The sequence below is a fragment of the Cheilinus undulatus genome, linkage group 4 (assembly GCF_018320785.1).
Source record: "Cheilinus undulatus linkage group 4, ASM1832078v1, whole genome shotgun sequence".
In the NCBI taxonomy this organism is placed as follows: Eukaryota; Metazoa; Chordata; class Actinopteri; order Labriformes; family Labridae; genus Cheilinus; species Cheilinus undulatus.
In genome coordinates, this window is record NC_054868.1 from 44317456 (window position 1) to 45269965 (window position 952510).

General features: G+C 39.4%; 17 protein-coding genes across 27 annotated transcripts; 10 read left to right on the forward strand and 7 right to left on the reverse strand.

The window, feature by feature from the left end:
- The first annotated feature begins 5283 nt into the window (after positions 1–5283).
- Positions 5284–25524, forward strand: ern2 (endoplasmic reticulum to nucleus signaling 2). 2 transcript variants are annotated; one of them, XM_041785253.1, is made up of 24 exons: positions 5284–5595; positions 8221–8341; positions 8420–8453; positions 8584–8656; positions 8737–8809; positions 10790–10912; positions 10989–11090; positions 12650–12709; positions 12822–13038; positions 14041–14119; positions 14343–14493; positions 14975–15126; positions 15328–15501; positions 17634–17787; positions 17862–17966; positions 18184–18274; positions 19450–19639; positions 19736–19832; positions 19978–20177; positions 20382–20529; positions 20855–20982; positions 21194–21317; positions 21648–21715; positions 21817–25524. In XM_041785253.1, exons 1-24 carry the CDS (start codon positions 5530–5532, stop codon positions 21997–21999), a joined length of 2913 nt encoding a protein of 970 aa, XP_041641187.1. In that variant the 5' UTR covers positions 5284–5529; the 3' UTR covers positions 22000–25524. The 2 variants fall into 2 exon arrangements, with proteins under 2 accessions (XP_041641187.1, XP_041641188.1); XM_041785254.1 differs by having other exon boundaries at positions 8224–8341.
- A 7795-nt stretch (positions 25525–33319) lies between these two features.
- Positions 33320–82630, reverse strand: gna12a (guanine nucleotide binding protein (G protein) alpha 12a). Its single transcript, XM_041784753.1, has 6 exons — positions 81885–82630; positions 67007–67225; positions 45642–45692; positions 45357–45557; positions 44843–45049; positions 33320–39491 (listed from the first exon to the last, which is right to left on the reverse strand). Exons 1-6 carry the CDS (start codon positions 82200–82202, stop codon positions 39330–39332), a joined length of 1158 nt encoding a protein of 385 aa, XP_041640687.1. The 5' UTR covers positions 82203–82630; the 3' UTR covers positions 33320–39329.
- A 91924-nt stretch (positions 82631–174554) lies between these two features.
- sdk1a (sidekick cell adhesion molecule 1a) lies at positions 174555–574425 on the forward strand. 2 transcript variants are annotated; one of them, XM_041785552.1, is made up of 46 exons: positions 174555–174626; positions 175622–176019; positions 317422–317578; positions 321806–321912; positions 324628–324775; positions 373617–373750; positions 426809–426911; positions 430911–431086; positions 433597–433680; positions 438302–438496; positions 441948–442064; positions 442200–442367; positions 446790–446892; positions 446999–447172; positions 453246–453382; positions 454653–454800; positions 468069–468209; positions 472452–472633; positions 477858–477973; positions 484494–484689; positions 485631–485729; positions 490105–490296; positions 496541–496662; positions 497815–497927; positions 501319–501469; positions 504319–504559; positions 509414–509529; positions 511829–512015; positions 514265–514363; positions 522378–522572; positions 534840–535041; positions 542894–542997; positions 543116–543186; positions 544029–544161; positions 547306–547362; positions 547537–547638; positions 552218–552333; positions 558837–559023; positions 559116–559253; positions 559340–559501; positions 562051–562176; positions 562691–562855; positions 565120–565257; positions 570385–570505; positions 570618–570747; positions 572751–574425. In XM_041785552.1, the coding sequence occupies exons 2-46, from the start codon at positions 175845–175847 to the stop codon at positions 573054–573056; spliced, it is 6534 nt and encodes a 2177-aa protein (XP_041641486.1). In that variant the 5' UTR covers positions 174555–174626; positions 175622–175844; the 3' UTR covers positions 573057–574425. The 2 variants fall into 2 exon arrangements, with proteins under 2 accessions (XP_041641486.1, XP_041641485.1); XM_041785551.1 differs by having other exon boundaries at positions 174617–176019.
- Positions 574426–576524: 2099 nt separating this feature from the next.
- Positions 576525–583830, forward strand: LOC121508744 (zinc finger protein 585A-like). The gene is made up of 2 exons (XM_041785807.1): positions 576525–576759; positions 580104–583830. Exon 2 carries the CDS (start codon positions 580248–580250, stop codon positions 583647–583649), a length of 3402 nt encoding a protein of 1133 aa, XP_041641741.1. The 5' UTR covers positions 576525–576759; positions 580104–580247; the 3' UTR covers positions 583650–583830.
- A 2802-nt stretch (positions 583831–586632) lies between these two features.
- gpank1 (G patch domain and ankyrin repeats 1) lies at positions 586633–589199 on the forward strand. Its single transcript, XM_041784421.1, has 4 exons — positions 586633–587616; positions 587704–587845; positions 587936–588011; positions 588572–589199. The coding sequence occupies exons 1-4, from the start codon at positions 587206–587208 to the stop codon at positions 589011–589013; spliced, it is 1071 nt and encodes a 356-aa protein (XP_041640355.1). The 5' UTR covers positions 586633–587205; the 3' UTR covers positions 589014–589199.
- Positions 589200–593069: 3870 nt separating this feature from the next.
- Positions 593070–606246, reverse strand: LOC121507903 (cytochrome P450 3A30-like). Of its 3 annotated transcripts, XM_041784289.1 has the most exons (14): positions 606109–606246; positions 605862–605955; positions 605699–605751; positions 604199–604298; positions 601031–601144; positions 600840–600928; positions 600249–600391; positions 600021–600148; positions 597861–597936; positions 597283–597443; positions 597131–597198; positions 596865–597023; positions 596468–596630; positions 593070–595330 (listed from the first exon to the last, which is right to left on the reverse strand). In XM_041784289.1, the coding sequence occupies exons 1-14, from the start codon at positions 606177–606179 to the stop codon at positions 595250–595252; spliced, it is 1500 nt and encodes a 499-aa protein (XP_041640223.1). In that variant the 5' UTR covers positions 606180–606246; the 3' UTR covers positions 593070–595249. The 3 variants fall into 3 exon arrangements, with proteins under 3 accessions (XP_041640223.1, XP_041640222.1, XP_041640224.1); XM_041784288.1 differs by having other exon boundaries at positions 597131–597443; XM_041784290.1 differs by lacking the exons at positions 604199–604298; positions 606109–606246 and having other exon boundaries at positions 597131–597443; positions 605862–605922.
- LOC121507904 (cytochrome P450 3A40-like) lies at positions 598609–615042 on the forward strand. The gene is made up of 14 exons (XM_041784291.1): positions 598609–598705; positions 606798–606963; positions 607077–607170; positions 609401–609453; positions 609602–609701; positions 609788–609901; positions 610334–610422; positions 610533–610681; positions 611875–612002; positions 612093–612168; positions 612263–612423; positions 613155–613381; positions 613462–613624; positions 613906–615042. The coding sequence occupies exons 2-14, from the start codon at positions 606893–606895 to the stop codon at positions 613993–613995; spliced, it is 1515 nt and encodes a 504-aa protein (XP_041640225.1). The 5' UTR covers positions 598609–598705; positions 606798–606892; the 3' UTR covers positions 613996–615042.
- A 6526-nt stretch (positions 615043–621568) lies between these two features.
- Positions 621569–628997, forward strand: LOC121507778 (cytochrome P450 3A40-like). Its single transcript, XM_041784118.1, has 12 exons — positions 621569–621637; positions 622942–622992; positions 624625–624726; positions 624813–624926; positions 625360–625448; positions 625559–625707; positions 626902–627029; positions 627120–627195; positions 627290–627450; positions 628203–628429; positions 628510–628672; positions 628908–628997. Exons 1-12 carry the CDS (start codon positions 621569–621571, stop codon positions 628995–628997), a joined length of 1419 nt encoding a protein of 472 aa, XP_041640052.1.
- A 17483-nt stretch (positions 628998–646480) lies between these two features.
- Positions 646481–657853, forward strand: LOC121508311 (cytochrome P450 3A40-like). Its single transcript, XM_041785061.1, has 12 exons — positions 646481–646593; positions 650456–650508; positions 650704–650803; positions 650888–651001; positions 651453–651541; positions 651652–651800; positions 653406–653533; positions 653624–653699; positions 653794–653954; positions 656611–656837; positions 656920–657082; positions 657295–657853. The coding sequence occupies exons 3-12, from the start codon at positions 650750–650752 to the stop codon at positions 657382–657384; spliced, it is 1251 nt and encodes a 416-aa protein (XP_041640995.1). The 5' UTR covers positions 646481–646593; positions 650456–650508; positions 650704–650749; the 3' UTR covers positions 657385–657853.
- Positions 657854–663184: 5331 nt separating this feature from the next.
- Positions 663185–692444, forward strand: foxk1 (forkhead box K1). Its single transcript, XM_041784802.1, has 9 exons — positions 663185–663781; positions 671544–671759; positions 679277–679472; positions 679591–679737; positions 684086–684279; positions 685560–685732; positions 685825–686064; positions 688422–688595; positions 690375–692444. The coding sequence occupies exons 1-9, from the start codon at positions 663336–663338 to the stop codon at positions 690605–690607; spliced, it is 2019 nt and encodes a 672-aa protein (XP_041640736.1). The 5' UTR covers positions 663185–663335; the 3' UTR covers positions 690608–692444.
- Positions 692445–693472: 1028 nt separating this feature from the next.
- radil (Ras association and DIL domains) lies at positions 693473–742393 on the reverse strand. 6 transcript variants are annotated; one of them, XM_041786011.1, is made up of 22 exons: positions 742262–742393; positions 742080–742147; positions 736777–736880; positions 736642–736660; positions 736409–736529; positions 735604–736108; positions 728814–728929; positions 728527–728709; positions 724315–725002; positions 723462–723592; positions 718279–718316; positions 717991–718142; positions 717766–717878; positions 717388–717504; positions 714916–715039; positions 709983–710155; positions 707804–707954; positions 703705–703928; positions 702647–702998; positions 698377–698516; positions 696468–696607; positions 693473–696213 (listed from the first exon to the last, which is right to left on the reverse strand). In XM_041786011.1, exons 4-22 carry the CDS (start codon positions 736650–736652, stop codon positions 696114–696116), a joined length of 3579 nt encoding a protein of 1192 aa, XP_041641945.1. In that variant the 5' UTR covers positions 736653–736660; positions 736777–736880; positions 742080–742147; positions 742262–742393; the 3' UTR covers positions 693473–696113. The 6 variants fall into 6 exon arrangements, with proteins under 6 accessions (XP_041641945.1, XP_041641946.1, XP_041641950.1 ...); XM_041786012.1 differs by having other exon boundaries at positions 736409–736526; positions 742080–742393; XM_041786016.1 differs by having other exon boundaries at positions 698377–698429; positions 742080–742393.
- Positions 742394–744942: 2549 nt separating this feature from the next.
- Positions 744943–767035, reverse strand: LOC121508779 (monocyte to macrophage differentiation factor 2-like). The gene is made up of 7 exons (XM_041785858.1): positions 766789–767035; positions 757311–757392; positions 756900–757060; positions 754318–754392; positions 754127–754228; positions 752445–752514; positions 744943–752344 (listed from the first exon to the last, which is right to left on the reverse strand). The coding sequence occupies exons 1-7, from the start codon at positions 766800–766802 to the stop codon at positions 752141–752143; spliced, it is 708 nt and encodes a 235-aa protein (XP_041641792.1). The 5' UTR covers positions 766803–767035; the 3' UTR covers positions 744943–752140.
- Positions 767036–770683: 3648 nt separating this feature from the next.
- On the reverse strand, positions 770684–780485 carry arpc1b (actin related protein 2/3 complex, subunit 1B). Its single transcript, XM_041786255.1, has 10 exons — positions 780325–780485; positions 779671–779810; positions 778812–778916; positions 774897–775119; positions 774680–774787; positions 774187–774423; positions 774025–774100; positions 772028–772227; positions 771488–771578; positions 770684–771122 (listed from the first exon to the last, which is right to left on the reverse strand). Exons 2-10 carry the CDS (start codon positions 779732–779734, stop codon positions 771084–771086), a joined length of 1143 nt encoding a protein of 380 aa, XP_041642189.1. The 5' UTR covers positions 779735–779810; positions 780325–780485; the 3' UTR covers positions 770684–771083.
- A 3536-nt stretch (positions 780486–784021) lies between these two features.
- Positions 784022–797195, reverse strand: arpc1a (actin related protein 2/3 complex, subunit 1A). Its single transcript, XM_041785653.1, has 11 exons — positions 796767–797195; positions 795995–796088; positions 794723–794827; positions 794248–794470; positions 792144–792251; positions 791893–791996; positions 791667–791775; positions 788640–788715; positions 788344–788537; positions 784952–785042; positions 784022–784859 (listed from the first exon to the last, which is right to left on the reverse strand). The coding sequence occupies exons 2-11, from the start codon at positions 796056–796058 to the stop codon at positions 784821–784823; spliced, it is 1113 nt and encodes a 370-aa protein (XP_041641587.1). The 5' UTR covers positions 796059–796088; positions 796767–797195; the 3' UTR covers positions 784022–784820.
- Positions 797196–797989: 794 nt separating this feature from the next.
- On the forward strand, positions 797990–801405 carry LOC121508730 (cell death-inducing p53-target protein 1-like). 2 transcript variants are annotated; one of them, XM_041785775.1, is made up of 4 exons: positions 797990–798185; positions 798268–798393; positions 800784–800958; positions 801060–801405. In XM_041785775.1, the coding sequence occupies exons 1-4, from the start codon at positions 798125–798127 to the stop codon at positions 801175–801177; spliced, it is 480 nt and encodes a 159-aa protein (XP_041641709.1). In that variant the 5' UTR covers positions 797990–798124; the 3' UTR covers positions 801178–801405. The 2 variants fall into 2 exon arrangements, with proteins under 2 accessions (XP_041641709.1, XP_041641707.1); XM_041785773.1 differs by having other exon boundaries at positions 797995–798185; positions 798265–798393.
- A 5448-nt stretch (positions 801406–806853) lies between these two features.
- On the reverse strand, positions 806854–828279 carry abcg2b (ATP-binding cassette, sub-family G (WHITE), member 2b). The gene is made up of 15 exons (XM_041785681.1): positions 828073–828279; positions 824696–824755; positions 824485–824602; positions 824245–824400; positions 820851–821008; positions 820427–820578; positions 820141–820233; positions 816507–816658; positions 816065–816216; positions 812723–812812; positions 811780–811904; positions 808068–808222; positions 807892–807981; positions 807729–807781; positions 806854–807652 (listed from the first exon to the last, which is right to left on the reverse strand). Exons 1-15 carry the CDS (start codon positions 828222–828224, stop codon positions 807511–807513), a joined length of 1848 nt encoding a protein of 615 aa, XP_041641615.1. The 5' UTR covers positions 828225–828279; the 3' UTR covers positions 806854–807510.
- Positions 828280–830451: 2172 nt separating this feature from the next.
- zgc:77849 (UPF0472 protein C16orf72 homolog) lies at positions 830452–837689 on the forward strand. Its single transcript, XM_041785958.1, has 4 exons — positions 830452–830867; positions 835351–835431; positions 835590–835865; positions 835979–837689. The coding sequence occupies exons 1-4, from the start codon at positions 830672–830674 to the stop codon at positions 836215–836217; spliced, it is 792 nt and encodes a 263-aa protein (XP_041641892.1). The 5' UTR covers positions 830452–830671; the 3' UTR covers positions 836218–837689.
- The last annotated feature ends 114821 nt before the right edge of the window (positions 837690–952510 follow it).

A 952510-nucleotide genomic window follows, 5' to 3' on the forward strand; every position in this document is an offset into this window, starting at 1 on the left:
CGAAAGGCTTATGTGAATGTGATGAGCATTCTTAACTGCCTTCATATAAAATTGTGTTAAGCAAATAAAATTTAACAAGACTAGATCAATCAAGGTGTGCTGCCCTCCCTCTGTGTTGTTTACCTGTCTAACAAACAACAATGGTAAATACAACATCAGCTCTAGTGAACTTTACAGGTCAGACAACCGTCCCATGGATTATTATGGTCATTATTTAAACAAACAAAAACTTTTATCTGCCTTTGTGAGCAAACTGGCACTAAAGACAATATGTTGTTGCTGAAAGTGAGGTCCTTAAGTCTCACTGAAGCAACCCAGGCAATCCGACCGCTCTGTTATGTCCTCCGCCTGCTGCCCATAACCCCTTTTCCAGAGGGAAAACTGAAAAATTGCACCCCACGGTTGAATTTTCGACCACTCGAATTACTGGTGTAGCCTTTTACGCAACACCAGTGACCCATTTTTCAAGGAAGAAGGAAAGATCCAAGCTAAGGTATGTTTAGTCCGACCTGAATTGTTTTTACCCACAAAAATGGCAGAATGACCCAAAATGCACTCTGGCTTTTGCGGATGTGACGTCACCTGACAAAGACTGATAGTGAATGCCAGCTGAATATATATTTTCTTGTGTTAATTTTGTTTTAACTTGTTTTTCTCATTTTCAGAGACAACTTCTCTATTGTTGGTGTTGAGGAGCTGGAAAACAGCAGCAGTGAGGACAAAGCAGTGCAGCGACTTGAGTGCAAGGTGTATCTTAGATTTGAATGACAAAACTGTTAGCGTATGAGTTATCCTCTGTATGCCTAGTGCTTACATCCTGGCCTAAACATATTGATGTGCAGTTATGTGATGTTATTCCCTAATGACAGTCTGTGTAGTATGATGTCACTAGATGTGAGAGAGGACAACATTGATGTAGAGGAGTTCAACAAAATTGAAACTCCACGATGTACAAACTTATAAATGTTCATGGAATTTCAAGCTGATATCATAAAATCATTTGTCCTTACCTGCAATATTGACTGGGAAATCTGAGTGAATTCTGCCAAATAGCTTCACTCCTCAGTAAATACATTGACTTTGAGTTGTCTCATTGACGTGCTACATATGTGGTGTGTCAAAATGTGCTGAAAGGTTTCAAATATTCATGCTTAAAAATCTCTGTTGTCAATGGCCCACACAGGCAAAGGCAAGTACAAGTCAAGTTGAGTCAGACATACCCTCAGCATGTGGCATCGATCAAAGAACCTGGGAAATAAGATCCACAATGTAATAAGAATTATTTTCTTTTTAAACTCCTTTTCACTCATCAGTTGAGTTGGATTAACACTATCATATCCACCGACCAGTGCAAAGAAAGCTGATGGTTCCATTGAATAAGCTTTGGAAATTGGCATGTCCACAATCACGTCACATCTTATCACATCAAATATAATGCTGGGGTCCCTCAACAGACCCCCTAGTATGTCTTCAGTCTGTTGAGGACTCAGAGCTTGAATTCTGATCTGCAAGACAGTAGATGAGAGAAAAAACCCCATTTTGAAATAGACATACTATCCATACATCATGATATGGAAATGATGCCATGTTTATTTAGAGACACCTCTCCATATGCAGCCAGATGTGCTTGTATCTCCTGAACACGCTTGAGGTCTTCCACAGCCAGCTTTTCTATGTTATGACATTTGTGTCAAAAAGACTCGAAGCTGTTTTAAGCTCCTAAGACTCTGCATGTACTAATGAGGACATTCCATTTTGGCTTTCCTATGTAAGTGTAATCATTTCTACTATGCTTGAAATACTGGGAGAATTTGCTAAGACATTTTCTTTTTTTTTTTAAATTGTATCTTTTATTTGGAAAGGACAAAGAAAGTACATCAACATGATTTCATTTGAGAAAACACAAAAACAAATGACCTTCCAGTTTTATGTTTTGAGTCCAGAAAGTGTGCTTCACTAGCCACCAGTGCACGAGGGTCCAGAGAGAAAACAGTCCCAGGATGAGGGTCGGTCTTCACCCGACCTTGCGAAACCAAACCTCCTCTATTAGATTGAACTTCACAAGATTTGTGGTGAAATAACTTAAATGGAAACATGGTCATAGAAATAAGGACCGTGCTGCTAGGCTACACAAAAAGGGCAGAGCCGGAAGGGGCTCATAAATTCACTTAGAGAGAATTCTGATACAACTTAATGAGATAAAGAACATTTAGCATAGAACTATGAACAAAAAGTGTGTGTGGTGGGGGGGGGTCCGCTGCCACTGCCATCATAAAAATAAGTATCAAAAACCAATCACAAATTAAATGAGCAATTTATAGTGCCATTAAATCAGTGAGATCAGACAAAGTCTGCTCTCATGGGGGCAATGAACCAGTTATTCCAAATTTGGTAAAATTTGTCCTTTTGGATTTTTATTTGATAGGTCAATTTTTCCATCTTAAATATCTCCAAAATAATTCCAATCCAGTCGTCTAGAGTGGGTTGAATCGGGCTTAACCATCTTCTTGTAATTGTTTTTTTACTTGCCACCAAGAGTATTTGCAGCAACTTTATCTCTCTCCTGCATTTCAAAAAGGGAACAAGACCAAGGTACAAAGTATCAAAACTTAGGGGAAACTGAGTGTTAAAGACTGTATTTAATGAAGTCTGGATCCCCTTCCAGAAGACTTTTAGCTTGGGGCAGTCCCAGAAAATGTGGTAATGGTTAGCAGTTGTCGAGCCACACTGCCTCCAGCATGGTAACATTGCACCTTTGTAATTCTCCTGATATGGTGTCTTAAAAAATCTGATAATGTTCTTCCAGCAATGCTCTCTCCATTCCGCGGAGCTAGAAGTTGTCCACTGGAAGAACCATATTTTGTCCCACGCCTCCTCCGATATCTCAGTCCCTGATTCCCTTACCCATTTATCTTTAATGTACAGAGTGTTATTATTTTTGGCATTCGAAGGGGCTGTGTACAGCTTTGAAATGGACCTAGAAGGAACTGCGGTCACGGCATTTTTCAAGATGTGATATAATTGTGATTCTAAATCTGAAAAATCGTGCTAAGACATTTTCGTGGAAATTTAGGGGATTTTTTGGTATTTTGAGGGGAATGGAAGTGAACATTTTTCAACATTTTTCATTGAAATTTTGGAGATATTTTTCATCTATTGATGAGATTCATTAGAAATCTTTGGAAAATCTGACTTCAAATTGTTTTCATGTTTTCTTGAAAACAATTTTCATTTTAATGAAACTGAAAATTTGTTTTGGAAAATTCTTGGCATCTTGTGGACACATAGTCACAAGTGCATCCATTTCCTGAGGGATGTGGTAGGGGTGGAGTCAGACAGCAAATTACCGTTTAAAGCCACAGACACAGAAATGGCTCGTTCTGAGAAGGGCTGAAACAGAGGGCTTTTCAGACATGCAAAAAACAATACTGGATTGCTTTCAGCAATAAACTTTACAGGCATGTTTTAGTGACCTCTGAGAACAATATAAACTTGCCTTAAAAGGGAAAAGGGTAAAATAGTATGTCCCCTTTGACTGGGAGTCTTAATCGCTTAACATTTCGCCAGAGGGCGCTAGTGAGGTGGCAGAAACTGAGGGAGGGGAGGAAAGGAGACTCAAGTACTGTAAAAGTCAACTAGTAGCATATTCTGAGAAATAATGTTTAAATAGCCTGTATGCATTTTGGCTGTAATTTATAACTGCATTTCTTGGTGTGTGTTTTTTTTCTTTACGATTTTTTTCAGTTACAGAAAAAAAAAATCACACCATTAAAGTCAATCAGAATGAAGGAGAGTTACACTGATCCATTGAACAGTTGCTGTGTAGATATCTGTGGCTGAAAACTAGACACTCATTTCTCTTAAAATAATTCATAATGACTCTGCTGCCATTGCAAAAACAGTTTAAAACAGAGGAAATGCTAGTAATGAACTGATAAAGTGAGATTACTTAGTATGTTGACTGTTGATAAATGTGACGCAATTGATGAAAGACTTTCAAAAGAAAAGTACTGAATGAAATGAATTGATAGTAAGACCATTCATTCATAAATTAGGGAACATATTATTTGTGTGTTTCATTTTTGATATTTGCCTTGGTTATGGACACATATAAATTTTCTAGAGAAGGGTTCTACTTCGGGATAATAAAATCTTTTTTATACCAACGTTTGGGAACCTCTGCCTTCACACATACAGGTGCATCTAAAATAATTACAATAATGTTAAAAAGATTGCCTTTTCCCTTTGATTTAATTTAAGAGGTGAAACTTGGCTTGACACTAAAAAGACCACACTTGTAGACCATTTTCTGGACCCATCTGTGTGTGGTGGCTCTTAACACACTGTCCCCAGCCTCAGTTCACTCCATGTGAAGCTCCTTTGAGTTGTTGGGGTTGAGCTCATTCCTGTTGCTTATGCACCTTTTCTTACCACACTTTTCCCTTCAAGTCAACTTTCCATAAATATGCTTTGATACAGCACTCTGGGAACAGCCACACTTTAAGCATTCAGCTTCTGTGGCTGATCTTCCTTGTGGAGGATGACAACAATCGTCTTCTGGACATTTGTCAAATCAGCAGTCTTCCCATGATAGTGGTTGTATGAACTTACCAAGAGTGAGAGAATAAAAACTCAGGAAACCTTTGCAAACTGGACTTTTTCAAATGATTCTAATATTTTTTGATATTGGATTTTTAAATTTTGATAGCTATAAGCTGTAACAATCAAGATTTAAATGAAAAGGTTTGGAATATTTCACTTTTATGAGATGAATCTAGAAAATATGAAAATAAAACTTTCTCAGGCAAATCACAGGAGAAAAGCAAGATGAGATTTAAATTGAATTAATCTAAAACTAACCTACAATTTCATCACCTGACAAATAAAACGAATTAGAATTGAGAATTAATTATTTCGACTTTCTACAACCATAAAAGACTAGCCTAAAGAAGAAAAACTGTACCAAAAAGCATATCATGATTGTATAGGGTTTTTTTTTTCAGCCTAATGAAGTGACCTTGTGAAGGACAGTAGAGAACAAACAATGACGCCATCCACTACTTTCTATTGCACAAAAAGTCCCTCTTGTTGTGTTCACAACTGCCCAGCTGTCTTTTTCCACGTGTTCGAGCCTTTTCTCTCTCTCCTCCCCTTCTCTTACATATCCCTCCGTCTATTGGCCCTCCGTTCTGTCACTCAGAGCGTGGACGTGATGTCCCGCCCGCTCCACTGCTTGACAGTTCGCGTTAGCTCCTGACGTCACCGGTTCCGTCCCAACACGGAAATATGGAATAGTGACAGAAACGGTTGCGTTGCTGTGATTATGGCTTTGTAACTCTACAAGTAGCGTATGTTTCTGCGTGTTTCCCCTGTCAGCGCTGTTTTTACGATGTTGAACGGCTGGTTCTAACTTTCCAGACAAATGGACACTTCTACTGGAAATGGAGAGAGAGTTCGACCTCTGTTGTTAGTTAAATAGCTGTAGTCCTCGCGTTTGTTCGGAGCCATAAAAGAAGAGTTTCGGGGGTCATGGGGGCTCTGAGGTTCCTGCTGCTGTCTCTTCTCCTGCTGTTCTGGGAAGACAAGCTAATTCAGGTAAACTTTATTTAAAAGCCATATTATGTGACTGTGTTTGTTGTTGTTAACGCTGTTTGCTATTTATGCGCGGTGGAGTCCACAACTGGCATCCCACTGCGCCTCTGCGTCTATTTCAGGCTCGAGCGAAGTGACCATGATATGATAGGACGTTTGGTCCAAAACGCCCGAAGAAAGTTAATACTGCTCATGCACGCGCGCATGTTTTTAACATCTTAGCGGGTGCGCGAGACACTCATGCACTGTCAGTGTTTGCCATGTTGCTCTTGAACCACAGTGAAGCTCTGAGCTGCCAGTTGTCAGACGTTAGTGTAAATATGGGAGCGGTGAACACTCAAATAAACATGGACGTGCTCATATGGTGCTGATAGGAGGTGGGGTGCGTGGGTAAGGATATCCTGCTACAGAAGGATCTCTAAAATCATCAGAGCAGAAACTTACTGGTCGACCTGACACACCCACAGACTAACTCGCACACCCACTGAAAGACTCACGTAGACACACATGCTGTTGTCAGTGGGGCTTTTAGGATGGCAGAATTTAAACTAAAAATAAGATTCAAGTCCAAAACAAATTATAGGGGTACTTCTTTTAATACCAAGGCAACAAAAATCAAAGTAAAAAAAAACATCAAAATTGCAAGCAGTTCTTCACTCATTGTTTAAATTGCACATAAATGAAAAAGTTGCCAGAATTTTGTGTAATTTAATTTTAAGATACTTGTAAAAATCTATTTAACAGCTGATTTTTCAATCAAAAATTGCTGGCCCAATCCTACACACTGCACATACAGTGCATTCAGAAAATATCCAGACCCCCTTCCCTTTTTCGTTTTTCTTATGTTGCAGCTTGATGCTAAATTCCAAAAAATCATTTTTTATTCTCATTAATCTAAACTCAGTACCCCATCATGACAAATTGAAAATAGAATTTTAGAAAATGTTTCAAATTTATTTTAAAAGAAGGAAATAAAACATTTACATAAGTATTTAGACCCTTTGCGACAACACTTGAAATTTAGCTCAGATGCCTCACATTTCTCAGGGGTGTTTCTACTCCTTGACTAGAGTCCACCTGTGATAAATTAAATTGATTGGACATGATTTGGAAAGGCACATGCTTCTCTATGGAAGGCTTCACAGCTGACGATACATATCAGAGAAAAAGCATGATGAGGTAAAAGGAGCTGTCTGCAGAGCTCAGAGACAGGAATGTTGCAAGACACAAATCTGGGGAAGGCCACAAAAAAATTCTGTAGCAGTGAAGGTTCCCAGGAGCACAGTGGCCTCCATAATTCTCAAATGGAAGAAGTTTGGCACAACCGGGACTCTTCTAAGAGCTAGTCACCCAGCCATCTGAGCAACTGGGCCTTAGTAAGAGGTGACCAAGAACCTGATGGTCTCTCTGACTGAGCTCTGGAGATCCTGTGTGGAGATGCGACAAAGTTCCAGAAGGACAACCATCACTCCAGCCCTGCACCAATCTTGGCTCATGGCAGAGTGGCTGGATGAAAGCCTCTCCTCAGTGTAAAACATATGAAAGCCCACTTGGCTTCTGTCTTGTCACTCTGCCATAAGCCCAGGTTGGTGGAAGCTGCAGTGACACTTGAGGCCCGATAAAACTAACCATATATTTTCTAAACTTGGATATGACATGAAAAACAAACCATTTTTGAATGCTGGAGACCTAATACCGGGGAATTCTTTTTCCAGTTGTCAAAAATGGCAGGTGAACTCCTCCACACAACACACACGTGCAAAGGTTGCCGATATTTTTGTGCAGTATGTGCAAATCTATACTTGGATATGATACTAGCAATAATCTACCCATGCCTGTGTTGAAATTAGGGAAACAGAAATGCATGTCCTAAATGCAGGCAGTTTCCCACTCATAAACGTTTTTTTTAATTGCACTAAGGTAAACAATTTTCATTATTCTATACAATTTAAACTTTGGGATTCTAGTAAAAAGATACCTGTCTGCATTTTCTGCACTTTTAAACTTGGTTATGTTGGTAGAAAATAATCAATAAATGCCTTTTTTGATACAAGGGCAACATGACTTCATGACCTAAATTCTCCTACATAGTCCACATTTCTCAAATAGTGCATAAAAAGTAATACTGGCAATTTTTTATGTAATTGTAAACAGTAATTTAAGTAAAAATCATATCATGTAAATATCTAACCTTGCAAAGCAGATGGATACGCCCATTTCCTTGTTTCTCACTCCATCTGGCATGTCAGGTTAGTAAATACCTGATCTAACAGAAATGTGCTGTCTAGAGACCCATTATTGGGAACCTTCTTACCACTGTCTAAATTGGACAGATGCCTTGTGGTATTGAAATATTACCAGCATATTTTTGCAACAATTCCCAATAGTTTGGCTGCTGTTTCTGATGGCTGAAGATACGAACGATCCTAAGAAAGACATGGCAATGTCAGTTTTGTCCTGTATTGTTCAGTCTTACTTTAAAACATCTGGTGTTGAAAGTTTCAAAGTAATCGAATATTTTGACAACCTCAGCTGTGAGTCCATGCTTAATATGGTACATGACACTGTGACTGAACTCCCCATCAGACCGCTGATCTAAAGGTTCTCTCTCTTTTTCTGGTGACCCAGCAGGTTGGAGGAGTCCGATCAGTGACTCTCCCAGAATCCCTCCTGTTTGTGTCCACACTGGACGGTAATCTTCACGCTGTCTCCAAACAGTCTGGTGACATCAAGTGGACTCTAAGAGAAGGTTCATAAACATAAACTACAGCATTGTGTCACATTCTGTCTTACTTTTGCTAATAAAATGGCTCTTTTATGTCTGCAGACCCTATTATACAATTACCAGTCTACCTCACAGAGTGAGTAACAAGGCACACATATAAACATGCATGTTATGCAAAAAATGGAATGTTTTTATGTGTATAAAGTATCAGTCCCTTTGCAAGTGGAAATCTGAATTCGGCTGATTTTTTTAAATTTTTTTCTCAGGCCTAGTTTTCTCCCAGATCCCAACGATGGCAGTTTGTACATCCTGGGCGGCAAACACAAAGAAGGCCTTATGGTAAAGCAAAGACTGTGCTTGTGTGTCTGTTTTGGTGCATCGGTTTTTGAATCATAACCCCTCGTCTTAAATGTCTGCAGAAACTACCTTTCACAATCCCAGAGCTGGTTCAGTCAGCACCCTGCAGGAGCTCTGATGGTATGCTCTATACAGGTAAGACAGTGTCACTGGATTTTTTTTTAACATGTTCTTCCCTGTAGCTAGTTTACAAATATGTACTGAAATGAAGAATGCAACGAGTAGGATACACAACCTCATCTTACCATTGCAGGTTGTTCTTTAACCCTTTCAGACCATCCGTTAAAGTCCAATAAACTGTTCAATGAATTGTTTATGCAGTGCACAGTTCATTTCCTGAGTAAAGAGGGACATTGCAGCTTAGTCACTGTGATGCAACTTTGGCTGAACAAAAGATTATGGGTCAGATTAAGGCATGCAGACTTACTATCATGCTGCAAAATGAATTCCAGTTTAAGTATTGCACATGCTTTTTATTATATTTTTTTACATGCATGTTGTGGAGCATACTAAATCTCTCTCTGTCATACTAATGTATTCTGAAGTAGGTCTTGGAAAGCTGACTGTTTTACGCTTGTGCAAAATTAGAAAAAATGCTCAATTTGTCATCCACAAATGTGTCATGCATATTGTAAAATAAAAGCAATAAAAGCACTTAAACACAAAGCCAATTTAAAAAAATACAGGGCACCAAAACTTTAAATATTAAGACCAATAGAAAAGGAGAGTATAAAAAGCCATCTCTCAAGCAGACTCAAAGGCCAGGGCCTGCTACTGAATAGGCTTGGTCACTCCTGAACTTTAACTTAGGTCTCTGGGCAGTAAGACGCAACTGATCAGAGAATCTGAGAATCCATGCTTAAAATGTCAGCGCATTTAATGATTGAAAAATCAATAATAAAATCTTAAAATGAATTCTAAATCACACAGGAAACCATTAAAGGGAAGCTGAAATTACCAGACAGAAGATAAGCTGCAGCATTAAAAACAGGTTTTAAACAATTAAGAGAGGCTTGGCTGGCACCAAAACAAAGTGCATTATAATAATCAAGACATGTAGTGATTAAGGCATGCATTACAACATTATTAAAACATATAAGGGATTTAACTTTAGATAAAAGCCAAAGCCGAAAGAAGCTGGCTCTCACAACTAAGTTTGTCTGCTGATCCATTTTCAATTTTTTACATTATCACTCCCAGATTTTTCTTGGAGGGTTTGAGACATTGTTGAAGAGGGGACAGGTCCAATCTTGGGTTGTTGCAGCCTCCATGTGGTCCATATACAATCTTGCTTGGCAATTCAAGATTTAATGTCTTTGAGATCATCTAAAATTGTCCCTAAAGGGTTCAAAGCTTTGGTTTTCAAATTTCTCTCTGCTTTTCTGCACATCTTAGAAAGCACCTGTGTTCATACAAATGGTCTCTATTGAATCCAAAATGATATTAGTAAGCTGAAGTGCTGCTCTTTTTAACCACATTGCATTTGTCACCAGTTTTTAACTGGCAAACCCGAGGAAAGCTGAGTGCAATCTCATCTGATTTACAAAATGATATAAACACGTTGCAAGTGCATCAACAGCTCCACCTAAAAGGATAACACAACTTTGTTTTTGTGATTAATTGCAGTGTGGTTGTTTTCATTTTTATATTGCACTGATGGTAAAATTACTTTATTAAAGAAGACATATCAATTATCTATAATATGAATTATATACTATTAACATACACAATTGTATATGCTAATATTACTCATACTTCTACTATTATTAGAATTGTAGCACCAATGAATAAAACTAATGTTAGTCTGTTCATCTCTATCTGTCTGTTTCTATATCTCACAACCTCAACACAGGCCCTATTCACATTGTGCATTAACGTTGAATTTTTGGCATCTGGAAACCAAATTACTACTCTTTATTGCTTTAAGGTTGGGTCTTTGTAAATAATAAAACAAAGATTATATAGAGGACTGCTGTTGAGTAAATTATCCTGAGATAACATTTGTCATAACCTGATGCTATACAAATAAAGACTGACTGTTAATATCTAAAGTCAGCGCTGCTGGATAATGGTCATGTGTCTGTGCACCTGTGTGTGTCTTGTGTGGACATGAAGGTAAGAAGCAGGATGTTTGGTTCGTGGTGGATCCTGAGACGGGTGAGAAGCAAACCAGTTTGACCACATCTGCGTCTGAATCCATCTGTCCCAACACCCCTCTGCTCTACATTGGTCGTACAGGTATGTTTCACACACTCACACACATGAATGCATGTACGGTTTCTGTTTATGATCTGTGCACATGCTTGTTTTCCAGAATACATGATTACGATGTTTGACACGAAGACACAGGAGCTGCGATGGAACGCGACGTACAACGATTACTCTGCTCCTCCGTATGATGAGAAACAAGATTACAGTATGTCTAACACATACCTGTACACAAACTCAGTGACACAGACTCACAGGGCAGGTTTATTAATCACATCACGTTTCTGCAAACATGATCACTGAAGGCCCTGAAGTACCTGCTTAGTTATAGTATATGTCTAAGCATTTTAAAAATGAAAAAGTGAAGTTTCATACCTGTACATCTAAAACAAGTGTGCTTCAGTATAATCCAGCCTGTAAAGAATATTTTAAAACAATATTTTTTAAAAAATCTGCAAATTTATCATAATAATCAAAGGTCAACCAAGCTGTTGTTTTTAGTGTCAGTTTTTCCTGTCAGAGTATGTGCAAAAAGAAGGTATTTAAGTGAAGTCAACTTAGAGATCCATCCAGCAAAGGATAAAAAGCCCATGTTAGACTGCTCTTGAATGTAAAGAACACCTAAAAACAGGACTTTTGTTTGACTAGTCGGTAGTAGGGTTTATTGTGAAATTATGATAAGGGAAGCAAGCTGAGAGGAAGTCACACTCCTGGCTCCATTTGCATTAATGAACTAACAAAGGCATTTACGAGGACTAGCCATGTAGAGGCAAAGTAAGAAAGGTTCCTTCTCTATTCTAAGAGAACTAAGGGACTAAAAAATAAGTGGGTATACTCTGCACAACACCACTGGCTATGCAGCCTCTAAAAAAAGGTTTTCATATTTCTGTAGATCTGAATCCAAGTTTAATGAATATAGTTTTCAGTATTGCAAACAGAGGAATTTAAATGCAACCATGCTGGTGATAGTGATGGGGATTTAGGGTGCTCCACCCATATATACCTACATGAATATAAATCATAATAAGGATTTGGGTTTTTTTTCTTTAAACTTTGCACAAATGTCCACTCTGACTCAAGGATGAAGTAAATACATTTTAGTGGTACAGAGTCATGGTTAAAAACCACTTTAGTCCTTCTTTTTGACCCCTGCACCCATACTGTCTGGCTATTGTATACCTCACAGAAGCATATAATTGCCAGGAAGTAGTTCTAGTTGAACAGTTTTCCTATTTGTTCATATCTAATTGATTTTGTTTAATTTCAAAAACAGAAAATATTATGATAAAACACTTTCTGGTCAATATGAAATATAAAATAATGGGAGTAACAGCAAGGGACTGTTTTAGTAGAGTTGAGGGCTTTGAATCCCCACATTGAAGAGCACCAAAGGGACACATTTTTCAAGAAGACATAAGACATTTTTCCTGCACCCATGCAGCACTCCATGCTCCTGCTTTTTGATAGTGCTAAAGGACATCAAAAAGAGATCTGTCTTCAGCAGTGACAGCAGACAGTGCAGATGTACATCTTGTATGGATGGCAAGATTGTTCCATAACTTGGGAGCCACTGCCAAGGCTCAGTCCTGCCTCTGTTTGTTTTGTTTTGTAGTGTAATATTAATTTATTAGTAAAATAACCAGATAAAGTGGCACAAGATTAGGAAGTTAAATGAACTGAGCCACAACACTGGGAAATATGTGAAATGTTTACAACAAATCAAGAAAATGACAAATTGCTGACTTGTCTCACCTGTTGCTCTTTCAGAGATGGCTCATCTTGTCTCAAGCGGTGACGGTCTAGTTGTGACGGTTGACAGAGAGTCAGGTAAGGAGAGGTGTGTGGTTTTTACAAACATGAATACCTTTTTTACGAGAGGATTTGTGTGTTTCATAGTTTTAAATATACATTATCTCATTTCTGTATCTGTTGTTTTCAGGTGATGTCTTATGGAGTCAGAACTACGGCTCACCTGTAATGGGGGTCTACCTTTACTCTGGTGACTCACTAAGACACGCCCCTAAATTGTCTCTCGCCATGGAAACACTCCGTTTCCTCACATTCTCCTCTGCCAGCGACCAGGCAGACGCCCACTCTACGCTGAAATGGAGCTATCAGTTTGTGAAGGAGCAGGCCAGTGCACAGGCACAACTCGTGTAAGAGAAATTGTACACCTACAAACGCACAGAATCACACAGTAATTTATTAAAGTGGTAACTAGATATAATGTTTACATAGCAGGGTAGAGCTGGAACTGCTGTGACTGTTATTTTCATAATCATGCTACCTCAGGCTATTGTATTATGATCGCTAATATTACTCATTAAAAACAAACAAAATGCCAGAATGGCCAACACAACCACATTGGCTGATATTTGATAAATGCTGGTTGAAGAATGGGATGCCATCCCACAGCAGAGTGTGACCAGGCTGGTGACCAGCATGAGGAAGAGGTGCCAGCCTGTTGTGGCTGTGTATGGTTCTTCCACAGGCTACTGAGGCTCCTGTTTGTTAAATTAATCAATTGTTAAATTGCCATCAAGTCCACCAAACAACATCAAACAAGAGTCAGTGCCAGAATAAACGATTTGGTGGTGGCAGAGAAGATTTGGATAATACAAAGAAAAACAGAAGTCAGCTTTTATATCCTACAACAAACGTGGGTGAGATGCTCTATGAAACTGACATCATGGGCACTGCCAGTGCCTGTTTGGACACAGGCCCTAATACACTAAAGATGAGGTATTTCAAAGTGGCCCAGCCATCATTATGATCTGTACATGGCCCTCAGTGAAAAAGTTTGGACACCCCTGATGTAAATACATCTGCCTGTATGGGTTTTATATGCAGTGCATGATTTTGTTTGTAGATTCAGGGATTTCCCATTGGCCTTTTTTCCCAAATATTAAAATGTTGGGTTCTTTAGAATGGCACTGCTGGCTGTCTTGGCCAGCACAGTAATACTGAAAGAAATGTGACTTACTCGTCTTTAAATATTGGTCAATTTGATTTAAACCTTATTATTTTATTATACTGCCATGAAAGTCCCTGAATTGTAAGCCTTCTTTTTCTTTCGATTCCTCACATTGCTTGTCTTTAAACTACAATTAAAAGTTACATAACTGACTGCAAGAATTTTCTTATTCCTGTCCTTTTAGACCCACTCTATATGTTGGTAAATTGGACTCCCACCTGTATGCCTCCACTTCCCTCGTCCACCATGGCATCTCATTAGTGGTAAGTTTTAACATATAATCTATTTACTATCGTAGGAAAGCATTCACTCAGCCTCTTTCTCAAACACCTAGCTCATGCAGCCAAAGAACATCTTTTCCTTCTACAACACAGCAGTTATAGTTATTACAATGTGTCATATCAGGCGTATAAGGCTGTAAAATAGTAGCATTTGAGGTGATAATAGTGTAGCTGTTGTGTGACATGTTTTGTTTTGCTGTTGCAGCCTCGAGGACTAACCTTGGCACGGATTGAGGGTCCATCAACAGCTGAGGTGACGGTCAGACAGCAAGGGGAGTGCGAGATCACACCGTCCACTGATATACGCTACCCACCAGGAAGCACATACAGCCAGAAAAACCACTGGCTGCTCATCGGTAAGCAAAGATGCACATCTCAAAAACAGTCACCAAATCAACAGTAACAGAAAATAAAAGCAATGGAAAAACAGCCCTTTAAAAAGTTGTAGGACTTTGTCAAAAATAAAGCAGGTCCAGCTTAAACTGATGTGTTTCCCTAGTAATCATTTTCATATGTGCATACTATCAGAAAACTTACATGAACATTTCATGAACAGACATACATTACCATTATTTAAGCAAGAGGAACTGCATGTCCTAAAAGAAAAGAATCCACAATGTAATGTTTGCAGGAGAAATCTAAATTCTCCAAAATTTGACTCATTAGCTTGACAGTTTGGACTTAACTATATAGGCTGACATATGGAGACAAGGACAAAACTTGTCATTAAATTGAAATATCTCTTATTATTTAAAAAAAGGTAACACTATATTCAACACTTTTTATCAAACACAAACACCCTTACAGTACTAAAAGTGTTGTATTTCTCTGGATCAGGTCATCACGAGATCCCTCCGGTGGCTCACACCACAATATTGAGGGATTTCCCAGCCGGCCTGCAGCGCTCTGGCAAGCCAGTCATCCCCCCTCGACAGCCCAACTCCTCTCCCTCCCCAGTCTCTTCTTCCACGAACTACTACGAGCGCTATGTGAGTCACAGCAATCTCTGAGTGTAGTCTTATATCACAGGAATAATATCATACAATAGCCCTCTAATAGCAGGATATGAGTGTCCATCACAGATCAGCAATTGCTCGTACTGTAAACTTACAGTACACTGAAACATCACCGATAGAAAACTCACCACTTTTCCTTCGCTCCTCATCCCCATTGTTGTTTTTGTGTTCCAGACTAGTGCTGGTAGCCATGGCGACACTGATGCTAACAGTGGAGGAGATGATGATAAGAAACCTCAGAGACCATCTGCTGTGCTGCCTGTCTTCATCACTCAGGATCGTCTCACTCTGGCTGTTCTGACGCTGCTGCTGGGAGGATGGCTGGCCTTCGCTCTCACTTACCCTGTCGTGAGTGTTTGTGAATACACAAGACTCAGAATGTTAAATCAGTATGGTTTGAGATGTGAACAGGCTGTACATACTTAAACTACTTAATACTTAAAAATATTCTTTCAGGGAGGAACACTCTTGTCATACATTTTACCATTTTATTACAAAATGGATAGATGCTTTTACTTGGCAGAGAAGGCTCTGCTCAAAAGATGCTCCCTGGGTTAGTCAAGCAGCATGTTTGGACTTTCCAGGGAGCTCATAGCTAGAAACCCCCATATGGATAGATACATTTATTACAATGCATACTAAATACACTAGAAATTAGTTCAAAAGCAATTAATCTGTAGTAGTAGGAATCTGAATATGAGGGTGCAACAAGCCTTATGCTATAGAGGAGGAGGCTGGGGTGGAGGAGGTTAAGCTTTGCCAGCAGCAGCAGCAGCTGCGTGGTGCATCATATTTAAATGGACCACTGTGTTGAGAGAATGGGTTGTGATTGGCTGTGGGAGGCGATAATTGGGATCAGCTGGCCGATCACAGCTGAGCATGTGACTACCTACATGAACAATTGCTGAGCTTTATTAAATATGTAATTACCTATTATCAATGACTATTGATAACAGGAGGAAACAGATGTTTCTAAAACACATCACCACAGAGGGACACACATGCATACATTTTATTTTACTCCTTTGTCCTGAAACAGGATGGAAATCTTGGGAGAATCCATTGTGTTATCCACGGAAAAGGAGATAAATGTGTTGAAATCTTGAGAAAAAGATGGAAATTTACCTGTCATCACAAGCAATTGTTTTGTTTAAAGTGATTGTGAAGAGGTACGGTCTTGGCGATTACTCATCAAGCCTGTGCACACATCAGTTATCATGCCATGCCACCTCTTTCATCCATGCGAGGGCCAAGAAAATGTATTACACTACAGCACAGTACAGATCACTCAATCTGGTCAAACAAACTGGACTGGGACTCAGACGTGCTTGGGCATTGAGCTGATTGCCTAATGAAAATGTGTCCTTAAGTCTTCAACTGTCATTAACACTAAGTAAGAACAAAGAGCAAGCAAGAATTTAGAGGTGTCCTGTTTTATTTGAGTAACAAACTACTATGTTCAGCAATGTTCCCCAAACATAGCAAATAATGGTGCAAGTATGGATGTTAATGATGCTAGATTGATTAAAGATCAGCTGTCCAAGGTGATTTGTCCCAAACTGAGCTATGGAGATGTTTAATCCTGGAATGACCTGGCCGTCTGATGTGCTTCTGCAGCAGGTTCCAGACATTAACAACTGCTTTTTTTTTTTTAGCTGTTGTAGATAGGTGGTCATATTAGATTACATTTAAAACAGTTCTGTTTTGTTAATCCAAATGCAATTGTGTGAAGAGTAAGGACTCACACTCCTAACTTAAGATGAAAGCTTTGCTGCCAAGAAGCTTTAGCCCATCTTGGATCACACCTGACCTTGGCAGTAACTCCTTAATATTTATAGCTGACCTGTGGTAGAACAGCGACACCTACTGTCAGTACTAAAAGCTACAGTTTTAGCTCTTACAGATGTTTTAACGGAAAAGGAGATACAGTCAACCCATTGTATTATAACTTTAAAAAGTCTCCAGCTGTAATTTAGCCCCAATTTCTTACAAAACATGTGTTTGGGCCTGTGTGCATTATTTTATTGCAGCTCTGATTATGTTGAGAGCTCCCTGGTTTGAGCCTGCAGGGAGATGCTGGGAAGCTTAAAGCCTGGGAAAGAAACAGGCGGAAGTGTTTATAAAGTCACACTGAAGACAAGCGGATTGGAGATTTTTCAGCTTAAAAAATTCTCATATGAGAGAAAGTCCTTGGGAGATGGTTGGGTGGAGTTATTTAGGTCATATTTTGAAATATTTGTAATTTGAAAGCCTATTCAGGAAGGCCAATTGTGTCTGAGCCTTAGCAAAATGATTTTATATCACATTATTTGTGTTGAAAAGGTTGGAAAGATCAACTTTTTAAACAGTTTTGGCTTTCCAAAATCATTCTAGATAAAGAAAACCTTTATGTAATTAATCTTCCTGAAGATCCTGATACTGATCTCTCAAACTGGGTCTTCTTATGTTATTTAGTATGTACCATTTCTCTGTTTCTCCAGCGAGCAGCACAGCAGCTCAAAGCTCAAAGGCAGCTGGAGGAGGCCTTTGAGTCTCGTCTTCAGCGTATGCAGACAAACACACCGACTAACACTCAGACGGTGACCTCGGTTTCCTCAGACATAGCCCTTTCTACTGACACAAACCTCTCCAGCAGTAAGTATCTTATGAAATAAGCCCTCTGTTCGCTGCATTCAGACTCTTAAAAAGCAGTTGTGTCTTATATCCAGATTCTCTGCCTGTTCCTGCCGAGCCTCCACCCAGTCCTCACTCACACAGCAGCAGCAGCGCAGAGGTCAATAAAAATGGCACTGCTGGGCTAAAACCAACACCAGGTAGGAAAATAAACTGTTCCTGTTGACCCTGAGGTTAGTCTGCAGCCTGGTTTCAAGTCCACCTTTGGCTCCTTTCTCGCTACCCAGTCTTTTTCTCTCTTCTTTTGGTTTCCAACTCAATACACTGTCCTACCTTAAAAAGGCATAGACACCCAAAAAGATCTTTAAAAGTTGACCTTACATTGCCTCTTCCTCATGCCTGTCTTTCCTCTTGTAGAAGGAAACATTGAGGAAGTGCATGTGGGTAAAATCTCCTTCACCCCCACTGATGTTCTCGGGCACGGCACAGCTGGAACTTTTGTCTTCAGGTACAGATGGCTATCGGGTTTGTGCTAATTACACCATTTAGTTCAGAGCAGGTGGACTTTGCCAATCATTTTTAAGCAAATTTGTTCCTATCCTTTAAGTTAAAATTTGTCACCTTTAAACTCCTGAGACCCGAGTTTTTGTTTGGAAATCAATTTTAGTTTCCCCCACTTATCTGAGATAATTGGGACCTGATAACTTAAAAAAAATCAGCCTTGTCTTTGAACAGGAACTTTGTAAGATGTTCCTTTCCAAAAGCCAAATTCCCTAAATTAAAGAAAGATTTGAAAATTCTTCAATATATTTTTAAAGAATACCACAAAAATGACCCCAAAATTTCCCTAAGTAGTCCTATTTTTTTTTTCTTTTTTAGCAAAAATGTATCATAAAGCCAATACTACAATAAATATTTTCCTAAAATATCATGTAAATTCTTAGGAATTTTTTAAAAAATACATAAACATGAAAAATTCCCAAGAAAATGGCTGAAACATCCAGACAAATTGCCTGAAACCCATGAAAATTTCAAAGAACAACCCCTACCCCACAAATCACCAATCCAATTCTCAGAATTTATTAATTTCCAGAATTCACATAAAAGTGCCAAAAAGGTTTTTTTTTTCCAGTGAAACTCTCCATACATTCATATGCCCTACATTTCTATGAAAAACCTTTATAATTTCCAACTAAATTCCCTGAAATTATCTAAATAGCAAATTATCCCAACATTCCAAGCAAATAACCTAAACTTCAATGGAAATTCTGGACACAATGTTTTAAAAATTCTAGTAGCAGAAATAATTCTTATGCTGTAGAAGAGCCAAAATGTGATGTCCACATATGTATCCACATAGGGTCTTAGGGGGATAATTTATTAGTTATAGTTTTGGCGATGCTACAGTGAGCCGATATAAACATAACTATTATATTCTTGCCTTCATCTGAAATCCAACTGAAATTTTCTCTGGAAAGCTTGTTCAGTTCAGAGGAGATGTCTTAAAGCACCTTCAAGAATCTGAATTCAATCCAGATGCTTTTTTTGATAAATCCTCGAATTGACATGAGAACTTTCAGTCATAAGTGTAACTTTTTTTGAGAATGAGTCTTTCTAACAAACTACTGAATTTTACAAGGCTACACATTTTAAGAAGTTATGATGATGTTTTTGTGACTGCAGGGGTAACTTTGACGGACGTCAGGTTGCAGTGAAGCGAATACTGCCGGAGTGTTTTGAGGTAGCGGAGCGGGAGGTGCAGCTCCTCAGAGAGTCAGACACTCACCCTAATGTCATCCGATATTTCTGCACAGAGAGAGATCGCCTCTTCACTTACATCGCCATCGAGCTTTGCACTGCAACCCTACAGCAAGTCAGTGCTGAAGTTGACTTTTTTTTTTTATACTGAAATGTTGTTTAAAATAGCACATCTAAATAACACAGCGGATAAATGTTTGATGTGTTGCAGTATGTGGAGGATCCATCTCGTTTTCCGGAGCTGAGCCCGATAACTCTGCTGGAACAAACCATGTGTGGCCTCTCACACCTCCACTCACTTAACATAGGTCTGAGACAAGGCACTCATACACATATGAACAGTCTCAATACTTTCCACTAAGAAACATGTGGCTGCTAAAACTGCTTAACTTATTTAACATTTCTTCTTCCTTTTCTTATCTTTCTTCACCTTTCATCATCTTTGTCTGTTAGTCCATCGTGACCTGAAGCCCAGAAACATTCTCCTCTCTGGTCCCAGTGCGCTTGGTCGGGTCCGGGCTCTTATTTCTGACTTTGGACTCTGTAAGAAGATCCCAGATGGTCGCTGCAGCTTCTCTTTACGTTCAGGGATACCAGGAACGGAGGGGTGGATTGCTCCTGAAGTGCTGCGGGATACTCCTGGCAGCAATCCGGTAGGATTCACTCACATATTTCACAAAGCAGAATCATCTTTCTTTGAATTCTCATGACTTGTTTAAGCTAAATTAGCCTCCCTCCTAGGTAAAATGAAGTCTATCAATGATAAAGCAGATTTACATGAATTTGAATTTCTGTACAACATATGACGGAAAACTACTTGTGTCAAACCTCTTTTGTGTGCTGTTTTTTCTCCGTAGACAGCAGCGGTCGATGTTTTCTCAGCAGGCTGTGTGTTCTACTACGTGGTCAGTGGGGGTCAGCATCCTTTTGGTGATTCACTGAGACGACAGGTCAACATCCTGTCAGGAGAATATTTACTATCTCATTTTATGGAGGACATACATGGTGAGAAATGCTATAATAAAGTTTTTTATTAGATTCTGTACAATTTCAAAGTCTTAAATCCCTCAACATATCTGCACAAGATGGTCAAAATTGATTTTCCTTGTAAATTTATTGGCTCATGCCAAATTATATTGCCCTGTATAATCTTACTTCCTTGAAAATATGCTCAATCTGTTGGTGTTACAAGCCTCCTAGTGTCTCTCTTTTATTCTTTGATTGTAGTTGTTGCTGTCTGTATTTTAGTCATTAATACCAGCACAGATTTACCACCAGCTTAAACTTTATAATACATGTAAACCTCACAACAGTTTCTTTCTCAAATCAGATGACGTCATAGCACAGGATCTGATTGAACAAATGATCCATGCCGAGGCTGTGTGCCGCCCCTCCACCGCCTGTGTGCTCAAACATCCGTTCTTCTGGAGCCCCGAGAAGCAGCTGCTCTTCTTCCAGGTGTGTTATGAAGCTAAACATAACAGCATAAAACTCTTTAATTAATGTTTTTATATGTTATAATAAGATTCAAAACAAAATTTAGGTAAGATTTTTTTATCGTGAATTATGTGACAGTGGCCTGGGTCTAATATTAGGTTTTGTTGTGTATTTTCTTGTGCAACTTCATGTTGGTCAGTGGATTTGTGTAACTTTTGATTTGTGAATGCAGGATGTGAGTGACCGCATAGAGAAGGAACCAGCAGACAGTCAGATTGTGATCAGACTGGAGACTGCCGGTAGATCAGTGGTCCGAACCAACTGGAGGATGCATATCTCTGTGCCGCTACAGACAGGTACTGTCACCTAGAGCTGTGTTCCCACTGAAGGAACTTTTCCCAGGAACTATGGACTTTATTTGGTGCTTTAAAGATTTTCCGCTAGGGTGTTGTACTAGTAGTAGTAGTGTTAGTACTTTCTTTGAGTAGAGTGTGGGAATACAGTGCTGAACATTTTTTATTTGTCAAGTTTTGCAACATTCAGAAGACTGTTCATCTCATCAGCAGTCAACTTTGCCTGAACCTACCAGGTTTTCAGACTTCACTTAGTAGCTTTTAGTGGAAACTCAGCTACAGTATCACACCACTGCACTGTTCTTCAGTCAATCTTTTCTGTGCACATTTTAGACTTGAGGCGGTTCAGGACGTATAAAGGGAACTCAGTCAGAGATCTACTGAGAGCCATGAGGAATAAGGTCAGTGCATGTTCTTACACTCTAAAATGTTATCCTCAAGTAGAAACACTTCTACATTTCTATTTTTTTTCCCCTTTTTTATTTTAACATTTTCTTCACAGAAGCACCACTACCACGAGTTGCCCCCAGAGGTGCAGGAGACTCTCGGTGAACTGCCCGAAGGCTTCATCAGCTACTTCACCTCACGGTTTCCACGGTTACTGATGCACACACACGCTGCTCTGCGCATCTGCGCCCAAGAGAGACTGTTTCACCCCTACTATCTGCCCCCCAACGCCAAATAGCATTAGCTCGACCCTGCACTCCTACACACGCTGTACGTGGGTAGACTGCTCTGATAAACTACAGCGTTTCCTGACAGCACCCCATTATTGCTTTTGTAAAGCCCAAACTGTTTTAAGAAGGGAGATACAGTGCTGTGAAAAAGTTTTTTATATGCCTTCGGTTTTATTTTATACATACTATTTATTTTTGTGCAGCTTTTGATCGAGAAATATTTTTGAAAACTGAACATCAAAGCAGAAAGGTCCAGAACACGCCAGCACAGCGATAAACACATGTATTGGTGAAAAAAGTTATTAGAAATGTATCTTTTTAAAATATCTTTTATCTTTCTTCCAACAAATCACATAAAATGAGAAATTTATACTCACCAGCCACTTTATTCAGTACACCATTTCAACTGCTGATTAGCCAGAGCATATCCAATCTAATCAAGCAATCGCACAGCAGCAACCATCGTATTTAGGCATGCTGACATGGTCAAGATGATGCAAACAGACAGGCTGGTCTGAGTATTTCACATACTGCTTATCTACTGCGATCATCACGTAGAATCATCTCTAGGGTAGAAAAAAAAACATTTTCTTATCTGAAAAAGAGAGAATATCCAATGAGCAGCAGTTCTCTTGGCAGAAAATCCTTGTTTATGGCAGAGGTCAGGAGAGAATGACCAGACTGGTATTAGCTAATAGAAAGGCAACAATAACGTATATCTCTGAATGCACAACATCTTGATTCTGCTGCAACATTCAAATGGTAAGTTGGAATTTGGTATAAACAACATGAATGCCTGCCAGACCATTAACAGCCTCGGCTGTTCAAAGTCACTTAAATAAATGCTTTTTCCTATCCTGATCCCTGATTTAAAATAATTTGAACTCCTCCCCGGGTGTGCTCGAGCCTTGCTACCTTCCTTCCAACATCATCATGTCAGTCATGATGGCTGGCCAAGTACCACCGTAGTCTGTCCTGCTAAAGGTCATGGAACTGTGATCACCTAATCTGACACTGTGACCTTTGTAACAGACAAAAAAATACACAATTCCTTAATCAATAATTTATCAACATATGTTTCTCTAAAAATGGAAAGATTAATTCTTCCTTAGCATTTTAAGAAGTTCCTCTTAACATACAAAGCACTTGATTTTTCTGTCCTTAACAACTTGCTTTGTCTTGAGGGAACAAAATCTTTGTTAGAGATCTCATGTTGAACAATAAGATGATTCAGACAAAAATAAAAGGAAGAGCTATATAAAAGCTAGAGTTACCCAGAGGCTAGAGATGTAACTTAGAAAAGAAACAACGACTCTCTTCAGACCTCCCCATTTAACAACCTTTTAAACCTGCCGAGGCATCGCTCTGCCCGCTGAATCAGCTGATGCAAGGAGATTTTCCATCCATATTTTGCATTGTGGTCTTTTTTATTTTGATTAAAGTTTTGTCTCATTAGCAGAGAAACCTGTTAAAATTGCCTGGTGAACTAGTGTTTACTCCTTTTTTCCTAAAATAGTCTGGACACTGTAAAATGTTAGAAAATCAAAATTATTTTAAAAATAGTTTTAGCAATCAAATTTTGTTGTTGTGCTTTTTAAAATCAAATGTAGGATTTCAGGGCACTGAATGGCCTAACAGTTAGGCCACTTGCTCATTTTTAGAAGATATATTTTTGAGCTTTTTATGCTTTTATTGACAGAGGAGGACAGAGTCATGGATGAGAGTGTGGGGGAGAGACATGTGGGAAAGGAGCCACAGGCAGGACTTGAACTGGGGCTGCCTGCACACATGGGCACCAGTAGGCCATCTGGGCCCCAGTTTTGCACATATCCACATGGGCGGCCTGGTTCCGAATGCAGCCTCTAGCGTTCTCTCTTGGCACTTTCTCTGTGAATACCCATCCACTTCCCTAGCAAATAGAGGCAATCTTTAAAATAGGGTAAATATGGGGCTGTAATGTTTTAAAGATCCTCACATTTTTTTTACATTTTACACGATGTCCTAACTTTTTCAGGAAAGAGGGGTGAAGAAAAAACATTTTCTTATCTGATAAATTTGCTCTTAAACATATCCCATGTTTATTTGTTTTCAGCTAATGCTAAAAGATGTAATTAAATCTAGACAAATGTTACAGTCTAACGTTCCTACAGTGCCCATAAAAAATATTCACCCCCCTTGGATGTTTTACCCTTTCAATGATTTTATAAATCGGTCATGGTCAGTGTAATTTGACTTTCTTGACCAAAAAACAAAAGAAAAACCTCTTTATGTCAAAGAGAAAACAGATTTCTACAACAAAATGTTGTGAAATAAAAATATGCAAGGTCAAATAAGTGACAGCATAAATATTCAACCCCTTTTAAAGTGGCTGACCTAATTCAACAGAGGTCCACCCAAGTGGTGTCAGTAGTCTCACGGTGAGTGAAATGGGGATCACCTGAGTGCAGTGAATGTGTCTCAAGTGATTGTAGTATAAAGACACTTTTGTCTGGAAGGTCCAGACACTTGTTAATTAGGATTCACGGCTATCATTGCACCATGAACACAAAAGAACTCTCCAATAAATTTAAAGAAAAGGTTGCTAAAAAAGCAAAAGTAAGGTGATTGATACAAAAAAAATTCCAAGGCACTGAACATCCCTGAGTGCAGTAAAGAAATGGAAGAAATACGGCACGTGTAAATCTGTCTAGATCAGGCTATCCTATGATGCTAACATGCTATGTTTTGAGGACACCAAAAACTTGAAATCACCATTAACAACACCATCCCCACTGTGACGCACGGTGGCAGCATCATGCTGTGGGGATGCTCCTTGGCAACCTCACAGAGCTAGAGCAGTCTAGTAAACATCAATTAAGGTGTAAAACATCCAAGAGGGTATATTATTTTGTTGGCACTTTACATGCAACACGTTAAGAACTTAAAGAACCCCACAGCCCCGGTGTGAGAAGCTCAAACTTTGTCACAGCACTGTAGATAATGCAAACACTGGACTACAGCTTTCATTAAAAGCTCATTTTGTGTTGCTGTTACACATGCAGGGTTGCAGAAATGCATGTTTAAAAAATCTGTCAGTAAGAGTTTACTTCCTCCGTGTCACTGCTTCAAAGAAAATGCCAAAGACTCCACTGAATGTACTTTGCTGTTTGTTTTTTCATGTGTTTAATGTTTAAGTGCTTTGTTAATTGTAGCTACACTGACTGAAGATTGTACTGAGAATTATTTGTCACTTATGCAATAATGGGAAGAGCTTTGTCCTTTTACATTTTAACAAAAACTTTTTTAAAGACTGTTTTTTTTAACAGAAATGAATATTTCAACACTCCTGAACGTTGGCATTACTCAGACTCTCAGAACCACTTGAAATCTCTCCCTGTGACTACTGGATGAAGGTTTGTTTATTGGTCTGCTGTAGAGTGAATGATAAAGAATAACACCTTTTGTACTTTTTGAATGAGTGGATTAAATCTATGCTTTGGGTGTGCCAAAGAAAAATGTTTATTAGGCCTTGTTGTCGATTTTTAAATGCAGATATAACACGTTTTATGATACGTTTATTTATCAGTCACTTCTAAATAAAATGAAGAGTAAGATCTTATGGGCAGATTCCCAAAAGCAAGGCTACAGGTTTCCCTGATCATCAGGATCTATGAACTACACCTGTGATGTTCTTCCACAGCTGATGGCTGATGACAAATACATAAATGGTAAACATACTGACCACCCAAATTGTGCCAATATCTCAATTAATAAACACTCTGAACAGTATGAGGCTAATGGGGGCCAGAGCCTGCCTTGAAATCTGCAATCCTAAACAATTCATGCTCCTTTGTCAAAGCTTCTCATAGCCCGGAGCCCTACATAAACAGGGTATCCGCAGGGTCTTGAGAAGTATTAAAAGGTGATAAATTAATTTTGGGAAAATTAAGACCCTTAAAAAGTATTAAAAAGTCTTATCATGACTTTATAAAGTCTTAAATTTTTAAAGTATTTTTTCTGAATTAGCTGTCCAAGAGTTTGAGTCCCAAAAACATCGTAAAAGTGTGTGAATTTATTGATTTTTATTAAAAAAAAGATGAAGAGGTACATAAAAAACTAGGCTATTGTGAGTGCGTTCATAAATTGTCTCTGAGAGCGCCAGAGCGAGCTATATCACTAATGTGAATGGTTACAGCTTGAAGTGGCGGTGAGGTATTAAAAAATATTGAGAAGGTCTTGAAAAAGTCTTAAAAAGGTATTAAAATTAACTTCAAGATTCCTGCATATACCCTGATAAAGGCCTACGTCCAGCGGCATCTCAAGTATGACTCTACAAGCTGAAATGATGCAGACCAAAATCCCTGTGGTTGGTTAGCACTGGTAAATCACACTCTGAGAATGTCTACCAGTAAATTGTGTGCACTCTAGTGTGAGAGAAATGGCTGCAGATGGCAGATCAAGCAACTTCCAAGTAGTGTTTGGGCAGAGTATAGCAGCACAACACAGATACGCCAATGCAAAAGTATGTAGTGCTCACAACAGCATAGGACATGGCATAGCAACAGCTTAGAGTGGATGGTTTGGTGCCAAAATGAAGCTGCCGTGTCGTTCCCATAGGAGAAGAAACTGAGACTGTGTTTGTAGATGATCTCACCAAGGAGAGCACAGAAATGGCTTTTATTTCCCGTTTTTAAAGAGCTGTGTATGTCAGTATAAAAACCCATCTTTTTTCCTAATAGATTTCTTTATTTCATGAAAATGTGAGTAAAGAGCCATGAACCAGTGTCTGGAACAGCAGCTGTAAGGTTTGCATAAACACATCAGTACATGTTGCACAATGGCGACCTTGCAGACTAGGTTCAGACTGTTCACTTTAATCATAAAAGACTCTCGTATACTCATGATGAGGAGTCATATCCAATGACGGGAACAGAGAGGAAAGAATTTCCAATACAGATTCCACGAAGTATGCTCAAACACTGACTCACAAATTCTGGGGAAAGTGAACAATCAATTGAGTATACAGTGCCTATGAAAAGTATTCACCCTTTACCCTTTTATTGATTTTTTAAATCAGTCATAGTCAATGCAATTTGGCTTTTTGGACAAAAAACTACAAAACCAACCTGCAATGTCAAAGGGAAATTAAACAGAAGTATGTAACGCAAAATAAGTGACTGGCCTAATTCACCAGAGGTCCACCCAATTGGTGCTAGTTGTCTAGTGAAATGGGGATCACCTGAGTGCAGTGAATGTGTCTCAAGTGACTGTACTATAAAGACATCTCTGTCCGGAAGGTCCAGACACTGGTTAATTAGTATTCCTGGCTACCATTGCACCATGAAAGAACACTCCAATCAACTCAGAGAAAAGGTTATTGAAAAGTATGAGTCAGAGGATGGATATAAAAAACAATCCAAGGCAGTGAACATCCCCCAGAGTTCAGTTAAGTCTATCATAAAGAAATGAAAGGAATATAGCATGTGTAAATCTGCCTAGATCAGGCCGTCATACAAACTGTGCAAGAAGGAGACTAGTGAGAGAGGACACCAAGACACCTATGACTACTCTGAAGGAGTAGGAGAAGCTTCAGCTGCTGAGATGGGAGAGACTCTGCACACAACTGTTGCACGGGTTCTTCCCCAGTCAGAGCTTTAAGGGAGAGTGGCAAAGAAAAAGCCACTGTCGAAAAAACTAATTAAATCCAGACTAGAGTTCACTAAAATGCATGTGGGCGACTCCCTGATCAAGTGGAAGATGAGACCAAAATGCTGCTGCACAATGCACTGCACATCACCACAAACTCAACACCCCTACTGTGAAACATGGTGGTGGCAGCATCATGCTGTGGGGATACTTCTCAGCAGTCAGCCCTGGAAGGCTTGTAAAGGTAGAGGGTAAAATAAACGGGGGGAAATATTGGAAAATCCTTGAGGACAATCTTACTCAGTCTGCAAGAGAACTACAGCTTATTTTCCAGTAAGCATACCGTGGAAGCTACACAGAAATGGTTTAAAGACAGCAAGGTGAATGTTCATGAGTGGCCCAGTTAAAGCCAAGACCTCAATCCAATAGAGAATTTATGGCTGGACTTGTTCACACCAGAACCCTGTGCAACCTGACAGAGCTTGAGCAGTTTTGTAAAGAAGAATGGAATAAAATTGCAGTGACTAGATGTGCGAGTCAGTGCTGTGATTGCAGCCAAACGTTCATCTACTAAAGACTGACCAGAAGGGTGTCAATATTTATGCAGTCACTTATTTTAGATTCTAATATATAAGATATTTTCAAAGAGCTCCTGCTTGTGAGAATGAGACCTTGTTCATCAGCTCATTGTCTTCCAAAAATTTCTTTGAAATTTAAAGCACAAATTGAGCACCTAAACTCCCAGAGTTTAAACATCAGTATTTAAAAATATTACAGTACTCCTCTTCTACCAGCAGAGGGAGACATCTACCAAGTTCATTGCTCTCATCCTTCCTTTACATTCCCTTTCTGTTATAAAGGATAAAACAGGTCCATCTGATCAATACACTAAATCAATAGGTTTAATTTAACTGTTACAAAGTGTATAAAGTTAAAGGTTTTATTTCTGCTTCTGTAGGTAGTTATCTATATTTTCTACTATTTATGTTAATGCATGTATCACTTGGACTCATCTCTTTGGACTAACAAACAATCTGCCCTCAAGGCTCTGCTCCAAGAGAGAGGAAAACACATCGTTTGGAGCAGATAAGAAACTAGAAATCACAAAGTTAAATCCACTGTCAGTGTGAACCAAAGCAGAAGTGCTTTAATGACGTGAAGGCCCGAGGTCCAGTGATGTGTCACGGCCAAATCATCAGCTAATGAACCCCTAGTTGTTTATATTCCACTGCATGATTCAACGGTTTGGTGTGAATGTGAGGTTAGAGTCAGAGAGCCAGGGAGTACTTGTCTCATTATTAAATATCAGGGTTCAATGGTAGGTCCAATAAAAACAGCCTTCAGGAAACATCAGGATAACCACAGTCATGAGACCAAATTTACTCAGACGCACACTCTCATTCACAAACAGCTCAGGTCAATGTATACTCAAGTAGCTCTTCACTGTCTGTTATCATTCTTGCAGTATTTCTGCTGTGAATTTTGACTAAAACGTAACCTCTCGATTTGTAGGTTAAAGATAATGTAAATGTGCTTTGGTCAGAATAAAAGTTATAAAGCACTAGTGAAGGATTTTGACCCTGTATAAACCAGCTCTAAACAGCCTTCCTCAGAACAGTCCGTTTCGGTGTGTGTCTCTTTAAATCTTCTTTGGGTCATGCTGACACATCGACAGCTGTCAGTGCTTCCATGGGGTGGGGCGGGCCTTATTGTAATAACTCATTAGCCCTTATTTATCAAATATGCCTGTGCCACAAAACTGGGTGTACACTAATTTCCACGCACAAATCAGTATCCATCAATCTGGATGTGAGTGTATGATATGCTTAAATCCCACACCGGGTCTCTGCTCTTGAACGCAAGTTTTCAAGTCAGTGTGGACTCACTGTGCAGCATGAATAATGCTTTTACTTTGATAGACTTGGTAGTTTTGGCACCAGGTAACGTCATGGGCAGGTAGGACAGGTTGGGTGGGCAACGGGGAAGGTGAATGTTTATTTTTTGTTCCCTGGAGGGCATACCAGGAGAACACCAATTGTTTGTAAGAAACTTTGGCTGAATAAACACTAAAGAATCTGGATATTTTTGTATGAACATTGACATTTTTTGATCCTGCATAAACTCCACTATCCCCCGGCCACAGTGGTCAGTTTGATTTTGAGTTTGTTTATTAATTGACAAGAGCAGGTGGTGTTAGATTACATATTATTTTTACTTTTTTCCTGTTTACTTGCAGCTTCTTTTAAGATCCACAACAAGCTTTTATGTCCTCATCTTAAGAGCTGACCATGTTTTAAAACATCCAAATGTAACGAATATTGATTATATTGTAATCTGAACATAAAGAGTGATGATGATATAAATCATGGGAGTTTGAATGGCTGCAACAGTGCTGTTATCTTCAGAGGTGACTTCCTTCCACACACGGTGTTACTGATAACCTCTAATGCTGCATTTCATTACAGATCTCCATGTCACAAACTCGACATGGCGAGGCCGGTTGAACGGATCTCATGTCATAAACTCTGGTGGCTAGGCCAGCTGAACTGGGAATATATTGAGAAATTTTACTGAAATGACAAATGTTTTCAGCTGCTGCATCTGTCAACACCCACTCATTTGTACACTATGATATACATGTTTCATAAATCACTCGTAGACCTTGTTGTAAGATGATTTCTACGCCCATATTTGTGCTGGTTCTTATGCAAATTTGATAAATGAGGGTCGTTATGACATCACAAAGAGCAAAGTTTTTAGACACAGACAGACCGCAAAGGACCATGTCGGTTTTGTGAGTCAAAAAATACTCTGGATACCTTTATATATGTGAAGAAATAGTAAAAATATGGTATTTCTTGGTATGTCTACTTTAAGTTTGGTGGTTTACCGTAGGTAAATAAGTGGCCTATGAAAGTCACCAGCAATAAAATTATCCTTGCTGCCCAAAAACAAAATATTTACTGTCATTTAACTTCAAATGGAAGGTTATCTTACTGTAAATCTTTGTTGTTTGAAACTCGCCTTAAGTCTGTCATCTTTGACGTCTTCAAAATTGTATTAGATTTGAAAATTCTCTAGTGTTTCGTGAGCCTTAACCCTCCTACAGACTGTGCATTTTTAACAATCTTATATGTTTCTAGCATGCTACACTGTGCGACATAAATCTCATATGACATCAAGTTTGATGTGTGTGGACTGTACGAAAACAACTCCCACCTAACGACACTGAATCGCAGGCAGCATTGTGTGCCGATATGCAAAAAATCATCAGTGTGCACCATCCACCTTCGCCGCCAGTGCCACGGTAAATAAAGAAACAAAGCAGCAACAAAGGCGTTGTAACTGTAGCATTTATATGCTTAGAAAAACATCTGAGATCAAGATGTTCCTCCTTGCTGGAATCCCACAAACTTCAGCTTTTTGGCATTGTCTCCATTCTAATGCTAACTTTTTTGTTGGCGTCAGTGTTGTGTTTGTCATTGTTATTTCTTGCAGCATTCCTATTGGTTGGTATGTCGACGTAGATCATAGCAGCAATCACATCATGAGATGGTCATCATAAATTTCTAACACTGTCACAATTTTATCCTAGGCTATCTTTGGTCCCAAGACCATGGCAATGGTCGTCTGTCAACTTGTCTCAGTGCGAGGATGTAGGTTCACCGTTTTAGAGCCACAACAAAAGATACCACAACGATTGGCCATCTTTTGCCTGGGACAGCCTAAAATTGCACAGTCCCAATTTAGTCCTTGTCCATACTGCTTGGCCCTCCCTCAGGTTTTGAGTGTTCATGCCTAGGTAGGGTGTCTGTATCTTATCGGAAGTGAGGTGTTGTTGAAGTGCTATGCCACATGGCCCTTTGAATGAAGATTTTCCAGAGGCACACTAAACCATGTGTTATTGGAAATCTCTAGGAATCTCTTGCAAGATTTTAAAATGACAATAACAGTCTTATATTTTAATCTAATGTTGTTTCAATGCACTTTAGTCCTTTTGATTTCAAACACGCTCATAGTTGAAATGTCTGATATTGTTATGTCTTTTATAAAATGCTCTTAACTCATAAAGTAGGGGGATTTCACTACTACCCCCTGTAACTTTCCAGGGGTGGGGGTGGGGGGGTCCTTTCCTTTAATTGTCTCCTTATGAGTTCCCTTCATCTTCAGCTTGGTTCCTGTTGCTCAGTGCTGATGTTCACTGGTGTTACTCAACAAGTTACTATTTATGCTCTATGGGACAACTGATATGTTGCTGCTCCAGCGTCACACCATCTGCTTTTTTGATCAGGAAATCAAAGTCAGGCATCATGTTCACTATTTTTTGCATTTAACTGAAAAAGACATAACTTTTTGATATTTAACAATGTGTAAAAGAAGTAAAAGAAGTAAAAATATTAAGTAGGCTGTGAAAAATCTAAGGATCTGTAAGAATAAGTGACGCATTTGTGTGAAAACTTTAAGTTTAAACATCATGAATGACTTAATCCAAAGTTTATTCTCCGTTTGTGGCTCTAGCGCAGTTATTTGTTGAAATGAACCTAAAAACTGTGAAATAAATAAGTTCAGGAACCAAGAAATGAAGTCATGCATGTCCTCTGAGTTTAAATAAACCATTGAGTTCTGAAGATTTGGTAATGAGCCTAAAATAAAGATAAGCTCCATTTAACAAGGACACACATAGAGGCCAAACACCACACAAACACAGAGTGCAGTGCAACTTGAGGACAAAATGTCCTGCTCCTCTGTGGCTCCATAAACCAAAGCTTCCTTATGTTTCAGAGACCACTGGGGATATATTTTTCTGCTCCCTGCTTCTCCCTCTCATCTCCTTTGTAGGATACGACGGGAGGCGGCGTTGGGTTTCTCTGATGTTTGTGTGGGAGAGAGAGAGGCGGAGGGATGTCGTTCTTACAGTCTCTCCATTTTGGGATCAGGACAGGAAGTGGGCTCACCAGAGGAAACATGACCTCCTCCCCCTCCTCCCTGCCTCTCTCTTCTTACTTTTTCTTGTATTCCCTCTTCCTCCCTTTGTCCGGCCCTCCCCCCTCAGTCTGTGCCCACACGTTCACAGGGTCATTTCTGTCTTTTTTTCAGGCTGTCACATGAATTTGTACAGTGTGCGTCTCTTTAAATCCCATTCTGCACCCATCCTGTGTAAATAAACCCATGTTAACCAGCGATTATTCCTAAAACAACGTTGAAACTGCTGCTTTCTGGGCTCCCTCCCTCTCTCCTGAGACTCTCGGTCTGTTATGTATCAGAGCTCCTCTGATTAAAAGCCAAAGCAAAGGTCAGACTCTGCTGGGTAACCGAGATATCGGCTGACTTGAGCGCAGCTCTCATACCCAGTGGTCTGATACTTGGAGCTGATGAGCCTCATGTTACATTAAGTGGAGGGAAAGCCCACGGTGAGCCTTCAGGCGGCACACCAGTCCGACAACAGTTATCAGGAGCAAAAATCCTCGGCACGCTGGCTTTCCAAGGAGGCTTCTCGTGTTCAGAAAAGTGCCCCTGGACATAAGAGAGACATGTTTTGCTTTATTTTCCCCCCTGTCTCTAACTCCATTTTTTAAATTCTCTCCCTCTACTTCCCTCTTTCTGCTAATCTCTGCAGCTCAGGAGGTCTTGACCCCTTGCTTTGCAGTATACACACTCAAACACACACACTGAGAAAATAAAGAAACAGCATGTCAGCAAACGGCAGTGTATTTCACCACAGAGCACAGAGCCAAGGCACCAGGAAAAAAAAAGAAGACCTCCATCTTTTCATCCTCTGCCTTCATCGAAGTCTGCAGCGTGTTTGTTTGTTTGTTTCTCCAGATTTTTCCGTTTCTGGTTGTTTTCTCTCCAGTGCAATGACGAAAAACTTACAAAACAACACGTGTGAGTGGAAACAAGGTAGGTTAGTAAACAACAAACGTTGCAGCAACGTTACAGTGGTACTGTTAGACGCAGTGGTGTTTGTACTGTACGGTTACCTCATTACACACAGTGTCAGTCACATACTTACAGTCATTTATGTACAAAATACATAAACATGAAGAAAAAAGCCACAATTCACTATGGGAACACTCACAGATACATACAAATAACTATACAGTTTGATAATAAGGCGAGTGGAAGTGCTCATGATCAGCCGCGGCCTCTCAAAAGGGTCTTTAGATTCAGGATGGAGGGGGTCAGTCCTGCTGCTGCGTACCAGAGTGAATGTTATTAAAACACTAGGAATTAAATCAAACTACACTTAAGAACAGCTTAAAGAAGAGGTGAAATGAGGGAATGAGGAAGGACATGGGCTTTTATCTCAACATACATCCATTAAAACCTCATAAAAGAACTTCTAAGGCAGAGATCAGGGGCTGTATTCACAAAAATCTGATCTGACAATCATGACATTTTCTAAGATTTTGCCCAAAAGCGAAGACTAGTAGGTTATTAAGATAAATCATAGTAAGAGCATCTTAGTCCTTGAGAGAGCTCCTAAGGTGAAAAATTTCAAGGAGTAGTGGTGAGGACTTTAAAAACAGGGAATACACTTAACAATCATGCCGATTTGCCCAATTTCCACCTGCCCACCAAAGTCAGCAAAGGCCACATTATCTGATGATCCAAATGATTAACCGGCCAGATTTTGCCAAGGTTTACCCTCCCTGATAACCTCCAAAGATGATCAGGATGCTCTGATTTGATGTTGTAAAGGGAACACCAAAGACAGCTAAACGCACACTCTGTGGAGTGCTGTTTTGGATCAGCCAGTCAGGAAGCAAACTGACCAAAGGAGGAAGCACAACAAACACAGCCATGGCAATGAAAGTAAACATCAGGCATAAACGCAAGTGGATGACAGAAATGGAGGAGAAATTTGCTGATTTGTGGTCGCAACATGAGTGATTAAACATGCCCTGTATAACATAACATAATCTAAAGGGAGTTAGAGGTAACCCTTTGTTTTAATGGGCTCTAATTACCTAGTAATTTTATAGTAATAAGTGGTAACTATTTGTAATTTCTCAAGAATACTAAAGTCACAACTTGGCAATATGGTAAGATTAAGGAAGTATTGATCTAGTAATAATGTATTAATTATCAAGTAATTTATTGTAATATTGTTGCAATTCTCTATCATTTAGGTGGTATTTTACACCAACCCTAACCTCTAAAAAAATAAATAACTAAAAAAAAAAAAAAAAAATTGCCTGGGAATTATCAAGCAACTTGTACAGAAAATGATCATGTTATTTCTAAGAATTGACTTGGTAAAATACCACCTAATTACCATAGGATTGCAACAATATTAAAAGAAATTAATTTATAACTTATACTTTATTATTGGGTGAATAATTATTTTAAATTAGCAAGTTATTAACTGGTAATATGCCAGCCTATTATAAGGTAATCACACCTCATTCTTGAAAATTTACTAGATAATAACCAATTAATACCATAAAATTACTTTGTTATTAAGGCCCACTAAAATAAACTGCTACAGCGTTGGACTACAGGAACAATGGCTGTAGGAAGGAGCTAACAGCTAGTCAATTTTTTGACTTTTTTCAGATTTTTGAGAATGTAGACTCTGGTTGTGGGTGACTGAATCTGTTAGTGAGCGGTAGCCCATGTTGGTCATCTCATTGAACACCACACACTATAGGAGCGTTAAATCTGAGTCAGTTAAGATTTTATAAAACTTATCGTGTGCCAGCTGTAAGAGTTGTAAGAGTTTCTTAAACAGAGTAGAAAATCGGAGGGGGTCTGGCTGCTGACTGCAGCTCTCAGACGCCCCTTCTTGCAGACTGCTATTGTGAGACGCAGCCTCTGTCAGGACGGGGAGAACGTAATTTGCCGGTATAGTGTATTTCCGGTTTTAGAAGTTTTTTTTTTTTTAAATTCGACTTCTTTAATAAACAAAGTCTGGCAGTTACATTCATGAAATAACCACACTGCAAACATTACAGACTAAACAGCATTTCATAAATAAACAGAGAAAAAGGTCAGAGGTCTAATCCAGCGTTCTGATGATTTCTACTGCTTTGTTGAAAAATGCTACGTCATCACAAAAAGACAGCAGAGTCTAGCCCTAACCCTAACCATTTACCCATGTACAGAAACACCACGTAGCACAGCAGACGTCAACAGAAAATTGGGTTAACATGTGGTTAACTACTAAGCCAATGTAGCTATGTTAGCTGTAGAAAACTTAGCATAAGCTAACGTAGCTTTAATAAATTTAGCTACGTTAGCTATGTAACTATTTTACATTAATAAAACAGATTTATGAGATCTACAGAACTGTAAAAGGTGTACAGGTTTCAGCTACATTACCTACTTCTCTTATGTAGCCAGCATAGTTAAGCTTCATCCTTCGCTACGTTCAAATGTTTTCATGTGGGACTTTTTTCCTGTTAGCAGACTGACTAGTCGACTTTATTAAAAGTTTTGTGATTCAGTTTTGTAGGTCAGGTTTTGACTTCTAACTTCTGGTATCCTAACCCATCCCTCAACTCTTACACTAACCCTAACCAGAAGTTTAATCAGGTTTTATTTTGAAAGTTTTAGCGCACATTTCCGTCCTGACAGAGTTGATCTGAAGTAGGGGCGTCTTGAAAAATGGAAAAGTTTCTCAAACAATGAATAAAAACACTCATCTTCAGTCACTGAGTGATGAACAGGAAAATCATTCTTTACGCAGACATTTGAGCATATCTTTTGTCTCTTTTCATTTGAAATTGAAGCATCCATGGTGGATCCTTCTAGAAGTTTACTCCACAAGTTAATCTGACTTCTGATTAAAAGGCTCTCAATGGTGATATCAGCATCAAGAGCCTACTGTTCAAGTGAGCATGTGCTTACAGACATTTTGTAAGCTCTGCACTTTTACAGTAATGCTTACAATTTGTTCAGCACAGACTTTCATTTCATAAAGCCATGCTCATGATTACATGATCAATTTGATCGATTTCACAGTCCTTCAATGCCTGTTAACACTGAGAGATCGCTTTTTAAAAACATTTTACTCCTTTTATCGAATCAACCAATCGCAGTGTCTGAACAAATGTCACATGTAGCAACGAGTCAATCCCATTTCTGTCACTTCCAGGAGATGTGTGTATGGATGGGCAGTTTGGTATCATACATGGACCAAAGTATTTGGCCACACCTGTTAATTGTTGAATTCAGGTGTTTCTATTAGATCTGTTGCCACAGGTGTACAAAATCAAGCAATCCTCATACCTCCATGTTGGATGGAGTGGTGTAAACCACAGACACTGGACTGTGGAGCAGTGGAAACGTGCTCTGAGGAGTGACAAATCACACTTCTCCGTTTGGCAGTCAGATGGGTGAGTCTGGAGAACATTACCTGACTGCACTGTGGTAACTGTGAAGTTTAGTGGAGGAGTGATAATGGTATGGGGCTGGGTTTTCAGGCTTTGGGCTAGGTCCCTTATCTCCACTGTAGGCCAGTCTTAATGCTTCAAGACATTTCAAACAATGTTATGCTTCCAACTTTGAGGCAACAGTTTGGAGAAGGCCCATTTCTACTCAAACATGACTATGCCTCAGTGCACAAAGCAAGGACTATAAAGCCATGATTTAAAGAGTTCAGTGTGGAAGAACTTGACTGGCCTGCACAGAGCTCTGACCTCAACCCCATCGAGCACCTTTGGGATGAACTTGAACGGAGGTTGCGAGCCTTACCTTTGAAATGCTCTATAGAATGAATGGGCACAAATTCACACAAAAACACTTGAAAGTCTTGTGGAAAGCCTTCCAAGAAGAGTGGAAGCCTTTATAGCTAAAAAAGTTGGGACAACTCCATATTAAAGAACATGCATTTGAAAACAATGTCATTACAGTTCCTGTTGGTTTAACAGTCAGGGGGCCGAATACTTTTGTCCATGTAGCGTAGGATAGGAAAGGGGGGGCTTCAAGGAGCTCAGGACAAGCCACCAAACACAATTAATCTTTGAAACGAGAAATGAGAAAGTTCAATATCACCAAAGTAAGTATATTTTTTGCCTGGTCATTTCTGCTGGTAAATTAATCGATTTTAAATTTTAGTTACGATTTGGCCTCAACAATTATTAAACCACGATAATTATAATGAACGATTACTTTGCCGCCTGTTGCGTTCTGCTCTTTTAGTTTTTATTTATTCAGGTCCATTATCAATTTGAGATATTTAGATTTTTTTTTCAATTTTCTTGATCTATTGCTTGATTATCAAGGTGTTAAGGGTGTTTCAAGTTTGGTAAATCCATGATACAAAATGTTGTAAAATCAATGAGTAATCAATCTTAATGATCATAATCTCAAAATAATAGAGATTATGATTTTGCCATAATCGTGTAGCCCTACCAGTCACTAAATATGTTGATCCTTTATTTTTTTTTCTATTGGCTATGAAAATGATTCTGATTAATATCTGCTCATTATTTCATACTTAATTCAGTCATTTTAACTTAATTTAGGTTTAATTAACCATAAAATATAAAAATGTAAGAATGGATGATGCTGTAGTCCTATTAAGTGAAAACCAGATAGTGAAAATTACCAGTGTGTCGTCTGCATAGAGCTTCAGTTCAGTCTAGTATTTTGGATCACTTGCTACAGTTTCATTGATTTCTTATACATTTTTTCTACAGACGTCCAAAATATCCAAAGAGAGGATGATAAAAAAAGGTTATTTATAGTTCAATCCTGTCATAATGGGCTGTTCCTTTTATTTTTACTACATACAAAGAAGAGGAACCATTGGTGTAACTGAAAGCCTTCATATAACAGGGGTATTTATGACATGTCTGAGGTTAAGCTTAGGTTACTGTGGTACTTTCACTGGTTGGAAACAAAAGAAGACGTATGGATGAAACCATAGCTCATAGAGCTGTGTGTTTCTGTGTGTTTAGACAAAGTCTTTAATTTAGAGCTCACTATTTCTGCCGGAGGAGGAGATGAACAATCCGTCTATTGTGCCCGAGAGGAGAGTAAAGACTTCTTATCTGCAGCTGTTCATCTCTTGTACGACGGCAGGGGAGGAGAGGTAAAGATAGAGGAACAGGGAACGAAAAGAAAGATTCATCTCTTCCCTCTGTTAAAGTTCACTGACAGGAACACTTGTGCAACCTTATCACATAACACAGCATATGACCAGTCTGAGCCCAAACCCTCAGCCCCTCTCCTCTATCACGTGTACATCAGGACAGAGCATTCTTCTTCTGCTTACTCTAAACTGTCCTTTTTGCCTTTTTCTGTCTTCCTCGTTTCTCTTTACACAGCTTGAAGTTGAAGCGGCAGCAGTCTGACTTTGTTTAGTGACAGGGTTGTCATTTTAATATTTACATCAGAGATAGACACTTTCAGTGCTCAGGTTGTGTCTAACTGGTGTTTTCCTCTCTTTTTTCTTCTATTTAAAGGCATTTTGAAGAGTAGAACACATAAGAGCTACAATAAGGTAGAAAGATGACCGTCTTTCCAGCATACACACATTTATACAGGTTAGATGAAGGGTCTCTTCCACAGTGACCCTCACAGTTTCCACAGGTAGGCCAACATGTCCACAGGTTAACAGTTCAGGTAAATCCACACTGTGTACTCCACTGGTGAGTGTTCATGTGCTCTCAAGAGCTGTAGTGTCACATTAAAGCAGGCCTGATTCACAGTCCTGCATTCATTGCGTCTTTTCACAGTTTCAACAACATTTGCTGAGCGAAGGTCACTGCAGCATGATATCTTTGAGGTTTTCCTGCAGGATGGTGTCCTTCACGGCGTGGAAGACAAAACGGATATTTTCTGTGTCTATGGCGGTGGTGAAGTGGTGGAAGAGAGGCTTCCCCCTGTTTCTCCGCTTGCGGCTGAACGACTGCACCAAGAACGCCTGGAAGGAGCAGAGCAGAGAGAGCGTTACTGTTGGTGTTTGGTGGTAATCTGATTTCCTAGAAGTTATCATGTAGAGGAGAAACCCTGTAGCTGCTATCAGTGAAGGGGAATGGATCAACCTGGGGAATGGATCAACCTGTCCCACTTTGGGCCAAGTTTTTAATTCAATTTTAAAAGTAAATGACCTAAGATTGAGCAGAAAGACTTCAGGATTCATTCTCACAAATCTTCATTATGGTTTTGAATCACAGGAAATCACAGGAATACAGGATGCGTTGGATTATATAACACCATGATATCTGAATTAATAAAAAGCATTGTTTACAACCAGCTGCACTTATGAAATAACAGCAGAAGACAACATTTTACAATATCTAAACACAACTAGTTAAGAAATAACTTAAATAGAACCTGTCAGACAAAGCGAAGTAGGCTAGAAGATCTCCAAATCAACACATTATTTCTGTGATCTAAAGAAATTCAAGAACAGATGCAGAACAAAGTGACTGGCATCAGTCTGGAAGAGTTACAGTGCCATTTCTAAGGCTTAGGGGCTCCAGCAAACCACAATGAGAGCCATTAACCACTAATCGAGAAAACTTTGAACAGTGGTGAACCTCCCCAGGAGGGGCCGACCTACCAAAATCACTCAAGGAGCGCAGAAAAGAACTCAGGACAAGATCTAAAGTTCCAGAAGGCCTTACTCGACTTAGTTCAAGTCAGTGTTTATGATTCAACAACAAGAAAGAGACTGGGGTGCATACCACTGCTGCATAGCGTTTTATAAAAAGATCATCATCCCAACAGTCAAACATGGTGGTGGTAGTGTGATGGTCTGGGGCTGCTTTGCTGCTTAAGGACCTGAATGATTTGCTGTAACTATTGGGACAATGAATTCTGCTTTCTATGAGAAAATCCTGAAGGAGAACGCCCAGCCATCAGTTCATGATCTCAAGCACACTTGGGTTATTCAGCAGGACAATGAAGCGACACACACCAGCAAGTCCAACTCTGAATGGCTTAAAAATAAAGGTTTTAGAGTGAACTAAGTCCAGGCTCTAATCTGATTGAAATGTTGTGGTTTGATCTTAAACAGGAAAACCCTCCAGTGTGGCTGAATTAAAACAACTCTGCAAAGAGGAATGGGCCAAAATTCCTCCACAGGGATGTGAAAGACTCATTGTCAGATATTGCAAATGCTTGCTGCCAAGGGTGGCACAACCGGGTTATTAGGTCTCCCTTAATAAATTAAATTATTATTTAAAAACTGCATTTTATATTTACTCAGATTATGTTGGTCTAATATAAAAGTGTGTTTGATGATCTGAAACATCTAAGTGTGACAGGTATGCAAAAAATAAGCAACCATTAATACTTTTTCACAGCACTTTAAATACCAATAACCTTCTTTCTATTATACTTTTATCCATTTGGACCAATACCTACAGAATCTATCATGACAAAGTCTTAAGGAAGAGTCAATTTTTCCATATTCCTTTATGTCATCCATTCATCAAGCCACTTCCTGGTTATTGCTTTTCTTTTCACTGCAATTTATTCTGTATCCATTTTTGTCATAACCTGACATGCCAGATGGCATTTCACACATCCATCTGATAAACCTCTCATACGCAGTGTTCGGGAAAGGACGGAGGCTTTGAAAAAACCCGGGGGGTGATTGGATGAACGTCCTGTCTGTCACATCTTTACGGGCCAATCAAAGCTATAAAACACGTGACGTAGCCACCACCGAGGAGTAAACTCCATATAGAACTACATAACACAAACCATGGCAACTGTAGACATGGTAATACACGACTTTTGTCGTTTTTGAAAAGAAATCAACTCAGCACTGTTCTTTGTTCTTCTTTTAATGTAGAAATGTCGTCAAGTTCTGATAAAACTGGCGCTTTACCAGCATCCACGCTAATCTCTTCCGCCATATCTGCACCCCTCTTGTTGTTGCTTGCTTACATCACAACTCCGCTGTGCCCAAAAGTACTGCCCCTCAACGCTGTTTGGTCCTGTCACTTTCTAACAGGGCCCAAACGGTTCAGACGGTAGCTTTGCAAGATGGATTTGCCAGTGAGAAACACGGAAACGGGCGTATCCATCTGCTTTGCAAGGTTACTTTGTCATGCTTCCTTTCTAAACTTATTTTGTTCCTGTCTGACATTGTCCTGCTGACTTCTTCTACTTTGCTCTTTTAGTTTCTGTTCAAGTTACCTTGATTCATGTCACAAGCACCATGAGCAGTCATGATGTGGAGGGATGTGCCACACTTTAAATTTGCACCAGTGATTTGATAGTTGTATGACAAATCAGAACATTACATCACCATGCCAATTTTCTCCATACCAATTTTACATTCAAATAAGTACAGGTGAGCGTTTGTAGAAATGTCTATGAGGGACTGACATCAGCACGATCAGGGTTTACAGGGGCAATCAGTGCCAAACTGTACTGAATCAGACTGGACCGCTAATGGAACAGAGAAGAAGAGCACAGGCTAAAGGTACATTTACAATCATGAAGACTCCTCATGTCTGTTTCACTACCTATGTCTTTAGAATCCTCATTAATGGAGACTTGCTGCTGTGCTTTTTTACATATCCAGGGTGATGTTTTGGTAAACATGTGTTTTTTTTTTGTTGTATTTTTTTTAAATGACGCAGACATCCTCATCTACTTCTCTTTTATCAGTCATGATGTGTTCTCCTTACGTCACTTTTTTCTGGAGGAAAATGTCAGCCTTGACTTTCAGTTGTTTATTCAGCACTGATAAAGAAACAGACGTTGCTGACCTTCATGTCTGTGATGGCAGCTGTGACGTTAAAATCAACATTTATTGATGCAGATACTTTAGCCCTGTGATCTGAAACTGGCAAAGGCATTTTATGTGTGCATGGATGTGATAGGAACTAAAGGGCAGAGAGGTTTTTCTAAAACAATGAATGCTATGCTGAATGGAAATCTTTTTTTTTTTTCTTTACTGTTTTAATAGTGCTGTTTTTATTTTAGCTTTTACAACTCAGCAGAGAGAAAAGGCTTACATTTCCACACCTGTTTTGTCATTATTAACTTCCAAATGTCAATATGGGAAAAGTTTCTGGTTTCTTTCACTTTTAAAATAGATGCTTATGGCAGAATTTACTTCTAAAAATGAGTGAGTGTTGCTTTGATTTCTTTTAACCTTTAAATTTATTTGTTTATTTTCAGGTGAAGCAACCAACTGCAACACAAACCTAATACCTTTTCTGCTTCCCAAGTAAAACAAAAACTTAGTGAGTGGGCTTTTAGATATACAGGATGCTCACTGTCGGGGACTGTCTGCAGGCAAGGAAGTAGCGGGTGATGGTAGCACCAAGAGTAGATTTTTTTGTAGATTTATTTTGGGGGATTTTTATGCCTTTATTTTTAGAGGACAGTGGAGAGTCAGAAACAGGGATGGGACAGTGGGGAATGATTTGGGAAATGCGCCACAGGCTGGACATGAAGTCATGCCACCCATGCAAAGGGGGAACAATCTAACCATTATGCCATCAGTGCCAAAAACTTGATATTTTTAGTATAATTTTTTGATGCACCATCTGCCTGTCCACATATCAGAGGAAGGCCTTGGTATTTCTTCTGCCGAGGAGGAGGAGAGAAAAGATGAAGAAGGTGTGGGTTCATAAAATTCTCAGGTAAAGACCAGATTTGGAGTTATGGCTCATCCAGGAGCTGCAGTTCTACATCAGGTTCTACTTCAGGATGAGTACAGAGATTTTGGCAGCCTGTTTGGGAGAGATGCACCAAGACTTTTCTCCTCCACTTTCTTTGTTGTAATTTGATCTTCCTTCTGAACTAATGCTATATCATACTCAACACACTGCCCCAGTTTAATTACTTAAAACTTCAGTGCAAGCATGTGCAACCTTCCTCAACACACGCTTGGCAGGGCCTTAATATGAACTCGCACTGCAGAGCACATAGACAATGAATGGGTTTAATGGGTTTGAATGGGAGTTTAAATAAAAAGAACAGGTGACAACAGCTTACCATCACTTTAAGGATCTAACAGGCAATGCTGGACAGACAATAAAAAAAACAAGACCCGTTAACAGTTAAATTCAAAAGAGCTGCACTCTTGCAGCAATAAAGGGTTTAGATTTATGATCTCTTTATTTTTTTTTCATCAGAAATATTCTAATAAATATTGAGTATCTGGCTTGAGCTAAAAAATGTTGGTCAGATTAAATCATTTTGCCATTTCAACATAAATAAATTTTACCTTTGTTCTAGGTTGTATAGTGCAGTGGATCCTGAAATAAGCTCCTTGTCTAACAAATAAAGAACATGAGTAGAGATGCTCCGATACGATTTTTCCTTCACAATAAGGAGTGTTGGGTATCAGCCGATACCAAGTACTGATCCGATACCAGGGTTAAACTTTCTGGACTGACTGTGCTACGGAAAACTGGCACATTATTTTAGCCCAACTGTGAACTCAGAACATGCGTTATCAGTAGAACTGTAAAGTACAGTCTCATTTTCTGCTAAATATGAAAATAACAATAAAACAGAGCGCCACATCACAGGCTCTTTGTCTCTCTTTCACTTCATTAGTAGCTTAACACTAATTCCTGTAGACGTAAAAATGTAAAATGTAGATGTCATCTAGAACTGTGTTTCCTAACCATTTTTTCTTGGAGCCCCCCCTTCATGTACCTAAGAAAATCAAAGTCCCCCCAGGAACCAGAAAGGAAGAAAAAGTGACACACTTCCAGCAAAAATCACCGTAGATTTTAATTGTTTCACTGATAAAACCTTGAAAAAAGGCCTACACATGCTTTTCTTATCAAAATCCCTTAGTATAATAACTTAATAACTGCTTCATCATGGTTTTTCTCAATATTTTCAAATCTATTTTTGGCAGCCTCAGAGCAGACAAAGCCTCGCGTCCCCCCCTAAGATCTTTGGTGCCCCACCTGGGGTTCCCGGACGCCAGGTTGGGAACCAATGATCTAGGATATGATTACTCTTTGCAACACATGACCCTGTAGCGAAGAAGTGACGATACTTCAGTTTTACTCTAATTTTGAGTTTTATGAATGAAGTAGTCATGGCTAAGTAGACTTTATCAAGCTACCTAACCACACTTTAAAAGTTTCCCTCACAAAAAGGTTGTTTTTCATGAAAGGAGGCCAAACCCTGAAGAATTACATCCTTTATGTTTTTATTAATAATAATATAATAATATTAATTTGTGTCCTAGTGCATAAAATACAGTTCACTGATAGCAGGCACAGCGACTAAACAAACAGTTTAGGGGCCTTGTCATGCAGACAGCACTGCTTGTCTGTGTACCTGTACATCCTCTAGCCTGCGGGGGTCTCCTCTGAACTCGGGGAAGTTCTTGCGGATGTCGACCGTGCGGATCTTTTCCACCAGCAGGTCTGTTTTGTTGAGGAAAAGGATGATGGAGACGTTGAGGAAGAGCTTGTTGTTGACGATCGTTTCAAAGATGTTCATGCTCTCCACCAAACGGTTCGTCCTCCGATCCTCCATCAGGACCTGAAAGACCAATGCACACACGCACACAAACACATGATTGACTATGGTTTAATTCAGCTTTTATCTGTGCACCAATAACAGATTCAGTCGTCATCATATGACTGTTGATTTGAACCACAGCCACAGCCAAGGGAACAATCGAGTTTCCAGATCACACCACAAAGAGAGCTTTGTGTAAATTGCAGATGCTGTTGCTCTCTGGGTCTTTTGGTCCATTTCATAACTAAATGTCAAGTGATTGATGATGAGGCTGTGACTAACCATTAATATCTCAGAGCTACATGAAAAGAAATGTTTGTGTGCCTACCTGATCGTACTCAGACGATGAAACCATGAAGAGTATGGATGTGATCCCATCGAAACACTGGAACCACTTCTGCCTCTGCGACCTCTGACCCCCAACGTCGACCATCTTAAAGGGAATCTTCTTAATGACAAAGTCGTGCTCCACGATGCCTTTAGTGGCTTTCCTTGCAAACAAAATGTCCTGCTTGCTTGGGATGTAGTTCTGTAAAAGTAACAATAAGAAATTTTCACAAAGACAGAAAGAAAAATACAGCTTATAGAAGATGTAACTGTAACTGAGACTCACCAGCTGACCAATGCGATCCAAGTTATCCAGGAAGTATTTCACTGACTCACTCTGCAAGCACAAAAAGAAAGAATCTTAACATCTGCAGAATGGATTAACTTATTTCAAACATGAACATCCCAAGTAATCAGATCTAAGCAGTTCATTTGATTATTTGAACAATTTCATTGAGTTTCTCTTTAATTCAATTTTCATAGGAGCTACTGTCCCACTGCTGACTGGATAAAACATCCATTTAGTTTCTACCAAGAACAAAAAGCATGGGACCGACCACAATTTTATTATTCCATTTGATCGTGTAAAATATGGACATGCTCCTTGTAAACTAAGTTACATGGGCAGGCTTTAATAATAGTGAAGTATTCTGAAGTAAGGTCAAGTTTCATGATCATATTTTGTATAAATAACGACAGAGACAGTAAATACTCTCTAAACAGACATTCAGGCTGCACTACTTTGCTGCTACTAAACACTGAAGCAGTCAAAATATACTTAGATCAAATTGATACCAGGTATTTTAGAAAGGTAGAAGATGTGTTGTTTGGATGATTGCTATAATTGAAAATAACAAGAGCTTTTAAAAAACAGCATCTATTTCATTAAAAATACATGCATAAAGGTGAAAGACCAGGTGAAGTCAATTAAATGCAGCCAATGATGCCAGTGTTTCAGTACCTTATGTTCCCCTGCTATTTTTGATAAATGAAAACAAAAAAACTGGATTCCTCAACAAAAATGACACCTACACAGCGACCAATCAATTGGTAACTAAAAAATAAAAATGGTCTTTTTACTCTTCTGCCCTCTGAAACAGATACTATCATTGACGTGTGCATTTTAATGTAATGATAAAGGGACTTAATACCAAACCAAAAAGTGCTAAGATAGAGAAATCATTAAAGCAGCAAAGCAGGAACCCCCAATGGGAAATAACAAAGGACAGGGACATCAGGAATGCCGAAAACTTGAGTTATCCACTGAAAATAGGAGTTTTTCATACTTCCGTTATCAGCAGCTTAGATTAAGTAGCTAGTGGCCACAAGGAAAACTTTGCAAGTAAAAGTTTTTCCTCTCCTGTGGGTGGAACAGCTAGCATTAGCTCTGCTAATGTTAGCAATCTGGACAGAGGGAATCCCCAAGCAGCAGCTTGGAACAGCAGATCAGTCACTACTGCTCCCGCAATGAGACTGCTGATGCTGATTTCTTTTCATAATATGATTTACTGTATTACTGAATAGCTTTCACAAGGGGTACGTAACTGTACTAACATAAATTCAAAAAGTCTGATTGAACATTCAGACATTTTCTTGACTCGATGATTCTTGGATATTAGAGTACTGACTGACCTGTATATTTCCTTTATTTATTGCTGACTTTGTGGTTATAGGTACATCAAGTTTTGATGGCTTCACAGGGCAGCAGATAGGGGCATTTAAAAGTTGCCCAGTGGCACAGTGCTGTGTTAATCTGAGCCTGCACTGAATAATAGGCAGGGAAAATAATTGGTTGGTAAACAAAGACGTACTGTCTCAAGACTAAAATTCAAAACTTTGTTATGATATTTGGAAAAATCTTTATATCCATACCTATGAGAAAATTATAAGCCCTTGGAACCCAATATCTGGTAATTTCAGGGTTTTTTTTCATCAATAATTGCATGCAAACACCGACACAGTTGAAATTTCTAAAAACATTGGCAACATAAAGTACAGAAATGTTGCAGATTTTCTTTGTGCTATGTGGACAGCATGCAGGAGTTTGCCTGCAGATTTGATGGATTCATTCCTCTCCTATATACAATTTATACATAATTTCTTAAATGATGTACTTTTCAATTCTGCTGATCAGTAAGGTAGCAGTGACTGTACTGTTTTAAATACATGGTAGTGAAAAAGTATTACAATTTTGATAAAACCTTAAAACAAAGTGGAGCACTTAGCATTAAGAGAACCAGATATGTACAACGAGAAAGACAGAGGACACATGGAACATAACAAAATGTGCTTATCAAGAGGTCAGAAATACAGAAAGACATCATTGCTAAGGTTTTTATCAGTCTATGAGATGTCTAAGTATCCAACTGATTGCTAACACATTTCCCATAGCAGCTTTATTAGATTATAATAAGCCATTGTTCTCTTTGTCCGGATGGGTTGCCAACAACAATCTGTGCAGCTATTGAAAATCATAAATGCAGCAGTGACATGACATCCCACCCTTTTAAAATAGTTCCACCTACATTTACAGATTGTTGCCGTCTTTTTTAGATATATTTCTGGACTTTTTATGCCTTTACTGATAGTAGAGAACAGTGGATAGAATCAAAAACAGGGATGAGAGAGACATGGGGGAGAGGAGCCACAGGCCAGATTTGATCCCAGGGGGCGCCACCTAGACACCAGGCCATCTGGAGTGTTGTAGTCTTAACAGACAAAAACTAGAATGGCCGTCTGAGGCGGCAGACCCACGCCTAAGCAGTGCCACTGAGGAACTCACACTCCCATTGATTACTATGGTGTTCAAAATTCAAAGTCCGAGAAAAACTGAACGGGTGCGCGGATGATCACCAAAATTTAACTGATCCTTCCCTGTCACTGTCCCAATATTCCCTGAAAGTTTGGTGAAGAGCCGACTTTCTGTTCTCGAGTTATCTTGTGCACATACAAACAAAGACACAAAAAGATACAGAACCCTTTACATAACCCCCTGCCGATTTCATTGGCGTGGGTAACAAATGTACATCTAACAAGTCGAGACTATAGTTTAAAGCAGGGGTTTCCAAAGTTTTTCCACCAAGGGTCACATACAGAGTATATAAGGATGGGGGGGGGTGTTTCCATACACCTCACTATAAGGTTATTACTGTTAGTAAAACCAATGAAATGTAGGTTAAGTGATTGAGTGTGCTTAAATGGCTAATTGTGGGCTTACAAGGGAAACAGAGAGTCATTTTAAGAATTTTGGGGAGGCCAATCAGATTTCAGGGGGTCCTGGTTCCACCCCTAGAATGCTGTCGGTACTGTTATTTGCTTCTATCAGTGTGTTAAGATATTATTAGTATTTTGGTTGCCAATAATTTTACCATCCACAGTGTTGTCTCAATTTAGTCATGTAAAAGAAAGAAACATCAGTAAATTCCTCTGTTCAAAATGTTTGTTTACAGAATTAGCATGGTAGCATCGCCTTGTGCTGTGACTACAGAGTACAATACAATCAAAAACAAACTCCATGTTTTAATGCTGCCTATTTCATTTGATTTCTAAGAAACCTGCTGTGGGCCAATTAAAAATGGACTTTGGGCCTCCCTAGTTTAAAATGTTTTACAGGAAAAACCTCTAAAATCTCCTCAGATCTTTATGTTTTTGACTTGAGTTGTAAAAGAGATGTTGGTAATTTGGTGTGGTAGTTTGTAAAATCTCAGAAGTAATATCAGATGACAATGCTAAAATTTGCGATGAGATAAGGAATTGGTTTATCTCAGTCAGTAGAGCAAGCGTCCCAAGTACAGAGGTTACAGTCCATGCTGCAGTGATAGCAGGTTCAACTGCTGATCCTAGAGCCATCTGGTGCACATCATCATCCCTGCATGGTCTGCATATCCAAAAGGCAAGGCCCAACAAATTCTTCAGAGAAAACTACAGCCTGGTGGTTAGATGTCATAGAAAGTACACAATGGCTGGATAGTGAAAGTATAGCCGTGAATCAAAAGAGTATAGCTCCCAAAAAGCTACAATATGGTACAAAATAATTTCCACCTTAAAGTATTTAGGGCTGAAGTGACCTTTGACATCCAAAATCTTCACAATTCAACCTAAAGACCAAGTAAGAAATTTTGCCAAATTTGACAAACATCCCTCTAGGCAGTCTTGAAATATTGCACTCACAAGATTTAAGGCAGGGCTTTCCAAAGGGGCTGACTATCACTTTTTTCTGGTGTTGTTGACTTAAAAAAATAGTCTCAGCAACAAGTTGCTTACCCTAGCTGGCTTCCTTGAGTTCATCCATCAGCCAGAGTGGACATTTGTGCAAAAAAGCATTCTTGAGATATCATGTTCACAAGCAAAGGATGAACACAAAGTCCAATGACTTTCTGACCTCCAAATCTATTTTTAGTTCATCTTTGCATCAGAGTGGACATTGGGGCAGAATGTAAAGAAATTCCATTAGCATTCGTGAGACATCTCATTCAATAGAACGACCTCCATCCATGGCTATCACCAGGCAGAAAAATGTGATAATAAGGCAGACTGAGAGATGCTGGACAAAAACAACAACAAGCCACACTGAAGTGAAGTTGAGAAAGCTTCGATTCAGTCTACATCAAATAATTGACATATTTCTCTGAGTCCAAAATATTGACTGTCCTGATTACAGTCATATGTTTACAATAATCTCTAACATTGAGACAAGCAGCACCTTTACAGATGCAAATCTTTAACGATTATAAAATGCTGCTCATCTTATGATTTTACCTCCTGACCAGTCTGACCCAGACTGAACCACAAAACATCTCTGAGCATGGCTGTTTACTTCTTAATTTCAAACACCTGTTGGTATTTTTTTCCTGTAAATCCAGGCAGTATTAATGACCTAAACAGTTCACATGTGTGCATACAAATTAGTTTAACATAACAAAATGTCAAAACTCACAAATAAGAGTCTGTTTTATCCTGACACTGAGATAAAGTTGTGTATCTTTTGATATTTTTCCAATACTGGTGCTAAATCATTACTTTTTAAATGGTGCTGGGGCCTAGACGGTGCCTGAATCGATACTAAAAGAAAAAAAAGGGAGCTGAAGTTCGGCGGGAGAATAAAATCTGTCTGGGAATCGTGAATTATTCAGAGAAATATCTGTACCGTAAGTTTCAGGCTGGCCTACTTCTGTTTGCATGCTTCTTCTTTTAAGAGCCATAAACACTTTTATATACCTGTCTTAGGAGCTGACCCCGCTTTTAAACCCAACATAAAAAATATGGATTATATTATAATCTAAACAACAAGAATTCTGATAATATCTCATACAAGATAGATAAATCAAATATTCTAAAATCAGCTTGAGGCTGATTGTCTGCAACACTGTGAACCCCAGTGGTGATTTCCTTCCACACGTGGTGTTTCTGATTCACTTCATTGCCCCTTTTTAGACTAAAAAACAACAAATATTTAATTTTCCTTGACTTCTCTGACCTGGAGACCAAAACCATAATCAAAGAAGCAGGCATTTTTGAAGTGTTATGCATCTCCACAGTTCAGCCGGCCTCTCCTGCTGAACCACTGCACTGCGGGAGGTCAGCGCTGTTTCCTCTTAGCAAAAAGGTCCCTAGTTTGCTTCCCGGTCAGGGCCTTTCTGTGCGGAGTTCGCATGTTCTCCCTGTACAAGCGTCTCCCTTCCTCCCTCCACCAAAGACATGCTCATTAAATTAAGCGGTGACTCTAAATTGGCCGTAGGTGCGAGTGTGAGCGTGCCTGGTTGTTTGTCTGTATATCAGCCCTGGGATTCACCGCCGACCAGTTCAGGGTGTAGCCTACCTCTCACCCAATGACAGCTGGGCTCTAGCTCCCTCAAATGGGATGAGCAGTGTTGAAAATGGATGTGTGGATCCCTTCACAGAGATTTCTTTACTCTGCTGAGCTGAGCTCTGCTTCAGGAAAAGACCCAGTGGGTGAGGGCATGCACCATCGGTTTGGACGCATGCATCTCCATGTCGTAAACTCTGAGGGCGAGGCCGGCTGGACCGTGAATATCTAGGGGAGTGCTATTTAATTGACAACTGTTTTCAGCCACCATATTGATCCACAACCACTGAAGCTGTAGGCTGTGACTGGCCAGATATGCACGTTTCATAACTCACACATGGACCATGTTATAAGATGATTTCTATCTGTGCTGGTTTCAAGTTTAATAAGCAAGGGCCAAGCAGATCACAGACATTACTCCATGCAGATGGCAAAACTATTAAAAGATGTCAATGCTCTGCTGAAATAAGTGCACATAAATTACACTCATTCCATTACATATTGCTTGCCTTTTATTGGGAGTGTCAGGGGGTCACATTGGGGTTAATGGGTACCGAAATGAAGCATCGATGTCTGTGTTGAAATTTGGTAGCAGATGTGTTGGTATGATATTGGATTACGATACTCATCCCTACGCTGAGATCTCTTTACTCTTCTGAGCTGAGCTCTGCTTCAGGAAAAGATCCAGTGGGTGAGGGCATGCACCATTGGTTTAGATGTATTTTGCATCTCCATGTTGTAAACTCTGGGGGTGAGGCCGGCTATCTAGGGTTGTGTTATTTAAATGACAAGTGTTTTTACCTGCTGTATTTCTCAACAACCACTCAGTCGATAATCATTGCTACACGGAGATCTCCACACTTTACTCTGCTGAGCTGAGCTCCACTTCAGGAAAAGACCCGATGGGTGAGGGCATGCAACATCAGTTTGGAGCAAAATTACAGCACATGAGCAAATCTTCAGACACAGATTATGGAATTTGCAGGATAGGCATACATAGTAAATGCATTTCAAGATTGCATTTTAAGTCTTGCAGGATTTTACCAAAAACAGTGGGTGGCGGTTAACTAGACAAGCCAGATAGACTGTTTTGCAAATCCATGGCATGGGATGTATTTCACATCTATCTTGGACACACCCTATAGGTGGTTTTTAGGACAGGCAGGATCTTAAAAAAAAAGGCTCTGGCAATAAAAACATATGACTCAGCAGGAACAAATGTTTTAGCTTTGCAAGATGAATCCATCTGATTACAGATACAGAATCCAGCCAATCCCTCGGCTCTGCACAGTTAAGTGGCTGTAGGGAATATTGAGCTCCTTGCTTCTCTTTTCAGGAAGTATATGAGTTGTTTTTATTTCTGTTCTGCATAAAAATCAATTAACAGACCTTCTAAGCCTGTAATCTATCACAATGAACATCACGCCCTCTCTCTCTGCTATCATTGAGCTTTAATGTGGCTTTTAACTGCAGGTTGATCTTCCCTGTAATAGATCCCACAGCTCAGAGAAGTTAACAGATGCTCCTAATTGATTGTCATATTGTTCAGGAATGAATGTAAACCAGGGGGAGCCTCATGCAGCAGCAGAGGTCCAATATTAAATCACAGCTGGAGGATTTACAGCAGCGCCTGCTGTGGTTTAAAGTGTACGTGATTAGTAGTAAATGAGGCCAAAACTGCTGTAGCTTTCTTCTTATGATTCCTGATGATTCACATTCAAACTATAAAACTAAATCTCTCTCTTCCTCTCTTTTAAACACACATGCAACAGGAAACAGCTGTGTGTGAAAGCGGAGGGGAGAATCATGGGGGAGGGAGGAATTAGAGAGTCGGACGGAGGCCAGATACAAAGTCATCTTCTTTCAGACGAACACAATCACATTGAAACGGACTAAAAAAGCATTTCTCTTTTTAAACTCACAAATTAACAACCTGATTTTCAGCTTCTTTTTCTCTGATTTTACAATTCTCTCGCTGTGGCAGCAGACCTCATCTATTTCGGCCCCAAAATGTCGGACAACAACCAGGAAACGAGACCCCTACGCTGGTGAGTTGTGACCCTGGGACCCCACCACTGACCTATGCTGTCACCACAGGAGGAAACACAAAGACAAAGGCTCTGATTGGTTGAGCTGGACGTGGACAAGAGGAGGGGCTGAACTGAGGGGAAAAAAAGCAGGGAGAGGGGAATTCCCGGAGATGAGGAGATACGCAAACACAGACAGACATGTTAGCACACATGTTAGCACACAAATGCACGTCAGCGCTGAATGATACAGATGGATCACTGAAGCAGCAGAACTATCAAACTAAACACCAGAGTAATTTAATTTTATCACATCAAGGATGAGTCTAAGTTCCCTGTAATGCAGATTTAAACATGGTGCTATAGTGAGGTATAGCTGTGCATGTGTGTATTTGTGTGTGTGAGTGTGTGGTTGAGTAAGGCTGGAGGAATGTCTCCATTCATGGCGTGTATGGGCAGATTAGGGGCTTTATCACAGCAAAGACCTGAATAAGCTGACATTCTGCACTGAGAGTCTGTGTTTGTGTGCTCGTGTCTGTGTGCTTGTAGTCACAGGTAGATATCTGCCTCTCTGTGTGTCAGTGGGTGTGCCTTCAGTTGTTTGACCCATTTAGTCCAACTGGCCTAAAATAAATCTGTATAAAAAGTAAAAAACCTTGAATGTTTCTGATATTTGTTCATGTTCGAGATGGCTAACATTTTCGATTTCAAAATATTTGTAGCAGAATGGTGACATGAAATATATATCCTTATTTTATCTACAAAAAAAAAGGTAAAAATGGTGTCACAATACCAGGATTATACTCTTTGATAGGATCCTAGTAAAAATTAAATAATACAAAAACCTTTTTGAAACCACGGCAACAAAAATAGAAGTCATAGATATGCTTCATTTTGCCATTTCTTGTTTTCCATTGTTAAAATTGCAGAAAAACTCCTGTAGCTGTCTAAATTGTAAAAAAAAAAAAGGCAACATTTCCATTTGTTGAGGTTATCTAAATCTTCTATACTCCCTAATACCACACTATAAAGATAATATCTATATTACTTTAATTATTGGTAGTATAAAAAGTATAGAAGCTTAATGATCTTTAGGCTTCAACCAAAAAGAAGAGAGTCTGTTGTCTTAATTGCACAAATGCTTTAGGAACGTTTGGCAAAATGGTGGGACTGGTGAGTTTCAGCATCAACTTTTGTTACAAGTTTTTTAGTCTGTGCTTCACAAAATAAAAATGTCAGAAACTGGTGACTACCTGGAGTCCCTGGAGCATATAATACTGCACGGTCATATCACTGGCCAAAATCAGTAATACTGTAAAAAACACAAAGGCTCAGTGTTGAACTGTTTGAAAAATACAGCATTTATTCCCTTCCCTGAAAAGAGGGGATTTTGGAGATAGCATGACTGGCACATGAGCATAAATCTCACTAATAACTTTAAGGTTATTTTAAATTGCACTTATTTTATGTATATATACCATGTTCCAAATTATTACACAAGTGATATTTTTCTCTGATTTTCCTAAATTAGGATATCAATGCAAATGACAGTCAGTATTATTTTTAAGTCATCAACATTTAGAGCATAATATCAAATTTTATTGAACAGACCTCTCAAAGATAACTATTATTTAAAAAAAATAAAAACTCAAAATGCACTGTTCCACATTATTATGCTCAACATAGTTTCAAAACTTTTCATAGGTCGTAAAGAACTGAAAATTGTCATCTGTTGAATTTGCAGCATTAGGAGGTCATATTTATTGAAATCAAAACCTATTTCAATCAAAAACAGGCCAAGTTACATGTTAACATAGGACCCCTTCTTTGAGATCACCTTCTCAATTCTTGCATCCATTGAACTTGTGAGTTTTTAGAGAGTTTCTGATTTAATTTCTTTGCAGGATGTCAGAATATCCTCCCAGAACTGCAGTTTTGATGTGAACTGCCTCCCACCCTCATAGATCTTTAGCTTGAGGACACTGCAAAGGTTCTCAATAGGGTTGAGGTCAGGGGAGGATGAGGGCCACACCATGAGTTTCTCTCCTTTTCTGCCCAAAGCAGCCAATGACACAGAGGTATTCTTTGCAGCACGAAGATAATTTTGCTATGGAAGGCACGGTTCTTCTTTTTGTACCATGGAAGAAAGTGGTCAGTCAGAAACTCTGTATACTTTGCCAAGGTCATTTTCACACCTTCAGGGACCATAAAGGGACCATCCACCAACCATCCACTACTTCTCCATCTGGACCATTTAGGGTTGCACAGCACTCATCAGTAAACAAGGCTGTGAGCACTGGATAAGGCGGCCGAATAGTAGGTTTATGCACGACTGCAAGCCTCTGGAGGATCCTACACCTTGTGGTTGGTGGGACTCCAGAGGCACCAGCAGCTTCAAATACCTGCTTGCTGCTTTGCAATGGCATTTTAGCAGCTGCTCTCTTAATCTGATGAATTTTTCCAGCAGAAAACTTCCTCATCATGCCTTTATCGGCACAAACCCATCTGTGGTCTGAATCAGCCACAAAAATCTTCACAGTACGATGATACACTATTTGATGCTTTTCAGCAGCAGAGATCCTTTTTCTTCCCCATATTGCTGAAACCTGTGGCCTGCTTAATAATGTGGAACATCCTTCTTAAGCAGTTTTCCTTTAATTGGGCTCACCTGGAAAACTAATCATCACAGGTGTCTGGGATTGATTTGCGGTTGTATTGGGAATTGAATATTCCCAATACAACCGCAGCCATCGTAAGGTTTCAGAAGTGTGCTTTAGAAACTGGCTGGTGAAGCTGCTGGGACTTAACCTTGCAAAGCAGATGGATACGCCTGTTTCCTTGTTTTTCACTGGCAAATCCATCTTGCAAAGCTCCCATCTGAACTGTTTGGGCCTGGTTAGAAAGTGACAGGACCAATCAGCAACGAGGGGCAGTACTTTCAGGCGCAGCAGAGTCGTGACGTAAACAAGCAGCAGCAAGAGCTGGTGCAGTTATGGCGGAAGAGCTTTGGTTGGATGCTGCTAAGGCACGAGTTTTATCAGAACTTGACAACATTTCTTTGTTAAAAGAAGAACAAAGAACAGCAGTGAGTTGTTTTCTTTTCAAAAACAACAAAAGTCGAGTACTGACATGTCTATAGTCGCCATGTTTCACGTTATTCCTCAGTAGCTGTGCACGCGTAGCTCGATAGCAGCTACGTCACATGTTTTGTTCCTGTTATTGGCCCGTAGAGATGTGATAGAACGTTCACCCAATCATACTCCGAGTTTTTTCAAATCCTCTGCCTTTTCTCAAACGTTTCCTTCCGTTTTTCTTTCAGTAAACTCTTCCATCATTAACTACACCCCTAAATTCATGGTTGTACATCTGCTTGATACTTTTTAGTTCTTAGACAATGCAACAGTAATGAAAAATGTATTGTTTTTTAAGTGTTTTTTTTTTTTGTTTTTTAACCTTTTGAAGACTGATACCTCAAATAATAGCCAGACATTTCTATTTTTTTAACTGAGATGTTTATATAGCCTTCTTCTGAAATCCAAAAAAAGAAAGATTGCCATAGCCCCCCCATATAGATATATATATATATATATATATATATATATAGGTGTGTGTGTGTGTGTGTGTGTATAAAATTTGATTTGGCATTTTTTGCAACTCATACTCCACTTGAGGGCATTGTTATCATTTATCTGATTGTATACAAAAGGCTTTTAAGAAAATTATTGATCATGTTGATGAGACAAAGGTCACATAAAACTGTGTATCAGATATGATGCAATTGGCTTTAAAGAGTTAAGATAGGACACAGACAACCTTGACCTTTGACCTCCAAATTCTAACCAGTAACCTTTGAGTCAGAGAGAAGTGTGGGAAAAAAAAAAACCCTCAAAGCGTTCTTGAGATGTTGTGCTCACAAGCAAGGGATAAAGATGAAGTCCAGTGACCTTGGACTTTGTATTATGACCTGCAAAATCCACAGTTCTCCCATAATGCCTCTGGCTCTGCTATTCCCAGCACAGAGAAGACTTGAGTAGATAACTTCCAAAACCTCTTGTTCTCTTTGTCCACTTGCTGTTCTGTTGTTTAAATGTCTCTGCACTCATTTAATAGAGGACCATTATGTCAAATCTGATAGAAACAGTAGCAAAACCTGGTTAAAGAAGATTCAAGCTGACCTAAAAGACAGGAAAAAGGGTGATCGATTGAGTTAATAATATTACTTCTTGGTTGTCGTGGAAACTATATATGGTCCATGAAGTGCCGCAGACATAAGGAAGCAAAGAAAGAAGGAGGAAGGGAAACACAAAACCAAATGCAGACAAGAAAATATAGAGAAAAGATTTTTCCACTGGCTCAACACTTCACATTACATATTGTATAAGCAGCAGAGCCCAAACATCAGGAGACTTCCAGGCTGAAATCTCATCTAGTCAACCACATGTGGGAAGTGTGTGTTCATGTGTGGGTTTATAGCCTCTTTACATCTTCAAAGTCTCTTTACAGTAAACTCTTTAACTCAGGACGTCTGAAAAACAACAGCAGCAGTTTACCGTCCCAGCAGGACTACAGCCCCATCTCTGTAGAGCAGAGGAGATTTTGGGTGTTTGTGTCTCCTCTATCAAACTGTGTGTTATCTGGGTGTGGTGGGAACACACAGAAGCCTGGCAGTAAACAAAATTCTTGCATATGTTCACTTTCGGTTTGTTTTTCTCTCCACTATCTTCTCGCTGCGTTTCTCTCTCCACGTCCCTCTCATCCCCTGCTCTTCTCCGCTCCTCCTCCCCTTCTTTGTTTCTATTATTCCCTCTCTTTCCTGGCTCTCCCTGTCAGCCCGTGGCCCGGTTCCAGCCCTGCCTGGGAAAAGCTGACTGTGGTATCCCCGGAAAACCTCTCAGAGAGAAGAGAGGGAAGAGGGAGGTGGAGATATCTAACTCAGCACATTTGCACCACAGCAGTCATTTTGGGTTTTCTTTCTTTGAAAGAGGAGGATGATGTTAGCTTGTAGTTTTCTAAGTGTCAACAAATCTAAGGTACGAAAATACCAATACATTAGTCTATCTCTCCCTGCAGCTCCTTTGTTCCTACTGAATTTATTCAATGCAAGAAAGTCTAAAAATATGCTATATACTGTGATTCTATATGAGCGATAAAAAAGAAAATAATTAATCTTTGGGGACTATTTTCACCAACAGAAGTTTAAAGAGATTCATGCTGTTTTATCTTACATCACACTCTTTGTTCTCAACTACACTAGAAGGCTAATTGCTAGCTGTGACTTTCTGTAGTCCATAATCCTCAAGTGCATTGTGTCTACATAATTATTTTACTGCTCCAAATTGCATCATAGCCTCCCCAACCTTGAGTTGTAAATATCAAGCATGTTTAATATTTTCGCTCGCTCTCATAGGTTTGAACAACCAATGAGAGTGAGCAGACTTGGTAGCATCACCAACCAGATATGACCTACTTTCATGGCTCACAAACATAAACACAACTCTACCTCAATCTCAGCCAGGATTTCATCCAAATTCTTTACCTTGTTTATGACTTCTTCTTTATGCACACATGGCAGGACAGCTAGCCGAGGATATCGATAGTCACCCATGTTTGTTTTTCATCTGAAATCATGTTTCATCATGTGGGATTCTCTATTATGTCCATTATATATTTACTGTTATTTGCTTTTGTATGTGCTTTCTTTTTGGATACTGGATTATGTTTGAGCTTCCTGAAAAAAAAAAAAAAAAAAAAAAAAAAATAAATTGTCCTTATATCCTTTTGGTCTTCTGCATTTTATAGATTGTTTAAGATTTAAAACAAATCATCTGGTGTGGCCAGTGATAACATGCATCTTTAGCTGTCGTTGCATGTGACTTTGATGTTACGCGAGTACATAGCCGAACAGGGAAATAAGACACTTAGGAACATCCTTAGTGGGGAGATCTATTAGTATGTGGTGTGCTGGTTTTGTCATCTAGTCCCATACAGCACAAACATGAATGAGATACAGCAACAGAATGGCAGCTTCCAGTGGCAGCTCATGCTTCCTTATGTAGCAGATGTTGATGCAACATCCACGGCAGTGATAAGCATGTTCAATCTGTCATGGCAGCCGTCGTGACAAGAAATGGACCGTTAATAAAAAAAATCATTGTCTTGCTTTGAAAACTGTTGGAAATATTCGAGGCAATGTTAAACCACAACTAATATTATCAAGTATAATTGCACTTAACATTAGAGTAGAGTAGTTCTACATATTGTACCTTTAATATAAACTAGTGCTGTCAAACAATTACAATTTTTACAGGGTTGCTGTGGATTAATTTTGACTAATCATGATTAGATATAATCTATTTTTAATCTATATTAATCGTGTTTCATTTTGCATAAGCAAACAGACTCAATCTACGACAAACGTATGCTTCGTGTTAATGTGGTATTTTAAGCTGGAAGTGCTTCAGTGAAAAGAAAACTCCTTCCTGCAGAATGTGCATAATACTTTATGTTGATCGAATGTTCCGTCTTTTTTTTTGTACTCAAATTTCCCATCGAGAGGACCAACGTGCTGTTTAGTGTCTTCCATATCGAGTTGGTTGGTCACTACTGGATCAGCGGCCCATTTGCGCATGTGCAGCGGCATGCTCGACCGTAACCCTACTTGGACGAAGTGCGTTGCCAGAGACGTTTCAGGGATTTTGAGTCATTCTGTGCTGTAGATGGGTTAACTGCATTCAAATTTTTAGTCAGATTAATCACGATGATGGATTAATCCACATTAATGCATCAATTTTGACAGCCCAAATATAAACAGAACATTTTTAAACATTTTGGTCAGTTTGTCCAATAAATCAGTGAGGCCCAATGATGTCTTTTTGTATTTTGCACATTTGAGCTCTTTGAAACAGGGGAAAGCTAAATCAGCTGTGAATACACTGATAATACTTGAACTTATTGTGGTTTTGGGATTAAAATGGAATTTGCTGACAATAAGGAAAATAAAGAACATCAGCAGCCTTATCCTCTTGGCCTAAACGATGTCTGAAGGCCTCTGCAGCTGTGCCATACTAACTTTATCATACAGCGACTCCAGATAAGGCAAGGCAGTCTGACCCAGAGCTGAGCACTGACGTCTCTCTCTCTCTCAGACTCTTACAGTATGTTAAGTGAGAGTGACACCAGAGTGGCTTCTGTCTGACTCCACATTGTGTTGTCACTGATAAATGTCCAACAAAGAGGTCAAAGGTCAGCTCTAAACAGAAAGTAAATCTCCTGTGTCACAGCCAAAACACAACAAACAAGCCTCTACGGCCAACACAAACCGCTGCGATGCCGCTGCCAGCTGCTGCGAGACGTTCAGCGTTGACTTCATGGTTTCACATTCTGTTGAAGCGTTCAGTGTTATTAACAGTCTGCTCCTTCACGGCACATTTGTAGACTTGTGTAGACTTACTTGTGATACAAAGTGGTTCTCCAGCTGCACTGCTGTTTATAAACTGGTCTTTAAACTACAAGAGGTGGCTGTTTTAAACAGATCACTGGTTGTTTGGCTCTCTTCAGGCAGCAGAGAGATGAGCTTAAATATCTGAGGAAGAAGAAGAGGAGATCTGTTTGTGAGCCTGTCTAAACACTTAGTCTGATAGTTTAGCTGCTACTTTTACTTGTTTTTGTCCAATGATCAACATGTATCCCCAATGTCTACATCTTCTTTTTCTGTTTATAGACTTATCTAACCTGAAATGTGACTGTCTAAAAAGAGATGTGATGAAAACATCAGTTAAAGAGGAACCAGGCACTGAGGAACTTTTAGTGCCTGTAGACAAAGTGCTATTATTTTTGCTGATCTTGTCCTGTCCATTGTTTCCTTAAAGAAACAATCTCCAGCTGACTTTTTAAAGGTTTATTCTGGGCTTTTATGCTGTTACTCAGATAGGACAATGGAAACAGTTGGAAACTGTCCAGCTGATTTTTAACCCTCAGTTTTCTCATGTTTACTCGATGGACAAACATGTCTGCAATCAGAAACATTATACACGGATATTTTATACAAAGCTTCTTTGGGTTGATTCTTTTGATAAAATTTAGGCCTACTAAAAACAACCAAATATGGACACATTTTCAGGAAATTAACCCTTCACATGGATGCTTGATTACAAGATGTAAATGTTGTTTCTTATGGCACTTAAAGTAGGGATGCAAGATATTGGATTTTTGCCGATATCCGATATGCAGATATTTTAAAGCTCATTTTGGCAGATACCGATATTTCATTAAATTTTTCCACTGTAAAAAACACAGATTTCATCCTGTACTACAATGTTTTTTTTTTAAATATTGACAGTATATTTTTTTAGAAACAGACAAAACATTTGATTTTTATCAGAAAGGAGGGATGTATTGTTTTTTCAAATACAGCCATACACTAATGAAAAACTTACAGTCATGTCTGTGGGTTACATGTGCGTTACATGCTTCATGTATTTTTAACAGTACAGCAAGTCATCTGAGGGTAATAAAAAGCAGCAAAATAACCTGCTAACACTGAGCTCCACAGTGCAAAAAAAGAAATGGCTTATAAATTTAGATTTATTCTCCTTATTACTCAGCCAGGATGCCCTGCAGGATGGCTCCCTGAGATATCCCTGACAAACTGCTTTAAATAACAACAACAAAAAGACAGATTCTTAATTGCAAAACATCTAGCTATAGTTCAGAGCTTAAATATAATTTTTAATTTTTTAAACTCAAGATGAACAAAAGAAATAAAACTTTGACTGAAGTAGTTCTCCTGATTCTGCTTTTAACAGCACAAACTAACTAAGCAACCAAGTTTAATGGGCATTTCACTGTAAACAGCTCTCTAACAACACAGTGACACTCACATCTCCAATACTGGAAACAGGACACCTGCAGAGTGTGTGCCACGCAGGGGAGACTTGGTACACAGAAGCCCGTCATTGCTTTTGCTATGTTTCGCGCACTGTCACGACATGCACATTCTTTTTCTCTATTTTCCATATCCGAAACATGTTATCAAAAGCGGCTGCAGGCTTTTTAAGAGTGAAATCCTCATCCATCCACTGAGGCAGTGAGGCTCAACATGCTAACAGGACGGACACTTGATGTCCATATATCCATGGTGAAGCTAATATGTTTAGCTTTAACGAGGAGCTTATCTGCGTGACTGGAAACGAAGTTTTGCAGTTCAGGTAAGGCTATAAGCGCCTGCTAGGTATAATGTAGCAGGGCTTTAAACACATCATTAGCCCGCAGAAGCCCGTTTATTCTACCACACTGAAAGACTGATTATCAAGAGCTATAAATCCAATGATTTTCCTGTTCAGCTCCTTACCTTTGGGTGGTCGCTGCTGTATTTTTTAGTTTTGTCAAATGACTTAAGTAGAGGCTGCTGATGAGTTTTCCCTGGCATGATGTTTTGCCATTCTTTATCTTAAGAAAGGCCTTGTAGTCATTAGAGTGACGTTTTTTTAGATACAAAATTAACGTGGTGGTGTTAAAGGACTGTTGTCGAGCCCCTCCTAGCATTACATGTACTTTACAAGTGATGCAAACAGCTACTTTGCTGTCTTGTTCCCACACCTCAAACTTCACACACACAGCTGACATGTAGAGTTTGTTGTTGCCGCGTGTCCGGCGTCATTGCATGCTCTTAATTATGATGTCACATTATCGGCTGTACAGATGAGCGTAGATTTTATTATCGGCCGATACCGATAATTAACTTTTTAAGCTTTTATCATCCGATGCTGATATACTGCAGATAATATCGTGCATCCCTAAAGGGTTAAAATCCCGAAAATAACTGAATATATTTCATGTGGTAATATTTATCATAACACATTTTTGCAGGCATGCTAAGGTGATTCTAAACAGTTCAGCTATTAAAGAGCAAAATAATCTTTTATTAAAATAAGGGCAGGCTGCACAGTTGCTGAAGTAGACAACTTTGCAGCCCAGATGTGAGAAAACTGGACTGATGTTTTCAAAGATTTATTTAATCACAGTGAGTCATATGAAATAACAGGGGGGTCTGGGGGTCCTCCACAAGGAAATCTTGAGCATCCAACACTGGATTCTGTAGCATATATATGCAGCAACTTGTGGAGGAAATTTAGATAGAAAAACATTTTTTTAACTATTAAACTCTTGCGACTCTGCATGCACATATGAGGACAATATATTTTGGCTTTGCTAATACTAAGTCATTTCTGCTATTAAAATGTTTTGAGATCATCGCTGCCATGTCCATTGAAGTTTAAGTAATTTGCTTGAAATGCCGGGAGAATTTTCTGTGTGGATATTTGCTTGGAAATGTTCATGTACAGAGTTTTCATTGGAAGATTTGGGAAATTCAATTGTGTCGAATCTTTGGGCATTTTCATGGGAATTTGGGAAAGTAATATGTAAACTGTAGAACTGGAATGGGAGCTTGGAGTTAGGGGTCATCTTTTGTGGATATTTCAGGGATTTTGTTTGTATGTTTCCATCCTTTTCGTGGAATTTTGGAGAATATATTTGTAAATCTTTTTAGAATTTGCTAAGAAATTTTCCAGGAAATTTGCTTAAATATCAGAAATTTGCATGAAATTTTTATTTGGATGTTTAGGTTTCATGATAACATTTCACTGAAATATTTGAGAACTTTTTAAAGCAGTTTTCGGGTACTTTTTATTTGATACTTTAAAAATATGTTTTAGATTTCCACAGATATTTTAGGTTAATGCTTTGAATATGTCGGGAATTTGCTTGGATTTTGGAAAGCAAAATTTACAAGAAAATCCTTTTCAAAGACAAGGCTGATGGTCTTACTTCTCAGACCCTACTAATCCACAAGAAGTTGGAGAAACTTAAAATGCTTTCACAAAAAAAAAGCTCAGGTCTCAGGAGGTTCATCAAATAAAAGAACAATATTTCCTTTATAAAGCACTAATGTGGTTTCTTCTTTTCTAAAATTATTGCACTAATACGGGTCACACAGGGATAAAACATGCAGCCAACTTTTAAAAAGAAAAAGTTACTCTTATATATCTGATTCAATGGTACAACCCGAATCTGATGGTGAAAAATGAACCTAAAAACAGTAAAATAATGCTTCTTCTCCTGATGCAGTTACTAAATTATATCAATGAAAGCAGCCTTAAAGCTTCACCAAGATATATGAGATCTTCTCTCCCCATTTGCCTGAAATATAATTTGGCACAAAAGCAAAAACAAGCTCTCATCCACAAACTCATGAGACACATTAGTCCTCTTTGATATCAAATTGCTCCAAAGTTTGGCAAAAATAAAAGGAAGCAATGAATATTAAGTAAAGGCATGCTCAGTAAAAGATACACAACAACAGCGGGACTTGGCTGATCATATTACGGCTTTTAAGTTATCTAAATAGAAATTCACTGAACCTTTCTGTGACGTTTCACTGAGTTAAAGTGTCATTTTATCAAACCCTGCTTCGCCATTCTCATTGAAAATGCTGCTTTTATTTTCCATCTATCCAATTTGAATAGAAATTTATTTATTTTTAAAGTGCGTTGTAGAGTGGCAAATGAAACTTCACAGGCCTCTGCTTTCCTGGCTCCGTTTCCAGTCAAGTGAAAAATAATTATGCATTTGGAAACATCAAGAAAAAAAAAAGTAGATAAGTCGCTCAGAAAACATTAAATATTTCCACAGTCTTCACTCAGCACAGGGATCCTGCTCTAATACTTCTCTGTGAAGTTGAGTTCTGATATTGTCCAGTTGTTATGAGCTTTGTTATATTTGTGCTCTGCCAGACTCACTGGAGTTGGCCAAAAAGACATTTAAAATGCACAGTTGGAGAGTGTAGAAAACTGAAAAAAAATACAGTGTAGGGTTATTATTGAAAAGGTTTGTTTGGAGACTTTGTCTTAAATCTCAGACGGCCAACAGCAGAATACGATGGAAATGACAGAGAGAATAATGGGTAAGGAAAGTCCCAGTCTAGCTATAATTTTTCTATTTAAAGAAAAGTAGTTGACTAAGTTTTCTTTGACCACCAAAAGCAACAGAAACTTTCCCACTGATAAATAAACTGGGTCACTCATTTGATGCCTTTTGTCTACCGAGACACGTGAACGACGATGCATCAGGTCAGCCTGTGAGTAATCAATGACTGATGATGACTCCTGGTCACTGAATGAACTGCAGACTGACTTCCAACAAAGTCCATCTAAGTAATCCAGAGCTAACCACCCCCATTCTAGTCCATCACACATGGTGATCTATCTCTGCTCTCAATATGTGCTGAGTTCATGGCCGCATTAACGCTGCAGGCCAAAGTGATTTGAGTCTGGTTTTTGTTGGTATCTATGACATGGATCTGATTATTTCTTTATGACAGTTTAAACAGCTCAAAATGATGGAGCTACACACAATAGACAGACTACAGCTCACTGATATTTGGGATAATATTTGGAATTTGGATGACACTGTAAGGCTCAGGAAAGTGTTCCAGCTGGTTTGGCCCTGCCATCTGGCTTACAACGCTACCTACCAAGAGAGGGTACAGGTGGAAGTTCAAAATATTTGAAGGTTAACCATACTAAACAATACCAGACCATACTCAATCAGCCAAAGAGAGGCCATCTTGTCCATGAAAAACACATCATAACTCCCCCGTAACTTTTAATTTCAATCACCCTACATGATTTATTTACTAAATAGTACACCAGTATGTACTGCAAAAGTTTGTTTATGATGACTTGAGGGAGAAAAGCTGCTAAAGAGACACTGCTAGCCTCAAACCCAGTGAGCAACATCATTGCAAACAGCATATAGAGACACCAAGTCACAATAAGAGAGTCAGAGAAATGATATATGGGCTGTAGTTTGCATAAGAGGTGGGCAGTTGAGCTCTGATACCATGTCATCAATGAAAAATATTGTCAGTGCTTAGAATGGACACAGGACTTAAAGGTCACATATGCAAAATACACTTTTCCAGCTTTTCTAACACAAAAATGTGCCCCTGGTGTGTCCACAATCCCCCACAGAATCACAAAAATCCATTCCTTCCCCCACTCTCTTTCTCCATCTTTCAAAAAATGTGTGCCAAAACAAGCCGTTGTCAGATTTTCCCGTCATGATGTAACGTGGGTAGTTAGCCCCGCCCACAGGCCTGGTTGGCCCTCCCCACTTGGAGGAAACTTCCGCCCTCCTCTCCTGACCCTCCTCTCAGCTGCCAGCTGAGAGGAAGATCAGGAGAGCTACATCCATTTCCTAAGAGGGGCGGAGTCAGACAGCTCAGTAACATTTAAAGCCACAGACACAGAAATGGCTCATTCTAAACAGCGGTGCTGAAACAGAGGGGTTTTTAGACATGCACAAATCCAATACTTGAGTGTTTTTTCAGCAACAAACTTCAGAGGCATGTTTTGGGGACTACTGAGACCAATATGAACTTGTCTTAAAGAGGTAAAATATGTGACCTTTAGGTGCAAAAAATAGCCACAATGGATCGTTAATCCATGAAAAAGATTGTCTAAACCTTTGGTTCTCAACTGGTGGACCCACCATTATCACCCAAATTTCTGATATTTTTCAATCAATCAGATTCATTTCTTAAAAAATAGTAAGTCTGGACCTCAGAAAATACAATCTGTGTAACAAATCAAAGAGACAGAACCAATAAAGCATCGTTCAGAAGAGTTTCATTAACGTTTTGCCACATTTTATTTTCTCCAGGCACATTTTCACAACCCACTGAAAGGGCTCTGTGTCCCACCAGTAAACAACCACTGGTCTAAACAACCCTTGTTTGTAAAATGCAAATTTACTCACCAGTTGAAACTCGGAGCGCCGTGTGTACGCCTCCTGTATCCCCGTATCCGCCCACAGCGCGTTCAGTGCCATCACGTAGAGCTGAAACTCGCTGGGCTCAACCCCTGAGCCGCCCACTCGTCCCTCCCACGACATCACCAGCATGCCCTGCTTCTCGTTCTCACAGCTCTGCCAGCTGATGCCCAGCTTGTCCCGAGCATCCACCAGCACACGCATGCCCTGAAGAAAAAAAGGAGAGTACAGGAGCCTGAACGTGGTGCAGGAGTGTCACAGCTGCTTTTTTTTAATGAATGTCAGCAGAATAAGCAACCACACAGAGGAAGAGAAAACTTAAAGTGCATGTGCTACTTCCTGTAAAAATGTCAACACAGAGACTAGCGTTACTGGTAAACATGGAGCAACACACACAAACACACACTGACATGTGCGTAAGTGTCTGCTGGCGGTTTTCTGAGGAGAAGTCGGAGCAGTGATCTGTGTGGGAGGTCTCCTCCTGAGTGATCAAACTACAAACTGTTTCAAATCTGGGTTTGCTTTGCTTTATCTTTGATTTAATTAAACTTTTTTAAAGCTTCTGTGAGGAGTTTTTGTTGGATATAAAACAGACTGAAGCCTCTGATTGCCTACAAAAGCAAACAGGACCATCAGCAACAAGATCAGTCACTCCTATACATTTATTTTAATGCTAATAAACACTGGTGCAAGGTGGGAGTAACACAAGGTGAGTTACAGCCATTCACAGATAGTGATTTGTTTCACAGATAACAGAGAGCAGGATGCACTACTGCAGGGGTTCTCAACCTTTTCAGCCCGCGACCCCCAAAATAAAGGTGTCAGAGACTGGGGACCCTCACTGTACCTGAAGGTGGCTGAACACAGTCATGCACTTTCTAGAATAGTCATAAGCAGACAAGGCAGCACATTAGGGGGGAAAAATGGCCCAGCCAAACTGGGGGCCAGAAAAATCATGGTCCATTAAAAAGTTAAGCTGTGATATTTTATATTTAAGCTGAATAATAACCACTCTTATCAAAGAAACAAATGTATTTTTAATTCATTTGTGCAGTAAGTAGCCCTCTTAAAAATGTTAATCCTTTTTGAAAACAGAATCAAAATACTTTTAAAATTGCTAAAATGGGTTAATAATGGCAAATAAATGCTGGAAAAGTTGGTGAAATTGGAGTTTAAGAGTAGCAGAAATGGGTTAGAAGTGCCAAAAACTGGATAAAAGTGGATAAAAAAATAACCACAAATGGCAAAAAATGGTTAAAGTGGTAAAAACAGGCATATTAAGTGGTTTAAAAAAAAGGATTAAAAAGTGGCTGAAATGGTGTTAAAGTAGCAAAAATAGGTAGAATTTGGTGAAATGGTATGAAAAATTGATATAAACTGGCAAACAAGGGTTAGCTGAGGCAGAAATAGTCGGAAATTGGTCAAACTGTCAAAAATGAGCACGTTAAATCGTGGAATGTGGCGTAAAAAAGTGGTTAAAGGGGTTAATAGTGGCAATAATGGGTCAAGAGCCAACAATAGGCAGAGAGTGGCAAGATTTGGTTTAGAAGTGGCAAAAACAGGCAGAAACTGACAAAAAATGGGTTTTAAGTGGCAAAAGTGTAGATTACAAAATATTCCTCGTTTTTTAAAGGCAACTGGCGACCCCCTCTTAGTGTCTCGCGACCCCCAATGGGGTCCTGACCCCAACGTTAAGAACCACTGCACTACTGACTTACACTGGTACATGACACATGATCAGCAAAGATAATACAGGAACTATTTATCCAAAGGGGTTGCAGATATCGACTAAAATACAGCTTTTATTTACTTATATTTAAGCCCTTATTTAGATAGGACAGTGGATAAAGCAGCAAATCATAGAGAGAAAGAGGGAATTAGCATACTGGAGAGAAGCCACAGGGCAGACCATAACCCTAGCTTGGGTGACTATAGCCCCTGTTTATGAGGCATAACTTATCCATGAGGCCATCTGCACCCCACAGAGCTCAAATACAATTGTTTTTTAGTTTTGCTTTCCAGCACTCCATGATACATTCTGCAGCAAATTTGCTTAAAGACCGTTTTTAATAAAGGGATTACTACAGGAACAAAAATTACTTACAAAAAAAAAATTCTAACATTAATGTGCAAGAATTGCCGACTAAATGATGACAATGTCAGACTGGCTTGTAGGCATAGCAGATGGTTTACTAATTAGGGATGCTGCATTATGGATTGTTGCTGATGTCTGATGTGCTGATATTTCCAAACTCACTGTAGTCAATACTGATATAAATATCAGCATGTGAATATCTTTTTTCATTGACAAGAAAAACAAACCTATCCTGTACTGACCTGACTTCTTTACTGATTGAAACAGTCCAACTGTTTTTGAAACAGACGTAAAGGATGTTTGATCCTATCATAAATGAAACCTGCAGTATTTGTCAGATATAGACATCCAGAAATGAAAAACAAAGACTGCATGTTCATTATATGTGAAATGCATTTTTAACAACAACAATTAAACCAAGCTTCAGATGCCTTTTGATAAAAAAAGCACTGTGACAACCTGCTGACAGAAAGTAAGTAATGTAAAACACTAAAAAGTGACCCTTTACATAGCTACAATCAAAATCACTTCTACCTATTGAACAACAGGTTTGTAGTGTTTTTTCTCTGAAATAATCCTGATTAAAGTGGTAGTTTTTCTGCTTTTACCTACAGCTGTAAATATTAGCAGAATCTTTCATATCTGCCAAAACGTATTCAAACGTTTTCAAACTCTCATCTGCTGACACTGATATTGCAATATTGTGCCAAAAATATTGTGCAAACCTAAAACTTATTGATGTTTTCTTTAAAATTCTCAGTATGTAAAATTCTGTCACCAGGGGGGCTTTCAACCAAAACATTAACACAATACGACGAGCACAGACGGTCAATGCTCAGCTCTACTTTTTACTTAACTTAAATTGACGACTCTGTTCAATAAAAACGGCATCTCATAAGGGACATTTACTAAAATGAAAACCAATGTTCTGTATTCATTAATACATTTCTCATATAAGGGAGAAATGCGCTGAAAAAGACACTTCCAAATGTGCATGCTCGACCGCCGCTTCCAGTGCACATGTGCATTATGGTTTTTAAAGCAAATGTAGAAGTGTGTCTTTTTATGTGCATTTCTTAATTCTACATACTATATATTTATTTTAGGCCCACAAAGCAGGTCAAAACTTTTGTCTAAGCTGTAACACAGCCACCCGACACTAGCTGGAGCTGCAACTCTGGTTAATGGTTACTGCCATAATGCTCTACTACCCAGATGTAAACCTGCAAAGTGGCAGACGCCATCTCATAGTTCTGAGTGCTACAGTAGTATCTGTATCTAGAAAAGGGAGATATAGCTCTGTATGCTGAGTCAGGTTAACCTGGCACATCAACGGGAGCAGTGTGTGAATAAATAGAGAGAAAAGAACAAGAAAATGTCTTTATCCCACAAAAAAGACTGTAGGCTGATGATGCTGGTACTACTAACATCAGACACACTAAGCAAACTGTTTAGACCTCATTATGTAGTTAAAATGTCCTCCATTAATGTTAGATTCTTCTGGTTGGAAGTAGCGTTTTAGTAGCAGATTTTATCTGCAAAGACAGGGAAAAAAAAGAAGAATTTAAGACCGAGCTGTTAAAGTAACATGCAACTTTGTAATTGCTTGTGATGAACTGAATTGTTGGATCACAGCAACTGTTTTTTTATGAACTGTAAAAAATAAAGTAGTTAAAAATATATAATTTTTAATCTTTTACATACAGAGGCTGTGCTCCTGTGTTTAGCCGGGTTAGGTAAACTGTGTATGATTTTAAATGTTCTGTGTTTTCCATTAAGACTAACTGAAACTAATGTACATTTGCATTTCATCAGCTTTGGAATAAGTCACTAGGGAATATTTCCAAAGGCTGTGTCAGACTGGCTGTGTGGCCATGTGGTAGAGAAGCTACAATATGGAGCATATCAGGTATTGAGTATCTTGTTTGTATTAAATAAACAGTATTGTATTTCTTGTTTTTGCCTTTCCATCTGCATTTTTGTTTAATAATTGACTCCATTGCGACTAAAGTTCAACAGTATCTTAAGAGTTCAGGATCTGCCGCATTATTGGAGCTTGTTTACTTCATTTATTGACCCAAACAGCAGAGGCCTCAGCAGCAAACACTCTTAGTGAACTTCTCAGTGTTTCAAAGGTCACAGCAGGTTAAGGGTTGTGAGGATATCTGTGCGTGTGTCAGTGAGTCACAGTCGAGTCTGCTGCAGTTTATTTGCTCAGCTTAATATCACATACAGAGGGCTTTTAGAGACCCACAACAGGGACAGCTGCACAAAGCTCAGCCTAGCCTCTACAAAGACGGAGAAAATCCTCAGTGATAAATCTGGTAGACGTCTCAGACAGGAAACTCAGAGAATGATTCCCTGTCTTCAGGCATGTACTAAAGGCAGTGTGGGTGTGAAAAGGCAATTATATAAACATAATGGCAAGAAGGGGCTTTTTTACAGATATACTATTGATATAGAACAATATGAAGGATAGGAATATACTCTTTAAATCAATATAGTTTACGATTAGGGATGCACGACGTTGGACTTTTGCGGAAATATACCAATATTTCTAAACTCATATCAGCCGATAACAAACTGATCTATACCTTTATACCAGACAGTCTGGTACCTGTTTAATGTAGGGGCTTCATATACAGGATATATACTAGGAGTAGACTGATTATCAGCCTGACTGATTATTGATGCCGACATTTAACATCAGCCGATTATCAGTATCTGTATTTTATTTTACCCATAATAGGCCAAAATCAATCAATCATTCAAAGGTGTGCTACTTTGGCTCCACAGCAAGGTGGTTTTGTTTTCACTCCCAACCGTCTTACCTCATATCATACCCACAACACTATCCGACTAGCATGATGTCACACTCCACTAGCCAATCAACACTGAGGCCTGTGGGGCACAGATCAGTGGCTAGGCCATGCCCTATTGGCCCGTGTCCAAGACTGGCCTGTTGCGCCCAAACTTGAATCATTTTAATGTTTATAAAAAAATGATGCCAGGCTTAATCCATATTAAAAAGATCATTTAAATTAAGAACCACCATCCCTAACATGCTTTAAACCACAAGAAAATGTATTTGAAATGTTCAGTCTCACTGAGGAACTATCATTGTATTTCTTTTATTTCAGTCAGGAATGCTATTGTCATACATTTAACCATTTTATTGCAAAATTGATATTACAGTTTTAATTGGTGGGGAAGGCTCTTCCCAAAAGATGCTCCCTGGGTTAGTCAAGCAGCATGCTTTGACTTTCCAGGGGGTGCATGGCGAGAAACCTTCATATGGATAGATACATTTATGACAATGTGTTTTGAATACAATAAAATTAGTTCAGAAGCAAATAATCTATAGTAGCATGAATCTGAATATGAGAGTGCAACAGCTTTATGCTTTAAAGGAGGAGGATGGGGTGGAGGAGGTTAAGCCTTGCCAGCAGCAGCAGGAGCAGTATGGTGCATCAACATCAATGCAGACAGGGGTTAGTTAGAAATACGTCATAGTTAAATACATCACAGTGTTGTGAGACAGAGCTGTGATTGGCTGTGGAAGCTGTGAGGCGATAACTAGGATCAGCTTAGCTGGCCATCAGCTGATCATGGCTGTGGTGTATGACTTTAGTAGACTGCATGAACTATAGCTAAGCTTAATTTCATTTAGATGTATCTATTAGTCTCTATTCTATTAGTATTAGTATCTATTAGCAGTGTTTCCCATAGAATAACTCTGTACCCGGCCAGTAGGAGAGGCCATCTTCGTCCATCTTGCCCTGCCTTATTCTGTACATTACTGCTCTTTTGACAGTATTTATCAGCAGTACGCTGTGTAATCACACTCAGATAACACCACTCAAGTTGGAAAACTCCTTTTAATATCCTGAAGTCATGGCAGGTGAGCTGCATGTGAAGGCTTATTGTTGATTTTTACTCAAATCACATCAAAATTTGCCATTCTGGTATCATGATGCATATCTCTCCACAGAAAATAGGAAATATATCCTGTTTTCCATTCAGCTAAAATATAAAGCAATGATTTTTGGTTTGTATCACCCAGCCTGATGACTGTGTGTGTGTCAGTTTGAGGTGTGTGAGCTGTGTTCAGTCTGGTTGTGATGTGACTAAGAGCATCTGATCCTTCATTTAAGACGTTCTGGCAGAATTGACGGATCTTTGTTTTTTCAGTGGGAATGAGTAAGAGTGACAAATCCAAACTGGTGCTGAGCTCAAAGACACACATGTAACCGTAATGTGACACACATGCAGCGGGAACTTCAGCATGTGCGGTGAAAAAAAAACAAAACACAACAACAACAACAGAGTCAGTGTGAGCGCACTCTGAGTCACATGCACTCATGTAATCATCTACAGCTCTTCTGTCTGAAGAAAACCTGAAGCTAATCTAGTTACTACTCTGTGTGTTTGTTGCATAATCCTCTGTAGGCTTGTCTGTGTCTCTTCCTGGGTGCCTGCTTGTTAGTGCGGCTGTCTGTTTTCCTGCCGGATAGACAGTCCGTCTATCCATCCATTATCCATACTGCTTACTGTCCAATTCAGGGTCAAAGGGGGTGGGGCTGAAAACAGCTATCACTGGGCAAGAGGCAGAGAACAGCCTTTTAAAGTCATGCACAAAGTGGTATATCTATATATATATATACATATAATAGTCATGATCTCATCATCAATCAAAATAATCATGAGGATATTTTCCATAATTGAGCAGCCCTATCAGAGAGTCCCTTAAATGTCACTGGAACATGTCTTGAAATGTAAAGACTTCTCTCAACAGGAGACTTTAGCCTGATAAAATCCTCTCTTCTGAATCAGCAGTTAGCTTTAAAAACTTACCAGCTTTAAAATGATGCAATACAACATCAGCTACTGACATCAGTGCATGCCACAGTATTTGCCAAAGGGCCTATATTAACCAATGTTCAACTCAGACTCAGTTACATGGGCGGGCACCAAACGGGCTGGGCCCACACATCCAGGAATGCATCCCTCCCAAGAGAAAGCAGCATGATCATGATCATAATAAGGGTTTTTTTTCTCACTTGATTGGCATTTATTGCTATTAATGTTCTGAATATGTTTATACTTTTTCTATTCAGCCATCTTGCAACGTAAGTGTAAAAAATATCATGTTATGGCGGGGATAAATGTCTGAAAGAAAGGATTTTACCTCTAAAATACAGTGCATTCAGTCAAAAACTTCATTCTCATTAATCTACACCCTTAGTACCCATAATGACAAAGTGAAAACATCATTTTAGATTTTTTTTTGCAAATTGATTAAATATAAAACCTGAAAATTTAGCTCAGACTCCCTGGATCTTTGCTGAGATGTTTCTGCACCTTGATTGGAGTCTACCTGTGTAAATTAAATTGGCTGGACATCATTTTTAAAGGCACACACCTATAGAAGGCTGCCCAGCTGGCAATGCATATCAGAGCAAGAAAACAAGCCATGAGGCCAAAGGAACTGCCTGCAGAGCTCAGAGACAAGATTTCTGCAAGGCACAGATCTGAAGAAGGTTTCAAAAAAGGTTACCAAGATCACAGTGGCCTCCATAATTCTCAAATGGAAGAAGTCTGACACAACCAGGACTCTTCGTAGAGCTGGTCACCCAGTCAATCTGTGCAGTCAATCCCACCCCAGTAATAAAGAAGAGATTCTGCCTTTACTCCCAGGCTTTGCAGATAAAATCTGCTATAAAAAGTTTGCTTTTCTGAAACAATCAAAGACATTTTCCAAAAAAAGTTAAACCCTTAAATCATTGTAAATTAGACAGTAAAACAGGAAATGAATCTCATTCTCATCTACCACAAAGTCACACAACAAACACACTCTGTCCTCCTCTGGAGTGGCAATAAACCTGACAGTCTCTAGAATAAAGCATAACTGTGCACTGATCTTTGTCTTTAAGTTAGCTTATACTCAAAGCCCACGTAATGTGATAATAAATCTTTATTTTAGGTTTGTTGTGTGGCAGGCCACTGTGTAATGAACCACCAGGCCAAATTTTACTCATTATTTACTCATTTATAAAATTAAGCTTCAAAATCATGAAAAATGAGGCTGTAGAATCTGCTCTAGGATGATGCAGGCATGACCGTTAAATGAGCTGAAGCCACACCCACTCACGAATAATAACTGTTTTCTGGTACAAATCTCTCTGTTATGATACACTAATGACCTATGGGCCACCATGGCTGACAGATTTGGGTAATTTACCTCACAATAAACAAAAACAACATTTAACTGGCTGTTAACTTCAATGATTTGGATTTCACTTTACAGGAAATTTAAGGACTTCATGGTTTAACTACTCTTACAAGACAAAATGTTCATAGTTTTGGTTTACACCATGTATTAACAGACCATTTTCTCTTTACATAACAAACACAGCACTCTTAATGTCCTGAATGTCACAAAGTAACTTATTTTTAAAAATGAATGACGTACTAGTGTTTTCATAAAAACTGATTGGAACTCACTTTCCCTGGGATGACAATGTAAAGCATCCAAATTAAAGACCTTTTAATGGAGTCTCTGATCAGACATCTTTACAAGCCTGTTCCAATGCAATAACTTTTCACATCTGTCTCTGATGTCTGGAGGCTTTCATCCCATATCTCCATTCAAAGGAAGGACTGATGAGAGTTTATGAACTCCCCAGAAAGCCCAAATAGCTCTGTGATGTACAGAATTACAACATCGATGTTTCTGGATCCCCAGAGGCAAAGTCAGATACTGGATTATACAGAATTATAGAGCTGTGTATGGGGTGCAGTTGTGGAGAGGTGTATCATAACTGCTGTCATTACAAATAAAGGTATTTCATATTCAAACAATGAGGAGATATTTGCAACATCATATTTAAGTACAGCACATCCTAACAGAGATATCCTGATGCTTTCATTTTGTTTACTCATTTTTCTCTTTTCTGTTATAACTATAAAATCTTCTCCATGTTGTTCTACTGAAAACTTAAAAAAGTAAATAAATATCAACTAGAAATGACCAAATATTGAGTGATGTCATTTTTTGAAATGTTTTAGAAACATGTAAAGATAAAGTAAGAGGCATAGTATCACCTCAAGGTTTAATACTCTGTTACTGTGGTGACCTTATGAACAATATATAATTCCCCTTTGCTGAGGATTACAGCAGACATTTTTCTTATTACCAAAGCTATAATTAGTGGGATTCGGAGATCAGGACCACACCTGAACTCGGCCAATGTTATTTATTTTTATAATCCTAATTGTGCTGCAAACCTCTGTTTGCTCTTTCAGATTGATCCCTGCTTTCCTTCCTGCTTTGTTTTGGTCCTCTAAAATCAGGTTCCCATGATGGAGAGGGGATGGAGGGGATATCCCACACCTAATGGGCGTGTTTAATCCTCCCGTCCACACAGAGACGAATTCAGGAGTATACGCAAGTTTTTTGTCATATCGGCGCTTCATCCACACAAAAACAGGGAGGACGTAAATGCTACTTTTTGAATCCAGGTCCCAGAGTGAACAAATCTTTGAATGCTTACCGTTTCTTCTCCGTGTGGACAGCCACCCGCATCATTTTTGAAACGATTGTCATACATAGCATAGCCCACTTAACCCACATGCCTGTGTCAAACCAAAACAACAATGGCGGGCTGTGCTCGTGCTGCATAAGCTATTGAGCTTATTATGGCTTTTATGGGAAAATCAAATGCTCCTTTACTGCCACCGCCAACAGCAGACACTAGATGTTCTTAAATCTACCACGGAGAAAAACCAGAAGGGCAACTGGGAAAAAGTTTGTAGCAGTTTTCTCTAATCTTCTTCTCTCTTTTGGTGCATTTCTGTGGCAGTGTAACAGTGCAAGTTACAGGCTTGGCATATATACTGCAGTGTTTTCAGTCGCTTTCAGTGGTTCCGTGTTTGCGGAAAACTTTTTCAAAACAAAATGGAACTGTATCGTTTTCATCTCCATGTGGACAAGGCCTTAGATCAGGAAAATTGAAACCATTTACGGGGGTAGCATATCCCCAAATCTCCCATGTAAGCTCTGTTTTTGGACCTCAGTATTTCCCTGCGTACCTGGGCGTGGTATAAAACAATCCTGCCTCGTGTAAAAATGCCCTTACTGCAGCAAGGATCTGTTGTTCATTAGAACTGATTCCTCTACCTTATTGTCTTTTCCCACTGTGGCCATTAAATGTTTCTATTTTCACCCTATCTTTAAAAGTAAACTCAAATAACAGCCTCATGAGTTTTACTCGATAGAGAAGCTTGCTTCCCAGTGATGGTCCAGTCACAAACAAACGATTTGCTGTGTAGCCAAAAACCCACAAAACTATCAAGTTAAATTCTAGTGTAGAACATTTTGTTTCCAAGAACAACACACATGACAGTCAACACAAGACAACTCCGGTACTTTTATTTGATAGGGTCATACATCAGTAAAGACATTAAGGTCTTGTGGTAAAATATTTCACTCTGTTCGAAAGCGATATAATAAACAGTGACTTCTAGATGATGCACAGCATGCAAGACTGTGGTAGAAGAAAACTTTTTATGACACTGATGATGAACGATGGATATTAAAGTTAATCAAAGACAAATCTGGCCTCTGTGTTTCTCTAAGGCTTTGTAAAGTCTTAAATGATTATAACAGTAGGTGGACATTAAGTTTCCTATGACCAGAGTTGTAATTCATGTTCAACGGACGTAGCTCAATAGACCGCATTACATAAGCTGCATTTCCACCAGGTGGTTGATTGAGTACGGTTCAGTATGGTTCAGTACGCTAAACAACAAAATAGTTTGCGTTTCCACAGACACCCGTGCCCTCACTCGGTCGGCGGGCTGTAAAGGCTATGAATGTAAAGTCACATGCAGCGTGAGTCTGATCTTTGCTGATCTTGTTTTAAAATAGCCTGCAGCCCGGAGTTTTATAAACACTTTCAACAACCACAGAGCGATCTTTTTACAAGTTACCTAAAGTAAGGAGTAGATGAATAACTAGTTACAATACAGAGAATTAACTGATCTAAAACCTCGTATTCACAAAACTTCAGCATTAATTTAGTTTCACATCCATCGTGAATAAACAAGGCTGATGTGGCTCTGATTTGTGTACTTTAAATTAGGCCCAGATAAACGTCAGGAAACTCGATTTGTGCCCACATATCAATATTCACAGACAAGGAAACAGTGTGGATCTCTATCAAGTCCAAATATCCCCGATTTAAGCAGATATTAGTCTGTTTTTCTCCCATTTTCACCCGTTCCTGACAGAGCAGACTCGCGTTTTGCAGCCTGGAGCAGAGCGGTCGTGTCACGCACTGACATGACGGCACTGAAACCCCTATTGTTCTGCGTGTAGCTCAACCTTTTTGGACAGATAAGTAAGAAGGATGCCAAAAAGTGGGACGGTACGGGTCGTTTTTTTGAGACCCTTTCCAACTTTTGCTCTATGGAAACACAAAAAAAATGCGTACCATGCCGTACCAAACTTAACCAGACTGCTTGGTGGAAACGACCTAGTAGTGTAGATAAAGATGTAAAAAAAAGGGGGAAATATATAGCAAGGCACTCAACTGACAGCACAGTTCTCCTGAGCTATTCAGGCAGTATCTGAGTTTAAATTGATTATCATGCCACTGATTCTCTTCTATCAAATATGAAACTTCTCTTCATTTCTGTTGCGTAAAACTGATTTTTTTTGGGTAATTTCACATTTTTTTTTGATTTCCAGCCAAACACACAAGACACCAAATTGAGTCTTTGGTAACAGTGATTGATATTTGTTATGATTTTCTGATCTTTAAAGCCTTAACACGCATCAAATAATTCAGGAATTCGTGGCTTGACCAACTACTGATGTAAATGATTTCCTTAGAACTGTGAAGATGTACTTATGATAAACTGAGATCAATATGGTGTCAACATGACACTGCTCAGCTCATCCTCCTTTGTCCTCATGTCTCCTCCTCACATCTATCTTTCCTCACTGGGATTACTGGATGACTAAAACCTCATTCAGATGCTCCTTACTACTTGATAGCTCTCACTGTGGGCATATCATATGATGTCTTGCAACTTTTACCTCTCTTATTTCCTCCTTCACATGATGTACTGTGTGATTTTTTTGGTAAGTGGTGATGAAATGTGTGTAAGAGGGGCTACTGTGAAGCGATATGGCTCTACAACAGCACTGCCACTGTATGCTGGTATTGGGGGGGGTATTGTACACTGCTGCCTTGTCTGTGTGTGCAGAAGTGCAGCTCTTATCATCGTCGTCTGGGCTGTGTGGCACTGAGGGCGGATGTGCTCATCCCTCAGGAATAGTCTAGTATTGTTAGCTGGTGAAGGAGGCCCAGCCATCACAGCAAACAAAGGGCCTTCGAACGCATAGACACACTATAACACACACAAACACACACCAGACTCCAGGATAAAAATATGTACTATGTCAACAAACCTCTTTGTGTGTTTGAGTGGATGTATGTGTGAGTAAACCCCAACTTTTGCATAAAAATGTCAACATTAGAGCTGCAAAAACAGATGTTTTAATCTACTGATTAATATGCTGATTACATTATCATTTACTACATTATTTCATCTGCAAAATGTTAGAAATGGTGAAAATGCTTTTCATCATTTCTCAGAGGTCTTTATGTCATTGGCTAATATAGTTTTTATATTTGTTGTGAAAAGAAAGAACAATCTCAAAGAAGTTTCCCGTCATTACAGATGAAGAATTTACCCCTTGGGATCAATAAAGTATTATTTGTCTTATCTTAACATTTTTAACAGGCTTGTACTAGGACTCTTTCCTTATCCCTCTCAATCCATAACAAGTTCTCTTTTGTGGTGGAGTTCTTGTCATTCAGTCTATCCAAAGTTCCTTTTATTCTATCATAATAAAATTTGGTGTGAATCTGAACAGGAAGTCAACTTTCCTTTGTTTAAAACAGAACAAAAAAACAAAATGAAAAAAAAACAACAAAAAGATTTAAATGCAAAATAGTGGAATTTCAAAATAAAACGTCAAAAGCGACATTAGTCATGATTAAGCATAGAAATTCTGAGATTTATTGGAATTAATGTATCAGGGGTACAATATTGTTTTCTAGCCAGTACAAGATATGCTGACATTTACATATCCCTTTAGCTGATACCAATATTCATAATATATACATGTCATTCAGACCTAAAATTTCAGTCTTTAACCAGTTAAAATTTTAAGAAATGAGGATGAACAAAGAAATGACTTCAGCTGACATAGGCTTTCTGGTCCTGCCTACAGCTTAAAAATCTATTGGTATTGAAGACTGATATTTACAGCTGATATATCGGTTGTAAATACTGGCAGACATTAAGCCCATAATAACATAAAGCCAGAATATATATCAAATATTGTAATTAATCAAAAATTAGGGCTGTCAAAAGATGACATTTTTTTTACGCCGTTTAAGATTTAAAAAAATCTGTAGTTAATCGTGATCAATCACACCCTTTTATCACATTTTAAACTTCAACTGTTTTGCATTTCAATCTCTTTTCGTGCTGTTATGATTTTTTACTGTCTTAAACTAAGAGTGATTAACTTCCTGTTTGGGTACAAACCTTTATTTGAAGGTATACTTTTTGGGGCTTCTTATGCCTTTATTTAGAGCGAAGGACAGTGGACAGAGTCAGAAATAGGGATGAGAGAGTGGGGGAGAGACATGCAGGAAAGGAGCCACAGGCTGGACTTGAACCCAGGCCACCTGCATACATGGTGTGCAACCCAACCACTAGGCTTTTTCACCCCAAACAGACCTTTTTTTCATAGTAGATCAAAGATTGAAACAGGAACTTGGAAAAAGGATCTTGTTATGGATTGAAAGGGTAAATGTTTGATAACACAAGGTGTAGATGACTTCTGACTTGTCCACTGAGCTGTCTGTGAGTTCTTTTTAAAGTGAAATGAGACATTAAGGAGCAGTGGTGGACTTATTTTACATCACTGTGGCTGCATGGCGGTACTGCAGTGGTTTTACCACAGCAAGCAAAGGAACAATAAAATATGCAGTTAATCACCATTTTAAAAATCATGCACTAATTGTGGATTGTAGTTAATTGTGATTAATGTGATTGATCTTGACAACCCTATAAGAATGTCTCTTTGAATAAATAAAGTTATAATTCCCTGTTAGGACAACCCATTTCAAATTAATTATCTTGTAAGCATTAATATTACTGTCAATGGCTCTTAATGTTAACAATGTTTTTACAGGGTATTTGGCCAGGAATCTATTATTATAAATCGACATCAACTGCATCAGTTCAGACAATATTTTCTTAATCTATGTCTCCTTAAAATATATATCAATTTATCCAAAAAGTTTGATCTATTGCCCATCCCTACCTGGTACTGAGGAATTGAGGCTTTAGTTTCTTTTTTTCAAATACCAAAATCAGTCATGTAATGTTTGCTACTGGTGACCTTTCTAAATGGTTAATTTAGTGTCCAATAAGCTTTGGTTGACAAAGACAGATTTCTCTGCTCAGGTCAGGTATCACCAAATGTCACTTTCTCAGACCTTCTTGAAATTAAATTCCCATTTTTCACCTTGTTTTCACGTTGCTATGTGAGTACTAAACACATAAAATTATATTTAAATGTTAAACAACAAGCAGGAAACAGAGGACACCCTATCTGGCAGTTCAAACTTTGGACTAATGGCTGTAAAGTTTGTCTCAAGGCCTCGTGCTATTTAATGCACTTACCTTCAGTATATTCTCATAGATGGTGTCCCTGAAATCCAGAAGTGCCTTTTTATCAAACTCTTGCCCGTTAATGATGCGCATCTGTTTGAGGAATGTGGACTTTCCACTCTCTCCGGCCCCCAGCAGAAGAATCTTCACCAGCCGGCGGACAGCTCTCCTCTCCCGGGCGAGCATGGCGTCTATTTCCCGGCTCCTTCTCCGTGCCTCCCGCTCCTGCGCCGCGTCCCTCTCCCGGCTCCTCTCCTTGCTGCTGCCCGGGTCCCGGCTGGCCTCGGCCGGGAGCAGGCAGCGGCTCAGGGTGCGGACCACTCCCGACATGTCGAGTCGTGGGAAAAGTTCAGCGAAGCTTCAGTGGGAAAATGTTCATTATAGGATGAGACCTCTGGGGTAGAAAATACCCAGTCCGGTTACATCCAGTTGATAAAGAGCACGTTCACAGCGGGTAATTAAATAAAGTCCACATCTAGATGTAATAGGTGAAGCCGTTATCTAGTCTCCAACCGGCAGACAACCCGAGTCCATCTTGGTTAGACCGCGCCATCAACAAATATCAGCCCGGATAAAGACAACAAAGCCAAGAAATGTCCAAAAAGTTGAAAAAGTTCAAGCGTTTCAGTCTCCACGTAGGCCTGGGGAAAATATTTGTACTTTAACAGTGGTCTTTCTATCCAAGAAAGTTAAAATATGGCACTATGTTGGATTAAATAGTAGAGCAGTCCAACTAACTCCATACACAGCCAGCGGGGTTATGAACTTGGGTAACGGAGAGAGAAAGGAGCTTCTCCGGGCGGAGGAGGGACGGTAGGGCGCCGGTGCTCTTCCGACAATCACCATGGGGGCGTGGGCATAATACAGGGGGTTGTGACTCTCAATGGTTAATATGTTTTAACATCAACTTTTCAACCGAGGTAAGAGCAAGTAGGCTGATCATTTTTCTTTGCAGAGCCCCGTTGGCTTCAGCTAAACTTACTTGTGTCCACATGTTAGTAAATCTAGTTAAACGTTTCAAACGTTAAAGTCCACACATCCTGGTCTCAGCCTCTACTACTATACAGGGAGGTCTGACCATAGACGTGACAATTAAAAACATGCAGTACACATAAAGATAAAAATATTGATTGACAATGCAAATAGCAAGTGTTTTGTACCCTTACGTTTCTTTATATATAATGTTTAAAGCTAGGTAAGTTGAATTTTTAAGTTAAGAACAATGAGCACCTGGCCACAATTTATAACTGGAACCTTCCACAAGTTAAAAGCGTCTGTTTTGCCCAAGAGTGAATGGCTAGATCCCAAAGACCTCTCTGATACAGCCTCTGACCTCCAGGAGGCAACCAGGAAGCCACGCCTTTTCAAAATAAGAGCTCGCGTTGGTTCACATCCAATTAGCCAGCCACTGCAAATATCTTTGGTTTGTATGGGGAAGGGCTGTATCAGAGAGTTCTCCGAGCTGCAGCAATACCCGTCTTGTTTTGCCTCCAGCAAGATTTTTTAAGTCCTAAATATGCTGCAGAAGACATGTGGCTGCAGAGGTGAGTTTTTTATGACTTGTATCATTAGGCACACAAACAAGTACGTGTATTCTTTATTTTACAGTCATTTAGCATTGGTTAAACATACATAAAACACCTGCCATATTGAAAAATAGCTAACTGGTTCAACTAGTGTGTTGTCCCCCTTAGAGGCAGCAACAATGGCAACACAGTGCAAACAAAACCCAAGGGTGGAAAGTAATTAATTACATTTACTCAAATGACTGTTATTGAGCAGTTTTTTTAGTATCTGCACTTTTTGATACATTTTGAAATCAGTACTTTTATTTTTACCTAAGTAAGTTTTAACAAGAGTAACTGTACTTTAACTTGAGCACAGTAGTCTTGTGCTTTTTTCACCTCTGTTGACAACACAGCAGCACACAGAAAGAGAAACATTTCAGAGTTGAATTTAGGTGGATGTGTGGGCAAAGTAACCAGCTGCAGAGTGTTTTGATGTGTTTTGCATGTTGCCTGTTTTACAGTGATCCTTGCTGGGGTTCCTTTGGTCATGTCTCTGGTATTGTTTTGTGATGTGTGATACATTTGCACCACGAGTGAAGTTGCCCACTGAGTTAGAGATACCACCTGTGACTCAAGGTGTTCCCAATGGATTGATGGAGTTCTTTATCAGTATGCATTACCTTGCTGTGACATTGACTCTCTCCTTTGTTCTAGCCATAGGAGAACCACTTTCCCCCCAGAGTTACCGCAGCTCTGCCATATTGTAAAATATTTAACACTTTCTAAAGCGTAGTTTAACTATATGTAGTGTGGACCCACACAGACAAGGCTTAAGTTTAACTTTATATGTTTTTCTTATTATTTACACTGTTAATTTTGCTCTGTATTTGACTTTATTATGGAGGTGTGACTTTACCCGAACAACCTGGATGGAGATCTATTCTCTTGTTGTTCTTGCCAGTGAGGAAATATCATATTTCGCTGTACAACTCAGGAGCTGCTCAGTACTCAGTACTAAAAGTGCACTTTACATAAAATACTTTTCACTTTTAATTGAATAGATTTATTGACCAGTACTTTTACTTAAGTACATTTTAACCACAGTAACTTTTTCCACCTCTCCAAATGACTAAGCATCATCATGGTTGTCCAAACTGAGTACAAACATGTAGGCAGTGGCACATTAAGTTGGTCACAGGCCCTAGGATATTCTTTTTGTTAGACACACCTCCTTATTCATTATGCTTCACCATAAAAAAGTAACTCTTGTACAAGATTGTGCAAGGTATGTTACATCACAGGCCACCCTCAGGGCACATATAAAATATATTCCAAAGGCCACTTAAAGAGCGTCTGAAAGGTGGAAACAGCTTTGAGCTTTTCAGATTTTGTCTCTGACATTTTACCACTTTGAAGGTGGGGATGTTATTTGAAAGAAAAAAGACTTAAGAGCATGGGTAAGCTAAATGTGATTTATTGTATCAAGCAATCAAATCGGATGCTACAGCAATGTGAAAAAAAAGTTACTTATGGGTCAGTAACTTAAAATTCAGAACTGTCTGGCCAGTCCAGGTGTCTTTGCCTGCGGGGCCCTGGACTAGCCTTAGCCAACCTGTGAATTAATCCACCCCAGCATGAGGCCTATGCATGTATGTTCTGAAAATACCCCACTACTTTGTGTGCAAAGCTAATTCATTATATTCAAGATGCATTATTTATTCCAACACTATTGTTTTTACATTATAATGTGGATAAACATATCCTTGTGTATCAGCTTTGCATGTTGTTGTACATTGTAATTTTATGTATATAGTGGTCTTTTCCCCTCGTTTTTGTGTAAAATATTTATGTTTGTTTACCCCTCTGTGTTTGGTTGTGTTGTCCTTTCAGAGAATGTCCATTTCTATCCACATGTAAATTGTTTTCTGAGCTGGGTTTGTGCATTGAAAAGAGTGAAAAACATGCAGCAATTGCTTATATGTGTCCTCACTCAACCAGTAAAGCCATTCCTGCAAAAATCAAAATAAATCAGGACAGGAATCAGCTGTATTTGTAGGAAGGTATTCATATGCAAGGACCAGGTTTGGTGTTTCGTTACACCAAAATTTGCATATGGTGCATTAAAGAGTTTTTCTGAAGAGTGGAGGATGTTTGTGGAAAAGTTTAGTGAATGAAATGTGCTTTAGAGCAGCAGCTGTCAGTTTTATTTATATGTGGCACCTTTCATACATAAGAACATGCAGCCAAACGGCTTCACACAAAAACAGGCAGCAAAAGGATGGCAATAGATATATTATGAAAGGTTAAAAAAGAAAAAAACATCATGAAATGATAAGAAAATAAGTTTTAAAAAAGCCATTCAGAGAAAAAAAAACCAAAATGTTACAAATACACAATACAAATTTAGATCAGAAAAAGGTCTCAAAAGGAGACAGATCCAGACAATAAACATTAATGTAAAATAATGAGTCAGAGATAGAGGCCAAATATTATATATTTATAATATTAATATTTTGGGGCATTTTTTTTGCCAGTATAAGCTGGCATCTCAGATGGGTGTTGTACTCTTTAGTTTTCAGGTGTGAATGTGGGCATAGCATCACTAGGAAAGGCATCTCATGTATACATCTGGCATTAAACTCCAAGGATACCAAGTTAAAATCACTTCGTGCATTCACACTTTACATTAAAAGCATGTCTACAATGTTTACCTGCTTGTGTCTTATGAAGCTAACAACCCATACATCATTTTTGCAGGCCTCAAGCTCCACTAGCCTCTTAGCTTGTTGCAAATTCACCTGAATTCATTTGTATTACTAGTGGCTTCCATGGATGTAGCACAGGGATAGAAAGGGTACTGACTACCTGGGCCCCTGTTTTTATTTATTTTTTTCATAATAATTAGTGAATAAGTGTCATTACTGAATCAAAAGCAACTAAATTAGTTGGCCAACAGACTGAAATTTGTATGAAATAGAATAAAATAAAATACTGGGGGCCCTGCTTCTCCTTTAAAAATGTTTAAATGGTGTAGTCCAGTGCTGCGAAATAATGTAAGTAAAATTGATTTAACCATATTTAAATGTTGATCATAATTAGGGAAATTATGGTTCAAACATAATACATTAAAATGCAGAGATATTTGTAAAAATGATGCAACATTTGTTGCTTGGGTAGCTGGTTAAGAGGGCCCCTGTGTGATGTTCTTTCTGGGGAGCCAAAATCCCTATTTATGCCCCTGATGGCTTCACTGCACATACTATGCTGGGATATCCAGTAGGGGTGGGAATCACTAGTGGCCCCACGATACCATATCAGCACGATACTTGGGTCACGATTTGATATTATTACGATTTTAAACATTTTGCAATACAGTGAGTATTGTGATATATTGCGATTTATACCATTTTTTCAACTGTTTAGCTGATTTAGCATTAGTCTTGCCCTCATGTTTGTCTTGTGTTTCATGTAGCACTTCTTGCAAACCTCATGTGTCATGTCCATCTCATTCGCGCCCTGTTTGCAGTCCTAATGTCCTTCCCCTGGTGCTGCCATGTTTGTTGTACTAACTTTCACCTGCTCTATGACCGTCACCTCTGCCGACCTCACTGAACAAACAATTATCCAAACAATTGATTTTATTTTTTCCATTATCATAGACATGAGTTTATGTTAGCAATTAATTTGAAAAAAATGATACTTGGTGGATGAGACGATACAATATATTACCAGACAAAATATTGGGATACTATGCTGTATTGATTTTTTCTCCCACCCCTAATATCCAGCCACATGCAGAGTCTCTTTAACCGCTTTTCTCCTTGGTTTTGTCATTAACATGCTTGTATAGGAAAAAGTTATATAATACTTGGTGAATAAACCTTGTGGGGTTAGAAATTAAAATTTCTAAGGAGGGTGGCTGGGCTCAGCCTTAGATTAGGAGCTCAGACATCCAGGGTGCTGCTCCTCTGCATCGAAAAAGAGTCCGCTAATGGAATCCTCCCCGTGAAAGTCTTTCAAGCAAGTCAAACTGGGAGGAGATGGTGGGGCAGACCCAGAAAACACTGCAGGGACGATATATCCCATCTGGCCTTGGATTGTGTCTTATCCCCCAGAAGGAGCTAAAAAATGTTACTTGGAAGAGAGATATTTGATTTAACGTGTTGACATTGTGACCTATCTCCAGATAAGTGGAAGACAATGGGTGGGTGGGTGGATGGATGGATGGATGGATGGATTGAAATGACTGCTCAGTTACAGACAACACTGAGGCTGGATGGACATTAACACAGCTTTTTACTTACTGGTGACGACTGCAGATTACATCAGTTGAGGGGGCGGTCTTTAATTCGTGCCAGTATACATACGTGCCCAGATCCCAGATCCCCTCCAAGTTATCAGATATCTCATTCTCGTCAGTATGCAGTGAAATGTATAGAGTTAATGAAAGGTTGTAGAAAGACAGGATGAAAAAATATCTGGTGTAGTACGATATCTGCACTGAGGTTTAGAAACAATGTCTGAAAAGAAAGAGTCATCATCTCAGCACGGAGGATAACCAACTCACAGCTGCGCTTGCTTGAGGAGATTTGCAAATACCCAGATGTATATCCCAGGCCAAAAACATTACACAAGACTCATCACATCCTGGAAACCAACTCCTCAATCTGTTGCCTTCTGAAAGGAGGTAGTTCAATGGAGATGCAACAGTGTAGTAAACTGGAGGATGGCACTCAGGGTCTTAGTGGAGGAGTTGGCCTTATTGGGTCAGTGATAAAAATGTAGTTTTTTCCCCTCTGATATAAAAAACACCTTTATTTTTCAGTTAGATTTATTTAAAGCCTCATTGAGATAAAGAATCTCATTTACAGGGTGGTCCTGGCCAAGATAGGCAGCTTAACAATTAACGGAGATGCAGGCATGAAACATTGAATATAAAACCAACACAAAACACAAATCTACCAATCCAGAGTCACCGATCAGAAAGATACAGTTGTTTATGGAAATGAAAATGGCTCGACTCATGTTTGCAAAAATGCTGCTGCAAGTGTTCTCTTTGGTGCCTTCTTAGTGGGTAAAATATGACAAGGTGCCCTCTTTGGAGCCTTCTTTGTTGGATTAACCTGTAAAAGTGTCCTCTTTGGTGATTTCTTAGTGATCAAAATTTGACAAAGTGCCATCATGAACAATATTGAGAAAAGGCCTCCTATGATACCTTCCCCCGTTGAAAAAAAAAATGCTTAAATGCCTTTTTAGTAAGGAAAATTTGAGAAGTCCCCTAAGCACCTTCTTTTGTGCCCTTTATGTGGACAAAATTTGACAAAGTGCCATTTTTGGTGCCCTCCAAATGGACAAAACTTGACAGACATATGCGCACGTGCCCCACCAGGTGCCTTTTTTATTATTTTTGCCCCTGCCCCTCAAACATCCTGAGTCTGCTTTTGCCTTTAAATGAAAAAAATGTCATCTTAAAACCTTTTAGATGCTTTATAGCTAGTCAGATACATGTAAAATGTAGAGTTTAGTTCATTATGTTGAATTTATACTGAAAGCGAGTTTTCAGGTTTTAATGCAGAGTTTAAGTCATTTAATTTTGTTACCAACATGATTTAAACTTCAGTGTCATACCATAGATACCCAATTTGATACCAAAGCCCCAATAACAGAAATCTTAAACACCTAATATTGGGTTATTTTTGTTTGCAGTGATCAGATTTCAGCCTCACTCCTTTACACTTGTCTAAATCAGACAGTAAGCGGGTTTTTACTTGCCATTTCTAAAGACTCGTTCCTCTCTAACACAGATTTCTTATGAAATAGACATAAGAGATTGTGTCTTTTCTGAACACAAGGTATTGAAAATTTCAGCGACCATATTTTTAATGTACCCTTTGTGTGGTTTGATGTGCAGTTATACCAACATCGCAATAGTTTTCAGAAGACTTCATCAGCAGATGACTTTATTGACTATCTGATCTGTCTGCATTTTGTTACATTTGCTTCTGTGATGTATATTCACTACTCACTGTAAGAGAAGTACCTATTTTGTCGTGTGCTTGACAATGCAGATATTCTGATTCTGAAGAAATGCATGTTTCTCCAAGCCGGTTCCTCAGTGAGTATTACTTTCATAATCACCAAAATGTCTCCTCTGTCAGACAAGACCCAGCGTCTGGGAAGACTTCAGCCTCTGAGCAAGCCAAGGCACCAGGAGATTGTCAGCCTAGCTGCCACACTGCCAGAGAAACTAATCACCAGCAGGACCCAGGCTATTTCACTACAAGAATAATCTGCACTTCTCACGCCAAGCAGGGTCTGCAGACTCTGAGTACTCCAGCAGACTCCTTTTCTGCCCACCATCACGTCTGCTGTTCCCAACATGGTGACTGTGAGCCAAAGGAAGTGGTCTCTGCAGAGGACAGCCAGCTGGACCAGGAGCCAGACATGTAGGTGAGGAGGTGTGAGGGGGAGAGGGGTCCACTGTGTAGAATCCATTTAGGAATATTTGAATTGGCATGGCTTCAGCGATATGACACATTTCTTCCTAAAGCAACACGATCTACTCAGAGTCATTTAATATCAGATTATTTATTTTTGCAGGGATGGGAAAGAATACATAACATCCAAAAACACACTCAAACTTTGCTAAAGCCAGTGAAACAGAAGCCATCAGAATAGGAATATCAATAACTCAGACATTAGTTAAATATAAGTTTGTGTCTCAGTGCTGAATGAACCACCTTTTTGTTTTACTGACTGCTTTTCGTCCTGCACAAGAAGTGATGTTTTAAACTGCAGGTATAGTATGATTGTAGAATCTCAGAGGACCTGAGGATGGACACAGACAAGTTTCTCTGTGTCTTCTTAGTCAAACATTAGTCAGCATTAGTCATGGCAAAAGGGACCAAGACAAAGTATATGGTTATCAGGTTGGGGGTGCGAAAGCTCAGTCCCTTGTAACTTGGGTAGGGAAGCTGTGGGTCGCTGGTTCAAGTCCAGATACAGACCAATGTCTGTAAAATGGTCTGGTAGCAGAGAAGGTGCCAGATCACTTTCTAAGCACTGTCAAGCAGCATCAAGAAAAGTACCAAACCTTCAGGTGCTCCTTTACCCCTCATCTTTCCACTGGCACATATGTGCGTGTCTATCTGACCAATGCATTAAAAAGTGAATATCATGAAAGAGTTCCCTTTTCCCAAAAGATGAACCTCCATATATTCTAGATTTATTGCACACAAAGTGTAATATTTTAAGACTTTTTTAATTTTAATCTTCTTGATTTCAGCTCATAGCTCTCAAAAATAAAAAATCCACTATCTCAGACTGTTAAAATGTTGCAAAAATTTTCACTTTTTCAGTAACTTTTTGCCCATGTTACCCAGTTTTTTTGCAACTTTTTTGCCATTTCTGTAAAATCTTTTTGCAATGATTTGCCTACTTTAACTGCCTTTTTTATGCCTATTTTTGCCACGTTTTGTCTATATTTGCCACTTTTGCTCCTTTTCGCCCATTTTTGCTGCTTTACACCCTTTTTGTGTCAAATTTATCCTGGTTTAACCCTTCACACTCATTTCTGACACTGCCCATATGCAACTTTGTGTGCGTGGTCTTTTTTTTCCACTTCTTGCCCATTTCTGCCTACTTTAGCCACCTTTTGCCATTTTTTTGCTTGTTTTCACCACATTTTGTCTATGTTTGTCTACCTAAGCTTCTTTTGGCCAATTTTTTGCCACTGTTTGTCTCTTTTTAAACACTTTACCACATTTTTGACTATTTCTGCTATATCTTGTTGCAATGTTTTGCCTACTTTAGCTGCCTTTTGCAATTTTTTTGGCTGTTGTAGCTGCTTCTTGTCCATTTTTTTCTACTTCATCCCATCTTAACCCTTTTTCACCCATTTCTGTCAATTTTGTAACCACTTTTTGCCCATATTTGCAACCTTTCTGTGTGTTTTTTGCCACTTTTTGCCCATTTCTGCAACATCTGTTATCAACCTTTTGCCAACTTTTCCTGCCTTTTGCCTGTTTTTGCATCTTTTTGTGTATTTTTGTCTACTTTGGCTGCTTTTTGCCCATTTTTGCCACTTTTACCCTTTCTTCATCTCTTTCTGACACTTTTTAACCACTTTTTGCACACATTTGCATTCTTTTTGTGTGTTTTTTGCCCATTTATGCAACGTATCCAAATGTCCTTCTTTTGCTCACGTTGCTTGTGCACCTTTTCTTACCACACTCTTACTTTTCAGACAACTTTTCATGAAAATGCTTATATGGTACTCTGAGAACAGCCTGCCTTTTTGGCAGTGACCTTCTGTAGCTTACTCTCCTTCTGGAGATTGTCAGCGATTGTCTTTCCTGACTCACATTCACAACCCACTGAACACAGCTCTTCGATCCACCTTTGGTTCTTAACCACCAGTTGAGAAATGCAGGTTTGACTGTAGTCTCTCTTGTAGTTTGAACCCCACAAGATAAAGAAATAGATTGTTTGACATCACTTTTGATCAGCATTCTTCCCACTTAACATTTATTTTTGGACTAACCCTCCCTTTGTCGTCTTCCTAGTCTTTCTGAGTTTTCCTTGTTGGGATGAAGGTTCCATACAAATTGGACAGACCCTAAGAGATTTAAGGTCAGAGCCTAATTCAACTTTGCACTGTTCAAAACACTGACAAACGGTTTAAAAATAACAAGCAACAGTCCTTTTTTAAGGTCTTGAAAAATTGTATTGCAGTTCTTATACTCTCTGGACAGAGGGCGCTGTTCCATCAGATTTAAACCTGGCTGCTGCCGCTCCTAAGTAAGTCTCTTTATCTACTCTGCTGTTAAAACATAAAGAAACATGATGGATGTTGAATGAAAAGCAGCATCAGCAAAGAAGCCATCAAGGAGAAGCTTTGTTTGTCACACTCAGGACATCATGTTCTTCATTGGCTCAATCTTAGACTTCAGTTAGACATTCAAGTACTACAAGTTATTGTATTAAAATGAGTCCCTAATTTAAAGATCTGACAGCAGCTTCAGTCTGCTGAAATACTGCTGTGTGTGTGTGAAGATTAAAATACGTCCAGATAGAGAGACACACGTCCTGGGTAATTAGCCTAAAAGCCTTTTCATCAGGCTTGGAACAACCACACACAAACACATAAATAAACACCAGCAGAGCCTGCTTACAGACAATAATACTCTACACTCACCTCTTAACACGACTGCAAAAGGCATCTGTGTAATGGCACCATCTCCTCTCTGTGTTTTTGTGTTTGTATGAGTTATTTAAATGCTAATGAATCTGGAAGGGCATGTTGAGGAGTGGGAGTGTGCGTTTATGTGTGTGGGAGACTAAAGCAGGAGTCACTACAGATGGTGGAGAGCCTTGAAGACGTACATATGTTGTGTGTCTGTTTAAACTTATAAAAACACCTCTGCAGCTTTATCCTGAGCTATGTTTACCCCTCCTCTTCGTCGTCCCTGTTTCTCCCACTTTGCTCTGATGAGATATTGTTATTCCGGCACACTGTCTGAATGCTTGTCTGACTTGAAGTACTTTGGCACCAAACACACCTTTTGTACCTGACTGAAATGCCAAATGCAGCTGTTAGAGGTGATTGACAGGCCCACACTCCAGTCAGCGCTACACGCTTCTCTTCTCCTCTTTCTAATGGTAGACAAGCGCTCTCCCTCTCTCTCTCTCTCTCTCTCTCTCTCTCTGCCTTTGCTCAGTGTCACAGAGATGAGACGCTGTGGGCTGAGTGGCAGCCAGGGTTGAGGATTTGAAACTTTTGTTTGTATTGAATTTGAGTGCTATTTTTAATGTCAAAGGACAAGTCTTGTTTATTACATCAAAGGTCTTATTTTTGTACTTTTGCCCATCATTTTAACCCTGAACAAATAAAGCTGTAGAGGCTTTCAGCAATGGCTTTTGGGAAAAAACAGTCCAAATGACTACAGGCAAGGTGGGATAAAGTCATTCATAGAAAAGCATTCTTCAGACATAAGCGACCATAGATCTCGAGCCAGTCTTGCTGCAGACCACAGTTCTTAGACGCCTTCTCTTGCACACCACTACTGTGAGACGCTGTCTCTGTCAGGACAAAAACACATGCTAAAACTTTCAAATTTAATCAAATCAGTTTAAAATTTCAGTTAGGGTTTAGGTCAGGGTTAAAGTAAGGGTTGGCATATAAATAGTTTAAAGTCAAAATCCTAACCTGCAAAAAAATATGCAAAACGCTACATAAAGCCAACTAAGTTTGCTTACAGGAAAGAAAAAATAGTCTTTCATGATAACAATCCAACATAGCCAATGCAGCTAAGGCTAAAGCTAACTAGGCTACATTAGCTATGTAAGCTGTTATTTTTGCAATGTGGATATTTAATCAATGGAACTGCCAGACTTTGTTTATAAATATGGTTTAATTTTATATATATATATATATATATATTCTAGTGGCGCAGATGGCCTAGCGCAGTGGTTCCCAACCTTTTTCAACTCAGGGCCCACTTTTAAGTCTCAAAAATTTTCGCTGCCCACCTCTGACCCCATAAATACGGAGGCCATATAGTGCGTTCTCAGAGCACGTTTTTTAATTGAAGATTGAACATAAAGGACTGAACTGAATACAGGAGAAACATGTTGGAAGCTCTACAGTCTCTAACACAGCATCTATAACATGTTGCAACACCTTTAGTATTACAGTTTTCAAGGAGCTGTCCACACAATAACTTCTAGATAACAACAAAAGTTCCTATCTCTCATTTGCTTGTCACATGTCTAATACTTGAAGGACAAACAAAATAAAATAATGAAAAGAATATTTTAACATTTTTAAAATCCTTTTAAATGTAACTGAGTTTTAACATTTAAAACATTATTCTGTATATTTTTGTTTTTATATAATTATCTCCCCCCCCCCCCCAACACACACAAAAATCATACTATTTCGGAAATGATTTGGCGGCCCACTTGTAATACCTTCATGGCCCACCAGGGGGCTGTGGCCCACAGGTTGGGAGTCACTGGCCTAGCAGTTAGGTTGCGCCCCAAGTAAGGTGGTGCATTATTTCACTCTGTGCTATGAGGCATTGCCACGTCACCATGTTCTGCTCAGTTTTACACCTCATATGGTACGCAACATTCCCATACTTCTAAGCTTTCCTTATACAAAATGTGTACTGCATAGATCACCATTGAGAATTTTTGTACAGGATTATTTTTGACTAACAGTATCCAGCGAGTAAAATGCACCTTTTGCAGTTTGAGTGGCAGCAAGGCTGGATGGAGCAGACTGTGTGACGTCAGATGCAAATAGTTTATGCCCTCATCTGCATGAGCAAATTCATATACATGTTGTATGTCCTTTTTATGTATACCCACATGTACAACCATCTGCCAACCTCTCGTTTACCTCCCTAGTGAGTGATCATAAACCACCATCCCACTACAGCCCAACCTATCCCATCCTACGTCCCAGTTAACCTTCCCATCTGCTGACAAGAGATTGTATATCTGGAAGAGCTTCATGCAAGACCTCAAGGTCTTTTCTTTTGCACCATGAGACTATGCAGCAGAGAGTTCAATGGACAGTATATTATTAATATGTCTAATAGCAGGCTATACCATTTTATTTTTCTTAATTTTTTTGTATATTTTAAAGTTGCAAAAAAAATAGAAATGCTGCAAAGTTGAAACCCCTCAAAATATTGCAAAAAAGTTTTAGGAAGTGAAAAATTGGCGTATCAATAAAAGGAAAGTATTTCTTCTTGGAGTGGAAGCAAATTTAGGGAAGAATTATTACTCAAGTGTGTTCATCTCCGGATAAACTCAAGTAAGCACCCCGGGGTGTTTTTAGAACTCTTCTTAGGCAAAGTTGGTGAAAGTCACTATTTGTGCAAACAAAATCCTCCTCAGCTTTTCAGTATCTTCTACAACCACTGAGGCTATTAATTAGCTATTGTTTATCGAACAATGTGGTTTTGACCCCTCTTTTTCTGCAGTGTTTCCGCAGTGATTTTTTGTTGAGTTGAGCCACCTACTATTTGACCTATTGACTTCTAATACTTGCATAAATTAGTGATGGAAACAAGTATGCATTATCATTTTCTTTTGCAGAATTTCTAAAAAATTATAATATAATTGGATGAAAACTTGTTTGGTTTATGCAATGTGGGAAGACATCTGAGTGCAAATAATCTACTGTATTTTCCCTCTCTGTATTCACTCATTGTATGTACTTTAACTGTAGAAATTTGTGATTGATTTCCCTTTTTGTCACATTTTGAAATTACACTTTTTAGCAATTTATACTGTTTTTGTTTCATTTTGGATTTTTCACTGTCTTAAACTAGGGGTAACTACATGTTCGATACAGACTTTCTTTTGTTTGGAATGTGAGGAAGCAGAACACGTAAAATGTTTGATGTCACAAGGTGCAGATGACTTTTGACTGGTCAACTGAGCTATCTGAGTTTTTTCAGTTGACACGAGACATTGAAAAGCAGTGGTGGACTTATTTTATATCACTGCAACTACAGCGAGACATGGCAGCAGCTTGACCAAAGCGTGCAAAGTGACAATAAAGCATCCAATTGATCGGGATTTTAAAAAATGTATGCACTGTTATGGCCCTCAATTAGTCAGTATTAATGGACTTGCATAGGGTGATGGGTTTGCTGGGCAAGCAAGTGTGGCACTCACGGTATCCGAGCAAGCAGAAGATAGCCAGAGCCTTTCAGTCCTTGGTCCTCCTGGTCTTACTGTACTCTTGATGGCCTGAGGGGACAGCCGGACTCCTTTATGATGACTTTTCTTTGATGCATTTTTAGGTATCATTGGAAAGACCATGTGTCTAATGCTGATATGCTCAGGAGAGCAGGGACTTGTCAGGCCTGATCCAAGTCACAGCTTACTTTGTGGCTGGGACCCAGTTGGCTGGACCAGATGTCAGAGATGGCCACATGAGTCGTGGAGGGTTCAGCTAGGAAGATACGATGAGAGACGGGGTAGTGGCCCAGCGCAGGCCTGGCTGATGTCCATCGGGAGGCCAGAGCTGTACAGGGCCAAGACTGATGTGACTAGCTGCCAAAGCAGCATATGCTCCCATACCTGACCTTACCTAATTAATGGACTTACACTTGTAATTTGTAATAATATTATTCAAATTTGACAATCACACTACCACCGTACAGACAGCTATCTTGTTTTTAAAACCATGCGTTTTTAGCATAGCTATAGATGCTGGCAGTAGTACCACATTACAACTGGGATCTGATAAAAACAATAGAAAATTATACCCTTAAGACAAGAGAACAATTGCATACAAACATAATCCAGCTATCATGTATTTTGCTTACATCCTATCATTGCAGGGATCTGGAACCAATCCCAGATGTCAATGGACAAGAAGTGTGGCACTTCTGTGTTTGAATGGGTTGCTACTACAACTACTACCACTGTAAAGCCTTTAACTCTTCAGTTTTGTATAAATCAGTGAAATCTTGACATATCCTTAAATTGCCAGTTACATAATTGTGACTTTTAAAATAAATACGTAGCAAACTTTTCAGACATTAGAAATGTAGTTTCTCAGACCCAGTAGCAAACTTTGAAGATCCATCCTTCTATCTGTCTGTCCGTTCATCCTTTTTCAGTTGTCTGGGGCTTGGTCACGGTGGCAGCAGGCTGACCCAGACATCCTTCTCCTCAGTGACATTTTCCAGCTTCTCCTGGGGGATTCCAATGTGTTCCCAGGCCAGATGGATCAGCTCCCTCTTTACCACAACAGTTTTGTAAAGCATCTCAATACTGCAGTTGCTGCCCCATCTGTCTGTCAATCTTAGAGTCCATTCTACCTTCACCTGTGAACAAGACCCTAAGATACTTGAACTCATTCACTAGGGGAAAAGACACTACCCACCTGGAGAGAACAATTCGCCAGTTTCTTGCAGGGAACCATGGTCTTGGATTTGGAGGGTGCTGACCCTCATCCCAGCCATTTCCCACTCCGTTCCAATGCATACCTTGGGGGAACTGTTCCGTTTTCTGGACAGTTATAAAGTGATTGTTGATACATTGTGAAAATAGTCACAAATAGACAATAAAAATAGTTATCACCTGCAGATGTAGCTTTATTCACATATGGTTTAGCTTAGGTAGACATTACCATGTGTCGTTCCTTAATGTTTTGTGTGGCACTGCTGATGGTACTTTTGTTGAAATTATTACAAATGATCCCAACATCAAAACAAAGCTTAGGATAGTTTAAAAGGTTTGGATTCATTGATTTTCTCAATGAGGAATTAAAACTTTGGCTGACTCCTCACATTCATACATATGAACGCTGTATTTCAACGCCTTACCACCCACCAGCACCTCACTGTCTGCAGGCCAGTGTTTTCTAGTTTACACATGAGACATTTAGCTTGTGCTGTTATTTAGAGTGAATTATCTTGGATGGAGCAGCAGAGTGAGCCACAGACACTGTATGACTGAAATAATAATCACTGAAAAAACCAAGAATGCAAGGTCAGAACCTTGTTCTGTTACCAGGCAGTTTTGTGTGTGGCTCGGTGCTTATTGTGTAAAGGATGGAGGGGCTTGAAAAGAAACAAGAAGGATTTGTTGAAGAAAGTCAAAGACAAAGCAACTGTGATTGGGTTTGGAGATGAAGTGTCAAGTCTTTCAGGACCATAGCTTTTAGTGAAATGAGGTGTCTCTTTGTAGATTTGACTGGTGAAAGACGATAGTTACTGAATCAGTTAAAGAAAAGACTGGGTGGAGCTGATGTATAACGGGTGGAAATTAAAGAAAAGGAGATCAGAACGAAAAGAAAAGCCGCCCCTCTGTCTAAGAAACATGGGAGAGAAAGAGCACCATTAGAGCTGATTGAAAGCCTCTACAGTGTAATCGCACAGGTGTTTCCACTTTATTTGACTGATGAGACCTCTTTCCAGCACATATACAGACTCTACTTGTTTGAAATCCTCATCAGTCTCTTTTTGTTAGTTTTGTTGCACCTGTTGAGGCACAGGAATGTCCCTTTATATCATTCTGACGGCCTCATTATACCCTCGAAGACTAGGTCACAAGACACATCGGCTATGACTGAGGGTAAACTTGACAATACAGCTGCACTGGAGGACAGATAGGAAATCAGGACGATGAAAACGTCCAGGTGGAATCTGGTATGTAAAATCTCATATATTCCTATATTATGTTATTAGCATACACTTTTATTCAGCACATTTGTCTTTCAAACATGACCAATTTGTTATAAAACAAATTTGAAAAAAGTCAATGGAGGATTGAAAAAGGGGACATAAGTGCTGAAAAAAAATGTACAGCTTGAATCGATTTGATATAAACGTGTCAGATTGAAGGGATGGAATATTACGATTCTGGTGCTGCAGCTTCACGTAGTGTTTAAACAGAGGCAACAGACTTCCAGCAATTGCTGTGTAAATTTGGGTAATATTGGATTACACCAGTGGTTCCCAAACTTTTCACAGCCTGTACCCCTTCAGACATTTGACCTCTAGCCATGTACCCCCTACTCTCACGCACTGATAGCAGCTAGAAAAAGAAATGTGTCTGTAAGCCTGCCGCCTCCCCCACCTCCCACAGTTAGCATGCGTAACATACAAATAGAATCTCTTAAAGTGAATTATTTCTCACAAAATAGATTCATTTACCAGCATTTTCAGTGAGCAACACCAGTTTACTTTTGAAAAAAGAAATTTACATTTCTAGAACATATTGAGTTATGAACTTGAAACTGTTAAGTACAAACTCACCATAGCTTTAATGATAAAGTTGTCTGACTGAACATATATGGCTGCAATGTTTTGGACAAGTTTCTTTGTTGTGCTCATACTAAACTCTCTTTGTATTTTCAGTTTTAGCTGATATTAAATTGAATAAATTTGTTTTAGTTGATTTTGTGTGGTCACAGGTTTTAGGAGTACTTGAGTTCTTGCTAAGTTCATTTTTTTGGTAAGTTTGATAATAATAATAAAATTTGCTAAGTCAGTTTTTTATTGTTTAGGAAAAGGTGTATGTGTGTAGTTGCATTTAATACAGGCTTTGATAATATATCATAATGTTAGTCACTAAATCCATATATCAATATCTGTAATTGTTTTAATTTAACTGCTAAGAAATTCGACATTGGTGTACTGTATTTACCTTTTTGTCCAGTGTTAATTTCATCAACTAGAATATCTGAAAATGTGTCAGCTACCTTTTTTACATAGGAAAGACAGGACTAAGGCCAACTACAAAATCATGATTTGATGATAGAAAACTGTGGCAAAAGTTTTGTGTTTATCAATGAGTCTAAAAGACATAGCTGCAAAAAGTACATGACTAACATACTCCGGTCAAAGCACTGTTACTTAAGTTTAAATTTACTCGAGTCTAGTCAAATAAAAGTAAAAAGTAGGTCATTCAAGTTAACCCACAGTACTACATAGCTATTGTTGACTGCCAAGGGGGTTGTAGAGTGAAATGTGATCTTTCTTTAATGCACAATAACAACAGAGTGTGAATCTCTAACAATGTTTATTATTATAAGATGAGACTTAATCTAAAGTTAAACCTGACAGCTGTTTTATGATGAAATAAGGAATCAATATCTCTTTATTTGTTACTGAAGGTCAAGAGTAGTCAAAACCAATCTTCTGGCCAGTTTAATTTAAATTACAGGAGGAGGCTTGGGCCTCCATGTTTTGGTGTAAAATTTTTACTCATTACTTGATACTTTTGAAAGTGTACCTAAGTACAATTCTTTCCCCAAAATATACAGCAGTAAAGGAAGTAAAGTAAAGGATGGATGGATGCAAACAAGTACACAGGAAAGCTATTCAGAGTAATTTGAGTAATGTAATTGGGTACTTTCCACCCCTTCTAAAACAAGACTAAATTATGATTTTGTTTTTATCGGATATTCAGAATCCATTATATTTCTCCACTTTGGGTAAATCTATCAAAAAACAACAAAAGTATCACTCTTTGCCTCTCAGTTGTAGAAAGCAGAGATCCCGGGTTTTGCAAGGTATGGGCGTATGACTTGGGACCAGATTCATGCAAAGAGAATAGATGGTTTGACTAAAATGTAGTCACTTCTTATTGACTAAAACTGGACTGAAGTATTTTTGAGTTTTTGTTGACTAAATCTAGACTAAAACACAAAAGGGCATAAATTACGAAAATGTGACTAAAGCTAATGAACATTTTATCCTTAAGACTAAGACTAAAATTAAAAATAGCTGTCTAAATGAACACTGCTTATGTTCCATTAGAATATAGGGCGCATACTTCCAATTGTCTTTTGAAATAAATCAAAGCCAGATTTGGTTACAAGCAACTTTACGGAATAAGATTGTCACTACAAAACATAATTATCTGATATAGTTATGGTGTCATTAAAACATTTTAGTAGCAATGATTTTAACTGTAACTTTTAGTTCCTTTTTTCACTTAAAAAATCAAAAGTCTGAACACTTACTCTCTCACGCCTACATAGGTATTCTCAGAAGGATGGCTCACCTCTCTGCTTATTAAACTTCCTCTGTCTCCTGTAGCTATACACCTTTGTCAGGCTGCTGATGTCTTTGACCTTTTATCTTTACGAATACTGTCAGAAATCTGACAATCACTCGCTGACTCATTCAAGACATTCTTTTACACTCTGCCTATTATTTGTTGGATTTGACCCAATTTCACTTCAGAAACACACTTTGGTCAAAGAGCTGATATTAAATTCATTATAGTGCCCTTATAATGAAGTGATTATGGATGTTGGAGAGATTCTTTAACTTGACTATTGCCATTGCAGCTTTCTACGTTTAAAATTCTCTGTATTTTACCAGAAAAGTTTTTTTTTTAAAGTCTTTTTTAACCTGGGCCATAAAAATAAAGTCACCAAAACTGTACTCTGACTTAGAATTTTCTGGCTTTTAAAGAAAATTGAGAATCTTATTTTGTAACCTTCAGGTTGCTGCAGCAGGAGATAACATGAAGCAAGGCACAGGGACAATCAGAATAGAGGTAAGAGGTGAGATGGACAAGCGACATTGTTTTGTTTTCACCTCAGCGATGGATTTGCTGGCTTTCAGACACACATACTGACTAAAACACATCTTCTTCTCTCCGTCACTTAAGATTTAGTTGACATCACATTGCGCACAGAGCAAAGAGATAAGGATTTAAAAAAAAACGATGCATTTGAGACATGGAGGATGAGCCTTTCTGTATGATTAGTGGTTTCACTGTGCTGTTGTACTTCCAGATCATCACTGTAATAGTGAAACACACAAACACACATGGAGTTGTTATAACTTGGATACTGATAACAAGTTTAGTTTCACTATACTTGAAACTGAAATGATACTGGCTGGGCAATTAATCACAAATTAGATTAAATCACAATATTTTCAAATTGCAGACAGTGCAATATTTCTATAACCTGAAATGTGTCAAAAGGCGACCCACTTTTGGGTCCTGACCCACCAGTTGAGAACTACTGCAATGTATCAAAATGAAGCTAAAGTGTTTGTTTCAACTGATAAATAAATGACAAATCTGCTCTTTCCTCTTGAAAGATTAGCAGTCATTTTTTTGCTTGGTCCCCATGATTCCTCGCATGTTTAAACCCCAACCTTTCACCCACTCTACTCTGGGACAGACTGTAATTATGGCTTTAGCCTGGAATGGGTTGATAACTAATAAAATAGATTTCTGTGGAAAATAAGAGCTGGTAAATTAAAGTGCTGGAGTGTACAAATCCTAATTAAAAAAATGCAGTCTTTATGGTTTTCAGGACACACAGAGAAGGGCAGAGAGAGAGAGGAATGAAGAAGTGCTGGTATTAGTGTGAGGAGAGAGAAAGGGGTCGGTAAGGAGGGTGAGTTATCATATTTTCCCAGGAATTTCCCCATTTAAAATCTTCATTAGGCATGCCCTCACATTATTTTGTTCTCACCCCCTCCATCACACCACAGCTGCTTCTGGCCCTCAGCTGTGTGGAGTGATATAGTTCGCCTCAGTGTGTCTGTGTGCCAGAGCAAGAAAAGCCCTCACATCCGAGTACGTGCACACGCTGGCTCCTGATTATCCTTTGAGTTTTATTAATTACAACTCTTTGTCATTCATCCTGGGTCTATCAGTCGCCACACAGAGCACTCTCCCTACTTCTCTACCATCTTTTTTCTGTCACCTTCTCCTTTCACTCCCCTTTCTCCCTCCCACATGAAGAGCAAACAACGGCTTTGCGTCATACAACAAGAGACTTAAACACATGAACAAATAATTGACTCTCATCCACAGTCTAGCCCTAGCAGCTGTCACCCCCTCAGCAGCCTGTTGATTTGAGCATCTTTTCTTCTCTGTAAATAGGCCTGTCTGACTTTAATCGTTTAACACTCAAGAGAAGAGGTATAGATCTTATCTGTCTAAGCCTGGATTATGACTCAGTTATCAGGCGCTGAATGTGAGCCTGATATTTGCATAAGGGAATTTGTGAATCTTTTTGTTTGTCTTTCTTCAGATTTCTTAAGTTTTAATGTTTTTTTTTGTTGTTGTTGACTGTTTGTTTTGGGTCTGCATCCTGTTGTGTAAGTATACATGAACAGGAATTAAAACCCACACAAATGATTTGAATCAGAAACAACAGGGTTAAGAGAAATATGACATAATTTCACATGAAACAACGTGTGATACTGACCTGTCGGGGTCAAGTAGGACACAGCTGTTGTTGCTCTGAAATTATAGAAGTACTTGTATAGGAGGAGTTAAGGATGGGTAATTTGTAGTGGTAAAGGAAGCATCACAGTTGCCTGATCTATAACCGGCTTGAAGGGTGGAATACTTTCCCATCCTAATGGTACTGTCCAGTTCCCTCTGCAAGTCCGGGATCATCCATGGAACAGTGCTGTTTGCTGGATTTATTTGTAATAAAACAAACAATCTTGACATTAGTCTTTTAAAATCCACTAGATATAAAAAAACAAGTCAGAGGCAGCAATTTATGGTTTAAAAGTTATTTAACTTTTGATAAACTGTGTCACTTCTGGTGCGTAAACAGTTGTACTTGCCGATACCAGTATTTGCATTTGAATGAGTATCGGACATATTTCGGATACTGGTATCGAAATCGGAGCAACTCTACTTTGAAGTTTATAGAACTTCATATCTAATTACTCTGTCATAAGAAAAGCACTAACAGTTGCATTTTTCAGACAGTTTCTAAAGGTGTGACATTTGAAACTCACTTTACATTCAAATAATGACTATTTTGATTTTAAGTGACACAATTACAATTAAAAATACTTTGCATCATCAATACTTTGCCTTCAGATGTAGTATAAATCATTGCAAATGCATCTGAGAACCTGAACCATCATGTAAAACATAATTTATGCTTTGAATAATAATACTAACACTTTTTAAACACATGCAAAATATAACATTGTATTAGTAGTATTTAGATTGATCACTAGTAAAACAGTAGTAATTGAATGCAGAGGTCTGAAGCGTTTCCTTGTTTAATATCATGATTTGATCTCCCCAGCTGTGAAGAGAAACACAAAGAAAGCACAATAATGTTTAAATACTCACCCAAAATAATTTTCTACTCTTATTCAAGCTTTCTTTATTTCAATCATTGTCAAAGAAGTTTGAAACCAACATAAGATGTTTGTGCTGTAATAGAAGGGTAACTACTCAGTGAAGAGACCCCTAAACCCAACTATGACCGTCACCAGTGTTTCAAAAGGGAACCTCCGCTCGTCGATGTTCCGTCCAGCTGGTCCCACGGCACCTCAGGATGGCTGGGCAGTGAGCTCCAGTACCTCAGAGCTACTGCCCTCCACGCTAGCTCTCATTGCCCACCAACCCCACACAAAGCTCTTTCTTATCTTTTCTATTCTATCACATGGCCATCACAGCCTGAACAGCATCTCCACCTTTAACAGACCCAGCCTCTGTACATGCAAGCTCCAGATAGTGACAGTGCCAGTATGGGTCATAATTTCCTCCAGAAACTTAACACAGCTATTTCAGGATTGCAATACTGAAGAACTAAGTGGCTGACTGTTTGCTACGTGCGTTTTTGTGTGTGCGTTTCACAATCGAAAGACTGAATTTAATGCGGCAGCTGATTGTACAGTATTTGTTTTCATTACCAGCACTGACATTTTCATTTTGGAGCTGAACAAATCATTTTCACTTCTGTGCTGTGAATGCTCTGACAGCCTCATATTTCACTCTAATGACACTTTTAAAGCATTCCTCATGTGCATGGTGTGTGCACGTTTGTACGGAACTGTTTTCCACATGTAAACACATGTATGACCTCTTTCCCCTGTCTGCTTAGCAAAAGCTTCAGCTTTCCTGCATGAATGAACACACACAATACAGCTGTCCAAGTAACCCGCAACAACCAAAACACACCCGTCTCTGACCCACATGTCTGTTATTGGTGCCTGTCGCCATCCTGACTACACACACATTATCACTTTATACACACACACTCTAGTTCATTCATAAACACAGAAGACCTATACAATATTGGCTAGACTTAAGAGACAGAAGCATGGCAATGTATCTTAGTATGTTGTTTTTTTTTTTTAATAAAACATTTCAAAAGAAAAATTTGAGCAACAGGGAACCCTTTTGGAAGACTTTTGGACTTTTTTGTTTTTGTCAGAGAAAAAAGTTAGCAGCTGGAGTTGGAAACTAGAGAAAGAGTTAGGGGAATGTCATGACATAAAGGAGCCATATGCTGCATATGAATCTGGGCTGTCTACATTGAGGACAACAGTTTCTGTGTGGTTTGCATGAACATAACCTGGAGGCCACCAGCGCTCAGCAACAGGCACTTTTTGACTATTTCAACTAAAATCACTGCATGTATGAAAAGTAACTTTAACAAAACGCCTCACTTCACAGATCTTGTCCAACTTGAGGATCATCAGGTTGATCTTAAACCCTGTTTGGTGCTTTGTAATCATTTAATTCCAGCCTCAAACTGGGTCATATCAGTTATTATTCTTAGATAATCCTTTCTACTCAGACAGGCATGCAGCAGCCCAGTCATTATCACTCTGAACTTAAATTATGTTCATAACAATCAAATATATTTACAATTTTAAATCCTGTTTCTTGAGTTCAACACCTGGGGCCTTTTTTTATCCAAGTCCTTTGTGTTTTACAAATTCCAGTAAAATCAGGGATGCATCGAAATAATATTATAAAAATAATTATTTATCTGATAGCTGATTCAAACTCTGATATTTCTCTGAAACTGTTGTTAGTAGGGTTGTTTTGATTGCCATGGGCAAGTACACGAGTTTATGCACTGATCTGATACTGTTTGCTTTAACTTTATATTTAGCTTCGTTTAGCCATGCTATTTGTTAGCGCTATAAACCAAATCTTTGACTCTTACTCATTTTTCCTCTTGAAGCTAGCCGTTGTGCTTTCCCATTGACTCTATTGATGCCTTTGAATCCCTTGCTGCAGCATTTTCAGTGAACCTGGAGCTTGTGTGACTTTTGGGGACTTTAATTATTAGATCGGCACCAGTAAATGTGACATTGAATGTCTTTTTATCCATTTTAATAGAATTCCTATCCTTTGTATTGCTAGCTCGAATGCTAATATGAATGCTAACTGCCATATTGTTTACTCTTTGTGAGGGTCTGTCAGCCAGTTGCAGGCTCCTCTATAATCACCTCATGCTGCCAGAATAGAGCATAAAAGAGAGATAGAGAGAGCCTGTGATGCAGCCCCCTGTATTGCTGTTATTTCAATATTTAGAAGTAAAACTCAATTATCAGCAGAAAAACAACTTCAGCGTCACAGAGTTGCTGCACATTATGAGTCTATTTGTTGAGTCAAATATAGGTTTAAAATAATTTGCTAGTCTGCACAGTCCACCCAGAAAGTTCACACGGGTATTGGATCAGTACTCTGTCGGCGATACCCAACACCTTGGTATCGGAATTGTATCGGGGAGGAAAAATTGTATCAGAACACCCCTAGTTGTTGTTTTTTTTATTTTTGTCATTATTGTTTCTCCTGTTTGGACATAGGACAACAATAGTTAAATGGTATAGAAACTCAATTGAAAATTCTTTCTTTTCTAGGCTATTTTAGGTTAGGACATATTTAAATGCCAAAATCAACAAAAACACCCATTGTCCAGTTTACTGCAGTGAATGTCTTGAAATTGTCCTCAAAAGCCTCTTAAGTTTTCTTGACAATCACAAACCGCATAAAACAAATTTCAAAACTTTCAGACCAATAAAAAGTGCAACTAAAATTAATGCTTGAATTGTAAGAAAAGCAGAAAAATAGATCACCTAAATTTAAATAATGTATAATTAAACACATAATCAGAGCTATTATGGCACTAGATTTTTTATGCATTTTTTGGTTTCCAAAAGAAAAAATCTTGCCGTAGGCATGGCATGCTATCTTTGCCTTCTTACACTGATTTTAACAAACATACCCTAAAATCTGGTGTATGACCTGCACTTTTATTACTATTTTTGGATGACGGCTGAGGTCAGCCCTTTAAATGTGTCTGTATATGACTGACTGACTGACTGACTGACTGACTGTACCTAAGCCCCTAAGCCGTCAGTAGTGGCTGCAACCCTACAAGATTTCATGATGTGAAAGATGTTTTCATTCCTCTGCTGACCTGCTTGGACATGAGGATGTGATAGTTATGGGGGAAAGGGTTAGTTGTTGTGTGAGAGGATATATATATATATATATATATATATAATGGCTGCTAGTGGAGTGATTAGCTCGGAACTAGCAACAGTGGCGCTTTTGCCAGAACTGGACGTTTCTTTATTAAAACAAGGGCAGGGGGCAACACTGAAAGCTTTCTGTGACATAAAAGGTGTTTTCGCTCTTCTGCTGACCTACTTCGGCATGAGTGTGTGATAGTTACAGGAGAAAGCCTTAGTTGTTGTGAGGGGTTGCATACAATGGCTCTGCTAGTGGAGTGATTAGCTCAGAGTTAGCCACAGCGCCAGTTTTATCAGAATTGGACAGTTTGCCTATATTATAACAAGGGCAGTTCTCAACCCACAAACATTAGGGACAGCACAATTACGCACCCCAAAAAACAATTACTGTGCCAGAACACACAATTCAGTCTGGCATTTGTTTCAACAGGCATCCCAGATAGTTGCGGTTAGCCATATACTAGATTTTAATCTAGTCTTGTTTCAACTATAAAGGTTGACTGCTGCCTATACACAAAGGCAATTTACTTTACCATTATGAAGTGTTAGGATACAAAACATCATTACGTGAGAGTGTGGCTGATTTTCTTCTTAGAGTGTGCTGTAATACAGACAACACAGGCTAGTAGTTGTAGTGCTACTCTTAACTGCTTTCCCCCTAGTAAAGTCATAACTGTGCATTTAAAGAAAACAGGGAGTGTATTGTTAGGCAAATGAACTTTGAGGAGTGCTGGTTTGACTGAAAACACTCCTTACTTAAGACATCAAGTGAAAGATGCAGGAGAGCAAAGCAAAGCAGGGCTGTTAGTCTGGCACAGAACGCCCATACTCTGTCTGCTGAACTATGTGCAAACTCCTTAATACACTTAATGGGATTGGGCCAACAGAAATCTGCCTCATCTTTTGAAAAGTGGACTTAGAAAAACTTGACATTACAGTACAAGGTCACAGGATATGTGATATCACTTAAGAATCCTACACTTACGCAGGAGTCATCAGAATTTAGCCCTGATTTATGACAGAGCTTTCTTTGAACAGCTCCACTGAAGGAAAAACTTGTTTTTGAACAATGTAGTTCTTTTAGCACTTTTCATTGTGCTCTGACAAGACAGCAAATTGCGGTTTATTACCTTCGATATTTCATTAGAGGGAATAGTAAGCTTTGCATTTACACCTTGTCATTGTTCAACTTCTTCACATATTCTAGTTATAAAAAACAGATAGTGTATTTCCAAGCTTTATTGAACAAATACACTTTAAGCAAGAGGGCCAGGCTGCAGGAATAAGGGTGTATGCAGGTTTTCAAGGACTAACATGTGAAAAAAGACTTTTTTTTCAGTTGTTATCATGAGATACAGAGAAACAAACAAAATACAGAGCCCTGATGTTATATCAAAAGAGAGACCCCTGCTGCTGCTATGATCAGTTTGCTGAAGTGAGCTTTAAAAGACTGATAGTTTTAAAAAATGGCTTTTTTTTTCTTTACATAGAAACAAAAGGTGAATATTGCACGTGTTCTTCTGAAACTTTGTGTTGCCTCACTTAAATATTCCTAAACCTTCTATTACATAAATGTGTCTGTCAGTGACTATTTATATAAAGAAGGCTGCACAGGGATCAAGAGCAGAGTTAACTTGCAGAATTTACATAGAGTTGAAATGGTCACCAGTATTAATGATCACTGATAGAAATTACCCCATGGCAACTGTTCACATTTAATTATCATTAAAACTGTTAGCTATAACAGTGCTTCGGTATCATGGTAAATTCTGTCTAGACAGCATGCTATTTAGGTTTGCTAAATGATGTCCAGACCAAGGTTCAGGGGAGGTTTCATACCTGTCATTTAGGTTAGGATCAAACTACAAAGTCTGAAAGTCCAGACCAAACGACGTAGGTGTGAAAGCATCCTGTGAGAGTAGAATGCCCTCACCGGCTTTAGCTGCTCCTCATCTGCTAAGAAAGTCCATGAAAAAGTGCTTCCAAACTTTGGGGCAAGTCCTGTTAATTAGTATATGAATCCAATTTTAAAATCTTCCTTGAAATCAGCAGAACAGACGTTAACTAGTGAACTAACCCAACTAGTGGTTATATTATTATGTTTAGTTTAGTTAGTTTACACGGTACTGTCACAATAAAGACCTCTTTATGCATTTAAAGACAGAAAAAAGAGAATAGGTAACAAAGGTGGCATAGATTAAACACCCTGATGTTTTCAATGTAGCATTGAGAAACAAAATTTCAGTTTTTGATGAGAAACTTGAATAAATCAAATTTTGAGGATGTGTAATGTGTTCGCTTTTTCATCAACAAAAAATAGATAAGATAGACGCAAATGATTAATGAAGTCATTTATAAGGACTCAGATGGATTAGGATCTTTGGATTGAAAATATGACACAATTCTGACACTTTTACTTTGGTGATTTTGGTACTTCTCTGTTAGAATAGATAAAAATGAATAATGGATTTATAAAATAAACAATATTTTGTTAACTTTATTAACAAAGTACCTTTGATGATGCACATTTGATAAAGTTTTCAGGTTTACTTTTAATGTTTATAAAAATGAAAATTGTATAATCCGCTGTGCTGCAAATTTGATTTAGCCTTTAACATTATTTTTTACATCAGACTTGATGTAATTATTTAAAACTGTAATTTTGCACTTTTTGTAGATTTCCAGCAAATTATATCAATACCATGACAATACTGATAACCATGATATTTTAGGTTATAATAACTGTAATATGAAATTTTGGTATCATTACATCTCTAGTTGTACGTCTGGCTGTAATGTTATGGTCGACTTAAAGTTATACCTGTTGCTCCAGCTTAAATTAATCTCTATTTCAGTTACCCTGGGTGTAACTTTAATGCCTAAGATGGAGCAAATTTAAAAAGTTGGACTTGTAATAAGAACATAAAATGCAGCATAAAATGAACCCATGCCACACAATGGCAGCCTGGCTTGCTCAGACATATGATAATATAAAGGCCTGAAGGCAAGAGATACAGAATTTTCTGTGATCAGTCTACAAATCTGGAAGTTTATCCAGGTGGTGAACTGATAGAAAGGTTTTGTTTTAGCAGATGTGCTCTGAAGAAACAGAATAATTGCCCCTCAAAATAAAATGTGTCAGACAGAAAGTCGTAGTTGTCCCTGCCCTGCAGGTGTGCTCCAACATTTTAAAGGTTCTTCTGTGTATGCCAGAGCCATCCAGCTGAAGAAACTGTGACATACTATTTCGTAAATAAGCCTTGTAGGTTGCTATTTTGATTGAAGAGACTCCTAAAGTCAAGAGAGCAGGGCAGGTGCAAGGAGCATTTTACAACATTTTAGGAGACCTGCTGATAATTATGAGCCATACCAAGACGATCAGACGGGTTTCTTTTGTGCTACAAAGAAATTAGGATTTCTTTTGTTTTGATCTGTAGTTTGATGGGGTTTCATTTTTACATTCATTTACATTTTGGGGCTTTTTGTGCCTTTATTTAGAGGTGTGGACAGTGGATGGAGTTGGAAACATGGATGAGAGAGTGAGTGTGAGACATGTGGGAAAGAAGCTGGGCAACTTATCTGCTTTAAGCCATTTATACTCCAATAATTGGATGTTTTTATGTTACACTTGGTGCATGTGGTGTAAAGTTAGGCCCAGAAGTTGGTTGTAGCTAAGTCAGACGTAGGGGATAAGACCAACTTTATCGCTCAGTAGGGATGCATGTGATTGGCTGCCTAAACCGTTACAGTTGGATCCCTTTGAGGTTGGCACCAGAATGACAAGCCAGTTAAACTAGTTATTCACTTTTTTATGAGTTTAAGCCCCATATCCCGATGAAATGCTCCGTCTGAACTAGGGATGGGCAATTAATCGCAAATTAGATTAAATCGCAATATGGCCTGCTGCAATTTTTTAAATCACAGAGGGTTCAATATTTCTATTACCTGAAATTTGTGTCAAAATACCAGTTTACATCTTTACACCAGAGACATTAAGCATTACATATCATGCAATTGTTCTAATGGCATATTTCAGAATAATGTACAAAAAAATTATATTTTCTTCATTTCTGTATGTTTTTCTTGTTAAATATGAGAATTATAAATTATAATTCCTATTAATACAACAGTTTATGTCCAATTTGTAAATTAGTCAAAATCATTTTGTTCAGCCCGAGTTTAATCTAATATTGTGTTGGCTATAGTTTAGAATGAATTATTGTTTGTTTTTGTTGGAAAATACATGAGATGAGGAACTTAAGATAATTGCGTATTAAATCGCAATTGCAATATTGGGTAAAAAAAATTGCAGTTAGATTATTTTCCCAAATCGCTCAGCCCTAGTCTGAACTGTAGCCATCTGCTCATCACTAGTAGCCACTGTAGCTGTTTTTAATGACTACTGCCTTGCTGCCACAACGCGCTTACTCTAATATAAACACCCGCTTACTAACAGCACTGGTATTATCTGGTGTGAACAGTGTGGTTTGTACTGTTGTGATCTAAAAAAATGGGGATAGTGTTGTACAAAAGCCGTGTCAGGTCATACTCACATATAACTCACCTTTACAGGGGATAAACGGCCAGCGGCACTAGCATTGCTAATGATAGCCACATTGCGCAAACCTACTTTGCACTTTTACCGCATGAAGTGTGTTCACAGAATGTTGACTTCAGACTAGATGGCTAAATGCAACTATTGTTTGTGTTCAATTGGAAGGAAAATTATTCTCCTAGAAACGTCCCAGCCAATCAACAGGCTGGTCTGATTGTTAAGTACAGGTGAAGAACGCCTCCACGTTGGTCTGCCTTTAAGTTTATTTAGCAGTAACCAACCATATGAGTTAAAACATTCAGTCTGCCAGTGCGTCCATTCACCAAGTTTCTGTTTTTCCTTATTCATGTTTTAATGAGTTTAATTAGCGCTGAAACATCATGAGGACTGTTGTCAGGCAGCTTCAGGCTGTATTTGTAAACATCACCCGGAGGGCTCCACAAAATCCCATACACTCATTCTAATGCACATTCACACACACACATAAGCATCACATTAACATTTAGAAAGAAAAATATCAACAAAACCGGGACAACAGAGCAGCTGCTGAGCCCAGCCAAAGTCTTCAAAGACAACTTCTGACAGAATACTTGATGAGTGAGAATAAAACAGCAGCAAAATGAGAGGGCGAGGGCAGAAAAACAAGAAAACATCATTCTCTCTCCCTCTCCATCCCTATGTGTGCATGTGAGGGAGTCAGCACTAGCTTTCATGTTCACAACTATGTCAACAGTTAGAGAGAGAGAGAGATTATTCAGTCTATCTTCTCTGATCAAACAGTTGATTACTGAGGCGTTATGTTTGTTTATGTCCCCTTTTTATTAAGAATCACTTAAGATTTTATCTAGTCGATGTTAAACGCCCTGTTTTAAAGTGTGTGTTCTTCACTTATCTGCTGTTTTACAATATCCAGCAGTTAGATTTTAACACATGCTTTTATAAGGTAAATGTTGTAGTTGTTACCATTAACACTTGGTAGGAAAAGTTAATTATAATTAAACTGATGAAGCTTCTTAATACAGGCTGCTTGTCCAGCATGGTTGGGTTTAACTCTGCAGTTCCAGAAATGTTAGAATTATTGAAGGCCTGTGTCAATTGCAACAATTTTTAGTGGCCACAACTAGGGATGCACAGATGCATCGGTACTTGCCAGTGCCAGCTTTGTTTACAATCATTAGTCATCAAACAAATTGTATGGCATGAACAGATCAGTTCCTATAGTTCCTCCGTGTGTCCAATAAATTTTATGTTGGTGTCTGCTATATTTTACCGGACAGTTAAAGTTACCAGTTAGACAAACAGTCAAATGTGGGAGAAAATGTTGGCATTGTGAGAGTCTTACTCTCACGACGTGAGGAATTGGCATCGGCAAATTCTAATGTCAACGATCCGTATCTGCATCACCTCTACCTTTCATAATCAGTGCATCTCTATTAGGGCTGGGTTCAAAAAATGGATTTTCTGATTCAGATCGATTTTTTGTTTTCAATTTTCAATATCGATTCACTTTTTTCAAAGATATATCTTTTATTACTGACTGTTAAGTCAATGTGTCTCTTTATTATGTTGCTTGATCAAACGTGTTGGTCAATAAAAAGTATTTTCAGGAAACAAGTTTGGGGTCAGTTCTTAGTGTGAATTTTACTATTTTAAATATTGGACCTAGTTAGAAGGTTTCTAATTAATAATTCAACTGAAAGTATAATTTCTGCCATTAGTTCTCTAAGACCCCTTGCATTTTCAAGCAAAACAGGTACTGTAGCTGACATATCCCTCAATGAATCGATATTGGACGGAATTGAATCGAATCAGAAATCAGTGGCAATACCCAGCCCTAATCTCTATCCACAACCATAATGAAATAGCGCCACTCACTGGTGCTTACTGTCGCTGGATTACAAAGTTAACTTCACCATCCCTCTGTAGTGACAGGTAGTGTGATGTGTCCATCCATGTCAAGGTGTCAGAGTGTGTGTTGAGTAATCCAGGAAATTTTTGTAAAGCCGGTATGAAGGCTTGTGTTGGTGACATATGTGGTGACATTTGAAGCCATGCAAGCTGGTCGTACCACATGGCTGATTCACAGACAGACAGACAGAAGAGTTTAAGTGCTCAACAGAGTTGCTACTAGCAGGGAGCAAAGATAGAATAGTTAGCAGTGTAGTTCCAAATCCAACTAGGGGAAGGAAATGGAACCCAAGACAGGCAGTAGAGGAGGCAGAGGCAGCTCCTCTGAGATTGTAGGCAATGTCCAGATAGGTTGGGAGGCCTGGGGCTTGGCTCAGATAGACCGGCATGGAACAAAGCAGGTCCTAAAGATAGGAGACTGGTAGTGGAACAGGTACGCAGACAGGAGGAAGTAGTAAGGTGCACTGTGGCTCAGGCTAAGCAGGGACAGTGGATGAACTGGGAGAGTGTAGAGAAGAGGAAGCTGAGTTGGAGAGACCTGTGGAGTATGGACGATAGGTGGATCAAATTCCTGCGAGAGTCCACCTATGACGTCCTACCATTACCCCAGAACCTAAAGTGCTGGGTTGACGGGTCCCATCGTGTCCTTTGTGCTCCAAGACAGCAACCTTGAGGCACATTTTGGTAGGATGTAAGATCAGTCTGTCACAAGGTAGATATACATGGAGGCATGACAGGGTTTTTAAAAGTCTAGCAGCTGGAATTAAAACAGAAGGCAACAGGTGAATGCAGGATGTAACCAGGGAATGAGGACAGTTCAGTTTGTCAGAAACGGAGAGAAGGTTAAAGGAGGCAGGTTTTTAGGTGGGCACCAGTTAGGCCAGTTAAAGGGTACTAAGGACTGGGAGATACAGGTAGATTTAGGAGGGAAACTTGTTGTGCAACAGGAGATAGTTTGCACCAATCTTAGGCCTGACATAGTGCTGTGGTCTGCCAGTCAGCGTGTAGTTTATTTTATAGAGCTGACGGTTCTGTGGAGGAAGCCTATGAAAGGAAGAAGCTGAGATACGCAGATTTAGAAGCAGAAGCTGAACAGCGAGGATGGAAATAAGGACTCGTCCAGTAAAGGTAGGATGTAGAGGGTTTGTAGGAAGGTCAGCTGTTTCACTACTTAGAGAGCTGGGAGTGCAGGGACAGGATTCGCGAAAGACAGTTAAGGAGATCTCAGATGATGCAGCTCAGGCCAGTCAGTGGATCTGGATGAGGAGGAGTAATGCCAGCTGGGGCAAAAAAATGAAGGTTGACAAAACCCTGTAACTTCTCTATCCGTTAGTTTCGTTTAATCCTTTCTCTACTCTGTCTTCCCTCATTGAGTTGGTACCATGTGATTGACTGATTAGCTATTTGTGTTAACAAGCATCTAAACAGGTGTACCTAATAAAGTGGCAAGCGAGCATTAGTTGTTGCAATGTGACATAATGTTATTATATAATGTAAACCTTTCTGCACAAAAAAAATGGGAATTTTAAAAATCACTTCTTATTGTGCACTAAACAGACACTACAACAAAGCACAGAATAAGTTGCCCTTAACTTCAACCTAATGGAAACACTTTACACATGGCACTCCTAATCACAGTAAAGATTAGCTTCTCAGACATGATTAGGCCTCTATTGTTGCTCCTTCCTTATAAAAACTGTGAGTTTCTGTTAAGTGGACCATTATTACCCCAAACAAACCAGTGAGACAGGTAAATTGTCTGCCATTTGATTGCTGCGTTGGAATAATTGTAGAATTATTAATGTGGCCTGCAGAGAAATTCTTTGAAAATAGCTCTAGGAATCCCAGTTTCTGCTGCAATATCACACATGGTCACATTTCTGTTTCCTCCTTTAGTGGCAGTCTTTACATGCTCTGTTGCTCCATCATATGTGTCTTTTTCCAGTGTTTGAGTACAGCAGTTGACTGACATGTTGAAACTGTGTTCAACTATTTATATGCAAAGCAGAGAGGAGCAACATCAACTGGAGTGATACAGTTTATAGGAATGGGTATAATTGGACAGAAGGCTACTGGTTGTGGATTTGAAGATTACAAACAGAAAAAGAGACATGTTACATATAATTCAGACACCTAGACAAAGATGTTAGATCATGTGGGAGCTTTTTAGCAGTGGTGGAAGGTAGAGCACATGCTTGGAGAAGTCTATTCATCAGACCTGAGTGAAGGATCTGCTGTTCCTCTTTTTGAGGCTAAGAGGAGGAGGAGGAGGAGGCAGACGATCGTCTGAGAGCAGCGTGTAGTTTTCTGTCATTGCAAGTTTGTGCGTGCATGAAGGAATTATGGAACACCAATGTTTGAGTGTATTTACATATTCATGGCGTGTTAAGGGTTTGGCATAGGAAGAAATAGTATGCTTGTGGGAATGGGTGTGTTGTTGTACACCGCAATGTTAATGTCGGAAGAACTTGTTCAGTGACAGGATCATACAATCATAATATTTGTACAACTCCATCCACTTATTATTCCTCTGCTGTGTCTCTTATCTGAATATTTTCCCCCAACACAAAACAAACAAAGCAAATGCTCAACCTAGAAAGATAATTCTGCCTCTGTGTCACTCAGAGTAAACACAGTCTCAAAGATTTGTTTTGTCAAAGTCTGTCAGATAAAGTTAGTCCATGCAGTCCAATCCCAGCATGCACCCAGGAGAAGGATAATAAATATGAACTGGTCAGCATATCAGTGTTAAGGGTTTGGCAGCGTGACTTATTATTTCTCTTACACGCAAGCTGACCTGCAAATATTTAGAATAACAGTGTTTCTCTCCACATGGCAGATTTTGTCATATTTTCTTACATTTTATAATCTATTGGTATTTGAAATTGTCTTGGGGGGCCACATTGATTGAGGTGGAGGGCCGCATGTGGCCCCCAGGCCACCAGTTGCCCAACACTGATCCAGATAAAGGGAGACAAAATTCAATGGATGGGACATTCTGACACTGATGTACCTTGACCTTGGAGTTCACCTTTGATCTCTTTAAAGTTGTTCTGGGCTCTCTGGTTAGCATTTGCATTAACCATCTTTTCAATTGTCAGCAGTTTTCCTCTTGCGGCCAGATCCAAGGAGGTTGGCTACAGTCTCATGGATCTTGAACTTCTGAATAAAACACGCAACTGTAGTCACAGGAACATCAATCTGCTTGGAGATGGTCTTATAGCCTTTACTTTTAACATACTTGTCTATAATTTTCTTTCTAATCTCCTGGGACAACTCTCTCCTTAGCTTTCTGTGGTCCATGTTCAGTGTGGTACACAGCATGGTACCAAACAGCACAGTGACTACTTTTCACCCTTTAAATAGGCAGACTGACTGATTAGAAGTCTGAAGACACCTGTGATGCTAATAAGAACAGAAGCCTTTATTGTCATTGCATAAATACAACGAAATTGCACATGCCCCTCCCAGCAAAAGCAACAAAAAACACTCAAACTGCGCACAATTACAGGACACACCTCAGTCTAACATGTCCCCATGCTCAAATTATTTCCAGTCTTTTCTAGGGATACAATCATTTTTGCCCAGGCCAGTTTGATGTGCATTTTTTAAAAATGATTCTCTTGAACCACAATTCAAAAGCAGTGTCTGATTTTAATTAGTTAATTTTCCGTACATTTTTATTTATCATTATTTTTGTCAGTATCAGGTGAAAATAGTTTTTTTTTTCTTTAAGGAAAAGGCAACAATGATTATGTCCATGTGTGTATATAACAAGTCGATCTTAGAGGATTAAAAATGTTAAATAAGAGACATCACTCCAGGATATGAGTATGTTTTTTGAGTTGATGTTGTATTAGTTGTATCTTTTAAAATCAGGAGATGTTATTCATTTCTAACTTGCTTTTTATTACTAATTTGTTCTTTTTTGTTTCATGATCAATACACTACAGCCTGCTCCAACTATCAGGTTATTTTGAACAACACTAGATAGAACTGTATTCTTATGTAGCTAGCCTCTTATTAAAAATCATGCATTTTTTATCCCAAATGTTAAACAAAAGCTCAGTAATATTTTTTGGAATCTCTTCTGCAGGAAACAGGGTATCTTTTATTTTTTTATTTTGTTATTTTTGAGCTTTGTTAGAGGGGAAAGATAGGAAATATAGATAGAGGGGGGAAATGGGGGAAAATGTATATGCCAAACAGCACCAAGATTGGAATTCAAACCTGCGACCAGTGTCTCGAGGACTTTAGGCGCCTTTTCACCAACTGAGCTAAACTGGCTTTCAAGGAGAGTGTTGATTCTCGCTGATTATGTGGGTCATCATATGCCCTCCACATCTAAAGATCACATCTTGCAGTATCCAAACCTTTTTTTTTCAGACTGTGAATTACTCAGAGTGCTGAATATCTGTATTTTTTTTAGCTGCATCTCCTCTGGAGGCAGCTGAGATTGCTTGTTCAAGTCGTGCAATTTCATCATTTTCATAAGTTGTTGAGGCAGTGAGGGGAGTACAAGATTCATGCCTCAACAGCTCTCACCCCAAAAAAGAGACAACTTTGGTCGCCCACTTAGAAAATGACCCTTCTTTGAGGTCGACTTGTACAACAGAATGATTCCCACCTTTCCCTTTGAATCAGTCCTTGAAATGCAGCAGTCTTATCACAGGCTGAATGTGTCTAATGATTTGAGAGCACTCCAAATAATTGGCGATCTTCTACTCTAAACCAATCTGATTCTTTTGTCTAATTCCATGTTGGAGGCTTAGCTTTTTTTTTGCATTTTTTCTTGCTATTGATGGCAGCACATGAAGAAAGTATAAACTATGTATGAACTATAAACTTTAAATCGATTTCTGGACAGATTTGACATCCTGGTAAACAAGGGAAAAAACTTTAGATGCTTTGAAAGTTTTTTGACAGATATGCTTTGATTTGAAACACACAAAGCTAGAGCTGTCAAAGACCATTTTCATCCTACCTTCTTTCCTCTTTTTATGTGGTACAACCAAACACAGAATTTAAGTACTCCAATCATATTGTACTAACACTGAGGAGAGACAGAGAGATGTAAAAAGAGAGAAGGTGGAAACAGAGAAACTCACAGACACTCTTGGGCAGAAGGACCAGTGGAGAGTGAAGTAAAGGAGGCTCTGGATCAGGGTTTAAGAGCCCTCATACATCATATCATTACCTCCGCTGGGCACATGTGTCACATATTCTTCTGTGTTTCTTGTATGCTTCTGCTTGTTTTGCATGCTCGTGCAGGAATTTTTGAGTTTGCGCGACTCATGTGTGAGTAGCCAGCAGACAGATGCTATTATTTGCATGTAAATGTTTCCTCTGCTGCATTTACAGCAGCAATCCATCATCACGGATTTCTACTGTCCTCTAACGCTGCTCCAACAGCGCTTTTTTGCACCACTGAACTGTTATCAGGATGAATGGTGTCACATTGTCAGATCAGGTCTGCTGTGTCAACGTGGACCAGCGAGCAGAGACGTTGACTGGATGAATGATGGAGGCACGGCTGCGGTTCCATCAGGAACACAGGAGACAGCGATCGATAACATCGTCCAGAACAGCTGAGAGCAGGGTGGTTGACCTGCACAGTCAGAAACCATGCTCTTCTACTTTTCAGCTCCAGTTTTCCAGTTTTGCTTTTTTTTTTTTTTTTTTCTCGGGTAGAGCTGTGGTTTGAAATTGGCAACTTTAAAACTCTACTCTGTCATATATATATTATTTAAGTTCCTCAAATAATGACTTGGGCCTTTATTCACAAAAATTGCAGAAGGTACAAGGCTTATTATTTGGGGTCAGGCTGTTAGATTTCTAACTCTATCTGTGAAGTATAATAGTTATATTTTCTTACAACACATTTTTGAAGTTGGGTTGTATGAGGTGCTTGGCTATAGTAGTGCCATTAGCCTCCAGTGATTTCTGTGAAAGTTGCTCCTGTGATTATTGCGAGCTCACAGAGATCCAGGGCATAACGGCTTTAGACGGGAACGTTTTATCTGCGTATGAGTTTTATGTAAAAATGGGCCAACAAAATATGTTGGCTCGCCTGTACGCTGTGCCAAAAACGTATAAAGCACTTCATTTCTCCCCAAAAACCCTCTGTCATGCACTAATTTAGTCCTTCTGCTGCGCACTGATATCCTCTGATCAGCTGTGTAGCGGCTAATGCCACTACTATAGCCAAGTACTTCATACGCCCCAATTTCAAAAATCTCAAAATATTCCTTTAAGGCCGAAGTTGTCCTGAAAGAAAGAAAGGATGGTCAAGGGATGAATCAAACATTAAGTGATTATGTATCTTAAATATCTTGTGTTTTATGTGCAGCTTTATTATGTCTTCCAATATACTTTGTATCTCATTTTAATTCAGTTTATTATTATTTTGTTTTTGAAAGCAAAGCTTCTTTTACTTTAAATAAGAACTTTTTTATTTATTTTTTATTGTATCTCCTTATTTCCATTTATTTGTTATTTTGTTGTTCTAACTGTTCCTCCCAGTTCATAAAGATTTTGTTTATCTTGAACTGGACTCAGAGAATTTTCTTGGACCTTGTATACTATGAATTGATGACCCTTGTTATCGTGTATGTATACTTCACTCACTCAGAATCTTTCTAATTTGCTCTTTGTTCTTCTTATTCTGACCTTGCATTTATCAATGCATTCGCAAAGCCTTTTTTGTGCCTCATTAAAAGGTTTTGGGTAGCAGATTTGAAAATTGGACTTAATAAATAGAAATAATTGGTAAGAAAATGGATTTCCAAAAACTCATTTAGTTATGTATAACAGTGAATGTTAGCCTTACACAGATAGTCAAAGTCAAATTAATTTGCCAATGCCTCAAGATCTCAGAGTTCAGCATTTTTTGCAAATCCCTTTGCTTTTGTACTTGAACACATTGTGGAGCTATCTGATTCAAACATTTACCAGCAAATGATCGGTTATTCCTTGGGCAAAGTTTCCACAAATTCACACATAAAAAAGGTTAATCTATATTTGTTAAGAATCCTTTTTTTGATTAAAGAATGAAATACATAAATACATAATTTTAAAACCAACCAAGGAAGTCAACTGTTGTTTGAATAACAATACAGCCTGACAATGTGCTTAGACTAATGGATGGTTCAAGGATCCTGATCTCTGATTCCCTATGGATCATTGAGGTGTATCTGAGGCAGTAAAATAGTTTTAAATATCAGTGTCTTAAGATTGGAGACATTTGAGAGTTTTAAGGTAATTTTGTATTTTGAATACAGGCAGTCTGGCATGACAAAGACTGGTGAATCTGTGATAAATCTTTGCACATTCACTCAGGCTTTTAAACTCATCTTAAGGGCTCGGGTCCTGCATCTCTATTTGCATTTTCTGAATTGTCTACTTAAGGACGAATAAAGATCCAGTTTGGAAAACCACTCTGACCAAGGCTGTCTGTGTCTCATAGTGAGAGGAGAGTGCTTCTACTAACTCATGAAAGCACCATGGGTAAACACCTTTCACTGTGCCTGTTCTAGTTTTCAGTTTCTTTGTGTTTACCTTTTGTTTGTTACTTTGAGTGACATCTCCCTGGAACTTTCTTTTGCGCTCCTATAAATGTGAGCGTAATCAAAATTGAATTGGTCACATGCAGGTTTTTTTTTATGAAGTATCTGTGTATGCTCTTTCATAGTTTTGTCTAGGAAGCTGCTTGGTTGGAAAAAAAAGGCTAACATACAAACACACAGACACATGGATGAGGCAGAGATGTAATTCGTGGTGACACGTTAGAGTGGAGCTCAGAGATGGAGTGGGTGAAGCGGGGAATGTCTTTAATGTAACACCTACTCATCTGCATCAGAACGAAACACAGTGAAGACAACGCTGCTTCAGACGTACCTGCACACCGACTGACACCACCTCACACACACGTCCAAAAAGAAAGGAAAGCAATAATGCCAGTTATACCCTTAAACCAAATATTTTTCAAGAACAGTCATTGCAATGTAGATACTTGATAGTTTTTTTATAGCATACTTCATTCCACCTGTGTAAAATTACTTCAAGGGTGCGCGCAGATGGCCTAGCGGTCTACAGCGCTACCCATGTATGAGGGCGGCCTGGGTTCAAATCCGGCCCGGGGTCCTTTGCCGGATGTCTCTCCCCACTCTCGCTCCCATTTCTGGCTCTATCTGCTGTCCTCCCCCTATCAAAAAAAGACATGAAAAGGCCAAAAATAAATCTGAAATGACTTCAACAATCTATGGTTGTATTCAGAGACACACTGTTTACAATGATGTTATTTCATTACTTCTTTTCAGGGCTGAGTTTCACCACTGATTACCTGAATTAATTCAATTCAAATCCACAAGGTCTGTGTCATGTGGGACACGTATGCTGTACACAGACCAGTATCTGGTCTTAATTAAATGATAGGACCTACAATATTGGTACAATATTGGTAAAATATTGGTAAATATTATGTGTATGTTATGTAGTAAAGTTAATAGAAAAGCTACAGCAGATGCTGACTGATTACTCTCCCTTTTCTTAATAATTTGAGTTCCTCCTTTATCTGAAAGCTCTGTCCTTTCACCCACTGTGGGTTGGTAGGATACAGGAAAATAGTTTGCAGTCCTCTGTTTGGACCAACATATTCGAGGCTTTTACAAACACCCAGTGTTTCAGCAGCATTCCTCTTGGATGTAGCACACAGTATTCTGTGTGTGAGTCAGCTCAGTCTGTTGCAGCTACAGGTAATGCTCTCACCATTATGTCAACTGTGGAGTGTGGCTGTTTGTTTGAGTCCAGGTCAATTCCTTAAATTGCACTTGAGCAACGTTAAGGCCTTAGCACAGAGTCCAGTTTTGTCATCCAAATTTTCATGTTGTCCCAATCATGTTTGCACACTTGGACCAAACCTTTCGTCTGACTTTTTCTTTTCTTTTTTTTTTTTTTTTTGGGGAACAGGTTCAACATTTTGCATTTTTTTTTGCATCAGTCCAAGTCATTTAAACAGGTGATTGAGAACAATATCTGGTGCTCCTTTCTTGTTCACCCCCATCCCTCCTCTCTCTCTCCCTTGCACTGAAACCTCGCCTCATGATTTGCCTGTGTGGTGTGTGGGCATCAACTGTGGAACATAACCTACGGTGTGCAAAAGTTTCTCCTCACAGCCATGTAACAGAGACTCAATTAAAAAGTCGCCCTCCAACTCGGCACAGAGTCAGAGAGCCCCAAAATCATCGCATTGTTTTTACTCTTTGCTGTACAGTGTGCTTTGGACTCAGTGTGCAAGGTTCAAGCGTGACATTTTTTAGCTTCTGAAAATAGTGGGCTCAGTGTGAGCTGGGTCAATATGAAGCTGTCCTTCAGGATGGATGGACCCAGCGTGTTTTCCCAAGGAATGAAAGAGAATCATCTTCCCTGCTTTTTTCCTCTTTAAATCAGAAACATTTGCAACATCATTCTGTGAATTTTTGCAGCGAATACAAATAAAGTGCATCAGACTCAGTGTGCAAGGTTGGAGTGCGTGACATTTTTTTCATTTTACAGAACTGGAAAAAAAAAACTCACCTGAAAATAACAGACTCAAACCTCGGTTATGCTTTATGAGTGGACAGCTGCACGGACATAAACTGACACAGAAATGTGACGCTGAAACGTCTGGTGCATTTATACCTAGCACTGGCTTCCTCTTCACTGCAGATCGATATTTTCCCTAAAGCTAAGGGGTGCCTTTTTTTTTTTTTTTTTTTTTTTTTTTTTTTTGCAAATTTTGGAGATGTGGATGTCGAAAATTGGGTGCACAGGATCTCTCCGAAGGGGTATGTCTGTGTGACTTAAGTCCCCATCTCTGTTTTAAGGAGTTTGTTTTTTTGTGGCTTATTCTTGTTGTGCAAAAGCTGGTAACGTGAGAACAGAAATCACTAGGAAATGTTTAGGCCTATATTTTTAACAATCAGTATCTTAGTATGAAAACGGGAATCAATGTTAATCAGAAAATCCGTTATTTTTAAAGCAGTTCTTTTAGTGTTGCACTCCAACATTTTTGCTCATGTTTTGTCGCAAAAACAGATAGTTGTTCATCCAGTAGGTCACCCCTTCTGCCAATAATGAATCTCTTTTCTGCAGTTTGCTGTGTTTGACACAACAGACCAACAGCTGCTATTGACATCAGTTCGTGCCACATTATTTTCTTATTGGCCAGTATCCCTCAGCAGGGCTGATGTTAACCGATACCAATGTCATCTGATGCAAAAAGAATACAACCAGCAGACACTAATACCACCCCAATAGCTTAACTTTCACCCAGCAATTAAAAGAACTAATCAAAGCTCTGAAAGCTTTATCCAACTTCTCTGTTCCACTAACACATCTGCCTGAAAACTTTTCTCTAGTGTCATTTAGCAGCTCCAATAATTAGAGACTCTCATTATAGATCATTGATCATTGTCTGGTTTTGTCAGGTTACTCCTCAGAGAGTGCAGATCATTGCTGCATCAGCGTTGGAACTGCAGAGTGCCACTCAGGGTCAAATGAGCGGTAGTAAGGGGTGAATGGAGACGCTGCTATCTGTGGAGAGTCAATGAGATGAAAGGCTGGAGAGACAGTGTCAGGGATAAGAACAGGTTGGTAGGCACCCCTCATCAGCTTTCCCTCTCTTTCCACTGGAGCTCATGATTCTTCTGCAAATAGTCTTCACAGACATAGCTGGTTCAGGTCTGTGAAGCTGATTGGATAGCTGCTGGATGGTTGAAAGGTCAACCTATTGACTACTTCCTCCTACTCTCTGAGGCCAGAAGCTGAACAAGTTCAAGCACTCAACTTGAACTTTATTTGTATCCTCTGGGATTTTATCTATATGTACCCAGATAAAACCAAGCAGAAACTTCTGCTGTTGGAAGATGAAGCCAGTGTGAAAGTGCAACATCTGCAGTTCCTCAGGTGTGCAGAAAGGAGCTATTTACTGTCTGGTACAAAAACAGATTTAGTCTTTAGTGTGGTTAGATATACAGGATTACTTATTTTTTTATAGTTGGTCTGCTGATCACCACAAAAAGAACAAAAGCATTTCAGACTAGGCTAGTGGAGCCACTGTGCAACCCCCCCTTATTATGTCATAATCCTGTATTCAAAGAAAACGTGGTCCTCTGCAGTGGTGGGTAGACTAACAGTACTCAGGTAACAGTACTGTTACTTAACAATAATAATTACTCAAGTAGAAGTAAAAGTACTTATAGAAATAAGTAGTTGAGTAAGAGTAAATAAGTACCTCATTAAAAGACTACTGAAGTAGTGAGTAACTTTATTTTGTGCAATTTATTAAAACGTATTGCATTATGACATATTATTCAGGGGTAGTAATGTAAACTGCACACTGTCATAAATAAAGTGACATAACTTGCCAAAAGTAACAAAAACTTAATACATAAAGCAGAAGTCAGATAATGTTGAATGAAAAATTCAATATAATGAGAAAAAAAACAGACGTATTCTCTCATAATAGTTAGCTTATTTCTACCTGATGATTTTACTCTCACATACATGAATTTGTGTCTTGCAGTTCTTACTTTTTAATTACATTATATTTATTTTATCATGTGTTAATGACTTTTGGCTCATGTTTTTCCTTGCCACTGTAGCTTTGCTGCATGTTGCGTGGTGCTAAGGTCATGGTGGATTAGTGTTAAATCTTTATAGATAATATAAAAATAGTGTAAGTAACAATATATTCAATCTTTATTGATAATATAACAAATGGTTTTAGTTTAGACCTTCCCTTTTGTGAAGTGTCTTGAGAAACTTAGTTTTGAAAGTTTGATTAAAGATTTACTGAGTGACCATAGAAAGTCTGAGAAACATCCATGTTTTATAAAGTCAATTGGGATAACACTGAATATGAAATTCAGTATAAGCACTATACATCCATACAAAACACAGTGGTGTACATTTATATACTAAAACTTCCCACCCAAACTGTCATGAAACCAGTGATTATTTTACACAGCAATTTAACCAAATCCCAGTGTACATCTTTTATGTCATTTAATATCCCATCTGTTAAAGCAAGAATGTAAAGCAAGAACACCATCAGCACTAAGGGCAAAATTGATTTGGAAAACTATTTATTACCAAACTTAAACTTTTCACACCCTTCTAAAAGGATTCAGCAAACTTTCCCATAAAACTGTCTGAAGTTCTCACCTGCAGTCCAGAAGTAAGCGGTCGGGCTGGAATGGACTCTAAATTGCCCATAGTTGTCAATATGAGAGTGAATACCTGTCTGTCTGTCTACATGTGTTGTCACAATCACACGTCATTTCTCACTGACTGGCTGCCAAACATCCAGGGGATTTTTCTGATGTAAGCCTGTCAGAGCGCAGACACAGAGCTAAAGAGAAAGAGAGGGAGCCATTAGAGTGGAGCAAGCTGTGGCCAAGCAACTTTTTGTTCAAGAATGTGACAGGGCTCAACACTCAGAATGGCAAATAAGAGAAAAACTGTTTTAAATTGGTTGCTGTTTAATTCAGTACTATGAAAAGGGGGGACTTGTGTACATTAGGCGAGGTTACATATTTACATTATTTTTGTGTATAATATATTATAGGCCTGTGTGATTTGGCCTGAAATGTATAAAATCAGTGTTTTTCTTTCCCATTGCAGTATTGAAAGAGATTACACATTTACATGCATATTAAACACATGTGACTTCCCCCGTCTTCTCTGAAAACAGACCTGTGATGGCATACTGAACTCATGTTGTGCATAAGGTCATAGAAAAAGGATTTTACAAAACTCCCTGTGGTCACCTCTTTGTAACTAAACCTGTACGTTTATGTTTCATTTCCACTCCAGAGAGGTCTTTTTCTTTCATCATCATCATTCTTACACTTAAAGTGTGTTTAAGGACTGAAATTTCTTCATTTGTTTATCCTAAAACTTTAAATTTTGTGCAGCCTCACTTTTGCCTTGCATGTGCACTGCAACACATGCACCAGAGATTATGGTGTTGCAAAAATCCATTTTGTGGCCAAAATTTCACCACTGATGGTGTTGATATGGGTTAACTGCCCACCTCATATTTATGTATATATTTATTGTGATTTATTTCCATACTAATTGGAGTTTATGTCACAAAAGCTTTCATTTTACTTCTCAGTTTCCCTACATGCACACAAGTACATACCTGCTTCTCTTCTCTCATAGTATCTTGTTCTGCCCTTCTTCGTTCCATACGTAACTTTGCTTTTTGTGTGTTTCTGCTATTTTCAGTATTTATTGGCAGTATATTAAGGACATATGGGCTGTACTGCTTCACCTTAAATTTCCGCATAATGGCTGCGGCGCAATCTGTCAGCAAATCGTACTACAGAGTAATCGTTCCCTCGCTTGTCAGTCGGTGCATTTCCAGCTCCAGCCGGGCTCTGGCGCTTCTCTGAAGCACCACTTTGTTGAAAATATGCTGCAGGTCTAATTTCAGCACTGGCTGCTACCAAACTGCCTCAATTCACATAGAGAAGATCAATCTAAACAGCTGGAACAACATGCAAAATATCCAGTCATCTTCAAAAAATAACACAATGTACAGACTCCCGATCCTATCATCAGTAAATCAACATTATGTCTAATGGTGCAGCATGAGCAAAAGGTCATCAGGAGGTCAGTGCCATTGACAAGGAAAGTTAACCATTGGTGTAAAAAGCCACAGCATTTTTTACTTTATAATAGAGGTGGGCGGTAAACCGGTATGAATACCGTCACCGGTAATATTTTTGCTATGGAATGGATTTCTGCAACACTGTCATCACCGGTTTTAAAGCCTATGTTGTGCTGTGATGCATGTGTAAGGCATATCTGCTTCCACAGCTGGCGGAGCGAGGGATTTGTGATGGATAGCTTAGGCTGAGTCCAGTCAATAGCCCGTTTAGCTGTAGTATTACGTGTAGCCAGGTAACTAACTGAATGTCATCCACTCTTGTCGTTGAAACTAAGCACGGTTAGCAGGCAAAAACACATGTTCTCTCAAAGTTTAACCGCTGTACCGCAACAAAGTCAGTGTGCCGTCTCTGTCAGTCTGCCTTGGGCTTTAACAAAAGCTATGTGCTGCTTTGGCTGGTCTCAGAGCCCAGCGTTGCAGCTCTTTTAACTTTTGACTTTCTTTTCTAAGTCCACAGTGAGTCAAAGATCCAGGCTGCGATGTTAAATGAGGTCAGAAAAGCAGCTGTAAACTAGCAGCAAAACCCACCGATACAGAAACACACTATTTCTGTCAAGCTCTTCACAATAAAGGTCCGCAGCTGTTATTTTGCTGGTACGCTTTTCTTGTGAAGGCCTTCACCAGGAAACATGCTCAAGTTATTAACAGCTTAACACATATCACCCAGGCCTACTTCATAATGTGCTCAACCATGGGGGAAGCAATAAAATCATGGAATCATGTTGAAATGTACAGAAAGTTAACCCCCAAAAGGGCTAAATAATCTGCTGTTGATATATGTTTCCTGTATGAACTTGCAGTTCCCCTGTGATCTTTGCCCTTTTGTCTCAAGCTGATTGAGGCTTTATTGCCACCTATGGGTGGCTGTGCTGAGCTTTAGACACGCTTCCAGTGTGCGAGGTCACTCTTTCGGTCAGAGCAAAACTGTGGGGCTGCAGAACGCTTGGTTGCCAGTAGATGTGGAAATTCTAGGTCATACAGGTCAACATCACAGTTTTAGAGTGGAGTGATGTTTGTCAGGTGTGCGCATGCACACACGTGCTGCTCTGAAACTGCTCAGTGTATAATGATGTTTTTAAACACCTGGGGGTGCCATATACAACAGGAAAACTTGGGAAATATTTAACAGCATTAAAAACTGTACACCATCCAATCAGAGATATTACTGTTTTGTTACAGGTTCCTGCTGATCTCTGAGTTCTACCACTGTCTAAACTTAACCACAGAAATTATGCTGAAATCACTGAGAGTCAATGAAAGGTGGTTGAGGTGGTTAAGAAGCTCTTCAGCGGCAAAGCGCCAGGTGTAGAGGAGATTCACCCTGAGATGCTGAACAGTACCTGTGGATTGGCAGTGAAAGACAGTGAATCTACAAACCTCCTATATGTCTTTAAAACTCATCTCTTGACTTAAAAAACAAATATTTGATGACTGATTTTGCTGGCCAATGATTGAGAAGTTTACTCACTGTATAAACATGTACCATCACTGGTACAGGTTCTTCAAAGCTTGAAGAAAACCTCTCACTTTTGAAAAGGCTGTATCCACTCACCCTGTTTTATTAAAAAAAAAAAAAAAAGTCTTAAGATAACATCAGTTCCATTTCCGTCTGTCATTGTTACAGGGATTGAACTCTAAATGGGTCCTTCCACACATCGCTAACTTAAGTAGTTAAACATTATCGAAGCCAGGACTCTGTATGCAGCTCGAAGACGAAACCTTTTAAACTTCTGAACATAAGGCAAGAATGTGAATCAGCCTGTTAGACCTCATTTGTCATTCTTTCAATATCAGTTAACCTAGCCCTCTAAAAAACTGCATTAGAGTTCTGTATCATGCTGAAATATTTATAAAAATACACATTTTCCATTGATAATGAGGGAGCTGTGAGGAATTGTGTGTGTATAATAGAGAAAGAGATTGTGTGTGTGTAATTGGGGATTCTGACTGGTTTGCTGGATCATTCAGCGGCAAAACAACTGCAACGGACGGCTGAACAAACCCATTACTCTGGCTCACTGCTTCTGACGCACACGCACACAACTCAGCGATGACCTGCAGTGACTTAAAAACACCACAAGACTTGTAGCAGTACACACTTCACGGGAAAGGGCAGAGAATGAAGACGAGCTTGCGGAGAATACAGAAAGAAAAAAATATATCTTTTATATCTATAAAATAAATCTATCTTAAGTTTCCCCTGTCACCAGTGGGAGGTGATAAAATACTTTCTATGTTATTTCCTATCCACCTTTGTGCACATTATCATAATCATTCCTGTGTATCTGCCGTCTATCATCTACAGGTGTATCTGTGTGTGTTTTTGCGTGTGTGTGTGTCTGGGATGTTTAAAAAGGTGTGGGCATTAAATTGAGCGATGGAGTGCTCTCATTGATTTCCACAGTAAAGGAAAAGTAATCTTCTCAGTGCTGGGATCAGTGTGTGTGTGTGTGTGTGTGTGTGTGTGTGTGTGGCCGTATCGCCCTGTGATTGAAACAGTGGTCAGAAAACAGTATTAAAGATTTTACAGCCTCTCCCCATAGATATATCACTCTAGAATCAGTTGAAAGCAGATTATAATTGCGGCAATAAAACTAGACAGTGTCTTACAGTCCAGATAGTGAGGCTGGGTGATTTTATTTGTGAGGATACATGAGGTTTCAGGTCAGGCTTGCCTCTACAGCTCTTAAATTACTTTCCAGTGAACTGGTACATGACATTTTTCAATTCGTAGAAAGGAGAAATACACTCTGCAAAGACGAGCAGGTGAAGTGTCAGTGGCTTGTGAGATTTGCAGTGCATCATCTGCATGTGAGAGACATTTTAATATGAAACAGAGTCTCTTGCATGCTTTTTTTTTTTTACAGTAAGAACACTTACATCATCCTCACAGCATGCGCTTGACAAACAAAGACCAGTTCTGGATATGAATGTCTCCACAGACCAGGGTTGTCACAGTACCTGGATTTAAATACACACTTACAACTGTGCAATCCACAATATCCATCTGCACAAGGATAGCTTCTGCTATTTCACACATTTACTCTCATCAGTGCTGTGTAGTATCCCATATTTTTCCCTTGTACCTTATTGTAATATTTCTGCTGACCCATTTATTAATGGTAGTTTCTGCTAATCCACAGTTTTTTCCACCAATTTTCCTCAGGTATTCTAATCTTAGCCCAGTTCATATGATGTTGCTCTTTAATGTATTAATTTTGCCTCTGTATATACAGGTGAGGACAAAATTTTCATGTTTCATGACGCATTTTTGAAGACAAAGCAATGACCCAGACCCAGTTTGACTTCTCAAGATTTTCTTTTAAAATCTTCTCAAGACTTCTCAAGATTTTCTTTTAAAATATTCATGTCCTTTTTTCATGATTCCTTCTGCCTTTATGAGATTCCCAGTTCCAGATGAGCTGAAGCAACTTCACAGTGTAATACTCCCACCATCGTGTTGGATGGTGTTCTTTGGGTTCAACACCTCTCCCTCCTTTCTCCAAACATAATCATCTCTATGGCCAAAGAGCTCTAGTTTGGGCTCATCTTACCAAACTGGCCCACCGCATACATGGGGCACACCTTAAACCTCTAAGCTACCTGTGCCCCATACTTAACCACTCTTATCAAAGCAACAAAAATATGAATTTCATTTATTTATGCTGTAGCACAATATAGCCTTTCTCCAAAATAAAAAGAAAACCACTTTCAAAAACAAGAAAAGCTGACAAGAAATGGGCAGAAAGTTGTAAAAATTGATTATATGCATCAAAAATGGCCAAAAACAGGCAAAAAGCAGGTAAAGTAAGCAAAAAGATGTTGCAGGATTGGCAAAAAAGGGGCAAAACATGGTAAGAAAAAAATCTGGATTAAAGTGGCATAAATATGAGCAACAAGCAGCAAAAAAAGGAAGAAATAGTTTAAAAATTGCAAAAATGGGCAACAAAATAGCAAATGATGGCCGAAGTAGGCAAAAAGGGGCAAAATAAAAGGGCAAAAATGGGATTAAAGTGGCAAAGATGTTCAAAAAATGGGAGAAAAGCTGCAAAAAGGGGCAAAAATAGACAAAAAGGGGCGTGTGGAGATGCATTCACTGGAGTGACGAATCGCGCTTCTCCATCTGGCAATCTGATGGACGAGTCTGGGTTTGGTGGTTGCCAGGAGAACAGTATTTGTCTGACTGCATTGTTCTAAGTGTAAAGTTTGGTGGAGGGGGGATTATGGTGTGGGCTTGTTTTTCAGGAGCTGGGCTTGGCCCCTTAGTTCCAGTGAAAGGAACTCTGAATGCTTCAGCGTACCAAGAGATTTTGGACAATTCCATGCTCCCAACTTTGTAGGAACAGTTTGGGGATGGCCCCTTCCTGTTCCAACATGACTGTGCACCAGTGTACAAAGCAAGGTCCATAAAGACATGGATGAGGGAGTTTGATGTGGATGAACTTGACTGGCCTGCACAGAGTCCTGACCTCAATCCGATAGAACACCTTTGGGATGATTTAGAGCAGAGACTGAGAGCCAGGCCTTCTCATCCAAAATTAGTGTGTGACCTCACAAATGCACTTCAAAAATTCCTCCTAAACCTTGTGGAAAGCCTTCCCAGAAAAGTTGAAGCTGTTATAGCAGCAAAGGGTGGACCAACGTTATATTAAACCCTATGGATTAAGAATGGAATGTCACTTAAGTTCATATGCGAGTCAAGGCATACTTTTGGCAATATAGTGTATCATATGTAGTTTACAGCAAGTATGTTGTTTATCTAGCCTTATAGATTTTCTCAGTTTCTCCTTTGTTGTGTAAATCATGAAATCATCCTGTTTTTTAACTTTGAAAAAATGTTAAAGTCATACAAAAACTGTTTTTACTTTGTTAGCACTGACAAAAATGTGCAAAGTCACAAGTCTGTATATAAACACTTTTCAACTAGCTATGTCTAAATGACATTGGAATTTACAAAAGTCAATGTATTACAAACCCAGAAAGAAACTTGAGTGATTGGTCCAACGTCATTACAAATGTTTTTTTTTCCCTAACAATTACAATAAGTGCCTCACAAAAAACAGAGAGATAAACAGAAAGTGAATAATAATGACAGGAAGTAAAAGGAAACAGAATTTTGATAACTGAAATAAGAATTCACAATAGCCTTCTTGTCTAGGAAAGTTTATTTCTTTACATAAAAGACATTGTTAGAAACAGAAATAAATGTGTTTTTAAAAAAGTTATTGGAAAAGAATAACTAGCATCCTTCTGTTGAAGAGTATTATTTGAGCTCTCTGGTTTCTTTCTTTTCATTTTAGAATAAAGGGACTCGTGCTATACTGGGTGCGTCTCTCACTTTTTTTGAGTTCTGGATCTTTTTCTCAGAGCAACAAAGACATAGAAAGATAAAGAGTGAAGTGGATGTTAAAACAGCAGACATAAAGGATCATGACATAACATCAGTGTTCAAGTTGTCACCTGAATACAGTTTGTGTCCACGGTAAAGGATGACATTCATAAAGGTATAAAAGTGTCTGTTCTTCATCCCAACAGGAATACGTAAGTCTCTTTTATCTCCTTTTACAAGTCGATACAGATGACGCATAGAGGACGTTAGTGATGAAACATAGCCAAAGGTTATTTCATTACAAACTGTTCCAGGTTTGATTGATCTGTTTGTCAGTGCAGACGGTGCGTCTGGAGATATTTATCTTATTGATTTAACCATTTGTTGTTTTTATAATGTATCTAACATGAGCACGCTGACATTGCTTACACACTAGTAAACATATAAATCTCTTTGTAATGGACTGAAGATGGGAAAGGATGATGTAAAGTCTGTATGTCTTTCAATATGTGGAGCATGTATTTCCATCCTGATAGGTCTTTGTTTTGTACAGAATAACAGACTTCAGGTGAACTATTGAATAGTTAACAACATCAAATTTATTTCAAAGTAATTTGCTGTAATCTTCACTTCATGCAGCTCCGTAATTGGCCTTGAATGAATTTTTCTTTACGACTGGAGAAGTCAATATTTTTTTGTGATGAATGGCTTAAACAATGAGGTTTGATGTAAATGGTTTTGCTTAAAATGTTTTTTTTTTTGTTTTTTTTTACAGTTTTGTTTATTGAGATTTATGTATGCAAAGAAATTCATTTAACAGCAATATGAACACATTATTCAAGACCAAGACAACAGAGCAGTGGTTCCCAACCTGGGGTCCCTAAGGGGGGCGGCAAACATCTTGGGGGGGGGGGCTTCTGTCGACACACTGAATCTTTTCCATCTTTATAAAGTGCAGAAAACCTTTGAGCCATGTACAGTGAGAAGGAGGAGTGGGTGATTTCTAATGCTGCAAAATCTGTGGTGTTGAAAAGGCCACCAGATCCGCTTTATATTTTGGTAATTGCAGGTCAAAAGCAGGAAGACTAAAGAAAGCCATTACAGTAGTAAGTCTAACTAAAGCATCTCTACTGTAGGAAATCATTGGGATCATTGATAGCACTAATTTTGATGTTTGGACTACTCCTCCCATCAGCTTTAACAGGAAGACATGGTTAGTTTGGTGTCTTTGAACTTATTTTTTATCATGACACTATGTTTCTGATCAGATCTGCAGGTTACAGTTCTTTAAGATTTATTTTTAGGCTTTCATGCCTTCATTACAAGGACTAGACAGTGGATAGAAATATGAAGTGGGAATAACGAGAGAGGGGAATGACAGGGGGGAAAGGTGCCACAGGCTGGATTGGAAGAAGGGCTACCAGTTTAGAAGACAACAGTCCCTGTAAATGTGGTGTGCAGATATGACTACTAGACTCCCAAGAGTTCACAGTTTTTAGAACCTACTGTCTAAGGGATTCCATAGCAAGTTGTGATTGCAGACTTGGCTGCCTTTGTCGTTGTCTGGCATTCATAAACTAGAATGACAGCCACACTTGTTCACTTGATGTTTACTGTATTTTGAATTATTGATCAATAAAGTTTGCACACACACACTACAGGGCTGGACAAGTAATTTGATTCCATCATAATATTAAATGAGCAGTCACAATACAGACATCACACATGTGTGCATTTATTATAATACATAAGAAAGTATATTTTATCTAAACAAGTAATGCTTTCTAATTTTCCATCTCCATTTTATCTGTTGGATAGAGTTGAAGTTCAGGCTGGCCTTTTGCCACCCTTTACTTACCCTTGGGTGAATTGTCACCAATGTATTGATGAAAAAATGTATTTTGGATTTATCTCTAAATTAAGAAGGGACACCAGCATTTTACATTTGCTATAACAGCTGTAAGCTTCCTCTTTTATTTAACTTGTGGTGCTTGACCTGTGTCTGCAAATCTCATATAAAACTGCTCCTTGCACTTAAAAATAGCACTTTATGCCATGCACTTTATGCAGCACTGTTTGCATTGATTTTGTTATCCTGCACTGTAAGTATTGTTGTTCCGTTTCTTTATGTTACTTGCAAAAGGACCACAGATGTAAATTAGCAGTTTTGCAAGCTCCAGTAAACGTGCATATCAGATGGATACGCCCGTTAACGTGTTTCTCACTGGCGAATCCATCTTGCAAAGCTCCCATCTGAACCGTTTTGACCCAGTTAGAAAGTGTCAGGACCAATCAGCGACGAGGGGCAGTACTGTCTGGCGCGGCCGAGTCTTGACGTATGCAAGCAGCAACAAGAGACCGGTGCAGATATGGCGAAAGACATTAGCATGGATGCTGCTAAAGTGCCAGTTTTATCAGAACTTGACGACATTTCCTTGTTAAAAGAAGAACAAACAACAGCATTGAGTTGTTTTCTTTTCAAAAACGACAAAAGTGTACTGACATGTCTACAGTCGCCGTAGTTCGTGTTATGCAGTTCTCTATGGAGTTTAGTCCTCGGTAGGGGTGCAGCTCGATAGCGGCTACGTCACGTGTTTTGTTGCTCTGATTGGCCCGTAAAGATGTGACGGACAGAACGTTCATCCAATCACCCTCCGAGTTTTTTTTCAAAGGCTCTGCCCTTTCCCAAACGCTGTGTATGAGTGGTTTTCCAGATGAATGTGTGAAACAAATCCATCTGGCATGTCAGGTTATAGCTCCAGCATGTTTACATTTCTCTTTTGGGCCTATGTTCATTAATGTACTCTATCTCTTTTGAACAAATAAATAAGCAGGTGTTCTGTTCTGTAAAACATAAATAAAAGGGAGTTAAGGCTAGTCTGCACTCTCCATGATTTTCGATTTATTGCTCCTCGTATCCTTAATTTAGTATTAACAATGAAACCTCATAATGCATGTTTACTTCATACTGTGCAGGCCTGGGACACTGGAAAAATGGTCTGCACCCACTGGCAGAATATGAGACAACATCTCACGCTGGTGAATAAAGTCAATGACATGAGCCCTTTTACCAGGTTGCTCAGACAGGACACTCCACCCTAATTGACCAATCTTTCCCCCTTCTCTACAGTAACACTTATCCTGCTAGCTGTCTTAAACCACTGTTGAGAGATCCCATGGTCTGTAAGCATGTGGCGGCGCATTTTCCGACTAGATCGTCTCAAAAGTAGAAATGAAGAAATGAACACAGACTCCGGGGTCTCGCAGACAGACAGTTTTATTCTGGCTGCCTCTGAAGTCAGAGACCTAATTTCATGGTGCAACAGTTTTAGAGAGTGAATAAAATGTGAATGAATGACATTTAATTTGGATTTGGCTCTGTGAATAATATTCACAAAGCTGTAAGAGTTACAGAGGGTTAAGAACCATATTTTTTGTGTGCATGATTCAGTTAGATTCCCATTAGCTATTTGTAATACACAAACACCACCAGGTCTGACATAATAGGCTTACATTTGACTCTTCTACAAAAAAACAAGTGACCTGCTGGCTTTTCCAGACATGAGTCCTGATGAACTGTTTCAAGATCAACATTATGGCTGCACTAGTCAACAGACTTCATACAACGATAGAAACCATACTTGTGGTTATTAATTATTAAGGTCTGATATGTAAGTTCTATTATTTGAGTATTATGTAAAAATCAAAATCCTGCTCTTCTCTCTTAAACAAGTAAAGACATTAAAAAACAACTTGTGACTACTGACGGCTAGCAGGCCAGTTTATGCCACCCACACGGGTTAATTATAGTGCAGGTGCAACCCAGCTAGTTGTCCATCTGCGCCCCAGCTTCTTTTTTTTATATCTCGTCCAGGGTAACCAACTACCACTGCCTAATAGAGGAAATTGCTGTCTGGTAACGTGGGTGTAAAGCATTATATCTTGAGACTGAAGTTTTCATGAAAAAGGAAACCGTTTGTGAAGGATACCTCTGCTCCCTTAACTAAGAAAGCAACTCAAAGGGAAGTCCTGAAAAGTATAAATGCTCTTACACTGACAGAGTCTAAAAGCCCAAAACACACAACATGCATCCCAACGATCGCCTCTATTATTTTCTATGAACAAACACACACTGGCTGCAGTCAGATGCCCGTGGAGATGCCCTGCCGGGGCACTTCATGCCACTGCTTTATTCCCGGTACGACCGGCCACAGATGGTGGATGGTGGAGAGAACAGCTGTATTGTCTATCTCGGCTGCTGTAGTGGCAGCTCTATTTGAGAGCACAGAAAAAGAAATGTTGCACCATCTTTTGTCTGAGGTGTGGAATAAGTTTGAGGCCCCAGCTGCTGCTGTTAAAATGCCACTGCTCCTATTGTTTTTTCACTTACCCGGTGTTGGGGGGGGGGGGGGGCCTGAGTGGGCTTCTGACTCTGGTATCATGCACCTGGCCATGCAGAGGCTGTCTTGGACTTTGACCATTGACGTGTTGCTGTCAGTGTGTGCTAGGGCCAGCAACGGAGGCATGTTTTATATAACCTGATGGTTTGGTGAGAGTCTGAAACTTTTCAGCCTTCAACCCTCTAAAAAGATGCCAGAGACCATCGCTGTATCCAAAGGTAGTCAAAGCATAGCTAAGGTAGCTGTGCGCTTTAAAGAATAGTCATGGGCAGACTTACATTTAAAGGATTTTTTTTTTAAACATAACTTTAATTTCAGCATAAATCTCACCAAATAACCGTGGTTTTATTTTACATTTAATTAATTTCATTCAAATATGTTTTAAAATGGGTAAAATATACAACTTGAAATCATTCAAAATATTCTTTGTTTTTTGGAAGGCATCTGGCGACCCCCTCTCAGATTCTTGTAACCCTCAAGGGGGTCCCGACCCCCATGTTGAGAACCACTGCTCAAAGTCATGTCAGACCAAACTGGTGTGGCAATCATTTAAACAAAAAAAGGAAAATTAAATGTTACAAAATACGTCTTTTTATTTATTTTTGCCTAAGAAACAGGTAAGATTTGCTTCATTTTGTTTATATGGAATTTAAAAAATGTGTTAATGCAGGATAACTGAGTTTTGAACAGCGGTTAAAACTGATTGATCTTGACTGAATGATAAAAATTAAGAAGCATGATTAAAGAACAAAACTACTCTGTAGCACTATACTTCATACAATTAGAAATGCCCCTTTGCACATCCTTTTCAATAAACAAAATTTGACTAAACAGTAGGTGGTTACCCTTCAACTTCTAGACTTGTTTCATCGGATGGTTTATCATTATCATTATTGAAATAATGGTCAGATGCTGAGCTCCTGTCAGGAAGATTTCTTTGATGCACAAAGGCTAGAATGAGTAAAAGCATAAATATTTCAATAGTCTGCATTAACATTTTTCTTTGATCTCAGTTCCTCAGAATCAAACACTAGAAACTTCTTTCAAGGCTCACCACAATCCAAGAACGGCAATCATAACAATCATAGGAGAAAAAAAATTTCATTTTAGAGGCGGATGACAGCGTGATGCAATAAAAAGTGATGATTGTCTTTGATCGTCAACTAGAGAGGTTGACAGTGCGCTCTCAGTGTGGCTCTTCTGTGCTCTGCTCCTGCATGTGTAATCAAAAGAAATCTTTAATTACATCATACTGTGATTCAACAACTGGTTCAGCTGTTGTAGTGACACGTTCAGCCTCTTTTTATTGTTGATTACGTCTGCTTTGATTAGTCAGACTACAGTTTACCTGCAGGGGGGAAGCAAGCCTCATTTGTGTGATTGCCAATCAAACAATCAGAGCAGTTATTATGAACAGCTATTATGCCATTATAAATTATCCATTCAACCGTCTCACTCTTTGCCGTCGGTTACCAGGAAACTTTGCTCTGCAGTAATTTAGAAGTTCATGGCAACTCTATAATGGTGAAATTAACAAGCTATGAGTCAGAGAGGGAGTCCTTTTTTGCTCATTTATACACATTTTAATGGTGTTATAACAGTGACTCCTTCATGTTGTTGTGACATTTCTGCTGATAAGTACATGTTATCCAAGGCTGATGTTTACAGCAGATCAGAATCAGAATCAGAATCGGCTTTATTGGCCAGGTATGTGTGCACATACAAGGAACTTGACTCCGGTAACTTTTGCTCTCTTGTACAAAAAACACAGAACTTAAATAAGTGTGAAACAAAGATGTATCTGGTCCTAATAACTGGTTGTGCCACCCTCAGTAGCAATAACTTTAATCAAGTGTTTGAGATAACTGGTGGAGGAATTTTGGCCCACTCTTCTTTCACAGAATTGTTTTAACTCAGCCATATTGAAGGGTTTTCCAGCATGAACTGCCGTTTAAAGTCACACCACAGCATCTCAGTTGGATTTAAGACTTGGCCACTCCAGAACCTTAATTTAGTTTTTCTTGAGCCATTCAGAGGTGGACTTGCTGGTGTATTTTGGGTTGTTGTCCTGCTGCATAACCCAAGAGTGCTTGATCTTGAGGGCACAAACTGATGGCCTGACATTCACGTTCAGGATTTTCTGGTAGACAGCAGAATTAATTGTTCCATCAATCACAGCAAGTGGTCCAGGTCCTGAAGCAGCAAAGCAGCCCCAGACCATCACACTGACACCACCATGTTTGACTGTTGTCATGATGTTTTTTTTATCAAATGCTATGTAATTTACATCGGATGTAACGGGCCGGACGCCTTCCAGAAAGTTGAACTTTTGTCTCGTCAGTCCACAGGATATTTCTCCAAAAGTCTTGGGGATCATCAAGATGTTTCTTGGCAAATGTGAGACGAGCCTTTGTGCTCTTTTTGGTCAGCAGTGGTTTTGGCCTTGGAACTCTCCCATGATGCCATTTTTGCCCAGTGTCTTTCTTATGGTTGAGTCATGAACTCTGACCTTAACTGAGACTAGTGAGGCCTACAGGTCTTTGGATGTGGTTCTGGGTTCTCATGTGACCTCCTAGATGAGTGGTCGTTGCTCTTGGAGTCATTTTGGTTGGCTCTGATCGTGGTTCGCTGGAGTCCCAAAGCATTGGAAATGGCTTTGTAACCTTTTCCAGACTGATAGATTTCAATCACTTTGTTTCTCATTTGTTCTTGAATTTCTTTGGATCGTGGCATGATGCGTTTCTTTTTTGAGATCTTGTAGCCTACTTCACTTTGGCTGACAAACACCTCTCCAAAAACTGTGGTCAATCACAGTTAACTCATGATTTAACAAGGGGGGCAGTTACTTTTTCACACAGGGCCAGATAAGTTTGGATTTTTTTCCCCCCTTAAAAAATTAAATAATCATTCAAACACTGCATTTTCTATTTACTTGGGACTACTCTTCTTAGTCCATTCTATTTACTTGTTCAGTATTTATTGAACAAATATGTGTGATGGTTTCTCCACTGTTAAGAAAATTCAATTGTATCGTCTATTTCTCAACTGAACATGAACGGACATTTGAGATAATAGATATTGTACCAAGATTGCAACATTTCTAGTTATTTTTAGTCATCTGAAGTAATTTAGCCACTTTTTGTTTTTTCAGCAAACTTAATTTTACCATAACTATCTTGAGAGCTTAACAGGATATTAGTTTTAATGCGCTTATCTCCCTCTAGCAGCTTTGTAAATGTCGCAGAATTATGACTTTCTTCATTATTTTTTAGTTTAGTCCTCCTTTACTGCAGCAGACTGAACTGAACTGGATGGAGGACTAGAGCAAACTGTGCCTGCAGTTTGAAGGAGTCCTCTTTCTGTCACCAGCTTCATTTTTTTATTCATAGTACATTTCTGTCCAGTTTACTTACAGAAACAGTCCTTCAATCATGACAAGCAGCATACCTAAGATGATAAATCCATAATAAAACATGCCAGTTAAATCAAGACGAGTCAATCAAACAGCTTTTAATTGTCATCCAAAGTTAAATGAATCAAAGCGGTTTAACACAGAAGACTAAAGGGAACCCAGCACAATAAATATGTTTTCCACAGTTGATTTACGACTGGGGCGACAGATAATAAAAACAATTTCTATTATCTTTACAGTAATTTGCTTAGAGCCGGGCCAGGAGCCTAAGATAAAGGGTAGAGAAACTTCTAGTGAGCCGACATAAACAATGAATCTCAAAGACTCTTGTGTATATGTGCGTCTGAGTGTTTGTGCAGGAAGATAAAGAGGGCGTATAGGGTTTGTTTAATATGGAAACTCATTTGATGCAACTCATACGAAAGCATGAACTTTCGCCCTCAGCCACTTCATACTCCGACTGACCCGTGGCATCAGTGTTTCATCAGCTCTGTCTGTCTGCGCTGCATTAAGTGGACACTCCGTGGATGTTTTCTCTCATCAGCCATGCATTTATTTTGACTCCTACGGCTGTGAAAGTACCACCAGACCTGATGCCTGTAAATGATCCTGCACTGGAGACTTTAAAGGGTTTAATAGGACCTCTGCAGAGTGATGCACTTCTATGAGAAAGTCATTAATGAAGTTCTGTGACTGCTTTAGCTGCATATGCTGCTTCTCTGTGCTGTTTTCACCATTTGTTTGAATTCTGCAACCCTAATTTAATTTCCAGCGCTGAAAGCATCCTCACACCGCTGTCACTTTGTGTAAGCAGTGGTGGCAGCATGCAGCTCCGCTAATTTCCCCTTCAGTCCCTCCAGTCTTGTGTCTCAGCAACAACTAGGATGACATGCACACAAGGTAACATGTACACTTCCCAATAGCCTGAGGAAAGCCCAGAGCGACTCCAATTAACAGCAACAAACCAAAACTGCAAACTCCTTTGTTCTGTGCATTTTTAAAGGACTTTTAAAGAGTTTGCTCTTAATTCTGCACTTTTAGAGAGATTATTCTCCCTAAAGCGACAAAACACATGACACACTCAAACATTATCAACCACACCGCCACAGGGAGGTGTTTGATCAGTATATTTCTGACTTTATTTGTCTTTATTACCACCATCATCCTCCCCTTATCCGAATACAAATATAGACAGCACAGTGAAAGGTTGAAGGTGGGTGGAGGAGAGATGGATGTAGAGACAGAGGAGAGGCGGAGGATAGAAAGTATGAAAGGAAAACAAAGAAGTTTGAAGGTATTAGGGGCAGAGGGAGGTACAAGGTGTGTTAAGCAGACAGATGAAAGGTCGATTTCTGCAGCGAGAGTTAAGTAGGAGGGCAAAGAAGAAATGTAGAGGAGGGACAAGAGCATCTGTGGTTAATCCTTTGAATAAGAAAAGAAACAAGAGAGGAAGGGAATCAAAAAGACAGAAGAAAAGAGCCTGCTGTAAGGCCGGTGATGTGCATGATGAATAACAGAAGGACAGAAGGTGCATAAGGAAGTGAGATACAAAGCGATGGGAACAACAGGAGGGAGGAGGAGAAGTGTTAGGATTAATAAAACACAGCCAGAGCATCTATCATCCTGTTTTATTCCCGAAGAGCGAGGATAGAAAGGATGATATAGAATTAGGAGAATACAGAAGGAGACACAAAAAAGATTCAAATTAGATCGACTAAAGAAAAGTAGAGCAGTTTGACGTTGGAGAGAAATCTTATTAAGGCACAGCTATTATCTAGCTGGACAGGAGCTACAAATACAGCTGCCAGCTTCGAAAGATTTTTGGCTAACAGTCCATAAATGCAATCTTCCTCTTTGTCACCCAGACCCATGATCATCCGTGATTGGTTGCTTGTTGTTTCCAAAAGTTTGACTCCCATTAAAGGAGTAGTTCACATTTGGGAAATTAAGCTCATTGCTATCCCTCAGAGAGGCTTTTACAGACATATCCAGTTTGTTGTTGAGTCATTGTGGGAAATAAAAGATACTCCAATATGACCTTTGGACTCTTGTCCAACCAAAATCTCATTGGTTAGACACAAGATGTGCTCAGAAAAAAAGAGAGAAGAGCTTCTTTAAGCAGGATAGGAGTGGTTGCTGGTAGATATAGTAGCACATGGATGATCAGATGTTATTTTCTGATTATTTCACACCAGTTACTCTAACAAACTTTGAGATACATCAACATAAATGCAGAGAGGAGTGGGGTTTAGCTGTGATAGCTGCTCTGCTCTGTCACTGCCTCTTCCCCACTAAGCATGGTTGGGGGATGAATGCATGGTTGCCACACATATCACTGTGTGGGAAAGCTGTCAAGCCAGGAGTCACTCCTATGACCGGTGCATTGAGGACAAAAGCTTCTGCATATGTGCGCCTGTAAATATGCTCTTTTAGTCACTTTAGCATCTCTTTGCACTGCGAGTGAATCCCTGAGTTCAGATTTATTAATCTTCAGAGAATAAAGCAAACACAAATTTGCCTCTTGATTTGTGGTGCACATTTGCAGCAATCACGTCCCCGAGGCAAATTCATGTCAGCTTGCTTCTTTACACTGACTTTAACTGAATTTAGGCACTCGAAGGATTTTAACCATGTCTGGTATGAGCACGACATTAGTCATTATTGTTTACTGTGTCACAAATAAGTCGTTTTAAGTTTTGTTTCCATTTAGTTTTCTCTTTTGTCTTTCTTGTCCCATTACATTTTTGACATTAATGTGACATTACTGCAGCACATATTCTTAAAGCCCAGGTTGTTCTGAAAAAAGGATGTTTGGAGTTAGACTGTGCACCTCTGGGTTGATGTTTTACAAACTTTTTAAGACAATAAGTCCAGGTGAGACAAAATGGCTCAAAGAACAAAGGAGAAAGAAAGCATTATCTTCTGGTCCCCAGAAGTTTCTCTTTACATCCTAATCTGCAGATTTATCTCACTACAGTAAACATGGCTGTATGTTGTCTGGGCAGTATTCATGTCTGAAAATTTCACCTGAACAAGCGTGTATTTATTGTTGTTATAAATTAAGACATAAACAATCACTTGAAGTGATATCTGTATGTAGGTCTAGATATCTTCAGTCACCATTTTTATCAGTATGTAGTCCATATAGCCTATATTTTTGGAGTTTACAGACAGTGCACACTGGTCAACTTTGAGTCAGCTGAATTTCAGCACAACAAAATGAGGCTAAAAGCATTTATTATGCTGATAAAAGTTTGCTAAGTTTATGTTAATGTAGACTACCATTAGCCAATCTAGGGTAATACTATTTTTTTAACAGAAATGGTACAAGTTGAGTAGAGTCAGTGTCTCTTATATCTGTGCTGAGAACTATTGATTCAAGTATCTTGCCATAAACTGAGTGTTTTTCTCTTGGTGTTATGTTTGAACTCAACGGGACATTTTATTTAAATTTGCCTATTAGTAATTTTCCTGAACTGACCTTGAACCTATCCTGATATAACCATCTGTACCCTTGCTAAGTGAGGTGAAAACATTTTGTTTGTTAATGTCAACATGTATTTCAGCTTTGTATTTATTTTTTTAACCCACAGGACTTCTGCAAAGTTTGGGAGCACTTCTCCTGCCTGATCCGAGCAGATGAGGAGGAAACCTGCCCTGCAGCAGCTAAAGCCAATGCATGCTTCTCCCAGCACAGTTGTCGACAGTCAAAGGTACCACAGCTTGGTTTAATTTGATGCACAGTGCTGATGTGCTCTGGGCTTATGCTCCTGTAAGAGCTGTAATATTCTTTTTACACCAGTGATATTATATAATATGATGTTGCATCACAGAATCCATGAGACTATAGCAGTATTGACAAGCTAAAAGGTTATGGATTTTCAGGTTTTTAAAAATGCAGAACCAGGTCCTCATAGTACTTGGTTTTGAGCTCCATCCCTAGCTACTGCAAATCCTTTTTTATGCTGCTCAGAGTAGCCGAGAGCCCGAGGTTTCATTTTTAACAGAGCACAAGAGTTCATACTTCATGTTGGTAAAAGTGTTCCCAAATGAAATGCCTTTGAGCAAAACAAGCAGAGCTCCATCTGAGGTTGGAGAGTTGACCTCACCTGTGGAAACAAAAACGGACCTCCTGATGATCAATAAAGAAAATGTAGGGGTGCTGCTCTAGCTTAGTGGTTAAACTGTGCATGCCGTGTACAGAGGCGATTGAGTTGACACAGTGTCAGAAATTTAAACTTAGATATGAATCTAGTGAAAATCTCAGATTCCAGATGCCTGTTCTGATACCACAGCAGCAAGAATAACAGTCCTAGACACCAAACGTTGAGTCTTGAGTTAATTGCCTAAAATTTCAGACAAACTCCCAATGTTTATGTAAAACTTAGACAGTGTGTAGGAGTCTTCTCTGAATTTTTTATGAACTCAGTCTATCCTACGCACTTGTCTTATAAAATAAGTCTAGTTTTTGGTACTTTTCAATATCATTTATCAGTAAATGCAGATTGTATCGTCTGAAAACACAGGGTATTAAAAAGGACAAAGTATCAAACATTTTGACAGCCTTAATTTCCAAATAATTAAAGAATTAAAGTATTGATTGATTGATGTTTTGATTTTGAACATTTAAATTAATGACAAAAGAGTAAAGAAAATCAGCAACAAAGACAGATAAATGATGAGAAAAAAGACAATGACTTCTACCGGCAAACACACATTTTCAAGTTTATTTTTATCAACCCTCAGTGACTGACATTGTATACAACAAGAAGAGACACAGGTTATTTAAAGTCAAATCACTTTTCAGCCATAAATCTTACCCACTTACTTTTCCCCCATTGAAGCCAGCCAATGTTTCATTCCTGTGACACAATCCAGGCCTTCGTAGCTCTTACGTATGCCTCTTACGTGAGCCTGGAACTTAGGTGACTTTCCTGGATATTTAAAGATGAAATCCACACCAGTAACTCTAATATTGTACTTTTTTTTTTTTTTTTTACAATTTTTGATCCCTTTTTCATTTCCGCCACTACCTTTGAATGCTAACTGTCATATTGTATCCCACAATGCTTTGTGTGAGGCTGTGACAACTGATTGCATGTTGTTCCGTCGTCATGTCATGCTTTGTCAAACCACACATCCATCACTCTGTAGATCCTGGTGGAAACGACCTTTTTGGCTCATAATGGAGAGAAAGAAAGACAGAGAGCCTGTGATGACTGTCTGTGACACTGCAGACAGGAACTGCTTTGAATAAACAGGCCTGCTGTCAGAGTTAGCTGGCCTCTGACAAACCCAGTGAATGGGCCTTCCCCAGCTGTGATTTATTGATAAATGCATTGTCTTGGATCAGTTGCATTGGTGCTAGCATCCTAGCTAATGTTTACTTTTTTGAAACTGAAAAGTGTGTCAAGCTGTTATTGAGTTCAAATGTTGAAATTACTTTTTCGCCCAACTCTTTAACCCCTCTTCATTTCTCTTTGTTTCTAATTTTTTCCACTTGTATCCCATTGTATCCACTTTTTACCACTTTAACCATTTTCCCATCCATTTTTGCCCCTGTCTTGGTCAATTTTTGCCTCTTTTAACCCATTTTGCCACTATCAGTCGCTCTTAACCACCCCCCTCCCATTTTTACCTTACTTGACCCATTTGTGCCTCCTTTAACCAATTTTTGCCATTTTTTAACAACTTTCCACAATTGTCCCAGCCATTTTTGCCCCTTTCTTGCTTTTCTTGACCCATTATTGCCACTTTTCACAATGTTCTCAATCACTTTAAGCCACGTTTTGCCTTTCCTGACCCATTTTTGCCTCTTTTAACCTATTTTGGCAACTTTTTAACCCCTATCCACCATTTTCCCACCCATTTTTTCCACATTTGCACATTTTTGACCCATTTTCTTATCTATTTTTTGCCTCTTTTTGCTTCTCTTGACCCATTTTTCCATAGATAGATAGATAGATAGATAGATAGATGGATAGATAGAGCATCTGTCTCATCCCCCACTCTCTCATCCCTTACTCTCTCCTGTCCTCTCAAAGACAGCCTGAAAGACCAAAAAATAATCTTAAAGAAACAAAGAGTGAATAACTTTGGCCAAGGCTATGTTGTTACTCAGATAAGATTTCAAACCCAAAAGCAACATTTCATATGAAAGCTTAATTTAATGAATCATATTTCCCATTTTGGAATTCATGGCACTTCTTTATGTGATTCCCTTATTTTTAGCTCTTAATTTAATTTCCAGCTGCTCCTTGGCCTCAGTCTATTCCACACAACAGGAAAAAATCCTTTAATGATTCATTTAAACTCTGAAGTTTAACTGTGAAATTGATCAGATGTGACAATGTGAATGATTTAATATGTCCATATAATGGAGGCTTCTCTGCACTTCCAGCAGCCGTTAGTGGCTCCCTGCACGAGAGGTGATGAGACAGAAGCACTTAAGTTAATTAAGCAGCCTTATCTATGGTCCCTGCGCTCAAGAGAAAGAGACCCCTTTGAATTGACGATAGCTACGTAATTACCCTTTATCTCCTCTAAGAGAGGTTAGGAGTTCTTTAATGAAGAGCAGTTTGGTTTAGGAGAGAACGGGAATATAAATAGTGGGAGCACACGTGTGTTTGTGCATCTGAGAGTGTCTAATGGATTTGTGTGTGTCAGAGTCTGTGTTCAATTTAATTATTACTGTCTCGCGCCATCGTTGTCCTTGGGCTATGAAATTAAATTCTTCATACTCTTCCACACGTATAGAACCAATCTCACTCCCCTATATTCACACATGCACACAGTCTTATTTACATGCAAACCCAATGACATTCTCTGCAGCTTTTTATGCATTCATCTCCAATCTTAAAATCCAAATACCAAACTAGTCAGCCAATGAAGGGGAACAATACTTCTGAAGCATAATCCATTGTTTGTATTGACAGCCCGCCTTGAGTTGTGTGCATTTGTGTTTGTATGAATTGTTGCCTCAGATTGAGGGTGTTTACTTTTTAGCTCCTGCAAAGAGAGCAGCCTCATAAATTTCACATACATCAGATCAGCTCCTTTTTAATGAAAAGACAGATTATGCTCTGATGAAAGAAGTCTGGCAGCAGTTGAAAGAATCAGGATCAAAATGTTTAAACTTAAGGTCTCAGTGGAAACATCCTAGGCCATAGTAGAGATGTAGAAGTGACACGTTTGACTTTTATTATAGGAAATGTAAATGCTCATAAATATCTTTACAGCATGAAATTACAAAAACACTCACAGAAGTGTTTTTGTGGTTCAGAAGCTAGATAATAAGCATACTTTCAACAGCTTTAGGTAAAATAGAGAGGAAGTGACAGCCAGAAGAGAAAAAAACTAGGAGGGACAGAAAACTGACATGCAAGAAGAGCTGAATCGGGGGATTTAAAAGATGAAGAGAAGTGAAAGAGCCTTTGATCAGCAGGGAGAGATGAGAATAAAGTCACCTCTGTTCCATTACCACCCTGTTGCTGTGAAAGTGTCAGTGTAGCTTTGTCACACACCACAGGGACTGGAGGCTTATCCAGGATACTTTATAAAGTCCTGGAGAGTCTGGACTCTTCAGGAGAGCAGGTTTGATATTGTGATGTAGTGAAGTGGGCCTTACTGTTCAATGACAGGAGGGATAAAGAAAGAAATATCTATGAGGGGGGGAAGTAACAAAAATGGAATGACAAGAGTGGAGGTGATAAATACTCATGTGAATTGAGGAATGAAGTGATAAATATGCATTTTAATAAAAAAAAAATGCAGTGGTAAAATATGAATTGATTTGATTCATTTGCAGTTGTTGAAAATTGTTAAAATTGGAGGAAAACAGTGGCAAATGTTTGGCTGACCACTGGGGTCAGCCCTAGACATGGGTCTGTGTGTGATTGCCTGACTGAGTGACTGAGTGTACTTTCAGAGCCGTGCAAAGTTGCGTCAGTGAAGGAGTGGCGACATCTAATGGCGGTTCATGAAGCATAGCAGACCTCTGCTGACACCATGCTCTGTCTATAGCGCTGTGGATGCCTTGTTCCGGGGAGCAGGCGGAGCTGCTCCTCTCCCCTTACCTTGCAAAGCAGATAGATTCGTCAGTCTCCATCTTAAAAAGCTCCAGTCAATAATGTTACAAAAAGAACACTGTTCTGACCAATCAGCATGAATTAAAGAGAACGAAACGGTAGCTATGGGCGGGGTTTAGTTGTACTCAAAGCCATTTGCTATGGCTGCCTCCAGTGCAGTGATTAGCTCAAATATAGCTCTAGTGTAGCATCAGTCTTACCACATTTCTGCATGAAATAAGGGACAAAAACAACACTAAAGCTTTTCAAGATATTAAAGATGTTTTAGTTCTACTTCGGTATTGTGATCGTCACGGGGGAAAGGGTTAGTTGTTGTGTGAGAGGTTGTATACAACAGCTGCGAATGGAGTGATTAACTCGGATTTAGCCACAGCAGCAGTTTTGCCAGAACTGGACGACATTTCTTTATTAAAACAAGGGCAAAGAGTAGCACTGAAAGCTTTTCATGATGGGAAAGATATTTTTGCTCTTCTCTTGGTGTGCTTAAACATGGGTTTGCGATCGTACAGATGGGGTTTGCTGGTGTATCCAATGGCTGCTGTAGTAGCTGTTAGCCCAGATGTAGCAGTTATGCATTTTAAGACCACATTTCTTTTTTTACAAAAAGGGCAATGAGCCAAACTGAAAGCTTTTCCTGGCAGAACAAATGTTTTTGTGCATCTCCAGATGAATGGGAAATACATTCATGCAATGGATATTTGAAGCAGTTGATCTGGTGTGTCAGGTTACCTCTCTCCATATATTAGGTTTTAACATTGTCTTGTTGTCATTTTGTGATCATTTGTCATGTTCATGTTGTTCATAATGATGCGTGAACTGTTAAATCACTGTTCAAAAACTACCACAGCTTTAGCCTGCATAGCTCAGGTTACCACTGAAGCTGTGCATGTCTACTACCTCATTCTGTCCTGTCGCTCTGATTGGCCCTTGAATGTGACAGACAGAACAATCGTCCAATCACCTTTTGAGAATGCATTTTAAAAGTCCTGCTTTGATCAAAGCTTTCTATGGGAGTTTTCTTTGCTGAAAACGAAAATGATCCATGCAGCAGTTATAACAGTCTACATGGTGTGTCAGGTAAGCAAGCACTCATTGTGCTTTTAAATGGAGGATGAATGCGCTCCTTTTCCACACATTACCAAGGGCCATCATGGCATGTAGTACAGTAGCCTCAGTTATCTTGTTTTTATAATTGTGGGAAGCTAAAATCGGAATTGAAATTTTGTTAATCTTTGTCTTTTTCAATAACTTTCTTCCATGTACTAACTCAACATCCTTGTATAACAAATAAATAACATTTACTGTAAAAGGTCTAATTCATCATGACTTGGACCTTTACAGACGTTACAGATTCTATTCATGTGCGTAGAACTCCAAGATAACCCCCAGACAAATCTGAGGGGCTGGCATGATGAAAAGATGATAGAGTAAAGAAAAAAGATTCCTGCAGAGAGAAAGACTTTGTGATTTACTTTTGTCAAATCTTTGTTTTTCTCTTCGTGCTGTGCTTAAGAGGTTGCTGCTTTCAATTCTGAAGTAAACCACAAAGGTACAAAACAAACAAGAAAAGGACATTATTTGTGTCAAGGTGACACTTATGAGCCAGTGGATAGAAACATTTCAGCTTTAGAGGACAAACAAGGTTGTAATCCAGCGGTTTAAAGTATCACTTTTATTGCACATATTTATGAAAGTAACTGAAATCAAAGTGTTGATGTAAAACAAGCTTTGTGGCACTCTAGCATGACGACGTGGACTTGGTGTTGTAGTTCTACAGCGCTGTAGCCGTGAGCTACGAGGCAGCGGATTGGTATTCAGTGATGAATAAGCTTAGAGGAGATCAATGGCTCTTGACAGCTACTCTACAAAACAAAGGGGAACTCCATGTGCTCCATCTGTTTTTGTTTGAGCAGAACTTGTAAATGTTTCAACAGTAATCCATATGCCAGCTATGACATGACGCCTCTGGCAAGGGAAAAAAAAAATGGTCGCACAAAGAAAACACAGTTTTACTGTGAGGTTTAACCATGAAGGTATGTTGTGATCTGCCCTCCCAGCATATGAACTCACACAATGACAGACAAATTCAAAATTTAGCTTTGATGCAAAACATGTCTCCCTAACCATCTTCCTCCTTTATTTGGGTCTTCTGTTCTATTTCCATTCCTCACCTCACTATCTGTGTATATCCCTCCTTCCTTCTATGATTTTCTCCCTCAGAGGCGAAAGTCCTTTAGTATTGGTTTGATCTCATTAGACTCAGACAAGAGCTGAAGATGTCCTGGAATACAAGAATAAAACTCAATCCAACTCTATCAGTCCTGCTCTGTATTATCCAAGAGTAGATTTATCTGAGAGTTTGTGTTTGTGATTCTGTGATGTGTTACAGCTGAGCGTATGATGCTACAGAAACAGGGAAGATTGAAAAAAAGGAGATGGTGTAAACTCATCTCATCTCAGTAGAATCAACACATCAGGGTTGGAAATTAACTTTGTTGCCTACCTGCCGCAGTGGTGGATTCAAACATCTGCAGCCCCTCTCTTTTTTACTTGCCACTTTATTGTACGAAGCAGCAGAAGGTGATGAGGTAGTAAAATAGTTGAGGCTTATAGTTTTCAAGTTATTGGATATTGAATATATGGAAATGGATAAACTATTAAAGAAAATACTGACATGCTATCTTTGGTCTTCATAAACAGAATAAAGTCTGTCTGTGGTGTGCATGGATCTGTGGTCGATGATGTGGGGGCTGTCGACAGAGGCATGTTGTTCCCTGCCTTCAAACTTTAACTTTGAGATTTGAAATTATGTTTTTTGTGGATTTGGGCTAATTTGGTAACTTTGTTAATCCTGTTAAATACTGCTCTTTTTGGTCAGTATACTTTATAACTGTGTCTTCTGGGTAATTCTTATTTTGGGTCACTGTTCTGCCTTTTTCCTTTTTCTCTGTCGGTTGCCTGTCTTTGCCCCGGCTCCACAGTCTTGGTCGCTTCTTTCCCTGCTCTGCAGCCTAGGCCGCAACTGCCATGCCCTTGTTGGACAAGCTCCACCTAGCCTCGCCCCTCCAGCTGTGGATGGAGCTGGCATGTCGTCATCGCCGGAGTCGAGGCTATCTTCTTGTACATACTGAAAACAAAAGGCAGTTTCTTTATTTGCTGCTAGCTTGTATTTGTAAGCCTATACTGCATTGCTACAGCTAGCTGCTAGCATCGTTTAACTAATGCTCACTTGTATGGCTGATATAAGCTATCCAAGCTTTGTTTTTGTCAAATACTTTTTCTTAGAAATGGCAGAATGTAAGACCCGTGCATTACAAGCTTCTTACCTGTAACCTAATACTTGTTGAATGTAATGTTTTCCCTTTAATATCTTCTTTTGTAATACAGAATACAAGCTCACAAACTTCTGTTACAACAATATTTATGCACTTAGGGCGCTTCCGACAACATTGGGCCCTTTAAATCATAATTTTGAAAGAAAAGGTAAAGTTATTTCTAAGAGATTCGTTTTATTTTTTAGTTCACGTTTATTGAATTACTCTATTCTGATCTGTACTCTTTTGACAAAAAACAAAAACTTTATTCAGGCACGTAGCACACCAGGTCCACTTGTTCCCTAAGAGGAAGGGTTGACTGCAAATCAATACTAGACTATTCTTTGCAATACTTTTTATCCTGTGATAAAACATTTGAATTGTCCTCAAGGACTGCAAATCCCACTTCCACAGCACACTTAAGAGGACACTGCTGAGTGTGAAGATTCTTCTTCACTGGAGTTTGATCTAATCCTGACTGAACACCGAAGAGACACTATGAAAGGGACATATTAGACCGAGCACCACAAAACCATAATCAATAGCCTTAATAAGAGATTAGTCTTCAGTCGCTGTCCCTTAAACAGCCCTGCCTCATCCCTACAAAGTGGTTACACTTTACCAATCAATGCTCCTTAAGAATTGTTCACGTTGATTCACACCCTCACTGTTTGTGTTTAGAAATACATTTATAATAGTTTATTTGGTGACTTGCTAGTTCTCCACTCTGTGGTTTCAATCTTATACAAGTGCTCCCTTTCCTATAGTTGAAACTGTGCTACCTTGCTTTGCACAACACTTTCAGATCTAATTCGTCTCAGGTAACATGTCCCACTGGACTGCAATAGAAATGCTACATGAACACTGGGCCTATCACGCTGATATGAAGTTAAATTTTATACTGACGTTGATAAAGGAACTGTGAAGCAGAGAAGTTACAGAGCATGGTGGGTGGGAACCTACTATCCTAATGTGGTTGTAACTCTTCTATTTAAGCAGGAAACTATCTAATTGAAACATCCAGGTCAGTACGCTTTGCCTTAAGTAAACGATCCATTATTGAACTAATTTTGGAATGAGCTGATGAAGATTGTCCCAAAAAGGTTTTTTTTTTTATTGCCAGATCCGGTAGAAACACTGGAGTGTTTTATCTGCAGCACTCCAGCCGAGTCAGCATGTGTGCCTGTCTGGCAACTTTTCAGATCTGTATCCTTGGCTTTCATGTCTTCTTCTGTTTTGGCCGTGTGCCTTTGGTTAAACAACACATCAAAGAGAAGGAAGCTGAAAATGACATGTTGAGAAAGCCAATAGAACCTTTTTAAAGCAGTCGGAGCATCCTAGCCAGAGTGGGTTTGCCACAGTAGGACTCTGAAACTCAAGCAGAGAGCGAATATGCTAATGATATCATTTAAAATGACCTTCATATGTGAAAATGTCTGTTGTGGAAAAAGGCTATAGAAATGAATATCTGGCCTGCATGGACAGTGAATTTTAACAGGAAGAAACAACAAGATGGGATATACATCAGTGGTTGCGAAGCTTTTTTCCCGTGGAGCCCTGATCCTTATGTATCATATTAAAGCTGAGCATCTCTCAGACATTTCTGTCAACAATTAATCATTTTTTACATTTAAGTGGTAAAGTTCTGACAGTACTAGCCCACACACACTTGCTACTGCCAAAAGACCCTTATTAAAACAGTCTCCTAAATGTGCTGCAATGATTTTAGATATTATTTTAAAATCCAAATCTTATATCTTCAGAGCAGACTTGGGCTGGAGATGTACTTGCTGCTAACTATGCAGACGCAGATGCATCATGGCTGTCACACGTCTCCTGAGTTTGACATGTTAGCTGTGCTAGTCCTCAAAAATCTTGCGCTGTAGACACAGTATGTATTCTAAATGTTCTAATTGTTGTTTTGCCAGATTTTCCTGTTGTCTGAGGAGTGTTTGGAGTCAGCCGATCTGCTTGGAAGATCATCAGGGCTGCACTGATTCCACATTGTAAATATGAAACATGTTCAATATTTACAATTTGATTTCCTGTTTGGAGGAGTGGGTTACTGAGGAAAGCCAGACACACATTTTGTGGATTTTCAATGGGAACACAGCAAAGGCAGTAAATCAGTTTTAACTAACGTCCAGCTTGCCCTCTAATACCTAATACACATTACAAAAAAACATACCAGTTTTGATCCTATTCTCCCCTCCTGACCAAAACCAGCAAAAACCAGATTATCTGATGGTTCTTGAGATTATCCTGCTAGATCATTCTGTGGTGTAAGGCCCTTTAAGAATGATTTTACTCTCTCTGATCAGACCTGCTTCAATATAACATTGTAAACATGACCAGTATTTATGATCAGAAATCCTCTTGTGTGAGGGAAACAGGGAGAACAGCCAAGCAGACACTCTGTGGATTGCCAAGATAGCCATTAAGGAGGTCTTCTCTTTTGAAGCTTTCCTCCTGTCTGATCATTCCGATTCCAGTTGAGGGGTGTAAGAGGTTTGTTGATGGTTACAGGAAGCGATTGCTTTCAGTTATTTTTTCCCAAGGGTGTGCAACCAAATATTAAGTTGAGGGTGCCAACAATTTTAAGTTTTGTGTAAAATTATGTGAATTTTGGCTTTTTTCTTCTGTTTTTTTTGTGTTGTTCCAATGCACATAAATGAAATAAACGTGTATACCAAAAACATTTGTAATTGCAACAGTTTCTGGGAGAAATGGTGTATTTTCTGGAAAAATTCCAGGGGTGCCAATACTTTTGACCATGACTGTATGTACATTTATCTATGCTTATTTTTACCATAGGGTTTGTGTTTTCTATGATAACAATAATATACTGCTTCATACTATGGTGGCATGAATGGTAGTCATCAACAATCAGAAGTTGTTCGCAGGTCCATCAGACATTTCCATGGTTACCAGAGAGCCCACCAATCAGAGATGTGGCTTTGACGCTCCAGAACAGGGGTTCCTTAAGTGGGGGTGGTGAGACACTGAGAGGGGTCGTAAGATGCCTTCCACTAAACAAATAATATTTTTTAGATGATTTCAAATTGTATATTGTACCATTTTTTGTAAAGATTTATGCATTCAGTTAGATTTAGAATGAAAGAAAGGTAATGATGAGATTTTTGCTAAAATCAAAGTAATATATATATATATATATACACACACACACACACACACACACACACACATATATATATATATATATATATATATATATATATATATATACACACAAAAAAAACCTATAATGCAAGTCTGCACATGATAATTCTTAAAGGTCCACAGCTGTGCTCAACTATGTTTCACCGACCATCAGTTACAGTGGGGTCCCCAGTCTCTGGCACCGTTAATTTGGGGTCACAGTAGGGCTGGGTGATTACAGCAGAAATCAAAATCAAGATTAATTGAACTTTTTTACCTTGATTATGATTAATGGATTATTATTCTACCCCCAACCTCCGACTCTGTTTGTTCTGAAAATACTTGTATAATTGCAAAACAAATATCTGAAAGGAACATGCACAGATTTACAATTTATGGTTATTTATTAAAACAATTTAAATCCCAACACACATCAGCTGAAGTGAACATCTTTTTTATAAAGTCAAAATTTCCAAGAAAAGTAGAAAATAAACAACTTGTATTTCTTGCTAATAAAATAAATGATTTTTATACTGTTTTATAAACAGTCAAAAATAACTTTGCTGCTCATGTTGCACAGTCAGCGCCGTATTGCCATGCTCATGTTGCCATATGTGGGATCACTCACATGTAAAGATATCAAAATCCTTCAGTGTTGGCTGAGCTTAAGTGACCACTCACGAAAGCTGCTGATCCTCTACAGCTACATTTTTCTTTGTTTGCACCTCTTCTGAGATTTTAACCACATCCTAGCTGTAAATGAGTCTCTGATTGGACGGCTGGAATGAAAACCAGCTGGGCGTCTGCTCCTCCATGTTTAAAGATTAGCCTGTAAGAGAAAAGGGACAGAGATGCTGACTGCTTAAGTGAGGGACAATAAAGGCGAGAGAATGATATATAGTGAGATAAAGTGCTCTAAATTGAATTCACAAACAGTGCAGCTGAGACCACTCAGACTCACAAGCACAGGCTCACAAACAGGACGCCCTCCAGCTTTATGTTAAACTTTAAAGCTTATGAAAAACCAAAACCAATCAAATCTCCTCCTGGAGTAGAGGGCAGGTGTTCAGCTGTGGTTTGCAGCCATTTTGGATGTGTGTTTCTGTGAGCGTGTGATAAAGAGCGATGTGATGTGGGAAGTGCGTTTCAGCCTTCAGCCAGACATCCCACACATGTCCATCTTTCTGCAACCTGGCTGAACCTGGCCATGTGCTTGTAGCCTACTACACAAGCAAGCACACTTGTTGACATTTAATAGAGGTTATTAGTTCCCATATTGTGAAAGCTTTCTTTTTTTCTGCAAGGATGATAATGAATTCAAATACTCTGGCTTTGTCTGTGTAAGCATGAGGAGTTTCAAATCAGACCTTAATTTGAATGAAAAGGATGGAGGATTATGTGGCCTGAGGGGGGCAGTGTGGCTCTGTAGTCCAAAGGGAGGCTTAAGGTAGAGGAGACGACTGATAAATATCCTCACCTTGTAACTTTAACCCTTATTCTCAGAGTCACACAAAGCTTTCCCTCCGAACGTGCTCACATAGAGAAAGAACAGGACCCACAAGTCTCCCTCCAGTCTTCCTTTTGTTGTTGTTATTGTGCTGCACTCAAGGCCTTTGCAGTTCTTTTTCTTTCATACAGTAAAATGAAAGGATTAACTTGTGTTGCTTTCAAGGACTTTTGGTCAAGAATAAAGAATCATAATGGTTTCCACTGAGTTCACAGATGTGATTCACTCAATGGTGGGATGAATATGGAAACCAGGATAACTACTGCGCAGGTACAATATGTTGTTATGTATAGGCAGATAGAGCATAAAAGAAAACAGTTTCTTTGTTGCTGATCTCATTGACCGCAGATATACACGAGTCCTGGCAGATTTTTTTCTGACAGCTGCTGTAAAGTCAGTGTAAGCATGTGTAAGAGTCAGAGTAGCCATGTGCAGGGCTTGGTAGTAGTAGAGGTGGGGGTGACAGGGGGCTGTGATGTGAATATGTGACAGATGTGCATGCAGAAAACATGTCAGCGTGTACACGCACCAGTGACCAGCTCAGCCAGGTGCATGCAAGTGCAATGTAAATATAAGTGTGTCAGTTGGTGTATAAGTGGGGAGGGGGGTACCCCTGAAGTCTTGCATGGTTAAACAAGTATGTATATTTCTCTCTCACTCTCTCTCTCTCTCATGCAAACACAAACACATACATTCTTAAAAATACTCAGTTGGATTAAAGGAAGGATTTGTAAATTATGATCATCCCTATAATGGAATCAGGCTGCTGATAAATGAATTAGAGATGCATTTATGCACTTTTTTTCAGAACAAGTACACATACTTGCATTAAGGTACACACAGTTTCAGTATGAACTATGATAATACCAGGCATTTACATCAGCTGTGCTGCAATCCAGTGTTAATGTTGACAGCACTTTTTGATTTAGCTTTAGTTATAGTCTTTTGCCAAAAATATCTCTTAGTTTTAGTCATAATTTAGTCATCTAAATTGTTTTAGTTTTAGTCTAGTTTTAGTTGACGAAAATTCCCAACATTTTAGTCGACAAAATTTACAGTAAATTTTGTCGACTGATTGGATCTCTCCCCAACTTACCCCACCACTGTGCAGCAAAAGCAGTTGTGATTAGATCTCCCCCGTATCTCATCGCACCTTTCCACACAGCCAAAGTAGCTGTGATTGAATATATATGCCTAACTTGCCCCTACTTTCTACATGACGAAATTAGGTCTGACTGGATAATGTCTCAGTCAAACATTTTTGTCTAGTTTTTATTTGTTGACTAAAATGTCAATGAATTTTGTTTTAGTTTTTGTCCATTTGACTTGTTTTTTATTAGTTTCTGTCTCATTTTCGTCAGGGGAAAAAAGACTATTAAAAACTATAACGAAAATAATTAGTCAGCAAAATTAACACTGCTGCAATCTGCATGCGACGTGCACTGCAAAGCAAATCTCTTCCTCTCTAGTTGATTGGGACACTCACATACACTCTGGTCTGTCTCCAGCATGTCCCAGAAGCGCCACTCTCCTCTGCTCCACTGGGGATGCATAGAAGGTTGCTGTTGCTGGATTATGGTGACGTTTTGTATATGACTGCTTCAGCCAAATGTCTTCAGTCCTTGAATACGCTTTACCACTGTGCTCTGAGGTTTGTCACTGGGTGTAGTCGTCTCACTCATCACTGCGAGCTTTATGCCAAATCTGGATGGCCTTCTCTGAGTGCTCGCAGGTACACTCACTGGATGACTCAGATTTATAAGCCTCTTCTTGGCTTGGTTCCTTCTTATTTATCTACTCTCCTTCAAAGAACTGAAAGCCATTATGCCTTGCGCTCTAGCAATATTGTTCATCTGCTCGTTCCTCATGTGAGGACTGAACTAGGGAAAAGAGCATTCCGCTTTGCTGCTCCCTCTGCGTGGAATACTCTCCAATCTGAATTGAAATTGTCTGAACTCATTTCACTCATTTCGTTCTGTCTTAAATGACAGGCAACACGAGACCACGAAACAGTGCCTGTGTTTATAAAATTGTTATTGTGAGTCATTCTCCCAGCACTTTATCTGCAATTTACCTATGCACTTTTCACTTTTCACTTTTCCTCTTGGCCATGTCACCCTTGTAAAAGAGATCTTGATCTCAATGGGTTTTTTCATCTGGTTAAATAAAGGCTAAATAAATAAATAAAATAAAATTTCCACAAAGATTTTAGATGAAACCACAAATCTTTTGTGAAAAACATAAACCTTTTAAAGGTCACATATTATGCAAAATACATTTTTTCTAAAAAAAAAAAAAAATCCATTCACTCCCCCACTCTCTTTCTCCACCTTTCAGAAAATGTGTGCTGAAACAAACCTTTCTCATATTTTCCCCTCATGATGTCATGTTGGAGGAAAGTTCTGCCCTCCTCTCCTGATCCTCCTCTCAGCTGGCCACATCCATTAAGCCACATCCATTCCTCGATAGGGGCGGAGTCAGACAGCTCATTAAAGTTTAAAGCCACAGACACAGAAACACCTCATTCTGAGCAGGGCTGAAACAGAAGGGTTTTTAGACGTGCAGAAATCCAATACTGTGGTGTTTTTTCGGGAACAAACTTCACAGGCATGTTTTGGGGACCTCTGAGAGCAATGTAGACTTGTCTTGACTTGACTTGACTTGAAATATGTGACCTTTAACTTCCCAATGTATTCACCCATGATAGAAGGAGAAAAAACATAAAATCACGTCGAATTGAATGACAAATCATCCCACTACTAACATCACGTCTCATCCTGCAGCACAAGCAAAAGGTCACCATGGGGTCAGAGGGTAACAGAGCTACAAAGTCATGATTGATCGTGAGCTCTGTCCAAACTTTAATACAGCCACCTTTTCCTCATAGCCACTGTAGCTCTGGTAAATGGCTACTGCCATGCTGCCATATTGCTCTTCAACCCAAACGTAAGCAACTGTAAACTGATAGCACCAATAGCATTTCATAGTTACAGTGGAGTTTAGTTCGGCGTGGCATACACTTTTTTACGTCAGCTATATTCTACACACCAACTTCATGTTGTTTACCCAGTGCTGTGTGATTTGTTAGCAAGTTTGGTAATGTGAACTGACATATTCATTAAAAGATGAAGCCTAGTGTTAGTTCATGCAGGACATGGTAGTCATACGCTCAGCCATGATCAGCTGACAGCCAGCTGATCCTAATTATTGCCCCCCAGCTCCCACAGCCAATCACAGCCCTTTCCCTGAACACAGCGGTCTATTGAATATGACGCACTTCTCACTAATCCCTGCTTGCATCAATACTGATGCACCACACTGCTGCCGCTGCTGCTGGCAAAGCTTAACCTCCTCCACCCCAGCCTCCTCCTTTACAGCGTAAAGCTTGTTGCACCCTCATATTCAGATTCCTGCTACTATGGATTAATTGCATCTGAACTAATTTTATTGTATTCAGTATGCATTGTCATTAATGTGTTTATCCATTTGGGGGTTTCTAGCTATGTGCTCCCTGGAAAGTCAAAGCATGCTGCTTGACTAACCCGGGGAGCTTGTTTTAAGCAGAGTCTTCTCCATCAAGTTAAGCTGTACATCTATTTTGCTGTAAAATGGTTTAATGTGTGACAAGGGTGTTCCTGACTTATTTAACTGAACATTTTTGCTGTTAAAGAGCACAAGACTGATGCTTTTGACCTTAAAACACATTTCCTACTAATGAACGTGCCCACGGACTTGACAGTTTGGAGTCTCTCCACCGTAGTCTGTTAAAATCCTGTGGGAAACAATGTATAGATTTTCTGCTATACAGCTCCTCTTCAACTAACTTACTGAAAAATCAAATGTATCTATTTAACCAACATGGAATAGAGTTTACACGGACAACAATTTACCAGTTTTAGATAAAGTTCTGTCTTGTTAAGTCAAAAACTTGAACTGCTGCTGCATTCTTTTCTCTTTTTTGTCTCTATTATAAATGCAAACCAGAATAATCCTTTAACAGGAAGTTCAGCATGATAAAATCTTAATTCAGTTTGGTAATTAGAGGATGAGGAGGTTATTTTCTAGATTTACCTCATGCCAGTAACCTTATGGTCTGTCTAGACACCATCACCCACTTGCAGCTTTCAAAAATATGTATTAATCAATTAAAAGTATACTGGACTTTTAACACCACTAGTTTGTGCAGCTGCATATTGATTGGAGCCAAACAAAAATGAAGAAATGTAACGATCCAGTCTAATGAGAGCTCAGTAATTACCACCGAGCAAATTAAGTCTGCAAAACTGATGGCTGTGGATCAGCTCTGAAAGGTCAGGACACTTTGGAACTTATGACTTGTTTGAGTTTTCTCTCTTTTGTGTGGAAAAAAATTGTCTTTTTACAACAAAAATAGCCCAACTTTGCTCATCTGACCTGCAGACATTTTCTGTATTACTCAGAAAACTTGAACCTGACATCAGTCATAGTCATGTGCTGCATTTAGAAATATCTTAGTGGTATTGAAATGTGTTTCTATTTCAGGTGTTTTTGATGGGAGTGAGCACCCCGCAGAGAAGAGAAAGTCAATAAAGGTATTTTTAAATCACTAATGGAGCGCTTACATGAGCTGGCTTATCAGTTTTAATGTGCTTTTTCACATGTCATTAAATGTGTTCCTGTCTGTGTACCAAATATACCATATGTTGTTCTAATTAACAATTAAACTGTTGCATTGTTCTGCAGATATGGTACGTAATTAAACCATCACAGGCCAAATATATCAGGCACATGGTGTAAGAAGTAGAAGTAAAGGTGTTTCAGGAAAAAAAGGAAAAGATTCTATGTTTGCCGTCCCCACAGGGAGGAGAATATATATTATATGGTGGAAAGATGGAATTGGTTGAAAGTAAGAAAAGAAGTGAGCTTGCAGGAGGACGAGCAAAGGGCAGCGGGGTGGAGAGGTACAGCGAGAAATGGCTGGATGGAAAAAGAGGGAAATTAAAGCTCAGTGTGTTCCCCCTCAGGGCACAGCATCACTTTTCTGTGAGATCACTGCAACACCGTCCACACCCCCGAAGACTGGAAGAGCCGGGAGAAAGCGCCAATGGGTGTCCCTGTGTAAGACACATGCCCTTACAGGCCTGTGGGTGCAAGCACAGGCATGCATACAATACTAATAAAGAGATTGTTTATATTTTTGCAGCTTTTCCGTCAGATTTTTGGAGCTGTTTTTGTGTTTGCTTTGCTTTTATGTGCGCTCTCTAAGGCTACGGTGTCATCTCCATCTCCTCCTCCCTCTCAGTATGGTGTTGGATATTTGCGTGTGATTACAGGTGCAGAGAGAAGCGTGATTCTGTACTACGCCTCTCTGCAACCAGTCCATGTGCCCCACAGTCTGGATGGACTCATGAGGAGATGGGCAGCGTGAGGTGAGGCGGAGCTCCAGATCCACTGTGTGCTTTGTTGCTGTGGGGATGACACACGGCAGGAGCTAAGAGATCAAGCACTACACACAAAGAAAGTAAAACAAACAAAAAAATCAGAGACACTCAGGCTCATCCACCAGCGCACAGCATGAGGCTTTCGTTTAGTATTTCTCTCTGCCTGTGCCCGACAGTGACCCCAAAATCATTGGCTATATTTCTCAACTTCAATGGCCTCACTTCCTCGGCTTTTCATACCAACTTTTCTTCACTATCCTTCCATGAAAGAGCCCAGGCTATGATTTTCACACCCCTGTCTACCTGCTTGATTCCCTAAAAAATTATCCCTCTCCACGCTGATTCCTCCCTTTTCTCCCAATAGTGTTACACCAATCCCCACATCCCTCCCTCTCTCTTTGAGTCCACTACAGGTGCGACCTAAGTCCTTACAATTCCCTCTTTATTTTTTTTGACTCCCTCCCTTTTATTCACATGAAAGGCTTCCTGCTACCCTCAGCTCACCCTCATCCCTGCTCTTTCTTCTCAGAGCACCCTCTGCCTGTCTTTTAGCCCCAGGAGAAGCTTGGATAACAGGTGGAGCCACTGGTTTTGTCGGGATCAAGTTACCATGTGAAATGCAAGAATGCAGCATCACCCTGGGCTACTTTGAAACTAAACAATAAACTACGCAGCCGCATGACAAATTCACACAAAGAGAGGCTTAGTCAAGCCATTTCATATGTGTTTAAAATAGAATCGTCTGCTCATATTCATCCAGTTTGATAGCTTAGAGAGTTTCCTTTCTTTTAAGTACCATAAAATCTGGAGTATGAGTTGCACTGCTATTTAACACACAGAAAAAAATGTCTTACATTGTCTCCTGCATGGTGATTTCCAGTGTGTTTGCTAAAGTCTGCAATTTCAACTTTCTGTGCAGCTGTGTAGCTCTTTGAGAACCATCTGTTTTCACAATGTGAAGCACAGGAATGTCAGTTGAGCTGTCAGCCAATACTAACACTGATAGTTATAAGGCACAGACCCAAACCTGTGACTAGTATGTCTAGAGCCACACTGCCCACCTCCACTGGTCACCTCTTGTCTTTAATTGAGGATTTTTTTCAATCAGACAACACTCCACAAGGTGTATTAACTGGACAGTATCCCCCATTTTCTTTAAAATGCAGCAGTATGACCATATACAGGAGAAAAGCTGTTAAAAAGTGGTGCCTCTAGCCTGGTCTGTGCCACTATGTATCCCAGCAGAGTAAAGAGATCACTTGTGATTCATAGCTTTTTGTCACATGACTACCAAAGATCCCTGAAGGCAAAAAGATCTTGTGGAGCTGTGGCATCAGACATTTCTCTGAAATGTCATGTTTATGTTCCATGACAGAAAAACAGAAAAGTGAGATAGTAATATAGAGACGCGCAGATATGTTGGTTAAACATCTGTATTGACTAGTTTTGGCCCTACTGACATCTGTAATTGGCAAATAATGTGGGCATGTCGGTAGCAAATGCTAATCCATTGTGTTATGTCAATTTAATGTTGGTAATTAAGCACACCTAACAGCTGATTGGGCCGACGACGTGATTCTGATCTGTTTTTATGTTTAAATGTTAAAAATGTCATTGTAGGAGTGGTACACTAAGAGAAGTGATAAAAAAAAAATCTGCTCTGATATCTGCCATTGGTTGAACTGTTTTAAACATTGATATGAGCACTGTCAGACCATACAGTAAAAGTCTGTTAAAAAGAAGAATAAATTATGCCAAACTAAAAATCCAGAACAGCTATTTCAGCTCTTTTTTGAGTTAATAGAACCAGGTCTGCCCACAGAATTGGGTGGGCCCCTTAAATACCCAGAGAAAAACCTCCCTAGTAGTAATTACCTCCGCCAAGGAGGTTATGTGATCAGCAGGGTCTGTTTGTTTGTTTGTTAGTTTGCTAGCAACATAACTAAAAAAGTTATGGACTGATTTTGATGAAATTTTCAGGAAATGTCAGAAATGGCATAAGGTAGAACTGCGTAGATTTTGGGAGTGATCAGGCTCACCGTCTGGATCCAGGAATTTTTTAAAGGATTCTTTACTATTGGGACATAGGGCTAATGGCGGAGGTCTGCGCAGTCTGAGTGCTTTTCTAGTTTATTGATGATGCCAGATGTATTTGTGTTGGATCTGTAACATTTGGGCTGGTGTCCTGGCTGACAGTTGCTTTATTTGGAACTGATAAGTTTGTGAACCTTTTATTGTGTTCTGATGTTCAAATTTTTTTTTGTGCCAAGATTAAACCCCTTTTTATCACTTTCCCCAATTTTTGCCACATTTTTGCCCCTTTTAAATTATTTTTGCCCCTTTCTTACCTTTTTATGACATCAAGACCTCCTCTGGCAATTTTACCCCACTTTCATCCTATTTCCCCGCCTTTTAACCCATTTTTTCCACATTTCTTCCACTTTAACCAATTTTTGGCACTTTTTAACTGCTTTTCACCATTTTTTGTCATTTCTGCTCTTTTTGCCATTCTTAACTCATTTGTAGCTTTTATCCAATATTCTCCTTTTAACCCATTTTTTTGCCATATTTTTTCCTCTTTAATCAATTTTTGGCACTTTTTAACTGCTTTTCACCATTTTGTCTACCATTTTTGCCTCTTTATCCCATTTTCCCCCCTTTTTACCCATTTTTGCTACTCTGTAACAACTTTTCGAAAAAAAAAAAAACACAATTTTTTTTGCCACTTTTAACCCATTTTACCAAATTTTTCCTTTTTTTCTTTTTGCAATATTTCATCATTTTTTCCCTTTAAACTATTTCAGTGTCTTCTACTTAATTTTCTGGGACACTGACGTTTGTCAACTTATCATGGCTTTCATTATTTCCCAAATGGTTTAGTCAGTGTGCCCATTGACGATGGTAACATTAGCAAGGAAAAAAAATAAGGGGATGGGGTGTATGTGAGTATGTGTAACTTTTAAAAGGATAGATTGTTCTACAGTAATAAATAGAACTTATTGTAGTTTTTTGATAAGAGTGGTTAGTATTCAGATTAATTATAAAATAGGGTAATCACAGATTAACTTTACAATGGACCATGATTTTCCTGTCCTCCATGGGCCCCCTGTTTGGTTAGGCCCCAGAAAGTTCTTCTCTTTATTTCCTCTTAGACACAAATTTTATATAAAACATACTCAATCACTTGAAGTATTTTTGTTGTTGTTCTCAATTTATCTGATATCATCCCCTCATCTGCATTATTTCCCAGACTACCTTTGGGCATTAGACACTTTTGCACCATGAATGAAATTACCCACCCAGTTAGAGAAGCCCTACCTGTGGTCAACCTCAACATAGGAAGAATGATGTACTGAACTCTGTGGACGAGCCCTTTCTGGGTCTAAGAGCACCCTTCAGTTTTTGTAACTTGTAGTCCATGAAGTTAGCTTACTTCAAGTGGCATGATTGTTTGAAATTAAACCATTTGAAAGACATAAGGGAAAACTGCAGTGGATGAAAAATTTTCTGCATTTGGGTTGCTGCACCTGTGGCCACAACAGTACATGTCTCAACATTTTCTATTACTTTACTGGTCACTCCACCAATTGGGTGCAGACAACTTTTTAGATGAAAAAATATGTATTAAAAGTGTGCCTCAGACACTGGATTTTACGGTATATTTCTCACCGAGAAGAGAAGGAAAAAATGAGTAATGCAAGCATGAATGGATGACTGAACTCCCACAGAGCTCATTTCACAATGGTTGAGCATCTTAAGCCTCCACACAGCCTTGACATAACATTATTGCAACATGCAAAGCCTGAACACAAAGGCCATCACACTGGCGCATTTATGTTTCTACACCCAACAGAGAATATATGTGGTATTGACGGAGGCTTTTCTCTCAGGCTAGGTGTGGCACACATGCTGTGTCTAAGCTTGATTCATGTCCAGCAGCCTACGGCGATTACATGTTGGTGAAAAGGGAAAAAAAAACATCTATTGTGTTGATGGGAACTGAAATTCAAAAAGCAAAAGGAATAAGCAATTGGTGTTGTTAGTCAATGTCCCATTGCTTTGCTAAAAAACCTCCGTCTGCAACCACTCTCTCTCCTATTGTGTGCATCCTCCCAGCACTCCACTGCTATGACAGGTCAGTTAATATTGACATTATCTCCCTCCACCACAGTGACAGCTCGAGCAGCAGGAAGCAGCTCATTAGCTCTGCATGGGCTTGTAGATGCGTGCAAGTTTCAGCCCGAGTGTGTGTGCACGCTTGTCCATGTTGATTGCAGGGACTGAAGGCATTAGCCTGGTCAAACAGGTGTTAAGGAGACAGGGGACAATCGTAATGTTTGCCTATGAGAGAATAACAGAGATTGGTGTCATCATTCAGACCAATCTTAGAGCCCCCCTGCAGAGGTCATCACATCACTGGGGTTTGAGTCTGTTGAAGTGATTGTGTGTGGGTGTGTGTGTGTGTGTGTGTGGGTTGGGGGGGGGGGGGGGTCTGTGTGTGCATGTTGGGCAATAAAACAGAATGAATGTAGCAATATTCCTAGATTGATTGCAATAAAGTAGAAATTCATGCTCATGCCAGTGTAGGTATCAATCAGAGGTGGACTAACATGGTGAGTACGGGGTGCACAAATGTGTGTTTTTAATTATATGTGTCTTTTTGTGTCTCTGTCCCCCAGTGAGAAGCCATAATAGGATGCTGTGTTGATAGCAAGCAATAGATGGATGCAGGGCAGAAAATACAGGGGTAATTGTACTGGATTCACAGGTAATTGGAAGCTAAATTGGCTGCAGAATGAGAACCTGTGAGAGTTCAGTCAGTCTGAATGAAATACCCAACAGTGTACAAATATTCTGTATGCATGTGTTTGTATGTAGGCACACAGAAGGGAATATGACAGAATGGAATGCCAGTTAAAAACTGGCTACATTACAGAAGGAACTAAATAATGTGCTGCAAAATGAGAGTTTGACGCAATGATTACAGGCTTCTGTACATAATTTGTTTGATGGAATCTGAGATTTATTAGCATTTGCTTCATTTATTTAGAATTGACTTCATTTGTATACTCCCATGAGTTCTAGTTGATGATGGTGGATAACAAACTGATGTTTTCTGACCTTCTGCAGACACGTTACTACTGTGAAACCAGCCATTAAAGTGGACAGTGAAAGCAGCACTAGTTGGCCTCTATGCGTTTTAGTCAACAGTTATGTCTAGGTGTATTAAGTTTCTGTAAAGTGAAATCCAAAATAAGTTCTAAAATCACTAGATATACTGGATTAAGGCTGCTGCAAACATATGAAAACACTGAGATCTATGTTTGACTGAATTTTGGATTTAGACTATTAGAAAGTCTTCAGCACTTTTGTTGCTAGGTTTAATTTGGAGCCCCAAATTAATGTCACGGGACTCTATGGGGAATTACTCTGCCTCACTAATGCCTCAGCAATATAAAATCACTGTGCAGCTCATCTTGATAAGTCTGTTGTTAGCTGATGTGACTGCCTACATTGAAATATTACAGCCAGTTAAATGCTGTGTTTTTGTTCATTGTGAGGTTAATCTGCCCAATCTATCAGCCTACAGGTCATTGAAAGCATCTCAACAGAGAGATTTGTGACAGAAAACAGACTTCTGTCTCTACTCTGGCACAGAGCCAGTCAGCTGTGCTCTGGCCATAGGTCACCATAAGGTCAAGGAGCAGGCTAATTTCTGGAGTGCTTGTCTATTTTTCACTTGAACCAGGTGCAGAAACAAACATCTTACTCGCTGAAGGTGTATTTTAATCCAAATTTCACTAGTCTTTAGTCCTGGATGTTTTCAGGGACTTTAATATAGGTACAATCCCAATTCCAACAAAAGTTGAAACTGTTTGAAATGTAAATAAAAACAGAGAGCAGGAAATTGAGGAGACCAGAGTTTTAGGAGAGGAATGTTGGCCCATTCTTTTCTGATGAAGCAACCCTGGGTCTTCTCTGTTGAATTTTTGTTTTATGATGTGCAAAATGTTTTCTATTGTTAAAGGTCTGAAGTGCAGCTAAATGTTTAGGTTTTTGTTAAAATGTCAAATTATGCTCATCAAATATTTTTGATATTGTTTTCTTGGTGGTGATTTCTGCCTTAATTCTGATAGAACAGCGGAGCAGAAATGGGAAATATGGTTAGAGAGTGGGGGAGGAGATGCACAGAACAGTGCCAGGACTGGGATTTGATCCTGCAATCAGTGCATTGAGTATTGTTGTCTCTACATTAATATCTTATTCAGCTGAGAGTCACCAGTAAACACGGTCACACTTTAAACTGTAACACCAGTATTTGCTTGTGTTAGCATTTGCCCATTTAGTGCTTCTGTTGCAAATCAGAAGTTGTTATGGAATATGCTGTTTTCAAATTACACAAACTACTGTGGGGAATTCATGAATAAAAGTATGGTATTTAATTAGAACTGACATCTTTTAAGTGACATGTCTCTTTTGCTGTGACGGGACAAACAAAAGCCTCAGATGCAGAATGTCTATGTTTTTGCTGCGTAGTGTTTGGGATTGCATACCAATATTTACAAAGAACCTGCATCTTTTCTCTGGTTTATATGTAGTTCATTGTTGCAGAAATTCTCTCTACATACAGCGTGAATTCCACCAGCAGAGCCATTTATAAGTGAAGGAAACTTGACCTTGGGGATGTTATGAGTATAAATGTATTCTACTGACTTCTACAGTGCTAAATGCTCCTTTTATTTTCAGCATAGGGAACCTGATAAGGTGTTGTTCGATTAGCTCAGAATTGAACTCGGTCACAGCAGCTGGTAGTGCTGAATGTAGTCCAACATTTCACTTTCTCAGCTCCAAAAAAGAAAATTGAAGAAAGCTGTGAGGATTAATTGAATCCTCTGGAAAAACCTGTTATGGGAACAAGTGATGTTCCTGGTGACTAATCTTCCCGTTTAAATGAAAACTCAAATTTAGATCAGTCAACTTGTCCAATGTAGGAAAACACTGAGAAAACAGTCAAAATGGAACCAAAATGTAATTAACACAGCTAAACACTGTCCATAACCAAACTGCATGTAGACTTTTAATTGTTTTGATGCAATTCATCACATTCTTCTACAATGAAATTAACTGCCATATGCTGCTGAGATGTGATGCATTTCACCGTGTGCTTTTCTCTGTTGGTGAATGATGTCAAACTGGCTTACAGAGTGTGGCTACCATTAGCAGTGATGGCAACAACAGGTAAACATCCACATGCCTGTGCTTCAGTGGTTACACACTGCTCCAACTGTGTGGTTGGAGCAGTTAACCTGCGGTGCTTCTGCTGGATTCAGTTCTTCTATTGTGGTGGGGGGTGGGAAGGACAGTTAATTTTGGCAGCTATTTCAAACTAAGTCTTAAGAGTAAAATGACTTTAGTTTAAGTCCCATTTTAGTCATTTTCAGAGTTTACTCTAGCTTTAGCTACAAAACTAAATATTTTCTGTCCAGTTTTTGTCTGTAGAAATCCTTACATTTAGGTCTTTACTGTTAGTCAAGGCATTTATTGTCTTTGAACTAATTTAATCAGCCATATGAAAAACTAAAATAATTGTAAACCCCTCATTTTAGTTAACTATCAATGCTTTAATTGATTCAAGGTAAACTGATGAAAACACTAACATACCTTGGATGCACAGTGGAGAAAAAATCATGGATTTTGAATTTCTTACAGTCAGTTCTATCACTAAATATCTATTTTTAGTGTGTCTCAGTCTCATCTTTCTTTCTCTTTTTCTTTTTCTTTATTTTTTTTCATTTTGGGGATTTTTGTCTTTATTCCAACAGGACAGCTGAGGAGATACAGGAATTATGGGGAGAAAGAATGTGGAAATACATGCGCTAAACAGTGCAGAGACCAGGAATCGATCCCACACCCAGTGTGCTTAGGACTACAGCCTCTTCATGTGGACTTCCGCCCCACCAACTGAGCCGTACCAGGGCCCTCAATCTCATCTTTCTCATGGAAAAAGGTAGTTGATCAACATTTTTAGTCATAGTTTTAGTCTATGATACTGACACTGGAGCAGGCCCATTAACTTGAGCTTTTGGTGGACGTATGCATTACAGAAAAAACGCAAAACCTAACCAACGGGCAAGCATACATTAATGAAAATATAAGTTTGTTAACTAGCAATTCTGGATCCTATTAGCAAAGATCATGGCTTATTAGCTGACTGATCAAGCAACATCTCCTATGGAAACTTTAGTTGAGGTCATTTTGTCAAGGTTTCAGTTTTTTGTACTGTTTGTGATGCAAAGTTAAGTAGATACTGATTGTAAATGTACACCTTATAATTGGTGCTTGGAGAATCAGGAACAATTTTGCTTGGTTATGCATTGCCTGCCTTGGTGTACCTCAGCGTTCCCATGCTGTAATTCAACTGGAAACTTAGTGCAATAATATTTGGCAGACTCAAACTCATGGTAATACTTGCAAACAAGCAGACTTTCACTGTTAAGAGGAAATACAACCGGATAAATGGAAGTTTTGAAACCTTAAGTCCCATAGCTCTGGAATTAATGCCTGTCTAAGCCTCACTCTTTTTTTGACCTTATTTTTATCACCCTTCTCTGGTAGTTCCATTTATGGTCATTCCTACTGAAGACATAAAACCTTCATTTCCCAGGCTATTGTACCCAGTAGCAGACAGAATTGCAAGGTGAAAGTGAAGCCTTATATGAAACCAATCTAACAGAGATGGTGCCATTATTCCATAGCTATTACATTCTGCAATTTACATGTTCTTTATAATGATACAAAAAAGGTCCTTATCTATTTTTCATAGATAATGGTAAAAAAGTGAACCTTGCTCCAGTATCAAAGATAAAGTAAACGTTGTCCTATTCATTAACACTAAAAGTAACCCAGGCAGTCATCAGCATGGCTCGGTATATCAGCTTTGGACGAGATATTCCCATTTTTTATAAGTAGTCAGTGGGCACTTAGATCTAATATGAATAACTGAACAGCAATTTCAGAATTTCATTCAAGTCATTACTTTTTACGGGGTTTTATCAAATAAAATTGAGGCTGATACACCAGAGGGTAAAATATGGACAAGTTATTACGCTGAACATTTTCCTTTATGAATTTAAAGGCTTCTTTCAATTTATGATCCGGGTCAGTTCAACAGAATATTGTACCCCTGCAGCGAAATGTCTTAAAATGCTGCTTACTTTCAATCATATAATATTACTGCATTATCCAAGGCCTGTCTTCTTTGGAACAGGACAAAGACGAGGAGAGAGAAATCAAGGGCTAGAGTCTGCAAAATACCTTGAAGTCAAGCCACCAACATAGGTTTAAAAGAGCTACAAATGAAAGTAAAGGCAAACATATAACTATTGTATCTGAAGAAACTGAAAATTGTTGAATTTTGATGGTATCATAGCAACTGGCGTCCATCCAAAGTTGAGAAGCAGTCCATCAGTGTCTCGAACAATACACTGCTGCTTGTCTGGTGTGGAAGAAGCTAAAGGTTCGTGACTGGTGAAGAGGGGTGAACAAGCAGACGGAGATCGAAAAGTGCAAAGAGCACTGTGCAGGCAGAGAGGTTAAAACAGGGCAGCCAGGTGTGCTGCTGCTCAAGTTTAAGCACCTTGTAGGTGAGGATTACAAACCCAGAGGGAAGAAATGCAGGGCTTTGATGGGAGTTTTTGTGTTGTGTAGTAAACTACAAACATAGTGAGGACCCTATATGGCTGTCATACAGATAGGTTTTAATAGATAGTTTTTGCAATTGAGGTGCAGGGTTGCATCATTCTGTGTGTTTGAATACAAGTTTCTGAGTTTTTCTGAAGGGATAAACATCAATCTCACTAAACTTTATCTCCTCATTTAAAGTATTGATGATGGTGGAGAGGATTGTTACTCTAGAATCTCCCTTAGGTGGTTAGCAGATTGTTAATCAGGGTTTTTATTGATGAAATGAGGAATGTCTGCTTATAGAGAGTAACTGCTTCTTGGCTGAGTGGAAAGAATATGATGCATTGTGTATTCATTAAACAAGTCATTTGTATATATTTAGCCGTATTTTTCATCCTAAATGAAATGGATTCAACAAATTTGGCGTATATATATATATAGTATATTAACATACACATTAATGTCTAGGCTTTCATTCTATATGGATGTTATCAAATGAAGCTTAAGCTAGTGATCAGCTACTATCAGGTTACATGCCAATTTGGTGGCAATTAAAGCTTTTTTATTAATTTTGTATTAAAGAGGAGCATGCTGCAAACAGCTATAGCTTTAGCTAGTATGTATTCCTTGAAGATGGCCTATCATGCTCATTTTCACTTCTCTAACACAAGGTCGGTCCAAAGTGTTGTCATGCTGGACTGACTCTCAGACCCAGCTGTCCAGAGAAGCAAGAAAACAAATGTAGCACAAATATGCAGAAATCTTATGTTTTTAAAATTGGCAAAGTTTAATATTTCCATCTGTTAGAACATTATATGTACTGTATGTAGTCAAAGTATGGGAGCATGTGCCAGTTCGGCACTATGCCATGTCAACTTTGGTCCTGTACTGCTCTGGCCCCTTTAGGGCCATCCTCTAGGCCATCCTCCCAGCTGACCCCACCACAACAAACGCGGTTGCCCCCAGGGTTTGGAAAAGCCCACCGGGCCCTGGGCACCTAGTATGTGGTGAGCTTGATCAGGCCCTGGGAAAGCTTGCCTGTAAAAGTGTAGCTGCTGTTCCCATATCAGGCAGCTGACCTTTCCCATCCTTGTTCTCCTGAACACATCAGCATTAGACGCATGGTATGACAATACCCAAAGATGCGCTGAAGAGGAGTTGTCACAAAGGAGTTCAGTCGACACCTCTGGCCGTCATTCAGCGTCCAGGCCTCACAAGAGTATGGTAAGACTGGAAGGACCAAGGACTGAAAGACTCAGAATTTTGTCCACATGCACAGACACCGGGAACACCACACTGTCTTGCACAGCAAATCCATTATCCCATGTACAATTCTAAGTCTGCAGTTAACTGCTCTACTACTTCCACGCTCGCACCATCCACAGACACAGATTCCACGGCGTCATAAAGCACCCATAAATACAGATCAGCACAATAGATCTCTTTTAATATTACTGTATTTATTGCACTTCACGTGGTTGTGTCAGTATTGAGCACTTTTACTATACATTGCATTGTGTCCTTGTTTTTTATGCACAACAGAGTTTGTTTGTGCATGTCCATCCTGAGGCACATGCTAACCTTCAGCACATCGTCTTGACAAAGTCTACATTCCTTAAAAACATTGGTTGATGCAATGTGCTTGGCTGACAAGATATATAATAATTAACAGTTGAACAGGTATAACAAAGGGATTGCTAAGTGTAGTTGGCATGTTTCATCTCAGCTGAAAGAGATTTGAAAGCTTTTACTATTAAGTTTACAGGAGGTCTTAAAGCGAGTCTTTTTTATTTAGATTGAAAAGAAGACTTAAAATAGTTGCACAAATCTGTGTAAAAAAAAGCTGGTGATGTTATGTTGCATGATTCACACAATAGACACCTGCTTCCTCAAGTTTCTCCACTCTTTTTCTATTATAATCCCTATTTACGGATTTCAATCTATTTTTTGGGTAGCAGTTTTGGATGAGAAGATGGGATTTTGGTGATTTAATTGGAAATCCAGAGCGACCTCTGTGGCTTGGCACGGCACACTGAACAGCAGGACCCTTTCATGGAAAGTCCGTGCGGCAGCATGGCTTATTCACTGGAAACAGAAAGTTGAAAGCCAATTGCCAAATGAGCCTTGATGGAAAGATAAATGGATGAGCTAAGGTGAAGGGGCTTAAGGAGAATGTGCTGGGGACAGCTTGACGGTGGAGGGAGACTATTTGGCCACTAGGGATGGAAAGTCTGCCTTTGAGGATTTATTGAAGCAATAAAAGATAAGGTCACTGTGTTGTAGGCTTTAATATTAATGTGCCATTTGATGACCATTACTGTGGAAGAAACTAGGTTATCACTTGTTCTTAGATATTGCTCCTCTAGGCAGTTATTTTGTGATAAAGCAAGCGGTTGTGGGTGTAGCTGGACCACCAGTGGTACTTCAGAGAGCTCCTCTCTAGTAAAATAATATACTGTCAACTCTCTTTGAAGTGAGCAAGGTGAAAAATCCCCAGGCTATGTTTTTCACATTTAAGCCCTGCCATTCTAACTTTCTCCCTTTTACTTTCCCACATAAATTCTCTGTGAAGTGAACTGAATAATCAAACTAATACCATGAAGTCCTGTAGCACTATAAATGTTTGACTTGACGGCTGTTTTAAGGGGAAAAATTAATTTACTACTTCTATACACTTTATGGGAGTTTTGGGGGCGCCGTCCACCACGCTCTCAGTGTTGGAAGTAGTTCCCGCCCCCTGGTTCGGAACATCCTATAGGAACGGCGGGAGCACTCAGCTCGACCAATCAGCGGCTACGGATGATAGTGAATGGAAGTTTAGTTTTTGAGTTTGGGATAGATCGAAAGGGAGAATGAAATGAGAGAGTGAGCCTTAAATAGGAATATTAGCGGGAAAAGTCAGGCAGGAGTCGTTCATATTGACATTCTCTTGTTATAGTCGACCGAAGAGGCGGTGGGAACTTGAAGAGGACAAGACAAGAACCCTCTTCCCCCCGAAGTGAGTTACGAACAGAGTGGCAGGTGTTCATTTGAGGGAGACGCATCGACTGGGTCAAGCCTCAACAGGGCGCCGAGACGGATGGACATAAACGGCTAAAACGACGCTAGCTGTGAGGTGAAAGTCCTGCAAGTGTGTACAGAACAGGGTAAAAGGCGTTAAAGTGACTGTTTCTTTTCCCATGAGGACTAATACCGAAGAAGCGTTGAAGACTTGACTAAAATAAGGGGAAAAGCTCCATTGTCGCATTAGCAGCGGTGAGAGTAACGTCTGTAACGGCTGGCTCGTGCTCACTTTCTGGCTCGTGCTTATTCCTCTTTACCGAGGTGTGTACAAATAAAATAGGGAGCTGTTATAACTGAGAAACTTTTTATTCGTTTATGTTTTTCTCTAACCTGTTGTGTCATTTGTCCGCGTAACCCGAGAAGTGGAGCACTACGGCAAGTAAGCCTCTCCGGTATCCGAGGAGAGAGTCCCTTCTCCGGGAGAGTTGTGGAGCGGGGGGTTAGCCGCTAATGAGGGTATCAAACCTCAGTTATAACACTGCTGGACACGTTTCTCCATCAGCACTCCTGGAACTGACTCCGTCCAGTTTGTTTGCAAAGCCAGAGGTATTTTGAGACTCAATTACTGGATTGGTTTTTCAGAGCATGGATCCCCGGATGGATAATTTAAGTGATCTATTGCTTTTCTGTTAATTTGAGCACTGTTTAGACAGGCAAATGATCTGCGGGACAAATCCCCGGTGAAGACATCAAAACAAGCGCGGATTTGAGGTCGATAGCAGAGAGTAAGCCGATAAGTCTAAAACACACTCAAATGTATTAATTCCTTGCTCGGATCAATCCAAATGAAAATGAGGTATCGCAGGACGCAGAAACACACGGACTCCGCCACAGCAGAGGGAGATTACGGTGCCGTTACTCCGTGAGGGCAAAGGCTCTCCTTAGGCGAGGCAACACTCACCCACCACCCTCTTTTCCTCCTTTCTCCAGCTGCCTGCTGAGTTTTGGACACCAGAGCTGGGGAGTTAGAGCAGGGAGACTGTCTGCAGGGACAGCAGAGGACTCCTGGAACTGGGATTTCTACTTTACCACGGCACTGTGCCTTTCTCTCCACTTGCACTTCTTTTAATTCGTGCGCAGGGCAGGGAGAGAGAGAGTTGCAGCAGAGGAGAGCACAAGCGGACCTGGGCACTGTTGGTTAACCTCCTCCTGCATGATGAAACAGGGAAATTGCTGTTCTGAGGGCTTCTCGGACCATACGGTGGGACTTACACAGGACAACCAGCGGAAGATGATGGTGACAGGGTCGACCCTGAGTGGGATCCAGTGTCCACCTCTTTTTCTCCTGCTTCTTCTTGCCAGCAGCTGCCACATGTTGCACGGCCAAGGTAAGAGATTTACTCCCAGGAGACCTAGGTTCACATGTCAGAAAATGCACAGAAGAATAATTGTAGCCTGCACAAACTCATCAATATCTAACATATTTAGAGGGTAAAATGTGTGAGTGTAGGTGTGAAGTCTGAAATGGCAGAGTCATTTGTCACTGGCACCATGGTGAACAGGGGAAAGTGAAATGATGACTCCAACTGGAAAAGGGGTGTGATTTATTGGAGCAAGTAGCACTTGGCTTGTTATTTTGGATGTCTCTGTCTCCTTACTGTAGGGGAATGAAGAGGTGGGTTTGTTAGATTGGTAAACAGCAATGTTCTTTTGGTAAATTATGGGAGACTGATTGCTGGGGGGGGATTGGGTGGGAAATACCTACCACTAGGGCTGGGCAGTATGTCAGGTTTTTATGTTATATTGATATATCTTAAAAAAAAGAAGAAAAAAAAAAAAAATATATATATATATATAAACAGTATTTTTTGAATGTTGTTAAGTGATAAATTGATGAATCGATAAATCAAAATTGATACCTCAGACACCCAGTATTGGCTAATTTAATGCTTTTAATGATCAGAAAATGCAGTCAGACTCACTGTCATTGTCTAAATTGCCCAAATTAAAAATAAAAAATTAGCCAAAATGGCAAGAAGCAAGGATGGTTCTTGTTCCTCACAAGTGCCACTCGCATTTTCAGTTAATGCCAACATATATGTGCAATTCAGACAGTTCCAGGGATGGCTGATATTATGAGGAGAATGTCCATATCCGCTAATAGTAGCAAAATAACAAAAAAAAAAAGATATCGTAGATGCCCAGTATAGGGCAGCTTCTTGTTTTTATTATCAAAAACTGCAGGCAAACTCCTGCACACAGTATAAATTGCACAAATAACTTAGCATCATTTGTAATAGAGGGTTGAACTGTTGAGGAGCAAGAGTTTTCCAGGCTTCTTTTATAAATGTTGCTAACTTATTTGCGCAACAGTGCCTCCACCCTTTCTCCCTCTTTTTCAGTCAAAAATATGAAAGAAGAATCAAGTTTCTGTACCTTTTGATACCACTGTATATAAAACTTATGCAGATTTCACCATTATATCCTGGTATGTAATAGTATAGAAATCTCTGAAGAGCTCAGTACACAGATTTGTTGCCAAGTGTGCCTGGAGTTTTTGATGATTAAAAACATTAAGTTGCTTCTCAGGATTGGTTAGGATGCTGTGGTTTAAAACAAGTTTAAATATTGGGGTTGTTTTTCCTAGAATATATGTAAAATTATAATATCATCTTCTATAATAATCCTAGCCTTGTGACAACCATTTATTTCTTCACAAGAAAAAATGAAATATAAACTATGTATCACTATTCAGCTAAAAGTATCAATATAAGATTTTTTGTCCATATTGCCCAGCCCTAAGGGAGACCATTTGTTAGAGGGGGGATTAGGTGGGAATACCTACTGCTGTGCATTTATAACATTACACTTATTGTTATGATGATTGTTGGATTAAGGTATTGGGGATATGCATGGGGAGGGGTTGTTACAGTTTCCAAGCATTGATAATCCCCCTCTTAGTCAATGACCTGCTTAACTACATCTCCTGCTTTGGCACAAATGCACAAACACATGCAGCTGCATCAAGTGTATTAATTTCATTTGGCTCCCATTAGTGCACTGTTGTTGGCCCTGTTGCTCGAGGTGGTTCTCAGATTAATGTGCGACTCGTGGCTGCAGAGGGTTAACTGTGTAGAATAATTGTTGAATCCTGGGAAGAAGGCAAATGATGAGATATTGATTCTTGACCAGGGTTGTTTGTGGAAATTGTGCGTTGCCATGTTACATATATTTAGAGAATATTTTTTATATATGTAGTTATACAGAGAGCAATGAAGAGAAAATGTGGATAACGTGTGTGTGCTTGTGCCTTTATATGTGTGCATGCACCTCATGGGATCGTGTCAGAGAGGCAAAACAAAAGCTCAGAAAAGGTCAGGCGGGTGTCTGCTCTCAGTTTTCTGTGGGTCACAGATGGCGTGGTGGGCAGAGTGTGCGGCTGAGACTCAGGGGTTCGTGTGGAGGAGGGGGTCTTAGGAATGTCTCTGCCTATATGTGTTTGTGTCAGAGGTGGGGGTGGGCTATTTGCGAACACATGGAGAATGTCTGCGTGCCCTTTGAGTGAAGAGAAAGTGTGAAAAGAGGGAGCACAGGTAGGAAGAGGAGGGAGTTGGTGAAGACAAGACAAAGGTGGTGTGAGAGGGGAGTGGCACTGAAAGGGTGAGATTTAAGAAAAAATTGGAATAGGAAGGGAGGGCGGGGGGGATTGCGACGCAGCATGCTTGTCACTCAAAAGCATGCCTGCAGTTCAATCGATGACGACGGTATGACAACACCTCTGTGTGTGTCAAAAGTTGCTGTCTTCTGCCTTCTTCTCCGGCCATCACATTCTCTCTCCTTACTAGGTGTTGAGATAGAGGGATGGTGAGGCTGCAGAGTCAGCTCATTCCGTCCTCCCCTAATGTCAAGGTCTCAACATAGGCACCCGAGTTTCCACGCCACCCCTCTTTCCCCACACTCTCATGCACCAGCCTCCCAGCTGTCTTAACTGAAGGGGAGGGGGTACCCTGCTACTGGATAACTGGCAGGGCTTGTGTTTGGATTAGTGTGTGGGCAGGGTGTAGGAGGTGAATTGGAAATTAGTGAAACAGATATGGGATATGGGCTTGTGGTGAAAGTGATGAGGGGGCGAGGTGGGGTTATTGATTTGATAATGTGTGCCAAGCGGCCAATCGAAGGCTGTAGATTCTCTAGGTTCTGACCCCACTATCCACAGCATCTATTTGGATGTTTTATTTTAGTAGAAAAAGGATGAAATTCATGAGCAAATGTTGATCCCCCTGATCTCTCCCTGACTCATTCCTTCTCCTCCCCTCCCTTCCATCCTCTCCTCCCTCTTTTTCGTCTTCTCCCTGCTTTCTCTCAGTCAATCGATGCCCCCACCCGTCCTCATAAATGCAAGGTTTTATATGAGCCAACTCTCGTCTCTGGGAGCACATTTAAATAAGCTCATCGATCTTTCATTTTAGAGTTTAAGTGACGGCAGCATTTTACTGTCTCGCTCTCTCTCTCTCTCTCTCTCTCTTTCTCTCTCTGTCTTCTCCTCCTTCTCCTTCCCTTCTCTCTTTCTCCACCTTTCATCTGCGCACCCCCCCCCCCCCCCCCCTTCTGCATTCATAACTTATCCATCAACCTCCCTCACCCCCTCTAGTGCCTCCTTGTCACTGAGTGGGTTCTGCTCCACAGTTGTTTGACTTAGTAGCTTTTTCAGCGATAATACAGAGAGAGCCTCGATCTGAACTTTAAGAACAAGGGCCCCATTTAGTGTGTCTCACATTGTGGATCATACTGTTTATTAGTGGTGTTGAAAATAATCTTTGCCACGATACATTGTGATGTGGACATGGGCGAATCTGCATCGATGCAGAAGCAGAGCATGATTGATGCTGATGGACTCTGCTTGTATATTTTCGTCCTGCAGCTGGACTTACTGTAAATACTCAAATAATAACTTAAACCTAGTGACTTATCTAATAAGCACACTGGTAGTTCTTTATTTGGTTTGCTAAACACATAATTAGTATTGTTATCTTTATTAAAGTTGCAGTTTTTGCATCAGTTGTCCACATAAGGCTCTCTGAGGGTGCAGTTTCCCCCCTTGAGAATCTTCACGGATCTGTTTCCTGCATGTATTTTTGGTCAATCAAGACACCGTATATCAGTATCAAGCTCAGTGGGCTCCAGAAATATGAGCTAAAATTTCTCAATTGCCCCCTTGTGGCTGGCTGCAGTATAGGTGATAGGGACTGATGTCACTGTTAAAGGCTAACAGTTCCATTAGTTTTTGAAGGAAATAATATTTTGACAAGAGAATGATAATTAGACAGAAGTGTTACTTTTATACCAGTTTATTTTAATGTCTGGCCTCCAAGGCACCAGTCAAGAAAAAGCTGACCCTTGTAAAAATGGACTAGATAACTCCTGTCTTAGACCTTTCAAGATGCACAGCTCTACCGTATATCAGTGATGAAGGGTCCAAAATGTCTCTCTATCCCTAATATTACAGTGAAATTAAAAGCTGAACAACTCATCCTAATTTTCTGAATGTGGCATTGTATTATTTCCATTTAAGTGCGTTTTGTAAGATCTTTATATGGGTTTCAATTTTCTTACTTGGATCATTTTGATGTTAAAAAATGTCATTCAAACTCAATTGAGCAACACACATAAAGCACAGAACACTATGTTTATAAAGCCTAGAGAATAATTTGCCCTAGTTTCTGATCATAATGAAAATGGCTCATAAGTAGGCAAGGTAATTTAAACAAATACTGCTGGTTGCCGTTATTGCTAACCTTGCCCAAAGGTAATTGCGGTAAAATTAGGCTTGAGCATCTCTGCTTTTTAAACAATTGAACTTCCTCCTGGTCTAAAAGCATTTTGCAGATCATTATTATAATAGGCTCCTTCTTAAATTTAGTTTCTTGCCATAATGTTAAAGATAGTTTCAGATTAAACCTCAGCCAGACTTATCAGTGCATTTCTGTTCTGACCTCCTAAGTGCATTCATCAGTTTGATTAGATTTAGTGTGCCAAGTTTTTGGCCAAGATAAGCCAGATCCTGATTGGAAAGATGCTGTAGGAAATTTAGGCCACTAATAGGACTTAATTACAGGGGGCTGGGAAAGTCTAAGTGTGGTGGTAGATTGCAAATTGAAAAAGAACAGAATGCAGTTTTACTCTTGTTCACAAATCCACTTTTACACAGCCATACAAAACCCTTTAACCAGTGTCCAACAGCTGAGGACGATGTGGACATTTGTTTAACTATGCTGTAATGAGGAGGACAATTGAGAAGGTTTGTCTAACTGTGTAGCACCCTACATATTACATAACAATGCCATGACATTTACATGTCTTTGACACTGAATCTAATACCTAATATTTACTTTTTATCACTTTAGACTTGTCTCCCCTGTTGCTTACTGTTAAAGGAAAAATAGAACTTTTAATGGGGTTTGAAACTATTGTACTACTGTATTGCAGTCACTGTTTGAGCATGTATTCTCAAGGTTTTTATATATCTTTTTTACAGTTTGTGAACAGTTTACATTTTCTGCTTTGCTCACAGACACAAATTTATCTCACTTTCAAGCAGTTTAAAATTTTAGAGTCCTTGGAACTGTTTTTACTCTGATGGGTTATGAAGACGCACATGTGCTTCTTTATATGAAGAGATGCAAACTGCTTATTATCAGCCAATTATTGCAAAAATAAGTGACAAGGAGATCAGTGTCAAAGCACGTAGCCACAGACCTGATACCCTCTGGTTAATACTCTGATGTCTGCAGCTAAGAGAAGTATTGTATGCATTGTAGTATATTAATTACCTCCACCAAAGGAGGTTGTGTGATAGGCTGGGTTTGTTAGTTAGTTAGTTAGTTTGTTTGTCAGTTAGTTAGTTAGTTAGTTAGTTAGTTAGTTAGTTAGTTAGTTAGTTAGTTAGTTTGTTAGCAACATAACTCAAAAAGTTATGGATGGATTTTGATGATATTTTCATGAAATGTCAGAAATGGCATAAGGAAGAACTGATTAGATTTTGGGAGTGATGCAAATCCCCGTCTGGATCCAGGAATTTTTTAAAGGATTTTTTACTATTGGGAGATAGGGTTGAGCTGCCTTCGCGGAGGTCTGTGCGAGTGCTTTTCTAGTTATTTAAATGAACTGTCAGCCATAAAGTATTGAGCACATGAGCATTGATAATTAGATCAGCAATTGCTGCAATCTTGCACTGAAATTCAGTGCTCGTTTAACTATCTCGGAAGTAAAACATCAATTCATACACAACTTTAGTGGATAAACCAGTTGCATTGGGGAACTCTCTCTCATGATACTTCATCAAAGCATCTCAGCACATATGTGACCCAGCTCTGACACAGGTGGGAGGAGGCAGGGCTCTTTGGTCAATGTGGGTATGCTCAGCTCTGGTAAACAAAATAAATATCATAAGGCTTTTTAGTTTGTTTAATAAAGGGACAATATATAAAGCTGCTTAATAGGAAAGACACCCTTAAATGACTTCTGTTGTGATTTGTGACTATATAGAAAATACAATTAAATAAAATCAACTCTACCTTCAAGGGGTGTGGGGGATGCTGTTGGGGGGCCGGGCGCCTCCCCTAATATAATGGTAGGGGAAACACTGAACTAGCAGGATGAAAGCTAACTACCTGACAAAACAATGTGACATGATATTATTATGATGTTAAAGGTCAGCTCAGTACATAAAATGTCTATGTGATGTTTTCAGTAGCTTCAGTTGAAAGATGTTTTTTGTTATTAAATTATTGCGTCAGTTACGTAAAACCTGAGACTTATGATCTGTTACAAAGAAGACTTTTTCCTATTTTAGCCTTTTGATTAGACTTGGACACTCAAAACTGCATAATTTGTTTTTTTTTTCCACTTAGACTGAAGAAAAATTACCCAAACAATGAACACATTTGACTAAAGGCAAATATAGATATGGTTTTGTTTGAAAAATGTCAGATATTTCACACCTCTTGTATTTTGCGCCGTCTCTCTCTCTCTCCGATGGCAGCATCCTTGGGTTGAAATACAAATGCATGTGTGTGTTTCATCTTCAAAACTTTGGCTTCATTGAACCTAAAAATAATCGACATTGTTTTTTTTTTTTGTTTTTTTTTACAACCTTACTGCTCTGCTAAACAAAGTAACTCAGGCATGTGGTTGTCTGAATAATAACTTTAATCCTCCGTTTTTTCAGGATATGCTGTTGGAGGTCCCAGTATACTACAAAACTAGGTAGAATGACAAACTGCTAAAATGCAGCTTTATCAGTATAAACTATTACCCTCATCAGTGTCAGCCAGTCTAACTCAGTGGTGATCAGTGATTGGTATTGGTAGCAAAAAACCTTAATCAGTCTCTAATAAGAGGACCAACAACATGAGGGACATTGTGAATTCTTTGTGTGCCTGTTTGTGACAGACGTCAGCTTAGGCAGGTCTAAGAGGAAGTGAGGTCCCTGGTCGGCTCCCTTATTTCCTGTCTGTCAGGAGAATCAAATCACCACACCTCCACAGCCAGCTGACACTCTGTAGTGTGTGTGCAAACATTTGTGTGTTTGACTGGGACACTGTTAGTGTGTGTTAGTGGGGCTCTGCCTGTCTCAGTGTGCAGACCTGGTAACAGATTTGAGTCTGACAGGACTGCAGACTACATACAGAATGTGTTGCCAGCAGGTGTGTGTTTGTGTCTATGTGTGTGTCAGATTGATGCTAACCCGCTCTCAGCTCTAAGTGTTTTCTTCGCGCAGCAGTAGAAATGTCAGCTATAGAGAAGCAGCCAGAGCCCCCTAATGCAAAATAATCACCAGAGTGTGTGTGTGACAGGGAGAAATGGAGTTTATGTGTGGAAAAGAGTGCAGCAGGTGCATCTATCCTATCCCATCAGTTTTTTACATGCACACATATAAAACTTGTAGTCGTTGCTTGTATGACTTTGACTGTAAATTGTGTTGCTGAGGTCATGAAGCGGTCAGCTGTTTCCTTCTCCAGAAATGTTACTCCCATTGTGGTCAGTTCCACATAAAAAATTAATACAGCTTAAACTTTGTGTGTGAGAGAGAGGCATGTTGAGACATTTCTGCCTAGTCAGAATGGCAAGATGTAGTTTAGGAGGAGTTTCATTTCAAAAGCTTTTTTCAGAGCTTTGAAATATAAGCCAAGCAGGTTTCGCTCAGGTCTCCTGATTCCTCCCTTCACATGCTTTTTTTTAAACATCAGCTCCATCTCCTTTTTGTTTTCTTCCTCTTTCTTTTGTCTTCGTCTCACTACAAGGAACAGAAGCATCCATTGCTGCGGGCCACACAAGTTGAACAGCCGCCGTTTAGGCCTCTGTATTTATTATGTAAGATAGGGGAGGAAGTTTTTATTGATCTGCTGTTTGTTCATGTGTAAGGAATGAGGAGGTGGGATGAGGAGAGGGATGCACAAAAGCTTATCTTGTGCTTTTCAAGAAGATTCTTCGGTGAGAGATCCAAGTTAAGCTGAACACTTGCAAAACATGAACTCTATTGATTGACTGAACTGCAAAACATCACAAGGCAAAAAGACAGACTGACAGACAGATATGGAGACTGGCAGGCAATAGAAAGGCTGCCATCACGAACAGCAGTTTAAAACTTTTGTTTGTTAACTGAAGTGTGAATAAATGTTGTCAGTTTAGGTACTAATATTAAGTATTGGTTGTGACAGAATCTCCTGGCAGGGTGTAATTATTATTCTCTTCTGTGTTGAACATGGATGGCTGTCAGTTATGGAAATGTGTGTGTATTTATGACATGTTTGGCTGTTATAGTAAAGCAAATCTGTCAAAGCTACACAAAACACAATTTAAAACATTTGATGAGATTTGAGAGACAACTGAACACATTTAAAACATTTAGAATGATTTTAACTCAGGGTTTGTCCGTGTCCTTTTTAATGGCAATAATTTCAGTGCAGAAATGCCAAATAGTCTTTAAAGATGAAATAAACCTCTGAGTATAGGATGACATGCATCTACCCTACTTCTTTAGAACATCATGGAAAGTGCTGGGAGGGTGTTTCAGATATGACTATTAGCTAGATGTATCATGAGCTACCTCGATCTGATATGATGACATACAATTAGGGGTGTAAAGGTACGTTTATTTGTACCGTACCAATTCAGTACAGGCCTCTCGGTACGGTACAGACGTGTACTGAATGGATACATGTGGAATGAAGCTCACATACAGACACAAAACCAGAGAGCAACTCACTGTCACACTGTCCTGGCGACCACACAACCAAAGCAAACAACAGCAACAGCCTGAATATTCCCAGATAAAAGTGACCTGTTTAGGAGTACTTTGTTGCCCAGTAAAATACCACGGTGGACAAAGACAACAACAGTAGCGCTAACATTATTTAGCAGCTGTGTCGCTGACAGCACGTCGTCCAGCGGACCAATCAAAGCATTTTAAAAAGCACCACTCAAACAAGAACATCACTGTAATGAGGAGGAACAACAAAGTCTCACCAGCCAGTTGGCTGGGAAATTTTAGTGTTTAAAGAATTGATATAAATATGTAAATTTATCAATTAAAATAACCTAGTAATTCAAAAATGCATTTATCAATTGATATTTTTAATCATTGAAAAACTTTTGGAAGGAGGTTGCTGCAGTATTAATAATTTAAATTTAATTATTCTGCCTATTTATTGTAATACAATTTCATTTAAAAAAATTAAAAATTAAATTTTATCTATTCGCATCAATTACCGTAGTGAAAATGTACCGAACCGTGACTTCAAAACCGAGGTACGTACTGAACCAAAATTTTTCTAGACTGTTAGACCCTACGTACAATCATGTAGATAACACAATTTTGTATTTTATCAACCTTGTTTGAAGTAAAACATGGTTTATATATGATCTTGTTCCACAGAACTACAATCCTAGAGTGTCACAGTGATGTCTCTGATTGGAAAATCCCACGTGAAAATTGCATGTTCTGTCTGTTTCCATGCTACTAGTGAATTTAGTTTTTTTATTTCCACAAAAGATAGTTTAAATGGAAAAATGAAGATATATAGTCATGTAGAGGACACAAGCAAGTATATTATAAACTTTGTTTTAAGAAAGACACGGTTTATTCACAATTTCAGCCAACAGCACTACATTACCCACAATCTTAGAGTGTCACAGCAAAGTCACTGAGTTGCAAATCCTGGCTCTTTGCTGCTTCAAGGAAAGTTAACGGTCATGGGAACTGTTTGCGATTAGTTCTGCTGTGACAACGGGTGACACACCTTACATTACATCACAGAGCACCAGATCGGCTAGTAGATTAAAAAATTAAGTTGCAGTTGACAGTTTTAACCTGCAGTGGTGAGTTGCAATACACATACACACTAAATGTTGACTTTAAATCCGTTGTACTTAATTGTTAAGATTTGGACCCAAACTGATCAACAGTTCCACTAAATTATAGGTCTTCCAAAGTTAGTACACCTTGTCATGCGTTATCACTTTTGTTTTTACTTATAAAATTACCTTTTAATTGAAGTAATAAGCCATTGAAACCTCTGATAGTGTATGAGTGTATGAAAACCTTGCAATATACTCTCTAGCTCAATCCCCACCTCCCTCAACGGCCCTTACAAAGACAGGTTTTACTGCATTGCTTGTTCAGCTAATATGTATTTTATATCATTTTTGGCCACTCATATATTAGATATTATATTTCTGCAGATATCAGGCAGGGGGCGCGAAACATCCTTTACTTGTTGCTAGTCAATCACAGGGCTGACTGAGGGAGAAAATTATACACAGTCACATTCACAGCTTCAGGCAATTTTGCTTGAGTCACCATCTAACCTGACTTGCACGTGTTTGGACTGTGGAAGGAAGCCCAGAACAAAGGCAAAGACAGAACATGCAAAACTCCTGATTTGAGTAAGGTAATCCAATTCATGGTAATTTGATATTCTAATGCTATGTAAACAAAGGCAAAGCCTTGATAAAAAAAATCCTTTATTCTTAAATTGTTTGTTTTACTGATGTCCATTTGTATTGTCTCAGTATGTTTGTATATGTGGATTCTCTGATGTTTTTATTGTCAAGTTGATTTTATCTCTATGTACAGCACTTTGCCTGAAAGCGCTTTATAAATAAATTTATTATTATTATGATGATTATTTATTGTTTTGATGTATAGTTTCTATTTGTCTACAGTACAGGTAAAACATCTTATAAAACCATTAGTAAGGGTTAATAGGTTAGGATAAGAGAAAATATATGTTTATTTTAAAATGGCCTTTAAAAAAACCATTGACACACAGATTTCTGTTGGTTGGGTTATTTTTTTAGTTAAACCACTGCTTAGATCTCTCCTTCTAAGATAACCCATATGAGATGAATAAAAATATTCCCAGTATTTGATATTTCTTTTAAACAAACTGCAGCCAAAGGAGGATGGAGCCAACACCCACTGTGACACTTACATCATATATAGTACACTTAATTAGGCTTAATGGCATGAAGAACTTTGAACCCAGAGGGTAAAAACTAGAGCAAACTTGTATATAGCCTCTTAAAAATACCAAAACACAGCCACATGAGGATTAATTCCCCATCAAAGCAATTACTACATGTGGAAAAATATTTGTGATGTAACTGTGCCCCAAATACTCCAGGTTGTTTACTGTACAGTGTGCTCTGTGAAATATAAAAGAAGATCCTGTGGCTTATTTTTCACATGTATTTCTCAAAGAACGAACCCAAAATACAAATGTACTGCTAATCCTTTTCCAAGCCGCCCTCTTACCTCTCTTTTGGCCAAGGCTTGACCTCTTAGAGGATAGCAGATGTTACAAAGAAACAATTTAGTTGAGCCATCAACTGAAATATGTTTACATGCTCTTAGATATGGTACATACTTGAAAAAAACCTTCAAGTATGCTTGAGAGAGCAATTACTAGAGTATTAAATGAAATGAATGAAGGATACCCAGGGTCATTTGCAAAAATGAATAGATTTTATCTGGATACAGGCCTTTTGTTGTCCTGCTTCAACACACTGTATGTAAATTCTAATGCCGGGGGCTTCAATTAAAATCAGTATCAAAGTATGACAAGAGGAGAAGTGCTGCTTAGCTCAGCCTATCTCTGATGTTTATATTTAATTTTGAATTGAGGACCGTGTTCAGTGGAAATGCCACACCTTAAGGTGTATTTACTAAGCAGAAAACTAACGTTTTGGTTTCATTAATGAATTTCCCGTAAATAGGGAGAAAAACCTAAACAATAGTGCCCTTCCTGGTTAATCTTGTAAGATATTGTGGTTGCTTACAACATCCAGGTCTCTACTAGATCTGGAAAAGTCTATTTGGCCAAAGTGTTACAGGGTTTGGAAGTTTATGGAGGTCAGAGTTACGGCGAGTACTTGGCACATTGAACTCTCAACAGATGGCAGGGAATAATTGTGGCATATCACAAGTCAGCAGCTTCAAGTAGCATTTTACTCTTCCTTATGTAGCAGTCCTCCTGTAACATCCAGTGTTTCCATGACAGAGAAAAACAAGCCATGTCTGTTACAGTGGCATGACAAGACATCTTATTACAGTAATGAAAATAAGAAATCTCTTTGGCTTTGGAAACAGAAATAATTGAGGTAATGGAAGAACTCAACAAGAAAAAATATATTATCCAGCATTAGTCTTTTATTAATAAATGTGGACATTTCAGTGAAAAGATTCTACATTGTACCTTTCAGGCTTACTATGTAAGCGAAGCTAGGATTGTACAATCTTGCCTGGTATAATTTCACTTTTTTTCTTTGGTTACAGCCTCATTTTAAGTCTGTTTTTGCTCAAAAGATATTCTGACAAACCCCTGAAAATGGCACAAAGTGTAGTCTCTCTGCATAAATTGCCTCACAGAAGTCTTTTTATTTTCTTCCCTCTTCTGAAACAGTAAAATCAAGTAAAGGACAACTGCAACAGAAAACTTGTGCAGTGGTTTAAATGAGGTGAACTGGTGGGATGGAGTAGGTACTGTGAGCGTTACTTTTCACTATTTTAAAGAAATGAACGTTCTGAAATGGCCTCTGACCTGGTGGGAAGGAAATCTAACAACATCTTTAAATAAAGCTGAACTGTTGTACTCATCATCAGTCATTCTTGTACATTATTGTTCTTTCATTATGCAGATACAGTGAAGCAGATTTCATATTATGCATTCCTAGCATTTGCTAAGTACCTCAATTTTCAATCAGTATCTATTCAGCAGGCTTCTGCCTGTAATTGTTTAGGTATGGACATTTTTCTAGACAAAGCTTTTAAATATACACATTCATATTGTGTGTGAGCAGTGCATTTTGATTTTACATCTTATACCATGTAGTTGTAATACAGATAAATACATGCATGTAATGTGCTGTGGTGTTTTGACTTTTGGTGTTAATAATGTCATTTTTTCCCGACATTATACCCTGTGTGATACACTGTAGGAAAAGAATATTTTCTTAGTTCAGAATCAATATAAAATTACACTGAAATGACAAAATCACTGGTTTTAAGTGCCTGTGACTCACATAGGAACAGATTTTTCTATTTACAGGAACAACTGTTGGAAATAAACTTGCAGGTGGTAGAAGATACATCAGAGACATCCTCACTCACTTTCTCTTTTCTAACACCAGGGGAAGGCCTTAAAAACCCCAGTCCTGTGCTGCCAGTTAGTTAGTGGCAGCAATAGATAAGTTAAGGCTCAAGAGCAGTTTCTTAGCAAGGTTAAGAAAGTGACTCTTTCCTGCCTAGAATATCCCAGTATTTGGAATCGAACTGGCAACCATCCACTGAACACTACCTCAGGCTGTCTTGCTTTTGTTTCCTTTACCCTCTCTCACTTTTCTTCTTTGTTCTCAGTGTAGCTGTAGCCAATTTTACTGTGACATTTGCAGGGCATGGAGTAAAGACTGCTCAGATTTTAGAAAGTCAAATGTGCCCCTTCCCCAACCCTGTGCTCCCGGTAGAAATGTACCTATCTAAGGCTCCTAATTTGTTTGTTTTTGATTGTGGTTTGGTCGTCAAACTATTTGAATGCTCTCTTTGCATAGTGATTCTCAGTCATGGAGTATTACAGAGGTCAGGCTGGGTTGAGCTGAGTGTACATCTTTGTGTGTGTATCAGAGCAGCATGATTTACTTGTTCAGTGCAAGGGCTTTACCCTGCTCCAGGTGTGTGTTCTCATCTCGCTGCGTTTGATCTGCCACAGGTGTTTGGGAGGATGTGTGTCTGTGTATGCGTACGCTGATTTATGCTATAGGCTTAAAGCATAAAAGGACCCTTTTTGATCTCATCCAGGAAAAGGCAGGAAGTACTCTACTGTATGTGTGTGAGTCTGGCCAGAGGTTTTTACCTTAGTCCTTTGATCCACACTAGAAGTGGGCATATCTGTCTGTGAAGCTGGCCAGCAGGATATAGACTTGGCCTGTGGTACAGATGTGTGTGTTCACTTGTGGATGTGTGTGAGCTTATAGGACTCAAGTGCATGGCCTGAATCAAAAAGGTGAGGGCTTTCGTTCGAACGTTATGCATATGCGTGCATCAGTGCGTTTGCCGCACACAGCTAAATCCCTGCTGATTTGCATGTTGGGATTAGCCTCATCAATGAGTTGATGTCTCTATTCTGCTCATTTTCCAGACTGATTCACTTTTCCTGCCTTTGCAGGGCTTGTTATCTGAAATAGTTTTAGAGACATAATGACTTATTTGAATTGTTAAGAGGGTTTGACTTCAAAATTCAGAGAAATAATGAGCAGGCTCTGAGCACAGCACAAATCTATTGTCTTCCCATTTGCTTTGAAGAACTCGGATGTGATTATCACTTTCTGTGTTTCAGTTTTAACTCCGGCAGTAAATGATCAGATTGACTACCTGTAAGGAACCGGAGGTGTGCATAGCATAACATTTCTGTCATTAAAAAAAAAAAAATGTAATGGTATTTGACAATGGGCGGCAGGGCGGCGCAGTGGTTAGCACTGTGCCCTCACAGCAAGAAGGTTGCTGGTTTGCTTCCCGAACAGGGCCTTTCTGTGCGGAGTTTGCATGTTCTCCCTGTGCACGCGTGGGTTCTCTCCAGGTACTCCGGCTTCCTCCCACCACCAAAAACATGTTCATTAGGTTAATTGATCACTCTAAATTGGCCGTAGGTGTGAATGTGAGCATGCCTGATTGTCTGTCTCTATATGTCAGCCCTGCGATTGACTGGCAACCAGTTCAGGGTGTACCCCGCCTCTTGCCCAATGACAGCTGGGATAGGCTCCAGCCCACCCCCAACCCCCCGAATGGAATAAGGGGTATAGAAAATGGATGGATGGATGGGTATTTGACAATACCAGATATACCAATTGGACATATTGTGATTGAATCTGAATTTTGAATAATTGCTAAGTATTACACTGCATTGTAGAATAACTTGGGGCATCCTTAAAACAGTATACAGACTTTACATTGATTTAATTCTGCCATTGCTTTAAGTTGTTGCAGCTGTAGTTTTACACATGCACACCCCAGTGCGTTAATTCCATTTCTGGAGCTCCATGCAGGGATAAGAGGCTTTCAACAAAAATGAAGCACCGTATTAGAGCTGGCAGAGCTCTGACACTGTGCACACCATCAAATGAATGACCTCACTCTTACATCCAGTAAACATGAGCACCAATCACATTCCATCAAGACAATTAGGAAATCTTGACTAGCTCTCTGTCAGATCAGCATCGTTAATGCATATTGAGAAGGATTGTTGAGCTGCCTTCCTGTAAATCCCCCCCCCCCCTTCATGGTGCCATTTTTGATTCTAACAAAATCTGCAGCAGACTTGTTTCGCAGGATTGGCTTGTAGTGCATATAGTTCCAGGAAAAACACTGTACCTGATAAACAAAATGAACAACAGAAAATGACCTCATTTTATGTTGTCCTGAACTCAGAACAACAGCTACATGAACGGGACATCAGTCTAAACAGAGCAGAACATGTAAATTCAGTGCTCTAAACAACACACACCTACAGGCTAGAGAATGTCTGCTATGTTATATATGTAAAAGACAATAAACATACATATTAAAGAGTTAGAATGACAAATCTATTAACCCTAGATGCATGGGACATTCAGATAAAAAGATACCTCATTGTGCTGGAATAACCAAACCACCAGGCCATCTGCCCCTCCTCTGTTATTTCTTTTATCTGTAAAAAAAAATTGAAAAAAATTGAAAAAGTCACAGATGAGGGATGGATGCACAATATTGGGTTTTTGCTGGTATCTGATATGCCAATGTCTATAAACTCATTTTTGCCAAAATCAATATTTGTACTGATGTGTAATTCAGATGTATAACTTCTGTCCTTAAAACACACTTTAAAGTGTTAACAGGGTCTCTGCACACCATTGCTATTGGCGCACCGCACAATAACAGGAGCCATAAAGCTGTGCCTTTTGATGTATTTACAAAGTTTAACTGCGTACACTTTATTGTGGAGCTTTTAGACAGCACCACATCGTTTAACTGTGCGGACGCAAACTCAGATTCTTACATCATGTTTCCACAAGTGTACTGTCCTCGCTATGAGTAGCCTATGTTCACAGCTAGACAGTCAGATAACTTGAAATCCTCCATGAACTGCAAGGCATAACTTTTCTTGCAATTTATTGAAGAATTTGTATTCTTTTATGTTTTTGTAAAACTGCAATGAAACACACGTTACAAAATGCATTAAGAAAAATAAACACAGAAAATAAGGCACTGTCAAAACCACAATTAGCAAATTAAAAATGCTCTGTCATGCTATTAGCTTACAGCTCTGCTAGCCAAAACTAAACTAACTACAGTCACAAATACAAAGCACAAACTGAAACATGACCCACTGCCTCTATCCGTTTCCAAGGCAACAATGCAAAAATAATCCTACAGGAGATTAATCAAATGCTGCCTGCTCTCCAAGGCTCTCACATGCCAATTAACAAGCACATGGTCACTGGTCTTTTTTCAACCAGGAGGGGGCAGTGTAAAAAACAAAACTTAACTAAGACTGCATACAAAGACTTTACAGGCAGGAGGCAGTGTAAAAGAAAACAAAACTTAACTGGCTTTACAAAGGACAGGACAACAAGACAGCGATAAAACTGATTTCTAACAGCAAGCTGTTAGACAGCAACTCAGCAGGTGAGTGTGGAGCAGGTGTATCATTTCATCCAGGTGTGCCTTGTGAGAGTGTTTCAACAAACTCCAGTTGTTTTCTGCTCTGTCACTTACTCTTATGAAAAATTCATTCACAGACTGTCATTTCTGTGTTATTTTTTTAAAGAACAGTATAAATCTTCTTTTTCCCATGTCAGTTGTTCAGTTCCATCATAGTAAACATATGCATTCCTTTTACAAAAACTGATGTTCCACCACCCACGTTAAATTTTCTTGTCCACCTGCTCCTGCCAGCAGGAGCAAGATTTTGCAAGATTTCCATTGGTTCCTGAGGGATCCCGCTTGTAATGCAGCCCTCTAGTTCTGACTTGAAGCATATGACAACCTGAGGTTGCACACTGTACAGTAGGTGATGATATGCAGTGCACCTTCACAATTTGGTTGCAAACCACCATTAAATCAGAGAAGAAGAAGAAGTGCACAAGAAGTCCTTGTATAGTAAATTGGGGCAACATTTTTGGAGTTCATACAAAATCTATAAATGTTTATGTTTTTCTATGGCATCAGTTTTGAAACAGTACACACAAGAAGGCTTTTGAGGGGGCTACTGGAGTAATGGTGTGGCATGCAGATCAAGACAGACATACACAGACACACAGACACTGCCAATTATAGTAATAAGAAGAAAGTCACCTGAAATCAGCGATATAGTGATCTGAATGGGATTAGTATTAACTGTAGACCTCTGATTGTATTGAAATTAAGTACTAAGTTTGACTTTACATATTATAGACATGGTTGATTTGCATAGACCTAAAACACGGACTTCCTCCATGACAGCGTTTCCCATTAATTACCTAGACTATGGTCGCCGCCAAAGTCTAATCTCTCCAGTCAAGAGTCAAATTAGCCCCACTTCAGTTACATTTCAATAGGGCTTACACTGTATGCATGCATGCTTGTATGCATGCAAGCTGTTTCATACTGTGCACAAAGTAAAAAAATGGCTCCAGAATGCACTGTGAAAGATACAGCAAACAAAGCTTTTGGTCTCTAGTAGTTTTTAAGAAGAAAATGGACATTATTCCAAAAATCATTATCATGAGGCCAGACCAGGAAACAGTCAGAAATTAAAGTGAGCCAGTCAAGTTGGAATCAGTGCATCTCAGGTTTAATTACTACCTGAGCACAAAACTGCACTCTAAGTGCACAATTGATGCATTTAACTTTCTTTTTTTTTTTTTTTGAAACTTTCTTTTTATACAAGTTTTCTTTTTTTCCAACAATAAATGACAAACAAAAAAGCATAGAAACAGAAAAATAGAAAATATCAGTGAACAGACAGGTTGACAAGGGTGACATAGGCCATACATTAATGCAAAGTGGAGTGATCTTTCACACATACAATGAGTTACATGTTAAAGAATATAATGTCCACCTTTCCCAGTATTTAGTAAACTGTTCAGCCTGCAATCTTAGGTTGAAGGTCAGTCTCTCCATACGTTGTATCTCGTTAACAATGGTAATCCAGTCATTCCTTGATGGCAAATGATGCATTTAACTTTCAAGTGTACTATTTTTTCTCCTTGGGCAGGTTGCCCCAACAGACTCCTTATAGAATTCAATGTCCTCCCACCATGAGCTCCTAAAATCCAGGGTCCCCGGGTCATAATAATCTTGTTCCAATAGAGCTTAAGGGAAAGTTCTGGGTTTTAAATGTCTTTTCACTTTGTTTCGAGCAGCATAGTGTTATGGCTGTTGATGTACCTGCAGATATATGTTAGTTTAAACCACCTCACCTTTACATAACCCAAGTAACTTTTAATGATTTGTACACCTTGATCATCTACTAAAAATACTCTTAAACTCCAAGTGTACTCAAGCCAAGTAAAAATTCATGCTGCTCTTTTGACAGTGACTTAAAGGCAGGTTTATATGAATAATAGAAGCTGAACAGTGAAGCCTCTGATGATTCCACTGTCTTTTGCCTACATCCTGAAATAAATGTTTTGACTGACATGGGGTTGAGCGCATAATGATCAGGATGAACTTTCCCTCTAACAAGTGAGAGGAAAGATGGTGTTGACTGATGGATGAGGATATGAATGGCTACATTACAGGTAGATGAAAAGATATGCTGTTATGAAGAAAAGTAATCAAAGTAAGTCATTCAAAAAGAAAGAAGGTGGAAAGAGAATATGCTGTCAGTTATGGGGTCACTGAAACAGATGGATGGATAAGAGAAGACAGCTCAGAAATGAAGAGAGTTAATCAAAACAGAGTCTAACATACTTAGTAAAGACAGATGAAGTGAGCCCTACAATAGAAAAGAATAAGAAGAGAGGAAATGGTTTGTTGACTAATGGATTCACTTTAACTATCCCATTCTTGTATTTCCTCTCTTCTCTGTTGATCTTCCCAATCGCTGCACATCATTTTTCTTTGAATTCCCTCCCTGTGTTACATCTTTCTCTCCTTTCTACCACTTATTTGTCTCCTCCACTTTCTGTAATTGGGAATGGGCGGTGCACACGCATTCATCTCATTAAGTACACATACCACACATGCACACCATTCTCACAGACACTTTGTTTTCTTTGTAGAGAAATGATTGTGTGTGCACATGGAATAGCAAGTCATCTCTCTCAGGATTCATTTTAGCTTATGAATGTGGGAAAAGAGAGAGAGAGGGACACAAACAAAATGAAAATAAAATGAATGCACTGGAGCAAAAGAAAGAAATTAATTATCCTGTTTGCTTGTTGATGCAAAACCTTTGGTTGTAACCCTAGGCCCAGCTGCTGGAAGGCTAACACAAAAACTGGGCATATTAGGACACACATACTTTAGCTCAAAGATACAGACACTCTCATACCGTTAGTCATGCTGAGTTATAGTCCAACCTGGAGGCTGAGCTGTGCTTAGTAATGGTGACCGTGTTTGAGTCAGCAGAATGTTACAGACAGCAACAATGCCACTCAGTGCTTTGTCTGACTTTTCACCACATTACTCCACCAAACACGATAGTTTGTATTTTAAGGGTCCACTGATATTGGTTTTTCAAGACAAGTAGCGATACCAATTATTACTAATTATGGATGCAAAATATTATTAGCATGGTATCAGCATTGGTGGATATTAGCTTAAAAATTTAATTATTTGTATTGCAAATACAAAAATTTCTCCTGCTACAACTGATGTATCAGCTGAAAAATATTGGCCATACGTACTAGTAAGTTTGTGGAGATTTAGGTAGGACCAACAGACCTACATAAGCTGAAGACACTCTGTTCATCCTCATTCCTTAAACTTCAATATATGTTTAAGAACTGAAGTTGTAGGTCTTGACTACGTCAATATATTAGTCTCAGCTAAAATGAGTTTGTAAATATCTGTATATGATTTCAACAACAATCCAATACTGTGCATCCTTATTGATAAGTAGAGGAGCACCGATTGTAAAATTATGGATGGATGCCGATATTGAAATAACAAATTTAGCCAGTGGCCAGTGCCAGTTCTTTTTCATCACTCTTGGTGTAACACTCCTACAATTCCAACGTAATTTTCTCCTGTTCAGGAGTTTAAGTCTAAATGCCAGTATTAAATTGTTAGGACACAACAGCAAACCGTCTGCTACTGATGTCAGTTAATGCCCAGATGGCCAATGTTTGACAAAAGAGGCAATGTCAGGAGATCCCAATGTTAAACCAGTGTGTCAGTTCATTCCTATACTCAAAGGGGCATGCATATCTTATCTTTTGGTAAAGTACAGCATGAATGGAGACAGTCGGCTAAATGCAGGATATTGGCTCTCATAATTTGCCATTAAAATAATCGGTTGACCCCTAATGTGTGCAGTATGTGGTGGGACTTGAGCCTGGGCTGCTCACATCATGGAGCCTGCCGACATACCCACGAACTCCCAGCATCCCAAAAATAAGGTATTTAACTCTAAAGTGTTTTTTTTCCCATGAAACAAATCAGCCATTGTAAATTGTATGATAGATATTATGCTAATATTATATTGAATAATAGCAGAACTCAAAAATCCATGGATTGGTGAATTAGTTGAAAAAGTGCTGCATAAAATAGATGGTTAAATAGAAATTTTCACACTGGCTGTCACTAGATAACACCATGCATCTTGTACTGCTTTCACATGACATTGTGGAAAACAGTCTTAAATGGATTTTACATCTAATTATCTTCTCTTACTTAAAAGGACGTGAAATTTATCACTTAAAGAACAAAAGGCAGTAAATGAGTTGATTGCTCTGACAGGATGATTTTTTAAATGATGAAACTCATCAAGTGTTTTTCTGGTAATGACGTTGGTCTCCACTCAGAGTATGGAGGGGTCGTGGTTCATCAAGGGTGATCATTGCTGAACCTTGCATGCTGAAGTTTGAGTCAAGGCTATTAAACTTTTATAGATCAGTCATTTCCTTACAAAGGTGGTTATTGGCCAGAGCCAATTGTTTCCTGTAAAAGGTTTACAGCCTCACAAATGGGGTCACTTACTTGCTTTTCTACATTTTAAAGACTGACTTATAATGTCTTTTGGTGATTTTATTTCATCACACAGAAAAAAATGTTTTGTTTTTTTATAAGGAAACATTAAAATTTGCTGAAATAACCAAAATTTAAGGACATTAGGGGAGAGCTTTGTTGATGCAATTGGATTGTGTTTTCCTTTATGTTCTTGTTATGTCTTAATCATTAGCTGCCAAGTACCAACTAAGGGCATCCTTTTAAATCACGCTGAAGAATAAATCCAACATACTGTTGTGTTTTAATAAATGTCTGGTAACTTCAGCTGCTGCCAAGAGCTTTGATGTGCTATTCATCTAATATAAGTTTATCTCACCTGAACTGGGAATTTGATGTCTTTTGAGATGTTAATTCAGCTAAATTTTGTTCCTCAAAGAAGCCGGGCTTGACACTCCACCTTTAAACTGTGTGTTTCTTGTGAAAAGAGAATAAAAGAGGCTGAACTCATACCAACTTCATCTGCTGATACTGCACATTTTCTGCTCATCCTTGTCCAACATTTTATCAGTATTTTGACTCTTTGTCATAATGTCATGCCTTTACTTGTATACAGAACATTTAGTGTCACAACCTTGCACTCAGTCCAGGATATTTTTAGACCTTTAGTATTGAGTTAAATAAATGGCTTGTTAACATGCAACAGGTGAATATGTAAAGCTGAAATCCATTATTTGCTGGTTAGAATGACAAGGAAAACATAAGTGGGACTGTCCACAATGGGAGAGTTCTTGTATTGTGTATCAACAGTGCTTGAGAAGGGGTGGTATGAGTGAAAATCAAAGCTGCTTCACATACTTCATCAGTCATTTTATGAACCATCTTTTCAATGGTTAAAAAAGGACAGAAAGATGGTTATAGTCTCAGTCAGGGGCTCTGCTTCCTTCATACTCTTTTTAAGCCCTCTGTGTGCGTCTTTTCTCTGTCCTTTTTCCTCTTTTGCTCTTTTTGCACTTCTCTTGCACTTCTTTTGCAGGTGTGACTGATATTGGCACCCGTAATAATCATCTTGTTTGTAGGGCAAATAGGGACCATGAGTGGGGGTATATGGTAGAGGTGTAAAAATCTTTTGATGTGGCCAAGATTAAAGGGATAAAAAGATATCTGAAAGATATCTCTTTCAGCTTTGTGGAAATATTTCAGACATAGACTACACCAGGACAGGTCTCCTACCTTTTTCCTGCTGACCAAGTCTGCCTTTTTTATCCCTATATTATTGCCATGTAAGATCATTTATGCATAAAAACTGTTCTCCCCTTGCTGTCTACCCATGGCTGAAGAGGTGCAAGTGGTGTCTGTTACAGGCTTTGCAGCTAAACAAAGAGGGAAAAATCCAGTTGCATGCCACCTTTAATACATTGATTGTAGTCTGACATCTCACGTTAAATTTATCTTAAAAAGTTTCACTTGTTATTCTGTCTTCACGACAGGTGATCCTTGTGTGGAGAGGTGGAGAGGTTTTTTAATAACTAGGCAGAACACAGAAATAGCAGAACATCGACTGTAACGATTAAAACAACTTGATTAGATCTGCCAATGCCCCACTTGCCCCGCTGTCCAAGGGATGTGTGATGTGTTTGACTCTCAGTTGACCATTTAGGTGTTGTCTCTTGAGACTGTCAAAATAATCTGAGAACTTTTTACACATGATGCAGTTAAAAATGTTTGCACCATGAAAATTTAGAAAGCCAAGTAGCAGTTCCATGTAGGGAAATCAGATTTCTTTTAAGGACTTAACGTTACATTTAATTTTCTATTTCAGCCATTGAATCATTGTTCCATTGAGATGCAAAAGAGGAGGGGCAAGGTTGTATAGAGCTGCACAGTTAACTGGCAATAAGGCAACTTTTATGCTTTGGCAGATCGGCAATAGATTCAATTTCTTCATGATCTTCTCGTCCTATAGCACATTCCTAATACCTAGTAGGCAGTATAAGCCTTGTCATATCTAAAGCTTACAATTACGGAGCTTGGGTCTGTTGAGGATGGCAAGGCTGTTTAGGCTAAGCACTTATCCTTCATCAGGTCATGAGTATCTCGTGTTTAGTTTAAGTTTTCCAGAATAAACTGATTGTAGGATGAAGCATTGATATGTAGGATGTTGATAAAAATGAGCAGATGACCCAGCATTTATCCCAGTGTATGCAGACAGCACATGTTCAGATCTTTCCAGCATGTCATTCCCCACTCTCTCATCCTTGTTTTAACACTTTTTACTATCCTCTTACAAAACAAAGCCATAAAAAGTCCAAAATTAGGTAAATGATAAAAAAAAGCATGTTCAATAGATCAAATAGGACTACCAAACTGGTCCAACAGTCTTCCACACCTGTGCCATATTTTTGGAAAAGCCATGAGGACTGTTAACAGCGCAGCTCAGCCCTGTTTTTTGTGCTGCATCCATTGACAGACACCCACCTGCTCAGTTTTGGAGATTCAATTTGTACCAATCTATGTGAAGGGTGTCACGCCTTTGCAACGTCTGGCTTGCACAGCAAAACCACAGATTCTCATGCAGCTGCTGTAACATTGGTATTTTAACAGCAATCTATAATAGCTGTACATAATAGCATTATAATGTTGTCTGAAAGGTGGTGTTTGTGGGTTTTGCTCCAATAATCCACTGCTCTGAATGTCAGTCCACGGCTCTAGGCAAACAATATGCTGATTACTGCAACCATCATTTCCAAACAACTCCTCATGCCAGGCAAACACACCTTGAATGGTCTTTGTGTGTGTTTGTGCTCAGAATTTACTGTTCATATAGTTGCTGGCAAAAATCTACTTGATTATGTGCTTTCACAGTCACTTTACCTGACAGAGTGGCTTATTAGGCTGTCACTTGCTTATCTATGTGCGTCTGTGTGCATGCGTGTGTGCGTGGGCTGTGTTTGTAGCCTGTGTATCAGTGCATCAGGTGTGCAGATGATTACAGTGTCTGTGTGGCAGTAAGTGAATAAGCTTTTAAACCACCTGCTTTCAACACATCGACACAATCACTGCTGAAAGAATTTCAGTACCTCTACACCTAAATTCTCCCTCTCCGTCTCTCTCTCTTTATCACTCTGTATGTGTATACATACACATGCTTACCTATCACTTTATTAGGTACACCTGTTCTGCTCATCAACATATTTCTTATCTGTCAGTGCATTTAGGCATGTAAGCATGGCCAGTTCAATTTGCTAAAGGTCAAACTGAGCATCAGATTGGACCAAACAGGTGATTGAAGTGACTTTAAGTGGGCTGTGGTTGTTGGTGCCAGACAGACTGGTCAGAGTATTTCAGGAACTGCTGATCCACTGAGATTTTTACACTCACCCATCTTGAGCGTTTTACAGAGAATGGCCCAAAAAAGACAACATATTCAATGAATGGTGGTTCTCTGGGACAAATTGGACAGTAGAAGATTAGAAAAATGTTGCCTAGTTTGATGATTTTCAACGTCTGCTGCGACATTTGAATGGTATCATCAGAATTTGGCTCACACAACAAGAGAGTCTGCCTGACCACCAACAACGACTGCATGCTCAAAGTCACTTTAATCACCTTTCTTCCTTGTCCTAAAGCTCTGTTTTAACATCAGCACATCATACATCTTAATCATACATCAGCATACAACATCATAATGTCTGTACGGCTGATTAGATATCTGTGTTCATGAACAGACGAACAGGCAGCCTTTACCGAATAAAGTAATCAGTAAGTGTATTTTGACTGTTGATTTCTGCCCCCCCCCACATCTTCCGGTCTTCCTGTCCATTACAAGTCTAAATCTAGTTAGCTTGTAGCATAGATGAATTAGGCTTACATAATGACACAGCTGGCCCTTTGTCTCTCACAAATACACACTCACACAAGCACAGTAGACATTAGATGCACACCTGTGTTGTCATGAATGAATGGAGGATGGGAGATGGAGCTTGTTTGATTTTATGTGCATCGCTGAAGAAAGAGTAATAAGCACAAGAGGGTCAATTTGTTTGTTTATTCATATTTTCGAATAGGGATCCAACAAATCATCGACATTACCAAGAAAATACTTTGATAAAAATTTGTTGTTGGCAGATGAGAGCTTACTGATCAACCATCTGACCATTCGAATGAAAGGTGTCAGCCCTACATATTTGTAAAGTGGACCTTGTTTTTTGTAGGAGAATGATAGTAATGCAGGAGCACTTGAAAAGAAAGCACATTAATATTTTTTTGGCATTGGTCTTAACAGTTTAAAATGTAAGCCATAGTGTTTTTTCTTTACCTGAACACTGGATCTTTTCACTCTTTTCTCTCCTTTTCTGCTCTTACAGTAAACAGTAGAGCAAAGTCTTATGATGTTCAAATTCAACTCATACTCACCGGCTATGTTTAAAGCCAAGACAACAATATTGCTTGAATTTAGATTCTTCATGGCATATGATGTAAAAAACAAATGTGGAAACCCCATCTAAATAGCTGCCTAATTGCCCCAATAGCTTGCAACTAAAATATTCCAAAATATTAATGCAAATGACAGAGTATTTTTCAAGTCATCAGCCATTAGAGTATAATTCAAATGTTTTTGAACAAACTTCATAATGATAACCATTATTTAAAAAAAATAAAAACCCCAAAATACACTTTTCCATATTATTAAGCACGACAGAGTTTTAAAACATTTTTTTTGGTTGTTAGGAACTTAAAATGGTCATTTGTTGAATTTGCAGCATTAGGTCATATTTACTGAAATCAAAAGCTATTTCAATCAAAAACATCTTAACAGGCCAAGTTACATGTTAACATAAGACCACTTCTTTGACATCACCTTCTCAGTTCTTGCATCCATTGAATTTGTGAGTTTTTGGAGAGTTTCTGCATGAATTTCTTTGCAGGATGCCAAAATAGCCTCCCAGAGCTGCTGTTTTAATGTGAACTGCCTCCCACCCTCATAGATCTTTAGTTTGAAGATGCTCCAAAGGTTCTCAGTAGGGTTGAGGTCAGGGGAGGATGGGGGCCACACCATGAGCTTCTCTCCTTTTCTGCCCATAGCAGCCAATGACACAGAGGGATTCTTTGCAGCATGAGATGGTGCATTGTCATGCATGAAGAAAATTTTGCCACAGAAGGCACTGCTCTTTTTTTTGTACCATTGAAGAAACTGGTCAGTCAGAAACTCTATATACTTTGCCAAGGTCATTTTCCCACCTTCAGGGACCCTAAAGGGGCCTACTAGTTCTCTCCTCATGAATCCGGCCCAGAATATGACTCCGCCACCTCCTTGCTGACATCACAGCCTTATTGGGCATGGTGGCCATCCACCAACCATCCACTACTCCTCCAACTGGACCATCCAGGGTTGCACAGCACTCATCAGTCAACAAGACTGTTTGAAAATGAGTCTTCATGTACTTCTGGGCCCACTGCAACCCTTTCTGCTTGTGAGCGTTGGATAGGTCGCCCGAATAGTAGGTTTATACACGACTGCAAGCCTCTGGAGGATCCTACACCTTGAGGTTGGTGGGACTCCAGACGCACTAGCAGCTTCAAATACCTGTTTGCTGCTTTTTAATGGCATTTTAACATCTGCTCTCTAAAGCTAATGAATTTGTCTGGCAGAAGCCTTCCTCATTATGCCTTTATCTGCACAAACCTGTCTGTACTCTGAATCAGCCACACATTTCTTCACAGTACGATGATCACTATTAATTCTTCATGAATTATCTAATGTTTTCATTCCTTGTCCAAGGCATTACACTATTTGAGGCTTTTCGGCAGCAGAGAAATCCTTTTTCTTTCCCATATTGCTTGAAACCTGTGGCCTGCTTAATAATGTGGAAAAGTTTTGAGGTTTTGTAAAAAAAATAACGGTTATCATTATGAAATTGGTTCAAAACATATAAATTATGCTCTAATGGCTGATGACCTGAAAAATATTTTGGAAAATAAGAGAAAATGTCATTTGCTTAATAATGTGGAAAGCGGTGTAGTATTTAGTTGCACTTTCCTAAAGCAATGACCTTAACAAAAGCTCAGTATAGGGTTGATGTATCCCACTAAGGATCTTTTATAAATGTGACAACTGTAAGCAAAAGTAGAGGAGCAGCTATCAAAGTTACACAGATGGAGATTCAAAGACAACACATCCATATGCTAAAACGTATAAACTTAGCCCTCGCACATATGGCTTTAAGAGGACTGTATGGATCCACTTGGATGGAGAAAACCACTTTATTCCTCCATCCTTCTGTGGCAGATTTCTGCTGAAATGGTAAACAGCATTGCGTTTACTCTCAGACTCATAACACAAAACAAATGCAGGTCCATATACTGACCACAATGCAAGGCACATGTTCATGTGGTAAGGTTTTTCTTTCTTTCTTTGTAGCACAATTATGACAGTTGTAATTTAATTTTTTTCTGTCTGAAGACAAAAGACAAAAGGTGCTGTCACAAAGATTTCAGGATAGAGAGAGAGAAAAAGTGCATCTTATGCACTCTAAGCAGCTTCCAAACCTTAAATTTCATGTAGTTTTGAAAATCCACCACTTTTTTCCTCTCCTCTTATTTCTCATGCTCTCTCTTCTCCTAGACACCATGCGCCTTTCCATGCTGTCATTTCCCCTGCAACTCTGTGGTGTCACATTACAGTCAGTCTGCAGGAACTTTCCTTTTTCATTGCTCCTACTCTTCTCGTCTTGCTCCGTCTGTCACCTTTCTCCCTCCTTTCCTTCCCCTCTCACCCATCCCTGTTTCCTTCCCTTTAATCTCACTTCTCGTCGTCCCTCTTTGCCTCTGGCTCCGTTCAAGGAGAGGGAGGTGGTAACCCATCCCAGAGGGGGGATCCACTAACTGCAGCCTTTGGCACCAGCTGTCTGTCTGAAGCCCCATGTATCTCGCATGGTTCTTGGTGACGGCTGCTTGTGTGTGTGTGTGGGGGAGAGAGAGCTGGTGAGTCAGAAGAGAGGGTGTTTGGTGAATGTGGTCGGTAACTCTATCTTGGAGGACTTGGAGCTAAAAGCATTAGGTTCTAACAACTGCCAGGCCTGGCAGCATTTGACAGAGCTTTGGGCAAGGATAGAAGGACAAATGGGGTGTGGTTCCTTACAGCTGTGTTGTGTGTGTCTTTCTGAGTGTTTGTGCGCTGTTGTTTGTAGCCCGTTCCATCAACGCCAGTCCCTGTGTGAGCACTTAGTGATTACGGTGGCCCGAAGTTGTTAATTTGTGTAATCAGTGTTTAATTGGCATTGAGGAAAACACATTAATCAGAGCAGAATAAGTCTCCGGCTTCTTCACGCAGTCATTCATTAGTCTGCCTCAATCAGCCAATCGCAGACTGCCTGAGAGCCTGGCACGCAGGGCTGCAATCACAGGTTCCACTAAGTCAGAAGGATGGCATCTTACTGGTCCCACCATGGAACCACAATGTCACTTTGTAAGCACAATTACTACAGTGCTAAAGCCTGAGTTTGATTGGTTTTGTACTTTTTTTCAGCAATGAGCACATTTATCACCAATAATTTGATGTGGGAGTTTGTTTTTCATCATCATTTGTTTATGTATGTGTGTAAAAGAAGCGATTGTGTCTCTGAGGTCTCGAGGCCTTGAATCTATAATGCTCTCCAGAGTCAGAGCTTGCGCAAATGTGGGTGGGTTTTCAGTTTTTAGCACTTCAATGCCTATGTATGCTTTATTCATCAGAGTATTTAACCCTTTACAGACGTATCTCACACAAACACAAAAACACAAGAACAAAAGGAGAAGTGAAATGTAAACTTACAGTTGTGGGAGTGATGACAGGTATTAGGTAGGCAGAGAAAAACTTTTCAAATTTCAAATTTAAATTCTGCTACTGTCCTTTAACCAATCTTCATAGAGCCTAAAGAGTTAGAAGGCTTTTTTTTTCTTAGCACTACTTCATTCAACTTTTATATATTTTCATCCTACAGTTTCGAATGTTACTTGTCTGTTTCACTCTATATTGTAGATGTTCAAAGAAGCTGTCTAGCTACTCTTGAGCATTTATTATTACTGAGAAATGGGAGAATGCAAGCAGTACAGGAGAATGTTCTTTTTATACTAGTCAGTAATGAAAACAGTATGCTCTGTTATATGCTTGGAATGCAGTTCATTGAATTGTGCTTTTTCTGTTCTAAGCAGTTGTTATTGCAAAATCCCATCATTGATATTTTCATGTTTATGTCAATGGTATTAAGGTGCAAACTCTGCTTTTTGAAACTAGAAAAGCACTTGGAGAGCGCAGACCTTGGCCATTAGCCCTATCTCCCAATAGTAAAGAACCCTTTAAAACATTCCTGTATCCAGAAGGTGATCTGGATCACTCCCAAAACTAGTCAGTTCTTCCTTTTGCCATTTCTGACATTTCCTGAAAATTTCATCAAAATCCATCCATAATTTCTTGAGTTATGTTGCTAACTAACAAACTAACAAACCCTGCTGATCACATAACCTCCTTGGCGGAGGTAATAAAACATGACACAAAAAATTACCACCTTTATCTTCCTGAGAAGTTCCTTTGTTGTAGCCAGGACTCCAGGCTAACTTTTTGCACCCAATCCTGAACCGTCCTTAGAACTAGAAACTGTTGAAGCAATGCTTGTCTCAAGTGCATGTAATACTAACCAGGAGAGGACAGTTTTTCTGCTCTTAAGTGTTTTTGTCCAAATATGTACCAGGATGAATGCATAGCAAGCCCATGTCCAGCCCAGTTAGTCTGCAGTACAAGCGGAGGCAGAGACTTGGGCTAAATTCCAATTCTCCTCTTAATCCTCAATCTTACCCTCAAGCTCAACCCTCAGTCTTAACTTGCCTCTCAAAACCAAGTGTAAGGGCCATCTCGTGACTTAGAAATGGGACACCTCTTAATAGCAGTTACGATTTCAGACTGTAGAGGTTCAGAGGAAGAAGAAGAAGAACTAGAATGTGTTAATATTCAACCAAATAACATGTAAACACCACAACCACTGACATATTCAGCTGAAAGTCACCGATAACACGGTGGTGGTGGTTATGGTTATGATCGTAAGAATAAAAGTAAATGTTATGCTACATAAAGGCAAATAATCCATAAAATAACACTGAGATACTAAGATATTGGAGTTGTTTTCGTAATTTTTAGATCTCTATTAAAGAAATTTACATTTGTAGCTTGATTTCTTCTCTGCATTTGCCGCCATTTTTCTTTGAGTGATAACCCTCAATACCAAGGGAACACCAGGAACATCTCAAAATTGAGGGAGATAAAGCCCTCAAACTTGCCCCTCAACTCAACTCTCTGGAGAATTGGGTCAGCCCTCGCACTTCACAGGAACGTGCATTTTGAGACTGAGGGTTAAGATTGAGGGTTAAGGGGAGAATTGGAATTCAGCCTTAACCCTTGTGCCCTCCTCGGGGGTTTTTAGCCATTTTTCTCAACTTTTATATTTTAATTTGTGATCATTTTGTCAATTTTATAGCTTGTGGCATGAATTTTTACAGGAACTTTTCTTTCTAGTTAAATTTTTGAAATCCAATATGTTTTACTCTTAAATGTCATTCATACTCAATGAATTTTGTACCCTCTGGACACCTTCGATGCAAAAATGTACACATATAAAAAACTGCTATTAAATCACCATACACCATATTTTTTTCTACTTTTTTTTCCATAATTCTCTTTCACGACTTTAGACCTGCTCAAAACTACCAAACATTCAATAATTTTCAAGATTTTAACCCTTTAAATGCCAGTTTGATTATTTGAAATATTTTATTTTTTACTAGAAAAAAAACAAAAAGAGAATTATTTTCCATAAAATTGATGGTGGAAAGATGGGACTTTGGTGCTGATGAGAGTCTTGGATGGGTCAAAGATTAGCAACAAAATTGATTTCATTGCACTTGTATTTTTTATGTAATGCCAGCTTTAACATTAGGGCACCCTCTGGACACCTTCGATGCAAAAATGTACATATTTAAAAGAAAACTGCCATTAAATCACCATACATCAATATTTTTTTCTACCTTTTTTTTCATAAATCTTCAAAAGGATTAAAATTCTGAGAACTATTGAATGTTTGGTAGTTTTGAGCAACTCTTAAAAAAATATTGATGTATGGTGATTTAATGGCAGTTTTCTTTTAATACATCAATATTTTTTTCTACTTTTTTTCATAAATCTCTTCAACAACTTAAGAGTTGCTCAAAACTACCAAACATTCAATAGTTCTCAGAATTTTAATCCTTTTAAAGATTTATGAAAAAAAGGTAGAAAAAATATTGATGTATGGTGATTTAATGGCAGTTTTTTTTTAACATATACATTTTTGCCTCGAAGGTGTCAAGAGGGTGCCTTCATGTTAAAGCTGGCACTACATAAAAAACACAAATGCAATCAAATCAATTTTGTTGCTAATCTTTGACCCATCCAAGACTCTCATCAGCACCAAAGCCCCATCTTTCTACTATTAATTATATGAAAATAATTCACTTTTTCTGTTTTTTTGGTAAAAAATAAAACATTTCTAACAATCAAACTGGCATTTAAAGGGTTAAAATCTTGAAAATTATGTAATGTTTGATAGATTCAAGCAAGTTTGAAGTTGTTTAAGAGATTTATGAAAAAAGTAGAAAAAAATATTGATGTATGGTGATTTTATGGCAATTTTTCTGTACGTTTACATTTTTGCCTCGAAGGTGTCCCGAGGGTAGTAAATTTGAGGAGGGCACAAGGGTTAAAATACTGTCAATATTTGCTGAAATTCAACAAGGTCATCGACTACCTCAAGTGCTGTTGGCTAAAAGATAAAAATGCCTGCAGCCTAATATTGAAGTTGTTTGTAGAGTTATCATATTGTATTTAAGTGTAGCAAAACTGCCCTCTGAACTACCATCTAAATGTCTTAAGTAGATGTTTTGGCTAATCGTGTTTTGTGCAGTAGATGTTGACCCACCCAGTGTTACTGACTTGTTGTACAAGAAAAGCCTGTGAGCAGTACGCCAAAAAATCGTCTTTTTTCAAATGAAGTAGAGATAGACATTTTTAGGACTTGGAGTAAAATTTTCCTAAGAATAATATTGCCACTCTTTTGAACCTTCTCCTTTGCCCACTCAACTGGAACTCAGAAATTCTAAACATGCACCCAGGATCAGAAGGGAGTACTTCCTTTAAAACTTCTTATTTTCCTAAATTATAGATTGGGCATTTCAAGTTACACGTCTATTGTTAAGCTGAGCAAGCCTTGGGTGAAAAGAAGTGTTTATATGAAAAAAGTAGTAAGTTTTTAAGTGCCACAGACTGAGAAATGTAAAAGGAAATAATTTTGGTTCTTCCCAGTGCAGTTGAATGTGTATTTCCTCCACCAAGCTGATGAGCACATCATAAGAGCACACTGGTCCTTCTTGATGCTCATAATTGGACCTGGGATTGGATTGCGTGGTATCTATCAAGCCAGTGAAGCAAAGCTATTGTAAAACTTTCAAAGGATGCTGTGCAGGATGGGCTTGAAGCATTCGATAACAAATATGACTTGGGTTGAATGATAGTGCTGACAAAATGGAATTCTTTTATTTTGCTCCTGAGGAGCTGGGGAAAACACAGGTAGGATGTACTTTCTGCTTACAATAAATACCTGTGAGACTGAGGGAGGACTATCTTTTTCTCACTGATAATGATGGGATTATTCTGACTCTCACCCATGTTCTGAAAACTGAAGCTTACAGCAGTAATATTGTAAGGTTTGTATTCTGCATCGTTTACACATCAAAATCTAAAACGATGCAGTTAACCCACTGTCCATTCGTCTCATTTCTCTCATACAGAGAGGAGCGTGTATCTGCAGAAAGAGCAGAGCTGGTATTTCAGACAGAATGATCCATAGTTAAAAGAAGAATTAACTGGGTTTTTCCCTCTGTTAGATTTTGCACCACCCACAGCTCTCGTCAAAGCCTGACACATTTTTTTCATGAAGTACGTGTTTCCTGGAGACAGCACTTGATGAATTTGTCTTTTCTAACTACAATTATGGCATCATACTGATGTGGTGATGGCGCACTGTTGTAATCAAAAGTTTTAAAGAATATCCAAACAAGATTAAAGAGAGTGCAGGAATGGGGGGGGGGGCTCTGCACAGATCTCTGTGTGTATTTAGTGCATGCGGGGCACTCATAGACTGTAAAAAGAATTGGACAAAACCTGTGTGACATCAGTCATCTGCTTACAACAGGTGGACTCAAACAGGTTTTGAAGCCAATCTGCGGTGGCTTCCATATTGAAATCACTGTCTCAACCAAACTTTGGATCAACCTAACAGCCCGCCCACTATTGACTTCCTTTCAGCTAGCTAGCATTCTGGTTGTCAGAAAGGTAGCTTCTGCCTGTGAAGCTATCTGTCAATCAAATGAGACGTGCTAATCTGTGCGCAGTGATGTTTTTCCTCAATATAATCAAAACAATTGTGGTACAAAAAAAATCACCCCCGTACAGTGAGAACACATGAAGACATTAGATAATGAGACATGTCAGGTTTTTTGAACCAGGCTGTAAACCAGTTTATTTCTAGTGTAAAAAAATGGCTTTTTAACATGTGTTATACGAGACTTCTGGTGTTCTTGCAGCCAGCCTCAGGTGGACACTCGTGGTATTGCAATGTTTCGCACGTAAGCATTGGCTTCTTTTTTGGGGACTGGAGGTTGCTGCTTGGGGACACTGCATGCACTGCATTTCTTTATCATGCAACTGGACTCAACAGGACATGGAAAAAGCTCTATGCATTAAAATGTGTCTTATAGGTTGTAAGGTGTTAACAAAAAAATCATACTTTTATCATGAATATACTCACACAAGAAATGTGTTTGATTAAAAAGTGAATGTCTTTCACATCATATTTCTGTTGTAAAACTTCATGGCTCTGGGCATCACCATAGCACCATGTGAAGGAGGGTTTTATTACCTGCTAAAATACAAAACTTCAATTTTAAAGAAGGGGTATTATGCTTTTTTTTCAAGGCTTTACACCGTCTCTCTGATACCCACGTAGTAGCTTTACATGGTTTACAGCTCAAAAAAACTCCTCATGTTTCTCACACTGGCGTCCTGAAAAACCCTTATTTTAACCTCCGTCTGAAACACTTCGTTTTTGCTGCTGTCGCTTTACCCCCCCCCCACCCCCCCACCCCACCCCCCGACTTGCTTTCCTCTGACTGGCCGATTTTCCGGAGGCTGGCCAGCAGCAGGAGTCAATGATCTGTGCCTGCCCCCTCCAATGTGGCTATGTTGTTATGCTAGTAATTGTAAACTTTGAATGAACTGGTCAGACTGAGTAAAATATGGCGAATTTTGATATATGTCCATACGTGTTAGACCCGGAGTCTGATCCTGATAGTTTGGAGAGAGAGGGGAAGAAAACCAGCACCAGCGGAGGATAGAGCAGGATGTATCTGTTTGGTAAGTGTTTAATTACTGTGTTACTAAATGGCTAAATGGCTAAAAGGCCTTGTGGGGGCAGTCTGTTTCGCTTTGCAGGCAGCACAAACGAACCACGAACCAGTCAGGAGATCCTATTGCGATGACCATCAAAATCTCATCTCAGGAAAATCTCAGCAAGATTTCCAACGAACCGTTTTCATCAGTTTACACTCTAATTCCAAGATAACTGCGGCATACGTTTATCTTGCAGTTTGAAAATTTGCATACGTGGAGTATGGACACCCAACATTGTGACTTTATATTTACGTTTTAAAAATCAGGAAAATATAATACCCCCTCTTTAGGCAGTACCAAATATTTATGATTTCAATGACATAAGTTCACTGTTATAACAAAATAAAGACAATGTCATGACGAGTTGAGTGTGAAAATACATTTAGTGCTCAAAATTTGCTTGGAGAGCAACCCCAAGCCCCCCAGACCAACAAAGGGCACATTTCCTCCATAATACAGGTATTAATGGGAGAATTTTACTGTCTTGAATTATACAAACATTAAAATTATTCATTGGTGAAGGAACAAATTTTATTGGGTGGCTTTGTGATTTCCATTGGGCTCACTGAGATCACCAACCATGAGTCCCAGGGACTCACTAAATTAAAAACCTGTCATTATTACTGTTACAGTCAATAGTCAATAGATGATGGCATGTTTATTGGTTGGTTGAACTACTGCTAGTTAGATATAGTGAGAAAGATGAAGCTACATTTGGTAAGCGCTTCATCTTACATGCCTGAATCCGTCTTTGCTTTAAGCCATAACTTGAGCATTAATGATCATATTTCTGTTAATGCTAGTAGGATTTCTGATATCATGTACCAATTGGGAGCAATGCTGGTGTGATTCTAACTGTCCTCTCTTACTCAGAGGCTTGATGTTGTCCATACAGTTATAAAATATAGACATTTATTGAACAGCAGCTTTTTTATTCAAATACACAGACTTGAAATGTAGATTTTTTTTGTAACACTCTTGATGGCGCAGACTCAGATGATTAGTGGAGCTTCAGCTATCTCTAATTTAGTGTGTGCTCTTGTGTGTATCAATTTGTGTGTTTTGGACTGCTTGTTAGCTTCATGCAAGCACCGAAGTTCACTTTTTAATTACAGCTCTCAGATAATTTAGAGAGGAGGGAAGAGGGGGATCAGGAGGGAGAGAGAGAAAGTGGCGGAGGAGGGTAAGTTTAATCTCACAGTTCGTTTCACCCGTTGCTTTTGGTTTTATACTTCCTTTTAAAGACATAAATCTCTGATCATCCTGGAGAAAGCCACAGAGAGAGAGAGAGAGAGAGAGTGACTGTTAGATTAGCAGTAGTAGTTATATAATCATAATCAGATTATAAGTACATTAGCCATCATTTTCCTCTCTGTGATAAAGAGGTGAAAACATGAAGGAGTAAACAGGGAGGCCTTGCTCCAAAACTCCATACATCTACATGAACAAATTGGGTCAATGTGGCATGCAAGTGTGTGAGTGTGTGACTGTGCTTCCTGTGAAACACGTGTGTTTATGCTTGTTTTGAAAGTACATCTGCTCTCAAAGACTGAACAGTGTTTACCAGCTGCTAACAGCTGGAGGATCCATGAATAAACAAATAACCCATGAATTCACTGATTTAGGACTACATGCATGTTTTAGAAGCTTACTTTAATGTCATACTGCTGTTTGTCTGTCTGTGTGCATGTCACTGCCTTTAGGAAAGGAAAAGTTGAAAACAAGCAAACAAGCTTTAATAAAACTGCCTGGAAAAGGTGTAACACATGGAAAAGGTTTCCTTTTCCTTTCTTTTCTTTCCTTTGCAGGCAAATAATTCCCTACTAGGAAAGCAACCTTTTTTGTGGAACTTTACCTCACTGATTTTGCTCAGGCATGAAATGAACCTCAGAATTAGTGTTAGGAGCTATTTATATACACAAATTGAAACCCAGCACCTTATCTCTGTATTTAACTTTCATCAGCAAACTTAATAATGCCTGAACAAAATTCATATCTTAATATTTTTAAGCTCAGTGGTTACACAAAATATATACATCTCTGACTTCTTTGTAAAGAAATAAAAAACAAAACCAATTCTAAATCAGCGCCACATGGACAAAATGCCAAGTAGCCACTTTTTTTAACAGCTAGCTTTTTTCTGTATTTCTCTCTTCATCTCCCTTCTCTTCCCCTCTCTTTCTCTACATCTCTCCTTCTCTTTCTTTGCATCTCACTCTTCTTCCTTTCTTCATCTCTGCATCTCCCTTTTCTCTTTCTCCATCGCCCTCTTCTCTCTTTCTGTATCTCCTGCTCTTTTTCTGCATCCCCCTCCTTTCTTTTTCTGCATTTCTCCATTCTTTCTTTCTGCATCTTCATCTCTTCTTGAATGCTCCTCTCCTGTCTGTCTGCATCTCCTTCTTTCCTTTCTCTGCATTTCCCTCTTCTCTCTTCTTGCATTCCTCTCTTTTTCAGCATCTCCCTCCTCTCTCCTCCTTTATCTCCCTGTCCTCCTTGATCTTAATCTGCATCTCCCTCTGCTCTCTCTCTGCATTTCCCTTTTCTTTCATTCCACACACCCCTTTCTCCCCCTCTTGATCTTCTTTTCCAGTGTTTCCCATACATTCATTTATTTGTGGCGGACCGCCACAAATAACTTAGGCCCGCCACAAATAGATTTACCTGTCTACCTGTTCGCCCTCACTCTGTGAATGTAGCATGTCGTTAGAACTCTGGTACAATAAAAGCCAAGGAAGAAGACGCGCTCCTTGACGCACTTGGTCCGTCAGAGAAGAAGAAGACGTAGCAGCATTAACGTTACGTTATCATAAAGACCTTTCGATACAAATACGTGGGCAAACAAGTCCAAAAGGCCAAACAGCTTGAACTTATCATGTTATATTAACCTGTCTCTATATTAACGTAGCTGGAAGCTCAACATGTGCATAGACATTAACTCACGCTGTGTAGTAGTGTTAGCCAACAGGCTAACCACTTAAGACGTGTTGAGCTGCTGCTGCCGGTTTTACATATCTGTCTATTTTTTTTCAAATAAGCATCAAGAATCAAAAATATTGTCTTACCCTGTATCTCCTTTGAAAATACATCATTAAAAACTCAAGATGTTTCCCCGCTATATTCTCACCCTGCCCTTATGGAAAGTTATACATCCCCAACATGTTTTATGGATAGAAAAAAGAAGGCAAAAGTAGCTATCATTAAAAAAAGAAACTTTTCCCTCCACACATCAGACGCAGGAGGGGGTAGAAGAGTGAAGAGATCGAAGCTTAAAGGGGAATGGTTCTTTGTGTTGCGATCTCGTGTAGGCATCAAGACTTTATAAATAGACATGGCTATGCATCACTGACTCCAGGCTCTATTCTGGTCTTTCATGTGCGTATGTTTGTGGGTAGAGTCTTGATTGTTGTGGATAAAGGTCCTCTCTGAGGTTTTTCTCAAGGTGTGTATATGTGGTTATATATGGGGATAGGGGAATATGTGCGTGCCTTCACACCTTGGCCACAAACAGGAGTGTTAAAACCTCTCTGGCAGGCTGTGCAGACCGCATTTTCACTTCTCTTCCATCCCCTCTCTTCTGCCCTCTCCATCCTCGAGGACATGGTCTGAGACATTTACACCCTGGTTCCGTCTGTGTGATATTTTCTCCTGCTCCATCCCCACCCTAGATGCCTGTTTTCTCCACCCATTCTTCTGTTCCCTCTTCTTCCAACATGCTTTCAGACAATCCACACAGTCCCACCCCATCATCAACCCCCTGCCTCCCCCTTCTTCCTCTTCCTTCACTGTTGATCCCCTCAGCCCTCCTGGGTTCAGGTATGTCTAATCAATGTCTAAGCTCTTTAATCCCCTCTAGATGCTGCTCTGCTGCTGTGTGTGTCTGCAAGCGCCTGTATCTGCGTGTCTTCTTGAATGTGATGCCCTTGTATTCAGCGCAGATACAGAATAAACAGAAGGGGAGTCAAGGTATGAACGGCAGAGGAGGTGAATTCACTTCACCTTATAAAAGACAGCTGTGAAGAGTTTGATTCTATCAATTCACCGAATTCCAGATGAGATACCTTTTCTGCCTTTTGAATTAGGGATGCAGGAGAGCAGATTTTTGCCAATATCTGGAATCACAATATTACCTTTTTTTTTTTTTTGGCTGACACAGACTTTGATACCAATATTTAAATGCTCACCTAACCATTACGCTGTTGGCCTAATGGTTAGTTGGCCAAATACTCTGGTCCATATATCATATGTCTCTTTTTCCTAAGTCTGTTTACAACCAGTATCTGGGTTGTAAATATCTGCAGAAATATTCATATCTGCCAGTACATATAATTCACTTTCTAAGCTAATATCTGCTGAGGCTGAATTTATTAAGCCTATACGTTCGTACAAAGGCTGATATTAACAGATTCTGATGTTAAAGTGATGCGTCTCTGACATTTATTTAAGTTTAATGTTCAGCACTGCCACATCAACAGAGGTGAAAATGTCTTCTCTATCTGAGGCTAATTTCAGCAAGGTTATATGAGCACAGCTTATGGTAGTAGTTTAGAGAAAAACATAGTGCCTTCAACTCAGAGGAGTTCATGGTGAATGTGTGTTTCAAAAGTAACTTTAGCTGCTTATGTAAGTGTTACTTACCTTACCTTGAGTGCTGATGATGTATTGTTCAGGGCCAGTGAGCATCGTTATCACTTACCTCACATTTAGTGCTTCAGCGGTTATCTGTATTCCTCTGCTTTCTCCGTCGATGAATCTTTTGGTTTGTTTGTTTTTTGTTTTAATTTAGAGACATTTGAAATTTATGAGACATAGAGCATCCATCCCTTTGTCTGTCAGCTATATCACTGCATGGTGTTGGGACAACATAAGGTAGTGTAGTCTGCTCTCACACTCTCTGCTGGGTCAATAGATGCCAGTGAGATAAGCTTAACCACTTTTAAACCAGATGTTGGTACTACCACCTGCACTGCTGTGATTGATTCTTTGGCCGACAGTACTGTCAGCAGCAAGGACAGAGGCGTGCTCTGTGGTGTTCAGGGATTTTATAACTAATGGGATGCCTACTTTTACTCCCTCTGACTGTGTAGAAATAATTTGCATAACACTGAACAGTAGAACAAAAGAACAATAGAGTTCTTATGATTTAACCCTGACCACTGAGTCTGCACAGTTAGGCTGACTTTATTGTGATAACATTTCTCCTTTGACAAGGCTGAAACAATAAATAAAACTTAAATTGAAACCCAATAATACACACAAAACAAAGCAAAAAAAAAGGGTATAGAAAGAGGAGACTATTAAAAGCAACAGGTGTAAGTACATTGTTTATTTCATATTGTTCAGGGTGGTTATTGCAGAGGGAATGCAGGGTTTTGTTGATGTTTTTCCAGCCTAGTGGGACTTTGTACCATTTGCCTTTTGGCAGGGTTAACAGTGCAGGCCAGTGTTGCTTTGAGTTTGATGATGAGGTTGTACCAGCATGAGATGCTGATGAGGATGGACTCAGTGAGTGAATGATAAAGCAAAGTTAAAATGTGTTTGCTGCAATAACAATATTGATAGTGATTAAAAATTTAAGTGTGAAAATCACTCATAACTCAGAGCGTCTATGCGTTTCTGCTGTCCACCATGTCTTACACACTATCTGTGTTTATTCTTCCCCTCCTGTATTAAAAATTTTTCCAACAAAGTAGCTGCTTTTTTACCACTGGTTTTTCTGAGGGCAGCTGTCAGCAAGGGTGAGCTTCATCTGACTGCATCAGAATTGGTACAGTTTTATCCATCGAATGGTGAACAAGAGAAATCACATCTTGTTTACATTAAATATTTTCTTGTTTTTGGTGTGTTATATTCTAAGACCATAGTCAGCTAAAGAAAATCTTGGTTGGCTGAAATTACATCCATGAACTGACCAATCATATGGTTGTTGTGTGTGTTGTTAGGGTTGGAGACTGCACAGTATTTATTATTGCATCCTACAGGTAGTGTAAATGAACTTAGATAAACATAATAAAGCTTTTTGCAGCATAATTTACTATTTTTAACCCCATTATGGATACTAAACGTTATCGCAGCAGAATAACTATTTAGCTATTTAGAATTGTACACAAAATATCTTCAGACAATTGTTTTTGCCTTATTAATGACCATAACAATGAACAGTTGTTCCAGCCTGTACAATGTAATGTCCATATATATATTCTGCACAAACAGTAGACAGAGAAGAAGTAAAAAGAAGTACACAGGTTGGGATGAATAATGAATAAAACTTTTAGAAACCATGAGACATCTCTCTCCTCTCCTCTCTATCTGTCTGTAAGAGACCGTAATGTTAATGTGTGCGTTATAATGAGAAATATTTACCAAATGCTGCATAAAATAGGCAGCAGGGATAGAGGCTGTGTTTGTGTCCCTGTCTATACCTAGATTTTGGTCAGATGAGAGCTAACCGACCAACTAGTGGACATCAAACTGGAACGTGTCAGCCCGAAAAAATTCTGACTAATGCAAATGGTCATACTGTGGTCATGAGGGGCATGTAGTTTATTGTATAGCTCTACCTCAAGTGTTGTAATCTGATCTTGAAGTTTTGTGTGCTATAGATTATGGTTTTTGTAAGGTTTTGGAAAGTGAGTAAAACATCTATATAGGTCTCATCTTAAGCATCTCCAAGATGGCATTTCTATCTTCCTATTTGCATCAAATCTGCTTTCCGAGGCAGTTACTTTATTGGTTTTTAGCAACAAACTAATTGCCAATATTCCCAAAGTCCTCTGGTCTCCCCCTAGGAGGCCCGTCTCACACTTTGAAAACCTATAAAGTTAAGTTAATAAGGCTGCCACGTAAGAAACTAATTATTTTCACAGGGTGTGTATTTCTGTGTGTGTATCATGTATAACAACTAGATTCACTCCAACAAGCAGGGCAGCGTAACCTCTGACATTAATGAAACATCCACCATTATAGATAAAATGGTAGAGAGGCTATGTGAAGTTCGTGACAGCAGTTTGGCAGCAGTTGGCTGTTAAGGGCTTAGGGGTCCTGTAGTTCTAATAGCTGGGTTTGTAGTCTACTTATCCAAGTCAATGACAAGGTCATCCAACGCCTGAACCATCACTTTCTCTCCCTTACACTAATCCCAATACTTTATACTGATTTATTAATCTCTCTCACACTCCCTATCTGTGTGTGCTTATGTGTGCTGTGAAGGCCCAGGGCAGAGTACAAGCTTATATGTGCTTAACTCTGGTCTCAGTTCAACTCAACTGGATTAGCTCCTGTCCTCTCCTCACGTCACCCCTTCCTTTTCCTTCTCCATCCCAACAATTTAGACTAAGCTGAGGCCACATCTGTTTCTGTTGCCGTTCATATGTATTTATTCACACTTACCTCAGCAAACAGATTCTTTCCCCTTCCTCTCCACCAGTCTTTTTTCTCTCTTCCTCCTCCACCTCCCCCTCTCTGACATATGGCAGTGTGATATCCACAGCCGCAAGGCTCTAATTTATTTAGCTAACGATCTACACCACCTCCCTGAATAGAGAATGAAGGTCTAGTCTGCTTCTTTTCTCCTCTTCCTCTCCCCGTCTGTCCTCTCCTCTTTTCATGCTGTAGCCTCCCTGCCTCACCTGTTGTTCCATGCATGTAAACTAGCATAAACACTCACACGGGCACACAAAACCACCACCACACTCTTGTTTAATCTAATTAAGCTGGAACATGTTTTCTCAAGCAGGTTGTAAATACTGAGACTGTATTAGTTGAATGAAATTAGTAGCCTCTCTCTCTCCCTGTGTTTGTGTGTTTACATGTCTGATGTCTAGTAGAAATGCATGCATGCGTCTGTGCATGAGCTTCATTTTGGTGGGGCTGTAAGATGTTAATTGTTACTGTGTCTATGCTTGTAGCATGACCACACAAATGACTGCGGCATGGTATCAGTTCCTTCTCTGTGTCTACAGGAGTGTTTATGAAAAATGTGTGTTTGTGTTATTTGTCTGTGAATAAGTGAATATACTCTGGAGTTTTGTATTTCAGGCTAAAATTGCAGGCTCAGACCAGATTTTGGTTTTTTTGTCTCTCTGCTTGGCTGCCTTTTTTGCATTTTGGCTTTCCTTCTCACTGTGTCTCTCGCAGTTAAACCTCACTCACACACACACACACACACACACACATCTCCTCTCTCCAGCTTTCAATTTAATCCTTTAATTTAACATATTGGTGCATAGCAGAGACACACACCTTGCCTTCATTGGACCCAGACAAATTTCAAACTCCTCCTCACCTTCGGCCCGCAAAGGGATGCAGGGGTCAAAAGAAGTTTATGATCTTCCTCCCCTAGTAGGTGTTGCAACTGAGCCGCCTTTGGTTCCAGCTTGTGTGTGTGTGTAGAGATGGGAATTGGTTGTTAGTGTCAGTTTGGATCACATCAAATTATAAGAGACTGCAACTTCCATTAGTTGCTTTATTCAGGAGATTACTGATGAGGCTCTGCTGGGAGCACTTTAAGCATTATTGGAGTGTGTTTGTATGAAAGTGTGAATGAGTATATTGGTAAGAAATCAGGAAGTCTCTCTCCTCCTTTGTTTGTGTATCTGTATATCTAAGTAGGCCAGTGAAGCAGTTAAGTTTGAGTCTGCTCTTTAGAGGCAGCTTAATAAATTGCTTTTTCTCCAAATCAAATCAGTGGATGGATATGTGATTGGGATCCATTTCTTGACTTAGTAAGAGGTGGAATGTGTAAGGCGTGTATGCATGTACTGTGTCTGTGTTGTTTGTGACAGATGCTGAATTGATTTATATTCTGTCTGTTTTTATTCCCAAGGCCATGAAGGAAAACTATTTCCAAAAGTGTCAGGGTTGAGCTTTTTGCCTTGATCTCTCTTTTATGCTCTTCTTGATGAGTGGCTTGAATTAGGATTGTAAAGGTATTTATAATGGTCTTTATTCGGTGCATAAATCTGTATGCCAAATATGTCTGAATGGAGAAAAAAGGGAATCACGCACTGCAATATCCACAGCCCAATGTGGGTGGTAATAATGCTTGGAACTTGTAAGAGTTAAGTGGCCTTAGAGTTACAAGACAGAGTTGATTCACTCATTGTTAGTCTTTAGAGAATCGATTGATCTACGCTCTGCCCACTGCCACTTCAAATCAGGGGAATGTGTTGGCGGAGTTTCCCATAATGCCTCTGGGTAGAGTATTAACCTGTGTTTAAGATGTGTTTAAATGTGATAAGATGTTGCCTTTTGTACAGTGATCACTGCTGAGATTTATTCATACTTTATTCATGTTTCTGGTGGGTTGTTGTTGTTGTTTTTGATGTTAAAGATTTCTGCACCATGAGTGAAGCTGTTCACCAAGTTGGTCTTTTTTTGCCTGTAGGATTTGGAGGGTCACATAGTTAAGACAATTTGTTGTTCCATAAAGGGTTCTCCCGATTCTGATACTGGTATTGGAAATACGTCCGATACTGCTTGAAATACAGGTACACAAGTTTATTCCCCAATCCAATACCGTTTGGTTTAGCTTTATATTTTGCCTTGTTTAGCCATGCTAAATGTTAGTGCTATAAACCAGACATCAGTTCTTCTTCGCTGCCAGAAAGCACATCGTGCACAGGCTTCTGTTTTCAGAGCAGTGTAGAAGAACCCAGAGGACACACTGCAGCAGCAAAGATTAGTGGCTGCATGGCTGTTTTTCTTTGAATGTGATCATTAAAACACCTTCCAGACCGGTGCTGTCATACACAACAAAAGTGGCACAGTATATCAAAAGTTAAATAACTTAAGAACCATACATTGCTGCCTCTTACTTGTTTTTCATCATGAAGCCAGCCGTTGTGTCGTCCCATTGACACTATTGATGCCTTTGAATCCCTTGCAGCAGCTTTTTCAGCAAGCCTGGAACTTGTGTGACTTTTGGGGACTTTAATGATTAAATCCACACCAGTAAACCTGATATTGATTGGCTTTTTGTCTACTTTAATCAAATTATGATCATTTATTACCGCTAGCCCAAATGCTAACTCGAATGCTAACTGCCATATTCGTTGGGTCTGTCAGCCAGTTGCAGGCTGTCCCATAATGACATGGTGCCTTTGTAGAGCATAAAATAGAGAGAGAGAGAGCCTGTGATGCAGCTCCCTGTATTATTATTTTATTTTTTATTTTACCCTTTTTACCCTTTTTAGACAAGTCTATATTGGTCTCAGAGGTCCCCAAAACATGCCTGTGAAGTTTGTCAGGGGCAGGGACATCATGAGGGGAAAATCTGAGAACGGCTTGTTTCAGCACACATTTTCTGGGGGGGGGGGGGGGTTCTGGTATTTGAGGGGATTGTGGACAGGCCAGGGGCACATATTTTTGTTAAAAAAAGCCTGAAAAAGTGATTTTTGCATAATATGTCCCCTTTAATATTTAGAAGTAAAACTCAAAAATCAGCAGAAAAACAACTTTAGGGTCACAGAGATGCCGTACATTATGATTCTATTTGTTGAGCCATGTTCTGAGTCAAATATAGGAATAAAATAGCCAACACCGATATCCAACACCTTGGTATCGGTATCATATCAGCAATGAAAAAATGATATCAGAACACCCCTAGTTCCAGATAAATTCTTATGAATATAAAATTAACCAATTAAGACCTGAAATAGCTATATCTTTCAGTAGTCTCTTTTAGTTAGTTTTGATGCTTATGGTGTTGGCTTGAAATGTGTATTCCTTTCATTTTCCAACTAATTGAAACAGAGAGGTAATTACTGATCCCAGACACTGACACATTGTGACAACCACCCCCATCACAAAGATGGTTTTCACACACTATGGGGTTGTTTGTCACAATGTTATTTTAATGGGAAAAATCTCAAAAAGAGGGCAAGAAAGTGGAACTAAATTTGAAACTGACAAATAACTCAATGCATCTTAACACAAAATAAGCAAGGAACATGAACTTGTTGCTTTAGGCCAGCCTATAGCAACATAAAGAACAAAACAGATAGGCGTTAACTATAATAGCCTACTCAACTAGGCTACATGCATCCACCTGAGTTACAGTGATGGCCAATGAAGGGTCTGCGCACTCCAACCAAGCACAGCTTGTGTGCCCACTGGTTGCACATCCAACACTTCTCCCATGACTCTCAAAAACAGCATGAATTGAGCTGTAGTTACATACATGTTCACGTGTCATAACATGTGACAGCCATCCCCAAAGAGTATGTGACAACCAACCCAAACTGGAATTTTTTTGCTAGCATCAAGGCTAACAACAATCTAATCTTTAATTTTCCCTTCACACTTTGTAAGAATAACAGTTGTTTTGGTAGAAATTCATTTTGTAAAAGCCTAGAAGAAAAATACTGAGGAGCTGAATATTTACAATTTGACATGAAAAAAAACACAAAAGGTCATCTAACCTCAAGTTCAACTGTCCTACTCCAGAGAGGACTACGCAGGTGAGCAATATGTTACAAACAATTCCTAAATTACAAATGAAAGAGAGAATAAAGTGGAGAAATGCTAATAGAAAAATTCCCATCAAGACAAAAGTGACAGAAAATGGGAAACAATAGTTTTCAGGTAACTTAATAGATATCTGAAAATCACAAACCCTGATATTTCAAAATGTATTGATTTCTCTTTGTCTGGCTATTAAAAATGTCTTAAAAGGTCTTACATTTGGTTTAAAGTGTGTGCAGAAACCCTGTTTATGTTATCAAGATGACATGGCGGCGCTAGAAGACCTGCCCGTTTTTATCAAAGTATCCCTCTCCTCAACTCAATAGGCTGTTCTTTTTAAAGCCTCTGGATGTTAAAGCAGATAGGGTCAGAGATTCAAGATTAACTTTATTGAGTGAGAAATTTGTCTGGGGCTCTTGATCCATGTAGTAGCCATAACTCAAAATGCTATGGTAGCAGCACAAGGCAGCCTGGGCTGCTAAACAGCAGAGTTACCAGGAGGAGAAAGACATCAAGACAATGCATTTAAGTGAGTGAAAATGTGTTTGTTTACATGCATGTTGTTGTTTTTAATGTCATTTAGGACCAAGCTGAAGTCAAACTGATAACAGGTTATTAGCACAGCACTGCATTTGTTTCCGTTCAACCTGTATTATCATTTTAATTTGTTTTTCTAAATCAGGCAGGATTTGTTTGCTCTTCACTGAAAAGTCCTGCACATTATCAGAGTTTAGGTTTAATTAGCAGATTGTTTGTGTGCATTTCTGGCTGCAAATAGTATTTGTATTTTTACCATGCGTGTGTGTGTACATCCAAGTCTGTGTTTGTGGTTATTGAGTTTCAGAGTTCATTAACTGTAAGAGCATGCTTTATGGTATTCTCTGTGGTGGTGGACGGTTTTATTAGAGGACAAATTGGCAATATAAATAGAGTTTTCGTGTGCATTTAAGTCATGGTATTTCAGTGTTTTACCCAATGTAGCTCATTGACTCTTATATTCCTGTGACAATTGCTGTCTCAGAACATTGTTACCACTTTATTCTGTTTTCTCATGTGTGTGTTTATGATCTCTCTTGGGTGCGTGTGTAAGCATGTGTATCTGTAAGGGTATATTCAGGCAGAATATGGCGCCATGGAAGCTAACGCAGCTCAATGCATCTATTAGCAGTTATATTGATCTAGAGCTCTGTTAAGCCTCTAAACGCTAATCAAAAACTCCTCTGATGCATTATGAGCCCCCCCTCTTCCACCCCCAATTCCCAATCCTTTTACTGTCTCCATCATTCTTCTCACTGCAGCTCTGATGGGAATCTTGAAGCTTCACAGCTAGTGTGATATTACTGCAGGAAGGTGAAATATTATAACAGCTCAGTAGCTTTACCAATGATCCAGTGATACAGGGCATTTATTTCAATTTATTCCAGTCAGGGCTTGTTGCAACTCAAAAAGTTGCTGAACTTAGTTTGAGTTACAGCAACTACTGATGTGTACGGTTTTTGGTGCTCTCATTGGCAGGCGAATGGGATTACAATGCCACATGCACACAAACATAAATACACACGCACACAAACGCAGCCCAACCTCTGGCCAAGGTCCCATCCAAGGTATTAGGGGGTCTTAAGAGGCAGAATTCACTAATGACTTCCTTTATCTCCTACACACAGCTTTAGACCTGATCACTGAGGCTCTGCACCCACGCACAAACACAGGCTCACATACACAAACGCGCAAACACACACATCACAAAATACTATGGGTGCGTAAAAACAAAATAGCAGTGTTGGCTGGTCAGAGTTTTCTACTCAGCTTTATTTTATTTACTTTCTTTTGCATGTTTGACTGCATTTGTGCACCCTAATGCACAGGCACAGTCTCACACTCAGTATTTGCACGCTTAATAATATCACTTGTACAAAGTAATAGTTTTGAGCAGCAAATTTGTCTAGCCTTAAAGCCTCCCTAGAGCACTTTTTAAACTCCATACAAGTAGCCCAAAAATGTCTCCTCTCTACTCCTGCCTTGATATGTTGTGACTTTAGTTCCCACTGCCCTTCAGTTTTGGTTTTTAACTTTCAAATTAATGTGCCCTTGTTGCAGAGTTTAAACAAGGAAACTCAGGACTATGAGCAGCAGTATGGTGGCAGCCAGGGCTTTTATTTAAGAAGCTAAGGCAAGGATTTTGGGTAAATAAAGTCAGGTTGGAAGAAGGGACTAAAAGATGAGTTGAGATGGGGAGAGAGGAGTAGAGGAGATTTTGGGGGATGAAGGAATGAGGGCAGCTAAGCCTGGATGCACATCTAGCCAGCTCAAAACATAAACACAATCACAGTGGAACACACGCACTGTGGACATAAATCTTCTAAACTACTGTCATATTCTTTTCCTTGGACACGCCTAATGATTTGTAACAACTGGACTTCATGGGTTGTGTGTTAAACTCACAGATCTTTTGTTGCAGGAGAGATTTTCTCTGCACTCAGGGGAATCACTCAGCTGCTACAAGCCACTGTGGGGGCTTAAATCAGATAGACCGTCTGGCTTCAGATCAGATGTAAGCATTCCTGTGCGGAGGAGTTCAACCATCAATATATCTCTTCATCACACCACGGACAAGTTGAAGTATGTGTGAGGGCGTATGAGTATCTCTTGTAGACAATATGTGGACACCTGCGCTAAGCCTTTGCCTTTTTAATCAAACCGTATCACCATTCTTCTGTTCAGCTTTGAGATCACTCTAATCTGGTAATATGAACAGGTTTCTGTTTGCAGACTTCACGCTGATAGAAAATTGCACAATCACTTGCTTCATGCAGGCAATCTGTATTCCACTCTTCATCCATGATTTCACTCAGCTCAATGATTCTAGTGTGTTGGGGGTCTGTTTTTGGCTCGTGTGGCCTTGTTAGCCAAAAACAGAAATGACTAATGTATGACAGATGAAAAAACCTTGCTAATATTAGTCTGGCATTTCTTGTCTGGTTTCCTTTTTTGGGAGATGTCTGAATCATATCAATGCACAAAACATGGTCTAATCCTTAAAATATTAAATAGGAGTGTGAACATTTTTTTCTGTGGTGTATGACTAATCTTTTGACACATATTTGGAAATGATATTGTTTTTGCTTACAATTCTGAGCAAAGCAAATTGAAGTCACAATTAAAGCACAACTACTCACTTATCAGCAATAAGTTAAGAAAACAGATGGAGATTATTTTGGGCTTACCCTTTTTAATGGACAGGCAGTGGTAAAACCTAGCATTGCAGAAAAAAATTAGGCTAGGAGTTTTGTGAAGACTAATAAAGAGCAAATATGTCAGTAGTCAAGGTAACTTGGTTCATAGAGCAGCATCCAGCAACTCAAAGTGCTATGGAGCCTAGAACATCAAAAGCATCAAAAGGTGTGACCCACAGCAAAGAGGAAAGATGTATCTACAGGCCTATGTTCTCTCATGCGTCCTTAACGTTAGAATGGATGTTAAAAAAATGCATCCATTTGAGGTCATGATCGTACACAGAGCTCCACTTCTCTTTTAATATTGTCCAACTGACATTTTACTTTCTACCTTTTCTCTACCCAGGTGTTATGTTGTATTGGTCCGTCCATGTGCCCAGGTGCTCATACATCTCACACATGCAGAATTTGGCATAGAGGAAAACTATGCCTGGGCAGAAGGGGTCATCCCATTCTGCCTAATTTTGTAGCTGTTTTTGTGAGTTCTTGCCCTTTTGATGGTATTCATGAGCAGCACACTGTACAGTGCATTCTAAAAGTGTCACTTTTTTCCAAACTGACTACTGGCACTTGAATTCCTCTGACCTCTCATTAATCTCCACTGAGTGCCCCACCAGTGAAACAGTATTTTGGATTTTTTTAAGAGATGCTCCAATAAATGTTTTTTTCCTTCCTGACACTAATTCCGATACCAAGGTGTTTGGTATCAGCCGACACCAAGTACCGATCCGTTACAGGTGTAAACTTTGTGGACTGGCTGTGCAGACTAGCTAATTATTTTAGGCCTATACTTGACTCAGAACACTGTTCAACTAATAGAATCACGACGCACAGCATCTCTGTGACCTTAAAATTGTTTTCTGCTGATTATTGCGACTTTAACTGCTAAATATTACAATAACAATAATCAGATTTTAACGCTAACATTTAGCATGGTTAAATGAAGCAAAATATAACTTAAAGTTAAACCAAACAGTATTGGATGGGTGCAGAAACACCTTTACTCATTGTTACCAGTACCTGAATTTTAAACAGTATTGGACATATTTCTGATACTGGTATCAGAATGGGAACAACTCTCTTTTTTTTTTTTTTGCAAATTTATGAAAAATAAAAAAACCAAAATATCACATTGAAATAAATATTCAGACCCTTTCACAGCAACTCTTAACTTTAGCTCAGGTTCCTCCCTTTTTTTATTGTTTCTGAGATGTTTCTGCACCTTGATTGGAGTCCACCTGCAGAAAAATTACATTGATTGGACATGACACCTCTCTATATCAAGCCTTACAGCTGACAATGCATATCAGAGCAAAAACCAAGCCATGGGGTCAAAGGAACCAGCTGCAAAGCTCAGAGACAGGATTGTTGCAAGGCACATATCTGGGGAAGACTCAAACAAAGCTTTGCTAGACTGAACCAGGACAACCAAGACTCTTCAACTTCAACTTCAAATTTCCCTCAGGGGACAATGAAGTTAAAGTTGAAAGCACCTGGGGGAGTAGGGCCTTGGTAAAAGAGGTGACCAGGAACCCGATGGTCACTCTGACTGAGCATCAGCGATACTGTGTGGCAATGGGACATGGTTCCAGAAGGACAGCCATCACTGCAGCCCTCTACCGTTCTGCACTTTATGGTAGAGTGGCTAGACAGAAGCCTTTCCTCAGTGCAACAAAAGGTTTGCAAAAAAACTCCAAATCAAAGCCAAGTGGGCTGTCATGTGTTTTGCACTGTGGAGAGGCTTCTGCATAGCCACTCTTGGTGGAGGGCTGCAGTAACAGCTGTCTTTCTGAAACTTTGTCTCATTGCCAAACAGGATCTCTCAAGCTCAGTCAGTGACCATTTGTTTCTTGGTCACCTCTCCATAAATTTCAAGCATTTAATGTGGATATTGTCAAATATGTGGCTAATCATACTTGATAGTTTTGTTGTTAATACCGATTAAAATAAAGTGAGCAGCCCTGTCAGATATCAAGCATAAATGCATATTTACCTGATGTTTCATGCAGATATGAAGTACAAAATATGTAGGTATCAAGTGTGCATCATAGTTTGGACACCCCTGGATCATGTGATTTTTGTCCATTTCTGACCACTTAAATCACTGTTGTTGGCAACAAAACTGAAGAATTTGGCGTATTTAAAATGCCCATTACTTAAAGTCATTTTTCCCAGAAATGAAAGGTCAGTTTTGTGATTTGACTGGCAGATGAATAATTGCTTACAAGACATTATACAAAAATGCCATATTTTTTCTGTCTGCTGAAATGTGAATCTCCACTGTAGGGGGTTTGGTCAGACAAAATGATTTAATCAGCCCCCTGGTTCTCAGGAAAAATGTGAAGGGTATTTTTCACCATTTTCTGACACTAACAGAGTAAGTGAGTAATAGAAAAGAATTGCCAGTTACAGCCTGCCTGAGAGACAGCTGATGCATGTCATAGTTTCCTCACCCCATATTGTCTCTCACTCTTGGCCCTGAGTGTTATATTGCAGACAGAAAAGCCCCTTAAAAACCACAGGAAAAGATGAATTTCATCCATTTCATCCATCCTCTTATTTATCTGCCTGTTCATTTAGTGATAAGTACTTAAATGATGAAGGATCTGCTGAGAAACGGAGCATTGAGACAAACAATTTTCAGGCTAGGTTGGATCTGTGAAAGGAGAAAAATGTAGCTTTTATCAATAAATGGTTGAGAAATTTTGTCATTTTTTATTCTGTTTGTTAATTTTTTTGGGTGATAATGAAAAAGGTATAACTTTATCTGATTGCTGTGATGGTAATGTGCTACAGTTGAAAAAATGAGTGCTGAAAATCAATAGATCGGTAGCAGACCAGCAGGGTCAAGGAGGCCAGCCTAATTAGGTATTGGCTGAACATAGTCTGCCTCAACATCTCTCATAGTCATTTATAAACTCAGCAAGAGAGACCAGCTGTTATGGCTGACAGAACTACAATGGACTCGATTTGTGTGTGGTGAGGTTCAGAGGTAGCTTCTAAATGTGGGAGAGCGTGAAAGAGCTCAGTTAGTTAAGCAGGCACCCAAACTCCCCTATGATGTGAAAATGAAAACTGTGATTCATGCAATGGCTTTCCTTTCTTTCCCCCTCTGTCTCTCTCTGTACGTCTGTCCATCCCTCCCTGGCACATCCCTTGCTGAGAGCATGGAAAAGAAGGCACGCATGCACGCACATGCACATACGTACTCAAACAGAAAACTGTGAACTCCACTTCTACCATTTTTCAGTCTCTCTCCCGCAACTCTTTAGTAGACTAGGTCCATGACTCGCAGCCCCAGGGTGCTTTTTATAACTTCAAACCTGGGCTGCTTTGTGTGTATGAAGAGAGTTTGTGTGAGTCTGGGACTTTGTGTTCCTGTTTTGGTTTGTGTGTCTGCAGGCACACCCACATTCTCTCCAGGAGCACTGCTATCTGATCCATTGAGATGAATGGCTCATCTGTATCTCCTCTATAGAGCTGACACTATCAAATAGCTGCTGCCTTTCTCTCTCTCTTTATACCCCCCCATCCCCCCAGCTCCCTCCCTTGGTTGCACATTGGTCTCCTCTTACTCTGTTGCGCCCTTACTTGTTGTTTACTAGTTATGCTAGGGATGACTGGCATTTTATCTTGCAGATGAGAGGAACAACAAAGACAGAGGAGATGGAAAAATAGAGCCAAAGAGAGATTCAAAGGAGGAGAGATGGAGGAAGCCCTCTCTGGCTGCCAGCATCTGCTGCTGCAGGGCAAAGACAGAGAGGCATGTGTGTGTGGGTTAGTGTGTGACAGGGAAAGTGTGATGGTCAGGATTAATTCAGACGGACCATTCGATGCCTGAGTGACTGTGGTGACCAGATTCTCCTACTAATGCCCCAGTCTCTCTAAACCTTCTCCTTCTATCTCTTTATCAGTCTTTGTCTCTGTTAGTCTGTCTGTCTTTCAGCCTCACTGACTGTGGCATCATGATTATCAGCTTGATTGCTTGTATTTACAGTCCCTTGTAGGGTCAGAAATCAAAACCCACCTAGGACCTGTTTCTGCATTTTTAAAACCTGAAAATCAATAATATTTAAGCTTTTATCATGTCACTGGTCCAAATCAATTCTTGCAAGTTAGCAATAGCATAAGCTCAGAGCAAATCAGCATTGAGAATCAAAATGTGGTACTTTTGCAGGGCTGTATGTTAACTTTTTATTAGCACAGAGGTTAATGGTCTTGTAGCACAAGACCAAAAACTTTAAGCATGTTAAATAAAACCTCTTTTAAGTCTGTGAGACTAAGGGCTAAAGTTTATTGCTTAAACAGTCTGTGGTTGGCAGTATTGTTTCAAATAAAGACTCTATTTTCCTATGGGGCAAAAACAGAACATAAACATCAAGAAAATTCTTTAAATCTTTGGGAAATTACATTTCATTTTCCCTTACATCTACTGAACAAGGACTGAACAATTTAGGGAAATAATGTAATTGTAATTTTTCCCCCCAATATTGCAATTGCGAATTGATATGCTATTATTCCGTAAGCTCCTCATCTTACGTATTTTCCAACAGGCACAAGCAATTAATCATTTGCTATTATAACCAACACTATATTAGATCAAACTAGGGCTGAAGAATTTTAAAAAGATATCAAAGTGTGATGATTTTGACTCATATTGCAAATTGGATATGAATTATTGTATCGAAGGGAATGATCATTTTTATGTCATCCTCATATTTAATCAGAAAAATGTACTAAAATGAAGAAAGTAGGATTTTTTGAGACTATTCTAAAAAATGGGTTTTCAATGATTGCATGATATGTGATGCATAACATCTCTGCTGCAAAACAAAAAGTTTTAAACCAGTATTTTGACTAGAATATCAGCTTCAAGAAATATTGCAATTTCTGGGATTTGAAAACCGCAGCTGGCCATATTGCAGTTTAATATAATTTTCGATTCATTGCCTAGCCCTAATATCTACCCTGTGCCAGAGATGGGCACAGAACTTATTGCAAGTTCTAGTCAATTCTCAATCTTTTTAAGGACAGCCACAAGTCCAAGTCAAGTCTCTTTTGGTATAGATAAATAATTGATAATCAAAATGAAAATGTTGCCAACAATAGCATTATAAGATTTGCAATAAAAAGCTGTAAGAGTTTAAAAGCCTGCATAGATTGTTACACTGAGTCCTTACTAATGTTTGGCATATACATCCCTCTGTTCTCTCAAGCACAAAGTACTGTTTCCTAATGAGATCTTAACATGAAGTTACATAATAAACCCTGAACTTTTCTTTCCTCTCATAATATGGTTCATGCAGTGTGGTGCTGCATGATCTACTCTGTTGCTTCATCTCTTTCTCTCCATCATACACTGCTGTCTGTCTGTCTGACTCATACTGGGTGACACATTGGACTGTGTTAAGTGCAGATCCATAATGGCTTGTTAACCATACAACAGAGCCTGTAATATCAAAGAAGAAAAAAATTAATTATTTCATAAATTAAACGCTTAACCAGAAATAAATGCAGAGGTTCAGTGCTCTGTCATTTTACTTACTGTAAACTGTGATGGTCCATGTCACTGTGTGTGTTAGCAACTGGTCTAGCAAGACAGAGAGAGGGATAGGTGAAGCTGAAGAGAACAGAGAAGTAACTGATGATGATGATGTAAGGTGTATCCTACAGGCCTTCTTAAACACTTGAGGTTTGAAACAGACTCCTCTTAAATGTGCCAACTTTCTGTGTCGTGTATGCCTTGAGCCTGCCCCGTCGGTATCGGCTGCAGCAGGTGATGTGCACTCTGTTGTGTAAGCTGTCTGTGCGTACTCAAGAGGCAGAGGGGGATGCGAGGGAGAGACTTTTAACTTGGATTTAAAATGTGGCAAAAATAAAAAATAAAAAGAATGGGTACAAGTCAAACTTCAAGTTCAAGTTGAGTCCGAAGTCTTTGAGGGATGAGTACAAGTAAAGCCTGAAGTCATATCTATGTCCACACAGACACACAGACATGTCTCTCTTTCCCTCTCCTACGAAAAGAAAGCATATCCCTGTCTTATCACACCGGTGCTATGAGATAAAATGATCCCCACATGAGCATAGATAAACTGTAGGACAAGACACATATACATCCAAATATACAGCCCTGCTTTGACTATTGGCTTGGAAAAAAGAATAAGAAATGAATTGAGCTGCGCTGGGATGGCTGTTTGACTAGGCTGTGAAGAGTGACCCCAAACTTGTAAACATGCCCTGTAAACTGTAAATTGAAAATATAACCCATTCAAATCCACATAGAAATCTGCAGAATAAGAGTTAAATGGAATGTTATGATGTGTTTAAATGTAATATCAAGAAAAGAAAATTCATTTTCTATTAGAAAAAGAAATAGGAAAATACACTGATACAACAGATAGGTCTGACTTTTTAAACTTTTTAACTCGAGCCATTTTCTATCAAACCCTAAAAAGTATCTGTCGTGATATTGGTAAGGACTTATGATGTGCAGTATGCATATGAAGCCATTCACATTTTTGCTTTTCTTGGTTGGAAGTATATCTGGTGTAACTGTTTTCTGCATCTAGCAGTGCTGCCATTTTTCCTAAAGACATCTCTACCCAGAAGGCTTCAGCCTAGACACACAGCAGTATTTATGAACAACGAGGAAGCTAAAACAAAACTGATTAAATAGAACATTCTCTGACTCATTGTACACACAGAGTCATGGGAGATATTGTAAATTCAAATCACTGTGAATTTGTTGCCCAGGGGGGCACAAACGCACCAGTGTGTCTGCATTTTATGTTCAGTGTTAAACCTACTTATCTCCTTAGTTAGAACATTGTTTTTAATAAGGCTGGTTCATTATCTTATTTGTCATTGGCTTCGCCCTTGACTGTGCCTCAGCAGCTGGATGCAGGTCGGCTCAGTTCACTCATTTCTTCCTGTTTTTCATCAGTGATGCAACATTGGCTGTCTCACATCTTCTATATTACTTAAGTCTATTGTGCTCAGTTGAAGGCTATGCCTCATTAGGAAACATTAGCAGCTCAACTGGGCAGTAAAAACAGCTCCATAAATCACATTGTTCCACCATGTTGGTCTCACTACTATCATGAACCTCTATAATTACAGGTAACTCTGCAGGACTGTTCATAGGTCAGACCATTGTTGCTTACAATGGGGTTTTGTGTGCTTCATTTGTGATGGATTTATTCTCTGACATTTGTTCCCAACTTCTTCTACAGCTGCAGGCTGTTTACTCAACTCCATCTCCTCTGACTGTAACTCATTTATCATGACCTTACTTTACCAGCAGTCCCTTGTACCATCTTTACTTTGTCTGCTGGACTTTGGTGACAGCTTTTTTATCTAACTCGTCAGTAGCTATGTATGGTGTAATTGACCTGTACCTCTTCCACATGACACGAGTGTATGTTTATGAGTGTGTGTTTGTCATACTGAACTGTGTCAGTGATAATCTGGGGTGTTATTGTGAGTGTTATACTCAGACTTGTATTCTGGCTTACCTCTTACAACTGTCAGACACTGTAATCCTCTTTTCTTGTCCTGCACTCTTCTCTCCCTCTGTCCTCTGTTGCTCTCTGCTTCCTTTGTGTAAAATAACCAGGGGTCAGTGTCACACATATTTCAGAGTGCTCTGTCAGGTCACACCAATCTAGAGCTGGGCAGTATGACCTAAAATTTATACTATGGCATCTTAGCTGTAACGGTTTTATATTGCAGTATTACAAAATTAATAGGGAACATGCATTTAAATTGCATGATCAGTCACTACAACCACCCTTCTCCCTCTAAAACAAGCCTGTGCTGTGATTTTCAACTCATGTCTGTGTATAAGATCACAGAACGATGCTTTTCTGAGTCATTGCTTGTTCAGTTCTTAGTGCTTGTAATTTAGAACTGCATCAGTGATTTTGTGTTTAATTAGTTTCCTGCTGAGTTGTGTTAAGCTGCTACTGAAAACACCACATTTCCTGTTGTGGCTGTTTTAAATGCTTTCATCGTCACAATAAAAGCATTCAAACTGCATAACAAGTTTAGTTTAGTTTATTAGGATCCCCATTATCTGCTGCTTTGCTGCAGCTATTCTTCTTGGGGTCCACAACAGTCTTACAGTGTGACAGTGTCATAACATTTAATTCTTTCTATCAACATGACATTAAGGTACAGTACAACATTCATTGACATCTTTTGTCATCACAATTAAATTACAGCCCTAACAGAAGATCAAAGACATTACTACAACAATACAGAGACAACAATTAACCAAAAACAACACAAAGGGACAGCTGTGAACGTGTCAGAAAGTCAGAAATAACACATTTATTATTGAATTAACTGAGCTTTAGCAGAGATGGTGTTGAGTGTGTAGAGCTATGGTGTTTACAGCTGCTTCTTTGACCACCATTAGAGCCACAGCCTTGCTACTTTTAATCATCTTTGACTTAAAACAAGCAAATTATGGGTTGAAACACATTTCAATACTTCTTTTTAAGGAAAGCACTTTCAAATGACATTACTGTGAAATATTTCAATCAGCCTTATACACATTTGTGCACATAGTAACAGTAACACCATAGTAACCTCAGAAGATCTGAATTTTCCTCAGTGTAACTCTTCCAGTTATTTACACAGGAACATGGGAAGCCTTCACATTGGAGAGGTATAGAAAAAAATAAAAATAATAAAAAAGGTGCACGTTAAAGGTTACAGAAAATGCTTAAGTCAATATTACATTGTTTTCCTGCCCTTTTACTCTGTTAAATTAAGTGAAGGTTGGTTTTATAGGTTTGACATACTCAGTCCATTTGCTCCAGATTTTGTAAAATCTTTCCTTCTGGACTTTGAGGGAAAATGACAGCTGCTCTATTACATATATTTTGAAAATTATGTCTATCCATCAGTGGTGGGCAAGTGAGGTTTACGCCATTTTCTTGTAATAACTTTTTTGCTTTCATCCAGAAGAATTTGAACCAAATTTTTATCATTATTACTCCATCCATCAAATCTGATATCAGCCATATATACTTTACATTTTCAACACTTTCATGAGTTGTTCAAGCTGCTATAAAATAAAATAAATTGCAACTGTGTTGGCTTCAAGACAACTGAGTTGATTGATTGACTGCACAGAGCATGTTCAAACTCCAAACAGACCAACAGAGAAACTCTGTGAAACTCACTCACTCACTCACTCACTCACTCACTCACTCACTCAAATCCGACCTTGATGTTGCTGTGTAGTGTTACCTGGACTCCTGCTAAAGACGTGGAAACAGTGCTGTGTGGTAAGTAAGCATGTAAGTCTGCCTGACTCTGCCCTTAAAGTATCAGAGTGAAACATGCTGATGACTGGTTTCAGTATGAGCAATTGTTGTCTAATTTTTGACCGCAAAACAGATCAGTTTGTCTAACTGGCCTCATCTTTCGCCCAATGATAAACCTCTTCATCAGCTGTTAGGTACACTAAATGCCAGTTTTGTATTGATACAAAATGACAGATTAACATCTGCTACTGTCAAAAGGGCTGATGTTAGCCGACACCAACGTTGAACCAGTGCATCTGTGCATCCCTAGCATTTAATTTAATTTCCTCAGATTATATAGTGAGTTAACCCTTCATAAGAAAGTAAAGAACACAACTGTCAGTAAAACCCATTCACATCTCTCATTTTGAATCCAGCCCCCCTTACTGTTGGGATACCAGCCATTTAATCCCATCTTTTCTTTTAAACAACCTCTACCCTATTTATCAGTTCATTGCTTTTTCATATTTTTGTTGGAATCAACTTTTTCACCTGCCGCTTTACTCATCCCTCCTCCACTATTTAATTCAACTCCTGAAGTCATTTAAAAAACAATAAGTGTTTTGTTTATTGTCGCTGCTACTCACCCATTTATTAGTCTAGGTCTGTGTTTGTTTTGTTGCAAAAATGGGGTGTGTCTGTACAACAGCCACCTCATTTGATGTCTACCTGTTGTGTTCTAATTACTCATTCAAAAAGCAGCTTGTGTTTTTTAATTAAGGCTGCTCTTAGAAGCCGTTGTCACAGTTGAGCCACTCTGGCGCTTAAAGGAGCCATAAAAGCTTCTCTTTCTGTCTCTGCCTCCTTCCTTCTCTCTGCTTCGATCTCTTCTGCAGCTGACAGGTAATTTATGAGAGAGAGAGAGAGAGAGAGATAGAGGGGGGTGGGGGTGGAGGTGGGGTGGGGATGCTCTGACACAGACCTGGCGTCAGCAGACCCACAAACACACACACAGGGGGTAAATCATCACCTTGTCTGTGTAACTGATGGTTGAGTTCAGAGGTCAATGACCAATACCTGACCTCTCTTGATACCACAGATGACGTTTGTTTCCTTGTGTGTGCTTGTGTTTGAGTGTATGTGGTTGTCTTGTGCATGTGTTTATGTGTATTTGCTGCCATCTTTGCTGGGAAAGGGTAATCAGTTTTCTTGTAGAGGTGATTTAATCTGTTGGTCACGTGCACAGAATGGATTCATCAAAGGACAGATAGATCACTGTCTCCTCTCTCTTTCGCCCCCTCTCCCTCTCTCTAACACACACACTGAGGTAATTTATGTGAGGTTAAATGGTTGGTCACATAACAGAGCTGTATTGCTGACCCTGAGGTCACTGACAGAACTCCTTCCTTCCACCTTCTTCCTTGCTCTGATAGTCTTTTGTCATTACACATCATTCTGATGTAAACAAGTCTGCAGACTCATTCCAAAAGGGATGTGTGTGATTAGCTGGCTAAATTCAGACCCCCTTTGTAATCAGCACCAGTATCACGAGTTGGTTAAACTAATAATTCATATTTAAAAAAATCATTTAAGGCCCACAGTCCCAGTCACAAACTGTCTAAACCAGCAGTACTCAACCTTATTCTATCCAAGAGCCACATTGTCTTTAAAATACTTCAGCAAGAGCCAAATTCCAAAACCAGGGATGTGATAATTGATCTATCCATAGTTGAAATGAAACAGTAAATTGATGGATTAGTGTGTTGTTAAATGGGATGAAACAGGCTCCATAAAAATGTCTGTTTAGTGTCAGAAGAAAGGATATTTCACTGATGATAAGCAGATGTTTTGTTTATGTAAGTTCTACTTGGACTAAAGTCTATTTAAAATATCAGAATGTGCCGACTTAGAGCTACGAGAAGCTTTTCAAAGAACTGATGAATCATGAGTGCCTGGGTATTTATATTTCATATTTGGACATTTACTGTTGTCCTGTGACTCTGTTAACTTTAAGTTATGCTTTCTATTTTTTTTCCTCTCATTATTATTTCTTTTAGTAAACATATACAAGTTTTCATTTGAATTTGGCAGTTAAAGTCCATCTTCTTTGTGTGGAATTAGATACATTGATATGACTTGTTGCAGTAAGTCTTTACTGTTGACACTTTTCACCTTTATAAAAGATTTCAGGAGGATTTTTTTTAACGGAAGCCTTTAAAGAGCTGCAGCTGGTTACCAAAGAGCCACGTGCAGTGAGAGCCACAGGTTGAGCATCACTGGTCTAAACTGTAATGCATTCACCAACTAATAGCCACTGTAGTTGTTTTTGACTACTGCCTTGCTGCCACAGTGCTGCATCGGTACTGATAGCATTTCATTTTAACAGTGTGGTTTCACACTATTTTGATCTAGAAAATGGGAATGGAGTTGTCCAGAGGCTGTCAGGCTACTCATATAAAACTAGGGATGAGTACCGATTTAGGGAGCCAACATGTCACCAGTGACAACACTTCCAATACCCGGCAAGCTGGATCAAAACATAGTTTTCAGTGTGTCATTTCAGTGCTCTGCGACCCCAATGTGACCCTTTGCCACTCCAAATGAAAGGCACAAAATGCATAATGGAATTAACATAATTTAGGTGCAGTTGTTTATTTCAGCAGAGCATGAACGGCTTTAATTCGTTTGGCTGTCCTGAGTAATTTCTCTGCTCTGCTTGTATGCTCAGTGCCTTATATAGCCTACTTTATGAATAGTCTCTGACACAGTAAATGAATTTCAGCTGACTCTTTACCAAAAAAGTCCCAACCTTCCCTTTTTCTTATCCCATGTTATTTTTTTTAAATAAGTATGATACCAAAACACTGTTAATTCATGGGCTCTCTTTGATATGTTAATTGACCGACGCAAATCAAATATAGCATGCTGCTCTCATAGTCAAAAAAAATAGTAGGCTATTGATCATGTCAGTTATTATATCAATTTTTCGCAACACTGATTTTGATTCTGTGTCAAAAATATCTCTTTTTGATGATCTGAAATGATCATAGTGGTTTATATACAAAGGGGGTGTGGCATGCTGAGTGGTCTTTTTTGCGAGCTCCTCTTAATAGACAAGTTGATTTAAAACAACAACAAACCCTGGCAGGCACTTACTGCACTATCCCTTGTCTTTTTTATGTTTGTTTCTCTGATTTGTCAGTCTCAGTATTAAATGTTTAAAATATAAAACAAGACAGTGACACTCTCATAAGAAGAAACATAACAGCATCTCTGCAGATTGGATTGATGATGGAGAGGAAAACAAGTTGTCTGACTTTAATCTGGGTGAAAGTTTAGTCTGTTTCATAAATAGGCTAATTAAAAATATTAAATAAAATTTGCAGGTTTCACTTGGACCAGCCCATGTTTAAGTATGTTTAAAAGTCATAAGGAGTTATGGTTAAGAGTAGAGGGCAGACTAGTGAGTATTGAATTCATTATTATGTTGTTAGATTTATTCATTATGTAAAATTGTTCATTTTGGATTTCTTTTTCTCAAAGTTAAAACATTAATACCCAGCTGTACATAAAACCAAAATACTGTGTGATGATATTCAGTTCAGGAATGTGGACATTAACCTGCAAAGCAGATGGAAGGCTGGCGGCGCTGGCACTACTAATGTTCGCCACATTCTGTCAACCAAGTTTGCATACAGTGTGACACTGTTCACCTTTGCAGTGTGAAGCTGGTTTCCAGAATGCATTTATTTGATTTTAGACTAGTCTGCTAAAAGCAATTATATTTTGCATTTAATCAGATGAGAAAGTGTATACCTAGGAACATCACCACTTTCCACTGTTTCCTTGTTGCAGTTCAGTTTGAAGCTGCTTCTTTATCTCAGTCTGTCTGTGCTGCTGGATGTGGGAGGACTCTCCTTTCTTCAGGGAGTGGGATGTGATTGTAGAACCGTGAAGAAGCAGAAAACAAAGGAGATAGGGGGGTCATGGGTAGTCTCGTTTGTTGTCTTTTTTGTGAAAGATTTAACAGTGTACGTTTGTGTTAAAGTGTGTTTTGTCCTCTCCCCTGTGTGATGTCGCTCTCCAGGTCATTCAAAGCATGGTTACTCCGTTTATTTTTGTAGCCTGTGTATGTATTGTGTTTTAAGTATATGCTAATGTTTTTATCTCACTGCATCCAATCCCATTTTTCAGAGCTGAAACCTTGAGAGATGTATTTTTGGCCTTTGTTGTGTAGTAGAAGAAGTGTTTGTGTGCATGTTTGCACATTGAAGTAATTCAACTTAGAAATGGAGGCCCTAAGTCAAAATGAAAGAGGAGTACAATAACAGTCTTTGTCTCACCAAATTATATGGAAAAACCCTCAATCTGCATTTGTTTGCTGCTTTCTCATCTCCTTTTTTGCACTCTTTCACCACACAAACACGTGCACAATTACACAACCTGACCCAAAAAGCAAAGGATAAGAAGTTACGGATTAGGAAGACGTGAAAAGGAGAAAATATTTTTAGTGTAGATGTATGGCTGTTTGTATCTGTTTTGATCTGTGTATTAATAATTAAAGAGCGTGGAACAATGAAGGGATTTGCTTGCTGTGAGGCTGTATGTAGATTTACATACTGTAGCGTATCTTTAGTTGCATCTTTTTGCACATCAGTAGGTGTTTGTCTTGTGATTGCAGTGAATTCTTGCCTTTGTTTTATACATCAATACAGTATGTTTTCTTTAAGTTAAATTCATCCATCTTGTGCGTTCCAGCTTCATTTGATTGTATTTGTTGGTACTTAAGCATGTATATGTATGCTTGCTGCAGGCAGGATGGCAGGAAACCTCTTGACTCTTGCCATATCAGGCATCCAACCTCCTTTCATGTCAATTAAAGCAATTAAGAGATTAAGCATGTGAATGGAGATTAGCATGAATTACCATATCTAAGGGAGGGACAGGATTACTTCATCTTTCTCCCTCACTTGTTCTGACTCATTTCTCCAGCTGTATCTGATCTCATGTTCTCTCATTGGTTTAAGGACAACTCTGATGTTGAAGCAGGATTTTCTGCAGTTTTATAGTCTGTTGTATGGTTGTTAAAACTTTTGATACTTCAATACTTTTTTTCAATACCACATGCTTAAAGGATTCAATATCTGTTATTTCCAGATGCCAAAACACAAAATTTATAAAGAGAAACAAATACAAATTCATATTTCAACTCAAAGCTGAGAGAGAAAGAGAGGGAGACGGCACACAGTGATGAGATATAAAATAGGAGCCAGTACCAATGTCCTGTTGCTAAAACAGAGTGGTAATACAAAGAGAAAAGAGAACATTTTCTAATTTTGTTCACAGCAGTTACACTCGACAGAAGCTAGAAACACACCAACACCTTTGCAGAAATACGGAGGATTTTTGTTGATTGATGCTGAAGACGGCCTCTTTCTGCCTCTCTTCGCTCCTCCCTCTGCTAATTGTTTAATTCACCTGTTAGCAAATATGTTTTATGAAGTCTTTTGTCTCAGAAAGTTGTCAGTGTTAATATAAGTGGCTGTTACAGATAGAGAGCAGAGGAATGAGGGAGAGATGACTCCTGGTTCCTAAAAGTTTTCTTTACATCCCTATCAACAGACTGATGATAGTTTTACAGAAACATAGAGACCCTGACAGCCATAGAATGACCTCACTAAGAAAAAATAGAAATTATAAATGCCAAAAACACTACATACATTTCTTCTGTTTTATTTCTGAAAATTCAGAAGAAATCTATGATTTTTGGTAGGCTCTATTACTATAAAAAGTTGCTCAGAATTTAGTATTTGTTTACTGTGAAGTGAACTTTCTTATTTGCATGTTGGAAATTAAAAAAAAAAAACAAAAACAGCTATAGTCAACAGCTTTGGGTATCCAGGTGATTATTTTAGTCCCTATTGTATTGAAACAGGTATTGATATTGTTTGATTTGGACTAATATCATATCAAAATTCAATGTTCTGGTAAATTGACATTTCTAGTCTGTTGTGGTGTAATACATCTCAGAGGTACTGCCAGGGAACTCCAAAATGCAACTCTGCTGGATCTTGACATACATTGCTAGTATGGCCATATGATACTGAGGAGTTTGAGACATTTCTTTAATGTATTCCATCAGAAATGTAAAAAAGGATTTTTTTATGGATATTTCTGGGTAAATTAGTTTATACATTTTTGGAATGTGACAAGTGCAATTTGATCAGTGGCAGCAGTTGATTAACAGCTGAACATGTCTCCAGGTTTCTGGCAGTCTTCAAGGCCCATCCCACAGTTCAGTACACCCACAGTGTCTCCACATCACACACCCTCGCTGACTGCAGCTGGCTCTCCGTCAAACACCTTGTGTTGTAACATACCCTGTCCTGTCTCACACCTTCTGAAGAGGAGAAGAAACTTTTGCAACATGTGCACTGAGACTGAACATTACTAATGATAATGATGATGATGATGATGATGTCAGGTTATTGCATTACTTCAGCATGTCAGCTTCTGCCAACATCCTGGCAGACCTGCAGTTAACTTTGATCATGAAACATTAAAATGAAACTCAGAGAGCTCAGCAGAAGAGCAGATTCAGGAGAGACTGCAAAAAAGAAACAAATCTAAAGTGAACAAAAGCTAACTTCCTGATTGACAATGGCCATATGAAGTAGAACATTTTCATTCATCACCTACCTTTGAACTTTCTCTCAGACTACTCAGTAATATAGCCACCTTTTTCACAGCTGTCTGCAATTCAAGCTGGCGTACAGTCACGCAGCCTCACTTATTTATATATTTCCACACCTAGTCTTAAGTTTCCATCTGCATTTTTTGAATTCATCACTTGACAGTGATGTGATTAGGAGAGTCTAGGTCTACAGCTCTTTTCTTCCTTGTGGCAAGTTTCAAAACAAAAATTGCCCTCAAGCCATGCAAATTCCCCCACATATGAAGTTAAAAACGGAGAATATGCCTACAACAGGGAGAATTTCAGAAACTTCTGGGGCTGAAGAATTCTATTTCTTGGTGTCATCAGTCTGATAAAAAGGAGAAAGAGTCCAGCAAAACCAATCAGCCCAATTACCATGATCCTGTGGATCCTCAATAGCAACTGACAACAAGCTACCGACACATGGCAGTACTGACAGTCCTCAAGGAAGCATCATTATTAAAGAAGATGTTGTGTGAAAAGCTTCATTTAGAGCAGTGGTTTTTAACCGGTGGGTTGGGACTCAAACGTGGGCCTAGAGCTGTTTAAAGTGTGCCGCAAACTGGTGCCAGGATAAAAGTAGTGGCAAAGATTCTTCCTATATTTGTACTCCGTTTTGTTGGACAAAGAGCAATTGCTGTTTGTTTTCAGATTTTTATTTATTCTGTTATCTTGAAATAAAAAAGCTGGTTTTCTCAGGAAAATGCCTTAATTTCTTGTGTTCTTTAAAAATTTACCAGTGTACATGTTATCATGGCAAAACAGTGATATAATATGTATGCATGTCTAATGTCTTTATTAGGTAATATGTTTTATGCCATCTAACTGCAAGTTGCAAGGTTTTTCATTAAATTGATTTTGAATGTTTAAGAAATTTCAGAAATTCACATCACAGTTTCTCATTCAGGATGTGGGGGTGGGTCCTGAGGCTAGACCAGTTTAGAACCACTGCAATAGAGGACTTAAAAGTCATCTTCTTGTGGTGTATCTCATGAAAAGACTCCATTTTTTCTAGGGATCTTGACTGGATTCAAAGCTGGTTTTCAAGTCAGTCAAATAATTCTAAATGTATTCCCTATATCTTACAAAAGGGTGTTTATTTCAGGATCTGCCCCAGTCTGCTGCATTCAGAAGCTGTAAATTATTATTTCATGTTAAAAAGGAAAATAAAAGGCGTACAAGACTATACAGGGTTTTATTTTAATTTGTAATGTTCTGACCAAAAGATTGTGGAATATGAAAGCCAGTTTTCCCATGGTAATATCTTAATTTCTTGACATCTTGGAAAAAAACAAAAACAAAATTTGCATAGCATAATTGCAAAATAGACTGAAATAAATTGTTTGCAGGCATGTTCTCCCGAAGTTATGTCAGTGATCTCTCTCTCCTCGTCCTCAATGAATTTTAGTTGTTGAAAATTTGCGGAACATTTGGGTCGCGGTTTCATTTTAGGGATGTGGTGGTGGCTTGAGGGTAGACCTGTTGCGAACCACTGGCATTGCAGTACAGGCATTAGTAAGTATGTCAGACACAGTGGTGTACCAAGGAAGGTGGAGAGGATACAGAAGCAGAAAATGCTAGCAGGAGGGTTGCCAGCTTAAAGGGGCTTCAATCTGGGAAATTTATTTAAGATGACAAAAATATCCATTTGAAAAAATCATATGCTTTGAATTGATCTAGGATGTAAGGAATTAATAACTGCAAGTCTGACATGTTTGATTTCTTCCAACACATTTAGGTCCTAGGCTAAAATGATACTTTTTGGGTGGTATACCTATGTTCTTTTTTCTAGGATAACTCATGATAGTTTGACCTGCCAGCTCACAATGCATACTGGAATGATAACAAGGTAAAATGCTTTGAAAAGATTGTAAAGGTTTTGAAACGGCATTCTTGCTACATTGAGGTGTATTGCGTGTAAAGATGGTGCAGGTTTTTATATAGCCAACATCTTTTTATTTGTCTAAATGAGCAGAAACAGGTGTCATAAATATGAGCAAGGTATAGTAACGAAGTCTCTAACCCCCCTGCAATTTGTTAAATTGTGTTTGAATATGTGTCATTAGGCAGTAACATCTAGTAATTTGGCAGGTCTTTGAAGCACAACCTATGTATGGCAAACACTCTGATGTCTTTGAGAATAATTAGCTCTGAGCTGAAGCTAAAAATACTCCAAACATCACTGTCATTAAGAGGCACAGCCCTTTTCTTTCATCCCTCCACTAAATGAAACAAATCATTGAGGGACTTTGTGCTTTGCTGAATATTTCCACGTCTCAAAAGTTCCTCACCAGAAAGCATGGCAACGCCTTTGGAGGATCACCCTCAGTACTTTCCCATCATCCACAGAGTCTTGTCTTTTATGTTCCCTCAATGAAGCATCTCCAGGCTCTGCTTCTGATGATATCACAGACAGCAGTTTTGAAGCTCTCTGTTTCTAAGAAAAGAAAGACGCGCTCATTTCCACAAATTTAACTGAACTGACTCAGAGCATTACTTTCATCCTTTGACTGCAGGTTTCTTTCAGGTCTATTTCTTTACCCCGTACGTCTATTCATCTATTTTCCCTGCTTGTTTTCTGGCTCGGTGTTGAAGTGCTTCTGTCAAAACCAAAATAGATGCCTGAGAAAGATGGTTCACACCTGTCATAAAGGAGTTTTTATAGAAACTCACATAAAATGGAGATTAAAAGTGAAAGGGAAAGAGAGTGAGTCCAGGCAGAGAATGGTCATTTTAGCACATGTGAATGCTTCAGTCTTTCTCCTGATGAATCCTTAATGGTTCAACAACTTTTCCTTGAGATGAGAGAGATAGAAAGAGAGGACACAGTGGTCATTTTAGCACTTTCTGCTTCCTGCTCCATCTCTAAGTAATGGCCTCCAGCCTTAATGATTCATTAGATAGGCAGGGGCACAAACAGCAACACAAACAGCACGTCAAGTCATCCCTACCATTCTCTGGCACTCCTGTAATCCAGCTTGCCATCTCTCACCTTACTTCCTCTACCCTATTATGACATCATGAAACAGAAGGGGCTTTTTAGAGCTCTGTGTATGTACGTATGAGAGAGATAGGTGCTCTAATGGGCTGTTCCTGCATATCTCTACTCCTAAGCTTCTGCAAAATTGATTGTGTTGCTTCTCTCATCCATCACATCCAGGGTTCCTTTGACCACCTTTTTTTAGTATGTATATGTATATGAGACCTTTCAATGATTTGCATGTATAGACTGTCTATAAGTTCCTGGAATCATGCATGCACACGCTCAGACAATAGCTCTGCAGAAAAACATACATACAAATATTCAATAACATACATGCAAAGATGAATCAATTATGCTTGCTCATGCATTTTACTTTGACTCAGTTCCACAATGCAGAATAGCTGATGGCTGGTGCGATCATAAATCTGTTGTGCTGGATGAAATGAATGTGTGTCACTGAACGCTGAACCAGCGAGGACACTGGATCTTTCTCTGAGTAGGGTAAACATTGCTGCAGGCTTGACACTCTCCCAGTTGCTGCTTTCTCCCAGGGCAGGATAAATCTTCTGGTATTTGAAGCCCCCTTCGACAACCCGTCAAATCACACACAAACAAATGCATACTGACAGATAGACGGCCAAACCCTCATGTGAGCTGCGGCCTGTCCGTGTGCATTGTTGACGAGAGTTTGCAGTGGTTATCAGTGTAATGCTGATCCACATCCTGTCTGTTTCAATGCAGGGAAACATCTCCAGCATGCTTCACCATCACATCAAATCAGATCAGATCTCATTACGTCTCATCTGATAGAGCGCCATCTTCACAACACCGCCCATGTGACAGGCTCACCTCTTTTTGTGCTCTGTTCATTTCTCCCCGTCATCCATCCATATTATTTTTTTTTGTCCCTGCCACCTTTCCTTATCACTGCCTACATCCTCTACATCTGTCCCCTATTATATTCCTCTATCTGCCTTTCTTCCCCATCTTGTTCATACACATGCAATAGCTTTACACACATATATGCTCATCGACACTCTCACAGGCACAGACAATAATGAGATAGACTGCCCATTGGGTGGCAGGAATAGCTCCCTGCTGGTTTAAATGTGTTTAAATTCTTTATAGCTGCAAGTCAGCATAATCGACTGAGATAAGGGCTATGCTATGTAGCAATGTACAGACACACAAAGCACTAATAAACAAACACCATTCACACTTACACACTGGGGAGTTGTGTAGTGTACTTTGCAGGGTAGGGTTGGGTAGTATTTACTCATTTATACTGTTAAACCTTCCCAAAAATATTCCTGCGGTTTATGGTGTTACCACCAGTTGTTTGAAAACCACATGATACAGGTCAACCAAGTGCTTGACGACGTGCACATGCAAGTACAGCAATCACAGTGAATGCCTCTGCTCACACTTCATTCAGTTCTTCAGAAAATGCCCCAAGTCTTAAAACACCCAACAATAACAGTTGTTATAGGGTCACTGGAAAGGATTTATAGCATCAGCATTGTTTTCACACTTTACAGGTTAATTGAGTTACATCAGTACAGATGATTAGACGAAATTTCCTTTTTCTCCCTCTCTCTGCATATTAGGACATACGCAATCTCTTTTCAGACACAAATTTGTGTTGCACAAGCCCTACTGACCTAGAAGTTGGGCGACTTTCAGTCTGATAGTGTGTTGTTTGTTGTGAAGTGTACAGGGTGACACAACAGCTGGTCACTGCCACAGCATTCTGGCATGTTTGCCATTTCAGTCATATGACTGTACACACTCACACAGTGGTTGCTGAGCTACAAGCGAACTCCCCAACTTTGAGGCATTTTTTTCTCTTTGTAAACTGTTGGACAGCATCTTAACATCACTGCAAAATAGCTGGAATGCCACTATGATGTGTCCTCCTTACACTAAAGAAGATGAGTGAGCAGGAAATAGGCCTACTGGCAGACCTCCAGCTAATATATGGTATTAATTACCTACTGGGTTTGCTTGCTGGCAATTCTTTTATGTGTGAGAAAGAGATGGTAAGAACAGTTAGTTTTGTTGCTGTGTCTGAGACTTTTTAAAGAAAACTCCACTGACATTTGACACAGTCTATCCTGACCAGAGGTCACGTTAACTGAATATTCTCCGTCATTGACAGATTTTTTTGGAAGGATGATGGAGAATTTTCATTTTGACAGACTGGAATGATGAGGATGAGCCTGCATTTCAGCGCCACACACAGACAGGTGCATCTTTTCCATTTAGCACACATGGACTATCAAGGAGGTCATTTTATCTATTAAAAATCTTGTAGCCAGTGGGCTCTATCACTGACCTCAACACCGTAGATTTGAAAAAGTGTGTTGGTCTCTGTGCTGACAGCGCACTGAGAGGCTGCTGCAGGTGTCTCAGTACACAGGTTGGCATGCAGAGTGTTAAGGCCTTTGCACAATGAGCCCGTTTCATGTTCTAATCATGTCTGCACACTGGTGCCGAAATTGTCGTTCTATTTGTTCCGTTTTTTTTTTTTCTGAACAGGTTTGATTTTATGCAAAATTTCCTATCAGTCCAAGGTGACCGTTGAGTCCAAACAGTTCCCGCTGCTTCCACCTCGCTTGTTCACCACCGAAACCTCACTTTAAACACCAAAGTTTGCTCATTTATCATGTGGATATTAACCATGGAAATATGACAGATAGATGAGTGAATGATGATTCAGATCAGCGCCTGTTGCTTTATTCTCTCTTGCTCACTCACCGCTGCCCGACCCACTCTCTTTCTCTCTCTCTCTCTCTTACTGAAACTTCCCTTTAAACTTTTGTATGCTTTCTGTCAGGATGGATCCAGCTAGATTTTAAAGGAGTGACAGAGACACAGGCTCGCAGTATGAAACTATTTGCCACATACAAATTTTCGCAGTCAAGGCCAAACGCACCTGAGTCAGTGTGCAAAGTCAGAGTGTGTGACTTTTTTTTGAGATTAGACTCCTGTGGAGCAGACAATAGTGCACACGGCTCCACAGTGCAGCCTTTTAACAACTTGTTACCAGCTATGGTCGTTAAACTACAACATCTTGACATCAAAAATATCCTTAAAACTGTATGTTTAATACAGATAATAAACGTACTATTATTATCTGTAATAATATATTACAGATAATAAAGAGAAAATTATAATTATAGATTGTAAAATGGCATGACGGAATTTTTACGACCCTTTCTGTCAAAATGACCGACAACAAAAAAGTCCAGCACAACCTCTGATCCTGACATACAGTGTGTGTGCATAAATCATTTCCGATGCTTGTGCATTCAAAGTGATTCAGTTGCACAGTGTGAGCTGACTTTCTACCATGACTGCTAGAGTTGGCTTTTAATTGCACAGTGTATGCCCAGCTTATAGAGGTAATATTAGAAATAATTATCCAAAACTATTATCAGACGGAATCTACACGTATGAAGTAATGTTTCCCATGCTTTAAACAGATAAAGATGTGGGGTATAGATATTTTTTACTCTTGCATCGCACATCAGTGGCGAACTATGTTCAACTGCAAGTTCACTTTGGCCCAAGGAAAGCTAATAAAAAGGTAGCAGACTACTTTTGTGTCATTCGATGAATCAGTTATTGAAATAATTGTTTGATTAAGTCCTAATTAACAATGGTCTTCAGATCATTTCCCATCATTCTATTGCCCCTAGAAAGAAGAATTAACCTGTTTTTAAACTCACGTTGCAATGGACTACATTAATGTTTAACAGACTTTAGAGAAGGCCAGAGCACTGTGATGTAGCACGTGCCATGTCAAGTATGAGCAACTCCTTTTCATTCCTGGACCTGTTTGACAAATTAGCTTGACATCAATAATAGTAGTTCTGTCATCAATTTTAAAGTATCTTCAGAACTGCTGCTAGAAACAGACATGCATTCTTTTGGCACATATTATGAGCATGTGCCCATTACACAGCCCTGTCTTCATGGGGGTAATTAGAGCCATGCCAGGGCTATTTTTAATACCCCTGGATACGGTATAATAGTATTACTGCCCACTCCTAATTCACACTCATACTCATGGGGTTTTGTATTATGTGCAGCATTGCATGCATACCGTGCAGTCTTCACATTTGCTTCATTGACAGAAAAGCCCCTTCTCAATCTGACTCTCTTATTTCATACTTTAATGCTCCCATCAAACCCCCACCCCACCTTCCACAACCTCCACCCATCACTTTGGTCTCATATTTTTATTTATAACGTCTCTCTGAGTTTGAATAGCACCATTTTTTAAATATTTTTTCACATTTCCAGAGCTCTCTCTGTGACTGTTTTGTATTTATGGAGAAGGGGGGGCTAAAATGAATGTCAAATGTTTTCTTAGGCTGTCTGTGCAGACGGCTGCCTTGACTGGTTCTTTTCTCAGCCTGTGTGCGTTCGCTTACTTGTATTTTGTCACTCTACACTGTAGCAGTGCCACACACACACTCTAGAATATACGCACACACTCTTTCTCCACCAAACAGGCTGGTAACATTCCTTAAGGGAAAAGCTGGCGTGTGCTTGACGACCTCATGCTTTCCTTGGGATCCAGGAAAATTGTGGTTTTGGGAAATTGATATGCTGGAGAGTAACTCTCTGCATGGTTATGTGTGGTGGTGTGTGTGCGTGTTGCATGGCATGAGAAAGTTGTCATGGCGCTGATGCTGTCTAATGGCACTGCCACACCTTGTGTCCACAAGCAGAGGAAGGTTTGTGAGACAAAAGATGTGAAAGGAAGAAAGCAGATCAGAGCAGAGTTTTCAGCACTGTGCTATGTAGCAAGAAGTTTAAAACATCTGTTTGCTGTTTGGTACAAAGCCTTTCAGCTTTATGCATCATTAGAGCAAGAGAGAAAGGAGGAATGATTGGGGAAAAAAGGAGGAATGTATAAGTGTTTGTCAATGTGCATGTTTGTGTCCAGCTAGTTTACAGAGATGATACACATCTTTGAAGACAGCTTTTTCTGTATAAGCTTCTGTTGTGTGTTACGAAGGGTCCTGATTTATGTATGAGCAGAAAGAAGAAGAGTTAATGATGTGCAATTGTTTTGAAACAGAATTTCTCATGAACTCTGACACTAGAAAGAGCCAGTTAGTGAAAGGCATGTTCAGGAGGGGGCAGAGCAGGTGTGTTTTTTGCCTTTGTATATGCTGGAAGATATTCTCTGTGATGTGCGGTATAATCTGTTTTAACCACCCATGTGGAAAACACCTCGCATTGTTCTTGTCCAAGTGCCACATGCTATCACTTTGAGTTACCGAGGCAGTGCTTTCTCTCGGCCCTGCTGTTGCTTTTGCACTGTTGTATTTTGACAGAATTGTTTGTAGAAGGGATTCAACTGCATATACAGTGTCCAGTGTATCCTGCATGATGTTTGATGTTGATGGCATATCATCTTTTAATGCCAACATGCCAGCGATAGAGCTAAGACCGTAGGAATTGTGTTTTTGAGGTTGTCTGTCCGTTTGTCCATCTGAGTCTGATGTTTTAAGAATGCTTTTAGAGATTTTCTTGAAAACTTTGCACAAATGTAAATATGTTTAGAAGATAGCCAGCTGGATGTTTAGCTTATGTCACAGATAGCACACACTGTCTGAGGCTGTGTGAGTCAAATGCAGTGATTTATTTTGGAGAAAGAAAATTTTACATTTACATCCTTCCTTGACTGTAATTCAGAGCGGGATCAGCCAGCGGTGGCTTTACGGTGGGATTCATTTGCAGTCTGGATGCAAAGGGGCAAGCATCTCTTGTCCCAGCTCTTGACTGCAGCTGGGAGGGACTGCTGCATGAGGACTGGGTTGCCTGTGAGTGCTTTCGGAAGGGGGATGGGGGCCATGGCAACACCTGCTGCTCATTTAGAAGAGTAGGAACGATCCGTGCTTTCATGTCAGAGTCTCCAAAAGTCTCCAGTAACACCAGAAAATTAACTAGATTTGTTGCTGTTTGATTTTTTTGAAAAAGAGTTGCTAGAAGGGTCTGAATACTGGGTGAATATAGTGACTTAGTAGCTAAGTTTAAAACTCAAAGGAAATTGATATATGCTCCCATGCAATTACAAGAGGAAAAGATGTCCTGGTCACCAAATATTGGATCTTTCTTATTTGTAATTACTAGGGCTGCAGCTATCGATTCATCTTGTAATCGAGTACTCTATCGATCCTTCTGGCGATTAATCAGGTACTCTAAGAACAAATATTGCAATTTTTTTTACAAATCACTTTTGATTTTTTAAGAAAAGAAGTACTAGAAAAATGAGAAAAGAAGCTGGGCCCCTTACATGAAATATTTCTATATTAAAAATTGGTATTAACAGGTTCTCTAAAGAAATTATGTTTTACAAAGTGCAGTGAAGTTCTGATGACAGCTTACATTTCTTAATGTTACAAGGAAAGGAAGTTAAATAATTACATTTGATTATGCCATATTCGGGGTTTTAGTGATCCTCTCCCAAGAATTTTTTGGTGCCCACACTTTATTTCTTCTGTTGTACTTTATTTTTATTCTCCAATTTGAAAAACACACTGTAATCAAGATGTCAGTACGCTGAATTTAAATGATTTATCATTAAATGTGTAACATGCACATGCGGAAGAGAAGGAGAGAGAGAGAGGGAACGCACCAAAACAGGACTTGAGTCATGATGCCTGACGGTTTTCTGTAAAACTGTCGGGTCAATCAGAGAAGTTTATGAAATTCCCTGAAGTCCACAGACAGCGAGTCATTCAGGCAGCGTGTAAACTGGGAGATCTGCGTAGATTCACCAGTGCAGGCATAGTGCCATATCTGCCATGAAGCCACAGCCAGTGGCTGCATAAAAACGCAGGACGCATTCCTGTAAAAATCACTGCATCAACTTCTCTTCCCTCGTGGTTTTCACGCCTCACATCGTGCATGTTACGTTGTAGTAACAGCGAAAACAAGTGTGTTGTGCCACACAAATAGCCGTCCGTGTGATTGTAAAAAGCGTGTTACCAAAAGCTAATTGCAGACTCCTTCACTCTTGTGTTAGGAGAACATGCCAATATATTTGTGCAGTTCAAATGCTCTTCTCCATCTATTTCTCACAGCAGCTTTGGCTAAAATTATGACCAAATTTCTGTGGCAAAACATGCGGCATCGAAGATTATCAAAGTACTGAAAATGTAAGTAGATGTAATGCACATATTTATTTGCAGAACTGTGTATGTTGTGCATGTGTTAATCAAAGTGTGTGTATTTATTCTGTGGCTGCTGGTTTAAAACTTCCTGCTGAGATCAATGTGTATTTGAAGTTCAAAAGTGTATTTGCTCCTCTTGGGTTCATTGCCTCCTAAATATCTTGCCTCCTCACTGGCAAGGAGTTGGTTTGTCGATGAAATGCTTAATGAAAACAACAAATTTTTTGATTTCTGGGTTTTGTTGGATGAGATGTGTCTAAACAGCTTAGAATTTCTAGTCTGGCTAAGAACGGCGGTAATTATCAGAGTGGAGAGTGTCAGAGAAGCAAACAGACTAGAGTCCAACTATCCTTCCTTGTTCTGTAAATCTACTCCAAGCTTCAACCAGCCTTTTTATGGGTTCATCAATTAGTTGTTTGGCTTTCTGGTCATCTTACGACTGGTTGGTAAAGTTTAAAACCTGTCATGCTGTTGCTCTGGCATTGCGCTATGACTAAGGACTCAAGAAACGAACAAAAGTGTGAAAGAAAACAGTGTCTGACTGAGACACACTGATCTGATCCATGGTTGATCTGTGGGGTCAATCCATGAACCCAACTGTATTGCTCAGATCTGTGCTATTCTGTATTTACAATAAATGTTGAATACCTCATTTGTATCATTCTAGAAGTGAAATTTCAAGAAAATCATACTGAGAAAAGGGACGGCAAGTTGAGACATCTAACTCTTACTCTCTCAAAACTCCTTGTACGCATCATGAATGTGAAAAAAGCCTTTTCAGTTTAAGCATTCAGCCTTTAGTTGAGTCTTCAGGTGCCGTCTATGTAAACAGAAGAAAAAAGTAGGACCACTTAAATTCACTGTTAGCAGAGATGTTGAGCAGTATCATTGTCTCAAATGCTGCTTTTATAAAGGCACTCTCTCCATTCAAAACATTTTTCACACCAACAGTTACACTTAAATATAAGGAGGAAGAGAGCCCTCTGCCTGACTAGATGGTTCAGAGTTAATGTTCTCAGAGAAACTCTCCAGGGAGATGGGCTTGGAAAGAGGTTTTCTGGATGAAGTGTTCTGTTTGTTGTTGACTTCTGTGGCGGCAGTATAATATATGTGAGTTACAGATAAGAAGAGAATGACAGAGTCAGAGTACAATAACATGTCATTAGGTTATTAATCCAAAATAGGAGCGGTTTTACTGGATTTATTATCCAGATTATAGGTTTATATAAACTGCAGTGGTTTGGGGTTGGTTTTATGTTGTGTTCACATTGGACACGTGCGAACGATCGGCTATTTGCACTTTTATCAAAACTCAGAAATATAGGGAGTTTACCCCCAAGGCTTGTCCCGGAGGATCACTGGAGGATCTCCATGCTGACTGGCCATTGCAGCGCAAAGACTCGTTGAATTCAAATTTTTGGTAAATGGACTTGAACTTGTATAGCGCTTTTCTGGTCATCTCAGTACTCATAGTACTTTTAAACCACAGGTCACACCTACCCATTTATACTCTTTCATTCCACATTCACACACTGATAGCAGAGGTTGCTATGGAGTATTGGCCATCAGTATTAACTAATCCCATTCATATGCATCCATATACATTTAAATGCCACTGATAAAGCAGCAGGAGCAAATTGGAGTAAAGTGTCTTGCCCAAGGATACATCGACATGTGACAGCAAAAGCTGGGGATCAAATCCATGACCTTTCAATTGCAAGATGACCAGCTCTACCCATGAGCCACAGTTGTTTCAACTGTGCAAATGAAGCAGACGTCGTGTTGAATGTGGCACAATGTGGCCTTGCGTTGTTACATTGACTTTACATGTAAATAATTTGCACAAATGATTTGTTGCCTGGTGTGAACACATTAAAGAGGGATTGTGGATTGTTGTCACGCTTCCCATTTTCACTGTCATGTCTTTTTAATTGAACCAGCACTTCAAAAGGTTTATATCCAGTTTTCTTTTTATGCCTGATTATGACATGCTGAAGAAGAAAAGGTGGGAAAAAGTAACTCCAGCACCTGCATCACTACATGTCTCAGCATATTGTGAGCTGTAAAGTGGTAGGTGGCAATACACAACAAACCAGAGGGAATTTCTAGCTGCATCAGGTCACACATGGTGTGTGATGGTGATGGTTGCACTCATGTTGGTGACTGTGCATCTCTCAGCTCTTTATTGTGGTATATTTGTTGTACCTTATACAGTAGGCAGCAGCAAACTTTTTACATGAAGAAACAGGAGCTAAAAGTGGAACTTGCCCACCAAATTTAAAGTAATATACATGTAGATGAAGGACATACTACAGAGATAGATGGTTCATGCTGCTAAATTTATTTAACTGTAACAGGTAAATTTTTATATACATTTTCTGAGTTTAAAAACACTGTAAAGCACTCTTGGGTTTGAAAGGTGACTTTGGAAAGCTTTTAACTGCCTCTTTTGTGCCAATGACAGGCACAGTGTAGTCAGCTTGGACCGGGGAGTAACCATTTATGTCTGTCAGTGTAGAATTTCCTCTTAACCCTACTCCTTTCTATTCTTTGCCTTTGAACGATGGACAGAAATTAATAAAAGCATACAGAGTAAAATATGTTTCCTTTTTTCCTTCCTTTTACTCCTCAGCCTTGGCATTGGCCTAAAGGTAACCTTTACACTCTTACAGTAATTCCTAAGATATCTTTTATTCCAACACAAAACTTCATACGAATGTTTGACTGTAATCTCTAAAAATTGGACAAATATCAATTTATTCAGTGATTCAAATGGAGCCAAGAGAAGAAAGATCACAGGCCCTGGGATCATGGTGCTGTTTCACAGAGAGATGACCTCATCAAAACACTCCACCACTATCCTAACTCTATCTGGGCTCAAGTTTTGCTGCAACTCCAGCCGACAGTAATCTCTATTGGCCTTGTAAATCCTTACAGGACAAGCCAGGGGACCATAGAGCATAAAATCTTCATTAAAACTGTGATGATTTACAGTTTCTGCTTATAAGCAAAGAGAGTAGAAAATAACTCTTCTGTAATTCCTTCATCAAGTTTTACAATAGTTCCTCAAATGAGAACTGTTAAACTCATCTGCCGCATCTCTAGATTTGATTTGGCTGTAAAACACCAACCACATTACACATTACATATTCTAGCGATGGATAGTTGGTAGATGGATAGATGGAAGTCATTTCACAGTGCTCACTTTAAATCACTGTACATTCTTCATGCTTTCAGATCAGGTGGTGATTTGTGATTTTTTAAAAACAAGTCGATCCTTAGCAGCTCCTACAAAGTGATTTCTTTACAGTCTGTGGTGTGTTGGCCATCAGATCTGTGAAACAGTTGGATAGCAGTTTTCTTTTATCTCTCAGTTCTGAATGAAACAGCAGGTGAAGGTTTCATATGATACTGTTATAAGCGCTGTACTCCTTCTGTTGTAATAGCTATCTTATATCAGTTTTAACTCAGCCCTCCTTTCTTTCACTGCTACACCTCCTTAGTTGTTTGCTGTTATTTGTAGGTTCAACAAAGGCATCATACTGCTAGAGCTTTTTCTTTAACAGCTCTGGTTTTCCTGTTACTGATGGACTGGCTCGCCTTTTCTTCCTTGGTGGTATCATAACACTGCATGCTAGCTTTTAAAGCAAATAAAGTGATGAGATGTCAGTCTCCTTGTGCTAAATGGATGGTCTTTTATCCAATTAATTCTTGTACTGTAACCCAGACAAAATCTTTCACCCTCCTAAGGGTTTTTGTGGAGGTGTTGACATGTTTCTGAGTTCTTCAGAGCATATCTGTGGTGAAAAAAAATCAGAAAATAAAACCTTTTTCCCATGTGTCACTGATTTGTAACCACAGACACTCTACTTGATCAACCAAAGTCACACAAGCACTCTCTCTCTCTGCTTGTGGCAGCTCTAGGGTTGAAAATATGACTTTCAAACAGTTTTCTTTTTTATAACTTTGGTGCCTTTCAGTATTATCCCACATCAGTATAATGCGTTGTATCACTTGTGATATCAAAAAGTGTCAAAATATCAAATATTTTGGTGTGTAGTACTTACACACCATATGTTATCATGCTAACTGGGTATCCAAGACATGGTAAAAAAAAACTAATAAAATAAGTATGATATGAAACTGTACATCTTCTTTTTAAATAAACATTCTATTAACACTACACGCAAAATACAACTGTGTTTTTAAAGATGCTTTTAAATACAACCTCTGTGGTATGTTCTTGGAAAGATTTTAAATGTCAGCGTGAAGTAGAATTAATAGACGGTCAGAGGTTTTCATATATATAAAGGATACACTTTTTTAGCAAGTGTATTTCTAGCTGTAACTTTTTCATTGAGCTGAACTCAAGGCCATAACACACAGAGTCCCCCTCCTCCCTCCCTGTCCTTGTTAATGGTTGTATTAGTGAGAAGTGGGAGCCGGGGAGGTGTTGTGATATCCCAGCGGGGCTGAGAACAGATGGACCATTCCACTACCCACAATCCCTCCTTCATCTGCACTCTGACATCGCTGTCTTCATTAGCCACCTCGCAGGCTACGACCTCATCTTTTCCCACCGCGCTCCCAAACCTCTCCCACCTTACCCTTTACCTTCCTCTTACCCCGTCACCCATTTTCTCTCACCTCCTCTCACTCGCTCTCTTCACCCTGCTGCACCTCCAGCTGTCTGTCAACCATCCATTGTCCCATTTGTCCCTCCTTAACAATTAATATTTGTACTTCTATAGTCCTACTGCAGTGTTTCCCATAGTGCTTCGTAGTCAAGGAAGAACAACTCAAAAACATCTCATCTTGAAACAAATGCGAAAGATGCTAACTCTCTCGCCTATGTTGGTAACTCAGGGCAGACCACAATGCGTCTTCTGCTATGATTAGCATTTATGCTGTTCTAGGTCTGCATCAAAATCCAGCGCTGATACTGTGGAGCTAAAGGCCTAGTCCAGTTTGGGTCTAATTGAAAAGCATATTTGCAAGATTATATTAAGCTCCAAACACATGATCTTTTAGTTAAGTCCAATTTTAGTCAGTCTAACACAATAAATTGGCTTTTTCTAATTGGATGTAAATCAATTAATAAAGTATTGATGGCCCACCGTATTTTATATGGATTATATTTACTTGGTTTTATCAAAATGCTTGGTGTGTGTGTGCACAAAATAATCTTTAAAAAAACAAGAGTTCTCTTATCACTTTTAGAGCATCGTCACACACAAAGAGCTGCTGCTGTTAGAAATGGAAATACACTCTTAAGCCATTTATTAAAGACACGTGCGCATCACACAGCATCGTCTTCATGATGGTAGTTAAAGCAATACTGTGGCTATTTTTGAATACCCTGGGATACAGTATGATGGTATAATTGATCATTCCTAGTGTATGCTTATGTTTTAGCTTGTTTGTCCTCTGGCCAACAAGGCTACCAGCCAGCTACCTGGCTGGCTGGCAAGTTACTTGCAGGAAAGACTGTCACCGTCCGTTTTTGCTGCCCCTCCACACTCAGCATTGCTGCTCTGACCCCCTCCCATACCTGTTGCTCCCTAACCCTTACTCCCATCTGAGCGTCTCCTCTCCCCCTCTCAATCATCCCTCCTTCCCTCTCCATCTGTTTCTTTCTACTATTCCAGCCAAGTGACCTCGTGCTTGGTATTATAGGGGTTTTCCCTGTGGTCTCTGACAGGTGTGTGTGTTAGTGTGTGTGCTCCTTATGTGTGTTGCCTGCAAGGTTTTATTCAGCATTAAGAGATTAGTGATAGTGCACACAGCTATTCGGGGCAAAATTTTCTCCACTCTCACTGACTATGAATATACTACTTTCATTCAATGATAACCTTAACCTTGGCCACTGTAACGTGTGAATACGTGTGAGTGTGTGCAGGCGACAGTACGACTATATCCATGTGGTTTGGAGGAGCATAGAGAACGAGCTGCCATAACCGGTTATGTCTCATTATAACACCTCTTTAAGGCCGCAGAGCCACAAAATGAGCTATTTTAGCACAGTTGTCCTCACTCATCCCAAGACGAATGGGACATTAGTGCACCACCATGCACACACACTCACACATACTCACACACAATACAGGCAGGAAGGACTCCAGAGCTGCGTGTCAATTATAGTGATTTTATTTGTGTGTGTATTTTGGTGTGACAGCACTAAAGACAGTATTTAAGCCTTCCTGACAACTACAAAGAGCATTGTGGTGAAGACCTCAAGACATCTCCAGCTCCAAGCAGCTCTGAGACGACAAAAACGTTAAGAGAGTTTTGCTTTCAACACATCACTTTGGTGCGACTGCAGGACGGGGTGCAGAGGGGCGAGGCAGACACTTCTTTAAAACACAGAGAGAGGAAAATGGGTGGAAACAGGAGGTGAGGGGAGGTGAGGAGGAGGTACATAAAGGAATTTAAAAATGGTCTTTTTGTTTCTGTTTCTAACCCATTTGTGTCTGCATTCCCAAACAAAGTCTGTGATTTAAAGTAAAAAAACCTCAGCTGCTGAGAGAGATTTAGTGGCAGACAGAGGGCAGTCCTCGTCTGATCAGTTGTACCTTTCTTGCATCTCAGATAACAGAGACAGCTTGAATGGTGGGACTCTGTTGGATGTAAGGAGGGATTTGCAGAGTGGATAAATGTATATAACAGGAAGTGAGGAAGAGTGAGCAGCAAGTCATGTTTGAACAAAGAACAAAGGAAAGGAAGTAGGATTTAGGATTGGGGGTAGCTGAGTTTGATACCTTTAAACCTTCCACAAATTTTCCTGTGCTTAAAGGTTTTATGGGATAACTTTAGGAATAATATGCTGAGGGACTGGAATAGAAATTTAGCTGCTGAATGCCAAGTTAAGATGCCATCAATATAAAGATGGGGATCAAAACCCAGGTACTTAAAAACTTAGTTTAGTATTTTAATTTCAAAACCTGGCAATCTAGTTAACTTGACACTCCAGATAGACTGTTTCATAGATCTATTTTAGGGATGCATTTGAAATCCATTTGAACAACCACCCAACTATTTGGAAAGTCTTGAAAAAATCTTGAAGGGTGATTGGACGAATGTTCCGTCTGTCAAATGTATTACGGGCCAATCAGAGCAACAAAACATATGATGTAGTTGGTCTGTGCAGCTCTGGAAAGTAAATGACATAATGTGAACTCGATTCGCAGGTGCTGTAGGTTTTTACCAATCGTGGAGCCACTTGGTGAATCAAACACATGCCAAAGCTGATTTGGAGAAGGGCAAAAACATTTTTTCTGCTAAAAAAAGCTTTTAGGACAGTTCTTTGCTCTTCTTTAAAAAAAGGAATGCTGCCATTTAACTGCCACTGTAGCCGATTCAAGCTAATTCAACTACCATTGGTGGCCACTGTTTACAGTACAACTGGACCCTACCTGTGGCTACTGCCTTGTTCTCCTCAAAAGTGCTGATTGGTCCAGTAATTTTTGCAGATTGGGTACAAACGTTTCAGATTGGAGATCTGCAAAATCGATCTGTCTGATGACATGGAATCTGGCCAATCCATCAGCTTTGCAAGGTTAGAATTTAATGACATTTTATTATCAACTTACCATCACTGCTGTTGAGTCTCACAGGTTCTGTGACGTAACACTTTTTAAAAAAAAATCTTATCAGTGGTGCAAAAACATACATCGCGTCTTAAAAGGGGGAGCATAAGCTCAAAGCAAGGATCTTCCAGTGCTGGCTTAAAGAAAAAAAACTCTTGCAGCACTGGGAGTAGAATTTATTCATAACAGTATCCGGAGCTGCATCATGATAATTTTCTTCTTCATCAGCTCAGGTCAGCGCTGTGAAGTATTATGAAACTTTACCCTAAGTTAATTTTGATCCAGTGTTTAAATCCATTTTGAAATCAACTAAATAAAAGTTCATTTGGTCACTTAACAAGCTTGCAGATGGTTATATTATGATGTATTTAAAATCAGTCAGAAACATATGAGAACTAGGAGAAGCTAGGTAAAATGTTATGATATTCAAATGTCACATCATGAAAACAAAGGTAGTTTTTTAAGAATAAATACTGTTGAGAAGGTGAGAAATATGTTATTTTCCCAACATCCTGTTGTTAAAAATGTTTTTCTTTTTACTCATCGATAGAAGAATATAGATATAATACTGATAGTAACATCAGGACTCAGTTGAATATGGAGTATGAACATGGGTATCATTGCAATGGCCAATCTCTATCCCTACATCAGTATACTGTCTTCTTCTGCCAATCATATTAGGCTTTCTCTTTTCAAACTCAGAGATATTAAAATAAGTCTGAACAGCATAAATCTGGAAAAACAACCATTAGTCTAGCTGCTTTGTTTACTTCTCCTCCACATCACTACAGGATTCAAATCTGCGCCTTTGTATTTCACTGTTTACCCAAAAGGCAATTATCATTGTTGGTTTTCAGCCTTGCAGCAGGTAGCAAGAAATTGATTCAGAGATGAGTGTTTTCATACCAAGCAGCAGCCCCTACTTGTGTGAAAACTCTGCACATAAAACTTTCCTCTTATTATATCCCTAACACAGTAATCAATCTACAATATTAGAGAGAAATATTATTTCTCAAGCATGATTTTTCTGCCCTGTCAGACATTAATCACTGCGCTGCAAATGGGATTAAGAAACAGACTTATTTTGAACTCCAGCAGATAACATTTGCAGTAATTTTAGGTGATTTAAGGTGTTTATTTTACAGATAATTTGTTGATAATCTCTGCTTAAATCATCTGTAATTCAACATTTTGTCTGTTTGACAACGCTTCAGCAAACAGGATCTTGACAAAACAGTGAAACATGAGGCAAATAAAGAAGGTAAATGAAAGGTCACAGTGTTCTGGTCTGCAGTACATGACACGCACTCCACAGCGATGCTTGTGACCCTTTGTTCTCGCTTGTTTTCTTGCTTGACAGGGCAGGGATGGGAGGGCTGATAGGGCCACTGGCCTCTATGATAGGTGGAGGTGGACACTGCACAACACATACAGACTCATGTTTTCTCATTGATTCTAACCATGCATGAATAGGCACAGCCACACACATATACACACAGAAAGTAAGGATGCAAGCACAGTATGTAGGCAGGATAATAATCATCTAGATTTCATTTGTACCTGAGGGAGATGCCATATCAGCTGATTGGCTCATTTATCCTGTTGCATCACAGGTGTAGCTTAAGGTTTGTGAGTGCATGCAGGCTTGTGTTAATTTTGTGGAATTGTGCCTTTCTCGTGCTGCTACCTCAGTTGATTTTAAAGGTCTTTGCTATTTTGTGTGTCACCTAGTGCGTCTCTTTGTGACTGCAACCCAAAGAGAGAGTGTGTGTGTTTGTGTGTGTGTCATTTTCCGGCTCAGTTAGTGTGTGAGGCATGGGTTGGTAGATTGCCAAGTCCCGGCTCTTGCACCCAGTAGACGTAGTCTCAAATGGCAAGCCCAGATGCTGCGGCTCACAACCCGTACACACTCAGCTCAAGCACGCACACACAGGTGCACACACCATTTGCTCTCTTATTTCAGTCTCTACTATACCTCCTTTCAGCGTTTCACTTTGTCTCTCATTTCTTTCTCGTGTGTGTATTAAAAGGAGTGAAGCAGAGAGTCGAATATGTTTTCAGCTGCAGGATGGTGTGTGATAGGCAGCTCTGATAAGTGAGGAAGCCGGACTTTGATCTCTCTGCTTTGGACTCAAAAACTTAAAAAACGCACTGACACAAACTCCCTTTTTTTTCTACAAGTCCTCCTGTGATAGAAGTTGCGCCAGGGGAAATTCATAGAGCTCCTCTCCTCTCGTCTCTGCTCCTCTCCTTTCGTTTACTCCTTCCTTTTCATTCCTTCTCCTCTGCAAGTGCCATTGTTTTGGCTTCTCTCTTGTCCTCTCCACTTTCTCCACAAGCTACCCCACTTACTGCTTTCTGTCTTGTCTCTTCTTCTCATCTCTAATCATCCATTTCCTCTCCTCTACCTCCCTTTTCCCTCTCTTTTCTCACCTTCCTGCTACAGTGCTCACAATGGAAGAGAGAGAGAAAGCTGCAGGTTGACACTTTGAGCTGCTTACATGTAAATACACTCCCCTCCAACAGTATTGGAATGGTGAGACCAATTCCTTTATTTGGGTTTGACATCAGAAGATAAATATGAGACAAGAAATCAACATTTCAGCTTTTATTTCCAGGTATTTACAACTGGATGTGATACACAACTTAGAAGATAGCACATTTTGTTTAAACCCACCCATTTTCAGTACAACCATTTGGAAAGTCCTGAAGACGACAGAAACCACTGGTGGACTACATAAAAGACGTGGAACGGATAGACCAAGGGAAACAGTAGCAGTTGACAGTGGAAACATTGTGAGAGCTGTAAAGAAAGACCCTAAAACAACTGTTAGTGACATCAGCAACAACCTCCAGGGGGCAGGAGTGAAGGTATCACCATTTACTGTTCACAGAAGACTTAATGAACAAAAGTCCAGAGGCTACACCAGGAGATGCAAACCACTCATTAGCAAGAATAAGAAGGCCAGGCTGGAATTTGCCAAAAAGGGCAGAGGCAAGCCTCAAACATTCTGGGACAAAGTCTTTATGGACTGATGAGACAAAAATGAATGAAAGTAATAGAAAGGCTAAAGTTTGGAGAAAGAAAGGATCTGCTCTTGATCCCAAACATATAAGCAAGGAATTTAACTTACTCATAACCCCAAAGAGCATGCATTTTATCTGTTAAACCCCAAAACAAATAACAACGGAAAGAGGCTAAATCTATATGGTCCAATACTTTTGCTCACCTTAAATCTAGTGTTCTGTTACAAATAATGCTATCTTCTAAGTTGTTTATCAGATTTAGATGTAAATACCTAGAAATAAAAGCTGAAATGTTGATTTCTTGTCTCATATTCATCTTTTGATGTCTAACCCAGTTGTTTTCAGTCTACAGCAAAAATAAAGGAAATAACCTTACTTTTCCAATACTTTTGGAGGGGACTGTAAATGCATGGAAATGAATGATTACACTGTTAAATGTCTGAAAGTTGCAGACATCACTACGTCCCTCCCAAAAGAAAACCCTACCATATTACACCAGTGATTACATTTTCCCAACAAGTAAACCTAATAACTTGTTAAAACAGTAACAAGCTGAACAATGTTAGCTGTGACATTTAAATCAACAGTATTAGAATACAATCTATTTCTTAAACTTATTGTTCCCCCCTACTTGCTACCTCTCCAACTATCCAACTACTTTCTGTCTCGTCTTTTCTCCAGTCATCTATTTCCTCTAGTCATCTATCTATCCACCCCCCCATCATTTATGCTGATGAGCTGTGACTTCAGCCCTCAGACTTTCATGGCCATAAAACTTCTTTGCTACCAACGTTTAAGTGCTCATTTTTATTTGCTTATGTGTTTGGTTGGGCAGGAGACGTGCACAAAAATGTTGCAGTATTTCTGTTCCAGTACTTCCAGATTTTCAGTATCAATTACAGAGGGAACCATGCAAAATGTATCAGTCCAATAAAGTTCATTTGGTCTCTTTTTCTCCCCTCTTCTCCCCTCTTCTCCCCTGCCTACCCCCCTCCTGATGCGCGGCTTGATGCTGCTGCTGGTGCTGTGTGTTCGGGCTCATCTGCTCCAATAGGTGAGTTATTCTTCTCTTATGTCAGTGTCTTGGTTTCACATGTTGATACTATCCACAAACTGTATGTTACAGTTGAACTTAAACTTGTCACTATTTAATTGTAGCATATCATCATTTAGAAAACGCTCAACTTAATTTTGAGCACCAGTAGTAAATTCTGGTGCTGTGCTCACTCTAACCCACCATTATGACCACTGCCTATAAAACGACATGTGTCCCTGCTGAATAATGTTCAGATTCTTTCTCCAATCTGTCTCTTTCTGCTACTAAACTCTCTCAACTGCCCACACCCCACCATCTCACCAACAATCATGATCCTAATTTATAATTGTGATCCCAGCATCAGCATGGTAACGTGATTATGAATTTAGGCATAATTTCCAAGCCCTCTAGCACACTGTAGTTTTAGTTGATGCAGCAATCAGCAATACAAATCTTTTCTGGTTTAATGGAGACATAAAATGGGGATATTTCATAGAGAACTTATTATTTACAGCTTTCCTCTCATCATGGCATATCGTTTTTCTTATCCTGATAGAATTTTGTGTAATAACAATGACAAGAAATAGTTATCATTGATGGCAGTGGCAGACATGAAATAGTAAGAGTGAGGGATTTGAAATGCAAGAATGCACCCAGCTGGAATCAAATTTGTGACAGTTGCAACTGGTGCTGGGTGATTAATCAGGTTTCAGTTTCAATTACAGTTTTGGCATTCATTGATCATGAAAACAATATAAGTGGGTGTGCTGCATGTTGTTTGGTCCATAGGCTTTCTCATGTTTAGTAGTTGGAGCTCAGCCTCCCTTCCTTTACAGCACAGCCTGTGCTCTGCCCCTCCCACCAACACAGCTTTAACTTTGATTTAAGTGAGGGAAGAGGAAGCCACTGTGCATACTCTGTTAGAAGAAGCTGACAGGAAAGCAGATGTTGGTTAACAAAAAAGTAGAATGCCTTGAGTTCTATGGAGTAGGCAACACAGAATCAATTTAATTGCTAATAATCTGTGATTATTTATCAATTTGTTGTGTTGTGGGATTATTCTGTGCTCTATTAACTTTCTGAATTTGCTACAGAGTTGTGGTCCCTCAAGGCAGCATAACAAAAGTGTTCAATCATTTGAATTGTGATTATGAGGCACTGTTAGCCTAGTGCGTACCTGACTGAATACAGAGGCTGTTGTGCTCAAGTATTGTGGGTTCAAGTCTCAGTTCATGGCTCCTTTCCCACATGTCATCTCCCACTCTCACTCCCTTATTTCTAACTCAAGCCTCATTTTATTTCTCAAACTAGGGTACCCAGGAAGGGTAATCCCCCCAGTTTTAGTTTGAAGTATACATTACTTCAGTGTTTCCCAACCATTTTTCCTAGGCAACTTACATAATAAGTTGCATCTAATGTTCTGAGTTTTATGAACTCATCAAGGATTACTTAAAAAATTGTTTCCACCACTTAAAAACTTGTCGCTATCAGTTTCAACAAAAATGTTGCGTATTTTCCACTTGCTCTGTTTTACAGTGTAAAAAAGCAGCCCTTGTTGCTACTCCACATTGCAGGTGATAATCTGTTTGCTATAGTGAATGTATTATCAGCCTGATATCTATCATTAAAATACCTAAACAGCTACATGTTGTAAGATTAACATCTTTTACCTACAAACTTCAGGTGTTGAACTTATTTTAAGGTGAAAATAAGTAAACTTAGTTATCTGATTTGCATTGGCTGGGAGAAGCAGGGTATTCGTATTACCTGATTAATTTCCATATGGTGCATCAAAAAATGCTGTCCATGTGCTGAAAAGAGAAAAGTTTCAAATAAGCAGATGCTGCTGATACACTTCCTGCCGCCAGTGTTTTTGTGATGAGGATTGATAGAAGCGGGTGGTCCTGCCATAGCTCAGTGATTTTCTGTGAGAAAGATCCTGAGAATGGATCTGTGGGAACTAGTGCAGCCATTATGTTCCCGTCATGGTATTATTCATATTTCTGTCACCTTTATGATTAGATTTGCACTTGCATTGCATAAACTCTGAAAGTCTTGTGGAAGACAAATTTAGTCCACAGTAGGACTTGCAGAAAGTTCAGCCAAGACTTCTGTGTTCGATATGTAACAGAAGAACTGTTTGAAGACGCACACTAAATACCTCCAGTCACAGACAAAGGTATTTTTAATCCAAATGTCTGTTTTTAATACAGATCATCCTGTGACTGGGCTGACAGATAAAGATGAAATACCATCCACAGCAATTCAATCATATTGATTTTTCAAAATTAGACTGACAGAGGCTGGCATAGGGTCAGCTGCTATTTTATATTTGCATTTTCTCCTCAATTTCTTCTCTATTTATACTACCTGATTCTGTTTTAGAGATATGCTCATGGCAAAAACCATGTTTACTGTACACTGCAGTGATTGTGCACTACTTACAGCAAGAAATTCAACATAGCTTGAGTTTATGCATGAATGAAAAAACAATTCAGCCAACTTTAGGTCATTTATTTGAGAATGGATTAAAATTAACTGATTCTTACAGTGAAAAAAAAAATCTTTTTAATGCAGTAATTCTGTTTGGAGAAATCAAGCATTACTTTGTTATAGAACACTTTAAGATAAAGATTGATATGATTTTGGACAAACTGTGTGCATCTATGCTTTTACAGCCGGTAAAGTAGCCCAAAATGGCAGTGAATTCTGCAGGCAGATGTGTAATTTCTGCCACTGAATCCTTTCCGTGGCACCTAATTTGTTCTGATTATACTATGACATCACATGACAAAATATGAAACAGAGCACTCTCGCCTGGAGTGCCAACAGAATTGTCACTTTCCTGGCATAGGGTCAATAATTCTCATCGGCATTTCTACAAAATTGGGGCCAGAAGAGTTTTTCAATGATTCTGAGAGCATTTTTCAGGGATATTAACTCTCTAATTAGGTATATTTCCATGGAAACTTTGTTAGAGATTGTTGGATGGCTTCTTAAGCATTTTGCCTTTCTGGCATCATGAGCCTGAAGACTGGAATGTTCATTTGCAGTCATTATGTTAATGGCAATCACTATTGACTTTAGCTGCTTTCTGGTGAGTGGGCCAAATGTTTGCAGCATATTATAGCAGCCATCTCTGAGAAGAGTATTTATGCTGACGTAATCTGTACACTGACCAAACACAGAGCTCTGGCAGTGCATTGTGTTCCTCTTTGGCAGAAGAGAGTGCGTGGGTTTTACGAAGGGTGAATTACCTGACAGAGAGTGGAGCGAGAGTGAGATTGCTCTCATGGTCTGTTGGCAAGTGGTATTCATTGTGTGTCTGTCATTGTGTAGGTTTGTGTGCTTGTTTTGGTTTGAGGAGCTGAGAAGTGTTGCCACGATACATAACCAGTTTGGTTATTTTGTCAAACTACAGACAGACCAATATGTTACATGAACAAATGTTAATACAAACAGTAAGTCTGTAAATTTTGTATGCCTGCTGTTATAGTAAACTTTTGGGACTTTTAGCTGTCTAAAGGACACAGTATCTACTATGGTGTAACTATGCACTGCCCAGTTCCTGCCCAGTTTTTTGTAAACAGGCACTTGCTAAGAGCAAGCAGCTGAGATAAGAAGATGAAAAAATATCCACTCCTCTCCAGTGGATGTATGGACATATTTTGAACAAAGACTACACAGGTGCAGGTCTCTCATCTTTTTTGTTTGACTATGTTTGCACTTCAAAAAAATCCATATACGATTGCCTGATAGGATCATTCACAGATAAAAACCAATCTCCCTTCACTGTCTACCCATGGCTGAAGTCTTTCAAGTGATGTCTGATACAGGCTTTACAGCCAAATAAAGAGGGAAAATTCTGCTGTGTCTAATGCCTTCTTGGCTTGGATGCACTGAATGTAGTCTGACATCTCATGTCACACATGATATAAAATACAAGCTGCCCAAACTCCAAGTGATCTTAGCAGGGCATCTGCTGTCTGTCTGTTGTCCCCCTGCTTTCTCTCTTGTTATGGGGCTGCTCTGTATCCATTAATCAAAGTCAAGATTACAGTAAACCAAAAATAACAATTACACTTCACTAAATCCCCATGTGTCACAGATTTAACCTTATTCAAATCTAATGTCAAATGTGCCAAAAATATAGTTGAGCTATTTAGCAAATAAAGTATGAAGGGCTGAAATAATAATAAAAAAGTAGCAATTCAAGTCCACATATTTGTGATTGTGTTGGGGAAAAAAATAAGAAAGAGAGGACCAAAGACTTGATTGTGATTACAAAAGCGTTAAGAAGAGATAAACACTGGTGCTTTAGATTGATCAGAACACAAGAATAGAAAGCAAAAAAAAAAAAAAAAGTTTGGTACTTACTTTTGCTGTTTTAAAGTCAACGTGATTAAACACAACTTTCCAAAGTTATTTATTCCCAATTTGAAGGTAATCTAGGGCTCTTAATATTAAGATATGTATACAAAAAAAAATCATTATTAAAAATTTAAACCGTTAAGTGAATTGCAGGTCTTTGTTCTTATTGTGAAAAAAATGTTCTCATTAAAATTCTGAAACCTTTGTAAACTATGTTACATAGGTAGATAAAACCATCTGATATTGATTACAGGCTCCTGAATGCAGCTGGCTGAAATTCGTCTTTTAACACAGTCACTAATTAAACCAATACACCAGGGGTTTTATGCCCATGCAGGGAGAAAATGTTAGAGAAAAAAAGTGCAGACAGTGTGTTCTGAATGCTGGTCATCAGTCGAGGATCCATATTTTTAGTTCATATCATACACAGATGGTTGTGCCTAAAAAAGTATTTACCCCTTGGATGTTTTATCTTTTTTTTATTTTATAAACCAATCATGGTCAATAAGATTTTGACAAAAGATTACATAAAACCTTCTTTAATGTCAAATTGAAGTTCTTCAAAATAATCTCAATTAAACAAAAATATGTAATATAAAATAAGTGACTGCATAAATATTTACCCTCTTCAAGTCAGTATTTAGTAGATGCACCTTTGGCTGCAATCACAGCACTGGATCTGTGTGGATAGCTCTGAATCAGGCTTACAGATCTGGACGCTTCCATGTTTACTCCATTCTTCTTAGCAAAACTACTCAAGTTCTGTCAGGTTGCATGGGGATCAGATGTGAACAGCCTTTTCCAAGTCCAGCCACAAATTCTCTATTGGATTGAGGTCTGTGCTTTGACTCGACCACTCCAGAGCATTCACCTTGTTGTCTTTAAACCATTTCTGTTTAGCTTTTACTGTATGCTTCAGTTCAGAGTCTTGTCTTGCTGGAAAATTAATCTCCCAAACTGTAGTTCTCTTGCAGACTGAACAAGATTGTTCTCCATTCATTTTACTCCCTACCTTTACAAGCCTTCCAGGGCCGGCTACTGAGAAGTATACCCACAGCATGATGCTGCCACCACCATGCTTCACAGTGGGGATGTGCAGAGTTTGTTGTCTGCCAAGCAAAGTTTGTTGTCTGGAAAAAAAATGATAAAATGAATTTAAAAAGTACATTTTATCAATTTCTGTAAAAATATCCCTAAAATAAGTTCAGTGTAAAATAAAACAGAAGTCATTAATCAAGATTTGTGCTTGAATATGAGTTATGTTTACAACACTCCCTAAAATGTACATTTGTACATAGGGTCCAGGGATGGTGGGGGCCCTGGATTCTGTTATTTTGGGGGTCACAGGCTGAAAGGTTTGGGAGCCCCTGCTCTAGAGTTTATCCTCCAGTAACACACATCATGAATTGTTCAGTAAATTAACAACAACTCATGATGCAGCCGGACACATCATGTGAATGCATGATGAAACAGTGAGCCCATCTCCAGCCAAAGTCTGGGTTTAAGTTAGATTTTTCTTATTGCTTATTTTCATCTCTAGAATCTCCTTTTCTTCCCTCCCTCTCTTTTTAGCCTCCCTTTTATCACTATTCTCCTGTTTCTTTTCTCTGCCTTCTTTATTCTTTCTGTCCCATCATTCTCTGGTTTCTTCTCTTTCCATTTCTGCCACTAATCCGCTGAAGACTGTACCGGTCTGCTTTCTTAGATTGAAGGAATGCAGGTGTAATACCATACCTGAATATTTGTGTGTGTCTGTGTATGTGAGCATCTTTGTGCATGCTTGTGTGCACAGCCCTTTGCCTGTGTGAAATAGGGAGATATCGGTCTGAATTTATAAGAGGATTCAATGGTGCGGTGTTGAATTTTCATTTCTCCCACTGCAGAAAGAGGACACGGCGGAAAGACGTAGGCAGAAGAACTTTTTTGTTCAGAGCTGTTAACTCACACCAAAAAACACACCTTGTTGGAGGAAGAGTTGTGAATGATATATGGAGCTCTCATGTGTGATAAGCCTCATCCACCACTCCTTCCTAATACTCCTATTTTCACCCATTGGAGTGCTCTGTGCTCTTGTTAGCAGGTCGATGAGGGCAGGAGCAGGGGCAGGAGGAGGAGGGCTGACTGCAGCCTCTCACATGATAACACTCATATTGTTAACTCCCTTCTTCCTCTCCTCTTTCTCCCTGGCTCTCTACATCCATTCATTCCTCCCTTCATCTCCAGGCCAGTAAAAATTACTTGTCCCCTTGCAAGGGCGCATCATCAATCCCATGATTCATAGCGTGTTGCCAGCTTAATGGCAGCTGCTTTGATTGAATTGAGGGGGCGCGTGCGTTTGCATCACTGCTTGGACAGAGTTTTGCGTGCATGAGAGATGATTTCTGAATGAAAGGTTTATTTTTTTAACCTTTAAAAAGGGCCGCGTTTGCCTGCTCTCCACCTCTAGCATGCGCTCCATCTCTTGCCACATCACCCATGCTTTTCCAGGCTGGAGTGTTGTTTGGTTGACCCTTCTTCCCTTGTTTTTCTTCTTTTTTTTCCCTGCAGTTTACCAGTCCGTTTAGAGCTAAATGCTAATGCTGCAATAAATTGTGTGTTTTGTGAAATGGGAGCGCTCATAATGGGTAATACAATCAGAGAGAGCATTGTTAATTCACCACTTGCTAATGCAATTTTTTTTTTCCCCTGGTCAACCTTCACTTTCACCACTTTGTGCTTTCAGTGTTCTGAGTTTGTTTCTTGAAATATATTATTTTCCCCACCCAGTTTTCTTAATGTTAATTTCTTCTTTTATGTACTTTGTATTTCCTTCTTTTGACCTCTGTTTTCTGTTGTAGTTTCTTTTCTTGCACAAGTTACAAAGGTTTGTCAATGTCAGTGAGTTTATTCCCAGGAAGTGATTGCCTTTACCCTCTTGACATGTTTAACTCTTAATGTCTTGTTTAAGTGATTTGCAAGTCTTCGAGCTTGCAAAAAATAACTAGTACAGTGGGATGTGTTCCTGTCTGTCTGTGTTGACTTAAGAAGTGATTAAAATAAATTTATTCTTGTTAAACAGAATTCACACTTCAGAATCAGTGTTACCGTGTTAATTTCTTATTTCTTTGGTTGCTATGCTGTCATGTCTCTGTGCTCCTGTCTCTATTGTTTATATTAACCGTTATTGTGATGATCTTCTGTACCTGTAGATTCTGTAGATTAGCTGTGAAGAGAATAAAAACTGCAGTCAAAGTCATACATACGGAATAAAGTAAGTCACTGGGACACAACAAACTCTGACAAAGGATCGATCCCCATTTTGATTGAAAAAGGACATTTTTAAATGCTTGAGAAATCTGTTTGTTTGCAAATCTAAAATTTATTTTATAAAAAAGAGCAAAAAGAGACAAACACAAAAATGTCCTCTTTACATACAGTTTAAGAGACTCAAACTGAAAGTTTGTATATAGAAAAGATGAACAGAGATCCTAGGGTTGTAAGGTAAATACTGTATATTCCTATGGAATGGTTTTAGTACAAAACTTTTGGTACAGTGCAGTCCAAATATGCACTGATCAAATACTTTTAAAATACTTTCAGTTAATGGTAACCAGCAAACCAGTATCAATACTGTCACCAGTAAAATTTTTGTCATTGTATGGATTTTTGCAATGTCATCATCACCGGTTTAAACACCTGTGTAAAAGGTGTATTCTCTCCTACAAAAGAAAGTTTGTCTGCCCAGTGCTGCAGCGACTCATTACAATGGCTTACACAAGTGCTTATATTTGATGATTTGCTTTCTTTAAGCTCAAAATTATTGGGGATATTATTATTATTACAATGATTATACTACTATTATTATTACACTGCTATTTTTATATTATTATTATTATTTGTGGGGCTGCACGGCAGAGCAGGGGTTAGCGCTGTTGCCTCACAGCAAAAAGGTCCCTGAGGGAAGTGAACCAGGGAACTGTGTGGAGTTTGCATGTTCTCCCTGTGCATGCGCAGGTTCTCTCCAGGTATTCCGGCTTCTTCCCAACACCAAATAAACATGGTAGGTTTATTCATCACTCTAAATTGACTGTAGGTGTGAATGTGAGCATGCCTGGCTTTCTGTCTCTATATGTCAGCCCTATGATTGACCGGCGACCAGTCCAGGGTGTAGCCCACCTAACATTCGTCTGAAATTAGGTTGACTTCCTGTAAAAATATGTATTTTATTTGATTTATCTCACACACTTTAAAAGACCATTGTAGTTGGTTGCAGCATTATTCTATTATTCAAATTCTGTTAAGAATTCTAAAGATCATGAGGAAGACATTTCCATGGGCAACCTGGCTTTGTTATTGAAAGATGACAGGATAATGAGTCAAGTTCTCAAGAAAACAACTAGAATTTATTCACTGAAAACAAAGTCATCGGAAATACACAGATACATCCACCCAGAGGTTCCCTCCAAGAAAAAAGGCTCGGAAATCACTGCTTTGGATACTGTGTAACAGGGAAGTTTTCAAGATAAAGAAGATAAATGTTACAGATAGTGTTTATTTAAACCTAAAAGCTGTACCAAACCAAAATTTCTGTGCACTGTCATTGCTCTTGCCATTACGTTTTTATATTCAGGCTGACAAACAAAACCCAGGGTGCCAGTGCTGCTGAATTCATCTTAGACTTAGTGTTGCAGAGAGACTGCCACATTTTAACAAACACACTGTTGTGTTGTATTATATTTGATTACAGCCAGACACTGCACATAGACAAACACAGAGAGAGAGCAGCACAGTGTTACCTTATGCCTGCACTCTCTGAGACAAACCTTTGGAGAACTTCATGTTCATTTGTTAGGTCAACTTTTTAGAAAAAAAGGTGGTTGTGTTCAGAGATCCATTTATAATAACTCGTTAGTTTTCTCTTTAGCAGGCAGTAAATTGATATATCTTGTGCAATGTGATGTTTTAACTAATCAAGACTGTTCATACTTTCCCTTAACTCTCCCATACCTTTTTTCTCTTCTCAATTGCTGTCCTTCAGGTCAGATCTAATCTAAAATCCATTTAGTCTTCAGATAAAAGCCATTATCCCTTTTGTACCTGTAGGGTACCTTTTGCACATTCAGATTTCACAAGCTGAGAATTAGCTATTCATGAAAGAGAGAACAGCTGAATAGAGACTAATTTTGGGTGATTATCTATTCAAGAATGGTAGAAATTATCTGGGGGAAAAAAGTGACCCATGTGTTATTTTTTGTTCTCTAAGTTGTTTCTGGCTTTTAGCGACGAGGTCGCTGTGTCAGCTGAGCAGCTGATTGGACAGAAAAGTGTTTAACCTGGGTTCGTCTCACACAGTGATGTCATCCTCTTGTTGCCGCATTGATTTTTGTTGGTGATGCTGCTGCCTGGCCAATCAGTCCTAGTAAACTAGCAGGTTAATGTCTGTCTAGTGATTAGTGTGTTTATTTCTAACAGGAATGGCAATAAGGATAGGAAGACTGGGGGAATTAGATTGTCACAGATAACTATGTCTCCTGCAGGCATGCCCACACATATACCCCCCCCACACACACTTTTCATGGATACACAAATAAGATAGTGTGGCTTTGCCAGGCTGTTTAGACCAGTCGATAGGTAATCAGCTTGGCGGATACGTAGCAACCGTAATCCCCTCCTACCCACCACTCTGCCTTCTGTAGAAATTACAGAGGTGTTGTCAGATATCACTGCAAATTGTAATCCTTACACATACACACAAAGTGGCAGAGAGGCTTTTGTACCGTTAAAATTGAGTCAAGTAGGAGTTGAAAGTCTTTTGTACTGAAAACAGGTGATAAACAAATACAGTGATGTGAAAAAGTTTCTGTTTTGTTGTCACAAATAGTTTTCAGATCATAAAACAAATTTTGATATTAAACAAAGATAACCTGAGTAAATACAAAATGCAGTTTTAAATGATGATTTTATGTATAGCCATCCAGACCTACCTGGCACTTTGTGAAGAAGCAGTTTCCCCAACCCTTGTTAAATCATGATTTAAATGATGATTAATCACATTATTTTGAACACTGAGTTCAATTTCACTAGCCACAACCACACCTGATTACTGCCAGAGCTGTTGAATCAAGGAATCCTTTAAATGGGACCTGTCCAACAAAGTGCTAAAAGATCTCGAAAAGCAACACATCATGGCGGGATCTAAAGAAATTCAAGAACAGATGAGAAACAAAGTCATTGATATCTAATTGTCTGGAAAGAGTTACAAAGCAGTTTCTAAGGTTTTGGGACTCCAGTGAACCATGATGAGATCCCTTATCCACAAATGGAGAAAATTTGGAACAGTGAAGGAGTGGCCAACCTGCCAAAATTACTCCAAGAGCGCATTGATGACTCATCCAGAAGGTCACAGAAGAACCCAAAATGACATCTGAAGACCTGCAGGCCTCCAATGACTTGGTTAAAGTCAGTGTTCATGATTCAACAATAAGAAAGAGACTGGGCAAAAATCCCTCCCATAGGAAAGTTCCAAGGCCAAAACCACTACTGACCAAAAAGAACACAAAGGCTCATCTTGCATTTGCCAAAGAACATCTTGACGATCCAAAAGACTTTTGGAAAAGTATTCTTTGGATTGGGGAGATAAAAGTTGAACTTCTTGGAAGGTGTGCGTCCAGGAACGTTGACCTCTGGTCAAACATGATGAGTAGTGAGATGGTCTGGGGCTGCTTTGCTGCTTTAGGACCTGGATGGCATACTGTTATTGATGAAACCATAAATTCTGGTCTCTACCAGAAAATGCAGAAGGAGAACGTCCAGCCATCAGTTTAGGACCTCAGCAGGAGGAGAATGATCCAAAATGCACCAGCAAGTCCACCTCTGAATGGATTTAAACAAGGAAAAATAAGATTTTGGAGTGGCCAAGTCAAAGTCTGGACTTGAATTTGGTTGAGATGCTGTGGCATAACCTTAAACAGGTTGTTCATTCTGGAAAACCCTCCAATATGGCTAAATAAAAACAATTTAACAAAGAAGAGTCAGAAAAAATTCCTCCACAGCTGTGTTAAAGACTCAGCCAGTTATTGCAAATGCAGTTGTTGCCGCCAATGGTGGCCTAACCCCTAATAACTTTACTTTTTCACCTATGCTCAGGTAGGTCTGGATGGCTTTTTTCCCTTAATAAGTGAAATCTTCATTTAAAAAACTGCATTTTGTACTTACTCAGGTTATTTTTGTGTAATATTAAAAGTTGTTTGATGATCAAAAAGATTTAAGTGTGACAAACATGCCAAAAAAAAAAAACTTTGAGGGATGGGGGCAAATACTATGTAACAGCACTGTATGTACAAACCAATGAATGAGAAAGGTTGAGAGTTCTCACATTAAGTTTCACAGATGATTATTCTGACAGTTATCTGGGAGGAGTTTTATCAGCACATGAAAGCAGCTCCCATCAACGTTTTCATCACGTATTCCAGACGTCGTCTTCAGACTGAGCAGAAGATAATTTGCTTAAAAGTCTGTCTTGATTGAATGATAAAAGCTAGCGAGCAATATCAGAACATCTTGTTTCAAAAGGAATTAAAGAAGCATTTAGGTTAATGAAAAAGGCAATTGTGTTGGATTGGCATCAGACAAACTAAGGGATAAGAAAGAAGGATATCACTTAGTATTAATAGACAGTCCGTCCCCTTTGTTCCTCCGAGGTTTATCTCTGTTGTGTCTGAGCAGCCTGACCGCTCGCTGCACCTCCCTCTGCCTCCGTCTCTCTCATCTCTTCTTCACCTTCTCCTCTGTCTTTCTTTATCTACCTCCTCCTCCAGTCAGACGGGCTGCTGTAGTGACACAGAGCACAAGTTAAAGCACACTGCCTGTCTGTGTGATGAATGGATCAGGAGGAGAGAGAAAGGAGCACGGATAGGGGAGGTAGTTGGTAAAGGTCACAGTGTTTCTTGAATCAAAACCTCCAGTGTTTGACCACAGAGAGCGTCGGTGTTGATCTTTAAGGTGTGTCTGGTCGCTGACTTTATGTGCTTGGCTTGCTGCATGAATGTAGTGAGGATTCAGTGTTTGTGGGGCTGAGGGAGGATACACCAGGTGTTACATGAGCTAAGGGAGTCAAAGAAAATTCTCTGGTTATTTCCTGTTTCCTCTATGTTAGCGGCACAGACCCAAAGGTAGACTGAATGGTAGCCTGAACTAACATCCTGAAATTTACAGTGTACTGTAGAACATGTTCTCTGTTTCTCTTTCTGTGTATTCTTCCTTGCTCAATTTGTGTTCATATTTCATCACCCACATAGATTCAAACTTGAAACTTCCATTTGTTCTGACTAACTCTTTTCTCTGTGCCTTGCTCAGCTAATGCTGCAACTGTTAGTCACGCTAGCAGCAGAGCAAAGTTGGCCTGCCTGTCACTCAGCTTACTGCTTGTTTTCAGAATTAAATATCTCAAAAACTCCTGGCTGGATTGCTATAAAAGTTTGCACAGACATTTGTTTTCTCCAGAGAGTAAATCCTAGCTGCTCTGGTAAGGCCATGGCTCTGGCACCAGCACATGCAGGGCTGAAATTACAGTTGAACAGGTTTTCCACCATGATTCTGGCAGGCCTGCAAAGTAACTTGATTTGTGCAGACACTGAGGAGAGTGAAGCTGTAATTGTAGACCAGAATGCATCACTCCAGATAACCCTTTAAAGTACTGAGATTTGACATTATCTTTCTCATCACTGACTGGGGGTCTGGTAGAAAAAATCTGGTAAAAGAATGGATGCAAATGTGGCTGCTGGCATTCAAGCAAGCGATACAATACAGGTGATTTTTGGAGTTATGTGCAAACATGAATAGTCTGAGTAAGTTTGGTTTGAATCTCAATAGAGAACTCTGCCTTTAAAAGGTATAAATCCTGAGGCTGCTTAAATAAGTGAAGACCTGTTCATATGTATTTTACAGATCACGGCCTCTAATTGTGAGGGAGGTTAATGTTCGAGGAATCAGGGACAGATGAGAATGAACATAAAAGAAAATCGTTCATTATGTTCATTGTGAGAATTCTTTTGAATTAACTAAACATGAGATTTTGAAAATGACTGTGATCATTGCAACATTACACCACATGAAAAGTCAGAAGAGTATGAAAAGACTAACGTCTCTGGCTTCAGAGGTTTCAAAACCAGTTTAAGGTTTAGAAAAAGGATATACCTGAATGTACTGAGCCTAGGTCTGTCGAAGAAGGCAGTGTTGGAAAGAGTGTCTGTTTGCTGGCATGGTGGGTGGTAAAAGCTAGCATGAAGACAGGTGGCTCTGGAGTACGGTTTGAACAAGGCTCTGACTTTGACATCCAATCCTGAACACAATCCTGGATCTCTGACCTGGACTACAAAAACTACTTGTGATGAAAATGGTCAGAAATTCTGTAAATCTTGCAACAAAATAAGACCAGCTCAGCAAATGACAGCTGCACAGACTTGCTCATGCTGACTTGCTTATCGAGCACTGAGGCACAGTCAAATCAAACAAGATTAAGAAAACAAAATTAAGTGTGATAAACACTGTAAACCATGCCCAATTGTGTATTAACCTTTTGAATGATGATTTCCTGGAAACATTTACAGTGTAAATTTAGAGGAAATTCAATTTAGCTGGCAAATTGCACTTCAGCTGCTTCAAACCTGTACTTTACCTAAACACTTCTGTGTCTTTCTTTCATCTTCATGTTGCATGCATGCCTCTGACCTCTATTGCCTGTCTTTTATTTTGGCTCATTAAATCAAAAGGAAATGGATTTTACGTCTATTTACAGCTAATGAAAAACAACAGCTGGATAAGAGATGACTGTTGGAAAAACTGCTATTTAAAGGAGATTATTGGGAAGCATGGGGATAAAAAACAACAATAGAAAGAAGAACAGCAAGCAGGAAGAGAAAAAAAAACATTAGATGCAATTGGGAATTTACTGGAGGCACACTGAGAGGAAGAAGAAGCGGGCAGTGTGGAGAGCTAAACTGTCCTGTCTAGCTGGGAGTAGATAATCGCTCCCTCATGGTTCCTTGGGGATGGATAAATGCGACCAGAGCGCAGGCTGATAAAAGAAAAAGCCAACGTGTGTAAATGAGAACTAGCATGGATGGAGTTTTTAGAGCAGACAGGCTTCCACAGCTGCTGTAAACTAAACTGAACCAGTCTGAAGGTAAGCTGTATGCAGCTGCTTTGGCTAAAAGTTAAAAATACCAAAAAAAAAAAAAAAAAAAAAAATAGTGATGGCATACTCTGCTGCTTCCAGTGTAATATTTTCTGTATCTACATTTTAACAGGACCTAATTTCATCTCAAAGTGTTTGAGAATTGTCCATTTTATGTTAAACCATTTGTCTTGTTTCTCTAATGTGCAGAAGAATGTTGGTGATCCTAAATTTACATTAGCAGCTGATTATCAAATTTTGCGATTTCCTCTGTTCATTTTCATTTAGTGTCAGAAATATAGGAGATTTAGGATCCTTATTTCAATTCAGATATGTGGTTCAAAAACTCGTCTGGTGAGAAAGATAGTTTGGTAGAATCAAAGCTCCACAGAAGCCACAGAGTTGACCTTGTGATGTCACTTTTGTGGCGTTCCACAATTTATTGTTACTTTGATTTTATTGATTATTTCAGCATTTGATTACATTTACGCCCACAGATGAACATATAGACAGACAAGAGCAAGATCTCAGTACTCAAATGTAATAGAAATTAAAAATTAAAGATATTGATGGAGACTTATACTGCTAGTATTCTGTCTGAATGCTCAGTATCAACAGCTGAATCATGTGTCTCGTTAGTTCTTGAAGCTTTACTGAGTCCTGAATACTTTCCATTTTCCCCACTAGTCGTCCATCTTTTGTTGTTGCAACTTCAGATGTTTTATACATTTTTCCATTATGTAGATTTCTTTGAATGTCTTTATCTAATGCACCGGGGTAGGGGAACACTCACTCATTTGATCAATCTTTGTTTGTAAATAGCCATATCTTAACTAATGTCATGTCAAGACACTTCTCTTTGTTATATTATTTATAAAGAAATACCCATCATTAATCCACATGAGCTTAGCACTAAGCAAAATTTAGCAAAGCAACAGTGGCATGAAAACATGTTCCTTTAATCGAGAGAAATCTCGAACAGAGCCAGACTCATGTCAAACAGCCATCTGCCAAACCTCTGTTTGGGATGCCGAGGGGTAGAGGAAAATGTAGATGAACGAGGGAGATACAGAAAGAGCGATGCAGAAGCTGAGAAGAGGGGAAAGTAGAAAACAACATAAAATCAAGAAGAGCAACAGCAACGAATAAAATAGATGAATGGTTCTCCTGGCCATATACCTGTCCCTCACTGTACAGTTCCTTAACAAAAATTTAAATAACATATACCATGGAGCTCAGTGGAGTATTTTATCCTGATCGCTCTTGCCCAAGGCCAGCTACATTTTTGGTTGTCAGGAAGAAGTCTCATATGTCCAAAAACAGCTGCTGCTGATAAAAGCAGAACCTTCTGACAGTGGAGGGTGAGTGTGACATCACTTTATTATGAACTCGATTCATGATGCAAGCGATTATAATTCAGGTTATTTGTATGTCTCAGCCAAGCCGGAAGAGTTCTGTGAAGTCTGCTGTCATGGAAGCATAAATCAGGCCTAAACAACACCTGGGAACACAGAAGCACAGCAGAGCCAGTGGCAGGTGGCCTCACACTGCTGCTAAATGCCTCAGGAGTGTGTCTGACTTTACATTCACTAACTGTTCAGAAACAACCTTCACTAAACCTGCAGCCAGAGACAGATACTACTTTGTAGACTAGCAAGCTGCTAAGGTAGTTCACACAGACGCATTATTAATAACTTACTCTGGAGAAAAGGCCTGTTTCAACTTGACATGACAGATAAACGGCAAGAGAGCATTGTGTGCGAGGGGGTGTGTGTTAGTGTTTGTGTGTGAGACGGTTTCTGGAGGTTAATATACGCCTTGTGTAACGAGAGGGAAATTGCTTTATGCAGCTAAGCCCTCAGGCTAGAACATCACAGTTATGATGAACAAGAGTTTTACAAAGCCTTCACTTAAGAGGCTGCCCCCCGCACACACTCTCACACGCACACACACACACTCAGAAATATACACAAAAACATGCAGAAATGAGAGCATGCAAGTTTCCTGAAGATATCCCCAGCATACTACACTCTACATTGATTGATTGATTGATATCTTTATTTTGAACATGAGAATGGCAACAGTTGAAGGAAGATACAAGAAAAAAGAGACGGTGAGTTCCATCTGCAAACATTTAACATCTCAGTTTCTGAGCGAAAGTAGTAGGAAGAACGCTCATGTAACCCTTTATTTATTTTCAAATGGATTTTTATCAATAATTTCTTCAGTGGAACCATAAGGTTGTCTTAATTTTACAGTCAGTTCTTAAAACCAGAATCCTTTGTACAGTTAATTACCCATCAAACCCACTGTATTTACTCCAACATTATGATCCGCACCAAACAAACATCTGGCAATATTTACCTTATTTTAAACAGAATTATGTTTAATAACTGTATTATGTCAACATTCAGTCAGTTCCACAATTTAACTCCACAAATGGTGACAGAAATGTTTCATTGCTGTATGAACTCTAACTTCCCCCATAAATTATAATTCCCCTCTCTTTCACAGGGCATTTTTTAATATTACCTGGCAGCAGACTTCCCTGTGCTTTATACATTAATTGAGCAGTTCTAAATTTGATCTGGTCCAATAATTTTTAAGTTCAAGAGTAAGTGGTTGGTGTTTGCCCAAAAACTACTTTATCTAAAAACATTATATGCTATTCTAAGTGTTTCTGATCTTTCTTGCAGTATTAAAAATGGTTGTAGTGAGCTTTTTTGTATCTTCCATACCTCTGCAAAGTTATTTTGATAAGGTAGGACTAGTGAACTGACAAAAATGAGTGATTTTTCAGTGAGCTTTGCTATTGCCAAGACTGAAATTCCTCTTTACAGTTTAGTTACATGTTTTCTGTGAGATTTCAAGATTTTGTCATCCATGATCAATTCAAGGAATTTATTTTCATTTTCTCTTTGAATGTTTACACCTTCAATCTGTACCTCGGGCTGATTGTGAACTTTACAGGTCCCAAATATCATGATTTTTGTTTATTTTAGCTAGCTCAGATTTTTTTCTTCCCTAATACCGGTGCTAAATCAATTTTTTAGAAGAGTACTGGTGCCAAAACAGTGCCTAAATCAATAGATTTTAAATTTAGCAACATATTAAGTCTTAAAATTAAAAACAATTTGAACACACACTTCATTTTCCTCCCTGCACAAATCTTGGGGGCCCTGCTTCCTGAACCAAAAAGCCTAACCCCTGCTCTTAAAACCAGTGAACACACCATACACACGTCAGATTTACAACCAGCAGAGGTACAGAGAGGTCTGTTGATGGGACAGAGAGGGCAACGTCAGAGAAGGAAATGGATTCAACTTTTACCCAGTTAAAGAGGGGATTGTGGACAGGCCAGGGGCACAAATTTTGTTAGAAAAGCCTGAAAAAGTGATTTTTGCATAACATGTCCCCTTGAAAAACATATTATATAGAGACTGAAAAATCCTAGAAACAAGCATAAAAAACACAGAAGACAGGGCTCAAAGTTCCTGCTAGGTCTGATCATTTATGAAATCTCTTGTGTTGAAACAAGTTCACAACAGACTAAGCAGCATGTCACTCTTTTTCATTAACTGCCATCACTCATCACTGATCTCTCTCTCCCTCCCTTCCTCTGCAATGAATATAAACCAATGATCTATCCAGATCATCAAAAATTGAAATGAATGATCAGCGTTATCAGTACTGTTTTTTTTTCACTCATATTGTGATGCGAGGTAGCGCACTCATGTGACTCAGTTGAAATAGGCCTGATATAAAATACAGCACATAGATTGAATCTGCATCTGTACCATAGGCATAATTACTTCAGAGAAATTTCTTAAAAAGATGCCAACTGAGCATGGGATGAGAAAAATAAACATGTGGGGACTCCTTTGAGTAAAGACAATTAGGAAAGTAAATCAATAAAGAAGCACACTGGCTAAGCAGGGACATTGCTCAGCAAAATGAATAAAAGAAGTTCATGCTCTGCTGAAGAAAATGAGTGTAGGTCTTCTAAATAATGCTAATTTCATAGGGTACTTTCATTTGGAGTGCTAAGGAGTCATGCTGAGGTGGTAGGGTACCAAAATGAAGTACTGAAATCTGTGATTTGATTCAGCTCAATTGGTATCAGATGTGTTGGCACTGGCACCACTGCCGTTGGTACCGGGTCTCGGTACACACCTCTATTTTTAACAAACCACATTTTCATTTTACTGAATTTAGCAGTGATACGATTGAAATTGTAACTCTCAGCTGATCTGAACAGGTGAACCAAAGAAGATCATTTATTTAATGGATCATATCAGACAATAAATATGTCTTTTTTTCTGAAGAGTGTGAACGTGTTTGGGTGTGTATTTCTGTGTGTCATCTTATGAGCAGAGCTGCCACCAAGCAGATTGTCCCATCTTTCATCATAGCATGGTCGTAGGGTCAGGGGGGAGGGAGGGTGGGTTGGGGGTGGGGGGTGTCTTGATGTCTTTGCTGATATAAAGCCCTGTCAACTGAAGACAGGACCTGTCAGCGTTTGTGTGTGTGAGTGTGTAATGTGTGTGCGAGATAGAACGACTGATAAGAGCCTGCGTCTGTCAGCCAGTCAGGACCATGAGGACTTGATTGAAAGCAGTCTAAAAGGTCAAAGTCAAGAGTCAAATCAAAGTATCTGTTTAGTGATTGTGATTTTTGCTAAGAAGATGAGCCTGGGAGCACACACACGCTTACAGGTGCACACCAACAAATGCTGGGACACATTTCAGAGATCGATAAAATCAGGGATAATGCTATAATTCAGTGTAACAATAATGAATGTTCCACTACACAGTAAGCAGTCTGGTTTATACAGTTAGGTGTGCCTTTGTGTGGGCCTTCTGTGTGTTTTTGTGAAAGTGTGTGTGGTTCAGTGTGTTTGTGAGGTGTATTTCTACTGTACCATCTATCTCTGTCTCTCCTGCGCTCCAACATTCACAGTAAGATTGCAGCTTATTACCTGTCTGTGCTGTACTGTCCAGAGGGGCGGCTGGGGGATATTGCTGCTCAGGGAGCTGCTGTGTGTGGGTCAGCGCAGCACTGGCCTTGTTATGCCGCTGTGTGTGGACCACCCAAGTGCTACTGAGTTGTAGGGTTGCAGCTGAAATTGCAACTTTTGTGTATTTTGAATAATTTTCTTTGTACAGATTAGTCTGACTAAAAAATAGATTGCATTTGTTTGTATGAACTTGCAGCAATATTCAAAGCTTAAGTAAGTTAAAGTAAGTCATCAGAGTTTAAAGGTGACATAAAATACCTCTTTTTCCACCATTGAACACAGTCCCTTGTCTAAATAAAACTTCTGTACTGTGCTTTGGTCAGAATATAACAAGGATCAAGCACCAGGGGAGATTTTGACCCTGTATAAATCAGATCTAAACAGACTTTCTCAGAGCAGTCAGTTTTGGTGTGCTACTCTTTAAATGCGAATGAGGTTTTTCCTCACCCTGCACATCTCATCCGCTGGGTAGGTTGACACAAGCACATCTGTTTCCTTCCATGTTTGTAGGTGGAGATCTATTAGTGGAGATACCAGATGAGAGGCAAGTAGTAGTACAATGACTTACTGTGATGTCACAGTGGGCACAGTTTCTGAGCTGCCAGTCAGGTTTTGTGTTCTCAGACAAGGGACTTGGTTGGCTTATTTCATATTTTGTACTCCAGTAGACACTCCAGATATCCAAATACACACTAACCGGCCACTTTATTAGGTACACCTTGCTAGTACCAGGTGGGACCCCCTTTTGCCTTCAGAACTGTCTTAATCCTTTTTGACATAATTTCAACAAGGTGTTGGGAACATTCATCAGCAGTTTTGGTCCATATTGACATGATAGCATCATGCAGTTTCTGCAAATTTGTCGGCAACACATCTGTGATGCGAATCTCCTATTCCACCACATCCCAAATGTGCTCTTTTGGATTGAGATCTGGTGACTGTGGAGGACGTTGGAGTACAGTGAAGTCATTGTCATGCTCAATAAACCTGTTTGAGATGATTTGAGTTTTGCATTTTCCTGCTAAAAGTAGCCATCAGAAGACAGGTACGTTGTGGTCATAAAAGGACAGACATGATCAGCAACAACACTCATGTATGCTGTGGCATCTAAAAAATGCTCAGCTGGTACTAAGGGGCCCAAAGTGAACCAAGAAAATATCCCCCTCAACATTTCACCACCACCACCAGCCTGAACCGTTGATACAAGGCAGGATGGATCCATGGTTTCATGTTGTTTACACCAAATTCTGACCCCACAGTCTGAATTTTGCAGCTAAAATTGATGATCATCAGACAAGCCAATGTTTCTCCAGTCTTCTACAGTCCAGTTTTGTTGAGCCAGTGTGAATTGTAACCTCTGTTTCCTGCTCTTAGCTGACAGGAGTAAAACCCGGTGTGGACTTCGGCTGCTGTAGCCCATCTGCCTCAAGGTTCGACGTGTTGTGTATTTAGAGACGGCATCTGCATACCTTGTTTGTAACGAATGGTTATTTGAGGTATTGGTGTCTTTCTATCAACTTAGTCTGCCCATTCTCCTCTGACATCAACACGGCATTTCTTTGTCCACACAACTGCCACTCACTGGATATTTTCCCTTTTCTGGACCATTCTCTGTAAACCCTAGTGATGGTTGTGTGTGAAAATCCCAGTAGATCAGCAGCTTCTGAAATATTCAGACCAGCCCGTCTGGTACCAACAACCTTGCCATGTTAAAGTCACTTACATCCCCTTTTTTCCCATTCTGATGCTCGGTTTGAACTTCAGCAAGTCGTCTTGATCACACCTACACTTTCAACTATGCAAAAATAGTTGAAAGTGGGTTTTTCATAATGCTATTAAATTTTGACCGTTGATAAATTTCTGCATGATGGTTAACTGATATGTTGTCTGAGAGAAGTGTGGGTAACACAAGGAATTTGAGAGAAGCACAGATTTTACTTACCTGTGTATATCTCTAACAACAGGCATGCAATGTCCAAATTAAGGCAGTGACATGATAATTCAGCAGTTAGCATGTTATAGGAACAACACAATATTTGAGTTAGAAAATGAAAATAAAGTTTTATATAGGCTGTTTAGGATTGTAGTCGCATACAACCACTTAACTGAAGTAATGAGTAACCACATTAAGCATTATATTAATCTGCAAAGAGAAAGGAGGCTGGTGGAGCTAGTGGCTAACTTTAGTCACACTATTCGGGACACCATTCTCACATCATGTACTTACTGATGAAGACCCTGTGATAATAATTTGACTGTTTTCTGTTCATTTTCTCTTCTTTAGACTCATCAGTTTAATACAATTTAAATGCACAATTGAAACATCACAAATCACAACCAGTTATGAAGTCATGCCAAATTTAACCTCAACCACATGTTGTTTGCTGTAGAGTGTGCACCATTCTGGCATATTTTAAGTTTTTTTCAGTGACAGTGAGAGCAAAGCCTCAACGCTTTCCCCATACGTCAGGCCTTTTTATCTTGATTGCACGTTTACAACCTGGCAGACGGCACCATGGAACGTGAAGGCATGCCTGTTTGTTCCATCTTCTCTTCTCTGTTTTTCAAAGGAAACTTTATTAACATCGTACCACAGCATTTATACGGTTGTACACTGCAGAGTTGGCTTTAGACAATATTTAGATTTTGTATTGCCTTAAAAAGTACAGCTGTTTGGGTTATAGGCTTTGTATTATACAAAGAAAGGATTGATACATTTTTCAGCCAATTGTTTGAATCACTAGAAAAGCAAAACTGCCAAATCTGCTCATTTATGCTCCTCAGATGAGATATTGAATGGAAAATTTCATTCTTTTGGCTGTGTTCAAGAATTTTAAGTAAATGTGAAACTCAGGTCCAGCTGATGGGAACAACTGAATGGAATAGGTTACTGTAGTGTTGCCTGCAGGGCGTGGTCAAATAGCAAATAAATCATATTTTATTCTTTTTCCTCATTGAGATCCAGATGTAAATGAGAGATTTAATAGGGATCTAGGATGAGAGTTCAGTAAACAAACCAGCAGGATGCAGAGATTGGGAAGCTAATTGGGCAGTGGACCTGACACATAATGAGGTCACTGTGTATCTACATGTTTCATTAACATCACTGAACAAATATCGAATTACAAACTTTCCAGGCTTCAGAAAAACAACCTCAACCTTTGTGTGACTTTGACATATCCTTTTGTGGCTCTCTGTGTGAGAATGAATAGTGGCTTGACATTTTGTGCATCTCACTAAGGAAAAGAAATCATTTTGGGAGGTGCTGAATTTGTCTGCTGCTTGTACAAAATGAAAATGTTGTCCCTGTCACCAAAGCTATGACTTTAGCACCCACACAGCACCAGAGTGATTGCAGCATTCCTGCTGTGTATGCCACAGTCTGCTGCAAAGATCCCAAGAGAGATGAAGGTTTGCTAAAAGTTTTAGCAGTGCAGATGCAGACGTGTGACTCCTTCTGCTCTCTTACTTCCAATTTAGTTTTTTCTTTAAAGGTAAGATAGAGGGGGATGATTTTGTGATTTTTTTAAAAGCTTTTCATTGTAGCATTTCTCATTTTAAAAAGAGTAATATGTGCAGGGACTTCTGGGGTCAAATTTAAGGTTTTAACTTAAGATAGCTGCGATACAGAAGTCTTTTATGACCAAAAAAGAGATTTCGTGAGATATCTTGAGATATATCCAGATATCGTTACTTTATGAGCGATCTTGTGTTATTTGAAATATCTACTACTTTACTTTTATAGCTCTGAGCAAATACATTTTGATTTGATAAGTGTTACTCTTTTCTTCTTGGGTAAGGTATTACCAGTGATTGCTTGAATTGATTTGATCCTGATTCACAAGGTCTTATTTTGATTTGATTTCATGTAGTCATATTTCAGTTGCAAAACCTGTTTTACTTCAATGTATGAGAGATTCTCAGAGAACTATTCTTGGAAATTGTAAAAGGAACCTTCCAATCAGGTACATCATCAAAAATATTAAGATCTGCATAAAAAATGACCCCAACTGGTAGTATTTCCACAATATTTTAACCACATGTTGTATATGGCCTTGCTTTTGTTCAGCTTGTCTTCTTTGTCATAGCTTTTAAATCCAAACTGCAGCCATACATCTGCTTTTAAAGTCCCTTTAAAGTGAAATCCCACATCTGTGTCTTAACACACTAAACATGTAATAAAGTAGCTGTAAACATGTGAAAAGACAGATCTTTGTGTGACTGAAATTTTGATTTAGACCGACAGAACATTGTTCACCTCTTTCCTGAACTATTTTTATTTCAGCAGGGCAAATACATGAGCTCATGGCATCACCAGTCTTTTTTGGGGAATTACCCCACCCACCTAAAATTCCAATGACATCAAATAACCAAGCAGTTCATCTAAGTACAGTCTGTTTTAGCTGATGCCATTCCCTTCATTGAAAGTTAACAGCCAGTCACATGCTGCATTTTTGTTAAATGTGAGTAAAATACCCAAATCTTTGAGCCCTGATGGCCTACAGGTCTTTACAAGTATCATCACAGAGAGATTTGTACCAGAAAACAGCAAATTTAATCCCTACCTCCTGTCTCTCTGCTTTGATCAGAAGCATTCCTTAAAATCTGAGAGGATCGTATTTCTTGTGAGTGGGTGTGGCCACAGATCATACAGCTGACACTGACACAACTTAGAGATGTTTTTCATGACTGAAATTTGTCTTGGTGGTTCTTAACACCTGTCAACAAACCTAAAAAATATATATATTTTTTCTACTTTATGGGACTCAGTCTAAACGTTTACACTGTTTCGTGATCCAACTGGAGGGTTCAATCCCCAGCTTGTGCTGTCTCATGTCAATGTACTCTTGGGCAAGACACTTAACCCTAGTTTGCTCCCTCTGTTGCTTAAGAGGCTTGTGAATGTTTATGAATGTAATTGAATGGAATCAGTTATTTTTGATGGACTATTTGCATAGCAGCTGCCACCATCAGTGTGTGACTGCAGTGTAAATTGCTGTGAACTGCAGTGTAAAAGCACTTTGAGCAAGCACTGTGCAGACAGAAGTCCATTTACCATTCAATAATTTAATGTTAGTTTAATCTAGACAATACTTTTACAACCATGCTTGATGGTTTATTTCAGTTCATTCAAAGGCAGGGCATTTGAAAACTTAAAAATGATCCTTTCCATATCAAGATAATGAAGCTGCATGTATTTCACATTACTTAGCACAGATGTGACAACTCTTTGTGCTGCATTAATCATTTACATCATTGAGCATCTGAGGAGTTACACTTGATTGTACATTTTTTGCTTGAGGTGTTTTGTTGTTTAAGTGCTAAATAATAATGCTTCTAAGACAGCTTCTAAGAACAAGTCATAGACATTCAGATGATGCTTGAACATTATGTTGTGCATTATAGGAAACTGTCTTAGTTATGCTCATAGCACGCTCTGTTAGTAAATGAATCAATGCACATACCTTTCTCTTTGATTTCCTTCCCAAGGACATCTTGTGAAGCCTGTCTTGGATGATCATAGCTATTATATTGACAACTCTTTTAAACAAAAGACAAAGGATAAGTAGTAAAGTCTAATCTGCTTTACTGGTATGCTTTCATTCAAATATCAATTCATTTATGAGCCAGTCTTGCGTAATTCCTGCTAAGTAGTTCCGAGCTTAAACAGTTGTCCCTCATGTATGAATTCTCCTCCGAAGTTGGACTTAAACTAAAAGCCTGCTTAGTCCCATGAGGTTTAAAATAGTTAGCTCATACAACTGAGAAAGGGAAAAGTATTTTGCACAACTTTTGCAGGGTTCATATTTTAGCTTTAGGTGTTTTGGAGGAGAATTACTATGCAAGAAAACCTACTGAGCCAATAGTCGCTTTCCACAGTGAGGAAACTGCTGCAGAGCTTTAGCCGGGGAGAAAGACTGCAGAGCAAGTAGGGCTGGCTGCCAGGGCCCCTGCTGATCAGCTTGATTAATTAGACCAGGACTGTATCAAAGTGATATTTAGAGTTTGTATGCAAAGAGGACCCCACTAAAGATAGCAGTTGTTGCAGTATTTTTGCAGTCACTGTGCCTGTTTGTTTTTCATACACCCCTAGACAAACATTTTTTTTTTCATATCATCCACATACCTAATGATTATTTACTTACTACAACAGCTCTCTTTAAGGATAATGATTTATCACGTCTTTGTTTGTCAAAGACATTTTTAACAAAATAGGTGTCTCTAAATGCTCAGCTTTCTTGCTGTTCTCTTCAAAGATTCAAATTTTGGCTGTTGTATCAAGTTACAGATATTTTTTTTTTAAATAAAAGCTTCCCTCACCACAGGAGAAACCATTTCTTGCCAGGTTTCTGTGACATGTCAGCATGTGCCAAAAGCAGAGGTTGTGAGTGTGCCAGAGACTACAAAAGGAAAAATTCTGGTTTTTTTTTTGGGCCATTTGTGGAACAGACGTTCTTAAAGATTTGTAAAAAGTTAAGCTTTTGAAAGATTACTTTTTCAGCCTGTGCAAAACATTTTTGGTAGGGAGTAAAAAAAACTTTAAAGAGACATTTCAAAGGTTAAGCTGAAAGGCAACAGGACTTTGATGCAGTTCTCGAAGACATTTAATTTCTAAGCTTAAAGGCCTTTTTTGGTTGGAACTTCTCTTAGAATATAAAAAGAAGTGAACTGCAGAGCTGGTCATCCCACCAGAAATAAAGTAGTTGATAGAGGTTAATATTAGATGCACTATTTGTAATATGATTGCCAGTAGATTAAAGGTCTGTATTTTGCTTTTTTCACTTTTTTTCTGTATTACTGTTACAGTTTTACTACAGCATGTTTGACTGATTATTAGCTCTTATTTAATATTGCCACTGATTGAAGTCAACAGCGGTTATGAGGACAGTTGTTCACACACTAGTGTGCCTTGAGGGAAGTCTAAGTTTGCCGTTAGAATTTGTGCAAACAGAAGTTATAACTACAAAAATACAACAATTAAAGATATTGTAATAAGTGTTGCAGAGGCTACTTTGCATGGATTTGAATATTGTGTGCCTTAAAATTTTGGCTGAGTCTGATGCCTTGGGCATCAAAGTATGAAACCACTGATCTAGAACATGATGGCCTTTGTTGTGTGAAATGAAAGCCTAGTGCAGGCATAATTCAGTGGGGTTTGCATAAAATATGATTTTAATACAATATGTTGTTTATTTAACCTAATTTGTTATATTTTTGGAGTGAATGACTAGATGTGCCTGGAGGTCTGCCACTATTTACTTCCAACATTTCTTTTGTAAGCAGAGGAACCCGCATCCAACAGACATTTCTGCTCTTGCCATGGTGCTTTTAGATGCTGCCTCCCAGTTTGCAAACAAGTCAAGTGCATTCATAAAGAACTATTAACACATAAAGCCATTTAACATGCAAAAACAAAGCATTGAAGGAATTAAGAGCATTGAAAGACATCAGAAATAAAAGTCTAAAATATTTTACGGTGTGAAATAAAAAAAGAAGTAAACAGTTGTAACATTAAGCAAAATAACGAAATTCAATTACAAAATTCATATGTGGTGCACTCCATGAGCAGAGGCTTTTGCCCTACAAGTGGGAAGCCCAAGCTGCCCCCTATCCTTCATGTCATTCCCCCACCTCTCTTACAAGTTTTATACTATCCTTTATACTATCCACTCTACCGTCGGTCAGCTATAGCTCAGTAGGGTGAAGGTCAGGGGTTTGATCCTCAGCTCCTGCAGGGTAGCCGCGAGGTAGTAAAAGGTAGTAAATTAAATTAGCTCAAAATAAGGGCATTAAAAGGTAATTAAAGGTAACAAACACAATTTGACTTGGTAGTAAATTTTTCAGCACCCCTTCGATATATTATGACTTTTGCATTGATCCTGAATTTTTGTTTTAAGTTTGTTTAAATGAAAAAAATCTGAAATAAAATATATGTGTGAGCAGGACAGCAGGACCTGGGTTGGTGTTGATAGCCTTGATTGGTTCCGCTGGCTAATCTGTTGTGCGCATGCGTGGTGTTGGAAAAGCATCACAGTGGGAAAATGTAAGTTTTCACAACTTTGGCTCGATGACCCGGCAATTAAGACTGGCTTAAGCCGCTCGTGGGGAATGACCGGGAAGCTTTTTATAAAGTGTGCAAAAAAACCCCATAAATGTAGGGCCCTATGATTTCAGTGTGGACGGAATCGCAGACGAAATTGCGGAATTGGTCAATAAAAACGGAATTTACAATTTAACGCAGGAATCGCGGAAATTGATTGAATTTGACTGAAATGCTGTGTTCTTTTTTTTTTTAGAAAGACGTATATTTGAGGAATATGTTCCAGGGGGAACACTAAAGTGGGGCACAACTTGTCCCTCACTTACAAACACTCATCCCTCCCCCTCCTAAACAATAATAGCATGTCAAAGCGGCTTCACGAAACACCAGCAAACATCACGTAGTACCGTGGGACTTAATGTTGCACCATCAAGAAAACTCATCCGTGCTTCGAGTTATTTTACCTCATCACACCACCTGAGCTGTGTGCCTCACCTCATGTGAGGCACACCGCTCAACCCTCGGAGGCTCAAAATCAAGTTGGACGGGCTCAAGGTTTTATGAAGCCTAAATGATGTTAAATTCAAGTAACAGCTTAGTAATTCATCCTGTAGATACTTTAGTTCCCTTTGGTAGCTTAACCAGCCAACACGTGTCTGCATTAACGTAGCGCTCTGATATGACGCAGACGGACAGACAGCAAGGATGGAGAGAGATTAGGAGAGAACCGTTACAGTCAGGAGTGAAACACAATGCAGAATCAAACTGCATGCACTGTTCAGAGTAAAGAAAAGTTAAGGTAACAAGTTTACTTTTAACCATTGAACTTTAATGTGACCTTCTTATTAAGTTACTATCACTCTGTGTTTGAGAGAACAGAAGGATTTCTTCATTTACATTATAAACATCAGGTAGGATGTGATTATACACGTGGATGTGTCTTGAAATGTTGGAAATATCTGACAGTTACACTGGTTATAGTTATTTTATATCAGGGTTATCCAAACAACAGCTCCATGGCCAATTGTGGCCCTTTCAATAAATTTAAGGTTATTTCTATTTAATTAGTGAACATTTGATTCATTTACATAAACAAGACACTCTTTTTTCTGGTAAAATTAGTGGAAAGGTTAAAAAAACGGAATTCCAAAAAAATTAAAACAGAAAAAACAGAATTTGGAAAAAAAATAAAACAGATTTCGTAGAGCCCTATAAATATGACCTGGAACGGTGTTACATTGATCAAATCCCACCGAGAATCCATCATTCACCAGCAGCAGATTCACGTGCTGGGGAACAGCTCCCTATTTCGTTTTTTGGTGCGACACAGAGCAGTGCAACTGCAAACACAAGCTCAGCTACGAGCACAAGTATTGTGTGTTGGTAGTAAAAAATATTGTAGAGGTAGTAAAAAAGGTAGTAAAGGGTAGTAAATTCAACTCTAGGATTCCTGTATAAACCCTGTCCTGTAGTCACATATCCATATGTCCTTGGATGAGACACTTAACCCCTGATTACTCCCACTGCTCAAAAGTTTGTGAATGTGTATGAATAAGTCCACATATTTCATACTGATAGTCACTCTACAGGTAGCCTTCACCTTGAAGGCTAGAAAGCACTATACAAGCTTAAATTATTTTGCCATTTTCCATTCCACTGTCCTATTAAAATAAAAATATAAAAGATACATTTGAAAGAAGACATTACAATATCCTCTTATCTAATATTTAATGATTAGTTATCAGTTCTGTGTGCTTTGCAGTGTCTTCCCTTCCTTGTGGACACTGGTTTTACAACACATGTAACAATCATCCAGGGGATTTAGGCTCACAGATTGCTCCTTCTGTGCCAGGCACAACCCTAACCTGCCCCAGAAACCTCCTGCAGTAGCGCTGTGGTGGCAAATTCCACCCACTGACTTTGAGTCTTTGTAACTCAACATGCCACCTATTGTAATTAAGAAAGAAAGCCCTGAGGATGAAGACTCAGCTTGTGGCTTTGCTTTCACTGTGCGAGAGAATGCAGTCATATGACAAAAGTTTCCTACTTGCCAGAACTGTATCCAGAAGTTCAGAGCACCTGATTAGACTATGTATAGTAGTTCTGATACCACTTCCTGAACACAGCAAACAATTTAAGATGCAGTTGTATTTTTGATTGACTCAGTCTGTTGTGTGACTCAAAAAACGGATCACTATCATCTTCCATTCACACAGTGTAAACCCGGCCTTAGGGTAAACTTCATATAATGGTTCTTCTCTTATCACAGACCACCTTCACCAACCTACATTTCTTTTAACATAAAACACAAACCAAGAAATCGATGCAGCTCTTGTGTGTCTGTAAGAGGGAAGTGTGTACTCTGGTTTATGTTCATTTATCAGTTTGTTTATCATGCATGTTGATAAGCCTTTCAGAAGACTGGAAGATGGGCTGCGTGTGAAATGACTTTCTCTTTCACTTTCCAATAACTTCACGTAATATCTTCCATTTCTCTTCTCTAACCCTACGCTCGCACTCATTCCTTCTGTTTCATGAACACACATATGCACACACACTCAATTACTCTCTCTCCCAGAAACGTATCGCTCTACTCTCTCACCCTTTATGTTCGATCAATCTCCCCCCGTCTCTCTCTTTTACCGGCAGCCAATAGCAGAGCTGATGGCATAAAGGCCATTTTTCTATGAACCAGAGCATTGTTGTGTCTCCCCCATTAGCTATTCATGGACTCGGGTTTGTGTGTACCTGGAAAGACGTGGGGTGCGTTCAGGAGATGCAGTGGCTGGCTGTGAATGTGGATTAACTAGTTGTCACGTTTAATACAGGCCTGCGATGTTACCGGGAGAAAAAGTGGGAGGGAACGGGAGATTGAATGCATGTTTGTCTCGTCAGGGGAGTAAAGAAAAACCGGGTCTTCACCTGCAACAATTTATTTTGTAGGGCTGAAACAGAAGATAGATTATCTGTTGTCTAGCAGGAATGTCGTACACCTGTTGATGTCTTAGCACCCCTGTTGCACGCATAAAGGATCCTCTGAAGCTCACCCTGTGCAATCCTAACCGTAAAAGAAGATCGGAGTGATAGACGGAAAATATAAAGAAAACCGAGGGATTGAAATGAAGCAGGGCATTTATGAAAGTGCTGACTATGTGGGGGTGTTGAAAGGTGATTGAACACTTCATCATCAGCCTTGGCTGAATAACAGCATGGCAGAGAGAGAATAAGACAGAGGGGACGCAGAGGAGGAGATGGAAGGGCTGAATGCTAAGATGCAGACGACAGAGAAAAGCTGAAACAAGAGGAATGGAGGTAAGGTTAGAGGGCATTTAATGATACGAATTAAGCCTGGCACACAACACAAGATAGCTATGCTGCTTTTTGGCCTTTTTCCTCCCTTCTGACCAAAGTCAGCAAAGGCTCAATCATCGGATGATCTTGCCAGATTTGTCTGATGTGAGCATGTCAAGCATGATCTTTCCCTCTCCAATCTGCCTGAGCCACTCCGACTCAATATAATAAATCTTATATCACAAAAAAGATGCCAATAGAAAATTTAAGTCAGGCAAACGGGTGTATCCTCTTTCTTCAAGAGGCTCAAACAAATTCATTGCCTCGGAGAGTTACTAGAAAGTAAATCTGTCAGTCAGTATGACTGTCCTTGGTAGGAGAGCAGAGACATTGCTCAGAACAGCAAAGCAATTAAAAGAGTTTCATGCTTTGCTGAAATAAAACGAGTACACATAAATCACATAGTATATTTGTGCCTTTTATTTAGACTGTCATAGTAGTGGGGTACCAAAATGAAACACCAAAAACTGTGTTTTAATTCTGTATGATAGGTGTTGGATGTGTTTATACCGGATTTTAAAACTGATCCCTACTGATTTCACATGAGGAGGAGGTGGTTGGTCCTTTGACTGGATGACATATGGAGTGTTATAAGTTGAGACTCTGTTTGTTGTTGAATTTATCTGTTTTTTTGTGTTATGCACTGTCGATTATCTTGTTTCACACCACACAGACAAAGAACAACAAGATTAAATCTGTCATTGTATGTCCCCATATGTGGGGTCTCACATAGGAAAAAAAAAACCCTGATTTTTTTTTAAAGTCTTTTATTCGTGCCAGGGGAAAGGAGGTGTGTGGGTGCTTACTTATGCATATTTAACCTGGAGATCAACACAGCTCTAATATAAAGGACAGGAATGTTTTCATCAACTGTTGCTCTATTTTTCTGTCTTTTTCTATAGTATACCAATTGCATTTTTCAATTCACAAGCTTCTATATGGACTCTACAACACCTGCATTAATATACACTATATTGCCAAAAGTATTCGCTCACCTGCCTTGACTCCCATATGAACTTAAGTGACATCCCATTCTTAATCCATAGAGTTTAATGTGATGTCGGTCCACCCTTTGCAGCTATAACAGCTTCAACTCTTCTGGCAAGGCTTTCCACAAGGTTTAGGAGTGTGTTTATGGGAATTTTTTACCATTCTTCCAGAAGTGCATTTGTGAGGTCACACACTGATGTTGGACGAGAAGGCTTGGCTCTCAGTCTCTGCTCTAATTCATCCCAAAGGTGTTCTATCGGGTTGAGGTCAGGACTCTGTGCAGGCCAGTCAAGTTCATCCACACCGAACCCTGTCATCCATGTCTTTCTGGACCTTGCTTTGTGCACTGGTGCACAGTCATGTTGGAACAGGAAGGGGCCATCCCCAAACTGTTCCCACAAAGTTGGGAGCATGGAATTGTCCAAAATCTCTTGGTATGCTGAAGCATTCAGAGTTCCTTTCACTGGAACTAAGGGGCGAAGCCCAGCTCCTGAAAAACAAGCCCACACCATAATCCCCCCTCCACCAAACTTTACACAGGATTCGTCACTCCAGCAAACGCGTCTTCACTGCTCTAGAGTCCAGTGGCGGCGTGCTTTACACCACTGCATCTGATGCTTTGCGTTGCACTTGGCTTTGATGTAGCTGCTTGACCATGGAAACCCATTCCATGAAGCTCTCTACGCACTGCTCTTGATCTAATCTGAAGGCCACATGAAGTTTGGAGGTCTGTAGCGATTGACTCTACAGAAAGTTGGTGCCTCAGCATCCGCTGACCCCGCTCTATCATTTAAAACAAAAGGCGACAGAGCGTTTGCTAGTATGGCGCCTCGGCTATGGAACAACCTGCCTGAGGATCTCAGACTAGGTACATCAGTGTCTTCTTTTAAATCCCTTTTAAAAACATATCTTTATCGGAAAGCCTTCTTGTGAAACTGTGTTTTACTCATGATCCCTTGTTTATGTCATTGTTTTTTCATTGGTCTAGGTTTTTAAAATTACATCCAATTTTTCTTTTTCTTTTTCTTTTTTATCTAGTCTGTCAGACTTGTTGCAGGTGTATTTTTTATCTATGATTATTTTCTTTTTATTGTGTTTTTCACTGATGAACTTTGATGTTTTGTAAAGCACTTTGTAACTTGGTTTTGATAAGTGCTGTATAAATAAACATTATTATTATTATTATTATTAGTTTACGTGGCCTACCACTTTATGGCTGAGTTGCTGTGGTCCCCAATCGCTTCCACTTTGTTATAATACCAGTGACAGTTGGCTGTGGCATATTTAGGAGCGAGGAAATTCCACGACTGGACTCGTTGCACAGTTGGCATCCTATCACAGTACCATGCTGGAATTCACTGAGCTTCTGAGAGCGACCCATTCTTTCACAAATGTTTGTAGAAACAGTCTGCATGCCTAGGTGCTTGATTTTATACACCTGTGGCCATGGAAGTGATTGGAACACCTGATTTAAATTATTTGGACGATGAGTGAATACTTTTGGCAATATAGTGTATATTCACACACACACACACACCCACACACCTACACACCCCCACACACACACACACACACACACACACACACACACATCTCCCCACATTGACTTCCAAATTGCAAGAAGACTCTGCGAGATGAAACTCTGAACTTTGAATCCCTTACTGGCTTTGAAGTTCTCTCTCTTGTCCCTCACCTGTAATGTATGAGTGCTTGTGAGATTTGTTAGGGGATGGGGGTTATCTTGCGTTTTCCTCAGGGAACACTATTGTAATTGTATGGATTTTTTTCTTTTCTTTTTTTTTTTTTTAATATCTTCAAGCTCTCTGTTCCTACCTCTAGCTTCTGAGAATTGACAGGGTTGACCCCATCCTCAGTTTGTTTTGTGCATATATATTTACCACAGACACCTGCATACTGTATGAGGAAAGATGCACTGTGGGGTGCTTGAATATTATATCTGCCTATGTAAACATTAATTCATGTATGAGGGAGTTTACATGAGTCAAATCTGTAGTCATGTTGCTAAAGATGTTTTACATACATTTATCATATGGCTATGCATAGCAAAATAACACATCAGACCAACATGTTGATAGGGATGCAGTTCTAAACACAGGCTTTAGAGGACTACTGTGTCAACTGGTGTTGAATAGCAGAAAAAAGTGTGGTTGATGTAATGGTCATCAGCTTACTGTGGATAAATGAAAAAGGAGAAGAACAAAAAACAGAAACCTAAAGCATGCTTCTGCTAGGATCCAGCATTTTTAACTGATACCAGTCTAATACCTATTCCTCATCACAAGGATAACACTTGGAATCATTTAGGTTTTCTACTTCAAAATAATGAAAATAAGTACACACATCAACTAAAACTGTTTTAAAAATCTGCCCTGCACTGTGTGTATTAACTTTCTATCTACTCACTCTGTGCTCAGTTAGCTCTTGTTTAAACTGCACTGTAGGTGCAATGCAGCTTATTGTCCTTGTCTTCTGTGACTTTTTCATGTCGTACGCTTTGTCTTTCAATATGTCATGCATTTAAGTAAACTGATAAAGCAGTTCCTAGATGGCAGTTGGAATCAAGCTGCTGATGTGTGATTTATGGAAGTGTCTAGCCTGTAGCAGTATACTGTGTGGTAACGTCATAGCTGTAGGCATTAAGGCACATCACTTTACATCTGTTAAATGATGATAAATGTTCTTCTAGAGGCCAGGCACAGCAACATTAGAAAGTTTTTAGTGATGACGAACAGTACCCTTGTTCCAAAAGGTTGCTTTTGTTGCTCCATCAGGAAGTTTCCCCAGAATTTGCAGCATAGCTAACAAAGTAAGCTGTTTTGCTTCGTTTTTTTTTTTTCTAAGCTGCGATTCAGTTTCTAGCTGTGGTAGAAGCTGCTGACGAAATACCTCCAAACTGCTCAGCCTTTAGAATTAGGACAGTGCCATAGGGTATGCACTTACTGGCTGTACACATGGGATAGCATAGAACTGAGCTATAGAAATCAGCCTCAAGGATCAGCCTTATAGACTGGCATATTGACACAGATACCAAATCTACGTATTTGAGTCTACAGCAGACTGGTAGCAGGATCGGATCATCCCATCTCTTGTGAACGGCGTCTGAGAGGGAAATCCTCACCTGTGATGCCAAACAACACAGAAACTGGTGCACAGTGTGACTTTGCAAGCCAAATACATCTTCCCATCTATATATGAATGCTGTATATAGAGTTTCTAAAAAACTTCACCATGGAAGGATTTTTGCAAAGATGGTGTTTTCAGCAACACAAAATACAATTTGTATGTTTTTAAGGGACAAAAGTCCAAGAAAAAAACAACTTAAAAAAAAAAAAAAAACATCTCCAGTGAGTGGACTAGGCATAAGAGAAACAAAGTGATGTGGTGTGGGAACCTAAAATGAAAATGACTAATTTTTATTTTCACTTTAAAAAACTGTCCTGAACTACTAATAAGAATATATTTGTAAAATTCATTCATCGCCAAGGCTTACAGCTTAAAACAATAGATTCCAGTACGATTTTTGTTTAGTATGAGATGATAAATTGTTAATGAATTAATAAACAAATTTTCAAATTAATATTTTGTGCCAAATCATATATTTTTAAGTAACAAGATATGAAATTGGCTGGAAACTGTATTGTCCTCAGCGTACACTTCCTCTGACATTTTTACAGGAAAAAAAATCAGTGTTAACTTTATAAAAACCAGAAGAGTCTTGTGCTATTCGTTTCGTCAGTAAAGAAACAGCACTCTCTTAAACTGCACAGCAGCATTAGAAGACCTAGAAATAAGCAACACGTCTTACTATGATTAAATTTGGCCTGTCGTATTTTCGTCCTGTGATTCACTAACGCGTGTTCTTTAACACACAGTCTCAGTGTGTTTCTGTGTCTAGCGTGACATGAATTCAGGTTACACAGAGTTTGAATGAGTTGTCCTGTCTCTTTGCATTATGTGCAGTGACTGTTTGCTCTTCTGTCTCTGTGTGGATACTTTGAAAAAGTTGTTTTTGTGTTTCCTCTTGAGTCAAGGAAAAGAACCTGTTCAGTAACCCCTGAAATGTTCATTGTTCCTCAACTAAAACTTTCGGTGAATTTTTCTGCTTCTCTGGTACTGAATATCAGTGCAGTGGCCTGCAGATTTGTATCAGACACCAGCAGAAACTGGCATGCATCTAGACACATGTGGTACTTCTGCTGTTAACTGAACTTCAGTGGTGAGGATTGAGAGAAAGTAATGACTGCCTGGCTGACCATGCCTGTTAAACTGGGATGGCTTCTGCTATTTCCTTTTCTTTTGGAAAAAAAAAAAAAAGTCTTGCAAACGAGCTCAACTCAAGTTTGTCTCAAAGAGTATTTGTGACAGCAAGATAATTAAAGATATTTTCAACAAGCGTCTCTCTTAACCAACCTCGCAAGCATCTGTGAAAATTCCACCCAAAAGAAATCTAAAAATATCCACCCTATCAGCTCACTAACATGCTGGGAAATTGAAAAGAAAAACAATGAATTATTCCGCAAACAATGAGCAAAATCTGCCTCAAACACATCTCTCTGTGTTTTTCAGTCATTATCAGCTGACTTGCTTGCTATTACTGGAATCATCTGTGCTGGGAATGGTTTGCCTCTGACCTTCCACTGGTGTCTATATCTGTGCGTAAGGTCTTGCGTTTGTGGATGCGAGTGAACAATCAGAAAAGGAAGTCGTTTGACATCTTGGCAAGGACGTTTGTCAGTGTTATTGAATTAATTTGATTCTGTAAAAGGGAACGCTTACAGAAATGGAGTCTGCCCTTCAAACAGTGTGTCACTTTCGCGCCCTTGTCTGAGGAGGGGGGAGGGATAGAATTTGGGAGAACAAGGGAGATGGGATGCATGGTGTGTGTTGCTGTTGGTAGCAGATGTTTTCACTGTGGAAAGGAGGGAGCACACGAAGTTAACACCCACAGTTGCACACACACACACACTGTTGCGTTCACAAAGCATACAAGCTAGGCAGCATCATGCAGCGAATGCACCCTGAAACATCCACCACAAACCAGAAAACAGCAGTCCTGGAATCTTTGAATAATCACAATTACTCTGGTTGATATCGGTCAAAATTATTAAACACAATTACTCACTGATTTTACAACATTAGCATCTGTAAATGAATTTCAGATCGTTAAAAAATCTGCATGTTGCTTGCCTTGAAAGGAAGCCACAACAGAGCAACCAATTTTGCAATTTATTCTGCTCTGTTTGACTCCTTAAACCAAAGTGCCAAACAAGCTCTAGTTCATTTACCATCTACCAGTCCATTTTAGATTCTTTAGCTCTCTCAGCAACATGGCATGTAGTACAATAACTTAATTGTGATTACTTTACTAAATAATCATAGGAAGATAAAATCAAGGTTAAATTTGAAACTCATTATGTTATGATGCAATACGATTTGGTATGATGCCAAAGACACGCTGCACACATTTAGGTTTAATAACATAAAAGTAATGAAATAGAACAATAGCAATAACAGCAATCAACGTGCACACAGAGGAGCACATACCAATGACAAATGCAACCCACATGCTGTTTATAAATTGACAAACTGGGCTTGATATGAAGACATTTTGGGACTTTTGAAGGACTTGGGCCTTGCTGTTGGGGCTAGGGGTCATCCCAGGGACCATTTCTGCTTTTCAAAATCTATGTTAATGCTATTCTAGTCTCCCTTGGCCCCTTATTAACATTCAAAAGAAACATCTTAATCATTTTAAGTGACTTAAATCGTGTGAGTCATACTTGATACACATGTAGAAGGACTGCATCTTGATTCCCCTAGAGGCTTAAGGCCCCAGGAATTACCTACCTTTTTCTCATGGTAAAACTGCCTTTGAGAGAGAATCTGGTGAGAGAAGTGAAACTTGAAGTTATTAATCATTCCCTGCCTGCACTTTGATACAGGTAAATGATATTTCCAGAGGATGTAACCTACACTTCTTCTGGATAGAGAGCTCTGCTTCAGTCTGGCTAAAAATCAATCCTACTGGATAGAGATGAAAAGAGGGTGGAGGTGAACACGGGGCAGAGGATGGTGGAGACTGATGAAGGCTCATTAGATAAAAGACAGGAAAGAAAGATGAAACAGTGAAGACTGTGGGACAAAGTTCAGAGTGTGGTGAGGATGGACGCTGGAGACGTGTTCCTACTCTCTCCCCTGAATATTTTTGGCATTCGTACAAATGAGCAGAACATAAATAACTCATCACCAGCACTGACGCAAGTGTTCCCCCGTGGGGTTGATTCCACAGATACATTTCCTTTGTGGGGTGACGTCAGACTGTCAGTAACTATCGCCTTTTAAGGTGTAAAGGTATACTTAAAAATAGACATTGTTAGAGCCCATTTAGAATGATCTTAGCTACTCTGGAAGCCTGTTTTAACCTTTCTGTCCACTTTTGCATTAAAATCTTTGCTTTTAATTCACTGCCACAAAATCCTGTACTTCATGAGAGAGTTGCATAACCTGAATTAGAAAAAGGTCAAAACACGGCGTGTTAGTCAGGATGTTCCTCGGTAGCTGGAAGCCTTGAATATTTAAATAATCAATTCATAATGTCCCAAAAATGAGGCACCCTCTCAATATAATGTCTCTTCTCTTGGTGATGTGGACTTAACCACTCACATGTGACACATTTTGCTGTCATGTGACATCTCTGTTTAAGGTTTTTAGTGGTATGAATGTTGAATTCCTCAGTTTTAATCATCACCACAAATAGAGCAGGATTAGTAGAGCTTCAGTCAACTTACCTGCTGTTAAATCCCTGTTGGATATTATTTTTAGATCTTTGAGCTTATCTTTGGCTCAGTTCTGGACAGACTGAGCCTCTGGAGTTTTGAACTGATGCAAGCATTTGAATATACAATGTAAAGTGAAACATGTAAGATATGCTGCTGTTTAGGGTGCCTTTTCTTACACTTATCCACCATACTACCCTTCATATTTGCCCTCTTCACAGTTGAACTTTTTTGACCTTTCTCAGATGCTTCCCCACCCCTCTTCTGTGCCTCTATCTGGTCTGCAGGGGTTTTACAGTGATATCCCAGGTTCAGCTTTTTTGATCTGCTCCTTCAATAATGAATGAAAGGATACGATTTGTCAATCACTTCCAAGCCACGTAGCCCACAATGCCAAGGTCAGGACAGTGGCAGCGGCAGCTGTCAGAGGGGATGATGGCAAGCACAGACAGGTGTGAGGTGTTGAGAGCATGCACCACACGTGTGCACTAAAGACAGGACTTGTGCTTTTGTGAAGGACAGGCAGACAAAAATGCAGCTTTTATAGTCTCTTAAACTCAGAGATCTTCTGGTGAAGGTTGAGAGGTGAAGGCAGATATGGATGATGGTTAAACCATCAGCTGGTTGAAATCATGAGAGCAAAAAGGGTGGCAAAAGGGAAGTAAGATGAGGTGTAATACATGGGATGTGTGGAATACATAGATTCATGTCTGCATTTCAGTTTTTCATTTTTAAAGTTCTGAAATGATTCAGTGCATCTGAAAAGGGATTTTTATTCATACTCTCACTCATCCTTAGTAAAATTTCACTAGCATATATTGAGCTTGACATAGTTACCACTTTCCTTTTCCTTCATGCACCCTCTCCAACCCCTATAGTACGGAATCAGTCCTGTTGCGAAAATTAGCAGGTTTTCTTGCTAGAATGTATGGCCGTGTCCATGCTAATGTTCTTTCTTTGGAGCATTGATATGTTAAGCTCCTCCTTTCTTCACTGGGGACAAGTGTTTGGGCACACTGGATTTTACAACCCCCTCATAAGAAGAAACCTGACCAGATCACAGATCACTGAGTAAAGCATAATCCACCAGTGAATTGTACTGCAGAGCAAATTTCTTCCCCTCTCGTCAATCAGCAATTCCACTGTCTGCGCACCAGTCCGGCTCCGGCATGTCCCAGAAGTGCCACTTCGCTCTGCTTTGTTGGAGATACTCTATAGTTCTATTTTTCAGCGCTGGCTGCTGCTTAACTGCGTCAGTTCTCATAGAGCAATCAATCCAAACAACTAGAGAAATGTGCAACTTATCTGGCCAACTTCAAAATACAACACGATACATGCACACTTCCTATCATAAATCATCACTATATCAACATTACATTTCATCTTTCAGCACGAACAAAAAAGGTCATCAGGAGGTCAAAGGTCACAGAGCTACAATGGTGCCATCGATGAGGAAAGTTAACTTTTTAGGTTAAACGTATTGAATTTTCGATGAAACCAGATTTTTGTAGCAAACAATAACCTTTTAAATTCACTCATCCATGGTAGAGCACGGTTCTTTTGAATCATGTCCAAAGGAACAGCAAATCAACTCCAAAAAGGCAAAATAATCTGCTGTTGACATACTTTTTCTGCATGAGCTTGTGATCTTAGCTCTCTCTGTTTCAACCTGATCAGAGATGTGTAGCAATTGCTAGTGACACGTTTCAAGCTTGTGAGGTTGCTCGCCTTTGGTCGGAGCAAAAATGCCAGAGCTGGTGTGTGTGTGGTAATTATGGCTAAATAATTTGGCTACTGAAGGAGGCCTTTGAACCTGCTCTATCTCAGCAGACATTAGATCAGCTTTGTACAACCTCATGGCAAAATAGAAAGATAGAGCAGTGGCGGGTGATAAACAGTTACATTGTCTTTGATTGTAGCCATATCAGGCTTGCCCTTAAATTATTTCTGATGTAAAAATCAACATTTTAACTTGAAGTGTGTATGTGACCTCAATTGCTTCTGCAGCCAGCCTCAGGTGGACACGCAAGGAACTAAAGTTTTTTGCACTTCTACATTGGCTTCCTTTTTCAACCATGCAGATTGGCCTTTAACCTTCAAAAGCTAATGAACTGACTATATTCCATTTCTGTCATCAGACGAATCCATCTTGCAAAGCTTAAAGCCAAAACACCTGTTCCTGTTCTGACATTTACCTGACCAATCAGCATCATCTGAGGAGAATGAGGTGGTAGATACAGGTATGGTTTAGTTTTTGTTCAAGCTGTGAAACAATGGCCATGGCTGAAGAGATCAGCTTGGATGTAGCTATAGCTGTGTTGTTCAGAAATGAACATTTCTTTATTAGAATAAAAGCAAAAAAACCACACTGAAACTTTTTCTTGGTGGGAAAGTTGTTTTTCTCTTCTCCTGACTAGCTTCAGCAAGAGTGATTGACCAACTGTCTCCATTCATAGTGAATAACCACCTGTCCAGCTTGTGTTGTGTAGTTTACCCCCGATAGGAACCTGTTTTGTTACTCTGATCGGTTTCCTTATGAATCTGACTGACAGAAAATCCATCCAATCATCCTCTGAGATTTTTTGAAACGTTTCTGCCCTTCCCAAACACTGACTATGATTTGCTGCCCAGATGGATGTGAAAAAGATACAATGCCATGGACATATGAAACAGTCTGTCTGGCTATCAGGTTAATTGCTGCTTTGACTTGCAGAATAAAATTGAAGTACTCCAGGAACAATTCAAATGCCAAGATGTCTGTATGTAACCACCCAGAGTTTAAATGAGTGGAACAATGCCCAGTAATACCTGTATTTATGATATTAAAATGAGCTGGTTAAAAACCTTACATATCAACTATATTATCTTTGAAAAGTTTTGTTGTGTTTTTTAATGTCAGGTAATAATTTGCATCTTTTAATGCACAGCAGACTGAACGTTGCCTCCCTTTGTTGCAGACATGGAATGAATAGCGAATCAGGAATGAGTTTGAATATAAAATTGATTATATTTTAAATTGTAAACCAAAGAATCCATAGAGATACTGACAGATTCACACCCTTGAGTGATACTGTAATTAAGATTTTCAGAGGTCTTAAAACTTAAGAGGACCACCCATGACCTTCTCAGTCTCCGTCTGTGCATGTATATATCTGTGTGCGTGTGATCAGTGTGTCTGGAGATGGAGCCTGGGGTCATGTTGTCAGACTATCACATCATGTCTGAATGCAGTTGTGTTCGTGAAGTCTCTCGATATCAGACTAGATCTGGGTCGAGTATGTGTGCGAGTGTGTTTCTTGTGTGTGCGTGAAGCCCAGTGGCGGTGATGTGAAGGTGGTGTAGTGATTGTGTCCGACAGGTTCAGGAACAAACTGGTATTGCCCACACTCAGCGTAACGTGGTGGCACGCACACCACTCCTCACTGTCCTGTTTTGTTGTCCTTTAACAGATTCATACAAGGACTCATACTGACTGATACCTGTTTTTTGTTTTCTGTTTGTTTTCTACCTGCAGCGAGACTCTACTTTTTTAATGAGAAGATGTAAATACTCAGGGAGAGGCAGAGCGGAGGAGGGGGGTTTCTGGGGGATAAAAAGAAAGTGCAGAAAGTAAAACAGAAGGATAATTATTGTCTGGGTGTTTGTTTGTCATTCAAAAGTATGGAGGAGTTTCACAGCCACTTGAGCACACAACTTTCCTCACAGAGGCTGTTTATGTGGAAAATATTTATTCCTCTCCCTTCCTACTCGCCCATTCACCTCCCCTCTCCTCATGTCCGTATGTCTCTTCATCAGGAGATAGGAGCTGACAGTTGTTTGTATGTGTGTGTTTCAGCTTGTGTGTGTCCTAGCAGATGTGCCCTGCAGTGTGGCCCACCTTTTAAATGTCACTGATCACAGTTTCTTCCACCTGATTACAACCCCCATCTCCCCTGATTTCACTCCCCCATATCACCCTCCATCTTTTATTCCGCTGCGGCAGCTCTTCTGCCCCATTTTTTCCCCTCCTTTACCTCCCCACTATGGACCAGCACTCCAATGACCTCTTGTATCCATGACACGCATAGTTTAGACAGTACAGACTCTCATGTCAAAACATTATTTAGACATTCAAAGGCAAAACGGGCTGTTTTGCTGTGCCAAAAGAGGTGAATATAAAATGTCACTTTCTAATATGCTCTCCTGTAGTTTAACCAGACAGTCCTGCCACAGCCCAAATGGCAAAAGGAACATGGTGCTTACTGGAGGCCAGTTGCAAAAAGAATAACCTTCTCTGCAAATTTCTTGCCGTCATTTGTACTCTACATACTCAACCATGATTTTCTCTTGTTGTGCAGTGGGATGTGCCAACAGGCAAGGCTAATATAGCCATTGATTATTAGCCAATAGATAACAGCATCGAGAGGGGAAAGAGGGGAAAGCCGACCATTAACCCCAATGCTAAAGAGCCACACTGATACACTTTAAAACCCAAACCTTTTATATTTAGATTTATATTTACTAACTGTAGCACAGAGACAAAAAGGAGAGCGCTGTGGCTGCAGGTCAGCAAGCAAAAGGACAAACTGCAAGATCAAAAATCCAAATGTGTGTGTCTGTATAGTCATTACATGACACTTACATGTCATATTCACCCTACTCGAGCAGTGTTGGAGTGTTTCAGGGCGACCGTGAATGTTGGATTAATCAGTATTATGTTTAGTTCAGTTCATCATACCTACAGAGAATGTGATTATCTCTTAGCTGGTGACTGAACCAGGCAGCAAGATAACCAGGAATGACACATCTGGCCACTGAATGGAAATCTGCCAGTCTTTTACACCATTTGGGCAACAATCCGACCATACTCTGATAAAATTATCCTTCTTTGTTAATGGGTAGTAATGACTCGGTATAGGACATTAAGGCATATTAGCATTAGTGTTGGAGATTAAATGCATTTGCAGCATTGAAAGATGGAAGAAAGGTGTCTTTTCCCTCACGGAGCCCCCTTCCCTTTAATTATTATGCGATGTCAACTGTACCCATAGACATGGAAAGAAGGCAAAAGTGGATCACAGCCACACATTGGGAGCATTGGCAGCCATAAAGTACATGCAACTGTGTAGTGCACATTTTGCACATGGAAAGCTGAGAAAGCCTGAAATGTCATAGGAATATCATATTTGGGGCTGTATGGCAGTGCAAGGGTTAGGGTCGTCTCCTCACAACAACAAGGTTCCTGGTTCGAATCCCAATCAGGATTCCTTCCTGTGCATACGAGAGATCTTTCTGAGTACTACGGCTTCGTCCTGCAACCCAAAAGCTTTCTCATTAGGTTAATGGGTGACTCTAAAATGTACATAGGTGAGAGTGTGATTGTGCCTTGTTGTTCGTCTCTATATGTAAGCCCTGAGAATGAGTGGCGATCAGTCATCCAGGGTGTACTCTGTTTGTTAACAGAGAAATGGAGCTTTAACTAACTGTCATTTATGTGAAGTAGGTTACCTCTGCTATGCTATAATGCCAACACAAGTACTTTCATTGCCCGCTGTAATAAATGACTGTGGTAGTCATGGGTCCACAAGAGGTCAACAAAAATAATTAATAAAATGTATAGCAAGGTCAGCAGCAGTTCCATTACTTTCTTGGAGATAGGGGTTCAGGGGTTCCCTCCGTGTTTCCCCTTCATGACCCTTTTTTGTGAATGCTTTATTTTAAATTATCTAAAACTGAAAGTAGATGATAGTATCACTGTTTCACAAAAAACGCAATCACAGGAAATGTTAACCTAGGTGATATTGAAAGTTATTTAGCCCTGAAATATTCACCTCATCTAATGTGTTTGTGGTTGTGCATGTTTACATTCATGTGTGACATTTGCAGGCAACATGTCTTCTGGTCTGACATCTGCCAATCAGCATGCCAGCCTCACTCACTCATCTGTCACCTGCTCACAGTCTGCTTTCAGTCAAGGCTTGTGGAGACAGTGATTGGAGAAGGCACCAAACGAGGCTGGAGAAGGGGAGCTGTGATTGGCTGTCTTAGCAGGAAAAGAGATGAGGAGGGATGCTGGTCTTAGTGACAGCTTCTTCGTTTCTTGTATGGTGTCAGACTGACATTCAGTGGTCAATTAAAACAGCTGCCATTGTAAGGATAGTAAAGTGCAGTTCCATGGAATAAAGCCCCACGCTCTGTGGCATGCCGACCAATCTGTTCCTCACTGACAGTGGTTGAAGAAGAGGAAACATGTTGATCTTTCATGCAGGATTTTCTGCGGGTTCTGTCCAGTTGCAGCACTTGTAGTCCAGGGTTGTTCACCTCCCCGTGGATTTCCTATCTTGCAGCTCAGCTAGGGCCTGTAAGGATCAGTGGGTGAGGGAGGACTACTGGGTTACCATCAGAACTGCTTTGATTTTATCATCATCAAAGGAAGAGGTGTTTTGTGCTTAACTTTATCTTCTTTGGTCAGGAGATTGGTGGAGTTAAAGCTGATGGGACTAAGATAGAGTGATACCATCTCAGCCTGGTCCAGCTGGTGTTGACACTCAGGAGATAAAATTAAACTCTGTGTGGGGTTTAATGAGTCTTATCGTTTGCCGTTTGATCCAGTTCCTGCCCATTGTTTTATTTCGAGCATGTTTGACTTTCTCTGCTGGAAGTGGGACTGTCAACACCACTTAGCAGGACAAATGATTCAAAGAGAATAAAGAAGGGCGGTGTGCAATGAAAGAGAATTCTGTTATAATCCACCTCATCAGGTTTCAGGTCAGAGCCACAGCACAGCCAAAATTGAACTCACTCTTGTGAAGTTTACTCGCCTACAGCTCTTTTTGCAAACATCTGTCTGTCCGACTTTCCCTCCAAAACTGGCTATGCTGCTGTGTTTTGTCTTTTTTGTGCAAATAAGCAAGACAAAACTGTTTTGTTCGTGTCTGCTTCTGTTTGAAATTAGATTTAGAATTTCCAGATATTTGGCTATTTACTCCAGTTTGTACCTAGGTTTTTGGGTCACAGTACATAATAATAATGATGATAACTTTATTTATATAGCACTTTTAAAAGCAAGGGTGTACAAAGTGCTTTGACATGCAGAGAAACACAGCAGCAGTGAACAGAAAAAAAGGCAACAAAAGTCTCAGATGCACTTTTTCATGTTTCTCTTTTTTATTTAGCTCTGACAATAGTATGTTCCATCTTACATTAAGAGCTATCTGTATAGTTGGTACAGCTTGAGGTGTATTGAACATTGATTTAAAAGATTTAAAAAAATGAGACGAAACCAAAAACAACATAGAAATGGGTAACATCTCCTGATTTGAAAAAATAAAGTGAATGCAACTGTAAATGTAGAAGCAATATTTATAAAGTGTGCTGTAACAAAGTTGTTAGTGAGCTGCATTATTTATACTTGATCCCAGCTTGTGTGCACGAGTAAAGGTCGATGGCCTGTGCCCACATGGGATGCAATATAATAACATGGATTTTAACACACACTTGAAGCTGATGCCCTCTATTGCAGTTGCGTACATATCATTTAAAACATTTTAACTTCAGAATTTTTCTTTGACTCTCTCTGTTACACTTTTAGAGTCTTTTTTAAAAACACCCAAGATAAAATAAGTTGTTGGCACCTGTTTTCTTTTGCTTTAGAGATTGGTGAAACTTTCTAATAATCATTAGCTTGTTTGATGTATTTCCTTGACAGACTGTACTGAGAACCAAACATTTTCCCTTACTTTGTTCTTTGTGAGTTTCAAGGCATCTATTAATTTTAATTTCTTCTTAATTGTTGTTTTATTAATTGGTAACAGTTAAATTATTTACCACCACCTGGATTGAGCAAAGAATATTACCATGCATGAATGCCTTTGTGTCTGGTCGGACGTATTTGTTTGAACCCTTTCATCCCTAGAGGCCCAATATCTGGGACTAGCTCTCCTCTGAGGAAAACCTTTAAAGAGCAGTCTTAAAGTCCATCGATAGAGTCCTGTCACACATTGTTTGAAGATCATGGCAAACTAACAAGCACAACATTTTCCATCCAATCAAAACACAACCAGTAAAACAACCAGTAGAATGAAAAGATGTCAAGAACTACAGTTATCACTGTAATTTACTGCAAACAAGACACCCTCAATACTTTAACAATATTTCATGCCAGTGACACAAGAGATATTCACTCTAAATGTGTAAACATTTTTAGGCAGAAAAAAATCAGTTATGCTATTTTCCATCTTTATTTACTCAGTCCCAGTAACTTCTATGGGGATTTTACACATCTGCTGAAATCTATAGTTATCTTTACATTGATGCCAAGCTTTTTCATGTAGACTTTGTAGTTGCAGAGAAATACTCAGTTGTATTTGGGTATGTCATTTTCAAGCTTGAACACTGAAAAATGGCCTAGAGATGAAAGGGTTAAGACTGCATACATTAAACCATGACATCCAAAATATGACAGTTTGCATCAAGTGAAAACGAAGTTACACCAAAACTCAAACCAAACATCATAGGTATGAAGGCACCCTTAGACTTCAGACCAGCTGGCTAAAAACAAAGGTAATTGGCCTAGGAAGAATCACAGTCAGAGAAAATTACAGAACTTAGAATGTAGCACTTTGAACCATCCCACCAGCCTCATAGTTCAAACATTTACACACCTTATTCTGTATCTAAGGCTTTACACCTCTATTGCTAGCCTGAATGATTTTCCATTTTTGTCCTGTTCTGTTTAGAATTTTATTCACTCTGAAATTCATGTCTTTGAATGCAGCATTTTCAGGAGTTTCAACCACCCTCTAAACTCCAGCTCACGTGGCTTCCTCCAGCGGTGCAGATTAAGCCTGGCTGATAGAATATCACCCGGGGCAGACTCGGCTTTAGTGGGGCCTTGTGGCCCAAAAATCAGTCAACATTTCTTACTAATTTAAGTGAAAAATTTGTATTCATTTGCAGTATGTTTTTACCTCTCCTGGCTGAACACTTGGGTGGAGGGGAAGAAATCTCATTCATTCGCCGCTCCAATTTATATTGTTCAATTAATTAGCCTTTTTGGCCCCTCATTTTCTAACTGGTAGCAACACGCCAAAAACTCGTCCCATAATTCTTCCTCTCGCCTCACACACTGTCAGTCCAATTAAGTGTTTTTAAATGCCTGTTGAAACAAGTGCTGGCAGACTTATTAGATTAAAAAGGAACAGAGCTCATTTGCACTCCATAATCAAATAGACTGCTCTTACCCTGAAAAAACAAAACTGCTTAGCCTTGCAACTTTTCGCTGCTTATTCATAGAAAAATTACTTATAATAAAAGAGTCTGATTTAGTTATTTTCTCCCCTTCGACCTTATGAAAAAAGCATGGGGAAGACTGTGTGTGTGTATGGGAATGAGAGAGAAAGAGAGTCATGCTATCAGTGCATCAGTATTCATAGACTGTAGTCAGCTCTGCTAGCCCTGCCTCACAGTGGGGGGGTTCAACTCTATAAAGCTAAAGTGATTTTTCTGGAGTGAGTGACCCCTAATTCTGACCTTACACACATACACCAGCACACATTAATTAATAAGGCCCTGCTAGAGTGAGATCCACAGCTCAACTAATTTCATCCCCCACTCTCTAATGTCAGAGCTCTGAAACACCTTTACACCACAGAGTTTTCTCTGTATATGTGAGAGCAGCCCCCCCCCCCCCCGTGATTTTTTTTTTATCACCTCAGCCAAATTGGTCACATTTCAAGCTTTTATCATTCTTATGTAATATTTTAGGCATCAACATTGATATCCCTACATTCTGATCTACAGTGCATTCAGAAAATATTCAGCCCCCCGTCACTTTTATATGGATTATATTAAACTGATTGGACATGATTTTTAAAGGCAGGAAGCCTCACAGCTGACAATGCATATCAGAGCAAACACCAAGCCATGAGGTCAAAGGAACTGCCTGCAGAGCTCAGAGACAGGATTGCTGCAAGGCACAGATCTGGAGGAGGCTGCAGAAAGTTTTCTGCTGCACTGAAGTTCCCAAGAGCGCACAGTTCAAGATGTTTTTATAAAACCAGGACTCTTCCAAGAGTCGGTCATTCTGCCAGACTGGGCAGTCAGAGGAGAAAGGCCTTAGTAAATGTGGCAGCCAAGAACCCAGTGGTTACTCTGACTGAGCTCCAGAGATTCTTTGTGGAGATGGGACAAAGTTCCACTCAGACAAACATCACTCAGGCCCTCCACTGATCTGGGCTTTATGGCAGAGTCTCTAGACAGAAGCCTGTCCTCAGTGCAGAACTCATGAAAACCCACTTGGAGTTTGTAAAATCGTCCACATGAAAGCCAAACAAAATTGGAAAAAGTGAAGGAGGTCTGAATACTTTTTAATGCACTTTATTTTATAGGAACAGTTTGTGCATTTTCTTCTCCACTTCAAAATTATGATTTACTTGTGGGTCCTCTTTCGTGTTTTTAAATACATATTAGTATTTAGTTTATTTTAAAACATGTGGATTAATGCGGCTTTACATAAGCAGACTCTGCTTATGAATCATTTGATTTGACAGAGTTCCTTTGGCATTGTTTAAAACTGCCAAAATAAACATAACCCAGAATGGGGTTGATTTCTGTGTTACAAATGTCTGTGATTTCTTACTGAGACATCGACACCTTATTTTGTTACTTTGATCTGGACTTTTTTATTCAAAAAGGGAAAATTATTATTGATGGACACAGTGCCTGCCTGCTGCAAACTAAACCAGAGAAGTGTGTATAATAGATCTAAGTAAAGACATGGAAATTGATATAGTTTTTAAAACATTTGGGCTATAATAACGATTGATGTTAGGACCTCACCATCTACTTCCATAAAAAAAGGCTATCTTGACAGATAAAGCTTGGGTTGAAGTTGGGAAGACTCGTTCATAACTTGGTAAAACAATGAAAGAGCGAAATAATGTAGGCTATAAAAATGAAAACCACAGGATTACAGCTGCTTCTTCTCCGCTCTCACTTCTGCTGACTGTGGAGTGTCAGATCTCTGCTCTCCTCTCTGACTTTTGGATGCTGTCTTTTGAGGATGTCCAAAAAGTTTGCAAACTTTGTGCAGATTTTGCAAATACGTTTTTTTTTTTTTTTTTTTGCACATTATAAAAACATGAGGCAGTACCAGTTATACTTCTTCTGAGCTCAATCCTAAATCTTAAAGCCATGAATTTCTGCTCCATCAGGAAGCAGAAGGGGAGGGCGAGAGTGAATGTAGTTCTAAAAGTACTTGAGCTGATTCTATGATGAATCAACTTTGGCAGATTGTACAAACATTGTATTTCTTCACCATCTAAGACTGTCTTATCACCCAATCCTGCTGTCAGGGTCTAAAATAACCAGCGTTGCATATGTTGGTACCAATTGGGTAGCGCCATAACATCATGTCCAGCCAGAGAAAATCATTTCACTACAGCTGTTGCAGTAAAATTCAGGATTAATTGTGGGATTTTTAATGCAGCACGTTGTAAGAATAATTATGGTCGATAGCCCATTTGTAAAGGGCATGTCATTTTAGAGGCTATATTCCACCACAGACACACTCTGTGCTAAAGTACAAAGACACAGAGAGGGTGGGATCGTAGTGGACAATCAGCCCTGGAGCTGAGACCCTTCTCCACTCTGTCCGCCCGTCCTTCAATCCTCCTCTCCTTCCTCTTCTCTCTATCGTGGACCTCATCTCCTTGGCAAATTGAATCCTGCCCAAGAATCTGCCTAAGCAGCCTCACCAGGCCTTCCCGTGAGCTGACGCACGCATGCATCTTTAAGAAAGTGTATGTTTGTGTGCACTTTTGCCTCCTGACTCTTCCGTCACATTTAGAGGCCAAGCTCGCTCTTAGGCTACATTTGTCTTCAGGAGACAAAACCTTGAGCTGCCGCACTCTGTGACAGAGATGGACCAGGGGGCAGAAGACATAGAGGGAGGAACAAAGAAAGGGGGAGGCGGTCTTGATGGACAGGTGGCTGGACAGTACGTCTTGTGATGAGAGGAGGACTGCGAAGGGGAGAGAGTGAGTGACTGACAGTGAGTGACAGAGGGACACACAGCAGGGAAAAGAGAGACAGAGTGAGTGAAACATGCTGTTAGCTGACCTTGTTCCACTCTAATGTGGACTTCTCCGAAGTGTCTGGAAATGTAGCTCCTAATGGACTCTCTTTAAAGTAGAGGAGGGGATCAAAGGGTGACGAGGGCTTGAGTTGGGAGGGGGATCAAGCAGCTGAACAAAGTATGAAGAAAGTGGTGGGTAAGTGGATAGAATGCGGGAAGGTGAAAATGTCCACTTCTTTCCATTTGGACAGAATCTACAAAAGCACCATCCTCTCTAATTGAGGGCCATTTTTGCCAGGACTAAGTCACCCCTGCTCACTCTCAGTCGCACTCTCTCTCTCTTTCTCGCACATAGCTATACACAAAGGCAGGCTGCGGTGAGTTATAGCACTGGTCAGCAGTATGACATTGGAGTCTGCTTTGCAAGCCATCGTCTGTGGAAAGGGAATATTCCAAATAAATCCTGATGTGCACACACTTTCTCTTGATCACCCTCTCACTCTCTTTCATACACTACACACTCCCATATAAATCTGTCTTTGATGGAATGTTTTCCCCTTTCTTGTGCACAAGGCGGGAGCAGGCAGCTATCAATCTAAGAGAGAGAGAGAGAGAGAGAGAGAGGGAGGGGGGTGAGGGTGAGTTTGAAGCAGTGGAAAGTGGAGAAAAAGGTGGCCCTGAGCCATCTGCAGGGAATAAGGAAAGAAATGGAGACGGAGTGAGAGGAACTGGAGGAACGACAGACCTGCACAAGTTGAAAAGGGAGGGAGGAGAGAAGATTGAGATGACAGGAGAAAGCAGAAAGAGAAAGAGAGAATGTAAAACTCTGCATCAGAATTATGGACCTGTCTATACATACTGCAGCAAGCAGAGAAGACTGCCCCTTCTCACCAAATTTGTGTGTGTACGTGTGTGCAATTTGTTGACAGGTTGAATAAATCTCATTGTCTTCTACCCACCCCCCAACATCCCTTCACTCTGCCTCCACTTTACACCCCACTCCACAGATGCTGAGTTTTGTTATGTTGATCCAGGCCTCAACACATGCTGACAGGTCCAGCAGCTAGCTGCTCTGGACAGACTCTTTAGCCTTGATGCTTCTATGCTGAGTGGTGGTGAGCCAGGTCTGAACACTTCAGCCAAGAGCTAAAGATGGGATGGCATTGTTTAGACAGCAGCGCTGCTCAGCTAGAAACCAGATTGTCCTCCAAAGGCAGAGAGTGTGAATTCAGCAGCCTTATTTAGACCTTCAGTATTGTGACTTTAAGTCTGTGTACAGCGTACATTATACTATAAAACCTAAGGTGCTTACAGTTTTCAGTATTTTGATGCTCTGATATTATATTTTAAAATGATTCTAACATTGTTCATTTTAATAATCAATTGTAGAGAAGGGTAAAAAAGCTAAAATACAACAGATATCGAGTCATATTTTCAATTAAAGCTGCTGTGATTGAAAAGAGAGTGCCACATATTTGAGCATTAGGTGTTTCAAAGGTTTCAAGCATATTTTGTGCAGAATGTTTAGAAAACAAATAAGAAATTGCCCAGTTCTGTGTGTGTAGGACTTCTAATTTTGTTAGATGGTATCTAAACAAGTGTGAATCTTGTTTGGATAGTACTAGGATGATAACATAAGTTGTATACCTGACAGTATTGCAGTGTGGTATGTGAAATTAGGTATACCTTTATAGGTATAGGCTACCTACTTTCCCCAAATATCTTAGGTTGGATTTCTGTTATGACATGAATTTTCTTCAAGGGCTCAAACTGCATTATTTTTTCATGAAAAAAAATGTGTGGTTGAAAAGTTTTGAAAGTTGGTTTGCATTTTTTCAGAATAAGTTGGTGGTGGCTCCAGAGGCTAGAACAGTAGAGAACCACTGGCTTAAATCACTTTTCTTCCTTATTCTGATGCTCTGTTTGAATTTCAGCACATCATCTTGATTGTGTCTGCAAGCCAAATGCATTGATTTTTGGCTGGTTAGATATATTTGTTTTAATCAGCAATTGAACAGGTACCTAATAAAGTGGCTGGTGAGTGCAAACGTTCCAAGCATTACTACAGCATGCCCTGGTGAAGTAGAATAGATGATGTAGCAGTGAGGAGCTGCTGCTGTATTTCAGAGAGACCGCCTGTTGTTGGCTTGTGGTGCATTTGGATTCAAAGTGACAGCGAAGTAGAGTTTGACCTTTGTCATATGAAAGCCTACAAGGCTGGGTACACAGGCATTCAATGCACTTCAACTGATGCCAGCAGCACACCACAAATGCTTTGTGTAGACAGAGGAGGCAGTGAAGTATTGGTGTTTCATTCCAGGAAGTAAATGTGATAGAACCACTGCTTTTCTGGACCGCTGATGCGCATCACTGCTGGGAAATTGGACACGATGACACAGTGATGCATGTCGTCATGTACATGCCACTACGGTGTGGGCTTACATTAAAAAAAAACAACTGTGACAGTTTTGACATGAATCAACTGCTGTATCGTTGCCTCTCTGTGCGCACTTTTATCTTTAATTGAAAAAATAATTTAATAATTCATGAAACTATTTAGCATCAAACATGAGGCTTTATACACCTGAGATAATCAGCTGTCTTATATGTCAAATTCTGAAGCAACTATACCCATACCTCAGTATAACAGCCAAGATTTTGACACTTTACAGGAGAGGTTTTTAAGGGAAACCTTATATACATAAGTATGTGTATGACAGTTTTATTACCAGAGTCTCCCGGAACAGAGTTAGAGGAATGCTTTGACAGACCTCACTAATGGAGTGGTGGCTCCCCTGAGAAAGTCTCACTAAATCTTGCTGGATGAGGCATATCAGATTTTGATCCTCTCTCTCTCACTCACATCCTGTTTAAAACACTCTTAGCTAATGATGGCTGAAATGAGAGAGGGACAAAGGTGAAAAAGTCAGAGTTTTGGCTGATGGAGCAGGAGAGAAGTACAGTGCAGAAAAAAAGAGTTGTATATGCTGTAACAAATCTTTTTGCTTCTTCTTTGATAGTTGTCTTTTTTTAAGTCTGAAATTGTTTTCATACCATCCTTGGCATTTTCTAAATGGGTCTTTCCACCATTCCTACAGAGTCTTCAGGTTTCTATCGGTAACTTTCCACAAAAAAATGCAGTTACTTTGCCTTGTCACTGTTTTGTTCCCCTGGTTTTTGTTCAGAAGAGAAGGACAGAACATAAATGGAATTCTTTTCATTTCTGTGTTGATTGAATACAGATAAAATTTGCTCTATTGTCCAAGCATGACTAATGGGGACCGTTGTAGCTAACAAAAATAACAGAATTTTTTCTTTCTCCATCTGACAGAGGTGGCTCCCTACCTGCGAGGTGTTGGACTGGGGCAGCAGGTGGTGTTGGAAGGAAACAGACTGGTGCTGACCTGCCTGGCTGGAGGCAGCTGGCCTCTGCAGTACCGCTGGACTCTCAACAACAGCAACATCACAGACTGGACACCACAGTACAGGTCTGCTATTATCACCTACTGGCATGCTACATATCCAATATTTAGTCATGGATCCCTCTTTTTGGCTTTAAAACAGTGGTTCTCAGATAGTGGATTGCAGAGCTGTTTCCAGTGAGTTGCAAAATGTGTGCCTGGGGAAAAAAGGGCAGGCAACAAACAAATTTGCTAATACTAAATGCCAAAGTCTGAATATTTCAGATTGGCATTCATCAACTCCAATCCCATCTTAAAACATATACTTGATATACTTGACACAGTTTGGCACATCATTTTGCAGTATCCATTTTTTGATGTGTCTGTCCAAAATTTTCACGCAGTGTTTGATATTAAGACCATCATTTAAAAACCCCATAATAGAAGAAGCAGGTGGACCAAGCACTTGCAGGTATGCATTTAAAAGCACCACAAGCAGAGCACATGCCTCTTCAGGTGTTTCATTTAGTCCTTTGACAAAATGCTTTGAGTCTTAAAAAACACAACAAAAAAACAATGAGGATGTTTTTCACAAAGCCGCTGGAGGCAATTTATAGTTGCAGCATTGTTTTTACACTTTACTGTCAAACTGAGCAAAATCGAGACAGAGGATCAAACAAAGATTTATCCATTCTCTTCTCTTTCTATACATTATAGCATATATGAGCTTCCCCCTCCCTTGTTTAGCGTTAATATGAGAAATAACAATCCAGAAGCATTATCAGACAGGATCTAGGAATGAAAAGAAATGTTCAGTGTACTGTTATTATCATTATATAATTATTATTATTTTCTTTTTTTTTTCAGGTTTAGTTGGGGCATTTTTGCCTTATTTTAGAGACAAGATAGTGGATAGAGCTGGAAACAGTGGGGAATGACGTGGTGAAAGAGCCTCAGGTCACCACCTACATGGGGCGCAACCTAACCACTAGACCAGTGGTTCTCAAATGGTGTGGCAAGGCACACTAGTGTGCTTTGAGGCAAGTCAAGGTGTGCCTTGGGGGTCTGGCTGGGCCCCCGAAAACCCCAGAGAATAGTTCCTCCCCAGCTGTGATTTATTGATGATATCAGTGTAAGTGTGTCGGATCAGTAGCATTGGTGCTAGCATCCTGGCTAACAGTTACCTTATTTGGCAAGCTATTATTAAGTTGAAATTGGTGTTGAAATTATTAAGTCATGCTGCTTTTTACCATTTAACCAAATTTTCCAAAACAATTTTTAAAAGTTGCAAAAATGGGTAAAAGGTTTTTACCCATTTTTGCAACTATTTTGGAACTTTTAGCAACATTTATGCTCACAATTTTTGTCGGGTTTTGCCTACTTTTGCTATTATTTGGACATTTTTTTTCCAATTTTTTCTATCATTTTTAACCCTTTTTACCACCTTTTAGCAACTTTTTTTTTTCCCATTTTTTGCACCTTATGCCAACTGTTACCCATTTTTGACTTTGTCTTGCCTCTTTTTACCCAATTTTGCCATGTTTTTTTCATCACATTTTACCAATTTTTTGCCACCCCTATTTGTCGGGGCCCCAGAAAGCTCTCCCCTTTATGGGCCACCTTGACTGTTATTTAAACAGTCTATTTTGTATTGATATGTATATGGTGGGGCCTTGAGATTTTGGCTGATCCGTGTGCCTTGGGTGAAAAAAGTTGCACTAGACCTTCCTTGCCTTTATTATGCGTTTTATTATTATTTATTTCTTGTTGCACATTAATTGTGAGCTCTGATCTGCTGCAACAGTAGCATAAGAAAGATGACAAACTACTTTGAAATTAAATCAATACCTTGGATATCTTTAAATACCCCAGGATATTGCCCACAGATATTGATCAGAGACTGGCAGTCACCCAGTGCTACAAAGCAGGCCAATCACATTGTTCCTACATGTAGTTTAATTTCAAGGTGGTGCATGTAAGGCTACATGCTTAAGCTTCTGCCCAGAGTCAGTCCATGAGGACTACAGCATGTGCTACTCAGCGCAGAAGTATAAATCAGGCTTAAGTGCTCATCGGCCTGTTTATCTCCCTGATATCCTTTCCTTTCCATCCTTCCTTCTGAGAATTCTTCCTGTGATCAGTCATGCCTCTAGTATGGAAAAACAGCTGGCCATTAGTGATGAAGTGTGTTTAGAGAAGGTCAGAACATCAGACAGTTGAGCCAAAGTGTGATTAATAATTACATTAGCACCATAAATATGTATATGGTCTGGGCAAAGAACCAGTCAATATATCTGAGCTTCTTTCCCGCCTTCCTCTACGTTTCTGTCCCTGAGTGTACTGCTTAGTTAGAGCTAAGCAACCCCTTTTGGCAAAAACTGCAGTTGTGAAACAAATCATTTCTCACATCATTCAGAATGGGAGAGAATCTTTGGAAGGTGTGCATACTGAGGGAAGGAGAGGTTGGGCCAGGATTTAATAGGCAGTCTTTGTTCAAGGCAGGCGTTGTACAGCTCTGGACTGCTCCGAGAGTCTGGCCACTTTACATTTGGTGATGCCGAGGCTGTTCTGAATTGGCAGGGTGTACGTGAGTGAATGTGTGACCATCTGGATTATTTTCTCCTTTCACAGCAAATTTAAATAAGCCAGGTAGAGCAGCTAATAGAGGTGTTGATGGTTCTATTCACAGCTAGCTCTGCTCATTTTGTGTGGTTAGAAAGACAAGGTTGTATGGAAGCTGTCTTGTTCAATTTCTCATTCTCCAAACAAGTCCTGCCCATATAGAAACTTTAATTTATTATATTCAGCACCATGTTTTGTGAATATAGTCTGATTTAGGATTTTTAATGTTCTGGAAAGTGATTAATAAGTTTAAATATTAATGAAAACTTACATTTTCGTCTCTTGTGTTGGATCAAATTCAGAAGCCTGTCACTTTTTTATACTTTCTGAGGTGCAACACTTGTCAAGCTAGACTTGAAACACAAGAAGGAAGCTGACTTTGCTTTGTTTTCAGGAAGATTGTTGACAAGGCCACTGCAAAGCCTTCAAAACTGTGTAACATTTTTGGCAGACAAAGTTGTTCTCCACAAAGATTGCCTTTTGAAGCCGAGCCTTGGTTATTTAATGCTGCCTAATTACTGGTAAAAATGAAGAAGCATGCTCCTCCTGCTCTCTCTCACTCAGCACAGACACTACAGACTTGTGAAAATTCAAAAGATGCCCTCTATTTCTTGGCAAACTGAGAAAGACTCATGGGATACATGCACATTTTAATAATTTTTCATCTTATCACGTATTAGAAAATATCAGGTTTAATGTTGAATAATGTGTCTTCAGTCTTGTATTCGTTGTATTCATGACAGCACAAGACAATGTAGAAATATATCTTGCTGTAAGACCTGTCAACCTGAAAATGTTCTTATCTTGAATCACATGGGGAATTTAACTTTACACGCTTGGCTGAGACTGTGTCAGAGAAATTACTCTGGAATGATTGCTCTGATTTGGATCTGTCAGGATTGAACAAGTGAGAAATAGAAATGAAAACTGGGTGGGATTACTAAAATACACAGTGACAACCGCAGAACACGCGCTTATTAAAACACATAAAAAGCAGAGAGAGGGAGATGCTATGTTAGAAAGTGTCCAATTTCAAAATCTGTTTCAGGATGAGAGCTGCTGTGTAATGTGTCATTCCTGATTCCAATGGAATAGCGTGTGTATTAGCGTGTGCGTGTTTGTGTGTGTTGGCAGCATCCTCAGACAGCCTGGGAGTTAAATACTTGGCCGTCCTGGTATTCATAATGAGCCCCAAAGCGATGTCCAGTTTTACTGTGTCTATTCGGTTTGTCTGCAATGTAAGTGTGTGCATGTGTGCGTATGCATTTGTGTGTTTATTCAACACGGCACCAACCTAGATCCAATGCCAAGCTTCCCATTAGTGAAGCAAAGTCCATTAAAGCCCCATTAACAACCCCTCTCAGAGAGAAAAAAAAGCACACAGTTGAAAATGTTCTCATACAGAAACATTTACGCACACAATGTAGCACTCCACCTGCACTGCTCCACCTTCCCTTCTGTTGTTGAGGAACTCTGAAAACCTCAGCCCAATGCATTCTCTCATAAAGGCCATTTAGAGAAGTACACATGAGGGCATACATATGGCCGAACAGACCTCCAACTCCTTTTCCTTCTGTCTCTTTGGTACCCAAAAATGAGTCCTGGAATTGCCTTTTAATGATCTTATTTTTCACAGTTCACAGATAAAGTACAGCCTAATCACTGTGCTTTTATTTATCTGTCAATCTTTAGGTTGTCTGTGCCATCTTTGAAGAGGACTGATGCTGGCTTGTACCAGTGCATGGTGAGGAACAGGATGGGAGCGATCATACACAAGAGAACGGAGGTGCAGGTGGCCTGTGAGTACATTAAAATTAAACTGGAGTTTTTTACATGACTTAAAATTTATGTTTGAACACAACAAAGTCCTGAAATCATCATTAGTCATCTGTTTTCAACCAAAAAATATGTCTTCGAATATTTCATTACACTAAAAGGAAAGGACTAAAGGTCTTTGAAATATGTCAGAAATTCATCATAACTTTCTGTTGGCCTCTAATGTTTCACAAAATCAAGATTAAGTGTTGAAATACTAAAGCATTTCAACACATCATTGCCTTAAAGCTAATGTGGTACCCACATACACAACATTAAAGATCATTTCCCAGAACATTCAGGGTCAGCTAAAGACTGCATGCGAATAGCGTAATTGCTTCATCTCAACTTCTCTATGCCAGACTTACAGCAAAAACTCAAATTGAATTGAAGGTGAGGTGAGCTGATGTGGGTTTGCAGCAGTAAGAGGTCAGAGAAATCCACTTGTCATCCACTTGAAATCACACCATGTTTTTCTCCATTTTTAAGTTGATATTGTGGATATGTTCAAAGCATGTTGCACTGGTATTAAGAAAGCTGTCATTTATGTGTCCTACGTTGCTGAATCCCAGGCTGAAACCTCCATGGTTAAAAAATTAAGCCAATATTGAATTCAAAAACTGCCATATCTTGAGTGTGTTTTACAGTAAAAATAAAACTGCTCATTTAAAGACTATTCAAAAAAGTAAAAGTACTCTAAAATGTTCTCAATTGCAGTGATATACGTAAGTAGCTGCAATTAGTTGCTTTCCAACCCTGTTGTTTTCCTCAGTCGTATCCTAAACGTTCTTTTTAAAGAGCTTTGTGTGCTTAATTTGTCCTTTTTTCAAATAAATGTATTCAAGGAAATAAGAAAAACAATGTAAAGACTCATGTCCTGACATAGGCAACAGCTGTAGACCTCAAAACTGTACCCTTAAAAGACAAGTCAGATTGGTTTCACTTCTGCCATCGTCAGGAGTTCTGCCCCTTCTTGATGTTGATTTTCCGGTGAAGAGAAAGTGACATTTACAGTGCTTAACAAATTTATTAGACCACCCTAACCCTAACCAAAGTAAGGTTTATGCCACAGCTGCCCTAAATTAACAGCATTGGTAATTACCAAAATCATTTTTTATGTTTCTGCAATGGTTAATACACCAGTGTTATGCTTGATTAATTTCAGAGAAGCCCAGTGAGCCTTCTCAAATTTGGGTGAATTCAGTTTGAAATCCCTCATTCCTGTTCAAAATGGTAAAATGCAGAGAGCTGACTGAAAATGAAAGAGTCCGCATTAAAGCACTTCATGATGCTGGATGGTCTCTGAGACAAATATGACAGGTGGTCTAATAAATTTGTTAGCACTGTACATGTGCAGCATTGTTCCAAAAGTTGAACTGTTTTCAACTGAGACTGCTGTAAACATGGTAACTGAAACAGCTGAGACCAAGGGCATTTTTTCTTCTCACAACCCTGCATGCTGAAAACACTGGACTGTATGGACTGTGAGTTAGAGATGAGCCCTGTCAGCACCAAAAATTGGGGTTATGGATACATGCTCCAAATTGCAGATTCTGACACTTTAAAACATGTTTACAGCCAGATTACAAAAGAAGATTTTGGTTGGAATAGTTTTTGTCTTTATGGGCACACACCATAGAGGACTAACTTTTGGATAACTTGTCTGTTTTTGTTTAAATGTGATATAAGTGATGCATACTTAGGACCATAGCACATATGACTACAAGCTGGCATATTGTTGCTGTTTATTATGACACTGAAGCCCACCTCAGCATTGCTTCATCTCTGCCTCATCTCCACCTCTACATGCTGGCTGAAAGTCCGTTTGAAGCAGTGTTTTCAATTTGGCAGCCAACAACAGTGATCGGGTTCAAAAACCTCCTCCATTAGCCTAATGGCTTACATCAGTTAGACTTTGTCCAGTATTTTCCCAATCTTGAATATCTTATATAATGACACAGCACCCTTGTCTATCATGTTTTCAAGACATTTTCAGGAGTGCATGTGTGAAAAAAGTAATATTTGCTATTTCAATTCCAATGGCTCAATTATACGGTCATTAAAACACCTTGAAGTAAGTGCTGCATAAATGAATGCTGTCATGACGACTATGATAGTGTCTGTTCCCCACTACAAATACTACAAAACAGCATTGTTGTCAAATCACCAGCCACCTTTGCAGAGCTGACCTTTAGCAGAGAGCTGCCTCGCTGAGGTTCAAAGACATTTATCAGGGCTCTGTTGAAGCTAATTGTACTTCTTAGGAGTGAGCTTACAGTCTTACTTTCTGACCCTCAGAGTTTTCCTCTCATGAATAAATCGTCTCACTGAATGAAAAATATATCCAGAATTTTAATGCCAGGGGACAGGAAAACTGACTAGAACAGCTGAAGAAGCTTAGAGAATTTGTATGACTAACTAGAGCTATCATGTTCGTGACTAGCCAGTGTAAGTCAAGTTTGTAATTAGCTCACCAGCTACAGTTTTTCATAAACTCCCCTTGCAAGTGTACTGAGTATGTGAACAAGAACCAGAACCACATAATTCATGAGGACAGGGATACATTTTGTTGTGCCATCTCTTTCAGAAAAGTCCAGAGTTTCTCAGCATTTAAGACTTTAATTGCCTGCTTTAATACTTTTAATCTAATTTAATGCACTGGTATTGATGCTCTTCTCTCTCTTCCTCCTCCTCCTCAGATTTGGGGGACTTCTCTGCTGATGACCAGAGGAAGACAGTAACTCAGGGCCGAGCAGCCATCATCAACCAGCCTCCCCTCAACTCCTTCCCTCGTCCCCTGGTTACATGGTACAAGGATGGAAACAAGATAATCCCCAACAACAGAATGTAGGTGTCTCTTTCACTCTCTGTCATCCTCTCTTTCTTTCTCTCTTTGGCCTGTCATGTTCATATATTGTTGCTTATGTTCTCTCACTGGTACTAAGAGGTACAAAACACCGCTTGAGATATAATTTTAATTTTACAGTTCTTATCCCTCAGTGGGTTATTAATTAGCGTGCTTTGGAAGCACAAAAGTTCTTTTTAATCCTTGCAAAGCAATTGTTATGAATAATAAGCTATTTAGATAACTGACCCCTTTCATTAGACATCTGTACAAAAGACCTAAGCTATTATCAAGGGGGGTTAAAATGCAGTTTTTAATGAATTCAATCTTTTCCCTTTGTCTAATCTACAAGGTTATTAAGTAATTTTAGGAGCATGAGAGATTCTCTTTTATATTAATTGTAGAGCAGCGATATGCAGGTCTCTGGTTATGTTGTGTAAGCTGCATTTCACATTCTTTTGTTTAATGCTGTTGTCTGGCTCCTTTTGAAATGCCTTTAATTTGCATATTATTCAGTCTCTGCTTGGATTATTCTTTCTGTGTCGTTATGTTGAAAAATGCTCATACAGTGAATTAATAATGCAATTATTCAAACAGAGCAAGGACGTATAGGTTTGTTGTGAAATGTTTTCCTAAATAATGTGCCAAAGTTCGAGGGAGAGCATTAAATTATTTTGTCAAATGTACCTGTTTGTATCTACTCAAGGGTGAAAGAAGGTGCAGAGATGCAGACCTTCACTGATTTTATTACGCTGCTCTCACTCTCTGAGATAACTAACTCCCCATTAAGAAGTCTAACTGCTCTCCGGTGTATTGTTTGGTGAAATAGTCAGTGGCCTTGCTGTACATGGAAATGGCCAGACAGCAACTTTTTCAATCCCTTAATGACAGCCAACAGTTCGACAGCGCTTTTGGGGTTGGGTAACAAAAGCAATAATTTTTTTTAGAATTCTTTTGCAATCACTTCACATTGAGTTCGACTTTGCTTTCTAATTTAATTGCGCATACAAACTGCCTGCCCTCAACTTACTGTGTCTTCATAAGAGCAGCTTTCATAACAGTGGACAGTAATTACTTTGATGCTCAAAACATGGTGACCATTGAAAGCATCAATTGTTGGAGCATCATCTTTACAATTCGACCACCTCCTCATAAGGTCAAACATGAAAAACAAGAGCATCCCCACCACTAGAATGTGCAAAAGAATAAGAAAAGAGAAAGAAAGGTGTCCAATGCTGCTCATATGCAGCTTTTAAATATAAATCTACTGTCTGGTTATTCATCTCAAAATAGATTAAATAGCAGACATTATCAAGGTCCCTTGTCTGTAACATTTTCAAGTGGTTTTAGGGCCTACAGAACCTTAAAATATCAGCTGGATGGAGAATGATATACTCTACTCACATCACAGATGAAGATTTGGTCTGTGTATGGAGCCAGTGTAGCTTCTTTGGCTCCATTACGCTTTTTTCTGTCTCGATTGCAGGGAGAAAAAGAACAATGAGAATCCTGGTGTAAGGTTGCATACTCCTTGCATTTTACTATCAAGGTAGTGAGGTGTTTCTCAGATATTTACTTCACAAACACAGTATCTACTGAATATGTGAATGCTTCTACTATTGTTACTAGAAATATACAGATTTCTATTAAATGCAGTACTGTTAACATTGTAAGTATCAAAATCAGACGATGTTAGCACCTGTAAAGCTCAGTTGGTGGAGCCAGTACTTCTTGCACAGAGGCTATAGAAGCCCTGGTCACATTCTCACTGATGGTGAAACAGTTTGACTTGTGTTGTCCACCACTCTCCTAATGTTTTTGTCTCTCTATATCAGTCCCGTCTGATAAAGGCAAGACAAGACAATCTTACTGTATTTATAGAGCACCATTCATCTCTACAGGAATTCAGAATGCATAACAGTTAAGAACAAGGCATTTCTAACATCAAGAGCATCAAAAGACATGACACAGCAAAACAAAGACATTATAACATGAAACATGTTAGAATACAAGATAGATAAATCAGATAATTCATCAAATCATCTTTATCTGTTAAGATAGGATAAAGGCTCTCTTCCAAACTAGTTTGGAGTAATTGGTCATTAAAAATAAATATCATGTGCTGGTTTAGCTCAGTTGGTAGAGCAAGCATTCATATGGTTGCCGTATGTTTTAAATGTTAAATGTTAACAAATCAGCATTTTAGCGTTATAGCAAAGTTCTGATGTACCGCGAGAATGGTCACTGCATAACAGACCAATAAATAAGTGTAAGTACAGTAAACGTATTAATTAGCCTACTTATTAATTCAAATGTAATTAAATAGATAACTTAAGAATAAGCACCAATTCATGAGTGGATCAGTAAAAAACATATTTAAAGTTATCTTTAAAACATTAACAAATTAATCCCCTTAGTTTGGGGAAATCTGTTGATTATAGTTTTTAAAGTTCACCTTTATGTAAGCTTAACTTTAGACAGTCTTTATTCTTTTATGTGTTAAAGCAATAAACAGGCTTTTCTTATGTGATTTTTGTTTTGTAAGAAACTACTCATTTAAAAATGTGGAAACAACAAATTCAAGACAACTAGAATGTGAGATTTATGAAAGAAAAAACAACCTTCTATTACTAATCAATGACCTTGGATTTCTAACTGAATTTCCACCACAAATGTTTTTATAAATATTCATCAAAATGTAGGAATTAAGTGTTGGTGGCTCATATTGCCTGAGCAAGGACCCCAGATCCCCCTCTAAATAAATATTAATCACTGTGATTAAGTAAACTTTGTACTGTTAAGAAACACTGGTCCTTGTCTTTAAACCTCAGGGTTACCAAGTTGCCTGCTTAAAAATGTTAACAGCCCACCTTTACTTTGACAGGTCTTCCCTGACAATGATGTTTTATGATTCAGAAAATTCAGCCCTGGTCCGATGTACCAAGAAATCTCACACACATTTTGTTTATTTTTTATTTTTTGCTGTGCAAACCATGGCTGCCATTTTTCTCAGTTCAGGTCTTAAAAAGGTCTTGAAAAGTCTTCAATTTGATTCGTATCAACTCTGACCTAGAACTGGACCTACAGAGGCTGTAGTCCTGGTTGCTAGATCGATTTCTGGTCCTGGCACTGTTTGGTGCATGTCTTCCCCTGCTCTCTCTCTCTGGCTCAAAAAAGACAAATAAAGCCTTTAAAATATTGAATTAGAAAATAGAGTTAAAGAAGTGACTGAACTATGAAAAAGCAGCAAATAATAAAAATGTTGTAAGACCTGCTTTGAAAGAGAAATAGAAAGCATAGTGTTTTCTGGTAGTCTGGTAGTAGTTAAGGAGCGGACAAACTTAAACTCGCTTGCTTTGGTTCTGGTAACAGTGAGTCAACCTGTCCCAGAGAACCTGAGGGGTCTGCATGTCTCGTTAGGGACTAAAAGATCAGATAGGTATTCTGCTCCAAGACCATGTAATACTTTATATACTAAGAGTAGGATTTTACTTTCTATCCTGTGACTCACAGGAAGCCAGTGCAGAGATCTGAGGATAAAGGCTAGAAAATGAAGGCCTTACATGTTCTGTTTAAGGCATATTATTTGTTCCATATACCAGTGTCATGCAGACAGAGTGGGAGACATGTCACCCCTCATTTCCTATTAATCATTTGCCCATCTCAATTAAGTCTTTGGAGTGTCCAGGGTAATCTCTCATCTTTGTGAATGGATTAGAAAAAGAGAAAGAGACAGAAGCTGAGACAGAGATGGATTTAGCAGTCAGTATTTCACAGCACATCACACAGCTAAATTAATTGGATAGAAAATTCACTCTCATCAGCAGGGTCTGTCTTACACTAACTCAAGTTTTTGAGGCTACGTTAAAGTGCAGTAGAGTACATTTGTTTTTAACTAACATTAACCTAGGTGCTGGGAAGTTGACTTAGGGAAGTTAGAAGCAAGGTTCAACGAGTGATAACAAACAAGCGGTTCAAATGCAATGTTTGTTCACTCTTTTGTAGCACCTGCAGGGCTTTAAAATCACTGCAAAAGGCATGATTTTCAATTTAGAAAGAAAAGGTTATAACGCAGGTGCAGGGTAATTCAAAAGTTGTAAGAAGAAGGTATGCCAGCATACAGTACTTGCTTAATACCATAAAACTTAACTGCAGGACTGAGCATGTATGCAGCCATACCTTCCTCCATTTATTTTAAGATATGAGCATGCTACTCTAAGTAGGAAATTTCTCTTTAATTGTCAATTCTGTGGCGTGGATGGCCTAGCAGTTAGGACACGCCCAATGTATGTGGGCAGCCCGATTTCAACTCCTGCTTGTGGCTCCTTTCCTGCATGTCATTCCCTGCTCTCTGATCACTGTTTCCAACTCTTTTCCACCACCTGGTCTCTAAATAAAGGCAGTTAAAGCCCCTCCAAAACCTTTTAATGTTATGTTGTTAAACTCAACCTGAACGTTTCTTCTGGTTCTAGCTAAATATAGAAAATAAAAGCATAAATTGTTCCTTATTTGAGTTTACCAGCAGCTGTTTGTCATCTCTAAAGTGTACTGTTTCAACGACACTGACTACATATAACATGAACATGAACTAAAATTGAAAAATACAGTAAATGGTCTGAAACAGTGGTTCTCAGCTGGTCTAGCCTCATGACCTACCAGTCTCTGTACTGACAAATTGAGACCCAAATTTGAAAAGCATACAATGATGCATGTGTTGTAATAAAAACTGTTGTAGTTTGGATCTCTGAATTTTTCAGAGATCTTGTGGAATTGCTTCATTATCATGAGAAAGCAGCTTTGTTATGGTGAGAAGAATGAATTTATCTATTGATACCTATTTATGTTTAACCAATATCACAGTCCAACATAATGAATAGAATGGCTGCATATCCACTAAGGACTTCAGTATTTGTTAGGTCGTCTTCTTACTGATATTCTGGGAGACTTGGTTGAGACTTGAGATTTGGGACTGAAATTGCAAAAATGCTACACTAACATATGGTTTGTTTTCACATTGCACTTTGTCAAATAAACCAAATCATCTGGATACTATTAAGCATTTCTATGTTTGTGGTGCTGTGGCCCCAAACATACAGTGACGAAGAAGACATAGTGGTAGATAAAAGTGGGTCATCTGTTGATCAGAACACAAATCAGAAATCTATCTCCTTCCATCAAGTGAGACACTGAGCTGTCCAGCATGTTGTTCTCTGTATAAGACAAATGAATAAGTACCGGAGAAAAAGGCAAGACAAAATGAGAGCAAGACCCTCAATGTGTTGCCATTGTTACACAGATCCTAAGCGAGGTGTAGACATGTATTTGAATGAATTAAATCACGTATATAATGTTTTGCTTTATGCCACTTTATGTCTTTGATTCACAAGTTGGTCTGCTTTGATTTCACACCACAAATGAACCGTACCAGGGTTCACGTGGAAGCCAAATCAGACCCCCGTTTTCAAGTGGACCAGAGTTCACTTGTTTAGTCTGCATCAGAGTTGGAATGAGCTTTCGCACCACTCCAAACAAACTGGACTATCTATGGAAACAAACCATGATTTGTTTAAAGTGGACCAAACAGCTCTGGTGTGAAGTTGACCTTAAATTTTTCTCCACAATTTTTTGCAGATACACATTTGTGACCCACTGAAAACAGCTGTGCAACATACTTTGGGGTCACGATCCACCAGTTGAGATCCACTCATCTAAAATGCTCTACAACATTAATCCTTAAGAAACTGTTAGTTATGATTGAATTGTACTCTTGTCTCTAATAATCTATTTTTTATAAAGGTCTTTGCAACATAAAAAAATACTGACTGATCACTAATGATTTCTGTTGTTATGGAGTGGTGCACACAGTGAGGTTTGGTGATGTTGTGTTGTTTGGCCTGATTGGGGCTCTCATTATTCTGACTTATGCACCCACATGCTTAGCCAAGGCAGCAACATAAAACTGACAGCTGTATCGGCAGCTTGTTGCATCTGGTTATGGTAATATATTTTGTGAATGCCAAATTAGAGTTTAATATTTTGGCTATGTTATTATTTTCAGATAGATGAGAAACAGAAACATTTAATTCACTCCTCTTTTCACATCTTTTTCTATTTTTCCCACTCTTTTGAACCTTTAATATGGCTGTGAGAAGTGAGTCTACCACATCATTTTCAAATATTAATCTGATCACGATGAAAACTTTTATCTCTGCATTGTGAGATGAAATATTCTGATTTGCACCCCACATTCCCGGTGTGATGAAGATTCATGCATAACACTTCCTTTGAACCCTTGAAGAAAAGACTAATTTACACCTTTCCTCACAGCTCCCCTCCTGTCACTTCAAGACATGTCCTTCCTTCCCTTTTCCTCTCCTTTCTCACCTCCTCACTCCATCTCTCACTCACTCTTTCTCTGCCTATAAATTATTCTGTAGATCACTCTGTTCTCTCTCTACTTCTCTCATTCTGTCCCTTTTACTGTGATCATCATGCTACAGGATATACTGCGGCAGAATCCATAAACTTCTGTTCCTGAATAAACTGTTTAACTGCTGCAGCGTACACACACAAACACTCACACACTCTCAATCTGTCTCTCCAGGCCGATCTCAGTTTGCGTCTACCTGGCTCCAAAGTCTCTGTGCGCTCATGTGTGTCGGAGCCAGAGAGCTGAATATCTGCACGGGCCCTGCGTGTGTAACAGTGTGTGTAAGCGCTTGTGTTTGTGAGCGAGGTTACGCTGGCTGATCCCGCGGCCCGGTGAGACGGGGCCAGATGGCGCCTGGCGGTTGGCTGTTTTCTTGGTGACCGGGCTGATGATGTTGTTTATGAAGTTTATTGATCCAGTATGCATCGCTCCCTTGCTCCCCAGTCCCATCTCGCTGTCTGTTTCTCTGCGTCTCCCAACGCTCTCACTTTATGCCCATTTTACTGCCTTTTAGCCCACTCTACATATCTTACACACATTTTCTACCCCCTTGTGGCTTTCCTATACACATACATACAACCTGCTTTTGCGTGGCATTCCAGCATATCTTAAACTTACTTGTGCTTTGGCCCAAATTGAAACCAAAAAAGCGGAGGTCAACTAAAACCCTCAAAAAACCATAGCCAGAAACTCAAAGTATTTACCTCAATATTTATTTGTTTATTTATTTTTTACCGAGATTTGGATGTAAAGGCTTATTTTTCAGAGGATTTATGCTACCAGTAAAGTATTTTTGTTTTTACAAAGTAAAGTTAACAAGACACCACAATTTGTATATAATTTGTGTAATTTGTTTGCAACCTCTGCTAGAAATTCCTTACCTTGAAAAGTAGATGAATTGGCCAGATTCAATGTCTGTCATCAGGCAAATATATCTTGCAATGCTCCAGTCTAAAATGATTGTGTCAGGTCTGAAAACGGACCTGTCCAATCAGCGTCATATGAATAGAACAGGGAGGTAAATATGGTTGGTTTTTGTTGTACTGGGAACTGGTAGCAATGACTGCAACCAGTCAGTAGTATGTAGCTCAATGTAACTGTGATATAGTGGCAGTTTTATCTGAATAGGACCGCATTTCTTTATTAATTTCATTTACTCTCCCAACCAGCTTCAACATGAGTTTGCAATAGTTCACAGCGGGGTTTAGTTGTACTGCACACCTATGTGTACAACAGCTGTCGCCAGTGTAGCAATAAGCCTGGATGTAGCTAGTTTAGCAGCAGTTTCATCAGAACTTGGCCACATTTCTTTATTAAAACAAGAGCAAAGAGCCACACTAAAAGATTCTCTTGGCAGAAAAGATGTTTTATCCACAAGTAAGCTCCACTGTTCATAAACTAAGGCAGAACCTGCATGTTGAGCTCAGGACAATACTGGAGCTGCGCATGCCGACTACCCCATTTATCTTATTGTTCTGATGGCCAATATGACAAACAGATTGCTTGTCTGATCACCCTCCAGGAATTTTTTCAAGTGTTCTGCCCTTCCCAAACTCTTTCAATGGGAGATGAATGTGAATCATATCCCATGCAATTGATATATGGAGCAATACATGTATAGTATGTATGTATTTTTATGATGTGTATGGCTTGTGTGAACATCTGTTGCAAATGAAGTTGCCCCTCTAGGACAATAAAGACTTATCTCAAACCTGGACACTCTCAAGCCTTTGAAAACAAGTGATGAAGGAAAATTAATTTGCACAAATATGTAAAGATAATGCTATATGTTCACAAGAAGAAAAGAAAAGAAACAAAAAGAACTTTTACGGCCAGAATGTAAGAACTGAATTTTCTGGCTAGGTTTTGTAAGTAGGACTGCATAATGCATAATAAAAAACATGCAAACAAGTATTTTATCATCTTTTAAAATCTGATTTCAGTTTGTAAAATTACATTTGTGGCTTTTTTTGTTTTTAAAAATTACCTCTCGGGGCCCACCTGGTGTATCTCTGGGGCCGACCTGAGGGCCTTGGCCAACATCACCGAGAAGAGAAGCTACAAGGTGCTACTTACAGCTTCTCCCTTTCTAATGGAGCCTTCACTCCCAGACTGCTCTGTCTCCATATCAGTCTGCCATTTTCTGATTTGCTCTCCTAATTTCTTTCTTCCCTTCATCCTCCTATTTACACTCAGACTCTTAACTTTAGACATAATGTGACAGTATCTTCCTCTGCTGTCTTGAAGCACAACTCTGGGACAGCTGATACCTCATGGGCTAAGGCTGATATGTATTTTAGTTCCGACCTGCAGTTCAGCTTGAAAACATGAGCTGCTGCTTTTAATTAGCTCTGAGGCCTGTGGCAGATGGACACGAAATGACTCTGGTTGCCTGCAGCTTTGAGAGGACAGCCAGGATGAGGAGGATTCGAATGCTCCTTTCTTATTCCATCAGGGACGCAGATTGATCACACAAAGGCACTGATCTTTGCAGAAGATGGCAGAGAAGACAGTGAATATTTTAGTTCCTTGCTGCCAAAGAGGGATTATACAGACTGCACAGGTGTCACAGGTGGTCAATGTCAGGTCTGGGCATTATGGGAAATATTTCTCTTCCTGGACCTGGCTAAAGTAGCCATATGGTGCGGAGGTTCAGTGTGTCTGGAAATTCATTCATTTTAATTTGTCAAACACCACTTTAACAGAGGGAGAGATTCATTATTCTGCCTCTGTCTCAAACTCACACAGCAGAGGTCTGAACAGAAGGAACTTCCTCACTGCCTGAACTTTGCAAGCAGATGTTGTGTGTGTTTGTGTCTGTGAGCAAGTGTGCATATGCATGTGTGTCTATTAGCCAGACTGTAAGATCAAGAGAAAGGGAGCATCATTTGGAAGGAGACTCAAGGGATGTGCAGACTCAGATCTCCCCACACGTTAAAAAAAAAAAAAAAAACAACTGGCTATTTGAAAGGTCTTCCATCCACAGCGACCGCTCTGCTGTAGCAGCGCATAATGACTCAGTTTCTCACGGCAGCCAAAGGGGGAGGATCAAAGTGACTGAGAGAGAGGCTGAGGAAGAGTGGAAAAAAAGTTTCAGGAAATGAATATGGAAGAACTAGTTTAAGCTCATCTGAATCCATTGTGTCTGGGACTTAATCTCTGGAGCAACCAGAAGCTTAGATACTGTATGTGACTCTCTTCTCAATATGGTTTACTTACTCCGAGGATTACAAAAACATTCCAGACATGTAGGATTTTAAGACATATGTCTGCTCTTAGAAGAGCAATATGCCAAAGTTTTCTCCTGTTACATTTATTGTATTCTACAGTGCTGTGATTCAGTCTTTGTTCAGTTGTAGTGAATATCGATACTTTCATTAAAAATCCACAGCTCTGCTTGTGTCTGCTTACACGACAATAACAGCAACCAAGCTCCCTGGTCATTTTTATCACAGCAGCCGTGTGTTTAAATTTTCTGCATTTTGCAAACATCTTTTTTTTTTTTTTTTTTTTTTTTTTTCCTCAAACCGACTGAGTCAGGATGAACTCAATTTGTCTAGTTTCTGGCTGGATGAACTGTATTACCATTTTTGTCTGCCTAATGTATTCTTTTAATCATTATTAATGTAAAAGCAAGCCAAAACAAAAGGTTTCCTCTGCAGCACTGATTTGATTTCATTATATGAATAACTTCAATCCATTATTGCTTTTCTTTTCATCCTCTTTTGTACTGACTGAACGAAAGAAAGCTTGGGGACGGACTGCACCTACATGCTATGCCAATACATTTCACAGTATCCTCTTATTACATGCATAGAACATAGCCTTGAGGAAACATCAAAACTGGTACAAAAGCATGGGATACTGTAGAAATCTGTTTTTGAGACCTGCTTTTTAGACTTTATTTGTTTTTACTTTTACCCTTATTCTGAAAGGGCAGGACACTGCATAGAGAAGGAAGTCAGGGAGAGGGAAAGAAAGTGTGGAATGACATGCAGTGAAGGAGCCACAACTCATATATGAACTTGTGCAGCCCACTTGGTGGACTAGCTTTAAGATACAGGGCACAAACTTTCTGTGAGGGCTTCTGCACCCTATAAGATGCATTTTCAAAGCTTTTTTTTCATACAGAAAGTTAACACAGGTGCCCCAAATACACCGGTTTAAATTGCTGAGACATGTTGTCATGTCCATGAGTGCAGCCACCATCTTCTTACTGCATGCCACCTCACTTAATTCAAAATTTGGCCTTATTCATTATGTAATGCAGTGGTTCTCAAATAGTGTGGCGACAAGTTAAGGTGTGTCATGATATTTTGGCTTAATCTTAGGTGTGCCTTGGGCAAAAAAGTTAGAAAACTTCTGGTGTTTTGCAACCTGTCGCTTCATGGCTCAAAATGTGCTGTGACACATAGTGACTCAGACCGGGCCTACTGTCATTGCCTGTTGAAATGGCGCTACTTTTTACCATCCTTCCTCCCTCATGAGATCATAAACATGCATTTAAAAAAAACATGAGTATACTATTAAGCAAAATAAAGCTCGTATAGTCCTGGTTTGATGGAATATACTATTCAATTAAAGATGATATTGGACCAGAGGAAGTGGGCAGGGCAAGTTGCAGACTAATATGACAGTCAACTTCACAACATATCAGATTAAGTGCAGGCTGAGAGCTCAACTATGATATTACATTTGCGGAGTTATGGCAAAACAAATGGTAAAAGAGCTAGACTTTGCTGAATGCAATAGTAAATGTCATGCAAGAAGAGGTCACACTGTTTTTCCCTCAAGGCCCAGTAGACATACTCTGGCTGTTAACCAGTGTAACCTATAGTCTGGATCTTTTGATATGTGCTTACATTGTCCTCCAAACCTGGCAATGTCAACAAGTTATGGTTCATACTTGGCAGAAAAACACCCATAGCTTTCACAGATGCCCCTTTCAAGTAGGATGATTTAAAACTCTGTGGCTATGCCAGTCCAGTGCCTCAGTAACGATTCAGCTCTTAGCTAAGTTTATGGAAACATTGTAGTTTGGGTTTAAATGTCTCTTTAAAGAATATTATGGCTTATGTTTAGAACCCCATCAGGAAACTTAAAAGTAATAAAGCTCTCTGCAAAAGCCTAATGTTAATTATGCTGTTTATCATGTCTATGTGGTATCTCCTACAGACATGCTGGGCTGAAGGAACCTTTTAAAGTCTGATTTTTGACTTCTGTTTTCTGCCTGTTTCTGGTTAATGCTGTCTGTTTGGTTAGATTTCAGTAAGTTTAGCAGTCAAAAGTTGGTGACGTTCTCTGCGATGTTCTTGATTGAGGTTAAATCAAAAACAGGCTGTTTCACATATCCATGCATGGGCTATATTTCTCATTCATCTGGGTAACGGCCCATCATCTATTCGGGAAGGGCAAAAGGGTGATTGGACTAATGTTCTGTCTGTCAGATTTATTACAGGCCAATCAAGACAACAGAATATGACATAGCAGTCATGTGTCACCCAAGAGAATAAACTGCATAATGTGAGCTCAGCAGGTAGCTGTTCTCCTTGTTCACTATCAGTGGAGCCAGTTGGCGAATCAGACTCTTGCTGAAACCAGTTGGAAGAGGAGCAAAATATTTCCACCAAGAAAATGTATTAGTTCTGTTCTTCGCTCTTGTTTTAGAAAAAAAAAAATCCATTTCTAATAAAACTGCTTTTACATAGCTAAAACTAAACCCCACATATAGCTACAACCTCATTCTCCTCATATGGCGCTGGCTGGTCCATTCCTTTACAGACTGGGAACAAACATTTTAGATTAAAGCTTTGCAAGATGGAACTGCCTGATTGCAGAAATGGAATCTGGCCAATCCATCGGCTTTGCTAGGTTATAAACATCAGCGTTTGTGTTAAAGTGAGAACTCAACATTGAGATGCAGTTTCATAAAGGACTTAAACTTTTGACATTACAGTAAAATTTCTGTTAATCTGATTGCTGATTTTGCATTAGAAATAAAGATATGATACGATGTGATACTGATTCTTGTGTTAGAGCTGATTAAAGCCTTTTGTTTTTAATTTGTTGTTGTATAAAGACCTGGAACTGACTCCTTACTGTACCACTTACTCTACAACTGAACAACTTCTGCTCTTGTGCCCTCTAGCTGCACAGTCTTGATGATCAGTTGCACACATGAACAAAACCTATCTGTAAAAGGTCATCTGGTACTATTTGTCAATAAAGTTTGGAGTCAAATCCCATCCAAAGCCAAATGTAATTTTCTCCAGACATCTACAGCACATTTAGAAAACAGATCTCACATACTAGCTGATGTACTACACAGTATGTTGACAGTTGTGGCATGAAGTAATTTAATTATGGTAATATTTCCTGTATTAGCTTGCCAAACAGCCTTGTTCTTGAAAGCAGTTTACATGATGAAGTGGCCAAATTCACCACAAGACCACGCCTGGCAAACAAACCCATGTAGTCTTCCTTGACAGTGTAATTTCTGCCTGTTGATGATTTCTGGTTTCTAATGTCATGTATAAGCTTGAAAATGTTCGAGGCACACATGAGAGTCATATAAAGAGTTTTTTTCTCTTACGGATCCCTATTACTTATGGTTTAATAATCATAATACCTTTGTCTTGTAATTGACAGCTTAAATGAGGCTTGTCAGGAGTAATTGTAGTCATTATCTTTTGTTGTAAGGTTTTCAAAAGATACAATTGGAAACATCTACTGTACATAAACCCAAAAGAGGCAGTTTTGTTAAAGTTAATTGCCTCTCTGTCACTAATGGCAGTCAAGGGCACTGGCTAAAAGATACCCAGCTGTGACCTTAATTTTAGAGAGGAATGTAAAAGTATAAAGCCACAAGAATTTTTCTTGACTGTCTGTCTGAACCGTGTATTTTCTAATTTACCTCCCCTCTTTTCTCCATCTGCATCCACTTCCCTTTCTCCTCCTCCATCCTTCCCTTTAATTGAATTGCTGCTTCTGTCACTAAATGTCTGAGCAATAACAGAATGAAAATTCTCCCAGTAAACTCCTTCACTTCTATTTCACTGTTTTTTTTTTCTGTCTTTTTCAACGGACATGTGTCTTTAACTTGACCTTTCTCTTATTTGTGTCTTGTTCTCAGCCTCTCATGCTCACTTTGTCCCTCTTGTCAGGTCGCATTAAAGGTTGTTGATCCCACTTCAAAAGGAAAATGGTAATCCTGCTATGCTTCTACTCTCAACCTGCATTTCACCTCAAGGCCTTGAAGGGAAATTACATGTAGATGCTACACAACAAAGATTAAAAAGTCTTAGTTCAACAAAAGTGAGGGTATCTAGATGAGTAAATTTATCCTTAATTTTTTTAAGTGATGTGTTCTTTTGGGCACCAATTTGGTTGAGTTGCTGGAGCAGGCACCTGTATATAGAGGCTACAGTCCTTGACATCCTGGTTGCAGGCTTGAACCACAATCCTGGTGCTATTTGGAGAAACCCCCCCATATTTCCTGTCCCTCTTAATCTGTCCTCTCTAGTAAAGGGGAAAAAATCTTTGAACAGTGAGCAATATATTTGGGAACAAATTTGCATAATTGCCTTTTTAGTGCAGCATATTCTGAAAACTGCTCCATTTTTTATGAAATGGACAGGAAAAATAGCACTTCCTTGAAAATTCTGTTATTCTGCTTGAACAATGTGATGTTGTTGATTTAGCAGCAATATCAATGCCGTAAAATCCAGGGTGTAAGATGCCATTTGAATTCCTTTTGCAATATCAGATGTTTGCTGCCTTTCGTAGGTTGGTGCTACTAATATCAACCATTCAATAAATCTTTATTTTTGAGCTTTTTTACACAATGTTGCAGAAAGTGGTTAGGAGTTGAGTAGGAGGAAGGATCCACCAGCATGGTATCTAGGGATGAATATCAAAATCTGGTACTGACATGAGGCCAGTGCCAACACGTCACTGGACTGAATTACAACACAGATATCGATAATTCATTTCCATATCCTGCCAACTCAATGCAACCCCCTGCCACCCCAAATGAAAGGCAAGAAATAGGTTATGGAATTTGTGTGATTTCTGTATTAAGTAACACTGGTTTCCCTCTTATCCCATATTTAACTGGCAGCTGATAAAGACGTTTCTGGAGATCATTTGGGATACCCACACGATTTTATTCTCCCACTGACTTTCAACACACTTATTTCCTCTCAAAAGTGTCAAATAAGGCACTGTTAAGGCACTGGCATTGTATAAAATGTATCAACTTATCTCCAGTATCATTAAAACCCCAAACAGTACCCAATCTTAATGGTATCTGAGATTCTGGAGTGGATAGCCAGTAGCCTCTTGGACTTGGTAGCTGCCCAGTCAGTGTAGCTTCGTAGCATTGTGTCCTTCCTCTGCAGATCCTCAGAGAGCCTTCAGATGACCTGTCTAAGGTAAGTGACCTTTCCTCTAGTGGAAGAAAGTGTCAAAGAATCCCTGCATTGAATAGTCTTCATGTTTCACGTGTCAAGTAGACACCAGACTGCCTGTTGCTGATGTAAACAACCCTGTGAGGCTGTAGGCGGTAATCCCACTCAGTGTTCAAAGTCTTGTAATCAAGACAAATTTAAAGTGGCCCCTTCGGAGCTAGGACGTAATAAACATTCTGAGTTTGCAGCGATATATTACTAAAACAATAGAGCACTTAAAAACAGTACAAAAAGAGCTGAAATTGGCGCAATCTGCACATAGCAGTGCTCACAGTGTCTGACATCATAAGTGCTTCTTACCAAATAAAATGTTGAGACAAACAGTCATTACTACAAGGGCAGCTACCACTATCATCCAGTGTACGGGACCTGAAACTAATGAAATTATGTGTATAATGGTACAAGCAGCTGCTTCACTGGAGAAAACATTCTGGGATACTTGGCAATCTAGACCAGACTGACAACACCACCTTTTTATAACATTTTACCACAACAGCATTTGACAAAGATGAAAGATCATTTGTTTGCCTTTACATTACATACCAAAAAATCTGGATCATAGGTCCCACTGGTAAATCAGCTAGAGTCTGGTTTTGAGGTTTAAACTGTCTTCCTGCATGAAATTTTCTGTTGCATTCAACAAAGTTTGCAAGATGCAGTTACTGTAGAGCTGAGTTGCTCTTTCAGTACTACCTGTTTGTCATCAAGAGTTTTCACCTCTACTAACAATAACACAGTAGCTGAGCTCTCAGTCTGCTGTGAGGTGCTCTGCTTACTTCCTCTGGTCACTTGTTGTCTTTAAAGGAGGAGTCTTTTCTGTCAAGCCAACTCCCCACAAGGTTTATATTCTTACTGGTTGCCCCTGTTTTCTTTTCATGCTGGATTATGACCTGATGAGAGATAAAAGACGGTGAAAAGTAGCACACCTCCCCACCAGCCTGGTTTGTGTCACTTTTTATCACAGCATTTTGAGCAATGAAGCAACTGCTTCCATTACAAAATGAATTGGGGTGGATTTTCAACAGTGTCAGGTCTTATGCAATGTGTGATGATGGCGGTTGCACTTGCGGTAATGACAGCATATGTCTCTGCACTTTTTGCAGCCAACTCTTTAAATGAGAAGCAGATATGAAAAGTGTGTCTTGTACACCGTATTTTATAGTAGTAAACAAAACGTCTTGTGTTAAAAGAAGCTTTTGAAATTGTTACACATATCACACGGAAAGTTAAGTTTAAAAAAAAGATTTACCTTTGAGCTATTTATGTCCTTATTTATATAGGATGATGGTGGATAGTTTTATGGAAACAGTGATGAGAAAGTGGGCAATGGCATGCAGGAAAGGAGCCTCTGGCTGGACTTGAACCCAGACCTCTTGTATACATGGAGGGTGACCAAACTGATAGGCCATTGACTCCCCTATAGTCTTGAATTTTTTGTTGTTTTTTTTTTTTTCCAAACAATCTCGAATGAAACTAGGACGTTTAGTTGTTAGAGAGCTTCCACCAATCACATTAGTTACGTTTTTCAGCAGTTTTCATTGTTTATGAAGTTCCTTCCAAAACCAAATCATCCACAGAGAACTCCTCCTCTCTAGCACTAAGAGATTAAGTGATTAAAACTGTGAGAACACTGAATTAAACAGTGATGTTAATAAGAACATGCTGATTTCTGGAGCTGTAGAGACTGCACGTTTAGCTGCCACTCATTTCAACTCTGTTTTCTCCTGCTTCCCTGTGCTAAATTTAGTGAAAACTAACTAATTTGTATGAAGTGTTAAGGGCATAGACAGTTTAGTTGGTTGAAAAGGTGTTTCAGTTTATCATAGAGGCTGATCTCTGCAGTCTGACTGGTTGATGTCTTGTTAATAATCAGGCCTTAACCTCCTAAATCCCTGCATCTACAGATGAGGAGATTACCTTTTGGCTTTCCAACACAAATTAATAATTTCTGCAGTTTGAATTTTTGTGATAACTGTCTTGAATGTACACGTAAGTTTAAGTAATTTGCTTGACATGCTGAGAACATTTTCTATGAAATTCCATGGAAATTTATTGGACACTTTTGTTTCAATATTTGGGGGAGTTTCATTTGGAGAGGTTCTGGAGAAGTTTTTTTTTTCTTCGTTTTTTGCATTGTAATGGGGATTTTGGAGATAGGTAACCTTGCATAGAAGATGGATATGCCCGTTTCCGTGGTATTTCTCACTGGCGAATCCATCTTGCAAAGCTCCCGTCTGAACTGTTTGGGCCCAGTTAGAAAGTGACAGGACCGATCAGCGACAAGGGGCAGTACTTTCTGGCGCGGCAGAGTCGTGAATATGCAGGCTGCAACAAGAGACCGGTGCAATTATGGCGGAAGACATTAGCGTGGATGTTGCTAAAGTGCCAGTTTTATCAGAACTTGACAACATTGTAGTGAGCAGTGAGTTGTTTTCTTTTCAAAAACAATAAAAGTCGTGTACTGACATGTTTACAGTCACCATGGTTGGCGTTACGTAGTTCTCTATGGATTTTAGTCCTCGGTAGGGGCGTAGCTCGATAGCGGCTATGTCACGTGTTCTGTTGCTCTGATTGGCCCGTAAAGATGTGACAGACAGAATGGGCTCTGCCCTTTCCCAAACGCTGTCTATGAGTGGTTTTCCAGATGGATGTGTCAAACAAATCTATCTGGTGTGCCAGGTTAGGAGATTGGTATTTGATTGGGGGGTGGGGGTCCTGTGAAATTCTCTAACCATTTCATGGAGGAAGTTTTAATGTGGAAACCATGCTCTTGTTTTCATGGAATTTTTTGGGAATTTGCATTAAAAATGTGAAAAAAAAAAACTTTCTTGAAAATTCAAGAAAAAAAGAAAAGAAAAATAGAGTGTTTTTAAAATATGTGTAAGTAATTCAAAGAAATTTTGAATAATTTCTTTGAAATTTAAGGGACTATGTGAGGATTCAGAACTTTTAACAGAATTTTTGGTCATGCTTGGCCTTAATCAGTCCCTGTGACTCCCTCATCCCTCTCAATGACTGACACCACTTATTACTGACTGTAGATACCCAACAATTGGCTGACACAGGGCCATATGCTAAATGTAAACATATGCTAAAAGAACAATCCAGTGTTGCATTTTCTGCAGAAACATCCTTCATAAGATTTGTGAACATCATTTTTGTTAAAAAATAAATTCCTGTTAAAAGACAGGATGGAGGTTTCAAACTTATTAGGTCCTGCTGATCCCAAATAAGTGGAAGAAACTAAAACTACATTCCAAACAAAAGCTCAGGTCTCAGGAGGTTAACAGTAAAATGTTTAGAGTTCATCATTATTTTTAGTAACATACATTTTGTCACCATCCTACGTGAACATCCTTTAATTGCCCAGTATTTCAGGCACCCAAAGGTGTATTTTCCCCTTTGTCCCACGGTTTCTGTTCTATATTTTGTCACCTGCTGTTTGCCCTTTTATTGACCTACTTGTCTTGGCACAATGTTTCGCCTTCTTGCAGTTGGAATCAAAGGCAGTTTCACTTCACAGCAAAGACTTACAGCACAATGTGTGTTGAAGCTCCTCACAGTGGAACAGCAGGATAAATCTTTAATTCTTTTTAAGTAAAAATGTTAAATTGTTAAAACATTGACTTGTCTCTGTGTGTGTAATTGTGTTTTTACATGCAGCGTAGCTGTGCAAACATGCATTATGTATTTCGTTAAGATTACCGCCCTCATCGTAACAAAGCAGAGTAAATGGAGAGCTTTACTATCCACACATTTAGAGCTGCTCCATTGCCTCTTTACAGCGTATGTCTACTTCTCTTCATGTCCACAGCAGGTCCAGCATCTCTGCTCATACATCTGCTTGTTAAAGACATGTTGTTCCTTAAAGGATGGCTAGAAGCAACGTCACTACAGCGCTACAGTGCATGAATTTTGCAGCAAAGAAATCAGATGACTTGTTTAATTTTTAATGTCATCACTGTACTGCATGGGGAGAGCGGGAGCTACATATGTGGCAAAGGGAGACAGGGAACAAGGGGTTGCTTTAATTGCATTGCATTTTCTGGTAATATTATTCATTGTCAAGGTGGAGTGGGATAGAATTGCATTATGAAGACAGCACTTTAGGGCCTGCTGTTGGACTATGAATATTCATTGCCTATTCCGCCAAAAGCAATTTGTTGTTGCTTTGTTTGAAACCGTTGATGTGTTTTCCAAGTCTGTAGGCTATAAATAGACTCACATGTATATGACAAGGTGAAAACATAAAGTTTTAATAACTTAATGTTTCTCTCCCCTCTTCAATGCAGAATTGGATGCATATTCCAAAAGTGAAAGCACCATTAATTTAAATCCCCAGCTCACAGCCATACATACTTTCTGTTTGCCAGAATAACAGCATGTGGGTTTCGGGGACATCTGAGGTGATTCAAAGCCATCCTCTCATCTATCCTCAGCTTGCATCCCTTACTTGTACCAGTGCTCCATTTTCTGTCTGCTTCCAGTCACTTTTCTCAAACAACAAAGGTATAAAGAAAAGTTTCTCTTTTAAAGTAGAAAGACATTAACTCTGAGGCTGTACTTAATGACTCTCCCGAATGACAGAGGCTTACTCTGCATCACCCACTCGAGGGAGGGAGACAAGCAGCAGGAGGGGGAGGACAAGGGGGAGTAAGAGGAAGAGGGATAGAAACAAAAAACTCCCTAAACTGCAGGAGTGCGGCATAGATGATTGCATCACAGTTGCAAAATCTGAGACTATTAACCACTGTTTTTATATTTTTCTTAAAAATATTTGACTTTCCTCATCTAATAATCATTGTTGTTTGTTTCTGTTGCAGTAAGCGAAAGCTGTATGCAAATCTCCTGTAAGGCATGGCTACAGTTTCAAGGTCTTGTATCAGAATCTCATTTGTACCTGATTAAATCATAACACATGCTATCGCCAGACCTTAACATACATAGTGCTCATTATCATCCACTTGTGGATGAATTCACAGTAGCTCCCATGTTGATCTCAGTCATATACAGTAGATGCATGCAGTCCAGCAGCAAGTTCAGATTTATGAGGCACTACTCGGAGTGCAGAGCCATCATAACTCACTCTGAAGTTTGCCGTGCACTCAGCCTCACAGAGGCTGGCTGGCATTATCATGGTGCACTGGTCGCATTCGCAGCAGCTACATACCCCCCTCTCTTTGGCAAAAACTTCCTGCCTGTCATATCTTTAACCTACCTTACCCAGCAGATTCCTCATTGCTGCTCATCTTATTTCTTCCCAAATGAAAATAAACACAGACCTACATTTTTCATGCCCCATATCTCCAAATCTGCTGTACTTGTTTCTTATATCTCGTATGGATTGCTGACTGCATTTCAGTAAAAGTCTGGTGGTGATATTTGGTCTAAACAAGATTTTTTTAACAACCATTTTACAGATTCCATGTATTTTATGTACAGTAATTTATTCCCCTCAAAAAGTGAATGTTTTTACTTTGCTGATCTCTTAAACTCAGCAAGGCTATGCAAATGTGATATAACCAGTTTATAAAGATTAAGAAAACATGGCTTTCTAACTGTAACATGTTTTTGTTTTTTACCGCACTATGAATGGTAATAATAGATAAGGATTAGGACGTGCCCTCCCCTCACTGACCATGTAGCAACCTCAGTTTAAGAGCACATCGTCAATGCATACTGCACCCCTCTGTGTAGATCATTAGGTCCGCTTTGAACTAATCTGTAATGTAGATATTTCCTTTTGTTTTAAAGGTGCAATATGCACATTTTTCTGCAGCGAAATGTCTGTATGAATTAAAAATGTCTACTCCTCTGCTACATATATTTTGAAGGCATAATTTCCAAACAGTAAAGCAAAGTTTTGAATAAAACTCACGTAATGAGGGAGAAAAGCAGTTAAAAGTGCTCTTCCTGATACACACCAAGAGCTATTCCAGAATACTTTGTGAGTAGCTCACAGTGCAAACCAGGAAGGGCATTTTTATCAGCTTTCCTCCCTCATTATGAGAAATTTTATCAGTGAAACAAAACATTTGTTTACTGTTTGGTAAATATGCCTTCGGAAGGCCCTTTTTTAAAACACAGTCCTTAATCCTCTTCAGGACAAGTAGCTAAGATAGTCAGATCTGAGCAGAACATCAATAAATCATGGTCTTTCATTCATTTTTTGATTGAGAGCCCAGAGCTGTTGGATGTACATACTGTGTGTTTAATGAAATGCCCCAAGGACACATAAAAACATAGTGAAAGGATCTTGCCTTGACAATAGCAGCAACTTTAAACCTGAAAAATCAGACTAGTTTTCCTGCCACTGTTTTTGTCAATGGAGTTGATATCATGGATCTCTACTTTTTGTTTGTTGGTAAGAGAGAAGTGACTGAGAAGTGAGGGAGTAGACCAAAAGTTACTGTTTTAAACTGAGAGTGCTGTGAGAACTGTGACTAAAACACCTGATATTCAGGATGCTGAGTGCCAAAACGCTAATATGCTCTGGTTTTTTTCATTGAAAATTTGCCAGCATAAAAACAGCAGTTGTGTGCACAGCCCTTATCCTTGCGTTTAGACATAAATATCACATTTACATTCAAATGTGCCAAAAAACATTTTTGTACACCTATAAAAACTTAAATTTCATTTTTATATTGTGCTAATAGGTATATCAGAATACAAAATCAGACTATATAATATAACACAGCCCTAAGTAAGATGCTGGAAACTTTTTTCCTGCTGTAAATCAGCGTGTTTGCATTAAGAAGTTTATATCAAGCTCAGAGCAACAAAGTTGTTAATCACTTTCAGACCCACTAAAGTGCTTTGAAAAGTTTATGCATGACTTGAAGTAGAGACTCAGTGAGGCACAGTAACGCATTCTGATACCTGTTAATGAGCGCAGGCTGTGGTGTCATGTCAATATCAACTGTAAATGGGGCTCTAATTCCTTCTCAGGCACAATGCTGCTGCACTTTGAATTATTGTGTTTGTATGTTCCCACGTGTGTGGAAGCCTGCGGGTTCTTTAGTTATTCTCTGTTCATCTGTTTCTGTGTGCCAGAGAGCAGCTGCTTCTGTCTGAACTGATGACTCAAAGACCGACAGAAAACAGAGAGAGCGGGAGAAGTGTTTCGCTGTGACTGCGAGTGTCTGTGCTGGTGTGTTAGCTCGTGCTGCTGCTGCTGATTAATTCTCAGGATGTTTATCTCTGAATGGTGTTGTGTCTTTTGTCGATGTCTGATCAGCCACTTTCCCTCTTTCTCCACCTCCTCCTTCACTCTCTCTCCATGTGTTTCTTCCTGTCTGTTTCCTTCATCATCACCAATCATTACGTTACAGAGTGAACCAACACACTCCCACCTGACACCTTTTGTGTGTATGTGTGAGCGTGTCCTCTGTCTTAAGCCATTAAATATTCTAAAGACAGAAACCTCTTTTAATTATCTACTAATCACTCTTTTAATTACCTGCCGCGCACACATCCATCACTGACCAGACTGTACACACGTGCACTAAAAGCATATACGCACACATATTCTCCCATGTGTCATTGGGAGGGGTTGTTAACCTATTGATAAAAGGGAGAAAGAGAGAGAGAAAGTAAAAGGGAGAGTGAACAGGAGCAAAAGAGTCTAAATAATGCAGTGAGGGGTGACTGATGGAGGTTTAGTTTTGACATTTTGTTAGAGCTGATTAGCACCAAAGGGACAGAAGAGACTACTACCCAAATAAAGGAGATGGGCTTTTGCAAACGTGTTTTAAGAGATTGAGTAAAGACAGTCTTTGTTACTTGATCTTTTCCATTCTCAAGGGACATGGACAAAACTATCAAAACAAATGTAGCTGAAATACCCCAAAAAGTACATAGTACTTTAAGTATTAAGTGCCGGGGAAAAAATCCATACAGTACTTATCGTCGTCTGTGCAATACAAGAAAAAATGCTGGTGCCAAATGTTAATTTTTTTAATTGGTAAAATAAGATACTAAACAGATTCCCCTGCCTCATTGTCTTCCGGTGTCGCCTCATTGTAGCTCCTCGCAAGGGCACTTAACACTCAGATGAGTGAAACTTCAATCAGTCTTTGTTTGTATAGCGCCAATTCATAACTGCAGTTTTCTCAAGACTCTTTACAAAGAGGTTAGGTCTAGACAATACTCTCTGTTGTGGCCTATTATAATAAACACCAGTGTTAATTGCCACGAGCACAGGACTAGCAGTGTCCTGTTTATTTAGCCCTGTTACACTGGCAACAAAAACCTCCTCTAACTAAATGGCAGGACTATTGAGCAGACCAGACTCATGTTGACAACTCTCTGCTGAGGCTGCGCTGGTGTTGGGAGGGACTAGAGGGATGGGAGTGGGAGAAAAGTGGGAAGTGGGGAGGGACAAGAGAAACAACAAAACGACAAATGAAAGACAAATTTATGGCAGTTGTGGCCATAAACTTATCTCCTAATTCGTAGTATATTGCTGTAATTTTATTGATGATGATAGTATTATGTGAAAAATTAGCAGTAACAGCTTTAATTGATAGAAAACTGACACAACAGAGAACAGAAAGCAGAGCAGTTCAGTATTAGCATCAGCAGCTAAGATGGTGATGAGAACTATTAATAGTAAATATATCAGTAAAGTAGTGTTCCTCTTAGATTTATTTTAACTGTTCTAGTAACGATAACTTGAATAGAAGGTAACAGGCAAAAGATCGGAGGTTTACAGCAGGGTAGCTTATGTCAGACATCAGCGCTAAGGAAAGCAGACTACAAGATCGCTGAGCCATGTTTCAATCCAAAGTACGGATCCACCTTGGCTTCTTCTGCAACGAATGGGACACATCAAAAAAACGTTGTTAGCAAACATAGATCAGGGGATATACAGTTTAGGCAGGGCAATAAACTGAAATATTCTACACAGGAGAGTCCCAGGGGTTCACAGAGGCACAGGAAGGGTAGCAGTCTTCATTACAACACCCTTTGCATACTAAATCTGCTTTACAGTTAACACTGAAATGTAAGAAATAAAAAAAAAAATTAAAGCACATTTTAAAACAGCTAGAACATTGACCAAAATGCTGTACAATAAAAATGAAAAACAATAAAAACACAGGAGTTATATTAAAACAAGAGGTCCAGTGAAAACTGAGAGCATATAAAGACAATTCTAAAGCAGAGCCAAAATCCAGGGAATAAAAATGTGTTTTGAAGTTTGATTTAAAACAGGCAGTGAGGGGGACAGCCCAGCTCAGAGGGGCAGAGCATTCTAGAGCTTTGGCTCAGCCACTGAAAAGGCTCGGTCACCCCTGAGCTTCAACTTTGACCTTGGGACAGTCAGAAGCAACTTATCAGTGGATTTGACTGTCTGTTGATAACATTTTAAAAATCAATCCTAAAACGCACTGGCATACCACTGATAACTTAATTTCTATTAAAAGGGACATACCATACACCTTTATCACCTTTGAACCACTAGGCCACTGCGTCCTTACCCTGACAGATTAATTTGAAGCTATTTTGAAAATCCATGCTAGAAAAAGGTTTGGTTTTATTCATTTATGTGTATGAGGATAAAACTTCTCTCATGACCATGGTTTAGGGAACCCAAGAGAAGCAGCTTGATCAGATGAAAATAATTTCTCTAATTAACCCTTAATGAGAGGAAGAAATGAGTACATTAAAATGTAGACATTAGAAATAAGCAACTCAAAATAGCATTATGCTTTAATTCTACCTTCAGGTAGTGTTTCCGACATTATTGATAGTCCTGTAAGACCAACTATATTTGACTGAACCATGGAGTTAGGCTGATAAGAAGTTTTCCTCGGTTTTAGGTTGAGTTTTTCGGACAATGCTACATGAGGTCAAGCTGGAGTTAGCTAGTCTAAACCTAATCCCATAGTTCTGAAATTTTAATAAAGCAATGATTACTTCAGCATCTCCTGTTGTCCTTCTGGATCATGAGACACAAGCTTCAACATTACAGTCTGCTAGATAGCCATGCCGTTAATCTTCGAGTGCATCCTCCCTGAAGGTGAGAATCCGGAGAGCAGTTCATTCCGTTTATTTCGCTTTTTTTTAGGATGATGGGATGAGTGTCTCCGAGTTCTGAATCTGATTCTTACACTGGTGACTCAAACATAGATGCTGAGGAGGTCCAGTAGAGCAGCCAGATGAACCCTCTGTTGTTAGTTTGCAGCAGTTTTTTGACAGTTGGGAGTGCAAGACTGTCCTGCATGTGGGAGTAGCTTTGGCACATTTAATGAACACAGCATTCTACAGCTTGCTTTTCATGATCTTCGAATGGAATTGTGTATCTTTAGAGATGTTTTTTAATTACAGAAAAATGGCCCACTGTTGTTGAATAGCAAAGTTTTAATGGATATTTTGTACATATTGCTTAGCTTGGCTAGTTTAGGACACCAGAATCCTGAGTGACATTTTAAAATTAAAGCAATAAAATGACAGCCTCAAGATCAGGGAGCGGGATCAATGAGATAAAGGTCATGAATTTCTTGTCTTTCACAGACAACAAAGGCAAGATGTTGAAATTATCTGCTCTTGAGAAATTACACTTTCTGTGCTTCAGCCTCTCTGCTTGTGTTCTCATGTGGGAGTTTCATATTTATGACTTAGGGTCTTGTTCAAGAAATGAATGTGTTCATGCTGTTTCAGGTGCTGACCCGGTTGCTCTGTTTTTAGTTCTGTCCATCTTTATTGAAGAAAAGTCTTTTCATGTCTTGCCTCTCTTGAGCTATCTCAGTTGTAACTGCAAGGCTGTGCTAAAGCTTTTCTATAGAATGAGCCATTATAATTTTAGCCTTTCAGGTAATTACAATGTGGAGACAAACAATACACACTCATTGACTCACACAGGCATTCAGTACAAATATTGAAGCACACACAGAGACTCTTACTCACAGTTCACACACACTTCAGCCTCTAATTTTGCTCTGCTGCAAAAAGCATTGAGTGTTATTTATGTCAGCCAACCATTTTGCACCAGCGCCTCTTGGGTAATTTCAGGGCTCTGAACAAACCTGCACTCACCAAAGTGGGTGGAGTTGGAACTGAGGTTGTGTTTATGCGAGGCAGGTGGCCACAGCAATTCCAGGGCTTTTCTTTTGAATGAAATCAGGTCTACGTTTCTACGTGTTGTGCAGTCAGCTGGTGAAGAAGGTGCATGTGAGGGCCTTAACCTGGAAAATAATTAAAAAAAAACATTTGATGTATTTTTCCCTTTTTGTGGATATACAGTACATTTTTTCAATGTTCCCCAGTCCCCAAAATGTTGGGATATCTTCTGTTATGTGAATAAAATTGAATACAGTGCAACCTTTTATCCCTTTATTTAATGAAATACAGCACAAAGACAAGATATTCAGTGTTCAAATTAAAAAACTTTTTTTTTTTTTTTTTTGAATTATACACATTTTGTACTTGATGCCTGCAACATGTTCCAGAAAATTTGGGACTAGAGCATGTATATCTCTAAATTATATCAGTCGTAAGTGTTCAGGACTGAAGACACTAATTGCTGAAGTACTGAAAGCTGAATTCTTTAATATTTTTGATTGATATCCAGCTTAAGTTGCTCAATAGTGCAGGGTGGGTGGCATATTATTATGCAGAGTTTACGCTTCATAATACAACATACATACATTTTCAATGGGAGACAAGTCTGGTTTACATGCATACCAGTTTAGTACCAACACTATAACTGTGTGAAGCCATGATGTTGTAACTCATGAAGAATGTGGCTTGGCATTCTGTGGCAGAAATAAGCAGTGTTGTTCCTGAAAAAGATTATTTGAAACAAATGTTGCTCTAAAACCTGTATGTGCTACTCAGTACTAATGGTGCCTTCACAGATGTATAAGTTACCCATGCCATGGGCACTAATACACCCCCATACCATCACGGATTCTGGCTTTAAATTTTTGCTGTTGTAACTATCTGGATGGTCTTTTTTCCCCCTCCTTAGCTCAGAGGGCGTGCAGTCATTATTTCCCTAACAATTTGAAAACCATCAATTAGACTACAAGACACATTTTCCACTTTGGATCAATCAATTTCAGCTGAGCTTGGGGCCTAGAGAGGCCCGTGGCACTTCTGGATGTTGCTGATGTTTTGCTTTGCATGGTAGAGTCTTAGTTTACTTTTGTAGATGCAGCAATGTACTGTGGTCATTGGTGATGGTTTTCTGACGTTTTCACAAACCCACATTGTAATATCATCACAGAAAGATATGGGTTTTTTTGCAGTGCCACCTTTGTTCGGAGGTCACAGACATTCAGAGTAAGTTCTTTAGATGTCTTATGTTGTTATATTCTCTAAACCTTTTGATTATGAACTGTAGATGTTGAAATCTCTAAATTCTTTGCAATTTTATGTCCAGGGACATTTTTCATGAACTGAGCCTTTCAGGAGTGTTCTGTTGATACCCTATCTTGGTAATTCATCCATCCATTTTCTACACCGCTTATCCTGCTATACCAGCTGGCGAGAGGCAGGGTACATCCTGGACTGGTCGGCAGTTAATCACAGGGCTGACATACAGAAACAAACAACCAGGCACTCTCACCAGGCCAATTTAGAGTCACCAGTTATCCTAAACAAGCATGGCTTCGGTGGTGGGAGGAAGCTGGAGTACCTGGAGAGGACCCACACATGCAGGGGGAAAACATGCAAGCTCCTCACAGAAAGTCCCTTTCCAGGAAGCGAAACAGGTACCTTCTTGCTGTGAGGCGACAGCACTTGCCCCTGTGCCACTGTGCAGCCCAATCTTGGTAAAATCTGTTACAGATAAATTGACTTACCTGTGGAATGTGCCAGGTGCTTTCTGGGCATTCCTCAGTTTTAAAGTATTTTTTTTTTTTTTTTTTTTTTTTTTGCTCCTGTTCCAACTTTTTTGGAATGTGTTGCAGGCATCTTATATCTTATCTTTGTGCTGTAATTTATTGGATATAGGTTGTAAAAAAAGATTTGCATATTACTGTATTCCTTTTTGATTCACATTTACACCTTTTCTTGGTGCATACACATTTTCAGCTAATGTGTCAGGGTCTTTTTTTCCTTTTTTAATTTATTTTTTTTCTTTGTGCACAGAAAATGTTTGCCAGTCTAAGGACACCAATTTCTGTTTGCCACACTGTGTTGATTTGTAAAAAGAACAGGTCACTGTGAGTGATTCATTCAATGATAGTGGAGCCGGTGGCTTTGTGCACATTAGAAGATCTATGATAGCAACTCTGTGTGTTTCTCTGTCTGTGTTATGTTTGATACAGAATCATGTAGATTAAAATGTTTTCCTATCTTATCAGGATTGTATTTTTGCACAGTATTGATTTCCTATCACCTCAGTGACAGGTGTATCAGTTAAAAACCTGTTGTTTTACAGGAGATGCTGCAAGTGTAAGCTTGTGTTGGTGGTAGTAATAAAGCAGCAACATTGTGCCTGCTTACCTCATACCGTTATTACTGACCTTTAAAAATACAGCACATAATTGTTGTCGTTTGATTGTTTAAAGTTTTTTTCTTTAAAAATGTGACTGGGGTTTGAGTTGATTTTTTTTCCCCCTGTTTCTGTTAAACACACACATGCATCTATCAGTGATGTGATGTTAGGTATCTGTAAGGCTGTACTGAAAACTGAACAGTTATAGGGCTGCAACTAATGATAATTTTTTATATCGACTAATCTGGTGATTATTTTTGCGATTGGTCGACTTATCGTGGCTATTTAGCATACTATTTTGGATCCCCGTTTTACCTTGCCTTCTTATGCATGCACACTTGTGAAAACTTAATGGTTTAGCAAATTGACATGACATGTCAAGTTTCTACATCGTCAAGGTTTGTTTTTCCTCTAATATAAAAGTATTGAACTGATAACTGAAGTAAATTGCACACTAAATAGCATTACTGAAAAAAATGTTACCCTAACAAATATCAAAGATGGTTTTTGACTGATTTAACATACGGCACCACCGTTATAAGTAGGCTACTGGAATTAATCCTCGTGCCTGAAGCACAAAGGGCTCAGTATCTAAATGCAAAAGATCTACAAGATATTCATGCAACTTGCAAACTTGCCCAATTGTGGTATTTGAAGACGCGGCAGATACAGTGTGTTTACGTTTTCAGGTGTTCATGCATTGCCGTAGTGTTGCCATGGTACGAGAGTTTGACTTGACACAGTTTGCAGTTGACTTGTTTCACCAATTTGTTTTCTGTAAAGTGTTCCCAAACTTTAGAAGCTCTGGGTCGGCTTTTTGGTGTGTTCTCTGTGCATTCGGCCATGCTTAACTTCTTCTTCTCAGTTTCTGTGAATAATGTAAACAGTGGGAGCGATACTGCCCCCACCACTTCCTGTAGTGAACTGCAAGTACAGATGAGCCCTTACCGGCCGGTACTAGATTTTACCAATATAAAAAACAATGAATTCCCGCGTCGACAAATATTTATATTCGACACAAACGATTATGTCAACGAATCGTTGCAGCCCTAAACAGTTATTGCCATTCCAAGATTTATGCAAATACAGAATGTTGAAACTAATGCAACAATGCACTCTAAAAAGAACAATTTACTGTATCATGAATTCAGTTGTGTCATACAACTGTTCAATATCAGCTATGTGATACTCTGCATTATTAGAGGATTAACATTTCTAGCAGTGTCCCTTCAAGCAAACTTGGGCAGACAACTCGAGTTGCACTGATTTCACAGTTGTCATGCTTCATTAACCAATCATGAGTCAAACATTCTCCCAACTGGTGGTCTATTTAAGCTGCCTGATTTCTGCTCTCTCCCTCTGCTTTGCTGTTGCCAGCTCTGCCCTGCATCAGTATGCGCTCTTACTTTTAACTCCATCACCACTCCAGCATCCACCTGTAGGCTCTGACAGAAAGTTTACGATAATATTTCATCACCTCTCTAACTCAAAATACATCTGCAAGGAGTGATGAAGTCAAAGCCTTGATGCCAAATGCAAAATGTGCTCCAATAAATGTCTTAAACAATTACAAACCTAAGTAGCCTGACTGAACTTTATTGAGAGGTAGCAATCCTTCTTGCCAAGTTGTGAGCAAGCTAGTGAGTGGTCATTAAATGCCAAAGCTAATATTGATTTTTTGTCAATGAAGCTGTTGCCTTGCAGCAACATTTATCAACCATGTTACCAACCGTACTAAAAAATGATTACATAGCAGAAGAGCAAACAATGCAGTTTGCCAATTTTCTACTCCAGACTGATCCAGAAAAGCCAAGGAATCCCCATTTACACCCATGTGAAAATGCTGATTTTTACAGCAGAATTAAACATGTTTACAGCCTTTTACAAAATAACCAGAGAACTCTTTACTGTGCTGGTACACACTGTGCAGAGGGATTTTTTTATAGATCATCTGTTTTGCTTTTAGCAAGGCTAGGAGTTGTGTGTGAATTCGTATAATTAGGAGTGTGGCTGGATTGAGTGACAGGTTGGCTATGGCTGTTTGATAGGGCTCGCCTTAACTCCAACTCTATTCCTGTTACTAGATTGATTCAAAGTCACAGAAAGTGTAGAAAGCCTTTCTAAAATGGCAGCCACCATTATTGGGCTTTTGTAAGAGTGTATGTAACGTAGATGTGAAAACACTTTTAGTCGCGTGATTTAAACCCATCTATATACTGTGTTGCACTTGGCTGAACATAAAGAGACAGTGTTGAGTTCTTACTGTGTTGAAAGTGTATGAAATCCGTGGTCACAAGAGGGGATAATTTGTCCAGTTTGAGAGAATAAAGAAATGCTCTTCTACACCTATAACTTTTTTTATTTATAAAGCTGTATTAAGCTGACCCATCTTCAGAAGTCAACATTTCTATGTTTACTTTGTTGTCATTGGATTTGGGCTCCAAATGGAATTAGGAGATTGGAATGGGATTAGTGGCTTAGGTTCTGGAAGTAAATTCACCTCTCAAATCCTCTATTGTCATGTCTCAAAATCCTTATATCAACATTTTAATCCAGGAACCCAGCCTAGCAACTACCCCTGGACTCATGACTATAAAACATTTGATTCAGTGCAAAAACAGCATTTCAAACGAAAGGGACTACGTATCCCATAATCTACTGTGATACCTTATAGTCATTCTAAATGATAGTTTTTATGACTTTAAACCATATGGGCATTCTTTCTATATTTATCTTAATTGTGGTGTTAAAGCCTGGTCACACACTGCTGAGGGATGGCATCCCATTATTCAACCAGCATTTATCACAAGTCAGCCAACGTGGTTCTGTTGGTCACTCTGGCATGAACAGCACGCCCAAAGTGATCCCACCCCACAAGTGTTCATTGCGGTTTGGGTCAGGAGAGTTTCGGTCCCAGACTGTGGAGATATGGGATTACTACTGGCTGCAAAATCTCATCTTGATATATCTCTGCGTTGAGATTGCCTTTAACATAGGTAATTAGGCACATGATTGTCAGCACCTGAGGGTACCAGAAGCTCGAAACAAGAGTCAAAGCAACAACAAAATAAGCTGTTTGGGACTAGCAGAGAAGATTTAGCAAATTTTTGATGGGTGCATCCCACATACTCAGCTCTGCTGCTCATCCAACAAATGCATGATCTTTACAAATGTGGCACCATTTAAAAGCAAAATCAACAGGCCTTCCAACGGTTTAAGAATTATTGCCAAGAAGCATTGTTACAACAAATAAATAACTCACCAACCAAATTTCATTATTTGTCATCTGCAGGGGACAAGTCATTTTTTGCGGATGTGATTAACATTTCCATGTTTATAGCAGGCCCAGCCAATCAGAGACACCACTGTGGCACTCTAAATAATGGGATTTTTACTTTCAGAAACACACTGTTGAGCTCTATTATCAATAAACCCTATGGTTTTAGTGTTTTAAGCTTTTAAATCCCTAAAGACCCCATCTCTTCCATTTACCAGCATTCATTTACTTGGGATGCCTTGGGATCGACTATGAGTAGACACCTAAATGCTGATGTTATGTATAAAAATTATTAGATTGTAACCGAAAGTTTATAAGTTCTATTTAAGCAGTCAGTGCAACTTCGGTGGTTTGGTTTGCCTTTATTGCTTCTTTCAGAGATTTAACATAAAGGTGGAAAACTTAAATTTAAAGGCTCATAACAAGAAGTACATCTCAAATTCTCTTGGTTGCTCTGCTTAGTACACCCAACCATGAAAGCCTGGACATTCAATATCAGCAGTGTTAGTTTGAACTCTGGCTGCTATGCTTCTGTCCTCAAATGAATACACATTTTGAAGTCAAGATTTAAAAGGAAAATTAAATCTCAGCGTCTGGAGTCACAGCCTTTATTTAAGGCTATCCAGACATACGAACAAGAATTAGAAAACAAGGTCTGATTTTAGTGTGAAATTACTGCCTCTCTGTTCAGCTGCTCTCTTTAGCTGAGCAGCTGTGTGATAGTCAGAAGGTGTGAGAGAAAGACAGAGAGAAAGAGAGAGAGAGAGAGCATGTAACGGAAAGACAGTGAGAGAAGTCAGCTCCAGTTGTGTAGTTAATTGGGAGCACACATAATTAGTGCTAATTAGGATAATAGCCATTTGTCTAGAGATCCATCCACCTAATGGGACTACAGCAGTCACTGAGCTGCACACAGACATAGATGCACACATGGAGCTGTTACCATCAATCCAGCCCCCCTGTTAGAATATGTAGTCATGTGCTGTAGATCTTTTCTATGACCTACTGTGAAAAATATTTCTGCCATGAAAAGAAAATGTTTTTCTGTGTGTGTATAATTGAATAACCTCTGTATGTGGATGTTAAAAAGACAGGCAGATGTAAAGCAGAGGTAGAGAGGAAGTTAGTCATGGAGCTCCTGGAGCTGAGCAAACAAAGAGGGGAGAGAGAAAGTCTCCCTCATGTGTTTACCCAGCAGCTGGCTTCATCCCTCTCTCCTCGTCTCTCTTCCTGCCTTCACTTCACCCCCTTGCCCTGCTCTGCTTTCGTTTCCTGTACCGTTGCCTTTCCACTTCTCTCTGCCTGTCCCCGGGGCCATACCAGGGGACATTAAACAAACGCAGTCTGTCCAGCAGCCCTCGCTAACTCTTGCATATAAACACACACTCACACACCAATTACTTTCCAACAGCAGGCCCAAGGCCATGTTTGCACAACTTCCTCGATTGTGTGTGAGTGTGGGCAAGCTGTCCCTTTGCCCGTGTGTCTATGTGTATGTTTTATGTAGGACTTATTGGTCGAGGCAACTTGCCAAGCCACTGAGTGTACCACAGAAAAGTCTCCCTTTCTGTGTCCGTTTGACTGTTTGAAGGAACTGTAAAGGTGATTGAAGAAGCTGGCCTGTGGTTGAGGCACTGTGTTAATTATAAGTCATGGTGCTGCAGAGTGTGTAGGGCAGGAGGTAAGGGGATGTTTTCTGAGTCAGTGAAGGTGCTTTTAAAATCTCTCACAAACACATTAGCGTTCATTACCATTGTAACCTCTACCATCATTCTGTTTTTCTCACTTTCTCCCTCACTTTATTGGCCTTATGTGCAGTCACATGTGCAGGCTGTATTTCACTGAGTGGGCATATCAGCAAATCTAACCAAGAAGAACTAAGAGACGGCATTACTTTAGATAAGGGGAGAAGTTACTTAATGGGTGTCGACAGAAACTGAAACACAATTTAGACATGAGAGTGGAGTTACAGACACTTTCTCATGAGTTGTTTATATACAGGTATTACTGGTATTATTAGTATGTTTTGCTTGGACTGGGCAGCATGTGTGCTGATCACTACTCCAGAGTAGCTGTAACACCGATGTTTAAGCCACAGTCTGTTTTAGGGAGAATGATACAAGGTTTGAACTGTCTTCCTGCATGACGATTTAAATTCCAGCAGCACAGAAAGTCCACGTGCTGCCGTGCTGCTCTTTGTAGTACCACTTGTTTTCATCTAACTTCGCGAAAGCAGATGGATTTGCCAGATTCCATGACTGCCATCAGGCAGATTCATCCGGCAAAACTTCAGGCTGGAACCTTTGTTACAAGTTAGAGGATGAATGGACCAATCAGCATCATTTGAGGAGAACGAGGCACTAGATACAGTTGGGGTTTAGCTGTACTGCAAGCCTGTAAAGAGATTAGCATGAATTCAGCCATAGCGTAACCTGACATGCAGGATATACTGTTTTATATTTACATTGCATGAGATATACTTCGTCTTCATCTGGGTAACCTCCAATACAAAATTCATGTCAGAGATTTCAGGGGGGGTCTGTCTGCTTTGAGACTGCCAAAATTAGATAACATATGAATAGTTCATGCAATGTTCTCTTGATAATAAAACCTTTGTGTGGGGCTATTTCATATAGATTTGAACATTGAAAACTTTTAAATTTGATGTTAATTTTTGACGTTTTGTTTGTGTTGGTCCTGGGGGTCATCAGCTCCTCTACATTACAAGTACGGTGGGCTCATAGGAAAAAAAAGATTGGGAACCACTGTGTTGAGCACAGACCCACAGCTTGCAGGTTGTGTGGTTCACCTCTATTGGTCATTTGCTGTCTTTAATAAAGAGGCTTTTTATTTCTCTGTTATCATGAAATTCATGATTATTATTTAAGGAGGGAGAAAAACTGTTAAAAAGCATCTCACTAGCTGGTCTGTGTCTTCAAGTATCCTTGCATGTCAGGCAGTGATGTGGCCGTTTGAAATGAACAATGGATGGAACCTTTTTTCTAGGCTTCAGGCTGCATGCAGTGGGTGTTAGTGGCAGAACTAATGGTACATGTCTCAACATTTATACATCACATATATATGTTCCTTTGCAATAAATACATTGTTTTCTTCTGTATCTTGTCGCCTGCTGTATCAGAAGACTTGCCGAGTCTGGGGCAAAGTAGAAAGGATATGCCTTGAGTGTTATTTGATGGTGAAGAAACAGCAGTAGTTGCTGGACTTTTACTGAAAATTTATAAAGAATTCACAAAGAAAAACTGTGTATAAAAACATGGAAATGGCTTCCCAGTTTTCAGTCCTTTTTATATCAATCTGACAAGACAACCCTTAGAAAAAATCTGGACTTTTTAAGGTTGTTGAAAGGGGGGTATCAGGCCCAAAACTGGCTCAAATATTTTATAATATGTGTCCTGCATTACTTTTATTTATTTTCAACAAATATGCCTGAACATTTTTGAGAATTTGTATACCGTTGACTTTAGATCTCTGAGGCCTGTAGCTACCACTAAACAGGGTCTGCTCTACCTTCAGATATTTGCAGAGGCATTTTAAGGTCAGACTGAGCACCTTGATGCTGATACACAAGAGAAGCCCTGGAAGTGAGATGACCTGAAGCTACAGCACACAGTTGCAGTTTAGATAAAAGTGTGCTTTCAAATGTGGACAACAAAAATGACCTTTTTTCTGTCTCATGTTGGCAGTGCCACCATCGGCACTGAAAAGGTTTTACCAATTTGGTGTAGGACAAACTTGCGTGCAGAGAGCCCTGACCTAAGTCCCATCAAACACCTTTGGGAGGAATAGAGACAGTCTGCAAGCCAGGCTGTATCAGCGTCAATGCTCGACCTCACCGGTAGTTTTGTCACTGAATGTGAACAAATCCCTGCAGCCACTACCCAAAATCTGGTGAAAAGCCTGCAGCAACCATAGAGGATTTTGTAGCAGCTTCTTTGGATTTGAAATGAGATGTTCAGTAATCTTTGTCTGCAACTAGTGTGTGAAGATTTCCAGTTTGTGACTGTATGACATTTTTAGATGTCTGGTTCCATCTTCTATCTTTTAGGATATTGTGACATAGAAAACATGTCTTCACACCTCAGAATAAGAACCTATAACAGCAGACAGTACACTTTTGTTGGGAAAAAAGACTATCTTTTAATAACCCATAGTTGCGTTTGTTGTTTATCCTTGTAATAGTTTTAGTAATTACTGGAACAATGTACTTTGTTTTCGTGTCCATTTAATCAAGGTCATTTATTGTCAGGCTTGTAGGAGGTTGCGTGTACGTCTGATTGTTTGGCTGGAGGTGCCCAGTGTGTCTCTTTGATAACAAGAATGCTTCCCTGTTATCATTTTAATGTAGTCCAAAATATTTGGGGGGGTTGATTTAAATTGAGATAGACACAATCCAGTCCATCTAAATAGTTGATGCACATTTTTAATGCATCAGCAGTCTGCTCCATTATTTCTTCTCATTTGGTTCAGCTCCAGTGGGCTTATTATGGAGACATGGAGATGTTTGGTGCATGTCTCTCCCTGCTGTTTATTACTCAATAAAAGGGACGCAGATATTTAAACAGTATTTATCAAAGTGTGGAACAAGTGCTAAGGTGTGCTTGATAGGTCCTAGCAGGAAAGCCAATGACATCTTAATTTTGGGATTCTGCCATGCCCCCCTGCTGGGCAGAGTCCAAATGTGCAGTATGGGGCTCATACAATTAAGGCCAACAATATCGTTCTCTTTGAACCACATGTATTTTTAGCAGTTCAACATATGGTCCATAACTTAAAAGCTTTACAAATAGCAGTACAAGCATTTCTGTTTTGGTCCACAAGGCATACAGTGGCCTTAATGCAAGTTAAATGTCTGTTTTGAAACATTACTGATGTCAACAGACTGTGACAGAAGCTGCTATAAAAGATGCTAAACAAATTTAGAATATCAGCAAGTTTTAATCACCAGTTCGTGGGGATAGGGATCCTTTTTTTTTCTGATTCCTAGAACGATACGCTTTTTTTTTTTACAGTGCCTGTGCCTGAACAATGCCTGAGTCAATACTTTTGAGACAATTAAAGGGTGTTCAAAATCAGTGGGAGACTAAAAGCTATCTGGGTATAGTAAGTGATTCACAGAAAATCCTTATAAGATGCCAGTCAAATATGGAAGAAAAAAAGAAGGAAAGAGTTTCCATTTCTCTTATCTCTTGGCATGTAGCAGTGTGCCAGCAGAAGATGAACACAGTTGTGGCTGTGCATTCGCTAGGGTTTGACTGATCATAGGCCTGGTAATCAGGCCAATATTCGGTATCTGTCCAGTTATCTGTATCTGCATTTTATTTTAGCCAATCCTTGAGTGTCCACTAAAGGCTGGAAGCAGAAGTTCAGTAGTAACATACTCACCCAGTGTTAAAATGCTGATCTTAGGGCACTGGTTTGGCTTGGTGGGTAGAGCAGGCACCCATATACAGAGACTATAGACCTAAACACACTGTTGGTGGGATTGATTCCCAATTTGGGTGCTGTCTGGTGCTTGTCTTCCTCACACTATCCTCAGCTACTCTCATCAACTCCCCACTCTCTTCAGCTATCCTGTCTACAAAAAGGCAGAAATCCCCCCCAAAACAATCTTTACAAAATGCTTATCTTTATTAGAGGTTCAAGGGCCCCATATTAGACAGAAGCAGAATATTTTTGGGAGCACTTCAGTACTTTAATGTGGTACTTTTCCCAGTATGTAAAGGAGTTAAAAAGTTACTTTTCTCATTATATAAGGTAACAAATAATTTAAAAGTACTGCTACCCAGCACGGGTTATGACTGTTACCACATAAAAAAAGAGATCTGTTAGGGGCCATTTTGGCCTCATTAGTAGACATCTGTGGAAGGGAAAATACTGTATTGGCCTGTATTCATGACAAGTCTAAATAGAAGACAAACAACCACTGCCCTCCCAAACTAATTTTTTTGAAAATGACCTTTTAAAATATTTATCTGGGGGCTTTTTGTGACTTTAATTATAGAGAAGGACAGTGGATGGATTCAGAAACAGGGATGAGAGAAGGGGGATTGACATGCTGGAAAAGCGCCAGAGGCCAGACTTGAGCCTGTCCTGCCTACGTACATGGGGCACGACCCAACCACTTGATCATGAGCACCCCAGAAAAAGACTTTTTGAAGAGCAAATCTCGAGGATTACCTTTTGACTTGTCGTTACACAGTGGCATCTCCCACCCTGTTCTCACAGAAAAGTGATTAATTGATGGCACAGACAGCACATTCCTACTCTGATGGAACAATGAAACTCCATGCCCTCTTAGACTCTGCTTTAGTCTGCTTTCTGTCAAAACTTTTCTCTTGATTCCCTCACAGAACAAACCTTATGTTTAGCCAATGCCATAACATTTTGACCCAAATTGAAATCTTAATTTAGCCTTTGGCCTTCTTCCTAACTTCTTAGCCATCTCAGACTTGAACAAATGTTTTTGTAGAGATAACTTTTCAAGGCGTTGCATTTTGTCTGAGTCAGAGGATTAAAGAATGTTCAGCTAATGTACTGTACAACAAATCTCCAACCTCAGGCTGTGTTAACAATAGCTCCATTTAAACTATGCATGGAAAATCACTAAAGCAGTCACTGTCACGCTCCTGGCAGCAGAATGTCAAGAGCCACTGGCAGCGGTCCAGTTCTTGGTCTTAACTCACTTAGACTCTTTAATCTCATTACAAAAACAGATCTATCGTATTTTCCAAACTACATAAAACTGTTGTAGGAAATTGGTTCAGTTCTCTACATTGTTTTTTTTCTTTACCTCAGTTCACCGCTTGAATCACCTCTCTTTTTTATCTCTGTACTTTATACTGTTATTTTAAAAGTGTTCAAACCCTGTATCATCGCAGACTTCCAAATTCTGCTTGAACCCAATTTACCCTGAAGCATCACCACAGCAACTAGCTGTCAGGCATAACTTCCAGCCTCTAGAAGGGTGTGTTATTAAAATCAGTGAGAAATCCTTCACTGGCAGCTTTGTGTTCACACAGAGTCACTGTGCATTCAAGCTCAACTATCACAGAAATGCTATTCTTTATCGATGACTTGCATATTTATCCTCATAGTCTGAATAAAGTTATGAGGGAAAGTTTGTCTTGTTTGTTTGCTTCAGAACTGTGAAACCATCCCGGAATGAATTTTGCTCCAAGTCTGTAAATCAATGAAATTAAAAAGAAAATCCAAAAAAACCCAAAACACTTTCACTATTAGTGGATGATTTGTTATGCCAGTGCTTCTAGGTTGGCACTACTCCTTTTTCTTTTGCAATATAAGCCTTTGATTGCAGTCTTGCAGATAAAACTCAAGCCAGGAAAGAGAACACCCATCAAATTACATATTGATGAATATGGTACACAGGATTCCTCCCTCCTCTCTGCTTTTAAACAAAGCTCCCTCTGCAGCTAAGTTTTATATTTGCCAATTACTCAGAGATAGACAACACCACACCACAATTCATTCTGACAGGCAATTCTGAGAGCAGGATGGTAAAAAATATGAATATCTAAACTGGCATTGTTGAATCTTCCACTTCCACAATGCATCTTAATGTGGACGTGGAAGATTCTGCATCAGTACAGATTGCTTATGTATTTCCGCCTTATGACTGGACTGCTTTTAATACAAAGGTCTGTGTTAGATGGGACAATTTTCCCTGTCTTAACCATTGCACCAGTCACACGTTAAACTACTTAACCAGTCAACTCCTTTGTTAGGACTGTGCTGGTGCCTCAACATGGAAATATTCAGTGCACAGTGCTGTCTGCAACATGGAGATAACAAGTGAGTTAGTAAGAATGAGAAAAGACGACAGCAAAAAAGACATTTTCATCAAGGATGCACGGACTTTAGGGCTGGGCAATTAATTGAAAATGAGATTAAATCTCAGTATGGCCTGCTGCAATTTTCATTCTCTGACATTGCAATATTTCCTTGACCTGAAATGTGACAAAATACCAGTTTGATACGATTTTTTTGCAGGAGAGATTTTATGCTTTACACATTATGCATACATTAAAATTACTGTTTATGGAATAGTTTACAAAAATCCTACCTTTCCTGTTCATATATATTTTCTTCATCAAAACAAGAATAACATAAAAAAAACCGTCATCCCCTTCAGTATTGCAATTGATATCAAATTTGCTATGTAAGCCAAAATTGCAATTCAGTATCTTTTCAAAATCTTTCATCCCTAGTTTATTAGCTTATTAATTTATCTAACATTGTGCTGGTTATAATATAGAATTGTTTATTGCTTGTGTTTGCTGAACAATCCGTAAGATGAGAAACCTAAAAATAATTGGATATCAAATTACAATCGCAATATTGGCGGGGGAAAAAAATCGCAATTAGATTATTTTCGCAAATCGTTCAGCCCTAACGGACTCTTTCACGTTCATTGCAAGTTCAAAATCAGGCTGCCTTGTACGTTTCAGTTCAGTCAAGATTGTTAAATGCTATGTCAAACGTTAGTGAGACAAAAATTTACAGGAATCGTGGTACAATCTGACGATTCCTAATAACATGCCAACATTGTTCCCTTAAAGTTACATTAGATTTGAGTCATTATGACTTAAAATTTATACAGGCCGCTAACTGTCACACTTTCAGCTTAGATTTAAAATCCTTACAGGCCTATCTGAAGTTCAATACTCCAGTTTAAGTAAATAATTTGAAGAACTAGAACAACTTTGAAACAACGTTCTACCGAGGAATGTGGGATTCATTTTTTGTTATGTAGCAACAAGGAACGCTGGTTATAAGCACTCTGAAAAGGAAGTTTCACTGGCCCTTAAATTTCTGAGCTGCACATAGATATGTAGGTACATAAAGGGACATTAGTGACTTCTTAAAATGTTCTTAAAACCATCCATGGTGGCAAGATGGACTTTTTTGTTGACATAAAACAAACAATCTTCTCTCAGGCCATTACCCAAATGTTAGCTTCTTCTTTCTCCATCTTGGTGGGTTTGCAAACCAGCTACATGCATATCATAACCTGCTGAGTACATATGCAAGTGGGCCTGGACATGGAACAATGCTAATGTGAGAGCAAACCTCAAGATATAAGGCCTAAATTACAAAAAGCTGTTTCCTTTCTAATGCAAACATTTTGCTTAAAATAAGAGAATTTCTTTTTTTGCCATTAATGTTGATTGATGTCATTTAGTTGAATGACAGAAATGTAATCTTAAATGTATAAAATCTAAATGACATTGTGAGTTAATGTATATCTGACAGCTTTCCCGCACTGATAAAAAGTAGCCATGTGCAATAATATAGAGAACTGGGGATGCAACCCATTTTGATGAATTGTAATTGTTGCCCTGATAATTTTAATGAAATTATGAGACCAGTGAAGATGCACAGCTCTAACCTTAACCTGGTGTAAAGTTTCAATAACAAGTTTTGAAGTAGGGTTTGTAACCATCCACAGACACACACAGAATGTGGCATTGAGCTGCTGAACCTGGGCCCGTTACCTGTCAGTCATTCCAACAGAGAATCATGTGTCTGCCGACTTCAGAAACCAAAGCAAATATCCGCTAAAAACGGCCGCAAGGAGCTGTGAATGCTTCCAACTGTGTGAGTATCTGTGTAAGAAGGTGTGTGTTATGTATACAGTGTAATGTGTGGGTGTCTGGCAGCTACTTGATTTGGGGATAAAGCTGCCAAAAGAGCCTGCTGCTTGGACTTGGTTTACAGTTGAGGATCCTTCCTTCTGCACTGCTGCTGCGCTCCTCCATTCTGGGCCTATGTGTGTTAATGTGTGTATGAGACGCAGAGTGCTTCAAGACGGTGGCCCGCTGCCTATCACAGATTTTGAGGGAGGGCAGACGGGGCCGAGGTGGGCTCTGTTGGCAGGAGCGGCAGTCTCCAGACACGCACACAAACACTCTTACATGCACTTAAATATGAGAAAAAAATAACCACTCATTCATGCGCTGCCTCGCTCACTCATCCTCTGGCCTGCGACATGTGTGTGCTAATTAGCTCCTGGCACACTCGTATGTGTGCGTTTTGTAGTCAGTCTTGCAGTGCGGACACCCATGAGTGTTTATTAAATGAGTCTCGAGGCCAGGCACTTAATGAAAGACCAATCTGGCTTGGTGATTTGGTTCAAAAAGAGCTTAAGGGGGAGGACAAGGGGGGAGGTAAGATAGGACGGTCGTGTGGAGCGAGAGGGACAGATAGTGCCATTGAGAAACAGCTTGAAGGAGAAAAACGCTAAGAAAACTGGATGAAACCAAGAAAGATATGCACAGATTGTAATTTCAGAGAGAATGGAAACATGGGCTTTGAAAGAGGCTGCTTATTGATTGATACAGGGAGAAAAGCAGAAGCAGAAGGAGACAAGGATGTAGCTGATTACTGTATTTTAATTTCTCTCCTGCCCCTGAGGATAAAATGTCCAAACACACACATGTGAAAACATAACCATGTAGCGTCATGCACACTTTAACAATCCAGCTTGTCTGTAATTAAAAGCATGAACAAATTTGTCGACTTTAATTAAATGTAGAAGTGAAAGAGAGCAGAAAATGTGCATGTAGAATTTATGTTATTAAATCTTGTACATTACTTGTTCTCTCCAAATGAAAAGACACATGTAAGCAGCTCACTAGCACGTCTATTTAACGCTTAAGGGTGTGTCGGACAATATTACAGCTTTAAGAATGAGATTATTCAACAACACTCAGAACAAATAAGGAAATTTTTTATTTTTCACAGGGAATCTCACAAAAATTGACATCCTTTAATCTCTGTTGGCTGCCTTCTAATTGGCAAACTTCATTTCTCTACCTCTGCGTTTCATTTGACGACATTATGTGAAACCAAGCAGGAGACCTCCGGGGGGGGGGGGGTTGAAGAGAAAGTCATCACAGATCATTTGACATGTAAAAAGAGCATGTGCACTAAGTACTTGAAGAGTAACTAAACCCGCAGACCACTTTTTCAGTTGAAAACTTATTTACATGGGGATTTAGTAGTGCTAATTATCAGTTAGGAGACAAATCTTGAAATTTAATCACAAAGTATTTAAGTTTTCCTTTTTGTCTTAAAAATGTAAATAGCAATTCTCCTCTACACCAGTGTATCCCAACCATATCCCGGAGCCCCCCCTGCATGTACCTAAGAAAAGCAGAAACCCAAGAGAGATGAAAAAGTGACACACTGCCGACAAAAATCAACATAGATTTAAATTGTTTCACTGATTAAACCCTAAAAAAGGCCTATTCATGCTTTTCTTATCAAAAGACCTGCATATAAACTACTTGATATCTGCTCTATCATAGTTTTAGTCAAGATTTGCAGACCTAACCCCCCCCCCGGGGGGGGGTCCCGGATCCCAGGTTGGGAACCAACGCTCTACAGGTACTCTACAGTAACTGAATTATTTTGAGAAATCTCTAGATCTGTTGGTCTGTGACAAATGTGGTGCTATTTGTTGTCACCACTGAGCTATACAGCCACTGCCCACTGTTTCACTGACTGTTAACTTTTACTCACAACAGCCTACAGCTGAATTTCATTCTACACCAATCAGAGACATTGCTTTGACACTTCAGGATTGTGGGAATGTAGTGCTGTTGCCTTGGATCAAGAATAAAACATGTCTTTCATAAAACAAGGTTGATAATATACTTGCATGTGTCTTCTACGTGACCATACATCTTCACTTCTCCATTTAAATTGTCTTTTGTTGAAAACAACCTTTAAATTTGCCTCTAGAAACAGTGCCTGATTGAACGCAAACATTTTGCACATGTAAGAGAATCTCTGTGACACTCTAGGACTACAGTATGTAGTGCTGTTGACTGTGATTGCAACTAAACCATATTTTTCCAAGAAAAATAATTAAGTAGATAATGTAGGAATTGAGCAGCAGTTCTGCATTGAATGTGAAGTTTCCTGGCATTGCCATTGGACTGTGGGTGATGCAGTACCAGTGGCCAAGATTGTGAATAAACCAAGCTTTTCTTAAAACGTGGTCAACTACATGAGAAAGGGTGTCTTCAACATGGGCATATATCATTGTTTCACTGTTAGGTAGCTCATGGTTAGTGTTAGTAATGATAAGCAGCAAAGGGTTTCCTTTTTTTTTCTTACATCTCTTTTTTGTTAATTGTTTTAGGCTGGTTTTTATGTGGAAAATGAACATTGGGTTTAGCTGTGTTGAAATGTCTGTATTGTGTGGTAGTCTTGAATCCACCATGCCATCAGTGCACGTGAGGCTGCTGCTGTGTCACCTTTAAATGACATCACAGGACTCAGGTAGATGGCCGCCGTTGAGTGGATGAGTAGAAGCCAACTCACTTGTTACTGGAATCTGCAGCTGGCCTAAATCCATGGACTTGAATGAAACTAGTCTTTATTTTTAAAGTTACAACCCAACCAAACAAAAACCAAACTCAAACAAAGCTTGGGCTTGCCAATCAATGCCTTAGAGATTGAGCAAGGCTGGAGGCCCAGTTGGCCACCTTGCAGGTGAGCTTGTATCTGTCTTAAAAACGAGTCCTGTCTGTCTCGTTTTTGTATGACATTGGATGTTAGGTTGAGTAGATTCCCTGTTTATTTACCTTGGCTTAGCCATTATGTCTTACAGTCATGTCTCAAAATCAGCATGGATTGAGTGAGAGTGATGTGGCTGATAATAGACAGCAAGAAGGGAGTAGACGTTTCTAATCTAGAATAAAACTCCAGAGTAGATGCACCTCCGCTGAAACTCTGGGTTGTAGTTCCTCTTGAAGGAATTTTTCAAGAAGTAATACTTTTAACTGAAGAAATGTTAAAAAGTAAATATGCTCTCTTAATTGCACCTACTGCATGGTCCCTTCCTCCTGGTGTGCTCCTTGGACTTTGATTCTTAATAACTTTGCACCTCCCAGACTCTTTTTCCTCAAACATTATGGGCAGGCAGAGGCATGCTTTTACTGTCTATTAATCAGCATGTGTTGGATAAAACAGATGTGATAAAGTGGGCTGGTCAGTGGGGCTTAATGAGCTTAACAGCATAAATTGCATTATAGACTGTGGTGGGGATGAAGAATCTATCTTCACTGTGTAATAGGTGAGAGAGAGCAGCAGAAGGGTTTGGTGAAAGCCTCTATTTCAGGCGGTGAGATGCGGCTGAATGCGCACACACACACACACACGCACAGAGCAGAGACATACACTCACACAAATAGAGTGTCAGCATTGGGGTTGAGGCTCTGGCTCTTGTGGATGTTCTCCTGGGAAATCACACAGAATAAAATTAGACCTGAGGAATTCTGTCTGTGTGTAAGAGTGCAAGTTAGTCAAGCAGCCCCATGCTTCTCTCTAGCCTCTCCTCAATCAATTTACTGTTCAACCAGTGGCTCCTATCTTTGATTATTACATATTTAAATAAGTCTTTGTTCCGGGTCTCCTAACGTACAGTAAGGGGATATCATGTCATATTGTGTAATATTATGGACATGATCACAGTCATCTCTAAGTTGTCACACAAGTAGATCAGTGATTAAGCTCAGTTTGTTGATGGAAGCATAAACTGTAGATTATAAAGGAGACACTTGGAGCCTGGATGTAAAGTAATTAGCATTTATGTAGGATATAATTGTACAATCAGACAGCTGTAGCAGGGTTAATCTGTGGCGGTCAGCTTTCAATTTTTTCAACCCCAGCTTCAAAGTTTCCAAAGACAGTCACTTCTTTATGTATTTGGGCTCTGCTACAAGAAACATTATTGTTTCTGTTCATCATTGCAAAGTTGTGTTGTGTTATTCAAATCAACTTGAGTGGCTCATTTTGTTTCATTTGCAGGATCCTCAAATGATGGTCCTTTCTCTCTTTTCTTTAAAGATGTGCAACTGCCTGTAATGCTGTTAAGTTTTACTTTGGCAGGACATCACATATTTGTCCAGTCACAGCAACTAAGTAGTCAAAGTGGAATAAAAGAAAATTCTTAATGAAAGGATAAAGTGCTTATAATGGAGAAATCCCTAAATCCTGTTATGCATTATCACACTATACTCGGGCAGGATTGTAAACTGAGGTCTTCTCACCCACTTCATTTAGTAAGTTTATTATTTGTGCCTTTTTGCTCATTTGACAGTGTTTTTAACAGTTCCTTGTATAAAGATGCTCAAACAACATTGTCTGCCTTTAGAAGTGTTTCGATCTGTATTTTGTAATCATAGTAGATGAGCTGCATCTGTGTATTGCACTGCTAGAAGCTTAATGTTAAACATGAAACGTCACACCTCAAGCTGCGCATCTACTGGGACAAATTGATGGATGCATCTTTCTTATACATGGATGGTGATTACATACTGGAAAAAAATAAAAGGCATAAAAAATGGTTGTCAAGTGTATTGTTCCTGGGTGTCATCGTTTTATATTGATATTGACCCCCTGACTCAACTGTGCAGACCAATGGGCAGAGAGCCAACACTTCTCCAGGGTCCCAAGTGGTTGTCAGTCCCCTTTGCCAGTGTTTTGTTCATTTGGTCCTCCAGAAAGATGAACAGTGACCTCCAGCTTCCCAGAACCACCTCCGTTGATGCTAACCCTCACTGCCCATCATGTTAACATAGAGACATTCTTTACTGTACCTACCCTACCACATGGCCATCAGAGCCCAAAACAGCTGCCGCTATCAACAGACCCAGGCTCCGTACATGCAAGCTCCAGGTAGTGACAGCACTGATACCACCAACCTTAGCACGCCTCATAACTGACACCACAAAAAGACAACTATTCCTGGTGCCAACATCAAACATGAAAAAGAACTGCATAGAGAGCACAGAGGAAGTGGAGAGACAGGGAAAAGTGTATATAAAAAAGATTTTATGAAGAGGATTGTGGGAGTAGAGAGCATTCACCTCCACCAACTGGACTGATGCTCTACCTCTGCCTAAGAAAAAACAACATCACTGGACATCATCAGGTTTTCACCAGGCCATTTTATTTAGTCTGAGAGTCTTTCTTTTAAAAAGAAGGTTGGCTTTGACCTATATACCAGTGCAACTAATACACTGATAAAAAGTGCTAAACCATGCAGTCATAATCACCAGAGTTGGAATGACATTACCGTATATTCCTCTATTATGTTACAATCTCGCATGTAAAGAAAATAGTCTTTAATTTAAAGTATGAACAACTGGTTTAGTTGAAAGGACTCAGCTTAAGATTGGCTGAGTGAGTCACAGACTTTTTGTCTGTCAACTTCACAACCATCACTGAGGCTGAGCCATAGCCACAGAGCTATAGCCAGTAGAGGTGCAAACTCTCAGTGGCAAAAATTTGGGATGAACAGATGCATTGGTTTAACATTGGTATTAGAAGATATCAACTCTTTTGACAAATAACTCAAATAATGTGGGCATGTGGATGGCCTGTTGGCCAAACTCTTATCTGTTTTCATCGTTAAAGATGATTGAAAATGTTGACGTTGTGGGAAGGTTCCACCCAAAAAATTCGATTAAAAAAAACATATGGATCAGTATCAGCCATTGTCAGTTTATACAACGGTGACACCAATGACTCGGATTTTTATAGGATGTGCATGTCTAACTAAAACGGATGGCACTGAAAGAGTTACAGAGCCTCAAGGCTTAAAAAACAGTCTGTTGCTTATATATTGGTGCAACCTACAGTGCTGTGCAGAACCGAAACGGCACCAATGGGTAGGAAGGATTAACACAACCCTTGTCATGCTCTGGATGTCCTTGCGTACTACCAGGGGCATGGGAAAAGTCCATACCTTCAGAGTAAAATAAGGGGTGGATGTGGTGCGTAAGCACAACCCAGGATATTGAGTGGGTTGCCATGAGCCCCTAGTTGGGCTGTGGATGTACAAAGGGCCCAGAAACTGCCAGCTGTCTTCGGGCATATTACAAGGGTTGAAAAGGCCCAGACAAAAGAAATACTGTTTAGCTTGACCTTGGTTGTTGGGTCACACAGGTGTTGAGCTTGACTCTGCCCCCCTCCAGCTCTGGGTCCCTACAACAAATCCTTAGCCAATAATTGACTGTATCTACCTGATTATACAGTAAACTCACACTTAACATACAAATGTACATTGTACAATGCATTAAGTTGGTAGTTTGTTAAAATTAACCTAACACGTCTATAAATATGTAGGGAAATATGCCTACAGTTTGTTTTGCAGTCATGTAGTGTTTGAGTTATGTTTATGTTGACTCTGCAAGAACACCTATTGGGTTCAACAAAATCATTCCCTCTTTTTGCTGGTAGGAAAAAAAAGTCTAAGGAAAAGCACTGTTTGTAAGTTGCAGTATTCAATATCATGCATTTTGCATTTCTTTCTTTTAATACTTATTTTTATTTTAGCTGAAATCACATTGTCTTATGTCTTTACAATAAAAACACAGTATGTGTGTAGCTGTGCTGCTGGGGAGATAGAACAGACAGACTATAAAAAATAAATGCCCATCTTCTCTCTTTAATATGCTTTTTTCTCCCTTTGGTCATATTGATTTTATTACAGTGTCAGATCTCAGGTTAGAATATTGGATGATTTCCATTCACTGACATGACAACACAAGCTGCATCACTAACAACATCAACTTGCACTTCCTGCCTGGCGGCATCTGTTTACCGATTCAAAACTCAAGTGTATGAAAATCTGAGCGCAACGGATGTGTTTCTTTTGCTCCTCGACTCCCTCCTGCGATTCTATTCCTGCTATTGTGCTGCCCTGAAAAGCAACAGCATCACAAACTCTGTTTGTAAGTGCTTGCTTCTTAACTCTCAGTGCTCCAGTAAGAACAGAGCATCTTGTGTGTTTGTAAGAGTGTGTGCTTGGGTTTTCTGTATTTATTGATTGTTGCTGGTATGTGGGGAAATGAGAAAGGATCAGTGTAAAGAAGAAAACAACAAGAACTCCCAAAAAGAGTGAAAGAGACACAAAATGAACCACATATCAATCTGAGACAGGAGGAGAGATTTATTTAAGCCACTCGGAATCCTCTTTTCCTTCTGATGATTGTTTTCAGTGTTTTCTTCTCCTCCAGAAAAACTGAATTCTAAATGATCCATGTACCAAACCCTCTCTTCTTGTTGGAGTCTTAGTTTTAGGAGTGGCTGGGATGGAGCAACATCTTTAACTTTACTTATTGTGTTTGCTAATCCCTTGTTGTGTGCTTGTCTAATTTATTCCCTGCAGAACAATCACCTTGGACAATCAGCTGGTCGTCCTGGCAACCACTGCAGCAGACGCAGGACGTTACCATGTAGAGGCGGTGAATGAAATGACAGGAGAGAATGTGACGAGCCCCGCCATCTACCTGAGCATCTCAGGTAATAAAAACAAATCTCTTGATTCCAAAAAGATGTGAGATGAGTCAGACACAGTTTAGTCTTCTTCTAATTATCCATGCGAAATATTTTAATCCCCCAAACGAGCAGAGTTTTTATTCCTTAATCACACATGACTGGCAGTAGATTAGAAGACTTTCAGGCTCATCATTTGATTCTATTTCACATTTTAAAGCTTTGAGGGCGGTCGATTGAGCCCTCTGTGTTTAATGAATGTGGTTTACTAAAATGAAAGTAAAAACTCAAGATTTAATTGAAGTTTGCCCTTTTTTCATGAGCTGAGGAGGCAGAAGGCGATGTGATTGGCAGCCTAATTACTGTTGACAGCCCGTAGATAAAACCTGAAAATGATGATAAGCAGCAGAGGATATGAAATGCGGATTAAATATGTGTCTGACACACCACAGAAACAGATGTAGCTGTCTAAATGTTTCACTCATTATTATTTGTAAGCTGCTTGATCTGAATACTGGAGATCCTGACTCAGATCCATTAAGCTGAGAGGCGTGAATTATTGATATCACATGAATGAAAGTTTAACAAGTGAAATTGACGTGACACAGCTTCATTGTTCTATCAGAGATGACTCATTACACAGATGGATGTTGAGTTATATGATAACAGCAGGCTTGCCACTTGTTTATTTCAAGTCTGGTGGTCTCCCTGGGTCGAAGTTGACCTTCCATAGTGCAACAGGATATTTTTTTGACCTGCAGTCAGAGCAGGGGGGCTCATATAGAAACACAGACATAATCAATGGAGGTCAACATGAATACATTTAAGGAAAGCAGCAGGTCTGAGTTTAGTCCTGTCAGACTTATTTTGTAAGTAATGTTCAGCACTTACCAGCCGGCATCCCTGCTGCCCCTGTAATGTGCCTCATGCACAGTTAATGCTAGGCTGCCTGCCCCTCTAATAATACCCTGAATGCAGTCTATCATAAGAGTGGGTTGTTCTGCTTTTTTGTCGAAAACTTTTATGTTATGTATTTCTTTGCTGGCCAGTACTAGCCTGGAGAAAAGAGTGTTTTATTGAAACCTTTGTCATGCATACACTCACAGATTATCTACAAATTACATGTCAATTGACATTTATCACTGAAACAAGCAGGAGGTACGCTGATGTCCAAGGGGTACGTTGATGTCTGTGAAAGGCAAGGATAGACTGAGCTTTTAAAGACCCTGGAAAGTGAAATCCAAAGTTTTTGTGTTAATACACTAGATATGTTGGAAAATGGTTGCTGTGAGCATGTTGCTAAACATGTGAAAGCACTGAGATCTAGATGTGACTGAATTCTGGATTTAGACCGTTAGAACGTTTTTCACCTCTTTCCTGGCTGGCGGGGCCAATATGTGGGTTCGTGATGTCACGAGCCCACGGTGGGGAATGACCCTGCCCCCTAACACTACAATATAAAATCACTGAGCAGTTAATCTCATTACAGTCTGTTGTTAGCTGATGTCACTGCCTTTATTGAAACTTAATAGTCATTTAAGTGCTGTTTTTCTGTTCATTGTGAGGTAAATTTACTAAATCTATCAGCCACAGTGGCCCATGGATCATTTAAAGTATCATAACAGATTTAATCCAGAAAACGGACTTTGTCGCTTCTTCTAAGGTCAACAAAAGGTCAAGAGGCAGAGGAGATTTTACTGGCTCATTTTTCATGGTTTTGAAGCTTAATTTTCTTAACTTAGAGATATTTTATTTGACTGAAATTTGACCTGGGTGTTCACAACACAGTGACCTGTCTTAGAACAAACCTAAGTACAGATTTATTTTCACTTTACAGGGTATTTAACCTTTGATTCATAACCCTTGTAGTTAAACGTTCTGGTGACCAGTACAATTTGAAGACTTTTTAAACTGGTGCAGCTCAGCTTTGACATTCCAGGGGTGGCCTGGAGTATGTATGCACAGATACAAGAATAGATAACAGATTTCACTTAACATATCAGATGAAACGACCAACTCTAAAGTATCCTGCAAATGTTCTATTCCTGTATATAAGTATAGAAATGTATAGATTTGTACAGCACTGTGCAAAAGTCTTTGGTCACCATTATTTTTGAGCACAGGTACAGGTGTTTTCATGCCATTCCCCTGGATAGAGAAATCAAGTTTCTGTTACAACCTCTATTAGCAGACTTGAGGTTCTACAAATTTGGGTGCCCATGGTATCTTTTTGCTAACATGCTGTATGTGTTGTAACAGTGTTTTATAGCATGAATCCCATTCTTATTTATTTTGAATATCTGATTTGCAACTCGTGTTGAACATCTGATGGGGTACAATTAAAGGAAGCTGCATTTAATCATCGCATCTACCCTTCAGCAGAGGTCTGTTTGACAGCTCCTTACATGGGCTTTGACTCAAAACATTTAGCATTGGTGAAATACATGGTCCTTTTATATTTTTGAAGTAAAATTTCACAGAAAGTATGAAACTTTGTAAGTTTGTGCCTCTGTCAGAGCCTTTTCACTTACATATTCATCTCTTTACTGATGTATCCTACTCTCCATCTTGTTTCTCCTTGGAGGACAAAAGATAGACTCTACTGTCTAACAGTCCTTCAGCTGCAGTGTTCACTGTGGTGAAATGAGAAGAGGAGGAGGAGTAGGGAGGGAGCGCTCTGTCCCTTGTGGCTGTATAGACTTTTAATTAGATTCTCTTTACAGGGCTGTATCCTTTGGCATCCTTTGTCGCAAATGCTCTCACACACACAATGGCATAAATATACACACAGCACCTTGTTACTGCTGTCAGAGTAGAGGGCTCCCTTGGGTGTTTTCTAGGGATTGTAAGGGAATAGTTAGGTTTCACTGATCAGTCTTTGGCCATAAATGTGTCTGTGCACATGTATGAGTGCTGGTCTCTCTTTATGGGTGTAAATTTTCTACAGTAAACATTTCTTGGGTAAATATCTTTTGCTATAAAGGGAACACATATAATTCACTTATTTTTCATTTAGACTGGGGAGTAAAAGAAGAGTTAGGATTTACATGAATGGAAGCATCAAAAGAAGATCAAATGTAGAAGAAAAAAAAAAGAGAAAATGTTGATCAAAAATGAAGCCAATTTGGAATTATCTGATTGGCCAATTTTTATTTAAAATTTGGGGTTGAAATATTGCAAATGATGCTCGGAGACACTGATGTAATCACCTGGTTAATACTCTGGTGTCTGTGGTTGAGAGAAGCTCTGTTTGTGTGGTCTAGTTTACATATAAAAGCTGATTGAATTGCCTTCCAGCAACTTTACTGTCTGCTTTAAAACTACTCCATAAGCTTGTCGTCAGATGCTGCTTTGACTGTTGTTGGTCAGGCCTCCATTGGAAGAAGCTGTGTTAAAATCCAGCAGACTTTTTGAATCCCTTTAATTTAAATAAAATAATATAAATTGAAAACTGTGTTGAAATCACTGTTAAAATGCAAAATTCAAGCCTGTTGGCTAACTCATGTTAGGTGTTAGCATGCTAATTGACATGACATGTATTATGATGCTGTAGTATCATAATAAGAAGGACGGTGAAGTCCTTGCACTGTGATCAGCTAAACTTCATGACCAACAAATCTAGGTTTTGGTGAGAAACTAGAATTAATAAATTTGTTTTCTTAGCAGTATAAAATATTTGCTGCATTTGCATAATACTGTTGAGTTAAGACTCTTAGACTTGTTGCCTTTTTTTATTAGACTGTTTTTGTGTTATAAAGCCAATTAATCAGGCTAAATATAGGTTCTTTGCAGATGACGTTGCACAGCAGCGTAAAACATCCTGTGGAGGCAAGAAGGAATTTCTACATAAAGAAACACAACCAAAAGGCCATGTCTTAAGCTGTTTATGACTATGTCAAGTATTCAAAGTGTGAAAATGAAAGTGTTCTTAATACTCAAGCTATATTGTGTCCTTAAAGTAGTAAAATATTCAGGCAAAAAATAAAGTTTTTAAAAACTCACAGAGAAACAGCAGCAGTCAGGAATTTAGACAAAAGCCTCCATCTAAAGCCTGGACATGCTGCTTGTGTGTGGTCCGTTTCCACAAAGCGGTCCAGTTCTGTTTAGTACAGTTTTGTCATGACTAGCTCATTAAACTCTGATCTTACCCATGTTTCCTCAGCTGAAGTTCATCTCACCAACCTCCGGTCTTGCTCATTGTGACAGGAAATCCGTCTCTTTTTAGAGATCCAGATCATTTGGCTCAGCTCAGTAGAGCTGCTTTTTTGGTCTCCAAACAGCTTTTCATTTGGTGCCAGTTTGACTTTTAAATGTGGATTAAACATCAACAAAGGATGGAAGAAAGGAGACTGGTACTCAAACTGGAGCTAGCTATTGTGGCTAACATTAAAGAGACATTTTTATAGAACTGACTCATACATCTTTGATTCCCATCTTCGCTCTGTCGCCCAACCAGCAAAGTTTATTCAGTTGATGGTCCACCAACATTTAAATTTAAAAGCATGTTTGTGAAAAAATTAAGAAATCTTTATATGTTAAAGGGGTTTAGCTAGCCTCTTAGCTCTTTCGACAGATGGCGCTAGACGTATTGATCACTAACATGCAGGCCAGGAAAATCATTTAAATTGTTGTAAAAAAAAAACAACAAAAAATACTTTTTTGCAAAGTGTAGAAATTGTGCTCAAGGTATGTGGAATTGTTCTGATGATAATTGCGATCTATAGCTCTTTTTAGAGCTGTAGAGTACAAACTTACCCTGTTCCTATTCATTCCTTATTGGCTGATTGCAAGCGACCTATTATTTTTTAGACTGATAATAACTGTATTAGCTAATTCAAATAAATTCCCACATGCTATCATCACATTTTGTAATGAAGTTGTTCTTACTGTAGCATACATGTTGCTCTACTCATAGGGAGGTTTTTGTACTGTTCTGTTGAACAAAGTAAGTGTTAACTGAATAAGGATGACTTTTGTTCTCCTCCTATTAAGCTGACACCCAGAAGAGGTTGCAGTACAATATAAAGCAAAGTAGCTGACTAGCTGCTACACCAGCTGCTGCTTCAAGACATATAAAATCTATTTTTGTTTATTTAATTTAACCTTTATTCATTTTATTTAACCTTTATATAACCAGGAGTATTCTCATTGAGGTAGATACATCTCTTTTACAAAGGAGGTCTGGCCAAGACAACAGCACAGTAAGTCCCACACATATAACCCAAAAACAGAGCATAACAACAGATGTTCCATCAATGATGATCAGTGATCGGTATTTGCAACAAAAAACATCCCTAAAACCAACTTGTATTTCTTTCTGTGTAAGTCAGTCTTCTGGATGAAACTGTTAAAGGCCTCTTGGTCAACTGGTTGGCTTCAGAAATTAAAAAGAGTATATTAAATGAGTCCACTGTATACCAGGCTCTACCTTTGGTAATAAGATGACAAAGTATAAACTATCTTAAGGCTGAATTCTGATTTAACATCGTCAGTTTTGGTTCCACAAAAATATTCAAACTTATTTAGCCCCGATCCAGAGAACATTTTGCACACTGAGGATCACACTGGGCTTATTAAAGACAGAGATCAGCAGAGGTTTGGCAGGAAATTTGAAGTTAAAAAGGGAATAAATCTGAGCTAATTAGATTAAAATGATGTAATATGCAGTTCACTGGGTTAACTGACAAAAGAGAACATGCTAATAAAGTTATGGTGTGCTGCATACAATAGTATTTTTTTGTTGTTGTTGTTGCGTGCCCCATTAAAAGAGACAATAGCAGTGGTGAGTTTAAATATAACCAACATTTCTCATCGTTCTTCATCTGTTCTTTTAAATTAAAGCAAAAAAATGTTCATAACATAGCTTGTTGAAATGGAATCAGGAGAATTTGTCCATTTGCCCCTCCCTTTATTGTTGTTTCTTTTAGTTCCTGTTGTACATTTCTCAGTCCATGTTTTGTCTCTCCTCTTTTCACTTTTACATTTTGCAGGCGGTACAGGATTAGACAGCCGGTGTCAAAATTTCAGTTTCCAAAAATGTCTGTCTTTTCAAAATTAACAGAATGAATGAGGTATTTTTTTTCTGTTCTCGCCTTTCTTATTTTAATTTCTTTTGTGTGCAGAAGAGAAAGACACATGGTAAAGAGAAAGAAAGGGAAAAGTAGCTTACTTGTAAAGTAAGTCATCTTTGAAGACCTTGTTATGACCAGCGTCTTGTTAATAGGAGGTGTAATGGTGCACACCCACACAGAAACAAGCCTTAAAGAGGCATTGCACAATTGTAAGACCTGCTTGTCTCAGTCTCTTGGCTCACCCATGAAGGCTGTAAGAGGCGAGGAAACTTGTACAAAGACAGCTGAATGACCTGCCTACTTGACAGATCAATTATCTGCATGTCCCTGACCACTATCCTATAAATGTGGGCGAGAAAGTTGCAAATAAAAAGCACAAACTGTCGTCGGTGGTTGAGCTGGAACAGCCACAATTGATGGTGGCTCAGCAGCTCAGTGAGAGGTCACATACACTATAATCACAGGAAGTACAGATGGCCACCTAAATAAACAGCTTCAGGGAACGTTTTATCACTTCAGATAACTTAAGGTGTTACAGAAGATGTTCACAGTTTGTTATCACTGCAGACTGAGAGGGACAGAAGTGTAATTTTGCCTTTTTAACGAAGAAAGTGCAGGGTGAGGTGCACAAATAACAAGCAAACACTGCAAGTTGTATCAACACAGTAATTTTCAAGGGGGGAAGGTCAGATTTAATGTGCAGGCCTGGTCAATTAGTCATAGCTACACATGCTTGATTCAGTGTGTGTGAAGCATTTTAAAAAAGAGCTCTAATGGCCTCAGGGTATTTCTTTTAGTGACAGGAGATGAGGATCCCAGGAACTCCAATTAATTAAGCTCCATGCATACCTGCTATCATCTCTCCCTCACACACTCACAGAAACACACACCCTATCCATCAATCAAAGCAGCAGACAGTCTCCCCATTGCCCAGATGAGCCTGTGCATGTCTGTCTTTGTGCTTTTCTTCAGCTCACAGCAGCACAAGTCTTTGTAGATTTGTACATCAGACCATTAGAGCAGCAAAATATCCCAAAAGAGACTCTTCACCATGGGGAGGGTCTCTCTCAAAAACATTTACACTCATACATGCTAGTGCACATGTGTGGTATGCTAGAAATACTCAGCATATTTGAAAGTCACCAGTGAAGCTGCACTTTACATAGAAAATAAATTAAACAAGATTTCAACAACCAACGATAAAGTTGGGGCCATGCAGGGTAAGCAGGAGAACAGAAGGCAGGATGTAACAGGAGAAAATAAGAGGGCTGGATAGATATATGCTGGTATAATTACTGGAGCTATTCAAATTAGATCTCAGCTTTGGCTTCAATAGCTGATCAGCTGCCTTTATCTCTTCTATAGAGTCTTTAATGTCATGCTTGTTAATAATTGCTGATCTGCAAAAATAGCAGGAAATATTACAGCATACATAGAACCCATGTTTATCAGGTGCTTCTACTTAAAAAGAGAGCTCCAGCTGTTCAGTATTTTGCTGCCATAATGTTAAGGGATGTGTCTTTCTTTTAAATATTAATGCAGTGTAGGTTATATGTTGTGACTTTAAAACCCCAAATGCAATAGAGAGCATAATTTTCTCTCTTTATTTAAGAATTATTGTGGGGATTTTCTGCCTTCTATTGTAGAAACCAGACAGAGGACAGATGGGGGGTTGGAAATGACATGCAGGAAAGGAGCTACAGGCCAGATTCAAACCTGGGCTGCTCACATTCAGGAGAACAGACCTCTAACATAGGGTGCAACGAAATTCCCACCAGGTTATTGACACCCTGATCATTTCTGTCTTGTTGGCATCCTCTTTAAATTAGTAGTCTCCCAACTCAAGCTGAGATGAACATGGTTACGACCCACAGGTTGTGTCTCCTTTAGGTGCCTCAACATGTGTACAACAAAAGTGAACCGCAAGTTAACTTCCTATTGATTTCCATGGGGATCTCAATAACAGGGCTAAACGATAGTAGGGGGAAAAATAGTATTGCAATATCTATTCTTTCAGCATGTTTAATGGGATATGAAAAATACTTAGCAGACCCGTATTTAAAATAATTTCAAAAACCTTAAGATGACTCACTATAAAAATGGTAAAAAATTAGCAATAAAATGTATTAAGAAAAGCATTCTTTATATTACATATCTGATTATCAGTGTGATTACTTTGGTTTATAAGCTCAACCATTTAATCATTGTTAACATTCTCATCTGTCTAGCCTACAGATCCATTTTTATTAGCTGATAACTGAGGCTCTCTTTCACATAATCTATAATCTGATCAATAATCCACCACAGAGCTCTGTGCATTTGTTGATTTTTTTCAGTTAAATAGGAACAATGAACAAACTTCTGCCTTAGTGAGGCCGAAATTCTGTAAGATCATATCATCCTGTGTAAACTGAGAACATAAACATACTTATTATTTAACATATCTTTGTTTAAGGGTTTTATTTCAATAAAATACGTGCTGTAAGAGTATAAACAGTCATGAACCATGCAGAGGTGCGGCATTTCTGGCAGATGCCGTTCCTCCATCCAATCATGTTGCACCTTTGGTAAAAAGACTTCCGTGGAGGATACACCAGTGCTGCGAGGAGCTGCTTCCTTCCTCGCTCCTCGCCTCCCCCAGGTGCATTTAGGGAATTGGTAGATTCTTCATCATGGCGGAGGGAGAATGATTTCCTGGTCAGTCGAGGAGAGAGGAGGCGAGGACGGACAAAACTTTGTAATGAGAAGCACCCTATATACTCAGGTGAAGGGACACAATTACACACAGGTGAAACACATGAGGTTATCACAGACATGGGAGACAGATATGGATAGGAAGGGGTGATCTAAAAGGATAAGTAAACAAAATCAAACAGGAATCACAAGACAAGAAACACAAGGAAGGAATAGATAAACAAAAAATAATCAAACTGCAGAGCTTTAGATAGACTTAAGAGAGCTTCTGTGGTGTCCCATTTCAAAAATGGCAAATGAGAAACCGTAATTGGCGTTTAATGGCTTTTTAGATAATTTTGTGAACAAACTAAAACAAACGGAAGCTGGTATTCCAATAATGATGAGACTATGACAGTATACTTTTTGGTTAGCAGGCTGTTAACTTTAAGCTCAGGCTAGATATTTTACAAGTCATTTACCTCTCAAATAACTGGTCCTGATAAATAAAAACTGTGGCGTTCCCTTCATGATGCTCCACATACTGTACGTGCCTCCATAATTAGTGCACAGCAGAAATCAGTGCAAACACCTGACAACAGAGTCACTTGAAATAAGTTCTCTTCAACGCAAGAAAGTTGGGAGAAAGTTGTTTGAATATTGCAGCTTGTCTTTGAAGCTTCATAGTTCTGCTCGTTAATGAATGAGTTTAAATTTGTTTCTGCTGAGTAAAGAACATAGAAGGCAGTAGTGTACATACAGGGACAGCTGGAGGGCGCACAAATAAAGAGAATAACAGTCAGAACGCAGAGAAGACGAACTACATAAATCAAGATTGTTAGAAAGAGAGCTTGGCTCTAATGCAAAGTACAACGACCTTACAACCTTTGATAACCTTAATCACTGTATTCGGGTGATGGGGAGAGAGTGGGAGTCTGAGTTTGATTACCTCAGCCTGATGGCTGGGGAGAGTCTGTCTGAGTTTGATTATGCCTCTTTCGTAGACTCCCCTGGTGTCTGTAGTTTAACTTCACTCCTCTTCATAGGTTGATTCTTCCTCCCTCCACCTCCATCAAGCAGAGCCCGTCACCCTGCAGCCCTGAAATGACGGAGTGGTTGATGTCTGGAGCTGAAGAATACACTTATGTCGCATGTGACTCAGCTGACCTGAGGATAACCCAAACAACAAACAGACAGCCTCTCATATCTGCACACTTTACGACCCAATTTTCCCCCCAAAAAAGCACTCTGTGTAAAATTTTCAAATCTCATAAACCCATATTTATTCAAAATAAAGCACAAGCAACATATCAGATGTTGAAACTGACATTTTACCATTTCATGAAAAATATAAGCTCATTTTGAATGTGATGGCAGCAACACATCACAAAATAGTGGAGACAGGGCCAGTGTTTACCATTGTGTAGCATCCTCTCTTCTTTTAAAGATCACATATTTTACCCCTTTGAGACAAGTTTGTATTGGTCTCAGAGGTCCCCAAAACATGCCTGTGAAGTTTGTTGCTGAAAAAAACACTCCAGTATTGGATTTTTGTATGTCTGAAAAACCTCTGTTTCAGCCCTGCTCAGAATGTGCTTTTTGTGTGTCTGTGGCTTTAAATGTTAATGAGCTGTCTGGCTCCACCCCTGACTACACCCCTCTCAGGAATGGATGTGTCTTAATGTATGTGGCTCTGAATCTTCCTCTCAGCTGGCAGCTGAGGATCAGGAGAGGAGGACGGAACTGACTTCCAAGTGGGGAGGGCCAACCAAACCTGGGGGCGGTGCTAACTCCCCACATGACATCATGAGGGGAACAATCTGAGAACGGCTTGTTTTAGCACACATTTTCCGCAAGGTGGGGGGCAGGGTTCTGATTCTTAGGGGGGAATTGTGGACTGACCAGGGACACATTTTTTGCTAGAAAAGCCTGAAAAAGTATATTTTGCATAATATGTGACCTTTAACAATAATGTGTAAATGTCTGGGATGTGAGGAGACCAGTTGCTTGGGTTTTGGGGGAGAAATGTTGCCCCATTCTTGTCTGATGTGGGATTCTAGCTGCTAAGCAGTCCTAGGTCTTCTTTGCTGTTTTTCATTTTGTTTTATGAAGTGTCTTCTACTGTGGAGCTATAATGTTGTGATGGATGTAGTTTGTGGTTTAGCATTGTTATGTTGACATATGCAAGGCCTTCCCTAAAAGAGACGTTGTCTGGATGGAGCATATGTTGCTCTGAAACCTCTGTATACTTTTCAGCATTGATAGTGCCTTTCCACATGTGGAAAAGCAACTGTACAATGAACTTTTGTTTGCCTTTTTTATATAATTGTATCAATGGTTGTGTAATGTAGCTGTATTCACATCATTGTTAATCAGCTGTTGTGTTTATTGCAGGCCCCACCACATCCACCAGCACCCCTCAAACACACACTTGTGCTACAGCATTACTTTGCTTACCTACACACTTGCTGTATATTGATATGATTACCAATTAGTTAGTTAGTTGCAGTTAGTGCCTTTCCAGATGTACTGTATGAGCTGACCACACCATAGGCAACACTGCAAACCCACACCTTCAGAGATGCAGGCTTTTGAGCTGTGCATTTAAAACTAAGATAGATGGTCCTACGTCTCCATAATCTGCAGGACATAGCATCCGTGGTTCATTCATTCATTTGACCACAGATGAATCAAAACAGTTTTCCATTTTGCCACAGTTTTGATATAAGATTATAAGATTTGGCTCAGAGAAGGCAGCAGCATGTCTGGATTGTGTTCACATGGCTTCTTTTTTGCATGAACTTTTGAACTTGCATTTGTAGAAGCACACAAACTGTGCTGAAGGATAGTGATTCCTGGAAGTGTTCCTGAACCCACGCAGTGGTTTCCACTACAGAATCATGCTTGTGCTGACCAGGGGGTCAAAGATCATGAGCATTTAATACTAAACTTTAATCTTGTTCCTTGTGCAGAGATTTCTCTAGATTCTCTGAATCAAGTGGTGATATTATGTACTGAAGATGGTGGGATATTCAGAGACTTAGCAATTTTACAGTTAAGGAACATTTTCTTAAAATTGTTCCAAAATTTTTAGATGCAGTTGTTTTGATTTAGAAATCTCTGCCATTCTTTACTTCTGAGAGACTTTGCCTCTCTAAATTGCTCTTTTTATGCCCAGTAGCATTACTGACATGTTGCCCAGTTAGTTGCAAAATGCTCCTTTGGCATTCTTTTTTTCACTTGTATCACTTTCTTTTCCAGTCTTTATGTTGCCCTGTCCCTAATATTTTGAGATGTGTTGCTGCCACCACAACTAAAGATAAGCTTATATTTTACTTGAAATGGTAAGGTGTCTCATTTTCACCATCTGGTATGTTGATTATGTTTGATTGTGAATAAAAATGTGGGTTTATGAGATTTTAAAATCAGTGCATTCTGTTTTTATTTATGCCCCAACTTTTCTGGAATGGGGTTGTAGTAAGGACAGCTGATAAAAGAAAGAAAGAGGACAGGAATAATTTAAAACTGAAAAAGCTGTCTATGTAAGTGTGTGTGCTGTCTGAATACACGTGCATTGTTGTTTTTATAAATGCCTTTGTGTCCCTGTGTCATTTGTTGCTTTTTCTAATCTTCCCTCCCCTCCAGATGTTTCCTTTCCACATCGCTGACTCTTAAATGAGAGCCTGCCATGAATCCTTTTCTGCACGTGTGTTTGTGTGTTGGTGTGTGTGAGTAAACATCCCCGCTCCTGTGTGTTTTTGCTCCAGGTCCCATCCCAGTTGTTCTGCTGCGCGTCTAATTGGAGGTATTTTAGTGTCCCAGGAGAGCTTGAATTTGTCGTTGTGTTTTCGGGGTGGAACCCGAGTGGTATTTTTGTTTGTGTATGTCAGAGTATAACAGTGCAGCAGACCCCAGCACCTGCCAGCCCCCTTGTTAAAAAGCTTAAATGTATCAAAGAATCTCTAGTAGTTGTCGGTCTGTTTCCAAGGCTGCCTCATGAGCTTAAGGTGCCTTTTGCATTTTGCTGCATCATGCCTCGGTTGGCATCAAGGAGCTCCATAGAAACGTCTCTAACCAACACGGAAACATAACGATCTGTGCCACAATCTGCCTCAGAGTGCTTTGCCTGGGTACACAATCTGCTGCTTCAACTGTGAGTAAGGGAATATGTCTCCAGAGATTTTAGTCAAACAGGCGAGAGCAGAACACCGGCAAAATGAGGAGTAGTGATTCTCTCTGAGACTTTTTGTCTGGTGACCCCTTGAAAAACAGAACTAGATCCAAACTGGATGTCATAGCATTGTGCCACCCTCTTGATTAAAGGAGGGTGGCACAGGTGTATGCGCTGAACAGTGAAACAAAATATTTTCCCTCCACCCTGCCTCTTAAGTGACTGCTCTTAATTACTTACTAGCTGAATGTGTGGTCGTGTGTGGAAGCAGCTGCCAATATTTTTCATTTAACAGCGAGATAAAAAGAGCTTAAAGATTTTATTGTTACAATCATATGTGAAACTTTCTCCCTTTTAGTAGCAGGGCACAGTCTGCATAAATAGCTTTCTGTGTGAGTGCAGAAACACTTTAAAGCAAATCTCATATTGAAAATGGCAAACATTAATTTGACTTTGTGAGGAAAGGTTATGGTATTAGACTGGTGTCATTTTCAGACCTTATTCCAATTTACATGCTGAAATAAGAACAAGATAACACACAAATTAACTAACAAAAGACAAGGAGGGTCTTTTCAAATAAGAATATGGCAACTTTGTGCAAATTTTGGTGATGACTACATTACCATGCAACAGACACTGAAGCTGATTAATTTTTTTCACAAAGAGGAGAGTCACTTAATTTTCCCTCCATTTTATTCCCTTTGTGTTGAAGTTAAACATTTACAACTTTTAACTATTTTATAACTCTTTTGTAAATTTATAAGAGAAAGGAAACTCCAGGGTACTCTCTCTTAAACAACAGAATCCCTTTTACTTATGATGGCATTGTGCACTTACGTCAGCTTTTTGGTGAAAGCTTGCAGCTGAAATGAATCAGAGCTTGTTTTCAAAGATCTGCATGTTAATCCCATGAAATAAAGGCATCAAACCATATAAGAGAGCACCATCTAAGTGTTTTCCTCTATGCTTGTATCCTATTCCCAACAAACCTTATGGGCTTGTGTACATAGCACATTTTCCATCTGCAAGATGCTCCCACAACCTCAGTCAGACACTCTGACTGTTACAAATTTACAAAAGCTGACTTCTGCTTACCTCAGCAGTATCTCTAAGGTCTTTTTCAGGTCACACCTGAAAGTCCTGGCCAAGGTCCGGACCAAGATTTGAGTTTTTGTTTGGTTTGGGTTTCACTCTGTAATTACTACAAACGGACTTACAGACTATACATGTCAAATCTACAGGATATCGTCATCAGTAACATGGGTTGGATGTCTCTACGGTTCACATTGATTGGTTAGTTGGCCAGCAGGTGTCTGACATCAGCACGTTGAATATTGTGTGTAGCTTGTATGTTGAAAAATGAATGAAGTAGTAATTTCAGCATCATATTTTTGTTGATTTACTACTACAGATGGTGCAAACTCAAAAGGCAGTACTGATGGCTCAGCCTAGTTTGCCTTATTAGCACCGTTATTAGACGAGGGACAAAAACAGTTCAAGGTTGGATTTTGCAAGGCACTGAAAATGCTGAACCACATCGATTTTGTTTTGGAAATGGATTCTACCACCTAAAATGTCTGTCTATGGATGTTGTTAATCATAGGATAAGTCCCCAGAACAAAAGAAGGGAATCCACACATGCTAGAGTTACTATAAATGGAATTATACCAAAGAAATGGGGAGGAATAGGATGGTTTTTAGAGCTTTTTTTTACAGTCAAAACCCAGAGATTCAAGAATGTTTTTGAATTCTAAAAAATGATCTTAGAGCAAATGGATTGGCCAGACAACATGCTTGTCATCAGGCAGATCCATCTCTGAAAGCTTTTGTCTGAAACATTTGGTACTGGTCAAAGAATGACTGAATGACTGAACCAATCAGCATCAGTTGAGGACAACAAGCCGGTAGTGATGGGCAGGGTTTAGTTGTACTGTAAGTCTGTAAATAATGGCCATTGAGGAGATTAGTGTGGCAGTTTTGTTAGAGCTGGACAACTTTTCTCTATTAATAAAGGTGAGTTAAAGGTGAGAGTTTTATTTACCAACTGGCTCCACTGCTAGTGAACAACTATAAAGTCTACCTGTTGAGCTTGCCTTATGTAGTTTACTCCCCCTGTGGTGAATGCCTACAATGTTATGTTTGTCTCTCTGAATGGCCTGTAAGGACTGTGACAGAGCAGTCATCCAATCATCTTCCAAGGATTTTTTTTCTTTCAGTCGTCTGTGCTTCTCTAACACCATTTATGGGCTGTTGCCCATATGGCTGTGAAAAAAATCTCTTGCAGTGGATATGTTAATCAGTCTATCTGGTGTTTCTAGTTAAATAAATATGTCCCACTCTGAACGATACTCTTGGTGCCATATGAACACTCGTTAACTGTGCAGAAGAGTTTCAGTGGAAGCTACAAACTAATCTTATTTTAGTCCTGTTATTTTTAATGCTCTCAGCTTTTTTACAGCAGCTTTGCAGAAAACCAAACAGATTTATTTTTTAAAAAACTGGGTTTAAAGACAAGAAAAAAACAGCACATGGGTTTCAGAAGCTGCAGTGTGTTCAGTACTTCCCAAATAACAGCCAACTATTGCACAGCAACTCTCATTTTGTGACCATCTGTGATTGCTCTCAAGTATCTAATGGCTAGTTTGGCTGTTATAGTTGTTTCTGATCTGGAAAACAGTGGAAGTTGGGCTGTTTTATCAGTCATAGTGGGACTTAAATTTATAAGAAGCTGTCAGTCTTTCCTCAAGAGTATTATAGAGCAAGCATTCGGACTAAATGTAGCAAGCAACAATAATATTTTATACAGAAGCGTGCAGACTTTAGCCAAAAGTTAAACTCTAACACTTACAGATGTTGAGTAAACGTCCCAAAAGTCAAATAATTGTTCACATGATAAAAGGAAACTACAGTGTGGCTAGAGATGATCCTTTCAAAGATGAGGCTGTGTAGGAGGCTTATATTCAGACCATCCACAAACAAGTTAGGCAGATAATCATCCTGAAGGTCACTTAACAGGATCCCTGATGCATTTAGTTGTGTCTTAACCTTGAAGACTGAGTAATACCACTTTTTTACAGCTTTTATGAAACGTTTCAAAACTGTTATCATGTGCAGCCTTGTGCCTGCAAGGTTAAACGATATCTGACCTTGTAAAGACACATCAGTTCTACAGTTATCCTTTTTTGTACCCATATGAAGCCTCACACATGATCATACAAAAAGGAATTAGTACTCAGTGGTTTTGCATAGAGAGGCCTGGCTAATGAATTAGTGCTTTGATTTATAACTGCTTCGGCAGCTTGCGTTTGGAATTGTTATATTCAGTATTTCAGCTGCATAGGGATCAGTCATCTCTGTTGATCTCTGTCTCCTGTCTTTGCCTGTCTCTTCCATCTCTTTCTTGGTCTCTTCTCTCTGTTTTGCTCATTGTAATGAGGCTCCTCTCTGTTTCTATAATTAAAACCCCAGTGTGCAGACAGAGAGATGGAGTGACAGGAGGATGGACAGGAAACTGACTCATGGACTGTGTCAGGACGACAAGCCGGCAGTGTTTGCCTGCATGTGTATGCTCCACTTGTTCCACCTAGTTATGGATGTAATTGCGGGCGTGTTTTACATCATGATGAAACGGATTAAGACGGATGTCCGTGCATTCCACTTTGACAGAGCATTTTCCAAATGTACGCCTACTCTATGCAGACTTCAAATCCCCTTCCAATCATAAGTAAAAAAGTCAATGGACAACAAAGAACACAACAAAAGAAAAGCCAGTCAGAGGTGTCCTGAGGGAGAGACAATAAACTCAAAGTCACAGACGCTGGATTGAATGAGAGGTAGAGAATCAATGAACAAGCGGAGGCAGAGGAGCTAAAAAGGCTGGAGAACAGAGGCTCTAAAGTTTTACTCTTATAAAGGTTTCTACCAACATTGTTAACTGCAAGGTCCCACCTGTATTCAAGGCTCAGGTGTTCGCAAATCACCTTCTAAAGCAGTTTATCACAAAGACTCTTCTTACTTTTTTCTCTTTTCGAGAAAAGACCAGGTAAACCAGTACAAATACTAATGGAGTCTGATTCTAGCTGGGTTACTTATTCAAACGTACACTTCACAGCCTCAAATTTTCCCTATCAGACTGAATGGAATGGGTTCAAGGATAATGTGCCTGTTTTCAGAAGCACCATCAGTCCTGGTACCAGATACCCAACGCTCTGGTATCGAAATCGGGAAGGTAAAAGTGGTAAAGGAACATCACTAGATGGGACAAGTACAACCAAAGTCACACCCTGAAACCCTGAAATTTCTGGGTTTCCCTGGAGTCGTCAGTCGCCAGGAAACAACTGAACACACTTAAATGTGAGCACATGGTTGTAAAACTTTGCTTGTGTCTCTGATAAGTCTGTTTAAATAAACTCTTGTCAGTGATCTGAAGTGTTTGCCAGAGCGTAGGAGCACCCAACGAACAGAGAGCAAACCCACCCCTACAGAATATTCACAGTCTCACAACTTCTCTTCCAATCCACCACCAACTTTTGTACCTCTCTTCCCCTCGCTATCTCCCTGTCTGGATTATCTTCCTTTATATTCCCTCTGACTTTTTCCAGCAAGCTTTCTTGGCTTGCCTACTTGGACTGCAAGCTGAACTTCTGCTAACTTTAACTGAGCTTTGTTTAATATTTGCATTTCTTTAGCATTCATAATTTAATTTTTCAGCAGGAGATAAATAATCAAAAGAAAACTGCATACTGCTGAAAATACATGGAGATGGTTTTCAAAACCAAAGGACCTGTTCATATCCCCACTGAAACCACCCCTCCCCCAATGCCTTCGGATAGGCGCTAAGGATGTGCCCGAAGCCAGAGAATCTGTCATTCCCCAAATGTGTACAGGATTCCTGCAGATCCTTAAAAAAGCCTTGAAAATTCATAACTTGGACTTTTTAAATTTAAAGCCTTAAAAAGTTGCATTTTAACTAGGAAGTGGTCTTACATTTTTGAAGGCATTTTAACTTAGACATGTTTTTAATCCCGTCTTGGTTCTCTACCTACATTTATTTGATTTCAATCATTCTTTTTGAGAAGATCTTTTTTGTCCTATATCAATTGACATTTCATTAACAGTGCATTAAATCAGATGATACAGCTCTATCTGATGTACCAAGAAATCTCACATGACTTTCATCTTTGACCATTTTCTGCATAAAAAAATTCTATTAATTTTTCTCAGCTCAGGTCTTAAAAAGCCCTTAAAAGGCATACATCTGATTGTTATCATGTGTAGGAACTCTGGTGTAGATTATCAGGGCTTAGGACAGGGCTTGGCACTAACTTTTTTCCCAAGGAGTACATGTGCTCCTAAGTTGAAAAAATTAGGAGCACATAAAGAAATTTTGGGGCACAATGAAAATTGATCAAATAATGTGTTTTCTGTAATAAATGTGATGCAAATAGACATTTACAAGCAAAATTATTTAATGAATTTGTGTACAAAATGTACAGAAAGGTAAAATCATCAAGTTTTGAAAAAGAATTGCAGTTTAATTTTGTCTTTAATGTTACTAATTTTGTTACTTTAAATTTAGCAATTTCAGTCAGAGTCAGTCTAAGTGACTAATAGGTTTCATTTTTGCGTGTAGTGCAGCACTGTTGCACTTTGCTTTGGCTTCGTTTGCATTCACACTGTTCTTGGCCAAACGGACCAAACCATCTGAACACCTACAACCTCTGCCCATTAGGGGTGCTGTTGTCACAAACAAACAGCGACCAAGAAGAAGACGAAACGGGGAAATCCAGCTCCTTCAGCCGGTCTTTTTTCCACATAAACAATGAAAAAACACTGTCTTGGGGTTTCTGCTCTAGCATTAGGGCATTATGAGCAGCCAGCGAGACGGTGAACTGTCCAACATATCGTTAACATGAGACAATAAGCACGGACCACGACATCTTGCCATGGCTACACAGGCCCCAAGCGAGGCATCTCTCCTCCATGGATCTTTCCTTCGGCTGCTTCGGCTGATTTTTTAATGCGCACATGTGCCCCTAAATATTTTTTACAGTTCGCACACACCTATTATTAGGCGCAAATGCGAGTGAAATGCTCGCACTGTCGAGCCCTGGCTTAGGAGAATTTCATAAACTGACCAGATCAAGAATTAAAGATGCAGTGGTTGTTACATGCTGACCATACTGCTGTGTGGATCTTCCTCCTATATCTCTCTTTACCATGGGCTTTATCATGGCTTGGTTTTGGGATGCGGCCCAGCCCTGCCCACCCCACTGCCATGGCGCAAACCAGGATGATGTACCGCAGCCGTGCCTTAGTATGTTATGTATCAACTTGATTGAACCTGTAACATTGCAGAATAACTGAAAGAATATTTTCACAGATGGGGCTGCCTCTAAATGCAATATAATGATGACGCAATATTAGATCATTTAAATTCACACAGAAATGCAGATGTCATAAAATCAATCAGTCATGTACAATAATCAAATATCAATCAAAATGGCTGTGTTTTTGCTTTTTGCCATACTCAAATAGCTCTACTCTAAACATTAGTAAGTCTCTATGTATAAAGAGTAGACCTACTACCAATTAAGGCTCCATATGCTCTGTAATTGGCTGTTTTATCTGTCCAAATCGAGTGAAAATGCACAAATAATTGATTTAAACATTTCTATGTCACTATATCAGATCATTTTCTCACCCAGTAATAGATGCTTTGACTGCTAACATTTAAGGCACTGGATTTCTGTTGTTTATTGGTTGGTTTAATGTTGACACTGCTTATAAAGTGAGTTTATTAGGGATATTTAAGCTCAGTGAGGTTGTAGTGGTGGGTCTTTCACAGTATGTTTTGAGAGGATCATTGCTTCAACCATGCATTCTGGTTGTGTGTGTGCATCAAGTGTGCCTTGCAGCAATGAGAGCCTGTGGCAGATGGGATAATTTGGATGGAGAGCAGCCTTGTTATTGTGGAGGATATATGCTAAAACATAGTTGATATGCTGTCAATGCTGACTAATCCACACATCTTCACATAGATACTTGGGCAGGGATATCATCTCATCTGCTCTAAGGAGCTAAAATGCACGAGCACACACAAAACACAGGTGGGATGCTGGATGGGATGTCAAGTGTGCAGATAAGTAGCATGGTGCTTGTGGTTTTAATGATCCTGTCAGTCACACGGATGTCCCTTATCACCTCTGCTACACACCATGCAACCTAACACTGTGTGTGAGCGTGCGTCACTCACTATTTATCAGCATTAGTATTCAGAATAAGGCTTATATTTCAGTTAAAGCCTCCTGCTACATGGTAACAGACGCTTTACAGTCCTCCTGGTGTTCAATAGTGCTGCTTTATTTTAATAGCCATAATTGTGTGAAAATGTAGGAGGCTTTAAGACTCTAGACTGAGCAAACCAATGGGATACACAGTTCATATGCCAGCTCATATCAGCCCATACTGGATATTCTCAGGCTTTTTATGAACAGCGTTTAGAGTATTCTGGATATAAATGAAACATTAGTGTGCATGTGAACACACTGATTGTCTGTGCGTGTCCGTGCCTCCTGCCAGTTCTAACAGGTTATTGGAGGAGCCGGCCAGTCAGCAGATGTTAATTTGAAGCAATAGAGGTGTAAGAGAAAAGGAGAGATTGAAGAGGGGAGAACAGGCCTGGTGAATGATGAGGCAAGGCGGCCAGAGGAAAGATTGGATTTAAGGAACAGAGGAAAGATAAAAGATGAGTAAATAGGAGGAGAGATGATGAGGTGCTGAGGAAGGGGAAATATGTTCAATAAAAGAGGGAAAGAGGCGAGCAGAGAGGGGTGATGGTGTCAGAGGTGTGCCTGATTTGTCAAATCAGGCGTATGCCTGTGTATGTAGGACAATATGGATCAAATTCTCTGTCATGGTGTAAATAGAGAAACTGTTGAGTTTTGACGGGTGGCTCAGGAGGCAGAACAGCTGGTCCACTTAACTGGTTTGCTCTTGCTGTCCCTATAAAAGGCTTGTGAAACTTTCTGAATAATGGAGTTTATATGAACATCTCCAAATAACTGTGTCAACCCAAACTTTAATATTTGGCAGACTCCAACATTGAATTATCTCAGCTCTATTGTTATTATTCTTTATTCCAAAGCATATAAACATGGGTGTATTGTGGCCAGCTTTTAATTCTTCTTCAGCAGGCAATGTGGCTTCTTGCCCTGCTGATCTCAGTAAAAGAACACTGTTGTATGTTTATAATGCAAAAAGTTATATGATTCAACAGAAAAGCATTACATGAAGATATTCGAGTAAGAAGTTTTTATGACAGCATCATAGGTGAAGAATTGTGGATAGCAGTGATGATGTTTGACACCTGACCTGAGCATTTACACTAGCTTGTCACTGTGTTAAGTTACAGAATGATCCCTAATTAAAGAGAAAACAACAAGTTCAGAATCTATTCAGGCTTCATGTGCTCTGATTCATGTTCATCAAAATGATACAGATTAAGGCTGTTGGAACGGATTTCGTGGTTCGAATTTAATTTGAATGTTAAAAAACCTCGGTGTTCAAAAGCTGAAGTTACTATTCAAATGTGGGTTTTTTAAAATATTTTTGCTGCTTATAATTGTTCTCAAGGCTCTCCCATCTCTCCTTGGCCTCTACTTCACCCATATGTAGGTGTAAGAACGTCACATGGCGAGTGACATGATGAACAATTAAGTTTTCACACCAAAATACAGAGGCGCCAACGGCTGCCGTTGGGGATGTTTATCGCCAAGATGGTGCACTCTGGTGGTGATTTGGCAAGTGAGGCTTCGCTACATCAAGAGATGCTGATGTATGAGAGTAAAACCGCGACGCACCCACAATAACCCGCTGCCGTAGTGCAAAACGTTCCGGTCCAGGTATCCTCTTCTGTCCCAGGCATGCCATTACCTTTGCATCCTGGGCATCTCCGTCAGGGCAGAGAGGGTTTTCTCCACGGCTGCAACGATAGTGAACAAAAAAACGCTGTGATCTTGATTCAGAAGACGTGGATTGCCTCCTATATTTATGTAAAAACATGTAGGAAACAAGGTAGTACCAATATTTTATTGATGTCCTGGTCATTATAAACAAAATGTCATCACCGCTGTAAGCAGCGCAATTTAATTTATTTTTCTTTGACATTTAATTTCTAACCCTTTTGTTCATTTTAAAGTTGACCATCAGTGCCAAAAATACCTGTTAAAGGCCTCTAAATGGGGCAGGTGTTTGCACTAAAAAAGTACATAAAAAATAACATTAACTACTTTTGCCTTTAGCTCATTATTTCTTCATTGCAATCTGTAATGTAATATTTGAGGGTCCTCTAGTGGACAAATGTGTAACTACATAGTGATTAAAGCAACTGGACGTTTTACATATTAAAAAATGTGCATAAATATTCAAATATAATTCGAAATCTGTTAAAAAATAACAAATGAAATTCCAATAGGACTGTAGATAAATATTGACTGCCCTAATACAGATATATATCCAAACAGTATTTACATCACTTAGGAGGTCACAGGGGGCTGGAGCCTATCCCAGCTGTAATTGGGCAAGAGGCAGGGTACCCACTGGACTGGTCACCAGTCAATCACAGGACTGATATACAGAGACAGAAAACCAGATGTGCTCACACTCACACCTATGGCCAATTTAGAGTCACCAGTTTACCTAACAAGCATGTCTTAGGTCTGTGAGAAGAAACTGGAGTACCTGGAGACAACCAATGCATGTGTGAGGAAAACATGCAAACCCTGCATTAGACCCATCAGACCAGGATTCGAACCAGGATCTGTCTTGCTGTGAGGCAATAGCACTTATGTAACCCTTGATACAAAAATGGACAATTTAAATCATTTTGACATACTGTATATGTATGGTAAAATTCTCTTTACTTAAACTGGAATAGAATGCCAGCTGCATCGAGCTTCCCTTGTTCAACCTCAGTAGCTGAAGAAGAGAGAAATAAAGAATTGGCTGAGGCAAGTGAGGAGTTTTGAAGATGATAATGCTTGTTGTTTCATAGTAGGAGTGTAGACATTTGGTAAATGGGAAACAAATGAGAAATATTTGCAAATATTGCAAGAAACTGAAACAGCACATACGACATGGTGCAGCATAAGAGAATTAGATAAAAGTTACCTAAGCGAACTGGAAAAAGCAGAATCATAAATATCTCCTCAGTATGATTTAGTCTCATTCATTTAGAAAAATGGGAACTTGTGATAGCATTGTTTTGTGAACCCAGTATAATGGTACTTATCATATTATGAGTTATTATAGTGGTTTGTTCACATTCGAATTATTTAATACTAGGGCTGTCAAAGTCAACGCGTTAATATCGCGTTAACTCAAATTACTTTTAACGCCGCTAATTTTTTTGTCGCACGATTAACACATGCGCGTTCTGTATGACCCTTGACCCATCCCGTAGTTTGCCAGACCGGGAAGAGACTTTTGAATGACAGGTTCAGCTTTCAGATCATGTCAGATAAGACTTAAGTTATTTTCTCCTACTGTCAACATGAACTGAGTTACAGGAAGTTCGTAGAGTCTTATATAGCCATGCACACCGCTAATGCAGAGAGCTGCCCCCCTCCATGCTGGATTTGTTTACAACGGAGACACTCAGACACCACTGCAGGGATGGACTCGCTATCCGGCATACTGGGGATTTCCCGGTGTGTTGACTGGTCCGATCACGTCTCCTAAAGATTCGCTCTCATCCCGTATTCCCAAAGTATTCGGAAAAAAACGAAACTTACTAAAATGATCGACTGGAACTGTAAATAAACGCCAAATTTAAATAACAGTCAATCAAGATGTTGCAAAAGTGTCAAAGACTCTGCAGTCCCTATAGGAGATTGTCTGATGCATGGTGAATGTACAGCTGCATCATGAGGAGGAGGAGGAGACAGAGCAGCAGAGGCTGGTGTGTGACAGGAGGTTAGTGAATGAGCTCTGTGGAGTATCATAATATAAGCTGAAAGTGTTATTAGACGGTGGGTCTCCTTTATTTAGGAAGAAAAAAATGGTTTTAGATTAAATCCGTAGCTCTTCTATGATCTGAAGAATGAAGAGATGGTTAAGTCCTCTTAGTACACCTTAAAAGTTCTCAACTGAGACTTCTTTTACTTTGTGTGTTCATGAGTTTTGAAAAGAGGCTTCACATGTGTGTTTATTGACATCATTCCAGTAAATCTACTGGACTGATGACGGTCATTTCTTACTGGCAGCATTTATTTTACATTTGGACTACATTTTTTAGTTTGAAAGGAAAAATATGATAAATAATAGCAGACATTTTTTAAGTAATTATTTGCTTTTTCTTTTGAGCAGAGCAGATGTGTCCACCTTACATCGGAACAGTGAAACACCATTAGATGTGTCTGTGCCTTACTGCTGAGCTCTCAGCAGAGACTTGACTTCTTTATGTCCGTGTGTGATAATGAGATCTGTTGTTCTATGTTCAGCCGCTGAGAACAGAGGAGTTAACTTCTAGAAGTCTAAAGTTTGACTCTACATTGTGGTATTATACAGTAATGTTACATTAAGGTCAGTATCTCCATCTGTTGTGGCTTGTTGGGCTTGAGCTTACCATGTTATGCTCTCAGCATATTTTTGGAGCCTTCAGTATCTTTGAGCTCAGACTAGAGACTTTTCTGGACTTTATCTATTGTTATTTTGGGTTGTTGACATGAACAAACATTTGCATAAAGAAAGCATTTTTGTCCACTTGTGTTGATAAGGGTATTTAAATCTTGAGAAATAGTACTGTAAGGTACATTTAGAACAGACAAAAAAAGTGTAAGTAATTTGCGATTAATCCTGAGTTAACTATTGAATTTGTGAGATTAATCGCGATTAAAAATTTTAATCTATTGACAGCCCTACTTAATACTTAAGAGCTCTGGAACAAACACTTTAATATGTTTGTTAACAATGTACTCAAAAATTTCTGATCATACTGAGGTTGTTTCCACATTAGGCAAGATTGTGTCATATTATGCCTGAGCATGATTTGCTTTTGCTTTTGCAGCATTTGCTTATGCTCTAAGCAGATGAAACAGTCCATCCATGTGGATGTTTTGTTATTATTGAGACACCAACTTAAACCCTGTACTTGCTTCGACATGGAAGTAGTAAGAGGGTACCTGCTGCATGAAGAGAACCGCTTAATAACTCCGCTCACCATACCAGAGCATAGTTGTATTCACTTCTCCTGTGGACATGCCTGAGCAAACCTCTTTAAGCAGAAATGTAATGTGGAATCAAAACATAGATATCGTTTTGTTTTTGCTGATAAAGGCTGAGATGTTGATGACGGTGTATCAGTATACATAGATGATAGAGACATATCAGTCCTTCTCAGTAAATTGTGCTGTTGACCTCTTGCAAATTCATGCAGCTTACTTTTGCACTGTAACAGACGCCCAGGTGGTTCTGACAGGACTCCAGTGAGATCTTCTCACTGAATGAGCTATATAGAGACTCAATAAAGGGACTCTATGATTATCAATCCAATCCTTGTTTTCTTCAAGAGATGATTTGTCCATGTGCTGAAAACTTGACATAAATTGATGAAAAGTCACACAGAAGACCAGCATCTTGCTCAGATTATAAATGGCTTTAACTTGATGTTTTTGTCAAAGTTGCGTACACTGTAAATGTTATCTGTTAGACAAAGAGAATTCCTTTCATCTTTCTTGACACATTGTGAAAAAGCTGCTACAAAATCAATGATTTTATGCAACAGCTATCACAGACAGCTCAACAAAAGTCAGTACAGAAATAGTGTGGTGTGATATTCTCCTCTTCAGAAAATAGAGGTTGCTCTGATGTCATGAATCTAAATTTCAGTCAGCTGCTGTTTCCTGGACCATTTAAATTAACTCTAAATCCAACAAACACAGGAATAAATAAAGTTAATACAGTGTAGGTATTTGTAAAGCTAGTGCACTCATTCACCACATTCACATATAAAGACATGCCAATCACAGTTATTCATAAGCACACATACATCCCTTTTGGTTATTAGCTGTTTAAGTGACACCACGTTCTCTGAAAGACTGAGTGGGTGGTGTTATTTACCGCACAGTCTTCATTTGTTAAAGCCTTGCTAAAATACAACCACATTTCACAACCGTTTACAAATTTACTCACACAGACTTGCATAAGTGTTTGTGTCTGTTTGTCCTCTCGTCCCCTGCGCTATCAGTGAGGATGTTAGGCAAAGTTTTTATCAGGGTTCCAGGGTAAACAAAGTACTCTCAAAGAATTAGTTAAAGAAGGCGAGATATAAAAAAAGAGAGGGAGGGTAAAGTAGAACAGAGAAGAGATGAGGACAGAGAGGGATTGCGTATCAGAGAGAGTCAAAGAAAAAGAGGCGAGCAGTGAGCAAGTGCGAAATTGGTTAAGCTTTGAGGATGGGAGGGATGGTGAGGAAGGAAGAAAGCGAGGCACGGTGTAAAAAGCTGAAGATTGAGTGGGGATGCTGAAAACAGGAATAGATCAACAGGGCTTTTAATCCAAAAATAGTTTACGCCCTTCCACTCCTTCCTCCTTATCCCTACTTACCTCCCGACACTCCCGTCTCCCCGTCTGGTTGTTTGGAGTGATTGAAGAACAGAGATGTGTGAAGAGTACAATACGCACACACATACGCTCACAGACATATTGTGATCCACACCACAGACAGACTGATGATGTCCATTACCAGGCCATGCTGTCCAGAACCAGGCTGAACAGCTGCAGCCAGGTCTCGCTGATCTATCACTGTTTTAATGAATCTGTTACAACCAGGCCCGACCAATCAATCTCTGAGCCGCTTAATCCATTGAGCCATTCATCAGACACAGACCCCAATGGCTCTAGCTCCCATGAGTGATCACTTTACATATTTACACAGACATAAAGACACGAGCACACACACTTAGATACTGAGTCCGCCAGCGTGGAGATGACTGTAAGAGTGAGGACTGCAATTTTAAGCTGCAGAAAACTGAAGTTAAAGAGATTAACATGCAGGATAATTGAATTTGGTTTTGCAAGTAATTAGTATACTTTAACAAGAAAGACACCTGAATGAGATGAGTATCACATTCAAATAAACAAAGTATTTGCTGGCGGGATACTGCAGAGCGCTTTGGGTGGTAATTACCAAATGATTGGATTTTCTATATCCCATATTGGGGCAGTTAATTGGGATTTGAATTAGCTTTTCCAATTGGAGGATTTGCGGTTATTTTTCATTTTCATATGATTTTAAATTGGCTATCTTGGAAAGTTGGACAGTTGGTCTGATTAAAAAAAACGAGCAATTAGACAGAGTCGCCCTTCATTTGACATTTTATGGACTGCTGGCAAGGCCTCACGATATTAACTCATTTGGACCAAGTTGGACTGACTTTGTTTCTGTACCATCTCAGCCAGATTTGAGTTGTGTATCAGCATAGCTGTGCAGACAAGCAATGGTCAGAATCACAGGACATGCAGAGTCATTAGAGGCAAATAACTCATGCATCATGACTCTTATTTTCTTTTTGCATCTTTATAAAAAAGCAACCCTGCATGCTTCTGAATCTTGATGTCTGTACTTGAACTCAATTTTTTTTTTACATTTTAGCACATAGCAAACAGATCAGCGTGACTGCAGAGTCCATGTATCACCAACAGCTTCTCCATCTGTAGAACATCGAATTTAGATCAGGTCAGGTCAGGTATGGGACATATGCCTGTTTGGCACTGCGCCGCGTCAGCCTTGGTCCTGTCCTGCTCTGGGCTCAAATGGCCATCCTCCAGGCCCGCACCAGGCCCATGCCCCATCTTTCCAGGTATCCTCTCAGCTGCCCTCTTCCACGATGCACGCAGTCGCCCTCTGGACCAGCTGACCAGGTCCTGGGCACCCAGTATGTGGTGAGCTGGATAAGGCCCAGGAAAGAATGCCAGGTGCCCTTAAAAGCACAGCTGCTGTTGCCATACCAGGCAACTGACCCTTCCCAACCTCACTCTACTGAGCATTTCAGCATTAGACACACATTTTGCCAACGGTACCCAAAGATGCACCAAGGAGAAGTTGTCACAAAGGAGTCCAGTCGCCGCCTCTTGCCTTTAGTCAACATCCAGACCTCACAAGAGTATGATAAATATAGTCAAATGTAGGCATTTCAGGAAACCCATGGGAGTTATGTATTATATGGATATATTTCTGTTTTTTGTGTATTTTCATGATGTCTTTAGTCTGTGTGGATTTTTGTTGAAAACAAGATTTCCCCTCAGGGACAATAAAGACTTTACAATGCAATCCACCCTGAAAGAACTAAGCAGGGTCCCTCCTTGCTGCCTATAAACACATCCCAGCATTGTTGGCCTGCAGTGCAGTACCACACCCTTTGTGTAGTATCCCTTTTTTCTTTTTTTTTTTCTTTTTTTACAAAATCATGCATCATGGTCAAAAGTAAATTTAACAGCAGACTGTTCATTTCTACACTAAGTATGGGCATGCTCTGGGGTTTCAATCTTTTTAACAGTGGTGGTGAAATTTCAGCTCACACTATGCAGCTGAATCATCCACAACACTGGCATTTTTTGGTCTGGCATGACCTGAGTATTCAAAATGTCGATTTGGCAAAAACAGTGACAAATGTCTATAAAGTCACCTCTGAAGAGCCCCACAGATGGAGGTGAAAGTCGCATCTATGTATCTTTATTTTGGTTGTCTTGTATGGACGTCTTGAATAGCTACAAGTACCAACAAAGCCACTCTTACAATCCTGCATGCACACACTGCAGTGGGAGCATCCGATCAGGCTGTGATTGGTGAGCATGTCCCCCCGTACACTGCACAACAATTCGCCCACAATCAGGCTTCATTTTGGTCTGAGTCATAATACTCAAAAAAATGTGTGAGAATCAGCTTGAAACCTCACTGTGTATGGCTTGACTCAACCATTTCCAAAACTTAGTTGAAACTTAGAACACCGTTACTTCGCAACTTCAACACTGTGCTGCAGTCGTGCTACTTTTTTGTGTCTATGGTTACTACTGACCCTTTGCTTAGTTTTAAGCACATTTTTTTGTATGTTTTAACAGACAGTATCCACCAGCTAACAAAATAAGAGTTTGTTTAGTAAATCAGATACACCATCTAAAGCCGGGCATTCAATGTCAAGCTGAATCTACATCAGTCTTGATTCAAATTATTTCACATTGTTGTCCGAATCATTCACAAAACACACGACCATCATGGACGATGTAGCCAGATGTCTTGACAAATGTCAAGTGGGTTTCCTTTGAAAAGTCTCACTCACGGATGTTGAAGTCAGATCTGCTTTCACACTTCAAACAGCAACAAACAGCAACAAAACTGCTCTCTTGCTCTCTTACATACGTTTTGAACAGCATCACAGCAAACAAAACTAGCAGCTAAATAATAACAAACGTTCTGTGTCAGCTTAAGGTCCACAAATAGGCTGAGTCTTGCTTGTTCCTTTTTTTTTTTTTTTTTTTAAATTGTAGGGAAGGCACATCAAAAGGGCACACCTGATGTTTTCATGGTAAGTTAAGTCACACCTAAAGATTGCAAAAGAAAAAATGCCTCTTAGTTGAGGATTCTGCTCATGTTTGTGCTCCCTCTCTGGGAGTTTATGCAGTTGTACATCCAAAAAAATACAGTGCTTAACAAATTTATTAGACCACCACCCAAAGTAAGGTTTATGCCACAGCTGCCCTAAATTAACAGCATTGGTAATTACCAAAATCATTTTTTATGTTTCTGCAGTGGTTAGTACTCTAATAGGTAGAAGCTCTTTAACCAAAATGATATTTTTAATGCTGAAATATAATAAATATTGTTATCCGTGAGTTTTTAAATTTACTGTTTAACAAAACAAAAACGGAAAAAATAGTAAAGCACATTATTATTTCTTGATTAATATGTGAAATTATAATTATTTACTTGTATTCCTGAACAGAAAAATGAGTTTTAGTGGTTGAATGTTATGCTTGATTAATTTCTGACTCTCAGAGAAGCCCAGTGAGCCAGCTCAAATTTGGGTATAAAAAGGTGAATTCTGTTTGAAATTCCTCATTCCTGTTCAAAATGGTAAAACGTGGAGAGCTCACTAAAAATGAAAGAGTCCACATTAAAGCACTTCATGATGCTGGATGGTCTCTGAGACAAATATGACAGGTGGTCTAATAAATTTGTTAAGCACTGTATATATCACTGATGGGATATCCATCCAACCTTCCAACCCCACCCCCCCCACCCCCACCCCACCCCCACCCCCCCACTGTACATCTAACTCTAAATGATCAAGCTGAATGTTGATTTCAAAGGGAGTCAAGCAGCTCAATATTTGTGTTGGAAATTGCTGAAATCCTCACAGTGAATGCCGGGCTTTAAGTGATAAATACAACCACTGACCTTTTGTTAATTAACTGTGTTCAGGACTCATTGCTGAAGCAGGCTGAAACATATTGTAAAGTTCTTATAAAGTTGTACTCTGTATCAACACTCACTAAACTCCTCTTGTCCAATCAGAATACTCAAGCAGAACTATTTGTTGTATAATGGCCCATTATTTTGACTGTTTGCCATAGATCTGATTGTCAGCCTCCCCAAAATTCACACAGTTTGACCTTCCTTAAATTAAAAAAAAACAAAAAAAAAAAAACAAAAAAAAAAAAAAACAATTTGAGAATAATAGAATAATACGACTCTTCAGGCCTCAGGGCTACACTGTACACTCTGATAATGTTGTGGTGTAATCATCGGGTGTTTTTTTCTTCGAGGGAGTTTCCCAGAGGGGATCAATAAATTCTTAATACAGCATCCACATCTTTATTCCACGCTGAAGACTTTGAGTATGCGAGTGAATGTCTAAACCTTCAAGAAAGTGCCTGAGGAAATGCCAGGACATGTTGCCCTCCACTGATCTGACACATTCCTCCACGCCTCGTCCCTCAGCCCGCTGGTGTGTGGTAAATGAACGGACTGTGTCGAAAGCAGAAGCTACATGGGGAGAAGTGCACACTTAGCTGGATTACTACTTGTTTCTAAAGGAGGCACTTACAATTCAGCATCCTCTTGTATATGAGCCTTATTTACCTGTAGTCTAAGTGTGTTTGACTCAGTTCTTTGTCTCCGTGCGACAGAGAACAGAGGTGAGATTAAAACACGTATTTGGTGACAGTGAAAAAAGGAGTGTGAGATAAGAGATTTTCCTGAAGCAGTCTGGATAAAGAACAGGGTAACAACTTGATTTAGTAATGATGCCTCTCCTCTTTCCTGTCCTCCTCCTGCTCCTTTCTATATCTGGTATATTACCCAGAGGTTATGGGCAAACAGCTGCCCCACATGAGTATCTTTTGAAGCCCCACCTTTTGGCTCCAACTTCCCCCTGTCTTTCCAAGTCTTTCATCCTTCATTTCTTCTCTCTGGCCCTTTAATATTTCTCCCACAGGATCAGAGGCTTCATATTTTTACTCTCTGTCTCCTCTGTCAGAGCTACAACTTGCAGAAGCAGCACTCTTCTTATGAATTGGAAATCACTTTTCTTTTTTCCATGCCATCATTAGGCTCGCAGTATGAATTTAACATCTATATCTATTTTCAATTTTATTACACGGTGCTTCTGCTTTTTAGTCTTGCTTTGTATATTCACTGTTGATTGTTAAGGCTGAATGTTTATCATTTCAGTAGAACATTTTAAGTAATCCTTTCATTCTTGTCATCTTTATTCACCTTCCCAGGTGGAAAACTCAGTAATTAATGAATGAAACCATTGCAGAAGTGCAATACCTGCATTTCTTAAAAGTGCACTTGAGGCTGGCTTCAGAAGCAACAGAAAAAATGTTATAATCAAGCTAATGTGCTGTTCTTCATATTGAACAAACATGTTGTTGCTACAAATGAACAAGTTGGTCCTTCACTCCTGATGCCCTTGTTACTTCATATCTCATGTTTACTTTCATTGCCATGGCTTTGTTTGTTGTGCTTCTTTCTTTGGTCAGCCTGCTTCCTGATTGGCTATTGCATCGTTCCAAATCACAGCTCTTCTCTGTGTTGTCCTGAGCACAATTGGATTTATGATCATAAACCATAAACATGCCTACTATTCACTATCTGAAAGGGAGTGGCTCTGATCATCTTCTCAGCAGATGGGATTTTTATAAAATCACTTTTTATACACCAAGGAAAATCTGGCGAGATAATATTTAGAACCATCCAGTAATAAGGCCTTTGCTGACTTTGGTCAGAAGGGGGATTAGGTTGACAATCGGGATGACTATCTTGTAATGTATGCTCAGCTAAACCCTCGGACTGTTGCTATATACAAAAATAAGTGAAACAGGTTGTAAAAAAGTTAAATAACTCATGAAACCATAAATTGTGGCTACCTATTTGTTCCCCCTCTTAGTGTTGGTCATTGTGCTGTTCTAATGATGCTATCCATGCCTTTTTAGCCTTTATGGAAGATTTTCAAGGGAGCCTGGAACTTGGGTGACTTTCCAGGGTGTTTAAAGATTCAATCCACACCAGTAAATCCAACATTTTCTTTTCATCATTTTTTAATCAATATTCAGTTGCTTGTGGCAAATGCTAGCTGCTATTTTGCATCCCAAAATTCTTTGTGACTTGTCTGGGCAACTAATGGCAGGCTGTTCTGCCATCACATCATGCCTTGTCAAACTGTGCATGTCTTAACACTGAGGTCATGGAGGAGATGGCCTGAATAGCTCCTACTGGAGAGAAAGAGAGCCTGTGAAGTGTCACCTCTGTGTCACTGCAGACAGGAACTGCTTTGCTGCAGCAAAGCCTAGTTTAAATGTAGGTTCTTACTTACAATGGAGTTTACGCTCTCCTAACATTTAAGGTGTTGCCCCAGTCATGATAGTTTCAGTGTAGGCTTAAGTTATAACTTAAATCTTACACCTACTCCCTACTAGGTGTAAAGTCCTACGCAGAATATGGCTGTCATGGTGATAGCTCTGAGAGACGGGATAACCCAGAGGGTGACAAGGAGTCGAGGATTTTACCAGCCATTTGGTGTCAGCGCTGCATTCTCCATGATCACTAACACTGTTGGTTTCCATGAGCGGAGATAATTTCTGCTGTCCACTGTGAAATTATCTTGTTATTTGCGATTTCACCACTTGATGTTAATGTCATTATTTTGTACTGGCTCTAGGTTTAGGCTGTAGGCTTCACAATACTCACATATGCAAAATGCCTTGTCATATTTTTCATTCACAGTGCTGTTTGAGAATTAATGTCAGTTGGCATACGTAATTTTTAGCCGTTAGCATCTGTAGCAAACACGGAGTTAAAAAATGCTTTAAAGTGATTGGTTGAAGTGTGAGAAAACTTCATATCTGCGACAATATTTTGCTTAGTTTGGACATAAATCTCTACTAGTTAAGATCAACCTTACGTCTCTGTGGTGCAACTGAACAATGACACAACTTAAGTTATAACTTTAGTTTCAACATAGGGAGATTTAGTGTGGACTTTACACCATAACTTAAGGCGTAACGTACGCATAGCTGGTGCAACAGGCTGCTGGTTGTCCTGTGTGGTTGGTCTGTTTTGGTTAAAATATGGAAATTAAGGAGCATGTGTGATGTGACTGCAAGTCAGCCCCTTTTTTATTTCTAGGTTGATCTAGAGTTAGCTTGAGACAGTGTTTTCAATATGGCAGCCACCGCATATTCAAGAGCCTCCCTCAATAACCAAACAGCTGACAATACTCTGGCTTTGTCCAATATTTTCTACAGCCTGTGGGTGACACAAGTAAATGTTTAACAAGCAATTTGTGTTTTTTTTTATCTCAAGTACAAATTTTAGTGCTGGCATCTGTTTAAGCAATAATAAAGCTAAAGCCTGCAGGGATGGGATGAGAGAAGAGGAGAGTGCAAATCACGTGAGAGCTGAGGAGAAAAAGCAGAGGAGCGAGAAAGGCAGCTATGTTTTTTTCTTTCAGTCGGTGAGCAAAGAGAATGTCAAAACCTGGTGACATTTGGGATTCCATGCCAGGATGATTGACACCAACTTTTACTTGTGTGTGTACTTGAAACTGGGCTGAAAATACTGGCTGTGTATATGTGTGTGGCCATGATTGACATGGTAAATTGGAAAGGTCAACTGGTGCTAGTGTTTTGTTACAGACAGGCAGACAGCGGGATGATTTAACCTTCCCGGAGCCTGAGTTTATGGAGGGAAGGAGAATGTATAAAGACAGGATTTAGCTCAAAAAGAGAGGAGTGTGAAAAGTAGGATTTAAAATGTTAACCTGCACCCTGCTGTTCATAGGCTTTGTATAAATGATAGCTCAGCTCTATTCTGGTCAGATTTACAAAGTGAGACAGACCACTGGGTATGAGGAGAGGAAGAATATAGAGCCTTAAAAATTCTCTGAGATCAGAGGTCAGCACTCCAGCCACATTATTTTACAGGACACAGCTCTGTGAGTCTGTGAAATTTTGTCCTTGTGTTAGTTTTTGCAAATGTATCAGATGTGGAGGTAGGAGTGTAACATTTGTGCAGCAATATGAATTTCAAATAGGTGTGTCCACTGTGTGTGTGTTTCAGCCAACAGTGAAGGAAAAGTGAATGATTGGCAGGATAAATTGGAACGGTTCGGGTTTTGAAGTTGAACTTTGGGTTTGAAGCAGCAGAGAGAACGTGTCACTAAAACAGTATTTTTTGGGGCTTGGGGCTGGAAATGTGACAGTGGATGCAGATGTAGGACGATGGGGAGGACGAGGCAGGGGAATAGATTGTCACCAGGGGCAAAGGGGTGGCTGGTTGTGTGTAGATGGAAGGATCGCCCTGCAGGGGGATGTTTATTTGTTGAAAGGATGGGAGGACGGGTGAGTCACGGATGGTTTGGGGGGTGCTGCAGTAAATAGGTGACCCACAGCTGGGGACTGAAGGGTGAGCACCTGCACAGGTCAGCTGGTAACAAAAGAGGACATAACAAAACAGCCTTTCCTCTCACACATATGTTTTCAACAGTGCACACGCTGTACCTAATCCCTGCTGTATTCATAGACACACACCGTGGCGAGCACACACACAGAGGACATGGTGACCTGCTTGTTTGTAGGTCCTTCAGGCAGCTGAATACACAATACTGAATTCATGAATACAAATCACACTCCAGGCTGAGACACTCAGGCACGCACTCATATTTTCACATCACCTCAGCCTGTATTTTAAACACACCACGTTAGCATGAGCTGTGATCGCCTGTTTAATGTAAATTCAGCGTCAAGCCTTGGATCAGAAAGGCATCTTTAACCCACACTGCAGTTTTTATGTGTGCTGTGAAATGCAAATCAATAAACGAATTGATTAAGACAACAAATGCTCCAAGGCACCGATAAGGGTTTGGAAAACAACAAGCGAAATGAAAGTTGGTGGAAAACGTGTTCAGTGAAGTCAGCTCTACACACGTCAGATGCTTTGAACGCACACACACTTGTGCTCTCTGATGTCCCCGGATGTCCCCATTGTTTCTCCGCTCCCATTTGAAACTGAAGATGACTCAGGATGACACATCATTTGAATACACACACTGAGTTGTATGCCCCCCGGACCAGAGCCTGCGATTTTCTGATTGTTTGCCTGTGGGCATTCGTGATCGTCAGAGTGTGTGTATGCATGTGTGTGCTGACCTGCTTTTAGACTATTCCAAAATAAACCTCTAAAAAGCTCTGTAATGACAAAAAGTCTTCCACTTTATCTCTGTGTTCATAAAAGATCCAGATATTGTATTTTTAACATTGCAATCTCAAACTTTGACACAACAATCAATATGAAAAAAGTTATGGAAGTCTCTCAGATACTGAACCATGAATCTTTTTTTGTTCAGTTACAAATCCATAAAATATTAATAAAAACATTCAAACTTTTACACCACATGTATTATTGAAATGATCTCAAACTTAAATATCCAGTCGTGTCCCCCTTGCTAATAATAGTCCAGTTCACTGTACAGTTTAACCCTCTGAGATCTAAGGCTATTTCCTAGATTATTTTTGAGTTCACCTTTGAGGTACTTGTAAACAACACAATACACTAGTGTTTATACTAAAATTTTTAGGGCAATCTCAGCTTTATGGTAAATGAGGCCCACTTTTTCATAGGGGACTGTGTAAAGAGTTGTTTTAGCCTAGATGCTCAATCTTGAAATTCGATTTTTTTTATCTCCTGTGAAAACACCTTCACATGTAATATCTTGCTGTTGCAGTATCAGTATGAAAGCATAAGGTTGGTGGCATTTAGTTTCAAAGCTATCATTTAAAATGCACTAATGATGGGAGTCAGAGACCCTTTTTATAACTCTCCCTCAGCTTTCTACTTCTTTTTTGGTTCTTTGATACTTTTTGATCCATCTATCCATGTTTCTATTCGTCCATTTTCTTCACTCATCAGGGGCTACATGCAAACACATGGAAGTCTGCCTGGAATTTGCAAAAAACTCAAAATAAAAACCAAGCAGGCTTCATGTTTTATCACTGAGGAGGGACTTCTGTTTAGCCTTTCTGCCATAAGCTCATACTGGTAGAGGGCTTAAGTGATGGTTATCCTTCTGGAACTCTGTCCCATCTCAACACAAGATCTCTAGAGTTCAGTCAGAGTGACCATTGGGTGCTTGCTCACCTCTCTTACTATGACCCTTCACCCCTGATTGGTTCAGTTTGGCCAGGTGACCATCTCTTGGAAGAGTCCTGGTTGTGCCAAACTTCTTCCATTTGATAATCATGGAGGTCACTGTGCTCTTGGGAACTTCAGTACAGCAGAACCTTTTTTGTTGCCTTCCTCAGATCTGTGCCTTGCAACAGTCTTGTCTCTGAGCTCTGCAGGCAGTTCCTCTGACCTCATGGCTTGGTTTTTGCTCTGATATGCATTGTCAGCTGTGAGGCTTTATAGTGAGAGGCGTGTACCTTTTCAAATCATGTCCAATCAATTTAATTTACCACAGGTGGATTCCAGTCTCAGTGTAGAAACATCTCAGGAACGATCAAGAGAAATGGGAGGAACCTGAGCTTTCATTCAAGTGTTGTTGCAAAGGATTTTAATACTTTTGTCAATGTTGTATCTCAGCTATTTATTTCAAATTATTTTGCAAAATTTTATAAAACTTTTTCCGCTTTGTCATGATGGGGTACTGTGTGTAGATCAGATGCTTAGACTACCTAAACCTGTCCCTTATGCTAAGGCTGAACCCTACTTACCTTTAGAGAAAACTCAACTATGCAAAGCTCGTGACTGTAGGTGAGATGACTTATAGTTGGACGTAGATTGACTGGGAAATAGAAAGCTCCCTCTTCAACACAACAACTCCTGGTACAATGCCTGCATTACTGCTTTTGCAACTCCAATCTGGCTGTCAGTCTCACAATCCATTTTACCCTCACTTATGAACAAGACCCTGAGATGCTCCCTCACTTAAGGCAGAGATTTACTCTGAGGGAGAAAGCCATCTTTTACTGGCAGAGGCAGCCAATAGAACCACATCATTGGTGAAAAGTATCAGTAAAATTAAGAGGTCCCCAGACTGGAAATCCTCCCTGATATCCCTTTTCTAAACTTGTAAATTTTAATGAATTTTATTACATTGTGTACGTTAGTTTGCTTGGATTTTTTTTTTTTTGTAAACAAGAAATTTCAGAAATGCTACCAATGCTACTAACTGTAATTGTGGGAAAGTTTCAAATCTGACCTCTGAACAAACTTTTACAGAAGACTTTGGATTCACCCTGATCATTACTAAAACACAATGATGTTTAATAATTTATGGAACTTTTCCTTTCAGTGGTTGGACTAAACGTTTGAACAGCAGTTTTGTGAACCTATCATAAGTTCATCTGATATTCTGTCTCCTGTTCCAGTTGTGCCAACACTAGATGAGACCTCTGTTTCAGTTTTGAGATCAAAAAGGCAGCCTTACCAAATTCAGTTTCCTCCTTTTGTTTGGCATTTCAAAACAGGACCCTGATTCTTTTCAAAGCTCCTCTGAGGAACATGTGGGTTGTTTTGAATTTGGTGCTGCCTGTGGACTAATACCCTCTTTGCTGATCGTACTCTGAACATTTGTGAGAAGTGGAAGAGTCATATTTGTCTCAAAATCTGTAACGTGTAATTAGGTTTGCAGTTGGGTCTGGAGAGATGAAATAGCCTGTTAAGGGAAAACTGACCCATACGCTGCAACAGAAGCAACATTTAAAATATGGAAGAAGAAAGCTGTCTTCTGTCAGGTGGTCTGGTTTGCTTCAGTGGGTGATAAAGAGACATCAGTATTAGTTTCAGTCTGTTTCATTATCAGCTACAGAGTAATCACAGGAGCTTGAAAACAGCCAATGTTTTGTTTTCTAAGCTTTTAATTTCTTAATGATTTGTGATCTCTTAATATCCTATTTAACCTTACTCAAAGGTCTTTTGTCGCTTTCAGCCCTTTCAGGTTTCAGTCTTGCTGAACTTCAGTACAGCCTTTTGTCAACCTTAAAAATTATCAAGGAGAGTTATAAATCCAGCCAGACACTCAATGCCAACTTTGAGCTCTTTTTACCATTTCCCATTGAAGACAGCTCCAGACAGTATTGAGCTTTTTTAACAACCTCTCAGAACAGATTAATCTGTATTTTTTAACAGGAAGATATCTGAGCTATTTATATATCTGAAGTTGCTCTCTTCCATTCCTCCACTTTCTTGTGTTTTTTTTTTTTTTGTTTACTGCTTCCTCATCAGCTTGCTTACTCACTCTTCATCACTTGTCTGATACAATGTGTGCTTTTGTGTGTCAGTCAGATCGGCTGAACACACTTCGCTGATGCTGATGTGTTTTGTCAGGATCTAAATTAAGGCTCTGATGCACATCTTTCACCACACACTCACATTTAGATGGAAACCCAAATACAAACAGTGTTGAGAAAGTGGCTAAATGGGAGCAGAGGGGTTGATTGTATTGACAAGTGAATGGTTAATTTAGATTTTCTGCCTGTGGAATTTCAATAAATCACTTTCTAGTTGCTCACACTGTTGTTACTTCAAGACATGAAACACACAGGGAGAATGTGGGAGAATAGAGGGAATTAGGGAGACAAAACTTGGTCGCTGGGACTTGATGGATGCACTGCAAAGGCGGCTCTTGTTCTGGACTCCTTGATAACATACTATTCTCTCTTCTTTTCCGTCTCTTCTTCCCTTTCATCATTTTCTCCCAGTCTCTTGTCCTCTGTCTAGTTTTGCTTTTGTACTTCTTCTTAGGGTAGAAGTCTACTTTTTGTGCCGTCGTGACTGTAAAATGCCTCAGAGCTGCTGATTTGTGAAAGCCTCTATTTTCTTTTCATTCTTTTTAATGTGTATTTGTTAAATGTGTCTTTCTGCTGCACCCGGAGGAAACTCTTGAAATCTAAATTATATCTCTCCTGTTTTCCCCCTTTTCTCCCTGCTCCCTTTCTCTACTTTTGTCCCACTTCTTTTCATTTAATTCTCTTTGGCTGACGGACAGTTGGCAAGAAGAACCGCGGGTCATCAGGTAAAGAACCCATTTGCATTTACATTATGTTTTCGTGCTCTTCCTTTCAGGCACTTTCTCTCTCCCTGTATCTAAAAAGAGGCAAACACTTCTGTGACCCTTTTGCTCTTACCAGAGGGTCGGTGCAGATACTTACTTTGCTGAAGGTCATGTGCAGCAATGATTGGTGAATTTCTGTCAGAGATATTCCATAGGTTTCACTTCTTTTGCCTCATGGCTACTAAGAAAAAAAAATGGCTAAGCCACTGTCCACCACCTTCGACCACAAGGTCAGTCTGCTGTAGGCCTGTAAATAAGCAGTGTTATGGTAAAATAATCTCCTGCTCTCTAGTATGAGTGCAGTGGTACTCGTCTTCATCACAATCCCTCCAACAAGCAGGTTTAGTGTAGACCTCTTTAGTTTTTTATTTATTTATCCTTTTTGGCTTTGCAGCTTAATGAAATTACTGTAAATGACTCTAAAACAGTCTGTCTTTGGCTGTAAGTCAGTGGCTCCCTTTAACTCAACGAGGCCTTAAAATCCAATCAATCCACAATCTTTGCTTGTATGCCAGCGTTTTATTGTTAACAAGCGTAATAAGTTTGGCAACAATCATAAGAGACCCAGATGCAATTTTACATCCTACTTTAGAGGTGTTTTGTTTTCTCTGTATATTCAAGAAATTAGACAAGGACAGGGTCGACCAAACCTCAGGCTTGTCATTGTTGAAACAGGTAAGGTTGGCGCTTGGGTTATCAATCACAAAATAGCAGTAAAGAGCTCAACAGAATAGAAAACAAAGAGCAATAGTTACACTCTCAACCAAACTGCTGAGATGGATAATTGGTTAGACTTTGAGGTGTAGAGATGCTCTACAATGAAAGAAGTAAAGCAGTACTTGTGTGTCTAAAAAGTTAACTTACTGAAACATTATCCCCATGAGTTTATATTCTCAGTAGCTTTTTTAGGTCTTTTTGAATGAAGTATGAAAACAATAGACACACTACCGTGTAGGAGGGGCTCCCTTTTGATTGAAAACCCTGCTACCACATCCACCAGCCAATCAGAACACAGGCCAAGAAATGTTTATAGTCAACTTAGATGGCAATTGCTGCAATACCAAACCTAACCTGCAAATTCCACATACTCAGTCTACTGTGTTCCATACATGCAGTCGTTTTACTTCAGCCAACAGCATCCACCCTCTCCCTCCTGAAGCACAGCACAGCCCAGAACAGCTGGAGACAAGAGATCACAAGATCATGACAAATCTAGCTTAAAATATTAGTTCAGGCAGGCAAGTGCTGCCATATAATTGAGATCAGCTGATCTCATGCAGCCCTCATCAGATGATGGCCAGCTGATTTGCTCTAAGCACGCTGTTGGCTAATCCTGCTTATGCTGCTATATTTAAACTGTTCCAGCCTGACTACGCTCTGCAAGCTGCTTTCTGCAACCCTCCTCCACCCCGGCTCCTCTTTTATTCTGCATCTGACCTAGTCAATGTCATTCTGTTGTCTTTGACGGTTGCTCTGTGCTGGGTTTTTCGCTACTTCCCTCCCTGCCTCAGGCTTTTCTTGTAGGCACAGGAATGTATGCTTTTCCTGTTTGATTCTTTCCGAGTAGGCTTGTGGAAGGGCAGGGGGATCTCAGAACAGCCACATTGTTACAATATGGATAACAACAATAAGTGCAAAATAATACTAGTAAAGAAAAATGTGTATAACTGCATATCATGTGTGTTTCTTGTCAAAGTGGTCCTGACTGAAGTACGAATATAGGCTGTAACTGTGAGGTCATACTGTAACAACCAAGCCTGACATAAGACTAGCATGTAAACAGCAGATTACTCTGCCTTTCTGTTGGTCATTTTCCGTTCAACTGGATGTCTTCTCATCATTTTTCCCCCCATGAGAGAAGGAGGAAAAATGTTGTGGCATCATACAAATCATGTGGTTTTCCACCTCAGAAGTTACTGTCTCTTGTCCATGGCATGTTGATACTTCTGTAACCCTCTGGCCAACTAATGACTTTTGGCTTGTGCCACCAGTAGTGACATAATGTTGATGAGACTGACATTCAAGAGTTTGTGCATTGTGTTGTATTTTGAAGTGGACCAGATGCTTTGTATGTTTTTGTTCCTGTTTGGGTCGATCTACTCTTTGTTGATTGATTCATGCTGGCAGTGCACTCTGCTGAAATTACACTTGGCACGTATCTAGACCAGAGAAGTGACAAGTGACGTGTCTGGCACGCACAGAGACAGACAAGAGTGCATGCTGTTGAATTACAACGATTGACTGGAAAGGGGGTGATTTGCTCTGGAGTGCGCTTTGGGTTGCAGATTACTGTGCTTTTAAGGTGCTCTAAGTAGAGCTATCATACCAGATTTGTTAGCACTGATTTTATACTAATAAACATAAGAAAAAGTCAATACTTATTTTGTTCCAGGCATCCAATATTAGGTAAGGTAATTTATTGTTTTGAATTACTCAACAATATATGCTAACAAATAAAACATTTTTATCCGTGTCACTTAGATAAAGCACTCTCCCTCCTGTACAGTCATAGCAGCTTTTAGATTGTTGAAATTTGGCGATGCAACGATTGTAATATCAGGGCAAGTGCCGGTTCTCATTTTTGAAAAAAACAACAACAAAAAAAAAACAGTTTAGCCACTGCTCCCAGCAAAGCTTCACCTCCTCCACCCCAGCCTCCTCCTTTATAGCTTAAAGCTTGTTGCACCCTCATATTTAAATTCATGCTACCATGGATTAATTGCTTCTGAACTAGTTTTATTGTATTTGATAGGCATTGTCATAAAGGTATCTATCCACATGCATCTATCTGTAGAAAAAGTCAAAAAGTCAAAGCGTGATGCTCGACTAACCCAGGGAGCATTTTTTGAGCAGAGCTTTCACCACCAAATAAATTGTAATTTAAGAGAGTGCTCCTTACTGAACTGCTTTTCTTGTAAGACTCCCACAATGTCATCCTTTTCTTTCATGTTTGGCCATGAAAACAGCCCTTCTGCACAACAATATTTTAAGAGAGATGCATCTCTATTAAAATTTTAATTGAAGATCTGAAGTTTTCTTGTCCTTTTCAGTATTATCAATCATCATAATAGCAGAGATAAAATATGTTTTTACATGGCACTGAGGAAACTGAAGTATGAAAAATTTTGTTTGATGCTAAAAATGAGCAAAGCACTGCCAAAGGAAGCAGTCATGATACAAAATGATATGCAGGATATGGCTCTTTACATGAAAATGTTGTGCCTGCCTGTACTGATTCAATGATTTTTGGCCAATTCTTGCTTGCAACATCATGCAGCATCACCTGTCTATTTCTTACCTCAGCTCTACAAAAACCGACTGAGGTGCTAGCATGTCTTCTCAAGTTGCACAGGAAGCCTCTCCCTGCAGATTCACAACGAGAAAAAGCAATTTCAAATGCCACATGAGTGTTTATCTGTGCTGATACGTAATAGTGAGTCACACAGAACTCAGAGTACTCGAGCCCTTTTATAATGCTCCTTCATGGGAACAAACAGTTAGAAGTATATTAGAATAGCCCTGACATATGATCCATTGCTCCTTTTAAAGAACAAAACTTACTTTAGTCATTTTTTACATGTTGTTGAATTTTAGAATTAAAGTTGAATTGTCTTTTCTTGATGCACCAATACAGAAGTTGCCAAGCCTGAAGCAGTTGCATGTGCCCTTTTTTCATTGTAGCATCAATAAAACGTTGCCTCATTATGTCATCGTGGGTTTTGTCACGCAGCCAAAAAATCCCAACTACTCAAAATTAATCAAATAATAATCGAGTGCCCCTGAGAGCTCAAACCCTGCCCTGCTTTCCCATTACAACTCATGATTCTTTCTCTTCTTCCCTTCTTTCTTTGCTGTCTTGCTTTTTCCTCCTTCCATCACTGTGATGACAGAGATAGATAGAGGGGTTGGCAGCTGAAGGAAGAGATGAATATTTAAAACCGGGCATCTTTCTCGGTCCTCTCGCTGCTTCCCATTGTCTGCGTCTGCCTTCCCTTGGGGCTTAGATCTTCTACTCCTGGTGTGGTGTGGCTTTATAACTTTGTCTCTGGGTGTGTGTGGCTTGCGGTTTTATATTGGCATTCTAAGGCAAGTGTAGTCAGACGATGACACTTAGCTGTCAGCATGCAGCATTAATGAGCGCAGTGACACGCACAAACACTCGCCCTGCTCACTAACACACACACAAGGTATTCTCAGGAGAGAACAGCAAATGATCCCCTTCTCCTCTCTATTTATTTTTGTATACTCTCCAAAAAAAGCCTTTTAAATATTCAAAAACGCTCCACATTTTACTCCTAAATCCCTTCTTCTCACTGTCCTTTATTTCCTTTACTTCATCCTATTTCTGACTCTCTCTCTCTCTCTCTCTCTCTCTCTCTCTCTCTCTCTTTCACTCGCCATCAATTTCTCACACTTGCTTTCTCTCTCCCTCACTGTCTGCTGTGTATTGCAGTCTCAGTATGATCTGTGTTAGCTGGCTGTGAACCCTGCAGACACCTGCCTGACAACTCTATTAATACGCCGTCCGCTAACACTGTTCTCCCTTCCTCCTTCATGCATGTTTGTGTGTGCTTGCAGAGTTGTTTGTACGTGTGTGTATTCAATGCGTAGCTGATCCCTCTGCTCTCTAGGTCTCTTCAGAGATTTGTGCATAAGGCTTAAAACACACAGATCTCCCATCATAGAGAGATCATACACACACAGCATGGCTGACTCGCTGACACAATAGGAAGTGTGGAGTGACTGGCAGATTTAAAAGGAGAACAAGCTGTAATCTGAGCGAATCCATTCGATGAGGGATTACATTCTAATCTGTAGATGGAGTAGCCTTTCATCTCTCTCTCTCTCTCCGCCTATGTCTCTCGCCCTTTATTTATCCATCTCTATCTCTTTCCTGCCCCAAAGCTGTACCAATCCTTTTACCAGCTCTGTTTTTTTATAGTTCTCATTAGTGATGGGCCATAAACCAGAATCAAACGGTATTTTACCAGTACTATCACGATAAAATGTCTGCCACAGAATGTACTGGTGTTCATCACTGGTTTAAATGCATATGCTGTGATGTGGTGAGCACACAAGGGGCAAACGATGCCACCAATAACGTAGTAGAGTGTTATGTGACAGACAGCAGCTCAGTCTGAGTCCAGTCATCAGCCTTCTAAAACCAAAGAGCAGTTAGGTAGAAAGCCAATTGTCACATGCTGTGTCTTATTGAAGAGAAGCAAAATACACTCTTAAAAGAAAATTCTGGAACTGCTTAAAAAACTGCTTCAATTTGTAAAAGCAATCGAATTAAGTTCATTCAACTCTAGTTAACAAGTTATAAGAAGGTACCTTAAGTTGCAACTTAATAACTTTATTTGGCTTTTTGTTACCAATCAAGCAATATGAAGTGAGTGTGCTCACTATGCACAGCATCTCTGTCAGCCAGTCTGAAGCGTATTTCAGACAGGGCATGTGAGACCCACGTCTCAGACGTGACGCAGCTTGATTTTTTTGTTTGCATGTTCACAAGTCAGAGCTTTTAGACTGCCTGCATGAGTGCCACGTCTCATGACAATGTCCCAGAGATTCTTGACTCAGGTTCAGGTCAGACCAGTTGGCTGGCCAGTCAAGTAACTCCATGGTCAGCAAACCAGTTTCTGGTAGTTTTGGCTTCACTGTTAGCAGGAGCCAAGTCCTGCTGGAAAGAAAATCCATTTCTCCATAAAGCTTCTTTGCAGGCTGAAGTATGAAGTGCTCTAAAATCTCCTGGTAGATGGCTGACAGCAATGACTCTGAACTTGACAAAGCACAGTGGACCAACAGCAGCAGATGACATGGCACCTCAAAGCATCACAGCCTCTCAGATCTTCCTTCAAACTCTGGGACCTTGATTTCCAACTGAAATTCAAAATGATCTATCTGAAAACAGGACTTCTCTTCTCCTTAGTCCAGGTTGTAGTCCATCTCCTGGACCTGTCTGTGCGTGGTGGCTCTTAATACACTGACTCCAGCCTCAGTCCACTCCTGATGAAGTTCCCTAAAGTTCTTGAATCTGCTTTGTTTGACAATCCTCTGAAGGCTCAGCTCATCCCTGTTGCTGGTGCACCTTTTCATATCACACTTTTCCTTCCCAGTCAACTTTCCATGAATATGCTTTGAGACAGCACTCTGAGAATAACCTGCTCATTCAGCAGTGACCTTCTATGGCTTACCCTCCTTGTGAAGGGTGTCAGTGATTGTCTTCTGGACATTTGTCAAGTCAGCAGTCTTCCCTGTGATTGTGGTTGTGAGTACTGAACCAGTGAGAGAAGGAAGGCTCAGGAAACTTTTGCAAATTGGACTTTTGCACAATATTCTAATGTTCTAAGATAGTCGATTTTTTATTTGTGTAAACTGTAAGCTGTAATCATCAAGATTAAAACAAAGTTTTGAAATGTTTCACTGTGTATGAAATTAATCTAGAATTTATGGAAGTTTAACTTTTTGAAGTAAGTCACAGGAAAAAATTAACTTTTACATAATATTCTAATTTTTTAGATAGACCTGTATGTGCCTGGTATGAAAGCCGTGAGGCAGCTACAAACAGCAAAGCACACTGGCAGTCTGAAATGGGCGTGAGGCTTTAACACATGCTGTGAGAGTTGCAGAGGATCAGCTCGGTCTGTCTTGAGCCCAGCTCTGCAGGAATTTAAGTTCATGATTCAAAGAAGTGGGCTGTGACATTAAATGAAGGCTGTGTAGCAGCTGAAGCATAGTATCCAGCACAACGACTAAAACTAAGTTGAATCGATGATAAACATGCTTTTTCTGACAAGTTCTTCACTGGAATAGCCTGTTGTTGTTATATGGCTTTAGTGTTTTTAATGTGACACCAGCATGAGAAATTGTGGTGTCGTTAGTCACAGCTGGACACACCTCAGCAGGAGTGTGTGTCCAGCTGTGACACACACACCTCAGCAGGAGAGAAATGAAACTTAAAACTGTAGGTGAACACAGAGACTTTATAACATAATTTTTCTGTGATGTTATGCTAAGACATGTGTTTTGTATGCCATCAAAGGTTTATTTTAGGGGGAGAAGGGGGTTGAAGATGCATTTCAATGCATTATCTCTTTTAATTTTGAAATACTGAGATACAATACTATAAATGCAAAGGGCAAAAAAAAAAAAGTGAATTTTGCACCATATCGCCCAGCCCTAGTTCCCATCCTTGATTTAATTTTTGTACTTCCATGTAAACATCACACACACCCTCACACAGCTGTGTCACTTCATCAGCACTTAACTGTCAATCAGAGATGATTGCACTGAGTAGAAAAGCACTGTAACATTGCCATGCGTCATTGGCTCTTTGGTGCTAAATTACACGTACAAATAATGCGTTTTCCTCTGTTCTCATCTATTTTGATTCACCACTTTAACAGCTTTTCTTTTCTCATCCCTCTTTCCCTAATGGAGCTTTTCAGCCTGCAGTTGTCGTTGATATATTTCTTTGTTTTACCCAAGACCCTCCCTGCTTTTCGTTCTGCCCTTCATTTCTCTCAAACCTTCCATCTTTCTACCACATGGTGTTCCTCATTTGCTAAATGAGGAATCCAATCGCGTTACATTAAACTTCTGGACTCTCTTTGTGGAATCTTTACAGGGAGCCTTTTAGCTGCCACAGCTTGCTCACACACGCTGAATATACCAGTCTGCCGGTATGAATATTTCTCCTTGTTTAAGCTGAGGAAGACTAATTTGATAATCCCTGTTTAAACAACAAAAAGGAGGAGATAAGAGGATGATAGGGAGTAAGGGACGGAAGAGAGGGACCGAGAGATCCAGACGAGATGAAATGATATGAGATTTCCCTGGAGAAAGACGATGTTAGACACACTAACAGAGGGAAAAGAGGAGAGTAGATCACACAACCATATGGCATTTTTGTTTTCCCCCTCTTCTTCCACTATCATGTCTGTCACTCTAGGAAGATCAAGACCATCTGCGCAGTCTCTCTTCGCTTTTCTCATCTCTGTTCCCTCTCCTACAAGTACTTTTCTTTTCCCTGCATGCTCTCACTTGTCAAACAGGTGTCCCTGCTGGCCTGATTTGTCCGTCTGCTCCTTTCAGACACAGAGAAAGTTAACAGGCAGGGTTCACATCCCCCCTCAGCTTATTATTGCCTGTCGCTGCTGCCATTAAGCTTTCCCTGATGGCCACTAGTCCCTGCCTGACCTCTGCCGCCAACATTAGACAGCTAATGGACACTCTCCTCTAGCTCTTGCTACGTCTCTGTGTCAGCCATCCTTTTGTCTCCCTTTAAATCCTCCGCCTACTCCTGCTACTAATCTTCACATCTCTGGCATCAGCCCTTTCAAATATGAACAAATTGTGCAAGAAGTTGCTCTCTGCACATGAAAATTAACGATTACATGACTGTGTGTATGTAGGGTTTGTGTTATAGAGAAATCTGGAGCTGATAGAGACCTCCATGGCTTCTTCCCATTGCTCTTTTTGTGTCACTTCCCTTATCTCTCCCGCTAATGACTCAGCCTCCACACTGAGTTCGACTGTCACTGAGTGCAGGTGTCAGAGCATTACAGTGGGTATGAACGCATGCGTGTGCGTGTGCCCTATCATTTGCTTGTCTTCCTCTTCTCGCATATCTCATTCCCTGTGACAGTGGGATATGACTTTTCAACTCTTTCCTTCTCTGATTGAAAAAAGAGAGAGGGGGAGAATAAGAGGGACGAATAAAGAGCAGGGAATTAATTACCACCTTTTCCTCCTTCCTCCCTTCAAAGGGGGGAGATCAAAGCTGCTCCTCGCCCCCCTCTGTCTTCCCTCCATACCCCCCTTTACAACCCCAAACCCTCCACCAGCCTCTGTCAGACCTCGCCTGTTAATTTGAAGGCCCTACTCCTCCCTGATTGGAGATCTACATATTCATCAGTTAGACATGGGAAACTCAATGATCCTTACATGAATTGCCATAAGAGTTTCATGTAGACTTCACATGTTCTGTAAAACAGTGCTCAACATTTTTTATGATTTGCTTTTTTACTCTTTGTTTTTTATCCTTTGCAGTCGTAACCAGTGTTGTAATATCTGAGTTCAGGACACACCCCCAGGTCTAGCTTGGGCCAGTGATTTTCATGAATTGTGACTCAACCTGGATTTTACCACGGATGACTCAGACAAAAGCATTCATTGACTCTAAGATGGATAGGGCAACTTTGACTAATTTATTGATTATGAATGGGTTAGCTCTTTCTTGTTTCTTTGTATAAGGCCCTAATGATTTCTTAAGCTCTAAGGGAAGACTTATAGGAGTGTGTCATAATGATTCTTGGATTTCAGTCTATTACCATGCATAAGTTGGTTAATTAGCCGCTGCAAGTGTCTGTAAGTTCAGCCCCTCTTTTGAGAAACTGGCAGGAGTGTGGGCTGGGCTTAGGGCTGGATATTTCCTATAGCCTCACAATATCATCATACAAAGCATATGGTAAGATACATATCACACTACACCCTTCACAGAGTTCAATAGAGTAAGCCGTTCTTAATATGTTCTTTGCAGATGACAGCATGCAGCAGCGGAGAACTTCCCTTGGGGGGCAAGTAGTAATTTCTACATAGAGAAACTCTACCAAAAGGCTATGTTTTGAGCTGTTGATGAGAACGCAAAGCATTTAAAGTTTTCTAGAATACAACCATTTTTAATTTTCAAGCTACTTTTGTGTCCCAAAAGTAGTGAAATATTTGGGCAAAAATTAAAAACAAGTTTAAGGCAGGAATGAAAAAAAGCTTTTGTCTAAAGCCTGGATGGGCTGTGTCACAAAACATCATGAATGGTCCTTTTTTCCACAAAGCAGTAAAGTACAGCTTTTTCATGGTTTAGCACATTTAACTGTGATCTGTTTCTTCAGCTTATGCATTCCTCACCAACCTCCAGCCTCACTCATTGTGATGGGAAATGCATCTCTTTTAAGAGATTCAGATAATGTAGCGCAGCTCAGTAGAGCTGGTTGTTAGGCTCCAACAGCTTTTTGTTTAGTCACCATTTAGCCTTTTAAATGTGGATTAAACAACGACAAAGAATAGAGGAAAGGAAACTGGCACCCAAAAGGAACTCACAGAACGGGCTCATTTGTGAACGGAACATCTTTCCTCAGTCGCTTACACCACAAGATTTTTTCGGGTGATTGTGCATCACTGTTTCAATTAAAAGCTTTTTTGTGACAAAATTTGGATTTTTTACATGTTAAAGGGGTTCAGCTAACCTCCTAGCTTAGTAATAGTAGCTTAGCAATTAAAGTCCCCAACACTCACTGACTGCAGCATGTTAACAGTCAGACTCCCCACCAGCCACTGCTGGGCCAGGTGCTTGACACCAGAGCCAAACACCTATTTGTGGGTCACCTCTCTGCCTCACCGCGTAGGTGGAAAAAACAGTAGGAGCAGTGTTGTTCAAAAGCAGCATAGACCTCCTATTTATTCTACACCTTGAACAAAAGATGACGCTAAATATATTTTGTGCTCTCAAACAGAGTTGCTACAACGGCAGGCGAGATGGACAAATCAGAGAGAAAAGTGGCCTAAAGTGAGGTGGTGCGGTGCACACACAGGCATCTGGCCGCCACCAGTTTATCCAGAGAAAATAATGGGGGGGTGATCGTTTTGACACACACGTGAGTTATGGACTCAACATGTTGCGAGAATGTATTCCCACTTCAAACACCTTTGACTACACTGAGGGGATGTGTATTTCAAAACTGCAATCACATCATTTGTAGGCAAATCAGTTTTGTAACATCTACATCCATTATCGTAAGGGGGAAAACCCCAGTGTTTGTTTTTCCTTAAATAAGCAATTGCTGCAAAGAACGTCTTTAATCTTTTTAAGTAAATAGTTGAAGATATTCATACATCAGTAAAACAATAAAGAAATCACCTAAAAATGCTTGCACAGATGAACATAATTCAAAATAACTTAATTAAAATTTGGCACTGTGTTTTTACATCACACCCTCCAGTAGGTACTACATAAAGACTCATATATAATAGAGATTTAAATTTCAGCCTGGGAGCACTTAAAATAATTAAATAGATACATTTATGTGTTTAAGAGGAGAAGTGAAGATTATCTTGGAATGACTCAGACTCGGCCCTGAAGGTGACATATTATACTCTTTTTCCACCTTTGAATGCAGCCATCTGTGATCTCAATAAAACATATTTGCCGTTCTCTACTCAAATAATAGTATGGATCAAGCACCAGGTTTACAGGTTTTTTAACCTGTATAAACCAGCACTAAAAAGCCTTTCAGTTTTGGTTTGTGTCTTTTTAAATGCAAAAGAGCTACCCCTCAAATATATGTGCAAAAGTACCATCACTTGACTTGGACTCGGGCTCGGGCTCTGATTCAAACTCAGGCAAAGAGAACTGGACTTGGATTCAACTCAGATTTTTTCTTTGGTAACGCTGACTCAACTCAGACTTAATCACTGGGGAGTCTAGAAGAGTCTCTGACTCAGTGTTTAGTGAATTACAATGCTGATTGTTACTCTTGTCAAACTGATAACAACCCTCGTGTTTCCTTTTTGTATGAGAGGACATTCTGAACCATAAATCATACTCATTCAGTGAAATCACAAGTTCTGAGCACAGTAGACTTTAGTACACAACATCCAGGCCATAAATCATTCTTCACAAACTTACTCCACTGTACTCTTCTCTAAACACTATCATCCAAACTCTCACTCTCCAATATATCATTATACCCTGTATGGAAGTGTGCTTCAGACAAAACAGCTCTGTTTTTGACAAAGAGTTATGTTGTTTATAAGAAAGAATTATGATGTGTGCAAGAGGGCGTAAGATTGAAAATATGTCTGGAATAAGAGAAAACAGAAGTTGTGGGCCTGCTAACGCTTTCTTTTTAAATTCAGTCAGACTCTGACAGTTAAACATCTGTTCTCCATCACATATTCTGTCATTCTCTGCTCTGCATTGTCAGTCACATACTATTATCCCGCTTTCATACTATCATTCTCCCTTAATCTTTAACTCTCTTCTACTTTTACTTCCTTGCTTAAAAAATGCCATCTTCTCTCCAATGTGCAGCATATTTCAGTTTGACAGACTTTTGTGTCCGTGTAGAGAATATACCAGTTTTATTGTATTTGTTAGGCATAATTAAATCAATTTTCCTGTCTGGCTCAGGGATATGCCTCATATTTTTAATCTTTAGGGTGTGACTTCCTGTGAGAGAAGAAGAAAGGCATTATTTTCCTGGAAAAGGTTCGAAGATGCAGACAGTTTTGCCACAACAGTGATACCAAAGAGGGCTTTGGTAGTCAAATGATTGTGGTGCATGAAAAGAAGTCAAGTTACACCCACTAACTTTCACTGCTAATACTCTCCCACTGTCCTACTTACCAGCCCAAACTTTACACACTGCCACATTCTTACTTCCATTATGCCCATGTTACTACCTCAGATGGTGACTCAGTGAGGGAATGCCATTGCCCCACAGCCCAGCCTCCATGCATTATTTATTGCAGGTGTAAAATGCTTGTACTTCAATGTGTAAGAACTATTTTTGAGCACAAAAGTTTTGAGGAAATAGTGAATGAATTAGACAAGGTCAATGAAATTCTAGGGGCCTGATTCACAAAATTATTGTTCTGCTTTGCGGCCCCTAAAGCTGGGCAAATAAAATAAATAGATAGCATACATCCACAAAGCATGACATGTCAGGGTGGTGCAAGACTTTGTCGGCTCTGTGGTTGCCAAATTAGATTTGCAAATGTTGACTAAAGTCATGATAAAACAAGTTAATTCTTCATTCAAAGGTCTCTTTGTCAGAACACATGTGCTGATCTATTTTCTCAAGGTCTGAAGGTGTTGATTTCTGGCTGCAGAGTATAGTTTGTATCTCGTATGCATTTGAAGGGGTTCCAAGGAAAAAAAGGTTGAAAACTACTGATCTAAGGTTCTGAGATGTCTGTTTCACAGCTTTATAAAATAGCATAAAGCCATGTTATATTCTGAGCCCCCACTGGCATAAAGATAAATCAGCGCCTGTGTTACCATGTACCGTTTCTCGCTGTCAGAGTGAGATTTCTTAACTGGAGTTGTGATGTTTGTCTCTGCATCTCTTCAGTGAAGACTTAGAGTTCTCAGACTAAAAAATCGTGCTTTTCTCTTTCAGTCTGACTCTGTCATTGCTGTGTCCACTGTGATCTTGGTGTAAAGCCACTCATTTGCCACAAGGCTAGTTGCAATATAGGTGGGAAATGTGCTCTGCCACTAAACTTTGTGGACATGTTTACACCTTTATATAGTAAGTGTAAATTCTTTTGTGGATATGGTGATAATACAGGGCAGATTGGGGACGTTTTTTCTGCACATGTACAGATACTGTTGACAGGAGCATTTCATCGTTGAGGCCCTAAGTTTTTTGACTTCCTTCAAAAAATAGTTATTCTGTAAGTCTGTATGCCTTGGGGAAAGTCTAGAACAGTGGGATGCAATGAATACTCTGGTGAATTTTTTAAACCACCTCTCATACTTTCCTTGTCACAGATCCTGAATCAGAAGTTTTGGCTCCAGCCATTGTGATCGGACCCAAAGACACAACAGTGGTGTCAGGCAGTGAGGCATCACTGGAGTGCATTGCCAACACAAGGTAATTTTTATTTTATTCTTTAAGTGCAGTCATGCACTCATAAAACTGTGAGCAATTAGTACTTCCTGTTTTCTCCTTGGTCAGTTAGAGGACACCCTCTAGACTTGTGGCTTAACAATCCTCTCCACGTATCAGTGTATAGACTCAGTGTAACACTCAGCGTACACATTGCTCAAACAGACTGATACATACACAAATAGGCACACAGGTACCAAGTTTACTTAAACAGAAGTAGGATCAAAGTCCCAGCTGACATTAGGGGCTTAACACCTAGGGCCATGCCAAGTACATTATGCCTGCACACACTGTGAATGTCACAGTGTCTTTTACTATAATCAGCAAACTTTCAATTTTAAAGTAAAGTCAACTTAAATCAGTTTTTGCTCTTTTTCTTTGATGCAAACTGTTCATTCTGTCCTCCACAGTGTCCACTAAACACAGCCCTACATACAGCTGATAATAAACTATTAAACTATTTAGGTCAGTCTGAAGATTATTTTCTATGGACTCTTCTCTCAACACTTTAATGTTTGACCTTATTTTGATTTCTTTTCACTGAGTATAAATGCTCTCTAGTTCTGCAACACTTGCCCATGTTTTCTATATGAAACACTGAATTCCCTGATTCCAGTGCCAAAGGTTGTTAAAAGGGCCGCAGGAAGAGTTTACCTATTTTTCTACCACTTCAGGGAACACACCACAGCTCAGCCAGCTACCTTGAAAACATTTTTACAAGGAGAGAAAAAATATCTTGCAGGTACCTAGAGCCAGCATTGACTGAGACTTCTTGACACTTTAAAGTACTGCTTAGCTAAATGGATGCACAATGTATCAGGATGACATTAATTTTCAGGGCTTCTGTAGATACTTAAAAAGTCTTAAATAGTCTTAAATTGCACATGTGAAATTTAAGGCCCCAAAACGTCTGTATGTTACCGGTGAGAGGCCTCGTATTTATAAGACATATTCTTATCCAATCTTGGTTTTCTGGCCAACCTTCTACGATTTTAAACATGTTCCTCCACAAATAGTTGCCCAATTATTCTTCAGAATTCAGGGAATTCAGTAAAAGATGCTCTATCTTTCTTGGGGGAAGACCCCCTGACCCCTCTTTTATTTTATCTGGATCATTGTGATCAAATGCACTTTTGGAAACACTGGCAAAAATCCAATATCATGCATCCCTACTTTGGTATATCATTAAAACTAAGCTGATATTTTCCAGAGCCCTTTATCCTGCATTGTAGTTATACATTGGAGTATTTGTATAGGTTTTTGTCAGACTGTCATATTTAGCCTATATTAATCTCACTGCCTTGTTCCCTCAGAACACATGTCCCATTTAATGTTCCAGTACAGTACTTGACCAGTACTCAACCACTTGGTTGTTCTCAAAGAAAAGCAAAAATCAAGTGACTTAACCTTTTTATACATAATGCATGGTATGGACGTACTTAAGTATCAGAGAAATCAAGGGTAAATGTGCTCAGGTCAGCTGTTTTTGTTTGATATACGAAAGATCTTTTTGGTCTTTGTAACCAGTTATAGTGTTTTTTAAGTTGCAGACAAATTTGAGTCCCCAGCTATTCTTCTGACAGAAACAGTGCACTTGACAGGGACTATTTTTGATATCAGACAAGCGCCCACTAAAAGATTCTTTCTCCAGAGAGATGATTCTGTACTGAGGGAACTGAAAAAACTGAGACACTATTCTATTGAAAAGTCAGGAAGGAAAAGTGTTATCCATGAAATGAAGTGCAGTTCTAAAGTTTAAGAGCATCTGCTATCCATATTCATTAAAAATTAATCAGTCATGTGCATCATCACAGGCCTGGTAGCGTAAAATAATTAGGAGTTTGATCAAAAACAAGCACTGCCAGAAGGTCTGTAAAGAGCTGTTTAATCAGCATTCAGTTTTTTGTGCGGATGCATTTTGGGTAACTTTGTTATGGAAAGGACCCACTAAGTAAGAAACTGTTTCAAAACTTCATAGCCAAGCCAAGAAGTTAGTGATTATACTTTTCCTTTTAACTTTGTCTTAACTTAATCTGAAAGAGAAAACAGCAGACTCTAGAGAGATTTACTTCTGTCAATCAACCAAAAGTAACCCAGAATAAAACTGACCTTAGGATTGGGGAATAGTGGTTCATATGTATGATCACAAGCATCAATGTGAGGCAAAAAACATATGTTTCTTTTGTGTGTGCTCAACTTTTTTCCCATACACAAAGAAAACTGGCATTCTTGTCTTGAATTCCTGGTTTCCTGGTAAAGAACCATTCACCTTCCCTGGTTCTTGCCCATCCTGTCTTCTCTGCTCATAGATACATGTCATCTGGTGCCAAAACAACCAGTTCTCTCAAAATATAAGCATAGAAACGAAAATATTATAAAAATTAAATAGCAGTATGAAACTCAATCTTTTGGTACCTTCCTCAAACCCAATATTAAACAAACAATTTTTATTTTTAATCTACACTTAGTATCCCATCATGACAAAGTAAAAACAGATTTATTTTTTTTTTTGAAAATTTTGCAAATTAATTACAAATAAAGAACTGAATTAAAATTAAAATGACACTTCAACATGGGGACCCTTTGCAAAAACACTTGAAATTTAGCTCAGGTTCCCCTCTCTTCTCTTGATCTTCACTGAGGTGTTCCTACAGCTTGATTGGAGTCCACCTGTGATAAATTAAACTGATTAGACATGATTTGGAAAGACACACACCCCTCTATAGAAGGGCTCACAGCTAACAATGTATACTTGTATACTTGCAAAAATTTCCACATAAAAAGCCAAGTCGGTGTCCTTCTAGCCGCTCTGTAAATAAGCCCAATTCACTGGTGGGCTGCAGTGATGGTTGTGCTTCTGCAACTTTGTTCCATCTCCACACAGGATCTCTGGAGTTCAGTCAGACTGACCATCGGTTTCTCTCATTAAGGCCCTTCTCCTCAGATTGCTCAGTTTGATCAGCTCTTGGAAGAGTCCTGGTTGTGGAGACCACTGTGCTCTTGAGAACTTTCAGTGCCACAGATTTTTGTATAGCCTTCCCCAGATCTGTGCTTTGCAACAATCCGGTCTCTGATCCCTGCAGGCAGCTCCTTTGACCACATGGCTTGGTTTTTGCTCCGATATGCATTGTCAGCTGTGAGGCCTTCTATAGAGAGGTGTGTGCCTTCCCAAAATCATGTCTAATCACTTTAATTTACCACAGGGGGATTCCAGTCAAGGTGCAGAAACATCTCAGCAATGACCAAGAAAAACAGGATAACATACATAACAAAATTGAAAAACGTGTTGGTATTATTAAGATGAGTTTGCATTTACACATTTATATTCTATTTGAGGAGTGACATTTCATGTTAGAAATTCAGCTTCTTACATTGTCATTTTAACATTCTACTGCAGCTTCTTGCTGCCAATATCATCCTGTACTCCTGGACTCTTGGATGGTGGTTGCAATATGCTACCTTATCAACAGTTAGCATTCATAAACGCAGCTCACCTTCTGTGATTACAGAATATTAAGTGAAATATTTCAAGAGTTACTTGATGTTTGAGCATCTTTATACAACCTACTGCTGATGAATACTCTCAGAAGAGCAGAAATTAAAAAATAAACCTATGATTTAAGGCAGGTGGGTTGCCCCCCTCTGCCACCCCATCACCTTGGTTTAATATTCGCCTGAAATCAAAAACATGCACATAATTATCACATAGAAGTATTTTGTTTTGATATTTATTTGATACAAACTTTGACTCTTCAAAAAGCCACTTCCATTTCTTCAACATCATAAGTAGCTGACTGAAGCTTCTTCATGCTGAGTAGAGCCGATTGCTCTGACATGCAAACTGTCATCATTCATTTCCTGCCTCATTGAAGTATAAATTGATGGATTTAATACAGTGAAATTCTGCCACTTTATCTGTCAAATTCACCACCCTCCTCTAATTCTTTCTTCCCATCTTCTCTTGTTTTTTTTTTCTGTTCGTAGACTGGTTGACAGCCTTGTGGTGTCATGGAAGCGTGATGGGCGCAGGGTGGCCAGTGGGCGTCGGCTCATCATCCCCTCCTCTTCCTCTTCTGATATGGGATTGTATATTTGTGAAGCAACACTGAGCAACAGCACTACCAAACCTGTGGAGGCGCGGGCACAACTCACAGTAATAGGTAAAAGAATAACATAGAAACACTTAAACTCCAACAAAATTATCATAAGAAGACATTAATTTCTGTTTTAACCTCACTGTTGTCTTTCCATGTACATATTATAGTCCAGGCCCTTTTTCTGTTCTGCTTATTCCTCCATGTACACTCATTTCCTCCTGGAAGAACACCTCAGGCTGTGAGACTGTCACCTCCAGGACCACTCCAGCTGTATCTGCTTTCCACACTCACAAACAAACTGCCCATTGTAGTCACAAGCAGCTGTTATATTCACGTACACACCAGATCACACATGTATTTGTTTGCTGTAAGATTTCTCACATTAAAGAGAGCGTCACCACAGACGCACGGGGCGGTTCACCCTGTGACTAAATTAGTTTTGTTTGCAAATCAATAAAAGAACACTGAATGCACTCAAACAGGAGCGCTCTCGTCACAATTCATTCCCTTCTTTGATATGTGTGTGTAAATAGAGAACAACACACACAAACACACAAAACTGCGGGCAGGGAGCTCGTGATTGATGAAGCAAAACTTTTCGCCCCCGGTTCGTCAGTGTCTTTTTGATCTGCGGTGATTGCCAGAGCGAAGGAGCACCTAACTCAGAGAGAGCAAACTACCCACGCCAACAGAATACTCACTAGTTCCTGAATATTTATACCCCTGTGCCCCCTCTCACAATCCAACACCAATTTTTGTACCTCTCTCCCCGCTCTGTCTCTCTTTTTCTGCGTTATCTTCCTTCATTAGGGCCGACAAGACTGTTAAGGCTTGCCTTTCAGGGACAAAGTCTGCATACATTCGCACGAATCAGAGGAGTAGAGACTGATGAATACGTTGGTGCCGATTCTTTCTTTTTTTATTCTCTGCTATCGGCTCAACAGACCTTGATGCAATGAAAGAGATTCCTAAATAGAGTCTGAGCCTATGTGAAAGACAGAGATAGCCTCAGAGGTATTCATTATTCAACTACATTTCTTTTCTATTGCGATCTACTAATCGGAATATGTATGACACTGCTTGCTTGTGTTGTATACTGTACAGACTACTTCTGCTGCAAACAGCAATACATCTGTTGTTATTCTCTGTCCTTGTTTTGTGGAGAGACAGTAGGGAATCAACAGAAGCTCAAATCTCTGAGCTCAAGCAGCCAAACATTCCAAAATCTGTTTTCTTGTGCTTATAGGATCTTGCGTTCACCTCACTGAAGGCGATTAATGCACCTGTGTTATCAGTGTCACGTAACACAGCTGTTTTCATCTTCTGTTTTCCTGTTTTTCCCTCACGGCATGGTTTGCTGCTCTCTTGTCAAAAAATCATGACAAAATCCAACATACACAAAAAGATGGGATATGTGTGGGTTTAAAGTTACGAAAAGTAGTGTCAAACTTTAAAGCAGGTGTAATAAAGTAGAATAAAGCAAAGGAAACATTTATTCTGTATCTATTCTGTCCCTGTTTGCACAGACACTCATACACCCGGTCTGATCAAACTTTGAGCTTGTCTTTTTTGTTATTGCTGCCTCAGTTTTCACATTCACTGTGTAAAACAAAAAAGAAGAATATGAGAGAAATGATACAGGCGCAGTGGGATTTATTCTGTCTTTTCTTGAGAATACAATGGTATCAAAAAGACAGCAAGATGTCATGTTGCAGTACTAAGCCCAAAAAAGAAGAAGAGAAGCAAAAAGAAAACTTCTGTTAAAGTGTCCTTTTTTTTTTCTTGTTAGGAAAGAATTGAATCATTGCATTGGATGCTTTCTTTTTGTAGTGCACACAGTAGACATTTAATTTTCCTCTTGGTCATTTTTCAGTAAACAGGTGCCACTCTGTTACACATGCCATCCTGAAAATGAATTAGCCAGACTGTTTCCCCACGCTTGCTGAGTCAATATCCATCACTAAATATTTACAAATGTTTGGAAATAAATGGAGCATATGAGGGGTAATTTTGTCATTACTTTTATACAGTAACAGTAAAAAACCAACAGGCACAGACTCACTTTCAAATCAGAAGAGGCATTTAAAGTGACAGAAGTGAAGATGTTTACAGGGCGCAGCTATTGGCAGAAAAAAATGAAGCAGCTTAAAAGGAAGGATTGTGTCCTTTGGGAAATTTTGAGGATATGATTTTCTGTGACTGTGTGGAAGTCATTTCACAGAGTGTATAGGAAGAAAACCCAGCCTCACATTGACTCTCGAGATACTGAGGGCCACGAGAGGGACTTTTTTTCCTTCAGGCCTGATTTTTCCACTCCAAGTCTCCTCTTTTATTAAAGAATAAAAACTCGGAGAGGGCAAACTCCAGTCGTCTTTTGAGATTTCTTTTATTCTATTTAATCTTTAAACAAGTTTTTGAAGCCTTTTTGAAGGCGTTATTAGTTTTTCAAATCTGTTGCACACAGTGTGGGATGATCTTCATCTCTGCTGTTAAGTTTCAGATGTTATTCACTCCATTTGCTGATGCATAATGTTGTTTTTTAAAACTCATTTTGTTTCCTCTAATCACTGCAGAACCACCATCTTTAACCACTCAGCCTAAGAGGAAGATCATTGCAGACATTGACAGGAATGTGGAAATCCCTTGCCAAGCTACAGGTACTATACATATATGTGTATGTGTAGGAGTGCATTAGCCAGTCTAAATATAGCCAGGCCTGTCCACAGATTTGGCTGGGCCCATGAAAACCCAGAGAATGGGCCCTCAACAGTTCTGATTTATTGATGATATCAGTGTAGGTGTTTTGGATCAGTAGCATTTGTACTAGCATCCTGCCTTTTGCCCATTTTTGCAATGTCTATTTGGAACTTTTTGCCTACTTAGCTGCCTTCTTTACCTGTTTTTGCCACCCTTTGCTGCTTCTTGGTCATTTTTGCCCCCTTTCGTCCCATTTTTTTGGAACTTTCATCAGAAATTTGCCCCATTATTTACCCCATGTAAGCCATTTTTTGATAATTTTTGCGACCTTTAACCCATTTTGCCCCTTTTTGTCCCTTTTTGCCCTTTTTGCCACTTTTAACCTGCTTATGCCGTTTTGATATAATTTAACCCATAACTGCCACTTTTCACCATTTTTTTGTCTCTTTTCACAATTATTCAATTTTTACTATATTTCAAAAAAAGTTGTCTCAGTTTCTGTTTTATTTCCTGGCGTCCTGGCATTTATGCACATCATTGCCTAGCTATAAAGTCTGACTTTGCTTTCTTAATAGTTCAGTGCATCCATCCACATTGATAGAATGACTGAGGTGTAAAATGTAAACCCCTTTAATTAAAGGGGTTTATATTTTGAAAAAGACTTAATTGTACTACAGCATAAATAAATGAAATTCATGTTTTGTTGCTTTGATAAGAGTGGTTATTATTCAAGTTAAGATTAAATATGGTGAGCACAGCTTAACTTTACAATGGACCATAATTTTGCTGACCTCCATGGGCTTCCAGTTTGGCTGGGCCCCAGTAAGCTCTCCCCTTTATCCCCCCTTATGGGCGGCCTTGATTATAGCAAGAAGAATGCTCACATGCTAATATGATCATTGAAAGAGATATCGGTACATCAATCAATACTGCCTTCAAAGGGATCTGTTCCTAAATTAACTACAATTTTTGTTCCACTTACAAAAGCTAACCATATCCCTGGCCTTAGCAGTCGGGGCAGCTGTGCATCAGTGGTAGACGTCTCTTTATTGTAGGTTGGCAGATCTATTCCAGCTCCTGCAGCCCCTTGTTTAAACGTCAGTGAGCAAGACACAACCAGTCAACCAATTTGCTTCATGTATGTGAATGAGTATTACTGGGATTGAGGGGCACTTTACATAGAATCCTCTGGTATCAGTGTATGAATATATGTGGGTGGTTGACTGTGACATGTAGCGTAAAAGAGCTTTAAGCGGCCAGACAGCTAGAAAATGCTCTATATGTGCACTCCATTAACCTTTACATTTAGCAGACTGCATTAGTTCTGTCAAGTACTGTACTTATCTGAATGGAATGAGGATGAATGGATTCTTTCTATTCCTGAGCTCAGCAGTTAGTAAATCAAGCATTTACTGTGAAAATTTAACCAAACACCATAATCTGAGAGGATGTTTACTAGTCTAGTCAGGTCTAAAACTGGATCATTATGAAGTTAAAAACTGTTAAAAAGAAGTGATCCTTTCAGGGCCATAATGCAAGGAGAATGACTGCATAATGTAAGCTATCAATGTTTGTATGAAGAACATGGACATATTAGAGCTGACAGCCTCCAGTTGGTTGATTACCTGGTCGATGAGCCTTTCTTATTGGTCGATTGCAGCGTCACAGCTTCAGTCAAGGAATCCCACTCTCATAGAGAAACCGCATATGTGAATCTGAGTGCTCATTTATGTTAATGCTATTGGGGGCTCAAAACTTTGCATGACATTATGCCATTTCCTAAAGCAGCAAAACACACGCATTTTAGCACCTCTGACATTAATGCAAACCTGCATGCACACATAAACACAAAGTAAGAATCAATGCCACTGAATCAATGACCACCAAAGAGATTGGCTATATGTCCTGATGGACATCATTCTATTACTGTTGGCTTAGTTTGTATAATGTAGCGTGCTTTTCAGTACTTGTTCCTTTTGGTCATTAACAGCCTGATTTTAATTCTATTGTCAATATTCACTAGGCAGCCCTTAATGAGACAGGTAGGGCTGTAAATAAAAACATTTGTCCAACGTCACACTCAAGCAATTGAGTTAGCAGAGAGAGGAAACTTGCAGCAAAGGGCTGTTCAGGTAGAAAGAGCTAGCGTTAGTAGTTACAAACAAGCAGTGGTACAGAAAAATTAAATCTTACTTTCTAGTTGTTTCATAGCAGTCACAATCTAGAGAGCTTAGAAACATGGTAACAACTCATAAAAATGTGCAGGAAGGTGAAAGATCATGTTTATATTGAAGTGGCACTGCAAATGTCTCTGATCCACCTCCTGTCACAGTCTACTAGTACTTCTGCTGCATGACTTATTCACCAGTCAGCAAAAACATTTAATTAAGTCTCTTTATCATCTCATTAAAATGTTTACATTAATGTCTGTTAAAGATAAATGGTGAGAAGAGGAGATGGGCAATGATATATCCTGGTCCTTTAAAAGTTAAGTCTGTATCCCAACCTGTGGACTTACTTTCAGTCCATCTTGATAGACAAACCTATGTCGCATGCTGTCTTGACAGTATTTATGTTGAAAAATCACACAGCTAGACAGTAAAAAGAGGGTCTTATTCATTTTTAGTGTTATTAAACAAGATAAAAACAATTATCAAAAGTTTTGTCTATAATTCAGAATTGTTATATAGGCAGGAGGGTGCTGGTTGGCTAAGAGTCAATTGCTATTTAAGTTAAGAGAGTACTGAGGTGAGTAATAATGTATTATGCTGCAAAAAGCTTATGTTAACTTTTAATCTACCCAGTTGCTACCAGCCAGGGTGCACTGACTAAACTGTGACTTATTACGTCGATCAACAGATTACCACCAGTTTTTGTTTTAATTTTTTTTTTCCTTAAAACTAATCCATTCATCAGAAAGTGGATGTGATTTCAATCTGCTGAGTTTTCTGTGGTTCACTTCAGCCCTAGAAATATTACGTTTTTTTTTTCAGTATAGACTTTTAGGTGTGATTATGGCCACAACACTTAGTCATAATAACTCTACGCACCGAAGTGAGCACTGAAATCAAGTTTCAAACTATGTTGTATGACGTTCACGGCAGTTGACCGTGTCAGATGGTTAAAGTGTAAATATTAGTTGAGGATTAAACTTAATTAAACTGAAATGCACAATTTGTAAATTCCACTGCAACAGATGGACATAAGATCATAGAAGCAGCCATTTCTAAAATTAATACAGGCATTTCAGTGCCAAAAAATGACAAATTCTAGCTTTGGAGTTCTAAAGCTTGATGAGGTATAGCTGACATTTTTCTTCTCAGGTTTGAATTCTGCTTTTAATGGTAACTCTGAAGAAAAAAAAAACTGACGGAATTAGAACTGTAGAAAAATTGAAGAGAGGGCTTGACCTACTTTCTCACCTCTGTACACTTTACAGTCAATATTAAATATGGGGGAATTGTATGATATTTACAGATGTTGAAAACAATGCCTGACAAGCCCCCCTTAAGTTTTGAGGGAGAAGTTTTAAGATAATCTAACAATCTCTTTAAAACACTCCTAAGGTGACTGCAACCACACTGTAAATAACCTGTACTGACTATGTCTAATGCCAATAGAAAAATGTTATATCTCCATGCTTTTAGTGGGCCCGTGCAGCACACAGCAGTCTCGAGGTCTGATAATTGTACATTAGACTGAGTTTGTCTTCTGCCCAGGGTGGACCAGGGTGACTTCATCAACCCTCAACAATGCTGAGGCTTGCTTTATTTCATTATGGTGTGTATTAGTGTATGAGCTTCTTAACAATGACAGTACATAGGTGATTGACATGCTGAGACCAAAGATGAAAATTGGACTTGTTCATAACTCTTGTTCTTTAATGGATTACATGACAGCGTTTATTTGAGAAGGGGTGGACACGGCTCTAAAAACTGCAACATACTCCTCACTCTCTCCCACTCTCGCAGAGCCTGTGTAAGTTCCTCCTCAGTAATCTGATACAGTGGCAGTGTAATTAAATAGCAGAGTCTTGAGGGTAAGGAGAGAGGGATTGAGGTTGGGTGGAGGGTCAAGCAAAGGAGGAGAGGAGTGCAGAGTGGCAGAGTGAGCGAGAAAAGGAGGGAGGTAAAATACTTCACACGTCTGTGAAAGGTTGACACCAGCAGATTTAAAAAAAGTGTGGAATTTATTGCTCTTTCTCACACATACACACAAACAGTCTGGTGTAGGGATAGTGATTGCAGAAGCCCCCCTCTCCTGTCATATCTAGTATGTCTGTCACTGGAGGAGCTAATACTGTAGATAGCTACTGTGCTCCTCTTGCCAACATCTTTTATTCAGAATGTTTTTTGGCCCCATTTGGCCACCCTTACCCTACCATCCACACCCTGCAATCAATATATTATTAGCAGTCATTATGCCTGCATGCATATTTATAGCCAGAGAGGGCCTAATAGAGAGGAAAGATTTGTGAAAAGAGTGTGTGGCTGTGTGAGTATTATGCTAAGCAGTGAGATCAGCTGCCTTGTTATCAATTTTATTAAAGATGTTTTTTTTCATGTACACAAACATGTGTAGGCATGCCCCAGCCCAGGATAGAGTGGTTTAAGGACGCGGTGCCTCTCTCCAAACTGGCCAACCCACGCTACAAGATCAGCTCAGCAACCGGGTTGACGGTGCGCAGAGTTCAGCCAGGAGACGGAGGAATCTTCCAGTGCCTCGCTCGCAACGCTGCAGGAGAGGCACAAGCACACGCACAGCTCCTTGTTTCCAGTGAGTTTGTCTGACAAACAGTAAAACACACATCTTTACTTCTGCTCCCCAGCCTTTGCCTTGAGTAACCCTTGGCCAACACCACAGTTGTCTTTCTTGGAACTTTTATGCTCATGTATTAGAAATATCTCTTCCCCCTTTTCATCTTCTGTATTTGTCAGTATCAAAGTCTTTGTTAGCTCATGTTTCATTATTATTTAATAGGATTTCTGATATCAAAATGATGTCCTAAATTTATTCATCAATATTAATCTTTAAAATCATGAAAACAAGATAATTGAAATCAGTGATTACTTTACCTCACGTTGTGTTGTGTTTGTTTTGTCCATAGGTTTTGTCATGTGTGGTAAAAGGATTGCACCCTCCTTTTCTTTATAGCACAGCATGTGTTCTGCCAAACAAACAGCAAAAGAGCAGAGGGAACGTACTCCAGTTAGTTTGAAAAGAGAGAGAGCTAAAGAAAATAACAGAGAGACATGCTTTAGACAAGAAAATGTTAAATGATCTCAGACATATTGGACCACTTTTTTTGTGTGGGTTGTACTCGCATCAATGAAAAGGAGCTTGCTTGCTAAGCAGTTGTGGTTGTTTCTTGAGGAAACACAACAGATTTATTAAATCATTTGAAAGCTCTCCCACCTTCATAGAGCCAGAGCTACAAGGAAGGCTACAGCAATCCTTGCTGACCAGAGTCACCCTTTGTCTCTTGAATACAGACTGCAGCCACCATAGGTTCATGCTACCAATATGCAAGACAAGGAGATACAAGAGTTCACTTGTTCCCATTTCTATTGGCCTTGTTAACCTTTTGAGACCGGCATATATGACAAAAAATGACAAGATATTAAATCGTAACTTTTCAACCATAAATCATAGCCTCTTACTTTTTTCCCTCTTGAAGCTAGCCACTGTGCCATTCTAATGATGCTATCCATGCCTTTGTATTCCTTTAGGAAGCTTTTCAAGCAAGCTTGGAACTTCAATAACTTTTCAGGTTATTTAGAGATTAAATCCACAACTGTAAATCCAACATTGAATGTATTTCTATCCATTTTTTTAAAAATCCTTTCTTAATAATTTCTGCTGGTTGAAGCTAATGCAAAATGGCATTTTGTATTCCAGAATGCTTTGTGACAGGTTTCCATCATCATGTCATACTTTGTCCATCTGCTCAAGTCTTAACACTTGGAGGAGGCAGCCTGAGTAGCTCATAATGGAGAGGAAGAGAGACAGAGAGCCTGTGATGGAACTGTTTTGAATAATGGAACAGATAGAGCCAATATAAAGAGGCACAAGGACCTTTTTGGAAATATGTGAACCTTTTGAAGACTTTTTGTCACAGAATAATTATTTTAACAGTTTTTGGTCCCCAAGAGACAGGAAAACAAGTCTATGAAAAAACATTCTTTGTCATTATTGTTTACTGTTTGTCACACATAAAATACTTAGAGTTTCTTTTGTCTTATGGTCCCATAACTTTTTTAAAAGTTGAAGTGACATTACTGCAGCACACATATTCTTATTTACCTAACCTATCCTAACCTACACTGATAGATATCCTTTCTTACAAGGTGTCCTGACTAGAGCCCTGTGCGAGACTGTTTTCTTCATCCCGCTCCCGCTGAATTTCTGACCATTACCACCTGCACCCGCAACGTGTGTGTTTTGCTCCCGCCCGCACCCGAAATGTGTATGTTCACTCCCGCCCACACCTGCAAAACCCTGAGAATTCTCGCCGCACAGTAATAGCAATACATTGATTTTGTGTCTTCTCCCATCCCGCAGGAGAAAACACGTCATTTTATAGGCCATTAATAGAGATTCAGACAGGGTGTTTTTCCGGCCGTAAAGGGGAAATAAAAGTGTTACGGAATACATCAAAAACGAAAAACAGTGCCTTGTGCAAAAACAGGCCAAGAAGATCATGTGAGTGCAAACAACCTATTAATCTAAATGATTAAGAAAAAGAATCAGCTGCAGAAAAGCAAGTACAATCACCCATCAACGGAGAGCATCTCTCTCCCTCACTCTCTCTCTGAGCGGCAGCTGTCAGTCAAATCTGTCGTGTTTCAGCACCAGGGACAGCTCATTTAGCCACTCTAAGCATAAACATTAATGTTCACAACACAAAAACCTGCTTTTTCAGTTGAAATAATTATTCATGAAACTGTACTTGTCTCGCCATTTAGTATTCAGTAGTAGATATTAATCTGTTATTCCATCAGAGCTTGTCTGCAGAAACAAAACTTGTCAGACTTGCCTTGTTTTCTTTTTCTGTTGTAAAGACCTTATTTGAGCTTTTTTTCTACATCATTTGTTGACTCCATCATCCTGTTGCTAGGCCACATCCTGATCCCACAGTGGGTTTTTTTAGCTGCCCGTTCCAGCCCGCAGCAAAGTTCAAACCGCCCGCTCCTGCAAGATTTGCGTTGGGTCCTGCAGGGCCCGACAGGACTCAATCCCAATGCAGCCCTCTAGTCCTGATTACATGTGACATGAATGAGCCTTTGTGACAGAATTGTTTTGGTTTTCTTCTGCATTTCTTCTGACTTGTGCTGAAACAGAGACAAAATTACATGTCTCAAAGTATTAAAGGCTCGTCATAAAAGCACCACTTTTTTGTTTCTCTGCATTCAAAATAAAGAAGCACTAGATGTCAAATCTGTACAAGAGGAAAACGGAAATTTATGGGGCAGAAAATTAGATATTTTAAAGATATAGAGGGGACAGTGAGCGTGACATGCTGCACAATGCAACACAATATCTGATGCTAACATGCTGTTAGTGAAGAACTTTATGAAACCAAAAGAAACAATGTTAAATTTCACCTCACCCTACTCAATATATAAGTTTTTCCGCCAATATGACAGAAAAAGGAGGAAATTCTGCTATCAAGAAGCAACATACCCACTTTATCCTATGTGATTGGCCTTACTTTGTAGACATCTGTATTTAACAATCATTAACTTTCACTTCTAAAACGCATGCTTGGTCTGCTGCGTTTCCTTTTAAAGTAGTTTTGAGTCCTAAAGTTTTATAAGTGAACACTCAGTCACAGCCTCATCTGAAACAATAGAGGGCTGTATTTGTGTTTTCTGACTCCCTATGTAAAATTCTGAGACATTCAGTCAGTCTGCCTGAACCTGATAGTTTGTGGCGTTTAGTTATATTCCTCTCTGGAGAGTTACGCTCTGTTGAGTAAGCATTATAATTAAAAGTCCCCATGAAACTTCCACACTGCCACCTTTCACATTTATGCACACTCACGGAGCACTGAGTAATGAGTTAATCCTCCATTGATCAAAGAGGAATCATTTGTGCTGAAATCAACACAGCCAGTCTTTCTTTTTCATTCTTCTGTTCTTCTATAGGCCTCTGTCTCGCTTCATCAGTGTCCTCAAAGAAACCAATCCCTTCTCTTTTCCTCTCATGTTCTCTCCTCACGTTTCAGGCGTGGCCCCCAAATTTACATTCCCCCCATCTGACCAAACAGTAACTGATGGGAACACAGCCTTGTTTACCTGCCAGACAAGCGGCGCTCCAAAGCCTGCCATCACCTGGAGGAAAGGTAACAGACAACACACACTAGAGAAACGCACAGACACTTTGTCATCATGTGTTAGTAATTAAGAATGTGCCTAATGACTTAATTACTTCATTAACCTCAGGGCTGTGTGATAATTTTCTCTCTCTGTATGTGCAGGTTCACAGGTTTTAGCTAGTGGCTCCGTACAGGTTCCCAGGTTCACACTGTTGCAGTCAGGTAGTTTGGAGATTCAACCAGTCAGCTTCCAGGACTCAGGAGAGTACACATGCATCGTCTCCAACTCAGAGGGAACCATCAACACCACAGCTACACTCACCGTCTGGAGTAAGACGCACAAAACACAGCCTTAAACAGCTCAATAGACACTTACTTAACACAATAAAACAGACGTAAGGCATCCATTTATCCGTAGATGTCTGATCCCATTAGCTCAGGCTAATGAACAGCAGTGTGATTGGTTTTCAATACAGTGGGCTGGCTCCCTTGGTAAAATAATTATCTGATTGGTTGGGGTTGTAGGACGATTGATTTGCTGGTAAACATATTGATCCGCCAATTTCTTTTAATTCTTGAAGGATTCTAATAAAACAGAGTGGAATTGAATAGGTCCCATTTTCTTCTGTTATTTGCTGAGATGTATGAAAAGTTTTGTTAACTATTATAGGACCTGTCATGTGCTTTAATATGGAAAAAGTAAGTCTTTTTGAGGCTGAAGAGTCCTTTGTTTATGAACATAAGGAGCTTTTTAGAGGAGTGGTAAAACATCTTAAAGAATCTCAACCTAGTCCAGTTGCCCCCTGTCGATCAAGCCTTTAGTAAACGTAACCTGGATAAATAAGTACACTACCGCTAAAAGTTTGGGATCACTGGCAAATTTCTTTGTTTTCCAAAGAAAAACTTTTTCATGCAGTTCACAAACAGTTATCAGCAACTGTCAGTCTTCTGCATTAATCTCCTAGTATGGCTGCTAATCCAAGTTAATCATGTTGCACAGTAAAAAAAGAAAGAATACTATGTTTTTCAGAGTATTCCTGTGTTTTTGTCAAAATCTTTTTTCACATCAAAAGACAAACTAATATCAGAGTTTATTTGGAATAAGAAAACACCCATAATATGTAAAAATATGTTACAGTGCCATCGCCAATATGGTGGATTTTCCCTCCCTAACTTTCAATATTACTACTGGGCCACTAACATACAGAACATACTTTAATGGAAAGAATCCCCAGATTTGAATAAACCCCTAAATGGATACAATTATAAAATATGTCTTGTGACTGTACTTCCTTAAGTGCATTGCTCAGTACAAAACTCCCTTTACTTGAACCTATATCCAAATACTCTTCAAACCCAATAGTAAAACACTCTTTTAAGATATGGACACAATTCAGAAGATGGTTTTCATTAAGAGATATCTCAGTCCATGCGCCCATAATAAAAAAAACACCTATTTGAACCATCAATCATGAACAAAACTTTTGATATCTGGGTTAAAGGAGGAGTCACTACAATAGAAAATCTGTTTATTGACAATTCTTTTGCATCTTTTGATCAGCTAACAAAAATTAAATAATTATTTATTTTTAGGTATTTTAATTTGTCTTCTCACAATTTTTTTAATTTCTTCCTTAATAAATAGAGTACATTGGGGAAGGGTCTCTCCTGGAGTTATGGGGTGGGGGTGGAAGTGTGAGGGTGTTTCACTGTTCAAAAATGAGACACCATTGTTTTTTATATGTTTGTTTTGTATAATTGTCGAAAAACAATAAAAAGACCTTGACTAAAAAATAAAAATACTAATAAGAGAACAAAAGACTGGACACTGGAAGACCGGAAGAAGGTGTAGTGCACAGATGAATCCAAGTTTGAGGTCTTTGGATCAAACAGAAGAACATTTGTGAGATGCAGAATAAATGAGAAGATGCAAGAACAGTGTTGAAAACCATCAGACAAGTGAGGTGGAGGCAGCGTGATGGTCTGTGGGTGCTTTTGAGGTGATTTGAGAAGATTTGTAAAGAGTGAAAGGGACCTTGAGAAAGGAAAGCTATCACAATATTTTGCAATGCCATGCCATACCATGGGGATGGCACTTGCTTGGTGCAAATTTCATCCTACAACAGAATTATGACCCAAAACACACCTCCAAAATGTCTACGAAATATTTAAAGAATAAACAGTCAGCCTGAATTTTGACTGTAATGGAGAAACCAGCACAGTCTTCAGATCTGAATCCCATTGAGCTGTTCTGGGAGCAGCTTAACTGTATGGATAGAAAGACATCTCATAACATATGAGATCTTGCGACTCCATCAACTGGTGTGAGCTGAGGTATTCCACTTATAAACAAAAAGCATGGCTTTATTTGAATCAGCTCAGTCTTTTGGTTCCTAAACTGTCTTTCATTTAGTACTATTTTGCCTTTTGTCTTCAAAACAACAATAATGGAGAAAAAAGAAAGTCTGTCAAATGGGAGTTGGGGCCCTTTGTTCTCAAAACAGGCCAGCTCTTAGAACAAGCTCAGCCACAAACAACACATCAGGACTACCTTGGAACTCACTGCCAGCAACTGAGTTGCCATCTCATATAACGATGACCCACAGGATTTACTGGCTATATACTAAATCATAATGTCCTTTTCAAGGCATTTGACATGACAACATGAGGGAGAAAAGCTGTTAAAGAGGTATTCTTATTACCAGTGGCTTTGCTGCACATAGCATGGATACCAAGCCACAATAAGATGGCCATGGAAATGATATAAGGGTTGTTGTTTGCACAAGAGGCCAGGAGTAAATAGTCATTTTGTATCCAAATAACCAGGTTATTGCAGCAGGTTATTTCCTGATAATGCATTGTCAGAACAACCCCTTCGTAAGTGTTTCAGAAGGCATGTTTGTGTGTTTTTACCTCGATTGCAAGAAGCTAAAATTTACACTAATCAAATTCAATGACATTTTACTTAGTACACTGACTTCCCTTGTCACATTGTTATCTTTTTTTTATCTCCCGTTTTGCCCCTCTTTTAACTTCTCACATCTCAGTTTTTGGACCTCTTGATCTCAAACCATGTAGCTGGGTTACTGTGTTGCCTTGGTTCCTATGGTCTATGGTGCCTATGATATCAATGGGATGTCTGCAGTCTAAGGATGTCTGTGAAGTCTTAGCTGCATGGTATCTTATGATATTAGTGCTCTAAGGATGTCCTGTGATGTCTTAGTTTGCATGCGGTCTAGAGGCGTTTGGGTCTTGAAGTCTTATGAAACTGTTGGGTTATTATCTTGGTCACTTTTTGTTTAGGTTCTTTTTGTTGTGTACATGTTAGAGCACTTTGTAAACCCTTATTTTTAAAGTACTATGCAAATAAGATTATCAGTGTTATTATTATTATTATATTTATTATTATTATTATTATTACACTGTGAAAAATTATTTAGTTTGTCAAGGGCCATGATGCTACAGAAGATGTGTGATTTTTAGGTTTTCAGAGGTGATAACAGGGTTGAATGTGATGCAAGCAACAGCTGATCTACCTGTGAGGTGGAAGATCTACAGCATACACTTTAAGCATAGTGCAAACGTTGCTGTAATAGGCCTATACAGAAAATATAATGTTTAAAGCATCTTTTAATACAGCATTTAGAATTGGCAGTTTTGTACCATTCATTACTACCCCAAATACCCTCAATTTATTTAATGTATATGCTTGACTCATTACATTTCAACAGAGCATGTGTGTCTGTTACACATTCAGTTGTCTTAGAATGATGTCTCCGCACTGATCCCTTGTTCCCACCAACGGAAGTGTTAATCTGTCATACTGATTGACACATTCTCTTTATTATTTGTATCTGATGGAGCGCCAGGATATGAATTTCAGCCGAGCAGCTCGAGCCTTTACGTAAATAAGCTACAACTCTTTCCTTTTCTCATAGTAGCCTTTATTTTGTTAGCTTCTTTTAAGAATTTTCTCTGAATTTGTCTGCAATGTTAATGCAGCCTTTAATTACACACTGACTGTTAGTTGGCTATTTTCACTGACACATGCAAGTAAAATGGGTTGCTATTCCAGTGCAAAAAAATTGTAGGCTACAGATGGTGTATGAATACATTCATTTTAAAAACACTGTGATTTCATTCTGCTCAGGAAAACCCACTCTTTCTGATGATCTGGACAGAATATGATAGATTTCTCCTCATAATGGAGGGAGGATTGATTATCAGTGGGCGACTTTTAATGAGAGAGTGCAGTGCAAGACAGTGACTTGGTGACTTGGTGAGCTTTTCTCATTGATGAAGGAAAGATGGACAAATATCCACAGTGAGTTGTCTGACTTTTGCCTGGGTGATTGCTGAACTCCTGTCCTTCTTGTTATCTCCTCCCTATCATCAACAGAGCCCCCTGCACTGCTTCTGATCACAGTAGCAGGAATGGATGCAGACATTCGACAAGGGTGCCTGATGCAGGGTGGCTTGAATTTAGTGTTCACACACAAAGTATCATAATTCATTTAACAAAGTGTTTTTCAACATAATAATAAAAAAAATGTTATGGTAGGCTATAATTTAACATGTGCAAGGCCACCACTCCTAACAGACTAACCTAGGGGAAAACACTTAATGGCTCATCTAAAGGGGTGGCGTTCACAGCAATGTACACATACACAAGACTGGGAAATTGAATACAAATCAATGTGTTAAAAAATAATTCTCTTTGTTAAATATTTTGTGTTCTTTTGTGTTTTCCAGGTCGCACAGTCATCTCTGTGCCTCCAACAGACCTGCGTGTTATCAAAGGAACCACTGCTGTCCTTGACTGTAATGCTACACACGACTCCAGAGTGGATATCAGGTATGACATTTGAGAGCTGTGTTTGTTTCTCTTCTTTTCTTTCCACATTGATTTTTGTATGTAGATGTACACAGTGTTGAATTCATGTGTTTTTTCTCTGTTGTAGCTTTAGATGGGATCGGGGTGGTGTGATGGTCCTTCCGTCCAGTGGAGGCCGTGTTTCTGTGCGCCAGGGCACCCTCACTATCGGTCAGACATGGTCAGGTGACATTGGGGATTACACCTGCACTGTGACATCACAGGCTGGAAATGATTCTCGAACTGCACGTCTTGAAGTCATGTGAGTTCATACACGGATGTTCCACTCTGGCACAAATCCTCCTAGAAACACAACTCATTGTTTTTAATCAAGTTTTTTTTTTCTAAAAATTAAAAAGAAATCAAATCAAAGGTTTTAGAGTTTTAGCTTTTGGGGCTGGTTGAAGAATTCTGCCTGCAGATAGAGCAAAGCTTAATGTTTCACCTCATTCCAAATCTTGTGCCAAGCTTCACTGAACTTCTGCTGGCATCATCTCATCACATAAAGAGAGCAAATTAAAGTGATTATGCTTCTTTATTCAGTTTTGAATCAGTTTGCTGAGTTGATTTGTGCTGCATAGTGCACAGGTTGAATTTATGTTACATTCCTGAACATTGTCATCAAAACATACCAGATCTTTTATTACATTTAATTCATTTATTCAGTTCTTGCGGTTCTTCATGAGTGACTCTTCTTTTCTGTGTGTGATACCTGCAATTGATAGGTTGTTTAGCCTCACTGGTTGAGTCAGTCGTCTCGCAACAAAAAGTTTGGGGGTTTGATCCTCAGCTCCTGCAGTCACATAGTCAGTGTGTGGTTAGTTAAGACACTTAACCTTCATTTGCTGCATCAGTGGCATGTGAATATGTATGGTTGTGAATAAATGGGATTAGCTAATACTGGTGGACACTTCACACAGCAGCCTTAACAACAGTGTGTGACTGTGGTGTGGATGGGTGATTGTAACCTGTGATGTAAAAGTGTTTTGGGGTTGCGGTAGCCTAGTGGTCATGTTCATCTGCCTTGAACAGGTTGTTTGCAATCACGTGATCCAGAATGTCCATTGGGGGTTAGGAAGTGGGGGGCAACCATTAGGAATGAATGGGAATGGAGAAAAGTTAGTACTTTACAACTCTTAATGGACCTGTTTGCTGTAATTATGATCAGAACATTTCTACATACATTGAATGCAACCCCTATACTTTACAAAAAAGTGATTTTTCCCCACAGTTCAACAGATTGACCTGGCTCGGCGATCAGTAACACAAATTACTCAGTCCTGTAGACCTCCCAGCGTCCAAAATGAAGGGAACAAGAGTCTTAAGGAGTTTGTACTGAGCGAAGAGGCTAATTGACATTAAAAAAAATCCTAATTTTGTCAGAAACATGCTTTTAATTGAAACTTTGAAATACGTAAAACTGAATAAACCTTGTAGCCTGAGCGACCGAGTAAATATGTACCGTTCATGAACAAGCCTGTGCTACTAAAGGCTTTTTAATGTGAACCACAGTTTCTTTTCCTCCATCCTTTGTCGTTATCTAATCCACATTTGAAAAACCAAACTTACCAAATGAAGAACCGTTTGGGAGCCAAACAATCAGCTCTACTGAGCTGACCCAAATGATCTCGATTTCTTTGAAGAGACAAGAAATACTGAAGGTTGGTGAGATGGACATCAGCTGAGGAAACATTGTTAAGGTCAGAGATCAGTGTATTAAATCATGGCAAAACTGTACTGAACCAAACTGGACCGTTTTTTGGAAGCGGAGCATACATGAGCATTGTGTGCTCCTTCAGGCTGTAGACAATGCCTTTTTAATTCCTGCTTGCTGCTGTTTTTCTGTGAGATTTTTAAACTTTTTAAAATTTCTTTTGCCTGATTATTTTACCACATTCAGGACACAAGTGCAGCTTTAGAATTAAGAATGTTTTTATTTTCACACTTTGAATGCTTGGCATAGTCATGGACAGCTCTTGCAGATGCTTGCCATGCAGATTCTTTAAAACAACAGGTTTTTTAACCTTAACCAAGTTGCTTTTGCATTATTCATATGCTATGTACCAGAGGTACAAAAAGAGAGATTTTTTTTCTTAAGTAAAAGTATTGTTACTTAGTTGAAAACTTTAACTACTGAGCAACTGGTTGCTACTGAGGAGTTGTACAGTTAAATGTGATCTTTTCCTATTGGCAATAACATGATTAGAAAATGGATCTCCAACCAAGGGTTTAAGGTTAAGACACACCTTTATAATAAAATAGAATGCAGCAGCTGTTTTGGGATTTGATGTGGAGTCAGCCTTTCATTTTGTGTTTCTGAATGAAATGCAATATTTCCCCTAAATTATACTTGACTAAAAGTAAAATTACTGACTCCAAAATGTACTCAAAAAGTACAATTAAACATAAAACTACTAATTTACAGTCATTTAAGTAAATTAGTTCCTTTCCACCCCTGCTATCTGCACATGTTTGGAACACAGGTCATTCCATTGAAGAGTGCTAGTCCAATCAACGGCACATGATTAGTTCTCCTTTTCTGAACTGTGCCAAAACTACTTTTTGTGTCCTAATCAAGAAGGAAAACCATCATCCAGTACATAGTCAGTTATCTGCCTGACTCAAATTGCAGATATGATTGACAAGGAGAATACCACTAAAGTGATTATACAGGGAAAACAGTTGACTTTGCAGAGGATGATTTAGGAGAAGCAGCACGTAGGTCATAGAGTACACTGCCAAACACATAAAAAGTGTTAACGTCAGCTTAGTTCAGCTGTTGTCAATTAGATAATAGCTTTTTTCTAATAATAGCCTTGTTCTGTCATGGGATCAAACGCCCTTTAAGCCAAATACATAAAAAGTGTAAAGTGAGAGAATGTGGCTGGAATGAGTTATTATTAGGGAGTTGTAGTTGTAGCATAAGGTCAAATCTGCTATCAAGTACCGTGTATGTACATGCCGTCCATTCCCTGCCCTGTCTGTAAAAGCACAGCTGTAATAGTTTTCAAGCATGAAATGTGTGCATACAGCTAGTGTGTGCATTCATGTGTATTAGGGGGGCACATTCTCTAAATGACACCATGTAAGTCTCATATGAGCAGGCATCCCTAACACTCAGATTAGAGCATACCACACACATATTACCAGTGTATCCCACGCTGCAGTGTGAGTAGCCTCATCATAGCCACTGTGAGACAAAGCTATCAGGTTGCAGCCTTTGTGTAATAGAAACTTGTTTAATATATTTATTAAAGCTACTAATGATATATTAATAAAATTGCAGGGTAGGGGAAAGAGAGAACAGTCTTCTGAATTAAACAGCAATGAAAGGTTACTTGTGTCACTCTCAGAGAGACAGAGAGCGTCCCTGTTTTTGTCTTAACAAAATCGTGGGGAATGATGGGATTTCTGTACTAATGTGTGTGCGTTTGTGCCACAAGTGTGACTGACACACTCGTTAGCTCAGTATCGATGGGTCACAGAGGCTAACAGATGCTGGCAGCTGAGGAGACAGACTAATTACCAGCAGGTTATTGGTTCAACTCCCGCAAGACCCATCCATGTGTTGCTGGGAGTGTGCCTGTGCGTTTCTGTGTATATGGAAGTGTGTTTTGCATGCTCATTGTGAAGGTAGCTCCTCTAACATTCTCTAAGCTCATACATTAATTAATACGATCATGTCAGCTCAGAAAAGAAACATCATTCTCATTTCTCTTGCTCTCTCTCTGCTTCATCTTTCACCGCCCTTGCTTTTCCTTGTTGGTATTGTACCCCCCTCTGCACCACCCTTTGAATTTACATCACATCACTTCATATTTTTCTCTGTCTCTTACTCTTCCATTCTCTTTTTTACCCGTCCTTTATGTCTGACATCACACCCACTTGAATATTAAAATGAAATCCCTCCACAAGCACAGCTAATGATATTTAGAGAAATGCCGTTCCATGTAATTAAATTCACAAGAACCAGCTTTGAGTCCAAAGAGACATTCTTGGACAGGAAATTTACACATCCATAATTGTTTAGAAATAATAAATGAGCTTATGAATATATAATGCAGCTATTTTAGACACAAGGGAAAATGTCTTTCATCATGCATCAGAGTAGATACATATTTGTTTTGCTCTGTCTTTTAAGATCTTCACTCCTGTTATCTCTGCTGGCACCTGTAGCCTTTGGATATAGTGCTCAGATCTGCTCTCTGTTTTCTTCAAGGCCAGTCCTGATGCTCCAAAGTGGTTCTAATAAGAACTGTGGACACTGTTTATTTGCTTTCATGAATACATTTGTGTTGCTTTCTTATTATTATTTCACTGGCGCAAAAGCTATCCACACGGGATGACTAAATGTCTAAAGAGTTTCTTTATAAAAAATGTGCTGGGAGATTTTTTGCTATACGAACAATTGGTGTGCAGATCACAAATAGAATGAGATAAAATATGCAAAACAAAGAAATATTTGAAAGATAACGTCCACTGGAACTGATCCTGCTTCGCTTGCCCAGATATGAGAGCCAACATTATTTCACCAAACATACCTAGGAGAAAAACATCACGGAGGAAACAAATAGATCACTAATGAAAAGTCTTGGCTCAGTGTCATGGACTTGTTTATGAAATACGATTGTATTAATGTGCAATTTTATGCTTGCAAAGGTATGAATGATAAGGGAATAGTTTGGTATATTTGATGATGTGCTTTTATGATTTTCTTGCAAGGAGCTAGACAAGAAAATCATCTCTAAAGCCTGAGTGGTGTCATGGCTATACAGTAAATATGTTGTGCCACATGCAGCCAGTAAGCTCAGCAGGTTGGTAACAGAAGACACTGCTAACTGGTCTTTGTTTGAAGGTAAAAGCTCCACCAAACTGCACTACCACAACTCCTACATTCAGTCAGCAGATGTAATTTGTTTTGCTAATGTTCATGCACGTCAGAGGTTCGATTTCATTAAGTTGCATTTATTAAACTTACAAGCACTTCCTCTGTTAGGCTCAGATACTTGCTGATTCAATCCTGCACAGTGGGTTCCTTAGCAAGGAAAATTAGTCCTGCAAAATAATATCCTGTGAAATTATAGCTTCTTTATGTGTACGTTTTGTTAAGGAAGAGTATTTCTATGACATCAAAATGAGTCAGAATAGATGTTCCTGTCCTGATGATGAGATGAGTTAACCAGCTGATCTACTGTAAATAAAAACAAGTTATTTGAACTTTTACAAAGGTTTGTGACTTGGCCATCTCAACATTTTAATTTGACTGAACTTGAAATCTAAATTTGAAGTCATTCATTATTTTCATTATTAAAAATCAGACTAACTTCAGTGTTGTACAAGCTGGGGAGGGAAACAGGGGCTTACATAGAAAAAATACCGGGTTGAAAATACCTGATGATAGACTGAACAGCTTGGTTGTTTTAGGACAACTTATATAATTCAGCAGGATGGTTTACCTGTTTAATCCAGCTACATAGATCATTTTTCAAGTTTAAACTGGTTAATGTTAACCTTTTGCTGGATTATTTCTGTCACATAATGTTGGTTTGTTTTCGTTGGATTGATGGGTCATATTTATTTCATAGATCGCCATATATTGTATCGTGTTTTCCTTGAGTGAAAGCTATAAATACATCATGTCAATAAATATGGATCCAGTATAACCCAGCAGCTGGATTACATCCATACAACCCAACTCAGTAAAATAGCACAGAAAGACAACCCAACAGACTTAGCCCTACATTTTCAGTTGATAATTTACCCACCATTTCTGGGGGTTGGGGGGCTCTGAGGTTTTCAAGATAAGAATTGCACATATTAGCTTAAATAACAATAACACACACAAAGTTGAAATAAATAAATTAATTAAATAAATAAAGTTGAGTTGAGTTAAGATACAATAGGTTATACAAAAACAATTTGAATTGTTGGTGACAAAGAAATATGAACACACAACACAGAGGCAGTACCATAAGGTTAAATTCAAGTTCTTAGTTTCACACTGATTAAACCACATAGAGACTTGTGTTCAAATGTTTTCAAGAGCTGGAGGAGTGCTTTTTGTTACTTAGGCTGGGCAAGGGTCATTAAAATTTAATTTTTGAGTCAACAGTGCATTGATGATAGGAACTATTTGCAATCATAACATCACTTTCACATGTCCACCTTTGCAACATGGGAAGTCTAAAAGCAATATGAAACACCAACTGAAGCTTTATTTTTTACTCTTCTTTACCTGGTCCACAGGTGTTCATAAAGATTTGATTCCTATAAAAAATATATATAATGAATACTGCAAAACTCAGTGGCTTGGTCCCTTGTCTTTTTCTGTCCAGTGAGCTGCCACACTCTCCACGCTCCCTGACAGCCCGTCTCAACGACTCAGATTCACGCTCTGTCCTCCTGTCCTGGCTCCGCCCCTTCGATGGGAACTCCCCACTTCTCTACTATTTGCTGGAGCTCTCAGAGAACAGTACGTATGTGTTTCAGTGCATTTGTGTGTCAGGGCACACTTTTATCATCCCTGAGTTGTAAACAGCTGTTCATTCTCCATCTCCCAAGCACTGACACATGCTCATTTACAAGAGGCAGACATATGGAGAGCGTTGTTCCAACGTGAATGTACATTGAGGTTCCCTATAAATAAAGTCTTTCTGTCCCTTACACCTCCGTCTTTTCTCTCTTCCTCTCTCCATCTTTCTTCCTCTCTCTATCACAGATGTTTTAACAGCAGGCTGGCTCTTTGTCAAATGAGCAATAAAGGAGGAGAGAGGGCTGGGGAGTAGAGTGACAGGGGAAACAGACTGGAGGGATGGGGCTGTGCAGCCTCTTTCCACCAAGGGAATAAGAGTTTTTGTGAACATAAAGAGCCAACAACTTAGCCCAGTAAAGCAGATAGACTGATGGGCAAATTTTATAACAGTGTGACATTTTTATTAAATTATTCTGATCACTTTGAACTGGACAGCAGGAACATTACTGGAAGTTTTCTGCTGTCAACATTTCACACAGCTATTTTATAGTGTTGACGAAAATAATCCAAAATAACGGTTGGTGAAAAACTGCTGATTCCTGACAGTGAGATATGGACATCAGTTTTGTGAAAACTGACTACCAGCTGTGTTTCTGTGTGTTTATTTGATGCTTTAGAAAAGAATAAGCCCTTATAAACAGAATGTGTTTTCATATCAGACAATGGCTCCTTTACGCGCACTGGGCTCACACTTAATGGTGCAAACACGTTCCCTCTCGCTGGAACAGACACATGTAAGACTGTTGTAAGAGCCCAGTTCACATTGGCATTTAAAGCCTTGATATTTACATCCTGTGACTTTTTGCCCTTACTATCATGGGACATGCAATATCATGCCATCAAGGAAACAATCTGAATGTCTCAAGGTTTAATGACAATCAACCTTCATCATGGGGATTTAATGAAAATGTACTTTGAAAACATCTAATGATAGTTGTGTATGATGTAGGAAAATATGAGCCATAAGATAGAAACAAAGCACTGCACTTCTTCATTTATCCTTCTCTCAAACTTTTCCAGTTGAATCCTACTATTTTGTTTTCCTGTGATTTTTTTTCAAATATATCCTCATTTTTCTTATTGTTTATTTTATCTGGGGTTTTTTCCCTTCTCTTCTTTTGATATATGGGTCCTGAATGTCCCTGTGCCTCTTTTCTTTCCTGCCTCAGCCAGATGTTATCAGCCTCTAATCTCTCTTTCCTCTGTCTAGACTCTCCGTGGAAGGTTTACCTGTCAGAGGTCGATCCCACTGTGACCGATATATCCGTGGGTGGGCTCACACCTGCCAGGACCTATCAGTTCAGACTCTGTGCTGTCAATCAAGTGGGCAGAGGGCAGTACAGTGCTGAGACACAGAGGTAAGAGTGTTTTGCATTCTAGGACACAGGGTCCTTAAGGTTTTCACATGACCAGAATTTTGAATGTAATACAATAACCAGTAAAAATCTGCTTAAATTCTAGTAAAAATCAATAGGGCCTTCTCTCACAACCTATATCCCTGCTTATTGATTTTATTCTGAAAATATGTTACATTAAGTTCCTCCAGCGTTATAATAAAAATGCACAAATTAGGCTTAGCGTTGGTTCATGCAGGACCAATAGTCATACACCCAGCCATGATCAGGTGACAGCCAGCTTATCCCATTTATCGCCTACCAGCTCCCACAGAAAATCACAGCTCTTTCTCTCAATACAGCAGTGTATTTAAAAAATGACATACTTTTCACTAATCCCTGCTTGCATCAGTGCTGATGAACGACACTGCTGCTGCTGCTGCTGCTGCTGCTGCCGCTGCTGCTGCTGGAAAAGCTTCACCTCCTCCACCCCAGCCTCCTCCTTTATAGCATAAAGCTTATTACACCCTCATATTCAGATTTGTACTTCTATGGATTAACTGCTTTAAAACTAATTTTATTTCAATTTTATTTGATTCGGTACACACTGTCAAAAATGTATGCTTCCTGGAAGGTCAAAGCATGCTTCTTGACCAACCTATGGAGCATCAGTTGAGTAGAACCTTCTACGCCAAGCAAAACTGTATATCTATTTGCAATAAAATGGTTAAATATGTGAATTAAGTTATTTTCAGTTCACTTTGATAGACACACCTAAATATTTCTTAGTGTCATTCTTTCTGTTGGTGAGTGTGGTGAGCTGTCGGGATGATTTTTAGGTTTGGATATTACGCATGGGCTGGCACCAGTGGGTCATGCTGATTGCCACCATTGTAAAATAAGACAAAAGCAACCAGCCTATCCAAAGTTATTATAGTACTAGTTAGTTGTTGTGTTGTGATCACCAGTTCATATACTTATGGTATAGTCAGAAATCAAACACTGAAACAGCAGATTGACAACAGAGGAGAGAAGATCAGATTTTGAATTTGACAGCATCAGGTTAACTGGTCAAACGAGGCTGTGGCATAATAGGAGCGGTTTGGATCTTAAGTGAGTAATGCCCATCAGCAGGGGCTGAGCACATCAGCTGGTCATATGCCTGAGTGTAATGTAAAGTCAGACCTAGAGCTAGGTGCCTAGGATGGAGCAGAGGCAAGTGTGAGTTTATCTCAGTTTGGATCATTTTGACTGATCTACTGTAATATGAATGAAAAATGCACAGTGTTGATCAGAAAATGTGTTAGTTGGCAACACTCTCCTCACACATTCATGTGAATGTCTATGATAAGATTGGGTGACTGTACTAAGTGAGCCTTGGTTCACTCAGTGTGAAGTTAGAACTTGGAAGTCAGGTGTAGTTAAGTCAAACATAGGAGATAAGACTGACTTTATTTATGACCAGCTGGTACACTCAGCTCCAGCTGACTACCAGAACAGGAAGACAGAGGGAGAGGAAGCAATGGGGAGACATGAATGACTGATGATATGCGAGGGAAAAGATGAATGAAAATGGAAATCTTCTTGCTTGAACTTAAATATTAGTTCGCAATTATTCATTTTACTACTCTGAGAAGAAAAATATGGAATGCCTTTGAATAATAGACTTCATATAAGCAGGTGTACACTGGTTGGCTCTGAGTCTATTGTTATTTCAGAACAACATAATGAAGTTAAAAGTTATTTCTTATACTGCATAAGGTTCTGATTATCTTTAAGTTCATTTGGAATACCAGCCAGGCTGCACTGTCACTGCCACAATCACTTATCAGGCTCACGGATAGAGTTCTTTAAATGGGTGTATTTTTTTTCTTAGCTTTACCACAGCCCTAAAAATCTCATACGTTGATAATTGTTCAATACCACAGCAGCAAAAATAGAGTCACCAAACATTGAGTAATTTTTTAACCGAAGATTACAAGCAAACTCCTGCACACGGTCTTAAAAGCTGTCACAATGTTTGTGCACCTTAGACTCTGCTCTCTTCCCTGCTTGCAGCAGCTTTTGTTAAAAAATATTAGTGAAAATGGATTTGGTAGAGGAGTGGTCGTCATTCCTGAACCAAGTTTGTAAAAACATGTTTATTAGCAATTAGCCAAAAATACACACAATCCTGTAGTGTCACAGCGACATGTCTGATTGATGGAGTCTCCAGTAACCATGGAAATGTCTACCATGCCTGCGAATAGACTGTCGACAGCTGATGATAATTTATGCCACCATAGTATGAAGCAATATGTACACAAACTATATTACATATATATTATATTACAACTTGATCATTTGAAATGTAAACACTAAGTGAAAGATAAGTGTGGAAAAAAGACACATATCTCTATCAAACAAAGGCTCGAGAAACTATCCTTGATGACAAAAAAATGGCAATTGATTGTGGGATATATAGTTCCTTAGTCTTTGTAAAGCAGTATGTACACAGTCTGGTACCTTTGCCTTTTTCTCTGTTTTTGAATACCATTTTTGCGCCGAATTAAATGTTTATAGTCATGAGTATTCAGATAGCTGGTTAGCAAGGTTCATGCATTAAAATAGTTGTAATGGCATTTTTCAAAATGCCTATGAGAGATTTAATGGTGAATTTTACTTCTGGAACCAGAGCCACCAAAAAGTTGGCTGGCACTGTTGAGCTCTGTTGGTTTCAAAGATGTGCTTAAAAATTCCAGGTTTTGAACATTTTGACAACCTTACAGTCCTTCACTGTCAGCTTAATTATACACCTCCTTCACAGAACATCATGTGAAGCGCGCTTGTGACTCACTAAAACAGTCATTAATGCATGAAACCTCTTTTTTTATGCAGAGCACACTGTAATTTGTAAAAATAGGGATTTTTTTTAGCCTGTTCCTTCACTGTGAAATAGACTCGGTCACACTGACTCACACAAACTGGCAGAGAATAAACTGGAGCTTTTCTACATTTAAAAGGCATAGTGTATGCACACCCACACTCAGATTTGTGTATCTAAGAGTGTAAGTGTGTGCTACATCAGCATGGATAGTGGCACAAAACTCAGAGTGATTAAATAGGAACTGATTCTAACAAGACCTTGATGTTTAGAATTCATTTCCTTTCCAGTGAGTAATTCATATTCATCTTACCCTGCTGTAGACGTCTATGTGAGAGCGTGTAGACGTGTGTATATTACCCTGCAAATCTCCTTTTATAGCATATAGTGAACTTAACAGCAAAAACAATGAAAATGGCTCCCCTGTGTAGCAGAGTGAGGAAATGCGGGAGGGTTATTTGGCCTAAAAAAAATAAATAGATGCTGTTCAGATGTTTTAATGTGTGTGTTGTGTGTGTGGGTGTGGGTGTGTGTCTTTGTGTGTTTGTTTATCCCAAGAGGAAACACTAAAGAAGGTAATTATGATGCCTTACCACTCTTGGAGCCCAATACAGTCAAAGAGAGCTGGAGGAGGTGTGGCAGGCCTCTTCACAATTTTGTCCCTAAATAGGTGCATTCCCTCAATATGGCAGATGTGTCTGTGCATTATAAAGTAGGCACACTCTCTCTCTCTCATACACAAACATTGTTTCTGTCTGGCTACAGACAGTGACCATAAGCAGACGCCAGTTGTTGTGCTGCCAAATCATCTCTGTGCAACATCAGCAGCTGTGAACGCTGCATCACACATTCAAACACCTCACATAAAACTCCCGTCTTTCTCTATTTAGTCTTCTCCTTTTTTTCCAGAGCTGAATCTTCTCATCTTTGGTTCAAAATCTCCCTCACTTATCCTCTTCTGCTTTCAGTACGTCATTACTTTTTTCCTTCCTGTTCTTCTTGGTGTATTGTGCATGTCCGGCTTCATCCATAGTCAGAAGCTGGTTGTAAGAGCCACTGGAGAATAGATTGGATTGATGCTCACTGGCAGGCAGACAAGTCATCGCTGGTCAGTGTATCAGAGCAGATGGATATGTTTCTCCTTCAGTGTTTGTCTCATACGTAATCACCCGTTCTTTGCTATTCATCTGCTGGATGTTTGCCTGGATAACACGCACACTCTCTCTCTCAGGCAGTCGTGATGCCAAGGCTTGTGCCGCACTTCACACACAGGGAGAGTTAGGCCGAGGAAAACAGAAGCTCAGAAGCTCCAAATGAGACGGATGACAAAATGGAGTAATGTGCACAGAAGAAGAGATTGGGACGTAGAGAAGGAGAAGCTTGTAATATTGATGACAAAAAGCCTTTATTAAAGTTTGAACTTCCAGCTGCTTCAGTGCTAACCCATTTGGTTCTTGTCCTTATTAGGAACTTTATCATAACAGTATTAATCAGTTTTTTCCTATTTCTGTTTTTTTCCTTAGCATTTTCAGCTTTGTTTTAGACACAGGGCCACTATGGTCAGAGAAAATTAGTCCTTGGAGATGGACATGCATGAAGAGTGTTCAGTGAATGGGATCAAAGCTGAAAAACATTACCTTTAAAAGCAAAAGACTCTTGAAGAATCCCATTATGCCATCTGGCCTGTCACATAGAGACAGAGAGAGAGAGAGCACTTTTCCTGCATGACCCACACTCACACCATTAACATCTTTAAAGGGAAAGCATTTACAGGCCAAAGACAGATTATTAATAAATACCTTGAACTCGGGGCATCGTCAGAACTTAAAAGCATCTGTCTCAATTTGCCTCGCTCTTATTTTCAAATCCAGCTGTTCAGAAAGCAGCGGAACACACTGGTCTTAAAATTAAGCCTTTAGGAGGTTTATAAGGAGATTTAAAGATTTACAGGAGAATTTCTCTGTGCATTGCAACATTTAAATCTTGATTTTGTATGTCTGTATTTAACTGTAGCGACAGCTATTCTCCAAGTATCAATACCACAGCATAGGGAAAGATTTATTTTCTTTATACTATTGAGCAGAAAAATCAACAGAATTACAGAAAGACGGCTTTGTCTGAGACGGGCTCTGCCAGATTAGGAGGAGCTAATTGTTTGTCCAGTTGAACGGCAGCGATAAGAGGCATTTATTTAACCAGCACAGTGTTTCCTTTTCACTATCGACGCACAGAAAATGTGGAAAAATAAAATGAGGGTTCAATCATTTGATATGATAACAGTTCCTGCACTGCAGTGTAGACCTCATTAGTCAACAGTTTTGAAGAAAAGAGAATGAGCTGCATATTGATTCTACACAAAGTTAAGCAGATAGCAGGGATGTTAGTTTAGATTGAATCAGAGGCTTATATGAAATGTGTATTTTCGCTGTTTGTATTAGTGGTGTGGACATTATTCCAAACAGTCCGAAAAGTTCCAATGACTATTCAACAATAACCAAAAAAACTGCTAATTAAACTTAAGCATAGTGATCACATGTGAAACTAGAACGCTTACTAGTAGTCAGGTTTCTTGAGTTTACTGTCAGTGTTACTGATCATTAGTTCACAAGAAATGCATATTTGTAGTATACATTTCTGAGCTCAATTAAAGTAAATAAAAAAATATAAAATGAAGCCTGCGAGTTATTTCTGTCAGTAATCTCCAGCACAGTCATTCACACCTGACATGCATCTTAAACAAATCACATGACTCACGTCCCCCTAAACTAGTGGGCTATTACAGCTGCAAGAATTCTGGTATCTTCCTGCATCGCGGCGACTGGATCAACACTGTGCTCTCACCTTCAACCCACCTCCACCCCAGCATCCACCTGTTGGCTCTGACTGGGGGGGTTTAAGCTGTTAACTTATCACTCCACAAATTCTGTATATAAAATCTGTGAGGAGTGATTAAGTCAGGGCCTGACGCCAGACATATTATGTTGCATAATAAATGTTTAAACAAACTTCAACATGAGATTATTGCCTGAAATATAACTATTGTCCAACCTCTTACTGGAGTTTGTCTTTTTGACTGAATAATGGAGCAGGTAACAGAGGAAGTGTACTGTGGAGTGTTATCTGGTGATGTCCTGATCACTGACCACCAGATCTGGACTTTACTGATGATGCTGTGATCCTTGCGGAGGCTGTACATGTCCTTGTGGGGGCTCTTAACTTGCTGAGCGAGGAGGCGGAAACATAGGGAATGTGCGTCTCCTGGGCAAAAACAAAGATCCAAGCATTCGCCTTGTATTGTGCCATTGGAGCTGTGTCTGTGAATGCATGGAAGTTGTAGAGCAGTTCACCCACCTTAGCAGTGTAATCAATCAGCCTGCTGACTGCAAGGCTGAGATCAACTGCAGACTTGGCCTTGGGTATGGGGTAAATGGATCACTGTGGAAGGCAGTGTGGCAAGTCCAGTATCCGAGCATGGGGATAAAAGTCAATCTTTCAGTCCTTGATCCTCCTGATTTTATCATACTCTTGAAAGGCCTGAGGCACCAGATGGACTCCTTTGTGATGACTTCTCTTCGGCGCATTTTTGGGGGTTGTTGGCAAGATCATGTGTGCAATGCTGACATGCATGTGAGCAGGGATTGGAAGGGTCAGTTGCTGGATACAGGACCCAGTGGGCTGGGCCAGAGATCAGGGCAGCCGTGTGCGTTGTAGAGGGGTCAGCTGGGAGGATACATGGAGTGATGAGGCATGGGCCTGGCACAAGCCTGGACGATGGCCATCAGGAGGTCAGAGCAATACAGGACCAAGGTTGATGTGGCAAAGTGCTGAACCAGCATATCCTTCCATACCTGGACAAAAACATGCCAGCTTTTGTTTTGATAACATTAAATGGCCATACCAGGATGTGTTCTATTCCCCATTCAGTACCAAGAAACATCCAGACAAAAACTAGAAAAGTTATCTTTACTTTTTGATACATTTTGTGCCCTTGTTTTGAAGATGACAAGATCCTTTGATTGTGTTCTTGCTAAAATGCCTGAAATACAGTCTCAGGTCAAAACAAACTTTATAGATACTCATGTGTTGCCCCATACCATGCTGAAGAATGATTGTCCCCCCCTTCCCAGTTTACCTAATGCCGACACTCACGTTGCTCCAGGCTGAACCAGGCCTGAGCATAGCTACCTCTTGTACATACATCTTCGTATCGTAATATAATACATGCATGTCTTTAGCTTTCAAGAACCATTAAGTCAGCACAAGGGACAACAATAAAGAGAACATAACTGCAACTTTCTAATCTTGGTTTCTCTCTCTCTGAAATTTTTTCTTTAAAAACTGTTGTGCCTATGCTGTGGATTTCAACCATGAAAAATAAACAGATTAAGGCCATTTTTTTCTTCCAGCCAAGCAACAAGAACAACTGAATTTAAAAGATGCACTTTATCTTTCCAACTTTGCACTGGGTTATGACGTGCACGCTTGTGCAATAACCTAAATTAGAAAGGGCTTTGCCAGGGTGCATGAACTCTGTGTTTCTTTTTCTATTTCAAGGAGTGAAAGAAGCAAGAAATCATCTTCACAGCTTTTTGTCTTCGCAGCACAAGACAAAATGGTCTCATTCTGCTAATTTAAGCAATGAATAGAAAATTAACACATCGAGGTTTTTCTATGTGGCATCAGATTAGAGATTCACGAAAATGCATTCCCCTTGTGTCAGGTATAGCTGTGATTGCCAACATTTAGATTTGTTTATCTTTAAATTGTGGCAAAAAGGTGATAAAGGTCAGATATAGGTCAGATATATGCAGCACCTGGGTGGTAGAGGTAGTGGGGACCCCTTATTATTTAAAGTTAAATGAATATTACTAATTTTAAAAAAGCCCTCTGTTGTTTTATCTAGACACTCACACACCTGCACCTCTCATGTCATAATACACAGGTTAATCTTTTACATCACTGCTCTTTTGACAAAATTCATCAGCTGTCATGAAATATCATCCATTTTATAAAAAAATGTTGCATTACACAGTGAAATTTTTCCCTCAGTATTCCAATATCACAACAGATGATCCAAGTGTGTTGAGGCAGATTGTTGATGGTACAGTGTATTGCAACAATCTACAAACTATTTAAACAAAAGCATAAGAAGTGTGCATTTTACCCTGAGACCTTGCACCTTACTTAGTGCATTTATGGGCTAACTCTGTCTCACACTCTTATAAACTCTCTGGTGGATGGTGATTAAGAAGTATATAGATAAAAACAATTAAAAAATGTTTGGCAGTGGCATGTAAACTTCAGTGGCTGTAGATAAACCTGTGTGGTGCACCCAAGTATTAAATATGTTTGGGAAAAACTGAAGATAATATATGTAAAAAAGTATGGACATCTAATGTAGAGAATTGTAGCTACCATGCCAACTTACTTCATTTAAGCTTTGTTTTCTATATTCTGCAGAGCATCTTGTGTTCAAACAATGTTATAAAAAAAACTACACATTTATTCAAAAGCACTGTCACAGGTTGTAAAAACTGCCTTCGACATGTAACATTACAACAAATCTGTTTCATTGAAGTGACAAACATCAAGCACATATACACAAATATATACCTCAGCTGGTTTTGAATTCATATTTAGAAAATTCCCAAAGATTCTTTCTTTCTCTGACTGAGTGTCTTTTGTGTGTCACACTGCTCCATTGGTGCAGCTTTTAGCCTCTGGCTAAACAGCACAAAATATTAAACAGACATGACATACAGAAGAAAATAAGCTCATCTATTTGGCTGCTACCAACAAATCATGTCACATCTGCTTTTGCTCATATTATTTTTATTTTTCCCTGCTCTAGCTGGATGTTAGAATCCTGCGCTAAAAAAAAGTCTTGGTGTTAGCATCACTGTAAAATTTAAGAGTCGGTGTGTTTGTGGACTTAGTTAGAAAGCCAGTGGGCATTAAACTGTGGCGAATGACACAGATAAAAACTTTTTCTAATTCCCACAGGATAAGGGCTCGCAAAATACATGTCCCTCCTGCCCGGCTTTCACTCACACACAGAGGAAAACACATATCCCCTGCAGAAAGTGTCCTCTTTTCCTTAATAACAAGGGACAGAGAAAGTGTGTCACACAGTGTTCAAAAACATTATGGGTAAAGGTTTTTTGTTGAAGTATGTATGGGTCTGAATGTTGTAAGGTGTCTGAGTGGATTTGGAGTCATACAGGAGTTGTTGGGTTGAGGTTTGTGTATTTAATCTCATGTGTGAAGTTGATGTCCTCATGCTGAACCCATTGTATGAAATATTAACTCTGAAATGGGGTTGGAAGGGAATTAAAGCAATTCACTAGAAGTTTCTGCTATCGAGGATAGGTGTGACAGTGTGCATGTGTGTTGTACTTGCAGTGAATGACTACATCTGTTTGTGTAGCATGAGTTTGTCTACATGCATTAATGTGCATCATCAATTTCAGTCAGAAGCAGTGGCATAGTTGAGGATTATATATACCCCATTTCCAGACGGCTACACTAATGCCCATCTCATTCACACAAGGCCCATTAGCCTGTGTGAGTCTATGTGTGTGTACATGTGTATGATTGCTGCACCTGGTGCTGTCTGACAGTTGCCTAACCTAATGGAAGTAAAGCACAGCTGTAAAACCACTGGCCTGTGCTGTATATCCGCCTGCGCAAGTCTCTAGCTAACAGCTTTCACACCCCTGCTTTCACACTAATATGTATGCACACACATTTATGAGCACATACAGACTCACAAATACAGAGAGGCGCACCACAGCTAATGGCTCAATAGCTCATAGGGAATCATTCAGCGAGACACGGGCCACAGAGAGGAGGCAAGGGGGGGAGTGGAGGGATGTAAATCTGCAGACATAATCCACGGAAGGGAAAAGACCATCGGATGTAGCAGTGTGTCTTAAGCTGGGAGGAATTTGTTTGGTGTGTTTATATGTGTGTGTGACCACATATGACTCTGATTATGTTAGCTGAGCTGCTTACAGTAAAGCCAGAGGCTGACCGGCTCAGCCTGTGTGCTTCGCCAACCATGAGAGGGGCCGTGAGTTTTGAACACGGATGGAGCTTTGAAAAGGAGGAAGAGAGAGAGGAAGATGAGTGAAAGATAGAAAGATGAAATAATTGAGGCCAAAGGACATGTTGTATGAGAGGTGAAAGTTTTCAAATGAGGGGGGTGATTAAAACAGAGATCAAAATGTTGACAGAAAGATTAAGGGGAAAAGATTTGGATAGACAGGAGAGAGATGAAAGTGGGAGAGAGAGAAGGAAATTAAAAAAGGGCACTCAGCTCCTTTATTAATGGTGATTCAACTGTCTTTTGTCTGCTGCAGTATGAAGCTAGTCTAATATGAGATATTAAATAAGAATTGAATTTAAAATTGAAAAGGTCAAAACAAAGATTGCTAATGTAAGACAAAAGAAGATTTACTAACTCAAGTTGAAAAGAGAAATGTTAATCAGACTGTTTTGGAACCTCTCTTATTTGAAATTTATATTAACAGTATCAGTCATGATGATGCAAATTTTCATTTATATGCAGATGACACTGTCATACATTGCTCCACTCCTACACAGTATCAGGCTCTCTGTGGCTTACAAGAAGCCTTTGATACTGTCCAGGGCAATCTGAATAAGTTCAAACTGAACTGTGTCATAGATCGTAAAATCAGAAGAAGCATATAAATACTTCTGTTAATAGTAGTTTTTTGGGCGTCTCTGAGACTGTTGGAGGGTCAATAAAGTTTATAGCAGTCTGATTTAGGGCTGCTATAGTCACCGTAATTGTTTTAGTCACCATAATCGTTTGTGTCAACTATAAAAATTAGCTGACACGGAAATTCAAGTGTCGACACATCGTATTATTGTTTCTGATAGGGGCGCACGGGTAGTCGAGTGGCTAGGGCGTGCTCCATGTATGGAGTCGACCCGGGTTTGAATCCGGCCCTTGGCACTATGTCCTGCATGTCTTTCCCCGTGTCCAACTCTATCCACTGTCCTCTCTCTAATAAAGGCATGAAAAGGCCCAGAAATAAATCTTTAAAAAATATATATATATATTGTTTTTGATATTGGTAAAATCAAATGCCGGCCGGTAAAAACTCATCTGTACTTGCAGTTCACAACTCAAAGAAGGGAGCCAGCCTCACACCAGAACATGTTGACATGCTCATGTTCCTGCACTGCAATTTAAAGAAATTATAACCTATTGTTCAGTCCCTTGGGCTGGAAGTTTGATTTTTTTCACATTAAGCTTTATTTGTACTTTTGGACTTGGATGGACTATTTGCTTTATTTATTTTTATGGACATACCAGTCACTTTAAAGAAAGCCATCCTTTAGTTATTTGTAACCTGCAAGGCAAGTGAACTGCTACTATTTAAATTGCTACTATTTACATAAAATGGGGATCCAAAATAGTATGCCAAATAACCGTGATTAATCGACTAATCGGAAATTTATTGATATATTAGCCGACATAAAAAAGAATTATTCGTTGCAGCCCTAGTCTGATTATTAATGAGCAGTTTGATCATTGTTTCATATCTATATTTTTCCAACGTTACACCTAACTAACCTGACATGCCAGATGGATGTGTTTCACACATCCATCTGGTAAACCTTCCATAGACAGTGTTTGGGAAAAGGCAGAGCCTTTAAAAAAAACTCAGAGGGTGATTGGATGAACGTTCTGTCTGTCACATCTTTATGGGCCAATCAGAGCAACAAAACACATGATGAAGCTGCTACAGAGCTGTGCCTTTACCCACGAGTAAACTCCATAGAGAACTGCATAATGCAACCCGTGGAGACTGTAGACATGTCAGTAAACAACTTTTGTCGTTTTTGAAAAGAAAACAACTCTGCTGTTCTTTGTCCTTCTTTTAACGAAAAATGTTGTCAAGTTCTGATAAAACTGGCGCTTTAGCAGCATCCATGCTAATGTCTTCTCCATAACTGTATCTGTCTATATGTGGATATTTATTGGAAAACAATACAGTAAATATTTATGCAGAAACAATCTGCTGTTTAAGCCTCTTGACAGCGGATTGAAGATCTGCTGTCACCGTCATCTCAAACTGACATAGCTTTACGTGATGCTGCAGAGAGAAGGACATCTCATGATCCCTCAAAACATCAGTCATCTGGACTTGGACTCAAGGAAAAGATTCAAGCAAAGACCTAAGACACATTTTAAGGGAAGTGAGACTCAGCCACTGTATACCATGAGGTGCTGTGGTTCATTACCAGTCTTAAGTCATTACCTCATTATTGTCGTCTATATGATCGAGTTAAGTGGCCTTCATTGGCCACACATAGACAAAATCATCTGCATATCCTTATTTATGAGGCTATACTCAATATGTTCCATCATACTTGTGTAAGTGTATTCATGGAAGGAAGAAGTGCTGGAAGCTACAGCCTTCGCTCTGTGACTCAGCCACAAGACTTACATTTGCTGTCTATTCCAAAAGTCCGTCTGGAAATGAGTGAAGGGAGTTTCAGGTACACTGCTCCTGCAGCCTGAAATCTGCTGCAGGAGAATTTGTTTCAGGGGAAGCTGGTGCTTTTAAATCTTTTAAAAAGTAGATTAAATGTGTTGGAGGTTGATGCATCAGGTTGTAGATGTTTTGACTGTTGAATTTGTGCCCTGTGACCAGGGTTGGATTGATCTTTGTTTTTAATAGGTTTTTCTGTGACTCCTGTCTTGGCCAGGACACTCTTGTAAATGAGACTATCAAACTCAATGAGGTTTTCCAGGTTGAATTCATTTAAATAAGTAAATACAAATACCATCTAAACTTTGATCTGTGACTTCTTAAAGCTTTTTTGTTGTTCTTATCTGCCAGAGAATAAGAGGCTGTATTTATTAGATTTAATGCAAGTTTATGCCGGTGTAGTGGAAGCGATGTGTTAAGTGTTTGCAGCAGCAGCAGCAGCAGCAGTAGGTTTGTTTCTAATAAATGGAAAATATATACAGAGATGAAAAGCAAACACACTTGATGAAATTTCAAGATACACAAGGAGAATGGGGGTTTTGTGAGATGAGGCCACAATTCAATAAGAATTTATCAGAGCTGCTCAAGTTGTGAAATGAAACTCTGTTATAAGTCACAGAGCCGTTCTATTTATCTTTTTTGACAAATATGATCGTTTATATGTTGACAAGGCGTCCTCTGGAGTCAAAAAAAAGGAAAATACTCCAGGCATTCAAACTCCTTTTTTTGCCTTGTACAGCTTCTGATCATTTAAGTGATGTGTTGGACAGCAGGATAAAGGGACAAATGATGCGCCTTCTCTCACTTTCTGCTCATATTACAGGAGGCCTAATAAACTTAATCAGACTCATTTGTCTCTGCTGGTCTTTCTCCTTTTCCCTGTGTGTGGTCTTATGTGCAAGATTGATGCTGAGGGAGGAGGCACCCAGCGCTCCACCAAAGAATATCGTGGCCAGTGGGAGGACAAACCAGTCCATCATGGTTCAGTGGCAGCCACCGCCAGAGCCGCAGCTCAACGGCATCCTCCGAGGATATGTGCTCAGGTAAGAACACTCTTTCACACATTTATCCTTCTAGGCTTCCTTTTTCCTTCCATTCAAATATAATCATTTCATCACACAGGTTTGCTGATACAAAGAGTACACTCTAGGCCTGTTGGTAAGCTACTAGGTGGCAACTTCTGATGATTTTGAACACATTAACCATAATCTTTTGAGCAAACCAAAGGTCTTTTATGGTACAGTGGATCTATTGTGTTGGGATAAAGAGCTCTAGACAGAATAATCTTTTCAGGAGCTGTAGAGGTTTCACATTTCTTTAAGACCCCCATCTAAGTCCCCATGTAAACCCTGTGATATTACACTTGTTCAAAGAAACATTGAATCGATTGATTGTTAAAGCTGAAGGTCGATCATAAACAATTTTGATGATCTGCCCTTGGAAAACAAAAGACATATCACAGATAAAGTCTACTTTATACAGTATTATCTGAAGCTTCTATCTTTTTTCTTCTACTACACAGAAAGTTAAAGCCTTTGAGATAAACTTTTGATTTGTGTCAGTTTTGGCAACCCCTGTGGATTAATGTTTTTGCTCATTTCTTTCAGACATGGGTAAACAGTCATTTTTAAAATATCAGCCATCCATCCATATCACTTCTGTGGAACATGTAGATAAAGCGGCTATAGTGTTCAGTCAATCACATGATCTAACCATTATTGAATATGTCTGTAGATGGTATAAATGTGAAGTCACTATAGGCTGAGTCACTGTAATTCAAGGTATTGAGTGGGAGGAAGATGATTCTAGTGATAGAAATCAGAAGAAAGCAAGCAGTAAATGACTTTATTTCAGCTGAAATTATTTCTAAACGATGTTCATTGCTAACCTAACACATCAGATGGACTGTCTGACATGTCCATTGCATGGGAAATACACTATAGGGACAAAATTATTTGGCCAGACCTTTTAATTATTGAAATCAGGTGTTTAAATCAGACTCAATTTGCAAACATTTGTGATAATAAATGGGTTGTTCTGAAGATCTCAGTGACTTAGGTGTAGCACTGTGATGGATTTGCAATAGACGGTTTGTGAAATTTCATCCCTGCTGGATATTCCACAGTCAACTCTAAGTCATAATATTTGAAAGTGGAAGCATTTAGGAACAACAGCAACTCAGTCATGAAGCAGAATAACATAAAATCATAAAATCACATCAACGACTGCTAAGGAGCATGGTGCATAAAAGTTCACCAACCCTCTGCTGATTCCATAGCTAAAGAGTTCCAGACTTCCACTAACATTAATATAAGCACAAAAACTGGGCGGTGGGAGCTTCTTGAATGGGTTTCCTTGGCCAAGCAGCAAGCAAGGCTCACATCACTAAGTCCAATGCCTAGCATCGGATAGAGTGACCCAAAGCACGCTGACACTAAACTATGGAGTAGTGAAAATGTGTTTGTTGGAGTGGCGATTTACACTTCTCTGTCTGGCAGTCAGATGGGTGAGTGTGGGTTTGGCGGACACTGGTAGAAGGTTATCTGCCTGACTGCATTGTGGCAACTGTGAAGTTTGGTGGAGGAGGGATAATGATATAGGGCTGTTTTTCAGGGCTTGGTCTAGGCCCCTTATCTCCAGTGAAAGCCAATCGTAATGCTTCAGCATACTAACACATTTTGGACAATGCTATGCTTCCAACTTTGTGGCAACAGTCTGGGGAAGGTGATTCTCTATTCCAGCATGACTGTGCCCCAGTGCAGATAGCAAGGACTATGGTTTGATGAGTTTGGTGCTTAAAGCCACAGAATGACACCATGCTTGTACAATAGCACAACCAAAATGTATCATAGAAATGAGCCGATGCATTCTGTTAGCAATGAATACAGTCTGAACCCAGCTCTATCCACTTGTTTTTCCCCACACAAAAAAATTAATAGCTTGACTTTCAGAAGGTCAGTAATATAGTAAAAGAACGATATCTGAGATGACAAGGCATCTAGTGATAACATTAGGTTTTCATGCTTGTACATAAAACCCTGTGAAGTCCAATTAGCACAGATGATTTTAAAGCAAAAAATAGACTTTGAATGTTTATCTCATTGAATAAAATCAAGAAAGTTATGTCCATGTATTTTTCATGAGATGACCTAATAACAGTGCATGTCTATACTCCTAAAAAGTATTAAAGGTTAAGAGCTTTACTGCAGTATTTGTCACATTAGAAATGAAAAAGGAGGCAAAAACAATTTTAACCCCTTAACGCCTGTTGTATCATATTTGATACATACTTTTATGATACCTCTATCTAATCAATATGCTCAATAAATTACTCAAAAAACTTCTGAATACAATCTGATAAATGATAAAAATACCCTCAAGTGGATTATCAGTTACTGAAAACAGCTAATAAATGAAATGAGATACTAAAAAATGTATTTGTTAAATTTTATGGAAATTCTGATTTTTTTTAAATTTCAGTAGTAAGTTGAATGAACATTTCAGTTCCAAAAAATTAGAATTTTCTGGCTATTATTTGTGTTTTGAGGCTTTAAGGGGTTAAAGGATGCTTAAATAGAGCTATCTTATACTCAAATAAAGCCTGGGTACATCCACCCTGAATCTAAACAGATATGACTAACATAGAGCAGTCTTTCTACCGACTACCAAAAGTCACTGACCGTACCAGGCTTTTGTGTGTCCTCAGTCTTTGCTTTGTGTACTTGAAATCATTCATATAAAAGTCAAGAAACCTGACCACAAATCAATGTCCACAATCCACTGAGTCTTTAGTAAAAAGAGGTATCTCTGTGGAGTCCACATGCCCTTCATTTAAGCAGATATTTGACTGTTATATTCTTGTTTTTATCAGAACCCTTTGACACTCAGTCCGACTCGGGGAGTAGTTGAGTGGAAAAGTGACGTCAGTGCAAACCCTCTGTAAAGAGATTACAAATCATGTGGATTTCGGTCATTTTGCTTTTTCAGTGCACACAAAAGTATCAATATTAACAATAAATGCAATTTCATCAACACTGATGGTATTTTCCCCTGTTATATTACATTATATCCACTTATCAACCAGTAAATTTGAATAGTCTCATCGCTCAGGATTGGAGGAATATTTAGTTTTAGATTTAGTATAGAGACATTTATGTGAATCTGTATGGGTTAAGACAATTTTTCTTCCTTTTTTTTCCTTCTCATCCAGCACTCAACCTCACACTTATGCCCACACAGACTCGAGAAGCCGTAACTGCCCTTGGTCAGATATCTTTCCCTGTGATGTCTGCCATATGTGACACACTGAGTGTAATCGAACTGTCATCAGCTGCCTCTCTCAAATTTGCATATAATTGTCATCAGGTCTTTTAGTCTCATTCAGTGTGTTATCTGAGTCCACTTGAGAAATCAGTGGAAAATGGGAAAGCGCTCCTATTCATCTTCACCATATCATTTCAGCTAATATCTCTTCCCTCCTACAACCCCCCCACAGTCCTCCTTCCCCCCGGTGTGAGTGTCAGTATGTCAGGTAGAGAGAGAGAAAAAGGGTTTATCTCCCCTTCACTACGGAGCTGCCCTGTCAGCCCTCAGCGCTCTCTCGCTGTGTGTGTATGTACAGTATGTATGTGTGATGGAGCGCTGACTCAGCCGCTAAAATGTCTGAATATCCAGTTACAGTGAATCGGCTCCGTATTAAAATGCTGACATGTGGATTATTACTCCATTGGATATGTACAATACCTCAGTGGTATTACACTCCTGGTCTCATTGGGTCATATATCGTTTTAAGTGGACATTTATATCACCTCACTAAAGCAAAGGCCTTGAAGGTGCACTATTTAGAGATGTCTACAAGGCATTGAAGGTTTTTATTCTTTAGGGAGTCTGACATCAATCAAGTGACTTCACACAACAGAAAACGCTTCATTCAAGTTCTTTTGCCTGCTGGGGAAACATGTCTATGACTACATTTGGTTATATTAGCCAACTAAAGTCAACTTACTTTTTTGCTTTGCTGTACAATCTGTATATTGGCAGCAATTCTCAATTTATTTTCTTGCCTAAAGGCATTTAAATGTTGTAGAAGAGCCATGACTTTAACATCAGCCCCTAAAAAAATAAGGCTGACTTTCTCCAATCTGAGCTGGAGCTGTAATACTATGCATATTCTCACATACACATACTTGTATGTGTAAAGTCACTAAAGTTGGATCACCTTTTGTCATCTTACTTGCCTCTTCAGCTCCAAATCTACATATTCAAAAGTTTTTCTGTTTATTTAGGTACCGTCTGGCAGGGCTGCCAGGAGACTACCAGGAGAAGAATATCAGCAGCCCAGAGACCAACTACTGTCTGCTGAAGGATCTGATCATCTGGACACAATACCAGATCCAGGTGGCTGCGTTCACTGGAGCAGGCTTGGGAGTCTACAGCAGCCCAGTTACTGAGTACACTCTGCAGGGAGGTGAGTAAAAATACACACATCTTTTTTCTTGATCTTGGAGGGAAAAGCAAATCTACTAAAAGTTTTGGGCAATATGCATAAACACAAGTAACTGAACAATAGTTCTTTAAGTATAACCACATTAAAATTCCTGTAAAGCAACATCAAAATACTGTCTATAAGCTTATCAGTTATGTTGGAATAATGAAAAGGCTGAGAAGTATGACTGAAGGGGCAGGGCAAAATCTTGGGATGAGTGACTCATATGAGCTCCAAATTATTTACAACGATATGAAGGGCTTTATCTCAGTGCAGTCTATTGTTTAGCTGTGTATTTATGCCTTCATTGGAGATTGGAGATTGCCATGTTTCTGTTAAGTGTGGGCTAAATTTGCCCAGCCTACCAGCCATGGTGGCCTTTGGGTTATTAAAAGTAACATAACCAGTTAATCTGTGACAGAAAACAATGTGAATTTAATCCCAGACCACTGCCTCATCCACTCTGACACAGGGACACGCAGCCATGATCTGAAATCATAAGAGCAAGCTAGATGCTGGAGTGGTTGTCTCAGTGTCACTTGAACCAAGCCAAGCAGGGACTAACGTCTTTCCCTGCTAAAAGTTTGTTTTAGCCAGTATTTTACTTGTCCTAAGTCCTGGACGATTAAAAAAAAAAAAAAACAGGTTGTGACTATGTCTCTCAAAGGAACCGTTACTCCCTGTTCTCTGTTAGTGTCGCTATGCTAAAAGTGAATCTGTGTCAAGTTCAGTGAAGTATCCATCAATGGACACATTCTTTTTCTGCCAAATTCATCACAGTAGGATTATCTGCTTGTCAGTATTATGGAAGACTGTTTTTCTGAAGAGAAAAATCATGAAATGGAATGTATTAAGTAGCAACTTAACAAATTAGATGCCTCAAAAATGCAAGAAAGACCTTTACATCAATGAGGAAGTCGGATGTGTTTAAATAAAGGATGAGAAAATGAAACTCAGACTTTATAGCTCCAAACTATCTGCCAAAAATGTCATTATGGCTCTGTTGGCTCAATCACAGACCTGACAGGTTCAGCAGAGCAGATAAGAGTACTCCATTCGGGTTGTTGTAATTTTTTATATTTTTTATATATTTTTTTTTTTCATCTTTTTCAACCAAAACACTCACAGCATCGCAGAGCAGATATTACTGCCTCAATTTTCATTGTTTTTATACTTTATTTTATTTACTTAGAAATGTTTCTCAAAACTGAGGGGCATGCCTTGTGGTCAATGACACAGGCTTAAATCATGCAAAGAAACTCTAGTACATATATTTTATTTTGGTATGCACAATATTTTTGGCATGATATTGGTATCGGCAGATATTAGATTAAAAATGAAATATGGGTATCAACAGATACAGACATTTCTGCTGTTATGTGCAACTGATATTTTGGCAATAAAAATCTGCCTTTATCAGCTGTAAATATCGGCTATACAAACAAATGTCAGTGGAGTTTCTGGCTGTATCAGCAGACCTACTTTAGCTCAAACACTATTTCATTGCTGTGACTTAACTGAAAAAGATGTTCTCATTCTTTGTAGAAATTTGCAAATGTTTGAGCACACAGCAAATGAAATGGAACAGATTTTTTTTTAAGTTGTAGATCTTTGTGATTAATATTGTTCATGCTTCCTTTAGTTGATTTTTCCTCTGAAATATTTGAAATATCTTTTTTTGTCAAAGGCAGTCCATCCAATAGTCTTTTCCTTTAAAAAAAAAAAAAAAAAAGAAAAACTTTGATACTATAAAGGCTAAGGTTGTTAAAGCTGCTAATTTGAGCTGTTTGTTGTCAGGCATCCAAACAGACAGAACCAAGGAGATGTCCTTCTATTCCTGGCACTGTGACTTTATTATTGTTACTGAAGTACATTGCTGCATATATTACAACTGTGCCTTCTTTTCAATAATGCTATTGGCGGGCTACATGTTTGTTTCTTTTCTCTATGTCTTAGCTTTTCTCCATTTTCTGTGCTGCACAGGCTTGTTGAAAGATACTTGGTTGCTTTCCAACATGCAGGTTTAAACTTGGACCTTGTAAATCAGCATCTCAGTAGTTTTGATTTTGGCAAAAGCAGAATTCAGTTACTTTTGAGATAAGGATAAGGATACAACAGGCATGCAGTGGGAGTGAAAACATGAAGGGCAAGATTGTTTTGAAATGAAGAGATAAAAAATGCATTCATAGTCTGATGTCAATCTGAATCAAAATCAAATGAACATTTTTATCACATTTTTTTAACTTGATGCCAAATAAGGGTGTAATTTTGATGCTTATGACTTGTTCATCAACTTATCTATTTTAACTAATAAAAGGCTTAATGTGTAAGGTAAAGGCTTTTGACAGAAGTGCTTTGCTGCATGTATGAGCTGTTTTGAGAAATTACTTTCCAGGCTGTGAACTTTTAAATGTATTTAGGTGAAAACTGTCACTGCCCTAAAGAAGCTTGTCTCTGCCCCTAAATCCATCCTGAATGAAAGCATGAGAGCAGCAGTATGATGGCAGCAGGTTGTTTATAGTGAATAAATAGACCGTCGTCAACTGTTTTTACTTCTCTACATAGCGATCAAAAGACAGAGACCACAGCCACACGCAGAAGCAGTAACACCCAAGGCTGCTTGGTTTGAATCTCTGTGATAGGATGAGGCACTCAGCTTTGAGAGGAGCCAATTTATGCGGTTCAGACTTGTGCTAAAGTTCCCCCCAGGCATCCCCTCAAAGGCACACAGGCTTCAACCAAGTGGGAAGGGACCCTGGGGACAACCTAGGACATGCTGGAGGGACACATCTCCATCTGGCCAAAGAGCTCAGAGGAATGCTGGAGAATTGGCTGCAGGAAGTTTTAAGGAAAAGATTACTTGATAAATATGTTATTTCATGAGTAACAGAGGAACAAACTTTGAGACTGTTTATCAAAACTGCATGCAGGTGTAGCGAAGAAGAACAAATGTCAATGACAACAGTAAAAGTAGATGAAAGGAAGTTGAAGTCGGGGTAAATCCTCTTTAAACATGTGCTTTATTCTCCCTGACTTTTATTCCAACAGTTTATAACCATTATTACTGCAAGGCTGAGCGCCACGCACACACCAACACATGCACATAAAGCTCACAGTCATTATTACAAGAGTTGAGGACAGGTTTATAGACTCAGGAGACGGAGTTAGGCTCATTAATTATTCTAATGTGGTTTAATGGGAGAGGCTGCAATGGATTGGACATTTTCTCCCTCTCACTATCTCAAAGAGGATATGGGGTGAACTTAGTGCGAGACTCCGATAATGCTTCTCTCCTCCAGATCTCTCACATACGCGCATACTAAGATTCCCCCAGAGGACAGAGTTTAGTGTTTTATCTGTAGCTCTGAGCTGTGCAGGGTTAGAAGCCGGTCCCCAGGAGTACAGTCAGTGAAGCAAAGGGGGGTAGAGAGCATCTTTAACATCAATTAATCTTCTGTCTCTCTCTCTGTATGCTCATCCCGTGGTTCTTTCTGTCTGTCACTAGTTCTTCCTCCCATTTTCATTTCTTTTTTGTCATGGATTTACAATCTCAACTCTGCATTCCCTCCTTTTGCTGCGTGTATGTCTTCGTCTGGCCTCTTTGGCTCAAATTTAAGATGTAAAGGGCATTCCCATCATGCAACAGTGCATGATCACTCTGTGAATTCAGCATAAACCCCTTACAGTGTAATCACCGTAACATGTGCCCACAGACACATACACACATAAGCATGCACGCATGCATTATCTCTCCCATATGCCACAGTCACACACTCTGGCTTTAGTGCTGGAATGCAGCCTCTTGTTGATAGATTCCATTTAAGCATTAAGATTATGGAGTGGAGGAACATTTATACACTGTCTGGAAGTGTAAAATTAAACATTAAGTCAAGTAAACATAAAATCTTGGAGTGAAAGAAGTAAATCTGTGTCAAGCTGGTGTGAGCCAAACATCACATGTTCAGCCCGTTTTACAAAAATTGAACAAATAAACTAAGTTTCATAGGGAAAACTGTCCAAGTCTGCTCTGTATATTTGACATTTCCCTCCTAAGACATTCCCTTTCTCATCTCTTCTAGCTCTGTCCTTTCTGACTCTCTGCTTGGCTGGTGATGAAAGCCTTTGCCGAGTTTACACTTCTTTCAGAAAGATTTTTTTGCTATTCTTATTTATGCTATGAATTATTACTGTTCTGCTCTTTATTGTTGAATATTTGAACTTGAGATACAAGATTAAACATGAGAAAAACAGTGGGAACTAGTTTACTCTGGGTTTTTAGGAGCATTATTGTGTTTTCTTTCCTGTTAGTGCAAATAATACTTAAAAGTAATGCCAAAGCCTCAAAATTCACCCATGTATTTGCAAAAAAAGCTTTATTCCATGGATAGGATACATGTATACACAAGTCTTTGTGGTGATATATAGTGTGTTTTGTTTTTCACTGACAAAGTATTTATATAAAGTATTTATATATTACTTATTTATACAGTCATGCACATACGTTTTACGCATGTAGGATGTGAAGGATGTACCACAACGTGGAGCTGGAGTGTTTTTTGGGGGGGAGGGCACCCATGTTCAAAGATTCCACGGTGTGGAAATGAGCTGATTTGCTAAATACACTCTATTTGGTCTCCATCAAGTCCGTGTTAAACAAGGTAATGAAGAAATAACACTAGTTTTGTACCCAAAATATAGCACTTGACAATATTTTGTAATATACCGTCCAACAAAGTTATACTGTTCACTCTGTAAAGGGTGATATGCTGTTGACTGAAACAGTCATCCCATGGAGCTAAGTTTATTCCTTTCTAAGACTGCTGACCACAAAGCTTTATAGATTTCTGATCATAGTAGCTTTGTTTATAGTGTCCTTGTTCATAGCCAGTCGCTTATTAGGCAGTAAACTAGTCGTTCGAAACAGAAACTATGCAAAACACATTCAAAGAATAAAAGATGAATTTCACATAGAAGTAAGGCAGCAATATAGCAGTGTAGGGTTGGCATTTAACTTAGCTCAGCAGATTTTTTTAATCAGAGAAGTTAATCTCAACATAACAAATTCAAATACAATGCTTTTTGAGATAGTATTTATATTTGCAGCTTTTGGCTCTCTGTCTGTAACTTTACTTTATTCCAGTGCACCTGGACACTCATCTTCTCTGTGAGTTCTGCAGCTTAATGTTTTGTATATTTGTGTTCTTAGTTCCCACAGCCCCGCCGCAAGAAGTGGAAGTTGTTGCTATCAACTCGACAACAATCCGCTTCACCTGGAACCCTCCACCTCAGCAGTTTATTAATGGCATCAACCAGGGATACAAGGTACAGTAAGTCTCTGGGCTTGTGAGTGAGAGAGTGTGATACAAGACTATAAACAGCTCTAAGTTAAAATCAGTTTTCTCTATGTGTAAATTTTCAACTAAACAGAAGAACCTACTTCTTTTATTATGCACACAATCTCACCTGCATTATGCACAAGACATTAATTTTTTTTCTTATCAGTTTAATTCTTTTCTTGTTGATGATCCTGATACATTTTGGGAATGTTTGAATTCAGTTTCCTTTTTGGTCAGTTTTTATATAAAACAGCAGCTGTCTTAAAACTACAAACTACATGTGTGTGGATGTGAGGTACTGCTAGAGTGACAATGAGCCATTTTATAATATTACTGAGGTCTTGAGTCCTGTACAAAATAATCCAGATACTCTCATCATTCATTAAAATATTTAAATTAGAATAAGAATAGACGTTTACATTATCTGTTCCCCTAAGTATGTATATTTTAGCATATTTTTGAGCTGTTTAACCCTTTCTTGGATTTAGAGGTCATGTCCCAAGATGCACTGCCTTGTTCTTGTTTACCTGTGCGAATGACAAAGTCAAGATAGTGGAAAGGAAGGATGAAGGTATAAGAAAAGAGGATTGAACCAAGCAAAAGACTGAAGAGAAACAAGAGATACTAACAAATAAATCAGGATAATAGGGAGCAGAGTGAGCAAATAATGAGTAGTTCAAAAGATCTATACATAGTAGTTCTGGTGTGTGATTAATGTTTCTCTTCTTGTGCCAACCAACCCCTCAGGAGCTGATTAGCATGACAAGCAAAACACATCATATTCTTACAGTGTGTCACTAGATCAGTGTGTAGGTGTTGGTGTGTTTTGGAGAGTGTGAATGTTTGTGTTTTTGTTGCTTGATAAATACTATATGGCTTTCCATCTGTGTGATGTGGTGCTCTGATGTTGCCTCTGTGTACCAACCCCACTAAATCAGTGGGGCCTCACGCTACTGCTGTGAAAAATGTGGGTGTGTGTCTTGAAGCGTGTTGTGCTGGTTAGAGGACGGTAGATAATGACATTAATTAAAAGAGGATATGAAGCAAAGCCTCATCTCATCTCCCACAGATCACTGACTGTATACACAGCTCTTAATAACAGAGCTCAACACTTATCGTCTGAGGCAGAACCAAAGGGACACTCTGACCAGTTTAAGGTTTCAGATATTCTGTTTTTGTCACATCCCTTTTAGACAGTTTGATTTCAGGTCAGATCTTTTAATCATCTATTTGTCTGCCTGCCCATCCATCCATTCATTTATTAATCAATCCTCTCTCCCAGTCATCAGTCCATCTAGCCAACCACCCATTCAATCATGTATCTATATACCCAGCCATGCCCTCAGACTGCTAAGTCGTTCTTTATCCTTCAATCATTCACTCAGCTTGTCCTCTGACTTCCCTTCATCTATGCAATCATTCATCTTTCATCCAACTTGCATCATACTTCCATTTAACCATGCATCCATCTATCCATCAACTGATTTTCCAATCCTTCTATCCACTATCATTCTACTCAACAGTGATCCTTCTACTAATCCTCATCCAACTAGTAGTTTGATCTTTATCATCCATCCATCCATCAATCCACCCATCCCACCCAATAATCCACCCATCCCACCCAATAATCCACCCATCCATCCATTTATTTGACCAAATACCATTCCATCTGTTATCTCAGTCATCTCTCTTTCATCCACTGAGTCATCCTTCCTTCATCCATCATATCATCCATCCAAATATGCCTCCATCCATTAGTTTTTTTATCCATCCATCTTTCTATCCATCCCTCCAGCCATCCATTCATCACCCCAACAGGTCATCAGCCAGTCACTTCATCCATAGATCTAGCAAACCGTTCAGCCAGTGATCCATTAATGGACTTTCATCCCTTGCCAACCAGGCATCCATTCATTCATCCATCCATCTCTCATCAATTTGACCAAACACATTCTAAATTCTCAGTCATAGATATGTCATCCATCCATCCATCCATCCATCCATCCATCCATCCATCTATTTATCTATTCATCTATTCATCTATTAGACCAAACACCATAAATCTTCTTAGACATCTTTCTATCATCCACCCTGTTGACATTCCTCCTCCACCCATCTATCTAACCATCCATCCCATCCAATAATCGTTCATCCATCCCCTGATCCATCCATCCATCCATTTATCTGACTAAACATTATCCCATCGTTTAACTGTCACCTTTCTTTTGTCTAGCCAATGAGTCCATCCATCTATCATATGTCCTTTTATCCATCTATCCAGCCATCTATCCAACAACCCACCAGGTCATTGACCAGTCTCTACATCCACTGATCTTTCCTACTATTTAAAAGTGATCCATTTACCCATCCTCAACCTCATCTATCCATACATGTATCCATTCATTTGACCAAATGTCATTCTATCTTTTAACTGAGTCATCTTTCTTTCATCCACCTAGTTATCCTTCATATTTCAACCACCCAATGCCATTCCAATCCATTTATCTATTCATGCCTACATCCATGTGTCTTTTTTTCCCATCCCTCCAGTCATCCATCCATCCATCCATCCATCAGCCCACCTGGTCAACCACCAATCCTTCCATCCACTTATCTGTAGAACTAGTCATCAACTATTGTTCTGTTTACAAACCCTCTTCCTCATCCATCCATCCATCCATCCATCCATCATCCATCCATTCATCCACCCATCCATCCATCCATCCATCCATCCATCCATCAAGTGATCTAGTCCAGCAATCCTTCCACTCACTGGTATCTCCATCCATTCAACCACTGATCTGTTTACCTATCCTTATCCAACCAGTTGTCTTTCCTTTGTCATCCAACTCATCCAATCATCATCCACCAAGTCGTCTTTTCCATCCCTCAGTTATCCATCCTTTATCTCCTGAGTCAGCCATCAAACCATTAATCCATCTAACCACCCACACAGTCATTTATTCATTCAGTAATCCATCCATCCCCTAATCCATCTATCAAATCGACCAGTATTCTACCTACCCTTCCTTTATCCTCTTAGCTATTAATCCTCATCTGCCTTGTCATCCATCTTTCATCCACACAGTCAGCCATCTATCCATCCATCCCCATGCCCATTTGTCCATCCACATCTTTGACATCTACATTGGGTTACTGATACACATGAGGTCAATTCAGAGTGAAAAAAACTTTACTTTTTATTATACAGATTGCAGATTTTGTCTGAAATCTCATGGCTCTTGTGTAGCACATAAAAGCATTCTGTGCTCTGCTTTCTTTTTCGCATGTCTGTATTTTGACGTCGCTTACAATCCCTGTTTTTTATTTTTGTGGGTGTATGCATTCATTATGTCTTAAATATACTCTCAACATCATTGAAAATTAGGGCACACCCTTAGTCATTCCTTGAAAGTTAAATTAAGGTTGAATGTATGAATAAAACATTTACTCACATCAAATTATGCTGAAATCATGAACATATCCTGTGGCATATCCTTGGCTTATATATTAGGCAGTTGTTACCCAAGACCGGATACTACCCATGTGACATTAGACATTTTAAACTGGCATTTCTTGTGCACTGGATTGTCGTACTGGTCTGTGGTCTCATGCCCCTTTGGACATTTTTGACCTGTGTTGTGAGTTTCAGCAGATTCTGGGTTTTCATTGCAATCAGATCTGGTTCAGAACACTCATGTAACTATAGCAACAGCACACCCAATCTTCCCTGCATCCTTAAAAAGTGGACTGGCATCAGTTGCTCGAGGGTGCCAGATCAGCACTCTTTTACTGCACCCAAACTGTATGGTGCTGATAATAAATTACAATAGAAAACCTTACTTTAGCATGACAGGCTGGGTGCAGTGCGGCACCCTTTAGGCAGGGAGAGAAGCAACCACTCAGCTGTCTCTGGATATCAAAGAGTTTCTCTCAGTAGGAGACCCCTGTGTTTTTGATCGGATGCCTACTGCAGATTATAGATATAAAACAGTGTGTATAGTGGAACAGCTCTTACATAGTTAATCCTTGGTGCTTCTTTTTTTAGTGTATTTGGCACTGCAAGTGTGTTTTTATAACAACAGATCTCTTCAAAATAAAATATGTGGTTATAAACGTCAGGAGGGCTGCTCTGCTATAATCCATAGCACCCAAAACCCCAGCAGGGGTAACTGGCACAAAGCTTACTCACTGTTACACAGCAAATATAGAAGAACCGCTGCTCTGATACAAGGCTGAGTCTAAATCTAATCTCTTGTGTACTCATTTACCACTCAAATATATTAAAGACACCATTTACTGTTTTCTGCAGGGAGCCATTAATTTAGATATGAATATCATAATTTTGCATCATCTTTTAATTTTTTTGTGGAACAAATGCTGTTTGTGGTTGTCACTGGTACCTAGTTCACTGGTGTTAATTGTATTCAGTGTTTTGTTTGAAAACGATCCTAAAACTTGATAAACACAGCCCTGAAGTCCAAGAAAAATTCCATTACACTATTACACTGACTATCCTATTCTATCCTATTCTGATGACAGCTGGGGATTGGCTTAAGTGGATGGTTGGATTGGTGGACTGAGTTGGGAAAATAAGTAAACTATGAAAAAGAGAATTGTTGAAAACAACATGGCCTGAGGCAAATGTGGACAGTTTTGGAAAAATGACGAATCCATCCATCCCACACAATGATCATTCATCCATCCATCCATTCAACCACTGATCTGTCTACCTATCCTCATCCAACCAGCTGTCTTTCTTTGGTCACCCAACTCATCCATCCAGAATCCACCAAGTCATCTTTTCCATCCATCAGTTATCCATCCTTTATCCCCTGAGTCATCCATCCACCCATTAATCCATATAGCCACCCACACAGTCATGTATTCATTCAGTAATCCATCTATCTCCTGATCCATCTATCAAATCGACCAGTATTCTACCTACCCTTCCTTTATCCTCTTAGCTATTAATCCTCATCTGCCTTGTCATCCATCCTTCATCCACACAGTCCACCATCCATCTTTCCATCCACCCCATGTCCATTTGTCCGTCCACTGGATCTGACTTTCTCATTGGGGTTCTGAGACTCATGAGGTCAATTCAGAGTGAACAAAAACTTTACTTTTCATTATACAGATTGCATTTTGCCTGAAATCTCCTGGCCCCTGTTCAGCACACAAAAAAGCATTCTTTTTTTTTTTCAGAGAAATGCATTAAAACTGAATTGTTCCCATTAATCCATTTATAACCATGACTACAAACTACTCCCCTCTCCTTACTGTTTTTTCTGTGCTCCACTGTTCATTGCATGTTTGTATTCTGGCATCACTTACAATCCCTGTTTTCATTTTTGTGGATGTATGCATTTATTATGTCTTGAATATACTCTCAACATCATTGAAAATTAAGGCACACCCTTAGTCATTCCTTGAGAGTTAAATTAAGGTTGAATGTATGAATAAAACATTTACTCAGTGAATTATGCTGAAAATATTCATTAACATGTCCTGGTTGGGTTTAATATTTGTCAGTTGTTTACCCAAGACCGGATACTACCTGTGTGACAAGTTTATAACTAAATCTCTCTGACAGGTGAAGTTTCACATAGGTGTGTCCCAGTTGTTGTGAGTTTGCCATATTTAGTATGGTCTACATGAGGCAAGACAGAGTTTTGTTTTGGTCCAAGTTTGAGGCTCATCATGTAATAATAAGGATTTAGGTTGTTAAGGGAAAGTGTGGAGAGAATTATACACAAGAGAGTCACAGATTAAATGTCATAAGTAATAGTTCATGTAAAAACAAGCTCTTGCCCTGATTATTATTCTCTCTTACAGTGCAGAGGATAAAAGAAAAACTCAGTTGTGTAGAAGATGTTGATGCTTGTAGACAGCTGGTGGGAGAGTGCTGGTAAATAAGTGAGAGAACAGAGTAGTGCCTTACTATACCTATAGATCACTTCTATGAATATTATAGTGTTGTCTTTTCTTTTATTATGAAAGTTTAAATATATGCTTTTCACTGTTTTTGTGTCTATAGGAGGGCTGCAAACCAAACTGCTGTTTGTTATGTGATTGTCATTAGACATTCAGTTAGACTCATTATCAAACTCAGTTTTTTCCCGCTGATATTGCTCTGACTGATAATACTATGGTGACAGAGATTTATATTGAATGGTACATTATGACAGAAACAAATTTATAGATTTCTGGGCAAAGAAACATGGTTATTGTCTAAATATTTGTGCAGTTTTAAACTTTTATGGCAAGCTAAGTCCTTGGGTAATAACCCAATTTAGGAAAGATTGCCCTCTCCATGGTATTGGTAAGTCTGTTTCCAGAAATAGGATTTGCATTTGGTGGCTTGAAGCTAAAACTGCTGAGTCAGAATAATGACTAAACAAAAAAATGATCAAATAACAAACAAATAACTTGTGTTGACAATTTTTGTGCTGCATTAACCTCTCATCTTATTCTTACCAATAACTTCCTCTCTCTTGATACAGCTGATGGTGTGGCCAGAGATGTCTCCGGAGGATGCTATCGTGGTGACCATCACACCAGAATATCCAGGTTCACGACACACAGGATTGGTGAGCGGACTCAAGAAGTTCACTTGGTACTACGGATCCACCCTCTGTTTCACAACACCTGGAGACGGACCCCGCAGCCCACCTGCTCTGGTGCAGACACACCAGGATGGTGAGTAATACTAGTACTACTACTGCAGTAGCCTCACAACTTCAGTGTGAATAAAACCCGAACAGAAAACTTGATCTGCCTCCCCTGTGAATAATAATGAAAATGTATTGATGTTCTCTGTGTTCAGTCCAGCTGTTTCTGTCAGTGTGATACACAGCTGTGCACATAACATCTTTGCAACAACAGTTCTGCCTGTTTTCTCTCAGGCCTTTAGTTCTTTTCTCTCCTTCTTAATCTGTCTCTTCTTAATTTCCCCTCCTCCCCCTGCCTTTTATTTCTTCTTTCCTGAGTCTTTTTAGAGGGAATTGATTCTAATGTTTTCAGGCATGCCAGTATTTATAGCCCACTGTTCTACTGACTAACATAATAGCTGCCACTCCCAGCTGCAAGTACACATGCACATAGACGCACTGTCAAGTAAACACAATAGCCTTTAGGCAGACAGGCAAGCAATTATTACCAACCAATGATTATTGAGTGGGAAGGGCATATTAGGAGCCATGTGTGTACTCACTCCCACACATACACAGATATTGATTGGGCACTGGGCGTGTTGCAGGGTTAACGGTGGGTGTAATTCTTGCTTGATGATAGCTTTTTGCATGTGTCTGAGTGTGTGTATGTGTGTGTGAGTGTTATTGAATGTCTCAGTTGAATAGCTCTATCGCTCCATGGGGAGAAGGGGGCTAGAGAGCAATATATGAAATTAGAAACAACATGAATCTTTGCACCTGAGTGTGTTTGTAGGTCAATGCCGATGTGATGAGAAGGTGGTGAGTAAAAGTAAAGAGAAGTAGGTAACAGACTAAAAAGATAGACATATTTCTGTTTATGAAGTGATATAAGTAGAACATAATGTCTCAGAGAAAGTAAATGCTGAAGAAGACAAATTAGAGCTAATATTACCTTAAAAATAGTAACTTTTTGTTGTTGCTGTTCAGCCCCTGGACCTGTTCGCCAGCTGAGCTTCACTGAGATCTTGGATACATCACTCAGAGTCAGCTGGGCGGAGCCTGAAGACAAGAACGGCATCATTACTGGTAAGAAAATCACAACATTTCAAGTAAATAATCTGTAGACTGTCACTCAGGATTATCCTGACCACCTCAATGTGTCCATCTTTATTAAGTTTTATTTATAGTTGAGATAAGAGGAGTGTATGGAAAGGTTCAGCTGATCCAACACCACAGAATATCTGGCAACATTTTTTTTGATTAATTCCTCCAGACAACTGGTGGAGATGCTCCAAATTTGAACAAGGGGGATTATCTGCCAAAAGTAATTAATATGTATGTGCGTCAGTATAGTGTTGCAGACATAATCATCATATCGTTTCAGTTGGAGTAGACCCAACTTTAAATCGCAAGGTGCAACTTAAAATCAAGTGGCAACTTCTGGTATTGAAAAATGAAGCTAGTGTGGAAGTTTAAAACTCTGCAGTGCTTTGCATAGACGCTTGAGGCTGGCTCCAAAAGAGCTGTGGGGCTTTTCCACTACGACTTTTGGCCCCACTGATCCAAACCAAGCCATGCTGATTTACTTCACCATGTTGGCTGTGCTCAGAATGGTCCTGCTCTGGAGCAGGGCCCAAGTGCGCCACAGTGACATCACAGTAGTTTGTCATCATTTGAGGACGCCTCACAGATTAATTTAAGTAGCAACCGCTGCATCAAACTTTGGAATACCTGCTGGATTACCGATAGAAGAAGAAACACTGGCTTAACTCTTGAACAGTCAAAAACACCAAATAATGCTTACTGAAGCGTAGCTTTTTATCGTCATTGACTCAAACAGCTGTGTCATCAGCTCTAGACGCACCCTCAAGCAGGTAGTTCAGTTGTGGTGGAAAAGCAAATCCCCTGCTGTGCTGGGCAGCCATGCAGAGTCAGACCAAGTAGAGCCATGCTGCTCAGTGTAATGGAAAAGCCCCACTGGATGTCTCACATTACAGTCATGTTAAAATGCCCGTTTAAACACCTGGAAGAACAAACATGCAACAGTCTGGTTGAAACAGCTCATTTCTTTCGCAATACTTTTTCTGGAAATGATTTATTTTTATAACTTGCCCATTTGGATCATATTAGGGGTAGAGTTGTGCATAAATTTACATAGTTGGGGTATAACTGAGTTTAGTCCCAAGTAAGTGCTTTAGCAGTTTGACTTGTGGCTCAAGTCACACTGATCCACAAGCAGAAATCTGCAATAATCAGTGAGAGTATGCTTTAACTGTGCTTGCTTCACATCCATTGTCAGCATCAAAATGTACAATCCCTGCTGATTTAGTCTCCTTGGCTGAACGTACAACTCAGCCTGTCTTCTTCCTTTTTTCTTGTGATGAACACACTGAAAACATACAACAAGCTGTTGGAAGCCATAAGTCTTGTTTGATAACAACATTTTTTTGGATCTAAGTCCTTGGAATCAATAACATAAGATCTTGTTTGCAAACTTAAAATCAACTTTAAAAAAAACTACCAGAATGAAACTTAACTTGTTCCAAAAAGTAGTTTGGGCTCACTGAAATCAAAAGGAAAATTTCCCGTCTTCTTACTTGATTTCTTCAAACTGTTTAGCCTTTTTCACTCAGTTTTAGTGCTCAGTCACTAATTTCAAGTCTTCTTAAATACAGCATTAAGTCCATTTTGATCCCAATTAGACTAACATAGAGACCAAAGCAACCTCTGGGGCCAAGCAACATTGAAGTAGGATTTTTTAAACCTCTTAAGTTTCTGATTTCTCCATTCAATCTTTTATTACTCTCTGCTTTCCAGAGACATCCCCTTGTCTCTCCTACTGTGTTTGCATCCAACTGATTCATCATCAGCTAATCCCTTCTCTCTGCAGCTTGTCTTCTCACATTATCTCCAACATGCCCTCATTCCACGCCTCCCAATGCCCAGGGTGTTGCTTTTGTGGCACATCACAGAGCAACAGGGTATTTTTTCCTCACTATTCATTTTGCCACAGCTCCTCCATGATGCTGTTGAACACTGGTGTTAGTGCGAATTGTGTACAGAATTGTGTTTATACAAACGTGTCTGTGAGTTGACACCACATTCAACTATCAACAGGAAGACATCAAGGCCGCTTTGTAACAGAGCAGAGCTTTAGTGGCATTACATTTCACACAGCAACACACAACCAAACAGACCAACAGAGGGGTAGTTGTGTTGACAGTAATCTTTTCCACGATGCATCATGATGGGGACATGGACAGTTCTGCATCGGTGCAGATGCAGAGCATAATAGATGGACCAACCTTGAATACTCAAGTAATGACCTGTTTCCCTTCCAAACGGGGCTACTTTTCAAAATAGTCTATTTTATGGTGCAGCTCCTGTCTTCGTTGTAGCACTAGTCACAACGCCACTAAACCAATCACCTCCTGTGTCATGACAAAGCAGTATTGGAACACGGAAACACTCAGGTGTCTGCAAAGTGCAGTCTGATTACAAAAACACGGAGATATGGAGCCAGAGAATTAGAATAAAGACAACTAAAAATATTTATATAGGTTTTTTAATCTAGGGTGTGTTTGTTATGTTCATTTTCCCACCAACAGTTAAACCAGCATGTCTCATATGTTTCAGTGCTGTTGTGATTGCTAAATTTGGTAATGTCAAACATTATGAAACAAATCCCAAAATAAATGGACTGAGAGCCTGATATGTTGGATTTACTGGAATCCTGACTCAGTCAAACACAGCCTAACACAGTGCCAACAATGTTCCCTCAAAGTTATGTTAATTTCCTGTCAATGTAAAAACCTTTTAATATCACAGGAGGCTATCAGTCACATTTTCAACTCAGATTTTAATCCTAACAGTGTGATATGTAGTTAATTTCTCTTGCTAGATAAGATGTGTGAAATGTTACAGTCATTTAGCGTGTTTGTACAAAGCACATACATCTGGTACGGGTGTTATTGGCATTAAAGAACTTGCCCAAGGGCACATACAGGACACTGATTCCTGACTGGGATTCGTACTCCCAGTTTCCTGTAATAAACTCAGTGACGTAAACCGCTGAGCTATCCAGCTGCCAACTGAACCTTTGACTACTTTTAAATACTAAGACTATCTTGATATGCTGTAATTTTAATGTAAACGGTTTACTTATAAGAGAATATTTCAATCTTTTATTGTTTGTATTATTTAATAAAATTTAGCTAAATGATCTAATAAGAAGTGTTATTTCCAGAAATTCACATTGACATTAGGAGTTTATGTTCATCACAATGCTTGCCTCCATTGGGAAAGACAGCCACGTACAGTAGGGATGCTCCCCCTTAGCTGGCTAAATTGTTAAATTTGGATCTCTTTGTCATTCGCATCAGTATTACAAATTGGTTTAACGAATTATCAATTTTTTTTTTAATCAGTTCAGGATCATAATTCCAGTCAAACACTCCATTTAAAGCGTAGGGCAGCTGCCAACCACAAGTAGCCACTCTAGTTGTCCTTAATGACTACTGCCTTACTGCCTTGCCGCCACAATGCCCTATAATCCAATATAAACAATCACTAACTGGTAGAGCACGGATAACATGTTGTAAAAACAGCACAGTTTAGCACTATTTTGATCAAGACATAAATCTTTCTTTTAATCATGAAATCAAGACATAGCTGTCCTGAGGTTGTGTCAGGATATACTCACATATTACTGAAGCATGGAGTGATGCTGTCTGGCACAGGAATGTGGACGTTAACCTGCAAAAAGGATTGAAGGCAGGTGATGCTAGCTCTAGCAGCATTCTGTACATCAACTTTATATCATTACAGTGTGACATCATTTTACCGTTTTAGAGGGGAGTAGGTTTCCAGACTGTATTTATGTGCTTTAAGATTAGTCATCTAAATGCTGCTATAGTTTGTGTTTGATGGCATGGGAAATTATACACCAAAGAACATCACTAATGTACAGTTTTATTGAACATGGAGGATGCTTTGCATGAATCGTGATGCATCATGATATTAAATCAAATCACTACCCTGATAATTGTCATGGAATTGAAATGAGACCAGTCAAGATGCACAGCTGTATAGAGGAGTGTGAATATGGTTATACAATCAGGGTCACCTTACACATTTACTCTTTTCTCCTTAACCTGCTTTCTATCCAGCACCTGGTGAGGAGGGAAACAGATGAGGGACCATTCACTCTCTCTAGGGCCGTACACACATGTGGCCCCACACACACACATACATTTGAAGGTGGTGGAGGTGATGCATGACTGTGAAGATGCGAAAAGACAAGACAGCCATTTTACCTGTAGTTACCCCTCACTCATTCTCTTCTTTCTTTTTGGCTCTGTTCCTGTCATTATGCTAAAGTGTATGCACCTCAGTGTGTATCTGTGTCTGCTCACGTCTGTCTGCACCTTTATTAACCCAGCGTGTGCTCCACACCCTGCAGGCTATGAGCTGCAGTGGGAAGTGTCGGGCGTAGAGTCAAGTCGTGAGGAACGCTCCTTGTCCAACTCCACCCTGCAGTACCAGCTGACCGGACTAACCTCCACCACTGTGTACACACTACAGGTGGCAGCACTCACCGCTGCAGGGCGGGGCATGGTCACATCCTCCACCATCTCCACTGGAGTCCCACCAGGTACTGTAAACACACAGAAGCAGGAGTTGAGAAAAGGGGATGTTCAAAAAGACCATCTTTTGTGTGTTTTAGAGTTGCAGAGCAAATATGACTGATGAGCTCTTACAATGCCATAGTCTTTCCTCGGGCTGATAAGTGGCTGTTACTGTGCCTCTATGAATCATCACCCACATGGCTAACACACACATTGACATGCACAGTCACACACTAGAGTTAGTCATTTACAGCAGAGAGCATTTTAGTGCAGTGTTTATTTAGCCTGCATACTTCGTTTGTACTCAGGATGAGTTTGTATGATTGGACGAAATCCAAGTTGCAATCATTATTAGTGCTGATTAGCTGCAAAAGAAAAAGTAGAGGGACTGCAACGACAAGAGCAGGCAGGAGACTGTCAAAGAAGAAGAGTAAAGAATGGAGAACTGATAGAGGAACATAATGAGGAAAGAACAGAGAACACAAGAAAATACAATCTCCAAAGAACAGAAGAACAAAGTCTCTCAGAAATGGATGGAGCAGAAGCGAAGGAAAGTGGATAAAAAAAAGAATCCGGCTCCTACAGAAGAATTTTTGTCCTAACATTTCCTGATTACTAATTTATGAATAAAAGTAGAAAAAAGTGAAAGGAAGATGGATACAGACAGTTCTTAGATTCAGAGGTTACTCATTAATTCATGAAAGCAAAAGAGTGAGGGAAAGATGAAGGACTGAAGATTAAGAAAGAGAACTAAAGAATGAGCAGAGAAAGAGAACCACCGAGCACATACTCGTTTCTTGTTTATTTATTCATGTATTCATGGGGTTAAGAGAATTTTGTCATTCATCCAAGCAAGCTCACTAATCTCAGCACTTACACATTATAACCCTAACAAGTCTGAGACATGTGCATACAGAGAAATGGTGGCTGATAGTTGTAATTTGTGTTTGTGGAACACATGCTCCTCACTCTGTCTAGATTACATATCGCCTTGTTACCATAATCACTGGTCCTTGTCATTTTATCATAAAATTCCCTTTGATATTTTTCAAAATCCATCTTGTGTGTCCCTGTGTACTGATGCATTTCAGCACAAGCAGTTTGATTTAATATGTTATGGCTCTGTATTCCACCCCGTTCAGCAAATATGATGCTTGCATAGCTGAAGCAGAAGAGAACAGATGACATCAAGTAATATATACAGGTAGAATGAAAGGAAGTTTAGGAATGGGGTTTGAAGTTTTCTATCATGTGACCAAGTGACAGATAAGAACAAAGTGCTTAATTTTGTTAATGTCTTATATAAGTGTGTGAGTCTTTGGTGGCACACTACTTAAACAACCAATTGAAAAAAAGATTTTCACAAGTTAGTGTTGTGAGATGTGTTGCCTGCTTGACTGATGCAGTTAAACTGTAGAAGTTGTTCCAACAACTCTAAACCATTTGTGGTATGTAACAGGTAAATCTTTTAAATTTTAATGTAGTCATTTCAGATTTAAGCACATTGTTTAACCTGCTCCCAGGGGGCTCTCACTTAAAACAAATGTACAGCCTAGCTCCACAAAATTCCATTCCTTACTTCTTGTTTTGAACTGAGGACTCTGTTGAATGAAACGATGCACTCCATAAGTTGAATGTACTAAACAGCAATCCACTGATTATGTTTCATGGATGAATTTTACATAATGGGGGGGGGGAGTATGTGAAATGTTTTCTTCCTGGTTTGTGCTGCAGTCGACTCATAAAGAATTATGAGAATGCCAGCAGTGTTAACAAGAAAGGGCACTTTTAACAGCTTTTCTCCCTCATTGTGTAAGCTTCATCCATGAATCCAAAACGGTGGTTTACCTTTTAGTAAATACACCCTATAGATTGTTTTTTGTTTTGTTTTTTTAAATAAGAAAAGTCATTCATTTAACACAATAAAGAAGCAGTTGAGGTAGGCAGAGATGAGCACTGTGTTTCTATATGGCTTGAAAATCCACCCTCCCATTTGTTTTGTCTGGCCTCAACATTAGGGGGGCATATGGGAGGTGCTTGGGATGATGGCAGAGAATAATAATGGTCCATCACAAGTAACCAGCAAAAAACATAAATGAGATACAGCAACAGAACAGCAGCTTACAGTGACAGCAGTGTTAATTTTGTCGACTAAAACTATGACTCAAAAATGTTCGTCGACAGCCTTTTTTCCATGACAAAAGCTAGACTAAAACTAACCAAAGAAAGATCTGTGATGACTAAAACTGACAAAAAGAACGCTAAGTTTTCATCAAGATGACTAAAACTAGATGAAAACATAGTTTAGTTTTCATCGGACATTAAAAATCCATGATATTTCTCCACTGTGGGTAAATCTGTCAACATACGAACCATATGTAGCTATACTGCCTCTCAGCTGTAGAAAGCAGGGACCCCAGGTTCGGTAGAGTGCATAGAACACACTATCATAATTTTGTACCAGATTTAGGCAAGAAAATAAATGCTTGGACTGAAAATACAAACTAAAATGTAAGGACTTTTTATGGACTAAAACTAGACTAAAATGTTTTTGAGTTTTGGTCGACTAAAACGAGACTAAAGATAAAAAGGGTAATGACTAAAACGTGACTAAAACTAAGAAAAATTTAATCAAAAGACTAAGACTAAGAATAAAATGAAAATAGCTTCCAAAATTAACACTGAGTCACAGTTTACTCTTCTCTGTGTTTCAGATGTAACATCCGCCTTTTCTTTGGCGACAATAAACAAACCAGGTCTGCCATGGTGGCTCTGTCATGGTGGCTGCCTTTGCAACCCACAGGTTGTTTAGGCTGCAAATTTAAGAATTTCTCTATCTTTGTAAATTGTTGGAAATTTTTGAAGTAACATAAGTACTCAGCTAAAAACAGATATTAGGGCTCTAACAGTATTTGTGTACGCGGTAGGTGGGTTACATTTATGTAACCATGTTACATGACAAAAACAGAAACCGTATAGAGGAACAAGGTGATAACATGCATGGTGGTATTTACCTGCCAGTCTAGATCATGAATCCAACACAACAAAACACACGAGAAAAAAAATTGGCTTCACTAGCAATAGCAGGGAGCTACAAGACCCACCTGCCTCTAATCCCAGTCTTTAACATTTTGGCGCTGTTTTAAAAAGCCCTGGATGTGATGGGATGAAGACATAACAAATGATAATACATTTTAAAGGCCATAATTAAAACAGCTACAGCTGTGTATTAAAGTGCTCATCTTAGGCTCCATGACAACATGCCATTCTATGTTTACATGAGCTAATCTGGGGTCCTTCACTTACAGGCTGTAATGTTGCATAAATAACCGCTGCACTGGCTGTTTACTAACAACTGGGGGATGTTGTAATGGCACACTTCAGAAATCTTCAATATACAGTAAAAAACACATTTTAATTAGCATTTATTAATATTGCGTTTGTTTGATATTTTGATTTCCAGATATCACACTATTTATATCTAGATTCCTTTTTTTTATTGCACCTTTTTATATGTTATTATTTCCTTTATTTTTGTCTCATGTCTAATACACCACAGGCTGCGCCAACAATCTCAGGTAGTTCTAAATAACACTAGACGGAGCAAAAGTAAGCTACATCTGTCAATTTAGATAAAAACAGGAAAGACTGGAATCGTAAATCTGTGAAGTTATGATCAGTTGTATAAGCCATCAGTTGACCAGCAGCTGAAATAAGTCAGAATCTGCATATGAAACTGTCATTCAGACATTTTAAGAAGCCCAAACTTTGGCTACATTGCTGTTTCCATCTTAATTGATTTGCTCTGTGGTGTAAGCTGAGTTTGATTTGAATTGTTTTTTTTTTTTGGTTTGTTTTTTTGTTTGTTTTTTTTCCAGTTATTAACATTGTCCTATTGTTACTATTTGCCAGCTGGGGATGACATTTACTGTTTAATTACTTTTCCTCAACTACTTGCCATGCTCTATAGATTTAATAGTCAATGTTTCTGCACTTGAAATTGTTTGTTTTTGTGTGAGGAGAATAAACAGCAGTATATAAAATATATTAGTCTTCATGTATGAAGTGGTGTTGGAGCTGCAGTGATGTTACTCATAGGTTATTAAGCCGCTGTTTGGACAGCTTCAGTTTGCCATTATGAGTATGTCTGCTGTCTTCTCTGTTGGGAAAAGCCAACAGCAATCCAGACTCCTTGTGTACTGGCTCCCACAAACAAATTGAAGTTGAAATGAAAAACAGTTAACAAGCTATCAAGCCAGGTACGCTGCATCCAGACAAAGATGATTGCTAAACAGTGCTTGAATATCAATTTAAGCTCTAGAATTCCACTATAGCTCATTTAAAAAATCAGCAAACCCTCACTTTGTCCCCTCATTTGCCTGAAAAATTTTCACAGAAGGTACCTACGTTTTCAAAATGTCAGAGATGTCAGTGATTGAATTTGGATGATGTGAATCTAAGCAGACAGCTAGTTTATACCAGGTGTTGGTCAAAGCCATCATAATCATAATTATGCAAATTTTGGTCTTACTTTTAGAGCCAGCATCAAGTGGCCATTCAATGTTGCAGCACTGACTTTTTGCTCAATTTTTGCGTCATCGAGGCTGCCACTTGGTGTAGACTTACTTAAGGCATGATGGATTTTGGATGAAGTGATCAGATGCAATGATGTATCAGCCTGTGATCACATGATGTCTGAACTGAACCAACCAGATAATTTCTGAGTCTAGCCCTCACATGATTTTAGTTTCTTTTCCTCCTAGCACAACAGTATAGTTCAGTCTACCACAGCTGGTCAGCTGCAGTGCACATTTCCTATTACTTGTTAATGCTGCAGAGATGGAACAATGTTAGAATAAGAATGGGTCAAGCATAATTTATAAGGCTTGCTGCCTACTCAGACATTTATTGGCCTTAAATGGACTTCAGTGAACAGTGCATTTAATTCACCTCTCGCCCTCACTGGTGTACAGATTTATCTCTCTGTACTGTATTATGGGCATTGGAAATATGAATTAAATTCATCTGACAGAGAGGAATATACAGCCAGGGCATAAGTGCTTACGCTTTAGTAAAAGTAACATTAGTTTTGTGGGAACAATCTTTTATTCTCTTTTTGTACAGGCAAGCTCGGACACATGATCACATAAAGAAGCACTAAAGACAGTCTTTTGGCTTGAAGTCTTTTTGGTGCTTAGATTATTACTGCCACTTCCTCTTACTCTATTCTTAATGCTTTTGGGTGTATTAAGATGAGTTGAAGTTGGAAAAAGTTTTTCTATTTACATATTGTTAACCTATAAATGTATCCCTCCAGACATAGGTAGAAAATGTAGTTCATCATGCTGAAGCCAGTCGGAAGAAGAAATCATCTTTTCCACAAAAACCTGACATTTCAATTCTTTGCCTTTCTTTTTATAAAGAAATGTTGTCCAATTCTGATGAAACTGCTGCTATATCTATATCTGAGCTAATCACTGTACCAGCAGCAGCCATTGTTTACAATCTTGCAGTGCAACTAGACTATGTCAATAGCTACCAAATCATTCCCTAAAAATGACACCTATTGGTTCCTCATACCAGGCACAAATGTTCCATACTGAAGTTTTAAAAGATAGATCTTCCTGTTGACAGATATGGTATCAGATTCTTAAAGTACCAGTGCAAAAATGCAAAGGAATTCATACTCCAGTGCCTTCCTACATTATTTATCACTATTCATAAGTTTTCCAGACCAAGAAATGAATACATTTTTAAACCTGTTCAGTCTACACTGGAGAACTCCAGACCTCCTACAAGAGGGCAGCAGCTCTGTCTCTGTGTGCAAAACATGGAATGGGTCATCGGCAGTTCTTTTGGCCTGCTTTAAAGTAGCCTGTGCACAAGTAGCCTGCAGGGATGTTTGATGTTTTCCTCCCATAATTTTCCATGCAGCCTGTATCAGCACGCGGCACAGGTCACAACAGAGCAGTGCCACAACAAAGATAAAGGCTTATTGTACTGTACATGGTCAAAGCAGCACCAGCAAGTAGAAGTGGTTTTCTCTCATAAAATTCACACTCATTATTGGAACATCAAAAATGCAGCATGCAGGCAACTTTCTTTAAAAAAATAATGATGTATTATTCAAGCTAGACGGTTTTATCTAATAAACATTTACTGAGAATTTGGAAAACAAAGTATAATATGGGTTCCAAAAGTGCTTGATATTATTGTTTTCTCTTTTAGTTAACTTTGAGTAAAGCAGTTATCTTTTTCTTCTTTTTGCAGAACTTCCCGGTGCACCGTCTAACTTGGTCATTTCTAACATCAGCCCTCGTACGGCAACGATTCGATTCCGCCCTGGTTCTGATGGCAAGACCCCCATATCACAATGGATCGTAGAAGGCCAGGTATGTGTTTGTGTGTGTGTCTCTCAGTTAGTACCTTTACATGCAGAGAGCAAAAGTCTAATTACCCTGTTAGTCTGACTTAAAATGGACTTTTAGAATACATGCAAAGATGTTAATCTAACTGAAAAGTACAAAATGGAGTTTCTCAGAGTCAGTATGGCACACCTAGGTGATGTGGTTTGAGTTTCTCTAACGGACTTGTTGAGCAATAACGTACGGAAAACATGATTGTTGAGTCACAATGGCTTGCACCTTGTAAAATGTTAGTAACACACTGCCTTACGTCGTATTGACAGGACAGTGAGTTTGCTGGTTATTAACTCTCATTACCTTAATGAGCGTAAATACTTATTCTGTGGCTTCAGATTTATCTAAGCTAAAGTTGTTGCTCATGATGAGTAAACTGAAATGTTTAATTCACTGTCCACCAAAAATCTGAGTATTGCGAGCTCTCTCTGTGCTTTAAAGGGAGGATGCGTACGCTTCACATTTCAAAACAAGCAAGTTTGTTGTCAGTTATGTTTTGAAGATAATGGAAAGCTCAAACTGAAATTGTAATTAAAGCAAAACCTTTCCCAAGCACTACAATGCATGTAAAAAAAAAAAAACTAAAATTTATAATCATGACTAATCGCAGAATTTCTGTAGTCAATTGCAACCAATTGCATCTTTTTTGAATCATATTTTAACATTCCACTTTTTTGCAGTCAAAACTTTATTTGTGTTATTTGGGGATTTTTCTGCTGTCTTAAACTGTTTGCATACAAACCTGCTTTTATAGCTAGATCAAAGATTTTAACATAAACTTAAACATGGAGAAAAGGAGCTTGTTTTGGATTGAAAGGAAAAGGCACAGTAAAAAGGTAAATGTTTGATGACAAAATGTGCAGATGAATTTTGACTCATCCGCTGAGCTGTCTTCGAGTGTTTTGAAGTGAAATGAGACATTAAAGAGGAGTGGTGGACTTAGTTTACTTTACTGTGGCAACAGGGGGACACTGATGTGGCTTAACCAAAGTGTGTAAAAATGGACAATAAAGCATGTGATTAATCGCCTCAATTAATCGCAAATAATGCCATTTATCTTGACATGTTCTTTGTTCAGTAACAAAGTTGGAGAAAAACAATGACTTACCATTTTCCTTTTAACAGGTGGTGAAGGAGGACAGAAAGCCAGATGTGTGGAGAGTTGTCTACCAGAAAGACAATGAGCCAGATGCCGACACGCTGGAGATCCCCAACCTAAATCCCTTCACCCAGTACAGGTGGAGTGCTTCACACACACACGCAGTTACTCACACCATCACACTCACAGTTTTTGCTGTATATTGCAAGATGCAGGTGAAGTTAGATAAATCACGCAGACACAAAGAGAGACAGTTCCATCTAAGACTTTTCTGTTTGTCAGCATCTTCACAGCTGCTGAATGCAGATCCTTATTACCCCTCCACGGCTAGCTAGAGGGGAAAGGGGAGGAGAGTGATGAGGGTAGGGGAGAGAAGAGGGTGATAAGGAAGCAGGGAGGGAAGGGGAGAGCACTGAAGAGTGAGAGGAAAGAAAGGGATGAGATAGAAAGAGAATAGGAAACAGAAAAGGAGAGGAGGTTTCTGTAATCCCTGCTCACGGGCCGTGGGGAGCCTGCAGTGTACAATCATGATCTATCGTCACGCTCAACAGCAGCCACTCTGGCTCATTTTTCTCTCTATCAGTTTATCCATCTACCTGCTGCACGTATCAGTCAATCTGCCTATCTCAGTCTCGTGCTCTTTGTATATTCACCTTCATCTGTAAAGGGATATCAGTGTGAGTTTGCACTCTCAGGGATTATGTTGTCACAGGCGACGCCATCAAGACATTAGATGAAGTGATGCACTTGTCTGTGTTTCTTATCCCCCTCCTTAAGCCCCTCTGTACCCCCGGCTCTGTCTCCCAATACAGGGACGAGAACTCATAGATAAAGTCTCTCACACGCACTCTGCACGCTCACTCATTTTATCACTGACACCCACACTGAAGCATGGCAGCTGTTAACAGTAAAGAAAGCAGCAAACGCTCCCTAATGGCTGCATGTGTTTGTGTCAGCAGGTCTGTACAGTCATAGCTCTTTTCATGGCTGAATGTTTGCTTCTTCAGACGACCTCACGATAAGTGAATGGTCTTTTTAGACATTCTTTGGTGGAGAGTTACAGCTCAAGGATGTCACTGAATAAAGATTTTTTAAATTATCAGAAATGTTAAGTAGAAAAGTATTCTTCTATCAAGTCTGGTATGGGTTTTTTTACATGCTTCTATGATATCTTAATCTTTAACATAATTTTATGCATCCATTATATCTGTCTGGGGATCTCTGCCTTTGGCATCTGCAATGCTCCATCCTTGGACACATTTAATAAAACTCCTCAAGCGCCACCTGTTCACCACAGCTTAAAGTCTCTCCTAAATGTGCCCCCTACATACTCTTTTGTGTCTTGTTTTCCCCTCTTCTGTAAAGCAACCTTGGGTCTCATGAAAGGCGCTATTTAAGTCCAAGCTATTATTATTATTATTTTAAAGATAACCAACTGTATAAATCATTGGTTCCTATGCTGGGGTCTCAGCCCCATTGAGGGGGGCAGGGGCAGTCACCTAAGATCTAATGAGGGTGTGGATCTTTGTTTACTCCAAGGTTGGGCGACTTTGGTTCCTGAGAGTGCCACATTTATGTTATTCTCACTGCCAGAGGGCCATGTTTTCTTTTTAATTGCAGGATACCCTTAATTTGATAATCATAATGGTTTTTAAGTGAATATAAGGATCAAATATGTAGCTTTCATCATGATCTATTATACCTTTTATATTGTTAAACTCAAATACTAATTTAATCAGCTAGGCACAGAACTAAAGGCAAATTAAAATTCTTTTGAATGCACTAAATGTAATACTTACCCATTGTTTTGGCATATTTTTCTCACAAACCTAACTTTTTTAATGCAAATGCATGTAATGATGCATTTTAAAGACTTTCACAGCAATAACTACACCCTATTATAAATCTAATCTTGTGTTAAGACCCTTACATATTCTATTAACCAAAGATAATTATAGATTGTTTCTATTTTTCACATTTTTATGTCAGGTTTAATCATGTTTTCTTTCATCCATCCATTTTCTATACTGCTTATCCCGTTTTGGGTCGTGGGGGTGCTGGAGCCTATCCCAGCTGTCATTAGGTACACCCTGGACTGGTTGCCAGTCAATCAAAGGGCTGACATATAGAGACAGAGGTGGGAGGAAGCCCAAGTACCCAGAGAGAACCCACACATGGGGAGAACATGCAAACTCCTCACAGAAAGGCACTGACCGGGAAGCACACCAGGGACCTCCTTGCTGTGAGGCAACAGTGCTAACCCCTGCGCCGCCGTGCAGTCTCATCATGTTTTCTTCACGTTTACAATTTCATTATATTTGAAATTGACTCATCTTGAGTGAGAAGGAGGGTGGCATGTGGCCCCAGGCCACCAATTGCCCTTCACTGGTCTACTCTAAGATTTCAAAAATAGATTTGCACATATGCACTAAAGTAATATGATAAATAACTTACTGGATAGTTTATTAAAGGTATGTTGTTAAACTGGGTAAAACACGTTTGCTCACTCAAAAATATCAGGCTGCACTTATCAACTATGAGCTACATTTCTAATTCAGACTGAAATGAAGACAGATTACATTTCTGTTTATTTTCATGGCAAGTATGTGTCACATTTTTGACATTTTGCTCCTCAGAGGTGCTCATTTTGCTTGGATGCAAGAAGAGTATTCTAAGGAAAAATTTGGGAACCACTTTTTAAAAGTTTTATCGTCATGCTTTTCCTGTCTGTCTTCAGCAGTCCTAAAGCAGTTCTAAAGGCATAAAATCCTCGAAAATGAAATATTTGGAAAAACAAATGCAAAAAATACACTAAGTTTTTAAACAGACACCTAAGCTTTTAGACAACATACAGATTAATCAGTAATGTCTCAACTGTTTAGCATGCCTTTCATCACCTGCTTTTCCCACTCCTTTTCTCTCTTTTCCATCATCTACCATTGCAGTTTTTCTCTATATCTCTCTGTTCACCTGCAGCAGCGCGTCTATCTGAATGGAGTAATAGACGCGTGGGCGCGTGCACATGCAGAGCAGGAGAGAGAACAGAGAAGAGGGCATAGCTCTTACCTGAATCATATCCCCTAACCTTAAATTCACATTGAAACAAATACATACAGTATAACACTGGGCTTTGACCCAGGCTGTGCCCAAACAGAAAAATACTTTTACAGTGCAGAAATTCTCTAGCCCTTTTTAGTCAGTGTGAGTATGTGCCTGACATTGGGGATACTTACGGTGGGGTTTTTTTAGGTAAGTTTTTGGGCTTTTATGCCTATATTTAGAGAGGCGGGCAGTGGATAGAGTCGAAAATAGGGATAAGATAGTGGAGAAGAGACATGTGGGAAAGGAGCCACAAGTCAGGCTGCCTGTGTACATGGGGTGCAACCTAACTGCAAGGCCAGCTGTGCTCCTGCCTGATTTTAGTTTGGGCAAGGTGGCTGTCTTTACTTGGAACCACTGTGGGAAACACTGATAATAAACTGTTGAAAAAGCTTCAAAATTAATACCTAATGTGCTTTATTTTTCACCAGGTTCAGGATGCGACAGGTGAACATTGTGGGCTCCAGTCCCATGAGCGCCCCCTCCAGACTCATTCAAACCTTACAGGATGCCCCAGACACCCACCCCTCTAACCTGACCTTGGTTTCTTCAACCCAAACAAGCCTACACTTCAACTGGAAGGTAATAAAACATACAGATACTTTTTTTTAGATCTATAACACATGACGACCTTACAATCATTCAAACAGAGCTTGTTAAACTGAAGGGGATTTTCTTCTTTCTCTACTCTGCATACATTTGCTCTTATTTTTAAATCAGTGCATCTTTGCATGCATGTATTCTGACTGGTTGCAGGCCTGAACAGGTTGAGTGCCTCACAGCCTTTAATCAGTGTCTTTCCTTGTTATCAGTGCTAACACTAATCTTTCACATTTCCCATTCACAGTGCAGACCGCTAGCAGCAAAAACTGCAATGTAATTTTCTCCTTACTGTTTTTTTCTTTTTGGCTTGTCCCTCCACCTCTCTTTTACTTCCGCTCCCTGCTTCTATTATAACATAAATGGAGAGCAGAGTATTTTCCATTTAAAAGTTGAAATGAGAAAAAGAGCCTGTCAAATCAGACACAGACACTGAGGCGCTCTGGGCTACCTGTACAGCATGTTAATAGGATTTTACCTGCATGTTAGCACCCAGCCTTAGCTATGCTAGTTTTTCTGCTGTAATGGAACCATTACAATGGTTTTAGCTAAGGCTATTATTCTAAGCTGCATATTAAGGGTAATAAAGCTAATGTGACATTCTGTATTATGGCTCCTAAATGCTAAGCTGAGCTAAATCACTGGGGTATTTAAAACGACTGGCTGTCTCGCGTTCTTATCTGCTGCTCAGCACAGAGTAACCGCTGAACAGTGTTGGTGAAAATCTTCTCTTGAATGATACACTGTGAGCACACAGAATATTATACTCAAGTGATTTCAGGGCATGAATAATAGGTGGTTGTGGCTGAACTGCACAATGACATGGTGGTTCAGGGCAGAGTAGAGAGGATGAGGTGACAGAGAAAGAGTATAGACAGGATAAAAGGGCAAAGGGTGACAGGAAATGTAGGTAGAAGTAAGTAAAAGAGAATGACAGTGCGAATACAAGAGGGTCACTGAGAGAGAAAGATCAGAAGATTGGATTTTAAAGCAGAGATGGCAGTGAAAGGTTTTAAGGATGTACTTTAAAGTTTGACACTAGCCCATAAATAACCATAAAACACTTTTTTTTCCCAAACCCACTTACTGTAGTTCTGATTGTTCTTACTGTGAATTCTGCAGTGATAAATTCTCTCACAATTTTTTGACAGAGCTGGAAAACTTGCAGTTATTTGGAAAAGCTTCTTGATTCATAATTTGTTTGGCTGTTGTTCTTTTGTATCTGTAAGTCTGTTTGTCATATGTTATGTTGAGTGTGTGTTTATCTAACTGCTGTGTTCATTTATTAGTTGTACGTTCTTACCACAAAGTGTTTGACCTTAAAACTCATGTCATAGTCAATCCTTGTCTTGTTAGAAACTGTATGTATTCATGTAAGTCATCAATCATTCAATCGATCTTAATTTTTAAAGCATAAATCCATAACCAAAGACACTTTACAAAGACTGAAGGTCTAGCCTGTACTCTTTGTTATATTACTTATATAGACCAGACATCTATCCTTTAGCTCAGCAGCACTAAACAACTCTTAGCAAACTTTCAGCATAAGGAAACTTCCCTCTAAGGGGGAGAAACCTCGAGCAGAACCAGGCTCCCGTTAAACAGCCATCTGACAATAAATGGGGGAGCTGCAGATGGAAAGAAGAGGGGGATGCAGACAGCCAGAAGAGGGAAATGCAGATAAAGAGAGAGAGAGGGAGATACAGAAACAGACTTTAAGTTATTATGAATTCTAATATCTTCCTAAAGAGAAAAAAACGTGTAATACTTTATGACCTACACAGAAAGGCTAAGAAATACCTGTTAGATATTGTATTCACTGCTATATGCTGGAGCCCTCTAATGACTTTAGTGTTGTGGTTTAGGGTGTGATGGCATTTTTTGTGCATATTTCCACTACACCCCTAGAGCGAATATCAGGGAATGGAAAAAAAAAAAACGCTGTAAAAAAAAAACAAAAAAACGCTGTATTTTTCCAAATAATTTTACACTGAATGGTTATAGTCAGTGCCTTTTACAACTTTTTATTTGTAAAAACACACCAACTGATGTAAAGGTTAACCAGTTGCACTGATCTATGAAAAGATTAACTTCATGAAAAGCAGAGATACAAGGTTCTAGCCTTATGCCAGCGACATGCAGGTTTATACTGTTGGAATATGAAGGATATTTCTAAATTGATTAAAAAATAAATAAATAAATAAGCTCCAAAACGGTTCCAAGATGCTGTGTGCTGAGCAGGTTACTATTTAATAAATCAAATGTGATCATATTTGGTTCTTGTTCAATTATCCTTTCAGTTCTCCCTCTATATATGAGTTGCTTTCATCAGTCAGAGTCAAGGCTGATGAATTTCTTTGAGAACAGCGATGATGCAGAGTGGCCAAGTGCTGACACATTATAAGATACTTGCACTGTCAAGCTTTGGCACACTGACCCTCATTTATAAGGCTTTTAAAGCAGAATGAAGTGCACTTACCAGATATAAAAGTACCTGTAGTCTTTTGATAAAAAGATTATATTTGATGGATTTTTTACTGGTATAACTCAATCAAATGCACTTTTGAGTGCCTTTTTCACAATCCTCTCTATCTTTCAGGTCCAGAATAGGGCAGGTGAACAAGGCCTTATAAATGTGCCTATAGATAGCTTAAATAGCAGTTAAAATTTACTGTTTTGTCTGTAAAGCACAGCTGTAATGATGAAAGGCTAAACTGACTCAAAGACAATGCAAGGCTGAAGATCTGTACCTGTGTTTCAATTTTTCAATAGAAAATGAATAACAAAACCCCTCTAATCTTTGGTCTGCTCTTTCTTCTGCCAAACAACAGCCTCTTCCAGTTTCTGAGTTCAACAGCAGTCCAGAGACTGTGGGATTCCGTCTGCGTGTGAAGAGGACAGATGGTCAGGGGGAGGACTGGACTGAGGATGTTGAAGGAGCTGGGGAAACCAGTGAGGCCACAATAGAAGGCCTAAATCCCTGGACCCAGTACCAGGTCCAGATACAGGCTTATAACTCCATTGGACCAGGACCATGGAGCAACTCTGTCGCAGCACAAACTGCAGAATCTGGTATGTGAACAGACTTCCTTCAGTTGTGTTTGTTCCCTAGTGTTCAGCAGAAGTGTTTTTTATTAGCAGAGAACAAGAGGGTGAAGAGTTCAAAATGTTTCTGTCCTAGATGAGTCATATTTTTGTCTCTTTGTATGTCACATTAGCTGCTCACTGGTTACTGGATTTTAAGAATGATTGGAAATTGTTTGCAACTGGCCAGGTTGCTTTTTAATGTTGAGTGTCTCCTCAGAAAAGCCAAAGTGGCTTCGGAGAGGAGCCAGGAAAGATGGGTATCCAGTTGTTTGATATGCAGAGTTTTTTTGTTACTGTGTATCAGCAGAAATCTACTCAAAAAGCTGCACACCAGGTTGATCAGTGTCAACTTTGTCATAATTTAAGGCTTTAAATCAACAAAACAGAGCTGAAATTGTAAAAAATGCCATCCTTAATCTATTTTCTGTGCCACTGATTAAAAAGGAATGACAAACTATGTCTTCCACCCTCATGCATAACATTAAAACTTTAATCAGTTTTGTTGTCGGACTGTATTTACCAAATTTTTATCCAGCTTTCAAAAACACAAGTCCTGCTTCATATTTGGAGGCCATGGATTTCTCTGGAGGAGCTTCATTGATTCTGATATTGCATGCAGTGAATTTAATCCTGTCGAGAGCACCCATCTGTGTGATTTTGCTCACTGTTTTGCAGCTATAATTACAACCCTGACAACCCCCAGTGTTTTGTTGCACAGCATACAATATGAGCTCTAGATGCATCCCTGTAACACCAACATGTAGTCATATTTTCTGAACCAGATGATGTGGGAAAATTAGCATTTTAAGAGAAGAGTCTCATATTCTTTGTAATTGGCTGTTTTATTGTCTGGTTCGTTTTCATCCTTGGTTCGTCTGCTTTAACTGATTTTATGTGTAGCAGAGGATGTGATTTAAGACCATCATTATACATGGTCCCTTCCTATAGTAAAAAAAAAGTATTAGGCACTCAGAAAAGGCTGTTGAGAAAACTCTATCTTCCTGTAATAGTCTGATAAGCTGCTCTGGCTGAAGATGATGTTCTTCTGGGATAAGATCTATTACAGAACCACCAGCAACTGATTTTGCCACTGGCTCATCTGACATCTTTGATGATGACTTAAGGTAAAGAGGAGTAGCATTAGTTATTCAAAACCACCCTTTGATCTCAGTGATTGAACAATGAAAGAACTAACTGTTTGGAAGCATTAAGGTTATTGAAAGCCATAAAACTACTCCTCATCTTCAGTTAGGTCCATTAGCATTTGGACAACAGGTGTTGTCTTCAGCCTTACTTTTAGAGGTTTCACAAAAATAAGCATCGACAATAAAACTAGGATGTTTGGAAAAGCTGTGTTAAAAATTCCTTGCTCTGTTTAACAGCATTTGGGAAATATTTGGTAAAAGCTGAAATGTTCAGAGGGGCACTAATATTTTTGTCCTCATCTGTATGGACCACACTGTATATGGATGCAACCACTGTACACAGAACAGCTACATCCTAGATGAAAGATACACCTCATGGATGCGCTGGGACGTGTCATCAGTGATGTGACCTGGGTTCATTGGATGTTTCAGGTCTTTCAACATCAGACACCCTTGTCCAGGCGACCCAGCCGGGGTCGATCAGACCCCAGCTTGCGTCCCAGCAGCAGTGGTCCAAGGATCCGCCCTCTTAAACCAAAGCCATCTTGCGGCTTTCTCTGCGGCTTCAGTTGCTTTCCTCAAGGCCCTCCTCTTCACCTGGCCTGTAATCCCCAGCCTTGTAAATGCCCTGCAAAGAGATCACCCAGCAAAGCCTCGGCATACAACCTCCACTGGTTCACAACGCACCCACCAGCCCTGCCTCTGGCATGCCTCCACCAGCTCACAATACTTGGCGAGCTTCCTCTCATTTGCCTCATCCATGCGTTCTTCCCAGGGTACAGTCAGTTCCAGCATGATCAGCTGCTTGGTGGAGTAAGAAACAATGATCATGTCTGGCTGCAGACATGATTGTACTATCTGGGCTGGGAATTTTAGTTGTTTACCAAGGTCACCTTCCAGGTGCCAGTCGGTGGCCGTGGTGAGGAGACCTGCCTTTTGTCCTTGCTAAGGGCGTGGCTTCTCTCTCCCAGCTCTCACAAAGGTGATTCTTTCGAACCGGTGGTGGCCTTTGTTGGTACTGATGGCTGTGGCTATGCTGTCAGCAATGCTCTTAGGACCTGGTCGCCAGCGATAGTGACCATCTCCCAGGGCCTTCGGGCAGCTGCTGAGAAGGTGTTCCAAGGAGCATCTTCCCGAACACTGGGGGCTGGCAGGAGTTTCACTCTTGCCCCAGACATGTAGGTTTGCTGTAAGATGTCATATACCGCTTGGACGAAGAACCTTGTCCAATGGTAGTCTGCTCGCCAGATGTCACACCATGTGATCTGTCGCTGGAGAACATTGTTCCATCTTGTCCATGCCCCCTGCTGTCCAAGTCCAACCATCCTGCTGGCCCAAGCTTCTTGGGTCTTTGGACTCCTTGTACTGCAATGCTTCCCTAGTATGCAACACCATGAACTGTTCTGTGAGGCCACTAACTGGGACCTGTAAGGTGTTGGTGGTGCCGTACAGAGCAGCACTGCTCAGGCTGCGTGGGAAACCAAGCCACCACCGTAAGTAGCAACTGACTTTCCTTTCCAAAGACTCAACTGTGGAGATGTGTACTGAATATATCAGCAGGGGCCACAGGATTCGAGGTAGCACAGAATGCTGGTATATCCAGGCCTTGCAAGCCCGACTTTTCTACCTTAGTTAGCCAAGTCCCAAGCTCTTCACTGGTCTTTCTGATGGATGCAGTGTCTTTGAGGCTGCAGTCAAAGATCTTCCCAATGCTCTTGACTGGCTGCTCTGTACTGGATGGGATGGTGGTTCCGGCGATTGAGAACCGGAATTTGTCCATTACTCTACCTTTCTTCAGCACTAGAGACCTCCTAAATACACATCTACAGAGAACTGGAAAATTTAGAGATCATGTGACTTAAAGTGGTAATGGTATTTTTGAAGCTGGGTGGTATTCAGTACACCTTGATAGTAAGTATGTTGGCCACAAGATCTGTCAGTCAGCATGGCCCCTTAAAAGAGAGAACACTCAGAATAACCGCAAGGAAGCTAAGCCATACAGTGCTACAGATGGGCCTAGTTTCTTTCAGTAATTTGGGGAATTTTTGGAAACAAAAGTTAAAGTAAATGTACTTTATTTATATAGCCCTTTACAACACCCCACAGGTGACCAAAGTGCTTTACAAAAAAATCAAATAGCATTAAAAACACAGCACAAGACAAATCCATAAAGATAAAAAATAACATTTATAAATACAGACTAAAAGGATAAAACAGTTGCAGCACTACTAGGTATTAAAAGCCATTCTGAAAAAGAAGTCTTACGTTTTGATTTGAAGAGGCCCAAGTCAGAGATAACAACCATATATCAGAGGGGAGATTATTCAAGAGCCTGGGTGCAGCAACTGAAAAGGCTCAGTCACCCCAGTGTTTACATTTAGACATGGGCACTTCCAACAAAAGTTGGTTAGATGACCTCAAAGCCCTGCCATATTCACGATCAGTTAAAATCTCAAATAAATAGGACGGGGTGAGGCCATTCAGAGCTTTAAAAACAAACATTAAAAGTTTAAAATCAGTTCTAAAATGGACTGAAAGCCAGTGAAGGGAAAAGAGAATGGGAGTGATGTGCTCTCATCTGATTGTGTTTGTTAAAAGACATGTGTCAATCAGGTGTCTGATTGAGGATTGGGAGATACCAACACAAAGTGCATTGCAGTCGTCCAGCCTGGAACTTATTAAGGCATGGATAGCTATCTCAAGATCATGACGGCTCAAAAAAGGTTTGCATTTGGCAAGATGACATAATTGATAAAAGCTTGTCTTAACTACATTGTCAATTTGACAAAATGAGCCAAACATCAGTGGTCGCTTTAATGTGCAACATTTTTTAATCAGTATGTTTTTTCCTGTAGAAATCCTCTGTGTTTGGCACTGTTTTATGTTGCTTTAAATAGGCTACGTGTTCTTCTGTCTCAACACATTGTCTTCTTGTCAGCTGCTTTGGTAACAAAGCTGCAGTGAGGTCAAGTACTGGTGTCTGTTGCCTGCCTTTTTTATGCAGAGCTTCGTTTTTACACCTCATTTACAGCTTGCCATAGGCTTATACCCACTAATGTCTCCCATTGACATTAAAATATGGCATCAAGGGAGAGGTTCAAGCTTAGTAAAAGGAGAGACACATGACCAGATGATGTGAAAAAGCAATGTAGTTGTTGTAAAGTTGTTGCAGACTTCTTATAAAACTTCTACAAACAACAACAAACCAAAAAGTCTGGAGTCTTTGAAACCTGCAAAGCTGCCAATGTGGCTCCTTTAGTCTTTTTTTCCTTTTAAATACACTTTTGGAAATTAACTTGGTAAAGCTTTGTTTAAAAAGATAAAACTCCAGCTCAGACACTTTGACAAATGTTTTTGGTTTGACTTTATTCTGTCAGGACAGATGCTAAATTTAATTAATTGTGAATATTCCAAAAATATTTGTGTCAGAGAGGAATTATTCAGTGTTTAAAGCAATGTGATAAAGCAACCATGATTTGAAGCCATGAAAAGGAATGTTGTACCTAATTAATTTGCTTTTCTATCAATAAGCAACAAAGTTAAAAGAATGTTTGTACTTGCATTATTTAAAAAAATGGTTTAGACAAAGAATACCTTTGAAAAGACTAGAGAGTGGTACTAAGGCTAATTGGACAACCTGCTCTCAATTATTTGTATGTTTATTATCAGAGTTTATGTGTGATTGTGTTTCTAGTTCCATCTGGATCTCCAATGAACGTAAGCGCTGAGGCTGTGAGCTCCACTGGCATCCTCCTCACATGGACCGCTCTCCCTCTGGCACAGAAGAACGGGGTCATACTTGGATATAAGGTGCATAAAAGACTGAAACACACACACATAACACACACATACACCACATGCACAAACAATCCTGTCTTGGCATTATCAGTAAGCCCACTCAGCCCATTATCACTTCCTCCAACACCTTCACACACTCTTACACACTGATGCACACAAGCTTTCACACTAATACCTAATACAGTAGAAGTATGACGTAAGAGCTTGCAACTTCTCTCATTTGTTTTTAAATACACTAATGCTATGAAAAGCAGTGGCTAAAGTAAGTGCTTTTGGGTGCATGTGTGTTATTGTACGCATTTATATGAGGGGCTTTAATTTTTAATACCCTTTCATAAAACAGCAGCTTGTATAATGTTGTAATAGAAACAATGGCTGGATTATTCATTCACAGTACACAAAGCCGATGGATTTGAAAAGTGCTGTGTTTATGAAGGATTTAAAGCATAAACCACAGTTAAAGCAACATAAGGTGATTTGTTAAATACTCAAACAAGGTGTGAATATTCTCCTTCAGTATAAATGTCCAGTCTTGTGACCCACTTAAGCAAGAAAGTTATAGTCTATCCACGTCCACTGAGTACCACTCAGTCCTGTCTTGTACTACCACACCAAGTCAGAAAAGTTAGTCTTACAGGAGCCCTCTAGATGGTGAAATAGCAGACATCTTGTGATATGCAGGATTCTAAGAAAAAGAATGATAAATGCTCTTGATAACAGCGAGCAAGGTGCTGATATTTTTGCCTGAGTGCACCACTTACAGGCAGTCACATCCCTCCTAACTCAGCATGGTTCCACCTGCTTTATACAGGCTCCCCCACGCATACCCCTAGGGGGTTATTATAATATTCTCCACTTCCTTGTTTGATTTAAAGTAAAGAGAAGACATGTAGCAGTTATCAGTATTTTTTGCACATTTGCTATTTTGGTTCAGTGGCTCAGATGTTCTCCAGTGCACAAAGAGAAAGCACATGCTGAATTTTTTTGCTAATATAAAAGTGGCACTGAGTTAAGCTCTTAATCACCTCCCAAACAAAACACGGCTTTAGCAGGGAGGAAATTTATCCTCAATTGTGTGGACGTGGTTGTGTTATTAAGACTTAAATTTACTGAGTAAAACCAGCCTGTGACTAGTTGATATAAACCAGTATCATCCAGCATTTTCAAAAGTTTAAAATTCAGGTCTTATCATCCACCATGCCCTGAGCTTATCACACTCCCCATCTGTGTGTTTTTATGCCCCTCTGAGGATCACACAGAGCAAGAAGGCTTCCATGTTAATAGATGGGAAGTGGATGCCAGCAGCAGCTTTTCAACACCTTCCATCCCCCTAGTACAGATTGAATAGTTCTCCTGACACGCACCCCCTCTATCTATCTCTGTTTGTCAGATATTAAAGAACTGACATTTTCTTTAAGACTGACGTGCCAGGGAGTTCACGCACATGAAAATTCAGAAAGGAGAAAGGAAAGAGAAGAAGGAATTGACTCATATTTCTCCTGCCAGGGAAAGCACGATGTGTTCAGATTAGGTTTTAATGTGCACTTTGGTAATAGCAATTCAGGATCAGATTTGGAATGTTAATTTTTTTTCTCATTTTCATAAATCCTATTTCAAAGGCCTAAACTAACAGATAATATTTCTTATAAATCTGTTAGGGCCTGTTCCTTAGTGCTGCAGTCCTTGTTGCTGTCAAAAATACATCAATAAAACAAAACAATGCACTAGCTGACATGTTGCTCTATTATGAAACATCCTTTTTGGTTGCAAGAAAACAACACTTTTTTTTCTCTCACCTCATAAAGGTTTGGGAGCTGGTTTATGTTACTGTAGTAATCTAATGTAGATGGGAAAATGCTTGAAACTGAGTCCTATGAACAGGCTCACACAGACTGATGATTTTTTTTCATGCAGATAAATTCAGGCTTTGTCAATATATGACAGCCGCATACATTCACTTTTACAAAAACACATTAAATTTCATGATTTAGGTACAGTATATAAACATATGCAAAGGCATTGGTGCCAGTGATAGAGGGCAAGTTTTGAAAATGGCTTTGAGCATATTGATCAATGCTATTGCAAATATTTCCCTCCCACTGCACCAAAACGATTAAACTGAATTCATTGGAATTCACAAACAAGGGATGACTACTTAACTTTTCATCTAAAAATTCTGTTGATAGTATTTACAGAGCAACCATTTCTTGGTAAACTGCATCTACCTCTAAATTCGTCATGTCATTTATCTCTCCTTGTGTTTGTCATGACATATATGACAGTATACCTGTTCCTATGTGTCTCTGTCCAGGTGATGTACATTGAGAAGGAGTCTGAAATTTCCCCCAGCGTTCAGGTGGTGGAAGGAGAGAAAAGCATGACAATGTTCCTTGGAGGTCTCCAAAAATACACGCTGTACTCACTTCAGGTGTTGGCTTACACACGGATTGGTGATGGGCCACCTAGTAACCCCATACTGCTCCGAACCAAAGAAGATGGTAACGTTTCTCTTTCTTTCAGTCGTCATCTTGTCACTTACCTCTCTGCACAGCACTGTTGTCTCCTCCTCACCTCTGTGGCTATGTTAAACATCTTAGAGTGGCGTTATGGTGGAATTTGATTTGGTGCACTTTGACACTAAATCACTAACAGAAGCGCCCAAGCTAGAACTTACCTTCAGTTTTTTTACCCCCCGGTTTATCTACAGTTGTAGAGAATCCTTCTCTTTACACTGCTGCCAGGATGAAAGCTGGCAAAAGTAGAAAGTTTAATGTATCTAATGTGCTTGGATCAATAATATGACTAGTTGCGAAGTGAAGAACTTGAATTTTTTCCTCATCAAAGCATGAGTGAGTGCTATCTAGCAACATTAGCATGTTTGCATTACTTAACAGTCCTATTAGGATCACTATCAGTTGTCAGTCAGTGTTCTGGTGCTGTGATATTAGAACACAGTCATATTCTGCTCAAGTTGCAGCAATATTTGATGGCACAATTAGGAGAAGAATGTTCGGTGTTACTGAACTGTTCATTAAAAGACCAGCAAAGCGTCAACAGCATTAATCTGCTATTTGTTCTTCTCTGGATTCTGTTTCTCGGATGAGCTTCTATCGAACAATCACACAGGCTTGTCTCCTCATCAGTTTGTGCATTCAACATAACAACAACTTACTTTCAATAAAAAATAAACTGGCTAAGTACCATAGGTGGCCACTTAGACTGTCAGCTTCTCTATAATGCACAGCAGTAGAAAGCTTTCCCACCAGGAGGAGGTTCCATGAGTGTGACGTCAGCTGAAAGCTATGAACAGCAGGCAACCAAAGCTTTGTGAAATTGGGATGGATGCTAGTCTAAAAAAAATCCTTGTTCATAAAAATTGTCATACACTTACATCAACTATGGAACTCCTATTTTAAGGGTAGTATCTGCATAGTGTTGCTTTAACATCCTGCAGCTAGAAACCTTTCTCCCTGACTTCACTGATCCTCCTCTGAGTTCAGACCCCCTCAGCAGCCAGCACGTGGAGAACATATTGTGATCGTCACGTGCCTGCAGATCTCTTCAGATACAGCAGTAGAAGACTTTTTCAGGATGCCATGATCCCTGTCTTGTCCTGTTGAATAATAAAACAAGCACCCACTCTCACACATACACAGAAACACTCACATGCAAACACTCATTTTCTATCAAACAGTGTCACGTTTGAGAAGTTTTTCTCATTTCAAGATGAAACAAGAACAGGGAAGTCAATTCCCTTTAATGAAGCTTCATCTTGTCTGCCACACAAATGCACATACTATTCACACACATATGCAAACATGAACACACACACACACTTTCACCCTAGAAGAGAGGGGGTATTTATGAAAGGAAATTGCGTTTCTTATTTTGTGGCTTTAAAAAATGTATAAGATTGTCACTCAGTATTCATAAACCATAAAATCTGTATAACCCACACTTCCATCTAAATAGTTGGCTGGGGATCATATATATCAGGATGATTTGTGTACCATTATAAAGTGCTAAGGCATGCAATGTCATTACTGCAAGTGCATGCTGCTGCCATCACAGACTGCACAAGACCTAAATGTGATTGAAAATTCATCCCTTTCATTGTGTATTGCAAGCAGCTTCTTCTGCTTCACTGTTCAGAACGTGCTGGAAAACAAGGATACTAACCACACTGGCAGGGGTGTTTTGTGCCACTTTTTAACTGCTTTGCCCCTTCATCATGTCATATCTGCATTTAAAGAAAACAAGAAGTATACTGGTATGTACATAAACTGTGTGAATTGCTGGTACAACAAGTAACAGGTGGAGAAGGGCAGAGTAACATGTGGGCTGTGAGTCTATCTCATCACTGCAAGGCTGTGAGCTCAACTACCATATTACGCCTAGTAGATGCGCAGACTCCATACGGCTGAAACAGATGGTACTAAAAGCGCAACACAGCTGCACAGAAACTGCAAAATGTGGACTTTGCCAAATTAAATGAAATTGCCAGGCAGGAAACAGACTGAAGCTTATATACCGGGGTGACTTACACTTTGCTTCTCAACTAATTTTTTACCAAAATAACTACAGTTCTACTTGAGTGTGATAGTCTTGTACTTCTTCCATCTCTCTATTTTGAATATATAGCTGCTTATGTTGAAATAATCTTTCCATTACTGTCTGATGCTGATCTTTTTGTATGCTAATAAAGTTTTATTACTCTGACAACTTTTTTTCTCTGTTTTCTCCCTAGTCCCTGGCCCTGTTGTCAGGATGGTGTTTCCAGAAGTTCGATTGTCATCAGTAAGGGTGGTTTGGCAGCCACCGACAAACCCCAACGGAATCATATTAGGTACAAACACACACTCACACAATCACACATAAGATAACTGATATTTGAAAGCAACGCTGAAATCCTCACCTATTGTTTTCTGCTTTTATTGACAGAAGACTTATTTACAATTGATGGAGAACAGAGCTAGGCTTAGAGATAGAATGACTTAGCAGTTTTGAATACAGGCACACACAAAGGCTTGCACGCTCAATAACAGCACACATACACACATTGCTGTGATCTTCCAAGGGAAGAGAGGAAGTAAAAACTGTAAAATGGAAAAGAGCTGATGCTGTTTTTAGCTTTCAAACAAGGGTCAGTCTCTGTACTCCCCATCACAGAGCTAAGATTTGTTGGTGTTTATGTGCGCGTGCTCGTGTGAGAGGGAGAGGGTGTCAGTGATTAAGCATGCATCCGAGGAAAGGGCTATTACAGCTGCCGAAGCAAGACACCTTTTCCAATTCATACATAGCGGCACACTCTATACAATCACATATCACTTGTTCCTGAAAACTGCAAATCACAGGGAATGGAGTGAATCAGAGAAAACGGATTAATGAAGAGAAAAAGAGGCGAGAGGAATGGGAGAGCTGCTGAGCTGGAGAGAACAGAAGGGGGTAGACAGCAGAGAAGGGAGATGTATGGAGGTGAAAGGAGGGACAGGTGTGTGCGTGTATGCGTGTTTGTTGCACAGAGGGGGGAGAGTGGGATAGTGTTTGTCCTCTCAGTGGGAGAGGGAGTCGAGCAGGACAGTGTGAGTGATGTGTGACTGTAAGGAAAGAGGAGGACATTTAGTGCGACACCACCCTGTGACAGAGGGATGAGTGGGAGGGAAAATCTCCCTCTCTCTCGATCACAGAGAGACACACGGACACGCAGCCCCGCTGTGTCCTTGCTGGGAACGTAGCATCTGTGTGTAGAGGCTGTGTGTGTGTGCGTGTGTGTGTGTGTGTGTGTGTATGTGTTCATGTAGATACAAATAACTCAAGTGTATTGGCTTCTTTATTGCCCAGAGTGCGTCATTTCTCCTTTGGTTCTAACCCATAGGGGACTGACACAGAAGGTGGACAGAGGAGAAAAGGACCACAGAAGGTTCACAAATCTAATGTGGCACAAACAGTGAGGCACTAGTGTTTTATACATGACCTCTCCATTAATATAAAACAGCTTTACGCCCACAAAAATCCCTGTGACAATTAAAATCTCCACTCCAGTTCCATAACTAATACTAAATAGTATCAAGCTTGATCATAAAGTACATCTAGGTATGAAATCTTTCAAATTTTGCCATGAAAGAGTAAATATTCACACTGATAACTGCTTAAAACATGTTGATGCATGCTGCTGTCCCACAATGCAGTACTTAAGAAAAGACAGAGCTTTTCACAGCTTCACGGCATTATTCTCTCTTAGGCTTAATTGGATGTAGCAATTCAAAGGAGCAGTTTGATGCCCGTTGCCTCCATTTCCTGCTTTGTTACTATTTTTTGTTTTTGTTACTCAAAATGTATAAACTACCTGTCCAAGTGGTACACTGCAGCAATTACTATATTGTTTGCACACTCTGCAAGTTAGAATTTCAGAACAAAAGGGCATTCAGACACAAATAATACAAAGTTTGAACAATTTACTGGTGTGGTAATTTAATCAGGCAACATGGATAAATATTTCTTCAAGGGCCACAGTTTACCATTATTCGAATGATTGAGTCTTCTATCAGTGATTCTAGCATTTAATAGAGTTAACTTATAAGAGATATTTGCTTCTAAGCATTTCTTTATTAACTTTATCTTGTTAAAGATCAATGGCAGTAGACAAAATGAGAAAAACAGATTGGTGTCTTTAATAAATTTTTCCCAAAGGTAAGGTTGCCACAAGATTTCAGAAGTATTCAGACCGCTTGCAACCACATTTGAAATTTAGCTAAGGTGACTCCCATTTCTCTGGATCTTTGTTTCTACACCTAGACTGCAATAACCTTGCAAAGCAGATGGATACGCCCATTTCCGTGTTTCTTACTGTCAGCTCCATCTTGCAAAGCTCTCATCTGAATCGTTTTGGCCCGGTTAGAAAGTGACAGGACCAATCAGCTTTAACGGGCAGCACTTTCGGGTGTGGCAGAGCCGTGACATAAGCAGTCATCTAGAGGAGGCCAGTGTGGCTATGGCGGAAGACATTAGCGTGAATGCTGCTAAAGCATAAGTTTTATCAGAACTTGACGACATTTTTTTGTTAAAAGAAGAACAAAGAAAAGCATCGATTTGTTTTCTTTTTCAAAAAAACGGCAAAAGTCGTGTACTGACGTCCACAGTTGCCATGGTTCGCTATGCAGCTCTCTATGGAGTTTACTCTTGGGAGCAGCACACCTCGGTTTGGGACTACGACGTCACATGTTTTGTTGCTCCGATTGGCCCGTAAAGATGTGACAGATAGAATGTTCATCCAATTGCCCTCCAAGTTTTTTTTCAAAGGCTCTGTCCTTTCCTAAACACTGTCTGTAAGTGGTTTTCCAGCTGGATGTGTGGAACAAATCCATATTGTGTGTCAGGTTAAGACTGAAATTCATCTGTGGTAATTCAAGTTGACTGGACATGATTTGGAAAGGCGCAAACTCTCTGTTGAAGGCTTCACAGCTGACAATGTATATCAGAGCAAAAACCTTGCTCTGAGGTCAAATATCCTGCTTTTGGAGATGGGACAACTGTTACTGCAGCCTACCGATCTGGGCTAGACAGAAGCCTCTCTTCAGTGCCACATACATTAAAGCCAACTTGGAGTTTGCAAAAAAATATCACCTGAAGGATTCTCAGACTGTGAGAAACAAGATTCTCTGGTCTGATGAAACCAAGACGGAGCTGTTTGGCCTAAATTCTAAACGGTATGCCTGGAGGAAACCAGGCACCACTCATCGTCTGTCTAATAAAATCCCAACAGTGAAGCATGGTGGTGGCAGCATCATGCTGTGGGGGTGTTTTTCAGCAGCAGGGACTGGTCAGGGTTGAAGGAAAGCTGAACCGGACAAAATACAGAGATGTCTTCAATTAAAACCTGTTTCACAGTGCTTAGGACCTCACACTGGACCAGAGGTTTATCTTGACAATGACTGTAAGCACACAGCCAAGACAACACAGGAGTGGCCCAACCAAATCCCTGACTTAGACCCTATCTAACATCTCTGGAGAGATTTGAAAATGGCTGTCTACTGACAGTCCCAATCCAACCTGACTGAGCTTGAGAGGATTTGCTGAGAAGAATGGCAGAAAATTTCTGATCCAGGTGTGCAGAGCTTGTTGCTTGATATCTAAAAATGCATGAAGCTGTAAATGCTACCAATGAAGCTTCAAATAAGTACTGAGTAAAGTATCTGATTACTTATGTCAATGTGATATTTCAGTTTTTTTCTTGTAAATAAATTTGCAAAAAATTCTACATTTTTTTCACTTTGTCATTACAGGGGGATGAGTATAGATTAATAAGAGAAGAAATGAATTCAAACAATTGTAGCATCAAGCTGCAACATAACAAAGTTGAGAATGTGAAGGGGGTTTGAAGACTTTCTAAATGCACTGACTGTATGTGTAAAGAATTGATTTAAACAAAACCTCAAGGTAAATTTTAGTTATTGAGTTAGTCAGATTTTTTGAGGAATCGTTTTAGCCCTATACTCTGTACACGAGAGAGGAAAAAGTATGAGAATATTTTCATTCTAAGCAGTAAACACAGCAGCATATGAGTACAGCCAATCAAGTGGTCATTATTACTCCAATTAATGTATTCGTAAACCTGGATTTTAGTTCATCTTCAGGGCTTAGTGAACATACGATCCAATATAAATGCAGCAATGAAAAATCAAACACATAAAACTGTGAAATATTAACCATTTCATTAGGATCATAAGAGTAAAAAAGGCCTTATCATTTTATTAGGTACAAATTTTAGCCCTGCAGCTCTTTGTAATAGAAGGTTAGACTTCAGTTGTCATCATTGTTGTTCATTTTTATTAAAACAGAAAAGGCCGGTGAGCACTGAGCAGCTGAATCCAACAAAGTGTACAAAGGCAACTATTTTCCTTAAGAAACTAGAGACTGTAGAGGTCACATCTTTTGGGTGAAAAAGTCAGATAGGCTTTCAGTAACATCACACAGTCACTTTGTAATGGAGATTCAGCCTCATGTATCTGATTGGAGCTCCGTCCTAATAATATTCAGCCCAGAAGATAACGCTGTGCTCTGACCCAATTGTTTAGATGCACAAGGATTTGTTATCGAGCTGTTATCCAATAATCTTCCACATGCTGGGTTCACATTAATATACAATCAGACTATCTGATGAGATTATCACCCACACAACCAGATTATAAGCCTCTGAGCAGATTATTATTATAACTGTCTAACTGTGAACCAATCACCTCTGCACCCATTGTGTGTTTGTGTGAGCCTGTGGTTGTGTGTGGATTCAGGGTACGATACCATTTTCATATTGAGAGCCTTTGTGAGTCGCCAGTGGCCTGTGGAAAGCTATGTCTAGGATCAGTGGGTTTGACTGTGTGTGTGTATGTGTTGAAGGGTGTTAGTGTTATTACATGGCCTACTGCACATGAGAGAGAAACAGACACAAGACGAGCACAGTCAAGGGGACAAAGGGGAGGATGCATATTTGTATAATATATGAGGGGGAGTGACACATGCATGTTGACTGCTTGTTCTTGCTAGTTGTCTTTGTTTTGGTCATGCAAAACAGGAATTTATAGCCAAGTAGCAAATGTTAAATCTCCAGCAGGGATGCAATGATGAAAATAGTTGTTTAAAAAGTGAATTATCGGTGTCTGCAGATATGAAAGTTTCTGCTTACATTTAATACAGGTATTTTGGCTATGAAAATCTGCTTATGTTAGGTGTAAGTACTGGCCATACAAAAAAATTGAGTTTAAGGCTGGACCAACAGACCAAATTTAGCTGAAGTCTGTTCATCATCATTCCCTACACTTTGAGATGTGTTTTAATTTAGTTTAGTTTTTTCATCATCTAACTTTAAATTGTGCTTTAAGGATCGACGTTTAAGGTCTGAACTACATTTACATATTGTAATCGGTATCAGCTAAAATTAATTTATAGATATCTGCATAACGGATATCGGCAAAAATCCAATATTGTGTGTCCCTAATCTCCAGAATACGACCAGATAAGTTTAAGTGATTACAACAAGAGAAATCTTTGATTTTATACCTGAGGCAAAAAGACAAAACATGTAGGCTTTTCAACATACTAGATGCTAAAATTTAATGTAGTTCTAGTAAAAACAACAGCACCAAAAACAGATGTCTGAGGCTCTGAGTACAGGGAAATTTTGTGTTTTAAATTATCAATATTATGCAGGCAAAATCCTCCACACTGTGCAGAAATATGCCCATAAAAATATGCTGTGACACCCTCTGACTAGAGATGCAGAAGTTCTCTATGCAGTGTTAATTTTGTCAACTAAAACTATGACTCAAAATGTTTGTCAACAGCCTTTTTTTCCATGATGAAAACTAAACTAAGACTAGGCAGAGATAGATCTGTGATGAAAAAACTGACAAAAAGTAAGTTTAGTTTTCGTCAAGATGACTAAAACTACACTGAAATGTAATTTAGTTTTTGTCAGACGTTAAAAAAAACATGATAATTCTCCAATGTGGGTAAATCTGTCAAAAAACAAAAAACAAAAACAATGCATGTGTATCACTTATGCCTCTTAGCAATTGAAAGCAGGGAGCCCAGGTTTGGCAGAGTGCATAGAACACATTACTATGACTTTGTACCAGACTTAGGCAAGAAAATAAATTCCTGGACTAAAAGTAAAGACTGAAATGTGAGTAATTTTTATGGACTAAAACTAGTCAAAAACTAAAAAAGGATAGAAATGACTAAAATGCGACTAAAACTAAAAGACATGTAATCAAAAGACTAAGACTGGGACTTAAGTTAAAAAAAGCTGTCAAAATTAACACTGTCTCTATGTCCTATTGAACTGTTCACAGTCCAGTGCACGTTTGTGAATTGCAGTATTTTGAGTTTGTGCATACAGCTTGCTTCCCTGCATCATATATTTCTCAGAACTGGCTCTATTTTTGCATGGTCCACAGGCTTGGATGAGAAAACTCATCACTGTGCATAAATATTTAGTCCAGGGTCCAAAAGTAACAACCATTAAGTGCCAATCCACATAGATTTTCTGTTTGGCATGCCAGTTATAGAGTATTATGCACCACATGGCAAGTAAATGTGGGTACCAGAGTAGTCACTTAAAAGAAAACAATGGAGTTTAATAAATGAACAGTATGCACTGTAAATTCTGCCACCAAGGGGCTCTCTGTCAAACTAATAAAAAGTTATGACAAATAGAGATTATTGCTGCTCACCTCTGCCCATCTCCACCCATCTCTTCCCTTCTCTTGTTTTGCTCTGAGGACTCTGTTCAACAAAAACAGAGCTCCATACAATGTATTTGCTAAACTGTAAACCAGTGTTTTGGTCTGACTGATAAATTTCTCATAATGAGGGAGAAAAGCTGTTAATAGTGGCCTCCCACTGGTTTATCTGTGAGCTACTCACTAAGCATCGTGTGGTTACTCAAATAACAAACAGGAGGGAAACTTTTAACAGCTTTTCTCTCTCATTTTGAGGAATTCCCAAATCAAACCAAAATGCGTATTTACTGCTTGGTAAATACACTATATAAGGTCCCGTTTTTATATTGAATCCTGACTCAAAAGAAGTAAGCCACGGAGATTGGCATGTCGAGCAGAAGCCATTGTCTCTGATCAGCCTGTAAATTCATAGCGGGGCCACGATGTTAATAAAAATTTTTCAGCTAATGTAGACATGTTAGTGCAAAAATTCTGCATATAGTTTAAGTGAGCTTCTCCCTTACTCCCGTTGTCTGCATGGTAGAGTTATGCAGCAGTGCGCTTACACCACTGGCTGAAATAAACGCCAGCATCATACACAGGCAACACACAAGAACATCAACCCCCACATTTGTTGTGAAAAAGATCAATCCATATGGGTCAGAACACTTGTCTTTCAAGGAAAATCCCTGTGAAGACTTCAGTGAAATGAAATCAGCAATTTTGGGGTGTGTATGCAGTAGAGATTCACTGAAAACAGCCTGATTGGTTCTCACAGAGAAAAGGCTGTAAAGGGATTATATTTCATTGAGTTTGGTTGCTTTTAAATGGTTGATTTGACTTTTTCCATCCTCTCTTACTGTATCTGCATTTGTCACACAGGTAACTGACATCAATCAACCTAATGTTCATAAAGTTACACCACAGTTTTGTTTGGACATAACCATACAGACTCTGTTAACAGTGCTCTAAAAACTGGAGATATAGGGGCGCAGATAGCCAAGTTGTTAGGGTGTGCCCCATGTAGGTGGGTAGCCTGGGTTCAAGTTCACCCTATGGCTACTTTCTTACATGTGCCTCTCCACTCTCTCGTCCTTGTTTCTGATTCTGTCCACTGTCCTTCTCTCAGAATAAAGGCTTGAAAGGAAAAAAAATGGAAACATCATTTTCTTCCAAAGCTTTTGCTGCTCCTGTGAAATTCACCTAAAATACTTGGACAAAATACCAAGAAAACATACTGAAAACGATAATTAAAAAACTGAGGAAAGTGTTGAACCAAAGGCTTATTACACAGTTGCACCCCTGTCTCGTTCACTTGTAGCATTTTTTAGCTAGAGATATAACTGAGATTGGATAATTGATCCTTTCAGAATCTATTAGCCATTGAAATAACCAATATAGTTTTGTTTTTAAAGTAGAATTAAAAATTACCAAAATATCAGAAATTTGGAAAACCTTACTGTGCTGCATGGCTCTGCGTGATTCTGTTTCAGGCTTCTTTCCCATCTCATATTGTGCTGTCTTTGATTCCTGTGGGCTTTGTGATCTAAAGTAGGCCACAAAAACACACACAGAAGCACTCAGACACACAAAATATCCCACAGGTTTCAACTGTCTACTTTCTGTCTGTTCATCACTCACTAGGCTACCAGATCTCATACCGCCTGGACAGCAGGGACCCTCAGCGCTGGACCACAGTGGAGGTGGGCTCCAACGCCAGACAGTTCACCGTCACAGGACTCTCCTCTGAGCAGACCTACGTTTTCCGGCTCACTGCTCGCACCGCCATAGGCTGGGGGGAGGAACAGGAAGCTCTGGTTGTTACCACTGAACGCAGAGGTAAAGGACGCACTTACATGGTTTCTGATTTAATTCGATATCTGTTTCTTTAGCCATGCAGAACCCAGTTGAAACATCACCTGACCCCATGATCTTTCAAGCTGAAAGAAAAATATGGAGCTGACTTTTTTTTAAATTTTGTTGAAATCATGTAGTTGTAGAACCTTGCAGAGTGAATGAAAACAATCTCGATTTTACTGCCAAACAAGGACAATGATAGGCTAAGCTATTGGCTCCTTTTCAGCTGCAGTCAAAGAGAGACTTGCACTCATCAACATTAAAAAAATAATCCATTCATAAAATTAAACAATAAACTTAAAATGTGTAACAGTCAAAAATCTGATTCACACTCAGCTATATTTCAGGATGACTGGTTGCTTAATTGCCATTAATATTTCATAAGGAAAAAGGGAGAGTCTGTGCAAGTTTTGAGCCTCGCTACAAGCACTTTCCAACGTTTGATGGCACTAACTGATGCAAAGACAGAACACCACGGAGCAATGTTTAAGTTTGACTTAGAGAGGATCAAAGGGTTCTTCTTTGCTAGGAGTGGACTTCAAGGAAATCTTTTCAATGGTGGAAAAGTAGTACTGTAAGCTTTCTTAAAACATGTTTAGAGAAACATGAGGACATCCTTGGATGAAAATTCCCTACTCTTAGTCAGATCGAGGCAGTCAGACTCTGCTTTCACACACGTGTGTTACATTCATTCTAAAGCCGTTAAATTTGATTGTCTTCTTTCTGTTATCCTGCTGAAGGTGGAGCAGATTAGGTTTTCTTATGAAGGATTTGTCTTTCTTGCCTTTTTATTAACTGCTGGACATTGGTTCCAGTGGGAAAAGATAAAGTGACACATTTCCTTGCTCTAATCACTAGCTAGTAATGTATGCTTTCTGTTTTTAGCACTATCAGTCAAATGTTTTCTAACTGCGCCCACAAAATGCTGATTGTGTAGATCGGCTATGTTTTTAGCGATTATACAATAGTAAATAATAGTTTTTTTCTGCAGCTGAAATGTGACTTCTACAGGTTTTAAAAATGCAAAACCAACCACAGATATACAGTGGAAGAATAAAAGCCTTAAATGCACACTATGCAAATTCCACCACCAGGGGGCTCTCTGTCAGAAGAATGGCAAAAGTTGACCAATGATGTGCTGCTCAACTCCACCACTTCCACTTTATCCTAATTTTTTTTTAAAGAAGGGATTCTGTTCAATAGAACTGCAATCCATAAGTAGGGGTGGAAAGTAACTAATTAAATTTACTCAGGTTACTCTAATTGAGTCATTTTTTTGGGGTACTTGTGCTTTTTTAAGTACATTTTGAAATCAGTACCCTTAACTCTAGATAAGTAAGTTTTATCCATTGTAACTGTACTTGTGCTTCTGTTGACTACACAGTAGCACATAGGGAAAAAAATGATTCCACATTACATCCCGAAACAGCAAAAAATGGAGTGCTGATATCTAAATTACATTGCAAAGTGTGATTTTAACTCTATTCTAAGTGAAATGGTCTTCAGTGTTGGAGTTTTTTGTCAGTGTTGAGAAAGTTAGTGCAACTCTGAAATAGTCACCTGATCGATGCTCAGCCCATTGTGATTTCAAATCTGGGGGGATGCATTGGCAGACTTGCTTTGAATTTTACTTTATTGTAGAGATGTGACTTTACCTGAACAACCTGGTTGGAGATCTATTCTCTTGTCATTCTTGCCAATAAGGAGAGATCATATTTTACTGTACAACTCCTCAGTAGCTACTCAGCACTCAGTACTTGAAGTAAACTTTAAATGAAATACTTTTTACTTTACGTGAGTATATATTTAAAGACCAGTACTTTTACTTCTACTAAAGCACGTTTTAACCAGAGTAACTATACTTTTACTTGAGTACAATAGTTGTGTACATTTTCCACCTCTGTCCATAAGGTGTATTTACTAAGGAATAGATAACCATTTTCATTTTGTGCATGAATTTTACATTTTTTAATTAAAAAAACTCATCATGTCTCGGTCGATCTCTATTGGACTTGGAAATGTCTAGTAAATGTCCAGGGTTTAAGGGAAAGGGATAGTGTTATCCATTATGGTAGATGCTTAGGTGGCAGAGAATAATCAGAAACAATCACTACTAAGGAGCACAAAACATAAACAAGATTCAGCAACAGAGCAGCAGCTTACTGTAGAAGTTCCTGTTTTCTCTTGTAGCAGTCTTTGAAGTAACATCCAGCAACAATAATTACCTGTGTCTGTCATGGCGACTCTGTCATGGCAGCCGCTATGACAAGAATCAGATGTTTACAACTATAAAAGACAAGAATTTCTCTGACCTTAAAAACTGTTGGAATATTTGCGTAGTAATATATATATATATATATATATATATACAAAATCCAACTATATATATATATTTATACAGCATTGATGTAGTCATATTTTAAGACGTAGACATTTCAGGGCAGAGATGTTACATTGTGCACGTTTACTAGAGCATCTTTATTGTTGCCAGTTTCAGCTGTGCTTTTCCTGCAAGGCTAAATCAAAATGTCAATATCAAACAAGCCTAAAGGTAAAACCACTAAGTTGTGGGTGTTCATTGATGGAGTAGTTTTATAGGGAGGTATTAAGTCTGCTGAGTGCAAGCACCTAATATTGAAAACTATGTTAATAACCCTTTTTCCTTCAACCCTGTCTTAATATTCAAAGAAATAGGATCAGAAATAGAAGGATGTAAAGGTAAGACAGCAGTAAATCACATTCTAGTGGAGCCTGTAAAACAAGAATGCTCATTTTGCTCATGAAAAACCTTCTTTTTCCTCATTCCTACAAAGCTCTGGTTGAAAAATGATGTCTTAGCTTGGGAGCTTTGACTAATGACCAATAAAATTTTCTTTTTTTCAGTTAACCCTCATGATATTGGTATTATGTGCTCCATGTTGAATTTGCACCACAGCATGGTAATACTGTGTCTTAAAATTCACATTGAATTGTAATAATGCATGAGGATTTAATGTGTGTTTAATAAATCAGATTAGACATGAAATTTGGTTAATGAGCCCATTTTAAGTAGGAGTGACTTGATTTATATTCTTAATTTTACCTGTGCTCTTCAAAATGTTGGCCATTAGGAAGGTCTATTACGGGAGACAACTGCAATTATTTTATGGGTGTTTTGTCCTCTCTTTTCTTATTAACTTTCAAATGGTCAAAGATTATATTTGGTCACTTATTTCATTCAGCAGAGCTAGTGAAGGAAGAGCCTGAAAAGGTTAGGTGAAAGTTTTAGCATATTAAAATTTATGATCTCTGCAGCGTGACATGGAGGTTTAATGAGTTGTGGTTGATGTGAAGTCTTCACAGAGGTAAAGTAAAAGAAAGAAAAATACAGGAGCTCAAAGCTGTGAGCTCAGGGAGGATTGGGACTTCTACAGAAGCATTTATATACAGAATCCATATGTAGTGTGAAAGTACAAGCACAAGATTTTAACAACTATGAACTTTTTAAAGTGTGGCTCCTGCAGAACAAAATTACATGACATTTTGAAACTCAAGTGAATGAAAAGCTTAATGTAGATGTGGAAATCAGCAGGTATTAGACCTCCTGCGGGGGAATAATGCAGCCAGGAGTTTGAAAAATTGCTTGGGGGTCCAAGCAACAGTAGTTAGTTGAAAAGTCAGCAGAGCATAAGCAGGCTTGTTGTACTGTTATAAAATATATGACATTATGAAACTATTTTCACTTTCAAAATTTAAAAACGTTATTGAATTATCTATTGTGTACAATGAATTATGTTGTCACTTCATGGTTTCAAATCTGTTTTGAACATTTAGATTTCTGTGAAGGCTGGCTAGGACTACAGAATTGTGGCACAATTATCACCTGACCCGACCTGTAGGCCCTGAAAATCTGTTGTTTGATCTCATGCAGAGTGTCCCAGTGAACAGCGATCAAGGACACATCTGAGACACCTTACAATTGCTCACAGACTCCTGACAGGAAGTCTAGCATGTTTAATATTTGTCCTGTCTCCCACAATTTGTTTTGTGACTTCAGTGGTGTTTACCAATGAGAACACAGAGCACTCTGCATGCACAACAGTCACAAAACTTAAACAAAGCAAAGGGAGACAGGATAGATGAAGTAGTTGCCGTGAGATGGAACTATAAAACAGGAAAAAGTTTGCAGAGGTTTTCCAGAAACAAACCCACCATTATGGTTTGTTTTTGAGGGGCTTCAAGCCTGAAAAAAGAGCAATGTTGGAGAGAAATAGCAGGCAAACTCCAGCAACACAGTTAGTAACTGCTGTTAGCAGCAAGCTAGTCTATCATTTATCATGGTGTTTGGATGGACAAACAAACATTGTACAGTGAACATATTGTTGCCTGTCAGTCATACCATGGCATGAATTTATGGCCTAATCTGACATACTGACAATGGTCACTGACGAAGAAGTGTAGTCTGAGCCAGCCTTTAGACATCTCTGGATTGAGAGCTCCAAATTTTCTTGAGCATCTTTATGGTTCAGTCTCTGGATTGACTGGCAACCCTAGATTGTAGTAACCTTGCAAATCCATCTTGCAAAGATCCCATCTGAACCGTTTTGGCCTGGTTAGAAAGTGACAGGACCAATCAGTGTCGGGGGGCAGTGCTTTCAAGTGTGGCAGAGTCGTAACATATGCAAGCAGCAACAAGAGGCTGGTGCAATAATGGCAGAAGATGTTAGCATGGATGCTGCTAAATTGTACGTTTTATCAGAACTTGACGACATTTCTTTGTTAAAAGAAGAACAAAGAACAGCATCAAGTTGTTTTCTTTTCAAAAACAACAAAAGTTGAGTATTGACATGTCTACAGTCGCCATGGTTCAGGTTATGCAGTTCTCTATGGGGTTTAGTTGTCGGTAGTGGCGCACCTTGGTTTGGGGCTACAACAACATGTGTTTTGTTGCTCTGATTGGCCCGTAAAGATGGGACAGACAGAATGTTCATCCAATCACCCTCAAAGTTTTTTTTTCATAGGCTCTGCCCTTTCCCAGACATTGTCTATGGAAGGTTTACCAAATGGATGTGGGGAACAAATCCAGCTGGCGTGTCTGGTTAAGAATGTAGACAATTTTGGGAAATGGTAGATGGACTTGAGCTTTACAGCTCAAGCGTCTGAGAACTGTGCAGTGTGTGCCCAAAAACATAAATAATTTCCACCGATCATATTCTGAACCAGACTGATACCATGCTTATTTCTGGTGGGTGTAAATGTGGCTTCCAGTGCTTCTGCAGTTCCCCAAGTGGATATTTTTTGTACTTCCACTTTGGCTTCATTTTGTGCCACAGAGATGGTACAAAAGAAGTGGCCACTTACTGGTGTTCGGGGTGCAGCAGGATTGGATTCCTTCTTTCATCCAGTGTCAGCTGGTATCAGCCACCTCCCACTGTAGTGTACAGACTGTGAAAATAGCAGTTTTCAAGAAAGCATGAACACACCAACCCTGACTCTGACAGACAGCCCAGCCTCTGTCAAGATGTTGGAGGCTGTGCACTGAGTGTTACTCTCCTAGGAGAGTTTTGTCTTCTAAAACCTCTAACAGTGTAGTGTATCCTCCAACACACAGTCAGCACAGTGAGTTGACTGTTAAAGAGGTAACATTCAGGGTAAGCTTTGTGGGTCTTTACCCTTCAGTGTAGAAACAAATTAAAAGTTGTTTTATCCTCCTTAGAGTCAGTGATGCTTTAATCTCATCTTGTCTAGATATATTCAAAACACTCTTGTTATGCTTCACTTAGCTGTTTTTGTGTCTGCAGCTCATTCTGAATGACGCAACCAGTTTTTTTATTTATTTCAAAGCTGTTAAGTAAAACACAACTTCTTGTATCTCTCCAGTATCATTTCACAGTCATCAAAAAGGAAGATTTTGCTGTTTCTTGCGAACCATTAATAAAACTCTTTGTAAGTTGCTGCTGATCTTATTTGGAGGATGGTCTATGTCCTGAAAAGACTAAAATGGTAATTACAAATACATCAGAATATACTAACAAATATATGTGTTTAACATAGTCAATGACAGTATTTCACTCATGATTATTTAACTTTCTTCAACAATTTCTGTGCATTTCTTTCTCCAGTTGTGTCTAAAATCAACCCGATCATCTTAATGTGTTTATCCTGCCTTATATGTAAAGTAAGTTGATTCATATAAGGCAGGGGTGTCCAAACTACCCGAGGGCCAAGCGGCCCATTTTTGATTGGCCCGCAGGAAATTCTAGAGATAAAATGAAATATGGCCCACATTAAAACATGAAGCCTGTGCTTAACTGTATTGTACTTCTTATTTTCAGCACAAGGCAGTGCAACCATGTTAAATCTGTAAACAAACATTTTGACAAGAAGATATCTTGATTAAAACCATCCTGATGAGTTATCACAGCAAATAGCAGCACCAATAACTTTTCAGGGGCAGAGCCAGTGGTAGCGAGGGCAAAATGGGGCCCCATTAAAATCGGATTGGTTCCCCAAAATCCTGAAAATGACTCTCCATTTGCCCTGTCAGCCATTACCTAGCCATTTAGGTATACTCAATCACTAAGCATGTATTAACTTACATTGGGTTAGTCTTACTAACTTTAAAATCCTCATGGTGAGGAATATGAAAGTGACCCCACCGTGCTTATGTATTTGTATATGTGGCTCTCTGTGAAAAAAGTGTGGACACTCCTGATGTAAGGTGTTCCATCTACTGCCTGAGTCTGTGTTTATTTACTCCAATTTTTATACTGCAGTGTTTGTTCCGTGAGCCACAGCCTGATGTTTCCAGTGTAAACTCACTACTAAAGATGATTGTATTGTCATCTGTCAGTTCCGTTTCAACAACATCCATTGCATTTCAGGATTTCTCAGAATTACATACTTATGTAGTATCCCTTTTTTCCTGGACTGCTCTGGTCAGCAGAATCAAGCTGTACAGTGAAGGTGGGCATATAGATTCTTCAGTTCAAGGTTAAAGTTTGAGTGCCTGGCGGTGTTGGAAGTTTTAAACACTCCTGAGCAGAGAAAAAAATGATCCTACCAGAGTGAAATATCACTTAAATGAAGTAAGAGAGTGTGGTGTCTCAGTTTGTTAACACATGGATAACTTTGGTTTAAACAGAGCTCTCATACTTTGATATGTCATCCCTGATCTGTCTTTCCAATTTTCTCTGTCAGGCAGCACAGAGTGAGTCTAGTAAAGCAAAGAAATGCAACAAAAGTCCCGATATTAAAATGTGACAGTGAACTGAATTTTTATGAAAACCTGGAATCACAATGTCAGACATTCTTCTTGGAGCTATTAGTTTGTGTAGTGCATTTAAATTGGATCAGATATCATAACATCGAGAGCATCATTATCAGGGTTTTGGGAGAATAGATCTCAGTGGTTCCACTTCAGTAACATAATGGTTCATTTTCACTGGGAGATAGACGGAGCAGCCTAATAGAGATTTCTTTCTGATGATGCCAAAAAGACCAACTTAATCCCCTGAAAAAGAAAATTGGCTTTTTGAGTGTGCTTTGTATGTAAGTGATGGTGGCTGTGTGCTTGTGTGAAAGAATTTGAGAAAGTTCCTTTTAAAGAGATTTTTCTACACTAATTTTTCTCCAAGAGGGTGATAACTGATTACGTAATGGATGTCGTACAGTAATATATTTAATTGAAATCCTTACGCCTTAACCGTAGCTTTTCTTTCCTTTAGAATGAACAGCATCTCTTTTTCAGACACGCCACTTCCACCACTCTACTCCTCTCTCCCTTGCATTGCAGTCAACACTCGTGTAAGTGCTAAAAGGGCAGCACTTGTTCAGACATTTATGAGTTTATTATCAGAACACGATCTTAACTGAGGAACAGAATAAGAGCAGACAGAGGCAGAGACACAGATGGTATCAGGCAAACTAAAGAGGGAGAAAATACTCAAATCTGGAGTGTAGAGAAGATTAGGGGCATGAGGCGAAGAGAAATAACGTGCTTTAAGCCTTTAATGCATGAATTTTTAAATAACAGAGCAAGATGTTTTAATGTTATTTTCTATTTCCTAAGACGTGCAAAGTGATGTTAATTTTTCATGTTTTGATATTCATACATTTTGTGGAAGTTACAGATGCATGCAATACTCAAGTGGAAAAATTTGTATATGTAGTCAATTTTTTGAATTGCTGGATTTGGAAAGTTAACCCCTATCAATCACATTTTTGATCATAAACTTTTAATTCCATATTGAGTGTGTGACAGCTATAATGACCAGTGCCTTGGTGCCTTGCACTGTCCAATGTTAACATCATACTATTGTTGTGTACATAACTGGCTGCTAGTAAGAGTACGTCATTTACATTAACATGTGTCACTTTGATTGCTTTTGACTACACAGTGTTAACCGTATATACCTCCAGTTCTAATTTTATCTAATTTTATTTAGATCAGTTATGTTGCTTTTTCTTATTTAGTTCTTTTGTATTTTTAACACCTTTTTTCTCTGTATTGTGGTGCTACAATGCCAGAATTTCCCCCTATCTTACCATCTTATTTTATCTTGATTTGGGAATCAGGTTCATGCAAAGAGATGAGTTTAATGATCTTGACTTTTAGAGTTTGTATTTAAAAGTGCTGAAGAGTGCTGCACTGCTACACCTGTATGGTCTGAAACCATGACTGAAAGGTATCAGACACCCTTTATTTATTTATTTTTTTATTCTGAAAGGCCACCTAAACACGGCATATAGGTGGAAAAGTAGCGTTTTCCTCTGCAGTTTTGTTCTTCTTTTTTCTTCTTTTTAAATATTAAGAAAAAAGTATAACATGGGAGAGGTGATGTGTACATACAGGTTAAGTCCAAAATATCACAAATAGAGTCCAGAGGAGATAAAGTTCATTACAATTACAACAAGAATGTAGTTTGCTAAGATTAGATAGTCCTAGAAGATCCTTTAATAGTCACCTGCACAAAGTCTGTGTAATCTGAGTGGGTTACCCATGTAAGGGTTGATGTTTAAGGTAAGAGAATTTCTCAAAAACTCTTCTTTGTTATGCTTTTACTTTCTCATTTGTGCCATTCTGGGATAACAAAAAAAGATACTTACCCCATGTTCAGAATTAAAAATGCTTTTATTTTAAAAGAATAATGAACTTCTAGAAGATCAGAAGTAATTGGCTGTGGTTTAACTCAGGAGAAAAGGCCTTATAGAAATATAATGAAAACAGCTAAAAGGAATGTTTAAGAAAGTGAAATCTTGATACCAGAAGGTGCTAAATTAATTTTAAATTGAAAAAAGGCATTTAAAGGAGCAGTAGTTTCCTCATTTCCATCACCGTGAGAGCAGTAGTAGCATTACTGAAGTCATCGCAATTATTGTGTTAATCAGTGCTGACAGCCCTTATTGTTTATAGGCATAAAAAATAATGTATTGTTTTTTCCTTTAACACATGCTCAGTTTGTCACATGACATACCCACTGAGGTAGGAAAAATAAATTCTGAGCTCTTGAATTTGAATTTTGAAGGTTTTCTGTCTTTGAGTTGAAGTCCCTTGATTAGATTAAAATTCCTGAGTTTGCCTGAAATGTAAAACAGCAGAAATATCATTGTAGAGCATTGACTTGAATTTAGACTTGAGCTTAGTCCATAGAATCATTTTGAAATAAACAAAGGCAGTGGGTCGCTGAGACTTTTTAAGCAGGTCATAAATGTGTGCCTGGAAAAAAAAAATGTGCCAAAAAGCCTATGGAAGTCTTTAAAAGCATGCTTATTTTACCTCTCTCCTTGATTTCGCCACATTGTTTGCACTGTCTAAGGTCCAAACTGCTCTATTTTTCTTTAAATGAATCAGATTGATCAAAAAGTATCAGAAAATTGGGTCAAAATTTCTCACTGAGGAGTTAATGGCTAGTCCTTGGGCTCTGCCAGTTGAGAACCACTGAACTAAGGTAATACCTCACCCAACCTCACCCAAATTAATCCCTAGCCAGTGCTCACTGAAGTGAAACATTCCTACTGTGCGTTTAATGCATGTGTAAAAATTTCTCCATGTCACATAGCTAGAGCCAAAACAATCTATATTGATAGTGACTCCCCAGGCCATCTTTTATCTCTAAAGTAAATAATGGAGACAAAGACAAAATCATGCCAGAAGAACCACAGCCTGTTGAGAAATTATTCCTTTGATGCTGCCGTGGTTACATGTCTTATTTCATTTCAATATGCATGCATTGCATCAGTCATACATATGCATATGTGATGTTAATGTAGACAGCCATGTTCGTTGTTATTGGTGGCATATGTTCCATGAGAGTCTCCATGTGTGCTGATGACGATTTATTTCAACATGTGTGGGCTCAGAAAATGCAAATTAAAAGCAAATCAGGAATGAGTGGAAAAAGCAGATAGATGTGCAGTCTGAAAGTTTATTTGCATATAAGTAAGTTTCAGTTGATTATCTGCAGGGAAATTATCTCTGAAACACTATGTTAATAATTAGCCTGGTCTTTATTATGCCATCAACACAAATGTTCGTTTGTATGTTTTGCATAAATTCTATTGACAGACTTTAAGAGCAGCAGCTGCAGAGAAGTCATCAAAGGCCAAATAAATTAAGAACAGACTTACCCTCAAGTTTTCCAAATATGTCTTGATGTTTACACTTCATAAACAAAATCAATTCATTTGTACAATTTAAATAGATTAATAAAAAAAACATTTTAAAAGAAGCTGTTTTGCTCCAGCCTATTAATGCATTGTCAGTGCTCTAACTAAACCTTCCCCCCAGAATAACTGCCAGAGACTGGAGACTCCTCCATTCCTCCGTGGTTAAAGCATATTACACTCACTAAAAGGCCTTTCCCAACACACAATTGAACTCATTCTAAGCACGTATTTTAACAATAATGACTATACTATACTATTGGCAATCATTTCGAATTTTTCATTGTTTTTGGGAGGCATCTTATAGTCCCCTCTTTGGTGTCTTGCAACCCCCACTCTGGGAACCACTGCTCCAAAACACACATGGCTTGTGTGCAGTCTCATTTTATGCTAACAATGCATTTAAAACTCCTGTGAGGAACTTTAAGGATCAGTCTAATTTCTAAGTATTAACCTCTACCCCACCCAAAGCTTTCAAGCACCCCATTGCCCCTTAATACAAAATCACAAGGGGTACTGGTGAAATCTTCCCCTTTGAAGTGGGATGACCCTTCAAGCTACTGACATTTCATCAGTAATTGTCAACATTTTGGGCTTTTTTTGCATTTATTGTTAGAGGTAAGATAGTAGATGGTTGGAAACAGGGATGAGAGAGTGGAAAATGATATCCAGTGAAAGACCCACAGACCAGACTTGAGCCTGGAGTACATGGGGCGCAACCTAACCACAAGGCCATCTACGCTTCAAGTGATTTTTTAAAATTCTAATTGGACACCAAAAGGCCCTCACTACATTGAAACAACCTTAAATACTGATGTAAGATCATTGGCATAATGTTGGTACGGTCCTGCGAGATTTGCTGTGACATATGGTTTGGTGTGGGCCTCTGAAAATCTCTGTTTGAAGGGCCATGTAGCTTTATCACTATATCCTACCCCTCTTTCTAGAATCACGATGACCTACCCCTTGATGTTTTTTTTTTCTTTTTCTTGCCTAACTTGACACCTACCAAGCAGCAGCAGTTATAGACCTTAAAAAGAATGATGTAAAGATTGCCAGACTTGTTGCTGATCTCCAGGCTTGCTTTGCTGTTCTTAGTCCGTCGTATCAGCAGCTATATCTAAATGAAGGGCTTGCCTTTGGGCTGACTTTTTATTTCTGTTTTTTGAGCATTGAGCAAACTCCTAAGTCACAACAGTGTACAATGCTCTGTCCTTACTTCTCACCCAGAATAGAGCATCCAGAAATACTAAGTCTTTTCTCTAATTAACCAAAAAAAAAAGAAAAAATACAAACAAATGCAAAAGCCTAAGATAGTCATGATCACATTCTGTTATACCACAAAAGAAAACACTTTTAAGTTACAAAAAAAAAAAAAAATCATAAAATGCTCCGATAATCAACTGGGATCATCTTTTGTTTTAATTCTTTTAAGAATACTTAAGTTGTTTTTGCCTTTTCCCTTCTCCTAGTTCCACTTCAATGCATTTTTCTTATCTTTGTCACATCATATTTGTACTCTCTTCCTTTTCAAATCTCCTCTGCCGCTTTTTATCTCCTCAAATGCTCATTTTTTATTTTTCTATTTCTGCCTTATATTCACAGAGCGTCCACAGCCCCCCAGGAAATTGTCTGCTCCTCAGGACGGAGTTGAATCTCGCCGTCTTCGTCTGATCTGGGTGACAGGTAGCTCGGGCTCCTCCCCTCTGAGATACTTCACTCTGCAGGCCAAAGAGCTGCCTAAAGGGGACTGGGACACCCACACTGCTGACATCCCACACAATGCAACCAACTGGACTGTAGACAGGTAAACATGCCTTTCTATGTACATTTACATTCACACGTAAGCACTGAAACATGTCTGCTTCTGAATTAACAGTGTTACATGTGGCATGCTGTTTGCTTCCTCTCCCTCAAAGTGCGACTTTCAGATTAGAAGTCAGTAGTAGCAGATGTGTATCTGTTGTGTCATATCAATTTAATGCTTGCATCTAGTACACATTAGTACTAATTAAGATGACAGAGAATGATCTTGGGCAGCCTCTGATCTTTTGTCATTGTTAAACATGAGGAAAATGTTAACTCTCAAAATAAGATAGTAATGAAAATCATCAAAATCAACAATCAGCTAAAAGTTGTTTTAAACATTGGCTTTTCTTCTGCTTGTTTATCAACTTGGTCGGATGTTGACTTTGCCAAGGACCTCTTAGCTTCAACCTCAGTGTTCAAGCATAAATTTATGTGTTAAGCTGAGCTGAGAAGTGTGTTTCCAAAGCCTCTTTAGAAGATTCTTGTTTTAAAAGAAATTATTCTGAAGTATTAAAAAAAACCCTGGATTTTTTTTAGTAACTTGTCATGCAAAGCTAATCAAATCTGCAGCCAGTGTTTCTGGAATGCTCTGATAGCCTTGTGTTTATGTCTCACCCAACATTTGACGGTGGTGGTCCTCCTAGTGAGTGGTTCAGATTTAAGTCCACCTGTTGCTTCCTTACTGCATGTCATTACCCGCTCTCTGTCCCAATTTCCAGTAAGGATGTTCCTAAGTGTCTATTTCCCTATTTGGCGTAAACGCTCATTTACATTTCGTTTAATCAACTAGTCTAAAAAGGAGAAAATTTCTAGAAAACAGTTAAAGTCCTTACAGGGTCATTGTGTTAGCCTGATATACTCTCTACAGTGTGGCTAACATTACAAGCTAGCGCTGCCAGCCTTTGTTCCTTTTTGCAGATTGATATTGTGCTTTGATGCGTGGTCTCTTTTCACCTCGAGTGGAAGTTTCAATTTATTACTTTAAAAAACTGTTGTACCACGGTGTTCCTACTACACACTAACCGCTAAGCCACTGCTGAGCTTCTCATGTTTACATCCATGAAGTGCTAGACAGGAAGGCAGTGGCCATTAACTGAAGCTCTAGTGGCAGGGGGTCATTACCAGTTAAAAGAGTATTATAGAGCGGGATTTCCTGCCTGTGTTTATATAAAGTGATAGGTAATTTGTTTAACCGTCTCGTAAACCCCGCACTGGCTGATTTGACAAACAAATTTAACTGTTTTAGCAATTAATCGCGTGCATCCCTAATTTCAAGCCACATCCACTGTCTTATAAAGGCAAAAAGCCCAAAAATAAATCTTCAACAAAACAATTTGTCATTTTTCAAGATGAGTGCTCAAAAATCATCTACCTCCAGTTTAGATCAAGAACCCTTTTTTTTATATATAATTTGAATTGGTTTGGGAGTACATTGTAAGCAACATATGTGCTATATAGGAAAATAGGGATGACTGATAGCTCGGTGTGGTCAGAGCAAAGGTGAAGACATATCAGGCAATTTTTGGATTCTTTTGGAAAATTGTGGAAAAGTTATGCTCACTTAAGGGGGAGAAACGAGGCGCTTCAAGCATGAAAAATGTAAAAATGAGGATGGAAATACTTCAAAAGCCTTATGGATAAATAATTTAAAAATCCAACATGTTTGACCATTAATGTCCCCATCAGGGCTTTGCTAACTAATATTTCTGGTGTGGTCACCCCTTTTGATCTACTACAGCCTATGATTGGCAGTCACAGTAATCAGACATATTTATACAATGCATTAAGAGGAATTTATATCTGATTTGAGAAATCAGATAAGGTAATTGGAAATACTTTGTGTGGATATAGCTCAATGTGCACTAAAAACTGTATTTGAGCTCAGACTGCATTTGGAGGCGGTCTGGGATGCCTTCATCCAGTTTGGATTGGTTGTGTCGACGCAGCGCATACTGGCAGAAAGAAGAAAGTGAAAGTATGCAGTTATTCACTGTACATACATAACAATGTCATATTGTTGAACAATTTATCAGAGATTCATTAACTGTCATATTCATTGGAAGAGAAAGACTGGCCAGGTGAGAGTTTTCAACAAGACTAATGAATGATGGTGTGGCTGCCTCTATGCAGGGTGTCTGAAAAGTTTTAAAAAGTATTAAAATTAATTTAGCAAAAATATAAGTTTTTAAAAAGCAGTGAAGTCTTTAATTTTTAACCATATGTCCTTAAATTTTGTAGCTGTTTTCTGTTTTCATATTAGTCAAAAGAGTTTGTTGGCTAGTTTTTCTTCTGTATTTTTACATTTAGTTGTAATCACAAGTTAGATTCTGATGGAATTCCACCAGATAGGATGACAGTCTGCACGCTTGTCTATGTCCCGGCCCGTTGAGCTATCAGTGCATCCTCAAAGTACTGCTGTGTGCCTAGCTAGCAATTTAACTATGTGACTGAGGGATATGTGCATGTAAATGACAGGTAAATGCAAGTTTTCTGAGAAAAGGTTGGAGGAGTTGGAGCTGTGGATTTGGCCAATATTGTAAACATTTAAAAAGCAGCTTTGCAGTGAAGCTTTTGCCTAGAGTAAAACTAGTACAGAGTCTGTTAAAATCCCTGAGCATGGCATTGTTATATAAAATTTAAATAACTTTTGAACCATAAATTGTAGCAAATTACTTATTTTCCCCAGAAAATCCTCTGTTGTGCCGTTCTAATGACACTATATGTGCCTCTGTTGCTTTTACAGAGCATTTTCTAGCAAGCCTGGATGTTGGGTGGCTTTCCAGATTCTTTAAAGGTTAAATCCACACCAGTAACTCCAACATTGAACCTCTCTTTATCCATTTATCCACTTTTCCATTATTCCTGCAGCTAGCTGCTAATTTTGCCACTATATTGTCTGTTTTTGTCCCACAGTGTACTGTGACTGGGCTGTGACAACCTTTGGCAGGCTGTTCCTTTGTTATGGCATGCTTTGCCAAACAGCGTGTATGCAAACACTTGAAAACTGGAGGAGAGAGCCTGAGTGACTCATAATGAAGAGAAAGAGACACTGAGAGGCTGGGGTGTGTCCCTTTTTGTCACTGCAGACAGGAACTGCTTTGAATAACGGCTCAAATTTCCAAAAGCACAAGGTCTTTTGAAGACCTTTTGTCACACAATGATTATTTATTCATTTTTTGGGCCCAAAAAGAGGGGAGCTCAAGTTTGTGCAAAAAAAACTTAGTCATTATTGTTGACTGAGTGTAAGACATAAAGAAATCTTTGAGTTTTTATTTCCATTTAGGGTTTTTTGTCCTTATAGACCCATAACTATGTTTTTTAATTCAAGTGACATTGCTCTAATACACATATTCTTTTAAGTCTAGTTTAGCTTTCATTACTGAGCCATGCTGGACTTGAACTTGTTAGAGCATCTGTAAAAAAAAAAAAAAAGGAAAAAAAAAAGGTGTGTGTTGATGCTTCCCCGGGGAGAGCACTGGACAGAGAGAGGGGGCTGCTGTGAATTCTGAAAGCAAACAACAGAGAATTATAACAAAGAGGGGAAAGTTTTATTTATTTAGCACACAAAGTTCTGAAAATGGTTTTTGGAGGAGAGAAAAAAACACTGAAATAACAACAACAAAAAACACCAGGGATGGAAGAGTAATCATAATCACTGCAGAAATGTAGAGGATCTCAGTCGCCTAATCACACAGGCACAGCAGGAAATGCTCTCTGTTTTTGGAGCTGAATACTTTTTTTCTCACTCTACCTTCATGCTTAAAATTGTACCACTTTTCAGTCTTTCTATCTTGTTTGACTTTTGGTATGCATGATTCCACCTCCTTTCTGCCATCCTGTTTGTAAAAAATCATCAGATGTAAAGATGGTTTTCTAGCATCATATCCAGTCATCCCTTTGAAGAGGGCATGTCCTTCTCTCATGTTTATTCCTTCATCCTCTCCTTCCTTGATGAGGCTGTCGTGAAGGCAGCAGGTGATAGTGATCTGAATGGATGACTTAAACTTCCCTCTTAGCCTGAGTGATCGAAGCATGGCACAATTTCCAATGTTACATACTAAACTTGGCTCTAGCACTACTTTGCGAGCTGTCACAGGGCTATTTGAAATGCCGAAGATCATTCTCTCCATGTATCTGCATCAGTCTGTTTCAGCTCGCCTCAGGGAGAGTCTATCTGCGATCATGATGGTGATTCTGCGGTTGTTTTTTTCCAAGCCCATTCTATCACTGAACGCTCTCATTACAGCACCGGATGGGGGAATTAGCTTACATCTCCACATGCTCACACTCATACTTACTTGTTATCTTTCCTTAATTGTTGTTTCCCACCGAGACATCTTTGGAACCAAAACATCCAAGTCCCCAGGCCCATTCGCACAAAGTCACACACATATGCAGCATGCGCACATTTTCAAACACTGTCCTTAGCATCCTCCCCGTGCTGTTCATACTCCACCTTCTTTCAGCCTTGTGCCTTTGATTTTCTATTCCTGCGATACCCACAACCCTACAGGGCCCTCTCTTGTCCCTTACCGCTCCTGGCTCATTATTATACAAGAAGACACTTGAGCAGCTCCCCTGTCGCCTGCTGAATGTCTGATTGGTCCTCTGTAGTCTCCGAGGCTCTCTGTAAATAAAGTGCAGTGGATGGACCATGTGTGATCAGGAGAAAGGAGGGGGAATTAAGGACTTCTGATAACTTTTAATAAAATAACTTGATCAATATTTGATAGAGAGCCGTGCCACTGACTGTCCTTTAAAATTTGGCTCACTTGAATCAATCTGTAAACAGGGGAGAACATAGTGCAGACTTGTTCAGTTCATCTCTGATAATGGGTGCATATTCCCTTGGCTGATTAGATGTAGCTCTCATGAAGTGTTTTAAAAATGACTGATTTAAATTGAAAAGCTGCACTCCTTAATGCATTCACCTTGCACAGAGGAGAAATGCAGATAAGATGTTTTGTAAGTATGGCAGGAAAAAAGCCTTTGCAGTTAAGACAATTACAAAAGACGTAAGTTGATTATTATTCAAGACCTTGTCTGCTATTCAAAGCCACCATAAGAGCACCTCTGAGCAAGGGGGTGCTTGTGTTTGAAGGAAGTTCCTTCCAAAGTGTTTAAGATACCCATTTGAGACCTTGATCACTTTTTGCTTCATGAGTGTTTGTATGTTAAAAAAAAAAATGTGCCGGTCATTTCGTGGTGAAAGAACAAACACAAGCAAATGATGTCGAGCCAAAACAATCAACAATTGTGTGCAAAGTCTACAAATACTCACAGTGCTCTTTGTTGAGAAACCCTGAGTGGAATAAAAGAGTGTTTGTTTTCAGAAAAAATTCTGCTTTTTAAGCTTTGGCGTTGTTATGAAAACATTCCTCCTAACTGTTGTTTTTTCATCAAAAACCTCTCAGACAAGCCTATTATTGTTCTGCTTAAGTTAATGCTTTGCATGTCTGGCATGTTTGATAGATAAGTGCAATTCAAAGCTCTTTGCAAATAACTGACGGGCTAAAGAGCTTCGATATAAACTGTAACAATCTGAGGCTAATGCATTTGGTTGTTGCCAAGGGAAGGCAAAGACATGTTATGCCAACCTCTTATTCATCTTTTAAGTGGTAAAGAAGGCAAACTGGGGTTTACATTTAGCAAATCCACTCTAATTTTACCTATTTTCTTTCAGTTTTGATAGATGGTTTTAAGGTACAGTTATTGTCGATTACATTGAGATGTCTAACCTTACACACTAGATAGATCATTCCACATATCCATGGCATGAGATATGTTTCACTTCCATCTGGGAAACATTAAGTAAGAGATATTTAAAAAGGGCAAAACCTTAAATAAATAATTTGAGGGTGATTGGACTTCTGCTTGTCACTTTGATTACATGCCAATCAGAGCAACAAAAGGTACGACATAAAAACATGATCAATATCATGTTTACATCCAGATTATGAACTGCTGCCCTCTGGTAAGAGGTTCCTCGCTGTAGAATGAACAGGTTTGAAAATTCATTAATTCCTGTGTTTGTAAAGCTCTTATTGCACAATGGACCTGACTGTGATTTCATTTTGCATTTTTGCACTGGTACTCTGAGAATCTAGTTTATCAAACTGCAGTTTTTTGGGAATTATTTATTTATACTCTGTCCTACATCAAAGTGTTTCGAACCCAAGACAAATTTCTTACTCGGTGGGGTGATATGGTTTTATCTTATGACGTAGCAGGCATGCGCTGCCACTGATCAGTAAAGTACAGACAATAAGTTTGTCAGGAAACACATTGACATGTTAATACATGATTCATCATCAGCAGAGCCAGTGCTGTAGTGCAGGGTATACTCTTAAGATGACAGAGTCAACAAAAAAGCAATCAAAGTTCATTAGTCAGATGCTTTGTTACTTATACCCCCACCACTGCTGAGGAATACAGAACAGTAAATTTAAAATGCATAATAATGGAGATGTCTTTGGGTCATTAGTGATGTAAAATCCGCTCTTCTTTGGTTGTAATAATGAATCTTACTCCCTGAAGCAGCAGAAGTTCAGTGACTGTGCAAATACTAAAGGCCCATTTTTAGGTTAAATAAATATACACAATGATCATGACGTCTTTGTTTAAAATACAGCCCGGTTATCCAAAAGGTCACTCATCTAATCAGATGACCTGCCTCATATTTTTCTAACTTGTGTGGCTACCATTAATTGGTTGTCACTGGTATTGGGAGAGGCCATACCAAAATGATTGATTAGTGAGCCCTGGTTGAAGACTCTCTCCTGGCTTCTTTTCTGTTTGATTCATTTGACTGCCTGTCATTGGCTGTAGTTTATATAGAGGTGTGACAAGACCACAAATGCTGTTCTATTAGCCCTGATGAAGACTGACTTGGTCAAAACAAGTTGTCTTTTTAAAATGATGTTTAAGTTTTCTTTCGCATTGTTTAAACATTTTTCATGTTTGAGTGCCTGGTATTCTCTTTTTATATTGGATATTGCTCTCCAAAGACACCCAACTTTGGTTTCCAATTACTACAGTAAGTCACGCTGAGCAGCCAGCCAACCCCCCTTTGTTCATTGCAATTAGATATTTAAAAAATGTTCAGCCTTAGTTTAGCCTACCAAATATTGTGTTCATTGTTATATAAAATTTTTTATTGCTTGTTTGTTGAGAAATAAATAAGACGGGAAACCTAAAAATACGTGTATTTTAAATATCAATTGCAATATTGGAGGGAAAAAAAATCACAATTAGATTATTTTTCTAAACCGCTGAGCCCTGAGTTTAAGCCTTAAACCACACTTGTAGACACCGCCGCTTTCTCCTCAAATAATACTGATTAGACCAGACATTCTCTGACTGGGAACAAGCACATCAGATTGAAGCTTTGACAGGCATGGATTCTGACCTATTCATGTACACTACAAGGTTGAGATATGCCACCTCCTAGTCCTAAATTGCACCCTCTAGAGGTCCTTTTTCTACAGCTTAGGTACTTTTACTATCGTAGTACTTTTACTGAACTCTTTTACACACACAATGCCTCATACTGCATTGCTGTGCTTTAGTTGGCTGAATAACAAATTTAATGGATGTGTCAATGGGTAAATTAAAATGACATTGGAAAGTTATTGTAAATCTTAATGGTGCAACCATGTATAACAGCCTCTCACAAATGAAATTGACCAGTTCATTGATTTAGGCCTGGAGTATTTCCAAAAAGGTGTCTAGAATTAAATGAATGTATCATATTTTAATAAGTAGATGCAAAACATTTTAAAGGTGTCCCTAAAGCTCCACTTCCACCCATCTGTGCATCTGCTTCTGTCTCTGTCTAATCGTGTCTCTAGACTGAAGCCCTTCACATCATACAAATTCCGGATGCTGGCCACCAATGATGTTGGAGACAGTGTCCTGAGCAAAGAGACGGAGGCTGTTACGACCTTGCAGGATGGTGAGATACCAGGAACACTGCTGGAGCAGGGAAGAGATTAGAGGGAGGGCAAGAGGAACATGTGTCTTTCTAAGTGCTTTTTCCCTCTTCCTCACTCTCCTTTGTGATTTCTCTCCAGTGCCTGATGAGCCTCCAGTGATCCTCGCAGTGAAACCAACAACCACTACCTCAGTCCTAGTGCAGTGGAAGGTATTTTCAGACTTCAGATACAACAAAAATCCCTAAAACACACATACATTATACACACACAGACCTCCCAACTAGGCATGGAGTTCAGGTTAATCACCAGTGAGGAGGATGAGACCCATGTAGACTTCCTGTTAGCAGTGTTTGTACGTCTGTTTGTGCTCTATGTGTGTCTGTGGGTGCAATTATGATTATTTATTAAACCAGGAAGGGTCAGAGGTCTGCACAGAGAGATTGGAAGGATGGCAAGAGGGAAGAAGAGACAGACGGCGAGACAAACAGTTCTAGCTGTGGGAGGGAAATGATCAAAATTTTAATGAGGATATACCAGCAGGAGTTTGTTAGAGGGCGAGAGAAGAAAACATGTGCTATGTCCAACAACAGAGAAAAAGAGAGCAAAAGAGGAGTAAAGGGAGGAGTTTTAGAGGAACAGTGACATGTGACTAGACGGTAAATATAGCCTGGCTTCTTCACTGTTTGTCACTCTTTCACTTGTGTTTGGAAGTGTCGTCTCTCACTCCTTCTAGCCTTATGTCAAAGCAGAGGAAGGCGATGAAAAACAAAGTCACCAGCAATTTCATCATCCTTTACAAGAGTGCCAAACCCACTGAAGCATCACTCTGTCTGTGCGGGTTACAGCCAGACCAATCTGCCAGGCCTTTAAAGTGGACTCTGCTGATAACATACTGCTCTGAAAGCCTGCCAGGCAGCGTCCTGTCAGTCATCTCACTTCACCAAGAAGGGGAAAATGAGCACTGTGAAGTTTCTCACAAGTTTCTGTGTGAGAAATTGAGTACTAATACTTCTTGTTGTGTCCCTGCGTATGCTTGCTTGCATGTTTTCAGCGCCCAAGCAACAACAGTCTCAACGGAGTGTTGACTGGATACCGGCTGTATTATAGAGAGCTGCCTGTAAACACATCTGCTGACACAGAAGTCCAGGCGTCTAAAAACAACACCACAAGTGCCCTCATCACAAGTAAGTAGAGCTTATTTATTGTTTTTATTCAAAAAGTGTCAGTACTCAAAAGTCTTTATTTTTTAGCTTCTAGTGCTTTTATGTGGGCGGACTTATACAGAAGCAATCAAGTCAAAGTGATTACTGTATCTAGGAAGCAAATTGAGCTAATGATGGTTCAGTGGTTGGTTACAATATGTAATGGGGAATTCTTATTAGCTTATTAGTCCTTGTGAGTTACAGTATTTCACACATTTCCAGTCTTTTCAAGCCACTGCTCCAGCTTTTTTAAAAGCCTTTGCTGAAATAAAATTTAAAAAGCGTGTATGATTCCAAAACAATGATGTTTCTTAGTTTAACATTTGATATATTGTCTTTGTGATAATTTATTGTAATATTATTATTATTTACTTACTTACTTGCTTAATGACTTACTTAATGACTTCATTACTACATTAAGCGTGTATTAAATATGACTCCAGTAATCATATTGACTTAAACCTCTTTCATTAAAGCGAATATGTGGGGTCACCTGACCATTGGGAGTGTAAAATTAACTGATTTTATTGATCAAGACTTCACACAATGGCAGTTTTAGGTACTGAGTTGTACTAAAATATCCAATTTGAATAAATAAAATGAAAAGTGAAGGGTAACCCATTTAAGAAAAAATTTTCGAATTGCATGATGTTTATTTTTTCTAGTCTTTTTGGGTTTGACCCCCAACAAGTATTTCATGTCACTGGAAAAACTAATACTTATGAAAAAAATAAGCTAAACCTAAGCATTTTTGAAAAAGTTGCAAAAAAAAAAAAAACAAAAACCAAAAAAAAAAAACCTAAAACTAAACCTACAAACAAGTGTTGAAATTTAAAGTCCCTGTAAGGTGATAAATAAAAACAATCTGTATTTTGGGTTTGATGTATGACATGTCATTGTGTTATGAATGGCCAGGCCACATTGCAGTCACAAAAACATCTGTAAGTTTATAAAATTAGGCTTGAAAATCATGAAAAATGAGGCAGTAATTTCTGCTCTAGGACCGTGTGGGCAGGTCAGTTGAATGAGCTGAAGCCATGCCCACTCAGAGGAAATCCAATCCTCTCAGATTAGAAAAAAAAAATGCTATAACCGGAATGGAGGAATCATCTGCCTTCTGTGCTGCTATGTTACAATTTTCTTTTTTAAGCCACCAGGGAAACAAACACATTTATGTCATGATAAACAGAAAGTTTAGAGCTCAAAAGTCTAAGTTTAAATTTCCCATTCTGTATTTAACTCTCCAGGTATTTCTTAACTCTCATTTTCTGAATTATGTGAAGTTATGTCTCTCTCCCATTTATGAGACGCCTTTTTTAAGTTGCTGCTAAATCACTCAATTTCCTGATACTTCTCTTCAAAATAAAAGTCATCTATGATAATTAGCATTACAGGCTTTTATTGTGACACACTTGGCAGGAATAGAATGTGTCTATCATCAAATAGTGTCCTAGCTTTAGCATCCAAATGCTAACAGAGAGGAGGGATTGAACTGTGGCTGCTTGGAGAGAGACAGTCATAGCCGGCTACTTTTAATTATCCAATAGATATCACACAATATCACAAAGTAAAAAAGAAAGCCTGCAACTCCAGGATTAAGTCCTCTTTATAAGCTGCTTGATCCAAATTTAAAATGACCCCAGTCTGGATTAAGTTTGAACTCTGAAGGGAAGGCATGCCACATTTTGATCCCCCAATCAGAAAAGGCTATCTGTCTAAGTGAGGATTAAAGAAATGGCACATTAAAGTCTATCTGAGATGCTTCACATTTACAGAGCCTGATAGTGGAGCACCTGTGGAGCCTGATAATTGAACCTTTATTAATCAGTTGTAGTTCAGCAAATACAGGGTTTTTGTTTTTTGAAAATCATTACATTCTCATGTTATTTTCATCTAAAGCAATGTTCCATCTTTTTAGAAAATTGTGTTTTACACTAGAGTATGATAAGGAGGAAAAATGTTACACTAGGTGGTATTACATTTCTGTATTAACCCTCTTTTATTGTCCTGAACTTCTGTACTTATTTAAACTTTATATTTTGGTTTTAACATTACCAGAGAGAAAGCTTTTGGGACTAAACCTGACTAAGAATGGGTTATAAGTATATCACATTCTCAGTTAAAATTTGTTGGGGTAGGAGTGCAAAAAAGTTACAGAAAAGTTAGATTTAGCCTAAACTCAGTGTGCTTCTTGGTCTTGGAAAAGGGTTTGCTCACTGTTATCAGGCGTCAGAGATGCAACAATGGTAGCGCTTACACTAGCTGATCATTTTTTCTCTTCAGGGGAAATCAGAACATTCAATTTTGACAGGTCCATCCACCCACGCTGTAGCTGCAAATCTATAATTTGATGTTTTTTCTGTTTATCTGAGAGGTTAAGTAAATCAGGTTTTAGACTATGAGGGAAAAGTCCAAAGATTTATATATATATATATATATATATATATATATATATATATATATATATATATATATATGCGCTAAATTTCATCAGCTTCTTTAACATAAAAATCACTGATTTTAAGATAAATTACTTCTGCAAAAGTGCCTTTATTATGCTAGCGTAAAATAATCAATAGAGGTTCAAAAGTGACAAAGGCTTGCAAGGCTGTAAAATGTATAAAGCAGCCACATTTTGTACTAAATTATTTTTATTTATGCCCATGCAGAGCGTCATGTTTGGTGTTTGCATGAAACCAGTTTTGCAGTGCTTTTGACAACAGAGTTGTTCAGAGGTTTTAGAAGAAAAAGAAGTGAAATATATTTTCACTTTAGCATATCAGAGTGGATGTTAATGTGGATTAACTGTAATGTTGTAAAAAACATATGAGCCTTACTGGACCGCTTCTAATAAGGTCACCCACTTTGTACTGAAATTTGACAGTAAAATAATCCCGATACAGACTTAAATTCTTTAAAGTAGTGAAGTTCAGTACCTCCAAAAAAGATTGTACAATTAATTTCATCCTACACCCGCTGAGTCTGACATCGGTTTTAAAGTGTCTTTCCGAGTTTTCCTGGTTAATCACAGTTATTTTACTGAATGACGTTATAATTACACATTTTGTTGTTAAACTTGGAACATTTATGAAAAATTCTCCCCTCCTCTCTCCTTTCTCTTCGAAGCCAAGAGCACCTTCAAGACCGTCAGCAGTGCCTCCCTCACTGAGTTTGAGTTGACACGTGAGTAATTTATGATGCAATTTACCTTTAGGTTTCAGATTTATCTGAAGTTAGTATGATATGAAAACAGTTTATGGAGTGAGAAGAAAAAGTGGCAATAAATTTCACACACATGCTTTGAATGGAAATTGTATGAATGTTAATGAAACTGGAGTATTTTCTTATTTTCTGTAGAGCTAAAGAAGTTCAAACACTACCAGATTGTCATGACAAGCTACAACATCATTGGGGAGAGCCCTCCGTCCACGCCATTTGAAGTGTCTGTTGGAGAGGCAGGTAGGAAAAGCAAAGAGAAGACTTAAGACTGGTCATACTGGTCATTTCAGAAAAGAAGTTGTTCATCAAATGAGGTTTTCTTTATCTTCTTCTTTCTGTCGTTTTTTTTTTTTTTTTTTTTTTTTCAACAAATTGCAGTCCCAGCACCAGGATGAACTGACTGAGGGGACTGGGAAAAATAATTAGGGGGTAACCCCTTACAGCTCTTTTTTTTATACAATAGAAGATCTAATACTTGACCTATTTCTGCATTTTTCTCATTTTATAGTGACAATATTGTGCTTTTATGATGATCATTCAGAAGACAAAGTGATACAGATAGCTCGTCTCTCTGCACAACACTCCACTAAAACGGAAATTTCTAAGAATGTCCGCTCTATGTATTGCATCCAAGGAACAAAATAGGTCCCAGGTAAAAATGTTATTTTGTGTTCACCTTTAAAAGAAAACAAGACATACTGAACTGAAACAATGCTTTTTATCCGTCCTTTCAGCATCTTCACACAGCGCCGCAATGCACAGGCCTGTACAAGCAGCCTGAAGAGTTCATTTTAAAAAGAGAGACAGATGAAAGCCCTTCTGAAAATAAATTTAAAACACTAGTTTGATAAACAGCTGCACATTAAAATCTTAACTATGGATATCAAACCAACGCAAAACCTGCTGTGTGACTGTTACTTCCTAAAGAACACACAATAAAAAATTAGGATTCAGGATAAAACAAATGAAGATACCTGTTTTTGTAGAATAACTATTCATACCAGCGTCCAATTTGCTAAACCAGCTAAATGCTCCCAAATTTGTTTCATTAAATGCTGTTATTTTATTGTTGGCACGTGAAAGTTCAGCATATTTGATTTTTGCAGAACCACATTCAGATATCTATGTCTAAAACTGTTTTTGCTGTCAAATTAGCAACACTAAAGCACTGGTGAAAAACAGCAGACAGGCTAACAAGACAGCAAGACGGAAAGCTGATTGATTGGCCAGATTCCACGTCTTTCGTCAAAGCAGATAAGTCTTGCAACGCTTCAATTTGACGCATTTGTTCCCAGTCAGAGAATGAGTGGGCCAATCAGTATCATATGAGGAGAACAAGGCGAGGAGATTAGCACAGATGTATCTCAGTAGCTTTATCAGAACAGGACAACTTTTTTTCATTTAAAAAGGAGCAAAGAACAATTTGCTCCACTGATAGTGATCAGTAAGAACAGCTTTCTGTTGAGCTCATGTTATGCAGTTTACTTCCTGAGGGCAGCGCACGCCTACTATGGGAAAAGTTTTGCTGCTCTGATTGCCTTGTAATGAATGTGAGAGACAGAACGTTCATTCATTCAGAATCTGAGATATTTTTGAAAGGTTCTGCCCCTCCCAAACACATGGTTTCCCAGATTAATGTGAAACATATCCCATGCAATGGATATGTGAAGCTGTCTTTGTAGTGTGTCAGGTTAAACTAGAGTGGTTTAATCACTTCATCCCACAGTGCTAGGGTGAAGTCACATGACATACAGAGCTGTCCTGTAGACAAATGACAACCAGCCATGTTTGAATGCAGGCCTTGAGAAGAGAAGACTTGATCACAAATGTTTTCTATTTTATGTTGGAAAGGTTAAAGGGATGAGCTTCAGTGGCGTGTTGGCATGTATGTCTGTCTATTTATTTGTTGTTTCAGATATTATCTAGGGTAGGGTTATAACTTAAACCAATGAGGCAGAAACTTATCTGTGGGAACTAAGCCTGACTATGCTTTCTCATGGCACCAGGCCTGTAAAGTGTGTTTTTCATAGAACTGTTATGTTAAAATCCCATCTTAAGGTTCACTTACTGTGTTTTTTGTGCTATTGAGGGTGTCATTCAGTATTCATGAGCAGGTGATGTTTTCTAATGCAGATATATCTTTTTATATTCAAGTTAACCATCTGTTATGAGCTCAAAAATCAAAAAATCTACTTTTTATTGTTGTTAAAAGAAAAAATCTTTGGGAGAAGAGGGAGATCTCTTGCAAGGTTTTTTGTAAGACCTTTTTTGTGTGTTTCTGTTTTGTCCCCTTTCTGTCAATCTTGTGGTTTCTTGGTGCTCTTATCTACTTCTCTCCTCTCCCTTGCTTTGTCCTGTTCACGCCTCCTGTCATGCTCTCATTGCCCCTTGAGTGACATTGCCTTTGAGAGGCTGTGTTTGTGTGTTTGAGCGCGTGTTTGCATGAGAAGGCAAAAGAGAGCGTGGGACTGTCTTTGTGCGCTTACATGTAGACCCTTATGAATGTCATCAAGAGCTCCACAAGGTCGTCTATTTTGCAGTGATGGCCCAACCCCTGTTTAACTTTCACCAGAGTCAAAGCATGGATCCATTACAGAGACAGGAGTGCAAATATATCACTCAGACGCCCACGCTTACACACAGGAACTATTACAATACAGGCAAGTACGCAAACAAGAGGGCAGGTGAACAGACTGAGAACAACAAGCACATTTTGCAGTTTTTTATCACAATTTCACCTTCCCACTATCAGACCAACGCTGATCCATATTCTTTTTTATTTAACTTTAATATGTGTTGGGTTTTTTGTTACTGCATACATGGCAGTAATACGTACATAAGCTGGTGATAAAGGATAGAAAAGAATGACTTAACGGAATAAACAAAAAAAGGGATCAAGGAGCCATGATTGCAAGAGTCCATTAACCTTGAAGGGAGTATACATGTCCAGTATCTTCAGGTTGATGTTTGTCCACCAGTACTCCACAGTGATTCATAAATCAACCATTTCTTCCATTTGCTATTGAAACAGTTTTTCTTACTAGAGAGACTAGATCAAAGGTCATGTTTTCCATTGTATATACATCTCTTATAATCTGAAACCATTCTTGTTAGATTTGTACCAGTTACTTGTTATTTCCTTCTTACTTGTTATCAATAGTATCTTAGTTATTTTTTTCATATCAGTCACATAAGCACTCATATTTTTCAAAATATATTCCTTTGCACTTCTTCAGAATTATATTTCCAAGAATGTTTTTGGTTGTGTTTTGCAAATCTTCCCAAAATGAGAGAAATTTCAGACAGTCCCAAAAGATGTGTGCGTGTTTTGTCTCCTTACTAACTACTACCTAACTACTGAAAAATCCAAAACTAGTCTAACCTTGCTGAGACCCCCTTTTTTTTTCCCAATTTCTGAAGTTTTGGTCTCTCAAACTTGGCTTACATCTGTTGTCATAAGCAAACCTGCTCAACAGTCTCACTTAATTTTCTAATGTATGTCTAATTCTATCAAACCAAAAAATTCAGTTTGGAGTCAGGCCTGCCCGTAGAATTGGCTTGGCCCCTGAAAAACCCAGAGAACTGGCCCTTCATTGAAGTGATTTTTTGATTATATCAATACATGTGTGTAGGATCAGTAGCATTGTTGCTAGCATCCTGGCTAACAGTTCATTTTGGAGCTGGAAAGTATGTCAAGCTGTTATTGGGTACAGATGTTCAAATTACCTATTTGTGCCATGTTTGAACCCCTTTTCAGCACTTTTTTCCCATTCATTTTGCCATTTTTACCACTTTTAACCCATTTTTGATACTTCTTAACTGCTTTTCACCCCTTTCCCACCCATTTTTGCTTCCTTTTTGCCTTTTTAAGCAATTTTTACAGTATCTCTTTCAGCCACTTTGAACTCATTTTTGCCTCTCTGCAACCAATTTATACAATTTTTGTGGGCCAATTTTTGCCACTTGCAATCCATCCAGCCAATTTTTGTCTTTTTTCTCTTTTTGCTCTTCATTATTTTTCCCCCCTGAAGTTCTTTCAGGTTATTCTACTTTATTGTCTGGCATCCTGATGTTTTTGCCGATCATGGCTTAGCTATGACGTCTGATGTGATGCTACCTTCCAAATGTTTTAGTCAATGTGCCAGTTCACATTGTTAACATTACCATTAAAAAAAGGTAATTCCATGTAAGAAAAGGGGTTTATATTTTGAAAAAGGCTTTATTGTTCTACAACATTCAAAATAATTTTTTTTTTTTTTTTTTAACTTTGATAAGAGTGGTTATTATTCAGGTTAGGTTCGTGATTTTGCTGACCTCCATGGGCCCCCATTTGTCAGGACCCCAGAAAGCTCTCCCCTTTGTCCCCCCTTATGGGCGGCCTTGTGTGGAGTCATATAGGAACTATATCATCAATTATTGCACTGGTTTGATATTTCCTAACAGGGGCAGGACTGGGGTGTCAGCTGAAGTCATCTCCATATCCTTCCACTTTGCTCGCTGAATCCATATTCAAGGAGAGTGTTGAGTGTGTGCGTGCAGACCATGCATAGCACATGCAGAGGAGTAAGGGTGAGGATAAGCAGAAAGGAGAGACAGAAAAAGGCTGGAGGGGGATGATGAAATGAGGTGATATGGCCTTTTCTCTAGCCTCAGGTGCACACAGCTGAGTGTTGGTGCATATGTGTGGTACAGTGGTGTAACAAGGTACTGCCTCAGGCCCGTTCTAATTGGAAGGGTAGAATATATCTTCCTCACTTCCCACTCTAACACCGCACAGTCACACAGAAACAGTCTGACGAAACTCTCTCTGCCTCCGCAGCTCCATCAGTGGCCCCTCAGTCGATCAGAGTGTCCGTCGTGTCTCCCTCCATCCTGGAAGTGACCTGGGATACACCCCCCCTGGAGACCCAGAATGGACTCATCCAAGGATACAAGGTGACACGCAGGAAAACAAACACACCAACACAAACACACACAACAGTCCCTTTCTGCAGAGACAAAAACGACCCAGACACACATCGAGAGTTAAAGCATGAGCACACAGCACTGCTCCTGTATAATAAACCTCTCTTCTTGTATGGGAAGGGTTTTGCTCTGCTGCACCTTCAAGTGTCCTATCGAGAGCATACAATGAGAGCGAATTAAGTTAGAGGAAGAATCTGAATATCCTTTAATGGTTTCAGTATCACTCCTCTGCCTCTCTCCCCTTCTCCACCCCCCTCCCCCCTGCTCTCAGGACTTCAAACACAAGGTTATCTGTCCTGCTTTAGACACATTGATTTCTGTAGAAGTAGAGGAGGGAATGGAGAAGAAAGAAGGGAATGTAATATTTGCAGAGTGTAGGCATGAGATGAGCAAGTGATCCCTGTAGAATCCTGATTAGAGCAAGTGGATCGGGTGAGGGATACATTTGAACTACCAGATGAGACGGACACAGCAAAGGCAGAGGGGTTAACAAGATTAAGACAAGGGAGAAAGAGCAAAGAAAGAAAGTTGGATGAATTTATAGGTTCTGAATTGTGTTAACACCCTTACTCTGATAGAGGAGGAGCAAAGACAGCAGGTAGGTCTGAAGGTTAGCACCATTACTGGTATTTTTCTGAGTCAAGGTTCAATTAAATTCTCCAGAGAGCTTGTTAAACACAAGGAGATGATGGGTAAGGAGTACAGCCAGTCCTGTCCTGCAGAATTTCCCACACACCAGATATAAAAAGGTTATCAATTTTTGTCATTCACTCTGAGTGCAGCACTTACTAACTTCAACACCCATCCGCTGTCTTCCATCAAGACTTCAGATCAAAACTACTTGACAAAGAGATGTCTGGAAATCCTTTTTAAGTCCTTCATCTTATCAAACAATTTAAAAATCATGTCCATTTATTTCAGCGTAGGATTTATTCCATAGAGTAAGCTTTAAGGTCTCACTTTCTAACCAAAATCAGAAATAAATCCTCTAAACAACAGTTGATGGGATTATTAAATGACCCAGAGTTTTTACCTCCCAGGGGAAGTTTGGCTAAATTGAACTAGCCTTCTTCATGCAAACAGTTTTACATTTTGATTAAAAATTGAGTATATGGATGACTTCATCTGTATGTCATTATTGTAAGAGCACAGGGAAGGACAAAATGGAATAATGCTGCCCTCAAGTGCCACCATATGCTGCTACTTCCATATTTTAAAGGACTGACTGTAATTGAAGGTGCTTTGTAGGGGTTTCTGTAAGGAAAAGTAACAGGATAGACCTCTTTTTCTCTTAAACTTTATAGAATAAACACAAGATAATTGTGCCTTGTTTATTTCAGACTTCACCATTGTTTCTCATTATGGTTTGTTTTTACTTTGTAAACCAAACTGAAACCAAACAGTAAACACAGTATTGAAAACAGTTTACTTAAAGCATTACTTAAAAAACATGAGAAATCTCTTTTGACTTCAGTGCTTTACTAGAACTGAAAACAAGTAACATTTTCAGAACATTACGCACATTTGCCATTTATACCTCAGTGTTTTATTGTTGTTTATACATTGACTCCCGATTCATACAGAGGACAGTACATAGCGATAACACTGAGACAAATGGCATAATTGCACTTTTACATTTCTGTCTGTGGATCTTTTTCTTGAAGAACTAAGGACACTTAAAAAGACAAACAGATCAATGAAGTGAAAATTGACCAATCAGATTTGTTTCTAGATTCATATCTGTAAGACTGACTGCCCACATTTCTTTTTAAAGTGAACATTTTGGATTTGTGTGTCTACTCATCACAGTATTTTATGTTTTGGTGCATGGGTTCTTGTAGTTTGAAAACATGAAAGCAAGAGAAAAAAATCCATAATTATTTCCTCCTAACCCTCAGATGGTTAAGCTGAACTCCCCTGACACAAGAAAGAGTAAAGAACGAAGTGTTGCATTGTTGCCAAAACATTTGTCACGCCAGATTTTGTTGTAGCTGTTTTGTGTCACTCTGTGGAAGAAAAAACACTTAGATATGGTTTGAACAGGCAGACCCTCTTTACTGTGAAACAATTGGAGAAATTTCATTGGACTCGCATGCCAAAAAAAAAAAATTAAAAAGGCATTTTTTCTTTCAAATTTCTGAAATCAATCTGGAAAAGTTCTTGAGATCTTTTTATTATGAGCTTGTGTCCACCATTTTTCAATGTGAACATTTTTTGTTAAAAACAAACAATAGAAAACAAACAAAATAGACATACTTTAAACGTAAAGGCAACATTTGGTGTGGCAGTGAAACTCAGGGTTACAACACAGCTAATACCATTTACCTGAAATCTTCTCTATGAGGGCCGATGAAATCACTCCATCCTTTCCAATATTCATCGGATGTACTATTCTCCATTACATGGATGTCATGCATTATATTGACCGAGTCTGATAATGTAGGAAGCCCTTGACATAACCATTTATTCTGTCTTTTTTACCATGTTCCCACATAACTCCATATTTGTAATCTTTATAAGAGCCCCAAAGCTGAGGTGGCATCTTTCCCAGATTCAGAACTTTAAAACAAAAATCAATCCTAATTTTAAAACTTTCTTATGCTGTCACAGATTTACTTCTAGTCATGTTTAAACTCTCTTCGATCCCAGGGGACATGATAATGATTCGCTCTAATTGTCCCACTTTGGTAAGTTTAAAACAGATTTAGGCTGGCAGTCTAACAAGGCTAAAATCTGCATATTGTCTGTGCTTCCTGGAGTGGATCTATCTCCAGTCATTATCTGATCAGAGATGAATAAGCAGAGGAAACTTGTTCAGAACAGTAAAGTGTGGTTTGATGCATACAACATTATAGTCTCTGTGAATTTGCACTCAAACATGTAGATTCAAAATAAATCAGTCAGCACTGAACTATAAAAGCAGGTCTAGCTTTTTTGTGATGCTCCTGGGCAAACACGATACTTTTTGATTCATTTTTAATGCATGAGTCTCCAGCACCTCTGTAACCTTTCTATTACAGTGGATCTGATGTTGCTATATGTGTAGGGAAAGTTAAGTCAAAACACGCCTTTTTTAAAGGGATATTGCTGCCATGCCAGACAGTAAGAGGTGAAAATGTTTCTTCGACATTCAGCTGGGATTATACAACAGATTTAAAAATGTAGCACTATGTTTAAAGATCATTATTTTTATATGCACCAGTCCAGCATGTTGAAGAGCCAAAGGAGAGCTTTTTTAAAGCACCAAGTGGTTCTGTTACTGATTATGCGTTTATATAGGCAGTTTTCTAACAGTTACATTATCTAGTGTATTGCTTCTCTTATTCCACATACCATTTTATTCAAAAGTGTGACCTAGCGTTCTATATAAAAGTCAAGCATTCAGGATTTCTTGAATACTTCATATTATAAAAGTCAGTCAAGTAAAGCCAGGCATAAACTGTGCAATTTTAAGCCGACAACTAACAGTTGTGGTGGAATGTCAGCTCACACCATCTGACTGAGTCGGTACAATACAAGGCCATTCTGCATGATTTATGTGCTCACACTGAATAGTCTGATGGTCGCCTACAATTGAGTGTTCATTGTACGGATGATGTCAGTATGGACTGTGGCAAAGTCAAGTAAGTTTTCATTAAAAAGTCTCACAGACAGAGGTTGAAGTCAGAACCATTGCCTTTTTTTCATGGCTCAAATAGAAAAAATTAGCAATAAAACTCCCACATACAGAGTGCACATAGGGCATGTAGGGCGCTAAGGATTCATCAGAGGGCCCGATGTGCCACAATTCAAGGCTGGAAGGAGGGAGAGGGACAGAGTCAAGCTCGACACATTTCAGCGCACATGCGTGCCACCCTGCAGCCAAGGTAAAGCAAGGCAGCATCTCTTTTGTAGGCCTTTGCCCTTGCCCCTTTGCCCTTGGGACATCCACAGCATGACCAGGGGCTCAAAGCAACCTTACTACCTGCCCAGACGATTGACTGAGCCTTACTTACCGGTCACATACAGCCCCTACTCTGCCCTAAGAGTATGGACTTTGTTATTTTCTCAACAGATTATTTTCCCATGCTCCTGGAAATATGCAGCGACATCTAGAGCACTACCAGGGTTTGGTAAATCCCCGTCCTACCTCAATGGTGCCCTCAGGCAACTCGCTTGCCTCAATTTTTGGCCCACATTTGCCTAAAAGTACTGCACAGTACTGTACATACACAGCATCACCAGCAAACACAACTAGCAGCTAAATAATAACAAATATTCCTTTAGCTAGGGATGGAAATTCCAGCTATTTTAGTGATCATGCTCTTATGGTTCCACCACAACAATAAGAGCAGCTTCTTTTAGCCCTTATCAACCAAGTTTAGCAATGTTTTGAGCTATAACTGATATATATATATATATATATATACATTTGTTTCACTTAAATTATTCATTTTAGTTTAACCAAATCATATATATCCCAGAATAAAACCTAAGGTGTGGAGAACTGGCTCTGATAACTTGCTCATTCACAAACAACATATCATTGGTGTCAGTTGAAGGTCTGCAGGCAGACTTATTTCCTGCTTTTTATGTCTTTATGATAGGAGGGGAATGCACATCAGTCATGCCTATTGATGTCTTGGTGATTTCAGATGCTGTCTGACAGTTTTCAAATAAAAAATGTCCCACAGTTGGGTGTTCTGCTGGTTTGTTCTCAATTATGAGTTTTGCGGTTGTACGACTAAAATATCAATCATGAAAGAACACAAAAGTTACATAAAACTAAACTTAGAGTTATAAATTGGGCTTTCTGCAGTGCCATAAAGCCACAAAGGAAATATTTCTCAGTGCTAACTAATGCAGAGTCTGAACTTTAAACCTCCTTCTATGAGATTTGAATATGTTTCACTAAAAAAAGGACATTTTGGGCATCATTTAATTGTGACATTTTACAAGCTCTAAGGTCTTAATATTGATGTCTTGATTCTGGGTGGAATAATCACATGACCTTTGTTCCATTAAGTTTACAAGGATTGACCAACGTAGGCCGTATGTCTTCATTACTGGATTATGTCACGAAAGTTAATGCTTAAGTCCATTATTATGGACAGTTAAAAAGGATAGAAGAGCCATGAATAGGCAGGGAGAGGCTTGTATGTATGCTTTAGATGTTCAAACATGCATACAAAAATATATATTTTGGTTGTTTATGATTCAATTGTGTTGCATTATCAGAGAGTTTTCACATTGATCTTATATTACTGAACTTTATTGAATCCATCTTTTTCCCTTTCTTTTGGTTTGGCATCCTGTCTTTAAACATCACAATCATCTTAACCAACTTTTGAAGTGGGCAAGCAAGCTTATGGGTGAGCCACAACTCAACCTTCTAGATCTTTAGACTTTACAGCTGCAGCATTAGGCCAGCTCTGTTCTTCATGGCTATTCTGATCCTCTAAATTCTCAGTTTCAGATTCTTCTCTCTGGCTGTTGGTTGTTGCTCTTAAGAGGAGAACAAAACGCTACAGGAACACTATTGTACCTGCAGCTACAGCACTTCTCAACAGAACCAGCCTTAGATAATGCACTTTAGCTTTAAGAGACTATTTTTGAATTTTAGAGTGGGTGTCTTTGGTTTACTTGGTGACATTTGTTTTCAAATTTCAGTGTTAGTTTTTATTGTATTATGTCAGGATGTGTCTTGAACTGTGAATTAAAATTGGCAGTTTTAATCTTTGAGACACTGAAACCCCTGTCTGCACAACAAATCTATCTTTTAAGATACTGAGAGTTGATTGTGCCAGGTTTAAAACCACCGTGTAATTATAATACAGCCTTATGTCTACCTTCCTACCTTAAATACTTTGGGAGAATACATGCTGAATCATCATTATGGGTTTGGTTTTAGTGTTTAAAGCCATAAAGCTCAGAAGTACCTCAGCTTCCTAGTCATAATTACTTCTTTGATTGTAATGGTAGAGCTGTTTACTTGTGGGAAAATGATAATTACAACAATCCTGAAAGTTATCAACATAATATTTTGCTCGTACTATCAATTTGATTGCACAAATGAGGGAATAATGCATCCATGGAGAATTTCCTCTCAACTAAGTTGTTGCCAAGCAGTCATTAAAAGTACAAGAAAGAAATTGAAACCATGTATGTTCAGCTTTTTAGCTATATCATGAAATACAGAAGTATTTTATTTTCTTCTAGAAAAGTCTGTTTTTATTTGTAATAAACAGTAATACCAACTTTACCCCTCTGTTAAACTGCCACCATCACACAAATCTCTAAACCAACTTGGTCTTATAAAGGAGCACTTGTGCTTTATATGGATCGATTTGGGGAGCTCGGGAACAACAGGCAGAGAGTAAATAAGATATGTTGCTGGCAGAGATGAAGTGAGTGAGAGGAGAAAGCAGGAGCAGGGGGAGTTGTTAGGAGAAAAACAGCTCTGGAGTTGTTGATGGTGTTTTTCTTTGTTGCAGATCCACTACTGGGAGAGGGACAAGCAGAACCAAAGCGAAAAGGTTAAAGTGATTTTCGTCCCAGACACCCGTGTGCATCTCACTAATCTGACGAGCTACACGCCTTACCTGGTCACTTTAACTGCCTTCAACACAGCTGGAGACGGTCCCCCCAGTGATCCCCGTGGGGCTCGAACCATGCAGTCAGGTATGGAGTCCACATCATCGCATCCAAATACACAAGCAGCATAATATGAACTCTATATTAAAATATGAACTCTTCCTCTTTGTGTGTCACAGCTCCCAGTCAGCCCAGCTTCCTATCTTTCTCAGAGGTGACAGCTGTAACCGTTAATGTGTCTTGGGGGGCCCCGCTCACTCCTAATGGACAGTTGGAGGGATACAGAGTCAACTACCAGCCTACTGCTCCTGTACAAGGTGCATACACACATCCTTTTTACACACGTTTAGATATACTGAGACAGACTGACATGGATCATTACCTATTATCTGTGTATGTGCAGGAGTGAGTAAAGCGGTGACCGTGGATGTGAGGGGCAGCTGGCAGCGCTGGCTGAAGGTTCGAGACCTGATAAAAGGAGCTACGTACACGTTCAGTGTTCAGGCTCTCACAGTCAGCTATGGACCGCCCATACATGCCAACCTCACTGCTCAGCCTGTGCAAGGTAGGCATTACTCTAACTCTGGGCTAGTTACCCCACTTAATTTAATGCATTGATCATGTTACCATAGCAACATTGTTTACATGTTTATTTTTTACCAACACCTATTCTTTCTACCTCTTTTTGTCTATAAAATGTCAATACATTGCAAAACACCATACAATCACCTGTATAAGCCAATCTTTTAATACCTAGTTTTTCATCTAAAAGAAGTTGCGACATCATTACCTCAGGCACCACTGTCACACTCTGCATGAGCCCTAATGTGAGTGAAAATTCATCCGCATTCATTGTGTATTGCTAGCAGCTGCTTTAGCATTACTGCCCATTAGTGCTGAATACATAATGACACAAACCACACCAGTGGGGGTTGGCGCCACTTTTTTACCCTCATTAGATCATTACCATGCATTTAAAGAAAACAAGGAGTACACTGTTAAGCATGAGTGTCACAAGCTTAACAAAAGGGGGTGGGCCAATTTAACTGGAAGTCAAAGGGACCTCCCTCAGAAAATATTTTACGGAGTCATTTGCTACATTCTGGTGAAATTTAACACGTCTTAATTGTAGGTGACAAAAATGATGATGATACAGGTTTTTTAGGAAACATCTTTTAGGCTTTTATTTCTTTCTTTATAGAGGAAGACAGTGGATAGAGTCAGACACAGGAAGAGAGATTAGGGAGAGACATGTGGGAAAGGAGTCACAAGCCAGACTTGAACCCAAGCCAACCACCTATATGGGGCAGGACCATACTACTAGAGCAAAACCATTCTGACATTTCTTCCTGGTTTTCACTACAAAAGCCATCAACTAATAAACATTTAATGTAAACAGCCACTCCATCTTGCATCATCAGTGCTTCAAAATGTGTCATGGTTCCAAACATACATTTCATTTATCAACAGTGCTCCTAACTCCACATAGAAAGGACAATATAACAGCAAGTATGATTTGGAAGAAGTTAGGAATGACTCTCAAAGTTCACACAGTCTCTGGTCCCCTGGGATGTTTTTAAATCTGCCGACTTCAAGAGCCAGAAGGATTCCAAACGTCTTTACTGAGCAACCAGAGATCTCTGTCTTTTTTGTTTGGTTTGCTTTAACATAAAAATTCAGCAACATAATCATGCTTGATTTCAATGTGTCCATAATTAAGGGTTTTAAGAAGTCATAATTAAACCATTTTCTCCAAATCAAGCAAGTAACTTGTTTCTAAATGAGTTCTTACTGCATAACTTATTTCTTTAGAAATAGTGTGATTCAGCTTTAACAAAAACACCATGAAGTCCTGCAGCCCATGGAGAATTGTGCATTTTATTCCAAAGTAAACTTTAGTATTGATCCTGTTATCCAGAATGTCTGCTAAACGATTCCACAGTCTAATAATATCCCATTGCCCCCTTATTGATCCAAAACCCTGACCTGTGGCACTCTCAGCAAACACATAAACAACAAATAGCTCTGTTTCATACAGAATCTGAAATCCGAACAAATAAACCAAGCATTTTATAATTTATACATTTGTGTTTATACGTTTATGTCATCTACTAACAAAATCACCAGAATTCATTGTAAAACTTAGATTAGGACAGCTGTAATGCATTTCCACCAAATAGTTCGGTTCAGTGCAGTTTGGCACTGTTCCTGCTTGCGTTTCCACAGCCAGCCTTTCTCATAGTGATGGAATCAAAGCTCTTTTAGGTACCCTTTAGGTGCCCTTTAGATACCCAAATCTTTTGCTTAGCTTTGTAATAACAGACAGTCTTTTAGCTTCCAAACAACTCCTCTTTTCGTACTATTTAGGGTTTTTTATGCCTACTTCACAACTACAGAAATAGTGAAAGGGAGGGGAGCAGGTGGCCTAGTGGTTAAGGCACTCCCCATGTACGCGGGTGGCCCGGGTTCGAATTCGGCCTGAGGCGCTTTACCGCATGTCTCTCCCCTACTCTTGACCCTGTTTCCGACTCTATCCACTGTCCTCCCCTATCTAATAAAGGCCCAAAAATAAATCTTAAAAAAAAAAAATAGTGAAAGAGAGAAACAGGCTCCAATACGAGCTCCTGTGTTTCACATAAAAGAGCTGGCTTTTAGATCCAGCTTATCCAGGAAGGATGCATCAATGCAGCTTGTGACTTGTTTTGAATTGAGTTGTTAATTTGATCTAACCATTGCCGCACAAGGTTTATTTACTAAATCGTAAATCACAATTTCCGTTGAAAGCTTGTCTATGAAAACCATTATTACTGCTGTCACACAGGGAGAGAAGATTCTTTTAACAAATCAACAGATTGCAGTTAGTCCTGCTCTACCCTTTAGAGTCAGATAGGTATGATTGGTACCCTAAGAAGGATGCTAAAAAGTTTGATGATAGAGATAAGTTAACTTGGTACCTTTCCCAGCTTTAACAGTGGAAATGCAAATAATTGCATACTGTAATGAACCAAACTAAGAAAAACATTCGGGTGGAAACAGCTTTAAAATTAATCAAGGAAGGAAGTGTCCTCCTAGGTGATAAAACAATTGTGTGACTGTCTTTATCTCTCTCTACAGGCTCTCCAGGCTCACCAAAGGAAATGTCCATCACCAAGACATCTTCTGAGCTCAGCATCCACTGGACAGAGGGAGATATGGGTGCATCACCAGTCACTGGATATGTCATTGAGGCTCGTCCCTCAGGTAAGCTCAAACACAGGTCATCATTTCACTTAACTGATGCGCTTTTTCTCATCATGAGCCCCATTTGCTTCCATTAATGGGTTAAGTAACGAGGTTAAGTACTGCCCCATGCTAAACGTCACTGAACTCGGCTTTCAGCAGATTCATTAATACCCACTGTGCAAATCAAGTCCACAGCAATTTTCTCATAAAGATTAGTGGAGGTGTGAGAGTGAAAGTGAGCACTCTGCAGGACTGATTATAGGCTCTGATGTAATCCTGCTACTAACAACAATAGTTACACCATTTTTATTAATTTTAATAACAGTAATCATCACATCCTGAGCATTATTATCATGAGAAATTCAACTTGACAATCTTATGTTTGAAAGGTAGCAATTCTCCAATAAGCACTTTTTCTCTTATCTTTGTCTGCCCATCTGTCAAACAATGATGCAACCTCACCCCTTCTGTCTCTCTCTCACTCCCTCCTCTCTCTTCCCCCTCTCTCTGTCTCTCTCCATCACCCCTGCAGATGAAGGAGTTTGGGACTCCTTCATCAGACTTCTCCCTCCCACCAGCAGGTCTGTGTCAGTGCCCCTGGAGCGCCTGAGATCGGGAATCAGTTATGAGTTCAGAGTCATCGCTGTCAATCGCTATGGTTACGGACAGCCCAGTACACCCTCTGCTGCTCTTGCTGGTACACACACAAACACACACACACACCCTCTCTGAGAGTGACTGAAATGATTTGGGTTTGACTGAATCTCATATTAAAAGGAAAAGCCCTGGAAGTTTATTCTATCGTGATGTGCATTTGTGTCTGCTGCCATCTAGAGGCAGAACCTTGCAACAACAGCTGTGTAATCAAAAAAGCAATATCTCTTCTTCACCTCCAATGCACAATATCAAATTCATATATTTCTCAGTTAATTTATAAGTCATACCAAGTTATTCTAAGATGAAATATAGCAAGAAAAAATCCTACAAAGGACAAGATTTCAAAAAAGATATACAAGCATATGTACGTGACAGCATAAGATCATAGATTAATGTAGATTCAACATCCCTGTTAGGACTTTATAATCAGGTAATTTGCAGACTTGTCTAGATATTGACTTTTTAACTTAAAAAGCAAAGCTAATTTTTTAAAACTAAGACTATCAGTGGCAAAACTGACTATTTCTGTATAGTATTTGTTTGTGTCTGGATTTGCTGCCCTGGGCAGATGAAACAATTAACAGCACAGTAAGAATGATGCATGCAACACTTAGAACTAGATTTTTTGTGTTAAGAAAACATACCTTCACATGTTGGGGGCAAGATCAGATAAAAAAAGACATACTTCTGCCTACAGGGGGTTTCAGAATCAGTACAAACTGAAAGACCCAGGATGCCCCGCGAATCGACAAGACTGGCATGTCAGAATTTTTCTTTCATCATCGTCTAGTTTGAAACCCTGACCTGACGTCAACATGAATCCTGATGCCCAGCAATGGGAGAGCTGTTGCTTCTTATCTTTGTATCATTATTTACCAAAATTACATTAAACATGCTCCAACGTTTTTCTGCTAATTTCCTTGACATTTTATCACTTTCATACCTTGAGTTCTATGGTAAAGATATCTGGTCTATTTTATCCGCCCTCTTGATACATCAGGATGAGTCCATAATTGTTTATTGATTGTTTAATTCTTCTCTCCCCTGCAAAAGACCACTAGAATCACACAGAGCGTTTTTTTTGTTGTAGCAGAAGTCTGATTCACTCTCTTTGACCCCACACGACCTGTGAATCCACACACAGTCACAGAGATAATAGTGATGTCAGCATACTATGAGCAGCTGGGATCACACTTTTAGTGTGGACAGACTGTCAGCCAAGACAGGACAGGATTTTAGTTGCATAGTCTGACATGGTGCTGTTGAGAATGACCAAAAAAACTCATGTAGTCTCAGCCAGCCTTAAGACAGAGGTGTCCAAACTTTCATGTAAATCGTTCATTATTGGACTGCCTGTATTGACAGTGAAGCTTGACTGTATTGTACAACCTATTTTGACCCTAAGCAGTGCTGCTGTATTAACTCTGTAAACAAACATTTTGACAAGAAGAATTGTTTGCTGCACATTTGTTGTGACTAAATAAAGATGACAACCTAAATTGTAAACATATTGGTAACCAAAATAATGACTGCGTGATTCTAATACCCTGATGAAAAATAGATAAAAGGATCATGGCAGTTCAAATTTCTACTCATTTGCTCCAGTATCTGCTGCATCTCAAGGTCTGATTTATAAAGGATGTAATGCTAATCATCTTCAAGCTCCAACGCTCAGTGCAGTGCAGTGTGCTCTTGTTTTGTGAAGCTCAGCCATCAATGTCTGAAATCTGAGAACTCCTCAGCAGTGATTGGATATTAGTGTTGTCAGTCATTACTGAAAAGCTATGATGTAGCCTGTTTTATGACTATCTTTGATAACCAAAGGTCAAGTATATCAAAGTAGCCCGGGGATCCTTACATTTCTCTGTGTGTGGCCCTCAGGGAACAAAAGCTTTAACTTCCCTGACATAAGAATTTGAAAATGGCTGATTGTAACTAGCCCAGCTGATTGTAATTAAAAGATCAAAATGTGGAATAAAGGTGCACACTCCAAACAACAAAAACTTTTCAACAAAAAACACTTAAAAGAGAACTGAACAGTCAGCACACAAAAACATCTTTTCAGGTCTTTAATTCTGGGCAGTGACAGCATACAGACCATGATAAACACATCTTGCAGTTGCTGCCCAGATTTACAGACCCTCAAAGGTTCGCTGACCGGTCAGCTTTCTTGTCATTTTAAAATCTGCCAGGGGAGTTTTGTGAAAGTGAGATATAACGAACCAGCTTTTGAATGAATGAGCAAACAAAAAAGTTGACCTTTCCCTCATGTGATCTTGCTTCTCTCTCCCGTCTCATCTGCAGCTCTGTCGGATCGTCCCTTCTATGAGGAGTGGTGGTTCCTGCTGGTCATGGCTCTGGTGGGACTCATCCTCATTCTGGTGCTGGTCTTCACCCTGCTGCTGCGTGGACACAGTACCAAGTACAAGGCCTGTGGCACAGGTGTGTGTCTCTGATGGACCTGAGGTTTTGTAACACTTTACAGAACAAATTACTGATGATATGTGTTATTAGTAATATTTTGTAATAAGGTTGTTAGCCAAGATTGCTTTATTATCTTTCATGTCATCATCAAACGGCTCACACACTCAGCCTTTGATATTCAGTTTTTCTGACTGAGAAAAGCAGGAGCACTAAACTTATGTTTGTAGAGTGAAACTGCCTCCAGCAGTCTTGTTCCTTCAGGACCACTTCCACCTGTGAAGCTGTATCAAAGACGAAAAAACAAGGTCAGCCGTGTTCCTCCAAGGCAGACAGCACCCTAAAGCAATCAGAAAAAAATCTCCTTAAAGCTAATTTCTTAAGGGTTCTGCATACAGATTTAAATTAATTGAATTTTGAATTTTACAGTTCTATATGTACTGTCTTGTCAACACCATATCTCAGGACAGCCTGGAATTTCTTCAAGTTGGCAGAAATTTCTACTTTGACAATACAGATGTTAAAAAATACCAGGCACATTACATTATGTGTGTAATGATAAGATAGTATATCATGATATGATATTTAAAAAGTAGTTTGAATTTTATCAAAACCAGAGTAGGGAGGAGGAGACATTGCTTGCTTTCTTCTGCACCATAGCAATGCACAGTCAGTCAGAGTAGAGAGTCACAGACGGGCAAGTAAGGGGCACAAGAGCAGTAGGCTCTCAGTTCCAGAGATGGGGACTGGAGTCCACGACTTGTACTCGAGTTGCACTTAAGTCGCACACATCAGTGACTTAAGACTTGACTTGGATTTGTGCGCAAAAGACTCGCGACTCGACTCAGACTCGTGATTTGGGACTCATGCACAATCTTCAGTTTTTATTTTTTCCATCATGATCTCTTGTCCCCCTGTCAGTCTTTTTCCCTTCCCTCCCCTTCTCTTTGACTGTTCGTGCGCCTTTTACTCAGCATCATCCTCTCTTCCTAATTCTCGTTCATGCTGCATATGACACACAAACGCGACGCTCACGAAAACACCTACTTTGAAACGTACGCTAATATGTTGGTTGTGCAGGCTGCAGACTTCAGACTTCAGTCTGTTGAGGGCAAAAGTTTCAGAATACCTAAACTCTCTTCTCCTGCATTAAAGCTCCTCTGCACGGAGGATCAGTGTCAGCACTGTGTGTGTGTGTGCGCTTCAGCTGTGTGTCTCTCTGTGTCGCCCGCGTGAGCCATAGGTGTGCGCAATGTTAAAATATTATTTGGTTAATAATTCCGTTAATATCATATGTTTGTGGGGAAGAAATTACTTTTAGAATCTCTGCATTGCCGCTTATTGATAATGAACGGACATAAAAGACGACAGGAACATTAAACTTTAAATACGGCTCATGGAGGCAGTGAGAAGCAGAGACAGATAAGAGGCTGTAACAGATAAATGAGTAACTAAGGAGTCCAGGAGATTTCAGCTGAATAAAGTAAAATTTAGCTTGATTTCACCCATATAAAAAAACTTACACCATAAATGATGACAGAAGTTTATTAAGGAGAATAGAAGGAGAAATACTTGGCATACTCTGTTGAAGATCTGTCAGAGTGAGAATTAACAATGCTGATTGAGTTTTTATTTTTATTTTTATTTTCAGAATAATCAGTTCATTAACAGTTAGTGTTTTTGTGTTAGTATAAAATTACTACCATTAAATAAATATATCTGACAAATAACAAGAACATTTAATCTCCAATGTCTCAGTGTCTGTCTCTATCAGTGAAGTGTGACTAATGTCCCTGTAGTGTTTCATATGTACACAGAGAGCTTTTTAAGAGGAGAGTTTAAACTGATGATGCTGATGAGGGAAAAAGAGAGAGCATGTGTTTCACCTTATAGCAGAGGTACATATTATATATAGAGAATACATTCCCAACAACAGAACTGTGGCTAGTGGAAACACTGAGTGGCTAGTAACCATTAGTCACAGTGGCTACCTGGTGTAAAAAAAAGGTTAATGTCAAGCCCTGTTCATATGTAAGTGTCCATATGCACACACCACGGCGAGCTGGCCACAGACAATACCCCACCCTAGTGATGGTGATAACACAGTACAGGATTTAAATTCCTTAGATAGAACGATGCAACGGTCTAAGCAGACTGGACGTCAGAGGCAGATCATGGAACGCTCATTTAAACCATCGGAGACTTGAGACTTGACTTGGACTCGTGACCAAAGACTTGAGACTTGACTTGGACTCGTGAACAAAGACTTGAGACTTGACTTGGACTTGCAAAAAAGTGACTTGTGTGCATCTTTGATCAGTTCATAAGTAAAAGCACATCAGCATTATGAATCAATCAAGCCCAGAATAAAGTGCCTTTGACTGTCAGTTCTGGAGAAAAAAACTCAGACTGTGGAAATAGTATGCACTCGCTTGCTTGTGCTGCTCCTCAGTTGCTCAGTAAGTCCAAGAAAAGTGTTTCTAAACTTTGTAGAAAGTACTGTTAGTTGAAAATATTGACCCAATGTTGAAATCTACGTTGACATAGGAAGACTGGATGTTAATTAGCTCACTTCAGCCTCATATGCACTGTGTGATTTCAGACTGTCTCAGATGAAAGATCATACCAATGTCAGTGGTCATGGTTCTAAAACGGTGTCCTACATCGCACAGGTCAGGACAGGTTGACAGATGGCAGCTGTCATGGACTTGTGACCAAAGATGGCCTGGGATAAAACTCTGACTGTCAGAAATTTAGGATGACCATATCACAATGCAACTGCTGCTACAACCTACTTCGACTAACCAACCAGTAGGAATGCAGAAAGAAATGACATAAACGCAACACTGTAACTAACAAACAAATTAGCACTAGAATGGAGATAATTTGAATACTACAGTCACAGTGGCTTTGTTGCTGCTTTGCTTCATTATTTACCACGGCACTGACGGTGTCAATGGGATGCACACTGATGATGTTTATTTCTTGCATACCAGCGTATGTCGTAGCCTGTGATTTAGCAGCATTTAGTGGGAGTTGTCATCATACAGTCTGCACACATCAAACTTGAAACGTATAAGACTGCAACAAATGGTATTAAGGAGCTGACGGATGGTACATTGTAATGTGTTATTAATAATAATTATAATAATTTGAGTTGTGGGAAAGAGCAATTTGGGTTTTTTGCAATATAAATCTCTTTTAAGATATATTTTGGGGATTTTTAATGCCTTAATTGATAGTGGAGACAGACAGAATCTGTGACAGGGATGGGAGAGCGGGGGAGCGACATGTGGGACAGGAGCCACAGGTAAGACTGGAACCCAGGTCGCCCATGCAAATGGGGCGTGACCTAACCACTAGACTATCTGTGCCCCCAAAACATTTTTAACAGATAGAATCATGACCTTTTTAACTTTTTAATTCAAGCTCTGCTGTTTAAAATGTATTGCTGTTTTTTCCTTCCACTAAACAATAGAAACAATGGATGGTATCAATAAGGACTCGATTATTGTGGAGCTTTGAACTGAAATAAGACTTGTACATGTTTTTTTTTGTTTTTGGTAACTTTGGTTTGTTTCTGTACTATTGAACATAAAAATAACAGATATAGAACATGTGGTAGTCTATCATTAAAGGTCTGGATAATCATGATTTGAAATTTTAATACCGTTACATCTCTATCAGGGAGTCAGCCAAAAAGTTAAGGTATCAGAGTCAATTCACTCAATGGCTTAATTTGTAGGGACTTGGCTTGGGAACCAGAGGGTCACCAGTGTAATTGCTGGTGAGACCAAGCCTGAAAATAAAAATAGATATGGTAGCTACAGAGGTTCCAGTTCACTTCCTGAGCACTGTTGAGGTACCCTTGAGTAGGGCCCTGAACCCCCAATTGGAGGGAGGTTCATGTGAAGTATACCCATTTATTTTTCATTCTCCATAGCGTAAACCCACTTCTAAATCTCCCTCCTATGAAGGCAAAGGCAACAAATGTAATGCAACATCCCCAACAGTGCTGAAGAATATGAAAGAGTTGTCTGAGGGTCAGTGATGATGGTATATCTGCTCTTCTTGGGTTATTAACTTCATAATGATCCTTCAAGCAGCAGCAGTTAAGTAACTCATGCTAAATACTAATTTTAAGTGAACTAAATATGCAAGATGCTATGTGTCTTTGTTTTTAACATGGGGCAGTTATGTTTAACTGGATGGGATGCATAACAAGTATGGGGGACAAATTAAGAGTATACCCACTTTTTCAGGCACTATGGCTCAGGCTCTCCTCCATGTGCACCCCTCACTCTGACATCTCTCCTTTAGAGCAGGTCCATAGGATCATGTGTCTGTGCAACACATCTCAACAACAAAGTGAAAATGGCATTCCCTTTGAGGGATTAATGAAGCATATCTTCTTTGAATGCCCATTGACAGCTACCTCCTTACTGTGACGTGAAATGCTTCTATGTCTGATGTATATCCCAACTTCCCTTATAAAGCCTTTCATCCTGTTTTTGTCTGAGTTTCTTCTCCTTTAAGGCTTCATGCGCCCCTACAGTCACTTTGTGTGTATGTGCATGGCAACATCTGTAATTCAAAGTTAGCACTGACAAGAGCAGGTTACATCAGGACAGCTGTTAATCAGAGCTGCCAGAGAAAGCTTGGCAAAGCCTCTGGGCAGCGGGGCGATGAAACACAGTGAGGGGGGCTCTGCAGGCTGGATGAATAAACAATCAGAAACAAAAGAGAAGAATGATCAGGAGGCAGTCAGCAACAAAAAATGAAATGTTTTGACATTTTTTTTCCTTTGTTGTTCCCTTTTGATGGTTACTGGTGCATAAATTATGATGGTTTTCTGTGTGATATGCTCTGGCTGAATCTCAAACATCATACTCACCGACTCACAGACTTTGAGGTGTGTTCCTGGCGTGTGCTAAGTGCTGTCCCATTGTGAAATCTTCAAGGGCATGAGGGCTCTGGTGTGAACTTCTCAACAAGAAAAAACTAAATGCACTCTGCTAATCTGCTTTTCATGCTTAGGCCTAAGACAGAGCAAAATACACAAATGCACACAGCAAGTTAGTTCTGTTTCATTAAATGCATGCTTTGAATGTTGTTTTTCTCTAAAACCATTATGTTCTTTTCCTCCAGGGAAGCATGTATCCACAGGGGAGGAGTCAATGACACTGGATAATGGAGGTTTCACCGCTCTGGAGCTCAACAGTCGAACGCTCAACACCAAAAACACCTTCCTGAAAAAGAACGGCACTAGGTGTGTTCTCTCTCATTAACACGCAAAGACACCCTCATCTTTTCCGATCAATTCAAGTTATTTAATTTATTCATTTGTATCTACTGTTAACAATGTTTGCATGTGTGTTCAGGTCTCCTCCCAGACCGAGTCCAGGAGTTCTTCACTACTCTGATGAAGACATTTGTAACAATTATAACGGAGCTGTGCTCACGGAGAGCACCACACTCACTGAGAAACCCACTGAGGTCTCTGAGTCGGAGGTAGCTCTCTCTCTTTCTGCTTCCATCCATCCATAGATCTGTTTTCTTGATCTGGTACCCTTTCTCTGTGTCTGACTGTCTGAATCTGTGTCTTCATTTCTGGCCTGATAGTAGAGAGGTGTGTCTTACTGATTTGTCTGATAGATCATTTGAAAAAAAAAAAACAGCACTGTAAGCAATTTTAGTAAAAGGAAAAAACTATTATGCTTTGGCACAAAGAAAGACTCAATTAAACACATTACAAACATGACATCAGCCTTAGATAGCTCATCATGACAACTACAGTGTCCATGTTTTGAGGCATGTCTTTATACATGGAATGCACAATATTATGTGTGCATGATATCAGTTCCAGCAGATATTATCTCAAAAAGTTGATCATTGTATCGGCAGATACTACCATATTTGCTGATATTCACAACTGATATATTAGTTTGAAATAATTGCCTATATAGGAGGTAAATGTTGGCTATATTTACAAATAAGTTTGTGGAATTTTGGGCTGGATGATAGATTATGCTCTAAGGACTGAAGTTTGTTTCTTTGTTATTCCTTAAACTTTAAAGTAGATTAAAGAACAGAAGTTTCAGGACTGAATTACATTTAAATATTGGTATCAAGGGGCCCAGATTGCCTAGTGGTTATGTCATGCCCTATGTACGTGGGCGACCCAGATTCAAGTCAGACCTGTGGCTCTTTCACTGCACGTCATTCCCTGCTCTCTCATCCCTGTTTCTAGCTCTATACGCTATCCCATCTCTACAATAAAGGCAAAAATTTCCAAAACATAAATCTTTGGGCGCAGATGGCCTATCGGTCAAGGCACACCCCATGTTCACAGGTGGGCCAGGTTCAAGTCCAGTCTGCAGCTTCTTTTCGGCATGTCTCACCCCCTTCTCTCATCTTTCTTACTTCATCCTCTGTCCTCCACTATAAACAAAGGCATACAATGCCCAAAAGGTGTAATTTTTTTAAATGAGTGGTGTCAGTCAGTTAGATGAAGTAATTCCTCAAATTTCTGAATTGCCTCATAACTTCTTATAAGCTTTTGAAACAGAAGAAGTTAAGACCAAGGACAGACTGCCCACTTGGTCACTCTAGGATGGTGTTACTCTGTGGAATATGGATTTTATCCAAATAACTAAAAAACTTAGGAGCACTTTATGGCAGCAGAGTTTGCTTAGACAACATACATTTTTCACCCCTGTGATTAATTTATTGAAATTACTTTAATCAAAAATTTTAACAACTCAAAAAAATATCTGTAAAAACCCAATATTGTGCATCCCTACTATTTACACATCTTTCTCTCCATTTGTTACATATTTTCATTTTTTCCATATTTCCCTTCCCATTGCTTTATAATGGAGTCAAAGACGTCATGAACACACAATAAAATTTAGCAATTAAATCCAGTAAGTAGAGAAATTTTAAGTGATGTATTTTTATTCCTTGCTTCTGTATGTAACAGAGGTTTCAGGCAGATGGTCTGTCAGTCTCTGGATTTTGTAACTGTTACACAGAAGGCAGCTTTCTATTAGTTTGAACTTCGTGTAAAAGGCATCAGACAGGAGAGAAAGTCAAATCAGTTTTTGATTTGCACCGCTCTGTGAAGCTGAATATGATCTGATACAGTACCAACACAATACAACTATAAAGTAACCTGTACATAGTAGCCAATGAAGAGGATTTTAATCCTGATATGATGTGATGCAATGCAGCAACTTATATTTCACAATATCTGCATAAAAACACAATAGGATAAGCAAAAGGTAGGGACACTGACATTTTTGCACAGCCCATACAGCCTTTGTAAACATTATTTAAAATCATGATATGCTCTTTATTTCCTTTGTGTTTTACTTGTGTTGTGTGTTTTCTCACCCATGAAAACAAAAGTAAAGACTGAGACTGTGAAAATGCTTAAGGATAACAGAATCTACCATCACCAAGCTCTTTTTAACCTTCTTCCTGACCCGATCTGTCTCTGTGTTTGTATCCAGCTAACGGACAGCGATTACGAGGACGAGCAGCCCAAGCACTCATTTGTCAACCACTACATGAGCGACCCGACCTACTACAACTCATGGAAGCGGCAGCCTAAAGGCCTCAAAGCCGTCAGCACTCCTTTCCCCTACGAGGAGTGTGCCACAGCAGACACAGAGCCATACTATCAGACCGTTGTCACCCAGCACAGCACGGGTGGTGCTTACACACCCACAGGACAGCCTGCGCATACACACGTCAACCCTAACACCAACCCTCCAGGGTCCCGCACACCTGTGACAGGATTCTCCTCATTTGTCTGACTGTAGAGACAAAATCTGCACAAATTTGAACACATACGTACACAGAATGAAGGAGGGGGGCGGTGTGTGTGTGTTTGGACTAAAGTAGGCAGAGCTCACAGGGGGGAGGATGAGGTGAGGAGACGTGGGATGGCCCTTCAGTGCCCCAAAGACTAAACCTACACTCCTCACTCGCCTTCTCCCCTGTTCACCGAGATCCTCACTGTGTCGATGAGCGTGTCGCTCTCCTTCTCTTTTACGCCTCTGTCTCACTGTGCTCTCACACAATTACCGCTCCACTCACTGATATTCATGCTTGTTCCAGAGACTCTCCAATGAGAGCTGAGAGCAAGGACTACTTGAGTCTCTTTTTGTTAAAGTGGAGAACTCAACCTCGAGCAGGTGGAACCTGAATCTTCTGCACAATGCTTTGTCTTTTCTGTATTTACACTGAAGTGCACAAACACGTACCCGCACTTGCTCTTACAGGAAGACGTGAACTTTAAGGTGGAGGAGGATGGCACAGAGAAGAGCAGCTCTCTTTGACGGACTGTTTCTTGTGCACACATGGAGCTGCCAGCTTTAAAATACCACCACACAGAGGAAAAGAAAGAAAAACAATCAATAATCAACGTTTTTGAACTTCATTAACGACGGAGAACAAGTGGCAGGAGGACGATCGCAGCCTGAGGCACCTTCAGTGAGAGTAAAAGCAATGTTTGAGGTTCAGTGTTGGAATATATGAAAAATGTGTTTTTTACTGTCTACTGCCTGTTGTCAGCGCTCCTTTATCCACGGCCTCCCAAGCCATAAAACTTGCACTGAGCCCGATCCCACACATTTCATCAAACTCTTGTCCAAATTTAATTTTTTACAAGTTTGAGTGTGTTTGAGTGTGTGTAAGATCCTGTTCTATTCTTCACTGCTAAGGAAAGCGTGCCATTGTGTGTAAGTTTGTATTTTTAAGATGGATTTTGTACAGGGAAACCCTTTTTATGTGTGTGCTGTTGTATGTAGTTTGACCATGTTTTTGTAATTCTAAGGAAGCAGGAAAACAGCGCTGGAGGGAGTCGTCAGCTTCACTGCCTGATGAGATTTAGAGATGAGGACAACAATCATGAAACCAAGCAGCAGTGAAGTGAGTGTGAAGCAGGGTAACAGGATATTTTACAGAACCATTCTTGTTTCAACTGAGAGTGATTGAACTTTGAATTATAAGGCCCCTTTGTCTTCAGCCAGGCTGAAACAAACATACTTTGTACCGCTCTTCAAGTGCACACAAAATTCCTTTGTAAGTTTTTCTTATGTATAATTTAAAGATTCTCCTGCCTCACTCCATCACGCTTGTTTTGAGTCCCATACAGTGTGTGAATAAATGGTCATTGTTTAACAGCGTGTCTTTGTGCTCTGTTTTAGTCCTGGGACAGCGAACACGTCTCCCTGGATCTCCCCCACATTACATTAACTGAATTAAAGATGTGCCTTATTATTGTGTAACCGCCTCACTGACCCTGGACTGCTTCACTGAACTCTGTTCCCTCGCCCTGTTAGTGTTGTTAGCGTCCCTCATTAGAGTAGAGAAGGGAGGGAGGGACCGCTGCGTTATAAGTTGTTTTCTAGTCATTCTTATCCACCAGTAATTCAGCGTATGAAAGCCTGTGAAAGTCTTTTCCATGAATAAAGTCAGGCATTCAAGGAAAACAGGAAGCAGCAGTTAGATGAATTATTAAACAGTTATGTAAGAGAGAACACAGCAGAGACAAAGTGCATTCACTGTTAGGTGAACTACTTACAAACTGACATGCTATTAAATTAAAGGTTTGTTCACCCCAATTGCTTAAATTATTTATGTGTTACACAGTTTGAAGATAGTGTGTTTTTTTTTGTCCAGGTTGTGCTGTGTATGAAATTTCCATAAGAAACAGTGGGACAGTTTGACAGTTTAGATATATCAGTTATTTACTTTCACTCTTAGTAAAGGGCAACTGATAATGCTACAGTAAACAAAAACACAGCCTGCACATATGATATGTTGTAGCTCTGAAAAAATGATATGAAAAATAAACAGTGCGGGTTCAGGTCAATTTTTTAGCTTCTTTTCTGACTGTCGACCCTAACTCTCCAAGAAATAAAGCCAATGCTCAAGCTGAATGGCACTGATTTATTTGATTATGATGTGAAATTTAGAATATTTCCAATTTATCTTATTTTTATGTTAATATGAGGAGCTAACTCCTTTATATCCAGGAATATTATGAACATGAGGAGTATCTCATGAACTTTTTGTTACACCATTTCACCCATTTCATTGTTGCCTTCATTCTCATTCATGAGCTGCTAAACAGTTGAGCATTTGATAACAGCAGTTGCTGTAATTGAGAGTATGTTAAGGTGAGTCAGACATTATTTTCATAAAGTTAGTTAAAGATTTATACGTTGGAATACATTCAATATATGGTTTGTTATTGAGGCCATAAAATGTATTTGTTTGAATGTTAACCTTAAAAAATTAGACTAATAATAGACTTAGTTAATCAACTGATCAAAGGTAGACTCAGAGGGTGGCGATTGCCCTCTTGGTGCTGTAATGTATCAGAACTCACTGCAAAGCATTCCTTTTATGCCACTATGGTAAATAAACACAATACATTGCCCCATTTGGTGCCCTCTAAATAGAGACAGTTCGATTTGAGTCTTTTGTCCCCTCTTAAAAAAAAAAAAATGATGAAGTGGCCTCTTAGGTGTCCAGTTAGTGGACGAAACCTCTTTGATGCCCATTGATTAGTAAAAATTTGACAAAGTGCCCAGTTAAGGGCCCTCTTTGTGGACAATATGACTGTCTCTAGGTTGCCTTTTAAATGGACAATACATTGATCAATCGCCCTCCAGGTCTGTCCTCCAGTGGGCAGGGTGTCCTTCTCAGTGGACGAAAACAAAGTCTAAGAGTGGAGAAAATGCAATAAAGTGATGAAAGTTCCTTGGTATAAAGTTCATTTTCACTGACATCCTCTCTAGTTCTTCTTTGTTAATGTTTGACAACATTTTGAACAATGGTGCCCCTCTGCACACAGTAGGTGCCCCTTTTATCATTTTTGCCTCTTCCCCAAAAATATCCTGAGTCTGCCACTGCAACTGATCCGCATCTGAGTATTACAACTGTAAGATTTTCTTGTACATCCCCCCACAATTTCTTCTTTCCCCTATCTTAAACCATGGGTTTATTGCCTTTAGCATCCTCAACACAGCATGAATCACTGATGAAAATAATTAAATCACTTTTCTACTTTAAATTGAGTATATTTTCATCCTTAATTTGTTCTTAATAAGTCATAAGTAACCTGTAAATGTAATGTGAAAATGATAGAGTTGTTATTTAGGTTAAAGGATCTAACAGGTTTGGTTGAACGGCCATTGTCATATCTCCTGACCAGCAGGTGGCACTGTGGTGTGGTGCAACAAACCCTGGGGAACTGTGGCGATGTCCTGAAGAAGAACAGTAAGCATGGCGGCTAGGCTTTCCTCTTCATGCTTTGCCTTTCAGTGTTTCTGTGTCATATTTTCATGTTCATAACACTGATAAAACCCTCAGCACTGCAGTGAGGGGTACCTGCAGGTTGTAGCAGCTTCCTCTGCTCCGTTCGGCTCTGGCATAAGGCAGCCGTTACACTGTGGCTAACGTTAGCAGGGTCCGTACACGTCGTGACTTGTGACCCACTTTGATTTGGTGAGTTTTTGTCTTCTCATTTCAGTTTCTGTGAAATGCCCAAGTGTGTGCTCTCTCTAAGTCTCTTGTCTGTGCTACTGGTCGAAACACGCAGAAAATGTCAGTTCTAGGTTGTGTGAGACGGAAGTCTGTGTAGCTATCGGTGAAATGGGAAGCTTAGAAACCGTTAGCACAACAATGTGTCCGTTAGTGCAGATTGTGGTCATTGCTTTGTGATTTGATGCGATTTTACTGCACTTTACTGCGGATTTTTTAACCATGCGCGTAGGCGAAGCTGGAAACAAAAGCCACTCAGCAACAGCTCAACCCCCGCGGTGAAACAAACGCATCCTAAATCCTTAGCGAGCTCAGGGCCCCCTGAAGGCCCCCAGCCCCTCTCATAGGGCCCCAATCACTGAAGGCTCCACGGCAAAACTCTCTAAATTTCAGTGGTTGTTGGAGTACTCACAGGTCTTTTACCTTGCAGCACCTTAGCAAATATACCTAATTATGAGTAAAAATGGAGCATTTAAAATGCTACCCAAGATTTTATATTACAGGGGTATAAAGTAACATTTACTCAAAGTTATAAATTCATTAAGGTAAATAGCTTTTTGTTTACATGTATTGTTTTGAGTAGTTTTTAAAAAATAGTAATTTACTTTAACCAAAGTATATTCTGGGGGCAGCATTGTACTGAAAAACATTTTAAATAGCATCAAGTTCTGACGAAAGAATAAACACTAAAAACCAAACAAGGAGGCTCAAGCTTATTGCCAATGGCATAAATCTGGCCAGATTTTGTGTTTTGACCACAGATGACGTCAGTAGTACATAGTGAGAGAATGAGGCCACATGTTATTCCAAAACAGCTGTTACAGCTCACTTGAGGCTATGTCACATCTCACAACAAACAGCACGGTTGGAGATTTGTATTCTCTAGTTACTGAACATTGAGGAAAGAACATAACTCACTTTAAAAGACCCTTGGGTATCAAAAGACAGCTTGGTACTCAGGACTTTGAGTCAGTTTTAAAAGATCTACTTATTACTTTTACTTGAGTAAATTTAGAGACTAGTACTATTTAATCTGTTTAAGTCCATTTTAACCAAAGTAACTGTACTTAGGCATGCACAATATATTATTGGTATGATTCCGGTATCAGCAGATATTAGCTTAAAAAGTGAATTATTGATATCGACAGATATGAAAAATTCTGCTAGTATTTACAACTGATGTTTTGGCTATAAAAATCTGCATCTGGCTGCTGTAAATTTTGGCTGTAAAAACAAATAAGTTAGAGTAGATTAGACTCGACCAACAGACTTATGACACTGACACACTTTAAAGTGTTATGTAAGAGTGACTGAAATTTGTTCATCCTGACACTTTGTGTATTTTAGGGACTGTAGGTTTAGGTCTAAATAACATACAAATATCAATATCTTCTAGAATTAATTTTAAAATACCAGCATACTGTCAAAAATCTAACATCATGCATCCTGAGTGGTGAGTAACTGATCGTCTTTTACATCTTCGACCTCTGGTCAGATAAGACCAGAATAGACTTGAGTTGACAATGTTAATAGTATTAGTTTGTTAATGTAGCTGGATGAGGTGGGGCCTACGTGAAACTGATACACAGGCGCAGTGATTGTTCAATTACAGCCTTATTTGCGTAAATGACACTTTATATTAACAAAAAGATGCATTACATTTCAGACTGTCAACAGCACAATGCAAACAAGTGTCTGTTCTTTTTGAACAACTGAATACTATAGTTCTACTTTCAGTAAACATTTGGTTAAAAAACAGGCTTTTTGAACCATATCTCTTATGTTTCTTGGCATGCTTTTCACAGCCTTTCACATTGCTTTTAGTTTATAACAAGATACGATAAAGTTTTCTCTGTCCCACAAAGGGGGAAGTTTCTGCTCTTAACAGAAGCAAAGATTTGACAGAAAAAGAGAGCAACACAGAGGACACAAAGTGTGAGCTGAATGATTTTGACTGTCCCATTTTTGGGATCTTTGTGTTATTCCCCCCATAGAAAAATAAACATTTTTTTGTCTTTATGCTGTATTCAATTGAATAACTTATGGTTTGAAAATGATTAGTGCTTTGTCTTCATTCACATATTACACAATGTCCCAACTTTTTTGGAATTTGGTTGTTACAATCTTGAAATGAAAATGCATGCATAAAGCTTGATGTACCAAAGATCTAAGAACAACACATGCTAACAGTTTATATCTGCCTCTGCAAAAAATAGTTGACCATTTTCAGGTGGTAACCCACCATCATTTTAATGCTTAAATGAGCAGCAAAGGTTTGTTTACACAGGTCTCTTCATCTGTCTGATAAAATGCCTCTGCTCTTACTAACAGTTTGCTGTACCAGATGCCAGCATTAAATTGATTGGACACAACAGATGAAAATCTGCTACTGACAACTGTTCATGCCACATTATTTTCCTGTTTGCTTGTGTCTTTAAATCAGGTTGGTATTGCCAACAACGATGTTGAACCAATGTACTGCTGCATCCCTAGCTATATCCAATATTTTCAGGGATGCATGATTTTATTGTCATATTATGGTTGGCAGATAGTAGCTTAAGAAGTCGACCATCAGTATTGGCTGTTAGAACCATTTCAGCAGATATTTACAGCTGATGTATTGAACATTTGTATCGGCAGTGCAATGTACCAGTGGGCCAGGATGTGTTACAATGGGTGAAGGTGAAGTATTAATATTGTAGAGTTTTAGACAGACTTACTAGACCTACAGCAGCCAAAATCTTTTTCTTTGTTCATCCTCATTCCTTAAACTTTAAAATGCTTTCTAAGGATTGAAGTTTTGGGTCTGAAGTACAGCTAGTTCCGTTTTTTCTCTTGGGAAGAATAGGTTTATTGTGTTTTTTTAAGCATTTTGTCAGGTTTTTCTGAGGAAACCACCCTGCAAACGGTTTGTTTGTTTTTTTAAATCGAGAGAATTAACTTAAAATTCAAAATATAATTCTAAATATGGCTGCATTTAAAAAGGAACACACTATACATCATTTACTGTTAAATCAAATTTTTTTTAATTAATTTCTGTTTTGACTCGTAAACAAATGGAATCAGATAACTTAGTCCTGTATAAAGACTTTCCTTAATAGTTTGAGTGGTTAAATTGATCTGTTTTCTCAAAAACATCTAAACTTTAAATGTTTCTTTCACTTGTTTCTAGAATTTTGCATTTATCTACATGATTTTTGATAAGGTGTAGCTTATAAACTGAGAATTAAGCATTTATTTTGGTGCTACAGAGATTACAAAAGCAAAGAATTGAGACTTAACTGATTTTGCGTTTGTCTCTTTCCCAGTTTTCCTAGACTTACTGAGTGGAATGAAACATCAAGAGCCTGAACACGGACCAAAGAGGGTTACATCTTAATTCAGTGACGCAGACCTAAGTCAAAGACGGGGAAGAAATCAGCCTTTTTGGAAGACGCAGACACCAAAAACCAATGATGGGTGAAGTGACTGTTGAAGTCGATGAAGAGGTGACCAAACAGGACTTCTCTTTGGAGCCCCTGCCAGAGCCACTGCTCATTATCCTGTCCCCTCCTCCACCTTTCCTCCCAGTGCCTGGAACGCCCACCATGTTTTGGCGTAACTGGCTGAAATCTTTTGAAAACTATGTAGAGGCGCTCAACGAACACGAGCTCAGTGACTCCAGTAGGTGTTCACTCTTACAGAACTGCCTTGGCCCAGAGGGCCAGCGTATTTTCACAACACTGATCCAAAGTGAGACCACGTATGCTACGGCCGTTTCAGTGCTCACTGTTTACTTCAGCGCTGATCCGGCCTCTCAGATGTACCGCCTGAAATTTCATCAGAGGGCCCAGGCACCCGGAGAGTCTGTCGATCAGTTTGTGTCTGCTTTAGGAGAACTGCTGCAGCCCTGCAACTATGAAGACTCACAAGAGAAACTCATCCTGGATCAGCTGATTGAGAAAACACACTGGCCACAGCTCAAAGAGAGGTTGGTGATGGAGAGAGAAACTCTGACCTTGGATAGAGCAATGGTGATCGGTAAAGAGGTTGAATCTGCTCTGAGTAAAAGTGAACTTTTTGGTGTTCACGAGGTCAGCGTGGATATTGAAGATGATTTTGAGCTTCCTGTTCAGAAGAGGAAAAGAGGGCGACCAAGGAAAGGAGAGAGCAGGGCAAATACTAAAACTCAAACATACACGACCAAAGTGACAGAGAGCAGGGTCAAAATTAAAACTGAACCCCATCCGATTAAAATCTCAGCAAGACAATGTCGATTCAAAGATAATTATTATTACATGAACGATAAGCTGTATTATAGTGATAATGAAGAAGACTATAGGAATGATGCTGATGAGATGAATCTGTCCTGCGATAAACCCATCAATAAAAAGGACAAGGAGGACGATTTTAAGCCACATGTTCAAAAGAGGAAAAGAGGACGACCTCGGAAAGGAGAGAGCCGGGCAGACAACAAAACTCAAACATACTTGACCAAAGAGGCAGAAGGACCATCAGGATCCAACGATAATCTTTATAGCATGAATGATAAACCATGTCATAGCAACAACGTAGGCGCTGGTTCTAACAATACTGATGAGGTGACTAAAGTCCTAGAAGATTATGGCTCATCCTTGGTATCATCACAGATGATAGAGGAGAGGGTCTTTGACAAAGAAATCGACGACATTGATGAGGATGATGACGAAGATGACGATGATGATGACGACGACTATGTCGCCTCCTCCTCTCGACGAAAGGGCCCCCTATGTCCTATCTGTGTAAACAGACGCTTCAGAGACGCGCACAAGCTCGCCAGACACATGCGCACGCACACAAAGGAGAAACCGTTCACCTGCCCCATCTGCCCCACAACCTTCAGCCAGTCGTATCACATGACCCGACACATGAGGAACCAGCACAGTGCGGGCCCCTTCATCTGCTCCATCTGTGGGCAAAGTGTCGAATCATACATAGAGCTGCGAAATCACAAGAGCGCTCACGCACCGAGAATCCAGACATGTCCAGTCTGTCAGGAAGCCTTTACAAAGGAAGGTGCCTTTTTTATTCATATGATGTCACACAGCAAAGACCAGTCGGACCAGACAGAGGAACAGAGCTCACAGGAGAGCGATGAAGCGAATTATGGAGAAATTATCCAGTCATGTGTCAGAGATGATTATGAGAACTGCAATGACAATGTAGCTGAGATGGATGCAAGTTGTGGTAACGATGAGCCTGAGGATAAAGAGCCTCCTATCACGTTTAAGATTGAACATGTAGACCCAGAGGAGGTTGAACCAGAAAGTGGAGGCACACAGACAGGAAAGGGCCGTAAGCCTAGATCTAAACCGCATGTCTGTCCCATCTGCCCAAACAGACGATTCAAAGGCTCAAACAAACTCTCCAGACACATGAGGACGCACACAAAGGAGAAACCATTCAGTTGCCCGGTCTGTTCCTTAACCTTCAGCCAGTCCTACCACATGACCCGACACCTGAGGAACAAGCATGAGCTGGGACAGTACATCTGCCCGAAATGTGGGAAAAGTTTGGAAAGCTGGATGGAGCTGAAAGAACACAAGAAGACTCATGCTATAGAAGGCCTGACATGTCTTGCATGTGATAAACAGTTCAAGGAGAGGACTGCACTTGTGAATCATCTCAAAATTCACAAGAAAGTTGCCAACCCTCGAAGCCTCAGCTGCGGCGACTGTGGGAAAGTATTTGGTAGAATGTACCATCTGAAAAGACACATAATGAGCCATCGCAAAGCTACAAATAGTGAGTGCTACACATGTCCAGACTGTCAGAAGAACTTTGCTTTCCCAGAAGATCTTAACAAACACCTGGAGATCCACGTAAAAGAAAACAACGGGACTTGTCCCAAATGTGATGAAAAGTTCAGCACTCCTGAAGAACTTGAGGCGCACATGGGGATTCATGACAAGACATACTCCTGCAACACCTGCGGTAAGAAGTTTAAGGTAGAGTATGCTCTGAAGAAGCATGAACAGGGCCACCAGCATGAGCGGTACTACTGTTCATTGTGCCAAAAGCGCTTCATCAAGCTGTCTCACTACAAGAGGCACATCCTGGTCCACAACAGGCGGGAATCCAGGTGTCCTTACTGTGACAGCATCTTTTTGCAGATTACAGCCTTTAAATACCATCTACGGACTCATGTTGAAGAAAGGCCATTTCAGTGCTCGTGTTGTATCGAGACCTTTGAGGATAAAGACGATCTAGATCAACACTGCCTCAAACACAGGAAGTTCAAGAAGGAGCGGCCGTACTCATGCACTCGATGTGACAATGCCTACACCACGCTTATTGAGCTGACGGACCACATGACCTCACACGAGGGCGAGCAGCCACAGAACTGCCCCATCTGTGGCAAGACCTTCCTGAACAAAAACAAGCTGGAGAAGCACCTGAGCATCCACACAGGCGAGAGACCGCACCTCTGCTCCATCTGCGGCAACGGCTTCCCCTCAGCTGCCAGCCTCAAGCTACACCTCCACATCCACAGCGGGGAGAAACCCTTTCATTGCTCGCAGTGCAGCAAGACCTTCAGATCATCCAGCGGGCTGCGGCTGCACAGCAGGCAGCACCTGGAGGTGCGGCCCAGCTATGAGTGCCCCGAGTGTGGGAGAACTTACGGCCGAATGACGGAGCTGAAGATGCACCAACGCTACCACACGGGGGACAAACCGTACGCCTGCACCTGCTGCAGCAAACGCTTCATTAGCAAAGACAAGCTGAATGTTCACATGAGGATACACACTGGGGAGAGGCCATACTCATGCCCCCACTGTGGACAGACCTTCACTCAGACTGGGGACAGGAACAGACACATCAGTAAATTCCACTAGTTTATGTTTCTCACTAACAGAGCTTTGCAGAGGACTTCTGATTGATTGTACCAGTGAGTTTGCAAATTTGCCAAGCTCACTAAAGTTACCATCACAGCCTGGGCCATTAAATCTCTTTTTAATTTGGGGAAACTCTAAGGTGCTCGCTTAAACTGAAGGCGCATAAAGGACTAGTAAATCAGGCATGTCTTGGGCTTTTAATCACTGTTACAGGAGAACTCTACACAAGAAATTCTGGTCCAACTCTTAAAGCCTCTTCTGCATTAATTGAGACAGACTTTTGAAAAGAAAGTAACATTTGTGTTTTTTCCATTGTTATTCTAGAAAGAATATCAAAATTATTAAAGTTACTACAGGAAATTTTAAACTGCTGCTGAACACTTTATAGGCCATAAATGTGGTTTTATTGGTTTTGGTGAAAAAATTAAAATCCGATATTGGAAAGAATACAATCCCCAGTTTATAAAGGTGCTTTAAGTATCCTCTGGCATGTATGACTGTTCAGTGCCAGATACCACCAAATCTCCCCCCAGATTCCACATATTTTGTCTGTGCAGCGTTCTGTCCACATCAAGGTTCCACTTCGACTGGGGGTGTGTTCTGCCCACTTGGTCTGTTTCTGAAATTGAACTCTGCTCAGCACAGAGGAGATGGATCACAAGATCATAGTTCACAAGGAATGAAGAGAAAAACATTTTTAAAAACCATGTTACTCTGAGGCTTCTTCTGTTCATTTTCTTCCTGATTGGGTGTAATGTTGATTTAGTGATGAGATAAACGATCAGCAAGCTGTGCCTACTGATTCATCTTGAATTTTCTGAAAGCTCTGTCTGACCTGTTTGGGTTGTTCCAGTCAGTGCTGATGATGCATGCTTCACCACATGAGACTTGGAGTGGTGCTTCTGGTCTATGCCAGAGGTGGTGCCAGTGTGGACATTCAAGACTGACTAAAATAGGGATCTGCTCTGGAGTGGTGCAGACAGAACATTGCACAGACAAGACTGTGGATATTGGGCTTACTTTGATTATCTGGCCGTCATGGTGAACTTTTCTCAGAGCTATTCAGCGGCCCTAATACAAAACCACTGATTTCTCTCTGATTATAAGCTGTCAATGTTGTCATCTAGTCAGTTTGTCATGGCTGTGCTGTTTTATGTAAGCTGTACACATGGACTCTTCTCAATGCCTCTTCATCACATGATCCAGAAGCTCTGCATGAGGACTTCTTACTCTCACTCCTGTGCCTGACTCACCTTTAAGACAAGCCTTTCACATTCAAGCACACTAACCTCCCATCAAAGTCACACTAATACAGGCATGTGAATGGGTTTGAAGATAGGAACTAAATGTTTGCCTTGTAGGACGGTCGACTTCACCTAAACCTGTGGATGAAAACTAGATATAATCAATCATTAATCTAAAGACACTTTTAGATCTGTCTGTACATTTGTCGTCTTCTCTATCATGGTATATGACATTTTGATTTTATTGTATGCCTTTATTTTTATTTCAGACTTTTTTAGTTTGTTTAAGCTTCTCTGTAGCTGAGCATTTTGTACCTGTGCTTAAAAAAGTGCCATAAAAATAAAACTATTACTCGTGTAAGAAGGCTTATTTTTGTATGATAAACATAAAAGCTGTTATCAGGTGCTTGTCTATACAGTATAAATCAATATCAAACTGTTTGGTATCTGTACTTGTAAAGCTAAATGATATGCTGTTTCATACAACATCTGTATCATTGATTTAAGCCCTGTTGACACAAAGGAGTGATATCACACATAGATACGTTTTAAAGGACATTAAAGGGATTCCATGTTTAGATATCACTATACATCAAATATGAAAAAAAATCTAAACATTTCATGAAAAGGAAGTACCTTTGTTTATCATTTAGAGTATTGAAAGTGGTATCATTCAGGCCACATGAGGGCGCTGCTGACACTCAGGTTTAAAGCTTTAAATTGAAGTATTTTCTTTCAATGTAACAAAAAGTGTGTAGTAGATTGCAGATGCAGCAACACAAAGAACTAATACATAAGCTCCATGTCGAAACAGAAAAAATAATATGAAGATCACAAAAGTCAGAGTAACATAGAAATAGACAAAATCAAAGAAACAAAGGTTGATATGTGAAGATAAAATCAGAGGAAATAAAAATTCAGTAAAGTCAGAGGAATTAATTACAAGTAAATATGTGATTAAAAGTACCAAAGAAAAAAATAGATCATGAGGATTAAGATCAAGGGCGGAACGAAGGCAGAAATTAAAGGCCAATGTGAGCATCGAGGCAGAGGTTTACAGATATGTCCATGGATATCTACAGTGAAAGCTTATTCTGCAGATTTAGGTTTGACAGATAAAATGTATTTTTTTTATTTTAAATGTGATACATAGTTTTAGAGTCACTTCCCTAACATTTTTGTTTTACATTGTTCAGGTGGAACACTAAATTTAGGTGAAAATGTCTTCATTAACATCAATTACCAATCTAACCTGTGAAAAAGTGATTGTTTTAAAAAAATCAACATCAATTTTAGTTTCATTGAGAAACCCCCAAGAAAATCGGTCTATATATGTTTATCATACCAAAAGTCGTGTAAACTTGTTAAAGTTTGCTGTGATCGTAGTTGATATCTGCCAGTCTAAACCTGACTGCCTCAGAGCAGGCAAAGCCTTGCACCACCTTAGGATCCTCTGTGCCCCCATAAGGAGTCCCAGACCCCAGGTTGGGAATCAATGATTAAACCTTATATTACCAATCATAACAGGGATTACTTCTTGAATTTTACATAAATAAATATGTAAGAAGTAATGTTGCTGCTCAGTTATATTGCTGAAAAATCATTTTCTACAATTTTAGGTTTAACTTTCTCCTGCACAGTGGTTTGATTTTGTGGAGTCTGGTTATTGTTCGATAACAAGGCAACATCCAGACCAACAGGTGGCAGTGTTCAGCTTTAGTTCCATAATTAACGTTTCATCCAGACCTGTTTACAACCAGAGGAAGATAGAGGGTATCGTAAACCTGAAGAAGCTTTGTTTTTGTTTTCGGAGAAGTATTTTATTTTGTCTAAATTCAATGTCGCACTTGTATTATTTTACAGGGGGCGTGGGAAGTGTCGCTCAATTAAATTGGGTTTATCGTCTTTAGATTATAAGCGGTCAAATGACTCAAAGCTAACGTTGATGCTAACCTAAGCTAAATCGATATGACAGTCTTACCCCACACGCTAGCTACAGACGCTTTATCTCAAGCTTAGCCGTTCGGTACTTAGCAAGTAAACGTAAGAGGCACCGTGAATTGTGTATTTTCAACGTAACGGGATAGATAAAATTAATAATAGCCCTGATAAGATCTCTAACTGCTAACCACATATGCTAGCTCATTAGCTTGGCGTTGTCGTATATTACAGGCTCAGTGTGATTAGTATGAAACACGGCGGATGATATAAGAAGGGAAAAACTGCCATACTTCATTGTAACTGAAGTACATTTGGATTGCCTTATTTAAATGGCTTTTTAAATTAAAAAGGTGCAGCCAGAGTTTTGTCCTATGGCTCATTTTGGCTTCACTCGTGCTAGTGGTCAGGATGTTTTCAGCATTGAATCAACATCTCAGAGCAGCTCTAAAACAGACAGTGCACTATGTGGGGAGGAGGCGAGGCAGTTTTATGAAAATTTAGTGAAAGATCGAGATTTATCGAGGAGTAAAAGAAACAAAAAAGTGAACGGCAGAGAGCGGCAGAGGAGGAGAGTCAGAGCTGCAGAGGCTCGGCATCATCAGACTGATTCTGTGGTCCAAAGAGGGGATAATAATGAAAGTGATGGAAACCAAAGTAGAGAGACAAACATCTCAGAAAGGTCCATGGAGCTCATGGGGCTCCGGTTGCTGCGCTGTGCCCATGAGGGGGACATCACGGGTCTTAAAGATCTGCTCTCAAGGGGAGTCGACATCAACTTCCAGGTACAATACTCACTGTTCAGCTTGTCTGTAAGTTGAGGATTTTTATTATGTATATCATTTTTGATTATTGTCCCCCTGTCTCCCCAGGATACTTACTTTTGGACAGCAGTGATGTGTGCAAGCTGGTCTGGACAAAGAGCTGCTGTGAAGCTGCTGCTACAGCATGGAGCTGCTTGGGTCGGAGTAGTCGACACACAGGGCAGGGATGCCAAAGACCTGGCAATGGAAGGTATAGACGTACAAATCTTAATAGCAAAACTATATTCTGTGTTGCTGTTGTGCAGTGGAGATGTACTTAGTCATATCCATCTTTCTCCAGCTGGTCACAGTGAGGTGTTGGAGGAGTTGGAGAGCTATGGTCAAAGCACTCCAAGTAAAGCACAGACTGACAAAAGGTAAGCACTCTTAAAATTAAGCTTAAATCACTGAACATAATATCAATCAAGAACTACGGGAGGGGAAACTCCTGTTTGTTGCCATCTTTAGAGCTGGAGGCCGAAACTGTAACAAGGGGGTAGGTTTAATTGTCGTTTTATGGATCTCCATGTTGTAAACTGAAGGGCAAGGCCGACTGAACCATGAGAGCATTTTATGTAAATTAAGATTGTTTTAAGCAGCCGTATTTATCAACACCCACTTGTTCATATGCTGTGCTTGGCCACATATGGACATTTCCTTAATCACACGTGGACCTTGTCTTAAGATGATTTCTACCCCCAAATCTGGGCTGGTTTCTACACAAATATAATAAATGAGGGCTACTGACAGTTAAGTTGTAATTTCTGCCTATTCAGCTGGTGAACACTTCAAATTTAACTATTGCATAAACTCTGTCTTTAATTAGAAATGTGTTCAAACTAGCATTCAAACCTTTGCTTAGCTGGTGAAACCCATTAGTAGCCCTTAAATATCTGTCCTCTCACAGATTTTGTCTTTTCCTCTGTTTGCCCTATAGAAACCTGCAGCCTCAATGGTGCAGTGTGTGTCGTAGCGAGTACAGCAGCAGCCTGTCATCGCATCTCTCCTCCACTCTCCATCAGTTCAGTCTGCAGCGTCCTTCACCCACCCCCTACTACTGCCTCCCCCCTTCCAGCAACAGCTACAAGATGATGGTCCGGAGTGGCTGGAAACCAGGGACAGGGCTGGGGCCTGAGGGAGATGGGCCCAAACAGCCTGTGCCAACAGTGCTAAAAAGAGACCAGACAGGACTTGGATTTGGAGAGACGAAAAGAGCCAAAGTTACTCATTTTCAAGCCAGGGATCATGATGCAGTGAAACCTCCATCCAAGACCAAGCAGGAGAGAGGAGGGAAAGGACAGAGGAAGGAGGATAGTAGGAGAAAGGAGCAAAGAGACAAGAATTGGGAGCGGGATTTTCGTGCCTCTTTTTATCTTTGACACCAACTTACAGGAGTTTCTTCACCCATTTGTACAAAACTCATCTCAGATTTCTCTTAAATAAGAAACACTTTAGTATGAGGAAATTTTTTTACCTCTTTGTTTTTTATAACTGTTGAGGTTTTTGTGAAGCAGCCAGGAGGCGTTTCTCAAGCATATTAATAAAAAACAATCTCTCTACCTCAATGCTGATACTGTGTCCATTTATGGAATCAGATACGCTGCCGCAACAGGTTGTGCAATGACCAAATGCAGATCTGATTATGATCTTTTGTACTGATAGTACTGTCTAAATGACTAAATATGGCGTGGACCCTGATCACTCTCTAAAATGGTTTTAAAAGTGACAGAAATTGATTTTGTTTATGAAAAAAAAAGCTTCATCTGCTCTAGTGCTTGTCACTGAACTGTAAATACTTATGATTGATCAAATAAACATTTTAGGGTAAAATCTCTGCCATTAAAAAAATCAATATTAAAATCTTTACAGGAGTAAAACAGTTCAAATTTTTGACTTTGAATTCAGTGTTTTCCCTTAAGTGTTTGCACTAATGATTTCAGTTTGTCCTGCATGTGACCCAGTGGTTTAATGTTATGTAACCTGGCAAACCTAGTGTGAACTTTACCTTTATTGCAGCTCCAGATACCTTCTCACCTACTGGCACACCTACACTCGTGACTGGTGAATGATGTCTGTGACATCTTTTTGATTGTACTTACGTTGGCAGTTTTATGATGACACTCCATAGGAAGATCAGTGCAGCCATACAGCTTCAGCACCCACAGTACATTGCATAGAAATTGCAGCTTACATGTGAATATACTGTTAGGCCCAGAAATATTAAGACTATCACAATTTTCATGATTAAGGCTCTGTATGCCACCACATTGGATTTGAAATGAAACAACTGAGATGCAATTGAAGTGCAAACCTTTACTTCAAGGGGTTGAACAATAATATCCTATGAAACGTTAGGAATTGCAACCATTTTTAGGTAACTTCTCCTCATTTCAGGGGCTCAAAAGTAATTGCAAATTAACATTGCCATAAATGAAATGTTCATGTTTTTAATACTTTGAGAATCCTTTGCAGGAAATGACTGCCTGAAGTGTGGAACCCATGGACATCGCCTGTTTTGTGATGCTTTTCCAAGCCTTTATTGTGGCTCTCTTCAGTTGTTGCTTGTTTGTGGATCTCTCTGCCTTAAAGACCCTGTAAAGTGAAAATAGATCTGTATTTAGGTTCCTTGTATGACAGGTCACTGTGTTAAGAACCCCCCGGTCAAATTTCAGTCAAATGAAACATCTCTAAGTTTATAAAAACTAAACTTCGTGGTGTATGTATGGTGTGGGCATGTCTGTTGAATTAGCTGACGCTGAGCCCACTCAGGAGAAATAAGATCCTCTCAAATTAAAAAATGCCACAATCTGAACTGAGGAAATCACTCACGCCATTAGCCTGTCTCTTGACCTTTTGTTGACCTTAGAAGAAGAGACAAAGTCAGTTTTCTGGCTCAAATGTCTGTTATGATCAAGCGGCAACCTCCAGTCCTGAAAAATGAAGCCAATGCAGAAGTGCAAAAAATTGCAATATTGCGAGTGTCCTCTTGAGGCTGGCTGCATGAACACCGGTAGTCCTGTCTAGACACCTGTTAAACAGCCGGTTTTTACACTCGACAGGCAGAGGCTACATTTCTGTCAACCAGAATGCAAGCTAGCTAGTTGACAGGAAGTCGCCTAGTGGGCGGGCCGTTAAGTTGATCCAAAGTTGGGTTGAGACTACGATTTCAATATGGAAGCCGCCGTGGATTGGCTTCAACAACTGTTTGATTCCGCCTATTGTAGGCAGACGGCTGACGTTACACAGGGTTTGTTCAGTTTTCCCTGTAGTCTTTGGTTACGATACACTAAATGATTCATAGGCCACTGTGGCAGATTGATTTGAGAAATTTACCTCACAATGAACAAAAAAACAGCATTTAAATGATTGCCAGCTTTTAATAAAGGCAGTGACATCAGCTAACAACGGACTATACTTGGATGAACTGCTCTGTGACTTTATACTGTAGGGTTACAGGGGCGGGGTTATTCCCTACTGTGGGGGGACATCATGAGCCTGCATATTTGCCCCTCCCAAATAAAACCCAGCCAGGAAAGAGGTGAAAACCTTTATTACAGTCTAAATCCAGAATTCAGTCACATATAGATCTCATTCACATGTTTACAGCAACCATATCTAGTGTGTTAAAACAAAAACTTTTGATTTCACTTTACAGGGTCTTTAAGTTTTGTCTTAAGCGAGTGAAATGCATGCTCGATCAGGTCTAGATCTGGTGATTGACTCAACAGTTGCAGAATATTCCACTTCTTTTTTCAAGTCTTCTTTTTATGGTAGACTTAGGGCCAATCCCATTTCTACCCCTTAGTCCTTATCTTAGCCCTTTCCCTCAGTTTTGCAAATTCACTTTAGGTGAAAGGGTATCCCAATTCTCTTTTGAATCGAGGGCCAGGACCAAGGGCTACATAGCTCTTGAAACAAAGATTTTTCAGGACCATTCTTGAAACGGAGGGGTGAGATGAATTTCCCACCATGCACTGTGTTCACTTGCGAAATGGCACAATGGACTAGGAGGCACATAAATGCAAGTATTTTCTGCATTTATGAATAATAATAGAAAATATGACAGTTGTTTTCTCATATATTCAATCTTTAGCTACTAGGGATGAGAGTTTATTGTATTTTCGGTATGTACAAGTGTAAACGAGGGCTATTAACTGTATAAATATATGGACCAGATCCACAGAGAGATCCGCAGTATGAATGCGATGGTCCAAACTTTATTGACCATACCTAATTTGGCAAGGACATCTTGATTATATGAACTTTTGTCAGCTGATGACGCAGCAATTTATTGGCAACGCGTGATGTAACAGCCATCAAGTGGCGTCTTGTTTCTTAGGTGAATGTTTACCCCTACCCCATAACCACTCTGTTTCAAGGGGCAAGGGTAGACAAAGGGGAGGGGCTAAGGGGTACAAATGGAATTAGATACCATCACACCTACATCCTGGAGTGTTCTTCTCTTAGGCAGATGCTGTGAAGGGGTTTTTCTTCACCATGGAAAGGATCCTGCCATCGTCCACCACTGTTATCTTCTGTGGACGTCCAGGCCTTTCTGAGTTCCTGAGGTCACCAGTGTGCTCCTTTGTTCCCCCAGAATGTACCAAACTGTTGATTTGGCCACTCCAAATATTTCTGCTATTATTTCTGATGGATTTCTTCTGGGTTTTTTTTCAGCTTAAGATGGTCTCTTTCACTTCCATTGTTGTGAGATAACAGCAACAGATTCCAAATACAAATGTCACACCTGGAATCAACTCCAATACTTTGCTTCACTGATGATGGATGATGCCCATGAGAAGGCTTTCAAGACAAATTACCTTTGGTCCCTAAAAGAGGCAGCTACATATGAAAGAGCTGTAATTTCTAAACATTTGCTCCAATTTGGATTTGAATACCCTCAAATTAAAAGCTGAGAGTCTACACTTTAATCCTGTATGATTATGTAACCAGCAAAATTAACACTTGTGTCCATATATATATATCTAGATATAGATATAGATATATCTATATCTAGATATATATATATAGATATATATATATATATATATATATATATATATATATATCTATATATATATATATCTATATATATATATAGATATATATATAGATATAGATATATATAGATATAGATATAGATGTGACTGTATGTTTTTAATTCTCAAAAATGTAGAAATCCAGTGTTTCTTTGTTAAAGATTGATATAAAGACACTAATGTCATTTATTTTCCTGCTCTCAAGCTTGTTTAAATATTGTTACCAACAGTGACACAGGTATAGAGGAAATATGTTTCTGTGTTTTTTGGATGTTTTTGCTCAGCTCAGGTGAGCTCAGCCTTCATGCGGGAAAAGTTGTGTGTCAAACACTCTTAAGCTTTACAAGATGTGCTGGCAAGATGAGAGGAAACATTTTTTTCATTTGTACTGTTTATTGAATACAAGCATTTTGCTATAATTTGATTAATTTATTTACAATAGAAGAAATACAGATTTATTTAAATGGTTTCATGTCCTGTAATCATCTGTTACTGGTCACAATTGCTTTGTCCTTTCATATCATCATTTAATGTGGTGAATAACTGATTTGGATCATTAACTAAAAGGCCAGTCATCAGTGGATGTCTATTCAGAACAGTTTAGTATTGTCCAGTTTGACATATCTTACAAAAACCTCTGATCATATTGCACATAAACATTATATTCTTCATGCTCTTCAGGTGTTCCTCCATAATAAATGTGATTAACCATGTTTTTTTTTTAGATTTTAATGAAAATAAGGCACAAAAGAACAACACTGAATGTGACATCACTTTTACACAACAGTTTTAGCAGCAGAGTTCAGTAGTAAACAGGAAAAAGAAACAACATTACTGGTCAACATATTAATCCTTGGAATTGGACGGTCATTGAGTAACTCAGGCTTTCTCCTTCACTCATTACTCTTTGTATGTTAACATATTTCTGCAGCTACTTTGTTCTATGTACATTTATCTCTAGTTTTAATTGAATCATGAAAACAGGAAAATCTAAGCATATCAGTGTCTCTTTGAGAGTCTGTGATTCAGGTCTTGTCCACACGTGGGCGAGGTATTTCTGCAAGTTTTGCCCTTTCAAACACACCTAAAGGTATGGGCAGCCATTTTTGGATTTCAGTAGAAAGTTAAATAATCATGTCAGTCCCAAAAAGTTAGAATTTTCTGGCTATAATTTGGGTTTTCAGGCTTTGAGGGGTTAAGAAAATTATGAAAGGTAATTCTAAAACAAAAGTCAGATTTGAGATTTAGAAAAAACACAATTATGAGACAAAAAAGGTAACTGTTTTGACTTTTTAATCACAACTTTTGATCATATAATTTTTACCTTTTTTCTTCTTATTATGACGTAATCTCATAACTTTTCATTTTTTTTTATCTTATGATTTTGACTTTTTATGTCATAGTTATGACTTACTTTCTCATAATATAACATTTTTATCTCACAGTTTTGACTTTTTATCTCTTAATTCTCACTTTTTATCTTATAATTAAGACCTTATATTTTTGACTTTTACCTCGTAATTTTGAAATTTTATCCAATATTTATGACCATCTCATAACTTGGACTTTTTATTTAATATTTTTTACCTGCTATATCATAATATCAAATTATTTGTGTTATAAATATGGAATACTGTGTTATAATTTTGACTTTTTATCTCATAATTTTGACCTTTCATCTCTTAATTCTCACTTTTTAATCTCATAATTATGCCTTTTTGTCTTATATTTATTACCTACTTTTAATAATTTCGATTCAATTTCATAATTTTGTTTTATTCATCTTATATATATGACAGACCATCTCATAATTTTGACCTTTCATCTCATAATTGCAATTTTTTTAATCCCATTATTTCGATTTTTATCTCATAATTGTGACTTACTATCTCATAATTTCAGTATAGGATTTTTTTTTTTTTAATTGCCTTTTTTTTTTTTAACTTGAGGATTCTCAAAAAGTGTTCACTTAGGTGTAGGCGGGGAGAACAGAGTTTTTGACTTGTAATATTACACTGTGTGCTGGTTTCTTCTCTGTTTGTTGTTGCTGGTTTGGGACGTTATCACTTTCATCAAACTTGTGTTGTTAACGTTGCTTACTAAATTTATGACACGCCTAGACTCTCATATAATAGCTCTCTCATTGTGCTGATAAGAGACACCTGAATGGACTATGGAGGTCACTGCTGCTTCATACAACGCTATGAAGATAAAAACCTCACCAACAGTGTCTGCAGTTTTGGACCAGACCCAGTCCAGGCTGATGGGACAGCTTTGACAAATTGTGTGGAATGGTGTGAAATTTTCCACGTCAAGAACATCGTTGCTGTCTGTGAGTGTGCTGCCCCATCGGTGTTTTGTCGGTCGGACTACTGTTAACATGCTGTTAACAGTTTTTTGTTGTTTTCATGTGAACGAAGATGTTTTTGAGAACTAGCATGTGTGGATGTTTTGTAACAGTGAAGGACAAATCCTGTTTTCAAACAGTAGTAGCTAAAGAAGCCTTCTGATTAAGTCAGACATCAAGACAATCAATGAATCTCGAGGAATGTTTGACTCTTAATTTTTATGTTGCTTTAGTTGGGACGTGTCACCACCCTCAGTTTGATTGGATTTAATGGTCCAGTAAGGCCTGCAGGGTCCATATTCAAGGGAATCTAGGAAATGGAGAAATCCAACAAAAAAGAAGGCCTTTATTAAGGAATTTTTGTATTTTTTTCATTTGTTTTTGTATGTAAAAGGACACACACAGACCAGTGGTTCTCAACTGGTTTAGCTTTAGGATCCACCACCAGCCCATAAATGAAAAAGTGTGATCTCAATTTCTTTAAAAAATTTAAACCAATTACATTTAGCTGATGAAAAATGTTGGATTTGGCCCTAAGATGGAACAAAACACCTGATTTAACAAAGACAGGACAACACAGTCATTGTATTTTCAAAAAAGTGCCGGGAGGACATGCAAGCACATGTTCTAATTTACTCTATTTTCAGGGTTAATGTTTAAATAAGGTTTTGTTTTTCAGAGAAATTACAAAAAAATCACAAGAAAACAATCTCTACTATCTCAAGATACTAAGGAAAATAAATCTTGACAAAACAACCAAAATTTACTTTTTGCTGCTGCAACACGGAGTAAACAAAAAGTAAACAAAATATGGATATACGCTATATGGACAAAAGTATTTGGCCACACCTGTTTAAAATGGAATTCAGATGTTTCAATCAGACCTGTTACCAAAGGGGTTTAAAATCACACACCTAGTCTCCATTTTCAAACACTTGTGATACAAAATGGATCGTTCTGAAGAGCTCAGTGGCTTCAAGCAGGGTGCTGTGATGTGTGCCACCTTTGGTTAAGACGGTTCTTGAAATATCATGCCTGGTGGATCTTCCACAGTCAGCTTTAGTGATATTATGGGAAAGTGGAAGTGTTTAGGAACAACAGCGACTCAGCCATGAAGCAGAAGACCACGTAAAATCACAGAGCAGGGTCCAGTTTAGCTGCAAAAGGGGGGCCAACTCCATATTAAAGTACATATATTTGAATATAATATCATTAAAGTCCCTGATGGTGTAACGGTCTGGTGGCTGAATATTTTGTCCATTTAGTGTTGATCTTCTAAGGGCTTTTGTGCATCTTAGACTTTTTGCCATATGTTTTTTTCCCAAGCAGACATTCATAATCCATCAAAAATAGCCCCTTGACCACCTATTGGGTCCTGTGTTTCCATTTGGGAACCACAGATATAGATCATGTTAACTGAAGACTGTTCTAGTCAAAAAGAAATTACCTCTGTCTCCTCACAGACTTCGAAGCTGTAGTTCTGCAAAACTTCCACCAAGCCCAGTTTGACCATCAGCAGAGCCATTCGCATCCCAATACAGTTCCTCGGCCCGGCCCCAAATGGCAGGTAAGAGTATGGCTTGATGTTCTCCTTGTTCTCCTTACTAAATCTTTAAGAGACCAAAAAATTAAATACATCAAAAAATTTTGAAAAGTAAGGATTTATAATGTTTTATATGACTGTTGAATGATCAAAACTTGAACAATTTGCTTTAAATATAAAAAAGAAATCATTTAGAAGGCCTCTCTTCAACATTACACATGGATTATTTAGTAGCTCACTGCTTCTTCAGTTATTCCCACAGGAAAAAAAGGCTTTACACACACAATCTTTTGGCAGATACCTTTCAGGTTGGAACTGCTCTGGTTCTGGCCAGAGTGTGGGGTCATGATGCAGAGCAAAGACTGGAATCATCACAAGCATGCCCTTTGGGATCATAATCCCATTGATCTTAACTGTTTCTTTCGCTACTCGTTCAAGACGGGCAGCTGGAGGGTAGAGCCTTTTGACAAAATAGAAATGTTTTTAATTGGCATTTGTTCTTATTGGATATTCAGAGTCAGAATCACTTACACTTCTCAGGCCAGTAATCGGTTGACCCCTACCTACCTCATACACTCACTGACCACACAGTCCAGGTACTCCATCTGCATCAGGGCTTCATACTGGACAGGACCCTGCAGAGGGGATAACAGATAACAGTAACACGGAGCAGAAAAATAGTGCTGGTCGGAAAAATGAAGAGAGAAAGAAATGAGGACCTTATCAGGGAAGGTGGTGTCTATCTCCTCCTGCAGACGCTTCATGACTTCTGGATTCTGGGCCAAACAGTAGGCGAGGAAAACCAGAGTAGTGGCGCTTGTCTCATAACCAGCAAACACAAACATGGTGACCTGAGTAGTGATCTCATGATCACTCATACCTGTCAGGATGCACCAGTGGGAAAGGAGATGAACAGAGGCAAAGTTTTAGTGTGACTGCATGAACATGAGTATAGATGTAAAGATGTGTGTATGACAGGGATGCTCAATTCTAGCAAAGATCATATCAGGATTGTTTTGATTGATACAGACAGCACAATCATTAAACATGATTACTCTCTGATTTTACAGCATCTGCATAACATGCATTTTTAAACTTAAACACTTCTAACACTTTAATATTCATTGAAAACATGCAATAAATAAGAATAACGACATGAAAAAATGTAAATGTACAGATGTAATATATAAAAACTAATTTAACAGACAGACGCATGCAGCACTAATCATCTAATCTCAATTATCTTGTTTCATAATCACGAAAGCAAAAGTCAAGTGCAATGATGTTGTGTAATTACTTTTATTCTCCTTTTCTTTCCCAAGTTTATGGTCAGTCTGGGTGTTGATCATATTCTGTAGCATGTCTGCTGGATTCTGAAAAAAGGTCACATTGTCAGCTTATGCTCGTTTTTATTCTTCAAATGCAGCTCTTCCACCATGATTGCACCGGCCTCCTGCTGCTGCTTGGTTGCGTCACGACTGCCGTGCCTGAAAGTACTGCCCCTCGTTGCTGATTGGTCCTGTTACTTTCTAACCGGGCCCAAATGGTTCAGATGGCAGATTAACAAGATGGATTCTCCAGTGAAAACATGAAAATGGGCGTTTCCATCTGCTTTGCAAGGTTAGGACCCTAGTTCACCAGGCTGAAATCATAGACTGTATAAAGACTGGACAGTGTAACACCTCGCCTTAAGCCCAGTTCAGACCAAGGAGTCCTGATGGTTAGAAATGAAAAAACTGTTTGTTAAAGTAAGATACTTAGCTGGATAAAATCATTCAGTGGATTATTGTAATGATTACAAGGTAGGATGTGTAGTGTTATACTAGCCATCACATGAGAAATTCTGCTTTTAGCAGCTACATTTGTCTTTTTAACAGATATCGTAGTCCAAAGTTAGTCTTTGTTATTTTTGGGTTTATATGTGCTGTGAAAATGCACTGCCATGCTATAATAGTTATCAGAATGGTCTGGTCTACTACATGTTCTCTCTCCCTGGCTCTCCAGTCTCCCTCCTACTTCTACCTACAGGCTGCAGCACACCTGAGTGTGATATTCACTTAGAGCAGAGGAGGGGAGTATTCAGAGAAGCAGGGAGAAGATCACTTAGATGGCACACTCCCGGACATGAACGCATATGAGGAGGTTTGTTTATTTTTCTCTCCTTGTTTAGTTTAATCAGTTATTATGCTTTCCAAGTAGAGAATTCTTCCTCTTCTCTGTGCGTCCCCATGAATGCTTAGATTGCTGGGATTTGTTGTTTGGTTTGGGCTGTAGTTTGCCAGTAGTCCTGTTTCTCTGCATTTCTCTTTAATCTTAAGTAGGCAGTTTGTTTTTGGTTAGACTTACCGACTTACCGAGAGCGCAGTGTGAGCTGGCGTGTTGTCTTGATGAAGAATGAAACCATTTTTCTACAAATATGGTCTCTTTCTTCTGATTTTTTTCCCTGTGTTTCTAGAACCTGTTTGTAATAGTGTTGATTCACCGATGACCCTTCTGAAACCCACCCCTCTAAAATTAAACCCTCAATGTCAAAGAAAACAATCAACATGGCCTTGAATTTGGACTTGCTTGCTCGTGCTTTCTTGCTTTCTGTTGAATTTTGTTGATTTGTGGAGACAGACAGTTGAAAATTTTAATGTATCATGTAACAAAGAAGTAAACCAACAACACTGAGACATTTATACCATTGGTTTCATATTTTAGGAAACTTAACGTACATAAAATAAAATAATAACCTACATGTTGACTCCTTTTTAGAGCTCCCCTAAGCATCTCAGTTGAGGCTTTCAGGGGAACTCGTGCCTTTTTCTGGGGAGTCCACTTCCCCTTAGGTCCCCCGTAATTCGAACCATGGCCGTAACAATGGTGATGACAAGGGGAATTACAATACATTATTCCCCTGAGTTGCAGCAATGTGAATGTGTTAGGATGTTGCAGCGTGGCCTGTCGCCAACGATTCCAAGTTTCAGCTCTTATAGATGCAAATCTTTGGTCTGAACTGGGCTGTACTTAGTATTTAGAGCTCCTCCCACTGACTAAAATGGTATAAAAAGCCATGACTGACAACAATGACACATACACCAGCCAAGTTGAGTGTGTGTTTCTCTTAGCAGAAGCATTGTGGCATTAATACTGAAGCCTTTCCAGTTGGTCCCCACTCTGAAGAATCTGGCTCAAAAATACTTTAATTTTTTTTTGTACTTATTTTTTATTATTTTTATTACTTATAATAAAAAATAAGTTAAAAAATGCTTAAATGCCCATGCTTGGCATCATTATTTTGGCCTCATCTTAAAACTCCCACTATAAGTACTTCTAATACTAATACTAATGAAATACAAGTATGACCAATTAACATAATCCTGATTATAAGTATAATTATAATGATTATAGCTGTTATTATTACCATTATTAGCACACTACTACTACAACTAATACTGCTGGGTTCAGTGCAGACCTGTTGTGAGTCCTTGTTGCGTTCTTCTCTGACCTTCTCCACAAACGTTTTAAAGAACTTTGTGGAAGACTTGCAGAACAGTGAGGCACCCATCAGCTGCAAGAGAGGAAGTACAATAGGAAAACACCCTGTGGAGAGAAAAGTGGTTCACTTCTCTAGATTTGATTAGAAATCTTTAACATTTTCTCCAAATAAGACAAAAGGTGTCATTGAGGAGTAATAAATTACCTTGGAGCATGAAAAGAGGTATGGAAATTCTAAACAGCTCTCTGGCGTGTGTGATGATGGGACTTGTGGGTTTGTTAAGAGTGTCCAAATCCACACTGAGTATGGAGCTCGCCATCACATCCAAGCTGTAGCCTCCCAGGAAGCTGGAATACATACGTTGCAATGTAAATTCTCTTAGCTTCATTTTTAATCATTTTAAAATATGCCAGAATTCAAGTCAGGATACAAATTTTGTAAAATTACAATCACTAGCAAATGTTTTTGTTAAAAAGATGGAGCTGTTTAGGCTTGAGATGGAAACAAAGGATGTGTCGAAACCAAAAGATGGACAAACATCCTTCAAAATAAAAGCTTGCGTTGTACACTTTGCTACAATATTTTTCCAGGCACACATCTGAAAACAGCTTTGTGATGCACCTTTGAGTCCCGATCCACCAGAGAAACAAGGAGTTGGAGGTTAATAAATGTACTTTTTGTGTGGCCATTTAGTGTCCTATTGTCAGAAAGGACAGATCTTCACTAAAGGTTAGAAAAACAGGACACCAAGGATTTGTCACTAAAGCAGGAACCTCTGTAGTGCTATTTACTCACTCTTTAACTGTAATAACTTCTTTATTGTGTGCCTTCGTCTTCAGGATGGCTGTCAGTTTGTTTGAATGATGTTTCATGATGCCAAAGAGCTTCAATGACGAAAAGGCAAAAAATAAGCAAGAGAACACAGGGGATGAAAATACTTTCTGACTTAATTTTGAAAAAAAAATAGGTAAACTAAAAACTCATACCTCCTTTAGTCGTCCAGAGGTAAAATTAGGGGAGAGGATGTGCCGAAGTCGTCTCCAGTCATCATCCTCAGTAATACTCACTGCATCGTAGAGATCTCCATTAAGAACCAAGTCCTAAAGAGGAACAGTCTTTAGCATTTGTTTGTGTTTGTGTGTGCATGATGGTTGAAAAATAAGTTAAACAGCTGATTTTATTTCTCCTGGCTGTAGCCCTTTTAATAACAATAATGCCAAACTCTTCAGGATGTGAAAACACTCCCAGGAAAGAAAGAGAGATCGGACCACGTTTATGTAAAAATAGTTGCAACAAATTAAATGAAGGAGGCTATGACTTGGAGTACAGGGCCTCAAAACAAGTAAAGAAAAATGGGTGACTTCAGTGCACCTGGATTTATTATCCCTTCAGCCTTTTTCTGTGATTTTTTAGCCAAGAGAAGACACAAAACCAAAAGAAAAAGACCATTATGTGCTTGTGATAAAAATAACTTTTCTCTCAAAACAGTAGACATATTCTATCTCAGCCTGCAGTGACTCTAGGAGAGGTCGGGTCATTTTTCTAGACTATCTACAGTCAAATTCAGATAGTTTGCACGCTAAATGTGTAAGCTCATTATGCATGTGATAACGTCTTGTTTACTAACCTGGCATGTCAGATGGATGTGTTTCACACATCCATCTGGTAAAACACTTATACACAGCTTTTGGTAAAGGGCAGAGTCTTTAAAAAAAAAACAAGAGGGTGATTGGAAGAATGCTCTGTTGCATCTTTAAGGGCCAATCAGAGCAACAAAACATGTGATGTAAGCACTACCAAGCTGCGCCTGCGCCCCTACCGAAGGAGTAAACTCCATAAAGAATGGCAAAACGCTCACCATGGCGACTGTAGACATGTCAGTACACGACTTTTGTTGTTTTGAAAAGAAAACAACTCATTGCTGTTCTTTGTTATTCTTTTGACTGAGACATTTCATAAAGTTCTGATAAAACTGGCGCTTTAGCAGCATCCACGCTAATGTTTTCTGCCATAATTGCACAGGCCTCTTCTAGCTGCTTCCTTGTCAGGACTCCGCCGCACCCGAAAGTACTGCCCCTCGTCGCTGACTGGTCTTGTCACTTTCTAACCGGGCCCAAACGGTTCCAATGGGAGCCTTGCAAGATGGATTCGCCAGTGAGAAACACTACGGAAACGGGCGTATGCATCTGCTTTGCAAGGTTACTTGTTTACATGATGCACTTACAAGCATGGGTTTCATGTGATTAATATGTGGCCATAATGCTTGGATATTTCAGATCATCAAACCAATTTAAATATTAGACAAAGATAACTTGAATAAATACAAAATGTAGTTTTAAAGGGATCATTTCATGTACTAAAGGGATAAGCCATCCAAACCGGTCTGGCCCTATGTGAAAAGTAATAGCCCCTCCTGTTAAATCAGGAACTGTGATTAACCACATTTTTTGGAACAGTGAGTTCAAATTCACTAGCCACACCCAGGCCTGATTACTGCCAGACCTGATGAAAAAAGAAATCACGTAATCACCTGAAGTAGGCTAAAAGATCTCCAAAAGCAGCACATCATGCCATGGCCTAAAGAAATTCAAGCACTGATAAGAAACAAAGTCATAAACATCTATTGGCCTCGAAGAGTTACAACGCCTTTTAAGGCTTTTGGGACTCCAGCAAACCAGAGCCATTATCCAAAAAGGGAGACAACTCGGAACAGTGGTCAACCTTACCAGGAGTAGCTAGCCTACCAAAATTACTCCAAGAGTGAATCAATGACTCATCCAGGACATTACAAAAGAACCTAGAACAACATTTAAACACCTGCTGGCCTCTCTTGACTCAGTTAAGGTCAGTGTTCATCATTCAACAAGAAAGAGACTGAGAAAAATGGCATACATGGAAGAGGTCAGAGGTGAAAACCACCGCTGACCTAAAAGAACTAAAAGAGATCCCACATCTTCCAAAAAACATCTTGATGATCCAGACCATGAGACTTTTAGGAAAGTATTCTGTGGACTGAGGAGACAAAAGATGAACTATTTGGAAGGTGTGTGCCCGTTACATCAGGAATTAAACTAACACGGCATTTCATAAAAAGAAATAAACATGGTGGTGACAGTGTGATGGTCTGGGGCTGCTTTGCTGCCTCAGGACCTGGACCACTTTTTGTAATTGATGGAACCATGAATTCTGCTCTCTACCAGAAAATCCTGAAGGAGAATGTCCAACCATGAGTTTGTGACCTCAAGCTCAAGTGTACTTGGGTTATGCAGGAGGAGAATGAAACACACGGGCAAGTCCACCTCTGAATGGATTAAACAAAGAAAAGGAAGTTGGCGTAGACAAAGTCCAGACATAAATCTGATTGAGATGCTGTGGCATAACCTTAAACTTGAATGTTCATACTCAAAAACCCTCCAATGTGGCTGATTTAAAACAGTTCTACAAAGAAGAGTGGGCCAAAATTCCTCCACGGTGATGTGACTTATCCCCAAACCCCTGTGCGCGGTTGTTGCCATCGACGGTTGCTCAGCCAGTTATTAGGTTTAGGGGACAATTACTTTTTTACACAGGGCCAGGCAGATTTGGATGGCCTTTTCTATTAATAAATGAAATCATCATTTTAAAACGTAATTTTATATATACTCTGGTTATCTTTGTCTGATATTAAAATTTGTTTGATGATCTGAAACATTTAAGTGTGACAAATATGCAAAAAATAAGAAATCAAGAAGGGGGCGGATACTTTTTTACAGTAAAGTAGTTGTTTCTTGCATTAATTTATTAAAAAAATTGTTTGGATGAGTTGAACAAAAGGCAAAAATAAAGCAACTATACAAAAAAGATATTATTGGCAGGTACATGGAGGATAAAAGGCTATGTAAGGAATGCTCTATTTATTTGATCGCACTGGGGGAATATTTGGATTGTAACACACTAGTATTACTCCTTGGTCATTGTTTCCTTTGCTTGTTTGTTGTTTCAATTATGGTTAGAAATACAGTCGTTCATTCATAAAATGTACACATTTTTTCAAACTCACATTCTAATCACTTCCATGTGAGAGCAGCATTATATCTGGGGCATGTGGGAGTTTCTCTTGTAAAGCAGTCTCCTTTTACTGTTTTTTGTTCAGTGTTAATTTTGTGTGATCTCACCCGTCTGTTGGTGAAGTAGGTGAAGCATTCCTTCAACAGGATGGTTTTCAGCATGTCAGGTTCCATCACAGCCAGCATGGGCCTCTTAAACTCATAAGTACTGGACATTTACACAAATATAAATGTTGGGACTTTAGGGTACAGCATCAACCATCATATATTTATTTTGTAATCACTGCCATCCATCCATTTGCTTTAAAGTTTACCCTTCAGGCCCTGTTGTTCAGAAAGTTTTATTCAGAGAAAATGATCGAAATTGGTTAACTTTTTATGTCTTGATCACTTAACCCAGCTCACTGTCCCTGTTTTCAAAGAAAAGCTGGATAGGATCAACCTGGTCCATGTAGAGATGTTTGTTTTTGATTTAAAAGTTTTACTCTACATACTTTGTCCACAGGAGGTGTGAAAATCAACTCAAATCCAAAGTTCCTCACAACTGCTTTAAAGTTCCTGTGAACAACTCGGGTTTGTGCTGATTTTGGCGCCTCCTGTGGACAAAGCTATACCCTTTATCTCTTTACTGATCCTGCCCTGTGTCCTGGGAAAACAGGAACAGGAAGAGAGAGAAAGGAATGACATATGTAAGGATAAAAATCCACAGGTTTGGGTAGTGATGTCAGGCCTGCTCACAGAAATGGATGGGCCTCCAATAGGCCCGGGTAATGGACCCTCCCTAGATTCCATTTAATAACATCAACACACGCAGGCTGGTTTTGTAGCATTTAGTACTAGCTCCCTCACTAGCATTTGAATCTTGGGCCCATCTTCAATCACCTTATGAGCAGATTGAAAACATTTTTTTTTGCAGGTCTTCACATTTCTATAGGCAAGGAGTAAAGGTCTGCACATCTTGAAGCTCCCATATCAGGTTTTTATTAGCAACCAAGTGCTTTTTGAAACAGCATGCTCTTCTTCAGAGTTGTCACAAGTCTGAAGCAAAATATGGTTAAGCGGCAAAATTGGAAAAGGGGTTAGAGCAGCAAAAAAAAAAAAAAAAACGCGAAAAAGAGGTTAAAAGAGGCAAAAACAATGGATCAGCAGCAAATGTGATTTAAGAAAGGAAAAATTGGCAGAAAAATGGTGAAAAGTGGCAAAATGTGTCAAAAGTGGCAAAAAAATTTGTGTAAGGATTTAAAAAACGTCTTAAAGTAGCAAAAATGTGCGATAAAATTGGTGAAAAGCGTTGGAAACAGTGATGGTTGCTTGATGCAACCTGATGTCATCACTACCCAGAATGCATTGTATAAAATTGGCAGCCCACATGGGAAACTACTTCTAAATGTACTCCAAAATATAAAATCTAACGTTTGTCTTTAAACAGTATACATGTAGAAGACACTAAGGTCTTCATGAATTACTATGCAAGTGCGGACGTAAGCCGCTAACTATTGAGAGGTTCAAGGGTCAGACCCTCGCAGTTTTACAGCACGTAATAAAATAATGTTTTTCTTGGTGCTCAGTAAAGTTCTGCTCATGCTTTAAGAGGCTCTGAATACTCACCCCCATATCTTGCCAAACTTCTTTTGATTCTCTGTGTCATCCAGATAATAAACCTAAAAAAAGAGTTACTTAACTCACACTTTTTAGAAAAATCATCATTTTCTGTTACTTAAATGACACACCATTTTAAAAATTAGTGACTTAAATGTAAAGATTTACATACTTTGTGGAGCCTGCCAATTGTGCCGAAGTACATGTATGGCTTGAGACTTGGGATCCCCAACGTCTCAAATATTCCATAACTAGAGTAGCCATACCTGTGGGAAACAAAGACAGTCAGTTATGTCTCTAGACAGTCAAAAATCATCAGTAAGTGTCAACAGTAGAGGAAATGGCTACACTTTGGTGCTTTAAACGCCTTTCTTTTAGTCATCTGAAACACTAAGACTGAATCAGCTTGTTCTCCTTACATGACAAATAAGCAGATGAATGTGATCAGCAGGATCCATGTTTCTAAAGAGAAAAAGAGAAAGTAGCCCATGGTTCTCTTTTGTTCGGCCAAGTTGTGGTAAATTCAGCTTTGCTCTGCACTGATCTCTGCAGTGCAGTGCCAGGCTCAAGAGGGGTGGCCTGTTCTCTCTGTGTTATGTAACAAGTGTGGCCTCTCACCTCCTTTTGTCAGGACAACACCAATGCACCACCCAGACTTCTGAGAAAATGTTAGGACATGTGCTCAGTCCAGCACAGATAACAAAGAAATGTGTCTAAGTAAAACAAATGAGAGCCTCCACCTGGGACAATGCAGGTTTAAGGCCTGAATACTCCTCTATTGTGCCAACATAATCAAGAAGATAAAGCGTGACCAAATACAAGATTCATCGTTGTTTTCATAGATACTGCTTGGATCCTGAAGCATTTAACTAAAACAAGATTAAGTCTTATCTGAATTAATGGACATTTCATGAACTTTGTGTGCATTTCATCTTTTATAACACAGCAATAAAATCATTCAGATCCCAAAAACTGCAGAGTCAGTGATGTCTCATCTGATTAAACTTGATACTAATAGACTCTTCTTGGTCTCTGTTGTCAATTATTTACTGAGCTTTGCATGCTGGCTTGGATAACCTCCCACATACTTCCTTTACTCACGCAACAGGTCCATCCAGCTCGGTATAAAAAAGCTTTGGATTTGATTTGTGGCTTCAGTGGAACTTTTTCTGCCACTGACTGACGACAGGGAAAGGTGCAGAGATGGGCTACCTGTTCTTTTTCTCCACTGAGACATGGACCCTCCTGGTTGCCTTTGTTACTCTGTTATTTGTGTAAGTGTTGAAGAACCACTGTCTGGCTTATTTATCTGTGTTTGTTAGCATGTTTTAGTGTGATAAAAATCTTTTCTTTTCTCTTACATTGTTCTTTTTTTGTTTTTACACAGGTACGCTATGTGGCCGTACAACACATTCAAGAAAATGGGCATCCCTGGTCCCAATCCGATCCCTTTTTTCGGCACTATGCTGGCATATAGAAAGGTTGGTAAATGAGGCATCACACCATAACAGTAGAGTCTCAGCAAGGTAAATAGTGGTGTAAAAGAACTCCTGAAGAGGATAATAGGGCAGTGTTTTTTGTAAAAAAATCTCCTAAGTATGTTAGTTTATTGAGTGTAGCTTGGTGCAGAAGCTTGCATTGTTATTTCTGAGAAACAGGGCAAAATACTGACCAAAGCAGGTCTTTTCTCGCCCTCAGAGGTCTAAGCTAGATTTGAATCTTCAAAAGAATTTCACTTGACATTTGTCTCAGTATAGTGACACTGTTTCATAGTTTTACCACTTTATTTTAGTAGTCTGAATCATTGCTTGTAAACCCATTGGCCAATGTGGGTCAAAAAGGTTTTTTATGAACAATTTCCTCTTCATGATTAGTGTAATAATGATACGACTGCATAATGGTAACTAACCCCATGGTATAAGGCAACAAGGATTATGGGGGGAAAAGCAGGACTGTTTCTATTTGGAGGTTGACTTGAGAAAAGTATGCCAAATGCAGTGGAATTCAAGCTTAGCTAGGGCTTCAAGCAGCACTGAAGGGCCATCACACGCCGGTGCATGGCGACTGTCGGTGTAAGTCAATTCTTGGTACAACATTCAGTGTGATCCTGCACAGCAGAGAGAGCGAAGAGATCCTCCCAGGACTGTGATTAAATAAAAATAATGAGCATATTGCACTTAACCCTCCTGTTGTCCTTGGGTCAATTTGACCCGATTCTGAAATTTGAAAAGTCGTAACTGTGTTTTTCTTCCATATTATTGCCTGAAAAAAATCATACCATAAATAACAAAAAAAAAAGTGTTATGTATATATCAATGTGTTGGAAACAAGTTTAGTAAAAACAAAAAAACTGTTAACCATTTTATACCTCATGCTCTATAAGCAGTCAAAAAAGACCAGGTCAATTTGACCCGGGAGGACAAAAGGTGCATAGTAAAAACGAAGACAACAGGAGTTAAAGACCCTGTAAAGTGAATCCAAAGTTTTAGTCGTAACACACTTGATATGTTGGAATATGGCTGCTGTAAATTTGAAAACACTGAGATCTACATGTGACTGAATTCTGGATTTAGACTGTTAAAAAGTTTTTCACCTCTTTCCTTGCTGGGTTTAATTTGAGAGGGGCAAGTATGTTGGCTGGTGACATTATGATCCCACAGTAGGGAATGACCCCGTCCCTCTAAATCACAGAGCAGTTCATCTAAGTACAGTCTGTTATCTGATGTCACTGCCTTTATGGAAAGTTAACAGTCAGTTAAATGCTGTTTTTTCCTTCATGGTGAGGTAATTTGCCAAATCTATCAGCCACAGTGGTCTATGGATCATTTAGTGTATCATGAAAAAGATTTTAGACAGAAAAAAACTCTCTCTTCTGGCACAGAGCCAGGCCACTGCGCTCTGTTCATAAGGTCAAGGGGCAGGATAAAGGTGTGAGAACTTTTCCATTCTGTTTGTAACATTTTTACATTTTAAAGGATTGTATTTTTCCTGAGTTGGCGTGGCTTCAGCTTATTCAACGGTCACACCCACACCATCCTGTAGCAGATTTTACTGCCTTATTTGTCATGATTCTGTAGCTTAGTTTTCTAACTTGGAGAAGTTTTATTTGACTACAGTTAGAACAAGGGGGTTCATGACACAGTGACCTGTCATACAACAATCCTAAATACAGATTCATTTTCATTTTCCAAAGTCTTTAATATGTGAATTAGTACTGGCTGTCAACACTAGGTGGCAGTATGAAAACTAAGATATGATCTAGGTAGGACTGATGTTTTCATTATTATTTCAAATTGAAAGAAGATTGAAAAATTATTTAGAGGTGTTTCTGGCTTCTTACAGCAGGTGGCGCTACAGCAAAACCATGAAATTACTCTTTAAATGTGTTGAGGGGCAGACCTTGATCATACATGTGAAATATGAGTGAAATCAGATGTGGCATAAGGGAGTTATGGCACCTTCCTGTCAAATTGGTGACATACCAAATGCTCTCCATCACCACTGAGACATCCTAAATAAAACATGTATGTGTTGTGGACAAATACTTAAAGGTCACAAATTATGCAAAATACACTTTTTCAGGCTTTACTAACTAAAATATGTGCCCCTGGCCTGTCCACAATCCCCCCAAGAATCAGAAAAATCCACACACCCCTGTCCTGTTAAAATGAACTGATGTTGATTTAGAATATAATCTTCTTGTCTGTTTAGGGTTTCTTCACATTTGATGAAGACTGCTTCAAGAAATATGGTAAAACATGGGGGTAAGTCTGCCTGCTTCACTGAGAATTTTTGCATTTATCTCATGTAAATTTGATTGTTTCCTCTGAGCTGCTTGTCTGTTGACATTGAACATCTCATTACAGAAATGTCCCTCATGATTATCATTTTCTCTTCACTTTCTGTTTCTAGCATTTTCGATGGTCGTCAGCCTGTGCTGTGTATCACAGACCCCGCCATGGTCAAAACTGTTCTGGTCAAGGAGTGTTACTCTCTCTTCACCAACCGCAGAGTACGTACCCTTACACTAAAACTCATTCATTCACTCATAAAGGTTTTGTGCTTCTTATCTTAACTCTCTTTCTAACTGTGTTGCAGAACTTCTACCTAAATGGACCCCTGTATGATGCCGTTTCCATCGCTGAGGACGATCAGTGGAGGAGGATCCGCAGCGTCCTCTCTCCTTCCTTCACATCAGGGAGGCTGAAAGAGGTACAGTCTTCTACTGTGCTCAACTTTTTTCTTTCAAACATTTTCAACCTTTTTGTGACCCCCTGAATTATCTTGCAGTACTTTTGGGGGTCTTAAAAATAGCCTGTTTAAAGATGTAGCCTCTGTGCATTGGTTATTGGCTATTCTACATTTTTCTTGTTGCCATAATTTAAAAAATGCTGTGAAGATGGTTACTTTAGGCTGGTGGTTGACATGGATTGACTCATTTCATTCTTTTACCCATTTTATTGCCGCTGGCAGTCCTACTAAATATAAGCCAATAGTCTAGCAGTGCCTTTTTAACAGCTTTTCTTTTTCATTTCAGACTGATAATATCTTGCATACCAATTAAATATTCTGTTGTTTCCCCTCCTGTATCGTATTTAACTTGTTTGTTGTTATAATTCTCAACTGTCTCATTCTGATCCTCAGATGTTTGACATAATGAAACGCCACTCTGCTAACCTGATCAGCAATATGAAAAAGAAAGCCGACAAAAATGAGCCCTTGGAGATGAAAGAGTAAGAACACCAATGATCTAACATTTCAAGTTTCGTTTTTCAGAAAATGTCTGAAATCCGGTCAGTATAAGTGTGAAAGTCAGTATTTGATGTGTCTGTGTGCTCTTTAGGTTCTTTGGACCTTACAGTATGGACGTAGTGACCAGCACAGCCTTCAGTGTAGACATCGACTCACTCAACAACCCCTCAGACCCGTTTGTCAATAACATCAAGAAGATGCTGAAGTTTGACCTGTTAAACCCACTCCTCCTCCTTGTTGGTACAAAATTAACTTTTGTGTTAAAAAAGTTTTTTTTTTTTACAGTTTTGAAAATCAGTTGGCAAAAAAACAACAATATTTACACCGCGTTCCACATTATTATGCAAATTGGATTTTGGTGTCATAAACATTCAATTTTTTGTTTTACAAAAATTGTTTTTCCAACCAATGCTCACAAGCAGAAACAGTTGCAGTGGACCCAGAAATACATGAAGACTAATTTTCAGTCTTGTTTACTGATGAGTGCCATGCAACCCTGGATGGTCCAGAGGGACGGAGTAGTGGATGGTTGGATGGCCACCATGTCCCAACAAGGCTGCAACATCAGCAAGGATGTGGCAGGGTCATGTTTTGGGCTGGAATCATGGGGAGAGAGCTGGTGGGCCCCTCTAGGGTCCCTGAAGGTGTGAAAATGACCTTGGCAAAGTATATAGAGTTTCTGACTGACCACTTTCTTCCATGGTACAAAAAGAAGAACTGTGCCTTCTGTAGCAAAATTATCTTCATGCATGACAATGCACCATCTCATGCTGCAAAGAATACCTCTGTGTCATTGGCTGCTATGGGCATAAAAGGTGTGATCCTCATCCTCCCCTGACCTCAACCCTATTGAGAACCTTTGGAGCATCCTCAAGCGAAAGATCTATGAGGGTGGGAGGCGGTTCACATCAAAACAGAAGCTCTGGGAGGCTATTCTGACATCTTGCAAAGAAATTCAAGCAGAAACTCTCCAAAAACTCACAAGTTCAATGGATGCAAGAATTGAGAAGGTGATATCAAAGAAGGGGTCCTATGTTAACATGTAACTTGGCCTGTTAAGATGTTTTCTATTTAAATAGCTTTTGATTTCAGTAAATATGACCTCCTAATGCCGCAAATTCAACAAATGACTATTTTCAGTTCTTCCCAGCCTATAAAATGTTCAGAAACTCTGTTGTCCATAATAATTTGGAACAGTGCATTTTGGTTTTTTTTTTTTAAGTTATCTTTGGGAGATTTGTTCAATAAAATTTGAATTATGCCTTAACGGTTGATGACTTTAAAATTCTACTGACTTTCATTTGCATCGACTATTTAGGAAAACCAGAGAAAAATATCATTTCCATAGTAATTTGGAACGTGATGGATATCAGGTGGCTTACTGTGAGTGTTTGCAGCCCTTAATAACTGTGTTGCTCTCTGCTTTACTCCAGCTTTCTTCCCCTTTATGGGTCCAGTATTGCAGAAGTTTGAGTTTTCCTTCTTCCCTGCATCTGTCACTGACTTCTTTTATGCTGCGCTGCAAAAGTTAAAGACAGAGCGGGAGACCAACAAGAAAAAGGTAAGACTGTCTGTGCATGTGTGTATTTACTATATGAACCCTTTGTAAAAGCAAAATCAGAGATATAAATAAAGCTATCTTTACTTGTAGGCTCGAGTGGATTTCCTTCAGCTGATGATTGACTCTCAGAAGGAGAATGACCCCAGTGGAGCAGTTCATGAAAAAGGTAGCACACATACTGTACACAGACATGCAGTGCCTACACATAAATAGAAGCACAACTTAAATGATCCTAAATAAATCCCATTCCATCTCCCTAGGTTTAAGCGACCATGAGATCCTCTCTCAAGCAATGATCTTCCTCTTTGCTGGTTATGAAACAAGCAGCAGCTCTCTCACTTTCTTGGCTTACAACCTGGCAAGAAACCCCGATGTTATGAAGAAGCTACAGAAGGAGATCGACACCACCTTCCCCAACAAGGTACGTTGGTAGCACCAGCTGTATATAACATGACTCCATTGTGATTACTTTGTATACTTGAAGGGGTAGTGAGGCCGATGGCAGGAATAGGATACCCCCCATGGAGCCTAGAGATGAGCAGAAGACCTGTGAGGATCTGGACAAAATGCTGATTAACTGAGTGGAGGTGGCTGGGGTGGAGGAGGGTTACAGCGTCCGCTGACATTGGAATTTAATATATGACAGGTGTTGGGGCGCAGGTGGCCTAGTGGTTTAAGGTGCGCCCCATGTACACGGTCGGCCTGTGTTCAAAACGGCCTGTGGCACTTTCCCACATGTCTCTCCTCAGCTCTCTCATCCCCGTTTCTGATTCTGTCCACTGTCCTATTCTGTTAATAAAGGCATAAATGCCCCCAAAAAAATCTTAAATATATATGACAGGTGCAGGGTGATTGGACATACAAGGTTGTTTGCTTAAGAGAGTAGATGCCCCTTATCAGCTGAAGAGGGAATGAAAGGAAGAAGGGAGCGATACTAACAAGTGGTGACAAATGACTGAGTAAGAAAAGACTTCCGTTGAGCTCCATTTTTATTTCCAGAGGTTGCTGCTTGGGTAGTAGTTTGGTTAGGGCAGTTTGTTGAAGCTCTTATTTTTACCTTATACATCAGAGTTGCGGTCTCCTGTAAAAAGAGAGCAAAGTAAAGTAATGATACATAGAAATCTTTTTCAAAGTGTCTCTGTGTTTGTGCAGGCTCCTGTAGAGTACCAGGCTCTCATGCAGATGGAGTATCTAGAATCCGCTATCAACGAGTCTCTCCGATTGTACCCCATTGCTGCACGTCTGGAGCGTGTTGCTCAGGCCTCCGTGGAGATTAATGGCCTTGTGATACCAAAGGGGATGGTTGTCATGGTACCCACATGGCCCATGCACCGGGACCCTGATGTGTGGCCTGAACCAGAGGAGTTTAAACCAGAAAGGTGAGGAAAGAAACCTGTTTGGAGAAAATCTTAACCACTGAGGGTCAGTTTTTCAATTCTGTGTGTGTTTGCACCCCTAGGTTCAGCAAGGAGAACAAAGACAAAATTGATCCTTACATATACATGCCTTTCGGGGCCGGGCCAAGAAACTGTATCGGGATGCGTTTTGCTCTGGTGATGATGAGACTAGCAATAGTGGAGATCCTCCAGAGGTACAGCTTCGCTGTGTGTAAGGAGACTGAGGTAAGACCAAACATGTTCAACTTTACCCTTGTTATCAATGCTTTTATATGACTTTATATGACACTGAGTGATACTCTCTAAGAACTATTCATTGCCAGATTGACTGTGATATTGAGGGTTATATAATGTCCAGGCGATGACAAGCTATCTGTTTATTGCGTAATGTTTGTACCCTTTGTGACAGTTCAGATTGTTTGCAGATTAAAACAAACAAGGTAGACTTTTATGCCTTGTTAGCTTTGATTACACTAGTTTTCTCTTCATGTTCCTTTTCCTACCAGATCCCCTTTGAGATGGATGTCCAGGGCCTGCTGGCTCCAAAACGGCCCATCAAACTCAAGCTGGTGCCAAGGTCTGAGACTGCAGGCTAAAGAAACAACATGCTGAAATATCATCCTTTTGGTGCTCTGAAATTGTATTATTTCATGTTGTTTGTAGTCATAATGTGAAGACATGAGATTCCTCTTTTTAGTAGTGGAAAGTGACGAAGTGCTTTCAAACAAACTGTGTAAATAGTAAATTTTAATATTCTTTTACTATTGATTAGCCATTTTCTTTTTCTTCATATTTTTACTCATTACACATTAATTTCTCCTTTTTCTATACAGTCAAATTACAATATTCAAACAAAATGTAGTTTTAAAGTGATAATTTCATGTACTAAAGGGATAAGCCATCTAAACCTGTCTGGCCCTATGTGAAAAGTAATTGCCCCTCCTGATAAAATCAGGAATTAACTGTGATTAAGCACATTTATATGTAAAAAGTAAAAAAAAAGAGAAAGGGGCAGATACTTTTTTTTTACAACAAATTAGTTGTTTCTTGCATTAATCTATTTTAAAAATTGTTTGGATTAGTTGAACAAATGGCAAATATAAAACACTATACAGAAAAGATATTGGCAGGTACATGGAGGTTACAAGGCTGTGTAAGGATAAGATATCCTGGTTTGAATGAGGATTTGGACCTGTCATGTTTTTTGTAATGCATTTTAGTGTTCTTCATGTTTTTCACAGACCTATATATTAGATGTTAATGTGTTTTGAGTGTATTTTGATTGTTTGTTTTATTTGTTATTATTTTCATATTAAGGTTCATTCTGTCTTCTTTTATTGCTGATTACTCTGTAATTGGTCTCATCTGCCTCATCTTTCTCTGAGTTTGTGGTTGCCTCTAACTGGTCATCACTGGTATTGGGAGAGGCCACACTATAATGCCTGATTAGTGAGCCCTGTGTGAAGATTTTCTCCTGGCTTTTCTTCTCTCTGATTCATGTGACTGCCTTCACTAGCTGTAGTCTACAGTGTTGTGACCACAACACAAATGTTTGTTAGCCCTGACGAAGACCAACTTGGTGGAAACATGTTGGCTTTTTAATGATTTGGCTATTACAATAAAGGCTTTTTAGTATTTCCTTCCTCATTTGTACTATTTTTGTGTTTGGATTGCCTGGTTTTCTCCCTTTTTTGGGCTGTGCAAGGAATATTCTATTTATTTGATAGCACTGGGTGAATATTTGGATTGTAAGATGCTAGTATTACTTCTTGGTTATTGTTTCCTTTGTGTTGTTTCAATTTTGGGTAAGAGTTTCTCTTGTAAAGCAGTCTCCTTTTGTTGTTTGTTGTGTTTCAGTGTTAATTTTGTGTGATCTCACCCGTCTGTTGGTGAAGTAAGTGAAGCACTCCTTCAACAGGATGGTTTTCAGCATGTCAGGTTCCATCACAGCCAGCATGGGCTTCTTTAACTCATAAGTACTGGACATTTACACAAACATAAATGTTGGGACTTTAGGGTACAGCATCAACCATCATATATTTATTTTGTAATCACTGCCATCCATCCATTTGCTTTAAAGTTTACCCTTCAGGCCCTGTTGTTCAGAAGGTTTTATTCAGAGAAAATGATCGAAATTGGTTGACTTTTTATGCCTTGATCACATAACCAAGCTCACTGTCCCTGTTTTCAAAGAAAAGCTGCATAGGATCAACCTGGTCCATGTAGAGATGTTTGTTTTTGATTTAAAAGTTTTACTCTACATACTTTATCCACAGGAGGTGTGAAAATCAACTCAAATCCAAAGTTCCTCACAACTGCTTTAACATTCCTGTGAACAACTCGGGTTTGTGCTGATTTTGGCGCCTCCTGTGGACAAAGCTATACCTTTTATCTCTTTACTGATCCTGCCCTGTGTCCTGGGTAAACAGGAACAGGAAGAGTGAGAAAGGAATGACATATGTAAGGATAAAAATCCACAGGTTTGGGTAGTGATGTCAGGCCTGCCCACAGAAATGGATGGGCCTCCAGTAGGCCCAGGTAATGGACCCTCCCTAGATTCCATGTAATAACATCAACACATGCAGGCTGGTTTTGTAGCATTTAGTACTAGCTCCCTCACTAGCAATTGAATCTTGGGCCCATCTTCAATCACCTTTTGAGCAGACTGAAAAAAACTTTTTGTGGGTGGTCTTAACATTTTATAGGCAAGGAGACAAGTTCTGCACACTAAGGAGCTCCCATATCAGGTGTTTATTAGCAAACAAGTGATGTTTTGAAACAGCATGCTCTTCTTCATAGTTGTCACAAGTCTGAAGCAAAAAAATGGTTAAGCGGCAAAATTGGAAAAGTGGTTAGAGTGGCAAAAAAGCAGCGAAACAGAGGTTAAAAGAGGCGAAAACAATGAATCAGCAGCAAATATGATTTAAAGGTGCAGTGTGTAATATTTAGCCTAGTAGCATTTAGCTGAACAAACTTGGTAAAATTAAGCAAAACATTTCTGAGACTGTCTGTCTAAATAAGTGTTTAGTCATCTAAATTAAAAAATAGCTATTTTGAAAAAAAACAACAACTCAGAATAAACCTTTAATTCATACATAGAGTGGGGACCCTCCATGGAGGCCGCCATCTTGGATTTTTACATGTTTCCATGGTAACATAGAGGAAAAAAGAAAGAAAGGATAAGTAAAGTTGTTGTATTGTATTGTATTGTATTCACATTACAGAAACACATTAAATCCAACTGGTTGCCACAGTTTTCAGCAGAGAAATGCAATCTAGAACCCACTTCTAGATGTTGATATTCAGTTTTACACACCGCACCTTTAAGAAAAGAAAAATTGGTGGTAAAATAGTGAAAAGTGGCAAAAATGGGTCAAAAGTGGCAAAAAATGTGTGTGAAGTTTGCACAGTCAGTGATGATTTGGGCTGCCATGGCATCTGGCATGGTCTACTGTGTTTTGTGAAGTCCACAGTCAACGCAGCCATCTGCCAGGACATTTTAGAGCACTTCATGCTTCCTTCTGCTGACAAGCTTTATGGAGATGCTGATTTCATTTTCCAGCAGGACTTGGCACCTGCCCACACTGCCAAAGCTGCCAAAAGCTGGTTCAATGACCATGGTGTTACTGTGCTTGATTGGCCAGCAAACTGGCCTGACCTGAACCCCATAGAGAATCTATGGGGTATTGTCAAGAGGAAGATGAGAAACACCAGACACAACAATGCAGATGACCTGAAGGCTGCTATCAGAGCAACCTGGGCTTCCATTACACCTGAGAGGTGCCACAGGCTGGTCACCTCCATACCACGCCGCATTGATGCAGTAATTCATGCAAAAGGAGGCCCAACTGAGTATTGAAGGCATAGAAATGAACATACTTTTCAGAAGCCTGACATTTCTGTTGAAAATATCCTTTTTTTAAATTGATCTTATGTAATATTCAAATTTCTTGAGACACTGAATTTTGGGTTTTCTTACCTGTAAGCCATAATCATCAATATTTCAAGAAATAAAGGCTTGAAATACTTCACTCTGTGTGTAATGAGTCTATATTATATACGGGTTTCACTTTCAGAAACAAGTGACAAAAAATATTCAACTTTTTCTTGATCTAATTTTTTGAGATGCACTAGTATATGCTGTTAAATGTTGAATATTCACTTTTGTTCATCTTTTATACTGTTTCATGTGTACTCCTTTAAAAGATCTAACATCATACAAAATTTAATTGAAGCCTAAATAGAAAAAGTTGTGTTTTTTATTTAACAAACATATTTTTGTATAAAAAGAGACTATTACTTTAATAACTCAACAGCACTGAAGAAACATATTGTAAGCATATTCATTTCAAACAAATTAAACTCCCTCTGACGGTGGTGACTTTAGAACTGACGGCGGTGACACTAATGATGGTGATTCTACTGGTGTTTTTATATTCCTAGCTTGTTCTCATACCCAACGCTTTTTCATTTTGTTCCTATCCTTTGTTACCTCTTGAAGTTTATTTTCACATAGCTTTCATCTCTCTACAGTATCTTGCTCCTGCTATAGCCTGCCTACTCCGAATTGGCGCATGTATGGCCTGATCCACTGGACTGTCTGGGGGAGTTTCCTGGTGATGTGTGGGGGTGGGACAAAAACTTGATACAGCATAGTATATTTATATACTATACTTTGTATGGTGCTATATCGTATCGTCTTCCCCTAAGTATGTTAGTTTATTGAGTGTAGCTTGGTGCAGAAGCTTGCATTGTTATTTCTGAGAAACAGGGCAAAATACTGACCAAAGCAGGTCTTTTCTCGCCCTCAGAGGTCTAAGCTAGATTTGAATCTTCAAAAGAATTTCACTTAACATTTGTCTCAGTATAGTGACACTGTTTCATAGTTTTACCACTTTATTTTAGTAGTCTGAATCATTGCTTGTAAACCCATTGGCCAATGTGGGTCAAAAAGGTTTTTAATGAACAATTTCCTCTTCAAGATTAGTGTAATAATGATACGACTGCATAATGGTAACCAACCCCATGGTATAAGGCAACAAGGATTATGGGGGGAAAAGCAGGACTGTTTCTATTTGGAGGTTGACTTGAGAAAAGTATGCCAAATGCAGTGGAATTCAAGCTTAGCTAGGGCTTCAAGCAGCACTGAAGGGCCATCACACGCCGGTGCATGGCGACTGTCGGTGTAAGTCAATTCTTGGTACAACATTCAGTGTGATCCTGCACAGCAGAGAGAGCGAAGAGATCCTCCCAGGACTGTGATTAAATAAAAATAATGAGCATATTGCACTTAAAGACCCTGTAAAGTGAATCTTAAGTTTTAGTGGTAACATACTAGATATATTGGAATATGGTTGCTGTAAACGTGAAAACACTGAGATCTACATGTGACTGAATTCTGGATTTAGACTGTTAGAAAGCTTTTCACCTCTTTCTTGGCTGGGTTTAATTTAGGAGGGGCAAGTATGTGGGCTGGTTACATTATGATCCCACAGTAGGGAATGACCCCGCCCCTCTAAATCACAGAGTAGTTCATCTAAGTACAGTCTGTTGTTATCTGATGTCACTGCCTTTATGGAAAGTTAACAGTCAGTTAAATGCTGTTTTTTCCTTCATGGTGAGGTAATTTGCCAAATCTATCAGCCACAGTGGTCTATGGATCATTTACAGTGGTGTGAAAAAGTATTTGCCCCCTTTCTGATTCCTGAGTTTTTTGCATATTTATCACACTTAAATGTTTTGGATCATCAAACCAATTTTTATATTTCACTAAGACCACCCAAGTAAATGGAAAATGCAGTGTTTGAAAGATTATTTAATTTTTTAAGGGGGGAAAACTCCAAACCTCTCTGGCCCTGTGTGAAAAAGTAATTGCCCCCCATGTTAAATCATGAGTTAACTGTGATTAACCACAGTTTTTGGAAAGCTGAGTTCAATTTCACTGGCCACACCCAGGCCTGATTACCGCCAGATTTGTTGAATCAAAAGAGCACTTACATAGAAACTGTCAGACAAAATGAAGTAGGCTACAAGATCTCAAAAAGAAACGCATCATGCCCCGAGCCAAAGAAATCCAAGAACAAATGAGAAACAAAGTGATTGAAATCTATCAGTCTGGAAAAGTTTACAAAGCCATTTCCAAGGCTTTGGGACTCCAGCAAACCACAGTCAGAGCCATTATCCACAAAGGAGAAAACAAGGAACAGTGATGAACCTTCCCAGGAGTGGTCGGCCAACCAAAATCACTCTGAGAGTGCAACCATGACTCATCCAGTAGGTCACAAAAGAACCTAGAACCACATCCAAAGACCTGTAGGTCTCACTGGCCTCAGTTAAGGTCAGTGTTCATGACTCAACCATAAGAAAGACGCTGGACAAAAATGGCACCCATGGGAGAGCTCCGAGGCCAAAACCACTGCTGACCAAAAAGAGCACAAAGGCTCGTCTCACATTTTCCAAGAAACATCTTGATGATCCCCAAGACTTTTGGAGAAATATTCTGTGGACTGATGAGACAAAAGTGTAACTTTTTGGAAGGTTTGAGTCCCGTTACATCGGGTGTAAAAATAACACAGAATTTGATAATAAGAACATCATGCCAACAGTCAAACATGGTGGTGTCAGTGTGATGGTCTGGGGCTGCTTTGCTGCTTCAGGACCTGGACCACTTGCTGTGATTGATGGAACAATGAATTCTGCTGTCTACCAGAAAATCCTGAAGGAGAATGTCCAACCATGAGTTTGTGACCTCAAGCTCAAGTGTACTTGGGTTATGCAGGAGGAGAATGAAACACACGGGCAAGTCCACCTCTGAATGGATTAAACAAAGAAAAGGAAGTTGGCGTAGACAAAGTCCAGACATAAATCTGATTGAGATGCTGTGGCATAACCTTAAACTGAATGTTCATACTCAAAAACCCTCCAATGTGGCTGATTTAAAACAGTTCTACAAAGAAGAGTGGGCCAAAATTCCTCCACGGTGATGTGACTTATCCCCAAACCCCTGCGCACGGTTGTTGCCATCGACGGTTGCTCAGCCAGTTATTAGGTTCAGGGGACAATTACTTTTTTACACAGGGCCAGGCAGATTTGGATGGCCTTTTCTATTAATAAATGAAATCATCATTTTAAAACGTAATTTTATATATACTCTGGTTATCTTTGTCTGATATTAAAATTTGTTTGATGATCTGAAACATTTAAGTGTGACAAATATGCATAAAATAAGAAATCAGGAAGGGGGCGGATACTTTTTTACAGTAAAGTAGTTGTTTCTTGCATTAATTTATTTAAAAAATTGTTTGGATGAGCTGCTTTGCTGCTTCAGGACCTGGACCACTTGCTGTGATTGATGGAACAATGAATTCTGCTGTCTACCAGAAAATCCTGAAGGCGAATGTCCGGCCATCAGTATGTGCCCTCAAGCTCAAGCACTCTTGGGTTATGGGTTAAGAGTGGGTCAAAATTCCTCCACAGTGATGAGAAACACTCATCACCCGTTATCGCAAACGCTTGATTTCAGTTATTGCTGCCAAGGGTGGCACAACAAGTTATTAGGTTCAGGGGGCAATTACTTTTTCACACAGGGCCAGAGAGGTTTGGATTTTTTTCCCCCCTTAAAAAATTGGATAATCATTCAAACACTGCATTTTCTGTTTACTTGGGTTGTCGTTGTGAAATATAAAAATTGGTTTGATGATCCGAAACACTGAAGTGTGATAAATATGCAAAAAACTCAGGAATCAGAAAGGGGGAAAATACTTTTTCACACCACTGTAGTGTATCATAACAAAGATTTGAGACAGAAAACAAACTCTGTCTCTTTTCTGGCACAGAGCCAGGCCGCTGCGCTCTGTTCATAAGGTCAAGGGGCAGGGTAATGGTGTGAGAACTTTTCCATTCTGTTTGTAACATTTGTTACATTTAAAAGGATTGTATTTTTCCTGAGTTGGCATGGCTTCAGCTTATTCAACAGTCACGCCCACACCATCCTGTAGCAGATTTTACTGCCTTATTTGTCATGATTTTGTAGCTTAGTTTTCTAACTAGGAGAAGTTTTATTTGACTGAAATTTGAACAAGGGGGTTCATGACACAGTGACCTTTCATACAACAATCCTAAATACAGATTCATTTTCACTTTACAAGGTCTTTAATATATGAGGTAGTAATGGGCGGAGCAAGGGGGTTTGTGGGGCTTCAGCCCTTAATGTTTTCTTACAAGCCCCGAATCTTTCAGGTTGGTTTTAAGTATGTTTCTTAAGGCATTGCTGATCACAGCACTGAAATGTAATTTTTAAAGTAATTTTAAAAATCAGATTTTTTTTTTTACTTTTAGGAAAGTATTTATGGAGGAAGATTTGGGACATTAAAAAAATATTTGGTATGCATTTTTTTTAATTCTAAGACAAATTATAGAATTTTGACTTCTGGCAGAATTTTGACTTTTTCTTAGAACCAAAAAAAATGCATGCCAATTTTTTAATTGCCCTAATACTCTTTCGTATCGATACACTCACCCCAGTGTAAAAAAAAAAACTTTAAAATTGTTATAAAAATACAATTTTCTGCATTTTTGTGAATAAATTAATATCTCTAACCCCAGTTGTTGCTTTTTATGTGATTTGTTTGAAAATGCATCGCTTCAATTTCAACCTTTTTAACCAAATTCCTACCCTACCTATGAAATGTTACTTAAAATATAAACTTCAGGCATTTCTAGGAGGCAGAAGTAAAAATTATTTGACTCCAGCATGATGTGTCATGATTTTAGAATGATAATGACACTTATAGCTTAGTTAGGGAAAGAAAAAATGATGTTATCAATTAAGTATTTTTTTAGTTTGAACAACATTATTTCTGCCTAAATGTTGTGTAGATTTGTTGGCATTTTAAATTAAAATTTTTATTTGAGAGTGCACAGAAACAGTGCATTAAACTGTCTGATAAGCAAAAAATTCTAGGGAAGTGCCCACCCCTTGGCCATTCTTTCTTTGGGCTTAGCCCCAGATTTTAAACATGCCTGGCGCTGACCCTGGAGGTAGTACTGGCTGTCAACACTAGGTGGCAGTATGAAAACCAAGATATGATCTAGGCAGGACTGATGTTTTCATTATTATTATAAATTGAAAGAAGATTTAAAAATTATTTAGAGGTGTTTCTGGCTTCTTACAGCAGGTTGCGCTACAGAAAAACCATGAAATTACTCTTTAAACGTGTAGAGGGGCAGACCTTGATCATACATGTGAAATATGAATGAAATCAGATGTGGCATAAGGGAGTTATGGCGACTTCCTGTCAAATTGGTGACATACCAAATGCTCGCCATCACCACTGAGACATCCTAAATAAAACATGTATGTGTTGTGGACAAATACTTAAAGGTCACAAATTATGCAAAATACACTTTTTCAGGCTTTTCTAACTAAAATATGTGCCCCTGGCCTGTCCACAATCCCCCCAAGAATCAGAAAAACCCACACCCCCCTGTCCGGTTAAAATGAACTGATGTTGATTTAGAATATAATCTTCTTGTCTGTTTAGGGTTTCTTCACATTTGATGAAGACTGCTACAAGAAATATGGCAAAACATGGGGGTAAGTCTGCCTGCTTCACTGAGAATTTTTGCATTTATCTCATGTAAATTTGTTTGAAATATTTTTATTAAAGAAAATCGAATCTTCATATAGCATCCACAAAAGCATTTTGCTTTTTCCTTTACATACAAAAAAAAATTATCCAGGCCTGGCATAATTAATGAAATGAATAAGTCCTTCCATCCTTAGTAGTAGGCAAAAAACAAAAAACAAAAACATATATATATATACACATACATACATACATACATACACATATATATACACATATGCATACATACATACATACATATACACATACATATACATAAAATCTTCTTATCTAGGTACAAAGTGAACAACAGAACAATAACAAACTGTTCTCATCCCAACCCCAACCTCAACCCACCCCTGGAGTGTCACCTGAACCTATATCTGCAAAGCCAAGTGGATTATTCAACTCTGCAAAAAGGAGACCAGTGGGTGCCAAATCTTCTCAAATTTATCCAATTTGTCTTTGAGAATGAATCTAATTCTTTCTAAATGAAGTGTGTCCGTCAATTCAGTCAACCACAATTTGATAGTAGGCACTTCTTTCTTCTTCCAAAATAAAAGAATAAGTTTCTTGGCAGTGATAAGCCCATATGACAGAAGATTCTGTTGAACTACCTGTAAGCCTTTTAGTTCTTCTGCTACTCCCATAATAATCAATAGTGGATCAGGTTTAATCTCCACCCCAAAAATCTTTGAAAAAAATTTAAAGATTCCAATCCAAAAATCCTGCAGCCTTGGGCACAGGGCATAACTGTGTGTCAAAGTCGCTTCCGTTAAGTTGCATTTATCACAGCCTGGTGAAATGTCAGGAAATATTTTGTGTAGCTTCGACTTTGAGTAGTGCAGTCTGTGCAAAATTTTGAATTGTATTAGACAATGACGTGCATTTATAGAGCATGCATGCACGTATTTCAGGCTTTTGTTCCAGGTATCCTCCGATAGCTGTTTACCCAGTTCTGCCTCCCATACTGCCTTAAGGGTGTCTGTTTTTGGGGGCTATATCCTGAAATGTACAATACAGGCCGGATATTATATTCTCAGACCCAGCCAGACTTTTTAAACAGTTATCCAATTTGTCTGGCCCTGCATTTTCGAAGCCTGGTAAATATGCTCTCACGTAGCTCCTAACCTGCAGATATTTAAAAAAGTCTTGGTGCAGTAGGGCATATCTGTGCTTTAACTGTTGAAATGATGCAAAGACCCCCTCCACGTACAAATCTCCAACCTTACATATTCCCAAGTCTCTCCATCCAAGAAAGGCACCATCCAAGTTGGAAGGAGCAAAAGAGGGATTAGCTGCTATAGGGAGTAAGAAGGACATGGCCCTCAGCTTGAAATATTTAGTAATTTGTTTCCATATACGTATGGTATTATGAATAACTGGATTGCTATGGTAACTATGTTTACTTAATGATATAGGTGACAGGATAATTGCACCGTATCTCATGTAAATTTGATTGTTTCCTCTGAGCTGCTTGTCTGTTGACATTGAACATCTCCTTACATGGTGCTATAATGCTGATTTTACAAAGTGAATTTGTCTGACTGCACAGAAATGTCCCTCATGATTATCATTTTCTCTTCACTTTCTGTTTCTGGCATTTTCGATGGTCGTCAGCCTGTGCTGTGTATCACAGACCCCGCCATGGTCAAAACTGTTCTGGTCAAGGAGTGTTACTCTCTCTTCACCAACCGCAGAGTACGTACCCTTACACTAAAACTCATTCATTCACTCATAAAGGTTTTGTGCTTCTTATCTTAACTCTCTTTCTAACCGTGTTGCAGAACCTCTACCTAAATGGACCCCTGTATGACGCCGTGTCCATCGCTGAGGACGATCAGTGGAGGAGGATCCGCAGCGTCCTCTCTCCTTCCTTCACATCAGGGAGGCTGAAAGAGGTACAGTCTTCTACTGTGCTAAAACTTCTTTCTTTCAGACATTTTCAACCTTTTTGTGACCCCTCGCAATCATCTTGCAGTACTTTTGGGGGTCTTAAAAATAGCCTGTTTAAAGATGTAGCCTCTGTGCATTGGTTATTGGCTATTCTACATGTTTTTTGTTGCCATAATTTAAAAAATGCTGTGAAGATGGTTACTTTAGGCTGGTGGTTGACATAGATTGACTCATTTCATTCTTTTAACCATTTTATTGCCGCTGGCAGTCCTACTAAATATGAGCCGATAGTCTAGCAGTGCCTCTTTAACAGCTTTTCTTCTTCATTTCAGACCCATAATATCTTGCATCCCAATTAAATATTCTGTTTTTTTGCCCTCCCGTATTCTATTCAACCTGTGTTTTTATCATTCCCATCTGTCTCATTGTTATCCTCAGATGTTTGACATAATGAAACGCCACTCTGCTAACCTGATCAGCAATATGAAAAAGAAAGCCGACAAAAATGAGCCCTTGGAGCTGAAAGAGTAAGAACACCAATGATCTAACATTTCAAGTTTCGTTTTTCAGAAAATGTCTGAAATCCGGTCAGTATAAGTGTGAAAGTCAGTATTTGATGTGTCTGTGTGCTCTTTAGGTTCTTTGGACCTTACAGTATGGACGTAGTGACCAGCACAGCCTTCAGTGTAGACATCGACTCACTCAACAACCCCTCAGACCCGTTTGTCAGTAACATCAAGAAGATGCTGAAGTTTGACCTGTTAAACCCACTCTTCCTCCTTGTTGGTACAAAATTAACTTTTGTGTTACAAGTTTTTTTTTTTACAGTTTTGAAAATCAGTTGGCAAAAAAACAACAATATTTACACCGCGTTCCACATTATTATGCAGATTGGATTTTGGTGTCATAAACATTCAATTTTTTGTTTTACAAAAATTGTTTTTCCAACCAATGCTCACAAGCAGAAACAGTTGCAGTGGACCCAGAAATACATGAAGACTAATTTTCAGTCTTGTTTACTGATGAGTGCCATGCAACCCTGGATGGTCCAGAGGGACGGAGTAGTGGATGGTTGGATGGCCACCATGTCCCAACAAGGCTGCAACGTCAGCAAGGATGTGGCAGGGTCATGTTTTGGGCTGGAATCATGGGGAGAGAGCTGGTGGGCCCCTCTAGGGTCCCTGAAGGTGTGAAAATGACCTTGGCAAAGTATATAGAGTTTCTGACTGACCACTTTCTTCCATGGTACAAAAAGAAGAACCGTGCCTTCTGTAGCAAAATTATCTTCATGCATGACAATGCACCATCTCATGCTGCAAAGAATACCTCTGTGTCATTGGCTGCTATGGGCATAAAAGGTGTGATCCTCATCCTCCCCTGACCTCAACCCTATTGAGAACCTTTGGAGCATCCTCAAACGAAAGATCTATGAGGGTGGGAGGCGGTTCACATCAAAACAGAAGCTCTGGGAGGCTATTCTGACATCTTGCAAAGAAATTCAAGCAGAAACTCTCCAAAAACTCACAAGTTCAATGGATGCAAGAATTGAGAAGGTGATATCAAAGAAGAGGTCCTATGTTCACATTAACTTGGCCTGTTAAGATGTTTTCTATTTAAATAGCTTTTGATTTCAGTAAATATGACCTCCTAATGCCACAAATTCAACAAATGACTATTTTCAGTTCTTCCCAGCCTATAAAATGTTCAGAAACTCTGTTGTCCATAATAATTTGGAACAGTGCATTTTGTTTTTTGTTTTTTTTTTTAAGTTATCTTTGGGAGGTTTGTTCAATAAAATTTGAATTATGCCTTAACGGTTGATGACTTTAAAATTCTACTGACTTTCATTTGCATCGACTATTTAGGAAAACCAGAGAAAAATATCATTTCCATAGTAATTTGGAACGTGGTGGATATCAGGTGGCTTACTGTGAGTGTTTGCAGCCCTTAATAACTGTGTTGCTCTCTGCTTTACTCCAGCTTTCTTCCCCTTTATGGGTCCAGTATTGCAGAAGTTTGAGTTTTCCTTCTTCCCTGCATCTGTCACTGACTTCTTTTATGCTGCGCTGCAAAAGTTAAAGACAGAGCGGGAGACCAACAAGAAGAAGGTAAGACTGTCTGTGCATGTGTGTATTTACTATATGAACCCTTTGTAAAAGCAAAATCAGAGATATAAATAAAGCTATCTTTACTTGTAGGCTCGAGTGGATTTCCTTCAGCTGATGATTGACTCTCAGAAGGAGAATGACCCCAGTGGAGCAGTTCATGAAAAAGGTAGCACACATACTGTACACAGACATGCAGTGCCTACACATAAATAGAAGCACAACTTAAATGATCCTAAATAAATCCCATTCCATCTCCCTAGGTTTAAGCGACCATGAGATCCTCTCTCAAGCAATGATCTTCCTCTTTGCTGGTTATGAAACAAGCAGCAGCTCTCTCACTTTCTTGGCTTACAACCTGGCAAGAAACCCCGATGTTATGAAGAAGCTACAGAAGGAGATCGACACCACCTTCCCCAACAAGGTACGTTGGTAGCACCAGCTGTATATAACATGACTCCATTGTGATTACTTTGTATACTTGAAGGGGTAGTGAGGCCGATGGCAGGAATAGGATACCCCCCATGGAGCCTAGAGATGAGCAGAAGACCTGTGAGGATCTGGACAAAATGCTGATTAACTGAGTGGAGGTGGCTGGGGTGGAGGAGGGTTACAGCGTCCGCTGACATTGGAATTTAATATATGACAGGTGTTGGGGCACAGGTGGCCTAGTGGTTTAAGGTGCGCCCCATGTACGCGGTCAGCCTGGGTTCAAAACAGCCTGTGGCACTTTCCCACATGTCTCTCCTCAGCTCTCTTATCCCCGTTTCTGATTCTGTCCACTGTCCTATTCTGTTAATAAAGGCATAAAATGCCCAAAAAGAAATCTTAAATATATATGTCAGGTGCATGGTGATTGGACATACAAGGTTGTGGCAGAATCTGATTAGCTCAGTGCTTAAGAGAGTAGATGCCCCTTATCAGCTGAAGAGGGAATGAAAGGAAGAAGGGAGAGATATTAACAAGTGGTGACAAATGACTGAGTAAGAAAAGACTTCCGTTGAGCTCCATTTTTATTTCCAGAGGTTGCTGCTTGGGTAGTAGTTTGGTTAGGGCAGTTTGTTGAAGCTCTTATTTTTACCATATACATCAGAGTTGCGGTCTCCTGTAAAAAGAGAGCAAAGTAAAGTAATGATACATAGAAATCTTTTTCAAAGTGTCTCTGTGTTTGTGCAGGCTCCTGTAGAGTACCAGGCTCTCATGCAGATGGAGTATCTAGAATCCGCTATCAACGAGTCTCTCCGATTGTACCCCATTGCTGCACGTCTGGAGCGTGTTGCTCAGGCCTCCATGGAGATTAATGGCCTTGTGATACCAAAGGGGATGGTTGTCATGGTACCCACATGGCCCATGCACCGGGACCCTGATGTGTGGCCTGAACCAGAGGAGTTTAAACCAGAAAGGTGAGGAAAGAAACCTGTTTGGAGAAAATCTTAACCGCTGAGGGTCAGTTTTTCAATTCTGTGTGTGTTTGCACCCCTAGGTTCAGCAAGGAGAACAAAGACAAAATTGATCCTTACATATACATGCCTTTCGGGGCCGGGCCAAGAAACTGTATCGGGATGCGTTTTGCTCTGGTGATGATGAGACTAGCAATAGTGGAGATCCTCCAGAGGTACAGCTTCGCTGTGTGTAAGGAGACTGAGGTAAGACCAAACACGTTCAACTTTACCCTTGTTATCAATGCTTTTATATGACTTTATATGACACTGAGTGATACTCTGATACTCTGAGTGATGACAAGCTATCTGTTTGTTGCGTAATGTTTGCACCCTTTCTAACAGTTCGGCTTGGTTGTAGATTAAAACAAACAAGGTAGACTTTTATGCCCTGTTGGCTTTGATTACACTAGTTTTCTCTTCATGTGCCTTTTCCTGTCAGATCCCCTTTGAGATGGATGTCATGGGCCTGCTGGCTCCAAAATGGCCCATCAAACTCAAGCTGGTGCCACGGTCTGAGACTGCAGGCTAAAGAAACAACATGCTGAAATATCATCCTTTTGATGCACTGTAATTTTATTATTTCATGTTGTTTATAGTCGTATACATTTCTCTTTCAGTAGTGGAAAGTGACAAAGTGCATTCAAACAAACTATGTAAATAGTAAATTTTATTATTCTTGTACTATCAATTAGCCGTTTTCTTTTTCCTCATATTTTTACTCATTACACATTAATTTCTCCTTTTTCTATACAGTTAAATTACAATATTCTAGCCTCATACAAATCATGAAGATGTAATTATGCATACTAGGTAAATAAAACTTTTTTTTTCAAGCTACTTTTATCTGTAGCATGTCTGCTCTGCACTGTTTTACTTGTATTGTCAAAAAGGACAGACCTTCACTGAGGATAGGAAAACAGGACATCAAGGTTTTGTCGCTAAAGCAGGAACCTCTGTAGTGCAGTGTTACTCACTCTTTAACAGTCATAACTTCTTTATTGAGTGCCTTCGTCCCCAGGCTAGCCATCAGTTTATTTGAATGATGTTTCATGATGCCAAAGAGCTTGCCGAAGATGTGCCGAAGTCGTCTCCAGTCATCATCCTCAGTAATACTCACTGCATCATAGAGATCTCCATTAAGTCCTAAGTTCTAAAGAGGAGCACTCTTAAGCGTTTGTTTGTGTTTGTGTGTGTATGATGGTTAAAAAATAAGTTAAACAGCTGATTTTATTTCTCCTGGCTGTAGCCCTTTTAATAACAATAACTGTCAATAAACTCTGCTGCAAGTTATAATGCCAAACTCTACAGGATGTGAAAACACTCCCAAGAAAGAAAGAGAGATCGGACCACATTTATGTCAAAATAGTTGCAACAAATTAGAAGAAGGAGGCTATGACTTGGAGTACAGGGCCTCAAAACACGTAAAGAAAAATGGGTGACTTCAGTGCACCTGCATCTATTATCTGTTCAGCCTTTTTCTGTGATTTTTTTAGCCAAGAGAAGACACAAAACCAAAAGAAAAAGACTATTGTATGCTTGTGATAAAAATAACTTTTCTCTCAAAACAGTAGACATATTCTAACTCAGCCTGCAGTGACTCTTTGAGAGGCAGTTTTATTTTCCAGACTGCCTGATAGTCAATTTCAGATAGTTTGCATGCTAAATGTGTAAGCTCATTATGCATGTGATAACACCTTGTTTACATGATGCACTGACAGGCATGGGTTTCATGTGATTAACATGTGGCAGTAATGCTTGGATACTTCAGATCATCAAACCAATTTAAATATTAGATAAAGATAACCATGAATAAATACAAAATGTAGTTTTAAAGTGATAATTTCATGTACTAAAGGGATAAGCCATCTAAACCTGCCTGGCCCTGTGTGAAAAGTAATTGCCCCTCCTGATAAATCAGGAATTAACTGTGATTAACCACATTTATATTCAAAAAAGAAATCAGGAAGGGGGCAGATACTTTTTTACAGCCATGTAGTTGTTTCTTGCATTAATTTATTTAAAAAATTGTTTGGATTAGTTGAAGAAAGGGTAAATATAAAGTAACTATACAAAAAAGATATTGGAATGTAAATGGAGGATACAAGGCTGTGAAGGGTAAGATATCCTGTTTGAATGAGGATTTGGACCTGTAACTGGTCTCCCAGCTTCGTCTTTCTCTGAGTTTGAGGTTGCCTCTTATTGGTCGTCACTGGTATTGGGAGAGGCCACACTATAATGCCTGATTAGTGAGCCCTGTGTGAAGACTCTCCTGGCTTCTCTTCTCTCTGATTCATGTGACTGCCTTCACTAGCTGTAGTCTACAGTGTTGTGACCACAACACAAATGCTTGTTAGCCCTGACGAAGACCAACTTGGTGGAAACATGTTGGCTTTTAAATGACTTGGCTGTTACAATAAAGGCTTTTTAGTATTTCCTTCCTCATTTGCACTATTTTTGTGTTTGGATTGCCTGGTTTTCTCCCTTTTTTGGGCTGTGCAAGGAATGTTCTATTTATTTGATAGCACTGCATGAATATTTGGATTGTAACACGCTAGTGTTACTCCTGGGTTATTGTTTCCTTTGTGTTGTTTCAATTTTGGGTAAGAGTTTCTCTTGTAAAGCAGTCTCCTTTTGTTGTTTGTTGTGTTTCAGTGTTAATTTTGTGTGATCTCAACCGTCTGTTGGTGAAGTAGGTGAAGCACTCCTTCAACAGGATGGTTTTCAGCATGTCAGGTTCCATCACAGCCAGCATGGGCTTCTTTAACTCATAAGTACTGGACATTTACACAAACTTAAATGTTGGGACTTTAGGGTACAGCATCAACCATCATACACTAAGTAACTTTAAAAACGCACATTGTAAAATTTGCTAGAATTGTCATGAGATGTACTCAGATGCTTCAAACAACTTCTCAGATACACAATATACCTTTGTTCTGCATGACTGATTGTCCCTTTTCTCAACCACAGACCAATTCATGAGAGTTGTACTCACAAGTGTATAAACTGAGTAGGTGAGTGAAATATTGGTATGGGATAAATTGTTGACTAAAAATGTGTAGGCGCGTACAGCTCTTTAGGAGGAATGGCAGGCGATCCCACAGAGACAGATTAATGGCCTCATAACATCTATGCCTCAGAGAGTGGCTGATTTGGTGCGAGCAAATGGAGGTCATTCAAGATATTGAAATTTGGACTTGTAAGAATGGGTGGTGCTGTCAACTTTTTATTGCATGATTGAATAAACTATTTCCTTGATTCCTGATTTTTGTGTGTATGTCTCCCACAAGATGTGTGCAGTAAGAACAATAACTATAATTGGAAATATAGTTCATGAATTATAAGTAATATATTCATGAATTTCAATGTGCGTTTTTAAAGTTACTTAGTGTATATTTATTTTGTAATAACTGCCATCCATCCATTTGCTTTAAAGTTGATCCTCCGGGCCCCTGTTATTCAGAAGGTTTTATTCAGAGAAAAATGATAAAAATTGGTTAACTTTTATGTCTTGATCACATAACCCAGCTCAATGTCCCTGTTTTCAAAGAAAGACTGGCTAGGATCAACCTGGTCCATGCAGAAATGTTTTTTTTTTTAATTTAAAAGCCTTATTCTACATATTTTGTCCACAGGAGGTGTGAAAATCAACTCAAATCCAAAGTTCCTCACAACTGCTTTAAAGTTCCTGTGAATTATATAAATAATTAAAGCTGCAAGCAGCGATAACGGGCCCTCGCAACCTGTTGCATGTCGAGGTGTTACGCAAAAGCGGATACGTAGCAACCGTTGAGTGCCAGCAACAAGGCATGCTGCACCCATGGGTTATGTGAGCTTTGCAACACTCATACTGTCACAGAAACAGAGGGTGATACCAGTCAATAATTTCCAGATCTTGTCATTATTTTGGCAGTAAAATTAATGGGAAGGAGGCATGAACCCTGAAAATTTTGATTGCAGCTCCAAGTTATGAACAAATCACTGTATTGTCATTTTCACGGCTCCTCTTTCTGCTCTGCTTGGCTCAGCCACTGTTTCTCTATCTCTCTCCTGCATGCCTGCAGCCTCACTCCCTCTCCACCTTGTGCACACTCACTCCACAGGAGAAAAATGACCAAGTGGCTAAAAGCATTAACTGAATGTTCCAAACATTGGTGATGAAGATCGACCAGAGGAGCAAATAGAGCTCAAGATGTGTACAAGTTTGTTTCATCATTTTTTGTCAATGCTTTTATATCTATTTATATCTCCTCTCAAGTATTAAAATGGTCTTCAGCAGCAAAGATTATAACACATGGAGATGTGCAACTCAAGATGTGAAAACGGTCTTCAGCAGCAAAGATCATCACACATGGAGATGTGCAACTCTAGTATGAATATGGTCTTCAGCAGCAAAGATTATCACTCATGGAGATGTGCAACTCAAGATGTGAAAACGGTCTTCAGCAGCAAAGATCATCACACATGGAGATGTGCAACTCTAGTATGAATATGGTCTTCAGCAGCAAAGATTATCACTCATGGAGATGTGCAGCTCAAGAATGAAAATGGTCTCCAGTAGCAAAGATTGTGGATTGTAGAGATGTTCTACTCCAGATGTGAAGTCTCAGAGAAACTGCAGCAAGCTTCAGCCTGTGTGTTAGCTCAGTTGGACAGGTAACTGCCCTGGAATCATGAGGTTGTTGGTTCAAATCTTCTGTGGACTTTTGAAGCTGCTGGTGTAAATCGCTGACTCAGGAGTAAAGAGGACAGCCATAGAGTTGGAAGGTTGTGGGTTTGATTCTTGGTGCATTTTTAAGTCCAGTCCCCAAAAGCAGAGATAAGATCCTCTGAGAAACAAACAGGTGTGTGTCTCAGTGGATTAGTGGAAAAGCTAACTGACTGTGAATCAGGAGTTTACAGGTTCAAATCTTACCATGGGTTCATCTATTTTAAAAGTCTGAGTCCAAATCTAGACTTCAGGAGACCTTGACAGGAGTTGGCCTTTCAAATCTAACCAATGTCTTTAAGTTTTCAAGATTTGAGTCAAAATAAAAAAGGAAAAGCCCCCCTGAGGCTCTACTGCTATGTCTGGCTCTGTAGCCTAAAGAGATAATTGACTGACTCAGAGTCTGGAGGTTCCAGGTTCAACCCCCATCTTGGTCTCAGTGAATTTTAAAGCCACATCCTGAACAAAGAGGATAAATGTGCCAGGAGAAGAGATGGTAGTGTGAAAGGTATGGCGACGGCGGCACAGAGGACTGGACTAGACCAGTTCTGCAGGGGATGCTGGGGTTCAAACCCCACTGTGGCCGGTACCTGGATCAAGGCATGCCTGATGGAGAAGGGGGGGGCGTGGTGCGGCGCCCCCCTGGGGAGCCATCAGAGATGTAAGTATGGGGTTATGCAACAAAAAGGCAGACACAGCCAGAGTTTTACAGGATGGAGTCTTTATTTGCATGCATGGATGATCACTGAGCCCCTCATGGGGACTTCATCTCCTCCACTGTAGAAACAGGAAATACTTACCACACTCTCCTCCAGGGTCAGGGTACCAAAGTATCATTTATTATTTATTCTGAAAAGGCATTTGAACGTACGGAAATTGAGAAAATGGCCAACTTCACTTGTTTTCCCATTCTGGACACAATCAAGACAAACCAGCGAAGTCCATTTTCTTGATTTCCGTACGTTCAAATGCCCTTTCAAAATAAATGATACTTTGGTACCCTGACCCTCCAGCCCCTCCAGGTCCTCCCTGTCCTGCTCCCTCTGATCATTCAGCAGCCTGCAGACAAAAACCACATGAACTCACATTCCACATAAATAAATGTACGGATGGGAGCCACCATAAGAATACCAAAATGAGAAGGTTCAGTCAATTTTTCAGTAAAATCTCTAACATTTCTAATTTAACAAGTCATAAATTTACCAGAAAAGAAAACTGGAAATTTATTTCAACTAAAAGGTAGAATTTTTTGCATTATAAAATCAAAAAGAGCGGTGAAAAAATGTGAAAATGACAAGAGAAGAAGCTGTTTTCCTTCCATAAGTCCAACAGTTGATGGCCTAATCAGGAAATATTTCTTAGTAGGATTGATCAGTGAGGAAATGATCCAAGAAAGATCACATTATCATTATTCCCCAGGCTCTGAAGAGACATTTCTATTCACATTTTTTTTACTTTGGATCCTTGTAAATTCACTAGTTTAGAATGTTCAATTTTGACATTACAAACTTGAAATTTTAAAGTGCATGATGAAATAATTTAGGACTTTTGAACTAGAAAATTCTGAGTTCAGGTTCTTGAAAAAAATATGACTTTATCATCTCAAAAATGTACTTTTAAATGTCACCTTTTTCCAAGAAATGTACAGATCCTCTTTATTTTGTTGGACCTTTTAGAGGGCTCTAATACTGCCTCTTACATTTTCAATCATGGCTCTATAAATAAAAGTTTATTATAGGTGCCCCCCAGGGGTGCCCAGACCTAAGGCAGGGAACCTTCACATGACAACAATGTAACAGGTGTGTGTAGACTTCTAGAGCCAGTGTAAAACCAGACTACAGTCGTATGCAGCTAAACGTTCCTGGCTCAGTAAAGAGGAGTGGTATGAGGATTTTACATCCTTCCTCTTGAGGATCACACACAGTACACAGTCGTAATGACTGTCACTACTTTGGTTTGAAAAAACAATAAAAAACAAACTTTAGGATCATTTAAACCAGCACAGAGTGGTTCAATGAGAACCAATCAAATCTGTGGAAATATCCCAGATCTAAAAAAACATCAAACATGAATAGGTTTGTTGATTTTTCTACTGCTTCATTCGTCTCTGTGGACTTGAAGTCAAAATTTTAGGCCCGGTTTGGACAGTTTGAGACAAAATGCCAGATCCAGTTCAAGTTTTGTCACAAACAGTTATTAGTCTAAATGAGTAAAACTCAACATGTGGCTTCTGTGGGATGGTTTGTGGCTCTTTCATGTCTTCATTTCAAATATTTTTCCCAGAAAACCTTAAAAAGCTTTCACCTCAGGAATTATCCATATCAAGTCACATTAATCAGTTTGTTTCCACTCTTATACAGGAGGCTTTAATTGTCAACCTTTATTTTTCTCTTAGCATTTTTCATCACCCTAATTCTGTCCTATTTCTAATTCTTCTCGCTTTTTTCCTTTTTCGGACACTTTTGATCCATTTTTGCTGCTTCTAGCCCATTTGTGCCACTTTTTCTTGCCAGTTTTGTAGTTGTTGCAACTTTCATCCTGCTTTTTGCTATTTGCGATTCATTCTCCTTTTTGTCCATTTTTTGGCCACTTTTCACCCAATCAAAGCTGCTTTAAGCCATTAAATGACACTTTTTATGTTTTTATCACTCTTTGGAGCATTTTGCCCATTTAGTCAATTTTCACCATTTTTTACCACATTTTTGTCACTTTTTACAATTTAAGTCACTTTTCACATAATTTTTAGCCCATTTTGCCATTTTTTTGCCCCTTTAAGTCACTTTCACAATTATTTTACCACATTTTTGCCACTTTCTGACCATTTTTATCGTCTGTAACTCCTTTTTTTGTCACTTCTCACACATTGTTGCTACTGTTCACATAGTTTTTGCCATGTAATGTCTATTTTTTGCCTATTTACCATTTTTTTTTGCTGCTTTTAGCTGTGTTAGTTACTTTTCATTCATTTTTGCATCTTTTTGCCCAATTTAGCCACTTTTCACTTTTTTTTACCACATTTTGCAGCTTTTTGACCAATATACCTGATTTTATCAATTTTTTACTACATTTTTGCTGCTTTATGACCATTTTTGTCAGCTGTAACTCCTTTTTTATATTGCTTCTTCGCCATTTTTTGCCATTTAATTCCAATTTTGCACCTTCTCACAAATATTTGGCTGCTTTTTGACCTTTTTAGTCACTTCTCACTATTTTATACCACATTGTTGCTGCTTTTTGAACATTTTAGTCACTTTTCATTAATTTTAACTACATTTTTGTCACTTTCTGACCATTTTTGTCAGCTGTAACTCCTTTTCTAATGTCAATTCTCACCCATTTTTGCCACTTTACATCTTTTTATTCCAATTTTGCACCTTTTCACCATTTTTTGCTGCTTTTGGTTGTTTTAATCACTCTTCATTCATTTTTACCATATTTCTGCATCTTTTTGCCCATTTTAGTCACTTCTGACTATTTTTTACCACATTTTTTGCAGCTTTTGACTATTTTTATCATCCATAACTCCTTTTTGTATATCACTTTTCCCCCAATTTTGGTATTTGTCATCTAGTTTTTGCCATTTTAATGCCTATTTTTCACCTTTTCCCCAATTCTGTTTCTGCTTTTTGGCCATTTTAGTCACTTTTCACTTTTTTAGCACATTTTTTGCAGCTTTCTGACCATTTTTGTTATCTGTAACTCCTTTGTTGACACGTTCACCCAGTTTTTGCCATTTTATTCCAATTTTGAACCTTCTCACCAATTTTTTTGCTGCTTTTTGACCATATGTGCCTCTTTTAATCCATTTTTGCCACTTTTCACCACTTTAAATGTGGCTATTGCAAAGGTATTTTTCAACAATTTGGCTCTTTTGCTGAGCAGTTTTCATTAACACTCGTCTAAATAATTAGTACACTTATTTTAGCGCAGACTTCAGACTTCAGATATCTGGGTCAATATCACTATAGAGTGCCTTTTGGTGTCCCCATCAGAATCACTCAATTATCATGAAAAAACAGCAGAATAATGAAACTCTGAGGTCTTATTATAGATGACCAAACATTTACACACGTCAGTACAATGATAAGTCTCTTGAAAATGTTTCCTTTATTTTATACGTTTTTTTTTTTCACTGGATGTACGTGATTTTGGCATGTCCCTAACACTGCTCTGCTAACTACAATGTGTGTAATAAGTGGTTAAATGTTACAAAATTATCTCTTTTTTTTGCATGGTTTAATTGTCCATAACAAGTTATTTGATAAAACAAGTCATTTTGATAATTTATAATCTATTTTGATAATTATATTGAACACTTTGCATGGGTCCCTGAAATTGCTGTCCACCCTGTCATTATGGGGTAACTAGGCCTTTAAGAAACCCTCTGGTGTTTTCAGTGGCATTACCACCACCATTTGATCTTCCTTCAGTTGAAACTGAAAGAGTGGCTAGTTACAGAGAAACTATTTATACTTATATTTTGTAACTTTCATCGCATTACATGCGTAGTTGCATGTCTTGAAGCTTAACATGTCCACCCTGTCATGGTGAAATATCAGTTACTATAAAACTTTTAAGAAATTTGAAATATGTTTGTGAATCAGTACGCAGTCACCTTGCTAACTGAATCATGTAGCTTACTGAAGGTCCACCATGTGCTGAATAAATGCCAACATTAGCCAAAAATGTCCACCCTGTCATTGTCCACCCTGTCAGAAAACCTTCCATGACAGGGTGGACAATGTTTGAACACGAAGAACATGTGCATGGTTCAAGCCACATGCTGATAATGTTTCACATACTTTAACAGCTATTGCACATATTTTACAACAGCATGTGCTATAGATAGATAAAGTGGACAATATGGACTTTTTTGGTGATACTGGTACCAGGAAGCCTATAAAACAAGTCTAGTTTACCTGGATCGCCATTAAAGTGTGTAAGGGAAGGTTTTGAATTGTCTTTTTTAAGTAATTAACTCAAAAGAAGCTGAGGTAGCAAGGATATATCAGGTATGTTGAGATGCTGACTCAGAATGAAGAAGAAAACCTTAAGAAAGAGAGGACCAGGGGGAAGAAAGACAGAAGAACACAATTCAGACATTAAATGCCTCCTGTTTGCTTTTTATTCCATTAAGAAATCTTCAAATGTTCATTTACCGATCAGAATCTGGCTCCAAATCTTTAAATCAGTAACTGAACCAATGCTACGCTACGCAACGCTATGCTAGTGAAGAGTGGGGTCCTCTTACAAATCTAAATGATGACAGATGGGACAAACACCCCATAGAGACCCAGCATACAGAGATCTGTAAGAGTTTTCTCAGGGTCAGCAGAAACACCATCAACAGTGGGTGCAGAGCAGAATTAGGCCAGTTTCCACTTTAAACCTACATCCAAAAATGAGCCATCAAATTTTACAAAGACATAAAAGCCAGTGAGCCCAGCTCCTACCATCACAGGATCCTGAGGCTCAGCTCACCTTACAGTACCAGGCCTCAGGACAGCCCTGACATCATCCCAACCAATCAGATTACAGAAAGAAAAAGACAATTACATTAACTATTGGACATGCACAACAAAGACTCAATGTAAATCCAGTGTTATTGGGCTCTAAACAGACAGTACACTGTAGCAGAGTATTTAAGCACAGAGACTGATGAGAAACTGAGGAAGACATTGACCATGTACTGACTCAGTGATCACTGTCTGAACATAGAGATAGGTAAACACACACACCTGGATACCTAGGACAGACTGTCAGCTCTGTACTCAGAACCAGGTAGAAACAAAGACACACTTCCTGCCACCCTGCAGTAAATATGAACACAGAAAATGATTCAGTAGTCCAATCAAACAAAGGGTTCCTCACTTTGATTCACTACAGGATGGAGATAAAAACAAAGAATTGTCTGTATAGACATTGCTTAATATATCAGCTCCTGTCATAGGCTGAGGGACAGGCTCCTCCCAACCAACAGTCGGAAATCTTTGATTTTGTGAATTTTGTGAAAATCTTTGAATTAGAATTTCCCCCTACATGGAAAAAGGACCTCTGACATGTTTTTCATTCATTCATTTCCTTTAGATTTATTGCATTTATGTTGCATTTTAATGAAATTGTCCACCCTGTCATACCCAAAGTCCACCCTGTCATTTCCATGTTTTATGAAAATAAACCAATAATTTTCAAAAGATAGCAGAACCTTTTGTGTGATTCCTTTATTAACAAACAAGGGCCAAATGGTATTGATTGAAATTTTGACCAGATATCTTTAATGTTAGATTTTATTTTGAAAAGAAAGTGCAACTCTCACAGATTTTTAAAGAGAAGCAACTAGTTTGCCATATTTTCATAATCATCAAAATACTTTTCCCATTAATCAAAATATTTTTTGACAAAGGGACTAAATAGCGTTCTGAAAATGTACATTTTATAATCACTATTTAATTATAATGTATTGATTCTACTTTGAATTTGTCCCAGACAGGGAGGACATATTTTTCTGTTTGCATGTACATATTCTGCCTGCAGTTAATTTATAAAAAGTGTTTGAGCTTGACAAACATCCATTTCTAACAGTTTAACATGTACTTTATACAATGAATATGAAGTTTAATGGAAAATCTCAACTTTTTTTTGGAAATAGCGAAGTCTGAAAGGCACCTTATAATAATATTGACCCATCTCATGCCATGTGTTTCTTCTTATGTCTGTGGTCTCTAACGTCTTTAAAAACGTAGTTGGATTTAAAACAGTCAGACTTACTCTGTGAGCTCGTCCAGCATCCTCTGCTTGTCTTCGATCTGGTCTCTCGGTGGGCTCAGCTGTTCGTAGTGAGCCTCACTGTGGTTCTCCAGCTGCTCCTCCAGAGTTTTCTGTGCCACACAGACACAAAAACATTCAGCTATTTCACATTTCTGTAACAGATATGACGTGTTTCCTCCTCACCTTTATGTCCCCGTCCCCATCGTGTCTGCCGATGTCCTCCTTCTCCTTCTCCTTTTCTGGCATCTCATGTCTATTCTCTGATGAAAAACAAAGAGGAAAATTCCATCAAGTTAACCTGCTTTTACTTGAGCTAAGATGTTTTAATGGTTAAAATAAATGTGAGAACCATGAGCCTGTAGCTTAGCAAGCTCCTCGGTCAGAGTGTCCTGGCTCTTCTTCTGCTCCATGTTCTGCATGTAGTCCATCAGAGACTTGATCTTGGCCTGGTGCTGCACAGACCACACAAAAATGTGCTGTTTGTTTGTGCTGCTCACTGGAAAGCAACCTGACTTCATCTGTCCACACAAACATTTGTGTGTCAGCCATGTTTGTCTGTTGACACCACCAGGAGGAAGGAAAGGTGTGCATGCATGTGTTTCATTGTCAGTCACACTGCCATCTACTGGCCTGGCACGCATACTACCGCAGTTGCAGGCACTTTAGTGGATCTGATTGACATTTAAACACCGCCCACCGCATGCCCACCGACAATCATCCTATCAATCATCTCGTTTTGCTACTGGGTGTTTTTCTGCCAAGTTTCATGGCTTTTCAAGTTCTGTAAGCACTAGATAATTCTACTTCCTGTTACATGGCAAATGAAAAATTGTCACTGCCACGCCATTTTAGGTAAGGACTCTTGACCTCAAAATTTGAGTAATATCAACTTTGAGGGATGTGCCTGGGCTAATTTCAGCAGGATTTGGCCAATCTTGTAATAAATTAAAATTTTAGTGAGCACCAGCAACTTTTATCACATGATGAAGCTTTTCATTTCAAGGGGCCGCCATGGCCATGCCTTTTGACTAATGAGAAAAAATAACTTTGGATCTAAGACATCTCTTCTTGCTCTACACCAAAGACCAAGTAGTTTGGATGAATGCCCTAGGACGAGTTCATTCAAATACGACCCCTAAAATATGCCTTGTTTTAACAAAATATTCAAAACGGCCGACTTCCTGTTTGACTTACGATATGGGTCCAAAAGATTTTTTGTGTGTCCTGACATGACACATCTGCCCACACATGTTCGAAATCCTGTGTTAAACCTGCTGGGGGGGCTGAATTTTTTAAATGTTCTAGGGGGCGCCATTGAGCCAATAGGCCACGCCCACCTACAAAATGAATATCAATAATCTCAGAATGCCAATGATATTTTTTTTGGTCAAGTTTCATTGCTCTAGATGTCTTACAACCATTTGAAAAATCTACTTCCTGTTTCATGGCAAACAAAAAATCGCCCTTTAACATAGCCATTTGACCATTGTATATGTGTAAGGCCAACTCCTTGGGAACTGCCTGAGTGAATTTCAGAATGATTTGTCCAACCGTGTAGGTACTGCGACGTGAAATTCAGGAGTAGTGACTTTCCTTTGCCAGAGGGTGGCGCTGTACAGTTTTTCAAAATTTCAAGTATGGATGTGTTCTGGCCTGGTCTGCTATCAAGCACATGAAATTTGTCTCAGATATGACCATGTTTACTAGACTTATGACTGTTTAAACATTTTTTTGCAAGACAAAATGACATTTCTTGACTTTGTCGCCCCGCCGAGTCCATGCCCTCTGACAAAAAGTCAATTTTATTTTTTACAAAGCTAAATCCACTTCTTTAGTCCTTCCTGACACAAATTTGAAGTGCATCCCACTTGGCACCTTTTGTCCTCCCAGGTCAAATTGACCCGGTCTGTTTTGACTGTTTATAAAGCATGAGGAATAATATGATTACCAATTTCTTTGATTTTTAGTTAACTTGTTTCCAACATGTTGACATTTATTTCACATTTGTTTTTGTTATTTATGGTATGACAGACCTCGTTTACATGAAATTATACCTAAGTTTTTTTAGGTGAAAAAAGCAGGAATTCTGAATTATTCTGGTTTTGATCTGAGGCACTCTAGTTGATGGAACATCACAGTCTGGTATATTTCAAAGTTTCTTCAGAATATTGTTTTGACACCATCTGAAATTTTTGAGTGGCAGCAAATAGTCACACCTGTTGTCCTCAAGGGTCAAATTGACCTGTTCTTTCTTTTTTCTTCTTCTTCTTCTTTTTTGTTTATTATTATCTTGTGGCATATTTTGTTTATTTTTAATCTAGTAGCAGATTTTGTTTATTATTATCTTGTGGCATATTTTTCTCATTTTGATCTTGTTGCATGTTTTGGTCATTGTTATCGTGTGGCTTATTTTGTTTATTATTATCTTGTGGCATATTTTGTTCATTGTTATCTTGTGGCATATTTTGTTTATTTTTAATCTTGTGGCATATTTTGTGTATTTTTAATCTTATGGCATATTTTGTTCATTTGTTATCTTGTGGCATATTTTGTTTATTTTTAATCTTGTGGCATATTTTGTTCATTGTGATCTTATGGCATATTTTGTTCATTGTTATCTTGTGGCATATTTTGTTTATTTTTAATCTTGTGGCATATTTTGTTCATTGTTATCTTGTGGCATATTTTGTTTATTTTTAATCTTGTGGCATATTTTGTTTATTTTTAATCTTGTGGCATATTTTGTGTATTTTTAATCTTATGGCATATTTTGTTCATTTGTTATCTTGTGGCATATTTTGTTTATTTTTAATCTTGTGGCATATTTTGTTCATTGTGATCTTATGGCATATTTTGTTCATTGTTATCTTGTGGCATATTTTGTTTATTTTTAATCTTGTGGCATATTTTGTTCATTGTTATCTTGTGGCATATTTTGTTTATTTTTAATCTTGTAGCATATTTTGTTTATTGTCATCTGGTCCCCAGTTAGGGTAAGAGCATATCAAAGATGTGAAATGAACATGTTTACACGTGTGTATCTTGTGTGTTGTATTAAAGTCTAAGGCATTCCTGAGAGTTGGAACACCTGTTGAGTTGTGTTTGAGTGTGTGTGTGTGTGTGTGTGCGTGCATGTGTGCGTGTGTGTGGAGGATTGTGTTCATGTGCATGTGTAGCCCCATACATATCAATGAGAAGTGATGAAATCAGGATTACAAATCCGTGAGGTTGTTTGTTTAGTGAGTCAGTACGTAGGTGTGTGTGTAGGTGTGTGTGTGTGTTGTGGTGGTGATGGGAGGTGGGATTTAGCCCCATACAGGCCAAATAGAAGTTGTGATGAAATTAGTTTTATAAATATGTAGTTGAGTTTTGTTTGTGTGAGTGTGTGTGTGTCTGTGTGTGTGTGTGTGTGTGTGTGTTGGGGGGGGGGTTATGCATGTGTGTGTCTGTTTAAGGTCATTTTGTGTATGTATGTGTATTTGTATGAATGTATGTGCGCTGGAAAGTGTAGTACTGTCATCCATTGCACCACTAAATGTGGCCAGGTCAAATTGACCTAGGAAGACAACAGATGCTATAAATTTTTATTAGACACATATAGTTAAATGGAAATTTTCCTTTTTTTTTTTTTTTTAAATTTTTACTTGGGAAGAGCATAGCATGGAATCATCGATGTCATTTTCAGGCAATCATATGGAAGAAAACCAAATATGTTTTAATTTTCAGAATCTGGTAATTGACCCAAAGACAACAGGAGGATGAAGCTATACAATAAAGCAATGGGCAGTGTTGACCTGCTTGATCAATTTGTCAGTCTGTACCGTACAGAAATTCGGTCCCTGAGAATGATCACACATGCTTTTGACATGGCTGTGGTCAACAGTTGGTTGGAGTATAGACTGGACGCCAAGAGGGCCAATATCCAGACCAAAGACATCCAGGATCTCCTCCATCTCAAGATGAATGTGGCCCATTGTCTGGTGAGAGTCCATAAAACAGTGGCAGCAAAACGTGGAAGACCCAGTGTGTTTCCAGAACCACAGCTTGCCCCCACAGATCAGTTCACAGACCAGTTCAAGATGTAAGGCCTCTAAGTGAAGTGCAGTATGACATGGTTGACCACATACCAAATTATGATGACGAGAAAGAGGCTGCCAGATGCAAGGTGCCGAACTGTACAGGAAAAACACACGTCTTTTGTGACAAGTGCAACATCCACCTGTGCTTTGTGCCACACTGAAACTGCTTGAAGGATACTCATCAAAAATTAGATTACATGAAAACATCCACAAGCTGATGTCTTCTGAAGTTCCAATTCCATTCCAGGTAAACATGTTATCAGTTCATAAAGCCTACTCTGAAAAGTACAGTTATGTGTTGGAAATTCCATGATAGTTCCAAGAAGGCAAAACTGATGTTTTTAAAGGTAACAGTATCTGCAATCATACATCTATTGTCTTTATGTGCATGTTCATATTTCGTCATAGCATTTCCCTCACTTCTTGCAGGCTCTGGGTTATCCTGGTGATGACCTCACTGCTGTTCCCTACCCACACTGTGATTCATGTGCATGTTCAGAACTGTACACAGACTCAAAAGAAATGCAAATATCCAGATCCAGATGTTTAGGTCTTACCTGATTGATTATCATGTGGGAAAACTCAGCCTTATTTCTCTTAAGTTTTTATGACATTTTACGCCCGTCTCATTGTGGCGTCCATTGGAATGGACATGTAAAAATACTATTAAAAACACGAGTTAGCAAAAATGTGTTGTTCCACTTTGTTTTTATATTGGAGAGGAGTCAGACTCAGTTTAAAAACTTTTTTTTTGTAATAAAATTATTCAGATCCCATAACTGCAGTCACTGATGTCTGATCTAATAAAACTTGATACTAATAAACTCCTCTTGGTCTCTGTTGTCAATTATTTACATAGCTTTGCATGCTGCCTTGGATAACCTCCCACATACTTCCTTTACCCCCACAACAGGTCAGTCCAGCTGGGTATAAAAAAGCTTTGGATTTGATTTGTGGCTTCAGTGGAACTTTTTCTGCCACTGACTGACGACGGGAAAGGTGCAGAGATGGGCTACCTGTTCTTTTTCTCCACTGAGACATGGACCCTCCTGGTCACCTTTGTTACTCTCTTATTTGTGTAAGTGTTGAAGAACCACTGTCTGGCTTATTTATCTGTGTTTGTTAGCATGTTTGAGTGTGACAAAAATTAGGGATGGGAACAATTAATCGATGATTGATTAATTGGTCATTAAGAATTTGGTCGATAATGGGGACTTTAGTCGATCTGATGTTGGCATTTAATAAAGAGACTGAACACGTCTTACTCTGCACTGCATAACAATATCTACCGTCATGACATTGTGAGTGGGTTTTTTTTTTGTTTGTTGTTGTTTTTTATGAGGCCCACTCTCCGTTATGCGATGAGCAATTGACTTTGGATTCCTTCTAACTTTATTTTGTGAAAAAAAAATGGCAGCCAACTAAGGCTTTTGTTTGTTGTGGTTGTTTTGGGGTTTGAAAAGTTTTTTGAGATGCTTGCATATCTTTATGCACGTCCCCACAATAGGTAATACAATAGACCATGCCTTGTTTATGTTTAAGAGCCCTAGGCTTTCGAAGGGTGAAAATAAATAAATATATATATGTATATATATATTGCTTTACACATTTATTAGACCACCCTAACCCTAACCAAATTAAGGTTTATGCCACAGCTGTCCTAAATTAACAGCACTGGTAATCACCAAAATCATTTTTATGTTTCTGCAATGGTTAATACACCAAATGATATTTTTTAATGCTAAAATATAATAATTATTGTTATCCATGAATTTTCAAATTTACTGATTTTCAAAAAAACTGAAAAAATAGTAAAGCACATTATTATTTCTTGATTAATATGTCAAATTATAGTTATTTACTTGCATTCCTGAAGAGGAAAATGAGTTTTAGTGGTTGAATGTTATGCTTGATTAATTTCTGATTTCTCAGAGCGGCCCAGTGAGTCGACTCAAATTTGGGTATAAAAAGGTGAATTCAGTTTGAAATTCCTCATTCTTGTTCAAAATGGTAAAACCCTAGCTCACTGAAAATGAAAGAGTCCACATTAAAGCACTTCATGATGCTGGATGATCTCTGAGACAAATATGACAGGTGGTCTAATAAATTTGTTAAGCACTGTATATATATATATATATATATATATATATATATATATATGCCCATGTATAAATGTTTTTAAACATATATAACGATTAATCAATTAATCAATTAATTAATCTTTAACATTATACATGCTCGAGTTGGCAGGTTTCTTCCCAGCGCCCATCCCTAATAAAAATCTTTTTTTTTCTCTTTTATTTGTTTTTTTAACACAGGTATGCCATGTGGCCGTACGACACATTCAAGAAAATGGGCATTCCTGGTCCCACTCCGGTGCCTTTTTTCGGCAACATGCTGGCATATAGAAAGGTTGGTAAATGAGGCGTCACACCAGATGTAACCGGCTGATTACGGATTGTTGGTGACGCTGCGCTCATCCCCGGGGGAAAAATTCACCTGTCGGAGCTCACCTTGCTCTCTGCAGCATTTCCGGTTCCGGGGGCAGAAGGGCGCTGATTGTTGCCAAGGTTGTGTTGTGTTTGCCTTTATATGTGCCTTTTGTGCTTTGCTGGGCTTTCGTGAGCGACGAGCTGGGAATGCCGTTGTCGAGTCGCGGACAGCCGAGATTGCCACTGTTGCCTTATTTTGCCTTGCTTTAGTTTGTTTAGCCTTGCTTTAGCTTATTTAGCCTTGCTTTAACTTGTTTAACCTTGCTTTACTTTGTTTAGCCTTGCTTTAGCTTGTTTAGCCTTGCTTTAGCGTGTTTAGCCTTGCTTTACTTTGCCTTATTGCTAGGGTTGCCACCTGTGTGCATAAAAACAGGAACAACCCACAACCCTCGGGTCCACAGCCACCACGGGCCTGTGCCACGTCTACTATTACTACTCTTTTTAGCTTTTTTGTGTAGGCCTACTAATACTTTTTGAGTGTTCTGAAAACTTCTGATTTTAATCACGTTATTTTTGGGGAAAATAATCGTACTTTTGCCATATTACACAGCATCTACAAAAATAAAAAGTTAAAGAATGGTGGTCACAAACAAAAACATTACAGCGTCTACAAAACAAAAACAATAAATTGAAGAGTGGTAATCCAAGCTTTCCATCAGTTAGGTGAAAGTAGCCAACTATTTGACCTTTGCTCTCACCAGACAGTCAGCACATAGAGAACGACTTCTGAAAACAGTGCAATTTGCAGATACACTGCAATTCAATTTTAAAGGTGTGCTTTCAATTAAACAGCATAGTTGAAGATTCATATTCCCTTGTTGTTTTGAAAAAGTTATATTTGTCATTAACCCCACCGCTCCAATGTCAAACCTAACTATTTATTACTCCCTTACATAAGCTTTAAGTGAATTCATTTTTAAATTTACTTGAATACATTTACAGACCAGCCATTTTATTTCTGCTAAGGTGAATTTTATTCAATGATACTACACTTTTACTTGAGTGGATTAGTCTTTTAGTCTTCTCCCTTTTAAATCATAACTTAAAACACCAATGCTACCACAGTTTGGACTAAAATATTTGTTATATGTCCATGTTATGTACTAAGATAGATAATAATCATGTTTTAAATTTGAATGTAGGGATCAGTATAAGTACTTCTAAACTTTTACATTATTATGAAAAATACACAGGAATCTCTACTAACAGTTTTCAATCTGGGCAAAACATATGTAAAAAAAACTCTCTAAGGACTGTTTGATTTATTAATAAATGCTGGGTTTTTTCTGCTTGGCTAAACTTATATCACATTTGTTATCTCCACATGCCAACTGAAGCCACACCCCACTGCTGTGTTGCTTCTCCGCTAAGCTGAGAGGATCTCAGACAGACAGAAAAACCTCCTGATCGTTAAGTTTGAGAAGATTCATGATGTCCCATGAATGGAACTCCCATCAAAACATGCTTAAATAATGTTAATACTGACCGCAAAGCCTGTCTTCTCTTACTCTCAGAGGTCTAAGCTAGATTTGAATCTTAAAAGGAGTTTCACTTGATTTTAAATGAACATTTCTTATAGTCTCAGTAGAGTGACACTGTTTGATAGTTTTTACCACTTTATTTTAGCAGTCTGTGTCATTGCTTATAGAACCATCAGCCAATATGGGTCAAAATGCTCTTTCCAGAAATAATTTTCTCTTAAAGATAACTTTAATGATACAACTGCATAATGGTACAAGGCAACAAGGGATATGGGGGAGAAAGGACTTTTTAATTTTGGATGGTGACTTGAGAAAAGTATGCCAAATGCAGTGAAACTCAAGCTTAGCTCGGGCTGCAAGCAGCACTGAAGGGCTCTCACACCCAGTGCATGGCGAGCGTCGGTGTAAAACAATTCTTGGTACACCATGCAGTGTGCTCTTGCACAGCAGAGAGAGTGAGGAGAGTCCTCCCTGGACTGTGATTAAGTAAAAACAGTATGAGCATGTTGCACTTAATATATGAGGTAGTACTGGCTGTCAACACTAGGTGTCAGTATGAAAACCGAGATGTGATCTGGGTAGGATTGATATTTTCATTACTTCAAATTGAAAGAATATTGGAAATTTTATTTCAGAGGTGTTACTGTTTTTTTTACAGCAGGTGGTGCTACAGCAACACCATTAAATTAACCTTTGAATGTGTAGAGGGGAAGACCTTGATCATACAACAGAAATATGAATGAAATCAGATGTGGCATATGAGAGTCGTGTCAACCTTCTGTCAAATTGCCGACATATCAAGTGCTCGCCATCACCACTGAGACATCCTTTAATAAAACATGTACGTGTTGTGGACAAATACTCAAGCTGTTCTTATAAAATCAGAGCTTGATAGGTTTAATACAGTAAGAGAAATAAATAAATTTATCACTTCCTGTTGCCAGTGGGGGAGCTGTCATGAGATAGTTGCATGTGGGTGTGTTCAGTGTGATGCTGTTGTGTTGCCTGAGAATGTTGAAAACCACAGAATGATGTATGCAAAAGTTACAACTTATATTGAAATTGAGATGAACCTGGTGGACTTCCTGTTGGGATTTGGACACATGGGTCCAAGAGGCTTTTTGTAGGTCTTATGATGACCCATATGTAGACCCAAAATCTTAAGCCTAGGATGAATAGTGTGCAGGAGCCAAATGTTTTTGAGACAAAAATCAGAGGAGGAAATGTCCAACTGGCAGAGGGGGGCGCTGTGACAAAGTAATGATACTGATGCATGAATGTATCCAGGATCAATGTGTGATCACCCCTGTGGAGTTCGGTGATGATTGACATTATTACTTAAAGGTTGTAAGGCACAATTGGTGCATTTTCACTGCAAAACATATACAAAAAAAAATAGTGTAAGTCTGGGCCCTATCATGTCTCCACCCTATAGTGAAAAGTCACTTTTCACACAACTTCAACTGTCCAGGTTGTCTAGTATAAGCAAAAAAAAAAGTCTGGAGTCAATCAGATAAAATCATTTGGACTAGATTGTTAAAAAAGTGCAATGTGTCCATCGGTAAAAAGCAAGAATTTGACCTTAAGCTGTTTGTTGTGTTTCCTGTACATTTTCTTGAATATATGTGTACTAGTTTTCATGCATGTAGGTCTTACCCAGTCCCACATCTCATGTTTGGGGCCACTGACTATATTTGAACTTAATTTATCTAATCCAGTGAAAGATAAGACTGCACTTCCTGTTTCCATCAGTGTTTGTTAATATTTGCTCAAATGTACACAAGGCTGAGTTATGATGCTGGAAATTGCTTTTCCTAAATAGGAAATATAAACAAAGCCAGCAAAGATAGTCCTCAGTGTGGCTTTTAGGTAAGAATCAAGCATATGCATATAAGATATGCACACACAGCTAGGTGCATTGTATCTGTTTATATGACAATGAGATATTGCTTCGCATGTGTAGTTCTAGTTTTGTTCTTCTTCCATTGTAACACAATGACAGAGATGGTTTGAGGGTATATGTACCAGATAGTCTGTCCTTATATGATTTAGAATGGTCTTGAAAAGGATGCATTTTTGAACCATTACTGACACATTCCCACTAGGGGCCCACTTTCTATCCAAAGGGGCCCACTTGCGCCACAAGCCCGACTGCCCACAGTTACAGCTCTGCATCTAAATATGAAATTTTAAGGCACTATTTCACCTTTCACCACAAAAGTGTCTCTGTACATTTTGAAATATGATCCCTTCAGTTTGATAAGGTTTATTCATTTTTGTTTTGCGAGTTGTTGCTGCTGTGAAGTGAAGATGTGATCACACAGCTGACTTTTCATGTGTTTAGTAGGGAGGAGAGGCCTTTTCTCTGCCATATAGCTCAGATCAGTGGAGGGTATTGATTGTTGTCCTGTTAAAATAAACTGATGTTGATTTAGAATATAATCTTCTTGTCTGTTTAGGGTTTCTTCAAACTTGATAAAGACTGCTACAAGAAATATGGTAAAACATGGGGGTAAGTCTGCCTACTTCACTGAGAATTTTTGCATTTATCTCATGTAAATTTAATTGTTTCCTCTGAGCTGCTTGTCTGTTGACATTGAACATCTCCTTACATGGTGCTATAATGCTGATTTTACAAAGTGAATTTGTCTGACTGCACAGAAATGTCCCTCATGATTATCATTTTCTCTTCACTTTCTGTTTCTAGCATTTTCGATGGTCGTCAGCCTGTGCTGTGTATCACAGACCCCGCCATGGTCAAAACTGTTCTGGTCAAGGAGTGTTACTCTCTCTTCACCAACCGCAGAGTATGTACCCTTTCACTAAAACTCATTCATTCACTCATAAAGGTTTTGTGCTTCTTATCCTAACTCTCTTTCTAACCGTGTTAGAACCTCTACCTAAATGGACCCCTGTATGACGCTGTGTCCACTGCTGAGGACGATCAGTGGAGAAGGATCCGCAGCGTCCTCTCTCCTTCCTTCACCTCAAGGAAGCTGAAAGAGGTACAGGCTTCTACTATGCTCAAAATTCTTTGTTTTAAACATTTTCAACTTTTTTGTGACCCCTCGCAACTATCTTGTAGTACTTTTGGGTGTCTTAAAAATAGCCTGTTTAAAGATGTAGCCTCTGTGCGTTGTCTATTGGCTCTTCTACATCTTTTTTGTTGCCATAATTTAAAAAATGCTGTGAAGATGGTTACTTTAATCTGGTGGTTGACATGGATTGACTCACTCCATTTTTTAAACTATTTTATTGCCGCTGGCAATACCACTAAATATGGGCCAGTTACCCCTGAGCCGATAGTCTAGCAGTGCCTCTTTAACAGCTTTTCTTCTTCATTTCAGACCCATAATATCTTGCATCCCAATTAAATATTCTGTTTTTTTTTTTGCCCTCCTGTATTCTATTTAACCTGTTTGTTATCATTCCCATCTGCCTCGTTCTGATCCTCAGATGTTTGACATAATGAAACGCCACTCTGCTAACCTGATCAGTAATATGAAAAAGAAATCCGACAGAGATGAGCCCTTGGAGCTGAAAGAGTAAGAACACCAATGATCCAACATTTCAAGTTTTGTCGTTCAGAAAATGTCTGAAATCCAGTCAGTATAAGTGTGAAAGTCAGTATTTGATGTGTCTGTGTGCTCTTTAGGTTCTTTGGACCTTACAGTATGGACGTAGTGACCAGCACAGCCTTCAGTGTAGACATTGACTCACTCAACAACCCCTCAGACCCGTTTGTCATTAACATCAAGAAGATGCTAAATTTTGACCTGTTAAACCCACTCCTCCTCCTTGTTGGTACAAAATTAACTTTTGTGTTTAAAAAAATATTTTTTACAATTTTGAACATTTGTTGTCACATTAACCAACAACATTTACACCGTGTTCCAAATTATTATGCAGATTGGATTTTAGTGTCATAAACATTCAATTTTTGTTCTTCAGTTAAACTCATGGATGGTATTGTGTCTCAGGGCTCTATTGATCACTGAAATTAATCTCAGACACCTGTGATAAATAGTTTTCCAGGTGAGCCCAATTAAAGGAAAACTATTTAAGAAGGACGTTCCACATTATTAAGCAGGCCACAGGTTTCAGCAATATGGGAAAGAAAAAGGATCTCTGCTGCTGAAAAGCATCAAATAGTGTAATGTCTTGGACAAGGAATGAAAACACTACATATTTCACGAAAACTTAAGCCTGATCATCGTACTGTGAAGAAATATGTGGCTGATTCAGAGCAAAGACAGGTTTGTGCTGATAAAAGCATGATGAGGAAAGTTTCTGCTGGACAAATTCATCGGATTGAGAGATCAGCTGCTTAAATGCCATTACATAGCAGCAAACAAGTATTAGAAGCTGCTGGTGCCTCTGGTGTCCCACCAACCTCAAGGTGTAGGATCCTCCAGAGGCTTGCAGTTGTGTATAAACCTACTATTCAGCCCCCCCTAACCAATGCTCACAAGCAGAAACGGTTGGAGGAGTAGTGGATGGTTGGATGGCCACCATGTCCCAACAAGGCTGTGACATCAGCAAGGAGGGGGCGGAGTCATGTTCTGGGCCAGATTCATGAGGAGAGAGCTGGTGGGCCCCTCTAGGGTCCCTAAAGGTGTGAAAATGACCTTGGCAAAGTATATAGAGTTTCTGACTGACCACTTTCTTCAGTGGTACAAAAAGAAGAACTGTGCCTTCTGTAGCAAAATTATCTTCATGCATGACAATGCTCCATCTCATGCTGCAAAGAATACCTCTGTGTTATTGGCTGCTATGGGCATAAAAGGTGTGATCCTCATCCACCCCTGACCTCAACCCTATTGAGAACCTTTGGAGCATCCTCAAGCGAAAGATCTATGAGGATGGGAGGCAGTTCACGTCAAAACAGAAACTCTGGGAGGCTATTCGGACATCTTGCAAAGAAATTCAAGCAGAAACTCTTCAAAAACTCACAAGTTCAATGGATGCAAGAATTGTGAAGGTGATATCAAAGAAGGGGTCCTATGTTAACATGTAACTTGGCCTGTTAAGATGTTTTCGATTGAAATAGCTTTTGATTTCAGTAAATATGACCTCCTAATGCCGCAAATTCAACAAATGACCATTTTCAGTTCTTTGCAGCCTGTAAAATGTTCTGAAACTCTGTTGTCCGTAATAATTTGGAACAGTGCATTTTGAGTTTATTTTAAAAAAATATGTTATCTTTGGGAGGTTTGTTCAATAAAATTTGAATTATGCCTTAATGGTTGATAACCTTAAAATTATACTGACTTTCATTTGCATCGACTATTTAGGAAAACCAGAGAAAAATATCATTTCCATAATAATTTGGAACGTGGTGGATATCAGGTGGCTTACTGTGAGTGTTTGCAGTCCTTAATAACTGTGTTGCTCTCTGCTTTACTCCAGCTATCTTCCCCTTTATGGGTCCAGTATTGCAGAAGTTTGAGTTTTCCTTCTTCCCTGCATCTGTCACTGACTTCTTTTATGCTGCGCTGCAAAAGTTAAAGACAGAGCGGAAGACCAACAAGAAAAAGGTAAGACTGTCTGTGCATGTGTGTATTTACTATATGAACCTTTTGTAAAAGCAAAATCAAAGATATAAATAAAGCTATCTTTACTTGAAGGCTCGAGTGGATTTTCTTCAGCTGATGATTGACTCTCAGAAGGAGAATGACCCCAGTGGAGCAGTTCATGAAAAAGGTAGCACACATACTATACACAGACATGCAGTGCCTACACATAAATAGAAGCACAACTTAAATGGTCTTAAATAAATCCCATTTCATCTCCCTAGGTTTAAGCGACCATGAGATCCTCTCTCAAGCAATGATCTTCCTCTTAGCTGGTTATGAAACAAGCAGCAGCTCTCTCACTTTCTTGGCTTACAATCTGGCAATAAACCCTGATGTTATGAAGAAGCTACAGAAAGAGATCGACGCCACCTTCCCCAACAAGGTACATTGGTAGCACCAGCTGTATATAACATGGACGTAGTCTCGTGACACCACTTCTGAAGCTGACCCTTGAAACCCGTCTTGGGATTATCTTATTGAAATGCTCAGAGGTGTGCAGTCAGGAGCAGCAGGGCTAGCACTGCTAACCATGTTAAAAATAAAAATGATATTTTTTTTTCAGAATTAAAAAGTTACTCTGAAATGTGTGTGGAATCAGTTACTTGTCTAGTATGGAACTCTATTCAGAAAATGAATCGTTATATTTTGTGGCGCTGAACAGAAATTTCCTACGTCCTTAACTCATCACAGCTCCTATCCTCTGCCGGGGTCAGCAGTAGTATCTTGTGCTGGCCTGGGTGTTGCTATTTAAATAAGTGGATGTGATTGGCCTGTGGTCAGGTGTAAAGTAATGACGCTTTATTAGCCAGATATAATGGGAATGGGGGTGGATTTGGCAGCAGGCATTGATACAGTTCTGGACCTATTTCAGCTGGCATTTTTAAGGCACTCGTTTGCTTCCCTTAATCTTTGCTTAGCTTAGCTAGAGGAAGGCCAAAGCCAACAAATTGTGCGCCATTTAACAGTGGTGAATTATGATTGCTATGAGTAGTTGACAGCAAGCCTGGAGCAGAACAAGCTGTTTAGCTGGACCTGTCTATTCACCAGTACAAGCCCTGGCTCATGGAATAGCAGTGGAGCTTCACCAGGGCAGCTATCAAACATTAGGTCTTAGACCGTCACATTATGAATGTCGCTCAATTAAAATCATTCATCCTAGTCAGAGCGATTCATCAGGAAGGATCACAGGGTGGATTTCAGCTACAAGTGATGGTTGAGAGCTAGTTTTTCTCCCTGGATAAGATTGGCGTTGCTTAAATATGCTTTTGGTGTTGCTTCTAGGTCAAAAGTGAAACTCTCTCTTACACTCTGACATGCACGGCACACACACGCTCTCTATCTGTTACCAGCATTAAGAAGTGATTAATTTGCTTTCCACTGTAAATACTGTGGTCATGCATTTGGCATTCATATTTAAAATAGCTTATTTGGCGTTTCTTTGTAAAGTAACCTTAAAATAGTGTTTGGTTAGTAATTAGTTACAGCTGGCCCTGACTAAAACCTAACTGCACGCTACTGAAAATGCTGTCTCACAGTAACTTTCTGTCAACCTGGTGACAGGCAGGCAAAGAGGTTTCAAGGGGCTGAGGTGAATTTTGACCCTCCTGATCTGTCAGTCAGATCAGCCATACCCCTCGTTAGAAATAACTTATCCTTTATTAAACCAAAAATAACCTTCTGTTCAGTGTGAGCCAGTCAAGAAAAGAACTAACTGGACCAAATTTGATTATTGAACCAGGTTGTATTTCTGCTGCAAAAGTGGACATTTTTTAACCTGGATTTGTTTCACACATCCATCTGGTAAACCTCTCATACACAGCATTTAGGAAAGGGCAGAGGCTTTGAAAAAATCAGAGGGTGATTGGATGAACGTTCTGTCTGTCACATCTTTCTGGGCCAATCAGTGCAACAAAACATGTGATGTAGCTGCTACCGAGGAGTAAATCCATAGAGAACTGCATAACACGAACCATGGCGACTGTAGACATGTCAGTACACGACTTTTGTTGTTTTTTTAAGAGAACAACCCACTGCTGTTCTTTGTTCTTCTTTTCACTAAGAAATGTCGTCAAGTTAAAACTTACACTTTAGCAGCATCAACGCTAATGTCTTCTGCCATGATTGCACTGGTTTCTTGTTGCTGCTTGCTTACGTCACAAATCCGCCGCGCCCGAAAGCACTGCCCCTCCTCACTGATTGGTCCTGTCACCTCCTAACGGGCCCAAACGGTTCAGATGGGAGCTTTGCAAGATAGATTCCCCAGTGACATACACGGAAATGGGCGTATCCATCTGCTTTGCAAGGTTAGACATTTTTGGCTTTTGCAGCCAGCCTCCAGTGGACACTTGAGAAACTGCAGGTTTTTGTGCTTCCCCAGTGGCTTAATTTCACTATGAAGAGACTTAATACAAGCTTATCAATAGTCCATTTTTCAAATTTGAATGAAAGACAAATGCACGATGTCTTTGGCTATTAGACTCCATTATGATTACTTTGTGTACTTGAAGGGGTAGAGGGGCCGACAGCAGGAACCCCTATGGAGACTAGAGATGAGCAGAAGACCTGTGAGGATCTAGACTAGATGCTGATTAACTGAGTGGAGGTGGCCGGGGTGGAGGAGGGTTACAGCGTCTGCTGATTCTGTCCACTGTCCTCCTCTGTCAGTAAAGGCATAAAATGCCCAAAAATAAATCTAAATATATATGTCAGGTGCATGGTGATTGGACATACAAGGTTGTGGCAGAATCTGATTAGCTTAGTGCCTAAGAGAGTAGATGCCCATTATCAGCTGAAGAGGGAATGAAAGAAGAAGGGAGAGATATTAACAAGTGGTGACAAATGAATGAGTAAGAAGAGACTTCCGTTGAGCTCCATTTTTATTTCCAGAGGTTGCTGCTTGGGTAGTAGTTTGGTTAGGGCAGTTTGTTGAAGCTCTTATTTTTACCTTGTACATCAGAGTTGTGGTCTCCTGTAAAAAAGAGAAAAATAAAGTCATGATAGATAGAAATCTTTTTCAAAGTGTCTCTGTGTTTGTGCAGGCTCCTGTAGAGTACCAGGCTCTCATGCAGATGGAGTATCTAGAATCCGCTATCAACGAGTCTCTCCGATTGTACCCCATTGCTGCACGTCTGGAGCGTGTTGCTCAGGCCTCCGTGGAGATTAATGGCCTTGTGATACCAAAGGGGATGGTTGTCATGGTACCCACATGGCCCATGCACCGGGACCCTGATGTGTGGCCTGAACCAGATGAGTTTAAACCAGAAAGGTGAGGAAAGAAACCTGTTTGGAGAAAATCTTAACCGCTGAGGGTCAGTTTTTTTCAATTCTGTATGTGTTTGCTCCCATAGGTTCAGCAAGGAGAACAAAGACAATATTGATCCATACACGTACATGCCTTTTGGGATCGGGCCAAGAAACTGTATCGGGATGCGTTTTGCTCTGATGATAATGAGACTAGCAATAGTGGAGATCCTCCAGAGGTACAGCTTCGCTGTGTGTAAGGAGACTGAGGTAAGACCAAACATGTTCAACTTGCCAGATTGACTGTGATATTGAGGGTTATATAATGTCCAGGTGATGACAAGCTATCTGTTTGTTGCATAATGTTTCTACCTTTTCTAACAGTTCAGCTTGTTTGCAGATTAAAACAAACAAGGTAGACTTTTATGCCTTGTTGGCTTTGATTGCACTAGTTTTCTCTTCATGTGCCTTTCTCCTGCCAGGTCCCCTTTGAGATGGATGTCCTGGGCATGCTGGCTCCAAAACGGCCCATCAAACTCAAGCTGGTGCCACGGTCTGAGGCTGCAGGCTAAAGAAACAACACAAAGGACTGGTTAAAAAAAAAAAGCCTGTAGCCAGCCCAGTGGAGGAGGCTATGGGTTTTATGATTTTCCAGAAAGTTAAAAATGACTACAGGTCTTGGGTGGTCCTCTGTAGCTTGTGCACACAGTAATGGAATTAACAAATTTCATAGGAATAAAGATTAAAATTGTTTTTTGCAACACAAAGCAAGGCAAGCCTGACATCTGAATTTCTCATTTACAAATGACAGTAACTGACAACGATGGATAACGATGGAAGTGAGGTAAATGTAAACATAGCATATGCCTGTAAGCTCCACTGATGCTGTGGCGTATGATATGCCAGTCCTCAAAGGAGAATCTTAACAGTTCTGCTTTTAACGATATTAAAGCTTCTATTTGGTTTAGAGTTTATTTTGATACATTAGTTTACAATTATTGGTAGTTGTTGTTTAAAGGGGACTGATTTATGTTCAAACCACAATTCTGGAAAAGTTGGGATGTTGTATAAAATGTGAATAATACAGAGATTTGCAAATCCTTTTCAACCTTTATTCAACTGAATACAGCACAAAGACTAAATATAATTTGTTTTTTGCAAACATACCCACATTCTGATTTTGATGCCTGCAATACAGTTTTTAAAAAGTTGAGACAGGATCATGTTTACATCTCCTTTTCTTCTAACAGCACTCTGTAAGCATCTGAGGACTGAAGACACTAATTGTTGAAGTACTGTTAGTGGAATTCTTTCTAATTTTTGCCCGATGTATATCCAACAGTGTGGGGTTTTACATTGTTGTACACTTTATTGCCAAAAGTATTCACTCACCCATCCAAATAATTGAAATCAGGTGTTCCAATCACTTCCATGGCCACAGGTGTATAAAATCAATAACCTAAGCATGCAGACTGTTTCTACAAACATTTGTGAAAGAATGGGTCGCTCTCAGGAGCTCAGTGAATTCCAGTGTGGTACTGTGATAGGATGCCACCTGTGCAACAAGTCCAGTGGTGAAATTTCCTTGCTCCTAAATATTCCACAGTCAACTGTCAGTGGTATTATAGCAAAGCGGAAGCGATTGGGAATGACTCAGCCATAAAGTGGTAGGCCACATAAAATGACGGTGTGGGGTCAGCAGAGGCTGAAGCGCATAGTGCTTAGAGGTCGCCAACTCTCTGCAGAGTCAATCTCTACGGACCTTCTAAGCTTGATGTGGCCTTCAGATTAGTTCAAGATCGGTGTGTAGAGACCTTCATTCTTCTTCTTCATTCTTCTTTCCATGGCTGAGCAGCTGCATCCAAGCCATACATAACTGAGTGCAATGCAAAGTGTCAGATGCAGTGGTGTAAAGCACGCCGCCACTGGACTCTAGAGCAGTTGAGACGCGATCTCTGGAGTGACGAATTAAGCTTCTCCACCTGGCAATCTGATGGGTAAGTCTGGGTTTGGTGGTTGCCAGGAGAACAGTATTTGTCTGACTGCATTGTGCCAAGTGTAAAGTTTGGTGGAGGGGGGGATTATGGAGTGGAGTTGTTGTTCAGGAGCTGGGCTTGGCCCCTTAGTTCTAGTGAAAGGAACTCTGAATGCTTCAGCATACCAAGAGATTTTGGACAATTCCATGCTCCCAACTTTGTGGGAACAGTTTGGGGATGGCCTCTTCCTGTTCCAACATGACTGTCCACCAGTGCACAAAACAAGGTCCATAAAGACATGGATGAGAGAGTTTGGTGTGGATGAACTTGACTGGCCTGCACAGAGTCCTGACTTCAACTCGATAGAACACCTTTGGGATGAATTAGAGCGGAGACTGAGAGCCAGGCCTTCTTGTCCAACATCAGTGTGTGACCTCACAAATGTGCTTCTGCAAGAATGGTCAAAAATTCCCATAAGCACACTCCTAAACCTTGTGGAAAGCCTTCCCGGAAGAGTTGAAGCTGTTATAGCTGCAAAGGGTGGACCGACGTCATATTAAACCCTATGGATTAAGAATGGGATGTCTCTTAAGTTCAAATGCGAGTCAAGCCAAGTGAGCAAATACTTTTGGCAATATAGTGTATTTTGCGCTTTATATTGAGCTATACATTTTCAGTCCAATACCTGCATTCCCATACTGCAGACTAATGCTGACAGGACTCATGCAGAATGTTGCTTGGCATTATCTTATTGAAATAAACGGGGTGTCAATGAAAAAAAAGATGAGGACCAAATAAGGCATATGCTGCTTCAAGACCTGTATCTACAGTGGTGTGAAAAAGTACTTGCCCCGTTTTTGATTCCTTATTTTTTTACATAATTATCACACATAAATGTTTCAGATCATCAAACCAACTTTAATATCTCACAACGACAACCCAAGTAAATACAAAATGCAGTTTCTAAATGATGATTTTACTATGGGTAAAATCAAATCCAAATCCATCTGGCCCTATGTGAAAAGGTAATCGCCCCCCTTGTTAAATCATGAGTTAACTGTGATTAACCACAGTTCTTGGAAAGCTGAGTTCAATTTCACTGGCCACAACCAGGCCTGATTACCGCCAGATTTGTTGAATGAAGAAACTCACTTAAATAGAAGCTGTCAGACAAAGTGAAGTAGGCTACAAGATCTCACAAAGAAACGCATCATGCCACGATCCAAAGAAATTCAAGAACAAATGAGAAACAACATGATTGAAATCTATCCATCTGGAAAAGGTTACAAAGCCATTTCCAATGTTTTGAGACTCCAGCGAACCACGGTCAGAGCCATTATCCACAAATGGAAAAAACTGTGAACAGTGGTTAACCTTCCCAAAAGTGGTCGGCCAACCAAAAAGTGCAACATGGACTCATCCAGGAGGTCACAAAAGAATCCATAGCGACATCCAAAGAACTGCAGGCCTCACTGGCCTCAGCTAAGGTCAGAGTTCATGACTCAACCATCAGAAAGACACTGGACAAAAATGGCATCATGGAAGAGTTCCAAGGCCAAAACCACTGCTGACAAAAAAGAACACAATCTGGATGGGCCTTTTCCTCTTTAGCCCGAAGGACTCGATAGCCATTATTTCCAAAAGCAATTTAAATTGTTGACTTGTCAGACCACAGCATGCTTATCCATTTCAGGTCCGTAAATTCAGCAAAACACTCTCAAGACGCACAGCCAAGAATAACCAAGAATAAATAATGGAACAATCAGCAGATGAAGTATCCCGACAAGACAGCGCCATGTCAGGACCAGCAATATTTCAGCAAAGACCCTTTTATCAGGGTTGCAGACAGTGAGCAGAAATGCCTGTTAAACTCTTGAGTACAACATATTTTTTACAACTAAACTTATCCCAGAAATCATTTATGTAAAAAGGTGCTGGGGAGTTAAATGAAGAAATAAGACCCCAGGCAGGACAATATAAACAGAAACACACCAATCTGGACATTATATCTAGTTGTTTTGCTTTACAGTTGACACTCACTCACGTTCTCTGGGAAAGATCTGTATAGAATGAGATAGCAAAAAACGCTTAAGTGGAACTGTTTTGAATCAGTGTATTCAGAAGGTTATTGACAAAAATGTGCCTGGGTCATCTTAAAACGCTCTAAAGTTTTATGTCACAACAGCGCCCTCATGTGGATGGTTTGTTTTAAATCCTTCTATCCATATATACTCCTGCTCCTTCCCGGATCCATTATCCAAGTTTTTCCTCCACCTTGTTCTTTCCATGTTTATAAACAGAGGGTAGAGTTGAAAAAAAAAAAAAAAAGAAGAAAAAAATTTGAGGTGGGCAAACCAGCTTCACAGCAGACACCACATGTTCTCAAGGGCTGGGACGGAGGAAAAGGAGCATACTTAGAGGAGCTGCAATCTCTGACATAACAAAACCTACTGAATAAACTCCCAATCCTCAGTGATTTTTTTAAACCACGTATTCAGACTGTTTTACATCATTAGCTTTAGCCCCTCTTATCATGTTAGCTCGTCTGTTCAAACTTTAAATTTCTTGTTTTATTGCGAGAAAGTCATGCACTCATTTCAATATTTTCAGTATCGAGCAAAGACATGAGGAGTAATCGACTGTCCTCAAAACTTCTGCACAAATCTCGAGATACTTCTGCTGCAGTTTCCTGATGTGACGTCATGAACTGTAGCCTATCGACCGGGATGTTGCGTTCAAAGAGACTCCTAATACAAATTACACAAAACTTCTCATTAGATCATGTAGTTTATTCTGCCACACAAAATCAATAATTGAAATGACAGTGCGTTTCATTATTTATTATTCTAAAATGAATAAATAATGGCATGTTGAGCTTATTCTTTCCAGAAAGTGGAGTTTTTCTTGTATTAAATTTTTGATGCTAACATTATTGTCAAGCTACCACTAGCAATTTCTCTCCAAACACACTAAAAATGTTGTGAAAAACTTTTGACACTTAATTTTTTTTTAAGAAAATATAAACAACAATTCTGATTGACAACATAAACACAGAGTAAAACAAATAGTAAAAAATGGTTGAGCCAATAAAATTACAGGCATACATTAAGTAAACACTTTAAAGGTCAGACAATATTTCATTGCTTTTCTGTTAGCCTTTTTGACATAGTAGAAATATCCATTTTAACTTATTTTTTATCAATGCAGGGAAAAAGGTTGATTCTGTAAAAATGTGCACGTATGGATGTGAAATTTAACAAACAGGAGGATGAGGTTGATCAAGAAAAAAATCTCATAATTTCTCCCAAAAAAACAAAACAAAAGATTTCAAATTTAAGGGAAAAGTTATTACACATCTTAGCGATGAAAAAATGATTCCAGTTTTTCCAAACTTCATATGAGAAGGTACAGTTCCAAAATAGTCAAGCTCTACACATGTTGACACACGTATGTCACCCAGCAGGCAAGGTCAAGCTCGATGACCCGGTCTGACCCAGTCTGGGTCTTTTCATCTCTGGTGATATGCCCAGTGGTTTCAGGCCCTCGGGACAGCCACAGCAGGAACGAGGGGTCATGGCAATCTTGCTTCCTTTTCAATGGTGCTCTCAGGTGCCTTATTAATCATATCTATGCCTTACTTCAGCCTCAGTGTTTAGCCCAAGTATGCCTAAAACTTATGCACAGTACTAGAGCTGGGTAGTTAATCAAAATTTAGACTGAATTGCAAAAAGTCCTCCTGCGAATCCCAGAATGTGCAATATTTCTTTAACCTGAAATGTGTTTCAAAATACCAGTTCAATACATTTTTTAGCAGAGATGTTATACATTACACATGATGCAAACATTCAAGTTTTTTTTTTACATAATTTTCAAAATCCTACTTTCCTTGTTTGTGTGTGTTTTTCTTATTAAAACTGAGAATGACATAACATGATAAATTCCTTCAATACAGTTTATATCGACTTTGCAATGAGTCAAGATAATTGCAATTAGATTTTTTTTCAGAATTGTTAAACCTTTGTTTAATCTACCATATATTGTGTTTGGTATACTATAGAATGGTTTATTGCTTGTTTGTTGAGAAATGCACAAGATAGGGAACCTAAAGAATAATCATATTTCAAATCGCAATACAGTCGAAATAAATTGCATTAGATTATTTTCCCAAATCGTTCAGCCCTGCACAGTACTGTATATTCTTGATCAGTCTTTACTCTTGATACATATGTCTACTATTTAGGCCCTAAGGAGGCATTCGAACAAATTTTAAACAATTTTACAACAGATACAACTTCTAAGAGGAGCTTAAACGTGACCGTGCCATAATTCATACTGTAACAGCTTTGTACGAGGCGGCCCTGAATGCAGCACCATTCCCGTTCCTGAGCAGACTCCGGTCCCGTTCTTGCTCCAACCCGGACTCCATGTTGTTCCGTCAGCTACGGAGGGAACAAGTGCCCTGACCGAAAACTCTCACGTTGCAACTCTGTGTGTGCGAGAAGTAAAGTGTGTTTCTGTGTGAGTGTGTGCTAAACCTCCGAAAGAAGATGGCAGACTACCGGGAAGACACCGGAGCTCGAGCCCTGCTTGCTTTACAGTCGGCACCGTGCAGTCCCGTGCGTGTTGCGGTGACCTCCCACCCCTATCACCAGCCTTCGCTCGCCCTCCTGGGTCCTCCGATGGTGGAAACTCGTACCGACGCTGGGATTCTTCCTGTGCGCCTCGCTTGTCCTCCTCCGCAGGCCCTGGCCAGACTCGAGGGCCGGGACTTTGAGTTTGTCATGCGCCAGAGGACGGTCACCATAGGCCGGAACTCTTCGCACGGCTCAGTGGACATTAACATGGGCCATTCGAGCTTCATTTCACGGCGACACCTGCAGATCACCTACGACGAAGCGAGCGGTTTCTCCCTCCGGTGCTTGGGCAAGAATGGCGTATTCGTTGACGGGGTGTTCCAGCGGAGAGGGGCGCCGCCGCTTGCGCTACCCCGAGAGTGAGTGCTGTTAGTTAGCATAGCTGCTACCAACAGGTTTATTATGGTAACAGTGGTGTGCTGTTGCAGGCTACTGTAGCTTCTCATGTTTGGCATTGACCAACTGAGAATTACAGCAAATCACGTCATGGTGTCATGGTATATTTTGTTTCCCTTCGAAAGTTGCCCTTCCAACCGCACGTTAGCGGTTGATTCAAACTTCGCAGCCAAATTCATTGAATTAATCTGAACACACTAGCAGAATCTCTTTTAGAGATTTGTTTAGATTGGCTTTTACGTGCTTTTGTCCGGAGAAAACGAGTAACGTGCAGTCAGAAAGTAGACCTCCATCTTTTTTATCTGGCCAAACAGAGCGACATATTCTGATAGGGATACAAAATTTGTCATGACACTCCTAATCAAAGCGGTCTGATATGGCCTTCATGAATGAATCCTCGGGCAAATTTATTTTGTCCTTTGTTTGGAAATTGACTCACAAAGGGACCTTGGATTTGAAATTATGCCGTTGTTTAATGTATTTTTGGGCCCCTTTCAGGGAAACTTCGCCCCATTTTAAATGTTGACCCAGCTAGCTAGTTTTAGCCATTAGCAAATATTGTTTCGAACCACGACGGAGTAAAATGTGCTGCTGCTCAGAATAAAACATACAGAATTGTTAAAATTGACTTCTATAATATCATAGTTTTTATTTTTTTTCTGCGGTTTCCCCTGGCTGCAGGTAAAATCGTGTCTAAACCGTTTTAGGTAATCATGGTCACGACAATGTTATTTGGTTTAAAGATCGTAAGCTAACATGTTTCAGTCACGTAAACAGTAGTGTAAACAAACGCACCCCTGACAGCTCAGCTCACGGGTTTTGTTTGAAGAGGTGTGTTTGTTTTGTGTTTGTATGTGACCTTTTATGTGTTGCAACCGCGTGGTGGAAAAGTGTTGTAGCATTTTGCATTATTGCATCACTGACAAGGTACAATGTTTTGCTCTTATTGACTTGACTCAAACAGAAGCATTCTTAAAATGTTAGAAGTCTGTGTTTGTCAATCAGGGTGGAGCGGAAGGAGGAGGTTGCAGGGGGTTGGGGGGGTTTGTGTCTTCATCCTCTCTGATTGGCTGTCAATTCTGTTTGGGGGTGTGTCGAGCTTTGAACAGGAAGTGCAGTCTTAGATGACATCCTCATTGCAAGAGCACATGGAGTAAACACAAGACTTACAAACCAAGGCCACATTCAATACAACCATTTGCACATGTGGTCGTCTGACTCTGAGGCCTGTTGTCTGGATTAAAGTATACCCTGAGCTCCTTTCTAATGGGAAATGGGAATTATCATTTAAGTTATCTTTACACTTTTACATTTTTACATTATATCATGTAACAACTAAAGCTGTTAAATTTATTTTATACTTTTTAATGCAGCATGATTTTTCTTATAATAATTCATAGTAATGTAAAGTACCAGAGCTATGTAAAAGAAAACACCCAAATCTATTATCTTACTATCAACACAAATCTGAAATATAGCCTGAACTCCCTTTTAAAGTGGCAGATGGAGATTATCATTTAAGGTATCCTTCCTCTTTTACATTTTTACACGACATTATGTATCAACTAAGCCTGTTGAAAAAAGTGATACTTTTTGATGCTGTTAAAATCTTTCTTATAATAATCTATAGTAATGGAAAGTAGGGCTGGGCAATTAATTTAAATTAGAAATCACAATTTGTCCAGCTGCAATTTTAAAATCATAGAAGGTGCAATATTTCTTTGGCCTGACACGTTTTTCAAAACACCAGTTTAATACATTTTTTCAGCAGAGATGTGATACTCTAAACATAATGAAAACACTTGAGTGTCATTTTAAAAAAATGCAAAAAAAACCCCCTAACTTCATTGTTTTTGTGTATGTTTGCCTTATTAAAGATGAGATAGACATCACATCTTCATTCCATTTAATACGACGGTTCATATCAGATTTGCAATTCGCCCAAATAGTCACAATTAGATATTTTTTAAAAATTGTTCAGCCTTAGTTTAATCTAGCAAATATTGTGTTTGTTATAATATAGAATGATTTAGATGAGAAAGAATATTAAATTACAATTGCAATATAAAATATAATCCCAAATTATTCATCCCTAATGAAAAGTACCAAAACTATTTAAAAAACGACTAATCTTCTGTCTTATTTTATCACATAGCTGCCTAATCTCAGTACTTAAATGTTGTCAATGAGTATGTGCAGTTTTGACAGTGTGTAGAAGTTTGCTCGTATTTTTTTTTTTTTTTTTTTTTTTTTTTTTACAAAATATTATTTGGGGTTTCTTAAACTTCTACTTTTCACTTCTATCAAAGGTTCAGTGTTTAGTTTCATGATTTTTTTTGCATGAATAGCAAAATTCAGAGTGTGATTTGACACTGCTTTTCAGGGTGACATTTACATATGAACAAGTTTTTGCAAATTGTTTGAATCTAAGTAAAACTGCAACACAGTACAAGACTAAAGAATTTGTCTTTTTTCACCCCTTTGAGTGAGAATGTAGTAGCTCTTTGTAGAGCTTTAAATCACTATGGTTAAGTATGAATCATCTTGAATCATCTGCAGAGTGCCAATTATTCCATGTTTCCCGTACAGAACATCACAAGCTCTGCAGGTTTCACCCTGCAGATCCTAACTACACAGCAGTCTTTATGCCCTTCATTTATATCGGGGAAGCTTTGAGGTCTAGACCAAGGCTTAACAATATTTGCAAAAAAAAAAAAAAAAACCAAAACAAAAAAAAACCCTATATAGTCTTTAAAAAAAATATATATTTTTCAATATTCAAATAGAATTTTTAAACACAATGTATGATTTTCGAAAATCAAGAATTTACTGTTTTTCCCCCTCATTTAGGTGGAGAACAAAAAGATTAATGTTGTTGCTTAGAGGTCACTTTGGGCTCCTGTGAATTGGCATTTCAAAATTTCATTGTTCAAACAAAGAAAGTAACTAAAAATAGAGGATAGTGACTCTGTTTTAGGCCCACTGAGACATTTTAATGTATCTTAAGTATGCCAGTGTATGTTTTATTTCTTTTTTTATTACATCCCTGTAATATATACCTTACATTAGGATTGGGCAATTAATTAAAATGCAGATTAAATCGTAATTTGGCCTACTGCAATTTTCAAATCACAGAAGGTGAAATATTTCTTTAACCTAAAATGTGTCAAAATACTAGTGTAACACATTTTTTAGGCAGATATGACACATCATGCCAAAGTTAAGTGTCTTTTTTTTCTAGAATAGTTTGCCAAAATCCTACTTTCTGAATTTTTTTTTCTCTGTCTTATCAAAAATGAGACACATAAAATCATCATTCCCTTCAGTACAACAGTTACCGAATTTTTATTGAGTCAAATAATAGGATCTTTCCGCCTTAGTTTAATCTGCTAAATATTGTGTTTATTATGATTTGTTTGTCAAAAATACATAAGATGAGGAAATCCAAAAATATTCTCATATTAAATCTCAAAATTAGGGGCAAAAAACTGGAAATAGATTATTTTCCCAAATCGCTCAGCCCTACACCTTTCATCCAGTCTGGTTTTACTTGCAGGCTGCAGCTCATTTTCTTCATGGCTCCGTTTTTTAGATTCTTATTAACCCTCTGCCTTCTGAGACAATCACATTTCAGCAGCAGTAGGTTACACACACACACACACACACACACACACACACACTGTAATATTGAGCCTGATGTGATTCTAAGAATGTGCAGTTCGGTGTATAATTATGGCAAAGAAGCTTAATTTTAGCCTCATCGATTAAACCCTTGAACCCTCTTCCACTGTGTCTCAGAGTCTCTCACATGCCTGCAAGCAAACACGATTCAAAAAGTCATGTGAGTTCTCTGAACAGTTGCTTTCTTTTTGCTGCCCGGGCGTACAGCTGGGACTAGTGGAGGATATAAACAAAAATTGTTGTATGCACAGTCTCAGCTGCAAAGCCCTGAAGGTCTTTTTGAGCCCCCTGTGCTCTCAGTGGTTGTGAGGATGCAAGAATTTAAACTTAGATATGATACTAGTAAAAATCAAATATTACTGATACCTGTTTTGATACAATGGAAACAAAAAGAAGGCGTAAGCAACCAGCATTGGGAAATTAATTGTTTTTAATTACGAAAAATTGCAAGAAAACTCCTGCACAGTTTAGATTGCACAAATGTTTTGTAAATGTTTTGGTTGAAAAAATTATCCATTATGTACAGTATTTGTGCAATTTAAACTACTCGTTCTATCTTACATATGGCCGCTTTTGATGGAAATATGAATGACGTTAAATCTGAGGTACTTTCAAAGATTCTGCACTTCGGTGAATTCATTGTCAAAAGAAGAAAGATTTTATTTTTTACATGTGATACTGTCAAAGTGTTGAAAAATTTGACAACCTCTGTGGTGCTGTCCTCACACTGTGTAGATAACTGTTCATTTGTTTTCAGTGGTTATGCAGCTGCAGTTTTATAGGAGACAAATTGTGAAGTAAAGATAGGACATTACTTTCATTCCTTTGCCACTGAATAGTTTATTTGTCTATTTTGTCCACAGGGAGGCCTAGAAACAGTAAGAATTCAGTTCTGCTCCAAGATAAAGTCATCATGTTTGATCAGATGGGATTGTAGCTCTGACTAGAAATTAACATCTCCAAATGTAAGACCTTCTTTACCTGATGGAAAAAACACACTAGTCAATAGAGATTAGAAAAAAAAAAACATCTTTCAACAACATACAGTACTGTGCAGAACTTTGGGGCATGTTTGGGCCAAAAATGAGGCTGAAGCAAGGCATAGATGTGGTGAGTAAGCTGCCTCAGGGCATTATTGGGTGGAAAGGAGGATTGACACAACCCCAGTTGTGCTCTGGATGTTCTTGCATATTACCAAACTATCTGTTTAAAACATTAAGTCCACACCATTAGGGCAGATTAAGAGATGGATGTGGCGAGTAAGCATGGCCTAGGGTCCTGTCTAGGCAGGTAGTAGGGTTCCCACAGATTCCTGGTCATGCCTTGGGTGTCCCAAAGGCCTGAAAACAGCCTTTTGTCTCCGGCATATTACCAGGGGTTAAAGGGCCATCAAACTAGATTCTGGCCACCCTCTGCTCTCTCTCCAGGCTCAGGTTGTTGCACATTTAGCCCCATGATAAATCCTAAGTGCCCCGTATGCCTAAAACATATAAACGTGACTGTATAAAAAATTCCAAGGGTTTTCAAGTTGTCCAAACATACTGAAGTCAGAAAAACGCAGGTTAAGTTAGCAATTTAATTCTACACCAGCCATAACTTTTTCTTTATTGTGTCAAAGGAAATTTTAAGAAGGGATCCAGATATTGGATGTTTTCGCTGATACTGATTTGTCAAGATTTAGAGATACATTTTAGCCAGTATTGATATCTATACCAGTATTTAAGTTTGTGTTTCAGACATTTAGGGGGGACTTTCGGCCCAGTTGGTACAATCAGTCGCCTTGTTATTGGAAGGGTTCAATCCCAAGTTACTGCAGTCACATGTCGGTGTCTTTGGGCAAGACATTTTTGACCCACTTTGCTCCTACTGCTTCGTCTATGGCGTGTGAATGTCAGTATGGGTAGAAATATTCAAATCAGCCAAAATCAGTAATTAACTTTTTAGGCTACTGTCTGCTAATACCAGTATCATGGCAATAATACCATCCATTCCTAATTTGCACGGATACAATTGCCTTGTTTTGCTTGCAACAACTTTTGTTTAAAATATGACTAAATGCCTGTGGTTTTTAAAGTTTCCATACTTTTGAATACTTATATAATTAAAATAACACTTTTCTTTTAAAATCACAGAAAAGTATTTAAAAGAAGCTTCATAATATAAAAACCACCGGCATATGACGGGAAACCTTTCCAGCTTAAAGGAAAACCTACCTTTTTATGCCTCTGCACCAGTAACAGCCATGCTTCAAGGTTGCCTGTCGGTCAAAATCAGGTCCGTATTTTTGTAATTTCAAACAAGAACACGGTATCACCAGAACGCGGTTACCCTTTTTCTCTTGTTAAACTTTGCATAAATATTCACTCTGACTCAGAGATGATCTGTTAGATTTTGGAGGTCAAAGGTCAAGGTGACTGTGTCTCATGTTCATCCATTGCTTGTAAACACAATATCTCCATTATGCTCCGGGGATTTCCTTCCAACTTTTCACAAATGTCCACTCTGACTCAGAGATGAACCCATTACATTTTATAAGGTGCAGTGTCAAGGTCACTGTGACCTCAGATCTTGAGACCAACATTTCAACAAAGCGTTGTGGGGTTTTTGTCAAATTTGGCAGAGACCTACACTTTGACTCGAGGATGAACTGGTTTGATTTCGGGGGGTTAAAGGTCAGTACGACCTTGTATGTTGTGATGTTGCAACAACCTTGTTCCATATTGTAGCTTCTAAGGAGATTTACCTTCTTGGTCTACCTCTGTACTTTCACTGTCCAGCACTTGAGTAACTCGTAGGGAATATTACCACCAGGTGGTTGTTGTAGTTCAGTACTTTTGACTTGAGCAATCTTCACCTTGTTTTATCCCTGCTATGACTTTAAGCAGGTATTGGTGCATTTTATATTATGCACACTGTTTTTTTTAACTTCCAAACCAACATATACCTCAAATGATTTAAATCGATATTTTAAATATATTTTGTATTTGTAATTTTGTCTGTCTATATTAATGCCTTAATCATGATTATTTAGGGTCCATAATAAGAGCACTAATTTTCTAAAGTACATGAATTGCATACTGTATTGTTCCTCCAGGACAGGGGGCAAGTCAGAAGAACCTGGTGATATCAAACATATTATTTTATACTGTTCCTTTGCTTTCCTTTTCAATCCATAACAAGTTCCCTTTTCCGAGACTAAGTTGATGTCATAATCTTTAATCTATTCAAAGTTCCTCGTTTTCTTTAAGAAATCAAGAAGGGCTGTGACCAAACAGGAAGTGAAATACCAATAGTTTAGTACAGTTCAGAAATCCTAAATTAAACAAAACAATACTCAAGGAATTTCAAAATGCAATGTTCAGGGGAGATTAATCGCGATCACACCCAGAAATTCCAAGGTTAATTTGGATTAAAATTTTAGTCACTTGACAGCCCTATTTATAACTTTTATATTAATCGTATTATATACATAGAGAGAAAACGACTTTTTAGATTTATTTTCTTTGATGCATTTCTCAGTTCTAGTGTATAGGTATATTCTGTGTACTTGCCTGTAATGCTTAGAGAATGGGTAACTGTAAAATATAAATCATTTCTTAGTTTGGGAATGAAAATCACTTCTGTCTACTTAAGTGAAGTCCATTTGTAACCTTTGAAACTATGGTTTACAAAACATATTCACTACAAGGTTTATTTAGTGAGTGCTCTCTGCTTTCGGGCATATCACATGATCTTTTCTGGTTGTTATGGTCGTGTAAATACTATTGATTGTTACATTTTTAGACTTCTATGGTATTAGATTGGAATTTAGAGCATTAAGACTTTCAAATGTTATGAACATTCTGTTTTCAGCTGGCATATTTTGAAGAAAACGTATTAAACTTCCTCTGCTGAGGGAGATTCAGTGATATGATTTAAATCTTAACAAAAGTCACCTTTGTTTATAACATAAACATTCTCAGCTCTCAGCATTAATCAAACTTTCTGTTTCTCCTTTCTTCTGTTCCTCGACCTCCACCGTTTCTCTTCTATCGCTCTGTGTAGGTGTGTGTTTCGTTTTCCCAGCACGGTGATCAAGATCCAGTTCATGTCACTCCTGGAGACGGAGGAGCACAGAGAAAGGGAACAGGCTGCACTTCCCCCTCGCCCACTTCTGCCCCACATTTCTCCGCTCAAAATCAGCATTCCCACAATGCAGCAGCATGAAGAGCACATCCGGGCATTCGGATCTCCGCTGCCTTCACCTACCGGCACCATCAGGTATAAAAATCACCCCTCATAACTCAAGCATTTATTATACAAACACATACATACTAACAGGATACGAAGCAGACTGTATCTGGAGGCGGTTTACACAAACAGATATTGATATATGTTATGACTGTTAAGCTTATTTGACCTTTATGTAGTTTTATTTCTCACCACTCTTTGTTCTGAGTCTGAAGGATAATATTTTTAACTCTAATGATACTTCCATAATAGTTTTATTGGACCTCTGACAGATGGCTTGTTTGCTTTTGTATTTCTAAAAAGGATTCATGGGCCTTTTCATGTCAGTTTTGGGCACTAATTTTGCCAGAGCATCAAGGAATAAAAATCTTGTTGGTCCTTAAAAAACCTTAATTAAGATTTATATTAAATTTATCCTCTCATGTCATCTTAAAAGTTTTGATTTCAAGTTGACTAAAAATGATTGAATACTCTATCAAGTTGTGTATTTGTCTTTTTAGTAAATTGTTCATGTGACAATTCACAGCATTTATGGAAACCTTTTACAAACCCATCAAAAACCTTGAATAGGGGGATGGGGGAGAACAAGGTGGGAAATGCATCTTAAGCAAATTTTGTCTCAAAATAATTGAATGTTTGGCAGAGGCAAACAATGATCATGAGACACGAAATCTTTGAAACTGGACCAAATAAGAATCAAAGCCATTGATTCACACAAAAATTCCGGAAAGCACCAAAGCCACACATGCAATTATTTTTTCCAGGGCCTTTAAAGGTCCTCAAAATCTTACATTTGAATTTACAATGTTCTCAGCAACACTGACAATGCTCCATTATTTGGATGGTAAACCCAAATGAGTATTAGTACTATCACAGCACACGAAACAGAAACGATAAAAAAATCATTTAAAAAATTTTGTGGATGTGTTTAACTTGAGTTACATTCTTGGCTTGAAGGTGTGTTTAATTTTGATTTTCACATGCAAAACTCTCTAATTGAAGGATGTCATATTACCACAGAATAGAAAAAACATCATATTCTTCAACCTTTTATAAAAAAGACCAAGTAAAAAATTTAAATAAGTAGTTTACTAGCCAAGTCATGATGCAAACATGTATTTGTTGCAGCTATATTAGAAATGTAATGGTGTTATTTTTAAAAATCGACAGCATATAAATGAACACCTTTTCTGTAAGTTATTGTCTTGTCTTGGCAGGGTAGGTTATATTTTTGGAATATTTGAGTAATTGAGGTGCATACATAGAGACTGGAAGTCTCCTGCATTTTATAGTTCATTTAAAGATCTAAAAATAGTATTTTTTCCACTTTTTATCTTTACTTGACCTTATGTATTAATTTTTTAATACCGTTAAACCTTCCCAAAAAAAATTCCCCCAAATTTCCCCCAGTATACGGTATTTCTGCCAGGTGTTTAAAGACCCTGGAAAGTGAAATCCAAACTTTGTATCTTAACACACTAGATATGTTGGAATATGGTTGCTGTGAACATGTGAAAACACTGAGATCTATGTGTGGAAATTCTGGATTTAGACTGGTTGAAGGTTTTTCACATCTTTCCTGGCTGGGTTTAATTTGGGCGGGGCAATTAGATGGGCTAGTGGTGTCACACGGCTCACAATGGGGAGTTATCCCGCCCCCTAAAGCTACAATGATATAAAATCACAGAGCAGTTCATCTCAGTACAGTCTGTTGTTAGCTGATGTCACCGCCTTCATTGAAAGTTAACCGTGTCTTATGTTGCTGTTTCTTAGATGTTGCTTTACATGCTGCACACAGCCCAGACAGCGCTGTATCTACCAGAAAAAGACACATATTCTAAAGGCATTTATTGAAAATGTTTGCTCATTACGTAACACAGTCTTCATGACAGTAGTTAAAGCAATATTGTGGCTATTTTTTCATACCCCCGTGCACTGTATTACCGTTTTACCACCCATTCCTGTTTGCAATCACGAAATGTGGATGGAAGAAGGAAGGAGAAGATGATGGGGAAAGTTTGAGGAAATTTGGCTTCAAGATGAAAAGAACAGCAAATGACTGGTAGAGCCAAATAATGAGTATAAACACTAGCTAGATTTGTGAACAATACTGGTAAACTTTTGGTGTTGGAATTAAAATAGTTGATTCTCACATGATGTGGGGCCAAAATTGTATTTACTTTTCTTTGTTTGGTTCTAGATAAAATATTCTAAGTCTTGATTCTGATCTTAAAAAGTGTGCAGCCAGCTTTCTACAGCACCATAAGGATTTTTATCAAAGTATGAGAGCTATTTACATTCTCAGCTTGTCTTTTGTGTGCATGTTTATTCAGTCATAGTTGTTTCAATTTCCTTTTGTGTTACCTAAAGTCTCTATCAGCTCTTGTCACTGATAATATCCTGTCTGGTTGAAGGTGTTGGCCATCACCTGCTGCAGTGTTTCTGTTGACATGGAAACGGGCCCTCTAATTAGCTGTGATAGCACATGTTTGAAATCACTGCTCTATAAATGTATACAGCATGTGCATGTGGCAAGTGGTGCTGGGACTGAGTGCTCCCTCTGCTGGTCATTCTTTGGCCTTACATCCTTCATCCCCACCAATCTCAGCCTGTGTGCGCCTGCCTTATATGGAATGGCTGCAGCTTCGAGGCGCGTGATTGGCTGTGGGGCAGATTGTTTTGCCTGTAGGCCGTTTTTCCGTCCATTCGTGGTTTCCTTTTTTCAGAGACCCCCCACCCCTCCTTCACGGCCCTCAGCTCCTGTTCTCTTGCACGTGGACACACACATAACACACGGAGTAGAGACCCTTGCTCATACATCTCTCCAGCACTTTCACACTGTGGCCATTTTGGGGCAGATTGTTGTGCCTCCTTCCGTAACAGCACACACATACAGAACATACAATAGGAGAGTATTGTGTAAAAGCACATGCTCCCTCTTAAAACAACAACAGTGTCACTTCACAGGCCAGTTAGAGTCACTTTTCCTGTTTGGCAGCTTGAATGAATTGTGTACAGTACCAGTCCTCTGTCAGCACTCACACTTGCACTGCAGGTCCATGTGCACACACGTCGAAAGTAAAGACAAAAACTTTAATCCTTCGTGAAGGCAAACAGGACTTTAAATGAAGTCTAAGTACGTAGAGTTACACAAAATATTTCATTTCTTTGGTCCAGATTTCCCCAAGCCACATTAGAAGTTTTTGTTCTTCATTCATCTTTCAACATTGAGCTCACAGAGCCGTTCTCAAAACACAGCCTGCAGCTTCCTGCAGCTTCCTCAGCCAAAAAATACAAACATATTCTCTCTCTGCCTGTGTGTGTGTGCTGCTCTCTGTTGCTAAAGGCAAATCAAAGCACATTGACTCTCCCAGAAACCAGTGTTTACTTTACTAACAGAAGCAGGTGTGTGTTGTATAACCCACTCAGTTTTCTCTCTGTTTTGTCTCCTAACATCTACAGATAAAACCTGGTTGATAATTAACATACTTTTGGGGGTATTTTGGCTCATTATTGTGTGTTTATGATCATTTTATGTGTTTAGATCTGAGCAGCCTTGATATGTTCTCCAAACTCCGTTCTCGTGTGTATACCTGAGTATTGTCTTTGCACCGCTGAGCTTGTATCTCATGCTTTGAACTATTGCACCTTTGCACTTTGTCAAACGTAAATACAGTGAAATGATCCGAAACAAATAGGGTTGTACAAAGCCAATACTAAAACTGAGTCCTTGTACTTGTACTCATAAAACACTGAAGATACTGCACTCGATATAATTTTACAGCATGGTAGCCTGTAATCATTTGAAGAGCTAGGTGAAGTTGGCGGCAGTTTAGTGATATTTTAATATGAATGAAGATGATGGATGTAGAGCAGTATTCAAACACTGCACTGTCAAAATGTCAAGAGGTTTGGTGTGGAACACCTCATGAAAATAAACTTTAAAGTACTTTAAGAGTATTATTAAATAAATATTTTTTACTTTGTATTTATGAGTAAATTCATGTAAGTAGTGCTTGTAAAAGGTCTGAAAAAGTGGCATTAGTGCATCCCAAGAAAGAAGTAAAGATTGTTTGGATTTTTTTCCACCTCTGTGGTTGAAAATTGAAGCCTGTGAAGTGCAAAAAACAGCAGTTGTTCAAGTGTCCACTTGAGGATGGCTGTAGAAGCACTGGGAGTCAAATACACACTCCATGTTAAAATAATGTTTTTACTAGTGCTACACAATCAACCTAATCTAGGGATGCATAATACTGGATTTTTGATGATGTCTGATAAGCTGATACTTACAGATTTATGTAAGCCATTACTGATATCCATACTGATATCTTTAGGTACTTCAGACCTAAAACTCCAGTCCTTAAAATACAGCTTTTAGATTTTGAGGATGAACAAATTAACACATTTCAGTCCTTAAAACACTTTAAAGCAAAGATCACCAACTACATTTGCACAAGGGCCTGATTCTTTTCTTGGCAGACATCGTGGGGTCCAGACTCTTAATTAAGCAAATAAGATCTATTAAGATGTTTTAATTTCCTTTGTAATCTACTTTATTTTTAGACATTATCAGTGAATTCAGTCCCTATTACCTACAGGGGTGGGAATCACAAGTGGCCCCACAATACGATATTATCACGATACTTGGGTCACGATTTGATATTGTTGCAATTTTAAACATTTTGCAATACGGTGAGTATTGCATTATGATAAATTGTGATATATTGTGATCAATACCATTTTTAGCTGTTTAGCTGATTTAGCATTAGCCTTGCCCTTATGTTTGTCCTATTTTCGCAGTATTTTATTTTCCTGTAGCACTTCTTGCAAACCTCATGTGTCATGTCCATGTCATTCATACCCTGCTTGCATTTTTATGTCCTTCCCCTGGTGCTGCCATGTTTGCTGTACTTTCTCCTGCTGTATTACAGTCACCTCTGCCAACCTCACTGGACAAATATATTTTTCCATTAGCAATTAATTAGAAAAAAAAAAATCGATACTTGGTCTGATACTTGGTGGACAAGACAATATGATATATTGCCAAACAAAATATTGGGTTACTGTGCTGTATCGATTTTTTTCTCCCACCCTTAATGCCTATACTGCAGCCAGCCACAAGGGGGCGATTGAGATATTTTAGCCACATATTTCAAGGGCTTTACTATGGTGCATCACTGGGTTTTAGTGAAATATGTGTAATCCTGATTGGGGAAAAACACATGCAGTAAACAGGTCTTTTGTTTTTGATATCCAGGCAGTGAAATTGGTAGGTTGGCCCTGTAACCAGAAGTTCTCATCAAGAATGGACTGATGAGTGTGTGTTTATCATGCATCTTATTCACTATTAATGGCTGACAGGTGGACTTTTGTTAAACTGCAAGCAAATCCAGAAAAAATGTTTTTATTCCAGTTAATTTTGGGGTTCCTTTAGGGATGTTTGAAAATGAAAAGACACTTTAAATATCATAACACATTTTCTTCATATTTTCTGAATTTAATAATCTTCTGGGGGCCTGATCTGGCTTTGGGCCTCCAGTTGATGATCACTGCTTTAAAGCATAAGAAATACTTTTGAATGAAGAAAAGGACTTCAGCTAACGTAGGTCTGTTGCTCCAGCTTTGGTCTCCACTAACCTATTTGTTCATACAGCTAATATAAGCTATATATACTTAAAAAAATCTGTTGTAAATATCAGCAGAAATGTTCATATCTGCTGTTACTTGTATTTCACTTTTTAAGCTAATTTCTGCTGATACAGATATCATGCCTGCAATGTATCATGCATCCCCAATCTAATTTCAATAGCATTGTCAGTCTCTGAAGTTATACTGCAGTAATACTAGGCTATTTTAAATCATCACTTTAAAAGCTTCAGGTTTTGTATTTCTTTAAAGCTACTGAATATTTGTATGCTTGATTTGAGAAATACACACTTTAAACTGTCATTATTCTCTGAATTTTCCTTGATGACCAAGCTCTTGTTATGGCTGCACAATTGAGTACATTTTAATTGTGATCATGATTTTAATCTAACCACGATCAAAGAAACACAATTATTTGGGGTTATTTATGTTTTGAATACGTGTTCTGCCTGTGAAAAACTACATGGCCGTCTATTTATCTCTTTTCTTCTCTCATCTCTAAACACACACTGATGCACACACTGTCTGCCTCTCATACACCGACCTCTGCTGACTCTTTTTTTCCTTTAAGTGTTAACTGTTTTGTCGCCAAATTTATGAGTATACAGACACTGAAATATCACAGAAATAACACGACTAAGGAAACAGCTGCACTCATGATTCCATTTAAATATGATCCAAATGAAATCAAATATTTCCCTTTTCAGTTTTATTCAGCAAAGTAAAGCTACTGCTACAACTGCTGATAAAATGGAAATTCTTTCCTCTTTCAAAATAAGAGCATTTTCCAATCTGGATGTAAAGTGTGCTAGGTGTAAGACATTTATAACAATGTAGGACAAATGAAAGCACAGCCGGAACAGTTGTCGATAAAATCCCTTAGTTTAACCATCATTAACTAAATTTCTTCTCAAAGCAGTCATATTAAGCTAAAATATGAAGTACTATTTGATAAATTCTTAGATGAATATTAATACTTTACACTAGGTCTTATTCTTTAGTATTCACTCCTTACTGTATTTACCTGTCAGTATAATCATTGTGTAGCTGATCAGTGGAGCAGCTGGTACATCTTGGGGCTGCTGTGTCATATTTGACTTAATTTTTGGGCTGATGTTAGGGGCTAAAACACCAGAGCAGATTTTTGTCTAGCCCTGGAAAGAGGTTAGTAGCAACATATAAGGATGATAAGGATATAATTAAAAAATACCCTTTAAATTAAAACATATTGGTGATTAATAATCGTGATCTCAGTATTGATCAGAATAATCATATTTATCATTTTGGCAAAAATCATGCAGCCTTTACTCATGGTACCAATTATGCATTACATAGTGATTGCAGTCACAATTCACAGTATTGTCCAGCATAATCCCAAATGCACATTATTACAAAATCATGAAGCACTAGTTTTACAGCAAAATATTAACATCCTGTTTAAAGTAATACATTTTGTATTAAGTCTTTGTTTTTTGGCACATGCTGTATGAGGGGTATATTTTCTTTAGAACTGGTCTGTTTTGGTTCAGGAATGCAGTACCCCACATGTGGTGGAGGCACTTTTGTTTGTTGAACAAAACAGTTTTCTACAGTTTTTAGAAATTCTATAAAAATGCTTTGTTGACAAATATGACACAAGCACATAAACGGTTAAAAAAGGTACCACCACAGACTCATTTTGAGCCAGTCATTTTTTATTTCTAAAAAATCAAGCCGCCAAGTGACTTCATGAAGCTCTGATCACAGCAGATCTTTGGTAGCATAATAAATTGCTCATTCATTGGTAAAAGTAGAAAAAATGTTGATCATGATATTTTTTGTTGTCATCTGTATAGCTGTCATTAGTGGCATCAAACCATCACTTCAGGCCTTTAATGCCAACTGGTTTCTTTCCTCTGCAGTGTTCCTAACTCCTGTCCGGCTAGTCCACGAGGTGCAGGGTCCTCAGGGTATCGCTATGGACGCAATGTGACTTCTGACCTCCAGTTAGCGGTTGAATTTGCAGCTAAGGCTGTTTCTGAGCGACGAAACCTCAGCGATCACAGAGGTGGAGGAAGTGAGCCACGGGGGGAATCGGCTGGTGGGGACAGCCCCAAGGTGAGAAGACAATAGCACCAAAAGAGATTGTTTCCTGCTAAGGAGATGTGCATTTCAACTTTCCTTCATGTACAGTTTGTGATTCAGAATGCGTCTCACTTGTGTCCTGTTTGTCCAGGATGAGTCCAAGCCTCCTTATTCCTATGCACAGCTGATCGTTCAGGCCATCTCTTCTGCCCCGGACAAACAGCTGACTCTCAGTGGCATCTATGCCCACATCACCAAACACTACCCCTACTATCGCACTGCAGACAAGGGCTGGCAGGTAGGCTCGGTCTGGGTTCACCTGAAGGGGAATGGCTTTTACTCCATATGATAACTCAAAATCTTTTCACACATGCACTGCTGAAATCTTCCTGAGTTGTTTGTTCACATATATGGAGGTCTCAGTAGAGAAGACACTCTCAAAAATGCAATAGAGGACTGAGATGGTGGGTCATGGAGCGGTTTTCAGTGAGTCATGAAAATTTGCGTGAGAAAACAAGTGACAAAAGTCTATGTATAGAATCCCCAAGTTGACATGCATTCATCTATTTTAATTTAAAACATTTTAATTTGACACAGAGTATATTTGGTTTTGGTTTTTTTTTTTCAAGATACTGACCTATTTTTTTTTTTGTAACTACGCTGGTTTCCCATGATAATACAGTAATTTCTCGAGATTTTAAGAAAACAACTAAGATGTTTTTGTTATTGGGAATTGGAGTAAAACAAAATATGCAGTGCCTATAAGTTTTTTGTCATCCCCTCTGATGTTTTACCTTTTTATTGATTTTGCAAATCAATCATGGTTAATATAACTTGGCTTTATTGACAAGAATACAAAAAAACCCTCTTTAATTTCAAAGTAACTATTCACCCCCTTTAAAGTGACTGACCTTATTCAACAGAGCTCCAGCAAATTGATGCTAGTAGCCTTACAATTAGTGAAATGGGGATCGCCTGAGTGGGTATAAAGACACATTAGCTTGGAAGGTAATCAGTATTCCTGGCTACCATTACACCATGAAGACAAAAGAACACCCCAAGAAACTCAGAGAAAAGGTTATTGAAAAGTATAAGTTAGAGGGTGGATACTAGGGATGCATGATATTGGATTTTTGCCGATATCCGATATGCTGATATTTTGAAAAAAAATTTGGCTGATACCGATATTTAATAACATTTTTTCCACTGTTAAAAACACCAATGCTATCATGGACTACTTTTTTTAATATTGGTAGTCTATTATGTATAAACTGACAAAACATTTGATTTTTTTCAAATACAGCCATACACTAATGACAAACTTACAGTAATGTCTTTGGGTTACATGTGTATTACATGTTTACATGTATTTTTAGCAGTACAGCCTAAGTCATCTGCATTTTTTAGGGCAATAAGCAGCAGCAAAATAACCTGCTGACACTGAGCTCCTCAGTGCAACAAAGAAATAGCTTATACATTTAGACTGATTCTCCTTATTACTCAGCCAGTTTGCAGGATGGCTCCCTGAGATACTCCTGACAAAGGGCTTTAAATAACAACAACAACAAAAGATTCTTAAATGCAAAAAAAATCTAGCTATAGTTCAGAGCTTGATTACGATTCTAAATTTCTGAGACTCAAGATGAACAGAAATAAAACTTCAACTAAAGTAGTTCTCCTGATTCTGCTTTAAACAGCACAAACTAACTAAGCAACCAAGTTTAATGGGCATTTCACTGTAAATAGCTCTGTAACAACACAATGAAACAAACATCTTCAATGCTGGACACACTTTCGAGTGTGCACGGGAGACGGCACACAGAAGTCCGTCATTGCTTTTGCCATGTTTCGCACATGTCACATAGGACGACATGCACATTCTTTTTATCTCTATTTTCAATGTCCCAAACGTAATCAAAAGCGGCTGCAACTGCGGTTGCTGAGTGAGCACTCCTGTGAGTGTTTGAGTGACAGGCTTTTTAAGAGTGAAATCCTCATCTATCCACGGAGGCGGTGAGGCTAAACGTGCTAACAGGACGGACACTTGATGTCCTTATATCCTTGGGGAAGCTAATATGTTTAGCTTTAATGAGGAGCTTCTCTAGGTGACTGGAAACTTAGTTTTGCAGTTCAGGTAAGGCTATAAGCGCCTGCTAAGTATAACGTAGCGGGGCTTTAAATGCATCATAAGCCAGTATATTCCACCACACTATCAAGAGCTGTAAATTCAATGATTTTCCTGTTCAGCTCCTTACCTTTGGGTGGTCACTGCTGTATTTTTTAGCTTTGTTGAATGACTGAAATAGAGGCTGCTGCCGAGTTTTTCCTGGCACAAAGATTTGTCATTCTTTATAGTCCTTGCAGTCATCAGGTTGCCGGTTTTTTAGATGCGAAATTAAACTGGTGGTGTTAAAGGCATGTTGCCAAGCTCCTCCACGCATCTGATGTGCTTCACAAACGATGCAAACAGCTACTTTGCTGTCTTGTTCCCACGCCTCAGACTTCTCCCACACAGCTGACATGTTGTGTATTGTTGTCGGCGCACGTCCGGCGTCATCGCATGCGCTTAATTATGACGTCACATTATCGGCCGTACACATCGGTGTAAATTTTACTATCGGCCGATACCGATAATTAACTTTTTAAGCTATTATCGGCTGATACCGATATACTGCCAATAATATCGTGCATCCCTAGTGGATACAGTTAAATCCATCACGGAGAAATGATAAGAATACGGCACATGTATAAATCTGCCTAGATCAGGCCATCCTCACAAACTGAGTGGTCGTGCAAGAAGGAGACTAGTGAGAGAGGCCACCAAGACCCCTATGACAACTATGAAGGAGTTACAGGCTTCAGCAGCTGAGATGGGACACACTCTGAATACACCAGCTGTTGCCTGGGTTCTTCACCAGTCAAAGCTTTGTGGGACAGTGGCAAAGAGAAAGCCACTGTTGGAGAAAACTGATTAAATCTGGACTAGAGTTCACCAAAGGACACGTGGGAGACTCCATGATCAAGTGGAATAAAGTTCTTTAGTCTGATGGTGCTTTTTAGCCATCAGACAAGACACTATGTTTAACGGACACCAAACGAAAAACACACCATCCCCATTGTGAAGTGGCAGCATCATGTTGTGGGGATGTCTTTCAGCAGCCAACCATGAAGGCTTGTAAAGGTAGAGGGTAAATGAATGGGGTGAAATGTAGAAAAATCCTGGAGGACAATCTCATTCAGTCTACAAGAGAATTATGGCTTGGGAGAAGATGTATTTTCCAGCACAGCAATGACCCGAAGCATACAGAGAAAGCTACACGGAAATAGTTTAAAGACGACAAGGTGAATGCTCTGGAGTGGCAGAGTCAAAACACAGACCCCAATCCAATAGAGAATTTGTGGCTAGATTTGGAAAGGGTAATTCACATCCAATCCCTGTACAACCTGACAGAGCTTGAGCAGTTTTGCAAAGAAGAATGGAGTCAAATTGCAGTGTCTGGATGTGCAAGCCTGACTGGTATTCTGGTATTTTTTTTATTTTAAAAAACGCCAAATTATATTGACCATGATTGATTTTTAAAACCAATAAAAGGTAAAACATCCAAGGGGTTAAAACTTTTTTTATAGGCTCTGTATGTCTAGAAACATGTCCTTCCATGAATTCTGCATTGATGCACCATTTTAAATGTTTTTGTTCAGTCACATATTTTGTTTCATACAAGGTCCAAACTGCAACATTTCTCATAAGATAAATCTTGACTTCTCATTAAAGAGGTGGTGGTGGATCCTGAGGCTAGACCATTTGAGAACCACTGCACCAAAGGAAAAGGAATTTGCTGGCAAGCTGAAAAGAGTATGAAGCAGCTTCATCAAAAGCATGACAATCACACTAGCCATGTGATACAAATGTCATCTCCCCACCTGCTCTTTTGTGGTAAATTGTCCTCAATAGTTGCTGCTGTGGTCAAACAAAGGGGCTGACAGAAAAATGAGGGTGTAACAATATGGATACTTGTGTTCACACATGCAGCTCACCCCAAAACTTTGTGAAATTTTCAGGAGTCTTGTGAATTTGTGGAAACACAACCTGCAGATCACGATCTACAAATATTCGTTTGAGGCATGCTAAGTAGATCTTTAACATTAGAAGAGCATTGGATCTTACTCTGTGATTTATACCTGCATACATTGTTCCAGTCTTTTGCCGGCATGTCATTCAGAAAGTTTTAAATGCATTCTTGACTTGCATTAATTCCTACATGTGTAATAACATAAAGAGGCAAATCTTAATAGAAATAAAAAAAAATCATGTAACTCTATGTTTTACTTTTACCCTTTTGTCAGTTCAAAAGCTTGAAGACTGTTGCTGTTAGCCTAAATGATGATAAAATTGAAAAGTAATTATCAGATGTTTTTCTATCAGTAGATTTGGTAGATCTAGGTTTATATGTTAACACATTAAAAAAAAGGCTGTGACCACTGATGGATGAGGTTACGGTTGCCTTATAGAATATAAAGACTTTTGCAGTGACATAATATTTTTGTCCTGCTAAAGTGTAAATGATTCCAATTCTGTGATAGATTCTATTTATTTTATGTTTTCTGTTTATCCAGTGACCTAATACGTTTTTTTTTTTTCTCTCCAGAACTCGATCAGACACAACTTGTCACTGAACCGCTACTTTCTGAAAGTAGCTCGATCTCAGGATGAGCCAGGGAAAGGCAGTTTTTGGCGTGTTGATTCTGCTTCTGAGAGCAAGCTTGTGGAGCAAGCATTCAGGAAAAGACGGCAAAGAGGAGTGGCCTGCTTTAGGACGCCATTTGGCCCTCTCTCATCTAGGTAAGTGGGGGAAATGTGTGTGTTATTTTTTATTTTTTTATATACTTTTATTTTTAAATTTTCCAAACAAGTGAACATAAAACAGGTGAGGACAAGGGTAGGTACAATACAATCTCAAAATTATAAAAGTAGACATAAAAACACAGGCACAGTACAAAAGAGCACGGTCTTAAATCAAAACAGAGTTTCTTCATTTATGGCAATCCCATTTTCCCTGATATTTCTCTCCTTTTTTTGTGAAATTAGAGTGTTATGTGCATTTGTGTGAGGCGTTTTATGCAGAGAAAAATGATTATAATAGTAATAAAATAAAAAATTAAATTAAAAAAATGGACCAAATTAAACAAAGAAATACTTTACACTTTTAATATCTATTTTTTGTCTAAAAGGTTGTCTGCCTCCTATTTTTCAATGTAGCCAGCCAACATAACTGTATAAACCACTGAGACATGCACCCTCAAGTCTCCTTGGCTAATGTCATGTGATAAGCAGAGGTGGTCAGTACACCTTGCGGGCTGTGAGTCTGCTTCATAATAATCACAGCAGGTGGAGAGCGAACTATCAAACTATAACTAGTAGTTGTGCAAACCTCATACAGCGTAAACAGATTGAACTAACAGACCAAATCAGCTGCACAGACACAACTTTTCCTTCTAGGAATCTCCCAAAAAAGGACTGCAGCTTATAGACCAGGGTAATGTTATGGTATATTGTTTTTGTTTAAAACTGTGGTGTCATGATAACTACTGTCTAGCTGTTTCTGATCAGAATTTTTTTTTTTTTTTTAAGAAAAAAGTTTAAAAAATACTCATGATATCAATGGCATTGCTGATACTTTACTTCTGTAATGATTTTTTTTCCCTTTTTTAGGACGTAAGTTAAAACACTGTCCCTGCTGCCATAAATGACAAATAAAACTTGCATCTAAGAATCAGAAAACTATAAAGGACTGAAATGTAATGCTTAAAACATTACCGAAACAACAGTGCAATTATCAGAGTGATTGCATGCTAATCCTTTTTGTATTGTGTAATTTGAGCTCTTTGTAGGCTGTCAGACACTCGGTCACATGCTCTTTGGCTTCTGATTTGACTCTGATAACCCTTTCTCTTATCTTTCTGCTTTTGCTCCTGGCTATCATTTGATTGGATAGAACAAAGTAAGTCTTTCTAGGCACTGACAGTGAAGGAGCTCTGTATGTTACTAGAAATCTCTTGATGTATTTATTGATTTTTTTGGGTCATCATTCATCCTTTCATCGCCTTTATCTTTCTTTCCAGGAGTGCCCCTGCATCCCCCACCCATCAGGGACTTCTCTCTCCTCCATCCAGCGGCCTGCAGACTCCTGAATGTCTGAGCAGGGAGGGCTCTCCTATCCCCCATGACCACCACGAGCAGCTGGCTAATAAACTAGCATCTGTGCCTGAATACAGGTACTCCCAGAGTGCCCCAGGTGAGTCAGCACACTGAACACAAACAAACAAAAAAAAAAAACACATGCATATGACGGCTCCATAAAACATCTAAAATTGCTGTCTTTTACAGGATCTCCAGTCAGTGCTCAGCCTGTCATCATGGCTGCCCCCCCTCACCCAGTGGGGAAAGCCCTCGCTTTTGTTCCAGGTGGTGGCGGTCAAGTCCAGCCTATCCACCTGCTCCAGAGCCCACCTCAGTCCTCCGTCACCACGGTGCGGGTGGTTACCAGCGCCTCTCTTACATCCAACCCTCCAAATGGGTACAGCGCCTCCTCTGTTGGAGCAGCAGAGGGCAACAGTGAGCTCAGAGGTACAGGAAGTCTCTCTAATGGTACTTTTCCACGGTGTAGTACCAGCTTGACTAGTTGACTAGACGTATCCCTTAGTTATCAGCACCAGAATTAGCAGTGGATTAAACTAATTATGAACATCTTTTTTAATATTTCAGGCCCAAATCTTGGTCAGAAGCTCAGTCTAAACTGTAACGCAGCCACCCGCCACTAGTAGCCACTGTAGTTTTTTTTAATGACCATTACCTTACTATCACAGAGATCTTTACTCTGATTTAAACAACCTCTAATTTTCAGGACCAATGGCATCTCATAGGATCAACAGTTAAGCACTATTTTCATCTAGAATAAGTTAATTTTCTCATCAGAGCAAGCATTCTAATATTTTAATATTTTGAGATACTGTTTTTCATTTTCGTGAGCTTTAAGCTAGGCCTGTGCTCAAAAAAATCAATAAGGCAATATACCATCCGATCAGTTTCTCTTCAGCCATTATCAGAAGTGCTGCCCTTTCTTGTTCTGAACTGACCAGTTAGGGAGAAGTAGGGCTGGATATTTCCAAAACATTGATTTAGGGTACTAAACTTTACTTAATAACTCCTACACTAAATTAACTACAGCAGCTGTTCGTCTGTTGTAGAAAATCACAGAAGAGGTGTCGATTAAAGGTTCTTACACTTTAAAACCCTTGAATTCAGATCCTCAGAGATCCAAGTAAATTAAAACAGTCTATTTCTAATAGCTTAGCTATTAATACATAGAAATACAGCAATATTTAACTGTTTAAACTTAAAGTGGCCCTTTATGTTGTCTCTCTTGCTGTTGTTTTTCATACTTTAGTTTCAATACAATATTCTGGTTTCACTTTATTATAAGCCCACTTGAATTTGTAAGAATGGCTTTTGCTTTACTTCTGCATAAAACGCCACCGCTGTTTCTGTCATGAACCAACGAGTTAGAAACAGCATTATTCACACTTCTAACCCTTTGAAACCAATTCCATCATATTTAATACTCTTTTTGTGAGACCTCTGTCCAATAACATACACAATAATTTCCTTAAAAACCTTTTATATACAATCTGATTAATGATAAAAATGCTTCCCAGTGGGTTGTCAATTGCTAGAAATTCCTTATTCATCAAATGTGATACAAAAAAAAATTAAGTGAAATTTATGGCAATTTTTTAATGTTTTTTTGGATTTCGGTAGCTCTTATTTGAGGTATTGGGCTGTACGGGGTTAAGCACCTGCCTGAAGCTGTTGCTATCAGCACTGCTGTTCAGCTCATGTCTTTACAAATAAAGCACAAAGTGCTGCTTATGATCTCCTGGTTAGAAGTTGGGGGAAACTTTGAGTTTACAGTCATTCAGTGCTTGTTGGGGAGAGGCATATTAGCCTAGGGAGCCTAGCTGTTGTTGCTAACTACTAATAAGCCTGGCGTCGATGAATATTGGTGTTTCTGCAGTCTTTTACCTTCTTATAGCTTGCATGACACTTTCTGCTGTTCGAAGAACCACAAAATAAACCAGGATATATATTCTAAAGCTGCTGTCACAGATCTGTTCTGTAAAATCTGTATTGTTAAGTGGATCGGCAAAATGCCTGTGATGATACAATGCAGTATCGATTTTTTTAGCACAGGCCTAGAGAGCAGGGGCATTGACTTGCAAGATACTGATCCAAAAGTTTTCACTAAAGCAGTGTGAACGTACTCACTAAAAACACGAACTACGTTGGCTTTGTACTGAAAAGAGTGCTGTGTCTGTAAACATAGACCCTGAGTCAGCGACTCAATTCAAAGATTTATTTTGCAGAAGTAACCTTTGTTTTTCTCCTTAATGCTGAAACTAAAAGAATTTTTGTTTCTGCTTTCCTTTTTTCTATTACACAACAGTAACATACAGCTCAACATTTGGGCTAGTGCATTTGTCTCATACTCACTCTGCATGTGTCTAGTTTTAAACCAAAAAACCAGCTTCTGTTTTATGGATGTGGCAGGATTTAAGGCACTTTACAGGTGTTTTTATCAGCCTTAAAAAATCTTAAAAATTTCATTTACATTTTGATTAGCTTTAGACAGACTGGTTTCAGGCTGGCTGATCTTCAGGAAGATAAGACTTCATTTGGTTTATGTTCTAGAGGAGATGAAGGAGGAGACGAGGTATAAACTGGCCACGGACATTTTTTACTTAAAAATGTAAAAGACTTCTTAATTTATGATATATAAATTAATTTGTATTAGATGCCTTTCCATTCTTCCTAGACTGAATGAAACTGATTTGGATGTGAATGAAACAATAACTAATAATTGTATCAACCTAACGTCAAGTTTAGTGGTCCTGTTTTTAAAGATTGTGTGTTTGTGTTCCTGTCAGAAGTCCAGCTGAGCAGGGAGCGAGTGATCCAGACCGTGGACAGTGCAGTGCAGGGCGGAGAGGGGAGGACCTTCACCCCGGGTTTACATCAACTTCCTGTCCGTCCTGTTACCCAGAATGGCAAACACACCACTGCTGTTGTTGCCACAGCAACCAGCCTTGCTAATGCATCTGGTAGGTTGTTCAGCAATCTCAGTCTTATACTCTGAGCAGTGACAGTGATAAAAATAGAAACATGGTTTAGCTTAAAAAGATGAGGATTTAAAATAAATGTAAGTGCTGAAGTCTTTAATACAGCTCTGGAAAAATGAATGGACCACTGCAAATAAGTGTTTCTCTATGGTTTTCAACATTTATATGTTAGTGTTGAAATCAACATTTTTGTACACATTCCTTCACACTTTTAAAGTAATATTCACTTTAAGACACAGGCAATGACAACTGGATGATAGTACGAAAGGATGTAGTGTTTTCAGACTGTAAAAATGCTCAGATTTGTTAATATTCATTTTTAGACTACAGAATACTCATGTTTTATCTTGAATTAATATCTTTCATGATTTTTCTGACTCCATTTTAAAAAATAACCCCTTCCACACACACCAGGTTCTCAAAAACATTCTCATAAAAATGTAGTTTACATGTTGTAAAGGCTATCCGTGCCTGCATTTTGGTCATTTTTAACTTTTAAAGTTTTATTTAGGACAAAAAAAACAACTCAAAACATTTTAGTCCAGTTTGAGTCAATCAAAAGTACTTATATTTTAGTCTTTGCTTGATAAAACATAGTTTCCTCTAACTTATTTTGTTAGCACTGATATTATTTTTCTATCAGTGCTTTAATTGATTTGAAATACACTAATGAAAATATAGGCTTTATTTGCATAGTTAAGAATTATGGATTTTGAAAGCCCAGCAATCCAGCACTAACATTTTAGTGAAGTTTCAGCCTCCTTGATGAAAACAAAAGTACTTTTTATCAGATTTTTTTTAATCATACAAGATCTATTGCTAGCTATTCATAGTATAGTCCTCATGGGAAAAAGGTAGTTGATGAACAATGTTAGTGGACAAAATGAACACCGGTCAAAACACACAGAAAACATCAGTTTCAAAAAATACCTGTCACATGTGAACTAGGCATGAGCTTGAAGCCCTAAGCTGGCCACACACTACCAAATTTTAAGCTTACCAAGATGGTTACAACTCTAGGTCATAATGCATCCGTGGCACACCCACAAAAATCAATGAAAGCAAGTAGACCAGATAGCACCACCAGCTGGATGTTATGTACTTTCATAATGCTCATACATAAATCATCCTGATTCTTTTCCTTGTTTTATAAGTTTTGTTGCAACTGTAACACATGGCCGGACAGCAAGCCGAGGACATCAGTAGTCTTCCACGTTTGTTTTTCTTCTTAAGTCATGTGATCACACAAGGTTGTTGGCAGGTCGGCAGGTGTGTGGTCTCAGTTGTCTGATGGTCTGGCTGAGTCATTTAGTGTTTGCATTCAGAGGATTAGAAGAAGAAAACTAATTGGAATTTTATACCATGCACTCTTCCACGTTTATAAAATCGTTTAAGTTTAAAAAATTGTCTTGTGTGGGGAAGGCCTTATTTGACTAATAAGGTCTAAACATTAACAGGAAATCTGTCATCACTTTGTAGCATCCTCAGCAGAGGCAGTGCTGCTGCTAGCAATGGAAACGCACTCCTAAGGCATTTTTTATAAACACATGCAAAGTACTCAGTATTTATTTCATGAAGTTAATTTAAGGGATACCAGGGCTATTTTTAAAAACCGTGCACATTACTGCCCAACCTTAGTCTGCAACATTGCATAAAACCTAAATGATAAAGTTTTATTTAAACATATTACATTTTTTTTAAACATATGATATATTCAAGCAACTCGCTTCTTATTTCATCTCATGTTTTTCTCCTTATCAGGCCTCAGTAGTCCTCTCCAGATTCTGGCTGCTCAGGCCTCCAGCTCTCCTCCGGTGCTAGTGAGCAGACATCCCAACGCAGAAACTCTAGCCGAGCAGCCAGGTGAGCCTCAGGCCAAGCGGCCAAAGATGGAGGACGATGGTGGGACTGATCCTGCTCCGCATCAGGTCAACCCCGCTCAGCAGCCCGTCATCGTGGCCATGACATCGCAAACCCATGACCCGAGGAAGTAAAAACCTCAGGGCCTCTTACCAGGTACCCGATGGACAGCCTCGTCATCACCCCCTCACTGCTTCGCCTTTTTCTACTCATTTGATATGACTGCAGCCGCCACGGCCTAAACATATACAGGCAGCCTCTCTCAACAGAAGGGAATTCATAAATAAGGAACGTATATTTTGGTCAAAAATTGATGAAAAAGTTTCAAATACATTCTGAATGTATACAGAAAATCTTTCAGGAGTTTTTTCAGCTTTACAGTCTTTTTAATGTGATCCATCGCTCTCTGACATCACGACTAATTAAGGACTTTAAGCTTGTGAGAGCATTATGCATATTAAATCATTTCAGCACTACTTTGATAAGTGAATGTTGGTTTATAATCAGATTAGTGTCCTCTTGTTATGGATTGGATGCATCAGCCACTCTCAGGCCAAAGAACTCACCTCTCTAAGAGTCACTGCTCAATTAAAACCCAGGGAATGTGCGTTCAGATATTTAAAACGGCCGATTTTTACTGAAGAAGCTGTGACGATCAGAGCTGATGTATCGTGAAAGTTCACCCAGCTGTGGACAGAAACATTAGAGAGGTCTTAGCTGCATATTTACCCAGACCAGGTCGAAGTTTGGGCGACTGTTAAGAATATGATTGTACTCCTTACTGAAAAACAAGATGTCTTTCTTAGAAAAGAAACATGAACGCTGAGGCCTCAATCTGAGCGCGAGGCGCCTTCTTCTTCTTCTTGCCTTCTCACACAACAAAGGGGTAATGTTTTGGAAGAAGCGATGGGAGGAAATCCAGGAAAAACAAACCAAGACTTTTCAGTTCTCGCTTCACTTCTGCTCTGAGCGGTTTCAGTGTGACGCTCAAGATGATCGGCATGATTGGATGGCAGTCGGAGTGAATAAAGGGCAGGAACACAAGGTAACTACTCAGAGATGATTAGAGTGGAGCCGACATAATGTAGACAAACTGATTGTTGTTTTAATTTTGTTTTAGTCGTGGTAAAAGGAGAAATGGAACAGCCTGTGCGTACACTTTTTGTTTGTCTTAGCACAGAAAAGCATTAATGGAATAATCCTTCAAGCCTTAAATATTTCTACATTTTTGTTGTCATTTTATTTTAACCTGTAGACAGCTTTACCTTGTTTTTTAGATTAACACAGCGCTTCTTTAACAGTACACAATCAGCAACACTACAATGTTAAGTTACGTTGCATCAGTAGACGTGTATCGGTTTTATCAGGGGTAGGGAGGGACCAACACGTGACCACAAATTCACCTGCTCTCCTGTCGTTTTCTCTCCTTTATGGTACTTTTGACATCTTTCGCTTTTTCCCTTCTGCTGTCCTTGTCCCTCTTCTCAGTGATCAATCTTCATCTTCGCCGTCTCGAATGAGGCATCAAGCTGTTGGCACTTCCTGTCACAGACTCTGCCTTAATCAGATTTTCTCTTGCACTTTCTCTTCCCCCTCCGCCTCTTTTCACTCACTCTCACTCTGCCTTTAGCTTTTCTGACTGCCATCTCACAGGCTTCGTTTTAAGCTGGCAATCAGGCACAAACTCGGCGCAATATTTCAGTAATTGTTGTTGCACATTATGTCAAAAAAAAAACAAAAAATGATGCGTAATGATTGTATGCTGCTCTATCTGCTAAATGACAAAGCTATTTAGAAGGTATTTTTTTCTCATTTTGGAAAAAAAGAAAAAATATTTTGCTATATGTAAAAAACAGCTGTCATCAATACGTAAACATTCTGGAAATAGACAACTATATGTATTTTTAAATGTTTCTGTTTTGTGATTTGTTTAAATGTGTAGCACAAATTAAAATTCCTCATTGACTTTAATATTTGGCGTCTTTCTCTTTGTCACATGTTGGATTTGAGTTGTTTGGATTCAGACAGACATGCAAGTATCCAACAATCTTTATTCTGAAGTACCTTCTTTGTTTTTTTACAGTATAAATAATGAGTAAAGAAGACATGCAGCAGATCAATGTCTTACAAACCTTCAAATGCACAAGAATAAACCGTTACTGTCAGAAATAAACAGAATCAAAAGTGGCAAGGAAACATTTCTGATGGGGAAAAAGAAACACTATTGTAAAGCGTTTTACAAAAACCTAAAAAAAAAAAAACATTTCTCAACACAAGTGCTTTAAAGTTAACAGAATTTGTCAATGATTTCAGTCAGAAATTAGTTCAAAGCTCAATTTCAATGCTTTGTGGGACTAAAGGAAATAATCCTGCATGTTTCCAAAAATGTCTGATATGAAACTGATTGTATTTCATTTAAAAGTCATGTGACAGAGCACCAGTTTGGCTCAGTTCACAAAGCAGGCGCCCATACAGTGGCTATTGGTAGGAGGATCAAGTCCTGGTGCTGTTTTGTACATCTCTGCCCTAACTTTCTTTCCCCATATTTCTTGTCTCTCTTAAACAAAGGCAAAAGCCCCAAAGATAACCCTGAAAAAATGTAAAAGAGCACAGATAGCTTAGCAGTTGGGTCATGCTGGATATGTGGACACTAAAATCTGAGGTTAGTCTGGCCTGCAGCATCATTCTGCCACGTCATTCCCACTCTTTTGCCCTGATTTCCTTCACTATCCTCAGTTCAGTGGAATAAATCTCAAAACTAAAACTGTTTATTAAATGTTATTAAGGATGCATTCCTAGTGAACACAATGCGACAGCTGTGTCTTATTTTACGAGGCACAGGATGTCTCGACCTGCAGCTGTGCAGAGGGCGGGCAGTCACAGCTCCTGACTCGGGGAACAGGGAGACGTCTCAGGGGAGCTGAGGTCAGAGCAGAAGGCCCCGCAGCAGAAAACTGACTAAGCATGCCCCCCCCCCCCCCCATGGTTGACCTCGGACTTTAATAAAGGTGACCAGTTATTGTTGTATGTGACCTCTTAAAAATCTACACGACCAGTTTGTTAGGTTTTAAAAATGTCTGAAGGATTTTGAACTCGTCTCAGATAAAATGAAGGTTCAAAGATTGTTTTTTGTGCTCATTTCTTCTAAGACGCCTGCAACATCTGCTTCATAGAACCTCGTCATAAACAATCTTGAGTTGAACTAATAAATATCAAAGTGAGGTCAGTAGATTATACAGGGCAACAAGAACTCTATAGCTGTGTCTCAATTCAGGGACAGCATACTTTGAAGAGCCCAGCCTTCTTAGTCTGCACTGACTGCTAAATTTCAAGTGTTTTTGCAGAGTTTAAATACTTCAGTGTGACATTTCACTCATTTTCTATACATTCACAAAATGTCTAAAATTCTGTATTTTACTTTCTTATGATGGGGTACTGAGTGTAGACTGATGGTAATAAAAGTTCATTTTTTGACTGTAGCATTAGACTGCAACATAACAAAATCATAAAAGTTGAAGGGGCTCTGAATACTTTCTGGATGCACTGTATATCAGGCCATGATGGGTACACTGGATGAAGCCTTCATTAGCTGGGGAGAGGACATACTTGTTGGCCATATTTGACAAATGTGTCCTCTATATAACATCCTACCTTTTTGTCAGTCACTTATTCTTCTGTCTTATAAAGCACAGTGAAAGTAGAGTTTGACTGATTGAAACCAATGTCATGCAATACACCCTCTGAAGGATGCAGCTCCTGAAATGGGACACAGCTCAGAGAAAACCCCCCTGCCATTTCCAGGGTTCCTACACACCTAAAAAAAACAGAAACATAAACATTTGCCTTAATGAGGCCATAATTCTTAGAGATTATATCACCCTGTATGAAGTTATTAGGTGCATAAATAAATTGCAGACATATTGTGATCCCGCACCTCCAAGCCAATCATATTGCGCCTTTGGTAAGCAGAGGATAGACCAGTGATTCCTCAGTCTGCGCTCCTCCAGGAGCCTCCTCTCTCCTCAATCCTCGTCTCCTCCAGGTGCATGTAAGGAATTGGAATATCCTTCATTACAGCTGAGAGAGAACGATTTCCAACTCAGTTGAGGAGAGAGGGCCCGAGGGTGGACAGTTTTGTAATGAAAAATACCCACTGTAAGGTAAACTGAAAACTTCCACTCGTGATTTAGGATGGCCAGTGATGTAGGAGTGGATATGCTCTTAATTTATTGCATTAAAGGTGACATAACTGACGAATGACACTTAAGGAAAATGTTCAGAAATCTTCATAAAGCCTCATTACAGTTGTCGTGTCAGTCTTATGCATAAACCTTCAAATCAAGTGTTACCAAGACTTTTTAGGAATCTGCAGGATTTGAAAACTGCTCTATGGCCAGAATTTAAAAAGACCCTCAAACCCAATCAAGTAAAATCAAAGTTTTATAGTTTGGGATTTTTCGTTCTCTTTACAAAAAGTGCCACTGAGGACTTGTGGTAGTAATCATTAGCTGTTTGGAAGTGCAAATGTTGTATGCTAAATTTAAAGGATTTAAAACAAATAAATATGATTTAATAAAAACACACAATTTCTAATTTCACACGACATTGTTTCTTTTTTACCATCAGAAGGTTTCTGTTGTAAATAACTCGACTTTTTAAGAAAATTGAGCAATTTTCCAAATGCAGTTTCTCTTTTGAATGTCCAAGACCAAGTGGTAAATATTTACAAACATATATTTACACCTTTTACCCAGATGCATACAGCGTATTCACAGCAGAATCCAGTGGTTTATACACAGCATGTTTGTGCATCAGAAACTCGTGTCATCTTGATGATAAAGAAAGTCCCACTGCAGCCGCACACCTTCAGACTTCGTCTCCTGTGCAGCAGAGGTAAATCCAGAGATGAGGCTGAGTGTGAAATGGCAGAGCTTCACATTCTTCAGTCTGATTCCTCTGCCCTTTCAGACACTCTGGTACAAAAGTCAACATTCATACACAAGCGTGGAGTTTGTTGAGCAGACATTAGTCGTGCTTTGGGAGCTGCTAACAAACAGGCTTATAAAACATTCCTCTCTAAAAGCACTCACTGTGAAAGACACCCAGGATCACTGCAAATGCTTTTAGATAAGTAAAGTACATTCTCAGTTTTTCCTCTGAGAGCTCGGTAGCTTTTAACCGTGCTACTAGATGTCTGATTTACAAATGATTTTAAAAACCGTGTGGAAAAAGTCCAGCGTGTGCAGTTGCTCTGAGGTCTGACAGGAGAAATTAAAACCCTATCATCTACTGTGCTTGAAACCACAGTAAACTGGCCGGGTAGAGCTTGCTGATTAATTAGGCATTTTTCTCGCAGCACATTCCTTTGATGTCGCCGTGGGTTACCGGTTCTGTCTGTCACACAAACCCAGTAGGAGTCAGCGTGAGGGGAGCAGGTCTGGCAGCTGGAGAGGAGTCATGAAGCATCACCTCCAGTTTGATTGCTTTGCTTTGTGCTGCAGCCGAGGTTCACATTCATATTTCATGCTGCGTCTGTGCTCGTGTTTGTGTACCCTGCTCATTAATGCACACGTCTTTACACCCTCCTCTTCATCCTGCTGTCCTACCTCTTCACTCCTCTCTGTGCCCATCTTTGAGGACTCAGCAGGAGGAGGCACTGATCTTCTCCGAGACTTCGGGGTCGGATTTGGCCACCAAGAAACGGAGGCGACCTCCGCCAAGACGAATCAGATCCACCGCGCTGCAAGGAGGAAGAGGAGAAAGAGAGTCCAGTTATATGAAGCTCAGCAGAGTCAGAGTGAGGATGAAGGAGCATCATTGTCTGAGCTCACACTGATCAATCAAAATGATCAATCGGTGTAAGAGGCTGACAGCCAGGAGGATGGTTAACATTGTAGAGAGACGTTTCACTCTGTAATCAATGTCACCATCATCCAATAGTATCATTAATCTCCCTGCACCGACTATTGTTATGATCTCAAACATCCTGCCAACCTCTGGTAGTCTGCTCCGATAAGACTGGTTCCATTCACGGCCAGGATGCGGTCTCCGATCCTCAGCCTGCCGTCAGAGGCAGCAGGTCCGTCAGGGATCAGAGTCCTGATGTAAATGCCCGGGGCATTAAGAGGAGTGTGCTGCAAGAGGGAGAGGTGAGGGCAAGAAGTGTCATTCATTTAGAGTTGATAAAGTGTTTAGTAAAACACTGATAGTTTGGGTTTTCCTAATCCTGCAAGTGTTCTTAAAAAACTCCACAGGGCACCAAAAAAGCATATTTTAATCAAATAAAGTCAGAAAGGTTTCCTACATGACAAATAACTACTGGAAAAAAACACTTCTGTCACATGTGCCACCACCTCACTGGTTAGAGGACTCATCAAACTAGTCACTTGCCGGTGACATACAGCAGAGTAAGGATGCAGAAACTGACATTTATTTTGCTTAATATTTGGCTGAAACTGATTATAGACATTTTAGAGAACAGACTTATAAGACTGAACACCTTTGCTAGAAAAAACACCTATACCAACACTATTTTTCTTGTAGTTTTCATTCTTTTTTCAAACTACAATTATTCTTTTTTACTGAAATAATACATTTAAAACTGTGCCTGTTTTAGTAGACATGAGTAAACTATTTTGGAAAACCTATTGAACAGTTACAATACAACGTCTGCTCATCAAGTTTATGTCTTCGGTGAGGCATCCATAAAAGACATGCATGCAACATATCCTTACTTTTATTATTTCGTTAAAAAAAAAGTAAATGGACTGAAATTAGACTAGATATGCACAATCTTATAGGCATGATATTGGTATTGGCAGATATTATCTTAAATGAAGAGTAACTGCAGATACGAAAATTTCTGCAGACATTTACAACAGATTTATTGGCTGTAAAAATCAGCCTATAAAAGCTATTAACATTGGCCATATGTCTGAATACGCTTGGAGGTTGTTATAGTTTTTCAAAATATTTTTGGGGCCTTTAGCTGTCCTTTCAAAATAAGGGCAAAAGAGAGATAGGAAACATGGGGTGGAGAGAGTGGGGGAAGACATGCACCAAACAGTGCAGACACTGGGAATGGTTTTGTGGCCAGTGCGTTGAGGACTACAGCCTCTGTGAATGAGTGCCTGAACCCACTCAAGTCTTTGTCTATGTTCATCCTTTTTCCTTTAATTTTAAAGATTGCTTTGACAACTAAAATTTAAGGTATTACGTTTATATATCAGTACTGGCTTAAATGAATTTGCAAGTACTTGCATATTGGATATCAAAAATCCAATATCATGCATCCCAAATTTAGATTTCCTAAGTCCACATAGTACCCTGCCTTTCACCCATCTAGGATTGGCTCCAGCTCCTCAGCAAGGGGCTGCACAGTTCCTTGTTCAAACCCCAGTCAGGGCCCTTCTGTGCGGAGCATGTTCTCATGCTTGGTTCTCTCCAGGCACTCCCACAGACCAAATGCATGCTCATTAGGTCTGACTGACTGGCAACCAGTCCAGGTGTACCTGCCTCTCCCCCATCGACTGCTGGGATTTGCTTCAACCCTCCACTACCTCAAAAAGGATCAGCGGTGTAGAAAATGGAGGGATAGATGGAAGTCCATAGTTGTTAATCACTGTCATTTAAGTTAAAAAGGTATTATGTTTAGAAAAAAGTTGAATTAAAGGAAAAAGTTCATGAATATACTATTTAAAGTGTATTCTAGAGGTTAAAATAAATGCCAACAAATACAGGTTCTCAGTTTGTGTTAGCCCTTAGATGAAAATTAACACAAAAAAAACATTACAGGAGGCAGAGAATTATTTTGGTCCATCAGGAGTATACAGCACAAAACATGAAAGAGAGCTGCTTCCATGACAAACATTTGGGTAAAAAGGTAAAAGATGTGTCCACTCACCAGGCCGTCTATGAGTCCCATGCCCAGTCCGTAGGGTCCTTTGTCCAGTTCCACTACAAACACCACACACAAGTCATCAGGGAGGGGAGGGGCTCCGGGGGAGGATACAGGGAAAGGAAACTCACACCCACTAATACAGCCTGCAGAGGACACGGACACCCAACACACAGAGGAAAAACAAACACGCACAGACACAAAGACACAGACAGGGTCTGGCTGTGGAGCTGGACACACAGAACAAGTCTTACTGTGTACAAGACACACAAACACAGAGATACTGAGACGCATGCAGAGGAGCAGCTGCAGAGCTGATCGGACACACAAACATGTGATTCTAACACGAGCCTGCAGATGTCACACTCACTACACTGAGAGGACTCGACGGGACGGACGCTGCTGTCATGTCAGATACAGAACGGACAGGCTAACAGGTACTACACGACTTGAATGTACATAACATGGGTATCTGAGGCTGAAGTTTAGGCGTTGGCTACAGTTCTGGGACAGATGAACTCCAAAATACAAAATCAACATCTTGATGAAGTAGAGTTAGCTTCTTTTTAGGTTTTTATGGTGGACAGATCAGCAGTTTCACTCTTGCCATCAGAGGACAGAGTGTATTCGGGTAAAAGAGCAGTTTTTCTGATTAAAATTTACTGGTAATTCTACTCAAAATACTGAGTATTACGATCATTTTGATGACTGTGGGCTGAGATTGAAAAGTACAGCATTATCTTTCCAGAACAAGAAGAGAATACAAATCTACATCCAGGTTGGAGCAACAGCAACAGACAATTTAGGCCATCATTTAGCATATGCCAAAGAACTTGTAGTTGATTTAAAGCTTGGACCTCCTCGTTGTCAACTATTTTTAAACTCTGAAAGAAATTCTGCATAAAACCTAAAGTAAAATTAGTGTTTCAGAGCATCTGTTTCTTTAAACTAATGTGACAAACTTAAATCTAATATTATTTCTTGTCTTTGCTTTTGTTGAGTCTCAGATCTGAGAGAAATTATGTTAAGCTAGTACATGGTTGGAGTTTTGCAGAATGAATTCACATAACGTTTAATTTATGTTAGGTTAATAAAAACTTTTTATCCCCACTGAATTATCTGATTGCTGCAGGCAGTGATGGCAGCACGGGGACAAAAAAATGTTTGTTGACAAACTAAATGCATGAGCTAAAGTGCTAAAAATCTTCTATGTGGGTGTTTGTTGGTTTATCTACCAGGGGCCTCTTTAAAAGATAATCCGATTTTTCATACAATACTGATTTCTGAAGCTTAAAGTCTATTTAGAATAGTGTTCATTTTGTGGTTTTTGGTATCACAATATCATCTCAAGTGAAGACATGTGAGACAGACTGAAACATGTTTGATAATTGTGAGTTCAAGCTGCATTTTCATTGTGAAACTGGTTTGAAATTTAATCCAAAAGGCAGCAGGACTTGAATAGCATTCTTGAAAATATCTCATCACTACCTTAATAACTGAGACACTTTACAGACTTTTCTAAACTTTACCATAAAGATAAAGAAGAATTACTTAGCTGCTTATAGTATAACAATTTTGTTTTTTCCATGTTGACTGTAAACTGAGGACTGAATCGCATTTGTTTCAACTGATTTTAAACTCTATAATTAAGTTAATTGTAAGGACTATGGACTGACCTCATATAACTTCACATGAAAAATGTTTTTTAAAACTTCTCTGCAGGGAGATAAAGGGATTTAAATCTGGGTATTTGAATTGGTGAGAAAGAGAGTTTTGTGTGCTGAGGAGGTTTGATGAAGGATTTCTCTGCTGTGGAACACAAAACAAGTCCAGAAATAGAAAAACTCCAGGGCTCTCTACTAGCTACAGTGACAGCTCTCTTTACCCTGGAGAAGAGTCCTAGTGCCACTGTAGTTGAGCTATAGCAACACTATTATTACAGCCTTTTACCATGGAACGGACAACTAAATAAAGGCTTTATACTCTAGGCTAGAAACAGTCAGTACGTTTACATGCACAGTTAAACTGAGCTACTCTTATGGCTTGATTAGGATATTTAAAAGGCTACTGTCCTTGTCTGTTTAAAAGCCCCAAGATGAGTTAAATCCCGCAATGGCTTGAAAGAATCGCTCTGCAACATTATAAAATCCTACCAGTTAACACTGCTACAGCTGAAGGAAACAATGAATTGTTTCCATATCAATGACTGTCATAGTCACTTTTTTAAAGTGAACTTCAGAAATAAGCTTATTAAGTTACTACACCATTAATCTGTCTCTACAAGAAGGCCAGAACTGCAGATTCACTGTTCTTCACTGCATTTTTACCATCATGATAATGCCTAACATCAGGGGTCATCAACGTCACATGTACACGACTAAACTTTTCCTTTATGGGCACTTCAGGAGCCAAACTCTTAAATAAATAATTATTATGCATCTACTGTTTTTGTTCAGTTTTTCCTAAATAGTCGATATAATTGTTAGTCAATAGGATTTTCATTCCTGTAATCTGGATTTTATTTGATAAAATTACCAATGATGACAATTGCATGTGTTTTTTTTTTCTTTTTGTAAAATAGCTTTAAATGCAATATTCCAAATTATTAAGCAAAACAGAGTTTCAACAGACTCAAAAGTTTCTAAAGGATTGAAAACAGAAATCTATTGTAATTTTTTGTATCAGGAGGTAACTTTTCATCAAATCAAAGATATATCAATCAAAAACATCTTTACAGATCAGGTTCCAAATTAACAGAGGAGCCGTTCTTGGATATCACCTTAACAACACTCATCCATTGAACTTGTAAGTCCATGTTTAGTTTCTGCCTGTATTTCCTTTGACAAAGCCAGAATTGCCTCCCAGAGCTGCTGTTTTGAGGTAAACTGCCATTCACCCTCATTGAGCTTCCTTTTAAGGATGCTCCACAGGTTCTCAAAAGTGTTGAGGTCAGGGGATGATGGTGGCCACACCATTATTTTTTTACTCTCTTCATGCCCATAGCAGCCAAGTCTCAGTGGGGTTTTTTGTAGCATGGGATGGTACGATGTCTTACATGAAAATGATTTTACTCTGGAAGGCACTGCTCTTTTTTTATACAACAGCAGGAAATGGGCAGTTAATAACTTGACATATTTTGCTGAGGTCATTTTGAACCTTTAAGCACCAGCTCACTTCCAATGATTCCAGCCCAAAACATCACTCCACCTCCTCCTTGCTGACGTTGGGACATGGTGGCCATCCAGAACTCCATCCATCTGTACCACCCAGTGTAGCATAGCATTCATCAGTGAACAAAAGTGTTTGAAAATTAGTTTTCATATATTTTTAGCCCACTGCAATCGTTACTCCATTGGTTCAAAGTTACTGAAATACAGCTTTGTGCACAACAGCAAGTCTCTTGAGGATCTTCAGAGGCACCAGCAGCTCCAAATACCTGTTTGCTACTGATCAGTGGAATTTTCACAGGTGCTCTCTTAATACAATGAATTTGCCTTACAGAAACTTTTCTGAATACACCTTTATGTGAACAAACCTGTCTGCACTCTGAATCACGCACAAATCTTTTCACACGATGATGATCCCTCTTAATTTTTCATGAAATATCCAGTGTTTTCAGACCTTTTGCAAGATACTGCACTATTTCAGACTTCTCATCTGCAGAAAGATATTTTTCCACATATTGCATGAAACCTGTGACTTGCTTAATAATATGGAACAACCTCCGTAAGTAGTTTCTCTTTAATTAGGCCTAACTATTTACCAAACCTGTCTGAAAATGATGTCAGTAAAGGAAAATGGCAGGAGAAGCAGCACAATCCAAAATCAAAATCAAATGTTTTGTGGAATTGGAATCGTATTTGCATAATAATCTGCAACACAGGATAGTATGCTTTAGTTGGACTGTTATAGATGGACTAACCCAATGATTCTGCTTTTTCTTTCTGCGTGTAAACGTACCGACTGCCATGGCCTTTTCCATCTGCATCTCATAGGGAGATTTAAAATTTAGATTTCTAAACTATAATGTTTCTAACAAGCTGCAGGGTTTAAAATTAAGAATACACATTTGGGGTGGACAAACTAACAGAAACACCATGAGTAAGTTACTTAGGGCAAAGTGCTTTATATAAAAGACTATGCATCAGTAAGGGAAACCTTAAGTCTTGGGACAAATTTTTGAGACAGTAAACTATGTTGTTTCTGTGCTGGATCCCGTTACTCTGCTCTTGTGTTCTTGTTATTTTGTCCACCTCGTCTGTGTTGTTCGGCCTACCCTCCAGTCCGTTGGCGATGAGTCCGTTAGTCTTTTTACATTCTGCCAAAGTTCCTCGAGCACAGCCGTTAATCTGGGTGTTGGGGCCCATGATCTGTCCGGGGCCCCCTCCTCCTCCTCCTCCTCCTCCTCCTCCTTCTGGGTACAGTGGGGTGTTTGGGGGGGTCAGGAGGCAGGAGGGGTCCGGATTTGCTGTCCGAGTGTGGTGGATGGTGCCGTTTCTTCTGAGGCTGTGTGTGTGAGATTGGCCTGAGGGTCTGTCCCGTCCTCTCTCTTCTCCCGTCTCTGCCGTCACCTCATCACCAGGCGCCACTGAGCGAGGGCTGCTGTGGGCCGGGGGCAAGAGCTCCCTCTGTGTCAGGTTTGAACAGAGAGACTTTAGGAGGAGTGTTAATTTAGTTGACTTAAACTAGGACTAAAATGTTTTTCGACTACCTTCTTTCCATGAGGAGGACTAGACCAAGACTAGCTAAAAAAAGATCTTTGATGAGTTTAGTTCTGACTTAAATGAGACAAAAGAGTAATTTAGTTTTAATTTGTCATTCAAAATTAACTGTTTTGAAGACAGTGAGGAGTCTACAAGAAGGTTTGGTTATTAGAAATAGAAGCAGGATAGATAATTCTTCTGTATTTAGTGTACCAAAGAGGCTTTGTGGACACTGAGGGTTGGTTCATAGACATCAGTCTGAATAAAGGTCAATTAAAGGCTATTTCACAGAAAAAATCCAGTTCTTACATAATTTTGAGTGTAAATGTGTATCTGTGTAGTATATATGGGTACATTTGAGGGTGCTGTAACACTCAGGATTATGGTCTAGTCAGCCGTTCCCACTAATTAGACAGCCTAAAGACTAATCAGATTAACCATGATTTAACCATGTCTAGGTTTCTGTGAGTGAGTCCGTGTATGTGTGTGCGGCTCGGCTGGAGTAGAGGCTTTTTTGTCTTTCATTTATGGGATTATGAGGAACTCCTCAACAGCCACAGCTGCTGAGGCACATGGTCCAGATTACAGCGAGGTGTGTATTTGACAGTATGCAGAGTTTGTGTTTCCTGACCTGAACGTCGGGCCAGTCAGATGTGTTGGTTCCGTTGGAGTGCGTGTGCACGCCGGTGTTGGTGTGCGTTTGGGGCTTGGTGCGGAGCCCCCACAGGTAGTGTCGGATGTAGAGCAGCTGTCGGTAGATGCTGTCCTCTATGCACTCACTGTCCAGGTCCACTCTGAAGCCGGCACTGGGAAGCACGATGGGAGGGTGGTTTTCGAAGCTCTCCAGGAGGTCCACTAAAGACACAAACTGATGTCAACTAAACTGTAAACACATACATGAGTAAAAACCTGATCTTTGATGGTTGTCTCTGCTTATCAGCTTCAATGCTCAAGGCTCCCAAAGGACTGCACAAACATCACAACATAAAAGTCAATCAAAACTAAATTAGCAAGTCTTTGACATAACAACGACAGGATAGGTGGTGTGTGATACCCTAGTTATGATCACCACATATTTTAACACCATTTACTCGGTTTTTTAATGCTTTTGTGCCAGTGATCGCTGAGCCTGGAGGAATTATATACAGGTAGGTTGCCCATTTGTCCAAGCCATTCTTGTGAATGTGATATTCCCTGAATGCTTAGGGGGATTTGAGTAGGAATGGTGACGTAGGGAGGAAAGTGTATGTATGTTTAACTTCATTTAATATTGTATGTACTATTTGTATGTAAACTATTTTATGTTCTGGACCCCAGGAAGAATAGCTGCGGCCATATGCCAATGCTAATGGGGATCCCAATAAACAATAAACAATAAACAATTTTCTTCAAACTTTGCACAAACATCCACAATGATTCAAGGATGAACCAATTGGATTATAGAGGTCAAAGGTCAAAGTCATTAGGCCTCATGGTCAGCTGTTGCTTATAGAATTTCTAGATGGGAGATAAAGTGGTTCTTTAAAGTCCACACACAGCTGTTAAAATACTACTTTTGTGGTGTAGAAAAGTAAGACCAAGCAATATTCAGGATGCAGGATATTATCGGCATGATATCGATGTCAGCAGATATTAGCTTTGAGAGTGAATTACTGGTATTAGCAGGTATGAAAATTTCTGTAGATATTTACAACCAATATTTTGGCTTTAGAGATCTGTCTTTATTAGTTCTAAATATTGGCCACATAAACAAATAAGTTAATGCAATTTAAGGCTGGACTAACAGGCCAACATAAGTTGTTTTTTATTTATTCGTCATTATTCCTTACACTTTAAAGTCTCTTTTTAATGACAAAAATGTATTAATTTCTTCATCCCCAAACTCTAAATTGTGTTTTAGGTAGTAAAGTTTTTGGTCTAACAACATTTAAATATCAGTATTAATACGGATATAATTATTTTGTAAATATCAGCATATTGAATATCAAAAATCCAATATTGTACATCCCTAAGAAAAATTATTTCATAGCTTTTTCATCTTTGATGTAACCTATAACATAAACAAGTCAATTGAAAAACAAACAAAATTTTCAGGAAGAAAAGAAACAAAAACCTGGTAGCATAAATACACACAAATTTGGAATATTGGATGTGCCAATACTGATATGCAGATATTTACAAAATTATTTTCTTCGATACTGATATTGATATTGATACTGATATTGATACTGATATATATATTTCTTTATTCACAGAAATGGAGTACAAGGTAAATTTAAAAACATAAAAGAAATAAGAATTCCGTGTGAAGGTGGGTTAGAAGAAATTTTTATATCTGCTGATACTGATAATTCACTTTTTAAGCTAGTATCTGCTGCTACTAATATCATACTAATAATATTGTGCATCCCTCAAAATATGTCTACTCTTCCTTTAAAAAATCTGTAAGAATATAAGGGAAATTCCTGTGCTCAATCCTCTTCAGGTCACCTCATAGAGTTTCAGCAGGATTCAGGTCTGACCTCTGGATGGGCCAAAACCTTTGTATTCTTCTGGTGAAGCCATTCTTTTGTAGATCTGAATGTTTGCTTTGGGTTATTGTCACGCTGTATGATGAAAAATTTCCCATCATCTTTAGCTTTCTAGCAGATACCTGAAGCTTTTAGTGCCAAAACTGACTGGTATTTGAAACTGTTCAGAATTCACACCTTCTTAAGTAAAACCCCAGTTCTAGCTGAACAAAGACAGGCCCAAGCCATGATGCAAGATATGAAAACTTTTGAAGTTAACTTTGGTAAACTTCATGTAGATCCTCTACAAAGATGCCTGGTAGCCTCTATAACCATTAGACTGATTATCTTAGCCTGGCTTAAAAATCCCCTCCTTGAGTTTGAGATATACAAGTCACGCTGTTTTAGTTACCATAAAAGGACAAAAAATAAAATAGCCAAAAGATGCCCTCTTGTTTTCTGTAATGTCCATTATCTGTTGAATTCTAATGATACCAGAATTTTAAATTTTATACAATACTAGTAAAAACAGAACAATAAGAATGTACGCGGCCTAAATTGCATAAATAAGTTGCCAACATTAGACAGGATCATCCCCACTTTTAACTCCTCTTTTATTTGTTTGCAGAAGGCTTCAGCATAACTTTTGCATCTTCATGGCTGTTTTCACACATGCACTCCTGAAAATTTCCTGACTTGCTTTTTCACACTTCTTCTTTACAGCAGGATCTTTTTCCTGTCAGACACAGGAAGAGTGGGGAAGAAAACACTAGGGGGTTAGCTGGAAAAACTCGGGATAAAATTCAGCTGTTTGCATTCAAACCTGCTGCTCAACCAGAAAAGTTCAGGACATTTTTGAGAGTTTTGTGCATGTGTGGATAGGGCTTCTATGAGAGAACAAAAGGGCTTGAGAGATGTCAGTACAACTGGAAATTTCAATGGACAACAATTTTTTCTCTCTTTTCTCCTTGTGACATCTTTTAATAAAAGTAGAACTGGGGATTTGTGTTTTTTTGATAACTGATATATTTCATTACAACTGATCATTAAAACAACAGAGATTGTATTACTCTGAAACACGTGTGTTACGGATAGGTTTGGGGTCTTTTCTCTTTCTCACTTTCTTTTCCCCTGAAACTATGAGCTGGTATTAAACAGAGATGCAGCAGTTGTGTGTAAATGTATTGTTGGGTAAAGCCTAGGGAATAAAGACTACAAATCCCAGCGACACAAGTCGGTGTTGGGAGACGTCACTTCTGGTCTGTGTGTTTGAAAACCGGTTGATTGTGAAATTGGGGACACCTGTACAGAGAGCAGCAGGGATTTGCAGCAGCTGCAGAGCTATGATAGAGATGCCATAAAGAACTATTTCACTCTTACATCTGATGGACCAACATGTGAAATTGTGTAGTTCGGCCTGCATTGTGCTCGCTTAGCTGCCTGAGTTTAGCCCGCACAGTTTTAAACCTGCACCACCGTTTCCACCATCTCTCCACCATAACACAACAAAACCTGAACGAAACCAACCAGATGGGGCTGGCAGCTTGTGAGAGCCAAAGACTGTGCTTGTCAGGTAACCGAGGAAGGACGCTGTGGGCGGGGTCCAGACTTCACACCAGGTACACACAGCTGCCATTTATTCGCCTCTGGTTTACTGCTCAGCTCATGGTTGTGTTTTCACGTTTGGATGCAGTGACCGCAACTCCATTAATTGGGGTTGTCTAAGTTGCATTCATAACACATGGTACTGAAAAGTATTTGAAAATATCAACATTCCTAATTCTCTGTGTATATGATCTAAATCTGTAAGTTTCAGGTTCCCACATCACACTTGAGTTGTACTATCTTAAATCACAATTACCCTAAAACTACAATCACTTATACATGGAGGCAATTCCAAAATTCTGCCCCATCACTCTGCACCGTGAAACTTCCTCATAACTATTGTTATTTATTCTATTTGCATGGGTTCCAAGGAAAGTATTTCAAGCTGATTCTATCTACAGTCCCTTGTTAGGTCATGAGTAAAACATGTGATAAATACAAACAAGGACAAAAGAAGAAAAGTGGAGAATTACAAGAAAAATGCATTTCCTCTTGTGAAGGGGCTTTACAGTAAATACTGTGCTTAAAAGCTAAACGTTCACTCTTACAACATGAGAGCTTTGTGTTGTAATAATCCCTCTAAACACAAACTCACTCACAGATTCCCACACTCACCCGTTCTGTAGATGTAGGCCTCGTCCTCACTGCTGGGCTGCCATACTGGGACAGGGCCTAACTCAGCTGTGAGCTGGTACTGAGTGAGAATCCTGTGCAGCTGGACCGGTTTCAGTGCGGGGTGCTCGCTGGACAGAGCTCGCCAACTCGACTGCATGGAGAGGAAACACACGGAGAAGGAAAAAAGATGGAAATGAGGAGAGGAGAAATAAATCAAATGTCTCAGGGGGACCTTTAAAATATGACTAAGAATCAAAAGAGGTGAGGTGATGTGTGGGTTGGCACAGGCCTCTCCTGGCTTAGATACCATAAATCAATAGCATATCAGAGTCAATGCTTCATAAACAACAGATCTGTCAGTTGTATTTAAGGTTGATTGCAGTGATTCAAAGCTTTCCTTTTCTACTTCCTCTGGAGTTTAAATCAAATACAATACCGTCAATTACGGTAAACGTGTTGTTTAAAGAAAAATCAAAGATGAAAGTTTGGAATTAAAGTGCTGACTCGTCTGACATGACATCATATAATATATGGACAAAAGTATTTGGCAGCCTGACCATTACACCAACAGGGACCGCAATGACATTATATTCAAATACATGTACTTTAATATAGAGTTGGTCCCCCTTATGCAACAATAACAGTCTCAACACTTCTTGAAAAAGATTCCACAAGAGTTCTGAGTGTTTCTATGGAAATTTGTGCCCATTCATTCAGTAGAGCATTTATGAGGTTAGAAGCTGATGCTGGAAAAGAAGGCCTGGCTCGCAACCTCTGTTCCAGTTCATCTCAAATGTGCTCGATGGGGTTGAGATAAGGGCTTTGTGGGCCAGTCAAGTTCTTCCACATCGAACTCATTAAACCATGGCTTTATAGTCCTTGCTTTGTGCTCTGGGGCACAGTCATGTTGGAATAGACAAGGGCATTCCCCAAACTGCTGCCACAAAGTTGGAATATATTTTGCCATGCCATCTTATCCTCTACCTTTATAAACCTTCCAGGTCTGGCTGCTGAAAGACATCCTCACAGTATGACACTGCCACCACCATGCTTCACATTGGAGATGGTATGTTTGTGGTGATCTCAGCTGCTGAAGCTTGTAACTCCTTCAGTCATCATAGGTGTCTTGGTGGCCCCTCTCACTAGTCTCCTTCTTGCATGCTCACTCAGACTGTGAGGACAGCCTGGTCTAGGCAGCTTTACACATGTGCCATATAGAGGTGAAAATCTTCAGGTACCTCACGATTCAATTTGATTACGATTCCTAGGGCTACGATTTGATTTTTAATCGATTATTGATTTTTTTTTTTTCTTTTCTGTTGTTCTCACTGTGTCCAGCATAATAAAAATATTGCATTTGTGTTTAAAAAGAGATAAATTAAATGTCGACTATCCTCTAATGGGAGATGGGTGTAAACTGGAAATTTACAACTGCACTGAACCAAAGGTAGCAGCATCCTTTCCTTGTAACATATCTGAAATGACAAACATAAAAATGTCCTTTTTCACAGATGAACAACTTGAAATCTAAACCTTGCTGTTATGGGTTGCATGTCAGAGTTCTAACTTTTCGTTCGGGCTGTTCCACAGTATTAAATATTTAAATAATTGATTATGGGACATCTATGAATTGATTAAGAATCTTCCACCTCCAAATCCCGATGCATCTCAGAATCAATTTTTTCTCTCACCTCTAGTGCCATTTCCTTCCATTTCTTGATGATGAATTCAACTGAACTCTTGATGGAGTTGCTTAGAGTGTTCTTTTGTTTCCATGGTGTAATGGTAGCCAGGAATACTGATCAACAAGTAACTGGGCCTTCCAGACACACGCGTCTTTATACTACAATCGCTTGAGCCACATTTACTGCTCTCAGGTGATCCCCATTTCACTAACTGTAAGACTACTAGCACCAATTGGCTGGACCTCAGTTGAATTAGGTCAGTTACTTTAAAGAGGGTGAATATTTATGCAACCACTTATTTTATATTCCATACTATAGGCACTGTAATACATATATAATACTCCAATGTGTTTTTATTTGATTTTGAAAACAGACTTTTGTGTTAATTTAGTCAGTAACAGAGGCAACTGTGGTAGGTTAATGAAAACTTGAACATATCTTAATCTCAAAGGCTTCTCTGTCAGTTTGTATGATACTGCATGAAATAATGGTACCTGTGTGAGCTGCTGAGGGGGCGTGGTCAGTATGGAAACTGTGCTGTTCAGCTTGGTGAAGAATTTATCAGCCAGATGTCCCAGACCTGACCTGCTTGCCCACTCCATGACCATCCGCAAACACGCCTGAATCTGCAGCACCTTGGAGCGCTGGAACCAGCCCCGAGTTGGACCTGCACACACACACAAACATCACAGAGAGAGCTTGGGTATTTCATCACAGACACTGCAGTGGATCTCTTCTCTTGGGTGTGTGTGTGCATTCCTGAGAGAAAGGCAGCCTGAAGGAGAGACTCAGTGTTTCTGTGCATGCGTTACAGGCATTAATTTTTAAATAAGTTGATATTGACGTCAATGAAACAATAGCACAGTCACCAGTCCTCTGCTCCTCGCAGAATACAAATCGACTGCTGCAGAGGGGCTCCGCTGACAGAGTTTGTGTTTTACTGCAAAACAAAATCACCCTCAGGTCCTCCCTCTGTGCCTCCATTCCTCTGTTTCACATCAAAGAAGGGAGAGAAGTTTTATGGCAGGTTAAACAGACGATAACTTAACATCCAGCTGGCATCCCATAGTTTGTCAGTCTGTCATCCCATTACCTCACTGCAGCTATAATTCCTATCTAAGCTTTCTGAAATACCCCCCAGTGTGAGCTCAGGCCTCTGTTAGGCTTTGGTGCAAACAATGACAAACAACTGGACTAGAGCTGGGCATCATATGAGATTTTTCAAAGCTAATAGACCCCAGGGCTTCTGCTTGGCTGCAGAGGCAAGAGGCTGTTAGTGGTACCAAAAATATTCTCATACAAAGAGAAGAAATGAACCAGATCCAGCTACCGTCTACTTTCTTTAGGAATTCATCGTCAGAGTATGAAATGAAACAGGATTTTGAATACAGTATGCATGCATGCTAATGCATAAGAGCCTTAAAGAGATATTTAAACTATACAACCAATCTCTGATCAACAGCTCCTCTTATGGTAGCTATTATTTAAAGAAGGAAGGGCTGCAACTTATGACTGTCTAAATTAATCTGCCAGTGTTGTTGCCTCTATTGTTAGTAGTATAGTTAGTATTATAATTTTAGGTTAACTATTATAGTCATTTTTTAGATTTTGTATGTTGTGTCCTTGTAAAACATTTCAAGGGTTATGTCCGATGTGTGAAATGTGTAATATAGATTAACTTGACTTTTATTTACTCACACATAGACAACACCAAAGACTATTGTCCCACCATTTTAAGACTTTCCATTTAATTTCCTTCTGCTTGTACAACAGACATCAACCAGTGCATCCCTTTGCAAAAGCTGATTTGAGATGCTAAATCTCTTAAAAAATGCCTTGTATACAGTCATTTCAGCATTTTCTGCAGCTTCCTAATTCAAGTTTTATCCTACACTTCTACAGCCTAGGATGTTTGCTGCCTCATGAAACACGCGGTTCACCTGCTGTGATTACAGACTGATGAGTGAAACATTTCATATTACGAGTGATCTTATCTGATCATGACTATACAAAGTACTGCTGATGAATACAATCAAAAGAGCAGAAACTAAACAAATTCAATGTAAGAACAAGGCAGGAAAGGATGGTCTACCACCAAAGTGAAGCATCATTCTGTGGGAAACGCTGCTTACATGATTACGTTTTTGATGAGTTTTTGATTGATTAAAGTTCAAATTAACTGCCTGACCCATCATTTTTAAATGATCAGAAATAAATGGAAATACTTAATTTAATGTAGCTTGCTAGGACCTCTTCAGTCATTTGCTCAGCTTCATCATGATGACGATGCTGATATGGTCAAAATCCAAAAATAAAAGTTTAACTGTTACATGGGAAATAGAAGAAAACTCACTTTTAAGAACCTCAAACGGTAACCTTTTTTTTTTTTTTTTTAACCAAAAACCTTCTCTGATGTGAACTCATGCTGGCAGGATGTATTTCTAGCATTTCTCAAATTATAAAACTTCAATCATTTATTCATGCAATAATTGAAAAGCAGCATTTTTACCTTAGTGTCTTGAAATGATTTGTACTATCTAACTTAGTACGTCTCATTTAGACAGTACAATTCATCTAAATAAGATATTTATCTGGACATGCAAGGTGAATTTGAATTAAAGATGGAAAAATGAAATATTTAGGACTTGAAATCAATCAAATAAAATTGCAAGATTGTAGTGTTTTCGGTGTGTTCTTATTTAACAAAAGACAAAGCATTTATACAGAAAATTTTGTAAAACAATCATCAGAACTATGCCTGGTTAAAGTGGTTAAAAGCTCGTTTATGATGGTGAAAAAAATCATGTAAGAGTTATCCCAATTTAGATATACCTTCATGCATGCTTACTTATAATGATAACGGCACAGCAGGCCTCTTTAGGTCAGAAGGGTAAATAATTGTTAAGTAAATACTGTTTTTAAAATGAATAAGGGGTAAGACATATATAATAAATATTAACTTAATCCTACTTCATCTTACATTTTTGTTTTATGGATGCAAGATGTTAACACATGATATCAGTTTCTGCAGATAGAAGCATAGAAAGTTCATTGTTGGTATCAGCTGATAAGATAATTTCTGCCAATAATTGTAAATGAATTTGTGGATGTTAGGCAGGACAAACAGTCCAACATAAGATGAAGTCTTTTGCTTTTTTCATCCTTAACTTAAAAGTGTGTTTTAAGTAGGACTGAACAATTAAAAAATTTTAATTGCATTTTTTTACCCCAATATTAAAATTTGGATTTCTAATGCGGTTATTTCCTAATAATAATAGTAATTATCATGCAAAAAAAAAAAATCATTCTATGTTATAACTAACACAATATTAGATTAAGCAAGGGCTGTTCAATTTAAAAAAATCTAATTTTGATGATCTTGAATCGTATTGCACACTGAAGATGAATTTCTGTATTGAAGGGAGGGTGATCAGTTTTATGTCATTATCAGATTTGATAAGAAATATGTACAAAAATGAAGAAAGTAAGATTTTTTGTTGACTTTTCTAAAAAAGGCACTTGAACGACTGCATGGTATGTAGTGCATAACACCTCTGCTGCAGAAAAAGTTTTCAATTTGTATTTTGACACATATTTAAGGTTAAAGGAATATTGCACCTTCGGCGATTTGAAACTTACGGCAGTCCATATTTCAGTTGTATCTAATTTCGATTAATTGCCCAGCCCTAGTTGATAGGACAAGGGCTGGGGAGTTTAAGGACTAAAGATTCAGATCTTAACTATATTTAAATATTGATATCAATACTGGTATTGGCTTAAATTCAGCATATCGGATATCAGCAAAAATGTAATTTTGTGCTCCCCTAATTTATTTTTGTTTTAAATGTTAGCTGATACTGTTGTTTAGGTTCACTTTATCATATGTATTGCTTTTCTTTTTCATTTTTTTAGTTTTGTAACCAATAATTATTGCAGTATTTTTTTTGTCTAACATGTCTGTAGGTACATTTTTTTGTACTTCTCACATGTTCAAAAGGAAATTTTTAAAAAAAAATTTCTGTTGATGTAAACTGCTTCCTGCTCATTCAACACTATATTTGCTTGATGTAATTTCATTGAAACAAGACATTTTCTAATTTAGTGCTACCATTAAAACTTACTAGCACTAAAAACGTTCCCTTGAGATTTTCTCTTCACAAGTTCAAGATGACAGGAAGCTTCAGCCAGACAATACACTTACAGCATTAGACACACACATATCCCTTTAAATATTCTACCATATGTTTTGGATGCACTCACACACACACACACACATACTCCTCTCTGTAATAGGCTTATGTCTGGGCATACAGTAATCTATGTGTGAGGCTTCACAAACAGACGAGACATCACTTAACCTCTTAGTTAAGGTGTCATAATGCTTCGCAGCAGCTGGTTTCCAAACACAAACTGAAGAAAGCCATGATTGTATACTGCTGAAGTGACAGTCAAAACAAAGAGAGCTCTATTATACTCCGTCTGAAAGGAAGACGACACAACATGCTCATACAAACACAGAATCTTACAAATCCATGACAAAGCAGAGTGTGTGCAGCGTGTTATTGAATTATCTGATCAGTTTTCTCCCTGAGTCGCTGTAATATCATGATGACAGTGTGTATTTGTGTGTGTATGGGATGCAGAGCACCCGGTGCAAACGTCAGCGTTACCTGCTCTAAACTCACTTCACTGTTACCATGGACACGATCGGCGGAGAAATATAAATGAGCGACAAAAAGGGGAGCGAGGGAGAGAAAGAGACGCCAGACAGACAGAGAGGCACGAAGGTGGAGAGGAGGTGGGGGACAGGGGAGCCTCTGCATGAAAATAAAGGTATTTCTCCTCCTCCTTCTGCCAGACATGTGATCTCTGCTGTCTCCACCAGCTAATGAAGACATATGGCGTGTGCGTGAGTGCATGTATGTGTGGCTGAGGATGCAAAATGAGGGTGTGGAGAAGGTGGAGGTTGTAAAAAAGTCAGACACACGGATGTAGCCAGCGGTAAATGACTATTTTCTGCATTTAGACAGAGTGATAAACTATTAGAAAGGTCACCTCAACAACTGAGTGACCTTCCAGCCTTTTCCCCTTCACTCTGGCCTTTCCCCCTTTTTTTTCCATCTCCCCTCCCCTCTGTCCAAGCCCACCTCCCACCTTCTTCACTCACCCCCTGATGACCAGATGGAAGGAAGGAAGGCAAGGAGGAGGAGGAGGAGGAGGAGGAGGAGGAGGGGGAGGCAGAATGCAGATAGGAGAAGGGCATTGAGGACAAATCTGGGTTAGTCACTGTCAAAATGCTGACAAGGACACAAGGACTCTCTCTCTCTTTCTCTCTGTCGCTCTTTCTCCCAGATACACTAACAACTGTACAAACCCTGAGGGAGGTTTAATGGGACAGATAGTGTGAGCGTGCGCTCGTCGTCCTACCTTTGTCCATCAGCTGGTTAAAAAGCGACACGTTGGAGAAGAAGAAGAGGTAAGCGAACATCTGAGCCTGGATCTCTGGGTGGACCAGGTAGCCCTGCAGAAGCTCCTGTGCATTCTGAAACACCTGCACACAAGCATCAGAGAATAATGTTGCTATGGAAAGGAAATAAAGAATATCAAAGTGTATTAAATTAAGGCTGTCAAAGCTTTTAATACTTCATTTTATTGCAAAATGTAGTGATTTAAAGTGATTTAAAATGGTGCAATCTCCATTATGTTCATGAGCATTAGTACCAAAGTTCTGAAAGAAAAATACTGATCTTTAGTCATATTTTTACCCTTAAAATGCTGCAAGCAAAAGGAAGAGAGCAGCAGTTTTTTCATTCACAATCTGGCTAAGACTGACATTTTTCAAAGTAGTTTTGGTGTCTCATAAAAATACAAAAGTCACTTTTATGTCTTTTATATTCACATTTATCTCTAAAAAGCAGAGCAGAGGATGTGACATTGCACAAATATATTGGTAACCTTACAGAACTGAAATATTGCCAATGTATTTCTGCACTTTAGACAGTGAGCACAAGTTTGACAGTATTTTTTATTATAAACAAAACGTCCTTTTGTTTGGATTTATTTTTGGGCTTTTTATGTCTTGCTTTTAAGAGATAGGACAGTGGATAGAGTCAGACAAGAGAACAGGGAGAGTTGGGAATGACGACAGGTCAAAAAGGAGCCACAGGTTCAATTTGAACCAAGCCTGCTTACTCGAAGGACATCAGAATTTGTACATCAGAAAGCAAACTAACTGCTTGGCTATTGGTATCCTGAGATTTCTCAGTTTGAGGTGCCTAGATTAGTTCATTCTCCTGGACCTATGTGCTTTATTATGAGCAAAGAACTACTTTGGTGGTTCTGGTAATCGAGGGGATTGTGGATAGGCCATGGGCAAAATCTGACACTATATCTGACACTGTCATATCTTTTATATCCCAATCTAAAAACAAATAATTATAATAATAATAATAATAATTACAAGCCAGTTAAACATAGTTTAAGTGTAGAGCATCAAGCTGATGTACTATTGGTACTTTCAAACTCTTGTCCCTAGCTGGGCCACTGTGAATACAGTCAACAAAATGTAGAACATTCACAAGCATAAAACAGCACAGTGCTTTAAAGTATAAAGACATAACAAATACAGTGTTTCCTCTTCACATTTGACTCATGGCATATTTTTTCTCTCCTGGGAATTTCTGTAATATTTCAATTTTAGACCTCAGGGACTCACAAAACTTGTTAAATTAATAAACAATAAACCTCACAACCATGCAACTAACCTTATACACTGGATGCTTTGCCTAAATCACTGCGGTACATTTGGGCATTCTACTGATAACAAAATGAAAGAAACCTTCTTTTTGTTAGGATTATTCTTTGTGCTGTTTGCCTTTATCGGATAAGACAGGAAGGGACATACAGGAAACATCAGGATAGAGCGTGGGGGAGGACCTACTATGATTGGAGATCAGAAAAGATAGATTGATTGAATATGAAGTTCACTGAGTTGCCCTGTGCTATTAGAATTAAGTTTAACTTCAATATTTCATGAGCTTGAAGACAACTTTATAATGAAGCTTATTATTAGTTCATGCAGGACTTGATAGTCATATGGACAGCTGTGATCAGCTGATGGTCAGCAATTATCGCCTCCCAGCTCCCACAGCCAATCACAGCTCTTTCTCTCAACACAATGGTCCATTTGAATATGATGTACTTCCAACTAATCCCTGTTTCATCAATGCTGCTGCTGGCAAATCTTAACCTCCTCCACCCCAGCCTCCTCCTTCATAGAATAAAACTTGTTGCACCCTCATATTCAGATTCATGCAACTATGGATTAATTGCTTTTGAGCTATTTTATTGTAGCCAATACACATTGACATTAACGTATCTATTTCAGGGTTTCTAGCAATGCACTCCCTGGAAAGTCAAAGCATGCTGCTTGACTAACCCAGGGAGCATCTTTTGAGCAGAACCTTCGCCTCCAAGTAAAACTGTAAATCCATTTTGCAATAAAATGGTTAGAGGTATGATGAGAGTGATCCTTACTGAAGGTATGAATTTGTTTACGAGCAAGTCCTTTTCTAATCAGTACTGAACAAAAGTGATAAAATTTTGCATCTTCATATATGCTGGGATTTTATTTTAATGGAAGATTTTTCTGTGGATTAACAACAAAAACAACAATTATTTTAAAAGTCTATTTTTCATTTTGTCCAAGACATGTCTAAAACCCAAAGGGATCTTCAAACAACAAAAAAGAAAAAAGAAAAATGAAATAGAAAACCAAAAGATATGTAAAACAATGGAATAAACACATTAATTAATTAATTATCATTGCAGCTTAATTATATACTGTACATATATTTAGATCTTCTTTCTCAAAAAGCACAGTACAAGACATGGGCCTACCTGCAGCACCCTGCGGATAGGTTCAGGAAACCCTACACCTCCCTTCCAGCACGGCTCAGAGCTGTCGACCGGGAATGGATTACAGTCCAACAACCCCGGTAACACCACATACAGAGCCTGGACACACACACCAAACACACAAACACTGAGAATGATGGAAGTGATCTGTAATTGCAAAATAACTTCTCATTTTTTTACAGTCTCATCTCATCTTGTCATTTATAGTGTGTCTGGGGGGGGGGGGGTTATGTGTGTGTAAAAGCTCAATCATGTCGTTGGCATGAGCAAGGGTCTGTTACTATTCATCCAGCCGTTATTAAAAACAAGATTAAAAAAGTCTCTCATTTAGAAGATGGCAGTGCTCTGCTGACGGATTACCTTGGTGATATAGTAGACACATTGCTGGAAAGTGTACATGATCACTTCTTCTAAGATGGTCATTGCCTCTTCATTGGCTGATATGGTCGCCGATAGCAACGACTCCTTTGACCCTAGACAGAGATAGAGGCATGCTTAAGAGATACATATAGAGAGTGAGGGAGCAATGCCGCTTCAGTATCTACTGTACATCACAGTGAGTAATGACTCTTCAGCCTGCTCTACCTTGTAGTGTTTCTATGCTGTGGGTGTACGCCGGTGCTCTCTGCTGTATGAAGTACAGGATCTCGATGGAGTTGGACATCCAGAAGAAGATAGTCTGCAGGTCTGGGATCAAGTCTGAGATACTGAGCAGAGATAAGGAGGCTGGGTCCTGACTGCGTTAACACACAAATGCACACAAACAGGCACAGACAGTGGGCAAGAAGAGTTAAATACAGTGAGTTAGACGCACTGACATTTACACTCATAGAGACGTCAGTTGCCTTCTTTCTGCTGAAAGCTGATACTTACTGCTGAGCTTGCTTCTGAGCCAGCTCCTTTGTCTTCTCCTGCAAAGCACACACACATACAGCAATTAAGAGCTCATTAAACTTTTAGGATGTGCGTAGGAAAACTTCACTTCACGCCACTATCACTAACCTGCAGAAAGAAACACCACTATACATTACATGACCTTACCCTCTCACACTGACACACATTTATAATTACTCCGTACCCTGCTGGACTCAATGTCTGCTCACTCTAATTATAAGATAAAAACAAGTCAGGGAGGAAAAACACTCTATGATAGAAACTCTATATATCTTGAGAGGGATAAAGCATAAATCTTAAGAGAAAAAAAGCACAGGAGCTAATTTCCTAGAGCAAATTTACCATGTTTATAGTCCATTCTAAAAGTATTAAAACCCCATTTTTCCTCTTTTTTCCACCTTTTTCAAGTTTGTTATGCTGTAGCCTGATACTACAATTGTTTAAATTCGTTTTTCTCTCATTAATCCACACTCAGTACCCCATAATAACAGTGAAAACAGAATCTAAGATATTTTTTCAACTTTATTCAAAAGAAAAAACTGTTTTTGTTTTTGTGGGGTTTTTTTTGCCATCCTTCTTTATAAATCCTTTCAGGCTTAGTCAGGTTAGATGGGTAACATCAGCTATTGTCAGATCTCTCCAGAGATGTTTGATAGGGTTCAAGTCAGGACTCTGGCTGGGCTACTCTATGATATTCACAGAGCTGTCCCTCCTGTGTTGTCTTGGCTATGTGCTTAGGGTCATTGCCATGTTTTCAAGTGAACCTTCAGCCCAGTCAGAGGTCCTGAACGCTGCAGGTTTTCTTTGAGGATATCTCCGTACTTTGCTCCATTCAGCTTTTGATCAGTCTCCTAGACCCTGTTGCTGAAAAAAACACCCCCACAGCATGATGCTGCCATCACCATGCTTCACTGTTGGGATGGTTTTGGGCAGGTGATGAGTGGAGCCTGGTTTCACCCAGACTTAACGTTTAGAACTGAGGCCAAACAGTTAGTCTTAGTTTCATCAGACCAGAGAATCTTGTTTCTCTCAGTCTTCCACTTGAGAATTATGGAGGCCACTGAGCTCTTAGGAACCTTCAGTGCAGCAGAATTTTTTGTAGCCTTCCTCAGTTCTGTGCTTTGCAACAAACCTGCCCCTGAGCTGTGCAAGCAGTTCCTTTGACCTCACGGCTTGTTTTTTGCTCTGATATGCATTGTCAGCTGTGAAGCCTTCTATAGAGAGGTATGTGCCTTTCCAAACAATGTCCAATCAATTAAAATTACCACAGGTGGACTCCAATCAAGTTGTAAAAACATAACAAAATTTTAAAAATTGAAGGGGGTCTGAATACTGTCTTAATTCCCCTATATAAAGCTTGGCAGGCAATTTGTTTTAGAGGGATTTGTTGGAATATAGAGATGATTTTCCCAATATCTGATATTTTTAAATTAATTTCACTGATGCCTTCTCTTTTTGCAAAAAACACATAGTTTCCCCAGAACTTTACAAAACGTCAGCAGGTATTAGTACTGGTTAATCAATCGAGTTTCAGTTGCAATTACATTATTAGCTTGACACGATCATGAAACAAGATAATTGATCTAATTTCCAACAGCACCATTAGCCTGTGGCACTCAGGGCAGTGTTGGAGCAATGCATTTCTACATTATTTTGTCTTGTTGCTCTGACTGGCCCTTCATGAATGTGAACGTGACTGTGACTGTGTGAATGTGTTCATTTAAAGTCCTGCCCTGCCCAAATACTTTGTATGGGAGCTTTCATAGATACATGTAAAACATTTCAATGTATTTGAGATAAGAAACAAGTCTATCTGGTGTGTCAGGTAACAGTTTTCCAGTACTTTACACAACAGCAGCAGGTATTAGTGCTGCTTAATTAGTTTCAATTGCAATTACTATATTAGCTTCACACGATCATGACAACAAGATAATGGAGATTAATCAGTTACTGTGCTGAATGCTGTCTTCTACTTTTTTCTCAATTATTTTCTTTTTAAATGTTACTTTTAGATATTTTTATTTTTCTCTTATTTACTTTAATTAATTTCTTTTTTCCCTGAATATTGAGGGGTTTGAGTATTTGCAAAATGCATGTGATGTTGAAAAATCATTACATATCAATCAAATTAACCGTGATGATATTGACATTATTAAGCAGCTACATTGGACGGTTCCCCCAGACAATCCTGGCAAAGTGCTGAATAATCACTGTACATTCATACATTTAGTCGATTTGTGAGGCCTTTATATTTGATGTAAATACTATTAATTCAATTTCTTTGTTAATTTCGGCTAACATTATATGTAACTTTTTTGGCTAATTTTCGCTGATACTGATGTTTGCCAATTACACCATGCTTCCCTAAAAAAAACATGAAATCTTAATTAAAAAAAAAAAAAGGAATTGGCTTTCCTGCATGTCTACCCACATTCCTGTGCAGAAATGTATTTTTAAAATTATCTAAACAGAAGAACAAAGTAGCACAAATATTTGATTAATATTCCATTAAATCAGTCAGCCAGGACATGATGAGTGATGGATTAGGCCTTAAGCATCAACCAGTGACAAGTAAGGTTAAGACAACTTCTAAGTTTTTCCTGGTTAAGCTGGCATGTACAGGGGGACCCCAAAGATCTGAGTGAAATAACTGGGGATAAATGTTAAACAGGGGTCTCTGTGCACCGGGCAGGTACTCAGGAGGTTGCAGTTGGTTTTAGGAACAAATTTGTTTAAGGTATATTTTTGGGCTTTTTGATGCCTTTGTTTAGAGAGGAGAACAGTGAATAGAGTCAGAAAACGGTTGAGAGAGTGGGGGTGAGACATGCAGGAAAGAAGCGGATTTGAACCCGGGCTGCCTGAGGAACAAATTAAACAATGGTAAAAAAATAACCTACACTAGAATGACTTTAATGTGACTTCACTGTTAGCAAAAATCCTGTTCCACCTGTTGCTTTTTCAGCATGATAAGGTAAAACATGTTGTTCACACACAATAAAGTCACATTAAGGTCATCTTCAGTAGTGAATTATTACTCTCCTTTGAAATACTAACAGCTTTGAATCGAAAAAGTTTACCAAGACTGAGAAAATTCAGAATGAGAAAAACATACAAGATCTGCAGGACACACCAGATCTATCCCAGGTATCGCTTGTGCCAGAGGACAACCATCTAAGCTGAGCCTTTGTCATGTGAATCCAATGTACAGCCTTAAACTGAATTAAAGCTAAACGGGCATATGAGGATGTTGTGTTAACCTTGTTTAGAGCTTCCTCCCACCGTACATCTGCTAATCAAGCCCAAGCTCCTTTTCCTATTTGTCCTTAATCGCTAAAGAATTTGATGTCCCAAATGATAATATTAAGTCAGACATGGCTGGAAACACACCAGATCCCTTAGGAAGAGATAGTACCTCAAAAGTAGAAGAACCTATTGGGAGTTAAGGGAAGGCAGAAAAAAATCTGTGAACCAAATCTGAAGCTAAAAACGTACCTAAAGAAGGGAGAGTGAGCTAAATTACACTTTACTCCAAAGTCAACAAATCAAAGTGCATTACTTGTTTCTTTTTTATTTTACTGTCATTTTTTGATCAGTTATTCAACTGTTGAAAAAGCACATATTTCATATTTTTTTTCTTAAATAAACATCAGAATAATTATTTGAGCATTAAAGTTGTTGAAACTTAACATTTGTCAAGTTAGTTCATGTTTCAGATGTATACATGGTTAAATACAATCTCAGTCCCTAATCTTTGGCTTTGGATGTTTCGAAGTGAAATCCTTATAATTCAGACAGAACAAAAACCCGTGTGCTCATGTGTAATAGAGTACAACACATGTGATATGCAACCCTGTTTAACTATTCACCTGACCTGACACGGCTGAACAGTTTCTCTCCACAGGGGGTAAACTTAAGTAGGGACCAAAGTACCTCAAGATAGACAGACGGACAGACAGACAGAGAGTGAAACAGGGACAGAAAGGTACGAGACTCTTAAATTCCTAATATAGTTGAGCAACAATAATAGTTTGGTTAGACAGTTTAACTGGACTATTGTTCTCCTCCCAGTATACATGTGCAGTGGGAGGATTTATTTATATACAGAAGCATGTTCACCTCTACTGTAGTAGTTGGTGACATGTCCTTTTTCAGCAAAAAAAACACAGAGTTCTGTCCTGTTCACATGGCTAACAAGTTCAAAAGCAACTGACCATCATCATTATTATTTATTTTATATTCAGTCAGATTTGGTTTAATGTTTTAATCATTTCTATTTAGTGTTATGTTTTGTCTTATCACTATTGCTGCTAGAAGGTCCTTTTCCCCATTACTATTCAGTTGTACCTTCAGTAAGAAACTCATATCGCTTGGTTTGTTGTTACTGTTCTGTAATTCTTGTTTGTGCTTATCTTTACTGTCACTAATGTCACTTTAACTTTTTGTCATGTTTTAGACTAATAAAATATCTCCTCAGCTCTTTATATTTTGTGCATACTCTATGCTTTACATTTGGTACAAATGCGATGAACACTATCCCTCTAGATCATTGGTTGGTGTGGTTTGTAAATGGCAAATTATCACTCAGTCACTCACTCCACAAGACTGGTAGTACATCACCGTTGTAATTCAAAGCATGCTTGTGACAAAATTAGGATTTTTTTTAAATGCCAAAAGGGCTCAGCTAGCCTCTTAGCTCAGCGCTAGACTCCTCTAGACTCCTGTCTCCCTTCATCTGGATAGACGACACTAGACGCTAGTAGGCCTGCCTGAGTAATTTGTGATACTGATCTCCGCCACGCCAGGTAAATCAGTTTAACTGTGGAAAAAAAAACAACTTTGTGTAAAGTGTATGGATCGTACTTAATGTATAAAGACATTTTTTAATGATAATTGCAGCGTAGAGGTTCATTTAGAGCAGAAAAGTACGAAGTGTCCACAGTTCCCGTTCGTTCCTAATAGCTGTCCCCCACTTCCTGACCCCCAACATGTCATCAGAACCACGTCACTGCAAAGAACCTTCACAAACATGATAACATTTATTTCAAAAGTCTAATTTTAGTCTGACTAAGACAATCTGGAGTTTTCTCACTGCATGTAAACATACTGACAAACAGGAGAAGATACAGAGTCAGATAAATAAAGTGAGATGGATGGTAACTGACCCATGCTATGGTCTGAATTCTTCGGACAATCTTGAGCAGCAGCTTTCCAAAATTCCCAGGTGGGAAGGCTGAGGCTGAGTGTTGAATGCACAGACACAGCAGGTAGGCAGGTGTTAGCTTATGGTCATCTCCTGTAAGGGAATTCATAGAGTTAGATCACGTTCCAAAAAATGCATATTTTCAATTCAGACCCCTCTAGAGGTATTTATCTGATCATGGTCATCCATAAATATGAACAACTTTCAGGAATATAACTAAAAAGATCTGCTTTTAGCTAAGAAACATTCAGCAAACAGCCAACAGTGAGGTTTGTAGTTTAACTAGACAAACAGAAAATGATGATTCTGCAGAGATGTTGCTTTTTTATACCCCCGTGTGTGTGCTCTTTATTACAGGAAAAACATGGATGAATAATACTGGTGGAAACAGAGCCGCTTCTCTCTGGAGTTATTCAGTGTAAAACGCCTTTTTCCTTCTTTCATTTTCCTGTTTGAGTCAATACAAAGAGCCAACTGAACAATCCCAAACCTCTGTGCAATGAATTGTAGCAATGTATTTGTCCATGTTTGCTGACAATCCTATTCTAACCTTTCTGTTTATACCACATTACCAGTATTAGCTGCAGCATTTACAATGTTTAAGTTCAATCTATCTCAGCCACATTCGGTTTATGTCACATTTCTAAGAGAAAAAGGCTAATCCTGCAAAATCTGGACAAATAATCCCAAACAATCTGCAATGATAGATGCGATTAGGAGTGGGGATACTACTGTGTTGACTGTGCGCTATTGGGTAATAACCTTTCACTGAAATGACATTAAACCACTGTAATTGTGTACATCTGAATGCATACCTCCTGGTTCTATGAGAGACACAATCCTGTTCAGCAGCTGGTCTTCATGGGCTTGGTCAAACTCCAGCTGTAGCCTTCTTTTCTGACCTCCTCCTCCTCCTCTTCCACCACCCCCTCCTCCCCCTTCCCCTCCTGGTAAACTCATTGGTCCTGCTGCTGCCGTCCCCCCACTGCGAGGTTTCACCAGGTGAGGTTTGAAGCTGCGTCTTATTGCTGGAACACTGGACACCTGCGCTGCCCTGTCCTTAAGCACAGAACCACACATCTTACAAGTCTGAGCCCCACCCTCTCCCTCCTCCATCCCCATGTCGTAGAGCTGCCCCAGGGAGCGGAGGCGTGCCAAAGTCTGAGCGGGCAGAGGCTTAGCGCCCGTTGGGTCCTTGTACAGGAAGATGTAATGCGCTCCAAAGGACAGGAGGTCACCATGTCGCAGCGTGGTGGAGCGCTCGCAGCGGGAGAAGTTCACCAGAACTGTGGCGTGGAGAACTGGCTCAACGGCAACACAGAACCGCTGGCTCTCCTCCTCCCCTTTGTTGTTGTTGGCATGACGGCGGGGTATCGGGACTCGGCGCAGGCGGCAGTGAAGGGGCAGGATGTCGGGAGAGAAGAGGCAGATGTTTGGACGAGCTGATGGAGTCTCCTGACCGACTGTGTGCTGATCTCTGTTCAGCAGGTACACCAAACAGTCCTGCAACACACAAAACACACCATAAACATCAATGATGAGATAAAACACAAAGCACTGCCAGACTTTAAAATGTCATTCATTAAGTGGCAAAAAATCAGACAGGTTCTTTAATGCTTCTTTTAGACTGAGTGCATGTTTGCTGCATGATGGCTGCAGTGCATCCATTCAAGCTTGTGCTGTTTGGGCTTATACCACAGAAATCCTAAACTGGGCTTTTACTTTGCAAAGTCCAAAACTGTCCTGTCCCCTCACATTCATAAGTGTTTAGTCAATAAATCTCCCTAACAGAGACTTAATTCATATTATAGCCTAACTAAGCAGGAAAAAATAAAAGCATTCTCTTCAAGTAAAGTGTACTTCGAAATGCCAAAAACGCAATGACGTTTTGGGCATACTGTGTTTATCTTCTTTGTGACATTTTCTACTGATGTAGACACAAAAAGCAACCGTGGAAATTTAGAGAATAACATCACTAGATGACACAGTTTTGGCTTTTAGGTATCATCAGGATCTTCAATGAAACGCATAACAAACATATTCCTCTGATCTGCTAAAACAAGAAAAATATGGCTCTCTATCAAATTCCAGTCTTTTTAACTCAGAGATGCATGCAGCTTGCAGGAAAAATAGGCAAGCCATCTATTCTCTGGTAACCTTGCAAAGCAGATGGATACGCCCGTTTCCGTGTTTCTCATTGGCAAATCCATCTTGCAAAGCTCCTGTCTGAACCATTTGGGCCCAGTTAGAAAAAGACAGGACCAATTAGCAATGAGGAGCAGTACTTTCGGGTGCAGGGGAGTCATGACGTAACCAAGCAGCAACAAGAGGCCAGTGCTGTTATGGCAGAAGACACTGGCGTGTATGCTCCTAAAGCACCAGTTTTATCGAAACTTTACAATATTTCTTTGTTAAAAGGAGAACAAAGAACAGCAGTGAGTTGTCTTCTTTTCAAAAACGACAAAAGTCGTGTACTGACATGTCTACAGTCGCCATGGTGAGCGTTATGTAGTTCTATATGGAGTTTATTCCTTGGTAGCTACGCACGTGCACCTCGGTAGCGGTGACGACATCACATGTTTTGTTGATCTGATTGGCCCGTAAAGATGTGACAGACAGAACATTCATCCAATCACTGCAAGTTTTTTTCAAAGGCTCTGCCATTTCCCAAACGCTGTATATCGAAGGTTAATTCATGTCAAGTTAATTCTCTGGATCATTGGTTCCCAACCTGGAGTCCAGAACCCCTCAAGGGGGGCGCCAAAGATCTTAGGGGGTAGGCGTGAGGTGTTGTCTGCTCTGAGGCTGCCAAAATTAGATTTTCAAATATTCACTACAACTAAGGCTGGGTATTGTTAAGAACCTCACAATTCGATTCGATTTCGATTCATTAGGTTGCGCTTTTATTCAATATCGATTCGATTCAATATTGATTTAAATGCTTCAATGTCGATTCAGTAAGAAGTAGAAATACACAAATGACCTGTTGACAATTTTTCACAATTATTTTCATGCCCATGTGAACATATGTGGTAAGTCACCTCACATTTTTGAGCAATAAAACATCTGAAAATAAAAATTGCACAATAATAACTTAATTGTGCATATGGAGTACAAAAGTAAAAAACATGACAGTTCAGCATAAACACTGAAAAAGTGCACGTAAACTTAAATAATATTTCTTTCCTCTTGGGAATTGTGATAACCCTCACATGCTAATCCCATGCACAGCAACCCTCACTGGCCAGGAGATGAATCGATCGAGAGGATTTTTTTTGGGGGGGGGGGGGGGGGGGTTGCAATGAATTGATTAATCGATATTTTTTCAACCACCCCTAACTACAACCATGATAAAGCAGTTATTAAGTCGTTCATACAATGGTCTTTTGATAAGAAAAGCATGCATAGGCATTTTTTAGGCTTTTATCAGTGGAACAATTATAATCTGTGATTTTTTGGTGGCAGTGTGTCACTTTTTCTTCTCTCTTGGGTCCGGGGGGGCTCTGCTTTCCTTAGGTACATGTAGAGGGGGCTCCAAGGACAAACTGTTGGGAAACACTGCTCGAGATTCTTTCCTCATGAGATAGGTGAAGCACGAGCCTGTGACATTGCACTCATGCAGGCAGTCTGAAAGCTCTGGCTTGTTTAAATTTGCACTGAAATGAAAAACAAGCCACAGCACAACTTTTAACCAGTCTTAGTCTTGTTTTCCTCTTAAAAAAAAGTAGTTAACAAACATTTTTAGTCACTGGTGTGCAGTCATGCCACCAAAACATTAAATATGCCAGAAATCTATCTGATCAGTCGGGGGCAGCTGATCATGCTGTGGTTGTCCTTCGTGTCCACCGAGAGACTGCACAACAAACAATGCACAATCAGTCTGAATCAGTGCTGAAAGGCGGCCTGACTTCAAAGTGATTCGATTGACTCAAAAATGGGCGTCTGAATCAGCAAAACGCGGCAGTGTATGTCTGACTTAAACAAGAGGAAACATTTGGAGCACATGGTCATCCAGCTATTTTTACCTAGTACAAATGAATTGCTCATCGGCTGAAGTTCAGATTCTCTTTTGTTTTGGCATATGCAAACTGTTTTGCTTTTTAATATTCTGACATTCATGTCTTTATGTTAGAACAAAGCCTCTTAAACTTTTCGGCCCATCAGGGACCCCCACTTTAACCCAAGCGTGGATGAAGCATAGTTGAACACAGCCATGCACATTCAATAATAATCATGTGCAGACTTATAATTTTAGGATTTTTTAAGCATGACTTTGGTTTCTGCATAAATCTCACCAAATGGCTGTGTTTTAATCTTACATTTAACTAATTTCATGCATTTATTTTATTATTAATAATAATAATAATAATAATAAAAAATTGGTAAATTATGCAATTTGTAATTATTCCAAAATATTTGTTTTTGGAAGGCATCTGCAACTCTCCCCCAAGGGGGTTCTCACTGAGAACCTCTGTGGAGACAGTGGATATAGTGTGGGAATTTGGGGAAGAGCAAATGGGAAATGACTTCAGCTACATGTAGAAGTCAAACTCAGGCTGCCTGCTTTGAGAACTAAAGCCTCTGTACATAGGTTATGCAGCATAAGCACAGGGCTATCTGGTGCCCACCTCCAATCTACTTATGAAATAGTTTAAGAAGACCAGCTCCACCATACCCAATTCCTGCTGCAGTAGAGTCCAAGCCAAAGAAGCAGTGTGCCTAAACCATTTCCAGATATAGTTTAGGGACAGAAAGCAAGAATAAGTCGAGTGAATGGCAGACTGCAGCTCCCTTCTACAGCTCCCAGCTAATAATTCCAGTGATTTAATGCACAACCTTTCAATGTGGGTCAGCCAACTTGCACATACTGGGTGAAAGGATGAGTTAGTGCTCTAAGTTTCCACATCTTGTCCTCAAATCTTAAAACAAAAAAAAAAAAAAAAATTTTGAAAAGAGCACTCCACATTTGGGAGCTGGGACCATCTGAGAAGCACATTAATGCAGCATCACTTCTTCGCTCTCCTTACCTGCCGATTGTATCCTTGTAGCAGCAGGAGATGCGGAGACTGGTAGAGTGAGTGCCTCACCCCTCCCCCTCCCTGACCCCCCTCTTCTTTCCTCCTGCCGCTGGAGGCCGCCTCACGTTCTCGAGCCCTTAAAGGTCCTGGCAGGGTGGAGTAATACCGCTTTGGTTCGTCTCCCACTCCCAGCTGCATATGCACAGACACAAGCATTCAGGATTTATACGGGATGATAAAGGTCTGTGAATAATACCAATCTATTATCCTGAAAAGGTTTCAGTGTGAGGTCCCACCTGGTTGAGGCTGGTCTCACTGAGGCTGCGGCAAAAGGATGAGTTGCTGGAGCGGGGCAGGGTCAGCGTCCCTTTTGCCCTGTTCCTCTGCAGCTTACGAGCCTGAGCATTAATATCTACAGGGAGGAGGAGGAGGAGGAGGAGGAGGAGGTGTAAGAAGGGAAACAAGGAGGGAGAGAGAATGGCAGGAGGGAGAGCAGGAGGAGAATAATAAAAAGGAGAAGGCAGAGGAGGGAGAGAAAGTTGAGAACACAGAAGAACAAAATGAGTGGAAAATAAGAAACAGATGTGCTTTAATGTAACATTTTAGCATTGCTGATCAAGTGCAAGTGCATCAAAAAATAGGAATATCGTGAAAAAGTTCCCATGATTTGATTCAAAAAGTTAAACTTCCAGATATTCTGGATTATCACTCAAAAAGGGAAATATTTCAAACTTTTTTTTGTTTAAATCAGCGTACAGTTTGTGAAAATTTAGAAATCCACTATCTCAAAAATGTTAGAATATTCTGAAAAGTCGCATTTCTATTCAGTTTTTTTTGGTTCTTAAAAGAGCTCCATTTAGCTAATAAATCCAAAACAACTGCAAAAGTTTTTGAGCCTTTATTCTCTCCCTCTGCTTCAGTGCACCCAACTGCAATCATGGGGAAGACTGCTGACTTTACTAATGTTCAAAAGACCGAATAGGACAGATTTTTAAAAATGTATCTCCGATTGAGATCGTTTCTTATTTTTTAAGTTATATTGATTCATGTAATGCAGGGATTGATCTTTATTGATAGGCCTGCTCCGTTTGCTGACAGTTCCTCACAAGACCAGTCTCAGCCTTATGTAATTCAAGCAGCTTGAAACTTGACCTGTACTTGCCTCTAAAAGACTTTAGACTTAGATTTAAGGTTTGAATCTTACGCCCAAACATTTCATTTTGGATATCTAGTGCATATTTTTTTTTCTCTGAGAATCTGTTTAATGTCGAAGCACAATATATAAATATATAAATATTTATTTATTTATTTATTTTTTATAAAAACAATCCCCACATAAATCGTGAATTGAATTGAATTCGGACCATGTGAATCGGAATAGAGTCAACTCAGGCCATCAGCGGCGATATCCAGCCCTAGCCCTGAAAGGACAGGATATTCAAGAGTGCTGCACGAAAACGTATTCATGCAAACTTGGCTGTAAGTGAAAAGTGTGACAAGATGGTGCAAAAGAAAAGAGACTTGCAGAACTTAGGGGAGATTCTTAAGGATAGACTGAGGCTGGAGTCAGTGCATCAAGAGCCACCACACACAGGTCCAGGAAATGGGCTACAAGTGTCGTGTTACTAGCATCAAGCCACTCTTGAACCACAGACTAGTTTAAAACATCTCATCTGGGCTAAGGAGAAAAAGAACTGGACTGTTGCTCAGTGGTCCAAAGTCCTGTTTTCAGATGAAAGATGTATCATTTAATTTGGGGATCAAGGTCCCAGACTTTGGAGGAAGATTGTAGAGGTAGAGAATACAAGGTGTTTGAAGTGCAGTGATTTCAGTGTCCACAGTGAGCGATGGTTTATGCTGCCATGTCATCTGTTGCTGTTGGTCCACTGTGCTTAATCAAGTCTAGAGTCTACAGGGAGATTTTAGAGCACTTCATGCTTCCACCTGCTAAGATATATGGAGATACAGATTTCCTTTTCTAGCAGGACTTGGCAACTGCCACAGTGAAGGCAAAACTACCAGAAACTGGATGGCTGATCATAGTATTATAGGGCTCGACTATCCAGCCAACCGGCCTGATCTGAACCCCATAGAGCATCTGATCATCTGAGTGCATAAATGAACATAATTTTCTAGTTCTGTCTTATAAATTCTTTTAATTGGTGTTTTATAATGATCTAATATTTTGAGATAGTGGATTTTGTGCCGTATTCATCAAGATTAAAAAAAAAGTTTAGAATTATTTCACTTTGTTTGTCTGTGATGAATCTAGGATACACTGAAGTTAAATTTTGAATGAAATTATGGGAAAAAACATGAACTTTTTCATGATATTCTAATTTTTACGATGCACCTGTATATTTGACTTGTGAGTGACAGACTTCTCAGGCTGTTGTGACAGAGTGTGTAACAGTCATGTGTGAGCTGAGTGGAAACAGAACCAGTCAGATGAGGTAGATGTTGCTGGATGGAGCAGACAACAGTGACCCTGATGACTGAGCGGCTCCTCATGCGATGGCTCATACATGTTTTACAAACACACACTCACACTGGTTGAATCACTGGCAAATGGGGGTGGGCGCTGGTGACAACGCAGGTAGAGGTGGTCTCCATGGTAATGACTTGACAGCCACCCTACCTGAGGCCAGTCCCCACCTTTAGAGCTGGACTGTACCACTCGACCACAGCGCAGAGGGGAGCTCCTGTGTTTGCCCAGCCCGGACCGACCCATTAGAGCCGCCAGGAATTGGGAGGTTTTGGGCCCTACAGCAGGGTGGGAGGGGTTATGAAGAGGACGGGGCTGAGAAAATAACCCCTCACCAAAACACCAAGCACAGTAACCCCCCCTCCCCAAATACAGGACATAAGGCACACAAGCACTGTGGAGCTAAAAGAAAAAGTCTGTGGAAATTCTAGTGAGTCACATCAGCAGTTAGTAAGAAGAGATACACAGTTAAAGGTATGAGGTTTAGGTTTATAAGCCCTTAAATTAGTAAGAACTTAAAATAACAGTAAGAGAACATTCACATTTTTTAATTTACTTTGGGTTTTTTTACATCAAAACAGTCATAAAAGGATATGCAGATTGAAATACTGAAGAGTATAGAGAAATGTACTTGATTGTGATGCATTTATGTCATTTCTTCACATCCTTACATACCTTTAAAATGCTATCTCATTGTAAAAAGTGTGTTTTAAGACTGAAATCTCACACATGTGCATGCACGCTCACACAAACAACAGGGGAGGAGGAAAAGAGAACAAGTGAGAGGCAGAGAATAAAGAGAAACAGAAGGAGACTCCAGGGTGTGTGAGTTTTTTTAAACGCTACAACACAAAGAGAAAAGGTTAGTGCGAAAATGAGAATATATGTGTATTAATATGCATTAGTTAATAAAACACTTCATCCCTGTGGGCATGCTTTGCTGTGATTAAATTTTTGTTTATGTTTTCGGAAGCTATTAAAAAGAGGTAGAGGCTGCAGAGGTAGAAAAATTACTTGAATGGCTCCCAGCACATTCAGTAATACTTTTAAAGGATGGGGGCAGTGATGAGCTTTCTTTCTTTTATGTACAAAGCTAATAAAAAGGCCAAAAAATCTTATATGGAAGATTCTACAACCAAGTGTGTTCTTGTGTTACCTAAGCCGAATACAGCTTTTCCAACCACTAATAATGTACCCATAAAAGTGCACCGTAGGGCTGCATTGCATATTCATCTTTATAATGAGCAAAATATCTGTATTTTATAGATTTTACTGAATATAGATAAAACAATTATAAATTAAAGACTGTATAAACATAATGCACATAGGATTAGGTTGTAATACTCCAACACAATTTCCAGGGGTATTTTAAAATAGCCATAGTATTCCTTTTAACTGTCAAGAAAAAAAAAATCATATGTTTTATGTATGCACGTTCATAACAAATGCCTTAAAAGTGTGTGTCCCTTTCCAGCAGCAGAACCACTGCCCGTGTTTCTAGATGCTATAAAAGGGATGTTGATGAGAATGCTTTTAGACTCAGCCAAGAAGTCTCTCAACATTGAACCAAGATCATGTTGAGGATTGTGTTCTGCATGTTGGCATATGCTTGGTGTGAGCTGCTTCTTTTACAATATGAGTTTTAGTCATGCGACAGCAATACCATATACTGCAGGGGGATCTGGGGAAGATTGATGGTGCTGAAAATAAATACCGCCCAATCCTAACTGGCAGCAGCCATCTTTGGTTTTAAAGCTAAAATAGATTTTTGGCTGAGAGATAAAAAACACGTCATGACAGGTTACAAAGCACTTTAGCTCACATCTCTTTTTATCAGTATAAATGAAACCATATTTTACAAAAATGAACATGATACGGTAAAAAAACGTTTTGGGATAAGCTATTCAGGCCTTACATTCATTTGGACATTGTTAGCTCTGGTAAAAATTAAGTGAGAAGTAAAATTGTTCACTCATAGACTTCTATATGCGATCTGTTTTGTGCAGTCAGTACAATTGCAAACTGCTGCTCTTTACAAACAATGCAGCTTTAGAAACAACATGACAGATTTTGGTTTTGTGTGTTTTGATGCCTACTGAAGTTCTGATCGCAACTGCACTGTCGTAAAACATCGTAGGCAGCGTACCTTTGTAGAGTGTGTAAAGCTGGCAAAGTCAAAGTGAGGAATCAAAGAACCGTTTAAAATGACAAGGCATGGTAAAACTACTGGATTATTTGCAAATATTAAAGTGCTAGAATCCACTGCATGGAGCTTGCGACTTATTTGCATTGGAGTATTTGTATGTGTATTCAACTGTTGTCATTACATCTATAGGCCATGAATAAATGGCTATAATGGGGCGTTGGTTTAGTTCAGTTGGTAGAGCACGTGCCCATATACTGAGGCTATGTCCTCAATGCAATGGTCACGAGAACGATTCCCAGTCTCTGCACTGTTTGGTGCATGCCAGGGAGCTCTTTGGAAATGGCGTAGACACCATTCTCTCATGTCATCATAGTATCAAATAAGTTTTGCTATATTAAGACGGAAAAGTTACATATTGTTGCTTTAAAATAGTGCTAAAAAAGAACATTGCATAAGTTACAGTGCGCTATTTGCTAACATTTTTGGCAGCCTTTTAAAAAATCCACAAGGATACAGTACAAAAAGGATTCCCAGTGATACTATCTAAACAGAAACATGGTGGAAGCAGGCTAGGCAAATCAATCAATCAATCAATCAATCAATCAATCAATCAATCCATCCATCCATCCATCCATCCATGGCCAGGTTGTGGTGGCAGCAGGCTAGGCAAGTCAACCTAGACAGCTCTCTGCCCAGCAACATATTCCCGCACTTTCTGGGGGATTCCAAGTTATTACCAGGCCAGATGGGATATATAATCTCTCCATGGAGTCCTGGGTCTCCTCCAAGTTGGGCATGCCTGGAAGACCTCCACAGGGAGATGCAATCAGCCCCAAAACAGCCCCTATGCCTGAAGAAGCCAACAGAACCACATCATCTGCAAAAAGCAAAGATTAAATTCTGAGGTCCCCAAACTGAAAACCCTCCTCCTCCCAACTGTGCCCTGAGTAGCAGCAGTGGCCAACACGTAACCGGAACATGTCCGACTTTTTGGATGCAAACAAAGCTCTCACTTTGATTTTACATAGACCTGATGGCTCTCCCCAGCAGCTCTGGGACCCCTTACATGACCCTCCTTCTCCAAGTCCACAAAACACACGAAGACTGGATGAGCAAACACCCAATGGTCCCTCAAGAGGTCCTGCAAGGGTAAAGAGCGAGTTCACTGTCCCATGACCAGGACGGACTCCACATTGTTCCTCCTGTATCTGAGTTTCATCGATAGGCCATAGTCTCCTTTCCTGCACCTTAGAGTAAACTTTCTCTTGGAGGCTGAGTAGTGTGATACCTCTCTTGTCCCACTTTTCAAAACATTGAATTAACAATAGGCAACTGTGCAAATGTCTTCCAAATGCTGTAGGGAAGTTAGAAAGAAAGGACATTATCTAATTCATCATGGACTTAACTATTTTGGACTACAAGAATTCATGGAATTAAAAATGTTGCTTACACTGGTTAATACTGTTATGAATATTATTCAAAATGTGCACAACTACTGGATTGTGCAACAGTAAAAATGTTGTCAGACTCTCTGGCTACCACAGAGGTTGGCATAGCAACCAGTCAACCCTGGCATGCTGTCATGAGTGTCTGTTAGGCTGAAAATAGTGTTTCATCTCTCACTTGTTGTGTGCTAACTTATCTATCGTTATCTGTGCCTCATTCTGGAGTCACTGGAGGAACTTTTTACAACTTTACATCAGTCCAAAAATAACCTACCCAGAGATCATCTTATCATTCAAGAGATGCAGACATTCACTGTCAAAGATTTATAATACTGCACTGCAGATGTTCAGTCACAGCAGAAGTTTCAAATGGGTATGTTTAAGCAGTTTTATATAAAATTTCTACACAGAATTGAAACTTGTAGTTACCTCCAAGTGCACAGTTTAGGTGCAAGTATGCAAGTGCATTTACAACAGCAGGAAGATGTTATTGCTTCACTGAAGAAGGGATGTGTCATTCATGAAAACAGCAGAGTGTCTACACTCATCCACACCTCCAGTCAAAAAGGATTCAGCTTTCACTCAATCAATCGACCAGCTGTCCATGCATTTCCACTGCACTGTGTATGTGTGCATTTATGTGCGTTTCCTTCAGTGCTCGATTGGTTTCATTTGAGATTTATCTCTAATAAAACAAATGAAACCCAGCCTTCCCAGGATTGTACTTCCACATTTAAATACGCGGGTAATCATCCAGGAACAATGTCTGCTCTCAGGATAATAACTGTAACGAAAGCTCTGAGTCTGCATCTTCACACACAGACACGCACCAACATACACACAGAACCACACACAAAGACGCGCTGCAGAGGAGGTAACGAGCTGAGCTATTCTGCTGAGTTTGACATGTCAAGAAAGGAAGGGAATTAGACCAGCTGCTGTGTGAGCATGTGTGAGAGTGTGGTTGTCTGTCTATATTTGTACGTGTGTGTCTTTGTGCACCTTCTTACCAGCAGTGACGGTATCCTTCTCCTTGGCATTGAGTTCCTCCACCTCTGCTCTTCTGCGGAGCTCAAACCTGCGAGCGTGTCCTTCTCTGGGTTTCCACAACTCTTGGAGTAGAAGCGGCTTCTCGTTGTCCCCCAGCGCACGCAAGCACTCAGTTCGCCATCCCCCTCCTCCAATCCCGCCTCCCCCCTCCAGACGTCCGATCACGTCACAAAGGACATAAGAGTGGGCAGCATTCTTGTTGAGGGAATAACGCTCCAAAGCCTCTTTGACCAGTTCCTGCGCACTGGAGCGCGGCGTGGCTAAGACGCTCTTGTAATTGGCACCAGCACAAATTTCATCACCAAAAATCTTCAGCACCCCAGGTGCCGAGCTCTGCGTGGAGAGTTCTGCTGGATCATCCGCCGGTCGCTCTGGGGGTTCAGTTGTTGACCGCCGATCCCCACGAGTGTTTGTTCCGGTTTCTACTGGGACCCGGTCTCTGTAACTCAGGGTGCGGTACAGGACCTGAAAAAAACAAACACATTGTACCTCTTGTGGTTCCATACTTCATAGATTTTTCTACTGCCTATACCACTACTGTGGAGGCAGCCAAATATGTACACAACACAAGATAATGTATACCATGTTTTTGAGACCTCTAATATATGTGCCAAATTTTGTGTGAATTAAGCTAGTAGATTTTTAAAAAGCTTAAAATTCCATGTATTTACATACAACTACATACATGCATAATGTCTCTTTGCACAAACTGAATTCAGACCCAACTAGCTCTTGTTGTTTCTTTCGTATATAATGTAAGGGTACCTGTGTGAAGGTCCTGCTCTGGCGCTTCAGGCGGCTCTTGGAGGGGAGGGACATGCTGGCCCCGGAGGAGGAACCGTAAAACATGATGCTGCTGCTGTTGACTTCACAAACTCCACAGCTGCTGAGTGAAGGAATACATTTCAAACATTTTATTAGGCTATACACTGATATGAGAAAAAGAAGGTCCATGCAGAAAAGCTGATGGTGGACACACAAATACAGTTTACACTTACTTTGGGAACATTTGTAGATCTGGAAGGTAAAGAAAATCTCCACTAAATGTATGACGTAAAATGTACACAAACACAGACAGACAATGAAAAATGTAAAAAACAGTTTAAGTCTATAAGTGAGCCTGCAGCAAGTACCTGTCGTTGTTAGATATTGCCAATTCAATGTGCAGCAGCACCAGGAAAACGTTTACAGCTGAGGATCAGATGATTTGCATTGGATGTCACTGTCACCTTTTACTCTGGAGAAACAAACAAACAAAAAAACACAACGTTAATGTGAGTTTACAGAAACACTGAGGAGTCCCAGCTGAGCTTAGATGATAATGTTCCTCCAGATCCCTGCAGGGTTTCACATAACACTGCTGCAGCTTTTTAATCATTTCTGGAAAAAAGTGAAACTGTCTTCAAGCCAGGGTCAGAAATTTAAACCACCACCTCATTATCGACTGCCAAAGAGATGCTCTGAATCAGGACCATCTGCAGAGTTCTGAACCTCGACAGGGCACAGCTTCAATTAAGGCTAGTCTGACAATAAATAAAAAAGACACTTTGAATAGAAACCAACTGTGCTGCTCTTTTTGGAAACATGGTTTATTCTGATTACAGATAAATTAAACCCTCAACAACTAGAACTGTCATAGTACTGACACCAAAATGGGAACTCCTCTAACATGGCCTTAAAAGAAACAGATATTAACAAGTACATAACACAGCAATCTGATTCAATTAGCCCCAATAAAGTGACTTTTTCCCTTTAGAGCTACTAAACTACTAAACAATGGTATATTTCCCGGATATTACCATTTCAGAGCATGAAAAAAACCCCACTATTTTTAAGTATATCATTGTGTGTAAAAGCAAACAAGAGTGTGGTGCTGGTGCAAGTCAGAAATATATGCATTTAAAATGGTGCATTTTATAAATATATTCTTTAACCTTAAAGTTGAGGAAATAAAAACAAGCTAAACATGTGAACTGTTGCAATACCAGCATTTTGACTCCAACAGGACAATAAAAAGTCATATAATAATGTCAACAACAATGGGTTTCCAATATTGGGAGATTTTCTTGGAATTACCGACCAATAATTGCTGGCCGAATTGTACATGCTTTAGAAATTGCACAAAAACATTCAACTTATTTAGCTCAGTTGGTAGAGCGGGTGCTCATAAAGTCTATGAGTGCTAGTTGCCAGAGCAAATCCCAACCTAACCCTATAAATTTCCGGTGGACGTCTTCCTCGATTCTCCATCCCTATGTTTCCTGTCTCTTTTCATCTGCCTAATCAAAATTAAGACCAAAAGTTGCAATTCAGACTGTGTGCAGGAATTTGCTTGCACATTTTGTGATTACAGACAATTTATTATCCAGACTGGATGCCTTTTAGTTCAGCTGCTGTAGTATCAAAAAGGTAGCCCCATCTTTAGATTTGGGGTTGGGTTCCCCGGGTTTATGAGATTGTAATGAAATTTAAAATTCTGATATTGTGGCAGCCCTAGTGCCACTTCTAGTTAAATATATTAATTAGGGGTGCACCGATCGATCAGCCAAAATCGGAATCTGTGCCGAGTTCCTTAATTTTGAGGGATCGGTGATCGGCCGATACTTGGATAAGATTGGTGGATAATATCGGTTTCGTATGTACCTCTACCTACTAAAATGTGAAAAATGAAAGACTAAAGGAATTGATATAATTGCTCTAAACTTGTCATTCATATTTGAGAGAACTACCTCATGTGCAGTTAAAACAACAAGTTTGTATTGTTTCACGGGTATTGTTCCATGTTTTTCAATACAATAAGATTGGAACGTTGAAGGTGTATGCTGTCAGTTATAAAAAAAAATCGGTATCAGCCAAAATCAGAATCGGCTTTGTAAAGATCGGTGATCGGCCAGAAAATTGCAACCAGTGCACCCCTAATATTAATAGTAATGAAAGACATAATCCATTTAAGTTTACATTAATATAAGCAGGTCCATTAGGCTACTAGCCACCATGTTAATGTTTATTCCTGATAGCAGACACCTTCATGCAGTGTTAATTTTGGCAGCTATTTCTAATTTTAGCTTCAGTCTTAGTCTTTAGATGAAATGTCTTTTAGTTTTAGTCACATTTTAGTTGATGAAAACACAAAACATTTTAGTCTAGTTTTAGTCATCTTGACAAAAAACTAAACTTACTTTTGTCAGTTTTAGTCACCACAGATCTGTCTTTGGCTAGTCTTGGTCTAGTTTTTGTCATAGAAAAAAAGGCTGTCGACAAACATTTTTAAAGATTTATTTTTGGGTCTTTTCAGGCCTTTATTTGATAGAGGAAGGACAGTGGATAGATTCGGAAACAGGGAAGAGAGTGGGAAGAGACATGCGGTGAAGGGCCAGAGGCCGGATTCGAACCCGAGCCGCCCGTGTACTTGGGTAGCGCCTAAAACCACTCGACCATCTGCGCTCCTGACATACTTTTTTAATCATAGTTTAAAATTTAATTTAAAAATTAACACTGCCTTAATGATCTCTTAATATACACTCACCAGCCACTTCAGTAGGTATAGCTGTTCAGCTGGTCATTAATGCAAATAATTTATCAGACAACCAGCAGCCAATGTAAAGGCATGTAGATATGGTCAAGATGGTGTGATGAAATTCAAAGTGAGCATCAGATCCAAAAGTGAATGTAAGTGACTTTGTTCACTGATAGAACAGTGAAGTTTGCCACAACAATTACTGGTAAAAAGTGCTCTGAGATGGAGGCTGTGGGCGTTGCCAGCTGAAAGTAAGGAAGGTGTAGACCAAGGTTATTATAGTTAACTAAAAATAACTAATAACTAAAACCAAAATGTAAAAATCCTTTTAGTAAACTGAAACTAAATAAAAACTAAGCTTTACAAATAAAACAAAAACTAACTAAAATTGTATTTTCTGTTTACAAAACTAACTAAAATGAAATAGAATTGGGAACAAAATCTCATAGCTTTAGTCTTTGACACTAGCACAGTGACTGACATTAACACACAAGCCAGAAGAGAGTAAAATTTCCTGATTTGGTTGAAGATAACTTTACACAATGGTAGTTTTAGGTCTTGAGTGGTATACAAACACTAACGTTGAATAATTACAGTGAAAAGTAAAGAGCCTTTTTAGGTTTTGCCCCAGACAGGTATCCCCCATTGCTGAAAAAACTAAAACTAACACCAAAACTTACGAAAACTAAACTAAAACGAAGCATTTTTGCCAAATAAAAACTAAACCAAACTAACAAACCAGCAGCAAGAACTAATTAAAACTAAACTGAAATTTAAACAAAAGTTAAAAACTAAATACAAATGAAAACTAATGAAAAATCCAAAACTATCATAACCTTGGTGTAGACACATGCCAATGTTATCTTGTAAGTCAGCCTTCGCACACGCAACTGAGTGATGTTATCTGAGCGTATTTATATAACATACGGTTAATGAATACTGTCAAAATCTGTTTAACCTTTAGTATTGCTGCATTGTTTGAAAACCTAAATTTGACCAAAAAGATTGGCCGTAGTACTCTTGCAGAAACTGCTGGAAATATCTAACTATCTTAGGAAGTCCACTTACAATAAGCAGGTCCCAAAGAGGGCTAAAGCTATACTGGAACGTCAAAATCATCCCCTTCAGAGTGAGTTTGAGCTTTTGCCCTCAGGTCATCGTTTCAGGGCTCCTGTGAGGAAGACAAAAAGACTCCAGGTCTCATTTATCCAAAGTGCAGTTAATTTACTTAATAGCAATCAGCCCTTTAGGTTGCTCTTGTTCTTCTTGCACTATTACTTCTAATTTGCACATCTTCATATTGCACTTTGTTTTACTTGGCTGTTATTTTTCTATATCAATATGAGCTCTGGATTAATTCTTTTTATAGTTGATTTGTGTATGTTGTTCTTTATAATGTGTTATTTATTTTATCTGAATTTTAGGCCTTTTAATTGGGTTTTATTTCACTGCTAATGTTTGTTTGTGCTCCTACCTTAAAACTAATTTCCTTTTGTGGGACAATAAAGAGAACCTAAATCTGAACAGAGCGAACACAAAAAATTACACATGTAGAAAAATACAGAGATTAACCAGATATGCTGTCATTTCCAAAATCAGAAATGACAACCCTTATAGCTACCATTCTACAGAATTATTAAGCTACTGGCTTACAAATTACTCGATTACTTGTATATTCACTATTTGATTTCTTTTCTAATATTTTGCAATTACGCATTTTCCCTAAACTGACAGATTAAATTTATTCATTTATGAAAATGCTGCCTGTTTTTGTCCACCCAGCTGTCAAGAGAAGTTCTGATTTTAAATCTGATGCCACACGTTCAATAAAGCATGCTTTAAAGGTTGCACAACCCTATGTCTGGCTGTATCCAGGTCATGTACTATATCTTAATGATCAGGTGCGTTTCCAGTCCATGTCCCTGCAGAAGGTGAGTCACGCTTCACTACTGGTATTGGATGCATTACTTAACTGGTGAAGAGCTTTCATGCAGGACACCAGGAACCATCAACTGGACATTTGGGCAGCACACCTGACAGCAGATGAAAGCAGCACCTCATGCAAAATGCAACTTGTGCAGCAGCTACGCACTCATACAGAATATATCATTTCTGTTCAGCAAATAATTGGCAGGCAGCCTAAAAGGTGTTGTTGTAGCTGACTCCGCAGCCACTGGTGGGATAACGTGACTATTTTAAATGCCTGCTAATCCACAGTAATCTGGCTACTTGGCCACAGTTAACTCAATCCTGGGGCCATCAAACCGCACATATACACAGAGTAAGAAACTGACAGACAGAGGCCTACATTTTGCATTTTTGGGGTGTGTTTTGTGACCCAGGAGGTGGTGTTGCAATTGGTAATCATGTCACACATACAGCAACTTCTTCAGCATCTTTATACTTGCTGTCTGCCCTTGTCTTAACTACGAGAAGGTCAGAGGTAAGAGCTGCGTTTCTCACTCCTGACACGCAGGCTACAAATGACTGGACTGAACTTGTGACTGCTGTGGCTCTATTCGGTGTCGGTCCGTCTGTTTACGGCGTTGGTCGTCAGTAGCAACCGCCGTAGCAACAAAAGGCAGGAGAAAATCCTCAGAAATTAATCCGCTGATGAGTCGCCAGGCGCGGCACTAAAAAGGCAACACACCGGCCTCTAACGGTCCGCAGGTGTGTCTAATGATTGTAGTCGAGCTCGTGGCACACAAAGCTGAGAGCAAATACCGAAAACACTGCCTCGACACGTGAACAACACTCAACAACAATGGAAAAAATAGCTCTTTTTTAACTACGAGGGTGGGAAAAAAAACTGCCGCGTCTGCCTATGGAAAAAAATAGGTCCCTGAAAAGTTAAGGTGTGATTCCAGCAGTGACAAACCCAGTCCCTTGAGGGCTCTCTCATGTCTCTGTTGTACTCACGCTGCCTGCAATGCGTGGCTCCATAGTGCTGGGGAATCCTTTTTGGCTTCTCTCTCAATCAGTCTCCCCTACAAGATAGAAAATCCCAGGAAAAATGTGAGGGAAAAATAACCCAGCCGCTCTATTCCAAGCGACACCCAGCCGTCCAGGGCTCCCACCCACACCCCCAACAGCCCACTAACTTGGACGACAGCCAACCGCTGAGGGCTCCAGATTCTGTGCGCACATCCCCGCCGAGTGTCCAGCAATGCCCGCTGCCTCAGGCAACCGCATTCCCACATCCACAGCGCTTCACTGCCGACGGCCGAGCTGCGACGGAAACACCCGAGCTCTCCCCGCTGTCTCACCTCGGCGCACCTGCCCTGGCACCAGAGTGTAAAGAGATGCTGCCGCCTGGCGGACACCAGGGGTTGTAGCATACCATCAAGTAAGGGGGAAATAGTTTTGCATTTCATTTAAATGGTTTAAAAACACATGAAGTAAAAAAAAATAAAAAAAAATAAATAAATACAGCAGTCCATAAAAAAAAAAACATTTCTGTCTCTCTCATAAACAAACAAACAAAAAAAATATTTAAGCTTAATCTATCATTTTTATGGTAGTGCTAAAGGACAAATGCACAAGAATGTAATTAATGATAGCAAATAATAATGATAACAATAATAACAACAATTATAATAATGATAATAATTATAATATATGATACAAAAATATTTTAGGAACCTGTTAAAAGAAAAAGAAAAAGAATTTCACTTGAAGCAAAAATACTTCCTGGCCAAATATTTTGCTGAGAATTAGATATTTTTCCATAAGGTGAAATAGTTGTTTGCAGGTTAATTTTACAAACCCCAATTCCAAAAAAAGTTGGGGTGCTCTGTTAAATGTAAATTGAAATAGAATGCAACAATTTGCAAATCGTACTCAATGAATGATAGAAAATAAACAACATATCAAATGTTGAAACTGAGATATTTCATGAAAAATTCCATCTGATTTTGAATTTACTGGCCGCAACAAATTTTAAAAAAGTTGGGACAGTGCAACAAAAGGTTAGAAAAGTATGTGGTACTAATCTAAAAACAGCTGAAGGAGCATTTTGCAACTAGTTAGTTTAATTGGGATCAGTCTGAGAAAAAATGTCTAAAAAATGCTGAACAATTACAAAATGTTTGAATATCCCACCATCTACATTACATAATATCATCATAAGAGTCAGAGAATCTTGAGAAATCTCTGTGTTTCAGGGACAAGGTAGGGTCAATACTGGATACTCATGATCTTTGGACCCTCAGACAGCACAACATTACAATCAGGCATGATTATATACTGGAAATCATTGCATGGTGCTCAAGAACATTTCCAGAAATCATTGTCTTTCAACACAGTTTGCCATCCCATCCATGAATGCAAATTAAAGCTGTATCATACAAAGAAGAAGTCATATGTGAACACAGTCCAGAAATGCATTCTGGGCCAAAATCATTTACAATGGACTGAGGCAAAATGGAAAACTGTTCTGTGGACAATGAAACAAAATGTGAAACTCTTTTTGGAAAACACAGATGCCATGTTCTGCAGCATAAGAGTAGAGGGGCCATCCAGCGTTATTGATGCACAGTTTAAAAGCCTGCATCGCTGATGGTATGGGGTTGCATCAGTGCCTATGGTGTGTGCAGCTTACACAGAAAAGTATATATATGGGTTTTAAAGGCAACATGTGCTCCTATCCAGACATCTCTTTGGGGGACGGCCTTGCATAGTTCATCAAGACAATGCTAAACAAATGCTATACTGCATCCATCACAACAGCATTGCTTCACAGAAGAAGAGTCTGGGTGCTGAACTTGCCTGCCTGCAGTCCAGACCATTCACCAATAGAAAACATTTGGTCCATCATTAAAGTAAAAATCTGTCGGACCATTCTGCTGAGCAGCTAGAATGCTACATTACACAAGAACGGGGCAACATGACACTAGTCTCCTTACTTCCCAGACATTTACAGACTATTGTTAGAAGAAGAGGGGATGCTACACAATGGTAAACATGGCCTTGTCCTTGAAATTTTATTAAATGGTAAAATGTCTGTTTCAACATCTGAAATGTTGTAACTTACATGTTCTACTGTGAATAATGCATGGGTGAGATGAGATTTGACAATCATTGCATTGTTTTAATTTACATTTCGCACAGTGCCCCAACTTTTTTTGGAACTGGGGTTGTATATTTCTTTGCATTTGATTTAATATGTTTTGTTATTTCCTGAAACTTTTTTTTTTTTTTTACAGTTAGCCAAGGTTTTTTTTTTCTTTTTTGCAATCAATAAATGTTTGTACATTCGACCCTCAGTGCCGTAAGTCTTCCTATTGAATTGAGAGCATCTTTTGATTTATGACAACTATTTGGGAGGTGCTTGTTTTATCAGTATATTAGTGTTGTTAGAAGTATTATCTTAATTATTATTTTATTGTTTTAAAAAATAATCAGCTAATTTGATGAGTTAAAAAAAGTTTAATGATAATTCATTTGCTTTAACATATATTTAACATATATTTACAATGCAAAGCCTAGTATGAACTGCAGTGCATGGTCTTATTTCATTTGACAATTAAGGTTTACAAAATACGTAGGAATGAAGAAAAATGTATTTCTCAACCATTTTAGGACTCAAAGAACTGTGATGCTTCCACCCAACATTTGATCCTTTCAACAATGCTTACACTGGGCATGTGCAGCTTTAAAACATATGGCTTATGTAAGCGTTTACTCTCCAACAACTGCTGCTGTGGACAAAAATTTGCTTTTCCACAAAGAAGTGATGTGAACTTTACAAAAATGTCGAGTCGAGGAATATACTGCATGAAAAACGTTTTTTATTAAAAGAGAAATAGAAAAGATAAAAGCATTGTTGGCATCATATAGGCTTGTCACAGCACAAAAGCACCACAGACACACAAAAAAAAAAACAATTTGAAAAATGGAAGAGAGAAAGAACAAGATATAATATAGTCAGTCTTGTACGATCAGAAAGAAAACACTAGCAGCACTGAGAACAGAGTCAGCAGCTCCACAATCACAGAGCGTCTATAAACAATGTACAGAGGGTCCATGAAGGCATCATGGAGTGTTTAGAAATCTCTATACAAAGTCAGGTGGGCACTGTAAGTCTGAATGACACAGATATATAATAATCAAGACAAGACAGACACGCGTTAAATAATTACATACTTGATACTCAGAAAAATACTGGCAATGATAGGCTATAACCCCCCAACCCCCCCAAGTACTGCAAAATAGTAAACACTCCACTTGAGCTTTTTGTGGCAGGCTCAAGTAAACACTTAAGAGTACAAATATTCAAAAGTACTCATTTAGGAATATATCTGAAGAGTTTAATTCAAATTGACATATCTACAGTGACATATGCCCCTCTCAGTGAGTATATCTTGTTTAGACATAGATCACCCCTCTTTTTAACTCATAAACAAACTTTAAAGAGTGATCATGAAATAACCTACATATAATAACTATATTTTTAACTTTTCCAGGTTGTTGTTTGACCCTGATGTGTCCACAAAAAGTTCTAAAAAGTGGTTTTAATTTGATATTTTTTTTGTCAGTAAGATTCTCTTCTTAGACCCAAGAATATGACGATGCATTCATAAGCTTATTGGTTAATTCTGACTGCAAAAAAAGCTTTTTAGGAATAAATAAAATAGAATTCAACAGATAATATAGTGCCCAAGACCTGCAGGGGCAGTTCAGCAACAAATGAGGCAGTTTCCTGCAAATTTGCACCTTCCTTTAACATCAGCAGCATTTTTGTGTAATGCATTTTTGTTATGCTATGTATTTTGCTTCCTCAGAAAAAAAGCTTGGTTTTCCTTCCCTAAATTTAGTTGTTTGAGCTTGAATTTGTCTGCTAGTTTCCCTTAAAAATGTGTAAAAGTGGCCATAAGGAGCAAAAAACAGAGTTTTCTCAGATTTAAAAAAGTCTTCCACATTCAGCTCATAGGTGCTCATCACAGTATGTTTCAGAGGCAAGTAAGTTTTTTGGATGCTAGTGTAAATTTATAGTTCTTCATACTGATCTGTAAACATCCCTTGTGCTGTAATGTCTATAGTGGTATTATATGAACCCCTCTGCACCTTAAAGAAAGTTCTCTTCTTCATAGATATTAACAATAACTAGAGCTTGCAAGAAATTTTTTTGGACTATTTCCGGACTTGCAGACGCGAATAAACAAGTAAAGCTGTAAGGGGTGGTGCCAGCATTTAAGAAAGCAGCTTTTTCATCATCTTAGTTGCTGCAGACGGTGCTCAAACACCGGAGCAGCTTTAGTGGTCCTTGAATGTGGCTTCACAGGCTTTTAAGCCAAAATGATCCAAATCCTGAGAGACAGGCAGCAGTAAGAGGATGTCCAACAGGAGAAAAGGTATTTAACTTTTTTCTTTTTATACCTACGATTATACTGCGGCTGTACAACCTTTTGGTCCTTTAGCCATATTAATCACTCTATAAAAGTTTGTCCAATAATTTCCTGTGCCGTCACACAGAGCTCAACACTAAGAGTACATATATGCTTCAAATATACTTTTTATGTGTTCAAGGTACATGCGTAACGTGTAAACAGAGACTCAGCCGATTAGAGGCTTTGGATTCATGGGAGTCAGATAGTACAGCACACATTCATTCAAACACACATATAATCACACACTCACGCACACGCACCTGAGATGCCTTAATATTGGGCCGGATTGTTCAACAATACTATAGCTTCAGTTTCCTTTCAAGTGTGAGATGTAAATGGTCGTAGTGTGCTATCAGTAAGGGCAGTAAGTCTGGCAGTGCTGGATCAGACAATGGTTCTCCCCTCTGTAGATATAATAAACTATCTAATGTGTGATATTCACCATATTCACATGACAGCCATTTTACTCTGTTGTCATGTTTAGTGTGGGAAGATTAAATGTTTTCACATTATTCTACTGTGTTTTACTGTTTTGCTCCACTACATAAAAAAGGAAATCTCACAAAGCATCACAATTTAATCTCCTCTTGGTTTGATAGTAACTGTATGGTAAAAACCAGGAGGGCCACTGGCAATAATATTTAAAGGAATAAACTACTGTCAGAAAAGCTTGTGGCATCTTTCAAACTTCTTTTGGAGAATATTACTTTTGATAATGCCAAACTATGATAGGAATGCACAAACACTAGCTAGCAGTCAAGATAGTTTGCTATCTCAACTATAAACTGTTTAATGCTAATGTTGGCTGTTTAAACTTCTCTGTCGATCAATATTAAGTTTAAAAAGCCAGAAAGGCCTGCCATGTACTAGCTTTTAATGCTAATACTAGTTGTGTCAACTTTGATGTGTACCAAATGATTGCTAAAAGTCTGGATTGCTGGCTAACTATATGTTAGCTAGTAATTTCTGAAGCTAAATTTAGTTTTAGAATAAAAAAAGAAATTTGGGAATAGCTAGCTTATCATATGCTAGTTAATAACTTCTTCATGCTAATCTTAGCTGTTTTGATTTTTCTGTTTACCAAACAGGTAGACGTTTAAGATAGCTATCTAACCATGTGCTGGCTAGCAATAGTTAAAAGTAGTAAATGTTTTAATAGGCTTGTTACCAAATGAGTGAAAAAAACATTCTAGCCATCTAACCATATGTAAGTTCGCAATAATTTGATGCTAATTCAGTTGTTTTGAAATGACTATCTGTACTAAATGCGTAAGAAAATGCTTAGCACATGTTAGCTTTCAACTACTTAATGCTAATTTAGCTGGAGTTAGTGGTGGGTCCTGAGGCTGGACTAGTTAAGAACCACCGATGTAGGCTAGCTTCTAATCAAGATAGCTAGCTAACCTCATGCTGCCTAGAAATAGTTAAATGTTAGCTGTTTTGACAAAGCTGTGTATTAAATTACTAAGAGTCAGGATCAACTAACATTGCTAACAAAATGTTAATGATTAATTTAGAAAAATATAAGGATAACTAGAAAACCATGTGTTGGCTACCAAAAGTTTTTTTTTGAGCAATTTCTAAATATGTTGGTACCAAATGAGTAAAAACATCATGAGACCCGCCTAACTGTACGCTTGTCTTATCTTGTCTTATCTGAAGTTAACTTTAGTTGTTCTGACATATCTAGAATGTTTAATGTAAATTCAAGTTCTTTTGACATGGCTATCTGCACCAAACGAGTAAAAAGGGTAATATCTAGTTAATCATATGCTAGCTAGCATCTATTTAATGCTAACATTAGCTGTTTTGACTAAGCTGTTGGCCCCAAAAGAGTTCAAACAATTTTTATACATTTAGATTTTCACTATAGTTTCTCTTTTCAGTTGCAGATCAGCTAAAAAGTGGCTAATGCTTACAACTTGACAATCTTTCTACTTCTATATCATTTGAAATGAAAACAGGAGGACAACAGCACTATAACAGCTTCTTAGCTTCCCACACTGAGCCTGACATGAGAGGGAAATGGCTGCCTTCGGAATATGGTTAATTTATTTGGTTTAAGATGAAGATAACCAGCTGACACTGTAAATACACCAGAAGAAAATATATATAAATCAACATATACTCTGAGTCAGTGATAAATATATACTGTATTAATCATACTGATGACATCTTTACTCACTAAACCTATAATCAACAACAGTAAACTATTAGAATTCAGTATGATAACCTACCTGCTATAAATGTGGAAGCACACAGGTAAAGTCTCCTTGACTAAAACCATGATTATCTGTTTGTTAAACATAAAAACTAACTTTCTACAGCCATGCTTGTAATTCACAGTAAAATACTGACTGAAGCAGCTGCTGTTGAACCATAGTGTCCTACATTGTAAGCACAACCAGTAACACTAACAGTTACTTTAACACTATCTAGCGGCGCACTGAATTTGAATAGTGAGTTACCGATGTTGCAACCTTCTGAATATATGCTTATTAAAACAAAACTCTATTTATGATGATAATTCTATTTAAAATGATATCCTTAAAGAAATAATGATAGTAAAGTAAGCTTTTTGTAAACATTGTCTTCTTCTTCACAAAAAGACAATGCCTTCTACTCAGTATCTGGTCACTGAATCTGGATGTGTGACACATCAACAGAATTCTCCAAAAATACTCATTCAACCCCTGATCATTGGAATGAATCCTTAAATACATTAAACATCCCTTTAAATTAAACTGAACTGTACTGAAAAACATTTTCCCAATTCACTGGCTGCCTTCGTTAAAGTATAAAGATTTCATGCAAACAGGTCTTTTTTTAACACAGTCTGCTACGATTGCAGACGGTATTTTAAAATGTTTCAAAAACAGTTATGTGTAATATTCCCAGGTTTTTTGTTTTTACAATCATTGTGAGAAAAATGTTAAATCTTGCTTTAAATTATTCTAGCCAACTCATAAAGTCAGGAAAACACACTAAAACCACCGGGTTTGTGAGGTTAGGTACCAAAATATATATACTACAACATGATGAATTGTTGATTAATTAGTGAAAATATTAGTTATGGGGGAGAATGAATCATTTGAGAAAACCTTGAAACATTTTTTATGCAGCTAGAAAACTCTAATAGATAGATCTGCACATAGTTCCCACATGATGAACCTTTTAACCTAAGTGTTGTTCCAAAAGCCCTGATTTAAAGGAGGTGTTCCCATGTCAGACTACCTCATTAAGTAGGTCTGTAGGAGGTAATACTGTAGCTTAGGAGAGTGAGTCCTGCACTTTGCTCCTGCTCAGCATCAAAGTTCATCTGAAAATCACAGAATGTTTTAGTCCTGTATCAGACAATTCGCAAAGATCCAGAGGGACTGAAAGAGGATGTTATTTTCTTATGGTGGTGCTGAGCAACAGCAGTGCGTAGTGTTCTTAAAACTACAAGTTCTACCTAAAACTACAAACATATGTTTCTAAATTAAATGTTTCTGCATGATAGCTTTTCCAAAAAACCACTGACGTGCCCATAGGATGAATTGTGGATGCATTGATTAGTGTGACCGTGTAGATGTGTTCACACGCTCACAATAGCCATCTGCTTTATGTGTGCACATGAAATGTATTGATAAGAGCAATCCATCTGGGAACTTTGCCCCTTTCTGGATGAAAACATTACATTATGAATGGTGATAAATGGGAAAGGCGACTTAAGTAATTCTTAAAATACCAAACTCCTGCAGTTTAACAGTTATTAGGAGCCTGAATTCAGTAGCCAGTGAGAAGAACATAAAAATGATTACCTTTCTGGACTGGGCTTGGCAACACAACATTAAAAACTAGAGCTGCTAGCAGCACTGAATGGGCCCACGCACCTTCGCTCATGCCAGGATCAGGTGCCTGTTTGGGTCTTGGCTATGCCACAGAGAGGGCTGTAGGACTTATGCCCATCATACACAGTTGTTTTATGTTAATATCTGGGTTAGGCTTTAAACAGTATTATAACACTTGCTGTTTCCGGTCACTTCAAGGAGGCGCTACAATCTGTCCAAAACATGACAATATGACTGTCCTCAGGTCTGGACTCTCTACATACAAAGAAAGTTGTAGTCTGATTGGACCATGCACAACAAGCAACTTCCTGTTTCTTTTAAAAAAAAAAAAAAAAAAAAAAAAGCAAATTTCAGGGCTCACCATGGCCACGCCCTATAAGTTTTGTACACAAGCTGCATAACTATTTATCATTAAAGTCTCTACTATGAGTAACCTGAATTTAAGCTGATTTGGATTAATTTTCTAGGAACAGTTTATCCTCAAAGGACCCCTAGAAATGGACAAAAACTAAACTAAACCAAAATTGGACTAATACATTTAAAATAGCAGATTTCAGAGACTTTTTATAGAATATGTCAAGTCGAATCTACTCCCCAAAAAAGACAAAGATAAAGGAGGGGACTTTATCTTTGCAAACTCTTAAGGGTTGCTGTTGCACATAAGTAAAACCCACAAAATATTGAAATTTTCACAAGCCCTGATGCATCTGCAAAATTTCATGACTTTTTGAGCATGTTTAGGCCTTAAAAAAGTCCAATAAAAGACAGAGGAGAGTATTAATCATCTGACTTTGAAATTTCAGTTAGATCCTTGCATCATTGGGCACAAATAAACAAAGTTATGGTATATATGAGGTGTGTTCAGACTCTCTCCATCAAACTTAACAAACAAGCCCATTTTATGACCAGAGATGTTATAAACTGTCATCACATATCTTATGTATGTATTTGAACCATGTAAAAATGAGTGGGATCTTGACTTTGTTAGAAATACATTAGTGAATACTTGAAGAATCTGTTGACAGGCAGGCAGATTACAGCTCCTCCTGTCACAGAGCAATCGCTGGCCTAGAGCCAGTGAAAAAAGAAAACACCAGTCTCCTATTTGTCCATTTACTCCTCTCTAGTTTTGTCTCAAGGCCACAGAACTCTTCCTTTTCACTCCTTAGGGCTTGTTTTCAACCCAAATGGGGCATAGTCACTCTTGACAGCAGGAAGTGAGTTTGGACTGCTCTTATCCATACAAGAAGTGGACTTAGTCTCTGCCTTGAAAGTGAGGATATGGCAAAGGTGAAGACATAGCAAAATGACTCCTACCTTTTTTAACAACCAGCAGTGGGCAGCTGTTTAAACTAAAAAATTAAAGTGCAATTTTGAGAAACCAGATGAGGGAATAATGCTGCTTCTCCTTTTTAAAACAAAGTGTTAAGTGGATTTCCTCAATTAAGGGCTCCTTCATATTGGCTTTGTGTTCTTAATTTATACAGTCTGTGTTGCAGATTTGCAGTCTTGTTACCTTTTAGTTGAGTCAGTAGTATTTCCTGGTGATGAACATGATTTCTCTGACTTTATGAGCTGTGAAGAATCAAGTGAAAGCACCTCTGGTATCATAATTTAGAGGCAGAAATTTCTTATTTCAGTCGGAGTTGACAAATATTTACTTTCCAAAGATGACAGCCCCTGAACCGGGACACAGCTCCCAACATCCCCTTAACTTGCTCAAATACATGAGCTACTTCCTGTGAGGTCAGCGTTGATGTCATCTTGAAGTCTGGACCTGATTGGCTGGCTGGGCGTAGAGGTACTTCCAGATGGCGTAGTAGTGTATGGCAGCTCCCATAGCAACGAACAGGTGCCAGATGGCATGAGCGAATGGTACGATGCCATCGCTCTTAAAAAAGATGATCCCCATACAGTAGCAGGCCCCGCCGACCAGCAGCTCACACAGCCCTGCCTGTTCCGGCTGGGTAGAGGCAGAAATGTCATTATGTTTTAACAACATTACATGCAGGAAATGAGAAAACAAAATAAAGAGAATAAACGAGACGAAATAAGACGCTCACCATGGAGAGGATGACCAAGGCAGGAAAGACTCCCATCACTGTGTAGCAGATCAACTCCATGATTTTATACCTGATACAGATAGGAGGGGTTCAGCACAGAGACTCTCATTGAACTCTCACTAGTTTTCATTATAAGGTTTGCTGCTTAACCTCTCTCCCTTTTTCCTCCTCTTCATTGATACTATGTTTGGCTGTGTGTAGGAGGGCTGTCAACAATGATTTTTTAAAATTTAAACGGCTTAGTAATGTTAAAACTATCAATCTTAAGGGGCTGACTTCTTATAGTCAGGCCATATCTGTGCAAGGTAGACCTAAAGAAGCAGAAAAGATACAGGCGAAACACCACAGATCCATACCCAAGTCTGATTTCCCCAGAGTATATTTAGAAGGTTGTGTTAATAACAGACCTTGTGTAGTGTCTTCAGGCTAGCATCCATCTTTTCTCCATTTTCTGCTCCACACCAAATTTCTTGTTTTAATGTATTTTGCCCCAGTGAAATAAGAGAATGTTGTGTGATTTCTAAGCACTAGCTTTAATAAAGACTAACATGGCCTGCTGTCAGGTAAATTTACTGTTTTTGGGACTCCCGATAGAGGCAGTGAAAAAAATGTTTTGAAAAAAATCAAAGGTGATGGTTGGTGGTTAACTGTAAATAGCCAGTTTGAACCTTTCTTAGCACAGAGTGGACACGAGGAGGAAAGGGAAAAAAGCTTAGAAGTATTGCAAGTATAAATACAGACTATTTTTCTGCCACTCACTCTTCTTGCTTTAAGCTGCCTCTGCAGATCATGGCGGATCTGCATATCAGTGCTGACCGTCTGTATGCATGCAGCACTTTCTCTTTCACAGGATGGGGGAGCGCAGGGCTTTATAATAATTCATCAAAGAGTACAGCCTAGACCTGCCTTACTTGCAAAGTGTCTTGAGACAACTTCGGTTGTGAATTGGGGATTTAGGAACACAGACTGACTGGTTGATTGAATAAGTAAGGTCCTACTCTTTGTTAATATATGACTTAATTAATATTCTCTTATTTTGGGGAGTAGATGGCCTCACAGTTAGGAGCCTGTGGCCCCTATTCTGCATGTCATTTCCATTTTCTCATCCCTGTTTCTGACTCCATCCACTTTGCTCTTTGATAGATGAAGATAGGTAGATAGATATCAGCACTCATGGAATGTCTCTTGTCCAATCAGAACTAAATGTTGTTTAATGTACTGAATGCACTTTCCCAGATGATAGTTTTTGGAGTTTCCTGCACTATTTTCCCCTTGGAAACCCTGCATCACTGAATTCTTTTTTGTAATAAAATGTTTAACCAGGCATGTCACTGTTAAGCAACTGAGGAAACAAAGACTGTTTTATTCAAATAAAATTTAAAAGAAAGAGGCAAATTAGTATCGATATCTAAAAAGGGTGTTGGTGAATGTGCCGTGTAAATCCTCAACCATTTCCACACAGAGGATTAGATATTTTGTTATTTTGAATTTGAGAAAAAGGTCACTTATGTCAGAATAGTAGGTGGCAAAGTTTAGCTTTGAGGAGATAAAAACTTCTATGGGTGAAGTTTATTGGCTTAGGATAAGTTTGCGAATGTACTCAAATTAGGATAGCTTTGTCACATTGGAGGAAAATCAAATCAAATTTTGGACACAACATTGAATGATATGAATGAACTAACCTCTCGTGGAAGAAGAAGACATATGTTGTTCCAAAAGAGGCCATGACCCACACCAACCAGCGCATGTGACTTGCCCAGGGGCCAAGCTCCCGCAGGTTCAGCCTGGTGGAGCACAAATAGGAACAAATAAGCACATAATCCTGAATATAAACATGATGCACTCATGCACACAGATGGTGTTATTTGCTTACCATGGAGCGTAGGAGGCAGCGATGAAGAAATAGATCACCATCCTGTCACACATGTGGAAACAGTGCTCCACAGACCTGAAGAAAGACAGGAACACAGCTTAATGACAATGAGCTTAATCACAGGCATTGTGTTCAAATGATTCAGGTTTTACAACATTGAGTGTAAGTCTAATCATTTACATGCCAAACAGAGGGGTTTTTTTATCGCCGTCTGGATGCATAGATTGTGCGTGAAATTTATGCACCATCAGTGTAAAGTTACTAGGAGAAACATGCATGGCTATAGCACTATTGGCATGGAATTAGTATTACCCAGTGACCTCTGATCATTTATGAATTACCCCCTGAGGTTTGCAAGGAAAGTCTGTAACAACTGTACTATGTACTTGAATTTGCTGACATTTCTGACGGAAACCATGAAGGCACTGCATGACAGCAGCTATAAATAGCGTGCATTATTTTTTGTTTATTCAGTACAAAAAAGGTTATAAAGGGTGCCAGTTTAGCTAGAGGGTAGAGTCCTCCACACACGGATTGTGGGCGCTGTTTTGTGTATGTCTACCCCCACTCCCCCCCCCCCATAGGTCCTGTCTTCCTTCAGCTGTCACATCAAAAAAGATTATATTGCACATTGCATATGCAGGTGATATTTCCTATATGTTAACTTTGCCCCACTGTTAACCAGAGTTTACAACAGACATGTGCCCAAGTGTAGCCTAGTTGGCAAACTAATAAGTAATTTTTCTTATCTGTGGTTAGCTGTCCATGAACAGTAATCTAGTGCTTTTCCTTCCAATTTTGAGGTTGCGTTTGTAATCTGAGAGAGGAAGAGAGAAATAGGGGAAGATCAGCATTGATTTAGAAGATCTTTTATCTTATTAGGGCCTGAAACCCTCTTGAAATCATAGTCATTATTGTTATTCTGTCTGAAGAACTGCTAATTTGAGGGCCTGAATATGCTCAAAACTCGCCAAACTTTCCAGAAAATTGTCCCCCAGTTTGACAGGAAGTTGGCATAACTTTCATATGCCACCTCTGATATCATTTATATTTTACATGTATGGTCAAGGTCTGCCCCTCTACACATTCAATGCTTAATTTTATGGTTTTGCTGCAGCACCACTTACTGTAAGAAGCCAGTAGCACCTCTAATATAAAATGTCCAATCTTCTTTCAATTTTATATGATAAAACATCAGTCCTGCCCAGATCACGTCAAGTTGAATGTTTTTGATATGATAAAGCTGAAATCCGATTTCTAGCATAGTTTTAATAATCTATTATTAATCCAAGAAATTTCATTTCAGCCACTCTTTCTATTTCTACATAGTTGTCAAGAGTTTCTTGGTTGAGTTAGTTGATCTGTTGATGATATACAGACATGACTAAACATGTTCATGTTATTTTTCTTTTCTTTTAATTCAGGGGTGTCAAACTCAGTCACAGCAGGGGCCAGATTTTGAATTTAAGTCTAACCTGAGGGTCAACATTTAACAAAACTGTCACCCTAATTTTCGCCAGTAATAAATTATGGGGGAAAAATTAGCACTGATGATAAATGATTTTGAGATTTAAAAAGTCAAAATGATAAATTAAAGGCTCATAATCAGAGACAAAAAGTCAAACTTATTAGTTCAAATGGTCAAAACACAGAATTAGATGTTAAAATAATACTTTAAAAAAATATACATAAAATTGGAAGTCGCAATCATGTTTTTAAGGCAAAAATATGACTTTAAATTTAAAATTTTGTACATTAAAGATCAAAGTATAAGATAAACAGTCAAAATAATAAATGTAAAGGGACAAAATGTGATATAAACAGTCAAAATAATAAATGTAAAGGGACAAAATATGATGTAAATAATCAAAAACAATTAACGTAAAGGGACAAAATATGAGATATAAAGTCAAAATTATGATTATAAAAGGCCAAAATATGAGATAAAAGCCCAAATAATAGATTGAAGTCATAAATGTATGATGCAAAGTTGAAAATTATGAAATCAATTTCTTTTCCCCAATTTCTTTTTATCTAACTATTTTTACCTTTTTACTTTTTTGCATTTTTATGACTTAAGGATATTTGATATCATCAAGGTTAAGTTTACATTTTTATACTGGAGGAAATCTGCAGACCTCATACTGGTGGGCCACTTACAATAAGAATATGATATGACCTCGCAGGCCGGGTATAATTGTGCCACGGGCCAGATTTGGCCCCCGGGCCTTGAGTTTGACACCCCTGTTTTAGTTGATATGACCACATGTAGTATACAAACTTAACTATCTCTTGCTTTGTATCAATTCAGTTTCAGTTTCTCTGTATTTTTGTAAATCATACAATACCATGCATCCTGTGAATCATTTTCTCTGATCATTAAACTAATCAACAATGAACACAGAGTGCATGGATGTATGTTTGCGAGATGAAAGCAACACGCAAAAGTCAATTTGTGCTCTGTTTCTGCACTGAATAAGTTCATGCAGTCCTCCTTAACACTTCAACCACATTTATCATCAGCAATATTACACAACAGTCCCAACAATGTGTTAAAAGTGTTTAAGTGAGTATGTTTGTACCGTAGGTGGCTCTTCTTCCAGGCTACGGTGTGGAACAGGGTGGAGATGATGAAGAGCGAGCTGAGCCCCGCCCCGTACACCCAGGCCGACAGCCGCTCCCATTGGTCCTCCGACTGGAAGTGCAACACTGAGCTGCCCAGCAGGCTGGGGATTATCCATAACTAAATGAATCCATGACATTAATGAAACATGAGACGGAGATAAGAGAGAAAAAACAGACTCACAGGATAAAGTCAAATCTGGTGCCTGATGTAGGTGTAGATTTAAAAACACTGATGTGGAGGTGTAGTGTCTTTATCCGTTATGTAATACTGCTGGATTTATTTCTCTGTTTTTCTCTGAGTGTCATTTAGTCTGTGAGTGGTTGATGATCACTTTCTGTGTTCTGTGTGTGTGTGTGTGTGCATTCACCGCATGCGTGGCACAGTTGGCTGCATGCTCATATTCTGTGGGCTGGTATCTCTTGTTAGGAGGAACACGGTTGTTCATAAACCTGGAAAAAATCAGAAAAATGATAATATTTTAGTTTATAAACCTAATAAAATGTTAATATCAGAAATACAGGCAGCCTTTAGACCTTCTGTACACACTGAGAGAGCTGAAAATGATAAAACATAAAAAAGAAAGCCAACAAATTTGCATGATTATGGATTCCTGTCCTTAAGAGCTGCATATGTTTGAAATTTTAAGGTTTTGAGTGTTTTTGCTCCTTGTCTGCCTCTTTTTATGTATAAAGTCCTCAAATCACCTCTAACATCTTTTATATTAGTATCCATTTGGATCTCAATGATGCTCATAAATTCAGCCCCATCCTGTCCTCTCGCTTAGCAACGCCAGATCCTGCTTCAACTTGTTGCCATGACGGCTGTTGCCTGGCAACAGAGGGGTAACCACGGACCGACTGAAGCGGGAGGTTTCTCCCGATGATCTCGTTAATAAACATTTCACATGCAGATATTCCTGCACACAGACAAACTCACATCTATTCTCTTTGAACGTGAAACCAAAACAAACACGGAGCAGCTCAGGAGGTAGCGCTCCATCAGTGATGTCACTGTTGTCATGGAAACCTCCGAGCAGGGGGATTGTCTTTTTTTTTTTCCTTCTTGACACCAGAAAACTCCTCGTTTCTTTCATCTCCTTTCTTCCATCTCCCTCTCTGCTCTCTCCCCGGCCATGTCTCTTCTCTGCTGCCCGATGATTAAATGAACACGCAGCAACGTAAACAGACACAGAGGTGTGTGCACTAAACGCACATGGATGCACTAAGGAACCACAACCCCTCCCTATTTTTGTACTGCATCTTGAGGAGGCAGATTTCATAAGAGACCTAGATTTGGAGATGTCTCAGTCTTCCCCTCTCACACAAAAACACACACACGCTCTAAGAATGGAGGGACGCCATCACAGGGAACGTTGCTCTGATTGAAAAATATTAGATGATTTTTTTAAGCATAAAACAACCAAATAATTCTTCCAAATCTTAAGATATTTTTTAAGGCAGCCACACAAAAAGATCAACAAATAACACCATCATTCATTTATTAATATTCATTCATAAACTGGTGTGTATTTATGTGTCATCTCAAGAGAAAAAGATGAAAACACGCCTGCAAAATGCAGAATATTTCAGTTTTAAAGGAGTGATAAGGCTCTAGAATGTTGCAGTCTTGTTTCTATCTCTGTGTCGTTGTGCAACAGAGTGAATGAGAAGAACACAATGTTTCCCTCCTACACATCAGATGATTCCAGCCTTTTTAAATCATTTATATCATACTACTGATCCACCACATAAAACTAAAGTCTGGGGAAAACCAGACAAAAATAATGCAAATATATCTTAAGAAACATCTCTTTTCTTTCTCTTGAATGGAGCTCCAGCTGTTTTTAGAATGACACTCATTCAGAGTTATTAATACGAGCTGACCCAGCTCTGAAACCCACCGTCCTGTCCTAAATAAAGACTTTTCTCCTTGAATCCAACTCTGTCCTCACGCATAGTGACTATGTTAATATGATCATATTAATCCCATAACTGGGAATGGTCAAGTTAAATGTGATTTGATTTTTTACAAGCATTTCAGGAATATGATAACAGCGATAACATGATTTTAGGCGAAAATTGTTCCCCCTATTCAATGATTGGGACGAGTCCAAATTTGAGGCTTGCTGCAAACAATTATTTTTCCTAATAATCCTAAAGTGTGTGAGGCAATATGATTATTTTACTGCTCTCAATTAGGGCTGAACGATTTGCAAAAACAATCTAATTGCGATTTTTTTCCCATATATTGTGATTGCGATTTAATATGCAATTATTTTTGGGTTAATCTAATGTATCTTTTCAACAAATTCAAGCAACAAATAATTCCATGAATAAGACCATGTACATTGAAAACAATGAAATGATTTCTGAAGCAATTAATCCATAGTAGCATAAATCTGAATATGGGGGTTCAACAAGCTTTAGCTATAAAGGAGGTGGCTGGGGTGGGGGAGGTGAGGCTGGCTACCAGCTGATCGCAGCTGGGGTATGAATTTCGTGAAGTAACGCTAGGCTTCATCAGTTTTAGATAGAATGAGCTACCTATTTTTGCTCGTATTGCAAATGTGATGTCATTTGCTTTGCTTTGCATTATGATTTTTATGCCACTTATTTTGATTAAGGAAAACATGCATAAAACACAAAAAGGAGGATTTTTGTAAACCATTATAAAAAAAGTGACACTTGAATGAAGAGCCCTGCGTGGACTGTTTTCTTCATCCCGCTCCTGCCCGCTCCCGCTGAATTTCTGACTATTACTGCCCGCACCTGCAACGTGTGTGTTACACTCCCGCCCGCAATGTGTATGTCCACTCCCGCAAAACCCTGAGAATTCATTAGGGGTGAGTATTGGCAAGAACCTCACGATAGGATACGCATCACGATACTTCGGTCACAATACAATAGTATCACGATATATCAGGATATCATGATATTGTGATATATTGGGATATTCTACACAGTCAACTAAGAAAAATATAGAGATGATGTATATGTAAATCCCACGATACGTTGGTGGTGTTCCTGCTATATTTCACGGCAGCAAGACAGAGCTTGCAAACGGCATTTCCTTTCTCTTACTTGCTGTTTGTGCTCCCCGTTTTAACTTTAAAGCCAAAATGCTTCCAAACATCTGCTTTGAATTGTGCAGGTGTTGTTATTTTGTCAGCCACGTTCGCTCCTTTCACCTATGCACTTTGACTGCTTCTACAGGAAATGCCGCGGCGACATACAGCAGAGTAGCTCTTCAGCGCCATCTACCGCAGTGAAGGTGCGAAATCATATTTTACTAAACTCGGCTAAAATATGAATTTTTATTTTTTACAAAAAAATCGATATTAAGTATTCATGCTCCCATGATAATAGAGATACATTGATTTTGTGTCTTCTCCCGTCCCGCAGGAGAAAACACGTCATTTTATAGGCTATTAATAAAGATTCATGGTGATTCCTGGTAAAGGGGAAACAAAAGTGTCACGTAATACATCAAAAACGAAAAACAGTGCCTTGTGCAAAAACGGGCCAAGAAGATCATGTGAGTGCAAACAACCTATTAATCTAAATGATTAAAAAAAAAATCAGCTGTAGAAAAGCACATACAATCGCCCACTGATGGAGAGCATCTCTCTCCCTCACTCGCTCTCTGAGCGGCAGCTGTCAGTCAGATCTGCCGCGTTTAAGCAACAAGGACAGCTCATTTAGCCATTCTCAGCATAAACAAACTTTCACAACACAAAAACCTGCCTTTTCAGTTGAAATAATTATTTATGAAACTGTACTTGTCTTGCCATTTAGTATTCAGTAGTAAATATTAATCTGTTATTCCATCAGAGCTTGTCTGCAGGAACAAAACTTGTCAGACTTGCCTTGTTTTCTTTTTCTGTTGTAAAGACCTTGTTTGAGCTTCTTTTCTACATCATTTGTTGACTCCATCATCCTGTCATAGCCTCCCTGATGCAAAATCATAAATATCAAACGTCTTTGATGGAGATTTATGGATTGTAAATGTCGGGGCCAATACCGATGCAGATAAATATATATATATATATTTCTTTTACCTCCCACAACACCATCATCTTCTTCATCTTTCACCATGAAAACAAATCAGTTTGTCCAACTGGTCACATCTTCTGCCCAGTTCTTCTCTGAATCAGCTGTTAGATGTTTGAGGTGCCAGCATTAAATTGATAAGACACAATAGATAAGCATCTGCTATTAACATTGGTTTATGCCCATATTATTTGCCAATGGCTGATGTTTGTCAAAAGAGCTGATGTTGGCTGATACTGGTGTTAAAGTGATGCTTTTGTGCATCCATAGTATTTGCTATTCAGGATTCTCGATCGGACTGTCCACCAGCAGAATCTTCAAAACAACAAATGAAAGTGAGCAGACTGGGTGGAGTCAGTGTAGTTTATGTATCTTTTATTTTGAAATGAGACATCCAAAATAGAAATACAAGCTCTCTCCCAGTTACCATTTTTAAAAATCAAAAAAAAAAAAGAAGAAAAATGCCCTTTACCCTTTTAGGTTTTTTGATATTAGATTGAGAATCAGAAAATAATTTTTAAAAATTTGTATCTTGCTTTTTGTTTTCCAACTCGTTTTTAATTTTCTTTTTTTCTTATATGTTTTTTCTTTTCAAATTTTTTTTTTCATTTCACATTTCTTATTTATGTTTCTCCTTCTTTTACTCAATTTCCCTTTGACAAAAAAGAAAAAGAAAATTAGAAAATGTTCATTTTTTAAATGTTATTGTTTTTTATCTGACCAAAACAGGAAAATCAAAAAAAGGATCACTAAGACTGTAACATTGATCATTTTCCTAACACCAACACCAGGTCACACAAATAACAAAAAAATATGTTTTTCACTTTTTCAATTCTTTTAGGAATAAATACATAAATGAGCAGAAAATGAAAAACAAAAAAGCATTTTTTTTTTCATTCTGAGTTTTTTGATTCTTAAAAATCAAATTACATGAAAAAACAAGGGCCATTTTTTTTTAGTTTTTGCTATTCTGTTCTTAAAACAGTTATTACAAGCTTATTTCTCGATTCGAATTTCTCATTCCGAAATAAAAATCTGTTGGCCATAAACTACACTGACCAGCTATCATCTCCAACCAAATGTTATGTAAATTTACGGCTTGCTAAAATAAACACAACTATACATATTTCTCAGCAAAAATTTCACCATTACCCACGCCGGTGAAATCGGCAGGGGTTTTTGTAAAGGGTTCCATATCTTTGTTTGTTTCTTTGTTTGTTTGCTTGTTTGTGTACAAGATAACTCGAGAACGGAAAGTTGGATCTTCACCAAACTTTCAGGGAATATTGGGATAGTGACAGGGAAGAATCGATTAGATTTTGGTGATGATCCGCCCACCCGTTCGGTTTCTCTTGGACTTTGAAATTTTGAACACCATAGTAATCAATGGGAGCGTAAGTTCCTCGGTGGCGCTGCTTAGGCGTGGGTCTGCCGCCTCAGACGGCCATTCTAGTGTTTTTTTTTGTTTTATGTTTTCGCTACAACTCTAACGCACCCAGGACAGCCAGCTGAGGATGTCCAACATCCTCCATATTTGTTTTTTTCTGAAGTTACGTTTTTAACGCCAGTTTCTTGTGGGATCTTGTGTGTGAGGAATCTCCACTGTGAATTATGGTCTCAGTCATGCAGTCATGCATTCATTGTCAGTAATGTACAGCACAGCTTGTGTTGTTTTGACTTTTAACTTTTCACTAAGCTACTAGACTAGTATGTGATTTTCGGCTGCAGCCAATCTTGTTGAGCTGAAGGACATTCAAATCAGTCATTTTGCAGAGCATTAAATTTGTTTTAGCTTCACTTCCAAATGCTCTTCCTGCTACTCAGCATGCTTGTTGTTTCTTCTTCAGCTTCCACTCGCGTACTTTCCTCATACACAGATGAAAAGAAACTTTGGAAGCCAGTTTAAACGGCATACAAGCACGGAGTAAAACTGACTAGTGGGTAAAAAGCTAAGTGTTTTTATCTAATTTTTTATAATCCAATAATGGCCTTCATCTGATACAGAATATTGGATTATGCTGTTTACATCAGTTCTTAAATAATCAGATAACTCCAGAAGTCTGATAATGATCGGTCTGTTAGTGTGCATGTAAACGTACTCACTGCCCCTCTCTCTCTCTCTCTCTCTCTCTCTCTCTCCCTTTGATGCAAGTGTGTGTCTGTGTGTGTGTATCAGTGCCAGGCCCAGCAGGCTTGGCCGGGTCATTAATGACTTTATCAAGCTGGCTGATAATTAGCCGGCCAGAGGCCAGGCAGGCAGAGACACACTAAGTGGACAGAGAAAGAGCAGAGCTGCGGAAAACATCATGAGAACTGGGCTCATACGACGACAGCAGGACGGACAGAAGGAACGTCCCTGCTTCACTTGTCTGATTGAACTGGGAAGGAAAAAAAACACAAGCTCTGAGCTACGGTGAATGTTACATTAATATCAAAGTGTTTTTTATTGTGAAAAAGCCAGCCCTGATCTCTGAGCAAGTGATCAAGTGTGAGCTAATTAGAACAATTAGTAAGTGAGTTAACAGGAAATGAATCTGCTGCTATTTTTGACAGTAAACATTTGAATCAGTAAAAACGTAAAATATTCTCCAAATTCAGCTTCTTGATGTGAAGCTTTGCTTCTTTTCTTAATCTTTAAGTCCCTTTAGGTCAGGATGTTTCAGTTTAGTAACATTAGAAGAGATCATCTTGTGTTCTGGTATTGACAAGCATTTTTAGAAAGTGTTTCAACCAATAAACAAGGAAAAGATCCGCATTAAAGGGAATATATCAAATTATTACAGTCTTCTGTGGCAAGTGAATGTATTGCAAATTTGAGTGAAAAGATAGGGTGTTTAAGAGATGGAATATAAAAGGAACTACATGATAATCTGTTTTTAAGCTGAATTAATTTATCACAAAATTAATGAAAGAAAAATAAGAAGACATCCCATACAAGAACTTTAGATTTATATGATTTGACTGAAACTACATGTGATTTTTTTATTAAATTGTACAAGAAAAAAGATTAAAATGTCTACAATAAAAAGCTTAAAAAGAGAATATTTACCAGTTTTCTTGAAGAAATAATGCATTAATACTCCTTTAAAATTGTTTCAGATTTATTAATCTTCATTGGCTTATCAATAAATTTGTTTTTGAAATAAGGAAATAACAGCTGTCCAGGCATCATTCTCATGATCAAGCTCATAAATTTTAGAAAAATAGGTGGCATAATCACCCTAAACTTCCTTAATCATCTTGTAAATACACTAATAAACAAAAACTCAGCCATAACATAACTGATAAAACCTCAAAGATATGGGTTTTCATGTCTTTGTCTTAGAACCCATCAGACTTTTAAAGTGTGTGCTATTATTTAAAATGTCTCTTCAGATTTGTGTGCTCTGCAGTTGGAAAACATAGATCAGCTATTAGATATTTCACTCATTTTTGTGCAAATATACTCAAATACATGCACATTTCACCCTTTCAGGTATGTCTATTTGCTGTTTTGTATCAAAATCTCTCAGAGACCAAACATATTATCCTGAGCGCTTTGGGAATTCTCCTTGAAATAAATCAACATGAAAGGAAAAATATAAACTAACTGCAGTCCTGCATTGCATGTTTGAGAGTGAAACAATAGGGAATAAAAAGGAACTAATGATTACCTGTGGTTTTTATTCAGTTCACTGACATGCAAAATGCATGGAAGAAAAATTCAAAACCATCCCATATAAGGACACAAGACTGTTGTGATTGGATAGAAAACACACACTAAAATGAAATTATATTTATAAAGCCGTAGCAGGGGAAAAAAAGCTGCAAATGTCCCATATAAAAAGCTTTGATCAGAAATATATACCAGTTTTCTTAATAACTCATTAAATAGTCATTTTAAAAGGTTTCAGAATAATTTTTCTTGATTGGCTGAATTGTTTTTTTCTCTTTGTAAAGATGGAAATAAGGAAAATAACAGCTGCCCTGGCATTCTCATTATCAAGCTGTTAATTTTATGAAAAGTAGTAAATATATTGTAAATAAGTTTAAAAAGACAGCATGATACATGATAAAAATCCAAAGATGTGGATTTCTTATTTCAGGAATCAATCAGACCTTGTTTGTTAAGTGCAATCATTCACAAGGTCTCATTGGCATAATGCACTCTACACTGGGGAAAAAATAGTTGAATTGTGAGATTTTTTAATCATTTTCCATGCATATATACTAAAATAGCTGCATGCTGCACCATTTCAGGTATGTCTATTTGCTGCTTTATATCTGACATGTTGGAGAAATCTTGAAGTGAATAGAAAAACATTTCATCCTGAGCACTGTGGGAACTCTCCTTGGAATCAATCTATTGAAGGGAAAATATCAGTTAATTAAAAATGTAAAATATTCAATTTCAGCATCTTGATGAGAAGCTTTGCTTCTTTTCATAATTTTTCATCACTTAAGGTTCAAATCTGTCCGTTTAAACGTGTTAAAACAAAACTAGCAACATAATAAGAGGTCATCTTGTGTTCTGGTATTTATAAGCATTTTTATTTTCTGTGTTTTAAAGAATAAACAAGGAAAAGATCAAAATTAAAGAGGAAATATTAACTAATTGCAGCCTTCTATAGCAAGTGAATGTATTGCAAGTTTGAGTAAAAAGACAGGGTGGTTAAGAGGTGGAATAAAAGGAACTACATGATTACCTTTGTTTTTAATTCAACTAATTGATATACATAACTTAATGAGGAAACATTTAAAATGCATCCCATATAAGGACATTGTGTATCTAATTGTTTCAGACTCCTTTCCTCTTGATTGGCTGATTAATGAATGTTTCATCTCTCTTTAAAGATTGAAATAAGGAAAACAGCAGCTGCCAAAGGATCCTTCTCACAATCTAGCTCATATCTCAGAGAAAAGAAGACATTATCAACCCAAATCTTGTTGAATCATCTTGCAAAAAGTTTTTAAAAACAACTACAGTGTACTCAGGCATTATAGCCCGTATCATATATGATAAGACTTTCAATATCCTACTTTGCTTGTTAGGTGCAATCATTTAAATATGCATTCTCTGAAACTGAGTACTCTTCATCGGAGAAATAGTTGATTTATGAGATGTTTTAGTAATTTATCATGCATATATACTAAAAGAGCAGCATGCTGCACCGTTTCAGCTGTTTATTTGCTGTTTTATATCTGACATATCAAGGGAATCTCTCTGAAATGAATACAGAGACAAAGCATATCATCCTGATCGCTGTGGGAACTTGTGTGGGACACTGTGTCCTGTTTTCTTAGATCATTTAAGACAAGAAAATTGATTTATCGAAGAGGCAATCGGCAGAAAAACAAGAATTGAACTGTCAGTAGCAGCCAGAAAGCCTGTTGTGTTTGACCACTTCAACTCAGCCCCTTTAATGTCAGCCAGGACTCTAGAAGTTGAGGTTTTCATTTATAAGACTGGTCTAAGAGAGAGGATTAGTGTTTATGTAGCTGACAGAGGAGACAGCAGTGAAGATGATGATGATGAGGAGGATGAGGAGGAGGGGATGAGGGATGTGGCAGGTGTATGTGTTATTAATAATGCCCGTCAGGCAATGAGCCTTTGGCTACACCATTATTGAGCTAACATCATCAATTATTGTAGCGTAAATGTTGACTTTTTATCAGCTCATTCTCCAAACAGTCAACCCCCTACTCCTAGTCACCATTAAAATGTAGAATTATTTCACATTTCTCGTATTTGTCGTCGTTTTATTTATCATGAATCGTGTTTAAGTGTTTAAAATGACATAAAATGCTGTGACCTACCTTACAAGATTCATTTACAGTGGAAATCAGCAACAGTTGACAGCAGACAGACAGTGAACGGCTAAAGCCTGAATAACCGCCGATATCTGACCACTTCAGCTCGGTTTTCTAACGGTCGCCTCTACTGTAACGGAACCAACATCGTCGTTTTTCACCGGGAAGACGTCGTCCTCATCGTCGTCGTCTCATTCCTCATCTCAAGCAGCACCGGGAGACGGATTCATCCCGACCCAGCTGCCTCCAGAGGCTCCAGTCCGGAAGTGTGGGCGTCGGGGACGGTGTCTCTGAGGGGAGACAGCCGGTTTACAGTGCACGGTGGTGCTCTCTCTCCCTCTCTCTCTCTTTCTCTCTCTCTCTCTCTCTCCGTTTGAGCTCGAGCCGCCGGTTCACCTCATCACGACTCGATGAGGAGAGCTGTTTTTCATCACTGAAGGCTGCCACTTGGTTTTTAAAGGGACTGTTTGATATCACAGGGGGGAATCTCTGCTCATGTATTCCTATGGAGGAACTTCCTACTTCTGCCTCTAGGGGGAGGTGCAGGCGAGGACTTCGGGGATGTTTGATATGATTTAATGATGACGGTTCATGCTTTATTCATATATTCAGCTAAAAATAAACTAGATATATATGGGGGGGAAATCCAACAAAAATTAGCCATTGTGAGCAAAACTATGGATGTGCTAGCTCTTTACTTCTCTGGAGGATCTTTGTCAACTCCAAAAATAACCCTATATTGTGTCATCGTGATGTCATCAGGGTAATCTCGGTTTATTTAGTCCAGAAATTGTAGGGGCTACAGAAAGTGGATAGGCCGACTGCAAGTAATGAATATTGAAATGGATACCAGTGTCTGCATGTGCCCCATTGACAGGGATGGAGGTTTTTTAATTCTCTCTTTGGTGTAGGATATTCTTGGAATTTATTTCATAATGTGGAACACCCAGAGCCTGGCACAGTTAGTCAAAAAATTAACTTTATTAACTCTTAATCCATCAACAAAGACTTCCATCCATTTTCTATACTGCTTGTCTCATTCAGGGTCGCGAGGGGGCTGGAGCCTATCCCAGCTGTCACTGGGCGAGAGGCAAGGTACACCCTGGACTGGTCATCAGTCAATCGCAGGGCTGACATATAGAGACAGACAACCAAGCACAATCACATTCACACCTACAGCCAATTTTAGAGTCATCAATTCACCTAATGAGCATGTTTTTGGTGGTGAGAGGAAGCCGGAGTACCCAGAGAGACACCAAGTGCACGAGGAGAACACGCAAACTCCGCACAGAAAGGCCCTGACCGAGAACGGAACCAGGGACCTTCTTGCTGTGAGGCAACAGCACAAACCCCTGCATCAACGTGAAGCCCATCAACAAAGAGTTTTGTCAGTTAATTCCACAAATCTGAATTTAAAGTTAAAAATAATGTGCATTATGAAAACACAACAAAAACATCAAGCTCTTTAAAATTCCAACAGATTTGACTTCTTAAGAAGCTATGACTCAAAATTATGCATGTGCCCATGTTGAAAATCAATAAATGATGTAATGTTTTAGATACACAACATAGAAAAAAAGTATTAGTATTAAATTAGTATTAAAGCCACACCTGTTACTTACTAAATTCAGGTGTTTCAATCAGACCTGTTGCCACAGTTGTATAAAATCAAGCACCTAGCCATGAAGTCTCCATTGTGATACAAAATGGGTCGTTCTGAAGAGCTCAGTGACTTCAAGCCTTGTACTATGATGGATGCTACCTTTGCAATAAGACTGTTTATCCCTGCTGGATATTTCACACTTAGCTGTAAGTGATATTATTAGAAAGTGGAAGCATTTAGGAACAACAGCAACTCAGCCACAAACCAGAAAACCACAAAAAATCACAGAGTGGGGAAAATTTCACAGACACTGTACAGTGGAGCAGTGGAAACGTGTCCTGTGGAGTGACGAATCACACTCCTGTGGTTGACAGTCAATGAGGCAAGTCTGGGTTTGGCAGATGCCAGGAAGACATTACCTGCCTGACTGAATTGTTCCAACTATAAAGTTCAGTGGAGGAATAATGGTAAGGGGCTGTTCTTCGGGGTTTGGGCTAGGCCCCTTATCTCCTGTGAAGGGCAATCTTCATGCTTCAGTATACCAAGGCATTTTGGACAATACAATATGATACAATAATACATCTGTTTACTTTAGAATTATACGGTCTAATTGCTGATGGTATGAAAGATTTTCTAAATCTTTGTGTCCTGCAGGAGCCGTCCACCACCGTTGTTTCTTTGATCACTGAGGGAGATATGAAGTGGATGATCCATGTTTCTCAGAATGGCCTCCACCTTGCTCAGTGCGCGTCTCTCTACCTCATCCTCCAATGAATTCAATTTGATTCCAACCACAGAGCCAGCAATGCTATGGACAATGCTATGCTTCAAACTTTGTGGCAACAGTTTGGGGGCGGCCCTTTTCTATTCTAGTGCACAAAGCAAGGACTATAAAGACATGGTTTGATGAGTTGGTGGAGGTGAGTTTGGAGGATTGGACTTGTAACCCTGGGAAAAATATAAACATAGTCCATCACAAGAAACATGACTGAGATGTAGGACACAATGGCATCCTCCAGCATCAGCTCTTACTGCATTATGAAGCAATCCTTCATGTACCATCCATCAGTCCAGTGGCAGTGATAGACAAGTCATGACTGTCAAGGTGGCACCATCATGACCCCCAACATAACAAGTCCTGCCCCATTACAATTTTAAAAATGAAGAATTTCTCTAGCAGTGAAAACTGTTGGAAATATTTTAGGTAATGTATGTGGACTGAAATGATATATTTGTCATCTTTTTAAATTAATATCAACATTTCTGTGCAAAATTCATCATATTGCAGCTTTAATAAGCTCTCTAAAGTACAGGAAGTGGTATGCTCATTCTCAGGTTGTCTGCATTTCATCTTACTACGAGCAGCGTTCGGATCCTTCTCTTTTTCTCATCTAAATAAACACTCAGTGGCTAAGCCAGTAAACATTCACTGTTGCTGCAGCTCCTGCAAAGCAAGCCAGCGGTACACCGGCACCAAATTTTAAAAAGTATATATTTCTATGTACAAAGCCTAACATTTACTTTTGTTTGTGAAGTTCATGCTTAATATGGCTGCAAGCTTTCAATGCTTTTGGAAGCAATCAGGATTTTTCTTTCAAGACAGGGAACCAAATTTTGTCTGACTAGATACAAAGGCAGAGCCAGGGAGGAAGTTTTATGGCTAATCCAGGGTAAAAATGTAAGGGGTCTGAATTTTCTCTTGTATTTCATCATAATTATCATGAAATGTAAATTGTATCAGAAAGTTAAACTGCAGCAGAAATATCTACTTCAATGTATGGAAATGGGGAGCCAGAAAATCGTGAAAGATGACAGCTTTGCCTTGTTCATTGATAATTTGGATGAAATGGGTGGGTGTTCATACATGAATTGTTTGTTTGTATATAGATGAATGCTACAAGTAGGAAGGGTAGTGAAGCCCCTGTCTTGTAACCAAAGAAGAGAATAGTGAGGGGTCTTTTTGTTTTTTTATGCTTCTTCTTTGTATTTGTCTTGTAACATTTGTAAATAGATGTTTTATTGAAGAGGGGGAAAAAGAACGCTGCCATCATTAATGCAGAACAACCTTGCCCACCTGATGGACTTTCAAAATGCTCACAATAAAGCCTGTAGAAATGTATTTTTTAAATCACTGCATTAATTTGTATATTTCTTCTTTTGCCTTCCTGCAGGATCGTCTTAATGCAGTTTAAACTACCGGGCTCATTTTCCCCATGTTATTCAAACTTATAAAACCATTACCTACAGCCTGGGGTTAATCTCACATCACACATATTCCTGTAATGAATTTAGCACCACTGAGCTTTGAAACAGCAATCGTTTATTAAATGCATATTATGACCAGCATAAGCTTTAAAAAAATAACAAATACTGTAGGCTTTCATCCTGATTATTATAAAATTCTGGCTTTAAGCGTTCAGCTCAGACTGAGCTCTGTGATTGAACTAATCTAAGTCATTAAGTACCATTTGCAGGCTGTGGTCAGGCCCTCTGTATACAGCGCTGACTTTAAAAGCTCAACAATGAGCTTCAGAGGGATTACAAACACAGGCTGACCCAGTCTGATCGTTTAGCTCGAATATAAAAAATACCTGATTAAAATAGAGCTGAGAAGCTTTGTGTAATAAGGCAGCAGTTTCCTTCATTTCTCCAGGAGAGTGTGTTCTTTTGGCACAGTGACATGAACGTCAGAAAGGCATCAGACAATCTTCAAGTTCTTCATTGCAGACTCCAGAGTCTGAGAAAATGAGAGAAATAATCATGAAATGTGTTGTTATTGTGGAGACGGTCCAGGACATTTTCAGTGATAGCTGATATGACAGGAACAAATCGTGCCCATACACCAATATTCTCCTATATGTGAGAGATGGATTGAATATGTACGCAAACTATGGCCACAACCACTGAGCCCTCATTTTCTAAGACAGCGCAAGATTTTCCAGGACATTTTGCTCTCCTCTCATTTTCCATGTGTTTTCTATGACTACGAAATTAGTCAGCAATTTTCCAGGTGATGTGGTAACCCTTATTTTTGGGACATCCCATGCTTTAACCTGGCAACATTAATGTTATGATGTAATTGCTGCAGTGTGTAGGTGTTACCTTGACATCCCAAATTCCCATCCCTCCATCCATTCCAGTGGTGCAGAACTTGGTGCACTGGTTTCTTCCTCCTTCTAGCACTGAGATTTGGCTAAAAATAAAGTTCAAGACAAATCAATACGCTGCACACAAGCATTTCAGCTTTAAAAAAATGTAAATTTAACTGTAACCAAGATTGTTATTCATGTTTTAAAGGAAAAATTGTTGAGTCAAGATGGACAGATAAATATGAAACTAAGCATTTATAATACTCATTCATTAAAGGTATAGTTCTTTTTTAAGTGTGGTTATAAGAGTCACCTGTCAATTTTAACTGTATCAGTCTCTCATATCACCTTTCTTCCCCATTCTGATGCTCAGTTTGAACTTCAGCAGATCTTCTTAACTTTATACATGCCTAAATACACTGGCTGTGGTTGGCAAATTAGATATCTGTATTAATGAGCAGTTGAACAAGCCTGTCATTTTCCTCCTTACACTTCACCATGCAGAAGTCAACAGGTTAGTATCTGGTTTGTAGTGGCATGCTATCATTCTGACCTGATGCTGTTCTTGTGCAGAGTGGCCAGGTCCTTGTCGGTGCTCTGGGTCTCGGAGGCCCGACGGTCCAGGTTCTGGAAACGTTCCCTGGCACTGATTCCCTTCTGAGCTGCCTGCTTTGGAACATCCAGCTTTCCACCAAAAGTCAGGCTGCCTTTAGCGCTGTCGTACACAAACAGCACCGGGTAACAGTCATGGCCCTGAGGGAACAGAAACACATGAGGATGCATTTGGGGATGCATGATACTAATAATGGTTATATTAATAATGACAATGATTTGTAACCCTTTGATTCAAGTTTTGGTCATTTAAAGACATAACTGAAAAGCCGAAAGGCTATATAAATTCAGTGTTTCAGTGCATAAGCCTATTGCAGGTGTCCTCATCTCTCACAGTAGCTGTGCCTATGATAGTCTGAATAAAAGATGGACATAGCCTCAGTGACATTAATCAGTGGTTTCTGAAGCAGTTATGAAGCCAAACAATAAAAGGCAAAAAGGTGTTTCGAGGCCTTAAGCAACCTCAGAAAACAGTTAGAATGTGAGCCAGTCAGATGATCCACATGAATTATTAATAACTCTTAGTTTTGCTATAGCAAATGAGTTTATATAGAAGTATGCCCTGTATATTGATCCAATAAAGAAATAAGATATAGAGAGCAAAACTGTTTAATGCACCATGCTTAAAGCATGTCTATTTCAGCTCTAAAAACATGCTGGTAACATGGGTGTGTAAAGAGTTTCCTAGACTTTTGAGACAAAGCATCAAGTGGTCACTCAAGGAACTGCAGTTTTCTGTATGTAGAAGGTTTCTTTTAGACAGCCCACAGAAACTGCACCCATAAATATAATAAGCCTAGCTTTTTTCCCGACTTGTTACAGTATTTCCTTATCAGGTCTGAGTTATGTTACAGTTAAGTACAATTTTAGCTCCTTGCCAAAAACAATAGGCAGACATCATTGATAAAAATTGTTTTCTGGTTACAAATTTATGTATAACGTGACGTAACATGATGTAACATGAAGTAACATGAAGTAACGTGATGTAACGTGACATGACTTGACATAACGTGGCATAACATAACATGATGTAACCTTACGTTATGTAACCTTACCTGATGCAATGAGATATGACGTAACGTGGCATGATGTAACATGACATGACGTTACGTGACATTATGTGACATGACATTACATGACATGATGGGATGTAGCATGACGTAATGTGACATAATGTGATGTAACGTGGCGTAAAATTTTAACAAAACATAGTGTAATAGAACGTAGTGAAATGTAACCTAGTGTAACATAGCATTACGCAACATAATATTATATATCATAACAAAGTGTATCATAACATCGTGTGACATAACATAATGTGACGTAATGTAACAATATGTGATGTGACATTTCAAAAAAGGAAAAGTACATAACATAACATCACATGACAACATTATGTTACACAATGTATTGTGATGTAACGTAATGTAGTGTAACATTACCTACTGTAATGTAATGTAGAGTAGCATAACATAGTGTAATGTTCCATAGTCTAATGTAACGCAGTCTAATGTAATGAAGTGTTACACAACACAACATAACATAATTTTACATAAAGTAACATAACACAACATCACATAACATAAAGTAGCATAACATAACAAAATCTTACATAACAAAATGTAACATAACGTAATGTAACATAACGTAACGTAAATAAAAGTTAATATAAAGTTAACAGCTGACTCAAAATGAGGAAGCGCTTACAGAGGATGATGTGCAGGAAAAATCTTTATTTACTGAATGAGTTTAAATTTTGATAGATACTCAGAGCTGAATTGTTTGTGCTTTATAAATACAAATGCATTTTATCGTTATTTTTCCACATCTGCTTCTCTTGCTCCAGAGAGTAAGTTTATCAAACATGAAACAAATAAGTCAGTGCAAAGCAGATTAAAAAAAACAGGCATAATTGATAACAAATAAATGAGTACTTACAGCTGCCACAATGCTGTTCTCAGTGATGAAGGTGACACACAGCAGAGGAAGAGTCTCAGAGGTCAGACTGTTCACCCTGTGAGAGCCAACCAAAGGTCAGACTACACAACCACAACACAGACAGACATAAACACCCATTTCCACAGCCCTGCCCTCTCTTACGTGCCGGTCTTGCCTCCCTCAGCTACAGACACTGTGGAGTCATGGGAGGTCCAGGCCAGGCGGTTCCCAGAGTGAGAGAAGCACACGCTGTGCACCCAGCCGCCGCCTCCACCTGAAGTCTGACTGGCTGCTGCAGACCCTCCAGACTCAAACAACATCTCACCAAACGGCATCTTGCTGCCCCATGGGGTGGGACCGGGCTTCTCCTCCACCTCCTTAATGTAGGCGGAGAAAACTCTGTGAGAGAGAGAGAGGGAGGAGTTAAGGGTGGAGGAAGTTACAAGGAGAACTTGGATGACTTCATTGTTTTTTATCTATGTACTCTGCTCTCCAGTCCAAGCTCTCATTTTACTTGGGTGTTGATTTGTGTATATATTTTTGAAGATTTGTCTTGGAGATACCCTTAGATTAAAGGGCCAGCCACTCCTTCTATGTTATTTTGGTGCAAATGAGAATAAAATCTTTACTCTCAAGCCTTTTAATTTTCTGATACCTGCATTTGAAGTCACAGGATCCAGCAGCCAGCAGGACATTGTTGGGATGCCAGTCCAGACTCAGGATGGTGGAGCGGATTGGCTTCTTGATGTGTTTACAAACCCACCTGAAGGCAACAACGCAGCCTGTTCAAATCTCCCAGTGTGTGGTTTACAATAATGACATGCAGCCTTTTATGTAAATTAGCAGCGCAGAGCAACCCATTAGGACCTCACCAGTCGTTTTCCTGCTCAAAGTAGCAGATGGAGATGAGACGAGAGCCGCTGCCGACAGCAAACTTGTTCTCTCGTGGCGACCACTTCACACAGCGAGCGGCTCGGTTGATCCTGAGGATGACCAGGGTGGGCTTCCATGCGCCCTCCTTAAGGGTCCACACATAGGCGTTACGGTCTGCTCCACATGTGACAATACGGTTACTGTCTGGAGCCCAGTCGATTCCTGCAGGACAAAAACACTGTTAGTTTATCTCCAGTATGGAAGCAATGAGATCATTTACTCTCTTGCTACATCAGAACTCAGAACACTCTGGAATCTTTTTTCATTAATATTTTACTTGATGTAGTCTTTCTCATCTGCTTATTCTACTACACTTTAAAGGTTTGCACTTTTTATTCTATCTCTCTGTATATACCAGAGTTTAAATTTTCATTTTGCCAGCATTGCATTTGCTTAATCATATTGTTAAAGCATCCTCAGAGACAGCCTCAGAGCTGTGAGGCAACACTTCATATGATGACTGGAAACTCTTACTGACACTGCCATACTGGAAACTCTCCGTCATTGTGAAGATGCTTAGATCAGCACCTGCTTTGGGAAGTCACTACATTCATCCAGATATAGCTTGACAGTCATCCAAATTAAGAACACATTGTATTATTAACACTGAATTTTGTAGTCATTAAGAGGAAATTCAACATGAGACCTTAAGATTGTAGTATGTTGGATTTTGGTATGGAGCCTGTTTTTCAAGTCTTTGTGATAAGATCAGATTAATAGGTACAGGCTCCCTTTGCTTACATACAGACAGGCAGAATTATGGATCTTGTCATCCAACTTTTTTCCTTATCTTATCTAACCTTGATTTAACCTGGAAAAACCTCATGTAGATAAAAAATTCTCCTGGCAAAGACAGCATCAAACAAAGAGCAGCCATGCACGGCAAACATACAAGATAGTCTAAATGCATCAAGAAACACACGATAACAATTTAAGCAGCAAATATTTACCAAAATCATCTAGATTTGTAAATTAATCAAAGCATCTGCAGCCAGATGTGTTTTATTTTGACAAAAAATGGAAATTCTGTCATTCCCCCACTATTATCAAACTGCACATTTAAATTCTCTGGCATATAAAAACTCATCACTGGACATATCTGCGGGATTTTCAAAATAAGAGTCAAGATTCAGCAATTTTGAAGCCAGGAAGTGTTGCTACTGCTAAAGGAGCCACAGGTTAGACCAGAATCTGGGCCGCCCACGTAAACAGGGCACAACCTAACCACTAGGTCATCTGCACCCCAGGAGAGCAGACTCAACAGACCATCAGATTTTATTATTTCAGACATAGACGTACTACAAAGAATGTGCTTGTAGGTACTTGATACCCAGTGATTTGTGCAAAAAAAAAAAAAAGCTTGAAACAGTGGTTCTTTCTATAGGCCTTGTGTAGACTTAAATTTTTTAAACTAATCCATGCATTTGTCTCCACCAGGTTAGATTACTGTAATGCACTACCAAACAATCACTTAGTAAACTACAGTTAATTCAAAACACATCTGCAAGAGTCCTAACATACACTAGGAAGTATGATCATATCACTCCAGTCCTCAGAACACTCCACTGGCTTCCTGTACATTACAGAATCCCCTTTAGAATCCTCCTACTTGTCCATAAAGCTCTCAATGGTTCAGCCCCTGAATACATTTCTGACCTGCTCACAGTCTTTAACCAAACCCGACCCCTCAGGTCCTCAGGTGAGGGTCTTTTAGCTGTACCTAGAATCAGAACAAAGGCTGATGAGGGAGCCTTCAGTTGCTGTGGTCCTTTTCTCTGGAACAACCTCCCTGCAGACCTGAGGTCTATCACTACTGTGTCTTTATCTAAATCTAAACTAAAAACGTATCTATTCTCTAAAGCAGGGATGTCAAACTCAAGACCCGGAGGCCAAATCCGGCAGAACAGTTAAATCAGGCTCCAGTATTAAAATGTCAACTTATCACTGATGATTTAAGATATCCTTGTTCAGTCATAAAAATCAGAAAAAGTCAGGAGTTGAAATAATAAGGTAAAAAGTAAGGAATGATAATTTCATATTTTCAATTTTGCATCTCACAATAAGGACTCAAAATTGGGATTTTGACTTTTATTTCGTACTTTGAGCATTTCAACTCATAATTTTGACTTCTTATATAATATTTTAAGCTTTTAGATTCATAATTTAACATTTTAAGTCATGTTTTGACATTTTAAACTAATTATTTTCTATTTAATCTCATATTTTCAATTCCTTACTTTGACTTCATTCAATTCCATAGTTTGACCTTTTAGACTCACAATTTAAAATTTTTAATCATATTTTGACTTTTAATTTCATGATTACAAATTTTATTTCATATTTTAACCTTTTAAGCTCATTATTTTGAATTTCTTTCTTATATATTTGCCTTTAAAAAATATAATTTTTCAATTTCTTCAGATTGTGAGCCTTTAAACTTATCTTTTTAGTATTCTTAACCTCAATATCATTTATCATCTGTGCAAAGTTTTTGTTTTTTCATATTTTATTGCTGGTGAAATGAGGCTGACAGTTTATGGTTAAAAAGGTGAGCCTGTTAGGCCCTCAGTTTGGACCTGAATCCAGAATCCGGCCCCTGCTGTGATTGAGTTTGACATCCCTGCTCTAAAGCATGCAAATAACTCCTCTGTATGTTTATGTGATCTGTGTGTCCTTTTATGCTTCCCACTGTTTAAATTTGCACGTCTTGTCTCTGATGTGACTATTCACAAGCCGTCTAAAAGGTTTTATGATTGTGGAAATAATTATTGATGTGTTTAAACCCTCAGTGTAAAGCACTTTGAGCTTTCCTGTAATGAAATGTGCTATATAAATAAAGCTGCTTGCTTGTGTGTATGCAGTAATAGGTGCACACTGTAAGTGTGTTGTGCTAGTTACTGCAGGATTATTTCATACATTTGTTTTGGATGTAATACAGATGCTTCTAAAATAATCAGTTTGTTGTTTCTTTTTTGATGTTTTTTGTACTGTAAAAAGTATTCTGGGTTTACATTTGTGTATGTATTACATAATGTTAGTGTAACAGCTTGTGTCCACAGTCGTGATTTTAGCACAGGCATGTTCCTAACCCCAGTGTTTCTTTCTAGCTATTATTGTTTCCAGGTTCCAAGAATCAACTTTTGCTTTCCTCTGGTAGTATCTGTACCATCATTTTTAAATAGCTCCATGCACTTATTTCCATTTTTCCAAGAAAATATCACCAAGAAGGATGGGAAAAAGGAACTTGTGTGTGGAAATGTGGAAACTTTCCCCTCAAAAAGAGAACCAAACTGATTTCCCTTCTGCCATCATCCTTCTTGATTGCAATTGGCCAGTGAGGGAGATGTGACTTTGGCAAGTCCAGCAGTGTTCCAAAAGTTAAACTATTTTCAACTGAGAGTGCTGTGAGCGTACGACAAAAACAGCCAAAGCCTGAGGGCACTTTTTTTCCCACTCAAGCTACTGAGCACTAAAAATACTGACTAGACTGGCTTACAATATGCAGTGCTTAATTATGAAGAATGTATGCATTTATTGAAAATTTTATTATAAAGATTAATCACCATTAGAATGAGGAATGCAAATTTCCTTGTTTCACATGCATTTTTTTGTTTTTAAGCAGCATCTGCAATAGACAATGGTTGGAAATTGGTAATCAGCTACAATCTGGTATATTATATCCGTATTCTAGTTTTTGTGTTTTTAATGCCGTTTGTCTTTTGCAAACAGATGTTTATTATCTAATTATTGCATTTGTCAGAAAAACAAGTTTGAGTTAAACTGATTCTGTGCATTTCTGAATATTCTGGAAACAAATACAAAGCTGTAGCTATATTTCACCATCTATGTCTCACCTGTCACCTGCCCGTTGTGCTCCTTCAGCTCATGGATCTTGCTCCACTTTGCCCCGTCCTTCTTGTAGATGTGGACCTCATGGTTGTTGGGGCAGAGGGCGATTTCTGAAACAGAAAAACAGATCTAAACATAAGAAGAGGAAGCCGTGGAAACCAATTCAGCCTTTCAAATGGAAATGCATCAGTGAGAGGACAAAGTAGAGAGTGATTGAAATAATTGGAGTTTATGTCAGGCCGATCAGCAGAGCAGAACACTGAGCAGCTGACTGTGTGCACGAGTACAGAGAAAAATAGAGAAATACAGTATGTATCAGCCTGCAGGCAGCACAGTATCTTTAAATAGACAATGTGCGACCTTCCTTCCCTTGGTGTTGTAGCAAACCCTGCACATGTTTTAGTCAGCAGATGAGTCAGAAGCAGTGTTTGTGTGAGGGCAGCGGTGGGGGTGCTTCACTGTGCATTTTTGTTCAGCCTGCAAGCGGAGCAAACTAAAGTGTACAGCTTGCAAGTTGAGTGAAACTACAACTGTGTGACTCGATGACTTGACCACAGCTGCCTGCTGCATCCGCTCTGCCCAGAAACCAGAGCTCTGATCAAAACGGCCAAATAAGGTTGAAGTTTCCTGCAGCTAAGAGGCTCTCAGAAAGGCCCTCAGTGATACAGGAAACAGGAAATACCTTCTCCCACCTGGGAGCCAATCACAAAGCCTCGACTGTAACACTACTTGTTCTCTGGCGCTGAGTCTCGGTGTAGCAAGATGTTCCATGATGGCCTTCATTTAAACTGTTTATAGAAGAAAGGTTGAATCAGTGAAATGGAAGCCTGGAGCAGCCAATCAGAGACGGCGGAGCAGACTCACGGGTCCGATCTTTGTTCCAGGCGTGGCAGCTAATTGGTTCCAGCAGGAAACTATGGTACGACATGGCCAATCAGATGTTAGAACGAAGATCAGGAAGTGGTGTGAGGAACCAGAGGCTGGTGGGCCGAGCGATTACCGGTCTGGAAAAACAGAAGTTAGAAAATGGTGAAACGGAAGCAACACTAAGGTGGAGAAAGTGCACAAAAAGTTACAAAATGTGACAAAAATTCAACATTTGAATCATCTTGAAACAGGAAGAGCTGCTTCTGATTGTTCTAGATAGTTTAAAAGTAAAAAAAAAACAGTGGATTTGAACTTTCTGCACCTCAAAAACACTCTGAACTTGTATGATGTTGTATTAATGAAATCCAGACTTTCAGAGGAATGAGAGGAATGATGCAGGTCAAGGGTATCAGCCCCCACCCCAAATAAACTCTACATCTACAGCACCCACACCCAGGAAGTGAAGACAAATATCTCCATCACAGTCAGAAGTAACTCAACATTACCGCACCCTCCCTAAACTCAGAGTTGGAGCTTTAAAGTGCCTGTTGCACACTTTTAGCTTCTCCCTGAAACTCCGATCTGCTCACAAAGTGTGCGTCATGTCTGAGCAAACTCAGCCAACTGTTAAATATTTTCTAGGCTACTTACCCCGAGGGCTGGACAGAGATGAATGTATGAGGAGCTGCAGTGACAGAGAGAGAGAGGGACAAAGGGAGAGGTGGCAGATCAGGCGGAGATGAGGTGGTGGTGTTCAGCTCGCGGACTCTGGCCAGTCAACGCGAACGCCAACGACAGAGTGAGCTCAGGAAGAGAGAGGCTGAGCTGAAGAGAAGGAGGGGAGGTCAAAGGGGGGGCGGCAGAGGGAGGAGGGTACAGTGAGGAGAACTTCAGGAAGTCTATGCCGGCTCAAAGAAGGAAGAAAAAAAAAACTGTGGGTGTAAAGTTTCAAAAATGTGAAAGAACTGGAGCAAACTTTTCTTTCTTCTACAAGCACAAAGGGAAAAGAGGGGAAGTTTTTCAGCATGAGGGGGGAGCACGGACACAATACAACATCTGCAAAAAGGAGGAGGTAGAAACTGAGAGGGAGAAAAAAAACTATGAAGCATAAAAGAGAGAGAAGAAGGGGGAGGGACTTGTGGACTGCATAAAGAAAGAGGAACAAGGAAAAAGGGGAGGGAAGAAAGTGAGCTGCAGAGAGGGGAGGAAGAGAAAAAAAAACTGCACCATTCAATACATTTACAGAAGTTTTCCATGTATTCTGAGTTTTATTTTCTTAATTTAGGCAGTTCAGATATCCCAAATAAACCATGAAAGATCCCCCCGCCCTTTCTCCTGAACTTTAAAGTCAGCTCTGCATGTTGGAGTCTTAAGTGTCTGTGCCAGTTCAGATTTTCTTACTTTTTCCAGTTCTCATTTGGTAGAAGGAGAAATTTTAAACAACTCTTAAGACATTGCTGAAACTCTGGGCCTGAAGATATATCAATACACTAACCATAACTCCAAAAAAAGTTGGGACACAGCAAAAATGTGGATAAAATAAAATACAGTGATTTGAAATCATTTTCTACCTACAGTGCCCATTCAATTTCCAAGGCACTGAATATCCCCCAGAGCTCAGTTAAATCCATCATCAAGAAATATGGTGCATGTTTAAATCTGCATAGATCATGCTGTCCTCACAGAGTGACCGTGTAAGAAGGAGATGAGTGAGAGAGGCCACCAAGACACCTATGACTACGCTTAAGGAGTTACAAGCTTCAGCAGCTGAGATGGGCCTGAGCTCATCTGAGATGGACTGGCCTACTGTGGAAAAGAGTGTTGTGTTCTGACAAGTCCACATTTCTTTTTCTTTTTTGAAAAATATTGTCCATTGAGTCCTCAGCTAAAGAGGAAAAACACCATCCACACTTTTATCAATGCAAAGTCCAAAAGCCAGCATCTGTGATGTTGTGTGGGTGTATCAGTGCCTGTGGCATGGCTAACCTGCACATCTGTGAAAGCATCATTCATACTTTCAGTACAGACGTCACCTTTTTCAGGGGACCTTGCTTTCTACAGTGAGACGATGACGAGCTACATTCTGCACAGGATACAACAGCATGGCTTCACAATTAAAGAGACAACTAGACTGACCTGCATATAGTCGAGACCTGTGTCCCATGTTATGAAGTGCAACAGAAGCCCTGCACTTTTTAGGAACTAAAGATGTGACGCAACAAAGAGAAAGACTTCCACTTCCAATGCTTTAACAATTAGTGTCTTCAGTCTGAAGACAGAGTAACACAGTGGTAAATACACTCCTGTCCCAACATTTTTAGACCATGTTGTGGGAATCGAGTTAAGGATGTGTACATATTTTCAGAAACTCTATCAGATTGGATCAAGTTCTATCACTCTGCATGTTGAATAGCTTTTCTTTGTGATGTATTTATTGAATATAAGTTGAAAAGGATTTGCAAATCAAATTCCAACTTTTTTTAGAATTGGGTCATCAAACATAAGTTATATGTCTAAAATTACTCCCAATAATTAAGATGTAATTTTTAAATGTAAATAAGGGGCAATAAAACGGAATAAAACGGAATCAACATAGATTCTGGTTATCTTAAAAAGTCCCTGGAGTAGACCCCTAGCCCCCAACTCCAACGTCCAAGCCCTGAAAGGCCCCAAAGCATCTTCATATCAAGTAGATTACAGGTATAAAGAGCTTTATAGACATACTGCAATTAGAGTACTACTGTGTGGTAAAATGGCATGGTATGGAAAAAGAATATATAATTTGTGGCAGAAGAACAGACACTGTATCAACAGTGAGCATATACTGTATTTTCTATAGTTAGAAGTTGTACCTTGCCTTGAGACATGTTAAATATTATATGATGTGGTGAGTTTGAGTAACAATGCTCTTCCAAGAGCTGATGAAGTCCTGTTGAGTATTTATAGTTCAGATTTAGGTATGTCATCAAGTGATGAAAGAAATACTTCAAAATATTTTGTTTACTTGCTCCTATTGGCCTTTACCTAAGGCTGGAAGTGAGTAAGTGAGTTTTTGTGATCCTGACATGGCTTGGAATTTCCAGGATTAAATGGAACACACCATCACTCCGACACAATATCGAAGAGGAGACGGCCTTCGCTTTCAGAGTAGTTCCTATCTTTATGAGTTTGTTTTTTTCTTTATAACTGACTGAGAAAGTGACAGACTAGAAAACAACTGGACTTTGTTGAAACATGCCCAAAACACGGATGTGATGATACACCTGCTTCACAATCCCTGATTAAAGTAAACTCTCTTTAAAGCACCTCTCCATGTTTATATTAAACAAGATAATACAGGAGATGCGTCTCATGTTGCCGTTAGAAATCAGTTTATTTTCCGTCATTTGTCGGTTGTAGTCGGCGGTCCTGGGTAAACATGTTTGAACATGTCTGTCTTCGTGCAGCCAACTGTTGTGATGCTTGACACAATAAAGTGCACGCTCTAAAACTTTGTAAATGAGTCAAAAGGCACAGCTTTAGTGCTCCCCTTATTATGCTGTAGGCTTATCACTACAATTATGCACTAGCGCGCAAGATATGCTGAGTCATAATGCAGTTATTTTGGGAATAAAAACACACCTTTCTGTACAAATTGGCCTTATTGCCTTCAGCATCTAATGACAAGGTTGGTAACGGCATGGTGTTAATAGAATAAAGATCAGCACACTGTCTGTGAGAGCTAATAGAAGTGCGCTGCAGCATTTATGACACAAAATTTCCAGAGATCAGGAAACACTCAAAAAATAACTTGCATTTTTTTATAAAAACGGGCAAAATATACATGTGAAATAATTTAAAAATATCCATTCTGTTTTGGAAGGCATCTTCCGACCCCCTCTCAGTGTCTCGCAACCCCTGTTGGTCCTGACCCCCATGTTGAGAACCACTGCACCAGCTAAATAACCAAGGGCCTAAAAGATTAAAAGGTTTGTGGATTAAAGCTGACAATTTAAGTGTTTTTCACCTGCTGCTTCCCTGTGAGCTAATGCTAATGTTTACTCAAGCTTGGCAGAAAAGTTAGGTGAGTAAAGACAAACGGATGTTTTTCTTCACCTGCCCTTCCTGGTACAGTTATTTTTACCTTGATGGAAAATCGAGCCGTTCTAGCTGTGACTCTGAATCTAGATGAACAAATCTACAACTGTCTACAACAACTCTCTGAATAAGGGGTTGGAGTTAGGCAAATAATGGCTTGGAGACAGAAAAAAACTAAAAATTACTATTTATGCAAAGTCTCCAGATGTACAGGTTACTGCCACTTTTTCTGAGTTAGAAACAAAGGAAGAGAGCAGTCGAGGAGCTTGTGTACTGTAAATGTATTTCATCTTTATTTCATGTCTACCTCATGATCAGTTACATAGAAATCCTCCATCTTGTGTGGTTTTAGTGAAGTAGCTACAAAGCCTAGAGCTGCACAGCCGTGACTCCGCACAGAGTTTAGACAGCTGCTTTCTCTCTCCACCATCAGATCCAGTACATCTCACTACAGCTCACCATCAAACATGAGCTAAAAAATATCAAAAACCTGGTCCAAACCTAAACATGATTTCACCAGCTGGAGAGTAAACTCCAGGAGGTAAAACATCACATCCTCCGATCTACTAAACTTTGATATTCAGAGATCATGTTAGAGTCAAGCTGTGGAGACATACCGTCTGATTTTTGGATAAAACGCACCTTTTAGTGTTCAACTTTTGGTACAGGAGGTTAGAGAACATAAAAACACACATTTCACATCACGTTTTAATACGTGTCAGAGGACCTTCTCACTTTGACACCTGGTTAACCTTCATTTAAAAACAAACGCAAAAAAAGAAAAAAAAATTCAACAGTGATGTCACACGTCAGCTCAGAGTGTATATGTGTGAGTGTGAGTGTGTGCGTGTTTGTTTACTGTAGTGTGTGTTTGAGAGTGTTTTCTCACACCCACGAGAGTGTGTTACGGTCTGATCAGTGCTTCAGCAGACACTCGATACGGTGGTCAGTTATGTGTGTTACTGGCTGCGTCGCAGGAGCGGAGGGGGTAAGGAGGGAGGAAGAAGAGGGGCGGGGCCAGGGGGGAGAAGTGAGGCCGCAGTGTCTCTTCATTCATTCACAAGATTTCTTCACATGATGCGGAGACCCTGGATAGAAGCTTCTAGACTCTGAGGAAATTCAAACACACACACCAGTTAGAGCTGAATTGAAAAATCAAATATCTGAGGAGTTAGTTTTTAATTGAGGTGTGTGTCCGCACCTTGAAGTCCCAAATGGTCATTGCTCCATCGATTCCTGTGGTGCAGAACTTGCGACAATCCCTTTTGTCTCCCTCATAGATAGACACTTGGCTGAGGAGGAGAAACACAAACATGCAGGGACAGTTTTACATTAGCAGAAAATTTTTAACGTTTGATGGTATTTACAGTATTTTATTCAAAACACAGAGCAAACAAAACTATTATGGTAAAAATCTGATCGACATGTTGAGATATTAAACCTCAGAGCCCTGAGCAATTTCTTAACCATTTTGTCTCACCTGAACTTAATGTCTTAAAAAGCTAGTAAAACATAAAAAAAACAAAGCACAATCAAGCTGTAAACATCCTTTTTCAGGACAACCTGGGCTTTAAGAATATGTGTGCAGTCATGTCACCTGAACTTTTTAAAAAGTTATGAGGCTACCATGACAAAAGACAAAACAAACTAAAAATTAAAGATTTCTATGTGTTATACACAGTGAACAATAATGACAAGGACATTTTTTGCACAAACTTGTTCTCCCATCTCCAAGGGACCAAAAAGTGAAAAAAATAATCATTCTATGACAAAGACATCTTCTAAATACTGACATATTTACAAAAAAAAGTCCTTTGGGTTGCTTTATGTCGGCTTCATTATTCCATTATTCAAAACAATTTCTGTCTGCAGACAGAAAGCCATTCAGCTATTTATTTCCTTGCATTAATTGCAAGTTAGACATGCGTGGTTTGGCAAAGCATGACATGCTGAAAGAATAGCCTGCCACTGGTTGTCCCAGCCTATGTGACGAAAATATATGTTGGCTAATGCTAAGCTAGTGGCAGAAAGGATCAAAAACAGATTAAAAAAAGAGGTTTAATATCAGCATTACTGGTGTGGATTTAATCTTTAAAGACTAGAGAAAGTCACCCAGGTTCCAGGTTTGCTAGAGGGGCTTTTGTTAGGGCTACAAAGGTGTGGATAGCATCACTAGAATGGCACAATGGAGGGCTTCCAGAGGAAGAAAAAGTAAGTGGCTATGATTTATGGTTCAAATGTTATCTAACATTTTATAGCCTACAATCTTTTTGCTGTATACGTCGATCTCAGAGGGTTAATGAAGGACACCTACTCTGACCTACAGCATCTAACCCAACAAAAAGAAAATAAAAAGTTAACACAATATACCAAATACAAGTCACCCTGGTACATAAACTGTTTTTGAATAAAGATTGAACTTTCCTCCTGTGTCAAAATTTCTACTGTTTGCCGAAGACCACAATGTGCAGTTTTTGAACAGCTGTGTTGCTCTTTTAGTACCATCTATTTTTTGCCATATAGATTTTGTGCATCTTCTAGCTATAAAATCATAGTTTAGCTCTCACCTTGTAGTGATAAGAAAGACTCACAGCCTGCAAGTTGATCTGCCTCCCTCCCACCTGTCACCTCTTTTCCTTACTTTTAAGTGTTTAATGTATTCCAGCACATTCTGAGTAGTGATGCTGTCACTTGCAATACCCAACAAATGGAGATACATTTTCAATTGGTTAGGTCTCATAAAGTGGGTGACAGCTGCAGCTACATGCACTTGTGGTAATGTTGCTGCGTGCAGAGGAAAAAAAAATCCCAGATTATTGTGTTCAAGTAAAGATACAGTTACTCTGGTTAAAATTTACTTAAGTAGAAGTAAAAGTACTAGTGTATAAATCTACCCCCCAAAAGAGTTAGTAATTTAGATGTTACATAAAGCACGTAGTAGCTACTTTTGGTACCCAAGGGTCTTTCCCAGAGAAATATGATCTTAATGTGCAATACAAGAAAATATGGATCTAAAACAAGACTGTTTATTATAAGGTGTAACTTAACCTTAAGTTAATGCAACAGCTGTTTTGGGATGAATTGTAGGATCGTTTTCTCACTTTGTGCAACTGACCGTCATGTGCTGTGAAAGTCAAACTACTGGCCATTTTCTTTGTTGGCAGAAAACTTGGACCTCCTGCTTTTTGGGCTTTCAGAGTTCTTTTTTTTTTTTTTTTACTCAGTACCAGATGCTTTCTAAAATGTAATGTAGTATAACACTTCCCTAAAAGTGTCAGTCATTTCTTCACATCTCTGATGAAGTTTGGAAAGTCCCCCTAGGTCTATTAATACACATCTTAAACAGTTAAAGTGCAAATTGTATTTGCAGAGTTTGTGCCATTAGCTGAGCTCCATCAGTACAACAAAAACACAAATCTCTACATAAAATGTACAGAAAGTGGAGGACCATAATTTCAGTGGTTTTGTTGATATAAGAAAATTAAAATGGTTTGGGAGGAGATGAGATTTACAATGAACATCATTTCAAAATCAGTTGTTCTTGATCCTATGTGTTTTTCCATTGGGTTTATACCCTGAGAAGCATAATCACAGCTACACAGGAACAAGCATTTCTTGATCTTCTTACTGTGTGCCAAAAAATGTATTACATCATTATGGAAAAACATTCACAGACCAAGCACTACTCAGTGAGCTGGGCAGACGTCGTCATGCCTTTCTTTAGAAAGTTCATATTAAAGGCTAAACAGCAAGCATTTGACTATATGTGGAGATTTTTAATTAACTGGCAAGACTAAATTTGACTGCTGATTAATAGATTTAAGTGGACAAGAAATGTTCTAAACTTGCACAAATTGGTTTTAACTTTGACATTCAACAGCTGATGCAAATATAAAATGAATCCTCTATGGATTACTATTTTGCATAAAGGGGAGATAACCATCATTTGATTTGAAAATGCAAACAGTACCAGGAAGGGAGGTATTTCCAAAAATATGTCAGAAGGAGTTATTTATTTACATAAAATGTCAGAAGGCTGATTTTTTTCCCCATACAGCTTCAGCTCCAATCAGCTCTACCTGTTCATAATTTCTACAACCAGTAGTTCAGCGGTTTCATGGAAAACGGGATTTTTCAAAACTCTCTACAGCTTATTTTTAGTCTTTTTGGCTTTATTTATGGGACAGCCTAACAGAAAAAGGAAATATGGGGACTAGAGAGCAGGGTAGACATGAAACAAAGTGGCAAGGCCATACTCAAATCTGTAGTTATTCACCAGTAGCAGTTACTAATGTTCTTCCTTCCTGTCTAGATCCTAGCTTGTACCTCCTCTCACATTCACGCTGCTGTAGACAAAAGTGTCTGCTGAATAAAATTGTAGCACTAAAGTCGATGAGTTAATGACAGAAGCTTTTGAAAGTCCACAGTAACAATCTGAAAGATGACATGTTGCCAGCTTCTGCAGCAGATTTAGAAACTCTCCCATCAATAAATTCATTTTCCTACAGTGCATGTACCTAATCGAGCTACAACCGTAGCTCAGCTTTACTGTACATGTAAACGCACTGTCTGATCATTCTCTGTGGGACTTACGTGATGCTGTTCTGGTGCAGTGTGTCCAGGGCAGTGTTGCGGTCCTCGGTGGTGGCTCTCTTGTCCATGTTCCTGAAGCGCTCCATAGCCGAGATGTTCCTCTGGATACTCTGCTTGGGAAGGTCAAGCTTTGTCACGAATGTCAGCGTTCCACCATCATCGCAACGGAACAGCATGGGGCAACAGTCATGGCCCTGAAGGTGAAGACAGCAAATTTAGTTAAACTATCATTCCAGCTCAGTGCATCAGACCATAGAAACAAGTAACAGTGCTTATGCTGTTGTTGTTTTTCTTACCGCAGCTACTAGACTGTTCTCTGAAACAAAAATGACACTGAGGAGAGGGAGGAACTCCGTCTTCAACTGTAAGGGACTAAACATAAAAAAACACAAATTAGTCACAACCTGAGAGTCACCTTGTTGTGTTATACTTAAAACTAACAGCTTTCAATGCTTTGAGAAGCACACAACAAAGACTTTAGTTTTCATAAAAATCACAACAGTTTAATGATCAAGGAAAAACAAAAAAGAAACTGTGCTTTTAGCTTGCGTTTTCGAGCCAGAACTTGTCTCGATCGCCGCCCCTGCAATTCATGTCACCTGCAATTTGTTGACAACAGCATGTCATTATGTAAGTGTAGCTTTGGATCAGGTTCACCTGGTGTTTACCTCTCACACCTTTGAGTCTGATGATTAGATAATATCATAATTATATCAGACTTTTGCACAGAGCCCCATAATTAAGAGAAAACTATCTGTGTATCACTGTGCAATAAAAAAGCACCACATTTATTTTGTATTATGCTTGTTGTTTTAATGATTTATTGCTTTTTGATGAAAGCGTGGGAGAAGATTACGTTTTATGTAAGAGATTACTCACATTTTAGATAGCCCTGACTCCTCTGTTAATTTTTAAAAGTGATCTTGATCCCCTCGTCATGTTTGATTTAGGAGACTGACATTGCTTTAATGTTTTAGATGTGTCACACCAAAAAGTCTTCTGTTCCTGTTTTGTATGATCTTACTCCTTTTGAATAGCAACAGACAGGGTTCATACACCTCTTCCAAAGTCAAATTAAGCACTTTTGAGTGGCATTTTCAAGCTTTTCCAGTACCTTACATCTTTGTTGAACCTGTGTCTATATGAATGCATACAAATTTAAAATATCCTGCAAGTACCTCTTCATTTCTAAGCAGACATTATGCCATAAATAACAAAATTTATGTTCTGTCAAAAGGGTGGAACAAGTGACCACTAAACCAATAAGCAAACTAATTGACAGATTTTTGCACGTTAACTCAGTGGCGCTTACTGAGATGATATAATATTGAAAAATCTAAATTCAAGCAGTATTTTTGTCTTGGATTTAAACATGATGAGTGATGTTGTATGTCTGATTATTTTGTTTTTGTACAGCCTGGCAACGTTATTAATTTGCTGATAAAGTCACAAGTTAAAAACTAATAGTATATGAATTTGTCCTACTGTTTAAGAGTAGAAGAGAAAGAGAAAAAAGGAAAGAAAAAAATATAAAATGTAAATAAGTCCCTGCATATCAAAACCTTGGAACTTTTAATTCAAATGTCAAAAATTATTCTTAAAGGAGCACCAGCTTGCCTTCTCTTCAAATGTTTGTGCATTGTCAACTGTGTGGGTGGCTTACATTGTTGTCATGACTGCAGAAATAGTGATTGATAGCTGTAGGAATTACCAGGAAGAATGCTGCATTTAAGCCATGTATGCAACAAAAAAAATCCTAACAAACCTGCCTCTTTCAAACATGTTACAATAACTTAGTTTTTTGTTTAGTTGTGGTAATAGCATATGGCTATACAAATTCCAACAGGACACCAAGACTTGCCTCGCGGTACAACAGTGTGCCTTGCCACATCATTTAAGAAACACAGGGTTAAATAATGGGATAAGCCCAGGAGGACACACTGGTGTTGCAATGGCCACCGCCAGTATGCTTTCTTTCATATTTTATTACTGGTGAAATGAGGTTGATAGTTCATGGTTAAAAAGATGACCTTGAGGTGTGCCAGTAGTCGAGTGGTTAAGGCACGCCAGTAGTCAAGTGGTTAAGGCGCGCGCCATGTGCATAGGCGACCCAGGTTCGAATCCGGCCTGTGGCACTATCTCCTGCATGTTTCTCCCCGCTCTCTTCCCTGTTTCCAACTCTATCCACTGTCCTATCTAATAAAGGCAAAAAGGCCAAAAATAAATCTTAAAAAAAAAAGGTGACCCTGTTAGGCCCTAAGGTTAGACCTGAATCCAGAATCCTGCCCCTGCTATGATTGAGCTTCTCACCCCTGCTATAGATGGATGAAAAAATTTGCTTGGAAAAAAAACACCCTCACTTTCAAAAAATTCTTGACAAAAATGTTTATGTGTTGACTCATGAAATATGATGCCTGATACCTTAAGTTTATCTGGTAACTGCCTGATATTCTAGTGATAAGAGACTATGTTTTGCTCAAAACACCCTCCAAATGATTTAATTTCTCTAATATGCAAACTGTTAAAAAAGCTACTTCTATCACAAGAGGCATAAAATTATAGTTTCAAGCACTTACAGGCACTTCATTCAAAATCTCAGCCCTTATAAAAACTTAGAAACATGACATTAAGATTCAAATATTTTCAAAACTTTCAAGCACCCTTACGACCCCTGATCAGAAAATGAATCTTCATCAACCTTAATGATCTTCTAACAATGCTTTCTGAATTTTAAACTTCATCAACCTGCAATCTCAAGTTACCTAAAGTGTTAGAATTTACACATTTCAGACTTAGTACCGAAGTATCATAAAGGATTTGAAGGTTTTCTTCCATACTACTTCATAGAGGTTTTGATAAAAGATCTATTTAATAATTATATAAACAAGTTTTAGACACACCAGAGTATCTCTAGAGAGCAGTTGTACTAAGTGTTTGTTCCTTTTTTGTATAATGTCATGATAAAAGAGTGGAGTTATTATGCACCAAAGGACCGAGTGTTGAAAAGATGAAGACTTATCCTCTCTTGCTCTTGGTGGGTGTGCTCTAACCACTGAACTTAACCTGAATCCTACAGAACTGTTCCAGTAATCTACAGGTGGCAATGACATGCAAAGTAATGCAAGAATGAGCAACACTTCAGATTTGGAAACAGACAGCAGTTGTTTATGTATAAAAATGTGTTATATTGGCTTCAAAATTTGCAATGATGACTGATGCTGTGCATAACCATAACTTAAACATGTTCAAATGACAATCCCCACCCCTCTAACTGCTGTTTATAATCCTTAACAAGATCCTTTCTTGTGTAAGCATGGACACACCTGGCAGTCTTAGAGCTGTCCACCACAGTGACAGTGCTGTCGTGGCTGACCCAGGCCAGGCGGTTACCAGAGGCTGAGAAAGAGACTGAGTGGACCCAACCCCCTCCACCTAACAGACAAAAAGTGCATTAAAAAAGCAGATATGGTTAGGCCCAAGAGACACAGAATGAAACAGCATTTTTACTATCACAAAAAAAAAAAAAAAAAAAAAGACTCGGATACAGACCCGCTCCTCCGAATTCTGCTAACACAGCCCCAAATGGCATCTTGCTGCCCCAGGGTGTGGGGCCTGGTTTCTCTTCCACCTCCTTAATGTAGGCTGAGAACACCCTGGAGGCCAGAGGGGGAGGGGAGGATAAAAGCAAAAAACAGAGCAGGAAGCAAAAGAGGGAAAGATTGTGATGGCAGGTTTTCAATCATTAAATCCTATGTTAATAATATGTATATATTTGTAGGTTCACAGCTTATGGCACTAACCTGCATTTGAAGTCACAGGATCCAGCAGCCAGTAGGATGTTGTTGGGATGCCAGTCCAAACTGAGGATGGTGGAGCGGATTGGCTTCTTGATGTGCTTGCTCACCCACCTGAAGCATAAAGAAGGAGCATCGTGAATATCAATATAAAAGCCAATACTTTAACTTAGTTTATGTCTATCATTTTCAACATATAAAACTAAAAAACACTTGCAGAATAACATGAACAAACATTAAGTTAGTGCTATTTAACATTTAAACCAAGAGATACACAATAAACAAGATGGACCAAAAAGGTGAAGGCTGATGCATTAGCTTATTACACCTAACCTTTATACATTTTTTAAGCTTCATATTTGAGTATAAATGAACATTTCTATTACTCTGTTATCCAGATTTTCCACAGTTCAAACGGCAGAATGTGACAATTCTTAAGACCAGCAAAAATTAACTGAGCTAAATCATAAATGAGCAAAGAATGAGTAATGATAGATTGGGCAGTGCAAGAAGAAAATTTATCAGGTTCTGAATCAGATGTTTATCAGTCATTTGGAAATACAGTACTTATGTTTCAAACCTGCTGACAACAGACAAAATCAAGGTCTTCTTGAAAAATAAGGAACCACAGTTGCTTTTCTAGAAATAAAGACATTTTCTTATCTCTCTGAGTGAAAAAGCACAGTTGAAAAGAGAAGTGCCAATGTAACTGATTAATGTCAGCAATCAAAACGTAAATCAAAACAATCAGTCGATCAAATATCCATTAAATTTGTCAAAACTGTCAGTACTTTAATATGCATTTTAAATGACCCAGTCTCCCTTATTTTTATTTTATGATTGACTAGGGACACAATAATCTATTGGTTTAACATCGGTATCAGCTGATAACAGCCCTGTTAACAAACATCAGCTATTGGCCAAATGATGTGTGGCATATTTAGTATATCTAGCTGATGAATCAAAAAGATTTCTCTCTTTTCTTTCTTACAGGGCAAAAGAAGTGACCGGGGGTGAATATCAAAAACCGATACCAACACATCTGATACCTACTGTACCAAATTACAAGAGAGTGCCTCAACACCCCAAGTGCCACTCAAAAAGGGTCACGGAATCATTACACGAAAAAGTTACACCAGTTTCCTTTACTTACACCAGTTTCCTTTACTTACACCAGTTTCCTTTACTTATATGTTCTACTGGCATCTTTTGTCTGCAATTTACAATACCAAAACAGCTTTATTCAGCTGCTGACATTTAAACCCGTTTTTTTCTTCCTAATAGTATTGACTCAGGCACCACTTAGGCACAGACACCTTTTAAAAGTATGGATTTAGCACCGGTCTTGGAAAAAACCCAAACGATACCCGACCCTAGAAGTGATTAGTTGGACAAACTCTGTACTGTTTTCATAGTCAAACGATAGAGAAAATATTGGCATAGTAGATGACTTACACCGAAAAAAGTGATGGAAAATAAAAACCCCAAAATAAAACAAAAATAACCTATCACCATTAGTGACAAGAGTTGGAATTAGCAATCGCTATAAACTCTTGGTGCAGCCCATCAGATTCAAGCTCTGTAACAGAACTTTGCTAAACTGTATTATCCCTATCAGATAAGAAAATATAAAATTCTATTTAACTGGGCTAAATTTTTCCATTTAACATCAGTATTGGCCCTAATTTTCACAATTAAAGCATCTCTATGATTGATACTTGAGAACCTTTTGAATACATCAGATCTTCAGTCATATGTTTAACTGAAGGCTGCAGCAGGGCAGAGTGAAAGAGCACTTCTTGAAATAAAAAAGTACATTTGAATGTGAGGTACAAACTTAGAAAAAATGCAAGTGTGTATCTGCATTTTCTGGCAACTCATAAAAAATTACCAACCAATTACACAACACTGCAGGTTACAGAGGTGGGGTTGGTTAAGGTTTCCTTTTGTTTATTTCTTTGTTTGTAAAGCATATTGTACTACATTGCTTTGTTTGAAACATGCTACATAAATAAAGTTTGATTGAATGTTTAGACTATTGTTCCACTCTACTGCAAAACAGACATTTGTAAGGTTCAGAATGTACTACAAAAAAAAAAAAAAAGCTCACCAGTCATTCTCAGACTCAAAGTAGCAGACAGAGATGAGTCTTGCACCACTGCCAACTGCAAACTTGTTCTCCAGTGGAGACCACTTGACAAAGGTGGCGGCTCGATTGATCCTGAGGATGACCAGCGTCGGCTTCCATACTCCCTCTTTCTGGGACCACACATAGGCATTTCGGTCAGCTCCACATGTCACTATACGGTCGCTTTTGGGAGCCCAATCAATACCTAGAAACACAACAAAAATGTGTAATCATTATCATGACTTACCATAGCAACAATCATGAAATTTCCAGCACTCCAGGGAGCAGCAAAAACTTTACAGAGAGACCATTCAGAATCACATGGGATATTAAACATGCATAACCTCATGACAATGACAGTTCCAGAAAAACTTTGTGTGTTTGTGTGAGGGTTAGTCATAACAACACAGAGAAGTGATATATCGCAATACTCGCTTAGAAACAGGGTGAAAAGTACCTGTTATGTGTCCATTGTGCTCCTTCAGCTCATGAGTCTTAACCCACTGGTTGCCACTCTTCTTGTAGATATGGACTTCATGGTTATTAGGACTGATGGCAATTTCTGAGAAGAGACGAGAAAGTTTAAATCAGCAGGTTAACAGGACGGAGGTGCTGTTCAAAAACATGCAAAACCTGTTTTTGGATCTGCTAAATACTAACTAAAGTCAAGCACATAAACACTTAAGTAAGTTCCAATATTGGACAACGTATATTTTGTGGCTGATATTGCACCCTGTTCTCATGAATGACAACAAAAGTTGTCTAAATTTGATTTTTTTCAATACCTTATTTTCAAAGGCTGAGCAATTCATTGAAATCTAGACTAAATCACAACATGGCCTCCTGCTTTTTTCAAATCACAGAAGGTGTAATATTTCTTTGACCTAAGTGTGTCAAAATACCAGTTTAAAGTTTTTCACTGCAGGGATGTTATGCTCTACGCACCACGAACTCAGTGGTGTCATTTTTTCAGAATAGTTTACAAAAAAATACCACTTTCTTTATTTTGGTATATGTTTTCCTTAATCAAAATAAGAATTACATAACAATATTTCATATTCAATTTGCAATATGGATCAAATAATCAGTTAGATTCTTTTCAAACCTGTTCAGTCCTATTTTACTTCATTTGTTATAATACTGAATGATTGACTGTTTGTATTTGTTGAAAAATACACAAGAGGAATTTAAAAAATAACTGCTTACTCAATCACAGTTGCAATGTCAGGTGAAAAAATGTAATTCAGTTATTTTCCCCGAACTGTTTCAGCCCTAATATTTTCACAGAACACAACAAGAGATTTAAAAAAAAATCAGCAGTCTTAAAAAAATTTGCAAGCTTGACAAATCTTTACATCTTTGAACCCAGAGATGCAGCAGGCTGAATGAGAGAGCAGACACTTTTGATATTATAACATTTCCAATGCCTTTGTACAATTAGTCTGCAGGAGTTTGTTTGCAATTTTAGGAGAATAACAAAAAACTATAAATCACCCAAAATTAGGTGCCCATGACATCTGTTTTTGCTGATGTGGCATCAAAACATCCATTTCTACAGTTTGATTTGTTTGTATTGTCTCTAAGCTTAAAATTTTGATATCCTGACAACCCTATAGGGGTTTTGTTTTCATGGGCATTCATCTTAACCTCAGACATAATATTAAGAAGTGCATGGAAGTGCAAGTCTGTTGTAGTTCATTCAAATGAAGAGGAAATGTTTTAGCCTTACGTGTCCTGTCGCGGTTCCACGCGTGGCAGGTGATGGGTTCCAACAGAAACTGATGAAGGGACATGTTGTCTGGGTGTGGTCCTTAAGTGGAACTCTGCGAAGTCACAGCAAAACTTAGTTTAGCAACTAGCGACCGGCTGGACTGAACTTTGCTCCTACCGGCTATTAAACTACACAGACGAGCGTATGAAACACAATGTTGAATAACTTAAACGGGACAACTGTTTTGCTTTTAAATGAATTACAATGAACCCCGAAACATCTATTCATTAGCTGTTTGCTATGGTGCATTCGCTAAACACTGACAGGCTTCTTTATTTGGCCAACGTTAACGTTAGGTCAGCTAAATAAAATCACCAGGCTAATGTTAGCCATCTTCCTTCCACCACATTATCAATTGATTTTTATGGCATGCCAATTTAAGTACTTTTATGACATAAGGTTGACTTGCTTGGCTAGCTACAGTAATATTACCATGACCAGGTTATTTCCCACACTCAGTAAACGTTAACACAAGCATTACCTTACTACTAACGTTCCTAGCAAGATAACCAATCTGCTAGCTAACGCTAAGTGTTCGCCGGTATTTTATGGGCCTGGCAGTCTGACTAGTAGTTTTGAGAAATTAATAGACTTGCTGCTATGACCGCATTTACTAATAGGCCTCTCTTTTCCATATGAAACATCGTTTTTTCCTTGTAAGAGATGCCTTTACTAGCGCTGATAGCGACACCGTTTGCCGTAAATTCCGCTAGCCTTCGTGCTAACTTACCTCGTCAGTCCGGTTCTCCGAGTGTGCACTCTCGTTAGCCGGTGAGCTATGTTACGCTAGCGGGGAAAGGTTAGATTAGGAATGGACCTGAATTCGCGGACTCTGGGCAGTCGACACGAATTCGTCCAGGAATGTTGAGGGAATGTCAAGATGGCCAGTAAGATACGACCGGGAGCATCCGGCAGCTAACTCGGCGGCGAAACCCGTGGATGCCTGGCTGACAGCTAGCTTAGCATCATCACGCTAGCTGATACATTCAACTGAAAATCCACATCGGAGTCTCGGACACCAACTACGACGAGTACGAAAGAGCTCCTCTAGCGGCCCAAATGGAAACACCCAAAGTGCCCCAACCGGTTTCTAACACACTAAATACCACCATCTAGTGCATAGCTTTGAACAAAATAAGCAGGGTTGTGGCTAGGGCTTGGTCAGGGTGCCGAGTTTGTGTAAGCTGATTCGAGGGAAGGGCTCCAGATTCCCACGGGCCTAAAATGCCTCACCTTAACAGTTGCTTTAGTGTAGTTTGATTCCATTTATGTTTGAAAATATAAAAATACCAATCAGATGGAGATGCTAGAGTCAATTTCAACATGTTTCCCGTTATCCTTCATAGTTTAAGAATTAAATTATTCATATATGTTAGTTTTAGCTAATAAGGGCAACAGCTTACTATAATTTAGAGTCTAACAATGGCTCCCAGATCATAATAGAATCATTCTTGCTGTAGTAAAAATTAAACGACCTAATGTCAGTTTTTTGCTCATTATGGCAAAAAAAGAGAGAACAAAAATCACCCACAGGGCTAAATTATTAAAAAGTCCACCCATCTATTCCCCTATCCATTATCTATACTGTTAATCCTGTTTGGGGTTATGGTGGCTGGAGCCAATCCCAGCTGTCACTGGGCAAGAGAGAGGGTGAACACTGGTCTGGCAACCAATTAATCACAGGGCTAACATACAGCAAAAACAAGCAACCAAGCTCACACCCACGGTCAGTTTAGAGTCAACAGTCAACTCGATGAGCATGTTTTTGTGGGAGGGAGCTGGAGTATGCATGTTCTCCCACGCATGGGGAGAACATGCAAACTTCTCACAGAAAGGTCCTGGACCACAGGTTATGTGCCTGCAGTGTGCAACTTGTTGATTACAAAATGGAGTTGTATCATTTTAAAGGGCACTGAACATTGATTCATGGGTAATATGATCTTGAACCAATCAGAGAAGAGAGCAATTAGTTCCTCTCCACTGCACCTGCTTGACCTACAGGCAAACTGCTGCTGGCTGCAAGCACCAAAATCCATCCAGATTAAAAGCCCTTTTAACCTGTGGTTGACTTTGACAATTAACAGTGAAATGGAGTCATTATCAAAGATGGATGAGGTGTTTCCTACACCTCCACCATACTTCTTACCAGGTAAAATCCTCTCCCAGCCTACATTTCTACTCATATGCATGAAAAGGAACATGTATGTGTTTGTTTGTTTTTTCCTCAGATGAAAGTGAAACAGGACAAGATGTCAGAGTATACCATGTCCACTCACCTTTTACCCCTCCACCACCTCCGTCATTCTCCTTTTCTCCTGGTGTTGGCTGCTCCACACAAAATCACACACCTGTACAAGGTATGTGCTCACTCTGTTTCAGTCCTCCATTTTGAATATGTTCACTTTGTCTACATTTTAGATTCTCTTCCCTAATAATTCAAGTGCATGTTTTCAGTAATGGCTACTTTTAGTTGTAATTGTCAGGTTGGGCTGGTAAACTATGACTTTAATGTGATTGTCCAAGAGATTTAAAAGTGGGAAACAGGGAATGTATTAGGAGGGAAAAAACTAAAACATGCAGATTTAGGGGCAGAAGCTGAACAATGAGGATGTAAAGTTAGAGTTTGTCTGGGAGAATTGGGATTAGCATTTCTCAAGGCTGGCTCACACGAAAATAATTTTTTACAATATTAACCAATTTTGTAAATAACAGAGCCTTTAGCCTTTTAACTTCAGAGTAAACCAGCTTAATGTGGCTAGTAGTTAGCTATTCACATCTATTGCTGTAGCAATTTTGGTCCAACTTCACTCCTAGTCAGCTCAAATGTGGAATGTTTTGGACACACAGAAACACTTGTGTTGCTGCCACAAATCAACAAGCTGGTCCTTCATTTCTGACATTCATCAAACACCATGCCTCATGTTTACTGTGGTCACCATGGCTGTGTTTGTTGTGCTTCCTCCTTGGATCAACCTGACTGGCTAACGCTATGCTGCATGTGACAATCCAGAGTCCATGCTCCCCTGCACAACAGGATTTCTGATCATAAATATTGAACATGTTTAATATTTCACTAGCAAGGGCCATACCATCAACAGGATGTGATTTGACAACTATTTATTGATGATTTTGGAATGATTCATTTGAGCAGTAATGGTTTAGGGAAGCTTTGGGAACTGCAGCTCCCGGGCACAACAGTCGGCCTTTTAAGAGCCCTATGGATAGGGTGAAGAGAGAAATAGAAGAAAGAGGAGGGAGAGAGGGTTGCAGAATATGAGAACAAGAGAGGTGGAGATGGGCAGGTTGGAATTTATAGGAACGTAGGAAGAGGCGAGGTTGAGGTGTGGACCTGCTTCGGAAACTTTGCTATATAGGATTCTTCATGATGTCAAAGTGGAGCAGCCCTGACCACCTCTGAGCAGACCATGGAGGGTAAAATCAGTCTTAACACACCTCACACCACAGGAAAATCTGGCAAAGTAATCTTTAGATTCCCAGTTTCTTTTATTGATGAGAAAGCTAATAATTAACTTGCTAAATTTGGGAGAAGGGGTGGGATCAAATATGTGTATACTTCTTCCCACTCCTTTTTGGATGTACAAACCAAATCATTTAGTGTTGTATGCTTTTTATGTTTATCCACTACTATATGAACATTATTTTATCATTTTCGCTTTCCCCCTTTTTTGCACGTTCAACATAAACTTTCAAACAAACAAACAAAAGAACCATCAGATAATTGGGCCTTTGCCAACTTCGGTTGGTAGAGGGAATAAGGCCCAAAACTGGCATGATCATCTTGTACTGCTTACCAGCCTTAAGCTAGGAGTGCAGGGACATTTTGTGCATCTGATTTATGATGATTTATGCATACAGATGAATCGGGTATAAGTTTTGATGTGCAGTAAGTTAGTTATGTTTTGCTATGCTACAGTCTGGACAACGACTTTGATTGACATGTATACAGAGAAATACAGACCAAAGGTTGCAGACATGGTGCATTGTTTTGGCATTTTAATTGGCTAAAATTTGGACTGGAGATGTTAAAAATGGGACATATAAGGGTTTTATAGATTTGTGTTGGGACACAGGAGGCAGAGCCTGACAACGGGATGTTCCTGGTTAAATTGGATCATTCCCACTTAAATCAGGACTGTTCCTGTTAAATCAGGACTCTTGGTTAAATCGGGACCGTCCTGGTTAAATTGGGTACGGTCACTGTAGAGTAGGGGGAGGTAGAGCAACTTCCAAGGGACCCTTTCCTTGTTGTTTGTGGCAGAAATGAGTGGCCTTCTGCTCTGGTTTTAAGCATCAGCATTATCCATGGTTTGCACGTACAGAGCCTGGGTGTGTTGAAGGTGGTGATGCTGTTGGAGCCGTGATAACCATGTGGTAGAGAAGGCGTGATAAAGAAGGCAGGTGGCTCTGGGGTGCAGGAGTTCACAGCTCAGCCTTCTGGAAGTTCCCACTCGACAGCCCTGGTGAAGTGCTGTCTTTTTGCTACACATCAAGTCTGCATGGTTGACAGTAGAGGCCAACATTAAGGGCATAATTGGGTTTAGGGATTTCCTCACTCAGTGCTTATCCTCTCAGTGGGGCACACGTATCTTGTGTTTATTTCAACTACAGTCCTGATCAGATCATGCTGAGAGTGTTGGGTTGTTACTCATCAGAGTGTAACATGTAATACTGAAATGTTCTTTAAAGACAGGTGACTCGTTTACTTCCCTCCTCGTCTTCTCTCTAGCGTCTGCTCTCCCTCTGTCGACTACCATACCCAAGTTTGTGAGCTACGAGACTCGGCTGTCTCGCTACCCGGCTCTGACAACCTGCCTGTCCTGTCAGACTCAGGTCACCACACAGGTCACCTACCAAGTCGGCACTCATGCGTGGCTCATGTGTCTGGTGTTTGTGTTATGCGGGTGAGAACAGATTCATTTAAACAACTTAATCTGTATAATCTAATTACCCAGCATCGATCACACACATAAACAAAGACTGACGTGGTGTTTCTCTCTCATAGATTGCTGCTCGGATGTTGCCTGATTCCATTTTTTTTTAACCATTTCAAGGATGTCTATCACACCTGTCCTCGCTGTCGACGGGTTCTGCATATTCACAGGAGAACGTGCTGTGAATGAGTTAATCTCAAGTGCCATCTCTCTGTTGGAAAAGTCCACACTGGTTATTGTTGTTAAACGTGTGCATGCTTCTTTCAAAGTCAGTCACAATGACTTTAATGTAAATTTACTTTAAATGTATGACATATGAGAAGAAACTTCTAAGTTCCTATTATATTAATACAAAAATTTTAACTGAATTTTAATCATGTTTTGTAACAAAACCATTCAAATAAATGTTTGTCTTTTTTTGAAGAAATGGGGCTGATTTTTGGGGTTGGGGGGCGGGGTTCTGGCTTGTATACAAGTGTATAGCATAGGAAAAGGACGTTTCAGAGAGCCTGAGTTACCAGTGTAGGTGTGGAAAATGCAAACCCATTCGGATCTCTCCTGCTCAAAACTTTCAAATGAAGTTTCTCTGCTCTCTCTTTCAGCCCAGTTACTCTCCATCTGTATAAGTTCTTCTTCGGTGTACTCTGGTTCATACAAATATCTTCTCATATCAACAGTAAACGGCACATCATCATCACTCAAGTCGAGATTGCTCATATTGTCTTTGTTTTAGCTTGGTATGGTGTTACTATCCCTGTAGAAGCCCGCAGACCCACACAGCTGATCAGAGGATAACAGTGCGTAGTGGAAGGAGACAAAATGCCGAAAGCTGCATCGTAAATTTGTGCCTGACACAGATTGTAGACAAAGCTGTAAAAAGTACTTTGATCTAAAACTGTTAGAAAAACAGATGCTGGTTTGATACAAAAAGTGAAGTGGAAGAATTACTGTTTTTTAAAATTAAGCAGCTTAAAGCCAGGTGTACACTATGAGGTTTTCAGCTGATTCAAACATGACTCAGTTGGACTTTTTAAAAAAGATTTATTTTGGGGCTTTTAATGATAGAGGAGGACAGAATCTGAAACAGGGATGAGATAGTTGGGGAGACATGTGGGAAAAGGCCACAGATCGGGTTCGAACCCAGACCACACTCGTACATGGGGCATGCCATAAACCACTAGGCCGTCTGTGCACCAAGAAGTCATGTGACTTTCAGTCTGATTGTGCATTGACTTGGTTTCTAACATTTTTGATATTTTGGCTGTACGACTGCACACTCTTACAGTGAGAGCAGAGCCATGAGGAGAGAACGTCAAAAATAACGTCTTATAGAAGATAAGTCTCATCAGCAAATCAAATCCCTTCTGTCCTGATGGAGGTGGTGTCTCACAGTGGTGATCTGCAGCCAGACCCTCCTCGTATGTATGTAGAGTTATGTCACCTCTGTTTCTCTCCACAACAGACCAAAATATCATTACAAATATGATACTGACGGAAATCCTTGGCAGGGATGAAGTAGGAGAATGTAGTGCTAACCATGATTTGATTTGAAAGAAGAGAGAAATTTAAAAACTTAACATAGATAAATATAAACCCTGTGGGAAAGTCAGTAACAGGACCTTGAGTCAAATCAAATCCACTTTATTTATACAGTTTTATTTATACAGAAGTATTGCCACTTGAGTTCACAGTAGGCTAACTCACTCTCACCTGACATTTTCTCTAGTCATGATTACAGCTCGCGTGGGTTAAGCTGCATGTGCACTTGCACTGTGTGTCCTAAGGATTAGAAATGTGTGTTTATTTTGGATCTTTGAGCCCTCGGGATCTTTGGGTTGTGCACGCCTTTTGCAGCGTGCCATGCCCCGCCCTCCTCCTCCTCAGGTATAAGCTTTGTGTTACTCCAGGCAGGATGAGCACCAGAGGAATCCCAGCAGAGACGCACAGCTGACCCCTGCATGGAGGAGGATGCACCAGAAGACCTCTCCTCTCTCTGTGAATCTGTTTCCTCCTTAGTGTTCTCCTCTTCTTCCTTTTTCTTCAGCCAGTTTGAAAGCACAACAGAGCTTCTTTCCTATTTGATCCTGTGTGTTGCCAAAATGCCGTTCATCCCTCCCGTGTCGATCGCTCGATCTGTGTCAGGACTGACTGGGAAGGAGAGACACATCAGCAATTCGTCAACTTCGTCTACTTTGGACAAGGTGAAGACCCAAAGGGAGGATAAAGGCAGCTCAGTGAAGGACAGACTGACGTTAAACTTAAAGCAGCTGGGGAAGAAGAGTCAACCTAGAAGTAATGTGCAGACATCCAAAGGAGTGTCAGGAACAGAGCTGCATGCAAAGAGAAAGGACAGGCTGTTGCCTTCATCGCAGACAGACAGCGTCCCTGCCTCCAGCTCAGGGGAATCCTTCTCTAAGCCACAGCAGCACAGACATACCTGCCAAGGCTCTTTAAAGAGTGAACCAGAGGTCAAGACCAGGGTCAGGCACCAGGAAGAGGCCCGCTTCACTCTCACCCTCACTCCTGAGGCTGTCCTGCTGCTGCAGAGGAGGAACAGCGAGAGACGTCAACATTCATCTTCCAGGAATGCCGGGAGCGTTTCCGGGAGCGCTTCAGACTCCAGACGCAGAAGGGAGAATGTTCCTAAGAGGCATCAGTCAACCACGCAGAGACACAGCACCCCGAACAACAGAGCGGCTACTAAAAACAACGGCGATGCTGAACTGGCAGACATCAGCACGTTTGTGAAAATCTCACTGCTGAATGAGAAGCACAAGTATGATGATGTGGAGTACGAGGAAGAGGAGGACTACGGTGTGGATGAGCGAGTGGTGCTGAAGTGTACAGAGTGGCTCCGTGGGCTGGAGAACTCACCTGTGACTGTGGGAAATGGTCTGAGTAAGAGTGCAAGCGGGGTGAAAACCTTCTGAATGTGGAGTAAAAAGTTCTGATCATGATCTGACCTGAGAGGGAAGGAGAGTCTCTGAGCTGGTCTGGTGCGGTTTGTGCTATAGATCCCTCCATGATCTGTGTTAAACTTGCTTATTCTTCTAGAGTGAAGTCATCAGAACTCATATTTTACTTTAAAAAAACTTTAACTTAAAGCTCCTGTGAGGAACTTTTCTGTTCGTGTTGGTTTTGGCGCCCCCTGTGTACATAATGGTATCTTATCTCTGCTGTTTTTGTGTACTCTGACAAAAATGTCACCCTGCTTTCATTTAACAGTCATAACATTCATCACTGTGAATCTTTGAGATTAAACATGGAACAGTAAGACCATTTCTGCAGTGTCCAGTTAGTCATTCAGTACGTTTACATGCAGTCAGACAAAAATCAAATCGTTGCTTTGGTCTGACTCGACTTCTAAAATGCACCCAAACATGTTAGCCTTACTGAAACTGTACGATGGCGTAATTGTGCTCAGGCCTTGTTGGATTCGATGCACTGTGAGTGCAGGCCAGCAGGGAACTGGGAACAGTGGGGCAAACTGACCTAAGTAATGCAATTATGCATCAATTTACTCTATAGTGCCAGGAATAGTGGTGGGTGAGTACTGGGATCGTCACTTCCTGGATCGTTCATGCTCAGAGTCAGGGACTGCTGAGGTTAGTGATGCTGATTGGTCAGATCGGCATCATCACTGGTAGAGAAAACAGAGAATGTCTCTGTGTGAGTTAGCTTGGAGAGAGGATGGCTCAGGGATGCCTGGAGATCACTGTTCAGCCCTCTGGAGGTGTCAAGGTATTAACTGAAAGAAACAGTAGGGTTCCCTCTTGCCAACCCTGGCACAGTGTAGGGTTTCTGCTGCCAATCGTCCTGCATGGTTGACTTGTGAGGGCCAACATTAAGGGCTTACCTGGGTTAAGAGATTTCTTCTCTGAGCGCTTAACCTTTAGTAGGGCACAAGTAAGTGTTAACCTCAAACTGCATACACCTCAGTCGAAACTGGACAAAGTGTGCATGCTCCACAGCCTCTGTGCTGCTCTTTGACATGGAAGCCAAACAACATAAATGCTAAGCATTGCAGAAGCTGTGCTTTATCACTTGCCTTTGCATACTGCCATAATCTAGGGAAGAATTGTTCATGTTTTACACACAAAGTCATTCAGCTGCTTGCTAACCTGTTAGTCAACCCAAACAAGGTCTGATAGTATCTAGATTTGCCTTCCCCAACTTCAGTATGCTGCCGTCCAATTGGACCTGAAAATCTTCTGGGACCCAACAAATCCCTGGTACAACCATAGCATGAGATTCAGAAGTATTTTCTTTTCTATTTTTTTGTTGATACACAGAGGATTAAAATGCAAATGCTTGGTTTTTGGAGGGACTGACATTACTTAGAGCGTATATGTGGGGTAACAGAGTATATTTAATGTGCCACTGCCATTTATTTTATTTTGATTTGGCATCTGCATTTAAAATGGGATTTATTTTATTTGTGGTTAATGTAAATGACCTCTCACAGCCCAGTTGCAGTATCCCTAAGGCCCATCGGCGGGCCCTGGCCCACACTTTGGGAAGCACTGTTTTAGATCAGAGGTTCCCAAACTTTTCAGCCCCCGACCCCTAAAATAGCGGTGACGAAGACCAGGGACCCCCACTGTCCTGAAGACTGGTTGTGGCATAGTTGAACATAACCATGCACATCTAATGGCTGTCATGTGCAGGAGTTTTTTCTTTATTTCTGCATAAATTTCAACAAATAACCAAAAAAACGAAACGTTTTTGTTTTTAATTATTTTACAAAAGTGTGCAAATGGTGCAAAACCATTTAAAAATGAGCCATAAAGTGAGTTAAGTTACTGGCATGTTCTCTGTGTATTTCTCCATTGTGCTGACTCTGCAAGACTTTGTAAGACTTTGTGCGTCACATTACAACACAATGACGTATTTTTGCTCTGGCCTGGTTGGATTTTAAGCAATGTGAGTGCAGGCCAGCAGGGGACTGGGAACAAGCGTGCTTCAGCAGGGGACTGGGCAGCTGGCACTAGTGTGTGTGCCCTTAAATATCTGTATTGAGCTATAACTGTGACCCGACTTAACTGTGCATGTAAACGTACTTACTATGCCTGACACCTACCTCACAGCAGCAGAGCCAGGCACTTTAAATAACTATTAAAAATAGTGAATCATTAGGCTAATGGTCTTAATTGCTTTCTAGTGCATGATTAAGCATCACTATTGATTTCAGTCAGTATCATAAGCAGCTTAAAACTCCTCACAGGAGCTTTCAGGTCAGAAGTGAAATACAATTTTCTCTCCAGATTTTACGTCCTAAATTGCACATGCAGAAAAAGTATCAGTTAAAGATAAGCATCTTATTCTGGATACACTCTTCTTTTTAAACTACGTCAGGATGAGAGGGGTTTCTAAGAATCTGGCATGTAGAATATTTGCTGATAAACGTCAGTCCACAGAAACGACTCCTTATCAGCTGATTACATGTAAAACACAGGAAAAGACCGCTCCTCGCTGATTGTGCTGCTGATAGGGATGTGAAAGCACTGACTCAGCGCAGAATTACCGCAGCTTTCCACATACCTGTAGGGTCTGCTCAGAGACATAAAACTTGTGATGGTACAACTGCATCATGTAGTATTGTCGAAATGGATGGATATAAAACATCATACTCTATACAGAGCTGTGATGACAGCCTTATCACAACACCAGAAAGGTTAATTAGAAGTTCTATAGACAATCCTAAAGTTTCCAGATTGTCCAAATTTAGTCAAATGTGAGTAAAAATGATGCACATGACATGTAGAATATTTAATTTTATTGAATATTTACTATGAATATTTTACTCAGCATTAACACCACAAGGAAAACAACGTTTTATACACATATGATTTCGTCATACTCAAAGAAGATAATTTTTCATGCCATGTTATCAGATTTTACAGCATAAATATAATGGCTTTATACTTTAACTTCATGTTAATAAGTATTATTTAGTATTTTTGTAAAAACGTGTGTAAAGTTCCTAACAAAAAAGGGTATGATACTATGAAAAGAGGTAAATCCTTACATTATTTTTGCAAGATATGAATAATAAAATAAGTTTTATGCCCTGGCTGGTAACTTTTACATGGTTTTATCTAAATATCTCTTATACTATGTTTATTGTGCCTATCTTTTCCTTACTGTACCTAATGTTAACTCAGTGTAAAGAGCTTAGTGAGGACTTAGACGTCGGCTTGGCAGTTGCTGTGTGTTTCCCTCGTGCACACACCAGGTGTGCTTAGAGACAGTTAATCCACCAGAGACTCAAATGTTATGACACGTGTGTTTGTTTATGTGTGAGAGCATGAGTGAGACATAGTGAGGAACTTTGATTTTAACTCATATATTAAATATTCACTTTACAGAGCTTATCTAATCTATTGCACATATAAAAAAAAAAAAAATTTCTAGTGTTACATTTTACCCAAATGATGGTATGTGTTTCATCTGAGGCCTGTTAAATAAATAAGATGGAGACACACTTCTTGGTTTATGGATACGAGAACAGATGGTTGGTCATCACTTCCAGCGGTTGATTCGGCGCAGCTGCACGTAGGCCAGGAACATGCAGACCAATATGATTCCCAGCAGAGCCACCTGGTTCTGCCAGAATCCCCACGTGGAGTAGTCCATGTCTTTCAGGAACACCTCTCCAGGGATGCTGCAGCACAGAACAGACAGACTCAGTTTGAGTGGATGTGTTTAAATTAGCAGCTATGTGACAGTTCTGTACTCACGCAATGTCACCGTTGTAAAACAGCTGTCCTTTCATCTCGTTGATGAACGCAGCCTGGAGAGAAAAAGAGACCATGAGAACAATTCATTCACAGCAGATAAAAAATATTAAGTTTCATCCAAATGATTTCACTCTTAAAGCTGCCTTTCTTTTCCATATCTTACATTCAGTCCATATTTGAAGATACTGATCCATTTCAGCCAGGAGAGCCAGCTTAGCATGGTGTTGAGGTTGACCAGAAAACCACCAAAGACCTGAAATAGTAGGACAAGTTGGGCTATATCATCAGGAAGACACATTACGATCCCAGTCATGAATGTTCCACATCTTTGTATCTCACCATCATGAAAACGAAGGGTAAAGCTATGAGGATGTTAGCCATGGCGAATGACGACACACTTGCCGAGACGAGGAACGCCAAGCCAACTCCGGCCAAACTGACCAGAGACATGGTGAGGGTGAAACACAAGAAGGCCGTAAAAGCAGGCTTCAATCCTGAAACCAGATGAAAGAAATATATCAGTCAAAACACTGTCAAAGAAACAAGAATAAGCTGCTTTTACAATGTGCTCTCATTTACTGTATATAAGTATGGACAATGTACATCTCCATCCACTGTACCAAATTGAAACCAAAATACCACTAACACAGGTGTTAAAATTTAACACTGGGGACATGGAGCATGTGCAGAACACATCAGCCGGTGGAGCTGACACCATATCCATAACATAGGGATGTACAATAACCGATAACCGATTCGCCAGTATTCACAAATTAATTTTAGCCGAAACAGTTTTAATACCGATATTTAAATCTTGTCCTTAAAACAGACAATTTAAAGTTTGAAGATGGCAAAGAGTGTAAGGAGTGATGATGAATAAAGAAAAAAGCATCAGTTGAAGTAGGTCTGTTGGTCCAGCCTAAAACGTCACAAACTCATTGGTTCGTATGACCAATAGGCAGATATATTGGTTGTAAATATTGGTGGAAATTTTCATACCTGCCATTATGACACTATTAATTCACCTTTTAAGCTCATATCTGCAGATACTGATATCATCCTGATAATTTCATGCATCCTTACCCTAATGCTAACCAAAGCCACACTAGACAAGGAGATTTTACAGTATTGGAAACTGAGCCTCCCCCAGGAGAAAATAATTTATTCCATGGACCCCTACCCCCATAAAAACATGATTTAAACAGCTACATTATCAAACATTTATGTCTCATCTTTAAGCATTTTTATTTGTATATTTTTGATTGTTTGATCTTTCTGAGACAATCAATTATTTGGTTTCAGTGATGAACTCATTGTCAATATTAGGGGTGGAAAGTCATGAATTGCTTTTACTCAAATTACAGTAATTGAGTCAGTTTTTTTTTTTTTTTTTTGGGGGGGGGGGGTACTTGTGCTCTTTTGAGTACTTTTTAAAGCATTTTAACTTCTACTTTAGTAAGTTTTAACCTGAGTAACTGTACTGTACTGTACCTTTACTTGAGCATTATTTTCTTGCTCTTTGTCCAACTCTGTTGACTACATAGTAGAACAGAGGAAGAATCAGCAAAAAGCAACAGCTGGAGTGTTTAAATAAACATTTCAGAGCTGATTTTAACTCCCAAAGTGTAATTTTAACTCCATTCAGGGTGAAATGGTCTTCAGTGTTGGAGTTGACAGTGTTGATCCACCAGTGTTAGTTGTATTGGTCATGTTATGGTTAATACCCACGCCAATGAAATTGGCAGGGGGTTATGTAAAGGGTTCTGCATCTTTGTTCATTCGTTTGTTTGTTTGTTTGTATGTGTACAAGATAACTCAAGAACGGAAAGTCGGATCTTCACCAAACTTTCAGGGAATATTGGAATAGTGACGGGGAAGAATCGATTAGATTTTGGTGATGATCCGCGCACCCGTTCAGTTTTTCTCGGGCTTCGAAATTTTGAACACCATAGTAATCAATGGGAGCGTGAGTTCCTCGGTGGCACTGCTTAGGAGTGGGTCTGCCGCCTCAGACAGCCATTCTAGTTTTTGTTGTTTTTGATGTGAGACACATTTACACCATGAGTGAAGTTATCCACTAAATTAGGGTTCCTGTCTGTGACTTTAGGTGATTCTAAAGCAGTGTTACTCAACCCTGCTCCACCAAAGAGCCAGACTGTTGAAAAATGCCTTTGCAAGAGCCACAATGTCAGTGGTGAAATGTGGCAAAAGCTGATTAAAGTGGCTATAAAAAAATAAGTACAAGGTGGCAAATAATGGTCAAACGGCGGCAAAAAGTGGCAACAAGGGGCAAAAAAGGGGCAAATTAGGCAAAAAATAGCAAAAAGTGGGTGAAAAGTGGGAAAACAGGGAGAAAAAGCGGCAGAATAGGGCAGCAAGTGGCAAAAATGGGTGAGAAGTTACCAAAAGAGTTACAGGTGGCAAAAATGCCAAAAAACAGCAGCTAGCTAAAATTTTTGAAAAAAGGCAAAAAATTGCAAATAAGGGCAATGGAAATGTACATACGAAAAATTAAAGATTGAAAATTAAAATCAACCATATTAATGTGGGTAAACTGATTAATGTGACTTGCAGTAGATAATTTCTGAGGTCATAGTTTCCCTTTATAAAAGTTTTCTGGAGGAATATTCTTTCAAATTAAGACAAAAAAGAGCCACAAATCATCACAAAAGAGCCACACATTGAGTATCCCTGTTCTAAAGGGTACTTTTATAGTGGTGAATTTAATTCCACATGAGCCTGAGTAACACTGCCAATCTTAATGTGCATTTTACTTTATTATAGAAGTGTGACTTTACCTGAACAACCTTGTTGGAGAGCTGTTCTCTTGTTGTTCTTGCCATTAAAGAAAAATCATACTTTACTGTACAACTCAGTAGCAGCTCAGTACTCAGTACTTAAAGTAAACTTTAAATTAAATACCTTTTACTTCTACTGGAATAGATTTACAGACCAGTACTTGGACTCAAGTAAATTTTCACCAGAGTAACTGTACTTTTACCTGAGTACTATAGTCATGTACTTGGTACTGGTACTTGCTTTTGGTCATTGTCAGAGCCCAAAACCTGCCCTTGCACAGGCTGCCTTTGTGTTTACAGCACTGAATGTCTCAGTTACATTCAGTGACCAAAACACCTTTTAATTTTTGTCAAAAATTCCACTGGTTTGGCCACCAGACTTAGAGCTTTGTCTCAATATGACCCCAGGGTTCTCACAGCCTTACGCTGTCATTAGCTCGTCTTTACATATTAAACACTGTGGTCCAACTTTAATTGTCAAAGCTAGTATAGTTTCTAGTGTAAATATAAATCTGTCCAGTTTGCCTCATGTTAGTTAGCGAAGCATATCACTTCTTTTCTGGTTTATAGTTCCGCGCCTTCCCTGAAGTCCAGTGGTGCCCCCCAGGAGAGGCCCGCCTCACACTTTAAAAACCACCTATCTAAACAGTATCTCATGTAATTATTTGCTAAGTCATATATCACTGTTTGTAAAAAGCACATTCATTATAAAATGAGGGAGAAACGAAGTTCAGAAGATCCTTATGATTACCAGATTGACTGAAGTGAATCTAGCTCTGCCCTTTGGGGTCAGGTAGGTACTCCACAAGGGTCCCTAAAAAGCAGGATGGGACAGACCCACTTTTGACTGTAGCAATGCAAAAATGCATACAGTACCAGTGTGGTGGAAACACTGATATTATTTATAGTCTATTGTAGCTCCTAGTAGGGTCACATATGGCAGAGAGGTCAAATGAAAGGTCCCAGACAAAACAATCAACAGTGAGAACACAGATCTGTAAAGACATCCCAGACTGGATTCAGGCAGCTCCCTGCCATCTACATTTTATGTCTCGAAACTTGAAACCCAGTTAGGATGAAGCCAAGCTTCTTCAGAAAGCTTTATAGTCTGTAACTCTCTCGGGAAACTCAGGAAAATGACTGAAGAAAGTCACCTAAACACTAACTGCCTCAGGGAGTCTGCTCCTCTGCATGAGACAGCTTGATGTGTTTTTGTGGTAAGTGAGTGCTGCTGATATTTAAATAATAATTACCCATCATGTAGTAGGCGATGGCTGAGAACAGAAAGATGGGGATGATGCGGTTGGGGATGAGGTCAGCAAAGATCTTTGACAGGAAGTAGACAGAGGTGCGGTAATAACCACTGGAGTTCTCATGACTGCAACAAACATGAATAATGACACCATAAAAGCTCATGAAACAAACAGATCTAAGCGTGAGAGTAAGGAAAGTTCACAGGATGCATGACAAAAGAGTCAATTCATCTCACACCTGTGAGCTACCATCATACATTAAAGCATAAATGTACATCATCATCACAGGTTTGACTCACAATCCTTGCTCTGAATCTTTCCTGTCTCTCTTTAGCTGTTCTTTCAAAATAAAAATGTCAGATGGATTTAGGTATACAGTCACAGGACTCATAGGTGCAATAAGAATAAATGACTTCCTCATAAAGATATGTTAGTTTCAAATTAAGAGAAATTTCTGTTATTTTAATAAAAGTTTAAATGGCATCAAAGCGGGCGGCATGGCGGCACAGGGGTTAGCGCTGTTGCCTCACAGCAAGAAGGTTGCTGGTTTGCTTCCTCGGTCAGGGCCCTCCTGTGGGCTCTCTCCGGGCACTCCAGCTTCCAAAAACATGCTCATTAAGTTAATTGATCACTCTAAATTGCCCATGTGAATGTGAGCGTGTCTGTCTCTGTGCTGTCTGTCAGCCCTACGATTGACTGGCGACCAGTCCAGGGTGTACCCCGCCTCTCGCCCAATGACAGCTGGGATAGGCTCCAGCCCCCCCCCCCAACCCGGAATGGAATAAGGGGTATAGAAAATAGATGGATGGATGGCGTTAAATAGATGGATGGCTGCATTGATCCTCATCAGTTTATCTAAACATGAATCTTCTGTGTAGTCATGTACCTTCTGCACAGGCCTGTATTTCAGCACGCATTCACACAGCTGTTATCTTTGACTCACATGAAGATTGCCCTCTCATTGATAAAGAGCTCAACGGCAGAGAGATTTCCAAACACCATGTTGATGATAAGGAAGAAGAACGCTCCAGTCCTGTCATGGACAGAGAGAGAGAAAGATTAAGATCAGCCAGTAGAGGAGAAATGTCAGCAAATGTCAGCCTGACTTCAGTGTCACACCCATAAACTTGCACATATAATTACACCGTAGATCATTTTTCCTCAATATAACATCAGGTGTTCTTATCTTAAAAGCCCTGTAAAGTGAAATCCAAAGTTTGTCCCTTAACACACTAGATATATTGGAATATGGTTGCTGTAAAGATATGAAAACACTGAAATCTACATGGGACTGAATTTTGGATTGAGACTGTTAGAAAGATTTTCACCTCTTTCCTTGCTTGGTTTAATTTGGGCGGGGCCAATATCCAGGCTCATGATGTCACAAGCCCACAGTGGGGAATGTCCCCACCCCCCAATATAAAATCACAGAGCAGTTCATCTCAGTCCAGTCTGTTGTTAGCTGACATCACTGCCTATATTGAAAGTTAACAGCCTGTTAAATGCTTTTTTTGTTCATTGTGAGGTAAATTTGCTAAATCTATCAGCTACAGTGGTCTATGGATCATTTAAAGCATCATAACAGAGATCTGAGCCACAAAAAGGACTTTGTCTCTTCTTCTGAGGTCAACAAAAGCTCAAGAGGCAGGATAATGGTATGAGAGCTTTCCTCCATTCAGATTGCAGCATTTTTTACACCTGAGAGGATCATATTTCTCCTGAGTGGGCGTGGCTTCATCTCATTCAACAGAGACGCCCACACCTTCCTGGAACAAATTTTACTGCCTCATTTTTCATAATTTCTAAGCTTAATTTTACAAACTTGGAGATGTTTTATTTGACTGAAATTTGACCTGGGGGTTCATAACAGTGGCCTGATATACAACAAACCTAAACACAGATTTATTTTTACTTTACAGCGTCTCTAACTATTTTGAGTATTGCAAGTGGAATTTGGCCACAATACCTGAGCTCTTGCAGAACTTTTAAACATTAACTGACATAAATTATGCAACCTCTCCTTTAAAAATCTGGTGGTTTTTGCCACACAGAACCACAAGGTTGGCCACAAGTGGGATAAAGGGGAGAGCTGTCAAATGGGGGGCCGTAGAAGTCAGCAAAAATCTTGTCCATTGTAAAGTGAAGCTGTGATATCCATATTTATCTATTTTATCCAGAATAGTAACCACTCTTATCAAAGCAACAAACATTTTTGCTATAGTGCATAACCTTCTTCAAAATGTAAACCTCTTTTTTACAACATGATGAATTTCTTAGGTAATGTTAACTCTGCTGAAAGGCACACTAAACTATTTGAAAAATAAAGTCAGGATTGATAGCTAAACCACGATGTGCAGGGACATCTGGATGCCAGAAAAATAAAAGAAGAAATTAGACAATTTTAAGGGAAAAATATTGATAAACTGCAACAACAACGGCATAAAGTTGGCAAAAACAGTGGCAAAATGGGTTAAAAGAGGCAAAAATTGAAGAAAAGTAGCAAAAATGAGCTTAAAAATTGATAAAAAAGGGGTTACAGGTGGCAAAAATGAGTTAATATGACAAAAAATGGACATAAAAAGTTGCAGAAAAACAATTAAAAATGGCACAAATGGGCATGAAGAGTGGTGTAAAGGGGTTAAGAATGGCAAAAATGGGTTTGAAGTAAAAAAAAAAATAGTCAGAAAGTAGTAAAAATAGGTTAGGAGTAGTAGAAAGGAGCAGAAAAAAAGGGGTTAATAGTGGCAAAAATGTGTTTACAGAGGGAGGAAATGTTGCAAAAATTGGTAGTAAAGGTGGTTAAATGAGATCACAAACTGGTGAAATGGGTTAAAAGCGGCAAAATGGGTTCAGAGTGACAAAAATGCAAGAAAGTACCACAAATAGGTTCATAGTGGTAAAAAATGGAAAAAGAAAAAGTGGTTAAATGCGATTTCAAAACGGTTACTTGGGTTAAAAGTAGCAAAATGGGTATGGAGTGGCAAAAAATAGCCAGCAAACATGGGCAGAAAAGTGGTGAAAATGGGGTAAAAGGTGACAATATGGGTTAAAGCAGCAAAAATGGGCAGAAAAGGTAGTGAAATTGAATGTTAAAGAATGGCAAAAATGGGTTTAACAGGGGCAACAATGGGCTAAAACGTGGCAAAAGTGGCTTGACAGAGACAACAAAGGACAAAAGTGGCAAGAATGGGCTTAGAGAGTGGGGCAAAGAGGTTACAAATGGCACAAATGGGTAGAAAAGTGGTAAAAAGAGGCTAAAAAGTGGGGAAAATTTGTTAAAAGTGGTAACAGTGGGGTTTTAGTGGCAAAATGGGTAAAGAGAGGCAAAAGTGTGCAAAAAGTGCCAAAAATTGATGAAAAATGAGAGATAAAAGTGGCAAAAATGGGATGAAAAATTGGTTGAAAGAGGTTAAAAAGTTACATAAATAAATAATTCTACCATCAGAACCCAATGATAGCTGACACTCTCTTCAGCTTCAAATGGAGGTAAATGTTAGCCAGGGTGCTAGCACCAATGCTAATGATACAGCACACAATGACATCATCATTAAATCACAACTAGGGAGGGCCCATCCATTGGGTTTGTCATGGGCCCAGCCTGCTCTGTGGGTGGGGCTGTAGAACTATAAGGTCATCCTAAGCAGACATGCATCCATACATCTGATTTACTCCATTTTCCAGTGAAAACAAATAACTGGTATTGTTTTCTTTAGCTCTTGACTGATTTATATCACATCTCCAGAGTTACATAGGCATAATACAAACATAGAAATAGGCTTGTTTTATCTACATAAAATTGTGGCAATCAATCAATTGCAATGAGTACTAAGATTAAGTAGAGCAAGGGAGAGCTGCAAGCACAAATAAAACGTTGACACCTACACACAAATGTGCAGAAAGTTTAAGGATTTTATCTGAATGCTGCTGAAGTCACACTCTTTCCTGCACGTTTGTGTTTCTGTTCTGCCCTCCATGACAGCCTCTCCTCACCAACTGTTTTATCCACCAGTTAGCAAATAAAGTGTGTCTTTATCATTTTATACAAGCAAATATTACTGAGATCAGTATCAGGGGAATGCAGTATAGGTTATAAATGCACGTCTGCTTTGGGCTTCCATAATGATCAACAAAAGTTGAACCTGTGCTGTAATTTATTGTTTAACTTGTGGTGTGATTTTTCCTGTGATTTGGCTGAAGAAAGGTAAAATATCTCACTGAAGGGTAGAAAATAAAGCAGATTCTTAGAGTTGAACTGGGCTCTGGTGCATTTTCCAGTGTGATGTACCTGTTCTGTAAAGCCCCAGGCAGCTGTAACGACATCTGGTAATAAATGAGTCCCACCAGAAGTGCAAAGAAGATGTTGAGAGCCAACTGGGCGTAGGACGTCTGAGGGTTCCTCAGAGTGTTCATCACTGTTCTGCCACACACCACACGTAACTGTTTCACAGACAGAGAGACAGAAGGAGATTATTTTACAGGCTCAGTGACAGTTATAAACAGAGTTCATTCAGCAGGCAGCCAAGCAGGAGTCATAAAAGCAGGCTGGCACCATCATTAAACTCTGAGACATAACATCATAAACTCACTTTAGTTCCATTAAGCACAAAATCAATAACAGAAAAGACTTCCCTAAAACAGATAAGTATTTCATAACTTTTTAATACAAAAACAATTTTTTATCGCGAGTTTTTTTTTTTATGTGATTCTGACTTGCAGAGTTTGTCCACCTGATAGAGAAAAGACGTTGCATAGTCAGCTGCTTGGTCTTGACCTTTGACCCCCGCACCAATGCTCTGGTTCACATGGTCCAGCTCCTCCAGCATGGTCTGGCACAGTTTGGACTCACGATATTTGGTTGCTAATGGGTTTTTACACTCCACTGTGGAAGAGAAAGAGCCAATTACACTTGATCATGTTTTAGATAAGATAAAAATAAATATGGCTATCATTATCTTCTCTTTATGACACAAGATTATATAACTTAAAAATACAAACATTGTTACATCATCAGGGAATAAATTTCCCTTCTTTTATTAGAACATATCTTGTTATGTAACCTTCTCCTAAAAAGATATAAATTTATTGACTTTCTGTCATTACCTTAAGGTTGTAGGTAACCGGTTGAGACTTTATGAATGCAGCCAGCTGAAGATCATTCAGGCTGAAGTATGCAACCTCTAATTAGAGCTTTTCTTAAAATAAAACATTTTATCATCGCATGTCATTGAAAATATTACAGTGAAATGAGTCCTAAATGACATTTTCTCTGCAAGTGTTTTTTTTTCTATATAGCACAGTAGATTAAAGCATTCAAGAGACACATTTATTTACCATTATCTGATCACTTTTAGTCAGTTTGTGGAAATGGCGTCCTTTATTTTACCACAGTGTTGATTAAAAACAACCTTACTGGGGCCATTTGTCTCACATTTAGCAATTCCTCCTACTTTTATTCCCATTTGAAATAACACCTAGATGCGTACCTGACCTATTTAACATAAATTTTGCATAGGATGTAGGTACATCCATCCGGACAACAGCCCATCTTTCCAAAAATCTCAAATGGGGATTGGATCAATGGTCTGTCTGTCCCATGCAAATCAAAGCAATAAAACATATGACGTAGTTGTCGTGTGCTGTTGTGGTTAAACTGCATGACCTGAGCTTGGCTGGCAGCCATTATCATTACTGCCTATCAGTAAAACCAATTCATTTATCGCTAAACCCTTCAACACCCTGAGCTAACAAATTTTTTTGCAGTTTCACAATACACTCCAGCAGCCAGCGTGTAGACCTCCATGGAAAAACATTCGAAAGTTCTAATTTCGTAACATGATATGCCAGGTAGAGTGTTTCATATCTCTGTTGCATGGGATATATTTCACATTCATTTGGGAAAACTCCATGCAAAGTATTAAGGAAAGGGCAGGGATTTTCAAAAAGTTCTCACATGGTGATTGGATGAACAATCTGTCACATTCATTACAAGCCAATCAGAGCAACATGATAAAATGAGGTAGAGGGTATGTGCAGCTCCATTTGTAACTGAGCTTGACAGGCAGGTGCTGCTGTTGTTTATTAATGGCGGAGCTTGTTGGTGGATAAAACTCATGTCAAGGCTGGTAGGAAGAATTGCAGAAAAATCATCTCTGCCAAGAGAAGCTTTCAGTGTGGTCATGTGGTCTAGTTCTGATAAAAATGCTGCTATACTTCAGCTATATCCAAGGTAATTGCTACACTGGCAGCAGCTATTGAATAAACTGCCTTACAGTACAACTAAACCCCACCCATACCAATCACAAACCCATGCCAAAGCAAGTCAGGAAAAGGGCAAAAACATCTGTTCTATCATGAAAAGCTTCCAGTGATGTTCTTTGCTCTTGTTCAATAAAGAAATGTGGCCCAGTTATGATAAATCTGCTGCTATAGCTACATCCAAGCTGAACGATACACCAGTAGCAACCATTGTAATCACCTTCCAGTAGCTACCACCTCATTATGAGGTACATAGCAGTAGTAGCGGCATTAGCCTCCAATAATTTCAGTGAACATCAGAAGGACTAACTGGCTGTACAGGCCAGGAAGCTAGGCTATACAGTGTAACAGATGGATACTGTTTCTCTGTAGAATTTAGCACATTTTTCTGGTAAAAATGGGCCAGAGTTAACCTTGCATAGCAGATGGATACACCATTTCTATGTTTCTCACTGGCGAATCCATCTTGCAAAGCTCCCCGTCTGAACCGTTTGGGCCCAGTAAGAAAGTGTCAGGACCAATCGGCGTCGAGGGGCAGTATTTTCGGGCGCATCGGAGTGGTGACGTATGCAAGCAGCAACAAGAGACTGGTGCAATTATGGTGGAAGAGATTAGTGTGGATGCTGCTAAAGCGCCAGTTTTATCAGGACTTGACGACATGTCTTCATTAAAAGAAGAACAAAGAACAGCATTGAGTTCTTTTCCTTTCAAAAATGACAAAAGTTGTGTACTGACATGTCTACAGTCGCTATGGTTCGCGGAGTTTAGTCGTCTGTAGTGGCGCAGCTCAATAGCGGCTACGTTACATGTTTTGTTACTCTGATTGGCCCATAAAGATGTGACTGACAGAATGCTCATCCAACCACACTTCGAGTTTTTTTTCAAAGGCTCTGCCCTTTCACAAACGCTGTGTAAGAGTGGTTTTCTGGTGTGCAAGGTTACCACAAAGTAATGTTGGCTGAAATGTATGTATTATTAAAAATGTTTGAAGTGTTTTATCTTAAACTCAGACAGACTGTTTTTGTCAATATTTTGCCATGTAAGAGCACGTAACCACTAGCCAAAGCCTCCATTGCAAAATAGTGACAAAAACACAGAGGCTTTCTGGGTAAAAAAATAAAATGCTTGAAAAAGTTTTCAATAGTGCACACGTTTGAGCCAACATTGTTTTGTTGCCCATTTTAACCAAAAACTTGCTAAATTCTGCAAAGAAACTGTACCCATCTGTTACGCTGTATAGCCTAGCTTCCTGGCCAGTGCAACCAACTAGTCCTTCTTAAAGGAGCAGTGCTCACTGAAATCACTGGAGGCTAATACCACTTCTACTGCTACGTACCTCATACAGCCCGACATCAAAAATACTGAAATATCCCTTTAAGCTGTGTGGAAGACCACACTGTCAGCTAAATGTAAAGAAAGTCAACAAGTATTTCTACACTTGTTTGAGGTAGGGCAGCACAGTGTTAGCAAAGTCTACTGCAAAGTGACAAATACACAACCTCCAACATTATGGTAGTAACATCATAGCATCATCCTATAGCAAAATTTGCCACAAAAGTTCACCATAAGTTAGGGTGAGCAGACGTTCTCGATTACCAGGGACAGTATTTGTTTTAAGAGTCTCTGGGCGGTACTGTCCCCCGGAAATGTCTTCAGTTTTTACTATGATTTTTTTTTAAAAAGAGGTTCTTCCTGTTTCACTACAGACTGATTGAAACTTCCCCCTGACATATTTCAAACTGTCAAAAAATCATACAATATTTGCTGTCTTGTCTGTAGCCTGGACGGTTTTTGATGAGCAGACTGATCAAACTGATGCTATATCTGCCTTCACAATAATCTCTTCACCTGCCAACATTGTTTACAGGCTTGCAGTTTAACTAAGCCAGGTCCATAAGTGTCGCCAATTGGTTTGGTCATTCTTTGACTGGGAACAAGTCCATCAGCTTATAGTTTAGCAACATGGATCTACCTGTTGATTGACGAGGAGTCTGGCCAATCCATTAGCTTTGCTAGGTTACCAGATGCATATCACCTTTAAAAACCAACAAATATTTCTAAGGTATTAAGTTTAGGTTTTAAATTGTGTGTTTTGTGATGGTGTACCTGCAGTTAGTGGTTCCAATATGGATTTTGCCTCTCCATTTGTGATGTCCATGAAGAAATCTGCAGGGTTGTTAAAGGATTCGATCTGGTATCCTGTGAATACATGCAGATTTTTAAAATGTGCTTCTATTAAACCCAACAGTATCCTGGTATCAGAGTTGGTCTACAAAAAGCATAAATGCGACAGCTGACAGTCAGAATCTTTCTATCTTATTTAAAGGGATCCAGCATTTATTCAAACACATGGTACATGTCCTATACTACTTTTCACACTACACGCTCATACCCAGGTCTGTGAAATAATCCAGTGCCTGCCCTGCTGCTCCTGCGTACACCACTTCTCCTTTATGCATAAGAGTCAGGTGGTCAAACTGTCTGAAGATGGAGAAGCGAGGCTGATGGATGGAGAAGATCACAGTCTTTCCTCTTCTGGACAGCCTGATCACACACAATTATATTTTTATTAAAGATATTGTTACAGAAAACAAAAAGGAACAGTAAGTATATAAGATCCAGCTATTTAGCGGGTCAACGGTGATGCTGATGCTGCTCTAAAATAAGAAGTTAATTAAAGCTGACAGTGAACAGTACTTTGCCCGCTGTTTTACCCCACCAACTTCTGCAGCGCTGCATGCTTCACTTGCTTCATTTGTGCCTCATGTGTGAGTCTGTGTTGCCTAATGTGGGATTAAATAGTAATACAGTTGTACTTGTGCAGTAGGCCGACGATGCAGTTTGCAGTGTTGGAGTCCAGGCCTGTGGTGGGCTCGTCAAGAAACAGAAGAGAGGGAGAGGTGATGAGCTCCATCCCAATGCTGCAGCGCTTCCTCTCACCTCCGGATACACCACGCAGGAACTCTGTCCCTATCTGAACACATAAAAACACAAAACAAACATGAGACATCTGGCTGTAAAGCTGAATAACAAGGGGGGAAATATAGCATAGTTAGATAGTTTTTGCACATAGTTTTGCAAAAGTGCAATAGGCACCTCCTGTGTGCAGCTCCTCACTCTGACATCTCTACATTAATACACGTTCTTTTTAACATATGCATATTTCAGACCTGTGTGTGATGGGATTTTGGATGGCGGTGGATCAGTGGTGAAGTTGGGGCTCTCTTAACTCAGAAGGCCAGGGAATTGATCCTCAGCTCTTGCAGCACATATCAATGTGTCCTTGGGCAAGATAATCATACCTAAATTGCTTCCGCAGCTGTGTCAGAAGGGTGTGAATGTGTATGACTGGGATTAGCAATGGCCAGTGACAGACTGATTCCCTGGCATTTGCAACACACTGGCTCTGTTTTCAAAGCTAACGCCAACCCAGCTGTCAACATAAAAAGACAAAATGTCAAGCAAAGAATACATAAATGGCATGAAAGATAACCACTACAGGGGTTGATGTATGCTGAAAAAGATTTGGTGTAATTAGAGAGAGAACAATAGGAGCTACAGCATGTTATGATCCTGTAAAAGGACACATTTAGCACAAATACATGGGTGAAACAGACTAACCTTGCAAGACAGATGGATTTCCCAGCCTCCATGTCTGTCACCATTCAAATCCATCTTGCAAAGCTCCAATCAACAGTTGTTCAGCATAATTTGTGGAGTATGAGGTGGTAGCTACAGGTGGAGTTTAGCTGTACTAAAAACTAATAGCAATGGCTGCCGCTAGTGGAACGATTCGCTTGATTATAGCGAAAGTCTAGCAACAGTTAGATCAGAACTGGACCTCATTTCTGTATGAAATAAAGAGCAAAAAAACAACACTGAAAGCTTTCATGACTGAAAAGATGTGATCGCTCTTCTGCCTACTTGCTTTGGCATGTGTCCACGATAGTCACTGATGGGGTTGGCCGGTGTATGATGCTAGCTGCTGAGGGACTAGCTATTAGCTTGGACGTAGCTTTAGTATAGCAGCAGTTTAATCAGACCTTGACCACATTTCTTTTCTAAAACAAGAGCAAAGAGTCACACCGTATGTTTTAGCACGTCTCCCAACCAGCTTCTGATTAATTTTATTGACTGAGAAGCTCCACCATCCCCACTATGGCAGCGTTAAAATGTAGAGCTCGGACAGACTGTTTGCCCAATCACCTTCCGGGATTTTTTTTTAAAAGTTGCGCCCCTTCCACACACTTTTGTACTTAAGCTATTAGTTGCAGTAAAACAAAAGAAAATGAACCTATGTTTTTGTCCATCTTTTAGATTATAATCTAGAGGCACATAAATTATGGGCAACATTTCATCTGGAAATAACTCAAAAGCTAAATATATTGATGTGTTTCATTTCAGAGTAGGTTGTTCAGTATCAATTTCATTTTTGCAAAAAAACCTCTAGGTGACAATGCAAGATATTTGATATTTGCTTATATTTGATATGCTGATACCAATATGTGAATGTAGTTCAGACCTAAAAATGATGTTCCTAAAACACCATTTTAGTGCATAAGGATGAACAAAGAGACAGACTTCAGTCCTTAGAACACACTTTAACTAGAAAAGCTGATGTAGGTCCTTCTTAAATGCCACATACATCTGAACATCCATTAAGCCACATCCATTTCCTGAGAGGGGCTTCATTAGGGGTGGAGCCACAGACACAGAAACAGCGTGGCTGTTTTCGAATTGGCATACTGCATACTCCTGCCAAATGTAGTATGCAGTATGTACTGCGCACTGCATACTGCGTTCAACAGTAGTATGCAGTATGACTGCCAGTTAGACATTATTGTGTAGTATGCCTGGCCTGGTTTAGCTGGTTTCCGGTGCACAGAAGTACGTCATACCCTGGTCAATATTAAATGACGCTACAGTGTTTTCCATCCATTTACGTACAAAAAAATCTGGAAAGTGTTTTAATTTGATCTTTCGGGATTTTTATCGCCGTTTTTTTTTTTAGCTTAGCATATATAGTGCAGTGAAAGGACACACTTGACAGCACCTTTCTGGCCGTTACGAGCCGTAATGGCAAAACAAAAACAACAGTGACCTTATTACAACTTATTTCGCTACAGTACATGTTAAAAAGGTAAAGATACAAGGTAATGACACTTTTTGTAACCGTCAGCCGCTCCGGTGAAAGCTCCACCCCTCTCTGTTATTACGAACTCTGACCTGGCACTTTGCATTGTGAGTTACAGTAAGCGAAGCAGACTGGTCCGATGCATACTGTGAAATTTTCCTGAATCAGTACGTCATTCGGGGGAATTTTTGTCATACTGCAACTTTCACATTTGTTTGCATACTGCATACCACATTTTGGGCAAATCAGTATGCACTACTAGTATAGTAGGCGAATTTGAAAACAGTTCTTGTTCTGAGCAGACATGCAAAAACCCAATACTGGAGTGTTTTTTCAGCAACAGACTTCACAGGCATGTTTTGGGGACCTCTGAGACCGATATAAACTTGTCTTAGAGGGGTAAAATATGTGACCTTTAAATGATCATAAAATACTTGATACATGCCACTATTTTAAGTCTCAGAAGTAACAAAACACAGCCTCTGGTCTTCTTTTTTATGTCTGATGTATACAACCGGTGTCATGGTTTAACTGGTGGTAGATTAACTGGTAACACTAATCTTTCTACTAAATTGCTCGCTTCCCATTTTATAAAAAATTGAGCCGCGTCTTCAGAGACATTAATGTCACAGTGAACACTTAACTGTACTCTGTGACACCACAAGCACTTTTAGAGTGGTGTTAATGTGTCTCAGAGCAGATTTGTACTGTATTCCCTGAAAAATGTTAAATAAAATGTAAATATTTGAGTCTCGTCTTAGGGTTGCATGAGAAATTCGATGGGCCCCAGGAGATTTCAGTTCTCAAACTGGGCTGCTGGATACTTGTGTTTAGGGAGGGCTATTCTAAGTTATTGTCTGAGGATACTGATATTGTGCTGATTGTAGTCTGCATCCCTACTTTTGAGTGAATAATTTCTTTAGTAATTTAAATGCATTTTTAAGAAAATCATTCTGCTTAACTGGAATCAGATTAATAAATATGGCCTTCGATGTTCATATTAAATATGGGTCAAACTTCTACACCTCTGTGAATAATCAGCAGCTCTTTGCTCATGAGAGCATGCATTAGTGTACCTTAGTGTCTGCACAGTCTGTGAGACCCAGGTCCTGAATGATGGCCTCCACTCTGCTGTTTTTATCATCAGAGGAGTGCTGCTTTGGGTTGAGACGAAGGTTGGCACTGAACAGAAGGTTCTCCCTCACAGTCAGGGTGCCCATCAGGATATCATCCTGGAAACATGTGTCATAAAGACATTATTAGCTTTCCAGAGTAAAATGAAGCCAAAGAACATGTAAAAGTGTACATTTTAGTACCTGAACCACATAGGCAGAGCAGAGCCTGAGCTCAGATGTGACAACTTTGCCATCTACTAAGACTTTCCCCTGCTTCAGTCCTTTAGGATCTTTCCTGCCTGCGATCACATCCAGCAGTCTGACACAAAGAGAAAAAATCACATGCATGTAGTCTGGTTTGTGCAAATGAGACCATGTTAGCATGTTAGCATTGAGCGAACAGATTTCTTACGATGTTTTACCGCTTCCAGTGGCACCCATGATAGCATTCATCCCAGGTCTCATGATACCGCTGCAAAAAACATCAGATTACATCAAGTCAAGAACTGTAGTTAAAGTTAACAGTACTTTTTAAAACATTTTAGTGTTTGTCTTTAAAGGTTTAAAGTCACATTTCCAAATAAACTGTCCCTCACTTGCAAATTTTGGTTTCTTCTCTTTATCAAACTTATGTGACGTCTAATATTTTTATTCTACATTACGTGTTTGGTGGAAAATTTTGCAGAAACAGCTGTTCAGCTACAGTGAGCAAAAAGAGCCAGCAGCAAATGAATCAATTTTGTCACATTGTTTTTCCTTTACCCTCTTTTTTTAAAGTAATATGCATCACTTTGCTCAGTCACTTCTTAATCTGAAACAAACATGACACACTTGTGCCCTTATTAGAGGAATTACATAGAGTTTATTTTACATTAAAAGTGTCTGAGCAAAAAGATGCTTTCTGTAAAGAGGTATGTGTTGTTTTATTAATGCACATGGTGGGAAGTAGTTCAAGATTTTAGTGTGGTAAAGCAGAGAACTAATGAGCAGAAATGAATACATAAACAGAGAGAAAAGCAAGATTTACATGCATGATATGAATACATTCATTTACATGCATTTATAAATGGGGGCTGCACTAATATCAATGTAGCATGTTTTGATTTGTAAATTCCGAGAAGTACTGCTTTGATTTATGTACTCATGAAATCCACTTCTAAGCAATAAGAAATTAATTCTCACCTTATATCCAAATTTATTGTTGCCATGAATCTCCAGGAAACCCTGCTCACACTTGCACTAAACTCCTGAAAAGTTCCTGAATTTCTCTTTGTGAGCTGCATGTGTGAATGCAAACGGCAGAGTTTCTTGCCCTGACTTTTCCCAGCTAGACCCCCAGTATTCAGACAGGCATACTGCAGGAAAAGTTTCTGCTTTTAGGGACAGGTGTGAACATCATATTGGGGAAATTTTCTGATCATAACAGGGTAATTACCTAGTAAGTTGGTATTTTACCAAGTATTAAGTGGGTAATATTAAAAAAAAGTATTTACCTAATAAAAATGTATTCATTATAAAGCAATTCTTTGTAATTTATAATTAGGGGGGATTTTACCCTAATCTTAACCTTTGTAATATTCCTGGTAATTGTCAGTACATGACTTTTCCCTGGTAATTAGGTAGTATTTTACAATCAGTTTCTTAGAAATAAAATAATTATTTTCTATGTATATTTCTTAATAATTTTCAGGTAATTTGTTTATTTAAGGCGGCTTAATTAGTGAGTCTGTTCTGAATATTTTCCCAGTAATTTTTATGTTTAGAGTTAGGGGGTTAGGTTTAGGGTAGGGTTGTGGGGTCAGAATAGGGGTTAGATCAGGTCAAGGGGTACAGGGTTAGGATTAGGATCATAACCAGAGATTTACCACAGTATTGCAAGGAGTTATTTGATAATTGATACAAGTTATAATTCCTTAATATGACATTTTTCCAAGTTATAACTTAGCAAAATTCCATCTTTTAACAAGGTAATAACACCTTACTCTTGAGAAATGGCTGTATAATTACACTTATTACTACAACATTCCTGGGTGATTAGGGCCCCACAAAAATAAAGTATTACTGAAAACATTTCTATACAAATGGACGCTGAAATTTCACTCTTTAAGGCCAACTGAATAAAATCAAAATTTTTTATTACCCTTCTAAGAGCTTTTACCGCAGTGTAAAAATGCTTTTAACATTGTATAAGATGTTAATATGTGATGTTTTTTAAAACAATCAAAATCCAGAATCTCATATTTTGATTTTTATGGTCTTTTAAAAAACAAATAGTGCCTAGTATAAACTTTTACAATAATTCATACCTTATCTTCATAATTGTATTTTTTTAAATGTACTTATTTACATTTTTAAAAATCATATAGAAAGTTTTTGTCCTTTCTTAGGAAGTGAAAATTATTGATCATCAATGCAGTGTATCATGGTTTTAGAGTGACGGGCACACTCTGAGAACAATAACATAAATGATCTTTGCTGGAAAGCATTTTGCTTTTTAAAGAAGGAACTGCATATTTTTTCTCCAAATGATGTATAGATGTGTTTTTGTTTTAAATTTGTACTAAAGAGAGCTTTAAAATAGTACTTATGACTGACTGATGGGGAGGCATACTCCTGGACCCTCCTAGGTTTGGGCAAAGCCCCAGATATCTGCTCCACTCCTGACAAAAGTCTGTGCTGCTGTACATTATGTCCCACATTAAATGTCTTTCATGGCTGGAATAATTTATATTAATTATTGTAAACAGGAAACAAATGTTTACCCAAAAAGCTCAACTACAGTTCCATTAAAAACAATCATATTCCAAATGCAGTCATGCTTCTTTAGGTTTGGACCTGATTGGTGCCAGAATGTTTCACTCTGCTGTTTTCAGCTCAGCCAGTCTCAATTAAACAAAAAACAAACAGATGAATTCCAACACTGCAGCGGCCTTACAACACAGATGAAACTGTGAGATTTAATCAGACATCCTGGGCATGATCGCTATAAAAAATCCATTTCAATTAAAGCCTATAGACCAAGACCAATAGATTAGTTAGTGTCCACTGGGAAGGTTTGACTCTGCTACAGTGGCTTCAGGGTGCTGTGGCTGTGGTTGGTGCAAAGAGCAGATTGTGTATCAGACATTACCTAATGGTGGATATTTAAACATATATTTGTATTTTATGTCTTATATTTGCTTGACTAAATTAGATATTTGCCTGTTAAATAAAGTAGTGTTTTAAATTTGGATAATGTTTAAAAAATATGTATTATTTTGGTTAATATCTAAAAGGAAGCTGGATGGTTAAGATCGCTAAATTTAAAAATGGGAGTGAGATTGAACAAGTGTACCCATCACCTTCTTTTAAGGATATAAGCCAAATTATTGCATTTGCTACTCTTACTGCACCATGTTGTCTATTCTAGATGAGATTTTTTCCCCCCACCATTTTGCTCTCTTTTTACATTTTTTGAAATAAATATCGGCATTTTTGATCTTTGATTGTCTTATTTTTTTGCATGTTTTGTCTTATTTTTGCTTAATATTGTTTTGCATTTAAATCTCTTTATGTTAAACTTTTGTTTGAAGCTATGTAAACTACTCTGAATCATTGGAGGATCACATGAGGATCATCTTTGGTGAGATGAGGCACAAACTAAACCATGCCAGATCACATAAATTAATCTGAGATATAAATGAATTAACAGAAACATACTGGAAACAGTATTTACATTCAGAGAATGTTAAAGCTGGAGATGTAACATCCTCTGCACACACCGTCTCATGTGTAAATCTCACACCTTACCTCACATCTTTGAGGATGTATTTTTCAGAACCTCTCTTGCGGCAGAATCTGGTCTCCTGAACGCTATAGTGCAAGTTACTGAAGGTGACTGTCGGTCCTCGTTCCTGGAAACAATCCTCAACATCTCTGATCTCCTGCTCCTTCACAGACATTTTCAAAAGCAGCAAAGCAGCAGTGAAAGAGAGTTAGAGACTGGAGAAAAAGAAGCTTCAGTTAATGCTGACACCTGTGTGATATGATGTGGAGAGAGACAGAGGGAAAGGTGTAGCAGAGTGTAATCAGTCCCTGCATGTTATAAACTCATTTGATCTTTGAACCCCCTTAATCTGCAGCTCATAGACTCCTGGATTTTTCAAAGATAGTATGACATTGAACTTTCAACCCAAAATCTTCCCCACAGCAGGTGTTGAACATGGAGAGCACATGTTTGCATGTCAGATCAAAATGTCTCCACACTGCTGCTTCCATAATGTTGGTGTAAGTCATTTAGTACCTCTTTATTTGTATTCACAGTCACAGAGGAGCTGGAGCAGGCAAGAGAACATCCCAGAGAGGTTCAGTCCAGGTTTGTGGGGTCATGTTCTCCCACACCAGACTGGAGAAGTCATCGGAGGCCTGGTTTTATCGGAGTGTGTTTGTACATGATGTTCAAGATGCAAGTAAACACCATGCTCTGTGGTAAGATTTTCCTTTAAGATAAGATGACGTAATATAGATATTTATCCCACACTGAAAATTTCCCTCGAACATGAACATGAGTCAAGTGTAGAAAACATGGGTAATTTAATGATGAATAACATCAATAAAGATTAAAGGGGGCATTTTATGCAAAATACACTTTTAAGGCTTTTCAAAAATGTGTGCCCCAGGCCTGTCCACAATCCCCTCAAGAATCAGAAAATCCCCTCATGATGTCATGTGGGGAATAAGCACCGCCCTCAGGTTCGGTTGGCCCTTCCTGCTTGGAAGAAAGTTCCGTCCTCCTCTCCTCTAAGCTGCCAGCTGAGAGGAGGATCGCGGGGTGGCAGAGTTGTGACATAAGCAAGCAGCAACAAGAGGCCGGTGCAATTATAGCGGAAGAGATTAGCGTGGTTGCTGCTAAAGCGCCAGTTTTATCGGAACTTGACGACATTTCTTTGTTAAATGAATAGCAAAGACCAGCAGTGAGTTTTCTTTTCAAAAACGACAAAAGTCGTGTACTGACATGTCTACAGTCACCATGGTTCGCATTATGCAGTTTCCTATGGAGTTCACAAGAGTACTTTGATGCAGACAAGATGGCTGACATATATCCAATCAATACTGAAAGTCTCAGCCAGAACTCTGCATGTCTAAGGTTAGGCTTAGGCATTTAAAAGTGAGTGGTTAGGTTCAGGGAAAGGCAGTGGGGAAGGTGATATATTTGAGATCCAGCACCAAGGCTTAGGCTTAGGCACGAAAAAGACTGACAAACACTGGCAGCTGAGTCCAACACGAAGAAGAAACTTCCGCTTGGGACTTCCGGCATGGATTGGATGTATAGCGACGCCCAGGTCGGCCATCTTGACTGCAGTTGGGTCCCTCTCACGGAGTTTACTTCTTCGGTAGGGGCACCGCTCGATAGCGGCTACATCATGTGTTTTGTTGATATGATTGGCCCTAAAGATGTGACAGACAGAACGTTCATCCAATCACCCTCAGAGTTTTTTTTTTTTTTTTCAAAGGCTCTGCCCTTTCCCAAACGCTGTCTATGAGTGGTTTTCCAGATGGATGTTTCACACATGCCAGGTGCTAGGTTAATCCCTAACCATACCTGACATTAACTTTATTTTATATCTGGCTCATCTGGGTCTCATTCCTTAGAAGTATCCCATATTACTGAAAAACTAAACCTAAGATTAAAACTTATGCAGGCTACACTTAAACTAAGCATTTTCAGCAACATAAAAAACCTAAACTCCAAAAGACAGCAACTAAAACAATTAAAACAAAACTAGAATTGAAAAAAAAAGGTGTAAAAAAAATAGATGTTAACAGATATAAAAATAGAATTAATATAACCTTGGATAAGACATTAATACTCTTCAAATTTAAGGGAAAGTGGGTCAAAATAGTGCACTAAAGGCGTGTATTAAAATCAAATATGGCGAAAGTATCAGCCCACATCTTTATGTGCAGCCTGCCCCCTGCTGTCTGTAATGCTATATTGCCTGTAAGAAAAACATTTCCCAGAACGACCCAACGTTGTTTTTCTCTGACCTTTTCGCTGTTTTGCCGTTGTCCAATCAGGCCTCGTGTTCAGCACTAAGAACCGCCTACAAAAATCACCGCAGCCAATAATTTTTCACAAAAACGCAAAATGGGTGTGGCCACATGGAGAAATTCCTTGGTGTTGTCATCGCGTTCTTTAGTTTGGAGTGCTTTTCTCTGGGCGTGTGGGCGGAATTTAAAACATTCACAATGCGCCTCTAAAAGCAGCTGTTCCCCCTTTTCTATTGATAGTTAGGGTCGCGAACGTTTTTCTCATATATATATCAGAAAAAAAGGAAAGTTAAGTGTCTTTCAAATCCAAACAAGTCGACATTCTCTCGAAGTCTAGCTCGCCAGCTAGCTCAGAGCTATGGAGGAGAGGAAGGAGGAGGGAGAAGCGGAGATCCAGGAGCACGGCCCCGAGCACTGGTTCTCCAAGTGGGAACGGCAGTGCTTAGCGGAGGCCGAACAAGGGGGTCCAAGCGAGGAGGAAACGGAACAAAGCCAACAGAAGCTGTGGCACCTCTTTCAGAACTCCGCTACCGCGGTAGCTCAGCTCTACAAAGGTCTGTACCAACGGTACCCAAGTTCTAGCTAGGCTAGCAGGCTAACTGTCATGCTAACACTAGCGCAGGCTAATCCCACTAGCTAGCGTTATCTCGGGGCGGAGAGAGACACAAAGGGCACAGGCTAGGCTAACGGGTTTAGCTATGCACAGCTGTTTCCTCTTAGCATAACTAACGGGTTTTGTTTTCACGATTGTGCCAAGTGACACCAGAATGGGTTTTACTTAAAACTGTGTTCACGCCATGTTTGTGGTGCCAGTCTCCTTTTTCTTGACCCTGTTTTCTTGCTAGCTCATAGAAGCTAAAGTGAAGTGAAGCTAACACTGGCAGCCGCAAACAGCCGGTCACCGTGTCAGAATGTGGGACAGAGGGGCTGAATGTAGCTCACGGTGGCCTGAGCTGTCAGAGGTCTTTCTCAACTAAACGGATTGATAAGTAGCTGAGCAGCTGGTTTCTGATACACCGGCTAACATGTCAGCCTGTCTCTCATCGGTATAGACATGTTTATTGTTCTATTTTTGAAGAACTTAGCCTATAATCAGATGTTTCTGCCCACCCGTTAACATTTACCTTACTCGTCAAAATGGCGATACACGGGGAGGAGTTTGCCGACAAAACAACTCGTTTGTTGACGGTTAAATGATCGAAGAGTTACCTATCTTAGTAGTCGTGAAGGTTTTAAAGACTAGCTGTAAAGAGGTTTTGTTCCAGTACACATGTCAGGGGGTTCGGGACGAAGATGGCATTGTTGTTAATATCAGGAACAAAATGGCGTAAGGATTGATGTAAAGATGATGTTTAATGTACTTCGCTGTTTGCTCAAAACACTGAAATAATCAAACGATAACCAGGAAGAATTGTGTGGCCTAATTTAAGTAACTGTGTTTACAGTGGTAACCACTAATATTAACAAAACTTCGATACGACCTGTTTTAAAATGATACATTCTACATTATAAAGTTGAAGATGGTGCTGAAGGCCGCCACAGCTTAAGTACATGTCTGAATTACACGTTAGATGACACGAAGACAAATAAACATTTTAAAAACTGCAAACAAACTCCTAACGAGATAGATGGCACAAATAGATCAACGAAGTTTGGAAACTGGTAATAGTGCCCATGCCTTAGTGCATTTAAGACAGTGTTGGGGTTTGCTGGCAAATTCTGATAACTGTAAACAATTAATATTTACTCAATATTTGGCGTATGAGATTTTATTTTGTTGCAGTGCTTTGGAGAATGAATCCACATAATTTTATTTTTGTCAGTATCAAGTTTCTGGTAACATGACAACCCGCTGAACAACTAGAGATGTGCAGAGCCACTATTTTCAGTTCCCATTCTCAACATTAAGGTTTCATAATTAATATTCTTAAAGTTTTTGGTGGCATAATGTGTAACATTACAAAAAACGTTGGTACACTTTAAATAGAGTTTCTTATTCAAAAAACAAAAAATATTTTAAAATGCATAAAACTTAAAATTATCCAGTGAATTTATCTAAATTTTTTGCTGGCTTTACATAGAAGCAGGTAGATGCAAAGAATTTTTTTTTTTTTTTTTTCAAATTAAATATTTAAAACTGCAGTGTATTGTAAAAACAGCAACAACTGTAAACAACCAACAGCAGCACATGGCTACTGCTGCAAACTGAATGTTTAAAATTAAGGTGTGTGACCATATAAAAAGGTAAAACTCCTCAAGTAAGTAAAAAAAAAAAAACACTGTCTCCACTAAACAGGATATATCTAGGGTGTACTACAGCAGGAAGCAACAGATGTGAAGCATTCAAACTGAAAATTGTCCCAAAATGCTAGCTCCTGGTGTGGGCGTTGACAATAAACCCTAGAGGAAAACAACCACTACAGACTTATTGTCAAGGTTTTTTTGGAAGTTAATTTTACTTTTGTTTAACTTAGCTTTAGCAACTACCATGTTCAGTCAGCTTCTCTGTCACTGGATGTCACTCAAAACAAGCAATTCCTGAGTTAAAACATCTTTAAATAAGTGTTTAAGTTGCTGTAACATGAGTTGCTGCAGCTGGTATTATAGCCACAGACAGACAGACTCCTTAATGTTGTGGTAAATACAGACTTTTAACTCAGGAGGAGAACATCTTTTACCTCATTCCTGTGCTTCACATAAATCATTTGACTGTACGACAGTTTTTTAAGTAATAAAAGGAAATAAACTAGGGATGCACGATAGTTATTAATACCGGTTAATTATCGACTGATGTTGCGTATATTTTGCATATTTCTATTATCATGTTAATAAATAATAATAATTTACTGATAAATTCCACAGATAATAAAGGTTTGCTTTCCTTCTCACAAGACCAAACATTCTGAAACAGTAGGGGGCACTGCGGTATGTGGCAATCTGTTAATCACCAGGGAAGAAGGGGAAGAAGCCTCTGCGCTAAGGGGCTAATAACAAGGCAGTGCTGTGGGAGTTATTTAGTATTCATGGGGAGGATAACACGACAGGGGAAAATTTGCCCCATAAAGATCCTGCAGAGTGGATAAAAGTCCCTGAGTTTTAATGCAACGGATCTTAACCACTTAAAAGCTATCACCCTAACAATGTTAAAGCGAAGTGGCAGTAGCCGCTAGCCTTGGCCACAGGCATTAGGCCCAAACCAAAGGCCAATACCAGGCAGAGTACTGATTCAGCAGGCATTTGAAACTGCAGAAGGTTTGCCAGAGCCAAAAGGCATAAGGCTGAAAATGACAAAATTAGTCTTACTGTCTCCTGATCCACTGCTACTTTCATATCCCTGCCTGCTCTGTTTGATGTTGTTTCATTCAGTCTGATTGACATTAGGAACAGAAGTTTAGAAGATGGCTGAGTTTTTTGGGTATTTTGCATTTTGTTTGGTACACAAATGTTTAACAAAAAAACAACAGTTTTAAAGTCAGAATAGTTGTGTTTTTTTGATGTAGACACAAGTGATGTCCATTAGAATTAGTTGAAAAAAATGGATAAAAGTATGATTGATGCCATCAAACAACTGGCTAAAGTAGCTTTGTAACACCGATTGGAACACATCTAAAAATTCTCTGTGCTCTTAATTATAGTCTATGGATCAAATCCATATTCTACAGACTAGCACCATCCTTGGTCTCCACTTTTCCTGTTAGTAAAAGTTTCGATGCCATTCAGACAAATGTCGTTTCTGATATTTTTACAACTTTTATCATAAAATCTACCAGTAATGCAATCCTTCTCAAATTATGTGCATATGCAATTCATTGGGATTAAGTTATTACCATGTCTATAATTAATCATTTTTTAATCGTCATTGTCATCATGAAATGATATTAGACATGTTATAATGTGATATGATGTTACAGATTAAATTAGAACTTCTTAAATCTTTAACTTAAGCACTGGAGCTTATACAACTTCTGTTATAAAATTGTTTTCCACCATAATTAGAAAAGTACCAATTGTTGTATCATTAAGAACTAGGAACAACAAGTATTGATCAGCATATCAATATAATAAAAAAACAGTCTCCATCTCATCGTACAGCCCATCTGACCACTTGGCCATTTACTGTTTTTAATTGTAAAATCATAAATAAAGTTCAACACTTGAACTTGTATAACTGACCTTCTTGCGCGGGATTTTACAACTATAATTAATCGTCCAACTCTCGTCATTAGGCTTGGCAGTCTTTCTGTCTTCCCTTTCTGTGTGTTTTGTTTATCACATCTTTGTGCTCAAAGAATTTATAAGTAGTGAGTCAATTCAAGAGAAAACTGCAAGGACAGCTCCTACATGTTTGATGTAAAGTGCCATTGCACACATTTCCTCCTGAAAAGATGATTGGTAGAGAACTGCATGCAGTGAACATTTACTTTGCATTTCTGTGGTAAATCTAAACCTACACAAACCCTTCTGAGTTCTCTTTATAAAGCCATTTCCTTTAAACCAACGTGTAGCAACTTAATGTTCTTCTAGACCATGGCCATCATGTTATTCTCTGGATGTTTGACATGACAAACAAGTGTTTATTTTTTTCTTGTTTTATCTATATAACCTTTATTTAGTGAGGTTAGTCCTATTGAGATCAGATAACCCTTTTAAGGAAGACCTGGCAAAAAGAGGCAGCAACAGACAGTTTAAACAACAAAGACGAACATCCAACAAATGAAGGTTGTGATCCCATCATTCAAGATAAGAAAAAGGAGAGTGAGTCCAGAATCTTCTTGACCAGTGTAGCCTCATAAATAAAAATACTGTGTACTTATTTGCAGTTAAAGCAGTAATTAAGAATACAATGTACAGTGGTGAGGAAGAAATCCCTAGTTTGTGATCAGTCTGAGCATACATATCATTATTTTGAGCAAGGGCATTAATATACAAAACATATGGCTAATCAAGGACAGGTAATGCAGTAGACTTAACTAACTCTGTTTGGAAAGCCTCTCTATGATTGTTTAAAAGGCTAACTTTAAAAAAATGTATTTCCAGATCGAGTGTGTCAGCAGCAAGGCCTCTCCCTCTGGGTGCCCTTTCAAAATGCAGCAACTGCAGTCACCAACCTGTATAAAGGCAAGTAATGTTTTCTGTTCCATTACCCACCTGATAATACTTTACTGTTTTTTATGTGATTTCCTGGCAGTATTGAATGAAAATGAGATTGATGCCTGAAAATGTTGATTGTAATGTTCAAATTAATTAAAAACCATTGCCCTTCTGTGCCTAATTAGAGAGTATGGAGGCCCGCCAACGAAGCTATGACCTGGGCATCCACTTAGGCTACCAGCGCAGGAATAAGGATGTTATTGCATGGGTAAAGAAACGCAGAAGAACCATCAGACGAGAGGACCTTATAAGCTTCCTTTGTGGCAAAGTTCCACCTCCACGGACAACTCGTGCCCCACCAAGGGTCGCCATGGTCTCTGCAAGCCGACCTGCACAGCCAGAGACGGGCAGCTCTGTGGAGACTGACCTGCAGCCTTTCAGAGAGGCCATAGCTCTGCACGGTAAGAACATCAGTTGTGTGGAGTAAAAAGCTGTGCCACTACAAGAAGGCAACACCAGAAGTCATACAGTTTTCAGTGGCTGAAAATTTATATATTCCTTTTTGTCTTTGTAGGCCTTAGTGGTGCCATGGCGAGCATTTCTGTGCGTTCTGGTCCTCCTGGTTCGCCGACTCACCCTGCCCAGCCCCTCAGTCGCCGTAGGAATGGTCTCCATGACGTAGATCTCAACACCTTCATCGCTGAGGAGATGGCACTCCATCTGGATTCCACAGCCAATCGGAAACGAGGCCCTGCCCCCTGTAGTGATGTCATCACAGACTCACCTACGCATAAACGTAACAGGATGCTCTGAACTTTTCAGACGCCACTAATTCCTCCTCTGTCCTCTCCCTGGTGGCCGACTGGACAGCTGATGAGGACTGATGCCTTGGCCTACCATTGAAATCTTCCTTCTCCTCATTTAGTTGCAATGCTCCAAATAAAGGAACTCCACTATTACAATCCTCATACTTCTCCCCTTCTTTATTTTCTCTTTTTTCCTCTGTTGTCTCCAGAGTAGTGTTCTCTTCTTTTTAAGGAAACTATCTTTCCTCATTATGTTTGCTCGTCTTCAGTAGATCTGACAGCAAAGTGAGCACACGTCACATTTAAAATCCTTAAACTGCCGAATGTTGCTTTTAGACATTGTTTATTTAGCCGGACTCCTTTTGTGCTTCACAGCCGGTAATCAGATGAACCGGGCTGTTGCTTAATGTTTGCAGTTTTCATCCCTCAAGCATACTTCCTCCTCCTCCTCCTCCTCCTGCCCCTTTGTGGAGTGCTAGCCAAACCGGACTGGACTGAAACGCGGACTCCTCGGGAGGCTGAAGCACCTCCCCGCTGTGTGGCTCGACTTAAAACGCTTGTCAGCGTGTGTATCTCATTCTGCTGCTGCTCTGTGTGCGCGCGTATCTGACAGCAGAACTGCCACTTACTGTGTTGTTCTTGTCTTTGCCTTTGAGAAAGCTGCTACAGTATCTCTGGTTGTTGTGCAACAGTGAGTGTGGGTGTGTGAGTGAAAGAGAGAGCGAGTGTTTGAGTGTGTGTGTGTGTGTGTGTGCTTGTGGATGCAGGGTTCTGGCAAATTCAGCGCCCACTTGACCGAATAACTTCCTGTTTAACTAAAATTCATCCTATTTTTTTGTTTTTTTAGTTGCTCTTTGCAGCCCGGTTCAGGGTTTTATCACAAAGCAGGCAAGTCCAATTCACACATAATGGTGACGTTTATTACAGACACTTTGAGTCGTGGGCTGACAATACAGCGGAAATCTGCTCTGCTTTCTTATCTGCAGTTTTCTAATCACACTGTTACTCATAGGTATTGTCATGTTTACAAATAATCCAAATATTCACTGTGTCCCTTTGAGCAACACAACACAGGACTGACATTTTACATCTTTGCACCAAGAGCAGCAACAGTGTTGAAAGCTTGCATGTTACCTACTTTCTGTTTACACTTGGCCCTCTAATTAGAGCTCAGAACTGTCATCGGTTTGCCTCTTATATTTAAGATAACTTCAACTTGAAATGAAAACACTCGGGCCAGTTCTGCGAAGAGAGGCTGATTATTTTGCCGATTTAACTCATGGACTATCAGAAGTGATGGTTTGAGGTTTGGGGCAAGTGTTCTGCAGATTTCACACACTGCTTTGTGATACAATCTTGTGTAATGTGTGTAAATAACCTGTAGGTGCTGTTATATGTGGTACATATTGTAAAAAGAAGTGCAAATCCATTGGGGATGTCCATGTACAATTCTGACATTAAAGTAAATACAAGCGTTTATCTAAGTTGTCAGATTTGATTTCTTTCTTTACAGCAACTATCAGACAAAGGATCATGTCACCTGTAAAAAAAGACATTTCTAAGAATTACCCTCCTTGAGAAAGGAAATGGAGTGCAACGAGATGGAAAACCCCCAGATTTCTAGCTTTTATCTTCTCAGTCCTTGTCATCTGTCTCAGTTAATCATCCCTCTCTTTCCTGGAATGAGAATTTGATATTCAGTTATTCAGTCATTAGTCGCCAAAGGCCAAAGAATCAAAGAGTTACTGAGAGGAGATTGTGCTTGACACACATCTAAGTTTGTTATTTAAACTGTCGTCGTCATCATCAAACAAATTTTGACAGAATGCTGCAGTTTGTCCTCAGTGCCACATGGGGGCGGCAGACTACATAGTTTGGGGTTTTTATAACTTGCTGACATGTTGACAGAGCTCTTAAACCCCTCATTGATTCATGGATAAACAATATTGATCTAATGTTTCGTATTTCCCCTAATAGAGATCCTCTTCTTCCTAACAGGATTATTTTATTTGCAGTGATGAATCCTTAAGGCTTCTTTTAACACTTTAATTTGAGTATTATTCCTCCCTGCTTTAACAGCAATATCTCTATTAATTTTTTAAATTGATCATTTATTTTAGCAGGGTGAAACCACTGAGTCAGAGGTCTCATTCCCAGGCTGCATGGCCCTATAACAATAAAGGACAGAACAGAAATGTGGATAAAATGATGACTAATACATTGATAAACAGTTTGGCTCAGTGGGTGGAGCAGGCGCCCATATGCAGAGGCTGTGGTCTTCAGGGAACTGGTAAATAAAGGCAACAGCACAAAAATAACTTTAAAAAAATCATTCATAAACATTCCCTCATTATTGCAAACCCATGCCTCAGTTTAAGTCATATTTTAGAACAAATGCAATCACCTTCTGTAAATAGTTAAAACACAATGTCTAAAACCACCATAGGGGGCAGCTTAGCCTCATTTGAAGCAGGAAGGAGCAGCATCACCAAAAGTGGTCTTCCCCATTCACTTCTAAACCCTGGTTTTTTTAAAGTGACCCACTTCTGAGATTTGGGAGTAGAGCTTGAGATGTTTGCAGACAGGAGAGAAACCAGGTTAGGAGGAAGTTCCCCAATGAGTGCTCTAAGCCAGTGGTTCCCAAAGCAGGGGTCAGGAGGGGGTTACAGGATGCTGTCCAAAAAAACAAACAAACAAACAAAGAGAAACTTAAAGTGATTTCAAGTGGTATATCTGATCAAATGTCGTAAAAACATTCTTTAAATGAGTTTAGTTTAAAATAAAACCACACTTATTAGGTGAGATCTGTGCTTAGATGTCAGGAATGTGTATAAAAACTCCCTAGAATGTAAATTTGTACACTTTTACCACCTCCAGAGATGGTGGGGGTCTCTGGTCTCTGGCGCCGTCCTTTTGGGGTGACAGGCTGAAAAGTTTGTAAGCCTCTGCTCTGAGCCCAGTCCACTACAATGACCCAATGAGGGCCAGCCACCAGAGTGGTACCAGCCACAATGATGGGTTCAAAACTCACCAGTGATACAACCAAGAGCGCCGTGATGAATGGCAACCAAGTTTCAGCATAGACCCAGCCGCACGTGTGGGAGTATCTCTGTTATCAAAATCAGGCAGTATTGTAGCTTAAATTTTTCTTCTGTATTTGTGATTTAGAAGGCTTGTTTCTGTGAAGAACACCTTGTTTAGGCATGGATTTTTCTGATTACATTTTAAATGTGTAAAGGGGTTGGACTAGATACGTTTTTGACTTCATCCTACAAGATTGTTTGAAAATTTGTCCTTATTTAATAGGACAGCGAAAGAGAGACAGGAAATATGAGGAGAGATAACAAGAGGAGACATGCACTGAGTCCAGGAATCAATCCCATCACTGATGCGTTGAGGACTATGGTCTCTGCTGGGTGCCTGCTCTACCCACTGAGCCACACTGGCACCCATCCTACTCCCTTTTCAAAGCAAAATTGTTGGAGGATGGGAAAATAGGGCATAAAGCTTTATGGGTGCAGCAGTTATATTTTGTTTTTGTAATTTTTTTCCTTCATTAAGATATTTGTGAATTTTCCCTCTAGTATTTGAAATGCTGAAAATACACAAGATACTCATGCTCTTGCAGGGCTGAAATAAATTAATAGAAAAGTGATTTCAAAGATAAATCCTGATCCGGCCAAATACTGAAAATGTTGGACACGTTCATTGATTACAATGTTTAATAATGAGACATAGTAGCACCAGTAGAGGCAAAGTTATGGCTCGAGAAAACCATGTATTTAGTTCTAGTAGGGTTTAGCATGGGATTTAGTGATGGGAATTCCGTCTATTTTTAGTCATTTGGATCAGCTCAGCAGGAAGAGCAGGCTCTTTTGGCTCACAAATGACTATTTGGCACTGCTTTGGTTTCATATGCTCAGCCAAACTTATCAATTTTTGACCTATTTTTGCTTGTAATTTACTCCAATTGGGTTTAATTTTTAATTAATAAAACTCTAATGTAATTGGTTTCTGAAATATTTAAAAATGAGTTTTTCAAATATCCTTTCTCCTATCCATCCACCCATCCATCTTTTTCTGCTTACCAGGGCCGTGTTGCGCTAAAAGCAGGCCGAGCAAGTCAACCCAGACATTTGTCTCCCAAGTGACACTTTCTAAGTCCTTCTTGAGGATCCTGAGGCATTCCCAGACCAGACAGGACATATTATCACTCTCATTTTGGGTCTTCCCAAGATCTCTTCCCTGCCAAACATGCCTGGAAGACCTCTAGATCAGACACCCAAACTGCTTCAACTGGCTCCTACTTCAACTCCTCACCTTATCCACCTGGGAATCGCCACCTTATGTCATGGTGGTGATGGTATTGAGGGGGATTGCATGGCCCTGTGAACCTGGGAGCTGTGTTGTCTGGGGCATTAGCCCCTGGTATAGTCTACCAAGGCAAATTGGTCCAAGGGTGATGCAACACAACCACCATGAATCGGCGTATCAAGGACCCAGACAACTTGCTCGATGTGGGACATCGGGGCACCCCCCTGGAGCCAGACCTGGAGGAGAGAGGGCTTGCCAGCAAGCAGCTGGTGACTGGGGTTCTCTCCATGGGGCCTGTTTCAACCTGAAGAAGGAAGATGGAGCTGCCCCCCTGTGGGCTCACCACCTGCAGGCATGGACATGGCGGTTGGGTGCAGCCTGCACTGGGTGGCAGGCAAAGGCAGCAGCCTTGGCGCACTGACTCCTGGGGTGCAGAAATAGCCCGTCTCCCCTGATAAAACCCTCTCAATGGCTGGGCTGCATTATGCTTCTGGTATAAAAAATCACCGTCTGTCTATTCTGTCAAATAAACAACAACAACCAGGTTTCCAGTTCCATGGTTCACATTAAAGCTTTGGCTCTTTGAACCTGCATTTTGATCAACAATAAATCACTAATGGGGCTTTAGACCAACCAGTGCTTGTTGCAATAAACTGAAATTATGCTGCAACTTTGAGAGCGCTTGACTGTACATACCAAAGTATTAAAATTATATCATCAGCATTAAAAGAATATTAGAATTTTTTGTGCAATGAAAATATAAGGGGCCCCAGGATATGCCCTTGAGGTTTCCCATGTTATCTATCAACTAAAAAAAAATAAGTTATGACCTTAATTGGATTTATTAGCAATGTTAACATACAGTCAGAGAAAAAACAAACCAATGAATCAGTCGAATAAAAAGTAGAAGTAAAGGCTGGAATTTAACAAGTTAAGGCATCTAAGGAGACTCCATGATAAAATTATTCAAATTGTACCATTTAAGGAGTCATGTAAGGTGACTGTGTGGTTGTAGTCACACTGATGAGTAATTACAGGTAGTTATGTACTTCACTTAGTCAGTGGAACCTTTGAAAACCAGGGAAAATGAATGTGATTATGACTGCCCCTGCTTTAAAGGCATACTTTAGCAATTATGACCTCCACTAGGAAGGTTGTGTTTTTAACACATGTGTGTTTGTCAGAAGAAAATGTCAAAAAGTCCTTCAGAGATTGATTTAATTAGCTTGTTATCAAGATCATGAGCACATAAGAGGCTGCTTTGTGCACAAGGTTAGCACAAACACCAAAATTAGTTTTCTTTTTCAACACCTCTCTGTCCAAATAGGCCACAGCCATTTCCACCTACACTCAAATTCTCACACTCTTTTCTTCACTCCTACAAATCTCATCCGATCTTTAGACAATTTATGCAAAACTCAACTCACAGCACTGCTGCAAAATGTGACAGAATCTCTCTTTATGATGCACAATGCGGCATTATCTTTTCCACTGGCCACTCATCGGTGTGTCTCAGAGTTTTTTAAAAACCCACCCTGTGATCTTGGGATAATATTACAAGTATTTCTGGACAGATATGATCTGGATGTGGATCAGAGAGGCTTTTTGCTATAAAAAAGGAGCATTGTGTAATCTGCCTGCATTGTTTTTAGTTTGATGGTGCCTTGATGGAGATCATTTTTCTGATATACACTCACAGATCACTTTATTAGGTACAAATGTTCTTCTGGTTATTAATGCAAACATCTAATTAGCTGATCACATGTCTGCAACCAATGCATTTAGATAAGGAGACGGCCAAGATGTGCTGAAGGTCAAACTGAGCATCACAATAGAGGGGGAAGGTGATATAAGTGAGACAGAAACTGCCTGTCTATTGGGATTTTCAAGCAAAGCTATCAACAGGGTTTACAGAGAATGGTCTGAAAAAGAGAAAATATCTAGTAAGCAGTAGTTCTCTCAGCCAAAATACCTTGTTGATGCAGAGGTCAGAGGAGAACGGCTAGACTGGTTTGAGGTCATAGAAAGGCAACTCAGTAACTCAGATATTTGCTCGTTACAACGGAGGTTTATAGAAGGGCTTTTTTTGATCACACAACACATCAAACTTGAAAGCAGATGGGACACAGCAGCAGCAGACCTTACTGGAGCCACTTCCGTCAGCTAAGTACAGGAAACTGAGGCTATAAGTCACACAAAAATCGGACAATAGAAGACTGCAAAAATGTAACTGGGTCTGATGAGTCTCAATCTCTGCTGCAACATCCGAATGGCTGGGTCATAAACAAGCTTGAACAACATAAAAGCCTGCCAAACCACCAAAAACCATGGCACATTCAAAACCTCTTTAAACAGCTTTCTTTCCCACGTGATTAGCTGTTTAGATATTTATGCTAATAAGAATTGAAAAGCTACACAGAATAATGATTGATGTGTATAAAGCTATATGGAAACGCTGCACTGCAAAAACTCAAATCTTAGCAAGTGTCTTTGTCTTATTTCTAGTCAGAAATATCTGATAACATAACATAAACAATATTCAAAAGTTGTATGGCTGCAGAGAATGGAGGGAAACAATATGGCAAAAATACAGACTAATTAACATTTCATAGATAAAGCAGGAGGGAAGGTCAGAGGTGTAATCCATGATTGACTTATGTATAGCACCATTTTAGAAGTAGTTATGGGATCAGTGACTAGTTTTAGCTTCATGAGTTTTAACAAAAGCTAACAAAGCTTCACTAGCTACAGAAGTACTGTTACTATATCAGCCAATGTAGGTATGTAAAATAGCTAGCTATGTTATTAATGTTACTATGTAAGCCAGTGTAGCTGTGTTAGAGTTAGCTAAAGTCAACAAAGCTACTCTATTTACGTAGTTAATGTTACTATGTAAGCCAGTGTGGTCATGTTAGCTTTTGATAAAGTTAACAAAGCTTCACCAGCTACATAGTTAGTTACTATGTAAGCCAGTGTAGTTATGTTAGCTTTGGCCAAAGTCAGCAAAGCTGCACTATTTACATAGTTAATGTTTCTGTGTAAGCCAGTATAGCTATGTTAGCTTTTGCTAAAGTAAACAAAGCTTCACTCGCTACATTTTTAATGTTACTATGTAATCAAGTGTAGCTATGTTAGCTTTATAAAAAGTCAACAAAGCGTCACTATTTACATAGTTACTGTTACTATGTAAGCCGGTATAGCTGTTAGCTTTTGCTAAAGTTAACAAAGCTTCTCTAGCTACATAGTTAATTTTACCATGTAAGGAAGTGTAGCTATGTAAGCTTTAGCTAAAGTCAACAAAGCTACACTAGCTAAATACTTATGGTAGCAATGTAAGCCAGTGTAGCTATGTTAGCTTTAGCTGGAGTCAACAAAGCTTCATAGATAACATAACTATGTAAGCCAGTGTCACTGTCTGTTTTAGCTTAAGTTAACCAAGCTTCACTATGCATGTAGTTAAAGTTGCTATGTAAGCCAATGTAGCTATGTTAACTTTAGCTTAAGTCAAAAAAGCTTCACTAGCAAAAGTGAGCCACGATTTGCATAATTCTTTCTAAAACGGTGTTTCTATGTCCTTACCTAGCTTTCGTAGATTAATTTGCTTGAGCTCTAGCTGTGTAAATATGTTATCTACATATCTAACGTAGCTTTGTTAGCTTTAAATTTAGCTACATACAGTGGTGAGAAAAATAATTGAAATTTAAATTGATCCAGTTTTCTGCATTAACCCGTCATCAAATATGATCTGCATCTTAGTCACAAGTGTAGACAAACACAACGTTTTTAACCTAAGTGTGAGAGCTGTGGACTGCACCAAGACTATCTTGCATTATTTACCTGACAAGTCCAGATAATCATTTGTCTATTTATTCTCTTAAAATAGGAAAAATAATCTTATTAAAGGAACTTAACCGTGTTGTTAGGAGTTTTGGTGTGTAGATTATGGTACCCTCTGATGGACAATCCTTAATTTCTTTTCTAATTTATTCCTGTACGAGTGTAAACGGTGTTTTCTGACAAAAATATAAATCCTGCCTTCTTTTAACAGTCAGACTTATCACCTGTAAATCCTTGCAGTGGAACGGTAACAAAGGCTGCATGCTGTTGGTCACTGTGTACCTCAGTTCACAATGCTGTTAAAGCCGTAACATTTACGCCCCTGTGACGCTTTGCCTTTACTACAAACATCACAGAGGCGTGAAGCGGGGGGTGGGGGGCAAGGTAATCTCCCCTCTATGCTGGCTTCAAAGGTAGTAACAGAGGCATAAAAAAGGTGAGAACAAGATCATCTGAGCCAGTAGGGAGCTCTGTTTGTGTGTGTGTGTGTGTGTGTGTGGGAGCGCTCTCTCACCGTCCTTCACTGCTAAAACCCCCAGTGAACTGACAGACAGGAACATGAAATATCATACTGTAGTGATGTCAGTATGAATGTCACAAATGTAAAGACAATGTGTTGTTATGGTGCTGCTGCAGAAATCCACAATGAAAACACAATCTGACACCTACCCTGTGGTGTCAAGTTCATGCATTTTAAATAACCACATAAATGTAGTCAGTCTTTTTATTAATGGCTCAATTGCTCTTTTAGCTCATGAAGAGGCATCAACACCAATTTCAGAACATTTTATAACTAGCTTAAATCACCCAACAGTAGCTTTAACATGTAGTTTTAGCTTGCTACATTGGCTATTTTTATCAATCAAAGCTATTCAGATCTTATTACTGATCATGTATTTTCAAAAAGATGTTTATCTGACTTTGTAGAGGTCACATCCATGTCCACCTCACTGTTCCCCTCATGTATTCCTATTATTTAATAGCCAGACTTTCCTATTTAAAGTCACATGTCAGTATGGGGTACCGGGAAAGAGATGGAAGTCTAGTTGAACATTAAGTAAAAGGCACAGTGAGACATTATAGATTTTAAAGCAAGGGAGATTAGTTCTACTTTTATTTAATTAAAGATTTAAATCAATATCTTCATGGGACAATAACTGCTGCTGACACACTCATAGTATTCCGGTAAATGGCCTGACCATGACCACAGGGCATAGAAATAAAAAATACACATATCTATAGAGTGAAAAATGACTCTCTAAAGTTAGGACTAATCTCTATTCAGCCTAAAGACAAGTACCAAACATTTCCTCTTTTCTGTCTCTCATTTAACCAAATGAACTTTCATTAACACTAGACATGTTCAGATACAAATTTTCCTTCATAATGCTGGCCGTTTCCAAGTACTCATCCAGCTCTAGCATGAATAAAATATTACAATGTGAGGCAGCAAAAACTCAGTCCGTAGGGGCTAAGGGTGGGCACAGCAGGGTTGAAGTCCAGATATGTGATGTGTGATGTGTGATGCCTTTGTGCAAGGAATGGGTCAAAGAGCTATTTAGGGGCTCTTCTGTGTTCAGACCCCTTTCTCTGCAGTCTCTATCAATGCATGTCTGTTGCACAATTTATTTAGCACTTGTATCCTGAAGTAGCATGTCCTATCTGCTGTCTGGGCTTTGGCAGAAAAGAAAATGGCTTTAGATGGTTTTGGGTATTTGGGTACTCAGTGGTAAAATTCAATGCTTTGTGGACACACCTATTCATACCTAACCCTGCAAAGCAGATGGACAGGCCCGTTTCCTTGTTTCTCACTGGCAAATCCATCTCGCAATGCTCCTGTCTAGACTGTTGGGACGGTTAGAAAGTGACAGGACCAATCAGTGATGAGGGGCAGTACTTTCGGGCGCAGCAGAGTCGTGACGTAAGCAAGCAGCAACAAGAGACCAGTGCAATTATGGCAGAAGAGATTAGCGTGGAAGCTGCTAAAGTGCCAGTTTTATCAGAACTTGATGACATTTCTTCGTTAAAGGAAGAGCAAAGAACAGCAGTGAGTTGTTTTCTTTTCAAAAACGACAAAAGTCGTGTACTGACATGTCTACAGTCACCATGGTTCACGTTATGCAGTTCTCTATGGAGTTTATTCCTCTCCAGCTGCGCACGCGTTCCTCGGTAGGGGTGACAACGTCACGTGTTTTGTTGCTCTGATTGGCCCGTAAAGATGTGACAGATGTGTCACCCCCCGATTTTTTTTTCCCACAGGCACTGCCCTTTCCCAAACACTGTATATCAAAGGTTTTCCAGATGGATGTGTGAATCAAATCCATCTGGCGTGTCAGGTTAATTCATACCTGTATGGAGAGGATAATTAGGCAGGTAACAGGGGCTGCGTACATGTGGCAATGTCAAGATCACTGACCAAAACAGAGATTCAGGCACTCAGTATGCCTTGGATGCTGCCATCAAATCCGTGTCTATGAATGGTGAGAGCGTGGAAGCTGCAGAGCAGTTCACCTATTTTAGTGGCGTAATCCATCAGTCAGCTAACTGCAAGGCTGAGATCAACAGCAGTTGGCATGGGGCAATGGGTTCGCTGATCAAAACAATGTGGAGTATCTGAGCGTGCAGTCTTTAAGTCCTTGGACCTTCCAGTCTTTCTATACTCTTGTAAGGCCTGGATGCCGACTGATGGCCAGAGACGCCGACTAGACTTCTTTGTGACAACTTCTCCTCGGTGCATCTTCAGGGAATTGTCGGCAAGACTGTGTGTCTGCTGCTGACATGCCGAAGAGAGTGGGGATGGGAAGCGACAGCTGCCTGATACAGGAACAGCAGCAGCAATTTACAGGAACCTGGTTCACTTTGCCTGGCCTGATCCAGCTTACTGCATACTGGATGCCCAGGACCTTGTGGGGTAGTGCAGACCCAGGGGTGGGCTGCATGCATTAGGGAGGGATCAGTTAGTCAGCTGGGAGTAACATGTCCCTTTTGCTGTCTGGGCTTCACAGTTGTGTACCAACTGGTACAATTCTGCTAGGGTGTTATGAAGCACAACTTGCTCTGATAGCAGCCTACAGCTCGTCTGTATTGTTGAGTCTGGTGTCTTTCATCTTCCTCTTGACATTTCCCCAGAAATTCTCTACGGGGTTCAGGTCAGACCACTTGGCTGGCCGATCAAACACATCAACACCATAGTCAACAAAACAATTTCTGGTAGTTTTGGTGTCACAGTGATCAGGTGCTAAGTCCTGCTGGAATAGTAAATCAGCATCTCCATAGAGCTTCTCAGCAGATGGAAGCATGAAGTGCTCTAAAATCTCCTGGTAGACAGCTGGCAGCGTTGACTATGGACTTGATAAAGCACAGTGGACCACCAGCAGCAGATGGCATGGCACCCCAAACCATCACTGACTGTGAAAACTGAAGGATTCTGTTCTCTGATCTTTCTCCATATTTTGGGACCTTGATCTCCAAATTAAATTTAAAATTTACTCTAACCTGAAAAGGTTTTTGGACCACTGAGCAGTGGTCCAGTTCTTTTTCTTCTGAGCCCAGGCGAGAAGCTTATGACATTGCCTGTGTTTCAGGAATTGCTTGACACAACACTTGTAGCCCATGTCCTGGACCTGTCAGTGTGTGGTGGCTCTTGATTCCCTGTCTCCAGACTCAGTCCACTCTTTTTGAAGCTCCCCCAAGTTCTTCAGTCTGCTTTGTTTGGCCTCTGAAGGCCAAGTTCTTCCCTGTTGCCTCTGCACCTTTTCTTACCACACTTTTCCCCTTCCAGTCAACTTTCCATGAATATGCATGGATACAGACTCTTGAGAGCAGCCTGCCCTCTCAGCAATGACCTTTTTGGCTTACCCTCTTTGTGGAGAATGAAAATGATTGTCTTCTGGACGTTTGTCAAGTTAGCAGTCCTCCCCATGATTGTGGTTGTGTGTGCTGAACCAGTGAGAGAATGAAGGCTCAGGAAACCTGCATGCATGGACACTAAAGCACAGTCACTTGGTATCTGAATGCAACACATTATTAAATGTCTGATGTAAAAGGTTGGTGAGAGCCTTCATAGGAATCAGCTGGTGAAGATATTTCCTCTTGTACAGCAGAGTTCCTGGAGGTCTAAGGTCTCATGTCTCTTTTTGATCTGACAGCTTGTATGACCCCTGCTCTTTCAACTAAACACCGCTGTCTATCTTCACTCCACCTGCCGACGATTTTAAAGGAAGTGCCAAAGTCTTAAATGTGCAGGAGGAAGCCCACAGGTCAGCAGTATTTATGGTTCAACATTTAACCCATTTCAATGCCGCTGTTTGATCCCCCTGACTCCGCCAGTCCATCACCACAGAGGAAGATGAAGAACGTCTCCGTCTTTCTTTCCGCCACATCCAGAGAGAGTATCTGTTCTCTGTTCCCTCTGCTATCACTGCACGCCTGCTTTTGTTTCATCATGTATCTGAAGGCTTTTAAAGGCTGCTATTTGATGGAACTTTTTGGAAGAGGAGCAGAGCTGACCGCAAGCTGTTTCACACTTCAAAAGAAGTGATGTGCATGTGTGTGAGAGAGTGTGTGTGAAGGAGAGAGGAGAAGCAACAAGTGTCTGAATGTTCCAGAAAAACCCCTCGAAGACGGCCATCTGGGCTGCGCTGGTATCAGCTCTCACGCTCATAAAGGTGTCCCCTTGGATGCCGTCTGGTCTGAAAGAGAGCGATACTGGTGCTCAACCATTAAACACACTTGCATGCACAACGCCAATTCCATCATAGCAATTGTGTTGCCTGTGTGGGCTTGACCATTAGGGAGACTTCAATGGCAGACAGCTGGCGATCGATGATGCACTAGTTATCCCTTGTGTGCACGCACGCAAACAAACACTCGCGCGCAATGGCTGATGGTAATTGCTGCACCAGGTTGTGCTAATTGATAGAGGACAGGGTGCTTATACACTCGCACACAAGCGCATTAACACATTAGCACATGCACATAAACAGAAGCCAATCAGGCAGGCTGAGAATGTGTCCCCAGAGAGAGGAGGAGGAGGTGGTGGAGGAGACGGAGGAGGAGGAGAGGTTAAACACTCCCTGGAGACGACAGCTACAAGTCAGGGCTTTTAGTTTTTTTTGTGCACATGAGGCTAAGATAGGTGAAGAGTGCGTGGCGTGCATGAAAACACAGGGTCTGAAAGATTGGCGCCTATTTTTGGGGGACTGCTTCAAAACACAACCTCCCCCCTCCTCCTCTTCACCTCCCCCACCCTTTCACCCAAACATAAACATGCTTCCAGATCTTTAGAGCTCCCTGCGCACCATCATGTCCCTGTCTTCAGCAAATGCCATAAAAAAAAAGAACCCATGAGCTGATCACCATAGCAACACGTTATATATCTTCCAGCAATATTTATCCAACCAGGAGCGGGAGGGGTGATGGTGATGGTGGAGGGGTGGATGGAGAAAGGAGGTAGAGGTGGTGGTGATGGTGGTATGTGTGTAAAAGGGGGTTCGTGATGCAACTCCTCTAAAAAAAGAAAATCAAACGGTCATTATAGCAAAAAGGGGGTGCAGTTCAAGTGTTTGGCCACAGGGCGGCAGCAGCATCCAGCGCAGGAAGAGGAGGAGCAGAAGCATCTTCCAGGCATCATCACTTCAGGACCAGTGGCTTTGAGTCATGTGCCGCGCTGAGCTTACAGGCTTCAGGTTTTCATCGGCGGAATAGTCCACTTTTTTATTACAAGGTGTGCTGATGAGTGAAATGGATTTTTCTTCTTTCATGGGAAGTAACCAAAACAAAAAAAAGGCAGCCCCAGTGCATCCTTAAAAATAAAGTAACACCCACCAGCGGGATGCTTGGCACGCATTAAAGGATGTCGGAAATGATTGAAGAAAAATAAAATGAATGGAGGGGCAGAAAGAGAGCAGAAATGATTGCAAGGTCCCCCTCCTCCCCAAAGCATGGGGGATTAGATGTTGTGCTGCTGCTGCTGGCTGCAGACGGGTTTGGGCTTGCTTCTGTGCACACTGTGTGTTTGCTTGTGTGGGTTTATTTTTTGGGCTCAGGAAGGAGGTTAAGCAAGTAGGGGAGAGAAAGAGAGAGGGAGGGAGAGGAGAGAAGAAAAGGAGGGAGGAGGATGAAAGGATGTAGGTGAGTCTAGGAGGAGGCCTAAATCCTTGGTGAGAAAAGAGAGCAAGGATGCTGTGGTGGGAAAAAAAAAGGGGGGAAATGTAGAGATATAGGAGGGGACTGACAGCAAAAGAGAGAGAGGAAGTGAAAGGCATGTACACAAGAGAAGAAGGGGGCAAAAAGTGTAAGTGCAGCGTGAGTCTCCGTGCACACAGGTTTATATAGAAAAACCCAACAGGAGCTGACAAGAGTCTGATAAGATCAGCTCCTCTATGTGCTCACTCACTCATACACACCTACACACTTGCCCTCACACACACACTCACAGTCCCACTTGCCCTCTCTTCAGCACTGCTCCATTTTTCCACTATTCTGTGCATGAAGTGATATTTCGTTTTGGTACATTTTAAATTTTTCAGCAGGCTTTACCTGGTGTGACTCTGTGAGCCATTAGCCGTCGACAGCGCTCGGCCCGCTGCTGGTCGATCGCTCACTATCCACCAATAACTTTAGAAAACAGCCAGCCGGCAAAATAAAAAATGTTGTTTCCAGCCTGATGGATGGAAAAATCACCGTATGTGCTCCTTTTTGTGGTCAAGGACGTAAATATCAAGTCTGGTTTCTTGTTAAGGGTTTTGATCCTTGATGTAATTCACTTACTGCTAAGTTCCACCCTCCAATGCCACCAGCAAATCACATTTCTTGCAGCTACACAATGCACTTCAACAGCCAGCCTTCAAAGAAAAGCATTACAAATTATAATTTTCCTGCAGTTTTATCAAATTTGAAGCAGTTGTAACTTAGAAAAAATATCAAAAAACAGGCTCTGGGTAATTCCAACACTGAAATCTGGTATCCCAAGAGGCTAGAGGGGTATTCTATCCCACCCCCTAAACCTCATGTAAACACAGCAAAGCATCTCCTTTAAATTAAGTTATGTGGCAGACCACACAGTCAGCTTTGCAAGGAGAAGTTTACACACTGTATAAAAAGGCAACCTTTTCTTTCACTGTCCGACCTCAAGTCTAGTTCTTTCTTGGGTACAATTTCCAGATGCCTGAAGGTGCATCAAACATACACAAGTATAAACACAATGGGAATGTCCAGCCACTATACCGTTCAGGAAGGAGACGGGTTCTGTGTCGCAGAGTTAAATGTGAAATGTGCGTATCAACCCTAGAACAAAAGCTAAAGACCTAGTGGAGATGCTGGCTGAAGCTGGTAAGAGAGAATATCATCCACAGTGAAACCAGTCCTGTACTGATACTGAAAGGCCACTCAGCGAGGAAGAAGCCATTACTCCAAGAGCAACAGTTCAAGGTTTTCAGAGACCTTAATTTTTAGAGATATGTCCAGTGGTCTAATGAAACTAAAACTGAACTGTTTGGCCATAATGACCGTCGTTACATTTGGAGGAAAGAGGGGGAAGCTTACAAGCTCTGAGAACACCATCCCAACTGTGAAGTACGGGGTGGCAGCATCATGTTGTGGGGATGTTTTGCTGCAGGAGGGACTGGTGCACTTCACAAAATAGATGGCATCATGAAGAAATAAGAACATTGAAGAAATATTGGAGCAACATCTCAAGACATCAGCCAGGAATTAAAGCTTGGGCACAAATGGCTCTTCCAAATGGACAATGACCCTCAGCATACCGCCAAATTAGTTACAAAGTGACTTAAGGACAACAAAGTCAATGTTTTAGAGTGGCCATCACAATTTCTTGATTCTAATCCTATAGAAAATTTGTGGGCAGAGCTGGAGAATACAGTGCCAATAAAAAGTATTCAACCCCTTGGATGTTTTACCCTTTTGTTCATTTTACAAATCAGTCATTGCCAAAATAAATGCACTTTTTTGACATTAAAAACATACAATAAATCAGGCTTGCATATCTGGACACTGCAATTTTACCATAGACTGTAGAAAGAATTGGACAAAGCCTGTGTGACGTCAGCTGTCTGCTTACAATAGACAGACTCAAACTGCTGAGGAAGCCAATCTGCAGTGGCTTCCAAATTGAAATTGACATCTAAACCGAACTTTGGATCAACCTTACGGCCCGCCCACTAAGCTCGACTTCCTGTCAGCTAACTAGCTAGTGTTCTGGTTGACAGAAACATAGCTTCTGTCTGTCGAGCTATCTGTCAATCAAATGAGATGTGCCAATCAGTGCACGGTGAGGTTTTTCCCAAATACAATCTAAAACATTGTGGTACAAAAAAATTCACTCCCTGTACAGTGACAGGAAATTAAGACATTTTCTAATGAGACATGTTTGGTTTTTTGAACCAGGCTTTAAACCAGTTTGTTTCTAGTGTAGAAACTGGCTTTGTAACAGGTGTTCAGGCGGGACTTCCAGTGTTCCTGCAGCCAGCAATTTTTTGTACTTCTGCATTGGCTTCATTTTTCAGGACCGGAGGTTGCTGCTTGGATTTTACTCAATTCTTCTTCCTTGCAAAACTGCTCAAGCTCTGTCAGGTTGCACAGGGAACAGGTGTGAACTGGTCTTTTCAAGTCAATTCTGGAATGGTTTGAGGTCTGGGCTTTGACTCAGTGACTCCAGAGCATTCACCTCATTGCCTTTAAACCAATTGCGTGTAGCTTTCGCTGAATGCTTCGGGTCATTGTCTTGCTGCCAAATAAATCTTCTCCTTCTCTTGCAGACAGAATAAGGTTGTCCTCCGGGATTTTCCAAGATTGCTGCATTCATTTCACCCTCTACCTTTACAAGCCTTCCAGGGCTGGCTGCTGAGAAGCATCCCCACAGCATGATGCTGCCTCCGCCATGCTTCACAGTAGAGATGTTGAGTTTATTGTGATGTGCTGTGTTATATGGCCAGAAAGCACCATTTTGGTCTCATCAGACATAAGAGCTATCTTCTACTTGACCATTGAGTCTCACACATGCCTTTTGGGGAACTCTAATTCAGCTTCAGATATTTGTATTTAATTGACATTACTTTGTAGAAATCTGTTTTCACTTTGACATTGTTTTTTGTATTTTTTGTCATAAAAGCCACATTATATTGGCCATGATTGATTTATAAAATCAATAAAAAAGGAAAACCTCTGGGCCACAACCCTTGTTTTCGTCATCAGCTCCCTTCTGTATGTCTTGGCTCCAAATTACATCACATCATTGAAGTATTCTCTACAACAGCAGAGGATCAAGAAGAAGATCAGGAGACGGACTATTTTCCTCCCTGGGTATAGTGGAGCTTCATGCTGATGACCTTGTTTCCTTTTGTAGGTCACAAAGAGGAATCACTTTTATTTCACTCTTTATTCATAACCAATCAGATCTTCTCTCAGGAGCTTTACAGTAGAGCTTTTTTAAGTTTGTGGTTTTGTGGGTTGATGATGTCTTTTGTGTTTAATGTCCCAAACTGCCACAAAAACTAGAAATTGTTTGCAGTTTTCATGTCAGCACCAGGCTCTGCTGCTTCTCTCAGTATTATGTCATTGTCTTGTTTTAATCATTCTGGCAGGGGGTATTTTTTGCTCCATACTGGATAGCCAACAACAGTAGACACATGACAGGAAATGTGGCAGCAGAGAGTGAGACATTGTGCCTAATGGTCGGCGCCTCAGCTCCTGCACCGCCAGGACCTGTCATTTTATATCACTGTAATATCCCTGGGTTTTCTGACCGTCGGTCAAACATGGCATGCCATTTGACGACAGCACCACAGGCTCTGGAACCAGGGATGGGTTTTTTTTCTCTTTAACATTTTTAGATTAAACTATACATTACTAATCAAAGAACAATGTGTTCAGTTGTACAGCCATCTCTACAACTCTAGTGTGAAGAAAGAAGCAGGAAAACTTAAGATAATTACCATCCAGCACGGCACTGCTGAGCACTACAGACCCTTTCACCTTGACATGATAGGTCAGTGATTCTTTCAGACACCTGAGGTTAGGTCGGGAGCTGCCCACACACCAGGAGCATTCACTGACATGTTGGCTGCAATAACTGAAACATAATCTAAAGTTTATGGCATGCAATACAAACAGGCAACAGTGGAACTTTGAAAGAGAACTCCTCAGTTTTTCATAATCTTGTCCACACATGCGATGCTCTCAAAAACATCTTTGTCTGCATGAAAATGCAACAATGCACTGTTAAGACCATTGGTCCCTTTAGGTCCCTGAAGGTGAGCAAAATGAGCTCGGCAAAGTATATAGAGTTTCTGACTAACCACTTTCTTCTATGGTACAAAAAGAAGAACCGTACCCTCCACAGCAAAATTATCTTCAACAATGCACCATCTCGTGCTGCAAGGAATACCTCTGTGTCTGCTATGGGCATAAAAGGAGAGAAAATCATGGTGTGGCCCCCATCCTCCCCTGAACACAACCCTTATTGAGAACCTTTGGACCATCCTCAAGCAAAAGATCAATGAGGGCGGGAGGCAGTTCACATCAAAACAGCAGCTCTGGGAGGATATTCTGACATCTTGCAAAGAAATTCAAGTAGAAACTCTCCAAAAACTCACAAGTTCAATGGATGCAAGAAACGTGAAGATGTAATCAAAGAAGGGGTCCTATGTTAACATGGAACTTGGCCTGTTAAGATGTTTTTGATTGAAATAGCTTTGATTTCAGTAAATATCACCTCCTAATGCTGCAAATTCAACAAATGACCATTTTCAGTTCTTAACAACCTAAAAAATGTTTTGAAACTGTTGTCCATAATAATTTGGAACTGATTATTGAGTTTTTTATTTTTGAAAGAAAAAATAGCTATCATTGGGAGGTTTGTTCTATAAAATTTGCTGACTCTAGAGAAGATGACATACATGTCCTCTTTGTTACCTTACTGGCTGTTGGATTTTGGCTCCCAAATCCCTAATGACCCCATCTTTCCCATTTACTGGCATTCATTTTTATGGATTGTTTTCTCCCAGAAAGGGGAACGCAAATCTGAAAGTATAGTCACTCAGAGACTCAGTCAGGCAGTCACATACAGACCCATATGTAGTGTTGACCCCAGCCACAGTGTGACATCCCAAACTCAGTGTTCTCCGTCTTCAGTGATGTCATCAACAGGTTTTTGTGAAGAGGTGTTATGAAGCTTCACAATGGCAGTCACCATATTGGAAATACTGACCTCTAGATTGTTGAGAGGAGATGCCAGGTGGTGCACTTGCTGCTGACTCACAGCAAGAGGGTTCCTGGTTCGAGTCCCTGATTGGACGAGGTTTTTCTGTGTGGAGTCTCTGTGCATGCATGGGCTCCCTCTGGGTGCGCTGGCTTCATCCCACAGTCAAAAACATGCTCATTAAGTTAACCGTGAGTCATGTCACACGGGGCACATAAGACGTGTCTTTGTCACACCACAGCTTGATTTTCATTTTGGTTTGCATGTTAACAGGTCAGAGCTTTCACAAGTCTGTTAGCGCCCCGTCTCACACACCTGATACACATGCCTCATGAGCAGAGAATCTAAAAACTAGGTTTCTTTCAGGGATGCACAATGTTATTGGTCTGGTTTTGGTATACAGCAGATAAAGGTATAGGCAGATATCAAAATTTCTGCCGATACTTACAGCCAATATTTTGCCTGTGTATTTCAGCATATATTGACTGTAGATTGTGTCCATACATACTAATAAATTAGTGGAGGTTTAGGCTGGATCAACAGACCTATGTTGGTTGAGGTCTTTTTCTTTATTTATCCACATTCTTTAAGCTTTAAAGTGTTAAAGTCTGCTGTTAAAGTCCTAAGTCATCCTCAAACCTTAAAGTGTGTCTTAAAGGACTGAAATTTCCTGTCTGAAAGGCATATTTAAATATCGTATCGGTTAAAATGAATCGTCCAAAATCCAACATCGCGCATCCCTGTTTCTTTGCAGTCAGGGGACAGCGGGGACAGCCATTAGCAATGGATAGGAAAAGAGAAATTAGTACTGTGCAGCTCAGAATGGATCGGTGCCGCTTTTATGCCTTTTAATGCCGCCAATTTTATAGCTATTTTTTTGCCACTGTTAACCCTTTTTCACCACTTTTTATCCCCCTTTTTGTTCATTTTAACTCCGTTTTACCGTTTGTTCTGACAAGTTTTGCTACTTTAAATTCAATTTTGCCACTTGAAACACATTTTTACCACTTTTTACCCATTTCTACCACTTTTAAAATCCAATTTCACCACTTTTCTGCCCATTTTTGCCACTTTTATCCCATTTTAATCCTTTTTTGAGAAGGCTTTGGCCTGAACAGATTAAAACATGTATTTGTTGTTTGATAAGAATCTTTATTATTTGGGTGAAATATAAATATATATGGTTATACAGCTAAACTTTACGATGGACCAGGATTTTGCTGACCTCCATGGGCCCTAGAAAGTTCTCCCCTTTATCCCCCCTCAAGGACGGCCTTGGTCCAGGGTGAACACTGCCTTTCTCCCCATGACAGCTTTGATCAGCTCCTCCTTGTGATCCTAAAATCCCTCAATGCAATTCAATTTTAATCTCAAAGAAGTTAAACAGAGTAGTACGTAGTAATATTTGTACAAGTTTTACTTGTACACAGAAGTCCCTAACCAGTTTATTGGTCCAACTTTAAGTCAGTGGTAATGAGTCCATTCCTCAACATAAGCACTATAAAGCACCTCCCTGCTCCAAAAAAGCAAACTGGACCAGCAGGGGCAACCAGCATCAGGAGATTTAAATATCAAGCTCAATTCAGACACACAAAGCCAATTCCTTCCTTACTGAATGTAAAAGCCTTCAGCCTGGCTCTACACAGCTTGCAGCTTTATTGTCTTTTTTCAGCCTCATTGCTCTCATCAACCTCATTTCCAGCAGCAACAGGCAGCCCTTTACTGCAACAATGCTCTAAAAACCCACTGTATGCTACCTGCAAAGCATAAAAGAGCAAACAGACAAAATTAGAGACTAACAAGTGAGCACAGAGGAGCACACAGCAGCCTTTAGTTCAGGAAACTCAGGTAAAGGAATACAAGGCTGTACAAGAGATCATTCTTTGGCTGTTTTAGATATCATAGGTTATAAATGCCGCAACGATATTTATACCTGGATATATTCCAGATAAATTCCTCTGGAAAATATCCAGGATACCCAGATATATATCCCATTATCTGTGTCATACTCACACATAAGACATTAAAGGTTGTAGTGGCTAAATTTGTCAATTAAAAAAATGTTATTTACAGCAGATTTCTTCTCATCACTGTTTCTGACTCTATCCACTATCCTCCTCTATCAAAAAAAGGCACAAAAATGCCCAAATGCCCATGCCTGGTAGGGGTTGAGGGAGAGCTGAATGGAGCTGGCTCAGGACCTCATACAGTGACCCTAATCACACAGCCAAGACAATACAGGAGTGGCTACAAGACAACTGTGAATGTCTTAGAGTGGTCCAGCCAGAGCCCTGACTTTAACCCTATCAAACATCCACCAACGGTCTCCATCAAACCTGACTGGGCTTGAGAAGATTTCTTGTGCTGCTGCCAAAGGTGATTCGATTAAGCAGTTGAAATACGGATGAAGGGTATGAATAATCATGTCAATGTGATACTTCAGCTTTTCTTTTTGATACATTTTTAAAAAATTCAAAGATTTTGTTTTCACTTTGTCATGATGGGGTAAAGAGTGTAGTTTAATGAGAGAGGAGGGGATAGGATTTTTCATTTGGCACAATTGTTTGTGTGAAAAGTTTGTTTTAAAAAAACAGATGGATGTACTCTTTTCCAAAAATCATACAATTTTATGAATGAAATATTCTGTTTTCAACAGATTTTTGGTGGTGTTTATAGCCTTTCAAAATTAGGTTTCATTTCCCATTTATTTGCTCGTAACATCTTGAAAATCAGCTGTTGGGGGGAAAATTCCCAATCGCTGTCCCCAGTAAACTGGTTTTGTTTTGTTGCATATTTTTTTTAAATTGAACTGGGCACAATAAAATAATGTGACATCTGTTTGTTTTGCAGTTAACCAGAAATATACCCAGTTATGAGCACAAAGCCTTTATTTTTCTAAACTAATGAGCTAAATTGATTCATTAAAATGGTAAAACCATCTTTTTTATCCTGAAATAACCAGATAAATAAGTTGAGATATCGAGTAAACAACTACATGCATGTTTGCTTAGGGTTTCCATATTTGTTAATCATTAATTTCTATTCTATTTTACACTCAGGTTTAGTTTGCTACACTATAGGAACTTTAACTCTGAGCTGTGATTGTATCCTGTGACAAATAAACTTGAACCTAAAAGAGCCGAATATTTCCCTGAGGAGCTGGCGGAGACCAAAACACCCCACTGAAATATTGGACCCAATATTGGAGCTGACATTCATCAGGTTGCTGGAAACATGACTGCCAGCTGAATTTGTCCAAATACATAAAACTAACAATCCATAGTTGGTACACTGGCAGCCCGACATGCTTGTAGCTGGTCTCCATTAATCCAATATTCAAAGGCAAAAGTGTGAGGTGTGACGATTATTTAAATGTGGGGTATTTAAGGCAGTCTTTCCTCAGGGGTAATCATACAAACACCTTTGTTAATGTGTCAGAGCTGTGTTTCTGCCTTGTCCCCAAGTGGCCCAAAAAAATTGACAACAAACAACCCAAGAAGCGAGAGGTGACATGAATGTTGAGTGAAGCTGTTCAGAGAAAAAGTCCTGTGAGAGATGAAGAGAATTCAACAGAGAGGTGAGAGCAGAAAGGTCCGGTGCAGGAGGAGCTTATATTCGTGTGTCGGGAAGCATCAGAGTAGTACAGAAAAAATCCTTCTGGTGACTCAGGATGAGGAGGCAGATCAGACCCGGCTGTGCTCGGCAGGTACGGGGGACCCGCTGATCCTAAGCGAGATTACTGTTTTGAAAGTGGGAGGAAAATTTCCAGGAACTCGAAAACCTGCCAGACATATAATTTAGGAGGTAGTACTCGAGGATTCAAAAGGGTCTGAGCCCATTTTCCCCCCGTGGAGGTCAGTAAGAAAGCTTGTTAGTGGAAAGGGCATAATTTTCACTTCCGCTTTGGGGGAAAGATCTACTGGGAACGGCTCAATTTACTACAATTATATTCATCACCGGAGAGAGCCCCTGTGCTCTTAATGGGATATTATTCATGGGTCTAATATACTGCATATATTCTATGTCTGGCTATTAATGTGACATACTGACCTGAACAGTGAACTGAGAGAGAGGATGGGGGACATTCACTGCTCTGACTAACACATTAGCTGAGGACATGTGGGCCGTTTGCAATGAAAAATAGCGTTTAAGCAGTTTGTCAGAGGAAAGCACAACATTTATAGGTGATGTTTTCACATGAAGGCATCAGCAACACTTTAAAATAAAGTACACAAAAATGGGCATCATTACTGGCAAAAGAGCGAGGAACTGACGGCTAGTTAATGAGGGAAAAGACGAGTTACTAACTGATGATCAACCACTCCAGTGGCTTTGAATGAGCGACTACCTGCTTGTTATCCAGCAGACAAATCGATAACTAACAAGGAGGAAACCACTTTACTGCAGACACAAAATGGTCACTAATGAATGAGAAATGATGAAATACTAAGCAGACCCGGTCCAGAAGCCTAAGTTACATAAATGGCTGTTTGGGGCCCTGTCGCAACCATGGGGCCCCCCAAGAGTGAGGAAGTGGATGTTCATAAGTAGAACATAGCCTGTAGCCTGTTAAGATCATTCAGGATCACTGTTCCCTCTAAGACAGGGGTGTCCAAATTATGGTCTTGGGGCAAAATGTGGCGCATTTTAAATTAGCCTACTGCAAATTCTAAAACATAAATTAAAAATGACGTTAAAGCATGAAGGTTGTGCTTGACTGTGTTATATTTTATCTGTTTTCTTTTTGAGTATAGTTTTGTGTTCCCTTGGGGGCTCATCCAGGAAGGTAACACAAAACTATACTCAGCTGTCAATAAGAAAAAAACTGAAAAATTATACTTTGTGAAGAAGGTGTACATTTATTTGAATTAGTACATATTTTAGTTTCATCACTAGGCAGTGCTTCTGTTCTAATTCTGTAAACAAACATTTTGACAGGACAATATACATTTTTCTTGACTCAAACTGAGACAATACTGTAAATTTTCTGGTACATGGACAACCTTTCTCATTCTGATGGGGCGGAGCCCGTGATAGAAGGGCCAACCAGGGCTACTCAGAAATCTGACGGGCCTCCTTAAAATCCTTGAAATGACTCATTAAAATATTAGCCTATTAGCTAGGTGACGCTAGCTTATTAGCGTGTTAGCATTAGCTTATCTGTTGGCTGAATGCTGCATCAATTGGCATCAAATAAACTTCAAAGAAATGTACCAGTCATAGCAGATAAGTCGACATAAACATTGTAAACATTGTTCATACTTACAGACATTGCTCTAGCATGCAGAAAGGAAATATGTCGTTATGTTTTTGTTCATTGTGAGGCAAATTTTCTCACATCTATCAGCCACAGTGGCCTACAGGTCATTTTAAGTATCATAAAGGCGAGATTTGTGCCAGAAAACAGTAAAGTTAATCCCCAACTTCTGTCTGTGCTTGGCAGCTGCTCTCTAATCAGAAGCATTTTTTAAAAACTGAGAGGATCCTATTTCTTGTGAGTGGGTGTGGCTTCAGCTCATTCAATGGACACGCCCACACCATCCTGGAGCAGATGGTACTGCTTCAGTTTTCATGATTTTGAACGTAATTTTATAAACTTAGAGATGTTTATCATGACTCAAATTTGACCTGATGGCTTTGAACACAGTGGCCTGTCATGTAACAAGCTTAAAATACAGATTTTTAAAATCCTTTTACAGGGATTTTAATATTGATCTATAATACAGTGAATGACACTAATGATAATGACGCTGGTCATGTTAATCAGACATTAGAAACTGAAATTAAGAGGTGATACGATGCTATCATTATCACTGTTACGTTTCAGGTTTGAGAGGCCAAACTCAAACTGGGTAATGATACCAAAAAAATAATGGCAGAAACCTCAGATTTGTGTGAGTTTTGGTGAACCCTGTAAATTAGTGATGGGTCGTTGGTGAACGAGCCGGTGTAAAGAGCTGGCTCTTTTATGTGAACAAGAAGAGCTGGATCCTGTTTGAGAGCCATTTTAGATCATTACAATGTTTTTTTTTTAATGTTTGTTGTTTGTGTGATATGTGATTGATTAGCAATATTTACATTTTCTACATACACTTCCACAGGCACAGCTCACATTAGGGACACAAGCTTACAACATTATATCAGATGTTTCATACAGCCCAGCCAGTAAGCAGATTGCATTTGATCCACACAGGGCTTTGGGGGGACAGTAACGTATATTTTAAAGATAATAGCATATTTTCATCAATTCAAAAAAACAGAGCACAGTTGGACTAAAATACCAGCACAAATATGAATTGTATGTCATGACATTGCTAAATCTGACCGGTCTAATGAACATAACTGGCACCGAAATGAAGAGTCGTTTGGGAGCCGAAAGAGCTGACTCTTCTTGCTGAGCCGAACCAAATGATCCAGATCACTTATAAGAGCCTAAATTCCCATCACTACTGTTAATAATATGGAGCTTTTTCATGTATTTACACACAGTTTGTGGATAAATAGTGAGGTCAAACTAGACCTGCACTTCCTAAACACTTTATATGGGAAGTTTCTGAGAGGAATGTGAAATACATCCATGCAATGGATATATGAAACAATCTGTCTGGCATGTTAGGTTAATTCATTCATGCCCTGGTTATCAAGCACTTACTTGTGCAATCATTATCTGGAAAACTAGTTTGTTCCCTAGATTAATTAGCATGCTTACGCATTTATTCCTCAGTTACTATGTTAATTTTTGTGTACTTTATTAAGTGTTACCAATGCTCCTAGTTGCTTTTCATAGTCTTTACAAGGACTCAGGTGGACAGCGTGCACTATATCCATAAGATGAAACATGAATGTCCATTAATCAGCAAGCATTTTTGATTCAACAGATATCTAAATGGGTGTAGGAGTGATTTTTTTCCCCACATATGTGTGAAGATGTTTATTATATATGCCTATGTTTAGACCAAGATTTAACCAGTAGCTCTCCTTGTTTCACACAATGCGTTTCACATTCACACTCATTTTGAAAGCAATTTTCAAGTCCTCTGTCATATGTACTTTACAGTGACTGTAATACTGTGAAGGGTATTACAGTAAACAGATAAAAAGATGTGAGCTTGTGAGCAGGTCTGGGCTGAATTCATGAGGTGATTTTATGTAAATTAAAATATGTTTAAACTACACCTCTGGATAAACTGGATTTAACTCAGCATTGTAAAATAACTACCAAGGAATGTTGTGAAAGTTTCACTTCAACAGTTTCTACTTGATGTCCACTTTTGTCCAAAACAATGTCCATCTGAGAACCAGTACATCACCGGTGAGGATCCAAAAAGGAGGAAACAGCGTCAGGGAGAGCCAACACCTTCAAGTCTGATCAGACACAGATGCTGACAGGCAGAGCACGAAGGCAGAGCACAGGGAGTACAGAGCAGAGCTGTTTCTTTTTTAAAATCTTCACCTACTTCAGAAGTATCATCATCAATACCATTACCATAATATCTATTCTAATCAGCATCAATACCATCTTCAGTGTCATCATCATCAATATCTTTATCTACATCAGTAGCACCAAAATAATGGAGAGCATGAAAGAGCCGGGTCTTTAGTGTCTTATATGTGGTAATGGACTGTGTGGATTTAATGGAGTTTGGTAATTCATTTCATTATGAGGAGACTACAGAGCAGAAACGTCTGGTTCAGACTTAAAGCTCCTGTTGTAAAGACCAGTTGCCTTTCATTGGCAGAGCCGATGGGATGAAGGAGGGAGTAAAAACTTGGATGTGCATTCAGTCAGAATAGTTGGAACAGGAAAATTGATCACAATTGCATTATTTGTACTCTATGTTTAAAATTCGGTCAAATTGAATTTGTAAAATTATGGCAAGGGTCTGTGCAGGCCACAATCAGGGATCAATGTGTTTCTAAATCTAATTTTAACTTGCTTTCAAACAAAATTTAACATTGAAATTTGGCTACTGGACACTAGGGAAGAGAGTAAGACTTAAAAAGCCAGCATGTTGTTTCTCACAAAGAAAGGAATAGCCGGCCTACTATCTTACTCTTGTGTTGAGCCTGGTTTGTCTCTGTATGTCAGTCCTGACTGACTGACTCTGTCCTGGGTGTCCAGGGAGATCTGCAGTAGGATCATCAGACTGAGTCTGATGTAGAGCAGCAGTGCTAGAAACATCACTACTTTGGTGCAACAAACAAGTTGGACTTGTAGAGCTGTGTGAGATCTACCCAGTAACAACAGCGTGTTACAGCAGGTCTGTCACAGCTCATTGTGTAGTCATAAGCTCCAAAGATGCCAAAACACAGAAACTAATTCTTTAGCTAAGAGTTGGTTAACAAGCTACTTCACAGAAATCAGCAGTGAGGCTATGATGGTTGCTTGCCAAGCATACAACATACAAACATACAGGTGCATCTCAAAAAAATATTGAATATGAGAGAGAATATCATGAAATTTTCCCCCTGTGATTTGATTCAAGAAGTTAAACTTCCATCCTCCTTTTGCACATATTAATGCATCTATGGCATGGAGACAATCAGTCTGTGGTAGGAATGAGTGATATCCACAAAAAAAAAAACCTTTCCACGATGAGAAAATGGCATTCACTGATAATAACGCTAAACTATGGTTGATGACGTATGTGTCTGCGACCATCGCGCACACATACGTCATCAACTGCGACGCTCTCGTAACTCACGTGCAGAAGCATAACAAACATGGAGGAAGGTGGAATTGAAACAGAGGATGAGTTTCGTTATCTGGAAATGATTTGGTTAGAGGAAATCAGACGTGGAGCAGACAACGGTAATTTGCACAGTGTGCTTTACTTTACAACCCCCTACTCCTCCGTTTCACCTTCACGCAAACTATGCACGGCCCCACTGTTTACACCAGGAAATGACGGAGCACTTAGTCTAATATTTAGAATGATATGAGTAATAAACTTGCATCTCATGTAGATTTTCTATAAAGTTAGCATAATATAACATTTACTACAACATAGAATGTACATAATATGATAGCATGATGCATGTTTCTTTTTATCAGCACTGTGTTCTGTCTTTAAGCTGCATAGGTGTCTGTCTATAGTACACACCTCACAGACATCAGACAGACAGACGTGTATGTTGGAGGGACAGATAAAAATTTAAGAACCACACATATGCACTATATCAGAAAATGTGACTATTACTGCTACTACCACATTACAAGCTTCAGTGTAATTATACATCATGGACTTAATCAAACTTAGTTTAAAATAATGTATCAAATTTACTTATTTTTATTAATTTAACAACAAGAGTTTCAACTTAGACTTGCAGTAAGTGACTTATCTCTGTAAAAACAAACATGGTGGAGCCTGGCAGCTCTGCTCCACTGAAGGAACCTCCAGAATTAAAAGAGGACATCAGACTGCATTTTGGATTTAAACACTAGAGACAGAGGCAAACTGGACAAAACAGGCCATATCCAGGATGGGCCACATGGAGGTAAAATGATGATGTAAATATTTCTAGTTTGGGGTCAATTTTTATGCAAACCCTGATATTTTTAATAATGTGTCAAGTTGGAACATTCTTTGTACTATTTCCAACTAAATTTCTATTTGAATCTCTTAAATGTAGACGCAATATAGGTATTTAACAAAAATATCCCTACATCAATCGATATTGAATTGAACTGAGAATCGAATCGGGGCCTTGAGAATCGGAATTGAATCGATTTAGGCAATCAGTGACAAACCCAGCCCTAATTTATATGTAGCTGGTGTGGTTAAGAAGCCCATTTGATACATTTTACCTGGCCAAAAAGGTTGTGTTGAGTGGTGCTATTTTTTATCGTGATTTATATTGTTATCGCAATAAATACAGCAAATACCGTGATACGTTTTTTAGTCCATATCACCTATCCCTAGTCTGTGGCACTGCTGGGGAGTTATGAAGCCCAGGTTGCTCTGATAGCAGCCTTCAGCTCGTCTATTGTTGAGTCTGATATCTCTCATCTTCCTCTTGACATTTCCTTAGAGATTCTCTGTGGGGTTCAGGTCAGGTCAGCTGACTGGTCAATCAAACCCAGTAATACCGTGGTCAACAAACCAGTTTCTGGTAGTTTTGGCTTCACTGTGGGCAGGTGTCAAGTCCTGCTGGAAAAGGAAATCAGTATCACCATAAAGCTTCTCAGCAGATGGAAGCATGAGGGTCTCTAAAATCTCCTGGTAGACGGCTGATGGTGTCGACTCTGGACTTGATAAAACACAGTGGACCAACAGCAGCAGATGACATGGCACCCCAAATCCTTGTCTGTGGAAACTGAAAACACTGCTCCTCGGAAACCTTGGATTCTGTTTCTCTCTGATCTCCCTCCAGACCCTGGGACCTTGATTTCTTAATGAAATCAAAATTTAGTTTTGTCTGAAAACAGCACTTTGGACCACTGAGCAACAGTCCATTTCTTTTTCTCCTTAGCCCAGGTGAAAAGCTCATGATGTCTGTGGTTCGGGAGTGGCTCAGCACTAGGAACAAGACACTTGTCCATTTCCTGGACCCGTCTGTGTGTAATTACTCTTTTTCCACTGACTCCAGCCTAAATGAACTCCTTGTGAAGCTCTCCTAAGTTCTTGAGTCTGCTTTGTTTGGCAATCCTCTGAAGGCAGAGCTCATCTCTGTTGCTTTTCTTACCACACTTTTCCCTTCCTGTCAACTTTCCATGAATCTGCTTTGATACAGCCTTTGAGAACTGATGACTGATGACTTTGGACTTGACAATATCATCAAAGACTTACAACTCGACTTGGGCTTTGACATCAGTGACTCGGGACTTGACTCGGACTTTAGCGTGATGACTTGAAAATACTTGAGATTCTCGGGCAGTGTGTTGAGTAAAATGTGCCCCCATTCAAAGTATTCAACTAACATCACCGTTATTCTGTCATTTCCAGCGAGACAACAAATTTTCCCACAGAATCTGCCCCGATGAATTCATCTATGAATGTCCAATCAGGTTTAAGAATAAACAACAAGGGTTTGGATTACATTTCTGTGAGTGCCAGACTGCTGGAGAGTGGTAGTTATTGACACTGAGATGCGTAAACATGCTACCGAGGTTAATTTCATTTGCATTCACAAATTACGAGGTCATAAACAAAAAACGAATTGCCGTGTGAAAACCTGCATTTTATGCAACAGTACATGTTCGCTTGTAAAATCACTGTAGCTAGAAACTGTGACACTGAAATTAAGTTAGCTGAAGTAAATTGTAAAGTTAAGGGTGACGTAAATAACGTGACGTGTGTTGCAGGTGTTCATTTTGGTTTCTGAACAAACTAATGTACTTGTTATGTATTTAAGAAATGAATGTAAGATCAGCAAAGCTTATTTGAATTGTATTCTTTAAAAGCACATTCCACAAAGTGGTGCACAAGCAAAGGGCAAAAAAGTTCAACACTTTAATGTAAGCAGACACAGTTTAAACGAAACAGGTAAATTAAATAAACATAAAAATCAAATCAATAATAATAGCAATAATAATAATAATAGCAATATATTATTATTATTATTGTTGTTTTTGTTATCCAAAATCCGTGTAATATATTAAATTAGCTAAGATGTAGCAAGCTTTATATTTTTTACGCCCCTTGGTGTAGATTTTTGTGTCTTTTTATGTATTTTCTAACCAGTAAGTAGTGGCTTGCATGGTATTTTTTAAGTATTTGGCCCATCACTGTATGTATTATGTTATATTATAATAATAAACTTTATTTATAGAACACTTTTTAAAATCCATGTCATAAAGTGCTTTATGACAAAACAAACCACTTTAGTATGAATATTTCCAAAGGGTCAAACCAGTTACTTTCTTTTCCACCATGTAGAAAAGGAAGACAGATTAATAGATTGTTACATTGTTAAAATGCTAGTTTATTTGGTAAACAGTGCTTATGACTTGTAAGGACTCGAAAATTGCAAGCCTATGACTTCAGACTTGACTCGACTTGTCTTGTCTTTACTTGAGACTTGACTTGGACTTGCACGTCTTTACTTGAGACTTGACTCGAGACTTGGGATTAAAGACTTGAGACTTACTTGAGACTTGCAAGAAAAAAAAAAAGACTTCCTCCCCCCTCTGCAGCCTGCTCTTTCAGCAGTGACCTTCTGTGTCTTACCCTTGTGGAGGGTGTCAATGATCGTCTTCTGGACATTTGTCAAGTCAGCAGTCTTCCCCATGATTGTGTGTACTGAGCCAGAGTGAGAGGAACTTTTGCAAATCTGACTTTTCCACAATATTCTAATATTTCATGAGATGTAAGCCCTGCTCATTAACATTAAAAGTCTTGAAATTTTTCTCTTTGTTCGAGAAGAATCCAGAATAAAATAGGCATTAACTTTATGAAGTAAACCACAGGGGGGGAAAAAAGAACTTTTTCATGATATTCAAATTTTTTGACATGCACCTGTATGTGACATGGATCAATAGTTCTTTTACAAAGAAACCCAAACTTAAAGGGTTGTAGTGGGGCTACAAACAAATCAACCTAACACTGGGGCGGCATGGTGCAGACTGGCTACAGTTCACAGGCCATCCCACTCAAGTCTGCAGGGGCCCCAGCAGAGGGCGCTCATGTAACACAACGTACCAGCACTCATCATAACAAATTATTAGCAGTTTAGACGATAAATTAATAAAACGTGTATATTATGGCAAAAGATGTTAAGGGGAATCAAAAACAATGCTGTATTAGCGTGTTGATCAGATTTGCATGTTTACGACTACTTCATGCCCCTTTGACTGTAGGTTCTGTCATTTGGGGGTACACTCTTATCCCAGTTTCCAATTCTATCCACTGTCCTCCTCTACCAGTACAGGCACAAAAAAGCCCAAAATAAATCTTTAAAAAAACCCACTGTCATTAGTTACCATTGTCAGAATTCTAAGCTCGTACCTATTGAAGATCCTTTTGGCAAGTGCCAGGAAAGCTATAACCAGAAGGTGGTTGCAACCAGACCCCCCAACATTGGTCCAGTGGTACGGGCTCATTAAAGAAATTTACAGTATGGAGAGACTTACTTTTGTTTTAAGACTCCAGTTGGAAAAGTGTGTGGAACGCTGGGAAAAATGGATCATGTATATGCACATTGTATAGTGAGACTTTATGTTAAGATGTATGTGTACGTATGTATGTATGTGTAACAGAACATTTTGATTTTAACTGTATCACCCATGATGAACTAATGTTCTTTGTTCTTGTAAATAAAAAGTTAAAAAAAAAAAGAATTCTAAGCTCGGATCATCCTACCATCATGGCGCTCTATCATTCGCTGCAATGAATTCGCTTTCACCATCCACATACATTCATGTGGGTACAGTTTCACACACAGAATACAACACTAATACTTATGCTAATTAATTGAATATTGATCTAAAGTGAAGCTAGAAGATGCTTTATTACTTCAGAGAGCTTTTTTCCACTTGCACGCCTTCTCCTCGCTCCAAACTAAAATCCATCCTTTTTATCTGATTCATCCAGAGGTAGCAAATTTATTTCCCTGTAGTTGAAGTATTTCTGCAGTTTTGAAGATGATAAATGGGGGCTTAGGCTTGTAACTAACACCAAATATTAAAGCAGCTATGGTAGCTTACTGATGAACCTTAAATACGAGCGGCCCCCCCTTTGGTTCCCAGGAGCTAAATAGTGAGTTTCAGCACATTATTTAGCTGTCCAACCACATCTTCACTGTTTTGGTTCACTCTCGCTGCTCACATGGCGTCATTTCCAGCTGCAGCAGGAGGCTATTTTTAGATTAATATGTCCAAAAAAGTTAAACCGCCTACCTGCTTAGGAACCAAACAACAGACAGACCAAGTTATCCATTAGCTGCTGAGCATAAAGGATAATTTAGCATCTAAATGGGCCTTTCCCTTCAGGGTGCTGGGAAACAAAAGCAGAGTTTAAAAACAGACACATCAGCCTGGTGGTGAAACTCAACTCAAAATAAACAATTATGCTGCTCTGTTACAGCTAGATGTGGGAATTATCATCTTTTTGCTAACCTTTCACATCATACAGTAAAAGTGTTGTCATAAAAAGTTGTGTAAAGCATAATTGGCTGCCAGCGGTCCTGTATCAGCTGGGACATCTCATATTTGGATCTAAATTTGGACCCAAAAGTGGATAAACACATAAGAGAAGAGACTCTGCAGCTACAAAAAAAGGAAAAGGAGGGAAGAAGACATTGGTTAAGCCTGTCAGCTGTGATTCAACGAAAACTTTCTGCCTTTATGTTGGGAGTTTTCAACAAGCCAGAGAGGTGAGTACAACCTAACCCTGCAAGTTGCTACAGTTACACATGGAGGCCATAGGTGGCCCCAGGGACAGGCTTGGGGGTGTCAGAGCTACCCCTGGTATTGGCAAAGCACCCCCAAAAATGTCTGTTTTCTTTTATCCTTATATTTCATTTTACTTACATGCTAGTTCTATACAGTTCAGTTCAAATGCACACATCAGTAAAGAAACAAATGGTTTCAACTAAAATAGATAAATAGGTTTTAGCATCAGTGATGAGTATTGACAGCAGGAAGTAGAGACCTCAGCACCATCAGCAACGTTCAACCTACCTCACTGACGTTAGGGATTTCCTCCTTTTCCCATGACAAGGGTCCCGCAGGCTTTGCCCCTTTGTGTGAAGCCCAGTTTGTCTAACGGCAGCAAGAGAACTACCCCTACACGGGTCTTTCGTCCATAGGTGTCGATGTGCAGTGGGGTTCACAGCATGGGGGTGCAAACACCATGCCCCAAGATTCCTGATGCAAGAGATGCAAACTTCCTTTCAGCTGCGTTAACAACTGCATTAATGACGGTCAACAGGAAGCTGGAGTAGCACAGGGCCAAGGTTGGCAAGGTGCACGGGCAGAGGGTGCAGCAAAGCACCCTCTGCAGGGATAGAACAGTTTAAACATGGCAGCATGAGTGTGATTAGCCAATAGCGTGCTTAGAGTGAATCAGCTTGGCGTCAGCTAACGAGGGCTTGTGTGAGATCTACTTTTCTCGATTATATAGCAGCGCTCGACTCTGTGGCCTGCTTTAACTAACGCTGTGCCCACAATTTTTTTGATACTTGTAAGAACTGAAGCAACAAAACCCCACTCTCAGCACCAGCTCCAACCCTGGATCTGGTTTTGTGGAAAAGAGGTGGAGTCCAGCTATGGGTTGCACCAGCTGTGCATAAGTTCGAACATAGCTTAGTTTGAACCTAAGTTCTTACTTACAACGGAGTTTATGCTCTCCTAACATTTAAGGTGTTGAACCAGCTGTGATAGTGTCAACGTAGGTGTAAGTTATAAATTAAATCTTACATCTACATCCTACTTAGTGTAAACTCTTCTGTAGAATATGGCTGTCATAGTGATAGCTCTAAAAGACGTGATAACCCGGAGGGTGACGAGGAGTTCAGGATTTAACTGGAAATTTGGAGTCAGCACTGTGTTCTCCACGATCAGTTACACTGTTGTTTTCCATAAGCGGAAATCATTTCCACTGTCCACTGTTAAATTATCTGGTGTATGATCGATTTCACCACTCAATATCAGTGTTGTTATTTACACTGGCTCTAGGTTTAAGCTGTAGGCTTCACAATACTCACACAGGCAAAATGCCTTGTCATATTTTTCCTCCACGCTGGATGCTGTTTGATGATTAACGGCAGTTAGCAAACGTTATTTTTAGCCGTTAGCATCTGTAGCAAACATGGGGTTAAAAAATGCTTTTCAGGGATTGGTTAAAGTAAGAGAATACATTAACCTTGCAAAGCAGATGGATACACCCGTTACCTTGTTTTTCACTGGCGAATCCATCTTGCAAAGCTCCGATCTGGTCCATTAGGGCCCGGTTAGAAAATGACAAGACCAATCAGCTACAAGAGGCAGTACTTTCAAGTGCGGCAGAGTCGTGATATAAACAAGCAGCAGCAAGAGCTGGTGCAATTATGGTGGAAGAGCTTAGCGTGGATGCTGCTAAAGCACCAGTTTAATCAGAACTTTTCTTCATTAAAAGAAGAACAAAGAACAGCAGTGAGCTGTTTTCTTTTCAAAAACAACAAAAGTTGAGTACTTACATGTCTATAGTCGCCATGGTTCATGTTATTCCTCGAATGAGAAGCTCAATAGTGGCTACGTCACATGTTTTGTTGCTCTGATTGGCCCGCAGAGATGTGACAGACAGGATGTTCATCCAGTCACACTCCGAGTTTTTTCAAATCCTCTGCCTTTTCCCAAACGTATTGAAGCTTTCCCAGATGGATGTGTGAAACAAATCAATCTGGCATGTCAAGTTAAGCATACGTCACATCTGCGACAATATTTTGGTTAGTTTGGACATAAAGCTCTACTAGTTAAGATCAACCTGACGTCTCTGTGGTGCAACTGAACAATGACACAACTCAAGTTAGAACTTAACTAGTTTCAGCGAAGGGTTTAGTGGGGACTTCACACCATAAATTAAGGCAGAACTTACGCATAGCTGGTGCAACAGGCTGCAGGACCGTCAGAGGTCAATAAGGTGGCTACAGTGAGTCCCAGTTGATACTATTTTGTTTTTAAATAACAGTGACGATTTTAGTCATGGTTTTGTTCACCTTCAGTAATAAATTCAAAATTACTCTCAGATGGAGGTCCGTGGTGTAATTTTTCAGTTTTGGGGTCCTTGTGGGACCCTTTAGCCCACTTTGGATAAGCCCCTGCAGCTCCTCACTGCAGCTTCAGTGAAGTTCACCACTGTAGTGTAATGTCTCATTTCACTTTAAAAACCTCACAGACAGCTCAGTGGACATGACAAAAGTCCTTGTAATATAAACCATTTATCTTTGTACTGTTCTTTTATTTTGTTTTCAATCCATAACAAGTTCTTTTTCCATGGTTAAGCTCATGTTATAGTCTTTGATCTACATGAGTTCCTGATTTTCTTTTAAAATAAAAGCAGGAAGAGAGTTAGCCTTAAGCCCAACACATACATGCACCATCTGATGCACATCCAAACAATCAACCCCTTTACTTTCTATGAAAAAAAAAAACACTGCTTTATTCCCAGTGCCGCTGACTGCTATTGGCTGAGTGTTTCCCTGAGCTGTTTGGTTCATCTCGGCTGCTGTAGTAGCAGCTCTGTTTAAGAGCACAGAAACAGAAACTTAGTGCCATCTTTTGTTTGAGGTGTGATATAAGTTGGAGGCCTCAGCTGCAGGTGAAATACCACTGCTTCTATCGTTTTTTTCAATTACCCAGTGAGGTGAGGAGGCGAGCCCTGAGCAGGCTTACAGCTCTGGTATCAAGCACCTGGCCATGCAGGGGCTGTTGGGGAGTGTGACTGTTGAAGTGTTGCTGTTGATGTGTGCTAAAAATGGCAATGAAGTGCGTCATATGATGCAACTCTAGTATGTTTTGGGCTTCCATTTACCTCATCAGCCGGCTGTCGGAGATGAGAACGTCTTCACAACTGAGCTGACCACGCTCTAGTGACTTCAAGTAGGCGGCTGAAGTTTTTCCTGAAGTTTCTCTGAGTTTCTGAGTCAGATGTCCTTCAGGCTGATGTATCTGAGTGGAATCTTGGAAGTTCTGGCATCTGGATTTCACCACAACAGTAGAAAATGCAAAGAAAATTGAAATCAAATAAAAAAAAAAAACAGATTTCTTTCCTATAGTCATACATCATTCACACCACTCTATCACTGGGCTCCAAACTAAATACAGTGCCCCTTATTGGCACTGTAAAGTTTTCAACCCTACATGCTCCTTATGTTCCAGGTCCCCAAAAAAATATTTCCTCACTCTTAAACTCATGTCTGCTAGTGTTTACTAGCCATAGCATCTAAGTCAGATAGCATTGTGGCTAACATGTGCTGCCGGCGGCTGTATTTATATAATGTTAGCTTGCTTATCAGCAGTGATAGATATCCACTGTAATCTATCTGCTGTGATAACTGCGAGGCAATGATAAACTCTGCAAAATGAACTTAGTGGTCGGCTGTGTAGCTGTGAGAGCGACCATAATGTCTGAAACACAGCCTGCAGGGTCTCTCCCTGTCTGCTCCTCTTTCTCTCAGATGTCTGAGGAGTGTGGAGATTGCCATGGACACTCTATAGAGTTAATTGAGGGGTATAAATGATTTATATGAAATATTGGGGATGACAAGTCTCCTTGTCTCCTCATAGAATTGCACCTGGGGTAAGTGGAAAATGCGTGGGAGGATGAGATGTATCCTGACACGCTGTTACGCTTAAAGGATAACTTCTGAATTTTTCAAGCCTCTCTTTAAACAAAGCTCATGCTTTAAGAGTATATGGTCGTCTCTGTAATCATTCCTCTGTTAAACGCTGCCTGGGAAAGAGACGTGACTCCTGTTGGGGACAAGAGAGGAGGAACAGAATCCATCTCTGCTGCTCTCTGGATGTTAAAGTGTCCTTGGGCAAGACACTCAACCCCCAAATTACCCCTAGAAGGCACATGTGTCATCGCAGTGTGCATTAAAAGAATCCTGAGGAGAAGGCTGGCACCTTGCTAGGAAGCCTGGCCCATCAATTTATGCATCGGGTGACTGACATGCAGAGTAAAGCAGTCTGAGTGCTTTCAAGACTAGAAAGGTGCTCTGAAGGTTTAGTCCATTTGTAGGGGGACGCTCAGAGAAAGTTAATCTAAAGTACACTGTTCTCTCCTGTTCTTTCACAGATATTGTTTCATTTTTGTTACAGAGGGATGGTGGCACCAAGAATTTCTTAGAGATGCAGTTTTTGTCAGTTTAGTTCTGTTTATTTGCAACTGAATTGGGAAAGGTACCATATTACCACTCTGTCCTGTGCTACTGTTTTGGCACCCTTCTGTTGGGATACCAAGTGTACCTCTCCATTGTTAAAGGATGGAGATACAGCGGTCTGAATAGTCAAAAGAATTATCACTTCCTGTAAAATAGCAGTAACACTGAGCAAACACTAAAAAACGACACATTAAAATATCCTGTCGATTTTGGGAAATTCAAAGCTGTTACATCCCGAGTATCCTGCTGAGTAAAGGTACGTCTGACTGTAAAAACACGAGCTGAATAAGAGAAATGATAAACACGATACAGTGCTCAGCTCAGATCTGATGTTTAGCTAATAAAACGTATCTGTTTTTGGAAATAAACACACTTCAAATTTGATGCTTGCACCATATTAGAGAAAACTTGGGACAGGAGCATGTTTACCCCTGTTCATTCATTAATTTAAATTCATTTAACCAGGAAAACCTCATTAAGATTAAGAATATCATTACCAAGAGTGTCCTGGCCAAGACAGGCAGCAGCACATTGAACAAAGACACAAAGACATAAAAAACAGAGCAGTTACAATCACAGAAAAACTAATCCTGAGTGACAGAGCAGAAAGTCATTGGTCAAAACATCTACAGGCCGATACATCTTCTTCCAATGCCTTTAATCTACCTTTAAAAAGATTTAAAGAGGCCATCTCCTGAAGACATAGGGTCTCCTGTAGCTGACTGCTTTCTGCAGGAGCAGCATTCCTGAAACTCTTTTATCTATTTCAAGATTCAGATTCAGACAACTTTATTTATCCCAAAGGGCAATTCAGTTTTTGCAGTCTACCCAGACCATACATACAATCACAAACAGCAAACAGAGACAATAATAAATAAAAGTCAGTACATGACAGAGATGCTCATTGACACATCGACCCTCATGTGTCAATGAGCATCTCTGTCATGTTTAAGACGGACTTTGGGAACAGATAGCAAAGTAGTGAATTTCGTGACTGAGTCACAGAGTGATGGCTGTAACTTCCAGAACTTTTAACTTCACACAAGAATGAGGGAAACAAATTCAGTACAGCCTTAAAAGTAACCTTGCAAAGCAGATGGATTTCGCCGGTTTCTGTGTTTCTCACTGGCAAATCCATCTTGCAAAGCTCCCGTCTGAACTGTGTGGGCCCGGTTATGCAAGCAGCGAGAAGAGCAGGTGCAAATAGGGTGGAAGTCATTAGCGTGGATGCTGCTAAAGCGTACATTTTATCAGAACTTGACATTTCTTCGTCAAAGGATGAACAAAGAACAGCAGTGAGTTGTTTTCTTTTCAAAAATGACAAAAGTTGTGTACTGACATGTCTACAGTCGCCATCGTTTGTGTTATGCAGCTCCGAGTTTTTTTTCAAAGGCTCTTCCCTTTCCCAAATGCTGTCTATGGAAGGTTTACCAGATAGATGTGTGAAACAAATCCATCTGGTGTATCAGGTTAATAAGTAATGATATACCAATGAAATCTGGACTGCTTTCAGGCTAGTCCAGCAACCACACTCTTCCTATATGAATCTATGCTGTTGTAACTTGTGCAGAATGTGGCTTGGCATTGTCTTACTAGACAAGAAGGGATGTCCCTAAAAAGACGTTGTCTGAATAGTTTAATATGCTGCCCCAAACCCCATATGGATGTCTCAGTATTAGATGTGCAGGTGACCCATGTCATGGGCACTAAAACACCCCCACACCATGACAAGCTGTGTTTCCATTACAGTTTCCACAAAATAAAGGCGATATTTCCTAAATTTCGACTAAGTAAAATTATGCTTTTATTGTGTTTCCATTGAAGGGAATTTTGGGCATGAGCCTCACAGTTCTCATTAAAAAACTCATCTCTCGTGAATCCGCTGCAAGGAAGCTGGACGCTAAAAACCTGTTGCGTGTTGGTGCGGTTATGATTATATCTACAGCAGTTGCCTTGATAATTTGAACAAAAGACGAAGGCAACGGATGACAGTTCAGGGGCAAAGTCCGTGTGCATGGCAAAGGCCAGGAATAAGGGTGTAAGTATGATGTTAAGAAAAGTCTCGTCTCCACTTCAGTCCACACGTACTGTGCAGTGTTGTCTTGGAGTTACTAGTCATGTGACACCATACGTCACATCCTGTGGCTTGTAAATGTGGAGTAAGTGTTTCCATTAGACTTTTGCGATATATATCTATATCGAGACATATAAACCTTTTAGTGATATTTGAGAGGTTTTTCAAAAATTCAGGTGTTTCCATAACCAGTTTTTTTATTGTGCTATTTAGATTTTGTGCATTTCTAAGGGTAATGAAGATGCAGCTACTGATGCTGATTTTTTAAACTTTGCTTTGAAAACAATCTGGATGGTTCTTTTCCCCTTAAGCCTGAAGTACTCAATGGCCTTTATTTCCAAAAATGATAATGAAAATAGTGAAATTATAATGAAATGTGGACTCATCAGACCCCATAAGCACTTTTCCAGTATCAGTCCTGCCATCTCAGAAGAGCTCAGGCTCAGAGAAGGCCTTTTGGTGTTTATGTGTGATTTTCTCTTTGCATAGTAGAGTTTTAACCAACATTTGCAGATGTATTGACATATCCATCACAGAATGATACCTATTTTTAATGCAGTGCCCCCATAGAAAAAGAAGGTCACAGGATTTTATTGTTGGTTTTCAGTTTTGCCCCTTATGTGCAGGGATATCTCCAGATTCTCTGAATTGTTTGATGATGTTATGGACTGTAGATGTATGGTCTCTAGATTCCTTGCAATTGCCCTTTGAGGAATGGTGTTTATGCACTGCTGCACTATTTGCCCTTGTGTTTTTGCAGGATGATGCTCATGCTCATTCATTGTTAGAGACTGAGACTTTCAACGTGCTCCTTTTATTACCAATCAAGGTCTAATCACCTGTTACCGGTTTTCCTATTTACCTGTGAAATGTTCCAGATATTTTCTGAGCTTTACCAGTGTTTTTTTGTCCCTGTCCCAACTTTTCTGGAATATTTTGCCTGTATATTAAAAAAATAATAAAGTTAATCAGTTTTAACACTAAACATCTTCTCTTTTTGCAGTATTCAGTTGAATATAGGTTTCAGTATTTATATTTGTATTCTACAGAGTGTTCCAACTTTATGGGAATTGGGTTTGAAAATGTTCTGCTCCAAATATAAAATGTATTTAGATATGAATATTTCACAGACCCTGTATTTACAGGCTCAAACTCAGGGTAAGGCCATGTGACTTTGGTAGGAGCTGCAGGTTTAATGTCATAGTTCAGGTGCTCCGTCCTGAGCTGACATCACTGTCAGGTTCCTGTCAAACAGCATAAACCTCATTGAAGGGTTTCTTAGGGTTGTGTCTCATTGACGACTGAACTAAAGCACCAAAGCTTGCTAGGTATGTATTATTGAAGGATCTGCAGCAGCCCCAACCAGGACTCTAACTCCAGGGATCATGAAAGGTGGGATAATAGGAGAGTTTTACTGTAAAAATCCTCCATGACTGGGTGCCAGTTCAGCTCAGTCAGTAGAGCAGGTTATGGTCCCTGACACATCGGTCACAGGTTCAACCTGCAGTCTCAACCCTTTGATGGATGTCTGCTCTCCTCGGTCCTCTCCATTTCTCCTTTCTCTCCTCAGCCTTGAGTCAAAAAGGTCAAAATCTATTTCTGAAATCCTCTGTGACTTTTCTATATCTGGAACCTTCATTGTAATCTTTACATCTGCCTATAAACCACAGCTCTTTTCTCTGCTTCACAAAGAATATGAACCAACTCTAGACACATTTATGGCCATGTTAATATTGTATTAAGTAAGACAAGGACAGATCTGAAACTTACATGTCTTCCAAGAGTAAATTAGATTTTAGGAACATTTTCTTAGACATGGATGTAGTCTGAGCTGTTGTTGAAGTTTAACATTCATTAATGTGCAGTGTAATCTAAAAAAGGATGTAAATAAGACACGACCCCAGGGCAGATGCAGCCTTTATGACTGGGATGGCCCAACTAGGGCACCAACTTTAGTTTCACCTAGTCTTAGTGCATTTACATAATGGATAAATAGCACTAATTGACCCTTTGTATTGCCACTGATCATTTTAAATTTAGCAACTAGCATGATATTTTATATATATAAAAAATACATTTTACAAGAACTGTCAGAGTTAATGCACCGATTCAACTAGTTAAGATCTACCAATACAGCATAAAAAAATGAACTGGGATTAATCTCATGCTTTATTGTCTCTTTAGGCACACTTGAGTTAAGCCACTGTAACATCTCTCTGCAGCTGCAGTGATGTTAAATAAGTCCACTAGGTACCATTACACCATGAAGACAAAAGAACACTCCAAGCAACTCAGAGAAAAGGTTATTGAAAAGTCTGAGTCAGCAGATGGATAAAAAAATAATTCCAAGGAACTGAACATCCCCTGGAGTCAGCTAAATCCATCATCAAGAAACAGAAGGAATATGGCACATGTGTAAATCTGCCTAGATCAGACCATCCTCACAAACTGAGTGATCATGCAAGATGAAGACAAGAGAGGGAGGATACCAAGACACCTATGTCTACTCTGAAGGAGTTACAAGCTTCAGCAGCTGAGATGGGAGAGACTCTGCAAACAACAACTGTTGCCTAGGTGCTTCACCAGCCAAAGCTTTATAGGAGAGTGGCAAAGAGAAAGCCACTGTTGGCGGACATCAAACACTGCACATTACCACAAACACACCATCCCCACTGTGAAGCACAGTGGTGGCAGCATCATGCTGAGGGGATGCTTCTCGGCAGCGAAACACAGGAAAATACTGGGGCCCAATCCCAATGTCCACACTCACACACTCACTGACTTTGAGGCGCACTCCCACTAAGCCTGTGAGGGCTTAGGGTTGTCCCACTGTCAAATCATAAAATGCGTGAGGGATGTCTCAACTTTTTGAGCCCTTTCTGTGAGTGGGCATCTCAGAATCTCAGAAGGGGGTGAATATTCATGCAGTTACCCATTATACAAAACAGATTTTTATTTAATCGACATTACTTTTTGTAGAAATCAGTTTTCTCTTTGACATTAAAAAGATTTTTTGTAATTTAAAAAACTGTATTGACCATGATTGATTTATAAAATCAATTAAAGAGTAAAACATCCAAGGGGGTGGGATACTTTTTACAGGCACTGTAAGTCACTATTCAAGGTTCCACCCAAAACATATTTAACATGTTAAAATGTTTAGAAAGACAGAAGTTGGCACAGTTAATAGAAAATTAAAATCTATTAGTTGATCTATTAACAATTATGTTAACTTCGATATCAGTTTGTCTTTTATTTGGATTCAAAATGAACAGAAATCAACATTAATATCAGGGCCTAATGGCCTGTGCCTGGCTGTCAGAGTATTTTCTCGTTATCATTTAAGATGTTTACAGAGCTATTGCTATTCATGCCAAACATGGCTAGAAAAGTATGATTCTTAAGATTCCAACCACCTAAACTATTTCAACATCTAACCAACACTGCAGCCACAATCTATGCATCATGACAGCTGCACTGGAAAGGATCCCCACCATCCAAATCCTGTGAAAGATTTAATCCAAATGCATTACATCCATAAAGATCCACAGATTGTTTCAAATCTATGAATAATAAAAAACTTTTCCAATTTATCACCGTCTTCACTTCCCAGAAGTACAAACTTCATGGAGGTCAAGAAGAAAGTGCATGCTTGCTTAGAAAATGACAGAACTTGAGTTTAACACAAGTTAAAGGCTTTTTCAGATTAACGTCCATGTTAAAAATGATTAAAGGGGCACCAATGGCCAAGCAGTCAGGCCCTGCACCTGCAGTTCCCCTCCCACCCCCCAAAAAGGATTAAAGGATTAAGGGACGTGAGCTCTTCTCTGAAGAAAGCTGCTACCAGCTTCTTTCTGCACAAGGTCAGTAGTTGATTTCATCTCAAGTATTATCTTTTGGTGATACAAGACAAAAAGTCAAACATCGCTCAGGATTTTGTGGTGACCAATCAGATCCCAAGGTTAGCACAGAGCACTCCTATTTAACCCTGAGGGTGCCTGTGCATCCATCAAATGAGACAAGCCTTGTTCCATTTCTTTGTGTTGTAATTTATTAAAATGTTCTCTGGCTAATGTGACTGGAAAGAAAGTGGTGATGTACGTCTATAACGAGCTGAAGGAAGTGGACAAAAGCAAAGAAGAAGAGGAAGCTTCCTTTGTGGAGTAACAACAGTGATGATTGTTGTGCAATCATAACATTAAAATAAATCTCTCTCTTTAAAGTCACCAGCTGACTGTGGGTGCTGAAGGTTTTTACCGATCACATGTTGCTGGGATCTCATCACCATGGCTGTCAAAGTTTAAAAGCGTCTCTCTCTGCCGCTGTCACTCGTCATTTCAGTCAAATCAATGCGGCCCTCCTCCACCTCGTTCACCACCAGTCTTCATCACTTCCAGCACCCAAGGGTCCTTCAGCTGTGATCATGAGAAGTCCTGCTCCACATCACATCCATTTAGAGCCCGGGTGTTGCTCTTCAACCTTTCAACACCAGCACCATCAGTGTCAAGACCCCATCAGAGGGAGAGTCTTTTATAACCCCCCAGCATCAACAAGTACTTCAAATAATGACATCATGATGGGGGTTGACTCCACAATGGTTGCTCTGGTTAAAGCTCCTGTGTGGAGTTTGTAGCTGGTCATTAAACAAGACTTGAATGAATTCTGATGCCCCTATCTGACCTAAAAACTTGGGCTTTATCCCAATTGTCCCAACCATTTAAAGCCTTACCCCTATACTCTTTTTACAATCTTATCTAGAGTTAGGGTGTCCCAGTAAAGTTCTGGGGCTACATAGACCTAAACAGAAGTTTCCAGAGACACACTCTAGACTGTGTGTTAAGGTAAATCTCCCAGAATGCTTTGTAAATCACTGATGAGATGGCTGCTCAAGAAATGTAAAAATATTGATAGTTTATTCATGAATAAGATTTGAATTTGATGACAAGCTTGGAGCTTGTTGAGGGAGCTTGCTTATCCAGTCTACATGTGTCTTGTGGACTTGGAAAAGATTCACAATCATGTCCTTTTGGGGCTCATGTGGGGGTTACTGTGGGGCCCCAGGGCCATTGCAGTGAGCCACCAGTCCCTGTATGACCTAAGTGAGAGTTGTGTCTCTCTTCTCAATGTGGGCATGTTACTGGTGTGTGTTGGTCTCCACCAGGGCTGCCCCCTAGTCAATGATCCTGTGATTTTCATGGACAGGATCTCGAGGCATAGTTTCGGGGGGTCTGATTTGGGACCTTGATTCAATCTCTGCTTTTTGCAGATGATGTGGTTCTGTTGGCTTCCTCAGCTTGGAAACTAAAGAAGCATCTTTTGCAGTTGCATGCAAAGCGGTGGGGGTGAGGGTCAGCGGCTTCACGTCTGGGGCCATACTTCTCTGCTGGAAAACGGTGGCTTGCTCCCTCCAGGTGAAGTTCAAAGATGTCAGGACCTTGATGGTTCAAGATTGGCAGCATTGCAGACATTGTGCTGGTATGTTGTGGTGGAGAAGGAGCTGGTTGATCTACCTCCCAACACTCACCTATGGTGATGAACTAACGGATAAGAACGAGATCGCTGATACAAGTGGCCAAAATGAGTTTTCTCAGGAGAGTGGCTGGGCTCTGTCTGGTGGAGAAAGCTAGGAGTGGAGCCGCTGCTCCTTCACATCAAAAGAAGCCAGTTGAGGTGGTCCAGCCATCTGCTGAGGATGTATCCTAGGCAGAGCATGCTGGAGGGATAATACGTCCTGTCTGGTCTTGGATTGCCTCAAGATTGCCCAGAAGGATTTGGAAAGTGTTGCTTGGGAGAGGGACGTCTGGGTTGACTTGATTAGCCTGCTGCCACAACCTAATATTGTAATTCACTGTTTTTTCAATGCATTATGGGCCTTTTAGTTTGGATAAATGCCATTAATGCTGTTGACAACTATTAATGAGGTATTGGGGACTAGAAGGTCTTCCATTTGTGGTGGTAGATTTCACCATACTCCAAAGATTTTTGTGCTTTATTGATAGAGAAGGGCAGTGGATAGAGTAGAAAACAGGGTCAAGAGAGTGGGGAGAGATAAGCGGGAAAGGGCCACTGGCCACCTGCGTACATGGGGCGTGCCTTAAACCACTAAACCACCTTAAACCTAAAACCAATAGGCCAGAGTTGTGACCAATCAAAAGATGGGGGCAAAGGTTGGACATGACATTAAGTCTCGGTAGTGACTTTGCAGAAGCCGAGCTCCTCGTCTCTCCTACCTGTCTTGACTTTCTTGGATTCTTTCTGATGATGCCAGGTTACTTCCTCGTGGTTTTGTCTTTTCTTGAACCTCAGCATCATGCTTTCTTTTTGTTTGGGCATTCCACCCGCCACACTTCATGTTCCCCCCAACTCAGACTACATGTGGGTTGCTGTTGACTCTTCACACATGTCACATGTCAGATACACAAATATCTGCACACAATCACAAGTACACTGTGCCATATCTTCTGGGTTTGAGATAGAAAGGCCTTACTGGATAACTGATAGGGTTCAAGAATAATCTTCTGGAATTACAACTGAATCAGAGTCTAACACGACTGATTGTGTCGGACATCTTTCTCCATCATGTACCCGGGACATTCTGTGACTGTCACCAACTCTGTTAAGTCTTGCAGCTTCCACCTCACAACAATCCATCTCCAACTCCTTTCAGCTCTCTTAAGTGGGAAACATGACACATTATTATCAACTAGTTTTTAATTTCCAGTCTTCTTGAGTTGTTCCTGTGACAGACATCCAACCAGAATCAACCCACTTCTCTTCACATCTACTTGGCTAATTTCTTCTAACTCGTTAGCAACTTTGTTTTCTCTGATAAAACTCCAGCAGCATTCTGGTTGTCAGTTTTACCCCAGCCAAGTGGATTTCTTTTTCAGTTTCACTGTCTTCGCTGTAGTTTGATATTTTGTGTGATTTTCTTTCCAAAATTTCCTCTTTCTGATTGTTTGAAACTCTATCCCAAACATGCTCAAACTGTTATCTTCAAAGCAGGCAGTCCTGGCTCAAACCGGACCTGTGGCTCCTTTCCAGCATAAACTTCCCCCATTCTCTCTTCAGTTTCAAACAACATCCACTGTCCAATTTTAAATAAAGTCATTAAGGCCCAGCAATTCAGCTTTAACATATTTTTTTGCTTGTATTTCTCTGGAGAAATTCTTTATGTGTCCATTTTCTTAATTAAACACTTTCCACTAAAAAGATCTTTAATGAAGTACTGAAATATGCTCACTCAGACAACATCCGTCAGTCATTTCTGAGGATCCAGCACTGGAAGCTTCTGCTGCAATCTGACATGAAACTCCCGAGTTTCAGCTAGTGATAAGACCCAAAACGCAGACGTGTATTTGCAGCGACAGGGCCACCTCGTTATGGTGGTTACATCACTTACCAATCATTCAGCCGATTCCTCCGATGTTTCTGCTGCAGGGAAACACTCATACATGCAACACGAGTTTACTTGACGGGAAGATGGCAGACGGAGGAGACGGAGAGGAGCTCATCTCATGGGAGTTGTCATGGTTGTAACTCGATCATTACACAGGATTAAGTGACAGAATTCTGAGGAATATCGTGCTCATTTGTTCTCTTTGAAACACTGAGAAAAAACTGACTTTCTAACAAGACAGCCAACACAATATAAAAGAACTCAGTCAGGTTATCCCTTTGGTGCAGTTTCTGATAATGAAAGGAACGACATGCAGGGAGGTGCCACAGGCCAGATGTGAACCAGGGTGGCCTGCTTTAAGGACAACCTCTACAAAACCAGCACCCTGGATATTACCTTTGACATAGTAAATCTAAACCAGCAAATGGTCCAATAAACAAAAAAACTTAATTTGCATAAAAGCCACAAAACCACCTCAAAACAAATACAAACATCTAAAGCCAAATTTATTTATAAGGCACATTTATGAGCAACTCACGCTGACTGAAGTGCTTTTCAGGCAAAAGAGGGACAATAATGATGAGATAAAATCCCTATAAAAGACTAATGGCACCCAAATCATTGCACAAACACTCAATTAAAAGAGACATGAGAATAAAACTGTTTAGAGCAGGGATAAAAAAAACAATAGTAAGACCTTGGTATTAGACTGGACAATATAAAATGTATAATAGATATAAGAAGTCCAGGTGCATTGAACAGCAACGATGAAAGATGAGCCTGCAGACGTTACTTTAAATGTCAGACAGAATGTCAATGACTCAGCTGAACTTAAACGGATGGGACGGCCATTCACAGGAGTAAATGACAAAGGCCTGATCACTTTGTTTTTAAGTTTTGATAACACAGGATGTCCTGGTTTGACCAAGCCACCTTGTTTTTAAGCTCCATGTCCAGAATCCCAAAACACCAATATGTTTCTTATAGCTCCGGCCTTTAAACTAGTGACCATTTTTTCCTTCCTGATGCTGATTTCCATTCCAGAGCCTTGGCTATCAGCCAAAACTGAGTACCGGTCCAATACCGGTGTAAGCTTTCTGGACCAACTGTGCAGGGGACAGACTGCCACATTAATTAAGCCCTACAGTGAACTCTGAACATCTAATTATTATAATATCTCTAATATCTAATTATTGTGAGTTTTACTGCTAAATGTTTAAATAACGATGACAGGAAAGGCCACATCACGGGCTCTCTTTCCTTCTCTGTCTCCTTCATGCTCTATTCAGGCTGTCTCCATAATGATCTGCATGTGTAAGCATGTGCACTTTGACACAGCCTGCCATTGGTTGACAACCCCTCACAAAGCATTCTGGGAAAACAATAAAACAATGTGACCATTAGCTTTCAAGCTTGTATAAAAGCTGACAACCAAAACAATAAGAATTTCTTATTATCTTAGTCTTATTAATTTAATATGCCTTGATTAATGAATAAAAGGATTACAGCAGCAAACAGCAGCACTATTGGCCCTTTTGCTCCGCATTGTGCTCCTTCTCAAGGTCAGATTAACAAAGTGTAACCAGGTTAAGATAATATGTTTTATGTATGAAACTTCACCAAATCCTGACAGAAACTTAGAAATGTTTGTTATGGGCTCACTCTGGCAGTGTTGTTAATACTTGTACTGTCACTTTAAGAGATCGTTGTTTACGTGACGTCAGTGCTGCTCTACTCTCAATTTGCGCTATGCAAAGGTAACGATTCTAGCTCTCTGCTGACTATTAGCATTTTTTTATGGAAATGATGAAAAACATTGCAGTGTATAAGTCACTAATAAGGTTGTGAACATGCAGAAGAGTTGCGTCATTCGAGTGAAAACTTGATAAATGCACTCTGAGAAGTTTATCAGCCGACATGTTTCTAATGTTACAGGGTTTCTCCATGTGTTTATCTGCTGACATGACTGGAGGCCGTGTGTGTGGGAGGATCTGAATGTTACAGAGCTTTTGTATTTTCTTTTTGACTTGTACAGGTATGTGTGTTTCATTTGTTGTGTTGTATTTTGAAAGAACCTGATATTCTACGCTTGTGACTTCCCTTTTGGAGCTTTCTGATTGACAGGAATTGACCAAGCGGCAAACTCTGGTCCTGAAAAATGAAGCCGATGCAGAAGTGGCTTCATTCAGCGGGTGTCCACTTGAGGCTGGCTGCAGGAACACCAGAAGTCCCATCTGAACACCTGTGAAAAATCTGGTTTTTACACTAGAAATAAACTGATGGCTAATGCCCTCATGTACTCTCACTGTACCGAAGGTGGATTTTTTGTACAACGATGGTTTAGTTTTTATATTTAGGAAAAACCTCACTGCAAACTGATTGGCGCGTCTCATTGGATTGACAGATAGCTCAGCATGCAGAAGCTATGTTTCTGTCAACCAGAATGCTAGCTAGTTAGCTGACAGGAAGTTGAGCTTAGTGGGCAGGCCATAAGTTTGATCCAAAGTTCAGTTTAGACATCAATTTCAATATGGTAGCCGCTGCGGATTGGCTTCAAGACCTGTTTGAGTTCGCCTATAGTAAGCAGACGGCTGACGTCACCTGGGGTTTGTCCAGTTCTTACTTCAGTGATGGAATTGACACGGTTTGGCAGCAGCTAACGCTGAAAAAAGACCTGCAGTGTATCTCAAATGAAGCAGAGTGGAGTGGTGCTCCAGGCATGCATTGCTGCCAGACTGGAGCGCCGGCTGTGGAAACGTTCTGATACGCCAGACAGGGAGCGATGTGCTCCACAGTACGATTTTGCCGGTGGATCGTGGCGCAATCACTGTATGTGGGAATTGGAGGTAATGCTCCTTCAGCTCCTGTATCCAGCATCAACCCTTCCCTTCTTCACTCTCCTGAGCACATCAGCATTAGACATAAAGTCCTGCCAAAGATACCCAAAAATGCACAAAAGGGAAGACATCAAAAATGAGTCCAGCTGGCAACTCTGGCCATCAATCAACATCCAGGCCTCACATTAGTATACCAAGATCTGAAGAACCAAGGGCAGAAAGACTGTCAGAGTTTTAGGTTGCTATATTTTTCTGAATGTGACCCTTGGTTAAAATAATGTTAATAATAATAGTTTGGACACTCCAGCCCCACACATACTCAAGTCAAGAGTATATTGTTATGGTACGAGACTACATGATAGCCCATAGATCATGAGAATAAGTTGATATTTTTTGCATGCTGATGTTTATTAATCACAGATACAAAAAGGACTCAGAATGAAATTGGTCCTGTGTTAAACATGAATGCTGTCAGCTGAGCAGTGAAGTCTAATCTAAGTTAGAAAACCTGGCTGTGTAGGCCAGCAGATTTTGCAGGTTGCATGCCCAACACTGCTGTGTACACGCAATTTTTGGAAGAAATTGGTGCAGTAAACAAGCACGGTGTTGGACAGGTTCTATTTTTACAGCCTTGCACTCCTGGATAATCAGTGCAGAAAGCAGCTGTGACTGTCACATTCTGGTGTTAGTTTTAGAAAAATAAAAATATTGGGTGAAGCAGACTCTCCTGTCTGAAAATCTGAGCTACTCTACCTTTTTCAGAGTGCCTGAACACTCTTTTCGCATTACACCTTTGCCTCCAGCCTCCTTGGGAAGGCCTCACACTGCAGTGCTGTAAATAAAACTACACTCCACTGCTGATCTTCAGACTCAGGAGGAGCTGTGTAGAATCTGTTCTGACCACAGCGCAGCGGACCAACAGTTTTTCCTCACACAGATAACAGAGGAGTTCGGGGAATTTGATAATCCTGCGTAAATGTATTTTGTGGATTTAGACACGGCTTATCCCTGTTTTCCCGGAGGTATCCTGTCAGAGGTACTGCAGGAGTGTGAGGTGGCGCGGTCACTGCTATGAGCCTTCAGTCGTCTTACCGTCACAGACTGAAAGCTGTGCTCGCTCTCCTGGCGTCAAGTCAACCTAAACCCTGAAATCCCACAGGAGCGCCGGAAGAAGTTGGAGGAAGTTTCATGAGGAGGGTGCCAGAAGGAATTCATGTCGTCTCTGCTGAGCAGGATGGAGTGGATGGAAAGGTGTGAGGAGAATTAAAGGGAAACTGCGGAATATTTTTACACTGAATTATCTAAAAGACTAAACCTGCGTGCATTTTTGTACTTGAACACTTAGAGGAACTTAAATATTTCCAACAATAAACAAGCCAGAGAAATGGTTCATTTTAATAGTTGTAACAGGATGTTTCTCATCATCGCGACTGCTACTTAAAAAATGATATTTATTCATATTATTCATATTTATTTGTTCATTGGAAACACCAGATTTGACACCAAAGACTGCTCTATAAATGTAAGATAGGGGCACGGGAAGTGGAAGGAAGTTAATAATATCATTATTATCATTACTATTATTTTCATCATTACTATATAACCATTATCTTTAATTCTGATAATAATATTTTCATTGTAATAATGTTATTTATTTTATCATCATCATTTTCATTATTATTATTATTACTGTTATATTAATATAGATATAATTTATACAAAGTGCTATACAGGCAAAGATTGATCGATTGATATTCTGAAGAAAGCTTTATAATTGCTCCTTCTGTTGAATTTAAAGTAATAATAATATTTAAATTGAGAGTATTCTCTGTTTGGCCCTCTGGCAGTGAGAATCTAATTAATGTAGCCCTCTCGATAACCAAAGTCACCCACTCTGATACCCTCTGATCTCGCTTTGTTATTCAGCCTTCAGGTGTGGGTGAAAACAAAGAGGGCAAAGCAAACATTCGGACCTGCAGGACAAACAAGCTACAAACACAGGAGGGAAGAGTGAGGGACAAAATAAAACTGGAAAAGATCAGCACTAACATAAATGAAAGGCATGATTAAACAACATTGACAATGTCTGAAAGCTCTGCTTCACAGTTGTTTGAATGACTGTGTTTGTCTCTGCAGCTCTTCCACATTAAAGAAGCTGAATACTGACATCAAACGCTGGCATTAATTCGATATTTTCTGGCTGAGGAGATCTCACATCAGCTCTAAAACATCTGACCCGTGCTCTGTGTGTTGTTGGTAGGAGTCCACCTTTAATTACTCCACAGGGTTCATCTCTAATGCTTAAACAAAGGATTTTCTGCTGCGCTGAAGCCTGAATTATGAATTCAGAATACATAAGTGAGTATCACAGCGCCGTATTACAGCCATGATCTCCTTTTTTATAGCTAATGTGTCTGACCTCAAATTAAATCCGGCTTTCAAAGAGAGAGCGCACTAAAAACTGACCGCTGCTCCTTGACTTTCACACTCAGATGAAAATGATCCATAAAGTAAAGTAACACTTTAATACGAGCGTACGTGACTTATCCCTAATTCATGCATTATTAAGTAGAAGACTCAGCATGAATTAATGTATGAATAAATGCATGGCATACGTACTCATGAGGGTCCATGCTAATTAAGGAGTGTAATGTTTTCACTTCATACTTGGCTCATAAAAATGTGACTTAAAATCATTAACTTACACATGTAAGTGATACATTTATTAGCCTATTGAGTCAAATGAGCCCTTAGCATGACTTTATGATGGCCCCAGTCCAAGTGAGGACATAAGTCTGTCATTTTAGTGAGTTTTAAATGACCGGATTTGTAGCAGGAGTCTTATTGATGTCTAATTTATCAACATGCTGAGTGCTGCTGACATAGACTTTAATGATAGCAGACTCAATCTCCCCTATGATGTCTCTCTTCCAAGTCTGCCACACATCACAACTCCTCATCTCTCCAGTTTCATCCATCACCTCTGGATCTAATGCTGTATTAACATGTTTCTAACATGTGTTAAGATATCCATGTGCATACATGCTAATTGAATAACAAGTGGTTATGAATAAAAATAAGTGCGAGGACAAACATCGTCATTCAAAGCTGCTGTGTGGAGACCTTAGCAGCTTATGTAGCAGAGTCTATGAATTTCTAAAGTAAAAAAGACCATCAAGCAGAAATGAAATACAACTTCAATCCCATAAAAGTCAGGGCGCTGTGTAAAATGTATGAACTTTGACTCACTCTCACTGCCCAACACTCCCAGTTCTTCATGGCAGCCAGATGTTTTTAATTGGTGAAAGGTCTGGACAGCAGACAGGCCACTTCAGCATCCACTCTTCTACTGTGAAGCCATGCTGTTGTGATAGGTGCAGTTTGTGGTTTAGCATTGTCTTGCTGAATTGTGCAAGGTCTTCAATGAAAGCGATGTTTGGATGGGAGCATATGTTGCTCTAAAACCTCTGTGTACTTTTCAGCATTGATAGTGCCTTTACAGATGTTTAAGCTGCCCACACTGTAGGCACCAATGCACACCCATTCTAAATGAGCTTTGGCCCAGCGTTTCCTGGATTGTGTTCACATATGGCTTCCTCTTTGCATGATACAGCTTTAACTGAAGAATTACAGCTTGTTCATGAGTTTCAGTACCCGGGGGTTACTCTGGACTCTTCCCTATCCTTTAAGAGCCACATTAAGAAAGTATCAAACAGGGTCAAATTTAACCTGAGTAATTTTAAGCAAATTCAAACATCTCTTTCTAATGGTGCTGCTCTTATGTTTTTACATTCAGTGATACTCTCACATATTGATTACTGCATAACTAGCTGGTCACTTACAGGAGCATCATCTCTAAAACCTGTTGAATCCCTGTATAAAAAGAGCATTAAAATACTAGACGGGAAACCGTTCTCGTACCACCATTGCAATGTCCTTCAAAAGTACAAGCTCTTGAGCTTTGAAATTTTTCAAAAATTTGAAATTGCCTGTCTGATATATAAAGTCTTACATGGGCTAGCACTGCCTCCACTATATGATCACATCAAACAGAAAACAATCAGTGAGTCTTCAACTAGACTGACCAGAGCCACTGTTAGAGGAGACTGTGAGATACCTCTTAGGCACCCCACCTTTGGGCTAAATGTCATATCTTTCAAAGGGAGCACACCGTGGAACACTTTACCACTCTCAGTTAGGGAATGCTCCAGCTTCGCAAGTTTCAAGGGTAATCTGAAAGCGTGGCTCAGGACAAAGCAGCATTGTGACCATGTTTAACCATTTCAGTATCTCTATGCATACATACTTACATACAGCTATGTATGCATGTTTTGTGCAATATTACATAGATACACTTATGTATGTTTCTTTTTTTATGGTGCAATAATACATGCATAAACACATCTATTAATGCTAACTATGTGTAATAGGGCTATGTGCAATAATACTAGCATTTAAATCAACCATGCCAAGGGCGATGTGCAAGTTCTTCTTCTAAGCACACTCATGATCATGTGCAATATATCAGCACATTTACACTTTAGCACTAAAGCACTTTATCATCTGCCTTATGCACTTTAATTGTAATGGTCACTTTATTTCTGGTACGTCCTAAGCTAAGTATCGTTATATTTGGGTCTTTGTATTTTATTGTACAGTCCATGTTGTCTGGTTTTGGTGTTGTCTGATTTTTATGTACCAGGGACCACAGATGGAAACTAGCCTATGGCTACAATCTGGCACATTTAGATGTTGATGTCAATTAATGTGCATTGTCCCTTGTCACAAATAAATAAATAAATAAATAAATAACTTGCATTTTTGGATGGAACAACCAACTGTGTTGACAGACAGTGGTTTCTGAAGTGTTCCTGAGCCCATGCAGTGATTTCCAGTACAGAATCATTCCTGTTTTTAAAGCACTGCTGCCTGAGGACCCTCACCAATATTGACATCTTCTCAATTTTACATTGAGGACCATTGTTCCAAGATTTTTGGACAGGTTTTCACAGCTTGGTCACCTTCTGCCCATCTTTACTTCTGAGAGACTCTGCCTCTCTAAATGCTCCTTTTATACCTAGTCATGTTACTGACCAGTTGCCAATTAACCTTATTAGTGGCAAAATGCTTCTCCAGCTGTTTTTTCATTTGTACCACTTACTTGTCCAGGCTTTTGTTTCACTGTCCCAAGTTTTTTGAGAAGTTTTGCTAAAATTGGTTCATTTTCTGGTAAAATGTGTCAGTTTCAACATCTTATACGTTGTTTGAGTTCTACTGTTAATAAAATATTGGTTCATGAGATTTGCAAATAATTTCTTTCTGTTTTTATTTAATTTTTACACAGCGCCCCAAGTTTTTTGGAGTTGTGGTTGTATTTCTTCATAGTGGGCAGTTTGTGCTTTGCAGCCAAATGTTTAGTGATGCTGTCACCAGCACGTAAAAGTCTGTCCAGTATTTACTCTGGTCCAGTTTTGTCCTCTTTCTTCATCTTTGCTCATCCGTCATCATCCTTGTGAGTCTTAGTCTCAGCCATTTTATAAAACAGTACAAGACATTCAAGTGGCTGCTGTGTGAGCTAGCAGCTGGGCAAAAAATTGGAAATGCTGTACTGCAAAATCACAGTTACTATGACTGAAGCGTATCTAAGTAGAGGTAAAAGTACTGCTCTGTCAGTCTACTCAAGTAAAAGTGAAACCTTTAGGATTGAGCTATTTTTGATACCAAATAGAAATGAAAAGTAGAGTATAAAATTTCCTTCATGTGGGAAAACAAGAGAAGATAAAGCCCTGATTGTGTTGTTAAAAATCAATGTGAAAAAAGGGGAAAAAATCAAGAAATTGCAGTGCAATCACAAATTTTCAACAGGGCCAACATTTCTATACAAGGGACTTTGAAAAAATGCTTGTTTGAAATCAAACAAAATGCACTGAAACAACAATAAATGATCATATTCTAATATTTTAAAATCATGCCAATGTTTCTCAAAGCATTCTGGGATTTTTCCAGTAACACTCAGTTTGGAGTGTGCCTCTGGAAAATCATTCGAGGGCCATGTAGCCCCAGCACTTCACCTCACCTGTCCACTCCAATAAGAATCAGGACACCCTGGGTGCCAGTTTAGCTCAGCTGGCTCCAGTCCTTGACGCACTGTAAGCAGGATTGATTCCTGATCCTGACCCTGTTTGGTGCTTGTCTTATTCTGCTCCCTCCCCATATCCCCTGTCTCTCCTCAGATGTCCTATCAAAATAAAGGCAAATAGCCAAAGACTAGTTGTGATCAGGTGATGGAAAGCTTGGACTTCCCTCTTTGTCTTTTAGTTTTTAATTTTCAGTCTGTGACTGGTGCTATTTCAAATGCAGTGATATACAATACTTCCCAAAAGTACACTCAAATAAAATTACTGGAAAAAAGAAAGACACAAAAATTACAAACACACAAAAAGCTACTTAATTGCAACAACCTGAAAAGTGTTTTAAATGTTTAGTTACTTCCCACCCTGCAACCCTTGCATACTTATCGTAAGAGTACTGTGACCTGCTGCCAAAGTTACGCAGTGCTAAAAACAGACAACCAGGGCACACTGCGCAAATGAGATGGATGCCATTCTCACAGCTGAAAGATATTGCACTGTTAGCTTGACTGTAAACTTTTATTTTAGGGTGAAAAGCTACATATTGTTGCTTTGCAGAAAGCAATTTCCTTTGTGTTAAAATGTGAACTATTAACCCAGGCATACATTTGCAAGGATAAATGTGTTCATGAATATTTCTGCAAATTATTTTCACTTTGCCTATGTACGTTTGTCCAGTTCTGTCTTTTTATTTTATTCCTGCAGGCTTTTTTAGGAATGAGACCTCAGTCTCAGTGGGTGTTTCCTGTTAACATCAAGAATAAGCAAATGAATCTGAAGGTGGGTCTAGGGATGAAGATTAGGACTGCAGGATGAAGGGCTGCAGGATGAAGGGCTGAGGATAAGGGTCAAGGGGTGAAGGGATGAAGGTAAGGGTCAAGGGTTGAAGGGATGAGGGTAAGGATAAAGGGATGAAGGAATCAGGGTAAGGTTCAAGGGATGAAGGTAAGGGTCAAAGGATGAAAGAATGAGGGTCATCGAATGAGGGTAGGGGTCATGGGATGAGGGTAAGGGTCGAGGTTTGAGGGTAATGGTCGATGGATGAAGGGATTAGGTAAGGGTAGAGGGTTAAAGGACGAGGATAAGGGTTGAGGAATGAAGGGATGAGGGTAAGTGTCAAGGGTTAAATGGATGAGGGTATGGGTGGAGGGATGATGGGAAGATAGTTTGGGGTTGAGGGATGAAGGGAAGAAGGTGTCAAGGAAACAGGGTATAGGTTGAGGGATTAAGGGATGAGGGTAAGTGTTGAAGGATGAAGGAATGATGTAACCTGTCACATCAGATGTATTTGTTTCACACATCCATCTGGAAAACCTCCCTAGACTGTGTTTGGGAAAGAGCAGAGCCTTTGAAAAAAACCTCAGAGGGTGATTGGATGAACGTTCTGTCTGTCTTTACGGGCCAATCAGAGCAACAAACCAGGCGATGTCCTAGTCGCCATCGAGGACTAAACTCCATAAGGAACTGCATAATGCGAACCATGGCGACTGTAGACATGTCAGTACACGACTTTTGTCATTTTGGAGAAGAAAAGAACTCACTGCTGTTCTTTGTTCTTCTTTTAACGAAAAAAGTCATTAAGTGCTGATAAAACTGACGCTATAGCAGCATCCATGCTAATCTCTTCGCCATAATTGCACCGGCCTCTTGTTGCTGCTTGCTTACATCATGACTCCACCACGCCCCAAAAGTACTGCCTCTCACCCTAGCGGGCCCTAGCGGTTGAGACGGGAGCTTTGCAAGATGGATTCGCCAGTGCAAAACACGGAAACGGGCGTATCCATCTGCTTTGCAAGGTTAGGAATGAAGGTAAAAGTCATGTGATGAGGGTAAGGGTCGATGGTTGAAGGGAAGCCCCAATGGTATCATATGAATCTCGTTTGGTTTATGCTGGGCTGACATGGTCGTAAAGCAGGGTCGGAGTGGGATTCATTTTCAGCCCTGGAGTTTCATGGCTTAGACCAGCCCACTTTAGTTCACAACCATTCACTAAAGTTATTCAATTGCGGATAAAGTATATTAATTATCGAGAGAGTATGAGAGATTAGAAAGAGAGGATATTTTGTGAGGGGAAACATAACACAAACAATAATTGTTCCTGCCTGTGTCCATCCTGTGGCCTGTTTAATGCCGCTGTACGGCAGCCCCGTTCTAGCCACTCTTGGCCGGTTGTAAAGTGTCCACTTTAACACATTCAGACATACTGGTGTAGCATTTGTTGTTCAGTGTCTTGCCTAAGGACACTGACATGTAGCTGATGGAGCAGAGGATGAAACCCCAATCCTCCTCATGAGAGATAACCGGCCTTACCAATGATCCACAGCCACAAAAGGAGAAAAAGAAAGACAGTTAGGATTAGCCTGGTCCAGCTTAGTTTATTTTGAGTCAATCTCAGCAGAAGTCGTGAACACCAGAGCGGCAAACATGTCTTAAATGGGGTTAAAGCCTGCAGAGAGCTGTGTGAAAAAAAGAACTGGGTGTCTGTTTTTTCATTGTGACCCATCTTTGTGACCTGTTTTCATAGATCTTCAATGGGAACAAACATGCATGGGACTGAATTCCACAGAGAGGGAGAGAAGTTAAAAAGAGAAGAGACAGAATATCACACCATGGGATTAGATGACAGAATCCATGCTATTGTAGAGGTTTGGCAGATTTATTCTGGGAAGAAGCAAGAAGTTTGAAGAGGATGTGGGTGGAAGTGGACCTTCATTTATAGAGTTAGGGCCTGAACACTCCTGGGGTAAATTTAATCAGGGAGATGTTAAAAAAACAACAAAAGGCAAAGTTTCAAAAACCTATACAACAATCAACACTTGTATAAGGGTCCAACATGACAAAAACTTAGAGGATAGATTATACCTTAAGTTTTCTGGGACGTTCAAGAAACGTAAACATGTTGTTTTGAAGAGACTGAGGATTGGTGTAGTGGTCACTGATAGCAGCGACTCTTTTGCCCTTTAGGCCTCCACACAACACCTTACTGAAAGGTATGTATAGGTATTCTCTGGTTTATGGAGCCAGTACAGCTACTGTATATGATATCACTGCACAGAGAGCATTGAACCAAAGTGGCAGCTTATGTGTGGATCTTTAAAAAAAAAAAAAAGAAATCTCTTGTTTATTGGTACAGCATACAGAGAATAGACTCAGGGTTCATCTTTAAGATCACTGCCTGTGTGCAGCAAAACATTTCTGTCATTCTGATATTCGTATATTTCTGTGTTTGTGAGCACTCGTGAGGTGACTCAGCTCATTTGATCGAGCCACTGACATTTGTGTTAAGTAGACTAAGGCCTTGTCCACATGGAGACGAAAACATTATATTTTCATTTCGTTTTGAAAAAGTTTTCAGTAAACACGGGATCGTTTAAGCATGGAACAACTAAAAAATGACTGAAAATGCATTATGTGTTTGTCATAAGGTGAAATTGCAGTGGGTGAGAAACATGTAAATTATGTATTCTAACTTAGGTCATACTTAAAATGTATTTCCACTACTTTTAAACTTTTACATCATCAGTTATGACTAATATTTTAAGTATTTTCAACTTGTCCAGTTTTACCATGTGCAGTCGGCCTTTTCTTAAGTCATTTTTACATTAAAAGTTGCACAAAAGTTAGTCTAGTAGAAAAGATGGGAGAAACAAAGGAGGGAGCTAGTTATGGAATTTGACCCCTACAACCTCCAAACATACTCCTAAAGCTGATGTGAGCCGCTTCAAGAAGGCGGCTGTTTGCCAGAAGCTGGTGCTAGCCCTTCTTATCCAGTATTCATGGGTTTATGATATCAAATTAGGTCAGATTAGGGCCCTTAACTGGGTCTTTGAGGGGCGTGGCCATCTCTCTAAGAGGACCTGAGTGCTCAGGACGCTGAGCACTGAAAATGCAAGCGCTACTTTGGCTTTGCATTGAAATTGAGCTCTGCAAAAAGCGTCATTTGTGAACACAGGCCCTCATAGCTATGATCTCTGAGTGAGGAAAAATAAAAATCAGTAAGAGGTTTCTTACATGCAGAAGTTTGCAAAAGAGTGTAAAAAACTGCAGCTTTAGTTTGTGAGATTCTGTAAGTGAGAAAAAGTCACACATTGAATAAAAGATCCTTTTACTCAGAACTTTTCTGTATCACCCTAAACTGATTCACAGCTAAGACCAAGCGGACCTCAGTGTTGTTAAGTGTGTGAAAAGAGAGCTCAGTGTTTGTGCGACAGGTAGATCTAGATCTGTTCCTGGTGAATGCACGTTTACACTTTTAATACTCGACACAGAAAACGTATCACCTGTGCTGGAGTGTTTCATTTTCAGCTCCTCTCTTCCTCGCGTTCCTCTTGACAAAAATCTGCTTTCATGACAAATTGCTAAAACTCATGTGCGGTTTCTCCCAGTGAGATCAACTTATGTTACTCTCAGAGTGTGACAACTTTGGTCCAGCTGTCAGCTCAACTTAGAGCCCCAACTTCAGACCAGTCTGTGTGTGAAAGCGTGTGCGTGAGGAGATGTGAGATGCTGACGATGCTGAGTCCACCGGGTATAGAGTCTATTAGGCTTTTTTTAAGAGCTGTCATAAGCATCCAAACAACACGCACCACGCACGTTTAAACACAGCGAGAGGACGAATAGTGCAGGTACAGCTTGCTCTTAAACAGCGTCTCCCTCTCCCTCTGTGCTTTTCAAAGATGGCCGTCGTGGCTGTCGTGCTGTTACAGGTTTGTGGCTGACCTCCCTGTGATGAAATGAAAGCTGACAGATAAAAAAGGAGGTGGACAGCTGCAGAGGCAGTGGGGCTCTAATATCTTGTAGAAGTCAAATCGTCACACCTCTTTCGATTCTAATGCCACGTCCGCCAACATCCACCGTCCCTCTCATTTCCTACCTTTTCTCTCTGTTCAGCAGCTTCTCCATCGCTTTCTTCTGCTCTCTACATGTCTTTTCTTTCTCTCTCCTCCTCCTACGCGCGCCCCCTCACCTCTTTTCTCTCTCCGTTTGATCAGCCGAGCAGCATCTCAGCAGGAGTATTTAAGGAAAGAGAGCAAGAGCTCCCCTGCTTTATTCTCTCTCTCTTCCTCTCGTAGCCCTCCGTCTTACATCTCTCCCTGGTCTCCTTTCTCACTTTCATAGTCTTTCTTCACTTCTTATTCACACACTTTCTCATCTTTTGATTCCAAGATTCCTCACAGTCTAAGATTTAACGAAAAACCGGTGTCTGTGTGTGTTCAAGAGCCAAAAGAGTCCACAGCAGACGTGTTTAATTACACAGCAGGAGCGTCGCCTCTGAGTCACTCAAACTAATCTGGCCTGAAGGTGCAGCTCCTGAGACCTGCACAGTTTGTGTGTTTGTGTAATCCACACAGTCCCTCACTTTTCATGGAACTTAAATATGTGCTTCACTGTTTCATTAAGATAGCATGTTAAAATAATTAGGTTTGCAGTCAAGTTTGAACTCTTGCTGTAACAAATCAAAGATGTCTGGATCCGTATGGCTTTATGCATACAGGTATCACCTCAAAGGATGCTGCAGTAATGAGTCCTAAAACCTGAATGTGGACTATTATGGTCTCACCTCTGGAGGGTCTACGGGATTATGAAAGAGTTTTCAGTAAGAGAACAAGCTTTACCCTCACCCGATGTTGCTGCACAGAAGTGACACAGGTTTAAAAAGTTAAAAAACTTCTGAAATATATATTGTAGTCTCTCACTTTTTTTCCTCTTACAGCCGGACGTTTTCTAGTTCCAGTGATGCTATCCATGCCTTCACAGCCCTTATGGAAGCTTTTCCAGCAAATCTGAAACTAGGGTGACTTTTCAGAGTCTTTAAAGATTAAATCCACACCAGTAAATCTGATATGGGATGCCTTTTATCCTATTTTAATCTGTTATTTTCCGATCATTTCTGCCACTGGTGGCAATACTAAATGTCATTTTGTATGCCACAGTGCTCTGTGATGGGCTGTGACAGCCTGAATAGCTCATATTGGAGAGAAAGAGAGACAGAGAGCCTGTGATGTGTCCCTCTGTGTCCCTGCAGACAGGAACTGCTTATATAATGGCACAAATAGAGCCAATACAAAGAAGCCTAAGGACCTTCTTTGTAAATATGTGAATATTATGAAGATTTTTTTTTGTCACAGAATGATTTTTTTCTTTACTTTTTGGTAAAAAGTAAAGAATGAGATGGGAGAACAACAATAAGAGTCACACATAAAAAATCTTTCAGTCTTAACTTCCATTTTGTTTTTCTTTTGTCTTTATAGAGCCATAGAAGCTTTTTTTTAAGTGACATTACTACAGGACACTTATTCTTGAAGCCCACATTGTCCTGTTTATATAGCTTGACTGTGCACCACAGGACTGATGATTTACAACCTTTTTAAGACAATGAGTCCAAACAAGACAAACTGGTTCAAAATGATCTCAGAGTTTATTTTTTTCTTACATAAAATACCCATGTATGAATTTTGAAGCTTTTTCATGTCTGTTAGCAATTTTTAACAAGTGGCTGACTAGGACTTGACTTTGCAGAGTACATTAAACGTCAGCATGCAGACATTAAGCAGCAACCTCCATTGATAAATGTTGACAAATTGTTCCACGCCTTCTATGCAGTGGAATATACATGGCAAAATCTGGAGTGTCGATATCTCAGAGTTAAAGATTTCAGAGTTGATTTTAACTCCCAAAGTGTCATTTTTAACTCTGAAATGGTCTTCAGTGTTGGACTTATTTGACAGCATTGATCCACCAGTGTTAGTTCAGCTTGATCTAAGCTCCGCCTGCTGCAATTTCAAACCTTGGGTTCCCATCATGCCCTTGGGCAGAATGTTTATATGTGTTTTATATGTGTTTAGTTGTGTTTGGGTGTTGCCTGTAGTACTGTGATCCCTGCAGGGATTCCTTTGATTGCTTTCTGGTGATTTGTTGTTGCTTTTGATGTGAGACACATTTGCACCATTAGTGAAGTTATCCACTGTGTTAGAGTTGACACGTGTGATCCAGTATGGGACCTTCGGCATGGACCTTGATGACAGTAACTTCTTTCCATACATCAGACATACGTTGCTTTGGATGAATGCATCTACTAAGTAACGTAGTGAAAATAGTGTTTATGTGTTAAGATTATCCCTTTGAACACAATGTGTAATTTTTTTTAAAAATCAGGGATTTTGTTTAATTGGATGCAAAATAAGCTTTTCTTGTCTTGTTGGCTCCTGTGGTTATCATCTTACCTCATGTCTAATGCTGTGGGGATAAAACTGTTCAAAAGTGAGAAAAATTAACTGTAGAATTGAACAAGTCCAAAAGTTACAAAAGTAGCTTAACCAATGGAAGAAAAATACACTTCTTATGGATAGAAAAGTAAATCAAATAGCCAAAGAGAATGATAGGACTATTAAAATACACATTTTAAAATGTTTAATTGTTGAAGCTAAATGGTTAAACTGAGATTAATCACATTTTACTTTCAGATATTTAACATTTCAAAAGAAACCTTGTGAGTCCATATTTAAAATGTGATTATTATCTGGGAATCAAATGAAGAAATGTATTTTGTGACCATGACTTTTGAATTGATTATTTAAATGAGTGCTGCACTGCTACACCTGAAACCACGACTTAGAGGTAGGAGACAGGATACATCCAAAGGGTTGGCGAGGGTGATATATAAATCTGATTGGCCAGCCTAGTGGTCAACCCAAATTTCTAAATTGTCACTGGTTTTTTCTTTTTCTAGAGGTAAGACTGATATATTTATCAATCTCTTCGTTCGCCTTGCAGGCTGCATGAAGTTCTCTTTACATGGGACGTTTGCTTCCTGTTGGAAATAGTGATCTCTGACATCTTCTTTTCCTAGTCATTCAAATGGAGCTGAGAGGACTTTTAACATCTGTTGTCACTCTGTTGAGTTTCCTCTTGAAAGTAAAAATATCAATACACAACACTTTAGTGTTGGTTATAGATATGCTGAGTGAAAACAGGGTGTTTTTTTGTATCTGAGCAGACTTACTCCAGGCCATCCCTGCTTTAAGTCACTGCCACAGCTGGGCCACATCAGTCAAAAAAAGTCTGTCAGTGCCGCTGGGTAGGAGAAAACTTCAGAGTTTATTCTATCAAAAACAGAGTTTATCAGATTTATACACAAAGAAATGTGCAGGAGTGCATGTACAAAATGACTCTCTGAAGTTCAAATACTCCCTGTTTTTGCTAGTTCAAGCTTTTTTTCTTGTCAGGACAGAAAACGCTGCTTTTGTGTTAAGAGAAAATTGAGTAGATTGAGCAAAATGTTTGAAAAAGTGACCTCATAAGGCGCAGATTTATTTAGCCTTGTCTTGAGCTTTCTGCAAGTTTTTTAAAGTGAGATGTGACGAAGTAGTAATGTTACTATCAGAGCATCAAGATGCTACAGTGAGTACTATCCAGCTGATGCTTAATGCAGTTTCAAAAACTGAATGCCTTGATTTCGGACCTTCATCACATCCTGGTGAACATATGAGCACTGACAGTCCTGTTTTTTTCTATCTGCTCATGTTTTAAACATTATGAAACCCTTTGGATGTTGTTTGTGGCACAGTGCAAGATGCTGTAATGTTCTATAATGTGCAGCACGCCATATAAGCAGGTTGTTTGGACTTTGTTCTCTCAGAGCTGAATCTCCACATGGAGGCTCAGGAGACGTTACACAAGACAAAAATTGTTCATTGGATGCGACAACCGCTCTCAACGCGCTGCAGAAGGATGCCTGACAGCCTCACACACCTCATCAAGTATTTAATGCAAACTATGTTTCATGCATGGCTGTCTGCGTGTGCTGTACGTCGCCCCTTATGTGGGTGAAGGAGGGCAAGAAAGAGAGAGAATCACACACTCACACAAAACACACACACACAGATCAGGCCTCAAGAGTTCAGCTGCTCTGCCCGTTGCCGAGAGCACTGAGGCTTTGTGTGGCACTGCATTGTGGGTATTGTGAGCCACCAAGGCCGTAAAGAGGGTGGAAGAAAGAGTGAGAAGATAAGAGGCAGACATGGCGTGATAGAAAGTGAAAGATGTAAAGAGACAGGAGGAATTAACTGCCTGTTATCCAAGAGAAATAAACATAATGTTAACTAAATGCTGCATGGATGGCGTATTCTCTTACAGACGGTGTAAAGCAGAGCAGGATCATGTTGCTTTAAAAGATTTCCCACCATGATCACACACTGTACGTGTTTCTGATGACTGTCAGGGGTCTATTAGGCCTGGCACTGACAGGCTGCTGTTTAGCCAGGAGACATCTCACATTACACAACAAATTCATGCCCCGCTTTGGTCCTGAGTGACAGTTTTGCGTGTCGAGCACTCACACCAAAGGACTAGCGAGTGAAGGAGCAGGGAGGTGGCAGAGCTTCATGATGAGCAGCTGATCAGTGAATCATCCAGAGGGGCCTGCTTCCTTAGGATCATGTTTGAGGAGCGGATGGGGAGAAGAGGCGATCAGTGTTAGACAATACACTGACCTGACCTTTTATGTAACGTATTACTAAATAGAAATGTTTTAAGGGAAGGACAAAGTACAATGAGAGGCTGGTTTAGGGTCAAATGAGGAGTTAAAGTTGCTAATGATGTGTTGAGACTGAAAGCAAAACCAGTTTTTACCCTCTAGTGCTTTCGTGAGTGTGACAGCAGGACCTTTTTAAGGGTTTTTGTGCAAGTTTAACACAAGTTTTGACAAAGCGCCTTACAGAAATGTCGGAAACCAAACACTGTTATGTCCGAGTTAATATCATCATCCTTAGGCGCTCTCTGAATTTCACCTCTTTCCTCTCAGAGCTGAGGCTGATTACCTTTACTGCATTTCTAATTGAGCCTGACAAGTGCCCAGTTTTGTTTGCTGACAAGGAATTCTCAGATGAACACCAACTTCTAGAGCTTTGTTTCAGCTGAGAAGCACCTGTGCTTCTGCTTCAGGTGAGTGGCAGTTTCACCGAATTTAACAAATCACTCGTCAGTGAAAATCTGGCTTTCTACAGCTGTAAGAACCCAGATTACACAGGTTTTCTTGATTTAATTGGAATGAATGTGTCAAAAAGATGCTGATTTGGTCGCTGGTTAGGCTCAGTCTGTAGAGCAGGTGCCCGTACACTGAGGATACAGTCATCAAAGCACTGATTGCAGGACTGATTCCTGATCCGGGGGCATGTTTGGTGCATTTCTACTCCCACTCTCTACCCACATTTTCTGTCTCTCTTCAGCAGTCCTGGGAAATAAGACTCCCTAAACATCTTGAATATCCATCCATCCATCCATTTTCTATACCCCTTATTCCATTCCGGGTCGGGGGTGGGCTGGAGCCTATCCCAGCTATCATTGGGCGAGAGGCGGGGTACACCCTGGACTGGTCGCCAGTCAATCGCAGGGCTGACACATCTTGAATAAATAAATAAAATCTTTAAAGGAAAAAAAGGATGTTGAATTTAAAGCATCATTCTGCTACAACTAGTAACCTCCAGTGTTTTAAAGTAAAGCCAGTGTGGTTTTGGGGTTAAGGCCAATGCTGCAGTTCCTTGAATGTCCACTTGAGGCTGGATCCCAAAGACAAGGAAACCTCATTTGGTCCCATATTAAAATGCCCATTATTATGGCCAAAATATAGATGATTAAAGCCTAGTACAATTGAAGTAAAATTGATATAAGGAGCTCACTTCTTTTTTGGTACACCTTGTATGCAGATGATATTCTTAGATTCATTTAGGGAGGGGGCTTTTTGGGGCTTTTATTGATAGAAGAGGACATTGAACAGTATTGGAAATGGGGACCAGAGAGCTGGGGAAAGATATAGTGGAAAGGGCCGCCTACATGGGGCGGGCCTTAAACCACTAGGCCACCTGTACCATGCAGAAGGTATTTTGATAAGCTCATCAGCTTGATTGCATAGGGGACTGGGAGTTACTCATAAGTTTGCATGAAAATGGGTTTGTAAAACTTAGTCTAGCATTTCCAACCATCCTATTGCTAAGGCCCGCCCTCTAATGCCACAAGCCAATCACATTTCTCACAGCTTCACAATGCTCATTAATGGGAAGGTTTTCTTTGCCGCTGTGGCAATACTAAATGTTGCTAGTGCTGAGTTCATGGTGATTAACTGTGGGTCTTAATTATGATATTTCCAAGATGACAGTCTAGACCCTTAGCTCCCAACCTGGGGTCCTGGACCCCCTTATGGTGGAGGCAGAAATTTTAGGGTGGTGTAGGGCTCTGTACTGAACGTACTAAATGAAACATGTTAAAACACATGAATATTCCATACAAAGGTCTTTGGGTAAGAGGGTTTTGAGTGGGTATTAAGGGGTATTTTTTGGATTTAAATGATAAAAAATGATTAAAATTTGTTCATTTTTGACTGCTGTGAATCCCTTTTTTTGTGAGTCTATCTAGGGGGTACTCAAATGCTCTAGATACAGATAGGGGGTGCTCAAAACAAAGAAAGATTGGGAACCACTGGTTTTGCGAAATGTCTTGAGATAACTCTGATTTGTTATATACAAATCTGATTGATAGATTGACTGACTGACAATGAAACCGGACATCTGATCCCCACCCTCCATAGAACGCATCAGAAGTCTTGATTTTCCTGTTATTTATTGACATTGTTACAGTAATAACCTATAAAAATGGTAAAGCAATGTGACTCTATATAAGCAACACTGATATGAGCTAATAAAGAGACTACCATTGGTGGACTTTGTGATATCTTTTCAGAAATTAGTACTGTACTCAAGTAAAAGTACAATCACTCTGGTTAGAATGTACCGAGGTGAAACTAAAAGTCCATATATTTACTCAAGTAAAAACAAAATGTATTTCATTTAAAGTTTACTTTAAGTCCTGAGTGAGTAGTGAGGATTTGTACAGTTAAATATGATCTTTCCTTATTGGCAACAACAAGAGAACAGCTCTCCAACCAGGTTGTTCAGGTAAAATCACACCTCTAAAATAAAGTCAAATACACAGCAAAACTGGCAATGTTGATTAAACTCATATAGAGGTGAATTTAACACTTTAAAAGTGTTAATATTGGTCCACTAAATATAGTTCAGAAAGTGTTGAACATTTTTTAGTAAGGTGGGTCTCCTCTGGAAAGAACAAATCAGAGAGTCAACCTCATAGAAAGGCAATGCATACTAATGAAGAATACCCACTATACATCATACAGGAGTGCCTAAAGTCACACGTATCAAGTCTAACTCAGCTGATTACTTCACTCATGGTGCAAATGTCAGTAATCCCCAGCAGGGATCACTGTACAATAGGCAACATCCATATATAAAACACATCTAAACAACCTGCCCAAAGGCATGATGGGAACTCTGCCCACTCATTCCCTTCAGATTAAAGATGGTAATGGATGGAGCTTAACTTGATTGACTCTTTACAGAGTTGAACTCACACTGATGGATCAACACTGGTGGAAAAAGTCCAAGAGAATGGTACTCAAGTAAAAATATTCTGGTTAAAACGTACTTAAGTAGAAATGAGAGTGCTGATTTCTGATTGCACCCCCCAAAAAACGACTCTTAGTACAAGAGCAGACGGGAGAATGATTTTAAATCTTCTATAAGGATCTTTCCATTTCAGCCCTGAGTGCTCCATTTAAAGTTCCCTCCACTCCCCACATCTCCTCTGCTGCTCTTTCAGCCCTGGTGTTTCTTAAGCTCCCAGCGTTCCTTCCCACTGATGATGCGGTCACTTCCACTGCCTTCTTCTGCTGTGTATTGTTGACCTTAGCTCTGGTATTCTTGACCACTTTTCGAGGCAGATATTTCTATACACTGTGCTAACCACTCTGTTACATGTATAGATTCACATCATTGGTTCCTTTCATGCGTTATGAAGACCATCTATTTTTGGTTGCCATATTTTAAATGCCATCTTCATTTTTGATGGATGTAGAAACAGACAGAGATGTAGAGCTTAGAGAGGCCTTCAGCCATCTAGTAAACATGCATCCAACACTTCCCCATATGCTTATTTATGCAGAACTCTGGCCTGAATATAATCAAAATGATCATTTAGCCAACATGACAGAACACTAGGAGCTGCAGCTTTGAGCTTCCAAAGTCACAGGTCATTGTTGTTCTCATGACTCATGAAATATTGAACGTTAAAACAAAATGCATGGGTTTTAGAAAACTTTCCCCATTCCTACAGAAAAGATTGTGTTTCAGGCTGTTAAAGTGTTTATTTTTACTGCAAAATTGAGCATTTCAATGTGGGCTCTAATTGAGGTCTCTTTTTTTCTGCACTTCTCTTCATTTCTCAACACTGGAGCAGGTCTGCCCACAGAAGTGGCTGGGCCCCTGACAAACCAAGAGAATGGGTCCTGTTGTGATGTATTGACAGTTTCTATGTATGTGTGTTGGATCAGTGGCTTTGGGGCTAGTATCCTGAATAACAGCTACCCTATATTGTCTCAAGCTATTATTGGGTTCTGATGTTTAGATTTGTTTTTGTACCACTTTTTAACCCCTTTTATCTTCTTATTTCTGCACGTTTGCACTGTAGTTGGCCATTTTTCATCAATTTTGCACACTTTTTACCCATTTTATCTTCTTTTTACCCATTTATGCCACATTTTAACCCAAATTTGTCACTATGTAATCCTATTCCATCACCTTTTCTGCCCATTTTTGCCATCTCTAAGTCATTTTGCCAGTTTTTCAACCCCTTCCACAATTTTTTCACTTAACTATTTGTTATACCCACTTTTGCAATTTTAACCAGTATAAGCTACTTTTAAAATGCATTTCAGTACCATTTCGGCCATTTTTTACCACCACAATCCAGTTTCAAAACACTTTGAACAACTTCTGATGTTTAGATTTGTTTTTGTACCACTTTTTAACCCCTTTTATCTTCTTATTTCTGCACGTTTGCACTGTAGTTGGCCATTTTTCATCAATTTTGCACACTTTTTACCCATTTTATCTTCTTTTTACCCATTTATGCCACATTTTAACCCAAATTTGTCACTATGTAATCCTATTCCATCACCTTTTCTGCCCATTTTTGCCACCTCTAAGTCATTTTGCCAGTTTTTCAACCCCTTCCACAATTTTTTCACTTAACTATTTGTTATACCCACTTTTGCAATTTTAACCAGTATAAGCTACTTTTAAAATGCATTTCAGTACCATTTCGGCCATTTTTTACCACCACAATCCAGTTTCAAAACACTTTGAACAACTTTTCCAACCCATTTTTGCTACTTTTAAAATACAATTTCAATGCAATTTCCTGCCTTTGTTAACACATTTTTGCTGTTTCTAAAACCCATTTGAATTCTGCTCTAAGAAAAGGGGTTTATGTTTGCTTTATACCTGGACATAGATGAATTTAAAAATGTATTTGTTGCTTTGATAAGAGCTGATATTATTCGGATCAAAAATAAAATCTGCATATCCCAGCTCTTTGTAGGTGACCAGAATTATGCTGACCTCCATTGGACCCCCAGTTGGCCAGGGCTCCAGGAAGCTCCCCCCTTTATCCCCGGCCCTGACTGGAGGCTGATCCCTGGTGTTGCCCTGACTTCTCCATGGAGAGCCACATTAAACATTGGGTTTAGATAGAGAGGAAATATCTGAGCAACTGTTGGATGGATTGAGGTGTAAATTGGTGCAGACATGTGTGTTTCCCTCTGGATGAATCGTCGTCACTTTGATTTAAACCTGACACTTCAGTTGTGTCCCTGCGGGTCCAGGTTTCAATTGTAATGCTTTATCAACAAAAATAAATATGTATATGGTCTTTTCAATCACTTAAATGACTCTGGCCTATTTTACAGAGCTTGGAGTAATAGCTAGAAGAAAGAATCTATTCTATGATGCATCAACTCTCTGTAAGGTAATAATCCCAGTCAGCCTGTATGCATCACTCCTCAGCAAAGAGCAGAGGAAGATCTGATTCAGTCTGAGCTTGAATTCTTAAAGATCTGCTCAACTTTCCCCTCAAAAGTAATACTGATGTCATATTTCATAATTAAACCAGCTCTGGAGAGGGCTTTAATCATGAAAATACAGTTTTCATAGAGATTGCTCTCCCTGGTCTCTTGAATATATTATTGACTTGCACCCATAAATGCCCTATTCTATGGCTGCAGTCAATAGAATTGATTTCTAGCTATTAAAATGACACACAGAATGCAGAATGTCACCGGCACAATCACAGGAGATGAAGTGCAACAGGGGTCGGCCCTTTCACAGCCTCTCCCGGCTGCTGAGAGGTCTCTGATTTGCATCGTCCTCTCTGCAGGTTGGGGCTCCTCGCCCCTCTTGCAGCTACAGGTGTCCCGCAGAGCCAGGTGTCACACCAAATGGCAAGCACAATCAGACACTCCGGGTGCTCTTATAACTCTTGTGTCACCTGCTTCTTTGTGCTTTTAGCCAACCGCTGGGAGATGATGTTCAGCAGGACTTCACATTTCCACACACGCTCTGTCAGGGTCCAGGAATCATTCCTCTACATGAATACGGCCCCTTTATCTTTTATGTGTGCAGCATGAAATCACAAGGCATTGTGTTTCCGTGACAGCTTATCAAAAGAGCCGACCCCTCTGAGATAACCAACAAACATCGCATGTCTTGGAAAGGATTTGGATGGCTGGACTCTAAATGCTGGGTCACTCTGCACTTGTACAAATAAATAGCAGAAACGGTCTCTCTGTGCGTCTCCCAGGAGGATGAGGAGCGGGGCCGGTAGCTCTTCGACAAACCGAGCTGATGTAACAAAAAAAAGATAAAGTCATGGTGCTGACCTGCTCTTCAAACCAACTGGAAAATTTACAATGACAATGGAAAAAGTCACATTGAAACAAAGTTATATTTGAATAATTCTAAGTTGAAATGTCATAAATAAACTCGTACATAACTCAACTCTTATTTAACATTCAAACCAGGGTTTTGCTAGACTTTTGTCTTTGGCATATTGGAGGATGAGTATTAGGATGCATATTTCCCGGCCTTATATCCATTGATCAAGTATCAGTTAAAGTTCAGAGCTGATTGAAGGAAAGGAAAAAAAAGAAAAAAAGGTTGGGAACCAGTGCTGTAGACAATTAAAGAACTCTGACTATCTGCTCATTGTGATTAACATAAAGTTTTGCAGCCATTAGAGCACACATAAAACATTCTCTTTCAAACACTCATGCCACTATTTTTGCCAAGTACCTCATACAGTCCAACTTCAAAAATACAGAAATATCCTTTAATTAGCATCACCTTAAGGTTAATCATAGCCTGGCTGCATGGGTGCATGGATTGGACAGGGCTGTACAGTGTGGACTTTGCATGTTCTCTGTTGGTTCTCTATAGGTATTCTGGCTTCCTCTCATAGTCCAAAAACATGTTTGTTAGGTTAATTGGTGACTATAACTTGCCTGCAGGTGTGAAAGTGAGTGTGGCTGCTTGTCAGACCTATGATTGACTGGCAACCAGTCCAGGGTGTACCCCAACTCTTGCCCAATAACAGCTGGGATTGGTTCCAGCTCCCATGACCCTGAATGGGAGGAGCGGTACAGATAATGGATGGATAATCACAGCCTTACACCCAAGGCTGACCACAGGGGGGCAGCCAAATGGGAGGGGCCATGTTGGTTAGGTAAATCATGGTCCATTGTAAAGTTAATCTGTGCTCTTATCAAAGCAACTAAAAATAATTTCATTTATTTATGCTACAGTACAAAACTGACTTTTTCAAGTGTTAGTGTTAGTTTCGTGATGTTAACAATGTGGATGGGCATGCTGAACTAAACCATCTGGGAAGTTATGTCAGACTTCAGAGCTTAGCCATGATGTGCACAAATGTCAGGATACCGGAGAATAAAGTAGATGAAATTTAAACAGCTTTAATGGATAACATAATTACATAATTGCAGAAGAAAGGCAAGAATGGGTTTAAAGTGGGGTAGAAGTGGCAAAAATGGGTGATTAATATGGCAAAAAGCAATTAAAAGAGGGTAAAGTGGGGTAGAAGTGGCAAAAATGGCAGAAATTAGTGGTAAAAAAGTGATTAAAGAGTGGAAAAAATAAATTAAAGAGTGGAAAAAAGGGGATAAATGTGGTTAAAAGAAGGGAAACAGTGGCAGAAATGTGTTGTAAAAATGGTGAAAAACAAAAAGTGGCAAGATTGGGTTGAAAGTGGAGAAATGTACTAAAAGTGACAAAAATAGTCAAAAAGTGGCAAAATGGGTGGTAAAAAAAGTGAAAAGTGGTTGATAAGAGGCAAAAATGGGATGAAAGTGGCAAAAATGAGTGAGAAAAGTTGCCTAATAGTCGCAAAAATGTGCAGTAAAAATGGTTAAAAGGGGGGAAATGGACGGTTAGAGTAGTGAAAAGGATTAAAAGTAGCAAAAAAAGTCTTAAAGTGGCAAAAAATGGGTTTGATGTGGAAACAACTGTGAAAAGTGGGCATGACTAAGTAATTTGTACATCAGAATCCAATGAAAGCTTGACACACTTTTTAGCTCCACAGTGAGGGAACTGTTAGCCAGGATGCTAGCACTAATGCTACTGATCCAACACATATGCATTGATGTCATCAATAAATCACAGCTGGGGAGGGTCCATCCAGGTTTGTCAGGGTCCCAGCCAATTCTGTGGGCGGGCCTGCTTAACTCTAACTCTGAAGTTATCTGGTATCATCAAAAACAAACACAAGCATCAGCGATGCCAGTAGATGACTATGACGACTTAAAGGAATCAAAACTGCAAACATGTTTGTTTTAAAAACCATCTATAATAAAAGCTTTATTGATACATCACTGCTGTCTTCACTAGAGCAGTGCTTCAGAACTTCAGTCAGATCCAGCAGCATTTCAAAATAAAGCACCAAAGGCAGGGACAGCCAATTTGTCATTCATAAGCTCTCTAATGTAAAGAAGGCTGTCTGCTGGTTCTCAGGTTGTCTGTGATCCATCTAACCATGCTCTCCTTACATTCTTCTTTTAGATAAACCTAGTACATGTTCATTAATACACCAGCTCTCCCCTACAATGCAATTCAGTGATGCCACATAGTGAGAAGTTCACCACCCCTCACTGACCCTCTTTCTTATCTCTCCTTAGCCAGCACACATAAAACAAGCGGATTTAAACACTCAAAATAGAAAGCTGAAGAAGTGCCGGCTCATTTCCTGAGCACTGCTGAGATGCCCTTCAGCAAGGCACTGAACCCCCAACCACTCAGGCGCCTTTCATGTGCAGCCCCTCCATTAGTGCATGTCCACAGGATACCGTTTGTGCTTGTGCATGTATTTCAGGCTCTACATGTAACATGTTCAATTATACACACTGACTTTCCCCTGAGAGATTCATAAAGGATGTCTTCTTCTTCACTATAATTATCATCATAATCATCTTCCTCCTTTTCTATAATATCAAAACAAGTGTCAATACATTCATATTTTTACTAGTTTCATATCTTAGTTTAAAATTCTAGTATTGCAACAAACCCTGTGCTGTACAGAAGGATCTAAGGAATGAATCAAACCCCTTCGACTTACATCCAATCTGCTCCACCACCTGATTTACAGCCGAACTGGCAATGACTAAAGGACAGAGAGAGGATTCATAGCTGATACAAAGTTTGACTAAACTTTTTTCTTTGATGGGGAAAAAACATCATGGTCAAACAGCAAATAGGAGATAAAGTGACCCTGACAAACTAAAAGTGTCCTAATGCTAGAAAACAGCTGCAACAGAACCTGCACACGAGCAGATCAGCAAAACAACTCCACAGGGTCAGATCACGACACGGGGGAGGTCGTCATGTGTCAGGGAAAAAATGTCCTGAGCCTCAGCAAGGAGTGAAGCCCTCACAGATTGTGTAGTGCAGATGACAGAGGCAAATAATGTGTCAGTGATTAAGAAGATCTGACGCAGGCTGGGCGCTCTCTCTCAGTCAGCATGAAACTCCTCAAGCACCACGGACAGCTCCTCTCTGCTGACGCCTTTGAGATCAGCACCACGGACAGAGACACGGCTGAAAACCCCTCTGTACGGGACAGAGAAGAGGGAGAGAGACACAGCTGAAAACCCCTCTGGACGGGACAGAGAAGAGGGAGAGAGACACAGCTGAAAACCCCTCTGTACGGGACAGAGAAGAGGGAGAGAGACACAGCTGAAAACCCCTCTGGACGGGACAGTATAGAGGGAGAGGGAGACAAAGATCCAAAGACAAATAACTTCACTGATGAACAAAACTCACGAGTATTTTTGTGCATTTATGAAAGCAAAGACTCAAGGTGAGAAATGTCACTGCTGATTTTCTTCTAGGTGCTTTTATTTTAAACTCCCTTTTGTCTTTCCTCAAGTTTAGCTTTAACGCCTGGTTGGATAGTATTTTAAAACACTTTTTAAATAAAAACAACAGGAAAGATTGTTTGAAAAAAGCCCTGTGTTTTTCAAAGTGGGGGTCCTCTGGTGACCCCCCAGGTGGCCACCAGGAGGCCTTAGAGGAGTTGCAGAAACTTGAAGGGAACTAAAAATGGAACAAAAATAACTTGTGCCCTACCAGTGAGATAAGTGCTCAGCTGAGAAATCCCTAAACCCAGTTATGCCCTTGATGTTGGCCCCAGCAAGTCAACTGTGCAGACCGATGGGGAGCAAGAAGACAGCACTTCTCTAAGGTTGTCAAATTCAGTCCCAGGACACCTCCAGGGGGCTCAACAGTGATCTCTCATGTCCCAGATCCACCCTCCTTCATACCAGCTCTCACCACCCTCTATGCCAACACAGAGCCTTTCTTTATCTTACCTATTCTACCTCATACCACCATAAAAGTCTAAACCAGGAGTTCTCAATGGGTGGGATAGGGCCAAAAGAGGGTCGTGGAACCCTTTACATTTTCCTGAAAGCAAAAGTTGCACCAAAAAGTCCTTAAAACTCAGTTAACTCTCTGAGACTGGCAAGAAGAGACATATGTTATTCAAAGTTAAATAATTTTTGAACCATAAATCATGGCTTTTTACTTGTTTTTTTCCTCTTAAAGTCCTCTGTGGTGTGGTTCTAATGACCCTATCCATGCCTTTGTAGCACTTACAGGAGTTTTAAAAGGAGACTGGAACTTGGCTGACTTTCTGGTGTCTTTAATGGTTGAATTCACACCAGTAACTCCAATACTGGATGTTTTTTTATCCATTTATAATCATTTTTTTGGTTGTTTCTGCAGCTAGCGGCTTATCCCGCGTCAGTCCATCTTGTTTCTTGTAGAAATACCTCTGAACCTCTGAAATACGGAGTTTTAACGTGGTGTCTAGTTTACAGAGCACTGGTGAGTTATTAGTTTGGATGATTTGTTGTGGTCTGGAGAGGATGGTATTTGGCTGTTGTAAGCTGCTAAGTTGTGGTAGTGGCTAATGCTAACAGGCTAACGGTGCTAATGTGAAGCTAAATGCTGTTGTTGTTTATGTGTGTTTATGTTGAGTCAAGTTTGGAGATACAAATGTGTCCCCAGCCCCGTTTTAGTGCAGACTTGTGTGTTTTGCTGTTGTTAAATGCAGCAGAACAATGTTAGAGCAAATGTCATCATACACGTTTGTAGGTAGGACACCGTGAAAACCTAATGCCATGGGCCCTGGCTAGCACCAGCACAGAGGCATAAGAGTAAAGAAGCCAATCAAGAAAGCCCTCGTCTAGTTTTGGATGTTGAACATGTCATGTTTTTAATTACAGACATTGTGTAAAATAGTGCTCACTGCCAGTGGCCAGTTCTGTATGAAAGTCCTTGGCAGGGCAAAGTTTGGGAATGCTTGTTCTCTACAGTGCCAGGCTTTCCAAAGTAGAGAGAACTGCCCAACCCCCAAAGTAAAACAAAAGACTGCTAATAGTGAACAGATAAAACATACATGGCCCCTGTAAACCAACACATTAAAACAACATACTGAAATGATGAAGACTACTAGAATCATATTAAAGTTTTAAACTGTGGAATCATGTCCATCCTCATTTTATAGTTTTTCTTTTATCTTTTTTCTTGTTTTTGTTCACAAGCGCTCCTCCGTTTATTGTTTCTGTCATTATAATGTGTATAAAAATCAATAAATACACACATTGATGAAAAACAACTTAGCACAAGCATCTTTTCACATTATGACCCTGCAGGCTTTTTTCCGTTCTTTAAAAAGAAGAAGGTAAAAAGCTTTAAATCTTCGCCTTAACAGTGCAGTTTGTATTCTAGTCGAAGGCCTTTCCTCGTCTTTCCTGTCTCTCTTCTCTTTCTAATAAAGCTCTGAAAAAAGGGAGAGAAATGTTGAAATGCTGCAGGCTTCACTTTAACTACATAGATAACTCCATTTTTAAACATCTGTGTGGTTACAAATGTATAATTGATGCCCGCAGCCAACTGTGCAGAAAGGTCGGTTTACTCGACTGAGAGACATGTTTGACACTGACAAGTACTTTAACAAACTGCTAACTCGTCTTTATTTCCAAACTTTAAGAGAACACACAGCTGCATGCAGCTGGAGTTTCACCACAGCTCAGCTAGAAAACAACATGTTTCATTATATAAAAGCTTTTATGTCCTTCATTAACACAGATGCTGGATTCCAGGTTTTCATACAAGGTTTAACTGGATTTGCTTCAGAAACTAGAGTTATAGGACTGACAGCTTCAGAGCAGCTGCTGTCCGACCATGTTCTGATATTTCTTTGTGTAAAGCAGCTGCAAGGTGAAGACTTCAACGTCAATGTTTTAATATTTTTAAATAATGGATGTTGAAGTGAATACGTGCTCTAAATCAGAGGTGTCCCAGCTTTTTCAATGCATGTGTGTTGAATGTGAAGCATTGGTGCTAGCATCCTGGCTAGCAGTTACCTCATTTTAGAGCTCATTTGTATGTCAAAGTTTGATTGGGTTCTGATGTTCGAATATTTCATTTGTGCTACTTTTTAACTGTTTTTTCAACACTTTCCACCCATTTCTGCTACTTTTTGCCCTTTTTTTGCCGCTCTTAGTCCATTTTTGATACCTCACATTAAATTTTGGCCACTTTTAACATTTTTTTGATGTTTTTCACCCCTTTTTGCCACTAGTAACCCATTTTTGCTTTTTTTGCCCTTACTGACACTCTTTTGCTACTATACACCAATTTTCACCACTCTTTTTGGAATTTATATTCCAGTTTGGCCACCTTTCACATACTTTGTACTCATTTTTGCAACTCTTAGCCACTTTTTAAACTTTTTACAATTTTTTCTGCTTTTTTGGCCAGTTTTACATCACTGTTTTGCCTGTTTTTACCCATTTTTGCAGTTTTTAGGCAATTTTTTGCAATTTTTGCTTCACTTTTTGCCTATTTTGATGGTTTTGATACTGGACTGATGGTTCCCAGGAGCACAGTGGCCTCCATGATTCTCAAATGGATGAAGTGGGGCTCAACCAGGACTCTTCCAAGAGCTGGGTGCCTTGCGAAACTGAACAATCAGGGAAAAGGGCCTTAGTAAGAGAGGTGACCAAGACCCTGATGGTCACTCTGACTGAGCTCCAGAGATCATGTGTGGAGATGGGACAAAGTGCCAGAGGGACAACTATCACTGCACCCCGCCAACAATTTCAGCTTTATGGCAGAGTGGCGAGACAGAAGCCTCTCCTAAATGCCTCTCCTAAACAACTCTGAGACAAGATTCTCTGGTCCAATGAAACCAAGATTGAACTGTTTGGCCTCAATTCTAAATGTGATGACTGGAGGAAACCAGGCACCTCATCACCTGCCCAGTATCATCCCAACAGTGAAGCATGGTGGTGGCAGCATCATGCTGTGGAGTTTTTTTTTTCAGCAGCAGGCATTGGGAGACTGGGAAAAGCTGAATGGAGCAAAATACAGATATCCTCAATGAAAACCTGTTCTGTAGCGCTTCTGCAGGACCTCAGACTGGGCCAGAGGTTCGAACACAGTAGTGGCTCAGTGGTCCAGAAAGAGCCCTGACTTGAACCCTACAGAACATCTCTGTGAAGACATGGCTGTCCAGCAATGGTCCCATCCAACCTGACTGAGCTTGAGGGGATTTGCAAAGAAGAATAGCAGATAATCCTCCAATCCAGGAGTGCAAAGCTTGCTGTGTCGTATTCAACTGCTGCCAAAGGTGCTTCATCTAAGTCCTGAGTAATGGATCTGAATACTTATGTCAATGTGATATTTCAGCTTTTTATTTTCATAAATTTGCAAAAAATACTAAAATTCTGCTTTCACTTTTTCATGATGGGGTACTGCGTGTAGATCAATGAGAATAAATAATGTTTTTTTTCCCAAGCATCAGGCTGAAACATAAAAATGAAAAAAGGAGAATAAAACCATACACTCTTTTGTTGAGTTTTTGTTTTACCTCAAATTACAACAGGATGTCTTGTCACAGTGATGAAGGAAAGCTCCCTCCTGATAACTCTGGTGAAGTGCCAGCGTTATGCCTCTCACTGATCTGCTCAGTTGACTGTGGAGGCCAATATTAGGGAATAATTGGGTATAGAGATTACATCACTGAATGTTTATCCTTTCAGGAGGGCTCACCTATCTGGAGTTTATTTCTAATTCAAGATAAAAAGGCAATAAACTGAGATCTTGAGAAAACAACCCAAAGTTACATGTTATCTCAAGAAAATGGAGTGAAAGAATGTGTTAAGATGCACGTCTACTCTCATGTTTACATTTCTGATCATCCATGGAGTCCTCCTCTCCTCTCCCTCTGACCACCTGCTTACCTGTCCTCTCTTCCCTCATTAGCATCATCCCACATGTATATTCCTTTTGTTCTGTTTTCACTTCATATTCATTACCATGTTCTTTCTCTCCGTCTCTGACTCTGTCTCTTTTGCTTTTGGACTTTTTGGTTCTCAAACATGGACCTGCATTTTTCCATTTATTTTTCAGTCTCAGTTCCCCAGTGTGCTGCCTCACCTTTGAATACCTGCAAGCAAACTTTTGCAGAATAAATCACTGTTCTTCACATGTTACTGTCTGCGTTTGAGTTCATCCTTCTTATCTACACAAACCTCTGACGACTGATCAAACTGAATAGTCAAGAGACAAACAGGGAGTTGGAGAAAGGACCTTGAAAGCAGAAATAGATATAATCGACACATTTTTCAAATTGCTAGAATTTAGAATGAGTGAAATTGGCTGAAAGTAACAAGCTAAGGTAGTTCAGTTATTCAAATATTAAAGTGTATGACACTATCAAAGCTTTGGTTCAATTGATTTTCACAGTACAATCAAGAACATAAGAAAGGATGGTTTCAAATTTACCATCCATATCAGTACAAATAGACATTTATTTAAAAAGCCACCTCAAACAGGTAGGATGTGACAAAAGGAAGGAGGTTGCCTCACTACATGTGAAGACAACACATGACTCATAGTATTTTTCTTGTCTTGTTTTTGGAGTCTTGATGTCTCGGTAGGTTCCTTTGTAGCCCCACATTTATCTGGAAGTCATCTCACAACATCTGCCGTGCTTTAGTAGCAGTGCAAAACAGCATGCACTGTTTTTATTCAGCCCTGCTGAGCCCACCCAGTCATCATTTCAGGCCCCAATTTTGGAATCGCTGTCTAAAAGTCAGTTCTAAATGTTTCCTGTCTCTTCAAAAACTATTGTCCCCATGCAGTGCATGTCATTCTCTGAGCTGCACAGCAGATGTGAGAGTAAGACGAGGGTCGTTGTTGGTGTCTCATGGCAGGATGAACTCCACCAGCTTCAAAGAAAGTAATCAAATGCCACCCAGCTGATTATGCAAGTGGTTGCCATTGTTGCATCTTCATCTTTATTCTTCTCGGTAAATTTGCATGCATATCACCACTGTGTAAATATAGCTAATATGCTCAGGCATGATAATGTCAAAGCAGACCAACAGGGGAGAAGGGAGGGGAAGCAATCATGCTCATGCATGGTACACAGTAATCATGCTTCGAGTGAAAACACCCATAATCCTTCTTTTGTTATTGTGAAGTAATACTGGGATGTCTAACCTATGGTCTGGGGGCCAACTGTGGCTAACAGGCCATTTTTAGTGGCCCCCAGCAAAGTCCCAAAATAAGTTAAATATGGCTCACATTAGAATAAAGCTTGTGCTTTGTATTTATATAGGCAGTGCTACTATGAAATACTGTCACCATAGCTGCTTCAATACTTTTGTCTCTAATAGCAGAACCAACCAGGCTTGTTTGCTCCTCGATCTGTTCTGTCTCAAGGTCTGATTCACAAAGCATAATCTACTAATCATCATCAAGCCTCTGCACTGTGAAGTTCAGCAGCTTTGTGTAGTTTGCTTTTGTTTTATGTCTGAGGTCTTGCCCCCACGGAGACGAAAACAATAGATATTTCTGTTTCAGTTTGAAAAAGTGTTCCGTCAGCATTGCATCGCCTAAAGAAATGTCTGATGTGAAACCACTGTAGTTTATATGCCAGGCATGTAAGTGGCGCTGTAAGGCTGGCATAGAAACACACCAAAAACAGAGAAAAAGATGGAGCAAGCGCACCCAGAACTTTCTCCTGGCTGTCTTTTCCACTCCACAGTGGATAAGAACATGTGGCGTATGCTGTTCTCTATATCCATCTGTTAATCACTGTGGTAGAGGAGCAAAAGACATGAACACAATCATGCAGTCTGCAAGGATTATTGTTGCTTGCTGGCCTCATGCGTGCAGGTGAAGTGGGCTGATGTAATTGTTTCAGGAAAGATGCAGTTGGTTGTACACCTGGAGACAAAATGGTTGGCATATACAGATTTGGTCACTCTGGGACCTAGTTTCAAAAAGAAGCCTTTATTTTGGCCCCCAAAAAGCCAGTTCCATGTGGATAAAACGCCATCGTCTCACATCATCAGCCATTATCTGCTGCAGCAGAACCGGATGCAGAGGTAACCGTTTCTGACAAGGGCCCCCAAAAATCCCTCACAGCATCCAGCTATCCATCTTGTCAGCCATCAATGGAACGCTGAGCTCTAGTCAGGAACAATTTAACAATAATGACCTACAGTGGGTTGGTTTTACTGAAGGCGAAGTATACCAAAATGGCTCAGCCTGACATTTCTCTTTGTGTGGCCCTTTGTCAAAAAAGTTTGGACACCCCTGCTTTAATATAAAACATAATGCATGTGTTATTAAGTTATTTGAACTGTTGATCAAACTGAGGGGACCCTGTGGATTTCATTCACTCTTGGGTGTTGTAATGACTCCTTTATTATCACCTCTGCCAAGGAGGTTATGTGATCGGCAGGGTTTGTTAGTTTGTTAGTTAGTTTGTCAGCAACATAACTCAAAAAGTTATGGACGCATTTTCATGAAATTTCAGGAAATGGCAGATATGGCATAAGGAAGAACTGATCTGGATCACCGTCTGGATCCAGAAGTTTTTTAAAGGATTCTTTACTATTGGGATAGGGCTAATGGCGGGGGTCTGTGCTCTCCGAGTGCTTTTCTAGTTGTATGATTTACGCATTTATGGCCGTTTAGAATGGGTATGCTTGTGTAAACCCAATCTCTATTACTTTTGTGTTTTAAAAAAGAAATCTGTCGGCTTTGTCACAAACTCTAACAGCAACTTTCACACCACTCAGTATCAGCTGTGATACACCAGATCTGTTGATCGTTTACAGAATAACTCCAGCAGAATCAGCCATGGCCAGTTTTCAGGGACAGCATTTGCATGAACTTCAGGATCTCATCTGATCACGTCTTTCAGAAACCAAGATTATAAGGGGATGTGATTTTTACCCTGAGAGCTCCCAGAGAAAATCAGGTATTGTGACACCATACCCAGTTTATGCCCGCTCCTTGCCACCTGCACAGGCGTGGCCTCAGCAAAGTGAAGCAAACTTGGCAGCCGTTAGGAGTGTCTGAGTTTTATCTCCCAGTAATGAAAGAACTAAATGCAACTGGAAGTTTAAATGTGGAGAAAGTGTCAAAATGCTGACGGCTGTGTATCTTCACTCACTGCTGCTTGTCCTAAGTGGTGGCAGTGACACGCTGACACCAGACTGAAGTAAGGACATGTTTGATATTTGCCATCACTTTCTCCTCCTGTAGGTGTAGATGGGCTGCACACACTATTCCTGCAGCATGGTGTTGTAAAACATATATATAAAGGTTGTCTGTATAGCTAAAATGCAGTAATCAGAGACAGGGGTGCTTTTTTTATGTTGCAAAAAAGGGATGCTTGTTTTTAAGTATACACAGATGTGAATGACCCTGTAAACACTATATCCTGACTGTGGTCCAAACCAGGATAAACCTCCTAACCAGGACACTAAAGTCCATGTGAAGTCACAGTCTCTCTTCTTGTTTCTCAAACAAGTTTTTAAAGACAACTCTCAGTACATTCCAGTGAATAAAACTACTGTTTTGTGAATTAATAACTCTCTTCTGCTCCCAAACTTTATTTTAACATCTACTGTAGATCTGCTGTGACAAAAAGTAGCAGCTATTTTTTCAGCCTGGGTGTGAGGTGGGTTCCTTTCACAAGCCCTCAGGGGTTTCTTTTTATCCCGCCAATACATTTCATATGTAGATGTTTATCTCTGTTTTTATTTCCCAAATAAAGACGTGAGCTGAGCTGTTATTTTTATCTTGTTTGTATTCTTGTCTCTTCAAATTAACTTTATTGTTCTCTTGTTCTGCTGTGAGGCTCGTGTTACTATCACTAGTGCTTTGTGGAATTTATCATTGCCTTTACTGAATAAAAATATTAACAAAAATAGACTATATTTTTAAACATTTTCATGGCTTCTTTTGCTGTTGGGGTTTTGTTGTAATGCTTCTTTTCTTATCTATTCCTTTGCATATTGTCGAAGCACTTTGTAAAGCCCTGTTTTTAAAAGTGCCATACAAATAAAATTACCATAATTATTATGCATCTGTGCCAGCGAGAGTCAAGGCCAGAGGCTTTAAGTTTCAGGTTGTCCTGAAATCAAGGCCATCCCTGAGCACACAAGAAGCCTTTGAGGGGTCTTCATCAAACTCTGAGTCAAGGATCGCTCATTTAATTCTAAAGGCCAAATGTCAAGGTCATTGTGTCCATCTCTTGCTTGTGAATGCGATATCTCCGGTAAACTTTGAGGGACTGTCTTCAAACTTTGACTCTCACTGTGGAGGTAGTCAGATGACTCATAATCAGAGGGTTGTGGGTTCAATCCCCAGCTCCTACAGTCCCATGGCTCTTAACTCTAATGTGCTCCAGCTACAGAATCAGTGACGTGTGAATGTGCATGGATGCGTAAGAACTGAATTAGTTAATACTGATGGATACTCTTCATAGCAGCCTCCGCCACCAGTGTATAAATGTAGAATAAATGAGTATGAACGGGTTAGTGGCCTGGGGTGTAAACACCATGTAGTCAGAAAGATCTTTACAAGCTCAAGTCCATTCACAGAATGATTTAAGGACAAACTGGCTGGATTTTGGAGCTTATAAATCAAAGGCTTCATCCATTCCTTGTGGACATAACATCTCAAGAACACATCAAGGATTTTCTTTAAAGTTGGCAAAGATGTCCACTTAGGATTAACTGGATTTCAGAGGTTGAGAGTCAAAAGCGATGGTCACTGAGTCGTATATTCATGCCTTGCTTATGAATGTGAAGGCTCAAGAAGACTTTAATCAACATTCTCCAAACTCTGCATAAATGTCCACTGTGACATAAGCATGGATGAATTAGATTTTAAAGGTCAAAGGCCATGATTACTTGGCCTCATGCTCATGCTTTGCTTGTGAGTGATATCTCCAGGACAAATCATGGGATTTTCTGCAAACTTTGAACAAATGTCTACTCTGACTCAAGCATAAACTCCTCATAGAGGTCGAGGTCATTTGCCTTTGTGCTTTTCAGCCACTTGTGCACTCAACATCTCAAGAACACTTCCTAGGATTTTCTTTAAACTTTGCACAAATGTTGGATGGTTCTAGCGCTGAAAGTAGAGTTCATCATCTCTCAACTGGAGGGTTGTAGGTTTGATCCCTAGCTACTGGGGTCACATGTCAATGTGTTATGGGATGGACACTTTACCTCAAATTGCTCCCACTGCTGCATCCACTGCATACTGTAAAGAGCAGTTTCTGTCATCAGTGTGCAAGTATGCTGTGGATGGGTCTGAACGGGCAAGTGTGACCTTCAGGTGCTAGAATTACTAGAAACTATTCTAAAAGCTCTATCCCATTGAGAAGTTTTTTTTAGGGTGGGTTGGGGGTCACCTTTATTCTGATACGACAGCTGAAGAGACACAGGAAACATGGAGAGAGAATGGGGAAAACATACACCAAACATATGGGCACCTGCCCAACCAAAGAAGTTTAACCTGTGCTCAATTTAGCATTGACAAAATATCCACTCTGACTCAACGACAACTGACTGGATTTTGGAGCTTAGAAGTCAAAGGTCAAGGTCGCTGGGCCTCACATTCATCTCTTGCTTGTAAACGTAATATCACCAGGTCCCTTTGAAGGATTTTCTCTTGAAATTTTGCACAAATGTTGACTATAACCTCCAATTTCAACATACAGCGACCATGGCGCGATCCGCTGGTGAATCCGCTGTGCAGCACATCGCTCCCTCTCTAGTCTATCAAAGCATTTCCACAGCTGGTGCTCCAGTCCTCTTCCAAACTGTGTCAATACTTGTTGATCAGACAGCTCCAAAAAGGAAGTCACAAGTGTAGAATATCCAGTTCTTTCAAAACACAACACAATGCACGGACTCCCGGTCACAAATCATCACTATATTAACATTACGTCTCATCCTGCAGCGAGAGCAAAGGGTCACCGAGAGGTCAGTGGGTCACAGAGCTACAACGGCGCCATTGATGAGGAAAAGTTAACTTTTGAGGACATTTAGCCAAAGAATTTTACATAAAACCACAGATCCTTTAAGCAAATCTTTTAGCTTCCTAATGTACTCACCCAATGGCGGAAGCAATAATATCATGGACTTATACTGGAAAGGATGATAAATGAACCCCAAAAGGTAAATTAATCTGCTGTTGACATACTATTCCTGCGTGAACTTGCAGCGCTCTAGACATGCTTCCAGTGGGCGAGGTCACTCGCCTTCAGTTGGAGCACATCTGCAGCACTTCAGTGCGCGGCGCAGTCATCCTATGCAGGTTAGTCATGGTTGAAGTCATTCAGTTTTGGAGGTCATAGTTTTATCACTGGGCCACATGTTCATACACGGCGTATGAATACAACATCTCCAGAACACTTGGACCACTTTTCCTCAAATTTGATCAACTTTCCACTCTGACTTCAGGATAAACCAATCAAAGGACATGCTCATTGTGCTTTGTGTTCATCTCTTGCTTGTGAACGGGACATCTCCAGCTCAGTTTGAAGGATTTCTTCAAATTCTGCACTCAAGTCCAGTATGCCTCATGGATTAAGTGAATTGATTTCAGATGTTGGAGGTCAAAGCTTAAGACCACTAGGCTTCATGCTCAGCCCTTGCTTGTGAATGCAACATCTCAAGAACTTGCTGGGATTTTTTTCTTCTTCTAACTTTGCACGAATGTTCACCCCAACCAGCAGATCAGCTGATCAGCTCTCAGAGGCTAAAGGTAAAAGGTCATCGTCAGAGGGCCTCATCCATTGCTTGTGAACGTACCATTCCAAGACCACTTTTAGGGATTTCTCTTTTTTTTTTTTTTCAAACTTTGCAGAATTGTCCTCTCTGACCCAAGAATTAGCAGATTAGATTACAGGGGTTGAAGGTCAAAGGTCATGGTCAGTAGGCCTCTTGGCTCATAAATGTGTTATTTAATATCTTAAGAATACTTTAAGGATTTTTGCACAAATGTCCACTGTGGCATAAGGGCAGATTGTTCCAACTTTGAAGGTCAAAGATCAAGGTCACTGGACCCACAGTTGAACCCTTACTTATAAGATTTATAGGAATCATGTTATCCCAGAAAACACCTCAGCTCTTCTTGATCCATTTGTAAGCTCAGCACCGGGCAGCGTTTCTAGTTTTCACTCTTTATTTCTAGAACTTTTAACAGAAGTTGTTGTGCTGATGTTGATTTTAATGTTTATTGTGCCGCTCGGTTAATCTTGTGATGTCTGACGTTGTGGCGTCTTACCAACAATGACCACACTTTGTTTTGCAAATGTAATGTCCTCATATTCTCTATTTTTCTGTGATTTAATGTCAAATAAAATAAACTTCAGCTTCCAGCCTAATTCGCTCCCGTCTGGCAAGCTTGGATGAAAAGTGACAGAAAGATTTACAATCTCTGGGCTGCAAATTATTCCAACATCTTTGATTTTCTTTTCATTTGGAGGCAGACGACGACAACACCAAACATTATTGGCGATGGTCACGCTGATCACTCACAAGGTCGGTAAAGTAGTAAACAAGAGTAAACAGAGGCGATGAAAGTGCTGGAGATTTATGGATGTAGCTGTGACAAACTGTGCTCAGAAAGTAATGAGTACAACTGCAAGATTAAACTTTAACATCATCTTTTACAGAGTAATGACTTATAGATTACCTTTTCATGGGTGCCAAACTCTCTACTTTCAATACAAGAAACACTGAAGACAAAGAGTGAAACGCAGTCACTGCTTCATAAGTAATCATTCATTTCAGTCACATACACACACAATCTGTCCTCATTTGTCTGTCATGAGGCGTAATGGTTGTGGGGGTGAGGGGGTGGGTGGGCGATGCCGATAGGGACGATGCCCAGCGGTGAACACTCTCCCCCCAGGGAGGCCTGAGTGCCTCTCTCCCTCTCCCTCCTGTCTGGAGCTTCATCATTTATAGACGAGACAAAATAAAACAAACACAACAAAACGGCGTGAAGCCTGAAAGCTGCAGCTCTCACATTTTACACCCTCGCACACACGCCGAGAGGGGAGGGATGAGGATGCATACGGAGCACGCTTTGTCCAACTCCTTGTTTCCTGCCTCCCAGCATCCCTCAGTGAGCGGCAGTCAGGTGGAAACCCTCTATTAGAAGAACAACCAAGCTACACACCGTGCATGTGTGCGTCACACTGGATGTTACATTAATGGAGTGATTAGCCCGGTTATTAAAGCTAAATTTACTCTAAATGTTCTGCGTCTATTTCTGCACCTGGAAGTACCCTGATTAGCATACAGCTATTAGCATAAGCATAGCCTGGCAGAGCTGTTTGTGTGTTAAAGAGGGAGACAGAGAGGGAGAGAAGAGGAGGTGAGGACGGACTTGTCGTCATCAGTCACACATGACAACTTTCCACTGTGTGCTTGTGTGAGATTAATCGCTTTCTACCAGGGAAGCCATGTTGCCTTTTGTGTTGACGGACAGAGACGGAGCCGTCAATCAAACATCATCTGTCAAATTTAAAGCCAGCACAAAGTCCACTTCAGAGCACTGAGAGGAGCCGTTTATCCTGGATATTACAGGATGGACTCTGGCGGCTTCGTTTTCAAGGACTTGGATGGCACAGAATGAATCACAGTCTTTCTATAAAGTGACACGATAAATCCCTGCTCTGTGGTTAAAGTTTCTCCCTCAAACTTCTACATGTCTGCTCTTTAAATACCAACTCTTTCTCAAAGGTTACGGCACTTTTAATACCTTTATGACAGAAAACCATGGCTGTGTCCCCATGCTACTAACACAGGTCTGTATTTAAACGCTGGGTCATCATTAAAGCAGGTACAGCTGCCATCACTCACTACACACCTGTCACTATTTTAACATTTACCCCCACTCATGGGCAGCGGCTCCACTATTAAAGCACTCTTTGATACAAACAGGCAGGCAGAAACTTTTTAACAGCTTTTCTCCCTTATTATGTCAGAATCATGCATTTCACCCTTTATGAGGCAGGGAACAAGAAATGATTTTTCTCAGCCAGTCAAGTGACATCACACCATCTGACCAATTAGCAGTGACCCAAGAGTGTCTCAAACTTCCTGTTTCCTCCAGAACTCAAAAAAAGCTGTTTGTCGTCTCTTTAGGTCCCCAAAAAATGACACTAAAATCCAAACTGGACACGAAACGTTAATAAAACTCATACAATAAAGGTGAATAGTAGTGCTTAGTGTCAGGATAGGTTTTGTTTATGAAAGATTTCTAGCAATTACTGAATTTTAGTGTGAAAATGGAGCAACCATATTTGGACTTACACCCATTTGAATTAAATCACAGTCAAAAAAATTTTCATGATATTTAATGTTTTTAAGTACACTTGTATCGACTCAAACAAGGTAAATATGGCTCTCTATTCATCATGCCCTCCTTATTTATAAAAGAAATGTGCTTGTGGTGAAATAGGCGGACCCTCTATTCTCTAGATTCTCTGCCCATGAGATGCACCTATCACCTACATGAGACACGCACAGGCAGTCTGAAAAACCCAAAATGAAGATTTCACACAGCCAGTACTCGGTTCAATCTGAAAAAGCTGTGAATCTTATTTACCAGAGCAACTTCTCTGGATTTTAAATGAAATGTCAACCCTGGAAGCGAAAATGACTCCAGTTGCATCTCTGGGGTAGGGATTTCAGGATTAGTCGACTTAGCGTCTAAACACCACCCCCCTCGCTATTCTGTACCGGAATTAGTCAGTTATGCTCATCAATATGTTTGCTAATGCAGGCCCCCATGCTGGTGACCCAGCCAGCTGTCTCTAACCATGACTGTAGCTCTGGTTAACAGCTAATGTGGTACTGCTAGAATGCTTCACTGCCAGGATTTAATCCAGCAGAGTGGACGAATGATATCTAGCAGGAGCAGCGTGTTTGATCTAGAGAATGGAGGTAAAGATGGATGAGGGCTGTATAACCAGCAGACATGTTTGGTTTTATCTCCACAGAAGGACCAAAGTTCAGCGGTTCTAACTCTAGAACTGGTAGCCACTCACGGCTCATAAATCTGACACTGCTTAGCCACAGATGCTGTGATCCCATGTTCATGGGCGACATAAATTGTGCTGAATTTAGACTGTTTCCTAGGATTTTCTGTCTTGTACATATTCCAACTAGTCTGAAATAAATATTTGTGTTTAATAGATGGAGCATAGACTGCACCAAACAAGACCGAACCCAGCTCCGAATGGAGCAGTTAGGCATGCAGCAAACGCTCACTGACAGGCCTTACCTCTGAAATCAAGGGGGACAGTCAGCTGTCTGCTGATTGGTTATTTGCATCATGCAATCAAGCTAATTATGTCAAAACAATAGAAAAAATGGTGGTTTTACTTTCCCTTCAGAATGCCTCTGTGTTTGGCACATATAGGCCACATATTCCTCTGTCTACAGCACTTTTAGCTGCTGATCAGCTGTTGAGGACTCGGTGCTTCACAGACCTGACAGGTCATTTTCTGAGGAGACGGTCTCTTTATGAACTGAAGTTCACAGAGGAAGAACTTCAGCAGATGGAGACTCAATGAATCTAAATAGAAAGGTTTCTCTTCTGTGGGTTAAAGTTAGGCCTGCTGCTGACAAGTTCCCCATACCACCTCTCTCAAAGACACGTGAACTACCCCTTTAATGTAAAAACGTCAGATAGAATCAGAAATGCTGAATTTATCCCCGAAATCTGGGTTTGCAGCTGCCCTTATGAAGGAAATAAAGCACACAGAAATAGAAGAATATGAACAAGTAAATAGAAGAAATGCACATGACACAAATATACACCATCATTGATAAGTAGGAGTGAAATATGAAGGTTTAACACCAAAACTTCCCAGTTTGAAGGGAATATTTAAGGTTAAAGTAATAAAATCATGACTGTCTCACATGGGGAACAAACCCCAGGATATAAACAGAGCCTCCTAGGGACAGAATCCTCTCACATGGGACACACGTGGAGGTCTCCAGAGGACACAAACCCTCAGTCTCCTGGGTCTAAATGCTGTCTGGCTGTTAGTACCCCATCAGCTGACCTCCTCTGTGAACTGTAGCAGGCCTGGATCAGTCGTTTTGAGGGGTTTTAATCTCATTACAGTGGTGAGTTGGTAAGACTAGTGTGCCTCATATGAAGGAAGTGGTCACAGATTTGTGTCAGAATCAGAGTGGTGGGACTTTTAATGACAAATATGCATGAAAGTAACAGAGTCAGACCTTACTGCAGATGAAAAACATAAACTTAAACAAAAAAGAGAAAAAGGAGAAAGAGCTTACTTTGATCAAGAGTCCAAAAGTCCAAGAGAAAACAAGGTCCAGTGTAAAATCCAAACACAAAAAAAACACCAAGAGTTCAAAGAAGAATCCACATGTGGAGTTTTTTTCTTAAAATCGACACTGGAGTTTACAGAGGCAGAGTGGAGGTTTGACTTCAATCCACCAAAACAGGGAAGGTTTGACGATGAACTGACACAGAAGAGATGAAACACACACAATTAGACACAGGTGTGACCAACCAGGCACAAGGAGGGCGGGGCTAACAATCAGAAAGGAGGGAAAGCAAACAAAGACAGGAAGTAACACAAGAGTGACAAAACCTACCAAAATAAGAGCGGACAGCTACAGAGAAAGTTAAAGTCATTTGTTTTCTCCCAGCATAGACTGAAGGAAGTCTTCTATGAAATAAAGCTGTACATAGCAGTGTTAATTTTGACAGCTCTTTCTAATTTTAGTCTTAGTCTTTTGATTAGTCTTCTAGTTTTGGTCATTTCTACCCTTTTTAGTTATAGTCTTAGTTTTAGTCCATAAAAAGTCCTCACATTTTAGTCTAAGCATTTATTTTCTTGCCTAAATCTAGTTCCAAATCATGGTAATGTGTTCTCTGCACCCTGTCAAAATGGGGGTCCCTGCTTTCTACAGCTGAGAAGCAGGATACAGTTAAATTGTTTTTTAACAGATTTACCCACAGTGGAAAGAAATCATGGATTCTGAATGTCCAACAAAAACTAAATCACATTTTAGTCTAGTTTTAGTCATCTTGACAAAAACTAAACTTACTTTCAGTCAGTTTTAGTCAACAAAGATCTATGCTTGTTAGTCTTAGGCCGGCCACACACTACAGGATTTTAAGCCTGATTTGAGCCTCCCCCAACAATCATGGGACGTATCCCGAGAGGAGCCTAGTCGCAAACGACTGTGTGTCTGAGTAGTCTGCGTGTGTGTGGTGTCAACACCATTTTTTTACTGCTCCAAATCGCGTCGTAGCCTCCAAAATCCTGACTTGTAAATATCAAACATGTTTGATATTTACGATTCTAGGTCGTAGTGCCGCTGATGGAGTACCCACAACAACCAATGAGAGTGAGCAGACGGGGTAGCGTCACAGCCAGGTCATATGTTCTTCCACCACTCACAACCATGAACACAACTCTAACTTAATTCCAGCCATGATTTCATTCCGAGTCTTTCCCTTGTATTATATGATTTTTGCTTCATCGCCTGTTGTGGAGAGACAGCAAGATGGTATCGACAGACATCAGTCTTGTTTTTTGTTTTTTTTCTGAAGTCACGTGATCACGCGAGTCATAGGCAGGTCGGCAGGTGTGTGCATTCAGAGGATTAAAGAGGAAAAATCTCTGGAAAATGTCCTGAAGTCTGTGGTCTGTCACAGTTTTAAAATTGTTTAAGATTAAAAAATCGTCTAGTGTGTGACCGGCCTTCGTCTAGTTTTTGTCATAGAGAAGAAGGCTGTTGATGAACATTTTTAGTCATATTTTTAGTTGATGAAACACTGGTACATTGAGCTCAAATTGAACTGTGAGTCATCTGAATACCTGGTGTTGTTTGACTTTACTTTGTAACCTCACCTTTCCATGCAGAGTTTTATACAGATGAGCTTTCTTTGTGTTCACATCCATCTGTGAAACTCACTTCTCTTGGTGTCAGTGTGGTTACACCTCCGTTTTAGATGCCTTTAAAAACAAAATTGCAGACTTTCCTTATAAATATGGCTTCTACTATTGAGTCATTTCATAGCGTTTGTTACTCTGGTATTAAATTGCCATCATGATTGAAATTTGATTGACTCCTATATATTTTAAATTCACTGAATTATTTTTGAGTGATCTGTTTTGCTTTTTTAAGGGCTGTCAAACATTTTTTTTGCATGTTTACAATTTGTAATGAAGCATATTGAACACACTTCTTTAAGCCCATATTGACAATGTGCAGCAGTCTTACCAGTGTCTTGAATTATAAGTAGATTTAATTATCTCGACTTTTAGATTGGTTGTTGAAACAAAACCTGCACAGCTAAAACCATGGCTCAGGAGACAGCTTCAGTGTGTTTTTTTTTTCTGTCAAATACAGTGTTCAACACTGTTCCACATTAAAGAGGTAGTGAACACTTTAACACTTTTTTTCATCTTTACACTGAAGTATCTGACTGAACTATGATCATACACATCATTGCTGGTGTTATTTCTGACATTTGCACCACCCTATAGCCTGCTTCAGGGGAAAATCCTCCACCACTAAAGATCGCTCTGAGGCAGCAGTGCTGCGGGACTATGTGTCACTTTCTGGCGAGGGGATGTCACTGTCACTCCCGCCTTATGTGAGAAACCCCCATCCTTCCCCCCTCCCTCCTCTCTGTACCAAACTGCTCACTTTTTGTGCATTTTTTAATGAGCCTGAAGTGGGCAGAGTTGAGCTGGGGGTTTACTTACACTTTAAGAAATATGCAGGAGTGCATGTTCAAAATGACTCAACACCCAATAATCTCAGGTTAATGTGATATCATTCTTCTTAAGAAACTGGTCCTTGTTATGGTTTTACTTTGTAATTTGTACTGTCTAAGCTAAGAGTACTTTACTTCCTTTTTAGATGAAACCTGCTTTTATTTTGAAAGAAAATGAGAAACTCATGGTGGATCAAAAGTCATAACATTATCTTAAACGTGGTGAAAAAGAGCTTGCTACATAGAAAAAGAAATAAAACATATCTTAAATGAATGGTAAAATACAAAATGTTTGATATCACAAGATACAGATGATCTTTGACATGTCCTTTGTGGGGTTTGAGTTTTTTGAAGTGAAATGAGACATTTGAAGATCAGTGATGTCTTTATTTACATCATTTTAAGAACAGAAAGATAATTCACTAAAACAATTTCATAACTTACTTTTGGACTGAACCTTCTGAGGCCGGTGTTGTTGTGTAAGACAAAAAGAGACGGGTGTTATACAAGTTTAAATTATTTTTAATCCATAATTGTGACACTTAACTAGTTTTTCCTCTGAAAGCCCTTTCTTGTGCCATTCTAATGATGCTATCCATGCCTTTCACACCAGTAACTCTGATTTAGGATGCTTTTTTATCCATTTATAATCAATTTTTTATCATTCCTGCAGCTAGCAGGTTAGAATGCCACCATATTGTGTGTATCTCAAAATTCTTTGTGACTGGGCTGCGACAACCAGTTGTAGACTGTTCTGTTGTCATGTCATGCTTTTGCAGATAGAGAGAAAGAGACACAGAGAGGCTATATCATGGCCCTCGGGGTCACTGCAGACAGGAACTGCTTTAAATAGTGACTCACATTTCCAAAAGAGTAAGAACCTCTTCATAAAAATGCAAACATAATGAAGACTTTTTGTCACAGAATGATTATTTTCTTAATTCTTGGTCCCAAAGACATGGGAGAAAAACCTTAGTCATTAATGTTTACTGTGTTTAAGAAATAAAAATCTTTGAGTTTTAATTACTGATTCGTTTTTTCTTTTGTCTTTATAGTCCCACATTTTTTTTAAAAATCCAAGTGACAATACTGCAGCAGACATGTTCTTGAAGCCCAGGATGTCCTGTGAAAAAAAGGATGTTTAGAGCTTGACTGCTCCACAGTGTTGATGTTTTACAGCTTTTTGAGACAAAAAGTCCAGGGGAGACATAATGGTTAAAAAAAATAGCATAGGGCTCAGACGGTTAAATCCCATAGAAATCAGTGGATTAAAGCTGATGGCAGTGGATCAGTAGTACAGACGGTTGTCTCTCATCTAACTGGTAGTTTGATCCCCAGCTAGAATCACACTTGTGTGTTCTAATGCAAGACACTTAACTCCTTTTTCTCCCAGTACTGCATCAGTGGTGTGTAAATGTGTGTGATTAGTTTTTTCTGATGGCCAGCAGCCTCTGCCATCAGTGTGCAAATGGGGTGTGAATGGAAGTGAATGGGTAAGTGTGACCTGTGGTGTGAAAAGCCTGTCAGATGAGTAGAAAAGAGCCACATTTACCATCTAGTCCTCAAACTTTTATTATTTTATCCTAACTTCTTTTAGTCTTTTATGATTTTATACAGAACCCTTACACCCATACATTCAATTTTCCTGAGTTTTCCCATGCTAATGAGTGATTTCCTGTTGTTTTCTTCAGATGTTGACTTATTAATCTCACTGTCTTTGGATGTAACACTGGTTTTCCTGTGATGATAAGATGACTTCTGCAGATCTTAAAAAACAACTAAACTTTTTAGCATTTTCCAAGCACCTTTGTTTTCCCAGATAAAAAACACAAATGAGTCAAAATTTTAACTCAACAATCAAAATGTACTTAGCATAGGAAAAATAATGGAATAAGACGAAATTAAAGTTGAGCAGAGTTTTTCATAGCCGGGAGATTTTTTTTTGTTCAACAGATGATTTATCATGAGGGTGTGACGTTTTTTTAAACATATGAATAAACATGACTGAACTGTGCTGCCAGAACAGATTAAGGTGTTCATTTAGATCCCAGTTCTGGACGGCCATGTCTCGGGTTTATTTCTGCTGTCCACAGAAAATACAGCATAATCAGTTCAGGTAGTTTTTGGGGTTGTGACATCCACCTGGTTTGTTATGAGGGGGAACTAACTCCTGCTTGGGGACTTTGCAGAGCAGATGCCAGGAAACATATTTTTCACGTTGTACTGAAAGCTCCTTTTCCCTCTGTACCTGTTTAAAAACCCAAAGTTTACCACGTAGGTGTGCAGGATTTAGAGTAGTTTAAAGCACTTAAAATGGAGCACCTATGCAGCAGCAAACAGCAAACAGACCAAGTTAAAAAGTAGCTGATAAACACAGTGGAATAAAAGAGCCACACATTTCCCCGTGGAGCTGGCACAGACAAAAACATAAAAGATAAAAGCAGAGCCAATATTGGACTGAGACTCATCAAATGCCAGGAACAAGACTCTAAATGAATGTTAATGACGCCTCCTGTCTGCTGTCTGCTGATTACTGAAGGAAGGATCCGCTCATATACTCTCTCTTATGAACCCCAAAAAAACAGCGGTTAAATATGAGAAATTAACTCCAGGTGATTCAGCTGATTCTCAACAACAAGAGAGAAATAGGTTTTAAAAATACAGCCTGGTGGTCATAAACCTTTCTGAGGTGAGCGATCACCAGACAGTGAATGTACTTAGAAGGGCTTGGGTGGTTTATGTGGTATCAGATTCATGGCGCCCAATGACCTTGACTTTTGACCTCCAAAACCTATTCAGTTCATTCTTTTGTCAGAGTGGATATTAGTCTGTTAAGATTAAAAGCATTAACCGTGATTAACTATGATCCACAACGAGTGCTCTAATCTTTTTTAATCGCAATTAATCACAGGCTTTATTGTTGCTTTCCAAAAACTTTGGTTAAATTCAGGTCAGTGCCTCTCTGCAGCCACAGTGATGTAAAATAAACCCACCACTGCTCCTGAATTTCTAATTTCACTTAAAAAACCTCACAGACAGCCTAGTGGACCAGTCAAAAGTCATCTGAAGCTTTTGCTATCAAACCTTTACCTTTTAACCATTCAATTATTTTCTTTTCAGTCCATTACAAGTTCCTTTTTCCATGGTAAAGCTTATTTTAGAAACTTCAATCTACCTATAAAAGCAGATCTGTAGAAAAATCAAAAACTACACAAATCAGTTTCAATGCAAAATAATATAATTTTAAAATGCTAGAAATAGGGTGCGATCAATCGCGATTAACTACTATAATCCTGAGATTATTAGTAATTAAAAATTGCAATCTTATGACAGCGCTAGTTATGATATTTCTAAGTGGCAGCAGGTAAAGTGAGAATAAAATTGATCCAAGAATGCTGCCTCATGGGATACCAGCAATTAAGTCATGAATATGTGACGCATACGCACCGAGGCTGACGATGCATTGAAATCACATGGTTAGCTGTTCTGAATGAGGTCTAAAAGAAGGAGGACTGCCTTGTTGTCCATTTTCTATTATTTTCTACATCACTTATCCTGTCCGGAGTTGCGAGGGCTGTAGCCTATCCCAGCTGTCGTTGGGCAACAGGCAGGGTACACCCTGAACTGGCTGTCAGTCAGTCCCCATATTGTTTCATCATTCAGATATCATTTTCACTTTTTGTTAATCAGACTGAAGTGAGTATAAAATACTTTTTCTGAATAATGTTCTAAACTAAATTAAATAAATATACAGTGCTTAACAAATTTATCAGACCACCCTAACCCTAACCAAAGTAAGGTTTATGCCACAGCTGCCCTTAATTAACAGCATTGGTAATTACCAAAATCATTTTTTATGTTTCTGCAATGGTTAATACACCAATATGTAGAAGCTCTTTAACCCAAATGATATTTTTAATGCTAAAATATAATTATTATTGTTATCCATGAATTTTCAAATTTACTGATTTACAAAAAAACTGAAAAAATAGTAAAGCACATTAATATTTCTTGATTAATATGTCAAATTATAGTTATTTACTTGCATTCCTGAACAGAAAAATGAGTTTTAGTGGTTGAATGTTATGCTCAATTAATTTCTGATTTCTCAGAGAAGCCCAGTGAGCCGGCTCAAATTTGGGTGAATTTAGTTTGAAATCCCTCATTCCTGTTCAAACTGGTAAAACGTGGAGAGCTCAATGAAAATGAAAGACTCCGCATTAAAGCACTTCATGATGCTGGTCTTTGAGACAAATATGACAGGTGGTCCAATAAATTTGTTAAGCACCGTATATGTCACAGAGACAGATGTTGAGTTAAGTTTCAAAACTAAATATAACTTGGATAAACATGAATACTACAGAAACACTCCACTGCTCTGAACTCCACATCAGATCTTTCCACACACCTGCAAAGGCAGCATACTAACACAAAGCTAGAGGCTAAAGACCCCCAAAGTCTGAGAGAGGCTCAAGATAACTGCATGGTGCTGACACCTTGACACCAAAGCTCCATTTTCAACAACAAGTAACCAAAAAAGCTGGGATAAATAGGATTGTGGCAGCAGATATAGTGAAGGAAATGTTTCCTACTGAGGCCTTGTGCTTGGCATATTTTTCTGTGAGGGGCTGCTTTGGTCTGATTTGCTGTCATTTTTTTGAATCAAAGAGCTGAGGGGAGAGGTCTTGTGTAATTCCTCCATATGAGAATAGGGGTTTGTGCTAATTGTAGTGTTAGGTAGACTTATCAGGAGGCAGCGACTGTCTTCTGTTGACTATTAACACACTTAACACAAGAAATGTATTTTACTGCCAACTAACATCTTAAGCAGCATACATAGTTTCTTTGCAGATGACCTTATGTAGCAGCAGAGAACAACGTTTGGGGGCAAGAAATGATTTCTGTAAACAGAAATGTTACCCAAAAGACCATGTTTTTTTGAGCTGTTCACAACTTACCAAGCATTCAAAGCGTGTGAATAAAACATTCTTAATTATTAAGACACTTTTGTGTTTCACAAAGAGTAAAATATTCAGGCCATCTAAAACCTGGGCAGGCATTGTCACACAAGTCCTTTTCCAGAAAGTGGTCTGGTTTGGTTCAGTACAGTTTTACCATGGTTTGACGCATTAAACTCTGATCATTCCGGTGTTTCCTCAGCTGATATCGGTCCAGCCTCGCTTGTTGTGATGGGAAATCCCCTCTTTAAAGAGATCAAGATAATCTGACTCAGCTCAGTAGAGCTGGTTGCTTGGTTCTCAAGTGGCTCTTCATCTTGTTACAGTTTGTCTTTTTAAATGTGTATTATATAACAACAAAGGATGGAGGAAAGGAAACTGGCACTCAATAGGAGCTAGCTACCCATCATTACTCAACCGAATGAGCCCCACAAGGTTCATTCAGTTGATAGTATATCACAGGTTCATAATCAGTAATTTTTTATTTGTGAAAGGGGCTTAGCTAACCTCTTAGCTCAGTCCAAGACTCCTCAAGACTTATGTCTCCCTTCCTATGACGATAGCTGCTAAGAGGTCTGCAGAACTGTGCAAATTGTGATGTTGAAGTGAAAAATCTCTTTTTGTAAAGTGTATGGATCATACTTAGTGCATATAGAAATTTTCTGATGATAATTGCGGTGCACAGCTCTGTTTAGAGCTTTAAAGCACTAACTTTCCTCCATTCCCATTCATTCCTAATGGTTACCCCCACTTCCTGACCCCCAACGGACAATCTGGATCACAGGCTTGCAAAAAACCTATACTCTTCATCCTATCATTTTGACATCACTCACATATCCTTACGCCTTTAACGGCATTAAACAGAGACATTACATTACTCTAATGTGGGTATATGTACGGTTTAATAACTTTAATCGGCAATTGGAGGGAACTTGGAGTAGAGCTGCTGCTCCTTCGTATCGAAAGGAGCCAGCTGAGGTGGTTCGGGCATCTGATCAGGATGCCTCCTGGACACCTCCATTTGAGGGTTTTCTGGGTACATCCAGCTGGGAGGAGACCTTGGGGAAGATCCAGAATGCGCTGGAGGGATTATATATCCTATCTGGTCTGGGAACGACTAGGGAGGAGTTGGAAAGTGTCGCTGGGGAGAGGGATGTCTAGGTTGATTTACTTAACCTGCTACCACTGCGACCCGGCCCCGGATTAGCGGAAGAAGATGGATGGATGGATAATTGGCAGTTAAATCACAGAAACTCTCAGGTGGCAAGGAGTAATGCAAAAATACTGTAACTTATGGTTGAACTAGTTACTTTTAGCTGTGAGTAACTGAGTAATGTAATGCATTACTTTATTAAAAAGTAACTAGTATTAATGGATTACTTTTTTTGTGTACACTGATGGCAAAAATGTTGCTGATAGCTGCCAAAAATCTATCACAATAAAGTGGGGTAGAGTTGGACGTGGGGGCGTGGAGGAAAAAATGACACATTATTTGAGATTACAAGAAGCACAGATGGAAGACAAATGGATGAAATGGACATTATTCAGGACTAAATACAGCAACATGATAACAGAGACTAAAGGGAGAATGATTCAGCTGTTGAGAGAACAGACAGATCACTGAAGGTCTAACTCCTAACAGTGCCTTTACTGTTTCTTTTAGGTTATTTATTTTAAAATTTAAATTTAATGTCAGTCTGTTCATCTTTATATGTATGAATATGTTGAAATAATCAATAAAAATTAAAGTGACATAAACATCACTGAGAACATTGGTATTATGTCCATTTTTTCTGTCTTTTTTTTTATAAGTGGAATGATGAGTCATCCTGAGTGGCCCATATGTCGGCCAGCCCTTCTGGCTTTTGCCCAAATTCCAGATGGTCAGTCCGTCGCTGCTGTGTGCGACAACACAGCTGCTACGTCAGATTCTTATATAAAGCTTCTTTAAAAAAGGAGGCTTTTACTCTCTGGGTTTAAGGTTATCATGCCACTCAGACATCATCCATCAATTTTTTGTTCAACCTGCAGAAAGTTCAACAGCAGAGCTGAGAAAAGGAGCTTCCTTCTCTGCGATTCACTCGCCCAGAACAAAAAGTCTTCTTTGACTTTATATCAGCCCCGAAAGCGAAATCCGAATCAAACCCGGCCGTCCTTCCCACCCTGCTTACCCTGCTGGATGGATGACTTTGACGGTAAAATGCTGTCAATCTCCATTAAATCAGCCTCGCCGTCGACTTGAGCGCACACAGACAGAGGCTTGAATGTCAACATGTTGGGAAATATTGAAACTCTTTTTTCTCTTTCTTCATATTCAAGGAAATTTAAAAAGAAAAAAACTGACATTGAAACACAAACGCTCACACTCTTACACAAAGTGAGTGCTGACCGCTGGAGGCTGAGAATAGATGTTCCAAGTTGGGTGCAGTTGATGTAACTATTATTTCTCCTCTCTCTCTCTCTCTCTCTGCTCTACTCTCCCCTGGTTCATGTTACACCTCTCTCGTCTTCTCTCCCTCCTCCTCCTCTGCTGCTGCTCTCTCATTCCTCTCTATTCATCTCCTCTCTCTTTCTCACTCTTCTTCCTCCCCTTTCCTCCCCTCTGACTAGGCTCAACTCACTCCAGTATTTTTAGTATTTGTGAGTAGGCGTCGCCAGGTCCTTATGAATTTTCATGGGTTTGTTTAGTGTGTAGGCTGACACGCTGCTCTCTCTCTCTCTGTTTCTTTCTCTTTCTAGCTCGCTCGCTCACAACCACAACAGTTTAAGAACACAAGTGTTCACGCAAACACACACACACGTGTTAAGTGTGTAGGCTGACTGTTGGTTAATGAGGATGTTTGAAGTCTTGGGGAGAGCCAACACGGCCTACAGCAGGCCTGTCAGAATCAGCGCTATCACCCTCATCGTCCTCTATCATCCTCTGCTTTGTCACCTCGCCTCTCGCTGACTCGTGCCTCTCTCTCTTTTTTTCCTCCTAACTCGTCTCCAGCCGCGGGGTCGCTCACATTAAGTCTCTTTTAATTCAGGAAATTAATTATCCTGCTTTATCTAGCACATCTCAAACCCTTACGCCTCGTTTCCAGTTACGAATGAGACTGATGTCTGTTTATCCGTTAATGATGATGCCTCCTAGTGTCGGACGCAAAGAAGTGCACTTCTTTACAGGTGGAACGGTTAGGTCAGCTACGGGAGCATATGCCAGTTCAGCACTTCACTGCTTCAACCTTGGTCCTCTTCCAGCCTCCTGATGGCCAAAACGATAGCTGAGTCCAGCCCTAGCCCTAACCATCTACCCATGCACAGCAATGTCAAGTAGCACATCTTGATAAGTAGCAGAAATCAGCTAAACACCTGGACAGCATGCCAGGTACCACCAGAAGTGCAGCTATCGTTCCTGTATCAGTACAATTGACCCTTCCCATCTTCTGAAAACGTCTGCATTAGACACAAGGTCTTGCCAACAATACTCAAAGATGGGCCAAAGAGAATTTGTCGCAAAGAAGTCTAGTTGGCACCTATGGCCATCAGTCAACATCCAGGTTCATAAGAGTATAGTAAGACCAGGAGGACCAGGGACAGAAGGACTCTGACTTTCATCAGCATGCTAAGATACCCTAAGTGCCACACCGCCTTGCATACTATACCCATTGGCCATTGCGTGAGTCCAAGTCTGCAGTTGATCTCAGCCTCACAGTCAGTGGATCAAAGGATTACGCTGCAAAGGCTGGTGAACTGCTCCACAAATTCCACACTCTTACCGTCCACAGACACATATTCAATGGGAGCAACCAAGGCATTTCCAAAAGCCTGGATCTTTGATTTGGCCCAGGAGCCGTGCGTTTAAGGTTCTCACTCAAACTCCTCATTTGGCAAGTTAAGAGACCACACTAGGACATCTAAATGGAGATAAATGAGTGGAAACCTGAAAGAAACTACCTGTAGTCATGAGAAGAGGATGATTAAGTAAGCCAAAGACAAAATAGGACTAATAGAGAGCTCAACAGGCCTCATTTTACTTCTGGTTCCTGAAGTAAAATTTGCCATTCAGATCACCCTGAGATTCTGAAAAATCCTTATATCAACACTTTTATAGCATGAACCAAGCTAACCAGCTACCTGAATACTCATGACTATGAATCATCTGATTCAGCACAAAGACAGCATTTGAAAAAAAAAAAGAAATAAAAGAGAAGGCAAATAAACACGGCTGTGTACATATCTCTTACGAGGATAAAGGATCTACATGTCCCATAATAATTGGGATTCCTTTTATTTATTGCTAAACCTTCAAACCACAAATGTACCTTTTTTCAACACTCATCTTAATTTAAGTGTTCACGTGTTAAATTACAATTTCTTAATATATTGTAGTTTGGGTATATATTGCTTCTAACTACTGCAGGATGGATAGTCATCTTCACTAGCCTGCTGTCAAAGTTTGTAGATATTTCTGAAATTCCCAATCAGAGATGACCCTATGACTCTCTAGGACTGTAGTATTTTTGACAGAAATTGAGAATTTGTTTTTGTTAAATGAGGTTGACATCTTACAAACTTTTGTCTTGTACAGGAGTATAAACCATTGTTTCACACTCAGGTAGCTCTTTGGATATTTTTAACAATATGGCTAATAATCAAATCAACTCTGGAGAAATTGAAGGGGACTTATACTTCTATAAATGAGCAAAGATGTTCCCAGATGGCTATTTCCCTATTGGGCTAAACATGCATTACAATTGCATTGGACTGGGGGCCAGTTTATCTCAGTGGGTAAACCAGGCGCCCAGGGGCTATGGTTGTCGACACACTGGTTGCAAGATCGATTCCTGGTTTTGGCACAAGTTTGGTGCATGTCTTTCCACGCTCTCTCTACCCATATTTTATTTATTTCTTAAGCTGTCCCATCTAATGAAGGCAAAATGCCCAAAACATAATCTTTGAAAAAAACACACATTTAACTGACTAGTCTAAAGTGGAAAAAATGCTTGGAAAAGAGTCTAATTCATCTCAGGGTCTCTGTGTCAGTGGGCATATGATGTGATGCTGCTATGCTGAGTAGAGTGTTGCTAAAGTTAGCAGCTAGCTTGGTCAGCCTCCTCTCTCTTTGCAGATTAACATTGTGCCTTATGTTGTTACCAGACACTTCGGTTGAGTAGTTACATATGAGTATAGGCCTCAACAGCCTACATACACTTTTATATCTGTTTTCTTGCTCAAAGCGCTTCCATATCATCTGTTCTCATAACACACTAAACACTAAGCCTCTCATGTTTACATCTGGCAAAGCGCTGGGGAGAAAGCTCTAGCAGGAAGGCAGCAGCCATTGACTGTGGCTGTAGCTGAGTTGGTAAATTGGTTGTCTCACAATCGGAAGGTTGTTTGGTTGTTCGAAGGTTCGATCCCCAGCCCCTGCAGCCACATGTCGATGTGTCCTTGGGCAAAACACTTAACCCCAATATGCTCCCATTGCTGTGTGTAAAAGCACATGAATGGGATTAGGTAATACTGATGGCCAACTCTCCATAGCAACCTCTGCCATCAGTGAATGAATGTGTGAGTGAATGGGTGTGAATGGATAGGTGTGGGTGCCGATGTGGTGTCAGATGACTAGAAAAGCGCTATACAAGCTCAAGTCCATTTACCATTAACTAAGGCTACAGCAGAAACAAGTTGTTTGTATAGCACCAATTCATAACTTAAGTTATCTCAAGACACTTCACAAAGCGGGCAGGTCTAGACCATACTCTCTGCTGTGGCCAATTATAACAAAGACCAGCCAGATACAGTGGCAACAAAAACCTTCCCTCTTAAAGGGCCGTAATGTCAGGCAGACTAAACTCATGTTGACAGCTGGAGAGGGACAAGAGAAACAACAAAACAACAAATGAAAGACAGATTTTTGGTAGTTGTGGCCATAAACTTATCTCTAACTTTGTTGGCTACTGCTATAGCGTTATTGATGATGGTAGCGATACGGTCTCTCCAAATCCACCAAAAAATTAAAACTTTCAGTGTACCCACAGCATATTCTGGAGTTTTGCAGACATGTCATATTTAGAGATTACCATGGACATGCATAGACTTTCAGTTGACTTGCATCCAGAGCAGTACATATGTGGAAATAAGCAACACTTCTGTTCAGTTTGGGTTAAGTTTAAAAATGAATCCACTAGAGGTCGCAACTGATACATAATGCAGGAATAATAAATCAGAAAGTTTAAAGAAATCCCACCATTTTACAAAAAATATTCTTCTTTGCTGCATTTTGCTAGTCTGGCTGATCTGTTGGCTCCAAACTGCACCACACATATACGTTTGAAACATAGAGCATAAACGAGCCTCTACTCGTCTCCAGCCACAGGGTCTATAAGATTAAGTCACTTTAATCCAGGAAATTAATTACCCTGTTTTATCTGCCACATCTCACCCCTTTGCTGTCTAACTGTGCATGTTTGAACAGACAATCAGATGTGTGTATGGCCTCAGGAACACCTAGAGAAACATACAGATGTATGTGTGAGTGAGTAAAAGGTTGCATGTAACTTCAGGGCTACCAGGAACATGTCTCTGCTCTTGTTTGTGCTACAGTAATTGCACCACAGCCTGACATGTTGGGCGGCTCAATTCTATTAATTAAATAAGAGGCAGAGGCTCGTGTCTGAGAGAGTGTTGTTTCTCTCTCCATTAGCTATGAGCATATGGATCATGTCAGGAAGAATTAGGCCGCTGTGGCCCTCATACTCCGTCTCAGAGGAAGCACAAACGCAGACAAGGCCACACTTACATACATGCATATCATCACAGAGCCTGTATATGTTTGTGCCGTCGCTCTGAAGAGGGTTGCTGCTGTTGTTTTCCTTACGAACCATTTCAAAGAAAGTCTGGACGGCTGCAGCGGGACTCCTCGTGTCTTTGTTCTCCTTCCTCCTTCTCCTCTGGCTGCAGCTGGTCTATGGCTAGTGACAGATCCTCCAGCCTCTGTGTGCGTTTGTGTTTCTGCATGCAAAAGAATAAGAGTGTGTATTTGATAGTGTGTGTCTGTCAGTGTGCTCCTCTCTGCTCCCCTCTCCTGTCCCACTTCAGCCCAGATTAGAGCGTCCGTCTCCTGAGGGAGACAAAAATATAAAAATAAAGCTTTTTTACCAGAACACTGATCTAAACTCACACACAGACATATATGCACAGACCCACACTCACAAAAGCCTGAGGAGAGAGAGGGGCAGAGAGGCCTTTACTGCAGAATCCCAGAAAAACCTTCAAATCCATAGATAGATAGATAGATAGATAGATAGATAGATAGATAGATAGATAGATAGATAGATAGATAGATAGAGCATGCGAGGACAGTTTACACCGCTCTTTAACATCATAATTTTCTGAACACATACATAAGAGTATAGACGATTAAGCCAGATCGTGGTACCACATATGTAAGAAAAACAAAATAAAAATATCACAATGGGGATTCCACAGACACGAGCTCTTACAGAAACTCATAAGAAAGACAAACACTGGGGATAATCTGCATCCTCAGCTTGCTCTTCTGGCGTGCGTTCTGTTTTGCAGGGATTGACCCGTTCTACTGATTGGCCCGTTATTAAAGACCCTCCAGCTTGTACTGAACTCTGTAAAACCTCTTTTTTTCTTCCATGCCCTGAGCTCATGGAACACCCTCCAACAAACTCTAAAGACTGAAGTTCTTCCTTCTTTTGCAGAGTTTGTTTCTAGTTGAAGCTGTTTTGATTGAGTGCTGCTGTTTTTAATTGATTAGATTTGTTTCTGCTGAAAGCAGCTCATCTGGATTTAGAGATATCTAACATGTCATGGTTCTAGGTCAGGGATGCTTAGACTCACTTGTGAGCAAGGCCCCATATAAAGCTGTGATCACATATTTTTTTATTTAACTTGAATAATAACCACTGTAATCAAAGAAACAAAAATGATGTTTTAAAATGTATGCTGTAGTACAAACACAGCCTTTTCTTGAAACAGAACTACGTTATTTTACTAGTGATGACAACAATGTGGAAGGGCATATTAAACTAAACCATTTAAAAAGTAATGTCAGACACTAAAGCTAAGCTATGATGTGCACAAATGTCAGGATTCCAGGAGATAAAACAGAAAAGAATGTAGACAGTTTTCATAGGGAATAATTACTTAATTTTGAAAAAAAAAGGCTATACTATATGAGGAAAAAAATGGTTACAAATGGTAAAAATAAGTGGCAAACATTGGGGCAAAATAAGGCAAAAATGGCAGAAAATAGCAACAATGGGTGAAAAGAGGCAAAAATGGACAAAAAGCAGCAAAACAGTGGTAAAAAGAAATGAAATACATGAGGGTCAGGTGGCAAAAATGGACAAAAAGTGGCTAAAATGGATGAAAAGTGGCAAAATAGTGACAAAAAAGTGTTGTTAAAGGGCATAAAACAACAAAATTGAGGTAAATGTGGCAAAAAGACAAGAAACAGCAAAAAAATAGGTCTAAAGTGGTAACCAAGTTGCAAAATAGTATCAAATTTGGTCAAAAGTGTCAGAAAGAAGTAGCTCAAATTGGCAGAACTGTGTTGAAAGGGTTGAAATTTGCACACATATATAGTTCCAAACATCAGGATCTAGTAAGTTAGACACTCTTTTCAGGTCCAAAAGAGTTACGCTAGCAACAATGCTCCTGGTTGGATCCAACACACATGTATCGATGTCATCAATGAATCACACATGGGGAGGGCCTTTTCCCTGCGGTTTACACCTTACAGCTTTACTGTGAAACTCTATGAATAAACCTAACTATAAAAAATCATGCAAACCCAATCGCCTTAAAAAATATTTAGTAAATAGTTAATAAAATAACTTTTTGACCTCAGTAAACTAGATATTTTGTGATGCTTTGACAAAAGCTTTTTAGTGTTGTGCACCAGAGTTCAAGTAAATTAAGACACTCTGTAATTAATGATGGATAAATTAAGTAAGTAGGTAAGTAAGTTAGTTGTTTTTGCCTTACATAGCCTGGTAAGAGAGGAAAACAGACGGCAGGCAGCCCAATATGGCAATGTTAATGTAAAAGCGCTATCCACACAGCTGGAGCTGTTAACAAACTAACGGGATTTTAGTACAATGAAACGATTAACAACACAGTCTTCTCTGACCTCAGACATACGGCTAATCACTGCTCCAGATCAATCGGCTCACGAAAATGACTCCTCCGACCAGTCTGTAGCACAAACAGGTGAGCAAATGGGTTTATTAACAATATCTAACATAGAATGAATTAAAAATTTGTCCCTCCTTCTATCAAACTTGGCTAGCACAGTGAATGAAACTGTGAAACAAACACTGACCTCCTGGCTGTGTGTAGAAGTCCCTTTAAACACGGTCCGGAGGAGAGAGAAGGGTAGAAACCTCCTTTTAAGTTCTGCTCCAATGTCACACCTGTCAGACAAACATGCCTTAAAGTTAGCACAATACTATTTATATACAATTGTTTCTGCCATACATTAAATCCTGACAGTATTTACACTCAGGAAATAGTTGTGAATGGATATTCCACTGTTGTTAGCATCAGGGCTATCATATTGAGGCTGTTGCAAGAAAACACTTTTAGCCACTTTGTCTCTTTCGCCAACCAACATTACTCCAAGAGTGCAAGACGATTCATCCAGGAGGTCACAAAAGAACCCAGAACCACATCCAAAGAACTGCAGGCCTCACTAGTCTCAGTTAAGGTCAGAGCTCATGACTCAACCATAAGAAAGACACTGGGCAAAAATGGCACCATGGGAGAGTTCCAAAGCCAAAACCACTGCTGACAAAAAAGAACACAAAGGCTTGTCTCACATTTGCCCAGAAACATCTTGATGATCCCCAAGACTTTTGGAGAAATATTCTGTGGACTAATGTGACAAAAGTTGAATTTTTGGTAGGTGTGTGGTCCGTTACATCTGGTGTAAAAATACAGCATTTCATAAAAAGAACATCATGCCAGCAGTCAAACATGGTGGTGGCAGTGTGATGGTCTGGGGCTGCGTTGCTGCTTCAGGACCTGGACCACTTGCTGTGATTGATGGAACAATGAATTCTGCTGTCTACTAGAAAATCCTGAAGGCCAATGTCCGGCCATCAGTTCATGACCTCAAGCTCAAGTACTCTTGGGTTATGCAGCAGGACAACAACCGGAATCATACCAGCAAGTTCACATCTGAAAGGCTCAAGAAAAACATCATAAGGTTTTGGAGTGGCCAAGTCAAAGTCCAGACTTAAATCCAATTGAGATGCTGTGGTGTGACCTTAAACGGCAGTTCATGCTGGAAAACCTTCCAAAGGCTGAGTTAAAAAAATTCTGTAAAGACGAGTGGGCCAAAATTCCTCCATAGCGATGAGAAAGACTCACCACCAGTTATCACCAACACTTGATTTCAGTTATTGCTGCCAAGGGTGGCACAACCAGTTACTAGGTTCTGGGGGCAATCACTTTTTCACACAGGGGGAGATCGGTTTGGATTTTTTTCCCCTTAATAAATAAAATCATCATTTAGAAACTGCATTTTGTATTTACTTCGGTTTTCTTTGTGAGATATTAAAATTGTTTCAATGATCCGAAACATTGAAGTGAGATAAATATGCAAAAAAATCAGGAATCAGAAAGGTGGCAAACACTTTTTCACTGCACTGTAGTCTTTTCTTGTGGTCATTGTGCAGCTTTGAAAAATCAAAATGCTAAATACCAAATGTGTGCGACCATGGAAAAAGAAAGAACAAGTCTCCCCAGGGGCAGTTATTTACTAATTCTGAAAGAGTGGTTTCTAAGCTTTCCAACAATGTCTAACGCACAGAAATCTGGAAATATCTGAAGATGTGGCTGTTTGAATGCTGGCACTCCTGAAAATAGTTTTGTGAGAAATAGAGCCTCCAAGTTCCCCAAGGATTGTCACCCTTCTGGGGATCCAGGTGTGGGGCAGAAACAAAAGCTGGCTGTCTGCATTACTTAGCATTATTCTAAGCCCCCCACAATAGATATAGATGTGAAACTAGGAAAACTAGGAGACTAGGAAGAAGCTCCCACTGAGATTTTCCTCCAAAAGAACCCAAATTCAAATACAAACTTTGTGGTTTTAAAACCCTTATGCTGTTATTTGAAGCATGGAGTGGATTCTTTGTGATTTCAATTGGCATATTTTGAAAAAAAAAATCCCTATTTTTAAGGAAAAAAGTTTTTCTTTGTTTATTGGACTTGTGCCAGACAGACTTGTTGCTGGTTTTCTGGTGGCTGCTCAGAATTATGGTTGCCTTTAACACGCAGCTATGATGAACCTGCAGGCTGCTCAGAAGGTAAAAGATCTCATAAAGATATTTACACTGAACATCTTTACAGACCAAGTTCTTATACCAGATTTTTCCTCTCAGCGTTGGAGGGCTGAATCAGGAATATATTGGCCAAATGCTCCTGAATTCTGAGCAGTGCCCAAGGCTCCATAATTTACGATACAACCATGTTTGTCTAATATGTTACATTTTTAAAGAAGAGCAAATTGTGGTTTGTTTGTAAAGCTAAAGTTAACTTTATTATTACCTTAGGCATGATTTTGGTATTAATCTACTGATGCAACTCTCTGCAAGAAAGCAATTACTGGTAATTATCAGACATTTAGCTGATATATTCTCAAAGGCACCCACACATTTGACTTAATGGCTTATTCTTCTTCTAAAAAGCATTAATTATAAACCAGTTAGCAACAGAGAAAGTAGATAGATGGATAGACATGTAGACAGACAGTGAGGTAGACAGACAGATAGATAAATCGACAAGAGCCAGACAAGTAGAAAAATGTAACCTTTACTTATTTACAGATTGTACAGAGGTACTGAGTGACAAGGTAGTATTTACAACACAACTAGTAGCTTAGAAACCCCTGAACTTATACACAAGTGAGATACACAGCAGGAGACCCACAGGACTGCACGCCAACCAACGCTCTCCCTCCACCCACAACTGTTTCTAACATGTGCACACCTGGGCCACACTCAGCACCGAGCTGAGCCCGGGAACATTGCACACGTGTTCCTCAACGGTGGCTGGCGTTGTGCAGGAGCCAGCTGAGTGTCATATTGGTGAGTTGAGGATGTTTTAAGCATCCAGGGCTCGACTCACCGACCGACTTGGAGGGAAACGTTGGTGCGTGTAACCCTGGAGGTCAACTCAGGGAGAACTCAGGTGTTGCAGCAAAATAGGTACCACCAGAAACACAAGCACGTCATGCAAGTTTAAAAAAATTAGAGAAATCAAACAAAAGGTCGGTGTAAAAATCTCTGTGATGATGGACATAACGAAAACTCATTCTGCACGCTCTCGTAACCACGACAGTACAGACGCAACATGTGTGAGTGTGTGCATGTGTGTGTGTAACTGTATTTGTGTTTTATGAGTAAGAGCCGGGTCAAATGTTATGTGTGGGACGAAGGGAAGAGAGAACAGAAAAGTTCCACACTCACACAGGCACACAAACACAGCACAAACAAGCTCTGGATACAGAAATCATCCTCTGTCTTATGTAAACGCCTGCCTGCTGTAAAACACACACTAACACGCACAGAAACGCACACACTCACTCGCTCGCTCGCTCTCAGAGGTGAAACAGCAAAGACTCGTAGTGGAAGAGAACCATGTGGGTGGGAGGGGGTTTGTTTTAACCACACAGGCTGGACTCTCATTATTCACTGAATGTGATCCAGCTACGTGTTGATAGTTAAAGGGAGATTTCAGTATTTTTGAGGTTGGGTTGGAAAAATTACTTGGCAGAAGTAGCTGCCTTAGCCTCCAGAGATTTCAGTCTGCGTTGCCCCTTTAAGGAGAGCGCCAAGGGCACTGGCAAGTAAGCTAGGCTATACAGTTTTACAGACGGGTACACTTGCTTTGCATTATTTAGTGAGTTTTAGGTAAAAATGGGCCAAAAAATAGCTTTGGCTCACAAATACCCTGTATTAAAACCTTTAGAAGAGGTTTATTTTCCCCAAGATGCCATGGTGGGGTACTGAGAGCAGATTTTGAAAGTAGCATCAGGCTGCAACATAAAACAATTTTAAAAAGTGAGGGGGTCTAACTACTTCCTGAATGCACTGTATAAGCGGTAATCTGTTTCTGATATCTTTTAGTTTTAGTTTTAAACCACCCTCCTCTGGGTCGATCTAAATTTTGTTTGGCATAGTCTATAACGAGCAGTGTCTCTGCAGCTGTGTTGCTTTTTTAGAGCTCTTTTATTACCATCTCTTTCTGCAGTTTTGAATCTGCACATCTTCTAGCTGTAATACGGTAGTTGAGCTCTCAGCCTGCAGTGATGAGAAAGACTCAGAGCCAGCAAGTTGCTCTGCGGTCACCTAAGGAATGCTCTCTGTTAATCCAGCATCACTCACACAGTTCATTTACTTAATGTTTTTTAATGCACATTTATGAACTAACAAGGAAAAAGCATTTAAAAACTGTGTTAACCCCTGCTGCTGTGGTTTGTGTTATTAGGGGTTCCAGTATATCCTGAGCAGTGAAGCCTAAGCATCCACTTTCAACACACAATGAATCAGGATGAATTTCATTCACAGGTCAAATGTTGTGTACAGCTGCATGCACTTGTGGTAATAACGTGACATCTCAGCACTGGTATATAATTTGCCAATTTGGCAACTTTTTAGATGACAAAATAGGTAGTAAAAGAGAGGATTGTACCAAGATTTTACGGTAGTTACAGCACCTTCTACGGGTCTTTTCTGTGGACAGCGGTTCACATACGCCTGCAGCCTGCATCACTCCTCACCCAGAGTTTCCTGCCTCGCTGAATGCTGCTATTTTACTGACCTTCTTCAACTTTCTGAAGATAAATTGGAAAAATCGACCCCAATCAGAAGAGATAAATGGAAACTTGTCATTCAAGTAAGTTTTCTGCTGTTGCTTTTTCCTTCAAATTGCTGATAATAAGGGGTAACCAGAAGGGCAGCCAGGAGAAAGTTTAGGTAAGAAAAAAGTTTGTGTGCGCTTGCTCCATGATCTTCTCTGTTTCTGATGCATTTCTGTGGCAGCGATACAGCACCACTTACATGCCTCGCATATAAACTGCACCGTTTTTAGTGGTTTTGAATGGTTTCATGCATCCGTGGACATTTTTCTTGAAATGATGCCATATTTACAGAAAACTTTTTCAAAATGAAAGAGAAATATATCCTTTTAGTGTGGACAAGGTGTTAAATGTAGCTAGCATGATATGTTTACCTTATCTGCTGTTGAAGTGGAAAACAGGGCTAAAATAACCAGTTTTATTTTTGTTTGTTGTTGTTATAACAACAGCTGATCAAGAGATGAAGATTGGCAGTGGCAGTAGCCGAGAATTGCATTGTAAAATATTGCCAAATACAGAGGCTTCAAAACTTTTCAGTACCACATATAGTACCTAAAACTCTCTCATTGTGCTGAGCAACTGTAGCCATCTGCAGTACTGTATAGCCTAGCTTCCTTGTCAATCCCCCCTGCGCGCTCCTCTTAAAGGGTCAACACACTAAAATCTCTGGAGGCCAATACCTTTACTCTTGCCAGTTATGTTGTTCAACCCCACTTCAAAAATACCCAAACATCCCTTTAACCTGTTACGTGAACTAGTCCCTTTAACCAGCAGTGAGGACTGTACAGTGAGGTCCCAGCCAACCAACAACACACCAGAGGAGAGGGAGGGAAAAAAAAATCACAAAATCTAAAAAACATGCCAGTCTTTTTTCGTAAAGAAGCAGAATAAAAAGCCACGTTGTTATTGAAATGAACTCAACACTTAATACCATTCAAATCAAACAAATGAAATCAGTTTCTAACATTTAAAACAAAGATTTCTCTGTACAGAAATATAATATTGCAACCTGATAATTGTGCATATAACTCACACACCAAACCAAAAGAGGGGCAGTGATCACCGTTCAAAGGTGCGTTTTTTTGTGTTCAAACGGTCTTGCATTCTTCGCAGCCAATATATAAATATATAAATGTGAGTGTGTGCGTGTTTGTGTGTGTGCGGAGAGAGAATAGAGAGAGAGAGAATAGAGACAGACGCTCAGCTAATGGGATATCAAGTCCTTTTTCCATCAAAATCCTTGTGCTCAAAAATCAATGCCCTTACTCAGTGGATTATGGATTTCTAGCACACTCATACACACGTTGCCAGCTTGTCGAGTGTGTGCGTGTGTGCGCGAGCGTGTGTGTGTCTGTTGGAGTGAGTGTTGCCTCTGTAATAACGAGTCACTTTGCAAACTCTCTGCTGTGCCATGTGACTCTCTCTGTTGAAACACAGCGCCGTGTTCTCGCCAAACAAGAGAGCCACACAAGTAGCAGCCGCTCTGACGCTCGTCCAGGAGTTTCAATTCGATGAGTAAATTTGCGAAAAAAGTGATGCACACAGCCTCTAAATTCACTACAGAAACATTAAAACGGGCCTTTGTTCTACACCGAAAGTTATTAGAAAAAGTACTGTATCCTACGAGAGAGAGAGCCGGTGTTGAATTTGATGTATTCTTACAACTACTGATATTAAGAATTTTCCAAAGACATGTTGAGTTTTTTAAAACACCACGACTGAACTTTTATTCTTCTGATACTCAATCTACGCAATAGAAGGAAGCAGGGAAGGAGCAAAAAGGACAAAGGAGCGTTTAAGAGAATAAACAAAAGCTGATGAAGGAAGAAGGAAAAAGGCTCTATAAGGAGGGATGAGCACAGTCAATGTTATAGAAAAGAAGAGAGAAGATTAAGAGCTTCTGTTGTGTATACTGTATGATGCTTGTACCCATTATCTAACACTGTAAAACTTCTGACCTCACAATGGAAAATATAACAGAACTGTGCCCTTAGCGGTGCCCTAAATCCCAATGTCAAAGAGAAAAAAGAGAAAAAGAAAACATCTATCCAGCGAATGATCCAGAATATTCATATTTTTCCGTATAAAAGTGTTTTTGGTCAAACGTCTGTGTTAGGTGGCAGGGTATAAAATCTACAAAGTGCACAAAGAAGAAGCTATCACATAGCTTCGACACACACACACCCACCCTAAACTAATATCCTATTCTACTGCGTTTGTGTGTGAGTGTGTGGATGTGCATATAAGTGTTAGTGTGTGCATATATGACCCTGTATAGGAGTTTAACTGTAACACAGGGCAGTAGGAAGCATGCAGTATGACCTGAAGGCTAGCTAAGAGAGGAAGCAAGGATGCTATACTGAATATCTTTAGATGTAGAAACACAAGAGCGCTCACTCTCATCCTGATCCCTGCGGCCATGTTTGGTCCACTTTTTGGAATGTTCAATTATCTGACATCAACGAAAGCAAACAGTCACTAGCTTTAAAATTCCTCCTTAAATACTGACACAGTGTTTGGTGTGCGCTCCAGTGTTTGCACATCTGCGGGCAGGAACTGAAACACTTTTTAAACCTGGGTCCAGACCAGCCGCCCGCCTCCAAGTCTGGATTATTACGAGAGTTTTCATTCAAGTCAAGGATTACTCTAGTGTCGTTTACTACTCGTTAAGCCATGCTGGCAGTGCAGTTTGGAGGCTCAGACAACATACAGGTTGACTGCAGAAATCATAGTGCAACAGGAGAGTTCTGGAGAGGGGCGCGTGTGTTTTTAAGGTGAAATAAGACTGTGTAGGTGTGTGATCTCAGAAAGAAAGGGGCTTCTCCATGGAGTCATTGTTGTCGCAAAACTCAAAAGCATGGGTTGACCTATTGAGAGCATGACTTATTGATTTTGAGCAAAGACCATTAAAAACTGCGTTTGTGCTAAAAACTACCTCCTTGTGCTCAAAATGTCCGTTCGCTCCCAAATCTTTAGTTGATTGCTCAGATTTCCTGGACTCATGCTCAAACCATTCTCCTTTCATTCAGTTAAGTTCTGCTTGCTCAACTCTGCCACAATTGGAATTTTCTCTGCATGAATAGGAAACTTTCTCTGCACTTGTGTGTGTGTGATAGAATCTTGGGACTCTCTTAGTGGGATGAATACAAAGGTCTTTTAGGAATAGCATGGCAGAAACTAACAGGAACACAATCCCAATGGAGCCTACTTCACAGTAAGAAGACCAAGGACAAGTGGTGGAAACCTCCTCATGATAAGAGTTA

Bases quoted from the DNA above. Each gene is read 5' to 3' on its own strand.
- ern2 (XM_041785253.1), top strand. From the start codon at position 5,530: ATGGGGGCTCTGAGGTTCCTGCTGCTGTCTCTTCTCCTGCTGTTCTGG. The intron at 20,530-20,854 runs GTGAGAAATGCT...TTCTCAAATCAG, and splicing joins TTTTATGGAGGACATACATG to ATGACGTCATAGCACAGGAT. The intron at 20,983-21,193 runs GTGTGTTATGAA...TTGTGAATGCAG, and splicing joins AGCAGCTGCTCTTCTTCCAG to GATGTGAGTGACCGCATAGA.
- gna12a (XM_041784753.1), bottom strand. From the start codon at position 82,202: ATGTCGGGAGTGGTCCGCACCCTGAGCCGCTGCCTGCTCCCGGCCGAG. The intron at 67,226-81,884 runs GTAAGTGCATTA...TTTTTTCTTCAG, and splicing joins TCTATGAGAATATACTGAAG to GGCATGCGTGTGCTGGTGGA. The intron at 39,492-44,842 runs GTACACAGACAA...TGCTCCTTCCAG, and splicing joins GCAGGCTAGAGGATGTACAG to GCGTTCTTGGTGCAGTCGTT.
- sdk1a (XM_041785552.1), top strand. From the start codon at position 175,845: ATGATGAAACAGGGAAATTGCTGTTCTGAGGGCTTCTCGGACCATACG. The intron at 321,913-324,627 runs GTGAGTACATTA...CCTCCTCCTCAG, and splicing joins AACGGAGGTGCAGGTGGCCT to ATTTGGGGGACTTCTCTGCT. The intron at 442,368-446,789 runs GTAAGACGCACA...TGTGTTTTCCAG, and splicing joins AGCTACACTCACCGTCTGGA to GTCGCACAGTCATCTCTGTG.
- LOC121508744 (XM_041785807.1), top strand. From the start codon at position 580,248: ATGATGGGTGAAGTGACTGTTGAAGTCGATGAAGAGGTGACCAAACAG.
- gpank1 (XM_041784421.1), top strand. From the start codon at position 587,206: ATGGCTCATTTTGGCTTCACTCGTGCTAGTGGTCAGGATGTTTTCAGC. The intron at 587,617-587,703 runs GTACAATACTCA...CTGTCTCCCCAG, and splicing joins GAGTCGACATCAACTTCCAG to GATACTTACTTTTGGACAGC. The intron at 588,012-588,571 runs GTAAGCACTCTT...TTTGCCCTATAG, and splicing joins AAAGCACAGACTGACAAAAG to AAACCTGCAGCCTCAATGGT.
- LOC121507903 (XM_041784288.1), bottom strand. From the start codon at position 606,179: ATGGGCTACTTTCTCTTTTTCTCTTTAGAAACATGGATCCTGCTGATC. The intron at 597,937-600,020 runs GTCTGCACTGAA...ACCTTTTTTCAG, and splicing joins GCAACAAGGACTCACAACAG to AATCCAGCAGACATGCTACA. The intron at 596,631-596,864 runs GTATCTGCCAAA...GGTCTCTTAAAG, and splicing joins GAGCAGTTCCAACCTGAAAG to ATTTAGTAAGGAGAACAAGG.
- LOC121507904 (XM_041784291.1), top strand. From the start codon at position 606,893: ATGGGCTACCTGTTCTTTTTCTCCACTGAGACATGGACCCTCCTGGTT. The intron at 610,423-610,532 runs GTAAGAACACCA...TGTGCTCTTTAG, and splicing joins GAGCCCTTGGAGATGAAAGA to GTTCTTTGGACCTTACAGTA. The intron at 613,625-613,905 runs GTAAGACCAAAC...TTTTCCTACCAG, and splicing joins CTGTGTGTAAGGAGACTGAG to ATCCCCTTTGAGATGGATGT.
- LOC121507778 (XM_041784118.1), top strand. From the start codon at position 621,569: ATGGGCGGAGCAAGGGGGTTTGTGGGGCTTCAGCCCTTAATGTTTTCT. The intron at 624,927-625,359 runs GTACAGTCTTCT...TGTTATCCTCAG, and splicing joins CATCAGGGAGGCTGAAAGAG to ATGTTTGACATAATGAAACG. The intron at 628,430-628,509 runs GTGAGGAAAGAA...TTGCACCCCTAG, and splicing joins GAGGAGTTTAAACCAGAAAG to GTTCAGCAAGGAGAACAAAG.
- LOC121508311 (XM_041785061.1), top strand. From the start codon at position 650,750: ATGGTCAAAACTGTTCTGGTCAAGGAGTGTTACTCTCTCTTCACCAAC. The intron at 651,542-651,651 runs GTAAGAACACCA...TGTGCTCTTTAG, and splicing joins GAGCCCTTGGAGCTGAAAGA to GTTCTTTGGACCTTACAGTA. The intron at 653,534-653,623 runs GTAAGACTGTCT...CTTTACTTGAAG, and splicing joins GGAAGACCAACAAGAAAAAG to GCTCGAGTGGATTTTCTTCA.
- foxk1 (XM_041784802.1), top strand. From the start codon at position 663,336: ATGGCAGACTACCGGGAAGACACCGGAGCTCGAGCCCTGCTTGCTTTA. The intron at 663,782-671,543 runs GTGAGTGCTGTT...CGCTCTGTGTAG, and splicing joins CCGCTTGCGCTACCCCGAGA to GTGTGTGTTTCGTTTTCCCA. The intron at 686,065-688,421 runs GTACAGGAAGTC...TGTTCCTGTCAG, and splicing joins GGGCAACAGTGAGCTCAGAG to AAGTCCAGCTGAGCAGGGAG.
- radil (XM_041786011.1), bottom strand. The intron at 718,143-718,278 runs GTAAGTATCAGC...GTGTTAACGCAG, and splicing joins GCTCAGAAGCAAGCTCAGCA to TCAGGACCCAGCCTCCTTAT. The intron at 707,955-709,982 runs GTACCATTATTT...CTCTCCATGCAG, and splicing joins CCCCTCAGCAGCTCACACAG to TCGAGTTGGCGAGCTCTGTC.
- LOC121508779 (XM_041785858.1), bottom strand. The intron at 754,393-756,899 runs GTACAAACATAC...GTCTTTCTTCAG, and splicing joins TGGAAGAAGAGCCACCTACG to GTCTGTGGAGCACTGTTTCC. The intron at 754,229-754,317 runs GTAAGCAAATAA...GTGCTCCACCAG, and splicing joins GCTGCCTCCTACGCTCCATG to GCTGAACCTGCGGGAGCTTG.
- arpc1b (XM_041786255.1), bottom strand. From the start codon at position 779,734: ATGTCGTACCATAGTTTCCTGCTGGAACCAATTAGCTGCCACGCCTGG. The intron at 772,228-774,024 runs GTAAGTACTCAT...CTGTTCCCTCAG, and splicing joins AGAACAGCATTGTGGCAGCT to GGCCATGACTGTTACCCGGT. The intron at 771,579-772,027 runs GTCAGAATGATA...CTTTATTTTTAG, and splicing joins CTGCACAAGAACAGCATCAG to CCAAATCTCAGTGCTAGAAG.
- arpc1a (XM_041785653.1), bottom strand. From the start codon at position 796,058: ATGTCCCTTCATCAGTTTCTGTTGGAACCCATCACCTGCCACGCGTGG. The intron at 791,997-792,143 runs GTTAGTGCCATA...TCTGGCCTCCAG, and splicing joins TCCTGTGACTTCAAATGCAG to GGTGTTCTCAGCCTACATTA. The intron at 791,776-791,892 runs GTCTGTATCCGA...TTTGTCTGTTAG, and splicing joins AGCAGAATTCGGAGGAGCGG to GTGGAGGGGGTTGGGTCCAC.
- LOC121508730 (XM_041785773.1), top strand. From the start codon at position 798,125: ATGGAGTCATTATCAAAGATGGATGAGGTGTTTCCTACACCTCCACCA. The intron at 798,186-798,264 runs GTAAAATCCTCT...TTTTTTCCTCAG, and splicing joins TCCACCATACTTCTTACCAG to ATGAAAGTGAAACAGGACAA. The intron at 800,959-801,059 runs GTGAGAACAGAT...TCTCTCTCATAG, and splicing joins CTGGTGTTTGTGTTATGCGG to ATTGCTGCTCGGATGTTGCC.
- abcg2b (XM_041785681.1), bottom strand. From the start codon at position 828,224: ATGTCTGTGAAGGAGCAGGAGATCAGAGATGTTGAGGATTGTTTCCAG. The intron at 816,659-820,140 runs GTACACCATCAC...TCTCTTCCACAG, and splicing joins ATTGGAACCACTAACTGCAG to TGGAGTGTAAAAACCCATTA. The intron at 808,223-811,779 runs GTAATTATTATT...ATCTGGTTTCAG, and splicing joins CATCGCCTACTACATGATGG to GATTGAAGCCTGCTTTTACG.
- zgc:77849 (XM_041785958.1), top strand. From the start codon at position 830,672: ATGGAGGAGAGGAAGGAGGAGGGAGAAGCGGAGATCCAGGAGCACGGC. The intron at 835,432-835,589 runs GCAAGTAATGTT...GTGCCTAATTAG, and splicing joins AGTCACCAACCTGTATAAAG to AGAGTATGGAGGCCCGCCAA. The intron at 835,866-835,978 runs GTAAGAACATCA...TTGTCTTTGTAG, and splicing joins AGAGGCCATAGCTCTGCACG to GCCTTAGTGGTGCCATGGCG.